We start from the raw sequence: 1,135,000 nt of genomic DNA on the forward strand, positions 1-1,135,000 counted from the left end.
CTTAACAGCTAAAAACTAAGGTACATAATGCATTTTCTGGACCATCTTTTCAGATTTGATACGCTTCAATCAGTTCTTGTTCGTATTGCGTGTTTCTCTTGCCAAACATTCACGTACATTCCATGGAGATGAGGTGAGCAGCCACACAGCTAACATTGAGCAGATAGTTTAGCCATTTTTCCTCACTTAGCAGATATTTCGTGTTCTCTTACGCGGATATAAATGTATCCTGCCATTTATTTCATATATACACAAAACCACAATCCGAGACAAATATATACCCTTTGTTATGCAAAAATTGAAACTAGTTTAAGGTCGGTACAGAAGCCACTACTACGTCCCCGCCTCTCAATTTTTCTACAAAGACTTGAGAATTTACATGTCACCGGGAGCACAATGCGAAAGCCAAGCCGTGTATTAACCAGCTAGTGCGATAACTTATGAAAGTGTGGCATGACTACTCGCTTGCGGTCATTGATACCAGTTATATGTGCACTGCTTATTTGTTCTTCTTCAGTTACTTTTTTACTTCATGAGGTTCGTCTCAGGTACCACCTTAAAGAGCAGTTTTGAGAAAGCAAACCACCACTTGATGTTTTATGTATTCGTGCTGGGTAGGAAACGCGTACATGGAACAGACGTGAACATTTTTGGAGAAAATTAGCCCTAACTCTAAAAACATGACTATATTATCTGAAGTTGGTTGCTTAGTAAACTTGAGAGCGTTGATGCACGTTTGGAATAAGTTAAATGTATCGCATGCTATTCATGATTACTGGAATAGACAAGGAAAGCAGAACAGTAGGCCTTAAAGTTAATCTCCTGAAAACGGAAGCAATGTACAACAATCTCGAAGAGAATAGCACTTCGAGATAGGTAGCAGTGCACTTGAAGTTGCAAAAGAGTACGTATACTTCGGTCAGGTGGAAACCACGGAACCTAGGCTTCTTCTCATATTCAAATGGTGGATTTGGAACGTTAAACCCCACATATCTATCTAAACCATGGAACCGAACCACCAGATTGAAGTGAGTAGACAAATAAAAATGGGGTGGATTACATTCGACAAGCATTCTGAAATTATCACTGATACCACAATTCCTCAAGTATATAACAGCTCCATGTTTCCGGTACTTACCTAGGCAGCAGAAAGCTGGAGGCTTACAAAGAGGGTTCAGTTTAAATTGATGACTCAGCGAGCAGTGGAAAGGAAAATGATAGGTGTAACCTTAACAGATAAGGAGAGAGCAGAGTGGGTCAGGGAACAAACCGGGGTTAAAGATGTCATAGTTGAAATCAAGAGGAAGCCCCGCCACGGTGGTCTAGTGGCTAAAGTACTCGGCTCCTGACCCGCAGGTCGCGGGATCAAATCCTGGCTGTGGCGGCTGCATTTCCGATAGAGGCGGAAATGGTGTAGGCCCGTGTACTCAGATTTGGGTGCACGTTAAAGAACCCCAGGTGGTCGAAATTGCCGGAGCCCTCCGCTACGGCGTCTCTCATAATCATATGGTGGTTTTGGGACGTTAAACCCCACAAATCAATCAAATCAATCGAAATCAAGAGGAAGAAGCGGACATGGGCTGGGCACATAGCACTTAGGCAGGATGACCGCTGGTGATTAGGGGAACTTAGTGGATTCGCAGAAAAAGCAAGCGGGTGAGGGAGGCACAGAGTGTTAGGTTGGCCGATGAGATTAATAAGATTGTGGGTATAAATTGCCAGCAGGCAAGCACAGGACCGAGTTGACTGGATAAACACGAGAGATGCCTTTGTCCTGCAGTGGACGCAGTCAGGCTGATGGTAATGATGATGATGATCACATGACCCCGATTCTTGGTTCAAAGGTTCCTCCAGGTTTAACAAGACCAAAAAGTTGTTAACATACATGAAGACTTTCATTACCCTAACGTTATTTAAAGAGCCGCTCAGAGCATTGCAAAATTCTGAAAAGTAATGTTGCCCGAAAAGGAGAGCCATGGTGAACTCTGAGCATATACCATTCTTCTTCTTTTTCTTCTTCTTCTTCTTCTTCTTCTTCTTCTTCTTCTTCTTCTTCTTCTTCTTCTTCTTCTTCTTCTTCTTCTTCTTCTTCTTCTTCTTCTTCTTCTTCTTCTTCTTCTTCTTCTTCTTTCTTTCTTTCTTTCTTTCTTTCTTTCTTTCTCAAGCTCAACCACCGTGCGCAATAAGTACATAGTGAGTTGTTCCAGAATCGTGTCAACAGGGACGCCACATGTATTCTGGAGGGAAACTGCCCCGTTTTCACCGATGGGCTCCCGTACGGCAACACACAGTTTAGCTTGTAACCCAGAATACAACACGTCCTCTACTTCTAAAGAGAACGGCGTTTTATCAAAGGGCTCTTTATAGCACAGAAGATACTAGACACCGCTTGTCACCACCTATTACTTACAATTATCGTAATTTGTGGGTTTGCATGCATTGCTTGGTTGACTTTCTGATAAATCTAACGTTACATTTGTAAACGAATTGGACGTGTAATGCAAGATAAACAATATAAATCAAGCAGAACGGAGAGCAAAGCAAAACGCTTGTTTTGTCCACTTTTTTGTGTTCATCTTTTTTTAGACTACTTTAGGCGTTTGTGAATAAAAGAAAAACCGGCTTTCTCTCAAACTGCTGTGGCGTACGTGTCGGCGTTCATTTCTGCTAATCTTAGTATATACGCATTTTAATGAAGTATGACAACAAGCGCCTTGGTGTCTTAGGCAATAAAAAAAAATATCAGTGTTCACTCTACGGCTATGCTCCTGCACTGCTGACAGCAAGGACGTGGCCGGGCTAGATTCTGGGCTGTGATTACTTCATTGATGGAGGCAAAATATAAAAAGGAAGAAAAAGAACACGTCTCATACTTTGGCTTAGCTTGCAGGCTGACAAAATCTAGGTTATCAAGAGCATTCCGGAAACTCTCCCACCACGGGCTGCCTCGTAACAGTACCTTTGTTTTGAATTTGACCCCGAAACTTTCTAAACACAACTAAATTTCACCCTTTACGTTGCCTCATCATCTTTTATTTCTTATCACGATAACCTACAGAAATAAGGCCACGCGGGTCATCCTTAATTATCTTTATTTATTATATTGAGCAAACCAACGTAAGTGGACTGGAACTCTACACAATGGAACTACCGTTAATGAAAGCAGAAAGTGAAAGAAAAGAAATTAAACACGGTGCACAAAGTCACGAGTAAGGGCAATCGCTTTCAGTATACGCCCCAAATGAAGTTGTTTATCTGCATAATAAATGTCTCGCCCTCTTCTGTTCTTCCCGGGAACGAAGCAGACTCCCGACTTGAGAAGATGCCTAAATATTTATGACTCGGCGAAAGTTTTCTCCTGCGACGTCATGCCAGCGCCTTTAACGTTCTCACGGCCTCCTGTTTTCTTGTCGCGGCCGTTAGATGGCTAGACAAACCGAATTGCCGCGTGCAGTATTGATGATGTTTTTCGACGCGCCAAAAGCGGCAGGCCCAGGCTGCTGTGAATGGATCGCGAAAAGAATTGCTGTATAGCGTACACGATAAGGCGTTTGGCGCAAACGGCGTCGTTCCGCTTTCAGCGACGAATTCTCAGTCGAAGACTCGATGTGTTCCGTTCTTCACCAAATTGTTTATTTACGTGCCTGCGATGGCCTTTAGTTGAAGCGCATGAATTTTTCAACACTATGAGAAGAGACGAACTCAACTCACTTATTTATTTTGTGTTTTTTTTCTGTTTTTTTTTTTCTTTTTTGCTCTCTTAGTGCAACCGAAACAAATCCGAATGACGGTGTTTTAGAATCGACGATTGACGCAGTGTAAAGTGACAAGATTATAAACCCACCAGAGGCGGAGGGGGGGGGGGTCTTTCTTTCAAGAATTATGGTTAGCGACTCCATTACGAGTTCACGGATGTTCTGAAGAACATAACTAACACCGAGGTAACAGGCTTCCTTAAACGGGTTCCTTAAAATTCAGGAGGTTTATATAAAACCTACTATTGCGAGTCGCTTATTTTGTACAAGTTGTAACTTACATCAAGGTGAATTCAACATGTTACTCCAAGATATGAACAGTGGACATGAAATGTTTGTTTTACTGTAGTGTAGAAAATAAGACGTATAATTTGGTGAAATAAATTGTACGAAAACCATCTATTCCGTCAGTTGATCGTGTCAAAACCCGCTATCATCGAATTACACGACACTTCAAATACACAAGGTTCTAATTTGTGACATACAGCGGGGTGATGCTCGCTCGCTGAAAATTGTGTTTTCTCAGATAACACTAGAATTGTTTTTCCGCGAGTACAATACGCTGGAACCATAAATAGAAAATCACGATGTGCAAAGGTGATTCGCGATGCAAAACAGCTCGCCAAGGTTGGAAATGTTGTGACACACAGGTTGTACATGTGAGGCGACAAGAAATCGTACACTGTACGTTCATATAGGTGTACTTATAGTGTCCGTAGGCATACAAAAGAATGGGAGAAAATGAAAACACTTTCATTTAGGGTATTACAGAGGAGCACTGATTAACTCCCGAAAATCAGGTTTCCCGGCCTGGTATGGCTTGTTTGCGCTTGCAGCATGTTTACCGAGCCTCTAAGTAAACAAAACCTGACATGGTGGCATCATACGACAAAACAAACTGCACAAAAATATCGCGTATCCGCGCTGTCTGAGCGCAGAATCCACGCATGCATTTCGCGAGAAGAGACAGCGTCGATTGCTGCGTATCCTGCATGGGAGCCATGAAGTTGGAGAACAAGGAAGTGAGACCTGAAACGGGAAACGATATGCATGGAAGAGGTGTCGTTTAGGGACACAGAAAAGATTGAGGGAGGCTGCGCTTCTCTTAACAGGGAAAAGGGGAGAAAAAACACGATCAGTATTTCACGTTGGGATGGGTGAGGTATAAGCGAAGAGGCGTCGAAGGGGAGGCGCAACTCAAGTGTGTAGGGAAGGGGAGAAGAGGGGAGGAAGAGAAACCGGAAGTACGAAGAGAGGGAAGGGATGTAGGGAGAGGAAAGTGGTGGCGGTGTGGAAAGTTCCACAATGTGGTAGATGCAACAGAACCGAAAGAAAGGAAGAAAAAATGGAGGGGGGAGGTGACGAAAGTCGCTGATCTAGACAAACATCGCCGCTGCGACGGTTGCATTAGTTTTCATTTGGCGGCGAGAGTGGAGCGACGCTGCCGTCGTTCCCGCTGTAGCCTCCGCTTCCCAAGCGTTCCCGGCCGTCTCACTGGGGTAGGGTCGCTTGGTCGCGGTTTTCGGCAGCAGCCGCGTTCTCGACTTCGTCCTCTTCCTCTTCCTCCTCGTCTTTCTGCACATGAACCGCGACGACGCTTTGCCGAACGAGAAAACACGCTGCGAGCGAGCTATAGCGCGCGCGCGCCCAACGAAATGCGATAGTTTGCGATGCTAATGCGCCGAAATTGCGTGTCGCACGTGCGGTGCGTCGAGCAATGGAATTACGCGTGGGCGCGCCGGAATTTAGCCGCCAGAGATTTATGGTAGCGGTTTGGCGTCAGGAACGTTGTAGGGAAAAAGAAAACGACGAAAAGGGAAGCATGTGGTTTCGATGCTGTGGCTCTCTACAAGGTATTTTCATCCACAAGGTTTTTTTTTTCATTTCTAGTTCTAACCCTGCATCATTTATACATTGCGATGCAGGTTCACGCACAGTTCAAGTGAATTCTATGTTTTCGCCTCCTTTCCGTCATAACTTCCATTATTCCAAAATTCAGATCTAATGAAATGAAAATAAACTGATGCATGTACTATGCACTTCATAGGATAGACGTCCTGTCCAAAACTTTTGGAAACGCTCACACTTCTTCTGTGTGGTTCAAGAGACTGTATTAGTGTGTCGATAAGGAAAACCAGTGAAATAAGAGTCAGACGTTTTGTGTGCTATTAACTTTTTTTTTTCAATGAAGGGGCCCGGTTATGATATGTCACGACCGTTGAATTTTTTAGCGAATAATTCGAACATAGGTAAGCACTAAGAATGACGATTTTATGTACATTTGATAAGATACACCATCTGTATCAACTCCTAAACATACGAGCCGCGCTGAATGACCCCTCACAAAGCTTTAGGACCACGACCTAACTGTAATAAACCTTTTCTAAGCGCCTATTTTCTCGCCTACGTCTCTGAGTGAAGTAACCAGTTGACAGCGCTTTACCGACACGTTCCATCTCGATGATCAAGGTTGTCACAATAGCATTTAGCTGGCGCACTCGCATCTCATAATAAATGAGAAGCATTTCTTGGCGAACTACGATGACTTTGAGCGTATCTATCTATCTATCTATCTATCTATCTATCTATCTATCTATCTATCTATCTATCTATCTATCTATCTTTCTAGCCGCCTACGACTTTTAACTCTCCTGGCCGTATCGATAATGGTATCGACAACAAAATTGGTATTGCACAACATTACTGTATGACGAGAATATGTGATGAGTCATAACATAAAAATTATGACATGTATGTCATGAATATTAAGATTTACATATCATGGTTTTCCTGCTGTTGCGTTGGTTTCATCCACCCCACATGCTGCAAAACTTGTATGGTGAACAAAACTTCATGGCGAACAAAAGCGACCGACCCTAACAAGAAAATTATAGCATGCTTGTCACGCAACAACATGACTACATGCCACACTCATGATGCGCTCGCGGCCGTTTCGCCACCTTCGCATATACTAAATTTGGTAAAACGGGACGTGAATGGTTGACGAACGTATGTGACTGGTGCAAACATGATAATCATAAGATGCGTGTCATGTACCAACATCACTACATGCCACGCTCATGATGTGTTGTTGGCCGTTTCGCTAGCTTCACTTACACCAAATTGGGTATTACGGGACGTGAATGGAGGACGAAGGTATGTGACTGGTTCAAACATGACTGTCTTGAGATGTGTGTTTTGTAACATGTATGTATGCCACGCTCATGATGTGCTCGCGGCGGTATCCCTAGATCCACATATACCAAATTCGGTATTGATGACGCGAACGGGCGACGAAGGTAAATGACACGTCTAAACATGATATTCATGATATGCGTGTCATACAAAACTTTACTACATGCGACGCTCATAGCACGCTCACGGCCATTTCGCTAGCTCCACATATACGAAATTTGGTATCAGGTGACGCGAATAGATGACGATGATAAATGACACGCCCAAATACGATAATCATGACATAAAAGTTATGTACGGTATAATTTATCTCCGCCTTGTAACGGTGTGCTGACTTTAAAGGGACATATCAACCTTCCTCATTCGTGCTTCGCATATCATTGATTCCCACGGTACGTGGGATCCGTTTTTGTGTGTGTGTGTGTGTGTGTGTGTGTGTGTGTGTGTGTGTGTGTGTGTGTGTGTGTGTGTGTGTGTGTGTGTGTGTGTGTGTGTGTGTGTGTGTGTGTGTGTGTGTGTGTGTGTGAATTTCATTCAAATCTTTCACTGGACTGACTGGCTTGGAGAAATGTCGGACACTGTGGCCTTGCTTATCGCTAAATACGGCCCTGCAGAAATATATCGTCCTCTCACTAACCGTAAACTATGTTATTGCTTTTCTAACCGGAAGTTGGCTCGTGTTAACATAGCCGTCCCAAACCAACCTTGTGAGATAGTAACAACGTTGGCTTCCAGTATAGGGCTTTGTTTTTATTCTCACGGCAAAACGCACGTGTAACCTTACTTACGATGCTCCCGACGTACCGTTGATACAGCTAGCTCCGCAAACTAAACACCGGAAACACAACATGCAATGGCATTAGCAGCAAAGCCTATTAATATTACGGCTCAGCCGGCAATAAAACTGCCGCGAGCCGTCCAGGGCAAACAAGTTCGCTGCTTCTTTTTGAAGGATTTACCTCTCAAATCCTCACTAGCGGAAGTGGAATCATGAAAGTGCTGAAGGAGGGGGGGGGGGGGGGGTAAGATGAGGTATCTTACGCAGAGCAAAGCATTTCTTTTCCCCTTAACTCTCTCCCTCAGCGCAACTCTCCTGGTGATACCTTGAAGCGGCCGTATACCAACGATGGTCTTAGTATTCCGCTGCAAATTTCTCGCCCCCCCCCCCTTTTCTACAGCGTTTCCCACGTACAACTCTTAAAAATTCTTCCAGGCTGTGTAGCTTGCTTTTCCCAAAGATCGTCTGCCGGGGCGAAGGAGGCCGCGATTTCTTTGTGGGGCTACACACAAAGCCCTTTTCCTTTCCCTAGGCAAAAACCGCGCCTACCGTAGTGGGAAAAACAGGAGGGAAAAGAAAACAAGCGGAATCAGAGGCAAGATATGTTTTATTCAGGTTTCAACCATTGTTCCGGCGTCTCACACGCTTCTTTTGTAAGCCCGGCTCTTCCCGTGGTTGCTTTCTTTCTCGTTTCCCGGTTTCCGTCGTTTTTTTATTATTATTTTCCTTAGCTCGCGGTAACGAATGGTAGTGTGCTTCTGTTGCGCTACTGTCCATAATTTATCCGGGCTTGAAAGCACGGAGCGTCTGTTTAGTCTTGTTGCTCCTATATACCACCGCCATTATTGCTAGATTTTTTTTTTTGTTCCAGACACGCCGCGAAAACCCTGCTTCCCCCCCCCCCGCCCCTCTTTTCTCTTCGTAATTCCCCGTCTATTGTTTTGAGCGCTCACTTTCACCGCTTACGTTTTGCTTCGGGCTTTCAGCGAAACGGGACAAAAACGAGTACAAACAGGAGGTGTTTTTTATCCTCCTTATTGCGCTTGTTGCTCGCAGACAATTTCGCTTTTGTACGTACGCAAGTGCGTGTGCCGGCGCTTCAAATTATATTGCCATCCGGTCATTTCCTTACGGTTGCTAGTGGTTCATGCTACTGCTTCTGCGACGGCCATCCGTAGTAGCTGCCTGCTTGTCGTTTTGTCGGGAAATTGCTTCCTCCCATATTTCTATTATGGAGCGCTTCCACACCGTCCGTAACGCCTCCGGCGACCAATATGAATTTGCAGTTTTTTTTTTCGTCTTTTGCTCTCACTGCTCTTGATACGAGATATTCCAGAACCTCGCCGCGGTTTTCGTCGACCAATTTCTCTGACCCACTGCGCCAGAGGGACGCGTCTGGGCGCGATATCTTTGAAGCTCGACTTTCATGTGCCCCGAACGACCGCGTCGTATACGATTGCAGTGTCATCTCGTTACCCCCGTCAAACAGTAGCGGCATTGAGAGATTGTTTATTGTAATATCTAGGTCTGCTGTATTGCAAATATTGAACGAAGTAGAAAAGTAGAGGGGGAACAACGTTCTTAAAAAAAGTAGCTGTAGACTGGGACTACTAAGAAAAGGGGGGATAAGGATGAGCGAGTCGGTTAAGTCTCGTACCTGAAACTGCGCGAAAGACGAACGCACGTGACAAGAACTACCAGAGGACAAGACGCTGAACTAACAGTCGGCAGGTTTTACCGCAAACCGGAAAATATAAATAGGCAACAATAACATCTGTCACGGTTATGTACCAAGTCATTCAAAAAAGGTGATTTCACAATCGTTAGGCTGTGATGGACGAAACCAAGTTGCCAGAATAGCGGCGCATAACTGAACAAAACGTTCCGTCAGCATTGAGCAATATGAAAGAGAATAACACTTGGGTCTTCGAGTTGTGATTACGGTTTTGCGGTTGTAAGCCGCAAAAAAAAATACTGTCTTCTTCGAAAACGTGGCTAGGAACGCAAGTGAGATCGTCGAGACATTCCTCACAAAGAACAACACTTCTTGACTCTGTTTCATCCATCAAGCTGACATACTGTAATATCTCATTTTTCTCATTGAGCTGCTTTTGTTTGTACATTGATTCTTGTTTGCGATGAAACATATCGCTTGTATGTATACTTCAGTGTATTCTTTCGTGGCATTTTTTGTGTTGTGCTCCCGTCATACGAGCTGTTTTAATTACAGAGGAGATAAAGCGCAATAAAATATTATCGGAAAAAGTGTAGTGAAACTTATAATGTTTCGAAGGGTCGCAGATGTTGCTTACAACTTCTTTCTTTATTAAGCATGCATCGTATATGTGTGATAGGAATCTGCTGGTTTACCTTTTATGCCTATCATGGTGCGTTGCGTATACTTGTTCTTAGTCATATTTTTTGAACATGCAAACTTCTATTCATAGTAAACATGACGTGAGGGAGCATCGAATAATGTACGAATCGTCACCGTTTCGTTTTGTTCATCCTGTTCTTTTTTAGTGGTGTGATGTAAGTAGATGTTGGCGCACCGACAGGGCACCGGCTACTCCTTAGCCCTTAAAAGCGTCAATTGACAAAGTTCACGCAAGGTCCAAGTCTCCAAGTGTAGAAAGCCTAAAGTAAATACAATATACAATTTAGTATAACACCTATGACATGAAATTTCGAAACAACGTGTTCAACAATCTCATTTACGCTTATATACGGTGATGTTAACAAAAAGAAAAAAAAACCACTGCGTACAGTCGAACAGTCGCATAATTGTTAAAATAACAGTCACATAATTCTTAACACAACCGTCAACAGCCCCATAAATACGCACTTTTAAAAATCTGAATTGCACTAATATTGGCCAAGGATGCCACTTTCTACCAAAAAAACCTCTCAATACTTTTACGGCGCACATCTGTAAACTTCTTGTTGGCCACGGGCCCAAACGTTTGCTTAAACTGAAGGGTCTGCAGTCTCAAGTCATTAAAGATGTTCTAAAATGACGTCTTGGTGTTTCATGTTGTGGAAATTCTATGAGGAGTGCTGATATATGTCTTCATCTACAAATCTACAATTACTTTCTGAAGTTTGAGCATGGCCAATTCAGTGTAAAAAATTCTTCGTGTTGGCAGTGCCTAATTTTAATTGATGAATAAGGGTTTCCGCATTTCTGTCTATAGGAATAATGGAGTTTCAAATTGAATTAGTGGATCTGTGTGGTTTAAAGCAGAGATTTTGGAGCTTTGTTCAAACCGCGTAATTTTTTACAAATTCAGAGACTTTGTCTCTAAAATTCAGGGTAACTCATGTTTCGATATGAAAATAAAAAACAAAGAATCTTTGTGATGTACTTGCCGTGCTGCTTCATCAGCCACTGTGTTGCCAGGTATGCTGCAATGTCGCGGTATCTACTGAAACATTATTTGATGGTGCTTATGCTTCGTCTTTGTGAGCTGCTTCGTAAATCAGGCTATCATTTATTGTTTTCGCTTTTGTGCATTGGAGTGTTGTTAGTCCCGCTTGTGAATTACTGAAAATTACCCATTTTTGAGCATCTTTTACAGAATTGATAAATTTTAAACTACTTAGAATATATTGAACAGTTCAGCTGTTGTAGACTTTGTCACGAGAGATAACTTAAATGAATATTGTACATTCAGGTGTGGTACAATAATTGCTGAAGTTGAAGATTTTGGTACACTAGATTCAGCTGTATATACATGCATGTAACCCGGATATCACATACATATCTTATAAAGCGCCAGTTGTTAGGCAGCTCGAATTAACATGCCAATTTTTTTCTCTCATAATTTCATCCACTGACACTGATATTCGGTAACGTTAGCAGCCATGGGGGTAATCGAAGTATGAGCTTGGCTATGTTCTGGCAGTTTCCTTAATTTCTCTATAAGGGAAGCATCCATTTCCCTGTACTTTCTCCAGAGTCAATGGGTGATTTTTATGTTGGGTCTGAAGGTGAAAAAATGTCAGCATGTTTCTATACTGCTCATGGCTGCTAACGAATATTGGCGAGCCTCTGTTTTTGCAAGAGAACTAGAAGTCGCTCGCAGAACTCCTAAACATATGTCTAATCCCCTAGCTAAAAGCTCTGATGTCTCTGATCTCAAGTGGGTGAAACGCTGTGCACAATTGCTGCAGAGTGTGCAATTGCTGCAGAGTGTGCACTTAGTAGAGTTAGGCAGCCGAGCTGCCGTACTCAAAGAAACAACAGTGTCAGTTGCAGAACAAGGAATCATCTGGTTTATTCTTGGGCCACGCTTTTATAGGCATGCGGTTGCTTATCCACTGCCGCGTCAGCGCAGCTGATGACGAAGTGGAACGTCACGCAGTAGGCGTTATCACATTCCTTCCCCCAAGATTGTTTATTTATCTTCAGTGACGGAAATCGTGAGGCACGTATTGGTCTGGCTCTTTCCGTGTACGCTGGCTTCTGCGCAGGGCTGGTGGAGAGTCAGAAGGCTCTTCCGCTGGCGTCTGAGGAATTTCGTCGTGAGCCACAGGCAGGGGCAATTTCTGCCCCCCTGTTGGCGGCGGGACCACCATTGTTGTGTCATCGGGAAGATGTTCTGCCGTGTTCGCCTCCGGATGCGCCTGCTGGGGCGTGGTGGGAGCCTCCCGATGACCTGCAGAGTCCTCGGTAGCGGGTGGTGTCAGGGCCTCTGTACCGATGTTTGCTCCTGCATACTTGGAATAACTGCGTGAGCGCAAATGGTCAACATGAACGTGCCGGACTGTGTTCTGAGTCTCTACCAGATAGGTCACCGGACTAACTGACCGCACCACTTGCCCTTCCTTCCACGATACCTTCTCTTGCCCGACAGTTTTCACGTATACCCAGTCTCCTTCACTAAATACACGAAAAGTCGATCTCCGTCCATCATGCCGCCGTTTCAAAGTTTCCTGCTTTCTCTGCATGTCGTCTCGAAACGATGGCCTCAGTAAGGACAACTTTGTGCGCAGCGTTCGCTTCAGAAACAGTTCGGCGGGACGCTTGCCAGTTGCCGTGTTAGGAGTGCGCCGGATACCGCAAGCATCGAGGAAGTCTTGGTACTCCTGCGAAGAAAACTAGGGACCATTATCAGAAACCAGTTGCTCTTGCTAATGGTGGTCCGTGAACAACGTGAACATCCGCCCATATAGATAGCGATGAAATTTCTTGAGGGCAAAAATGATCGCCAACGATTCTCGCTCGATCTGGGCATAGCCACGTTCAGCTTGCGACAGTGTTCTGGAGGCGAAAGAGACGGGTTTTTCTGTGCCATTTGCAAGTCTGTGGAAGAGAACTGCGCCGAGCCCATACTGCGATGCATCAGAGCTAACATCACAGCCAAGGGGTTTTTTGGATCGTAAAAACCGAGTACTGGGCTTGTCGTGAGCAAGTTCTTCGTTTCTTGAAACGCTAGAGCACATTTTTCCGTCCAGTTCCAACGCTTTCCTTTCCCCAGATGCTCATACAGCGGCGCAGCTCTGGTTGCCAAGTTGGACAGGAACTGTGAGTAGAATGTTACCATTCCAAGGAAAGACTTTAACTCCGTTGCATTTGTGGGCTCGGGTGCGTTCTTTATCGCCCTTACTTTTGACCCAAGTGGCCCGATTCCCTCCGCTGAAATTCCGTGGCCCAGTTAGCGAACTTCGCTGCAAAAGAGCTTGCATTTTTCCATGCGCAGCGTCACATTGTGATCGCGTAACCGGGTCAACACTTCTTCCAGCTTCAGCCGACAGTCATCAATACTTGACCCTCCTATGATGACATCATCGATGTAACATCCTACTTGAGTGACGCCCTTGAGGATCCTGTCCATGAGTGACTGGGATATGGCAGGAGCACTTGCGATGCCATAAGGGAGCCGCTGGTATTGGTATAGGTCTTGGTGTGTGTTTACCGTTAAAATACCTTTGGCATCTTCGTCAAGCTCCACTTGCTGATAAGCGGAAGCAAGTTCAAGAACGCAGAATACCTTAGAGCCTGCTAAAGTTGCGAATAAGTCTTCTGGCCGAGGCAGAGGGTAGAGCTCAGTCAGTAGCGCAGGGTTCACTGTGACCTTGTAGTCGCCACACAGCCGTACTTTTGCTCCTCCATCTTTTGGTACCACCACTAAAGGAGTTGCCCAATCGCTTCTGGTGACCTTTTTCAATTTCCCAGCACGCTCTAAGGAGTCCAGTTCTTCAGACACAGCTTGCTTCAGCGCAAATGGCACTGGTCGAGCCTTGCAAAATACTGGCTTGCTCTTTGGTTTCAAGAGAACCTGCGCTTTATAGCCACTTATGAACCCGATCTGCGGCGAAAATACTGCCTCGAAATTTTTCATTAATTCATCCACATTCTGATCTTGCTCTACGGCTCGAACTTCTAGCCAGTTTAATTTAAGCTTCCTCAACCAGTTGCGACCAAGCAGACATGGCAACTCTCGACCACCACCGTCTACTATCAACACAGGTAGGGTATCAGATTGATCACCGTGTTTAACTCGCACGTTCACTGATCCTACCACCGGCACTAGTTCCCCTGTGTATGTCCTTAAAGGAACAGTCGCTTTCTTGATAGTCAGATGAGGAAATTCACGCTGAAAAACGGATTTCGGCATGACGGTGACGGACGCCCCTGTATCTATTTGCATCTTGAAGGCTCGTCCTTCAATCCTGACAGTGACAAAGTAGGGAGACTTATTGATTTTTATACTGTATATTTCTTGCTCTTCATCCGAATCTTCTGCCGGACTATCGATTGCATTCAGTGCCTTTGTTCTGCCGAGGCGCTGCCTACACATTGCTCGCAAGTGACCTTGCTCCCCGCAATTATGGCACTTATACTTGCGATACTGGCAACTTTCCGAAGTATGGCGTTTGCCGCAACGGAAACACTCTGGGCACTCCGTTCTGCCACAACAGCTGTCCCTGCGACGACTGCTTTGCCTGAGAGCATCAACTTCTAGGCCGGAGCGCTTTTGTGAACTACCTTGGTGTTCTTCCAACGACAATGCCCGGGTTTGTGTGAAAGCTAGCTCACGGTTTAAAGCAATTTTACACGCCTCTTCGAATATCAGTCTTTCAGCTGCGAACAGCTCGCGTTGTGTATCGGTGCAGCGCAGCCCGGCGACAAGTCTGTCTCTAAGCGCTTCGTCGAGAAACTTTCCAAACTCGCCACTTCTGGCCAACCGCTTTAGCTGCACCACGAATTCAGCCACAGTCTCTTGTTGCAACTGCACCCTTCGGTTAAATCGGCATCTTTCGGCTATCACGGCCTTTCGGGGACTGTAGTGACCTTTCAACAGAGTCGTCACCTCGTCATACGTTTTGCTGGCTGGCAAGTGTGGTATTAACAGGTTCTTCAGGACCTCATACACTCGAAGGCCTACAACTGTCAAGAATACAGCTAGCTTCTTGCCTTCCGTCACATCATTTGCCGAGACGTAAAGCTCAAATCTTTCCAGGTAGGACTCGAAGCTATCCATCTTTTCATCAAAAATGTCAAGTTTTCTCACCTTCGCCATTGTAGTGACGCCCACGCAGCCGTCGTCTTGACTTCAGCAGCAACAGAAGCACGTGGAAAGCCGACCGGATCCCATCCTCGTCGCCAGTGTAGTAGAGTTAGGCAGCCGAGCTGCCGTACTCAAAGAAACAACAGTGTCAGTTGCAGAACAAGGAATCTTCTGTTTTATTCTTGGGCCACGCTTTTATAGGCATGCGGTTGCTTATCCGCTGCCGCGTCAGCGCAGCTGATGACGAAGTGGAACGTCACGCAGTAGGCGTTATCACAGTCTTATTAGAGTATTATTGATTGATTGATATGTGGGGTTTAACGTCCCAAAACCACTATATGATTATGAGAGACGCCGTAGTGGAGGGCTCCGGAAATTTAGACCACCTGGGGTTCTTTAACGTGCACCCAAATCTGAGCACACGGGCCTACAACATTTCCGCCTCCATCGGAAATGCAGCCGCCGCAGCCGGGATTCGAACCCGCGCCCTGCGGGTCAGCAGCCGAGTACCTTAGCCACTAGTAATAGAGTATTATGAGCAGTGAGTAGTGACGATAGTGATCCGCTCCATGAAGTGCGAGCAATCCGGCGAACTACATTCACTATTGCATTAACATCGCCTTCGGGTTTTGTTTATGTGTGATGTGCAGAATAGCTGTCTATCAAGTATTATTCCTAGAAATCGATGATGTGTCACAATCTGTAAAGCTTGCCCTTGGAGGCTAAGGTTGAATTTCTTTGCATTATACAGTTGAAGGGAACACAGCTGTCTTCGCACGTAATAGGGCCATCTCTTTTTCTATTAAAAAGTTGTGGATGGTATTTATTTCCTGTTGTAATGCCATCAGAATTACTTGAACATTATTTTTGGATGTCCAAATTCACACATAATTATAGTGAAAATCGTAGCTGTGACGTAGTTAAATAGAAAAAAGCTAAGCACACTTCCCTGTGGCACTCCCTGCCTACCATCTAGTTCTGCAATTTTTCCTTCACCCGCCTGGATAAGTATATTGCGACCTGATAAAAATTTAGAAATACAGCACAAAGAACTGCTGAACATACTGAGTACTAACATACTTACTAGAAACTGCACATGACTGACATCATCAAATTCCCTCTTTATGTCCAAAAATACGGCAACTGTCATGTTACCACAGGTGCGTTGGTGTTCCACATGTGTTACTATATATAATATAGAATCCATTGTGCATCTCTGTTTTCAAAAACCCGTTAAGTAGTTGAACAAATCTGTTTTGTTGCACCATCACTCACGTCGCACGGTAATCATCTTCTTCATTACCTTGCATAAGCAGCTTGTCAAGCCGACCAAACGAATCGAACCAAGGCATGAAGGCGTCTTTCCAAGCTTTAGAATTGAAATAACTCGAGTGGCTTTCCAAGGCGGTACAAGTTATTCTGCCCATAGGTTGTTATAGTTGCCTGAATGAGCTTTTGTGCCTCTTGGCACAAGGTTTCTGAGCTTATTGTAGGTAATGCCATCAGGCCCTGCAGCAGACATTTAACGACATGAAGCAATTGCACATTGCAGCTAAATCATTGTGAAGTGTTGTCTACTTCAGAATGTTGCGCCCAATAACAGGCTTCAATTTTCTGATTTGCTGTCACAACAGAATTACTAAGAGAGAGAGAGAAAACTTTATTGAAAAGTCAGTCAATTGTTCAGGCATGGCCCGTCGCCCCTAGCTGTCGGCCGGAATCCCTTGGGACGCGGCAGCAGCAAGGGCTTGACTGATCATGTCGCGCTGGACGTTGGGATCTGGGCTGCAGAGCAGGGCCTCCCAGGATTCTACAGTGTGAGAACCATCGTTTTGACTTCGACATGTCCACACAATGTGGATCAAATTCGCTACCTCATCACAAAATTTACACTGGGACTTGAAAACTGCGGGGTGCCACTTGCTGTAAAGTGCGGGGTTTGAAAAAACCCCGGTCTGTAACTTTCGCCACAAAACCTCGTTTTTCTTACTTAGTGAGTTGTCCGCTCTCGGGTATACTTGCCGATTCAGCCTGTAGTGTGCGACGATTTCATGGTATGTGCGCATATACTCGCTTCTTTGTTCGGTAACTTGGGAGGTTCCAGGGGTCGACCGGTAGGTGAAACCTCGGGCGACCGAATGAACCTCCTCGTTCCCTCTAAGTCCTTGGTGAGCTGGAGCCCAGACAAGCAGAGCCTGCTCTTTGGGTACTCCTACCATGTTTAATATACGGACGGCAGTCTCCGTCACCCTTCCCGATTCATAATTTCTCACAGCGTTTTTGGAGTCGCTGATGACCACCCTGACCCCCTTTTGGCTGATGGCCAAAGCTATGGCCACTTCCTCGGCCTCTACAGTCTCGACACCAAGGACTGTGCAGCACGAATTCAGGCAACCATCTTCCCTGACCGCCACTGCCGTGTGTGCCGCTTTGCTTTGATATTCCGCAGCGTCTGTATACGTGACGTCCTGTCGACCGGTGTACCTGGATTGTAATGCCTCTGCCCTGGCTTTACGCCTGCCTTCGTGAAAGGTAGGGTTCATATTTCTGGGTAGCGTAGGTATCTTTATCCTGTCCCTGATCTGTATCGGTATGTCTTTTGAACGCGCTTGCTCACGCGTGGGCTCATAGCCCAATCTCTTTAATAATGCTCTCCCCGTTTTAGATCCGAGTAGTCTTTGATGTTGTGCAGTCACAGTAGCCTCAATTAGCTCATCGAGTGTGTTAGATACCCTCAACTTCATAGGTCTGTCAGTTGACGTGTTTGGGAGAAGTCCGAGCGCGACTTTCACACTTTTCCTGATAATGGTGTCGAGTTTGCCCCGCTCCGCTTGGTTTAATTTTAAATAAGGTGCCACGTACACTATCCTACTTATTATGAAGGTCTGCACTAATCTAAGAAGGTTCGCCTCCTTCATCCCAGCATGCCTGTTTGCTATTCGTCTGATGAGACGACATGTCTGATTAGAACTGGCTTCCAACCTAGCAAGAGTTTCAGAATTCTTACGGTTCGCCAGAATCCTTAGTCCAAGGACACGGATACTGTCGACCGCAGGAATCTCTGCGCCGTTAACATACAAGTGGATGTCCACTTCAAGCCTGTTGTGGAGCCGCCGTTTTCCGGCGGGCATGAGGAAGAGTGCTTCCGACTTTTCGGCCGAGCATTTAAGTCCTTTGGGCTCCGGGTACTCCACGATTTTATCAATGGCGATTTGCAGAGAGCCTTCAATTTGGCCGTCACTGCCCTTGTTCATCCATAATGTAATGTCATCTGCGTAAATGGTGTGATTTAAATTCTCAATATTCTTTAACTGTTCAGGCAGTTTCAACATCACAATGTTGAAAAGGGTGGGTGATCACACCGAGCCCTGAGGTGTCCCCCTGTTGCCTAATTAATGTCCTCGATGGATTCTTCCCCGATTTTTAATGTGGCTGTCCTGTTCGAAAGGAAGTCCTTGACGTAGTCATAAACTCGCTTTCTGACGTTCAGGGAGCTCAGATTCTCCAAGATTGATACGTGCCTCACGTTGTCAAATGCTTTTGCCACATCTAACCCCACGATAACTTTTGTGTCGCGCGTTGGCTTGTCTATAATTTGGTCCTTAAGCTAAACGTTGCACAATCTAATGTAGAGCCGGGTCTGCAGATTAGTTCACAAAATTCATCTGCCACTATCATCTCCCACGTGTCCATAGCTAAAGCGGGTGCGCGAAATGGGAAAGTTTGTGTAACATAGTCAATAAGTGCTCCAATTATGAAGCATATTCTCACAACAGGTGTGTGAGGCGAAAGCGTGCCGCAGAATCTTCCACGGAGTCATTTTCCTAAACTCTCCATGCGTCTGCGCATTATGTTGTGAATTTTTTGGCGCTTTTTTATGCTTCTAAGGTACCAGTGTCGGCACGCTCTTTCAGAGCGCTGACAAATGGCTTTGAGACGTTTGTATTCCCCGTGAAACGCAGCATAGTCTTTTCGATTTGGAATCTGCCTTGTGAATACGTTCACATCATCCTGCGAAAATTCCATGAATTTTTCAACAGTTGTATGTGAACTAAGCGGACTGCTTAGGCGAAACCAAAAAAGTTTTCCGATTTGTCAGTCGGCTGTAGCGCCTATTGTTATCACTCCACATAGTAGAGTGATTTACAAAAAGTAGAAAACGATCACGTTCACGCGTTTTCAGAACCGTTGACCATCCCACATCATTCACTAGATCTTGGGAACGTATTGTTATATCTATACAGCTTGAATACCCGCGATTGAATGTTGGTGATGCGTCATTAGAAACGGTCACATTACACTTGTATATAGCGCTCTGCACAACGCTACCATGTGCGTCACAGCAATCACTCTCCCAGAAAACGTGATGTGCATTGAAGCCTCCACATATAATAACAATATAACTAGACATTTTGAAAGTATTCACTAGGTCTTACAAAGAAATGTGGCTTGAGGGTTGCAGATAATTATTATTCTCTGTTACATGCACATTACCAAACTATACCTTATATTGGACGATTTCCAGAAAGTGAGAATCGCTTAACTGAACTTTATAAGATAGTACGTTTTTTCTGACACACAGGTGGTCTGCTTACCCCACCTCAACGAGATAACTTGTATGTAGTTGAAAGAACGGAAGTCGTCATTCATTCCAGCATCTTGAATGCAATGTATTGGGAAGTTGAACTGTACAAACAGTTTACAAACGTGAGCATGGTTTCTTCGAAGACTGTTGGCTTTCTACTGGAATATGAAGACATTCTTGTAGTGGTTACTCATCTACCACTTGTCGCAGGTGTGACCCACCCATGTGGTTGGCACAACAGTGCTTCCAGAGGTAATTTTCTCGTTTTTCTGTAGTTTAAGAACGCTTTTCTACCAATCTATATAATTGAAGTAGAAGTTCAGAAAAAATAGAATCTCGAAGGAAACACAAATTGTCAATTGATTCAAGAATATATAAGGTTACATGCCTTCATCCCCGCAATACTTACATTTTTTAGTTGGCCCAGTGCGAATTTCAAAGCATGCTCTTTTTATATCGCTGTCAAAAAATTTCCGTACTTCATCTTACTTTTCTCCCGGCAGTCACTGTGTCCCGTTCTTCAAAATCATGCAATAGTGTTCACAGGCTGCAGTGGGGTGAAATAACTAAAGAGAATATCTCAATTTCCCGTGATATTTATGCCAATCTTTCAGTCTTGCGTCTTTTTATGTCATTAATACTACAAGCCTTCGATAACTATGCTTTCAAACCGTATTCACGCAGCAAACTCGGCAATCAATCATCACACTGGTGCTCTATACATAGAGATGAACACATCTAGACATTCAGCACGGGGCGTTGTTTTTTCTATTTTGGTCTCGCGCTTCAAAATTCACCCACGTTCTCTGAAAAAACTAAACGCTGTCAAAGAGGTATTTACGAATCGACTAAGTTTGAGTATTTCTAGATTTCGTTATTTTTTTGTCGTTACAGAACGTCGTAAACGCTTTTGTAGTGAATGTAATTTTGCATGCACGTTTGTTTAAATATATAGCTCAAGCAGGCTTCTCCACATGTGTTCGCAATAAATGCCAAGTTCCACAGTGACAATAAATGTCAGGAACAGCTAGAAAAAAGGAAATTCCAGAGTCTCCTAAAAAAAAGTGCCTTACAGCTGCGCCTAAAGCAGAACCGACAAACGTGTACTGTGTACTGCCAAACTCATGGTAGACGTATTCAAACTAAATACAACTTTACCCAATTCTTAACTCTGGTTGCGTATCACGTCCGGGTCAAATTTTTAAAAAGGTGCCTCCAGAAGTACGTGTAGAACTTCTCATCTCACATTTCAGTTCAGGGGACGGCTTTATGCTCACCCATAGTAGAGTACCTAGTACTCTAAATCGGTAACCACTTTTTCTAAGCGCACGAAACCATTTCTGAGAATCGGGCGGCTCACTGCCCTCCAATACTACAGTACGAAGTACTCGAAATTGTTGAACTTTTTAAATGCAACGCATTTCTTAGCGAACTTCGGCGACTTTGAGCTTATCTATCTATCTATCTATCTATCTATCTATCTATCTATCTATCTATCTATCTATCTATCTATCTATCTATCTATCTATCTATCTATCTATCTATCTATCTATCTATCTATCTATCTATCTATCTATCTATCTATCTATCTAGCTAGCTAGCTATCTATCTTCAACGACTTTTAGCTCTCCTGGCCGTTTCGATAATGATATCTATACCAAACTTCGTATGGCATAACATGACTGTATGAAGAACATATTTCACTAGTCATAACGCGAAAATCATGATATGTCATGAACGTCATAATTTACATTTCATGCTCATGTAGTGGTGGTTTCCTTCACATGGCATGTTGTAAAAGTGGTACGGTACGGCATGATTGCATGGCGAACACAAGCGACAGACCCTAACATGACAATAGAACATGACATGTAACATGACTACATACCACGTTCATGATGCACTCGCGGTCGTTTCGCTAGCCTCACATATACCAAATTTGGTATTACAGTACGTGAATGGATGAAAAAGGTGTGTGACTGGTGCAAACATGATAATCATGAGATGCGTGTCATGTAACAACGTGACTACATGCCGCGCTCATGATGCGCTGGCAGCCATTTCGCTAGCTTCACTTATACCAAATTTTGTGTTATGCGACGTGCATGTATGACGAAGGTATGTGACTGGTGCAAACATGATAATCATGAGATGCGTGTCATGTGAGAACATGACTACATGCCACTGTCAAGGCGCCAATACATTTCGACGTGACGCAGTGCGCGTGCTCACCGGCGTTCATTTCGTCGAGTAATGCCGACGTTGCCACGCCAGGCGCCGGTCCTGCCATATATTCACAGGCGCCTGCCACGCTGCGTTGCTTTGACGCATGCGCGTTTCAGCGCGTCCGGTGTCCCTCCTTCACGAAAAGAGGGAGACGCAGTGTTGTCTGGGTAACGCATCGGCGCGAAATGCAGCATGTCGCATTTTGCGCCGGTTGCCGTCGGGCCGCGCCAACAGAACCTGGTCACGCCTGGCGTCAGACTATAGAGTGCTCGCGTTTTGCTAACGTAGCGTCGCTGTGCCCAGCGTGCGAGCTCGCTTCAACGCTACATTGGAGTGTATTGGGCCCTTCATGATGGTGGTGGTAGAAACATTTATTGCCACTGTGTAGCGTGGGGGCCGAGCCCCCTCATGGCACGTGGGTGCACCCTCGCAGTGAGGAGGCACCCTTACAAAGCAAAGGAAAGCCCTTGAAGTGCGATCCTCTTCATGGCGCACGAGATGATCCGGCGCTGATCGAACGCAGAAGTGCTGGCCATGATGGTCTCCCAGTATGACACTGCCACAGCCGGAGGTGGGGGATGTGGGAAGGTGGGACATGTGAGGAGGATGTGGAGGAAGTCTCCTTGTTTGTCGCAAAGTTTGCATGAAGAGGGGAAATGGTCTGGGTAACGGGCGTTTAGTAATACGGGGTATGGAGCAGTTCGAGTTTGTAGGCGTCGCCAATGTGTGGCCTGCGCTATGTTTAGGGATGGGGCTGGGGGTGCGTATATTCTTCGTTGTTCCCGGTAATACGATAGAATATCACGAAAAGAGAGCAAGCGCTCCTCGACCTGTGGAGGGGGCTCCATTTCTCCTTCATGATGCGCTGGCGGCGGTTTCGCTAACTCCACATATACGAAATTCGGTATAACGGGGCGTCAATGGATGGCGAAATATATGACTGGTGCAAACATGATAATCCTGACACACGTGTCATGTAAAAACATGTCAGCATACCACGCTCATAGCGCGCTTGTGGCCGTTTCGCTAGCTCCACATATGCTAATTTTGGTATCACGTGACGTGAATAGATGACGAAGGTAAACAACGCATCCGAACATGATAATCACGACATGGAAGTCATGTACGGCATCATTTACCTCCACTTCATAACGTTGTGCTGATTTTAAAGTGACATCTCAACATTTCATTATTCGTGCTTCGCATATCATCCATTCTCACTGTACGTGGGATCTGCTATTTTTTTCTAAACACACAGTAACGACCTTCCACTCTCCGAATGTGTGTCAAAGCTACAAAAGAGAGTCGTTTCTCAGAGTATTCAGATTTTTTAAAGTATATTTTTTTAAAACTACCTTCCCCAATTGAAGGGTACATCTTCTACGTTTTATTACCAAGCTGTTTCAAACAATATAGCGTGCTATATGTGGCATATCACAAAGCTCAATCTGTGGGAAGTTTAAAAGATGCTGATTCGCCCAAGTGGCGTCTTTCCCACTATTAATTCTTCATTAAACATTGTCAGAATTGACAATTGATTCTCACTGTCGTACAGGGAAAATCAATTATATGCGAATCATGAATGAGGAGAAATCATATGTCACTTTAAAATGAGCACAACTTTACGAGGTGGACGTAAATTATACCGTACATGACTTCCATGTCATGATTATTATGTTTGGACGAGTCATTTATCTTCGCTATCTATTCATGTGACGTGATACCAAATTTGCTATATGTGAATGTAGCGAAATGGCCGCGAGCACATCATGAGCGTGGTATCTTGTCATGTTCTTACATGACACGCATATCCTGAAGATCATGTTTGCTAAGCCATATACCTTCGTCATCCATGGAAGTCATGTAACACCAAATTTGGCATAAGTGAAGCTACCGACACGACCCTGAACGCACCATTAGCATGGCGTGTAGTCATGACTGACTCTGTATGCATGTCATGATTTCCGCGTTAGGGTCTGTGACATACGTTTGCCATGCAGTCATGTCACACAATATCAATTTTGCAATGAGTCACGTGAAAGAAAGCAGCGCAAAAGCAGCAAGATTATGAAATGTAAATAATGACACTCATCACATACATGTCATGATTTTCATGTTATGATTAGTCACTTATGCTCGTCATACAGTCATCTTATGCATTAGCAATTTTGTTATCGATACCTTTATCGAAACAGCCAGGGGAGCTAAAAGTCTTAGGCGGATGGATGGATGGATGGATGGATGGATGGATGGATGGATGGATGGATGGATGGATGGATGGATGGATGGATGGACGGATGGACGGACGGACGGATGTATGGATGGACGGATGGACGGATGGCTGGCTGGCTGGCTGGCTGGCTGGATGGATGGATGGATGGATGGATGGATGGATGGATGGATGGATGGATGGATGGATGGATGGATGGATGGATGGATGGAATGACGGACGGACGGACGGACACGCTCAAAGTCGCCGAAGTTCGCTAAGAAATGTTTCGCGTTTAAACGAGCTGCTCATCCTAGCCCTTATCAGTTCGCTTTTTTTCCTGATTCAGTGCACCCACCTATTGTTTCGTCAAAATCTTCTCGTGTGCTTTTTCTTTTAACAATTTCACTTATCTCGTTTCGTATCGCATTTTCTGCGGCATATACTGCGACTATAGTTCACTACGACACAAAGAAAGTAAAAACAAAGTGAACGAAATGCCCCACAAATAACCGTCCAATTCTGCTTCTTTTGTTTCCGAGGCTCTTAAGTTACTAACGCACCCACTATTCTCTCGCTATTCTTTTTCCTCTTGTACCCCGTTCTTTCCATATTCAGTATTTTTTCACTACTTATTGCCAAGTGTTCGGGTGCAACGCAGTCTCCGAGCAGACTTCTTTCGGGCTTTGCATAATAGGCTCATTTCGGCCGATCGTTCCAGGCCTCGCTACGCCTCAGAGACGACCATGTCTCCTATCTTGAACCTCCTTGCTCTCCAAGCTGTTTCCTTTTTTTTTCTTTAAACTTCGCTTTTGCAGCAAGCCAGCTTTATCTTTGCGTCGTAGTGCTTGGAACGAGATGGGAAAATATGCCCGGGGAACACTGCATATCGCCATTATGCATGGGGGGTCTCGCCCTGGGGCCTTGTCTCGAGAAGTATCGACGGTATTTAAAAATGCTTCATCTCGGCGCATTACGTCGATCTCTCTCTCTCTCCTTGCCATCCTATCTCTAGCTTTGATCCGGCTTCACTATGGAGTGCTTCTAAGTTAACTGTAGAACGATGAAAACGAGAAAACAAAGCTCTACAGTCAGTGTTGATATGGCGCACATAAATATGGCTCTGGCCTGCATTACTACGCTACATTATCAGCGTATGGACTGCCCCAAGATTAAAGTGATGGGCCCCGTCTAAATTGTCGTGGTTCATGGTTACAAATAAGCAGCGCACGACGTTTTACAAAAGAGAGACGATAGGGACACCGCTGCACTCTCAACTAGTTTATTTCGTAAAAGACCTTGGTTATTATACAACAAGACGGTGTACCACGTGCTACAATGACAACGTATTTTCTAAAAAGCCAACTTCGCAATCGCTCAAAGTAATCGATGCTTGGCTTATACAGTAATCTTTTCTTTTTGCGATGTGGAAGGCCTCGATCACTTCCCTTGTCATCTTATCTCTGTGGCTGGCAAGAATTTACTGTATACAGAAAGATTATACAGAAAGATTACTGTATAAGCCAAGCATCGATTACTTTGAGCGATTGCGAAGTTGGCTTTTTAGAAAATACGTTGTCATTGTAGCACGTGGTACACCGTCTTGTTGTATAATAACCAAGGTCTTTTACGAAATAAACTAGTTGAGAGTGCAGCGGTGTCCCTATCGTCTCTCTTTTGTAAAACGTCGTGCGCTGCTTATTTGTAACCATGAACTATCACCAACTCGCCCAACTTTCGGTTTTACTGAAATTGTCGTGGCTTTGGCGGGAGCCACAAGACGACGGGAACTTGCGACACTGTGTTACTGTGAGAAGTGGCCGTATGAAGCGAAGCTTCTTCTAGCCAAGCTCTCACATTGTAACGAAGACGTAGCTTGGGGTTTTCTATGTGCTAAATGCTCAGATTTACCTTTTGCTTTTTATATTATGCTCAATGGTTTGTCAGTCAACAAGTGGGTGTACACAAACAATGCCTACATAGTACAATTGTTTATTATATCTTTTCATTATGGCCACTCAAGTCGCTTTCAAGCTTTATACTAAAGTATAGTTGATTGCATATCCATGTCACAAAGTTAATTTTAAATCTTTTTGATCATGTTTCGCATTGGAGACCCTATCTAATGTCTAAAAAGGGGAGGCGTGAGTACGTCTGTGCATAGCGTAAGAGTTAATGCCGCTGTATTTACCCGCACTTGGAGCAATTCAGTACGTAACGAAAGACCGGTATGCGCCACAGCAGCGTATTCCGCACCATTGAAGCAAAATGAAGTGCCACAAACTCGACATGGGAACGAAGAACTCCAAAAGATATAGCGACGCTGTTCCAGAGATGTTTATTTTCTCTTCAGCGGCACCCCAAAGACACGTCAGCAACACGTTTTTCCGCCTTGTTCAATATGGCCCCGATTGAACACGGTTCGTGGCGGCAGATCCTCGCCTTCTCAAAGCGAAAACACCGAGCCTGCCCCGCGTCGACACAGAGTCCGGCAGTTTCTTGCTCGGCCGGCGCAGAGAGACGTGACCCGGGCTAAGCACGTTTCACGAAGAGCTGTGCCACACCGAGCGCCGTGTCGACTCAAGAATAGTACGAAGAAGAAATATGACGAGGAAGACTGCGAGGAAGTAAGGACAGCTTCCAGACACTTGTAAAAAGCTCCCCCTTCCCCTCTTTTTTCTTTAAGCCTCCCGAGAGCCCAACTCTCTGGCTCGAAAAATTCTTCCTGAACATCTCCCTGCAGTGGTTTCGCTTTGCCGCCTGCCCCATGGATGAGGAGTGGGGACAGGAACTGGCCTGCCCACCACTACCGAGAGTTAATCTAGCGGGTGGTGGCCTACCGCGCACACCGAAAGAAGTGTGGTGGAGCGTGTTGAAAGGATTCACCCTGCACGCGAATCTACAAGCGCGTCGGCTATGTTCCACCCCACCACATTGTCGGTTTAAAACAAAAGCGAAACAAGGCAATTGTTCCAGCAAAAGTTGTCTCTACAAGTGACCACTGACAAGGATGCCACCGTTGGTGCAGCGGGGACGGCACCGAACACTTTCGTATATACTCTTCACACGTATACACTGTATCGCGGTGGAAGCTCGGGGGCCGACGCGGCGTGCATAGCAATGCCGCTGCACTCTTACCTCCGCGAAATCTCTGCAGTGTTGTTGGATGCGTGGATGGTGGGGGGACGGCTATTGCCTCGAGACGTCGTGAGTGGTGTGTGTGACAGTTATGCGCTAACGTTTCAAAGACGCGTTATGACCAATCAGAGACGCGTGACCAACGATGACGTTCGTGTTTGCGTCGGTGATTACGGAGCCGTCTGTTAGTTACGTGAAACACAGTTGTCGGAAACTAGAGCAGTGATTACCCGAGTGTAAAAACAGAGCTGCACTGATTTAGGGGAGCGAGGAACAACAACGTGCCTTTCGGTTCTTGCACTCTTGGCTTGATTTTCATTTACGTTCACTTACAACTCATCTTGTGCAAGCATCCGGGTTTATCTTCGGGAGAGTGAACTCCCTACGCCCACTTTACGATTCTTCTCGTTTGTGCGGGACTCTACGAACAGCTCTCTCTATCTCTTTTACTCTCACTCAGTCTGGACTGGTTGAAAACAGCGGGAAAAGTATTGCTGTACGCCTAGACTCTTGTAATTGATTTGCCGTGTTCCCGGCTGTTTGAGCCCCGCCCAGTGGCGTGCGCAGAGGCACTCGAAGGCATCGGTCGAGGCCGTGACCCGTGTAACGCCACATGCCGACCCAGAGGCTCTCTGAAAAGAGCAAAAATAAAAGAAAGAAGTGTAGTGCTCTATGCCTCATTCACCGCAATATCTGTTTCTTCTCCCTTTTTCCCTTTATACTCAACTTTCGGTTTGTTGCGAAGGCACTCGTTGAACGGATGCTCGAGCTGTTTCACTCGCCGGTGAAAGTACGGCATTATTGTGATGCGCACAATATGAGCGTGTTATGGCATATTTGAGATACAATAGCTTCGATTATTTTGGAGCTTTCTGACATGCATTACTTATTTATTGGTTAAAAAACTCACAGCATATACACGACGGAGTGAATGATGATGAGTGTGGCGAAGCCTTGCGGGCTCTCAGCTCGTCTGTCTGTCTGTCTGTCTGTCTGTCTGTCTGTCTGTCTGTCTGTCTGTCTGTCCACTATCTATTCAAACTATTATCTAACGAAACTACACGCAACAAGCGTCCACGCCACCTATAGCTATCACTTCACGTACTGCTAGAGTTACTGTATATGGTACCTTTAGCTACAGTGCATATACAGTATCACAGCATACTGCTAAAGTTCCTAGAGCTTCGTTCTAGGCCTTTACGTACTGCAACAGCGCAGGGCCACCTAGTGAACATTCTGAGAAGTAAGGAGTCGCTTCGGTGTAGGGACTGAGCCACGGCGTAAGGAGCTTCTCCCCTAAAACTTGATGCCTCGGTTGACCAAGTGCGAGCTCTCTTCCGATTACTCAACCCTGAAACTAAGAACGAATTTGAAAAACGTTATCTCCACCACAACAACGACTGTAAAGAAAACTTGTGCCCACACGTCCAAGTGTTTCTTCGGGGGGGGGGGGGGGTAGGGGGAGTGATTCTTGAATGAAAAGAAAAGTGAGCCCCGTAACTGTCTCTCGGGAGGAGGACACCTCATTAGTAGGTCTCGAGGGGGGGAGGGGTGAAGGAGGAATTAAAAGGATAGGATTAAAAGGTATCGAGATAGAGAAAGTAGAAGGAGAGAGCGAGGCGAAGGGACAGCGACACACGGAAGTAAGGAGAAGATAAGAAAAATGTACACGTTCGTAGAAGTCCCAGGACGGGGCACCACTCGGCGAGAGCTCTTGTCGGCATCAGGGGATGGTGTAGGGCGAGCCCAGTCGGCCAGAGCTGCGCTGTCGTCAGAGATCGCGGGAGCCCAACCGGTCATCACGAAATCCAGGGAGCGAAGCTCGCGTCTTAGCTATAAAGCTCAACATTTGCGATCGGTGATTTGTGTGCTCTCTGATGTGTCACGTACGTACCTTGAGAGTAGATGTCGAATACGTTTTTAAGTGTGGGACATTTTAGGAACCCAGCTTGTCGGCTATCCATACATCTCATGGGGCATGGTCACGATCATAATCAAGCGCTCATTACACGCTTAAGAGTAGGCTGGCAATTATCAAAACAAAGTTGCAATTAACGAAAAAGGTATAGAATAATTTAGTTGAGAACTTTAACAAAGTAAATGCAGCAATGAAGTAAGGTGTACAAAAGACGTTTCGAAATTCTGTCACTGGTTTCGGCGCCGTGCGAGAGAGGGCGTCACCACCTTACCCAGCGAGCGAATGCTCCTCCACCTAGGCTTCGCCCGCGCTGCATCCATACATCTGATGGCGGCAACGCCCTCACTGAACTTGCTGCAAACGACGCGTGCAAACTGCCTAACCAAGCAAGAAGTCAATAAGGCGCGGCGAAAAGTGGTGCACATGTCGCACACCGCGTTTGCGAATCTCCCTTACAAGGCTCTACTTGCGCCGGGCAAACTCTTAACGCTTACCTTGAGAGCTGAAGTCATCGGTGGTTTACTAAACGGAGTGATAGGCGCTCTACGAACGCGAATGACTGAGTGTCCGTGCTACGCACTTTCCCACCTTTCACTGTGGTGGAGTATTAATACATTAATTACGGACACCGTCCCCGTTCGCCTCACCAACCTACACTCCACAATGGTATGCGACATTTTGTTATCGATGAGAGCATAATTTGAGAGAGATTGCAAAGCGAACTAACGATACATTCCCCACATCCACCAAAAAAGAATAATAGGTTAAAGTATTGTCAAACACTGCGAATTCATGAACAAATGCAAAAAGAAAGTCTTCGTTCACCCATCATCTTCCTCGCTTTAAGACACTATGTTTCTGAGCAGATCTGTTTCAGTTCCTCCAGGAAACGATATTAACAAATAAGCATCAAAAATAATTAAAACAAAATATAACACACTACCTAGTTGACATACCAAGTAGATGATTACTTAAGAAAATTTATGCCAGAAACTATTTCTTTCTTATATGCACTGGCGAGAAGTATAGCAAACGAAACACGTCAGCAAAGATAATATCACATGTATGCCTTCTTCAATAATTACAAAAAAATAACTTTGAAAGATCTCTTATTTATCTGACAGTTTGAATTCGAGCAAGTACGTACTCTAAAAGGTTGAGTCGGAGTGCTTTGTCATCTCTTGCTGAAGATAAATCTTATTTGTGGAATGGGGGATAGAAAACCGGGCCTAAATATTCATAGCCTAACTGCCGGGGCGCAGAGTTCTTTTCACGAAAACCGTTTGAGCGCTGCGGGCTGCTTATGAATATCCTTATCATTCGCTTTACTTATAGTGGCTCTTTTTCTTCCTATGATGGCAATGTCTAACGCGGCAACACTCGTTCAATGTATTCCTTTGATCTTGGCTTCGGTTTTCTGGTCGTGATTAAAGCAGTCTCTTAATTGGAAAGCAAGCCTTAAAAAATCAAAATTCATCTGAGTTCGCCCTAATGAATATGGGATCCAAGATCACTGCTTATTAAGCCTGCCCACTCTCGTTCCTATCTTTATTAAGAACTACTTCGCTTCCAACGCCGTGCGTGGCGTTTACATTTGTTGAGCGCGTCGCGTAGATGTTCATCGTTTCACAGCCACTAGGCTTATTTGCGATCGTAAGTCTCTGCCGATAGATATCCTAGGGCGTTGTGTCGTATAGTTACTCGCTTTTGCATAAATCTCGCAGGGCTTCATTCACGGTGCATTTCCTTCACGAGAGCTCTTTCTCGTTTGGAGGCGCTTTTCGTTTTCTTTTTATAGCTGTATTGAATACCATGGTTCAGCGGCGTGTGCTTTCACGAAGTAACCCGTCACCTCGCTGCGTTTCCTGAGTATAGATAGATCTAAAATTTCCGAAGTGGTGCCTCTATAAAAGAGGAGAGATTATTCACGTAATTTTAGGCTGGCTCGAGTTTAGTGCGCAATGATTGTTCTGGAATATTTGTATAAGTATAGTCATCATAGCGATTGAATGTTTTTGTTGATATTAATGTTAGCACATGCCAACTGTAATAACTTATTCGCGGGAGCGGATGCTTGTGCTATAGCTTTCATTTATGAAACGAAGGAAGAAACAAATATAACACCCGTTTGGAGAAAAAGTTTGACCGAACGTTCAAGAAACCAATGGCAAACAACTTTTTGTTTACGTTTCTAAACGCTTATAGGATTATTGAACACAAGAGTGTCAGCATGAGCACACCATAGCTTGTTTTAACATTCAGCTTTTTAGGTAGCAAATAATGACAAGTTGCTAAAGAAATGCGCTGAAAGGAACAAAGAGGGAACGATAAAAGAAAGATCGTTAAACAAGCCTAATTATTGAACACGAGGCTATTCCTGAAGAAATAATTTTCTTTCAATATTAGGGCTTCTTTCCTTGCTGACAAGCGAGTCACCACTAAAATACCGCTGACATTCCTGGATACCGAAACTATGGGCCCTCTCTTGCACCCTTCTTCGTCTACGCCAAAAAATGACATTCTTGCCCGAAAGGGCTCATCGCCCGGTTCGGCAAGTTTCAGCATGAGTAGAAGTAGAATGAAAACTTAAGGGAACGTCATGAAAAGCGAATTTGTTACTTCTGAAGCTTCTGCAAAAAAGCTCCGTTTTCTTACGTGTGCTAGGAAACTTCAAAAACTGTAGTTAAACAACAATTAACGAACACAGCTTGCTCTTGTTTTATTTTGCACTGCTATTGGAACGACGTGAGAATGTGTAACGAAAGAAAAAGTAGAATACGTGGGTGTTTCCAATGCTTTTGTTAGGGAAGGCATTCGGAACGCTTCTGTCTGCTAGGCCGAGCGCACCGTAGCAACGCATTATGCCCACTGGAATGCCCGCCCTGCAGCCAGACTCGGAGTGTTATTGCTCAACCGAAGAGCAAATGCGCTAACAGCGGCCGTAAATCGCTGTTCTTGCCTCGCTGAACATTTTCCCCAAGAATTTCTTTTGTTTTTTTTCTTTTTAATTTGTATGTTTTGTTTTTCTTAATAATGCATGGAAGATTCTACGAATCTTCAAGCAGACTCCCAAAAATTTATCAGGGCTCTAACAAGAAACAGAATCTGTTTTATTTTCTATATGTTATATTCTTCTCTTAACTGGAATTGAAGAGAAGAAATGGTGCGATTGGGCATGGGGTGCTTTGGGGTGTGAACGACGAAAAAAGTACCCGTCAGAATATTTTCGTTGTTGACGTCGTTGGCGTACCCGGGCTTTTAATTATTATTATGAGTGGAGATAATTTGAAACAAAGTATTGCACAATGCTAACGGATGCTTGGTCCTTTATAAAAAAACCGCCAGTCCGGCACAGAAGGCGGAGCACAGTCACAGCGAAAGCTGGAAAAGCGGCCTTTGAAATCTTTTTTTTTCAACACTCTTTGGGTAACTGCTACAAGCACACATGCTGGGTGCCCATTACATCATAAATAATCACAGTTTTTGTGTAGTAGGCTGGCATTCCTTAGGCTATCCTTTGTCATTCTTCGGAGAAGCGTGGTATCCGCTAAACACTTGCAAGGAATTTTGCGACACAGTTTGTAGGTGATCGAGAACAAGTTTTTGTAATGTGCTGCAGCGTTGGACGACCCTCTAATCACGCAATTCGCGTTGTGTTGCGTTACGCGATTCGCTTTGTGCCTGGTTGTTCCTTTGATGTCCTAAAGTGTTTTATTGCTCATATTACCGCGATTCCTTTCCCGACATCAAGCCTGCCTGAGGCCAGTTTGAAAACGGGTTCCAATCATCGAAGAAGTTTCTCAGCGGTAGAATACTGGGCTGGCGAGCAGTGAACCTGGTTTCAAATCCCATTGTGTACTTGGTGTCTTTGTTTCTTGCGATACTGGTTACGGACACCAGCGGTGGAGGTGGCAGCTAGGGCACCCCATATGACCCGCGTTCTCATCTTATAACAGTTCGCTGTAAAATATTTCAGTAGCGTTTTCAGCCGCTGTTTGATGGAAATAATTCAGTCTTTCAGGCAAACCTCACATCTACACTAAATTTTGATTTTAGGTGTGAAACAGTAATAATTATCACATTTTGTAAAGGTTACGTGTACTATCAGCGTCAAATGAAATCCGAACAGCGGCAAGCTTTGGTGATGACATAGTGCGTGCCGTCCAGTTATCACAATGGATAGGCTCACGCGTCCTGATTAGCAGCCCTGCGCATATATGCTTGCCTGTCCATGGTGATAAGAGAACGGTGCTTATATGCCATCACAAAGGCTTGCAGCTGTTGGGGCTTCATTTGACGCAGATAGTACACTTCATTAGGCTAATATTCTTGCTCCTCTTCATTGTCGATTTTATCAACTTAACCTAGTTATGCGTGAAGCGGCTGTTGGGGAAAGAAATAAGGTAAATAATTAAGGCCCCGCATGCATACTCGCTTTAGTAATCACATAGAGTCACTTGTGGGGCTCAACTAATTAAGCGAGTCAATCCCCTTGACAGGAACTCGTACCACCGCTTTTGCCTGTGGTTTTAAATTCTGATTCAGTTTTTCGGGCTCAAGCGAGTCGGCATTATTCGCAGGGCGAATTGAAGCCGCCCTTCTAGCTTCGCGTCAGACGTTTTTTCCTCACTCGCTTGCCGAAGTAAGCCGAGCGCCGCTCGTGCTTTCAGCTCAAAAACTCAGTCCGCGCGCGCATCTCTAGCTCAATATTGAATCAGCACCAGTTCTGATTTCGCCGGGGCTAATGCTAGCGCGATTTAAGGGGGAGCAACAACAGCCTCAATCTAAGATGCGCGCTTAGAAGATTGGAAGCAGCATCGTTAGCGACGGAAAATCCTCTTTCCAACTGAGCAACGAGCGCAGTTCCTTGGTGTATGTATAGTTTTTTAATCTAGTCTCCTGACAATCCTGAGGCTTTATTGTGGAGGAAACCCGACTCCCCCTGATGAAGGTAAAGGAAAAAATAAAGCATTGTTAAAGACGGCTCGCAAACAAATCTGCTCGCGCGCAAATCTTAGCTAGAAAAGGGGAAGAAGAGCAAATGCGCTTGGTTAGGGTAGGCTGAGAGAGAAAGTAAAACCGTACGGAGACCGACCAACTGAAAGAAAAATGTTAGAAAGATTGCGACTCACTCCCGTGCCAAACTCGTTCTCCGACCTGCATTTAGAGAGAGGGGGAGATAGAGGCAAGAGAAAAACGCGAATCAGGGTTTTTTTTTATTTTTTTCATCTCTCCACACCCAGCTTTCTCCACGTACCACGAAGTAGATTAATGAGGTACACACACCTGAGTTGCTCATTAGACGAAGCCCACCCATCTCTCCTAACCGCCCTTCCAAACACGCTCTCCTCCCCACTTCCCTGTTCCCGACCAGGCTCGTATCTACGGTGGAATAACTCCTCGCGCGGCGTCACAATGTTGCTCGTTTCCGTAGCCGCAAAGTGCCCTCTTTCTATCTCCCTCTTTTATTTTTTTAAACCTGCCATCTGAGCACGAGCTGTATCTCTAAAGCCTAAATTATCGTTCTCAGCTTTGCTATATTCTCATCTGCTTTAATGTCTTATAACGGCTTCTTTTTTTCCCCTGCGTATCCAATAAGTGCACTTACTTCCCAAGTTCTTGTTTCAAGCTTCTCGAGTATACCCGTGGCTTTGCTGTTCGTATTTCGCTAAGCACCGCACAACGCGGCACTCCCTCGGACGGCCTTCTTCTTATATTTCTTACCACGAAGAAAAATGTTCATCGTTCTCTGAAAGAAAGAAAAGCCACTTTCTTTACTTTCTGTCGCACCATTAATGTACTGCTTCTGTCTGCATTTGGTGTTGTGCAGTTTTGTTTTTTTTTTTCGAAGCACGTCAGGTATTTGCGCAGTGAGAGAGAATGGAGGGATGAATAGGAAGGAGTGCGCACTCGCGAGATGTTAAGAGTGTGCACACGCGCAACACAATACAAAGTAGGGCACGCCTCATTGAAGTGGCAGGATCCCTAATGAGCTGCTCTCTTTCCGATACAGGAAACGAGAAGAGGCCGCGGTAGCACCGTCTTTATTAGGTACTTGGAAGTATACAGAATATAAGGAGTGAGCATCGAGACACACCTGCAGCGACTGTACAACTGCTGATGCTGTTCCTTTCTCTTCTTCAATTCTCGAAGGAAAAAGAAAAGAGGGGATGACTCTACGTGCTTCCGGAGATCTGTGTTTGACGAGAGCACAATGATATTTTATTCGGCTTTCGGTAACTCGTGTCTCCTCTCAGCAGCCACAAGAAGGAAACGTAAGTACGCTTTGGTATTCGGGCATTTCTCGAAGAGATTCGCGAAAGACGCACTGCGGGGACAATGCAAACTGGCTTTCTCAATCTCGTCGTCACTCAATAGAATGAGCGTGCTCTGTCACAAACGCTCGAGCGGAATCTGATTCATGTGTGGTATATGGAGCGGAAAGTGAGCGTTTCATCAATATTGCCCAGAGCTGTTATTCGGCATAAAAGAAGTATAAAACTTGCTCTCTATATCAATGTACGACCACCACTATTAACAAAGATATGTTGGGCCTACAGGGTTCGTGTATTGTAATATAGGATGATCTCGGAAGGCCAGTTCGTTCGCATGTGCTTTGTAGTTTTACGAGAAGGCAGAACGAATCGATATCTGACCGCGGCAATCTCTCGAAGACACCGTGAGGCATTCGCGTTGCCGAAAACTTAGCGGTGGCGTAACGTTTCTTTAAGCCTTTTTTAGACTGACGCTATTATCATACGCTCGTAAGCCTACTGAAGTTAATTTATGTAATTCAATCTCAATGAAAAAAAAATAGTCATCCTATCTTTTGTAAGTAACGAATAAAAATATCATTTACACAATCAAGACATCGCTTCTTGCAAGTATGTAAGTATGTGTTGTAATCACGGCCTTGACACCACGAATGTTATTGATGACGTAGAAAAACGAAAACAATGCAGAAAATTAGCGTCGTATACGTCCGATGGGCTTGAAGCTTGATGTAAACACTTTGAATTCGAGAACCTGTGCTGTAATGGCTTATTGCGGGAATGGCTGTGAGTGGGTGCATGTTTCGAGAGCCTAATGTTTATTCGCGTGATATTGTGGCGTAACTAGACTTAACACATTTATGCAACATTCCGGGGCTAAATATACAAGTGGAATATCTCATTTTTTAAGAAGCGTTGCACCAAAAAAATGACTAATAGAACCTTGTGGCTCGGGAGCAACTGCTTTCAAAATAGAGGGCGTGAAAATCTGGGCTTGATGGTTCAACATGATTATAAAACAGCGCGAAAACCCACAGTACAGACAGAAAGGGGACGCACACATCGCTGTCCGCGTTCCCCTACTGTTTTTCTTGTGGTTTATCGCACTGTTTATTAATCACTAGCACGGTCGTCTATTGTGATTAAAAATGAGAAATTGATAGCGTCGTTTTGAGTCTTAATTGAATTGTGATAACTTGCAATCTAACACGCAATCACAAGTCATGCGCATACGGTAGAGGAAGAGGCAACGTTCTTGCTTTTGTCACTGTGCGCGCGATCAACCGGGTGTTCCAGCGACGGTCTTCAATTGACTCCTTACAATAGACCGCCGTAACACAACATAAGTTTAAAACGTATGAAATGCATCTGGAAACACATTTCTAGAATGAGCATCAATGTTGTATGAAGAAAAAATGGAGGGGACCATAATCCTTGACATACCTGCCTGGTAGTGAAATTTGCACCTCAGCGTCACCCTGACCTGCTGTATTCTTCGGATTAAAATTGTACTCTGTGGCCACGGTGTAAGGTACAAACAATTGTTGTATCCAGCTGCCGAGAACAATACCATTGGCTATTTTAATAAATTCATTTATTAATGGTAATTCACTATCTCGACAGTTTATTTAGCCCTTACACGTTTGCCCCGGCGGTGTAGTTGTTGTGGTACTCGGCTACTCCCCCGAAGGTCACGGTTTCGATCCCGTTCATGACGGTCGTGTTTCAATAAAGGCGAAACGCAAGCCCACGCACTGTGTGATGTTCGTGCACGTCAATGATTTCCAAGTGGCGGAAATTTTCGGTGCTCTCATAACCATAGGTGGTTTTGGAATACTAAACCCGACGTACTAATATTAGCAATTGGTTCGTATACCAAATTAACGCATTCTCTAATATCCTCAGTATGTTACATAAATACGAACTTGAACTTTCATTGTTTACGAAAATTTTTTTCTGGATACTCTAGAACCAGAAGTGCTCAACGGGAAGTTATTGGAAGAATAACAAGAATGTCCCTCGCTGCTCGTTCCACCAAAAAATCATCATACGACAGCGCGCGTTCACGAAGTACCAAATCTCTCGGGAAGCGCAATCGATGTCTAGGCGTGAACGACCAAGGAAAAAGGAATTTTCGCGCAATTGTCAATATTGCCAGTTAGAGCACTGCGTAAAACGGCCCGATACGCAACGTGGAAAAAAAATCAAGGCCATTTCTGCATAGACGTCAAGATGATAAGCGCATTCGATATATTTCGGGGTGTGACCCCCGACAGCGACGCAGATGCGCCAGTGCGCGCCGTCGACCTCATTTTATGTGGCGAAGATCTCCATCTCGAGACACAATATACGCCCGCGCTGTCAAAAGCCAGGGCGTGCAGAGCTGAGCCGACACCTTGCACGTCCTCTATATGCTCCATTAGGTGAGACAGTGATTGGCCGAGCCCGAAGAGCACGTAATGGAGTCGCGTAATAAATAAATGTTAACAAACGATCTCCGCTGTTAACCGCAACGGCGGAGGAATTTTCTTCACTACTCTTGCGAGACGACTTTTTAGCGTGTAATTTATCAACGCCGCTTCACCGTGAAAGCATAGAGAGAAAAGAAGAAACTCGAAAAAAAAAATATATCCCTCTCCTGCCATGCGCTCGCATCTCGGGCACTCGTACGTCTTACTTTCTTGTGACTCTACTTCTTGGAAAACCATCACTTCCTGTTCCTGGTTCTTCTTCCCACCTCTCCTGGTGTTTTGAAGAGGAAAGTGGGAGGTTTCTTCTGTTTTCATTGTTGTTCCTTTTGTTCTCTCTATTCTTTCAACCGAATGCGCTGAGATTAGTCGCCCTGGTATTCTGTTTCGCAGACAGCATCCATAAATCTACTGCACTTTCTCCTCTCTCTTGCCCTCCACCCCGCCCTTACCTTTTTCTAGAATTTGTGTCATCCCACACGCCTTTCGAGCTATGCTGTATGTTCTTGCTAGAATTTTCATCTCACTCGCATGCTTTCTTCGATGTTTTTAAACCTTCCGCTCTTGAATTCAAGAGCTCTAGCATTTTCAGGGCGACGTCTTCTCCCTCCTGTTCCAATTACCATTATTTTTCCCTTTGATCCTTCCTTTTGCTTTTGTAATATTTCCTTTGTTCTAAATCGTGCGAGAAGTGCACTCCTACGTTTTTACTCTTTATTTCTATAGCACTCTGCTCTTATCAAACATTTACCTCTTCTCTGTTTGTTTGTTTAGAGAACTTCTTGAGGCGTGCCCGTCATTTGTTACCGGTCTCTTTTGTTAAAAACGATAATAATAACGTTCTCCACAATCCAGTACCTATACCAAACACACCTGTACATGTCGACTGCTATATATTGAGAATTTTCATTTTTATGCTTGACGTTCTTTCCACATGCTGTTAAAAGAAAAGGGATTTGAAATGTTTGTTTTACAAGAGTGCGTTGACAGCCTCAGTGACGTTAAAAACTTTCAGATGCAGTTTCCTTTTTACACCCCAATTTCATGATTGTGGAAGCGAAGCGGTTATCCTGCTCCACTGTTGTAAAAACATACTGGCACTGATATCAACACGATGAAATTACAAAGGGGTTTTTTCGTAAGTGCTCTTGGCGATTTGTGAGCAGGTATCATGTTTTGACATGCGGGGCTTCTGAATGGGCTGAGATTTTAAATGCGAAGCATCTTTTGGCGAAATTGGGTGACCTTAAGCGTATCTGTCTGTCTGTCTGTCTGTCTGTCTGTCTGTCTGTCTGTCTGTCTGTCTGTCTGTCTGTCTGTCTGTCTGTCTGTCTGTCTATCTATCTATCTATCTATCTATCTATCTATCTATCTATCTATCTATCTATCTATCTATCTATCTATCTATCTATCTATCTATCTATCTATCTATCTATCTATCTATCTATCTATCTATCTATCTATCTAGCCGCCGACGACATTTCGCTCTCCTGAGCGTTTTGATAATGGTCATCATCATCATCATCATCATCATCATTATCATCATCAGCCTGACTACGTCCACTGCAGGACACAGGCCTCTTCCATGTTCCGCCAGTAAACTCGTTCCTGTGCTTGCTGCTACCAATTTATACCCGCAAACTTCTTAATCAAATCTGCCCACCTAACCTTCTATCTCCCCCTAACACGCTTGCCTTCTCTGGGAATCCAGTTTGTTACCCTTAATGACCAGCGGTTATCCTGTCTACGCGCTACATGCCCGGTCCATGTCCATTTCCTCTTCTTGCTTTCAACTATGATATCCTTTACCCCCGTTTGTTCCCTAATCCACCCTGCTCTCTACTTGTCTCTTAAGGTTACACCTACCATTTTTCTTTTCATTGCTCGCTGCGCCATCCTCAATTTAAGCTGAACCCCCTTTGTAAGTCTCCAGGTTTCTGCTCCATAGCTTAGTACCGGCAAGATGCAGCTGTTATATACCTTCCTCTTGAGGGATAGTGGCAATCTATTTGTCATGATTTGAGAGTGCTTGCCAAATGTGCTCCACCCCATTCTTATTCTTCTAGTTATTTCAGTCTCGTGGTTCGGCTCCGCGGTTATTACCTGCTCTATAAATAGACAGTCTTTTTGCAACTTGTAGTGCACTATTACCTATCTCAAAGCGCTGCTCTCTTCTGAGGTTGTTGTACATTACTTTCGTTTTCTGCAGATTAATTTTAAGACCCACCTTTCTGCTCTGCTTGTCTAACTCCGTAATCATAAGTGGCAATTCGTCTCCTGAGCTAGCATTGCAATGTCATCGGCGAAGCGCAGGTTACTAAGGTACTCTCCATTAACTCTTACCCCTAACTGTTGCCATTCTAGGCCCCTGAAAGCCTCCTGTAAGCACGCGGTAGATAGAATTGGGGAGATTGTGTCCCACTGCCTTACACCTTTCTTGATTAGTATTCTGTTGCTTTCTTTATGAAGCAATATGGTAGCAGCTGATCCTCTGTAGATTTCTTCCAGAATGTTTATATATACTTCATCTTTCCCTGATTCCGCAGTGTCTGCATCACGGCTGATATTTCTACTGAATCAAACGCCTTCTCGTAATCTATGAAGGCTATGTATAGTGGTTGGTTATACTCTGAGCATTTCTCTATTACCTGATTGATAGTATGGATGTGGTCAATTGTTGAGTAGCCTGTTCGAAATTCTGCTTGTTCCTTTGGTTGATTGAATTCTAATGTTTTCTTAACTCTGTTAGCAATTACCTTTGTAAATAGCTTGTATACTACGAAGAGCAAGCTGATCGGCTTGTAATTCTTCAAGTTCTTGTCATCTCCTTTCTTAAGTATTAAGATAATGTATGGTATCGACACCAAAATCGATAATGGTATCAATAATGGTATCGATACGAAAATTGGTACGGTATAACATCTCTGTAAGACGAGCATAAATGACTAGTCATAACATGAAAATTATGATAGGTATGTCATAAATGTCATAATTTACATGTCATGGCCTTGCTGCTCTTGCGGTGGTTTCATTCACTTGGTATGTTGCAAAACTGGTATGGCATGACATGACTGCATTGCGAACGCAAGTGACCGACCCTAACATCAAAATCATGACATGCGTGTCGTCACAACATGCTACTTGCCACACTCATGATGTGCTCGCGGCCGTTTCACTAGCTTTGCATATACCGAATTCGGTACTCCGGGACGTGAATGACTGACGAAGCTATGTGACTAGTGCAAACACGATAATCATTAGATGCGTGTCATGTATAAACATGACTACATGCTACGGTCATGATGCGCTCGCGGCCGTTTCGCTAGCTTCACATGTAACAAATTCGTTATTACGTGACGCGAACGGACGATATAGGTAAATAACACGGGTAAACATGATGATCATGACATGCGTTTCATGATCCCGGCTGCGGCGGCTGCATTTCCGATGGAGGCGGAAATGTTGTAGGCCCGTGTGCTCAGATTTGGGTGCACGTTAAAGAACCCCAGGTGGTCGAAATTTCCGGAGCCCTCCACTACGGCGTCTCTCATAATCATATGGTGGTTTTGGGACGTTAAACCCTACATATCAATCAACATGCGTTTGATGTAACAACATGACTACTTTTCACACTCATGATGCGCTCGCGGCCGTTTCGCTACCTTCAAATATGCCAAAATTCGGTATTACGTCACGTGAATGGATGACAAAAGTATGTGACTGGTGAAAACATGATAATCATGAGATGCGTGTCATGTAAGAACATTAATACACGCCACAATCAAGGCGCTTCGACGTGAGCCGGCGTGCTTGCGCGCCGGTGTTCGTTTTATCGCGTCACGCCGGCGATGACAAGCCAGGCACCGATATCACCCTCTTAGAGATCAGTGGATCGGCCCACTAACGTTTATTGTGCATCTCTATGCCACATACTCGCAGGCGCGCGCCGCGCTGCGTTTCTTTGACGCATGCGCGTTTGAGCGCACACGGCGTTCCTCTGTCACTAGGAGAGGCAGACGCGGTGCTGTCCATGAATAACGTCGTCGGCGCAAAATTCAGCATGTCCCATTTCGTGCCGGTTGCCACTGGGCCGCGCCGATGGACGCTAGTCGCGCCTGGCGTCACACTATAGAGTGCTTGCGTTATGCTAGCGTGGCGTCGCTGTGCCCAGCCTGCGCGTGCGTCAACGTTGTGTCCGAGTATATTAGGCTCTTAATGACGTGCTCACCGCCGTTGCGCTAGCTCCACATGTACCAAATTTGGTATCACGAGAAGTGATTAGATGTCGAAGGTAAATGACACGTACAAACCTGATAATCATATGCGTTTCATGTAAAACATGACTACATGCTACGCTCATAGTGTTCTCGCGGCCGTTTCACTAGTTCCACATATACCGAATTTGGTATTACGTGGCGTGAATGTACAATGACGGTAAATTGCACGTCTAAATATGATAATTATGATAGAGATTTCATGTAAAACATGACTACACGCAACGCTCATAGCACGCTCGTAGCCGTTTTCTAGCTCCTTATAACCAAGGTTGGTATCAGGTGACGTTAATAGATGATGAAGGTATACATGAAATGTCCGAACATGATAATCATGACATGGAAGTCATGTACGGCATAATTTACCTCCACCTCATAACGTTGTGCTGATTTTAAAGTGACATCTCAACATTTCATTATTCGTGCTTCGCATATCATTGATTCCCATTGTACGTGGGAACTGCCATTTTTTTCTTTGTGGACAGTTATGGCTAAAGGAGGGGGGGGGGATAAACAACAAGAGGGAAGGCAGGGAGGTTAACCAGGCACATGCCCGTTTTGCTACCCTACGCTGGGGGAATAGGAAGGGGGCATAAAGATGAGAGAGAGAGAGAGGAAAGAGAAGAGAAAGAGAGAGAGAGAAAAAAAAACAAAAAAAAGGAGGATTGTCAGTTAATCGGCTGGCGCGTATGCAGCGGTGGCACTACACAAAAGTTAAAGGTGGTCACGTAGGCCTGTAATCCTCAAAAAGCACAAGACAGCTTTGACTGCTTTTTGAGCCGACGAAAGGTGATGACGGTGTTCCAGTAGCATCTGCACAGAGAGTGGCCGATCGTCCAATTGTCGCAATGCGTCTGAAAGCTTCTGTCTTTCAGAGGCAAATCGAGGGCAATGGCATATCAGATGGTCGATGTCTTCTTTGGTGCAGTAGACGTCGCATTCCGCATTGTCAGTCAATCCGATGAGGGTTCTATATGCTTTTGTGAAGGCAACCCCCAACGAAAGGCGACAAAGAAGTGAAGCTTCACGTCGACGAAGTCCGGATGGTGGTTGAAGTTCCAGTCGAGGGTTTATTTGGTATAGTCTCGTATGTCTTATGCTTGGGGTGTTCCACTCCTGCAGACTCAGACTACGTGCCAGGTGACGAAGTTGCTTTGCAGCGTCACTCCTTGACAAAGGAATCGGAAGGGTGTGTTCTTCTTGGTGCGATGTGCGAGCCGCGTTGTCTGCGGAATCATTGCCACTGATCCCACAATGGCCAGGAAGCCACTGAAACTTGACCTCGTGGCCTGTTTCTGTGACGTGGTGAACAAGCTTGACAACTTCGTAAGTTAATTGTTCATGGCAACCTCGTCGAAGGACTGACTGCATGCTCTGTAGGGCTGGTTTTGAGTCGGAAAACACAGCCCATTTACTCGGTCTTTGGGATTTGATGTACTCTAGGGCGCCACGCAAAGCCGCAAGTTCTGCCCCGCCGCGGTGGTCTAGTGGCTAAGGTACTCGGCTGCTGACCCGCAGGGCGCGGGTTCGAATCCCGGCTGCGGCGGCTGCATTTCCGATGGAGGCGGAAATGTTGTAGGCCCGTGTGCTCAGATTTGGGTGCACGTTAAAGAACCCCAGGTGGTCTAAATTTCCGGAACCCTCCACTACGGCGTCTCTCATAATCATGTAGTGGTTTTGAGACGTTAAACCCCACATATCAATCAATCAATCAAAGCCGCAAGTTCTGCCGCCGTAGACGTAGTGACATGTGACAGTTTGATTTGCAGAGTGATTCCTCTAGCTGGAATCACCACCGCACCACCAGAACCAGACGCTGTGGTTGAACCATCGGTGTATATGTGCACGTGGTTGTTGTACATTTCATGCAGATAGCTCAAGCTCAATTGTTTTAGGGCTGATGAAGGCAAATTTGATTTTTTCTGTATTCCTGGAATTAAAACACGTACTTGTGGAAGTGTCAGGCACCACGGAGGATACACCAGTTTCTCAGCAGGCGTAAAACCTGACGTAAACGACGCACGATGAGCACAGACAATTGCACTAAATTTTGTGCAGGGCCTCTCAGTAGCGAGGGTTGCCAAGTGGTGGGAAGGATTCCTAGCATGTTGCCTGAGGTACGTACGCATTGTTTCAATGGTGATGTGCGTCATGATCGAGTAGTCCTGTGCAATGGCAATTGTTTCACCTGTCGATGCGCAGCGGGGTAAACCAAGACATATCCTAAGCAGGATTAACAGAAATGAATGGCAGGGAGGTCAGCTAGGCGCGCGTCTGGTTTGCTTACCTACACTGGGGGGAAGGGGTGAAGGGATCAGAAGGAAGAAAGAGGAGTGATTAACGTACTGCCAGGGCAGATGCTCGCCTGTCTTTTGCATGCCTATAAGCAATTGCTTAACCTGGTTGCTTTTAGGAACAAAAACTATGCCTACATTTTTTTTGCAAGACTACGACGGGTAGCGCCAGGATCAAGGAATCTTATCGAAATGATCCATTGCCCCGCCGAGGTGGTCTAGTGGCTTATGTGTTCGGCTGCTGACGCGCAGGTCGCGGGATCAAATCCCGGCTGCGCCGGCGGTATTTTCGATGGAGGCGTAAATGTTGTAAGCCTAGTGCTTAGATTTGGGTGAACGTTAAAGAACCTCAAGTGGTCGAAATTTCTGGAGCCCTCCACTGCAGCGTCTCTCATAATCATATCGTGGTTTTGCGACGTTAAACACCACAAATCAATCAATCAATCAGTCAAATTGATCCGTTGCGGTATCGTTTTTTTTTCAGCACAGAGGGAAAAACTGGCAGATTTTACGTAAAGTAGGAATCGATAATATGCGAAGCACGAATGAGGAAAGTTGATATGTCACTTTAAAATCACCACAACGTTACGACGCGGAGGTAAGTTATGCCTTACACAAATTCCGTGTCATGATTATCATGTTTGGATGTGGCGTTTACCTTTGTCATATTTTCACGTCACGTGTTGCCAAATTTAGTTTATGTGAAACTAGCGAAACGGTCGCGAGCACGCTGTAAGCGTGGTATGCTGTCATGTTCTTGCATGACATGCGTGTCATGGTTACCATGTTTGCACCAGTCATATACCTTTGTCAAACGTTGACGTCACGTTTCAACGAATTTGGTATATGGACAGCTAGCGAATTGGCCACGAGTGCATCATGAAGGATCCAATATGTTCCAATGTGATGTTGACGCGTGCGCACGCTGGGCATAGCGATGCTATACGTTCGCAAAAAGCGAGAACTCTATAGTCTCACGCCAGGCGCGACCAGCGTCCATCTGCGTGGTCCGATGGCAACCAGCGCGAAATGTGACATGCTACATCTCGCGCTCATGCGTTACCCAGACAGCACTGCGTCTGCCTCTTTTCGTGATGGAGGGACGCCGGACGCCCTGAAGCAACCCAGTGCGGCGCGCGCTGCGGGTATATGGCAGGACCGGCGCCTGGCGTGGCAACGCCAGCGTGACGCGACAATATGAACGCCGGCGAGCACGCGCACCGCGTCACGTCGAAATGTATTGGCGCCTTGACTGTGGCACGTAGTTATGGTCTCACATGACATGCATCTCATAATTTTTATGTTTCCATCAGTCACATAGCTTCATCATCCATTGACGTCACATAATACCAAATTTGGCATATTTGAAGTTAGCGAAACGGCTGCGAGCGCATCATGAGCGTGGCATGTAATCATGTTGTTACATGACACGCATGTCGTGATTATCATGTTTGGATATGTCATTAGCCTATGTCGTCTGTTAGCGTCACGTAATACCAAGTTTGGTACATGTGAAGCTAGCGAAACGGCCGCGAGCGCATCATTAGCGAAGCATGTAGTCTTGTTGTTACATGACACGCATCTCATGCTTATCATGTTTCCACTAACCTCATACCTCCGTCAGCCATTCACGTCCCGTAATACCAACTGTCGTATGAGTGAAGCTAGCGAAACGGCCACCAGCACCTCATTAGCGTGGCATGTAGTCATGTTGTTGCATGACATGCATCTCGTGATCATCATGTTTGCACCAGTCAGATAAGTTCGTCATCCATTCACTACCATAATACCAAATTTTGTACGTGACGCTAGCGAAATGGCCGTGAGCGCATCATGAGCGTGGTATGCAGTCAAGTTGTTACATGACACGCACATCATAATTTTCATGTTAGGGTCTGTTGCTTGTGTTTGCCATGCTGTCTGGTCATACCATACCAGTTTTGCAAGATGGCATGGGAAGGAAACCACCGCAAGAGTAGCAAGACCATGAAATGTATATCATGACATGCATGGCATACATGTCCTGATTTTCATATTATGACTAATCAGATATGCTCGTCATAGAGTTTTGTTACGCCGTACGAAGTTTGGTATCAATGCCATTATCCAAACGGCCAGGAGAGCTAAAAGCCATAGGCGGATAGATAGATAGATAGATAGATAGATAGATAGATAGATAGATAGATAGATAGATAGATAAGCTCAAAGTCGCCAAAGTTCGCTAAGAAACGCTTCGCATTAAAATGTTGCGTTCACTCACAAAGCGATCACAAAAAATGGCAGCATATCCACGGAGTGAATGATCGGGAGTGCGGCGAAGCATTCGTCCGTCCATTCGTTCTTGCTTCCGTCCGTTCCTGCGTGCGTCTGTGTAACCGTCCATGCGTCCATCCACCCGTCCGTGCATGCGTCTGTTCGTGCGTCCGTCCCTGCGTTCGTCCATGCATCCGCGCCTGCGTCCGTTCATGCGTCCATCCATGCATCTGTCTGTGTGTCCGTTCGTCCATCTATTCAGCACTCCAAGTACCACCATCTCGCATCTTTTCATCATATATTCTCCATATAGAAGCACCGTCATCCAGCGGACATTTCAAGGACTAAACGGGAGGTGGCGCATGCACACTTTCTAACGGCTTGCGCTTCGGGTTTACTTCCCACCTTTACCCACCTCGAGTTCATGGTATATACTAGTTCACTGTATTCATGGCTATGCGGCCCAACGCTCGCTAAACCTTTCTAAAACCAAGGAGGTTACACGCAGCGAGTATAACGTATACCAACCCTTTCTTGTCAGATCGTGCTCAATGTACATGCCATTAGCTGCTAATGGGGATCGCAACGTGCGCGTTACCTAAAGGCCGAATGCTCCTGTCTCTCATTCCCCCTTAGCAGCCATTAACATGTGCATTGAGCACTATCTTTTATTGTTCAACAACGCACAGAAGAAATCTCTCACCGGAACCACCTTGGAGGTCAAAATCGTAAGGACCGCTATTTCGGGTATGTGCCACTGGTGGTTCCGTACTTTAATACGAGACATACTGAATTCTTCTCGTGCTTTTTATGCATACTTCATTCTACTCTATAGCTGAAAAGGTGGCAATGATCAGCCTGTAGCTATATACTGCAGCTACGGCGTCGTCTTTGTGTAGCCGAGGTGCTGCCATAATGTAGAATTTGCTGTTCCGAAACGAACTTGACCTCTAAATTAACCATACCAACGTGCACGGAACGTATAAGCCTTGGTGGCTGCGTTGTGTCGAGAAAGCCATGCAAGAAGAATTTGTACTTCAATGTTTGCAAAACCAATGTGCGCGTAGCTTTTTCAATGTAAATAAGATACATGTACAACAAAAACGTATGCAGACCCTGTTGAAGGTTGGACATAGTGTTCAATGACGTTCTTCCTTCCGGGATCCTTTTGGTGAGGGCTATATTTTTCTCCTTCAAGCTTTTGCTTTCATATTGCCTGTATGTGCGTTTCTTTGAAGCACCCGACGCATCCCAATGCTTGCTCTTCCTGACCCCGCAATGAAACAGGGCTCCCCAGCGGTTCGCAAACACGTCTGTCGCACTGGGCCCCTCCGCAGATTTATCTGTCAATGAGAACATGCGGGGCATATGTATGTTTGCCTTGTCCGCGCGCCTTGCGCATCGTTTTTCACCGCGTTTTGCTCTGACGACGGAAAATTTCACGTCTTGTACCGACATAGTACATACACTATGACGGAACACCGGGTTTTAACAATGCGAAAAAATAGGAACGTAACGTAAGCATCAACTAGAAACTGTACGGATCTACAGTATCCCATCTACCGATGCTCATTCGTACTTTGCTTTTTGAATGCGAAGTATTTTTCAACGAACTTCGTTGACTTCCTATCTATCTATCTATCTATCTATCTATCTATCTATCTATCTATCTATCTATCTATCTATCTATCTATCTATCTATCTATCTATCTATCTATCTATCTATCAATCTATCTATCTATCTATCTATCTAATCTTTCCGCCTACGACTTTTCACTCTCCTGAGTGTTTCGATAATAGTATCGATACCAAAATTGGTACGGTATAACATGACTGTATGACGAGCATAAAATCATGACATGTATGCCATGAAGCTAATGATCTACATTGCATGATTTTGCTGCTCATGCGGTGGTTTCGTTGACATCACATGTTGCAAAACTGGTATAGTATGTCATCACTGCATGGCGAACACAAGTCACAGACCTTAGCTTGGAAACCTTTTTATGCATGGTATGTAAGCAATGACTACAAGCCACACTCATTGTGTGTTCGTGGCCGTTTCGCGAGCTTCACATATACCAATTTTGGTATTACGTGACGTGAACAGACGACGAAGGTAAATTACACGTACACACATGATAATCATGAGGTGCGTGTCATGTAATAACATGACTACATGCAAAGCTGATGAAGTGCTTGTGGCCGTTTCGCTAGCTTCACATGTACTGAATTCGGTATTACGTGACGCGAAGGGATGGCGAACGTAAATGACATGTCCAGAAATCATAATCATGACATGCGTGTTATGTAGAAACATGGCAACATACCACGCTCATGATGCGCTCGCGGCCGTTTCGCTTGCTTCACATATACCAAATTTATTATTACGTCACGTTAATGGACGACGAAAGTAAATGGCGCCACCGCGGTGGTCTAGTGGCTAAGGTACTCGGCTGCTGACCCGCAGGTTGCTGGATCAAATCCCGGCTTTGGCGGCTGCATTTTCGATGGAGGCGGAAATGTTGTAGGCCTGTGTGCTCAGATTTCGGCGCACGTAAAGAACTCCAGGTGGTCAAAATTTCCGGAGCCCTCCACCACGGCGTCTTTCATAATCATATGTTGGTTCTGGGACGTTAAACTCCACGTATAAATCAAATAAACGCAGGTAAATGACTCGTTCAATCATGATAATCAGGATATGCGTGTCATGTAAAATATCACTGCACGCTTATAGCGTGCTCGCGACCATTTCGCTAGCTCAACATATACCAAATTTGGTGTCGCGTGACATGACTGACCAAGAAGGTAAATGACACATCCAAACAAGATAATCATGGCATGGAAGTCATGTGCGGCATAATTTCCGTCCGCCTCGTAACGTTGTGTTCATTTTAATGTGACCTATCAACCTTCCCAGTTCGTGCTTCGCATATCATCGATTGCCACTGTACGTGGGAGTAGGAGGAGGAATAAACTTTATATAAGAAACCGGCAGGTTCAGGTGTCCGGGCCTGAGCCTCCCATGAGGGGACGTCAAGGGCTTGTCTTGACGCTGCCTCACGGGCATGCTGGGTCGCCCAGGTTTGGTCGTAAAGAGCGGGGCTCTGCAGAGCCTCATGGATCTTCGACGAAACGGTCGTGGCGTTAGTGTGTTTGTACTGTGCCGGGCAATCCTACAACATGTGCGGAAGCATAGCCGGGTGAGCTCCGCAGCACCGGCAGTGGGAGGCGGTCTACACGTCCGGGAATATGAGGTGAAAGCGGGCAGGTGAGTGTCTCACAACCTACAATGATCTGGTTAGGAACTTTTAGCTCAGACGCCGAGCCTTTCCCCCATCACCCAAAGCTCAACCGGGCACAGGCCACCAGTTTGCGTCTACGTTGGATCTGTCATTTTTTGTTCATGTTTCTGAATATTCCCACCATCATCTTTTCAGCTTTTAGTTCTTATAGTCTGTTTGTTATAATTTCCTATTCTCACTTGATTGCTATGCCGTTTCAGTCTTTTTCGCATGCACCCCGAGCTGCACTGTACCCTCGAATCAAAACATGTCTTTGCCCCGATGATCTCATCGCCTCGTATGTTCGCCTATTCATACTGTGTCCAAATTACCGCACACCACAAAGAGAAGTTTGTCGTATCGAACTCTCATTAAGGTTTCCTTCCTGACAGCACCAACATAGAAGTGTCGCAATCCCTTGCATCGGGTCGCTGACGCTATGTGTGTTCACGCTAGCATTTTTCTCTGCTATATTTTTGTGTTATGCGTTTGTGTTACAGTTACTTGCCGTTCCAGCGTGCACTGAGAAGCATGCGGGAGGGACAAATAAAAGCGAGGGAGTTTGTTGAGGGAGGGGATAGTGGGGAGGCGTTTAGAGGGAGCTGATATGAAGGGAAGACAGCAAGCCATCCATGCCGAAAGAAAAGATCGGGAGAGGGTGGGAGGGTGTGCTTACGCTCCTGTCAGTCTGGAGATTGGAAAGAAACTGCCACTGACAGCTTCTGAACGAATTACGCCGCGCGGTAAAATAGAAGCCCAGTCGTCCGCGCCTTTGCCGCCTCAAAGCGATGCTTGCGCCACGATTTTGTGGTGTCATGATGCGAAAAAAAAAAGCGAACAATTATCGAACAGACGTGCGAAGAAGCTGTCCTGCATCACGGTTAAAATTTTTACGCAAGGTTTCAGGGTCCACCAGTGCAACACCTCGGTTTCTCCGTGTTTTTTTTTTCTTTTTAATGTTCCTTTTTGTGACAACTTCGCCCGGTAAAAAACTATCAGGAACAACATAAGCCACGGTACGCGTGCCTTCTATACGGCTTCCGTTTCTGTTCTAGGAGTTGGAAGCTGCTACCATCTATCTACCTCTCTGGCTCGCTCTTTCTTTTTTCGGAGCAGGTTATTTTCCACGAGCGTCAAGCTCGCAGACGGGTCATGACAGAGTTTTCGCGAGATTCCAAAGTGAAGGAAAAAGTGTTTCTTCCAGCCGAGAACAGTCGGATGAGCGGATAGAAAGATAAAATGCCAAACAAAAAAAAACAACGAAATACCGTGGCGTAAAAGTGAACAACGAGCACGAAGAGCATACAATGTTCACTGCCGCATGAAAAAGTCTGCGAAGGCGATATGCTCCTTGCTGCTCCAAGCCGACACACAAACACGTGTCAGGAATTTTCGCTCCGTGGTAAACGCTGCGTGTAAAAAGCACGCTGCTCACAACCACCGGCACTTCCGCGAGTAGCTGCTGTTTATTTTTTTTTCTACGGTTCCTGTATCTTTCATTTTTTTTTCTCTGCAGATTTTATCTTAACATCCGCAATCCCGTGTGTATCAATCTCTACAGCCTTGTCTCCCTCTATTTGTGCATCAGATCCCCTCTCCCTCCGCTCAAGGTTATTTAGGGGCTGCGCGCTTTTGTGTTGTGCCCCGGGTTGCAATAGCCCTCCCTGCACTTCTGGCCTGGGTCCCGCAAATGCGCGTTCGGGCGTGACTGCTTTCTTCGAACGGCCGATGTGGGAGATGCGGGTTTTGCTCGGATGCTTCCACGCTCTTGGCGGATAAGCGACCCCCAAAAAGAGGCACGAGGCGTGATAAGCTCATATTAGCGCCAGAAAAGAAAAAAAAAGAGCCACCGAGCGAACGATGAAATGAACTTCGAAATAGCAAACAGTAAACAGCAAACACACGTGAGTACATATGCGCAAATGAGAATTTTTTTGTGTGTGTGAAAGTAGAGGGTAGGGGCGATGAAGCTTGCGTGACGAGCACTAGAGAGAAAATGGATTAGGGACAAGCATGGTGCAAGTTGTTGTTTTTTTTTGCGTAGATTCGATGCACTCCTAGTATCTCCTCCTTATGGTATTTCTGGGAAGCGGGAGTGCAGCTACACTTCATTTCTTTTGAAGCGTCTGCCGCTATGGCTGCTATGACGGAGTTTCGCTCGCACCATCCCAATTTGCGTGGATGTTGACCAAACAGAGTAACTTTGGTGCTGCAGAAATACAAAGGAATTTCACTTCCAAACTTCAAACCAAATAAGGATTTATTTTTCCCACGTCGAATAATTCATTATGCATTGAAGGGAAGATATCGTTTGAGTCATCAAGCACAATTTTCACGAAAGAAACACGATAAATCTCAAGAAGCGTTGTTTATTAGATAGTCGTATATGGAGGTTAAATTTGCGTAAAGAAAGGGAAACGCAAGCAATAAGGTGAAGCAGTAAGAGTCATTGCACGCGTACAACTTGCCACACCTCAAAGTTTACGTACAATCACCATTTTCCTGTTCGTGGTCTCAGTTTTTCTCTCATTCATCCTTTCCACCTGCGTGTTGAACCGGTATTAGACAGATTTAGTTGCGATAGACAGAATTAGCTGCGCGTTCGCAGCAGCTGTCGGGGCGTAGCCTTCCATTGCGAGTGGCTGGCATACTGCGTCCGTATGGCTGATGAAGACCGGCAACTAAATCTGACTATTGAAAAGTTCATTTGGTCTCGTTCTAGAAGCTATAACCAGATAAAAGTTTGTTTTCCTTCTATCTATTCTTCATATCATGTGCACAAAAGTATTAAACGGCAACGCAATCGGTAGGTCTTAATAACAGTGTAGCAAGCTATGTAGTAGAGCATATAAAAAATCCCACTAACTACCGGCAATAAGCTCTCCGCCTATTATGGGAGTTGTATTATAAGGCACTGTTCACATGTGGCTTAGGTATTGCTTCGAATAAGAGCGCCCCATACCGTTACAACATCGTTTTTCGCAACGGTATAGGTTACACACTGCATGTTCACGCCTGCGTCCTTTGAGTTCATCGCCAACGTAGATTCTAATGAGACGCCGCCCCCAATCTTGCGCAGCTCGTTACATCGTTGCTACAGGGCTCGCTCGCGAACCATGAACACGCGAGCGTTAATCCGGCAGATAAGCTGTCAACAGAGAAACGAGGAATCGATATGCGTTAAATTAAAAAGAAGACAGAAAGTGAAAGTAAGGCAAAAATGCGGAAAGAAATCCTTCGAAAGCGTAGGCGTGGGATGCCACTATCGGCGCCATTGCATGTTGCGAAAACGCGGTTGCTATCGAGAGAGGCACCCCGTGTACGGCTTATAGCAACACACGCAAAACACGCGCACACCGAGAAACGACAGCCCTTCATTTTGCCTGCTTTGCCTCCGTAGAAGATCTTGAGGGCCCACACGTCGTATCCCTCCCGTCTTTTCCTTTCACCGAGGATCCGGAATTGATTGGTCCGAGCCTCCATTAATTGTTGCTGAGCCTCGCGCCTCAGTAACTTAGATTAGGGCCAGCCTGCTTGGGTCCCTAATCCGAACGGAATTAATCAAGCCGCGCCGGTTGCCGACAGGAACGGGGACGCGATAGAGGCTCCCGCCGACGCGCGTAGGTTGCCGGCATCTATTGGCTCGGAGGAGAAGGAGCAGCGTGCAGATAGTTGCGTCAGGGAAAAAGAGAGCAAAGGAAGGATGTAACGAAGCACCAGTGGAACGGAGCGTACGCTGGCCGCCACCAAAGCGTAAACCAGTCAAGGCAAACCGGATGGAGAGAACGCTGTGCACCGTGGCCAGACGGGTAGCATACGCAGGAAGAAGTACAGCGGGAAGAGTTTTGCGGCCCTCAGCGCCACATCATCTCCAGACCACCGCGCTCCATTCGCGTACGCGCAACAAGATTTTCCTTTCACGAAAGCGCCATCGCTGAGTTTGTTGTCCGTGTATCGAGGACGAGACATTGTTTCAGGACGCAGTGGCTTGCATGTTTCTCCTAGGAATGCTGATTACTGTCAACAGTTGTTTCAAATGTCGTTTTTGTTAATCGAGCCGGTGTTTAGTAAGATGAATGAGAATGAATCGACAATATGTTTTTGCGTACCAGACGTATATATGGTGACGTAAAGAAGATTACAAAAAAAGCCGTCGTAAACTTGTGTGCCTCTCAAGTATGACTTGTTGACACAATTTATATTCGTGGTAATGTCCCTGAATGCTTCTGTGTAGCTCGTGACACTAGCAGCATCAATTTCATCCAAGACAGAGCGGAGGCACACAAACTGTGCTGATCGAGACCGTACTTCTGTGTGACTGTGTCTGTGTGAAACATCAAATGTACATTTCTTTTCACGTCATCTCATTACCCTGTTCATGTATATTAAGGCTATTTTGTCATCATCGTCAATGTACGTCTAACAAGAAAATGTTATGTTGAAATGTTATTGACGTCTCTGAAAATACTTTCTTACACAACCAGTTTTACCTTTCTTCGAACAAATCAGGTACGCTAGAAACGTACAAAGGACAGGCAATACAGTTTTGTATCTCAATCTAGAAAACTGCATGGAAGAGTGTTAGTTGTTTATACGTCTCTAATGCAATCTCTAAAAGAAGCTTCGTCGTACTCTCATGGGAAGCCTTCGCGCAAATCGAACTGCATATTTTATCACTGAAGAAACAGTGTGACGACATTCTTACTCCTATATGCAGAAAAAATTAGGGAGAGGGTAGGTGCAATTTTTGAAGTTTTGACAAACGTTATCGGCTTGTTATCTCTAATTTCTGTACACTTTCTTACACTTTCTAGCATATTTATTAGCCAAAGAGTACATCCTTACCAGAATAAGAACACCACAGGAAACGTGCCGCACCTAAGCTGTTTACTCTTTATAGAAAGCAAACAGCAAGCCCAAGGTAACAATTTCTGCAGACACTCTCGTCGCGCAAAAAAAAAAAAACTGCTGCGTATACGTGCATAACAGACATACTCTTTGGGCCGTGCAGTGCCAGGGGTAATTGCCGCAGCAACTCCACATAGCTAAGGAGAAGCCAAGAACAAAACAGAAGCAGTGACAGGAAGTCGTGACATTTGGATATAAGGCAGAGCCAGAGAAACAAAACGACAAAAAGAAAAAAAAAACGTTAGAAGATAGGGAGAAACCAAAAGAATACTGAGTGCAATTGGCTGCCGCCCCGACTGGTGGACCTCCAGTCCCAGTGATGCTGTCTCTTTCCGCTGCAATAATAAAGACGTCGCAACAGAATCTTTGCCCTTGTCTGTTGTGTCTCCTCGCCAGGGATAGTCTTCTATATTCGCTCGTCCTTTCCTGCCCAAGCTCCGTGCGCCCCCATTTCTTTCGCCTTTTCTCATCCCGAATTGGGCCAGCCAGAGAGCTAGCCGATGTTCACGTTCACGCTGTGTCCGCGTGTATGGTACAGCTAGAGGCTCCGACTCCTTCTCTCGATACCCGATGTTTGGCTGAGAGGCGCTTAAGGTGGCCCGCCCCTTCCCGCACATGCCAAGAATCTGCCGCGCCGGCCGCTTCTGGGTCTCCCTTGATAAATCAGTCCGCCAGGACCCGGCCTCTCGAAGGGATGCGCTGGAGAAGCTGGTTATGACACGGCACGTAATCGAATACAAAAGAAGCAAAACAACCATGGAGCTTGGCTTTGCTTAGCCCCACATCCCCTTTCCCTATTCGTGCCGCGCCACGAGGAAGGCATCGAGCTCATTTCCCTCCCGCCACACTTCCGAACCCCTTTCTCCCTCATCTTCCCTTACTTCGCTAGATTTAGATTCGCTGCCGCCCGGCTTGTTCTTGCAGGGACACCATCCTCTTTGCTTGTCCGCATCATCTGCTTCTTTCGTGTTTTTGCTTCGAGCCTTGTTTTCGGGCGTCCGTGATCGAGCCCGTGTCCGCAGACAGGCGCCGCGACTGTTGCACCCCCGTATTCCGCCTTCTCCCTTCGTTCTCCACTCTCACTTCTCCAATCGCTCTCGCGTTTGCTTCGTGTCCCCCTCCACCAGTACATGCAACCATCACCAGTCCGCATTTGCTTCGAGAAGCGCAATCGCGGGAGCAGCCGGCTCGCACTGCGTGGCGTGTATGACTGGAATAAAAGAGCGGAACTAATTGCTCGGGAAGCGGCAGCTGGTCAGATAACAGCGACTGCACCGAGCACAGGACAACGGACGCACGCAGGGCGGGGAAGTTGCCGTCCCCAGAGCAAACACTAACTTGGGCGCGTAGGATTGGCGCATGGCGGGTTATATTTAGTTTTCCGCTGTGTTGCCAACCGCAGTACTTTTTGTGTGTGCGACTTCGAAATGTGAATTTGTACTCACGAATCTCGGTTAGTAGCCAATAAGGTCGAAACTGTTAGTGGGTGAGTTCACCGAGTGCAAATGACTTTGTACGACGAACGGGACTGACACGAATGTTTGAACAAGAAGTTCGGGGCGCTTGAGCCTAAAATGAGTTTTCAGCGTTGTCGCATTTGCAAAGTGAGAAACTTGTTGGCTAATTTATTTTGGTCTGACACGTAACAGTTCCTCTCATTTCTTTTTTTTTTCAATGCGGAGCATTTCATAGCCGCACCGAGTCGCAAATTGAAAGTCGGCGGTGTCGTTGACACCCCAACTGTGCATATTCGCGTCTCACGTCTCGTGCCAACTGTCGCTTCCTCACCCCCTCTCTCGCCTCGCAAGGCCGACGAAAGCAGCGTCTGCTAGTAAAAACCAACTTCTCGCACTACACAACCGATCACTGGCCACCCCGTATATGTAGGCAGTGTATCGCACATTCGTAATTACGTCCAGGACGTCCTTACTTCGCTTTCTTTGACGCTTTGCTTGACTCAAGTAGATGCGATGAAAGCAGCCTTGAACCAGTAGTCGAGCACCGCCGAGCACCAGCAACGCTTCTCCTTCATTCAATAAATTATAATGATAAGGAAGAAATAACGATAGGCGTTCTCAAAGCATGCCCATTCACGCAACATTCACGTGATACCCCAACCACTCTGAGACGCATTTACTGGAGTTCTCCCGTGGGAAGATGCGGGTGGCTTTTGTGTGTGTTTACACGCGTGTCTTCTTTGTCGGCAACCTGTCCACTAGCAGGCACGCTGAAAAGCCAAATGACTGCGGAAATTACTTCGGAAATAGAACTGAGTACCAGCGCATAAACCTTATGTAGCGAGGAAAACAACATGCAAACACTATTCAGGTTTTCGAACTTTGCCAGCGTGTAAGGTTGTGGACATACAGTTTAGCGCAGATAACATGGTAATAGCGACAGGTTTCAATTGCTAAAAGCACGATACCATTATTAGACTCACCGCATCGGAGGGCTACAAAATTGTGACCACCTAGTGCTTTAATAAAGCATTGATGCCGCACAGTAGTCGAGCCACTATCACTTCACCTCCGTTGAAATACGATCACCCATGCTAGTATCGAACCTGTGACCTTTGAGTTAGCAATCGAGCAGGAAAAGATAAAAAGCGTAAAACCAGGAATTGTTTATTTACTTGAACATCCAACGGCGGCATTCAAGACTAGCTTATTTAGTTTCGTAGGGGAACAGAATATCAAGAAACTGCCTTCGTGTTTGGCCTTTTCATTTTGAATGGAAGATAATGTGGCATCAGTTTCGCCCTTCTTTGACTATACAACAGAGAATCACATGGACACATTTGCCGTTTCAGGAAACAAAAGTGCGCGAATATCGCGAAGCGCTCTTCGAAACACGTACATCCAGGCGACGCAACAATTCACTTCCTCTTTTCAACCCAACTCTTTCTTCATGCTTCTCAATTCTCCCCGAATCCTGTCTTAAATTGAATCGTCAGCACGCTGCTCTCGCGCTTCCGAAGGTCACTCCGTATTCTCGAAAGCCTATCCCAAGTGCGGACGCACACTCACTCACGGCAACACGGAAACTTCAATGCGCTGCCCAATGCGAGGAGCTCGGTAGCGAGCCAGCAGCCGCTTTGAATGCACTGTGTCATCGCCGGCGTAACAGCGCCTAGCCAGACTCATCCGGTTGCTGTAGCACGCATAACACGAATACAGGCCAGGAGTTAAAGGAAAGAAGGGGGTGAATAGGGAGTACAAAAAAAGGAAAAGTAGGAGTGAAATATCCGTCTTAATGCTCACGCGTACAACGCTGAACGCACTCGCGGAGCCTTCATTTCAGTGGCAACCCTGTGAAACTATACCGTGAGACCCCCGTAAACCCTTTTCTCAATCCCCAAGTCCCCCGAACGCCGTCGCTGCATTCTCTTCACCTCCAAAGACTCGAAAGTCTATACTCCTGGCTATGCAATTGCATCCTGCTCACCTGAGTCACACTTCCGTATTGCTGTGAGCGTTGCCAGGAAGCATACAAATCTCATATTCTCAAGTTTTTCCTTCATTTTTTTCTTGTGTTTTTATTTAGGGATTTTGGTGTGGATACGCTGCAGCTTCTACCCGTGTTGTGTGCGTGCGACGAGTTGAAAGTAAAGTGCGAGACAATTCCTAAACAATAAAGATGACGAAGCTTCTTCGAATAAGTAGCGCAAAAAGTTCGCCGCCGTCGATAGTGGAGAACAAAATAATAGAAAAGGGGAGGGAAATAGGAAGCGTGTAGTGAGAGGAAATGAGAAAGACGCGTGGGAATAGCGCGGGAAAAAATAGAAGAAGAAGGAGGATGAGGAAGGAAGCGTCGGACGCGAGCGGAATGCGAAATCAACGGCATGCCACATAAAACCTTGCGAGCACTTGGCGATCGAGCCTGGTCTAGACTGCATCGCTGTGTGACGAGTGAGACGCGGACGGCAGTGCGAGCACGCAAGCCCCGACTGTATCGCTTTGATGCCTGAGCTGTCTCTATATCTGGTGCTTTTCTCAATGCACACGAACGTTAAATCAGATAGTAAAAGTGAAATTGACTTAAAGATAGCTTATAGACTGCACGCATTGCTTATATTCTATCAGTCGCATTTGTTTTGCTATATAACAAACACAGCACAATAAATGAAGTTTCGATCATCTTCCGTTTCACTGCTTTGCAGCTGAAAAACTTTTTACGTCATTTAGAGAAATGTAAACAGTGTGAACCAAATTATGCCAATTCGGACGTCACGTAAAATTCTGGAAACTAGAATTTTACTTCCTAATGGTCAGGGTAGGCGTGATACTCAATGATCGAGTCATTCCGGATCCGTCGGGACTACCTCGAACTATAGCTGATGTTGAAGAAATTGAAAACCGCAGACTATCAGATATATCTCGGGTACACTATGACGAAAAGAGTTCTAAGAGATTACGCGCAGTAAAGGGTGTGCTTTTTGTAATAGGTGGCTGGCTTTAAACCACGAAATCGGTGTGATAATCACTTGTTCTGACTCCCGGTGGCAATGTACGCTTGGGCGACGCAATATTACTGCAATGTTACATGTTGTGCGGCGCAGCCTGTATGCAGGACACAAAATCATGAACGCTGATTTAGCTGTAAAACCAATCAGAGGAAGTTCTTTTTTTTATATTTACAAGCAGACGCATGTCTGCGTGGCAGAACACCTGCTTGTCCTGCAAACGGCCTAGCTGGGTTCGGCACCCACTAAGACCTCAAAATTTGTGTTAATTATTTATTTGCATCATTCTCAACTTTTTGGTCACGCATGGGTTGATGTATTTTTGCTCACAACCGACGACGCCAACGCGGAGACTTCTGTGAAAGTTGTTCTTTAACGTTGTCGCGTTAATACCAGTAAGCACATAAAACAAGGGCAACCAACCAAACACACAAAGTGCTCTCTATGTTTTTGTCCGATAGAATCAGTGCTCTCTGTGTTCATCGAGGTTGTGCTTGCCTGTGTGTGCTTAGTTGCTTTAATATGTCACTTTATCAACTAGGGCTGACCCAGATTACATTTCTGCGTCAAGTCAATGGAATTATTCATGTTAGGCTAGAAGCTGTTGTGAACGCCATTTACTACTCAGCCTTAACCACCAAGCAGATTCGTAGCAGTAAGAGAGAACTATATACACTACCGTTCATATTATAGTGGCGGTGCAAGTGCTGACGGTAAAACTTATTTGAAAGCCTGCAGATTGTCTAACTGCCCCGGGCCACCCGAGTGATCCAAGCCATCTTTTAACAAACTGCGCCACAGGTGGGACAAACAGAAGGAACATAGAAAGACGAGTGCACACTTGCAAGTGATTTATTGAAGACGTAATCGACCTTACCTTGAACAAAAGGAACGTGTCACAGTCAAATCTTATCGGTGTACCACACCACACCAACGCACAAAAATTAGGTGCACGTAGAAGGCCACGTGAGTCAAAAGGAAAATTAGTACTGATAACACCCTTGTACTTTTTATTGGTATCATTGTCTGTTAGTTGTTATTTTTGTGTCTAACAAAGAAAAACGAGTGCTTATATTTTTTTCACTTGTTACCTTCATTCATAGCGTGAGTCTCGTTATGTCAAACTGCATGCCTTCGGGTCGGCGAGTGGTTATTGTTCAGCGGCCAGCTCGTAACAATATCATGAACTATCAGCGTCAAATGAAACACGAACAGTGGCAAGCCTTCGCGATAGTATAATGTGTGCCGTCCAGGTATCACCACCCACATTCACGCGTATATGCGCAGAGCGACCGAACATTCGCGCGCCTGTCAACGTTGATAAGTGAACGGCGCGCACTATACTGTCGACAAGTCTGGCCGCTGTTCGGGTTTCATTTGACGCTGATAGTACTATACGTTACTCCAACAGGTAGAAAAAGCAGTGTTTACCACTCGGCGTCATGGCTACTAGCAGCGCTGACCGACACTGCAAGGTTAAAAAAAAGAACACGTATAAACCCATAAAGCGGAAGGAAGATGACCGCCGGCGTAGCTCGATTGGTATATATAGAACATCCGACGCATTAATCGAAGGTCGCAGGCTCACTCTCTGCTAACGGCAAACTATTATTCTTCCTCCAACTTTCATTCTTATTCACAATACCTACTAATAAGATTCCTTATACTTCCCTTGATTGTCTGCTAGTCTGATTGTCTGCTAGTTATCATCAACTTAACAGTAGCACGTAGAACGCAGATGTGCATACTCCTTGTCCGACAGGTTCATTGACGCACTTTTCTCTCTTTCTATTAATATGAAAAGACTGTTATTTCCAGCATATGTATCTGATAGCCCTAGAACGTACTCTCGTATGTCAACATTCGTAATTTCCAGGGTTAGCAGACGCATAAGTCGAAGAATAATAGAGGCTTTTCGTATAAAGAGCGAGGCACAAAGGTGCGTCAGTGAACGTTCTGTAAGTCTGTCGGACAGCGAGTATGCAAATATGCGTTCTACGCGCTACTGTTGACTTTCGTGACATTCCACGTGCATCCGACTGCATTTGTTTCTAAATTTTGTTGCGTGTTTCGCGGTAGACTGATAAGCTTTGAATGTGATACGTTCTAACGGCTGGACACAATGAAACTTTGACACTGTTACATAAAATAAGTGGTGAGTCTGCACTCATCTGTCTCTTTTTGTTCCTTCTTTGTGTCCCGTCTGCGGCGCAGTTCGCTAGAAGATGAACCGGTACCAACTCACCCAACTTTGGGCACTCCGGGCCACTTGAATTGCAGGCCTTTCTAATAATTGTTTAAAAACATGTTTCGATAAAAACGCTACCTTGGCTTGGACACAACGTCATTTCACATTTTCAAAGAATCTTCACATAAGGCAAGCAACACACGCAGTGGTCGTGGAATATTTTCTCAACGTAATATGACCCAAGTAAGCCTCCGTCATTGGGTAGATGCAAGTGTGCGGCCTGACACTGCTAAGAATGAGGAGCCTGCTTAGTTTCCTCATCAACGCATGTAATGTGAAAATCGGAGAGCAATTATTCGCTATGAACATTAAGCTTCCGTTCAAGCCATCTTTTTCCACGCAATGGCGCTAGTGATAGCACGTTTGTTTTAATACTTGTATGTTTGCTTCCTCGCAGACATAATTATGCAGCATCACCTGCTGCCCAGCATTTCATGAGGTAGGGATAATAGCAGATAGATAAATACTCATATGTGGGGTTTAACATACCTAAACCTAATTTTAATTATGTGAGGCGCCGTAGCCGATGCCTCCGGAAATTTTGACTACCTGGGGTTTTTTAACGTGCACCCAAATCTGAGCAAACAGGCCTACAGCCTTTTCGCCTCCATCGAAAATGCAGCCGCCGACCCCGGGATTTGATCCCACAACCTGCGGGTCCGCAGCGCCGAGTACCTTAGCCACTAAACTACCGTGGTGGGTCCAGGTAGATAGATAGATAGATAGATAAATAGATAGATAGATAGATAGATAGATAGATAGATAGATAGATAGATAGATAGATAGATAGATAGATAGATAGATGTATAGATAGATAGATAGATAGATAGATAGATAGATAGATAGATAGATAGATAGATAGATAGATAGATAGATAGATAGATAGATAGATAGATAGATAGATAGATAGATAGATAGATAGATAGATAGATAGATAGATAGATAGATAGATAGATAGATAGATAGATAGATAGATGAGCGTAGTAGTTTCCAGTGATGAACGTGGCTGCTCCCTGTGTGCATCAAGACATGAATGAGCAGCGGCGTTTCCTTTTTTAAACAACTGTCACCATCCCACTCTTTGGTCAGACTTAGTCTCCGGAAAACGTGCGTGTTCGTAAAAATAACGGCGCTATAGGCCGACACTTCCGTTCAGTTTCAATCGTGCCTGCCACGCAACAAGCACTTTGCAAACCAAATAGCTCATACACATAAACCGACAGCAGCTACTTCATCGGTATAGGAATATGCCTAGCATGTTTGCTTCAGCGTTTATTTTTGTAGCACTGTAAACACGGAACCCGAGTTCTTTGCATACCAAACTCTTCCCAGAAACAGTTAAGCAACGAAAAGAAAATGCAGGGAGAAAACGCAATCGCTTCGTGCACGTTCTTGACAAGGTTCACAGGAGTTCTTTTTTGTTTAGAATTCAAAATAAAAGTGAAAATGCCTTGGGAAGACCAGCCTTCCTATTCTCCTTTTTAGATTTTCCAGACCTGTGCTTGTACCACGAGCAAGAAAGTCTCGACTTTCCAAACTAGAACATGGCGGCGAGTTCTTTGCAAACCAACTTCTGTTGCTTTCATTGAATGCGCATTTACGCTTTTCCTTGCTTTATTCCTGCTCTTGAACTTCTCTTTCGAAAATCCGTGCATTGTGGGTCGCTACTTGAACACTCCACATTGCTGCCGTGTTGACCGTCTAAAGCCTCCTCTATTCTCGCGAATGTGTGATTTCAGCATTGCAAAGCCACCTTCTTCCATCGCTGCTCCTAAATGATCTGCGTAGTACCGCATGTTTCTCCCTGGAAGCCCCTGTTCTGAGATTTTAAGTGAGCGCCTAATTTCGGATGGGCTGCAATGAAGGTGCACATGCAGCCCGCTTAAACGCGTTTCTCATTTTCTCGCACCCATGCAGAGTGTTGCAGCTGCATAGGCGTTTGGGTTGGACGCTGTGTCTTTTTGAAAACAAAGCAAGGATGGTAGAAGTGCGAAAGGATAGGCAAGAATGTTAACTAGTTTAGAAGCACCGGTATGCTACCCCACACTAGGAAAAGGGATGAGGAAGTTTGAATGATGCAGAAGGAGAGAGAAGAGAGAGCATTCACACACAATGTCACATATCTGACAGTTAACATAACGCTATATAAGTGTGTAACCGCTGGTGCAAGTTTGTTGCCTTTAAAAGTTGAAAACTGCCTTCATCTCCTTCACCCGCGATGACCTTTAAGACTGTTTCTGCCACCTGTGGTCACAAATCTATGCAAGCTGGAGTGGCTGCTAATGTTTTTATTTGTGCATTATAGCGAGTAAAGTCACAGACGATGTGCTGTAATGTCTAACCGTTACCATAATTGTCGCAGAAAGAGTTGTGAGTTGTTTTGATTCGAATAGGAGCGGCAATGTCTAGTGGCATCATTTTCGCGTAGTCCAGTAGTTCCCTGACGACGTGAAGTGTTCGGTCAGTGGTGGTTTTCTTGTAAAAGTGATTGCAACCGCCACACACATTCTTATTCACGGTTTGTGACATGTAAGTATACCAGATGAGCACTGTGATATCTGTGTCACGTCGTCAAATGGAATGCAGTGAACATTTGTTCAGGCATAAAGCCTAATGAGAGCTCTTCGTTGAGCCAGTAAGTACGACGTGTTAACTGTAACATGCAGAACTAATATTCACAAACACATAATGAGGCACGTTCTGCCATGCTCCTCTAGGGACCTTATCAAGATTATTTGTCGAAGTTTTCTTTTATCGTTCTTTTCTTCTTTGCATATTTTTCTTCAATTGACATGCCGTGAAAGTCGCGTGCGGGAAGATGAGTCGTAGCGAATGTCCCCGATATCTTGGTGATATTCAAGGCTGATCCCTGATAGGTTATTTTTTACATATATTAGTAGAGCGTTAAAGTATTTCTAATAACATCACGTTCTGCTGACCAAGAAAAGTTAGAGATTGCTTGATATTCGCATTCAAGAGGAGAACGTGATAGAGAATTTGCGTCCAGTGTCCGTTAAATGCAACCTTGCCGGAAAGGAAGGATTGTTTGTGCGCGTAATATTGGCAGTTTCGAACTGTTCTAGCAGGCCCACTGAATGCACAGTTGCTGATTGCCAGCTACGCCTCAGTTCTTCCTTTTGCAAATTGTATCCCGTCCACGCCATGGTTGTCTTGTGGCTAAGGCACTCGGCTTTTGGCGCGCAGGTCACACGATGAAATCCCGACTGCGGCGGCCGTGTTCTCGATGAAGGCAAAAATGCTTCATGCCCATGTGGTTAGATTTAGGTGCACGTTAATGAACTTCGCAAGGTTGAAATTTCCAGAGCCCTCCACTATGGCATCTCTTATCAACATTTAGTGCTTTTGGGAAGTTAAACCCCATTATTTTACTAAATTGTTTAAAACAAATAGTAGACAATTTACAGTACGGCGTACTGTACTATGTGAGTGTTGTAAGCAGCACTCCCTGTGACACGGCAAAGCAGAGATACTGTTAAACTTTTTATTTACACTATGTACAAAACAAAAATTTCATAACAATCTATTGATAAGGGGCACACAGACATCAGCACATCTGCGTGCCATGACAAATATGACTATAATATAGTGAACAAATCATTACTCCAAAGTACATGGCAGATGTGGCATGCATGTACAAAAGAACACAATGGGATGTCATAACGCAATGAATACAATCGTACAACGATAAAATAGATGCAATCAGAGACATTTCATTACAAACGAAGCATGAACAAATAATCGACGGGAGCTAATTACATCACGCTGGTCAAAAAATGAGTTTTTCTCTTTTTGTAGTCTATATTTACTAAAGGGGACAACCAATGCTGCAACAAAACAACCCGTGCTCCCCGAAAACAAAACAAAAAACTTCTCACAGGTGAACGTGAGAATCTCTCACCTCATTCACCTCAGAATCAGCCACAAGGCACGTTCGCAGCAATGCCCATTCACGGCCTCGCATTGCTTTCGCCAAAGGCTGCACAGCCCGGCAACTATTAAAAAAACCTAGAAGTGCCCACGTGGAGGCTGGCCTCTGGACACACGTTTTCGCCCTCCCTGTCTTCAAAAACCAGCACGGACCGCACCAGACATTCAATCGTTGCATCTGGACTTGTCTAAACCATGACGCAGTTGGGACAAGTGGAGGTACGTATACCACCTGCCGTTGTTACAACCGATCTCGAGTGGGGAGTAAGCCCCAGCCTAGCCGACAGAGAGAGTCACGGAGATCGCCTGAAACAAAGCTGCAGCTATTCGTTTCCATGGACGGTTTATAGTAGATTAACGATGCTGGGTCTGCAAGAGCCGCAGGAGCGTGGCCATTGTGTCCACCATTTTAGATTCGGGGGCCCGTAGTTCTGAGCACTCCAGTTGTGAGCCTCCAAATGTCGGTGAAGTGCCAGAAGGACTCTTCACAAAGATGGTAATACACTTGATTGGGGGATGAAGTTAGTTTGACTATCCGGTAAGAAGAAACATAATATGGCCCCAGATGGTAGCGAGCTAGTGTCTGAGTGTGGATGTCATCACTGCCTATTATTCGCAATAAAGTTTGGGGGCACAAAATAGGAGCCGTGAAAAAAACGTCGGGGAATGCAAAGTCACCTTTATCTTGTGGATGAGTGAACGCCAGATGCTATTACAATTCTGTGCCACCAGACCAAAAAAAAAGTGAACTGATGCAGTTTTGAACTTTCTTGGGGACGTGGAGTGGAGGTTTCATAGTGTGAGAAAGATACCAAAGTTTCTCGGGGTAAACCGATTGAGATAAGTACCGGCGTTCCAAATAGGGGAAGTCGAAGTGTCTGGCAGCTTCTACGTCAATTCAAAGAGTTTGTACAATGGGTGAGCAGGTGTTGTCATCAACACCAAATGTACATAACGACGGCTGATACGTATACACCTTCTCTTGCACTTCTACTGAAATTAAACCGGTGTTTACAATACCTCAACTATGCTCATCAGCGACTGCGTAACGAGCAGGAGTTGTTTCCCTCGAGTACGTGCGACGATTCCCAACTTTGAAGGTCGTCCTCGTCAAAGATTCCTGCACTGCCCGCATTACATTTACAAGAAATAAGGGCGCTGGACGTAATACACAGCATCTCAAAACTGCGCGTAAAAGCTATGTCTCGTCTTGTGTCTGTCAATGCCCAACAGACGCCTTCGTGTTCGGGCACTGCTCGAAATGAAGAAGCTGATCGCTGCGGTACAGTTGGTGACCTTGACGGGCACGACTGCCGAGAAATTTCATGTGTTGGGGACAACGCTCATCTACTGAGGCAACAGAACCTCCTAAAACAGCGCCCACACCATCGCCTTCGCAAGGAACGTCAAGTCTTCTAGTTCGTCATTGAAGATCGGCTCGAGTAAGCCCTGTGTTTATGTGCGAACGCTTATGTCATCAAGGACGCCAGGAACGTCCGCCGGCGAACACGTGCAGCGGGAAGGGATACAAAAGCGAACAGTACGGTGTGCTATTTTTATAGCGCTCTGACCTTGGTGGTAACCAAATTATTCGAGAATGGTTCTTGACTTTATCATGGATGACGAACGGCCTTGCATTACCATCCAGGCTACAACCGCTTGAAAAGGAACAGGAAATAGCATAAAATATAGTTGGTGCACTGTCGGCGTTTCTTTCTATTTCTCTGCCTTGCCGCGGTGGTCTAGTGGCTAAAGGTACTCGGCTGTGGGATCGAATCGCGGATGCGGAAGCTGCATTTTAGATGGAGGTGAAAACGCTGTGGGCCCGTGTGCTCAAATAAGGGTGCACGTTAAGAAACCCAGGTAGTCATTTGCGGATCCCTCCTCTACGGCGTCTCTCATAATCAGATGGTGGTTTTGGGACCCTAAACCTCTCATACCATCATCATCTTTCCATTTCTCTGTATGCCTTGTGACTCATTTGATACTCTTCATCATCTCATATGGTAGTGTCACGCATTAGTTAAATAGTAGTAAATTGCTGCATATGGGTATATAAACTACTTAAATTTTGAGCGTGCGAGCCCTGACATTTATTTCTTCCCAAGAGCGTGCTTCTCGACGCGACGATCGAGTTCAGCTTATTTTCGTGAAGAAACAATCTTGTCATGTTTTTTGTTGTTTTAGTTTTTTCTTAGTCTCGGTCGTTTTCTTTCTTTACTTTTCTATCTCTCTTCCTTTTACTGTCTTCCCACCTTCTGAAAGCGTAAGCAGACGCTGTGAGCCTCTAGGGAATTACAGCCTTCTCGACCCCTATTTTCTCGTTATTGTTGTGTGTTTATTTATACAAATCCAATCATTTCTTTCTTTCTTTCTTTCTCTCTCTCTTTCTTTCCTTTTTTTTTTCTTTTCTTTCTTTTTTCTCTATTTCTTTTTTTCTTTTCTTTCTCTTATTTTCTTTTTCTTTTCTTTTCTCCTTTCCTCTTTATTTCTTTCTAAGAAACGAACCGTCAGGATAGTACAAACACTGGCGTAAGCAGCTGTAGAAGTCTTGCACACTAGTATAACCACAAATGCCACTGTACGGACTAACAATGTTATTTATCTCGCCCCACTTGTTCGTAAGGCATGTGCATGCAGTTATCAAACGCTATAAGCTCCCCACGTCCAATCGGCGATGTCGCCAAATTTTGAAGGACAGGTTTTCCAAACATAGCGCGAAGGCCACTTCGTTGGCCGTCCCCTCGACGTCCACAGCCCAAAGAAACAGCGCTTGGTGTACGACAGAAAAGACGGTTTAGTCAGCTCGCATTGAGCCGGGTGCCCTTGCCTTGAAGAGGCAGCACTTTGCATAGCCACTGAAGTGCGCGCGTCCAGAGTGTTTACAGTGCGTCAGCGGTTTTTGTTTTCTAGGCCGTGGAATAAGCACCAGAATTTAAAATTTCTGAGACATGCCAGTTTTCATTCTTCATTTTTTTCTTCTAGTTTTGGTTTCTTTACTGTTTCCCTCTCGCGACATGCTTTCTTCGTGCGAGGCAAATCGATGGTATGGCGTCCTGTCCTTGAGCAGCAGTGCATGGCTGGACATTTATTTGTTGTGTTCTACACGCGATCGGTGGGCGCGCTGGCGGACAATCGATTCTAAGGCACGGACGTTGTCAGGACCTCGGCCTGAAATATCAATCCACGCGAAGAAGCAACGTGCGTTTTTTTTTTGTTATTCCTCTTCTCGCTCTCTTACTCAGTTCCTGTTCGCGCGCCACATCGGTGATTTATGCGACGCACAACACATCTGTGTTCACGCCTTCTGCGGCTCGAATGCCGCGGTGAATTTGCAGCCACGCCGAAACGTCTTATTTAGGCCACGTAAAGGCCTTTCGTGAGTTCTTGCGTCCTCTCCAAAACACTCGTGGCCCATCACGATCCTTTGAGCACCGGCACAAAACACACACGCGCGCGCACACACACACACACACACACACACACACGCACGCACACAAACACACACACACGCACGCACACGCACACGCACACGCACGCACATGCGCACACGCACATGCACATGCACACGCGCGCAAGCTAATATAAGCAAGAGCGACGAAGATCAGAGAACTTTCTGCTTTTTTTGTCTCGTTCGCACCTGCGGGACGATTGCTTCATCTGCCTCCCAAATAAAGAATCACGGTGCACAATAAATGCAGGTTATAGACGTCTTAACTGGAGGTTTAACTCTCCACTGGTTTGTTATTAGGCGTTCTCGATACCCAACTGTTGTGTCTCAATTTCGTATTCTGGCTCACACTTGACAATGCAGCCCTGCCCTTACGTAACGAATCGTCCTGATCAGTGGCGACTGCGGCCGTGGCCCCGCCGCAGTGGTCTAGTGGCTAAGGTACTCGGCTGCTGAACCGCAAGTCGCGGGATTGAATCCTGACTGCTGCGGCATTTTTAATTGAGGCGAAGGAGGAGGAGGAGGAGGAATAAATGAGGAAAGACAGGGAGGTTAGCCAGTTCTCTGACCGGCTGGCTACCCTGTACTGGGGAAGGGGGTAAGGGGGATAAAGGATGAGAGAAAAGAGACGTTGTAAAAAAAAGGAGAGAGAAGGTCATCAGACAATCCACGACGCTGTTTACAGTCTGTCTCTAAGACCACTTGCACGCAGAAAGCGCAACAACGCTCTCAATGCCTTGCGTGCAGAGGACGGTCTCGGCCAGTGTCCTAATACCCTTTCTTCCGACAATTGGCGATTGTCTATTCTATCTTAATCTTTCGACAGTTCTTTTCTTGGCACGCTGAAGCGAGGACACTCGCAGAGAAGATGGGAGAAAGTCTCTGCGCAGCCACAGTTGTCACATTTTGGGCTGCTGGCCATTCCGATTCGAAACGAATAAGCATTCGTAAAGGCCACCCCAATCCACAGACGGCACAAAAGTATCTCCTCTGCTCTGGTTATTCCTGATGGAAGACGGAGCTGTAGGTGTGGGTCCAAATTATGGAGGCGGACGTTGGTGAATGCCGGTGAATTCCACTGAGCGAGTGTCAGTTCTCGTGCAAGTGATCGAAGCCTTGCAGCGGCGTCCGTTCTTGATAATGGTATAGCTACACAAGGGGCATCATCATGAGCAGTTCAGGCTGCTTCATCTGCACGGTCGTTTCCATCAATGCTGCAGTGGCCTGGTATCCATTGATACGCTATGTCATGTTGTTTCTCTATAGCCCGGTGATGAAGCAGTCGTATTTCAGCAATTAGCTGTTCGTTTGGTCCATGACGATATGGCGAGGCAATGCCCTGGAGAGCTGCTTTGGAGTCGGAGAATATTGACCATGTCTGTTGCGGTTCTTCAACTAGGAACTCCAGGGCGGCGCGAATGGCGGCGAGTTCTGCCGCCGTGGATGATGTCAGATGCGAGGTCCTGAACTTTATCGTGATGGATTTCTCCGGAATTACCACTGCGCCTGTTGAACTTGTTGAAGTGACCGACCCATCCGTGTAAATGTGAATGCGTCCACTGTGTTTCTCATGCAGAAACAGTAATGTTGTTTGTTTTAGGGCCAAATTTGACAAATTTTTCTTCTTTTGCATTCCGGGGATGGTTATCAGGGCTTGCAGTGGATGTAGACACCACAATGGCAACGACGGTCTTGCTGCGTGCGTGAAGTTCGTGGGAATCACCGTGCGATGTGGGGCAATAATAGAGCAGAACGCAGAGCGTGGCCTGGAAGTTGGAAGGGAGGCGAGGTGATGCGATTGAATCCGGGTGGCATGTCTTATGTGCGCTCTTAAAGCATCGACACGAATGTAGGTTGTGATAGGGTGTTCATGAGCGATTGCGACAGTCGCTGCTGAGGATGCGCATTTCGGCAGGCCGAGGCATATTCTCAGAGCTTGAGCTTGTAATGACTGGAGGACGTGTACGTTTGTTATGCGGGCCTTGCAAGGCACAGGTAGGCTGTAGCGCATGAAGCCAAGAAAAAGTGCAGCATACATTTGAAGCATGGCTCGTACCGATGCACCCCATGATTTTCCCGCAAGAAAGCTTAGGACGTGGGTCATCATGGTCAGTTTCTTCTTCATGTAAGCGATATGAGAGCTCCAAGACAAATCACGATCTATTATTACTCCCAGGAAACGGTGAGTCTTTTGATAGCTGATTGTGTGTCCGTTAATTCTGATGCGGTATGGCATCATCGTCTTGCGCGTGAACGCAACCAGTGAGCATTTCTCAGATGACAGCTCCAGTACTCGTCCTTGAAGGTATTTGACGTCAGTGTAGCCGCTGTCTGAAGCCTGGCTCGTACGTGTAGACGCGTGACCCCTCATGCCCAGATGCAGATGTCGTCCGCGTATACCGACAGATGTACGGAGTGTGGCAGGACGTCAACGAGGTCGATGAGCGCAAGGTTGAAAAGTATGGGGCTTAGGACCCCACCTTGAGGTACGCCGCGATAAATATGATGTTGCCTTGTTGTGCCATCTTCTGTCTGAACGAAGAAGGTTCTGTCCTTCAAATAGCTGTAGATCCATTGTTAAACGCGGCCTCCCCATCCAATGCTGCCCAAGGCGTCCAGGATGGTTTCATGTAGTACATTGTCGTATGCAGCCTTAATATCCAAGAAAAGTGCCACTGATAATCTCTTTAGGCTTTTCTGCTGTTGTACAGACGTGACAAGATCAACAACATTGTCTATGGAAGACCGTCCACGTCGGAAGCCGGTCAAAGCATCGGGGTATATATTGTTATGTTCCAAGTACCACTCCAGGCGAGTCAGCACCATTCTCTCCATCACCTTTCCAAAACAGCAGGCAAGCGCGATGGGGCGATAGGAGGCCATGTCCAGAGGCGATTTGCCTGTTTTGAGTAGGGGCACAAGACGGCTGCACTTCCACGAAGGAGGAACCAAACCGTTGCTCCACGAGTCATTGTATACAGCTAGAAGGGCACGCCGAGCTGTTCGTCCTAGGTTAGCAAGGGCCATGTAAGTGACTCCATCGGGTCCAGGCGATGACGAGCGCGTGCATGCTGCCAATGCTGCCTGAAGCTCCTCTAGAGAAAACATATTGTCCATCCGAGGGTCTCTGGACACCGGCGCGTTTCGTAGGTTACTCATGTTGATTCCGGACCTCTTTTTTGCAACCCTGGCACAGAAGTCTTCCGCTACATCGATTTCCCGCCGGCCTTGGTGGAGAGCAAGGCATTTGAACGGACGATGCTGTTGTGGCAATGTTCGTAGGCCGCGGATTATTCTCCATAATTGCGAAAGAGGTTTGTGGGGATCGAGCGACTCGCATAGTGACTTCCATCGTAGCGACTGTAGTGCATTGATTCGACGTTGAATTTTCTTTTGTAGACGTCTCGCTTCCCTCAAGTCGTAGATGGATTTCGTGCGCCTATAACGTCGTTCGGCGCGACGACGGATTGCGCGAAGTCGCTCCAACTCCACCTCATATTTGCAAAAATCTGGCAAAGGTCCACAATTAAACGTTGCCTCTTAGATAGCGGCCTTCATTATACCCTCTAGGCTTTCAAGAAAACCTTCTTGGTTTCTCTCGCATTGCTTCTCTGTGTATGATCTGTACTTTGACCAGTCTATCCGTGAAGCGGGCGCGATTTGCGACTTGCTTAGCCCCTTGATCTTTATATAGGTGGGGATGTGGTCACTGCCATGCGTTTCATTGTCCGCAAACCACTGCACCTTGGTACTTAGGCTACTTGACACAAAAGTTAGGTCGAGACAGCTACTATATGTCAGACCCCGTAAAAACGTGGGAGTGCCGTCATTTAAACAATATAGTTGGTGGTCAGATGCAAAGGAGGACACATTTCTTCCCCGACGGTCTATCTTCTGGCTTCGCCACAGGGGGTGATGAGCGTTAAAATCACCGGTAATAATCCATGGCCCAGGTGTCGCTGATATAATGGCGCTTAATCTTGCTGGGTCGAAGCGGCCTGAAGGTGAAATATATACTGCCACTAGCGTGAAGTTCACGTTCTTACGCTTAACTGTCAGGCACACGTATTGGTTGCTGTCGTCCGGTGTTACTGGATCCTCAATATATGTGAGTTCGCACCTGATGTAAACAATGACCTTACTGGTTTCGTTACGGGTTGCAGATCTGAAAGCCTCGTATTTAGAAAGTCGTATAGCATTGTGAAGACGTGGTTCACAAATTACGATAATAGGAAACTGATTCTTGAAAACATATGGTCGAAAATCCGAAGTGCGGGGTTTAAGACCTCGGGCATTCCATTGGAAAATTGATGCCTCTTTCACTTGTTCACGGAAGGGCTGCAGAGAGAGAGCCATGGTGCTTCTCTAGATTTGATAGCACCGGATTCAAAGCGTCCAATATTTGAAGAGCGCTGTGGGCAGCCGGAGTCTGAATATTATTCAGGAGTACTCGAATTGTCTTCATGATGTTCTTAATCACGTCTATTATTTCGTTATCTTGACTTTCATGACTTACTCGCTCTGAAGCAGTTTTGAGCGGGCGATGCTGCGGCTCTACTGGCGGTGTCACTGACGGCAGCGCTGGCCACGCGTCAGGGTCAATGTTTCTTGCGTCTTTCTGAGAATGCTTGTTGTTGGCACTTGCTGATGGTTGTGGTGGTGAGTGCGTGATATGGGGTAGCGGTGTATCCCTGGCTTTGGCAGAGGATGTCCTAGGAGTTTTCCTATGGGGCGAACGCCGACGTCGCACTTTGGCAGCAGCCTCCCTGTGGGTGGAACCCTCTCTGGCCATCTGCCTCAGCACTTGCATCTCCTTGTTCACATTTGGGCACTGCTTTGATGACGCCTCGTGAGGACCTTGGCAATTGCCGCATTTGCGATGTTCTGCCTGGCAGGCTTCCGTGTTGTGCGACTCCGAGCATCGGGAGCACACAGCAGAACTTGTGCAAACAGCACTCACGTGTCCTATTTTACAGCACTTCCGACACTGAAGAGGTTTCGGCACGAACGGCCGTACTGTGTGTCAAAAATGACCAACTCTTACTTGAGTTGGGAGGCTGTCACCCTTGAAAACTAGTTTCACGCATCGTGAGTTCCCGAGACGGCGGGCTTGCAAGATTATAGTAGCTTCCGTCACTGGTTTGATTAGAGTGGGAAAATCAATATCGCTGATAGAAGTGTCGACGTCGTAGATAACGCCTGCCCTAGAGTCCTTGCCATCTGGTATGAAAGAACGTACGTTGATGTTCCCGAGCACATTCACCTTGGTCAATACGTCGAGAGCAGTACGTTGCGTAACGTCTATCGCCAGAACGTTCTTGCGGCCATTAATTCTCACGTCTGTTATTTGTCCCGGAACGAGCGCCTCAAGTGACATAGACGTGACCTGGCGATTAAGTCGGTTAATGCTGCCAGCGGCATTCAGCGGGACAAACAAAATAGTGTGAACCGGTGGCTCTTGAATATTCGTGGTGGCCTTACTTTGGGAAGGAGATGTCGTAAGCAGCCTTCTCTTCGCCTTGTGTCTTGCCACGGGCACAAAGTCACTTTCATCGGAGCTTTCATCACTGGCCGTAGAGTATATCAGCGTGTCCTCACTGTCGACGTCACTTGGGTGGCTGGAGCGCTTTCTTAGAGTGGCCACAGATGACGCGGAACGTATGGGTGGAGGCCCTGGTGATTCTACGTCCATTTCCGCAGGCAGAAGAGCGGCGTCTTCCACAAGTACCAAAGAAAACGAGAAAAAATAACAGAGACTGAAACCAGCGTTCCACTCAGGAAAAGCTTCGTCTTCTTTCGACCAATGGAGGCGAAAAATGGAGGCGAAAAATACTGTATGACCCATGTGCTCATATTTCGGTGCACGTTAAAAAAACCCAGGTGATCAAAATTTTCGAAGCCCTTCACTACGGCGTCTCTCAAAATCATATGGTAGTTCTGTGACGTTAATCTCCACATATCAAGCAAACTGCATGCGTGAGTGCATGAAACCGGGTGTGGTCGCGCTGCACAAATGAAAGCTTTGCCTGTGGTGTATATTTCTTTGCTTTACAAATGCCGTATCAGTTTGTTCTTGTAATCTCATGATTTTGCTCACGCACTATCAAAAGTGTGCAACAGAAATAACCTTAGAAGCACTGGAGATGTCAAGATGGGATAATAGCACATACTCGCCGAATCGTTTATATGTCTAACAACTCACTAAAGCATTCTCTCTCTTGTCCCAATGGTACCATTTCTGACAATAATAATAATAATAATAATAATAATAATAATAATAATAATAATAATAATAATAATAATAATAATAATAATAATAATAATAATTATTATTATTATTATTATTATAAAGAATAAATGTTAGAGATATCTTCTGTTATGCATCGGCTGTCATTCTTGTAAATGTTGGCAATTTTTAAACAGCCGTATGCTTTATTCCCAAGTTCACCCTGCAAAGATTTAGGCGCACGGGTTCGAATCCCTGCCGTAGGAGCAACATTTTCGTAGGGCTGAAATGCAATTCAAACACCCATTGGCGTATAGCTTATGCTCCTCGCTGAAATACTCCAGGTGGTTGAAATCAAGCTGAAGTGCACGAATTATGGCATGCCTCGTAATCACAAGGCTATCTTCTTAAGTGAAAACCCCGTAATTATTATTATACGTTGCTACCTCTTGCCGAAAGACATTAACAATCTCCTTCATTTGATGTAACCTCTTTGCCACACAATGACGCTCCACCAAGCAGAGAAATTTTCTCCAGCTTTTACAGGACCTCGCGATTTCCTCCTAATTGAATACACATGACCATTCGATTAAAAGGCACTCCGGAAGTTAAATATTCTAAGATTACCAAACGGGCTTCCACAGTTCTTTTCACACAGACAGAAGTATAGCAAGCCATTCATGCTGCTCTACAATTAGCATTGCAAAACACACCGATGCGGAAATCCACAGCCGCTCAGGGAGATTGAGTTAGCGAAATGAAAGGACCTGCCCGGCATTAAAACTTCTGGAAGCCCTCTATAGTTGTATCGCTAGAATATGGGGGGGTACAAAAAAAATACGCAGGATGTTTTGTTTACAAAAAAAAAAGCGTCACTCCAGTTCACTGCTGAGGAAACTAAACGCCTACTGATTCGTGGGATCCTCTCGAATTGATTTCAGGCACCGCGTGCCCGTTGTATCACGACACGTGCGCTTGGTGATCCCTTTTGAAATCATTGTTAGCCTCCTGTCACGTTGAGAAATCATTGTGCATTGGCTCGCTGGACGTAACAGTATCACGGCTTATGGTACCCTTTAACTGAAACGTTCAAGGCTGTGCAAAGCTAACATGCATAGTGGAACTAACAGACTTTACTGAACAAATGAAGCTTTTACACGTACGTTCATGCATATGCAGAGAGTCCTGTGCCCAGTGTATACAGACATGCTACGTTTCCATAAGTAGTGTTCCCAGTAGTGACAAGCACGATATATCGGAACACTCGGTTTCCCGGTGATCCCATGGACTGCTGAATAGCGCCTCGTTCATCAGAGGGACGTAATTAGGTTAGAAGCTGTGTGACATTCGTAAGTGAATTGTCGCGCTTTCCTTTGAGGAATAATCAATGAGACAAGCACATAAGGACAACCTCGGAACAGGTTTCGCATTCAAAATATATAAAACTGACCTTGATTAGCCGTGACATAATTTGTGCCTTGTTCTGATAACCATTGCTTAATAGACCGAATTCGGATTGCGCTTCTTTACTTCGTAAAAAAAGCACAACGGCCGGTTTAGCCCATGCGTGCTAATGCCAGAAATAAGACGCTTTTCTGTTTTGTAAGTGCGTATACTCTGTAAAAAATGCTCCATTCATAGTAGAATTCCTAATAATGAATATTATAATAAAAAACAAGTGAGGGTCGACGAAACATTCAGTAGAACAAGGACAAGTAATTACTTCCTTTTAGAAAATGAATAATTTCGCAATTTTCATGGAGTAATGTATTCTATAGGTAAGCCCTATCACGACGACACGTCGAGACACTGGGCGAGATTTTTCAGCACGCTTTCTAAAAGCTGTGCGATTTCCCTCGAGCAACAAGCTTGATAATGCGCATGCAAGCCAGTATGAGTGAGGTTCGGTCAGTATACCTTGTGTTCTCGGCCCACTATTGGTCTCATAGGACAAATGAATAGGCATTTGTCATATGGTACAACCACAATTCACATCTGTTTGTTGTTGTTTTTTTTTTTGCGAGTGACAGGACACTCGATTATGACGGTCTATAGAGCGTAAAAATATAAGTATTTTGAGCAATGTTCGTACTCTTCATTCTTACACACTCATCACCAGCCGCAGGAGCTATCGTAGTGAGGTTGCGGCTCGCATGAATAAAAAATACACAGCAAGCATACATTTTCCTATTATTACATCAGCGTGTAATCTGCCGCTGGTTTCCATGGGAGTGGCGACGCGTGACGCTTCAGTTTGCACGAAAATGGTGGTAGTACATGGATAAACTTCGTTCTTCCGGCTTCGTTTGGGTTCGTGTGGCTTAAAGCCACATTTTCGCAAAACGAACTTCAACTAACGTACAGCAGTTCAAATCGACCACCTTAGCATTTTCGCGCTCACCAATTCAAATCGGCTCACGATGTTTACTGCTATTCCTTATTTTATACAAAACAAATGCGAGAACCGCGTAAAGCTGTAAGTTCGCTCAAAGCAGCAGGCGCGAAATAGTGCAAACTCGTGTGTTGTAGCCATACTTCCGACGGTGGTTGAATGATAGCAGTGCGACAGCTTCCTCATCACAAGATTGTTGGAAACTCTGTAACAGGAAGGTAACAGAGTCTGCTGGAGAATCCCTATTATTTGATAGTTTAGACAAGTCTCATTGTGGTTATGAGCCAATCTCCGTTAGGCGACAAAACAAAGCAAAACAACAGGAGTAACCGACACTGTGGTTGACACCAAGAAGAAAAACTGAACTTGGGCAGACCACATAAAGTAGAGGACAAATTACCATATTTCTACGAGAGCTTCGGAACAGCTAGATGGCAACCATGCAACAAAAAACGCATCAGAGGACGAAAAAGGGCTCGAAATAAGTAAGGAAGTAAACAAAAAAAAAGCGTGCAGGAATGAATTGGAATCAGCTCGCGTAAAATAGGCTGAACTGGAGGTAATTGAAAGATGCCTTCGTCTTGTTGTGCACCATAAAAGGTGCTTAAAACAAGGATGAGGATGAGGTTATGCGCTGCTACTCAATGTGCAGAAATAACAGATACGTACAGAAAAGTCAACTTTGATTACATTCAAGGTTGTTTCAAGCTCACTTTAAGAACGATACGGTGCACCCCATTTTCTCAGTGCCTTCCTTGAGACCTGCACTGTTTTATAAATAAATATAAATCAGCAACTTTTCCCTCAATTTTGTGGCATAAGAGGGAGTAAAGCTTTGAAGGCCAAACATGAAATAACAAAAAATAAACTAACAACTAGAGAGAGAGAAAAAAAGAAGAATATAAACGTGCTTTACTGATTAAAAAAACAAGAGAAAGAGCACGCAAGAGAAAGTGCCACGTAGGACACGATTATGGTTGCTCGAGCCATCCTATAGCTGGCAAATCCTGTCATCAGTCACTAAGGATTAAAAAAAGAGAGGGTGGCCTCCATAGGAGAACCGAACAACGAAAATCTAATAATTATTGCCAGCGCTTTGTTTTCAGGTGCAAATGAACAAATGCCGCATTCGCGTCCGTATTCTTCTTATCCGCGCTTGCGATGAGAGGCGCGTATTTTCGCGCGCGCACGCAACGGACCGCGGCATCATTTCCCGATTCACGCGAACGTGGGACGGACAAACACAACGAAACCGTTGAAAATCACATTAACAGAGCGTCGAACACAGCTCGGGCCTCTGACACAACAAACCAAACACTGCCTGCAAACTTAATTTTGTGGCATTAAAAATAAGCTGGTACGTACGAAAAAAAAACTAAATATTACTGATGCCCCACTTTTTTACTCTTTCTCCCCGAGAGGTATCAGGGGAAAAAATATGACTCTCCAGTACGACAAATTCGCGTTTTGTAAGAAAGCGGCTTATAGCAAGGCACGGTTAAAAATTAGTCATAAATGCCACGTTAACACGGCAATGTGAACGAACATCATGAATACGTGGCTAACGCGAACGTAATGTAAAGTGAAGCGCGCAGGGGGGCACAGAAGCGTGGGTTAAGCGGATGCTTCCGTCGGGAAAACGGCAAGAACTCTGTGATCCTCCCTTCCCCCTTCTCCCTCTTCCAACCTCCGACGTCTCTGAAGGGAGACGTAATTTATAAACGCTTCCGACTCATTACTTATTTGGCACGCTCGGCAAGCACAAACAGATCGAAGCTGCGTTTGTGCTGACGCGGTTATCGCTGCTGCTTCTTCGCCGGCTGCCAGTGTTGCTTCTGCCTCGAAGCCCTTAGCCCACCTCGCCCCGAACGCCCGAAAAACCCTCCGGGTGTTCCCCCTCTGTTCTTTACATCCGTGACAGCGCCGACTCGTCGTGACACACGTCCCTCCGAGTCGCTTTGTCAGTGTTCGCGAAAATCTTTTTTTACACTCGTTTGTAGCCACAGTTTGAGAACTTCTCTGTACTTTCTTTCACTCGTTTGTTTATGCCACGAAATTCTTTTGGTGCACTTCAACGCCTCCTCCGCCTCATCCCGGAACCCGTCTGTATATTGGTTAAAAAAGAGAGGCTGAGAATGAGACAAAAACAAAAACAAGTGACCGGGACGAAAGATTGGGAGGGGCATCTTTTTGCTGTTCTCGGAACGCTTTTTCAAACTTCGCAAACTGCGTCGTCCCCGCTACGAGGGTGACGATGACGTGAATGCTGTTGCGCCGGCCTGTGCAGTGCTGTTTATTTATCATCACACGTGCCATAAAAATTTTACGCCCATCATAAAACACAGGCCGTGGCAACACGGAAACAGGCCTTTCTTGCCTCTTGGTTCGGAGGCATTTATACTCCTTGTTTGCGGGAATCTCTGTAGGCGTTTGAAAAAAGTACAAAAAAAGCAATGCTTTGTTTTGGCAACACTGTCGTCTACACTTCTGACATTTGCACTTATGGCAACTCGTCTTTTCATTTTGAAAAGGCTCGGAAATACAAAATAAATTGATAATGGAAGCAAGTAAAACAGTATTTCTTGCAAGGTTCTCTGGAAGATTTATACCATGAAAACTTGGGGGGGGGGGGGACTTTTTTTTACTTTGTACCTGAGTTCTATATTTACCATTTATTTTAACGCTACGTTGTGTCCGATGCGGCGCATAATTTACTGGACGTCTGACTACGACCGCTCATCACATATTTACAGCTAGCTTTTCTGCGCAATCTGAACTGTGAAAAGAGCCTATATTGTATTCAGTTTATGAAGAGATCGCGAAGTACTACTGGGCTCACGGGCGAATTCATCAAGTTTGCTTTGTGATGGAACAATAGTGGTGAACGGCACAAGCACACCTTTCGTCGTCGTGTTTACGGTGCCACAGATAAGCCTAAAACATGTTTACATATTGGACATTTGCTATCAACATAATCGATCACTACGCTCCCAGCATACGTCTTTCTTTATGGCCGCTGCACGAGCCTGCAGCATACGAGCCAATAAAAGCGACTCTATCGACTCATTCTCGTGAACCAGAATAAAAATTTAATGTATGCAACATAGAGGGTGCTTGTGGTTCGATGATGAATTTCTTGCAAAGTAAGGGCACCTCTAGGCCAATATAAACAAAAAGTCAAACAGTGGTTTCGGAAAGCCGCAGAGCTTATTTGCATGAAAAATGTGCGGCATGTCGAAGTTTCTAGCTGTGACACGTAACGTGCTTTATTAATTTCTATTTGTTATATGAATGTAGTTATTAAGAAGCCATCTTGCCTTGTGGTGCGGAGAACAGGAAAGCCGATCTGCGTTCCCGTCTACTCAGTCTCTCCTTGTATTTTAAATATTTACAACCACGAAACAAAACAAGAAAAAATAAAAAAACACGGCACTGACAGCAAACAACCTTTGGAAATACGAAAATTGCGAATTATCTAGCACTTTCGCAAAGTAGTATGCAGATGGGTCACGATGGTCGCAGACAAGCGCAGTTACTACGGCGACACTGTAGCCACATTTTTTTATCATTGTGTCACGCTTAAAAAATGGCTGCCGCTGTAACCCCATGCTGGAAGTGATGAGGCACCGTCACCGTAGTTGTTGCCGACAGACTTAGCGTACACGGCTAACCTTTTAACGTTTATTAGCAAAATGATGTTTTACGTAGCACGCTTCCGACACACGCTACTGCCGCGCCAGCGAGGCTGCCTTTGAGGCATGTTTATGGTGACCTGAGAGCACATCCTTAGCGCTGTTGTTACTAAACAATGATTGAGTTGAGCCGGATAACGACGCACTTGCGATGTGGATTACGGGCCCGAACGAGACATAACTTAGAATATTACGATTGCCGAAATGCTCCCGTGAACACATGGATACACATGCATGCTATTCGGCACCAGCGTTGCTAGGAATTCATTATGACTTTATTATGATAACGTTGCAGCTTTCTCGTTTCAGGATTACGCAAACAAAGCACGCATCAAAAACTACTGGGTGAATTTATGGCACGAGTCATTAACATATTTGCATATATTCATGGCGTCGTTTGTCCTCCAAGTCCCATTGTGTGCCAAATTTAGGGCCACAAAATTTCAGTTTCAGAGAGTGAGCTGCATTAACCTGCGCAACATTTTTTAATTAGGTGCAAATTGTGAAGTCGGAGAGGCACAGCAAGAGAACCTAATGTAGAACAGAGTACAGGCCCGTCAAGATAATATCAACTGTTTTCACAGGAGTGTTTGTATTAAGCGTTGCTTCATTGCATATGTGTTTTTGTTCATGCGTTTTGCGTCGTTTTTCTCCTGAATTTCTGAAACTACAGTTTAAAAGTATTCCCATGCTGCGTGTACGTACAAAGTAAAAGTACTTCTTTTAACGAATGGCAAATAAACTTCAAAGCAAGAGGTCTGTCATTGAGAGAGGTTTGCTCTCTCAACAACAGAACTCGGGCGCGAATGCGTTCACTCAGTTAAAGAAACGTGTTATCAACTATGCGAGAGGGTATTATGACATATCTTTTTCAGGTTGCGAACGCTTCGTCGCGCAGCGTTTTTATCCTGTGAACAAGAGGTTTAAAGAAAACCACGTTGACTTCAAGCAACGAGAATTGGCGCAGAGGGAGATACAAGGTACGTGATATGTCTATCATTTATAACTCAAGGAGGCTTCATTTATCGTTTATATCACAATCAATAAAACTTAGTCAACAGGACTTGTTACTGAACTAGTTAGTTTGTACTTAAGAGGAAAAAAAGTCAGACACAGTGCAAAGAGTCTCGGATGAAGTGGAGAAACAAACAGACATGCATGGGCGTCAATAAAACTTTAAAAAAAGTAGATGTCAGCTCAAGAGCGAATAGCGGTGCTTTGATGTGTCTATTTCAAAAAAAAAAAAAACGCCGTGAAGCTTGCAGATTGTTGCAATTGGTTGTATGCTCCGCTTTGTGGACAGATTAAGTTTTCAGTTAGTAGTGTTGAATGTATCGAACCTTTTTTTCAAGTAGACTCAGGAAAGTCAAGTTTGGATATCGCACGTAGTGTGTATTGATAATGCATTTTTAATTATTCAGTGCGTGTTGGTTCTCGCTGCTCATTCAGAGAATTTTATGTTATAAAATTTGTGGTTGAGAAATAGTGTTGTCTTGTACTCTCATCCTTATTCCTTGTGTTACGAAGAAGTTTGAGAATATTGTTCAGTTATCGATAAGAGAAAGGTAACCCGTGTAGAATATTGTCGAGATAAAAATAAAGAAAACTGAACTTTTTTATGACAAAAAAAGGCGAGATAATGGGCGAATTTTTTGTGTGTGAAAAAAGTGATGTAGCTATACAAAAGAGCAACGCTTCATTAAACTTAAAATCAGAACGTTCGGGTGTCCCTGTAGTGTTGTATATGTCTGATAATACGTTTAAATTTTCCTATTTTATTTATCTCCTCAATTGGCAGCAATGATTATTCCTTCGTTTCACAGATCCAGATAATTTATTCAATCTGCAGCTACGTGCATGACGTAAATAGTTGTTATTTTAAAATAAAAAAGTATTCAACATCAAAATGCATAAGTTTGCCGATGCCTTTGCTTCAAGGGTCTTTTTTTCTACCATAGCTAACTGGTGTGTCAATTATTAACGTATCAATAATTGAGGAGTGAGCGTTTCGCTGAAGCGATTGTGCTATGGTAGAACAGCATCCTATTATGGCTGAACTGTAGGATTGTGACGGCATTGAAGCAAGTAGTGACATTATTGTTGCATTAGTGAACAATTCGTTTGATTGATAATCATAGTGAATCGTTCTAGCTTGAAAAAACAACGGACGAGCTGTTAGAGTGACACTCGTATCCGCTGTTTTTAATTTTGTGATGGTAATTAAAGTAGTCAGAGGTTTGGTTTAGGGCAATACACATCAATAGCAATGAAATAAATGGATCATTTTTTGTTTAGCGCAGGTTATTTTGCAACATCCCCAAAATAATGGAAGGTCTATTTATATGCGCTGTACGATATGCTTCAATTCAACGTATAAGCATAAAGATAGGCAATGCTGTTTCATCTGCTCAAATTCGGTGCCAAAGATGCCTTATTAATCTTTGTTAAGCTTGGCAAAGCAACAACCCGAAATAAGTTTTGTTCTTAGTTTTCGTTTGCATCACTTTCATTAGAGCGAAGAAATAACGTGCTCTGCTAAAGAGGTATTCTTATTCAAAACGCTGTTTATTGCCAACATCCCTGAAAGGTAATTGTCATATGCCCCAACCACGCTTTCAAGGGCTATCAAAGTCTCAACGTCTTATTATAAGACATCGTCGCTTTGTTTTGCAATAGCTGGCCATCGAAGGTTATCACCTGTTGAATGACAATCATGCAATTGCGTACATGTCAGAAAGCTACCTTACCGTTCGCTGAACATGGTAGGACGACCGATGAGAGCAGAACGAGTGGCAGGGCGTAGAGCAGCATCAACTGAAACATTGTTATCCTGAATGTGTTAGCAAACATGCCTGTCCTGTTGAGAACTACCACAACATTTTGAGTGGCGATTCGACTGCGGATATTGTTCCTGTTCCCGTGCCTGGCCATCAGCGCAAATAGCACCCAAATGTACCACTGGTTACTGCACCAACAACACTGTGCCAGAAGCATGCGACTTCCTTTTTTCACAGCAACACTGCCGACCACACTTTATTTTCGTATTGTCCGTATGCACCAACTTGCGAAACAGGGCTCACGTCACGCCAGTTTATCCAGCACATAGCTGACAACGTGTCGCAGGTGAATACCACCACGTGCGGCAAGCAGCGCGCAGCGAACAAACAATCGTTCTGCCGCGTCACCGTCAATGCATTTTTGCAAGTGGCACCAAACGGGGCACTCACTCCGACGCAGTCATTTGCCTTTTAAAAAAAACCACTCACTTTCACATTTGCGTACGAAAGTGGTGCGCAAACGAGAACCAAAAAAAACGAAGCGGAGTGTTTTGGCTTTACCGCACGCCCGCGTGCCCTGAGGTGTTGCCGCCGCCTCGAACTCCGGCACTCGACGCATGCACGCTGGTCGCCGGCGAAACCACGCTTTCCCGCCGCGGCGCACGCAAGGAGAGCACTGGGGCACGGGCGAACACGAACTTCGGGGAAAGCTTGCGCGGCTGGCTTGCGTCAAGCTGCACATTTCTGGCGCGACTCAGTTTTGGGGAGTGCCTCCCCCGGAACGGGTCCGCGTGTTCCGATCGATCCCGGCGTCGAGGCTAAGGACGGGGGCAGGCGCATGCGCATCAGGTCTCAGCTGGCGGGCGCTTTGGGGAAGGAACGGAGAGAGAACAGAGGTAGAGATGGAGGAGGGGATAGGGAAGAGAGGAAAGAAGCAGAATAAGCAATAAAAGATTTCGGCGAGCATCGAGAGTATCGACACTAAGGAAAGCGAGGAATAAAATGTGTGCGGAGGTTGGGCATGCTACTTGATGCGGAAGGTAGCCGGCCCCCTTTTCTTTGAGGCTGAACGGTACTTTCTTTAGTTGCCTGCTGTACTTTTTACACAGTCAGCCCTCAAGCGCTCAGCTTTTTCAGGGGGATGAGAAGGCCGTTATTACGCGATAAAAATAGGTATCGCTTTGGTTCAGCGTAAGTGTATCGCAGTGAAGACCACTGAGAGTTTTCGGGGGGATAAAGCCACCGCTCTTGTAAGGGTTGAGTTACGAGTTCGAGAGAAGTATAGAGTCACTTTGGTTTAGGTTAGGTTCGGTTGTTTGAACCGGTGATGGTGATGGCACTTTGAACTGAAATGGAATGAGAAACATGTGATCTGTTTTCGCTTCTCTTCTGCGTCCTTTGTGTGTAGAAACAAGATCAGTGTTCCGGGAACTAGCTGTGCTTGCATGTGTGTGAGTGGCGAGGCATGGGATGTATGGTAAGACTGTCTAAATTGTCTTGTTAAAAAAACTCAAGCGCACAACAAAAGTGCTAACATCGTGCCTAATAGATCGAAAATAAGAATTTAACCAACTATGCAAAAATGTCTAGATACAGAGAGATGAACCTATGCGATGACAATTTAATATTACCTCTAGCTCATCGTAACCATTTCAGAGTATCAAAAAAGGCAATCTCACTTTAATGCAATATTGTTAAAGAGCGCCCTTTGGAAACCTTCTGGTTTCGGTGTCATCGTCATTAATTGTGAGCGAAAAATCAGTGTAATCCATCATGAAAAATAGAAACAGATGCAAATAAATATTAAAGTTATCACCATGGCGAGCGGGACTCAAGACCAAGACTTCTGTGTCTCAAGAAGTTGTTCTACTATGGTGTCATTCCCGCATTTAAATGTGCCCTGAAATAAAGCACTAAAGTAAGGCAGGGCGAGGGGTGTTATTAACACATGCAATACTGTGGGACAAAAGCGTAAAATTTCACCAGGCGTGAGAACATAACTGGCGCAACATGTGGGTGGTTTGAAGGTCTACATATAACTAAGGGCTGATGCACAAATTAGTATCATCATCAGCATGAACAAAGTGGACAGGTTTCGTGTTGCCTTGTGGAGATGTAGCGGGTACATTGCGAATTGATGAAAAGAATACTTTTGTGCAGGGGCCTTTGGCAACTGTACTTCCAGTAGGCATTCTGAGGTGGCTTAAAATTGCTGATAGGAGAAAGGTGGCTTTCCTTGAGGGACGGCTGAGGTGTCTACCAAGAAGTGAATCGTGGCCTGTTGAGAAGACTATGTGAAAGAATCCCGGTTACGCTATTGCTTTCTGCTCTTGCCGGCAAAACTCATCATTATCATCATCATCATCATCATCATCGCAATCATTATGATTAAGTCCAGTGCAGGGCAAAAGCTTGTGCCAAGTTCCAACGATCAACCCGTTCCTGTGCCTTCTGCTGCACGTTATACCTGCAAACTTCTTAGTCTCATCTGCCCACCTAATTTTCTGCCTTTCTCTCACACGTTTGCCTTATCTTGAAATACAGTCAGTTACCCTTAATAATCAGTGGTTATATTGTTCTAATAGCACTTCGACTCGCCCGAGTTCATACTCGCATAGACTTCAGCGCGAATTTGACGAAGACAAAGGAGACACATATATTTTCTGTGTGTCTCGATCCTTTGTCTTCGTCAAACTTGCGCTGAAGCCTATCCGAGTATCTGGTTATACTGCGTACGCACTACGTGCCCTGCCCATGTCCATTTCCTCTTGATTTCAGCTACGATACCCTTAACCCCCACTCTGCTAAAGGGTTCCCAACTTTTTTCTCACAATAGAGTCTCTATCAAACTATGAGACGCATTCCAGACCCCTATGATTTCGAAACTTATGTTAAAAATTTTTTTGTCAAATTCCGAACCATCTTTGATACAAGCACACAACATTCTCGAAGTTATTTTACTGATGTGCTTGACGAAAATCAAAGTGACACGAGTGTCCAAAAGCCTTTCGTACCACTGACGTACGGTTGTATCAAAATGAGATTCGTTAATTTTACAATTGTTTTAAATGGCGAGTGGGTGAGGTTCACGCCTTTGGGACAGCACCCACTACAGTGCCTCGCTTAGCAAACAAAATGTTAAATAATACAAAATAACGCATGTAGTACGACACCACATTCAAAGTGTAACACAGCGTGAGAGAGCATAAAACACAGTTTTGTACTCATGCCCACGTAAAATAAACTAGAGCACCCAGAACTAAATAAAGAAACATTCCTAAAACCTTATAACCAGGAAACAATTGACAGAATGCTGGTTAATTAAGCAATAGGGGGAGCACATGATCCTTAAACCAGACGTAGCTACTTAAAAACCTTTATATCCCTGAACTAAATTTTTCGCATATATTTAGGCTAACACTTCCAAAACGTATATGAACCTTCTAACTTTTTAAATGTCACTAGTGTTTATTTTACTATCTGTTGCCGGACATAGACCAAGTAATATTTTTAACCCATGAATGAATGGCTAGGGTTTATGTCCCAAAAGAGAATATGAAGACAGACGCGGTAGTCTGTCAGGCTGCGACAATTTCAACCTCCTGAGATTCCTTAACGTGCACTTAAATTTACGTGGGCCCCAAGCATTTTGGCCCCATCGAAAATGTGGCTGCCCCAGTCTAGATTTCTTTATTCACATTCTTGCATAACAGCAACAAGTTTACTCCCAATGTACTGCGGGCTGAATCAGATATTCAGCAGTCGTGGATGTTCCACACTTTTTTAACAGCCTAACTGCACAATATTAATTAAAATACGCGAAACCTAACCTGATGGTCACCCCCAAAGCCATTGTTCTGTTGGGCATTGTGAACACATCCGGCGTTCACTCTGTTCAAATGCACCAGAATTTTACCAGAAGAGAGCCTTACTCACGCAGCAATGCCAACTACCCCAAGAATTGTACACCTGCCAACAGTCCTTCAGTTTCACCGACAGTTTTATATGAATCTCGCAACCATTACATTTATATGAGTCAATAGGACGAGTTAGAATCACTGAGTAGGTTTAAAAACACTCCGTGAAAGCTTGGTTGGTACATATTTGACATTAGCATTGCATAAGAAAGCCCACTTGCCGAACTATTTCGTCTGACGTAATTGTTACGAGAGCATAGTGCAAGACCTTACACAACAGTAGGGAAAAAAGTATATTGTTGAAGGGTCGCATTTCTTTGTTAGGGCACAACCAATGAAACCAAAAGATAATTAAGCAAACCATAGGGGGCATCAGTTGTCTTCCTTGGTGTAACTGGGCATTTGTTTTACGGGTTGTGATATACAAAAAGAAACAAAACCTTGTTTGAAGTGTTTTACTTGTGAATGTACAACTTTTTCGCCTGAAATTTATAGCATTTAACACTTCCAGAGAAACAAGGAATATCACATACCTCTCAAGTGGTGTCTTTGTGATTATTACAAACAACAGCTTACCCGAATCTAAGCTTTAATAACAATATTCCCAGACAAAAAGGTCCAATTCACTTTAGATAAGTGTAAGGGCATCATTACTCTGGACCATATGCTTTGGCAATGTGCTGTGGCTTTCACATGCTGCGACGATGAAAAAGACTAGTGGCAAAGAGTCCTTCGAAGTGCAGATCTTTCAGATAAAGCACAGGCTGTTCAGCAGGCCCACGATACGGCAATGAGGTTAAACCTTACTCTTCTAACATGGGAGCTGCCTGCGTCGAATTAAGCGTTGATCTTGAGGATGTAAACAAAGTTCACCATACAACGTACAACCTGTACTATCTCTCAGTGAAACAGTTTGGTGCTCTCCATTTTTGTGCGTAGTACGTCACTAGAAACATTCTTATAATATAGTTGTTTTGTTTTTACTTTGTTGTCGCTGTTCTTAAAATTAGGTTTTGTTTGGTGCTATACCTCGAGAAAGAACATCTTGCTTTTACGCTAAGTTGCACAGCACCCTTTTATAGTCATTTGCCCTCGACAGCTCTCGACAGCTCTCGACAGCCCTCGACAGCCCTCGACATTCTTCGACAGCCCACAAGACAGTGAAAGCCCTCTTGTGTTTCTTGAGAAAGACGCGTTTTTGTCAGTGCCTTTGACATTCGGTGGAGTTCTACACGCTGCAGTGAAATTACTGTCAGTCTCTCCTTTTCTCTTTCTCCTCTTCCCTCGTTCTGATCTTTTTTGTCCCCTTCCCTAATCCCCCGGTGTAGGGTAGCCAACCGGATGTCTTTCTGGTTAACCTCCCGGCCTTCTCTATTTTGTTGCTTCCTTCCTTGCTGCCCCTACAGTGTTTATTTGTTGGTTAGCTTAGTTGGCTTAGTTTAGATGCTCAATTGAATAAAATAGTGAAAATAATCTTTAGAATTGGGTAACCCTTAAGCTTTGTATCTAAAAGTTGAACGCGATAGTGACATTCTGTTCCTAGTGCGCAATTGAAACACTTAGTTTATGAAATATCTTCGAACTTGCTATGCATCCACTATGCACCACTGCCCCCTTGAGAGGGCAGTAGAATGTTTGCCTTTTGTAGTGGGTGATTGGACTTAAACCATGAAGTCCATATGATAATCCCATGTTTTGACACCTGACGGCAATGTACGCTTGTACCGGTCATTATTGCTGCAATATCTCATATTGCATTGTGAAACATGTACACAGGACGCGTGTTTTTGTAAAGCGTGAAAGCTACTTTCCCTGCATTTCAAAGCATAGGAAGGTCTTCTCACTGTACTCACAGTGAAAAGCACTTCCTCTACTTGAAAATGCAGTGTAAGTAGCTTTTCACTGTATTCACAAGCAGTCGCGTGACCGCTTAAACCAGACTGGTATCAAGAGTTCAAGAAGTGTGCTGATCAAATACCCCTCCAGATACAGTGTTGTATGGTATTGTTTTGTTGTGATTACGGGGCATTTGTCGGAGAATCCCTTGAGTATTTTGTATGCCATGTATATACGTAACCTACATTTGTAATAAATGCCACGTAAAAAAAATTTCGCATGGCCGTGTGACAGAACATCCGCTTGGCAATCGTACGACCCCGGTTGGATCTCCACTCGCACCCAAACGAACCTGTTTCGGTCCCCACTTTGACCCGGGGTCTTTTATCATTTACTTCATTCTCATCATCCTCGATTTTTCGGTCACGCATACAATGATGATTTTACGCTCACATTCAACGATGCCAACGCCAGGATTTCGGTGGAACAAGCTCCCTAATGCTATCGTGTTACTAACGTATGAGCAATACACTTTTTTGTGTTTGTGCAAATTATTAGGTGAACCATAAAAAAGAGCACCTATTGCGCATGCGGTTGCGTGCGTCAGACGGCATTTGCTGCGTAAGCCCACATTTTCAAAGAGCACGCGAGCCATAAATATACATTCTCTATTACTTATGCAAGCGCAACGTAATAGTCAAGTGTCTTGTGAACGATGAAGTTGTGACAAATATTCGTGCAAAACAACGGTGCAATAAGTGCGGTCATCGCGCACAACCACTCAAGGAATGCGATGCAGAAAGTGACAAACAGGAAGAAACAGATAAAGGAAAAGGCAGCAGTGTCCCCAGTGTTCAACATACTATATATGTTTAGTGGGCAGCACGAAGTGCGAAGTACTGAGATGAGGGTTATCAATGACCTTTCACGCGTAAGCTTTGTATCGTTTTATGGTTGCCAAGAAATCAACAATCAAAACTTTTATGCAATTGAGAGGTGAGCCGAAAAGACACGTACACACCAACGCTTCCTTCAACACATCTGAAATAAAATGACATTTAAGAATGCAAGAAATGAATAAATAAAAAAAGATGTGCATAAGCACGTACAAACAATAAACACGCAAATATATGTTTAAGCATAGAAGGTACATTTGATAATTATTACAACAATTACCTTTAAGGGCAGAATGAGACTAAGAATGAAAAAAAAAGACATGCAAGACATACTGGTGCTAACTTTCTTGTATTTATTTATAGATACTGCAATCTTTCTTCAAGATCTTGGCAGCGGGGTACATGACAGGTGAAATCAACAGAAAAATAACATTGGGAAACGAACGTACGAATATATTTATACATGTGCTTTTGAGAAACAAAAGAAGGCAAACGACGTTATTCTACCAATTTTCAAATCGAGTTGAGAATCCGTTTAGCACAAGTAAAGAAATGGGGGAAAGAGCACATGAAACATATTGGCTGGACAAAGAAACTGGTTACTTTTGAAGGTGTGACTCAAATTGTGATAGTGAGTCTTGTGTAACAGTTTTATCAGGCAGTTTGTTACAATCTACTATCGTTATTGGAAAGACAGTAGGTTAGGGGTGATTAGGGGTGAAGAACCTAATTGTCTAGGCTTGTTCGTTGGTGATGACGCTCATGACAATGAAAGGTTTTCTATAAATACTCTAGAAGAAACTCTGACTCTAATGTCTATTGAAGCTGGAACAGAAGGCGCTTCAGCGAGCCTGGGAATGGTGAGTAGTGCACGTATTCGCCTTAACCTTACATTTTACGTTCCTTTTTGCTTCGCTTGGCTTGTAGCTGCATGTCACAAAAAAACACGAATAGCAATAGCTCTCCTATTACGATTCACCACCTTAGTTTGTTAGGCTCACCAATTAGAATCTGGTCACGAAGTTCAAAACGGTTTGCTTTTTTATTAAAAACCAAACCGAAACACTGCATTATACGAACACACAACTGCAATTGAAGCCCGCAAGCACCAAGACTAGATAAATTCACTACCCATCATTCCCATGGTCACTGGACAGTGACAGCGCCAGAGTAACATCCAAGTAATTTTAGGAAATTCTATGGGTTAGCCCATACACAGCTCATACAACGCACACACTATGCGCCATTACGATGACGATGACGTTGGGGATGGTATGAAGTATTTTAGCTTGGTACCTGATGCAAGGTACTCGACGACGACCGTGGAACATACATATAGACAACCTTCATCATAATTACCATGATTATTAGTAATATTATTAGCATCATCCTTTTTTTGCCATGGATGGAAAGAAACGAAAGAAGCGAGAAGTGATGAGAAAATGACAAGCGGACTCGGAGCTTAAGGGACTCGTACTTCTCGGAGACTTGAACGTTTACATCATGGGCAACGATTAGCTTGTACAGTATATACCGTCTTGATACGCTCTACGGAAACAACCAGTAACCACCAGGGGAGTGTGTTCAGACTTTGTCTTTTCCAACCTCAGGCACAAATATGTATGGGAACCTACATTTCGCGCAACGCAAAGCAGTAATAATGAAGCAAAACGAAATCCACATCTCAACACGACATATCATTAAAAAATTAATAAACAAAGTACATATATGTACACTACTTTGTGAGATTTACCTGCGTGAGTGCACATTGCTACAGGTGAATTATGATAGCATCAAGTCATCCCACAGTTCCACCCACTCATCGTTCACTGCGTGGAAATCCCATGAATTCTTTAACGTATTTTTTTTTTCTGCCGTGGTCTCGTTATGCGCCTAAAACTTATTGCTTATATCTTAACAACACGGAAAAACTGCCACAATTGAAAAAGCATGGTTAACCGTCCTTTGCACAGAAAATATTCTATACAGCTGCCCAGTAAACAAGCAGTAAAGGAAAAAGATAACATCGCCATCCGAAGAGAAAACACAGTATAACAGTCAAAAAGAACGGGGCCTGTACACTTTCGACCTAATCACGAGATCTGAATGGTGCTCCGTTTTGGGCTCTCTTCCTCGACCCTGACCCACAGACGAGAAAAAGAAAACCCCGGAGTCGAGGCACTCTTGCCGAGCGAGCTAGCTGTCCCCAGTGAGCGTGTCGTGCTCGCTCCTGTCGGTTTCGATGAGGCGCAGCGCGCGTTGAGCGGCCGTCACCGTCAATTGCTTTGTCGTTTGCAAGCAGCGCGATAGGATGTGGAGGGCGGCTTCATTTGCCTCTTTGCCGTGAGCTCGCTAGCAGCTCCGAAGCGAACATGGCGGGCCTTGATTAATTCTCCTGGAGAGGATCAACCGAGCGAGAAGAAAAAAGAGACGAGAGCAAAGGAAAAAAAAAAGACAAAAGCGAGCAAAATGAAGGCAAGCAGAGTCGCTGGAGTGAACGTGAAAGAATACCGGGAGCATCAAGAAGGAGAGACAACGTCGCTCGAGCGCAGGATATGAGAAAGATAGGCACAGGGTGGCAGCGTACTAGACAAAGGTGGCAAGAGACGGAGAAGGGGGTGAAAGAGCGGTAGGAGATGGGTGTGTCGAGTTGGCAAGGGAGAGCGACAGCCGTTGATACAGGGGCGCGTGACAGAGATGTTAAGTTGCAGTACGATGAAAGACAAAAGGAAGATGGGAAAGCGGGAACGGGATGAGCTGGAGAGGCGTCGGCGAAGGTGTGGCGGGAAAGAGTTAGGTGAGGAGAGGCGCGCTAGCCGGGCGGCTGGCGGACCAACACGCCTGATCGGCAAAACGTGTTGCTCCCCTTCACTTCTGTTCGGTTGTCTCGGAGAGTGCGCCCGTCCTTCCCTGCTTGCTACGCAAGCACGACGGCAAGCACGGAAAGTGGGAGGCGGGAGCATAAGGCAGACGCTGCTTGCGCGATTTTCCGCTCGGCGACGCAGATATCTTGGGCGCGAGCCAAGATCCTCTATCGACAGTGTGTGCGTGTCGTTAATTTGGGCATACGCGCGAACGTCACCTCCCCCACTCCCTTCTCCTCCTCTTACCCCTTAGCGCAGTTCACCCTCTCGCATCGCTCCATAGTAAAGCGGCAAAGCCTAGCACCCGCCGCGGGTTGTACTGCTAGGCAGCAGCCTACTGCCGAGATCTGAGGCGTCAGCAACTGTAGAGATATTGTGTGTGTGTGCGGCAGACAACGTGCCCTTTTTGCGCACGTCGGCCCCCGAAATTAGAGAGATCGAAAGGAGATCGGCGCGCTGATCACTCGGGCGTCACTGACCTTTTTTTTATTTTTTGTTTCTTTAGGTATAAGTTTTTATTCTCACCTATTCGCCTTTGATTATGAGTGGGATCTCGTCTTTTGGCGTTTGTTTTTACCCTTATCTGCACTTCATAACCTCTTCTCGTTTTATTTACCCTGATTATTTCTGTCTTTATAACAAGCTATTAGTGCTCCAATGAGACATGCCTTTTCACTACTGATCCCTGACAATGGCCTTTAAAGGGACCCTAAAGTGGGAAACAATGATTTTGTTTGGATTGATATAAGTTCTAGAAATTTGTTAGTTTCACTATATTATGTTCATTAATAGACGAGAAATTCAAGGTCAAAGCTTTCATTTTAAATTTAGCGCCAGTATATCCGCACGTAGCTTCACACATTTTGGTGTATTTTTTTATTGTAGTTTTGCGATGTAGGCTCAACGACATGCTATAAATCTTCGTATGTTAAATCTATAGCCCCTTCGGAAAACGGTCACTTATTTTTTATATGCGAAGTATTTCTTAGCGAACTTCGGCGACTTTGAGCGTATCTATCTATCTATCTATCTATCTATCTATCTATCTATCTATCTATCTATCTATCCGCTTAACTTTGGGTGCTCTCCTGGTCACCCCGTCAACTTGGCGTGAACCAAAATTAGCATGGGAGGGTAAGATGATTTGACGAATAGGATGCACTAGTCAAGACGTGAATAATGCCACAATCTGGTCACGTACGTCATCAAACGCTTCCTGCCAGAGAGTGGCACATACCTACGGGCTGGTATGTGCCGCTGGTATGAGGGTATGTGCCACAGGTGATTGACACTTAGTATCTACCCAGGAACGACGAGAACACACATGGGAAATCTTAACGCGCGAGCGTTAAGAAATACCCGACATTGGTAGCGTCGACCTGACAAATGCAAGAAACGTCAGGGTCCCAGCTGGAATCGAACCCAAGCATTCTGCGTGACAATGAAGCATTGTACCACATAGCTACGCCAGGTCTCGGAACTATACTTTTCAAATAGACGCTTATCTTCGTAAAACGTCATTATTGGTTGCAGTGCTGCATACCCAATTTTTTAAACATTACCTATGTGTTCCTTTGATACAGCCGTCACGTCGGGTTAACGTGAATGGTGGTTAGTTGTCATGCGCTTAAGTTTATTTATGTAGCAGTGTCCAGGTCCAGCATCTTCGCAAGCATCAGCGCTTCATATCAACTTCTGGCGTTGCTAATACGCATGTTACAGTTGGCATCGTTTCGCAAGTGCAAACAACTGGTTATATAAACATCTGCAACTATGATTGATAGATATGCGGGGTTTAACTTCCGCAAACCACCATATGATTATGAGAGACGCCGTAGTAGAGGGCTCCAAAAATTTCGACCACCTGTGGTTCTTTAACGTGCACCCAAGTCTGAGCACACGGGCCTACAACATTTCCACCTCCATCAGAAATGACCACCGCAGCCGGGATTCGATCCCACTACTTGCGGGTTAGCAGCCGAGTACCTTAGCCAATAGACCATCGCGGCGGCGCCACCAGCAACTCTTCACGTATGTCTGTGCGTGCAACATTTGTACATATATTTAGCGTCATTTCATGACATGTCGCTCATAAAAAATGCAACACGGTCACCTTCCCTCCGCATACTTCGCATAACGTCGATTCCTAGGCACGTGGGATCTGCCGAATTTGTTTTTTGGCAATTATGTCTCACGCACGACACTAGAAACCGTCAGAAATATAACGTCACGGCATTTCGTCAGGGGATTTCATTGCGACATGGCAACCACATTTCCTTTATGCGCGCCATGCGCCTTTTTATTGTAAGAGGGGTTTCTCCGGCATTTTGAGACCATATTTTTCAAATACACGAAAAATGTTTTTTTTTTGACTTCCTAAAACATGCGATAAATGCCATGACACCATAGATCTCACTCATATGCTTTGACATTGCTCCACGTTACGCAGCGATAAGGAAAATGCTGAAGAACAATGGGACGCAGCTTCGCGCATTCGTACATTAGAGGGAGAATTATGGGCGGGCCGACGAGCCCGAGAAGCGGCTGAAAGGCTACGTCTTTCGGTCAAAACGTGGGAGGAGCCCGCTTCAGGCTAAGACACCATAACGCGACCTATTGATCAATAATAAAGTTGTTTCATCAATCTCATTAAGCAGTCACTTGAACATCGTGGGAGGCAAGGAGGCAAATTATCATGAAAGTGTTGACTTCTTGAATTCTTACCCTTTAATTTCTTACCCATTAAACCTCTTTTGACCCGGCGCGATGGCCTCGTGGCTAAGGTACTCGGCTGCTGACCCGCAGGCCACGAGAGTGAATCCCGGCCGTGGCGGCGGCTGTTTCGATGGAAGCGAAAGTGCTTGATGCCCGTGTGCTTAGATTTAGGTGCATGTTAAAGACCCCAGGTGATGTGAATTTCCGGAGCCCTCCACTACAGCACCTCTCATAATCATATGGTGTTTTTGGGACATAAAAACACAACACTAAATATTAGTATTATTAAAATCTAAATATAATATTAATAGTGTCTATAATATTATTGCGTCAACCTCTTCTTGTGCCATTTTTTGTTTCATACATGATTCCATTAACTTATTATTCATCTCAAATTTCGGTTCAATAAAATTTTCTATAAAATCCAAAGCAGAGATAAAGAAAGTGCAACAGCCTTTTCTTCATCTCTTCAACTCGAAGCTAGCTGCATTTATTGTGGTATATACGTGTCCCAGTTATATTGCTCTTCTTGATCCTTCTAAGATATTTAGTTCGCTTAAACTATCAAAAAACGATTGCATTGTTTGGAGTGTCCAGTTGGGATGACGGCAGGCGTTCAGATTACGCTGCCTTCTATTGAGCAGGCGTCGCCCGCTTTGTGGCACGTTTCATCGGTTTCATATGGAGCCGTAATTACAATGGGCATTTATTTTGCTCGTTCCAATGAAGAACAAAAGATTTGTGGGAGGTTTCTGCAAAGTAGAACGCGATGTAGCTTGTGTCTGCGCGAAGTTGTGTTCCTGTTTATATTCTTCTTGTTATGCTTCGCAAAAGAATTTTGCATGGGCATGACAAATTTTCAATCGGAGGTATTCTCAGAAAAGTTCATGTTAGGTGTGTATTATGTGTTTGAGAAGGGGGTAGTCTTGGAGCTTTTTTCTTTCAGAATGACCTTTCACGCTGCGCAGCTTTTCAAACAGACCATAAATGCGTTAGAATTGTTGATTATGTAAGCCAGACGTTTACTTAAATTAGCTTTTCTATGGAAGCAGATAATTAAGAAATTAGTTTTTACTTGAATGTGCTGAAACGCATGCGTGCCTTTCAGTTCAGCTACAAATTGTTTCTAGTTCTTCGGGCTCTATTTTCCGTCAAAACATGTCTCATTATTGTAGATTCTATTGATATTCGTGCGAAAAATAACCATATTAGGGCTAATGCCATTTTTTTTATTTTTTAAGCCCTCTCAATCAGGTCACAGTATAATGCCTCAATCGGCAAGCGCTCATATGCTAATTAGCATTTGTTATTCAGGCAATGCAATGAAACTACTTTGTACTGACAATGAAGTCCTACCTCACAGTAAAAAAAAAGTAAATGCATATTGTAAAACGTCACATTGAACGCAAGGGTTGTTGAAGAAGGCGAAGAAAAGTGGACTTGTTGGTGCGACTTGTATAATCAGTTGACGGTGTAACACGAGCAATCACTGTCTGGTGGAGTGGGTTTTGTAAGTGCTATCTACTCTTTGACCAACACACGGATTACTCCACGTGATTTCAGATATAGAACGCTGCAGATGTGGAACATCAAAATAGACAAAAAGAGTATATAAGAATTTAGGGAAATGAACCTAGTACTGCTAGCTACTTTACTGCCCTGCGCATGGCTGGGGAAATAAAGTTGGGATGAGGACAGAAAAAAACAAAAAAACGAGTATTCCATGCGAGTCTTTTACGGCCGTGTTGCAGTTATAACGTGTTTTACTGGTAGCACATGACGCCATATACATATGACTGCATGTGGTAGGGGGCTACTACCAATATAGAGGTGACACGATGCCTAAAGTGATAATGGTAACCTTTATATAAAATTGTGGCGTATCTGCGTGTTCCGATGGCAAAGATCGATGAAAGACGATATTCGTCTGTCTTGAGAGAGAGAACAAAACGTTTCTTTGACGTTCTGTGCGAAAAAAAAAACGGGCGAATAAGCACTACGTGAGAAATAGACGCCAACTATCAGTAACATGAAGAAGTTTTTCTAGAAAGCACAGTCACTGGCAGGTTGTAGCGCCATGTTGTTTTAGTGGAGCGTAAGAAACAGCTGTTCGTTTCTGGCATAGCATCAAATTACGAGCACCACGTAATAAGCACTGCAATCTTTATAATTATGTATCTATTCGTTTTAGGCATAAACTTACACACTACCTAATGACCCTGTACTGATGTGCCAAAATATGCGTAATATTTGTTTGTTTTTTCTGAATGACAATGTCAGCATGTGTGAACGCAGAAACCAGAACAAGATGGCTGGTTCCCTAAGAAGGGGGTTAAACTTTAGCCATTTTACGGAATATGGTGAAAGCAGCACGAAGACAGACGCACAGACATACAGGCACACAAACATTCAGACCAAAATTTCTACTCTGAAATACCCCAAAACAGACTATAACTTTAAACACTGAGGCAGCTACGCGCTGCTGGCACGATGTCTGAGAAAACAGCGGAACTCGTGTATCTACGCTTCTCTTTTCCCTCTCTCTCTCACCCTCACCTTATTTTTGCACTTCTTACTATACTATCAAAAACCTGTGCAATGTTGTGCCCTCTCCTCACGTTCTTTTTCTCATTATTGCCGCCATATTGCTCCTTTCCCGCAGTTCCCTATCCCAACTTTTGGTATACTATTCTATAATATACTGCATGGGGCTATGCAATGCTTTACTTTCTAAATTCCTCCTCATTCTGTCTTTTCTTTGAAAGCTTCTTGTTTGTAGTTCTTCACATGGATATACCGTGTTTAGCCTCTCCCTCCTTCTTTACCTGCTCCTAAACCTAACTTTCCATTCCCACCCGCTTGCTTTACCGTATTATGCATGGCCGTGCTATGCCAGGAGCTGCATAGCCCATACCCGCTTCCGGTAGCACACACCCGCCAACGCCACGCGGAGTTTTGGGAAGCTCAAACAGCTCCGCTGTTAGAAGAAGTAATGGTATGGGAAAATCCGGCGCACTCTGATCACAAATTCTATAGTATGATAAGTGGAAGCTCTAGGAATGTAATCACAATTGATATATTTTGACCATCCCAACTTTTACAACGTGCGCCTAGCTCCATGTACAAGGAAATTTGGACCTTGCGGTTAAATGAAATTGCGTGCGCCACGACTGGCAACCAAACTCGAATACGAGTGAGTGAGAGATTCTTATTCACTTTTTTATTCATTAATTGTGACTTGAAAGCAAAGGCTATCTTTTTTTTTCATTATTAAAATGATGAAATAGGCGAGATTGGTGTCATTGTGGTAGCACCAGCTACTCCTCTTTCTTAGTAGGCAAGATATGCCGTAAGATCAACAATAAGGGCACAGAATGCGAGTGTGTACAACATACGATGTGAAAGTACACGCTAACAAAACTTCACAGGTCAGTTCACATACAGTTAATAGGTTCATATGTTCCACACACAAGGTCAGTTCTTCTCACATGACAATTTATATTCGCCTAATAGATACATATGTACACAATTTCCATATAAAGGTCAGTTCACACTAAATACTTATGTAAACTATTTCAACATACAAGGTCAGTCCACACTAGATACATATGTACGCAATTTCCACATACAAGGTCAGTTTATACTGAGACGCATATCAAACACACTATATAAACATTACATACTTCCTTTTGCATGAAGACGACATCACATACGTTAGGTAAATCTTTCCATAAAATATTTGATTCCTCAAGAAACGTCTTGAAGGCAACAAGTGCTCTTTTCTGTGAAGAACTGCAGTTGGTCATGGACCTAGTATTTTGATCACTGTGAAGGGCCTCCTATTTAAAAGTTGCAAACTTCTTCGTAATACTTGTCTTTGTGCTTCATATTTGTGGTACTCCAGAAGCAGGTGAGGTACATGTACATCACGGTGGCCACGCACGCTTTATCCTGTGCAGGATTGGATTGGATTGCATAAACTTTTATTTGGTCCTTCAAAACACAGATCACTGTGTTGCGGGCAGCTCCGACGTGGGAACTGAGATGCCAAGCTCCTCAGCCGCCTCGCGGGCTTGTCGCGTAAATGCTGTACCAAGCTGTAAGCGGTGGACCAATGTTGTTAGCTCAGGAGGGCACACGAAGAAGATGGAGGGGGAGGGCAGGTAGGGTGAAGTTAGCTTCATATATAGTTTGATATAGTAGAAAGGGGGGCACTGCCGTACATTGACATAATAGGGAGGGAGGCGCTACGAGAAGCCTTCACCCCGCCCCAGGTCCTTAAGGAAAATTCTGCGCACGGCTGAGCTTGTTAATCTCAGTTTACTGTATTAATCCACCAGGCGTGATTCCATATTGCCCCTGGAATCGCAGGCACTGCAAGCCTTCTGCGTTTCATGTGCCTTTTTGATTATCCCGCCTGGAACCGAGGGATGATGTCACGTTAAGGGACGTCCGCGTATCGTGATACCGACTTCAAAAATCACTGGTCTCCTTCACAATGCGATGACATCATGGCATGAAAGAAACGTCATGCCATGATGACTTTTTCTCACCACTCGTGTAGGCGCCGAAGCCGACGATCACTTTCAGTGTTTGATGAAGAATGTAACGAAGCATATGCAAAATAGTTAAGACTTGCGCCTTAACAAGTTTATCATAGTTACAATAACGTTTATTAACTCTTCCTTCACCCCGCCTCAAGGAAACTGTCTGACTAACTTTTAATGAAGTTTATTCATTAGCTTATGGAGGGTTGATAGTGAGGTGGTGCCTAGAAAAATCTGGAGTTTTGCATCGAGTCTAGCGTCTAGGAGCAAAGCCACAATAAAAGTAAATGAAAACACGTGCGCACACGCTGTCCTATAATGTTTCTGTGTCTTTGTTTGTATTAGCGCAGTCGAGCCTTCCATGAATGATGAGCATAGAACCTGCGCAATGTGTATGCGAGACACGAAGTGAAGATAGGAATCTTTGAAATACTCAGCAGTTAAAAAGATTAAGTTTTAACAAATAAGGCAACAAACAAACCGATCATGTAGGATAGTTCGTTTTAGTGACTTGTATTCATATTCATTGCGCAAACAAATTCTAACGCAGACACAAGTAAGTATATATCACATACACAGTACGGGTGCTACTTCATTCTAAGTATGTGTTTTTCTCTAGTGCCTGCGTCTGGTTTTTATTTTTTTACACTACGTGTATGAATACAAGGTCAGAAAAACACGAGAAAACATCCTTTGTGAAGTATTCATGCTTTGTGACTGTTTAGAGGATAGTTACGTTTTTGGTGTCGTGATGTAATGTTGAGTTTGAATGAATAGGTGGTGAAACGTGTACGTTTCGCAACCTGGTACAAATCGTTATTCAATCTTTCGTACAGACCGTGCTTCTGCGACTTCGCTCCCGTTTGTTCTTGCATCACCTGCTGTCATTCAGACAGAACTCGGAGTACAAAATACGCCAGAACACGTCTCCCTAGCGAAGCAGGGTTGTGTTGCTACTTATTTACATTGTGCGCGTATACACGTTTGAGCAGAGACTCGTGGCTCAGCCTATACACGAGCAAGCCTATACACGAATGCATCGTTCGAGTTCTATTCGTTGGGCGATCTGTCTCGACATATCGGTTCATTTGTCATTGAGAGCAAAACGACACTGCACCAATACATCGGTGAGCGCTCTTCTCATCGCATAGTCAAGAAAGATTGCTGCTTCAGTTGCATCAGTTCTATGCATAAACAATTTCTGCCATGCAGCGACCTAGTTTGCCATTATTAGCGGCCCATGCTGATGTATGACCATTCTACGCATCGAGAAAACGCGAAGTACATAAACAAGTAGAACGAGTACTACAGGGCTATCCGGTACTGCATACTGACTCGTTTCCTCGGCGAGGCTCTGTGATTCTCGCCGGACGTCCTCGGTTGAAGGTACTGTAATGTGGGCAAATACTCCATGGCCTACTTGATCGTATCAATATCTCTTTCTCAAGCGTAGCGCAATGAAAGCTTTTGCTTTGGTTACTCTGAGTGGGCTTGAAAATCTTGGTTACCTATACGAGATATATGCTACGAGTCAACTGCGAGCAACGGGCTTGTTCATCGCTGGTCGAGGCACATGAATGGGCCTCAATGGGACTTTCTCGTTGCCGAGACCTCGAACAACATTCATTTGTCGAGTCAGCCGATATAGCAAGATGTGCTTGGTGATTTGCAAATTAATGAACATTTTTTCAGTCTAAAATACTCCCTGACCAAGGTTTCATTGCTCCAGCTTGAAAATTCAAGTGATACGATCTAAGCATCGCAAAATAGTTAGCCTGCAAGAGATTACGAAAAAATAAAGATGAACATTATTTGCTCACATCGTTTGCGGTCATCAGTGTACGTTGACCGTTTATAATTATACGCGATTGAGCTAATCCTAATAGATTGATTATTTTTTTCATTTTTATTATATTGACTTTTTAATGCAGGTGATGTGAGATATTGGCGCACAAGTACGGTGCTGATTATATTCTTACCTCTCAGAGATGACTAACGAAGGGCACGTAGGGTCCAAGTTTCTGAGCGTAAAATGTCCACAGCATATGTTCGCTTAGTTTGCACTCGCAGGATGTCAATGTGACAGCAACTTTTATAGAGATTACAGCGCATATGTAAACGTAAATGGTTTTCTCTGACTGCATGTAGATGAGTAAAGTTTCATAGTACTCTCAGTCACAATCGGAAGGCGTGTAGCGAGGTGTGAATAGTGCGACTGGGATATAAGCGCACTGTGCTTGCGTACGCGTTCACATGTGAGGTCCAAAGGAGTTCCATTTGTGTTAGTGTTGCAATTATGGACGAAGACAACAACAATTATGGTGAATGCTCTTGCCGCTTCGAGTTGGAAAGAAAAAAGAGGATCAAGAGGATCTCTAACTATTTGGCTGCTTCTAAGCTCACCATCATGACCTCATAAATGGTCTCCTTCAAGCGTGGTAGTCTAGTGGCTAAGGCACTCGGCTGCTGATCTGCAGGTCGTGGGATTGAATCCTGGCTGCGGTTGCTGCTTTTTTTATGGAGGCGAAAATGCTATAGGCTAGTGTGCTCCGATCTGGGTGCATTTTAAATAACCCCAGGTGGTCAAAATTTATGCAGTCCTCCACTGCAGCGTCTCTCATAATCATATGGTGGCTTTGGGACGTTAAACCCCACATATCAATCTTCTATCAATTGAAGCGTAACATTAGTTATAGTTTTGATTGTAGATCCAACACCAATACCCACAACACTAGTCATGAGGGCTCTCTTAGTAAATGCAGCGATCGTGTAAAGCCAGCAGGGGGGTTCGAATGCCACTTGTTTAAAGTTGCAGTTTTTCCCCTTTATTTTTTTCCGTCAGTTCTTTTATGTAGTAAACCGATAACTAGAATAGACTGCCCATCGTATATCCATATTACTCCTTTTATATTACCCTGCGTTACGCAGAACCTACCCAATGATCTCTTCTGAGCACAGGTAAGCAAACCCAACCCTGAGTCAACACACTCGTACTCACATCAACTAGGACCGTGGTGTAAGTTCGAGTCTGAGTGAATCCAGGTGAGTAATATTGTCGCGAGTCTGAGTCAGGGTTAGTCTGGCTGCAAAAAGTTTTATTGAGCCTCAGTCTGAGTGAGGCCTAAACGCAAAATACATTTCTTGAGCAAATCTGAGGGACCTCCACATTTTTTCACAGATCTATGGTGATTACTACTTGATTACATCATTGCTATTAACCTTATGTTGCTCACGTATGTACGTAAGTCAACCAACACACGGCTTAGACGCGCTAACATTCATAAGCCAGCCCAATATTTGTTGATGAGAGGCACGAGTTACTGGAGGTGTCCTGAGCTTCCTCTACGTTCCATCAAAATCTGCAAGAAAGTTTATTGATAAAAATAACTCCTTTCACTTAGGTACGTCAATGAAAACATCCTTGCTGAGTTGCAACGTATATTAACTCGTGTTCGACGGAACGAGGTCAATATGTCCATTGTAGAACACTGACAGTGCGAGATATTGCTGTTAAAGCAAAGTGACACAACAATCGAAAAAGCTATATACACGCTAACGGAGGTGTTTACTTGCTCAGACTCATCTCGAGGCGTCAGCCTAAGTTTGAGTAAGTTCGAGTGAGTGAGATTATGGCGTGGGTGAGTCCGAGTGAGTCTGGTGGAATAAAGTTTTGGTTGATTTGAGCCTGAGTGAGCCCTATCAAACAAATATATATCTCTAGAGTGAGTCTGAGTAAGTGCTTCGTCCTTCGGAGACCTATGCCTCTGAGAAGCAACAGCGTCGCGAAGTTTCTGCGAAAATCGTCTGGCTTTCTTCCTATTTGTCGTATAGGCCGGACCTCGATAGTGCGTTCAATCTGACATAATGGGGAATGCTGGTGTGACCTGCAACGTGAGCACAAACACGTGAAGTCGTCCCCCTTAAATGCCATCCAACGGCTCAGTGGGTCAAAGCCTTTGGTTGCGCCAGCTACGAGTCGTTTTGTTTTCACCTGAATCTCCCCGTTCCTTACTGTTAACGACGCCTTCCCGCTATGCCCTCTCAGATAAAAGCCACCGTTTCAACCTGTCTGCTTCTGTGGTCGCGTTGCGTGTTGTAATGTGATTGTGCTTTTATCCCAATCCGTGCACCTGTCTGATTCACTAACGACGGATAACCAACGCTAGAATGGATTCGAAAGAACGAGACACCGAAGGTAGCTTTGATTTTGCAAATCCTTTTCTTCTCTTTCGTTCTTTTACCTCCCCTTTTCTCAAGTCTCCCACTTGCTTCCAGACACTGGGCTCGCTGAGCACACCGCACGGGGTTGAGCAAACGGTGCGAAAGCAAGCTCCCGTCGCCTAGGTGCGCGTGCCTTTTCGTGTGTGTGCTCCCGTTCCCCCACCACCACCGCCATCGTCACCAGGAAACAGCTGCGTCCGATGGCTCTAGCCTTTTGCTTCTGCTATAAGGCTGATCAGATTTCCCACACCACACACGCAGCTACGCCCGCCTGTGGACGTGATGTGCGGTTTTCTTTGCGGATCCGTTCGCTCTACAAATACACTCAGTCTGCTAGCTGGCGCGGCCAGACGACTCTGCCGCAAAGCACCGAGACACATACGCCTTACCACGGCCCCAACACCCAGCATTCTCTCCCTATCTGCCTCTCCTTCCTACGCAGCGCCCTCTCTTTTCGACTCCGCATGTAACCCCCCTACAGCAGGTACGAATGCCATACGTTTCCTACATGTCACTGCAGTTTCGTTTCCCGTCGCAACACCGCTGGGTGCGCTTGCTGCGCTGAAGCGCACAGCCTATTCGATAGACATGTTGTCAGCCTTCGCTCCCCCCTGGCACCTGCTGCTGCGGTTTCAGGGAATAATACGCCATGGAAACACGTGGGCGGGGGAGACCAATAAAAATGAATCAACAGGCGCAGCTGCCACTGGCGGGTCACCTGCTGGGGTTTGACGTTTTGGTGAAAGTGCACAATAGTGTTTCAAATCGAACTCGCCAGTCTTTTTTTTTTCTTTTGGCCATACATAATCCTAGGAGTTTCGCTCTGGAAGTGGTGCAGTGAAGTGTGTACTTTTCTATCAGTCGGATAGATGACAATGCTACGTAGGGACGTCGATATATCCGCTAACGCTGTCAGCACATACATGTTTGTGGAGGAACGGTGTAGCGAGATAGTTGGCTGGTGAACGCTCTCTGGGTAAATAGATGCATAAAATGGTGTCACTTGCGCATCGCATTTTTATATTGAGCAGCTGAAAGTACTTGAATTGGCAAATTGGAGACAGTGTCATGGGAGTAGTGGCACGTGCGGACGTAGTGAACCTCTCCATTGCTTCGGTGTATGTCACCAAGGATTTAGGGTCGTCGCCGGTACCGGGAACGTTGAAATGAACCACATGGGCACTTGCTATCGGTCCGCTTCCCTTCCATGGATCATATGAAACTTTGTGACTGTCTATTCGTATCCTATTTGTTGCCCAGAGGCCTCGATTCCTAACGCATCATGGCATTAACATATGCAGGTTGACGACACGCAGCGCAAGCGTCTAAGCATGATTAGTATTTAATGTATTCACCACGTACACAGTTCACATTAACATCGCAACTCTGCATCCGACATCGTATGCCAAGGCAAAAAAAAGCAATACAAGTAAACACGAGTGCAAACTGAAGGAGCGACCAAACGCAGATTTAGCCATCGTTCTACGCTGGATAACTACCGTTCTGCGTCTTCACCCCAGCTTTCTTTCGGGGCTGTTAGCCGCAGGCGCTCGTTCGAAGAACTGGAGAATGGAACAAGCGGTGCCACTCTATGAGAGGTTGTTTCGTGTCCTAACGGAAGCGGCGAAGCACGTGGCAAGAATCTTTGCTCTTGTTGGCGGCGTTGCGCCTGGATGAGCTGTTAACTACAGAGATCATATTGAGAACAGCCACGTTGTTACTACACGCGCAAACACGTCCAGCAGTGCAACCACCACCCTTCACCTACGCCTCTCAGCTGCGTTCCCCTTTTACTTCAATGTTGCCGCAGACTTTGGGCACCAGCCGAGCTGGTGCCCAAAGAACGTTAACTGAACCGACGTTGGAGACGCCATCTGGGACGAGATAACGTACTACCTCAGCTTACAACCAGGTTAGAGGTCTGTCGACACCGGGCATCACCGACGCGGCTTGGCATGGTGTAAAAACCATAAAGAACGTGGTAGATGGGGTTGGAAGGAGGGATTCCGGAGACAGTGAGGCGTAGCCGCTTGAGGTCACTGACGTCTGTTCCCGGAGAACATCCTGTGTCGGGTTCTTACACCTCTCGGTCTTCCTTCTGCTTCCGCTGCCCTTTTCATTTTACGGCTCTCCAGATTGGCTATCGGGTAACGCGCGTTCTCGCATAACCGGAGGACGGCAGAAGAAAGACCAGAACGGTACTATCCGGCCAAGTCACAGGCAGAGCGGGTGCGCGTACACGCGGTAGCTGCTACGAGCGGATGGCCAAGATCTGCCCTTGCCGCGCCGCCTCCATTCGCCGCCTTTCCAGATTCGCGCGTTTTATGGGGTATCAAAGTTGCCAGAGATAAGCGGCTTTCTGCGTCCGCCCGTCTAACTTTGCTTGTGTTAATGCTTATTTGTCTTCTTTTTTTTTGCTGCTTCTCTTGCGTCTTTCGCGCGTGTACAACATGTGCGTGTTTTTTTTCTACATCTCTGTCAGGGATTCTTTCTTCTTTGTTCATGCTCTCGTGCCGTTCTCAATCTTTGTTGTCTTGTGCACTTGCTGCTTTGTACTTCGTTAATGCCAGCCACGCAATCACTCATGCAGCTGTTCGTGCCCCCGTCTCTTTTATCACGTTTCTTGGGGGACTCGATAAGGCATTCATGTTGTTTCTCTGTCTAGGGCCTCAGGGAGCAAATGGTCTTTAGCGCCACCACGAATCCCCTTTTGATGTCGTATGTAACTTTTCCTCGAATTCTTTTCTTTCTTGCTCATTTGTTCGGCTTCACTAGGCACGTAGAGACTGAAAAATTTAGGTGATAAATAAAAATGCCTATCTAGAGTGACCATTTATTGTCGATCTTTGTTTTTCAAATGAACTATATTTGATTTATTAGCGCATAAATAATCCAAAAAAATAATAAATTGTCCAGCATAACTGATATTGTCGCTTGGTTCAAAATCACCCATGAAATAAAAAAAAATATTGCAAATATGAAAAACGATAAGAAAAAGATAAACGCTGATTTTAACCCTCACGAGAAAGAAAGACAGAGAGAGAAAACTTTATTTGCGTATAACGCGGAGCCTTCCAAATGGTCCAGCCCCTCTTCCAGGGCTCCGCTGGCCCTAGCCATCATCTCTACCCGTTAAACCAGCTAGCGCTGATCAACAATGGCCGAGCTAGACCGCAGCGCCTCCCATTGTTCCTCTGTGTTGTTCATGTTGTGGTGTTCGTCATTGTGATGCGTACACTCCCACGTGGTGTGAAACAGAGTTGGTGTGGCCCCACACCACGGACATATATCTCTGTATGCTGTGGGGTAGAATACATGCAGCCTGTGTAAGTTCGTGTATGTGTTTGGATTCGGCGTAATGCCACCGATTCCATTGTTGCGAGTTTCTTATGCGGTGCTGGATACAGTTTTCTGTTGTCCCTGTAATACTGAAGAATTGTACGAAAGTTGGGGTCTAGGGGCGTTGCATCCTCTATTGCAGTGTGCAAGGAGGCTCGGTGATTTGTGAAGCCTCGAGCCGCTTCATCCGCAAAATGGTTCCCGGTGACGCCCTCGTGCCCTGGCGCCCAGATAATGGTTTGGGTGTATTCAATTAGAAAGTCTTTATAACTTTGGTTAGAATTTTGAAGGCCTTCATACATATTCTGCCTTTATCGTAATTTCTACATGCAGCCTTCGAATGTGTGATTATTGTCATTGGGGCTTTTCGCTCCCTGCCCTCCTTATTGCCAGCGTGATCGCTATCTCCTCCGCTTCTGTGATAGAGGCACGGGCTATGGAGGCACAACTTGTGACGTTTTCTTTTCGGTCTGTGACCACGGCCACCATGTTCTTCGCATTTGCCTGATATGGTGAAGCGTCAGTAAATCTCGCCGTATTCAAATATTTTGTCTTTTTATCTATGTAAGCGGCTCTAGCTTTACGTCTTCCAGCATGTAAAACTGGGTCCATGTTCTTCGGTAGGGGGCATATTTTGTACCAGGCTTTGACTGAGCACGTCAATTCCTTAGTTCTTCCATGTGACTGTACTTGTTCACCGAGGCCAATCCTCTGAAGAAGTTTTCTGCCGGTTGGCGTCTGTAGCAGGCGGTTAATCTGGGTGGTTACTTGTGCCTCAGCCAACTCATCAAAGGTATTGTGAAGTCCGAGCGCTAATAGCTCTGCAGTTGAAGTACTTTGTGGTAGTCGCAGAGCCGCTTTAACGCCATCCTTATTATTTTGTCTGCCTTTTAGATGCGGAGCATCTTATACTCGCGCCTTGTAGTGCGCCGTCCGCGTCGTCCGCGCCGTCCACACCGCTTCTCGAACATTCGACAGCTGACGCGCGCGCATGCGCCGTCGCGCCGTCGCCCACTCTTCCACCATCTGTGCATCCCTTCCTCCTCTACACACCGCGCGCGCTTCACTCCTCCACCATCTGTGCACCCTTCCTCCTCTACACACCGCGTTCGACATCTACAATTCTCCTGATTCTCCAGTGGACGCGCATGTGGCGTCGCGCTTCGAGAACATTCAACAGCTGACAGTGCATGCACCGTCGTGCTGTATATATACTAAAGGTCGGCGCTCGCTCGCTCAGTTGCCGCGCGTCGGTTGGTTTGTACGGCGCGTCGACGTCCAAGGTCGCGGTGAAATGAATTCCAACGAATCCACAAACACAATGATCGACGTCCCTTCGACCAGCGCCGCCCTTTCGCATACGTGTGTACGTGTTCACTCATTTAACACCCCCTCCTACAACCACGTTAACCAATTTAGCCATCGACCCAAGTAAGTCGCAATTTAACACCCCATTTCACAACCACGTTAACCAATTTAGCCATCGACCCAAGTAAGTCGCACTTTAACACCCCGTTAACCAATTATATGGTCCGCATCCTCCTCAGTGTTCCCCCGAGGGAAGCTGCGGGCAATTTTCTTTCTCCTCTGTATTCGTGTTGTGGTAGGGTAGCGAGTATGTTAGTCTGCTGATGACTAAGCTCTTTACCGAACGAAGCACGTCTTGTTCTTTCGGTCCAGCACGATTGTTCGTTATTCGAACTATCATACGAACAATTTGTTGAGCGGTTCGTTTAAGCATATTCAGTGTGTGGAGACATCACTGATTGAACTGCAACCACATCCCTAAGATTCGAACGGTCGTTTTCTCTGGAATAATATTGCCGTCTAGCTTGACCTCAAGGAGGAGGCTCGGGTCTGCCCTTTGTTTTTAGGAGCGAAGCTCCTTAAGGCGTGGGCTGTGCGTCCCCTGTATGTAGCCACCTCTCGTTCAGTTCTTGCAGTGTTCACTAGATGGCGGTACTTGTAGCTGACGGCATTAACTATTACACTAGCCACCGCCCGATCTAAAGGGTACAGCCATATCCATCCGTCCATCCGTCCGTCCGTCCATCCGTCCATCCGTCCGTCCGTCCATCCGTCCGTCGTCCGTCCATCCGTCCGTCCGTCCAAAATATGCAAGATGTTATACCCATATCCATCTGTCCATCCGTCCGTCCGTCCGTCCATCCATCCATCCAAAAGATGCAAGATGTTATAAACTAGACGGCGGTATGTGTAGTTGATTATGAAAGATGCGAGGTGTTATAAAATAGGAATGATGCCACATATGGCGCGTGTCATCGTTCGATATAGTGTGGCGACGTACGCTAGGGGGAGCGTTGCAATAAAATCGAGTGGGCAAAATGTACGGAGGATTCATGGTTTACCAGGTTTACCTCCGGAGCTTCGCCCACTCATCATCATTCAGTTCGTGGATGTGGCGGCACTTTTTTACTCTTCACAGTAAAAAAATTTACACCCTGAAGGGTGTAAATGGGTTTGTTCCCTGGACGACACCCTAAGGGTGTTAATCCAGCACCTTTCAAAAAGGGTGCTTTTTCATGCACCCTTAGAATAGGGTGTACATGTAAAAAAACTGTAGGGTGTTACGAAAACACCCTTAAGGAAGGGTGCCTTCGATGTCCTTCACTTTTTTAGCACCCTCTGAGGAGGGTGCGAGTAGGGCGCACAAGGGTGTTGAGTGCCCATGGCAGGCGTGCCAGTATTCTTTTAGACTGCACTAATAAATATCAGCTTGCACTGATTACACACTACTTGAAGAAAGTGGTCCAGATTATCAATGGTGCGCCACCTGTCGAGCTCCATTCATTGCGTGTGGGCAAAAATATAAACACGTGCAATCTTGTATGAACCTCTGCCAAATCTATATACTTCACACATATGCACAATGCGCATTACAGAAAACTAAGCCTTGCTGCCCTTGCATATTGCATTTATTTAATAGGCTAATAAAACTTATAAACTTTTCTTCTGCCACACAACTTTTTCACCAGATGTGTAACATGTTGACGTATACGTACACTACACACGCAACACCTCAAATGTTTATTATATTTTTTTTAGTTTCACTTTATTGACAATACTTTGAAACATACAATTACACTGGTTTCAGTTTAGTATACTGCTTCAAGTACATAGAGACTAAAAATGAAATACACGCTAATATATCCCTATAATTCTTTCAAGTATCTACAATCCCAGTGGTTTCCAGTTTAATACTCCTTCATGTACACAATCGTTTAATAGGAATGAAATACAGGCAAATATATACTTATAATTATTTTAAATATATACAATCACCATGATTTCACTATATACGCCTTCATGTACACAATTGTTCCCAAGAAGTGATGCACACAAAAATATATACGGATAGTGTTTTCAAATGTATACAATCACAGTGGCTTAAGCTTTGTATTCCTAGATGTATAACAATTGGTTATGAGAAATGATGTACATGCAAACATATATGGGTTTTTGCACATATCACTTAAGCGAATACTTTAAAAACCAATACATTGATCAGAAACAGAATAAGGTAAAAACGAGCACAAAACTGTGTCAGGACACACAAAAACAAAAGAGGTAATGCATAATTATGGCTAATAACACAGCTGGGTCATTTTATGCCAAATGTGCCAGCCATTTTTGGCAACCATCTCAAATGTACTCGAAAAACTTGTGCTGCATTGAAAATAGTGAACTTCTGGAATATTTAGGAGAGGAAAAATATTTGGTCACGTGGCTGCCTTCTGAACTTCCTGGAATGCCGTCTAGGTGTTGTATGCAAAAAATTTTATTTTAAAAGCACCGCTCCTTCTTTCTATACAAAAATCGGTATACGTGTTACGTAACAAGAGTTTAATTTGGGCGAGTTGGTTCATCGTGGTTGTGTGCTAGTCACAGCGCGCCAACTTCAGGAAGAGACAGAAAAGACAACAAAGAGCACCGACTGTCAACTGAATTTATTGAGTGTGCTACGAGCGCTTTTATACGGAGTATAAGAACCGTGCTCATGCGTGACGACACGCATGACCACTACAAAATAATCTTAACTGAGAAAAGAATACTCCCTCTCGGAAAGGTTAAGTGAACGTGTAGTGATGCACTGATCATTAGTGTAGCTGATAAAGAATACTTCTACAAACGTTAAACTGGCATTAAGTAAACCTATTCGCGTGACGAATAGTGCGAGATTGACTATTTCTGTTGCTGTTTAGTACACACACTTTTGAAAGCTTGCAATGGGTTGAAAAGAACACGTTAATATCATATCTGCTGGCTATTTTTTTAATTGTGAGACACGTGATGTGGTATAACATGCAAAGGTATTGGTCATTGTTTTTTTGTTGGTCCTGTCTTCTTTAACTTTACTTTCTGCAGGAGGGTTTCGCAAACGGGTGTGATGATTCTGTTGGGATATCCAGCATCTTTTAGTCTTTCAATCTGGTTTTTAAGCCTGACCTCACCCTTGTGGTAACATGACTTCTGAAGGGTGGCCTGAATACATGAGGTATCAATTCCTCTTTTTACTAATTTTGAATGCCCTCTATAAAAAGGCAGAACATTCTTAGCACTCCTGGGCTGATAGCACCAGCCAATACCCCAACAGCATCATCACACTCGTTTGCAAAACCCTCCTGCAGAAAGCAAAGTTAAAGGAAACAGGACCAAAAGAAAAACAGAATGACCAATGAACTTTTCATGTTACACGGTACTACGTACATAAGGTGTCACAATTTTAGGAAAAAAGCCAGCAGATATGACGTTGTTTTCCACCCCTTGCAGGCTTTCAAAAGTGCATGTACTTACAGCAACAGGAATAGTCAATCTTGCACCATTCTTCACTAGATTAGGTTTACTGAATGCCAGTCTAATGTGTATGAGATACCGCTAACATGTGGAAAAGTAAACATAGGACAAAATGGGCAATGCTTCAATGATCGAGCAAGACAGCATGCTTTAAATTTTAAGAAGGGCTATAGTAGTTTCATGGCCGGACACAGTAAAGAATGTAAGTGCAGTCCTAGGTTTCATAAAACACGGTTTTTGAAAAAAAAGCAAGCAGAAAAAAATGAGAGATTTTAGAACTTTTTATCAGGAAGGCCAAGAATCAATGCATCAGTACACCTTCACTTATCTTTTCTGAAAAAGAGTATTCTTTTCTCTGTTAAAATAATTTTGTCATGGTCACACATGTCTTGTTTCAGAGGAGCCCTGTTCTTGTGCTCAGTATGAAAACGCTCGTAGCACCTTCAATAAAATTCAGTTGACAGCGCTCCTTCCTGTCCTTTTTGCGATAAGATTTTTATTATAGAAAGAATTTCATTTTCTTACAATTTAGGTGTAATGATGAGTTTTCATTGTATCACAACATGGAGCAAATTGCAACTCAATACGGACAAAAATCACGATTTTGGGAAATTCGTGATATTTTCTCGTATATTTCAGCAGCTTGAGAGGTCTAAAGATATTTTTTCCTCAAAATATACTTTCTGTGGAGTAAGTATTCACTGCTAAGATAAGTGCAATATTGCAATAAAAAATGCAAACATAACACATTTTGGCTTTATTCTTGGAAGCAAATGTAGCAAAAAATTGCAATAATATTATTGAGCTTCAAATACCTTACAGAAGCACATTTACTTAACAGGTAGACCGAATTTGATTTAGAAGAAATAATCGGTAGATTTAAAACAAAATTTTCCACAAAGAGCACACAGACGGCATTATGCCAGGATGTTATAAGCAAGCCACATGAACAAAACTTTTTTTCTCGCTGAAATATTCTAGCAGTTCACTGTTTTCAACGCAGTAAGTCAGCACATTTTTTTTCAAATACATTTCAGATGGTCGCCAAAGTGGCTGGGACGTTTGGCATGGAATGGTCCAGCTATGTTTAAGCAAAATAACTTACACAAATAACAATATTCGTTCATCTACCATGACCACACTAGAAAAAGTTGTTCAGGCATTCTGACACTGAAATTTTCAGCGTCATACTGCCTGAACAACTTCTTTGATAAACTCCAAACTCACCCCGAGAAAAAGCCGCTCTATCACGATGGTTGTTAAAGGCCTTGCGGCCGTACACAATGTTGAAGATAAAAAAATCAACTCATCAGTGCTGCCAATCCTTCTTCGTCATTACTGACACGGAAGATTTTTTGGTCATCCACGTGGAGGTTCAGGAACTAGGCTTGCTCTAGGCTGGGGCCGGGGTATACTACGCAGGACGTCAGCGGCACCCTCTCGTCCTGTAATAAGAGCAAATATGACTTCTCATAAAATGATGTTCGTGCTGTTCTGGCAGCACCATCTATGAAGAATGTGTAGTGTGTATCCTTTGAAATGGCGTGTAATTGACATTACACTGAACTCGAAGCATACAACCCATATATTCCAATAATTTCGTATGATAAAGATAAGATAGTTTTCCAGCATACAGCAAATTCCCGAATTGAGGTGAAGTGTAAGACTACAGCTCAAAAAATGGCACTTACGAAAGCTTGAACTCACTAAGAATCAAATTCCTTATAGGGTAGTGAGTCAGTGTGAAAAACAGTTCTTAAAGTACAACATTCAGAACATGTAGCATTAATCAAAACACACAAGAAACTTACCTCTCCATGTACAAACAGTGAAGGCATCTCTGCTTTCTCTTTTACATGAGAACAAATGATCTTGGGCCTGGCACTAGCGAAGAGGTCTGCGAAAAAGTAAAAGATTTACTGACTTTAATCACGCCTCTAACAATTTGAGGAATTGTGACAATTCAGCAATCAGTGCAATTATGACTGCCTCTATAAGGGCATCAAAAATGAACAATTTTCTCGTTCTTTCTACCCTCACAAGAAGCTCTGTCCATGGCATCTAATCCAAATTTGACGCTGTGCTTCCTATTTGCCTGCTTTCTAGACGTAGGGCTGCGAACATGTATTTTGTGCACCTAATCTAGCACAGAAATTCGTCATCTATAATTCAATCATCTTAACTCATTGTAATTTGATAAAAGATGTGATAGCGCGTCTGTTTTTAATGAGTTGCGGGCCTGCAATAGGCACTGCCTAGCACGTATGAAAGTATTTCTTTAAAAAAATTCTTCAAAGCTTGCTTTCAGTAAAAGCGTCTGGTATATTTCGACAACCAAGCCCATCCTCTGATGGCAATCAGGGGCACGCTATTAGCGATTGACCACGGGATTTACAAACGTAACCCGTGCCTAAATACTCAGTGAAACACAATCAAGCAAGTAGGAGCGCTCGAACGACACCAACGCGCGCAGACGCCGTCTACGTTGCAGCAGCCATGGCTTATGCTAGAGCTACCGCACATAGCTCCCACAGTCACGTATACTCTCTCGATTCTGTTATAACGCCGAACGTTATCGCAGATGAAGGCAAAGCACGAAAACAGCAAACAGAAACGAGGGAAAACAACGCACGGCGATGGCCACAACAACGCGCCTTTGGAAGTCTGCTAGATCTTTCCCTGTTGCTGGTGACACTTGTCCTAAATAGCTTAAAAGACCAAGGCGCACGTGCTCGGAGCATCGCGGCATATCAGCACCTCCAACTATACGTCTTTAAGCAAAAAAAAAAAAGCCATTTCGTACAGTGCGCCTCTGTACATAATTTTTTTTCTTTTTCTTTCTTTATTTACGCTTACACCTACAGAAGCACGTTGAACATTTGAGTATTAATAGAAATGTTATTACGATGTAGCCTAAAGCGCATCTTGAAACAATATCAATCACTTTGAGCAATGCAGAGACAATGTGCGATCAGCAACTAATCGCGCCCTTGTTAAGTGATCACATCGCTCACTGTATGAGTGATGCAGGCACTTACACAACAACGCGCATAGCAGTGTGAACTCGTTAAGTCACACGTTTAATCGGGCATCTGCAAGAGGCCCGCGAACGCATGCTGTTGTAAATGGCTGGCAGCCTACTTCGGCAGAGCTGCTGCAGGCCCCAGCTAGCACTGTATGATTACTACGTACGAAAACAGTACACTCACCGTTAACAGGCCCACGTTGTCCGCGTCCGATACTCCATGAATATTCCTCAATATGAGCGTCACTTCGAACACGGTGTCATGCGTGACCACCATTGAAGAGGCGCCTGTTCGCTAGAACTCACACAGCGACCAATCCCCCGGAGCAACGCAACGCATTTGAAAGACGTATGAGACAGAGAGAGCAACGTTGAGAGAGAGGAGGAGGAGGCACTGGCGGCGGCGCGGCAGCTGTCGACGCAGGTGTTCGGTGACGCAACTATTCGCTTATCTACACCACCGTTGTGAAGGGTGAGCGGGGGGGGGGGGAGCGGGGAACCCGCCAAGACGGCGCCGAAAGGCAAATGCTATGGCGCATACGGCAGGCGGCGGTTCGACGCGGAAGGCAAACGAATTGCGCTTCAAGAATGACTCCTTCTAAATGGCAACTCGCCTTTCAACCAGCCGCACAGCGGCGCAGGTTGTTTACCAGCCTCGGGTTCTTTGAGTATTTTGACGGAATGCGACTGCAGTGGGCGAAAAATAGTGAAGCAAAACTTGCCGAAAACAAAGTGCACCATGGAATGGCCAAAAATAATAATTATTTCGTCCTCGGTGGCATTAGCGGGAGAGCATCGCTACACCTTTTTTCAGACGAATTTCTTTTCGCATTGTCCGTGTCTGGCGATTCCGCGTATGGTGCCGCAAACACTGAATGCGTAGTCGAAGCTGGAACAAATTAATCCACAGTCGCGGATGTTTATAAGGCTTGTCACGCACTACGAAACGTGCCGAGGTTGTTATAACAAAATTTCTGCTGACCACACGATCAGCACATAATTCTATATGGTTGCCCGATGTGCTAGCTAAGCACCTGTAGCAAAGGCAGGGCCCGTTCTTGTTAAACGTTCGGTGGTCTAGTGGCTAAGGTACTCGGCTGCTGACCCGCAGGTCGCGGGTTCAAATCCCGGCTGCGGCGGCGGCATTTCCGATGGAGGCGGAAATGTCGAGGTCCGTGTGCTCAGATTTGGGTGCACGTTAAAGAACCCCAGGTGGTCAAAATTTCCGGAGCCCTACACTACGGCGTCTCTCATAATCATATGGTGGTTTTGGGACGTTAACCCCACAAATCAATCAATCTTGTTAAACGTTGTTAATATAAAAGATGGTTGTGCATAAGTGCAGGGACAGGTTTCCGTGTGAATTGGTCATAACCCACGCTTTTTAAGCGTAGAAGCGCCTCAGCGGACCTAATCAGCTACCACAGCAAGTTCGTAAGCAACGATGAAGTATGAGAATGTGCAGCTGTTTTCCATGTACTGAATAGTCCGTGTACAGTGCGTTGACCACCGCCATTCCTTAAGCCAACTCCCGTATAGACTCCCAGTCTGAACAGGTGTGGGACCTTAAACACTAAGAAGCAGTGCCCCCCCCCCCGCACACACACACACGAAATTTGAGGGCGCACGGGCTGATACACACACATACTTATTCACAGGCGCACACACATACACGTATACACACATACGGCCACACACACACGCGACCGTAAACGCACGCATGCATGGGCATACACATGTGCACAGGCACGCTTAACACAAGCACGGACTCGCACATACACGTGCACGTACACATGCACGGGTGCACAAACAATCGCGCTTACGCACGAACACATGCGCAGACTCACGCACACACCCCATACTCGGGCGAACATTATGTGTGTGTATATAATCCATAGCAAACATGTAGCTTATAACCAACGCTAAGGAAAGCTTTCGTAACATGGATTGCAGTTAATTGCCGTTATAGATGAAACGCGATTTGCTTCTGCTGGCATTTTACTATATTCGGAGAGCACCTTCAGACATTGTAAGTCAATTAGGCCGTCATTTAACGCAAGGTCCACATATTCGTGCAGTAGCTACGCTGCTCGGCTGCCAATCCGAAGGTCACGGGTTCGGTGCCGGCCGTGGCAGTCGAATTAAGACGGAGGCGAAAAGGTAGAAGCCTTTGCACTGTGCGATATCAGCGCTCAATAAAGAACACCAAATGGTCAAAATCTTGGAGCTTTCCACTACGACGACCCTCATAATCATATCGAGGTTTTTGAGACGTAAAATCCCAGATATTATAAATATATGTTCTTCTTATGCTGCATATTCCATCTGATGAATCGTCACCTACACCCTTCTCAGGCACAAAACACCCTTAGAGCGTATTTTAGGGTGCTATCGAGGCAAGCGCCCAAACAAAGGGGTGCTTTTTTTCAATCGACCATTCATAAGTGTTAAAGGGTGCTTCAAAGGGTGCTTTCTTGTGAAAGCACCCTTTTTACACACTTTTGGGTGTAAAATTTTTACTGTGTTGGAGAACCGAATAAGTTCCGATTTGTCTGCTGAGCACTGAAGTACCCTTTCTTTAGTGTAATCTTCGATGGTTTTAGCTGCCAGTTGAAGCCGCTCTTCTTTTTCTGCCAAGCTACCCTTGGTTGTCCATATAGTGATGTCATCCGCATAGAAGGAGTGTCGGGTGTCGGAAATATCTTCCAGTTTTTTGGCTAGACCAATCTTGGCTATGTTGAAAAGCGTAGGCGAGATCACAGCGTCTTGTGCTATGCCTTTGCTCGGTGGGTAACCCTCACGAGTATATTTCTGGCTAACCTCCTTGTCCTTCCTCTTTGAATCCTCCTCGTCCTCACGAGTATTGAAAAAAATGTTGTCCATGTCATGACACATAACATTGCCCGTGATGCTGTATCATGCAAACAAAAACAAGGAAACACGTAATTGTTTAAGTGAGCAATAATATCAACACCACACATGTTGCTTTTTCTGCGTCAAAGTTTAGTTAGTTATCCAGCCCCCAGTTACGATTCGCTTACTGGTAACGCAATGCTGGGGCGGATAAATATACAAAGTGTTGATTAGTATGAGCAGTATTGAGCGTGATTCAAAGCGTACGCAAAGACCGCTGATGCGCAGCGTTGGCACACCCCTGTCTGCCAACGCTGCGCATCAGCGGTCTTCGCACTCCCCCCACCGCATCAGCGGTGGGGGGAGTGCGAAGTTAGCCCCCTACATTGACACGTAGAGAGAGGGGGGGGCGCGGTGACGAACCTTCGCCCGTCCCCCCTCCCTCGTTAAAGGGGAACCCTATACGCTCGCTTATGTCTACTGGCATTGCGGCAGCGGTGATGAGCAGCTACGACACCCTTGTTCAAATATCATAGCAGCTTTCACTGTATATACACAGGAGAATCAAAATTGCTGAGATTCGCGACATTGTGATTAATCTTCCCTTCGATCATCAGCAAGGCATCGCTTCCTATATTGACGCTGGTCCAGAAATTGGCGCTAAGGCTCCCGTAGACGCACGCTTAAACCGTTCTGGCATGTAAGAGCATAGAACAGGAAGAAATGATGTGGACAGGACAGTGGCTCCTATCATGTCTACAAAAATAAGCAGCCTAGTTTTAACAATACTAATTTATTGAACTCAAATGGCCGACATTTCTGGGAATTTGTTTCGCGTCTGCCGATTCTTATATTCTCACTGCTCGGAATTTAACTTCCGCCCATTCTTGTATCACTCCGAGCTACTGCTCTGAGCTCACCTTCTTTTATGGTACGATGCTTTACGATGCTGATCCGAACCTTCCAGAATCACGCATCGTACCTCTTATAGTTGAAGCAAACCATGTTCAGCCGGGGTAACCTCCCTACCTTGCCTTTGCTATTCTCTCTCTCCTTATAAATCAAGAAATAAAGAAAGAATATCGGAAGAAAATGGAAACAAAGGCACCTGTAAAGTCCGAGGAACTGATTGATGGCTTGAAGTGCGCAACTGCCGACTCCGCAGATTCTAGCCGGTTGAATGACCCACCACCAGTGCTGAACGAGGCAGTATCATCTGGACAAAATGTCTTGTCGTAAGCCAGTAATAGGGCCACATATCAGAGAGTTGCGTCAGTTGTATGAGATTGACGCACCGCATGAAGCATTCCATAAACGGTAGAAAGGTGTTAGTTGTCGGAAGTTGTCGCGCTGAGAAGTTTAATAATGGATTACCAACTAGCCCGATCCCACACTTTACTTCAGAAAGGGGAAAATGGAAGCTTGCGATGAAAAATCGGTTAACGGGGTTTGTGTCGTGCCGACGTTTCGACAAGCGGACTTGTCTACCTCAAGGCTAGAACAGAACTTGAACGAAAGTGTCAGGAAGACAACTTCGCTTGTCGAAACGTCGCCTCGACAAAAACCCCTGTTTACTGATTTTTCATCGCGTGAAGAATTGTCATATAATTGTTTGCAGGGACATGCAAGATACTTTTTATTATTGAAAATTCCGGCCAACTCTTCGCTGCTTTTGTTGTTAATGATTCCGACTATTCAGCGCAGATCAGCACAGCCCTTTCAGAGAGCCCAAGTATTGAAAAGATGGTAGCCAAGTGTGAGATATACGGCCTGGAAAACCAATCAGGGTTTGCAGCGATGACACAACTGCAAGGCAGTTCACGAAATGTGCTGAGGCAGAAGTTGGCTTCAGAGACCACGCAGTAAGTCTTAAGTGTTTTGCGATATTTGCAGTTATATTGATTTTCTTCTGTTCTGACCGGGCATTGGACTCCTCCAATTCAGCATACTGTGTAACGACGCACTAAGAATCGACAACGCTGACAATGTATCCGGTATTGTAGAAACGCAGCCCGAAACCGTATCGCTCATTAAGGAAGTCGTGTAAAAAATACGAAGCATTTTTTCTGTTGCCAACTCTTTCAAAGCTACCACAGTAATTGAAGTTCCTTTGAACTGCATGAAAAAAACGTAGCAAGAAAGAAATCATATGCCTTGAGCCACGGAAAGAAAACTTAGAAAAGACAGGAGCTTGAAAGTATATGCTGGAAGCGGGCATGATCAGACCATCTACGTCATCGTTTGCTTCACTGATTACGATGGTGCCTAACGAAGATGGATCACTTCACTTATGTGTGCATTACAAACTCATAAACCGGCAGACAGACCTATTCTCTTTTCAACTTCAAGAACTGATGAGATAATCGATGAAAGCAGTGTTTGCGAACAATTCTATAGACAGATTTCGGTTAATTATACAAGCAAGTACTTCTGAAGAAACAACCGGAAAAGTTACCGACATTTTTACACTTTTTAGAGGTTGCGATTACTACAGACTTTCATTATCGTGAACTTCTATTCAGATGCATTTTTAAGAAAATGGCAAACAGTATACAAAAGGACTTTATTGAAAAGTCCTGTATTGTGCTTGTTGATAATATTGCAATGTATTCAGGGACCAGAGACGACCATGTAGGAAATCCTTTCAGCAGTGTTGCAAGGCTCAGTGATGCAAAACTTTAAATCAATGCGAAACTAATAAGTTCCTTTTCGGACTAGTACTTCTTGGCAGACGCTTCGACGGCAAGGCGAAGAATACCACGGAAGAAACAATGCAGTGAATGAAGTCTCTTGCAAAACCCCATGACATTCATTCACTTCGCGTGTTCTCAGGACCCGAAGGTCAATTAGTTCGAAAGTTTATAAAATACTACGCCAAGAAGGCCAAGTGACTCACAACTTGACTCCAAAAGGCATTTGCTTAATCTGGATAGAAGAATGCAAACGTTTTATTTAAAGGTGGTTACTATCAATTCGTCTGACCCAGTAGTGACGCTTCGGGACCCATTTACTAAAGTTCAAATTAGTTACTGCGTCACAGACGAAAGGGGATTTGTTATGACCTTAATATATTTCAGGGCATGCTTGGCTCACAGATGCTTTCAGCTGTTCACCTAAAACCACGCCTTCACTTATGTGCTCTGTTTCGGACAACTAGTATGGATAATTGTGCATTGAACGAGTGAATATGAACGGTACACGTTAGAGGTAGCTCATCGTCTGGTACAAAATCGTCAAGGTGCGTATGCATTGTCGAGACTGCATGTGCCCCCGTAAACCGTAGTGGAGCATGTAAGCTTGATAACGCTATAGGAAGGAAAATTAAATTGGTGTTTAAGAAAAAGAAGCACACTTGTCTGGTACCGGATTTCCGACCAAATTTTCGAAGGGGAGGGCATGTGGAGGGCAACAGAAGTTTTGGCTGCCGTTGATGAGTGGGCATGGCATGTTTCTTCTAAGGCCCCCCTTCAAACGTGAGGTGTTTAAGTATGTTAGAGTAATAGTTGCTGACAATAAGCCATCTTTATGAAGATATAAGCGGCGACCATGGACAGAAGGAAGGAGTATCGAATTATGTTTCCCGGCATCATATTACGTTGGAACTGATTTTCTTGAAAAAATGGGCATTCAGGACTTGACGATGTCCCTGTCTTGACACCCGGACTTTCAAGGTGGGTGGAAATGCAATCTGTAGATGGCTGTATCTCATAGCAAAAACTCTTACACTGCAGGACATGGATGCAAATCTTTGCGGTTTTCGGAAAATACTCTGTCGCTCAGCACATATGAACTCGATTTAGTTGACAGGATATATTCTCAAGGAAAAAATCTATGGAGGAAGAACAGAAAGAAAGATGTCAGTCAGCAATGAAAATGAACATTGATAAGGGTCATCGATCAGACGTTCCTGATTTGCAAACGGGAGGCATTGTTTTTATGCCCAAAGAACTCGGTTCGAAATCTCCTTTGCGGTCGCTATTTCGCCATGAAGGTTGCGAAGCAGCAAGGTCTACTGAAGATGGTATATTACCGGGGACCTCGCCGCGAAGCAGAAGAGGTGTTTCTTCAAACATGCTTCCATACCATATTTGGAGAGGTGGAAACTGGAGTGTGGGAGAACAGAGTGACCAAACAAAATTGGCCGCAGAAGGCGGCATGGAAAAGGCTAGTGAAAGAAGTAGAACAGGATCGAATGAGTGTAAACTAGTAGCTGACAGCAAACCGCTTTCAGTGTACCTTTATAAGTAATAGGATTTGGGAAGCATTTGTTTTGTACTTTCTTAGTGGTTGATACAAATGCAGAGGAAAAAATTGAACTCAGTTTTGAAGAAAATTCAACCAGCTAAAGGCACCTTTCCCAAAGCTACGGCTAACCATAACAAAAAAATAAGACAGAAAACCAAGCGTTAATGCCGATTCAGTACTTTCTGCTTTTAAAGCGAGGCGAGGAGCAACGAAAATGAGGAACAAGGGAAACCTAAATATTTCCACTAATACCGTATGTTGGAAAGGAAAAGAAATAAACGTGGGCAGCCGAGCACTGTGCGAAAAAAAAGTGGGAATCTATAAACGGCGTTCGGCCTGGTTTCATCGCCAATCGATAGTTTTTCTTAACATCGTGGTGCCGAAACCCTTCGTGCGGACACGTACGTCTCTTTCATCGCACGACTCGAGGGGACCTTCTACTCGACCGCGTTGTGCTGCAGATGGTGAGGACTGCAACGAACATTTCCTGATCGGCGTGGACCCGGAGATCATCGACCTCAACAACGCACCGATAGATCCAATCAAGACCAAGTGCTCCGCTCGACGAGCCCAGAACACGAGCTCCTGCAGGAAGCAAGGTCCCTGCTAACCGAACCTCCACCGACAAGCCCAAGTTCACCGCTATCTATGACCGTTCCTCAGCTAGTAACAAGAAGCTCTCGAAGCTTAATGATGTGCTCGAGGAGTACCTTAGGGGTCGAGCAAGACCCTCTATCAGCGCTTCTCAATCAACCTCACGTGACGTCGGGAAGCGACGACCATGGCCTGAAGCGAATTCACGATGATGTGCAGCTGAATATCCGTTGTCTAACCGCGCTAAATGTTCCCACGCTTAAGAATTCGGCAATGCTGATCGACATTTTACAAAAAGCCCTGCCATATGACGTCATTTTTTCCTATACACGTGAAAAGCGCAGCCAGGCACTAGGAGAAAACGGGTTTGCGGCCAATGTCTTAGAGCCAGTCACGACGGCTAATACATCTGATGCGGAGTTAAAGGAGTTGATAACCTTTACACGTATTGAGCTAGAAAGTCGGGAGCAGTGCAAACATTTGAAGACTGATGAATGAATGACCATGCAGGGAGGACTAGAAGCGGCAGCACCAGCAAGACTTTCGTGCTATACAACGTATCGAGCAGTTGGAGTGTGTGTGTGTGTTTTTTTTTGCAAGTCGAAGAAACATGGCACCCGTGCTTGTGACGCGAACCTTGTCATCGATGCAAAGAAAGGAATTTTCGCGAATAACAACCGCTGCTATCGATGTACGTTCCGGGGCCATAAGGCACGTTCATGCCGCGTCAAACCATCTGCTCGAGTTGCCATGGGAGGCACGCGTCAAGTATGTGCGACCGGACTACACATCGAACCAAACAACGACACCTTCGCGTCCAGTTGACTCCTCCGGCAGCACAGTAGAAATAGTGTCGTCGCAATCAGCTATGCTGTGTGACAAAGATTCACTGAGTGGGGCCTCGAAAACTCACAGCAAAGTATATCTACAGATGTTTCGCGCCTTTGTCATCGAAAACGGCAACACAAAGTATCTCCAGAGAATTGTCGACGGAGGAAGTCAGCAATCTTTCGTCATGGCAGATCTCGCCAAGAAATTACACCTACGGGTGCTGGCTTAAACACAAACTGCGCTAAATACGTTTGAATGATCATCACCAAGTACTGTGGAAAGACGGCCGGTGGTAGAAGTTTCTTCGTAGCCAACACAGTTCTAACACCTACACAGTGCACGCAATTGTTGTGTCAGTTATCTGCCACGTCATTGCTTCCCCGAAAGCTGACAGCCATTTACTTCAGAACCTGCGTCTTGAAGGCAATGTCATTGCGGACGAAAAGAAGTTTGATGCAGAAACAGAAAATAGCCTCAGCTTGTTCATCGGTGCTGACCATCTCTGGGAAATCGTGACAGGAGGTACCGTAACGAGTGCAGAAGTTCCACGACCGGTAGCAATCAATACAGCGTTTGGATGGACGCTACAAGAACCCAGTCACCAAAAACTTTTTCTTGACTGCAGCTCAAGCCTAATGGTCTGCATTCTGAAAGTACAAATAATGGGTGATGACGAATCAAGCTCGCACATCTTGAAATCTGTTTGGCAACAAGAAACAATTGGGCATCAATAGTTCTATGAAACCCTTCCCCTACGAGTCTGTTGCAAGATTCCATGGAAGTATTAGTAAGAGAAACGACAGATACACCGTGGCGTTGCCTTGGAAGAAAGATAAAATACCACTTCTAGGTAACAACCAGGAAATCTCACTATCACGTCCACAAAGATTAGCACGGAGGCTATCAGCGACAAAAGGAATGTTGCAGCGATATGACACCGTAATCCGGCAATATAGGGAGTTGGGTCACGCGGAAGTGGTGCCTAAAGATGCTCTTCTGGATCGAGATCGGGCCATATATTATATGCCACATCGGAAAGTCATAAGAGAGGAATGACGTTAACTACCAAACTGCGTATATTGTTCGAGGCATTGTTACACACCCAAAGTGTACCATCCCTTAATAATAAATAGTCTGGATAAAGAAGTGAACCTCAATTCAGAATCGCTACAAGTTCTTCTTCAATAGTGGTGGTTTCCTGGCGCCAAGAACTCCTACATCGAAAAGGCCTTCTTGAAAATTGAAATACAGGAGACTGACCGAGATGCATTCCGGTTTTAAATGCGAAGCATTTCTAAGCGAACTTCGGCCACATTGAATCTATCTATCTATCTATCTATCTATCTATCTATCTATCTATCTATCTATCTATCTATCTATCTATCTGTCTGTCTGTCTGTCTGTCTGTCTGTCTGTCTGTCTGTCTGTCTGGGTGTCTGTCTGTCTGTCTGTCTGTCTGTCTGTCTGTCTATCTATCTATCTATCTATCTATCTATCTATCTATCTATCTATCTATCTATCTATCTATCTATCTATCTATCTATCTATCTATCTAGCCACCTACGACATTTACCTCCCTTGGCCGTTTCATGAATGGTATTGATACCAAATTTGGTATGGCATAACATAACTGTATGACGAGCAAAATGGACTGTTCAAGACATGACTATCATGATAGGTGTCTCATGAATGTCATGATTTATATTTCATGGCTTTGCTGCTGTTGCGGTGGTTTTGTTCACATGATATGTGTAAAACTGTTATGTTATGACATGACTGCATGGCGAACACAAGTGACAGACCCTAACGTGAAAAGCATGACATTCATGTCATGATTTTCATGTTTTGACAAGTCATGACTACGCGCCACGCTCGTGGTGCGCTCGCGGTCGTTTCGCTAGCTTTATGTATACCAAACTTGGTGTGACGTGACGTCACTCGATGCTAAAGGTATATGACTGGTGCAAACATGATACTCATGATATGAGTGTCATGTAAAAACATGACAACATACCACGCTCAATTTGTGTTCGCGGCCCTTTGGCGAGCTTCACCAAATTTCTCGGTGAACCAAGATGAGCTAGTAGAAGGAGCATCGCGAGAAGCAGCTGTGGTCTTGGGACTACAATAGAATATAGAAAATAACTACTTCAAGTTTTCTTCCAAATCTGTGGTCCAGTACTTAGTCTCTGGCCGGCTTCACACGAAACGGGCCCTACTGAAGGTTGCTTCTCCATTTTATGACCCACCTACATTCTATCGTCTTTCAACGTTGCTTTGAAGCTGTTGTTTCAACGCCTTTGGGTTTTAGTCCATTTTTGGGATGATCAATCGCCCGAGAAGGTCAAGGCGCAGTGGTCAGCCCGATGTGCAGACGTGATACAGCTGGGCCACACAAAAATTCCGCACTACGTGAGAGACGGGCTGCATGAATGAGTTGAAGAGGCGGAAATGCATATATTCATCGATGCCAGCTTGAAGGCTTATGGAGCTTGTGCCTATTAGAGAGCATTCGATGAAAGCGGGAACTCAGCTATCTCAGTGATAGCAGTGAAGTGAAGAATGGCACCTATCAAGACACTAAGGCTGCCAAAGCTCGAATTTATGGCCGTGGTAGTGGGAGCCGGATTGCTAAAATACATTTGCTCCTGGTGAGATTTCAAGCATTTCCATAGCGTTTTGTGGACTGACTCCGTGATCACGCTGAACTGGACCCATGGAGACCATCGCCAGTGGAGTCAATTTGTAAAGGACAGAGTGACTGAAATAGCGCAAGTTACTGAACCAGCGCTGTGGCGCTACTGCCCGGGCGAAGACAACCCAGCGGATGTACTGACTAGAGGCATACCTATAAGGACTCTACGTGCATGTCGCTACTGATTGTATGTACCTGAATGGTTGTCCCAGCCGAAATCAAGCTGGCCTCCAGAACCTAACCAGTACATACCGATAAACGAAGGTGCAGAGATTGAGACACAGCATGTATTTTAGCAATCTGGTTGCAATCAAGCATCTTTGACTTAGACGGAATAATGGTAAGTTTCACCTTTCATTATCTTCTACGTAGTTGAGGCTTTTTTGTTACGTCTTTTATATTCTATTTCTAATGAAGTCATTACTTGAAATATATAATTTGAAGTTAGACATACATGTTCAAAATTCATTATTATGATTATTACGTTTGTTTGATTTTCACAAACGTTTTCTTGGTGAACAAGAAACTCTTTAGAGTGTCAAAACGGGTCTGCAGCTGCGAGAACTGCAGAAGAAATAACAAATGTTCTTCGGCAGAGCAATGCATCGACAACTAAAATGGGTATATAAGAAAAGCGCCCTTATTCAACACAAAAATTATTTATTGGATGTTACGACACCATAAACCGTTTTAAAATGAACAGTTGAAGTAGCTGTGCATTAGCTTGATGCAGCCTTGCTAAAGGTGTACTTACAGAAACTTTCTCGGCCTTGTCTGCGGGATTGATTTCTGTGACTATGCGTAGTTTATCTGTGAAAAATGATCAGCGAATACATATTGAAAGGTACTTTGAAGTAACTTTGAAGTTCGAGTGAGCGATTGGTTTCATCACGGCTTACACCCTCAAAGAGTACCCTTGTAGACCTCCTACTTCCCTGAAGTAACCACGCTACAGCAAGATATGACAACATCAAGGCCACAATTTTTCGTTACGTAGCGTTTGCTCCAGCAGACTATTACACGGTAGTTGCTCGCCAGTCCATGGCTATGGCGCACGAGTTGAAATTTTTGTGTTTGATGACTTTGCGATTTCGTATCGTGTACGAGAAAAACTTCTTGGTGGGAACCACGAGGAAGTGCGTCAATGTTCTGTGTGTTGACATGGCCGAGCGATGCATTCACAAGGTGGGGATAGTTGCAGCCGGTGGCTTGTCGTTTTTGAAACCGAAAGTGACACTGGTCGGTAATAACGAACCTATAATTAGTTATCCGTGGCGCACTGCAGAAAACAATGTGTCGTGCTATGACTAACAAGCCCACAGAAACAGAATGCAGCAAAAAAAAAAAACTGGAAGCCAAACCTCATGTGTCAGTACCCCTTTAACGCTGTTGGCACATTACCGTTGCAGTAGTGTCCGTGGCCGTTGTATATGCTGGCCTTCAATGGATATAGTGCGTGGGAGTGTAGTGCGTGGGCGTTGCGTAAATACCTAGATTTTTACGTGATTAAAGCAGTTATAAAACGCCCACGCACAACAACGCTCTACAGGAAGCGCACGCTAATGACGACGCGAGCAAGAGATCAGCAAAGACGTGGCTACCACATCATCTAAATTTGATTTTATGTGCGGAGCATTTTAGGAGCCGGTCAGTCGTATGCTTTCGTATGCTGTTGTCGTTTGGCGTGACGCTGGCAAAACAACATGTAAAAGTTGGTTAAGAGGAAGCACGCGAGAAATGAAAAAAGAGGAGGCGGAAAAGTATAAAAAATATAGAATAAAAAGAATAGCAAGAGAAAAATGGAGAAAAAACTAGTAAGTAGAGCGAGAATAAGGGGGGGGGGGGGCGAGGCAAAAAATGCACAACCGAAGAGAAACATAAAAGGCTGGCCAGCTCCGTCCTTCCTTCAGGCGTATTACCACTATAGCGCACCAGGCTCCATCTCTCATGCTTAAGGCTTTGTTTCTCGCTCTCTTCGAAGAAGGTGCCCAAAGCATTCGCTGAGAATTCATTCCTAACACGCTTCGGCATCGAATTCCAAGGCTGTTATATAGACTGGTGACTCCTTGGGCTCCAACACATTTCTGCTGCTTAAGACATGGTTTGTGGCATTTCGCTTGGGAAATCGCCTTGCCATTCCTGGTTATAGGATGTTTTGCGGAAGCAACCAATGACTGAGCTGTACAGCCACTGAAGATAGAGCGTACACAAGGAATATTATCGGATTCAACTAACTTTACGGCGTCCTACAATTCGATATGACTGTTGGTCCATTTTGCGATCGTGGAGAGTATACTGCTCACGTAAATGCGGAAACACCCAAGCAGGCACGTGGGTTGCGAAAAATCAAATTTCTTACTAGTAGTCTGGCTATTGCAAAATTTTATTCAAATTCGTTTAAATAAGTAAAGAAAACTGCGCAGAATGAACCTTTGGTACAAATCACTTGCAGGGTTTTCTACATAGATCTGAATTTCACATAATTTCTTTTTGTTTTATTAGGCGCATTAAACTGCTAACCTTGGGAAATAAGCATTGGGTGTGTCAAATTCAATGCGCTAGAAAAATACGAGAATACAATGAGACGCCTTTTCTGCATGCAGAAATCAATCATTGGCTAGGCCCATTGGCGAGGGATCAATTCGAGAAATTCCATTTGATTGCCGAATAATTTTCACCAAGAGAAACTATTTCTCATATAATATTGATTGAGTAGGCAGAAAAGTGGAATTTTGAAATATGTTATAAATTCTACATTCATAAGAGACACACATATGTACACAAAAATAGCATTCTAATTAAAACTCAGTCAGGAAGCTTCTTTTGCACTTGACAAAATATTGTTATTGGCCATTTAATCTGCCCATAAAAAGCAATACAATATTGATACTTCATTCATTGAAGAAAACTAACCCTAAATTGTAGCGTAAATTTGACGACTTAGTCATGTCAGATTACGTCAAGCTCGGTGTTAGCATGAACACTTTGCTCCATAGGTAGCTGAAAGGCACTACTTAACCGAAATGTGAAAGAAAGATATCATTTAAAGATATCTGGTTGCGTTTGGCAAGCGTTGTTCTTAAGGTTGTTCATATACGAAACACTCAATAATGTCATGGGCATAGATAACCCTTAAGAAAATAGAAAGAAAACAGTTCGATGCTGAAAACCATCCAGACCCCTTTTTGCCGATTACCTTTCTATTCTTGGCTATGATAGTTATACAAGTACAACAGCGTCTTCCTTGCCATTACAAGCTAAGTAGGCCAAAGGAGACATTGATTCTTAAACATTTTTTGTTCTTGTTGTTATTATTGCTGTTGCCATGACCAGCGACTAGTGCAGCCCTTCGGGTCAGCCATGGAGCACCTTATATCTATAGGGCACCTAGAAGTACAAAAAGTATTCGTCAAGAAAAGCACATGATAACATTTTGGGGTTTAACGCCCCGAAACCACCACATTATTACGAGAGACGCCGTACTGAAGCGCTCTGGAAATTTCAATTACCTCAGGTTCATTAATGTGCACCTAAACTTAAGACCACCGACCTCAAAAATATTCGCCACCATCGAACATGCAGCTGCCGATTCCGGGATTTGATACTGCGACCTTCAGGTCATCAGTTGAGTGTCATAACCACTAAACCACCGTGGCAGGGCTAAAAGAACACAATTATTGCGAAAGATTTTAACGAGAATACGGCTGATAGAACTGTTTTTCAGAAAAATGCGGCAGGTCCTACGCATTTGGGAAGTCGATGCCATGCAAGACAGGAAGCGAGTAACAACATGCGATCGTGCACGCACTCGTGTGCGTGCGTATGTGTGTGCGTGTATGTGCGCGTGCGTGTGTCTGTGTCCTCCATTTGTACACAGAGGAATACTTGATGCCAAGATGCGCGCATCACTGATTAACGCAGAGCATAGGAGCTGCTCTAGTATTTTGTTATCTTATTTTTTCTCCCTTTCTGTCAGTTTTTTTTTCATGTGCATAATCAACTATTGAGATACCTCTCCCGCAATTAGCAAAGATAACTGCGAAAATTTGGCAGATTACACGAACCTAGAAACCAAGGTTATGCGAAGCATGTGGAGGGAAGGTGACCATGTTGCATTTTTTTATTGAGCGACACGTCATGATATGACGCTACATATATATGTGCAAATGTTGCACGCAAAGACATAAGTTGAATGATTTCAGATTTTATATAACCATTTATTTGTACTTGCGCAACAATGCCAACTGGAACATGCGTATTATTAGCAACACCAGAAGCTGATATGAATCGCTGATGCTTGCGAGGATGCTGACCCTGGGCAGTGCTACATGAATCAACTTCAGCACATGGCAACTAACCAGAATTGACGTTAACCCGACGTGACGGCTGTATCAAAGGAGTACACATGTAATCTTTATAAAATTGGGTAGCCAGCACCGAAACCACTACTATTCGCTAAGTTCACTAAGTTCGCTAAGAAATTCGCTAAGTTCGCTAAGTTCGCTAAGTTCACTATTCGCTAAGTTCGCTAAGACATTTAAAAGCACGCGGGGAAACTAAACACAACACGAATCGGCGTCATTCTGTGTTCTTGTGTGTCTTTGCGGTTACCTTTGCTAATCACGAGTGACCGGTTGGCTTCAATCAACATTATTCTAGAAGCATCTACTACGTTTTTCTTCAAGAGTGATAGTTAATAGAGTACCTTACGAGCCATGGGCTCCAGAGGCGCTCTCCGGTATTACCGAATTATATCATTTCGTAAGGTGAATTCTTTCATTGCTCACAGCGTAGATATGTTGTGAAGTATTCTTATACTGCTAGCAAAAATGCTAGTTCCCGATTTGCCAATCGTAACTCTTGGAACTCCAGAGTCAGACAACAGTGCAAGATCATCATAGTGACAGGAGGAGTTGTGCCATTGCTTATTTCCGCACGATGCGAGGTGCATCAAAGTATGGTGCATTACTTGTTCTCTCGGCGAATAGCAACAGTCCCGTTATTTCTATTTTTCCGTTTCTTATAAGGCATCACTTCTTTGCAATCGTGCGATGTTACCAGCAGGCTATATTTCACTTCCATATATTTTTCATGGACACGCTAGAATATATCGTTCGGCCCATCGCAAAACGCCCATAGCTGCGCATAGCGCCTCGCCAAGATAAGTCAAAACTTTCACGAACCCTGTCAGATTTTGCTTCTTTCCAAATCCTACATCTAGGCACTCCCCGAAGCCGATTTTTCGGAAAGCCGTCATCGCGTATCGCTTTCTTCTTGTATCTGAACCAGCCTCGCTATACCTGCTCGTCTGAATTCAGTGAGTGATGGTTGTTCCTCTTGAACACCATGCTCGTGCAGAAGCCCCCCTCTCTCTCTGTTTTAGCGAGGAAATAGACTAGAGGCTGCGTTTCAAGGCGTGGGAAATTCACAATGTGCGCTCAGCACGGGCCGAACACGTCTCGCAGAAAGGGCGTGCGGCATCGTCTTACGTGCGTGTGGGTGAGCACGCGCGTCGCTTCGTTTCTCGGACCACGTGAAATATTCGAAATTCACACTCCCTCTCTCTCCAAAAGCCCTCCCTCACCTCTGGCACCCATCCGTATTCTTCGCCGCGATCGTCGCACCTTAGCTTCCCAGGAGTCGCGAAATATAAAGCAGCGAAAGTGTAGAAGGAAGTATTATTTGCTCTTCTTTCTCTCGTCCTTTCTGTCACGCCGCACTATCTAGTTCTTTCACTCTCTCCATCTACACAACTCTCTTTCATGTCTTTTCTCTACAACACTCGACGAGTGACAAATCCATGCGAGCACGCGTACTTGGGCTCGTAAGCAGCACCCCCCTTTCCCCCACTTCAAATACGAGCTCCCGCCTTATCATCAATCATGATGATTTTGGACGGCGTTGACGGGCTGCGCCTACTCGACGCGTGCGGGCGTGTGTGCGAAAAAAAAAACAACGAAAGAACGCAACCCAGTCTGCTCGCTCGCTTTCCGATCAGCGGCGCTGGGGCGATCCTGTAGGCAGAACTGACGGCTGATGTATATTCAGAGCGAAAGACGGACGGCTACGAGGCGACGATGACGGCGACAAAGAGTACATGCCATGTACGAAAAACGCGACGCGATTCCCGGCGCCTGCGTGGTTCCCGTCACCTCATTCTGCCCTGACAAAAAAAAAACAAAGAAACACACGCTTCATTCACTTGGTTTCATTATTTGTCTCGCAGCATCACTTTGTTTTCTTTCTAGCTGTATTTCTTTTTGGCACGGCTGGTGCGCGAGATTTCTTTGTTCTCCGAAGCAGGGCCCTCTTTACGAAGTATTGTACACTTTCTCGCCCCGTAAGAGAAGAAGCTGTGAGGAGAAGTGGAAAGGCGCGCAAGAGCTGAAAAAGGAGGAAGCGGGGACGTCTCAGCCACCCAAAAGCTCCAGTTGATCTTGTGTGCTGAGCTCTTCTTAAGGGAGAAGAAATAGCTGCCGCTATCATCCTTCGCTGGCTCCTGCTGCTGCGAGCTTCCCGAGGCTTGCACTGGCAACGGCGGCCATGCTGGAGCGTGGTGGCGGTAGCTCGGGAAGAAGATTTGCTCCGGGAGAAAATTGAGTTCGCACTCGGCTAAGTCAAGGACTACTTGCACTCCTACCTCGGAGGCAGGAGTCCCGTCTGCAAATGCACTGAAGCGAAGTAGGCCAGCGTTGCGTTATTTGCACTTTGTGCTTTTTCTCTTTTTGAGACATTTCTAAGTTGAATATTTTGTGCGCGCAGTAGGTAAAAAGAACTAGAAAACGAAGAAATGCAAATTAGATGGACCTGGCGAATTTGTAACGCAGCTGTACTGTAGGAATCTCAACGTGAAATATAGTTTCACCATCCCGATAGTTCTTTTCACGCTCGTTCCTTAGGCATTCGAGAGCAAGCGAGAAGCTTCAAGTCTTTCTTACGGGGAAAGTGACAGTAATCAGTAGAAGTGTGGTAGGTTCTCGGGAGGTTGTACATGGGTGCGAAATTCTCATTTCGTGAGTGATGAAAACAAAAATAGAAAAAAACTGTCGAGCTTTACACTACATCTGAGTCACTATTGCACGAAATTCTGACTAAAGACGTATTAAATGAAAGGTGACGTCGTTAGCACATAACACTCTATTGCGCGAAGACGCAGAGACATGATAGTACTCACTTTCACAATCACATACAAAAAACAAAGAAGTGCATTGAATCTACAGTTACTGACTTATAAGTGATTCTAAGTCATTACGCCTTGTGTCTTTTATGAATGTTCGCTTTGAAGAAAGTGGTTGTGGAAAGGTGTGTGCGTGGTTCTTATATTGTATGAGATGCGATAGTGTGTTTTTAGATTGCATATCAGCGGTTGAAACTTCGGTAAAGTCGAGAGAAGGCGGCTGCAATTTTTTGTTTTGGTGAAATATGCCTACATGTTGAGAAGTTGACAATCGTGAAACTCTCCTGGCATGTATCTATGTGTTGAAGGCTCAAGGGCAGCGCACTATGTCGATCTTGAGAACGCATATTAAGTGGCAAACTGATTTCGTGAGAAAGCAAGTCCTGTTTCTCCTAAATGAATGTTTAACTATCCAGCCCCCTTTTGTGACACCTTCACATACGCTTGTAACTACTAAAATGAAGTAAGGAAAACTGTTTGCTAGGTCCCGGGCGGCAAAAAAAATTTGCTTATGCTGGCTAAGCTTGGAGGCATTGAGTAAACATATAAACTTGCCTTGTACGTTTGCCAATGCTTCGAGCACGTGGCTTCATACTAGGACGAGATCCTGCAGAAATGAAGACGGGTGCCAATTGATTATACAATCTTGTGCTTTTTTACAGAGAAAACTGTCTTGAGATCACAATAACAAGGGTCCTTTTTTGGCGCCGTATTTCTCCGTCACTAGTGCAGCCAGTGTGTGTAACCGCGATTGCACGAAATAATAAGAAAAGACAATGTAAACATAAAACATTAAAAGCAAAACAAATTTCGAACCCTAACGAGTGGGCCGTCGAATGCTACAACTCCAATAACAAAAGATTAAGGCATAATGCATCATCGTTGTCAGCCACTGCATGAAAAAAAAAATGCACAAAATTCTTCGCAAGTGTCCAGCGGGCACCACGCTTTTCCAAAGAATGACGGAGGATGACATTGTGAATGCCTCCCTATACTTCACAAAAATTATGAGGATATATGACATTGAGGCTGAGCCTCAAATGTTCTTGTAGCTGCTAGCTGAAGACTGTTTAAAAAAGGCTCTGAAGGGCTACTCTTTCAGCTTTAGTTGTGATTGTGCGGCGCTTTCCACGTAGCTCTCGCGTTTTTTTTTTTTGCTTTATTACACACTTATTTTTTTTTTTTTGAAACAGAGTTGGACACATCAGAGAAGCTACCGAGTATAAGCTACTGAGAGAAGCTACTGAGCTACTGAGCGAGCTACTGAGCGAGCTACTGAACTACTGAGCTACTGAATATGCCCTGTCAGCTTGTAAAGGTTAGTTCGGTTAGTACATTGTTAGTACGGCCTCCTGTGGTGTGTCATTCTGCATTTGTGTAAAAGAACAACCATGTACGTGTCAGGGAAACCGGAAGTGTGAACACTTACTGCGACTGTAAAAGACGGAGAGCCATCGTGCTGTCGTAGCTATATAGATACACACTACGGTCATGCTAAAGGAATAGCCACATGAGGCCATGCCAAAAACAATTGTTATCACTTTTATCATAACCTGCAGTGCAATTGTGTAATACCTCTATAGAAGACAACTTGAAAACGCGTTAGATATGTAGCCAGTGCTCCAGAGTGTATTTCAAGAATTCCAGCTGAACAGTTCAATGTTGCACTAAAAAAAACACCAGTGATGTGTAGACAACCATAAAGCAAAAGCAACATTGTCAACAAAACTACAAATGTAGAACCTGCACAAGTTCAACGCAGAGTTGCACAGTAAACGTTTGGAGATAAATCGAACACCTTTATTTTCTGAGCTGTCGGGCAAACGCTCTCACCAAGCGGAAGAAAGTCATAAAAAAGGGGCACGCTAGCGGCACAAGTTTTTGCGATCATACTATTGCGATCTGGACACAAGACCTATTCTTTATTTATTTTTTTGCTATTTCTGCGAAGCAACTCAAACAACACACAACACACACGCTGTCTTTTTCTAAACACGTGTACAGCCGCGGGCCATACAACTTCTTCGCTCACGTCCAACGTAGGTGGACAAACGCACACCTCGAGCAAAACATAATGCCGGAAATACACCGTTTCTTTGGGAGAAGGTAATTTCTTGCTTATTTATTTATTTTCTCAACGTATTCTTTGTTGTACGTCACCAATGACGTTCATTTTTTTTGTTCAGATTATTTTTCTTCTCTCCTTTCAATTATTTTCCATTGTCATACGTCGCCCTGGGCAAGCGAGCGTCCCAGAAAGACATCAAATTTCGGCCTCCTCTGTGGCGCTGGCAGGGCCGCTTCATCTCACCGGTCAGCGAGTTGCGACGCCTGACATATTGAAAGAGCACACCGTCCTGATTTCTGGATCTACGCCGCGTCATCTTCTTTTCTATACACTCTGGGTTCATTTCGTTTATTGCTTCTTCGCTTCTTTCGTTTTATTTTAACTCTTTTCATCTAAAGCATCGTTATTCTATTGTTTTTCTGAAACAGACGAAAAAGGGCACCGGCGACAGACACACCCTAGGGACGACCAGCCTCGTCAAAGCCGCCCCCTCACCGGACGCCGCCTGTCGCACTGAATACGATGGCCCCGAGGCGCCGTCGTCGTGAAAGCCACGGCTGCCGGGAGAGAGGGAAATGCTGTAAGAGTTCGTTTCGTATCTCACACCTTTCTCTTACTTATAAAGGCAGGCAAAAGCGAACTATACGGCGTTGTGATTAAAACTCGTTGTTTTGAAACGAAGCCTTCGAGGGCCACGTACTCCCGACGTGGTAACGGCGACAAGCATTTGTTTGTATCTTTTCCTGAAATCACGAAGTAATGTTGTAGGAGAGATACTGTTATCTTCTCTGCGATGATCGCAATACTAGATGTCACAAGATAAGGCGCGTTTATACCATGCAGAGTGACACGACACAGAATTTGGTTCGCCGACTATCTTTGGGAGTGCCTTATGTCTTGTCGTCGTCCTATTTACACTTTATTGACACGAAGAATCCACCAATCATCTGTGGAAGACTCCGTCCGCACCTTGTCATGCTCGCAGCCTTCCGTCGCCTAATTCTCTAGTCACACTGAAGGCACACGTTGCGACACCGCTAAACTTGCACGAAAAAAATTGGAAGTTGGCCCCACTTGCTCCACGTACTCAACCATCCTCCCTGCGTTGCCATTGTCTTTGATGGACTAGGTGGCGCAGCCCCTGGTATCTTCAATGACATCAAGAGACGGGTGTGGAGACGGACAACGACGAAGCGAAAAAATGACTCTGGTGGGGTGCGCAAGATGACCATTAGGTATTGTGCAGGGCCTCCTTATCTCCCCCCGAATTGTGCCCCTTGATTGTTAGAGGCCACAACACGGGCCAATTTTCGCTCCACCACCGATCTCTCGACGACCTGCCAACGAGCAGTCTGCCGATGCGTTCAGCTAATGTTTTCGGTCTGCCATCATGTTACATACGACAACATACTGTCTTTCGATGCGTCGTTGTCGTTGTTGACATAATGTGACCAGGCGGCCGGGCAAAATTGTCGGCGGGTGATTCGTCGGCCGATCGTCTGCGTCTGCCTCGTGTCTACGTCGGGGTCTTTTGTCATGTTGCCCTGGTGAGAACGCGCCTTTACTGAAGCGTGGTAAAACTGTCATCAACGCGTTTTTCTGTTTGAGCCGCACGCCCCGCCAAACAATACTTTTTGTACGAATAAAAGGTATGGATGCGAGTGGGAAACAATAAGCACGCGCACCGCGTTGTCTTGACACCAGAGCAGACGGCTAAAGTCGGATGACGTAGCGACGCAGTTTTATCTCATTTCAGCCACCTTTTACGTGTTCCGACTTATTTCATTGTCTTACATCTGTGTCGTTGAAATTGTTTCCTTCGTCAAATCTAAACACACGTAGAGCTGCGCTCACAATTTTTATTAGGCAGTATCGCAATTGTAGAAAGGTTTTGAAGTCAAAAATCACTTGAAACAGGGTACACGATGCTCCGCTGTTGGATGGGTGCCTCCAAAAGGCACTTGACCAGCGAAATTTCTTGGACGATCTCATAAACCTGGCTATGGTAACGTTCCTGCACTCATTCTCTCACCTTTACGACGTTACTGAATGAATGATTGTTACATACTCGTTAAAGATCACTGAATGTTGGCCAGTTAAAGTAGGCAGGGACATATTTTCGAATCAAAACGTTAAATACACCCCTTTACGATGCGACGACGGAACCAATTAACACGTCCATGCCATGTTATTCGTTACGCAAGGCGCAGCGCTCTAACACAGCTAATTTTTGTACTCTGTATGGTGCAGTGAAAAGATCGTTCATGGAATGCTCGCCCCGAGAAAGCCATTGATAAGCTGCCAGACCCAAGCAGCCTTCCTACAGTGATTGACTGAGTAACACCGACCGTCAAAACGAGAAGCGCGGATTGAAAGGGAGCACGCTCGCCGCGAACAGTCCGTATCGTCCCACGCAGGCCTCCCGCCGGTCTGAGCCTCTGAGCCGCGTATTTAGCGCACTATCTGCGTACAACACTGACACGGCTCCGACACAACAGCCAGAGCACGGAGCAGCCCGCGTCCTCCAGTGCTCAGTCTCTCGCTCTTCTATGCTGGGATGCGTTTTCGCAACACAATTACCCCCTTCACGCTTTCGTTTCCTGCAGCACGCCGCTTGTCGCTCGAGCCACCACGCTCCGCCAACTCCCGAAAGAATGGCGTCCTTGTGCAGCGCTAATCCCCCGGACACCATCACTACAGCTTTTCGGCCAATTGTCGATCGCTGGGCCTCGCTCTCTTACTTTTTCTCCAACTATGGTTGTACGTACGTGCGTGTGTTCTGCGTCAATTCGACACTCGTTCGCCTCTCTTGTCGAAGGCGTGTGTGCGTTTGCTTCACATTTGCTCAGTGAGTGTGCGTGCGTGTATGTGCGGTGCTCTGTTATTTCTCTTGTGTAAGCCGTATGCACGCTTGAAAAAACTGTACATGCAAACTTCTTACATGTATACCGAGCAGTATCAGCTGCCTTTCTTTCTGTTTTACTCGCGCTGGCATTTACTTCTTAGCTAGCGGAACGATGTATAATACATCTATTAGTACTTCTAGTAGGTACGCTACTCTTTCAGGCTGTTGGATCGTATAGTATAATAGAGTAAAGTATAGATGAATTTTAACGTCCTCAAAACAACGATAATATATGAAAAATACCGCAGTGGAGGCCTCCGGAAATTTGAACACCTGAGTTCTTCAATGTTCACCTAACTTAAGGATATAGTCCTCAATCACTTTAACATCTATTGAAAATGCGGCCCCCGTGAGTAGGGTTTGTTTATTACAGTATAGTATAGTATATTGCAGTATAATATAGTACTTACAGTTTTACTTAAAATGAAAAGGTTACTTTAATCTTGTGTGTAGTTACCTACCGCAATATTTGAGAGCAATCTTAAATTGAAACGTTCTTTGCGAGCAAAGTTAAAACGCACAACCCGGTTCATATTCACGCATTTCTTTATAGAATAAACAATCCCTGAACGTGAGGTTGTCCCTAGAACCCATATTTTGACAAGTAGTTCGTTCTTCAAGGCAGCAACAATTGCTACCTTGAAGACTAGACACCCTGTGAAAACATTGGTTGCTGCTGTTCAAGCACTTTTCTTTACATGAAGCCTCCATGTACTTGGCTTCTGCCCTTTGGTTTATTTAAATAAACCAAAAGACTAAAAACGGCGTTCTGTTGATGTCTCTGCAGAAAAGGCCCTGAAATAAAATATTTTCATTTCAGTTGATTTCATTTCAGGAAATAAATCATAAAAGTGTATATGCCCTTACTTTCAGAAAATAATTGACAGAAGCGTATAGGCCTTTACTTGGAAATGTCTACTGTTTTTCACTTGTTTGTTCTGATAAAAGAAATTATTTGAAAAAAGATTTAACCCTAAGTACATTACATAAATATTTACATTCCTGAACTTGGTGAGTTTGAAACTTATCATTTGAAAGAACACATAATCAAGCGTTTTGCACACGTTTGATGTTGTTAGGTGAATGTTCGTCGTGATTGCCATGGTATTAAAAAGAGAAAAAAAGCGTCGAAGCACTTTTATTGCTTCGTGATTTATCCGTGACGCCCATAGACATATTATTCTTTTTAATGATAGCCTTCGCTCTTAGAGTAACAAGTAGAGTTCCCGTTCGAGTCTCTGTCATCGTTTGATGTGCTTGAGAGAGTAGAGCAATAGATGATAAACAATATTGTTGTCGTGGCCGCAGGAACAAGTTGATGATAGCGCACGCTGAGTTAGGGATTAAAAATGCTCCATGAAAACAGTTGAGAGGCGATGCATCGCTGTGTGAATAGGTCGTTGTAGCTGAGAGTGTAATTGACCCTGAAGTTAAAGGCATTGTCAGTTTGAACTGCACTGTCGCCCTGTTTGAATGACACTGTTCATTGTTTGGCTAATCGATGGTATAGAATCAGGAGCTTACAGGAACAGTCAGTCACTGAGTTGAGCCATTGATTAACATTCCTTTTCTAACGTCCCTACTATAGAATGGTAGTAAGTGGGGAGTGTTACCCCAGAAGATCCGCCGAGTAACTGCGAATTTCAAGGTATGTTAATGAACTATTCTCTTTCCAAATGCACCACATTGAAATACCTTTGGGTCTAGTCTATCTTTTCGTAAGGTAAAAATCGACCACAGCACCGTGTACAGAAAAATTCACTGCGAAAGGGTATTGCATTGTAATGAATATCATATTCCTATAATGAAAGATGTTGGGGCATTTTATGCTAAAATGTCACCTACTTTGGGTAACATTGGCCACGCATACGGAATTTTATTCAGCACGGCGTGTGTTAAAAGCCATCAGCTTTTCTGCGTGGTAGTTTTTAATTCAATTTTTTGATCCTAGGGTTCCGTGACAATGCTGAAACTTTTTTATTCGAGTCCTCCTGCAAAGCTGCAAAATTTATGCGATTTGATACACAATGCATAGTAAACGTTATAAAGAAAACGTTGCATAGTCGATTGCTGCTTTGTTATATAGCCCTCGAACTTACAAGTACGTTCATACCACGCCAAAGAGATAATCGCTGTTTGTACCACAGACGCATTTGCATGGATTTACTTTTTTAGGTTGATTTTACAATACTTCTAGGTACCAAAGCATATCCTAGCTGCGGGGGCTGCATTTCCGATGTAGGCGGAAATGTTGTAGGCCCGTGTGCTCAGATTTGGGTGCACGTTAAAGAACCCCAGGTGGTCGAGATTTCCGGAGCCCTCCACTACGGCGTCTCTCATAGTCGTATGTTGGTTTTGGGACGTTCAACCCCACATATCAGGTACCAAAGCATCGTGTAAAGGAAGACGCAGTATGAAATGAAGCAAAGAAACAAATTCTTCAGTTCTTATACCTGAAAGCTCGGAGAGGAGAAGGGTATTATGTTTTGCGCACGTCTAGTCAGTTCGAACTTAGAAACAATCTTCTGGGTTAGTTCTTCGGCAAGCATCTTTTCCAGACGGAAAGGAGCTCGTAATTGTACGTGACCCATTTTACCTTCCGTATTTATTTACTCATTCAGCGTTATTTTTTATTTTTGTCCCATAGACTAATAGGTTGCTTGATGAGCGGAAGAATTTCTTGCTGAACCTGTCGGGCTAATAATTTTTGCCCCGTCTTAGAAGCCTAATCGTCCAGCGAAAGGAACAACGTATAATTCGGAAAACAAAAACAAGCAAAAAGTACGAGAGAATGTGGGCGGTTGTTCATAATGAAGTTTATCTCATTAACTGCTCGCCTGATTCGCTAAGTATATTTGCCGCGTTAGTGCTCCAATCATACTCCGCGATCGTTAGTTTCACCCGTCGCTTTTTTTCTCTTATTTAGCTTTCCGTTGTTTGCGTTATCTCGTAATAATTATGATTTTGTTTTTATAGCCTGCCGCATGTTAATTTTTTTTTTACCTTAGGTTGGGTTCGGCGGCGTTGAGAACATGAGTTCCGCAGGTCGCGCCCTCGAACGTTAATTAGGACTGCATTAGGAAAACAAATCATTTCTTGATGCTCTTAATAGATGTTTGCTTGCAAGGCGCACTAATTAATTGCCTCTGTGAGAACGTGACAGCCGCGCGTGCAGACCGTTGCACGGCAAGCTTGTTCCGCAGCAATGATTTTATACGTGTGGTGACTTTTCACGGGGAATATATACAATCGCTGAACCGTTTCATCGCGAGAAACAGAAAAGAAGCAAGCACTAGCTCAATATCGGGAAACGATCGCGTTTGCTTATATTCACACGACAGGGGTAAAATACATGCGAGATTTTCTTGCCTCGCCAAAATGAAGTTACGAATTAAAGACTTGCGTAATCAACAAGGAGAACACATAAAGGTTTCTATACGTAAGGACATGCCGCAATGCTCGTAGCCTGGTTGGACAAAAGCAAAAGCAAACGAAAGAAAGCGATTGCTTGCGCGCGGATCTTTAAGCACACATTTTATAACAGCTGTAGAGCATTTTCTTTTGCACCATGCCTCGCACTCGATCTTTTACAGTAAACAGAACATTAAGTTGAAGTTTTTTGCAGCCAGTGTGCTTTCTACATTGGTAAACGATGTGATAGTTTGCTAACATTACTTGCCAATAGTTTAGCAAGTTGAATGAGCTCCCTAGAACCACCGGATTTGCACTTACTTCTCAATCAGTGTCTTTAGTAAGGGGCGCCGGCTGCTTCGCGTTGGTGATAAATAAAGACATAGTATCCTAAAATGTGTTTTAATATTCTGAATGTGTAAAGCTGAGACCAGCACAGCTGCAATGCGTTTTGACATTGCTATTTTATTTATTATACCTATCAAACCAACAGATTGAGTGAATTAAAACACCTGCAGTGTATCTGTCTGGTCGAAATTGACTCCTTTCTTAATCGCGTCAATCAATCCGCGGCTAATCAGCACTTTCTAAAGTTGCCCAGACGTTGTACACCAGTAAACAAATCGTGTTTGAAGGTTCTGAGTCGGTCATTAGACCACAACTTTTCTGCTGCATTATTTCAATGTGCTGATCATCTTACAAACATATAAAGAACATATCAATAGCAAATTATAGATATGTAGCGCGTAGGGTATTTATGTTCGCTTTCAAGGACGCCATTTCCCCGCGAGACGACAACGTCGAGATAAGGTCAACCGTCTCATAAGACTCTTATAGTTTCCAGTTTTTTTCCTCGGTGTCTGCCATGAGAGAAGGGCCGATAAAGACAACGAAACGGAAATCAGAAGAATGAATATGCGGGATCGTATATCCAACTCCGCTTTGTCACATATCAGCGTTCAGCATGGGCTCAACCCCCAGAATCCACGATGCCATAGGCGGGACGAATCCGGGTATGTGGCCAGCTTTGAAGAAAGGGTCACTTGTGCTTGTACACTGACTTCATCACTGGCGGTGAGGCGTGCCACAGCGGGTTGCATATAAATGAAGTGGACACGTCGACTGCAGCAACAGAAGAGATCGGTCGGCGGGTCCTGATACAAAGTGGGGCAACGCTGGCGCACCATCGATCGCCCCACGTCGTCGTCGTGTTCGTCGTCGTCATTGCCGCCACAACCACAGCCACCATCACCACCACCTTCTTTCCGTTCGGCCTCACAAGTCGCGCCGTTAGTTTTTCTTCTCTTTATATCTATATACCGTGCAGTCCGAATGAGCCTGACTTATGGGGAGGGAACAGCCTGGCGTTGGTTCCACAATTACACCTTCAGTGCCTACTTATCCGTTGGCACCCGTTACACCCGGCGTGACCGCCACACACCCGTATCTCAATTCTCATTCTTTTCTAATTTCTCTTCCTCTCTCTTGTTTCTTCTTCTCCGTCTTTGTCCTTTCCCAACTCGTGCTCGGACTTTGTCCGGCCAAAAACAGCGCAACACTGGGGCAACATTTGCCGCGGACCGTCAGCTGGCGTCTCTTCGCAACCTCCTCTCGAACCTTACTTGAAAACACGGTGGCCAGCGCAACGCAATGCCCAAGTCCCCCATGGCGGTGCGCAATTAAGAGCAAATACCGCTTCTTCCTACGTTTTGTCTGCGAGACCGGCAACATCCCGACGACGGAAAAAAAAAACGTACTCAAGCGCAAACCGCGGCCAAACTCCTGCGGCTACCAGCGGGTTACAATGGAAACGCTATGCGTGCTGTAGACGTCGACGTGCAAACAAAGGTTGTCAAGCCCACGTTTGGCCTGAGGGCCCGAAAACACATCAATAAAACATAAGAATACTTGTTTGCAATGCCACTTGTTCGGGTACATAATATTGACGCGTGGCACAAACGTCGGTGCCGGTTCAGCGATGTAGAATTATACATGATGTTCGGGGTGAACTTCATTTTTTGGTCGATGTGGTTATTCCGGCCTCTGCAACCTGGCTTCCGCTAATCGACAGTATACGAACAACGATTAATCGCCATGGGCCGATAATAACTGGTTCGGCTCGTCTACACTTGATTGACATTTCATATGGCGAGCACGTACACCGTGTTTCAGATAAGGCAAGAGAAAAGGCGTTTTTCGGATAGTTAATGACTGTTGTTTCCATGGCGCACTCTAATTCGAAAACACATCGTCGGAGTGTTGTAGCAGGTAACATGCTGTTCATATTTTATACACGTCGACACGTATATTGGGGGTGAGGTATTCACAGAGTTAACGAAGTTTATTCGAAACATTCGGGATTAGGTGTTGCAAATAGGGGGAGGGGGGGGTGGCAAGCAACGCACAGTCAAGAAGAGAAATTATGTTAGGCAAAGATCCAGTAAAAGGGCTCATCATTTTTACTACAAAATATTGATAAAGTGGTAATATATGAACTGTTACGTAGTTCTTTCTGTTAAATAGTATTGCACGAGAGTATGATGACAGACTACGCATATTTTCAAAGGAAGATGCTACTACGCAAATATGATGTAAAAGTTCTCATGGCATGAGATAGTTCCATGGCACATTAGCTGCTAATGGCAGTCCTGAAAAGATGAACTGGTAAAATCAGCCATAAAAAGACCATTTATACCTTCCATTTTACATGGCACCTTGATATATTCAGCTGGTATTCCGCTGACATTATTCTCTATTCAGGAATAAGTGGCTCAAACAGGCTGATGGACGATTGAATAGGTAGATCAACCTTTACAAATGGTGTCACTTAACCCAACACACCGAGCATGACGAGGCGCCTCTGACAAAAACGTAGCTGCAACTATTCAAGCATCAACCGTCCTTTCTGAAACACTTATTTCTTTTAGTGCCGCTTGTACTTCGCCTCGTGCTTCAATAATTTTGGCTCCACATATACTCTTTGTTTATTTCAATTAAAGGTGAGCCCAAAAAGAAAATTTCCCGCTGATCCCGTGCTTCATGCGAATCGATGTTATGTGAAGCACGGGGGCGGGGGAGAGGCTGGAAGGTGACTGTGGTGGGTGGGTGAAAATTCTTTATAGGTTTCCGGCGAGACGCAAGTAAGCTTGCAGTGGGATACTCTCACATTGGGTATAATTTTATTGCGATAGCAATTATATGTACAATCTCGACTGGATTTCGCCGCCTCCGTCGTCGATGTCATGCACCGTGTATGTATACGTATATATATATATATATATATATATATATATATATATATATATATATATATATATATATATATATATATATACATATATATATATATATATATATATATATATATATATATATATATATATATATATATATATATATATATATGAAAATGCAAGAAAGAAAAAAATCTCAGAAAAAAGACTCCAGCGCGCGGAATCCAACGTTGGACCTCCATGTCATGAGTGCGACGAGGCGTTAATCACTGAGGCGTTAACCACAATCCCGTCGCGCGTGTCGTCAAACACTCCACCCCCCCCCCCCCCAGAAAAAAAAAAACAGCTTGCCTGCGCGGAAGATGCAGCGCAGACGTAGAGAAAGCTAAAGGAGCGACTTTTCAAAGCCTTTTCCAAACCCTCATTTGGTAACGGCTGCAATTGCTGGGTAACCACTAAGACTAAACACGTGCAAGGAATTTAGTGCCAATTTTTTATGTAGTGGCTGACCATGATGAGGATTTATGTCTGCAAAGGGTATGCACCACAGTTAATAGGTGGTCTAGAAAACGTTTTTTTTTATAGATTGGAGCATTGGACGACCCACTCGTTACGTATTCGCATTGTGTAACCCTAGTTGTTCTTTGCTGTGTTAAAACACCTTGTTACTGATAATGCTGTGATTCCTTTCCTGACATCAATCCTGCCTAAGGCAAGTTTGCGAACAAGTCTCAAGCACCGGCTTGGCTCAGTGGTAGAAAACTGGGTTGGCACACCGCGGACTAAGGTTCAAGCTCCACTGTGTCCTTGGTACTAGGTTTTTCTTCTTTAAAACAGTGGCACAGACCCGGGAGTGGGTATGTGCCACTGGTATGCCGCAGGTAGTGATGACCGGATGAAAGCAAAAAATAAGTGTGAGCATCTCAGCTTGAATCAAACCCTAGCCTTCTGCGTTGCAATTAAGTATTCTACCACTGAGCCACGCTAGGTCTCAGAAATACTTTTAAAATACACTCTAATTTTCTTGGAATGCAAATTGGGATTGCAGTGGTGACTTCCAAGTTCCCAAACATTGCATATGTACCCCTGATTACAGCCGTCACGTAGCGTTAACATCAATGGTTGTCAGGTGTCAGCTTGACGCTGTGATCACAAAAAAGGAAATCACAAAAGGTCTACGGAAGCTTGATGGGCGCTCAGCGCCCATGCTAGGTGGCATCTTCCGTAGATGTATGCACCACCTTGATGAGAATTTAATCGAGAAGCTTGCGGAACAGTGTAACCATACGTGGGAAACTGGTCAGGCCTCAGACACCCGAAACACAGCCTCTATAGCGCCTATACTGACACCAGACAAAGCGCTAACAGCCGAGAACGTCAAACCAATCTCACTTACGGTTGGCGCAGGCATGGTGGCTCAGCACGTTCTTCACGACAGAGTGACGAGGTCGAGGAACGTGAACTGTTCCCGTACAACATGGTAAGTTTCAGGCCCTCTCTATCCATGGAGGACATTATGCTGCTCATTATATAGCATATCATCGAATTTAACGCCAGGGATGTCTGAGGAATTATGGCGTTAGATCTCGCCAAATCCTTTGACAACATAAAGCACTGTTTTATTCTCAAATCCATCACGAACCTAAAACCAAGATTAAAATTGGCCAACTGAGATCCGAAGAGTTCAAGCTAAGGGCTAAGGGCACTCTGCAGGTCGCAGTTATCACCCGCCCCCCATTATTAATATAGCGATAAAAGGTCTCTCGGAAAAGCTGGCTTGAGTCGAGGGCACGAACCATGCGCACTACGTGAAAGACATCCCCATCTAGTTTGGGGAAGGGGAGAGGGTCGAACGAAGCCTTAGCTAGCGTGCCCTTCAGGAAGCCGTGGATGTTACCGAAGAGTACCTAAAAGAAATTGGACTCTGTCAAAAAGAAACGGGAATCTGGTCAAAGTCGGAACTACTGCTTTATAGACTAAATCGCAAGGCACGAGATTATCTACACCTCTCGATCAGATTTTCATTAATCTAAAGGCAAAGTTTGGCCAGATAATACCTATATACAGTCAACTCTACCAGGATTCTAGGACTAATACTTAACGCAAAGAGAAATAACAATCAGGGTGTTGCCTGCGTGAAAGCATAGAGAGCATGCTCGTAGTAATCGCAAGAACCTCGAATCGCGCAAGCGGCCTCAGTGAGAGCCATATACTGAGGCTGTATCATGCGTTCATTATGAGCCACACAAGTTACTTCAAACCGGCACTAAAATTTTCATGCTCGTAAGAAGCTGAAGTTGATGAGCTGATAAGGAAAATTATTCAATAAATGCTGCTAATTCACGTTAGCACTACCTCAGAGAAGCCCCTCGAACTAGGGGTGCACAACGCCTTCACTGAGGTAATCGAAGCTCAAAGAACGGTGCAAACAGTACGTCTCTCGTCTTCACGTACAGACAAAGACATCTTAAATTCCACAGTAGTGGCCCCCTTTAACACCGGCGAGAATGCCACCATGTTCTCTCACGTCTCCACCTTCAAGGTTAGCCCTTTTCTAAGGAATGAGCACCCTGAATATATCGTGGCTAGGCGCAAGGCACGAGCTCGCTCCCTCATAGACTTTGCGCACAAAAGCCTTTTTAAAGACGATAGTCTTTCCGGGGACCTTCGACGGATAAATTGTGGTCTGTCTGTCTGTCTGTCTGTCTGTCTGTCTGTCTGTCTGTCTGTCTGTCTGTCCGCCTTAACGATACCTCAAAGAGCACCGAACGGCCAACCCCATCCGCAGCGCCCGCCAATATTGCTCAAAGTTTAGCGTCCATAGTTGTGCGATTTCCAATTAAAAAAATGGCCCGAATCTACATGTTACACTGTAATTGTCGTTGAAAGACGATAGCGTCTGGAGAGAGTGACAAAACGTTTATTTGATGTTCTGCGCAAGAAAATCGGTTAATGGTATTCTGGAGGCGCTGCGTTAGAGTGCCTCGAGCGTGTAGCGGAGGCGAACGAGCGCACAGAGGCACGTTAAGCACAAGCGCCATCTGGCAGTTATCTTCGAAAACGAAGGCGTGCAGCCCGCGGAGAAACATGCGCACCAGTCTCGGAGGTGGTAAGGTGTAGAACGCAAAGCGACGGGCAGGTGCCACCACCATGACGTCGTAGAAAAGCGTTGGAAACACCTTCTTGAGCATCGTGTTGCACTGTCAGCGCAGCGCGGTGAACGCTACAGTCTTTAGAGTTATTTGTGGGTCCCTCTTCTAGTGTAAAGACAGACATACAAAACATTGCCGTGTTGTTATGGCGCCTCAGATATGCGCAATATTTGCTTTCTTCATTGACAATCGCACAACTATGAACGCTAAACCTTGAGCAATATTGGTGGGCGCTGCAGATGGGGTTAGCCGTTTGGTGCCATTCGGAGTATCGTTAGGGCGGACAAACAGACAAATGTACAGGCAGACAGACAAACCAAAATTTTGCTGGCGAAGGCCCCCAAAAAGACTATCGTCTTTAAAAGCAATTATTGCGCATATCTGAGGCGCCACAACAACGCTTCGATGTTTTGTATGTCTGCCTTTATACGAGAAGAGGCACATACAAGTAACTCTAAGGAATGTAGCGGTTATCACGCTGCACTGACAGTGCAACGCAATGCTCAAAAAGGTGTTTCAAACGCTTTTCTACGACGTCATGGTGGTGGCACCTGCCCGTCGCTTTGCGTTCTACACCTTACCACCTCCGAGACTGGTGCGCATGTTTCTCCGCGGGCTGCACGCCTTCGTTTTCGAAGATAACTGCCAGATGGCGCTTGTGCTTAACGTGCCTCTGTGCGCTCGTTCGCCTCCGCTACACGCTCGAGGCACTCTAACGCAGCGCCTCCAGAATACCATTAACCGATTTTCTTGCGCAGAACATTAAATAAACGTTTTGTTCAGTCTGTCCAGACGCAATACTACCCTCTTTCGACGACATTTGCGGTGTAACATGCAGATTTGGAACCAATTTTTTATTACCTACGTAGACGCAGCACAGTATGGGCGCACAGATTAAATTGTAGCTGTTGTAGGTGATCCACATGGGATGATCCTCAATGCATCATTAATATGACATACCACAGTGGCGGCGGCCGAACCAGCTGCCATCGCGCTATAGCTATGAACAAGCCCTCGTGGCCTGACATTTACACTGACTCGAGATAAGCCATCAAGGATTTTCTATCTAGTCTAATCACAAAATAAGCGGCGGCGATAATCAAGCAAAGACCGCCTGATGTCTTTCACATCATTCCATGGTTCCTAGTGCACATGGGAATAAATGTACACCCTTTCAAACCTAACCCGAATTATGCATGGCCAAATACGAAGTCGGACCTTCCGCGATGGCCCAATACGCTAGGTGATCTGGGTTAGGAGCAAAACATTAACCCTTACTCCCTTGTTATGAAAGAGTGAAACACTACCAGAAAGGGTGCTCGAAATTACAACTCCCGCGCCCTAAGCTGACTAGACCTCAATCTTCCACCTTAAAAATATTACAAACGGCATCTTTCTCGTCGAGAGGAAGATTTAGTCGCTTTGTTCCGGACATCAATCTACACTGCTGTGAATGCCATGAAGAATATTGCTCCTTAGCTCACATGCTCTGGCAATGTCCGGCGTTACACAATGCCTCTTGTAATAAACAAGAGGACTGGGAGAAAGGCCTCAAAAGTGATTATCTCCATGAACAAGTAAGGACGGTCTAAAGGGCCTGTGAAAGGCGGATGACCACAGTCTTCCCGCTCCAACCTGTCGGTAGTCTTTGTAGTTCCCTAGGACCCTAATAAAGTATGTCGACTGACTCACTGACTGATGTAATGACGTCAACAGCAAAATGGGCATTATCAACACTGGTAAGCTAGTATGTAGCGCTTGTGCTTCCGAGTATGGCAGCCCTGGCTGGTGCTACGAAGACAAACATCAGTGGATTGCACTTTAGCATACAGTTGATGTTAACACACAGTGACGATTGTTTTATAGGAGTTTACATGTAATGTTTCTAAAATCAGATAGCGCTGGAAGAATTGGCATTGAACCAACCTTGCACCTGCATATAGGGTGTCTTTCCAATGCTGTTTCGAAGCTTGGTGCCGCTTTGAAGGGGGATGTTTGATTGCCACGCAGACTGCTTGGATTCGATTTCTGCTGGGATCCTGACACTGCTGCTTGGGCGAGATAATTCATGAGTAAGAGAGATTTACCAGCGCGAAAAATAAAAATTCGGCAGATCCCACGTACCAGGGAATCGACGTTATGCGAAGCATGCGGAGGGAATGTGACCGTATTGCAATTTTTGTTATTGAGCGACACGTCATGAAATGAATATATTGCCGCGATACTGAGGGGACGCGTAGAAGAAGAGGAGAGCGAGGTTAGCACGAGTGGTGATCGGCGAGATCCCTGGACTCTCGCATTCATCATCTCCTGTATATAAAGGCATCTCACCGTAACAAGATTGGTGGAAGGTGCGAGGTACAGCTGAGCGATCCCAAGCGAACGATCACGGAAGCGCTACCTCAAGAACTACGCCAAAGCCACCGACTGGCTGGTCTACCACCGCTCTCTATGGATCTGATTGCTGACGGCGACACCACGCACTCTTCGTCTGGCGCCACGTGGCCCCGACACATAGTACCACGAAGCTTCTCTGGGAGGGTCGGAGAAGACGTCGACGAATGACTGAACACTTCAACCGTGTGAGTAAATACAATTGTGGGGATTCAGCCTCCCGGTTGTCCAACGTCGGATTGTTTCTTCAAGGACGGCGTCGGTGTGGTTTGAAAACCACGAAGAAACAATAACGACCTGTGAACCGTTTGAGAAAGAAATAGCGAGCTGCTTCGGGGACCCATTGGTGAAGAAGAAGCGCCCTGAGGAAACTTTGATGTAGCGTGCTCAAGTCCCCGGTGAAACATGCACAACGTCCATTGAAGAGATTCTGAAATTGTGCAAGTCTGTAGACCCATGCATGAAAGAAGATGACAAGGTAGGGCATCTCCTTAAAGAGGTTGCTGAAGATGTCTGCAATTTTCTCATCGGCAAGGACACCTTGACGTCTGTAGCGGACGTAATACAACACTGCCGCACGTTTGAGACCCTGAAGGCTAGGCGCATCACTCCCAAATTTGGTAGACTTGCCAACGTCACCACCGTTGCAAGTATCGACGTCCCTCCTACATCCTCCTGTGATCTTGCCTCAATGATCAGGCAAATCGTACGCGAAGAACTTGGACGACGTGATGCTGTCAACCCGCCGAGCGCACCTGCTATCAACACCTCCCCGCCATACGACGCAGTGTGTGCTGCCGTTGATTCCCCGCTATATGATGTGCCCAAATCATGAACACCAGAGCCCCCAACCGATAACCTACATCATCACCGTGGTTTCCAGAACGCCTCCCGCCAGCCACCTACAATGGTGTCTTCGTGGAACGCTCAAGGGCACATGGCGCCTTGTGGAAGGTTTGGCGACGTGGGTGAGGCCCCTGTGTGCTATAACTGCGGCTTCCTTGGACATGTGGCTCGATTCTGTGGTCAAAGGCGTCGCCCCAAACAGCAATACTAGGAAAGATCATCAGCTTATTCTCGACAAAACCGCTGGCGCAGTGGTATGCGCTCAATGCGGGACGCGTACGTTGGGGACGACTTCCAGCGAACGACCCACAGTGATACACATGTAGGACGCAATTTTCACCGGAATTTAAGCAACGACTCGCCTTCCTCCGCGCGAAACTTGACGCCCCCCACAACACGCCGGCTTCGTTCCACATCTCCTGGTCGACGCGTCACCTCCCTGCCTCCGGGAAACTATTGGTGGCGCGGCCAATGGAGGTGAGGTCGCCGAACATTTTTCACTGCATCCGCCTATGCCTCCACCCGTTTTTATGACGCAAATAGGGTCCCCTTGCTTATTGATGAACTTCCTACGATGGCTTTGATAGATACTGGAGCAGCTGTTTCAGTGATGAGTCTCAACTTCAAAATGCGGCTAGGACATGAAGTGATGTTTCGCTGGGACAGATGTGCAACATTTCGTGCAGTGAGCGGGGAGACACTGTGCTCGATCGGTGTGTGTGTGTTGTTAGTGTCACTTTGGGTGACAAGGTCTTCGAGGTGGAATTCGCTTTACTGACCAGCTCCACCCATGACATCATCTTGGGGATCGATTTTCTACGTGAGTGTTGGGCTACTGTAGATTGCGGTGCTGCTGAGATTATGCTATCGGAATTTACTGACGATCCTAGGTGCTGTTAAGGATCTATCACCGTCATTGAGGATGTTGTCTTGCCGCCCAACTCGATGAAGACCATACGCGTTGACGCCTCTGCCTCGGACGCTGGAAAGTTTGATGTTCTTGTGGAGCCCATTCCTCTCAATTGCGCCAAGAAAAATATGCTCGTCCCACATTGTGTTCTGTCGATCAGTGATAGGCGATCGGCCTTATGAGGGTCGAACTATTCAAATGAACCTGTCATGCTACCCAGCGGAATGCGACTCGCCCTCTTCGAACAAAATGCGACCAGTTTTATTGCATCTTTATTCGACGAGAGCGTAGATCCTATTCGTGCCACGTACCATACAGAAGCCAACTTTCTGAGTGTGGTAAACAAGTCGCTATCATCAGAAAAACGTCAAGCTTCGGTCAAAGTCCTTGCAAAGCACGCTACTATATTTGAATTTGCACAGAATGAAGAGCAAATACGTGTACCCGAGTCGCGTACTCGCCATGGGATTGACACAGAATCCGCTCACCCTATCCGGCAGAAACCATACCGTGTCTCATCTGCGGAGCGCAAGGTCATTTCTCAACAGATAGAAAAGATGTTAAAGAAAAGGGTCATCCAAGAGTCGTGTAGCCCTTGGGCTGCCCCTGTGATTCGTGTCCGAAAGAAGGATGGTGGCGTGGATTACAGATGGCTGCTGCTGCTGAAAAACATTGATTTACAAAAGTTATTTACCGGAAAGGCGGGAACGGCGCTTAAGGGGCCGCCCCGTACAAACACTAGGCAAAGAACAGTGGCGGCATCATTGCAGTGCGTCGGGCAGAGGACTTTGCACCCGTATGTCGAAAGATGCGTCATTGTTAATCCAGAAGATACGCATTGCCAATCGAGATCCAAGTCCTTCCACTGTAATGCGGGCATGGCAAGAGGAGCTCGTTGAACGGTACCAGCGTATAATGCGCGCTTCTTCACTCTCGGCTGCAGCTTGGCGCTGTAGACGTGCACCCTGTGCGCACCCCGAGATGCTAAGGTATGCACGCAGAGCTCTGCTTTGTCCACCAGGCTCGCCTGCCCACTCGCTGAACTCTATCACCCCATCTGCTGCGGGTACGCGCGACTTTCAGGAATTCACTCAACACTTTGAGTCAATGGCTACATCTGGAGCTAATGTCTGTTACCCAGGATCCGTTTCTTCGCATCCTCTGCTAACAGATTTACCTCATGATTCCAACATGTCAAATGACGTCCTACTATCACCGCCATCCGATGACGAAATCAAAGGCGCATTAGACGCAATGTAAAAGGGATCGGCCCCAGGGCCTGACGGACTCCCTGCAGAGTTTTATGTACAGTTCTGGCCTATCATTGGTCCAACTATGTCACGCGTCATTCGCAAGTGTTTCCAAGATATTACACTTCCAACTTCTTTCCACAAAGGCCGTATAACACTAGTTCCCAAGAAAGACCCAATGTCCACGCGACCAGAAGATTGGCGCCCTATTACCCTGCTCAATGTAGATTACAAGCTCTTGGCTAACATTTTGGTGCGCCGAATCAGTCCATTTCTTGAAACATTAATCGCTCTCCACCAGGTCTGTTCTGTTCCGGGCCGAGAAATACACACCCATACGTGGTTAACGCGGGACATCATTCAATACACCATTAGCCGATGTGCGCAAAGACTGTTGGTTTCATTAGATCAAGAGAAAGCTTTTGATTTCATAGAACATGGCTACATACTAAATATTTTACATGCATACGGATTCCCGGATAAGTTTATTGACCTTATCAACGCGATGTACACTAATTTAGAAAGTACCCTTTACTTAGATTCCCGTGAGAGTCACGCATTTAGAGTCACGCGTGGGGTCCGTCAAGGGTGTCCCCTCTCCCCAGTGTTATTTATCCTTGGATTAGAGCCCTTCTTAAGGGCCGTTGAACATCACCCGCAGATTCGTGGCTTACCTCTACCCGGTAACACTCAAGTAAAGGTCGCTGCATATGCAGATGATATCACTCTATATGTACATAATGAACAGTCGCTGCAGCATGCTCTTGATACATTCCTTGATTTCAGTATTATCTTCGGTGCAAAATTAAACTTTTCTAAAAGCCAGTATTTTTTCATTGGCAACCCCAGCGTCGTATCAACATCACGTCGCCTTTACAGTGGTCTCCTGAGATTTCAATACTCGGAGTTACTTTCACTGTATTTGGTATACAGGATAGCATCTGGTCATCCGTTGTACAAACTCTTCTAAATGATATCAAAGCAGCCAGGCACTTCGAATTCCCCCTCTTGGAACGCCGATACTTAACTCGAACAGTGTACCTAGGAAAATTTTGGTACCTTTGCCATTCTGTTAAACCACCGCTCCACGTCTGCAGGAAAGTGCAAAGCTGCATCAGTTCATTTTTTTTAGTCTGGTGGCACAGAATTGTTATCGCGTCCAGCGTTAGCTCAACCGCGAGATCAAGGCGGTTTTGCATTCCCTGACATTTCCGTCGCAGCTTCTACATTGTGCCTCCGCACTCTATTGCGAATACTAAGCAATGATGACATGCCCGCTCAGACACTGGCTCGCTACCATCTGGGGCCATCACTACGTGTCTTCTTGCCGGATATCCAAATAAACAAAGGTCCCCAATCAACTGAATTACCATCTTTGTATCGAGCCCTTCTGGCATTTCACCGACGTTTGGAAGCTACGTGCCCAGAGATAGAGGTGGCCGATTCTAAAGTGGTGGACACAATGGCCGTACTTCTACGGCCCTTGGTGCCCCAGCATCGTCAATCTGTATTGAACCGCGCTTGGAAACCAATAAATGCCGCAGTGTTGCCAGGGCATCTCAGAGACTTTGTCTGGAGGTTGGGCTGGGGCTTGCTCCCCACGCGAGATCGGTTGCAGCGATGGCAGGTAGTTCGCACTTCCACTTGCCCCAACTGCGTCATGGTAGAGACCAATCGACATGCGACGTTTGAATGTGTGGTTTCCCGCCTTTTTTGGCGTGCGGTTGATGCTGGTTTTCGGGGACAGGGTGTGCGAACTTTCGTGTCCAACGGCCGATTTCCGCGTAGCCGCTTCTCCGCTCTCTTAATAGTTGCGGGGCTGTTCAGCCTTTGGAGAAACCGATGTGAGGCCGTAGCTGCCAATTGCCGCCGGCGTGCCTTGTGGCCGATACTGGGGAGAATGAGACGAGAGATCCTCGCGTTCCCCTCCGAAGAGCTTTTCTTCTTCGGGGAGCAAGAGTTTTTGCGGCATTGGTCGTGCCCTTTCGTCAAGGTGGAACACGAAAGGATACAACTCGTTTTTCGACCGACTTGGTGCTAAGCAGCGCCCGTTGGGTTGTTATATATGATTTCATTTGTTACAAATTATGTTTCATTTGGATCTATTGTATCGTTATACCCTTGTATCGTGATATCACATTGAATTTTTGTGTACATGTATGCCAACATAATCATGTTTATTAGAGCAAATGTCTTCACTGTAACGTAGTGATGTTAGTCGTGAAATATAGATGTGCCGAAGTGTATGTGCCCTGTTACTGGAATGGTATGAAGCCATTCTGTACATGCTGTAAATAAACTTTTTCTAAACCAGGTGGGATTACAGATGGCCTGGATTACAGATGGCTGCTGCTGCTGAAAAACATTTATTCACAAAAGTTATTTACCGGAAAGGCGGGAAGAGTGCTTAAGGGGCCGCCCCGTACAAACACTAGGTGGGCTCCCTCTTACGGGAGCCCATTGGCGTTGACCGCGGCCCGGGCCCACTCGACCAAGGCCCGTTGGGCCGTCAGGTCAGAGCAGCCGAGCAGGGCTGCCTCCCAGTCCTCCCGCGAAGTGTTGGGTAGTGGGGTAAGCTTTGGGGTAAGCAGGCCCACACCATGTTGAAAATTTCAGAGGTATTTTCCTCACAATGCGGGCACTTCCCCGTGCAAGCGGGGTCAAAGTGTTTTATGATTGCCGGGAACAATCGAGTTTTGGTATAAAGGCGAAGGAGGATTCACTCCTCCGCCTTCGTTAGGCCCTTACAGGGTTTCGAATAGACGTTATGACCGGATTGATAAAATTGTGTGACCTCTTTAGAGGTGTAGGCGGGATTGGGTTCGAGTTCCGGATCGGTAGGGGACGAGGATGGTGCCCGGAGAGTGAGCGCGCGGGCGGCGGCATCGGCCGTCTCATTACCATTGAGGCCCGTGTGAGCCGGAGCCCATATGATCGTTCGGTGCGCGGGGGCACCTAGGTAGCTGCTGTTCTGCAAAATTTTATAAGCAAGGTACGGAATGTATCCCTGTTCAATATTGCTACAGGCACCCCTTGAGTCGGTGATGATGACCCTCGAGTGCTGATCTGCGGCGGCTAGTGCGATGGCGATCTCCTCCGCGTGCGTAATGTTATGTGCACGGAATGTGAGTCCGTTTACAACGGTGTTTTGGTGGACGACCGCAGCCGTGTACCAACCACCGTGGTGCGGGCCGGAGGCGTCCACGTAGAATACTCTGAATTTGAGGCCGTAGTATCGAGCCAAGGCTTCCGCCCGCGCGAGGCGTCGGCCACTGTAGTCGTCTCGTGTCATGTTAGCCGGAAGAAGGCGCACGTACAAGGAGTATCGCCAAACTTCTGGGATCCGTACGCGCTCTTCCGTGTGTGCTGAATGATTGATGTGTAGCCGGGCAAGGAGGCGGCGACCCGACGGTGTTTTAGAGAGTCTAGTATATTGGTTTGTCAAGTGCGCCTCTCTCAGCTCCTTGAAGGTGTTCACCATTCCCAAGCCCAAAAGGCGCTGGTTAGAGGTGCTGACAGGAAGATCGAGGGTGCGCTTGTAGATTTTGCGGAGAAGGACTTGGAGTGCTTTCTCGTCGGATTTGCGTACGTGGAGGTATGGAGCCGAGTACAGGACTCGGCTGGTTACGAATGCATACGCCAGCCGCAAGGCATCTTTGCATCGTAACCCCCGCGCTTGTTGGAAACCCGGCGGACATTCCCGCCCACCTGGTGCCCCACCTTACGCAATTTGGCCAATGTTGTGTGTGCTCTGCGATTTTTTGTGTATAAAAAGCCCTAGTACTCTAATCTCATCGCGTTCGGGTATAGGTCCGCTGTGAACGGAGAGGTCGATTTTTGTGGAGCACTTTGGTGATGGGCGTATATGCACGAATTCCGATTTGAACGGGGAGCACTGAAGGCCGCAGCGACGGGCATAGCCATCCACGATGTCCGCCGCTTGCTGCAGGCTTGCCTCCATGTCTCCAGCGGAGCCGTGTGACGCCCAAAAGGTGATGTCGTCGGCACACAGCGCATGCTGTATGCCTTCGACTTTCGCCAGCTGAGCGGGGAGTCTCATCATTGCCACATTGAATAGGAGGGGCGAGAGGACCGCTCCCTATGGAGTCCCTCTCGTGCCTAGTCAGTAAGGGCCGTGTTCAATGTCCTGAATCCGAATGTATGATTGTCGATCAGTGAGGAATTGTTTAATATAGTTGAAAGTGTTTTGGCCGCAATCCACCTGTGAGAGATGTGTTAGAATAATTTCGTGGGTCACGTTATCAAAGGCCCCCTTCAGACTCAAAGCGAGCACAACTTTGTCATTCAGGAGATATTCGACTGGATCGAGGATCTCATGGTCGAGCTGAAGCAAGACATCCTGTGCGGACCGGTGTGGGCGGAACCCGAACATGGTGTCTGCAAATGCATTTGTGGTCTCCAGGAACGCGGACAACCTGTCGCGCACCATCGTCTCCATTAATTTTCTCACACAAGAAGTAAGGGAGATGGGGCGGAGGTTGTCCATGTTAATGGCTTTGCCCGCTTTGGGTATGAAGGTGACTAGGGTGGTCTTCCACTCAACTGGTAGGCTTGTTTTCCCGATCCAAATGGAATTGATGTAGGCAAGGATTACAGATGGCTCAACTCTGTTACTAAAAAGGATGTCTACCTGCTTCCCAGGATTGATGATGTCATCGATTGTTTACATTCAGCATCGTACTTCTCCTCCGTGGATTTATTTATTTATTTATTTACAGATACTGCTGTCTCGATACACGAGACATAGCAGCAGTGGGTACATTAGGAAAAGGAACGAACATACATTAAGCAATAAGAAACATACAAAGCATTTAAAACATATTACAAAATATGGTTAGGCAGTTCTTTCAAAAACAGTTCAATTGGTTTTTCGCGTAGGGAACCATCTAGGTTGTTCCAAATCTCAACAACGGCTGGAAAAAAGGAATGCTTAAAGCAATTTACAAATGGCTGGAAGGGAACAATGTTGAGTGGGTGAGATCGGCGCGTGGTTCGTCATGCTGAATCACAAAAAGTAATCGTTGCTTCAATGCAACTGCGGCTGCGTACAATCTTATGTAGCAGAGTGATACGGTCAAGTGTGCGTCGGAAAGCAAGGGGTTCTAACGACAATGAGCATACGTGAGATGAGGGAGATGAATTGCGGTCATACCGGCCAAATATAAATCGTATTGCTTTTTTCTGTATGCCCTCGAGCATATTTATGTCAAGTGCAGTATAGGGTGACTATACCGCTGAGGCGTACTCTAGCAATGGTCGGACGAGCGATTTATACGCCATTAATTTTCAGTCCTTGGTAGAGTGCTTGAGTGTTCGTTTTATGTATCCCAGTTTTCGAAGTGCTCTAGCGCAAATTGTTTCAATGTGATGGTGCCACTTTAGGTTTTGAGTGTAGGTAACACCAAGATATTTGAATATATTAACAGAGTTTAGGTAGGGCCCATTGTAACTATAACCAAACCTTAGCGGCTGTTTTCATTAGTAAATGTCATTTGAACAGTTTTTTGGTAATTATTGTTCATTTGCCACGTGGCGCTCCAACCGCAAAAGGACGAAAATACTTTGTTCAGAACATCTTGGTCATGAGCATTATTTACGCTAGTATATCTGGTTATTGGCGAATCCCCATGCACCCGAATGACAAAGAGAAAACAGCCTTCATAACCCCAGATGGTCTATTTGAATTCATTATAATGCCGTTTATGCAACGCTCCAGCCACGTTTGAGCGCGTCTTGGACTCTGTGTTACGTGGACTAAAGTGGGAAGTCTGGATGACATTATAATTTTTGGCCGTACATTGGATGAACACCATCATCGTCTAGACATTGTTCTCACCTGCCTTGAGAGAGCTAAGCTCACCCTGAACTCTAAAAAAGCGTCACTTTGGCAGCCGTGAAACTCTCGTTCTTGGTCACCTGGTGGACAATATGGCGTTTGACCCGACCCCCAGAAAGTCGCTGCAGTCAGCAGCTTCAAACAACCTCAGTCGGTACGAGAGTTGCGAAGCTTTATGGGCCTATGCTCGCACTTCCGTCGCTTCGTGCCCAGGTTCGCCTACCTCGCTTATCCTTTGACGTCCCTACTCAACAAGTACGCACCTTTTCGGTGGTCGGCGGAAGGCGAGTCGTCTTTTTCGCAACTCAAGTTTGTTCTTACGTCAGGGCCCATACTTCGCCACTATGACCCATCTGCTGCCACAGAAGTTCATACCAACGCCAGTGGTGTAGGTATGGGCGCCGTCTTGGTCCAACGCCATGGAGCTGCTGAACACGTCGTTGCCTATGCCAGTCGCTGTTTAAGTAAACCGGAGCGAAACTATACTGTCACAGAGCAGGAATGTCTCGCGGTCATATTCGCCGTGCACAAGTTTCAGCCTTATATCTATGGACGCCAATTCTCGATTGTCACGGTCTGCTATTCTTTATGTTGGCTCACTGTACTACGGGACCCGTCTGGTCGTCTTGCTCGTTAGGCGTTACGATTGGAAGAACACGACTTTGAAGTTTGTTACAAGAGCGGTCGTCGTCACGCCGACGCCGATTGCCTTTCACGACTTCCCCTTCCGACAGCCGAGTGTGACCTGACAACTTTGATGAATATTTGGCTGTAGTGGATACTCCGTTTCCTGACCTAACAACTTTTCGAGCAGAACAACGCACTTACAACAGTCTCGCTTCTTTCTTTATTTCCAGAACGAACGGTCAACGTGGTTTCGTCGTAAAGGATGGCCTTCTTTACAAAAAGAATTATTCCGGCATTGGCCTTCGCCTACTTCTAGTTGTGCCTACAAGTCTACGACAACACGTACTTTGAGCAATGCACGACGCCCCAACATCTGGCCATATGAGTTTTTCTACGACATTTTATCGTACGCAAGAACGCTTCTTCTGGCCGAATATGCGTAAAAGTGTGACTGTATACGTTGCGAGCTGTGAGCAATGTCAACGCCACAAGCGTCCCACAACTCCGCCAGCCGGACTACTTCATCCCATAGCACCCCCGAGTTCACCATTTGACGTCGTAGGTGTTGACCTGCTCGGCCCTTTTCCGCGATCAACGACCGGCAACCGATGGATTATTGTGGACGTTACGCCGAAACTGCGGCGATTCCTGCGGCAACGGCCACTCAAGTTTCACAGTTCATGCTGTCGCACGTTATATTACGCCATGGATCCCCCCGTGTCATCATCAGTGATCGCGGGCGGCAATTTGTTGTCGATGTAGTTGAAGACCTCCTTCGTCTTGCTTCGTGCCATTTTCGTCACACTACTCCGTATCACCCGCAGGCTAATGGTTTGACGGAACGAACTAATAGGACTCTCCTCAACATGATTTCCATGTATGTTGATTCTGGACACAAAACCTGGGACGCGATTTTGCGATTTATAACTTTCGCCTATAACACTGCACAGCACGAAACAATGAGATACAGTCCATTTTATCTGCACTACGCACGCTAACCCCGCACAGCTCTTGACACTATCCTTCCTTTTTCTGAGACTGATCAACCAACCTTCGCCGAAACCATTTGCCGTGCAGAAGAGGCCCGGCGCATCGCCTGTCTTCGAACTTTCGTCTCCCAGAAACGCTCCAAGAACCGTTACGACAGAAGTCACCGGCACGTAATGTTTGAGAATGGGGATTTGGTGTGGCTTTGGACGCCGCTTCGCAAGCGCGGCCTCTGCCAAAAGTTTCTGGCTTGGTTTTCTGGCTTGGGTTCTATGCTTGGTTTCTATTCCTGCTGGGACCCTAACATTTATTATAAGCATTAGCAGGGGGTAAAAGGTGCCTATGTCAGGTTTTTCTTAGCACTGACCTTTATTCCATGCCTTCGTTGGTTCGACGCTAGCGATGTCGGGTATTGCTTAACGCTTACGCATTAAAAATTGCCATGTGTATTCTCGTCGTTAGGTACTAAGCGTCAATCAACTACGGCACATACCCACCTACTAGTGGCCCATACCCTCCCGTGAGTATGTGTCACTGTCTGGCGGGAAGTATTTGACGACGTACGCAACAGGACTGTGACATTATTCATGTCTTGACCAGCGCGTCATAATTGCCGAACCATCATACCCTCCCATGCTAATTTTGGTTGGCGCCAAGTTAAGGGGGTGACAACGAGAGCATTTAAACGTAAGCGGCTAGATAGATAGACAGATAGATAGATACGCTCAAAGTCACTGAAGTTCGCTAAGAAATGCTTCGCATATAAAACGGGACATCCAGGAAGGACGCACACACAGCGCTGCGTGTGTGTATCCTTCCTATATGCTCCCTCTTTTTTTGTGCTGTTAAATTTTTCTGAATCCTGATATTCATTCTTTTCAATCGTCGGGTCTGCTGATGTTAGTTCTTTTTTTATATATCAATATATGCTCTCGCCCTGCCTCAGTGGATATAAACTGTCAAACACCTATGGCACATACCCACATAGCACGGCCCGTGGGTATCTGTCAGACCACTGCCAGAAGTCGCTGGCGAGACGTGTCTGGAGGAAAGGGTTTGATGACGTAGGTGACGATATTATTACGCAATTCATTTCATCCTCTGCCAGAAGTGTTTGTCCAACTCCAACCCTTTTTCCCTCTGTTAATTTTTGTGTACCGCAAGTTAAGCTGGTAATCCCGAGAGCACCCAGACGTAGGCCGCTAGAGAGACATACATACAGACGGACGGACGGATGGACGGACGAACGGACGGGCGGGCCGACAGACAGACAGACAGACAGACAGACAGACAGACAGGCAGGCAGGCAGGCAGGCGGACGGACGGACGGACGGACAGACGGATGGATGGACGGATGGTCATAGATAGTGTGATAGCGCAGGATGTCGTGCATTGCCCATATCTGGGTCACAATATTACGGAATTCATGTGGCGCCATGTATGGGTATATACATGTACGTGGGCCCTGAATAAATGCGATCTATTCCCGTCAACCTGACCGACAACGTTATCACAACTGGCGACGCGGTTCCTACGTGCGCGCGTAGGCAGCAGCTGGCGTGCTCCGTACGCGATCTCGTGATGCGGCAGCGCCCACTACCTACCGAACCCTTTGCGGAGGCACTCACACGACCAACGGTGACGGGATGTCGAGCTCACAACAAGGAACATCGAACCGATGAGTAGCAAACATCTACTTTTTCGAAATGCCACCACTTGGCAAGATAGAAGAGTTCGACGCAAATACTCAGAACTTCGAGTCGTACTTAGAGCGTTTTCAGCATTTTCTAACAACTAAAGAGATAGCTGAGGATAAGCGCCTTCCTGTCTTCATGACAGTAATAGGCCCAGAGGCTTATGAAGTACTAAGAAGTCTCATTGTGCCAGAGGTCCCGGGACAAAAGTCATACGAAGACGTAAAACGTCTCCTGAAGGAGCGCTACAGTGCCAGAAGTTCTGCTGTATAGCGGAAGAATGCAAGTTCAACCGGTGCGTACAAGAGGAAGGGGGAAGTGTCGAAGGGTTCATCGTGGGACTGAAACGCTTAGTGAGGAGGTGCAACTACTGCGCCTTTTTGAAAGTGCAAGACTTCCTCCGAGATAGACTGGTTGCGGAGATACGAAGCAAAGAAACCCAGCGCACGCTGTTTGCTGAACGATAGCTAACATTCGATGGCACTTGCAGAATTGCCCTCGACACAGACTTAGCGGCTTGAGGCACTGAGCAGATGTGGTATAGAGAACAGGAGGCACCAGTGCACGTCGCCGAGTGTCAATCCCGGCCTGACCAGACACCCGTTACGACCAAGGGAAGCAGAGCCCGCAAAAGCGACAACTGTGAAAGGTGCGGCAGAGGACACTCGTCTGAAGTGTGTTGGTGCAAAAACGCTACTTATCGGAAATGTTCGGAAGTAGGTCATCTGAAAAACATGTGCCCAAATTCTAGAGCGAGACCAAAGATCACGCATGCGCTCGAATCTTCTGTAGAGTAATCGGGGCATGAACTGTACCATTTGGTTAATGCAACCCAGTCATGTTACGAAATGAGCATAGAAGTAGAAGGGCGTGCCATGAATATGCAAATTGACACGGGGGCGGCAGTAACCACTATGACGGAACAAGTGTACGATTCTCGGTTTTCACACGTGAAGTGTGAACCGTGCAAAATGTCACTGCTCACTTATACTGGCGAGCAAATACAGCTAAAAGGTCAGAGTGACGTGGCTGTTAAGTACAAAGACCAGAGTATGACGCTACCCATGATTGTTGTGAAGGACAATGACAGAAAGTTACCGGTTCTGATCGAGAGAAATGGGCTCGAACGGCTAAAACTTGACTGGCTGCAGATTGGCCAAATTGCTGAAGAAGACAGAGTTGCGGCTATGAAACTAAAGTACCCTGCCGTGTTCTCAACAACATTGGGAACAATTAGGAAGTTCCAAGCAAAGATTGCCTTAAAGCAGGGTACGACACCAGTGTTCTGCCGCGCTAGGCCAGTCCCTTTTGCACTACAGTAGAAAGTTGAGCAGCAGCCCCGCTTCGGTGGTCTAGTAACTAAGGTACTCAGCTGCTGACCCGCAGGTCGCGGGATCAAATCCCGCCTGCGGCGGCTGCATCTCCGATGGAGGCGGAAACGTTGTAGGCCCATGTGCTATGTGGGTGCGCGTTAAAGAACCCCAGGTGGTCGGAGTTTCCGGGGCCCTCCACAATGGCGTCTCTCATAATCATATGGTGGTGTTGGGACGTTAAACCCCACATATCTAAAGTTCAGCAGAAACTGCGCCAACTGGTGGAAACAGGCATGCTGCACCCTGTCATGCGCAGTGACTGGGCTATGCCACTGGTCACGGTTGTAAAGGAGAACGGCAGTGTCTGGTATGTGGGGACTACAAAACAATCGTAAACCTCTCTTTGATGACAGATCATTACTTACTTCCGAGACCAAAGGACTTCTACCCGGCCTTAGCTGGCGGTAGGGTGTTGATTGCACTGGACCTGTCCTCGGCATATCAGCCCTCTCACTTAGCCCCGAGTCACCTCCATTGTTGACAGTAGACAACATTCTAGGGTTGTTTGAGTTCCATCGCCTTCCTTACGGGAGGGGGGGGGCAAGCACACCTGCTCTATTTTAGGCGATGATAGATGATATCCTTCAAGGCATCCCACCCATGCAATGCTATATCGATGGCGTGATCATGACAGCGTCTGACATTGGCGATTGCCAGCAAACACTAGAACGTCTCTCACAAAGATCGAGTGAATATAACTTAACGCTGAACATGTATAAATGCCGGTTCTTCCAAAACTCTGTTACATATTTGGGTCACAGTGTTACCGAAGAAGGCATTTACCCAACAGAAAAAAAAGAGGGCGATTTTACAAGCACCGGAGCCTGCAGTACAGTTACAGAACTTAAGGCGTATTTAGGAATGTCGAATTCTTCTAAACGCCTCGACAGTAGCGGAGCCACTCTATCGACTACTAAAAAATAGACAAAAAATGGGCATGGAAAAAGAAATGCAGCGATGCTTTTAAAGCTACAAAACACTTGCTGACGAGCAGCAAGGTGCTGACATTCTATGACGTCCATAAACTACTCGCAATGCTTTGCGATGCGTCGTCCTATGGCTTAGGTGCTGTGATTTTTCCTGACACCGCCGAAGGTGATGAAAAGCCAGTCGCCTTCGCGTCTTGTAAACTGGCAGAAGCAGAAAAAAAGTATGCTCAGTATGAACGATAAGCTTTGTCCATAATCTATGGCATAAACATGCTACATGAGGAGCAACCAGGTGCAAGCCACATGAAAATTCTAGCCAGAAGTTTCATCTGGTCGCCAGGAATCAATTTGGAAATTGAACAATACGTGCAGAGATACAAGATTTGCCAAGCAGTATAGCCAGCTGCACGGTCTGTTTCATTTCAACCGTCACACGACCGTACGCAGTGTCAATTCCGCGTCCACATAGATTTTGCTCAAAAAGGGAAGGAATGTGTTTCTTATACTGGTTGACTCATCATCAAAAAAGATAGAATTGTGGCCCTTGTCATTAACGTCAGCCCTAAATACCCTGGAGGAACTTCGGGGTGCCTTTGCCACTTACGGCTTGTCAGAAGCCCTGGTCAGTGACAACGGGCCCCAGTTCACCTCAGCTGAGTTTGCTGATTTTCTCAGGACCAATGGCGGGAAGCACGTCCATATTGCTCTCGATCACGCAGCATCCAATGGTGCTGCAGAGCGAATGGTCCAAACCGTAAAGAAGGCCTTACTGAAACAGGTGCTTGAGAATGAGGCCTCGGGCAAGCAGCCAGTGATGCAAGAATGCATTTATAGCTACCTCATGGCCCACCGGAACACGCCAAGCAGTGTGACAGGCAAATCTCCCACTGAACTGTTTTTGAAACGCCAACCACGCGTAAAATTGTCACTGCTCAAACTGAATTTCGTGAAAAGCACACAGGACAAACAAGACAAGTTAAATGTGCAACGCGATTTGTTTAGGGGGTGGGACGTATATTGGTTGTGGGGTACAATGTTCTGGTGAAACCTGTACGTGGTGAAAGTGTCTCCTGGGAAGAAGTGGTGGTGACCCAGGTTGTCAGTGCCATGAAATTCATGGTGAAAGTGCGCAATATGCATCGCTTCACAGACGCCGACCATCTGCGCTCTAGACATGTGGAGCCTGGTGAAACGCCACCGCTTTTAGAAGTGCCTGCAAAGAAAACTACAACAGAGATGACGCCGAACAACACTGCGACACGCCCCGCCACGGTGGCCTAGTAGCTAAAGTACTCGGCTGCTGACCCGCAGGTCACGAGATCAAATCCCGGCTGTGGCGGCTGCATTTCCAATGGAGGCGGAAATATTGTAGGGCCGTGTTTTCAGATTTGGGTGCACGTTAAAGAACCCCAAGTGGTCGAAATTTCTGGAGCCCTCCACTATGGCGTCTCTTATAATCATATGGTGCATTTGGGACGTCACACCCCACAAATCAATCAATCCACTGCGACACAACTGCAGCAGCCTACCGACCAGGACACTCTCTGTTCGCCTGCATCGCGGACCGAACTAAACCAAACACCAACGACGCACCAGAGCACAACGAATCGCCGTCATGAGCCCCCGCACCGCAGCCAGAGCGGAAGAATTTGGCAGAGTCTTCTGCGCCGGCTGTGGTACCCGAATCGCCGGTACCACCTCTACTACGACGAAGTGTTCGTGTGCGCAAGCAAACGAATTGGTTTCGACATGCGAACTTTAAGTAATTGCTTGCGTGCTTATTGTTATGTGTTAACTGTGACGGGAGGTTACCTAACCTTTTGTTGTTGGATAGAGCGGGAAGTAGTCTTAATAGCGCAGCATGTCGCGCATCGTCCATATCTGGCTCACAATCTTACGAAATTCATGTGACGTCATGTATCGGTTTGGGGCACTGAATCATGTATCACGTATCGTGTATCGGTACGTGGGTGCTGAATAAATGCGATCTATTCCCGTCAAGCTTACAGAAAACGTTAATATAGATAGATAGATAGATAGATAGATAGATAGATAGATAGATAGATAGATAGATAGATAGATAGATAGACAGATAGATAGAAATGCCCGAGTAGTTCACTTATAAATGATTTATTACTTCATCTATTCTCACCACATCTATAGCTAGATTTATGCGACAGTGTATATTGCCTTGTTCTAGTCTATTAGGGTCTTCAGCTGGTGCGTGTTGAGTATGCTTGAAAGGCTACATTGTTACAATGACGCGCGACAAGTATTACCATTTAGGAACTAAAAAAAAGTCACAGCTTTGCCACAAAGGTGACGCAATGAACACGACAGCAACAAATTGGAAGGTAACGCGCAGCAGTATGGCAAGCAGATCAAAATGTTCCCCGCGTTTCTCACGCAAAATTTCCACACAAAACGTACTCTTAGTTACATATGAACGAGAAGCGTCTCAGTTGTTACTTCGCTGTGTCTGAAAAGCGTACTCTTTTAACAAACGGAGATTGTGCAACACCTGCAGTGACATTTGTGTGCACTGTAACTATACATAATCTTTCTAAGGAAAGCTGAAGACTAGCCAAGACGCACGATCCTCGCTACCACGGGATAAGGGTGCGCAAGTGAGCGTCCAGGGGCGTTACCCCCCTTCTTTCCGCGAGGCAAAGTACGCGTGGGAGATGAGAGCACGCGCCGCCACGCACTCACTGCGCCATCTTCCTGGTAACGCTGAAAGCATGATAGTCCCCCCCCCCCCCCCCACACACACGCACACACCGAGACACTCGTCACCAGCGGTGAGTGGTACATATAAATAGCTTGCTGTTCGAATTTCGGAGGACGGGCTGCTCCGTGGCTCAGTGGTTAACGCCTCGCAGCCACGTTGCACAGGCCCCAAGTTCAATTCCGCGCGCCGGAGTCTTTTTCAGCAATTTTTTTTATTTCTTCCATTTATATATTGTCGCGTGAACGTTGATGTAGCTATTTTTTTGGAACTTTTTGCTTGTTCCAATGGCGCGGGGTCGCCCTAGAGTAGGGTTGTGGTGGTCGCACCAGCTTTGTTGTGCTCATAGAAAGCTTCCTACGAGGAAGCTTTCTCGTAGGGGGGCTTCCCTCCTACAAGGGGTTGTTTTTCAGGTAGATGGTCGTCAACGGCTTTCCGCGGCGCCGGACAGTCTGTGGGGAGTTTCACTCCGGAAGCCTAAACAGACGTCGTGGTAGTGTCCTGTGTGTCTTTGCTTCATCTTAGGTCATTATTCTTCAGGTTGACAGCAGTCCTCGTGGTGAAACTTGGTAAAGGCTCCCGCGCTTAGATGTAGCTGTTTGAATTCCTTCGACCCGACTTGAGTCACCAACTGAGACGTTTGTGGGGTCTTTTCCGGTTTGGTCTCCGGGCGGGCTCTCGGGATGTTGCCAGCGGAGTCGGGAGAGAGTCGCACAGTGGACGCCGCGAGAGCAGGTTGCAGCGTGTGCTGCGCAGAGTTGTCACAGTTATGTAGCGTACAAGCGTGTACAACGTCGTTCAAAAGCGTTTTAGCCAATTAAATCAGTTCAGGAGAAAGTCTATGAATCTGTTGTGTGTACGCGTCGACCCTCTCAGCGGCGGCAACCAAGTAGCGACCAGAACACCAACTACGCCACAATATATATATATATATATATATATATATATATATATATATATATATATATATCAACGTCCCCTGTCCACGTGGACGTTGACGCCGACGGCGGTGGCAAAATCCAGCTGATAGTATCCGTATAATTGCTATCGCAATAACAAATGAACTTATTTATTTATTTATTTGATTTGCATACGCAGTACACAAGGACACACAGAAAAGAGGGAGAGAGCAAGCTGGCAACTGCCACCTGGAGGGGCACAACGCCTGCTCACTCTTTCTGGAGGAGGGAACAAACAAAGATTAGAGAGGAGAAAGAGGAAAGAAGATTAGGAAGGGAAAAGAATGACAGACTTCGATCCGTATGAGTAAAAATAAATAAATATATAAACAATAATAAAAACCATCTCTAAACATGTGGCCAGGTCCGTTTGGTTCATAATAGTAAAGAGAGCTCGGTGGGCCTGGTCGCGTCGGGAAGCACAACTGCTCAGAAAGAGGTAGTCTTCTATTGTCGCGTACTAAGGTCCTAGGAATTTATATTCTTTAATCGCAAAGACAGCTGCGTAGCAAACTTGGGAAAGTGCACTACGAGGTGCTCAACTGTTTCGTAGGAGCCACAAGTTGTTCACAACAGACTGTCCACACGCCCTTGACGGTGTAATCGTTCACGCATCAGCACAGAGCCCACTTTTAGTTTGTACAACAGCGCTCGGGAACGATGAGGCAAGCGACGGCCACGAAGACGGAGAGGGAACGATGCATTGGCCACACGCTGGTCTGGGTGCTGCTTTAGGAGGTGTCGGCGTATAAGCAGACGAGCGTTGTCCATCGTTTATGGAATTCAAGGACACACCCACAGCCATCATGGTTGCATGACGAAGCAAGGCGATCTGCTTATTCATTGCCTGCAATGTCCACGTGAGAATGTACCCACTGTGCAGCTAGGCATACCCCACGTGACAGAGTATTGTTGATGGATTCCATGATGCTGCTTAGAATAGGGCTGCCGGTCTCCTTGCTGGTGAGTCTGCTAAGGGCGCCACGAGAATCGGTGAGGATGACAACCTTCGATGCTGGTAACCCTACTTGTACGTACTTAAGGTTGACGTCTATCGCTGCTAGCTCGGCCGTCACCGACGATGAGGGGTGCGGTATTTCAAATAACCACCTCGTACCGGTAAGGGCAGAAGAAACCTGCAAAAGCGCTCAGGCCTTCGCTGCACACAGAAGCGTCCGCAAATGCTTTTGCAGTCTTCGAAGTTTTTAAATAAGTTTGAATGGGCTAATTGGTATAGTTCCGAAACAGGTTGGTCACACGTTTCGCGTATTCCTGGAATCGATAGATGGGTAGGGAAGGCACATGGGCTGTGCTCTGTCGATGTTGGAAACTCAATAGTTTTGCTGGAATTGCCAGTAATGTCATTGAACAAAGCCGCCTTTTACCCATCCGAGACAGTGGGTGCTGTAACAACCTGTTAATAAGTGTCTTGCCATGTGGGGCTCGGTTCATACGCTCAATATGATGTAGCGCTTTCTAGTCAGCTTGCCGTCTTAGCGGCAACTAATGTGCTTCAGTCAGTAGTCGGATTGATTGGCTTCACGAGGTACCTTTCGCGAGGGACTTTCGAGGGGAACCTTCGAGAGGAACTTTCATTCAAGTAAGTGCTTTGTAGCCCACTCTGAAATTTTGCTGATATATGTGAGCGATCGTACTTCGCTCACTGGATGCGTTTTTGACGACAGAATCCACGATGTTACAAGGCCCAATAAAAAAATAAACGCAATAAATCTCCGTGCAGGGATTGACGTACGCCCTTTGTTTATAACTATCCATCTCGTCATTCATCGTCGCACGAGGGTTTGAGAGGATTGGCGTGTTCCTTCAGGTCCATCAGCCTTTGTAATGTAATTACGTGATGCTGTTTTCGCAAGCATGTATTACGATAAGCTTCTCGTTCTTCCCTTGATAACTGTACAGTTTCCTTCTCCACTTCGACCTGACAGCCTCGTAGTCCCTGCTTCCTTGATATGATTTCTCGCTCGACTGTTCTGTAAATTCAGCAACGTTTAGCACTTCTATTAATGTCTATTTGCACGCTGCACACAACGAAAGGAACAGCCACTGGTCCTGTTGCTCCTCTCTTCGCAAGAGCGTTGTTAAGGACATTGTAATGATGCTCGATACCCCGCACAAGATTCATATTGCTTTGCTTTCTTTTAGTGTAGTATGCTTGAAGAGATACTCATTACTGACGTTGTGATCGGATCTCGTAGTTTGAAGATATCCTGCTCTTCGACTATGTAGCTACACATTCAGGCTGGGTATTGCTGAAGAGCAGGGCTCAGTATAGTTGCTAAGCCAGAAAAAGTAAGACTCCTGCGCTGCGTGAGAAGTCTAACTTGGTTGTCGTAAACTGGTCCAGTGTACTATTGTGCTCATATGGGCTGGCGCTTTTTCCGTCTCTTTCACTGTCGTGTATTTTCGCGCTGTTTTTCGCTTCGTTGCGGCGTTGATTCACGCGGGCTTGTTGGTGCATATACCGAAACTCAAAACAGCGCTAATGTGAGACACAGAATATAGGCGACGGGGAATTATATGTCATCCTTTTCGTTACCAAGTCTATATACTACTCTGGAAGGCTATCGTAGACAACCTATGGCAATTTTGTATTTCTTTAATATTATCTTCTTTTCTGCATTTTTATTGATGTGATGAGATATATGCGCCCAAAGAAGGCTTCGGCTATACTCTTTAGCTCTTGAAGTAGTGTATTCGTTTGAGTAGAATCAAAGCGTTCTTGTTCATTCGTTACATATATAGCTTCCGGGGTTTTCTTTATGTGAAATATATCAGGCGCAGTTTTCAGATTTCTCATGTGTCCCCTATTTTAGGAAGCGACGGTTAGAATGAAAAAAAAATCTGCTTAAGAACGAGTGACCAATTACTCTAGTCTTAATTATATGCTACAGCTGCTCACTGATGCATAGAACAGATGTTTTTTACATGTATAGCAACAGTGTGAATTTTCAGGGCCGCAATTACATGTATTTTGCTGCCAGGTATTTTCATAATAAGTCAGTTTATATGATCATGAAGCCAAATGTGCAAGTTTGTCGGGAGTCATATAAACATTTGTCGATGCACCGGCACAGTAACTGTAGTGAGCTGGGGCAACAAGTTCCCTTCCTAAAGAGCGTCTGGCTATTTCGGTCAGCTATACACTACATACAGGCAGTTCTGCAACTATTTTGTCAATTTCTTGCCACTGAACTCACTGGAGCTTAGCAGCCAAACTACCGAAAGTTATGAAGCGTGCAAGACTTATGGCGGTAAGTTTCACGTTCTATTGGCTGCACCTACCACTTGCTGTGGCAGCAAATGCGAGAAATGTGACGCCCACAGCAAAACCATTGTTATGCGCTGATATCGGTTCTTTCATCAGCATCAACCTCCTGGCGTGTTTCACCGGCCGTAAGAGGCACAGCTCCAGGAAAAAAAAAAGAAATAAAAAGCTATGTAGAGCCTGCTTAGTGAAGCGTTTTCCGCTGGTCACGTAACTATGACTGGCGGTGTTCTTTGCGCGTACGTGACTCATGCTATACAGAGGAGTGGTACGGAAAACCCCGACAAGCGAATTGTTTCTCGCGGGCAATTATGTGACGCAGAATGCTGATTGTTCAACGTGTTGTCCGGTGCGAAAAACAGCCTTTCCAACCACACTCTCGATAATATGACGATTCTTTGCATTTTATTTGTTCTTCGCTGCCAGCAGCAGACTGACTGGCTGGCTCCCGCGATGGAGAAACCATGACTGTGAGGGTTCGCGCAGTTCTCGCATCGCTGCTTTTGCTATTTTGACTTTATTGGTGGCTGTTTCCCCACTGTTCACGCAGCAGCCACTTTAACAACGCAAGCTAGGTCATTTCTCAGAGGGCACCTGGACGTTTTGCTACCCCCGTGTTTATTCCATCTGTCATACTACGAGTGCGACTGCGAAGATATTTCATGCCTGCTTGACATCGGCAGTCCGTTGATCCGTCGACAGCTTCTAAAGCAGCCGACAGACGATCATGTTGCAACCAGATTCTTTTCTTGCCATATTCGCGGTCACGAACTTGCTCGTCGTGACGGCCATCTTATACAGGGTGTCCCGCATAACTTTATGCAGAGTTCAAAAATATGCTGGAACACGTAATTACGACGCGATGAAATGCATGTTGCTCACCGTTGCCGGCTGTTTGTGAGACTATTTTTTTGTTCTCAAATATTCTTTAATTGGATCTGTTTAATTACTTACCTTTTGAAGGAACAAAAATGGATAAGGAATTTCAAAGAGAAAGTTGTAGACAGCTTTGCAAAACGTCCAAATAGATAGTTTTCAACTTGATATCTGTTAGGTATTGGTGTTTTTCTGCTAATTACAAATGCCCGCGAAATACAAAAAATACCACGTGACAAATCCGCTCGTGCGCCAGTGCGCACGATGATTCTAGGGCTCTCTAACGTTCTGCGTTCAAACGGCCACAGCATTTGCCCCATTGTGCTGTCTCGGCAGAGCCACAACGATGGTGGTGACTTTACGATGAGCACGTTTTGCTATCAGCCACAAAAACGATAACCGCTGTGATTGCTTGTCGCTGTAATGAACCGGCGCGAGAGAAGCGTGTCGTTCGTACGTTGGATGTTGCTCGGGCCGACCTCTCTGCCTATCTGTAAATAAAACTCTTTTTCTCCCTGTCTATTTCTGTATTACCAAGTGAACAGTCGTATCGTGATAGATGTGTTGGCAGTTCGTTATGTATGTCGTTTGGCTTCTGTGAGACACTTGAAGACCCAGTCTTGAAGTTCCCTGCATAGGCAATACAGCGGGTACTGTTCATGAATTTATATGGGCTCCGTAAAAATGTGTTGTGCACAAAGTACACGGGCTAAGAAGGACGATGAAATGATGCGCTGTCTTGGTCTCTCTTTTAGTGCATGCTTTTTTCGTGTGCCATGCGTTTTCACAATACATCCCCCTGCCCCAAACAAGTGCATTTCACGTCACCCCTAGCGAGTCCGTTTCACATCTTGTCAAATGTGGGATTATAGGAATTAAGTGCACGCGTACCGATGTGCTTGCCTCTTCTCGGAAGATTGCGCTGTGTGGAGTGACCACGCCAAGAGAGCCCTGCTTATTTTCATGGCCAAAGTTGATTTGGCTTCGCAGGCGTACTTATTATTCAGTGTGACCACCTATTTGTGGCCCAGTCCGTGTTATTTGCTTTCTCTCTTTTCTTTTTGTTATATCTTCCTTTCCTTTGTGTTTCCCTTTCCCAAAAGATCAGGAAGGTGTTTTGCTCTTTTTGGTGGCAGTTGTCAATGTTATTATACCTGTGTGTATTTGCGTTGTTTTGTGTGTGTGTGCATGTGTGTGCGTGTTTGTGTGTCCAAACCAACCAAACTTAAAAATACATACCTCAGAAAAAAGGAGGCGATTACACTGGCTGGCCTCCACCTGTCATTTTCATCAAGGTTTCGTTAACAAGGGGACGGAGTGTTGAGTAGAACGTAAATCTAAATGTTTCGTGTTCTAAGTCCGGTAGTGTGAGAATTGTGGAAGCTTGCCAAATTTATTCTCAAAGCCACTCAACTGTCTGTCTTGTATTTATTTGATGAACCTGAAAAATAAAATTACGTCAGACCCTAATTTTCATGGCATCTTGACAGTTGGCGAATTGCTGCGGGAAGCTTTATCATCGCAATTACTGCAATATTTTCATATACTATGGTAGCCAACCTACACGTTTCAGCTTGAACTGATACCCCGACACCACAAGCATATTATGTCATTCTATGTATCAAATCGCGCCATTACTTTTCTTTATATTAATTCCTCTTCATGCTTGGCTAATATAATAAACACGATCTGACGCCGTTTGTTGTCGTAGCCTGGTTATACGAGCTCTGGTGTGCATCTCAGATATCCTGTTGGTTTCTTCTGAAAATAGCCAGGCCTATCAATCAAGAATCACATTCTCTTTAGCATGTTGCTTTTTAATCTAGCCTTTGAGACTCTTCTTCAGAGTCGCTGAAGTACGCACACGTGTTGTTTCACTTCTTAAAAACAGTCGATAAACTTGGTACAGAGACCTAAAAAATCATTTGGTGATGCTTCTGTTTTGAACAGGCAGTGCCGTCTCTGGAAGAAAAATAAAAATCGGTAATGTACGTCACGCGTTTTCCCTTATTTCCGCCGCGCTTCCACTCGCTTCGGTGCACGTGCAGGGCTTTCGTGCTGCACTTGGGGTGCAGCGTAGCCCTTGAAAGAAATCCCCAAGCTGGAGAGGCACCTTCGAAAGCGAACTTAACCAATTAAAAAAAGTTTGCGAATCAAGTTTACGCTGTGGAACAGAAGGCAATGAGGTCATTCTGAAGTCCGCGACATTACCGTGTACAATAGGTCAAGGTAACGTTCCTTCTGTCATACGTTAAATGCACCTAGTGGTCTATAGGTAGTGTAAAATGAAGCCACACGGGCAGTTGATGTTCTACGTTGTCGGCAATGAAAAACCTGATTGTTGTTTTTATGTGCATGCTGGAAGTAGCAGACGCGTACTGTCATGAGTAAACTTTCGCGGTGTGCGAAAAGGAAACAAAGATAACACGGCATAGCACTAAAAAGCCTAATAAGGTTACAGTCATGCCTTCCCTACCACTGGAGCATCACTCGCGGATTTAGCTGCGAGGCAGCTAGCTTTGTTTTAACCGCTGCGAAGCAAGTTGAACTACTAACCTCGTTTTTTATTTTTTTATTCTCGCGTCAAGCTTGCACTCTCATTTTATGAGAATATCGTCTGTACATGTCTATAAGGCCTGCTGCGTGAACGCGGCTCAGTGTGAGCGGTGCCGAATTTCCGGCACGATGTCATATCGGGTGCGCGACAAGCTCCCGCAATTAGTACGCACGCAAACGCACACTGGAAGCACTCTACGGAGCTTGACCCACATACACGTGGCGCACGTGAAAGAAAACTGCACACTTTTTAATATATTAGGTGCAAGTTCGATTCAGCGGCTCGAATAAATACCGCTCTAACGAAGCGACAAAATAGAACAAACCAGCTAGGCTACGCCAAAGTTTGCTAAAACGCACAGACGTTCGTTACGGTGAGATGACGCAGCCTTCCCGATGAATCAGTTTCAGGCTGTAAACTTTTGATAATGTTCACAGCTCTGTTGAAAGCAACCAACGACGAGGCGCTAAATGAGGTATGGCTTATGCGAATGTGAACATCCAACCAAGACAGCTACGTCTCACAAGCAGAAGAAATGAAAACACAAAGTTGTTTCAACATACAACCCTACCTGGACATTCACAACGCGAGGACAGAGAGAGAGATAGCTATCATTACTGCAGGCGTTGCATGGACGCTCTATGTTACATACTAATTCAGGTAGTCGAAACAAATGATTTCAAGTGAATTGAGACAATCAAAACAGAGGGTGAGACAGAGCTAGAACCTATTTTATACTTGATACTTTTAAGTGCGGTGATCCACGCTTATTTTCTTTCTCTCTCTTACGACTTGTCCTTCAACCAGTAGTTTTACGGGTGCATTGCGTGTCTTAGTACTGTCTGCACACTCGTGGCAGAGAAAAATACTTTGGACCTCACTGATGCTTCCCTTTGGTCGCTTCTGCCATCGCGGAAAAGCAACGTTGTACAGCCAGCGTCTTGTTCCAGCACGCCAAGCTGACCGCACGGGGCCGAATTTCTCCGCACCTACTTCACAACGCGTACCACACGTGCTCCTGCTGCGGTGAAGCACACCGAATTGCCTGCGCTCTCTGCCACGCATATCCCCAATGTCCTTAAGTTTACCGCCATAGTCACAGTGCGAACTTGTCGTCACTCCACAAACTTGAGCTTTGGGTCCCCATTAAAAGGTCACCAATGTTGTAGCGATATCGAAAATACTCACCGATTCCCATACGCACGAGCGTCGCTTGTTAGGAGAGTTTTTATGCCACCACCGACAAGGCTCGGTCAATGAACCGAAGAAGACACTAGCATGATACAGCGATCATACCACTATATTGTATTAGAGAAGTATGATATGAAGGAGCGTAAAACTTTGTCCGCATAAAAAGCTACAATAAGGAGCACATTTTTTTTTTATTTCCCTGACCGACGTTACAGTTGCCTAAATGCGTCATGTGAATTGTTTTTTAAGGGGCGGGTAATAGACGGGGGAAATAAGAGACCTACCAGAATGGTACTTCGAAACTTCCTTCGCAACTAAGTACAAAAAGGTACCTCGCTGATAAGAATGAGCCGGCAGAGGCGAACGAAAATTAGTGATACTAAGGTAAGTGGTGGTTGCACACGGCTTGCTGGTGTTATCAATAAGCGACCACTGTGAGCCTTTTTCACCCCGCGATTGCAACAGACGCGAGGGCGCAAATGGCCAGCGCAGCTGAGAGCAGGGATTCTCAAAGGGAAACAAATCAATACACTTCGTGTTCTCTGTTGTAGCCACCGCCCCATGGGACTGGGACGACGCAGTGTGGGCGAAATACAGGAGGGAGCAAGCAGCCGTCGCTAGCTTCTTCGGCGCCTGAGGTCCTTGTTTGGGGCGGGTGCTGTTAGAGCCGGAAGCACTTGGCTTGTGCGTCCTACACCTCAAAATCGAAAGCCACTTCCCCGCCGCTCTTTCTTCACAGCATACGCCTCAGGTGTACAGACGATAAGAAAGTTGGGCATCCTACATTTCTTCTCACTGTCTCCCTCTCTCCAACGTTGCCCTTTTCGTTCGAGTATCCCAATTCCCTATTACAGTGGCCCCGGGAAATGTTATTGCTGTTATTATTTTCTCATCTCTGCTCCGGGGTCCCTACGCGGCCGGACGGTGTTCGGCCTATTGGTTACCCATAAGGCCTCGAAATGGAAATATAAAAATGACTGGAATGCTTCTCGAGTTTTCTGTTCTTGAAGTTAGCTTTTTTTTTATATTTTTGCCCACTCTGTTTATGGTGTAGTGCCATGAGCACGGCCTCTACGAAGGGGTCATTTCTAGCCAGTGAGCTCTTTTTTTTTCTCTTTCCTGAACTCGCTTTTTAGCTGCGGGGGGTTTCTTTCAGCCATGATGAGTGGAAAGCCAATGGGGAAAGAGGCGAAGCGATATTCTTCTTTCCTTTTTTCTTATTTTTTTCTCTTCGTGTTTCGAGCATCACTTATTTCTTTCCCGTCTCTATCATCACGCCTCACAGTTTACTCTTCGATTTTTTTCCAACTTTGAAGAGGCCAGGAGGGATTCTTCCTGGGACAAACCCTCGATCAATGACTGCCTAGCTTTTCGCGCGCCTCTGATGCGTCCTCTGCCGTTGTTGATGTTGCCGCTGTACTGTCGCTACTGTTTTCTTCCCGTTACATTGTATGTTGAACAGTTTTTTTCCCTGTTGCATTGCCTCTTGGGTTCCACTCCAGACCATCTTTTGTCTTCCCGCATGCCACTGACTCAAGCCATATTTTCCTGTTAGCTTCGACGTTTGTGATGTTTTGTGTGCCTACACTCTGTGGGTTTCAAAATGTTCCTTCTAGAGAGTTACTTTAGGTTCTGACGAGCGCTGCTGAAGTTCCTGGCTCTCACACATAGGGTACGTCTTTTATTCGTCTTTTGCTTTTTGCGTTGTGAGTTGACTCGATACACGCCTCTTGGAAGCATTTTTTTTGTATTCTTTCGATTGCGTCCTCTCGCCAGCTAGGGAGGGTTAGCACTGATTGCTGTGCAGCCAGTTTCAATGTTTTCGACGAGCAGACGATGCCAGCCTAAACGTACGAAGTCGAAGTGGTATCTTTAATGGTGCTGAAAAAATTTGGGTTGAAATAAAGTTTAGTTCACTGATCACTCGCAGTTGCCTTATTATGTGCCATGCAGTAATAAGCATATTTGCCTTTAGATCAAACTTTACACAATTTCTAAGCTATATCTCATATGTACAGTGTGGATGAAAAAAGGCGAACTTTGTGAAGCGCTCTTTTTATGAAGCTCGTATATACATGATGGCAATAGAAGATGCTACAGTGATTTTTGGCTGGATCAGGGATGTATACAGCTTGTTTTTATCACCATTTAGGCCACAACTGCTTAACAAAAAACATTAAACAGTGGATAATGTAGGTGCCACCCTGTTCGTGTTTGTTTCTACCCGCCCTCCCCCGCCCCCGTATATTTGATTGTGGAGGTACTGCTGCAGCAGGCGGGATTAGCCTGGTATATGTAGACCACAAATATTAGATGTGAGGCAGCTCTTTGACTAGCCTGTGTAACACTGTCCCATACATCCATACGAACGCCCTCACCGCTGGCGTTGGAGCGGTGCCAAGTGCGTGAAGTTGCAGCTGCGCGTTGACGTCATTCACTTCCTTAGGGCCTTTCCTCGCTCTTCCCCCACAGCCACAATGCACGTGCCGGAACCCCTGCTACATTCTAAAAAAAGAGGACCAATAGCGGTAGTGAGGTTGGTCCTCTTGGGTATCAACTGATTTGCTACATCTATTCGTCCTTTTGGGAACTAACTGCAAGAATATAAACAGTTAGTCCTTGAAGGATTAATTGCAAGATGACTAAGGGTGGCTCCTGAGAGGACTAATGGTTACTCCCGTAAGGACTAACAGTGAGTTTCAGAAATGGTCCCTAACAGATCGACTGTTGCTCTTGTAAGGACTAACTGCTGATCCAGAGATATCAAACCTGGCAGAGTTATTGTTACTCCTTCGGGATAAATTATTCAATCATTTGAACAGTTTTATTGAGGTACTAATAATTAATCCAATATTAATTCACCTCGCCATCTTCTCCGGACTCGCGTGATAGCTCGCGTCAGTTGTGCCTTACTGAGAACTACATTCATGAATGTGTGTTGGAACGAAAAATTGCAGAGACCTATTCAAAGCCAGAAACATTTATTTTCCCCAAGCAGTGTGTCCTGCACACCTGCGGTGTTCGTCGTCGGCTGCTGTCCCCTCTTACCTGCGAGAAATAGAACAAAAAATGCTTATAAAGATAAACTAGCTAGAAGACGTCGACTTAATTACCTAAGCCACAATAATTACACAGTCGCAAACTCATAAAACATGCTAAAACATGCCGCGTGCAGTGCTTTTTCAGCTTTCACACTATTTATTATGTAATGTACAAAGGTGATGAAACTGATTTACTTACCTTGAATATTAACAGATGCGCGTGATTTCCAGAACCAGTTATTCAAGAAATGATGGTAACACTTCAATGTGACGGCGTACATTTCTTTGCAGGAAAGTTCCGTGTTGAGTACAATAAACAGCCGTTCCACAGAAACACAAATACGTGCGCGCCCACAATTGCTTCACATGCGACCGAGTACGAAGTATGATCTTCACAGCTACGTTGATATCCTGTGATGTGGCACTCGGCTTTCACAGAATCAAAGCAAAAAATAAAGATCACCATGTGCACGAGTGACGAACACAAGCCGCACTCTTGACTACAGTGACTGTGACTGATTCCGAAGAAGTCCGGTGTGGATGGATACAAAATATACGCGCTCAAACGTCCGTCAGACTTGCATGATTGCCACCGCTAGTAAATGCTGTGAAGTTTATTTAACTACGCTTCAAATAATTATAATGATCAGCGCAGTATTTTTTCTCAACAAATTTATTTCGCGCCATTTTCTTCATCGTAACTGTAAGTAGGCTAAGGAGCCTTGCCATCAGTTCACTGAACTCCTCAACACGCTTTTGCCACGTTCTTCACCTCTCAGTCCTCCGCCTCGCGCTGCGACCACCCCGAAAATGTAGAAAGTTGAGTTTCAGAAAAACGGGGCACACCTGATCGAGAGTCAGGCCTTTGAAAGACTTCCGACCTGTCCACAAAGCAAGGGCTGTAGAAAAAGGCAGCTTTTCATCCTTTCTGCCTTTATCCGAGGGAGTATGTGAGCCGTTCGTCCTGTTGTTAGTCCTTCGAATTTGCACACGACACGCTCTTTACCCCACTTGGTCTTTTGGTGGACTAATGACACAATGTGAGGACTGAAGTGGACGTTACTCCCCCATTGAGCTGGATTTTTTTCTTAGAGTGTACGTGCAAGACGGTGGTAGTGGTAGTGGTTAGAAGATGAGAAAAGGCACCTAATTTCTGCAACCCGGTCGGGAGCACGGCACAGTGGCTGTGCAAGGCGGGGGGGACAAATAAGCCAACTGGCGACGCTCTTTCTTCCTCCGCTTGGCGGTGGCAGGTGTGCCGGCACGTGCGTTGCGGCTGTGCGGCTAGCGCATGGAACGACCCTTACCCGCAGCAGCTGCCGGCCCTTGCGAGTTGAAAGACTGTTTCGGCTCATTTATGTGCGATGAGACCTGCACGAAACCTTGCCTGGCTTCCATGTCTTTGAGTTTCAAACAAACGTTTACTCAAAGAAACTCTACACCGAATTTCGCGTCAAACCATTCTTCCCCACCCGCGTCGACGCCCGTTTCAACCGCGTCAACGCGGTGCTCGCCACTGCTGCTTCGTATCCGATCAAGGTTCCCTTCGGGGAGGTGGTTCAAAATTTTACGTCTGAGCACTTCCTGGTTAGCAGACTAATGTCGCCAGGAGTCAGCAGCTCTGTGCCAAGCAGGAAAGCAGCAATAATCAATCATTGAACTCACTTCCTGATTACCAGTGGTTCGAGATAAGCATCGTCATGTGTTGAATACCTCAGACCACCTTCTAGTAAGCTACAGACAACCTCTTCTTTTCACCTGTGGAATTGTGGGCATCACAAAATAAGATGCTCATCATCGCTGCAAAACTCATATAAAGTGGAGAAGCGCATCGACTAGTCTTGAATGCCGATGAATGGGTGTTCAGCGGAGACAATTCTGATGCGGTACAATAGCGTCTGTTGTTCTCGAGCAAGTCCGTGGAAAACATAGGCTTGACTTGTGGTATTGTAGAGCACTTTAAGGTGATTTTGGGTGACACCTTTGTAGTTCTGCTAAATATTTGAAGCTCTAGCTTTTGCGACACATGTCCATGTTTGTAGTGAGCAAAAGCGTGCGCTTTCTTTATTTCATGCGGTTCGAACATTGAATGCTATAGTAACTGAATCTTTACAATAAAATGCGTCTTCATGAAATATTTAAGCAGTGTGCAGGATAAATGTTCACCACACACTAAACGCCGGTATGTTTGTTTTGTCTGAAGCATTAGCATTCAATTTATTTTATCTTTCTAACCACTCCTGTTTAAAGAGTAAATGAATTTAACCTGCAGCAATAGGGGTTCACGCTAAGGGCCCGTTAGATGGCTGAAAAAAAAAGTTAATTTCTTGAAACAAAATTTTGGACCTAACTCATTGTGTTTTCACTGTTACACTCCGTTAATGGACGCTTCGCTCTGCCACTTGACATGGTGCAATAGTCAAAGGTTTTCGGCAGCCTCAAGTTTCTTAAGTTACTCAATACAAATGCTGGTACCACGAACTTCCCAGTCTGTGGTGGGGAAAAGCCCAGAAGTGCTTATGATCGAGCTTCTTAGGGTACGTTCGCCTGTAGTACAGAAGATGAACGCTTTGTTTATTGTGTGCGTTTCAATGCATACTCTCAGTTTAATCTCCTAATCAACGACTTTTTATGATCTTCTTGCTCATTCATAAGTGGTGAACGGCTAACCATTTGGAAACTTCTTAATCTCTCTACATTTCTCTAATACTTCATCTTTCTTACTATCAATTCCCTCTTATATGCATATCTAAAAGAATATGAAGACTGATGGATTTACACGAATGGAGCCAAGCTCCAAGAAAGAGTGGTGCTGGGTGACCTTCCTTGCTCCTTTGTATTGTTGTTCTTTCTTCATTTTGTCTACGCTCTTTTTTGCATCTCTTTGCTCTGTTTCTTTTCATTTCTTCTCTTTTCTTTCACGGTATTTCTATCTTTCTATTTTTTTTCTTTGGTATCTTTCTTCGTCTTGTTCATTCTCTCTTAATTTATTCCTTCCTCTTTTTTTCTTTCTCTGATTCTTATTTTTTGTTTACTTGCTTTTCTTTCTTGTTCCGCTCTTTTAATTGGCTTTGACATACTGCCTTGCTCAGTTTCTTTTTCTACCTCTATCTCATGTCTGTTTTTTTTTTCATTTCTCCCTTCTTCAGTGTACTTCTCTCTTTTTATAGGATAACTTGCTGTGAGCAGGGTGAGCAGGAACCTTTCTTCACATTTACATTACAATTGGTCTGATAACTTCCGCTATACATTCCATGGCATTATTGTCTGTAAGATCTCTTATATATATATATATATATATATATATATATATATATATATATATATATATATATATATATATATATATATAAGCGCCGGAACAGCCAACAGGTATACAATCGCATTAATGTCGTCTACCCTCTTTCTCCAGCTTGGGGCAGCCAGCATGTTCACACATCTTCGTTTTCTTCCCAGGCATGCGCAACGTTCCTCCCCTCGCAGACGAAGACCGCCGGGCGAGGTAATTGATTCACCTTGGTGTGTACAACTCCAGTCAAGCGACATGGGCTGGATGGGTTTTAGCGGCTCTTCTACCACTTCTCGTGAGGCGAGCTATTGTGTACGTGACTTCAGTGATTTTCTTGAGAACAACAAACGGTCCGTCATATGTGGCCAAGAACTTTTGGCATAATCCGCGTCTTCGTACCGGAGTCCAGAGCCAAACTAAGTCGCCTGGATGGCAAGTTACAGGCCGATGGCGGACGTCGTAGCGTGCCTTCGATTTTTCCTGGGTTGCCGAAGTGCGTAGACGAGCAATACGACGCACCTCTTCTGCAAGGCAGAGGATTTCTGAGATTGAGAGGTTCTCGTGCGCCGAGAATGGCAAAACTGTGTCCAGTGTGTGCCGTGGCGGTCGTGCGTACATCAAGAAAAAGGGGCTATAGCCTGTTTTCTCGTGCTTAGCCGTGTTGAACGCGTACGTTATAAATGGTAGCACGTCATCCCGGTTCTTGTGGTTGGATGCCACATACATAGAGAGCATGTTTACAATTGTGTGGTTGGTGCGCTCCATGAGCCCATTTGTTTGCGGATGGTTTGGTGACGATTGACGAAGGCGGGACTCACTCAATCTAAGCAGCCGTTCTACTATATCTGCCGTAAATTGTCGTCCACGATCACTGATGATCACGTGAGGTGGGCCATGTCGGAGGATAACATGCTGCAGCAGGAACAGATTGGTGGAGGTGCTGAGTAAGACAAGCCCAACGACGGGGGCTTCACTACCAGGACTTCGCCGCAGCCGCCGCCTTGTTGGACTCCCACCCGCGCCAATCGTAATGGCCCAAGATCAGCCATCTAACGCTCCAAGGCCACCCTCAATGGGTTCCGTGCCCTACTTCCGAGCCCCGCCAACCTTCGGAGGAAAATCGGGAGATGTCGACGCGTGGCTCGCCTAGTACAAGCGAGTTGGCAAGTCCAACGACTGGGATGCCGCCGCTCAGCTCAGCAATGCGATCTTTTGCCTTACGGGTGCTGCGCTCGTGTGGTACGAAAACTACGAGGACACACTGACGACGTGGGACGTCTTGTTGCGGAGCTGAAAGCGTGTTTCGGCGACTCGAGCATCAAAAGGAAGTGGGCTGAGCAGACATTGTCTCAACGCACGCAGCTTCCAGGTGAGACATGTACCTCGTATATAGAGGTTGTGCTGAAGCTCTGCAAGGTGGTCAATGATCAGATGTCAGAAGAAGACAAAGTAGGACATTTGCTGAAAGGCATAGTCGAGGATGTCTATAGTTTTCTCATCGGAAAAGAGCACCTGAGCTCGGTGTCCGACGTCATTCGGCATTGCTGAACTTTCGAACAGCTGAAAATGCGCTGGATTGCTACAAAGTTCGGCCGGCTCACAAATGTTACAACAGTTGCCAGCATCGACACGAGCTCCTGCCCAGACCTGTCCTCGACGATTCGACAGATTGTTCGCGAAGAACTTTTTCGCTTTAGAGAACAGACACATTCAGCAGTTGATCACCATTCTGTAAACGACCAACATTCGGTATATGTGCCACGTGAGGCTGTGACTGCGCCGCCGCCTTCTACGACCCCTTGGCAATCGATGATTAGTGCAGCAGCTGTTCAGTACAGCGCACTCCCTCAGCCAAGGAGAGCACCACGCTTGCCAGCTACACGCCATGACCGGCACCCTCAGCATCCGCCTTTTTTGCAACGCCCGGCAAAGATATACGGGACGAACCGACCTACTACGCCAGGGAAGACGATGTTCGATTCATCGACGAACAAACAGAGTTTAGACCTCTCATAGTTCGCTACTCCTGTGGTGTCCCAGGACATATTTCGCGATTTTGCAACCATCGACGTGTAGCCCCACGGTATGGCCACCCACCACACTTTGCACGGCCTTCCAAATGACTTCGCGACGACCCGCGAGCAACGTATTATGGCCCACCACAACACTCCACACGATCGTCTGATCGACCGCACGACGGCCCTAGGGCAACACACCTGCTGTCTCGCGAAGACTACTGGACACACAGCTTCCAGAACCACTCCCCTACATCTGACAGGAGCTTGATGCCTCCACCGCCTCGTGTTCCCCGTTCTCCTTCACCACGGCGTCGCAATACGTCTCCTTTGCCACAGGAAAAACTAGCAAGCGCGCCCGATGGAAGTTAGGTCGCCGGAGATGTGCTAATATCAGAAATACCTCCTGCGTTGATGCTCAAGAACAAAGTACGTGTTTTTGTTGACGATGTGCCGTTGATGGCTTTGGTGGATGCGGGGGCAACAATTTCTGTCATGAGTGCGTGTTTTAAAGATACCTTGGGACGGAAGGTTTTATTTAAGTGGAATCAAGCTTAGAAGTTTTGCAGAGTGAGTGGTGAGCCACAGCATCCTGTTGGTGTGTGTCAAGCTGACGTGTTTCTCGGAGGCCACGTGTACCCAACGGAGCTCGTGATTATTCCGCAGGCGACACATGATGTTATTTTGGGTTTGTACTTTTTGAGGAAGTGTGGTGCGACTGTCGACTGCCACACAAGGACAATGTTCTTGAGTGATAATGTTCCGCCAGCACTCTTAGAAAACTCTGTGGATGGTGAGACGGCATTGTGTGTCTGTGGCGACACTATCATACCACCGTTATCAACCGTTTGTGTACCTGTTGGTTGCAGCGACAGCTCTTCCGCCAACTGTGATGCCAACGTTGAACCAGTGTACACCAACTGCATGAAAAAGAGCTAATATCAGAAATACCTCCTGCGTTGATGCTCAAGAACAAAGTACGTGTTTTTGTTGACGATGTGTCGTTGAAGGCTTTGGTGGATGCGGGGGCAACAATTTCTGTCATGAGTGCGTGTTTTAAAGATACCTTGGGACGGAAGGTTTTATTTAAGTGGAATCAAGCTTAGAAGTTTTGCAGAGTGAGTGGTGAGCCACAGCATCCTGTTGGTGTGTGTCAAGCTGACGTGTTTCTCGGAGGCCACGTGTACCCAACGGAGCTCGTGATTATTCCGCAAGCGACACATGATGTTATTTTGGGTTTGTACTTTTTGAGGAAGTGTGGTGCGACTGTCGACTGCCACACAAGGACAATGTTCTTGAGTGATAATGTTCCGCCAGCACTCTTAGAAAACTCTGTGGATGGTGAGACGGCATTGTGTGTCTGTGGCGACACTATCATACCACCGTTATCAACCGTTTGTGTACCTGTTGGTTGCAGCGACAGCTCTTCCGCCAACTTTGATGCCAACGTTGAACCAGTGTACACCAACTGCATGAAAAAGAATGTGTTGATACCACATTGTGTGGTGTCGAGCAGATGTAAACGCGCTGGTTTATGGACTGTCAATATCTCCACAGAACCCGTGGTGTTACCAGATGCTCTAAAGTTAGCCGTCGTCAGTGGACAACACGAGGCCTTACTGGTGACCGAGCTTAAAATTCGCTGGAAGAGCACCGTAGTCACAGTTTCGAAACGTCTCTTCTGTCAATGGTTAATAAGTCGCTGAGCACAAGTGAACGCCGAACATTGGTGAATGTACTTTCGAAGCATGTTTCTGCATTCGACTTTGCGCCCCGCCGCGGTGGTCTAGTGGCTAAGGTACTCGGCTGCTGACCCGCAGGTCGCGGGTTCGATTCCCGGCTGCGGCGGCTGCATTTCTGATGGAGGCGGAAATGTTGTAGGCCCGTGTACTGAGATTTGGGTGCACGTTAAAGAACCCCAGGTGGTCACAATTTCCAGAGCCCTCCACTACGGCGTCTCTCATAATCAAATGGTGGTTTTGGGACGTTAAACCCCACAAATCAATCAATCATTCGACTTTGCGCACAAAGACAATGCGCCCCTAATCCCTGCTTCTCGGATATGTCAGATCTTCAACATTGGTTTGGCTTATCTGATTAGACAAAAGCCATACCGTGTTTCGCCATCCGAGTGACGGATTATTAATCAGCAGGTGAACGAAATGATTCAAAACGGAGTCATTCAAGAGTCTGCAAGTCCATAGGCAGCCCCAGTAATTCTCGTTAAAAAGAAAGACGGATCCTGGAGATTTTGCGTCGATTATCGCCGATTGAATGCTATCACAAAAAAGACGTGTACACACTTCCACGTATTAATTATGCCATACACTGTCTACATTCGGCCTCTTACTATTCCTCTGTAGACTTAAAATCGGGCTACTGGCAAATTCCCATGCATCCTGAAGATAAAGGAAACACAGCCTTTGTAACCCCTGACGGCCTTTTCGAATTCGACGTGACGCCATTTGGACTGTGGAATGCATCGGCGACGTTCGAGCGATTTATGGACACTGTTCTTCGTGACCTGAAGTGGAGCATTTGTATGTGCTATCTCGATGACGTCGTCACTTTGGCCACACCTTCAGCGAACACAATTCACGTCTGAATACTGTACTGACTTGCATATGAAACGCTGGCCGTGTTCTTAGCTAAAAAAATGCCACTTCGGAGATCAACAACCCCTTGTTCTCAGACACCTAGTCAATCAGGATGGCATCCGTCCAGATTCCCAGAAGACAGCAGCCGGTGAAACGTTCAGTGCGCCGCGCTTTGTTAAGGAGCTCAGTTAAGGAGTTCTTGGGCCTTGCTCCTATTTGGCCGCTGTATACCTAAATTTGCCGATGTCGCGTATCCGCTGACATGTTTGCTACGGAAAAATTTTCCCTCCGAGTGGACTCACGAGTGCGACTCCTCTTTTCGTCAACTGAAGTTCCTCCTGACGTCGCGGGCTGTTCTTCAACACTTCTCACCCATCAGCTCCAACAGAACTGCACACGGATGCCAGCGGAATAGGAATTGGTGCCGTCCTAGTTCAACGTTATGGTAACCGCGCGCACGTGATCGCATACGCAAGTCGTTCCTTGAGTAGGCCCGAGCAGAATTACACTCTCACAGAACAAGAATGCCTCGCGGCAGCATTCGCGATTCAGCGGTTTCGGTCTTACCTATATGGACGCCCTTTTACAGTCGTCACCCACCCCCACTCATTGTGTTGGCTCGTCAACCTTCGGGACCCTTGCGGCCGTCTAGCACGCTGGGCACTTCGGCTCCAAAAGTATACCTTCATAGTCTCGTACAAATGTAGTCGACGATACGCCGGCGCAGATTGCCTTTCGCGCATGCCACTGAGCACTACAGAGTGTGACGCTGATGAACTCGACAACCTCGTAGCTTCTGTGTCACCAAGGTTTCCCGACCTCAGTACTTTCAAAGATGAACAGCGAAATGACACCAGGCTATCATCGCTTTGCACAGCTCCTACGGCATGCCATTTCTGTGTACGCAACAGACTCCAATATAAGAAGAACTTTTCCAGCACTGGCGCACGTTTCCTCGTTTCCTCCTGGTAGCGCCGGAGCAGCCAACAGATTGACGATCGCAGTGTCGTCGTCTTCCATCTTTCTCCAGCTTGGGGCAGCCAGTATGTTCACCCATCTTTGTTTTCTTCCCCGGCCTGCGCAACAATATATATATATAATATATATATATATATATATATATATATATATATATATATATATATATATATATACATATTGACACATATATCCCACCAAATACGAAACAATTCACAGCATATATCTACGGAGTGAATGATGATATGCTGTGAATTGTGAATTTTATACAAAAACCACTAATGCCAAATAGTGATATCATTTCCAAGGGCATATATACACAAAGCCATCCAGTGAGCAGTTCTTAAAACTAACTAGAAGTGGCAGCTACAACATACTACTACTACGAGGGAATGACGCACACCCCAAGGAGCATCGCCCCTAAATGAAACACACAAACACGGACACGCAAGCAAGATGTTCTAATCAAAGCCGCCTTGAGAGGCTGCTTGAACGCATTATTAACAGGGGTGATAGCACAGCCTTCTTTTGAAACGTTAGGTTAGCTTCATAGAACACGTTTTGTTTGAGGCTTGCACCAGCTCATCACTGTTGTGGCGCTTGCCCAATGCCTGAGTAGCATTCCCACCTGCGATGATGCAGCACAATTGAGTTACCGATAGCTTGAACAGCTTCGCCACTCAAAACCATGGAGGAATATAGTGACAAAGGGGGCATTACGTCAATTGAGTGAACCCCACCTTGTCGGCCCAACACGTGCTTAAAACGTCAGAGCTTGCGGTAGGTTTTAGAGCTCTTGGTGCTCTTCCAACTTTGAACCACTCTCGTGAGCCGGCCGGTCTGCGTTGAACCAGCGTATTTCAATTAAAAGCTACCGGGCGCCGTACTCTGAAGTATCGGCAAGTCTCGTTGCTGGCGTGATTTTGCGCAAAAAGTCACGCGTTGGGCCCACAATTCTGGCTTCAAAACCATAGATTTTCCCACAATACTTACTAGAGGAAACTCTGACGCTAGTATCTATGGGAGTTGCAACACACGGCGCTTCAGCGAGCATGGGAATGATGGGTAGTGAACACATTTGTCCAACTTTCGTACTTCTGGCATGCTTCTGGCTCCGTGTGTGTTCATGTGGCTTGGAGCTGTTTTTTCACGAAAACATAAATTAGCAAATGTGCACCATTTGCGCTTCACAACCTTATTCTTTTAAGCTTACTATTTCGAATCAAGTCCCTAAGTTCAAAAGGGTTTGTTTTTTCTTTCAAAACAAAACCGTAACCAGTAATAAACAAAGCCGCAAGTACGATTCGCTGCCCGCAAGTACGAAGGCTAGGCAAATGTGTGTACTACCCATCATTCCCATGGTCGCTGAACGATCGCAGCGCCAGAGTGCCCTCTAGTTTATTTTGGGAATCTCTATGCGCAAGACGGCATGGCTTGGGAGGTGGTCCACGTGACGTCACACCCCTTATTTCTTGTTTTTCTTTCAGGCAGAAAACCTAGAGACTCTACTTTTGTTAGACCTCTTCGTAGTTCACCCATGCCTTTTCTTCAGGCTGGGGCTGACTTATGGTGGTGTCTGTTTTGGTTGAAATGAAAACATAGTTATAGCTAATACATATAACACTTCCAAGTATTAGGTGCGAAGCACCTTAGCGTCTCGGCTTGTTGGTGTTCAATGTCTTCATGGTTCGTCATGTAATCATGGTCCATAGTAAAACGGGGAGGCGACACAAGATAGGGTAAGTATAACTATACTCAATACCTGTCCACTGAAAACGAAGAAGATAACAGCTTGCTGACGATAAAGCTAAAATACTCTCTTCAGGTTACGAGCATGCATGCCATAGGGAACTGAAAACGCGCACGTAGGCACGTAGGCCAGTAACAGGGCACATGTGTTTAGAAAAAAGTGGTTAACGATTTAGAGTACTAGGTACTCTACTATGGGAGAGCATAAAGCCGTCCCGTATGGCGTGGCTTGGGCATCCCTCGTAGTACGTAACCACCAGTGGCACATACCCGAAATAGGTATAACATTTGACCTCCAAGATGGTGCCGGTGAGAGATTTCTTCTGTGCGTTGTTTAACAATAAAAAATAGTGCTCAATGTACATGCCCATGGCTGCTAATGGGGCATGAGAGACAGGAGCATTCGGCTTTTAGTCAACGCGCACGCTGCGATCCCCATTAGCAGCCATTGGCATGCACATTGAGCACTATCGGACAAGAAAGGGTTGCTACATTATACTCGCTGGGTGTAACCTCCTTAGTTTTAGAAAGGTTTAGCGAGCGTTGAGCCGCAGGACCATGAATACAATGAACTAGTATATACCATGAATGAATTCGAGGTGGTTAAAGGGGGGAAGCAGATACGAAGCGCAAGCCGTAAGAAATTGAAAGCTGAATCCTCCTGTCTCTCATTTCACATTAGCAGCCACTGGCATGTACATTGAGCACTATCTGACAGGAAAAGATTGCTACGTTATACTCGCTGGGCGTAACCTCCTTGGTTTTAGAAAGGTTTAGCGAGCATTGGGCCGCAGTGCCATGAATACAGTGAACTACTATATACCATGAACTCAAGGTGGTTGAAGGTGGGAAGTAGACCCGAAGCGCAAGCCGTAAGAAAGTGTGCGTGCGCCACCTCTCGTTAAGTCCTTGGAATGTCCACTGAATGGCGGTGCTTCTATATGGAGAATATATATACATATATATATATATATATATATATATATATATATATATATATATATATATATATATATATATATATATATATATATATATATATATATATATATATATATATATATATATATATATATATACTGCCAATCCCAATTAGGGATTATTGCAGGAAGGGCACATACATTGTGAAAGGGCAAGATTTATACAGAGGGTACTCACTGAATTATTATAATGACGAGTGAGACAAAGCCGACAGAAATACATTTGATGACTACATCAGTACCACTAAAATGCATTCAGTAGCATAGGACATCAATTCCAACTAGTACTGAAAAAAAGAATAGTGAGCATTTCAAACAGTGGACAAGAAAAAAACAGTGTTCGTCAGTTCTGAAGACAATAAATAACATTCGAGCAGGGATGAAAAAGTTTCCAATGATTGACTGTTTGTTATACTGATTGGCAAGTTATTCTACTCGCGAATTGCTAGTGGAAAAAAAAGAAAATTTCAGACAGTCCGTCCGGCACTAATATTCATTCAGTGTCTGAGAATGCTTTTGTCGTGTTGGCCTTGTTTCTTTAAATGACATGTACTTTGAACTGTCTATGTTTAGCTGTTGGTGAACTAACTGATATAGGAATTTTTGACGTGCCAGTTTAGCGCGGTTTTTTATTGTTAAGAGACCTGCTTTTTTTAAAAGTTCTGTGGGTGAGTCAGTTATTCTGTACTTGTTATAGACAAATCTTATTGCTTTTCGTTGTATTCGTTCTAGGGCATTTATGAGATTGTTTGTAAAGGGAAACCACGCGACGTTTGCATATTCTAAGACAGGTCTAACGAATGCTTTGTAGGCTAGAAGTTTCGTTTCAGGTGGCGCGGAAGCGAGACTTCTACGAAGGAAAAACAGCCGTTTTAATGCAGCTGATGTGACATGACTAACGTGGATATCCCATCTAAAATCTTGCGTTAAAGTTAAACCTAGATATTTGTGTTCAGTCACTACCGGAAGTGGAGAGTTATATATAACGTAAACAAATTCAGATACTTGCCTTTTTCTTGTTATCCTCAAGAGGGCAGATTTTTTAACATTCAGGGTCATTTGCCAAAGAGCACACCACTTAGATATGAACTGCAAGGCATTGTTCAGTTTTACATGATCTTCGGGGGCGTTAATTTCCTGGTAACGTATACAATCATCGGCGAGAAGCCTCACATTAACACCAATGCCAGCAGGTAAATCATTAATGAAGATCAAAAATAAAATGGGGGCCAAAAACACTGCCCTGCGGTACACCTGACGTAACGTTGGCTATGGTAGAACTTTCGCGATTGAATTGCACATACTGTGTTCGGTTACTCAGATAATTGTCGATCCAGTCAGTAAGTGGGCCTGCGCCTATCGTTGCTTCTAATTTTTTTATAGGTTTTTTTTGTGGCACCCGATCAAACCCGATATATGATAAAAAGATGCGAGATGGTGGGGCTTGGAGTGTTGAACGGACACACAGACAGATGCATGGATGGACGCATGAACGGACGCAGGGGCGGATGCATGAACGAACGCAGGGACGGGTGCACGAACAGACGCATGGACAGTCACACAGACGGATGCATGGACGGACGAATGCTTCGCCCCACTCTCCATCATTCACTCCGTGGATACCCGTTTCAATCCCGAATTTTTATGACCAATCAAAAAAATTGGTGGGGATGTTTTCTGGCTTAGAAGCTGTCAGAATTCATGCAAAAAAATTATGAAGGCACCACGTACAACAGATTACCCATGAGAACCATGTCTAGTGTACTGGACACTGGGACTTATTTATTCCAAAGGAAGTTGAATGTAACGAACAATGCTGATTAAAAAATATTGCTTTGGGGAATCTTGGGATCTCAGTTCGCTTTAAAATCACAAAAATAGTTGTCGCCCGGCTTCATATAAAAAAGTTTGTACTTGAAGCACGCAATTTGCGGCAAGGTCTTGCATCATTGTCTTTCTGCTGGTGAAAACATGCAAACTTTTGGTCAATTCTGGCGTTCACTTGTGATGGAAATCACAAAAACAGTTCTTGCCTGCTTTCAGACAGAGAAACACCTTGCACTTAGAGCACTGAACTTGCGACTTGGCCTTGCAACCGGAAAGCAGGCACCTAGGAGAGTTGGTCATTACTTGCGGATCCGGCCAATGACCTTCTTGTTCAAAACGAACGTCCGGTCCGGGAATTTGGACGGCAGCCCTGTGGTGGTGTTCAGAATGACCACTAGCATCCGCAGATGGCCGTCCACGGCGTTTTCTTTCTTCGGAGACTCTGATAAGAGCTTCTGCTACCTGTATCCTGAAGTCTAGCAGATGCAGCACTTGGCTCTTTGTGTAGCCTGCCTCTTTGGTGTCTTCCTTGTAATTGAGCCAACTGTTCACCAAAGCGAGATCAGTGAAGTGAAAAATGACCTTAACAGACCATTTTTTAGTCTTCATTCTTATGCGGTAGAGGCTGATCATGAAGTCGTTCAGGTCTACTCCACCCTTGTGATTGTTGTAGAAACGGACGCACGCTGGCCTTTCCACTTCAACATATTTTTTTTGCTTCTTGTCGTATCGCTTTGTGGTGTCCACTGGTTCGGTTCCACAACACGAGGACAGCAGCGTAACTGACCTCGTGTCCATCCATTTAACCACAACCATTTTGCCGTCAGCGCTCACCTTCTCGTGGCTTGATCCGCGCCAATCAGCAGGCAGCTCTTTGTCAGACTTCAAGGTTGTCCTTATTCGGTTCGTTATAACAGTACCGTGACCGAACATTCCTTGCTTCAGAAGACGCTCAATTAGCGGCACCGACGTGAAAAACCTGTCAAAACACAACACGCAGTCCTCCCAAGGAGGCATCGTTTCAGCAAGCCGCATGACAATCCCTCCGCTGATTCCGAGGTCCTTGTGCTCTGAGAGAATGGGTGTCGTGGCACCCTGGTAAATTTCAAAGTCCAGTACCCTCCCTAGACGGTCGGCAAGCACAAAGTTCTTCAGTCCAGTCAGGTTTGGCTTGCCCCTAACGTACTGACGCAGTTGTGTCCTTCCTGTAAACGGAACCATTTCTTCATCCACACAGGCTGCATGCGACCTCGAAATTTTCAGGCAGGCTTTCCTCACACGATCTAAAAGCGGCTGAACCTTCCAGCATCGGTTGTTGTCATCTTGGTCGCTGTCATTGTTGCAGACGTGCAAGGCGTTTCTGAGTCGGAAGAATCGATCTCGCGGCATGGCATCAGCAATCAATGATACTCGGGTCGCTGCTGCCCAATACATACGCGCTTGAGGAAATTTCAGGCTGCCCATTACGATGTGGATGCCGAAGAGAGCTTTGGCCTCCTTAGCTGTCATACCTAGCGTGGTTTCATTTGTCTGGACCCAGTACAAGTTAGTTCTTGTCGCTACAAATTCCCAAAAGTCGTCCTCAAAGTACTCCTTAAGATAGGTCAAAGGCGTCTGAGGCTCCTGACAGGCTAGTAAAGCTGTAGCTTTTTCGATGTCAGTTGGAGCCGAAAATGCTTGCACTTTCCAGGACTGTGCAGCTTTTTGGCGTGTACGTTCCTCTAAAAGTGTTTTCTCAAACTTCTTGTTTTTGACATTTTCATCTCCACTGGAACTATCTTCGTTTTCGTCGCTTTCTTCGCTATGAAGCGCGGACTCCGGTTGAAATTTTTCCGCTTGGTCGCCCGAGTCTGAATCCACATCAAGATCTGACTCGTCTCCAAACAATAGTTCTTGGATTTCGTCATCAGTCAGCGCTTTTTCTGCAAACAACACAACCAAAGTGTGTTCAAACTTAGTTTGCAAGAAAAAACAATGAATTTCAGAAATGTTTCAATTTTAAGTTAGAAACTATTATTTTCTGGGTCACGTATTAAAAATCAAACGTAATACTCCGTTCACGGATATTTTTCAACGAAACGCAAGCATTGAATCCCAGTGTCCAGTGCACTGGACATAAAAATATTGTCGCGTTGTGCACAAACTACCTTTATTTGAGGCGATCTTTAAATAACATCATTTCGAGTTGAGTTTATTTAACAAGACGAAATTTTGCTACATCAATTAAACAAACATGACTCTTTCTAAAAAACCACTTACTTGAGCGCGTTGCACGTGGCGGCCTGCCGCTGTAAGACGCCATTACTCTGTGCTGCTCCCTCAAGCCTCTGCGGCCAAGGCAGGAACTAGTTTAATTGAGATATTTCTCATGGTCTGGGGAAAGCTTGAAAATTGGTTTCGGTTTCGCTTTGGCCGATTTTTAGTTGTAGTAATCGCTTTTTTTTGTATGTCCAGTTTACTGGACTCCGGGTCGGAAAGGGATATGCTGCCATTTTTTTTTCGGTATATTTGTTCCACAAAAGCAGAGCTTTCTTTTTCCAGGCAATAACGCAAGCAAACACGCTTGTTCACACTGCTTGCTGAGTGAACAAGCGTGTTTATAATAAAATAAAAAAATAGTCCATCATTACAAGTAAAAAACATTACTACTAAGCCAAATAAAAGATATGCCAATATACCTATTCTAAATGGAAATATTGCTATGCCAAACTACACAGAGGTGAGAAGTGGTAGTTGAAAAACTTTTCGCAAGCCGGACATTTTTACAATAAAGGCGCACTTCTGTTGCATGTCCAGATACTGACTTACATATTTTTAGTTCATATCGCATTCACAAGTATTCGTGGCACGAGCCATTAGCTTGTCAGCTAGCGCCTAAAATTTCACCTTGCCGACGTACCCGCCATTAAAACAATATCTCCAATGAATCCATTCACTGCATCATCTGTATAGTCTAAGCTGCACTCTGAGAGCGATAAATGAGGACAAACTAAACCAGATGCAAGAGTACCAGCATGCTGCCACCTGCATCCTGGCAGGGTATAGCTGGACTAAGACCGCTGCGGCGTCTTGTTGATGTCGGTTGGACCTTCCCCAGTCACAGACAAAAGAGCGAACGCACACGCGCGCTAGACGGTATCGACCGTAACAACGTGCGCGGAACTGTCGTGGCTCTGGCAATCATCCGGGGCTGGCGTCAAGTGGCTGATTGCGTACAGAAAGGAGCCCCGAGAACGCGGCAGCGTATTTCCCGCTGACGTGCCGCGAATGGAGCCGATCGGGCGAAATTAATAGTTCGAAACGGTCTGAGGGCCACGGCGCCCAACTATCGCTGGTCGTGCACCCTGGCCACGTCCCGGTAATTGTCAACGCGATACTCGCCGACAAAACCGCCCCGCAACAGTAAAGGCCGCCGCTGTTGCCGCTTCAGAATGCCACGATCCCCTCGCCATTTTTGCCCTGCACCGGGCAATCAGCTGCGTGCTGCGATTCTCGCCCTCTCTATACCGTTATTTTTGGTGTTGTTGCGTAATAGTTGCGCGTTTAGCCAGGCTACGTTATGTCTAGCTATCCATAGTAGGGCGCACAAGGAAGGGAATAGGAGGGCGGGGTAGCACTAATAAATTGAAGGGATTGCCAAATCATCGTCGTATCTTCATTCAATACCTCGTGTCCAGCAACTGTTTACGTAGTATTATGGCAATGCAAGTATTTGATGATGATTAATGTGTGGGACTTAATGTTGCGTTCCAAGAAGTGCTTACCTCCTGTCTTTGCCCTCAGAAAGCCGTGGACTGAAGGCACGACGTTGTGAGAAAGATCTCAACGCTTCAAGTGCAATATCGTGCTCATAGCTACTCCAATTTTATTTTGGGTTTATCTGCGATTTAAGCAAAAGATGCGAGGATGGTGGGGATGCCCTGAAGTGGACCCTACTCCCACCCCCTTTTTTTATGAAGGCCCCTGTGGGCGGTAATCTGAGTATCGCAAGAGTGTTGAAAACAGAAAGCATAACTGTCCATTTTTCTTTGAATACAGTCGTTCCTCAAAAATGATATGTCTTCATGAGGTGAATCACGAAAAGCAGAAAAATCTTGATCGTTATTATTTTTTGAATTTAGGAGAATTTCTTAGCAACCTAAATTCTAGCCAGTAATAGAATTATTTCGTCATGCGGCTTCGTTGTATAAATGATAGGGTGAAGATGGCAAGAAGGCTAGGGCTAGTCTTTTTTTTTCTCTTATGGTTGTCTACGCCGAAGTAAGGCAAACAGATAGTCAAAAATAACTGTCTTGCTCTTTTTGTGCCTTATACTTGGGGAGCAAACATCAACCATTTCCCCTTCGCTCAAGAAGACGTGATCTGAATGGGACCTTCAAACCACAAGCAAGCAATGGTGCGCCTTTGCTGAACTGGAACTTAAGCACTTGAATACTCGACAACAAGCATGAGGAATAAAAGAACCACAAAGCTGTGGAGATAGTGATTTTTTATTGGTGACTTCAGTTAGCATTTGTTCCGTGACTCGTGGGGCTTGACACCGTTGGACTTATCTTTTATACCAGTGAAGCCAAGATGCCCCAGAGAGGTCAACAAGACGCCGTCTACACTGCGGACACTGGCTGGTACTTCTCCAGCATTCCCTTTGGTCGCACTTTTGCTTATCATGCTTAGTGTCTATTTGTTAAGCTGAGAATTTCAACGCTTTCTTTTTTTTTCCTGATAAATAAATGTGGTTACTCTCAACTTTCTCTCAGTTTGGATCTTTCTTAATCTCACCCGCTTGAGAAACACAACGCAGCAAGCAGCACACAAAGTTTAGTGGCTCGAACGAAGTAAGCGTATGAATTCTTCATTTTTTACTGAACTTCGGGCTAATACTTCTCCACAGAATGCGCCATCCCGTTTCATGCACGCCACAGCCGATCAGCGCCTATAAATGTTAACCTGTCTAGCTTTCTCTTTATGATTTCGTGGAAGTACATACCCAACGGGAAAAAGAAAAAGTAGCAAACAAGGCAAGACCGCATCGTCTCTCTTCAGTCAATGGGTCAAGCGCGCCGAGAAATTGCCCCGGCTAGCGAAAATAAATCTCGCCGTCTCTTCCTATCGAAAAAGCCGACCATGACCACAGCACCGCTTGGAAGCCGACGAAAAGAAAATGCTTCCGTGTTGTTTCTGAATGCAACTTCTCTGCAAGCGTTTCACGTCGCCCACAGTGCGTCAAATAAATCACGAAGTCGAACCACGCCGCGGAAGAGTCAATGCAAACCCTATAAATAAAATACAATTTTATATATAAGTACCAACGTACAGGATAAAAAGCGGCACAAAGTAGAGAAAACTCATAAGAGGTGAAAAAGAGCGGCTTCCTTTTCTCCTTGGATTCTCCGTGGTCCATCGTTGTGCCGTAGAACAAAGTTGAGACAGAGGTAAATTGTATACAAGAAAGCGCTACCAGTGGCGTATATAAAATGCCCCGTAAGGTTTCGCTGAGCAGGAACGCCGACGTGAGATGATACAGGAAAAGAAAAAAAAACAATGCATCTCTTTAGCTTCACACTGTGCGCTTGAACTTCTCCGACTGAAGTAGTATTCTGTACACACATTGGGAAACTTGCCGGGCCGGGGACTCTCTGAGCGATTTTCCTCGAACACCCTTCAAACGTTGTTGGGTTAAGTAACTAACCGTACGAATCTGGGACCTCTAAGTGTTCAGATGGGGCTCCGGCTAGCGGTATTTTGGTTTTGCTGTGAAGCGATGACATTCTATTTATTACGTGCTGCTTCAGTCCAATAATCATAAATTTTTAAGTATAATGAACGCTTCCCCAAAGCACGAGCGAAGGTGGAAGCGTGTTGCGTTCGGAGAGAAGGCAGCGTTTCAGGCAGTGGCCACAAATCGCACAGTGTTGTTGAAACGACCCTAAGAAAATAAGATTAACCCATTACCTTGTCATTGTACACGCTCACTTTGTAACAAGGCAAACAAACAAGTGAGTGAGCGAGTTGGCCGGCAGGTGGACGGGTGGCCGATCGAGCGTCGGGCGAGCGGGCGAGACTGTTGAGCTGGTGACATTTGAGCTTCGCTTTCAAGCGTACAGTGTAATAGCCTCATTGGGCGCCGTTCGCATAGTCTTCTCAGTCGCTAGCCCGCTTCGCTTCAGGTTGATCTCGGTAACCTTTCTGCTTTCTCTGCAACGTCATGTCAGCGGGTGAGAGGTTCAGTTCAGCTGTTGTGCGAAGTTCTTGCAATAGAAGGGGTCGGCAGAACGTTGGTCTACTTGTGCCGACTTTCTGTTGCGTGGTTTCAGTGGCAAAGGCGGCAAAGCGTGTCGGACAATACTGCCGGTCTCACTCAGCATGATAATGAGATAAAGCGGAAACACATGTACCGGCACGAAACATGGCAAGCTGAAACGAGTGACGAATGGGAACTTCGGTGAGCTAGTCGGGAAAACAGTGCAGAAAGACGACAGCAACGAGCTTCAAAGCGAGAAAGAACGCCTCGCGTTAAGGTTCGGTGATGGCTTCACCACGTGTAACAAGATTTCCATTCTTTAACAGGACCTAGAAGATTCAAGCCACAGACAATTTGTTTTAAATACCAAGCATTCCTTAGCGAACTTCGGCGACTTGGAGCGTTTCTATCTATCTATCTATCTATCTATCTATCTATCTATCTATCTATCTATCTATCTATCTATCTATCTATCTATCTATCTATCTATCTATCTATCTATCTATCTATCTATCTATCTATCTATCTATCTAGCCGCTTACGTTTGGGTGCTGTCGTGGTCACCTCCTTAGCTTGGCGTGCACCAAAATTAGCATGGGAGCATAAGATAGTTTGACCAATATGATGCGCTGGTCAAGACATGAATGATGTCACGATCCCCATGCGTACGTTGTCAAACACTTCCCGTCAGACAGTGGCACATACCCGCTCGTAGTCAATCACCGGGTGTGTCAATCACCCCAGGTAATTGACACGCCCAGGAACGACGAGAACACATATGGTCAATTTTAACGCGTGAGCGTTAAGCAATACCCAAAATCAGTAGCGTCGACCCAACGAAGGCAAAGAATAAATGTCAGTGTTAAGAAAAAGCTGACACAAGTAGCCTTGGCCACCCGACGAATGCAAATAATAAATTTCATGGTTCCAGCAGGAATCGAACACAACAAGCATTGTGCAGTCAAGCATGGCAGTCAAGCATTCTACCACAGAGCTACGCCAGGTCTCGGAGCTACTTTTCAAATAGACGCTAATCTTCGTGAAACGTCAATGGTGGTCGCAGTGCTGCCTACTTAATTTTATAAACAATACATATGTACTCCTTTCATACAGCCGTCACGTCGGGTTAACGTCAATTGTGGCAAGGTGTCATGCGCTGAAATTGATTTAGGTTGCAGTGTCAAGGACCAGCATCTTCGCGAGCATCAGCGCTTCATATCAGCTTCTGGTGTTGCCAAAACACATTTCCAGTTGTGCAAGTGGAAAGTTGTTTATATAAACATCTGCAACTCTTCAACATATGTCTCTGCGTGCCACATTTGTAGATATATTTAGCGTCATTTTATGACGTGTTGCTCAAACGAAAAAATACAGCACGGTCACCTTCCCTCCGCGTGTTTCGCATAAAGATGATTCCCAGGTACGTGGGATCTGCCGAATTTTTTTTTTAGAATGTTGTTGTAGTCGTAGCACTGCGCTCAATGTCGTTGTCAGTGAAATCGTCTCGTTATGGTCACAGAGTGCATTTTTGCCCAATAAATAACACAACAGCATAATAGAGCCCCGTTAAAAAAAGTGGCTCCAGACTCAGGCTGATTTAGAGAGCATACCCCTACATTCCTGACGTTGGAAAACCCCAAGATGATGTTATTGTACAGCTTAGAAGAATTATTCAAAAACAATTGCTTTGCGAATTCCACCCAGTGAGACTGCGGTACTTTCCTCGCCGCCTTTCTATTGTTCTTTCACTGACTCTACCTTTCAGTTTTTTTCATTTCTAACTGTGAGAACAAAGCTCCCTTTCGAACCCATTGCATTAACAGCTAGTAAACGAAATCAAATAAACATTATCAATTTAATTAAAAATCATCTTTAACAATGCTCAAGTCTGATTAGGAAAATGACATATTAGAGCCTTTGCATGCAAATGCGACTGATGGCATTAGGCTTTGGCAAAGCAAAGCTCAGCTGATTATTACGTGGCGCATAATATTTCCGAAACCAACCAGCCAGTGAAGAAGAGCATTTAAGACTGAAAAACGTTTTGAAATGAGGCGCATTCGTGTAAGCTGTTATGAGACAAGAAAAAAATGGTGTCAAGGTACTTCCGCACTGTCTTTGTTCTCATATCAGGACATAACGTGACAGTGCAGGATGTAATGAAGAATGTCCTGACCCCTATGCGGAATGCTTACCCTTGCTCAAGAATGCATCCTAAGAGCACAGCAAACCAACAGCTTTCCCGACGCATATAGATATTACCGCTTTACTCCCTACATGTCCTCACCATAGTGCGACTTTTGTAGAGCACAGGGCATGCTTTACCATAAGGTACGCACGGCGTTGTACACACTCACCCCTTAGAGAATCTAACTCATACCACACACCTGAGCTTTGCGAGTGAGCCTTAGCCAGTCTCACCCTCGAAGATAGGCGTCAGCTTGTGGGGAGGGCTGTCGACTTGGCAAAAGCTTATAGTTTCCTGGAAGGAGGAGACCATTCCGAAGAATACACTTAAAGAATAACAATATAAAAATTGTTATTCTCTCTCTCTCTCTTGGGTAAGCTACAAAACCAAGTTTTATATGCCTACTTACTCTACGAAACTTTAATGTAGATGACGTAGTGAAATATATGAAGCGTGCTGAATCACGTGGCTGAACGTGGAGGTAAGAAAGAAGGTGGGAAAATGAAAATGGCCATACAGAGCTGCTCATAAGAGACAATGCACTCTGGACAACATAACCTTTAAAAATTAAGTTTTCTTCCGTTGTAGATTTTTCAATCGTCAGCGGGGAGCCGACACTTCTTTGCTTAAGGCACACTGATGGAAGAACACATAGGACTACAAGATTTTCACTTTTGTCGTCACACTTGCCAGAGACATGAAGCTGCCTAATGTCATTTTAGATACGAAACTCTTCTTTCCTCCCTATCATCTGAGTACGTGTTTCATACAACACTAGTCACATTTTCGCTCACTTATACGTCAATTTTGTCTTCGCATACGCGTTTGCTACCCAACGCACGTTTCTGCTTTCATATGCGGTTCGTTCCATCTTTACGTATTCACGCAAAACGGGAATCAAATTTCGTGCCTGCTTCTTCGAAGAGGCCGAGTGAAACGGATCTGACGTGCGCGCTTATTCCTAGCATGGCTGGCAGTTGTTTTATAAACTTTCTTTTCCAATTTCTCAGTGTCATTGCAAAATCAGGTTCCGATTCCCTTTAGGAGGGCATCGTGAAGAACAAAAAAAAAAGCGTAGGCTGCAAAATTGACACAATGCTTTCTTTTCATCATATCGCAATTGAGAGGGTAAGAAGACATTCAAGTCCTATCTCAAGACACTCCAGAAACAAATGAAAGAAAGTTGCTTCCCGCTCTTTGCTGTTTTCTTCGATTGCTTATCATTTGCTTGGACCCTTCCACCCCTTCGTCCTCATGGTCTTATATCTCATGCCACCTCCACTTCCACTCTATTTCGAATCACTGTTCTCTCATCTCTTGCTCTCCTTTGAAATATACGACACCTTTCACTGACTGCGTGTTCCTGTTGCATACGACCCTTGTGCCGCTAGTCGCCGCACTACGGCGACGGCTATGGCAGCGAAGTAAGTAAAATACGCAACGAAAGGCGCTTATAAATAGAGTTAGACCCATGAAGAATGTACAAGCAATAGGAAGATAACGAGAAAAAGGCAAGTTCAACAGCATATAGCGTGCGAAGGCGCTCGCAAAGCTTTCTCAGCAAGCCGGCTCCTCTGTTCAGCTTGGTAAACGATTCTCCCTCCTCAGCGAGAATTACTGCTATTTTCCGCCACACGACTCCCTACGGTGCTCGCCTTGCCCCGAGAATTCAAATCAAATTCCGGCACCGTCACGTTCCGGCGACACCCGAAGCACTTTCGAATTTTCTTCTTCTCTCTCAGTCTTTTTTTTTTCATATTTTGTATCCAAGCACATGGTTCTCACGCATCGATGAAGTATAAAATAGAGAGGGGCAAAAATAAAGGCTTAGACGTAGAGGAAATGGAAGGACACTAAGGGTAAAATAGCGACACATAAGAAAGCAGACTCGTACAAGGAAGTTACAGCTATACAGGGCAGTGTGACGTCTGTGCAAGAGAAGCCAGTTCACAGCTACCCTGTGCCGCAGAACCTCCCGCTTCAGGACGCTACAGTCGCTGGTGCCACGTGCCTAGCCTGTACACGTTTTTCATAGACACTGCTGGCATCGTCTTGCCCTCACACAAAAGAAGCAAAAAAAAGAAAAAAAAAACATAATGAACAGTGCAATAGCTCTGCCGGCCTGAACATAAGTTACGAGACACGCCGGCTCGTCATTCATCGCACGACTCCTGTTCTTTTTCTTCATTTTTTTTTCGTGTATGTATGTATGGAATGTTTTGTCAATCAGCCTTTTCAGTTTACCTCGCGAAAAGTGGTCTCTCTCTCATTTTTATCTCCTTCTCTCTCTCTTAAGTTCTCGAAATCGCTTCGCTGGAATACGCAAGGGCAATTCATTATTACCCGCCTGTGTATACTCGACAGCCGCCAAAATCGAAACAGGAATATTGGGGGCAAAAACAAAGAAAATATTGGAAGGAAGGTCGCGAGAAGAAGGGTTTCATATACCTGATTATGAACTAGAGTCTCTCGGCTGCAAGGCTCCGGGCGAGTGAAAATTTACTGGATAGCGCCGGAGCCTCCTGCCGGGAATGATTTACGGAAAAGGAGGCGCAGTGATGCTGAGTGACCTCGATATCGGTGCAGCGCCGAGTTTATTATTCCTGCTTCATGCGATACCATTTGCTGTTTTCTCCTTCGCGTAATACGACCAGCAGGACATGCGAGCGTATATTTAGCGATATCTGCGGGAGAAATGCCTCGGTGTTATGCCGGAAGGAGGTGTGGTGGGGTGCATCTTCCTAACTACACACATTATTTTGCGCTGTCCTCTTCAATTTTCCTTCAATCTTTCATCGCGCTTTCTTTCAAACCCCACACATACACGGATAGATGAACGGAAACGTGCGCGCGTTTTATGAGCATTTCTTTTGAATCGAGGCTCTGTGAGCCATGAACTGTAGTCTAATGCTACGTATATATTCCCTTGCCTTTCCGAGCATGCTCTCATGCTTGAGTAACTATATACTCCCATCTAAACTAACTAATCAGAGGAGCGTAAGAAGCTGCCGACCGTTGATTTTAGAAATACCCAACAGAGGAAATATAATATTTTATTAGGATAGTAATAAATTGAGAATAAGAGCCTACGGCACGAGTGTGACCCGTTCGCCACCGAACTTAAAAAAAAGTTAGCCGACAATTTCGTTTTCCAAAAATAACAGTGCTTTTGACAGCACAGTAATATGGGCTCACGTGAGTGACGCAGATGAAGTAAAGCCTTTTGTGAGCAGTATTGATTTTTTAACCTTCTGTGACTATATTAAATGCGAAGCGAACTTTGGTGACTTTGAGCGTATCTATCTATCTATCTATCTATCTATCTATCTATCTATCTATCTATCTATCTATCTATCTATCTATCTATCTATCTATCTATCTATGTAATCTGTGACGTAGTGTCAGGTTTGGGCCCAGGACCGCTAGCCAAGAACCAATCGAGCCACGAGTACACACACACACACACACACACACACACACACACACACACACACACAAAATATATTTACACAGAAAAAGCAACTATCAATGGAGCATCTCTAGACCATAGTCTGTCACATGCAGTTCTATACGAAATCTCTCACTAAATTAGAAGTCTCTCGCCATTCTTTGCTTAGGCTCGGACCTCGATCGCTTGGGGTGACGTGCCGTCTGTCCCGTTGACGTGTTCAACGTGAGTTGGCCCACGCCATCTCACGGCCTTCTGCCGCAGTAGCAGTAGGAGGATAGTGGTCGCTCGGAAGCTCCGCACTAGAGCAACAGCTCTCAGCCGCCGCGTTCGTCCCAGTAGCACACCTGGGTCGTGCCAGCCACCCGGAATGGCAGCAGGACCAGTGGGCCCAGGAAACGGGAACTCGTAACTACTCGGGACGGCAGCCGGAACAGCGGATCCTCGCCTGGTTCCTGGGTTAGTCACCCAGCCGTAGTCGACGCCTCGCTCACCAGTTGTCCAGCTGTCAGGAACGACAGCCGGAACAGCAGCGGATCACCTTGTCCCTGGGCCAGTCACCCAGCCGGAGCACAAGACAGTACAGCGCCTAGTGGACGTCTCCTAGTTCCCCGGACCGGTCGTCCAGCCAAGAACCGTCTGTCCTTGTCCGCTTTGCCGCTTCGAACGCTGTCACACGCTACCCGATCTCATGCGCTCTTATTTGTCGTCTTCACTCTTCTGCCCATATTATCACAATACCCCGGGTTTTAAGAAAGTTGTTTACAACTTTTCTGATGGGTAGGAGTGAAGAACAAATATCACAGGGGTGTTGTATGAAAGTCAGTGGACATGAGGAATTCACGAAAGGATAACGTCCAGTTGGATGTGCACACAATGTCACGTCGCAAGACGGTACGTGGAAAACGTCTGTGTACTACACAACGAGATGTCCGGCACCCTTATACACGGCTTAAATAATCGGCGCCAACGTTATCACACTCCTTGATGTAGTCAACGGTAAAAGTGTACTCTTACAAGAGTAAACTCCAGCGTAATACTCTATTAGTTAGATGTTTGGTGGAGTTTAGGTACTGCAAAGGTTGATGGTCCGATTGTATGATAAATGGCATGCCATACAGATAGAGGTGGAATTTCCGTACTGCCCATACAAGTGCCAAACACTCCCTTTCAATGGTGGAGTACCGTGTTTCTCTTGGCGAAAGATTGCGACACGCGTAAGTAACAAGGTGTAACAAGGTATCATTGCCTTGCTTAGCAGTACAGCACCTAGACTAACGTTTGAGGCATCCGTGCGTAGTACAAATTATTCTTTCATTTTAGGCGCTTGTAGGATGAGAGCTTTACCAATCTTACTTTTCAATATGGTGAAAGCTTGTTCTTGATCCGATCCCAGGCGATGTTTGTGTTAAGCCCTTTTCGCGTAAGATCCGTTAAAGGCTTCGTGATTTCGTCCTAGTTGGGTATAAACTTTCTGAAGTACCCAGATAACCCAAAAAATGACTGAAGCGCCTTCTTAGTTTCTGGTCGCTTGGCGGCTAGAATTTTATCGAGAGTCTTGAGTAAAGGTTCAACTTTGCCATCTCCAATTCGAAGACCCTGGAAACAGAGACTTCGTTCTCCTATTTCACACTTACTGGGCTTGATAGTCAGACATGCCTTTTGGATTCTCTCAAACACATGTCGCAGAGTTCTTAGATGTTCACTCCATGTGTTTGTGGCAATAACAACGTCATAGAAATAGTGATAGACATTTGGAAGGTCACCAAGGACGGCTCGCATGAGTAGTGCGAAAACAGCTGGGGCTGTTTTGATTCCAAATAGCATGTGCAGGAAGTGGTACAACCTGAATATACTGGAGAATGCTGTCTTTTCGCGGCTGTCCGCAGACATTGGCACCTGCCAGGATCCTTTGGTAAAGTCGAATTTTGAAAAAAAACTTGCTCTGTCCTGCAAGTGCAAGCACTACATCAATACCTGGTATGAGCTCACTATCGGCAATCAAAAGTTTGTTGAGCTCTCGAAAGTCGATGCACAAGCGTATCGAGTTGTCTGGCTTCTTAACAATCACAATAGGTGCATAGTAAGGCGTTTGCGATTTATAATTTATGCCCAATTTTAACATTTCTTGCACCTCCTTTTCTACGTTTTCTCGTAAAGCTAATGTAACAGGATACTGTGGAACAAGTATTGGGTTTTCTGAACTCAAGCGTAGTGCGCATTGAACGAGCTCTGTTTTTCTTGGCAGGTCAGCAAATATTCCTTCGTATTCTTGACAGAGGTCACGAAGTTGGGAGCATTGTTCGGCGTTCAGATCCGCCGATACCTTCACGTCAGTGGCTGTCTGTGTACGAACAAGGCTGGGAAATGGAATCTCGTGCGAAACATTGTCGCTGAACGACTCCTTCTCTAGATTCGCAGAATCTTGATTAATCTCAGTGACCACTGAGACCTTCTGTGGGGGAATGAGCTCGCGTTCGTCATATTTATTCGGGATGTTTTTGTGGAATATCTTGATCTTACCGCTCAAGTTCAATACATAGTCGACGTCGTTTTTCGCTCGATGACTTCGAATGGACCTTTCCATTGCATTAACAATTTGTTTGTGTCAGTAGGCAGCAAGAATAAGACTTTATTATCCACATTTAACTTGCGCGGACGGCTCTTTCGGACACAGTAAAATTTCTGTTTTGCTCGCCCCTTGTCCAGTTTCTCATGGGCGAGCTTGTGCGTATCTTCAAGACGATTCCTCAGATCGACGAGGTACGTATACGTGGTGCGAATTTCGTAATCGATGTTTTCATTGGTCCATAGTTCCCTTAGGGCGTTCAGCGGACCTCCGACGTGCCAACCATAAATCAACTGGAAAGGTGCAAAAGCTCAGACTCTTTTGCGGTACCTCTCTGTAGGCGAATAGTAGGGGTGCAAGGTGTCTGTCCCAAGAACGAGGTTTCTCCTGGCACATCCTTTTCAACATTGTCTTTAGGGTTCCATTGAACTTTTCAACTAGTCCACTCGCCATATCACGGCACGGTGTCGTCCGCAGAAACTTGATAGCTGAAAGGCGACCAACCTCTTTCATCAATTCTGATGTAAAGCTCATCCCTTGGTCTGTGACAATCTCTTTCGGTAGACCGACACGAGAAAAAATCTCGATTAGTGCTTCTGCCGCGTGCACTGCATCAATTGCAGGGAGTGCTATTGCATCTGCATAGCGAGTGGCAAAGTCTATAAGCGTGAGCACGTATCGGTTTGCCTGTTTCGATATCGGTGCTAACGGACCGATGAGATCGACTGCCACCCGCTCAAAAGGCGTACGTATGAGAAGCATATGGCCCAATTGAGCAACACCAACTTTACCTTTTGGTGTTGTCTTCTGGCACAGATCGCAGGATTTCACAAATCTTTGGACGCCTCATGCAGATCTGGCCAATGAAAATCTGTCAAGACGTGATCTGTTGTTCGCCGTATGCCTTGATGTGCGGCCATAAGACCTTCGTGCACAACTTCCAGTATTGACCTTCTGAAAGACGTTAGCACGACGAACTGGTAGAATATTCATCCTGTAGCAAGTTCATACTTGTGGTACAAAAGTCCACCTTTTTTCAAAAGACGAATACGAGTGTCCTTTTTGCGACTTGAAGTTTCTGTCGACTTTAGCGAACAGTGATTTCAGCGTCTTGTCGTTTTGCTGTTGTTCTGTGAGCTTCTCTTTACCTACATAACCATTCTTTATGGCTGGTACACATAATTGAGTTATCTTGCCTTCTTGCGGTTTGATTGTGGCGGAAACGTTGTGCGGCATCTCTTCTACACAGGAGTTTGCCAATATGTCGTCGCTTCCGTCAACCACAGTGCATCTCCAATTGGGATCTGGCTCGATTGGTTCTCTGACGCCAGGAAGGTTGCCTAAAACAACATCATAGAGAAGTTTATCCATACATAATGCTTCGATTTCTCCACTAAACTATGGTGTATGGATACTTATTCTCGCCTCCGGAACCTCTTTACCGGATCCATCCGTTGACACCACTCGGCTTAGTGCTCCAGTCTAGCAATCGTCTGGAACTAAGTCTCTTCGTATAATTGCTGTATTGTTGCCTATATCTCTGAGAACTCTTACTCTTCGACCCAAGACAGACTTGTCCTCCGACCACTGGAATTCCATCTAACAGGAAAACAGGTTTCCGTAACTTCACGTCTTGTCTACTCTCTTGGCGTCGGACAACTTTGTCACGTGGAGGATGACTACGCTGGTCGGCTGTGGCCTCATGAACGCATGCAGAGCTCTGCCCCTTCTGTGCCTTCGCGTGCCAGCAGTTCTCACTCTTATGACTACTTTTTCCACTTATGTTGCACTTCGTCCCTTCCTTTGCTGGACGGTGCCATTCATGAGCTTGGTGGCCGATACGGTTGAACATAATGCACCTCGAGGGTTGTCTTTTTTGGGCATCTAAGGTAGTCTTGTTGTATTCCTTCACATCTTCCGGTACTCTTCCCAGATTGGAGAGGTTCTGCGCTTCAAGATAGCGGTCAGTAGCGTCAGCAAGCTCCTGAAGGGACTTGCATTCACGTTCCTTAAGGAATACGGACAGCTTCAGATGGCAACAGTGAAGAAACTGTTCAGCCATCATGTGGTCTCGGAGGTTGCCGAACGTTCTGTGTACACTGGCCATATCAATCCAGTGATCAAAGTATCTTGAAAGTCTTGCAGCTAGCTGTCTTCCAGTTTCTCCATCCTCCGGTCGTGCCTTTTGAAATTTCTCATGATAGCCTTGCGCGGTAAGCCGGAATCTTTGCAGCAATGCCTTTTAAATGCGAAGCATTTCCTAGCGAACTTCGGCGGCTTTGAATCTATCTATCTATCTATCTATCTATCTATCTATCTATCTATCTATCTATCTATCTATCTATCTATCTATCTATCTATCTATCTATCTATCTATCTGTCTGTCTGTCTATCTATCTATCTATCTATCTATCTATCTATCTATCTATCTATCTATCTATCTATCTATCTATCTATCTATCTATCTATCTATCTATCTGTCTGTCTGTCTGTCTGTCTGTCTGTCTGTCTGTCTGTCTGTCTGTCTGTCTGTCTGTCTGTCTGTCTGTCTGTCTGTCTGTCTAGCCGCCTACAACGTTTAGCTCTCCTGGCAGTTTCGATAATGGTATCAATAACAAACTTGGTGTGGCATAACATGACTGTATGAAAAACATATTTGACTAGTCATAACATGAAAATCATGATATGTATATCATAGAATGTCATGATTTACATTTTATGGTCTTGCCGCTCTTGCAGTGGTTTTGTTCACATGGTATGATTGCATGGCGAACACAAGCGACAGAGTCTAACATGAAAATCATGACATGCGTGTCATGTAACAACATGACTGCATGCCACTCTCACGATGCGCTTACGGCCGTTTTGCTAGCGTCACATATACCAAATTTGGTATTACTGTACGTGAACGGAGGACGAATGTATGTGACTGGTGCAAATATGATAATCTTGAGATGCGTGTCATGTAACAACATGGCTACATGCAACTCTCGTGATGCTCTGGCGGCCATTTCACTAGCTTCACTTATACCAAATTTGTTATTACGGGACGTGAACGGATGACGAAGGTATGATACGGGTGCAAACATGATACACATGAGATGCGTGTCATGTAACTACATGTCTATAGTTGCTAGGCTCATGATGCGCTCGTGGCCGTTTCGCTAGCTTCACATGTACCAAACTCGGTATTACGTGACGCGAACGGATGACATAGGTAAATGACACATCCGAACATGATAATCACGAAATTCGTCTCATGTAATAACATGACTACATGCCACACTGATGATGCGCTCTCGGCCGTTTCGCTAGCTTCACATATGCCAATTTTTGTGTTACGTGACGCCAATGGATGACCTGGCAAAAATGCCTGAGTTGTGACAAAATGCTTGCTTTATAACGTACTTGAAAACCACAGCTACAGGAGCAGCTAAACAAATTCTAGACACAACCGTGGACACGCCTATACAGACGTACATGGCCAATCACAAATCTTTTCAAGGAGAAGGAGGAGCACCTTCTTTCACAGATCTTTTCAAGTAGAAAAAGAAGCACCTTTTTTTCTGGAGTATGGCACGGCTGTACAAAACTGATGTCCATACGTCTGCAGTGGGTTTTTTGGCGTTGACGTATGGTTACCACGGCACAAAACAGATTGCGGGGACGTGAAATGAAGCCATGGGAGAAAACGTCAATACCCAGGCGTTTCCAATAAACAATGCTCCAGATGCGGAGCAATCACTGACCTCGTACACATTCTTTGGGGCTCTAAGCGCGACCCTGGATCCGTTTATCTGCTAACCACTCCATCAGGCATGATAAAATTCGTAACGCGCAGTGTAGAGATGTAACAAGGTGGCCGTCACAGAACCACGTCTCCTCCCATCACGTCGCCAGTTTCACTCAATACATTTGTCCATTCCACTCCAGTCCTTATGGAACTAGAAGTTTTTCATGATGTCCCATTCAGTTATTTTCTAAGAGGAGGAATATATGCAAAGAAAAGATAGTTTTCGATTGCTCAGACAGGCTTGTTATCTTATCGTCAGGAAAAAAAACTCAAAGTTTACCCCACAATTTGCATCGTTTTCTACAGCCTGGGTTACCACAACGTAATTGGTTCCGATTGCACAATGTGGGGTGTATTTAGCACAACCTGCGTTTTTCTGACCAAAACGGCTAACAGTGCATGTAACACATTGATTTGCAATGAGACATCTCCACGATTTGGCGTTATCTCCCCTCGTCCTATTACTACCATTACCAGAGGGATGCGCACATTGCTAGGCGAACAGGGACGGCCGTTCAAAATTACGATAGATAGTTTCAAGTCAGTACTCTCCCAGCATTAGCGTGCAGAAGTTTATATCAGCGTGCCCCTGATTCCCAACCTGCATTATTAACAAAGAAAGCTGCGGTCTGCTACTGCTAACTAATTTATTTGGTTTATCTCGTTTCGGCTCCTACACCATTTTTCTCCTGATCTACCTTCCCATTCTCTATGCGATGGGTAGCTAACCAAAACTAACCTCCGAGGTGGCTTAGCGGAAGATTCAGTGCATTTCTGTGCTCTAGGATGAGGGCTAGTTTTTCAGGTTTAGATGCAGGAAGGGAAGGAAGAAACACAAGAGCACCGCAATGAATCAAGCAAGGCACACGTTAAAAACGGGAAGTTGTACATATTGATTCACAGCCACCATCTGCGGTGCATCTCACATTTATATTGTGGTTTTCATGCCCAAAAAAGTTAGAATACGATTTTATTTAAATATAACTATGTTAGAATAAGCATCGTGTTTATTTTCTGCATTTTTTTTTCAAACAATCGTTTTCGACCTCCATACCTATTTTTGATTCTGTTTTCCGCACCTTTTCTATATGTTCTTCTGTATTATTCAACTTAATCTTCAGGAGAACGCTTAGTTAACAGAGACACAAGAAGACAAAATAGAAGACAGAAGCCAACGTCGTCTTTTATCCCGTATTTTTTTCGTCATGTTAACTAAGTGCTGTCCTGACGATGAATTAACGCCAACTAACCCAACTTGCAGCTCTCCACGATCTACTACACAAGCCAATCACAACTGCACAGATCAGTTTAGCCAGGGGGCCATCCAATCACGGAACAGCCTTATAATGTTCTCGCTTCACAAAGCCAGTCAACAACGTGATCTACAACGTCGACAAATGCTGTCCAGAATTCCCGGTGAACAGAACTAAAAGCGTAAACTTCCAACAGCTTGGCTTCCCTGAACGCACGTGCATTTTAAGGAGAGTGAGGAGACGGTTTTCCGACCTCCCCCGGCAGTACTTTATCTGAATTTATTTTTTTATATTTCTTAGCATCTGAGATGATAGCGTAGCGAACAAGTGAGCGGACGGCTAGGCAATCGCCCTCACTCCGAAAAAAAAAAATGTTAGCTCACATTTGCCCGTGAATGGCCCTTTCCTCCCCTCACTTTGCTGGGTCCAGGAATGTATTGCATCTGCTGTGTGTTCTCCGCGCGCAGCCCACCGTGCAGGGGGATATTAAATTGTCACGAGTGGAGCCGAGAATCCAATTTCGTTTCAGGACTAAAGGCTTCTGTTTCGTTCTCGCTCATCGCTTCGTTTCAGAATAAATAAGGTGGCGAAAAAGAAAGTTTACTGGTCAGAGAATATTTCGATTTTGTTTGCTTATTTATTCGTGGCTTCCAGCATCGTAGCTGTCCTCGCTGCATGTGTCATCGTAGCATTCTTCGCTTTTGTTTAGGCATCAGCGCAGATTGCTCTATATTATTTTCTTCTTTTGCTTACCCGTCAAATTCATCGCCAACGTGTTTCGCCTCTATTGTGAGGACGGAATGGGTCTTCCTGCTCGATAACCGAAATAAAAAGGGAGAGACGCGGCTGAGCAGTTGGTTTTTCAACGTTCGATCTATTTCTCCAATTTCTTTCTTGTGTTTTGGTTAGCCTGCTTTTCTCTTTGACGCCCATTACAAAAAACTGTCTAGTTTTACTCCGCTACAAAACTGAAATTTTCCTAGTGATACGTTCAGTCTGTAAACGTTAATTTTCGCTATCACTAATCTGCAACGTCTCCACTTTTTTTTCATATCTGTAAGATGGAAGAAAAACAGATCAGGCAATAATTGTTAGTGAAATAGCGAAAAACGAGAAATAAAATGAACACAGTGTTGGAGTGAAATGCACTGAACTGAAGTACATACCACTGCTGTGTGGCCTGAATGAACCATTGGAGAACTCACTAGATTTCGCTTTATGTTTTATACCTTTTCGTTTTATAGAAAAATCGCATTGGGAAAACTTTGCCTCACTACCAAGAAAGCTTTTCATCGAAATAAGACTAATAAGCATGATAATAACTATTCTAATTTTATGAATAGTGTCAGTGAAACAAACTTCAGTAAGCACTCGAAGCACTATGTCAGTCAATCGTAACGGCACAATGGTAAAGAGCTTGTTTCGCAGAAATTTTGGTGTCGGCACCCACGTCGGTGTCGTTTCTTGAGAGCAAATTATCAACGTTATTCGTGAGACAAAAGTAGAAAAAGATACATATAAAATAAAAAAAATAAAATTGTTGAGCCCGAGTTAGAAACGAAGCCAGGTCTTCTTTATAAAATGCAGGTATTCAATCCCAGACCCATGTCGTTGCTCGAATCTGCTGCGGTGGAAAAATCGCAGCATATCTATGGAGTGAATGATCATGATTGGGTGAAACTCAGGAGGTACATCGGGGTAAACCGTGAATCCCACTCGCAGCTGTTCCAGAGTTTCATGGTGTCTGTCCCAGTTTACTTTCGAAGCAGAAAGCGTGAGGAACGCGTGCGGTTTGTCCAGCTGGCGAATCATTGCAAAGAGTTTCTTTCGGCGTTCGTTCCAGTATTGCACCGTGTTGGGTCAACACCACCTAGAATAATAAGGCTGTTGATTGGATACGCCTCGTATGAACGTCAGGTCCTGGTTTAGCTCTCTGTCCACCAACTTGCGCCCTCCGCTCTGTAGTTACTGCCGCGTCAACTAGCTAGTGGTGGATGGATGGATGGATATGGCTGCACCTTTTAGATTGAGCGGTGGCTAGCGCCACCAAGCCGTAATACTTAAGGAACCAAAAACTAGATTTACTTTTTTTCTCCTTTAAATAGTGAGGTTGAGGATTCATACTTTGCAGTGAAGGGTTTAATTTTCACTCGTGCCTTGACTTTAGTCACCAACCAGATAACCTACTTCTAGCTAATTCTACCCACTTAACGTCTATTTTGCCCTCCCTTTCCCTAAACCCCAGTGCTTTTAAAAACTCTGCGCCATCATCATGAACAATAGGGTGAAGCCCTTTACAGAACATTATCAAGTGTTCGGCAGTTTCTTCTTCCTCTCCACACGCACTGCATACCGTGTCTACCTCCTTCGTATTTGGCCCGATATGTCTCTGTTCGCAATACTCCTGTCCTGGCCTCAAACTGTAGGGAACTACCGCGAGTATTATCATAGATTCTTTCCTTGGCAATTTCCTGCTGAAAAAATCGATAGATCTCTAGTGCGGACTTCTTAATCATGCGAATTCTCCACATATCGGTCTCAGCTTCCTTCACCTTCTTCTTAACCGATAATTCTTTTTGGTCTGGCCCCCTGCTCTGAGGTGAGCGAGTGCCACAGCGCCATCTAGTGAGCACTCTGAGTTCTAGGGGTGGCTACGATAGACAAAGACAGATAAGCCGACACCCTAAGCAGCTTCGAGCCTAAATAAACAGTACATGAATGTCATCTAGCGGGAGAACTTGGAGCATTTGTATTATTGCGTGGCAGAAGCGTAGTTTTCAAAGCGCTTGAATTATGCAAAAAGCAGATGTTTGAAAGACTCATTTTTACAAGGTACGTAGACATGGTTAATCACCTTTACCAGCGAAAGCGTAAAAACATGAGCAGCTGCATAGGTTCACGTGTAGCCAGAAAGACGTGTAGTGGGCCCTTCGCGCAATCGTAGAAAGAATTAATTATGGCGTAGTGAGCACTTCGTGACTTTACTTGCAGTAGATATTCTGGGAACTTTAGAAACGGCTATAGTTACGTGCAGAGACACTCGTTTCCTTGCGGCATGGTTCATGAATTCACCGTGAATGGAAGCAAGGCTAGCATTTGAGAAGGTTATACGCGTGCGTCCATATTACTCCAGCACGTTCTCCTGTTTAGAGCGAATCTCAGGCGTCCACCAAACGATAGCTAAAAAAGGTGATAGTTCTAAGCAAACATTTACCTAAAACAAAAATGAACCCAAGTGATCTGCGATGTGAAAACAAGCCAACGAAAAACTGAAGGGGATCAACTGTGCGTTTCTCCACGCGATTAGAGCCGGTATAGCCTGACAAAAAATGGTACCATTACCCAAACGTCGGAGTACTTAGAAGTTCATACTCTGATCATAAGAAGGCTGTACAAGAATTTTTGTGCTTGTAACGGTAGTTTAAGAGTTTTTGTAGCATGACCAACACGTTGCGTAATGTCCCAGAGAAATCTCCATTTTTTACCCACTAAATAAACTTCATATGGTTGAAAGATGATTTAGGTATTGGTTTTTCTGGGATCCAATAGTGGTCTACGCAGTAACAATGTCTAATACGCTGTGGACAGCGGCTTCCTGTACTTATATATTATCGCAGTACTACGTTCACGCAGCTTACCAAATGAGCTTCTTCTATAGACGACGACGAAGTGTCTCTTCATAGAACGCTTCTGCTTTCGGCTCCGAGCATTGTTATCAAGTTTTTCGCTTTCTACGGGAGACGCTGCTCCCTGCCCCAAGGCGACGGACGCGGAGTCATCCACTGGTCCGCCCAGCCAGAGGTCTGCTATGGCGAGCTCCTCGGTAAATCAGCGCGCCTGGCCCAGAACCAGTGAGGCCAACGGTGATAGTCACTGCATCATGGCTGTGGACGTGGAGCCTTCTGCGGCTATGTCCGACCATAGACCACTTTTGGCAAGCTCGTCGCGGAAACGAAGCACCTGTTCGAGCACCAGCGAGGAGACAGAACTGTACTCGGCCACTGGCGACGACTCGTCGGATGACGACTTCGAGACCGTGAGAAGCAGGAAGGCCAAAAGAAGAAGTATCAAGTCGTCTTCACCAGCAGGGACATTAACGTCTCAGTCAAAAGGAGAATGCTGGCCGCACACCATCCTCTTCATGCCCGAGGACTCCACCATCAGCCTTCGAGCAGTAAACAGGCAAGCTCTCTCTATGTACTTTGAGGGGGTAGCACCAAACGACATTAAGGATATCCGGGTGAACACGCGGAAGAATATTCTAGCTGTGGACACAATGACTGCCAGCGCCATAGACAAGCTTCGCAGAGTATCAGATTTGGGAGGCATCAAAGTACGACCGGTTATTCCAATGGACGGTGCCTGCACGGCGGGAGTAATCTACGACATTGATTTGGCCATAGCAAACTCGGACCTCCCAACTCTCATAAAACCAGCGAACGAAGGAGTTCTCATCGCGAATGTACTTCGCCTCGGAAACACCCGATGTGTAAAGATAATGTTCAAAGGAGATTCCATTCCGTCGCATGTCAAAGTGGGACACTTCCGACATCCTGTTCGACCATTTGTCCCTAAACCACTCCAGTGCCATAACTGCATGAAAATTGGTCACATCAAGAGTGTATGTACAAACACCACAGTATGCCCCCGATGCGCTGAGCCGCACACTGCAGACGCATGTCGGGCAACAAGTCTGAAGTGCAGAAACTGTGATGGTCCGCATGATGCTGCATCCAAGGAATGCCCTCGGATTAAGAAGGAAATCGCCATTATCAAACAAATGGTTAGGGACAATTCAACCCACAGAGAGGCTGCTGAAAGGGTACGGCGGCGACGTAGTCGCCGACGGAGGCGTGGAGGACAGAGTGTTGCGCATAACCCATTTCCTCCGAGCACGAGTGAAGTAGTAAGCACGAAGCGAAAAGAAGTGGAGAAGCTCACAGCTGCGGATGAGTGGCCTACGCTTCCGCGTACACAGCCTGCAAAGGAGCCTCCTGCGAGGCCTCGCCGCCCTACACCTTCCACCGAGTCTACTTCCGTTGAGGATGTGTCAAGGGTCGATCGACAGATCATCCCGATGTTACGATCCCTCGTCGCTGTCATGGCAGACATACTAAGAAGCCTGGGAACTCCAACCGCTCGAAGCGGGTTACAGGTGTTGGACGCGCTGAGCCCAGTCCTCGCCTCCCTCGCGTAGAGTCATGGCAGGAGATCAACAATCGTTCCGCAAAGACGTCAGAGAAGCATCAGTCATCCAGTGGAACGCAAGAGGACTTAGATCACGGATTTCCGATTTTCGTCAGTACGTGTTTTCTAACCTTTTCCCAATCATCGTAATATGTGAACCGAAATTATCAAACCCGATCAGGCTATCTGGCTACGAATCAATCCCGTCCAAAACCCGAAACGAAAGCAGCAAGGTCATTGTGTATATTCGTCGGGAGCTTACCTACATCATTCAACCTGTGTCGCCTCATGATGAGAACCAATATGTTTGCCTGACTGTGAAGCAGAAAACCCTCACCTTCACATTAATAGGTGTCTACTTATCTCCCTCAGCCCGTTTTGATTGCCAAAGACTGGATGACATTCTTTCGAGCGTCCCGGATCCGTGGTTAATTATAGGAGACTTCAACGCCCACCACCCAATCTGGGGAAGTTCAAAAGTCAATACCACGGGCCGGAGGCTGGCTTCATTTGTATCGACTCATGAACTGTCTCTACTTAATGATGGGAGCCCTACATTTCTGCGAGGATCAACGTACAGCAGCTGTTTGGACTTGACGTTCGTGTCACGTCGCTTCGCCACAAGCGTTAAGTGGTTTTTAGACATCGAGACACATGGTAGCGATCACATCCCCAGTTATCTCACCATCGAAGGCTTTGCTAGCGACCACCCGCCGAAAACCGTACGGAAGATCGATCTTTCAGCATTCAAAACCAACATTGAACACGCTTGTGAAAAAGGCTTAACCTCTGACATTGAGCAAGCGATCAAACAAGCAGCGCAGAGTGCGATGCGCACGCTGGCATATTCTTCAAGGCCCTCAGAAACGGACATGGAGTTAGAGCAACTCCGTGCGACTCGTCGGCGTGCGGAGCGTAGATATCGACGCACAAAATCCATTCAAGATCTACGGATGGCCAGGCGCATGCAAAAGAAGATCCAGCGTCGTATAGACAAACTGGAGTTTCAACGGTGGGCGAAATTTTGCGCGAGTCTAGACCCTCGCAAACCGCTTTCTCAAATATGGCGAACCGTGCGAGGCCTACGCACATTTCCCCAACAACGTTTTCCGTTTAAAGCATTGGCCCTTTTCCAAAATAGAAGGGATATCGAGGTAGCGGAAGATTTTTGTAGGAAGATTGCGGGCCCACCAAATTGCACAGAAGCCCTTACTGCTCATTACACGCCACATTCCCTTGACCCGCACCTGGACCTGCCTTTTTCAATGGAAGAACTGAATGTGGCTCTTGCTTCATGCAATCGATTGTCATCGCCTGGGCCGGATGGCATATCATACCGCCTATTATGCAATCTCGGTGATCGAGCACGAAGTGCTTTGCTGGAAGTATTCAATGAGTCTTGGAGAGATGGAACGGTCCCCAGAGAGTGGAAAACAAGCCGGTTGGTTGCACTTCTCAAACCTGGAAAATCGCCTCTAGAGCTGACATCATACCGCCCAATAGCGCTGGCTAGTTGCGTAGGGAAGCTGATGGAGCGAATGATCCTTGCCAGACTCGAGTGGTTCCTAGAACGCCATAGAATATATCCAGACGCCATGGCCGGTTTTCGTCGTCTTCGGAGCTCCATTGACAATGTCATTGACCTGGTGACCTACGTACAACACCAGAAAATGAGCAGACGGTTATCTGTCGCACTATTTTTAGATGTCAAAGGAGCATATGACAATGTTTCTCACGAAGCCATACTTGACGCCCTCGAGTCAGTTGGTTTGGGTGGGCGAGTGTACCGCTGGATCCAATGCTACCTACATATGAGATCATTGTTTATGCAAACTGATGATGGGCCGACTTCTGAACATTATACACACCGTGGTGTTCCTCAAGGTGGTGTATTGAGCCCCACACTGTTCAACCTGGTTCTGATCGGTCTCGTTGAACGCATACCAGATTCCGTGCAGATATCTCTCTATGCAGATGATATTTGTGCCTGGACATCAGGTGTAACACGTCCTCAGGTACGTGCGAGACTCCAGAAAGCAGCGAATTCAATATCGGCGTACCTTAGAGAACAAGGCCTCGAGATTTCTCCTGAGAAATCGGCGCTGGTCGCGTTCACGCGGAAGGCAATGACGTCATATCCCATCGCCATCAATGGACACAGTGTCTGCTACGCCAGGACCCACAGGTTTTTGGGGGTCACGATCGATCGAAATCTCTGCTGGAGTCCCCATGTGGCCACTCTAAAGAAGCGCCTAACGGCCATCGCACAACTTTTCAAGTTCCTCGGAGGCAAAACGTGGGGCACATCAGTGCACGCGATGTTGCATTTGTACAAAATGCTGTTTCTGGGGTACCTGCGGTATAGCTTGCCGGTTCTGACGAACGCTTGCAAAAGCAGTATACGCACAATAGAAAACGCCCAGGGCCAGGCACTCAGAGTTTGTCTTGGATTACCACGCTGTACATCAACAGCGGAAACCATCGCAATCGCCAAAGATCATCCGGCCACAGTGCACATTACTTTGGAGGTGCTTAGAGCTCATATTAGACACCTTGCTCGCGCCCCTGCCCACCACCTAGCTTCGCTTCCAGAAGATCGACCGAGTGCCTCCTTCTGTAAGAGAGTATTGACTTTCCGTGAGTGCCTTCCAACAGTCTACACACCTCCGGAACGGATACTAACACCTCCTTGGTGCTTGGACCGACCAAAACTGCGCTTGACAGTGCCGGGGATTCGCAAGAAGGCGGAGCTCTCGGCGCCAGCTTTAAAGCAGATGATTCTACTCATGCTACACGAAGAATACAAAGATCATGTCAAATTTTACACGGATGGCTCGACAACTGTTGGAGGATCTGCAGGAGCTGTGATCTTCCCAGCAAGAGCCGAAACCATCCAGTTCAGAACGTCACACAAGACGACATCGACAGCCGTGGAGCTCGCGGCACTCCGCAGCGCACTCCGCAGGATTGACCAAGAGACACCACAAAAATGGAGCATTTTTACTGATTCGAAACCAGCTCTCCAATGTCTACACAATACTCTACGTCGTGGACCTCAAGATCAATTGGCGCTCGAAATACGACAACTGTACCATCACCTAATAGACGAAGGACATGACATATCTTTTCAGTGGTTACCAGGCCATTGCGGCATCATCGGTAACGAGCATGCCGACAATGCAGCTAAGAATGCTCACGAAAATGGAGTGATGGAACCCATTCCACTATCAAGAAGCGACGCAGCAGCAAAGATTAATACGCTTGCGCAGGATGTCGCAAGGTCTATGCGGAATACGCCCGGTTTTCTCCACACCCGTCTTCACCGCCTGGACCCATGCCTACGACTTACTATTCCATCTGGCCTACCCCGATCCGAGACGACCCTTCTCTGCCGTATGTGGCTTGGGGTGTCTTTCACGAACGCTTTTGCCTGCCGCATCGGAATGAGAGACAGCGCTACATGCGACCATTGCGACAATGACGAAACAATTGAACATATTTTATGTCAGTGCCCCCAGTACAGCTCTCAGCGACAGTCCCTCTCAGCAGTGTTTGCTCGCCTCGACGACCAGCCATTTTCTGAGCAGTCAATCTTGGAATGTCGGAAAGATCGAGCTTCACGCCAGAAAGCAACGAAGGCGCTGATGAAGTTTCTGCGAGCGACCCGCCTCGTAGAACGATTGTGACACTACTGTGTGCGAGTGTGTGTATGTGTGTTTGTGCTTCTCTTCCTCCCTTTCCCCTTACCCTTTCCCCAGTGCAGGGTAGCAAACCGGATATGTTTTCTGGTTAACCTCCCTGCCTTTCCGCATTAAAATTTTCTCTCTCTCTCTCTTACCAAATGAGGTCGTCAGGCCGGCCGCGAAACCCTAACACGCGCTAGTTCAGGTTGACCCCCTTGCTCATCGTCTGCGTGTGACGACACCTCTGTCAACTCTACAAGCTTTAGAAGAATTTGCCACCACGCGCAGAGAGAAAAATGTATGCGCCATTGCCGACTCACTGAGGCCACCTATTCGCCGCGTCTTTATTGACACACTCACATGATTTACTCGTTCCCCGTGCTAAAAAACGTGGGTCACTGGAAAAGCAAAAAAAGATACAAATCAAAGCCACGAAATATAGATCTCAGCCGAGAATCGTCGCTGCATTAGAAGGTAAGAGAAAGAATGGCTTAAGCTTTCTGCGTTAAGGATAAACGAAAAAACGAGCGTTAAACATGCACTGGGGTCCTTTTTGACGCGAATCCACCTTCTCTTTTTTCGACCCTGTACTATGTTTCGTACTCGTCCGATAAAAGGCGAGCCCGCTCGCTTAGATCGTAGCCGCCAGAGAGGAGGAGTTCATCAGCACCACTCAGACATTCTCGGCTAATGCAATATGTTCGCACGTCCATTAAACGCCGGCAGAATACGTCATTTGAGTCTTCCTGCTCCTCCCTGTCTTGTTTAGTTTTTACCACTTTTTTGTCTCTATTCCTTTTTGATTCCTCTAAGCGTGCCTTTTTCTGGCACTCCTTTATCCCCGAGCGTTCGCATTCCGAGTGATGTCTTTCAGGAGGCCACCGTGCTCTCACATTTCCTTTGCGGCTTTGGAACTTGATGCAACCCTCTCTCTCAATTTGCTTTTTTTTGGCACCTTCGTTGCTGCTGCTGGCAACGCTCCTTGTCGCAGGGGCCATACTGAAATTCTTAACCTTGATTCCTACTTGCTGTCTGGAGGGCACTCTTCTATTATTCAGCCGTAAGAGCCCGGCATAGCACTAGATCCTTTGCCTCCTAGAGTTTGTGTGTTTGCACACCTGAAGGAAGCCGGTGGTGCCGTACTGAGTTGCTCAGCTGTTTCGTATTTCTTTCCGCAAGTCACCTCTCAACGGTCTCTATGACGCTGCTCTTTCTCTCTCTGGCCTTCTTCGCCCTCCCGTATGCCATCCACACTTGGACCACCTTCTCTACACCTTGTAACAGGACGATGTCTTTTCCTGTCTTTGAAGAGGAAACATCTACCCAACGACGAAAGAAGAAAAAAACAGAAATGAGAGGACGGGAAAACGAAAAAAACAAGTGTGGCCCTATATAGAGGTGCTTGTAAATATTCCAGGCGCCGACATAAAAGATATGTTAGCCTATTCCCGCAGAAAGGTTGAGAAAAAACTACTGCCTCTAGCGGATCCGCCTCGCCTACGTCAGATCCATGGACATGATCTTGCCTGCATCTGCTATGCTAGGAGCAGCGGCTAGTCGGATATATAACGTGTCCTGAATTAAGCCAGTGGTTTTACGCACAAGATCCTATCTAGACGTCATCAATGTTACAGCAACGCGCAACGTGCGGCATCAGCTGAATTCTAAAGCCACAAACGGCGAGCTGCGGGCAAACTTTAGTTCTCGCTATATTCTTAAGACTGCATTTTACTGATGTTATATAACTTATTTAAAGGGCAATATAGGTGATCGAACTAAATTTTAGCCAATTTTTCATAGTACAGTACCTCTGATTCCTTGGATGGGCGTCCACGCGTGGGCTTCATGATGAACCTAAAAGGCTGAAGTACGCAAAACAATGCCCGGTCCGTTGCGTTTCATTTATTCTTGCTTTTTTTTCTCGATGCTTAGTCGTGAAACTGCCTGACGCCTTTATATATCCTTGAAGAGCTCCACAGCAGTTTGACGGTGCCGCTACACCAAAAGTAGCTGCAAGCATGTCGTTTGCATTTTACGATCAGTTGTCAGCGCCTGTTTTATATTTCTTCCTTTTCTGCCGCTGAACTTGCATTGTTCTTACGGCTCACCCCCTGATCATTTTATGTTCCTTTGCTTACTGGGAGACAAAACTAGCCATGAGTTGCGAAGGCAACATTACGCGAGACGCCGGCCATATGACCATCTCTATCAGACGCCGTCGTACGCTTCGCCTTTACGAGCCGCTTTGGAGGAATTTTATGCCCATTGACGCCTTCCTCGTCTCAGGGAAAAAAGGCAAACAAAGTAACAGTTGATCTTGCCAACTAGGTCACTGCGAAATGGGTGCAAATGCGGCCATATAGCCACGTACAGTGGAGGTCAGGAAATGGCGGGAGGGTGCCTCCACCCACTTCGACCTCGTTCAAGGGGAAGTAGCCGTGCCGTAATATGGTTTTGCAATTCCCGACTTCCGGTCAAGGCTAGGGGGATCTTATCGATCCATCGGGAGTGACCAATCGTGCGAGGATCTAGGCGCATTACTGGACTGGACTTGTGGTGTGTGAATAACGTTTTGTTTCTTTAGCGAAAAAAATAGTGAGAACAAAAGTTTTTGTTGATGAGTTACTCAGGCTGGCTTTTGGGACGAAGCTCTTTACGGCTAAAAGCAGTCACCCTCTCCGGCGTAGTCAGCACAGCATATCACAGACAGACAGACAGACAGACAGACAGACAGACGGACGGACGGACGGACGGACGGACGGACGGACGGACGGACAGACAGACGGACGGACGGACGGACAGACAGACGGACAGACGGACAGACGGACCGACGGATGGACAGACGGACGGACTGACGAACAGATGGACGGACGAACAGATGGACGAACGAACAGACAGACGGACGGATGGACGGACGAACAGATAAACGGACGAACAGACAAACGGACGGATGGACGGACGAACAGACAGATGGACGGATGGACGGACGAACAGACGGACGGAGGGACGGATGGATGGACGGATGTTTTGCCCCACTCATCAACATTCACTCCGTAGACGTGCTGTGATTTTTTGTGTTACGCTTTCCCCTTCACTAACAGTTTTTAGACGAGCATAGATGTTAACTGTTTTGTACATCATTGTGCTGCATTTATTAAGGCGAACCTGCGAATTGAAATATTTTATTAGAGGAGGCAGGCGGCTTAAAATTTTCTTTTCTCTCCCCCTAAAAGATTTCTGTACCCGAACCATTGGCGTTTTCTGCTTACACATGAAAAACCGAGTCGTCGGCTTACATATTGCCTTGTAACGTTGAGTCTGAAAAGCATTATAGACAAGAGGGGGAAAGCTGCACATCTTATGACTGTAGGAGATCACTGGTTCACTTTTAACGGTATGAACTAATGTTAGTTCTTGAACCAACTTACAATCAGTACCACCTTATGTTGACGTCTGCATCCCAACAAATAAGTAGCACATCTATTTGTTTTTATTCATTTCTTCTTCTTCTTGATGTTTTTTGCCATGATTGGTATATGAATTTATAAACTACGAATACAGGTGTCGCCTAAAAAATTGAGAAAAACAGAAGGACTTTAACAGGTCTCTATTTGAGTTTATGTTGCGCGGCTCTTAAGAGAGCAGGGCTGTGTGGCCTATGAAGTGAAAGCAAAGTAGAAAGAATAAAAAACAAAAACAAAAATTCAGTGGTGATTGGCGGACAGTGGCTGACCACTGCAAGTATCTATCGCATGCTACATGTATAGCGCCAGCATGAATTGGTAAGCCATAAATCCTTTAGCGTGCTTACTCAGGGTGCTTATTCCTCACCCTATGGTCACACAATCTGTTTTTACACTCGGTGAATCTCTGCATTCGTCAACGCCCTTTTTTTACGCGATCGCCTCAACACTGGCTTCAACAAACTTTTTTGCCCTCGTTTCACTCCGGCCAGTGGATTGCAATACAGCAGTATCAATGTGAAGCCTTCTCTTTGATGGCGTGATACAGCGTTAGATAGTGGACATTTGGCAATGAAACCTGAGTCCGACCTTATGACTACTATGTGCCATAATGTTTCGTTTTGGCCTTGCAGCGTGAGCCGGGAATAGCTGGTTTGCGTGAGCGACATCTATCTAGGGAACGATTTCTTTCGCTACCCTATCTTCCTCTGTATAATATTACTTTTTTGCTTTGAGGGTTTTGGTAGGGCAACTATTGGCTAACGTTTTCTCAACTTCCTTTCCTTGTCTTTCAGAACAGCCTATGACGCTTATTTGCACAGGTCTTAGGACGGCCGACATTTAGGAAAGCCGAAGACGCGTGAACTGGTTGGCGAATAAATATCAGCTACGTCTGTATTCAAGTCAGAGTGACCACGGGTTTTGTAAGCTTGTTGCCAAACAAGCCCTGTCCGCAGTGTTCAAGTCAGTCGTAGACCTAGATAAAATCTTCGACCGAACATATCTAACTTAGGCCTTATTTCGCTTGTAAAAATGAGCTTTAGTGATTAAAACTCATGGCGTACACTTGTATGCCTGTTTGAGAAATATGATAGTGCCACTCTCGCCGACTGCTCGTTTGGTAACTGTCACAAATTTCGTAGCACGGGGTTAGGTTCTTGCATTATTTACATTAAAAACAAAAGAGCTCGCTTTTTTCCCCATACTGTCACCATGCAAAAGTTATGCGCGCCGAGCCACGATATGTATCCGTACCGGTCCACCTCCGCACCCGTAAACTCTGCCATCTTAGGAGCCACTCAAAGATGTCATCGGCGAAGGAGGCCGCATACACTGCTGATCTAGGAAGTGGAGGACGTCTGTCATACCCGGTCGGTCTCGAAGACATATCTCCGATATAAGGAAAGGGAGCTGAGTGAGGGAAAACACCGCGGGGAATAAGGGGAGGGCGAAGAAGGGTATGGGGCCTTCTACTACGCGGCTAAAGGGACGACGGCCGAAATGGAGGGAGTAAGGGGTGGCTGCATTGTTTGTTTAGGCCGGACCGCCGTGTTCTGCCGCAAATGCGTTCGAGAGGTTCCCCCCGCCACTCGCTTGATGAATGCGGCGCCGAAAGGAGTGGACCAGACGCGGCGCCACCGACGCCACCCTCCCTTCCCTGCCCTGAGCCGAGCCTCGTTTCTGGGCCTTCGTCGGTGCAATCTCCGCGAAGATGCCTCGACTATCGTCTTCCTTGTAAACGCACCGTCGTCTCCGCTGCCTGGCTTTTGTTCGAAACGCCGGTTTGAACCACGTTCACTGGCCGAAGCAGCTCGTGTCGCACGAGAACTTATTGCACGAGCCTTTCGAGAGGCCATTGTGTCGGCCAGATGATGCGTTCGCCGCGTTCTCGTGCTCGTTCGCGGGGATTTGGTTGGCCCGAAATGTCTGGGAAACTTTTTTTTTCTAAAATTCATTCGTAGGGGGAAGCCGTAAGATTGACGAGCGAGTGAAAGTGAAGCTGACATTCCCAAAGGCACGTGCGCCGTCTCCGGAACGAATCGTAGATTATGGTAGCAACAGACGAGTAAACGAGTTTAGATGCGTAGATTTAGACACGATCATGCGCACATCGGTTCATAGCTGGAAATTTTAGACTAGCAAGAGAAGATGCCTAAACAAGAAAAGGAGCGCTTACGCTTACTTGCGACATCATACATTTTTCGTACCCTCGGTAGAAATTACAAAAATAAAGACTGAACGAATGAATGCCTTCGAGGTAGTAAATCGGGCCATCCGCGTTAAAATGTTCTAACGTGAGTGAAGGACAATGATTTTTCTTCATTATCTCAAGCGCTATAGTGTCAGCAAGTTACACAAAAGTATGACGTATTAATTCCGTTAGGATACTTGATGAAAAAAAATAGAATCAGGTTGCCATACGTAACGACTCACGACATGAATCACTTTTGATGAACCATAATATAATCTTCTCAAAGCGAACAATATCGACAAAATGCCTCTCACTCAAAGAAGCATGAGGCGACCTTTTGTTAAGTTTCTTCTAATATTGCGAACTAGTTCATTATCTACTTCGGTTCACACAGAGATTAGTCAGTTATTTATAATGATGGCATATCGTGCACTCATCGCTCGCTCACTTACCTAAAGAAGCCAGCTAACAGCATCTACTGGGATCGAACACACGGTGACACCAGCATTAGAAGCGGTGAAGAGAGGGAGAGAGGGGGAAAGCAGAGTAAAGCCATGGAGGATAACTAGGTTAACCCGGTTTACTACCCTATACGAGGAAGGGGAAAGGAGAGAACAAAAGCAGTGAACAATAGTACTATGTATGTGAGTGCCAGAATCAGCAAAGAAGGCTAACCAACAAGATTGACAAGCTCTGCGCTGGTTAGAAAACTACAAAAAATGCAAAACATAAAAAAACCACGAGACAATAAGTGATGATGTCACTTGGAAATACTCTCTTCCGTCCAGCAGGGAGTTAACACAGTAGTATCGGTTATATATAATAAATTGGAGCGTATCTGGTAATTACCAAATTGTTACGCTGTCGTGTACTGCCGTTAGAAGTGACTACCAATACTGGAAGGCGTAAACCAAACATGACTTAAATGTCCTTGTTGTAAATATGTATGAAAACTTCATACATCTAACTTTTCTTATTTTCTACTACTTCACCTTTATAATTTCGGTCATACCTTATTTGTAGGAAACGAACACCGCGTCTAGATGACATCACACATTTATTCAAAACAACCTTGTGCAAAGTAGTTCATAGCTTGCTAACGTCCACCGCTAAATACCACACAAAAAGTTGTTCAACCGAGTGCAGATCTTTACATGCTAAAACGACTGGCTGCATACAATACTCCAGGGCAAAGCTGTCCGCCATTCCCCAGCGTTGAGTTTGACAAATTTTTCATATTTGTATGTTAACCGATAATAATTTACTTCTTACGACAGCTACTTCGCAATGTTCATCGATTCTGAAAACTATGAGGGCAGACAGCAGTGTCGTGCTTGAAGATTTGAAAATAAGTCTCAAACTCAATGTAATAGTTCTCAGAATAAGTGAAATAAAATTGCAGTGGCATTGTGAATAGGATTTTTATGATTGAAAAATGAAATGTATCATTTCATTTAAGAGCAAGATAAAAAACAGCACTTTTTCTCTTTTTTTTTTGTCTTCGAAGCACAGAGGAATTGCAAAAAAAACAGAAAAAAAAACAAATGAGTTAAAGTAGTGTAGGGTGAGTGTGCATGCAGAAAGCTTGATGAAAAGCTTGCCACGGAAAGAATAATTTGAAAGGTGACTGCAATAAACATTGAATGACGCAGTTTTTATTTACACTTGTACAACTCTACTACAACTTCAAGTAGTGAAGCTTTTTTGAAGATTAACATTTCTGCTTTATTTTGTAGAGCATTGAAGTTGTTGTTGTCTTTTGTTACGTCACACGAGCTGACGTGCTGCGCATCAAGAGCCAACAAAAGAATCACAGCATATCCACGGAATGACTGATGATGAGTGGGGCAAAGCATCCGTCAATCCATTCGTGGTTCCGTCTGTGCGTGCATCCGTCCGTGCGTGCATCCGTTCGTGCGTCCGTTAGTGCATCTTTTGTGCGTCAGTCCATGTGTACATGCGCCCGATCATGCGTCCGTCTGTCCGTATGCTTGTCTGTCTGTCCGTCCATGCGTCGGTTCGTTCATCTAGTGAACACTTCAAGTACCGCCATCTCGCTTCTTTTTATCATATATTCATCTTATACAAGTACAGCCATCCAGCGGACAATCCAAGGACTAAACGAGAGTATGTACCACATTTCTCCTGTGAGCGCTTTGTTAACACCGGGAGCGTAGTAACGGAGACTTGCTACGTTTTTCGTAGCATGTGGACGTCCGGATAAGTGCCCGAGGGTGGGTATGGGCCACTGGTATGCGGGTATGTGCCACAGGTTACGCACTACGGGGACGCACAAGCCACGCCATGAGGAGCTATGCCCCTAAAAAGAGCAAGACTTTCTTTACTTGCCAGCTCAAGAGGTGGGCAGCATGAGCAACGCGCTAGCCATGCGCTAGCCAATACGCCCGAAACTTTGGCAACCTGCCTTTACAGGCACACCACGACATGCATTCGTGTGCCTTCGTGTGCACCGGCCTGATGTGTAGAACATGCGCTTACTCAGAGCATGAAAACCTATTTGGCACCACCCCAACACCTGCAGTGAGGAGAGCATGGTGTGGCGCGTTGGCACGCAAACACGGACGGACAGCGGTACACAAGCTAATCAAAGAGCTACTTCGCATCTAAAATGCACATAATAATTATGACAGTCCCACTAGGAATCTAACCCAAGCTTTCTATTTGTCAATGAAGTATTCTATCACAAAAGCACGTAAAGTTTCAAGAATCTTTTGGAAAAACACCTTATGCAGGCGTTATGTTGGTAGAACGTCAATTGTGGTCGACTGCAGGCTGTGCAATTTTATAAACGATAAATATGTGCTCCTATGCTAACAGGTGTCACGTTGCCTTAACGTCATCTGTAGTTGAGCGACAGCTACCAGATTTGGTTTATGTAGCTGTGTTCAGGGCTACCATCCTGGTAAGCTCAAGTGTTACATATCAGCTTACCGCTTCTGTGTTGATGATACTAATGCCGCTTTTTGCAGCGTTACTTAGCTGTAAATTACTGGTCCTATAAAAGTTTATTACTGTTAAACGTACGTCTGCGCACATGTTTGTCGGCAGAATTTTCTATTGAGGGATGCAAACCAGTGTTGCATCGTGGCTGGGGAGAAGGACAGCACTGGAGTAGCTTCAATTAGGTGAGGGCGAGTGCTGGTGGGGTTTGAGAGGACAGGTGCCCCTTTTGCACATCCCTGCCGACTCCCGTGGCTGTGCTTACAATATTTGTACCTATTTTTGCGCCATTTCGTAACGTTTCGCTCAAAAAGAGTTTGCATAACAGCCAATTTCGATCTACATACTTCGAATAACATTCATTTTAAGGTACGTGGGATCTGCCGAATTTTAGCTTCAAGCTAAAGGCAAAGATGTGCGTCGATGTCGTTGCATAAATTGAGTAGCTGTGCTGTGATCGTGGAATAGGTGACCAGTAAAAGAGCGAGGGATTTTGGGATGCACCGTCTGCTACCAGATTCCGCGGTTCGAAAAGAGTAGACAACGGCAAACCGCTTCGGCGCAAGCCTCAGATTGTTCGGAATTCGCGCGCGCGGTCGCCCATTTATCTTTGTCCTGATAAACCATGGTCGGTTGTTCAGCCGTTGGCTGCTCTAACTCGAGCGTGCAAGGCAAACACACGTATCAATTTCCATGTAATCAAGACAGAAAAACGAGATGGGCCGCGGCTGTGGAGAAAGCCACAGCGGTAGGTAGCTTTTGATTACGGAACTTTGAAACCAGAGTGTGCGAAAACCATTTTATAAGAGGTACGTGTGTATTCCACATTAAAAAAAAAGCTTACGCATGAATTTGCTGTGAATATATTATTGACAAATAAATTGCCACGCTGGCGCGTTTAGCAAAGATATTATTGTAACGAGCTGGTGAAATCTACCTGCCATACGAGATTAGCGCCGGCCATTGCACCCATATATATGACAAAAAAACGCGAAAGCTTCACTCAAGAGTAAGTGTACACGAAGCGCTGAACGCGTTCATTTTCGTTTATCTTGGTCAAACTGTGTGCCAGGACGGCACCCAAAGGAAGAAGTACGTTAAGCAAGCGCAGGGTTTCGATTATTCGGCGCCGTCTATGTCTAACTGTATTGTTTATTTGCCGCCTAGCCGTGCAGCTTGACCAAGATCAGAGTTCGAATAACCATCTGGATTCGACTAAGAAATGTATCCTATAGCGCACTGAAAGCTAGATAAAAAAATTGCCCGCAGCTTCCCTCGGGGGAACACTGAGGAGGATGCGGACCATATAATTGGTTAACGGGGTGTTAAAGTGCGACTTACTTGGGTCGATGGCTAAATTGGTTAACGTGGTTGTGAAATGGGGTGTTAAATTGCGACTTACTTGGGTCGATGGCTAAATTGGTTAACGTGGTTGTAGGAGGGGGTGTTAAATGAGTGAACACGTACACACGTATGCGAAAGGGCGGCGCTGGTCGAAGGGACGTCGATCATTGTGTTTGTGGATTCGTTGGAATTCATTTCACCGCGACCTTGGACGTCGACGCGCCGTACAAACCAACCGACGAGCGGCAACTGAGCGAGCGAGCGCCGACCTTGAGTATATATACAGCACGACGGCGCATGCACTGTCAGCTGTTGAATGTTCTCGAAGCGCGACGCCACATGCGCGTCCACTGGAGAATCAGGAGAATTGTAGATGTCGAACGCGGTGTGTAGAGGAGGAAGGGTGCACAGATGGTGGAGGAGTGAAGCGCGCGCGGTGTGTAGAGGAGGAAGGGATGCACAGATGGTGGAAGAGTGGGCGACGGTGCGACGGCGCATGCGCGCGCGTCAGCTGTCGAATGTTCGAGAAGCGGTGCGGACGGCGCACTACAAGGCGCGAGTATAAGATGCTCCACATCTAAAAAACTTTAACGCACTCAATAAGTGTTGCGCTTTATGCCGATCGACTGACGATGTCGGCCGAAGCAGCGATCCCGAAATGAACTCTTAGCACACTGCTACAGCCATCCCCATCCCCTGAGATCTTTAAAATGATGACTTTTTTATCTGCAGTAAGGTATCATACAATAAAAACTGTTTTGTGTATCGACTGATCTGCTAGCCAAACTGACAGTACCCCCGAGCAGCCTAAAAGCATTGCAGATCATTTTAGTGCGACAAAAAAAGTTTCCTGACCGTTCATGGCCTACGTAGCTTGTCATCGTCACAGTCACGGTTGAAAAAAAAAACTTCTAAAGCACTGACATTGCGCGGCGAGGTGCTTTGTTCAACGAAGCAGAACAAAAATGCGTGCGAGCCACTGCTCACCGGTGTGGTGCGTCGAACCGCAAGTCATCGTATGCCACAGTTCTCGGCGATTGCCCATTTTACCGGTGACTTATCACGAGGAGCATCAAGTCCAGTGACGACTAAAGTGTTTTTTATAGCTTGACTTAGCATCAACATGGTTTTAGATTAGAGAAGTAGGCAGGAAAGAAAACAAATAAGTGGAAGGACAGGAAGGTTAACTGGTTCTTGGGCCGGATGGCTACCTTGTGCTGAGGAGGGGGGTAAGGGGAGTAGAAAATTATAGAAAATAGATTGTCACAAATGGGCGCTGCAACCATCCTCCAAGTGCGTCAAAACAGACGGCAAATGCAAGGCGCCAACAACGGTCGTTTCTCCAGAGTGTAAACAGTTTCAGCTTGGCCATAAAGGAAGCGCACCGTAAAAAAACGAACATGGGGAAGCATCGAGAAAATTCGAGAGGCTAACGTGGCTGCCATCGGCGCGCATTTGTCTGCGCAGTGGAAATTTCTAGAAGGATATAGTACGTTCCCCGGCTTTCCCTGCGCTACGCACATGTTAGCTCTGTGCAATGTTCTCGAACTCGACCGCAGCCTGATACAGACGAGAGGCGATGGTGAGTCAGAGTCGGTGAAGAGCTGCAAGAAGAGCGACGAGCCGACAACGCAGGGAACAACCACCAGCACTGGTGTCGGCGTGTTTATTTGAAGAGGGGTGTTCGGGACTCTTTTCGAAAACTGATGGATTGGCATGTTTGGTGGATATTTCAAGACCTTACGTTTTCTGAAGATTTTGTTATTGATGACATTACATGTGTAGTGCTATGGATTTGATTGCTCCTATTTTACTGACTATGTTCTCAGTTATATAGTAAATTGACTAGCCGAGTCTGCATATTTACGAGTGATGGCAGCGCATACCAGGTTTAGACACAAACTAGAAACACGAAAACCACAAAACAATCACTGTGTCGTCCATTTCGTGTTTGCTGCTTGTGTCTTAACCTGGTATGCGCTGCCATTATTTTAAATATGAGCAACCAACTAGCCCACAGGTACAATTTAGGCGAGAGTGCATGTATCCAAATATATGTGTACGTAAACATTGTAAACATTGTACCAAAACCGGCGTTGGCTGGTGCACTAAACGACCTAATTTCGTTTGCCTAAGCTTTCGAATCTCAATTGCCTAAGCTTTCGTGGTGCTTTTTCGAGGGCCGATACGTCAGCCCTTCAAATATGGCCGTCGATTACTTTCCCAATGGCGGGATTAGCGACCGAAATGATACAAAGAGAGAGACAGAAGACAAAGAAATGTGAATGAGGAGAAACTATATTAAAAAGCATACGAGACCAAAGTCTGTCTCTAAGGCCAGTTGTCCACAAGAAACCTAATAAAGCCTTCAAAACTGTCTGAGCTCATGATAGACTTGGCCAATCACCCAGAATCCTTTTTTCTGACAAAGGGGATCATCTAGTCTATCTGAGGCTTTGTTTGTTCCTTTCCTTGCGCACTGAAACGAGTACACTCACACAGAATATTTGTGATTGTTTCATCGTAGCTGCAGTTATCGCACGTAAAGGTGCTGCCCATTCCGTAAACAAAGGAGTATGTGTTCGTGAAGGTAATGCCAAGCCACAGGCGGCCCAGAAGTGCCTCCTCAGCTTTAGATATACTTGAGGGAAGATGAAGCTTGAGGTCGGAATCCAAGTAATGTAAGAGTGCGTTTCTGCATTGCGTCAAGTTCGCCAGTGTCAGTGGGAGGTTACGTGCCAGCAGACGAAGCTGCATCGATTTTTCTGAGTGGCATGACTGTGTGTTGCGTACCGTCAAAAGCAAATCTAGCAGTCTCATCTGCACTGTTGTTGCCGTATATACCACAATGACCTGGTATCCACTGATAAGCAATGCTGTGTTGTTTCTTAACTGTGCATGTGATGAAGAAGCCATATTTCAGGTACTAACTGCTCGTTGGGCCCATTACATTGAAAAGCTACATTCGGTAAACTCAAGTGCTGCACTTAGGTCAGTGAGGTCTGCAGCGGGCGATGACGTTAAATGCACTGTCTTGAAATTGATTGTGACGAAATTTGTTAGAATATCCACCGCACTGCTAGCTCAGTGAAGCAACAGAACCATCCGTGTAAATGTGAAGGCGTCCATTGTGCTTCTCGTTGAGGAACAGTAGCATGGCCTGTTTCTAGGCTGGATGAGATGACTTTCTTTTTTGAGTGCCAGGAATTATAAAAAAAAGATTTGAGTGGGTGCAGACACCTCAAAATAGTAACGGCGGCCATGCTGCATGCGTCAAGTGCAACGAAAGCACTACCCAATGCTGAGCTAAAGTTGCATTGAAGGTGAGTGGAGCCTAGATGTTCTAAGTGAGGCAAGGTGATGATATGTGGGGCTTAACGTCCCAAAACCACCATATGATTATGAGAGACGCCGTAGTGGAGGGCTCCGGAAATTTCGACCACCTGGGGTTCTTTAACGTGCACCCAAATCTGAGTACACGGGCCTACAACATTTCCGCCTCCATCGGAAAGGCAGCTGCCGCAGCCAGGATTTGAACCCGCGACGTGCGGGTCAGCAGCCGAGTACCTTAGCCACTAGACCACCGCGGCGGGGCAAGCGAGGCGAGGTGATTCGATGTAATCCGAGCGAAGGGCCTAAAGTACATTCTGAAAGTGTCAGCGCGGATGTTTTGTTAATTGGTTAACCAAAAGCAATCACGACTGCCGCTGCTGTAGATTCCGCATCTAGAATGCGTATTTCCAAGCACTGTAAATATGCCTTGGCCCTCCACGTCTTCGAAAAACAAGACATTTTTCCAGTGCTTGGGCTTGAAGCGACTGAAATACGCGCACGCTAGTTCTGCAGGTCCCACAAATCACAGTTAAGCTGAAGCGCATAAAATTGAAGAACAAAACAGTGTAAAGTTGAAGCATTACTTGATTAGAGACGTAAGTTGTCGTGTTTCGTCGGGGTTGGAAACCACCGCCGAAAGAAGACTATGGGAGTAGTATACTGAACGTGTTTTATTCCATGCCAGCGCGCAGTGGACAACGGCTACACGGCCACATGTCTGGGTTTGTATAGTCAACGGTCGCGATAGTCAAGCCGCTGCTATCGTTCTATGGGCGATGATAACATAACACGTCGTCGAACGCTGTCTTGAATTTGATTGTGATGGAATTCGAGAGAATGACCACTGCCCTGCTTGCTTACTGAAGCAACAGAACCATCCGTGTACATGTGAAGGCGTCCATTGTGCTTCTCGTTCAGGAACAGTAGCAAGGCCTGTTTCTAGGCTGGATGCGATGGCTGCTTCTTTTTTGAGTGCCAGCAATTGTAAAAAGAGATTTGAGTGGGTGCAGGCACCTCAAAATAGTAACGGTGGCCATGCTACATGCGTCAAGTGCGCCGAAAGTACTGCCCGATGCTGAGCTAAAGTTGCAATGAACGTTGAGTGGGGCCTAGATGTTCTAAGTGAGGCGAGGTGATTCGATGGAATCCAAGCGAACTACCTGAAGTGCATTCTGAAAGTGTCAGCGCGGATGTTTTGTTAATTGGTTAACCAAAAGCAATGACGACTGTCGCTGCTGTAGATTTCGAATCTGGAAGGCGTATTTTCAAACACAGGAAACGTGCCTTGGCCTTCCGCATCTCGGAAAGACAAGGCATTTTTCAACTGCTTAGGCTTAAAGCGACTGGAATACGCGCACGCTAGTTCTGCGAGTCCCGCAAATAACAGGTAATCTGTAGCGCATAAAATCGAGGAAAAAAGGGGGCATGCCACCGCATCGAACGCGATCATGAAAATGCCCTTCCTAATGCAGGTTGTTCTACTCGGGTTCATCTCGACTACATCCTGCGTTTTCCGGCTGCCCGTAAGTCCTCCCGGATTACCTCCTGCTTACCTCACCAACAAGCCGCCACTTCTGTTCACCGACGAGAACGATGAATGTCAAGCCGAACCGGATCCACCACCTTCAGTCGCCGACCACTTCATCGCCTGGCAACCTCGGACATCTACTAGCGCCGCATCCCTACAAAAGCCGCCTTCGCCCGGAGGCCAGTCGGGGCATGCCACCGCATCGAACGCGATCATGAAAATGCCCTTCCTAATGCAGGTTGTTCTACTCGGGTTCATCTCGACTACATCCTGCGTTTTCCGGCTGCCCGTAAGTCCTCCCGGATTACCTCCTGCTTACCTCACCAACAAGCCGCCACTTCTGTTCACCGACGAGAACGATGAATGTCAAGCCGAACCGGATCCGCCACCTTCAGTCGCCGACCACTTCATCGCCTGGCAACCTCGGACATCTACTAGCGCCGCATCCCTACAAAAGCCACCTTCGCCCGAAGGCCAGTCGGGGCATGCCACCGCATCGAACGCGATCATGAAAATGCCCTTCCTAATGCAGGTCAGTTACTTGCAACACGCTAATTCCTTTCGATCAAGTGATTCCTTTCTACTTGCGGTGTCGTGCCCCCCTGACATCCTTGATTGCTGGCGTAGGTGGCGTACATTATTGTGTGAATCATTGTGTTCTTCCGCCGTGAATGCCCATTTAGTTTGCCTTCTGCTCATGCTCGCGGGAGACATTGAATCTAACCCTGGTCCTTCCCCCACACTTGAAAGTATTGCTGAAGCCATCGCTCGCGTTGAAAAATCGCAAGACACAGTGCTTTCTGAATTGGCCCTTATCCGAGCAACACAATCAAACATGGAAGGCTTGGTCGATCGCCTCTCCTCCCGTGTTGACGCTCTTGAGCAAATTAACGCAGCCCGTGCCACTGATCCCACTACCGAGAATGGTAATACCCTATATAACCTTTCTTCCAGCATTAAAACGCTAGCCGAAAAGTGCGATGACTCAGAGAATCGCCTCCGCCGGTGCAACCTGCTATTTTTTGAAATACCCGACGTCATTAACGAAACATGGGCCGAATCAGAATCGCGTATAATCTCGTTTTGCACCGAAAAACTTGAAGTTCCAATTACTTCCATAGATATTGAAAGAGCACACAGACTAGGCCGCTTTCAAGCTAATAAAAACCGCCCGATTATAGTCACCCTGTCCAGATTTAAGGATAAGGCTAGAATACTTTCCGCTGGCCCGAAACTGAAGGACTTGTTATTCTCTGTACGCGAGGATTATTCAGCGCGTGTAAGATTGGCAAGGTAGAAGCTTTTCTTGTATGCGCAGGAAAGCAAATTCGTGTCCTTCAAAATCCGTTTCGACAAGCTTATCGTTGACAAAAAGCCTTTCGTTTATGATGCTGAATCGGACAGAGTTATAGCACTGAAAGCATAGCGTTCACTGCGTGCTTCCAGGGTTCCGCCCTCCCCTCCTTTCGAGTCCATCCCAACTAGAATCGTTCCTCCAGTCTATCAAACTACATCTATCCTGCTTACGAATATCCGTAGCTATATGTCCAAAAAGGAAGCTGTGCAAACTCTCCTTGAGGACACCAGCACCGAAATCGCAATCCTAACTGAGTCATGGCTAACCCCTGATATTCACGACAATGAATTACGTCACAGCAACACCCATTTCACGTCTTACAGACTTGATAGGAACAGACGCAGAGGGGGTGGTATTTTGGTTTTCGTGAAAGACAGCCTACCCTCCCAAACTGTGACAATCAGTATGAATTTTGAAATTCTTTGCGTTGAAATAATCCTTCCCACGTGCAAAAACATTCTTATAGCCTGTTACCGCGCACCCGACTGCGACCACTCTTTCACAGATGACCTTCAAAATGTTCTTTTTGATCTGACATCCCGGTTTCCTCACGCAAACTTCTTGCTATGCGAAAACTTTAATTACCCTGATATTGACTGAGACAACTTGTGTGCTAGTTCACGACAATCCAGAGATTTCCTCGAACTGTGTCTCCTTTTTAACCTATCGCAATCAGTCACAATGCCAACTCGTGGCACAACCACTCTTGATCTTGTTCTTGTCTCCAACCCAGATTTAATTCAGTCAGTGTCATGCATTCCCGGTCTGAGTGACCATAATGTTGTATTGTTTTCATTGTCCATTGCCTTACCTTCGCGAAGACCTTCGCAAAAATTAATACGCGACTTTAACAACGCCAACTTCTCGACGATTAACTCTGAACTTAATAAATTTTTGGTCTCCTTCACCCTATCTGCTTCTACCCGAACAGTTGACCAAAACTGGTTATTGTTCAAGCGGAAATTATTAACCCTTATCGATAACCACGTCCCCCTTATTCGTGTTCCAGGCGATGCTCAGCGACCATGGTATTTTAATCTCCTAAAGAAACTATCTCAAAAGAAAAAACGTCTTTTTCGCGCTGCTAAAAACTTTGAGTCAATAACAAAATGGAACAGATATTTCGCATGCCTTCGTGAATACACTCACTTGTTGAAGCGCTCCAAAAAGAAATGTTTTCATAATGACTTGCCTAACATTGCCCGAACTAATCCAAAGAAGTTTTGGAAACTTCTCAACCCTAAAAATAACACGCGCAATATATCCTTAACCAACTTCGATGGTTCACACGTTCCTCTCCCACAGCGGGCGGACGTTATGAATACTTACTTCACTTCAGTCTTCACTTCTGAACCACTTCATAGTATTCCAGTCATGCCGAGATCTAATTTTTCACAAATGCCGCCCATTCACATTACCTCCGAAGGCATCAGCAGTCTGATAAAGAAATTAAAAATATCCAGCTCCCCCGGACCTGACAATACTCCTGCCAAAGTCTTAAAGGCTACTAATATCATTTCTAGTAAATTTTTGGAGATAATTTTTAAACAGTCCATTTCTGAAGGTTTCATCCCAGATGATTGGAAACTTGGGAAGGTTGTACCAGTTTTCAAGTCTGGCAAGCGATCTGACCCATCTAACTATCGCCCCATTTCACTAACGTGCATCGCTTGCAAACTTATTGAACATATAATATATTCACATGTTGCTCGTCACCTCGATGATCACTCTTTCTTTTTTCATAAGCAGCATGGTTTTCGTTCAGGGCTCTCATGCGAAACTCAACTTTTTGAATTTACGACTGATCTTCATCTCAACCTTGATTCGTCATTTCAGACTGATGTTATTTTTGTCGACTTTTCAAAGGCCTTCGATCTCGTCCCTCACCAACGACTAATCAACAAACTTTCTTCACTTTCCCTCGATCCCCTGACCTTATCATGGATTAAGTGCTTCCTAACCCACTGGTCGCAATTCACTGTTATCGGTGGTGCCCATTCTGATACTACTCCAGTAACCTCTGGCGTCCTTCAGGGCTCGGTTCTTGGCCCGCTCCTCTTTTTAATCTACGTAAATGACCTTCCTTCCGGCATTTCATCAACGGTTCGGCTTTTTGCTGACGATTGCGTCATCTACCGTCGCATATCAACTCCCGAAGATCAGCTAATACTACAGCAAGATTTACACATCATTGATAACTGGTGCGCTCAGTGGATGATGAGGCCGAATACTTCCAAATGTAAGTTCATGTCTGTCTCACGAAAACACACTAACGTCATACATCCGTATTCATTAAAGTCAACAGTGTTATCCCAAGTGGATTCTTACCGATACCTGGGCGTTGTAATTACAAGCAGACTAACCTGGACCGAGCATATTACCAAACTAGCTGCCGATGCCTCAAAAACTCTTGGCTATCTTAGGAGATCATTGTCTTTATCACCTGCAAGCCTTCGCAAATTGGCCTTTGAAACTTTTGTTCGTACTGGAATACGCATCTGCAATTTGGAGTCCTCATCAGATATACCTAATTAACATTCTTGAATCCGTCCAAAATCGTGCCGCCAGATTCATCTCCGCAAATTATGACAAACGAGCAAGCATCAGTCAAATCAAATCATCCCTCGGTCTCCCTGTTTTGTCAGCTCGACGCAAAATTTCACGTATCTGTCTTTTTCACAAACTTTACTACAGCTTTCCTCACCTACATGGTTCACTTTTACTTCCGTCTGTCCGAACATCTCGTCGCCTATTTAATTCCCTGAGTATCCAACGTCTGTTTGGTTCTACTAACGCTTTTAATAAATCATTTCTTCCTACGGCTATCGATGAGTGGAACGGTTTGACGGATGCTATTGTCAGCGAACAAGTTGCTGTTAAATTTAGAGATTTATTACTAGCTACCCTTGACTCTTAATCGCTGTTTGTCTTTTTTTGTTGTTTGTTCTCTGCCGCCTGTATATTTTTGACCGCGAATTGACTGCTGAATATTTCGTTTGACATGCTCTGTTTTCTTTTTGTTTTTTGTTGCTACCTGTATGTTTTAGTAATTCAAAAACTGTAACCATGACCTGCATTTTCATTGAAATTTGTACTTGGATTGTTCCCCTCCCTTATGTAATGCCCCGAGAGAGGCCCTTAAGGGTAAAATAAATGATGATGATGATGAAAACAGTGTAAAGGTGAAGCATTATTTAATTAGAGACGTAAACTTAATTGGGACGAGAACTGTGGTTTAATGAGGTGATGCACCCATCTTAACTAAATATTCTCGTAGTATTCCTCTCAGATTAACAAGCGCTTCCCTATAAGGCTTGCCAAGTCATACATTTACACATGTGAAGTTTAATGGATTATTGTAAAAGCAGGCAGTCGACCACTATTAACTTTTACTCTTCTTGACATCTACATAGGAGATGTTCCCGCAGCAATTTTAGAAACAGGCCTAGCCTGAAAAGGCATATCCTGGTAGAAAATTTTCTTGACATTCTGATTATTCAGTGTCTGGGTTCGACTCTAGCTCCTGCAGTGGTTTTTATTTTTATTGCGGTAGCAAATAAATGGACACTCTCGTGTGGATTTTGCCGCCGGCATCGGTGTCGACGTCGATGTCATGCACCGTATATGTGTATCTATATATATTGTCATCACGCAGACACAGCAGAAGTCAGATGTAGGAGAGCTCACTTTGATTACATGCAAGGTGCTCGTAAAGAGGACCAGGCAAGAACTCCGTCTTCCTTTCTTGCGGCTCGAGCTCTTCTCTGCAAGTTGAATGCGGCATGTGCCTCCCTCCAGGAAGAGCATCATCCCGACGCTCTGCGAGAAAATACGCGATGTATGTAGCTGACGTATTATGCAACTGGCTCACTGCAATATGGCTTCATTCGCACAACGTGTACGATTTCCGATGTTTGCTGGCGAGTTCGCGAGGAACTGTCAGGAATGACCTCATAGCTCACGTCACCCAGGTGCCGTACAACATGGTAGGGACTAAAGTACTTCTTGAGTCTCTTTTCAGAAAATCTGCGTCAGCGGATAGGGCTCCAGGCCCACACTTCTCGCCTGGTTGATAAGTCACGTATCGGTGTCGCAGGTTATAAGGTTGTGCGTCGTAACTCTGCTGCTGGGCGATTCGTACGCGTGCAAGATGCCGCGCCTATTCAGCTCGTGGGGTAAAGGCTTGAGCATTGGTGTCTGTATCGTTGCAGTCGTGGAGCAACATGTCATCAAGCATTGTCGTCACTTCACGGTCATAAAGAAGACTAAATGGCATGCTTCGGGTAGTTTGCTGCTGTGCCGTATTATAGACAAACGTCGCGTATGGTAGAACGTCGTCCCAATTTTTATGATCCACGTCGATGTACATACTCAGAAAATTGGCAATTGTCTTGTTGAGGCATTCTGTTAATCCGTTGGTTTGTGGGTGGTAGGAGGTAGTTTTTCGATGCGCTGTTCCACTGAGCTCAGCCACTGACTTAAGGAGCATGACCGTGAAAGCGGTACCTTTGTCTATTATTTTAATCCTAGGAGAACTATGCCTCAGAACAATATTTTCAATGAAAAATCGTGCCACTTCTACCGCGGTTCCGCTCGATAATGCCTTTGTTTCTGCGTAGCTAGTAAGATAGTCAGTAGTGACAATTGCCCACTTGTTTCCAGTATGCGAAGTTGGAAATGGTCCAAGGAGGTCTATTCCAATTTGTGCAAAAGGCATAGTGGGCACTTGAACTGGCTGCAACATGATTGATTTGTGGGGTTTAACGTCCCAAAACCAACATTTGATTATGAGAGACGCCGTAGTGAAGGGCTCCGGAAATTTTGACCACCTGAGGTTCTTTAACGTGCACACAAATCTGAGTACACGGGCCTACAACATTTTCGCCTCCATCGAAAATGCAGCTGCCACAGCCGGGATTTGATCACGCAACCTGCGGATCAGCAGCCGAGTACCTTAGCCACTGGACCACCGTGCAACTGGCTGCAACAATCCAGCTGGTTTTAAAGGTGGCGATTTTCGTCATTGACAATCGAGACACGTGCGAACGTAATGCTTTACAGTGCCCGAAAGCTTCGGCCAGTAGTACTTCTGTTGGATTCTGGCCAATGTGCGCGTGTATCCGAGGTGGACGGAGGTTGGCTCATCGTGTCAAGCGCTCAGGATCTCATCGCGAATGAATGTCGGGACGACAAGTAAGTGGGCACTTCCGCTGGAGGAAAAGTTCTTTTTATATAGGACACCACTGCGCAAGAAGAATGATGGCAGACTCCTTGCAAATATCTTGTGAACTCTTGTAGACCTGCCATCAAGAAAATTAATAAGAGGAAGCAACTCGCTGTCTTCTTTCTGTTTAGACGAAATGGTGACCGCATCGACCACTCCTAAAAACGCCATGTCATCCTCTTCTGGTACATCGTCTTGCTTTATAGGCGACCTGGATAAGCAATCAGCATCAGAGTGCTGCCGTCCCGACTTATAGACGACCGTCATGTCGAATTCTTGAAGGCGTAAACTCTAGTGCGCTAGCCGTCCTGATGGGTCCTTCAATGATGCGGCTGGTGCCTCTACCTGTTGCACTGCGAAGCACTTGTGTAACTCTGTAATTTCTTCGAAGTATGCAACTGTGGTACCCTCTGTAATGTGTCGACGCTCGGTGCTGAAGTTCGTCAACAGGACCTCTGCTTGCCCAGACACTACACTGACGACACTTCTGGCAATGGCGATTTCTCGAGAGAGTAAAAGCGTAGACACTTGTTCCGCGACACCTTCTCCAGTATGTTGCGTGTTACACGTGACAGCGACGAGGCGGCATGATAACGGTGGCATGGTCACGTCGTCAATGACGCGCATGGGCGTGCGCTGCAGCGCTGCGCTATGGTCCGCTGAGAAGGTCAGTACATCGTCCGGTATATTTGTGATGGCACCGTACTCCCGCAAGAAATTCATACCTAAGATGGCCTGTTTACAACACTCAGAAAAAATAACGAAGGTTGGGACGAATGATGAATCCCCGATCTTTATTCGTGCTGTGCACGAATCCCGGTAGACGTCCCGGTAGGCGTTCCGGTAGGCGTCAGCAGCTGGCCTCCAGCTCCTCTAATTTGGGGTCCCGTCCATTCCATTTTCACTTTCTTGAGTTTGTCGGCCAGATTCGCACTCATTATTGAAAAGTCTGCACCAGTGCCGTCACGTCATGACCGTCAACTGAAAGTGCAATGTTGGCGGTGACAATGTCGTCTTCCGTCGATTCATTCGACATGTGTGGCGCTTCGTGTGGCGGCAATGGGGGATTTTCAACTCTTCGGCGATTCGCAACTTCCCCCCCCCCCCTAAGGCTTTTAGTTTTCCCGGTGTGGACTGGGAGATATTCCTCTCGCCATGTCCGTGGAGCTGCCTCTATTTGATTGGGGTAAATGACCAGGAGAGGGCGAGCGTGACCGGAACCCAGGAGAAACGTCCCGCGGGATCGTCGTGCTCGTATCAACGTTACGTCTTCCGTCGAAATAGCGCCGAAGGGTAGTGGACGGATATCCTTGGTACCCGGCGACACGGTGAGGACAATATCGCCCGATGTGGGCTGCTTCCCCGCAGTGGAAGCCCACGGGCTTGTAGTCAGGGGTACGCCAGATGTCGGTTCTGCGGAGTAGAGGTCGCATTGGCTCGACGTTTCCCTATAGTACCAAGGCACTGTCGGTGGCTGTTGCTCCTGGTACTGCTGTGGTGGTGGCATGTTAGATGGCTGCCGACGAAGAATATCTGCATAGGTTGGCCTAACCGTGTCAGTGTTCGGCTCGGTAATTGAAAGCGCTTGCCTTAGCTTTTGGCGCACAACTTGTGTGACCGACACAATCGCGCAGTCATTCGGTGTGGCGGTGAGCTTCTTCACCTCTTCTTGCACAATTTTGCGTATCAGGTCACGCAAAAAACGCTCGTCTGGGGTCATTGGGGTCACGGCGGTTGCGCTGATTTGTCCGCTGTTGTTTGGGCGGTCGTACTGGCAGTAGCGTAGCTGTAGCGCGCGTTCAATGGCAGTCGCCTTCTTCGAAAATTTGTCGACGCTTGAAGGTGGGTTCCGCACGAGACCAGCAAAAAGCAGCTCTTTAAGACCGCGCATGAGGTGGCTGATCTTACTGCTTTCGGACATATCGGGATTGGCTCGATGGAAGAGACGAGCCATGTCCTCAACAGACATAGCAACAGATTCGTTTGGCTTTTGAATTCGTGATTCGAGAAATCGTGGGGGGGGGGAGAACTATCGTGTTTTCAGCATTCTCAGCAAGTTGCCACAATGAGCGCGGGGCAGCTCTCCACTCTCACGCGTTCTTTGGCCCGTGGAGAGTCATAATATGAAAACCATGACATGTATGTCGTGAGTGTCAAGATTTACATTTCATAGTCCAGCAGATCTTACGGTAGTTTCGTTCACATGGCATGTTGTAAAATTGGTATGGTATGACATAATTGCATGGCGAACACAAGCGGCAGACCCTAACATGAAAATCATGACATGCGTGTAATGTAACAACATGACTACATGCCACGCTCATGATGCGCTGGCGGCCGTTTCGCTAGCTTCACTTATGCCAAATTTGGTATTACGGGACGTGAATGGATGACAAAGGTATGATACTGGTGCACACATGGTAAACATGAGATGCGTGTCATGTAACAACATGACTACATGCTACGCTCATGATGCGCTCGCGGCCGTTTCGCTAGCTTCACATGTACCAAACGCGGTATTACGCGACGCGAACGAACGACGTAGGTAAATGACATATCGAAAGATGATAATCACGACATGCGTGTCATGTAACAACATGACTACAAGCTACACTGATGATGTGCTCACGGCCGTTTCGCAAGCTTCTCATATGGCAAATTTGGTATTACGTGACGCAAATGTATGACGAAGGTGTGTGACTGGTGCAAACATAATATTCAGGAGATGCGTGTCATATGAGAACAGGGCTACATGCCTAAGACAAGGCGTCAATACATCTCGACATCACGCGGTGCACGTGCTCGCTGGCGTTCATTTCGTCACGTGACGCCGGCGTTGCCTCGCTAGGCGCCAGTCCTGTCATATACTCGCAGGCGCACGTCACGCTGCGTTGCGTTGACGCATGCGCGTTTCAGTGCATCCGGTGTCCCTCAGTCACGAAAAGAGGGAGACGGAATGTTGTGTTGGTAACGCATCGGCATAGAGTAATGTTACTCTATGGCGTCGGGGCAAAATGCAGCACGTCGCATTTCGCGCCAGTTGCCGTCGGGCCGTGCCAACGGATGCTGGTTAGGCCTGGCGTCACAATATAGAGCGCTTACGTTTCACTAACATAGCGTTGCTGTGCCTAGCGTGCGCGCGTCCACGCTACGTTGGAGTATCTGGGCCCTTCATGACGTGCTCGCGGCCGTTTCGCTAGCTCCACATATACCAAATTTGTTGTTGCGTGACGTCATTGAATGGCAAAATATACGACTGTTGCGAACATGATTTTTTATATACTAAATATAGTATCTCGTGACGTGAATAGAAGACGAAAGTAAACGACACATCTAAACATAATATTTACCTCCACCTCGTAACGTTGGGCTGATTTAAAGTGACATATCAACATTTCTCATTTATGCTTCGCATAGCATCGACTCCCAGTGTACGTGGGATTTGTTAATTTTTTTCCCTCAGGAATAAGAGCAGCGAATTTTATTGAAACACGAGCTACTTAACGCTCTCGAATTAAAATTCAAGTCTGTGTTCACTGTTACTGAGTTCATGAAGACCAATTCATGTGTGGCGCGTACCCACATCACACGGCACGTGGTATGCGGGTATACGCCCCACGTTGATATACAGGGTGTCCCACGTAACTTTAGCCAGAGATTAATAATATGCCGAAACACGCAATTACGACGCGACCAAATGCGCGTTGCTCACCGTTACCTGTAGTTAGACTATTTTTTGTGTTCTCAAATATTGTCTAATTAGATATGTTTAATTACCTAACTTTTGAAGAAACAAAAATAGATAAAAATTTCAATGAGAAGGTTGTAGATTGGTATGCAAAACGTTAGATTAGACAGTTTTGAACTTTATATGTGCTAGATATTAGTGTGTTTGTGCTAACTGCAAATGCCCGCGAATTACAAAAAAGTATACTACGTGACCAACCCGCTCATGCGCCAGTGCGCGCAATCATTCTAGTGCTCCCTAACGTTTCTTGTACTCAATTAGGGCTAGAACAATCAGGGCTAAATCATTTAGGGCTAAAACTATTTCACTGCAGCGCAGAAAACAAAAAAAGTTACGGGTACTGCGAATTTTTTTATTTCTTAGGTTTTATCACGTGGCTGAAGATACAACATCAGATAATCGCGGCGCATTATGTGAGAATAGATGTGATAAAAAATCAATCGGTGCTTTGCGTTTATAACAGCTGTAAAAATAAAAGAATGAAAAATAAACTTGACACCGTTACTGAATGTCAAGCCAGTAACACGTTCACCACAATTTGAGGTGCAGTATTGTCATTGCCTATACGACAATGAAAGATCTAGCGCAAGCAATACAGGCTAACGAATTTCGAATTCTGTTTCTAAAGTTTTATATTGTATGTAGCGTGGGAATTGAAATGTTAGGAAACATTGATAATTTATATTCTCAAATGCGATCCAGCATTCTTGATGCTGGAGAACATTGTTGAATGTATTGTAACGATGCCTTTCTTACCATACATACCACTGCACCCTCATAGTCATTGCCATGGCGGGAAAGAAAAGGGAGAAATTCTTGCGACTCAATAATACCAAATGGTGATACTGTAGGTTCAAAATTTTTATACAGGAATCCTACTAAATCGTTCCGCAGCAATGGATGGTACGTCAGACTGCAACAACGGATGTCGTTGGCAATATAATTGCTGCAGCCGGTGTTTGTCACAGCTATCGCTCAAGAAACAAAACCAAGGAGTTTCTTCCACGATCTAACCCATGCATTTCATGTTGAGGTGTACTATTTTACCCAAGCGCTTGCGGGCACCTCTCGAAGTATGCTTTCGAGTTACGTTCTCTCCCCGTGGAATTGTGCATTTAAAGACATAGATGCAAACGCTGCGTGGAACTAACGTGGTGTCATAACAGGTGTCACGCAGAGTGTCCTAACGTTTGATTAGTACATTTTGATAATTGTAATAAATCCATGTAGTCGTTCCCAATAACTAAGCAAAGATACATCTTCATATTTTGATCAGACACATCGACTATCCGTCCATGAGGAGCCAGGTGTGCAGTTCGGAGGTATTCAAGCTCTGTTTCAGTTCAATTTCATGGCACGATGTGTCATATTATCTAAATTGATCAACAGGTAAGAGCTTTGTTGCTGTCCATGCGCTACAAATTAGAAGAAGCTCAATCAAGTTTAGCGATCGCCTTTAGCAACAACTGTCTTTGGTCGAATGAAGAGTCACGTGATCAACCATGCAAGAGCACTAGTCCCTGTTTCAGAGAGCAGACTGCCACGCCTTTTTTGCCATAATCCAACTATTTATGATTTGCAATGTCCTCTAAAGCAACAGATTGTCCGTAGGGTCACAAGGAATATACTGGGTAGCATACTTCAATCTTCATAAACTTGTTCCCCTCGCATCGGAATGCACGTATGACTCTCTGTACTAGTTTCCATGCTAGTGCTTGCAGCAAACGTCCTCGAACAAATCACCAAGGTTTCTCAGCAGGCTGTTCTTCACGTGCACTCTCTGATGGTCTAACATGTGTCACGCAGAGCTGTTATTTTTACAGCGAAGCTGCTTATGTTGATCCTGTGCCGTTGGGATTATAGACGTGGTCCTGCTAAAGAACGTTGTGTGATCTAGGTGAAGAGGGAGCCTAATGAGAAAAGAATATGGAGTCATTCAGAGAAACTTACGCGAGGTGTGGTATTCAAAGAGTGGACTTAAAAAGAAGGGACTATCTCATTTTATAGGTTCAAACTTAGGTAATAAAACTCCGAAGCATTTCCCCGAGGGTGAACATGGTTCAGTGCGAATACACGGGGTGATGCTATGAGGGGTATTTATTAATTCGCAATATTATATTTATTGATCACACTATGGTGCTTTTACGGTGCAATGGTTCCTGGGAATCGCAATTTGATCACACGGGGGAGTTTACGTTAACTTACTGCAATCCCCCCCTCACGACCCGCTCTCGACGGGAGACTGAGAGAGAAGGCGGGCGCGCGAGAGAGAGGGGTGCGCGCGCAGCTGCAGCGAGCGAGGAGAGCGGAGGAGCGAGCGAAGGGGGAGGGGGTATACGGCGCGTTACTGACACCGATATCAGCGTCGCGTCCGTGGCTTATTCGGTAGAGCGTCGCGCTGCGGCCCACCAAGTCCTCTTTCTTTTAAAGATAGGGTGAAGACTGCGGACGCCGCCGACGGCGGTAAATGGTTTGGGGTCGCTTATAAAGTGTATTCACACTTAAAACATACGTAAGGTGGGTGGCTCAAATATAGGATTCAGAAAGGTCACATAATGATGCGCTGTTTTCCGGTAGTTGCTGGTGGTATTCAAACTAGACCTAGCAACTCAACGTGAACACAGCTTTTTAATACAAATTCTGTTATATGTAGCACCGAAATCAGGTCTAGGCAGTGTACCGCAATGATGCCATCGAGAAGCAAAGGTCCAGATTCTGAAAAATCAAAAGTTAAACTGTGGGTTACAGGAAAATAAAGAGCAGGCAAAGGGAGGAGTCCAAAGTGGTTCACGCAGGCAAGACCATTCAACTGAAACTAGAAAAAAATCATATGTTGCTCAATTAAACAAACAAGAAAAAAATGATTTAGAAGTCACTGGGGTAAAATGAAAGAAACTTTAGGGGAGTGAAGGAAAGGACAATCGTATTCGTAGTCCGATGGATTCCCCTTGCGAAACTGGATAAACATTTATTACTGTTTCTGAACTGTTTGTTCTACTGAAGATATAGCGTTTCATTAGCTTCCTCATTCATTGAAAGATACCGTCTCTCGAAATTTTCATAGTAATTTCATAAATTAAAGGGGCAAGAATCAAGAATTTGAATGTGTATGAATCTCAATGGGCAACAGTTTCCCTCATAAGGCATGAGCTAGAGTCAATATTATAAAAAAACAACCGTAATTCGCTTTATTTTCACGCACCTTGTTATTTCAAACTGTATAATATAACATCTGTTTTTTATTTACAGGCACCCACTGTATTGACTAGGGGCGGAAATACTCGAAACAACAAACAGATTCAGTGTATGGATTTAGTATGAGGCCAAACATACATGCACCCCCGCGCGAAAACAAAGATAGAGATTCCTAAGTATTATGTTGGTATTCACGTTGGCAAATGAGCATAAAATCAGCAAAGAGAACATTTCACCGCAAACACAGAGAATGGGCCAAGCTTGGAATGCACAACAATTTACTTGAACAAGTTTTATCTATAAAGCACTTCACTTTTTAATTCTTTCTGTACTTTCGTTTGTGTTTTTATTGCGGTAGATATTTTAAGAACAATTCTATCGAAAATTCACCAACGCTGTTGGTCTGGTGATCCGGATAACTTTTTGTAATTATTTTATTTCGTGCCACGTTCTCACATTTCAATCTATCACAAAATTCAACAGTTCTAACCTATGAGGACTTGTGACCTCAAATGAAAATAGAAGAAACAGTATTATTTTATGAACAAGTGCAGCCAATGCTGAACGTCATTTTAGGCACAATCACACTCCAAACATGCACGAATTAGCACATAAACAAGAATTTTTATTTCAGCTTAACGTTTTGCAGGTATTATGTGTTTTTCGGAACGAGTTTGACACAAAAAACGCATTCGTGGCCAAACGCTTAGATCTCATGAGCAATTTTCGCTGTGTGGAACATTTCGAAATTGTGGCCAAGTGGTGGGCTTGGCATCCTCTGCTTGCTGGAAAGTTGGTTCACTGTTTGTTTGTTTTTTGTTGTTGTTCCGTACATGCGTAAACACACGCGCTACCACACACATACTTACGTACAGAGATTGACAGACATGTTTCAAAACTGCGGTTTGATGAGGGTAGTTCACTGGAGATGCCTTTGCGTGTCACCGCTTCTCCGAGAGTAGACACCACACTTATGAAATATAACAACGAAATGTCTCTTTTACGAAGTTCGCATCTTTTAGCACAAAATGTTCACTGCGTGGATGACAACGGAGTCAGAGGATTTTCTTTATCGCTCGAGGGACCCTTCCAAGAGGATTCTCGGACGGATGATCACAGATATGGTGTTTCTCTGCTGCCTACAGGAGGCATCAGGACGCGCAGGCCTCCGTCACCTGCACAGAAAACAAGTTGCGGATGACTTCTGCCTTGACAATCAACACAGACTTTGTAGTAGTGATGCTTCTATCAGCCTCCACAATTATTATAAAGTCTTTCTAGCTGCGTACTTGTAATTGTTACTATCATGTACTCTTAAGCTCATGTACTCTTGCTGTTGCATTTTATCAGTAGAGCTGTTTAACCTTGGCGAGAGAGTAGGAAGAAAAGAAGGAAAAGCAGGGAAGGGAACCAGGCGCATGGCTGGTATGCTACCTATGGTGGGAAGGGAGGAAGAGGGGCTGATGGTGGGTGTGGAGAGAGAAAGCAACACTAGGAGATGACAAGGTATACCATGGCATAACCACGCAGCATGGCTAATGGTGGGAGAACTAAGTAGGTGCAAAGTAGCTCCTAGTATAGCATATAATCGCTTGGATTCGTATGTTATTGTTATGGGGTGGGAAAAGAGTGCGACAGTAAGGAGATTAACGTTATAATGGGGAGAAAGGATAGAAGGAAGTGAAGAGGGTAAATTGTAGCTTAGCCACTCATAGTACGTCATACCAATGGGGAGGGAAAGGGGAACGAGGATGAATAGGAGTGATGTGAGGGTGAACAGAACAGACAGAGAGTGTGTAGCGGGTACATCAAAGCATAGCCCTGCATAGTGTGGTAAACCAAGGGAGTGGTGAAGGAAAGTGAGAGTGAGGAGGGGTTATGCGTGAGCGGGGTCAGAAAGGAGGAGAGAGCGTATCGAGCCTGTCCATGTGAGGCATATTATAACAAACGAGTGAGCAATGAAACAGAGCGAGCGAAGTACCGGTTTCAGGGTGAGGAGGAGGAAAAAAGAGAGTACAATGCCGCCATCTTTGTTTCTTTTGTGTTCGTGCCACAAGGGCATAGATGCCGTGATTTATGCCTATTCGTTTTCAGTGTTTTTACCTATGAATGAACAGCGTGACTTGGCACTTACCTACATAACGGTCTTTGTGATCGTGTCTTGTGTTTCGCGCTACTATTGACAGTAAAGTAAACTGGATGTGTTTCAGAAAAAGAAAACAAAAAGTAACGCGCGGCTTTCATTTTATGTGGCTCTGCCACAAGCATTACTTCATTGAAACAGAGCACGCTTTACAGGTCGCTCTTCGTAATTGCGTTGCACGGTCATGTATTAATTCTCTGAACATTGCGAGACTATTTAATGATTTCAAAGACCGATATTATAACAAAGTGAAACACTGCATACGTGTCAGATGACTGTTATTTTTTTAGTACTCGTGATTGTCTGGTCATCTCGGAAGGTGCAATGCTTTCATTGGCTTCATGACTTGCGCAGTCGGCCGACGCATGCACGGTTTACATGAAGCAATGCTAAATAACGAAACTGCGTTTTGGTTTTACGACGATTGCAGCTTTGAGACATTTTGTTTAGGTACAAGTGTTGTGCTAATTTATTTTTTTTGCTATGACTGGTTCTTCTCTTAAAATATACATAAACAGTTTCTTTACAGGAATGTGTTCTCGTAATTTTACTATGGGAATTACATTGCATAAAATTAATATATTTCAAGTAAATGAAGTCACTTGCATTTAATGTTATAAAAGCAGAGTTTTTTAAAAGAAAAGTCTTTAAAATACATACTAGATGATTTTTTATTCTATGCGTCAAAAATAATTACAGAAGTGACGCTTGAGGAAGCTAGATCAATCTAAGAAAACCAGATGTCCAAGTAGCAGTCGGAAAGCAACGCGTTCACATTCGTACAGTTTGTGTGTATTGTTAGGATTTTTTTCTTCTTACTAATTACTTCCGCTATAAAATATTTCAGTTCTTCTGTACAATTAATACAGTTTGTAAATAAAAATAAAAGGGCTGTCCAAGTCTTCTAGTGTATTTGACGTTCTCCAACACATCAGCCGTTATAGTGCACAATTTGCTCTTTGTAATAGAAAGTAGCAAATACGCTACTAAAAAAATGGCAGCATATCCACGGGGTGAATGATGGAGAGTGGGGCGAAGCATCCGTCCGTCCATTCATTTTTGCTTCCATCCGTCGATGCGTCCATCTGTGTGACCGTCCATGCGTTCATCCGCCCGTCCGTGCGTGCGTCTGTTCGTGCGTCCACTCGTTCACCAGTGCATCGGTTCCTGCGTTCGTCCATGCGTCCATCCGTCCGTGCAGCCATTCATGCGTCCGTCCATGTATCTGTCTGCTGTCCGTTCATCCATCTACTCAAAACTCCAAGTACCGCCATCTCGCATCATTTCATCATATATGCGCCCGTCTGTGTGACCATCCGTGCGTCCATCCACCCATCCGTGCGTGCGTCTGTTCGTGCATCCGCAAGTCCATCTGCGCGTCCGTCCCTGCGATTGCACATGCATCTACCCCTGCGTCCATTCATGCGTCCATCCGTCTGTGCAGCCATCCGTGCGTCCGTCCATGCATCTGTCTGTGTGTCCATTCGTGCATCTAATCAAAACTCCAAGTACCACCATCTCGCATCTTTTCATCATATATTCCGCATATAGAAGCACCGCCATCCAGCGGACATTCCAGGGACTAATCGAGAAGTGGCACACGCACACTTTCGTACGGCTTGCGCTTCGTGTCAACTCCCAACCTTTAACCACCTCGAGTTCATGGTATATACTAGTCCATGGCACTGCGGCCCAACTCATGGCACATCGGCCCAACTCATGGCACTGTGTTCCAACAGCTCGCTAAACCTTTCTAAAACCAAGGAGGTTACGCCCAGCGAGTATAACCTAGCAACCCTTTCTTGTCAGATAGGGCTCAATGTACATGTCAATGGCTGCTAATTGGTAATGAGAGACAGGAGAATTCGGCTTTTAGTTAACGCGCACGCTGCGAATTTTTCATTGCTCAACAACGCACAGGAGAATTCTCCCACCAGCACCACCTTGCAGGTCAAAGCGTGAGACTGGCTACGCACTACGACTACGACGAAGGACAAATGGGCGTCACTTTAAGGAGCTTCGCCCTTGACTGTCAGTCAAGCATAACTGCCCTTCCGTTTCATTCGAAGGGGTGGTATTTATCATGGTTAGGTCCAGATGCATGTTTTCAGGAATGTATTGTAGGCATTCATTAAGCACATCTACTTTATTCACTAATGTTCATCATCATGAGTGGTCGTCATCTTCATCGGCTGTGGGAACTTGGCTTGCCTGGGTTCTCTGCCTCCGATGTGGTCGCTTCATTGTGTCTTCTGGGCCTAGTAAAGGTTGCCTTCACCGTTGCATCACAGTATATTTACTTTACCACAAAATGATCTCTTCTACTGCTACAACTGTACTTCACACGTACCTTTAACGAAGGAGAGTTTACTAAGTTCGCGATCACACTCTGCTTCAGACACTTCGTGAAGGTCGTCGTCTTCTCCTTTTATACAGCGTTGAGGCGAGTGTTCGGTGTCGCTGCCAGGTTCGTTATAAGGCGGTATGAAAAAATAAAGATATGAATATTCAAATTAGTAACATTTTGTCCAGTACGCTGATGTTGCTCATTAAAGTAACATCAGCTGATGTTAGTACAAGTTAGATGTATGGCAATAAGCTGATCAGGTGTTAAATAGAAAACACCGAAACATTTATGCCCTCGACAAGGTCATGTCACATCTTATTACTTTAGGGTTTTCTGCTCGTACAGGAGATTCTTAGGGATTTGATCGCAACCGTTTGTGATATCAAGAAAACATTTAAACTGTGGGTTTGATCTCCCTGTGCACGGAAACGTAGCAGAGACCTATTGCCCATTTTCAAGATGACAGAGCTCAGCGATCGCTTTAGTAGCGCCGTGAGCGCTTCTATAAAAGAGCGTGCATCACACTATATACATACTTCTCCGGTTGTCTAAAATTTAGGAAACTTCATAATTGAAGCCAGCGTAAGAAAACAATGAGCCTAGTAGCAGGCGTGGCCGGATTTTCCTACATTGCTGCAGCAGTGCAATATTTATCTATTTTCTATCTGTTGGCAAGCGAGTAACGTTTCACGAAGCGCAAAATTCTTGTGTTCAGACAAGTGATAACGCTGCACATGCATATCGCTCACGGTTCATATCCATCATAGTAAAGCACTTTTCTCTTCACGTTTCGTTACAAGCCAGTCGATATGCTGACATTTATTAGTTAAAATTCAACAAACATATTAGTTCTCGATCTAGGTCACCTTGTCGTCACCAGATCTCAGCTGATATATCTGCTGAGCGAATCACCTGGCATAAATCTTTGGGCTACTGGGCAACTTTAATTCCTATGATACTAAGTCCATTATCCTTCCTAACAACTCCCAAGAAGCAATAGCCAACCACCAATCACCGCCATCACAAAATGCAATTTTGTTAATAAATAAACAAAAAATAAATAAATAAATATTGATAAATCTTTAGCTTTTTGTTTATTCAACATGCACAAAGAGAGGCCACTCAGTTTTCGTAAATCGAAGATGACAATGATCTAATAGAAAGGGTGCTCACCCACAAAGGAGCATGAACCATGAACTGGGTGACAGGATGCCTAAAGTAATGAACTGTAAAACCAAATCTATCTGAAAAATTAGTTTAGCTACAAAACTTCGAATAATAACAATGCTTACTGAGCAAACGGTCAGACCATCTGTGTTCTCTGACGGAAATAACGACGAATTACAAACTAAGAATCCTAATAAGTAGGGATAGACTAACACGGTATTCTTTTTGCTGCTTTTATGAAGTCAAACACAGTAGAGCATACATCCCTGTGGCAGTACCTTAGTGAAATGCCGCCAAGTAATAAAATTTTTGTAACATTTAGTACTATTCCCAAGCTCTGAAATGGGGCTTCCAGGAATATTTTTCTTTGAGAAGAATATCAATGACATATTAAAAGGAAATGTTCGATTGTTTATGTTTTGTTGCACAAGACTCGTTGCAAACAAAGCTGGACTCAAGGCGGGAGTCCAGCCTTGTTTAGGTAAAAATTCAGTTGAGGAACTTCACAGCGTAATTCGGTGCAACTTCTAATTGTCGAGATACACACCACTCTTTATTTCAGCAATGCCTTGGATGCTCGGAATATATGAATTTATCTAGTGATAATTTACCTCTTTCACATTGCAAGCAAGCATTTTTTAACTTTAATGCTTTCGCGTATGCCATATTTGGCAAAACTGGGATCAGGAGTCTACTCAGGGATACTGCGGCTAAAGATTCCACCATTTTGTTTAATTACAATCTCTGGTAATTTCACACCCATAGCGAATTCAGTATTTGTACGTTTTCAGAATCAAAGGACGAGACATATTCAATAATTGTAAATTTCTTGCCGCAGAAAGGGCAGCACATACTGATAGAAAATATCTAACGATCACTTCTGCTGATATCCTTGAGGGAATTTCGCGTAGACCTATACCAATAGTCATTGAAGCTATACCAATAGTCAAGAATACAGGGGTAAAATTTGGGAGTCAAATCAAAAAGGAACAACCAAGAGAAAAAGAGAAGATGCCAACCTCAACCTTTCCTTTAGTCACACATTCGTTATTCACCATTATATTGCTTATTCCAAGTGAGCTACGTAGTTGGCTAACTTAACCCTCTAACACCTATGCACCATTTTTTTAGCGAAGTGTATAATCAAATTGAATGCTAACCATTCAATCTAGATTATCTATAGGTGCAATATGTCTTATTTTTACACTCATCTGTTCTACCATCGCATGTGCAAATATAATGTGTGGCGTGTGTAATCACGCTCAGTTTGTTTCGAAGAGTAACTGCGGTTATTGAATGAAAACGCAAAATGAGTGTCCCTGGTGTGAACTGTTAGGAATAGCTGTACAGTCACAATATTAAAGCTATCCGGCAGGGAAGGTCGGTTCACCTTCATATACTACACATTGTTTGCAACAAACTTTGGGAGACCCAGGCACATATGCAACACTTGTCTTTTCAACAGTACTAGGGGTCTCATTTCATAGGCTGCACTGCCAGAAAACACACCCGGATTCCATGATAGGCCACACGTACATTTATACATAAATATTAGCGTATCTCTTCTCTACCCTATTAGAGTTTGTGAGCTTCTGTAACCATCCTATGGCACGTATTTCCTTGGAGTATGCAGCATCGATGTGATCTCTTCATTTTAACGTATTGATATATATTATGCCTAAATATTTGAAGGATCTACACGTAATGAGCCCAATACTGTACTTTAGTAAGACATGGATAGCCTTTTTTATCGAAGAACGCAAGAAGCAAGCTTATTCTTGAATCCGAAGTCATTTGAATGTTTTAAAGCCACGCTTCTATTCTAAGAATTTTTTTGGGATTCTGGTTTAGTGAATACATATCGTTATTACTCACAAAGAATGCAATATTGGCTGCATACACATATAGCTGATTATGTTTTTTATGGAGTAGAGCTTTAGAATATGTTGAATTAAAGTGGCGACAAGACAGCCCCCTGCGATACGCCACGTGTTTGCTTTTTCGCCTGTCCTTCCTGCCTTTTCTCACTCTTACTCCTTTTCTTTCACTCCATCCTATGGAACATCAATCTCAATAGAATATGTTACTCGACAGTTTATGTCTTAGAGTGACTGGAGACAAATGTGCGATGCCTATAACAACATAAAAAAATAAATGGTTAACCGAGTAGTTCTTCTAGGTTTGAAAAATTTCCTCACGTTTGCCTTGTTTGTCTCAATGGCGCACTAGTCGCCCTTTCTTCCGGCGCATGAAAAGTCTCCGAATACGCCCATCTCTGTGAACGTAAATGTTTTTGCTGCTCTTAACACTGTTTATTTTGCTATATGTAATATCCTTTCGATATGAAGAAACTAGAGTACGCCACACTGACTTCAAAGCTGGGAGGATGAGATTGTCCGCCACCCATTTTTCATCACCATGATCTATTTCAACCCCTAGTTATACCTCCTGATATGACAAATCTTTTTTTTTTCAAAATAAAAAAGGGTGTCTACGAAACTGAGTGAAACAGAGTTCATTTTGGGAGAACGCAGCTTTATTACCTTCCCTCTACTAATGCAGAACCTACGCATACCAGTCATATCAGCACAAATAATCACGCGTATGTTGCACGTTCTTGTATATATTTCTTGAGGAAGTTGATGGACCCAGCAGTGGAAAAAGTTTCCTCTGAATCCTGCCATTCTCAGTTAGCCAACAAATGGTAGTCACTCTTATCATCAGTAACCAGAATGTCTATACTGTTATGGATTTCTTTACGTGTGCAAGGGTGCTGCAAAATAGCCGAATACAATTTTCATTTTATGCCCCATTGATTCTAGTGATGTTCCAGTGCGTTGTATAATTTGCTTACGCAACCATCATTCCTATTGTTTCACTGTTTGCAAAATAAAGTATAGCATTCTTCGAGAATTGTCTACCTCAGGGAGAGCCTTGACTCCTTGGTCGTACCTTTCTCGCAAACCTATTCTTTGTTATCTCGAAACCCAGCCCAACATCTTGTAATTGGTATCTAGAACTATGAGCGAAACGCTCATCGCATTACGTGGCAATCTTCATTATTAGGAGAACAAGGTGAACTATCGGTGTGAGGCGTTAATATTCTCCGAGACAAGTGGGTGCACTTATCTAATTAAGGGGCAGATGGCGTCTGTACGAACGCTCCTGGTTCAAGCAACCACGGCTATCTGATGCTTCGTTTCCGGGAATGCACAAGAAAGGCGCCACCAAACATCCTTCTACTAATTAGGTTCCAGAAATTATTACACCCTTTAGTTCGGGGATTTAGTGTGTTCATATGTATTTTATCCTGGGTGTATCATCCAGCAGTGCGTCTAGCTCTGACGTTTACCGGAAGAAAAAGAAAAACTTCGGCTCGCCTTATTGTTCTATATATGTAACAAAATTTTTGATGTTGTATGCTCTAAGGAAGGCTGCATTATAATTCAGCGTACTTTGCTTTATCTTCCATGTGTTCGACTGCTGTCTGTGGCTTTTTTCGTTCCAACAGTAATACGTTTGTGTATCATCTTAAACGATGCGTGTGTATTTTTTAAGTCTCTGCAATGCAAGCATTTCTGGCTTATGTTTTGAGAGTTTGTGGCTGTTTTACAGTGTGTATTATCAACTGTTGCTTCAGCCCTCACTGGGCCCACAGTATCTTGTGTATAAATAAAAATTAAACGAATGATAAACACAAAAGGGCAACAAACCTTATATCTACTAATAAACCTAATTTTTATTCCTTGTACATCGCCAATTTAATACTGATCCTTTAAAGTGGGAGCCTTAGATGCATCGTCATGTGCGTTAATTGACCATCGGCATCGGCGGCAAAACGAGAGGTTCAAAAGTTCTAAGCACAGGATGACGTCAACAAAGAACGCCACCACGCCGTGGCAGATCACCAGAACTTGCGACGCTACTATGACGTCATCGCATAAACTCGTCACTTGTTAAGAGGTGTGTCTTGTACGAAGGCAATGCGAAACAAGGCCAGGTCCGGAAGGCTAGGGATGGCTCCGATCTTAAAGCCAATGCAAAACTACATTATGTGCTGCAAGCTTTTGGAGGGGAGCAGGGAAAGAACATTACATTGACCAAGTAGAAGGAGAAAAAAGAACGTTCTCGCCTTCATTTGAAAGCACGAGGCATCATATAAGCCCTTTAATTGTCTTAATTACACCACCCGACAAACAATGGGTGCACTGACCGACTGGACGTCCGGGGCTTCCGATAGTCGGAGGGCTGCGCAGTGCTGACCAGCTGCGATGAAGGCACCCAATGCTGGTGCGAGCCAAGTTCCCGCACCAGTTGCTGCTGCTGCAGCCGACCGTTGCGGACACGCTCCAGCGTTTGCCGCCCCGTGTCACAAACCTCTGCGTTCCCGACAAAAGAAACAGGCTGCTTTTACAAACTAGCACAAATTCAACACATTAAAAAAAGTGAAACATCCCGGGAAGGTCAACCGACAGGGTGACGTCACGCAATCGTCAGTGATTAGAGGTTTTTTCATCTAACTGAAACTTGAAACTGTAACGCGACATCACAAACAGCAAGAAACTGGAGCTCACTATAGAAAAAAAACACCCCCGAATAAGGTGTGTTTAAGAAATAGTACCTATCACAGAACCACTGCAACTTTTGTAACATGATTTCTCATTGCTGAGGGAATATAGCCGAACAGTGGCCCACGCGTATCCTTCTTTATTATTTTTTTGCGGGGGGGGGTGATTATCTGTTTTCATTTTAACTATATGACCCCAATGAAGAAGCCCGTAGAGTTTTTTCAGACGATTTATGTGCCTGCTTTTCCTGTTTTTGTCAAGTAAGGGGCCCAGAAAGAAACAGAAGGATTTTCCGTGTAGTAACAATTGTGTTTCGTGAATTGGCTCATATATGCGCCAAATGTTGTTGCAATATAAAGTTTTTTAATTAGTAGTTCGCTTTATAAGATGTATAGGTGCTTTTATAATATATTGGGTCGATCTAGGCTAAATGGGTATCTCGCGAATAAAGTAAACACAGACCTGAAAGAACCCATGCACTTGGGTTATGGAAGAAACTGGACCTCGGCGTAAGCTATGGTCACTTTGTATTAAAATATTCAAACCAACTTTTTTTAAAATTTTTGAGCAGTACAAGCGGACAGGATTACAATGTCCGGTGATTTGAAGCACAACCAGCTGGAAGCGTGAAGTACTGTCTTATTCGCTGACGAAGTCAAATCAATGGTGATGTGTAAAATAGACTGCGCATGACGGAAACAACCAACAGGTCACCCACGAAGCAAAAGCTTTCCTAACTCTCTGTGATCACCTGGTGCATGCTCAAAAAGTAACTTCGAATAACCCTGGAATTTATACATCCAATAACTGGCAGATTATAAGGCGTTTTTTATTTTTGGTTGCCTTTATCGCTAGTCGAGTAAAGTGGTTATTTATGGTCTAAACAATAGATCAACAGAAACTTTTTATGTGTATTCTATGCTACTTACTGATATATAAAAGAACCACTCACTAGTATTTGTAAAATAGCATACGCCCATTATATATACCTATGAAGTGTCTCAACTGCACAGCGAGACTAGAGAAAATAAGGGTATACCTTAATTTTCTTTAGCCTCGCTGTGTCATAAAGGTGTAACTGACTATTGCTGTATCTTTATAACTGAATAGTCATTTTATATCCTTAAAAAGTAGGCAGGAAAGAACCAGCTTTTTTTTTACAACAGCAAGCATGTGAATGTGCAGAAAAGCGTACAAGTGCTGTCTGTATTCAAGTTTTGAGGCCATTTACCGTGTCTTCGCATGATTCTTTTCCTGTACAGAATATGGTACGCAGGCCAGAGTTCACAGTCCAACAGATTAAAGCAACCTACAATGTGTTTGTTTTGCACAAAACAAAATAATATAAGTTAGTTATCCAAGTCACCTATAAAGTCCCCAAAACAACATTCGGACCAGCTCATTGCCAGTGATATTGGCATCCATCCTCATAACGAACGAAACCTTTATCAGTTATTTTTGAATAAACGCATAAATTTTAGCCATGGCACTAAAAATTGTTAGTTGGCATATCATTTCATTCCTTCATTGGATATGTGCTTTGTTTAAACAGTGGTTTTATGAACAAGCCACTGTCAGCAGTTGATAAGAATTCTGCTTTAGTTGATACGAATAAACTTTTTGGACCACAATACATAATAACTCTAATAATGGGTATCGTATAACTTATTCAAGGCCAAATCATAGCGTTCAACAGCACAATACAGAATCGCTATGTACACTTGTGAAATAAGTGAATTAAGGGGGTTTGCATCTGAAAAAAAACATTTGTGCATCTGAAGAACACTGCGTATCTTTAATGTGGTTTGATATTTCACAAAAAAAAATTAGGTAGGGACACATAAAGGTAGATCTAAAATTATGGACACAATAAAGCAAAAAGCACTGCAGAAAAACATTTTCTTTGCGTTATAGCATCTGAGTTTTACTTATGTTCGTGTTTCCACGTCGAGTTTTTTTTTTTTTTCTATGAACGTCTTCCAAGTTCCTCTACCGGCAGTTTTCTAAGCTGTCTAACTTTTTTGAAATAGAATTGCTAGGAATAGGGAAGGACAATAAAGAAGAAAATGTAAAAACGTTGGCCAAGTTTTTAAACATATCTCTCTGTTTCTCATTACGGTCACCAAAGTATTTCACATTAGGCGGCAGTTTTGAAAGTTTTCTCTAATCATTTGAATCGTAATAAATTCAAAGAAATAATTAAACAATAATCGCCTATTTTATGTACATTGTAAAAACAAAAAGTAGGGATATGTTAAGCCATGATATGTTAAGCTATGTTTCGCAGCTCAACCTCTGCATACCAAGTTTAACTGTAGGTGTAATTGCTTTTGCCGTACAAGTGCTGACAAGAATCAACTTACATCAATCAGATACTCGATCAGGTATGAGAACTTCACTGTTTTGCAGTATAGGACTAGCTATAAATGCTTTAAAGTTGCAGGCGATGTGCTTTCCTAAACTTTAGGTGCATCGCAGGCTTCAAACACACCTGATACTCGAAGTTGCTTGTGCTCAACGATGGTCACGAGAAGCGTCGGCCTGAAGATGTAGCTGCAGCGATGACCACAAGAAGGCGAAGAGAACAAAAAAGCATAGCAAGCTGGTAGACATAGACTGCAACACCGCAAACACTATAGTGAATTCCGATTGTGAGGTGTATGCTCATGTGTTCTGGGATAATTTCTGCGTAGCGGATAACATTGAGCAGATTATTTATTCTTCTTCGTTCCAGGTTTCTTTCGTTTTGCTTTTCAAGTGTGACTTTTGCGCACACAATATCACGAACTGCATTGTCAGGCCCTACACTTAAAAGTTTTCCGCAATTAACATTCAATCTTATCTGAAAATTTCGATGTCTATGTAAGAATCTAAGTTCGATTCATATTAGAAACTCACTCGAACAAGCAGTAATTTTCATCTGCTGCCTTTAGCAGCCTAAACTGCTAAGTTTGAATTAGGCTATCATATAATTCATTTTGTTTAGAGTGTTCTGTTGCGACATAAATGTTAATGCCAGTACTTCTATTTTGCGATATTATTCACATCAAATATGCGCTGTGATGAAGAATATGTGTGTCCTCCTAATTATTTTAAATTCCCACTAGTGATTTCGGGCTTGGACTGTTCATAAGAGAACACTGTAGGTAATTCTGACACTGGAGTAATATTAGTGAAGATAGCGGAAAGTTGTTAAAGAACACCTAGTAAAAACATTTCGTAAATTCACCCCACACCTATGATAGAAACAAGCACGTTTCGAAAGGAAGTCACAAAACGAATACGCACTTACGGGGCACCTGATAGAGGTTGGCAGCAGGCACAGGCGTGGGTATTACACGCTTCACTTTAGAGTAGGTCTCTTCATCTCCGGGAGGCTGCGTATGGACATGATGGACCGCATAAATGAAGTGAAAAGGAAGAAATTTTATCTTTTCGTGAACAGACAATAACAATGCACATACCATTCATACATGATGCAGAGACGATAAAGTATGTGTGCGTAGCCGAAAAAAAGTAGACAAGAGAGAGAGAGAGAGAGAGAAATAAATAAAAGTAAGAGTAAGGTTGACCTAGAACTGGTTTGCTACCCTGTACGTGTGTGGGGAAAAGGGTCGGCAAGAAGATAGAGTCAGAGAGATATAAAATAAATTAGAAAAAATTCACATGCGCAAACATTCAGGGAGTTCCAAACACAGTATCGTTTGGACAGGCCGGTTGAACGCAAGAAGCGCAGGAGCGCCTTCACCGCCTTGCTCTGCGAAATAAAGTCCTGTCGGTAGCACAGAAGTCTTTCTTCCGAAAGAGTCTGGTTGTCCAGTTCATCTAGTGCATTGCAGAGTGATTGTCTCTGCGAGCAGTATTGTGGGCATTAACACAGAATGTGCCAAGTTGTTTTGTCACTGCCACAATGGTTGCATGCAGCAGTGTGAGCCATTCCTATGCGGAACGCGTACGCATTGGTCAATGCAACGCCCAACCATAATGTGCACAGCATAGTAGCGTCTCGTCGGCGCAATTCCGGAGGAAAATGCTTAATTGAACATTGCTTCTCATACCAGGTCTTACCGTGCCCTAGACCACGAAATGATGGTACCAAAGGAAGCGTGAAAAAACGAACATCTACAAAGCTCAATATAATAAAAACAGACTTCATAACTTGCAATGCTGCCACCGCAAACTGAACGCTGCATTGCTCTGAAACAACAGGTGCTGCTGCGAATGTGTAGATAACATGAAGAAATTTGTTTGGGCATTGGTGCCTTTGATTAGTTTTCTTTTTTTTCTCTAATTCGTAGTTATTCGTGAGATGGAAACTGCCCTAGGTGGATTCATGAGGGCGCTTATGTCTCCAAAAAATCATGTGAAGAAAAAAAGTAATGGTAACGAATATTCCTTTGAGGAGGTGAATTGTTTACTTTTGCCACGTAATTACTTCAGACAAAGCCTATGATGACTATATAAAAAATTTGATCATTTTAGTTGGCCAATCATCAAGTATAACTAGTACAAAGGCTCAAAGTAAGTTTATTGGCGTTAAAAAATAAACTTTATTGTTTAATCTAGATTTCTGAAAAGCTATCATCTATTATTATTTAAGGGGATGCTTTGTACTGCCTACCGATTAGCTGCCCTAGACAAGTGCATATCTTGAAAACTGAGCCTATGCATTGTTAAACAGTGTCACCTATCTCAATCACAGTCAGCTTGCTAGAATGCGCTTTTCAAGACACTATACACGGAATAACAAAGACATATACACGTATTCGTTATTAAGTTAGTACTTGACAAGATAGGTTCACGCGACTAATATCATAACGTGAAGCTGCATTATCTTCGAACGTTTCCACGTGCAACACATCTAACCATTCCATATAAATAAAGTGAAAGGCGAATCTGGATATTTATTGCGCATATTACGTTAGTATGAGTGAGAATAGCGAGCGAGGCCAACTGTTTGTGTACGACAAATAAAAAGAACGTTTTCCTCTAAAGTGATTCCTTATATTCGAGCCTTGCACTTGCCACAGATATCAATCAAGCATTAGAAAAAACAAATCTATAGCCATTACTTTCATGTTTTTATCTCACATGCTTTATTAACAGTTATTTTAAGGTCAAACTCAAATAATGTGGAATCATTTTCCTTCCCAAAAAGAAACCAGAAAGAAAAAAAGCTTCTGGAGAGGTTTACTAGCTGAAAGCTGTTTATGGACAGACAGCTTGACGAGGGGGCGGAGAGGGAGGGGGCCAGTGAACCCTTTTGAAGGCATGTCTACAAAGTTGCGTAGTGTACGTGATAAAGCAATCGTAACATATATCCACCAACTTGCAACATGAAAATTACATTGGAAGATATACTGCGTACATAAACATTACTGCAAAACACACTGACGCCAAAAATAATTGGAAAATACTTCTATGATCATAAGTAAAATTTAAAAAAGAGAAGATACGACAACTATAGAACTATAACTAAGAAAATGAAACAGCAGGTGCACTCTATAATTTTTTTTATTTGTGTGAGACTTGTTTTATAACATTCTAAATCAGATGTAAGATCACTCAGTCTTATTAACATCAGTCTAGACTCGGGGACAACTTGTGCCTAAAAGCACTTTTAGAAGTGAGAAATGTTTTGAAATATGTATTATTTCTTCATATAAAACATTATTCACCTTGATAAATCTTTAAAGCATGTAGTAGAGTTATTGAAAAACTTCCGAATGCTGTATGTTCATTGATCCTTGTTTACAGGTATGCATGTCACCCTGGCATGCAGACATTAAGATTCGCGCTGACCATTGTTGCCGTTGATTACCCGAATGATGGCTAATATCTATTAGTGTTGGCTAAATAAAGGCAAAACATTTGTTGGCGTTGGCTAAATCCAGCTATGGCTGGCAATCCGCTTGTTTAACAGCAATCGTTGTCATGATTATGTCTAAATGTAATAAATGCGCGGTCGTTCTTGCGTATACATTACAAGAATCTATTCTTTCTGTTTTAAAGCCTATTTCTAGGCAGATCATTTATTGTGAATGATAAAAATTTTGGCAGTTTAACTACAAGTAGTTAGTGAAACTTGGTTGACACCTTGCCCTCTCTTTTGTTTTTCGCTGGAAAATGGTTGAGCTAACAAACTCAGGCATACAGAGACTTTTCAAGAAATGTGACAGAAAATCCTCAAAAATAGAGAACACTTTCTTGATGCCGTCATAATTACTTTATTCGTAGCAGCTGACCTCTTAAGCTTTCCGGAGACGTCAATCACGGCATATATAAAGAAAGTAAACATTTTTTTGTTATCGTAGAGAGGCGGTGAGGGTCATTTGAGAGAGTTGGAATCCTTCTTGCAAGAACCCCATCAATGTTTTGAGATGTCAAACAAGCTTATTGTTTGCAAGGTAAAGAATTTGACCGATTTCATCAGCAAAACTTAGATCGAAGAGTTAATGAGCGCAACTAACAGACGTCCAGAATAAGGTCACTGTTTTCGGCCATAATTTATTTACTGTTAGTTCTGCATTCGTCAATCTACATGTACCATACCAGCTATAATCACAAGCAGAGGCTGTACGCACGCGAAGCCAAGTCGATCGATGGTTGATATAATGTAAAAATTGATAAGACGAGTTGAACAAGGAGCAAGAAACAATTCAAGATACTGTAGACACCAATGAACAATTAATAAGGGGTCCGTCTCGGTGTAACGTGGGATATACGGTGCTCGGCTGCTGTTTTAAAGGTTGCGGGTTCGATCCCGATTGAGGTGGTCGTATTTTGATAGACGCGAAATTGTAGAGCGCCATGTACTGTGCGATGTCAGTGCACGTCATAGAACACCAGAAGGTCAAAACTTCCGCAGTCCTCCACTATTCCATCAGTGATAATCATGTAGTGGTTTTGGACTTAAAACCTTACTAATATTATTTAAATTGCAAAGGCGCACAACGGCGAAAAAGCAAAGAAGGTAAGAAAACTTACCTGCAGATACCAGTACAATAGGCTAATATATCAATCTATCACGTGGGCGGGTCTACGTGTCCGATAACTTTTGAGGCGTTTGATGTTTTTCTTCTTGCAAGTTATTAGATGGTTCACTCATAGATGTGCTACCACTAATATTGATATCCCATAAGGCTCACACGTTACACGTGGTTCCTCTGTGTTGTGATGGGACAAAATTATGCATTCATCGAACTTCGGCGTTAACTTATACTCCTGGAAATATACAGAAATATTACGAGGTGCACTTTCGGTTAGTGATATATTATGTTTCAATTCATCATCGTCATCATCATCAGCCTGACCACGTCTACTGCAGGACAAGGAGCTTTCCCATGACCAGCCAATCAACCCAGCCTTGTGCTTTCTTCTGCCACGTTATACCAGCGAACGTTTTAGTCCCATCGGCCCACCAAGCTTTTTGTCTCCCTTCTTGCGTTTGCCTTCTCTGAAAATACAGCCAATTACCCTTATTGACCAGTGCCTATCCTGCCTACGGGCCGGGCCCATGTCCATTTTCTCTTCTTGATTTCAGCTATGATATCCTTAGCCCCCGCTTGTTCCCTAATTCACTCTGCTCTTTTCTTGTCTCCTAAGGGTACACCTATCATTTTCCTTTCCATAGTTCCCTGCGTCCTCAATATAAGCTAAACCTTCTTTGTAAGCTTCCGGGTTTCAGCTTTGTGGGTAAGTGCCGGCAAAATGCAGCTGTTATATACCTTCCTCTTGAGTTTTAGTTGCAGATTACTATGATTGATTTAGAATGCTTGCCGTATGTGATCCACTTCATTACAAAATGCGGCTGTTATTTACCTTCCTCTAGAGTTTTAGTTGTAGATTACCATGATTGATTTAGAATGCTTGCCGTATGTGATCCACTTAATTATTATTCATCCAGTTATTTCAATCTCATAGTTCAGCTCCGCGGTTACTACCTGCTTTAAGTAGATATATTACCTTAGAACTTCCAGCGTTTCTCCACCTATCGCTATAAGTGCTTATTCTACCGAAACTGCTGCACATTACTTTATCTTTGTGCATATTCATTTTCAAACGTATACTGTTCTGCTTTCCGTGTTAAGCTCAGTAATCATGAGCCGTAATTCATCCCTCGATTAAGGCAATGTAATCAGTAAATCGCCGGTTACTAATATACCCTTAATTAACTCTTATCCCTAACTCTTCCAACCTAGGGCCCTGAAAACCTTCTGTAAACATGCGGTGAATAACATTGTTGAGATTGTGTCTCCTTGCCTTACACCCTTCTTTATTGGGAGTCTGTCGCTTTCTTTATGTAGAACTATGGTGGCTGTGGATGCACTGTGGATTTCTTCCAGTATATTTATGTATGGTTTGTCGATCTCCTGATTCCGTAGTGGCTGCATTACTGCTGTCTCAACTGAGTCAAACGCCTTCTCGTAATTTATGAAAGCTTATGTGTATAGGGGTTGGTTGTATTCTGCGCATTTCTCTATTACCTGATTGATAGTATGAATATGATCTACTGTGGTGTAGCCTGTATGAAATCCTACTTTGTTCTTTGGTTGATTAAACTCTTATGTCACCCTGATTCTATTAGCTAATATTTTCGTAAATAGTCCGTAGAGAACGGACAGTAAGCTGATCTATATATAATTTGTCAAGTCTTTCAGTCTCGTTTCTCAAGGATTAAAATGATGTTGGCGTTCGTCCAAGATTCTGGTACCCTTCAAGTCAAGAAACACTAAGTATACAAGCTGCCCAATTTTTCTAACACAATATCTCCACCATCTTTCAGTGGGCCCGCTGTTACCTTATCCTCAACAGCGGCTTTGTTTGTTTACATTCCTTCTAGGGCTTTCCTTCCCCGGTCAATACTGAAAATATGTCAAATTCCTCTGATCTGTTATTGCTTCTTACGATATCAACCTGGTTGCTTCGGCTTCTGTGCAGCTTTATCCAGAACTCAAGCGCCACCCCAACTATCTCATAGGTATTAGTTATGACATTACCTTCCTTGTTCTTCTATGCATACATCCGATTTTCGCCTTTGCACAAGTTTGGCATCACAGCTCTTAGGCGTCTGCCGCTTGTTACAGTCTGCTCGGTTCTCTACAGATTATACCTTCTGATGTCGGCTACCGTACGCATGGTTTACCCTCGCGACACTCTGAATCACACACAAAAAAAGGCACATGGAAGGCTCAGAATGACACATGGAAGGCACACGGAAAGCACATGATTGACACGGGCCTCGCGATTGTCAACCATGTACAACAAACTAGCGCCTATGCTGGCGCTTTTACCTTACGCCTAATGAATATGAAAGCTCCGCTATCTTATTTCGTTGATTGCATTTGATGCTTTTCTGATTTGTCATCTCTTAATAGGATTTTTGTCTCCTGAGATAGTTTGCCGGTGTCTTGTTATAAGAATGTACCTCCGACTTCTGTTGAACACGCTTTGAATATTCTAGTAAGAATATCGTTCATTGTGTCAACGCTACGTCGGTTAGCTTGTTTAGAGCCTCAAACCTATTCTGAAGCAAAACTCCTAATTTTTGTACTTGCCTCTCACCACTGTGGTAATAATGGTATTCTTCTGTATAAGTTTACGATGGTTTTTATTATTCTAAATGAATACGAGCTCTTACCGTTCTACGATCACTGCATCAGACTTTGCCTAATACTTCTATATCTTGTACAATGCCTGGGTGGGCACACAGAATAAAGTTTATTTTATTTTTAGTTTCGCCACGCTCACTTATGATTAGCTCGTTATCAGAAGAAGGTATTCAAGATCCGTATGTGATTGCGTTCTGTTAACTCTAGTAATAACTCCCCTCTGACATTTCTACAGCCGATGCCATATTCCTCCATTACATTGTCTCCGGCCTGATCTAACTATCTCTGGTTAACACTGTGGCACTTCTGACCTAGGCAAAAGTTTCCGGGGGTGAAAGTAACCTTATAGATCACACCTGTATGGGAGTCAGTAAATTTGTTGATGTGTTTTATGAAAGGAAGGTGGCCCGGTTTTTGTCTATTACTTACTCATTCTTTTAGGTGCTTGCTCAGCAAGCTTGTTATGCTCACGCCTTGCCCGGCTGCGGCGCCAGCGTGTACACCAGTGTTGTCAGTGCACACTTCTCCGGTCACTGTTAACGGCGTCCTCCCCGGGGATTCCAACAATGCTCATTAGAAGGCCCGCTGCCGTCCAAGGCGTCGGTTTTCGATGGCCCGCGTGGTTGCCTCCTCGCAACAACGTCCATCACGTTCTCGTCGCTTTCTAGGCACTGCAGCTCGTGACAAGTTCCTACGATGAGTTTTACGCACGGGCACCGATATCCTCTTAAGCGCCCTCACCTGCCTGCCCGAAACCCCGTTGAAAAAAGCCTGATAGCTCCACGTCTGCCATTTATGAGCATTAGGCATTTTACTCACGGCAGCGGCCGTTGTGGCATGAAAGGGAATGTAGTTAACGTGCCGATAGACGCAGTCAACACTGTGCAGCGCCGGCCTCAGAACGTGCCCGACAACGCTGCTTTTGACATGCATATCATGTGGCGGCTCGTTAACAAGCCTCCCTGCAGAAATAGTCTCGCCAAGAAACGCTCCATGCACCTTTGAGCTAGCTACTCTAACATCCATCAATTTGTGGATATGGCGATTACTATTTTTCATATGACGACCCTCACTCATTTTGGATGTCTTAGAAGAATATGGCGATTGTGGTCTTTGAAGTTTCGGTTTCGGTTTTTCGAACGTATTCTTCTACTAAGCTAACGAGCGGCTGCTTCTGTCAAATTCCAAAGTGGCCATGGACTCTCCGCGAGAATGGCTCTGACAGTCGTATTTCTCTAAAACACCTGGTGTCAATACATACTAGGCCATATATTTTATTTTATTTATTATGGCCTAATTGATGTGTCCAGCCATTTTAATATTTCAGCCGCAGCAGAAAAGTAACTATGAAGGTGGCGAGCAAATATTCCATCCCTCATACTTTCGAGCATTCACTCATGCTTTTCTTGAAACCTTCTTTATACAAAACCATGTACGAGTTTGTGGAGGAAAATGCTTGCAGCTATGAATTATGTGTCGTTAAGCGAACCGAATGGAGCATGTTGCCTTCGAGATTGTTTTCTTAGCTATTCCTAACAGCGCTGATTGTGTTAGGTGTTCGTTTGGCTTACACGACGTGGGGTAGAAAAGAAAGCCATACAAGTAGGATATATTCGAAACGCTTAACACGCTCATCAAAGCAAACAAAGGAATGAGGAGCCGCTAATAAAAAAATTACCACAAAGTAACGCCCACGCCGCCTGTCAAGTGCAGGTGCGACTTTTGCGTGGGTGGTGCTGCGGTTGTTCTAATATTGTAGCGCACTCTCAAGCGCCGCATTTTATTTTTCTTGCTCCCCACGCTTCATTTTGAGCTTGCAGGCGTTCACAAATGCACTGCAGCTCTTTCTTGTGTGAGCCCAAAAGAATATCAATTAGGTGACTCTTCAGTCTATGCTTTGCATGGCGGAAGTTGTAGACAGTGTGGTTAGCTAGGAGCACGCTCAAAGAAGTGGGAAGGGAGGCACTGTGATGCCGTGAGCAAATTGCGTAGCGACACGTGTTTCAGGGCCAGCTGTTGTGGCAGATAATGCGTACGCGATGAAAACGTCATCCTTTGCACCATGCGTAAAAGATCACACTGTGTAAGCTATCCGAGTTGTTTGTATTATTGCTACAACACCTCCCACAGCACATACAGCACTCACAGCACTCATAATCCTTAATTAAAAGTAAAACAAAAGAACAAAAGCACATAGATGATCTAATGACTGCTATATATTAAAGACATTGGACAAAACTGCACACATTCGCTCAGCTCTTTGCATAGCTATACGGGCAGGTACTCGAGCCACATTTGTTCACACGTGTTCATTGCTATGTTTGCGCTAAGAACGTTCGTTAGGCTAAAGAATATAAAATGCACTGTCCACCATCGGCTTTGACTCTGATTTCTTCCCGAACCAACGTTACAATAAAATAGCTTCGTTTTCCCCTCTAGCAACAGAAACGCAAGTTTGCCCCATCAAACGTTACTTGTGGTTTTAGTTTGGGTTCAATAGGGTAAAATAACGAGAACTCAAAAGGTACCTCGACATAGAGCATCGCAAAGTGTGCAGCGTAATTTAGTAGGTTTCACACCAGAGTAAAATGATTTGATATCACTTTTTCGCACGTTCGTTATTCCAAAATATCGTATTTTGTCGAGACGAACGCATTTCTCTGCGCTCTCGTAGAACGCAGACGAATGAATTTTGTTCTCATACGTCTGGACGGGCCGCACCAGAAGGAGGGCTATCTGTTTATGCATGCCTTTTCCTGTAAGCCAAATCAAGAAAAAAAGGGGGAGAAGTTGAGTATTCCACAACTTCGTAAACATTTAGGTGCACGAGGTTTACTTTAAATAATAATAAGAAATCTGAAGGCTAGCATGAGCCTGGGGCCTCCAATGCAGGCTCTGTACAGCTAAGGAGAAATCTGTACCCTTGAATATTATTCATAATAAATGACTACGAATAATTCAGAATTCTCTGTAAACCTCCCCCCCCCCCCCCCACCAATCCTCTACCAGAACTGCTCGTCTAAGTGCACAGAATAAAAACAAACGAACAAAGGTGGCAATTCAAACGGGGAATGTCGTGAAGACCGGCAAAACCTTACCAATACCAAAGATTGAGCGCCGTGGCGTTTGTGATATGCATAAGCTGCGAAAAGTAAATATACTTTTTCCCCACTTTTTGGCGCGTCCACGCAAGAAAAGCTGTCTTTTTCGCTTCGTGCGCATTTTCTTGGAATTCTGAATCGGCAGAGAAATTAGCATAACCCTGTTTTATAGGGCTTCATGTTGATGTATGAAGCTGCTTAAGTGGCATGTCTTGGGGTGAAAGAGAGAAATAAATAAAAGGAAGGTCTGATGTGAAAGGAACGGATAGTCACCAAAAGAAATGGGTGGATCGGGTGAAAAAGACGTCTAAAGTTTTTGAAGTTCTGGGTAGTATTAAAAGACAGAAAAAGAGAGAAGGTGTTTAGTGCCAAGGGTAGCATTTTGCGGCAGGCCGAAAGGAGGAAGCGAAGTGTTTTGACTGAGTACCCACAAAGCTACGACATACGCAAGTACATGCTAATCGTGGAGCTGCGTGGACATGCCAAGCGGGCTATCTGTCTTGAAAAATCGTTTTATGCATGATCATTCAGGCTACGTATACAAACACAAGTTCTCGCTGATGGATACGTCTCTATAGCGTATGTCCGAAAATATGTGATAAGTAAATGAATACCAACTCATAAGTGGGACAAGCGTGGAAATGCCCAGCTTCTTGCTGATGAATAGACGTTGGAAAATAACTTCGCGGGAAATGGTTACGTATAGGCGACGACATCCTAACAGACATCCTAACGGCGACGACATCCTAATGTGCTGAAGAAAGAGATTGAATACACAGCGATATCTCACAATACCAACGTAGAAATGTTATGGATTCGTGTTCGCCTGTACCAATACGGTGTTTTCATTGGTACAATTTACAGACCGCCGGATGCAGATCTTTCAATTCTAGAAAAACTGCATGATTTCATGTATGAGCACTGTAAAAGCAATGATAATGTCATCTTGTGCGGTGATCTCAACCTTCCAAAAATTAACTGGGACCTACTGTGTGTTCCTTCATCATGTCAGCATTCCGAGTTGATGCTTGATATTGCTTTCTCGTTTCGTCTGAAGCAGCTTGTGGATCAGCCTACGCGTGTATCAGCTACTTCTAGCACAGTTCTTGATCTTTTTTTCGTTGCGGAAAATATTAGTACTGTAGGCTACGACATGTCATATTTGCCTGGGCTATCCGATCACGACATCGTCCTTTTTGCTGGTCGTATGCGAGTCTCGAGGGTAAAGGGCGAAAACGTCACTAAAAAATTCTCTAATTTTAACTGTGCTCAAGATGAGAGTGTACTAGACCTTCTGGAAGAAGATTTTGATATTTTTCAGCATATTTATGCTACTGGAAATTCTACTGTCCAAGATTTGTGGATTCATTTCAAGGCTGTTTTTAATAAATGAATTAGCAATTATGGCCCTACTAGACAAAAAAGTGTAGTTGGCGGAATCCCTGGGTCACTCGCGAAATATTACAGTTGAAACGCCGTGTCAAGCGATTACATCACTCGGCTGGGAACAGAGGGGCGGTGTCCCTACAGTTACTCCGAGATGATTTGCGCACAAAGATAAAGCTATCCAAGTTTCATTTCTTCAACGTCAAAATGCATCATTTTTTGGCAAATGACCCAAGAAAGTTCTGGTTGCACCTAACGAATAAGAATGAGGCTATAAGCAAAATGAAACTTGATGACACTATCACCGATGACAGTAACTGTATAGCCAATACATTTATAGACTACTTTTCGTCTGTGTTTTCTCGCGCCACCGTTCAGCCTTCGTCATATCCGAAAACTAGTTTTGCTATCCCGGATATAGAAATCAACGAAAGCGGCATTTTTTTCGGCGCTACTCGAATTAGACACTAAAAAATCTATCGGCCCGGATGGCCTAACAAATATGTTCCTGCGCAGATACGCCGAATGGTGCGCAAAGTATCTGAACATAATCTTTAAAGAAAGTATACGGACAGCGGAAATACCTTTAGAATGGAAAACTGGAAAAGTGGTGCCTATTTATAAGACTGGTGACAAACTTAAAGTAATCAACTACAGACCAGTTTCGCTACTGTGCACTTGTATCAAGGTTTTGGAACATTTCATATTTAAGCATATCTGTTCTTTCTTAGAGGACAACAATTATTTTTTAAGTAGTCAGCATGGTTTTCGGCGCGGTTTGTCCACTAAGACGCAACTTATTCACACTGTAAATGATCTAACGGTAATGCTTGACAAGGGCGGACAGATTGACATGGTTTTTCTTGATTTTAAAAAAGCCTTCGACCGTGTGTCACACCGACATTTATTGTTAAAGATCCGATGCCTTTTTGACAATCCTCGGATAGTACAGTGGCTCGACTCGTATCTTACACGGCGTAGGCAGTTTGTTCACATAGGCAATTCGGACTCAGAGTTTGCATCTGTTCTTTAAGGCGTTCCTCAGGGTTCGGTGCTCGGCCCGTTACTCTTTTTAATCTATATTAATGATTTACAGATTACAACACGAGTATGTTGCCGTTTATTTGCAGACGATTGCGTTGCATACATACACATTCAGTCAGTGAAAGATCAACAAATACTAAACAACTTCTTAGCAGCTGTTAGCAACTGGTGCTCAAAATGGCAGATGCGCCTAAACGTTTCCAAGTGTGTTCAGATGAGTGTTACACGCAAGAAGGAGCCGCTGGTTTGCACCTATAGCATCAATAATGTTCCATTAGCTTCAGTAGACCAATTTAAATACTTGGGTTTGCATATCAGTTCTACGCTAAGCTGGAGTGGTCATGTGCAATTCATTGTTTCCAACGCTTTGAGAAAATTTTACATACATGCTAAGAAGTCGCATGATGCATAACACTCCTAAAACTAAGCTTGTGGCCTACACGACATTAGTTAGACCGCTATTAGAATATGCGGACGTAGTTTGGGACCCGCACACCAAATGTGACATCGATTGCATTGAACGCGTTCAAAAAATGCGCTAAGATTCATCTTCAACTCTTACGGCAGGCACGTGTCCATTACTAACCTCAGACATTTAAGCGAACTTCCAACGCTAGAATCACGCAGGAAACTGCATCGACTGCAAATGCTTTACAATATTGTAAACGGTAACATTAGAATGGGCTTCACTGATTACATGCAGTATAACAGCGCAAGGCCAACAAGATGAAAGCGCAGTAAGACGATTGTAAGGCCATGAGTTAAGACGAAGGTGTATCAATTTTCGTTTTTTCCTCGAACGATAGCAGAATGGAACGAGCTTCCATGTGACATAGTCGGCCTATAATGAGTTCATGCGTTCACAAATGCCGTGCCAGATTATCTGTGATGTTATGCGCAATTCTTGTCATTCTTTCTCTTTTACAGCTTGAATTGTATGCGGGTAACCATTTATTTCACGGTATTCTTCTGTTGACGTAAGCTCTCCTTCGGTTCACATGCTTATTTGGTTCGTTGGCCGTTTCATTCATGTTCTGAAATGTTGTATGCGTCTTTCGGGTGTTCAATCACTTGATCCTGTATGTGTTATTGCTCCTGTGTCATACCTCAGTGTATAATTGCAAATGCTGTTGGGCTTGTTTTTTATGTTCGCGTCTTGTCACATTCGGCCGAATGTGTTGTTATTATTAGACTTATGTGCATTTGTTCTGTTTTTCTTTCTTTTTTATTTCGGTTGTCGACTGAAACGGCGCAATGTGATGTACCCACTCCTGCCATGGCTCCCAAAAGGCAGCCAGCTGTATCTGATAACTAATAAATAAAATAATAAATAAATAACAGTCGCATTGTTGCGCGAGCGCGAAGTACCGTGGCGACATCTGCAAACTCGCACCTTTCCCTCTTCTCACCTTTCCAACCTCAGTTACCCATCACCCTACGTGGCCTCTTATTATGTGTATTGCTTCGAAACAAACCAAATCATAATCATATAATGTGGGTGTCCCACATTATATGAGTATTAGGATAGAAGTTACGGTAGATGCTACTACCTGTTTTGCGATCCACTGCATGGCGCGAAAATAATCATGAGGCCAAATCTTTCCACCTAGTTTTACGTTGTTTTAACATGACAGTGCTAAATAGCTCGTTTCGCAGTACGTCTAGTGTCATCATCGGCGTTTTGGGGTTGCGAGTGAAATATATATGCGTTGTCGGCGAGCGGAAATTTCAGATAGATGCAAATACGCCAATTATAAAAAATATCTGGTTCGAGCGGGAGTGGAACAAGGACTTCTGCGTGGAAAGCAAGTGTTGTACCCAAAATCCACGCTCGTGCTTAAAACGTTCTCGATAAAAAACCCACACACAAAAATGAATTGCATGTACTACAACGAGTGCTATTGAACTTGCAGCATTGCGTGGCAGAAGCGTAGAATCTCGGCAGGCATCCAAACTTGTGTGCCGCACAATGAGGGGATGGCATAAGGACCCCCTTGATCAGACGGGACACAGAGATAGTTAATGATCATTATTAACAAGAACACTAGTAAGGCATGCACCTGCGCAGGTGCGTGCATTGCCTAACGCACGCGTAGTGGTTATCTCGTCAACTCACTATAAGAAGAAATAAATTGTAACGGACTTTTCGCCACTGCACTCCCAACAGTCGTTTGCGGGTAAAGTTTGAAAGGGTCGATATATTTGCCCACTCTCCTTTGCGGCTTGGCTTAGGTGCCCACCATGTAGATAAACTAAGCTAGGGATTGACAACCTAGTGTGAACCGGGTCTGGTTAGGCTATCGCATTCTACTCTTAAAGGCTAAGTTGAAAATTCATCCAGGTTTTCTTTTCTTTTGTTTTGCAGGTGTGGGTCGCAGTTTATTTATACTTCTGAATAAGCTATTGCTGCATTCACAATCACAATTGCATTAAGATTACAGCATTCTTTCGATTCTCAGTTATCACAACAAATCAACGAGCTTATTTGGCATACCTTTGAAAAAGTAGAGAAAAAACCACTCGCGTGAAGACTGTTGCAGGGAGGCTACTTGGCAAGGCATTACTCAACTAAAACTGCAACAATAGCGATGAACTAAGGAATATACCACTATGAAATAGTAACAACTGCTTCATTAAAAAGCAACACCTTGTCTCTGGGCACGGTGCGAATGCTCAGCAAGTACCAGTGAACGCCAGAGCACAAAGGTTTTTTTTTTATACTCAAAAAAGAAAAGTAAATGACAGAATGTTTGTTGCGTGCCTTCGCACTGTACTTTCTGTAAGAATTTTCAACACTTACACACATGAACAGTGACAACACTGATACAATGACAACATGGCGGCATGATTTTGCTTTTGCTGTTTCCACATGAGTGCTGCCCACAGACGACTCTTCATCTTATAAAGAGCATGCTTCTGAAGACCTCGATTTACGTTCATTGACTGACTGACTTGACTGACTAAACTGTTATTTCTACTATGTGCCCGCATGTTGTTCTCGGCTCAGTTATGCCACGCTTATGTAAATTAGTCAGCTGAGCTAGACCAACGGTTTCTTGTAGTGCCGTTGTATCACGCAGTTCAACGTTCCAAAAAAAAAAAGAGATAGCTTCTATCGCAAAATATTCACTATAGAAAAAAAGTCAACTTGTACCTAAACCATGCCGCATTTACGGCAATTATTGGTAACTTTCCTAATATTCGTAAGGTTTTTTTTACAGCGAGAGGTGTTATGAGATAAAAACTCTGGTCACACGCGGTGCCGTAATTGTCCGCCACCGCTGCCGCCGGTGCCCGTAACCACATAGCACGAAATTCACGAAATTAGAAAAAAAAACTTATTACCAATGACACAGTCGGGCTCGAAGCCAGGTCGGCTGGGTGCAAGCTGAGTATTCTACCACTGAGCCACGCCGGTGTTTTTTTTTCTTTATTGAATAAAATTATCACCAGTAAAGTACACACAACATACTTCATCAGAAGTCAGGCAAACACACAGAAGCGCCAAGAACGGGAAGCCACTCCGGAACGAAGTCAAAAGTTTCGACAACACTTCGCACTTGAGCAGTTGCTTCTCGGAAGACTGATATCGTCAACCGTAGCCACTTGTTGGCAAACTTGCCTTAGGCAGGCTTGATGTCGGAAAAGCAATCGCGTTGATACGATTTGTAAATCGTTTTGAAACAGCACAAGAACAAGCACTCGTCACACAATGGAAATAGCGTAACGAGTGGGCCGTCTAATGCTTCAACCCATTACAAAATCTTGCTGCAATTCACATATCAACTGTGGCACATACCGACTTCAGACATAATCCCTCACCGTCGTCAGCCACTGCATGAACAATCGAAATGAAATTCCTTGCAAGTGTTTAGCGGATACCACGCTTCTCAGAAGAATGACAAAAAATAGCATAGCAAATGCTGGCCCATTACCCAAAGTTATTAAAAATAATAACGTAGTGGGTATCAAGCAAGTGTGCTTGCACGAGTTACCCAATCAGGCATGGTGATTTTTTAAATCACTACCTGCTCATACACCAATACTCTTGAAAGTACACTTAGCTATATCTAAATAGGTAAGAGAACAAACAAATAAAGATAGCTGTAAGAGAATCAGTCAATGTACTTTTCACTATGCGATTACCTGAGCGTCAAAACAACACCACGTTAAAACATGGCCTCAAGGAATCCCGAGGCAGTCAAACTGAAGCGCCAAGACCGTCTTCCAAAATAACGATTCTTTCTAGCAAAAGAGATCCGGAAGAACGTTCAAAAGTCGTCGCCGCGGGGCCCACCGCAACAAACAATTCTCTCTTGACAACAAGTGTCGCTGTATCACGACAAGTTGCATTGTCTCGCGTGAGGCTGTCGAATGAGAAAAGTCAACGAACCTTGCAACTTTAGAGGACGTTCAAAAAGCCACAAAATGAGAAGTAACAAGAATGAAAGTCAAGAAAGGAGCACAGGGAGTTAGCGTTCGCAGGTAAGTATGACAGAATGAAACGCTTTTTCTGTTTTCGGCGCTGACAGGCCGCATGGATGAGACGACAAAAAAATAAAAATAAAAGCGTCAGTCCGTGTTGCATCTTTTGAAATCAAAAACAAAGGACGAAAAAAAAAAACATTCGCACTCAACTTGCTTGGCAATACGTTACCCATGGGGAAAATGGAAAGCGACGACGAAGACATTCGCGCCGATAGAAATTGGAGATGGTTGCAAATAAGTGGTCGACAAATTCTTTCGTCTCCCCAGCCACTTGCCGCAGGGAAAGCGGGGAGGGCCCGTCTGCGGAATTTGGAAGAAACGCGGGCATCGAGAAAACGAAGAGCTTCACGCGCGTCACTGCACAGCACACAAGAACGGTGGAGACGTATGGAATTCAAAAGCCCGATGGCCGTTGAGAGAAAGAAGCAACAAAAAACAAAAGCAAAGCGCAACTCGGCAGGTTCTGTGTGTTAGTTGCATGCATCGGAGGTAGTATATCCTCCAGCCGGCCACTCTCGCAAATGTTTTAAGATAATGCAATTTTCCCGAGCTACACCAGGGAGCAAAACCTAAACTTTATTGTTCGTTCAGGAGAATTTTCAGGATATATGTGCTACTGCACAATGACATATCTTCGTCTGTAAGATACGCCGAAGCCAGGTTGATGAGGCATAGATACAAAAGCACTCCCACGGCTGATATTGTGATGCACCAAATGGGAATCAATTTATATTCCCCTTTTTCTGTTTACACCTTTCATAATAAGAAGCTACGTTTGAGCTGTTTTATACGGCTGAGTGAACACAAAGTGGCATTGTTTTTTTGTTTTTTTATGAAGATAGTTACCGTAAAGCTATAGAGAGGCCCTCATGGCTCGTGATATATCCGAAAGGAAACATTCTCATTTTCAGCGCCGTACAGATTTGCCGATGTGTAAAACCGATATTGCGAGAAAAGAGCTAAGTGTTCTGCTATTTGGAAAAGTTTTTGCCAATCCAATCAGTGAAGTGGCTTGGTCTTTTAAGTTTCTTGGCTACCTTCGAAGTGACGAAAAAATATTTATCGAAAAGGAAGCGTGAAGTTAAGATCAGTACAATGCGAAAACGCTTACAATGCAATAAAACTTAACGGACAGCTTACAAACAGTGGTAAGCGCCAGAATTTCCGACGTCTTCTGTCAGTATTCTAATAAAGTCACAGTACATGCTGTACTATATACTGCGTGCAATCATGATAATAAATACGCAAGGGGAAAATACGAAACAGGAGTAAGAACGAGCAAGTTCAATCAATGCATCAGTAAGGAATCTGGTCTCATGAGGAAATAAATATGACCACAATTACGCTTTCCTCCAAACGCGGCATCGTGCACACACGAGCGATTGCAGGTTTAGGTCCGCTACCTTCGAAACGCTCGTGCGAAGGCTTACGTCGTATATTGCAATGAAAAAGAAGAATAAAAAGAAAAGGCGCCCTCAGCCTCAACGACTGAGGGTTTAGGGATTCCTTTTCGTTCGAGTCAGTTCCGGGAGAGATCAACGCTTTAAGGAAAAGAAAAATTATTATTAGAAAGGAAATAAGAGAATGTTCACAAGAACAAAACAGTAGGAAGGCGGGGTGTGGGGGGAAGAGAGCACGTCAAACGCTACGAGGCCTCCAGACGTGTCAGCCATTCCTCGCGTCGCCGTTCATTTCCACTTGCTCGGCGGTCCCGAGACAATTTAAGTAAGAATAATAATAATAACACCCGAAACGTCGGAAAGTGCCTGGGTCGAATACGTTTTCTGGGCCGCACGAAGGAAGCCGTAGCTTCTAAAATATTGGCGGTTTAATGCAAAAGCGCTCCACGGGGAATCAATACAACAAAGCGCGGCCTCCTCCAGCCCTCCTCCCCCCCTTCAAAAAAAAAACCAACCGTATACCAAAAACAAAGAATAGTGATTGCCGGTGCACATGGGGAGAAACGTAAATTCCGCCAAGCGCGCTGCACCGCCATTGCCAAGCGAAAAGATATATATGAAGTAGAAAAAAACAAGTCAATGGGTAGAGGCATCGCCAATGCAAGCGGTAAATTATTCAGTCATCGTGCTCTCTTTTTATATGTTTCACAAAATCACTCACTTCTTTTGTAACTTGAGGTTTGAAGCGCCGAATTCGGTTTCGGGTTTCCTGTGTTGCTAGGCCTTGTACTCGTGATGGCGATAAATTTTCAACTCTCTGCGCAAGTCAGGGCGATGTGTGGTTAGGCGCTATTTTATTTTTAAATACAATCTACACACCACCGACGCTCTTGGCTTGGCTGTGGTGGAGAGAAAAACGTAACGTATTCGGGAAAAAGAAAGCAACTTTTGCTCTATTTTAACTACAGCGAGTCCTGTTTTTTATGCGTCGAAGTCTCTAAGACGTTTTACGATGGCGCCGAGAAAACGGGACGTGATGCTCGTATCGACAGAAAAGTGTTTTTCGAGCGACGTAAATGCAGATAAACATTGTTCTTTGAAAGTATATACACACTTTCGTATAGCAAATTTTATCGTGAATTACTGTGACCCGAATGAGAAATTCGTAAACAAGGAGGTGCTGTAACCGACGTTTCCACCCAAGGTGTCGACAAATGGACTTGTATTTTTAAGGCTGTATCAAAAGTCAAGTACATTTCTCAAAACATCTGCTCCAGCACCGTCACCCCGCATACGACTTTCCCATCGCAAGCTTAACACTTCTGATTCTTGCCTTTCTTCTGGCTCCAAATATTTGACTAACACAGAACAGCGATACTCTATTGTTGCGACTGTATTCTGAATTCCAGAGACGAGGTACGGAATATCACAGGCTGTCACTCATTAGTACCGGCGCCTACAGATGGAAGTAGTCCGTGCATCCGCCACGCCGAGTCTGCCCGCCGCGCGAGCCGAGGCGTGAGCAACAAAATCGCGGAGAGGCGAAGACGCTGAGAATATTTTTTGTTAAACTACGCACAAGAAATATCTCCCACCGGCACTATTTGGAGGTCAAGATCCAGTGCCTATATACGAAGTGGCCGGTAAACAGTTCTGCATTGCGTTGTCTCTCGCGGACGAGAGAGCATTCACGTTGTCAACGCGTGCCATTCATTTTCTTTTGGCGAGACCAGGTGGTCTCTCTATTGTGCTCGAGCAAATCGACCATCCCAACAGCCGCAGCTGCAGACGGCGGACGATGCACGCCGACATGCTTCCACTCTAACTTGCCTTGTAAGAGCGAATGTACTTATGGAGCGTGGATACTTGGGCAAGTTCGTAGGACGTAACTGAATATACAAACAGCGCAACTTAAATGTAGTTACAGTGTAACTACAGAAGCACAAAATTAAGGACAGAAAAGAGCGATGACTTTCAACAATGATTTAGTACCAGAGTGGTGTACATATATAGGCGAAACAGGAAGATAATATAATGAGCATGCGTAGAAGGGCGCAGTTTAGAACCACTGGGAAACAGTGTCAGCTCAACTCTTGTCTCTTGTTGATCTAACAAATACATGGCTTAAGAATGATTCAGATACGCAATATCTTTCTGTAATAGCGCAACTTATGGCCAACCTACACATGTACCTTCAAACTTGTTTATGTGATATCTTCAATTATCTCACGCGTGGCCTGCGAGTGGTGCCTGCCGATTACCTCGCAACGCTCAAAGAGGGGCACACAGCCGCATCTCGGTAGTGGATACCGAGGTGTCTTTAAACCGCATTGTGTACATTATTATTCTGCTTTCTTAAACAGTCATTCAAACAGCTTCTGGTTTGTCCTATGTATATCATACCTCAGAATAGCGGAATAAGATATACGACACCAATAACACAAGGCACGATGCGAATTTTGTGTTTCACAGAGCATTTTACTCGATTTGCAGCTGGATGATTCACTCACCTACAAAGCTTTGATAGCTTTTCCGGGGTGGAAAATGAAACAGTGATACCAGCTCGTTTCCCAATTTCCTTGAGCCTAGGCAAAACGTTGTGCGCAAAAGGTACAGCAACAGAGTTCTTAGCAACTGATGCATTTTTAGGCTGAGATCGCCCTCCTTGATTTTCGATTTGCTTCAAAAGCTTTTCCGCAACAGCATAAATCAGGGCATTCGAATAACCAGCGCTCAAGAGGATCTCGACCTGTGCGATGAAACTGCGTTGCATAGAGTGCGGGCATGACCTCCTAAGAGCGTTAACAAAGCAACCATTGATAATACCCCGTTCCACCAGTTTAAACTGGCCTGAGTGGAGGAGTTCACCGCTCAGGTCACCACTCAGGTTAGAGGGGTTCACCACTTCTCGGTGAGAACAGCCGGCACAAATGATTACTTTGGAAACAGAGTGTTAGGTCAAAGAACCTAATCGAATTGCCGGACGGTAGCTTATGAGTGAGTTCCAGAGGATGCAAGTGCTTTCTAAACAACCCTAGAAGACTAGGGACAACAACTTCACAAACGCCATCCAAACAATCAACAAATACAATGAAATCATCGACAAACCTTAAGATTTTCACAACAAAAGACAAGTCGAGATCTTTTTGGATGAGGCGATGCTTATGTGCGAGAAAGGTGTAGCTCAAGACAGAAGCCAAACAAGAACCTGTGCAAATGCCACTTTTTTTAATGAGACGTTGCACATTCGAAGGCGCAACCGTTGACTTTAGATAAAACGAAACCAATCCTAGAAAACCATGGATCGACATGCATGACACATTCTGGAAGTCTATCAACCCAAAGGAATCAATGCGTTCCTTTAGGCACTGGAGCAATGCGTTATGCGGAAGCGAATAACACAAATCTTTAACTTCTATCGCGAAAGCCTTCAATCCTTTGTCATTGGTCTTTAAAAACTTGATCACCACCTCAGAGTCCTTTAGCAGAAAAGGATCGTCAATCGTTTGTAGGCTAAGCTGTTCTTGTAAAAACAAGGCGACCTGTTTTTGCAGAGTTTCGTTGTCAGAAACTATTACCCATAGTAGGCAGTCAATTTCGTGCGTCTTAGCGGTAACAAAAAAAAAAGATGTCAAGACTTAACTTTTTTCACTTATCAATGAATTTTGCAACTCTACCTAAGCTGAGAGATTTGCAAAGCCTTTTTCTTCCGATTTAGCTTTTGCTCGGGAAGAGTCGCTAGGTTTCAAAACAGAGTTAATAGCCATGTTGGCTTTGTCCTTGATCAAAACGGAAGGTGAAACAGCAAAGCCACCTTCTTTGTCCGACGGTGAAACAGCTAGAGACTGGGCTTTCAAGAAAGAGACTACATTCCTCGTGGGCACAGAACTGCTACGCGGTTTACAGCGGGTTAAAACGTCCACCCCATCAGAAACACCTGCTCATCTCGCTGCCCGGGGTGCATCGAGCGACTCGTTGTACGAGGGTCAGCAGCTCTTGTGGCATTTTTCGGGGCTCAGCTACAAAGATTGTTCCAAGTCCCAGAACATCACGCACTTTCTCAAAAAGTTCAACTTCACCAATGATGGTTCTTCGACAGCGCTTGCAGGGACAACTCGTAGGCTACGGAGTGTGTGTTGACACATAAATTCCGTCATGCTGTCAGCCAAGGCAGAAAACTCACGCCTTTTCTTAGCACTAGAGGGCCTTTCTTAATGTTGTAGCTGTAGATAGAGGCTCTCGCGGCAAAGGCGGGCTGGTTGTAACCGTTCTGAACGCAAAATCTTGCAAATTCGAGCTTCGTATCCAACCGAGTGAGTGAAGCCAGCTCAAAAGAATGCCATTTCTACATTTTCATAGCACAGGTAGAACGCCCCTTAAGAGTTGGCTACTAAATTGCTCTGATTTATTCTGTCCGCGAAAAACTTTTGGATCAATTCAAGAATCAAGGAGGGTGATCTCAGCCTCAAAATGCGTCAGGTCCTAGTAACTGTGTTGCAGTCCGTTATCTGCACAATGTTTCGCATAGGCTGAAGAAAATCGGGAAACGAGCTAGCATCACTGTTTTATTTTCCTTCCCGGAAAAGCTGTCAAAGCTCTGTAGGTTAGTGAATCATCCAGCTACAAATCGAGTAAAATGCTCTGTGAAACACAGAATGCACTTCGGGCCTTGTGTTATTGGGGCCGTATATCATATTCCGGCGGAATGGTATATACATAGGAAAAACCAAAAGGTGTTTGAATGACCGTTTAAGAGAGCAGAATAATATTGTGCACAGTGCGGTGCATGGACACCTCGGTATCCACTGCCGAGACTGCGGCTGCGCGCCCCTCTTTGAGCGTTGCGGGGTAATAGCCAGGCACCATTTGCAGGCCACGCGCGAGATAATTGAAGCATATCACATAAGCAAGTTTGAAGGTACATGTGTAAGTTCCCCATCAGTTGCGCTATTGAAGAAAGAGATTGCGTGTCTGGATAATTTTTAGGCCATGTATTTGTTTAATCAACAAGAGACAAGAGTTTTGCTGACACTGTTTCACAGTGGTTGTAAAATGCACCTTTCTACGCATGCCCATTCTTTTCCCCTTTCGCCTATATATGTACACCACTCCGCTGTTAAATCATTGTTCTAAGTCAGCGCGCGTTTCTGTCCTTATTTTTTTGCTTCTGTAGTTACCTGTAACTACTTTTAAGTTGCGCTGTTCGTATATTCAGGAACGTACCTAAGCAGAAAGTTGGTGCTCTTGTGTGTTCACTCTAGTTCAAGCACATATCTGTAACGCAATGGCGCACCTAGGGCGATCCGCTTTCACTTATCATCACAGCCTGAAGTGATAACTATTGAGCTTACAAGATGAAAATTATCAGGTACATTCAAACCAAAAAATTGTACATAATTCCCCCCAACACAGTCCTATGGTACACTTACACATGCGGAACAATCACACTTATGACCGACAGCTTCAGGATGAGCTTACGTATTCTTCAGCTCAATTATCTTCTGGAAAAGCAAGAAAAATAGAAAATCGGCAAGTGACCAGTGAAAATGCTTTATTAAACAGTAATTCATGAATACTTGTGTTCTGTCGTAATCTCTTCGTGCTTATCTTATGAAATAACAATAGTGAACACAACTAAAAAAACAATCAAGAATATTAAATTGAGACAAAGGTTGTAGCAAGTAATTAGTCGTTGAAAAAAGCACACCACCATCCAATGAGTAGATAAAAAAAGTCTTTACAGACCAGGAAGCGGTTACATTACACCACATGAAGAAAAAAATAAAAAAGCCCAAAGCGATACGCAATCCACGAAGCTCATTGGAGCTTCGTCGTACAAAGACAAGTGTAAGTCCCTCATTTGCCTTAACATCTATCTGCCCAGCTTAGCACGTCCGTGCACTCTATGCTATTAATCTGGCTGGCACCGTAGCCTTCGAGAGTGAAACGAATCCCAGAACCTACTTAATGCATGCAGAACAAAGCACGCTTAATGATACACTCTAAGCTCGCTGCTTTTCTTTTACTGCTTTCTTTTCCTCTTATAATCTTTGCGTAAACAGTCCGGTTTTTGGGCAGGTTATTTCGGAGCGATACTTCAGTGCCCTGTAACATTTCTTTTTTTCTTTTTAGTTAAGAAAGTAATCTTAGAGGTAATGTGCAGCACTTTTTAAGGCTATGTAAGTGCGAATGAAAGAATTCGAAGCTGATGAAGGTCCGTACTTCGAGCTCGCAGAAACACTAAATACAAGTAAAAAAGCCACTGAGGGTTAATGAGTCGTCGATGGCTGGACAATCCGAGTGAATGAGCTTCCAGCAACTGAAGAAACCAGATATTGCTGGTTTTTTAGCACTTGTTTGCCCAGATCAGCAACGCTCTTCTAAAATAATGAACTTGTGTTTGCAATGTTATAGGAAATCGTCTTTTTGTGAGGTACATTAGAGAAGCCTACCAAGGTCAATAAGCGTGATTTCGCTATAGCTTATTACTAAAACGTTAATCAAACTGACGCAGGAAAATCTCGAGCACAATTGCATGTTGTTTCCAACAGTTCGTTGCTCGCCCCCGCTCACTATGGCAAAGAAATCACAGTGCTTTGCAACTTTGTTTTAATCACCAGAGCATTCGCATCAGGTTTATTCTTGTTGTAAGTTTTACATGTGTTTTTTTGTTGTTTTTACAGCGAAAGCTGTTACAATATCGCAACTGAGGTCTCGCGCAGTCGTTCACCGCCATCACCGCCAACGGTGTCCGTAATCACATCGCGCGAAATGAAAAAAAAAAACAGCACCAATGACACAGTGGGGCACGACCCCGAGTCTGCTGGGTGCCAACCCAGTATTCTATCACTGCTGACATGCGGTCTTTGTCTGGGATGTTCTCCAAAGGTCTTTGAAACATAATCTGCCTCTTGATGTTCTCTGCATCAGATTTCTACCAGTATCAAATGAAGAAGGAATACCTTTCGACCTATAGTTATGTTACTGTGCCTGCACAATATATGGCAATCTGGAATGGCGGTGCGCCATGCTGATGTTAATGCGCGTCCGGTTCGGTAACACTTAATTCAATCTGTCTGTTCATTCGTGGAATCACAAAAGGTTCAACAAGAGGTGCCTGAATGACTTCATCAAGTAGGAAGCCTTCTACAAATGAAGGAATTTAAAAAGCCTGTTATCTTTGACGTTTTTTACCTCTTTTTTTGTTCATGTTTGCCCGTTGATGTACTATTTTTTGTGAATGTCGCATGTACACAGGCAATAAATGAATAGATAAAGCAGGGCTAGCTCAGTTGGCTCTGAGCTACGCCGGTGTTTGTGTCCTGTTGGCAAACTTGCCTTAGGCAGGCTTGATGTCGGAAAACCAGTGGCGTTATTACGACCTGTACAGTGTTTTAAAACAACGAAAAAAGCAACCGGTGGTCACACAATCCGAGGAGCGTAACGAGTGGGCCGTATCATGCTCCAACTCATTATAAATGCGTGTTCTTGTTCCCCTGAATACTGTGGTGCATACCCACTTCAGCAGTAATTCCTCGTCATCGTCAGCCAATGCAGGAAAAATTTGCACAAAATTCCTTGCAAGCGTTTAGCGGATACCACGCTTCTGAGAAAAAAATACAAAAAGTAGCATAGTGAATGCCGGCCTACCACGCAAAAAAATTATAAATAATGCCCTAGTGGGTATTAAGCAAGTGTACTTACAGTAGTTACCCAATGAGTGTTTAGAAAAGGCTCTGAAAGGCCTTTCTTCTAGCTTTCGCTGTGACAGTGCTGCGTTTTTTCGCAATAATGTGCATGAAGAATGAAAATCGAGTAGTAGGATGCCTTTCTTTTTATTCGTGTAATTTGCCACATTTCTTTGTTAAATTGAGCACTTTTTAAAATACTGAGAGCATGAGGAAATATAAAACAAAATGTGGCATATTGCCATAGAGGAAGCTGAGTAACAAAGGAAAGGAAAATGTGAGTAGGTCACCTATGGTTACCACGTATTTCAGAATGAACAAATCAGACCATTTGTAGACATACCAGTGGTGTCTCCAAAGTTTTTCTACATATTTCCGTTATTCTAGCTGTTCGAAGCGACCGACATGCAAGAAAAAAATGTTTTAGACTTATCGAACACATGCATTTCCTCTTGTCTGATAAAAAAGTAACTTAGTTGTCAGTCTCTTTCCAACTATCCTGTCCAACTAACGTAATTGACTATTTTCAAAGGCAGAGTGGAGCAATGAAGTACAAAATTCATGAACGATGCCCACGAGCCCCAGTGTAAATTAATTCCGAAATGTAAAGCCACCAGCAGTGTATCTTCTGGATAAAAGTATTACTCGCATTTCTCTTTGCAAGCAACATAATGCAACGGCTGCTACAGCGCCGGAACGTTCAGCATAACCGAACACAAGTTAAAAGTCAGCGAATGAGTCAGAGAACCATTTGGTAAGCTTTGTCCGCTCTAACTTCATGCACACAGCAGTAATTTTTTTATATACCCAACGCGGCAACCGCTGATGGCTCTTCTTCTCAAAGAAAGTGTGTATTTAATTTCTGTAAGTGCGGTTTTGAGAGCGCACTTCTTATAAAGATTCATTCGACGTAGATTGCCTCGGTTACTGTCCCATCCAACTCCCTCACAGTGACTGTGTCATACAGAGTTTTCGGAAAATTAAACCGCACACGTGGTCATGCAGCGCAACCTAGCCGTATGAACTTCGAGGTGTGCGGCGTTATGTTTAAAACCAGAAAATAAATGTGTTCAGCGAACATATTCTTCCGTGAAAACGTGCTCTTGGATATGATTTCATAAAACTGAGAGCTGTTGCTGTAGGTAAGTGGTTATCACTTTGCATGGACCCGAGGTTCTGGGTTCAAACGTGGCCATAGCCACAGCATAAAAATGAGGGCTGAATACAAAAGCATTTGTGTATTCACAGTTGCACGTGTCTTTAACAGCCCACATGGTCAATTCAGCCCGAGTTTGTACATTGCTGCATGATCTACAAGTAATGTGCTGAAGTAACACATTGAACAACAGACTTTAGTTTGTAATAACATAAAACAAACAGGAACGAGCTGAGGAGCGCAACCTGTTCGGTCTTGTGGAACAGTTTGTTTTTATGTTTTCTTCACACTTCTCACGCATGCACGCTACATAACCACCGTTGATGCTCCATTAGAATTTTTTATGAGGCTATATTGTTCTCGAGTGCATCCACTGAATTCCGTTGAAGAAACATTACGTCACAATAAAAATTGTGGATAATTATGTTGCGTTGGTCATGCGAACGCATGCTTTTTTAAACAGCTCATAATAGAGACGTAAAGAAAAAGACTATTGTCACTACTCCACACTCTTCGTACTCTGAATGGGCACACAACAAAGCGCCTGTGCATGGTTCGTTAGTTTGGTTTTTTTTTTTAGAGTCGTGTTCGAACACTGCTTAAAACTGTCCTCACCCGATACCTAGCCTGACAATTCCATTAAATATTAAAGACTTCCATCCTACAATTGAACACTTCGTAATGTATATGCCACTTGTTTACCATTTAAGAAATGCTTTCGAGAGTTTCAGCATTTCACAATTTTTCGTTGATAGTAATACAAGAATGTTACGTACTTATGTTAAGTATGCATTAAGGAGGTCCCAAAGTCGAAGAAGACTGTACCGTGACGCCATTAGATGCTTCCTTTAGTTTACCCGTGCGAGTTGCTCTCTAAGCGATAGCAGCAGCAGTATTTAGCGCTGTTCACGGTCGTGTTCAAATGGAACGGCTTGTGAAAGCTTTAGGAAAGGAGCCTACTCCTAAAAAAAAGAAACAAAGTTATCATTTTGCCATTTGAAGGGTGCAGAAATAAGAAAGCTGGTGTATACACCTGGCGTTTAAAAAGTACGACTTGCCTCAAATTTTTGCGTGCCTCAAAGGCAATAATCTTTCATACTGCTTACTTGTTGGAAGTCCTTCCAGCACGTGAGTGCTTCACAACTTTAGGAATAGCTCTGATGATACGTGGGGTTTATTTAACGTCCCGAAACCACCACGTGATTATGAGATTCGCCGTTGTGAAGGGCTCCAAAAATTTTGACTACCTAGGATTTTTAAAGTGCCCTGAAATCTGAGCACACGGTTCTAGAGCATTTCCGCCTCCATCTAGGAATAGCTCCGCAAACAGAGCTTGCACGCTCATTCCACCTTCCTTCATTTCGCCTGCGTGATGCACTTCCTGAACAACACAGCAGCCTTGTTTTCCAAGGTGAAACCTAGATAAAAAAACTACATGGTCAAATTCCAGTCGCCCTGTAGGTGTAACGTAAACAAACTGCTCACTCATGCTGCAAGAAGCCAGCGCCACTTTCCAGACAGCCCGTATATACTTCCCAGCCGGTGCATCATGATACGAGCGGTGCGCCGGCCGAAAGCTTCGACCGGTCGCCAGTGTGAATTGTTCAATCCTCTGATGCACGATGGGCGTGTCTGTGCTGTCCGCTGCTATCCACGCCACGCGCCTTTGTCCGAATAGCGCGTTTCCAAAAAAATCGTATTGAATGAAGTCGTCCAGAGTGCTCGTTCATCCAATCAGCCAATAGGAACGGTTCTATGCGGGGAAACAACATATGCACGCGTTCGCTGTCTGCCCCACTAAAAGCATTGAGCGCTGCAGATGTTGAAGCAAGTGTCGCGCCAAAAGCCTTTCCGTGTGACGAAACTCTGCTGTGACTTTTCTAGATGGCCATCTCTCGAGCTCGCTGCTAGTCCACACCGCAACCATAATTTTAGGCTTTTTACGTTCCAGAATTGTATTGTGATTATGAGAGACGTCGTGATGAAAGAAATTGGAAATTTCTACCCACCAATGGGCTTTTAAGGGCCCCTCACTAGTGTCTGGAAATACAAAAACGGGGCAATATTATCTCTCGCAAGTTTGATCGCGGCTACAGTCGTAGCATTTCGACGGAGCTAAAATGATAGATGACCATGCACTGTGCGATGTCATTGCGCGTTGGACTGTATTGACACGATAGACGTAATCGCAGAAGAACCACTCACACTACATGTGACGGAATTCGGATTTCTCCACCGCCAGCGTTGACATAAGGTAAATGCCAGAGTTCTATCCCGTGACCATCGGATCGGTAGGGAAACATCAAAACACCGGGAAAGCAAGGCGAGTGCTTTATCACATTTTTGAAGTGGCAATGCTATTGGAGGTGCTCCGGTGGCACTGATCTAAAAAGTAAGTGTGCCGCAGGTCGACTGAAGACATTAATTCTTGTACAGTTTGTGCGGAAAGGCCTACATGCCGACTTGGTACAATTGATGACCATGCAGGTCGCAAGAACGCAGTAAGTGCTCTTAACCAAAAGATCTCGTGTTCTAAAGCTACCGCTAGGTGACGCTAATACAATCTTCAAGCCAGCAGTTTGACGACCTAATCAAGAACCTTATTAGAATTCGAGCAGTTTAGTTTGACAACATAAGTAAAAAAAATTAAATATACAAAGTTCACGGCCTTAAGCGCGAAACATGAAACCCTGGTAGTTGGGCAAGAAAACCAGAGACATTCTGGGCCACTACAACTTTACGTTGACCGCTTTTGAATTATTAGTACATACATTGCTTCCTTTCCGTGTGAACTCTACTTTATCAAGTCATTGCGTTGTTGCGCTTTTATTATCAATACTGCAGTGTAAGAAAAAATATTTTTTCTTAAAATTATGTTGGGCACGTAAAGTACTTGAAGTTTTCGTTACTGCTCTTTGAACATTGGCAATATATATCGAGCGTGTGACTACGTTTTAACTGTCAGTTCAAGCGCACCAATAAACAGAAAGGAAGAGAGGGCAAGCGCTTGTCCTCTATTCCTTTCTGTTTATTCGTGTGCTTGAACTGACAGTTATACAATGCATATTCAACTAGTCCAACTTTCGATTTTGTTGCGACTACGTTTTCGCCATGTGTGTATGTGGCACTGGGGCTCCTATCATATCCAGAGAGCGAAAGATGTTTCATTCATACAAGTTGAACAGTTTTATTACTTGGCCCCTTGTTAGCTGATGGCATCCAGTTGTGGCTTCTGCAATACTGACGACCATGTTATCAGGAATTTTCGAAGTATTTTCCTTCGCCAGGCTTGTCGGAGTGCGTGCATTTTTTTTGAAGTTTTGTTAGTTTTAGCAAAGGACTGACTTTTCTATTCAGAGATCCGAATATCGATTTAGGCAGAAAGGGAAGAGCATTGAAATAAGTTATTGTGAATTGCGACAACCTATACGTGGAAATATGCCTTTACCGGCCCACATAATTGTCGGATCATCTACTGTATAGGCGATTTCTGCACGCTGGCTATATCCTTTGTGAACATGAATACGTAGACATAGAACACATCCCATGAAAATGCCCACACACAACACAGTTGTTCAATCATAAAAACCCGGACCCGCTTGAGACATGTTAGCGCGAGGCTCTTGCTGGCTATGAACTTGAAAACCAATCATGTTTAACCCAGTAGGAGCGGATAGTGGGACAAAGGCTAAACCTTTCCACGACCACAACAGTGGCCTAGATCAGGCCACCAGTGTGCATATTTTAAGTAATATTTTGTAAAAAGCACTCCACTCGCCTTAGTGCGACAGCCTTCTGTGAAATCAGCAATCAATACACAGATTTTGAAATAAATCTGTGCTTGCGGTTTTTTTTCTTTGCGAAAAACAGCAAGATACAATAACGAATGATCACCACATGAGGTGCGAAAACTGATGAAGAGACTTTACCTACATTTTTGCGGAAATTCAAAAAGCTGGAAGCGCAATTATTCTAAACTAATGACGCATAAAAATAGTATAACAATACGTCTGGCTAGCACAATAAGCGGCCGTTAGAGGAGGCTGTGGCGGAAACACGCGCTCTTGTGGAGGGGGGTGGGTTAGGTGGCATGAACAGTTTGAAACGATTGGCACGTGTGTAAAATAAAGTTAAGACATACAACATAAGAAAAAGCCAATGAAAAAGAAGACGTCTACGTCAACCAGAGCTTTTGCATATTTAATTTACGGGTGTTATTTCCCTGGCTTTTATCCTAGCATTACTATTAAACAGATTTTCATGTTTTTAACCGACATCAAGAAGCCGAGCTTTCACACCTAGATAGGGCTTATAGTGGTGCGTAGTAATCACCAATACATAAAAACCTCCTTAATTGTCCAATGTGTGCCTTGTTTTACCCATGAATGCATCTATTAATACTGCACTTATCTAGTCAACCATAGTGCTTCGAAAAGCACTGTGCAGATTGCACGAGCCGCACTGATAATGTGTGCAGAGCGCTGGGCCACTAGTATTTCATATCAATGATCGCGCTATGATGATGATTCAAACTCGAGAGGTAGGTATACCTACATACAAAATGAAACAACTAACTCTTCAGTTGATTGATAAATTGATATTTGGGGTTTAACGTTCCAAAACCACCATATGATTATGAGAGATGCCGTAGTGGAGGGCTCCAGAAATTTTGACTTACTGCGTTTCATTAACGTGAACCCAAATCTGAACACATGGACCTACAGCCTTTTCGCATCCAACAAACTTAAAGCCGCCAGCCGCCGCAGCCGGGATTTGATCCTGCGACCTGCGGGTCAGCAGCTGAGTAGCTTAGCCACTAAACCACCGGGTAGGGCAACTAACTCGTTTGCGAAAAAAATAAAGAAAGAAAGAATGGCAAAGCCAGCACTAAGTCACGCAACAATTGAGACAGCGAGGCCAGACGATCTTGAAGTCTAATCTGGTTGCTTGTAGGTTGTTGCTAGGCTTCACTTAGGTGATGCTGAGTTGTCTCTAGGTTGTGTCAAGCTTGTTGCTAGGCTTTAGGAAGTTGGTGCTAGGTTGCTTCTTAGGTTGATTCTCAGCACAAGAAGAGTCTCAGCGCAAGGAGATTGAAGGTAAACCCTAGGCATGATTTAAGTGTTCAGGCTCCAGAGACAAGACTCTCGCTGAAACAGCATGTTCGCACTTCCCAATGAGATAGGGCACGTAATCGTTCACTTAGGGTTTATATCACTTGTGGGTCTTATCGCAGTCACAATTCTTTTTCCCGCTTTGCGATTCATTATTCTCTCGTTGTACGTGGCGCAGATGTCTCATAGAAGCTGAAACGCGCAGCCATAGTGCGGCCACGGGGAATTTAGAAAGTGGTACGCCAATAGGATTTGTCCCCCGGTAGCCGTCACAAGCCCCGCTGCTCACCATCTTTCACCGTTCTCAATCGATTCATTGTCACCAATTAACATGACAGGTTCTTTACCCTAAGCCAATGGATGCTCCAACATCATATGAATCTCATGTATAATCTTTTTCAAATTGTGTTCACCGAATGGAATGGTGGATTATAGTGCTGTACATGGTTGGTTAGAGTATCCGCCTCGCGTGCAAGAGGTCCGTGGTTCAAATCTCGGTGCCACGCAATGCTCCAATGGATGAAAAAGGAATTTCCACGTGATGATGGAGTTACAATTAAAAGAGGCCTGGGATGTGCTCTCACCAATGACCAGCGCCGGTAACGCATTCCCTTACCAGACATGTGGAATCTACCATGAGTAAATTTTAAACACACAGTACGTTATCCTGGCGGGTGAATTCAATGCCACGGTAGGGAAGAAGCAGCCTGGAGACCAGGTAGGAGTGGATTATAGCGTCGGCAATATAAATGCCAAGGGGCATTTATAAGTAAAACTCACAAAACCCAATGATCATAATATGGTAAGGTCTCGAATTTGCCTGAACTTCAAGAAGGAACAGCGGAATGGGATACGCAACAAGCCCATCAATGAGCCAGTACTGAGAGAGAAAATACAGGAATTAAGAGTCTCACTTTATAACGGATACTCAGTTTTTATCGAGGAAACCAGCCTTAGCATTGGCAAAATAATGATAATCTGACGAATATCATTATGGAGTCTGCAGTGGGAGTTGGAAGTATGGTAGTTAGATAAGACACTAGCAAGTTATCCCTGGCGGCGAAGAACTTCATTAGGAACGTTAAAGCATGAAAGCTTCAAAGACAACAAAAAATAGAACTGACAGAGCTGTAGAAGTTGATTAGTAAGCGTAAGGTATGTAACAAAAAAGGTATAGTAACATGAATACAATTGAATACGCGCCAAAGAATGGAAGAAACGTCAAAGCAGTGAAGAGCAAACTTGGAATAGGCAGAAACCAGATGCATGTACTTAGGGACGGGGAAGGCAAAGTTACTAGCGATATAAATAGGATAGTTAATGTAACGAAGAAGTTTTACAGAGATATTTACAGCAGTCAGGGCAACCACGACCTTAATATAGAAACTAACAGTACTCAGATGACACCCAAACAGTAATGACAGAAGTGAGAAAATCCTTGGAGGAAATGCAAAGACGCAAAGCAGCCGGTGAGGATCAGGTGACGTCTGATCTGCTGAAAGATAGATGGCTGATTGTAATATAAAAACTGGCCACCCCGTTTACGAAGTGCCTCCTGACGGATAGGGTGCCAGAATTTCGGAATAATGCTAACATTTTAATCCATAAAAAAGGGAACGACAAGGACTTGAATAATTATAGACCGATCACCTTGCTCGCCCTCATGTAAAAGATATTTACAAAGGTAATTGCTATCAGATTTAAGACAACATTAGAATTCAGTCAACGAAAGGATAAAGCAGGATTTCGTACAGGCTTCTCAGCAATCGACCACATATATACTATTAATCAGGTAAAAGAGAATTGCTCAGAATACACTCAACCAATATAGCCTTCATAGCTAACGAAAAGTCATTTGATTTAATAAACATATCAGCAGTAATGCAGCCCCGCCACGGTGGTCTAGTGGTTAAAGTACTCGGCTGCTGACCCGCAGGTCGCGGGATCGTATCCCGGCTGTGGTGGCTGCATTTCCGATCGAGGCGGAAATGTTGTAGACCCGTGTGCAGAGATTCCGATGCACGTTAAAGAACCCCAGGTGGTCAAAATTTCCGGACCCCTCCACTGAGGCGTCTTTCCTAATCATATGGTGGTTTTGGGACATTAAACGCTACATATCAATCAATCAAATCAGCAGTCTTGCAGACACGACAGAGTCAGGACGTCGACGAAGCATATATTAATATCTTGGGAGATGTTTATATATGCTTCCATAGAGCTCTATAAAAAAGCCACCATAGAGCTGCATATAGCAGCGACAGATTATCAATAAAGAAGGGTGTGACACAAGTAGGTAACATCTCCCTAATGATGTTTACTGCTTGCTTACCGCAGGTTTTCAGAGACCTAGATGGAGAAGAGGTTGGGATATGAATCAGTAGAGAGTACATTAGTAAACTGCGCGTCGCCGATGAAATTCTATTGTAGAGTAACTAAGGAGACGAATAGCAATTTACAATTACTGATTTAGACAAGGAGAGTAGGAAGGTGGGTCTTAAAATGAATCTGCAGAAAACGAAGATAATGTGCCACAACCTCGGAAGAAAACAGCACTTCGAGATAGGTAGCAGTGCACTTGAAATTGTAAACGAGTACGTCGATTTAAGGCAGGTAGTAACTGTGCAGCTGAACCACGTGATTGAATTTACTAGAAGAATAAGAACGGGGGGGGGGGGGAGCATATTGTGCAAGCATTTTCAAATCATGAATGGTAGATTGCAATTATCCTTCAAAAAGAGTGTATACTTCATTTCATTTTGTTCAAGATAAAATTGCTACACTTTGGCTTGGGGACACGACTAAAGGCTGAAAAACGACTGACTAGGTTGTGCCACTTTGGCAGCAAAAGCATAGACACACTAACAAGCATTCGTCATACAGAATACACTGGTACACGATCATCCAGAATGCTGCAGCTTAACTGCTTAATCTTAACGGTACTAACCTACGGAGCAGAATCCTAGATGATTACAAAGAGGGTTCAATTTGAGTTGAGGACAACACAGCGAGAAATGAAAAAAAAATGACAGGTGTAAACCCTAAGGGACAAGAGGAGGGCAGATTATATCACAAAACAAACGGGTCTTAAGGACATCATAATTATTATCAAGAAAGAAAATGGGGGACCCTTAAGCTTTGCCTTAAGTGATGTGCGCGATAGCGAAATCCGGCCTTTGGTGCGCCCTTCAATGCTAAGTGCATAATTATTAATGTGTTTTGTTACATACACACACGCACGCACACACACACACGCACACAGGAGATTAAACCAGCACATGCCCGCGAATGGTACATACATATTTTTGATCTAAAGCAAGAGTCGCATGGCCTCCAAGATACACGCCACGCACTTGCCTTCTCGGAGGCCATAAAGACTCTGACAATGCCTCACAGATGACAGCACATTATCTAGCGTTTGCTGTTTGCTTGGTCAACGCATCTGGAAAGGCATGATATGTTGTCCGCTAGATTGGCATAGTCGTCCATTTTGAGAGCTGTTTGAAAGTTCCTGTGTGTTTTTATGGGCCATGTGCTGCACTATCCCGGCTTTTTTCGACGTAGTGTGAGGCCTTCAGAATGCGCCTATGAACCGCCGAATAGGCTCGCTTTTTTCGTGAGACCTGTCGAACAAAATGCGTTAAAAAAGACCTGAAACAGTTTTTCAAGTAACCATGAAATCAATTTACTAGAAGAGCTTATTGCCTCACGAATTCAACGCCGCAAAAGTTTTGAGAATCCGTTCAGTGCGAGTGGAGTTACAAAGGTTTGTCACATGCTGCAATTGCATTCTCTCTTCTCTCGTCCCTACGAAAGCGCTGGAAGATAATCAGGGGGAGGGGGATGACAGGAGCGAAGAAACTACATCACTCGCGCTTTGTGACTTTGAACACTCTTTCCTTCTTTTTCCTACGAATGCGCAGTTTTTTCGGTGTGACGATACAATAACCAACGGGGCCGACACCGATGGCGGAATTTCTGCGACACGAGCTCTCTCACGCTATCGCGTTAATGAATGGTCATGGGCAGGGAACCTAGCGCGAAAAGAACATAACCACTGTTTATTGGGTTCACAAAATGGATTCCAAGAAAAAGCAAGCGGGTCAGAAAGTTAGGTGGACAGATAAGATTGGGAAGTTTGCGGGCAGAAAGTGGCAGCCGCAGGCACAAGGACCGAGTGGACTGGTGGAACGTAAAAGAGGCTTTTGTCCTGCAGTGGGCGTATTCAGGCTGATGATGATTATGATGATGATGATGATGGTGGTGATGGTGGTGGTGGCATGATTGACATATGATTTATACAGCATGATGCTGATGTATGATGAATGCGAGAGCATACCCCATGCCCAACACTCTTTTAACATGCCAGAACTGACGAGCGTGTACGGGCATTGCCTCTTAATTTCAGGCCTGATCACTGTATCGGCCACGGGCTCTGACGTCACTCCGCTTTCACCACCGTGTTTCGCTCCACAGACGTGCCTACGATTGCTCTCGTCGCTCGACAGACATGGATTGCCAAGCCCGACGAAAGTTTACGTGGCGTGCTAGTAGTGTTCTTGTTGGTGACTTGAGGAGACCATATTTTTTGTGTTGGTGAACTGCAGCGTGGATATATGATGCGTTTTGTGCAATGAATATTCGCAATCCGTACGGCTGGAAATCTGAACGACTGGGCGATGCTGCGCAGCGAATTGTCGCGGCTAATCGACTAATGCTGCGTGTGTACTCGTTTCCTAAGACAACCGAACAACGAAATGGGAGCGTGTCGTTCGTCGAGCTGCTGTCCACATCCGTTTTTTTTATCATCCGAAGATATGTGTGTCCGTACTAGATATTATTAGGTCGTTAAATGGCCCCAACATTACCATGTTCGGTTATTGCTCCGAAATAGAGGTGTCATGTGTGCTTCTGACTTGTTGGCGTGTAGGCCCTGACATTAAATTAATTACCGTGCGCAGAAGAACATTTTTCAAACAGGTGTTTTCATTCAGGGTCAGTAAACATTTTGCAACTGGCGATTAGCGCCGCGGACTTGTATTACCTCTGTTCACTTGGTTGATAAAAATGGAAAGAATGCTGTTGCATTACTTAGTGCGTCGGTTTTGTGCGTAGTATTTTCTTTTCGGTGTTTATGTCACGTTCTTGCAATATTGTTGCGGTCAGCACCTTAGTCTAATACGTTTCCTTTAAATTTAGCTGCGTGTAGAAACTTACGGTGAAGCATTTTTTTGATTGATTTTCAGGTGTGTAATCTGTACTTCAAGGTAAAATAACTTGGAACCACTACCAAAAATATACCGATCCAAGACCCATCAGTGCGATAGAAGCGCCAACGGGGGGGGGGGGGGGGGGCTACACGGTTTATTATAGACCCAGTTTCAACAGTTTTCTCAGGCCTTAAGCTATATGACCGACTACGCACCACTGCGAGAGGGGCCAGAGCAAAAGAAAACGCCGCTTGTGTTGGTCACAAGAAATTTTTGTGAAACAAAAGATTTTGTTTTCACGTGTAATAGTTGTCACCCTGATATTGGGCTGAATACCATGCTTGCGGAAGCAGCACGCACTCTCCTCAATAACTACGTGTTTATGAAGACATATTTTTTAAAGAGTACAAGTAAAACTTCAAATACTTTGCAAATTAGTTAGGCACAGTTTCTCTGCATGCTGTAAATAGTGTGTGTGTGCGTGCGTGAATATATAATTAATGAATAAACTTTACCGTATAAATTTTGTCGGTTTGTTGGGCCATCAAAACTTGCTCCTATAGATTGACCACATGTTCGATAGTGTCAATCTTAGCTTTTTCGTTAAAAAAATGGCTTACAGGTGAGTTTCCAAATGCTTTAAACACGATACATTACTTCAACCAGTGCTTTCATGACCCAAAAAGGCAGAATAAAGCTGTTATGCATGCATAACTTGCCCCGAACGCTTCATCGTTTAACAGGAAACGACTGTGGCATTGTATTCACAGACTTCCGTTTGTGCGCTCGCTTGGTCCAAAAGAGTGATTTCATGGCGGCAGTGAGAGAGCCTGATAATCTTCTAGGTGGCATTGGCATGGGCCGCACGTAAATATGTTTATAGAAGGTGATGTAAAAATTATAAATGAACAAAATTGAACACCACTTGGAAACGAAAAAAAAAAACAATGGGTCCTTAAGCTTCTCTTTGAAGGGTTGAATGTGATAGCGATATCTTGTCTCTAGTTGGTACTTTGATCATTTTGTGCATATATTTTATTGTTTGATGTTACTCGAGAATTATAAATTGTGGATTACTACAATGTCCTACAATGTAATTGATAAAGCTGAAAGCCACTTGTGCGAAATAAGCTTTCGCATATGGCTGCTTTCTGTGTAGTGGGTAGCCTGCTTTAAACCACGAGCAGCTATGCGCGTGTGGGGATAATATTATCAATCAGGACTCGAAACCATTAACGTAGCGACTATTACTTTACACTATCACACTTTATTATCAGTATTTGATGATCATTTCGTGTTGGATCGTTCTTGTTGCAGCATATCACGCGTGGTCTCCTCTTTCTGCGCCTAATTCTCTTATCTGTAAGTGACTCTCAGTCAGACAGAAAGAGGATAGGACAGACCCTGCCAACATGCACTCCTACTATATGCTGGTCTGCAATGAAGCAGATTAGCATATTATAAATGTTACCGTTTAGGTCAGATGTATACGGACGATTTTTAGATGGACAAATGCTTGAAGGCGTGTCACATTTAGTTATTCAGAAATGGAAATTCGCGCATCTTTTTCAAGCTTGAATTGGTCATGACAGAATACCCGACATGATTATGACAAACGAAAGGATTTCCAAACGTATGTGACAACTCCTGGCACAATTTGGGATCCTCATCGTACATTACCGTTTCATATTTCTCCTGGTCTGTGGACCTGTTTTCCATTCTAAAAAAACATTTAAACGTCACCGTTACTCTCTGTTTTATTTTTCACTAAAACAACACATAACAAGAAACTTGTAACGTAACAAAATAGCACAAGTGTAAACACGGCAGGAGCCCTGTTTCTAGTTTGCCAAACTTCCACACGGATCGCAGCCTCCCACTGTAGCAGAAAATTGAACGTATAGGCTCACTCAGTGGGCGGTTTGCTCCAGCGCATGCATATTGATGTTTTGTTCGCTATCGTAAAACGCTTTTAGCGGCTCCTTATTGGTTTCCAATTACGATGGCACGTCGACGAGCGAGGCATTGAAGGACGCAAGTTCTTCGCGGTACGCTATACACAGACTTCTCACGTCTCGACGCACAAGCAAGGACTTATAGCAGGCTGAAAAAAACAAAAACAAATGAAATTCGCGGGACCAAAGTTTGCTGCAACGAGTCACCAAACCAAAAAAATCTGAACGCCACCAATATGGACTGCGTGTTCGAGACGCACACATGCGCTTAACGGTTCACTGTTTGCTCATAAGCACCGCTCGGAACGATACACATCAACCAGTGAACTCTGTTTTCTTTCCTCCTCCAAAGTGGTTTCATTTTTTTCTGCTGCCCTGTTCGTCTTATACATGAGCTTGGGGTTAACGTTGTGCTCGCACTTAATTCGCAAGTTCTCTCGCTAAAAGCACTGAGAAGGCGCGGCGCCGGTATTGATTGTCTCAAAGCTGCATTATTTTTATCTCTCTCTTTTTTGTGAGCTGCACTTATGGCCTCGTCTTTGAAGCGCCGCGTTGACCACGCCGGGTGCACGTTCTTTACGCGGTTGAGTGCTGCGTCGCATTTCTTTCTTTCTTTCTTTCTTTCTTTCTTTCCCATTTTCTCCGCCCACCAAACGCAAGGCCATTGCTTGCCAAAGCAGGATGTTTACAACGTTCTAGCCAACATAACGCGCACGGAACGGGCTTGGACGAGACACTCATAGTCGTAGCGGCAGTACCAGCAGAACAGGCGGACAGCGAAGAGCCGGGACCCACGACAATGGCGCGGACAGTTATTCTGGTCGATACGCGCTGGTGTGTCCTTCCTCCCTTTCTCTCTTTCTCTCTCCACTTCCTCCTGTCACCCTTCGTCTTTGATCTCTCCCCCACCTCTACCTTCTGAAGCCTTTCTCTCCTCTTCACCACTTACCTCTTGCCGCGATGGTGCGTACATCGTGTGTTTTCGTTTTTGTCCAGTACTCCCAGGGGGTAGAGCCACCCCCGTATCCACAAACGGCATAATGATGCAGGAGACAGAAGTTCGTGGTGACCGCTGTGGTTACGAGGCCGCGTGGCTACAGCGAGAAAGACGTACGACCACACAGCTATGACGCCAGGACGAAGCAAAAAAAAAGTATACAGCGCCGGGACAATGGATGCGCTTTCGAACGGAACGATGGACGAAGACGAAATGGCCCCGCAAAGCAAAACAACGCAAGAACAGAAAACAAGGCGACGTTTCGTAAAGTAGGTGAACCGACACGATCGAGGTATAACGGGGAGTAAAAGTAAACAGCCCGACAGATGTAAGACAGAAACATTGAAAGGAAGAACGGAAACATGGGTCGTCCATCACATCTTCTATGTCCCGACCACCGACGGAACGATGGAGAGACGCCGATCATCTCGAACGATGGCGCCTCGTTTGGTGGCGGCTAGAAACTTTATGAAGGTTTCGCCGCAGAGGGTGGGTTGTTTGGCGGGATGTTTCTGAGTGGGTTGCGAGCCCTTGCAGAGCTGGGAGAATAGAAATAAGAAAGTAACGCGAGAAAATTAAACATACTTACAGAAGCAGCCAGTCTGATGAGTTCACTCATGCCTCAGTATATATATATATATATATATATATATATATATATATATACATATATATATATATATATATATATATATATATATATATATATATATATATATATATATATATATATATACATATATATATATATATATATATATATATATATATATATATATATATATATATATATATATATATATATATATATATATATATATATATATATATATATATATATGAAGTTCACGGCAAACCTTGATAATATAATATGAGAATGAGGGGTAATTTTAGTGTTTGTGATTATAAAATATATCAGGCCTTAAGCAAAATCAGGACTTCCAGCACCCTTACCTAGTACATTGTTTGATTTTATTAATTAAAAAGCCTCAAATGCTGAGACGGACTTATTGTAGAGTTTGCGGCAGTGCGCTTCGCTGCTTCGCTTCCGCGATAAACGAGGAGCCGGAGAAGCTGGGACATCATGGATATGCCTTTGACAGCATTTCCGTCATCCGAAAAATATGTTTTTTTTTTTAAGACGATAGTCTTTCTTGGGGACCTTCAACGCAAAAATTTTGGTCTGTCTGTCTGTACATTTGTCTATGTGTCCACTTTTAACGGCTTCGGGTGCTTGAAACGGCCAACCCCATCAGCAGCGCCCATCAATGTTGCTCAAGATTCATCGTTCATACTTGTGCAATTGTCAATAAAAAAGCAATTATTGCACATGTTTGGAACGTGATAACAACACGTATATATTCTGCATGTGGGTCTTTTACTAGAAAAGGCATACATAAGTAATTGTAAGGACCGAAGCGCTTATCACGCTACGCTGACCGTGCAACGCTTGCACGAAAAGGCGAGTGTTTCCAGTGCTTTGCTAAGAGGAGATGGTGGTGACACCTACCCGTCGCCTAGCGTTCTACACATTATCACCTCCGAGACGGGCGCACACACCCGTCTCAAAGCCACGCACTTTGCTTTTTTAAGAAAACGGCCAGATGGTGCTCATGTCTCACGTGCGACGTGCCTTGATGCGCTCGTTCGCCTCCTCTGCACTCTCGAGACACTCTAACGCAGCGCCTCCAGAATGCCTTTCACCGATTATCTTGCACATAACATCAAATAAATGTTTTGTTTACTCTCTCCAAACGCAAGACTATCGTCTTTCGACGACATTTGCAGTGTACCATGCAGATACGGGGCCAATGTATTGCTGGGCCGTGTGTTCCTACAAACCAATGCTGAGAGAGGAAAAAAAACGCCAGGCCTACGTGGAAGGCGCTGCACTGTCGCAGCAAAAGCTAGAAGAGCGGCCTTTCAGAGCTTCTTATAAACACTCATTGGGTAACTGCTGTGAACAACCTTGCTTTATACCAACTAGGGCGTTGATAATAAAAATTTTTGGGTAGTAGGCCGGCATTCGCTGTGCTAATTTTCGTCATTCTTCTGAGAAGCGTGGTATCCGCTAGGCTTTTGCAAGGAAGTTTCTGCCAATTGTTCATGCAGTGACTGACGCCGATGAGGAATAATGCCTGAAGTGGGTATGTGCCGCAGTAGAGGCGCATTTATACAGTAGAGGCTCATTTGAACAATCTGGCCAAATCAGTGTCACACTGCAAACAGCGTGGCTTCCCACAGTGTTCAACAATAGGATCACATGTGGTGGTGTTCAGTTGTTTTAGGAAGGCATACGCTTTGTAGTGCGTTGCTGCGATTTCACCAAAATGTAACAGGGGGTCTCTCTTATATAAAACCGGCAATATTTTTTATAGCTAGCTTACCTTTGCCAAGTGTGGTTTTTCTCACCCAATTCCCTTGAATTATGGCAGGCTGCTGTTTGTGCAGGTGAGAGGCGGTACCACGTTTAGATGACCTCGATTCCTCGGAATTTCATAGATAAGACTTCATAATCGTCAAGTTTCTTTGCTTACGTCGACCTGCGGTCTTCCCACAATATGTCGGAAACGAAGCGGCATGCGGTCGTTAGGAGGTATAAGTAACACTATACATGAACTACAAAATGACCCATTTCACTGAAGGACAAATCGACATGACAATGCGAATTCGCCGTAGAATAGGTGTGTGTATTTATAACGGCATAGATGATTTAGCAGTTAACATATTAGTCTCAGGGCAGGGGAGCCATATAATAAGAAGGTACAGGTTTTCCGACAGTCACGTTCATTATTCTGCGCTTTTTGCTGCTTCGTCGACCTTCATGGTAGCGCGCTTATCCTACAAGCACACGAGCATGAATTAATATGATTTCAACGCATTTTTAGGTAACTCTTGCACAAACTGCACAACAGTCTACATTTTCTTATTTAATTGTCTCTCTTGCTTTCATAGACAAGCCGCTGTCTTTAGATTGCACCCAGGTGAAAGCGGTCACATTAGACTTGTATATTTTTTATTATACAACGTTTTCCATTCCCGTGGCTAAAGATAAACATATCAGTGCGTTACTGGTACTGTGAAACGCACTTGTTTTATATAGAATCAACAAGTAACGCGCAAGTTGAACCAGACCTTTCGTCAAATCAAAGAAGTATTTGAGCGCGTTCGCATCAGTTGTGACTGCATTTTCAGGGTAGTGTGCAGGGGTTTCAGCTTTCAATTATTTCTTATTCAGACAAAGATATGAAACCCGGAGCAGCAAACCAAATATGTCCAATTTGCTTTTCAGAAACACTATTGCTGCGAAACGGAACATCGAATTCCTCAAGTCACATTCGCAGTAACGACCCTGTGTAACATTCCTGCTCCGTGGTTCACACAACCACCGTGTGAAAAATAAAAATATAAACACTAGGAGCCCTGTGTGCCAGTGAAGCTTCACTTGCGCAAACCTGACGCAATGTTTTTTTTGTTTTCTTTACGTCTATCTGCAATTTTAGATGCTTCCTCCTTCTTGCTTCCTTCATGCTAGCAATCAGACTTACACCCACGCACTCAGCTGCAGAACACTTCTGCTACTACCGGCAACAAAGGTGGCCCTTCATGATCTATTGAAATGCGAGAATGAAATGGAGCAACATGAGACGAGTCAGTAACGTTGAAAAAAAAAAAGATCAGGCTTTCGAATCAGAAACTGCTGATCACCGACAGGCCCATGATAGAAAGAGCATCAGTTACTCAAAAGCAGTGGGCACGAGCATTCATTTGACCGGCGCAACTTTGAAGGCTTAATTGTGCATCATCTCCCCCATTCCCCTGCCATGCGCAGGGTAGCAAACTGGCTGCCTATCGGCTGGTTTAACCCGCCTGCCGTTCTTTTCCTCCTATTTTCCTTCCTTCCTTCCGCATTTGAGTAAGCTCGCTGGCACTGGGTATTTCCCGAATTATGCTACAGACAATGAAATTTGTAGTCATAGCATAATCTAGAATGTCAGCAAGGGACGGCTTACTGCTCTCCCATAGTTAACTACCAAGTACTCAAAATCGTTTTTTCGAAACATACTGCATTTTTTTCGAAACATACTGCATAACCATGCATACAAAGTATAGTATAATTTAGTACAGTATAGTACCGAAAGAAGTGGAAAGAGTTGTGAGTGTTAGTGAGATAGAAAGGAGGAGAGAGAGGGCATGTAGCATAGTCTTTTAGTATAATACAGAAAAGGGTGGGGAAGAAGGTGGGTTTAGGTGTCGGAAAAACAAAAAGTGAGAGTGCAAAGCTGTGGCAGAGTGATGTACAGTACTCTACTATAGAGAAATGAGTGGGAAATGAAGTGAGGGTGAGGAGCAAATATGTGATGCTGAATAGGAGGAAAAAAGTAGGAAGAAGTAGCGGAGGCGAATGGAGAGGGTGTGCGAGTGCGAAGTTTTAGACGGGCTAGGAAAAGCGAGCAGCCGGACTGTTTACTCCTTCTTCGCACCGATGTTGCGTAGCTGCTCCGAGATTTAAGATAAAATTCAGTGATACCGAGCACCTAGATTAAGCGTTCAGTTATTGCCTTTGGACTTCATTAGACAACACATTTATTTTGGGGCAACCTGGCATCAGTCTTTTCCAATCACAAATGAGAGAGTTTGGTAGTGAGAGAACAGTGGTATACCACTCTTTTCTCACTACTTCAGTTCATTATTTCTGATTAGAAAAAGTGGAGAACCAGTGGAATTTCTGTTTTTTCGTTGTGCTTACCCTTCGCACATGAAAAGGCACGTCGTACGTGTGGTGATGCCTGTGCTGGCCCTCACCGCCGCCGTTCGAAGGCACGCTGTCGCAGTCGCTGTTGGCGTCGTCGAACTCCTGGCCCACCGATGCCAACTGGCCCGCGCTTTGTGCCGCTGACAGGCATTGCTGCTGCGACTGCTGCTGGCACTGCGTCAGCCGGGGCGGTGACGGGTAGAAGCTTTTGGCGTTTGTCTCGTCGAACGACGAGTGGAGCTTCTTACTCAGCAACACCATGTCCACCATGTCACGGCTGCCCGTTTTGCTGTTTCGGCTACGATCGTCCTCCCCTGGTAGTTCAGTAAGGGTAAAGAGTTGAGAAAGAGGAAGACCAACTTACTAGTAAATGTTTGGAAATTCCACCTCCATTCCTTCTTGCGAAGGTTAATATGCTAGGATGCTGTTAGAAGAGGATAATTATGATGAAGTTGCAGATGGATCTAGCCTTGTTAGTTACCCAGGTAGCTACCCCCCTCTCTGGTGTCCCCCGTTCACGTTATATTGAAAACATGATCTGTTTTATTGTGAGCGAAGCGTGGGAAGGCTACAAAAAATACGTGCCTAGAACGGCACAACATTTCAATGCACCAATGCACAGCTTATGAGTAATTACACTTACGGTGCTGTGCTAAGACACCGTATCACCATAGAATGAATGTACCAATTAGAGTATTCTTCTACAAGCGTCACTAACACACTGGACTTCAGAGAAGCGCTACCACCCCGAACGATGTTTGACAATCAGCCCCCCAAATGCCGATGCCGCACATTTATTGTTGATTTCAAATGGCTGTATTTACCTTCTTGAAGTTACTGTCGTATACGCCAATGAGTTCATTTATTCTGCACAAGTTTGGCTAATAAAAGATCTAGACCTGATTCGTAATGTGTGGTTGGCTGCTGTTGGTGTCAGAAGGCGGTATTTTGTTACGTAATAATGTGAATAATCATAATAATAGTACATCCACACATTTCACTGATGCATCAGTTGAACACAAATTCAGGTTTACAATATACGTATAAAATAAGAGAAATTCGCTACTAAATTTGTGTCTCTATAATGCTGCATACTTTAGCTTCTGAAATCAAATTTTATTGAAAAAATGAACACTAATGTATGAAACAGCTTGCTGATACCATAATTTTGCGCAATGGTTTCACCACCTTCTATCAAATAGCTATAACAGAAAGGGGAAAAAAAGAGACAGAACCAAGTGAGTCTCCTGAGAATTGTCACAGTTGCATCTTTCAAGTACGATTCAATGAATATATAGACAAGTGTAGATGCCTTTAGTGTATTTATAAGAACGTAACTTTAACAGTAGGCACACAACACTGTCCAGAATCTTGAAAGTGGAATATTTTGTCACTGTTCTTTCAATGGCTGTAAAAAAAGTGCTCTGAATGTTTTTAGCTTAGTTTTTCGAATCACGCCAACACTGAAGTGGTATAAGTTTATAAAACGAGATAACACAACATCCTTCCTGTGTTTGTGTCCCCATAAAACTCAGTCGTTTCATTGAAATATTTTATTCAAGTCACAGTATCGGCACCATTTTGTTGAGTAGCAAAAATTTTATAGTCTTTCTTTGAAACCAATCGATTCTTCACGAGCAGATATTGCCATGTCGCTTAGACGCACGTAAATATCCAACACTTATCCCATGGACTATAGGAGGCACTGTTCTAATAGGAAAGTCTAAGTTACAAATCAAAGTACGTCATTTGCATTGAAAACCAAATAACCAGCCGTGGGCAGTTGTTTTCCACTCATCACATATGGCAATACTTTCACTCTATGTCCCACTTTTCAGTATTACTTGGTGTTTTCGATAAAAAAAACAAGAATTCAAAGGTGGCACAGTTAAAGTTTTCTACTTTTTAGCTATTGCAGACGTCGAAATTTCTACGCAGTTGCGCAAGTAGGATTCCAAAGTATGATTAAAAGATTATGAATCGATCTATTCGCTGATCATTCTTATTTTTTAATTCGCGAACGCTATTTCTACACTAGAGTTTTTTGCCTCAAATTATTGAAAGCGCTACTCTTCCTTTTATGCCAAACAATAACTACCCAAATGAAGTAGGAAATTTTTCTCGTGTGAAGACAGTTGTGCCGCGTAAATTCTCGCAGTTGTATTTTTTGTGCCTTTTATTCTATTGTTTGATTGCAAATTACCACCACAATAATTTCATGTGACACACTTACAAAAATCCGTTTTCTAACAACGCAATCAATTACGCAGAATGTGTCGTAAAAATATCTTTGTTTTCACTCCAACCGTACAAAGCCGAGTAAAACTAAACTGATATATGAGGCTGCTCTTAGGCTCCACAATTCGTGGAAAGCAATTGTAAAGCATTTCATAGGGGGGTGCGATCTCCATCTCTCTACGAAGCCATCCGTCAGGCTAGTTTGACAAGCGTCGGAAAAAAATTCTCGATTACTTCTCAAAACAGCTCGCTCGGTGCGTTTTAATCCCTAGCAACCATCTTTTCTTGTATTGATTCTTACACGGGCAGCTCACTTTTATTTGTTTCTTCTATGGCTTCGTATATGGCAACGTACTCTTCCGTCATCATGTTTCCTATCTCGATCAATGTGACGGAAAATAACTGAACATTATCACGCACTTCCGGCAAAGTCTGGCGGCGAACCCAAAGAGCCACCGATTTCACGCTTTATTGTTATGGCCTAAATATAGCGCAAATAAAGACGTGGGCAAGAAAGCGAACACCACAAGTGCTTGCGGGGCTCGCTTTCCTGTCCTCGTCTTTTTTATTGCGCTAGATTTACGCCGTAATCAATCAGTACTGACTCGCTTGCCTCTCCATTTTGTGCGCTTTATTACATAGAAAACGCCAGGAGCGCAGCAAGCGGAAGCCAACCATTTTTGCAGGCTATATTCTAATTTTCTACAAAAAAACATATTTTTCTTTTGATTGTGACTTACTTAACTCAAGATTAAGGTCATTAAAATATATGTGATAAAAATGCGGCGAAGAATACTTTTGATCGAGAATTCAGCACCTTTTCTTATTAGGATATAGCTATCTCATATATAAGTTCACACACACACACACACACACACACACACACACACACACACACACACACACACACACACACACACACACGCACCTATATATATATATTATTTTTTGTTTCAGTTTACTTATTTACTTTGTTATTTATAAAAGTTTTAACACATTAAATATGCAGGATTTCGTTGCAGTCCACTCAATACTCATAACAAATATGCACAAATATTACAGTTAAAATAAAATAAAAAGTATATTAGAGAATTCCTGTCGTGGTTCTGTGTACCTCGGGTAATGCCCACATGCCCAGAATTTTCTCTCAGTGAACGCCTTTTTTTTTTTGTTTTAGGCGCGATTGAAAATATAAGCCGCCAACACACCTGCCGTTTCGTAGATGACCCTGGAGCGTGATCGGCAGCAGGTGCGGCTGTACAGTAGGCATACGACCAAAGACACCATGAGAACGATGACCGCGGAGCAGGCAACCGGCACCACTATGCCCAGGTGCCGGTAAAAACGGCGCTCCTCACTGTTCATGGACACCAAGGGTGGAACGGTACCTGAAGAACAAGAAAAAAATAGGGCACGATGCCAGTTCTCATTGTACCAGGGAGACCCTGAGAGCTATATATATCTATGTTCTTACAGAAGTCATCATGCCTGTGAATGGTGGACGGAGCAACAAACCATGAAAAGCCACATTTACAAGAGAGGGTATATGTGGTCAGCGAGGGATATCTATATTTGAAAAGATTTTTGGGCTGCCGAAAAAAAAGCTGCTGTACAAGGTACAGCACAAGACATGCTCGTTGACGACTTGGTAGACACATTGAGCTGGAGAGAATCAAAAATGTCATTTTGATTGTTCATTCCACTTATGCACGCTGATCTAGCCTAAACGAAGCCTTATTTTAGTTATTGACTCATTGCGCGATTTTAGAGCCATGGGCATATGCTTCGAGAGCCCAGAGGGCAACTAAAGTGCAGCTGAAGTACCTGAAATCAACAAATCTGAGAGACCACTGTAAACTGCATGGGCTCCCCCAAGTGCTCTTGCAATGCTCTATATTCCCATTCTCTTCTCTCAATCGGTCTCTCTTTTCACCCCTTTATACCCTCTTCCACTGCAGAGTAGCAAACCGGACGTGCGTATGTGGTAAAAACTCCCTGCCTTTCCCTTGCTTCTGTTACCCTGAGAGGGCTGCATTGATTAATACGTGGAGTTTAACGCCCCAAAACCACCATATGATTATGAGAGACGCCGTAGTGGAGGGCTCCGGAAATTTCGAGCACGTGGGATTCTTTGACGTGCACTCAAATCTGAGCACACGGGCCTACAACATTTCTGCCTCCATCGGAAATGCAGCCGCCGCAGCCGGGATCCTATCCCGCGACCTGCGAGTTAGCAGCCGAGTACTTTAGCCACTAGACCACCGCGGCGGGGCCTGAGAGTGCAGCAGTCAGTGTATAAGGTTTACTACATTCAAAAGGTAGCATATGTTGGTAGTTACTTGTGTGTTTTTCTTTAATATAACATTCTAACTTTCCTAAAAAACAGGTTTAGGAACACTGCAGCTCCTCAAATAACTGAAGTTTGAGAAGTTGCAACTGCTCTTACAAACACCAGAGAAGTTGTGAAGTTTCGCGCAGGAACTAACTACCTATATCAGCGTAGCGGTGAAAAAAATACGGATGATTGTCACACATCAAACAGTTCATTGAAGTGATAGAACTGCAATAATTTCGGGAAAACTTATGGCCCTTTTAAAAATTTAAAACATAAAAGGTACGAAGAGGTCGCAGTCGCCTCATATCAGCGACTGCGAAAAAGAGTCAAGACCTCTCATAAGGACCTTAGTGTTTTAAGAATACATTACGACGAGATATTTCTGCTAAAATATTGATCAAATCTTTAGAAACAGGAAGGGCATTGAAATGCTGAGTGGGCGAAAGTAACACTCGTATCGTCTGAAGCGAATTCATTCTATTCTTTTGCTCCTTCCTTTTAAAGTAGTTGTTTAGGCTAAATACATCACACGCAGAAACCTCTACCGGTCAAGAAAAAACACTATCTTTACGGACACGAGGTGCTTCTCAAAGTGAAAAACGAGAGCGTCATTATACTGCTGAGTTAGAACTTTTTTATTATATGCCTTCCATCATCTGTATTTTCTTTCTTTGTGAACTCTGCTTCAGTTATGGATGTGACAGGCCCTATGTTTTTCTGATCTTTTCCTTCGCTAAGTTTTCAGGGATGCTTCCAGATGTGCTTCTCGGGAATCCGGAGTAGGGGAGTCTCAAAATTTTCATCTTTTCGAGGCAGTCGTTGCTTATCTGGGATCCTTATTATAGACAGCTTATTGCAAATTCAGTCTAGCCTGTGGGGAACGTGCTTAAACTATCGAATATATTTACTTTATCTGCATACATTTTCAAAATATTCAGTGTAACTGGTGCGCACTGCTCCTCAGAAAAATACAGAATTACAAAAAAGGAAGTGTGCACCTAAATTTTTATTTTCTGTATGACTGAATAAGGTGTTATCAATTTTTCAAATTTCATAAATTGATTTTTATTGTCCCAAAGCCAACTGGGTCAGGCAAACTAAATGCTTTGTTTATTTGTAGACTCGCCTAGCACATTCAGTAGCTTTGAATGATGCAAGGGGACACTTTTTTTTCGTTGTCAAAAGGTAGTCGTCCATCTTTTAGATATATTTTTCATGTATTCTATGGCGATTGCGTTTACCGAAAATATATCATTCCGTAGGCACATTTCGGGTAACCACAAAAGGTGATTTTTCTATCCTAAAACTGTAAAAAAATTAGGGTTGGTAAGTAAGGCCAACAAGCAACCACCTGCTCGAGATTCATGGACATCTTGCAAACAATTCATGCTAAAGGTACATCTACGTCTACTACCACTGAACAAGGAGCTTCAGCTAAAGTGGCTATGTAAATTCTATGTGTACTTGCCCAGGCACCATCCTTAAAGCTTAAAGCAAGTTTGTGAGCTTGCTTGTGAAACGATCCTTTTCACTTTCACGTGGTGTTAGGAATGCAACATTTTACAATATTTACGCATATTGTCAAATCTGCTTGCCTCTAGCGTCTTAAACAAAAAGAATAGTCTAATATTTTTGTTTGAAAGCCGCATTTTAGACTGTTGACGCTACCATTTTGTATATTTTACAACTGAATGATTGATCATACGACAGACTCACACGCTTAAAAGCAGCTGGTCTGGTGCATTTGATGTTTCGTGAGCTGTTAAACTGGTTAACGGCATTCGAAATGAAAAAAAATTAGGATTCCTTTAACCGAGCAATGTGGTGTTCCTTCCTATTCCAAAAGGAAATTGTCTATGAACAAGATTATGTTTAGTTATCACTCACGTTTTCAGTGCGCCTACATGACTTTGACCCCAGGTATCTGGCGGCGAAACCAAAGAAATAGGTGCCGTTTTGTTACGTTAACTGATGTCGAGCTGACAATGGTGGCAGTCATGAAACAACAACACACCGGGAGCCTATCAGGGTTGTGCTATCCACCTGACCGGTATCCCCCTACATGTGATGGCCAACCCATGCAAGCGAGAGCAATTCTAGGCCCGTCCTTATTCACAAAAACGTCTTAAGCTAAATTTTTGATCAGAGAATACTTCAGCCATTCACAATGCGAGATATTTCATTAGGAAAGCCTGCTGACCCACGGACTAACACCCTTAAAAAGAGAAGCATTTTTATGTGGCATTTCGCCTATAGAAAAGGGAAACATAGTTGCGATATGTTTTCCTACCTCCACTCTCAGTGTAGGTGGCGAATACAAACTCGGCATCCGTGGATCCAGCATCGTTGTGCGCAGTCATTAGCAGATTGTACCACGTTCCCGGCTGGAGCTGAGGCACCATCAGAGTCTCCGTTTGTGGCTGCACGTGGTTAGATATGAGCGTCCACTCCGACTCTCCCTTTGGCTTGTACTGGGCAACGAAAAAACTGATGTGGCAGCCACCACTGTACCACGCGCCCAGGTGCAGAAGCACGAAAGTCGAGTTGATAACAAGGAAAGACGACTTGTCAGGAGCCACGGGAGCTGCGATTAAAAAAGTTGAATCATTTTTTCATCATCATGAGCCTGGCAGCACCCACTGCAAGGCAAAATCAATTAATGCGGTTCTGCCAATCAACCCAGTCCAGTGCCTGCTGTAGCCACACTATACCCGCGCACCTAATCTTATCTGCCCACTAAACATTATGTCTTCTCATCGTGCCTTTTCCTTTTCTTGAAATAGTCTGTTACTTTTATTGACCAGTGGTTAGGTTACCGACGTGCTACGCGCCCCGCCCATGTTCATTTCTTCCTCTTGTATTCGACTAATATCCGCGTAACACCCGTTTTGCTCCCTGACCCAGTCTTTTCATTTCTTGTCAATTAAGTTTACACCTATCATTTTTTGTTTCATTGCTTGCTGCGTCATCCGCAATCAAAGTTTAAGCCTCTTTCTAAGCCCCCATGTTTCTATTACGTAGGACAATACTAGTAAGTTGCTTAAAATTGAATTATTATTCACAAGATAAATTATATACTAAGCGCACTAGTAGGTAATGGGATAACGTGGGCACAGACATGGGCCACTGGCATGCGGAAAAAGCATGTCTTTTTAAAAATGGATCGACCAGTTGGACTGAACCTATAGGTATGAACTTGAATAAGATGCTATCCTGCGAACATCTAAATCACCTATGTAAATCTTAATTACTCCCACAACTATGTTTTCGATTTTGATAGTAAGGTAGGTGAGTTTTTACGTGTCACGTTATGTGCGAACATACTGTGCGTTCGTGTGTCTTAGTTTCATGTGAATATTAGTCTCATGTGACTAAACTGAGTTTTGTGTGTGTATAGAACATGGATCTCATGACCCATTACTACCTCATACATGGAAGATTTATGTCTAAGTGTGTGTCACTGTATGTTTAAATCAGACAAAGTTGCCTTGGTTGTCGTGTTCAGACGTGCTCTTAGTTATTTCATTTGCACCTCACGCTTTTAATACCAACATTTTAGAAGGCACTTGATCTTTGTAAAGTTAAAAAAAGAAAAAAAATTCTAGCATATCCCCGGAGTGAATGATGATGAGTGGGGCAAAGCGTCCGTTCATTCATCTGTCTGTCTCCCTGTCTGTTGTTCGTCTGTACGTCTCCGTCCATACGTCCGTCCGTCCATCTGTCTGTCTGTCTGTCTGTCTGTCTGTCTGTCTGTCTGTCTGTCTGTCTGTCTGTCTGTGCGTCCGTCCGTCCATACGTCAAGTATACAAAATCCACTATTGCCATCTAGTGACATCATTTGTCAGGACAAATACACACAAGGCCATCTATTGAGCAATTCATATACTAGAGGTGGCTACATAATACTACTACTACAGAGGAAGAAACGACCCACACCCTAAGGAGCTTCGGCCCTCAAAATCAATCTTTCCTCTACAGAATCGTAGTTAGCCCTTCGAAACCATGTATTATACACAGCTTGCATTGCCATGCTTTTCGAACGTGTGGGTGCTGCAGCGTCATGAGAGTTCTCAAATACGTGAAATTTTACTCGTTATGATATCATGCCAAGGTCTTCAAAACTCACTTTAGCATCGGGAAGACGCTGTCATTTCCAGTTAGTTGCGTTCCTTGTACGTTAGTTATGAGTTGTGACAAAGCTGATCCCTGAATAACGGCGCAGCAGAAATTCGCTTAGTTTTTATTATTACCGAAATAAGACGACGGTATTTTCTGTAAGCTTACCCCCTTTTTTATGATTGGTACCAAGCAAATCCCTTGCCTTAACGGTGTAATTAGAGCAAAGCTACCTAAAATGAATTCTTCGACAGAACACGACGTGGCGTATTCTATATTATGGCATTTTTTTTTAGTCGGGCACAATTCATGCAAAATATACCACCCCCCTCAAGCCTCAAATAATATGGCAGTGGAGGTTGTCACGTGTACCTGCATCTGGCTCTAAATGTTCAAATTTTAAAGTAATGTTCTCTTTAAGGCGGAACGTAAAAACTTCTTCGTTCTCATGCAGCAGTCTCTGATTGGCGTCATCGTTAGAACCTAACAGGACATTTCTTGAGGCAGTTGCTGTTACTGTAACAGCTCATCAAGGACAGGGGGTTTTGTGAATACTGCTGTGCAAATGCTTTAAGATCCCTAATATTCCCGACTTTGCACTTTCATACTAACAAGTGAGTGGAAAGATTATTTTCCCGGTACAGAGCTCGGAATTTTTTCAGTGTTTTTTAAGCTTGCCTTTCAAGAAATCTGCAAGAACTCTTATGAAACCGTTCCACATCATAGCACAAGACAAATGGAATAATCATGCGTATTAGGAAGCCATTGACTGTTGCCGGAAGTGAAAGTTCGTTAAAACTCTGTTTTCTGTTCGATCTCAATCTCCCACCAAATGACTAGGTACTTTGCTTGATCAGCTCGTGTTTAAACTGACTGAATCATGCATCATTACTCGCTGTTTCTACGTTGAGTGGCGTGTTTTTACTGAACATTCCTCGAAGTTATGTTTCTTTAGTGAAACAATATTCTCCGGAGGGGGCGATTACTGCGCCATCGATTTCGCAGTTGCTGTGCAGAACGCTGTCGCCGGCACTAAACGCACATTTAGCCAGAATGACAGATTATTTTGATGCTAGTTGTTTCTAACAACGGCTGGTGATGGCGCTTGGAATGAAAGCTTCCTAGAGGTCTGCCCTCTTTGAAACCGACACCATCTTTCGTGCTCAGATGAAGGCAGCCTGGTTAATGGTCTAGCAAAGCGCGTGTGATTGAAGGATTATTATGACTTCTGAGCTATCTTTTTTTTTTCTCCTCCTCTAAACTGACGCTCGTGCTAAAGTGGTATACAGCGTCGCTGCCATATCCGCTGTGGAAGCAGGTTTTGTTTGTCTTGTTTCGCGCTGTTCTGCACTTCGTCGAAAGCTTCATTGCTTCGTTAGCGCGTTCTCGAAGGCCACCGCTGGGACCTCATAACTGGCAGGTGCCCCGCGTCAGCCGTCGAGACCCGGACTGGTGGATCCCGTCTTGATCGGCAGAACAAACAAAGTTGTTGCCTACTTCGTTAATTCTTCAGCCGGGTCATTATTAATGAACCTGTGTTCTTGCACGGGTCCCTTCCTCTTTTTCCCTCGTTCCTTTTCTCTCAACCTCCTCTCACTCTTACCTAGATCCACCAGATACCTACACCTTTTTCTGTACATGCACCGTACCAGTCCTTACGCTAAAGCTACCGCTTTCTTCCCCCCCCCCCCTTCTTTTCGATTTCGCTACGTCCGAAGCTGCTTAGCGCATTGGAAAAAAAAAGCACGGTGCATTTGTTGGTATTTTGAGGGGGATCAAGCCGGAGAGCTCGTTAACACACTCAAGTAATTAACCTCGGGGAATTATTTGCCGCACCAGGGTCATCACTCACAGGGTGGTGCTGTACGGCGAATACGCCCGAGTGCGCGGAAAGAAGACACGCATGGCGATTAGGGTCGCATTGCGCACTCGCTGCAGCATTCGTTTATTGCTTGTTTTTCTTTTCCCTCAACCTCCACGCCCCTCGTCGTAACGCAGTGGAGAGGATTTTCGTTTTGCTATCAGCTCCAACGTTCTGCTTTTCGCTGGCATCGTGACTACAACGTGCCAGTAGGGTCAGCACGCCCCTACTCGTGGCCGTTCTGCGTAACGTGTCCCCTCCCCCTAATGTTTCGCTGGCGGCGCGTCAGTGACGGCTGGTTTTTTTGTAATGAACCATAAATCGCCTCGAAAGGCCGCCTTGCGGTGTGCTACAGCCGCGGAAGGGGTTCCCTAACCATTGTTCCGCCTACACATCAGCCTGTCCCACTTCCTCGCTGCGGCGTCTATAACGGTATTTCATTAGCAGTAAACCTGCGAACTGTGATCGCTGAAACGAGTTTTTAACCATAGCATTAAGGACAATCTAAAGGAGACAAACAACAAGCGTTGCGCTCGGGAAGGGTGTTCAGTTCATGGAGCAAAGGTTGTATGTTTGCAGACACGTTGGGTACTTATATATATATATGAACGTTGGGTGGGCCATGTGCAAAGTTCTCAGCCGACAATTTTACTTAGAATTTTCATAACACACAAATTTAGAACTTTGTTCCAAAATTATTCCAAACGATTGAGGCTTCGCGAGTATATAGTTTGTTCTCACCAGCTATAATACGGCTGGTTTTTACAAACTAGGGCCAGGCATTCTTGAAAAAAAATTCGTAAAGCGCTGAATTTGACACGGGCGTAATGTAAAACAATAAAGAGCACCTGCGGAAGTTTTAGAATATATTTAAACTTCTCTGACGACAAGAAGAGACATTATTGTCGACGATGTCGTAATTTCTTTCGTGGTTGTTGCAGCATGAACTTTGGAGTACGCGAAAGAAAATTTCGTCTTGTGGCCCCCCCGCGAGCGCACCGAAAGTGTGGGCGTAGTAGTCTACACGTCATCATCGGTTTCTTCGGCAGAGACTCTCCACTTTCCGTCAAAAGGTTCTCGCCCTCACTGATACGAATTGTAACAGCACAGTTTATGTGACGAAGGCTCAAGTATGTATAGCGAAGCTGAAAGCTCTGCAGCTGGATTAAAATATCTGGAATAACTATAAATAGGCGTGCGCTACGCGAACCAAACAAGCGTCTCTCGTATCTTCAGCCGCGGCTTCCGTGACCCACTCCTGGCTTGCCGTTGCCGGCGCTAATATGCAAGCCAAGCTTCATCAGCCTGGATGTTGCAGATAATGCGGCATACTAAGACTGATTCAATATCCTAGGAAGGCCTGCAGCCACAGCCTCTGTCAAATATATATATATATATATATATATATATATATATATATATATATATATATATATATATATATATATTTATAAAGAGCGAGAGAGAGAGAGAGAGAGAGAGAGACAGAGTCAGAGAGAATTTCAAATCCATTGTTTTCAGTCACAGCCACAGCTCATACTGATTTTAATGCACTAGATCTTCGTTAGCAGCGCAGAGTCCCATAACTTCTCGAAACACTAGATTTCAGCAATAAAAGTTTGAAGCATGGGCGTGCATTTTCACTAGGGAAACGTGCCGTAGCTATGCGGCATTGCAGAGTCACAACAATTTTAAAGAGCTAGTTCGCTCGATCGAGTTTTTTAAAGAGCTGGTTCGCCACATGAAGTTTTTATACGCTCATACCATGAATACGTCTAAATGTCTACTGTCGATACATGATCAACTTATATCGTTGGGGAGTTAAGCGTTCGGGGAACCTATCGCTGTTCTCTGCTACAAGAAGGCACCAGCATCCAGCAAAAAGAGATTTCGGCGAAGACAAAAAAAATAAACTGTGTTATTGTGAGAATGTTCTAATCTTTGAAAGCCGCCAAACCTGTTTGTGTTTCCTTATTACACAAGCATATAAATAATACTCTAGCGTTGTGTGAGAGGGTCGGGTTCGGGGTTAAGGGGGAAAGCTGTGTAAAAGGTTTGGGAAGCAGAAAAAAGAATTGAAAAAATTTTCCTTGGAAATGACCGTAAAAAAGTATCTTGAAAGATATGTTAGCACTGGGCACAGGTGCTTATCTCTACTAACTTTTTGTGAATTATAGTTATAGCCCTGAAACATTTTTTTTTCATTTTTGTTTTATTACACCTCTCAGGGCCAGATACAATACAGAGGAGGAGTGGCAACAACACTTCGACAAAAACAAAAACAAAAAGAATCAAAATAATACAATAAACAAAAAAAGGGGGGGACGGAAGCTCGTATAAAACTAGGTAGCAAGACATGAGCCTAAATAGAGTTTAGAAGATGCCTGAGTATACATTGTTAGCTACAAAGTTACGGAACTGCTCATGGTGAATAATGTTCACAATGTTCGCGAGAAGCCCTTTTCAACCACGAGAAGTTCGTGGTAAAAATTGATGATAAAACCTTGCAGTACTACATGGAGCGAGTTCGAATTTATGACGATGATCTGTGCGGTGGCTCAGGGATGAGGTGGTCACGTAGTGCAGGATACTAATACATTTTATGAAACAAGGCAGTTTGTGACACTTTTCTGCACGAAGATAATGATTGGAAGGAAAAGTCTTACTTCAGGAAAGCTAGACAGAGTATGATATTCTCTAAGATATTATACAACAGGTATGAATTTTATTTCTTCAAGGAATAAAAAAAAGCTGGGAAAAGCATTTCTTGTTAGCCATGCTGGTTCTACGCAATAATAATAAATTGAGACTTCAACTTAGTGTGCCTATCGTTCATTACCGGATGATGCTCCTGCGAACTGCTACAGCCCAGGTAACATAATGACGACTTTGGTCCGTGCTACCGATGAAACATAACTGATGAGCAGAGGTGCCTGGTAACAACAATGTACGTCCCAAGTAAATATTAAATAATAAACTTGCCTGGCCAATACATGTATTTGTGCAGCTAGTTCAATACTGATGGTTGCTTCATTATCGCATATCATAAACAGCATGAGAGCAATGTGCGAATATGGCGAGAATAGGTCAATTTTTACACGTTCATGTAACTGTGCTATCGGCCAACAAATTTCATGCTTATCCTACTCAAATAGCTTATGTGAATAAAAGCTGCCACCTGACAGTAAGCAGTAGTGTCAATAATCTTATAACTATGTGATTTCAGGGAGTTACGCAAGGTATTGTGAATTCCAGCTGTTGATCGCGTGGAAGACATTATTCAATCAGTAATCGTTTTCTTTGAAGTAGGTGAAAATGCCCATGACATTCAGCTGGTAAATGCCGTTCCACGGACAGCCTACCCAGAAAAGTACGAAGCTCCAGCATGAATGACGAAAACTATGGATGACGCTTGAGCTTGGACTTAGCGTGACAGCGTAATCGGGCCTGAAACGCAGCCCCTTTTGTACTGCTAGCCTGGCTTTGGTCTTGGGAGCGTGGCTCAACCACGCCACAAGGAAGTGAATTTTCGCGTATTTAACCTTGGCCGTTTCAAACTGCTTCAGAATGACCGCTGCAAGTACAGTTGTGCAGTGTCCACTACGGTGTACGTTTTCCATTCGTAGATTGGCAAAGGGTTCACTACGTGTACGTAACGCCACGCGTAAACTTACGCAGCTGCTCACTTTGTTCATGTTTTTCCTTTTGATGATGATTGAACATGTCTCAGCACTTTGTCATGGAGTGAGCCTTTAAAACATCCACTTGTTCAATTAGCATGTGTTCATGCCTGCCTCCTTTGTTCGCTTCTACCATGCAATGCGGCATACAATAAGGAGACTCTTCATAACATATGACATTCCCGTACTGTTTTATTCTTCAAAGATGTTTTAAAGAAAGGCGTAACTCCGTGATAAAGCGCCTGCTTGCCTTGCAGAAAGCCTGGGCTTGATTTTCGCTTGAACCAAGAATTTTTATTATCCAGTTTATTCACCTTTTTCTGTTTTTTGGTCACGAATAACGGGCATTTTTTTTTATCTCAACCAATGACACTGACGCTGACATCAAAATTTTCGCAAAACAAGCTCTTTAACACCATCGCGTTAAAACTTTGCAGTAGCTGCCACCTGAAGCGCGTGTTTAAAAATAGCTGCCTATCAATGAAACCTAGATGGACGTAGCGCTATAACTTCACCAAGCAAAGGTTCGAAACTTACATGCTGATGCTTCCCTGTGAGCTAAAGCATAAGGCTATCAACACACATTGCTGGTACAACATACACTACCTCTTTCTTCTCCTTCTTTCAATCATCCCTATCCCGTTTACACGTGTAGGGTAGCAAACTGATTATCCGAAAGTAGTTGGTCTCCCCACCTTTTTTCTAAATTAGAATTATTATTGTTAAAGTTATTATTATTATTATCAATATTATTATTGCTGATGACTGCAGCAACTACTTCTGTTTAAAATGATGGACGTCATACCTGTGCCCTCAGTCTTGACGCTTAGCACTTGGGTCGGGTCCCCTTTTCCGGCGTCATTGAATGCCTCTATATAGAGCTGATAGCGTGTTCCACACCGTAAGTTCTCAAGCACGATGCTTTGCTGCGTTCCCGGTACATGTTGCTTGACCCAGTCATTTTGTTCTTCTTTGTAATGCAGTATATAGCCTGCAAATGCAGCAACAAGCATCGTTTTAAGCATGTATATTCTTGCGCAAAAGAACAGGTTAACTTAGAGGAAAAATATAGAAAAATTCTGGCTCTTATAATAAATGTGATCTCGGTATTATATGCGCAAAGTATGCGTTGATGTGTGGCTTGGTAAAGCAGACAATTAGCGTCTGCTTCTAAACAGTACAATTAATCCTAGACATTGGAATCCACTAGGTGAGGCACTATAAAGGCATAATGTTTTACATACGCCGGAAGTTATGTGGTGCAATAAAGAGCAGCAGCTTATAGAAGACAGCGTAGCCGCTTTCTTCACTATCTGTAACACGTCTTCTCTTTGTGTTTCTACATTTAAAATGACTTTTTTGTTTTTTAAGTATTTTTTTTTCTATAAAACTTCCGTCTTTTATAATCGTTGCTTATGTTCATATTTCGTCTGACATTTACACAAACATTTGTATTATATAAGCACGTCTCAGAGAGATCTCTCAATGGGAAGGCATTTGGCTTGCTTATCAGCTTTAGTGACTCAAGCAGCTAATATAAAATAAGGACTGTGAAGCCCCTCGTGTAAAGTTTAAATACGTGCAGGGCTAATAAATGAGAATGGGCACTCTGCATGATTGTTAGCTGAATTCGATCACTCCCTAATGTTTACACCATGCTAATAAAACAAATATTTCACAGTTCATCGTACTTCACAGTTCTGAAGCAGCTCAGATGATACACAGATGCATAGGTAGCTTGTGCTTGTCTATTATACAAGAATATGTAGCAAGGTGTGCGTGTGAATTAAGAGATTAGTTGGATTCAACGAACATAAGTGTAGAAAAGTTTGGAAATAACTTATCTCCGAAATGCCAGTGACCATGTCAACGATTGCTCCGCAGACCCGAGGTGAAAAGTCCATGACAAATTGTCTCGATAACTCACAATTATTTTGTATTTTGTTTCATAAATATAACACAAAATGTACTTGGCTAACAAAACTAAAGACAAAGAAAACGCTTCTCCATAACTCTGCCAGAGGGCTAAATTATTATTTTTACGGAATCCCTTCAAGTTCTCTTCTGATACTTTGCTTTGTCAATTAACTGTGCTGTGTAAGTCACTGTGCTTCCCAAATGTACATTATTCCTTGAGTCATCAGATTATTGCATGGCTAATGAATATATATCTAAATTGAATGGTAAATATTCAGACTAGTCAAGAAAGGGTCAATATACATCTAAACTTCTAACATACCATTACCAGTTTTTCGATGAACATATAAAACAAAGACGCTAAGGAATAGCGAAATTCACAGTTTTTGTACCTGTGACGGGAATGTCGGGCGGCTCCCACAGCAGGTGCACTGACGTCGCCGTCGTTGATTGAACCCGTACCAAAGGAGGGCTGGGCGGATCTTGGGGTGGAACCATGCCAAAGAGACAAAAAAGAAAGGACAGCATCCCGAAACATCAGCCCCTAGAAGTATCCTTTTTTAATTCCATAAAGAAGTTGTCATTAAGCACCCAGATTCTCCTGTCTCGTCTTTCCAACTAGCATCCGCTTCAAGTGTGCAACCTGAGCGGCAGCGCGAAGCAAGCGTCGCTTAACAATGTAATGTTGAGATCCCCACACCGTGACCTTCCCGAAACATCAGCTGCGTTAAAGCACTCCTATCTTCCTTACCAAGCATTCAAGCATCTTGACTCAGCGACGCTCTTCGTTCATTTCCTGAAGGCTAAGAGGAGATGGCGGAAGCGTGAAGGAACGTTACCGTTTCCAAGCAACGTTCAGTGGAAAGGAACGCCTTGGATGTTGTGTTGCGTTATAAACGCGCGAATATAGAGAGTTGGATAGCAGAAGCGTCAGACAAGGGTACGCTTCCAACACGGAAGCGATAACAATTCTGGCGCCAGTGTACAGCGAAGGTCTTTTGCGGCTACTGTCATTACTGTACGGAATCTTTCTGGACGCGAGGTAACAGAAGATGCGTCCCAACACAGCCTTCTCGCTCTATTTATATCTCTTCCTGCAACACTGTTTCCCCTCATCTTGAGACGTGTTCTCCGTTATTTTAGTTAAAGCCGTAACTGAGAAAGCATAAGCAAAGCTGAAAGTATTTGCTAGGCTAGCATGATACCCTCACTGCAGAGAAGTAGAGTTTATTTTACACACAGAGAGTTCCAATGGTATAGTAGAAGAATACGTTGCTGTGTTACACTTTCATTTTGAACACTTCAAAGTTACCTTCCTTTTTATTGAAACAAGAGTTCTAAAAACTTTCAGAAAGATATCAAACACAAACGCTTGCATTTTGTTCCCGATGGTAGCTATCAAGACGAAGAATTGAAGTCGCCATTTCTTAGAGATTTCTGTGTTACAATATTTCGAAGTGTTAATTTTTTCTCGAGAAATAAGAAATGAAAACAAAGCGCACGCTTTCATTTTCTCCTTTTCTTTCCGCGTTTCATGCGCCCTATTACTGAAATGATCCGTTTCATTGATCGCACGCATTCTTGTTGAAAACACAGACATAATGCACTTTGCTTCATGTAAGCCCATTCATAAGCACACATTAATGCTATGTGAATAATAAAATGCATATGCATAACACATTCTTGCACAGCGGAGGACTTCGAGAAACTTGAGTACTTAATCTAAAGCAAGAAAGTACTAAAAAGAACTGTAAGTTAGATGTTTTTACTTTACTGACAACATAGACCCCTATTATTGAAGTCATAGGAGATCCACATACTCTACAAATGTAGTTGTAGGCATACATGTGCTGCTGCTTTTTATCAGCGCCGCCCACGCTTTAGAAACTGCCCATTATTACATGGCCAACGTTATCATTATAGAATATTTCAATGAAAACTACAAATATAGAAAGATTAGTTGCTAAATGATTCAGTACGCAAAATTGCCAATTTACAGAGAAGGTATTACTCTTGAACTTCGAACTGCAAACCTTCTGAAGTTATCTGCTATTATCAGCGCTAACCCGCCACGATGACGTAAAAAAATGATCATCGTGTTCACGTCTCTTTTAGACACGCCACCATATGTGTATACGCAAATTGTGGATGCTTGGTCCTCGCAGCACTACCTGGTTTTATGACATCACTAAAGCAAGGAGTACTCGGTAAAAATAAAATACATTGCACTTTTTTTGCAATAAACGTTGCCTGTAAGTCCAGCGCCGTATTTTCTTTCCTTTTCATTCGTGCTGTCTTTCGCGCTCTATACTCGTCGTGTATACCATACAGCACCAACCATCCCAATCAAGCACACTATTACATGCTCATATGCAACTTTTCTGTGTTTCTAGTCTTTTTTTAGGCTTGGAACCATTGTATTTATATAGTCTCATTATATTACCATAGAGCGAACCGCGCCTAAAGGTCGAACAAACCTCTCGGTGCCACCAAACTCTCGGCACGACCAACAACCCGTCACGGCATCTGCCGACAGATTCCAGAAACCAATCAATATTTTCCGAGAAGAACTTTCGCACTACGTACGGAAGACGGCGCATCGGCTATTTCTAGATTCAACATGCTTCTTGCCTTTACTAGAAAGTTAGCAAAGCATTTCTCTAATTACATGGAACGCGTATATTTTTTGTTACAGCATGGTATATTATTTATATGTAGGGTTTCACGTCCCTAAACCACCAAATGATCATGAGGAACGTCGTAGCTGAGTGCACCGGAAATTTCTACCACCTGGGTTTCTCAACATGCACCCAAATCTGAGCACACAGGCCTAGAGTATTTTCACCCCCATCGCAGCCGCCGCAGCCGAGATTCGATCCCGAGACATGCGGGTCAGCAGCCGAGTACCTTAGCCATTAGACCACCACAGTTGGGCTTACAGGGTGGTGAACACTGTGTTAATAAACCTTGGTGTCGTGCTTCGTAAAGCAGATTACAATGAAAAGTTTAAGAAATAATGTGCCTTTTTTATGTCTTTATTACTCTGACCGATCAAAAAAGTATATTCTATAAGTGTAAATTATTTATGCCTGATTGTTTTGTTTTTATATGAGGGCTCGCTACTTATACAGTATTTATTAAAAGATTTAGTTAGAGTTGTAAAACGGAATGAAGTTGTTTATAAGAGAACTATTCAATAAAGAAGTCTATTGCTGCCTTTACTGTGCCTACCTTGATCTCGCCACATCAAGTACAAAAAATACAAATAATAGAGCATTACAGACTGCATATTTATACCAAGAAGCAAATCTTTAATTTTGCAGCTATGTACACAACTGTTGAACCTATTTCTCTCATGAATTATTATTTTCTTCCTTAAGAAGCTGCTTGACAGCATATTAGGCAAAGCTTGTATAATCTGAGCATGGGCATATCTTTATAATTAACACAACACGATGAGTTTGAGGTAGCCAACGTACGGGCAGATGTACTGCATATGCCTAAACCTAGAGAAACGCTTCGCAATGTAGCTACTATATCAAAACGTCGTAATTTCCAAGAGAGTTCCTCCAATGACTACAGAGGGAAATAACACAAATTTTACTCAAAAAACATACCTAACATATCATATAAAGCATTTAAGCAAAATATTTCCCGTTCAACAAGCATAACAACTATATCCTTGCTGATGAGATGCCTTCAAGCATATTCTGCCGCTATATTAATGAAAGTAACTATACGTGATGTTTTACGCGCCACGACCAGGATATGATTATTCTACGCGTCAAAACTATGATATATATTTAGTAGAGATATCCTAGAATTTCGACCACCTGGTGCCATTCAACGTGCCGTGACATGATCGAGTACACGGACCGGTAGCATTCCTCCTCCATCAACATGCAACCTCCGTGGCCGGGCTGAAGCCCGCGATCTTCAGATCAGTAGCCGAGTAATCGAACAGCGCACCGTAACACCGCGGTGGTGTCGTTCTATTAGCTACCACCCCATTTGCTCTGATAGTCACGTGGTAACCACCCGCCTCTAAAATATTAGTAGGAACACATCCTGACCTACTAAGTAAAATAATATTAACTAGCACTCAAGACACATATTCGACTTTGGAAAGACGCATGAACTTGACCTGAGTTCACGGATAATATGCTAAGTTAACCATAAGACATTTGTTTATTGCAGCTGAAGTTACCGCCCCCCAGAGTGGAAGTAACTCTTAATGTGCAACGCGTGAAGAATAATCATTTATGTACACCAGCGCTCACCATGTTCAAGTGTCTTCGCCACTATCTCTTCACTGGCTGGTCCGGAGCCGGCTGAGTTGAAGGCTTGCAGGCGTATAGAATACTCAGTGTTACGACGGAGGTTGTTGAGTGTGAACTCTTCTGCATCGCTACTCTTTGAGCTCTCCAGGGTTTTGTACACGTATTGCTCCCCAGAACGATGTAACTTGTAGCCCAGATAGTATCCTTTCACGGGGCTCCGACGATCTTCAGACCGAGGAGCCTGTAGAAAGCCAGACGATTTAAGTGTGAGACTTTTGTCTGTGTGGTAAGATCATATCTGCTCTAGTACTACTTTCACGAAATGACACAAATTGAATATTTGGATATAAAACGCTACGATGCGTGGACAAGGCCCAACGTGTTTGTTAATGACACCGCGGTACTGAGAACCTCTGCCTATGTGAACACAATTTTTTTCTTGTGAATCACAGATGGTTTTCCCAATATGTGCCGTGCGCGCAAGACTCTACGGCTATTACGGCGCCTACGCCTCAGGAAACTCCAAGCATAGCAAGTAAGCAAGAAAGCGAGTCGTGTCACGACTCTTTATGCAAATTCATATTAAAGTGCGAGCGCATCGATGAAGCTCTTTCTCTTTTCGCCTAAGCTTCTTCTTGCTACTTACCAAAAGGAAAGTCAGTATGTATATGCGTTAAAGTTTCGCTGCATATACACTGCTTTCTCAATGATTACTTATAATCATTTGTGTAAATATGGGAAATCTTTGTACCCCAACTCCTACTAGAAAAAAAAAGAAATCTATTAGACCAATATTTTTAAATGAGGTAATAATACAAACCTTCCACTTGATCTTTATTGATTTGGAACTTGTGGGCTCAATCTTGATATCAGTTGGGGGGTTGTTTGGGGCTGTAAAGAAGCAAGAAAACAGAATTGATTCTATGAGAGTAAAGTTAATGTGTAACAGCTTTATTGTGTTGGACATTAAAAATTACATTGTATTGCGGCTTACATATATTACATTATATTACTATATATTATGGATGGTAGACATCTTGGTCATTTTACTGGTAATGGCAGTAAAAAGAGAAGAAAGAAAAAAATGTTGCGCTTTAGCTCATGAACGAAGGTGTAAAATGTCATCGAGTCTTCTACGGCATTTTACACTTCTGGACCTTACGAATGCCTTTTTAGTGCAAGTGTAGCTTAAGTTACGTTGCACCGTAAACGCAACGCTCTAAAGCGGTGAGTGTTCTTTCACGTTAGGAAGTTTTCTAAGCGTGTTCCACAAACCTTTCTGTTGTGGTCACTATCATTGCGCATGCGTCATAACACCAACCACCAGTAGCGTTTGTGGCCCACTCGCAAACAAATCTGAAATAGCGTGTAGCCGGCAAGGCCAGCGAAGCCCCTTTTGCGGTTAGCGAGCGTGCTGTAAGCATGCTTTAGCGTTTGCGGGACAAACGCTATTCAAAACACCGTGTGGCAGCCGTACGCAAATGCTACGCCCGCAACGCCCGCTAACTTAGCGTACACTATTTCAAAACTCCCTATTCATGCTGGCTAAGCTGGCTTGTTGGTACGTACACACAGTTATTCCGAACAACGCAGAAATGGGTCATAGAAAAGACCACACAACATAAGCGCTAACTTTCTCTCTCTCAGTGCAAAATAGATTGCCATAAAAAGGCTAGAGATACCTTTGGAAAGCTGTAGCCCCAAGTCATCTTTTTATGGCGTTAGTCACGTGCTTTAATTTTCTGCCTATCTTTTTCACGTTCATGAAATGAATCCCCATCAGAAGTGAGCGCCTGCGTTATGTGGTCTATTCTGGCTATGTCTCTACTCTGCATTGTTCAAAGTAACCATTTTCTTCCATATGCCACATCAGAATTGCTTTCTTCGGAAATTGATGTTTGGGCTTCAGCCATGGGAGGATTTTATGTGCATATACGTCTTTCAACAATTTCTCGCCAGTACTCTTGTCAGATGCGTATTTTAGCAGTTTACATTAATGGGCGGCTTCTTGATCATATTAGATAAGGCATGCAATTATGTACGCATCCTCTTTTTGCAATTGCTTTACTCGGACCCTGCTTACTTTCTTTTTGCTATTTTACTGCTTGCGTCTACACAGCACGTAGTTTGCTGTATACGCCGTGTGGTTTAAGCCTGTTTACTTGTAGTCATTCTTGTTTCAACAAATATATGTCATAAAACAAGTAGAAACAAGCGATTCTGTAATTTTTACTGCAAGCAAAGCTGAGCAGTCGCTGTAGAAACGTGCTTTACCCACGCTCAAGTGCTGCAAGCGTTTTTCCCTTGAATCTACCATTATTAGGCAAGTTATATAGTGCAAGTTACTTTCATTAATTGGCAAGCGCACTAACACGGTACTCTCTCACTCGCTGTAATAATATTGCGAAAAACCTATGTTTAAACACCTAGGCATCAACCTAGCACGAGATGTATTGTGGTCTAGCCATATTGAGAAAATAACCACAAGAGTATTGCGTACACTTGGATACGTAAAACAAATATATAGGGCACACCGTCCACTACACCAATTCTAGATAAGCTAAATTGTCCACAATATTACCAGTTACCAACTAGCCCAACAAGTTTGAATAGACGAACACGAGCCTACTTATTATTTGTTCATCAACAACTTGAATTTGCATCATCGATATTGCTACCTCACCAAAAGCATGCCTTATTTATTCCCTCGAACTCATACCAAAACGTTCAGCTCGTTTCATCATCGGCAACTACGGTCGAACATCAAGCATGTGTGATATGAAGTCGGAGCTATCACTTCCATCACTGGACTCACATAGGAAGATTGCATTTATTCACCTGCTTCATAAAATAATCTGCAGCCATCTCACATCAACTCTACAGCTTACTGATGCGCATTGTACTATCTCGGCGTGTTCACCATCATTCAAGCTTGCGATGTCTCTTCCGAGGAACACATAATTTTAAATAATGGGCTCTGCACCGTCACATATCATACCCGAACAATCTTCAAGACAAGGTGGTCTACATTCGCGACCCTGAGGTATTTAAACTGCAATCTTATGTTCTCTAAGCTTTTTTTTTCCTTCTTCATGATCGTCTTTTTTTTTTTTTTACTTCCACAGAGCTAGGAACACAAAGCACTGCATCACGATGTTTGAATTTTCGCTAACTCTTGCGAGTTAAATTTTTTACAGTATATTCGAGTGTGCTTTTTCCTCATTAGCAGCTATTTTATTGAACATTTTGTCTGTTGTTTTCTGCCTAATCAATGTTGATACAAAATGTTTGGCATGCTAAATTCGTACTACGCTTTTATTTCACCACATTTACCTCTCTGTGGATTCACCAATATGCGTTTCATGGTGTTTGAATTTTTATGTGAAACCCCGATCACCTATTGTTTGAATGAGAAGCGGCCATCTACTAAAATAAAAAAAGCTGCAATATGACTTTGTGCTTGTGTCGGGAAAACTTTAATTCCGAGCATGCTATAAAAAATTTTAGGTCTGTTTTCCTTTTAGCAAATTACGCGTTAAACTTTCTGTTCGCTGACAATTTTCTTTATGAGAAAAAGTGTCTAAAAAGAAAGTGACCAAGCTATCCTGTCCTTGTAAGGTGTCAGTAAAATACGTCTTTTTGCTTGCACTCTGACATGAAGGCGATCCAAGAAGTAGAGCTAACCAAAAATAAGACATGACTGTATAACAAAATGCACTGACATCATTGAAGTCGCCGTTCTCTGTTTCATGACGTCGTCAATCTATCTGCGTATAATATACTAGTTCTCAGACGTGTTGATTCGTGGAGGTCAATGCAAAATTAGGAATGGAGAGGGAATAAAATGAACCCCTGCTTATATAATTGACATGCAGTCACAAGATTTTAGGAATAGCCGGCACAGGACGAATAATAATAGGGTAGAGTAGGAAACTGCAGAAGTGAAGAAATCGCGAGCCCGAGAAAATGACCCCTTACTATGTAGAGGAGCCGTAAGCTTTCACCTGTGTGGCTTTCATCACATACATAATCAATAATAATTTTTTTTACCTAGCATCACAAATGCTGCGTTTTGATGTGTCTTATGTCCTAATTGTATATTAGATTAGTGGCGCTGTACTTCAAGGTGAGATTGCCTGAGCACGACAAAAAGAGAAATGACTGCAAAAAAGCGTCACAGAACAATGCCGCAGAGACAGCTGGTGGCAATAGTCATAGGAAGCCGGCGGAAATGCGCTGCATGTGCATCGAACGCCATTGAGTTTCTTAATAGTACACTAGAGGGAATTCCGGCACTAGTGTCTATGGGAGCTGAAACGCACGGCGCTTCAGTGAGCGTGGGCATTATGGGTAGTACATGTGTTCGCCTACTCTTCTTACTTCATGTTCTTTCTGACTTCATGTGGCTTGAAGGTCATTTGTCACGAAATATCAATGGGCAAATGTTCGACAGTTACGCTCAACCACCTTAACATTTTAGGCTCACCAATTCAAATCAGGTCACGAAGCTTAAAACGGTTTTTTTTTTCATTCGAAACAAAACGAAAACACCACGATAAACGAAGACACAAGTGTGTTTGCCGCGTGCAAGCGTGAAGACTAGGCGAAGCCATGTACTACCGATAATTTACACGGTCGCTAGACATTGTCAGCACCAGAGTCCCCTCTAGTTAGTTTCAGGAAGCTCTATGTCGAAGGCACAGGATGCTAGCGCTCCCTTGGAGATGCGCCAAAAACAGCTCCAACCAATCAATATTTCTCATTGAGCTTGATGCCGCTTGATGACGCCACCTTCCTTTGCCCCGTGAGTTGCTAGGATCTGTATTTGCGCTTTGTTTAAGCTCATACAATTTTGGTTACGACTGACTCTTCGAGCGGCTTTGTAAGTGTGCACGATGTACGTGACAACGATATAGTTAGAGTTTTCTGATCCAACTACGAATCTAAGGCACCTGAAATTTGACGTTAATGTTTTCACGTTACACCGTAACTGAAACTTGTAGATAATAGCGCACAAGGACGTCAGACTGATTCGATCAACGGCAATATGACTTTATCGTCTTCTCTGCAAGTGCCTCTTCGCCCTCTTTTGAACAGCGGCACATACTAGCCTGCCAGCATCTATGGAAATAAGGCTTGCAGAACTTGTACTAGTGGCAATATCGATCCCACTATCAAATACTACGCATCGGAGAATCGTCTATGCAAACGATCTCGCAGCTTTATTAACACACGATTTCTAGATTATATTCTTCGTGCATGATTACCATCTGATTACTCTGAGCAATGATAGAGTTGAACATTTAACAGCAGAAAGACTGTACAGACATCAACGTTGTCGTAAAGTGCACATTTTCTAGTCAATATTTTTGTATTAAAAATTTTTACTGAAGTATTATGATGAAATTTAGTTTCTAACTTCACTGTCTCTTATATATTGAATCACACATTAAAATACGATGATATGCAAGGGACAGTATTATTGAGCAGTTAGGGTGCACCTATTACATGCTTTCATTACAATTACCATTGACATTCATTTTGCGTAAAGAGACTGAACACCTGCTACAAATATTTACTTAACGTAGCATGTTGCAATAATTGGCAGCAAAAATATATCTTTTATATACGACAGATAAAAAAACTCGATTAAAAAAAGGCTTGGGAAGACCATAGCAGCCGAAACAGCAGCAACGAAACTCGCGAGACGCCTGAAGAGGCAGCCCACCTTCTTCCTTTGTGATGACGCTGACCACCTCGCTGGGGTTTCCGTGTCCGAGAGCATTCTCCGCGACCACCCGAAAGTTGTACGTGGTGACGGGATTCAGGTTGCGCACCACGACGGACAGATCGCTGGGGGAGTTGCGCACTGACATTACGTCCGGGGTCCACTGCTCTGCACAACACACAAAGCAGCACCACGTTACTTACGCGGTCACAGGAGCGCGCCGGTGTCTATGATTGGCCGATCGCACCGGACGTCATCAACGCACAACAAGGCTTCAACATGACGGCTTACATTAGTTTATGGCAGCAGACAACATGCCACCATTTTCTCGCTTACAGGCTCAACACAAAGACCACCCATTGGCACTGGAGATTTTATGAAGGGATAAAAGCAATGCTCATGAAGAAATACGGAGTAATCTACATAAATTACTAAGAAATAAGTTTTGGAGCCTTGAAGTTGACTATCCTCCATGGCTGCTTGCAATACCAAGCATTGAATTGTCAGTAGATGGCATCATCAGAAAGAGTGACATGTTCATCCAAGCTACTCAACAACTAGCTCTTTATCACCTACACATGCGGTATCCAGGGTACATACACGTATACACAGATGGCTCAAGTAATACAAAAAAGTCTTTAACATCAGCATTTATTATACCCCAACTCAATATTCAGGAATTATTAAAAATATGTCACAAGGCGTCATCTACTACAGCTGCGCTTTTCGCTATTCTGTATGCTATAAAGTTCACAAACTCGGCAGCACACGCGAGAAAAAGGGTATTTTTCAGCGACTCACAGGCCACGTTAAGATCACTCTCCAGTACGAGCACGAGAATAATTAGCGATAGTATGACATACGAAACGCTGGCAGCGCTCATCAAAGCAAGCAAGACGCAACATGAGATTAAATTCCAGTGATACCTGGCCATTGCAACATTCGTGAAAACACAGTTGCCGATGAAGCGGCACGACAAGCACATCGTAAAGATGTTTTTGTTTCTTTACCAGTTTAGAAAATAAAATTGATCAGTATTATAAAGTCTACAACTTTCAAAATGAGCAAAGCTGCTTGGTTTGAAGAAAACACAAAGGTCCGTGATTTATATCACATCGATATATTCATTGAATTCGAAATTACGCTAGCATTAGATTGAAGTATGGGAACTCTTATTCACCGGTTGAGGCTAGGCACCGCATACACAAAACTTTATTTTTTTGCACAGAATTGGCATAACTGAAACTCCTGAATGCGATTGTAGATTTATAGATAAAGATGTATGTCACCTTCTCAAAGGCTGTCCACATCATGACCCGCTGAGACACCGTCTTAAATGGGAACTGTTGGCATTAGACGCAGACCGGTCAGTATCAAGAAACTTCTGGGCCCGTGGCCAACTGGAGTTTTACATACGTACTCTTTAAAAGCGTTAAAACGTTTTTTACAAGACAGCGGAATTGCTAACAAGTACTAAGAAATAACTAACTTCATTTGTATAACACATGTCGTTCTTATTATGCGCAGTATCATATGACACCGATCATATGTGTGTGTTGAAGTGAATGATGTGTCGACTGTTAGGTACACACGAGTGAATAGATCTTCATAAGAACCAGATGTGTGCTCTGCTGTTCTGTGCTGGTTGGATTGAATATTTACGAGGGACATTATCAGAGACTTTATTTGTTGACTTTCCAACATTTCCTTGTCATTGGGTTGTGATATGTGCGTATTGATGTTTTTTTTTTTGCTAATTTGTGCTCGAGTGTTCTATTTTACGTGTACTGCTTTGTATGTTTTTCTTTAAAATATGTGTTCAACTTTCACTCAAGAACAAAGGAGTAGCCGGCGTCATATTTGTGCACCAACATCTTCTTATGTATTTTATCAATAAAAAAGTATGCTTCGTTTTGATAAAGACCTCGATAGAACGTTATTTGACCTGCAGCTTGAATATGAATAGCAAAAGAACCAGTATATGATGTACTGATAACACTAATGTTTCATGACAAACTTCGCGTTCCATCATGTCGGTGTTTCAACATGGCGGTTTCAGTGGCGTCCGTGCAAACCGTCTCTAGAATGACCGAAGAGTTACCCTAGCGCAACCGACGCCCTCTCCAGTTGGTCTATTCATGTGGAATTTTAACGTATACCAAAATTACGACGCAATTAGGAGGCACACCGTAGCGGAAGGCTCCGAAAAGTTTGACCATCTGGTCGTTTTTAAGTGCATGATGCCGCAGAGTACACGGGCCTCTCCAGTTTTGCTCCTACTGAAATGCGACCGCCGTGGCCTAGATTGAGCCTGAAAACGTAGGGTCAGCAGATGGGCACCGTGTCCACTGATAGACCATGGCGCACTATTTGTAGGGTTTGGTTAGCCTATACCTCCGTGGCCTATACAAACCCCTTTAGGAAGGACGACGCCAATGACATCCATTGCATGATCAGCAAGACAACAGATGGGGAACTAGTTGGTGCTGGATAGGACACAAATAGGAAGCAGTAGGACCGAATGGACATATATATGGCAAACAGAAAACAGTAGGACGTAATGGACAAATATATGGCTCATGTAGAAGGAGAAGCTACCCGGGTGAATATAGCGTTCGTGTAGTCGCCGCTGAAGAGCGCAGATGAGCCATTTACCTGAATCCCGCTTGTACTGAACGATGTAGCTGGTGAGGGGGAGGTTTCCGCTGTACGGTTGCATCCAAGACATCGTCACGCTCTGACTGGTCACCTCTTTAATGTTCAAGTTTCGGGGGCTGTCTGGCTTCTCTGGAAGTAAACACGATATAACCTGTCACACATTCGGATAAAAGAATAGTTAAAAAAGCACAAACATGGCAAGAAGTATAATATTACGAATCAGTCGAGCAGCCATGCGGAGATGTCAAAAACATAGCAGGTTTTTTTTCTTTAGCACTTCAAGAAAGCCTTATGTTTACGGTAACCAAGCCTTATATGCATTCACGTTAAAGATGTCAAAAAGTTGGTGCAAGAATGTTTAAAGATGTCATCCTTTTTATAAAGCTTTAAATATTTGCAGCATAGTGCAAGACACAATCACCATCACCTTATGATTTAGTGTGAGCTCTTAATTTGTACGAATGTCGGTTCAACAAATATTTCAAAATAACGAACTTTTTGAAATTCCCTAGTGGTCTTTTTGTGAATTTTATACAAATAACTTTGAGTTAAATGAATTTCAAAATAGAGAAACTTTCAGTTGAACGAACCTAATCTGAGTGCCCTGGATTGTTTGTAAATAAGGTGCAACGAAGGCTCATTTTTAAATTCTGTGCCTAAAGAAAGTGGTTAACAATTTAAAGTACTAGATACTCTACTATGGGAGAGCATAAAGCCATCCCGTAACTGCAATGAGCAAGATGAAAAACAGTAAATTAAATTAAATTTAACTCAGAGAAATTCAGCGCTTTGTAGCATTAGAGCAGTCTATGCGTGTCACCTCCTAATTTTTAAAATGGCTCGCCCATCCGTGGTGCTGCCGCTTCGCTAGTGCGTGCAGCGTCGCCGAGGCAGAGTAGTCGCGCTGAAGACGAAAATCACTAACGTGCGAGTCAGGTCCTTTTTCTAACACAAAAGTGTTTTATGCCCCTGTCGACCAAGACTTCATTGACGTATTTTGGTCAGGGATATAACGCTTTCAAACGTATACCGGCAGATCGCGAAGAAAAATTCAGAAGAAAAAAAGAGTTCCGTCATCGATACAACTCGGCCCCAAAGGCTACGTTCTTCATCATGCTAACGGCGGGCTAATTGTATACACCACCACTTACTGCTGGCAGCACACAGATTTCGAAAGCACTTGTTTTCATTATTACGAGTGATATGGCACAAAGTGTTAACACGGCGCTCTTGAATGGCCGTGTCTCTGCTCGCCGCGATGCGCGCGCGCCCCACCTGCTCTTTACCCTGAAGATGACGTAACCGTGCACGCGCGCTTATCTCGTCACGGTAGAGGATTGTACATTTTGTACTTTCACTGCAAGTTTACCTTGAAGTTACAGAGCGCACGAAAGTCACTTTGTTCACTGCAGCGGCTGCATTTGCTGAAGGAACGTGCCGTTAAAACACAAAGTCGCAACTGCGACAGTGGTTGGCCCTTCTCCTGTGGGTCCTTTTGCTTGGGCAGCTTACTGCACGTTCCAAAGTGCCTGCTGCTATTCAGGTGACATTCCAGTTTGTTGCTATTGCATTCAGTGCTTTGCCCTCGTGACAAAAAATGCATAATAAACGCTCAACTAGCTCTCTAAATACATGTTTAACTCTTGTGTCATACCGATTTCTATGACGGAGCGATCAGCCACTTTTTTTTTTCTTCCTAGCGGTACTGTTCAGTCATTCTAAGTTTGCGGAAAACCAACACACCAGCGCAAGCGGTGCCCAGTTTTGTATAGGTTCCACAAAACGGAAGCGCTGGTCTCTATCACACTACTTTAAACTCATTCAGGTACTAGACAGGGGCCAAATTCCAATGGACATTGTACGCGCCATCTCTGGACCACTTCGTCTCTTCTTGCGCTGTAAGCGTTCCAGTGCAAACAAATACAACACATGTCTTTTTTGAATAAACTGCATTTCACTCATCTGAACATATATCTGCTATGTCCAACGTTGTACCATATCTCAATGAATGTTACGTTTAGTGAACTTTCGGTCAAACAGTTTTCCTAGGTCCGTTCGACTTCAATCAATGGTGAGTTCACCGTATATTCGAATGACGTGGCGCAATCATCATAGGACTTGTCCTTTAGATAGAGTATGAAATGGCCTGCACATAAGCTAACTTCGGTGCGTTTCGCAATTCTTCGCAACTTGACCTCAGTGTCGGTTTTAAGTGGTGCGTGTGAATTAACAAAAACGCTGAAAATAACCCTTACATTACCAGTACAGCAGCTATGGCGGCTAGTTCATTCGGCTTCACACTGTGTGTGTGCTCTACTTTGGTGTATTCGTCTTCTTCCTGGCAGCTCAAATAAGCCGTGAAACCTTATATTAGGAATCTGCTAAGCAATACTTTAAATGACCGCATACTCACACTTGGTTAATGGCAAACGTTCATTGGTATACGGTTAGCTTCACAAAAACTATGACTAGGAAAACTACAATTTCACAAACCGGAACCTACCATGCCTTACAGGCGTTTTTTATCCTTCAATTAAATTACAACCAAGCAAGCAGCTTTCGAACGCCATGCACAGACGCGCAAGCAGGTTGCTTGCGCAGCCGAATAAAACCCAGTGCCCTATTTGACTTTCAGATTAAACCTCTTCGTTATGTCGTAACAGCTTTGTGTTCTTAACGTCATTATAGAAAAAAACTCCAGCAGCTGCACCAAACGAAAATATTCCAGCGTCCATGTTTCCTGCCACCATATTTTTTTCGTACCAGTTAAGTCCTTAAAACAATAAAAAAGTTCTCGCAAGCATTTTTAGAAAGTGTTCACGCAGCAACGCTTGCGGCGCAAACATTGTATGCGAAGGAATTATTAACGGTCATGCTCACGGGCGACACATCTGCATGTTAATTTCTGTGCACTCTCGGTGCGTACGTCGCTCCTGTTTAACGAGCTCTGCTTTATTAAAAGCGCCAGCGGCAGCAGCCGAAGCGACGATGTGACGCGAGCTTTTAATGCTGGAGTTTTAGCAATGAGTCGGTCGCACGCGAAATGCCATTGCCATGGCACCTTCGTGACAGCGTTTGCCGAAGGCCATTGCGCCATCTTTCGCAAAAGCCAGAATTTCGCGTGACTGCTCGCAAAGTTGCGTTACTATTCAATAGAACACTAGGAAGAAAAAAGGTAATAATAGAGTACAGAAGTGGCATATCATATGAGCGAATTCGCACATGTTGCTTCAGGCGTAAGTGTCTGTGCAAGACATGTTGATATTGGCGGGGCAAAAAAGCACAGTGAAGCTTCGTCTACCACATTGAAGTATTCACGTGTAATTTAATTATTGATGGAGAAGCGGGCGTGCTTCGAAAGACCACCATACTTAAATTAGCACGCAGCCGGGCGTGCATTGCACAACCGAATGTGCAAACAGACTGGCTGACGAAACAAACCTATCGATACGGGAGGTAGTGTCTCTGTAGCTGAGTGTTTACCGCTCATCTCCAGACACTTCTGTTGTTTTCGCATATAATTGGGGAATATACAGTTCTCTGCTTGTCGAAGATGGAACTGGACTCTCCTGCACGCCCATCCGGCCTGCGGGCGTCAGTGTCGGCAGCCTCAAGTAAGCGTAACAGTGTTTTCAGGCAACCATCGTTGACACCACCGAGAGCACCAACAGTTCCGATGACGAATACGAGACTGTAATGAGTCAGAAAGTGCAGCGGAGGATTCTCAAGCCCCCCATGGACGCAACTGCGAAGACCACGAAAAGCTCACCGAAATACAGCGTCCTCTTCATGCCCACGCAGCCTTCCATCAACATGAGACTGCTGAACAGGCAAGTGGTATCATCAGAGCTCGAGGCAATGGTACCAAACAGTATTGAAGACATCAGAGTGAATCCCCAGAAGAATGTTGTCGCGGTGGACGTCACTCAAGCGTCTGCGTTAGATTCACTGAGCAAGGTCACCATTCTCGGTGGCTTGAACGTTCGAACGATTGCTCTGCTATGGAGACGAGGAACTTCTGGCGTCATATATGACATTGATGTGACCATCCCGAATGAATATCTGCTAATTCTCATTAAGCCGGCAAATCATGGACTCGAAGTTCTTCAGGTATGCCGTCTAGGAAAGTACCGATGCTTGAAGATTGGCTTCAAGAGTGACCGCCTGCCGTCACATGTAAAGGTGGGTCGATTCCGACATGCTGTGCGGTCCTTTGTTCCTAAGCCACTTCAGTGCCGAAAATATCAGAAATTCGGTCATGTGAGCGCCGTCTGTGGAAATTCTACATGTTCCTGGTGCGGTGCACCACATTTGGTTGAACAGTGTAAGGCTGCATCTTACAACAGCCCAAATCGCCAGGGACCACATCAAGCCTCATCGAAGGAGTGCCAGAAAATAAAGAAGAAATTTTGGTTTGGAAGAAAATGGTCAGAGACCATTCCACTCACCGGAAAGCAGCTGCTGTCGTCAGGCGACATCGTTCTCGTCGCAGACGCTCGTCAGGAAAGTTTACCTACCGAGCATGCTTGTAGCAAAGCCCTTTTTAATGGGATCTACATCGTTAGCAACGCCGAAGACAAGCAACACGTGCACTGCGAATACTACACCAGAAAAGGAGACTGTGAAAGAAGCTAGGCCATCACTTCCAAGAATAACTACTGTGAAGAAGGTGCGAAGCGCACTGGCAGCACCCTGCTCCACATCTCGCCCAGATCAGCCCCGAGAGCGTGACCGTGAAATTTTGACAATGATGACGTGTCTCGTCGATGTAATAAGCACCCTTGTAGATCATATGAACACCCCAACAGCACGGTGCACAGTGCAAGTAATTGAGGCCCTGAGTCAAGTGTTTGCTTGTCAACCTTGCGTAGACACAATGGCTTGTCAGCCACCTTCGTTCAGTGGAGAACTGTGTAGTGCGACGATTTTTCAATGGAATGCCAGAGGACTGAAATCACGCATTTTCTGTTTTCGCCGGAATGTTTTCTGCAATAGGTTTTATATATTTGAGATATGTGAACCAAATCAATCAGAGCCAATGAAGCTCTCTGGCTACGAATCCTTCACTTCATCGACTTTTGGTGAACCCAGCAAAGTAATTGCTATATTCTCTCAGATCTAACCTACATTCTGCAGATAGTGCAACCCCACAACAAAAATCAGTTCGTGTGCCCCCGTGTTATATAAGAGAAGGTAGCCTTCACGCTTATCAGAGCTTACATCTCTCCTTCTGTTCAGTTCTACGGGGAAAGACTGCACGACATCTTGACGGCTACACCTGGTCTCTGGTTTATCACTGGGGATTTTAATTCTCATAACTTTCTTTGGGGTAGCACCAAAATTAATGTCAGGGGCTGGAAACTTCCTCACTTCGCCTCACGCCACGTACTTCACGTTATGAATGACGGCAGTCCAACGTATGTACGTGGTTTTAGTTACAGCAGTTGTTTGGATTTGGCGCTAGTGTCACGGCAACTCACACAAGAAGTGCGATGGTTCACCGATACTGAGACTCACGGCAGTGACCACATTCCAACGTATTTGAAGGTCACAGGTTTCGCCAATTCCTCTTCTTCAGTTGACAGAAAGGTCAATTGGCCAATGTATTGGACGAAGGTGGATGAGGCATGCGAAGTTGTCATGTCTAGCCTGGAGGAGTTCATCGGAAATGTAATAGAAGCTGTTAAGAGCACCATTAGGCACACATCAAAGCGCACAGAGTTTGATGTAGAACTTGAGCGATTACGTGCGATTCGGAGGCGGGCTGAAAGGAGGTACAGGCGGCAGAATTCATGACCTCAGAAATGCTCCACGTTTATAAAGAAAATTCAACGTCGAATGGACAAGCTGGAGGGACAACGGTGGAGGAAACGTTGTGAATCACTCGATTCTCACAAACGGAATTCCCTTATATGGCGAACGGTACATGGCTTTGGGTCGAATTCACAACAACGACATCCATTCAGCACACTGGTTCTCCAACAAGGCCGCCTGCAAGTTGACATTGCCGAAGATTTCTGCGTGATGATTGCGGGTGATGTGGTCAACATGAGTGATGAGGTTCTCGGCGATGCTCCTGTAGTGCGTGTCCCCGAACTAAGGGTGTTTTTCTCTCTCGAGAAACTGGACGCAGCCCTAGCTACCTGCAGGCGTTCATCGTCACCTGGGCTGGATGGCATCCCGTATGCTGCGTTATGCCATCTTGGAGGACTAGGCCGGGACCTGCAACTGGAATGCTAGAACCAGTCATGGACTGACGGCGTCGTCTCTGATAGGTAGAAATCCAGCCGCTGGGTACCTATCCGCAAGGCTGGAAAATCGCTGCTTGACCTCGCATCATACCGACCTTTTGCGCTGTCCAGCTGTTTGGGAAAAATATTGGAAAGAATTGTCCTCACACGCCTCGAATGGTACGTAGAGCGCTACAATATATATCCAGAGGCTATGGCTGGTTTTAGATGAGGCCGTTCTTCTATAGACAATGTCATCGACCTTGTGGCCTCTGTGCAACAAGAAATATACCTCAAGTGCATATCCGTTGCTATGTTCCTCGACGTGAAATGGGCCTACGATAACGCAATGCACAACGCCAATCTCGGTGCTTAGGAAAATATTGGAATCAGTGGAGAAATGTATAAATGGATTAGGAGCTACTTATTGAAGAGATCCTTTTTCATGCAAACTGCAGAAGGCCGCACCATATACCATTACACCTCTCGTGGCGCCCCATAAGTTGGGTTCTCTGCCCTACTTTGTTTAAGCTCACGATTATTGAACTTGCCCGAGTTCTGCCTCGATAAGTCAACCTTTCTGTGTACGCCGATGACTTATGTATCTGGGCTTCGGCAGTGACGCCACCCCTGGTACGGGCAAAGCTCCAAAAAGCAGTGACAACAACGTCGAAGTATCTCCGTGCTCGAGGGCTAATAATTCCTTTCGATAAATGCGGCTTAGTTTCTTTCACTGGCAAGGTGATGTTATGGTATCTCGTTTCCATCTAGAATATCAGAATTTCGTATACGAGACGTTATGAGTTTCTGGGCATCATTATTGACAGAGATATTTCATGGAGTGCCCGCATCGCGCACTTCTAGAAGAGGCTCAGATCTATCGCCCATGTAATGAAATTTCTCGCCTGTAAAACTTGGGGAACATCCGTGTCAGCCATGCTTGAACTGTACAGAGCGCTCTTCTTGGGGTATTTTCGGTATAGCATACCTGTGCTTCCAAATGCCGGAAAAACCAACGTCCAGGTCCTGCAAAACTTTCAAGGCCAAGTTCTTCGCACATGCTTGGGATCGCCTAGGTGTGTTAACACAGTCTCAACTATTGCCATCGTCAAATGCCACCCGATTACGACCTATATAACTGTCGACACACACCGGGTGCACATTCGCCATATATCAAGACTACCTAACCACCACCTTGCTAGCCCGCCACTGGAACGACCAAAAGCAGAGTTCTCCAGAGTGGTGGCGGCTAACCAGCATTCCATCTCCTGGAGATTCTCACCCGCAACCATAACGCTTTGCCTATAGTGGTGCCTGCAAAGACCCTCTGTACACTGGACCTTTTGCTTATATTATATGAAAAGTGAACTCATATCTATACAAACAATTCAATCTCGGGAAGTTTGACGGGCGCTCTTGTGATTTAATCTCGTTCAATCAACGTCAACTTTAAGACTTCATACGTCGCAACACATACAGGCTCTGAGCTCGCCGCCTTTCTAGCCGCAATTAGATTTGTTATGCGAGAATCCTCTGCTAAATGGGCTATCTTCTTCTATTCCAAGGTAGCCCTTCAATGTATACGAAGTCTAGGACACGGGAACTTCTATCAAATGATACCTCAAATCAATGAAATCTGTCATCGCGCCACTAACACAGGACAAGACATAATATTTTAATGGCTACCTGGTCACTGTGAAATTGGTGGTAACCACTTCGCCGACAACGCTGCCCGTTGTGCCCACGACGGAGCACTCAAACTGCTCTTAGCCTTATCAAGGGTTGAGGCCGCAAAAGAAAGTCGCCGCATCGCGCATAATACCACACCTATGCATTGGAATCTTCCACTAAACTCCACTCGACGGCCACAGAACCTCGCTTGATTACTCAATTTACAGTTGCCATCAAAGTCTTCGCAACGGGATGCTACAATGCTGTATCGGTTGTGGGTCGGCGTTGCCTTCACCAATTCATTAAGTCATCGCATTGGTATGGCTGACTCCCCCAACTGTGATAAAGGCCGTTGTGTAGAAACTCTTGATCATGTCCTGTGCCATTGTTTAGACTTCGAAGATCAACGGATTCCCCAGTCTGCCTTAAGGAGGCTGGTTGACCGACCCTTTACTCTGCAGAAGCTCTCGGGAGCGTGGCCTTCACTTATTCAGCCCAGGAAGTCACACGAGCCCTTCCACAATTCTTACGGGCAACGGCACTGTGCGACTGCCTGTGAAACCTGAACTGTGTGTGCGGTGTGTGTTATGTGCAATGTGTATCTCCTCCTCTCTTTCTCTTTTCCCACCTCATTCCTCTCATCTCCGTGAGGGTAGCAAACTGTACTTAGTCTACTTAACCTCCCTACCTTTCTAATATTTTTCTTCTTCTTCACTCTCTCTCTCTCTCAATGCGGGAGTATAAAGCATGGTACATAATGAAAAACTGATGGTTAAATTGACAGCAGAGCTATTTATTGTAGGGATAAAGTATTTATTGCTAGGACAACATGTGTCTAGGTGACGCCATAGAACTTACGAAAAACATCTAGTACACAATGACTTCGATGTCCACCGCGGCGCAGCAACGGTTGCGTTGCTTTGCTATTCATACGGAGGTCATTGGTCCGGTTCCGGCCGCAGCAGTCCTATTTCTACGGAGTCAATACGCTATAGGTCCCTGCATTCTATAAAGTCTGTGCACGTTGAGTGCACAAGATGGTAAAAATTTGCAGTGCCTGCCCTTCACTACAGCAGCTTTCATAATCATAGTGAGGTGTTACGTAAAACCCAGCATAATAATAATAATAATAAAGACTTCAAACAGTTAAGTGAAAAATATACCTAGACAGTGAGGCACCTAGAATTTGAATGCATGTCGTCAAAAAGGCAATGGTTATCGGCATCGTTCTTGTGTTCACGGATATAGCAGTACGCCCTGAGTGCTTGGCCTACACAGTAGCTAAGTTGTTTTCTTATCTTGCTCTCGGCAAAAAGATCGAAAAGTAGCAGTCGTTTGCTGAAAAACAAAACAATAAAGGTAGCGAGAATGTACTTCTCTTCAGTCTACCAAGCGATTTTCTCTTTTGCCCTGCTGGTCTAACAAAAGTAATGTCGCTGAAGAAAAAATTGACTTTGTCTTTTTTTCCCGGAAAGTTACCTGTTGCAAGAGGTACACAGCGAATTTAAGACAATATTGCTGTGAAAAAAGGCAGAGATGAGGACTGCAAGGATCGCTTATAACAGATCTTGAAAAACTGAATACACCTGTTTCACAACAATAATAATAATAATAATAATAATAATAATAATAATAACTCTGCACAATAAGTGGCTACAACATTTCAGTGCTCTTACTGAAACTAAGCTTTGTTTGAAATAAAACACCAGTTCATCTTCATTATCTCTGCTTATATTCTTGGTATATCTGCTCTCCCGAGTAATTCATTTCAGCCCAGTAAATCTACCTTGTGAAACTCCTAAGCGGCTACAGTTTTATGTAGCATTGTAAGCACTGTCTAATGAAAATGTTGCAAAACCACAATAAAGATTATTCAACCATCCATCGGTAAAAACTTTCAGAAGTTTAGAGTGCCTGAGTGGTGAAAACTTTCCTCATCACTACTGCAAAAGGTTTTTCAGCGCGAGCTTTTATTTTAAGATTCTTCTGCCACTGAACTTTCTCTTTATACCTGCGTAAATTATTCGGAAAGTGTTCATTCCTCTTACAAGAACTTTCAAAGGGCTATTTGGTCAATATTCGTAATAAGGTTTACAGCACACTCATGGATGCGGGCTAAAGAACGGACACACGACACTATGCACTTGCGCACGTGCAGCACTGTATATTTATACACGTGGGTGTTCCATCGAAATTAAATTTACTTGTTTGTCAGCACTCGTTTTCGTGAGTCCTTTTTTCGCCCGTGTCTCAGATTGCACTGTAAGCTATTATGGTTCATTACTGGTTCCGTTTGATGTGAGAAACACAGGCCGTGTGTTAGAATTTACACTTTGTATCATGTGTTTCGTAAAAAATCGTATTCTGATTATAATAAAAAGCATTCTGCGCTCTCCGTTCTAAGGTGTTTCTCACCGCAATGTGTATAACTACACGAAATCGTCTCGCTATTTTGAAATTATGTTGTGGCAATGCTGAACAAGTCTTCCCAAAAAGTAAAGCCCAACCGGCGCTGTCTTTAGCTCAACGTTCAATCGAACAGCGAGCAACAGAAAAAAAGAGGACGAACGGAGACGTCGAAGAAATTTGAAATGCCGAGCAGGTATTTGCATTCGCTCCGGAAAAAGCACTACCTGGTAGCACATCTCTACGTCGCTGGTTGGAAGTGCGCATTGAGATGCTAAAAGAGAGAAATAGGTGACGATATTCGGGCGCACAAAACGCAATAACCTCTATAGCGCATGGGGCACACGCGAGAGTAGAAAGAACCAGACACGCCCTAGCAAGAATGAAAGAGAGCAAAGAAACAAGCAAGTGACGGGGTGTTCGCCACACGCACTGTCACTCGCAAGCGGGAGCACAAGCAACACACGGCAGATCGCACGTGCTGTTCCCACAGTTAGGAAGAGGCGCTCTAACATTAGACTCTGGCAACAGCTGTTATTCAACACGTATTGAAGCGACAGGGAGGAGAGAGAGGTGGAGATTCACAAAGAAATGGAAGTGAAAGAGCGTTTCTATGTTTGCTCACACGGCCCAAAACTAGGACCGCTGGAAGCTTTCGGAAGCAACAGCAACACGTCGACGAGACAAAATAAGTTGGTGCGAAACATAATGCCCAGAAAAAAGCTGAGTAGAACGCACACACATACGCACACACGCACAGATTCGCACACAGACACGCACACACACTCGCACGCAAGCACGTGTACAAACAAACACACACGGACACAATCACACACACACACCCACACACACACACACACGTGTGCTGCGATAACCGACCGCCAAGAAAATAGATGGCGAAGACGCACACTAGTGGCAGAGCAATAGTAGCAGCGAGTAGTGTAACAGCAGCAGCAGCAGCAAGTGGCGACCGGGACAGCAGCAACAGAGCAACTATAGGGCGCGTAGCCAGCCAGTCCAGCTGACTCAGCTTTTTATTTTCTGAGTGGCGAACAACACACGCACACACTGGTGTCTCCGGCGGAAAAAAAGAGGAATAGCGCCCTTGCAGCAACGTTGCACTTCCCATTTCCCGGTGGAATTGTCCCGCTCGAGCTGCAGGCTGCAGCTATACGGCAAGCTGACTTTCAGCGCTGCCGTCGGGTGGAGCACGTTGCGTTTATTCTTCAGAACTGAGCGTTGCTCATTGCTCGCGCGTCCTTGTGCTTCGAACCCTCCCACTACCACTAACACCACGCGTTCTTTCTCCCATCTGCCCCTCTGAACCCGTGCGAGGCAACCCTTAGAACTCGCCTGAATCAACATTCTACACTTCTATCTTTTTCAGTTCGTTTTATTTCTCCTCTTATCTGTCAAATTGCTATGTTTGCCTCTTATTTGTCAATGGAGGATTGCGATTCACCGACCTGCTTCTGAAAGCTCGGCGCGTTTCACCGCTCCACGTGCTTACCAAACCTCGGTTCAGACCCGGATCAAATTCAGGCTGCTGCCCGCTTCTTCTACCGCATTTGACGTTGTTCTATACTCGCCAATATTTTCTTCTTGCGTTACACGGCTCGAATAGCACCGGAAAGTGCAAGCGGAACAATCGGACCCTTCTTCGTGAAAAGTGTTTTTGCTTTTTTTTTAATTTTTTGCTACCAGAAAGATAACCTGCCCAGGTATGAGACGGAATGAATCCTACACTAGTCGGTCGTGCCCTCCAGCTATCAGGTTTCCCATTTATTCGCTTTTCTTTCTTTTTTTGTGTGTTATTCCAACAGCCTACAGTCTTGAATCTTAAAACGTGTTCATTTCGGTTTCTTTTTTGTGCACTGTTTTTCTTCTCCTTATTCTGTTTTGTTCATATGAACTGGTTTTGAAAAAATTACAAGTCGCGTAAGCGCCCATTGAATTAAATAACGCATATTACGTATTTTCTGAAAATGTTCCTAGAAAGAACGAGATATATTTATTGTGATAGAAGAGCTTAGAGGTCAGCCTCAATTAGTCTTCTGTAGTACTGCTCAGTGTTGAGAAACGTGAATTCACTGCAAATAGAGAGGCGGTGTTAAATATAACAAGTATGATATCAGTGAAAAGCTTTAAAAGTAAAACGCTAATCAAGGTCTGTGGTAACACTCGTACTCGTGCGAAAATTCTGTGAGAGCCTTGAAAATATATTTCTGAAGGAAAAAAACTTGCAGTGCTTCCGCTGATATGGTTGGAGGTAATCAAAATGGCAAAGAAAAAAATTAATCGCAATCAAGAGATGGAAAGATAAGAGCAAAACTGAAAAAAATAGAAGAAAAAGAATGTAGAGAAACAATCAGAGAGAAGCTGGAAACAGAAAAGAAGATGGATAGATAGCTAAATAAATTGAGTAAGACATAGAAATAGAAAGGACTTTATAAAAACAGACACGAAAAGAGAAAGAAGAAAGACAGAAAGAGAAGTAAATAAATAGATAAACAAGAAAAACAAAAAATAAATAGAACAAAGCACATAAAGAAAAAAAAGGAACAAAAAAAGAGAAAGAAAGAGTTGCAACAGCGAAAAAAACACTGAAAAAATTGAAAGGCCACCCAGCCGCGCTATTTCCATGAGCGAGTCATTACTAGTGTGAAGCTACAACATTATTTCATTGCTAGTTATAGAGCGAATGAAGTGGCATGTATAAATAAGGCCTTCGCCTTAGTAATGGTTATGGACGAAAAAAGTGTTTAAAACAGATGAGGCGCGCGCAAACAGGACGGGCGCTCCTTGCAACGTTGTCCTCATCTTTCTCCGGTCGTGTTTGAGGCATCAGAGCTGCTGATGTTTACCCATATATGCCCAAATATGGGAAAATTAACGAAACTCATTTATTTTCACAAAATAATTGCTTCTACGATCCCAGAAGACAGAGTAAGGATTTTATCCTTTAAAAAGTTTTTCAAACAATGATTTTGGAGACGTCCTGTATGTAGGACACCTATGTTTCACACACCATGACCAAAAATATTAGCGCCTATCACTGTCGTACGAAAGTTGCTGCACACCCAAATATTGACAAACAATCGACAAAAATATCAGGAGCATCGACAACAATTTGACTCTATATTACTTTTTCTTCTCGTGGTATGGTCCTCAGCTATACATTCACGTGAAATCGCCATTTTGTGACTGCAAGCACATGGCTATTATTAGGCCAGTGATTACCTAGACTTGCATGTGACTAGGATAGGGCATCATACAAACACATTAGGTGACGCTACTTTTTTTACAGAAAAAAAAACACACATTCGAGTTACAGTGAAAAGTTTCACCGTCCTACACGTACGACACTGAGCATATATGGTTTATTTGGGAGTTTTAGAATCGCGCACCGCGAGCGCTTGCGGTGCGGTCGCTGCTACTGCGCACGCGTCGTAACGCGGTCGGCGTTCGCGTTCGTGGACCACACGCAAAAAATCCGAAATTGCCTGCGGTAATGGTGGCCCGCATGTGGCCCGCAAGCGCTGGTTTCGAGGCTACGGTGTCGCTGCAATCGTGCGTTGCGGATCGCAGCAGCGCAAACGCTAATCTAAAACTCATATGGCACCCGCTACGCTCGCAACGCCGGCAGATCTTGCAAATGGTATTCGAAAGCTCCCTATTGTGGAACGTGTAGCCAATAGTCCAACCGTAAAGAAGCACTCAAGCAAAAATGTCATTTCTTGGCATAACTTCCTACGATAGTTCACTTTCTTTTTCTATTCTGTCCTGATCGAACTTGCTGACTGTTGAAAGATTGAGGTCCACACGACCTCGACAACTCTATTTCTAAATTCTGCAAAAAAATGGCAGCATATCCACGGAGTGAATGATTGAGAGTGGGGCGAAGCATTCGTCCGTCCATGCGTCCGTCTGTGTGACCGTTCATGCGTCTGTTCGTGCGCCCGTCCCTGCGTTCGTTCATGCATCCGCCCCTGCGCCCGTTCATGCGTCCATCCATGCATCTGTCGGTGTGTCCGTGTCCGTTCATCCATGTATTCATATATATATATATATATATATATATATATATATATATATATATATATATATCGCATCATATATTCCTCATATAGAAGCACCGCCATTCAGTGGACATCCCAAGAACTACACGAGAGGTGACACACGAACACTTTCTTATGGCTTGCGCTTCGGGTCTACTTCCCACCTTCAACCACCTCGAGTTCATGGTATATACTAGTTCACTGTTTTCATGGCACTGCGGCCCACTGCTCGCTAAACCTTTCTAAAACCAAGGAGGTTACGCCCAGCGAGTATAACGTAGCAACCTTTTCCTGTCAGATAGTGCTCAATGTACATGCCAGTGGCTGCTAATGTGAAATAAGAGACAGGAGGATTCAGCTTTTAATTTCTTACGGCTTGCGCTTCGTATCTACTTCCCACCTTTAACCACCTCGAGTTCATGGTACATACTAATTCATTGTATTCATGGCCCTGCGGCTCAACGCTCGCTAAACCTTTCTAAAACTAAGGAGGTTACACCCAGCGAGTATAATGTAGCAACCCTTTCTTGTCCGATAGTGCTCAATGTACATGCCAATGGCTGCTAATGGGGATCGCAGCGTGCACGTTGACTAAAAGCCGAATGCTCCTGTGTCTCATTCCTCCTTAGCAGCCATTAACATGTGCATTGAGTACAATCTTTTATTGTTCAACAACGCACAGAAGAAATCTCTCACCGGCACCACCTTGGAGGTCAAATGTTATACTTATTTCGGGTATGTGCCACTGGTTGTTACGTACTACGAGGGACGCCCAAGCCACGCCATAGGGAGCTTCGCCCCTAAAAAGTGGTTATAGGGGAAGCACTGATGGATAAGTAAGTAAAAAAACGCCAGGCCTGCGCGGAAAGCGCAGCACAGTCACAGCGTAAGCTAGAAGAGCAACCTTTATGAGCCTTTTCAAAACACTCATTGGTGACTACTGCAAGCACAATTGCTTGATACGCACAGGGCAATTATTAATTAATTTTTGAGGTAGTAGGCCGGCATTCGCTTTTTATTTTTCGTCATTATTCAGAGAAGCGTGGTATCTGCGAAACACTTGCAAGGAATTTTGTGTAAATTGTTTATGCAGTGGCTGACGACGATGATGATATATGGCTTAAAAGGGTATGACAGCCGCGAGTGCAGCTCTGAGAAAGAGAGGTGCTGCTTATGTAATGGAGCGCACCCTGCAGACTCCGCAGACTGTGCAGCAAAAGAAAGGGAGCTTGCCATATTGGATATTGTAGAACGCACGAGGTGCTCTCGGAGAGAAGCCGTTGCAGAAATGCAGGAGAGATCCAAAGGATATGCCAGTGTTGCAGCACGTAATACCACCGCCATGGATGCATCTCTCGCAACATCTATCGCAGAGGCCGTAGAGAAGGCTATGGAAAAGGCAATGGAACGCCTCGCAAACAACCTTTTTGAAAGCTTGGCACAATTGGTTTCCAATCAACTATCTCAAATTCTAGGTGTAGCATCTACGAATGATTGGGCTCCTCAGACATCATTGGTATCGCAGCGTACGGAAATAGAAAGTGCGACAACACGTCAGCGAGCGGCTTCTACTGAGGCAGGGACTTCCAAAACAACGGAAGACGGTGATCTTACGGATGATTCGGAAGCATGTGCAGATATGGATATGGATTCTCATAAGGCTCTGAAGCGAACCCGATCTCCCCAATCAAAAAACTCTTCGCATAATTTGAAATCTAAAAAAATATCTATCCAAAAAAGAATTCTTTGAGAACATGTCTAAGAAAGACTTTTTGCGAAAGGAGATTTTGGACCAAGCAGTTTCTGTGACGGTTCTGTCGTCAAAATAGGTTCACTAACCATACTACAGTGGAATTGCAGATCTATATTTTCCGCAGCCACAGACCTATCATACCTTTCTTCACAACTTTCCCCGGATATTATATCACTGCAAGAAACCTGGCTTTAAACCAGTCAGAAGTTTCACCTAAAAAACTATCAGCTATTTCGATTGGACCGACCTAGCAGGGGTGGTGGGCTTGCTGTCTTGATAGCAACTAAGTTTAGTCACAAAGCTACGATCTCTTATCGTTGTGTGACTCCAGATTGTGAAATTTTGATAGTAGACATAATATTACCAGACGCTTCTCCCTTGTCGTTTGTAAATGCGTATTTCCCAGCCGGTGTGCAAGACACACGAAGTCTAGATGATATGTTCTCTGCCTGCAGAAAGGATATATTAATCACTGGAGACTACAACTCACATCATGTGGCCTGGGGTTTTAAAACAGATTTAAGCGGAAAACGCTTGTGGGAATGGGCTATTGACAAGAATTTATCTTGTTTAAATTCGCAATCTGCTACTTTTGTCCGAGGTCTCTCTAAATCTGTAATTGACTTGACATTTTCAAGCTCATCTTTAAATATATGTTCGTGGCAAACTTTAGACTGTGCTACTAACAGTGACCACTTGCCTATTAGTTTTGTACTGAACTTTCCAAGAATACATGTCGCTGAAAAGGCCCGCTCATTCCTCAACTATAGAAAATTAGAAAAAGACTTGAGGGCTACTTTTGATCACCGCAAGGACATACAAGGTGACATTAGGGCTATGAGTCTGTGTGCAGTGTTAAAAAGATCAGTAAAAGACGCAACGTTTAAATTAGATTCGGCCACAAGAGGTTCTTTTAGTCCATGGTGGACTGAAGAGTGCACGAGGAGCTATAGAAAACGAAAAGCTGCATGGAAACAACTGCTGGTCAACCAATGTCCAAAAAATTGGTGTGATTATAAATTCGCAGCAGCAGACTTCAAACGCACAGTAAGTACAGCAAAAGATGGTTATAATATGAAACGACATGAGTATCTTTCTAGGGCTAAAAACAAAAAAGCGCTCTTCAGATTTTTAAGATCTCAAAAGATGTTACCACCCGCTGAAAATATTGACTCTTCTGTTCTTTCCCCCCGTCAGCTCTCTGATTTAGTAGAAAATATTGCGAAAGGGCTCCAATATAGATTTATGTCAACTCTACCACTGCACATTGTGAACCCAATGGCAGGCGAGGATTTTGAGGAGGTTACTTTAGATGAGCTGGCAGAGATAATAAGGCACTTATCTCCTTTGGCACGTGGACCAGACTGGGTAACAAATTCAATGATAAAAGTAATATTCGAGATTTGTCCAACTGAAGTACTTAATCTGGTGAATTTTTCTTTGACAAAAGCTTGGATACCTGCGGAATGGAAGCTGTCTAAAGTGATTCCACTTCTTAAAAAGCAGGAAAAAGGATTCGCCTTGGACAATGTAAGGCCGATATCAATCACGTCAAATCTGGTTAAGCTAATTAAAAGAGTTTTGAATGCCCGGGTAATAAAATATATTAATAATAACGCAATATTAAACCCCAGTCAAATTGGTTTTATATCCGGTTGCTCAATATGGTGTGCGCATGTTGATTTAGAGAGCCGAATACAACTGGCTCGGCGTCGGCGCCAATACTGTGCTTTAGTTACTTTAGATTTGGCTAAAGCGTACGATAGGGTTGAGCATTCAATTTTATTAAAACAGACGGCATATCACCACTTTCCCAACTACATCACTGCGTGGGTGTCGGAGTTTTTAAGAGGGAGAGAATATTACTGCTTTAAAGATGGGTACTCATCAAATAGATATAAGCAAACACGTGGCGTACCACAGGGGGCTGTCCTGTCGCCAGTTTTATTTAACATTTTCTTAAGCTCCATTCCATCAACTAAGGATATTCAGTTATACGTGTACGCGGACGATATTGCTTTCTTCGCAAGTAATACCGACCTTCAATCATTATACGAGAGCCTACAAAATTATCTCAATATGATAGAAAGATGGCTTAAAAATAATCATATGACCCTGAACGTAAAGAAAAGTGTGCTTCTTGCATTCTCTTTTCTGCAGCCTATCAACATCTCGTTAATGTACAGTAATGAGCTCATTCCGCAGGCGAATTCCCTTAAATATTTGGGCATCATATATAATGACACATTAAATTGGAGAAGTCACATTGATGATGTGTACTCCAAGGCAACACGGGCCATGGGGTGGCTACGGAAGCTTGCAAACCGTAAAGCGGGTTTAAGAAGAGATGTGCTAATAATGATATATAAACTTTATGTGCGTCCCCTCATGGAATTCGGATGTGTACTGTTTTCTGGCAGCGCAGCCTATAAAATGAGACCCCTAATACTGCTGGAAAGAGAAGCGTTGCGTTTGTGTCTGGGTCTACCAAAGTTTGTTGCAAATAACGTGTTGTATATGGAAGCTCGCCTACCTTCTCTGCTAAATAGGTTTAAAATTCTTACTGTGCAAGCATTCTTAAAGATATACAGTTCACACCAAAGACTCTCATTTTACGCTTTCATTCAAGAACCGACTTTATTTTTCGAAACCCATTGGTCGCGACTACACACCCCGCAAATAGTATTTGCACAAGCGCTACTAAAGCAACTGAATGTAAAAATTAGACATATTGGTCCAATACACAACCTAAAGTCAATGCTTAGCATACAATTCGATGATATATTTCCTCATAACGCGAAACAATTGGCATATAAGTATTTAAATGACCAGTTAGCAGATTATCTAGCCCACCTAGAGATAAGCAATATTATAGCGACTGATGCATCTGTGTCAAAAGAAAAGGCTGGGGTTGGCATCTTCTCTCCTTCTTTGGACTGGTCTTTTTCGATTCGACTCCCAGATTATACCCCGGTATTCATGGCAGAATTATTGGCCATTGTTCTTGCCCTACGCAAATTACCCTCGAGCGAATCATTAGCAGTTATCATTACAGATACGTTATCAGTTTGTAATGCACTTTCTACGGCAGTAAATTCAGAGCTGATGAATACGTTTCGGCATTTAGTACCGAAAAACGTAAAAAACTGCATTTGCTATGGGTACCAGGCCACCGCGGATTATATTTGAACGAAATGGCGGACTCTTTAGCAGCAGTATCCCTGGGTGGGCCCACCATCCCTGTTTTGCCAGATACGGCTTACGTAACCGCGCTAAGGTTCCGAAATGCTTGCCTGCAATGGGGAAAATGTAATTTAAATAAATTTAAAAAATTTCGAGCATTTGAGCTATTGCTGGAATAAACAGTGGTGTGTATCTCGCCAGTTAAAGGTCACTTATACCAGATTGCGCTGTGCAGTTCCACAACTAAATTATTACCTTAATAAAGCTCAGCTCAAGGCGTCACCGCTATGCATTTGGTGCAACGAAATTGAAACAATTGAACATTTCTTTTTATTCTGTCATCGTTATTCTTATCAGAGAAAAAGATTTTTAGTAGCCCCATTACAAAAGCTAGGAATACAAGTAAAGTTACCAGTAATTTTATCACTTGGCGGAACTTCATTTGGTTACTGCCACAGGGATGTATGCTCCGCTGTGTTTGATTACATCAACGCAACTAAAAGATTACCATGCTAGTGAACCACTAACTTTTCAGATCGTTAGTTTATAATTCATAGTTATGTCTTTCAAAAACAAAAGATGGTTTGACCGCTTGCTCAGCACACATTTTTGTTTTTTGGTAGTATTATTTTAAGCTACTTTTTCAGATTGGCTTCATCTTCAGTTTAGTTTCATTTAAGTATCCTGCCGCCCGGTTCTTGGCCCATCCCCCATTGTGGGTAAGCGCCATCCATCAAAGGTCATCAGCATCAGCATCAGCATCAGTATGCGCCACAGTTAATATGTGAACAAGAACAAGCTCTTGTACTGGGTTTGAACATTAGACGACCCACTCGTTACGCTTATCGCATTGTGCGACGACTGGTACGTAGTTCTTTCGCTGTTTTAAAGCACTTTAGAAGTCGTACTAACGTGATTGCTTTGCCGACATCAAGCCTGCATAACGCAAGTAAGCCAACAAGTCCCAAGCACCGGCGTAGCTTAGTCATTCTTACGCCGGCACTCACACGCGTCCGACGCAAGAATCATGGGCTTCCGTGGAGCAGCGAAGGCGGTTATTGGTGGCCGCGGAAACAAGTTTACAGATGAAAGCGACAAGAATTTTAAGATAATCTTGCCAAATCTGCCAACAGGGTGTGTAGTTTTGAACACAGTGTTCTTGCAACGGAGATATTCGAGTTGAGCCTTTCAAGGTCGAAGATTTCCTGGACGCTCTGGACAAAGAATGACTGCTTCCCATTGGGTGCCTACCAGATCAACCATGTGTGGGCGGTCATATTATTAAATAGCCCAGAGGCAATGAAGACATTACTTCAACAAAAGAAACTCGAGGTCAAGAGAAGACGCTGCCTTGTCATCGACCACCAGGAGCAGCAGGAGAGGCTGCGACTTCACTGGCTGTTAAAAGGTGTGGCTGACGACGTAGTGCGTGCAGCGCTTACAGCGTTTGGTCGTATGACGGAAGTAACACGGCAATGTTGGCGTGTTGTAGGTGTTAGCGAGGAGTTCCACAACTATTTATTACATGTGAAGCATTTCTTAGCGAACTACAGTGACGTTGCGCGTATCTATCTATCTATCTATCTATCTATCTATCTATCTATCTATCTATCTATCTATCTATCTATCTATCTATCTATCTATCTATCTATCTATCTATCTATCTATCTATCTATCTATCTATCTATCTATCTATCTATCTATCTATCTATCTATCTATCTATCCACCTGCGACTTTTAGCTCTCCTGGCCGTTTCGATAGTGGTATCAATACCAAACTTGGTATGGCATACCATCACTGTATGAAGAACATATCTGACAAGTTTTAACATGAAAATCATGACACAGATGTCATAAATGCCATGATTTCCATCTCATGGTCCTGCAGCTCTTGCAGTGGTTTCGTTCACATGGCATGTCCCAAAACTGGTATGGTATGACATGATTGCATGGCGAACACAAGCGACAGACCCTAACATGAAAATCGTGACATGCGTGTCATGCATGTAACCACATGACTACATGCCATGCCATGATGCAACCGCCATCGTTTCACTAGCTTCACATATGCCTAATTTGGTATTACGGGACGTGAATGGATGTTAAACGTATGTGACTGGTGCAAACATGATAATCATAAGATGTGTTCCATGTAAGAACATTACTACATGCCTTACTCAAGGTACCAATACACTTCGACGGGACCAGGCACGCGTGCGAGCCGGCGTTCGTTTCGTCGCGTCACGACGGCGATGCCATGCCAGGCGCCGACACGCGCGTCGCGCTGCGTTGCTTAGATGCATGCACTTGTGAGCGCGGCGGGCGTCCTTCCGCTACGAAGACAGGCGGATGCAGTGCCGTCTGGGTAACGTCATTGGCGCGAAATTCCCTATGTCGCATTTTGCGCCGGTTGCCGCCTGGCCGCGCCGACAAACGCTGGTCGCCCCGGTCGCGCCTGGCGTCAGACTATAGACTGCCCTCGTTGCCAGCGCAGCGCTGCTGAGCCCAGCGTGTACGCGTGTCAACGTTACGTCGGAGTGTATTGGGCCATTCATGATGCGCTTGTGAACGTTTCGCTAGCTCCACATATACCAAATTTAGTATAGGGTGACGTGAATATATGAGGAAGGGAAATGACACGTTCAAACATAATAGTCATGACAAGAAAGTCCTCTACGGCCTAATTTACCTCCGCTTCGTAACGTTGTGTTCACATTAAAGGGACTATCAACCTTCTTCATTCGTGCTTAGCATGTCATAGATTTCCACTGTGCATGGAATCTGCCATTTCTTTACAATTTATTTATATGTGGGGTTTAACGTCCCAAAACAACGATATGATTTTGAGAGACGCCTGGAGAGCTCGGGAAATTTCGACCACCTGGGGTTCTTTAACGTGCCCCTAAATCTGAGCACACGGGCTTACAGCACTTTGCCTCCATCAGAAATGCAGCCGCCGTAGCAGGCATTCGATCTCGCGACCTGTGGGACAGCAGCCAAGTACCTTAGCCACAAGACCACCACGGCGGGGCAAGAGTTCGACAACACGCACTGTGCTAATGAAGCTGAACCCTGGTGTCAAGGTGGATGATCTGCCACACCAGATCCGAATTGCTGGTGGATTAGCCCTAGTGGTCGCCCCGGTTGGCCTATGCAGTGCCTGCACGGCTACGGAACGGAGCATGTGCGTCGTGAGTGCAAGGTGCCTCGGTGTTCGCGTTGCCGGCGTTTCGGACATGTCGACGCACAGTGCGTTCGTGTCTACGCCTCACTGACTGGATCAGTGGACACAACGAATGTAGCGCAGCTTATCATTGCCGTCACCGAGGCGGAAGACGCTGCCCAAGGCAGTGGTGATGGGAGTGTAGCCGCATTAGACTACCATTCATAAAAGTCTACAGAGAACGCTCCACCAGAACCTACGGACAGATCAATAGATAATGCAGCAGCACTGGTTAAGGACTCGGACGATGTGAGAATGGAGTTCAGCGGGCAGGTTACTAGAGCGTCTGAACTGGCGCCTAAACAGGGCCGGCCTGCCCAAGGTGCCTTGTCGCGTGTCTGAACGGACTTGGATTCGGAGGAAAGGTCGCGGAACGGCTTTAGCGCCTCTGGGAGCAATGTTATTGGTACATCATCTAAAAGATAGCCAGAGGAAGCTTCTAGCCAACGAGAATAAGGAGGGGAGAAGAGCGTTGAGGAACCGCAGGTGAAGACGCCGTCTGTGAGACGCCCCAGCCTCAGAGCAAGACCTGCTAGTACTATGGAGAGGAAAGCTATTAACAATACGTTCTAAGTGGGCAGTGAGACTGGTCCATCGGGCGGTCCCGGAGGCATCTAGCGTTACGTTAGATGTGCTATGTAAGCGCCATGCTCCGGGCCCACTTCACCCGCAACGATAAAATGGCTCCTGCCATATTCTTTAGATTGGCAACTCTGAATGTTAGAGGCCTTGCTTCTAGAAAGAAACAAGGCCAAGTGTATCGGTTGTTGTTTGATGAAAACTTGGATATATTTGCAGTGCAGGAGACGAAAGTGGAGGGTGAGGAGGGGACAGAGAGCATGGTGCGAACGTTCACGGCGCGGTATTTTGTCATTGTGAGCCATGCAGTGTTGGAACAGAATGCAGTGTTAGAACAGAATGTATCACAAACAGAAGTAGAAGATATAAGCTCAGGCCTGGTAAGTCACCGGTGTCTGACAGCCTGAGTGCTGTGTTTTATAAATTATTTAGGATCGAATTATCCGGACTGCTCACAGAAGTCTTTAACGAGTCATATAAACTAGATAGTCTGCCTCGGCCTTTAGTGAGGCTCGTACTCTATTGATTCCAAAGATAGTAGAGAGAGAGAGAAGTTAAAACTAGTTTCATCGTATCGGCCTATATCATTAACTAATTGTGACTACAAAATCTTGATGAAAGTACTAACGCGGCGACTCCAGGGTGTTATCAAAGAATAATTGGGGTGTCACCAAACGTGCGGCATTATGGGACGTTCTATTGTGACCAATATACAGAAAATGCGACACGTTTTTGAGAGTTGTGACACCATGGAAGGTCATGTGGTGATTCTGCAGCTCGATCTCAAAAAGACATTTCACTGTGTTTCTCACGTTCTGCTACTTGCCATACTTGACCATGTGAATGATGTCTTGGCAATGAGAGATGGTGTGGCTTTGGCACATCGCTATTGCCTGACACGTAGTAGTTATAATACATTAAGGACCTCTCATTAGCACTAGGCGTACCGACCAGCAGGGATGTCCGCTTAGTCCACTTTTGTGCAGCATCTGTATATAAACGTTATGCTTAGCAATAATATAAAACAGCAGCATTCACCGTTTCAAGTTGCAGGCATCAGGAGTTGAAATTCTTGCATATGCGAATGATCTCACAGTTTGTTGCACAGACAAAGAAAACGTGGCAGAGGTTATTACTCTAATGAATAGTTTATGCAATGCTACTGGTAGTCGGGTGAACTGGGGAAACTGCTTGGCTTTTGTCATGGAGAGTGGTCATCCACACCAGAACGTTTTTGCCTATATGAAGTGGGAGAACTCGCCTGTCAAACACCTAGGGGTACCACTAGAACACTACAAACACAAGAACAGGAGAGAGAAATTCAGTCGAAGGCAAGTAGGTTGCAGGGGAATCCTATCAATGTTCCTGAGAGCTACGGTTTGCACTTTGTTCTTTTTCTGGAAACTGTGGTATATGATGCAGGTGATGCATTGTTCACGAGCCAATACACAGAAATTTCACTGTGTCTTCGCGGTGTTCGTGTGGGCCTCAAGTGGGAACAATGCAGTCGAATTAATTTATTCAGGCGTGTAAAGAAAGCTAGTTTCGGACTACCACACGTGTTCATAAGGCAACAAATAAACAGGTTCTTCTTTTTTCGTAACGTGAGTGATCCCTTCCTGCGTACGGTTCACTGAGGCTCACGAGAGCTTCACCCGGATATGTAATGGAAACAGACCACATGAATGGCGCTATCCGCAGATATCTCAATGAGGTGATCTTAAGTATCCGCTTTTTGAGTGTCAGATTTTCTAATGAGTGCTTATTTTCAGTGTCACGCAAAAATCTGTACAGAGATGTCTGTGATACAGTTTTACCCGTTCTAATCTACAGGGCCATATAGAGTGGAGGTCAAGGACAGGACGTGCTAAAATGGGTTAAAACAATGCAAGTGGCTCCTGGCGACAAATACCTTCTTTTTTAGGCTTCAAACAGGAACTTTGCCCGTCAAGGTTTTTCTAGAAGAGCGGGGTGTCTTTCTACCTTGGGGGGTCAGACTGTCTCATTTGTAAGAAGCCAGAGACTATTTGTCACGTTTTTTTGCATTGCTGGGAGGGAGTGCATTTTTGGAATGTATTGTAGAGGACAACCAATAAGGAATTCCCGCTAGACCCATACGGTATCAGATTTCTGCCGATTCAAAATGAGGATTGTTTGCCGTTTGATTCAGTAATGTTAACAGGCCTTCGCAGTTTGTGGCGGGAACGTATGGCAGGATTTCACTTGTAATTCAGATGCACGAGCCACAAGAATGTGCTTTGGATAGCCCATGGCGAAATTTGTGGAACTTACAAAAACACGGGAGTCTGTTCCTGAGTGGTTGTTGAAGGAGGAACCCCTGATACCTCTCAAGAAATTTTAAAGCTAGTGCTTATTCAGTAGGACTGCCACCAGTTGTTTTCGCGACCTTTACGGCATTGTTCATGTATATAGTGTCTGGAAATAAGCAATAAAAAATAACCGGCGCTATCTCCGTGGTAGAATACTGGGCTGGCAGCCAGCACACCTGGGTTAGAGCCCATTTGTGTCACTGGTGCTAGGTTTTTTTTTTCTAATTTCGCGCGATGTGGTTAGGGACACCGGCGGCGGTGGCAGCGGCGGCAGCGGACAGCTGCGCGTGACCCGAGTTCTGATCTCATAACAGCTTTCGCTGTAAAACACATCTCGTTAACTGAAACAGAGGAGCAAGACTAAAAGAAACAGAGCTTTCATTTAGTTTTGTTCTAGTAAAGTAGAGTACTTTTCCTACTCCGCTGTTAAGCTTTCTTTTTACGTGATGAAGATTAGTTACTTGTGCCTTATCGAAAGAAGCATTCCTCTATCAGTGTGCAGGTTCCATTTTATGCATCACGAACGAATATCACAATGCACGCAGACAATGACTATCACGCCAGAGCATGAAGATGGGTCACTGTCTTGATCTTCAGTTTGCGTGACCCGCCGCTGTGCTCCAGTAGTTACGTGGCTTCGCTGCGTAGCAGGCTGCTCGTGAGTTCAACGCCCGATCCCCGTAGCTGTGTTGGAGCAGTCGTAGTAATAAAAAAAAGCGAAGAAGTAAACGCATTCATTGATGTTCACTTCGCATTAGGGTTCGGGTTGAAGGTATAGTCCAAGTTTGTTCGGAGCGTTCCGCTAGAACATTTATGCTTAGCATAACTGTTGCTGTGGGACAGCGAGCGTCCGCAATCAATATTTGATTTCACGCAAGACATGCTGAATAGTTGGCACGGTGCCTAAAGGTACACTTTTGAAAAATTTAGTATGGTGTTGCTCTTTTTGCTTTGGTAGGTAAAAATAGATTTTTCTAGGAGTCTTGCGTCAACATTGTTTCCTGCGAAGATATTTATTTGGCTGTGAACGGTAGAAAGAAAAGGAGGTGCCAAATATTGCGCAGCGTTGGTCGTATTGAAAACTAGTTACAGAGCATGTTTTTGGCCTACGTATTACAGTGCAATGCTTTACGCTCAGTAGTGTCTAAATCGAGCACTGTCACATTATTACTGTTTATTCATGTGAAAGCTCTAGATGCCTCATAAAAAGCGAAAAATAACTGTTGGCGTCATGGTGACGTCGCAGAGCGTAAATACATGACGTCGTCGCTTGGTTACAGTTGGGCCGATCACAGCGAAACTGCAATACCAGGTTAGGTGCACAAAGCTTGCGATGCTTCCAACCGGTAAGCTGTGCAAGACCACTTTCACTTTAAATGCTAAAAGCTTTCAGAAGTAAGGGAGGATCAATACTTGTGGACTGAGAAGAAGGATAAGATTCATTTCACCCTGCACAATCATTGGCGTAAGCATGAGGGACCTTAAGAGCATCTGAGTCGCCACACCGTTGCGCTTACTAGTGCTTCTGGTTGTATGCGAGTTGTGTGGTGCATAGTTTCCTGAAATTAACGTTCAGACACTATGAGAATGATGGGTAGTAGACAAATTTGTCTAGCCATCGTGCCTACAGGCTTCAAACACACTTTTGACTTTGTTTATTGCCACGTTTTTGTTTTGTTTCGAATGGAGCAAAGAACTGTCGTGACCTTCGTGACCCGATTTGAATTGGTAAGCTTAAAAGGTTTAATAGGTGAAGTGCAAATTACTGAACATTTGCTGATTGTCGCCTCGTGACAAAGCAACTCCAGGCGACGCAAACGCAAACGAAGCCGGAAGAACGAAGACAAAGCTGTGTATTACCCATCATTCTCATGCTGGCTGAAGTGCCGTGCGTTGCTGCTCTCGTCGACACTAGCGCCAGATTTACCTTTAGTGTATTCATAGGGAACTCTGCGGTGTCAAGAGTTAGTTACGAGGGCCAACGCCCTGACTATCTCACCCTGAACAACGACTTGAAAGTTTGTCTCGTCTCTCCCATAGGCATTTGAGGCCATGCACGTGAACAGCGATGAATCACGGCGGTCGGCAGACTTGATGTGAACTTCGGACACGACGTGCTCTGGTAAGGTCGTCGTTGTCTCTTTGTATCTGGAAAAAAAGTCGGTTTGAGGTGTGAAGTGAAAACGTACGCTAACACATGCGTGCGCGTTTTTTTATGCAAACTTGTTTTTTCTTAGTAACTTTAAGATACTGTAGAACCAAATACTCTCTCACATCCTCACATCGGATAAATGTTCTGTGAATAGAAAATTTAAGTATGCATTTTAAGTAGGAACTCCTGCAAACATTCCAGAATCGCCAACGGAAAACCAACGGAAAACAGAAAAAAACGACATTAAACAAACAGTTGTGCCATGTCATGGTGAACAGAAGCAGTAAGGAATAAGGTCTATACTTGTGGCGCATTACTAAGGGCAATTGTAGTAAAACAGTCATAGCCATTTGGTGTTTTGCCACAATAGGTATTAAAAAAATGAACTTGCTAACAAGTAATATCGCGCACAATACAAACGATAATAATAAATTTAACACATTGGCCAAATAAGACTTCCCATTACAAGGCAAGAAATATGAATAATACGTCTTAACAAAGAAACCTTCTGGTCTTATTCAATTTTAGAATAACCTTTAGTGAACTCAAATCAGACATCTAACTTTATAGTGATAGGTGCGTCATTGGTGATGAAAGGCTTTCAGTGTTGATAAGAGCACTGAGATACATTATGCATTTGTGTCTACAAGCCATTTCTTTGCGCTTTCTTTGACTAATGCCGCTTTATGGGCAGCATCGCCAGACACGTGAGACTGGTCTCACTTCCAGCCGCACAACTCAGCAGTACCGCGGCGCTTTTTTGAAAATACAACTTTCAGTGACGTTCACCGATGTATCAAATATTGTTGCTGCCAGTTCACTGCGACACTGCAGTGGTCAGCCAAAAAACCGCCGCACACAAAAAAGTGTATGTTGTGATAATAGAATGTAATAGTAATCTAATTAGGGATATGTCCTCATGTATCACTCTTGCATATTGATTCTGGAGTACTCAAACTGGCTCTGGAAGGAAAAAATAGCACAATAGGTTTGCCAGATGAGTTAGCTTGGGCTAGTACTTCGTCATTAATGTTTTGTAGAATATCAAACAGGTGCCGATGGAAAAAAAAGTCTGCAGATTCTGCTGAGAAGCAGTTCTTGCTATCTTTTTTTTTTGTATTTGTGGCGGTGAGCTCTAGGAGCATAATTTCAGGCTTTATATTTTGATATTCTCAATAAAATCAGGTGAGGCTATATTCTGTGTCGTGCCGATTCTCTACATTACTCAGTTTCTTCCGATTTCCTTTTTTATTAAATATATATAAGCAGAGATTGGTGCCGATGCGTGGCACCAGCTGTACCTTTCTTCCTGCACAACAGTCGACATCCTATATTAGATAACAAACACAAGGCTATGTATAGGTACACATCACAGCAGTTACACACTGAGTCCAAATTTCTCAGTACAGAAATCTGTCCACACCACACAGAATTCACAAAAACACACGTAATCTCGCAATGGAAAATGTCCAATCAAAACATGAAAGTTCACTTAAAGGTCAAAGATGAACATGTCTCTCGGGAGCAGTTCTCTTTATACTGAACTGTTTTCACAAACTTTTTCACACATATATTGTACAGAAACACAAAACCCAAACATATTGTACTGAAACATACCTACTAACAATAACGCAAATACATTTACCTTTTTTGGGTTTAATTCTTTTGAGATATGTCTGATTGCTCCAGAAAATGAAGTACTTGCAAGGCTTGCAGGTTTCTTTTTGGCCATGGACCCAAGATTATTTCTATTGATGGAGGTCGCTATTTGTTAAAATTTGTAAAAGCTTTTTTGGGGTCTATCGTATTATTACATTGTAGAAGAATGTGCTCAACGTCTTCTTCAGCTTCTCCACATGAGCAGGTAGAACTGCCAGCTTCTCTTATCCTATACAGAAAGACCTTCAGGTCAGCTGCGCCAAGTTGAAGCCTATAAATGACTATTTTTACAAATCGGCGCACCTTTACGGGATAATAATTTAACACTAAAATCAACGCTACATAATTGGGAGTTTTATGCACCATTTTTCAACCCCGTTTTCTTGGACAGTGCATAGCTCAGCTTATCTATTAGACATCGTGCATCGCTCATCGGCAGAGGTACCACTAGTATACTATTCCCCTGATGCGCTGCACGTGCCGTGCGATCAGCTATGTCGTTTCATATGATTTCACAGTTGCTTTGTACTCACTCTAATTCTTCAGTTCGATAAATTAACCAACACAAGCAAACCAGCCCAACTTTTAAGTTCTGCTGGGTGCATTGCCATGGCAGTGTTCCATAAACACAAAGAACACTAGCTTTTCTTACAAGACTCGTGTTTCAGCATTACCTAGTTTCAGCTTGGAAGTTCAGAACCTGGCGGTCCTTGGTCCAGGTGATATTTATCGGTTTTTCGCCAAAAGCCTCGCAACGAATTCTCACGTCTTCTCCTTTCTGTACGTTCTGGGAGCTGAACTGGGACTTGAAGAAGGCCGGTACTGTTCAACAAAGAGAGAACAAACGATTTAGAAAAAACATTGTTGGCATCTCAACGCGTAGCACATGATAGACAAGTGTCTAAAAGCTGACAATCACCACCGATAACAATGGCCCTTAACTAAGTCAGGTGTCTCGCATGGTTCCCATATAAACTAATTTTGTGTTAAACTTCTCGCCTGCTAGATGACAACGAGTGCGCTGAGCTCGTATGGAACAGTTAACAAATGCTCTCTATTTGAACTAAAATTCTAGATTTCTTTTTGGTTCATGTCTGGGTGAACGTAACACGTTCTTATTCCGAACGTGTTCAATCCATGAATCATCGCTTACTTTAATTTTTACAGAGTTAAATTTTGATGCATTGCTTTTTGTTAAGCACTGATGAGAAACCCTGAAACGCGTTATTTGAAGGTCGCAAGTTTGGTTCTTTCCAGCGGTGGCGTATTTTTTCGCCCACTTCTTTTTCTTCATATTTACATTACAACAACTGCTAAAAACATCCCAAATACCGTTCTTCGCATCACCGCCTGTTTTCCTTTATAATGCGGCCACTAGCTGCAGTAGAAACGCTCAAACACCGACAGGCTTGACCTAGCTGTCCCGACGTAGGAGTTGCCCACTGCGTGGTAGGGTGCATACGGTGAAACTCCATTAAAGTTATTTCAATTAATGAATAAATTATTCAATCAATCAATCAATCAATCAATGATTGAATCAATCAAAGCTTACATTTGAGAAATAGTGGTCTTAGTCAGTTTGAAAAGATTGTTGAAGAGAATGCACTTTGCCCTGGCGTGCGAATTCCGCATGCAAATAGAATCTTCTACCTAAGAGATTGAAATGTCTGCGAGCAAGGAAGCTGTGAATTTTTCAACAAAGACAGACTTCCGGCCAATTGTTTAATAGTAGAGTGCACATGCTTTAGTGCTTGTGTGAAAACGAAGACGACTCATTTATTTATTTATTCATTTATTTATTTATTTATTTAGTTAGTTAGTTGAAATGATAAAAAACTGCTGACTCAACAAAGGTGAGGCAGCATTCCTAGTAGCTCATAGTTATCGCATTATAAATAGTATAAAAAATCAGTGAACACCTTTAAAGTTGTTACATTGATAGTGCTTGTAGACAAAGTACATGTTTTTCTGTTCCCATCAAACTTGTTTTTAGCCATAAAATTTGAGCATCGATCCTCCCTCAGATTCTGAACATTTTATTACAAACATATCTGCTAACAGATATCTAAACATATCTAAACATAGCTAAACATATCTAATACGCGTTATTTAATCTCACGAATTCGAGATATAATGAGGATTAGGAACATACCCGTATAGGGCATGCGTAGCACTCCCGCATCAACATTCTACGCCACCTAGCGGGACTATAGCTAACGTCGCGTTCATTGAGGCCTTAATGCCAACCTTGTAAAATATGCGCGCCGACTTCCAAATATTCCGCAATGATTTTATCTTCCTCGCAGAGAGAAGGGACATTTAGTTTTACTCTTTTTATTTATTTAATGGGTTTGGTCGGAAAATGGGGGCTCACCGTGAACGCGCAGCTTGATCACTTCGCTAAGGCTCGGCTTCACGTTGTTAGTCGCCTGGCACATGTACTCGCCGGCGTCCTTGAGTCCAATCTCGCGCAGCACGAGGGAGCCGTTTTCGAGGATTTGTATGTATGGATTGCTGATGATGGTCTGTGACTCCACCAGTGGTCCCGCTGCAAATGAAACAAAACAGATGCATGCATGCAAACGTAAGTATACGCTCACACACATGATTAGCACTCCCTCCATCTCTCCACCCTCACCTTCGATACAGAGTGTATAGAAGAAAATCAGAGACCAACCCGCACGCGCGTTCACCACCCGTAAAACAGCCACTGCACGCTTCGACAGGTTCGGCGTTACAGGCGAAAATTGTGCTTTCCAACAGGCAATGAGGGTACGGCGAGGTACGTCTGCCGCTCGTGTTGATTCTAGGTCTAAATATAATGAAAGCTGCGCGGCACCCAACAACACGACAGAACCGGCGGCTCACTGTTGCGAAAACAGCGGTGTCCGCCCCTATACTGTAAGCTCATGAAAATGTTGAGCGTATACGTATATGGCGCTCCTGGGTTCCGTGAGCCACTCCTCGGTCTTCAATTCTAATCCCTTCGCGAGAGAGCTCGTCTGTACGTGTACACTAGAAGCGGACGCACTGCGTGCGGGTCGCAACAAAAATTCCATTTCTATGCAAATAGCGGTGCGGGCGCGAACTGCGTTACCATAGTTAATGGGCGAGAGAATCGAAGAGGCTGGGAGAATATGCGCATATAGATATATATGTATTTCCTCCCGACCAGTCCATGCCTGCAGGTTTTGCCTTGCGAGCGACGCTCTCTAACAGGAGATGGGTAGGAGCAGATCGGGTGGCTTCCGCGAGCAGCGCGAAAAAGTGTTGGCGTTTTGGTTTTGGACGCAAAAAAACGTAGCCGATGATCAAAGAAAAAATAAGGAAGATGCAGATGCCAAGATCGCACTTTTGCGTCGACACAGACAGAAAGCAGTCCCATTTCTTGTTCTCCCCTTCCTCACTCACTGTTTCTCTGCTGATGCCGGCTTTTAGCGCCTTGGTAGAGAGCATGACAGAGCCGAGGGGTAGAGGAAATCAAGAAAAGTGCAAAAACCCTGGAAGAAAGTTGCTGCCGAAGGCAGAACCACAGCTCTGATTCGATATCGACGTAAACAGTGTGAGCGGGCGTCTGTTTTTGTCGTTGGCACTGTTTGTCTGAAGCGCGTGCGTTTCATCGTCGCCTCTGTTTGTAGAAGCAGCGTGTGAGCCCCCCTCTTCGCGAGGATGCTATATGGGAAGGTGCCAGACGCGCGGCAAACAGAACCGAAGGGGGTTGAACGCGTGCGACGTGAAACAGCTGTAAGACGACCACGCCGACGTGCGAGTGATAAAGGCGCGCGTGAGAGAATCGAGCAGCCTTCGCGATGGTCGGACCGACGACGATGCTTGGCGGCGCTTCGGCTGCGCATTCCGAGATATCCTGTATCTTCCCCGTTCCTTCTCCAGCAGCCATGTCGTCATTGCCTTCGTCCCACCGCTGTCAACGATCAAAACTTGGGAGAGCGGAAGGAAAGAGAGAGGTAGTGCATTCTCTGCGTAAACTGTTGGAGCTGCCATGTATATAAACATGGGTGCTTTGATTTGCGCCTTTCTTGCGACGCAATGCCAGTCAAGTTATTGCCATACGCTTATCCCTTACATCTCTGACTTTCTGATATCGCATGCTTTGTCCTCGCCTCGTGTTTTGAGCGCCTCCGGCCTGACGCAGATTCCGGGAAGCACCGCTTGAGCCATTTGGGGATGCGTTTGATTTAACCGAATTTCATTTTGTCGTCTTCGTTTTTTTTTGTCTACGTTTACTCGGGCTTCCTTTCTGAAGGAAAGTGCGTACGCCTCGAGCTCCTATTTATTCAGGAAGGCAAGAAGCAAGCGCAAGAAAATTTGCAAATGAAACCCTAGTACGTGATTTACCTTCTAAAACGTGACCGGAATGACCTGAGATACCTAGCTTAAGGTCTCATAAACTGCCGCGAATGTCTCAAAGACATAGCTTGTTGCTATTACTGAAGTTCATGTTCGATACCTTTCACACCTACGCAGATCTCCGCCCATAGCCACTTTCTCTTTTGTTTGCTGATTGTACTAGGTATCTCCCGTAATTTTAGCTATCAGTAACCTACTTCCTCACTACCGCTTTTGCGCTTTCGTCTCGTATAGGTTGAAAAAGAAACATAAACCTCGTTTCACGTCTGTGTAAGTATGCTGCCAAGTTTTATTGTCATTGAAGTTGAAATGCGTGATGCGTCGCTTTAGAAGTTGTCGGAAAAGGCTGTTTTCAGATACTGCTTTTCTTCTCCCTCTTCTTTGTGTTGCTATATCTTTTTCACTCTTCGTCAGATTTTGTAACGAAGTGCGCATGCGCTGCTGAGGCAATATCGATTCTCTCTCTCTCTGTCTCTCATTTACGCTGCCGGAGAATCGAGCTCGACTGTCAATGCTGGCGGCGACAGCTGACAGTCGTGGCAATCGGCTCCCCAAATGAAGAGAAGCTAACACGGGAACGAATGCCTTGCCCGCAGCCGACGAGAGCACGCAATTCGAATTCCCTGAGTATCGATAGCAATCCAATATCGGCAGTTGCCTGTATTCATCCAAAAACAAAAGAAATAAAAAGTCGCCAGGCCTGCTTGGCCCGCACAGCACAGTCACAGCGACAGCTGAGAGAGTGGTCTTTCCGGAGCTTTTTTTTTTTTTTTTTGCAAGCGTCGTTGCATGGTTCTCACTAAACTATGAAACATCGTAAATTTTGTGTAGTGGGGAAGCGTCAACTATGCTGCTATTTGTCATTCTTCGCAAAAGCGTCGAACTTTCTACCCACTTGTATCTCATTATGAACACTTTGTTAGTGTCGTGCCAGAGGACGCTAAAGAATTATTCTTGAGGCTTTTGTAATGGGATGGATCAATCAACGACCCACTCGTTACGCAATTCGCATTGTGGGACGCCTGATTGCTACTTGGCTGTTCTAAAACGATGAATTATACATGTTTACGCGATTATTCAACCGGCATAAAACTTTCATAGGGTCAGTTTGCATTGCCATGCTGTTCAAAGAACAGCAACTCAGTGGTAGACTACTGGGTTTCCACGCAGAGGCCCCGCTTTTGATTCCCGTTCTATGATCGGCGTTTGGATTTATTAAATGCGAAACTACTTAAGGTCCAGCTTAATCCGGTGTGAGGCGTGACCACCCTTACGGCGCATGCGTGTCCCCGCTTCCTCTCTCTCTCCTTTCCTACGTTCGCCCCTCTCTCGCTTCGCGACACCAACGCAGCTATCGTCTGTTTGTGAGTTTCTAGATTGAAAAAAAATACCGACTCTTTGCGTTGCACTACCTTTCACTGACCAGCCCCTATATATAGGCACTAATCTTAATCTCCAGGATTATGCCAGTGGTTGATTGCTCCAGTGCGTTGTCGAAAAATGCAGCATGCGCGTGAGCTGAAAGCAGACTGCACGTCTCTGTATCCAATCGAAGTTTACTGTCTCTCTTTGCCCATTAGCAGTGATTGGCATGTTCCAGTAGGAAACAATGGTCCATCACTGCGTGATTTGCGTCTCCCCAGGACTCTTTCTTGCTCAACGCCGCAAGGAGTGCCAACGTCAATTCTGCTGCCAACGTCAATGCCACCGCCAGTGTAAGCGTCACCGCCCACTGCTTCACACCTACGCATGGTTCCTTTTAACGGGAGATGGTGTAATTTCTTAATTTGTTTTGTCATTTCGAAGGTAGTGGTAACAGATTCCGATGGTGGAATGGCGGTGGTCAGTGGTGGCACCAGAATTGGTCTTTGTGATTTCATGACAACTTTGTGTGTAAAAAAAAATCGCTATATGACAGCTGGAGGCCGTGCAGATTATGCGAGGTTATTGAATGTTGAGTCACGTCATTAACAACTAATCAAAACGAAGTGGTTCTTTGGTCAGTTAGTAGCTGAAATAATCAAGCTGGCTTTTTGTCAACATAGTTTTCTGAGAAAACAAATATTTCGCACGACATATTACTGTAGAACATATGAACCTGAGTGCACCGGAGGATTTTACCGCGTAGTGAAAATTATTTTACGCTTGCTGAATTTGTCGCCTATAACTGGTCTATGGTGTAATAAGAGGTGAAAACTTTGCTGATTCTCGCTTTTTTTTTCTCACGCCTGTTTTTATTTCTCCGTTCTTCTTTCGGGTCTCAATATCTCTTCTCATTGCCCCTGTTGTGCTTGTTTTGTTTTATCTTCTTCCTTCTCCCTCGTGTAGTTGTTCTATTTTAAAGATGAACTCAAACGAACTTGCCCGAATATACACTCTGCCCCTGTTCTTACGTGGTACACAAAGCTTTCAGCTTCGGTTCACTTGTGCACCCTTCCGACATTAGTTTGTAATTAGCAAAGCAAATCATTGGTTAAGTTGGTTTCCTTACCTATATAAATAAGTATTGTCTTTAGATACTGCTACAGACGTATTGTAACGGGGAGTATTCAATAAGTTAACGCCGGTTGGACAAACACTGCACACAGTGTGCAAGGATGCAGGACAACAGGGCAGTCCAGATCCGGCCCCACAACAACATCGTCGTCTTCATACCTTCTGCGTCACTTCTGCACCCGTGCCTGAGGTACCTTTCTGTACCCGTCACATTACCCCGGGCGGAAAAACACCGTCCCGGTGCCTGCTGTTATTAGACGGACGGGTCACTGTAATAGGGCTTCAGGCGAGAAACATGCACAATGTCACTTCTGTATGTAACAGTGGGGTTCGTAGTAGGAGAAATTTCATAGGTGACAGGTGTGATTTGGCGCAGAACTCGGTAAGGCCCAACGTATTGCGATAGAAGTTTCTCGCACAGGCCGACACGACGGGATGGCCGCCACAGTAGCCCGAGAGAGCCCAGAGAACAATCGACATTTCTATGTCGGTTGTCGTAGAGCGACTTTTGTGCTCTCTGGGACGATGAGAACCGCGAGAACGACGCGGCTGCAGCAACAAGTGGGGCGGGGTGGTAGTGAGCATTAGGATTTATAGGCTGCGGTGTGTCGGTGGAGTTTTTGGGAACAAAGACGCCCATGTTGACGCACTCCTGTCGCACAACAGCCTGAATAAGAGATATTAGGAACAAGTTGTCAGGCACAGGGGGTTAATAAGCAGAAGGAGCCATGGCTTCCAGCTCTTGGTGGACAGTTCTTGTGATGTTTGGAGGATTCACGAATGGACATGGTGCCACAGGATTTTCGCAGGAAGAAGTCGCAGTGGTGTTCAGTAGTCGGAAAAAACGTTGAGTTATTCTCCTGCTTTTGGCTTGTTTGAACCGCTGACATTCACTGACAATTGAGCCAATGGTGCGATATTCCTGCATATCAGAATGTTGAAGGCATCGTTGGCTATGCCTTTCAACACATTGCTGACCTTGTCTAGCTCGGTCATGTCTTTGTCAGCCTTCCGAAACAAGGCGAGCACGTCTTGGATATAGGTGACGTACCACTCGGTGGAAGATAGAACTGGTGACGCGAATTTGTGCCTGGCTGCCATTCGTTGAGCAACTGAGCAGCCGAACAAGTCACGGAGCTTCTGCTTGCACTCGTACCAACTCATCAGGTCTTCCTCGTGCGTCTCGTACCAGGCGCGTGCAGTACCTCGCAGGTAAAAGATTATGTTGGCCAGCATAAGCGTCTCATCCCACCTGTATTGCTTGCTGAAGCGCTCGTATAAGGTGAGCCACTCGTCAACGTCAGTTGTGTCAGTACCGCAAGTGTACTTGTATCGAGAAGATGGGAAGGGACCACAGGTGACGGGGCAGGCGTAGACTGAACGGACGGCACACTGCCTTCAGGCATCATGGCTGGATGAACTGACGTCCACTACGGAGATCCAGAGTGGGAATTTCACCCAGTACTTCAACCAAAAATATGTAACGGGGAGTATTTAATAAATTAACGCCGGTTGGGCTAACACTGCACACAGCGTGCAAGGATGCAGAACAACAGGGCAGTCCAGACACGGCCCCACAGCAACATCGTCGTCTTCATCTCTTCTGCGTCATTTCTGCACCCATGCCTGAGGTACCTTTCTATACCAGGGACAGTATTTTTGTCTCTAGTTTTGTTAGTTGTAGATTCTACAGTTGTGAGGACTTTAACGTCAAGTCGCCTATAAATCCTACATGCTAGAGATGACATGCAGATCGGTTCTTAACTTCATCATTCTCAGCTTTCTTTAGTCCACTGCAGGATGAAGGCCTCTCCTAATTATCTCCAATTTACCCTCTCGTGCATGAGCTGATTAATTTTTATCCGTGTAAACTTCTTCACTTCTTCATTGCATCTAACTCCCAGCCTTTGCCGATCGCTTCTCCCATTCGTTGGCCGTTATTCTGTCGCCATTTTAAGTTGTCTGGTCCGCGCATCACGTGTTCAGTCCAAGTCCATTTTCTTTGCTTGATGTCTACGAGTATATCAAAAACTGTTGTACCCTTACCCACTCGGCCATCCTCCGATATCCTAATGTTATTGCTGTCCCTTTACAATTCATAGCACGCTGAATGGTCGCCAGCCTTTGCTCTAGTTGTTTTGCTATTATCCACGTTTCAGCCCCCGATGTTAGAACTGGCAGTATGCAGAGACTATCATTTCTGCTTTTATCATAATGATACACTTTCTGACGTTATTTTAAAGTTCTTGCCGAATGCGCTTCCACCAATTTGCTTTCTTCGGGGAAATTAGTGTTTTTCCATGATTTTGTTTTCTCGAGAATAGTTATCCTAGGCATATATATTCTTGTATACACTCTAGTGCATTATTTTAGAGCTTAGACATTTACCATTTTACCACGCTATTTCACGATATATTTGTCTTTGACATGCTCATTTTGAGACCTACCCTAATATTTTCTCTGTGTAATTTTGGAGTATTAACCAGAATATTAATTGACTAAAATATTTTTCTAGCACTACCACATGGTATAACGAAATGCTTGAGGGATCCGCAGCAAAACTTTGAATTGAAAAGCAGACTAAGGTAGGTAATAGAGCGAAATATCACGGCACACCACATTATTTACACGCAATGAGCGAGGCTTCACGTTAACTCATTACTGTTATTATATTCAATAAAATGTTTACGGGGACCTCTGCTGCAAAATCAGCGTACTGAATTTTCTGGCCTCTCAATCAATAGGCATCCTTGAACGTCAAATATAGAACCCTTCTTCATTAAATATTGCTGGTTATGTATGCTACGCAACCTATTTATTTAAGTAGCAAATAGTTCTTACAAAGTTTCGGGCGAAAATGGAAAGATGATTTTAACTCGCTGCCATAAGATATCACAGAATATTGTTTTACTAGCGCCAAATCGAATGGATGTTTTCTCTCAACGTGCCAACGCTGAAAACACACTAGAAATCATTGCTGTGGTAGCTTATCTAGCACTGTGTGTTATAAGCGCAGTAGCTCAATCTACTGCGCTAAAGGCACGTGTAGAGGCACGAGAGGCAGGTTGAAGTTCAGAGCGAACCGTAGCCGAGAGATGCTTCATGGTGTGGACTTACGGATCATCTTCTTCCACCTGATTTGGGGATGGGGGACTCCGTCGGCTTGGCAGTCGATGATGATACTCTCTCCGAGAATACCGGCTTTGTCAGTGGGCTGCTTCCGCCAGTAAGGAGGAACTGGAGGCGCAAAAAAGGAAGAAAAAAAGGCAAAGTTCATAAACTACAATGCCAAGTATGTACACTGGTAAGACAGCATAAATTCCGCTATTCATTGCGAAAATGGAAGAGATAGCTTCGATGCGATGAATCAATGTGAATGTGCCCAAAATTTCGAGGCTTGCGTATGTTGCGCCGTCTATCGGTGGTGACCGGGCAGCCACTGCCGCCTGATGGCGCATGTCTAGTGTACATCCATGCGTTTTCCAATCTCCTTCTTTGTGCTGTAATGGCGGGTTGAACGTATCGACCATTTTTTTTCTTTTTTCTTAACATAATGTAATTTTTGCTATCGCATTCATTGCCTCTCTCTAGTAGCGAAACTGAGTGCGAACCGCATGCAATAAAATAATAAATACTTATTCCACGATTGAAATATATCATCTGAGTTTTCGATACATGGGAACCACAAGAATATTCTAGGCGTCATTCTAATGCCAATTCACAAAGCATCTGCTTTCCCAGGCCATTTCAAGCTTTTATCGCACAGCCTATGGAGAGCTGTCTCAATATAGACGTATTTTGGCCTTTTTCAACTTCGATTGCAAAGCTCACAGAAGAGCTTTTAAAAAATTCGCGCATCTCCACAAAGTGAATGATGACGAGGGGGGCATAGTATATTCCAACGCGGAAGTCGCTGGCTAGTAAAAAGGGTTTATGCCTATAGATGTTTTAAAGTTCATGCCATTAACTACTGTTTGAGTATGTACCCTTTTTCGTGAGGGCTAGAATATTCATCACCTCTGTTGAATATTCTAGCCCTCCCTCATGCAATACTCCCACTCAGGAGCCTGTGAGGTCTCTGAAAATAAAAAAATATAAAATTGTTTTTACAAAATGATAATTGTTGTTCATTCATTGTAAACCCTTTTTTTCTTTGATTTACGTACATGCATGTTTCAACTGTACCGATGGCTTTCTAACCACCATGACAGTTGACAGTGAGCTTCGACGACAAGGCCAGGTCCTGATGTCTATTATGTGTACGTTGAAGTCAGCGACAAATGTAAGAAGGTTTGTGCTTCGAGGTGTTTTATATTGTTTTGTCACAACTATCATTGATAACAGTTCATCTTAAAACATATTTTGCCTTTCACATCTGTTTCTCACACCCACGAATCTCCGCGCTACGAACGTAGATAACTGGGCCCTAAGGAGCCCTCCCTCAAAACTTCTAAATTTTGCGTGACGAAGAAGCATTTTTTTCAACTGAACTGCTACTATACTGCGTAGCAAAACCATGCTACTTCCTTGGTCGTTCTTGTATGCCCTAATCTTGTTTCCAGAGTCCACACCTGCTCTTACATTGTATCGGGTTGCATCGGAACAGCCGGCGATGCTGACAAAATTGTCGAATAGTATGCTCGGGAGCATGTGTGCGAGAGCACGAGGAGGAAGGTGCTTCAATTCCTGAATGAGTTCACCCAGTCACTGCGGCGGGCAGGTCGCACAATTTTAGGCACTGTAGTCGCATTCGTAGGTCGGCCAACTCCCCGTCAATCAGTTCACTCAATTGACTCGCTTAAAGTCCCACCAAGCCATGAGTCTGAGCCTGATAGAGTACGGGTGAATAATATTTTGATGAGTGTCAGTGTGAGTGAGTTCACTTGAAGAGACTTTTCGTGAGTTGTAGTGTGAGTGAGTCCGTTTCAGCAATATTTTGATAAGTCTGGGTCCGAATGAGCGCTAAGTGAAAAATATATTTCATGACTGAGTCTGAGTGAGCTCCACAATTTTCACCGGTCTATCATCTGGTGACAGTTTTGGCAACTATGTCTGTGTCCTGAATTACCGTGGGCATATCAATCATCAACAGAACCATGTTCTTTTCAGCAAACTACATATTAGAGAATAGTGAACTTATAGACTACCTAACATTAAAAAGATGAGTGTGATATGAATTAAGCATACCACTGCAAAGTGTTTTTCGCTGAGCTATGAAACTTTATTTTCCATCTTTTTTTTCTTCTTCCGCCTAGTGAAGTAGCAAGCGAAATATTTCTATTCTGGTAAGTCGCCTTGCATTTTCTTGTATCTCTTTCTCGCTCTCGCTCTATGATGCGAACTGCAGAAATTCGATGTGTCCTCTCGGCCCTTTTCTCTTACTCTTCCATTTCTGATCAGTCTTTTTCTCCCCTTCTACCTCTCAAATGTCGCACGCATCTTTTTACCGTCAACCTTTCTAGTTTTCCTTTCTTTCATGCCTCTCTCTGTCTTGGCTGCAAGAATTATTCAAGCATGGTATGACCATGGATACTTCCAAGTATTTAAATCGTTTTATATCTGTTTTAGCGTTGAGGCTGGGCTCTCAGGCTAGTGAGTACTGTTTTACAACATGCAACTCCACTGACTGCGTGCAATGGGTAGGCACCAAAATTTTCTTTGGAAGTGCCGCTCTAACGTGAGAGATTATAGAGCAAAAATTGTAGTGTTTGTCAATCAGTTAGCTCAAAAAGTGTTGAGTTTCAATTATATAGTAATTCCTGTGTATTCTAGCATTTTTTACTTATTTACCTCAGGACTACACCCTTGTTTTTGCACGCTTTAAGAGAACGTTTGTTTTAGTCTGCTGTGGTGGGGCTGTGGTTATAGTGCGTGACTGCTGATTCGAAGGTGGCGGTTGCATATTGGTGGAGGAGAATCGATAGAGGCTACTGCACTGGCGTGATATCCGTGCACGTTAAAGAACACCAGTTTGTTGAAATTGGGGGCCCTCTACTAAAGCGTCTCTCATAACATTATTGTAATATTGGGACTTACAGCGCCACATATCATCGTTAGAGCGTTTTTTTTCACTGTGATGTTCAGCCTACACCAGTGTTGAGCATTTAACACCACGACCTATTAGTGAGTGAGAATACGTTAAAAACGAAAACGGAATTCGCCTACGGCCATGCATTGTTCACTAAAGAGATGGTACTTTCTTTCCTCAATGCTAACAGCTAAATCTCTGCATTTTTTTTTCAAAAAAAAAAGTGTTCCTTGGTAATGACACCACTAAATCTTGTCGTAACTCGGGCAACGTTGCCACTGTAAGGACACTGTGCTTTCTTCTAAGCAGACAGCGAGAAAGTTTGACACAGCAACTACACCATGCTTCACTTTTCTCACCAGTTCAGCTATTTTCATTAATTTCCTTTTTTACGCTCTTATATTTGAACTTACATGAAGAAGAGCTCACAGTTCACGAGAACAGTTCTCGCTCGCCTGCTGTTTTTTTTTCTTTTTTTGGCAGTTTCTGTCATCACGGTAATTCTCGCTTTTTTTCAGGATTGAAAATTGGGGCAGGGTCTTTTTCGGCAGGCGCTATGCCGAAAATCTGCAGGAAGCTTTTTATAAATTGCCCCGATCCGACAATATGATTAGGATAAATTGCAGGCGGACCGATTCCACACGTCAAGGCCGGCAACAATTTCCTCCTGCCGAAACGAACGAGGCAACCGAACATCTACGAGGGAGAAAGAAATAAAATGTACGTTTTGCCGGCCACACAAAAAGACGAGCGACGACATGCCAGTGATCCAGAATAAACTCCTTCAAAGTTTCAGTGAGAAAATAGCAGAAAAAAACCCCAAGGCTGACAGAATTGTGGGCGTCAGAGATGCTACTTTTCACACCACAGTGTACGTAGTTTTACTGTTATTTTCGCAAAGCCTCTTCTATACTTATCAACCACGCCTACGTCAGGCTCCGGCACTACTGCGGGAAATTCTTATTTATGGCATCTTAGCGGCGCTTGGCGTTCGAAGAGTTCGCTTTGAAATCCAGCCACTCCGGCCTCTCACGGAATATGGTGAGCAATGGTCTCAACGTCAGAGCACGCAGCGTATGATGGCTTTAAAATTTCACTTGGAGAGGGAGTAGAATTTAGAAGAAAGACAGCATTGTCTAAATTCATGTCACGTATAGGCCTTTTTTTTTCTTTCCTAATCTCTGTCTCTCTGAATTTTATTTTTTATAAAAATGTCTAGTCCGTACAGCTGTTCATTCAAACGTATAACATACATGTTCATCATTTTAAAAGAACATCTACTGTTTTTAGCAGGTTTCTTGAGTACCAGATATACACGGGTTACCCACTTATTCGGCGCACGTTTCATAGATTTATACCCTGTCCCTCGTTAAGGAAAACACATTATTCAACTAACTGGTCAATGAAGAATATTGCAAAAACAAGCACGTTCCTTTACCATGGACTCTTTAACTGATAAGCTAACGGAAAACTTTTCATTTCATATTAGAAAACTTACTAAACAAGTATTGTTTGGTTTGTGTGGTTTCACGTCCTAAAATCACCATGTGATTATAAGAGACGTTGTAGTGGTTAATTTCAGAAATTTGGAAATTTTGACCACCTGGTATTCTTTAACATGCACCCAAAGCTGAGCACACTTGCCGCCAGCATTTTTGCCTTCATAGAACATGCAGCCGCCGCAGCCGGGATTCGATCCCGCGACCTGCGGGTCAGCAGCCGAGCACCTTAGCCACAAGACCACCGCGGCGGGCCTACTAAACAAGGACAGGAAAATGATAGAATAAAAGCATTGTTATCACATGTTACATTCTATGATAAGCAATATCAGCAATATTTGTTACCTGTTTAGCGCATAAAGAAAAGGGGGAATAAAACTTTATGTTAAGTACAGCAAATTTTGAAACTTAATATAATTTACCGCCTATAGCTTGCATCCCTCAGATATTGAAATCCTGCTACTATTCAGTGTTGCTTCCAGTATGCTTCAAACTAGAAGAGTTACATTCGTTCAAGTTTAATAAATATATTGAACAAATTAGCTAAATTATGAAAACTGCTTATTAATCAATCGACGATTTAAAACGTACATGCACGTCATTGCATGTGTGTTCAAAATTCGCACCTTTTTCAATACATTTTTTTTTTGATTGGCATGCGCAAATGTCATCGCAAGTTACGATTTATGATAAGCAATTATACCAGTTTTTATTATCTGTTTAGTGCAACAGGAAAGCGGTAAATAAAATTTCATACGGCTGAATGCATTTTTGTTTTCTCAAATACCTAAACGTTGGTAATCCAACTAACCTGTATGCTGCATGTCAGTATCACTCGCTCTCACCAGTGGCATGTTTTTCGTAACGTCAACGCCTCAACGTGAAATTCTCCTCCAGGATACAAGAATATGTGGATGCAACAACATGTAATTAGCTTGCATACGAGTGTTTCTAACTGCAATTGAAAAGTTCTCGTCACGAAAAAACCTTCATGTCATCACAGGTTAAAGCTTTCAAAGGCCGCATTTCTATCTAACCGTCTTCTTTCACAAGCAGTTTTGGAGTCAGACCTCGTTAGGTAGCTTCGATGCTGCTTCGACACGAAGAATAATTGTGTGAGCGCGTGCGCAACATTGTTCGAGAAGACGGCTTCGCAGAAACTCTTCTAGCGGCAGTGGAAATCAGTATTTGGTGCAGCGTCATCGTGGCAAAGGCAGAAAATGATAGCGTGCCATTGGGAGCGGAGGACGCAACTTGGCCGCGCGTTACGTGACCCGAATCGGACGCTGAATTTTCCTCCTGAATGCGTTTATTCTGCAGTATCACACATCACTCGCTGTTTTTTTGCTTGTTTTTTACTGGGTTATGTGCTTGCTGCACTGTCACAAGAACATTTTGGAGGACCTTATAGGGTGCAGCCTTCTTTGTGCACTGTACGTTAGTCACGTCACGTAAGAGAAAGTTCACACGCTTTTGTGTTTCGTTTTTTTTTACTGATTGCTCTTCGTCTCTAGGAAAAAAAACAAAGACGTATTTCACGTGTCCTGCTGCAACGAACAGAATGAACAATGATGATGGTGACAAGAAAAAAAAACGCACAACACGTTTCTCATGTACTTAGTTGTGTTATAACATTATTCTGCTAGTTTACAAAAGAACCTCATTGGCCACCTGCAAACATAACAGTGGCACTTTTCTTTTATGTTTTACCCTAGGCATCGGTTATTCGCAATCACAAGGCATAATAATGTTTCGGGCAACTTTGCCTTTATCAAACTTCAGCGTATGCCTGTTCATTGCAATGTGAAGTAATGCACGTCCGGAGCACAAAGGTACGCAAACCGCGTCACCCACCATACTCAATAAGTGTGCGATACCTTTTCCGCGATACCTTATATTGGAAAGGAAAGCTGATAGTGCCATTCAGGTAACTACCTTTAAAGAGAGAACTTCTTTCTAAAAGGCAAACGCTAAAAGGAGTCAGTTTCGCTCATCAAAAAACGGCCGTCGGGCTGTCACTGTTCGTTCAACGCCAAGTTCCGCGCATGCGTGGCTGAGACAATGTCTCTGAAGACAACGTCACAGTGCCAACTTTAGGAGCAGTGCTGATGAAGAAAGTAATATCCAATTGCGAGTACTGGCCTGGATACAGTGGGTGATTTGGTTATCGTGTTGCCAAACACAAACACAATTAAAAAAACGTTACATTGCTCTTGTAAACGCACTATTATCTAGAAAATAGGTTTTCCTGCGAATACGAAGAACGATAAAACCCGACTCAACCGGCGGAATCAAACTCGAAATCTGTAATAACATTCGTAGATTATCGCTCTTACTTGATGACATGGTATCACCTTTTAACTTGAACTTGCTAATGCTTTGCCTTACATGCCACACTTCAATATTCATCTGTTGCGCTAAAGGTATTCGCTCCTTCCACAAGTTTGGAAAAGGTTGCAATATTTTTTTTGAAAGAAATGTGCTTGAAAGGTAAAATTAACGAATAAAGAAAACTACATGTCGCGATGCATACATTACCCTGAAAGTTGCTTTTTCATACTTTGTATGATAACTTACTCAGAATAAGCAATAAAAGCAATAATAAATGATATATCAAGCTCTACCCTATCACAGGCCATTGGCTTCAAAATTTGGATGCGTAATGTAACCCAAAAGATTTCTCAATAGAAAAATTGCGAGTAACTGCACAAAAGATTGCAAAAATTATGAAGTAAACTTCATTAGAGATGAGCATAGCGAGGTCTTGGTGTTGTTTGCATGAAATATTCACTGATACTTCATGACCTGAGGCAAACAATTATGAACTTAGACGTACGTGCAGCTGCGCAAAATCATTTTAGAAGGTTAATATTTTCATGAATATTCGTAATACAATTTTTTGCTGAAAGCACGATGCATGGAGCAGCTCAGTTAAGCCAAAGAAGGGCTTTTATTCGGGAAATATTGCTAAGATTGCGTCACTAATTCACGAGAAAAGAAAAGCCATTGGCTGGGAATCACTCATTTATGTGTGCCCGGCTTCCAATTCGGTATGTGAAAGAAGAATGCATGTCTCCAGGGCTACGACCAGTAAAAAAACACAATCGCCGCGGAGTAGCTTCAAGTCGCTTTCGAAGTAGCTACTTTCATTATGTGTTTATAATAAATATTCCTGCCATAACACCTTGAAATGTAATCTTATTTATGGCAGTAAGTGATCTCACGAAAGACGTTGTCATAGCCACAGACATTGGCATAAAAAGTCGCTGACTACTTTATGTGCGCAACAAAGCTGACAGCCGCTACTTCGTTTCAGGCAACATGATTTAGTTCATACATTATTGTGGATACGTGAAAATCAACGCACATTTTATTCCCAAGAGGGGCTGTGTTAAGACAAAGTATTTGCTTTGAGTAAAGCAAGTAGCCCATAGAACAGCGACTCGGTATATAATTATGTTTTTTTTTGTGTGTTCAGCCTGTATTTGTGAAAAGGGACCTTGATATACGTACATATCATATGGAAACCAAACCCAAGACGTTCAAAATTTAAAATACCAGATTCAAGTAACGATGGGCAGCACCCACCTCTAAGGCATACGGTTGTACGCAATCATTGAGTTACACAGTGCTTAAACAATTCAATCTACTATTCAATGATGACTTCAATATTTTTGTCACATCTAATAATGATATTAGGCATTACATTATGGGCAAGATCTTCACAAAAAGACACGGCACGCAGGAATGAATTTACGCTCTCTTTTCGTCTGTTTCTGATGTGTTAAGCAATGCGCTTTTATTTTTGCAATGTGCACACGTATGTGTTCAGTTCCATGTTACATTCAGTTTCATTCACTTCTGTGTTTGCGTGAAGTGTGTATAATGAATTCTTGAATGTAAACATTGGACAGATGTCTGTCTGGTTGGGTATGAAAACTGCGAAATAATTTAAACTCCAACCAAAACGTTTGTGAAGAAACCCGGCGTTTCGGAACCGACTTGATGCCTTACTGAGAGGAAACTGGAACTACGTAGCAGCGGCGTCTTCAAAGCACTCGCGGGGCGGTTAATGACCCTTTCTATCTTTCGCTTTCGTTTCACCGTGGAGCGCAGACCATGTGCATACACTGAGGGAAGGGCTCCGAGAGAACGGTTGATATTTTGGGCCGTTCACTGTATATGCCATGACTCGAGTAAAAAACCTTCTCCTCCAGTTCATCTCGCTTTCAGGGATGGTCGTTCCTTCAAAATTTATCCGGTGGTTCAACGTCTCAGCATGCTCGGCGACTGCGTTGCGTTCTCTGTAGAGCCTCCGCACGTCGTTGGCGTGTTGCTTGAGTCGTTCCGGTAGGTTTTTCGTCTCGCCGATATACGAAGAAGGGCACACGGAATCTTGTATACGACACCAGGGGTTCTGCCTATTGTTGGCCGGTCTTTCGGGCGGGGGAGGAGGCGGCCCAGCGTACACGAAGGCACGTGCGTGATGAGAACCCCTTGTTTTCTGAAGATCCGCGCCAACATCTCGCTGGTTCCTTGGACGTATAGGACCGGAATGCGTTTCGGAGAGCGCTCAATTAAAGCCTAATGGGGTTTCCGTATCCTCTGTTGCTCTGCGCGGCAGGCGCCGGCTCGAATAAAGTTTTGGGGTAGTTTTGGGGAGAACTCAAGGAGTTGTTTTTTCACAAGAAGCCAACGCTCACCGGCCGCTAACTTCAGTGTGATTCATCCCATCCCACCTGCCACAAGGCCTCGGTTGTGACCAGGCTACTTGCGAGAGCTCGGAACATATGCCCCAATGACACGTAGTTAAAGAAAAAAGAGGCCTGCGTAATGGCGGACCTCAGAAGAAAAAAAAAGGCCGCAGAGCACACTGTCTGCACTCCACGGAGAAACTAGAGGGGGTCATTAACCACCCCGCGAGATCTTTGAAGACGCCGCGGCAACGTAGTCCCAGTTTTCCCTGAGGAAGGAACCCAGTCGGTTCCGAAACGTCGAGTTTCTTCACAAACACTTTGGTTGAAGTTTAAATCATTTCTCAATAATGAATTCTTGTTCAGTAGCTGAAGTGTAGCTAGTGCTTATTCTAACGACTGTATAATTGGCAATTTTGATCACAGTATTTTAGGTCTTGAATGACATTTACATATATGAATATTCACTGTGCTGCCATTAAATGAATTCTACAAGAGGGTCAGGGCCCTTGCCAAGCCGCATGTGCAGCTTTTCGTCCTACTCCTTTTTTTTGGCAAAAGAAATGGAAGAATTTGAACGTAAAATTAGCAACAATTTATTACAATGAAGCGGAAAAAGGCTGTTTTAAGACGATTATTTTTTTAAATTTCGAACTGTGTCTTTGAAATATTTTTTGATCTCTAAGTGCTTTAACTGCTGATCAACATTCAAAAAAATTACATGTTGTCACAGAAATATCAGTCTTTTATATCACCGTAATAATTTATCTGCAAAACGTAAAAGAAGACACGAAATAAGTGTGTGAGACATAAAAAAGTCTTACATACAGCTACCTTATGTAAGCTTTACCATGTCAAGGCCATTGAGCTGCGTATTTGGTACATTACTTAGTTATCTGACTTTATGACAAGCTCCCAACACTTATCTGTAATTGTTTTGCTTAAGGGTAATCACAGTGATAAGTAACTATCACGCATACTCGCTACATCTTCCTGTTTCCGTCATCTCCCTTCATATCTTTTTCCCTTTCTCTTATCCCCTGCGTAGAGTAGCACGCTAGAGCACCCAACTCAGTCTCATGTTGACCTCTCTGTTTACTAATAAATTATCTCTCCCTCTCTCTTTCTCGCTCTGCGTGTGACTCTTTTTATATCTGTTATTATCTATTCTGTATGTGCTGAATGACAGGATGACAACACTTATATCGTGAGGGTTCATTTAGGTCAACTAAGTACTCACTGTGAAAATTCCCTAGGCTACCGGAATAACCTTTCAACTTCCCACTAATATTCGTACCCGGTAAGCCCTTTCTAACCGCTGCACATTTAGGCCGTAAACATCTGATAAAATGAAAGATGAATGCTTGTATATTAAACTGCACACTACGTTACGAGCTGAAGCGTTGCGCGTAGTGTGCAACATGTTCAGCCATTTGCTCACCTTTGACAGTCATGGTGGCGGACCGGTTGACAGCGGCGGCCGGATTTCTCGCGACACAGGTATAGTTGCCGCTGTGTTGAGGGCCAACTGAGTGGAAAGTCAGGGAAGACGTGAATGCGTTGAGCATCTCCGTGTGTGCGCCCAGGTCTGATCCCAGAGGTCGGCCATCTTTGAGCCAGCCAATGAACACCGGTGGATCGCCGTCGATAACCACACACACGACCACAGTCCGCATGCCCTCCTCCAAGTCACTGGGGAACTTGAATGGATCCACCTTTGGTCCCACTGTTATAGAAGGGCTTAATAAGTGACACCGAGCCCACCACTTCATTATACATACATACATACATACATACATACATACATACATACATACATACATACATACATACATACATACATACATACATACATACATACATACATACATACATACATACATAATACATACATACATACATACATACACACACACATACATACATACAACTTGTGTTCAAAGTATAAAATACATTAAAATTGTTCTCAGTTAACGAAAATATAATTTTGAAGGAACATGCTTTCTTTGCTAGCATACACATGTGTCCAACAGGCAAAGCACGCTTTACAGTCTTAACAAGTTCGGTCAGGTGCCGCCGAATATATGGTCGAGGATTCTTCCATTTAACCTTCAACAGAATGCAGTTCTAGAGATCAAGATGAGTAATGGAATGACACAGTAAAAACTACAGTAGCTCAAGTGGCCTTCAAAAAAGTGATTAAATTTTATCAGTAGAATATTTTGCAAATGAGCATACATACATACATACATACATACATACATACATACATACATACATACATACATACATACATACATACATACATACATACATACATACATTTACGAACTTGTGTTTAATGTATATCATAAAATAAAAGAGTTCTGAGTTATTTACAGAATATTTATTTTGAAGACCAAGACTGCTTTGCCATTATACAATAGTGTCGAACAGGCAAAACACGCTTTAGAGGCATGACAAGCTCGCTCGTCTCTCATCGACTTTTTCTTCCATTTAATCTCCAGCGGAATGCAGTCCTAGAGATGAAGATCAGTATCGAAAATACACAATGAAAAATGCAAATTAATCAATCAATCAAATGTTATAATCTCGCATATTTCACGCCTTTACGTGCGGTGGTGCCCCTACGCCCCGTACTACTGAGAAGTTAATGTGTAGTCAGTACAAGGCTCACCTTGTACGATTGGGTATTCACGTAAGTTCTCACGAATACATACATACGCACATACATACATACATACATACATACATACATACATACATACATACATACATACATACATACATACATACATACATACATACATACATACATACATACATACATACATACATACATACATACATACATACATACATACATACATACATACATACATACATACATACATACATACATACATACATGCATACATACATACATACATACATACATACATACATACATACAGTCAACCATTAGAGTTTAGAGACCACAAAAGCACGTCCCAGACTGCCTCTCCGTGCCATCTAGCGATGTGTCATGTACTGTAGGCCACAGTGCTGGGCCGGAAGTAAGTTTTTTGTTATTTACTTGCATTACATTTTTGGTTGCTGCGCTGCAGCATGTTTTTAGAGGCGAAGGCTCTCACCTTGTCACGCGTCACGCGTAACCGAGAGAAGGAGAGACGAGAAAGAAAAGACGGCAGAACAAATAGATGAACATTTCTCGTTTTATTTTCTAGATGGCGTTACTCAGCCTCTACTCTCTGATGTGCCGCTACTCTCCGGTTGTCTCCTGCGCGTGTTTTACCTGAGTGCGCTGAGAACGAGGGCCCCTCTCAGTCTGCTTTATAGTCGCCGTATGTGGCGCACCGTTGGTGGGGCACGGACGAAGCTGAGCATCGGGCGCGGTGAAGACGCTTGCGCTCGGCTTCCTCGACTCACGTTTCTTCGGTGTTACCCACGCGCCGTCTGCATTCTAAAACGCTATCGGATAAATGGGCCTTCGCCGCACTCATCATAATTCGCTCCGTGAACATGCTGTGATTGTTTGTTTGTCGATGTTACGCAAAGCAATTATTTGTAGTACTTTCTTGACACTTCTGCTTTAATAGCAAATCAAAACGGACACAACGTTCTTCGAATGGTGTGCTGTTCTTGCAACAGATATTAAATATACGAAGGAATAGGCAGTTATAACACCAAGCAATTTAGCGTGAATGGTTTTCGTAGCTGATGCACGCGCCACAGTTTCTTTTCAAGAAAGTGTATTTAGGAATTCGTCTCAGTCTACTTTCAAAGGCAACTTAATTACCAAGGGTTTAGAGGGGCAGCAGTCATTTCATTCTGCTTTTGTGTTTTAAAAACTGCATTTTATCATGCCACACTTTATTAGTATATTTCGCTTTATTCGCATTCATAAATACAAGTGTTCACAATCTTAACTTTTTGTGAAATATTTATCACCTAAATCTACGTCACAGTAGCGATGCTCCGTTTTTAGGCATTGCTTGGATACTGTGAATAATGTCGCAAATTTACTGTGGGCCTCGTACTGAACCATCTCAGATAATCTACGTCTATATTTTCATATAAGTGAAACGTCGCAATTCTACAGAAATGTTTCAGGAAACCCTCTGGGAGCTGCACTCCCAACTCTGCTTCATAAAAACTAGCAGTTATTCCGTGTACGAATCCAACGGCTCAGTGAGGCTCCCTTAGAAATGGAACGTAAACGACTGTGCGCCTGATCTCGCTGCTGGCTTTCATATAAAGGCGGTAGAGTGGAAAGCGGGTGGGGAGAGCGTATGTTGCGCTCGGTGGCGGGAGCGACTGAGTGAGTGGGTGTGCAGTGACTGAGGCGCTGCGCTTGCCATCTGCCATCGCGCCTGTGCTCCCGCTGCACCGAGAGCGAGCACCTGATGTTTTGCTCGACGCGCTTGTCCGGCGCAGGGAGCTTTGACACCGACGGGGGCAAGAGTGACGGTGTAGTGCAGGCCTAAGAAGCTTGGATTTTAAAAATGTTTGGTTTCCTCAGTAACTTCAATGTCGCGAAGCAGCGCTTACAGGTTCTGCCTAGCTAACATGATATCAGATTTGTAAAGCGTACTTTTTGCATTGCTTTAAAGCAATAGAAGAAGCCACTGCATGAAACCATGAAGGAAAGCTAAGTTGTTTTGATAGGAGGTGCAGTAAAATTCTAGCTTGTGCATATGAAGACCACTTTATGGGAAAGCACTAGAAACGGTCTATGGGTTTTAAAAATGGTACATTTCTTTTCATTTACGCTAACGTACTATAAGCAAAGCACACATAAAATTATCAAAATTTACATCCATAGCGTTAAACAACCGTTTTAAATATCCAATCTCATCGGCATCTCACCAAAAATTGCTACTTTCTCAGCCCAATACTGAATAGAAAGTTAAAACAACTTCATGTTCTCAGAGAATGGGGTGCCTGGACGGAGGGCCTTTATAATTCCAACCTACCCATGACGTGCACGTGCAGTGGTCTCCTGGCAACGTCCCCGCGGCCATTCTCAGCAACGCAGTCGTAGGTACCTTCGTCTCCCTTTCGGTTTACTTCCGAGAGAACTAGTGTGCCGTTGGCATGAACCAGCTGGCGGTGGCCGCTAGGAAGTGTCCTCCCCTCTGTAAACAAAAAAAATTAACGGAATAATAACACGAGAGCCTTAACGGCAACTGTTTTCTCGCAGCTGTAGGCGCTGTACAATAGTCGCAGACGTCCACGAAGGCCCCTGGACTTTAAGAAACACAATAGCAGTTTAATTGCCATGTTGGCCGTCGAGCGATAGTGACGGTGCTCCAGCAGCATCGGCAAGAAGAGTGGCTGATTGTCCAATTGTGGCGCCACAACACTGCACAACTGTCAGAGTATTTGCTGATGATTTCCTTTATCTTTTTTCGTGTTTATGTTTTATGCCGAGCTCCTCTTACTCGGTATATCTCATCTTTTTACTCCCATTTCTCTTTTCCCCCCGCGTAGATGAGCCAAAAGAATTGCTCTCTGGTTTGTCTGATTGCGTTTCTCTTTTTGATGATTTGTGGGGTTTAACGTCCCAAAACCACCATATGATTATGAGAGACGCCGTAGTGGAGGGCTCCGGAAATTTTGACCACCTGGGGTTCTTAAACTGCACCCAAATCTGAGTGCACGAGCCTACAGCATTTTCGCCTACATCGAAACTGCAGCCGCCGCAGCCAGGACTAAATCCCGCGACCTGCTGATCAGCAACCGAGTACCTTAGCCACTAGACCACCGCGGCGGGCCCCAGCATCTTCGGTTGACGTGAAAGACGCCGGTCAATATCTTTCGGATTGAAAGGCATTTAGACAAGTTAATAAACTGGGTTATAGTTTAACAAATCAAAATATATAGTTCTCATGCAAAGGCAGTGGTCTCTCTTTCTAGAGCTGAGTAACCTACTTGGAGTTCGTAACTTGAGGTTGTTGAGGTTTGATGGGAGCATGCAAAATCATCCTAATAATGTTTAAATGGGTTGGATATACCACAATTTAGGTACGTATTATTTTTTAGGTCTCCTTCCCCGTGTACTGGCGAAACTGGAGACCGAGCTTTCTCTGGGTTACTTTTATTGCCGTTTTTTATTTTATCGTTTTATTACACATGAATTATCAGTATAAATTAACCTGGTTTTTCTAACTTTCTATGCTGGATTGCGCTGTGCAGTTGCGTTGCACGGTGAGCTCCTCGCGTAATCTGTCCATTATATTTAATGTTCTACCCTTCCCTAAATTACTCGATTTTAAGGCTAAGCTGTTCTACCCTGCCGTAAAACACCATGACCTAAAATTGCCGTCACCGGGAACTTGCACTCACTCTCGTCTTCCTCACTCCTATTTTCGGCGGCAACATTTCTTGGCACTGAAGGGAAAATTATGAAGGCGGAGCTTCTGCACATGTATCACTACGCAAAGTAGTCTGTTTTGGCACGTGTATCGCAACGCTATAGAAAGTGACGGGGGCGCAACATCAGCGTTTCAGTTTACGCAGACAGCACTTATCGTTTGAGGTGCACGCAAAAAGACGGGGCTTTCTCGCGCGTTCAGAAACGTGAAGTCACAACGAATAAGTTCAAGTAAGTACAACTATCCTAATGGTGGGAGCTGCGTCCAGTCTCGAATAAGTTTACGAAGGAAATAAAGGGGGAGCTTCAATATTTCAGGGTGAAAATACGAGCGCTGTTGTGGAACTATATTCAATGGTGGTAGGATTACCGCGATTTGGCTCCGTAGCCTTCGCTCCAATGCTTAGAAAAGTTGTCGCCGAGTGTAGGAGATGTCCGCCGGTTTGTCAGGTGTTATAGCGAGAGAAAGCACCGAGCGATGAAGAGATGGTGAAAATGAAAGAGGGAAAGATACAGAGAGACAGAAATTAAGAAAAATACAAGGAGAGAAAGCTCTCGTGAGACGGCGGGATACGAACACGCGTACCAGCGATTGAATTCACTCGTATAAACTGCTTAGATATTCAGCGCAATGACAAACCATAGCACAGCCTTTAGAGCATCGTAGACCTAGGAATATAGAAAAAGAAAGTGAGAAAAAGTAGAAGGAGGTACGTGAGGTTGAGGTGAAAGAAGAGGAAAAGAGAGAAAATAAAAAGATGCACATAAAGAATGAAAAAGAGAAGCGTAAACAAGAAGTGCAGAAAGAGAAAGAAAGAACCAGATGGAGGGAGAGGTATAAAAGTATAGCGAGCGAGAAAAAGCAAGCGAGGAATAGAGTGAGACAAAGATAGACAAAAGAAAAAAAGAGGAAGAAAGAGAGAAGTAAAAGGAGATAAAAAGAAACTGACAAAAGCAACAAAAACAAGCAGAAAAGATTGAAGTAAAGAAAGGAACCAAAATTGAGAAAACTTAAGAGAAAAAAAGAAGGTCATCAAGCTCTGTAGAGAAAGACAAGGAAATAAAAAAAATAGGTTTCCTAGAAAGAGCCGAAAGGCTTGTGCCTCTCTGTGTCATGCTTTGTGCGACTTAGTGCAAACTTACCGTTTTTTTTATTACAAGCATGAGGAATGCGTAATATTTTAGTATGTTAGTGTTGTTCCACGTTCAAATAATTGAGCAAACTCTCCCTCACCTCTCTCCCACCGAATAGCAGTGAGCGGATATCCTCCGACGGGGCAGTGCACAACCAGGCTTCCTCCCGAGAGGGCTGTCACGTTGCCCATGGGCCGGATGGCCGGCGGCCCATAGACGTTCACGCGGGCAACGTGCGCGACAGAGCCAACATCGTTGGCGGCGCGGCAGCGATACACGCCGCCGTCCTCGGGACGCACACTGCTTATGTTGACGTAGCTGACCACGCGGTTGTCGCGGGTGACGTAGTCGCCCACCCTGTAGCGGATGGTCTCCGGCAGGTGGCGCCCGTCCAAGTCCCACGTGACCTGTGGCAGCGGGTTGCCCGTGGCCGTGCAGCGCAATGACACGGAGCCGCCTGGTTTGTGGATGGACTCGGAAAATACGCTCTCCAGGACTGGGGGCTCATCTTGTTTTGCAGGACGAAAAGAAGCAGGAAGTGTATAATTATAGAATTGTATGGGCCAAAGCAACGATATGATTTAGAGGCTCCTCAATGTAGGAGACTCCGGAATATTTTTGAGAACCTGGATTTCTTTGCGTTTGCCTAAATCTAAATACGCGGGTGCCGTGCTTTTATTCCATATCAATGCATTCGCAACGAAGGAAGAAAGAAGCTGTGCCCTCTAGGTTAGCAACGCAGCCTTTTATTTGCTAGGCTACTACGCCCCAAAAGAAAGCTAGGGTAATGAGGTAGCATCAACTTCGTTTATCAGACAGCTGCATTTTAACTCTACCGGCAAACCATATTATGCTACTTAAAGATTTATAGATCGGTTATCTAGAGGAATTATATTGGAAATCTTCTATGTGTACTTTTTAGTTTTAGATCATCTATGCCATCTAATAATTACTGTGTCAAAACACTAGACAACGGGAAAATACTACGCTTTGACACGACTTCTCTGAGAAAATGAAATGTTACTTTTGTTGTTTAGACGTCTTGCGCAAGTTCTGTCAGCAATGACTGCACTACTCACAATATAGTCAGCGCCGGACAGCGCTTGCTGGTTCGGAATGAAAGGCTTACAAGACTCGTATGTCCTAATACTACATTGAATTTGTCATCGACATATCGCAACATGACCTAATACTGGTAGACCATAAATTCAGTTGTATTTACTATAACAAAGTCGAAGGGTAATAAACTGTAATGATTGATTGTACCTCTTAAAAGTAGCACCAATTTATAGCAGGCTTCATAAAATTGTGCTGCATAATTAATCGACATGAAAGGAGAATATCTTCTGGCTCCCTGGGGAAGTAAAAAGTGCCCTCACTTTCGTTTCCTTTTGTTTGGCAGTTAAGGTACGTTAAAAACAACTGTGGTAACCAGACTCTTGAGTGCACGTACTTTACGTAAATATTTGTATCTCGTGCAGAACTGCACATGCAACGCTTCAGTTTCAGCAGTATTACCTTAAAGTAATTCGGATGAAGACACGAGCATGGCTTCAAACGGTGCTCGCACAACTCACCGTTCAGTATGACTTCAGAGGCAGCCTGCGCCACCTCAAATTGGTTTCGCACGAAGCACTGGTACATGCCACGGTCTTGGCGCTTGACAGCATTCACCACGAGCAGCCGGTCGTCGAAGAGCAGCTTGACCCTGTCCGAAGCGTACAGTGGTTTCGCATCTTTGGTCCAAGAGAGATCGCGCACGGGATAGCCGGTCGCCGAGCAGTTCAGGCGCAGTGTGTGGCCGATGGACGCGGATACACGGGATGGAGTCACGCTGGCACGTAGAGGGGCTGCAATAAAAAGGAAGAGCATATACAGAAGATCTTACACGTGACACATTGGTGCTGCCAGGTTGGGCTGTTGAGAGAGTTTTTTTTATAAACTTTTCTCCCTGAATACGTGAAACTAACAAGTTCGTGCAACATCAAGTGTGCCAATCAAACCGTTTTGGTTTGTTAAAAATACAAGTTAGCAAGGCTAACAGCTGAACATAACATTCAATAAGTGGTTGAAGTATGCTCTATAAAGACAGGATATCGTACGCCATAAGTTAAATTTTTCAAGGGGAAGCCTAAGAATACTTTATATGCTTTAATTTTTTTATCAACCAAACATCCCAATATCCAAAGAAGAGTACTTAGTACCGCTTTCATTTACACTGAAATCAAACCTTTGACTGATACGTATCAACCACAGCCAAATATGACAGTAGTCACTCTCATATATTATGAAAACTATAATGTTTCACTAAACTGTATTTTTTATATAATTTTATTCATTGTTTGATGGCAAAAAACACGCTCTTCCACGACACGTGTCTCATTTCAAAGAACTAAATTTATTTGTTTACATTGGTATTTATAAAATACAGGTAATTTATTCTTAAAGTTTCATATTGCGTAAACAGGATTCTTATTCTAGAGTGCTGCAACACTATACCAGACTAGAACTCAGTGTCGCTCTCATAATACGCTTTTCAATAGGTTCTGATATTGATTTAGGAAAAATTGAAAATTTTTCTTATCGCAACCCTTTATTGTATTCTTATACACTAAAACAGAAAGAAATGATTTACGCCAATGCACCTAAAGAATGAACTAGCCTCCTTAAATAATCAATTTTTTTTCTATCGTTTGTCTCTTTATTTTGCGTGTCTCAATGTTCATTCGGCGTTGTTTTACTTACATGGAGCGACACTGCGTCTGTAGGAGTCACTTTTTTCAGGTGATCAATTTGAAAAACGTTGTTTACTGATTTATTTTGCCATCACGGGGAGCTATTTTCGTTTTCTTACCGACTTAAAAAACTCCGCCTTCGTAAAGCTTTCCTCACAGCAACTGTCTGTTTGCAATAGCTTCAATGTATGCTTAAGGCGACATGTTAAGGCGGAAGCCTTTATTGTCTCATACTCGCGTTCATCTGTACACACCCCGGAATGGTGCCAGCTTTGGCCTATCCCCAGGACCTCTCCCAACAATCACGTGATAGCACGGCGGCGCATAGGAACAGTTGCGCCAGCACAGCTTGAGCCTCTCCCCCCTGTTCTCTTTCAGGAATCACTTGATTGCCGAGCGAGTGTGAAAAATAATAAAATAAAAAAAAATCACACAACATAGCCAGGCGAATGGACACAAGTTTTCACTGAACACACTTTGGAATTTACAAAGTTTCAAAATTTTGTGCTTATCGACTTTTCAACTGAGATTATATATATCGGTATATTGCAGTGGTGAGGGGGTATTTTATGGTGCCATGAAAATTACCATGGAATGAATTTGGCTCAAGTATGACAACATAAAAGCTTCTTTCTTCTTACCTATAGTATTGACTGCTAAAAATGAAAGTACCGCGCTGCAATCATGCAAATCTCTCCAAACTGTCTGAAATGTCTCATTCTGATAACTTGAAGAGTGACTTGAAACTAAACTAGAACGTCAAATGATGCCGAATGAACGTAAAAAATAGATGTATTGGTTGTGTAGTACGCCACATTTATTATGACTTGGTGGGTATAGCATTTTTGTTATGTGGCTTGAAGTTTTGCAATGTACGAAAAAAATGCAACTACAATAAAATGAGTACTGCCAAGAAGACAAATATTTTAATGAAAAGCTAGAGATAATGATGCATAAAACAGCCGTTTGAGTCAGTTCGTAACGATTCATTCTAAACGCCGAAAGTGAGGCGCAGTAGACAACAGGTGCTGGAAGAGAGAAAGCGCCTGTGTTGTCATTCTCCCTTTTTAGTCCCTGTTGTGTTCTGCACCCCACTTTTCACATTTAGGATGAATATAGTATTGCAATAAAGCGGGCGCTTAGACGTACGTGTCTATCAATTTTTTTTTCATTATGCAACATAGAGCACGATAACTCACTTCGAGTAAGCTTATTCAACAATGGTCTCTTCTAAATCTCAATTCAACAGAATATAAAAGCCAGCTCTACAGCTATTAGATGCATACTGCTCAACTATGTATAGTTTCAGCCTAAAAGTACACAAGACGCTGCTCGTAAAGTGCTACGAGCCATGTGTAAATATGACGGCAATTTTAGAACAAGCAAAAGGACGCAGCTTCAATATGCCCGCAGATTTCATGCATTTTGAAAATAGATTTCATGCGAGGCAGTCAATCAGTCGCTATCTCTTCCACAAATCATGGCTGTAAGCCGAGTATCACGACCTTCACCGACTTGTTCATGTAAATAGAGCTGTTGTCCACCTAAAGTGGGTTTACCAGGCACGTCGACTACACCAGCGTGTGATGGGTAGCTATGAACGAATGTAAAACAGTCCCTTGAAATTAAAGCAAGTCTCGTAGTTTTGTTCACACAAGTATTTCGAAGCCTGAAGAAAAAAGTATTCCCTATAAAGAACTCATTCTTCGAACACATATCATTCAATTGGGCTCTCATTTTCACTGTGGTCACTTGACGTAACGTGGTTATGTGACTTTAACATCGGTCGAGTGTTTGCTCCAGCGTTGCCATTCGCGGTAATCTGACAACAATTTTGTGACTTGTTCGGCAGAAGTGCGAACTTTCATTTAAACTGTAATCGCCAATTGCTGCCGAAGTTCAGTCATTACCTTAAAGAGACCTCACTCGCACTGCGTACGGCCCTGCGTCAACCTTATTCACGCGAGAGGAATCCTCGTTCTTGACGTGCTCGTGCGGCCGGGAACGTGCTAATAGCGGGATCGCCAACGGGTAGCAAAATGTCGGCATCGCTTCGTGCTCATCAATTTTCATCCGCGTTGCGTGACCAAACATGTCCGACAACGGCGTTAGTGCCCTCTACTGGCAAGTTCACCCTTTGCACGAAACCCGCGAAAAAGGCCCTTTCTCTCTCACTCTCTTTCCCGCTATCTATTTCCCTAGTACCTTCGCTCCCTATATCTTTATGCTGGAATAAATGACTTCAGTGCTCCAGCACGGTTAACTCCGTTCACAACGTTTTGTTTGATTTTCTAACGACAAACGATTCTTGCTCCTCCTTTTCTTTCCACTCGTATCTCTTCTTCTCTACTCTCCGCACATTCTGTACTTTATCTCGCCACACTAGAGCGAGCACGCGCTTTCGCGTTTCACTCGCAAGCGCGCGTGCTCACGCCACTCTGTTTGGAGTGTCCCGAGCGGCTCCTTCCTGAAGGGACCCCCAAGAAAGAGATTCCTTGTTCCGCGCGCGCCTCGCTAGGGAGCAAACAGCGATGAATCGACCCACGCCGTCGTCTTCGTCGTCGCCGCGTCTCCGTGTGTTGTTCTCTGTCTCCGTCGTCTCCAGCGTCGCCCATCTCTCTCTCTCTTTCTCTCTCTCTCTTCTGTTTCACTCATTCTAGTTCTTAACCTTTTCCTTCATCTCTGCGTTCTCGACCTTCTTTTCCTTGTTTTTTTTCAACCGCTTGCGCCTGAAGCGCGTGTGTTGCATCTCATTCTCTCTCTTTGCCCCTCTTCTCAGAAACTTTCTCTCCTTCTTTTGTCTCTGTTATTTCGTCACGACATTGAATTCGGTTACACGCTCTGTCCTGCACCTTCCGAGTCTTCTCTGCTGTCCTCAGGGCCCCTTCTTTACCGTCGGTAATGGCAATGCCTGGGGCTTGGCCCCCGTCTAACAACTCGTGCACCCACTCGCGCCTCTCTCTGTCTAAAGGAAAATTGCGTTTCGATCTTCACCATGGCGCTGACAGTGGTGAGTCAACAGGATAATGCGTGTGTTGCGCCCCAACCGGATCGATTTGCTTTCTACTTTGTAGACACGTCCTAAAAGGGAGTTGTCGCCTGATCTAACAAAAAGTAAAGCCTCGCTTGGAGATAACAGTGGTGACAGAAAACGCACACTATAGAGAAAGAGAGAGCCCATTAGGGCGAACAATGCACATATTGTTACGATTTCTGAGCACGACGACAACGCGAGTTTCAAATAAATGCGGTGGGGCCTAGACGAGAAAACAGAGATGTGTTACGGCCTTTCTAGATATTTCGTGTTCTACTGTTTTCTGAATGGGACAGTATCATCCGCATAGAATTGTGCCGACTCAAATGAGCTCGACGAAATTGAGTGCCCCAGCACTCGTGTTTACGCTGGCGATATATCTCCGTGTCTTTTGAATTATTTAGAAGACGCTGGGTGTGTCCTCAGCAAGGGAACAAAAATAAGGTAAGCGTTTCTCACACGCATGTGTGGGTGTGGGCCTTCAAACCTGTACTCGCATAAATTAAAATTTGCGTGGTAGAACCCGTCATTTTATAATACAAATGAATTCAGCACCTGGTTGGATAAGCGTAAAGTTATCTGCGGTTGAACTAAATTCACGGATAACGCAACTTTTTGTCGTCGTGTGCTTAAAGAAAATTTTTTACTACTGCTAGCCTAAGGGTCGAAAATAAGAATATCTTCATCTAAATAAATGTTATTGTAGAGTGCCAGTAATTGAGGCTTCATTCGACCTTTATAAATTTTCACAAGTGTGATCCTGTCGTGTTTTTCCCCTATTTTCCTTCCTTCTTTCCTTCACAAGTGTGATGGCATATATATTTCTTTTCTTTTTACAATTCCAACTTTTCCGAAACTTTTGCTTGCAGAGTCACTCCTGGCATTGCTCGTCTCTCTAGAGGCATTAACTCTTTTGGGTGCTCTAGTCTTATCTGTCGGGCGTACACGAATATAGTGGTCATGTTTGATGCTTCGGGTGTGGAACTGTGAAAACCTCGCCACTCTAATGTAAATGCTTATGTCGCAGCGTACCACTTTTTCAATGTCAGGACACTTGAATGATGTTAATGTGGGCATGACAGGTCTACAACAAATGTTCTATACCTCGTCGCAATTCTTGCTGCCAATAATATTTAATGTAGTGACAACATAACCGAATCATTAAACGCTTTCGATGTTCAATACTTTACATTGCCACTTCACTAAGAAAAAGAAGATAGCTTACGCTTACGTTATTTATGTGATGTTTGAGAGCCCATATTCTCCCTCCACCTATCCAAGGTGGTTTTCTGATCCTTGATCTTGCTTGCTATAGTGGACTCTTATTTTCTAATAACTTTCGCTGTTTCCTGTGTACTATCAACGTCAAATGAAATCCGAATAGCGGCAAGCCATTGTGATAGTATAGTACACACCGTCCAGTTGTCACCACTGACAGGCACGCGCATTATGTTCGGCAGCTTTGCGCGTGCCTGCCTGCCTGCCCATTGTGACAAGTGGACGGCGCGTAATTTACCATCGCGAAGGCTTCCCGCTCTTCTGGTTCAATTTCAAGCTGATAGAGAGAGAATTATTTCAATAGGGAGCTGGAGAGGTTTGTCTGGTTTTTCACCTGACAGGCTACTCCAGATGCCTGGTGATGACAATGATATATACAATGATAAACACACAACACATACAGTTACACACTCTCATAACAGTCACATAACACATAGAGGCACTCACAGGCACTGCACACTTCACGACGTTTCATTCAAGCTTGTGGCCCGTAAGAATGTCAGTAGCATTTTTGTGGAGGCCAGCGCACTGGAGCTGTTCTACCATAGGCCTAGAGTATTCTTCAATTCCAAGTTTCGTTTCTGTGTTATTTTAGGCCTATCTTCAGAGGCTGTCTCTGATGCGTATATTCTGCACTCACAGAGGACACTATTGATGTTTTCCAACGACGTCACATTGTGCACAAAATGCTGAGTCAGACACTCCAATTTCGTTCCTGAAGTAATTCGTACATACAACGTTTAATCGGATGCGGTGTAAACAGGTTCCATCTTGCCTGCTGAGGTTTCGCAGCATCCTGAAGTGACACGATGGATCGATCTTGTACAGAGGCCCATACTGTTGGCTAGGCTCTGTCCAGAGGGATCGCTGGAGGCGCCAAGCGTGTGCCGACACTAGCATTGCAGTGTCTTGCCCCGAGAAAGGTATCTCGACGATTTCTGCTGAAGTGTCATGTCCAGCTTTGGCAGCGTCATCAGCCCGGGCGTTGCATTGTATTCCGCAGTGGGCAGGTATCCACTGCAGAATAATGGCTGTGATGGAGGTCACAGGCTTTCTTGCATAGGCGTTCGATGTCCGTGACAAGTTGGTCCTGTGTGAATGGAGACTTAGGCGACTGCAGCGCTGCTCTTGAGTCAGTAAAGATGACCCAGGACTCGGCTGTCTGGTCCGCGATGTATGTAATGGCAGCCCTCAGTGCAGCCTGTTCAGTGGCTGTATATGAGGTGCAGTAACCGAGAGTGCCAGAGATGGTGACATTGGCAGATAGAATCCAACGCCAATGGCGGATGATGTAGACGTAACAGAGCCGTCGGTGTAAATATGACGATGAGCTCTGTAGCTGTTTTCCAAATGCTCTATAAGGAAATATCTGAGTGCTGGTCCGGGTGTGCGTCTCTTGCTCTTGAACTTAAGCTCGAAGGTCCAGGAAGGAGTTTTCCACGATGGTTCTGCGTGCATTGATACTCCCTGATTGAGTAGCGGGAGAAGGCTCCGCGCAGGACTACTATCTGAAGCAAGCGGATGATCCGGCGCTCTGGTGGCATAACACAAGTGGACTCGAAAAAACTCCTGCTGCAGAAGAACAGGAGCTCAAAGGTGCCTACTTTCAGCAGGAGTTCCGATGCTTTATGTGTTCTTTGGTAGGCCAAGGCACACCCTCAGGGCCTTTGTTTGAGCTCCAGTTAGTCCTTGTATGTTGGTTTGAGAAATTTTATGTATCGAAGGAAGGCTGTAACGTAGAAGACCTTCGAAGAGAGTGGTATACATTCGTAACATGACATTAGCGAAATAGCCACCGGCATTGCTTGATAACAAGCGAAACATGCTCGCGTATGACGCAACTTTTTCTTTTAATATCCGAACGGAGGGAGTCCCCGTCATTAGCCAGTCGATTGTATTGCGCTCGCTCAACAGAAATTCAAACGCGCAGTTGCGAGCACTCAAAAGGGGGAAAAATCGTCTATATTGGGCATATCACGAACTCACCTCACATCATAGATTAGAACGTCGAACTTTTCCTCCTCCTCACAGAGATCTGAACAGAGCACAAGCAATCACTTACAGACAATTGCAGACACGTACATACATCACACCAACGACACTAAGCAGGATTAATCCGGACTTTTCCACTGCATGTCCACACTGTGGAAACGAGTATAACAATTTCGACCACATGCTCTGGTTGTGCCCTGCCAACGTGGGTACAGAATTTTCTGACCAGTCCTCCTGGGACTCCGCCCTTCGAAGCACAGAGCTCATCGCTCAGCTCAAGGCTGTCCAGAGGGCCCGGGCCGTCGCCGAAAGACTCTGTCTACCGGTCCCGACCTGGGTGGAGCCGCCGGATTGATGGCGGGGCTTTCGTCACCGCTTTCTTTCTTCTCAGGACCTCAATAAAGTTCATACTCACTCACTTTCGCTTCGAATATTTCTTGGGAAAAGAACACATCACGATTCTCTTCGAAAATTTCACCTTGAACTTTCAGCCAGCAACTATAAATATACAAAAGAATAATTCCGCTTCAAGGCATTATCTCTGGTGAAATGTTCGGCAAGCTCATTGAGGAAGCGATACAGCCATGTTCTTCTTATGGGCCTAAGGCCTCTAGGGATTCAAGGAGACCTTCACCCATGACTGGGTGTCATTATAAGTCCCAAGCGTAGGGAACGAATACACGCACATTACGGAAGAGGGGGAGAAGTATCCGCGCACTTCCACTAAATGTGCCGTATCGAGTCTCGTCTCACGAGCTTTTTGCCCTTCGTTAGAGTTCAAACTCTCCCCTTTTCTCTGGTTGTGCACAGTTATTCGAGGCCAAGCCGGACACGCTCTTTTACAACGCGCCCACACCGTCCCTACTTTCGTTGATGGAGACGAGCTCAAAAATGGTGATCTATAAAACTTCTGTCAGGTTATGACTTCGTCTGCCCCGTGCACTCATATGCCCCATCTTTTTTTGTTCATTTCTTTCTTTGGCCCTGGCGGTTTTCTCCTGCATTTCGTAGGCTTCGTACCAGGACCGCGTCGCGCAATCGTGCACACAACTGGGAAAGAGCAGGAAAACATGCTGGGGATACAGAAGACACCGACGACTACGATGACGAGTACGAGCTGTGCCGGCGGTCCTTATCTCTTTTACGTGACGAGTTCGTGCTCTCCTCTGTTCCCCATCACCGAGGGCTTGGAAAATTGGTTCGCCGGAGAGCCATAGCAGAACCACTTCCCTAATGGTCTCTTTGGGACCTTGCTCCAACTCTTCACACTACTTTCCCCCGCCTTCTTTACTGGACCTTTTTTTTCAGTTTCAAAGCTATCTGTACTTCATTTTATTTCATGCACAACATTTCTGCAGCTTTTTCCAAAAGCGACACTCCCATGCAATGTTCCTGTACGTCATTTATTGGTGCGTTTCACACTGAGGTTCCTCAAGGAAAGTGAAGGAGAGGACTGAGACTCTTCGTGATCGTCTTGCAAAGTCCCATTTCCGGTTTCCTGTCAATGAGTACGTGCATTCTTTTGACAGCTGGCCGTCTACCGATGAACGTGTTTTTTGGTCATTTTATCTCTTTCGCTCATTTATGTTCTTTTTCAGAGTATTACAAGAAGAGGAACAAAGGCTGCCGTAGAGTGACCAGCAAGACTAGGCCTCGAATAACTCGTCCTTTATTCTTGGTCACATAGCTCTTTGTGTGGATCGTTCTCAGGCCTGTGTTGTCCGGAAATATTCGACACATGCGCAGGTTTCGCTCATACTTTTTACTCATGATCTCTACGACCGCATTCAACCTTTATTCGCTGATGGAACGACAAAATGCAAAGGGTCGGATTCACCATCACTCATGTGTACAAAAGAAAAAACTTGTTCTCGGGCTGAAATGCGAAACTGAGCGGTATGAGTGGAATGGCAAATATCGTAGTATGCAGGCTCCACGAAAAATATTGCTGAGATACAGCTAAAAATGGCAACGTACAAGCTCAGCTCTTTTCATGCTTTGTTGAACATGGTGCAAAATAAGCGATAGAAGAAAAAATGAATAAAAGGTCACGCTACAGGACGAAACACTACACTAAATTTTGCCCACCTAAGCACGCTTACTGTTACAATACTTTTATCTAATCCATAGTCGCAGTGAAGAAGCATCTCACATATCAAGTCGGGATGCTGTCTTTGTTGTGAGCCCGTAATGTGAGCCACAATGTGCGCGTATATATGAAACTCGTGTTCTCAGCCTATTTGTTTAAGGCATTAACCGCACATAACTTTTCTTATCATTTTATAACATTTTATACAAACCCCTGGTAGTGAAGAAACGAGAGTTCCTCTGGCAGTATTGTATGTTTATTTATATTGTTCCTTTCTTTTTCAGATTTTTTCTGTTAATGAATGATTCACGCTATGTGGGAATTCGTGAAGATGTTTGTAATAAAACGTGTCAGTTTTGCTGTAAATATACTAACAGTCATCAGCATCAGCAGCAGCCTGACTACGTCCACTGCAGGACAAAGGCCTCTCCCGTGTTCCGTCAGTCAACTCGGTCCTGTGCTTGCTGCTGCCATTTTACACCCACAATATTCTTATTATCATTTGCCCACCTGGCTTTCTGTATCCACCTAACCCACCCGCCTTCTCTGGGAATCCCACGTACGGTGGCAATCAATGATATGCGAAGCACAAATGAGGAAGGTTGATATGTCACTTCAAAATCACCACAAAGTTACGAGACAGTGGTAAATTACGCGGTGCATGACATCCATGTCATGATTATCATGTTTGGACATGTCATTTACTTTCGTCATCTAGTCACGTCACGTAATACCAACTTTAAAATATGTTGAGCTAGCAAAACAGCCGCGAGCGTGCTATGAGCGAATCATGTAGTCATGTTTTACATGACACGCATATCATGATTATCATGTTTGGACATGTCACTTACATTACACATCCATTAACGTCACGTAATACCAAATTTGGTATATGTGGAACTAGTGAAACGGCCGTGAGCATGCTATGAGCGTAGCATGCCGTCATGCTTTACATGACACGCCCATCATTATTATCATGTTTGGGCATGTCATTTACCTTTGTTATCTATTCACACCATGTGATACAACATTTGGTATATGTGGAGCTAGCAAAATGGCCACGAGCGCATCATGAAGAGCCCAATATACTCCGCCGTAACGTTGACGCGCGTGCAGCTGGGCCCAGCGACGCTTTACGCTCGTAAAACCTGAGCACTCTATCGTCTAATGCCAGAAGCGACCGGCGCGACCAGCGTTCATCAGCGCGGCCCGGCGGCAACTGGCGCGAAATGCGACGTCCTGCATTTCACCCCGACGATGTTACCCACCCAGAACTGCATCTGCTGCTCTTCGTGACAGAGGGACGCCGGGCGCGCTCAAACGCACATGCGTCAAAGCAATGCAGCGCGGCGCGCGCCTGCGAGTATACGGCAGACAGATCGGCGCCTGGCGTGGCGTCGCCAGCGTGACTCGACGAAACGAACGCCAGCGCGCACGCGTGCCGGGTCACGTCGAAGAGTATTGGCACCTTGAGTGTGGTGGTATGTAGTTATGTTCTTACATGACACGCATCTCATCATTATCAAGTTTGCGTCATTCATATACCTTCGTCATCTATTCACGTGACGCAGTACCAAATTTGGCATATGTGCCACCAGTCCATCATGAGTGTTGCATACAGTCATGTTTTTTATGACACGCATCTCGTACTTATCATGTTTGCATCAGTCACATACATTCGTCATCCATTCTTGTCCCGTAATACCCAAACACTACATTCTATCCATCTACCTGCCTGTCTATCCGAGCTTCCATCCCTCCGTGCGTCTGTTAGTCCGTGCGTCTGTCCGTCCACCCGTGAGTCCATCCGTGCGTCCGTCCTTATGTTCCTCCGTTCATCTGGTCGTCCTTCCCTCCACGCGTCCGGGCTTCTGTCCGTCCGACCGTGATTCCACCCGCCTGTCTATACTACTTCCATCCATCAGTTCGTCTGCGCGTCCATGCATCCATCTGTGAGTCCATACCTCTATTCGGTGGTGGTGGTGAAAACATTTTATTTATTTACATGAAATTTTCTGCGGAGAAGCTCCGAGTAGTCGGACATACTTGGCTTGCGGTGGGGGGGCCCTTAGTCCAGGGCTCCGCTTGCAGCAGCCGCTCTGCGGGCCCGGTTGATCAGACTCAACTGATCTTCCAGGTTCTCGCTGGCCAGCAGCTCCTCCCATCGCTCCGCTGTTGGATTTTGTACTGGTTGTAAGGCTGTAATGGCCTGACACTCCCACGTGACGTGGTACAGAGTGGCTTTAGCTGAACACCATGGGCAGAGAGGAGTATGCCGAGGGGTGCATTTTACTCAGGATGTGCAAATTTGGAAACGTGCCGGTTTGAATTTGCCTCCAGCTGACCGATTCCTCTTTATTTAGTATTCGGTGTGGTAGCGAATAAGCTTTCCTAAGTCCTCTGTAATGGTTTAGAATGGCCGAATAGTCGCAAGGGACCGGAACGAGTTCCTCAGGGGCGGAGTTGGAAGGTGCTCGGCTCGCATACCCTCGAGCTACCCTATCCGCTGCCCGATTCCCCTCCAGTCCCATGTGGCCCGGAGTCCATATAATCCGATGCCAGTTTCTGAGTGGATGTGTAATGGAATGCTCGCCAGTGTCTGTAACGCTCATGATGACGCTGAGAGCGGGTTGGCTGATGCGCCCATGTAGGTAGTTGCGGCAAGCTGCTTGAGAGTCCGTGAGAACTGTCAGCGACCTTCGTTGTCTGTAGCCGAGGGCGAGAGCGAGCGCGATGGCAGTTTCTTCAGCATCGGTGATGTTGCGGCACCGCACGGAAGCGCTGGTACGTTCTGTGGGTGTGTGGTCCACGACTGTGGCTACAGCCTTATTGTTTGCATGGTCGTAGTTGGCGGCGTCAACATAGTACGTAGTGTTTTTGTGTGCATAAGTTCGCTCGAGGGCTTCCACTCTGGCTTCCCTCCGGCCCTGATGTAGTCGGGGATCCATATTGCGGGGGATGGGAGCGACCTTATAAGTGGCACGAAGTTGGTCCGGAATGGGCTTGCGACGAGCTGCGTCGTGAAACTGGCTGATGTAGCCGAGGCGTAGGAGCAGGTCACGGCCTGTAGGTGTTTGCTTGAGCCGTTGCAGTTGTGTGGCGAGTTGCGCTTCACAAAGTTCTTCAAAGGTGTTGTGTAGGCCCAATGCGAGGAGCTTGCTAGAAGGAGTAACTGGTGGTAGCTTGAGTGCCACTTTGTAGGCCTTGCGGAGCATTGCGTCAACTTGGCCCTGTTCGCTCTTGGTGAGGCGTTGGTAGGGCAAACTATATGTCACCCTACTGACCACGAGGCTACGTATGAGTTTCAGGGTGTCCTCCTCGCGCATGCCATGGCGACGAGTGGCTACCCGAGATATCATTCGGGCCACTTGCAGTGTAGTGGTGCGAAGAAGGGAAAGTGTGTGATTCACATGGCGGTTCGACTGTACCCACATGCCTAATATTCGAATGGTGGATTTCTCTGGGATTTGTTTGCCAGCAAGGACAACCTGGAGGCGGGAGCCTTGGTTGTTCTGCGTCGATGATGGGAGCTTGCGTCGATAAATTCGTAGAAGCTCAGATTTTTCTGTTGCACAGGCCAGGCCTCATGCCTGCGCGTATTGTTCGACGCATGTGGCTGCCTGCTGCAGGTTATATTCTTTTTCTCCAAGGGACCCCCGCGTGGCCCAGACGGTGATATCGTCCGCATACATTGCGTGATGGATGCCATCGATGCGGTGGAGTTCATGTGCCAGGCCAACCATAGCTACTATAAAGAGTAGCGGGGAAATCACTGAGCCCTGCGGGGTGCCCTTGTTCGGAACCTTGATAACATCTGATCGGATGGAGCCGAGACCGACTGTGGCAGTGCGGTCCGTCAAGAAGGCGTGAACATAACTGTGGACGCGCTGCCCACAATGAAGGGCCTCGAGGCCCTCAAGTATGGTCTGGTGGCTAACGTTATCAAATGCGCCCTTAATGTCTAAAGTCAAGATAATGTTTTCTCCTTGCTGGGGGGCGTTATCAATGACTTCTTTTAATTGTAGCAGTACATCTTGCGTTGAAAGATGTGCCCGGAACCCGTACATTGAGTGCGGGAAAAGGTCATTGTCTTCGAGGTAATCTTGCACGCGATTAGTGATGACGCGCTCGAAGAGTTTACCAAGGCAGGAAGTGAGGGATATTGGTCGGAGGTTTTCGATCTGAAGTTTTTTGCCCGGCTTCGGTATCATTATGACCTCCGCGTGCTTCCATTCAGAAGGAAGCGTGCCACGTTGCCAATGATCATTGAAAAACGCCGTGATTTCTTGTACGGCGCTGTCGTTGAGGTTCCTGATAAGGGAGTACGTGATTCCGTCTGCCCCAGCAGCTGTGTTGCGATTGCTGCTGCGAATGGCTGCGTAAACTTCGTCCACCGTTATTGGTCGGTCGAGAGTGTCATTGGCACGTCCACGATACGCAGCTTGAGATGCGGGTGGGTAGAAATCGCCAAAGCATTTTTGTCGGACTTGATCCAGCAGCTCATCGTCAGTACCCTCAAAGGCGTGTATGAGGCGCATTACTGACTTATTCGTCTCATTTTTTGTGCGAGTGGGGTCCATCAAAGCGCGCAAAATGTGCCACGTGCGGGCCGTGCTCAATGAGCCTCGAAGAGAGTCGCTAAACTGGGCCCAATTGAGACGCGCCAGTTCTGTAGCGTACTGCTCTGCCTGAGTGGTGAGTGTGGCGATCCTTAGCTTGAGGCGTCGGTTATGTTTTTGCGTCCTCCATCTGCGGATGAGGCTCCTTCGGGCTGCCCACAGATGTAGAAGATGGCCGTCCACTTCCGGCAGTGCAGGTGTTCTGTTAATGGTGGTGGTCCAACGCTCTCGAATTTCTTTAAGTTGGGTGCACCAGTCGGTGAGGCTTGTGAGGCTGTCGAGTGAATATTCGCTCTCACGACGAAAGGCGTCCCAGTTTGTGATGTGTGCTTCTCCAATAGACCGACGCGCTGCGCTCTCTGTAACTTTTGTGCGGAGAATGAAGTGGTCGCTGCCCAAGGATTCCTGCAGGTTGTCCCAGTTATAAATTGCACGGCCTCGGGCGAAGGTGAGATCGGGGCAAGTGTCCCTGCACACACTGTTGCCGATCCGGGTAGGGAACGCGGGATCCGTAAGCAGTTCAAACTGAAATTTTTCAGTGGCAGCCGCAAGCTGTTTGCCTTTGACATCCGAACGGTTGTAACCCCAGCGTTCGTCGAGAGCGTTGAAGTCGCCGAGCAGTAAGAGTTCTTTTCCCTGGGCCAATCGGCAGGCACCTTGGACGAGGGCATGGAAATCAGTGGTTTTTTGCTTTGGGGCGCTATATACGCTGAAAATGATGATACTTCGCTTTCCTCCTTTCTTTTTTTGCCTGAGAACTAGCTCCACAATCACATGTTCTATGTTGGTGTCTGGGATATTGTCTAAGCAACTGCGGTTAGCGCTTTGTTAATCAGGATGGCCGCTTTGCCCTTTGTTTGACTATTATAGGACTCATAACCTGAAAATATGGGTGGCGTTCCGGGCTCCTGAAGCGCTATGACAACTGGCCGAGCAAGGTGTGTGTTAATGTACTGTTGGAGGAGGCTCCGCTTTCTGCGGAAGCCGCGGCAGTTCCATTGCCAGACTTCTAAATGTTCGCCAATGAGTGGGGCTGTGCTGCCCATGGTTAATTCGTTGAGTGGAAAGGCGTGGGTATCGGAATCTCGGCTTGCGACGCCGATGTAGGAGTGAGGGTGAGGGCGCTGGGTGTCAATGCGGGGGTAGCGAGGATTTCGGATGCATGTGATTCCAATCCTAGTCTATGGTAACCTTGATCTGTCGTGGCGTGCGAGCTACGAGTGGCCCTCTTCCTGCGTATGTTTTCGCCTGTTTCAACAATTTGCGCCTCGAAGCGTGTCTCGAGAGAGTCGAGGCGTTCTCCGAACTGCGTGAATACGGCACTGAATTGTTGCGATAGCTGCTGCGCGAGCGTTGAGAACATTTCGCGTAACTCTTCGCGTGTGACTGTGGTGCCCGACGCAGCAGGAATTGATAGCGCCGTTTTAGGGGTCTTCTGTCTCTTGGGGGAAGTTGGGGGTTTTTTTTTCGGGGGAGTCGGGCGGCGATCCAAGACGCGCCATTAGGGCATGAAGTTGAGAGCTGTCCTTTGCTTGACGTGCCCTGACGGCCGCCAGCTCCTGTTTGAGTTTTATGTTTTCCGCGAGAAGGTGTTCGTGTGCGGTGGAAAGGGTATTGAGTGGAGCGATGGGAGGATCTACATTTGCTGACCAGCTCACCTTATTGTCGGCACCGGCTGATGGAGTGGGATTGGGCTTCTCATTATGCTTGCTGGAGGCGTGCTGGGACTGTTGACAGGTGGGTTGCTGCTGCTGCTGCCCCTTGGTCATCTGGTTCTTCGGATGCTGTCGCTGCTGTGGCTGCTGCTGTTGGCCAGGTTCCACAGAAGGGAGGGGCGGGAAGGACTGTGACCTCGAGCGTGAGCGGGAGTGGCTGCACGAGGTCTCGTTTTCCTTGCTGAACCACCTACGTTTGGGAGTGGGTGGGTTACGATGTGGGTTGCGGCCCCTGGCTGGTGCTGCTGGTTGAGGAGGTGGCCGTGGGCGCGGGGCCTTCAGTCTCTGAGAGCACTCTTTCGCGCCCGTTAAGTGGGCATCTCCACACAAGTGACATTTGGGAGCACAGGGGTGACCGTCAACGGGGTTGAGGATACCACACTGCCGACACACGGGAGTGTTTGGCGTGGGGCATACGTCTGAGCGGTGCCCCGGTTGTAAGCAGACTTGGCAGGCTTGTCGCGTCGGCTTGTACGGATGGCAGGCCACCTCCCCACCGTAATACAGTACATATCGGGGCAGAAGGGGGCCTTCAAAAGTGATCACGGCAGATTTGGTAGAACCAAGCATTCGTGCACTGTGCACTGTCACTCCCTGCGTGCGCACGCGGAGGTTGGCGGTGAGTTCTTCCGGAGTTGTGCCAGGGTCTATCCCATGAATAACTCCCCGCAAGGTGCCCTCAGGGGCCGCCACATAGGTATTGAATTCGTGGGTCTTCCTCTCAAGCGTGAGGGTGGTGATCCGACGAAGAATTTCGGCCGTCTCAACATGTGGCGTGCTGGCAATGATGATGTTCGACCCGGGGCGAGTACGTATAATGAAATGATCACCTGTACAATGTTGTCGTGAATTGCCCGCCAGTGCTACGGCTCGGGAGATTTGATGCGTAGTGAAGTTCCGAATGGCCAGGCCTTTTTTCGGGCGCATGATGATCTTTATATCCGTGCGTGGAAGCGGCGGCAGCTTCCGTCGTAGCTGGCGCGGCTTCGTTACGGGCGGTGGTGTTCGCGCCGGTGCGACGCCGGCCGCGTCTGCCTGCGCAGCAGGAGTGCTCGCAGCCGCAGCTGCCCCGGCGTTGACGTGGCTGGGCGGAGTGCTTGCAGGACCGGCCGGCTGCATCAATTCCGCTCGAGCTTTGTCGAACTTTTTTCTGGCGTTGACGCTGGCGACGGCAAATCGCCAGTTTCTAGTTGGCGTCTGTGTCGCTCGCCGGTCCCAGCGATGCAGACGATGTAGGATGGTGCACGGCAACTTCATCTTCGCTTGCCGAGGTGAGCTCGCCGAGGTCGAGAGATTCCATGTTAACATGGGTGTCATTGGGGCCTGATGCAGGTTGAACGCATCCGGTAGTAGTCACGTCAGCAGTTGGCGTAGTGCTAGCGTCCATATTGTTGTGGAAGGGGTCCCGCCGTTAGGCCTAGTCACCCGTACTCGCACAGGCGAGCTGGGTCGACGCTTAGGCCCAGCGGCCCAGCGCTCACATGGGTTCTTCTGAAGGCGATAGAAAAAAATGGAGAAGCTCTACAGCCTCGGGAAGGGTGTGCGGTTCCCCGGACAGTTAAAACTTGATGATCCGATACAGTGCCGGCGACGATATCGAAGTAATCCGGTCAACGAGAGCACACGTTCGGCGGAGCGCATGCGACGCGCGTCCGCTCGCTCCGGCGTCCAAGCGCGTCCCCTACCTCTATTCGTTCGTTCGTCTGGACGCACGCTTTGCCCCACTCATTATCATACACTTCGAGAATATGCAGTGATTTTTCAGCTAAAGGGCTTACAGGAACGAAATGCTCGAATTTGTAAAATGTAACCATTGACGCTGAAATGAACGTCAACTGACTTGAGAATATCATTGAAGGCGACGACAAAATATGAAGTGGGCTATCATTTGACAGAGACCACGTAAGGAATACAAAAAGTATGTCCGCAAAACCACGTGTATGCAAGGAGCATTAAAAATTTTTTTAATGTATGGCGGATACTGATAAAGAAGTCAGGCCCTAAAGTAATGACGAATTTTATGTACTGAAGATTTAGTACAAATTGTGTTGCAAAATACTCGAGAATCTGCGGCGCTTTGAATAATGCAGCCCCCACGAAAGCTCAGGAACAAATTTTGGGGTAAATATCAGGCCCTGAAGTGTTGCTGTCACTAAATTATTTGCTAATTGTTTGTTTTTAGCGCCCTTTGACCAGGTATGCAGAACCCTGTGATGAGAGTGGTAATAAACATAAAATTAGTGGACCACTGTCTCCATTCGCTTTGTACCCCATAAACTAATTCATTGTCTACATAAACAGTAATGAGGGAATGACAGAATTTCTGCTTGAAAATTCCCCTCCACCTTGCGAGATAGTTGTGGCAATGACAGCACTTTTTTACTCCTATTTAAGTGGTTTAGTGTGAGCTTGTTTAATATGCTCCAGCGATAATCCTTCCCATGGCAGATCCGACGTACAGTGGGAATCGATGACATGCGAAGCTTAAATGAGAAATGTTGATATGTCACTTTAAAATCAGCAGAACGTGATGAGGTGGAGGTAAATTATGTCGTACATGACTACCGTGCCATGATTATCATGTTTGGGTGTGTCGTTTGCCTTCGTCATGTATTCACGTCACGTGATACAAGCGAAACGCGGAGCAAGCGAAACGGCCGCGAGCACGCTGCGAGCGTGGTATGTCATGTTCTTAGACATGACACACGTGTCAAAATTATCATATTTGCACCAGTCATATAATTCGTCATCCATTGACGTCACGTAACACAATATTTGGTATATGTGGAGCAAGCAAAACGGCCGCGAGTGCATCATGAAGGGCCCTATATACTCCAATGTAGCGTTGACGAGCGCGCTCGCTGGGCACAGCGACGCTACGTCAGGAAAACGCGAGCACTCTATAGTCTGACACCAGGCGCGACCAGTGTCCGTCGGCGCGGTCCGACAGCAACCGGCGCGAAATGCGACGTGCTGCATTTCGTTCCGATGCATTCATAGAGTTTCTCAAAGTTAACTTGAGGGCACTCTGGCACTGCGATCGTTCAGCGACCGTGGGAATGATGGGTAGTACACACATTTGCCTAATCTTCGTACTTACGGGCGGCGAATCGTAGATGCGGCTTCGTTTGTTGCTCTGTTTCGATTTTGTTTTGAAAGAAAGATTCAACCCTTTGAACTTTGTGACCAAATTTGGAAAGGTAATTCGAAAAAAAAATAGGGCGGTGAAGCACAATTGCTCAAGATTTGCTGATTTTCGTTTTGTGAGAAAACAGCTTCAAGCCACACGAACACACACGGAGCCAAAAGCAGGCCAGAAGTACGAAGTTTAGACAAATGTGTGTACTACCCATCATTCCCGTGCTCACTGAAGCGCCGTGCGTTGCAGCTCCCATAGACACTAGCGCCAGAGTTCCCTCTAGTGTATATTGGGAAACTCTATGGATCCAATACCCAGACAACACTGCGTCTCCATTTTTTCGTGACGAAGGGACGCCGGACGCGCTGAAACGCGCATGCGTAAAAGCAACGCAGCGCGGCGCGCGCCTGCGAATATATGGCATGGCCGGTGCCAGGCATGGCAACGTCAGCGTGACGTGACAAAATTAACGCCGGCAAGCAGGGGCACCACGTGACATCGAAATGTATCAGCCCCTTGACTGTGGCATGTAGTCGTGTTCTCACATGACACGCATCTCATAATTATGATCTTTCCACTAGTCACATACCTTCGTCAACCATTGGCGTCACGTTATACCAAATTTGACATATGTGAAGCTAGCGAAACGGCAGCGAGTGCATCACCAAAATGGCATGCAGTCATGTTGTTATATGACTCGCATGTCGTGATTATCATGTTTGGTTATGTTATTTACCTATGTCTTCCGTTCGCGTCGTGTAATAACGACTGTGGTACATGTGAAGCTAGCAAAAATGCTGCGAGCGCATCATGAGCGTAGCATGTAGTCATGTTGTTACATGACACGCCTGTCATGTTTATCATGTTTGTACCAGTATCATACCTTTGACATCTCTTCACGTCCCGGAATATGAAATTTGGTAGAAGTGAAGCTCGCGAATTACAGGCCGATTAGCTTTCTCTCTGTAGTATACAAGCTATTTACAAAGGTAATTGCTAACAGAGTAAAGAAAACATTAGAATTCAGTCAACCAAAGGAAAAAGCAGGATTTCGAACAGGCTACTCCACAATCGACCACATTCATGCTATCAATCAGGTAATAGAGAAATGCTCAGAATATACCCAACCACTATACATAGCCTTCATAGATTACGAGAAGGCGTTTGATTCAGTAGAAACATCAGCCGTCATGCAGCCACTGCGGTATCAGGGTGTCGATGAAGTATATATAAACATCTGGCAAGAAATCTACAGGGGATCAACTGCTAGCATAGTGCTTCATAAAGAAAGCAACAGAATACCAATCAAGAAAGGTGTAAGGCAGGGGGACACAATCTCTCCAATGCTAGTTACCGCTTGCTTACAAGAGGTTCAACTGCTAGCATAGTGCTTCATAAAGAAAGCAACAGAATACCAATCAAGAAAGGTGTAAGGCAGGGGGACACAATCTCCCCAATGCTAGTTACCGCGTGCTTACAAGAGGTTTTCAGAAGCCTAGAATGGGAACTGTTAGGGATAAGAGTTAATGGAGAGTATAGTAACCTGCGCTTCGGCGATGACATTGCATTGCTGAGTAACTCAGGGGACGAATTGCAACTGATGATTACGGAGTTAGACAAGGATAGCAGAAACGTGGGTCTTAAAATGAATCTGCAGAAAACAAAAGTAATGTACAACAACCTCGGAAAAGATCAGCGCTTCGAGATAGGTAATAGTGCACTCCAAGTTGTAAAAGACTATGTCTACTTAGAGCAGGTATTAACCGCGGAGCCTAACTACGAGATTGAAGTAACTAGAAGAATAAGTATGGGGTGGAGCACATTTGGCAAGGACTCTCAAATTATGACAGGAAGATTGCCACTATTCCTCAAGAGAAAGGTATATAACAGCTGTATCTTGCCGGTACATAGCTACAGAGCAGAAATTCGGAGACTTACAAAGAGGGTTCAGCTTAAATTGAGGACGACGCAGCGTGCAATGAAACAAAAACTGGTAGGTGTTATCTTAAGAGACAAGAAGAGAGCAGAGTGGATTAGGGAACAAACGAGGCTTAAGGATATCATAGCTGAAATCAAGAAGAAGAAATGGACATGGGCCGGACATGTAGCGCGTAGACAGGATAACCGCTGGTCGTTAAGGGTAACTGACTGGATTCGCAGAGAAGGGAAGTGGGTTAGGGGGAGACAGAAGGTTAGGTGGGCAGATGAGATTAAGAAGTTTGCAGGTATAAATTGGCAGCAGCAAGCACAGGACCATGTTAACTGGCGGAACATGGGAGAGGCCTTTGTCCTGCAGTGGACGTATTCCGGCTGGTGATGATGATTATGATGAAGCTAGCGAAATAGCCGCCACCGAATCATGAGCATGACATGCAGTCATGTTGTTATATGACACACATCTCAAGATTGTCATGTTTGCATCAGTTATCCATTCACGTACTGTACTACCAAATTTGGTACATGTGACGCTAGCGAAACGGCCGCGAGCGCATCATGAGCGTGGCATGTAGTCATGTTGTTACATGACACGCATGTCATAATTTTTCTTGTTATTGTCTGTCACTTGTGTTTGCCATGAAATCATGCCATACCATACCAGTTTTGCAGCATGTCATTTGAACGAAACGACCGCAAGAGCTGCAGGACCATGAAATGTAAATCATGACATTCATGTCATACATATCAGAATTTACATGTTATGACTAGTCATATATGTTCTTCATACAGTCATGTTATGCCATACCAAGTTTGATATCGATACCATTATTGAAACGGATAGGAGAGCCAGACGTTGTAGGCGGCTCGATAGATGGATGGATGGATGGATGGATGGATGGATGGATGGATGGATGGATGGATGGATAGATAGATAGATAGATAGATAGATAGATAGATAGATAGATAGATAGATAGATAGATAGATAGATAGATAGATAGATAAACTCAATGTCGCTGAAGTTCACTAAAAAATGCATTTAAAATACATTTGCGCGTAGACTACCTGGGTTTCTAAGGAGAAAACCAAATAAATTGCACGCTGAAAATCTAATATCAGTTTTTTTATGCTGTGTCTTTGGTTTCCCGTCAAGTGGCCTTAGAAAAGCTGATGTTTTTTTACATGGCAAAACATAACCAAATATAACACAACAAAATCAACATAACATAGATGGATGGATGGATGGATGGATGGATGGATGGATGGATGGATAGATAGATAGATAGATAGATAGATAGATAGATAGATGGATAGATAGATAGATAGATAGATAGATAGATAGATAGATAGATAGATAGATAGATAGATAGATAGATAGATAGATAGATAGATAGATAGATAGATAGATAGATAGATAGATAGATAGATAGATAGATAGATAAACTCAATGTCGCTGAAGTTCACTAAAAAATGCATTTAAAATACATTTGCGCGTAGACTACCTGGGTTTCTAAGGAGAAAACCAAATAAATTGCACGCTGAAAATCTAATATCAGTTTTTTTATGCTGTGTCATTGGTTTCCCGTCAAGTGGCCTTAGAAAAGCTGATGTTTTTTTACATGGCAAAACATAACCAAATATAACACAACAAAATCAACATAACAGTATAAGCACTGTCACCGAAGTCTTTTTCTTTCATTTTAGGGTGCACCGCCGCGGTGGTCTAGTGGATAAAATACTCAGCTGCTCATCCGCAGGTCACGGGATGAAATCCCGGCTGTGGCGGCTGCATTTTCGATAGAGGCAGGAATGTTGTAGGCCCGTGTGCTCAGATTTGGTGCACGTTAAAGAACCCCAGGTGGGTGAAATTTCCGGAGCCCTTCACTACGAAGTCTCTCATAATCGTAGGGTTGTTTTGGGACGTTAAACCCTATATGTCAAATTTCATCATTTTACGGTGCTAAGTTATTGCCACTACTGTATTTTCTTGTTTATAGTGGGGCTTAAGTATCGGAACATGTCGTCTGGTATTAATGTATTCGATAATGTGTAAGTACGAGCGTTTTCATTGAAAACTCATTTTGTTAAGTAAAGAGAATCCACAGTTTTCTTCCCTCAGCTCCTTTTAATTGCTTCTCTTTTTCTTTTTTTAGATGCCTGAAGTAAAAAAAAATGAAGAGAGGAAGGAGTGAGCATAGACATGTCGTGAAGTTTTCTTACAAAAGAAGGCTCATCGGGAACCAAACTTTAGCTAAAAAGAATGATAATGCCACCAAATTTACTATGCTTTTACGTGAACCTGATGCTTGTAATTAAAAATCTTTTTGGCGCAAATAGCACAGCGTGCACAATCTCATAGCAGGAGACAATCTTACGACACTGGTTTTTTTTTCTGAAATTGAGCACTCTGAACGTTCAAAGTTTTTTTTATCCATTTCTTCTTCTGGCTTTGAAAAAAAATAAAAGAAACAAAAAATATTTGCTGTTCCAGCTAATAGTCCAGAATTGTGCACTTTAAGAATTCTTGGAACACTTTCTAAGTATAGACCCTGTTTCATGGTCAAGATGTCGAAATATACCTCGCAGCCCACCCCCGTTTTTGTCAAATACCCAGGATCTGCCCTTGCGGCTGCGTGATCATTGATTACTCTTTCCTCGGCACAGACATAGTGGGCTTGGACTCCTCAACAGCTTCGGGACCGTTTATACCTTCTTTCATCCTTAACTATCTCGATCTCTCCTGCTCTTCTCCACGCCGATATCTTCGACTTCGAGGCTCCTTCACTTCTCAGCAATGCCACTGGACCAAGCAATCACTGTACTTTATTTTGCCAAAAAGTTGGTACTCGCCTCCTCGTCTCCCAACATTTTGCCCACCACCACTGATTGCGCAAGGGTATAGTCGCCACCATCTTTCAGTTCCTATTGTGACGGACGGACACGAAGCGCATCGCAAAATCGATTGCAACGGAAACGGCGAGCGGCGGTGCGTGAAGAAAAGGAACCCCAGCAAGAACTGCGGCTGCGTTGAGACACTGGCCGTCCCACGCGGGCAGATCGGGGAAGGAGAAGCATTAAAAAGTGCTCAGTTCCCGGCATAAGTAAAAAATAGGGAGAAAGCCGCCGCGGAGTGCTGCTCTCTTCTTGAACCCGCTAATGCAGCGGCGGCCATGCAGCGGTTCTGGGAACAAATTATCGGCGAATCCGGCGGAAGCTTCCATTCTTTCTTCGCGTGCTCTCTCATGGCCAGTCGCCGCTCACACACCGTGTGGGCATTCAGGCTCGTAGGGAGCTCGAGCGATTCCCAGACTCCGCCTCCTTCGCCTCAGCCCCTTTATCTCTATCTTACGCTCTCGTCCTTTTCCCTATGATCATCTGCCTTGTCCTTTGTATCCTCTTTTGATTTCTTTCACCCCCCGCTTTCAGCGCCTCAGCTCTTGCTGAGCTTGCACAACGAGCAGACCCGCCTTGCCCTACTACTAAGAAGGCAACGATGCGACGTTGGCGCTTTCGGCAGGAGTGCCTTCCTCTTCTCAACGCCCTCGCACTTCCCCCCTTCTTTATGTTTCTTTCGGCTATTCACTAACCTTTTCCCGGCTGTTCATTTCTGAGCACTCGCGTCCGCGTGTTTCTCGCCGACCTCCCACACCACTTACGCCACTATCTGGCTTCTGTCCTTGACGAGTATTTAATTACCCAACATTTTCATGGAGCGTTTGGTCCCACCCCGTGTCGAACTTGGGTCGCGTAAGTGCAAGGCAAGATCGAGTTTTGTGGCGCTTGGGGGTCTTGACTGGAAATTGAGTGGATCTGATTAAATACACGCGTAGAGACTGTCGTCTCACATGTCGGCCCTCTGTGGTTTCTGAAAGAACGGTGCTGCTCTTGACGGTAGGAGGGAGGTATTATGTGCACCCCTATAGCGTGAGTGAAACGAGAACACCAACTTCGTCTTTCCATTTGTTATTTTATGTGTTCCTTTTCCGACAATGCATATGCACTTGTAATGTGATTAGGCGTTTTTGATTAACCCGCCGTTCACTTAATACGTCATGCAAGGTGACGTCGTTAGCGTTTTCTAAAGCGCTCAAAGCACGTGTCTTTACGTAGATTTGGGAAGCGCAGGTCGTTGTTATTTCGTAGCTGTCTATTATTTTATATTGTTATTAGAAATAATATGGCGTAGTGTAATATGATGTTGACAAAACTCTTTCAAAATTTCTTAATAACCTGAAAGGGGTTGAAACCAACACAAGCACAATTAGCCAGCTCGCCTATTGGTATAGCCGACACCAGTACTCTATAAAGTATTTATAGTTATTTCACAAGACGTGATATAACCTGAAATGGCTGCATTATAACCCGTCCAGAATGATTACTTAGGTCTCACGACAAAATATGCTTGCTAACTTTCACACAGTTTCGGGCGTATCAGGCGTTTAATGCATCTGCCTGGTTAAGTGACTTATTCGCAATTTCTAACTGTATACTTTCATAAAGCTTTGTTAGTGCGATGCTTTAGGTGTAGTCAATTGGCGCTCAACGTTATCGTAAGAAAACTACGTAACTTGAAGTTTTCTACCCAGACACGCAGCTCTATAACAGAATACAAAACAGGTTAGAATTTTGTTTTGCGCTTAGCCAAAGTAATTATTTGTGAAGAAACCGTAAGCATCAGACAATTAAGAAAAAGAGACATTTTTTTGCAGTGCACCTTGTAGAAGAAGTTCGAAGATGAGGGAAGTTTTCACTTTTCTGCCATAGAATGTCTGAATAACGCACCTGCCAAGTGTATTCGATATATAGCATTGAGGGTGTTAAGGTGCTAAATAATAATTGCCTCCGTACAAATATGATCACCGGTTAGAATTCACATGCCAAAAAATTAGTTGTAACGTCAGAGTCTAGAGAAATAGCAATCCCCGCCTGGATTATTCTTTTACCGAGAGCAGAAGCTCTTGCGTGCGAAAGGGGCGATCGCAAGCTGCAACGTGCTTATGCGACAGCTGTTGGTACCTGTCTAGTCCGTTGGGACATCCCAAGCGCACAGCTTCTTTCAAATTCTCGTACCGCGAACAAAACAAACGAACACAGCGATGAAAAGGCTTTAGTGAAAGTACCTTCAAGACAAAGGCATTTGCTCTCTGTCTGCGCACAGTACACCGGCATTTCTCAATGCTGCATTCAGAATCAAGCCCCAGAGACCATACCTGTCTGGCATGGTGCTTTCTCGCTCAGCAGCTGTGATTTCTCACCGTTCGCGAAACAAAGGCTCGCGGAGCTTAAATAATATGCGAGAGAGCACGCTCGTAACAGTAGAAGTTTGGTTCGAGCGCGGGAAACGGCGAACAGCATACACTATAATGTGCGCCGAAAAGTAGAATGAATGAAAGAATAAGAACAAACATGGAAAAAAGGAGAAAATGGAGAGCACTCTGCTTCCTATGGAGACAATAGACACGGAAACACAAAGGCCAGCTGCGAGCATATTCTATGCTTTTTAATTGAATGCAGCGATTCCGAAAGCTACGCTAGAGTCTTCGGCTTGTCGAGGACCCTTATTCGCCAAAGTTCTTCGAACGTGCAGGCGCTTACAAAGTGCTTTCGAGCCTCACTTTTTCAAAATGACTGAATACTGGCCTCCGCACACTTCCACGAAATCTTCAGGTTTTACTTTAGGCCAGAAGTTTTTTTTTTACTGATAACAGTACGTTTTGACTAAATAGTTTGAATTTCTACGCCATGTTTTGGTGACGTTACGAACACAAAACGTTTTGGTTAAACCTAGTCGATACCCCACAATAAATTACCGTTCAGTGAAATGTAAATTATCGATGCTAGACAATGCAAGAGGTCCTTCATTGAAAGTACGAAGATAGCGTCATGAGAGTAGATGAACTCGGCACTATACTCTAAACCCCCAAAACTGGTTTTGCTTTGAACGCTTTAGTTAAGTTTAACCAATCAGGGTTTGCTCAAGTCCATCTTTATTCCTTTTTTATCTTTCATTCTAAGTGAGTGGTTTACGTGTGCAATAGCACGTAGGCTGTACGTATTTGGGTCTTCTAAACAATTTGTAAAAAATGACTTGCAAATAGTGGCACCTGTTTTGTACCCAACCAGTGTTACAAGTTTCGGGATCAATTTACTGTTACCATATGACATGCCGTACAAGTAGATTCGCAGGATGAACACGTGGTTAATATTAAAAAAGCAGATCAATTTGTGGTTTTTGGATGTAAACCCCAGATGATATGTTCAAAAAAATAGCAAATACACGCTTTTGCATGAAGCAACCCGGCGTAATTATACTTAAAATCAGCTTGACCTGCACACAAATAGACAATCTAGCGTTATCGCCATACTGTGATTCTCTTTCTGGTCTTGCCAGGTTGACGCATTTCGGGAATCGTTAGACCTTATTGAGAACCATTATTAAGAAAGGATCTCCTAATGCAAATGCAGAGATGCGCATATCTACATGTGAAAAAAATCACAGCATATCCACATAGTGAATGATGATAAGTGGGGAAGCGTCCATCTGTGCATCCCTCCATGTGTCCATCCGTCCATGCATGCGTCCATGCATCCGATCGCGTTCGAGAATGCAGATGGCGCGTGGCTAACACCGACTTGACGCGAGCCAAGGAAGTCGAGTGCGAGCGTCTTCTACGTGCCCACCACTCTGCTTCGTCCATGCTCCACCAACGATGTGGCCCGTACGGCGACTATCCAGAAGACTGAGGGAGACACTCCTTCCTCGCGCACTCAGGCACGACCCGCGCAGCAGCCAATCGGAGTGTAGCGGTACAGTGCCATCTAGAATATCCTCACTCAACTGCAGTTTTAATGTACTTCTACGAGACAGCGCTGTCAATCATGCTGTTCAAGATATACTGCCTTCCTTTTTTTCTAGTCGGTTCTTGTCTGGGTTACACCACCCGCAGGACAAAGTTCAACTAAAAGTAGCTCCACCCCTAAAATTAGAACTGTCTCGCACTTGCAGAGCCAAGCCTGAAAGCACAGCAGACCTGGATAGCCTTATTTAGCCAAGCCTTGCCAAGGGATAGCCCGTTACCCACATGGCACGGCATTGCAAGACCGACGGATCTCCTATTTAGATCCGTATGTCCAAAGCCGAGTACGCTCATTCGCTGGACCTAGAACAAATGTCCCTAAGCGAACGTCCCCAGTGGGACACCATCAAGACCTAGGCGACGCTTCCGGCGTTGGACATAAGGACGCATACCCACATCCAAACATCCACTGGGTTTACAGAAATGCTTCAATGTCGGCGTTAGCAGTTTTTACGATGATAAACTTGATTTTGGAAACTAGAACTTATATTAGTGTTTCGCAAAGTAAAAACTGTATATACGGCGGCGGCTATCAGTGCGTAACATTACATTGAGATCCGTGCTGTGTATGGAATTAGAAACAAAATGTAACTGCGAGAAAAATCGACCGACTACGTTTGCCCTAGTTGATAACGCTGTATAGTTCTCAGCGAGGTGATGCCATGAAGGAAGGAATGCTTTTGGGTTGCCTCAGCAGGAAAACAATATACTAGCCGAGAGATGTGATCCTCAAGGAACTAATGAAGTTTTGTTTTAGGGGTGAAGCTCCTTAAGGCGTCGGCTGTGCGTGCCCTGATTGTAGCCACCTCTCGTTTAGTTCTTGCAGTGTTCACTAGATTGCGGTACCGTTTCCTGTGTGTAGCCAACTCTTGTGTAGTTATTGCAGTGTTCACTAGATGACGGTACTTGTAGCTGATGATGAAAAGATGCGAGATGCTATAAAATAGGAATGACGTCACATATAGGGCATATAATTAGTGGAAGGCCTATCGTTTGATTTAGTGCAGCGACGTCCGCTAGGGGGAGCTTTGTAATGAAATTGAGTGGGCAAAATCAACGCCTCCTAAAAAAATTATGGCTGGAACGTGAGCCGCGAATGCACTGCCCTACCCTCTGATTTTACCTGCCTTCATGGGTACGAAGGCGAGCGTCTCCAACGGCCGCCCCCTGCGAAAACAGCAATGCTCCCTCAGTGGTCTCCGAGCAGCTGTGATGTCACGTGACAGAGCGGTACGGTTATGTCACGTGACTGAGCGGCACGGAGGGGAGCAGTCTCACGCGGCGGTCGGTCGCAACACAAGGCAGGAGGCATGGCCTCCGAGATTGCGTGCTGGCAGAAGGCTCCCAATTGAAAAGAGAGCGACGTTCCAGGCATAGCTTTTCCAGGAGGCGTTGGCAAAATGTACGGAGGATTCATGGTTTACCAGGTTTACCTCCAGAGCTTCGCCAACTAATCATCATTTACTTCGTGGATGTGGTGGCACTTTTTTTCGTCCCACGACCGCAGAGGACGGCGTCTGTTCATGGATGTTCCATCTCACCGCATCTCACTTGATACCTTTTTATTCTTAATCTCTCGAAGGGAGGAATGCAGGCGCACGGGCGGGCTCCCACTCCTGCGGGCGCGTTGGCTAGCGGCACGCAGATGACGTGCGCTATCAGAGTTCCCCAAGTTGTATGTGGACGCTTTCGGCATTCTGTTCTTGGCAGTATATACTATTCTAAATCGTGTTGTTCAGTTGTTCTGCATCCTTTTAGGGGCGAAGCTCCTTGTTGCGGCACCCGTTCGTCCCTCGTAGCCGTTGTAGTGTGTAACAAGTATAACATTTTGACCTCCAAGGTGGTGCCGGTGAGAGATTTCTTCTGTGCGTTGTTGAACAATTAAAAATAGTGCTCAATGTACATGCAAATGGCTGCTAATGGGGAATGAGAGACAGGAGCACTTGGCTTTTAATTAACGCGCACGCTGCCATCCCCATTAGCAGCCATTGGCATGTACATTGAGCACTATCTGACAAGAAAGGGTTGCTACGTTATACTGCTGGGTGTAACCTCCTTAGTTTTAGGAAGGTTTAGCGAGCGTTGAGCCGCAGTGTCATAAATACAATGAACCAGTATATACCATGAACTCGGGGTGGTTAAAGGTGGGAAGTATATAGATACGAAGCGCAAGCCGTAAGAAAGTAAAAGCTGAAGTGTCCTGTCAGTCATTTCCCATTAGCAGCCATTGGCATGTACATTAAGCACTATCTGACAGGAAAAGGTTGCTACGTTATACTCACTGGGCGTAACATCCTTGGTTTTAGAAAGGTTTAGCGAGCGTTGGGCTGCACTGCCATGAATACAGTGAACTAGTATATACCCTGAACTCGTGGTGGTTAAAGGAGGGAAGTAGACCCGAAGCGCAAGCCGTAAGAAAGTGTGCGTGTTCCACTACTCGTTTAGTCCTTGCAATGTCCGTTGGATGGCGGTGCTTCCATATGGAGAATATATAATGAAAAGATGCGAGATGGTGGTACTTGGAGAGTTGAATAGATGGACGAACGGACACACAGACAGATGCATGGAGGGACGCATGAACGGACGCATGGGCGGATGCATGGACGAACACAGGGACGGACGCACGAACAGATGCACGCACGGACGGGCTGATGGACGCATAGACAGTCACACAGACGGACGCATGGACGGACGGAAGCAAGAACGAATGGACGGACGAATGCTTCCATCATTCACTCCGTGGATATGCTGCCAATTTTTTTTCATGTCAAACTGTCTGTATAGTGGTGTGTTTTCGCGTGTGTGGCCTACACCTACACACATACATGCCTAGAACATGCGTGCAGCAACGCTGTCATATGGTTCCCACAGAAGTTTGTCCTGCTATCATGCTGAAACAACAACAAAAAAAGCTGAGTGGTTACGATGCTTGCCTACTGACAGCGGGTTCACGGGTTCAAAGCCTGCCTCGCCAAGAAACTTTCTTTCTTTGTTATATATTCATTCTCTACCTCCTCTACTTCCCCCATCCTTTACTTCATGCAATGCTTTGCCATACGAAATCACTCAGCGAGGTTTCTAGGCACGCCGAACGGCCTAACCTCTGGCTTAGCCGGATTCATTGGTAAGAGAACAAGTGTATTCGATCTTTCCAGCGACTATAGGCGGTGCAGTGGAAGGTCGAAATGGCGGACGAAACGGTGTTGTCGCGATCGTTGCAGAGCGTGAAAACGCGTTAATTGGTTTATGACTACTGAGATACCGAACTGCGTCGCAGTTTTATCTCCGTGTGACAGCTTTGGAGCACGGCTACATGGCGCCGCCTGCGTCGCTGGAATGACCAAATAGTCTGCACGCTTGCGAACCTGAATATTTCTTCATAGATGATCACAACAACACTACTGGCGGAAAGAACACCTACACTACGGGATGCTGCTGCACAGTCTCGATAAAAGCGTACAATGGGCTCAATACGAGTGCGCAGGCCAAAGCTTCGGGACACAGAAAGATAGGCGTTCAGCCTCGCGCCGACACGCGCCGTCACGTTCTATGAAAAGAAGTTTCGTCGTGAAACAAGGCGCGTGTCCGGGCTTTGTTTTGCACGACGTGCCACATAGCGCGCGAAGCACTAGCCCCACAGGAAGCTTTCGCACACGGAAATATTAATTAGCGAACTCATCAGCACCCTGGTTTACGCAGGCAATGGCTGGCTACCGCTGTGTAGGTTTCGCGAGCATCGGCTACGCTGCTACGTAGCAATTAATGGACTAGGCCCATTTCAAACAACCTGAGAGAAAGAAACTGGCCAGTTCTGTGATTTTCACATGAAATTTTGAAAAAAGGTTTACCAGAACTTGCTGACACGTTAACAAACGAAATTATAGAGGAAACAAGGAGCTGAAAAGACAATGTCTACGAACGTTGCTACAAATAATGACAGCTATGATCAACGTAGCTATTTCAGCGCATTCACGCTTGGTTTTAAAAAAAATTGTCTTCTTATTCAGACGAGTTCATCTTTCTCTTTTTTTTGCACACACTCACAATTAGCAAGCGCCTTTCTTCATAACTACTAATCAAAGCGGCCCAGTTAAGTCTATTTTTTCACGGAACATTTGTGTTTTCATTCTTTATTACCTTTATCACCTTGTCGTCCGATCTCACTAACGGTGCACATTCTAATTTCATAGCACCCAACACACACACACACACACACACACACAAAGCGAAGCGTACAGCTTCTTAACGTTCACGACTCGCATGACTTCCCGAACACGTGACTAGAAGTGTTGCGCTTAAATATAGCCTTTCTTTCTCAGTTCTTCACCGGCATATTTACATCGCAGAACAGTCAGCCAATCATTTTGTATGTGCAGCCAACAGATGACCAAAAATTTCGCTATGTTAATCGGAGTTGAAGCAGCACAGAATTTGTCCCCATGAAACACAGTACCTAGAATGAATTAATGACTGAATGACTGAATGAATGAATGAATGAATGAATGAATGAATGAATGAACGAATGAATGAATGAATCTTTATATTGGACTGTTAAATGGAGGAAAGTCAGAAGAAAGTCTATATAGTCAGCTTGAGAAGATTTGTCCTGCTTGCGTCTTCTTCCTTTATTTTCTACTTTGCCTGATTCCGGCCATGGCGGTTGGATTTCGATAGACTAGAAGGCTAGAAGTCGATCTACTTACATTTAAGTGGACGGTTAAGAACCTAAGAGAGTTTAAAATATCTCGAGCCTTTCCCTACCCCTACGTCTTGCGACATAAACATATCGGTATTGAAGCACATAACACTTTCAGACCTTATTATTTGTATACTATTTCGGGAAAGTACCAGCAAATCTTGCAAACTATTACAAAAAAATTTGAGGCAATTATTTTTTTATGAACATTTGCACCTCCAGACCACTCTGCTGAGTAATTACAGCCCTCCCCCCTCCCCCCTTGTAATAAACTCGCACAAATAGAAGCATATCTGCAGCTCTGCGGCCACAGGTTCACTACCACTAGACCACAGTTATCATACACGAAAACGTCACGGCTTAGTTTTTGAAACAAAGGAGGCGGTTATCTAACGAACCTTCTGTGAATGTGAAAGATAACTGTGGATACTTTAGATCGAAGAATGAAGTCAACCTGCCTCTGTTTTGTTTGTCTTCTAGACATTTAGTGAATCCTTTGTAAAAGCCTGTTTGTCAAGGACTGTTTATGTCAACATGACATTAAACGCATAGGCTAAGCCAAGTTCACTCACATCGTTGCCGAGAAATCTTTTCTTGCACGCGGCGCCAGCTAGCAAATGCAAGACGGGAGCTCCCCGTAGATGCTACTTCGATGAATGCACTGGACACCAATGAACGCTCTTTGCCAATGCAGTGCTACTTTCGGAAACGGCCACTGGTTCTCAAAAACGTGGCGCAAACGATTTCTTCTCTGCTCCCCCCCCCCTCTTTCACACCTTTGGAGAAGCACATTATCAGGTAGACGCCGCGTGTGGCGTCACCTGGCAGCCTGCCACAACTTGAGCTCAGCCCATTTGCCGATTCAAAACCGCGCGCATAGAGTTCTGTTTGTCGGTTGCGAAACGGTGGTGCAGAGACTGCCAGCGTGGCGTCTGAAGCATTACGCGCTAACGATGTTTCGCCTCGACGCCGCCAATTGGGTTCCCGTTGAAACAGATTACCACCGGCGGCGTCGGCATTTGAACGACGCTCTCGCAGATAAGCGGGCCCGAAGCTCGAGCCCCAAAACAGTTCTTTCTCGAAGTGTGAGGCACGCTACGCGAGGTTTCTCTTTCTCTCTGTCCCTCAACCAACAGAATGTTTTTGTGAAATGCTGATCTCCCAGGTGTTTTGAATTGCCTCGAGAACGTGATGAAATGGCACCACTGGTCGGCAATGAAAAGGGCGAGAGAAAAGATCATTTTCTGCAGTATGTCCACACGTGCAATATCTGCAATATCTGCGCAACACTTGGATGCGCAATAGCGTCTTTCCTTCATTGGCGCATCCCATTGTACAGGTGCTGAGTGCGGCAGCAGGAATAAAGCTGAGGTAACGAGCTTCTGAATCGGCTCCCAAGTTGCGGACCCCTTCGTTTGCGAAACAGACAAATATGTAAGCTCACTATCGCGATGGCGATGGTGTTGTAATCATGAGGAGGACGATCATTGTTGCTCAATACCCAAGTGGCGCTTATTAGTGAAATAAGCTTTCGGAAGCTTTGTTAACGTGTACCTTGACAATTTTCTCTTATTTTCTGTTTGTGGAAAAAAGTTTGGGCAAAGAACAAATGTAATTGAAGTGTAGGCTTCCTGGGGAGGAGAGAGTCTACCCTCGAGTCGACAGATCAACGTGACTTGACGGAACAGAAACATTACCTACGACGTCATTCATGGAGCGGCATGTCATTGTGACCCATGGATCTGGCAGTAGTGATGCAGAAATAAAATGACAAAAAAAGGCTTTACATTAGCTGGTAGTGCTTCCAATTGAATGCTGCTTGTACAATGGTCATAATAAAAACCTAGGTACCTTGTTGTCTGACTTTATGAAGAACACTAATAAGGATTACTAAATGACAACTTCCTCGATTTTTTCATAACAATAGAACCGCTGCAATACCAGTGAACCAAAACATTTCGAGTTAATTTTAAACAAATTTCAGTTTGTCGGCGCCCAACTACGCACTGTTATGGCTCTCGGTCATTGATGACGACGTGCTGTTCATGAGAAACATACCCGGAGTTCGTTCCCCTGCTTTGACACCCCTGTCATAGATGCCCCTGTAGTTTTTTTCTGAAACAAGCGCCCAGCGGCGGGAAGCGCCACATAAAATAAAAGAATGTGGCAAGCTACGGACAGCGAGCCAACGCCCATGCTATCGCTTCCTTCACAGTGGCTCGCTTTGCACAGGCTGGGCGGGCAGGCTTTGACGCTATGTCCGCTTTTGGTTCTAGCCTTGCGCCCCTAAGGCACGCTGATCAATTTTTTCCTGTTTTTTAGATGCGGAAGCATCTTATACTCGCACCTTGTAGTGCGCCGTCCGCGCCGTCCGCACCGCTTCTCGAACATTGGACAGCTGACGCGCGCGCATGCGCCATCGCGCCGTCGCCCACCATCTGTGCCGCGCGCGCTTCTCCTTCGAGAACATTCGACAGCTGACAGCGCATGCGCCGTCGCGCTGTATATATACTCAAGGTCGGCGCTCGCTCGCTCAGTTGCCGCTCATCGGTTGGTTTGTACGGCGCGTCGACGTCCAAGGTCGCGGTGAAATGAATTCCAACGAATCCACAAACACAATGATCGACGTCCCTTCGACCAGCGCCGCCCTTTCGCATACGTGTGTACGTGTTCACTCATTTAACACCCCCTCCTACAACCACGTTAACCAATTTAGCCATCGACCCAAGTAAGTCGCAATTTAACACCCCATTTCACAACCACGTTAACCAATTTAGCCATCGACCCAAGTAAGTCGCACTTTAACACCCCGTTAACCAATTATATGCTCCGCATCCTCCTCAGTGTTTCCCGAGGGAAGCTGCGGGCAATTTTTTTTACTTTCTTTCTGTACATACATATGAGCAAAATATTCGTTAGTTTTCATATGCTGTTGTACGATTTCTGTTTGATTTGTTCCTTTATATCATCTTTTGTGCACCTAATACCGTTACGCACTCTACCTCGATTTGTTAGTATATTTTGCATATTTTACATATATTTCTTCGTGAGTTCAGTTGCATCTTCTGTACTGATTGCTGTTATCAATATTTATTTTCATGAAGTGATTTTTGGTATTGCCCCCCTTGAACACTGACCCATGGGAGCCATGTAATGTAATTAAAAACATATCATTTATTTATTACTGTTAATATAATGAAATACAACGCCGTATCCTTCAACAACAGCCTTAACAAATCAAAGAACTTTCTTTACGTTTAGTTGAGAGCATACCCGTTGTTTCCAGAGTTTGTAAATGTCCGTATACACTACAAAGGCTCTGTCAGCCGCATGTTGCTAAGCTTCTGTGCCTAGTTGTCCTAATTTAATTTTTCACGACTCAGTAATTCTATAAAAGTTTCACCTTACATTCATTTAACGGCTTGCTCCCATTATTATTTTAGGGTCAGGCTTGCCAGTGATCGTGTGTTTCTTATTTTTCTATTTACTTTACCTCATTCACGTCTAACGTTTGAACAGCCAGGCCGGGTTATTTATTTACGCCGTCACCAGTTCTCTACACATGCTGTTTTCTTCCTGAGGTGATTGTTTTTTTTTTTTTGTGTGTGTGTGTGTGTGTGTGTGTGTGTGTGTTTTCCGCTGGCGCCCCACTACTCAGTGACAGCCATAATCTGGCAGGGGTAAAACCGGTTCGCAAGCCACAGAGTAGCGCTCAGAAGCATCGTAGCAATAAAGCTGGCTGGAACGGTGGGACGAGGGGATGTTGAGAAGACATAGAAGCCTAACCCTGAGCGGCTCGGAGTTTTGGGCCTGTCTGAATAATTTCAGACCTGCTTCTTTTTAGCCGCTGCCGTTGCAGTGAAGGGAAGAAGAAAGCATTATATTAGGTCAAGTAAAGTTGGCAAGGAGGAAATGGAGAAGAAGGAGAATAGAGATTGTGAGCGGGGAGAAGGGGGAGGGCTAAGGGCAGCACGCGAAGTTGAGGCAACAGCGCAAGCTCGCAAACTCTACCGACCGCGTGGCCGGCTGGGATCTGGGACGACGTGTCGACACCGAAAATGTACGTCGCTTTAATTATGCGCCGCTGCGCTATCGGAGCTCGTGTAGCTCTCCGCGAAGGCTAGTGCTCCCTCTTATCTCCCCCCCCCCTTCCCGGCAAGTTCAGCCAGCGTCGATGTTTAATGTTTCGCCGCTCGGCGCCAATGGTCCCAGCACTAACGCCGTCGTCCTCTCTAGGTCATAGACGGCAGCCGAGGGCTGCTCCCCGGAGTCCACTTCGCTAGCGAGCGAGTCGGTTCAATTCTGACGAAAACCATAAAGCACGCTGCCGCGCGCGGTGGTCAGTATAGCGCGTACTCACCACCACTGCAGCAGTCTGTGCGCAGTACTACTTCCATCGCCCTCTTTTCCGTACCCTTCACAACCACTCATAACCACGCACACATCTCCGCTAGAAGAAACAAGAAGCAAATAATAACGTCCCGCTTGACTTTGGTCGAGTGCGGGTTGTAGCCACATTACAAGGGAGCAAGGGCAGTGGGAAAGATGGAGCATGGCGCGTAGTGTAATTGCCCACCTCCGGGCTTAATGAGGGATGTTAAATAAGTCGCCGAAATAGGAAGCCGAGACTCGTCGAGCCAATGTGTCACGACACTTTTAGGAACAGAGACGACGCAACGCTCGTTTAGCATCGTGTGTTTGTATGATATCCTTAATGGACAGGGATTCGGTGGTGCGTCTCCCTTTGAAGGCACGCATCTACATTGCCGCGTCAACATTGTTTTTGTCGTCTTCAGGCTGAGGATAGCGCCGAGCTTATGAATATCGTAGGAGCACCTAATAAACGCATTCGAGCTGCATTTCTGGCATATGTCATAGCGAAGTAAGTCGACGTAGGCACGGAACGCGTGGAAGGTAAAGCGAATGAGCTCGGATACACCCGGCTGTCTCCAAAGCCCTCTTCGTTTGGAGATTGATTTCTTCCAGAAGGAAGTAAGGGCAGTGTAAGTTAACCAGTTGAACGCTTCAGTGCTCTAATACCGCTTCCTAAGCTTCTGCGTGATCCTGCATAAATAATGTACACAACACCGGCGAAAGGCGTGCAGGGCTGTCAATAGCATTGCAAAGACCATGCATTTTTTTCTTACTTTTTTCCTTCATTATTTGTTTTCTCTCGTGCCTACAGTGCATGGTAACAAGCTAGTAATTCTTCTTGTTAAGCTTCCTACATTTTGTTACGTTTTACTCTCTATATGTTTCCGTCATTCGGAGAACGAATATTTTTCTACAATGCGATCTGCTCACGGTCTTTCGCTGTATTTCGCGTGCCTCACTAAATCTGAAATGAGCCTCAAACTTTGTTTTTCTTTTTTTTCTTAGCTTATCGCGTGCGCTGTACCTCTATCAATATTCGTTTGCCATTCAGTGGACCTGATAAATGTTCCCTACGGGCGGAGCCATATACAGCCGCTCGTGGAGAGAGTGCGTTCTGTCAGAGGAGGCAAGAGCCATTAATATACCCCTGATCGGTAAATAAATATTCCTATTACCTGCAGTATACCTCTCCCCGATTTCGATGTACGTGCACTAATGTTTTTTCATGTACGCTGCTGGATGTCGATTAACCCACCGAGTTCAATCAATTCATTTTAATCTTGTGGTGTACCAATAACTGCTCAACAATGATATCTCTTTAACCGAAAAAAAATTGTGTATCGACCAGCCCGAGTCATTGTTCAACATTTTGCCGCGCTCATTTCTTTGTGAAATATATAGGTGGCTATGCCAGTGTGAATAGCTAAAGAAGAAAATACCTAAATGGCACTGCATGGTGGCCTCCATTGTGCCATCACCTTTACCTCGTATTACTTCGTACGTTGAGCTAGTGACAATGGAAGCGCTTATATGGCCACCACAGCAGAAATTACTGCAGTCGACGTCCGATTGTCTGCTGTAGATATCGACACACTCTGTAGATTTCCGCGTAATAAATGTCCCTATTTCTATGCAGGTGACCCGATGCCTGAATAGATATTACGGCCGAGTGCTATATGGTGAATAAAAACCGCTATGTAATGACACTCGGAATATGATATTAAACGATTACATGGCTAGACAAAAGTAATATCAGGTGAAACAGGGCCATACTGTGACTTTTCATGGCGAAATTTAAGCAGAGATAGGCAAGAAATAGGTAAGAAGTATAAGGGCTGTCTGCGAAATTTTACGTTCTGGCATAAAGGCGTACTACAAAAGATACAAATGCTGTATGCATAATACTCATTCTCTTTCTCAATGCACCATACAATGATCTTCTGCTGATTGGAATGGAATGGAATGAAAAAACTTGATTTTTGCTGCTGATTCATTGAAGTATATTGAGGATTTCCTGTTAGATGAGGAGATGGGAGCACCAAATGTGAAATAGGCGATGCTGCTGCAAGAAATACACAATGCACCATTGTATCGCTTCCTAACGGCTGCGAAGGGAATGGATTTGAGCTCCCCAATTGTGCATATAGCCTATCTAAATAACTGTTTCAAAACATCCGTACTGGATTTATTGTCACCCTTTGCCAAAACTTAGAGTCAGAAATGTGGGAACGTATTCATTTTCAGTTGAGAAACGTGATGAGAACTCCGAAACACGTACCTACGGAACTGCGCTTAAAGTATGTCACGTTCCTCTTTATTGCAGAGGGAAGAGATAGATAGTCAGATAATAGGTTTTGTTTAATACATCGGCGTGGCTCTGCACCGTAGCTGAGTCGTGGCCCTCCGTCAAGGAATCCCTGCCCGGCATTCTGTACCATGCCTACAACAGTTATTTCCTGGCGACTGTATGCTTTGTGCTAATCTGTGTCTTCCCCAAGGAACACGGGACTACTTGTGTTTATAGATTAGTGGATTGATCTGGCTGCAAGTTCAATCGCATGGTTGTGAACTTGCTCGATTGGCCGCCAAGACACTGACTGCTATCTTGTGTATTTTTTTTTTTGCTGAGTGAGACAGTTCCTGTTCGGATTCATATGGACTACAAAACTGAAAAATATGAGTCTCGTGTGCAATATAAAATAGTCTACGTGCTATTCTTCTGTAAAAAAGCTATTCAAAAGACTTGTTACCTGACCTAGTTGGTTTAGATGCTTAAAGAAAGCCAGAAATAGCACAGCACAAAAGAAAGTGGCATACTCAAACGCCAATGTTTGCTTCTGCCTGTTTCTCATATCCTGGATTTTTTTTTTTGCTTTCTTTCCGCATCAGGAAACAAACTATGATGCCAGTTGCGGTTCCTTGCTTTTCGCAAGTTGCCCTCACAGGTGAAGGGCAATAATATTTTCGATGCAGAGCAAACTTTTCAAATTAGTGTTTGTTGAGACAGGTCAGTTTTCTTATACGACAATATTCAATAAGCTTATGCGCCAATGCGAAAATGCGACGTCGAAATTGCCAAAACCTTCGCGCAACAAAAAAAGATTTAAAAAGTACTGATTTTATGAGTTATCTGCTGTTTTTCTCGATCACTTGGACCTCTAGGATGATGTCGAAAACAACAAAGTGGCAATGTTCACGCTCCGTGCCACTGCGGCAGTGAATGCTCGTCGCACCGTCCTGTATACGTGGGGTAGCTTGGGCTAGTTGGTATGACATGACAATAGTTATAGCGCGTGAAGAGAACGACGAGAAAGAGGTGAGTCTCTTCGTCGTCGTTCTGTTTTCGCGCTACAACAATTGTCATGTCTTGTAGACATTGACTCCTCACCACGAAGGTCGAGGACACGCTGGGAAGATGCCGATATTCACAACACGAGCGCACGTTGTAACACCATAGGCTCTTACGAACTCGCAACAACAGCTGCCACACTATGCCCCCATTTTGACGATTTACTGCAAAATGCCCCAAACACTTGGTTCGGCTTCGACTCTTTGATGTCTCAGTTGAATCACAGAAACGGTCCACTATACGTAACAAGGTGGAGGTGGCGAAACTACCGAGTAATTTGATTGACTGGCATGGTCTAACAAAACGAAACAAAGTATGATCCTTTGGGAGCACTGTCAGAAAGAGAAGATATCGGGATTAATTTTTTCCTCGAGACGGTATAACTTTACCTGCCAGGGTGCCTTGCCTTTCCATGCTGGTCTAGCAGAAAGCAGCAGCCGTCAATGGGAGTTTACGCCTGCGACCTGCACTTAACCAGAAGGAGAAAGCTCAACCCACTGAGACGCTTCGGATAGTAACACGTCTCCGGGTGATCAATCTCATCGGGACCAGCAGTGACACCGCACAAAGTAATTTCCACTAGCAACTTTCTCAATGTGCTTCATTAAACATTGCATCACCCGTTTCTCATCACTTATTCGGTCGAGTCTTTCATTCCGACAGCCCTAGCCCTTTTCCACATGTTCTCGCGCCATGGCGGCCTTTCTTTCGTAGCATAGCACCACCACGAAGCCCCGATAAAACTTCGAATGAAGAAAAGTAATCTTTCACTGTTTAGCAATCTAACGTGCAAGGAGGGTTCCTCACCCAAGAGGTACATGTTGAAAGAAGGCAGTGGAGCACGTGTTGTTTCGCAATCTCTTTGATGTCTTCCCTCTGCCTCGTTGTCCTCTAACTCATTTGCGCACTCATCGCAGCGGTGGTTCCAAAATGAAGCTTCGGCGCGCGAGACATCCCCATCAGACGTCCATCCGCAGCTTCAATCATCGCCTTCCCCTCCTCTATTTCAATGCTTTGCTCCTCAGACCACAAGAAGAGAGAGATAAAAGAAAGAACGGGAAAGGAGGCGCCGAATCCCAGCTTCACGTCAGGAGTACGACGAGCAATCTCGCGATGCCCGCCTAATCACTCCAATAAATCTCGAGCTAATCCCTTCATTTTCGGCCGTTAGAATAAAGACGCCTTTTGGAAAGTGGACCGGGAGACGCGTAGGAGTGCTGCGTAAGATATCGGCCGTTGAGCGAGGAGGGCGCGCACCCACGCAGACGGCGAGAGACGCGCGGCCGAGTTACGCGCGGTGGACGTCATCGATTCGTTATTTGTCAGGCGTTAATGAGAAGCGATCACACCATTACGAAACTCGCGCGATTTAATCGCTAAAACTGCTGTCGCGTTGGCTAGAGCATCCGCCGTGAAAGGATAGACCGCAGGGAACGATGCCATGTCGGCACTGCCTCTTCAAGAACTACATCATCATTTTTTTTTCGCTTTTTTGTTCTTTACTATTACACTTGTTTTATTTAAAGGTTGATGTTAGATAGAGAACGCCTTATGCGCACAAGATACTGAAGGTGCCTGATTCCATAGTTAGCACCTATCATATCGCAGCCACAAATATCAAGCGACAGTATTTATTCACAACTCGACGTAGAAGTTCAGTTGCAGCAAGCAGCGCCCGCTGAAAGCGAAGTGCTGGGTAAAAAGCGAACGTCGCAAGCAGAAGTTCACACGTGACTTCATGATTTATAAATAAGAGACAAGAGTAGCGCAACCCGCTACTCCGGTGTATTTTTAAGCTATAAAAGTAGTCTCTTCGTCTAGCTGACAAGCACATATGGCTTATCACTAGTGCGCAATCCTCAGCAAAATGTCTAAATGGTTGAGGATGCTCTGCAGATCTCCATGGGTCTTCTTCGCATGCCTAAATTTTTCTTGATCTAACCTTGATATTTTATCTTTCACTGTATTACAAAGTGTTTCTTCCCGTTTTATAGTACAAGACTATGGCTTCTTGCTTATTGTAGCTATATGTTATCATCTCTTAAAATTTTCGAAAAAACACAATATCAACGTGCGCAGGCATTATGATAAGTGCTCAGATTTGGGTGCACGTTAAAGAACCCCAGGTGGTCAAAATTTCCGGAGCCCTCCACAACGGCGTCCCTCATAATCAAATGGTGGTTTTGGGACGTTAAACCCCACAAATCAAATCATTATGATAAGTGCACTTCATTTTCACAGCTTTCACAGCAAACTCATCAGTGTCTGAAGCGACACATGAAATTGAAGTAAACTTCGTAAAGATTGGCATGGTATCACAAGTACATCGAAGTGCCGGTTATGCAGACAGAGTGTGGTCCCATAATAGGATCAATTAACTCTTTATTTTTCTACCATTCTCGCTCCTGGAAATACTTGAACGATAGGAATGTAAACGCTCTTTAGCTCAAGCTATCAGTTTGTCCGCAGTATCATTACTTCTATTTTCGAAGATCCGGAATACCAGAAAGCATGCATTAGTCTCTGGAGCCTTCATCTCAACCGCAGACCACTAAATCAGAAGGGCAATCAGAGAACATAATTTTCCTTGACATGAAAAAAGCGTGGGTAGCAACACAGTCGTGATCGTACAACAGTTATCTCCTTCGTTTTTTTTTTTGTTTGCGAGAAAGCTTGCACAACATGGAGTCGCTTCCAACATGAAGCAGGCACAACTGTTAGCTGCAAGCCTTCAGCTTTTCTCTCAGAAAGTTGCTACTTTTTGGAGGATTATTGAAGGGGATAGTGGTTCATTACATCAGAAGTTTGGTCAGGTTTAAAAGAAGCCGAGAAAACAGCTAAAGACATTAGGGACACTAGAAAGAAGCGACTAGTGTTAACTAAGAGGAAGGATGCACTTTTATACTTTTTGTCTTCTCAGGAATACTTTCGCCGCATTGGCGTACGTGAACTAAGTTTAAAAAGGCCTAACTTGCTTTCGTACTTTTGTAGAAAGAATACGTACTATTATTTGGGTTTGTAGCCTTCCTACATTGCTGCCATCTACGCCTCTGATATTTGGAGCTTCTGTGAACTGTTAAAACAAAAGAACTGCATATACCTATATTGTTTCGAACCAGCTGGTTTCAACACAAACCGAGCGTTTCTCAAATAGATGAAAACGACAGGCTTCTCACCGTAGACCACAAGCTCGGTCTCGGCCCTGTCCTGGCGAGCCGTATTGTTGACAAGGCAGTAGTATTTCCCGGCATCATCGGCCACCACGGAGCGGATGACCAGGCTTCCTGAGGACATGCTCACTCGAGCGCCGTCCAGCGGCACCGTCCGAGGTCTGGCCGAAGCATCACCGTCACGACGTCTAAGCCACTGGTACGAAGGCAGTGGGTATCCCTGAGCCACGCACGGTAGCACGGCCTCGCTGTGCTCCAGAGCCGTCACTTGACCTAACCGGTGGGTGATGCGGGGCGGCACCATGTTGTGTGGCTCTGCAGTAGAAGTAGTAGTAGTATTTTATTGAACGTTTGCAGAATACAGACCTCATTAGGGGGCAAGTGTTAAAAAGAGACAAACCTGACAGACACCCCGTCTTTTCGCAGTTCATCACAGCTTACACTCTTTGAGGTGAGCACACTCAAAAAGGACTCGAATACATCTGTTCCATAAAAATGAACAGCAAGCATCTTCGAAAAATACGAAACAAAAAATCACACACAAAACAAAACGTTACAGCACATTTTTGACAAATGAAATATTTGAATTTAACTCGCCATTTCCAACAAATCATGAAGCAAATGAGTATTCCGGTGCAACATGGGGCCAAATTCTTGAAGCTTCTCTTCTTACCCTGCGAATTGGCCGTCGGCCACCAGGTATGGGCTATATAGAGATGCGATATATTAAATCCGAGAGTTGGACTTCTCGGTTTTGCTTCAGAACGTCTTCCCAAAAACTTTTTTGTTTCTGTTCTCTAGCTACCATGGCTCACTAATCGCACTCCTTTCTCCTTTCACCTTTGTCTCTGACTCCTAAATCTAGTCCTTTCACTGATTCCCTACGTGCAACTTCTCTCTCCCACTTCAACCACTCCACGTGGCGGCCACAAACAACGTCACCGAAGCTCGCTGAAATAGTGCAGGGGGCATCAGAGTACGAGACAAGAAGCGCTATGAAATATACTGGAGGGGCCGACCAGCGAAGTGCCGCACATACACTAGCTCGGCAGCCCATAACACCTGTCCGTGTTTCTCGTCCCGTGTAGTACCCGCCGAGGTTTGCTGCTAAAGCCGGCTGTGTCCCCCATTTTAGCTGTTTGCTTGCCACGTCGGCGCGCCAGCCGCGCGACGTAAGTTATGTATGAGCCACGCGAGAGAGATTCGCCCGCCGCTTGCCATTCTGGCGCCTGCACTTTGTCTGGGTGACAAATGCACTAATGCCTTTTGTGGCCGAGCGGTCGGGTCACTACGCACCCGTACTAACGCGCGCAGACACACCACAACGGGCACGCGCGGAGTGCATGGAAGACGACGAGAGCAGCCTGCGATGCTACAAAAAAGCAAAGACAAAGGCGTCCTTTACAACACGCTGGAGCGGAAGCTCCCTATCAAAAGTAAGCAACGAAGCCGAGAAATTGTATGCTTACTAAAAAAACGTTAAAAAAAGTCGGGGTGGATCACAGAACGGAAAGTAGATGGGCGTGGGTACATTGGCGGGTGATAGGATGTAAATGAGGAAAGTCTCTACGCGTAGTACCAAGAGGGAGACGCCGAGCTCTGAGGACACGAAGCAAGGAAAGAGTGAGGGATGAGGCCTGAGTCGGGCCACGGCAGCATGTGAAGCCTTAAAATCCTCCGAGCGGGAAGTTAATTAGGCTTCGGGGCGTTCTGTCCAGATTCTCGCGTGGCACGTCGTCTTGGTTCTCGCTCCTTAACACGCTCTATCTCGCCAGTGTGCGAAGAAATGCCGTCAGTCGGTGAAGACTCGGACAGTCGCTACTCTGGGACGTTCGCAGCAAGTCCTTTATGCAATCCTCCTAGCTTTCTATCTGGCGCTAAAATGGGGAATCTACAGCCTGTTGGTGAACGCATGAGCGACTCCCTTTTTCTCCGCTCTAGCTGCTCAACTGCCTCGTCGTGGTGGTCTTCGTCGCTGTCGCAGTTGAGCCGCTCCTCCCTTCTCTCTTTGCTCGAAGCGTCGCCTTTCGCTCGAGCGCACTCGAAGAGGAAGCTAGTGCACCGCTACGAAAGCCGCCAAGAAGTAATGGCCGAAGCGCTAAGGTGAAAACTGAGAACGGTAACAAACAAACATTGTCACATATATGGCTGGAGATTCTGGAAAGGATGCGGAAGATGCTCCGTCGTGCGTTCACTTTTTCTTTTTGTTCGTGGACTTTTTGTTCATTTGCTTTCAGTTGATTCTATGCATTTCTTTGGCCGGTTCAAAACTGAATGCCTCGACTCGCCTCACTATTACGCACGCCGCTGGCTCCGGAAGGAGATGGCCGTGTTCGTTTGTCTGTGTCATCGTTAGTTCTACGTCGCGGCTAAGGCGACGATCTGGAGAGACATATTTACACGCAGCAAAGAAAATAAAGTTCATAATGATAGTGCACAAAAGAAACCAAGAACTATCAGTAGCCGATTCATCGAACAAACACTGAAAGCAGATGGCAATCGCTGTATGTGTTCGTGAAAATGGGCTCTACATTAGAAAAAAAAGATGTTTTTGAACCCAGCAAGGCACTACAGTGTCGACTGGAGTTTGGGTGCGCAAAGGAGCATTTGAACTAATAGCATTTACGATGGCCAAAAATCAATGCGTAGACTTAAAAAAAAGAACGTCCTAAGGTGAATACTTTCAAGGCATAGAAAGATATGCGACATTGAGAAAGGGTACGTGCGATCGCAGTTAGATTCTAGTTGGAGTTGGAATAGTGTTCGTGAAATAAGCCGAAGTGATAGCACCGTGCTTGCAACATCGGTGCAGATAGAGGAGGCGGCAGATAGGGCGTTGTCGAGGGTTCATTCTCAACCTGAAATTGAACGATTCTTAAATGTCCTAATGAATAAATAGGCGCACGCGTATTATAACATGCTGGAACACACGTAAGCGCTGTTAGATACTTTCACGTCATTTTATTTCATGCTAGGCTTCCATGGCAGGTGGAACCAATGTGCTTGCGTTTTAATGAGGCATTCGTAGTATATTAAAGGGATAGCGTTAATAAGCTTATTCCGTGGGACTTCAGGCGTCGTTGTCATTGGTTGTCACCAAGAAAAAAAAATGTTCGGGAAACTCAATATAGATGCACGTATGCAAGCAATCAACATTTCTTGACTACAATGGCAATCGGACTCACGGCTTTTCAGTTGCAAGCACTTGGTTTACCATAAACCCATACCCATGCTTCAAAGTGCTGATGAAACGAAATAAAATAAATCGATACTAATTTCATGTTGCCCGAAGAGTATTTTTGACGCGTGTAAGTTTCCGAGGCCGCATCCAAGAATCGCACCGAGGGTCGAAAATTGCACGTTTCAACCTTTCTTTTTGCACAAAAAGATACACGGTTTCTAGAATCAGGAGACCTCCCACCTAGAGTAGAAGCGGAACTTGCACAGCTGTACCGTTTCGCAATATAAATGTTAATTCCTCCTCCTCCTTTGAGCACGGATTTTTAAGCGTTGCCTTGTGAAAGCGTAATTTGTCATTGACGAGACAACTTCATTATATAACCTAGATATTCATGTGAACGCTACTCCATTAGACAGCCTGTATGCACAGGCATTACGTAAGAGAACTTTAAAGATTATTTCCACCATTTTTTTTTCTTGGCAGAGAATATTCCACTTTCATGCGTGCGCTCAGGTAAAGTACTGCGTGCGCATGCATTTTTTATCTTTTTTTTCTTTCTCTTTCTATCTACATCGTCTTTCTTGCTCCTATCTTCCTACCCCCAGTGCTGGGTGGTACCCAACCGGATGCCAATATCTAGTCAACGTCCCGGCTGTCTTCTTCACTTCTTTCTCTCTGCTATATTCCTTGCCATAACTATTTGATGCGTATAGGTCCTCCTAGTAGTCGCAGGAATGGAAGTTAGCAGTGGCTCTATTTTTAAAAATGCGTTGATGGGGGTTCGTCCAGTGGCCGTAAAGTTGCAAGTAGTGAAGTAGATCCACCGTGAACGGCCTCAACGTGGTTTATTTCGACGTTTCAGCCAGACATCGGTAGCGTCAACCCAACGCAGGCATAGACCAAATGTTAGTGTTAAGAAGAACCTGACATAGGCAGCGTTGGCCACTCGATGAATGCGAATAATAAACTTCAGGGTCCCAACAAGAATCAAACCCAAGCATTCTGCGTGGCAGTCAAGCATTCTACTACAGAGCTAGGCCAAGTCTTGGAACTACTTTTCAATTAGACGCTAATCTTCGTGAAACGTCAATAGTGTTTGCAGTGCTGTCTAGCCAGATTTATAAGCAATACATATGTACTCCTTTAATACAGCTGTCACGTCGAGTTAACGTCAATTTTGCGGAGGTGCCATGCGCTAAAATTGATTTAGGTAGCAGAGTCAAGGGCCAGCATCTGCGTGAGCATCAGCGCTTCATATCAGCTTCTAGTGTTGCTGAAACACATTTCCAGCTGACATCGTTGTGCAAGTGGAAAACTGATTATATAAACATATGCAGCTCTTCAACATAGGTCTCTGCGTGAAACATTTGTACATTTGTTCAGCGTCACTTCATGACGTGTCACTCAATAATAAAATACAACACGGTTACCTTCCCTCCACGCACTTCACATAAAGTTGATTTCCAGGTACGTGGAATCTGCCGAATTTTTTTCCGTACAGAAACGCCAAAAATTCGTTTTCGATTTAGTCTCTGATCAACCTAATTAGCCTTGCTTATGGTAACTAGAAGCCATAGCGGCAGCTTGAAAAGTGGCTACAAATGAAGCGGTGCACTCGAGCTCAGTAGAAAGCACAGCTTTTAAGCTTGCCCCACAATTTGACCCAACGAGCCAGGGAGGAGGTGAAAGAGCACGGTGTTTAGCACTGCGGAGTTTTAGTTAAAAATAGGGCTAGTTGGTTTCCACTCAACCTTAATTATGCTTTACAGCTCAAAATACATCTCGAACAGCAAAGAAGCACACACGTCCAGTGCTGCTTATTTATTTTATTCATCTTTCTCTCAGCAAGTATGAGCTCAAAGAGATGTATGTGCGCACAAAGTATTAAACCTCGTTATGCTGCAAGTGGAAATATTTTATTAAACTAATAATCCAGCTATAACCTATTAGAATAAAATTTTGAAGGAGATGCTTTCCGCTTAACAAGCAGGCGATTTTGTGGCACGCAGAAAACTTTTAATGCTGAAGAACCAATGTCAAACAATATGCCATATCGAAAATAGTTAATTCTCGTGTTTTTTACGTGGTCATTCATAAGTGGCCATTGCGCGATGGATCACGTTCACGCCATCTGTTGCCTCGCGTAACAATCTGGTGCTGTGTGCATGACAAAGGCTGTTTACACCAATGATATGCTGCTAACGACCGTTTCGAAAGGAAGCGAAGAGGGATATTTTAACGTTAAAATAGACCACATTTTGTTTTTTCAAAGGAAACTTTTGTGTACACCGTTTGTATTGGCGTATTTATAAAGTGCATGGGCGCCCGTTAAGAAATTTTAATACAAATTCAATGAGTGTAAACAATGAACTACGCCACTAACACCCCAAATCATCCATTTTAAAGGAAAGGGTTGAGATTCTGTTAAGTTAATAACAGTTAAATGAAAATCGCAATATTAATAACGATTGCATGCTCTGGAAACAGTGTTCAGACTATTAGTAAATAAGGAAGGAAAATAGGAGGAAAAGAATGGCAGGGAGGTTAACCAGCCTATAGGCAGCCGGTTTGCTACCCTGCGCATGGGAGGGGAATGGGGGAGATGAAAGATAGAGAGCAGAGACGGAAGAGAGATAAACACAGCACATTCGGAAGCACACGCAAGCCTTCATTTTGCTCACTGCCCCTTCGTGTGCATGCGTATGAATTAGTAAATGAGGCCAATTATAATACACACACGCCTGAAATATGCAAGAAAGGGTATTGCCTATCATGAAAAAAATATAACAGCAATAATTCGTTGAAGAAACATGGTTAATCTTTCCTCATAGAAATCAGCGTATCAAACAATAATTAAACGCGCCTTTACAGGGGTAAATAAATGCTCACTGCACATCGATATAACGGAGAGTTTGCTGAATGTATGTTCCGGTGTTTGGAAGCCATAGCCCCGTTCAACGCGGACGTATTCTCGTTGACGCTTGGTTCATCTCAAACCTGACGACTAACATTGGTGATAAATTTTTGAACATTCTATTGTGGAATCTGTGGATGTTAACTGCCAAAGCATGCCGTGATAGCAAGATGAGCGTGGCATACTGGGCGCGAAAATTGAGCTAAGCGGGCCATTCCTCGGCCTGCTAAAGTGTGATTCAACTTCGTGGTATCTAAGAATGCACGTCGTGTCACCTCTGTGGATGCTTACATACCAAAGTACCAACGGCTCGATGAAGTTCTCTCTCCATATATATATACCGGCTGACGAGTGAGGGTAAGTTTGCCCCCCAACTCGCGAAAGAGTTGGTAGCCACTGAGTACGGCATTATACTAATAACTTCGGGGTAGTAGGACACACACACACACACACACACACACACACACACACACACACACACACACACACACGCACGCACGCACACACACACACACACACACACAATTATGCTATTCTTTGTCATTCTTCTGAGAAGCAAGGTATCCGCTAAACACTTGCAAGCATTTTTGTGCCAATTGTTCATGCAGTGTCTGACGACGATGAGGAATTATGCCTCAAGTGGGTATGCACCACAGTTAATAGGTGATCAAAAACAAGCTTTTTTAACGGGTTCGAGCATCACACGACCCAATCGTTGCGCTATTTGCAATGTGTGACGCCTGTTTGTTCCATTGCCGTTCTAAAATGCTTCATTACGCATATTAATGCGATGTCTTTCCCGTCATCAAGCCTGCCTAAGGCAAATTTGCGAACAAGTCCCAAGCATCAATGTGGCTTCAGATGAAGTATATTGTGCGTAGTTCACTGGTTCACTGGTGACGACTTCAAGCAAAAAAAAATTGATGTGGCTCAGGGGTAGAACACGCAGTGGAGCCAGGTTCGAGCCTAACTGCGTCCTTGGTGTTTTTTACTAACTAATTTTTTTTCGAATCCAGTCATTTTTCACTACATCTACCCAGAGGTATGCTCAGATTTCGGTAAGTTCAGCCATCAAAGGAGGGATCCTAATCATATAGTGTGGGCTTGTCCCTCAGTGACAGGGCAATATACAAAATACAGCAATGGAGAGCAGTGGGAGACCGCACTGCTAAGCGCAGACCCAGAAGTGCAAATCGACGTCCTTCGGCAAGCCGAGGATGCCGTCACAACTCAAGGACTCACGGCTGCCACCTAGGGGAAGGAGACGATTCTTCCACAGCTTGCCGTTTTTTTTCCTAATTAAAGTTATTTCCTGCTTCATTTCGGGCGACAGTTGTTACAGACACCGGTGGTGGTGGTGGCGGACAACTACAGCGCCGCAAGTGACCCGAGTTGTGATCTCATAACAGCTTTCACTGTAAAATACCAGCCTCGCAGACATTTGCAGTCCTCATACGTTGTTGGCTTTTCAGCAAGACAACAGTATTCTCTAAATGCCAGCTACGAGCTCGTCGAAGAAATCACTACATCACTCAATAACTTTCTTCGTTCGTATCAACATACCGAACGCTGATAACTTTCAAAACATGTACCGACGTAATAGATGTCTAGTCAATGTAAAAATAACAATAAAACCTCACGTCATGAATTGTCTTCTCATACCGTAACAATCGCACACTGTGCAGTTGCAAGTTTTGTCTTCTGGTAACTGTTCAACGAGACGATGCTGATTGCAAAGAATTGGATGTATATGAAGAAACATCGAGCGTCTTCCATAGTTTCTCAGTTTCGTTAATTGAGCCGGAGGCAGGCACAATTTTGAAAAGGTCGCGTTGTGCTCAAAATATTATATCAAGTGAAGCAAGATTTATACCTCGCACATTCGCGATGCCAACTTCGTCTACTTGATATAAACCGCGCGACAACTCCCACAGCAAGTCTAAGAGAGAGCTCACAGTGAAAGCTTTAGTATTCTAATGAGGAGCGTGTTCGAAAAAAAAAAGGCGTTCGCCTCCTATTTTTCAGGCAAAGTGGAACGGACATGCACAGGCGAGACGTTCCTCATTATAAGATCCCTGCCAGTTTCTTCCACCGACCAGGAAGAGACAGACGTGGATTCTGCAGTCGGAGACTTTCTATAACGGAGCTTGTACTAAAAGCTTGCGCCGTAACAACCACCGAGAACTTTGTTTTTTCCCATCTACCAGAAAAACAAAAGCGGAGCAAGAGTGTGCTTCGAGAAATCGGTGATTCGCGGAGCCTGCTGTGTGAGTCTCTTTCTGCAAACGAAACTGCCTACAGTAGCACGCGCGCACTTATTTTAGTGTTCCTCACGTTAAGGTTACAGCTACCGTAAACGTTTCTTCCCCTAAAGGCCGACAAAGATGGTTCTACGCGCATACAACCGCTTCGCTCTGGGCGCAGTGTGCAAGGTGATGTACTGTTCCGAGTAAATCACAAGCACTCCCAGCCGCCTGAGGCAAAGCTTTGTGTTGGCGTTGATTTGGCTCTGCTTCCAATTTAGCACGGAATCGTTCTACAGCATCGTATAACGCAAGGATTAAGAATAAAACGAAAATCGACAGTCGCGAGAGGTGAAAGAACGTACGTGAGTTCATAAAACAGGCGAGCAGAACACTAAGCGAGTTCCTCGTTGGGAACTACAATTCTGAATCACTTTCTATCCGGCGGAATTGTACGCGCACTTACCTAATTCCCTATAATTGGTTTATCTATACTTCGTTTTTTCTTCTGTTGGTTTTATATAGGCTGATAGAAACAAGATTGAATGTTGAATTGAAACGAACTGTAGTTGTTCAACTTTTGAACGTAAGTTTCCCAGCATATGCCTTTGTTTTTATTCCCTTGTTTGTTTTAGCTGCGCAATAATTTCCGAGAGTTAAGAAGGGCACGGGACACATCGAACGGATAGCAACCACAGGGTTCCGTCATCAGCCTACAATGAAATGGAACAATAAATAATGGAAAACTACAGAAGCGAAGTTTAATTTCGGCACCGCCTGCCGGCGGGTCCTCATTTCCCGGCTGTCCATTTTCATTCGCAAGCAATAGGACCTTTATAATACAGAGGAAGGTTGTGTAACGGCTACATCAATACCTCCAGTTCGGCCCCCGATAGCTGATGTATTTTTTGCAGGGCTTTTGCAGTTGCCCTCTTTTCTGTACCTACCCTTGCGTTCACAAATTTTCAGACTTCTACCCTGCTACAGTCCGTTGGCTGTTTCTTTCTGCCCTCCCAGTTTGACGTCCATGAAGTGGTTCGTGCAATTGACGGTAGTCATCTAACGATAGAGACGACCTTCAATCGCCAATTGTGAGAGCGTTGTTTCTGTAACTAGTCTAGGAAAGTTGTACGGGTAAAAAAGATAGACTAAAATTTTGACGTCTATGGCGTGGTTTGTGCAACTGATGGCAGTCATGAAACCACAGAGTCGACCATCAATCGCCAATTGTGAGAGCGTTGTTTCTGTAACTAGTCTAGGAAAGTTGTACGGGTAAAAAAGATAGACTAAAATTTTGACGTCTATGGCGTGGTTTGTGCAACTGATGGCAGTCATGAAACCACAGAGTCGACCATCAATCGCCAATTGTGAGAGCGTTCTTTCTGCGACTAGACTAGGAAAGTTGCGCAGATAGAAAGGATAGACAAAAACGTGCGAACATATTTCGTGTGAAGTCGTCAGCTATTACTTGCTTTTGCCGCTTTTTAAGCCGAGTCTTTCGAGGCCGATCTACATACTTGTAGTTGCAGTTGTGTGCATTAGTGCAATTAGTGCAATGAGAAGTGTTTGGCAAACAAGTGTGCGTACCTATGACTAACGCCGAAATTTTTTAAGGCACACTACTTTATGTCGTAGTATGATATTCAAAGAAAGTACGGTGATGTTTTGTTTACCAGTCTAAATTTAACCTCCCTGCCTTCCTTTTTTATCGTTTCTCTCTCTCTCTCTCCAAATTTTAAAAAATTATGTCAATGTAGCAGTTGGAGTTTTGATTTCGAAAGAAGGAAGGAAGCAGACAAAAGGAGAAGGCAAGAAGGTTAAGCAGAAAGACATCCGGTTTTAATTTGAACAGCTACTAATGTATGTACTTGAAGTGCTCAATGAAAATCGCAAGATGTAATGCAGTAAAGTTGCCAAGAAAAGTAAACGAGCACCCTGATAACTTCGACTTGAATTACTTAGTAAAAAACAGCTGGTTCACTTTTGATTCAACTGGAACATCAACTATCAGCTTTTTTGTTAATCCATGATTTTTATCAGGTACGATCAATAGGCTGATTCGCCTCTAATGGTTAACGGTCTTTTCGAATGCACATGTTTATTACACCGTACTTGCTAGTGGAAGCGAAACTCACGTGGTTAAATACTCCGGCTGCAGACAGCAAACACTTTTTCTTAATCTTGATGCGTAATTTATATATGAACTATTCATGTGAAATAACCCACCAGATAATTAGTCGTTATTCTACTATATCTATTTTAATCATATGAAAAAACCTCCATATAATCTCGTATGAAGACAACAATGGCCGAGCGAAACCCCCGAAGTGTCCCTCTATCATTTGATACAAAGGATGTCATTTGATAGTCACCAGTATCACTTCATGGTTGGCGCTTCTTCATCGTTTTCTCTTACTCGAAGATTAGTAATTTAATACAAAATGTGAGGTTTTACGGCCCAAAACCACAACATGATGATGAGGAAGACCGTAGGATAGGCCTTCGGAAATTTCGATCACCTGGTGTTCATCAGGACGTTGTCCCTAATCTGCTTAGTGTTCCTTTTTTGTGGTGTATTTTTCTATTTTAGCGCAATTTTTCCTTCATCTAGTGTTCTTTAACGTGCACTAACATCGCAATGGTATACAGGTCTCTACGATTTTGCCTCCATTGAAATGCGACTGCCGAGACCGGAATCGAACACATGATCTTTGGGTCAGCAACCAAACACCCAAGCCATTAATACACCAAGCCGGACTATCTCGAATATTAAGCGCATGTTTCTGTATGCAAACTCCGCGGTCACATTGAAGCAACGAGTATATGCTTCCGAACTGTCAACAGAAGTGACCATCTTGTCTCTCCACTTAAGTGATGGGGCCTTGCGACAAAATGTAAGCAGTGCCAAGTTGCTCCTTTTTTATGTTTCTATCTCCTGCTATAATTTTTATACTACCTTTTTCCATCTCTTACTTCCTTCACCCCCTTTCGCGCCACATGATAGTCAGCCAGTCTGAGAAATAGCTAACCTTTCACGACCACATTACATGCAGGAATTACCTGCTTTCTCTGTACGAAATTGGAGATTAGTATATCGCAGTAACTCTGGTGGGCCGATGGTCCCTATGAGATTTTGGGCTAATAGTGGGCTGGGCAAGCAACAAGCGTACACTCAAAAGCGCAAGCTCTTAATATAACCGCTCCCTATATAACATTGCTGGGCGTCACGTTTAGTCGTGCGTATAAGTTTCGTATATCCATGGCCGACACCACCACCAGCGAACACTTCGGTGACGAAGAAAGAATTCGACGTGTTATTTGCTTCTCTCCGGTGTGTGGTACACTGAAACAATCTCTTTGTCAAGCTTTCTACAAGTTAGACAACCAGCCTCCATCAAAAGGAGGACTGCTGCGCCATCGCCCATACCTAACGTCGCAAAAGAAGGCCTTACAAGCGCTGCTAGGCTTCTTGAGATCTATATGGCCTGTCAGAACAACTCTGAAGAGAACGTTCTCGTGTGTGTGATCGGGAGGGGGAGATTCTGTTTGTTTTTCTCCCAATAATTTCCTTTCTTTTTCCTCTTTCAATTCCTATTTTCGAACCTCAGTGCAGGGTAGCATGCCGAATAGTATACCTGCTGGTCCACCTCCCTGCTTTCCTCTTCTTCTTGTCACTCTTATTCTAGTGGTAAACCTAAGGTTATCTAGTTGAAAACTTTTGTTCCGACCATATTGGTGCTTTGTTAGTGGCTTGGCATCTCTCATTCACCATAACTGCAATAGCACATCAACAAAGATAAATTATCTGAAGCAATATCTTCAAGCCTTAAATGTGTTTTTTACTAAGCTAGTGATAACTCTTCTTTTACAAAATCGTACTTCTTTGAACATACCTTCGCAGTCATTTTTCTTGTCGCGTTTTTTCAACGTGCTCTAAGAATTTATAAAGCGTCGTTCACTGCATCATTCGCAGGCTGTCTTTATTTTTATAATTTGTACACACTCATTCCAAGCTAATGAGTGTCCTGAGGGAAAAATTCTCTCTGATTCTTCATCTTGTTCTAATTTTTTTGCACAGCTACAGTGTGAGCACCTCAGACAATAAAGAAGGGACTGCTTCTTAAAGACGAAGTAATTCAAAACGACACAGCGTGAACAACCGATATTGCACACCGAGCGCCACAACAAGAAAAAAAGGTGACAACAACTCCCTATTTGCTAATCGGCCAATGTTTTTTTTCTTGCGTAGGGATTTCAGCAAATGGCCTTTGGGCACTTAAGCGATGAAGAGCTATTATATCGAAGCTAGACAACCTTGTCCAACCCACCCACGTCTTTCCTTTTTTTTTGTTTCCTATGAAGAAAAAAACCACAGAAGCCCTTCTCTGAAGGATCTGAGCCCTTCTCAGGGAATGGCTGAAACTTGAGCGCGTCCTAATCACAACCTATTATATGTGCTAGGCCACCAACTTGACACTTTATCAAGCGGACGTGCAGGCACTCAAAAACAAGATAGCGCCATTAATAAAAGTGTGCTACCTCTAATGCACAACTTACGCGAAGCTTCTATTTATATTATGGAAAATGCTCTATGTTCTACTCAGAACCACACTCTACTTCAAAGTAAATAGAATGCCTTAAGACTTCTGTTTTTTTTATTTTAAAGAAGAAGAATTTGCGCCCCAACCAACTCTTTCTCGAGCAACACTAGGCAATATGACTTCGAAAGCGTTGCTCAGGTGTCCAAAGGAACGGTTTTATGCTGCAGCTTTTGCTGCAACTTTTGAAGAACACTCAGAACCTTCAGCAGCTAGTGGAACCAGTACCCTCGACATTCAGCTAAAAAGGAGGACTTGATGCAGTGCCACTTTAAAAAAAAAGACCAAAATAAAGTAAACTAGCATATTTGGGAACTTGCAGCTTTGTGTCATGGTTGATGAACTATGCTCTGGAACTCTCAAGTGACCTTTTTTGTTGCGGTGAATTGGGTCGCATCAAGATGTTGCTTTTTATATTGCAAGTGTGAATATAAGAACTAACCGACGCCAATACTAACGGGCACGGTCCTTATATATATAAGCTTTATTATGCTAAGTGTAAAATAAATAAAGAACAGTCTCTTATTGTTCCTTCATAAACGTGGTATTCGCGCTAGTGTAGGTTTACCATAATGTGATGATGACAAGCATGTTCTAAATCGCGGGCGCAGATAATGCAATACTACTTTCATAATACATGTACAAGCGATGTTGCTGTTTTTGCCACTGTGATGCTCAGATGTACGAGTACAGCATTCATCCATCCATCAATTCGTCCATCCACACATGCGTCTATTTACCTTTTCATCCCTTTACACATACATCCATTTATTGATTTATCCATGAATCTATTCATCTGTTCATGCATCTATTCAATCACCCGTGCTTATGAACGTCCATCTTTTCGGGTTTGATACCATTTTGATTTACGTTACTGCGCTCCACTGGGGACACATCTATGTATACGTAGATTTTTTTACCGTCATAGCTACACCTCGCGACGACGCAACAGTTTGCTCATTTTCTGCTATACTCCTCCTAAACAGCAATATAAAGACTTAATTCTTTCTTTATGCCGTTCCTACTGTATATGCACAAAGTAAACCTGAAAATTCCATTTGTAGTGTTGATCTCTGAAAGCAGCCTTTAGGCACGTACGGTCAGTGAAATTAGCGTGAGTTCATGCGTTCCACTGGTTCTTTTCGCACTCGTAATGTAGTTTTCCGAAGATTCACAACACAAAAGCGCCGACATGTTCGTTTACATAACTGCCGAGGGAGTATTTGCGAAAACACTTCCCCAGATTGCCTTCACTTGGATTAGCACAAAAAGAAAAGTGTTTTCAAGCTCGCTCTAGTTACGTGGCTGTTCTTCTATTAGCGCCCCACTACAAAGTTTTCTCGCCTTCTCTTCCTTTCTTTCTTTGATTGTATTCTTATTCGGTTCAACGCTGCTTTCGAGGGGATGCGTGAGCGCTTAACGTCTCTGCGACACCACGCAGCCACCAAAATCACGAAACGTGACTCGCCTGCGTGGTCCTGGATTAGCGCAGCCGAGCTCAACAATGGATTAACGCTAATAATCTTCGCATCGCATCACTTCCCGCTTTGCGCCTTTCACTTGCGGAAGTGAAAATGGTTATAAAATTGAGCGCACTCTTTTCGACGTGAGTGTTTACTGCGCTATCTCATGGGACAAACGTCGTCTGGTGGCTCGAGACAGAAAATGAAAATAGAGAAAAATTATTGGAGTTGACATTACGCTGTAAAATATAGAATGTTTTCGCTATAGCTCTAGAGAATGCAATTCCAGTGAGTAATTCAGCATGTCAAGTTTGGCGCCATGAAACTTGATTTGGGTCATCCGCATTGTTACTCCTTCATGCTTATCGAACATGCTGTCGAAGGAGGAAGTTTAAGAATAATGTGGTGTACGTGGTGGTTGCCCTATAGGGATCCCAAACTTAAGTGTGGGCATAACGCTCGCGCAGCCTAGGTATGTGGCACTAAGGAAATGTGCTCTGGCGAAGTCTGTTTACCATCGAATTTGGCAGCGCTGGTGACAAGGACACCAGCGCGCACGTGCACTTTCTTCGATCCGGAGCACCGCTAGTCAACTGTACCGCACCATATATGAAATCCGTGAGCACTGCACGTGCGCAACAGTGCAGGGGGTACTGTTGTGGCGAAACAAGGGCCGTGGATATTCCGAGTTACAATAAGAGCTGTGGCACCACTTAATGTTGCTTTGGAAGTCTATATAGATATATTGAGTGATTTCGTGAGCTTTATATTTTCTGCTTTCAGAATCGATACTGATAATACTTTGAAGCACTTAGGAACTGCTTAGCAATCTTATCTGAGGTTTAGTGAGATGAACCCACCAGATTATTATCCCATGAGGCACGCCGTTGTGGAGTCACCCGAAAATGTTTGCCAGCTGGTGTTCTGTGCCATGCATTAACATCTTGCGGTACTCTAGCCCCTGGTATTCCACATTCAACGAAATGTGATTACCACGATTGGGAACGAACTCCCGACATTCAGGTCGGCACTCAAGCACCATAACCCCAGCCCAACCAAGTCATTACTTGGTGTAACTTAGAAGCCGGGTAAGTAGCGTTCTTCTCCCCACAGGGGCCTCCGCCTTCATGTATAAAAGCAAATATACCTATCCATCGCTTGCGACCCGTCATTTGCATCATGTCATCACCTTCTGTTTTGCGCATTATTGCGAATGGTGCCGTCCTAACCTTCGAAGCATGATAAAATGTAGAATGTTTTCTTTTTGAAAAATCGACGGAAAACTCTGCCCCGTACTTCTTGTGAACAATTTGGTAAATATGCTTTTCTTCTTGTCGGGAAGTTATTCTTCCCATCAAAAGTTGCAGAGTATCCTTCCGATCTGGCGCAACGCTTCCCTTTAGGCCAATTATCAACACGGAAGAAGATAGGGTCGGCTGAAAGAATATACTCGGGCGGAAGAAAGTTCGGGACGCCGGGGTGATCGCTCGTATAGGTCTCGCATAATGACACGCTACTAGCACGGATATCACTGCCGGCGCATCCTGTGTTCTTCCTACACCATGTTCCCCGCCCACCACATCGTTCATCTCTGTCAGCGGCGCGTTCACATTCGCCCAGGCAAAACTATGGGGATGCAAGGTCGCGGCCTACCGCTGGCTTCACTGGCACCTGTGTTTTGGAGCTACGAATTCACCACGTCTACGCGGCCGCGTCGACGGAAGCAACGCGCTATGCTGTACGTCGACCCCGAGCTCACTGCGCGAGGGCATGGAAGGGGGATGTTGTTGAAACAGGCCTAGTTCACATCAATATCCGGTAGCCACTGAGGGAAAAAATCACGCACAATGATATTTCAATCATCCCTTTAATAGGCGCGCTCCTAGGTGACAGATAACTTAGAACTAGATTGATTAGACTTCACTGGCGAAGGCATGCATTTGCAACAAAAACCATGCGCAAACATATCTGACACACTATTTGCGCCGATGGTTTGAACAGTTTATGTCTTGTAAAACTAAGTCTGGTATCCTAAAGTAAGTTTGGTTTTACAGACAAAGTGGCGAGAAACTTCTCAGTACGCTTTCGTTGCCGGCTTTTTTGCTTAAGGAAAACGTTCAGAGTTGGCAAGCAGGAACGCACTCACATTTTCCGAACAAAAAGCACACGTTCCATTCCATATTCATGATAACTTTCCGCTGTTATTAGGCTTGTCGATAATTCAGTGTTAAGTTCAAGTATAGCCGTAAAGTTTTTGGAGAGCAACGTAATCAATACCTGTCGCACCCGGCAGCCACGAATTTAAAGGAATGCTAGAGGGAAATGTTCGGTAATTTTAGACAGACAAGTTATTCTTTCAGAGCACTTTTCTAAATAATTTATTATTCTTTGGTTTTTTATTAAAAAATAAACACAAGGTCAAAATTTCATTTTTGAATTTCTCGCCTAAGCTTCAGCGCGTGAACATTATGATGACCACCAAACTTCACGACCGCTTGTGAAAGAAATGGGCGAGGCCGTGCTGTGTAGTCTCGAACTGACTATTTATGCTTCTCTTTCTTACTCCTCTTCTTTTCTGTGTCTTTCCGTTCTATTATTCTCCTTTTCCCCCACCCCAAGTGTAGGGTAGCCAACCGAGCCAAGCTTAGTTAACCTCCCTGCCTTTCCTCTCTATTTATCTCTCTCTCTCTCTCTCTCTCTCTCTCTCTCTCTTATGATGACAGGTATTTCCGTCTTTAGGCGTATTTGGCATCATTTCTTCAATTCAATTTTCTTAAACGGGCCAGATTTCTATTTCTGGGCTCTTTAGAACCTAATGTAAACATTTTTTACCAATAAACAATCATGTACGTCTTAGCACATGCCATCAAAATCCATGACGTTATGGCAAGCTTGTCAAAAACTAAACACCTGCAATTGTTTTCAGCACGTTTTCAAGCTCACCAAGCGTCTTCTGCGCTTGAGTCCTTCACAGTTGTCTTTTATGAAAGGGAACGCGCAAGCGCATGGCCTGCCCTTTGCGGTGGCTGCTCAGTGATGTTTTGTACAGAAAATTTTTTCCTCATTCGCGTAATTTTCGCCAGTAATTTAAGTCAAAGAGAAAAAGGGAATCTTTATGATATTACAGAGAGTTTCGGGAATGGTTAAAGTTTCCTATGACAACCGATACTCAGTGGTTTAGTGGGCCTTTATCTGGTGTGATGGGTTCTGGCGCATGCACCACGCAAGCATAGCCTTTGAGATTTCTCTCTGATATTTACGAGGATTGATTCTTAGTTCACTAGTGGTGTTAGACTTGAAGCCCACAATATGAAGTGAACTAACAGTATATGAATTAATAAAGTCATGCTTTTGTAGTGCGGATGTCGAGGTGCTAGTCATTATTTCAAAAGTCAGCAAGTACGTGAGGCAGGTGTAAATATAGTATGTGTGTGAGTGGATGGGGATGAAATTAGTACTGTTGTACAGAGAAATACGCTGGGAATTTTCTCAACGTTTTCAGTAGAAAATCTCAAAATAGGGAATGAATTTTTATCTCTCCGAATGGGAATTCTTCGGCGCTGTACGGAACACCACTGTTGCTACCTAAAGCATGACACCCGAAGAAAGCCCGCCCGCTTTTGGTGACCTTACCCAACTGCCTGGAGACCTGGAGAAACCTGGAGACTTAAAAACCTGGAGACTTACAAAGAGGGTTCAGCCTAATTTGAGGACGACGCAGCGAGCAATGGAAAGAAAAATGGTAGGTGTAACCTTAAGAGACAAGAAGAGAGCAGAGTGGATTAGGGAACAAACGGGGGTTAAGGATATCATAGCTGAAATCAAGAAGAAATGGACATGGGCAGGACATGTAGCGCGTAGACAGGATAACCGCTGGTCATTAAGGGTAACTGACTGGATTCGCAGAGAAGGGAAGTGGGTTAGGGGGAGACAGAAGGTTAGGTGGGCAGATGAGATTAAGAAGTTTGCGGGTATAAATTGGCAGCAGCAAGCACAGGACCGGGTTAACTGGCGGAACATGGGAGAGGCATTTGTCCTGCAGTGGACGTAGTCAGGCTGATGATGATGATGATGACCCAACTGCAGGACACCAGCGGGCGCGTAATGTAGGAGCACTTGTCCAACATTCATGGCTCGTTATTTCGTTTGCCAATAGATGACGACAAGAGGGTGCGTGATTTCCTTATTTGTCTGTTGACGGTGCTGTATACAGGCACGGCTGAAAACAGGCCACGTTTTTGCATGTTTTCTTTCGTAAGGTACGAAAGTGTACATGACTACAATTACGAATGCAGGTGCGTGAACCTAGAAAATGGGCACGTTGTAGCCGAAATATTTTGATAGGGAAGTGGTTATTGGTCAATTGTTTTATGTACGGGATCTATGGTAACGCTTGCGGCCTTCACAGACGTGTACGTGTGAGAGACAATTGGTTAATCCTACTATTCACCCTTGGTCCGCTGAAAATAATGGCAACGAGTTGGCCGAACAAGCAGGTATGTGCTACAGAAATCTGTGCGACCTATCAGAAAAGTACCGTCATCATAAAATAACATGTGTCAAGGAAATTTCAGTGAATCTCAGCACAGACGGCTTCCAATGAAATGGAATAAGGAAACACTTGGCCCAACAAATGTCACGCGCGTTACCGAAGTGACAACAGTGTCACGTGATACTTTGTGGTTATAAAATGGGGTGGATATACTAACACATGAACGTTGAGCAGTGAGTGTTTAATAAAGACCACTGATAAAACATATCGGAGCATCTTAAGCGAATGCTTTTTTTGTAAGGCTGTGTAAAAGAGTGGTACAGTCAAGGTTCAGTCAGACCGTGGCACCACCCCAAAGCTGAACAACGAGGGTTGAAACAGTAATACAACATAACTGAGAGACCTGCAAAACACAGAAATGCGTTAGCCTGACGAAAGGAACGCAGTCAGCTTCACTGTTCATTGATGCCTGCGAAATGGAGCTGGTGAAATTTTTCTCTTTACTGTTCCTTTCAATATGACAGCTACTCAGCCTTTATTCCTAAATCTTTTTTGCGTGTCTGTGCTGGACTAAAATAAGCACAATAAGACTCTCAATGTTAACTTTTACGACACTTCAATAAAAAGCGCAGGTGTATTAATATAAAACAAGGAATCGTTGGAGGCCAAATATTTCTTTTTTATTTTCCTCCTAAAACATCTCTGTGAAGCATCAGTATCGCCCCGCCGTGATGGTCTAGTGATTAAGGTACTCGGCTGCTGACACACAGGTCACGAGATGGAATCCCGGCTGCGGCGGCTGCATTTCCGATGGAGGCGGAAATGTTGTAGGCCCGTGTGCTCAGATTCGAATGCACGTTAAAGAACCCCAGGTGGTCGAAATTTTTGGAGCCCTCCTCCAAGGCGTCTCTCATAATCACATAGTGGTTTTGGGACGGTAAACCCTGCCCCGCCGCGGTGGTCTAGTGGCTAAGGTACTCGGCTGCTGACCCGCAGGGCGCGGGTTCAAATCCCGGCTGCGGCGGCTGCATTTCCGATGGAGGCGGAAATGTTGTAGGCCCGTGTGCTCAGATTTGGGCGCACGTTAAAGAACCCCAGGTGGTCTAAATTTCCGGAGCCCTCCACTACGGCGTCTCTCATAAACATATAGTGGTTTTGGGACGTTAAACCCCACATATCAATCAATCATGGGACGGTAAACCCAGCATATCCATCAAGCATCGGTATCTTTGATACGACTATAGTTTACTAGGTTGTACGTGACAAAATATCTTTCATGTGTCTACCGGGAATAAAGCTCTCAGTTTTTAGCTAGCTTTGCCAATTGGCGCAAATAAAAAAAGTTATGCGCCTCATGTCAATAAAGTGCGCCCATGCCGCAGCTTAAGACAGAAGGAATGCACCCCTCGCAGTAAAGCTTCCCGAGTTACTATTAAGGCACGTTTGTCTGTAACCGGTTACGGCCGCGTAAAAGCTTCCTTTATATGAGAATGTTGCGAAATTAACCTAAATCAGAATATAGTGACAAAGAGCCAGTGAAAGCGCTGTTTTTGTCAGCCTATACTAAGTGTAATAGACTTAGCTCGACTGGCAGTTCCTATCTTAAAAGCACTGTTCAAAGAGGACCTTTTACTTAAATATCTCTTCTCAAATACCCAGAAGGACACATTATCTTTCAAAAAACGTAAGCACCACGATCGATGTTAAACCATATGAAAGTCAACTGTGAAAGGCGCTTCTATATGGTCCTGTGTGATCATCTGCCACCACCTTGCCTGACGTATATGCGGTGTCAGTATTACATAGACGTCATTTTGATGCGCGTTAAACCAGGTACAGAAAAAGACCATGCATTTTTCAAGACATATTGAACGAGTTCCTCTTTCATTCATCATATAACCTTGTACAGTATAACAATAAGCAAAATGTCCACCAATACAGTTACAGTCCTTTAACCCTTTTCACATTGCTATTTTCAATTCAGGAATGCATAGATTCCGAACACAGCGCTTGGATTATGCAGCCACTTAATCGGCCTATATAGCCTGGCTCGTAGAACCTCGACGCAAAGTTGAGCCTCCTCTTACTCCGCTACTCCGCGAACGCTCAAGAGGAGGATAGAAGTTACCATAATGAATATGATTGTAGTGATGCTTAGCAAGTCAGTAGGAGCATTTCAGCGTATTTTATTGTACTATCTGAGGCATTGAAACGAAAGCTGCGTGAAATATTATTCTGCATCTCATACGCAGATCGCCAACTGGTAAGGAGTTCGGCGCTATAAAATACAACGAATAGAAAGCTACGTTCCCCCAAAAAATCGAGCTTATTAGAAAAAGGTGACTAAAATAACAAAATAAAAGAGAGGCTAACAGTATGTGGAATAAAACAAAAGAATAGCATCACAACTGCACCATCGTAGCAAAGGCATGTCGTCACAGCAGTTCAGGAAACCAAGTGAATATTATAAAAGCTACGCTGGACAAAGAAACTTATAAAAAAATGTGGGACCGAAGCCAGTGGAGGCGCTATGGTAAGTTAGGATGAGGTCCCGCATTCTAAAAATGCATGGCGCGCCTGGATTTCGAAGGCAGTTTACGTGGTGGCGGAGCACGCCGTTACATACTCGTTGGCGTAGCCGTTGCGCCACCTCCGCCGCCACAACGACGAGAAAGAGTAAAACGGGAAAAAGAGGTAAAAGAACAAAAACACAGCTAATACCTGCAATTTAGATTTGCGTCGGGGAATTTCGAAACCGTACTTTGGCGTAGCAGGCTTAGTGGCGCGTTGTAGTGATCGTTACTTTGTATTTTGCATCCTTCCATTTTTTAAATTTTACGCCTTTCTTTAGTGCTCACGTTCCTTCCACCAAGAACATATTCAGCGGTACTCGCCCGTTTTGCTTTTACTAGTATACCTCCTAAATCACCGGGTGCATGGTACGTCATAGGCAATTCAGGCGGCAGACGCGCCCCCTCGTAGACCGTTCCTGTACTACGATTCACCGAGTACCAAGCAGGGCGGAACAAAAAAAATGAAAGCAAAAGAAAAAGAAACAACGAGGGAACGACAACTTTCCCGAAGAATTTCGTCTTTTCCGTCTTTTTTTGTTCTAAACTGACTTTTGACGTAGACTAGCTGTTTTGAGCATGTTTGCTTATACGCTTGACTTCAATGTCAGGTCTTTATTATGGCCTCGCTTTCTTGTCGGCTTATGTCGTGACCCGTTAGGGTTAGTTCCAGTGTTAATAACTTTGACGAAGCCATGCGGCGAAGATGTAATCCTCGCTGTTATCGCTTTTCGCACTGTTCTTCCCACTGAGGATGGCTAAAATGCTTTTCTAACTGCCGACCATCCCAGTCGGGAGTGCCTCCCAAAATAAACAGACAAGGATTGCGTTACGGGTCGCGCATCTTTCCTGGAAAGATAGCAAGCTGAAACACGTCGCAGTTTTAAAATGCCAAGTCGTAAACAGTGGGGTCGTTAACGACATAGTTTCTAGCTGAAACACGAGATGACGCTTTTCATGAAGTGTCTATGTAAGCAAGTGACACAATTACAAGCCTTTGCAGAATTTACTTGTTGCAATCAACTTAAAAGTTTTGATTCTCCTGTTCATCCGCAGGAACCTAATTTGTCGTCAGTTGTACAATGATCATTGTACAATTTGCCCTACTTGAGTCTCTGAAACAAAACGCGAGAGAATACATCAAAGCTCAAGGTTCATAACGCAGAGAGCATGCAGTATTCATCTCGTTCAACTTCTGCCCATTTGCGTATATGTTCAAGGCTCTACGTTTTATATGAACTGTTGAAACAAAATAGCATATAATCGCTGTCCGCCAACTGTCGATGGTGCTCTTTTCTACCATTGTTTTATGAAGCATGGATGAAGAAAAACACATAGATTGTGGTCGCTATCTCTTATGTCTCCTAAATGCCTAAGAATAATATTGCAAGTATTTTTACGTTCCGAAACAGAATGATTATAAGAGACTCCGTAGTGGAAGGCTCCAGAAGTGTTGACCACCTGATGTTCTTTAACGTGCACTGACACAGTATACGAGCCTTTAACGTTTCACTTTTAGCGAAACGTGACGACCATGACCTGATCGAACCCGTGACCTTCGGTTTTGCAGGCGAGCGCCATAACAACTGCACCACCGTGGCGGACCATACTATATGCCTCACAGATCCGTAATCAACCAACGCTTTCCTTGCAATGTGCATTGTAGAGCAATACGCCTATACCATTCTGTTTAGATTTTGTATGTTCTGGTCAATTGTGTAAAAACTCGGCAGATCCCACGTACCCTAACAATAGGCGTTATAAGAATTATGTGCATGGAAGGTACCCGTGTTGTAATTGCTTTATTGAGTGACATGTTACGAGATAAAGATAAATATATGCACAAATGCTGCATGCATAGGCATATATTGAACAGTTGTAGATGTTTTACAACCAGTTTGCACTTGCGCAACGATGCCAACAGGAACATGAGTATTAGCAACACCAGAAGTGATAATCTGGTACGAAGCGCTGCTGCTCGTGAGGATGGTAGCCCTGGACACTGCTACATAAATCAACTTCAGCGCGCGGAACTAACTACAATTTAAGTTAAGCCGGCGTGACAGCTGTATCTGAGGAGCGGCTATGTAATGTATTCAAAATTGAATAGTCAGCACTGCAACCACAGTTCATGGTTCACGAACATTATGGTCTATTTCAAAAGTATTTCCTGAAAACTGGCGTGGCTCTGTGGTAAAATGATTGGGTTCGGATCCTGCTGGGACCCCGACATTTATTATTTCGCATTCGTTGAGTCAACGATATATACAGATGTCAGGTTTTTCTAAACGCTCATACATTAAATTGCTCATGTGTGTGTTCTAGTCATTCCTGCGTATTTATTAAGGGTCAGTCACTTGTGGTGCATAACCACATACCAGTGGCACATACCTGCTTTCACGTATGTGCCACTGTCTGGCGGTAAGTGTTTGACGACAAGCACGAGTTTAACAACGTACTCGTCGTCAAACACTTACCTGACACCGACGTAAACACTGACGACGTATTCGTCGTATATATTCATCAAGCAATCTTACTCTCCCATACTAGTTTTGGTGCACGGCAAGTTAAGGAAGTGATCACGAAAGTGTTGAGACGTAAGCGGCGAGATAGATAGATAGATAGATAGATAGATAGATAGATAGATAGATAGATAGATAGATAGATAGATAGATAGATAGATAGATAGATAGATAGATAGATAGATAGATAGATAGATAGATAGATAGATAGATAGATAGATAGATAGATAGATAGATAGATAGATAGATAGATAGATAGATAGATAGATAGATAGATAGATTAAAAAGGGCTTACAGTACACAAAGAAATGCATCCCATTATATATATATAATCCTAATATTTTGGAAGGTTCACGACCATACGCAGACTTTAGAGCTAACGACCACCTAATGAATTATCACCAGATGGCGCTCGTAGAGCCGTACATGAACTTGGCGCTACATCTTGATCGGTAAACATCGATGATATTGTTATCAGAAGCTCTTTTATTACCCTTTTAACGATGCGCACCGCAAAGTGAAAAATATGGCGCCAGTTCAGCACCATCCAAAGGCAACGTCGTCTTCTTTTTCTTTCATGCAGCCGCGTTGTGGTGACAGTTAGGTACCCATATGACCTTCAACAGACAATTCATGAGTGAGAGAAAGAGCTTCAGTGGTGGTATAGGTTGGTTCTAGTTCACTGTAAGTGATGGTCAGTGCAAGGGACTAGGGACTTCTTTCATTGATAAAAGCAAGATTACCTGCTATCGTTGTTTCTCTTTTTTTTCTAACAATTGCGGGGAAAACAAATAATTAAAATGAATATCTATCTTACGAAACATCCAACGTTAATGTGTGAACACATAAGAAAGAAGCAACGAAATGTAGACTCCCGCTTAAAATACCATTTAGTTGTCTTGGCTCATAGTTGCATTGATTCCATTCCCTTTCTTCTTTAACCGCGCCTCATTTGCATATTAAGATTATTCGATATATACGGGGCTTTGATTTATAAGCTTATTCTTCATGTTTGCCTACAAAAGTTGCACACTGTGAAACGACAAAACTGTGTTTTAACAACACTCCCCTCCTTTTTATTGTATTGCGTTTATTATTTTCATCGACCCTGTTTCACCAACTCCAGCATCTGAATGCGCAAACGAGGCTTGCGTTTGTGTGTCCTTCGCCATCATTCAACTTGCGTCAAATGTTTTTTTTTTCGGTTGTAAAAAAAACAACTCGTATTCTCGCTTGCCCTGTACTACAATGGCCAGTTACATTACTTTCTCAGCCAGTCAAATCCAAGCCAATTATGGGTTTCGAAGTGATACGTAGTTTTGCCGTCTCCTCCAGTCTTTGTGGACGAATTTCGATATCTTCTTTTTTCTATCGCTTCCACAGGCAATTACACGAAAGCTCACTTTTTTCCTTTAGACTAACCACTTCCTTCAATCTATCCTCTTTGCGAAACTCTTTCAACAAACTGAAGAGGTCGTTTCCTTCTCTTTTAACAGTCTGCTTTCAAGCCAATCCGCAGACAAAGACGACGAGGCCGGCCACTGGAGCGTTACAGCCGAGGCTATCGCGGTGGCGGACGGCGGCGCATTGCAATCGAGTTGCGATGCACGCGTGACCAGAGTGCTGCGAGGCAGCGACCCGCGGTGAGAAAGGGAGTCGGAGCCCGGGGTGCTACGACGGGGAAGGCCTCCGTCGCTGGGCTCCACTTCGCGCGGTTCGAAAATGGCGTTAGACAATCGTAAACAGTTTACAGCTTTGAGAGCCTGCGCCCAATCCATTTAGGCCATGGCTCACCCTTTCCCCCTTCTTCTGCTTCGCCAGAAAAGAGGCGGTTCTCCTGCTCCATTACGCACACACACCGAGGAGCCAACTGGCGATGGACGCGCTGGCCTTAAAAGGATTGCAGAAAAGGCTGCGTCCTGAAGCAGCCCGAGAACACGAAGGAAGGGCTAGAAACAGGACTGAAAAAACGAAACATTAGTTCGAGAAGGAGCCCGAATCTAATTAAAAAACCAGGCCAGGACGAAAAAGCCTCGCTGCTTTCCTCCTCCCCCCTTTCCTTATGCAGGCGTGAAAAACTTGTAATAAATTGGGCCAGAAAAGTTTAGCGATGCAAAAAAGAATTACACGAAGCGTTAAAGTTGGTCGCTCGTGGTATATTCCGAATCCGGATTCGACGAATCCCCGGTCTGGGAAGCATTAATTATAATACTGCCCGAGTGCCTGCGCCGCCATCTCGTTCTGTGCACGCGGAAATTGGACGTTACCGAAAGGGGACCTTGAAGAATTTGGATTATAATTTCAATACGGCTCTTCGCGCTGGGCGATTGTACTCTTCCCATACAGATAATTGATGCGGAAGTCGTTGTTCCAATCTTTCCAGACATAAAACGGAAAAAAGAAGTAATTGAACTAATACCTGCAAATGATCATTGCGAATGGGTGCGTGTGATGTAAATGAGTAGTTGCGTTATTTTTACGGGCTCGTTTAACTATGATGCGTCATTATTGCAACACCAGAGAGATAACAACCAGTAAAAGTTACGGGGCAGAGTTACATCATGGTTGCTGTAAATTTTAGGTACTTCAGACATCTCTTTTTCATGCGACGAATTTTCTTTTATATTATCAGTCTCCCCTTATGATGCTGTAGAACTATTTTCTTCGCTTAAAATTGGAAGCACATTCTCATTTGCTAGCAAAAGCTGTTTGCTGTTGCTTGTGAGTCGTAACTCAGGGCAACCGTCATTTAGAACTGCAGAAAACAGCTGACCATGGCAAAGCAAAACTTGTCGTGATAGGAGCCGCTCACACCTGTTTCTGCCAATATGGTGACTTCGGTGAAACACCGTCATATTCTTACCTGATTTTGAACAACCGATTCACACTACTGCGTTACAATAACAGTCACACGATTGGAAAATCTAGCATCGCACAGCTGACGCCGAACAGACGTTTGCAAATTGAAGCTACGTTTGTGAACAATCGGTTTTAGTTATCAATTAAATGTGTGTAATTGACCGTAGTTTATATTTACTGTTGTGTTCGACTCAACTGAATAAGCATCAGTGTTGAAAAACTGGGTAGGCATTCTTTATGAAGTGCGTATGGAAAATAGAGAGAAAGAGAACAGAACAGCTTGTTCACTTACTGTGACGAGAGTAAATTGCGCTATTAGGCATAGTTCTAGCGAGAGCTGCCAGTCAGTGCCAGATAATACCACGACCACTAAACTAAATAGCTTTGGTAATATTGATGACCAAGAAAAAGGTGATAAACTTTATTTGAATCATCGAGAACAAGAAAAAGAACTATATTTTCCACCGAGTCGTCCTCTACAAATGCAGTAGAGGCCGTGTGACGTTTAGCAAAGCAACTACTTGCCTCTTAGTACCTTCCCAGTAACATGCATGAGATAAAACTTCATCGAGCAAATAAAAAGAACCCATCAATGATTTTGCTCTGACTTTCTGAATTTTAGTGGTGGCACTGCCGCCATCAGCTTTGTGCGCGCATACACTTCTCATATATAATCCTTGTTTTCAGAAAAAAGAGCTTGGCCATCATTAGCCTCGATAACTTTCTTGCCTCTTCCATATGAAGTCTGTGATTCGCAGATATAAAAACAAGAAAGAAACTGGTGAGATTTCAACAAAATTTTATGTATGTTTGATCTATCTATCTATCTATCTATCTATCTATCTATCTATCTATCTATCTATCTATCTATCTATCTATCTATCTATCTATCTATCTATCTATCTATCTATGAAAAACTGGATTATGTACTGTTTAGTGGCACTACAATTGTGGGTTTCACACCGCCGTGGTGGTCTAGTGGATAAGGTACTGGGCTGCTGACCCGCAGGCCACGGGATCGAATTCCGGCTGTGGCGGCCGCATTTCCGATGGAAGCTCAAATGCTGTAGGCACGTGTGCTCAGTTTTGGGTGCACGTTAAAGAACCCCAGGTGGTCGAAATTTCCGGAACCCTCCACTACGGCGTCTCTCATGTTCATATCGTGGTTTTGGGATGCTAAACCCCACAGATCAATCAATCAGTTGGGTTTTTTTTGTGAAGCAGTTTTGCAGAAAGAAAATGAGCCAGCGATTGCTGCGGGACACAGAAGCTTAGTCAGGCATGATCTACAAGCCTTTCGACTCAAGCTGGACGTACTGCCCTATGCTGTCGCAATAAAGTTACAACGAGATAGTTGAAATTCATCGATAACCCGACAGAGGTAACTGCCTCTCGCTAACCTTGCAAATCTCACTTATGCGCACTAATGCAAGTGAAAGGGCGAGAATGGACGCAGACACTCAGGCTCGAACTGGGAAAGATAGACGCCAACGTTCACGCGCAACCACCCACATCAGTAGTTGGACAGAAGCTGGTGTTGATGGGGAGTGCTTAGTGCCACCGTGGTTGTGGTTTACGGTGAGGAGGCTGGGGTGTTTGGCGTGCAAAGAGAGCGACGCAGAGGAGACGCAAAAGAGGGTACGTCGTTGCGGCCTCGTCAAGAGGAGGACGAGTTAACACACAATGACGGCGTCCCGTCGTATACGTAAGTCGTCATCGTCAACCTCGGGGTCGCTCCGCCGCTTGCCAATTAGGTGCTCCTAACGTGTTTGCCTCCCTGTAATTGTCCCCCGGGGCTTTTCGGGTCTCCTCTCGTTTGTATTCCAAGGAGCACGCGCACGGCGTGGCAAAGCGGATCCAATAGGCGCGGCGGTCACCCTCGCACCTAGTGGCCCCGACGAATTATTTATACATGCCGCCCGTTCTGCTGAGTACGAAGGCGCTCAGCCAGATGGTGCCCCAGCGACGAGGACGAACGAGACGACGAGACGAGTAGCGGCGGCCTGTCACATCCCGATTCCGCTGCACACGCGAGAAGAGAAAGTCATTCACTGTAGGCTCTTTCCTACTCTCTAATACAGCGTGGTGGTGCGAAACGAAGCTCTGGTCAATTGTGACCGCTGCTCTCGAAAGCGTTAATCGAACATAGCCGGAGTAAAGAGAACTTTCTAGGAACACGGTTTGTTAATCTAACAGTTAGCCTATAATAACTTGCGCAAACGGAGTGCTTTTTGTTATTGCATCGGCAATGCACACGTTGCTGTCGGGATCAATTCCTTCTTCACTTTCTACATCTAGAAGGTGGCACTTTGCTCTTATTTGAATCGCAATTGGAGTCGCACTAGTCTAGCTCAATGCTTTCCTGACACAAAAGCGTCAAAGATTACGTTGCATCAAACAAGGGTTTGGCTTGCACCCAAATCGAGAAGTTGTGATGAACGCTGAGATTGTTTGCGCATTTCGGAAGTCTTGGTGTTCGAAGAACTTTTGGAAATGTAATGAGATTATACCAATCTACTTAAAGGGACCCATCAAAATCTTCTTGAAGATGTGCCATTGTTTAGGCTAGGGCATTATCAAACCATTTGCACCACAAATTTAGTGATGCCCCGCGTAACAAGGCCCCTAGAGATAATAACACCATACCCTCCTTCTGACCGCTGCCTGGCCTTCTTGACTCAGTCATCAGGCACGCTGGCATCGCTAGAGATCACAGAGCGCTCATGAGCACGCTCAACGATTTGAGCTTTTACCAGTCTAGACCTCCAAGATTGCACGCCGACAGGTTTCAGGTGGTCTTGGAGTCCATCACACAGTGCGTCCGAAAGCACGCATGCCGTCTGCCAACAGAGAAAATGGCGGAGTGGTTTGTATCAGCTTCGACAGTTGCCGCTACCCTACCAGACGATCTTACTTCCACGCAATCTGCAGCCCATGACAGCCAATCGGATCAGTAGCCATGCTGACGTCACGTTGCCAGAACATGTCGCTTTGTAAATGGGCGTTTGAAAACGCGTTTGGCCGAGTCGCAGCAATCTGCATTGATCTGCACCATTTTGAGGATTTAGGCGTTGTAATAAATTGCACAGTTTGAGCAGATGGCTCAAATCAATCTCTAAATGTCCCTTAGGACTTGGTCTACTGGCCCAATGTGTTTGTACACATCGCCAAAACCGTTTCAGGCTCCCCTTAAGGGCACTTTGTGTGTGATAAATAATCGTCAAGGCAAAATGGCATACAATTCAAGTGTAAATGATGAAATAGCTGTTTTTATTTCCACCCTTGTTTCAAACAAAATATGGGAAAATTAGGTACCATTGGAATTTCTCCACGGCCCTCACAAGTCGCTTGCTGTTTTTTACCTAGGCGAAAACTGTGCATCAGGCGTGTGTTCCAAATCCGTAGTCAGCACAGAACCAATACTGTGAAACGTACTACGAGGTTTTTACTCACCCCTCATTAGTTTTACATTTTCATCCAATACCCATCGCAACACAGATAACGTCAGGTTTCACTAATCTACATGAATTCTTGCTATCCTCTCACACCACACAATGCTGTATTCGGCATCGTTCATGAACACAATACCGAGTTCTCGCGGAACGCTGCTCTGGGCAACTAAGGCGTTGTGACCGTCACAACGCTGGCAGCGTACGCTGGCAGCGTAAAAGTGATGGAACTCCCCAACTAAGTCTCGAAAATGTCCTTCGTTGCATATGTTCGATTAAGTTATCCTGATGCTAGCTACGTCATATGCACAGCTGGCCATCTAATCTTAGAAAGAATTTATAAAAATTTATACCTCGAGAATTCCTCCCTTCCTCATCTGAATATAAAATGTAAATCTTTGTTGCCTTGAAATCAAATCTGCAGCGAAACTTACTTTTTCTTCAACAACATTTCATTATAATGTAACATTCGTTACAATAATAGCGAAAGTTGGGCTAGTTGGTGATTCATACTTGCGAAGTAAAAACAGCGCACAAATGTAGACAAGGATATGTCCTTGTGATATGTCCTTGTCTATATTTGTGCGCTGTTTTTACTTCCCAAGTAACATTCGTTGTTACGAACTTCGTCAGAATTAATTACTAATGGTGTCTCAGTAGTGGCAGTGCAAGCATACTTCTAAAAATTACTTTAGGCAACTCAGCATGTCATTTCATTGAAACGTTATTCTCGGTTCCCTTTTGTATTTGTTTTTTGCGCATTTCACCTTGCTGGTTAGTTTTGAAATCAGAGATTGCTAATCACATTGGCACTCGTTCGTGTTTAGATGTTACCTTCCATATCGCTGCGTATATGTTCCTTGCTGGTTCTCTTCGCATCAATAACTAACACGTGACCAGACGTGCATTTTTAATGTTTAAATCTTCCTATATCACACAGTGCTTCTTCCACCGCTAAGACCATCCGTCCTATTGGTTAATGAAGGTCCTGTAGAGGCACTCTTTATAGCAGGCGTGAAAAGTTTTGCCTTGTCAAAGAGAAGCAAGAGGTACGACCGTCAATGTGAAGTTTGTGTTTTTTCTTTTGCTTAAAGGCGTGTAAATAAAAGTGCCAATTTTAAAATAATAAATCATGTTATTGTACTGTAAATGTAGTCACATTCGAGGTACTGAGCTTGGTAGACGTTTCAATAGGAGTGCACGAATAGGATTTGTGTAGTCAAAGATCTTTCCTTAGTTTTCGTACACCCATTCGGACAAAAACTGTTTTAAGAATGACACCTTCAACTTTATTTTAGTCCGCACACACACCCAGGGACACAAGCACACACGCAGGCAAACGCATGCGCACACACACACAAAATGCAAAAGAAGAAGGCAGCCCAACGCCACCAATATACCTCGCACACAATTTCAGCAGTCAATCGAGAGCCTGATATACGGTTATTATTGTGGAACTTCCGTTCTCTGGTCAATGACGAGGCCAGCAGCTTCAACGCCGCTGTACAGTTCAAAAGATATGAAGTTCCCCAACCCTAGTTCAGGCCTCTTTTAGGGCCTAACCGCCTCTTCCCTCTTACAACAACCTATCATACACTGCTAGCCGCATAAATTGTGAGCCATGGCGGTTATACGAGTGTTTGCGCGCGGAACGTCTAGTGGGCGCCGCAGTTTGGCCTGTATGGTTTCCGGTGCTGCGTGTTTCGTGGAAACGCCATGCCTCATCGAGCCAAGAAAAGGAAAGTGCCAACGCTGAGCGAGTGGAGATGGAGGCTAAAGAGAATACTCGTTTGGGCGAGGACCATGCCTGTACGTGTCGGCCTCTTCGTGGTAGGGCCTGTTAATTCCGTGCCTCGCCACGGAGACTTGCCGCCTTCTTTTGTTGGCCAGTTGATGTGACGCAAGCATGCCTGAGCACCCTGAGTCATGAACCCGGTTTACTGCGGTGTCTAACGCCATCCCGGTGGGAATGAAAGCGTTTAGCTCTAAAGCCGTAATCGTAAACATGCTAGATTAAGTAGCGTATAATGCGGGCCCTCGGGAGCAGCCTTCGTTGTGCTTAACGCATTCGCGCATGAACTGCACGGAATTGAAAAGGCGTGGCTCCCTTTTTCCCAGGCTACAGGTGCCCTAGTTTCTGAGAAAAAAAAACAGAAAGAAAGAAGCAGTAGGCCGCCTGATGACTGCAGAGTAGACCGAAAATTTGCTGACTTTAACTCGGCCGCTGTAAAGATTCTGTGCTGACTGGATAATGAAAAATTGGCACTCCGTTTCATTTTCTTCTCTCGAACATTACCGCAAGATGTACATGCTCAGTGCAACAAGAGGAAGTAGAAGAATAGTTTGAAAACCTAGACTGGGCAATATGTACAGCGACACATCTGCCAACTTCATGGCTATATAACCGAACAGGTGTGTTTGAGATGGCTCTGCATTTCTCAATAAAGTACTGCATGCGGGAGCCCGATACTTGCTAAAGAACAAATAAAGCTCGAGCATGATGCAAATCCAACAATTTTATGTATTGCATCTTTTTTCGCACGCTGAACATTTGTTAATCATGTCAATTAAGCTTCAAAAAGTTTTTTTTTCTTTGAAGGAGGCTTTCAATTGTCGCCGCACAAAAGGTCATGTTGACGCCCAGCCTACTCTTGAGTTGTGATACTTTGCACTCTTAACCTCACACAGTTAAGCTGGCAGCCCAAGCAATCACTACTAATCACGTTCACGTGAATAAACGTTTTAAGTTTGTTATTGTAAAAGCGAATAGCCTTCATTTCCATGTTTGTTATCTTTTGAATGTATACGGTGAGTGCTAATTTGTAAAAGCAACACCATGAATTCACTTTCTCAGCACACAATAGCAACAATAGGTGGCCAATGTAATCAACTATGCAAACACAGCCATCAATTTTTGTTTCTTTCTTTATCTACATTTAGTCCGTGTTTCTGAGAAGACGCAAGGTCTTCCAAATTAGCCCGTCTAGTGCTGGTGCTCCGAGTACTGTAAAGAAAGAATCCCGAGTTCAAACGGACAAACACCAACTCTAAAATTAAGTTATTACGAGGTACGTGTGCTTGACCAGGCTCGCGCTAATTCCTTTCTGTTTTTCCTTATGCGTCTTTTAACCCCAACGTTGTCGGGCTCTGTCGCATGCCCCCGAACGAGCTATTTGCCTGCTATATCCGCATTCTTGCGTCGTCTCTTCCCCGCATGGATCCGTGTTTGCCGTTTCGTTGTCACAACTTAAAACCAGCGTCTTGCGACCGGAAGCTAAGTAAAATATTTTGCGGACTTCTCAAGATTCCTTCGTGAAAAAGATTGCAACGATTCCAGGAACGACTCGAAGTGCAATGTGGGCCACAGTGTTCATAACGGTCTCTGTTTTTAAACATAGCCGTCTGCGTGCCTCTAGTCGACGCGCAGAGTCAGACCGAAGGAGAGATAGAACTGACAACGCCGGTCAAGCAAACAGCGCAAACAGAGTCACGCCGAGTCAAGCCAAGTGAAGCCAAAGCCAGGCAAGGCAGTGCAAACAACGAAGCGAACCACTAGGTTGAGACAAGAACATGTTCTCCACTTGAGCGCTGGAAAAAAGCAAACAGTGCGCCAAGTTCGGAGTTTCTCAACGTTGTGACTTCTTGCTATTGTCATCGAGGTAAAGCCGCCCAAGCATGCCACTCAGTTTTCGTATTTGTGCTTATTATTTTTTACGGCACAAAACAGAGCTAAATGCTACTGGCACAACATTCTGGCGCAAGCAGAACAGAATCCCCGCTCGGCGACTTCCCGGAGGTGCCTTTCTGTTTTGCTCCCTCGTCTTTGCACTGACATTTTCAATTTGGCGCAGTTCCCTCCGAAAGCTGCTTAAATATGCAGCCTCCGCATCACCCTCTATCGCACGCTATTTCTCGCTTCAAGGGAAGAGCGCTCGCTTGTTACACAACTTTCCTTTTTAAACAAAGAGCGAATCCCGGAAAAGCTAAATAAAGAGGTCCCCTATTTAACGACAACGTTTCCTTTTTTTTCTTCCCTGTAATATTCAGAAACGATTCCGCGTTTGTAGCTTCACTTTGTTCTGCTTACTTCTTTTTTCTCACCTTCGAGTAAAACGGCCTGATTGCTGACGTCCTCGCGTGGTAATTGTGCGTCATTATGAATTCGCATTTTAATTGTCACTTCCTTGTCGCTCGACGCAGACCATCGGTGCGCGCTCGGTGCCGTCACGCCTGCATTGAGCGCCCGGCGGCCGTGCATGCCAGGGAGTGGCTTTTATTTTAACGAGGCTCGCGCACCTCCACGTAACGACCTGGTGCACGCTCAGGGACCTGCCTCTGCGCGCGCAAAGCCCGCTAAGGCGCCTCATCCCAGCGTCGTGCGCGATTGTGACTAAGCGCACGTTCCTATGCGAAAAACGGTGCATTTCTTGCCATTCTACCTTTTATTTTTCAACGAGGTCCTTCTTCTTTTCTCCAGGCAAAACAGTTCGACAGAAAATTAATGGTAAATATTTTTTTAGTTTGTTTTGCTTTCTATTCGCGTTCTTTGCTTCCTTCCTGGTTAGGAGAAGTGGCCACTGAGGTTCGTTAAGTTTGCTCACTTCCGTTTATTACTGCCTCGCGCTCATTTGTGAACACGTAGTTTTAGTTTGTCGCATAGCGACAGTTATGGTTCACAAAAAAATATATACCTACCCTGATTATGAATACGAACATAGTGAAATAAACGTTCGATAAGTACAGCTCATTGAGAAAGTTTCTCCAGTGGGCATTTATTTTTTTAAACCATCTATTACATACCGACCGACCTCAAGCTGTTCATTAAAACGTCGCGCTTTAATTGTAACGTGGAAATATTCAGGCACAAATGCAACAGAACGAACAATAATGAGCACAGCACGAACGTAATGGAAGTGAAAATGATGTACCTGTCAAAATTTAGGAATTGTGCACGCTGTGCGTGATGAAAAGGGCCTTTCTAATTTTTTGCTCGTGCTGACGCTCTGCTTTTCATTTAAGGCGTTCTGGGCGCCGCCATAGTCCTCTCTGGGCTCTTGTTAGTGCACGTGATTCCCCAAGAAATGCACTTCCGAGGCTGTGACGTTGGCTTTCGTACCCTCGTGCAACAGCAAAGAAAGATGAAAATCCTCCTCCCGTAAAAAAAAAAAAAAAGTCCATAGGAGCTTTTACTGCGAAAGCTGCTATGAGATCACAACACGGGTCACGTGCGGCTTCATAGTTGTCTGCCGCTGCCACCGGTGTCCGTAACCACTACTTCACCAAACAAAAACAAAAAATAAGTAAATATATACACACTGCGAATGGAACCCGGGTCATCTGCATGCGTGCCAGCCTAGTATTCTACCACTCGTAGCCGGTACTTCGAACTTGTTTGCAAACTTGCCTTAAGCAGGCTTGATCTCAGGAAAGGGATCGCCTTGATATGAGTAATAAAGCGCTTTAAAACAGCAAAGAAAAAAAAGCAAGCATCACACAATGCAAGTTGCGCAACGAGTGGGTCGTCCAATGTTCCGACTCATTACATAAGCTTGTTTTTGATCACCTATTAACTGTGGTGCGTACCCACTTCAGGCATACTTCTTCATCGTCGCCAGCCCCTGCATAAAAAAGTATACAAAATTTCTTGCAAGTCTTTAGCGGATACCAAGCTTCTCCGAAGCATGACGAAGGATAACCGAGTGAATTCCAGCCTACAGCACGAACGTTATGATTATTATTGGTGCAGTGGGTACCCAGCAAGTATTCTTGTAGCAGTTACCCAAAAATTGTTTAGAAATGGTTTCGAAAGGCCGCTATTCCAGCTTTCGCTGTGACTGTGCTGTGCGTTCTGCCCAGGCCTGTGGGTTTTTATTTAATAACCACCTATTAATTTGGAACGAAAGGGTGTAGCTCTCGCATTACTATACCGGGAAGTTTAGCGAGAAAAAAAAAGAATTCACACATGCGAAAGGCACAACCAATTTCCGTCAAATTTTTGATACTGGGCTGACAGCAGAATTCACCGGTTTTTTTTCGGCATAGAGACTAAATTATCGCGTTCGCCAAAAGTGACGCGTGCCCCGGCTGTTTACCCGTTCTATGCCGCGCCTGTCGGTACCGTCGGCGAAAAATTCTAATTTGGATTCGACCCTACGTTTCCCCTCCGCGCGAGTGCCACTTCGGCGGGGCCCGTAGAGTCACCCTGCGTTTGACATTATGCAGGGAGCTTCGCTTCCGCGCCGTCAAGCGTCTTCAAAGCGTCGGTTCCACTACGGATAACTTGTCGCTCGCACTCGTTGAATAGACAGCCGCCGCTCTCGTGCGCTTGCCGCACGCGCGTCAAACTAAACCTCGCTGTTGCTTCCCGACGTTCGCGTATACAGGCGAGCGAACTAACCAACCGCAAACGGGAACGAGCGCTGCCCGCCTCGTTAACATGACAGCGAGCTTTGGGTTCTGTCTTCCTCTATCACGTTCCCTATAGCGCGTGCGTCTCTGTTTGGTCTTTTTTTTTTTTCGAATTGCCGTAGTTTTACACGTGCGGTGTTCGCTCTGCGGTGCGCTCTAAGTGGTAGATGGCTTCAACTCTGCTGTCTCATTTCCCTCTTTCGTTAAAATGTCAGTTTGGGGCTTCTCCCAGGTGCGCGCTTTCGATATTTTATTTCTGATTTGTAATAATGGATGTCCATGTTTCAGTGACAGTTGTAGTCAAGCGGCCCAACATTGTCTGGGGCTTCGCAATGCGGCAAAGTGTAAGAGAACACATGGATTTTAGAGAGCAACGTGTGCCAATGAATGTTAAATCTTTGAAAAAGGAGGTGAATGAAATATGTGTGTACAGGTGGCAGAAAGATCCGGCTTGCATGCTCCATGACTTCATTACGCGTGCACAGAAAGCATACAGTGTGTGTGTGTGTGTGTGTGTGTGTGTGTGTGTGTGTGTGTGTGTGTGTGTGTGTGTGTGTGTGTGCGTGTGTGTGTGTGAGAGAGAGTGAGTGTGTGTGTGTGAGAGAGCGAGTTAGTGAGTGAGTGAGTGAGTGAGTGAATGTGTGTGTGTGTGCGCGCGCGCGCGTGCTCCGGCCTGCATGCCTGCCTGCCCGCGCCTTTGAAAGCTGAGTAGGTTAGGTAACAATAATAGGCTGTGTTTTTTATTGATTTGTTTTATTGCAATTTAACGGTAAAAGAGATATTCATCATTTCCATGTCAATACGCAGGTTTTAATTTAGTGAACGAATTCAATGAACAAAAATTACACACCGTTACGACACTCCCAGATGCGAAATATGAGCGCCGCTAATATACTGTTTCTATTGGCTATTAAGGCAAAGAAATTGGTTGAGGCGTGTTCAGTCCACGTAAAATGAAATGCTCAGGGCTGAGCGCATGTCTCAGGCATTAGCAATGGTACAGTGGGCATCATAGAGTCGCAAACACTAACGACTGTGCACATCCGGTTAGGTAACATTGCTCGATCTCCTAACAGTGCAATATTTTCGCTCCTGATATTGCGCCATTATTTGAAATAAAAAAACCTAAAATTATACAGAAGCTAAATTTGTTTAGTTTATAGTGAGTATTTCAGCCCACTTTGCCGAAAACATGAAGGTTGTAGTACCCATGGTCCTGTGCAGCATTTGGTGCCTGTATACAGGTGCCGAAAGAAATGCAAGCAGTCGTACACGGGGGGGTGGGGGGGGGGGATTGCGGTTTTATTGTCAATGGATATGCTCAGATGAATGCGTTCATAGATGCGTTAAAGTGGTTTGAAACTCGCGTGCCACATTCATACATTAAACGGCGTCCTGCTGTCAAACCGGACCTGCCAGCCTGTCAATGGTCATGACTGGAACGAGCGCACTGTATCGTTGCTTGTGTTTGGGCCACGCGCTCTGCTGTCCGCATTTTGTTTGACACTGTTACAGTACGCACGTCCACTTATGAAGTGCTATTTTTAGTTAGTCTTCATTAGTTACTGAATATTGGGTTTAGTTCTTCTCTTTTGTTTTTTTTTTGTTGTTTTCATCATTATAAGTGCGGAGCAACTTTAAGGACCTGGCCTGTCACCTCCCCCCATCACTCGGCGTCAGGCTCAAAGCACTAAAATAGGTCTAAAGTAGGCGCCAGAAGGTAATTGCTACTAAATAAGGTCAAAAAGGAGGTGATATGGTGAACTCAATGACAAAAAGAAATAGGTCCGCAAATGAAGGTTTCTCTTACCGCCATGGACACAAAGTGAGCTTTGCTAAGACGGTACGATTGGAACGCCAACGTGTGCTTGTGCGTGAGCTGAAGTATTTGAACGGTTAATTTATCTCTCCAAGCCAGCGAAGAGATATCGAATCAAATAATAGTGAAGCGCCCAGCGCCAGTAGTTAGACGCAGATCTACGATAGCGAAAATCTGCGACGAAGCGCTAGCAAATGCGTGGTAACACCTCACTTCCGGAAGACTCGGACTCCACAACCAAAGAATTTCTTACAAAAATACCCGGAGGGAAACCTGGTGCCACCGTCTATGCGAGTTTCTTATGGGGCCTGGTTGGAGCGCTGGTAATAATGGTATATCTGTCTTTGAGGCTTGTGTTGGCTGGTATTGAGCGAAGCTTCGGCTCAAAAGTGCAAACGACTGTCCGAATAAATCTTCTGTAAAAAAAAAAACGTTTATAAGTGTATCTGATCTATGCGTATTATATTCTAAAATAAAAGTCCACTCAATTTCATGGCAAGAAGAGTGTCACGTGGCTGGAAGCGTGTGATTCAGAATGCCTAGGGCGAGGGCCAAGAAGAAACCGTGCTAAAATGAATGGGTTTCTAAGAGGTGTGGTCTACAAGATGTCGTAAGAAAGTCCGGAATCTTATCTAGTATCACACCTACTTTAATCAGTTTTGACTAATCTCCTCGTATTTGTGACTTAAGTAGCCTCCACGACGATAGCTCATTACCAACCTAACCAGTTATTTTTAGGTGGCAAGTTACAGTCAGTGCGAAATGAACCGGCTGATGGCTCAATAATCCATAAGCCACCGTACACACAGGTCTTAAAAAACATCGTCGGATTGATGTAACACCGCACGAACTGAAGGCTCGCATAAAACAGGGCTCGTATTATTTATTACGGTGAAATACATAGTTCGCTAACACGTTGAGCGTCTTTTTATGCTGAATATGGCTGCAAAAGAACACCTTCACTACGTTCCTTTCCTAAATCATTTTAAGTGGATTGACACGTCTCCACAAAAACGTCTTACACTAAATATGTCCAAAACGTTTCGGTCAATTACGAATTGAAACATATGGTTAGCGATGCTAGCTGATGAACGGGAAAATGATCTTACGAACATAAAAGTTCTGTTGATTCGGTTCCAGATTCCCAGATGTTAACAGAGGGCTACTTGTAATACATTGAGATCCTAATTTCATTTAACAGTTTCTCTCAATGACTCTCTCAATGACTCATTCCGTCTGAGGAAGACTGCGAATACTGCAAGCGAATGAAAGCCCTTTTCACCTGCTTTCTCTCGGCTTAACAAACTACCCGGCGAAATGTTCGAACGAGTGACGAGCAAGCACTGTCCGGATGCCTCACCTGTCAGTATGAGCTGCCCCACTGTCACGCTCTGCGACACGGCGCCGGTCAGGCGATGGCGTGTCTGGCAGCGGTAGGTGCGGAAGCCGTCCTGCTGGTCCGTCTCTCGGATGAGCAGTTCACCCGTCGGCAGCAAGGCGTACTTGGAGCCTGCAATGCATGGTGCCTGTGTTAGACACTGCATCTGTCAAACGCGCCGTGAAGCACGTCGTCATTGCACTGTGTATTTACGAGAGACTTCACCGTATTTATACATTCTCATTCAGGTCTCGCATAAGGTGCTAGATATAGCGAGAAAACCTGTTTTTTATCTTCTTTTCTGCATAAAGCCCCTATTTAATCCCACCTAGTTTAGAGTGTGTGTAAGATAATGAAAATGCAACATGCGATTAATTGATAAAGGGGGGGTGCGGGTGGATAAAAGTAATTACTCTCTGAGATTGAGAAAACTATGGCTGACGCCAGTAACATCGCGCCAAAGAATATACGATGTCCACCACTTGATAGGCTGTGCGAACACAGTGCCCAAAAAGCGTGAAACCACATTGAGAATTTTAAAATAAAAAATAAGATAGCTTCATCTAATCGTTCTAGCAATCAAAAGAACTTTAAAGCAGAAAAACACTTCCATCTAAAGGCGTCATGCTTGTTGTAAGAATACATGTTCACGTACCTTTTGGAAGCTTAACAAAGAAATGACAACAGAGTATCAATGTACTACACTTAGGGTTCTTTGTGCTCTTTTTTCATTGTCTATTTTTTCAAAGATCAAAATAATTGATGGCGTATGCAAAAATAAAGTGTATCAATGCTCATGTTACGCAGCATGCCACGTAGAATATGGTGTCGAAAATTAGTGAAACGTTTAGAAAGTAACTTTGTAAATAGCTTCAACTTTGCAAAATAGACGAGAGAGAGTGAGATATCTACCTTTTGCAAAAAAAGGCTATGATGTAATATTTATTTCCACGCAATCCAATGTCTAACACATAAGTCCTTGTTATGTTTGGTTTAAACAGTATACGTTAGTATTATTTGGATAAACGAGACTGGCCCACAATGCGTAACATATAACTTATTCATTATAGCAACGTACCTACAAAGCGAGAACTTTTCATTCCTTGCACAGCACAAGCAAACGTACTATAACATATGGAGAAGACACAACGCACAAGATCAGTTTTGTGAGCACTTCTTTTTTTCTTTTAGTGGGAAAGCAAATTTTCTCGTTCTCGTTCAGAATTTCGTTCAAATTTTTTGTTCAGAATCAGGAAGCAGAAGAGAGAAGTAATTGTATTTAACTGGTAGATTTCTTTACTTACGGTGCGTTAAACAGTCATTAGATGTGTTTTTTTTGTATACATTAAGCTGGTGGGCACTGCGTGTTTGTTTCGGTTAATGGAGCACGTGCACGTTTCACGGGACTCCTTCTGTTTCTTTATCATGAATTGAACATAATTCAATAAAAATGCGGTAATTATGTCATAACACTGAATCAGAATAGAGTGAAATAATCATTCTCGTGCAATACATGGCTGCCCTAACGTAATTTCAGTCATCTTGATCTGATATTTCTTTCTCAATACCTTTCTTCTCGTGCTTGCGCAACTTTTTCTTTAGTGATTCAAATGCCGGCACCTATTTTCAGAAAGCCTTTCGATTGACTAAACGATGCTTGAATGAAAGAAAAATTGAGGAAGTAAGTAATCAAGTATACGCATAATTACTCCTTCCCTTTGAAAGGTGATAAAGAATGGAGGCAAACATAGAAAACATGAACAATGACGCCGTCTATTATACTTCATTTCAATGTATACAGCAGTTAATTAGGATTAGCAGTATTTGGATGTAGTAAATAACAACGAAGCTAAATTCAGTTTCTTATGATGAATAAGTGCAAGAGGCAAAGGCGTATCACAAAAATTCACATTGTTTAACGTTTTAAGCGGGCTTTATTACATAACTGTAGTGTCCTACAGTAAGAGCACGCTCTACAGGACTTAACAGTACATAGGTGTGTTCACATATGCCAGCTATAAATAATGACGTCATCTACGAGAACAACTTTAATGACAATAGCTATGACGACAGCAACAGAAAACAAAAATTTCTAGGATATGTCCCCTTGAAGAGATCCACTGGTCAGTAACGTACTCAAAGACGGCATGTGAACCGCATAAACGGCAAAGCCGTTTGGTATCGAGAACGATATATATTTTCCCTATTTGTTTCATTTTAATGACGCACCGCTCCAAAAATACTGCTTCATTTTAAAAATTTTAAAAAGTGGTTTAATATAAAAGATGGTGGGGTTGCTGTTTGAATCAATCAAAAGGTTCAGCAGGTCTTAGGCTTTTATTACAATAAAAACCCTACTGAAACGTTCCGTATGCGATGTCCAATAATTCCGTATGTTTCCGTAAGAATCTTACGGAAATATATGAAAAATATATAGAAAACATATGTATTCTTTATGGAAACATGGAATTATTGGACTCGCATACGGAACGTTTCAGTAGGAAAGTCTCAATTTCGCTAATAGGGCGAAGCAATGATTGAGAGAGTGACGTATTCAAATGTTTTACGAAGCAAGGCTTGTATATTTAGGAGCAACATTGTTTTTAGTAAACATGTGCTTGCTACGCAACCAAGTATCCTTCGGCGCAGCCACAGTAGATGACCACAACAAGACTCGTGCGTAGTGACGGCGTTGATATACGAAGTGAGGCTGGCAGTCATCTCATTTAAATTATACCTCACGTAACTTTACAAAACGTTGGTGTAAGAGAACACGGGCCCTCCAGGTGCACTTTTGGCACCGTTTTTTTTTTTTTTTGTTGAGAGCAACGCGTAGAAGCTCCCGCCTGCTGTTAAGGCACGAGCCCCGCGCTGATCGTTGCCGTGAACCGTAAGTGCCCCCCCTCCCCCCCCCCACCTTGTTCGCTCACGGGATAAGCGCCCGTGCAGACAACCCCAGCCGGAAAGGCGTAGTTCGCTCCACAGAAATAGACGGCTAGCGCATCCTTCGCCGCATACATACATACATACATACATACATACATACATACATACATACATACATACATACATACATACATACATACATACATACATACATACATACATACATACATACATGCATACATACATACATACATACATACATACATACATACATACATACATACATACATACATACATACATACATACATACATACATACATACATACATACATACATACATACATACATACATACATACATACATACATACATACATACATACATATTCATATACGCGAATGACGGTGGTGGTGGCGGTGGCGGCAAAACCAGTCGACCACCCATATATTTGATATCGCAATAAAAAACCCGATGCTTTGTTGCATTTCTGTACGGCAAGGGAAGCCGTGTGCTTGTACCACAGTAACATACTTGTGCGGCCAGCCGACGACCTGCACGGGCGCGTACGCTCCACTGTGTGCCTCCTCGCTGATGAGCAGTGCCCCTGGCGACAGCCAACCACAGAGTTGCTGTGTCTACTTTAACGTAAAGCCCCAACCACACGTACGTGCTAGAACGCGTCAGCGCATCGCCTGCCCTCTTCCTATCCCCAATCTTTTCTTTCAAAAGACAGCTACGCAATGCCGTGTCTACAAGCCACGCGTTGGCGCATTCTAACGCGTACGTGCGTGCGGTTAGCACATGACTGCACAGTGTGTGTGCACCAGCATTCGTGCACAACAGCTGCTGTTGTTGTTACGAGTAAAGTCAAGAGCAGAAATTGGCTGCGCATGCTTGTCTTTTTTACAGACGATAGTCTTTCTTTGGGACCTTCGACGCAAAACCTTTGGTCTGTCTGTCTGTTCATTTGTCTGTTTGTCCGCCCTTAACGTGATTCGCGTACTTTAAACAGCATTAGCCGATATTCCGAACGGCCGACTCCATCCGCAGCACCCACCAATGTTGCTCAAGATTCAGCGTTCATACTTGTGCGATTGTCAAATAAAAAGCAATTATTGCGCTTATCTGAGGCACCTTAACAATACGTATATATTCTGCATGTCCGTCTTTTACTAGAAAGGGCATACACAAGTGATTCTAAGGACCGTAGCGTTTATCACGCTGCGCTGACCCTGCAACGCTTAAACGAAGAAGTGAGTGTTACCAACGCTTTGCTAAGACGACACAGTGCTGGCACCTACCCGTCGCCTTGCGTTCTACACCTTATCACCTCTGAGACGGGCGCGCACGCCTGTCTCAGGACCACGTGCTTTGTTTTCCGAAAAAAAAACTTCCAGATGGCGCTCATGTCTCACGTGTGACGTGACTTGATGCGCTCGTTCACCTCCGCTGCATGATCGAGGCATTATAACGCAGCGCCTCCTGAATATCATTCACCGGTTTTCTTGCACAGAACATCAAATAAATGTTTTGTTCACTCTCTCCACACGCAGGACTATCATCTTTCGATGACATTTCCAGATTACATGCAGATACGGGGCCAATTGTTTTCTTCACTTGCTCGAAGATGTTCCCACGCGTACATAAGAAGACATCGTTTCGTAATGGTGCGTTTCGCAGCAAGGTTATCAGGCTCCTTCATTGGACTTCGTCCATGAACACCTAACCCTTTCAGACTTAATGTCGTTTTAGCAAACACATTTTCTTTATTCCGTTATGGAGGCGTCCATTCTGTTTTGAAAGTGGGTGCCGGAAAATTCGAATTTTAAGAAAAGAAACTTACGATCATGGACTACCACAGACAGGGAACTGCCATCAGGAGCCATAAATCGCCGCCTCGGTACGCACGTCTAAAAGCCTTTCATACATGCGAAATGCGCTAGGCCACATTAAGAGATTTAGATAAGTATCTCGCGGATGGCGGCCGTTTGTTATGTGGCCGCGTCCAGAATGAGAAAGGGGGAGGGGGAGGGGCTTCAGTGCGAAGTTTAGCGAAACATCGATGCATTTTTGCGTCTTTTAGGATTCCACCTCACCAGGCTGTCGTTCGCCGTAGGTCATCCCGGCTGCCAAATGTACTCTGGAGAAGTCGCCTTTACTTTCGGGCCTGGCTCTTCAATTCATTAATAATGTCGGGCCGAAAGAAAGGAATCCACAACGAGCTCTCGACTTGCGATAAAATAGAAAACGAGAGACCAACCCTGAAAAATGTGGTCTTTTGCTTTTTTTTAATTTTTTCCAGAGTAGGCCAAAAGAAACTATTCCAAAGGAAAATAAAAAGCTTCACAGCCTGTTTCTGACGTCAGTTCGTCATTAATCTTTTCTTTTGTGTACTTTCTGCTTATTCAATGACTGCGAAACTTTCAAACAACACTGCTTTTTCGATTTAACCTCCTCATGCAAGAGAACGAAATTATGTATGAAATATTTATGAATCCCAACTACGAGGGAAGGTATGTGCTTCTTTTTTTTTCTTCGGCTCTTTTCTTCGCTACTTTTTTTTCCTGCGCAAAACGAGGTCCCGGATAAGATCTTACTTAGAGTTCAGGTAAGCAGAAGCACTGAATATTCGGACGAATTTTACTGCTGTCATAAATCGAGCGTGATAACGAATCGAGGACCATTCCTCTAAGCGCAAAGAAATCACTGGAACGCTCCAGTGATTTGCAAACAAAAAAGAAAAAAAGATAGAAATTAGCTCTCGCGAAGGTGGTTGTTCTCTGTGTCATTAATACTTGAAAATTTAAGCACCGCCTCCAGGAAAGGTCCGTATTACATTTTTATTCACTGAACTATGATCGGAGTCGGATTAATGGCGCTACTACCATCTAAAGTTTAGTAATTACTTTCTGACAGCACTGCCTTTCGAACTCCGTTTCTGTACTTTCTTTCGTCATTTCATGCACTGCCGCACTCTTTGGTAGCTTAACTGCGTGAGTAGGTATTTATTAACGCATAAAAAATGTCATGGCAGCTTTCGTATTGCGGTTGTTGTAATCTCAGTTGCGGCGTCACGCGCTCTTCTACTCAGTTAGGCAGAGAAAAAGAGCACGTTGATCAAATGCGAACAGACACTGACAAAATGAGACGTACAAATTATATTGGGGAAGGCAATACTAAACAACAAAAAAGACCCGCCCGTAGAAATGTAAAGGCAACATGACCTTTGCATATAGCTGTCCGGTAAGATTAGCTGATTTCCGCATATAGCAGAGAAACGAGGATGAGTCTTGTTTGGTGCAGTTGCATCTCGCACATTTGAGCGTACGAAAAAAAAATAGAAAAATGGCGCACTTTCCACAATGTCACGCAAGGCAGGGTTACGGTGGAGCTGGTGGTATAGAAGCAGAACAGGAAAAAGAGGACAAAGAGAGCACGTGCTGGTTCATGAAGACCTCCACAGTGGGTATGCACCGTGAGCAATACGTGATCAATAACAAGTTTTTTTTGACGCCACGTGGCAAGATATATTTGTTTTATTGTGCTATATGTGGCTGTCTCCTTTTTTTTTGGTAGTATACGTGGTATTTTAGCAAGTTATTTTATATCTCTTTTTCTCTCTGTATTTCTTTATCTCTTTTTGCATTTTTCTCTAATTATTCTTTTTCTTCACATTATTTTTCTCTTTCATACTACTCCTATGCTATACTCTACAACGCTATGATCCGCTCTGCCAATATGCCTGGACAGCCGAGTAGCTAGGACGCTCGAATTCATAGCAGTTCGAACCTCGCCTAAGCCAAAATTATTTTCGTTGAGAAATTTTCTCTTTCTTTTTCTGCCTCACTTTCTTCGTCTATGTGCTCGTGCTCTTACCTATCTAGTTATCGCATTACTTGCCGGTCAAATGAGCCCACGTCTTTGGTAGTGGCACTGAAGAAGAGGACGAAAACTGTAAGTGCAGGTTTATGATGATGATACTTTTCTATCTACGACACACGGGCAACGTCGACCTTACTATTTCCACTGCTAAACTTTTTTTCCATACCTTATGCCTGCGAAAACCATTCAGGAGTGTCACGGTGTGGCGTTTGTACAACCTTTGCGAAAGTTTCGTTTTCATGTCTATTCCACTTCTTTTTGTTCAAGACTATAGTCCGCTCACGAGGCCTTAGTTACGCTAAGTGCATTCAGCAAATCTATCTACCACACGGACCAATATGATCCATGTCGATCATTTTCTGCATTATGCCGTTACACCAATACAACACGGAAAGAGCAGGCACAAGTGTGCCCAAATGCGGGCGTTCATTTGTTCTATTTTTTGTAATTCATTTAGGTTGCACTATCTTATTCATTTCTTTTCACGCGTTAGTGAATACAGAGGTATTCAATACTGCATGCACTCCACCAAAAGCAGAAAGTTATGCTACAATTAAATTGCACATATCCAATGTTACTGATGTAGGAAAAACAATTAAAGTATCCATTGAAACAAAAAGAAATGATCATTCTCTCCCAAGTGACAAGAGAACACGTTGTTCAGTGTTTTTCAAGTACACCATTCAGACTGTACTATATACAGGGATTGATAAAAAAATGGAAGAAAAGCTTTACTTCAGCTTTTTCTACAAAGTGACACTAACATATACGGACCGACTTTGAACCCTGAAACCAGTCGTTCACGCCCGTAAATAAGGTTAAAGCAATAAGCCAAGACGGAAGCTAGACAGAGCTCATGGGACAGCGACCGATGATTTCCCCCCAACTCCACACTGCAAACCCGTTCACTCCAGCACTGGAGACTCGGCAGTTCGCAACTGGCGTATCGACTTGGTGCTTTCTATCTTTAGGGCAGTATTTCTGTCTGGCGATGCAGCGCACCTATAGGTAGCCTTGTCTGAGTGCGCCCATTCCCGGAGTTTTCCATAACCGTGAACCGGAAAAGAAGCACCAGGAAGCAATAAAGGCTGGAGAGGGACGGCCACATTGGAGAGCACTCATAAACAAGTGTCTGGGAGCGGCCAGCAGACACTAGGTGTCACATCGTCACCCGAATTTCCTCGTAAATTGGGGTCCCAAACGCTCCGAACGGCCATCTTTAATGGACGCCTGAGACGGTTCCTTTATGGCGCCTTCAGGGAAACTTGTCCTCCACAGGACGTCTTTGGGAGGTCGCCCTTTCTTCCGCTATGCTTCAAGCGCCCACTGAGGGAAGCACGGAACAGGAGGAGGCGAGTAAGACGACGGAATGTCAGGCCCTTAGGGGTTGCTTCCATGAACGTCAAATTTTATGGACCAGCATCTCTTGCTCGCCATATATATAACTCGCACCGTCACCTTCTTTGTAGCTCCTTTTCTTTCCCACTTTATTTATTCGGTTCTTGCTTTCAAAGGGCAACTGTTTTAAACGTTTTCTTTGTTTTCTAGGAATATGGGACGCCCATTGAAGGCCACCGGATATGGTAGGTTGCTTCGCTATTAGTGTGAAAACAAAATTGCGAATACATGTAGGTAGTACTCGCTTTTGCTTGTCCGGTCCGTCAGTGCTCCCGAGATATGTGTCGCTGAACAATAGCTAACACTCGTTGTGTGCACGTTCAACACTCTTTCTCTGTAAACACTTAACAATCCTAACCTCTTTTTTTTTGAGCGCGCCGATCAGCCTGAGTTACAGCTTTAGTTTATTTTTGCCTTACCAAACGCTGTTGCGTCGAATAAATTTCCATTTACGTGCCGCGCAAAATGATGAGCTAAGAAATAGTGTATCGCGGAAAATAGCGCACGGAACTACTACCATTCTAAGTATGTGCCTTTGCACAGGTAAACAGTTGCGTCATTTATTATTTATGCCCTTTCACTGAGATCTCTAAAATTCTCTGAAGAAAGGCGCCACATTATAACTGAACGAGCGTTTGCAAATATTCACGGAACATCCGCCTGTGCTTGACCATTGTCACGACGATAGTCCTGGTATTATACCAATATCTGTTGGGAGTGGCGAGACGCGGAGGAGTTAGCATGTTCGCGGAAGTTTGCGTAAACGAACCACCAAGTTCTTCGTTAACACTGATTCTCAGAGGTTTGAAACTTTGAACGAAGACACAAAAGAAAAAAATCACAGAACCTACGCACGTGGGAATCGACGTTATGCGAAGCATTCGGAGGGAAGGTGCCCTAGTTGCAGTTTTTTTTATTGAGCGACACGTCATGAAATGACGCTAAGTATATGTAAAAATGTTGCACGCACAGACATATGTTGAAGAGTTGCAGATGTTTATATAACCAGTTCTTTGCACTTGCACAACAATGCCAACAGGGACATGCGTATTAGCAACAGCAGAAGCTGATATGAAGCGCTGATGCTCGCAAAGATGCAGGCCCTTGAAACTGCTGCATAAATCAAATTCAGCGCATGCCACCTAATCACAATTGACGTTAACCTGACGCAACGGCTGTATCAAATGAGTGCATATGTATACTTATAAAAAATAGGTAAGCAACACTGCAACCACTATCAACATTTCACGAAGATTAGCGTCTATTTGAATAGTAGAGACCTGGCGTAGCTCTGCGGTAGAATGTTTGACTGCTGCGAAGATTGCTTGGGTTCTATTTTTGCTGGGACCCTGAAATTCATTATTTGCATTCATCGGGGGGTTAATGCTGCCTATGTCAGGTTTTTTTCTTAACACTGACCTTTATTCTATACCACCGCCAGGTCGACGCTACCGATGTCGGGTATTTCTTGAAGCTTGCGCTTTAAAATTGCCCATGAGTGTCCTCGTCATTCCTGGGTACATACTAAGTGTCAATCACCTGTGGCACATACCGACATACCAGCGGCACATACCCACCCGTGGGTATGTGCCGCTGTCTGACGGGAAGTGTTTGACGACGTACGCGACTAGATTGTGAGATTATTCATGCCTGGACCAGCGCATCGTGTTCGTCAAACCATCTTACCCTCCCATGCTACTTCTGGTTCACGCCAAGTTAAGGGGGTGACCACAAACGTAAGCGGCTATATATATATATATATATATATATACGCTCAAAGTCATTGAAGTTCGCTAAGAAATGCTTCGCATTTAAAAATATTACTTGAGAAACTATCCAGTGACAGAAAACATGATTGGTTCCATAGATTCTGCTAAATAATATTGGTCACATGGACTCACAGGTATCCAATTTTCCCTACCACACAAGAGGTAGGCGTCATATGAAACGCTTTCTCCATTTTTGAGCAACATTAGGGGGCATAAAGCACACCACGCACTTTATTTCGGTGAAATAAACAAATATTACTTGACTGACACAAAGGAAAGCTCATACTGTGGATGACAGCCGTGGAAGGCAATGAATTATACCACCGCTTTCTGAGGGAAGAAAAGCAACCGTCTCCACCTTCTCTTTCTTCTTTCATCTGCAACTCAGTGCTCCCATAGAAAGATCTTAATTCACGTCTTCACAAATCTCAGGCTGTCAAATGACTTCTGCTCAGTGTCATTTTTTTTTTCAGTACAAACTCTGTGATTGCGTCGAAAGTTCCGGAGTTCTTTAGCATGGCTTTCAAAGGTTAGGCGTCGTTTAAAATCAATTCTCGCTACCAGGTCTCCTTTGTCTTCTCGCGTCTGCTGAAAAACTGTTGAACTTAAACATTCTAGTAAAAGTAGCAGCCAATAGAGATCATGAACGATAGGGCGAGAAGCAGGCGTTGCCGCCTTCTCCAGCTGTCGCTCTGACGTGCCAAGTCGTCAAATGACCTTCGCAGCAGAGAGTCGCGCAAGAAAGCAGCACGATCGCGGTCTCCTTCTCCCCCTTTCCCGATACCCCGTTCCGTGACCGCAGAGAGCGACCGGCGACGTATGTCGATCGCTTTTCATAGTTCATCTAAACAACGCTGACAGCTCGCGACGTCCCCCCGTTCCGTCTCACTTTCCGTCATCTGCCACTGATGCAAGCACTCCCCCCCTCCTGTCCTTTCAGACTTCTTCCGGCTTTTCAGCCCAACTCTGTTCTCTCTCCCTCCACCCTTCTTTCCTTCATTCCGGATCTCCCGAGATCTCAGAAGACAAGAGAGAAACAATGGGGAATGACACTCAGAGACAAAAGGAACTGAAAAAACGTAAGTGAGGCGACTGTCAGCCGAGAAAGATTTTCCTTCTTCCCCTCCTCCGTTCATACGTCCTACAACTGCCTGATACAAGAAACCCGAGTGACAGCGGAGACAAATCGGAACGGAAAGCGAAACCGAGATCCGGAGGAAATGAAAGCTAGCAAGAAAAAAATTGGCTGGCGAGAGGAAAGCCAATGAGTCTCAATCGGAACGTATCGGTGACACATTGCCGATGCTTCACCTAGGCACTTACACTTTTGTTTGATTCCGTATACCTAAACTAGTCCATAGTATTCTTATTCCTTTTTTCTTCTTGTTCTAGGTTTCGTGGCACTCAAAGCTGTTTTTCCCCCAAAACTCTGGAATCGGTATTTGGCTGCGGCACCGCCACGTATACTAGTTCTGTCTCACCTCCAGCTTCTTTTGTTGCTATAATAGAAATTCCATTGAGTAAACTAAAATTCAATCAATGCCAGCTGGTATATGTAATAATGCGTCTCGACGATCTTCAGTGTATCCGTTTCTCTGTCTGTATGGGTTGTCTTCTTGGCCTCACTAAGAATGACGTTGGCACGATAAGTCCCTACGTTTTCCCGAAAGGTTTTAATTGTGACGTACATCAACTAATCATGTTTGATTTATAAAACTCACTTATAGACCTTCAAACTTGAAGGGCTGATTTAGAAAAAAATTACAAATGATTTCTTGATGCCTCCCAGCCGAAACAATGATGTCCGATGATTATATTTAAGAAAAAAACACATGTTATGGGAGATGACACAACCGTCTTGTCATGTATTTCAAGAGGTTTTGAGAGATCACATAAATTCGTAGAGCGATAAACAAAACAGTGTCGCGCCTTGAATGCTCTAATTTACTGTATGAGTTTATTTCGGCAAAATCATGAACGACCAGCGGGCTCTAAAACATTTGCAGAAAACACGCAATGGAAATTACTTCCCTGGTGTAGCGTAATAGAATCGTGCACTAATAACACTTCAGTTTTCAATACGCACTGTATACATGATGAATTGTTCGATACTTTTATTGAATTTTTTCTCTCGTCTATACGAAATCACTGTTTTCTGACGGGGAAAGAGGGGGTGGTGGTGTACTTATTAAGCTGCCATCTACATTTTTCTTGCTCTCAATGCTAGCTACAGAATAGTACAGCCATAGCAGAAAACTTTTATTACAAGAGACAATATCGGGGCCAGAGGCCATCAGTGTCAATTTCACTGATCTTCACAGATGTGGCTGTTTGGAGTCAGAAGAGACCTGTTTGGCACAATGTGCGCGACTGCCAGCATTGTGCGTGAGTGTGTCCATGTAAAATCTTTTTTTTCCCTCCTTTTGTATCTGCCATTCAGTTACGCGTCCAGCCTAGAAAGCTCAGATTTGTTAACCTGCCCTCCCAGAGCTTATCAGTTATACCTTTGCAACTATTCCTCAATGACATACTCTAATTTGATATCTTTTTATAATGTTTTATTTTGGTGAATGAACTATATCTGTATTTTATTGTATCTGAAAAAAAATCACGATAAACTTCATCTGCTCATTTCGCATTACTCTGTGTCAACGTGTTAAAAGATACTTTTTCCACCTCTTTTTCTTCTTATGTATGTTTTATTAGTTCTTATTTACCAGTTTGTTATTTCTTTTCGCTCATTCTTTCACATTTGTTTTTTTTAATTTGCTGGGCGTTTTACAAAACGTATAGTTTCATGTTTTTTCTATTCTGTTTTAATTGTACATGCGTTGATCTGCTGTTATGCTTCTTTTTATAATTCACTATTAGCCACTATTTTACTGTGTTGCAAAACTATGTGCGTACTTTTTTTCATTTCATCCTGTACAATGTTAAGTATTTACTATGTGTCATAATTTCTTCTTCGAATGCCCCCCTTACTCAATGCCTTTAACAAGGCCTGTATACACACCTCAAAAATAATTAATAAATGAAAGTCATCCAACCTAAAGATCCACATCGTTTATAATATCCTCCCCTCATTAAAGAACAACAAATCGCATATATCATCTCTTAAATTTACTTTCCTTTTTTCACATTACTCGTGAAGCCGGTGTCGTTATTCCTGTCAAAAATTTCAAGAATATCACTTCACCCAGCATGGCTGAAGTAACAACCATTACATATAGCGGTGCGTTGTTGAGCCGTGGTCAATATAGCTTATTTACAACTTGAGCCCTCCACTTTCTCGCGTCACGAAAGGTAAAATAACGACGCCAGTTTGTAAAACATGACCGCAGGGGGTTGGAGGGCGAAATTTATGAAGAAAATGGATGCAACCTAACAAAATGCCTAATGCACGGGAACACTGCGATTAAGAACACCTTTTCGGATGCAGAGAAAGACTAGCTCCGCATTTTTATTTGGTTTTTTTTTCATAGAAAAGAAATATCGGTTTCTTTCTGGATGAATATATTGGTTGCGATAACATTGTTCGAATTAAAAATGTCAAGGATGTCAGAAAACCTAACAGATGAATCAGCTCTCCTTAATTATGGAGCTCAAAAGGGACTCAACGTTGCACCAGTTTCCGTTCCGTGTAATACCTCGAGTAGCGGTACTCCTACTTTGTGAATGCATCGACAGAGCACATAAAAACGAAGCAAAGGAACACGCCCACGTGGAGCCCTACAAGCTCATAGTAATTAAATTTTGGAGGCACGCTTCAGCCTTCGAGTGCCTTATCCGTACCAGCTCGCAGAAAATTAAAGCGCACCACAAGAAAGAACGAACGAATGCAGCACGCAAGACTGAAAGGCGTGATGCAACCACATCTTTCTTTTCTTTTTTTCTTGGTCATTGAAAACAATTTTCTATCGCGTTCAATACACGTGTAATGCGAAATATTCTTTTGAAAAAGCAAAAGAAATTTCAGTGCGAAAGTCCCATTGCAGCAAAGTTTAAACATTTTGAAATAATTTTTTCTAACCTCGAACAACAAGCCGCAACCGAAAAAGTTACGTTTCTGTCGCCACACCAACCTTACATCTGGTGTTTTTTTGCCAATTTTTTTCCCTTTGTTACATCGCAAACTACGTTACCTAAGCCATGCATTAAGTGAGTGAGTCATTTGGGCATTTATTTATAAACACCACGCAATTTCGCTTCCCACTCACAAAGCCTTTGTTACACATTTACCTCTATAGGCGAAGAATTTTTTTCCGTTCGAATTCTCGCAGTTTGTCTTACTTTTTGTCCAGTCCAATTCTGAAAACGTGCATTAGCCTGATTAAGTTCGTCACTCTTCCGGTCTCACTCCCCCACTTTTACTCTGAACATATACTTTTTGTTATCTATTTCGGAGCCATCCAGCGGGCTCCGTCTCTCCCTTTACTCGAAATGTTTGCCCTCCCATCGCGTCCCATACGAGAGCGGCGGTCCTTACACTGGCCGCTGTGCTTTGTTCACCCTGCCTGCAGTTGGAGCCCCTTTTGAGCACTTGTTCTGCACCGTAACGTGGCGCCCTGAAGCGTTTTATACGATGATATCTGCCGCAAACAGAAGTATTGCGTCTTCTTTCTTTTTCTACTTCTCGAAAACTGTTTGACATCAACGCGCACGATCACAAACGCAAATACGCGCAGGTTTTATACCCAAACGCAAGCGTGCGCCACGCACGTACACTTTTTTCGGCAAGTGCCACTACACGAGTCTTTGCAGATTACATCCATGTCATGCACTAAACTGCCGCTGACGCTGCCTTAAAGAAAGAGTGAATAAAGGTATTCTATACCAACGTGACGCGTGTATTCATGGCACCGTGCCATTTATGAAATCTCCTAGGCAGGTAAACTAAATTTGAACCCATGCTTGTCTTAAAGAGACCACAAACCAAAGTTTAGGTTAGTTTTATCGAGATCGTGTCTCTTAACGCAAAACAAAGATTTTCTGCCAAAGTGTTCAACCTTCCACGCAGTGTTTGTATCGGAAGAAAGTCAGAGTATTGTTAAAATTTCTCTTGTTCTTTACGCCTGAGTGTCCTGGAACAGAGAGCTTACATTCACTGAAGGCAACTCTGTCACTGCAATCGTTCAGCCACCATGAGAAGAATGCGTAGTACATGTACCAGCCTGATCTTTCATGCTTTCAGCTTTAAACGCACTTGTGTACTTGTTTATTTTTGTGTTTTGTCGTTTGCTTCAGTTAAAAAAATGTATGTTGTATACTTACTGATTTTAATTGAATTGCTTACCATAAACAGGTTAAGGCAATGAAGGGCAGCCGCGAAACATTTGCGAAAATTTATCTTGTGACAATGTAGCTTCACGGCACACGGAGTCTAGCAGAGCCGTAAGAACGAAGCTTGGAGTCATCCGTGTAGTATCCATCAATACCATGCTGGATGAAGCGCCATGCGTTTCAACTTCCATATACATTAGCGCCACTGTTTTTTCTAGTGTAGTATTAGGAAAATTTATGGCTTACAACAAAAAAAATGATTGTTTCGGGCGCATTCTCTTCCCTCAATATATTTTGAACGCTCTTGTTTTATGCTTTGGCCACATTCCTGCATAATTTCTTTGCAACTTTTCCTACTATTAGCGTAAGATAGCACGCAAAAAGCTTCTCTTTCCCCTAGACTAAAGCAATTAATGCACATGTTTAGGGAATCACTGATGTTCAACGCCATGCCTTGAGAGACTGCAAGGGTTTCCATTTCTTTACGGTAAAATTTGTTGACGTCACACTTTTGCTATTAGATAGTACAGCCGCTATATTAAATCGTATTGAGCCTAATACGACAGAAAAAAATCATAACATGATTGGAATGACTTCATTCGCATAAAGGTTACTAAGGTAAATCAAAAGCAAGCGTATGTGGGCGTGTGTGTTTGTTCCGAGCTTGCATGTGTTCGTGTGTGTGTGTGTGTGCGTGCGTGTAACTAACATAGGAGCCCATTAAAACATATAAAATTGCCTAAAATGTATTGCAAACAGATGCTAAACGACTGCTGGCACCATAAATTCCTTCAGTACTTTCACAAATTACTCACGTACAGTAATAAGAAGTTCGTGTGGCCACCATACAGGTGCCTGTTTACCACTGGGGGAAAATTTTTCATTGTGGTGAAATTGAGATAATTGGTCACATCGTCGACAACCAGCATGATTTCGTTTCATAGATAAAGAATTATATTTTTATTTCGATGTTGAAAGTCAACAAAAAATTAACATCTTCCCAATGAGAACCCTGATGGTATGCGAAGCAGCAGCGTTGCGCACGGACGCGATTGATGTTTCTGAGTCGCGCCTCGGCGGAATCGTTGGTCTCCCGCTGCCGTCACTTGCGTTCCGCTTCTGTGGCTCCCGTCTCGTCGGTGTTGCCGGCCCAACGTCACCATTCGCGAACGTGACCGGCTCTGCTAACCCTCGTAATGGCAGCGACAGCCAGGTGAGGCCAAATCTCTTTGGCGCATATCTCAGCGGGCGAAGGAGTTTTGCTTTCCGACGTCCTCTTTATCGCAGATAAACGAGCCGAAAGAGTGTTCACTCGATGTTCGCTTGAACGATACGAGTGGTGGAGAAGGTGAAGCGAGAGAGAGAGGTGACACGCGGCGAGTGCATGGCAGGCAAGAGAGAAAGTGATGTCACTGCGCACTATGAGGGTAGGGATGACCTACTTCACCGCCCCAACACCTGCGGCGAGGGGAGTGTGGTGCGACTCGTTAGCACCCAGATACGTACTACAGACAGTGTTACACAAGTTACTCGAAGAGCTGCTTGGCATATAAATGACCCCTAGCATGAATCAGCACTGATGTGGTTATGTCTACTCGCAGGACAAGACATCCCCGCACGTGGACTAATTTTGCTGAAAAATGACCATGTATCATTTTAGATTGCATTCCACGCTCTTAGGCAGCTTTACGTGGCGCTAAAAGAATATTTTGCTTTTTCTTTGACCCGTTCGAAGAAGCACCTGGTGGCGCTGTCGGTGGTGTGATTGCTTGCCTGCATGCTTTCCTGCAAACGGCTGAGAAACGCAAGCACTGCGTCTGCCGCTACTCATAAGAACAACAAAAAATGTCAACGTGTTTTAAACACCCACTAAGGTGTTGTTTTAATATTAAGTAATACTTGATCAAGCCTGCAAACAAGCATATGCAGTTTCAGCTTCGGACATTTACCGGCATACAATCGTCATCGCTTCCACCGACCAGTCTTGTGGGCATTTTTCCCATTGATGGAAGGAGACCGAACGCAGATAAAAAAATGCTGCTTAAAGAATTTCTACACGCTTTCTAGAAAAACCGTTGCAAGGCTGGACACTTTAGATAGTGTATTTTTTATTCCGACAAAACGCATATAGGCGAGGGATTATGGTATAAAGTCCCTTTAACACCGCTTTTTACGTGAACTGGAACGTGCAAACCCTAGCTGTCTACGTAAAGAAAACACCAGGCTCAATTCAATTGCTTTCAGTTTAGCATCTTTATATTCATGAGAACTTTACGACATGTCATGAATGACTTCCCGTTCGCTTTATTGATTGATTCGTGGGGTTTACCGTCCCAAAACCACCTTATGATTATGAGAGACGCCGTAGTGGAGGGCTCCGGAAATTTTGATCACCTGGGGTTCTTTAACGTGCACCCAAATCTGAGTACACGGGCCTACAACATTTCCGCCTCCATCGGAAATGCAGCCGCCACAGCCGGGATTCGAACCCGCGACCTGCGGGTCAGCAGCCGAGTACCTTAGCCACTAGACCACCATGGCGGGGCCCCCCCCGTTCGCTTTAAATCAGTTGGTACTGCGCTGTCTTCATTACCTTCAATTAGCGTGTGACATAAACTAAAATGTGTATACTTGCAGTCTTGTGCCCCTCCAATTAGTCGCTAGGGAAGTTCGCACAGTGTATCGATGGTAGACAGTACTGTGACGCCGCACTGCAATACATACCTGTTATAATGTACTACGTAATTTCCATAACTGCCGTCATGCATTTTGAGGCAGACATACCCAGTCACACGTCATCTGTGTCTTTTCCGTAGTTATAGATTTTTTTTTTCAGATGACTAAACTCGTCCTATTTCTCGGTGTTGCTTCGCAACCCTTATAACGCACAAACTCCAAGAATTCGTCAGTTGATGTCTTTCTCAAAGAACGCGTTGTTTATCCCAAATGCAAAAAAAAAGGTAAAGGGGAAAGAGCAAGAGAAAATGGTATGCGAGTCACTGACAGCATAAGTGTTTTCTCGTTTTTGATTGTATCTTCAACATATATGCATTCCACTTTCCGGCCGCAGCAAACAACACTCTCGTTTATGAGGCCTATCCCAGAGACGGGCTTCTTCTCAGTCCGTTGTTTCTTACTTGCGCGTGTATTCACCGTTATTAGCACTCTATACCGCTGCGTTGAGCATTCCCCATGTCCCTCTCTCATTCCCGCTCATTCTCCTCCATTCTCTTTCCCTCTTCAAGCCATCGCAGGCCGGTGTCGGAGCCGACGCCGGGCGCTGTCAACGTTCTCTGCGTATCTTCCGCGAGCGGGGCCCCTTTTGTCCCGCCGTTCTCGATATTCATTCTCCCCCTCCTCCACTCCTGTCCTCTTCTTTCGCGGCAACCTTCGGGTTCCACGCATTGTTGCGAGAACCACCACATTCCCGCGCCGACGACGCCGGCAGCGGGGCATGAGGGCCGTCCGTATCTCGGCAGCCCGTCCAGCGAGTACCACTCGCATTAGCCGCGTTCCATTGTTTCTCTCGCTCGGAGACAGCAAAGCTGGTTCGCACATGCAGAGGCCTGAATGGGGACTCCCTCCTCGCATCCTCTTCAACCCCACGCCCTTTCTCGCACTCCCTCTTTTCTCTTACACGACACCACGGGGCAACGACACCACGTGCTGACCGACCGAACGCCCTCTCGTCTGCCCTGCAATGAAGCAACGACTGTTGAAGCCGAAGTTCATACCGGAAGGAGGGGAACTGTACCTGAGTGGCTCTGTGCCACTGCTACAGGCACCGCCTGCATTCCTCACGGACAGCGTTGCTCTTTGCAACTTGAACATTTACTCGGGCATCTTTAGGCGCTGTTGATAGCTATATAACCGATAAAACTTGTTGCTGGGCGAACTAATGAACACCTGCTGGCATCTTCGTTTCAGATCCAAAATGATAAACAGGCGAGAGACGAGAAAACAAGGTGCTGTCATCCTTTTGTATGTCACGTGTTTGTCTTTACATCGCAAAAAACGACGATGTCGTGCAAATTACTTATGTTTGCACCACCGAAAATATGAAGAGTACAAGATACCTGTGTTTCTCTCTCTGGGCATGTTCGTAGTACATGATGAATATAAGATCCACGCTACAGGTATCGATTGGCGAAGCTAACACACACAGCGATGGCTTTCGACAACATTTATTAACGAAGCAATGCATGCATACATGCGTATGTGCGGAATACAGGCATGCGTAGAAAATGGTGCAGTTATCAATCGCTTCGAGGGCTGTACATCAACCAAAAATTCCGTCACGTATTGACTGAGCAAAGCAGCCAGTAATAACTCAAAATTGATTACTATACACTACGTTATGTTTTCCGCTAATAGTGTAACTAAAGGGAAACTTACACTCAAGCTTTCAAACTTCTGATTAGCTTCAGTGATTACTCGCGTTTAGTGTGAACGGCACATCCTTAATACCTCCCAGTCTTAGAGCACACACATTAATTACTGCTCTTTTTAATAACTCAAAGTTATATTTTTACTCCGTTATTGCTCAATCAACACGTGACAACAATTTTTAATAATGTATAGGCGTCGATGCGGTTGATTACTGTACTTTCTTCTGCGCATGCCTATATAACAAAAAGTATATAGTATGTAAATCGCTTCGCTATTGAACGTTGTTTAATGTCAGCCCTGTGTGTTTTACCTTCGTAAGGCCTAATTGATATGCGGAGTTCGACGTTTCGAAACCACCATGTGATTATGAGAGACACCGCAGTGGAGGACGCCAGAAATTTCGACCACTCGGGATTCTTTAGAGTGCACCCAAATTTGAGTAGATGGGTCTACAGCGATTTCGCCTCCATCGAAAATGCAGCCACCGTAGTTCGTCAGTCCTAGTCTGCATCGCTGATCTAACATTCATTACCACAAGTTATTTCAATTCCTCATTATCGTTGCCACTGACAAACGGCACTTGTCAGGAAATTTGCATTGATTACTTGCGAATGTTCATATTTGTAACTACCATCTGTACTGCCAGTTTTCCATTGTTGAGTTGTTCTAGTAAAATCTCAACTCAACCTGTGCCTTAGTTTGCAACTACAGCAGCCACGCAAAACGATCATAAGGCATGTGTCCTAAATTATATGTACGTCCCGCCTGGTGCAAGCAAGTGTTTATTTAGGACCACTATTGCTGCAGCGCATGTGAAACCAGACACACAGACTGATGAACACGAGTTCTAGAATTTAGAAAGTCGGTCAAAAAGTAGCTCTACGGTTGCTTCGCTTGCTATACAGCCCAGTCACTACGTAACTAAAATGTAGATTCCCATGGGCAGCTCAATTGAATGCATTCCAATTATTTTATTAATATACCCGCATAGCTCACTAAATAATAATAATAATAATAATAATAATAATAATAATAATAATAATAATAATAATAATAATAATAATAATAATAATAATAATAATAATAATAATAATAATAATAATAATATAGAGAGTTGATAATAAAATTGTTAAAAATATTAAATATATACTCGCATAAGTACAGCGTCTTGATGATAAGCTCCAAGCATTGATTCGATTTCCAGCATCACGGTAGAATTTCTATCAGGGTGGAAGCCAAGAGCGCACGTGCACTACTAAGGCCCAAGCTCTGTGCATGTCTGCAGTCTTGTGACACTTCGTCATGTAAATACGCTATTTTTTTTCTTATTCTTTAACGATACACACTCGTATTTTCTCAACTGTTGGTATTACTCTTTTCATGTTTATATTGTGCCCACTCCCTCTTTAACCACGTCTTGGTCTCGAGGGTACACTAGTAAATGAAAAGATAATATCTAGGTATTGGTAAAGAACCAAACGTAGAATCACACCAGAGTCCCCCGCAGCATTATTACTGATAACCATGTAGCTGTCCAAACCCGTAAAACCCTGGAAGTTGATTAATACTTGAACATTGTAAAGCGCCGTAATTGTAATCAGTCATCTTGAATGGTCATCATTGCAGGGCCATTTCGCTCAGCACTTACCTTCAGCGAGGGTCGAGTGAATGAGCAGACCGTCGTCCCTGAGCCAGGCGGTGATGGCCAACACATCTTTTGCGAACGACGGCAGGTGGCATCGGAACAGTGCTGCGTTTCCCCGTGTCACGAACTCGTCGTAAGCACGGACTTCGAATGGTTGCGACAAAACTGCAATGAAGAAGGGTAAGCACCAGTTAGCTCTCTTCAATAATACATATGTTAGAACACGTTTCTCACAAGTACTCGTGCCATGCTTCATATCCAGCTGCGCTTACAAAGCGTAAATATTGTGGTCCCACCATCATCCTCGATAACATCCCTGGGTATACGCACGTCGACTAAATATTAGTGTTAACCACATATACTTAATTGCCAAGTATTCTTGTGCTTTGCTCCTACCTCAATGGAAATAAATTTACAGAAGGCTGGTTCACTCAAAATTGGACCATCTTTGACGCAGAATGCGTTGTAAAATGAACACTATTTTTTGGCATTTACGATACTCTCTACCCGACTCAAATAAATTGGTTCAAGCCGTCGAGCGTATAAAATTTCTACTCACTAGAGGAAACTGTGAATATTTCATAAGGAAGTGTTCTGGCTTTTAACGGCTCGAACTGATGCGATTCTAGTCTGTGATTGGTAAGAAACAGCCTACTCGTATCAGCGGCTACTCTATGGTGGGTGGGTAGCCCGGTGACGCTTCACACGCAGTTTAGCGCATTGGCTTAAGACATACGCGCAGCTCCACCACGTCGCTTACAGATTCTGATGTGTGTTACCTCCCCTTATCTAATAATTTTCGTTCCTTCTTTCCTTCTCTTTTTCCTTATCTTCTTTTTTTCATTCATGCTTGCTTCTTTTTTATTTTGTTCTTCATTTTATCTTTTTTTTTTGCCTGTGCTAGTATTACACCCACTACCCGTCCATCGCCTATACGATTTTAAGTTAGAATTGGCGATCAGGCGCGAATTGAAAGTCGTCATTTTTTGTACGACCTCTCAAAGCTGCAGCCAAATACTACATTGTTTGATACACGAAATCGAGAAACATGGAAAAGAAAACGTCGAAAATAAACTACTCCGGAGATAAGTTTACCTACATAGTTACTACGTTACTTAATAAATATGTAAAAGCTGCCATAGATTTCTTACTCTGGGCTGCATTTCCGATGAAGGCGGAAATGTTGTAGGCCCGTGTACTCAGATTTGGGTGCACGTTAAAGAACCCCAGGTGGTCAAAATTTCCGGAGCCCTCCACTACGGCGTCTCTCATAATCAAATGGTGGTTTTGGGACGTTAAACCCCACAAATCAATCATCAAGATTTCTTACTCTGTACACAGACCCAATTGTGTGATATACTTCTTTGCAGTTGCTATATTGTTATTACGTTGCTATTTAGTGGGGAGGGGGGGGGGGGCGATTTGAACTTGATTTGTCGTGTTTGTTTTTTTAGTTTATATTACTGTTTGCCATTGCTGTCGTGCTAAAAGGCGGCTGTGGACCTTTGTCTAGCTTCCTCTTTTGAGAGCATCTTTTACCTGCAGCTGGCCTTATTAAACTATTGATGTGAGGTAAACATTATTATTATTGTTTTATTATTATTATTATTATTAATATTATTATTAATATTATTATTATTATTATTATTATTATTATTATTATTATATTATTATTATTATTATTATTATTATTATTATTATTATTATTATTATTATTATTATTATTATTATTATTATTATTATTATTATTATTATTATTATTATTATTATTATTATTATTATTATTATTATAAAACAAACCCCTAGCCTACCTGATGTTTTTTTTTTCAGCACGAATGTGTCTCTGCTTTTTGGCAAAGCTTTTCAGTGAGCTCTGCTAAAGATATATCAGCTTCGCCTATATCTTATGATGTTGCTGCAGTGACTACAGCATGCGAGATCAGGCAGCAGCGTGCTGTGCACTGTTTTATGCTACCTTCATCATTTCTGGGACTACAACTCGCTGACCATAGCGTTAAGCGCCAGTCATGCGCATTCATTACCGACAGAAGCTACTTCAAGATGGCCATACGAAAATTCTTCAAGAACACTCTCACTGCGTCTTGTTTTTTTCTTCTTTTTACTTTCGCGTTACAACAGCTGTTATCTGAAAGCAGATCCAGTTATTTATTTGGTTGCTAAAATAAATTAGCGTTTCTTATGTAGCAATGTCAGATGTGTAGATGTTAGATCTTGGTGAAAATTTAGAAATTTCACGTATAAGGTTTCACTTCACATGCAACGAGTAACCCACTTGATATGCTGAAATAGATAGAGTTGAATATTTGTCTCGGACGTTTGATCATGATGCACAGATGCAGATTTGTGAAATTTTTGTGTAATTCTTTTTTTTGTGTGTGCAAATGTGAAAAAAATGGTGCCCTTATACAAAATCATGGCTCGTATAGTTACACATGATTTCTCTCTAAAAAAGCTAGTTTAGTCACCTTTATAAAACCAGTATGCGTTTTACAACTCTTTCAATACAACTCTTTCAATACATAAATAGTTCTTCGACCCTAAATAACGTGTTTACCGGCCGAGAGCGTTTGTAGAGCCAGAAGAAGTGTTTGTGCTGGTGTGTGCGATCTATATTTCAGTGTGACATTGCCAACGTAGACGCAAACACTCAATATAATATCAGCACCACGCACATATACGCAGGATAAACATAAATACTAACAAAACTTTAACAACGTACCAATGGCAGGATTTTAACTATGGACATGTAGTCCCACAGCCTGAAACTCTACGTGCTACCGCATGGACACCCACTATATTAGATCAGTCATAATATAACGCCTTTAGAACTCTCCCATGTCCACCCCGGCACGTAAAATACACTTTTCGTGTTTTACCAAAGCCCTTGGCATCTCGTCGAGCTCACGTTATTTGATTACTCACCGACAATGATAACTGACACCGGTAAATTGTCGCTGTAATTCTCTTTATTGACGATATAGTCTTGCTTGGGGACCTTCGACGCAAACATTTTGGTCTGTCTGTCTGTCTGCCCATTTGTATGTTTGTCTATCCTTAACGGTACCAGGTTTTTCAATTGGCATCAGCGGATATCCCAAACGGCCAACCCCATCTGCAGCGCCCACCAATATTTCTCAAGACCTAGCGTTCATACCAGTGCGATTGTCAATTAAAAAGCAATTATTGCGCGTATCTGAGGCACCATGACAACACGTATATATTCTGTATGTGCGTCTTTTACTAGAGAAGGCATACATAAGTTATTCTAAGGACCGTCGCGTTTATCACGCGCCGCTAATCACTCAACGCTTGCACGAAAAAGGAAAGTGTTTCCAACGCTTTGCTAAGACGACACGGTGGTGGCACCGACTCGTCGCCTTGCTTTCTACACCTTATCACCTCTGAGATGGGCACGCACCCGTCTCAGAGCAGCGCGTTTCGTTTTCCAAGAGAACTGCCAGATAGCGCTCATGTCTCACGTGTGACGTGATTTGGTGTGCTTGTTCGCCTCCGCGGCACGCTCGAGGCACTGTAACGCAGCGCCTCCAGAATACCATTCACCGATTTTCCTTCGCAGAACATCAAATAGACGTTTTGTTCAATCTCTCCAGACGCAAGACTATCGTCTTTCGACAACATTTGCAGATTACCATGCAGTTATGGGGCCGTTTTTTTTCTCTTTTTTTCTATTCTACGATATATAAGAAAATCTCACATTGATAAGTGGTCTAGTAAAAGCAAGTTTGAAAGAGTCACTGTTTCCACACGCGAAAGGATGTTTCTAAGTCAAACGCTTCTACACTTTGCAAAGGAACATATACATAGCCGGACATGTGTTGTTGTAAACCTCAGAAGTCAATCAGAAAGCCACAACTGCCGAATGCACACAAGCACGAGATACGCAGTATTGGCAATCACTACGAGAAGATTACACCCTAACGTGCACTGCACATTCTTATTTACCCAAGGGAGAGAGAGAATCATTTCACCGAAGAAAAGTTTTCATGCGTAAAGTGCGTTCAAGCTTCGTATATGCATGACACCACCCAACCACCGTTCCCCGCGCGGGACCACTAGAACGGAGATACGAAGTTGTCACGCACAATTTTATGGCATATTAGCATCGGATCAAACAGATATCAAAGAAAAACAAAACACATAGATGCCGGGACCGAGCTTGTATAAAAATCATTGGTGATATAGGGCCACGAGGAACTATCCTAAAAGATGTCTCTGCGACAATTCCTTTTTCCAACGAGGAGTCCCTCGATCGCAGCTGTATAATCAAGCCATTTATTTCTATAGCTATGCCGCATGGCAGCGTCTGCTCTCCTTTTTTTTTTGTACCCTTCACTGCCTCCACAGTCTGAACCAGAGCCGTTCAGGGCCTGAGCCTGCCAGCCAGGCTATACGCGCCACTCGAATATCGGCTTCGCCGGCGGGAGGAGAAGGCCGCCATCGCGGACGTTCTTGAGACGTGTCAACCCGGAGAAACTGTGCGGAGCCTTTTGACGCCGTTCGATAAGAATGGTGCCGAGCGCCGCAGCGGCTTTCGTAGCGCTTGATAGATGACACAATCGCGCCGGTACTTAGGGGAAAAAATGAAGGAGGGGGTGAAATGCAGTCATGGGAAATGCAGGAATGAGAGGAGGCAGAGAGTGGGGAGAGAGTCTAGGCTATACGTGCGCCCAAGACGCCACGACGATGACGAGAGGGTTCAGGGGGGAGGAGGGGTGCTTGATGGACTCCGCGAGCCTACGGCGCTTTATTTCCATGAGAATTACTCGTTTGTACACGCATTCTTCGTCGTTTATTCGCCCGGCGGGAGTTTTATGTATCTAATCATCGAAGAAGAGCACCGTAATGCGAGCTGGCTGACGATGCAACGCTCGTCATCCCCACAATCGTGCCGCACTGTGTTGTAATGTATGCACGCGATTTTAGTTCCGACGAGAAGACAATCGAAGTATGTCCGCTTGAATTTGTATCTTTGCGGTTCCCTCAATAATTGAGTTGAGGATGATACGCGGTGAGATTCGATGCATGCGGCAGGCTGAACTTTTTCCGTTGTCGGTGATTGGGTTGTCATTAATATTCGTGGTGAGAAACAGAGCAGTTCTGTTTGCTTAGCTTCGCTTTTCCGGCACGACAAATAGGATCTGGCCGGTATGTACTTACACAATTTCGAGACCGGTGTGGAAGCAAACACAGCTCCTTATTGAAACACGTGGAATCATGGTAATTACTTACACCACACATGGTTGATGACGGTTCGTTAACGAATATTATTCTGTGGCTGTAATATCAAGCTTGTTGGTTACGCTGTCTCGGGTTGTATATCGTCAGAGATAATGACGTGTACGATTGCTTGCGTTTCCACGTTTAGGTGCTATAACCCTCTCGATGTTTCTGGTATCGTATACGTGAGTCCTTACGTGAAGACGATGCAGGACGTAGGTTTCCAGTTATTAAGCTGCTTTTCAGCTCAAGCTATTGTTTGAATGAAAGTACTCAAGAAGTTTAGCTTGCTGAGCACTATCGAGGAATCGCTTGAATTTTAACATTAATTGTAATAAATATTATTGTTGTTCTTTTTCAACATGTTACATATTAAAATGTTGCATGTCAAGGGATGATAGGGCGAAAGGGAGATTAACAACCTGAAAATGGCCTAGCAGCCAAGCACTGTTGAACAGGGTTTCGAATATATATAAAAATATAAAAATAAACAGAAAGCGGAAGCACCAAGAAAAACAAAAAGAACATGACACATTGCTGTCAGCAACAGTTCATGATACGCATGAAACAATTTAAACAAATGTACGTTTTTATTAATAAACAGATAACAAAAACAATCATTATTCCAAAAAGTAATATATATAAACGACGCAAGAGTACTAGTACCTATGTCAAACAGGCAATTTAGATCGCGATAAGCGCCCATCTACACGGGCACTTTTAATCGCGATCAGCCCGATCGAGATCAATGCGATCGTGATCGGCGCATGAAGATTTAACTGTCAGATTGCGATTTCACAGACGTGACGCTTTGCTTCTTTGTCGCCTTTGGTCGGGGGGTTGCCTTGACAAAAGCATATACAACCCTCATTGGATTGATCGACAATGCGGAATGTGACGTCTGCGGCACCGAAGAAGTCATCGACCATCTGCTATGCCATTACCCTCGATTTGCTTCTGAAAGACAAAAGCTTTCTGGCGCATTGCGACAATCGGACGATCGGCCACTCTCTATGCAGATGCTACTGGAGCACCGTTCTCGTCTTTCGTCGGCTTAAAAGGCAGTCAAAGCCGTCTTGTGCTTTTTGAGGACCACAGGCCTATGTGAACACCTTTAACTTTTGTGTAGTGCCGCCGCTGCTTACGCGTCAGCCCATTGACTGAAAATTCCTTTTTTTGTCTCTTTCTCATCTCTTTCCTCTCTTTCTCTCATCTCTATACTGCCCCTTTCCATTCCCACAGCGTAGGTTAGCAAGCCGAGCATGTGCCTGGTTAACCTCCCTGCCTTTTTCTTGTTGTTCTTGTCCTCTTTGCTCCAGAATTGATCTAGAATAGGTTCGACCATGCAGCAACGACCATCCTTGATCACGATGAAGGAATCCAATTCGAATCAGCTCTAACCATGGTGAAAATTGTCCGGGTTACATTTGTACAGGGTATTTCTTCTTAGTCAATCCGGCAATGATGTCATACCAACATGCCCGTTTTCAGGCCTCTTTCTGAAAATATGAGCTTAGCTACAAAGCACTTTAGGAACTGATGATACCTCCCGTGGTGGTCTAGTGGTAATATTGCTCGACTGCTCAGCAGTCGGTCACGGGATCGATTACCGGCCTTGGCGGCCACATTTTCGATTGAGGCGAATTCGCTTGATTTCCGTGTGCTTAAATATAGGTGCACATTAAAGGACCCCAGGTAGTCGATGTATTTCCTGACCCCTTCGCTGTGGTGTATCCCATAATCATAAGGTGGTTTTGCGACGTTAAACCCAAGCATATATTATTACGAATCGACGTTCTGCAAGTGAGTAACTATGCATAGCTGTGAACTAAAAATTACGTAGGTGACAGCCAACAGAAAACGACAAGGGCAAACACTCACGATGATGTAATACAATCTGATTATGGAGGTTTCTGTATTTTTAGTTTAAATTATTTGCTGTCCTTATAAATAACATCGTTGACTTAACGCGTTATTTGGTTAGTAGTTTTTAAGTGCTTGTCTGATTTCCCAGGGAAGCAAATGTAGCAGCCCATCAGCTTTTTAAAAGCTGATTACTAGGCTCCACTGAATTTCGCTGACTGAATCCGAACATCATCGTTATATTCTGTGAAGCAGTGTAGAATGGCCATAAAAAACAAAGGAGGGAAACTTTGTTTATAGGTATTCCTGGGATTTCTTTCGTCCTTCTCTTCAACTCTTTCTCCTCTCCTCCCTTTCTGACACTTGCAACGCTCACTTCTGTTTCACGTGCCTACTTTCACACTGCTGCTGTTTTGATACCAGCCCTACCCTGCCTATACATATTGCATGTCAATAACTTCGAATAACTTGATATGTTTCCGTGTGATTCGAGTGGAAATGTATTAAAAAGCATAACAAATTATCTAATGTGCAAGAGTTCCGCAAGAAAAAAACAAATCAATTATTGCGATAGCATACAGAACAATTCTGTAGGTACATAACAAGTTAGTGAACGGAATTTTTCAGCATCAACGAAAATCTAAGGTTCGAGGTATTTATATATTCAATGCATTGCCCTGTACATTACCGAGAGGATATGCCGTGCATGACAAAAGCATGCGCGTAGACACAGCGGCAGTCCAGTCGGAAGCAAGAAAAAAGGATTGTTATCTCTCCTTTATCTTTTCAAAACAAATAATTTATCTGTTCTCTTTTTCTATTGTTTTCTTTGGGGACGGAAGAACTCCAAACAACTTCGGACTCACCTAGCTCTCGTCCACACTGAAATGTTTTAGGCGTTTTCATAATATATTGACCGCACGGGTGGGCGAGTTCTTTTCATTATAGAAGGGGCGCTATATCCACTGAAACCATCGCACACTAAGTAAAAAATGCTTTCTTATTAGTGTGCGCGCTTTACCAAAGCGTATTCTTTCTCATTGAGCGAACGCTTATTCCCCCCCCCTACCCTCCCACACCTCATGTGCTGGCCCACCCGCGGCTTGAAGCCAGCGCTTAATTGCTTTCATTGTTGGCAGGTTTTATCTTCTCCCGTCCAAGAGAGACGAGGGACAACAAGGTTTCTAATAAGTGGTTTAATTACGCACGCCGTGGCTGGGTAGTGATGAGTGTCGTCTCCACTCTCCTATTTTTTATTTGCTTTCTTATGCTTCTTTTCAATTTTACGAAGAAGTGTCCTCTCTTTCTCTCCTTCTATTTTTTTATCGAAGTTTGCTGGTTTCGTATCCTTAGGGTGAAATGTAATTTGTAACTCTAGCCAAAATGAAGTTTCTGACCCTGTGGTAGCGTGCGCGCTGCTACAGAGTTGGAGAGAGCCCACCTCTGAGCAGTGCAGGTACGTATACTGAAAAACAGGGGCTCTAACCTAGCACAGCGATATTCACAGAATGCAGTTCTTCGGCAAACACATTAGCCGAGAGCAGATAAACGCAAGCCCAGCCCGATGTCTCAGATGTTATTAGAGAAGCCGGTCAAGCCAATAACGCACAGATCTCTCTAATAAATAGCCTTTCATAGTTCTTGCATTTCATATAACCCGCTAGTATTTTTTGCGAATTTCCACTTTCTCGTGGCTTCAACACGTGCGCACTATTTTTTTCGCAAAATAAATAGACTATTTCAAACACGGATCTATAAAAATAAGTTTTTTTTTTGAGCAGCAGAAGCCTTTGGTGGCAATTTTTAGACCATGTTCACAAACATTTCATGCAATGACACTGAAAGGCAGTCAACTTTTCCAAGCCAAACTCTATAAACACTTTACTCACTTTTTAAAAAAAAAGTTTTATGAGACGCTAACATACACTGTAGTTATTTTATTCTTTCCCGAGCTTATCATGTCAATCTCATTGTAGAGTCGATAAAATCTCAGTAGTGTTTGTAACGAACTCCTGCTTCATTCGCTTTGACTTAATTGTATACGCTGTACTTGCTCTTTGAGAAATTAGCAATAAGTGCACCGTATAATACTCGGTGAAGTTCAACGTCCCAAAACTATGCTATGAATACGAGAGACGGTGCAGTGTATGCTTTCAGAAATTTCAGCCTCCTCTGTTTCTTTGACGTGCACCTAAAGTGCACTGAATACTATAGTTGTAATGTGTGAAGGCTAGCACATTCTCTGGTAAACAAATCACAAATCACTTAAGCGAATCGTAGAGCCAGAGCGATGTGGACTGGGGGCGGCAGTGGTGAGTCTAAAGTCCGAGTGAGCACTCCGCTAGTAGTGAGTAGAGTTCGTGTGTGTGTGTGTGTGTGTGTGTGTGTGTGTGTGTGTGTGTGTGTGTGTGTGTGTGTGTGTGTGTGTGTGTGTGTGTGTGTGTGTGTGTGTGTGTGTGTGTGTGTGTGTGTGTGTGTGTGTGTGTGTGTGTGTGTGTGTGTGTGTGTTTACGTGCATGCTTGTATGCGTATTTAAAGAAGACACCTAATAAACTCTGTAAGAAAATGCGTGCGGTCTTCGTTTAGTTATGTAAGGCATCAATTGCAACATTTTGACAATGAACAAACAGCCCAAACAAGTGATTGATCAAGCACAACATAAACTTTTCTTCTCGAAGCGCCGTTGGCTTTTTCTCTCTGTGTGCAACTCCAGCTAGCAGCAGTAGGCGATTCGTTCTTTTTAGCCGAGATAGCGCTTAACGCATGAAATCGTCAAAGTAAAACTACTAATAACAAAAATAACAACTGTGACATCCACTAATGGCTTTTATAACGATAACCGCAGAACACGCCATCAAAGGATCACGCTTATTCTCTGCATTGCGCAAAAGTGCTTGGAATGCACTCACACGAAATGAGGAATCGCATTACACTCAGACCTTTCTTTTGCGAGCCTCGAACACGAACCTCAATAACGGCCTCCGTAGCATTAGGCGAGGTTTGGCCTTCTCCACACAGCAACAGCCTCGAATGCAAGCGCGCACGGCAAGCCTGTTGTTCCTGACTGGCAAGATACTAAACGCGCCCTTGCGTCAGATGCTTCGTATCGGCACACCCTCTGCACCACGTTTGCTCAACGGAGCACGAGCGCGTACGCCAAGGCACGCGCATGGATACACAAACCTTGTTGCCACTTACCCTTGCCCTTCCCTGCTTTATATCGCTGCGCGCAGCATCAGCCGCTGCAATTGGACGCCGCCGGGATCGAGAATTCCTCTTCGGCTCACGTCGGGCGCGCAACACTAATGGGGCTGATTAAGAAACATGTCCCGACTCGGCTGATTAACGACCTTCGGATGCCGCCACGCCCAACGGAGCCCCGGGTTTCAATTTCATCGTCGCCTTCCTCCTCGCCTTCCCGACTGCTGGCACGTCGCGACGAACGCATCTCTCACGACGAAGTACGACGCGCGTACCCCGATGTGACTGGCAAGCTTCCAGTGTCACCGAAGGCGTCTGAATAGAATAAGAGGTATAAAAAGAATGAACAAACGAAGAAAAAAGGTTGATATGCACGTAAAGGAGCCATGATAAGCAGGGCAAATTAGGGAGAAGCGTTGATAGAGGGGACTGTAGAGGAAAAGAGAAAAGCAGTCTCATCGCACAGCAATGACATCTTGCTCCGCAAGAACTGAGGAATCGTTATCTCAACTGCACAAGTCGCGTCCCTCACGCGGCGAGCTGCAAGTGGCTTTCGCGTTGTGTAACACCAAGGGAACAGCAGAGAACGGAAGGAAAGAACCACCGGAGAAAGAGACGTACGCGGCTACCACTTCGAAAGCTCGGACGCGTACACACGCACAAACTGACACAAAGGTCTGCACAAAGATTAATATAGGAAGCAAAGACGTCCCAGCATTGGTCGAGCGGCACTGAGCGCCGCTTCGGTTTTGCCGACTCTTGGCAAGCCGTATACGCGGCGCATCGTTTCGCGTACAACCCTCAATCGTGTCCACGCCGACGCGCACTCGTGAAAGCAATGAGGGGTGGAAGGGAGAGACGTCCGGCGTATTCGGGCGGGAGGGCATTGTTTTGGCCGATAATTAGGGTGGCTGACAAATGTATTCCGCTGCGGCGGCATGGCACTCGAAGGCATCTCTCTCGACGCCGCTGCCGTACGCAGCATCGCGTCACGAATGGAAAATGGCAAACGCAAGAACTTCGCTGCCGTGTTTTTCGTTATTTCTTTTGTGCCTTGCGTTATCTTAGAGATTCAGAGGCATTTCGCGCGGTCCGTGTGCTTCTGAGGGCAAAATGCATTTCGACGAAGGCGCACTGAGCATAGCTTAAAATGTTCTGACACGACGACTGAAGCGATGGCGAAATGAAATACAAATGAGAAGCTCCCTAATTGAACTGAAAAGTTGTTTTCAGGGCTGGTTTCAATGACATGGAATTAAGAGGAGTAATGAGTGTAGAAATGTACTGGGAGCGCTTGTATGCTCAGGGCTAAGAGTTTCTTGCACTGTTGCGTTCGTAGATAACTTTCACGTGGCTGCCAAAATCTAGTCAGGCTCCCTTTCACGCTAACGTCATGTTAAAGATTTCAACACTACGGCGATACATTTACGAGGCATAGCCTGCTTTAATTTCATAGAAAATGCTGTACCAGCGTTGCGTAAGCGGACGCATTGCTCAACGCCACAACTGGAGTGCACTCTGTGCACGCTCTTCGCCAGCCGTGTAATTACTTTACCATCTAGACAATCCTAATTGACGCGCATTCTAAACGTAGTGTTTCTTTTCCTGGAACGCGTCGTAGCGTGTGCTAGCAAGAAACTGATTGCGTCACGGATACGCTTCGTTGTTAAGATTTGCTTGTCAGAGCACGCGATATGGTTCAGTTGGTTCGTAACAGCTTTATTGTTGGTAATACCTTTAATGATATGGTTCAATAGTGAATATAAATTACTTGCTTGGCGTCTCAAAATGTTCTATAAGAATCGCTGCTGGGAAATTCGGTTGATGCTTGGAAGTTAAAACACACAAAGAAAACACACTCAGAAATTTGCTTACGTCGTGGTCCAGCAAGCAGAAAAAGATCTCCGTACACGGTTGCGCACAAAGAAAACAGGGACAGCACAGACACGGACGAGCGCAACCGTGTCTCTCCATGTTCCTCCTTGCACACGTACGTGTTTCTCCTGCTCCTGATTTCTGAAAACCACGACGTAAGCAAATTTCTGAGTAAAGGTTAAGTGCTCGTACGTTAGCAAGATAACCCTTCGTTGTAAAGTAATGCTTGAAAGAAGAAAAAAAAGTTATATACCTATTTGTACTTTAACGTGAAATCGTTATCGCACTAGACGAAGGTGAATGAATCCTGATCATATTGCGGGTAATTTTCCATAAGAACCACAGGGAGAGAGCAGAAAAACAAGTGTAGAGCATAAGCAGTGTGAGGACAAGTTATACGTGTGTGATCGACTCGTCGGTTATGCGCGGATCAATATAGTTCATTTATTTTTCTGTAATTGTCATAAGCAAATTATACGCAGCGGATGATTATAAAAGTTTGCCCCTGATGTTTCAACCGCCAGAACTTGCTGCTCACTCCGAGCTGATAAGGTAACGTACCAGAGCATGTAGCGAATTAAACTGCGGTAAATGAATAAAAAGTGTATCCTCAAGTATTTCCCCTCGATGTGTAGATTTCTTAACTACCGGAACATTGAAACGCGTGCATGCTAGTTGTCTTTTCACAAGATTGTATCCAACTATCAAAATTCAATTGTCGTAAAATTTTTTTCATGGGGTACAGCGATGCTAAAGCTTATACTTGTTTCCACGTATCGAAGAAAGGCGAGAGGAGAAGCGAGATACCTTCGCATTAAGTTCTATCCAATTTCCGTCCGTAGATGGAAATACATAATCTAGAGGCAAGAGACAGAAATCCTTTTTATAGAGATAGAAAAAAAGTATGAACCAGTGAGGAAGACAAGCGAGAGTGGCGACGGCACGCAAGCTCTGTTCTGTTAGCGCTCACACGTTTCAATTTCAGCAGTCACCCTCCTCCTCCTATCTCTCTTTCCAACGCCTTAAAAAGTTGCCCGATATAGCGAGAGAGCTGGGCCAAGCCAAAAGCCGGCTCCTCGAGTGGGACCCGCCGCTAAGCCACAGACCTTTCGCGAGCCCTTTGAATGGCATGGCAATTTCCGGTGCGGGCTGCGTTTGTGCTTCTTTCTATAGGGACTTTTTCTTGAGTTGTCCTTTTGTATTTACTTTTTTTGTCAATGAACCACAGATCTACGCTTTGCGGACTTTCCCATTCATTTCTTCAGGTGTCATCGTCCTTTCTTGCATTTTCTTTCGTTGTTCGCGTTTGGATTCCTCCTTAACTTTCTTTATTTTTGCTCCGACTCGCCTCGCACTGTGTATAGCTCTTTGAATATATTCGTTTCCTCCACCGCAACCCTTTCCTTCGCACCATTCCAGTTCTCGATTCCGCGCTGTCCTCTATCCCATCCTCCTTCTCCAACTCTCTCAATGTGGCCCATGCCTACACGCTCTGGTGTCGAAAGCATACGCGAAATCAGCGGCATACCCGTTTTCATGCGCCTTCGCCAATCTTCCTCAAACCGGGAGATGAAGGGGGAAGGGGGGCAACAGCAGTGGCCACTCTCAGCTTTAGGGACAAAAGTGGGTCGCTCCATTGAATGCCGTTGTTCCTTTTAATAGAGAGCACCGCCGGCCTAGCCAGCAATCCCGGCGCCGGAAATGTACAAACGCTGGCCTAGCGACTGGTTCTGGGAAAGGCACCTTACGGTAGCCTGCCCGAGACCGCAGACATATCTTACCAGCCCGAGAGTAGGCTAGTAAAGAATCTGCGCCAGCGAATTCTCGCAGCGTTTCCCTGCGAGTTGTCCACCACGTATACGGCATGTTCGGGCATCGACCTTGTTCATCTCCGATCATGCGTCTTATTCTCGATCTTCCTTGCCAGTTCAATCTGGTGAGCAATACCTTTTTTTCTTAACTGTGGTCAACCCTTCACATGAAATCTTTCTTTCTTTCTTTCTTTATTTCTTTCTTTCTTTCTTTCTTTTTTTCTTTCTTTCTTTTTTCGCAAGTGGTCATTCTGGAATCGTCCTATGAGATTGGAGACATGGAGTGTTTCCAACAGTGATACCCGAACGTATGTGACGTTTTTTTTTTTTTTTGAGATACACTATGCGCTGAACGCCACTATCAAATTTCCAGCCAGAATGTGTACACGGTTTTAGGTTGCAGCAGTGGTAGGTATTACAGATACAGAGACCTTTCATTTGACAGAGGCCCTAAATTGATCGTTTGTGCGTAGGTATGAACTTGTGACTGTCTAGCTAATATATTCATGCGTACAAGTTTTAAAAACGTTTGCAATTAGTATATGTGTCCAAATTAGTACTCCACGTTTTACAGTAGCTTTGTGACAAAACGTTGTTTGTCGAATGCAACGTATTTCATTTATATTGATCTAGAAATGGGCTTACAAAAGCTTGTGTGAGTGTTCACATCTTTTTTACTTTACATAGAAGATGTACAAGGTGGCTCCGAATGAAACATCTTTAAGTGCTCCTGAAACGGTTTTCATGTTGTGCAGGTGTTGTATCTACGGTGACTAATTCGCACCACACCTTTAGCGAAATAGCTCGTGATACGGAAAAGCACAAGTTAACGCCCTGACACCCAATCTCATCGCACTCGCTCTCCAACATCCCGTGATCAAGCCTGACCTCCAAGTTCGCGAACTCGTAAGCAGGTGCGCCGTAGGTCTTGGAAGCCATGCTCTAAGAAAGAGAGGAGAGAGGGAAAGAGCTAGAAAAGAAAAAAAATTTTGGGCCAGAACAAAAACTCTTGATGAGGTGGCGCGAGATCTCGTGTCCCAGTATTCCCAGAGTGAGAAACCACAGCTATGTATACTAAAGTATAGTATACTATAGTATAGTACATTACAGTGTAGTACAGTTTAGTACAGTAATGGGTAGGACATGGTGAGAGACTAGAAGTTTATCCGAATTAGGACCAGCTATGTGCTCAGCAGCTCTGCTGTGACCCATCCTTGCGCAAATTAGGGACGTCTATTTCTTTTCAGACACAATTGAAGTACTTTTTTGTAATCCTTAGGAGCGCCTGTCTATTTATCATCTGGTCCTTTATCCGCTACATGACAGCAGCCTCTACCCGTGGGCTCCTATGAACCCTGTCTGTGTGATGTGATTTCACTTCATTCCTATGAACTTGTCACTACGAATTGGCTCCGAGGAAGACTTTCTTGAAGGCTTCTGAAACAGTTTTTATATAGCGCAGGTGGTTAGTTACATCTACAGTGACTAATTAGCGCGATAATTTTTGCGAAACAGCTCGCAATCATATAATTACAGGAGCAGTCAACTTGGGAGAGTCGAGCATCCAGCCGGAAAGCGACAAAGGGCTGATCGAGCTTCTGCGGTCAACCGGACTCGCAAAACAACTATGACATTCCCGTGCTTCAGTGTGTGCGTGTTTTGTTTTTGTTTTACTTTTCTTCTTTGACCACTCACCGTTTCTTTTTTCATCCTTACCTTTCTATGTCTTTTCTCTTTCTTTATTGCAGGGCAGCAAACCGGAAATTTCCTTCTGGTTAACCTCCCTGCACTTCGCTTAACCGTTCTCTATATCTGTAAATAACCATTTCAAATTTCTACCAGATTTCTCTGCTCTTCTCGGCAAAGTGTGCCCCTTCTTGAAGTTCATTCTATTTCTCCGTTTATTGATAAGTTGTCCTTTTACTTTACTTTCGCAGCCAATGAAGACTTTCTCGCGGTATCAAGAGAGATATCGGCCACCCATATTTTTGCATTGAACTACTCCACTCTCTTCGTATTGTGGCACTACACGTATCATTGAAAATTCCAGATATCCTTACTTCGAAGTGAGAGTTGCTCGCACCTAGAAACATCAACAGTACACCTTCGTAGTAGAGAATGATGCTTAAGTTCAATTTATGCAGCACTTTGTCAAATGTTCTTTATCATGGTATCTTTCTGATTTCTCACTCGCTGCTCTTCAAATGAATAGGACTAGTTTCCTTGTCAGGAGACATGCAAGACGGCCTACCCCTTATTGTTTGTGGTGTGTTTATGTACTTAAATATTATTCGTCACAGTAAATGCGACACTTTACAGAAGAAAGAAACGCCTCTTTGAAACATGGGCGAACGTGGTAATACCTCCCACTTTTTTGTAGAATATTTTTTTCTTTTAATTATATGGACAGCTTTTCACTGACCTACGCCGTTGCGACACCTAACAACATTTTGCTGCCACTTTATGACAGAACCCTTTGTCATTGAGTTACAACATGCTGCTTCTTTCTGCGTCACCGCGTCAAGCAAAGAGAGAGAGAGAGAATAAGCTTAAAAGAAGCCGCTTACAAGGGGTGGCTAGGCTCGAGTATTGCAAAGGCCGATCGAGCGTCGCAACTGCCTGCAGTGAGGCACACTGCGGAAACCCCTTGCTTGTTTTCTAAATTGCTATCGTGGCCTAGTCGCTTACAAGGGCTCACTTTGGCGCTTCGAAAGTAGCTAACTTTCTTTGCAAGTAGAGCAACATTTTACGTTATCATGCAGAGCCACGAAAAGAAAAAAAGTTGGACCAGTAACTGGAATAAAATTCAAAAGCGGGAACATATTTTTTGTTTATTTTCCTGCAACAGACGTTTATGCTAGTAGAAATAGTGAGGAAGAATGCAAAAAAAAAACGCAAAGAGAGGGGAAAATTGTGTTTTCTTGCAGAAATATAAAACCAAGAAACCACGCTTAACAAGACGGGCCTAGTAATGACGGCCATTTGTGTTTGTTCTTGTTTCTTTTTCTTTTGCACCATCGCGAAACCGCAGGCGTTGCCACATAACGCGACTGAAAGAAGGTTCTCAAGCGATGGCGTTTAGACCAAAAGATAAAAGATGGAAGCCTCGACAAAAGCAGGGACAAATAAACATCTAAAAATGAAAAAAAAACGGGAAAAATTGGCTGGGCCGTAAACGGCAGCCGCTACCGGGCCACTGCGGTGTGCCATTTGGCGCGGCATTTTGAAACAGAATTGTCCGCCAGCCGAACGTGATGGTCGTTCCAATCGCGCGGCTTGCACAGCGACGACGAAATGCCACACGGCTCTCTTTCAAGTGTAGGCCTTTTCCTCTTTCCCCTTCTTTCTCCCTGGCTCGGTACATTTCTCTATATATACGGGGCATCGAGCGCGGTGAGAGGAACGTTATAGGTCTAGCGGTGAGGGATACACCGAGGGGCCTAAACCAATTTGTCGCCCCGCGGTTTTGTCACCGCAAAACCCGTAAGCAGGATCCTTTCTTCATTTTGTCTTTTGTGTTATTTCTTTTTCTTGGCTGCTCTTTCGTGAGTGAACTTTCACCAATGGACCACCCATTTCAGTTTTATTTCGTGCCTGCCTCCCTTTTTTCGGCACCTTTCGTTTCACTTGTATGACGTGAACATTTCGTGGGGTGCAACTTTCTCTACACACACGTAATGCTGCGACGGCATCGTGTTTTTTTTTGTCTTTTCTTTGCATGCTTTAGAATGCGCCTTTGAAAGCCGCTTACAACGCTGCCTTACAATTCGCCTCCCGTAACGTCATTTTCTCAGTCGCTCGCCTCAGATCCTACGCTCACGAAAGCGACCAGAAGCCGCCATTGAATCCGATTCTTGCATGCTATCGGTATATTTTACTCAGCTTCGCACGCATGAATAACTGGCGTCATAATATATATATAGAATGTCCGATGAAAATTACCATAGTAGCTATGTGAACTTTACAATAAAATGCTTCGTAGAAACGTTCTTGTGCAATTGAGGACCATGACACGGTGAGATCGGCCCAAATTTAAAGCTTTTGTAAGGGCACAAGGGAAACTTACTGAATCCCTAATGTTTCGGCATGACTCGCATTGGAAGTCATCTTTTTTCATTATTATTATTCTCAGGCAATGTCTTAGCACTCTGAAACGCGGTTCCGAAAACACAGCGCGGTTTAATAATGCATCTCCGCCATTGTTCCAACTACTTCTTCTCTCTCCTCAGCAGAATACCCACTACTAGTTTATGTCCCAAGTGTGTCGTGCCAGAAGAAGAAGAAAAGTATGCCACAGATAGGCCCCCTCTGCAGACAAGTGGCCATGGGCCATTGAAGAAAAAATATGATCAGACGGAGCTTGTCCGAATGGGTGCCGGCTTGATCCTTTCAATGCTAACTGTGTCTCCATGCCCATTACGCAGGATTGTAAAATGATGTTCAGAACGCTTGATGACTGTGATTGGACCGTCATATGAGGCTGAAGATCACGGCGAGACGCATCGACACGAACAGAAACATGTGAAGATGTCTGTAGGTTTGCCGGCAGAAAAACGTCGTTCTTAGTGTGAGCTGAAGTTCGTGATGGGCGCAAGTTTTGCATGAAGATCCGCAGACGCTGGACGAAAGATGATGGATCCGAAACACTCTGCGTAGTAACGGGGCTGACGAGGTCACCAGGCAAACGGAGTGTGCCACCATAAACCATCTCGGCTACAGAGCAGGCAAGTTCTGGCCGAAGTGTTGAACGGAGGCCGAGAAGCACAATGGGGAGGTGTGATAACCAATCTTCGGCATGTGGTTGTGAGGCGAGTGCTGCTTTTATATGATGGTGGAGTCTCTCCACTAAGTTATTTGATGCTGGATGATACGCAGCTGTGCTAATACGCGCACAACCCAGTAGAGATGTGACAGAGGTGAAAAGCGCTGACTCAAACTGTCTGCCTCGATCAGTAGTCACTGTTGATGGTACACTGAAACGGCTAATCCAGGTAGCAAGAAAGGTATGAGCAACTGTTTCTGCCGTGATGTCAGGCATTGGAGCTGCTTCAGGCCACCTAGTGTACCTGTCAATACACGTAAGCAAATACGTATTTCCCCGATACGGAGGTAATGGCCCGACAATGTCCAAATGAATGGTGTCGAAACGCGCATCAGGGAGAAGAAATTTTCCCCGTGGAGGCTTGGTGTGCCGTTGCACCTTGATTCGCTGACATGCTCTGCAAGTGCGAACCCAGTCACGAATGTTAGCGCGTATGCACGGCCAGACATAGCGTTCAGTGACCAGATGTTGCGTAGCACTAACGCCTGGATGGCAGATGGAGTGGAGGGTGTCAAAACCAGCACGACGATGCTGTGAAGGAACATAGATACGAGTGCGGTTGTGTGAAACATCGCACCAGAGCGTAATGTCGTCGTCGGGAAAGTTGACTTGTTCCAGTCGGAGGGAAGTAGAGGATTGGAGTCGTGGAAGCTCATCGTCTAATGGCTGTGCCTCCGCGAGCGAGGACAATGAAAGGTTGGTGGGGCCTGTCGTGGCGTAGATGGTAATACGACTGAGAGCGTCCGCTGCACTGTTAAAGCTGTCTTTTACATAACATATGTCTGTGTTGAATTCGGCAATGTAAGCAAGGTGTCGAAGTTCTCTAGGAGTGTGCGTGGCACTGCAGGAACGTAAAGCAGGAACAAGGGGCTTGTGGTCGGTAAGAATGGCAAATTGTCGCCCATCAAGGAAGTACCTGAAATGCTTCACCACAAGGTAGGCTGCGAGGAGCTCCCATCGGAAAGTACTATATCGGCGCTCAGTGTCGCGTAACTTGCGGGAAAAGAAGAAAATTGGAGCCCATGCACCATTGATTCATTGATTAAGAGCGGCCCCAACTGCTTCTGAATAAGCGTCCACCATGAGGCTAGTGGGAGCAGTTGGTGAAGGGTGGTGCAGGAGGGTGGCCTGGGCGAGCTTGGTCTTAACGGCGGCAAAAGCTTGATCCGCGACCGTGTCCCAGGGAAGTGCGGCTGACTCGGCTTGCGAAGTCGAGAGTAGTGCTTCCAGAGGCTGCAGCAGTGTAGAGCATGTAGGGATGAAGCAGCGATAAAAGTTGACGAGTCCGAGAAAACGTTGTAGACTGCGTTTGGACGTGGGAGGCGGGTACTCGAGGATAGCTTGAACCTTGTCAGGTAGAGGAGTGATGCCCTCTTTAGTGATCTGATGTCCGAGGAATGCTATCTCCGAGACTCCAAACTCACACTTTTCTACATTGATGACAAGGTCGTAATCACGCAGTCGAGTGAAAAGCTGGCGTAGATGTGCGTTGTGCGTTTCAGCGTCCTTTCTGGCAACGAGAAGATCGTCGATATAGGCGAAACAAAACGGCAAGCCTCTTGTGACTTCGTCTATAAAACGCTGAAATGTCTGAGCTGCGTTTCTCAAATCAAAAGGCATTCGTAAATACTCATAGAGCCCAAATGAGGTAATTATTGCAGTTTTGAGAACGTCAGAAGGCTCAACGGGGATCTGGTGATAAGCTTTCACAAGATCAATCTTCGAGTATACAGTTGTGCCAGTTAAAAGGCAGTACAGTCCTGAATATTGGGCAACGGGTATCGATCTAGAATGGTGACTGCATTGAGAGCCGGATAATCACCACAGGGCCGCCAGTCATTGTTCTTCTTGAGAACCATGTGTAGCGCCAACGACCACGAGCTTGATGACGGACGAATGATTTGCAACTGTAACAAATGCTCAAACTCGTTGCGAGCGATTCCAACTTTATCAGGGCCAAGTCGGCGAGGGCGGCAGTGAAAGTTACCACAGGTGGGCCTGTGGTAACGATGAAGTGGGTCACAGTGTGCTTGGGGGTCTTATCCATGGGAGACTGCGTTGTAATCTCCGGAAACTCGTTGAGCAGAGCTGTATATGGTGACGTGGGTGGTTTCACGAAGTGAGGTTTAGGGCCGTAGCGCGTGACGGAAAACCATTGACCGATAAGCCGGTATAGCAATCCACCAGGCGACAACAGTTCATATCCACGAGCAGATGAAAATGCCTTAAGAAATCGGCGCCTAAGATTGCGTAGCGTACGTCTCCTATCCAAAATAACCACTGCAGTTTCCTCTTAAGACCGAGATCAAGGGTCAGAGACTTCTGTCCATAAGTTGCGATGACCGAAGAATTGATCACTTGTAAAGGAGTTGACTTCTCGCGAAGACGGCGGTCAGTTTCGGACGCTGGAATTATGCTGACTTCTGCTCCAGTGTCCACCAGCAAGCGCAGACCTTGTGTTCTGTCGGTGATGTGGAATAGCCGGCTTGATGCTTGGCCTTGGTCGCCCGCCGCTGTCTTTGGCGATCGGCCGGAGCGTTTCCCATGCGCCATGAGCAAGGTGACACACATCTGCGAGCCGCGGCACGAAAACGCCTGTGATGATAGCGTGTGTTCTCCAGTGAAAAGCAGTGCTCGGGCTGGTGGAGGGGCCGTTGCGGAGCAGCCGACGTGAGAGATGGTCGATGTGGGCGGGGCTGGTCATTTAAGTTGCAAATGCTCAGAAATTGCAGACGAAAATTGGCAACTTCAGCTGCGAGACCTTTTACCGTTTCTCGAAGGGAATTTGCTTCAGAAATCGGAGGGGTGTGGGCAGCGTTTATGACTGCCGGAACAACGTCCATCATGTCATCGGCCATTTCTGCCAGCTCCGACAGCGGCTTATCCTGAGCTGGGACAAGAGCCATTCGCATGGTAGGTGGAAGACACTGTAGAAACAACTCACGTAGTACGGATGTTTCCGAGCCGTCCAGCTGGTCCCCAAGCAGGTGCTGCAGGTGACGTAGAAACTGTGTGGGCGGCTGTGGCGGCTGCATTTCCGATGGAGGCGGAAATGTTGTAGGCCCGTGTGCTCAGATTTTGGTGCACGTTAAAGAACCCCAGGTGGTCAAAATTTCTGGAGCCCTCCACTACGGCGTCTCTCATAATCATATCGTGGTTTTGGGACGTTAAACCCCAAAATCAATCAAATCAATCAATCGAAACTGTGTGGGACAGCGGTCCCTGAGCTCTTCGTTGCACAGAAGTTGCTGAATGCGCCGATGCTTAGGCGGAACGAGTCGGCGAAGAAGAGCCTGTTTGACTGTCGTATATGGAGTGTCATCAGGCGGGCCCACGAGGATGTCGCGTATTTCGGACATTGCCTGTGGCGGCAATGCTTCAACGAGGAGCTCATGCTTGCGAACTTCTGACATGATGCGATGAATGCGGAACTTGTTCTCGACTTGAATGAACCATAAGGAGGGATCGGCAAGCCACAGCTGTGGTAGCGTCATGGTAGTAGTACCTCCAACAACATCTGAAAAGGGTACATGGCCGGGTGCCGTGGCAGCGGTACCAGGGCTGAGGCTGTCTAGATGCTCACGCTGCTCCATGGAAGATCGTGTTCGTAGTCCGGGTCACCAAGAAATATAGCACTCTTAAACGCGGTTCCGAAAACACAGCGCGGTTTATCAATGCATCTCCGCCATTGTTTTAACTACTTCTTCCCTCTCCTCAGCAGACTACCTACTACTAGCTTATGTCCCAAGTGTGTCGTGCCAGAAGAAGATGAAAAGCATGCCACACTGTCTAAACCTCATCTGGTTGTGCACTGTCTGTGTCACGGGCCCACATTTCACAAAGCGTTGATATCATGTGATAACGTCATCACGGGACGCCACACTTTTGGGAGATGTGTGGCATTATGCCATTATAATGACAAGATACGGGGGCGTCGTTGTGTAACGACAGAGGCGTTGTCACAAACAAACACACACAAACACACACACCAAACGCAGAAGAACTGCGTCAAATGTTGGAGTCCTTCTAAACGAAAACTGAAACATCTTGGGCGATGGGGACGCATATGAGAGATAATACAGCCGTATAAAAAGCAACGAGGATGCTTGTTCAGAACACGTATAAATCAACTCATTTTCCTCTTATTCCTGAGTTTTCTTTTCAGTCTTTACTTCTCTATTCAGAAGGACCATCAGAGATGCGCGACAAACGTCGTCGGTGACGTCGTTCGATGGAACATGTAAAGTCCAGGTGTGACGGGATCTTACCCTTTCCGTCGGCACGGGGTGAAATGCGGCAGGGGGTTCGGCCACCGCAAATTATCTCACATTTAAGGCCTAACGGCTCTACTGTACGCCTGTGATGCATTACTTTCCTATTAAATTCACCGCGTAAAAATGAGCACCACAATATTCACGCACATTTATGCTCACATATATGAGCACAAACACGTGTACCCTCAAGAGCACACCTCGGCAATAGAACTTTTTCTAAGCAACATTCACAACTACACTTGCCACTAAAGGACCTTAATACTATGTTTGTTAACCACCGAACATTTTAAGGGTAGTATAAAAGGGGGGAGGAAAAATTGTTTGGAAAGTGCAAAACAAAGACAAGCCGTAAAGAACTGAACCAGTAAATAAAGGCGCACGAGAGTCAGCAAACGGAGAAAGAAAAAAATAAACTTGCAGTCGCTGCAAGGAAACTTTTGCTCTCAATCTGAATCAAACTAACACTTACATAAGAATGAAATCTCTGTTTTCCTTGGACTTTTTATATCACTGCAACCGAAGCTGCAATAATAGACCCTTTGTTGTAGCGCCAACTCTCATTACGGAACTGAAATGTGACGGAGAAAGACAAGAGACAGAAAATAGTATGTGAGTTATTTTGCTTAATTTTTTAAATTGATGTCGTTGTGCTAAGTAAAATAATTAACGTTCCTTTGGTAGCGGGCGAACACCGATTCTATTGTACTGCGAGCGAACAATACGGCGTTTGCCAGCGGTGCCGCCGTGCGCGATTATTAGAGTTTTTGCGGCCCTAAGGTGTGTCGTCCCTCCACCCTCCTAGCTGACGTCTTAATTTTCGTCTTTCTTTTTTTTTTAGTTTGAGTTTCTTCTCCGAGATATGTTTGTACTCAGGCGAGAGTCTAAGAAGTACGAACAGCCCACTTATAACAATTACTTTTGTCTGCATTCCAAAGCACAACACGCCATAGGCAAGCCTATACCCTGGACCCCGCAAATTACGTCCGATATGTACACAAACAAATATGTACACACACAAGAACTTGCGCGAAGATTATTCATAAGAGAGCGTGGTTGATCAATGGCTAAAAGTATTCATGCAAAAAAAGCTTTATAAATTGAGACCCCAATTTTCACACTGCTAAACGTTGATTCCACTACCATTTCTCAAACTGAAAATACGAAGTGAAGAACGGGAAAAAGGCGTCTGTTCACATGGTTCTGCGACCTGTTTGCACTAACGAAAGCATACACCAGCAAATATACAAGAAATTGTGAATTACTATTTGTCCATTGCTTCTGTACCGAATGTTTTTAGGACGAAAGTTGTTTATGCCGTAGTCATAGAACAACACATTTTCGTCACGGAAATGACGTCAGATATGTACACAATCCAATTGCAAAGAAAAATTTTTTCATCGACTGAAATTTAACCCAAGACCTTTCGCTCCACGACAACAGATGTCGGGAACGATATCCACTGTCTCACGTGATTGATATCATCTTTGTAGAAGAGTCATCTTACGTTATGTTGGGGTGTATGTTAACTATTTACCTATTGCAAAGGTTAAATCATCATTGACGACAGTCCTCAGGATGAAGATAAGCCACTAGAGCCAATGCAGAGACATCTTCGTCATATGATTTTAGGGACTAATGTGTACTCAGTCTAAGATACCCACACACTCCATTTTGGAACAAGTGGGCTGATAACAAGTCTGTCCAGCTAGCTAAAGAGTGGTTTGACCACTGACGAGCAACAAGTCCACGGCTGGTAGAAGGTGAACCAGGGGCAAGAGCCTAGAGACGACGAACATAAGGAACAATTGTACGCGCACGCTTTGATATAATAAGAACAAAAACACCTCAGACTAATCAAGGTATACATGTGACGCGCGACATTCCTCTATGTGACACGTCCAGCACACACTACGTGGTGACAATTTCTCTTCTCAAAATACCCCGAATTAATCATATTGCTCAAAAAATGTACTATTTGTTATAGTAAAAAAGTCCGGTGTTAACATGTACACAATAAAACGCAACTCGCGAACAATGAATGAACACTGGATGGAATACGATTATGAGAGTCCTGGCGAGACAGGAGAGCCGTTGAATGCGGCGCTGCTTTTCTTTTTTTTTTGCAACGACAACAATGGGCTTCAAGTTAGGGCATTGTTAGTGCCTACAGTATTGTCGTGTCGCATGTTTTCTGACTTACCAAACGACTCCTCGCGGTAAGATTGGCGTGTTCACTATCGTAAAATCATAATCTACCTATACGAGAACTATCGTTTTTTGGTTTGTATTGTGCCTTTAGAAAAGTGGATTCTTCAAAGCGAGAGCGTTGGTGTTTCGAATGATATTAATCACTCGCACCAAAACTCCGGCTCCTAGTGTGGCATAGGTAATATTTTTAGCGGCAGTGGGTGCCACTCTGATCGCGCAGTCCCTTCGTTCGCCGGCATTTTTTACAAACTTGACCAGTTTAACTGCCGTCACCGAGCAGTGGCGAGTTAGAGAGTGCCTAAGCTGGCAGTGAGGGCTACTGAAGGCTCACAGTTTAGCATTTGGCTGTTCATAGAATGCTTCTTCAAAACGGGGACAGTTTCTGCGAAAATGATGTTTAGTATGAAAGCAGACTTCCAGTTTTGCAGATTAGAGAACATTTGAATGGGATGCAGTCTACTAACCGAGAATGACGTCCTATTCATCAGAGGTCGAGTGACAATGTCACCTCATTACAAAGCTCCTTCGTTAATGTGCGCAATAGATAACTGATTATTTCGCAGTCCAAAATAACCACTCTGTCTTAAGGCTTACAATACACGCTTGACTACAAACGCCCCCAAAATAAATAGTTGATTCCATAGTTTGTGTATCTCTGGCATCACACTGTGCCTTCTGACGTACAGGTTGCCAGAAATACATGCGCTTGATCACTGCTAACCTATCGGTGTGAGAACGTGCTTTCTGAAGCTTTCTGTAAAACACTGGGATCAGAAATCTTCGCTTTATTGAAATATATCTTTACGGGATGGGGCTTTTGGTTGTCTTCATTACCTGAAATGAGAATTTCTCCTCAAACCAGTGCTGAATAAAATCTAGATGTGGTAATTGTGATCAATTATATTTAGTTATCCCTGGACCTGAGTTTTGGTCTGCCAATAGCCTCTGACATGTAGTTGTATCATGCTAGGAAAGCTCACCGAAAGTTCCTTCGTCAGATTCACGCCATTTAGGTGGGGTGCATACTAATGAGCTTTTCCTAACCTGATGTAATTATTACGAATTGAATGAATTGTGTACCCTCGCGCATCCCCCCTCTTTGCTGTCTTTCCTTAGCTCGTCTTAGTATGCTGGCCAATTTAAAATATGATTTCACGACAGCCCAAGCACCTCTGACGTCTTTTTGCGTAATCTTTTCTTGATGACGAAGCTTCTCTGCCACCTTCGGTCAGGCTTGGTAATACTCAAAACCAAAGCATGACGATTGTTTGTAAAGAAATAGCAGTGAGCTTGTACATATATATCCTATCTCGTGATCCTTCGTTCTTTTGTAGTAACATTCCCAAGTCTTATTTCACAACAAAGTTAGGTCTATAGAACGAACAAGTAAAGGTGAACGCCTTTATCAGCCTTTTGCGTTCTTATGCGCGCTACACATTTCAAATTAGGACAAAATTTGTTGCGCGCGAATTCAGAAGACAGACGTTGGTGGCTGTAAGTAGCAGAACTTTTTTTCTTCAGCAGAATTCAAGTGCATACACCGATGAGAACACTCAAAATAAAAACTTCTGAAAACTGTAACGTGTATAGGAGGTTCAAAGTGATATAAGAAACACGATGAAGTTTAGATTTCTGAGTCTGGCTGAATACCTTTCAATCGGGATGGTGGAAGAGGAAGAATATTTTGAGAGCAGAAAAGAAAGACCATTGTCAACGCAGCCTCCGTCCTAACATTTCCTTGCTAGGTGTAACAGATGGTAAGTCTGCCCGAAAATATGGCTTAGCTATTCTTCTTCTACCAATAACTTTTCAGGTGAAATGGCACAAGCATACCTTGAACAAAAAAAGACGTGCACACAGACAGGCTTTTCCAAGAACAAATGACAATAACGTAGCACTGTACAAAGTTTTCAAGTCACAATTCAGAATTTTTTTTTCGGACTCAAGTTTTGTGCCCAGTTCAACTTATTACAGCACATTAACAACTGCTTTGAAAATCGTACTGCTTACGCTTTGTCTATAAAAGCGATGTGCTATATTTCTCAGGCAAATATGCGCAGTGCAAAATTTTTATGTACAGTGCAGAACAGCAGCTGTGTTACGTGTACTTGAATACCCCATACATTCACATTATCACTGTTAACGGGAGGTAATCGCTGCTAACATTGCTTATCAGCTGTGCTATATCTTCACACCACCAACGTGATTCATAGCCCGCCTCCTGGTGGCCTACGCGAGCAGCGCTATGCTTGATCTGACACTACGAGTTGATAGGTAGAATTGATAAGGTTTAAGGTCCCAAAACCACCATATGATTATTAGAGACGCCATAGTGAAGGGCTCCGGAAATGTAGACAACCTGGAGTTCTTTGACGTGCACCGAAGTCTGAGCACACGGGCCTTCAGTTTCACGTCCATCAAAAATGCAGCCGCTGCAGCCGGGATTCGATCCCGCGACCTGTGGTTCAGCAGCCACTAGACCACCACGGCGGGGCGACACTACTAATAACCCTTTAAGATTAACGAAAACGCGTCACAGGGTTCGCTCAGCCAGGTTGAATGGAAGCAAGGAATAGCGATAGTTATAGCGCGAGAACAGAACGACGACAAAGAGACAAGAAGGCCTCTTTGTCGTCGTTCTGTTCTCACGCTATAACTATCGTCATGTCATACCAACTAGCCCAAACTGCCACACTTAGAAACAAGGAAGTTTCTCGTCCAATCATTGTGTCATGCAAGTAGTTATGGTACATGCACTTCCACACCACATCATGCCAAAGGCTAATTTGTGTATTCCATTTGAATGGCATAATGACGTACCGTCGAACCATCAAGCCTCAGATTTTATACCGACACCTGCAAAGTTTGTCTTTGTTTTTACAATAATAGCAGCTACTGATGTTAAGCGATGAAACTACACAATATGCGCCCTTAATCTGAAGTAACTGTCTCAGGTCTCACGAACACTTGGGAATTAATTGTGGTCGTTAAAAGTAAAACGCGCTGCCATAGAAATATACCACTAAGGTCTGACCAACATACTCGCTGCAGTGATCCAGTGAGTGGCTTTTTGACACGCCGTCGCGCCCTTTCCAAGTTGAGGGTGTGGGAGCGGGCATGCAGCTTCGCGTAGCAACATGCCCTCTTTTTATATAGAGAAGGAGCGTGGCACCCCATCAAAAAGCCACGCACTGACTTCCTACAACGGATACGTCTGGCCAGGCCTTTACTTACTACTTAACTATAAAGATTGGGGTGATGTTGAAAACGTGAAATATGGTAACTGCCACCGGTGTTCCCATTGAGATCTATAATTCATACGTATTCTGTAGCACAGACAATTACAGAGCGCAGTACTATTCTAAAGGGTGTCCATATGAAGATATCGAAGCCTGCCACGATGTAAACCTGAATTCTATCGACTCTCTGCCTCTTTTAGCAAAGTGCCACTAATACTAGCCAGCGGAACAAAAATTATCACAATAAATTGATCATTCAACGTGTCACCTATCGCAATTACTATGCTATTACGAGCACGATATTTTTTTTAACTTCGATGAAACAGAACAAAAAGCGATTGATCATATTTGTGTTCTTTATACACAGCTTGTGCTATAACTCTCGTCATCACCTACCACCTGGCTCAAGCTACCGTACTTAGTTCACTCCGAGAAGCCTTCGTTAGGTTGCTGTATTAAAACAACAATACCAACAAGTGGTAATCTATCTATCTATCTATCTATCTATCTATCTATCTATCTATCTATCTATCTATCTATCTATCTATCTATCTATCTATCTATCTATCTAATCATCAAGCTTTCGAAGCAACCAGGTAATTTACCTTCCATAGGGGACGTCAAGAATATCTAGTTGCTCTGATAACAAACTGTAGAAAATATAGTCAATTTCGAGGCAACAATGAAACATATATCACGAAATGAGCACGCAACTTTTTTTCTGCAACTATTCAGTCTTAGGTGTTCTCGCAAAAGTGAAACATACGCAAGCCACCAGAGTGTGTAGGAAAGTTCACGCTAACGCTCTAACGAGGTCTTTGTTGAAGGGAAATCAGATATTTAAATGAAGGATTTCTCGAACTTTAAAACACATGAATATGCATGGCCAGTACAAACAGGTACCTCCCGACAGGGTTACACCATGAATATGCAAAGGACGCCGGGTGGCAACATGGAGACGAGAAGGGGCGCAACGGTGGTCGCTGTAATTATTATAATTTACGTCACATCCGTGGAGGCCTTAGCTTGATGCGTGTACTTCCTTTCTTTTTTTCGGTGTCGTTGACCCTGCGTGATTAACAACCATTTTTGCACTAATTCGGGGGCAGCTAGCCCCCAGGGGACACCATTAAAAACCTGATGACTGGCCCGAAATCACTCTTCGTGCCCCAGGATTCTGAATGGAGGAGATAACAGATCTCCCAGCCGCTAGACATTGTACAACGCTTTGACTATTATTTATCGTCTGCGTGAGAGAAATCAGAAAGGAGAATACCACGAAAACGTGCCCAACAGTAGTAACGAAAAGAAAACTGGCCATGAGAACGGGACAGAAAACGAGCGCGTGAAGACAGCTGCGAAGGGGGCGAAGAGCCGGAATTAGTTGCGCAGCTAGACCCGTTGACAAAAGCTTTGTGTGAAGTTCAGGGCAAGTGAAGCGTGTGTGTGTCGTTGTCTGTCTTCGAATGAATGTACGAGCTTGACTTTATGTTACTATATTTGCGGTCAGGGTGAGCACGCACACCGGCAATGAGAGGGGTAAAAAGGTTGAAAACCCGAGAAGCTGTTACACAATGAAGTAAGGAGGGGAAGCCCACATAAAACAAAAGAAATAACGGTGGGCCGCAGCTCATAAAGAACGGCTTGATGTACGACCAGCGCGGGAAAATCGAAAGGCGCGTGAGGAGCTCCTTGGGTGCCACGTGGCCACATACTTCCGTTGCGCAGTCGCCGAGGGCCTTCAGTTCTTTCCTTTCACTCGGCACGCTATGTAGGAGACGAGTGGCGAGCGTTAATAAACGAGTCTCGGCTGAACCATTAGCTTGATCGCTTTCCCCGAGATAGACACAACAGGACGGCCACACTGAACGCCGCAGCACGAGGAAGAAGAGGAGAATGAGGAGAAGAAGATGAGTTGGACTGCCGGCTTCAGAAGAGGCAGCAGCCAGCTTCTAGGCATCGGTCAAGATGGTCTCTTGCGTAGCGAAAGAATGCACGGCTTGGTGGTCGTGGGGTAGAAAGAAGAGGTGATTAGAGTAAGGGGGTACGCAGGGATGAAGAAAAAAGGATGCGATGGAAGGGAGAAGAGAGAGCTAGGAGAAGTACCTCTCTTCTCTGAAGGGACGCCCTCCCAAGAGTACCTCCTATCGGCAGCAGTGTAGCTGACGTGGCTGGCTCTCACTATGATGAATCACTTCGAAACGTTAGTCTTCTTCGCCTTGGCCTCGGCGACAGATGTCACTTGGGAGAATAGAAAAGGCAGCTAAAGGAGGTTAAATACCGGCAGCCGATGGTGCTAGCAGAGGGAAAAAAGGAGCAATTTGTGGCGTTCACTTGTTTTTTTAGTAGCTTTTTGTTTTGAGGAATGGGAAAGGCAAGTGGTGATGGTTCATTTAATTTCTTATACAGTGACCGAGCGTAAGAGCAAACGAAGAAAAGAAATAGAATAATATTTTAATGTGTTTTAGTGTAGAACAATCTCTCGAAAGCATGGAATAGAAAAAATACAAATAGCGTTTATTTGGTTAGCACATCAAATTTGAGATACTTGGACAGTTGATCTTCTGGTGTGTCATTGTCTACAAACATACGAATCACGTCTGTAGAGTATATATGTGCACAGCAAGAACATGTGCAGTAGGTCAACAAACCTCCGATGGTGGGAATCGCACAATGACCCTTTCAGTTAACGATCCATTTTCACCACTACGAAGCAGGACAATGCCTCATCAGGATGAATAATATTCCTTTAAGAATGTTTCCATATGCACCCAAGATTGTTGGAACTCTCAACAAGTTTCCACATTGACTGATTGATTTGTGGGATTTAACGTCCCAAAACCACCATATGATTATGAGAGACGTCGTAGTGGAGGGCTCCGCCATTTTCGACCCACTGGGGTTCTTTAACGTGCACCCAAATCTGAGCACTCGGGCCTACAACATTTCCGCCTCCATCAGAAATGCAGCCGCCACAGCCGGGATTCGATCCCGCAACTTGCGGGTCAGCAGCCGAGTACCTTAGCCACTAGACTGCCGCGGCGGGGCATAACAAACGCGTTTCCACAGTTTCTACGAATATTTATATTGTTCTGCAATATATATTACGCTAATATTTCATATTGACAAGTATTAGCACTCGATTTCTCCTGCATTTTTGCTTGTGCATATAGTTGACAACAGGCTCTCTGCAGTCTTGTAAATAATATCTGAAAAGTGTACCTGACCGAAATTCTAAAACATTAGTTTCACTTCTTTTCTCATTTTTGCGAGGACACATTCGCATCCCGAACCACGCCGTAACTTCATTCCTGCTACTGAAATTTTGCCCTGACCGTTTTTTTAATTGGTAACAGAATAGAATGTTAGTGTGTCCTCTGCTCAAACAAATCAGTAAGAAAAGAATAATTTTGAAGCTTCACAAGGCAATTTTTGTCTTAATACATGCGACTTTTTGAAAGGAAAGCACCTGATACTTAACGGCACACGGCTGAAAGCACATCAACCTAAGTGTGCCGTATTTTCAAAATTTCTTGAGAAGCGTTCAACGTGCAAGGATCTTCTGTAAAACGGTGTCAGTAGTGAACTTAGCATCCCTGAAAACAAATTAGCAAGAAAATATGCGCTTCAAGATGCTCACCGTAAAAAAAAGCTAGAAAAAGAAACCTTTTCACAACGCTCGAAAAAGAAACACGAGGATGATTTGAAATGCTAATGGCTGTCCCTAGAAAATGAATATTATGCAAAGTAGGACGTAATGCGTGTTTGCTGCCAAGAAGTGCGAAGTTATCGGGATTCACTTTAATCTTGTTAGATTATTAGAGCGCGAGACCAGTGCTTGAGTAAAGAGTTCAGCGTAATACTTCATGTAAATCAGCTCTCGTGCGTAAGAACTCGAATACTACCATTGCATTTGCTTCAACAGCCTCCTTGTTTTGTTTTGTAAAGAAAAAAAGAAAAACAAGTAAATAATGCATGATTTTTTAAACAACAAACTTCGTCATAGATAAGGGCTCGAATATGCCTGATCCTGCTTTGCAATAGCAATGCTTGTGTCTCCCATGCAAGCACTGTGGTTGTTTTCTTAGGTGTATGTGCACAACAAAGCTGCTCGTTTGGGGATGCAGTAAGAATTCCCATTGGGCCTAACACTGAAAAAGTGCCCACAGGGACGATTATGATCATTTAGCGTGTTAAACTTTCTTGACTTCTGAAAAGTTTTTACCTTGGGGTACCGTTCGTTTAGCATGCATCATAAGTGACTCGTTCGCTCATGGGAGGGGGGCAGCAATGTTCCTTCGTGAGTGAGTGACTGGCACAATATGATGAGTCATGGTAGCTCATGTCTTATTTACAGGGGCATGGCCAACTAGTATAAACACTTTCCTGAAGTCTATCAGGAGTTCGTTATTTAGCCATGTCGCCATTATGGAGGTGAGAATTTTCTACACTCACTTAAAGAAGAAACCCCGCAGTTTACTAAGACGAATAGGTGGATAGATGAAGAAAGTTTATTACTACTCAATACGCCATGCCAGTGTTCTAGTCTGAAGTGGGCCGCTCTCACGTTAGAACCGAAAGCCCTAGTTTTTTAACAGCTCCGTGGACCCATTAGACTACCCATAATTGTCCATTTAATGTAGGACTGCGTAGAGCTGCGTCTTAGCATTCTTCAGTATTTTCCTTGTCACTGCAAAACGCGGAGTAATGCCAGAGCATATCAGCAAGATGTATGGTCTCATGACATTTATCGCATGTGTTAGAAATAGCAAAATCCGCATAAGTCTTGTTAACTAACAGTGGGTTTGGGTTAGTTTTTGTTTGTAATAGCCTTAGCGTAATGGCTTGAACACTGCTTTGATTAGTGTGGAGGGGGGACCAATCGGCGTGTTAGGTAGAAGTGTTCTAATAGCTCGTTGTACGAGAGGGGGTAGTCCCTGCCACCGAAAACCTCAGCATTTTCTTGCCTTGAGGCTGCACGATTGAGAAGTATTCATGCAGCTTTGTGGACAGATTCACTGATGTTCGCAGGAGCATCATTTATTTCTCCTATACGAGCAGGAAACCAAATAATCATGTGTCCTTTGATTACTTTTTTCTTGAGCATTACCAAAGCCTGTGTAGAGAATACCTTTTTGGCAAGCGATCATATGGATGCTCTAGAATCACTGTGGATTCTTGATTAATTTGTCTCTATAAATCAGACAATGCAAAAAATACTTGCTAAGCAATTTTTTATTGTGTGGTGTAGGGGGAATCCGAGTTTACTTGTTCACCTTTGCCATTCCCAAGTGCTGTTGCGAAAGCTCGTTTACTGGACATGAAAGCCACGTCGACAAACAAGTGTTCATCAGCCTCACCTTAAGCTCTTTCTAGCGGTGCTTTGGTTCTGGCTTGCCTTCTGCTCACTTTATTGTAAGGTGAACCTGCCTTAAAACAGTGATAACTGTCGGAGTTTCTTTGTGGCTGTCATTCATCAAGGCAATTGGTGTACCAATCCGTTTGAGGATATGCCTTCCTGATCGCGTTGTTGAGAAAATAATCAACTGGGCTATTTGTTGTGCCTCTGCTGTTTCCTCTTATGTATTGAGCATTCCTAGCTGCATGGGTCCTTCAGTTTTGGTATACATAGGTAGCACAGGAGCTACCTTGATTACATTCCTCAGCAATCTATTGAGTTAGTCTCTTTCAGATCTCCACCACTCATGCGTGGCTGCTTCGTAGGCGAAGCGACATTGTACAAAGGAGTGAACTAGTCCTATGACGTTGACATCCCCAAGGGCTTGTCAGTGGTTAGGAACTCTTTCGATGAGCCTGATTGTGCTGGGAGCGCTGCCTTCCTCCCACCCTCAGCCCCCATGAACTTTCTACACCAAGCGTGGTTCTCCATCACATCTGGGAGAGGAGGATGTAGCTTTAAGCAACGCGCGTAATAGTGTGATGCCTTCAAACGTTCTTTTCATGTAAGAACGTCTGAATGTGACGTTAGTTTGTGACCTCATGATGGCACAGTGATCATGCCACATACTTGAGTAATTTGTGACATCACTGTTACGCCCTATAGTGACATCATGCACGTGATTATCTTTTTTTGTGTTACTCTTGTGATGGTCGCATTTCGTATTTGATGCAGTATCTAAGGCCTTCGCTTTAGAAAAAAAAAGCCACGTACACCGTGATGTGATAGCACGCAGCGTGTATTATTGCCCCTGCTGGGGTTGTATACTAGTGAGGAGCTGTACTTCTTATAACACAATGTCTGCAGTCGGTCACTTCATGCTGCATGCAGTTGTTACATTAGAACTGTTATGCCCGTCATTAGTCTATTTCGCGATGCAGACAAGAAGCAATCAGCATCATGCCGGAGCGCTCTCTTCTTCTTTTTCTGCAATACCCGAACACGTATGCCTGGAGCTCTCTCACCCGCCGCACTGATTGGTCCAGCGTGCAATGTAGTAACTTGGTTTGGCGAGGGAAGTATATAGAAAAAAAAACAAATAAATAGGTTGGCAAAAGTGGGTCCGGTGGCGGCATGGCGAACTGCCGTTTCAAGCACGTCTGTTTCATCTTGCAGATTGCCGTTATCGCCGGCTGTCCGGATGTTCTGATGCATGGCCCTTCAAGCGACACACTGCGCAGGCTCCTACCACGATTCAGCGGCGACCGTACTGACGGCCATGTGCAATCTTCGACGGGGCGGGAATCTGCTGCTGCTGATCGTGTGCAGGATTTTCCGCCTGTTGACGTGATTTCGATCAACCATCTGTACTGTTCACGGCATGGTACAGTGGCGGCGCTGGCAGCGAGGATGCCCAAGGATATAAGAGCGGCAATGTGGAACCATCACTTCAGTGGGTCCGGTGGCGGCATGGCGAACTGCCGTTTCAAGCACGTCTGTTTCATCTTGCAGATTGCCGTTATCGCCGGCTGTCCGGATGTTCTGATGCATGGCCCTTCAAGCGACACACTGCGCAGGCTCCTACCACGATTCAGCGGCGATCGTACTGACGGCCATGTGCAATCTTCGACGGGGCGGGAATCTGCTGCTGCTGATCGTGTGCAGGATTTTCCGCCTGTTGACGTGATTTCGATCAACCATCTGTACTGTTCACGGCATGGTACAGTGGCGGCGCTGGCAGCGAGGATGCCCAAGGATATAAGAGCGGCAATGTGGAACCATCACTTCAGTGGGTCCGGTGGCGGCATGGGGAACTGCCGTTTCAAGCACGTCTGTTTCATCTTGCAGGTAACATACAATTACAAATGCTGCAGAAGTGATAACCGCTGTTTGCTGCTGCTACCGGACCCTCTGAACTTTACTGCCGTTGTGACACATCTGGTGCATTGCTTAAGAGTATCATTACTGTTACTTTGTGGCGACATAGAGACCAATCCCGGTCCCAAAGTTGATGAAATGTTGTCGCAACTACTGTCTGGACAAGCCCGTATCAGCCAGGAATTAACTAGCCTATCTGAAACAGTTGCATCGTTTGAAAATCGTCTAATGAATGTTGAGGCAATGGCGGCGTCTGTGTCAAACATCATACCACGTGTGAGTGAACTGGAGCAGACCGTTGGTACGCTTCAAAAACTAGTTGGTAAGCTTGACCGTCAGAACGATGAGCTAGAAAACAGACTCCGTAAAAACAACCTGATAATTCATGGTTTGCATGAGACACCATCCGAGACGACTAACCATTTGCTTGAGTCTGTATTGGATCTGCTATCAGTTAAACTCGGTGTAAATTGTGACGACATAGAGCGTTGCCACCGGCTTGGAGCAGTAAGAAGAGATAAACCTCGGCCGGTAATCATTAAACTGATGGACTTCAGGTCAAAGATTGCCATCATGAGCAACGCCCGAAAACTTAAAGGAACTAAAGTTTATATAAATGAGGACTACTCTGCTCGGGTTCGACTGGCACGTAAAATGCTGTGGCAGAATTCGCAAAATATGCGCAAGAATGCTAGGAAAGTGAAGCTTAAACACGACACCCTCACAATTGACGGTGTTCGTTACACGTGGGACACTGATAAAAAAGCCATTATCAAGGTTTCTACGCACTCGCTTTCAGCGGGGTCCGACTCTGCGAAATCGGCTTCTGCGCAAGCGCTTGGTATAAACTCAGCTTCATCCGCTTCTGTTTTCGCGAAGGCTGATTGACGTTGTGATCGGAATATAATTGTCCTCAACTTAAATGCGAGGAGTATACTAAACAAAATTGAAGCTCTGAACTGTTTAGTGGAATGCCACAGCCCATCAATTGTCTGCCTTACTGAGACCTGGCTAAATGATACTGTTATTGACAGCGAAATTTCGCCTGCTGGTTATGCGCTTCTTCGGAAAGACAGGCGTGCCGGACGTGGAGGCGGTGTGGCAGTTTTAATTAAATCTAATCTTGAATTTTCTTTATTACCTGACCTTCCGGGTACAGAAACCATTTGGTGCAAAATATACATTAAAGGTATCGTAATAGTTATTGGTGTCCTCTACCGTCCTCCTAACTCCGATGATATTGTCCCTGCTATTAATGATTACCTTGTCAGTAACAAGTTGTACGATTGTAGGTTACTTTTGGCTGGAGATTTCAATCTCCCGCACGTTAACTGGAACTTACTTATCCCAACAGGGCGTGACAGGACACTTTGCGCTTCCCTGATCGATCTGGCGGTTTCTTTTGGGTTAACTCAAGTTGTAGATACCGAAACACGCAAGGACGCAATATTGGACCTTGTATTTGTAAACCAGCAACTCTTATCGCACGGTGTAAAATGCGAAGTCATCGATGGGTTATCTGACCATAAAGCTGTCGAAGTTGCCTTGAACTTAGTGTGTCCACCTCAAAGACCTGAGATAAAAACTGTTTTGAACTTTTCTAACGCTGATGATACTTCCGTATTGGACACTTTAGCTTCATCTTATGATGAATTTGTATATTGCAGTGAATTTTGCAATGTAGATACGCTGCTCCTTAAGTTTTGTGACATTGTGCGTGAATGCCAATCAAAGTACGTGCCTCAAAAGTATATTAAACGGAACCCAAGACACCCATGGTATAATAGAGAAATCATTCAACTCACTCGTCGCGTAAAGCGTTTACGTAAGAATCGTCATTCCAGGTGTAACGACAATGTTTCTTCATTTAATACATTGAAAAGTAAATTAGGCACTAAAATGAAAGAGGCTAAAAACTACTACTTCAGCAATACTTTGGCTAGATTTATGAAAAAAAATCCATCCAGGTTCTGGAGATCGATTAGTCCTGTATCGTCTATACCTTCATCATTTATTGTTAATGACCAATCCTGCTCAAATCCCGAAGCTATAGCAAATGCCTTTAATAATTATTTCAAATCTGTTTTTTCCACTGATAACGGCATCAAGCCTTCGTTTTCTGCATGCAGCAATCTGTCTGCTCTTCCTGATCTTGAAGTAAGCTCCTCTGGAGTACATAACCTTATATTAAATCTTGATGTAACGAAAAGCTCTGGCCCAGACGGTATTCACAATGTCTTTCTAAAAAGATATTCAGAGTGGTGTGCTAATTATCTTACTGTAATATTTAAAAAATCATTAATCTCTGCAACAGTTCCCCAGCTGTGGAAATTAGCAAACGTCGTGCCTGTATTTAAGTCTGGAAACAAGCAATTAATACCAAATTACAGGCCAATATCTTTACTTTCTACCAGCTCTAAACTTTTGGAGCATATCATTCATAAATATATTGTAGAATACCTAAATGCACACAATATACTTTCCCGATCACAGCACGGTTTTCGTGCTTGCCATTCTACTGTTACACAGTTGCTTGAATTTACGCACGACGTCGCTTCTTCTCTTAACGACCGAGGACAGATTGACGCCATATTTATTGATTATTCAAAGGCCTTTGACTTGGTTTGCCATGCTAAACTTCTAGTTAAACTTCGCACATTTTTTGGTGACAATAAGCTAGTTGACTGGATAGCAGATTACTTGCGGTCACGCACACAATTTGTTACGTTTAACCATGTGAAATCGTCTGAAGTACAAATCACTTCAGGGGTGCCCCAAGGTTCGGTGCTTGGACCGCTCTTGTTTATTATCTACATAAATGACGTAGCAGAAATTATCGGTGACACACAAATTAAACTAAGAATGTATGCAGATGACTGCGTTATCTATAACACCATCTCTAGTGTTGAAGATCAGGAAGCCCTGAACAGTGTTTTTTCATTGTTTTGTAATTGGAGTGAAAACTGGCAAATGTCAATTAATTTCAAAAAAATTGTAGCCATGACCTTTTCAAATAAGAAACAGCCTCTTAGTTTTGCATACACTAAAAATGGTGTCAGTCTAGCTCGTGTCACGGAGTTTAAATACCTAGGTGTAACTCTGACAACAAACTTAAAATGGCGCACGCACGTCGAAACAATCTGCAACAAGGCTCTTCGAAAACTTTGGTATCTCCGACGCACTTTAAACAACTCGACAAAAGAATGCAAATTGACAGCGTACAAGACCTTGGTCAGGCCCATACTTGAATATGCGTCGGTTGTTTGGTCGCCTCACCATAAACATGACATAGCTATGTTAGAATCTGTTCAGAAGAAAGCAATAAGGTTTATTTTTCGTCGCTATGACCAGCGGTTCTCGCCTACTTCGCATGCGCATGTTTTATCACTGCAGTCTCTAGAACATCGGCGCACTTGCGATCGTATCATCCTCCTGCATAAGACTGTTCACACAGGCTTGGGTGTTCTAGCGCCCATTTCTTTTGTTGCAGCTTCTGCGCGCCGTACCCGACGATTTGATCCCTTAAACATTACGCCCTTTAGAGCTAGTCTCGACTGCTTTAAGTTTTCCTTTTTTCCGTGGACCGTGGATCTATGGAATGAGCTTGATGGGTCTCTGCGCAGACTCGATGCTCTGCAATTCGAAAAAGAGTTGCGTAGTCATGTATTCTGATAATTTGTTTTACTGTTTGAACATTTGTATTCCACTCCTGCAATGTCTCAAAAACTGAGACAGCAGTATTTGTAAATAAAGTATTTGTAAATAAAACAGAAGTTATCGTTTTGTTTCTTTCTTTGCTTCAATAAAACGTCTTCTCGGGCTAGTTGATACATATCCCCCCCCCTTAAAATTAACAGCGCAAACACAGAACATGACCCACAGAGAAAAGAAACGCCCCAACGCGTGCTATGTGTGTCGCTTCTTTTCTGTGAGGGGAGTGTTCATTGTTAGCGCTACTAAGTTTAATTTAAGATACTAACATCCTACTTCGACGAGTAATGCGCAACTCCATCTTAGAGCAGTGGCAGAAACCAGAACACCAGCACAAGCGGCTGCACAAATGGGACCCGGAAATGAAGTTCCGTATGCCTCACAAGTTAAAGCAAAGCATCTCATGGATTATCCATTGCATTCGCCTAGGTGTGGCTTACACGAGAGGTTACACCCACTTGATTGGCTGTAATGACACAGGTTCCAATTTTGGTCACTGATGGTTGCCAGAAACGCCCGAACATATATTTTGCGACTGACCAGCATATGCAAGCGAACGTCAGCAACTGATATCTTCGATTGGCCGATATATTAGTCGACCATTAACCGATGAGATTGTGTTAGGTCCTTGGCCTGATGCCATCAGCACACATTTGGTTATACGAGCCGTCATCGCTTTCTTAGAAGCCACTGGACTGGATGTACGTCTGTAGAGTTACCCAGCCTAATAAGAACATATAATCTCTCTACCTTACCATCGTCATTCATCACTCTTTCACACCCCAGTCACCCTTCCCCAGTGTAGACAAGCAGGCCAGAGCAAACGATAGCTCAGGCCGACCTCTCTACCTTTCTGTAAATAAATTCTCTCTTTCTCTCTCTTGTTTGCTTCCGTGCTTGTTTGTTTGTTTGATTGTTTGTTTATAATTCGTCTTGAACTCCCGCACTGAGAAGGTGCGTATGTAGTCGGTAGGAAGTCATAAATAGAAGCGATTGGAAAGGAAAGCAGGGGTGTGAGTGGCTACGCCACGGAGCGATGACGGTTCTGGATACGTTTCTTAAGAAAACCAGTGGGCCTCACAGGGCATGAACATTGAGCCCAATTTTTCTCCCACATTACAGCGGCATGCTATGATCCTTAACCATTGTTTCGATGCTTATGATACATCTGCGTTCCTCAGCGTTCGCCTCTCTCCCATGCCCACCGAACAACCCAGTTTCCTCAGTGACACGATTCTACTTCAAAACACTTGGCTCAATGTCAAACAATGTGGCCTATCTACCTACTTACCGACTGCTTCGCATCACATTCAATGTATGAGTAGCATGGATTTCTACAAAACAGACAATCTGTGGGTATTTTTTGTATTTTATTGTTCTATTACAAGAACATTAGGCGATATTTTTCTGCCCCTCACTACTCTTTTACCCCTAGTCAGATCTCGGTTTGGCTTCAGCTCCAGACAAAAGCATTTATTTGCCTTTATCTGACATATCTAGTTTACCCCACACTCCATCAACTACATTGCACAACCTGCGGGTACTCTGGGTAAATCTTTTCTTCTTCTTGTCGAGTTGCCTTATGCTCTTGGCAGGGGGCGCTATTCCCAATGTCTTTCCTTTTCTTCATGGGAGGCCGCCCTTTGGACCACCAACTCTGACGACCAGCTGCGGCTGGTGGACTGGGCCTGCCTAAAGATTTCGGTGAGGGGGCTTCGGGATGTCTAGGGGGCTAACTACACTCCCCTTGATTATTTCAAATAAATCTGTATCCATACACTCAAAATGCTCAAAGTAACCATAGTTTTATCATCAAGGTTTCATTTTGTCATTTAAAACCCCTCATTTGTTGTGCTTTTTTAAGGTTCAAAAAATCTAAACTGAAATGTTTATTTTTTCGTCTACTATGTCTTAATTTACCAACATGTTGCCTTCCTTTGCTTTGTTAGTTATTACCGTCAGTGTTTATCTAAGGAATCCAGAATCAAATTATTGTCACCTTACTTTGGGAGCTTCCCTTTTACACTTGTGGCCCTGTAACTGCTTTTCTGTACGCAATAAATTTGAATCTGGGTCTGAACAGAAAGAAAAAATAACGCGCCAAGTCAATTGAGGAGTTTCGAAACCGACAGCCTGGGAGCGCAATGACACAATGCCGGGATTGTCAGCGGCGGCTGCCTGCGCACTTTCATTCATAACTGCGTGACATGGTCATTTAGCCTCATGACCTACGTGATCATATATCACTGCTTTATGCCCTTCCCTGATTCCAGCGTGAAAATGTCAAGTAAAAATCACTCTTCAGCACGTCATTAGGCGCACGTGCGTATCAAAGACCATCAGCTAGCGTTATCGAATTTCTCAGCTGCCGACGGTACAACGCCGCCCTTCAGCATCCCGCTCTGTTCGCATTAAGCGCGTGGCGGAAATTAGCGCGACTTCATGCACAGTGTACCGAAGGGTATTCACTGCTTCACCGTTCAATCACCCTAGGTGAGCGAAAACAACACCGCATTCGTGGTGCTATCGGCGATTACAACTTTGCAATGCACTACAGCCGGAAGAGTAGAACTGTTGGTAACTTTCAGTGCAAATAGCACCCTTAGGACTATACGGCTCCATTCGAAAGTAGGAAGCACGGGAGGGTGCGTGTGAGAAGAGGGGCTGGTTGGTATTTCGCCACTGTGTTGTGTAGACACGAGTAGAAGGCCAGAATGAGGAAGTCGGAAGCTCGGAAGTCAATTGGTGGCTGCGTTACCATGGTCGCTCGGGGCTTTCCGTTCAGCATCCATCAAGTTCGGAGCGCTCTTCCACCACCTTCTCCAGCCTGCGTTCACCCGCTCGAACGATGCGCACCATGCAGCATCCTCCACATGCCAGCCAGGAAACATCGTGTGCCGTTGACAAATGGGCCGCATCCTATCCGGATGACTGGAGCTTACGGTGCTGGCGGAGGCAGCAACGATGGCACTGCGCCTTGACTCCTGCGAGTGCCGCGTCAGGCCTCATAGATTTTTCGAACACTCCTCCCGTGTCACTCCTCGCCATCAACCACCACCCCTTTCTTTTTTTCTCATTCTTCGACACTTCTTTCCTCGAAACCAAACACTTTCTCCTCAATACTCCCATTTCCCCACTTTAGAAACTCTGCTTTTTCATTTTTTATGCCTCTTCCGGTGTTCTACGGTGCGCAATGGTGCGCGATGAAGCGTCAGAGTTTGTCGGAGGCCTTGGACGCGATCCAGTCTTCAAAATGCTTTGAAGGTCGCAAGCGTCTGTCACTGATTGGGCGCATGATGCATGAAAAAAGAGGGGAGTAGACACTGTAAACGTGGGGGAGTTGGTGCCACAAGAAGATAGCTATGGCTGTAATAGCTCGATCCTTGCCTTCCTCTTGACTTCACCAAAGTTTTCTCGCGCTTTTTCTCAGTGCTCTGATAGTAAGTGCTTTCCTTTTCTGCATCACGCCTGCGCGAATATATCTGATTTATTGTCATTTGGGCCCCGGGGCCACGTACTGTATTGCCTTCCTTTGTGTGGCTGAATACGTGCCTCTGTGTCGGTGCCGAGAGCATGATGCGCTTCTCGGTCCTTTTTTTTCGCGCCTTTTTTGTTCTTCGCTTTCCTCCTCCTCTTTCGTTCCCCTTTCCCTTATTGCAGGGTAGCAATCAAGATGCTACAATTCTGGTTAACGTCCCTGACTTTCTCTCAATTTGTTCTCTCTTTCTTTGTCAGTCCTTGGTTCTCTGCTGCTTCTCACTCACTAGGGTACGCCTTCATATTTTCTTTGTTTGACCGACGGTTCTCTTGATGTTCCGGTGGTGCTGCTTGCCAAGAGATTCCGCATTCTATTCTAAGATGCTATCTTGTGACTAGCGTGGAACCATCACGCCATGAACACAGAAGCTTGATCCTCTACACTAAAGTGATAGTACACGGAGAACAAAAAGAAAAAGAGGAAAGAAAACAGTGTGATGTTTTTGTGTACGACAAGATTTCATTGGGGAATGATCATTTCCCATCCCTTGTTCCCGGTGCGGAAACGTTTATCGCCATTTTTTCTCGTCTGGTTAAGCAGGCCAATTTATTCTGTGTATAAGTGTGTGTAAGCTGACGTTCGCATCTGGACAAAGTAACGTCATAACTTTGTTTTCATATTTTTAACCCGAAAACGCTATACTACGTATAAACACCTAATTCTTACTGCGTAAAATGCGCCCGCAACGACGCTGCTTTCCAGCAGCCCTGCGAGAAATGAGATTGATTACGAATGTTGTCAAAGGACAAATTGCACGTGCGTATTAACTAGATATTCAAGTAGACGTCAGATGCACCTTAACTCGCGACTTTGTAAAGCAGTGCCTTCAAAACATGGGCGCTGACCTCCTACCTTCCTGTCAATCACAACACCTCAGGTGAATATCGTTTTGTACATTCATTCAAGCTTCCGATCGTGCACGTGTTGCAGATAATAAAGATTAACTGTCTACCATCCCCGGGCAGAGCCATATCCTATTTTTATTTCTTGTGGGCACGTTGCTTCAAGCATAGTATTAATTTTGCCCATGGCTGTTGCAGTGAAAGTATTAAGATTGGTAGTTACAGCCAAGGCAGTAATGTATTCGTAGAGGTACCGCAATGCATTACCTTGTATAATAGTCCATCCGCCGCAGTGTAGCAGTGCTTATGATGCTCAGTTGCTAGCCCAAAGGTCGCGGGCTTGATTCCGGTCGTCGCGGAGGCATTTCGATGAAGATGACATGCTAAAGGCCAGTGTACTGTGTGATTGATGTCAGTGCACCTTAAACAACACTACATGTTCAAAACTTTTGATGCCCTTCACAACGACGTATATTTTAGTAATATCGCGGTTTTTGAATGTAGAATCCCAGATATTTTTATAGGTGCTTCATATTCCTTTCATTTAGCGGTCCGAGTTCACTCAAAGCTGGTAAAAAACAATAGTTTGCAGGATGAAATTAAAGTCAATGCTAATGCAAGTCATGCTATCAATGAGAAAACACTACTACGAGCACTCATTAACAGAGAGAAATGCAGCCCTTATCCTCAAGTGCCAACAAGAAAGCGAAACAAACTAACCCGCTGTTTCTTAACAATTCATTGAAGTTTTTGTACTCACTCTGTACTGAGTCAAAGCACCTTGTAAATGTGTAGCTACTTTCTGGTTCAAAAAGTCATCATGAAAAACTGATGGAATCCTCGTGATATTCTTAAGCTCCAATCATCACAAGCGATTTTGACTCCCGCAGTTTTGATGCGTAATTAGAGTAAACGTGCGCTGCTGTGGCATGGTTCTTTATCGATGTAATTATGTATGTGTATGCGTTTTGTTTTGAAGCCCTCAGCGCCTCATCAGACACCGTTTCGAGAAACGCTAGACACAGTACGAAAATTCGCGTGACCTTTCAAGCTTGAGCTTACAACACATGATTGAAACCCGATTGATTGATTTGTGGTGTTTAACGTCCCACATGATTGAAACCCGACAGGAACCGTGTAATTCTGCATGACACTGAAGCCTTGCACCACAAAGTAACGCCACTGCTTCAAACTGCTTCGATTAAAGAAAACTCTATACAATCGTCCTTTCTGGCTAGGTGTGACGTTAACACACGTAGTATATTAACGTTGACATACACGTTAACGCACAGTATGGTTGTTTACTAACGTCTTACTAAGATACTATGTGGAATCTCACATAATTTTTCTGCGGGGCTCGTGATGCACCATCTAGAGTGTTGTTCGCTTTTAACATTCTAATAATTATCCCCTCATAATTAAGCGTGAGCAGCTTAGTGAACCGAACCTTCCAACTGCTGTACCATGCACTCTTCTGCAAATGAAACTTGTTTCTTCTAATGCTTTGAAGCAAGGCGCAAAGCACCCTTTACAGGCAAAACTTACCAACTCTTAGACTCTTCAGCCCTGGAATTTTCATTTTTATCAGACACACTTTTATTACGTATTTTACTAATATTTAAGATCTAGAAAGACCATTAACTGAAAATTTCATCATTAGTGTAAGTATTTCAGAATTTACAGCCATGACGTAAATTATCATGGGCATATAGTCAAAAAATGACAAAAATAGCATTTTTTTTTGCTGCTGTGTCCTAGAATGCAGAAAATCTGAACAAACCGACTATTCCAAAGTGTTGAAGCTCCTAAAACAACTTCAGTACTTCAGCCCGAAAGCGCCACCTTCCCGCCTCTGCTTGCCCACGTCATCGTCACCAACGAATCTGTCCAGATTCTACTTCTTTACTGCTTCATGCTCCAGAAAAACGAAACAACGGTGTTGTCCATCACATTGCGGCTAGTTTAACAAGTACCTCTGCAAGAATTAGTGGATTTCACTATGTTTTTAAGGTTCTAGGAAAAAACTTGTGTGGTGTCGTCAATTGACGACACCAAAACCGAAAGGGCTAGAACAAGTTTGTAAAGCGTGCTTCACGCAAGACTTTCGTGGTATAGGAGAAGCCAGACCGTTGAAGATCTACAACGAAATCGTGTAAGCACGTATGACGAATGGTACAAATACAACAAAACGTTATTTAAGCTGCAACGGAGCTCAGATATTCTGCGTAGCAGTCTCATACTCAAACACCCAGCTACGCAAATGTTTGACAGAACCTTCAGATGCGAAGCACCTCTTTGACCTACGTGCGCAACGCCGCACGAACGTGCGCCCGTACAAACGCACCGCAACGCGTCCCTCTCGTCGCAGGTGTTGGAGCGATGTCAAGTTGGTCGCGCCGCAGCTTCGAGATGACGTCACGTCTTCTCGCACGCTTCTCTCGCTGGCACATGCCGATGTCACTCTCTCCCTCTCACCACAGCACCGTCGCCGCAGCGCTCGCTGCTGCCACTTCGACGTCGCATGTCTGCAGGAACCTCTTAGCGTGCACTTTAGTGATAACAAGGCTGTGCTAGTCAAGGCAAAACACGCCCTTGCTGCGGTCTTGCACCCATGTCGCGACTCTGAAGAAATGACGACTACGAAGTCTTGCCAAGCGCTTAAATGGATCTTACATGAAACCCAACCTTCCTCCCATGTGTTTGCGTTTCAAAGAAACGCTTACTCGAGTAAACGCTACGCTGAGTTTCACTTCAAACCGTTGGTCCAGCACCTGTGCCGACGCCCGTTTTAACCAGATCAACGCCGTGCGCACCGCTGCTGCTTCGCTTTTTTTCGAGCAGATGGTCCATAACTTTTTTGATGGGAGAGTAGACAGATGTTTTGTCGCGTGGCAACAGCGTCAAAGGCCACCAGGCATCACATTATGTCAAATGCGCAACAGGTTAGTATTGTAAAGCTTCTCACCCATGACACAAGGCTATGTTATATTTGGTAATAACCATCATTATGATCAAAATCTTCGTTATACTTAGGAAAACAAGTGCCAAAACGGTAGATAGGCACATAACGAAGACGCAGGACGTGTTCTGTTTGTTCACTGCCGACATCCTCACCTTTCTACTGACGTATGCACCCCTTTAAAAACGAGCCGCTGTGGGTGATACACAATTTGGGTGTGAAGAAAAAGAAAACAGTTTTTGTTGCACCAGTTCCGGTCAACATTTGGCTGTCGATCTTGTTTTGTCCACGACGGTGCGTGTATCTTGGCTGTGTCAGCTATCATTCCTAGCGCTCTGAAGACAGCTACATTTCGAAGAGCAAGAAGCATCCACCGCCTGCATAGATTACCCCCTATATTTTGTCTCTCGGCATCGACATCCAGAAAGATAACAACTCCGATGATAAGCGAGGTGGCTCAAACGAGCGCAACCGATGGTTTCCCTCTCGCACATGTTTTTCACGCGCCACAGACGCCAAAACCATTCTTTTCTTCTTCACCCGCAAAACGTGTATGAGCCACATCGACCAGTTCTTCAATAGCAGGAGCGTCACTACGATACTGCAGTTATTATCCTCGTAAATCCCATCATTAAAAAATGGACAGCTACGCATGTTCACAAATGACCCTGTAGTACGTGCATATGCTTGGCGGGTCTCTTCGCTATAGCCTGCTCATTTTAGAAGTACACGAAGAAACTATAGGAAAATGTTATTAGTTGCATAGCACAGCTGTGCAAGGATATGCGTTGCATAACCTACTGACGGATAGACAAACTGAGAGACCGATGGACTAGCGAGCAAGCTCACGCGAGTCAAGCGCCCGCCCATCAGTGACACGTCACTCCAGGAGCTTCTAGGCCTACTCCGGAGCGCCGGCTGTGCACGTTTTCTGGCGTAATTGTTCCTTGGGCCTGCGCCACACTGCTTTTTATAAGACACGCCAAACTGTTCAACCTCACCTGGTGTAGCTTACGCTACAAAAAAGCAAAACATACAAGATATGTCTACTTGCTTGTTCCTGCTCATTTTTCTTGCAAAATCTGAGCCTTGCTTTTGCCTTGTGTTACAACAATGTAACACGCGAGATATTTTTATTTTACCATTCAGTGTGCCTGTCTGTAGTCAAATCATTATAATTATTTATTCTTCTACTCCTTCATCAGCGCTCACTACAAACTACTTATGTACTTTGAACTTATGCTATACCTTGTACTCTCTCTTTCATAGTTTTCTCTTTTTCCTGTCTCAGTTTCTGCATCCGCGGGGCCTATTGGTAATTGAAAAAGCGGAATCACAACGATAAAATATTGTTGATAAGAACACCGCAGCATTTACTGTTACAACGTCATATGTATAGCTACATCGCAGTAGGAGTCTCTTCTTTTGTAGTGCATCTGTTGCTGCACCCTGAGGTTGTTCATTTATTGTTTCTATAACCTCAATAAGGTAGCTTCGCAACATTTCCTTCCTTATCAGGGCATGTAAAAACAGGCTCTCTTTAAGTTGGTTCACTGTTCTTTAATGCCCCAAAAGAAAATCAAGAAACAAAGACCTCAAGAAAACATTTGATACAGCACAGCAATCGGTTCGCACAAATGCTCAATATTATTCTGAAACTCTACCTTTCATTTTTCTGCAAAAAAAACAGGAAAAAAATGGGTTTCATAAAATTGTTTTTGCTTCGTTTACTTCGTTAGTTATCATTTAAAAAACAACGTCCGGTTGTATAAATACAACCCACCGTAGGACGGGTGCTACAAAATTTTACAACGTGGCCAGAACCATACGACTCGTAGGTGGGACAGTTGTTCTTGTGTGTCCGTATTTATGAAGATTGTTTTCGCTAGAATCACACGTAAGACCATATGTCAGCCAGTAGCTGTTTCGGACACACTACTTTTAAAAACGCAGCTATTTTATACGTAACAACACATACAAACAAACAAGTTTGAGAATCCTATCCGCACAGCGGAGAAATGAATAACTAGTGTCTGTGTAATGAATAAGTAATAACTACTCTGTCTAGGCAGATATTCAGCTCACGTAATAAAAATATTGGCAGGGAACACAGAACCTGGAGCATTTTACCTAACAGATACAAAGAAAGAATTCCACATGCTTCATTTTTATGTATGACAGATTTTTCATTACACATAGTGTCAACAATATTCTCAGTTCCACAAAAGCCCAGTACAATTCTGTACAGAATCTGATACCATGGACAGCGTTTTGGGGTATCAGCAAGAGTCTGTGGAGTGTCCCAAATAATTGAGAAATCAAATCTCCCATAAGTGTCGCTTTGTTGACAATCAAAAGGGGGATGGCCTCAAACAAAACGATGACCAAGTTAACTCACAACCAGAACACAAGCTGAGTCATACCTCTGAGAACAAGTTATCAACTTTATCACAAGTATAATAATAGGAGTACAGATTTTGTACCTACAAACAAGCGACTCACGGAACGGAAGCACGTCACCCTCCAATTTTCACATGGTAGTCCCAGAGCACTGCCCTATCTGAAAATCAAAAGTTCCACGCCATCGGGCAACAGATTGATGCTTTAGTTTTTTTCAGTCGAAGGCAACACCGTGTAAAGCAAGAAACAAAGTTTGCGAAAAAACACTCTCCCAAACGCGAGAAACGAAGTTGCACCGAAGCGACAGTGTGTCTACTAAAGTCAATCCCTGACAAAGCGAATTTTCAGTAAACGAGCATTCTCGTTCTGGCATAGTTGTTTCTCGCGAGGCGAACCAATTTGCAGAGCGTCTGCTAAGCTGGGCTTCTTCCACGTCTATCGAAGCAGCCGATTTCCACTCGAAATCCCTCCCTCGCTGGGGGCCTTTGTTGCGCACTCTGTAAAATAGAGTGTTTTATTATTCGTCCCTCTCGGTACCGAAACCTACGTTTTCTTGCTCGCTTTCAAACCGTCGCTCTTTATTTGTACTGCGTCGTTTTTATCCCATGACTGTTTCGCCTTCATTCGGTCCTCCCCGTCGACGTTACCGCTTCTGATTGTTATGAATTATTCAGTAGCAAACTTGAAAAACAACGCACCGCAGCCGCTCGACATTTTTCTTCCACTCGCATGGCTTTCTCGCACGCGGGGCCTCTCTCCCATCTATCGGAGTTTGATTTCGTTTCTGCCGCGTTCGATACCTTTCATTACTTTGAAATCGCTGTGCGCTTTGAACATGTAACTTATTCGATCCACTCGCGCCATGACTATCGATGAGCCTAAAGCGAGCTGGAAGAAGCTTGCAAAGCGCCACGTCAGTCACGCCATTGTAGCACTGTACAAATATCGAAGTAAAGATATCATGTATAATTTTATCACTTCTTCAAGGCCTTCTGTTCATTGTCATTACTATTCTTCATTTTTAGCGTCAATATTGTCGGTCTTATGAATATTACGCACCAGTTCACACGGTACGAAAGGCACGATGGGATCCTACAAATCGAAAGAACCAGTTTTCGTTTCCATTTCGTACCTGTTCCTTTATGGCCCACTGCATCAGCTTTCTTAGCCCCACCTGCTTCTACTCCATTACAACGATGCTAGACACATCATTATGGCGTTATTATAGGCTGGGGGATATGACCCATTCTTTGAGCAGCAATACTTGCCACTAATATTGCAACACCCACTCGCTTTGTTTCCGTCCGTATTTTTTTGATGACTCCAAAATACTCAATGTAATGGGTATACGCGAGAAGTGATGCATGTGGTATTATTTATTAGACCATTTTTTTCCTCCCTGTTACTACTCACCGAGCGTAGGCTGGATAATACGCGTAATGAGTGCAGTCGTCGCAACTGTTACGCCATAGACCCTTACGGATTGTTCTTTGTGATGGGACAACACTGGTTTCGTGAACAAGAGCAAAAAAGAACAAGGAATTGGCCTCGCGTGATTTAAAAAGGCTAACTTTTTTATACTCCTAGACTTTGTTGTCGGGAAACGCCCTTACAAACATAGGATAAAATTGTCTTCTTATGTTGATTACGAAATCAGAAACACCGCTAGTCTTGATGGTGTGTTAGTGGTCTACCGTTTTTTACGCTCCACTGTGTCTGAAATTATTAGAATGAGGGAAGGAAAGATAAGGTCATAATTTTCACTGGATCCCACCATGAAAAGTCAGAACTTGAGACTATACAATGTACTTCGAAAAATTCTGGCTAATTGTGTGCAAAATTAACTGCTTTGAGAGCACTGAAATTGTGCTGTTCAACTTGTCACACACTACGGTACGGTCATGACCTGAGTCGTGCTGAGATATTCCCTTTAACACTTTGACGTTTATTAAACTGGCACGTACGTCAAAGAAGGCATAAATAAAAGTGCAGAAATGTGTCAGCCGTGTGGGGAAACCAAATGCACGTTCTCAGGTCAGCATCCCCCCGCATTAGCTCCTACGCGACCACGGCGCTACATGACACCGTTTGGTACCATGTGGCATGATGTCGTGACTTCACCATCACATTGCGATTGCGTCTCATACTTTTGGCAATCGGAGACGTCATTGATGACGTCACTTACAATTCACATATAATGTAACATACGGTACATTTTCTTGAAAAGTTGTGACTTAGAAGAAACATTTATTTGTTCCTTCTTTTTGCATGAGCCTTCTTGCGTAGCCACCAACAAGGTCTCGCGATGTGTCGCGAGGCCTCACCAAATCACGCAAGCTTTTTGATACATGTGGAGCTTTCGCCTTAATAACAAATGCAGTGGTGAACTAGCGCTATCAAAAAGAAAGAACATGCCCACTGGGCAGGCGCTATTCATTCCTCCTCTTTACACACGGGGTCAGTCACATAATCTAGGCTGCCGGCCAAATCTTCTATCCGGACAAAAACTAAAGGCCTGCACTCGTAGTTACATAGCGCTAGAGGCACATGCCGCTCCCCTGGAGCCGAGACTAACGAGCAGTGACGAGTCCCAAGGATCACGTATGTACAGTGCGGTATAAGGGCCTCGCATGTTTGGCCACGCAGTGACGTCATCCACTGATTGGCTTGGGACTTGCAATGAAGATAAACGCTTGCGACGTGACATGCAAGCGCGGTACGTTGGCCGCTTGACATGAGCGGCAATGCAAGAAGGAGCAAGAGAAAAACGCCGCGAGCAACGCAGGGCACCGTTGAGGCGCATCGAAAGTGGCTCGCGCCTGTTCGCGTTCCCCGGCGTGTCATCACCACTACTTTCGTAAGGCGCGAAACACGCTGATCCATAGCCGACTATGCCTTCCGTTTTCAACCTCACGTGTGTTCTTGTCAGCTTCGTTAACTTGCACAAGGAGTGTCGAACACGTTTCGAGCGGCATTCAGAACGACGGCTTGCGCAGCTAATTTGCGCCTGTTATTACAAAAACTAACATACGCGCTGCGCGTGTTGAATCAATCCAGAATTTTTTTTTCTGCACGCAGCACTTCAAGATATAATTTCCAATTCCCCGAGGCGTTTAATTAACAAATACTTGCTGATTTGTTCCTTCATTAGTAACAGTAGCGAAAAATATTCGATGCAGATGTTGTAGAACTTGTTCTCAAACGCCAGAACATTTGATCCATGATAAGATAATTGTGAATACAAAAAGCTTGGTAGTTAAAAAAGATTGGTCATGTAGCCTTTAAAATAGTAATTCAACAAAAGAATATTGAATAGAAGAGTTAGAAAGTTTGCTCAGTCATCTCAGATTATTCATGTATATCATCTGCCCTCTCGCTTAAGTTTTATTTCCACTTTCTTTAAACTAGCTAACCTCCCTGTCCTTCCTCCTTCCTTCCTCCTCCGCTTTCTTTAGGGTCCACAACACTGAAAGGTGTATTTAAAGTAGGTCAGCTGAAACACCCTGTTTATGTCTCGTAGCATAAGTGGTGGTTTACACTAATTTACAGATGAATTTCAGTGCACCCATATTGGGTCTTAACCTTTGTGGTAAGCATCTTTAACAGCTAAACGAGCAGCGTTGTGGCAGATGCATACGATGTTCATGCTCCGATATACATTGCCTGTTGCGATACACAAAGACAAGAAAACGTCGGCTTGGCAACTCAACTTAATGAGACCCACATGCCCTAGGTGAAATGGTCTGAACCTAAAGAAGGACTATTCTAACGGCATGGCTCAATGGCTGTTGCTAGGAAACGTAGAATGAGAGCTCGCTGTCACGCATGAATACATTTGTGCTGCTGTCGCACACATGGCAGTGTTGAACAATACGTCGGCTCCTATAGCGCTGTCAGTGTCAATCACCTTGCTCTGCTTGGCCAAATCAATAAACACGCTCGTCGATAGCGGCACCTGAAAGCCTGCACTGGGATATAGCGCAGTACTGCAAAAGGTCTTTCATAACTGGAGCAAGCAAATAAGTAGATTTGACAATTATTTTTTATGGCTGCTAGTGATGTACTAACCCAACATGCAATATGTTCAATTGTTGCAAACGCTGTTGTAGAAAGACGTGAATGCGTTCTGTAGAGTCTGCGCAATATGTGCGAGCCTTCTTTAGTCCCATGATGGGAGGAAGCAAGGATGTTTAATCAAAGTTTAGGGAAAATGAAAGGCAACCGAGATGCACTTGCAGCTATAGCCTCATTATCATCATTTGAGTACAGATTCAACATTACTATCTATTCTCTTATAAGTCGCTTGCTGTGGAGGGGTTGATGGTTAGGTCAACTCGGCTACTTCATTTCTACAAGTTTTGTTACGCAAAAACAAGAATGGTTGCCCAAAAAAAACATGTAGAAAAAAACATGTAGTAACCTAAACAAATAATGCAAATACCAAAGCAATGGTCAGTTCGCCTGGAGGAGTTCACTTGGCAATAGAATGTTCTCACGCGCAGTTTCCTGTCCAGATTCTGCCCACGGCACCCGAACTAAGCATCACCTCATATATAGCTGCAGATTGCAGCTCAACACAAGCGCCTCATTTGTCGAGTGCCCACTAAGTGCATTAAGAAAATGTTCACGTCGTCCTGAAGCCACTCCTAAAACCACGATCAAGTAATTTTTTACCTTGAGAAGGGGTATTTTTTTATTTTTAGCGATTTCTAACGTTAGAGCAACGATCAAGAAATCCGATACCGTTCACTTGTACACCCCCGTTACATATAAGCGTGACTTTATTCCTATTGTACCAATAAACAAGTAGTACAATCTAAAGAAAACTAACGCATCGTTTCGGGTGGGAGCCTCTCAAGAGAAACCCCACTGTGACTCGTTTCAAACGACACGCAGAGCGTTCCTATTCTGATGGAGGAAACGTGTCTTCGGGCTCTTAAGTAGATTCGATCGTTTGCGCTGTTTTCCGCAAGGGCTTCACGAGTCGAGCACTTCTCTTTTGCGCCTTTTTCAAAGTGCCGTTTCACTGAGATCACAAACGACGATTCGGTTAACCACTTGGAACAAACGCCCCTTGCACTCCTGTTGATTTTTTAACTTGTAACCTGCGTGTGACTGTCAGTTACGACGGGCGGCAGCAGTCATCAGACTGTGGATTCTTCTTCCCGTCTCTTTTGATATCAATCTGCCTCCTGTTTACCACATTTTAAATGCTTATTATTATGTTTCCTAAATATTTTACCTCGGGCATACATAAAAAATTATTCTGAATCGCCTCATAGTGGAGGACTGTGTATTTGGGAATCTAAAGAGAGATATAATAAAATGAGATAAGGGCAGGAAGGTCGATGACGTCACGAGGCTCCGCCTGACGGTACCGATGTGGACGCCGGCCACCTCAATTTGAAAAGACCAGGCTTCAAAACGCTAATAAAGTTTTATGAATGAATCAAAATGGCAGGAAGGTCAACACAATATTATACCTTCCGCTTTGCTATCCTACACTAAAGGGAGAGAAGAGGGAAAGAAACCCGGAACGGAAAGTAGATAGTAAAGCAGATGTGCGAGGAAGAAGAATAGGCGTTTATCGTTCGAATTGGTAAAGCGCTGAAAGTTCCACTTTCGCACAATGTGGGGTGTCTCCTCATTCCTCATTCTGGCCCTCGCTGCCTCTTGGTCTCTGGCGACGAGACGTCCTTGTTGGTGCAGGTCTCCTAAGGCGAGTTTGGCTTCCCGCGTTTCAAGAAGGTGTTCGTTTGATTGATCGGTGTCACATGTACTCGGCGATAGTATTCACAGGTATTCGGCTACGAGAAAAGTTCCGTATGGCCTCAATCATTTTCAATAAAACGTGAGTTCAGATCGGTATTCTAGCACAGTCTGTTCTGGAAGGAGTCTGTGGTCAAGGCCGGACAACGCAGCAGCTAGTGGCATCCTGTGCGCCTGCAGCGAGGACAGCGACAAAGAACACGTTCTATCGTTGCTTCACTGACGTGGCGGTAGCAAGAAACACTGTTTTTGATGCGAATCTTTTGCGAAAGCACACAATATTTTTTGAGAAACCATTTGACTTTTGTTCCGGCAGTAACTGGGCAGTAACTCAACCAAATGGGCAGTAAGTCAATCCTTTGAGGAACATGGGAGTTGCATTAGCAACCGGCATCTATATAGCGCATATGCCATTTAAAATATATTCTTTGATGAACACTGCCTTCTCCTTCGTATTTCAACTTCGTTCTTTTCCTTTAGTAGTGATTCACAGGTAGCCATAAGTAGCCATAGATAGTAGCCAGCAAAGCCATGAGAGGGAGAGAAAAAAAGGCAGTAAGGACAGGAAGGTTACCCAAAAGAAATCTTCGATTGGCTACACCGTGTCTGGGAACGGGAAAGGACATGTAAAAGAATTAAAAGCAAAGAAGAGTTTGCGCGACGCTGTCAAGCCGTGGCAAAATCACCGTTCAAGTACCCCACACCAAAATTTTCTGTGAACAGCAACACTGTGACATTAAGCCCATTTCCTCGCAGAAAGCATCACAATGCCCCGATAGCTGCTTGCGATGAAGACAGCTAAGATCAGTACCTAAGGTTTTTGTTTTCTTTGACAGGGTGGCTATCTAGCAGGTCAAGTGTGTCTGAGATAGTTCACTAATTTATATAACCTCATGTTTGTAGCGGAAAGCGCGAAAAAAACTGGGTAATCTTCCTATATAATAATCGGTATTAGCCGAAACTGAAACGTGTATTTACAGAGGTAGTTGATCATTCATTGTACATTGTTTTAGCAACAGCAACAAATTGCACAGTCAGGTTAGGAACGCGAACTAGCTTGAAACACACACATCACACCTCAAGCAGAGAGCACGCATGAAATTAGCATACATGGAACGAGCATAGAGTGAGAACTTTTACAGCTTCACACCTAAAGCGTGCTGTTCGAGTTTGACGACTTTGAGCGCGAGTGGGGGCTGATGCGTGTGAATGTTTTAATTAAAGACCATGTATACGTGTGAGCGTTAACGCGTATATGTAACTGAACACCAGTACAAGAGTATTTACATATAAGTTTGAGGAACGTTAACACTGTTGAATTAAGCGCGATCTACACATGTTTGTATTCGTACATTGTATACTAAAAGCTTCAACAAGACCCACCACACTGGTCTAGTGTGTATACGGTGCTCGAATGCCAAAATGGAGGCTGCGGGATTGAATCCCCGCCGTGTATGTGTAAAATGCTTGAAGTCTGCCTACTCAGATTCGGGTGCACGTTAAAGCACTCCACCACGGCGTTCCTCATAATCATATCGTCCTTGGGGCACGTTAAACTGCAACAACTAAGGTATCATGAACAGGACATCAAAAGGTTGCCCCAGTAAAGCTTGCTCGTGTTCCCGCTCTTTAATTTCTCCCCATATTCTACCGAACACATTCGGTAAACTGTTTTTCCTTTTTATACCACTGAAATCACGATAAGGAGATATACACCCGGCATACGTGTCTACGCGAACGTATCAGTTCGTGCACTTCCACAACTGTCGGAACTTCGAAGTATCAGACAATTTTGATACGTATATAAGTCTCAACGGAATGGCGAAAGACTTAAATGTCAACGCTAAATTTGTTTCTTAACAAGGATGTGAAATACCTTGTATGATCGAGGATACAATTATGTCCCGTGGTTTAACCTCCCGAATTACGTATAATCAGCCCGTCGCACCACTACAACAAAGCTCGCTCTTTCCAATGAGATGCCGATCGCAAACGATTACAAACTTTTTAAAAACCCTCTTCTTCTCTTTCTCTCTCTTTCGAACACCCAATGTAAACTACGGACTCGGATATCCTTCTCGTGAAGTTACACGAATAGTTTCGCTTAAAGCTATAGAGCGACGCTGAAGAAAGCGGCTCTGTCGTATGGAACCGTATATGAAAGACAGATCCCAAGCAACTGCTTCTTATGGGACTACGCTACGCAGCGTCGCTGCACAAAAGCACAGGCGAGTCGACATTCCGTGGCGGGCCGAGGGGCTGCTGGTTATTAGCCCAATATTTATACGCAGCTGCCTTGCTTACCTATCATGTTCAGGCGGAGGGCAATAACGTTCCCCGTCGCGGCAGGCCTGCGCCAGGGTCCCCGTAATTACGCCTCGCTTGGACAAACGGATCACTCCCTCCATCTCTCTTTCTCTCACTCTCTCTAGCACGCGTGCGCCTGTAAGCATACCGAGGTCGATGCAGCGGTAGGCCTGATGCACCACGTTCGAACCCACAGCGACCTACTACAGACGTGCTCGTGTGGTATGTATGCGCAACGTGTGATCGCTAGCGAGTGCTTTGTTGCAGGTGTCGGCAGCCTTCGGCTGAATGGAACGCCATCCTCTCAGCCTGGTGCGAGTGGCTGTAGTTTTTCTGTTTTCTCTCCGCAGTCGTAAATCGGCGACTCTACCGCGCTTGGAGAAGTAGAGATGAAGATCGAGAAGCAAGAACGCCGCGAAAATCCTAAATGATGTTCATTTCTGTCTGCTCGGTGCCTACCTTTTGTGACTATTTGCCAATATGTCAGGAATTTGCGGGTGAACATTAGGCACCGATACGCGACCTGTCACAGCGAAATCAAGGTACAGGGAGGGAAGAGGTATTGTGGAGGGTGCAGCAAAATGGAGAACGCTGAACACCGATTGGTATTCAAGAAAAAAAGACTGCGGATCGGCGAACCGTATATGGAAAGGTGTTTCACCTCCACTTACGTGAAACCTGGAGAGCAGCGAAGTATGCAGTGTTCTGAGAGCGATTTCTCTGATGGGGCACTAGGGGTGACAAGCCCGAAACCGGGAGCGTAAGGAAGGGTGTTCCCGCTCCACTAACCTCTTCTGAAAACTGAGCCTGGATGCGCCTTGCTTAATAGTCCTTCCTTTTTTTTCTCATTTTTCACATGCGTGGTATCAGTTTCCTACCACATGTTGGAAAGGGCGTCTCAGTTATCTGTTGGGCTGACTGTTCCATTCTTTATTCTCAGTGGACCGGCGGCGAGTTGTGCAATTCGCCTATTGTGGCCCATACTCGTCTTTATGACCAACCGTTACGACGGGGGACGCTGACGAACAAGCCCCCAAGAAGCTTGTCACTTAATACATTCAAACGCAACGCTAAACCGGCTGCCGCCGCTGTTTTTGAAGCACAGAATCTGTGCAAAGAAAACCTGTTCTGTGCTAACGACCAGAGCTCTACTTCTTTATTTCTAAGGCAGCGTTTTCGTGAAAATACTTTCGCCCTCTGTTTGCCATTTATTTTCACTGCGTACCTGTATCCTATATTCAACTAGAACTATACCCTATCCTGATGTCACATACTGACTTCTGTCAGTTTTTTTTTTCTGTGTTCAACTTCCATGAACAATCGCGTAGCATTTTCGCAGTTCTATCATGAGTGAAGGCTTCATAGGCCATGGCCTGTTCAAATGTTTCACTAAAGGTTGTCCGCTAGTTGCGTTGATCGTCTAGCAAAAACTATCTACGATTCAGCCATCACTAGTCAACACAAGCTGACGTCAGCCGTGGTTTAGTCAGTGTTCAAAGAGTGATAAACACTGCTATTTGCATGGCAGCAATCAAGGTACGACAGAAGCTTTATGAAATAACTTTAAAAACCAAGAAAACAAGAGAACAATTACACTTCCGGGAGTCTCACACATGACATCATAAGGTTGATTCTTGTGGCAACTACTGCACGTCTTTCTTCTTGCATCAACTGAATGATGCAGCCAAACGCGGGGGTGATTTCATAATTTTCATAAATTAAGCCTTTGAAATAGCCTCTGTTGGCTCTGTCGCCATCTCCTCACCAGTCCGGTACGGCATCCTGTAAGGCATTGGTCTCTTTACTACCATGTTAGACGTTGTGGAAGAATTCGCCACGATAAGTAGCGTGTATAATCACTATCCTATAAATACACCGTAGAATGGTAAGATTGTTCCGAGGAAGGTTGAGCGACTTTTCTTAAATGTGCGCCACAAGCGATTAGGTGGGAATTCGCTCTTTCCGAAATTATTAATGATTTCACACATTGGGTCTAATGAGGTGCGTCAGGTAACCGCAGCACACTGGGTTAGCATATACACAAGAACCCGCTTTATTGAACTCGGAGATATACACGAGTACCAGAGCCCTAAAGAGTGTTCACCTTCCCATTCTTTCATGTTGCTATCTTTGAGTGGATTCATTGTCTTCATTATTGTGGCCTGCGCGTAGGATCAGACAAATATTGACAAGACAATGTAAAGATACCGTACACAACATATTAGCGATCATGTCTACTATACTTGCTAGAGAACTACATTCAACGGGCTACTTGAGAAGGTATTGCTCCAAGTAAAGTCAGTGCTTTCAATAGAGATAATAAAGAATTCAGACAATCATTGGTTGATCTAATGGCTCATCTTCATAAATGATGTCTATTTTAAATGACCCCACACAATATTTGGACATTGCAAGCAAGCGCTTCAACAACCCGCTCAAGGATTTCACTGTCAGTCTTCATTTCATTTACGTGTCAATGATTCCTAGGAGATGCTAATTGTATACTTGTTATACTGTTTTACGTTGCATGCCTTGGTGGACTCTACTTAACTTCACTTCCACAGTCACTTTCTATATGTGACATATTTGCAACTAAAACTATGAAGGATAGCTCGGCAGGATGACTGCTGATCAAGCCGAAAGAGACCTAGCTCACTGCACAATAAAGCTGTAATCCAATTCTTTTTTCCAGCCTTGTACATACACTATACACTTATTGCCAAAAACATTATTCAGGATCTAGCGAAGGACGGCATTGGTAACGGACAGCTACAGTACAACTTGGATAATGTACCATAAACCAGCAGCTCAACCGCTGTGCAAACATTAGTGCAATGCAAGTATTCCAGCTGCGTGTCAACTAGCGTCTTCTGTGGAATTGTACAAAACTTGTCACCAAGCAACCACCTCGTCGCCCTCTCGGACAATCACAAGCTTCGTCGAAGCCAGACCAATTATTCAGCATAACGCATGGTTGCACACGAAGCCTATCACGCTGAAGCCTAGAACGAATTCCCGGCAAACGTATGCACCAGGGCACCGTGCAGCTCTACAGGCGTCGGAGACATTTGTATCCGCGTAATTGAATCTCGAAGCAACGCATGCCTAGCATTTTTCCAAGCACAGCCCTGCAATTGCAGCGAGTACACATGGCTGCAGTGCAGCATGGCGGCAGTTTGTATCCACACCCGTTCATTTCGTACGCAGTGCAACGGAATTATCACTGCCAAGGCCACCCCAGCTTAGAACGCGTGTTACTATGCGACTTCAAGTAGCCTTGCTATCTGAGTTCCTTCAGCGTCTTTCTTCGGAGCAATCATATGTTTGAGACGTTGGCTCTTTAGATTCTTTATAGTGTCGCAGCTGATTGCAGAATGTTATAATGCTTATGAATAATGAATACGGCTGTGTGTGCATATCGATTACCCAAGCTCTTACTACAAGATAACTAATATCACGTTAATGACGCGCCAGCTATAATTAATACTCTTGACATCAAAAATATGACAGCAGTTTCTTCACGAAATGACCTTTGGGAGGCACTGAACCGGGAAAGAAGCCTCAAATTTACCGCGTAGAAAGTATAAGAGACTTCATATCCTTAATGAAATAGAAATCATCGAGCCTGAACACTGCAGCTTGCAGGAGTAATTGTGCACTACTGGGCTCAAAGGTTGCTCGTAGGCTATTGGACGTTCAATAAACCGAGGCGTCCTAGATGCCCCGAAACAAATTGCTACGGCTAAAGGATGGCCAATGGTTCGTGATGCCGTTTAGTAGAGGGCACATGCTGACCTATAGCACCGCAAGCGCGCAGCGATCGCAATATATTCGGCCCGTCTTGACTTGCACAATCCTTTCGCGAACTATACAGGCCTGCTTGCTCAGCCGTGCGAGTGAATTTACGAGAACGTTTCAGGAATGCAATAATTGCGAAGCTCCCGGGAAGGGAGCGAGTGATGAGAGAAGAATAACGTGAAAAGCTGATGCATGCTTGATCTGCTTGAAACATTACAAGTATGCGGCGCTTATTCGGCAAGAAGAGTTTATTATATTGAGCGATACCAACCCCTAACTTTGCTTAACCTTATATTTGTTGCTCTTCCATTTGTGGTGTCTTGGCGAGAACTACCGAAGATTCGGCTCGTTGATATTTAAAAATGATCTTCCAAATATTATGAAGTCAAAAGTCTACCTTTATGCCGACGACTGCGTCCTATATCATATAATTTCATCTTTTGGCAATCATACCATACTTCAAGATTCCTTCACCAGCTTTTGCACATGGTGGGGGCATTTGCAGATGCGCATTAACTTTCAGAAAACAGTAGTGGTATCATTTACTAACAGCCACTCCCTGTTGCCGCATGTGTACACTTCCGAGAACACAATTATTTCCCGGGCACAAGAGTACAAATACCTTGCGGTTCTCTTATTACACAATTTACAATGGACGCAGCATATCGATTACATTATATCCAAAGCACTGAAAAACTTCGGTTACCTACGTCGGTACATCACCCAAATCTCTGAAATACACCAAGATACTGCCGTATAAAGCCCTTATACACCCTATACCGGAGTACTCTTTGTGTGTCTGGAACCCGTATAAAACATGTGAAGTCAACAAAGTTGAATCTGTACAAAGAAATGTGATTCGCTTCATGTGCCATCGCTGCGATCGTAACTTTTCACCTTCTTCAGCAATCAATTATTGGAAACTCCCTCTTCTATCTACCAGACGGGATACTGATTCCTTAAAGCTATTGCATTCATTTCTTCACTCATCTTGTCGACTATCTTCAGATGATTACATCTCATATGCTAATGCTCTTTCAACTAGACGTTACCACAGCCTCAACTTAAAGCCTTTCTTTACGCACACGAACATTTTTAAGAACAGTTATTTTTCTACACGTATTGAAAGGTGTAACGAATTACCCGGTAGTTTTCATCAGTGGTCGTTGTCAGATTTTGTAGATTCACTGTCATTAATTATTCATCGTTTATTTTTTCTTTTCTAAGATTATTATACTATGAAATCAGTCTACTTTGCTCATGTAAATGTACCCCACTCCGGCAATAGCCCTGTATAGGGCTGCAATATTTGAAAATAAATGAATAAATAATACTCAACACGAAATCCTGGAGAAACCAATGATGATCACCGGAGACACAAATAAATAGCAAAATTTATCTATGATGTACCCCAGTTCCAAGTAATGATGCCTTTGATGACGTATCGTTGCGTTGCAAAGATATGGAGGTAACAGTCGGTATATACTTTTCATCACGTAATACGGGTCTCCATCTTCTCTCTTGACTGAAGCAGGTATGAGATATTGTAGACAACACACCAGTAAACGTCCATATACGAAGCGGTATACAATGACGTAGGATACAATGACGTAAGAATAAACGCTCGACACCGCAAAACAATGCAGCAAAAAGAGCTAGTCGCCATAAACCTGTTTGTTACACGCCCCATGAACGAATCGCAGCAATTTCAGTAGTCCACTGTATTAAAAAATGAAAAAAAAAGATGCAACAGCAGTTTTTATTTTTATCCTCCGTGTCTGTGATAAAGCCCGTCACTGTGTTCGCTCTCGTTTCCACGTAAATACAATGCCCTTCGGGTGCGAATTCTGAACGTTATATTGTTGACATATATGTACGGTCCTCTTTCCTCAATAGTTCGAGCAAAGGAATATGACATTTTCAATGGCCAAGCTTTCTCATGCAGCGGGCAATATATGCATCACATCCGACGGCTGCCAATCGACGCAGACGCGCGTCGTCAGGCTCCTAACCCTCAGGACAAGTGGCTGTCGCGTCAGTGTGGCAGCGCATTCTTCGTGATGTCTCGCGAAAAACAAATCCCTCCTTTTCCCGCAGCCGACCAATTCGGGGAGCTGTCGCTCGGAGAAGAAGACGTCAGTTCGTTGACCACGTCGGCGGCACAGACGCGGTGAAAGCGAGAAGAAGGACGAAAGGACGGATTGAAGGTTCTCCAAGGCAGTGGCGCAAGAAACTGAGGAGGAAGCAGAAGTAGAAAGCGGAAGACGGGGAGAGAAAGGTAATCCAGGTGGTGGCGTCTGGTGGCAGCTGCCCGGTTCTCCGGCTGGAGAACCACGCGCGCACCGCAGGACCTTCGGACGAGCCGAAAGCGCGTCGTCTACCGTTGTTCCTCAGCTCTCGCTGAAGGGCACAGCGCGATGGGTGGTCCGAGCTCGCACAAACACACACACGCACGCGCAGGAGCGCAGTCAGCAGCGTTGGCTGTAATTAAGGGGATCAATAAATCAATCCGCTCAATCGTGCCAAGCATCCGGCGCCGCCACCGCTGACTCGCAACGCCGCGACACCTAACGACCCATGTTGGGGCGAGGGTGAAACGACGTTCACGGGCACAACTGAGCTGGCCGAAATGGGCCTTGCTTGAGCTGGGGCTTGACGTGTGAGGGAGCGTATGAAGAGCGAAGCGAGCAACGAGGTCGCAGTAGATGCCTCCCCCGCTCCGGTTTTTCCTCGACGGGGGTTCTGATCCGGGGCTGCCTGCTGCACCAGAACGCCGCAGTTGGCTGCGCGCTGCTGTGTGCGTGCGTTCATGCCTAGCGAAAGCCTGCAGCGTTAAGCGTGCAGTGGAGCGATGGTGACGGAAGGGGTGGGGAGAATAGCCGAACACAATCGAGATGGAAACGGCACGTCACGTATGCAGGCCGTGACGACGTCGACGACAGGACCGCCGCTGCCGCTGCTCATAGCCTTGCAGTCCTCCCCCCCTTCTCCCTCGCTCCGCTTCCTGCAACTTTCCCTTCCTCACTTTCTGCTGTTCCCTCGCACACCAAGTTCCGATCCGCTCAAACTGCAGCACTTGAATCGCTGAACTAGGGGTTGTCTCTGACTTCTCTGTCTTGCCTGTTGTCTAACGTCTCTCTATACCCCTTGTTATGCCGTCTTTTTTCTGTCTTCTTTTTAGTGACATCCATCTCATTCCGCTCTGCTTGCCTATCCATGTTTACACACGTGTGTTCGCACCGAGTGCTTTTTAACGTAATTTGTGTTACCTGGAATATGCCTCTGATGAAGAAAATTACACGCATTGTGAGAGAAGTGACCCGTCCGTGCGGTGAAATGGAAAGCTAGGCACTTCAGTGTAGTGACCGGTACGACCAAACAAAAGAAATAAAATCTTCAAAAAGTCAAGTGCAAAAGTGACATGTGGTATAAAATGAAGTTAACATTGTGAGCTTGATAATATGACCTTTTCATTCGTAACATCGTCGCATTCTTGTTAATACACCCAGGAAGATTGGTATATCATGAGCTTGCAAGCGTTGGAGGAAAACAACTGCCAGCAGTATGTCTTGTTTTTGCCCGTTGCCTTGCGTAAGAATTATTAAGCCACGATTGAACTAAAACGAAAATTGATGAATGAAGCATCGTTTAATTTGAACAATCAAGAGGTATGCCATTATAATCGAATAATGAATTGATGTTCGAGTTTCATAGCTAACAGGACACGTTACTAAATATTGTTTGTGCTTTTGAGACCGCGTTTTGAAAATGAATGAGAAAGATTGTCACGAGCAATGTGTCGCATGCGCATCAGTGCGTTTAACTAAAATAGGGCAGTTCGGGCTTGTGAGTTCGCGTCAATTGGCACATAGGCCGCGTAGAGTTCGCTGAAGGCAAGCCTCGACACGCGCACGAACATCTAGTTCTGATGAATCAAAATCGTGCGTCACGGTCACGAAAAACTGAACGCACGTCACCGTGAAACGATGCGCTTCATTGAGTCAAGTGAGCAACGTGTATGTTCACTACATCTGATTTGTTTTATGTTTTTTGTAAGCTTCTACGCGGCCCGCAGTGTGCTCCTGTCGTTTTTCTTTTCGTGCCTTTATTGATTGCGAAATCTAATTTGGAGTCCTGAATGTTGTAGACCATGGCAAACGCCGGTAAAAACTATGCGGCGGGACCCGACATGAAGAAAGATAGAAATGATCAACGGGCGCAGACTCACAACTATGACTTCGTACTAGTTTGCGCAACGTTCAAAGTTAGTTACGAGCAAACTTGTTCGGAAATTATCATACATCACCCCATGCGCTTAACTGATGTAAACCATTACTACCAAGATTCCTGTCAACACACGAGTGAAAAAATCTGTCTTTTGACAACAATGGCCGTCTCATAATGTAGAATAAAGTGAATAAAAGAGCTGCTTAATGCTATCACTCGGCGGTAAATTCATCCAGGGGCGTAACCATAATTCGATCTTGTTCTAAAGAGAATGGCGGGATGGCCTACACACACACACACACACACGTGTGTGTGTGTGTGTGTGTAATGCATATACGCACATTGTGTGCACGCACAGGATGTCGCCCTCACTTTGCCCACCTGGCTATATCAGTGAGGTCATCGTATTCCTGGTTCAAGGTCTGGCTCCAAATGCAACCACGGAAATCTTCCCTATAACTGTTACACTTGCACCCATGCACCGTTACCTAGAAATTATTTCATACCGCACACCAGAGTTAAGGTATGTGTGTAAATATTGATAATTGCACATCTTTTACGGAAACATGCTCTAAACAGAACCCATCTTGGCCCACACGAAATAATTACGAACGAATATTCAGAGCTACCAGTGAAGCTGCGTTTCTGCCACCTTCAGCTCTTTGGTTACGATGTCTTATTTTACATCAATGCGGAGCTCCCTCAATGTTAATCGATCAGAAGAGGTGCAATATCACGTATACGACACGGTGGGGCCACGGTATCAATAGCGACTGAAAAACAACGCGCTCACTGAACTACATGGTCTACACGCACGTATAGTTATACACACTTGTGCGTACACTGAGAGATGACGAACACACTAGCGTAGGAACTAAGCACACATGCTTCAAGCTCACACGAAAGGACGTACAAAGTCACACACAGGCCCCTACGACGTGAAACTGGACAGTATACGCGTGTCTAAATTCACTCTGCCGTTGCGATAACAATTTATGTTTCCGGTTCTGGCTTTTTTTTTTTGAAATGTAGAAGAGGTCAGGATCAAAACTTGACGCCACTGATTGTACGTTTATTCATTTGTTTGCCTGGTCATGTTCATCTAAAAGACAAAAAACCATTTGACGTCACCGGCAATTCCTTCTCTAGCGCATGGCCGACTTTCTTTTTGCACGTTCGCCACTCGAAAAGATGTCTTAGCGGAAACAATCAGCTAACACAAAGGAAGCGGTAGGTCCAGAAAAGAGAAAGAATACTAAAACAATTGAGAAAAATAATGCTTGAAGCTGATGGCAATGAACGAACCCGAGTAACATTGTCTCCACCGCCTGTTTTCGAACTAATCGCAACAGGCCGTCGCCATGTCCGAGCCGCCTCTAGAGCCCTCAAGCTGGATTTTTTGAAGGTGATTAAAGAAGAAAATGGGATAACAAGGCTGAGAGGCAATGACACAAAATATAAGCACTGAAACGCAGCAACTTTTGCAAGGGTCCTTTCGTGCACAACGTAAGCGTGCATGGCAGCAACGACACGGATGACATTTCCACGTCGCCTGAAAGAAGGCGAAGCGCTCAAACTGTCTTCCGCCAGGTCGTTAGCGGCGAGCCGACTGCGTCGCCACTGGCCGCTCGTTTTGAGCGGAGAGACGAGGCTTAGCGACGTGACGGCATATGCATGCTTTAGTGTCACGTCGTGCTAGAGCGCGAAAGAAAGAATTCAGGACGTAGAAGTAGTCACAAAGAAAGGGCCGGACAAAACACTGTCTTGGCAGGAAAAGCTGTAAAGATGCGAAAACGAGGCGTGTGGTCGTGCAGAGGGACGGAAACTACCTTCTAGCATTTAACCACACTTTTCTTTTCTTCTCTTTTTTTTCTTTCTTTCTTTCTTTCTTTTTTGTTAGATCAGCACGTGTTATTCAAGTTTCTTGCTCGGATGTGCAGGTCTCGCCATGAATTAAGTCTGCGAAGACATTACCTACTTGTTCATGCGCTTCTTTTTCTCAGAAAAGAATAAACGGCGCAAAATAATAAACACATACTCTAGACACAAGGACAAGCGCAGATCTTGTGTATTTTTCTTAAACGTTTTGATAATTCAAGATAATTTGATGCCTCAAACTGAGGAACAGCTCCGCACATTTTTCAAGCAAGAAAACAAGAGCAAAGCTTTCGTACGACAATGGTTGTGGGCCTCCGATGATGTACTTATCCTATCAGCGTCGAGAAGAGGATCTGTGCATAAAGTATCCATGTCCTCCCTCTATGTATCCCTATATGTATCTGTGTCCTCCATATATTACCAGTTCCTTTATTTCAACGCAATTTTTGAAGTGACTAGAGTGATGAGCCTCCCAACTTATTACGATCAGGTCAGTGCTTGAGGCTCTGCCCAAAGGCCACTGGCTGTCTTTACTTTAACGTCACTTCTATGAGTTTTCATACAGATAATGTCCAATGTGTTGCGTTGATTTGATGAATGGTGAATATTTTATGGATATTGCATCATAAAACCTACCGTGGTAGTTAAGCAGTTTATTTGTTTGCGTTTAACGCCCCACGATATGAATATCAAGGACGCCGTAGTGGAGTGCTCCGGATATTTCGTCTACCTGGGGTTCTTTAACATGTCCATAAATTGTAGCACATAGGTCTCGAGCATTTCCGCTTTCGTTTATGTGGAGCCTCTACGGCCGGTATTCGATCCTGCGAACTTCGGCACAGCGATCCAACACCATAACGACTTGACCACCATGGCGGGATTGTTTTCATAAGGGTGAAACATGAGCCAACCCGTGTGTTTATGTTTACGCGTTCGTTAAAAAACACGGGCGGCTCAATACAAGTAGGGTGTTTTCTCCTCGGGCGTTACTCAAAATCACGTTGTAGTTTTGTCACGTAAAATCCAAGAATTTTTAGATCTAGCAGATTAGAAACACATTTTTCTAGCATGAGCAACAGCTTCTTTGGAGTTCTGTGCAATAAAGTATTGACAGGCTGACAAAAACATCAGCCAGTGGTTATCACTGTCGCAATTGTTTACACATGAGAAAATTTGATAGATGTCTGGTGAGTGAGCGAGTAAAAACTTTATTGACAATGTCCGGCGGTACTCAGTGGGGTGGGGCTGAGCACCCCAGCCTATATGTGATGGCTAGATGACTAGCTTTCGAAAAATATCGGAGTGCTGAGTCTTGCCACATTCATTTTCGTGAAAGTGTATGCGTAAGCTTTCCTTAAGTTGTCAAGCGTAACGCAGCAGTCCCACGCTTAAGCGTCTGCCTCTCGCATGGATGGGACCCTGTGCCAGTATGACGAGTGGCTTTCTCATTCCCGAACATGCGCAGTTAAGTTTTGCGTCTTAGCCTAATTTTCCTCACAGTATGACCTCTCAGTTGGCAGGCGGTGTTTGTTTTGTATGTTTATCTTCTGTCACGTACATTTATACATGCCTTACAAACTTCTGGGAATAATTGATACTTTAATGTTGTACTATAACAAGGGTCATTTGAGTGGTTTCAAGAGAGTACTCTGAAGGAAAATACGCTTATATTGCCTATTAGCGTGATGTCTGGCTGATAGCACTAGGGACAATCTGTAAAACCGAAGGCGCGTCATCACTATACCTTTTACTTATATTTGTATTGTTTATTTTGCCTTTTTTGTATAGTTTGCTCAAAAATCTAAAATCATGCATCCTTTTCCCATTACAGAATTCGCATGCACGAATAAGGAGTGTTCGATATAACGCGAGACCCGAACGTTCTTAGGTCCCTTTCGTTTGTCTTTCAGCATTTCTCTGTCATTTTTTCAGTCGTTGTGGTCACGCGTTTTGAAGCGCACGCCACCATCACTCATGTCTTTTAGAATGAGCACAAGATCAGCCTGTCCTTTTATTTCCCTACATATCGATCGTCCCGGCGAGTAGGCACTCGTCTTCTGCGGCACTGACGAAGGATGTAGGAGTTCGTCGTGCTGCCCCGTGTTCCGGATCTGCACGCGAATTGCGCGTTACAGATCGATGGCCGAATAAGGTGCCAACAGACCTGTATCGAAGCCTACACCGTCTCTATGATTGCCAGTGCATGAAACGGGTCACCGAAAGGAGGTCACGTGATTTGGATGAATGCTGTAACCACTTCACTTTCACAATTTTTTTATCATTATAGAAACACGTATCTTTACTGGCGTGTCCCATCCACTTTCCGCATAACCGTTTGGTTGTGAGCGATGAAGATAACATGTGACTTGGTTAAACTATCTGATTGATACGCATGTTTTGAACCCTAGTCAATGTTCACAAGCACTGTGTGATGTCGTTTAAGTAGGTGTACTTTAAGAATGTTAACTTTTTGTGGCGTCGCATATACTTTGCTTGTTTCTGTGGTGTTGCTCTTTCCCAACGTGGTAATATGATTGTGTCAAAAGCCTTAATTCATGGCTATTTATATAACAATGGGTTATTGACTATTTTTTATATTATTTTTTAACCCATTTGCATTATTGACACAGCTGTAATGACTGTATTGTCACTTTAATGAAAATTACTCAAAGGAGGCACAGTGGATGATATTGACATATTGGCACTTGGTTGCGTAATAATGACGAATTGGTCCGTAAATAATTATTGTTGGTTAACTTTAGCTATATGGAGGGTAGCATTGTCTAACGCTGTTGTACTGGCCACAATATATTCATAATGAGCCTCAATCCTATGATAGTCAATAAATTTTTCCTTACAGCAAAGCTGTCAAGGGAAATGCAGTGGTTCGTTCCTCTTTTTTTGTGCTATATATAACGGTCTAACTAACCATTTGTTAGGCAGTGAGACTCATACATCTCCCTTTTTTCACCTTGTTCTAATTTGTTTTCTATAAAACAACTGAATCAGTTGTTTTTGAGCTTTTAGTGCAATGGCGTGTATGCTCTAGAAAGTCGTTTTGGTAGGCGTTTTTATGGTGTTCGCAAGTTTACAGCAAAAAACCTGTTCCAAATGAGCAACATCACTTGCACGAGCTGTGTTTCTTTTAGATGCGAAGCATCTTATGAGTGAGCTTAACTTGATGGCGTCCGTGCTCTACTGCACATGGGGGTCCACTGCCCCTCATTCTCCTGTCTTAAGCTCCCCCCATTCTCGTCTCGCAATGCCGACGCTGGCAGCGTCTGCTACCATTTTTTTTTATTATTAAAAGAAACCCCAGCATATCCACAGAGTGAATGATATGATGCTGAGTGGGGCGAAGAATTCATCTGTACAATTGTCTTTGTGTCCGCCCGTCCCTGCGTCCGATTCCATTCGAGAATGGTGCGCTCGGGTAACACCGACGAGACGCGAGCCAACAAAGACGAGCGCAAGTGCCTTTAACGAGCCGGCCACTCTGCTTCGTCCATGGCCATCCAACGATCCGTCACGTACGGCAACTATCCAGGAGACTGAGAGAGGCACTCGTTTTCCGCGTACTCAGGCACAGCCCGTGCAGGAGCCAATCGGAGAGTATCGGAACAGTGCCATCTAGAATATCCTAATTCAACTCCTGTTTTATGTTCTTCTATGAGATAGCGCCGTCTATTACACTGTTCAGGAGATGCTGCCTTCTTTTCTTTCTTGCCTCTTCTTCTTTCGGTTACGCGTGACTCATGACAAGGTTAGACTAAGAGGAGCTTCGCACCTAAAAGTAACTGCTTGTGCTGCACAGTCGTTCACTGCCCCCCCCCCCCCCGTAAATAACCACTTGATTTTTACCTCTAAGGTAGCGCAGATTGGAGATTTTTCGTGTCAGTTGCTGAACAATAAAAATTCGCAGCATGTGCGTCAACTACACTCAACAGTGGGTCTCTGTGTCTAGTTGAACTGTCTCTCACAACTCATTAGCAGTGATGGGCATGTTCCAGTAGGAAGCACTGGTTGATCACTGCGTGCTTTTCGCCTCCACAGGTTTCTCTCCTGAGCAACGCCGCGCTGAGTGCCAGCTGCCAGCGTGAACGCTGCCGCCAGTGTAAGCGTTAGCACCAGCTGCTTCGCATCTACACATGGTTCCCTTTAGCGGGAGTGACGCCTCCTGATGTTGAAACTTTTCATCAGATTTTGGCACGCTTCCCACCCAATTTAGCATAAGAGGCAAGCTTGAAAAGTATATTTTAATCTGACGAGCTTCTAAATGTGCTCTTGAAGTGATTTTCTTCGCTTCTCCTCATACAGTTTTCAAAACATTTTATGTAAAGTGAAAGTGATAATCATTCGAAAATATACTTACGAGAACATAACCAGTCTAATATCGCCTACAGCTGCTTGCAGAATCCAGGCAAGTCTCTTCCCTTGGAGGAAGCAGTTGAGTTTTCAACACGGACAAAATTTTGATTGCTGAGCAGGCATGACTAGTATCCACGTAGTCTGCTCAAGGGCCGTTAACGTATGAATGTGCAACATAGGTCACCAAACACACTCGTGAGGCGACTCACTCGGACTCACTCAGACTCAGATCGAGCCATGAGTCTGAGTTTGAGTGAGTGAGTCTTAGCCCGAGCGAGTCTCGTCGAAGAAAATTTTTGTGAGTTTCGGTTCGAGTCAGAACAAAGTGCAAAATGCAGTTCTTGGGTGAGTCTCGGTGAGGTCCACTTTTTTTTGTCGACCTGAGATGTACAGAGGTATTTTAATTGATTTTTTGCGGTAGAAAGTTCGGTTTTGTAGGCTCACTTTCTTCTTGAATATAAAGCATCAGCAAGTTCGCATAAAAAAGTATTTTTTTTCTTCCGGCGCGACTGTCTTTTGGCGGGAGTGGCACACACATCTTGTACTTTTTTTTTCGAACACCTTCAACAATGTATAACTGGCCTTCTGCAAAAATTATAGGAAGCGGAATCAAACAATAGTGACACCTTCAAAAGTTGGCGTGCGCTGTTCATAACATTGGGCCCCATGAAGTGTTAATAAACAAAAATATATCTTGCAAATCAACTTGCGCTGTGTGTGGCACTTCTCTCCCTTTTGCGCCATTTTGTTGAGTGGTTTTTGCTTCAGATCAATATGCATCATCGCAGTCCAAACTTTTCCTTGAAATTGTAAATATGAATTCTTATAAAATAAACGTTCCTCGTGTGCAGCTCATTTGAACTTACAACGCTGTGCGCTTTATTTAGCAACTTATCCGCAGTTTGTGCTTTGCATTGCCCGTTTTAGGAGCGTCATGTTTGAGATCAACCGCAGAAGTTCTTTCTCCTGTGGCGCTTAAAAATAATGGTGTATTCAACAACGACAATCAGCTAGGAACCTTTGGGGTGGCCGTATGAGGGAAGAACGTCGTTGGGAATATTCACTAAGAGCGCCCAGCAAAGCTACTTCGCGCGCAAGACAAGGGCAGCAACTAACCAACATAATAACTTACCAAAATGCTAAAAACACGCATCGGTGGGAGCAATTTGTCTGTAACGGTGCTTTCATCTGCAGCACCATGCCCGAATAACTGTAAGTAGAGCTTGGTTCAGCTCGATAAAGGAGGAAAATTTCGTCGAACAAAGCTAGACCACTTTTCGATGTAGCCTTCATAATGCACCACTTGCGGGAAACAAGCGGGTTTTATTGTTATATATTACAGTGGTAATTTCTTCTTTTTCTTTTACGTTCAAAAGGGCCCGTGTGCTGAGCACTTATAAGGGTATTTCAGTAATGGGCCTCGTAGTAGCCATTAATAGATTGGTGCTAAACAATCGCATGTGGTTTGTGTAAGTTACAGCTGCGGCAACAATACCAGTCAATGAATAAAAATAATTACGCAATCTCCCACTAAAGGGAACCATCCATGGCATGCGAACCAGCGTATGGGTCGACTTAAATTTCCGTCCACCGCCGGCAAAGTGCCGATGCATGAATTCACTGTGTAGTTTCTGTTGTTGTTACACATCCCGAACTCTTTTTGGAGCTCGCCACGCGAGTTCATCGCAACACCATGCTTGAGTAGGTACGTTCATCGTGAATCTGCATAATCTCATTCACCGACGCCATGACGTGATTGCTGAGGCAATGTAAAGGGGAAAGGCCACAGCCCCTTACACAGGCCGAAACGCGCTAGCGCGTAAGTGCGTTCTGGCAGTGATTTGGTCAGCTGTTGCACATGCGCAGTAAGGGCTGTTATGCACAGCGGATTGAGCTTCGCCATAATCTGGTTAGCATCTAAAACAAAGCCTTACTATTTCCGCAGAAAGCAACGATTCGCTTAAATTACTTTTTTGTTACACTTCAGAGTGGCTCAAGTAATGCCTGTGAATTGCAAGCGAACATCAACAGTTGCTTCTGCAGCTCTGTTTCATGTTTAGTGTTGCGAAAATGCGCTTCTACTATTCGTGTATCCAGAGTTTTTTTTTTTTGTGTGTGTGTGTGTGTGTGTGTGTGTGCGTGTGTGTGTGTGTGTGTGTGTGTGTGTGTGTGTGTGTGTGTGTGTGTGTGTGTGTGTGTGTGTGTGTGTGTGTGTGTGTGTGTGTGTGTGTGTGTGTGTTGGAGTGCAGTGCAGGGGCACACAAGCGCGTTGTGATGGCATCTGTATCAGCCATGCACGTTTTCTCAAACTTGGTTCCCACCGGGACAGCAGCATCGATCTAAACTTCTATTGAGTAGGATGCATGTATGACTATGAACGGGAAACGCACATAGAGAAACGAGATACTCATTCATTGTGTAACTCTGTGAACACGCCAAACCGTTTTTGTGATATGAATAAAGAATCGAATCAAGTTTGAATATACAGTTCTTTTACCCTCATCGTAGATGGTTCATGATATTTAATCAGATAATAAATATATATAAACAGCATTCTTATCTGCTAAGACCACCGCGAGGTGTCAGCTACACCACTCTTGTTGGGGAGACAGACACAGGCAGCAGTTTCAAAGAATCACCGTGAATAGGCGCACGCTACTTCCGCGTCGCAATTGCTAGAACGAAATTTATTCCACGTTACTGTATTCTTATCCTATTCTGCATTTATCAGGCAAGCACAGGCATTGTGCCTGTTAGCACGCAACCCTTATACACGGAAAATGTACGCAACCAGAAACCTAGTTGCATTTACATTCTGCACTTAAAGCCGTTCCATTTGTGTCGCAAAGGACAACGTTAAGAACTTTTTTTACTTGCAATCTGTACTCCAACATATACTAATATTCAGGCATTGGTAAGAAAAATGTTACCGTACATCCGTACAGACAACTTTCTCTCACGTCGACCTCTCGGGAGAATGCTTTTTGTTTACAATCAATCATAACCTTTCAGGCGTCACTGAGGGGTGTACACTCCCTTAGCATGGGAATTACGACACTGCGTTTGGACCAGTGACACGTAGTGTGCTAAGCCATACAGAGCCAGAGTTTGCGCAACGGTAAATGATGAGGTGAAGGGAGGAGCTGTACGCGCTATCTAATCTGCTTTGTCATTTCATCACGTACGATGTGGCACCCACTAATCTCATAGTGGCGCATTATTGACGCTTCGTTTGCGAACGTCACAACCACGTCGTTATCTGGCGTTTGTACAACATTACGTCATAGTTGCCTGTCTGATGACTTACAAGATGTCGACAAAATAACTAATACCAAAAACACGAGTTGCAGTCGTCGCCATGCGTTTCGTAACGTAGCTTAAAGTGTGCCGAGATTGCAATACGTTTGTTGCGGTGAACGCTGCCTGTAACTGCTTGTACGTTAAGCACTATTTTTTTGTCTATTTATCGGTCCCTTTTCCTCTTCACAGTTTCATCATGTTAGCAAAGAGAGCCAGCCATAAATCAGAAATATTCATCTTACGAGCTCACTTAGCCTTACCAACTTTCTTTTTTTTTTGAAAATGTGCATGGCATTCGACATTCTTTCGGCGTTGCCGTATTACCATTACAACAGTGCAAGCCTTAACGTTTTTTTTTTGTCGACCACTGCGCACAAACTAGCGCAGTCTTCTTCACCGTCTGTATTACCACCGATCAAGGGAGACAGCTTGAGTCTCACCTATTCAGGCTCCTTGGACTGACCATCGTGTCTAAACACTTGAGGACCACCAGCTACCACCCCTGCACCAACGGAATTATCGAACATTACCACCCGTGGTTCAAAGCCATTAATATGTGCTATCCGGAATCAGCCTGGCTCGAGGCTATTCTAGCTGTAATCTTCGGTCTTCGCGCCACCTTCAAATCGGACATCCACGTTATACACCAGCAGAGCTTATCGACTGGAAATCACTCCGTCTACCAGGTGAACTTTTGGCGGCTCTGCTATCAATTACTACGACGTCAGACCCCACCGACTCTGTCGCCCGGATCCGGCACACCATCACAGCTTAAGCCCGTCACTTGCAGCCCACCACATCAAACCTACACCTTTTGTACTCAAGAAACTAGCATCGTGCACGCACGCTTTCCTCCACGACGACATCGTTTGCCGGCCTTTCCAGCCACCCTACAGCAGACCCTACCTGGTCATCTATCGCCAAGACAAGAGCTTCCCCTTGCACCTGAACGGGAATGACGTCCACGTTTCGATTGACCGACTCAAGGCCGCATACATTGCTGTGATTGAACCGGGCAGGGCCACTCCTTCCACTGGCTTTCTTTCACTGCCGCCCCTTCTCAACACGCTCTAGAAGTCTGGTACGCCTCCCAGATTTTTACAGACCCTTAGGTCTCTGCACACCGTGAGAAGGTGATGCGGCTACTACTGCGCACAGACCTGCGCAGCTTTCATCTTGTTACTAGGTAGCCCAGTGTGACACTGCCACTTGCTACCACACGCTTTCGATAAGGGACAGCGCCCGCACCGCAGTTTCACAGGAGGCCTACATCACCAAAGGCGGCTATAAATACCAAGCTGCTAAGGTCAGTTTCATGATTGTTTCTCTAAACATTCGAGCGCAGTGGTGGCACGCTTGCCCAGCTGCTGATATCACGTTAATAAACGATCGCTACGTTTAATGTTGTGGTGCGTCCTCCTATCAAAACCGCATCCCACAGTTTCTTCCTTTCAGATTTATCCTAACTACGGTTTAACTTATTTCACACAACGTTCGTATGTTCTGCAGTGCATCTAGTTTTCTGTCTTTTCGGGGAATAAATAAGAGTGTACAGTGAAATAAAAATTAATTACAAGAAACGCAAACAACACTTTTCTCTGCGTCCCACCAAACACGGAGGATTGTTTAGCTCACGTATACAGTGAAACACAGTGTACTACACCACATTAGGAGTAGCAATGCAAAGATATGTTTGGCGTAGGCAGACTAAAAGTCTTCTTTCATCATTTATGTCAGAAATGCTGTATAAGTGTAAACAGCGAGTGAGTTCTTGACCCTGACCACCACAGGTGGGGATGCGCATGGTTCCTGATCAAGGAGGCAGGGGCGTTGCAGTGCCCCTTCTCCCTTCTCGTGTGCATGTCGATGACTCTAAGATCTAAGACACATGGTACTTCGCGCAACACCATATCGCTTCCACATTATCTATCCTGACGCCAAAGAGGAATGAAACTGCACAATAGGTAGACTGTAGCGAAGTTACATTTACGCCTGCCTGAAGTGTAGTGAGTCTATATATACATTAGGTAAAAGATGGTCTGATGTATTTTTTTAGTTTTTGTAATCTCTTACAGCAAGTGTACGAGCAGAATAATCTGTAGATTCCTCTCCACAGCAAGCAGTCATGACACAAGAAAACGGAAAGAAGCAGAACAGAACAATCATCTACTTGATTTCACTTTGAACTGCAAAACTACGAATGTTAGCAAATATTTCCTGCTGATTAGGTATCGAATGAAACGAGAGCAAGAGGTTTGATGAGACGCCGGCGGAGGAACGGCTGTGGCCACAACCTCTGGTGTCGCCACTATTGTCACCACCATCGCCTTTGTTGTTGCCGCTACCAAAGTTGGGACAGAGGAAGCAAGAAAATTGAGGTGCACCGACTGCTATGCCGAAAAGGTCCCTTCCACGTACCACGAGGTGCCTGGGCACTATAGAAAGACCGGGAAAAATATATGGTGTCCCACGTGCGTGTGAACAGGTCACAGGCAGTGGACCTGAGTTGGCTGAAGACAAGACTTTTACCAACCCTTTCCATCTGCACCGCCTGCGTCACCTGGCTGTCCGTGGTGCGAGCACTAATGGATGATATGGTGCATGTACTTTGCGAATGCGCAAGAAATGAAGATATACCACGAAAAAGGACAACACTAGAGGATGCTCTAAAGCGAAATTAAACGGTGTGCCTTGCTGAGCTATGGAGAGCCGCCCTACTTAACGAGGCCCCCAATGACCAGGTATGCCATTCAGTTGGCCATGGCCATCACCGAGGACTTTGGAAGAGTTTCATCGAACGGTAGATACCTGGAAGTCTAAGCCAGACCACAAATAAGGATTAATCAACTTAACTCAGTTTCGTCCTTGATATGCAGTGAAATTCGTTGAAAACGTTCGTGAACAAAACAAATAGGGTTGTACTAGACTAAGCTATATGAAGTAGAGTACGTTAATCGCATGCATGGCTAAAAGAAGAATTTCTACGGCTAAAATACAGCCAACAAGATTTGACTGCAGAAGACATCCGGAAACTGAAGTTATAAAGCTGTTCACCTAAACATTCTACTGAGCCCAATGCGGATAATGCTCGATCATCGAATGCACCGACGGTGCGTAATTCGCCTACCACTAACGCGTTCACCAGCTCGAATAGTTTGTTCGAGATTGCGACGAGGTTTACACAGGCTTCATCAGATTTCTGGCTCATTCATCAATCTAACTTTAAGCACTTTTGTTTTTGTTTTTTACTGAATCAAATTAAATACATCACTTTTTCATACATCTACTTTAAAGCCGTTAAGCCATTCCCCCCGCCCACCACCCCGAGTGGGTCGCCGTTGCATGGCATCTTTTCTAACGAAACAACGTACAAAGTAACATCATGATGAACACATGCGGGCCCCTGAGCTGCCCCCGCATTTTTTCCGGAGTGTCTCACATGCAGCTGAGTAACTAGAGCCATGGGTAACTGATGCAATCCTTCATTCGTGTTGCACTGTTACTCAGCGCAATAGCAACAGCGTATCTATCGATCGGGGTTCTTCTTAGCCGTAGGATATAACGGACGTTCAGAGAAAATGCGTAGGCCTTCTCTGAGCGAGCAGGGGCTCCATCGGCACGGGCACCGCTCTCAGGATTTGACCGAATTTAAATGAAGTCTTTCGCTCGGGAGGCGAGCGCTGCTCGCGGGCCTACACGCACGAGCAGGAATTGTTAATCTCGCGAGAATCGAGTTTGTATCGATTATTTTTTGCCGTACACTGGCAAAGGTAGGCGGACAAGCAGGGGCTCTGGGTCTGCACAGGGAGCATCTCGGCGCAAACAAAATTAGGTAATTACGCAAATAGTGGGCGTCGTGCGTATACGAGCGTGAGCTCTCGAGATGGAGGTTGCGGTTGGCATTTAGCTTGCTCCCCGTTGTTGGCTGAGGGGCGAACGAAGTCTTGTGGATATTGCGTATAGAGAATTTAACGAGCGTCCCACGTATTTGCAACGATAGTTCCGTTCGACGGTGCAGCCTTCGGCGAGACCCAAGTTCATATCGTTCAGTTTTACAACGATGGCCGTCTGGGTGAGGTTCGTTTTATATAATAAGTGTTGGGCGGAGTTAAGTATCGGATTTAAACGTGAGGCACGCAGTTCGGGCTGAAAGTTCAGCATCTCCTAATTGAGGAAAATGCTATACAAATAATGACAATTATTCCTGATCCGAACAGGCTTGAAAAAGTTGTGGTTAGAATATCAGGTCATTGTAAAACTCGTAGATGTTGCATTATGTAAGCATGCTTTAATACGAGTTATTTTTACATCTGTACAAAAAGACGTTTGTGACATGCACGTAGAAGGAATGATACTGAGATGCGAGCACCGGATATGTTATTCGGCAGCTTAAGTTGGAATCAGGCATGCAGTGAAAAAGGCAGTGAAAATTGTAATGGGTGCGAAAGCCCTCACGAAGGTTGTCGCCATGACAGACACGTCTGACCGGCTGTCAGACTCAACAGGTGATCAAGACTTGCTAGTAGTTTATTAAAGAGCACGCAGTAAAACGACTAAGATTCTGTCACGCACTAGCACGAAAGGTTCTAAAACTCCGGTGACATACCTGTGTATAAGATTTTTTCATTAGTAGACGTTTGGCTCAAGCCAGAGCGCATTCTAAACAAACCTTATTCTAGCGTACAAGTCGACAAGTGATCTCGAATGCGGAGTGTTCCTTATCGATTTCGAACAGCAGAGGTTTCTATATCTCTATTCAAGCACATGGCCCTCTCAGTGCACTTTTAATTTCGTCTTCGTGAAAATAGGGTCACTGTGACAGAAGATCTAGCCAACGATGATGATATATACCAGTACGAATCATTGTCGTTACATATAGATACCTAAATACTGTACACATGACCCCAGATATGAGTACGCTTCGTATAACTATTATATTTGCGAAAAACATAAACCTACTAGTAAGTGGGGCTCGTGCTTCCTCTGCGTCAATATTAGGCTGCTTTTAGGCAAATACAGGGTGAAAAGTGAGGAATTATTCATTTTTCTTCTGCTGCAGGGCATAGCATGCTAAAATAGTTGAGCTTATCATACACATTTTTTCTTCATATCGAAGAACTTCAACTATAGAGAAGCATGTTCGTGTCGTCTTGCCTTCTCTTTTGCATGCCCTCATTCTAAATGTCATTCACATCGGGTTCGAAATAAATGCAAATCACGCTATCCTAATGGTTTTCAAAGATACACGGTTAAAGCTGCGTGAAAACTAAAAGTCTGCAAGTGCGTACCTGCTTTATGAATAAATAATATTGCCGGTTTATATTCATTTTTAAATTTTCTCGCTAATGACTCCGTGCACAATGTACGGGAAGTCGACATCGTTTGAGTCGAACTAAGGTGTTCTGGGCTTCCATGATTGGCTGACTTCTATTTATTTTCAGCCACTGATTCGAGTGATTGCGACAGAGCAGAAACTTAAGTGGCTGCGAAGTCTGTTCACCACTCAACCGCTTCGGCAGTGGAAGTATGGAATCATTACCATATCCATTAAGTGTGAAATAAATGACCCGAGCCGCATAAAACGGCAGGGGTCGCATTTGAGCGTACCAATTTTATATGTGATTTTTTTTTTCTTGGGGCCTCTGCGCTTGTTTGCGCATGGAAATAAAGAAAGTGAGTGCTCTTCCTAACGAGAATATCTTGCGGGCAGCGATGTTCAATTGATGCCAGTAGCACACCGTTTACCTTTACGGTCATGTTATTGGTAGTGAATGCCACTGATCTGCATGAGTTTTTTTTTTTATTCTAATGTGCTGTCCATTGTTGAAGAGGAACTCTGAATGAGAATTCATCTTAAGCTATAGTCGATTCTCAAAGACGATCTATACAGGGAGTGAAGCGGAGTTTTTTCCATACTTTGGCAATCTCTCAGCGTGTCTGACACACGCACATAACGCTCTGTTACAAGAGGCACTGTTCGCCTAGCGTGCGTTGACGTGTTTTGTAATCGTGGTATACATCTATGAATTATATGATGTATAATAATAGGTTCTATTGACGAGAGCCGTGTTATCACAACAAATAAATATCCCCAACAGCCCACAGCCGAATTAAGTTCATATAAACCAGATATTTTGTGAACTGAAATGCAGGATTTATCTCTAGGGCAGAAAGTTATGCAACAACGAACTGCCATTATACCTAGAGGAAAGTAACAATAATCCAAAATAGATTCTAATGAAAAGAACACTCATTATAGCTGCAGGGCTGTTACAGCCATGCAATGTACAATGCAATACTGAGATATGTAAAGTTTATATAGCATTGAACCTTAAAAACGTGGCACATAAAAAACATTCGCCGAAGCTTATCATGTAGTTCAGCCTTTCAATGTCGCAGTGTGTATGCCTATTGCTCATCTGCTGAGTTTTAAATGTCGGGAAATCAAATCGCTGCATTGGCAGTCATTCTAGAAAGGACTCAATTGTGAAGTTGTGTATCTGTATTGTAGTTTCCACCAAATGACTTTCATCTTGGAAATTTATTGTAATACCCACCGCTGCTTTGCGATAACGGCAAATGAAACATAGCGAGGCAGGTTAACTTAAGCCAAAGGTAAAATCTGTGTGGAAGTTGGAAGACCGTTCGTGAGATATGAATTGAACTGCGATTAAACTGAGTATTGTTGCGTAAAGAAAAAAAAACGACGAGATGTGGAAAAGGTAATGACGAGAGGTTAACATTCAAGGCGACATAAAGAATAAAACATATTCTAGCATGAAAAAAAATGGTTTCAATAAACTGAAATGATAAAAATTAAAAACGCATGTAGGTGAAGCGAATCTAAACTCAGAACCAGCAAAGGGAAGTATAACTATGGAGTCCACGCAGATTTAATCTAGAAAGTAATTTTTTAACTGTTCTGTAACTAGCAGAAAAATAAAAGAAGGAAAATCAACACAACCCAACGGGACGGTCAAAAATGGATCCCAACCAACCCACACCGAATTCTCAATCGAGTTATGCAAACTCAAATATAACTTCTCCACTCGATTATCAAAGCACTGGACTAGAGTACGTAACATCATTCGCCTGATATTTTATCAGGGAGAAGTGTCAGTAGCAGAGGACCACATTTTTCTTTCCAAGCAAATCTCGTGGAGACGATTAGCCGTCAACAGGGTCAGTGGTTTTTGTGACTGTGCTTTAAGCAATTACTGAGTCATATAACAATAAGTTCAATGTGTTAAAATCAATGTTGGAAATTATCAGCACCAAATATACAATAAAAACCACGTCTTCAATATCACCAAACCTCATCAGATATATTAGGAAGACGTATAAAGTTGCACTTCCCATGACTTCACAGTCCCACATTAACCTACTTAATGAATACGTTGTCAACAAATATTTGTATACATGAAGAAAAGGCAAATAAAACAGCCGAATCTCGCACAGCATGCGACACACATTTGGCACTCACTGATAGGTAGAATAGAAAATTACCATTGCATGCAGAGGACGAAAAAAAGACACGGTCACATGAAAAACATTTCATGCTCAGTAAAGTAGCACGTGCACATTTAATTTTTTTCGCTGTATTTACATAATAAAAGATCTTCTTTTTCACCCTCAGAGAGAATAAAAAATAGAACTTCGGGGAAAGCGCAGCACAGTCATAAACAAAAGTTCGAAGAGGAGCATTTCTAAAACCCTTTATAAACTAGTTTTGGGGAAACTAATACAAGTGCGCTTGCAAGGTACCGGCCATAGATTATAATTTTTGTCAACTTATAAATCACCCGCTACGTCATCATTCATCATTCTATAAAGAACTGAGGTACCAGCTGCATATGTGGAATACACTGTTTGTATATAGTTGATGCGTCGATGCATGACGGCGAAAAATTACAGATGAGCCCTTTGTGAAGGGTTGGAAGAATTTGATGAACCACTCGTTACAGAAATGGTATTTTAGCACCTGGTTACAAAACTTCTAGTGTGTCACGCCTGGTTGTTATATAACTCTTCTATCCCGCTTGATTACATGTTAACGTGGTTCCTTCCCAACATAACGTCTGCATACGATATAGTAGTGAAGGAACTTCGAGCAACGGCGTGGCTCTGTAGTAGCATGCTGGGCTGCTACGGAGGGGGCCCACGTTCAAACCCCCCTTCATATTGGATAACTCTCTTTAATTCGTTTTTTTTCTCTATTATTTTGCATGATAGTGGTTATATACACTGGTGGAAGCGACAACGAACCACTACGGCGCTAGAAATGGTCCTTGTGACCTCATAAGAAGTTTCGCTGTGCAAAACATTGAAGTTGAGCGGGTACACATAATACTATCTATAGGCTGCTTAGTGGGCAGCTTGCTACATTAGCAGAAACACAATGACACCCTAACTATTGCAAATAAGTGCCTTTTGACAAGACTTTCAAAACTGCATCATCGATCTCGTAGACTAGTTTACTGAATATACAACGGGATCAGAGTTCTATACTATCACTTCCTTTAAGTCTACAGCTATGTACATTTGCAATATATGTATTGAACAGTCTTTCCCACTACCACTGCCAGAAAATAAACAAAAAGAATCAGCCAGCGCAGGTTATTGTGCATTGCCCGCTCTGAAAGTGAAAGGTTTTCTTTTGCGAAGGACGTCTTGCCATGTTCCTCCCCAACGTGAGAGGAAGGAACAAAGTGAAGAGGCGAGCAGGAATTGAGAATCTTTGAAAACGTTCCGCGTAGCGTGCTGTAGTGGCGAGTTCGCTGATTTCGCAAATAAAAGAGCGTAGCGGAGTGGAAGCAATCTTTTTTCGTCAAGCTCTTTTCAGAGCTTGAATGGCCGCGGCACATGCATGAAGTCTTCTCAGTAGTTCACGTCTGGCACAGGCGACCGTGCTATTCTGCGAGTGCACGAAGCCGATCCAAGGCAATCTAAGCGATTGCAGGAGACGTATGAAGTTGTCTTGCTTCACTCGCATCTATGTGCGAGGTTACTCTTTCGTGATACATTTGCTTTTAGATAAAAAGTATCTTCTCTTTTGGAGCGCATCATTAGGTTCTGAGTAATATCCAGACAATAGTATTGGGCCTTTGCCCATATAAGCCTACAAGTGAGGGGCATTCGAATGGGGGAAGGGGGACGGTGGTGTGCTGGCAACCTATCTAACTCATGACTGAGCCGAGCTTGTCTGCCGTGATCTTGTTTAGCGGAATAGGATCAAAAATTGTTGTTATCAGAGATATTCCCGGTCAACTTTTGTCACTATCCTCGGTATAGATCATATCTGCAGCTGTTAGCAAACGCACAGATATCAAACCAAGAAGTAACTGCGAAGTTTCAGGATACTTTACAACCATCAAAAGCAAGAGCGCTGTAGAGCGTTTAACATGAGCATGTGTTTATTTTTGCCATTTTTGCTTGTTTCAGGGGGAAAAAAAAACTTAGTTCTAGTAGCATTTGCTTCTGCGGGCGGGAAATCTAAATGGATGACAAGAAGCTTTTGACTAATATAATTCTGCATTCTGCAGCCTCCGAGAAAAAACCTGTTAATTACGGGAAAGTACGAAACACTAAGCTCACGGGAACTTATAGGAACATGGTTTTTCGTTATTGTGCTGAAAGCTTCTACGCTCGTGGAATCGATGGTGCGTGAGTTCTTGTCGATCTTACTCCAATAAAGAGTATACCACTACATGAAGGCACGTCCTGGGCCCAGTGATATCTTTGCAATAGTAGTTAGTCTGTGGTGCACAGCTAGTACAAAATATTGAGGAACGTCACGTTTTGATGTTTAGTGCCCTATAGTGGGAACGCTCATTCTAGCAGCGTCCAAATAGGTCTAATACCACACTTCACAAGACGTAGGCAATGCCGTGCTAACTTGCTCTGTGTTCAGTGATCGTGATACTTGAACTGAAGGAATAATGAACGCCGTAGTAGCGACACACACACACACACACACACACACACACACCCATATATATATATATATATATATATATATATATATATATATATATGTGTGTGTGTGTGTGTGTGTGTGTGTGTGTGTGTGTGTGTGTGTGTGTGTGTGTGTGTGTGTGTGTGTGTGTGTGTGTGTGTGTGACGTTTCACTTTATAAAAGCACACAGTGATTGTGTTTCCATAGTGTTTGCGAGTCGCTGAGACGCACATTCCCACGGCCGCATGGAAACACCGCCGCAAACTTGTTTCACGTTACGATTCCTCTATAGTACGTTTCGAAACAAGTTGTGCTTTATTTTCCTGCTTGCTACAGGCGCCCAATGGCCGATGACGACCACACAACACCATTTCTTCTTCCGCGAAGCAATACAGCCGACAAAGAATGCATAAAGAAAACAAGACACAGTGGTCTCTACAACGTGTCTTGGAAGTAAAAGAATCTTTGGGCAATATCAGTTGGGGGCCATTCTTTCATGGTTCGTATATGTTTTCTTGCTCGTAGTACAGGAACGCTGCGCGCGCGGTATGTCCCCTGTGATGTAATCCGATTGCCGACCACCATCGCTGGAGTTGACAGCGTGGTCAGGGTCTTGTAGAAGCTTGGGCTGTTCTGGCTCCGCTGAGCCTGTTCGAGGTTTTTGCTTGTTCGACTGTATATCCTTGGCGCCTTTCTTGTCCGCGCAGCTTCCCATAGCACCATCATTTCTTCTTACATATATAAATTCGTTCCTGTTCCGAGATAGCTTTCTCTGACAGGTACTTTCTTGGTCGATCAGGTTTTGATGCATGCTGGTTTAGCTTTAGTCGCATTATTGCTTCTTTTATATACAAAGTGCGCACGCAATATTTGCTCGCTTACTCTCCAACTTTATATTTCCTTTTGCTTAGGAAGCTTATTGGGGAAGCCTACTGCTACTTGTGAAGCCTGCACCTTGCATGTTAGTATACTTTAAAGCTCAATCGAATGTAGCAACTAGTCAGTGTTTGAATCACCTTAGAGAAAATAGGAAAAATTTATAAAGCCAAAAACTTAAGTCTCCTGAAATATATTAACCGTGGCAAGATCTCCGCGCAAGTACAATTTTATAAAAGTATACAAGAAGCAATGCATCATTTTGTGCCAAGACAAATTGTGCAGAGACAAATTCTTAGCATCACATCACCATATATATACATATTATTTGTCTTATATGACATCTGGCCGGCCCGAAGCCAGCGCTAGTGGACAGGGCTCGGGTCCGGCTGCTCTTCCCTGACTATGGTGTGTCTTGCTGAAAATGAGTAATAAAGATAGGTGTTTTTTTCGAATAATGAAAGCTTTGAGCAAATGAATCCTCCTCCCCTACTTTCTTTAGGCTACGTGTGCGGTATCCCTCTCCCCCGCCTCCCCGGCTACGTGCCTGGCTTTTGGTACGTACGTATCGCTTTGTGCATGGCTGTGCGTGTGTCGCTGACAACTTACTCCGTTCATCATTTGGGGCCCTGTCCTTCTTCCATTTGCGTGACTAGACTTCTATATTCAGTTGATTTTGTGACCCACTTTTCTCGCTTTCACCAACTCAGATATGTAGGTTGATTTTCTGTTTACTTATCGAAAAGCATGCGTACGGAGGAGTACGGCGTATGAAATTTCCAGAATCAGTTCTTGTCTACGTCTCGTTATTCATCGAAGCCAGTGCCCTTTTTTTGGTGAATGAACCACTAAAATTTGTTCATACTTTATTATCACAATATTCCAGCTCCATTTAGGTTTAGTTTTTGTATTAGCCATTATGAGTTCGCCCAAAGCTGTTATGAGTTCACCGGAAGATCCGTTACCGCTATTGCCAGGAATGATCAGAAAATACCCCGTATACTGCCGAGATCAATACCGGGCGCTTTGCGTGAGAATGAGCTATTGTACCGCAGAGACAGCTTCTTCCGGTGTTCTAAAAAAATGCTATATATACAGCAAGGAATAAAGCCTTACAAGCTTGAGTGCATTTAGGGAAAGCACATTGTCGTGAGGCCTTGCACAGCAGTGCGCTACTTTTGGTTGCCGACAGGACCATAGCTGGCACGCAAACGTAGTGTGTGAGCGCCGCTGTCTAGCCATCTCGGCCTAGCACTGTATTCGGGCCCCCTGGGTCGATTGTGCCCAAGTGCTTGATACTTGTTTTTCATGGTCTCTCTCTTTTTGTTTAAACTTTGTGTTTATAAGAAACAACATCTTCATTCAGTCCGAGTGCACGTTCTTCGGATACGCATGTACAAAGCGAGACCAGAACTATTAAAATAAACGTGTTCCTCTTGAAAAATTACATTCGGTGTTGCTTATTTTACAGTAAGTGACCTCGAAGAGTGTACGATGAGCTAATCATAGTTCGTGACTCTAGCTTACGCTGTAGCCGTGCTGCGTATCCCACGCATGACTGGCAATCTTTTTGTAAAGCTTTCAGTACTGTCACTGTATGTGACCACGTCACCACGGTGGTCTAGCGGTCACGTTGCTTGACTGCTGACCAGAAGGTCTCTAAATGAAATCCCGGTCACTGCGACCGCATTTAGATGAAAGAGGAGTGTCCCATGTAATTAGATTGAAATCCACGTTATCGAGCCCCAGATGGTCTACAATTCCGAGGCCTTCTACTGTGAAGTGGGTGATAATCATATCGCGCTTCCAGTTCATGAAACACCACCGAGTATATGTACGTAACCGAATTTTATAAAAAGGCAGCCGTGATTTTAGATGGACCGGCGGTATCTACGGATGCATCAAATTTTACGAAAAGACCAAAAATATTAGCGAAGTTGCGCACAAGCATCGCGACTGTTTGTGCGCATCTGTTTGAGCACAACCAACAAGAGCGGACATCGACACATAATACACAACACATCAACACATAACGGCCTCACGAAAAACAATCCGAGCTAAGTCCTTATCGTCAAGTGGTGCGTACTCACCGGCCCGGACTTTGACGTCCCGGCTGGCGACGGAGCCGACGCTGTTGGTGGCCACGCACCGGTACAGCGTCGCGTGAACGTCCTGCCGAAAGTCCTTGGGCGCAAACTTGGGAAACACGAGCGATCCGTCGGGACGCACGTATCGCAAGCCGGGAACCTCGGCGGCAGCCACACCGTCCGGCAGTTTGATCCAACGCACGATGGGGCTCGGCCGGCCTACCGCCTGACAGGGCACCACTGCCTCTTTGGCATTTGTGAACTCGACCAGCAAGGGGGGTTCCTCGTGGAAGCGAGGTCCTTCCTGCTCCGATGTGCGCACGGAATCGGCTACAGCTGAAAAGGAAAATGGAAACAGGAAGAGGTGGTTAGGCACATCAAATTAAACCACGAGACAAATAATTGAAGACGCTTCACTTATTTAACGTCATGAAGACTGGTTAAACAGTGAAGCTACTGGCTGAGAACAAAAAAGCGGAAAAATGACGACGACATAGGAAGCAGACAAGAAGAGAAGGCCGGGAGGTTAACCAGAAAAATTTCTGGTTGGCTACCCTACATTGGAGAATTAGGGAAGGATACAAGAAAGGTAAGAGGCAGGAGGTGAGAGAAGGACGAGGAAATAGAATCAAAGTACACATTCTAGCTGTTTTTGTCAGCTAAGATTCTACCAACTCGTTCAAATCAAAGTCCTGCTCAAGCTTTTGGCAATATATTGCTATTTGATGGCTTGATTTTGCTCCATAAGAGTTTTGCCACAATTACCACTGTTCAGCGCACAATGGGCTTGTTAATAACAGTTTTTTATTATTATTGAAGTGGACGTGGGTATAGTGGGGCTTGCCCAACTTCTGTAGCACATACATTATAGGAGCTGCGTTATGCTCTGTAGCAGTTAATCTCTGCATTAAACAGTACTGCTGGTAAATAAACCACTGAAAACATAGCGAACATTATCTGTTTATAATTGTAGTGTAGCATTGCGACAAATTGAAGTGAATTAATGTGGAGGAAAAAAATTTCGCAGGGTGAGGCCCGTACACCGACAGCCTTCGAATTACGCCTGTGATACTCTACCTATTCGAGATGCAACAGCGTGCACCCAATTGTTCACTTGGAAATTTTTGCATGTTTAATCCTTGGGAGTGTTAGTGCCAGTCGTAGCCAAGGTGGCGAGTGTGCAACACTCATTTAGCCAGCGTGTTTCACGTGTCACAGGATTTATGCGTGATATGGCAGCTGATCAATAAACTCTCACATGCCAACCTGAGGCATCAAGTCGGCTGGAAGAAGGCCATAGCTATAAATAAACGAATAAAAAACATTCCAAGTTTCTTTTTTTTTCTCTGATTTTTGGTTACTACGGGTTTCAAGCATCAAGTACCAGATTCACTATTTTCTTTCATCCTAAGTGGCTACTGCCACTCGTAGCTACGATACATGTAGGATTCCAACATGCTGAAAAATTAAGCTGCGGACTCTACTAGCGCAAGCATGTTTTGTCGAATATGAGCGTAAAATCATAAAGTTTGCAACTTGAATGTTACGTAATATAGTTCTTGCGTACCTATATACAAAGGCTATAACTGACGTCCATACTGGTGAATGTTTCTTGAGGGGTGAACGTATTCCAGGTACAACTATAACAATTTTACGTATCAGGCGCCGGCAAAATAGCTGCTGTCGAACACTTCACACTGTTGCACGACAATTTCTATATACCCACAATGCAAAAGCTACGGAGAGCTAAGTAGGTTTTTGACATTGTTATTTCTATCTCACTCCTTATTGCCTACCCCCCCTCCACACACACACGCACAATTACTTCCTTTTTTCACTCAGCGTATCAACGCCAGGAACGAACCAAGCGGGACTACAGTCTTCCGGTGCACACTTCAACACGCACCGCATCATTCTCCCAGACTGTCCCACCGTTAAACCAAACATGGAATAGAAGCCCGAGTCAAAAACTACGTGCACCCAAGCAAAATAAAAATAATAAAAGCCAGCTCGGCGGGAGGACAAAGTGCGGGTCAACCGGGAACGTCTTCTTTCGTTCGCGAGACGACAAGAAGAGGATAGGTTTCAGTGAGCAGCCGTCGTCATGGATAAAGAAACAAAAAATGAAAATGAATGAACAGAAAGAAAATACACCATGATACACTTGCGTGCTGATGGAAAGAATCTATACTAGTTTCGTTGTTGGTTTGGCAAACACTATCGCTTGGAGCAACAACTGTGCTCATCGGGGCTTCCGGTGTCAGGGATATAGAGGGGAGTCTACTTCACTTGGAAGCTCGCGTCTTGTGCGTCTTTATCGAGTCAGGGTGGCACTGGTTGGCGCTGCCGCTACTCGAGTCTTCGGGAGTGTCAGCATGCGACATATAGACTACACACAAATCTCTTCATTTGCTTTTATTTTAGTCTTATGCTGTTCGGGACGCACACTGTCTGGTCATTCCATTAAAGACCCCGAAGTCGCCGCGATGGTGTAGAAGGATACTCCGATAGGACACGCGTTCATCGCACTACCGTTGGATACGCCACAGTCCGAGATTCAGCGTGCTCCAGCTCACTTCCGCGAGGAGTTCCTTTGCAAGAGCGTCACCGTAAAAAAGAGTTTCGACCTATGGTCCCCGGTTCCCTTACATATATCTGCCTTCCATACATACTTTTCCGACAGTCTAGAGTCTGCCATTCTACATCACGCGCACTGAGACCGGCGCGGCAAAGAAGGGGCAGAAAAGAAGGGAGGTGCGATGCTTAGCCACCCGTGTCAAGCTGTCGGGAGGAGCGACGAGTGCTTCGACAACTCGAGGAGATACAAGCGTGAAGATTACGGCCCTCGGAAGAAGAGTGCCGGAGAGCATGATCGGGACCCCGGCTCGGCCGTCCGGACACGACGGACAGGCGCGGGACGAAGCACTGCTGCTCTTGGCTTGCAGTGCGTTTCCGCTGCTAATCGATGTGATGACCTCCGCCGTTTCCGCGACCCGCGCCGTTTTAGCTCCGCTTTGACTCGCAAGCTACGCGCTCGTTTACCCGTCTTCTTTAGACTTCGTCTTTTTCAGTCCTTCTTGATGCCTATTGTGGCGGTAAAAAAGTGCACTATGCTCTTAGCAGCACCTAAAGCATGCCCGTTCATGTCGTTTCAGATCGTTTTTTTTCTGATTTGTTTCCCTTTCTATTTCTTCATTCATTTGTTGTTGTTGATGATCTGTTGTTGCTGTTAAGCGCTGTACACTCCCTCCACTCCACAAAACGGTGACAGCCAGGCTTTCACATCGTTGTGCTGCCGAAGTCCGTGCCGTTGATACCAACTGTCGCTTGTCTGTTTGTAAGCACGGCTTGGGCACTTGTCGCCATTTGGGACAAAATAAAAAGGACGCCTGTTAGACAATAGAAATGTCCTTCGCGTTAGGCTACTGAGACAGCTCCGTTGTTCTTGCTTTGAAAGAACCCTCTCCTTTTTCTGTTTTCCTTTTCCCATCACTCGTCGAATCGCAACTTAAAAGCGGAGAGCGAAGACTAGAACAACAAATGAAAAGACAGAGTAAAGAAGCTGGAGACAGAGTGCGCATGGCTTCCTGCACGTCGTGGCAGTCCATATACACTCTTTTATTCCGCTTCGTCCGAGAACAACTGTGCTGTTAAGCTTCCCAATATTTTTGCTTTCTATTTGCTTTCAAGGTGACACCGAGATGGCTTGAAATATCGACTCCACTTTACCGCCTCCCGTTTCAAGCTAAGTCACGCTGTTATTTATTGATCGCTGTTTTTTATCTTTTATTGATCTTCTCGAAGCTCCTGTCTCCAGTAAATAAAAAGTGCTTGAGCATCGCACTACAATTTTTTGTCCTATATCTATCGATTCATTCATTCTTCTTACTGTTTTTCATGATACAGTGATTTAGAACTCCAAGTCCTCCTCCGCATCACATTACGTAAGTTCTGTAGCTCGCTCGAACGCATCATTCTTTTTGATTTAGTTACTTATACTCCTCAAGCGCACATTGCCGCCCACTCGGATAGTATATGCAAAAATTATGCTGTCATGCGTTGAATGCTTTTAACTGGGATCATAGTTATCCACAAGGATAACATTTCACGTAGAACGCTTCATTTGTTCACATCCGAAGCGGCATTGATGCAACTTGCATTTTCGCTGTACTTTTTTCTTCTCCGTCAGTTCCACTGACTTTTGAAGAAAGAAAGAAAGAAAGAAAGAAAGAAAGAAAGAAAGAAAGAAAGAAGGAAAGAAAGAAAGAGCTCTCTAGTTGACTACAACTTTATGTTACGCCAAAAATGATATTTCCGGTTGCATCATCGGCGATATACATTGCGTTTCTCAGAGAGTAATAGCTAATCAGCTTAGCAGGCCAACGGGCCCAGCGAATGAGCGGAGATGGCAACTGCGCATGCGCTGCACTTTGATGCAGCAAGTATTTTAACGGAGCGAGCCTCTGACCCGCTCATTAAGTCTCCTCAACGAAGCGTGAGCAACGGACGAGTGCGAGCGTTTTTCAAGCAAACCTCTACTATGCTCTATTGACAGTAACTTCAACTTCGCTCAACAGTTGGCACAGCGATTTGCTCCGCTGAAACAAGTGGGGCATCACTCAGCAATTCTTCTTCTTTTTGTTTTACGCTCCACTGCCCCGTCCGCGCCTCCACTGGGTCCACAGGCCCACTGATCCACTTAGCCATTACTTACTATTGATATAAATATCAAGTTAGTACATCCTTTCAACTATGTTATTTTTTAAGCCCCATTTTGTTTTGAGTGGCCTGCATATTTGTGGTAGGGCAGGTCGCAGGATCGAATCCCGGCTACAGCAGCTGCATTGTCGATGGAGGTGAAAATACTGTAGCCCCGTGTGCTAAGATTTCGGTGCAGGTTAAAGAACCTTAGGTTGTTGAAATTTCCGGAGCTCTCTACTACGACGTCTCTCATATTCTTACAGTGGTTTTGGGACCTCAAAACCCACATATAAATTGAGATTCGTGGTAGAGAACTCGCTGTTTTATACTGTTCAGTCACGATTACGATTGACAATATAGTGTATTGTTAAACCTTTTCGTTTGTCTCACATATGTTACCCTAGCATTGTCTCAAATAATACAAATTGAGTGACTAAGTAACTTCTCAAACTTACGACAAAGCTTCTTCATAATGTCTGCGTTTAGGTCACCGACTAGTATGAAGGTTTCGTGCTTTTAATTGTTTCATAGTGCATTATTAATATTTTAATTGATATTATTCTTTTGTTAAACCATTTTGGTGTCTCATTTACGTTTCAACTATACCATATGTTACCCGAATGTTGCCTCATATCATGTAGCCGTGACATCTGACACCATACATGGCTCGTCACTAAGGTGTTTCGCCTTTAATATGGCTTGAGCGAAACAGGTAAGGCTGTCATGGTCACTGCATAGTGGGAGAAAAACAAATTTAGGCGCATATTTTAATCTAACGAAAAGGGGAAAAAAAGAGCTAGACTGTGTAGCTGTACTGGTAATATATATTTCATTCTGTACTTGTGATATGTTCTGTGGCGTCACATTATTTTTCGCTTTAAGAAATGATGTCCATTTTTGTAAAAGTTATTATTACATTATTATTATTATTATTATTATTATTATTATTATTATTATTATTATTATTATTATTATTATTATTATTATTATTATTATTATTATTATTATTATTATTATTATTATTATTATTATTATTATTATTATTATTATTATTATATAGGCTGATCGTCTTTTCTCCGGCTTGTCAATATATACCTTCCATCTCAACGATTGGGAAAAATAGCCGATCTTAAGGTAGCATTCGTCAGATTGTTTATTCGCCATTTCACTCTCACTCCTTTTTGTATTTGTGTATCGAAATTCAATATCAATATTAATGAGAGCATGTGCTTTACTTGCGTATTTGCACAATCTGCAAAAATCTCTTGGTCGATGGACAAGGGCATCTACAGTACGAATGCATTATATGATGTCACGCTAAGGCATCTATCGTGAGCAAGATGGAAGAAAATAAGTCAGTTCAAGTCTACAAAGCTGAAGATTCGAATTTCAGTAAAACGTTGGTACCATGAATCGTGGTTTTTGGTTCATATGTACAGTCTGCTTATACTTACTGAGTACTTGAGGAGCGCTAAAATAAATGACGTAATCGCCATAAATACTTAGCAGTTGCTCGATAATCTAACACGATTAACTTATCGGAAATAAGCAACGAAACGTTGCGGTACAACATACGGCTTTACACTGAGAACGAAAGAAAAAAAGAAGAGAATGATGGCTCCCTGATAAGGTTCGATTCACTTGTAGACGTCAATAGTTTCCCCTTCCCGAAGAAAGGACCAGTTCTCAGGTATCCAATAAAAAAATAGGAAACATTCTCGCATTCAGCTGCAAGTTTCCAGCGGCATCAGTTTATCGCATTTCCTTCAGAGGCTTTCAAAGAAGGAAGCGTTCCGAGAAAATGTTGGAGTCGACTCAGCAAGCCGACATCAGATGCGACAAATACAACGCATCGATAAAATGTGGCTTGAGGGCATTTCTTCTTTTCTCTCTTTTATTTTCTTTTTGGTGCAAAGTACTTCTTGCTGATTGTGTTTTCGCACTATTTCTTTATCTCTACCCAGTAAATGGCTGAGACAGTCAGGGACAAAAGAGGCACTGAGAGTGTAAAAGTCTCGGAACTTTCCCTTGTTGCGCGTCACGTTCCGTCAACTTGTCTCTTTTTTTTTATTTCCGTATCTCCCGAATATTTCACTCCCTTAGGGTTCGACCTGCTTGCGAGACTTTGTTGTCAACGATTTCCGAGGCTGTGTACGTGCACAGGCTAACCTGAAACGCTATATAGCTGATTTCTCTCACTCGTCCCTTTTCAGTACTTTAACACTATGCTATGCATCTGACCGTTTAGTTCATTCAAATGCTGCCCTTGGACATAACAAGCATGCATAAAAATGACACAGGTTCGTCACATATAAATATACAAGTTACACGCAGGTATAAAGTTTAACAAGGATGACAGTTGACGTGAAACTACTGCGAGGCGCTGAGGTGTAAGCGCCAGTGGGTGTCAATGATGTAGGCTAGACTTGCAATCATCACCTACCGAGCTATAAATTTTGTACCCGAGTGAAAGGTGTCCTTGAAAAAGGATCGCTAGTGCATTCTAGTTCAAACGACACTAAATGTAAAATTATTTTTCGCGTATCACTGAAATGCAATTTCACATTCCTGAAATTACTACTTTTACCACTACATGACGTTTGGGAAGTGAGAAAACGCGTAAAATGAGAACAAAACACCAGGCCTGCGTAGAACATGCAGCGCTGTCACAGTGAAAGTTCAAAAGCCACCTTTCAGAGCTTGTTCTTAACACTCCTTGAGCAGCTGCTACAAGCACACTTGCTGGGTACCCTCTACGCCATAAATAATCACAATTTTCGTGTAGTAGGCTTGCATTCCCTATGCTGTCCTTCATAATTGTTCAGAAAAGCCTGGTATCCGCTACACACCTCCGAAAAATATTGTGAGATATGTTTATGCAGTGGCTGACGACGATGAAGAATAATGCCTGAAGTGGGTATGCGCCATACTTAATATGTGAACAAGAACAAACTTTTGTAATGGGTTAGATCATTGGACGGCCCACTATTTACGCAATTTGCATTGTGTGACGCCAAGTTGTACATTTGGTGTTCTAAAACGTTTTATTACTCGTATTAGCGTGATTCTTTTCCCGACATCAAGCCTGCCTCAGGACAGTTTTGAAATACGTTTCAAGCGTCGCCGTAGTAGTAGAATACTGTACTGGCACGCAGTAAACCCCGTTTCAAAACCCATAGTGTGCTTGGTGTTTTTCTTTATTTTTCTTATTTTTTTCTTATTTCTTGTGATATTGATTACGGACACCAGCGGTGGTGACGGCGGCGGACAACTATGGCGCCACACGCAACCTGTGTTCTGATTTCATAACAGCTTTCGCTGCAATACAGGTGTAGACGTTACTGTGATATCCTCTCACCAAACACCGTGATGTAGCAAATATTGGAGTTGTATACTGGGTCCAACATACCTTCTACACAATAAAAATAATATTCATTGTGTTTTGTGGGTTCCCTAGACCTAGCATACAAAGTTCCGGAAACTTCATTGGGCTATTGTCCCAAAAGTACGCGAAATAAATTTTAAATTTCCTTCGTCCCACTCGGAAATTTAGGTGCGAGATTAAGAAAATGAAACTTGAACCTAGATTACCTCAGCTAGTAATTCTCTACTGACAGAGAAACTTATAGCATTAGAGTTGTCGGTGTGTGGTTCATTAATATAAAACATGTCATTGTTGCTTTTCAATGTTCGTTTCACCCGACGTGGGTTTTTTTTTTTGCTTACTCATTACATGGGGATATTGTCTTTAGGTTGATTTAAAAATGAAGAAAGAGCATAAAAAAGAACTCTGCAGTTCGGGATGTTGCTGAAACTTACAAAAAAAAAAAGCTAGTGTAGACTATCTCCTAAAGACAAGTTCCAGAGGAAAGCATTGTGGTCTATATTTCACGCTGATGTGCATGACACACTTCATACGATTAATGTAATAAAGCGCATAATATATGTCGAAGAAAACCATGATTACCACCCTGTTTCTTCAGTTGGAATATATAGGAACAATGGTGCTCGACTGCTGCCTCGCATGTCGCGAGATCGAATACGAACCATGGTGTTCGCATTTTCAATTGAGGTTAAAATGCTCGAGGACCATATACTTAGATTTAGGCGCATGTTAAGTAACTGTGCGTGGTCGAAATTTCTGGAGCCCTTCGCTACAGTGTCTCCCATAATCAAGGGATGGTTTTGAGACGTTCGAATTAGTAATTACCATTCCTTGTGGTCTCTTTGCTTTAGAGAGATACCACAGTGTTCTATCAAAATAACGAAAGCAATAGTGAATTGCAGATAGGAACACATTGTAGAGGGTAATTGAGGTCGGCTATCAAATGCAGCTGTTTCTGTACGCCAGAAAAGCAGGACGTTCATATCATATACTTTTATTTATTAACAATCTTGGCCCCACTAAATCGATCCTAGAGTATTTTTATGCTTTTTCCCAAATGACAGGCGTGGATCCTCCCGTAGAGAAATGAAATGACCACATTGGAGGCTGAACTGCCAGGACACGTACACGGCATCACAAGCACAACAACCTTCCTATGGCATTTTAGCCACGCACACTAGAATAATATTACTTCATGTATCAGCTTATTCCTTTCTGCGCCTTTTGCTTTTGGTAAAGCCTGTTGAACTTAATAGAGCTCATCCTCCCGGTCTCAATTTAGGGTAAAAGGAAGCGCTCTCTGAAGACGTTTCTTTTTTTTTTTTTGGGGGGGGGGAGGCTGGAGTATATGTAAGCCCGTTGACACACTTGTTTCGCGCACATCAACGCATCGCAGCAGCTTTATTACAGCTATAAACATGAGCCATGCTGCGCGCTGCCTTAGCAACGTCTTAAAGTTATTAGCCCAAGAACGTGGTACTCTCCAAATTATTTTTGCCTGTCACTCAATAAGTTTTCAGTGCCCAAAGTGGCAAACTGAACAAGCTAGTCGGATTAAAAGGAGTTGCCTTCTTGGCTCCGGCATATTTACTCAGAGTGCTGAGTAAACTCAGCAGTAAAGTTTAGCGTTGGAGTATGAGTACGTCAGCATTCTTTGTTTGGACAAGTTTCCACGTTAATTGAAAGAAAACAGACTTACCAGGCGATGTAAAGGATAAATGTGTTTTTTGTTAACTTCAGCCCAGATTTTTAAGACACTCCATCTTTTTCGGGTTCATTGACTTGAATAGCTTCTTCCTTGAAGCTCTTGTGCTTCTTGGAGAAGCAAAACGAGTGGAAAAAAAGGAGAGGCTACCACATGAAGGTGGGGCAAGGTGGTGTCACCTGAAAGGTTTCCTCCCTGCTTTCTCTCTTGTCATTTCTTCCTTCCTTTACGAACGAAACTCTGTGAAGTTACTGCTGAGTCAGAGGAGACGTAACGCCTGTGTTATCTCTCGATTTTAATACCGAATGTGATATCATACACTTCCCATTCCGCTGGCCTCGTATGTGATAACATCAAGCGCCAGTAGAAGCTTTGCACTTAGCGTGGTAATAAATAGTGATTGTATACCATGAAGTGCCACTTGGCTAAGTCTTTCAACCACGAGATTGCAGTACTCAACGTAGCGGCATCTAAAAATCAACATTTTTGAGTGTGTGAAATGGGACTGTGAACTGGGCAAGCTCGTCTTGATTTGTAACTAATAAAAGCAAACTACAACATGAAATGAAGGACAAAGGAACACATGAACACGACACAATTGCTGGTACGCAGAGCGCGGTGTTTTATATTCCGTAATTGCGTGTTTTGTATTACACAATTTGCTCTTTTTTTTCGCCCAGTTTTCTATTCGATTTTCTTTTGCATGCTGCAACTGGAGAGACGTACCGAAGAACTGTAGTTAGCGTAACTACCGAATATTAGTCTAAGCGAATTCCACATGGACTTTTCATTTCTTGCGCACAGAACACCATTGGCGTTGAGGTGAAGGTACGTGCAATGGCTCGAGGCCCGACTACATGGTCCAATCTGCCACGTACTCAAGCTTCATACTCGGCGTGCGAATCGCCTGTGGCCACGCGGCCGTACAGCGAGCGCGGTGGTCTGGCAATCCACCCACGTCCTGGTCGTTCTCTCATACAAAGCGCATATACTCGTGTAAACACCTAGGCTCCGCGCGCGATCCTCCGCGGTCGTCAGAATATGTAAGTACCGGCAGCGGCATCGAATTCAGCTCGCCGGTCACATTGAGATGAGAGCCTTTCGACTAAGAGCTAAAGACCCGGCAAAAGTAGGTGCAAATGAACAAACGGTATTGAATTCGGTGGAACGAAGGGAAGAAGCGTGGCGCAAGAAAACTAAGAGTTCAGGGAAGGGTTGAGGGGATGTGGGGAAGGGTCTTGCAGGGAGATTCTTAAGCTACTTTGGCGGAAGTCTTCAAGCCTCCAGGAGGGCAACAAGAAAAAAACATAAAGAATGCAAAAAAAGGCTACTGGCTGCTGCATCCATTATGCATGAATCGTGCCACGTCGAGGAAGATACTCGAGTATGGACCGGCTTAGATCAGTCATTGTATTCTATACACGCGCCTTTAGCTTGCCCATGCCTGAGTGAGGTGCGAGTATTTGTTCTTCCTCCCTCATGCGCGGCGTGGAGGTTATGCGCCATGTCGGAAAGAGCGAAGCAAGAAAAAAAACAAGAAAAACGTGAACACGTGCTTGTGGTCCATTTAGTATTCTTCTATTCTGAGGTATATACTGTCACTCTTTTCTTACGTTTTCTTGCTTCCGTTTTTCTGGCGTTCAAGTGCTGCGCAAATATGGCGCAAAGCCCTCAAGAGCGCACTGCAGATAAAGGTTCTATATGAAGTGCCAGCCCCTGTGGTTTTTTTTTCCTGTTCTTTTTTTATGAAAGCGCGTAAGCTTTCTAGCTTATACATTCATCGCGGCCATTTGGATGCGAATAGTAAAAAGTCATATTGGACCCTGATGAGAACACCTATATGAAAACGAAGGTGTCAATATAGAAAGTATGCATAATATTTAGAGATAAGTTTTATATTTCTTACAATTTGATTTCCAAAGAAGGTTGTGCGTTGCGAACCAGTAGAGTCTGCCGTATTATCCATTAAAGTTTCACAAACCACATGGCGGGTGCAGTAGAATGCATGCGCTATGCAAAGCCCTCATGGCTGTTCTCTATTGCATATGTTAAAAGCGTGACGCCATGAGTCAGTGTAAAAGCACGAAAAAAGGCTCGTTTACGTCATTCAAAGAAGCAAGAATAATCAACAATCAGGAATGACAAATGAGCAGATTGTGGAATACCTTTTTGTTGAAGTCATATCAGTGTTTCTCTGTCTTTATTTATTTTAACTGGCGGCTGTTTTGGACAGTAATGGCGCAGAACGAAAAGATGCCTGTTTTCTTTCTTCGTGATTATGTTTCCACGCTTTACGTCATTGCATAATTCTGCATAATGTATTATTGGCTGTTACTTATCTAAAGGCATTACGAGAATTTCTTGCTGCTATCAAGTACGATCGGCGGCCATTGAAACTCTTAACCAAAGCGATTACTAAGTAATCACTAAACTGGTTCACAACCTTTGATGTACTACAACAACTACGACTTTCGTAGGCCCGTGTACTGAGATTTGGGTGCATGTTAAAGAACTCCAGGTGGTCGAAATTTCTGTAGCCCTCCACTATGGCTTCTCTCACAATGATATATTGCTTTTGGGACGTTAAATCACACATGTCTGTCTACTACAACTACTACTACTATTGCTACTCCTAATAATATTGTTACGGAGAGAATAGCACACGTAAACACAACAGAAAAGAACGCCATATTTCCAACACGAACATGGGGCCAGTGCCTGAGTTTCGCTTCATTTTCCTTCTGTTTGTCTAATCCACCAGTCCGTACCATGTGTATCTCTTCATCCTGAACCAGCTGGCTTTAACCTCACGTACCAATAATATTAATAATAATAATAATAATAATAATAATAATAATAATAATAATAATAATAATATTAATAATAATAATAATAATAATAACTTACGGCTTTTTACATGCTAAAACACCAATATCATTAAGGAGGACGCCGTAATGGAGAGCTCTTCACGCCGTAGTGAAGATCTTCACTCTTCAATACAGAAAGTTTGAGATCGTTTTATCAGCATCGCTTCCGTGACCACTTATCCTTATGAGTATAGCTTTCTGGTTTATAGAATTTAATTAAGTGGTCTCGCTAGAGGTCATGATATCTTAGTTTTTTACAAGCATTCTGGAGGGTTGTGAAGCAAACCTCTCGAAAGATTGAAAGTCAGAGACAAGTGTGCGCTTGCCCGCATCCCGAGTTTCCCTGTCTGAGCCTTTGCGCCATCAATTCTACTTTAACAATGTGTCAACTAACCCGATAGCAAACCCTGCTAAGACCGCTTTAAGGTCAGTATTCCTTCGCACAGCAAGTTTCTTTTGGCTCAAGAGCGAGGTAATGGTAGGTTTTGTTAGGATGATATATTTGGTAACTGTCAACTATAGTCAACTTTCATCGCTAATTTTTAAGAAGAGGTTCAACTTGTAAAATATGCCCATTTTCTGACTGCGCGAGCTGGACTTCTCGCTACAGACGCCTACAAATGCCTTCCAGCATTCCGTATTCCGAAGATGTGATGTTGTCACTGTTATATTTCTACGCAGTATCCCAACTATATCTCATGTGCTGCCATCTATGCGTCATCGTCGAACGAAAGACGTACAACTTGCGCCAGCTACGTGGCGCTTTCGAATCTGTATCTGGAGAATGAACAGTTCCATTTCTGCTCTCGACTGGGCTGGTCCCGTATTTATCATGGCCCATCAACAACACAACATAGCAGTCCCCTTTCTGTCTTGTAGTGACGCTTTTTTATGCTCAATTCTGACTTATTGGCAAGGGCCGATTGTCACATGCGAAAATGATTCAGAAGTGGTAAAACTACTCAGCGCCGTTTCGCATCCATTCTTGCCATGATTCCTACACCTGTCTGTATGCCTTCACAGTGCAGAACTGACCCAATTTGAGAACACCTCCTTCGTCAAAATTATTTGTGGTGCAGCCACACCTGTTTATGGCGGCAAAAGTTATTGGTGGCGATGTTTATGAAGTGCGCCTGCCTGATTAGTCGCCTATTATACCCTCGTGTCTAGCACTTTCCTTGGCAACTCTGCCGACCACGTTACGAAGTGGCCCTTCCAGCATCGTAAGTGATCATAACAACAACCCCAACACAAAACAAAAATGTTCGGAAAGGGCAAGCGAATCGAGTGCACGCGAAACATGAGCCTGATCATGTGTTGTATTCTCGTTATGTTTACAGTATCCATCATTCTAGTTAGCAGCAGCCAGATCAAAATAAAACCTTATATTGTGATGTCATCTGTACCAAATATTACAGCAAACGGAAATGTTGTGATTCTAGAAAGCATCTTGATTTGTGGTACAATCTAAGGCTCCTCTCATACAGACATACATGTTATACCTAAAACACAACGTACTGGAAAAGAACCTTGCAAACACCGTTCATGTGAACCTCATGATTCGCTACCGATGCATCAGGACGCAAATTTTAAGCGCATACTGCTGCCAGCTCGGAACGAACGTCCAAAATGGTTCAGGATTGCAATTTCATGGATCAGAAGCACATGCCAGCCGGTGTGACCAGAGTACCAATCTTACCCTATGCAATACATTCAAGTTGAAACTTTTGCCACGCTAACAACTAGTACTTAGATTGGCCGCACCATCACTATTACGCTGGACATTATTAGTTTCATCATAAATCTTTTGTTGTCATGCGTGTTTTTAAATGCAAAGCATTTATTAGCAAACTTCGGCGAATTTGGCATCTATCTATCTATCTATCTATCTATCTATCTATCTATCTATCTATCTATCTATCTATCTATCTATCTATCCGCCTATGAATTTTAACTCTCCTGGGCCTATACATAATGTGTTTATACCAAAATTGCTATGCTATAACATGAGTGTATAACGAGCATAAGTGACAAATCATAACATGAAAATCATGATATAAGGCCAATGAATGTTAGGATTTACATTTCTGGGCCTTGCTGCACTTTCGGTGGTGTAGGTCACATGACATATTGCGAAACTGGTATGGTATAATATGACTGAATGGCGAACACAAGTGGCAGACAAAGTGGAAATCATGACATGCATGTTATGTCAGTCATGACAAGGAACTCCGAGTGCTCATAAACAGAAGAGATCATCTCTATCGCAAATATTTTAAAACGTCAGACCTTGAAATATACAAACAGATGAAACTACTTGGTAAGAAGATAACCAAAGATCTTCGGAAAGTAGAGAGAGCATACTTGAGTGATCTGAGTATTAAGGTGAAAACTAAACCAAAACTCGTCTGGAAATACGTTAAAATAAAGACAAAGGTGGTATTCCTGATATAAACGATGGTACTAAATACTTGTCGGACAGTACAAGTAAAGCTGAACGCTTTAACCGGTACTTTAAGTCTGTGTTTTCGGTTTCATCAGCGGTTCAAACTACAATGTGCAACACTGTAGCGTTATCGGAAATGACGGAGTTTGAAATTTCAGAACAAGGTGTTGCATCTCTTTTAAAAAACCTTAGTGCAAACTCGGCATCAGGGCCAGATCAAATCTCAAACTTCATTTTAAAGAACTGTGCCCTTTCAATTAGCCCATTTTTTACAGCTGTATTCAGAAATTCTGTATTGCAGGGTGCATTACCTGATGACTGGAAATGAGCAAATGTATTTCCTATTTTCAAGAATGGTGACAAGTCAAGTACTTGCCACTATCGGCCCATTTCGTTAACCTGTGTGTCCTGTAAGACACTTGAGCATATTATATACTCGAACTTGGCAAAGCATCTTCAGACTAACAATTTTTTTTTGTCCAACACAGCACGGTTTCTGGAAAGGGTTTTCCTGCGATACGCAACTCGTAGAATTTACACATGTCATCGCCGCAACGTTAAATTCCGGTAGCCAAATTGATTGCATATCTTTAGACTTTAGCAGGGCTTTTGACACTGTTACACACTCGCTCCTTTTACTGAAATTATCGTGTCTCAATATATCTGCTAACACACTGGCATGGCTACAAGCTTATCTCTCATGCAGGAAACAATGCACCATCATCGATAGCGCGTCGTCATCACATGTAGACGTCATTTCAGGAGTGCCACAAGGCTCCGCCCTGGGGCCACTTCTCTTTTTGATTTATATCAATCATCTTGCTGAATGCGTGGACAATCAAGTGAGGTTGTACGCAGATGACTGCTGCATATATTGTGAAATTAAGTGCACTCAAGATTCTGAACAACTGCAGAAAGACCTTGACTCAGTAATAGCATGGTGCAGTACGTGGAAAATGCAGCTTAACGTGTCAAAGTACTGTGTCGTTAGGTTTACCAAGAAAAAGCAGCCTTTTATCACAAGTTACTTCATGGAAAGGATACCATTATCTATGGTAAATGAATACAAGTACCTTGGCGTTGTCATCAACAGCACACTATCGTGGAATGATCATGTTCGCATGGTATCAGTTAAATCCAGTCGCGTGATGAACTTCCTACGCCGCAATTTCAGAACCGCCCCCTCTGTTCTTAAACAAGTTCTTTACGTGTCAAATTCACGCCCGATTTTAGAATATGCTTGGACTCCCTGAGACCCGGCCACAAAGTTAAATATCGATGCATTGGAGCGCATTCAGAAACGTGCCGCCCGGTTTGTGGCGGGCGATTACGACTTCACCAGAAGGTCTAGCGAAATTGTTAGTTCACTTGGTTGGCCGTTACTCTCCTCAAGGCGTAAATATATCAGGTTATGTCTTTTGTACAACCTAATAAATGACAAAACTGGGATCGATAAAAACAAATCCATCAGACCACCAACATACATCTCATCACGACGGGACCATCCTTTGACAGTGTGTGAATATATGTGCCGAACATCAACGTATGCAAATACTTTTTTTTCCTAAAACTATTCACGAATGGAAAAGTCTTCCAAAAAACATTGTGACCACCCCTTCCACAGCGTTTCCTTCCCTTTTAAAGGAGTATGTGGTCACACAATGATATTGTATGCTGTGATTTAGGTATTTTTGATTTGTTTTTATTTTTTGAGTGCCGTGCAATTCAACTTCCCCACTGATTTAAATGTACTTTGAATTTGTAAACCCGCCAACAACAATGCCCCCAGAGGGCGCTGTTGGTATAAGTATAAAATAAATAAGTATAAATAAATAAACACGCCACGCTCATGGTGCGCTCGTGGTCGGTTCACTAGCTTTAAATATACAAAACTTGGTATTATGAAACGTGAATGGATAACGAAAGTATATGGCTAGTGTAAACATAATAACCTTGCAAAAGGATCAAAATGTGGGCCAGTTGGTAATTCATTTTCTTCGTTCAGCGAACTGGGAGCGCAGAGAAAAACACAAAGGACGAAGCGAAGGAACCACACAGCTCGTGTTGTGTGGTTCCTTCGCTTCGTCCTTTGTGTTTTTCTCTGCGCTCCCAGTTCGCTGAACGAAGAAAAAGTAAACATAATAACCATGAGATCCTTGTCATGTAAGAACTTGACCACATACCATGCTTATGATGCTTATGATGCGTTCTATGGCGTCACGTATACCAAATTTGGCAATACGTCACGTGAATGGGCGACGAAACTAAATTACACGTCTAAACATAATAATCATGACATGAGTGTCATGTAAAAAATGACTACATGGTATACACTCATGATGCGCTGGCGTCCGTTTTGCTAGCATCTCGTATACCAAATTTTGTACTACGTCGTAAATAGACAACAAATGTAAATGACGCGTCCAAACATTATATTTATGATATGCATGTCATGTAAAGCATGAATACACGCTACGCTCATGGCATGCTCGCGGCCGTTTTGTTAGCTCAGATATACTAAATTTTGTATCACGTGACGTTAATACACTACAAAAGTAAATTAGACGTTTAAACATGAGAATCATGATATGCGTGTCATGTAAAACATGACTACATTATACGCTCATTGCGGGCTCACGGCCGTTTCGCTATATTCCTATATACCAAATTTGGTATTAAGTGACGTAAATGAATGGCGAACACAAATTCCAGGTGCCAACATGATAATCACGGCATGGAAGTGACTTACGGCATAATTTAAGTCAGTTTTGTAACGTTGTTTGTTTGAAATAAGAGCACACTGTTAGACGTGGACGAGACAACAACCACGAAAAAGATGAAGAAAAATAGCTGTTGTCCCTTACATGCATCAGGTTACCCACCGCCTGAAAAGGTGGAGCAACGCATGGAAGTGAGTGTAGTTTCTTCTGCAAGCTTTCCCAGCTGTCTAGGCTGATATGTGCCGCTAGACACAAAAAACAGCTGTACAAAATGAAGCACAGGAACCATTTTGTCAATTGCATTAGCAACGTTGTTTACATGATCGTACTTTTGTGTGGTTCCCGTTATATTTGGCCAACTAGAATATGCCTCAACGACAGAATGCGTGAGCATGCATTGAATGTTCACAGCGGCAACGATGCTTTTCTGGCCCAGCGTGTCACAAGATATGGCTGTGAAGTTCAGTTTGACAACACAGTCGTACTTAACTAACACAAAGATGAGCGCACAAGGCTTATCATTGAAGCAGCATGCATAGCACGTTAACACTTGCATTGTGTCAGCAAACCATCAATAGCTCTATGTGATAAGGAGCTAGCGTTTTCGCACAGTCGAAGATGCCATAGGAGTTAAGTAATCTCCCTAAAGCACAGTAAACGTTGGTAAGGTAGGGCTGACATGCATAAATATTTTAGTTGTATTGTTATTTTGGTCTATGATTTGGTCTTATCATATGTGCGGCGACACTGTTTCATCTGTAAGTATATATTTGATAGCTTTCCAAATAAACTTTCAGTTTGTAGTAAGCGCTTCCCCCTGTCTTTCTGTCCGCGTCTAAGTAGTGCGCTCTTATTTCAAGCAATCATGTATCACCAACTCGCCCAATCAACCATATTGACGTAACGTAGTGCAGATTCCTAAGTGCCGTATCAACCTTCCTTATTCGTGGGTCGCATATCATTGAGACCCACTGTACGTGGGATTTATGATAGATATGTGGGGTTTAACGTCCCAAAACTACCATATGATTATGAGAGACGCCGTAGTGGAGGGCTCCAGAAATTTCGACCACCTGGCGTTCTTTATTGTGCACTTAAGTCTGAGCACACGGGCCTACAACATTTCCGCTTCCATCGGAAATGCAGCCGCTGCAGCCGGGATTCGAGCCCGCGACCTGCGGGTCAGCAGCCGAGTACCTTAGCCTCTAGACCACCGCGGCGGGGGTTTACGTGGGATCTGCCAATTTTTTAGTACTTCTGCCTTTAAATGTGCGACATTCGTCTGAAGACTTCCTTTTTGTAAAAATTGTGCGATTTACAAGAATAAAGCTCTGAGCACAAAAAAAAACGCTTCTTATCTTGGGTGAGATGTTCTCTCCACCAACTATACCATCACAGTCATAGACTAAATTCATTTTGCTTTCTTCTTTAATTTCCGCAAAGATCAATTGCCAAATTCAAACTTTTTAAAAGGTTTCATTTCAAAATCGAGAAAAACGCTTTACTTCAGCTGCGTTATTGACAGGCTTAGTTATTGCGTCATCAATTCCACATCAACAAAGACAAATGTCGAGGACATTTGGAACACCTCAACAATCGTTATTACTCAGAAATCGCTACAGAGCACACTCGATGGCCAGAACAGGTAGTTATTAATCGACGTCGGCACAAAAGCAGATCACGTACAACTTAAAAGAGCGTGTCGAGAGTGGATCACGACTCATTTAGTGCTCTCGGTTTCAAAAGACGTAGTTGGCGATGGGAACGTTTTTCTTCTTCTTTTTTTACAACTGCACTTTGAGAGCGAGGTCCAGGATATCTCGCACAAGGTGCACATTTATTACAAGAAAGCGTTTTCTAACCGCTTGTTTTTCGACCACAGTAGGGATATCGCAACTAGCCCACGGACCCAAAAGTGGATTTTGGTAGCAGCCAACAACGTTCACAATGACAATCTCGCTCATATTTTCAAGTACACTTTTCTTTTGTTTGGCTAGTCTTTGGTTCCGTACACGATATCTCATTTCCTCTCACTTTCGCAACAAGCGCCGTGGAACAACATTCGCGGACAAATCTCGGAATTTCGGGACTCGCTACATTACCTCCGTTCTCCCACCCCCCATGCTCTTCACCTTGCTGAGACAAACGCGGGAAGAAATATCGGTTCCCGCCAGGGAAACGACCCGTTCCTGCCAAGCTAACCGAACACCACCCTTCCTCCGACCCTTTTTTCAACCCACACTTTCGGCATCTCTCCCTCACTACTTCAGCACTTCCAACACTGCCAATAATCTGAAACCAACCAGCGACGGGCCGGCCACAAGATTTGGCCTTTATCGGAAGCATTCTTTTTTCCTCATCGTTTACCCTCATCCTCGATTCAAGGAACACTGGTGATTTGAGGCACGTGTCTATGACTTTTCTATTGTCAGCTCTCGGCTTTTTTTCCTATGTTTTCTCTACTTTCTCAACGCCACTTTCAATTCAATTCGACGAAATTCTCCTTCACTCGCCCCACTTTTTTTTCTTAGGTTTGGTTCCAGTTGCAGAGTAAAGGCCAAACTGTCGTTCGTAGCTGGACACGGGGTGCAGCTCCGTTTCCCGAGCAGAGCAGATTCAAGCCTCGCGTATACCACCGCCGAATCCTACTCGAAGTCATTTTTCTGGTTTAAAGAAATCGAGCCCGTATCGAGCGAGTTGTGTCGTGTGGCACAGACTTGGTGGCTCTCGCACGCGTTTCGTATCCCCGTGCCTTGATGGAAGTAAGAGGCCCCGCTGGGGCTGGCCAGCCTATAAGCGTAGGCCGGTGGTGTTTGCGTCTCGGACAATGCAGCGAGACGCGCAACAAAGAGAGTATAAAAAAGAGAAGAAAAAAAGACAGATTACGAAACGAGGTGCAAGCAGAAATAGAATGAAGCAGGGGGAAAAAAGGGAGTTCGAAGAGGGAAGGGACATGAGATGTAAGGGCGAGCGCTAGTGGAATCGAGTCACTCGAGCGCAAACTGAGCGCCGGCCGCGCCCGGCGAACTTGGCCCAATAATTCAAAAAGTTTATCGTACGCGCCGCGCTCGGACAGGAATATGACGTGGGCTATTTTTCTACGCTTACGTATCGTCATCGGCGTCGAAACCAGCGTGTATTTGTGTTTGTGGGTGAATCTTTTTCTCTGGCCCTACACAGTGTTTTTATTCATCCCCCTTCCCCCACTTTCCTATGCTTCTTTTCTCAACTACGCCGTTATGTTAATGCGTGCCTTTCTCTCTGTAGTTTCTGGTGCAGTTGCCATGTGTTTGCTTCTTTGGCGTGAGTGCCAAAAGCTTTCTCCTTCCCCTCGTTTCCGAAAGCGTGACGTTCTCATCACTCCTGCGAGTTGGTCAAGTCGGTCTCTGATTTTGCGCCATGCAAAAGGGCCTGTGCTGACGCTTGCCGTGACGCACTGTTTCAGCCAAGAGAAGTACAGCAAGAGAGAGATAAAGAGGGCGATAAAGAGTGACATAGAGATAAAAAGAGACACCGAGATTACAAAGAGCTTAGCCTCGCGAGAACTCCGACAGGCGGTCGCTCTGTGAGCTCCATTACAGCGGTTCGTGGAGCCGCCTCGGAAGAGGGGGAATTTTTTTCGCCCGTATCTCACTTTCCGCTGAATACACCGACCACATCCGCGAGGCGGGGAAGTCGGTGCAAGCCGGGAAGAAATGTAAACCCTCCGCGTTTTCTCTCGTCTCTCCTCCCGACGATTCCGCGAGGCCAGATGAGATGAGAGGTGCGTGTGCAGTACGCGATGGTCTTGAATTCTTTCACGCGCCGGAGCACGTTGACCTGCGTAAGACAAACTTTGTAACACGCAATATGTCTGCACCACTGGAAAGGATGCAGAAATCCTGCCCGCTTTCCAAGCCCCTCAATTCGCCTTCTCTCTCTCTCTCTCTCTCTACATCTCGTCCATTAAACTTCCTCTCACCCTAGGAATCTACGCTCTCTGCTTCCCCTTGGCGAGTTTTTAAGCTAGCAACTCGAGCGCGCTTGGGCATTCACGCCGTTGGTCAGTGGCTGGCCACGGCATGAGTTGTGCAACGTGTCGAGAATAGAGCGCCATGGGAGCTGTAGCAGCCGCAGTGGTGCTACGAGGGCTAAATTAGAGCTTAGATTAGAGACTACTGTGGCTGCTACAGCTCTTACGTCGTGGTTGGCCCCAAGTCAGGCGGTGTTAGATTGTGGCTGTCCCACCGCGACACTTCCATCATGCGCATCGGTACGTTGCCCTGTTCGAGCTCTCATATGTACCGAGGGCGGCGTTTTATCTACGCGGTGGTGCAGGGGGCTCACGGCGCTTTGAGCATACGCGAAACGGGGGCGAGTTATTTATTGGTGATAATAATGACTATGCCAAGTCCTTGAGTACTTGTTAGAATGTAAAACTTGGCTGCACTAGGTGAGGCCCGAGCGAGCTTCACCATCTTAATGAACCTCGGATTGCTCCTAATGATTTCTTCTGTTTTGTCTAACAGCATACCATTTACTTGAAATTGGTTAAGATGTCAGCATTTCTACCCTTTACTGCACTTTCTTTCCCATGCTTACGTGTTCTCTTGTTGATTTTATAGACCTGCGAGTTCATAAGGTCGATATGCGTTTAGGTCAGTGGCGACACACCTCAATCAGATAATTAAAATCTCTGCATGTAGAGAGCAATGTGCTTTTAAGGTTGGCCTATTTAACAATAAAAGCGCTGTCTTATTGAAGTTACGGTTGATGTTAATGAGTCTTAGCCCCTTGTCATGAGGAGATCGTAGCTGCGCTGGCCAGTGGGGGTACTATCAATACACTATACACAGGCCTGTACATAGCCGCCAAGACTACCGGCTTGAATTCTTCCTTTTCACGTTCAGCACACCTGTCTTGCAATCAAATGCGCCATCTTGCAAATACATAACAGGTTTTGGGTACATAAGTGTCAGCGTTCCTCTAGAGTGTGTGATGTAAAGCGTCAACGTGCAACTTGGCCTGTTTTGAGGACAGTAATTCTAAGCTATTATGGCACGTTTGAGGCTTTCTTCTTTTTTTATAACACACAGCAATTTCCCAACCCTAACCGAGAACTTTGGAGTCTAGGAAGATGCGCATATGGGGAGAAATAGAGGGTGATATACACTTGAAGAAGCCGACAAAATAAGGGAATATCGCCGAATGGAGGGTGCCAAAAACCACGAGCACAAGGACTTAATCAACGACGAATGACGATTGGCGCATTAGCATTCTTTAGCTCTGGCTTATGAATGGTGCTTTTCTTTTAATTGTTTTTTTCCTTTCCTACTTAGCTTAGGAGCTCTGTGAATTGAACACACTTACAAAATAAAATTTTTATGTGGTGTGGTGGCAGAATTTTATTTATTTATGTTACTTGAGCCATTTTTTAGCCACCGGTTGACGCTTACGTCGCGTTTAATAAATGACTCTACAATATATTTTCCAACGTGAGGATGCTCAGTCACCGGCACAGCAGGTCGCACAACAGCAACGACTAAAAGCTGAACGTAAGCACTTTGCGTTACCCACTTCAAAAACAAAAAACAACAAAATAATGCACCGTCAATGTAGTAGAAAAGACAAATCGAAGATAGCGGCAAGTGAGCAGTCGAAGGTAGGCTAACGCAAACGTCGGTGAGTCAATCCTGGGGCGCACGAAGGATCTCAAAGCCTAGGTCCCCACGGTACTCTTCACTGGACTAAGCTACTGGACCAAGAGCCGCTCTTAGTGTGGTATTCAATCTCCTGCTCGTTGGCTTTGCTAGCGCTTTTTTTTCTTTTTTTTTCTGCCACCCAGCGCCATGCACTCCCAGAGGGGCTCCGACCAGTCTGACGATAAGCAACGAAGCACACTTCCTTGATCACTCAAGGCTGGCTAGCAATGGCGGCACTGTTTACACACGTTCATGTTCCTTCGCTGTATCACGGTGACATTTCGACGCTGCTGCTAATTTGATGAGGATGAGCTCCCTGCCCAGCCGCTTCTCTCTTGTGCCTGTGAGAGATTACCCAACTGCCTGTGTCTCAGCGTTCAATGTAGGTGTATTTCATGCCTTTTCGATAATGCAGACATGAAGATGGAAGAACCAACAATGAAGAAGCCTAGGAGGTATGCTAGAAAAATTTCGGGTTGACTACCTTACACTGGAGGGATTATGGATGGGTTATAGAAAGTTGAAAAAGAGGGAGAAGGCAATAGATTAGAACAAGAGAGGCACTGCATTCCCTGCGGCACGCTGTCCTGAAGAACATGTCAGAGACGTTCGCACAAGCCCGCCGTCCTCTCTAAGCACAATAGTGCGCTGTCGAAAGATGTGGACGGTGTGGTGTAACTAACTGCCCGAAAAGTGGCCGTTCATCCAGTCACCGCAGTGTCGTGTGAAGTACTTGTCTATTCAAGGCGAAACGAGTACAGTGGCACAGCAAATGCTCAATGTTTTCTTTGGTGCGGCAACCATCACATGACGCACTGTAATTGTTGTACCTAAAAGACGTCGTGAAAGCAACTTCCAACCAAAGACGATAAAAAAACGAATCTTCACGTCGATTAAGGCTGTATGAAGGTCGGAAATACAGTGAAGGGTTGAGGATACAGAAAAAAATCACAATATATTAAGAAAGTGAATGATGATAAGTAGGGCGAAGCTTCGGAGTGTTTCAACGGTAAACCGTGAGTCGTCCGTCCGCTGGCTGCGTCTATCTATCTATCTATCCATCTATCTATCTATCTATCTATCTATCTATCTATCTATCTATCTATCCGGATCAGCGGACGATCGGCCCGTAGAGGACTTCTTCAACCTTTTCGAACGCCATGCTACCGCTGCATCATGGTCGAAACGGGAGATGATCACGAACTTCAGTGACTGCGTCACCAGTGAGGAATTCCAAGTTTTACCTCACCTACATATTCGAAAACTATGACTCGTGAAGAAAGAGGTAATGATAAACCTGGTTTCACGATTACGATGACGACTCGATTACAACTAGCTATCAGAAGGCAAACGAGCTCAGTTGCCACAAACCCTGGAAATCTTCACGCATTAGAACAGCCAGAACGAGTCGGTCATTCCCATTTCAACAAAACGAATCAAAACTTCCGCTCACTCAAAGACATCTAGATCTGCTTGCACGAAGAGTCATTCTTCTGCAACGTTTTGCTACTACATGAAAATCAACCTTTATGTCATCACCGCACCATAGCACTCATTTTAGGGAGCCACCTTGTGCACTGTACTCTCCATCTCGCACACTTGGACTACCTCCTGGTTTTCCGTCACTTGGTTCATCAGTTGCTCACAATGCTCACTCACATGCTCACATGCTCGCTACTGTTAGTATAGAGCTGAGGAACTCAGAAGATACTAAGCCAAGCCCAGGGCCTTCTGCCCATATTCATGCATCAGGTCTGCTGAACACCAAAATTAAGCAGACAGAGAGACATTCTCAAGTGAAATCTGACCAAACCAAGCCTTTCGCGGTGTCGCCTTCGAAATCCCAGCCACCTGAAAGTTAAACCAGCACAGGCGGCTCAGATGAATCAACGCCCAAGCACTGCCCTGTGACAGAAGCGTCCATTATTAATGCCGTTGCAAGAGCCTCAGCAGATATTTTTGTCAACTCTATCGCACTATCTTCATTGTCTGACACAAATCGTGAGACTCTAATGAGTATCAACTACATCAGCCTGCAAAGAAAAGCGGGCTCATGTTTCTGAAACAAAGTCCACCTCGTCAGGTACTGCAACATCAGCGATGCCAACAAAAGCAACACGAAAAACCCTAACAGTAAAATTAACACACCAACAAGCACAACGAAGAACTAAAACTACATTGTAAGCATACTTGAGGCTTAAAGAATGTCGTGAACAACGACCACTAAAGATAAGACTAATTCCGTATCTGAGCCGTCTTCACAGATAGAAAAGTCAAAAACTTTTCTGCACCGGCGTTCAAGATTGCGCCATCGGTCTGAACATCTGCGCCATCGCCATAGAAAACTCTTCAGAAGCCACAAAACAACCGTTTGTGCTCTGCAGGAACACAAGCAGCGCCCAATCAGTCACGATCAACAGGCACGCAAACTGCATGCACAGCATTTGTATCCCCAATTACGAAAATTTCGACGACTACGAACCTGTATGTAATGTTTTTAAAATTGGGTAGGCAGCACTGCAACCACTATTCACGTTTTGCGAATATTACGTCTATATGAGAAGTAGTTACGAGACCTGGCGTATCTTTGTGGTAAAATGCTTCATTACCACGAAGAATGCTCGAGTTCGATTCCAGCTGGGACTTTGACATTTCAGAATCAGAATCAGAAATGACTTTATCAGGTCATCAGGAGCGTTACAAGTTGTTAGTACACAGAAGGAGGTCCCATAGCCAAAGACTGAATCTAGACCTCTTATTTATTCTCAGCATTGGTCGCGTCGACGCTACCGGTGTCCGGTATTTCTAAACGCTCGTGCGTTAAAATTGCCCATGTGTTTTCTCGTCGTTCCTGGGTAAATACTAAGTGTCAATCACCTGTGGCACATACCTGCATACCAGTGGCACATACCCGCCCGTGCGTATGTTGCACTGTCTAGCGGGAAGTGTTTGACGACGTACGCGACGGAATATTGACATTATTTATGTCTTGACTAGCGCGTCATATTCGTTAAATCATGTTTAGATGGATGGATGGATGGATGGATGGATGGATGGATGGATGGATGGATGGACGGTTGGATGAACGGACGGACGAACGGACGGACGGACGGACGGATGGATGGACGGACGGACGGACGGGCGGGAGGCCGGCGGGCGGGCGGGCGGGTGGGCGGGCGGATGGCTGGACGGAAGGATGGACGGATGGACGGGCGGACGGACGGGTGGATATGCTCAGTCACGGAAGTTCGCTAAGAAATGGTTCGCATTTCAAATAGACTCGGGAGGCCGAGTTCCGGCAGCAATTGCTTATCGATGATCCATCAGCCTTCCTAATCACGCTGAATCGCGAACGGCACCGCAAGCACCGGTGCAAGGTGGATCCCGCAAAGAGCACCGCCAAGTTAGCTCACGATGTCAAACGCTTACAACAGCGCGGCGTTGCGGCGTGAACGTGATGATGACGTGAGCGCGTTGGCTGGGGCGAACGCCCACTTCGGTGGTAGTTTTAAATGCGAAGCAATTCTTAGCGAACTTCGGCGTCTTTGAGCGTATCTATCTATCTATCTATCTATCTATCTATCTATCTATCTATCTATCTATCTATCTAGCCACCAACGACTTTTAGCTCTCCTAGCCGTTTCGATTACGGTATCGATACCAAACATGGTATGGAATAACATCACTGTATGAAGAACACATTTGACTAGTCATAAGATGAAAATCATGATATTTAGGTCATAAATACTAGGATTTACATCTCATGGTCCTGCCGCTCTTGCGGTGGTTTCGTTCACCCGGCATGTTGCAAAACTGGTATAGTATGATATAATTGCATGGCGAACAGAGGCGACAGACCCTAACATGAAAATCACGACACGCGTGTCATGTAACAACATGACTACGTTCCACGCTCATGATGCACTCGAGGCCATTTCGCTAGCGTCACATATACCAAATTAAGTATTACGGTACGTGAATGCATGACGAAGGAATGTGACTGGTGCAAACATGACAGTTCTAAGATGTGTCATGTAAGAACATGATTATATGTCACGCTCATGATGCACTGGTGGCCGTTTCGCTAGCTTCACTTGTACCAAATTCGGTAATACGGGACGCGAACGGATGACGAAGGCATGATACTCCTGCAAACATGATAAACATTAGATGCGTGCCATGTAACAACATGAACACATGCAACGCTCGGGATGCGCTCGCAGCCGTTTCGCTAGATTCACATGTTCCAAACTCGGTATTACGTGACGCCAATGGATGACGAAGGTATGTGACTGGTGCAAACATGATAATCATGAGATGTGTGTCGTGTAAGAACACGACTACATGCTACATTCAAGACACCATTACATTTTGACGTGACGTGGTGCGTGTGCTCGCTGGTGTTCATTTTGTCGCGTAACGCTGGCGTTACCACGCCAGGCGCCGGTCCTGCCATATACTCGCAGCGCGCGCTGCGTTGCTTTGAGGCATGCGCATTTCAGCGCGTCCGGCGTCCCTCCGTCAGAAAAAGAGGGAGACGCAGTGTTTGGGTAACGCATCGGCGCGAAATGCAGCGTGTCGCATTTCCGCTGGTGGCCGTCGGCCCACGCCGAGGGTCGCTGGTCGCGCCTGGCTTCAGGCTAAAAGTGCTCACGCTTTGCTAACGAGGCGTCGCTGTGCCCAGCGTGCCCGCGCGTCAAAGCTACATTGCAGTAGATTGGGCCCTTCATGATGCGCTCGCGGCCATTTCGCTAGCTTTACATATATAAAGTTTGGTGTTACGTGACGTCAATGAATGACGAAATATATGACTTGTGCAAACGTGATAATCCTGGCACGCGAGTCATGTAAGAACATGACAACACACCATGCTCATAGCGTGCACGCGGTCGTTTCGCTAGCTCTACATATACTAAATTTGCTATCACGTGACGTGAATAGACGACGAAGGTAAATGACACATCCAAAAATGGTAATCATGACACGGAAGTCATGTATGGCATCATTTACTTCCACCTCGTAACGGTGGGCTGATTTTAAAGGGACATCTCAACATTTCTCATTCGTGCTTCGCATATCATCGAATCCACTGTACGTGGGATCTGCCAATTTTTTTCCAGCGGCACATTGGCTTGGACGGCAATATCTATGACGGCGTGTGGTTGCAGAACAACCACTGTGATTAACGCATTGTGAAACGCATTTAACCACTTATTACACTCCTCCATGACCATTATCATTCGAGGCACAATGTGCGGCATGTGGAATAAAGACTGGTAAACCCAAGGCAAACGTGTGTCTAAACTTATTAAGAAGCACGAACGTGTAACTAATAATTGCGAAAGACTTCAGTGCCACATCGGGTTTAACCCACTGCTAAACACTGGGGCTGCATGTTTAGGTTTTTTCTGGTTAACCGTTTGTACGGAGTGCTTGAGTGATCAATTCCCTATATATATATATATATATATATATATATATATATATATATATATATGATGCTATGATGAATTGGCAACGTGGCCTGGCTCATACCCCATGTTTATTCCATCTCTGACTTCTTCTTCCTCGGCTTCTACCAACCATCACTTCATACGTCACACGATTCCCCCTCCCCCCGAAAGATGGCACCGGTTACAATCTACAACAAATTGAAAACAAAATAATGGCGAAATTTGCATTTTCACGTCCCGACGGAGTTCTACAATCTTACTAACTCTTCAAGGCCGAGGGAGCAGTCCGGTGATTTTTATTACGACTCTGGTGGACGAGCTTGACTGTTGCGTTCCGGACAGGGCGGGCTACGCATGGATACTGACAATATTGCTTGAACCCCTCTGGGGACTGAGCAAGGATGGAACGCATTGTTGCATCGGCAGCTCGGATGTCGTCGGTTGAAGGCCTCACCGGAGACGTAGTCGGTAAAGTTGGCGACCATCTCCCGTTGAGACCATGATGCAGCGGTTGCGTGGTGCTCGAACAGGTCGAACCAGTCCTGTACAGGTCCATCGTCCGCTGCTCCGGTGTACTTGTGGATGGGAAGGTCGTCTGATGGTGCTGTCATAATGCTTGGTGGCCTTGGTGGTCCGCGTTCTTCTGTGGTCCGCGTTCGGTCACTGCATCTCGCTGAGGTCTTGGATGATGGTAGCCGGGCGACGAAGTGGTTGCGAGGTCTTTATCCTGTCGACTAGTGTGACGCTATGAATAATTGGCAACGTGGCCTGGCTCATACCCCATGTTTATTCCATCTCTGACTTCTTCTTCATCGGCTTCTACCAACCATCACTTCATACGTCACATATATACCACTGAAATATTTACAGTTTTACGAATGAATTCTCTGTAATTAAAGAGCAGTGATTCAGCCTAATATTATCTCTGTTTACCATGCTGCGAAAGCGACTGTACTAGTGGCGATCAAAATAAATCTGAACAGCGTGGCGCATTAGAGCTCCGCGGTTCACTGCATTTTCATCGAACTCTTACCTTGGTGTCAATAAAGGGTTGTTAAAGCGGTACTCAGTTGCATAATCGACGACTGGGGTATCTTTTTATTATGAACAAGTTTACAACCACTTGTATAAAATGTGAAAGGGTGATTGCACAAGTGCCGCACTGTACACACTAAATTTCATAGAGTAGTAGCATGCGACCTATTATCTCCAAATGACAAGTGCAATCTCCAATTGATAAGTGCAAGACTTCGAAGCAAGCAACTTCAAGTGTGTTTGGCAGATGTCAGCTAAGATATATGAAGTCCTAGACCAGTGACGCCGCCAATATTTAACGATCTTTTTGTCCGCCCACTTCATTTAACAGTTTACTCCTCACCCTTTGCTTTCGTTATTTTGTCCCGAAAGTGATATTTTGAAGACATGAAATACTTTCTTATCTTGGAACAGCAAACTTTCAATTGGCGAATACATGTCAAAAGGCGCCTGGCGAATAACAAGTGAGTTTTACGAAGAAAAAAATCTTCAAAGTTTTTCATCGGAGCCCTCATGCATCAATGGAGCATCGGTGGACCGCTGATGTACCACTTCATTGTGTAGTAATATTCGCGAACGCATCAAAAGGCCAAATTTAGCCCTAGTGGGTACCATTACCAGCAAGTATATTACTTTGTATAGGTTGCCGTAACATGAAACATGATGGGGAATTGATGACGGGACGTTTAGCTGCCTTAATGAGTTCTTTGTCGCGGCAGCGTTTCACTACCACCTTAACGAAGACAGTGAGTCAGAAACGCTCGTGCGTTTATGCACCCACCAATATCGTGGTCGAACGGGATGACAACTATCTAGGGTTTACAGAAACCAAAGCAGCGTTGTTTTTTTCTTTTCCTTCTCAAGTAGTTGGCGAGCAAGAAGACAGAAGCTAAGACAGGTACAAAAAAAAACAGCGTCAAAGCGTGAGTGAGATGGTCGCTCAGAATGGCAAGGAAGCAGAAGCGGGAGAGGAGATGACCAGTTGTAAGTGCGAAATGATGGATCACCTGTTTCGCCCCAATGTCACGTCGGACCTCGTCCTGATGGATAGACGTAGTGTTCGGCGCACAGGGTTTTTTTTTTCTTTTTTTCGTACTATATCGTATTGTTCCTCTGTACGTGCCTCAAATGCGTTCGTTTCCTTCTTTCCGTTTCCTTGCTCGTCCCTGACGACGTTTCGTTGTGTTTTCGTGATACTTGTCCCTCGTCCGTCTTGGGTCGACAATGCGGGGCTACTATGCCGCTATCTCTTCGGTGGCTGCACGGCAGGTCTCGACGCGCCAGTTGCAGTTGGTTGCCGTATATAGGAGTGTGCTGTCAGCGAATGGCAGTGCAATGACCAAGGACTTGCCTTTCTGGCGGAAGTTGGCCCATGCCCTGCTGCTATTTGCGTTGGCCCCAAGAGTAAGGCATTCAGTCCGTATTTTGAGCAGTAAGAAATCACTATCTATTGCTTTCTTTGCCTTTAAAGTAATTTTCCGTGATTTGGCATGCCCAATTTACCATATAAATATGAAAAATTGGTACTCGAAGATCGCCTATTAACCGTAACTGCCCGAGTTTTCTTAACGTGCCCGTAGAGCTAGCTGCACAGGTTCTCTCGCATTTCGACCTCCATTTAAATGCAGTCCCCATGGGTGTATGTTGAACCCGATCTTGGCAGCACACATATCCAAGCTACTACAGCGAGTGGGTCACTCGCTTCGTAGTGTCTCAATGCTGCATATAACTTGATTTAGAGGGCGATCGTATAAGGTACCACGAATGAACATGTAACCTGGGCATGTAGCGTAATGAGCATGTATACTGTACATTTAACGAACATGTACAGTATTCACTTTCAATCTCTCGTCGATTAAACATTACCGCTATAAACCAAGAGTCCTTCCTATATTAGAATGCGCACTATAACATAAAGCGAGTTTGACGTGTATGCGTGCATGAAATCGTTGTACAAGAGCAACAGAAGTGATAATCGCAAAACATTCTCTCCGTTTGTTTATATCATTCTGTGTTCAATCATTGCTTTTCACACAAGAGCTTTCTGCCCAGCACTGAACGCGCTTGCGCAGCGAGCTAACTACATTTTTTCTCCAGTTCATATTACAAAGGTTATGGCTGAATACTTAATCCATTATATATAATGCCGCATACTTTCCCGTACGAAAAAAACTGCTTATTTTACCGCAAAACCTGTTACGAGATCAAAACTCGGGTTACGCACTGTCACAGTTGTCCGCCGTCGCCGCCGGTGTCCGTAACAACATCACGTGAAATGAAGATATATATATATATATATATATATATATATATATATATATATATATATATATATATATATATATATATATATATATATATATATATCCAGTTTGGCTCGAAACTGGGTCCACTGGGTTCCAGCCCAGTATTCTACTAGTGAGCCACGCCGGGGTTTGGGACTTGACGGCAAACTTACCTCAGGCAGGCTTGATGTCAGAAAAGCAGTCACATTAATACGACTTATAAAGCGTTTCAAAACAGCAAAAAAACAACCAGTCGTCGCACAATGGGAATTTCGTAACGAGTGGGTCGTCCAATTTTCCAACTCATTGCTAAAGCTTGTTCTTATTCACCTAATAACTGTGGCGCATACTCACTTCAGGCACAATTCCTCGTTGTCATCAGCCGCTGCATGAACGATTGGCACAAAATTTCTTGCAAGTGTATAGCAGATACCAGGCTTCTCAGAAGAGTGATTTAAAATAGCATAGAAAATGCCAGCCTACTACACGAAAGTATTTATTATTAATTCTATAGTGGGTATCAACCAACTGTGTTTGCAGCAGTTACCTAGAGAATGTTCAGAAAAGGCTCTGAAAGGCCGTTCTTCTACCTCTCGCTGTCATTGTGCGGCACCATCTGCACAGGTCTGGCGTTTTCTTTTCCAAGCACGATGAACGCGTGCTCCGCAATACTTTGCATAATGTGAATCGAATCAGAGTTGCACCAATAAATAGATTCACCGTACGCGAATGGAGAATAGTCGCGTACAGGTGTTTACGACCATTATACGATAAGAGAGAATGAAGGACAAATACGAATGCAACCTCATCGGGCGATGCAGTTGGCGTTGGTTTGTGAATAAAAGTAATTTTGTAGCATCATGAGCTGCCATAGAACGTATTACCTAACCCAAACAGCACGTGAACATTTTTGAAGTAGTGTCACCGTAAGAATCACTCCTCTACAAACCTACCTCAGACATCCGCAAAAGCAAGGCATATTTATATAACAGCCCATCTGTACGATTTATTTAATTCATGGTAGCCTCCTTAGCATTTTACCTCGCCTCACTAAACTTCACTTTAGCGAAAGTAAGTTGCGAGACAAAATCAAATCTTCCACTAACTGAAGAAACCGTTAGAGGAGAGACGTATTCTTAGAAATGCACCAAGATAAAAAGGATTATCGCGCATCCGCACTAAGACCGAGAATGGAAAGCCCTAAAGGTCATTATGCCGTGCCGCGGTAGCACTGCCAGGTTTCTTAGACTTCAGAAGCCCCAGACTACGCGCAATCTGCAAACATTTGTCTCCTTTAATTGTTCCGCTGGTCACCGTGTGGCGGACTTCGTGAGGTATCGTTATCTTGTTTTAATTACGTAAGAATTCATACATTGCTTAATGTGAAATGACCCACCGCCATCTCCTGTAGTGCGCCCATCAGCTTTTTCTTCTCCCTCCCGCGGGGTAACGCGAGATCCTAATGAGGCTTCTCTCCCACTTCTGGGCTCTTCACGTTCTTTTTAAACTGCCTACTTCTAAAAGCACCACAAATAACAAAATTACGGGCAAGCATGAAAAATGATGAAGGACCGCCTATATATGTAGCCGGAAAAAAAGGAAAAAAGGAAGCTGGTCTCAAACAACGTGAAACAGGGTAAGACGCTGGTCTCGAACACCACAGACACATGCAGCTGGTGGGCAAATAAATACAGATATCATGACGAAAATTTGTGAGAAGCTGTGTATAAACTAAAATGCATACTGTGAGGAATGGCATGGCAAATCAGTTTTGCCCACACTTACGTACACGCAGAGAACATGCCTAAAAAGAAGGAAAGAAAGAACACACCGTTTCTTTTTATTAGGCACGAACTTCTGACGAGCTGAGCCAGCAGGATAGTAGCCCGCTAACTAATTGCCTTACGTCAGAGGCGACACCCATGGTCGACATTCGCACTATGGCGGCGGTGTTGCCGGCTTCGTCGACGCATGAGAGAGGGCGAGGAAATAGGGAGTGCGAGGTGACGAAGGTGGGAAAGGGAGCGGACGAGAAAACAACCCAGGGTGACGTTCATTAATCCTGCTCCTAACGAGCCGCTTGTCCTGACGTCCATGTACGCAAAACTGTACAATGGTGCTTTACAAGCCAGAGGGCACCACAAGAAGCATGCAGCAAGAGCAAGAAATCCAGCATCAGTGCGAAAAGCGGTCGAGGCGGTGCATGTAGTATGGAACATAGGGAGTAAAAGAAGTGATGAAGTAATAACAAACACTAGACAGGAGCGTTTGAAGCGAGCCCCTTCCAACATATCCACCAACCGGCCCACTGTGCATGGCATCAGGTTGCAAAATAGCGAACTGAGCACACTCTACGCTGATATGAACTTTGGGAGCTGTCATTGAGCTGTCTTTTTTTGTTTTCTTTTTGTGCTGTTTATTACAGTCTTGTTTTGATTTACTTCGAGACCAAGTCAGAAGCTAGGTCAGTGCAAAGTTACACCCTATCGTGATTAGCCGAGGAAGTTAGGCAAAACGATAAAAGTGCTCTGTGCTCTCTTGGGAGTGGCTGATGCAAACTTATGGCAAAGATTTTTTTTGTTTTTTTTTTTGCACACACCAGCGTTAGTGCTACTCTTTTTGCTTGTTCTCGCGAAGACTAGCTGGAAATGTGACTTCGTGCCAAACTGGCGTCGAGAATCAGATTTAAACACATTCACAGAGTAATGCTGGTTTATATTATTCGTTTAGATTTGGCGTGCTGGTATTCTTTTGTGGTTTCAGAAAACCTTACAAGTTCTCCTAATAATATTTCGTTATTCGACCGACTGCCTATGCTCGGGGAAGGCATGTGACGCATTTTAAAGATATTATGACATGAGCGGTTGCTAATTATTCACCTGAACGCACACTGAGCAAATGAAGTGAAAAAAAAGGTCATAAGGAGAGCACTACAGTCATTTTGCGCCAACCAGCTGCGCGTACACGTACGTAATAATAAGCATTGCCTGGTTGTCTTAGTGAAACGCATTTGCTTTTTGGTTGGCTGCTGCGTCCATTGAGGTTTGCAGATCGATCCACACGCTCTTTTCTTTATTTTCTCCCGTCTGAGCGCATTTTCGCCATAGTGTTCCTTCACACGCACCTGTCAGTCTTCATAATCATCTTTGTCTCTGGCGTATTTTCGGTCTGCCCACAACTATTCAAATAATCTGCAGTGCTGCGCGTCGTCGCAGTATAGAAAAACCTACCATTTGACATTTTTGACCTGATGAAAACCCGTTCAGTTTCGTGAATTCCAACTTCATTTGCTGTCTTGACTTTGTATAACAATGTTTGTTTTATGCTTGTCTGTTACTGAGTTTACATGGATTGTTTTTCTCCAATCCTTTTGCGGTGCACACGTTTGCTTACTCTCTGTTTTGCAGGCTTACCTTTGGTGATTTTATTGTAACTTTAATGTAAGACTCTTGCTCAGTTCCTCTCTGTAGCATGTACGGCAATACAAATACACACACAAATGAAATAAATAAATGAAGGACGGTTGGATGGACACGAACTTTGCTTGTATATCTTGAGGTGCACGAATCATCGTGCAACGGACCACTCCTACGCTGGGACAGTTAGGCCACGTCTGACCGCCGTATCGTGGACCCTCTGGACAGCCCACAGTTGATCCCCGACATCGGGGCTTTTAAGGGTGGATAGCTACTCATCTTCATTAGATTGGTCCGTGCCCCGTAACGAGGGACAACGTCAGAGCATGTCGTCTAGGCTAGCAAATTCGATGCTGTGCCTGCAGGAGCTATTAAAAAATAAATAGATAAATAAATAAGCATTTTACTCACCTCTTACTTTTTAGCTGTTTGCTGTTGTAGTAACCCATCCTCTGAAAAGAACCCTTTTGCAGCACACTAAGAGGACCCCTAAACCCTGACTGGAGCAGGTAGTTTACGAGTGAACTCATTTAGTGTCATGTCGTGCTAGAAAGCCATTCATGTCTGGTTCGGAAGCTAGAGACGGAAACCTGATGTGATAAACAGATCGAATGAAGGTTTCCATGAGCATCGCTTCTTTTGCACTCGGCTTGCGTATACCTGTGCGCCATGTTTACGAATGTTGGCAGTGAAGCCCAATATGAGTTCGCATCCAGCTCGCTGGATTCAAAGCGCGCGCAATTAGGCGAGTACATCAAGAAAATGGTCGTGACATGTTACTCGAAAGCGGCTAGCATGAATAGTAACCAGTAGGGAACAGGCCACAAATGAATGTCGCTTTACAAGAGAGTCGGACGATTTCTCTGCAATGTCGTTTCTCTTCGAAAACGTTTAAAAAAGTCATCTTTATGTAAAATCACAGCACAGATAGATAAACACTAATACTTTGACCTTTCATTTTTCTGTACTACAGAAAATTCCTAGCCTAAACAGTGATGGGGAATACTTTGCTGTTAAGACTCTACAGGGTGCTCGGATGTTGCCCTTAGTTGATTCATTAGATGGAGAGAGCTGAATTTGTTTAATGTGGTTCTTTTTTTGCAGTGATTCGTCTTTCGCGACAGGCAGACGTACTGACTGACACTCAATTTTCTCGTTCAATCAGCATACGAAGTTGAAGAGGAAAAAATAACATCAGTTTATACCAAACAATTGAGGAACGCTAAAAAAGGCCTACATTGCGGTCGTTCGGTGCAAGGAGTGACCTGTTACCTTAATTATGTTCGTTTTTGTTATATATGTTGTCGGGCCCCGTATCGTGGAGAATACTGATGTGTTACTTCACTTGCAACCTGCTTCCCGTGAACCCCTGCAAGCGCATTCCACTTTGTTCGTTGAACGCCACTTTTCAGACGTTTTCTTCGCATCAAGGATCTTGCTGCGGAGAAGCATGCTTCTCGTAGTTCTAACTATTCGCGCAGCATTGTCGAAAATTATAGGGGCGACTGAATAGGCTATTTCGTCACACATATCCGTCAATTTTCAGCGCCAAAGTTGAACATTGCTCACGGTAAAGCACAAACACGAGCTCTAACTACGAGCGCTGACTACCAGAGGAAGATATATTATTAACTCTAATGCTTTGAGAAAGATATAAAATTGATTAGTCACTTTTGAGCAATAGCTCTGCTCATCATTTTGCCAACTCGTAAGACACCTTGTTGTGGCGATTCGACAGTCAGGATTACCCGACGTCAATCCTTGCTAAACAGCTTCAGTTAAACACCAGTGTGTTGCCCTCGCGAAATGGAAGACCTACTCGTGGTCAGTCTTTCGCACCATCACTCCAAGAGGCGCTAGCTGCATGCAAATTCACAGTGTGTTGGCGCCGAGAGCGCCGAGCGCCCCAAGCAGCGTCTGCTGGTGGTTCTGTGGTGCAACACGTTGGCTCCCTTGTCGCGCAGTGTAGTGAAAGCTTGCGGACTTCTCGTCACCCTTGCCTAAACCAAGACCCGCAATAAATATAGATTCCTGGAAACAAATCGTCTCCTTCTTTCACAAGGCAAGCAAAATTGTCATATCACTCCACAAACCTCGTTCAACTACGGTAATTTGTTTCGCTGTTTTCGTCGATAATTCTGTCAATAATATGCTTTATCGCACTACAAACTGCAATCGTGTGGTGGTACAGCAATTCAATGAAATAGTGTGCCTTTATTATTCCATTTGGCTAGGTTGATGTTTTACAATTTTGTTCTTAATCTTCCACTTTGAGCTACTTCCAGAAAGGTTTTGTGCTTCGCAAGATACTTCAATGAAGCGAAAAGCGATTTTCATCATAACTCGCAGTAAGACGCCCGATTCATAACGGAAAAGGTTGGACAATTTTTTTCCATTTTTATATACGCGAGTTGCAAAACGTGGCAGATGCTCTTTTCTCCAATGTTTGGGGATCTCAAGCAGTGCTTTAAGAAAAAAAAGACACTCATACATTAACGCTTTAAGTCCGTGCTACTTTAAACGCTGCTATGCAAGCAGTTGACCCGGCTTTAGGCGTTGGACATGTTATACTACGTTAGTATGGCCTCAAAATTTATCTTTTCTCAACGTCTGAAAGTGTTCTTTTTCAAGGGCTGTCTTTCTCCTTCAGAACTAATTACTTCGCTATGATTTGCCAGAGCATACGTTGGCGAATTCTCGCCAGTCGACCTTTGCAGCCCTCTGTCTAGAGAAAAAAAACATGGAAAAAATAAAATTGGTCTGTCACCACCACGAGCTCCAGCAAGGTAATAGCAGTGAACCATAAGCCGTAGACGAGCCATAACAAACTCCATCCGTTGAATACTTGCCGGTGTGTAACAACAACAAAAACAGTGCGACGCCAGTAATCACGAAGCCTTATAGACTGAGGCAACACCACCGACCGTCAGAGGCATGACACCAGAAACCTCTCCTTTAACGAAGCCCAGAGTGTCTTCGTCAACAAGCTAACTTTTCAGGACTTTTGCCTCGTCTCTTTTCTCCACCGTTTTTTCGCGAAAAGCTTCGCGACTAGGCTTCTTAACGCCTACTTTCAGATATGTCGAAGCCTTTCACGCTTTTTTTCAGTCTCATCCATGTATTTTGTTCTCTCTGCCACGCCATCAATGTTCTCTCCAGCGTAGTCTTCCATGTAGCTAACATACTTCAATGTCACCCAACGCAAAGCCTTCCAAACACCCCTACCAACCTCACGAGCGTGTGCGTTGGCGAAGATTCCACCACGAAGCGCTAAGTTAAAGCTACTACACTCGCGAGCGCATCGCTTCTCCCGGTATCCGCTACTATGTACGCGTTATTTTATTTTAAATTCATTCATAATTTTCTTTTCTCTCTAGTCTACACTCTCTCGAGGTCACCGCCGAATTCTCCCAGCCTCTCCCGTGATTGATGGGGCTAACCTCGAGCAAAAAAGAGGGCTGCCGCACGGATCACATCGGTATTTCGGGAGCTTCCGCAGCGGACCTCTCAACCCTATTAAGGAACACCGCTTCCCGACGACGGGAGCAGATCTTGAATAAATATGCGATTTGTGCTTTTTTACATTCCCGCAAAAAACCCATTCTGTTTTTTTCTTAACCTTCCATTAAACCCTTTCCTATGCATTTCACCGTGCTATTCATGCTCTTTCCTACCTTTTCCAAAGCTCCCGTTTCTTCCCTAAGCATGTCGCGTTTATGCGCGCCGATCCCGTTATACGATCGGTCGGTTTTGTTTTTAAGGCTTCAGCGGGAGATTCACTTGAGACCGGGATAACGAAAAACTATGGTTTTCCAGCAAGATGCTGCTGTTGTTGGCCTCATCTTTGTTTTCAACTCTTGTCAAATTTATCCCAATTTTTTTTTCCTATTCTTTTTGTACACCACGCGCATACATGATGTTGCTCTACGGATCGTATCCCTGAAGACTTAAAGACAAAAATTTAAAAGCAGGTACAAGAAAACGAGCTCACATATCGGTGGTGGAGGAATGTTTGTACTACTGGGCTGTGTAATCGTGCGAGAGAAACTAAAGGCAACGCTAGAAAGGCACGCTGACTACATAGAAAATAGCATACAAATATTATTACTGCAGAAAAAATAAACCAGACAGATGAGTGCGCGGGCCGGTGAAGAAAGAGCCTCGCCGTACTTTCCACGGGCATCCCGAAAAGAATGAGTCTTGGCTATAAATTTATTCGCTCGGATTCCGTCAAAGGTCGGTCAGCTAACGGTGGGAGGTAAAGGCGTTTTTTTTAACATTTGCCGTTTCTCCGCAGTACCGCCTCGAGCGAGCTCTATCCCATTTGTTTTCGGGCATCTTTTTGTGTGCTTATTTTGTTTATGTATTGCTCTTCTCGAAGTATTTCTCTGCTCGGCGCGTTCGAAACAGGGAACGTGTCTTCATCGTACCCCTGCTGCTTGACCAGCCAGGAGGCATCGTGCGGAAAGAAGCTCGGGGGAGTTTTCTGCAGAAATCACTGATCCATTCGGCATTCTTATACTGCCGCTTGCTTTCGCCTCGGAAGTAGCACCGGTGGCATAAACGGTGAGTAAGCTAGGCAGAGTCTTCTTTTCAATCTCGCAACGTTTAGAAAGAAGTAGTCATAAAACAGTCGGAAAAAAAGATGGACGGCTGTAAGTCGGGAAGTAAAATGCAGCGCGCGTCAAGAGGAAAGGAAGACTCCAGTGTAGGATTTAAAGAGGCGGCTTACTTCCTGGCGGATCTTCACAAACTGTTCAGGCTTTTGCATTTCTGGCTATTTTGATTCCGTGGTCTTGTTTTAAACAAAGCGACATTTTTTTCACAGGGAGTGCCTTAGTGGTTGAAAAGAGCTCCATGAATGACTGGCGCCACACCTCCGCATCTGTTTATTAGGTGATTTGTCAATAAGACGACTGAACCTTAGTGAATTGTTTTTATTCTGCATGTGTAACGAAATTGAAACTTATAAACTAATGTGTAAAATCGTGAGCATTTTGTGGATAGTTTAAAAAAAACGCGCTCTCTACAAAAATTGTAATATGAACCAGCCTGTTGATGTGCCGGACGTCATGGGCGTGAGTGAGAAGTTATCTTGAGATCTTCTAAGTTATTCAAAAGAGTAAGTGTTGAATATATTAGAACAGTGGAAATGTCATACCGCATATTAACATGTCAATGTAGCTGTTTGTCCACTAGACGTTCGCTATTACTAGACGGAATATGATTTAGTTTGGGCACAATAGCCAAGTGTGTACACATTTTTTCTTTGGACGTTATTAGATTACCGAATTTCGCGGATTCAGAAGGTAGTTCGGTAATCAGACTACAATATTAAAGGCACACGTCCATCTTTTTGAGCTCCTATTGTCTACGCCTGTTCTGTACCATTGAATATTCTGCATGACAGGTGATCCCACATTCCAACGTAACTTCGACTATTGCTCGGCTCTTGTGCCACAGTTCTCAAGTTGAACATTTCCGTGCTCTCCACAGTTTTTGAAGAGATTTCATGATTGACCGCTTTACTGAAGGAAACATCTTGGGAGCTTGGCCTCACGACAGATCAACCAAGACATGAGCCTTGCTGGAGTACTTAACGGCCGCAAGATCAAGTGAACACCTGCAATAGGCCGCACTGTGTTCATGTGTGTGTACTGTGAATTGTCTTTCTTTCTTGCTCTTTCAATTACTCCTTTATTTCCACCACCCCCCCCCCATGAGGAGGAAAGCAAAATTCACAGTCCAATTTACCTCTTTAGCCCATAGTTATTTTCTCCATATCTCTCTCAAATCGCAATAATGCTTTTATGGAACAGTTCTAGTGGGACTAGTGAGTCAATAAGGACAAGTTACGAAAATACGACGACGTGTTAGTGATAGCCAGCCGAAGCATGACGCACACAAAAATACACAATATTGCGACGTGGCCCTCGTCGTCTTGTTGTTTTTCCGTGTCTTCATTCCATATGTTGTTACTTGTTATTCTCTTTCATAGAGATAATAAGTAGCCCAGCCTTTGAAATTGCTCTATAATAGGTTGAGCCACTGGATGTGACATTCGGTATGAATATTATTTCGGAAACTTGATTCCATGTCTATCACAGTGTCTCATTACGTCGTTCCAGCGTGGCTTACCAAACTACAAACTGCAAGGAGCAAAACACCGATCAGAGAGTACAACCACATAAGAAACAAACCTGAAGGCCCTGCATAACATTGCGCAATCAACACTGGAGAGTGGCTGTTCGAAACATTGTGATGCGGGGCAGCAAACTTTCACCAGATTCGCGTCGTCTGCCCTGCAGAAACAAGCTTTTCTTTTTTGAAAAAATTGTTTCCAACGCGCAGCGATGTTAATACCACTGCAAATCATGAAGTAGGACGGTACAAAAAAATGAAAATTAGAACAAACGAGACGGCTCAAATGGTTCTCGTGCAAAGAGCATGGAGCTAGAGAGCGGTGTTCGGACCACCAGACGGGGCCAGAAGTCTCCGCGGAGCTGCGAACACCGTGCTTCTCTCGGTAGAAAGGGTCCGTCCTTCTTCCCATTGTGTTTCTGTGGACTCACTCTTCCGCCGCAGTAATCTTTTCTTTCAGCCCGGAGATTCGCTCCCCTTCTTTTCGATTCTAATGCAGATTTATCTCCTTTCATTTCTGCCGCGCTCCTCCAGTCTGCTTTCCCACCGCCCCTCGCCGGTCCGCTCACTCCCTTTTCAGTCTTTCACCCTCCACCCCGAACTTCGTAAAATTGTTACGATCTCCTCTTTTACGACTACGAGTATACGCGGAGTGCTCACGCCACCACTGCTTCTGTGCCGACCGTTTTCTTCACTCTGCGCAGAGCGCCTCTCTTACGGACTCCGAGAGTATTTCTTTTGTTTAACCCAAAAGGAAGCTGCCACACCCGACAGCCCCGCATCACCACTCCCATCGGTCTTTGCGACCAGCCCCCCCCCCCTTTTTTTTTCGACGCAAATAATTTCACCCTTCAGCACCACGCGTTATACCATCGGCGTTAAGAACTAGAATTCGAAAGCACACGGCCGTGGAGCGACGCGGCGGCGTCAGAAACGTGGTGTTTCCGATGCGTTCCACACCGTACGCATTTTACTATAGCCGCGTTTTTGATGCTACCTTCAAGCGAGTAACAATCCCTGTAGCTTTAATTCCTACTTTAGTGTATTGAAGATATTCCCCATCCCCAGTGTAGGGTAGCATACCGGATACTAGCATCTGGTTAACCTCCCTGCCTTCTTTTCTTTTTCTCGTTTCTCTCTAAAGCTTTCTCATAAGTGCAATTTGTGAAGCGTATTGTTCAACGGATGTTCTCTTCATTGCAGACTATTTATTCCAGAGTTGCTATGGAAACAGATGTTCGCAGGAGTTTCTCGTTCACTTAAAGTTCCTTTAAATACACATTATATCACGCTTTACTAGAAACACTTCTATCTACCTTAAAAAACCTTGATAACAGACTGCTCACAGATCGGATCATAATTAGCTTGGTCGCATACGCTTGCGAACTGCAAAGTCACAAATTCGCTCTTGCACTTAGATGTATAAGCCCTATAAAAACTCGGCAACGAATGCTTTATTCAGTATATATATATATATATATATATATATATATATATATATATATATATATATATATATATATATATATATATATATATATATATATATATATATATATAGTAGTGGAAAAAAATAACGCGGACCCTGATAGAATAAGAAAAAGGGAATAGAGACTTTCGTTGGTTTGGCACTGTATACTTTGACAAAGTCAGGGCCACCAAACGAAATTTTGTGAAAATACACAGTGCCAAACCAACGAAACATTTATTCCCTATTGCTTATACATACATACATACATACATACATACATACATACATACATACATACATACATACATACATACATACATACATACATACATACGTGTGTGTGTGTGTGTGTGTGTGTGTGTGTGTGTGTGTGTGTGTGTGTGTGTGTGTGTGTGTGTGTGTGTGTGTGTGTGTGTGTGTGTGTGTGTGTGTGTGTGTGTGTGTGTGTGTGTGTGTGTGTGTGTGTGTGTGTGTGTGTGTGCAAGTTTGGAGGCTGGGCGGTATTCTGAAGCATCTGGGCGGTAAGTATATCGTGTCGAGCGTAGAAGAGGGCTCACATCCGTACAGTAGAAAAAAAAGGTGAAAATCCAGTAGTTGCTTATGTGGCCGTATTATACGAATACGTCACAAAAGGGAGCACCAAGTCCCAATTAGAATGGTCGGAGTATATGTACATAGAGAGCGTATCACCGAGCGTGCGGTTAAAGTGCTCTGTCAAACCATTTGTCTGTGGGTGAGAGGTTGTAGTAGTGCGATGAATAATATTGCACTCACTGAGAAGCTCTTGGACGGCTTGCGATAGAAACACACGCCCACGATCGCTAAGCAGCTCACGTGGCGCGCCACGGTGAAGGACAAAGCTACGCAAGATGGACAAGGTAACATCACGAGAGGTAGCGGCTGGCAAAGCGGCAGTTTCAGCGTAACGGGTTAGATGGTCAACGGCCGCAATAATCCAGCGATTTTCAGCAGGAGTACAAGGTAATGGGCCATTGAGGTCAATTCCGATTCTATAAAACGGCCGAGCTGGACACGGCAATGGTTGTAATTCACCAGAGACATGACAAGTTGTTTTTCGTCGCTGACACTTAGTGCAGGAACGTATGTACTGGCGAACGTACGAGAACGTTCTATGCCAGAAACATCGCTGGCGAAGCTGGTCTTAAGTTTTCAAAACACCAGCTTTGGCGTTTTGAGGGTCTGGTGGAAGTACGCGCACATGTTGGAGCGCAAACGGCGAGGTATAACAAGAAGCCATTTCCTACCATCCGGCTGATAGTTGCGACGGAACAACAGGGCATCTCGTATCGCATAATGGGGAACTCGCCGAATTAATGCACGAGGTAGACGCTGGCGTGGTGTCATCGAAGACGAGGACAGAACGTCGATGAGCGAGGCTATTCAAGGGTGCTTGCGTTGTTCCGAAGGCATGTCAGCGGTATCGATGCTGTCGATGGTAGCTTCGGAATGAAAACAGGTGCAACGGCTGAAGGAATGTGCGAACTAAAAAGAACGTCTGCATCGGTATGCTTGCGGCCTGAGCGGTAAATGACGTAAATATCTAATTCTTGTAAAAGTAGCGCCCAACGTCCAAGCCGGCCCGAAGTATCCTTCAATGAAGCGAGCCAACAGAGTGAATGATGATTTGTAACGACATCAAAATAAGCGTCCGCATAAGTAAGGACAAAATTTTTTGAATGCCCAAACAATTACCAAACATTCCTTTTCGGAAACCGAGTATTTTGTGCTCTGGCTTGGTCAGGGTGCGACTGGCATACGCAACTACATACTCCAAGAAGCCAGTCTTGCGTTGAACAAGGACAGCGCCAAGTCCGATGCCACTGGCATCCTTGTGCACCTTGGTTAGAGCAGTAGGGTTGAAGTGGCGCAAAATAGGTGATGAAGTAAGGAGACGGCATAATGTTGCAAAAGCATCATTGCATGCTGGCGACCAATCAAAGAGGTTTCCATCACCAGTGATCAGTTGTGGCAGTGGTGCGATCATCGAAGCAAAGTTCCTCACAAAGCGGCAAGAGTATGAGCACAGTCCGACAAAGCTGCGAAGCGCTTTCACGGAAATAGGCTTTGGTAACTGAGCGACAGCACGAAGTTTCTCTGGGTCTGGGAGGACGCCGTGTTTTGAGACAATGTGGCAAAGTATTGTGAGTTTCCGAGCTCCAAAGTGGCACTTCTTGGTGTTTAGTTGAAGGCCTGCGCTCGTGAGGCAGCTCAAGACTTCGCCGAGACAATGGAGGTGGCTTTCTAAATCAGGGGAGAAAACAACATCATCCAAGTAACATAGCATGTCATTCATTTTAGCACACGCAAGACGCTATCCATCATCCTTTCGAATGTTGCTGGCGCACTACAAAGGCCGAAGGCAAGCAGTCCAGGGCATCATCGATGCGCGGCAAAGGGTATACGTCTTTAAGCGTAACTTTGTTTAAACGGTGGTAATCAACGCAGAAGGCAATCGAGTCGTCTTTTTTTCTTCACAAGTACCACAGGTTAAGACCAGGGACTGCTGGACAGCCAAATGATGCCACGTTGAAGCATGTCAGTCACTTACTCGGTGATCACACGACGGTCAACAGGAGATACACGGTAGGCTCGCTGTCGTAGAGGCGCTTGGGAGCTGGTGTTAATGTGATGGACAACAGTGTGCGTTCGGCCTAAGGACGTCTGCTGGCAATCGGACGAGCAGCGAAACTGGTGAAGAAGTTCTGGAAGATTCTCGCGGTGTGGTTCTTCAAGTTCGTCATCCATTGAGGGGCAAATAAATTAATGTTTTTGTGAACAGGTGAACGGGCAGATGACGTCAGTGCATTAAGCTGCAAATCACTTTTACCGTCAAGGCCGAAGATGGAGCAAACATCTGAGTGTTGGAATGTTTCAATACATTCTCCACGACGCAAGGTTGGGGGAGACGGCAAGGAATTCGTGACAAACAACTTGTTAGCGCCTGCCGAAATATCTAGGACAGCAAACGGCAACGCGAGGCTTTTACGACTTTGGAATGTTTGGGAAGGCGTAAACAACGCTGCAGGCTTAGACACATCAGCACAAGACACAGGAACAATGGCTACGCTAATCGATGGTATGTCGATGTCATCGGCGACAAACAGCTTGCACAACGCCAGTTCTGGAGATGAGGCACAGAACGCAGAGAAGGCTACTTCAGCACGAGCACAGTCAATAACCACATGATTAAGAGACAAACAATACCAGCCGAGGATCACATCATTAGAACACGCCTGTAGCATAAGAAATTCAATGGTACACAAACCGTCTTGGATAAGAGCGCGGGCGGTGCAAACAGCTGATGGTCGAATATGGTGAGCACTGGTAGTACGAAGGGACAATCCTTTTGGCGTCATGGTAACTTTCCGAAGCAGGGGACAAAGTTTTAAATCAATTACTGAAACGGCAGAATCATTGTCCATAAGCGAAAGGGTACGGTAACCATCGGCATAAACGTCGGTGAGGTTTGTCGCAGAAATGCGAGGACTTGATTCTTTCTACGACAACGCAGTTCGTGTCTCGAGAACTGCGGCATCTAGTTTTCCGCCTCTGAAAGGCGGGATAGATGGCGCATAGGTGGCAGGGAGCGATGTCGGGCAGGTGTAGATCGGTGACTGACAGAGGGGGGCGGTCGGGTAAAGAGGATCCTTGTTGACGTGCTGTTTCATTAAAGTGCTGAGGGTCGTGCGACGATCTTTGCATGGTGTCGCTGTGAACGAAAGGGCGGCAGTGGCACAAGCGAGCCACATGTTCTGCGTAACCGGAAGAATAGCCAATCGGGAGGTTGTCTGGGGTGCGCCACAGATTCAGAAACGCCGCGATTGGCCGGCTGAACGGAGCCGGTGATGACCGAAAAGGGACCGGTGAGGTAGCATAAGTGGGCTGTCGAGGTGCTCTGGCTGCAACGACTTGCGCATACGCCAGGGGTGCGGCCTCCAGAGGTGGTGAACGAATGAAAGTCAAAGCGTCATCTACCTCATCTGGTATAGAGTGCCTTATGGCTGGGGACAGATGATCTGGGGCCAGAGGATGCGTTTGTGCTGGTTCGGGCGTGCTCGATAAAATGGAGAGCTGTCAAGCGACCTCCTCACGCACGAGCTGCTTTATGCAAGCCAACATGTCATCCTGGTCTCCGATAGTAAAGGCCGCCATCGAGTCACGTTGTTCCATCCAGAGAGCGCCGTGTTTTGGCGCGTTGTTTGCGCAATTCGTCAAAACTCTGGCACAAGCTGTCGAGATCGGCTATGGTTTGTGGGTCCTTGGCTAAGAACATTTAAAATGCGTCATCACATATACCCTTGAGGATTTGTTTGATTTTGTCGGCTTCGAGCATCACTGAGTTTACCCGCTTGCGCAAGTAAACAACATCTTCAATGTACCTGGTAAAGGTCTCTTCTGGCTTGTTCAGCGCCCTCACGAAATCGTTGTTCTGCGCGGAGTTTTCGCACAGCAAGGCAGTCGAAGACCTGCGAAAAGGAGGTCTTGAACGAATCCCAGCTGGCAATGTCGGCTTCATGATTGAAAACCAGAGACTAGCGACGCTGGACAAGTAAAAGCTTACATAGGTCAGCTTAGCCGCATCGTCCCACTTGTCCACTGCGCTTGCCTTGTGGTAAGTAGCCAGCCACTCCTTAACGTCTTGGCCGTCAGTGCCGCTAATTATCGGTGGGTGACACAGTGGACACACGCCGGCACATGTAGAGGCGGGAACTTGGGAGGTACCTTGAGTGGAGGCTTCTTCCGGTATTTCTGGCACTGGACGTAAGGTGCGACTTCGTAGTTCAAGCTTCGAAGACTACCCCAGCACTTCCATCAAATTATAACGGTGTTTATTGACTGAAACCAACTGCCTGGTTTAATGGGTGTCGGTCACTGTCACGAGCTCCACTCTTCTTTGTAGTCGTCTTCTAGCTGCTCCGACTATGCCCCGCCTTGGTGGTCTAGTGGCTAAGGTGCTCGGCTGCTGACCCGCAGGTCGCGGGATCAAATCGCGGCTGCGGCGGCTGCATTTCCGATGGAGGCGGAAATGTTGTAGGCCCGTGTGCTCAGATTTGTGTGCACGTTAAAGAACCCCAGGTGGTCAAAATTTCCGCAGCCCTCCACTACGGCGTCTCTCATAGTTATATGGTGGTTTTGGGACGTTAAACCCCAAATATCAATCAAATATCAATCAGCTGCTCCGACTATATACTGTATCTCTCCTTCTTCCCCACTACATTATGTATGCATGTATGTATGTATGTATGTATGTATATATGTATGTATGTATGTATGTATGTATGTATGTATGTATGTATGTATGTATGTATGTATGTATGTATGTATGTATGTATGTACGTATGTATGTATATTCATTTACAAATGTTTTTCATCAAATTCTCCTATTTTCTGAAAGGACATCATCTCTAGGACGGCGTTCCATTTGATGTTAAATGTAAGAACGCACCCGAACATACATTCAATGAAAATCATTCAGACTTGTGAAGTCTGTAAAGCGTGTTTTGCCTGTTAGACAATCTTGTATAATGACAAAGCAAACTTGTTCCTGCAAAATAAAGTTAGGATTATACTGCCGGCTCACTGTGGGGAATGAGTATTTTCTCTCTCTCTTAATTCATGCAGAACAATTTCAAGGTATGAAATACATTCAATGCAAGATGTATGAATGTATGTATGTATGTATGTATGTATGTATGTATGTATGTATGTATGTATGTATGTATGTATGTATGTATGTATGTATGTATGTATGAATGTATGTATGTATGTATGTATGTATGTATCTTTATTTACGTAAGTTTTATTTCATGAAATACTTTTATTTTCTGGAAGGACATTATTTCTAGCACTGTATCCAGTTCGCGGTTAAATGGAAGAAAGCCCTGACATTTATTCCATAAAAAAAAAGACTTGACAATCCTGTAAAGCGTGTTTTGCCTGTTAGACATTTGTGTATGCTGACAAAAAAACTTGTTCCTGCATAATATATTTAAGATCAAACTGCTGGCTCACTGTATGGAATAAAGCATTCTCTCTCTCTCTTTCTCTAAATTTATCTAAAACAATGTCAAAGTATGGAATACATTGATTGTGACATGTATGTATGTATGTATGTATTTATGTATGTATGTATGTATGTATGTATGTATGTATGTATGTATGTATGTATGTATGTATGTATGTATGTATGTATGTATAAGCACCGAGATGCAACAGCCACGCCAAGTTCATCAGGGAACGTGCCGATAGCTCCGCATTAGGAAATTACTCGCCTTTCTACAAGACAGGCCTAAGCCTGAACGTCGTAGTCGTCATTTGATCTCGCTGGCATTGAGGGCTTCGTTATTACACAAGGCGGCTGCAGAATGGATATTCGAGTAGTTCAAACATGAATACGCGCATATGCAGGGCTGTTCTTCGATGACACTCGCATAGCTCCACTTCTAAGAATAGCGCGTCGGGGAAGACCTCACTTCGGTCGCTCATTTAGTGCTCAGCAAACAGCCACTCTCCATTGTGACGCGTCGTCTGCAGTGTGGAAATAAATGAACAACCATACTTTCAAAAACAGAGAGAATATGATTAACTCACCGAATGTGGACAAAGGATTTCAGAGCACATACTCTTCAGCACCTCTGGCAGACACCCGGAAGTTTCGCTAAGCATAAGCTCGCACTGTCTACTGACGAAGTTTGTGCAAACAAAGACTTATAATAATGGACGCGTAGGATGAGTGCAATCGGGTGCTCTTTCATTGCACAACTGCAAATGCGAAGAAGTAGCAAGAAATGCCAAACTGCACTCCAGGAAACAGGTACAAAAATGAACAGTGAAGTGCGCATGTCTCCTTGCTCGAGGGGCTTCAAAAAGAAAATATTGAAGGAAACCACTCTAGTTAATAAAATCTGGAAGTAGGTTGTGGAGAAATATTACCTCAATCAAAGCATAAAATACGTGATTGAGACTAGCACTTTTGTGTGAGTGTGTATGTGGGGGGCGGGGGGGGGGGGGGGGGGGCGTGCATGCGTGTAAGTGTTGTGAAATTTAGTGCAATACAAATGTTCTTACTTTGTTGCAACGCCAATGAATATTTCTGAACAATATAAACGTTTGGTTATCACGTGTACGTAGAGTAAGACGCCAAACTTGCATTACCGTGAAAGCTCATTCATGGAAAATTCTTGGTACAAATTTAGACGTATGCGTTATACATATAATAAACGTGTCAGCACGCACCAAGCGCGTGAGGAAGAGGGCACAAAAACAGAAAAAGAGAGAAATTACAAACGCTAACTTGTTGCGGGTATTCAATTACCCTGGATGCCACCCGGCACGGGGGTAAATAAATACAGGTTGCAAATCGGACGAAGACTAAGAGAAAAGAAAATGAGGACAACGTAAAGGCATTTCGATTGAAGTAATCCTCTTGTAATGAACGCACTGCAGTGTGCTTGTTACTCAAACCTCTATAGAATATTACCATTTGCAAGCTTTATGGGCACCACCGCCACATTGGACTGTTAAAGAAATGTTTTCTTAGTTTTGTATCTTGTGACTTGAACTGAAAAGACGAGAAGACACAATGTCTCAACTCATTTGTTTTCGTGTGTATACGCACACCTTAGCGCTTTATGTTCAGTTGTTCCACACAAAAGCAGGCAACCTTAACAACTCAGAAAGGCGGCACCAAACCCGATCCGTTGAATACCCTATAACTTCTCTGAATGTCCAGACAATAACTATCGAACGTGTTACTATTGCACACAAGCCTAGCGTCAATTTCTTGTTCGGCTACCCCTCCCCCTCTCCCCTTTGCTCACTTGAGGCCAGCTCGTGTGGCTTATACCTGCAAAGATGGCAAACAAGCGAAAGACATTGCCCTAAGATAAGCCACAAATTCGACACCTACACTTGTCGTCGGCAGGCTTTATTGAGTTCCACGCAACATCAAGCAGTGTCCTTAGTGAAGGAACTACTTTACTCCATCCGAATAAGATGACGAGAGAATCTGGGACTAGATCCTATGTGCAAGCCCCCGCTCGCGCTCACTCTGCAGTCACGACAAACTGCGTTACATTCGTCCCTCTTTGCCGGCGCACTTAATTGCCTCTCTGAGAGACCCCAGCTGATTACCCCGTGAACCACTCGCTTCTTTTCTCTTTTGCCCGCTTCGCAGAACCTCTTCCTCTTCACTAGGCGTCCCGCAATTGCCGGCCAAGCTAATACAGGTACTGCGCCGGGCCAAAAGAGGGCCCCTGCTGACGATGCGAGGCAGGCGTTTGCATTGCCTAAGCGAGCCATCGCTGCCGCTACTTCACCTGGCGTTGCTCCCGCTTGCATATTTGCCTTTGGCCGCTTCGGCTCTTTCCCCTAGCCCTTTTCTCTCTCGCTCACCTTCTGCAGTCTCCTCTAGCGTCCCTCAATCCGTATTAGTAAGTTAATTAGGCGTATCTGATTTGCCACCGGCCACTTCCATGGCTTTCGGTGTATTTTTTTTTCGCCTAATGCAGCCAGGAGAACAGGGGCATCGCGCCGGCACTAACCTCACCCCGGTGCTCTCTCGTCCGGTTTGTTTTCTGAGGCCGTATAAAAAGGAGGCGGCTGCACTGAGAGCCTCCTTTCACACGACTTCCTCGCGCCATCACGTGGGAGTTGTTGATGGCTTTATTAATGCCTTTATGACGAAACTCATCAAGCACACTGTCAATCCGAGAACACAATCTGCCTTTTATAAGCCTGCATTGCGGATTACGTGTCACGTTGTCATGCGTTTCATTCGCTTCAACAGAGTGCCACTCGAAGCCTCCTTGCTCGTTCCATGTCCTATACTAACCATGTTTACTTCAACCCTCGAACCATACGAAGATAGACTACAAAAATAGCATTCATTTCTACGAGCCCCACATGAAAAAGTGCATCTAGCCGCGATTTCTGTGATAGCAGCGAGAACCGAGAGCCACGCGTCTCATTTGAGGTACGCGAAGTACACACCCGTATGCAATGGTCGTCTTTAGGAAGAACGATACCGGCGTTTGACGTAACATTGAACTCACCTTCTATAGGAAGCACCGAAAGTACTGTGCACTTGCGTAATAATCTGTGTCATCATTAAGAATAGTATCACGGTGCGTCATCTAGTTTCAGATTCGCATACGAAATGTAGTAAGGATAACCAGAGAACAGGCATTCTTTGTATTAGGGGGCACTGGTACAGAAATACGAAGAGATGAAAAGAAGAAATGCACAACTGGAAGCTGCACGCAGCAGCAACACTAGTAACCCCTAAAAGTAAAAAGAAACTGGCAAGGGTGACCAGAGAAGAAGCATCTAATTTGTGATATCAAGGGCTTTTTGTCCCGACAATTGCTGAAATGAAACAGCGTTTATGCTTTTAAAGTGATGGTAGCAATCTAAGTTGAGCCACTTTAGGAACCTAATTGTGACTGTTAGTCACTGATTGCAGATTACACTGTACTCAGTTCTCATTCGCATTGCAGCTACCTCAGACAATTTCACATTTTATTGCAAATACAGTGTGCTTGGGACTTGCAGTTTTGGTATTGCCCCGGCTCGTATTTATATTGACGCATATTGTACGTACATTTCACACCTTTGCCCCCTCCCCCAAAATATTAGTGCACCTAATGTGGTTTCCTGCTGTCTCCAGAAGCAGCCCGTCTTTGACGAAGCGATGACGCCATGTGACTACGTCTAGTGTCATCATACGTTTTTGGTGTCAGCGACATTGCAGTAACACCGAATGATGATGATGTTTTTGTACGTTCTTGTTGAGGCCAATGCTAACGACGCGTGTTTGATGAAGCTGTGGTTTAAATAAAATTAGGGGACCCTTAAGCTTCGCCTTTAATAGTTGAACGGAATAGCGACAACCGGCTCCTAGTGCACCCTTCAACCGCTAAGTGCATACTAATCAATATGTTTTGTTACATACACACACATGCACACAAACACGCACCCAGTAGATTGGACCAGCGCGTGCCATTATCGCCGAAGGGGCTCGTTTTCGTCGGGACACCTGTCGAACTAAATGCATTGAAGAAACCCTGAAACGCTATTTTCAAGTAACCATGGAACGAATTCACTAAACTTCACTCCCTCAACTATCTCGGTAACTTCATTTTTCAGTCACATACGCAGAGAGGATTTTTCACTCACAACCAACGGGGCCGATGCCGTCGGCGGGTTTCCTGCGACATGAGATCTTTAACGCTATCGCATTAAAAGGACAGCGCTGTGTCGCGATAGTCATCTTGGGTCGACGCGACATCGCATCGTGCATTCTCCGGCATCTGAGTGCTTGCTGGCCACGCCCCACTGGAGACGCTCATTAATACTCCCATTAAGAGGTCCGGACACGTCGCGTTGCGAGAGCGATTTCTTCGCCTCGCTTCATCGCGACACTAATTGTCCTTTGATTAACTCTTGGATCGCTGTCTTCAAGTAAGTCCTTTATGTCTGCCAGGCACCTTTTTCATTTCTCGGCGATTTTTATAAGGTCCGCTGGCTTGCTTATTTTTCATTATGTTCGTCGTCGTGTAATTGTGCGACGCGGCTTTGTTTGGCACGTACCCTGCTGAAGCAATTGTTATTGTACACATGCATGCTGTGTTTCATAGAGAGCTGATGCGTAATATCCTGTGCTTAACGCTTAACGTGGCCAAGAAACGTGTTCTTGTTTTATTAGTGTCTTCTCGGTATTTGTTTCTTTTTATTACACTCGTCCTTGTTTCCAACACTGAGAACTAACATACTTTGCAGGGTTTAGAGGAGAGAGCAATGTGTTAGAAATGTATCACCATTTGATTCGCTTGGCAGAGCGATTAGTAAACTGGTCTCGCATCACTCCATCAATTCTGTTCTCTTGATCACTACATACTTCTCACTTCAGCGATCTTCTTTAGGTGGCGGCTTCCCCTTATTCTCTTGGTGCAACTACAAAGCTAGCTATTACAATGACATTCAGAAGGTGAAAAGTTCAGAGGTCGTGCATAAAACGTACTTTTTTTAGCTATATATATATATATATATATATATATATATATATATATATATATATATATATATATATATATATATATATATATATATATATATATATATATATATATATATATATATATATATATATATATATATATATATATATATATATATTCTTGACTCAGTCAACCAGCCGAAATTTATTTGCTTGCTGAAGGCGCGGCCACTTTGAACTGATGGCTGCGTTTCTACTTGAAAACGTTGTTGATGAAAAAACAAACAATACGCATATCTGGGGTGCAACATCAATACTTAAGCATTAGGTGGTCTGTTCTTACACTAGGAAATACGCAGATACGCATTTCTAAAGACCCTAATGTTACTTAGGCGGCGGTGAAAATGCCACGCGCTATGCACTAAAAGGCTCTCTGCCGTTGACGTCGAGCTGCCTACTTCAACAGGCGTCTGCTTCGGCCCACCAGTGGCAAATGCGCATAGCCATTGAACCTTCCGCGCAGTAAAATACATTCAAGCCTCACAAATGGTTCTTGTTTGTTAACTATCATGCAATAGAGTACCATATGCGACCAAAACATTCCACACATCGTCGTGGAAATATGAACACATGCCATACCAGCAGCCATAATGCAGTAACATGAAATCTGCTCAAACAAACCTCCACCTAATTTATGATGCCAGGATGAAAATAGTATGAAAACAGCATCACGGTTGGCCGCGTATAAAACCAGAACTCATGTAGTACGGCCGGTCCAAAATTATCGTATTTCGACGATATTTGCAGTGAAGCATGTGCCTACGTGGCCAATATTTTCCTGTATTTTTTTTCTTGCGATCTACGTGAATATCTAACCCGAAACCCGGTCAAATTGTGTTCTAATGAAGCAGATTCGATCCGTCCGTCTATTAGGATATTGCGTCCAGCGGAAGTGTTTCATTTCATCTGTTGATAGCAATGTGATCACGCTACGTCTGTTTGTCTGTAACATACCGACAAGCGAAACGCCCAACTAAGCGGAAAGGGCAAAATGGGGAAAAAAATAAACGAAACAGCACTCACAAATAAACTTGGGGTCGGGTTCTTGCAGAGTTTCCCGTTTTCTCGCTTTCGTGTACGCGCTTTCTTCGTTTCACTTTTGTGTACTCTTTTCTCCTTCAGCTGCTTCCAATTGGTTTCTACTTTGCTTAACAACCTATACTGTGTTTTTTTTCTAGGAGAGAGGTTTCTACTCAGTCTCGTCCTCAGCTCTTACGGTAAGTGTAGAGCCATCGGTGTAACCGCGAAGAAAAGTTTTACGACGCTATCTTCTCTCAGCTGCTGTTGCTTTGCTTGGCAGAAAGGAAGGAAAAAATAGAAAGGAGAGAGCGCGAAACGCCGCTTCGAGAAGATGAGCGCGGCGATACTGAGAAAGCAATATAACCGTGATGGGCGCGCTGAGCAAAAAGAAGAAAAAAAGAATAAAGGGCACTGCGAGTGAATGAGACGAGGGGAAGGGTGTGAGATGAAGGCGAGGGGATGGTTGTGAAGGCAGAGAGTGTCGGGGACCTTCGGTGGCTGCCTGCTAAGGCGCTGCTCTGAAAGCGTGCCCGGAGACTGCGTGGATGCGCGCTGCGAAAACGTGGGCTATATGGCACTGCTGATGATGATAGTGGCCTCATCGCAATCTAGACGAAAGCCTTCTGGCCGAGACCCATCTCACTTTTCGTGCTTGCCTAGCTTTGTACCCGTCACCGCTTTTTATAAAGTTTTATTCATCTATCTCTTTCTTCTCCTTCTCCTTCTTTGTCCGTTTCTTTCTCCCTCTCTCATTCAGCTATGACCTCGATCCAGCAAAGGCCTTGTCGTCAGCTCAACACACTCTTAGCTTCCTCCTGCTCGTTTTCAACTTCGCTCTAGGAAGACCCACAAGCGACAACAGCGCTCAAAAGCAGCCTTTCCCGTGTCCAGAGTGGTAGCCTGGGCGCTTACGAAAAGATGTCGGCTGAAAGAAAAGAATGAGAAAGATTGAAGATGGAATATGAAGCGCAAACGAAAGAAGTGCGGAAGTTTCAATCTGTACGAAGCTCTTTGAAAGCCACAACCTCCTCTCATTTTACATCTTTTTTTTTTCATCCGTTCTCTGCTCGTCACTAGGCTTTGAAAATAGCAAAATGAGAAGTGGCTAGAAATTCGGGAGATGGAAAGAATGGAGGTAAAGAAGCGAGGACAAAGCTTTACGGGCCATGAAGAAAATTACGCTCCCTCACTTCAAGGAGTGAGGCAGGATAAAGTCATTTTTCGCGCTCTTTAGTCAGGACAGCGCCGATCACTGTCTCCACCTTTGTGCGGCGAACGCTGAGCCAAAGACAGTTTTGTTGGATCTAAAACACTATGCTGTACTCGAGAAAAAGTTTTTTACAGCATGGTAACCCTTTGAGACACAAGTAAACCATGTTAACTTCAACTCTTGTTATTTGTACATTACTCCGAGTGCAGTAAAATAAATGAACTTGTGCAGCATTTGATAACCATTTTTTTCTGTGTGAATTCTTCACTGCCAGTATTATTGATTAGAAATATTTATTTATATTTGGTGATTCATTTCTTTTTGGACATATTACAAAAAATTTTGAGGCATCGGGTCCTGAGTGAGGCACGCTGAGTCTGGCAAAGGCTCAGTTTCTTCTAAAAGCTCTCGTAAGTACATGATAACCATTATTTATTAATTCAGTGAGTTTGAGGGGAACAGAGCCGTAAAGCATCTCAATTTGAGCCGACGGAAAAAAATATATTTATCTAGCATATTTTAACTGGCAACTGGTGAATGCTTACGCGGTAAGGAACAAAATTCACTTCAAAACTTTCCGCAGAAAGCAATACAAAATAAAATATTTGAATAAGATAATGGTGCTAGTTTGTTGTGCACTAAAATTCGGGCCTGAATCAAGGTGTTTGCAGATAAAAAAACACCAACATTTTAATTTCCTCTCATTCACTGCTGACTTGACTTCATGTCGACTCCAGTTTGTGGCTGTTTGAGGCTATCTTAAGTTTTTATTTTCTTTCGTTTCAAGTCGCAGAAGCTTGCGAGTGCGACTGTATGACTGCACAATACTTTATAGAGGAGGAAGGACAGTTTAGTAAAGATCAGCATAGCTCATTTTGAAGGACGCAAGACACAAAATACAAAAAAAGACAAATACTCATGGGTTTATAAATGAAGCACCACTTAGACCAGTCTGTTTCTGCGTCAGGTCTGATTTCAAATTATTTTCCAACATTGAGTGATCGCGGTAACAGTGCTGTATATATCGTGTGCGTATTTTATTGCTCAGCTGAATCTATACACACTAATTCTGCTTCCCTTTTAAATAAAATATCTCTCTATTTTTAATAAACTTCTGTCGTTCATTTAGTGATTGCCTTACCAATATGTTTGGCCCAAAGTGTTGCCCAAAACGGTGAAGACAATTGGCTCTAGACCTGTACACGTAATGAAGCCTTTCCTAGACTCGCGAACTGATCAGGCTCAAAGCCATGAACCTTACATGATCCAAATGTGGCTCAAGAGGAGTGGTACCAATAACAATTTCAGGCCAGGAAAAGCTTCACAGTGTAGGTTCGCAAGGCCGACTAAGAAGTTGCGAAGAACAGACACTGTGGGCTAGCAGGCAAATAAGAAATGAAAAAAACAGGCAGTCACCGAGGAGGGTTCTGTCGGTTTCATCGGCAATTAACACGGGCACGCACACCGTTTCACGCACGATCGGCCATCGGCTGACCAGGCGCCACACGCTACGCGTTCGGCGCAGGATAGAAGGTACGCCGAATAGCGTGCCCAACCACTCCCCTCGTTCTCCCCCAAAGGTGTGCGTTTTGTCCGTGCTGCACCGGCCGAGCCGCCAACTCCACGGGCCGTAATGATAATGGTACGTGCCCGCGCACACACACGCACACATACGAGGACTGAAACGTAGGCACGCCGGTCTTGGGAGAGACGAAGGATCATGTCATCTCTTACACGCCACCAGCGCAGGCGTGCGCGTGCGCCGGCCGAGGGATATAAAGGCATGCAGGCCGGCAGGCAAACGTGCAGGGTTACATTCTAGCACGGCATGCCCGTAGTGCGATAAAATGAGAGGTATGAAAAAAGAAAGGGAAAATGTTGGGCCCCCTCCTTTTTAGGATGTCTCACTCCGAGCGTCGTCATCAATGCGTGCTCGTTGGAAGGCAACGGACCCCTCCTGAAACACACCCGAGTGATATGAGGACGCGGGGAAGAGCGCGGCCACTGCAGTCAGCCGATGGGGAGTAAGGGAGCCCGGCAGGTCAGCTAGGAAAGCGTGCGCCTGGTAGGACCGTAAGAGCGTTACTTGCACGCGCTTTTAGGTGGCCACAGGCTCACTTACAGACCGACATGAAAACATACAGAAAGGGGAGCTGCGTACGAGACCTCTCCCAGCTAGTTACTTCCTATCTTTTTTTGTCTTATATAGTTCGCTTTCTTTTGTTTCTTTTTTTCTATCCGGACTCCGAAGAGGTTCCTTCGGACATTCCCGCGAATAAGCGCGCTGCTTCGCCAGTAAGCTGCTATTCCGCGGCGAAAAAAGTTTCAGGCCGAACGGCCGAGAAACCCCGATGCTCTTATTCGCACTACTGGTTTTCGTTTTACGACTCTTCATGCCGCGCTACTGGCTGCGTTACGCCCTTTCTGGCGTGCATCTCTGCTTACTTTTAAACTTCTGTACCACCGTAACAGCACGTGTGATTTATGTCCTCTTTTACCGCGAGAGAGAAACTTACTTCAAAGAAGAAAACGAGGAGCTTCAGTGCATCCTTTCAACTTCTCTCAATCCTTGCATTTCAGTTGCTTCTTCCGGGCTATAGAACTCTTCACGTTCTTCATTTGTATTGGCAAGTACAGAAGATGCTATCGCTAACCTTTCAGATCCGATGAAAATGAATGACCAGAATTTTGTACTTTTTGTAGTATGTCTAGAAGGTTGTATACAAGGTGAATACGCGTATGAGGAGCTGGCAGACGGAACTTCGTGAGAATACAACATGTAATTCAGTGACTATTGACCTGTGTATTGTTTCTAAATCCTGGCATATAAATTGCGAATGAATTTCTATCCAAAAAAGCAGTTGTTACGTAACTGCAGATATCTCGCTATAATGTCTTTCTGCAGAACCTCTGATGTATGAAGGAAAGCGTCAAAGCTTTTCTCTATGTTGTGAAAAATTTCAGAGTTTAATAATTAGGGCGAAATACTCTAGTGCATTCTGACACTCATCATCATCTTCAGCTTGACTACGTCCACTGCAGGGCAAAGGCCTCTCCCATGTTTTGCCAGTCAACTCGGTCCTGTGCTTGCTGCTGCCAATTTACACCCACAAACATCTTAATGTCACCTGCCCACCCAACTTTCTGTCTCCCCCTAACCCGCTTGCCTTCTCTGGGATTCTCGTTATTTATCCTTAATGACTAGCCGTTATCCTGTCTAGGCGTTGAATACCTGGTCCATGTCTATGTCTTCTTCTTAAATTCAGCTGTGATATTCTTAACCCCGGTTTGTTTTCTAATCCACTCTGCTTTCTTCTTGTCTTTTAAGGTTACACCTATACCGTTTTCTTTTCCATTGCTTGCAGCGCAATCCTCAATCTAAGCTGAAACCTCCTTGTAAGTCCCCAGGTTTCTGCTCCGTAGCTGAGTACCAGCAAGATCCAGCTGTTATATACCTTCCTCTTGAGGGATGGTGGCAATCTACATGTCATGATTTGAAAGTACTTGCCAAATGTGCTTCACCCCATTTTTATTCTTCTAGTTACTTCCGTCTCGTGGTTAGCCTCCGCGGTTATTACCTGTTTTAAGTAGACATAGTCTTTTACAACTTGAAGTGCACATTACCTATCTCGATGCGCTGCTCTTTTCAGAGGTTGTTGTACATTACTTTCGTTTTCTGCAGATTGATTTTAAGACCCACCTTTCTGCTGTCTTTGTCTAACTCCGTAATCATCAGTTACAATTCGTCCCCTGAGTTACTCAGCAATGCCATGTCATCGACGAAGCGCAGGTTACGACAGTACTCAAATTATAAGCTGCGTAGTAAAAATATCAGCTTCTTTCGCGATCGTCCATTGGTTCTCATATCACAATAAAGATGATTCGTTTTACTGAGGCACGTCTGACCATGAATTCGGAAAGATGCGTTACCTCCATAAAAATGTTAATCAAAAGCAACCACGGTGTCTATACAAGATCGTATTTAGCAGGTTCCTATGAGGTTCTCCCATACAGCACAAAATTTTATAATGTGTTGGCATTCTTCGTACAACAAGAGCCTACGTGCACGCGAGAGTCAATCAGTACTTCGAGTGCCACTTTTTGAGCCTCTTCTTGGGAAACACGTGGCTTAGTCACGTTCTCGTGAACGCATTTACACGTTTTTCTTTCCGATTTGGTACTATGTAACTCCAGTCCAAAAGCGCACCCTGAAAAGAACGTCGCTACAGCCACTAATTTGCTTCATTAGCCTTCAATGAAACAAGTATTTATGTCTGTGTATTTAAACTATGATATCAGTGAAATCTTGATATTACCTGCAACATACTAACCTTAATCTGGCCAGAAAAAAATTGAGAGTGTAGGTAGTTTTATTTCGAACAGTTTTTTACGCCCACGCAAAACATCAAATCGTGACTTGGGACGACGATCGAGTGGTCCCTAAAACTGCTACGCAGTTTTTTTTTTTTTTTCAAAAAAGGTGGCAAGAAAGGAATGGTCCTTGCTCAGCAAAAAAATGAGGTTACTTTGGAATGCCTTTCTGGTAAGTATTAACTTAAAAGAACAAGTCACAGAACAAGACAATTAGGGTGTACATATTCATCATTCCAGTTTTTTAAGTAGATGTTTGTTTCAAGTAGAAGCAGGGCTTTTGAATCTAAGAAAAATTAAGTTGCCAGTTTCGCGTCAAACATGTAGTAATTAATGCGATAGCAACAAATCTTACTATCATGCGAAGACAGGCAAAAGCCCACTCATTTATGAAACACGACCGTTGCATATAGAAAAGGCGCCTTATAGTTGTCATTGTATTGAACGCAAACTTTGCGATCAGATCACCCCACGTACAAATGCATGAGTCACCTGCTCATTCCCTACAAAGTTACGCGCGCCACCACGGGCACCAAGCCGGTGAGTCATAGTGCGCATTATCTGGCGTAGACACTCCGCCCCTCCTGCGGCTGCTATTTCGATTCACCTTTAGCGTCATCAAAGACGGCCGGTGCTTTTCCCTCCGCTTGATAAAAGCGTTCGCCGGCTGTTCTCTGTCTCTTTCACACGCACATGGAAATCACAGCACGAGGAGCGACATTGTCACCCTCAAACTTCACGCGGAACATGATAGCAACGCGAACGCTGACGCCGGCTCTAGTAGAAAAATGCGCGAAAGTGTACATATAGTTTTTATCACCTAAGTATTAACATTTGTGCCCCAACAGCAAGGCCTCGTCCCTCGAAACATGCAGAAACCTCATGAAATACTTTTGTTTCTGGATATAGGCTCGAATTCCCTTAACTTTGTAACTTAAACTGCGACCCGTAACATTAACCTGCATTCTTTCAGAATCAATGTACCATGCTAACAAGTATACGCTAAAGTATATGGCATACACGCCCTGTCTGTTTTCAAGTTTGTATTGATTAAGTGTACATATCATGAATAAAATTGTTCTGTGATAATAGCTATAGAGTGAAAGTTTCTAGTTTTTTATTCCTAGTTTTCGCTATGCAGCGATGCAATTATTGGGGTGTTTACTATTAGGTGGCTCATGACTTATAAAGAAGAGTACGTGAACTAAAGCATGCCGTATTAGAGCTGTGAATATGTTAATAGCAGTTAGTTCTAGTTAGTTAGTTGGTTCTCAAGTTTGTCTGTTTGTTTATTTCTTTGTTTGTTTGTTTGTTTCATTGTTTGTCAACCTTGCCGCAGTTGAACCCCGCACTATATTCAGGACATTTTCTTGAAGCTAGAACCTATACCTCGCTTATGGCAAATCCTCATCAACAAGTTACATGCTAAGCCCTTCTCGCATTCTCAATATGCCGAAACCTCAGCGAAACATTGTAAATATATATTAGATGTGAAGCATCTATTGCTCCAGCCTGTGTCCCCTAGCGGCGGCAGTGTCGGCACTCACACTACGCACACGCAACTCCATTCTTTCCCTTTCTCCAACAGCTGCGCATTACTCTCTCCATGTGTCTCCTACCCCCTTCTCGCACTCACTCCCGTATCTCTCTCCTCTAAGCATCCCTCTCCGCGGTGTTTACACTACCATGGCGCATGCGCGTCTCCTCCCTCTCTCTTGCTTCGCAACACTGAGACAGGTAGCATCTGCTAGCGACCTTCTTGACAGAAAAAAAAAAGACCCCCGTATCTCCATGTTTCACTGCAAATGTCATCGGTAGATGATACTCTTGCGTCTGGAGAGAGTGAACAAAACGTTTATTTGATGTTCTGCGCAAGAAAATCGGTGAATTGTATTTTTGAGGCACCGCGTTAGAATGCCCTGATCCGCGCAGTGAACGCGAACGAGCACATCGAGGCACGTGAGACACGAGCGCTATCTGGCAGTTATCTTCTGAAACGAAGGAAGGCCTACACGCCTGTCTCGGAGGTGTTAAGGTGTGGAACACAAAGCGACGGGCAGGTACCATCACCATATCGTCTTAGATAAGCGTCAGAAACACTTGCCGTTATGTGCATGGCGTTGCATTGTCAGCGCAGCATGATAAACGCTACGGTTCTTAGAAATACTTATGTGTTTCGTCTCTAGTATAGGACACACATACAGAATATTGACGCTGTAATTTTGTGTGTCAGATATGCGTAGTAATTGATATTAATTCATAATCGCACAAGTATGCATGCACGCTGAAACTTGAGCAATATTGATGGGTTAGATTTTGACCGGTTGGGGTACCGTTTTGGTGGACAAACTGACTAATATACAGACTGACAGACAGACAGAAACTTTTGCGTTGAAGTACCCCAAGTACCCCGCTATCCCTCAAGGGGAGGGTATATAACAGCTGTATCTTGCCGGTACTTAGCTATGGAGCAGAAACCTGGAGACTTACAAAGAGGGTTCAGCTTAAATTGAGGATGACGCAGCGAGCAATGGAAAAAAATGGTAGGTGTAACCTTAAGAGACAAGAAGAGAGCAGAGTGGATTAGGGAACATACGGGGGTAAAGGATATCATAGTTGAAATCAAGAAGAGAAAATCGACATGGACCGGGCATGTAGTGCGTAGATAGGATAACCGCTGGTCATTAAGGGTAACTAACTGGATTCCCGGAGAAGGCAAGCGGGTTAGGGGGAGACAGACAGAAGCGGGTTAGGGAGAGCGGGTTAGGGGCAGATGAGATTAGGAAGTTTGTGGGTATAAATTGGCAGCAGCAAGCACAGAACCGGGTTAACTGGCGCAACATGGGAGAGGCCTTTGTCCTGCAGTGGACGTAGTCAAGCTGATGATGATTATGATGATGGTGATGATGATGATGCCAAGAAAGACCATCGTCTTTAAAAACCGACTTCTCGTGCTACACAACCATGTACTGGCCACCCCGTACACATAGGTACTGTATCTTGACGTCCATGGTAGTGCCGGTAGAAGATTTCTTCTGTCAGTACAAAAATAAGAATTCACAGCGTGCACGCTAACTAAAAGCAGACTGCGTGTCTCTGTGTCCACTCAGAGTCTTCTGATTTTCACTGCTGATTAGCAGCGATGTTCTCGTAGCAAACATCGGTCCATCTCTGCGTGCTTTGTGCCTCCCCAGGTTTCTCTCCAGCGTAACGCCGGGATGAACACCAGCGTTAACGTTGCGGCTAGTGTATGTTTTAGTGCCCGCTGCTTCACATGTACACGTGGTTTCCTCTAGCGGGAAATGGCGTAATGTACATGTATACTTATGGTTTTCTGTTTTGCTCGCGCATTTATCATAGCTGTATGTGCAATAACTAGCACTAATCACTGATAGAAACAGTTATTCTAGGCTAGCACGTCCAGCTAATCATTAATATTTCAATTTACTATGTTTGAGAACCTAAGCAACTGGAATGAAACTGCTGAGAGCGCACACTAACATGCAAATATTCTTTAACAAGCAAAGCAATAACGTTAACTTGTTGAAACTTAGAATGAATCTCACTGTCTCTCATTTAATGCAAAGCGCTTCTTCACACTTTCAAAGTAGGCATGTAGCCATCATAAAATTTTGTTCAAATATTGTTTGTCATTTTATGGTGACACTATTCCTGTAGCGGCAAAAAAGCAGAAACTAAAGAAGTCTTCTAGAAACAAACTTATGTTACATGCGAAAAAATGGGCAGCTGGGAAAAGGTGCCAACAGTATTCACGAAAACTTTCTGGTGTTAACCAAAAAAGACAAAAATTCTGCAGATCCAACGCATACTTTGGGTATCAATGTTATGCAAAGTTTGCATATGGAAGGTGATTTTTGTAAATTCTTTATTGAGAGAAACGTTATAAAGTGGCAAAAAAGATATGTAGAAGTGCACGCACAGGCATAATTTAAAAAGCCGCTTACGTTTTATATAATACGTTGTTCATAGTTGCATAACAATGCCAACAGCAACATCAATATTGGCAACCTCAGAAGGGGTAAGCTGGTGCGAAGCGTTGGTGTTCTTGAGGATGCTAGCCCTGGACACTGCTTATACATTAACTTCAGCATATGGCACCTAACTACGAATGACGTTCACGCGACGCACCAGCTATAATTTAGGAGCGCGAATGTAACGTTTTAGAATTGGATAGGCAGCACTGCCATTAAAATTGACGTTTCACGAACAATAACATCTAATTTAAAAGTAGCTTTGAGACGTGGCGTGTCTCTGCCATTGTTCTTGATTGCCATGCAGCATGCGGGTGTTCGGCATCTGCTGGGACCGTATCATTTATTCTTTGCAGTTGTCGGGTCAATCTTGCAGATATCAATTATTTCTTCACGCGCACGCCTTAAAATTACCCATGTGTGTTCTTACTGTTCCTTCCTAAATATAAATCATCACCTGTGGCACATACTCGCTCGTGGGTATATGCCACACGTCTAGCGGGAAGGGTTTCATGATGTACGTGTTGTGGCATTATTTATGTCGTACCAAACGAGTGATATTTGTCAAATCATCTTACTCTTCCATACTAATTTTGGTTTACTTCTATTTACATGCTGATTGGTTGATATGTGGTGTTTAACGTCCCAAAACCACCATATGATTATGAGAGATGCCATAGTGGAGGGCTCCGGAAATTTTGACCACCTGGGGTTCTTTAACGTGCACCCAAACCTAAGCACACGGGCCTGCAACATTTCCGCCTCCATCGGAAATGGAGCCGCCGCAGCCGGGATTCGAACCCGTGACTTGCGGGTCAGCAGCCGAGTACCTTAGCCACTACACCACCGCGGCGGGGTACGTGCTGATCACGAGAGCACACTGTAAAGGATGGGGGTTCATGATGGCATCACACCGTTGCCACCAGTTGTCAAGGGTTCGGAGGTCGATGGCAGGTATGGCGGACTTCTTTGCAGTAGCTGGCTCTCCGCCGTCGTCCGCACAGCCGATCTTTGCCAGTGAGAAGACGCGTTCTTGGAGATAGAACGAGGGTTTATTTACATGATTGAAGAAAGATGATGCAGCTGTACAGAGAGTCAGCTTTTATGTACAAAAAAGTCTTTGGCATTTTTATCCCGTCGTCTCCCTACACGATGGTCTGAAGAAGGCGGTGACCACTGAAGAAGGCAGGTGACGCAAAGGCAGGTCTGACGAAGGCAGGTGGCTTCAAGTCTCAGTAGTCCATGCACCAGAAAGGGTGCGGAAACTGTGCCACTCGTGAGAAGAAGAACGTGAGTTAAAACGTCCAATCGTTTGCACGAGCGCACCGCACAATGACGCATCCGGCCCACGCCTTGAAGACATCGCCGGGCTAGGAGGTAGAGTCCCGAGGAGGGGGGAAGTTGAGCTCATCTCGGGAGAAGATGGCTGCGGACACGAACGCCAGCAGCGGTCCATGGCAGCGTTCTGCTACAGGGTTCCAGAACCGTCTAGAACACGTTAGTCCAGGTGCTCGATTCCCGAAAACGGCTACTGCAACGCCTTTCCACGCTTTCAATCTGTCAATGCTCTGTGACGACTTCGCATAGGCGACAATGGCTGTGCCGAGAGCTTGACTCCAGGAGAACTGCAACAGTGACGCTGTCTCACGCTGTTCGACCCTGCTCAACAAAAGGGTTGTTCACAAAGCTTTCGTCGAGTTCATTGTAACGCGACCATAGCGAACTGCCTCCTGGCCCATCTGCATGGCAGCGTCATGCGTGGTGCTTTCAACCGTGTGCTTATATGGCGTGAAAGCATTCTTGCGGACCGGCTCATGCCCAGTGGCGTCTGCTAAGACGAGCTGCCGGGCCAAACGTGACAACCCAGACATAGATAGATAGATAGATAGATAGATAGATAGATAGATAGATAGATAGATAGATAGATAGATAGATAGATAGATAGATAGATAGATAGATAGATAGATAGATAGATAGATAGATAGATAGATAGATAGATAGATAGATAGATAGATAGATAGATAGATAGATAGATAGATAGATAGATAGATAGATAGATAGATAGATAGATAGATAGATAGATAGATAGATAGATAGATAGATAGATAGATAGATAGATAGATAGATAGATAGATAGATAGATAGATAGATAGATAGATAGATAGATAGATAGATACTCATCAATGTTTTGCATTTAAAAATGACACACATGTCTCCAAGCGAATCATTAACTGAACCAATGTTACACTCTGCTAAATATAACAACATTTCTGGGACATACACCAATATTCGCTTTGAAGGTCTCGATATTACAATCGAAATTTCACAGTACCCTTTAATTAGGAAAAGCTGTCTGGCTCACTTTAGATAATGGCTACTCAAAATAACAGACAGCTGCTGATGAGGATCGTTAATTACCTGTAGCGTACCAGTAGTTAAAACTACATAACGAGCAGCGCCGTCGTTTGCCCTCGTACGAACCTCTTTTGGCTCATGGCACCCCAGCTTAATTGTGTAGCCACTCATGTTAGCGACCATTTCAATGAACGAACTTAGCTTACTTAGCTATTTCTCTTGTTGCTTTCGTTCCACCAGTCGAGGCAAAAAGGTGTTCGGTCCATTAAGCACTTCGTCCCCAAGTTGCGCCCGATGGGCTTCGTGCTAGAAACGTACGCGCGCACACAAGTTCTCGTCGCCGTGGGAACCGGCGTGCGGCTCCCACGAGCGTCGAGCGCGCGCGACCGACGATAAATCATTGCGTCTTCGACATCCACTTCATTTGTCAGAGCCGCTGTCTCTCATATCGCAATAGAAAACCCGGTCATTTCAAATTCAGGCGAAGCATCATCATTCCTTCTCACCTCTGGTCAGGAGTATTTTCGCCTCCGCGAGCCCAGTAGAGAGAAATTTATTTGCGTCTTTTGGCGTGGAGATTTAGGAGAGAAAATAAAAGGTTCGCACAGTTTGCGAGTATTTGTGGCAAAGGCGAAAAAAAAAAGAGTTGGGTTTTTGGTCCTGGCTTGAGATGATTTTTTGTTGAAAAGGCAAATAAATGGCTAGTGGAACGAAATGCGGACCCGAAACGGCAATATATTTCTGTTTAGAATTTCTACAAGGCACAAAGGGCAAAAAAGTTGTAGCTGTAAAACAGAAAGGTGGGCGAGTCGGTATTGAACCATGTTATAACTTTTTAGCACGCACAAAAAAAACAGGCTAGAAAGAAACAGACGGCATTTGCAGACAGCCAGAACTGTCCGCAAATGCGAAGCGCGGGGCCTAAAACGGGACGAAAGCACGTTCGTGAAATAGCTGAATCGCAATACAGCTGATTGTAATGCACTGCGGTGACGCCGTAGTGACATGAATTAAGAACACTGGCTTAAAATACAATAAACTTTTGGGAAGACATATAAAAATTATGACACAACCAAACGTGGGAGGTGGGCATGCGAGGTTCATTTAAAATGACAACATGGAATTCCGCTTCATAAGAAACATTAAAAGATAGAAACATGAAGCCACTACAACAAACCAAATTTTTAGCACGGTGTGAGGAATAAATTGAAAATCAACGCCTCCTGGTAGACATAAGTCTTATTACAGCTTTGCGATCCTCGTAAGCTAAAGAAGAAAAAAAATTTTACCTAAGTAAATGCAAATTCTAGTTTTTTGTCTCAAAAAGAATGTGTAGTTATCGACGGTAAAAGACTTACTTGCCGGTCCCATAATGTGTTAGAGTACTAGTAAGCGATACACCAGTCGCAGTTGCCTTCAGTTCAAATGTCTAAGTCTGATTTATATCATTATCGTTGCGTTCAAACAGCGCGAGTGACTTCTCTTTCATCTAGGAATGGGATAGTACCCGCAAGAATTGCTTACAGTCATAGCTCGCTAGATCTCTACTCCGACAAAATTAAACGCTGCAATCAGCGGCTGGACTTCAAACACAATATTTGGGCTTGGCCTGACCTTGTAAAGGAGCCAGAAAAAAGTATTTCAATGCACAGCAGTGGAAGACCGCGCTGCTTAGCTCAAACCTGCAGGACCACCTACAAGTGATCAGGCAAGCTGAAGATTCAACTAGGGCCCCAGGACTCTTAGCTGCCGTCTAGGCGAGATGATATAATTTCTCTGAAACTTGCTGTTTCGAATAAAGCTGTCTTTTCTCTCTTTCTCTAGCAAGCTTTTCATTTCTGCCCTTTACATTAGCATACTGACAATCTCAGAATCTCGAGCTGACGTAAGCGACCCCAAATCGTATCCAAAGCAAACAGTTCTTTTCACCAGGTAAAAAAAAATAAAAAAACGTTCCGACCCTGAATGTATTTCCTGTTCACGATAGGCAACGCTCAGACCTAAAATTGAAATGTAGCTCTCTCAACACAAGACTCAATGGCAATGCCCCGCACAAATTTTAGAGTTTCAAAGTTGGAAGTGACGTTAGACATGGCAGACATGGTTCATTACGGAACAACAAGAACACTGAGCAAGACAGTAGACACGTATTATATTATCTTTACGAAGAACAAGTGGACATAAAATGAAGAATTTTCGCCACATTCAGTCTTTTTTTTTTTCACTTGCCTGGGACGTTTTTCTTGATGTGGATTGTGTTAGATACACCAGAACCTCACTTATACCCGCGCACTCCTTTGCTTTCGACACTTCTCTCGAACTCCTTCCCATTCATAGAAAGTAAGTGTCGAGCAACGATCGCAGCAGCCCGTCAGACCACGCACTCACACACTGCCGGCTCAGCGCTCGCAAAAAGGCCGCTTCCTTTCACTGGAGGAGCCCCGTGGGACCGCCTAATCACCACGGGTGAGTCCCCAGTCGCGTAGCCTGATTGCGGCACGGCTACTGTATTCAACGAATCTCTCAATCGAAGTGATCCTCTGCGGAACAGGGTCGGCTAACTGGCAGATCCGCCCTGTCAGCGGTGGACGACGGCTCTTAGGGTCCCTGGGCTGTGCAGAAGGGACGAAAAGAAACCGCCTCGTCGCCTTTTCAATCTACGCACCACGGCAACGAAGCACACTTCTTTAGTGTGTCTTTCGACCATTCATTCGTCTTTGTATCCTCTTTCGTTTTCTTTCTTTCATCTTCTGTCCATCCACCTTAGTCCAGCCAGCTCACACGTTTTGCACTCCCGTGAGACGCAGAGAGGAACCACTTCTCGCCTCCACGTACGAAGAAGAGAGACGATCTTTTGTGGGGGCATCTGCCCATAGACACTCGCATGCAGGAGGAACGCCTGCAGCAAAAAAAAAAAAGAAACGCAAAACAAAACCAAAAAGAAACGCGGACATCGCGCAACTGGCATGAGCAGAAGAGGTTCTCGGATCTGGTGGCCCAGCGCTAATGCGCTCCTATTGATAATTGGGCAGATTGGCGCACGGGTCCACAATCAACGCATTCTCTTCTTGTCCCCACGGCATACGCGCGCCCATACCGAAGCGTTTGCTGTCCGTTCGTCGGACTGCGTGGAACGTGTGGGCGGAGGAAACCTAGCAAGTGTCTTATGCACAGACGCGCGGTGCCAGTCTCTCTTCCTCGGGAGCGGATCAATAGAACGAGCTCCCTGCATGCCTCTCCAATGCCCCAATCATTTGCCACTAAGCGTCGGAGTATTCGGGATTTGCTTCTTTGCGCACGGTCCTGGAAAGTGAGTGTACGTCTGGGTGCGCACGCTATACGCACTTGAATCCCAGCCGCCATGCAGATGTCTGTGAACTGCAATTTGTCTTTTCAAATCTTCCTCGTTGCTGACGGCTAATTAGGGTGCACGCTTCTAAATAGATTTGTGACAGCCTCCCGACATCTACAGTTTCTACACGCTGCTTGGATTCTAACTGTTCGGAATGTTTTAAGACAGGGAAGTTTATTCCAAACCGGTAACAACATTTCAGGTGAGTACAACATTCTGGTGTAACAAAATCACTTTAATGGCGTTTCTTTCAACTGCGGACTACGTACGTGCACGTGCTCAGAAAACGATACTCGAGCATCTTCGAGTGGAACATAGTGACGCTGCTATCAAGTTCCTGCAACGCGAGCTTGTTCAGCTAATATTTTCTCGTTAATACATGTTTCCTCGTGGAATGCTCCGCCTCAGAGACTATAGTACTTATAAAACTGAGACGAAACGAATACTACAATATTTTTCGCGTGCTTCTAGCAAGCTAATTCTGGTACAGGACCCGAGGCTATGAACACTACATCAATATTGCGAATTTTTGGTCAACGCTTTCTCATATTGCGTACTGTTACGTTTAGCCCAGCAAGAGGAGCTGTTACCTTTGGCCCGGCAGTTTGTCTTAGCAGATGCGATCATGCGCGAGCCGATCCGCAAGAATGCTTTCACTCCATATAGGCGCCCGGTTGGAAGCACCACGCACGTCGTTGCCCTACAGATGGGCCAGCAGGCAGTTCGCTGTGGTCGGGTTGCAATAAACTTGACGAAAACTTCACGAACAACCCTTTTGTTGAACAGAGTCAAACAGCGTGAGACGGCGTCACCGTTGAAGTTCTGATTAAGTCAACCTCTCCACACTTACATTGTCACCTACTCGAGCCCATGACAAAAAAAAATGGCAGTGACTTAGCTCAGCTATGCCAGGATATACGTAGCGTTAGCAACGGTTCAGCTGATTATTCTTAGCTTTCCAGATATCATGCTTTTACAGCTGTTCCACTGACACACACACGGTATACGTAATATGTGGCACATGTACATTTATTTTGCCGGGCAACTACTTCGGGATCCGATGAGTTAAGCTTCTCCGCTCTACTGCACCGTTGAGCAGCATTTGCACTCTTCTTCTCCATGCCCCGCCACGGTGGTCTAGTGGCTAAGGTACTCGGCTGCTGACCCGCAGGGCGCGGGTTCGAATCCCGGCTGCGGCGGCTGCATTTCCGATGGAGACGGAAATGTTGTAGGGCCGTGTGCTCAGATTTGGGTGCACGTTAAAGAACCCCAGGTGGTCTAAATTTCCGGAGCCCTCCACTACGGCGTCTCTCATAATCATAGAGTGGTTTGGGACGTTAAACCCCACATATCAATCAATGTTTCTCCATGGCTATACCACAGCGGCTAACGCCAGTCAGAGGCGCTATCAAGCGGCTCCAGCGCAGTGTCAGATGGCGACTGCACAGGGAAGGCGCGCGCGTCGGCGTTCATATGTCTACCAAGGCTATGACGTCACTCCTCTGGAAAGCGCACACCGGCGGCGGCGAGTCGCGTGCGGCCGCGGCCGAGTGCGAGGGAGGTGCCGGCTTCGGTGCGCGCTGTAGCCGGGCTGAAGAGAACTTAACCTTATCAATAATATCTTGTGGGCACGTTCTATTGCGTTAGCAAGGCAACCGAGCAACGCTTCTAGCCATGATGAGCCATGCAGTCTGGGGTCACTTATGAGGGAGCTTCGATCACCTGTGCTACGCAGCACTGTGTATGTCTGCTGTGAAATTTACCTGTCTTTCTATCGCTTTTTTTCCTGCTTTCTTATTCTCGTCTATATGTGTAGGGTACAAAGCGGGCGTAGACTATAGACTACGTGCTTTTCATAAATTCCTTCTGTCTCTCTTGAGCTAACGTCTTGAGCAGATTCGGTTCTGTTGCTAAATTAATATAGCATTCGTAACCTCCTCAATAGTGCATACTCATGTCATGCCTTCTAGCAGTGATAGCTTGAAATCAACTCTTGTTGAAAATAAAGAAACTATCAATGAGCATAGCTATATGATTAAGTGTTTTATATTACGTTTGTAGGCTACCAAAAACTTTCCAAGAAAGTTGCGGTGAAAACGGCATACAGACGGCATAAGAATGAAGGTTTTAGATAAATTACGGAAACAATTGGCGACGTGATATATGCTATATGCAACGACAGTGAGCGAAGATCAGCCTGCCAAATTGAGATAGAAGCTGCCGACCTAATGACAGGTCGACCTTGCCGAAATGCTACGGTAAGGTCGAATGCACCCGACAACACATCGCCTTGGCACACGAAGCGAGGGCATAAAATGCCGAATAATAAGCTGAGTGGTTCAGATGACAGTCCCTCTCTCTGTCTGCGAGCGCAATCAGCGATAGTTCATTCGCGTGCGAGCTGCAGCAGCTGGTATCAGCTAGCAATCGTGACGCCCGGTGCAACAGCCATGGTTGCGTCACTCGGCTAGAGTTGCCAATTGGCTGCATTGCGTAACACCGTCTTCTACAGAGTAACGGTGACGACATGTCCACCCACTCTACGTACTTTATTGGCTCTGTCGTACCACGAGACGCTCCTTCATCAACGTCTGTCTGATCTCGACGCCCGTAGATTCTTATTGCGGACAATCTACACGGGACCTTCCTTTTTTTACGCCGACATCTGGATGCCCAACAGTACACGATACAAATACCCACGAAGAGTTCACAGCCCCTCCAATACTGCCAAGGCCGAAGCCAACGAAGCCAGAGGCTACGGCTGCAAGTTCTGCGGCGGCGGTTTCTCGTCGGCTTCGCGCTTATTCGGGTTTCCTTCAATTATCAATAACGTTCATCCGAACGAAACGACACGCGTTCATTCCATAGCAATTTCAAAGGAGAGCAAACACCAACAGCAGCGCAAGCCGAATCTATCCATCACGATAAAGAAGGGCGCTATCATTGGGGGGAGGTGCCACCACTGACTGTCGCGACACTTGTGAAAAAAAAAGGAAAAAACAAACACTGGGGCTGGCCAGAGTGCGAGCGGCACCTGAGGTAATGTAATTAGTGAGGTTGATTTTATCGAAAAAAAATTGGCGAATATCTCAATATTTTTTCTATTGTGTGATTCCACTAACATGTTCTGTGCCACCAGGTATACCGTGAATAATATGTTAGAACCTTTATACACGGCAAATATCAAGCCAACCTGGCAAAGTGATGCTCCGCTTTCACATCAGAAGCCCCAACAAGGGGATCAGCTTTGGGCCGTCGAGAGAGCCCATGATGCGGCAGTCAGAGCCGCATACCAATGCTACATATATGCACCTCATTCAACATGCACTCCTCAATGTTTGTTGCCATGTTTGTTGACATTTTAAGTTCGGTGCAGGTGTCAGGTGATTTGATGACATGAATGCTATCGCCATACCAGTTTTAGAGGCTTCACCATCTTGTGAATTACAAAAACAAAACTGTCAATTGCATTTATTTCAGTGGCTCGCTCGACAAATTGAATGCAAACATTGCGTTTAGAAAATCCGGGCAACCATTTTCTTTTTCTCGACATCTTTCGTTCTCCATTTACTTTAATTCGTTCACGCTTTCGTTACCTCGTTGTGTCTGTTCACTCATTAAAGCATTCAATCAAGCAATCGCTTCCTTCTACGTAATCTCCATATTTGTCGCCCTCGTTAGATGGTTGGTTTCCTTTTGTCTTTCTATTCCACTTCACCCCCGTGGCCATCGCTCATTCCCTATTTAATGTTCCATACTTTTTTTCTTCTTCTTTTCTTTCTTCATTCGCTCACTGGTTTCCCCCTTGATATTTCACCGCCATATTATCTTGCCTAGTTTCCTTTTTACGACCACTTTTTGGATCTCCGCTTATACGCACGCAACATCAGCAAAACCGCGCTTCGTATGCAACCGTCATTAGAAATGTCGGCCGCACAAAGGCGTGGCAAGCGTACGTAAAGTAGATAGATAGATAGATAGATAGATAGATAGATAGATAGATAGATAGATAGATAGATAGATAGATAGATAGATAGATAGATAGATAGATAGATAGATAGATAGATAGAGAGAGAGAGAGAGAGAGAGAGAGAGAGAGAGAGAGAGAGAGAGAGAGAGAGAGAGAGAGAGAGAGAGAGAGAGCACCGACACACCATTACCACGTGGAGTTTCTCTGCCCAGTTCTTCATTCGCGCACTCGGCATGCTACTCCGCTCTCCCGCTGACGAAGTACGAAATAGAAAATCCGGGGCAAATGGAGCCGCGAAATGTACGCGGAAAGTAAGGGTCGCCGGGACAGCAAAGTGCTGAGAGCGGCATCTTCTGGCCGGGCGTAGCGCGCTCCCCTTCGCTCGCGGGACCCATTAGTGCGTCGTAAATAAGGGCCTGCCCTCTTTTTACGGTTAGCGTAGGCAAGAATATCTCAGGGCATCTGAGGGAGAAACCAAAAGCGTGAAAGGACAAAGTGCAGCGCATCCCTTCCGAAACCACTATTGGTTGATTGCTTGGGCATAATCTTTTTTTCATCGCAGTTTCCACGTTCTCATACTGGTTGCAGGCTCGCAGTACTTAGGATTTTTCTTGTACAATCATTACCTTATTTTTCAAAACACTTTGAATGTCTTGCCGCTTTTTTCTGCTTTTTAGTAGTGGCTTTCGTCTCATTAAGTAAATCTACATTTCATCTAATGAAAACTTAGCGCACATATTTTACTGAATCAGGTGTACTGGCAATGAAATAGAACTACGCGCACATGGGAAGGAATCGATTACGTAATCTATCATCTCGAAGTCTCTTCAGATGTTCGATAGGCCTTGAACTTGAGATCAGGGCTCCCGCACCACTTTCCTTGCTCCCTTGAGACGGTAGATAGTATTCACATCAATGCTTCATTCACAGTGTTCAGGTGAAGTCTACCATTGGTTAAGCTGAACCTGTACTGTACCGCTTTAGTTTCACAGCTAACACGTACTCTGAACATGGGGGTGGCAACTTGAGCTTTTTTTCTGCATATCCTGATATATAATGATGGCGCAGGCTAAGGAAAATGGCAAAATAAAATCACATTTGATACAATAGAGCGCGACCTGTGCTGTGTCAAATTCGTTTTTTTTTTCTTTTCTGAAGTCTATGATAGCATCAATTACCACATTGTGATAACTGCTGTGCATGCTGTAAACAGCGCCACTTATTGTCAGAATACTGGGGACATGAAAAAACTGCCGGTGTTCTTGGTCCTTCCCAAGAGATATCAAGGCGAATACAATTTCGCCTTCCTCACTCCTTTAATCAAACTGTCCTTTATATTTGTTTGAGCTTCATTAAACTATTGCCTTAATGTTCTTTTATTTTCATGAGGCGTGTGGACGGAAATGGCCCTTTAGGCTGAGTGGCATTAAACGCCTATGTCGATACCGCAGCAGATGACGCCGAATAATTGTGGTTCAGCCATTTGTATTGGGTTACCAACCCACTCGTTACGAAATTCACGTGATGTGACGCCAGGAGCGAATGTGCAAGTTTCAAGCTTCAAGTTTCAAGTTTTATTATTTCCAAAAACAAGGTACAAAATCTAAGATATGCATTTTTATTGTGACGGAAACTTGCTCTTAAGGCATACTATTTTGTGCATATATGTTCTGCTGCGCAATATTACACCTGTTGACTCTACACTGATTTAAAAATTGCATAATAACAATTCCCACGTGGTTTCAAGTACTGGTGCAGCTGTGGCGTTATGTTCTTGAACGCCACGCTAAATATCTAGATCATATCAATCAGCCATATATTGCTCTTTTTCTTTTCGATTCCTGCCTTCGTGCTCCCAGGTCATTTTCATCCACAATTCCTTTCCCTATACAAGATAGAAGGTAAGCACCCATTCATACGGCGACAGAATTGTGTGTTTCAATACAGGTATTTTTCTCTTTTTCTCCGCTTTCTTCCTCTTTCTGTCTGGCTTTCTCACGTAGGCACATACCAGGGATCCGTGAAGGATGACACTCAAATAATTTATGGAATCTCTATGGTTTAATTACATAAACTGAAAGAACACAGACGTCTAGCTATGGCCACCCATCCAACCCAAATACTCATGTGCCTGATATGATGTGCGATAATCTTCCAGTGTGGCGGAAATTGGAAATGTTGGGGCTCTTATATATGGGACACAGTGGTCAAATTGTATCCGGAGTCCTCCGTTGCGGTGTGCCTCATCATCATATCGTAGTTTTGGCACGTAAGGCCTCGTTATGCAGTTTTGAGAAGCTTAATGAGCTACACTTTCGGGGAGGAAGAAGTTCGAGTGCTCAATTATGAGGCACATTACGGTCCCCCGAGAAGCTATTAGTGTCCGTTTTCGATGGGTTCCCCGTGTGCTCACATGCATTGGTTACTGAGTTTCGAAATGGTAGGTAAATGTACTTTTGAATGGAATAAATGCCCGTTTAGTTATTGTTGCTTGAGAATGCATTCTCTCGGATAGAAAAGTGAGACCTGGCAATGTGAATTGTACAAGACCGCGTTCTAGGATACCTATAGAGGCTTGCCAATTGAGAACTGAATCCTCTGCCTCGGTGATCTCCATCCCGAGGAACAGCGCTGGCTTCTCGTCGCTCCTCGTCCGCTGAAGAAACAAATATTTGAAGCATTTCATGACGACCCCAAGGCTGGTCTTCTCGGTTTTCATAAAACATATGAGCACTTCCGCAGTCACTTTGCCTGGCCTGGCTTTTCATCTGCGTGACCCGATACGTTTGCTTCATGCTCGCTCTGCCAGCGCTGCAAACGACTCACATTATCTCCACCTTCACCGCTACAACCTCTTTTATGTCCTGAGGCTCTATTTGAAGTTATTGGCACATAGACCTCTACGGGAAATTGTCGATACCAGCAAGCGGAAAGCGGTTGATTATCATTACAGTGATTGATCACTTTACGAGGTATGCCGAAACAGGCACACTACTTTTAGGATCAGCAGAGGATATTACCGCTTTCTTCTTGGAAGCCATCTTTCTGCGACACGGCGCGCCGAACGTTTTTTAGAGTGACCATGGCAAGGCGTTTCTGTGTTAACTACTGGAAGATGTTCTCCACGCATGTAACACCATTTATAGGGCAACCTCCAGCTACCATACCCCAAACTAATGGCCTCACTGAGCGCTTTCATCAAACTCTCTCTGACATGATGTCTATGTACATCAACACCCATCACATCCATCATAATTTTGGTCTGGCTGTTTGTCCACCCTTAACGGTACCCCGAACCGCACCTAAATGACCAAACAATACTCCGAACGGCCAACCCCATCCACAGCGCCCACCAATATTACTCAAGGTTCAGCGTTCATACTTGTGCGATTGTCAATTAAAAAGCAATTATTGCGCATATCTGAGGCACCATAACCACACGTCAATAGTATGTATCTGTATTTTTTACTATAAAAGGCATACATAAGTAATTTTGAAGATGGTAGCCTTTAAAACGCTGCGCTGGCCATGCAACGCTTGCACGAAAAAGCAAGTGTTTTCAACGTTTTGCTAAGATGACACGGTGGTGGCACCTACCCGTCACCTTGCGTTCTACACCTTATCACCTCAGAGACGGGCGCGAACAGCACGCGCCCAGTTTTCCAGGATAACTGCCAGATAGCGCTCATGTCTCACGCGTGACGTGGCTTGATGCGCTCGTTCGCCTCCGCTGCACGCTCGAGGCACTCTAACACAGTGTCTCTAGAACACCAATAACAGATTTTCTTGAGCAGAACATCAAATAAACGTTTTTTTCACTCTCTCCAGACGCAAGACTATCGTCTTCCGACGACATTTGCAGTGTAACATGCAGATACGGAGCCATTTTTTCTTTTTTCTTTTTTGCAACGTTAATGTCCGTACATATGTAACTGTTGTACCGTCTGTAAATACAAGTTTTTCTTAGCCTACTGGAACTTCTCCGCAGTTTCTGCTTCGTGTTCAAGCAACCAGAAAGTCAATCGCCGCTATTGGAATAGTGGCAGCGCGTTTCGTCTCCCACTTTGCTATGCCACCTCGGGTGGTGCTTCTCGGGCACCGAAAGGTGAGAGTTGGTTTCTGCAACATCATAAAGAACCTGAATTTTACTTCCCTTTTTAATGACTATAGTAAACACTTGCTTATTGCAGACCATCTGGAGATAATCGCACTCAGTCGTCACAGTCAAAAGCAGTCTTCACGCATTGGAACACCAAGAATGAAAAGGCCTTTGCAACAAGACCATTTAAAGCATCCACTTACTAAAAGGCGACCTGATCTGTTTCCCAGAAAAATTTATCTTCAACTGAGCTTTGATACTGCACTTAAATCATCATTTAAGCCGTCACTGCACCGTATGACTCATGTCACCGAACCACCGTGTGAACGCTACTGACAGTCTCTCTCACTTGTATCAGCTCCTGATTTTCCGTCGATTGGCTCTTCAGTTGCTCACAACGCTCACCTCTCATATCAAATGCTCACTACGGTCAAGATAAATCTGTGGAATTTGGAAGATACTCAGTCGAGCCCTGGGCCTTCCGTCCGTATTCACGCTTCAGAACAGCTCCGCTCCTTACTTGAAACGACAGGCACATATTTCCAAGTAAAATCTGACCAAACCACGGCTTTCCTGATATCGCTGTCCAGTGTCTCGCCACTTGAGAGTCCGAACAACACAGGACGCTCGGACGCATCAAATCACACTCTTGGCGGAGAATCAAAAGCATTTATTAGAAACGGCGCCGCAAGAGCCTCCGACGATCTTGCAGTCAATTCTAGCGCATAACCTTTATTACCCGAAATGCAGCACAACAGTCCACACACTACCATCTTCCTAAAGGACACCACATCAAGCTGCCCTGAAAATTTACACCATGGTCAAAAAGGGCTGCCACCTCAGCTCTTTCCGCAGCAGCAGCAGCATCAGTGCCATCAAAAGCAAATCCAAGAACAACAGAGCCCCGCCGCGGTGGTCTAGTGGCTAAGGTACTCGGCTGCTGACCCGCAGGTCGTGGGATCGAATCCTGGCTGCGGCGGCTGCATTTCCGATGGAGGCGGAAACGCTGTATGCCCTTTTGCTCAGATTTAGGTGCACGTTAAAGAACCCCAGGCGGTCAAAATTTCAGGAGCCCTCCACTACGGCGTCTCTCATAATCATATGGTGGTGTTGGGACGTTAAACCTCACATATCAATCAATCAAGAACAACAGACACTTCAAGGGCTACACCAACAAGGATAATGGCATAAGAAAGCATCTTTAAAAGACTCAAGGATTGCAAAAAGGCGTCTACAAGCGGGTCAAATGAAGCGACGTTAAATTCAAGATGTCTCGCTCAAGACAAAAAACTCATCAAACTCAAGACATTTTCGGAACATCACACAAGTTTCTCCAGAAGAGATCAAGACTCAGCCTACGATCAAAGCTATTGAGACAACAGGACCAAAGCAACGAAGAAGGTGCAAACCACGCCCTGTATTTCGCAAAGAAACAGAAGTCACCGCATCAGTCTTGGTCAAAAAACACGCAGACGGGTGGCACCGCAAGTGTACCAACAAAAACGAAGAGCACGATGCCTACTCAAAAAAAAATGCTGCCGGTGCTCCACAGCCTTCAGACCACGTTCATTACTCGCAAGAATTCAAGTAGTGTCATCAGTGGTTTCCACATTCAGGGTGTACTTCTTTTTTCCAGAGCGCAACGGTCAGCCTCGCCCGCCAGAAATTCAGCATTCACCGGAGTGCTGCACTCTCGCTTGAGGTCTTTCAGAGTTCATGGAACTCCAATGAGCCAAGGAACCAATTGTGCATTTTGACATTTGTGACTTTTCAAACTTTACTTGTTTAATTTTTCTTGTTCGTAACTCATGCCTTCCTTCGGGGGTAGGGGAGTCAATCGTGTGACGTAAGAAGCCATGGTAGGAGAGGCCGAGGATGAGGAAGTGAGAATGGAATAAACATGGTGTATGAACCAGGCTACGTGCAAAGTTTCTCACATGTAACACACACACACACACACACACACACACACACATATATATATATATATATATATATATATATATATATATATATCTCATCCCGTGATGAAGGGAGGACCCCTCCCAAACTGTTGGGAAATAAATATATTTATCCTTGTTGACAACGCTCCCGTCGTGCCATATCTCATACCTTCACGAAGACTAACTGGCCCATTGAATTATTACTCCCACTATATATATATATATATATATATATATATATATATATATATATATATATATATATATATATATATATATATATATATATATATATATATATCTTTTCTTCTTATTTACATTCTATTGGTTCTAATAACTTCTCATGTACATTCGTTGGCATTACTGTCTGTTAGATCTCACTAATAGTGTGTCAAAACACGGAAAAACGAGCCCTTAGGTGTACACTTCTTTCCTTTATTCATTAACGAGGGTCTCGTGCTGACAGACTTGGTGTCATTAGGTTGTATACGAGGGACTATTAATCAGCTGCCCGATCGAAATAAGTTCACGTTCTACGTGACGCCAGACATGCGCATAAAAGAGTGTGTCACACTCCTCGCTTGGCTTATAGATGGCGCTGACTGACACTCCTACTTCTAAAGTCACATATAAACCCCAAAAAGTGGAAGGAGGGAAGGCCGCTGTGATAGCTCAGTGGTTAGAGCATCGAATGCGTTATTCGAAGGTCGTAGGTTCGATTCCTGCTCACGGCCGGTTATTTTTTCACCCACTTTTCTTTCTTTTTATTTACATTCCATTGGCTCTAATAACTTGCCCTGCCGCGGTGGTCTAGTGGCTAAGGTACTTGGCTGCTGACCCGCCGGTCGCGAATTCAAATCCCGGCTGCGGCGGCTGCGTTTCCGATGGAGGCGGAAATGTTGTAGGCCCGTGTACTCAGATTTGGGTGCACGTTAAAGAACCCCAGGTGGTCAAAATTTCCGGAGCCCTCCACTACGGCGTCTCTCATAATCATGTGATGGTTTTTGGACGTTAAACCCCACAAATCTATCTAATAACTTCTCCTGTACATTCCTTGCATTACTGTCTATTAGATCTCATTAATATTGTGTCAAAACACGGGAAAACGAGCCCTTAGGTATACACTTCTTTCCCTTATTCATTAACGAGGGTCTCGTACTAGCAGACTTGGTGTCATTAGGTTGTATACGCGGGACTATTCTATATATATATATATATATATATATATATATATATATATATATATATATATATATATATATATATATATATATTTATATATATATATATATATGGGGGGGGGAGGGAAGAAGTGTATACTTAAGGGCTCGATCCTCCATTTTTAGCACAATAATATTGAGATCTAACAGACAATAATGCCAAGGCAAGTATAGTGGAAGTTATTAGACCAAATGGTAATGTAGATGAAAAGAAAAAAGTGGGGAAAAAATAACTTGCCGCCGGAAAAAACCGAACCTGCTACCTTCGAATAACTGGTTCGATGATCTGCCACTGAGCTACCACAGCGGCTATCCCCTCAGCCACTTTATTGGGTATATGTGTGATTTTAAACATGGGGGTGTCAGTCAGCACCTCCAGTAGCCATGACGGCGAGTGTGGCCCACTCTATTTGAGCGTTTATGGCGTCACGTAACACATGAACATATTACGAGCTGGCAGCTGACCAATAGTCCCTTGTATAGAACCTAAAAGCACCAAGTCTGCCAGTACGAGACCCTCGTGAATGAATAGGGAAAGAAGTGTATACTTAAGCGCTCGTTTTTTCGTGTTTGACACAATAGTAATGAGATTTAACAGACAATAATGCCAAGGAAAGTATAGAAGTTATTAGACTAAATTGTAATGTAGATGAGAAGAAAGAAAAATGCCAAGGGCAAGTTATCTTTTCACCCACTTTTCTTTCTTCTCATCTACTTGAGTATAGCCGATTATAAGAGGTCAGCGCGTTCTGGCAGTGCTCGGATCAGCTGTTGCGGATGCGCAGTAGGCGTGGTCACGTCGCACCATGGACTGAACTCCGCCATGACCGGCTTTGCGTCTAAAAGCGACACCTGGCACGTTTTACTGTGGCTGACGCAAATGATGCGCAACAAAGTCCACAATTCGAGGTCCATAAATAGGCATGCCGGAGTATGTAGCCAGGTTAGATACTATCCCAACCTTTGTTGCTTCATTAGTTTCAAGAGTTTTCTACTGCATAGGGGACGTTAAGGCCTCTTTTTTGGACTATGAATGCCGTTGTCTTCTTACAGTCTTATAAAGCTTTGTAATGAACGGAATAAGAGGGTACACCATTACATTATCGCCTAATTTATTTATGCGAAAGCATTGGAGAGCTCGTGTAGCGAAACTTGCCGGTGCTGGCGTTGGAGCCGTTATTGCTGTTGGCGTCAGTGTCGGTGGCGTTGGTTGGGAATGAGTAATCGGTGTGTCTCTTGCGCATGAAATTGTGATAAACAAAAAACAAAAACAGCTGTTCAAGTCCAAATTCAAACCTATGCTTTCTGCGTGTTGACCAATTGGTACAAGAAATAAGACATTGCCATCATGAAGCTCTAGCACGAGGGCATGATATTATATATCAATGGCTGCCTGGACATATTGGTATTACCGGAAATCAATTAGCCGATGATGCAGCCCGCTCAGCCCATGAAGGAACCCGTGTGGTCCCGATTCCTCTATCAAGGAATGATGCAGCAAGACAACTTTACCTGCTTGCTCGAGATCTCACACGCACGTTCTGGTCGTCTACCAGCTTCCAAAGGTGTCAATTTTATGAACTGGATCCTTCGCTCAAGCTAAAGCTACCATCACAACTTTCCCGCTCCGATGCGACACTGTTATGCCGCCTTTGGTTGGGTGTTGCATTTACAAAGGTGTACTCCTTTCGCATTGGTATGGCAGACACTCCTACATGCGACTACTGCGGAGCTGAAGAGACCATCTAACACGTCCTGTGCAGCTGCGCTTGCTACGACACACAGCGATGCCAGCTCCGGATGGTTTTGAATCGACTTGACCCCGAACCATTTTGTGTGCAGAAGATACTAGGACCTTGGGCATCTGCCTCAGTTGCGCGGAAAGCAACTAAAGCACTGCTAATTTACCTAAAGTCAACAAACCTGAGCGACCGCCTTTAGACTGTGTGTGCTCCCCGAGTGTGCTCGTGATTGTGTGTACCTTCTCATCTCTCTGCAACCTCTTTTCTCCCCTTTATCCCTTCCCCAGTGCAGGGTAGCAAACCGGATGTGCGTCTGGTTAACCTCCCTGCCTTTCCTTGCATCTTTATCTCTCTCTCTCTCTCTCTTGGTGCAGTACCACAGTGCCACTCCAGTACTTCTCCTAAACAGAAAAAAAGGAGACTGTATACAGACGTTACACAGTGCAATAAGCCGCATCAAATACTTAACATTTATGTGTCAGAAGTACAGAGTTGCACAAAGTGTCGCCCCTTATGGAGTGCATGAAGGGGGGGTTGGCTGAAAGCTGCACGCCCATGTCAAAGCGCTAACCTTTATTTTATCATCATCACTGAAGCTTTCAGCGAAGTGTGCAGTGTGGCGTATCGCCTTACAGACGCGTGATGGGTATTTCGGTAGTTTGACACTGAGTAATTATGGCATAGTGGACAGTTCGTTGCTGTAATTACCCTGGTCAAACTAGAAGACCCTAAAACATTCCCTTCCTCGAAGAACGGCTGGGGAGTTCCTCGAAGCGCAGTTGAGGAATGAAGCGTAGAAAAAAAGGATGAGGAGGAATAGGGAGGGGGCCAGACTATGATAGCGCATTCTACCCTTGAAATCCAAACTTAAGCAGCACCTTCCGAGATAATAAATCTTGCATTGTCTCACGGAAAACTTCAATCTGAACTAACCATGCCGGTACAGTTTGTATAGTCGCCAATTTTCACGTTCTAGGATCTTCGACACTTGACGAAATTCATTTACGTAACATGTAATAAAAAAAGTACGTATAAGGTAAGCAGGGCTTAGTTCGATAAGTCGTCCAAGGAAAGTAAAGTGGTGCAAAGGATATTTCACAACCTTTTTCTAGCCGTATCGAGTTCAAGCACTATACAAGTGGCCCCGGGTAAAAGAAACCCCCTCTCGAGAGAACCATAAAGATTATGCTTTTCGCAGAAAGATAACTCAACTGTACCTCAACTAAGACGTCAGGGAAGAATAAAGAAAAAAAGAAATGCACAGTGAAGAATATAGTCTGCCACTTTTCACAGCGTCTTTGACTCGAGAACCGAGGAAAACCATACCAGAAAGCAATATCAGCCAGAAAGATTGTTCGTAAACAAGGAAGCAACTCTGTCGAGGAATGCCGACTGCAAAGCGAATGTTTCTAGAATCCGTAGAGAAAAACACAAGTAGGACGTATCAACAGAAACGCAGGAGATCAACAACAGAAACAGACTTGAAGAGGAAATTACAGTATCGATCAGTTGCGGCGATTTCTCTTCCGATCGCTACAGAGGACGCACGGTCGCGTGTTGTTGGCTGCAGGCGCACGGAGAAGAAACGTTGTTTTTCACCTCAGCAAAACGAACGTGCGAGCGACAAACGCTGTATGTGTGTCTACCGGGAGAAAAAGAAAATCAAGCGTGGAAAGGGGCCTAGGAGACAGTATAGTATACCTAAAGCCGCGGTGAGAGAAACAGAGGGAAAGAGGACGATAGGGAGGGTGAGGGCGAAAGAGATGGAGCCGGCAAATATCGGCGAAGATCCGCGAGTGTTTGCGGAGCCGGCCCCGAAGCAAAGACGAAGTGAAGACAGCGCGTCGGCCGGGGCGAAGCGGTGACGGCGTTGCTGGAAGCTCCCGCCTTGTAAGAAGCTCCCTACGAGGAGAGATTAAGTGCGCTAGGAAGAAGATGGGGACGAGGTAGGAGAAAAAAAAAGAAGAGCATCAGGAAGTGAGGTGAACGGAGGGAAAAGCCGGAAGCGAGGCGGCCTCTTCGCTCGGAGAAAGCCCGGCCGGAGCTTTCGGACGTTGGCTGTCGAGCAGAGTGGTGGCGTCGACAACACTCCTAATTGCGAAAGAGACCAAGAAGGGCTGACCATTCCTTTGTTGCCGCGTGCTCAGTTTTGTTTACCGGTAGGTTCCTCCTTCCTGTCACCGTAAGCGCTCGCGTTTCCGATCTCCTGAGCTCTTTCATTTTTTTCTTCGTGGAGCACGGCTTTCTCCGTGTAACAAGAGACCTCTCGGCAATTCCAAGTCCCCGTGCGTGCTCCTGTTTCCCGTTATTCCTTTTTTTTCACAGAGGAAACGTTTTGCCGCGTGACAAGCTGTAAGCAAGCTTGTTCTCGTGCCCTCCACAGTTTACCTATATTCGGCCTATATTCGTCACGACGAAGTAAAAACGACTGTCACCCCTGCAATCAACGTTTTCTCTGCAAATAGTTGCTCTAACGTACCAATTACACTGCTGGAACATAAAACCATTGAAAGAGCCAGATTTCAAACCTTGAAGGTGCAGCATGAAGTCGTCAGGCTTGCAGATGGCAAAGGGATCATCCTTCACTAAATCTTGAAGGTGCCTTTGTAGGTAACGGCTGACGTGGCGTTGCCAGATAGCATCTTCAGAAACAATGGCACGAAACAGAACATCGTGTTTGTGACTTTTCACGGTAAAAAAGACTTCAAGGAAACCTTTTTCTTCTTTTTTTGTCCTTGCCTTGAGGTTCTGTAGGTTCAAATCCTCTATCAGTTGAAGTGCACGCCGTTTCTGCTTTGAAGCATCAAAGGGTACGTCCTTGAAGTTTTTTACCAGTGCCAATTGTAACTTTTCTCGAAACGGAGTGTTCGGTAGGACAGAGAGCTTCCTTCTTTGTCTGTTTCCAAGGACTTGCATCGCATAACTTGCATCGATGCATCGCATAACTTGCATCGCATAACTTGCATCGATGCATAATTGCATCGAAGCATGATGTGCAAGTTGTATTGTCCGCGCCATTCAAACTCTCGAGGTTATGTGGCATGGCCTACAGAGGAAAACCCCCTGGGTGCACAACCAAGCACAGGAACAGGTTCACAGATTGTATTTGTAATGTAGTTGATAGGTTTCTTTTAAGTTGTGGACTCGAGTACTTTGGGCAAACTGGCAGGTGTTTTAATGAAAGGGTGAAGGAGCATGACTACGATGTACGCAATAGCCCCGCTGCGGTGGTCTAGTGGCTGAGGTACTCGGCTGCTGACCCGCAGGTCACGGGTTCGAATCCCGACTGTGGCGGCTGCGTTTCCGATGGAGGCGGAAATGTTGTAGGCCCGTGTGCTCAGATTTGGGTGCACGTTAAAGAAGCCCAAGTGATCGAAATTTCCGGAGCCCTCAACTACGGGGTCTCTCATAATCATATGGTGACGTTAAACCCCACGTACCAATCAATAATGTACGCGATACGAGCAGTAGTTTTCCTGCTGACCATTGCAGGCGTTGTGGCTGCTCTCCTGGCTTTCGTAGTACTCGGTTTTTTTTTTAAATGCGGAGGGATAAGATAGTGCGCGAGATTGTTGAGGCTTTCTTCATTCATGAAGCAGGTGGCAAGTGTGTAAGCAGGCCTTCCATATCCTTGTCTGACGCTGAAATTTGTTATCTTAGAGGCTTTCTTTGATTTTCCGTGTCGTTTGCTTTATCATGACCTGATGCAGTTCACTCATCACGCTTGCGCGAGTTCTTTTGAAGATTTTATCGTTTGCAGTTTTTATTGCTGGTAAATATCAGCCTTCTTTTCTTGCTTCTAAACTTCCTCTCAATCACATTTTAGGCACATATATATGTACAGGTGATGGCAATAAAATTTCAGTTGTTAGTCAACGCTCTGTCTCTTCTGTCCTTCTTTTTTCCCGAGATTTGGCGCTGCCCTTTCTATGTGAGCTCTAAGAACCAACTAGCCCAAACCAAAGTACTTCTTAGGTTATGATTGCGCCTATTCTTGCCACATATTGATTACAAAAAAAATCTGCAGATCTCACGTACCTGGGAATCGACGTTATGCGAAGCATGCGGAGGGAAGGTGACCGCGTTGCACTTTGTTATTGAGTGACACGTGATGAAGTGACGCTAAAGATATGTACAAATGTTGCACGCACAAACATATGTTGAAGAGTTGCAGATGTTTATATCACCAGTTGTTTGCACTTGCGCAAAGATGTCAACTAGAACATGCATATTAGCAACACCAAAAACTGATATGAAGCGCTTATGCTCGCAAAGATGCTCGTCTGGACACTACTACATAAATCAACTTCAGTGCATAGAACCTAACCCCAATTGATGTTAATACAACGAGACGGTTATACCAAAGGAGTACATATGTAATGTTTATCAAAATTGGGTAGGCAGAACTGCAACCTCTATTGACGTTTCATGAAGATTGTCGTCTATTAGAAAAGTAGTTCCGAGACCTGGCGTAGTTACGAGGTACAATGCTTCATTGCCATGCAGAATGCTTGGGTTCAATTCCAGCTGGGACTCTGACACTTATTCTTTGCATTCGTTGGGTCGACGCTACTGATTACGGGTATTCGTAAAGCTTGCGCGTTAAAATTGCCCATGTGTGTTCTCGTCGCTCCAGGGTAGATCCTAAGTGTCAATCACCTCTGGCACATACTCGCATACCTGCGGCACATACCAGCCCTTGGGTACTTGCTACTCTTTGGCGAGAAGTGTATGATGACGTACGCGACGGTCATATTCGTCAAACCATTTTACCCTCCCATGCTAATTTTGGTTCACGCCAAGTTAACGGGGTGACCACGAGAGCACCCAAACGTAAGCAGATAGATAGATAGATAGATAGATAGATAGATAGATAGATAGATAGATAGATAGATAGATAGATAGATAGATAGATAGATAGATACGCTCAAAGTCACTGAAGTTCACAAAGAAATGTCTCGCATTTCAAACAGTTCGTCTGTATTTAGATACACATGTATGTTAAAGCACCGCATACTTTTGAAGGCAGTTCTCAGTAAGGTGTGCCTCATAATAAAAATAGGGTTACCTGCACTTCAAACAAAGAAAAAAATCGGCTTGGTTTCAACCACATAACCATACCTTTAGAAGATACAATTATTAGCAGCCTGGTCAGTTAAATAGTTCTACCTAGCATGTACGCATTGAGTCTGCTTTGTGGGAAAGTTCAAATCCTTTTTTTAATAATGAGAGAATTGCAGTAAAAAAGACATTGTGGCTTTGCTTCCCGCATACTTCCCCCACTGCTTCTAATACAACAAAACATTGCTTAGCGAATGACAATACCCATAGTTAAGAATTTGTTTATATTTAAATAGACCTCATCGAGTTCTTGTGCAGTCATTCCATAAAATATATAAATCAGAGCACATATAATCAGAGCATATAAATCAGAGCATATAAATAAGCGATACCAGTTGTCTGCGATGAAGCCCGTTTTTTTTCTGGCGTCTAGTTCTCTTTCCCAGTTGCTCGTTATAGTTGTTTTTAAAGGCACGAAGTGATTCTTCTTCTGACACCAATTGTGTAGCACCTTATATGTCTTATCTTTCTATTCCGTCAAAGCAATGTTGCCGGCGCGGCAACCAACTTGTTCTTGTGTTTCAATAAAAAAATACTAAAGATACACTTTTATTTCGTTGCTTGTGGTCATGCGGTTCAATATTTTGCATTCTCCTTTTCCAAGACAATCGATTTTCGATCGATTACGGCGGCTTGCCTCTAACGACCGGGAGTGAGTCTTAACAACCTCACCGATCTCAGGTTGCGTAATTGTGATTCTTTACGTTTTGCATCCCGTGATACACGTCGAAACGGGCCATTGTGTTCGCGGGGCACCTCGTTCCTTCAAAGCGATTTCACAATGGGACGCGTCTTTACATACAGTACGGCGCACGCCAGGGCAATGGTACGCCCTGCAACTTTGTCCTCTTGCCCAGCTTCTCGTTTGAGGCGTGGAAGTGACGTGTCAGCATTAAAGCTTCATTCCCCATGAATTCTGCAACAAGCATTTGTGCGCTCATCGACTCACTCGAATGGCGACTTTCTGTCAACTCCAGTCGATATTCACGTCGATGGAATTAGAGAGAGTAATAGCTACTACTGTTGTGAAAACGGTGCTTTTACACTGCTCGTTCTGTTTGATCATCTTTGTTCATCTTGCTTCGTCGCTTTGCGCACTGAGTCTTTCTTCTTGTGGATCAGAATTTAGATATGAAGTTGTCTATTGCTAAACGCAAACATCACTTCTTATGTGATATAGATTATTTATCTATCTATCTATCTATCTATCTATCTATCTATCTATCTATCTATCTGTCTGTTTGTCTGTCTGTCTGTCTATCCGTCCGTCCATCCGTCCGTCCGTCCGTCCGTCCGTCTGTCCGTCCGTCCGTCCGTCCGTCCGTCTGTCTGTCTGTTTTTCTGTCTGTCTGTCTGTCTGTCTGTCTGTCTGTCTGTCTGTCTGTCTGTCTGTCTGTCTGTCTGTCTGTCTGTCTGTCTGTTGTCTTTCTGTTCAGATTATATTGTTTTCCATTCTTTGATGATTTTTAGAAAACGAAGCCACTGCGATGAAGTGTACACTATATGCCTATCCGCTGATCATTGCAAAGCAAGGGTACTTTTTGCAGCGGAGAGCGGGCGGATTTTGTGCGCAGCATGACAACCGCTTTTGTGTACATGCGGTTAATTTATAGCGAAAGCAAAGTAGAAAGATTAGTATACGTCCAGTTCAGAGAAAACAAACTGAATCGGCAGACTACACGGCCAAAGTAGATTAAAAGCTACGGCGAAGTGCTCGTTGCTGCTAGAATTCAGTGCGCTTGCGTGGAATTTTTTTTGTGCCTTTAAGTCGATCTGGTTGCCGTTTCCAGTGCCACTCGCCCCCTGCGCCGAGCGAAGCGGTCACCGAAATCCTTCATAGCGAGGCAGTTTGCCGCGGTAAACTTGAAGAAGCTGCGCTATTTCCACTCGTCCGGTGAATGGAAAAAGGGCCCGCTCCGGCCCTTTCCGTGTTCATTCTCGTGACACTGGAAACAAAAGTGACCACGTAAGTATAAGCACTTGGTAACAAATAAACGTAAACGAGAGTTTTGTGAACGAAAGGCAGTGCGGAGAAACAAAAAAAAAGTGACCGGAAAGTACATTTCGGAGTTCGTCATAAGCCACGAAGCCGCCTCCTTAGAAGGATGCCTTCGTGTAAGTCTTCTTCTTCGCTCGATAAACGCGACTCACAAAAAGAACGAGGTACATAAGCGCTGCCTTAAGGCATCAGCGACGCGTAGGGTTTGGCTTGCTTTGGTAGGTCGACGTCGAAGACGACGTCTTCAGCGAAGTAGTCGGTATACGTTCGGGGCGTGCTGCGTCGTTTTTATTGCCTCCTCGTTCGGGCGTTATTCCTTACTGCCCCGAGCCTTTCGAACTGTCACTTTTTTTGTCTTCTTGCGTTGCTTGTGAGAGGATCCGCCGAAGCAGACGTGACCAAGCAGCGGCCAGTGGCGGCAATCATCCGGCCTTCAAAAACGCCCCTGTTCGCCACTGCCGAGAAAAGAGCAGCCGTGGCACGGCTTTTCGCTCGTAAATACCGGCGTCGCCCTTTAAGTATCCTCCTCTTCATGACATTTTTATTCCAATTTTTTTCAGTTATTTGTTTCATCTATATTCGTATCGTGCGTCTGGCAAGACGATGATGGCACCACTGTTTGTAGGGTGCGATGCTGATTCGACTAATTTTAGTTTTTCCGCCGGATTTTTATCATGAAAGCACATCGGTTTCGATACTTGTTTTCTTTCTTTCCTTTAGCTTTTGAAAGTTTTTTGTGCTCGGACACTTTTCTCGGATAATTTGAGAAAAATGTTAGAGATGGACAAGTATGGTAGAGCCAGGATCTATAGAAGACAAATGCCATCAATTTGAATTTCCGACCACTTAACCATAACTGATGGCCCACAGAACGTGGAATAGGAGTTGAGAAATAAAATAATATAAAATAAAATAAACAGGAAAAAACACGTACCTAAACCGCAGCAGTAACGAGGGGAAGGAATATGGGGAAAGATACTGACCGAAAATTGTTTTTTTTTTTACATTTGGTGTGTCTAAATACAGACGCACACCTACCAACGTTTCAGTATATATAGCCGCAAAAAAACTTTACGTTTACTCAAACTGCCATGAGTCAAATAATCACTAAATAAATAAATAAATAACAAAAAATTATCTGACCTTAACTTTCTTTTTTCTCTAAACTTGCTTTCAAAATTTTCTTCAAGTGTCTGTATGTAATACGTCTTTTTAAACATGCAACAACTATTACTAATAGCCACGAACACCTGCCAATTACAATCGCTTGCTATGATGGATGACTGTAATTTACAGTGAACTTTCTTTTTTGAGTGCACGCTTCCGAAAATCAAAATGACCGAATGACTGAACGTTTAATATTAGGATCCGGATCCGTCCGTGGCGTTAAAGCCTACTTAGCAATAAACATGCGAGGCCTATCGTTTACCTTTTCTTAGCTGACGATTTGTATGTATCAGTATAATTATCACGACACCTCACTCTTCCCTGCCCTTGAAAAGAAAAAAACAATCAACAGGTTTGCAGGTTTGATACTACAAAGATGTATTAAGACTTTGCCTGCAGAAAACTTCAAGGCCGACGTCTCAAATCAAGTACAACACTCTTAGCGAGAGTTGCAATGGGGGCTTGTTGACGGTGCATCTTAAAGTTGTTGGCCCCGCCGCGGTGGTCTAGTGGCTAAGGTACTCGGCTGCTGACCCGCAGGGCGCGGGTTCGAATCCCGGCTGCGGCGGCTGCATTTCCGATGGAGGCGGAAATGTTGTAGGCCCGTGTGCTCAGATTTGGGTGCACGTTAAAGAACCCCTGGTGGTCTAAATTTCCGGAGCCCTCCACTACGGCGCCTCTCATAATCATATAGTGGTTTTGGGACGTTAAACCCCACATATCAACCAATCTTAAAGTTGTTGTTGTTGTTGTTGTTGTTTTTGTAGCGCGGGGAGAAACACGCAAACAGGAAGAGATTGACTGACCGAAAAGAGCGCTTTCTCCTAACCTGTTTCCGCATTTCACCTCATGCTTAAAAAAACATTTCAAGAACGTCCCCAGCTTTGTTTCAATTCCGAGGAAATGCATGCATTTACATATATATATCAGCGAACCTAGTCATGGTGATGGCCCGAAGAAATCGACAGACTATGCCTCACGCACCTTGTAACGTGTCAACCATATTCGATGACCTTTGTCGGAGCATTTCTTAGCTTGCTTCTTCCATTCAGGTACTTTAATCGGTGCGCAGTACGTGCAATCACAAGGGAGCGAGACAGAGTCGAACTCTAATTACGTCACCCTACTTTTGGCCGTCTTCTATTTCTCACCGTTGGCTCGGTCGCTTTGCCATCGCTATCCGAGGAATGAAGAGCACTTCGCTTTATTCTGAATCCTAGCGTTAGCTACAATGTTAAATATAAATCGTACACCGAGTCACCAACCCGGAGCAGCGGCGAGGAACATCACGTATTGGGATAGCTGCGAACGTGAGTGCTTTTCTGCATCCTCCGCGTCCCATCCGCAGAAAGACATTCCCCCTATCCTGTTTCTCTTACTTTTGTCTCTATCTCTCCTTTGTTTCGTCCTCTTCTTCTACCCTTTCTTGTCACGCCTTTTCTGGTACTGTTTAACTGCGCCGCCCTTTTACTACGGCGTGGTTGCGTGCGGGCCGATTGGCAATCTCCCGAGAATGCAGCGGCTTGCGAGCGTCATTTGGGGCCCCTTCAATGCCTGCGGTGAGTGATTGATCGCGTAACGAAGTGCTGCTGCTGCTGCTACCGCTTGCCTCTAAGCATCGACCTTATCGATTCGCAAATCCCTGTCCCAGGAGACACGGAGGCGGAGGAGCGAACAGCGTGGTGGCGGAGCCGAACGTGAGAGGCAGGGGAGATTCCTATCGATGCGCCTCGGTTCGGTTACATGCAAAACGAGAGCGATCGGTTTATCAGCGCTCGTTTCACCACATCGCGTAAACGCCACTCCAGGTATTGTGGGGATGGAGGTGACGTACAAAGAAGTTCGGTACTGCCTGCTGTAGGATGAGAGGTAGCAATGAGGGAAGCAGAATGACTTTTAATTAGTGAAACCGCAAATCGAGATAGAAAATGTGAAAAAAAGAACTAGAAATCTTTACGAAATTCGAGGCCAAAATTTCTCGATGAAATATGCCCAGATATCTTAAGGTCAAAAAGTAAAAGGTGAAAGCAGCTCAAAAATGAGTGAGCATTGTGGGACCAACTAGCCCCACGAAACGCATTTCTGGGTCACAAAGTGCGTCATCACGAATGGCAGCCTATCGCTGGGCCGTAACGGAAAATAGTTTTCGGGAGTGGGGAATCAATTGCTTATTCTGCAGGTCCGAGTTTGCATACAGAACTTCGAATTTCGGGGGGGGGGGGGGGGGTGAGCGTTCAATTATCCCTCCAGCTACGCTACTGCCTTCTCTTACTATGAATTTCCGAAAAAATCTCTGCTGAGCCAGCTTAAGCTAGTGAATGTGGTAGTCAATGCTTTTTATAGAAATCTCACGACGTATCGTTTTGATATACTTTCGGCTCTCCGTTCCTTTATTTTAGCTGACTTCATAATTTATTACCAGTACACCTTCCCGCCTTTCTCAATAAAAACTTTTTTGCCACTCGCCTTCGATGTATACCTGGTGTCAGAGGGTGTCCTTTACGAAAGCAACCACTGTTTCAATTCTCTTCATTTGCAAACCCCTGTTACGGCTCGTGATGATTCTGAAACTGCACTATACTATATTTGCAAAATAACCTTCGAAGATTGCTCTTTACAAGTATTTTGTTCACTTCTTGCGCTTTCTATTTCATTCAAATTTTAAATTGGGGAAAAGTTCAAAGTAGAGTGTACTAGAATGGGGGAGTGGGTCCACTGTGGCCGGCGGCAAGCGGTGCGGGTGAAGCAAAAACGGCGGAAAATTTGGTGGCGCTGCAGTAGCCTTCTCCTGAAGTGACGTCAGTTTCGGCGGGAGCGTGCGAGTCGTGCGGCGGTTCGGGCCGCACGACGCGCTGGCGGGGACGCTGAGCGCTCGATGTTGTCGTCTGCTCGACGCGCCGTCGTCTGTTCGATGCACCGTCGTTCGTGCGCTGTTTTCACAATTTGTCTCCTGGTTCTTTTTTTACACATTATTAGAGACAAAAACAAGTGACATGAAATAAAATGTATGCTTTTTTTCGTGAACGCGTAGGTTTGTATTTCCCTTTGAGCAAAGCCGTCTGGACAAAGAATACGCGGCAGACGGCACGTTTGCGTGCGCAGATATGTGTCTGCTGGTTGCATAACGGAGCGTTCCAAGCTGCTTCAAAAGATTAGAGGATGAGCACGTCTAGGCGTAGAAATTACTGTTGTGTCGTAGGCTGCCAAACCGGATACAGCAGAGTTAAAAACCAGCCCAAGCTCTCACTCTTTGGAGTACCTCAAGACGAAGAAAGACGCCGGCTATGGGACCAGAATCTCAACCGCGCTGATCGGCCCTTGCAAGTCACCGATGCCATTTGCGAGCTGCACTTCGAGCAAAAATACATACTAAGGCAATATGTACATATTATCGAAGGCCGAGAAGTATATATAGAGCGGGGAAAGCCGGACCTTCGCAGTGATGCTGTACCCATAATTATACCTCATCTCCTGAAGTGTCCTGACGAGCAGCCCACACCGGAGCAGTCAACGAAGAAGAGAGCGGCTTCACCACCAACCTGTGAAGACCAGCCGTCAAAAAGAACTGCGCTGCAATCAGTTGAGCCGCAACTGAGATTTGAAGATTGCGAAAGTGCGAGGCAAAGCGACAACGCATTTGAACTTGAAGACGTTGTCCGGCCAAACGACCACTGGGCAATGCACAAGTTTCGTCATTATGACGGAATTGCTTATGTTTCGGCCTCCCTAAGTCGTGAACTCGTAAGCATCGAAAAGACTGTGCTCATGAATTACGGTACCGACCGGAGTGAAGTGATTTGTCGGACATATGTTCGGAAGACGCTGATCTCCGAAAAGGTCGCCTATAACCTTGAAGATGCCAAACAAGTCCTGGACTGCGCAGAATCTCTTCACCCTTGCAGAGGAGCAGGTAGGGCGAAGGACTTCACCTATGACGTTCTTACGAAGAAACTGGAGCCGCAAATCTCTCATTCCGACGGCCTTGTCTTCAGTGTCACGTGCAAAGGAGCGGTTAAACAACAAGGTGAGTGCGGCAAACGTTTATTGAGACGTCACTTGTAATTGTACAATTAATCAATCAGTAACCTGTTTAATGCTAGAACATTTGTGTGGCCCCTAATTTTTGTAGTACTCATTAACATTTACGAAAGAATAGTTTGCCTACAGAAAGTGAAAGTGCATAAATTGCGTTTCAAACATGCATGGTAAAAAACTGGAAGCTCTTCATAATTTTTTTCTCGTATACTTCCAGGTTCTTCATGCATTTCATGCAAGTACGTGAGGAAAGTAATACTCACCAGAAAAAGCTACCTAAAACGAAAAGAGCGAAGAAACTCAGTCTCCACCAAACTGCGGGTCCTGAGTCAGAGAAACAAGCGGATGGCGACAAGGCTGTTGGACATTGCTGGTCGTCTCGAAGAGATGAGGGCAAACAATGCGAATGTCGCGGATAAAATACTAGAGGATAAAATATCGTCACTACCGCGAAAGCAGCAGGCAAGTGTTCGCGCTTGCTTTCAAGCTGCCAAACAAACCAGCAAGCAGGGCATGCGCTACAATCAGGAGTGGATCCTCGAGTGTTTACTCATGAAACTAAAGAGTCCCCGGCTTTATCAGCACATCAGAAAGAACGAAATTCTCATGATGCCCAGCAACACTACTTTGAAAAGATACTTGAGGTCATACGAGTCGGCCTTCGGTTTTAATCAAGCAGTAATGAACACTCTAAAGAAAAAAACCGCGAGCATGTCAGACCTCGAAAGACACGGCGGACTATTGGTGGACGAAATGAAATTGTCAGAACATTTCAATGTGACGGCGTCTGGCCAGATTCAAGGCTTCGTGGACCTTGGAGAATTTACGAAGCCCGAAGACAAGTACCAGCAATGTGATCACGGCATGGTCATCATGTTTGTGCCTTTCGCTGGAAAATGGAGCCAAATTGTGGGCGTTTTTGCGACAAAAGGAAATGTGAGAGGAGACATTTTATTGAAAATTCTCATGGAAGCTACCATCCTCGTGGAACAGGCGGGCTTGTTCGTCGACCACATCACTTGTGACGGAGCCCCCTGGAATCGAAAAATGTGGAAGCTAGCGGGGGTGTCGGCGTCATCGAAGAAAATAAATGGCGCCATACAGCATCCTGTCGACGAGATGAGGAAATTGCACTTTATCTCCGATTTCCCGCATCTGCTAAAATGCCTCAGGAATGGTCTTCTCCAGAAAGGCTTTGCAACACCAGACGGATTGGTACGTATAGATTCATGGTTGACATTTTACAAAGATTGTGTTTTTTGCATACATTGCATTACCTCAACCTATATTTCTAGGTGTCTGTGCATCCGGTTCGGGAGGCGTACCTTCTAGACAGAAGTGTTAGGACACTGAAAGTTATGCCCAATTTGACCGAGACGCATCTGGAACCAAACTCATTTGAGAAGATGAGAACCCCTTTCGCCTTCCAACTATTCGGTCCATATGTCCTACGGGGCCTGGCCTTCTACAAGGAGGACATCGAGAGAAGGTGTGGCAGCATCGAGGCAACTCAGCTGTTCTTCTCGTGAGTTGCGCCTACGTTCCAAATGAATTAAGTGTAATCGTAAACATCTCAAACGCATGATGAGCGCTCTTCTGACATACATTCTTTTTGTTTATTTTGCAGGAAGATCCAACGACTGATCACCGTGATGACTTCCAGGTTTCGGGCCGAAGCGCTGAGACCAGCTTCTACAGACGTGGCATTCCTGTCCAATTTTCTGGACTTCCTGAATGACTGGGAATCATTCAGTGACAACAAGCGGCACTTTCTCAGCGAGTCCACTGCCATAGGTTTTAGGGTCACTATAGCAAATACCCTTTCATTGCTGAAGTACCTGACAGAGAGCGTTGGATTCAAATATCTCATGACATCTCGACTTAGCACCGATCCCGTGGAACATTTCTTCGGCATCGTTCGCCAGTCAAGTGGCTGCAACGCGCACCCCTCTCCGGATGAGTTTCTAATAACCGTCAACTGCTTGTCCTTTTATAACTTGGCGCACAGTGTGGACAGCGCAAACGCAAACCCTGACATGATAAACGCTCTTGTCACTGTGCATGACAGACAGGGTCTAAAGGTCACGCACAAAAAAATTGATGATCTTATATCACAGGGAAAACTTGGCGAGGTCGAAAGCACGATTGCCACGATGCCAGAAAAGTTTGCTGACCACATCGATGTGACTTTGGAGAAGAGTGACTCGAGACTCATTTACTACACAGCAGGGTACGTGGCCAGAAAGTGTGTATTGAAGTTGGCATGCGTACAATGCAAAGAAGTGCTTCTGTTTGAGAAAGCTGTCGCGGTTGCTGAACAGCTCCCTTCGCAATTCACGGAGCAATGCGACTGGGGTGGACTTCTGTACCCCTCACGACAGCTGTATGATTTCATTGCCTCACTTGAAAACTTGTTTACTGAATGTTTCAGTGTTTCCATGTTGCACACAGATAGCATCTCTGACATCCTTTCATTGGTGAAAACTAATTTTCTGAACTCGAAAGCGGTCGGCTGTCCAGACCACAAAGATGCAGTGAGCACAAAGCTCGTTTCGTTCTACGTGCTCACTCGCCTTCACTTCTTAGTGAAGGGAATGAACAGGGAAAACGCTTCGAAACGAGCGAGAGCAAAACACTTAAAGCTTAGCAGGACAACATAGAGCCTGACGTTCCTTGAGCGACGGTGTCGAAGTCTTTTCGACATCTGTAGTCACTACCGCCTTGGTCGTTTATCCTTACCGCCGCTAACGTCGAAATCCATACGAAGGCGCGAAGTACTGTGGCGACAGCTGCAGACTCACACCTTTCCTTCTCCTTACATTCTTCACCTCATGTACCCTTCTCTTTACCCGTCCTCCTCCTGTAAATATTGCTCCGCACAGAAAGCAAATCTTAATCATATCATGTGGGGGTGCCCTAAGCACCCCCCTCCACCGTCCCTTCGAAAACTAATTAGTAATGAGGAGCAGTGGGAGGCTGCCATGCGCAGCTTGAAACCCGACGTCCAGGAGGCCATCCTGGGTTGGGCAGAGAGGGTTGCGGAGGACTATCGAGCGTAGCAATCTCTCCTCATCTCTCTTCCATTGCACCTTTCCTTTACAAAGGAAAAATAAAGTTTATACCTACCTACCTTTCGATGATATTTATTTTGTTTTTTATATTTATGCGAAAAGCTTGCGCAGTCAATTTAAAATAAAATATTTTGCGCATATCACTTCTTTATTGGTGTCTTTCAGACTTCCTATCTATAGGTGAAAACACGTTCATGTTTCGAACAAATGTTTGCATGGACACGTACCGCAGGCACGAAGAGAAAAGGTAAAATATAACATATTTCATTAATACCTACAACGTATACCAGCACTAGATGCCGAACAAAAACTCATCATAAAACCACCGCGACGGACGTGCGTCCGCCCTATAAGTCATTTCCTACGAATAGCACAGTTGCCGTCCGATGTGACTAAACTTCCTTTGCCAACACCCTCACGTAATCGCAACAGGACTGGTTCAGTTTTTCAATAATATCACGCGTCCCTAACGAATAGCTGCAAATTTGCAGAAGGGTTCGCATACTTTAGCTTTAATTCTCGTGATAACAGCTGGTAACTTTAGTCTTGCATCATATTCAATTTGCTGCCGTGAGTCTAAATTTGCACCAAACGCAAACTTACTTATATATCCCAGTTATATTGACATTTTTAAAAGCATCGCAGTTAATGCTCATATTACACTTTCGATGCGTACGTTTTCGCAAAAGCCAAATTCAACTTACGCTCTTGATTGTAAACAATTACCGTGGAAATCACGGTACTTGCGTGCGTGACTACCTATACGAGCAGGGCGTTTCGCAATATAAACATTTAGATTTTGTTGAACTGGCGCGGAAGCACGGTGCGACGCCGTTCACGGCCACGCACGCACGAACGAAGCAACAACGCTGCGAGACTGCGCCAGACGCGCGAGCAGCACGCGAACCGCGCGAACTATCAGACTACCCACCCGTCGCGAACCGCGTGGCAAAGGGGACTTGTAACCATGGCAACCACGGCTAAGTCTTCAGGTGAAGGCGATGGTAGCGCCACCTGGATTTTCCGAAAAAAACGCCTCAGCGTGGAGCCTTCAGTGGACCCACTCCCCCATTCTAGTACACTCTAGTTCAAAGGCACTGATGCGCTCGTTTACCGCTGTTGTCTGGAGTGTCTAAAAAAGAGCTTTCATACGAGCATGCAGTGCGTCTTCCCAGAAAAAGTGCGAACAGCGCTCGAGCAATCGTCTTGCGTTCTTTTGACATTTACGTGATTGTTTTATGGTAAATTATGCTACGGGCTCAGAGAGCCTCTGGTGGAGGCGTTGTTGGTTAGATCTGCATACCATGAAGTGGAAGCCTGGTAACATCGGGAGACAAACGGTACACTTCATTCACTTTCATTGGATATAACCTTCCTCCACGGTGTTCTAGGGACAGGTGCTCTCTTTTGATAACCGTTGAAGGAGTTCCGAAATAAACCCAATCCTGGTCGTTATAAAATCACGGCCTATTCACGGACTTATGATGACGAGTGGGCGAAGTCCTGGGGACCATCATGTAACCATGCATCCCCACACATTGCCCGCTATACTCCATAGAATGAGTGAGAATCTTTGTGATCTTGGATCGCACTCTTCGCAACTGTCTCCAAAACTGCGTTCCAGGATTTCGCTCTTGTAGCGGGCGTCAGCGCCATTCACGTCACGTTTGTCCTCAGCTTCTCGAGCTCTACACTCCGGGTTTGTATGCCTTCGTGGTCGTTTAGCCGCAGCTTGTTGTGCTCTCTACGCCTATATCCCGCTGGCCTTCGTTGTCGTTGCGCCACGTCTTCGCGCGCTGTCAATGCCGGGTAGACTTGCCTACATCTTCACGCCGCTTCGGCTTTGCGATCCCTCGATGTGTTTCGTTCATGGTGGTGGTAGTGGTTAGAAGATGCGAAAAGGCACCTAATTTCTGCAACCCGGTCGGGAGCACGGCACAGTGCCTCATTTCGTTTATGGCGAGTGACACGTATCCATGGTCACAGTGCGAGAGAGAGAGAGCGTACGCCGTAAGCAAGCGCCGAAATCACTTTTAGCGGTCGCCATTGAAAGCTGACCCCAGCAGCGCCCCTAACGGGCGCAACTCTAATTAGATAGCTACGCGGAATGTACGCTGCAAGGTCGGCTATAAGATGCTACGCCCCTTGAAAAATGTTCAGTAGTCCCTAGTGTATTGTGAAAAAACATATCAATCTATCGGGGAACATTGTAAAATGGCCAAACATTTTGACTTTGCCAAAGTCTACTGCCCAACACGCATCATATATCGTGTGCTTCATTGACTGCGGGAAGCAAGTTGCGTTCAGCTATTCCGGATGCTCAGAATTCCAGGAACCAGGATGAAAAATGCTGTATCGATGTGGGCCGAGGCCAATGTTCTAGGGAATTTCAGAAAGCGCAGCTAGCAGTGGAAATGCTTGACGCCATCAGAAACAAAGCGGAAACTGCTCGCCTTTACACAGCATCACACTACGGCGAAACAGGAACTAACTGGTATGGAGTTCTCACGAGCGATAGACAAGCAACCTCAAGAGAAGATAACCTGCCACGGTAGTCCAGTGCCTAAGGGATTTTGCAAATGACCTGCAGGTCGAGCGATTGAATCCCCGCCACGGCTGCCGCATTTTCGATGGAAGCAAAAATGCTTGAGGACTGTGCGCTTAGATTGGGTGCACGTTAGAGAACCACATGGGGTCGAAATTTCGGAAGCCCTCCATTATGGCTTCTCTCATAATCATTTGGTGGTTTTGGGACGCTGAACCACAAAATAATTATTATCAAGAAATAATGACCCATAGTTTTTTTGTAGAGCATTTCATTTTCGTGTGTCTGTGTGATCTAAAGGTTATAAATTATTTTGCGTACTTTTATTGTCCTTTCGTTTGATTTTGCGATGTTACCTTCATTGCCAATTCTCGTTTTGTGTTGTAACGTTGATGGTTGCACCATAGCTCGTCCAATTTAAGCTAATACATTAAAGATTCACCTGTCTGATTTGCTATAAAATTCCCTAATTTCATCGGACGAAGCCTAATGTTTGATGTTCAATGACTGCCATGTCAGCATCAATACTATTTTAGATCAGATTAATAAAGCAATTGTAATAGACAAAATAGCTAAACAAGTTTTCTTTGGAAAACTTTAAAGGTGCCCTTAGCGAGGTGAAAGTTTCACTTTCCTGTGGTAGTTCAAATTACCATAATGGTAGTAACCACGCAATTAGCGTTTATAAATAAGCCCGAGTACTGGGCATGACGAAGTAAAGAAGTATCACGAACACGTTTCCCGTTATTTTCCCTTTTCCGGAATCCTGCATCGGTAATTCACCAGAATGATGAGTGAGCTCGTATTTAGTTTTTATAATGCATAAGAGTTTAAAAAAAAAGGTAAGAGTGCGAGTGGCTTAGAAGAGAAAATGAAGAAGAGAGACGAGAACCTCCTGCATCAGGCGCTCGTCGTGTTTAGTCGGCGCTTAGCAACTGCCACACTTTCCAGACAAGTTCGGCAGTTCAGGTCGACTGGTCTAAACGAAGGGCTACCCGCGATGCTGGAAATATAGAAACACGTGTACGTTACAGAGCATGAAACAAAAGAAAATAGAACAGAGCGCTGTAGTCTCCAGAACTAGCGTAGTCCGCTACGAAGTAGGTAACCCAATTACGCGATCAATTATGTTTCAAGCGCCAGCGCGCTAGGCACTAGCATTTCGCAGCGAAGCGGGTTTTTTTTTTTTTTTGGCTAATGGAAACTCGCGCAGTGGGCTGCCTGCTTTACATCAGCGCCAAGGGTTAGAAAGGCATGACGCGCAACGTCCACTGGCTGCCATCGATGCCTCGACGTCCAAAATGCTGCTAGAAGCATAAATAATTGAATATGCGACGCGGTCCCAAGGCACCAGCCTAGGCCACTTTTTGTTTTCTTGTTTTTTTGCAAACCCCCTTTCACCCGCCCACCTAGCTATCTTCAGCGTTCCCGTTCAGGCTCGGCTACGGACGTCTAGTTTCACTTGCAAATTTCATTTCTCGGCTGACCGCCACAGCTTGCTCTTGTCATCTTTCTCACATTTTCACTTTGCTTGTCCAGGGTGTGCTGAACTTTCTCTCTGTTCTTTTGCCGCCGTTCTTTTACACACGGGCTCGTTTCCTTTTACCTTTATTTGTCCTTGTTTGGCACGCATCGGCAGGATAGTGATTGAAGTATGCACCTTGCTATCGTTCTTCGGATACCTTCGGTTGGGTATCAGAAACTAAGTTTAACTCTTTTTGATGTGTTTTGAATACCAACTGCCCACGTGTAAATTGCTTCTCACGAATTCGCTTACTTTAATTTCCGAAACGTACACATCTCTGTTGCAACACATCTCGGTCTACCTGTGACGTCCTTATTTTGAGACCCATGTATCGGAAGCAATGCGGGAAATGAAGTTTTGATGAGGTGTGAGTGGCGAGGAATCAAAATGTAATGCGATCCATTCACATGCCCAATTCTCACTAGTATGTCAAAAATAAGCTTGCGCAGTGCAATCAAACAGGTTTAAAAATAACCTCCTTGATTGCAATCAGTGTCTCTGAAAACTCATTTTGGAGTTGTTCGAGCTTTAGTAATAATTGCGTGAACGACGCGCCTCTGTAGCGGATTTGGCGCAAGAACGCCGATGGACGAGCTTTCCAATAATTGCTCTGGCATATTGTAACGAGCGAGTAACATGCAGAGAGCAGGAATATTTCCTTGCTATTTTTAAGTCAATGGAAAGATGGCAGAAAGCACACACATTCAAACTTCTCTCACAGTTGTCCTCCTTGTCAATTAGTAAATATCCCCATCATTTCGATCTCTACAGTAACAACACATAGTTTTACTTATAACGTACACAGTAAACCGATTCTGACCCTTAAGGGTGTCAAAAGGGTGCCGACACCCTAAGCACACCCTTTGAGCACCCTATTCGCGTCTCAGCACCCTACAAGCGGAACCTAAAGGGTGAACACATCAAAAGGGTGGAAAATAGGGTGCAAAAAGGGTGCAACAACTAATGGGTGCTGATGAGCACCCATTAGGGTGCACAGTCGCCGACAAAGCTTTGTGAGTAACGTGGTCATAGAGCATAACCAACAGCTTTTAGATGTCTACTGGTTAGACACCATGGTCTCATTAATAGCCCCACCGCAGTAACGGATATCTGAATAGCGATAGTGCCCGGCTGAACGTAAGTTCTGCACTGGTTCTTGCATTCTTGCTGCCTTTTTCTCGTCGCCTCACGGCCGGCGCTGACCAAGCCATGCGCTAAAAGCTCACTAGCCAATGGCGGAGTACGCAGCTTGTAGAGCTACAACAGGATTGTGACTTACACATATAGAGCTCTCGGCCTCGTTTGCGCCTAACATTGAAAACAAAGCTTCGTCCATGACAGTATATATAGATCATACATTTGTTAATGCAAAGAAATACAAACCAACAAGACCGAGGTAGATAAAATAGTTTTTGTGTTGTACAAATATTTGTTAACCATACAATGTATCAGTTTACACGTGTTACCAATTTTTATGGCGGGCTATGGACTTTGACGTTCTAATATTATAACACTAAAGAAACGTTTTCTTGATTTTGTTCATAGAAATATTCATCAAAGCAAGTTAAAATTAGCCTTGACTCAAACATTTTCCTAAAAAAATTCACTAAAGACAGCTAAAATATTGTTTGCCAACTAATACGCTTATTTTGTTGTGACAAATTTTGCTTGCTGCCTGTACTTTGTACTAATATACAACCGCTTTAACACTGTTTTTAACAGCCAGCTTAACCACTCAACCAATGTACAGATGTTAACACGGTATCGGTATAAGAAATACACAAGCAAACAAACGTTTCAAATTTCGCGCGCTCTTTGACATTTCAAATTTCGCGCAAAAACGCGTTATGTGATTTCGTCATTTTCAAAGGTAAAAAAATATTCTATGCAATACACACTAGCGTATCTTCTATTTGTACTATTTTTTACTTAAAATTTAAGCAGAAGTAATCTATTTACTTATTATATAAAAAATTATGTGCGCAAATGCGGATCGGTGGCGTCAGCAGGACAGAAATGGCGGTATCTTCCCGAAGGCCGCAACGGCCGTGTGCCGAGTGTTTAAAGTCGATTTTTAATGTTGTTCAAAGTGTGCTTGCGCTGTCTTTCGTGTTCTGTCGGTGCTGCTTGTTACGAAGATGCACTATACTCAAGAGAGGACCGGCTGCTTTGTACCGTCGAGCGCTCGCCAAACTAAAAAGGTAGGTGGATGTTTCTGCTGTCGACGCTTTGTTTTTTGCTTCTCCGGCCAGGCCGCGGCATGGCCGATCCAGGCTGTTGTGCTTCCGCTCGCGTTCTCGACTCCTCCCGCGGTTAACACCGAAAGCGCTATAGTATAATAACGTCGTGAACTAAGGTTTTTCTAGCTGGTAGACGATAAGTGAGTTTTTATTAACGTAGCGAGCCTGCTGGCGTGTCTGGTTTCATTAGGCTCAAGTCTAAGCTCAGGGACGTTACGCGCGGATGAATTTTTTTTTTTTGTGGGGAAGGAGGTTAAAGCAATGTGCGCTGTGTGGCTGTTAGTCGGCGGGCGATGCTCTTCACGCTATGAATCACTATATTTTTGCAATGCCGTCGGACGCCGTTCGGGGACTGCGCATGGAAGCCGTAAGCGTCGTCTGTGTGTCGCGTGCGTTGGAGTATTCCGGTGATTCGCGTTGAATTAGATCTTTGCGTATTTATTTTAGAAGAATGGAGAAGAATAACGTGGTGTCCGCGTTGGTATTTACGCGGCCTTGTTCGTTTTCTGTGAGAAAGTTTTATATGTTACGCGTCCTCTTTTTTTCAACAGCTACATGATCATTAAATGTGTGCGACTACTATAAGGTAGATGTGTTTTCCTGTGTGACCAAATGTGTTTGCATCCACCGGGCACGTATAATATTAAATTACCATGATATTCAGCTTAATTAAGTGTGCGTAAACTTGACACAGCGTGCTGTAGGTGTGGTTCTCAAAGCGTGCAATTACGCCTGGGTCAATACATTTTCTCTATGAGTGGCCGAATAGCCGTACCTTAGCTGTGCAAGCGCTAGGTTGAGCAGTAACCAGTAGTTCACTCGTTCGAGTGCAATTTTGGTGGTACTGCTTGTTCCCCCCTGTTCACATATCATTGCATTCTTCTGGTTTGTAAAAGAATTGTGGGCGCTGCAGCCCGATTTGGAGTTAAAACTTTGCCGTATACCTATACGTTACAAACATTCTAAAACTAAGTTCTACCAAAACTTCCAATGACACTTTCGAATACAAGTGTAACGCTTTATCTGATATCATAAATTCTTTATGACCTCGCTGCAGATTTACAAGTGACCTGTGGTATGTGCAGTGTATGAATGCCTAATTTATTGCTCAAAACACAATAAGGTTATACATCACAGTATGCGTGCCAAAGGCGTGCATATGTTGCTGCTGACATGCAAACTTAGACATTGCATTTATCTAAGAATGAACAAATCTAAACTGCCGTTTTTTGAAGATGTACGCGTCAGACCAATTGAATAATATCAAAAATAATGTTCACCAAGTGATTGTTGTTTATTGCCTTGCACCGACGTCACTAAAACCACCTTGTTGGTACTTAGACCACATGGTAGGATGCAAGATTCATGACGTCATATTGAATGTTAATTTCACATGATATGCAAGGTAAATTGTTATTAGCATACAGAGGCCAATAACGTTATGGCCTCATCGTTATCATAATGAAGCAGGTTAGGCAATATGTGATTCTGCTGCCTTTACGTCATGTTGGGAAACCATTATGTTATGTAGCTATCTGCAGTGTCTGAGATCCTGGTTGCCAGTCAATATTGCAGAAGCTTGCCTGCTTCATTGTGATGGCATGGGGTTCAAGATTGATGTTTTGTCTTAGCGTTTCCACTTTTCCTCCACTATCGTCCGACAGCGTGTGCTGTTTGATTAGAAGTGAGGAGTTGTGCCTTTTTAGCCAACCAGAACAATTTAGATCAATGATCACTATGAAGCAGCACACAATATTCATTTAGTGAACTCAATTTCAGGCAAATTATAAACGTCCGAATGTTAGCCGTTTGAAGGAAGCTTCATTCGTTGAACTCATGAGAATAAATAGTAGAGAAGGAAAGGCAGGGAGGTTAGCCAGACCAGCAAAGACGGTCTATCACCCTACACGGGGGAACAGGGAGATTGAAGTCCTGTCGCAGTGGTTAGTCGCTAAGGTACTAGGTTTCTAACCCGACGGTCGCAGGATGATATTCCGGCCTTGCTGGCTGCTTTTTCGATAAAGGTGAAAATGCTGTAGGCCTGTGTTCTCAGATTTGTGTGCACGTTAAAGAACCCCAGGTGGTCGAAATTTCTGGAGCCCTCCACTACCTTGGTAAAAAATTCATGTGTCAGTATTGCTTTAATTTTATGGTTTATCTGCAGTGGATGCATATGCGCATACTGACATGTATATGCAGTGGTATTGCAATTTTACGGAATAAAATATTCATATGGTGCATATTGCATGGTATTTACTTAAGAAACACATCACATGGGTATTATAACTACAGAAATGCAAATGTGCCTCTATGGATTCACTCGTGCATATATTTGGTCAGCTTCAAGAACAGAATTTATTGATTGCAGGCAACAGCATTACTCATGCATGCTTATCTCTTAATTATGCGCAGTCGATACAGCTAAAAGGGGGTGTCTTCATCTAAGAGTTCTAACTTCATCGTGCATGAGTGAGCTATAAAGGTGAATGAAACTTCACATGTATGACATCGACATGAAAAGCTCTGCAGCAGCATGCTTTTCGATGTATTTATACTGAAGCATGCCCTTTTTGTATTTCTCAGTGGCGTGCCACTAAATATATGTTGGCCATGTGTTTCTAGCCATTCACTGCAATTTGGCAAGCAGCGCATGCAGTCTAGACAAACCTCACTAAAATAATTTTTTTGCACTGGTGCAGAAATTCTTTGGCATGGTCTGTCATTTCATTTGAGTGAGGCTGCTCAAGGAAATTTCCTGACAAGGTCAAGGAGCCCAAGCACCAGCGAACTCTGAACCATTGTTTCAAGCATCAGCTCTGTTCATCCTGCTTATGCGCTGTGCTTCACCAAGCTACTGGACGCTGCCTACTTATATGAAGTGCTCTTCATATTCTCCTCAGTTTGGCAGCAGTGTGTGTGGTCTTCACAGTGCTTGCCAAAATCATTTTTGCACAGGTGAGACACTTATTTCTTGCTTTAATTGTGTTAGTATTACTGCATGCACTCCTGCCAAACAAGAGTACTAATGTTTCCTGTGAATTGTTTGTCATGGTAAACAGAGGATTTCAAGCACAAAATTCATACTGAACTTTGGTCCTTCAAGAAGTGTGGAATGAAGGTGGTGACAGTGTCAACCCGCTCTCTTTAGAAATAAAGGCTTTGCATGAAGAGCCTGTCGCACCTTGAAACAGGCACAAAAAACTTCCAGGTGAAAATAAGCAACTTCAGATGAAAATTGAAGAATTTACACTGTATTCAAGGTTGAACTATCTGACATCAAAGGCGTCTCAGATGAGGGTTTTCTTTTGACGCTGTCCGAAATTTTTGGGCGATGATGGAAAAACTATTACTCGTGATGATATTGACACTGCAGACAGAGTAGGAACAAACAAGCCTAGTTTGAAAAAAAATAGTAGTGCATTATGAACGATGTTACAAATGAAATGTTCTGGATAAGACAAAAAACTTACGTCTGTCTACAGTGGCCTTTCCTTTTAGATCAAGTAGTCCTATTTATGTCAACGAACACTTGACAAGACAAGGTAAGCAGTTAGTGAGAGCACGAATGCAAAAAAAACAAGTAGGATGGAGGTTCATTTGGATGCAAGGCACGAAATTTATAGCAAAAAAAAATTGGAAACATTACCAATTTTAAAGACTGCCTTAGAAGATCTGGCGAAACGCTGTGTTGATGCCTTCAGAGCCACACTTTTCTTGAGCTTGCAATGTCAGTAAACTATGACCGACATGGCAGAATTTTGAAAAATTCTGAAAAATTGATACCTAGATAGTGAAAAAGGCCACCAGCTATCTTCAATGCCTTTACCTTGAATGCTCTTAGCATTATAAATAAGACTAGTAGCCTGTGTCTCTATTTCGACGACATGTCGGTAAAATTTGATGCCATTCTTTTGACATAATCCTTGTATTTTTTGTGCGATATAGCCCACCAAAAATACCAGGGTACAATTATCATGGCATTGTGTAGTTCATGAAATGGGGAAAAGGAATAGCACTGTACATCTAACGTTAATTTTTGGCCGATGTCAATAGACTTCCGTGTGTTAAGCCCTGTGTTGAGTGTCTAGAAGTACGACTTGGAGGTTTTGTTTTGCAGCAATTAGCATGCCTCCATTAGGTCATAAGTAGGAATTTTGAGTTTCTGGAAACTAGGTAACTTGAATTTTCGGTCACAGATGCACAGACGATTTTTTGCTCACAACCAACGGGGCAGACGCCGGCGGCGGGTTTTCTGCGACACAAGCTCTTCAACGCTATCATGTTAAAAAGCTGACATTGGCAGTATTGACCAAATGAATGCAAAGAATAAAGTCAAGTGTCCTAGCAGGAATCGAAACCTAGTATTCTGCTTGGTAATTAAGTATTCTACCGCAGAGCCATGCCCGGCCTAGGTTATACTTTCTAAATAGTCTCAAATGTTTGTGTAACATCAACTGTCGTTGCAGTACTGGCTATCAAATTTTATGACTATTACATGTGCACTCCTATGATGCAGCCGTGAGGTCGAATCAAAGTCAATTGTAGTCAGGCACCATCCTGTGAAGTATTTGTGTAGCAGTGTTGAAGGCTACCATCCTCGCGAGTGCCAGTGCAAACACCAGTGCTTCATACGAGCCTACCACTTCTAGTGTGGCTAATATCCATGTTTCTGTTGGCATCATTACGAAACAGCAAATAACTGCTAATGTTGTCAAAGGTGTGACATCTCCCCATAACAAATGAAACATATGCCGCTGTTTAACGTATGTGTGTGCGAAAATTTGTACTTATATTGAGCTCTACTTCATAAGATCGCTCAATAAAAAAATTAAAATACATGTTATGCGTGTTTCACATAACATCGATTCCCAAAGTATGTGGGGTCTGCCAAATTTTTAGCATCAATTTTGTAACCTAAATGCTACCATAAACAATTACTTATTGAACATGAACAGCTGGACTGCAACATACTAAGCTTTAGGTATTAGGAAAACTGAATATGTTCATGACTACAGCATACCTAACAGGCAAATACTAGTACTACATACATGACACACTATTGTAGAGCTAGACTAGAATATTGCTTATTGGGACTTTACAATTCTTTAAAAACGCTAATTAACTTCAGTGCCTTATTCGGTTTGTTCAAATCGGATGTGCGCAATTACTTGATGAATAGCTTTTTTACTCAAACCTAACTCATGTTTCACGTGTGCATCATGCTGAATCATTGCTCAGATGTTTCTTGTGTATATATTTACTTCCTACTATGCTGTTTGTTTTTGTATGTGAAATCTGTTGTACGTGCTACCCTCTGTTGGCCCCCAGGTACTGTCAAGTTGTTTACACAGTTTTTTGCCTGGGGGACCTCCAACAAGCATGTTTTCCGTTGAAAACAAAGCGAATTTCGATGCTGACTTCTACTCACATAGTACTAAGAACACTCCAGCATGACAAAGCATATTGTATCTTGGACAGTCTGTCTTGTGAAACTCTTAGTGATTACTTCTGTCTTTATTTTAGGCTTCCGAGTGTGGATGTGCTGTAGAGAAGGAGCGCCCTGACCACACTTTTGTAAAAGGAACCAAAGTCGCTTGGGCAGCTGAAGATGGATTGTGCAAGTGTTTGAATGCTCACATTATATTAATCCAACACCACTTGCATTACTTTGCCAATATTTGTGATTTTGTAACGCACAAGTTTAGAAACACACACACATATATAAAGGGAGAGCTGTAAATTAGCCTTGAGCAAGTTTGTAGTCAAGGCTTTTCGCATGATGACCAAAGCATGTTATATAAGCCCACATGTTTTACCACACACCTACTTTCCTATCTATTTTTCAATTTTGTGGGCACTGGCAACACTCTCAATAAGCGCCTTTGGACTGCTGGTGCCTCTAACCTATATTTTGTTGTTCTAAATAATTTATTTGTTACCTACTATGCAAGGAGGGACGTCAGAATGTTAAAAGTTAAAAAAGAAGTCTCGTCACAAAAAAGATGTCTACTCGTAAGAAAAGAGATTTGAAAAACAGAAGATTGATCCTCACTCACAAAGATCTCACCATTACAATCTATGCAGAAGGTCATAGCTCATGTTTACTATTGTCAATCTTTTTCGGTTGTATGCTATGTACAATAAAATAGTGACTATTTGCATCATGTTAATTTATTTGTCATAAATGTTTGTTGGGGCCTAATATCTTGCATTCTCACATGCATAAAAGCTCACGTCTGCTACACATAATTTAAAAGAGCGCAATGTGGTAAGGTTCTGTATTTAGTGCATATTATCTGTGTGTCTTTCAAAGTGAGTATATGGCATTTGAAATAATCACCAGTATTCGAAACTTGTGAATTTTAATTTGCAGGCATGCATGTCTGTATGGTGACCAAGTATCCATAAATTGTGTATGCATGTGTGCAGCAAGGAGCCTTGAATAGATTACATTCATTCTGGACCAAAAATGGGTAGCACAGGCCATATACGCACTCTGGGATCAATTTCATGATTATTGAAACACACATATTTTTTCAATATAGCTTGCTTTAAGGTATATATTTACATATTGTCTACTTCCACCTTGAACATTTCACCATGCATCCGGCACTCTGCTGAGCGCTTCTCGGGAGCACTTTGGTAACTAGTACACAAACGTACAGACAGCTGTAAGTGGGCCTCCACTTTGTTGACTGCTGGAGAACGGCGGCTTTGCCAAATCACACTTCCTTTGTGGTGAAGCTAACTTTGCTCTTGCAACAGTACAAGCTTATCTAAAATTCAACACTGTTCTTCAAAAGTGCAGCTTGTTCTATCCAGAGCAGCCAAAAACGAAAACCCGAGGAACAGCACCTGGACAGGGTAAGGCACAATTGCAGCACTTCTCGATAACAGTGCCGGATTCTCTATTTGCCTACACATAGAGAAAGCAAAACACTGGAGCCAACTTACCAGTAGCTTCACTGCAGAGACACTATTTAAAAGACGATGATGCAAAAGCCCCAACTAGAGATGTCGCTGTGTTTCAGTGCTAGTTTCATAAGCGCCTGCGGAAGGCACTCTGTGGAGGGCCGGCCGCGTGCATGGTGCACATGTTCAGGGTGAAGTGGACGACTTTGTACATGTGTTCAAGTACTAACAAACCGTATGTGGGCTGTCACTCAGCATGGTCTACAGAGTATACAGCAATCTGCATTTTTAGCCATCTACAGCATCAATCCTAGATTTGGCCCACTGGTACGTCGATGTGGAGCACCCTTCCAGCACCCATTTGAAAGGGTGTTATGACATCACAGCACCTTTTTTTAAAGGGTGCACTCATTACACCCTTCAAAATTTTTGCACTGCACCCTTTTCTTAAGGGTGCTGAGCTCTGCACCCTTTCTCAGCACCCTTTTTTGAACACCCAATAGGGAGCAAAGGGTGTTCGTCTGGCGACAAGCTCATTTACACCCTTAAGGGTCAGATTTGGTTTAGTGTGTAGCCCTAAAAACACAGCAAGCTCTATTCAGCAAATGTTTTTTTCTCAATAGCGCTAATGCGTTTTTGTTCGTGCAATTGGAACATTTACTTTCTGACTAGCAATGTATCCTTTCTTCTCATTCTACATAATATTGGAGGGTGCGACGACGAAACTACCGACATTCATGAAGAAAGCAAATTTTTTCAGTGTGCGGTAGCATTAAAAATCTAGGAAGAAATAAGTATTCCTGCTCTACAACCACACTGAAGTGCTCCATAAAATAGGTCATTCTGTTTGAATGAGCGAGTGCCATACGTCATGCTTGCCGCATACAAACATAAAACTATTGTTATCACGTTCAGTACTTACACGCGCAGCGTGTGCAAGTGTAGCATTATACGCCTTATTAACTCTCGCGTCAGCTAGCAACGCTGCACACACTGAAACCTGGCTCATTTGCTTGTATCCGGCCATCCATTAATCTTTAGATTATGCGTTTTATTTTCTAGTTTACGGCATTTCATGAAGGCCGCACATTGCTATTAAAATGTTCACTGCTCCACTTTATAATCGCTCATAAAACACGACAGCGGTATAGCACAGGCCACATGTAAATAAATAAATACGGTGCTTTGAATGCAGATGAGTACTCAGGTCGCAAAAAGTTCGTTACTTCACCGCGAAAGGCAATCGTTAACTCTAAATAGCAATTGAACGAAGCTTTAAAAAGCACCCACGCACTTAACACGGTCATCGGTCGCTGCATCGGCCCCCATCCTGGACTTGCTTCGTCGTTGTATCGAACTCTGTAAGCGGTGTGGTCGACCTCGATATCGTCCCTGTACAGCCTCTCCTTTGCTCTCCTCGTTTTCTTTGGCCCAGGCCGAAATTGCGTTCCCGCTCACCCGAGCAGAGGCGGGTGGCCGCCGGGTTCACGTTCGCTCCCTCTTTCTGCGCTGCTGGAGCACGGACAGCGTCCTGGGTGCAGGGCCACCGTCCAACGCAAGCGCCATTAGCATAAAATATAACCCACGCTCGGGCGCGATTGTGCCTGGAAACGAGTGCTACGGGAGAAACGCTGGGAGAGATTGGGGGAAAAAGGGGGAAGCGCGCACCACCTTTTCCGCCTCCGTGAACAGCTGCAAGTACACGCGAGGCAAGAATCAAGGAGGAGACGGGTTGAGATATGGTAAGGGTTGGTTGAAAAGAGAGGAAGCGGCGAAGGAAAAAAAGAGAAAGAGTGTGTTTTTGAGGCACGAAGCGCCTGCACAGCACTCGTGGTGCAGCGGTGTTGTTCCGACGCGTGCTCCTGCTGGCCTCAACCCCCTTTCTCCCTCGCGCAACCGCGGACAACACGAGCCTCTTCTGGACTCGGACTATGCGCGCCGCTGGTGTCCGCGCGCGTCTCCCCGCCGTGCCCTCCGCTTCCTTCCGTACTTCTCTTCTTCGCCGTGCACCCGGGCTCGCATCCTGTTCGGCTCGTTTACCCGCTGCGTCAGCAGCATCGCTTCGCCGCCTGCCTCCGAAAGTTCACGGGAACGCCATTTAAACGCCGCGCCTGCTTGCCCATCTATCTAGGCAGACGGGTATGGAAGGGGTGGTGCGAGGAAGCGCAGAGGTTGAGAGTGAGTGGCCCCAGTGGGTGTGATGGCGCGCTGACGCGTGCTAACTCGTTGGGCACTGCCAAAGAAGCGAGGCTCGGTTCCTGGATGGACGGCCGCTGTGTTTGCACGAGCGGTGGACTGTGTGTGCACCGCCGCATGCAGTGAGTCATTGCCTACTGTCTAGATTACAGAGAACACCCGTCTGTGCTTCTGAGCCTTGATTTACGGAGGCCATTCGACCATGAGCGGAAGCGCTGTGTATTAAGGCGCTATCGCTCCGTTGCGTTATAGTAATCTAATCACGTGTCATATTGGCGCTGCTTCAAAGCAAAAGGCCCTTGCACGCGGAAAAACTCATAGTCACTAAAAGCTTGCTGTGTTCATAACTACTTTTGAGCACAGCGGGTGAACTATTTAGAAAAAAAACTAACGTACTTACTATGCGAGGTTAACTTGACCTTGATAGAATACGCTAACTGAAAACACTTACACCAAAGTGCACGTGAGATTAAAACCATGTGAACGTGCTCTAATAGATTACGCTGGTGTCTTAGAAAGTTCTTAACGCCATAACCTTCGTATACCCAGAGCTCACTACGTGCGAAGCTGGATACGTTTCCGCAAGTTTCTACCAAATTTATTCCGTGATTATCACTAAAGCTGCATATTTGTGCTGACCCAGTATTTTCGCAAATTTGGCTGCAATCACTGTTGTTTCGCCTTATGTTGACCGCCTGTACACGTTCCCATACATCGAAAAATTTTCACGTATGGAACAATTGTTTTCCCCTTTTAGCCACATTTTGTTTCTGAAGCGATGTGCATGGATTCTGCTTACTCATCAATGTAATCTCATTGACCCTGTTCACAGCGGTCGAAATACTGCTCTTTGAAGATGTAAATGCAACTGCAGTTCACAGCGTCGCACACTTTTTTATAGAAATCAGCCAGATAACAATCCACCATCGACCACTAAAGCATATTGTTATAACAGCGACGTGTTTGAAACAGTGCGTATTATTTTGCAAGAACTTCCAGAATTCAGAGAAGGTACAACTTGAGTACACAGTTGAATGTGCTCAGCTTCCCGAAATACCCTAGTTGTCGGTAAAAGACCTTCCTGCATGTGTCCCCCTTCAAAGCAGCGTTGAAACTTAAAAATATGTTTCACGTTTACCGAAGACATAAGCTCATTTAAAATCTATCAATCTTACTATATCACAACCATTATATTTCTTATCTCACCTATACATACAGGCCCCAATATTTTCTCCTTTCTTTTCCCTTCCTGCTCCTAAAGTCTTTAGGTCCCCAATTCCCTTTCCTATACAGAGGAGCACATATGCGCTCATAATTGCGCCTTCAGAGTCCTCTGTATTTCAATAAAAAGCTTTTTCTTTCACTTTATATATTGTTGAAAAGTTCATTGTAGTATATCAACCTTGAATGGAGTTATGAACTCGTGATAAAGATAGCCGGTGCTCGATGAACAATTCACACTTTGTAACCATTTCCAGTGGGAATTATTTGATCCTATACCGAGTTTCTGCAAACGCCATCTTTAATGTCGTAAGCAACCGAGAACAAGCTTAAAGAAAGCCCTTTCCACCCCGCTTTTTTTTTTGTATCTCACTTACTTCTTCCCTTTATCACTGCCCGAAGAAACACGAGAGGCCTCACATTCTCTATAAATGATTTTGTTATGTTGACTACCGGCGAACTGCTAGCTACAGCCCTAGACTTCGGTGAAGTCTAGGATGAAAAAGAAAAATCTTCAGTCTTGCCTTAAATGAGCCTTTCTAAACGACCTATTCTAACAACCAATCGAACGCCGTCTTAACGGAAACGCGACTGAACCGCATTGAGTTTATGCACTACTATGTTAAACAAAAAATACGGTAAGCAGAATCGCCGTTTCGTATCTACAAGGCACGTGACCACATCGGTGAGACGTTACGGAACTCAGCCCATTTGAAGTGAAAACCGGGAACCATTACGGCACGGTTCAAGAAGTAGGGGAAGGAAGCAGACATAAAGAAATATAGTGAGACAGGAAACAACTTCCGCTGTTAAAGACGCAAGGTTCAAAGTTCGGTGCTTCAACCACACTGGAGGGCACACCCCAGGGCCGTTTCAATTACGGAAGACCATCTTTAATTAGATTCACCCACGCGAGCTTTGAAAGTAACACTGAGGGATACTAAAAATTGCGAGAAAGAAGTCTAGGAAATATAAAAATCAAAAAATGTGCTAAGCAGTATAAACTGGATGAGTGAGGCGTGGCGAAAAAGAAAAATGCTTTTTTCGCCGGAGAAAAAGAGTGACGGCCTCTTGGTCGGCCTGCGGACCCATCTTCGAAATGAGGCCCTCTTTTTCAAGGAGCGTAGCCCTGGCTCGGATGCGGCCCTTCGCAACTCGTGTTCCCTTTCCTCTAAGAGTTGCACTCCGGTCTTGTGGCGGTGGTGGTGGTGGGTGCACTATGCACGCCTGGCTCCCTCTCTTGTCGCGAGCTGGGTCTGAAAAATTGGGGCTCTTTAGCCACACGAGCGAGAAAATCTCGTTCCGAGCGAGAATCCCGCAAACGTACGGGACTTGAGAAGATGGTCCCTTTCGACGCACCTCATTTAGTTGAGGGCGAGAACAGAAATTGAAAGCAGCAGGACTCTTGAATGGGCGGAAAGAGAAATAAACAGAAAACAGAGGCCGTGGATGAAAGGGGGTTTCCTGGCCTCTTTACTCCGGGTGTTTGGAAACACGTTTAAAGCAGCGAATATGTCGGACAAATCTGATCGCATGGACCGGACCTAATTGCAGGGTACTGTTAGAAATGCATAAAAAATTTTCAAGAGCCAGTATAGGGACCAGTTGGTTGTACATAATGTAGAATTCGGGCGCGTCATGTTTCGTTATAAATGCAAAACATGTCTTAGCGAACTTCGGTGACATTGAGCGCATCTAATCTATCTATCTAGCCGCCTACGACTTTTATATCTCATGGCCGTTTCGATAATGGTATCGACACCAAACTTGGTATGACATAACATTACTGTGTAAAGAACATATTAGACTTGTCATAAGATGAAAATCATGATATGTATGTCATGAATGTCATGATTTACATTTTATAGTCCTGCAGCTCTTACGGTGATTTCGTTCACGTGGCATGTTGCAAAACTGGTATGGTATGGCATGATTGCATGTCAAACACAAGCGACACATCCTAACATGAAAATCATGATATCCGTGCCATGTAACAACATGACTACATGCCACGCTCACGATGCACTGGCGGCCGTTTCGTTAGCTTCATTTATACCAAATTTGATATTACGGGACGTGAATGACTGACGAAGGTCCGCAATTCACGTCCCGATACTGGTGTAAGCATGATAAACATGAGATGTGTGTCATGTAACAACATGACTACATACTTCGCTCATGATGCGCTCTCGACCATTTCGCTAGCTTCACATGTACCAAACTCGGTATTACGCGACGCGAACGGACAACAACATTATAATCACGACTTGCGTGTTATGTAAAACCATGACTACATGCCAAACTCATGATGCGTTCGCGGCCGTTTCGCTAGCTCCACATATACCAAATTCGGTGTTGCGTGACGTCAATGGATGACGAAATATATGACTGAAGCAAACATGATAACTCCGGTACACGTGTCATGTAAGAACATGACAACATATCATGCTCATAGCGTGCTCGCGGGCGTTTCGCTAGCTCCTTATAAACTAAATTTGGTATCACTTGAAGTGAATAGATGACGAAGGTAAACGACACATCCAAACACAATATTCATCACACGGAAGTCATGTGCAGCATTGTTTACCTCCACCTCGTAACGTTGGGCTAATTTTAAAGTGACATATCAACCTTTCTCATTCGTGCTTTGTATATCATCGATTTACACTGTACGTTGGATCTGCCTTTTTTTTCCTTCATCTTAATTTTTCAAAGAGCGTTTTTTTAGTCACATGTTGTCGCTCTCTGGCGTCGGAGCCGTCCACACCCCCACTGCACATCATCGGCTCGTCTCCCTCGAACTCGGGAAGTGTCAATATAAGTGGAGGAGCGCGCGTTCGGAATTCAGTCAAGGACGTAAAGTTTTTACCACCGCCAAGGCACCAAGGAAAAAAGAAACACTTTCACTTTACACTCGTTGCCTTCGCTTCCCCTTAACGTAATAAATAGGAATAAAGACAGTTTAGCATAACCTAATCATTCTTAATTACGCAACGTTGACGCAATATTCCCACCCCCTTTCTGCCACGCATTTACTCGAGTTCCCCTGTGGTAAGATGCAGCCACCAATATTTTTTTTTCATTTTAGAGCACAGAAGGATTACACAAGAACTTTCATTTTTTGTACTTGTCAAAATATACTTTATCTTTTCTTAGTAAAAGTTGTTGGGCTAGCTGGCACAATTTGACTAAATTACAAACAAAACGCTTATCATCAAGAAAGGATTCAAGACAGAACACGCCCTTTTCTGTTCTATCTTCATTGTGTCTTTTTTATTTGTTTGCTTGTTTCTTTGTTTGTTTGTTTGTTTGTTTGTTGTTTTTACTCCCCTGCTGTGAATAGGTGGTAGAGAAGAATGGTGCACGTTGAGAGAGGGAGAAAGAAGAAACTTTTATTGGGTCCAGCAAAACGCTATAAAACGTGCACTCGGCTCGATGGCACCGTCAAGTCTAGCCAGCCAGCGTGCACAGGGGCATACTGAACAGCCAGGATTTGGTCTTCATGGGCGGTTTTTGCTTCACTCACATTGATTATTACATATTTCACTTCTGGCGGAATTGAACATTATGTAGTCATGAAGGCAAATGCTGTACTGTAGAAGAAGGGTCTAAAAGAAGATTTTCGACAAACCGGATATCTGAGTCTACTTGCACTTAGCTTCAGCAACTGCAGAGTTATGACCACTACAATGAATCACCACATGGTTCCCCCATCTACCTTGTACCGGTCGTAACGCGACTACGCGTGATCTTATACCTGGCCTTGCTATCAGAAAGGGTCAGTAGAACTCAACTTTTACCCATCGTATCGCACACAGCGACATCTATAGCGCCAGCATCGTAAGCTGGGCCACTTGGTAATAGGCGGAACTGCGGCAAAAATACAAAACACCAAATATAGAAGATGGTCAGTTTTCATTTTTGCTCTGTTCCACAAAGAACTTTTCGCTGTTTTCAATCCACTTCTCAAATGAGCGACACTTTCTTCGATGGAGGTGTCGTCCTTTCTGACAGGACTTCTAAATTTGGGGCAGACTTAGGCACGCATCGTTAGACAGGTGCTTCTTAATTTTTTTTTTCAACTTTAGACAAAAGAACCGCGCCCTGCCAGGCACTTAAGCCGTCGTCGCGCTATCAAGATATGACCCCCCCCCCCCTAAAAAAAAATACGGCGAGGAACTCAACCTTACGCAGCCGGAGTTGGTGTCGCAGGGCGTAAAAGAGAGGGCGTAATTCTGTTGCCATTTCTTCTTGCTGCTTTGTTTTTCCAACACGCACATCGCTGACAAGGACACGTGCGCACAGGCCGGTGAGACCCTTCGAGGGTAATTAACCCCTAATTGACGGTAACGCGAGAAACCGTGCATCTTGCCCCCTAAAAGCATGAACCGGTGGATCCACACCGGTCTGAACACTGCGCACACTCCTCTTCCGCTTCCACAGCCTTATTTACTTATTGTTCCATTATTTTTCTTGTCATAGCAGTGCACTGTTCCTGTTGTACTCCGGGTGCGCGTCTTCTCGCACGTAGTAGGGCTGGTACTTGGTCGTCTCACCTCTACGACCTCGCTGCACAGCCTCTCTGCAATCGCTATACTAAATTAGTGACGCCAATCTATTTACCGGCTTTCTCCTCACACCCGTGCATCGTTAAAGCGCTTTCTGTCTCATTCGTGGGCTCTTCCACTTGCGACTCACTTTGAGTGCTGGAAACTACTGTATTTTCTATCTCTGATTATTTCAACTCATACCAACACTGTTCAATGGCGACGGGCAGATGTCTCCTTTTCTGTGATTCCCGCGACATTGAGTACGACATATGAAAGTGGCACTCAAAATCAGTTCCATCCACCGCCGTGGTCGTCTAGTTGCTAAGGTACTCGGCTGCTTACCCGAAGGTCGCGGGATCAAATCGCGACATTGGCGGCTGCATTTTCGATGGAGGTGGAAATGCTGTAGGCCCGTGTGCTCATATCTGAGTGCACGTTAATGAATCCGAGCAGGTCGAAATTTTTGGAATCCTCCACTACGGCGTCTCCTCTAATCATACGGTGGTTTTGGAGCGTTAAACTCCACATATCAATCATCAATATCAGTTGCAGCACAGTGGGCATGGCTGCGGGAACAATAAGGCTACAGGGTAACAACGGCAAACGTGAAGTTCGTTTTGCAAATACCCGTAGCGGAAACACTGCAGTACGGAGCTGGCTGTTTTCTATGTAGGCGCCTGCTTCATCGCAGGCCACGTGTTGCACTTTATATTGGGCGTGACTGTAGATTTTCGTGCATAATCTGTCTCTTTTTTGTATGCCTTGTTATAATTTTTTTTGAAGAGCAGCCTTAAAATATGGGTGCGATGTGCCAAAACAACGCAAAGCAGTAGCTCTTTTAGGCACCTGTAGCTTAACTTGTGCACTGACGTGCGACCAATGAAGAGCAAATTACAACAACTTGATGGGCAGAAGGTGGTGCAGGAATTGATGCGATACATTAAACAACGAGGGAGAAGGAGCAGGAAAGGCAGGACGGAAGGTCAACCAGGCGCGCATCTGCTTTGCTACGCTACATGGGCGGGCGGAGGGGGGGGGGGTGGAGATTAAGGAATGGAAAGATGGTGCAAAGATACAAAGAAGGGAACACAAAAAAGTTACACGTGAGTTTAACTTTACAACTGGGTTCGATAATGGACGTAGAAACACTGTATAAATTATGTAGAAGTATCAGCGCGATTGCGGGTACTTTGATTTTACCTTTGACTTTACCAAAACTCACGGCACTGCGAGGTTTATAGGTACTGCTTTTAGACTTGTCGAATATTCTGTAAAGATTCATCGGTAAACGGCGGTGGCGTCGCCTGCGTCTTTTCTAGAATACACATGCGACACGTTTTCCGCAACATTACTGATGATAAAAGCTGGAAGGAAAGGTGGGGACCGGGGAAGGTGGCTTAAAGGCCTCCGTTTGCGTTAGTGACCCAACAAATTTCATTTTTTTTAATTATCCGGTGCGTTTGCTTAAAAGCATACACCTCTCAATCACACGAGGTGGTTGTCCCCAGAGGGCATCACTTGCAATAGAATCAAGAAAATCCGCGGATCATGAATTTTGACAACACGTGTAGTATAGAGAGCCAGCCACAGAAGTTCATCTACATTGACTGCATTTTACGTCCCTGTTTGCTTTAGGGTTGGTAAAACACCGCTAATTTAAAATCTGGGGGAAAATTTGTGCCTTTCTTCTCTGGCGCTAGAGATGGCCTCTGTATACCCTGAAGTCTTTTGTTTCCCCTGCGTATAAATTCGGCGTTAACGTAGTTTTGATTCGCTCTTTTTTGCTCTCCAAATTTCTTTCTTTATCTTCCTTTTCTGTCCCTTTCTTTTTATATAAAACGTCACACCTTCCCCACGGCGTAGTCCTTGAGGGCGCACATTAAGTTGAGAGCGACGGAGACGTGCGAATAATCCATTTTAATCTCGAGGTGAGAGAATGCTTGATATATGATTTTTTTGTTTTTTTTTTTTTGCGAAACGAACACACGATCGCAGCTAGAACGTGAAAAATATCACCAGAATATTGCACAGTCTAGCGGGTCTCTGTGCGGCATCACCCGCTGTTTGCGTATTGTTACTTCAAAAGAAAAGGCTTTTTTTTTGTGCGATAATTCCTCAACCGTGGCCATATTAGAGGGGCGTGGAACCAGCCAGAAAGGTTGTGAGAGCAGGCATCTTTGAGCAAACCTAAAAAAAAGCAGCATAGTATTTTTTTTTACGTTTCCAACAGACAGATGTGTAGCCAAGCAAGATAGAATTAGAAAATTTTACGTACTTTTTAATGGCAATGCACGACAGCAGTACGAAGATGTGCACATCTATATATAGGTCTCTGCAGTCGCATTTGTCGTTTATGTTCATGGTTTTAAGACGGTTTTACTGTACATCACTGCGACGCAAGAAGAAAACATTTTTTTTTACATTCTGTGTGCACGTTCATTTAACCATCCCGGTGTGGATGTACTTCGATAACTATGTGCAGAGGGCCGACAGTAGGAAGGACACATTTGTTGAAGCAAACCGGAAACAGACAATGTTCAATTAAATAACTTGTGGGGGTCAAATTAAAATAGTGACACTACTGGACATCAAATTTTGATAAACTGTTATTCTCTTCTGCTTGTGTAATAATGAATGCCCCTTGTATAAAATGACAGATCACAAAGGGCTGAAATGATCAGCAGTAGCCCCATAAAGTTTCACGTCCACTATGACAGCTCTTGCATATAACAAACCCGCACAAGTAACTGTAACAATGACAATTATTAAATTTTAAACTCTGCTGAGAACTGCAATGTTTCTGGCAATGAGCTCAGTTCCTCTCTCTCTCTCTCTCTCTTTACTTGCTATATTGCAGGCTTTCATTCGTAACATCTTTGTTGAAAATTCATATTTATCGCCATGTGGAATACTTCGAGGTTTGGTGTGTTCAAGACTGGTGTTGTGTGTGACCTGTGCTACTAAGTGTGCTCGCTCTTCCGTGTTTTCGGAGCTTCTTAAAGATCACAAACAGTTGCCTTACACGAAGTAGAGATGCTCGTATCGATCCCAGTATCTCTGGCGCCCGTTTTCTCCATCCTGACCCCCTTTCTATTCCAGCGCAGTGCAGGCTGCTCAGCAAACATGGTTCCACATGCATGCTTTTTTTAAGCCTTCCCCTCTCTCTTTTTTTCCTTTCTGCATAGCGGTGATACGGAGGTGGCAAGGCTACGTCTATTTGTAATGCTATGCCAATGTGATATTCACAACGCTCAATCTCTGCTCCACTTATCTCGATTTTTGTGGCCTTTTATGGAGCACACCTATCTGCCACTAAACCTATTCCATGTTTGTAAACAGTTGTAGGCGCCGTTGACATATTGAGAAGCTCGTAACGACGTAGCGCCAGGCAGAATGCACTCTGCCTGAAGCTCGCCACCATAGGGTTTGCTAAATACACCCTGGAAGAAAGTCTGGCGCTAGTGTCTATGGGATCTGCAATGCACGGCACTTCAGCGAGGATTTTAATGATGGGTAGTACATGGATTTGTCTCATTTTTGTACATCGGGCTCCATGTGTGTTCGGGTGGCTTTGAGGTGTTTTCTCAAGAAACAAAAATCAGCAAACTTTCAGAAGTCCCGCTTCACCCCCTTAAACTTTTGAATTTGCTATATCAAATCGGGTCACGAAGTTCAAAAGGATTCGTTCTTTTTTTGAAACAAAACCAAAATACAGCAATAAACAAAGCTACAAGTGCGATTCGCCGCCCGCAAGTACGAAGTCTGGGCAAATCCGTGTGCTATCGATCATTCTCATGCTGAGCGATCACAGCGCCAGAGTCCCCTTTAGTTAATTTTAGGAGACCCTGTGCTCGCCACCATCCTCTATGATCGCGTCACAACTCGCAGAGCAGCGCCTAATCTGCCTCCGAGCAAAGCATGACGGGGAGCTTCCCGAACGCGGCTGTTGTGCCAGTTATCACGTGTTTATAGAGGGTGGTGGCGACCTTATGGCTGACTGGAGCCTTTGCCCCACGACGTCGCTACAAGTGCCTTACTAGGTCGATGGCGCCACAGTTCTTTACAAACATGGAATAGTTCTATAAGAATGGCATGGACTCACACTTCAGATATCAGGTTCCCCATAATGAGGAAACGGAATGCGACTGTTGTTGCGGTGTTCCTCTACACTCCGAAGCGGCGCACGGGAGGAACCTTTGATTTGGCTGTTTGTGATCACTTCACTTTTCCACACGCAAAATATGTTTGTTGTCTTTTTCATGTAAGTGTCCTCGTGCTTATGGAGAAGCGACGGCACGTACATTTTGAAGCCATGTCATGGCATAGTCTTGCCGATTGCTGCCCTTCGTCGATACGTATTAAATATCATTCAACGTGCGAAGACTTACTAAAAAATGCTAGAACGAGACGACGGTACCAAGAAAAAAAACAGAGACATGAAAATCAGACGCTGGCGCTTCTCGGCTGTCGTACGATGTAGAGGCTCCTACAGACACGAGTAAAACAAGCAAGCTGGGTAACTGATTGCTTGAACGTAAATATTAACCCAACTATATACCCCGAGTAAGTGAGCATTGATCACCGATAGACAACCAAGGCGAGCTTTCCCTTGTGCACATATACGTCCCTGCCCAGGAGTAGCTGTAAGACATGATCTATCGCGGAACCTCGGCTCACGAAAATAATCTTCTCTGCTTTAACCAAAAGTTACCCCTGTGCACTATCTCCCCTGAGATAACGTGTTAATAAGGAATATTACGAACATATACGCAGCGGCAACAATCGCTTAACCAAGTTACAGCCTCCGTTATCGCTGCCGGTAGAAGCTCCATCCCCTCGGCAAGACAGCCAGGTACCACCAAGACCATATCTCTAGCCACCGCATTCTGGGATTAAGCAAGACCGGATACAAGAAAAGACGAATGCGGCAGCACGAAAGGTAAAAAAAAAAGGAGAGCAAAAATGGAGACAGTGCGCTGCTAGCCACGGACATCGTGACAGCCCATAAAATCTTCCAGCGATTTATTTTTTACGACCTCGTCAAACCTGCACGAAGAAGTAAAGAGAGAAAAAAGAAGCTAAAAAAAACACCCGTGCACTCTACCATTAATTGTTGTCTCTACCTGCGCCGCCTGACGTTTATTGCGTCCCTGATTTTACCTTCAGCGGCCGGTCAGAGCGCGTGCTTGCCAGCTGCTTCCTGCCAACGGGATCCTATACCGCAATGACCGTGTTTTCCCCCTCTTCACTGCAACCGCTTCATGTCTACGAAACGATAGTTGCGTGGTTTGGGTGGATCCTCAATAATGGTTTTTTTTTCCGAAACCTCTTCTCTAGCGTATGCTTCTCTGCACTACGATTCGCTGGAACACGAAACGAAAAGGCATGACTATTCGGGGAAACGCTGAAAGAAACAAACTCACGGATGTGAAGACGTGAGTAATTGATATTGGATGACCCCGGATCCAAAACGATGTTCTGATAATGTTCCGGGAGCCCACATATTCTCAAAGCTGGGAGAGAGAGAGATGAACACGGAGTACATCAGGGACCTCTCGACGTTTATGTAATGCGAGGCGTGCGTGCGTTCTTATGTGTACGTATGTATGTGCCCGCTCGCGCGGGTAAGCGTAGCGGCAGCGCTGAATCCGCGCAGTTGCCGAATGAAGAAAAGACACGAAAAAGAAGCGCTTTCGCAATGGTAATTGTGCCTCGGAGCTAATTTGTCATTTGGCGACATCGAACGGAAGCCCGGAGTACGACTCGAATCGAGTGTCGTCAAATGGTGCACGACACCGGGGAAACGGGGCCACGGAAAAATCCGCAAATAGCAGACTAGGGAGTCAGAGCACGAGAGCACTCGCTGAAATATGCAGTCTCGAGAGAGAAGGAGGGACCAGGATTGAGCGTGGTGAATTTGGAAGGTTGGTGGTAAGGGCGCACAGGCGATGTCCTCCATGGCTCCAGAACGTAAAAAGAACGCACGCTCTCAACTGTAACTGTTATCTATCTATCTATCTATCTATCTATCTATCTATCTATCTATCTATCTGTCTATCTATCTATCTATCTATCTATCTATCTATCATTTATTCTTTCGTTCATTCATTTTTCACTGTCTATACACTATGTATATCCGTGTGTGGATAAATCAAGCCAACCGGTCATCCATTTCTATCTCTCCAAATCTATCTATATTTATATCGGTCTCTGTATCGATTTATCCATTCACCCAACCTTAGACTTATTCATGTGCATATTGATTGGTGCATTCAGCTATGAAATTGAAGTTGAGGATCCAAGTTCACGGCGGTGGCTATGGTGGCAGCGTTTTAGATGAAAACCTAACCACATGCTAGACGCGTGCGTGGTTAAGTTTAGTTGCACGTGAAGGACTCCCAGGTGATCAAATTTCTGGAGGCTTCCACTATTGGCTTCCCTCATACTCACACCATCGTTTTTATGTACTAAAACCAAACGATTATTATTATTATTATTATTATTATTATTATTATTATTATTATTATTATTATTATTATTATTATTATTATTATTATTTGTTGATGTGAGAGGTATGACAGCATTGTAAAACGTCGCGTCCGATAGCTGAATTTACCATTGCGCTGTTATTTTGGCAATGATATAACATGCACGTTTTTCAGTGAGTATGGGTTCACACGAATGTTAACACCATAGAAAAAAATCTTCAAGACACTGTATAAACAGTGACCGACAGATTGAGTTCTGCTTAATTAGCATGGACAAGGCTGATAGCAATTGGCGCAAGGCCTACGCGATACTTGCGCAAACGCCCCGCCGCGGTGGACAAGCGGCCAAAGTACTCGGCTACTGACCCGCTGGTGGCGGGATTGAATCCAGCCTGCTGCCGCTGCACTTTCGATGGAGGCGAAAATGCTGTAGGCCCGTGCGCTAAGATTTGGGTGCATGTTAAAGAACCCCAGGTTGTCGACATTTCCGGAGACCTCCAATACGGCGTCTCTCATATTCGTATGGTGATTTTGGGACGTTCAACCCGACATATCAATCAATACTTACGCAGACATACAAGCCGTATGCGTTCTCAAAATCACTCGACTCCTCGAATATCGCAAACTGACGTGAGTACACATATTCACCAGCGTCTCTCTTTTTTCGCTACATAGATTTAGTTATGCCGGGCCAATTGTCACTGGCAGAACGAAAAACTCGCTATATGAAGATAACGGCGCACACCAGAATCAAGGGTGTCATGGTAAAAATATTTCAACATGGGATAACATTATTCCTCTGATCTGTAGTACAAATCATCGCGTTCTCGAACAATATGCTTTCTCGCTGTCACTCAAACGTATATTCTCAAGCGCTCTGCCCAAGAATCGGGCGGAAACAGCCTGTATGAAAATTTTCTGATGAGATTATCATGAATTTAATTTGTTTTCTTATTGTGAGAGCAATTACATAAATACTCTAGGTGGATTTTCAGCGTAGTAGCTGACATGTACAGAATATATATATATATATATATATATTGTGGTAAAGCATTCCAACAGAGAGTCGTCCTCTCCAGCACCTTCTAGTGGGTCGCCCTTTTCATAAGAAGAAGAGCAGCTCGTGCAGAGAGTCGGTCCCCCCATTGACTGTCGCTGTCGTAAATCATCGCAGAGTGTCCGCCAATAAACCTCTTAACAATTTGGTGGAGGTGCTGAGAGTGCTGTGCCCTTCAAACTCCTTCGGTCCGAATTCGATGCCCTTGAAGCTTCGATCCCGTACCATGCCTTCGGTCATGCACCAAGACGCCACCCAGCAAATGCCTCCCCCTAAGCCGACGCCATGTCCCGGTGTCCCCCGCATCCGCGACCCTCCTGTCTTCACCGGCGCGGATGGTACCGACGTCGAGGACTGGCTGGCCATGTACGAACACGTGAGCGTCCCCAACCATTGGGACGAGGCAGGTAAACTCGGCAACCTGTTTTTCTACCTCGCGGGTGTGGCCGGCATGTGGTACAACAACCACGCATCTGATTTCCCGACTTGGTCCGCTTTTAAAACCGCTGTCGTTGACGTGTTCGGCCTTCCGGCCGTTCGTAAGCTGCAAGCTGAACAGCGTATACGTGAACGAGCCCAGCAGACCGGCGAGTCCTTCACAAGTTATATTGAGGACATCCTTGACTTGTGCAAGAAAGTCGACCTGCACATGTCAGAGGCTGACAAAATCACGCATGTTCTAAAAGGCATCGCCGACGATGCCTTCACCATGCTACAGGCGAAGAACCCCCGCACTGGGGCAGAAGTCATTACGTTATGCCAAAGTTACGCTGAGCTGCGGCGGCAGCGCTTGATGACCCGTCGACCGCCACCACGTAATGCTGATCTCTCGGCCTTGTCAGCAGTTCCTGACCACGTAACCTTGCTCGCCGAAATCAAGTCGTTCGTGCGTGAGGAAGTTGCCCGCCAGATCTCTTTACTGGCTTTTGCTTCCCCACAACATGCTCAACAGCCATCTCGTACACTTCCACCTTCGCTCCGCTGAGCCATTCAGCAGGAAATTGAGCAGGTCGTCCCTGAATACCACCAGCCGCCTCCTGTATCTGCACCCCTCAGCTACGCCCAAGTTGTCGCCAGGCCGCCCCCGCCAATTTCTGCTGCTGTTCCCCTAAGTTACACCGAAACAGTTGCGAGGCCCCAGGCCTTCGGAGAAACTGTTTCGCCTACATACGCCGGCGTCACCCACGTGCCCCGAGTGCCACCTACCATGCACTAATATCAGCAGCCGGCTCGCCCATGACGTTCTGCGACATGGATGGGACCCGCGAACCGATGGCGCACTGCTGACAATCGCCCCATATGCTTTGCTTGTGGTTGCGTAGGTCATGTAGCACGCTATTACAATCGTGTGCAGCAACCACAGGTCGCCTCCAACTTTCCCAGCCAATCAAGCCGCTCTTATGACCAACCCTCGCCTATGTCACCGTCGTCACGCCCCGTTCCGTCTACACGACGTTCACCATCTCCACGACGTCACTCACTGTCGCCGATGCGGCCACGTCCACTCGAGGGCGACCAGGAAAACTAGTCGTCGCAGTCCACGAGGCAAGGGCTGCGACGCTGTCGAACTGCGGAAGCCCTCAGGAAAGCCCGTCGAACGTGATAGACGTGCTTGTGGATGGCGTTCGTGCGTCTGCCCTTGTAGATACTGGAGCCGCCGTATCCGTCATGGACGCAAAACTTAGCCGATTACTGCGGAAAGTGACAACGCCGCTTTCCGGACTCTGCCTCCGTACAGCCAGCGCCCAAAGCATTCACCCTACAGTGATGTGCACAGCCAGCCTTATGATTCAGAACGTGATGTATGCGGTCGAATTCATCATAATTCCTTCATGCTCTTACGACGTCATCCTAGGATGGGATTTTCTCTCCCGCCACGACGCCGTCATTCATTGCGCACCAGCAGAAATAGAACTCACACAATTCTCTTCTTTGACGCCGGCCGACAGTCCATCTGCTGCAAGCAAGTTACTCGTCAGAGACGACACTCAAGTGCCTGCAAACTCGTCCGTTGCGGTGTCGCTCTACTGCGCAAGCCTTTCTCACACCGCTGCACTCCTCTCGCCATCTCATCGTGTTTTCATAAGAAAAGGCTTGCTGGTTTCTTTCGCGATCGTGCAACTCACTCACGGCAGCACCACTATTTTTGTTGTGAACTCGTCCCCGTACAGCGTTACGTTGGTGCGAGGGGAATGTCTCGGCAGCGTGGAACCCATCGAAGACGCGCAAGTTATGGATCAGCCCGATGACACGCACTGCTCAAGTTCCTGTACGCTTAGTGCTGTTTCGACATCTGCTTCATCATCCGATGATGTATTCGGTCCCTCCATTCCCGACAACCTTACGCCGGGCCAGCGTTCCCAGCTTTTAGGCCTGTTGGAAGAATTCCGCTCTTCTTTCGATGTCGCTCAACCTTCTCTCGGCCGCACATCCACCGTTACGCATCGCATCGACACAGGCGCACAGCCACCGCTGCGGCAACGTCCATATCGCGTATCTCCCACAGAACGCCGTGTAACCAACGAGCAAGTCGACGACATGCTTCGCCGCGATGTTATTCGCCCCTATAGCAGCCCCTGGGCATCTCCTGTCGTTCTCGTCACTACGAAGGACGGTTATGTGCGGTTCTGTGTGGACTTCCGACGCCTCAACAAGATCACTCGTAAGGACGTGTACCCACTACCGCGGGTAGATGACACGATTGACAGCCTGCAAGGAGCAGAAGTCTTTTCATCCCTCGATTTGCGCTCAGGGTACTGGCAAGTACCTATGGCTGAGGAAGCTCGACCGAAGACCCTTCGGCATGTTTTAACGCGTCTGAGCGATGCCAGTCTGCAACTGAACCTTAAGAAGTGCCGATTTGCAGCTCGGCAGCTGACAATACTCGGTTACGTCGTGTCCAAGGACGGAATTCTCCCTGATCCAGCCAAGCTTCGGGCCGTGACCGAGTTCCCCAAGCCGACCTCCGTCAAAGAACTGCGCAGTTTCGTAGGACTGTGTTCCTACTTTCGGCGCTTCATCCGAAACTTCACGACTATCATATCGCCGCTGACGAAGCTTCTCGGAAATAACGGGCCTCTCCATTCGTGGTCATCACAGTGCGACGAAGCTTTCACAACACTTTGTCGTTTGTTAACGTCGCCTCCCATACTCCGCCACTACGACCCTACGGCCCCTACAGAGGTACACACGGATGCCAGTGGTGTCGGCCTCGGCGCTATCCTTGCGTGGCGCAAACCAGGGTTCCAGGAATATGTCGTGGCGTATGCAAGCCGTACGCTTACTAAAGCCCAGACTAATTACACAGTCACCGAGAAAGAATGCTTGGCAATCGTCTGGGCCCTTGCAAAGTTCCGACCTTATTTGTATGGTCGCCCATTTGATGTCGTCACCGACCATCACGCACTACGCTGATTTTCGTCATTGAAAGAACCCTCAGGCCGTCTCGCCCGGTGGGCACTTCGCCTGCAAGACTATGACATCCGCGTGCTGTACCGCAATGGAAGGCAACATGCTGACGCCGACGCCCTATCGGTCTCTCCCTTGCCAGACGACAATGCCCACGACTCAGCGTCTCACCTTGTTATTTCTTCGATTAGCATTGATACCATTGCTACTGAACAGCGCAAGGATCAATGGATTGCCTCACTGATAGACTTGCTGACTGATCCATCCACTCTATCCACTCGTGCGTTGCGTCGTCAAGCCCACCATTTCGCCCTTCGCGACGACCTCCTACACAGGCGCAATTACAATGGTGACGGTCGCCAGTGGCTACTAGTCATACCTCGCAGTCTGCACTCTGACATATGCGAATTCTTTCATTCTGATCCGCAATGTGCGCACTCCGGGGTATCGAAGACTTACCACCGCATTCGCCAACGGTACTTTTGGCGCGGCATGTACCGCTACGTGCAGAAATTCGTTCGCTCTTGCATAGATTGTCAGCGCCGCAAAGCTTCAACGCACCTGTCGCCGGTAGGTCTGCAACCTCTACTTTGCCCTGCCAGGCCCTTTGAGCGCGTTGGCATTGATTTGTATGGGCCACTTCCACTAACGTCGGCTGGTAACCGCTGGACCATTGTCGCTGTGGACCACCTCACGCGATATGCCGAAACGGCCGCCCTTCCCGCGGCTACAGCGAGTGATGTGGCCTCCTTTCTGCTCCAACGATTCATTCTGCGACACAGTCCACCTTAGGAACTGCTCAGTGACCGAGGCCGTGTCTTCCTGTATGAAGTCGTCGAAGCCAATCTCAAAGAGTGCAACGTTGTTCACCGCAAAACTGCTGCTTACCACCCGCAGACGAATGGCCTCACTAAACGTTTCAACCGTATGCTCGGCGACATGCTCTCCAAGTACGTCACCGCCGAGCACACAAATTGGGATTCCATTCTACCCTTCGTCACCTACGCATATAATATCGCCCCTCAGAGCACTACTGGCTTTTCACCTTTTTTTTATTATATGAAATGCACCCGTCACACACCATCGACACGATACTTCCGTACAGGCCAGATCCGTCTGAGTGGGCACCTATTTCTGCTACAGCAAAGCTTGTTGAAGAGTGTCGAGAGCTTGCAAAGACCTTTACTGCACATGATCAAGAGCGGCAAAAAAGCATTCGCGCTGACGCCAGCACTACTGCGCCCACGTTCATCCCTGGAGCGCTCGTCTGGCTCTCGATCCCTATCACTGCAACGGGCCTATCTCCAAACTATTGCCAAAATACGAAGGCCTCTACCGTGTCGTCAAATGCACTTCCCCAGTCAACTACTTGATTGAACCCATCGAACCATCTTCGGACATGCGCCGTCGAGGACGCGACATTGTACATTGGTACGCCTCAAGGCCTACCATGACCCGCTCATTGTAACCAGCTGTTAGGTCGCCAGGCGGCTCCCTTTTCGTACCCGGGGTAGTTGTGGTAAAGCATTCGAACAGAGAGTCGTCCTCTCCAGCGCCTTCTAGTGGGTCGCCCTTTTCATTAGAAGAAGAGCAGCTCGTGCAGAGAGTCGGTCCCCGCATTGACTGTCGCTGTCGTAAATCATCGCAGAGTGTCCGCCAATAAACCTCTTAATATATATATATATATATGAGATATAACAGACAGTAATGCCAAGGAATGCACAGGGGAAGTTATCAACATTAATGGAATGTAAAAATAAGAAGAAAGAAAAGTGGATGAAAAAATTACCAACTGTAAGCAGGAATCGAACCTACGACCTTCGAATTCATTAATGGAATGTAAAAATAAGAAGAAAGAAAAGTGGATGAAAAAATTACCAACTGTAAGCAGGAATCGAACCTACGACCTTCGAACGCGTAATTCGAAGGTCGTAGGTTCGATTCCTGCTTACAGTTGGTAATTTTTTCATCCACTTTTCTTTCTTCTTATTTTTACATTCCATTAATGTTAATAACTTCCCCTGTACATTCCTTGGCATTACTGTCTGTTATATCTCATTATTATTGTGTTAAAAACACGGAAAAACGAGCCCTTAGGTATACACTTCTTTCCCTTATATATATATATATATATATATATATATATATATATATATATATATATAAAGGAGTAATTCACACACAACGAACGTTTCAGCACAGTTTAGTCCGACGTTTCGACCGTGGGACCGGTCTTCGTCTGGGAAGGTTCCCAGACGAAGACCGGTCCCACGGTCGAAACGTCGGACTAAACTGTGCTGAAACGTTCGTTGTGTGTGAATTACTCCTTTTTCTACATCAGAGCCTGCGTGATACTTCCTATAATCCCTTATATATATATATATATATATATATATATATATATATATATATATATATATATATATATATATATATGTGTGTGTGTGTGTGTGTGTGTGTGTGTGTGTGTGTGTGTGTGTGTGTGTGTGTGTGTGTGTGTGTGTGTGTGTGTGTGTGTGTGTGAACTATGCACAAAACGAAAACATTAATCAGAAGAAAAAATTCCGAAGCACTCGACCTAGGTACTCAAACCAGCGATCCTTGACTCCACAGCGTGCTGCTTTTCACAACTCATCACCTCATTGCCTCACAACTAATTGTCTGGTTCATAAAACACAGAAAGATCAGGATACACAAACGACACAGTGACTCAACGCTGTCAAGTCTAGAACTTTTTTTATATTGTTAAGCACGTCAAGTATATTGACCCAGTCTGGTAGATCAGGCTGGACTTACAAAATCTCTCATCTTTGCGCAACACTGTCGTTGTCTGTCCATTCGCGCGTCTGTCCTCGTCTGTTTCTTCCCGTGTGTTGTGTTTAGTTGCGCCCTCACGATGAGTTTTATGTCAAAGCCCCAACTTGCCCAACAGTAAAAACATGGCTTTAAAACATGACTTTCTTGGAGAACAGATTGTCCACTATGCCGAAAACCACAGAATATCGAACATGCCTTTCTAGACGGTCATGGAATGCGTTATTTTGTAGGGGCGTACTTCAGCCCACTCTGAACAAACAAATACCTCATAAACGTGCCATGAATGCACCAATGATAAAACGGCAATCTATATTTATGTGCACAATTTACCGTCAGTGGTACGTAGTTCTCGAATGAGCTTGGCTGTGTTTCCTGTTGCGCGACGATCCTGCATTTTGTTTTTTTCATTGTGAAAACTTCTCTTGAGAAGTGTGTGAGAAAGTGGTGCTTTTGTGAGCCCACTCACAAGGTGAAGCAAAACACAACAAAAAGAACAAGAACATTAGGCACAGCTTGTATCAGACGTATCCGCGTGGCAGGATATGATAGATTGTTACTCCACGCACCGCAATTTAAAAGAAAAAGGAAAATAAGATTGTCGGGCTCTGCAGGATCGACACTTGCACCGCCTAGCTCAACCACCAAGGCGTGAAACTGCGACAGGTTCACGCTTGTCCTGTCTACACCTGTGCGTTCTTTTCGAGCATCCGTCTTGGTGCTTCAGCAGAAAGCTGCAAGTTTAGAGCTGCTTGTCGTTATTCGTCTGACATTCCAATTTTTCGCTATCTTATTCATTGTTTGGCCCCCGCAGTGAAGCTGGAACTTTTTTCAATCACCCTTTCTTTCCTGTTGTTGATCCCGAACGCCTACTATTTGTGAAAAAAACATTTAGGAAGCGCAAGTTCGTCTTTTATTAATTCTTCGTCTCTACCGGTATCCCAAAATGTGCATAGGCTGGGCACCAAACACTTGAAAAAATAATGAAAACTCAATTTCGTACTTTCCGTCGCAGGTAAACGCACTACGTCGAAAACGAAAGTTTTCGTGTGCGCGTGTGCGTGTGTGTGCGTTTGGGTTGGTGTTTTTTTTTTTGCGTGGTAGCGGCAGGGGGCCAGTCTGGCTTGCAGTACACGGTGCATTAGATTGGCAAAGATACCCTAAATTCACCAAGATTTCTCTCGGCTACTGTTGCAGCTACTTTTTCATAAATGCGAAAAAAAAGAAAAAATAAAGCATCGTCTAGAAAGAATACCCGAAGCAAGCATTAAGAACCACATGCTCCTCGATGCAACCCAAGAGCACGTATAGGCTGTTGAAATCACATCAAAACATCTGCCATGTACACGAGCGCTTGAAGCTATTGCCCAATTTCTGCATGAGGCACCCATACAGCATTCCACTATCTCCTTGTATTCCATCCTATGAGCACTTCAACGCTATCATGGCTCCGGGTATACAATATTTTTTGTACTACTTCCTCCAATATCCTTGACGTTTTTTTTTTTCAGATTGAAAAGAGGCATCTTCAAATGTGCGAGATCTATATCCATGTGTCCGTTGGGGGTCAGCATTTTTGCTTGTGTGCATATGGCTTTCTATTGCTCATACTCCATTCGTGCTGCATTTGTAGTCGATGATTATTCTTTAGATACCTTTATTTTCCTAGTGCACAGAGTTAACCTAACTATAGTAGGCTATCAATTGATGTTGAAAATCCTTTGGAAATGGAGATCAGACAGACAGACAGACAGACAGACAGACAGACAGACAGACAGACAGACAGACAGACAGACAGACAGACAGACAGACAGACAGACAGACAGGCAGACGGACAGACAGACAGATAGGCAGACAGACAGACAGATAGAAAGAAAGAAAGATAGATAGATAGATAGATAGATAAATAGATAGATAGATAGATAGATAGATAGATAGATAGATAGATAGATAGATAGATAGATAGATAGATAGATAGATAGATAGATAGATAGATAGATAGATAGATAGATAGATAGATAGATAGATAGATAGATAGATAGATAGATAGATAGATAGATTTGTAGTTTGTCGTATGACATGATTCAATATTTCTGACTAATTACTCGTGGTTTCGCTTCTGTTGAGAGTGCCATGTAGGAATACCACGTTATTTTTGACCACTTGAAGTTATTTGAGGCGAAATTAAAGAAAGAGTAATATTTCTTTGCAAAGTTTTTGGGGATTGAATCCACGTTTTTGAGTGGTACACCTAACACCTCACCTAATTTTATATAATGATGGGCACATTAGCTCTGGCGCATTAAAGTGCCATGTTCATATTATTTTGCACGACCTGGCCGTGTGCAGCGTGATACAAGTTCCTTTAATTGCCGGAAGCCTTTCTGAACTACTCGTTAGTCCAATGTCCGTTTCGGCTCTTCTTCAGCAACCCAGATACCCCCCTTCCTTTGTCGCGCGAAGTACTGCGAGTTGGCTTTGTTCCGATGTGTGCAACTCGCCAGCTGCGCTCATTTTCTTGTGTGAATACAGCAAGCAATACCCTGTCAAGCTTAAATTCCAAGTACTGCGATTATTCGTTGTTTTCTAGCGTTCAATTACCTCTAGTAAATTCAAAAGGAACAAACTACATTACCGATGCTAACTTCTATTACGGAATTACGATACATCAGTAGGCTGTCGACAAAAAGAAACGCACAAAGGAATCGTCACAGAATGAAGCCGAACTGTGGCTAAATATGCATGAGCCACGCAGCCCCCAACTATAAGGCTTCGAGAATACGACAGTTTACGTATCATAGAAACAGGACGAAATAAGCGCAGTCACTCCGGCAGCCGCTTGGGACTCGTGAAAACAGATTGCCGCCGAGGCCCTTAAGTAATAGCTCTCGTACTCGGTGCATCGTGGCGCAATGACACACAGACGCAAGAACGTACTACTTTGATCGTATCTTTCTCATTCTATAAATGTGCCCTTATGTTATATTTTTTTCTCCTCGGCGTGCTTTTTGAATACGTCAGTGAATATTTTATAAGCACCAAATTACGTCTTCTGAGACTATTTGCGGGACGGCGTTGCAGTTGGGTTTCCGAGCTATGATACTGCTTTGAAAGAAATGGAGTGTTACTTTCGCATACGCCAGCATGTATTATTGCTTTATTTGAGTCTAAGGACACATGAATCTCATTCAAAGTTTTATTTGTTTTATTAGACATTTTTCTAGGTAATAACCGATGCGTCGCGACAGAACTTGGGTTTCCCAAGACCACCTTGTTCTCCCAGCGAATGTAAATCAAAACAGTGCCAAATGAACGAGGACTGTAAGTGGAAACAGTGGAAAAGTTGACTTTTACCTGAAAATTGTACTGAAAACATTTCAAAAGTTGGATAACTGCGCATGCTGTTACGACAAAAATGAACGAATGATGGTGGTTGATCTTGGTTAGATAGAAAAAGTAATTATTCTTCACGCGGGGCAGTCAGTGAGTAAATCAGGCAAAAGATAACATTACTTTATTCAGTATAGGGTGATTGAGGACTGACTAACGCAGTTATGACCTGATTTCTGAATCCTGTATGTCCCAAAAAATTAACGCGTCAATCAGTCTAGGTTTAATTGATTGATATGTGGGATTTAACGTCCCAAGACCACCATATGATTATGAGAGACGCCGTAGTGGAGGGCTCCGGAAATTTCGACCACCTGAGGTTCTTTAACGTGCACTCAAATCTGAGCACACGAGCCTACAACATTTCCGCCTCCATCGAAAATGCAGCCACCGTAGCCCGCATTCGATCCCGCGACCTGCGGGTCAGCAGCCGAGTACCTTAGCCACTAGACCACCGCGGCGGGGCGGTCTGGGTTTAGTAAAATAATCTTTGTCAGAGAAAATGCCATGGTGCACATGTACTGCGATATTCCTAATGTTCCGGTCAATAGCACCACCCGGCGCATCTTATGTTCAGTTCGCGAACAAGTGCGTGTGAGGGCTGGAAAATAACGTGTCTTAAGCATAAATGAAAAGATTTGGCCGTCTGCATTGCTCATAGGGAACGTACGATAAGGTCCCCTCGTACGCAGGTAGGTAGGTATAAACTTTATTTTTCCTTTGTAAAGGAAAGGTGCAATGGAAGAGAGATGAGGAGAGATTGCTACGCTCGATAGTCCTCCGCAACCCTCTCTGCCCAACCCAGGATGGCCTCCTGGACGTCGGGTTTCAAGCTGCGCATGGCAGCCTCCCACTGCTCCTCATTACTAATTAGTTTTCGAAGGGACGGTGGAGGGGGGTGCTTAGGGCACCCCCACATGATATGATTAAGATTTGCTTTCTGTGCGGGGCAATATTTACAGGAGGAGGACGGGTAAAGAGAAGGGTACATGAGGTGAAGAATGTAAGGAGAAGGAAAGGTGTGAGTCTGCAGCTGTCGCCACAGTACTTCGCGCCTTCGTATGGATTTCGACGTTAGCGGCGGTAAGGATAAACGACCAAGGCGGTAGTGACTACAGATGTCGTGAAATGTTAAAAGGCGATCCCGCGCAGCAAACGGTGCCGTTGTCGAAACGGGGCCTGGCTCTTCCAGCGCCTGCGCCCGGAACGTAAATCCTCGGGCGCTGGCGTGAGCCGCCTCGTTACCGGCAAGGCCCGCGTGCGCGGGAGTCCATATTAAAGCCGTGTCTTGTTGCGGGGGATGGGCCAAAAGGAGGGAGAGGGCTGTTTTGGACACCCTACCCGCTCCAAAATTGTAGATGGCAGTTTTTGAATCACTAATAATAAGTGAATAATTTGGAACTGTAAGGGCCAGAGCTATGGCTGCTTCTTCCGCCTCCTCAGAAGAGGAAGCAGAAATAGAAGCAGCAGCAGATATCTGACCTAGCGAATTCACAACTGAGAGGGCGAAAAAAGGACGAGTACTGTATTCGGCAGCGTCAACGTAGAGCACTTCTTTAGAAGTAGAAAATCGTTTTTCGAGAGTTTTTGCACGCTGTCGTCGACGTTGCTCGTGGTGCACAGGGTGCATGTTTTTAGGGAGCGGCGGAATGAGTAGATTCTTGTGTATTTCACGCGGAATAGTGTGTTTGGCGTTAGTGGTTGGAGTTGGCCTGATACTGAGGGTATCGAGTATGTATCTTCCGGTCTGTGTGTTGGAAAGACGAGCATATTGTGAAGTTAAGTGTGCTTCAATAAGTTCAGTTAAGGTGTTCAATGTGCCTGTCTCCATGAGCCGTGCGGTGGACGTTCGAATGGGGACTCCGAGAGCGAATTTGTAGATTTTACGTAACAAAGTGTCTACGTTATTTTGTTCTCTTCTCAGAAGGAACAGATAAGGGAGAGAATAAGTCACTTTATTGAGGACGAAGGCTTGGATGAGGCGGAGGAGCTCTGCCTCTCGTAGCCCGCCATGCTTATTAGATATCCTGCCTATAAGGCGTAGAGTGTGGTCCACAGTTGTTTGAAGTGCTTTAATGGTGTGTGTGTTTAGTCGATTTCGTTGTATGTGTAGTCCAAGCACCCTGAGTCTGTCAACTTTAGGCACGGGTGTATTGTTCAGTGTTATTTGTATATCAGAGATGTGCTTTTCAGAGCCCCGATGGGCAGGAAGGAGGAGCAGTTCAGATTTAGTGGGTGAACAGGTCAGATTCATGTTACCCGCACAAACCACCACCCTGTCAGCAGCAGTCTGCAGAGTTTCCTGAATGTGACCATCGGAGCCGCCTGTCATCCAGAGGGTAATATCATCTGCATAAAGTGAAAATTTGAGATCTGATATGGATCTCAGCGTTCGAGCCAGCGGCATCATCGCGATGTTAAAAAGGAAAGGTGATAACACTGATCCTTGAGGTGTGCCGAAACTCCCCAAGGAGTAAGAACAAGAGTGTTCAGACCCAATGTAAATAGTTGCCGTACGGTTCGAAAGGAACGCAGATATGTAATCATGAATCTTTTTACCAACGCCTATAGCGCTCAGTTCACTCAATATGGCAGTGTGGCTGACGTTGTTAAAAGCCCCATGGAGATCGAGACTGAGAATTGCTTGAGTATCGAGGCTAGAGTTAGGGATAATGATGTCATGCTTCAGTCGAAGCATGACATCTTGACTGGAAAGGGATTTACGGAAGCCTATCATTTCGTGAGGGTATAAGTTGTGTTCTTCTATAAATTTGCTAAGGCGGTTGAGGATTACATGTTCAAGTGTTTTTCCGATGCATGAAGTGAGGGAAATCGGACGTAGGTTGGCTGTGTTTATGGGCTTACCAGGTTTTGGTATGAAAATAACTCTGGCGTCCTTCCACGCAGCCGGCAAGGTAGAAGTGTCGAAGCAGTGGTTAAAAAATTTAGTGAGGGCTATAATTGAGTTTTCATCTAAGTTGCGGAGAAGTTTATTATTGACGAGGTCAGGGCCTGGTGCAGATGAGGTGCGAAGGTTCGCAAGCGCGTGTCTAACCTCAGCCTCCGTTATGGGGCTACTGAGATCATCATTTGGTTGTCCGATATAGTCAGGTGCATCGTATCGATACGCGCTGGGTAGGTGTTTGTCGCGAAGATCATTAAAAAGAGTGTTTAAGTTACCTTTGTGCGAGTGAAGTAGTTTGTTAATGTGATGATTATTTGCGGTACGTGATATGGTAGGGTCTAATAAATGCCGCAGGAGCTGCCATGTCATCTTGCTGTCTAGGTGGCCATGCATGCTTTCGCATTTCTGGGTCCATTGTTGACAAGCAAGCTGTATGGCATAGTCCTGAATTTGCAAATCGAGTCTCGCAATTCTCAGTCTCAGTCGGCGATTATGTCGCCTCTTCTTCCAGCGTTTGAGGAGAGATTGCTTAGCTTCCCACATGTGAAGAAGTCGGGTGTCAACTATTGTAAAAGGCGTATCAGGTGGTAACATGGTGGTATGCGTTTTTGTGTCAGTGTGCAATTGCTGTACCCATTCCGAGATATCATCTATCTCAGTAGGCGCCGAGCAGTGACGGGCCTCGCGAAACTTGTTCCAGTTAATAAGGCTCAGGCGCTTGGGAGCTAAAGGTTTGTGTCGGAAGTGTATGGTAGTTTGAATAATGTAGTGGTCACTACCGAAGTTAATGTTCAGGTTGGTCCATGTGACAAAGTGAACGCGATGGCTGAGTGTAAGATCGGGAGATGTATCTTTAGCTACACTATTACCTAATCTAGTGGGCATGTCTATATTGTTGTGGAGGGTGAGGCGGTGATCCTGTATGTGAACCCACAAAGCCCTACCCTTGGGTGTAGAAACAGAGTGGCCCCATACTTGATTTGGTGCATTAAAATCACCAAGTATTAGGAGAGGGTGATGTTTCGCGGCCGCAATGGCTCGGGCAAAGAGAGTATTGAAGCGATGGTGTTTCGCCTGTGGCCTACTATAGACGTTTAATACGTATAAAGGCGATTCTTGAGTTTTACAAGGAAGGACCTCCAAAAAGTTGTGCTCCACATCGACGCCGTCGAAATTAGAGTGAGTTACCGTCAAATGTTTTTGCGTTAATATTGCAGTATCGGGAGAATTTAGAGATTTAGTTTGGTGTACACTGTAACCGGGAAAAGTTATGTTTCCGTGGGTCTCTTGTAGGGCAATGACTGCAGGGGGTTTGGGGCAGGAGGCCAAATATTGTTGAAGAGTCGCTTTCTTTTTGCGGAACCCCCTGCAGTTCCATTGCCATACTACAAAGTTCGAGCGATTAGGGTTTGCAGCCATTGTCGGGAGGGGGTGTAGGAGAGAAGGCGGGTACGGCTATATTTGGATTATTGGCCGTGACGGCCGCAATCCATGCAGTGGTCTGCTGCATTTGAGTTTGTACAAAATCTAGAAACTTGTCAAGTTTGTCATTTATGGCAGCTTGGCCCGTCTCCTGAGCTGTGAATCTGCTCTCTATGTGAGAAATCTTACTTTCAATGACGGCGAATTTCTTCTGTGTTTTATTTTCGAGGGCGTTTATCCTATCGTTAAGAGTTAGAACTGTGTCGCTGAGAGATTCTTCTTCGCGTGGTGTGGCAGGGGTTTTGCGCTTATTTGAGGGTGGCAGCTGGGAGGTGTCTCGAGGCATTGTAGTGTCCATGTCAGTAGGAGGAAGAGGTATCGTGGGTTCAACAGCAGGGGGCGATTGAGCAGGAATGAAAGATCGTGGTTCGGAATGCTGCGAAAGATTGCTAAGGGGCATTCGGGATTGTAGCTCGAGCTTTAACTTTTGAATTTCTGCCTTGAGGCTAGCGTTTTCAGCTAGAACTTTTTCTAGGCTAATGTTTTGAGATAAGGAGCAGTTAGAGGAAGCTGCCTGTGCCCAGCTTACCTTTAATGGGTTTGGCAGATGACTGGTGGAATGGGGGTTCGTTGACTGGGTCGGGAAGTCAAGTTCTTTGGGAGTCGAGTTTGGGCCCCGCCTCTTGCTCTTGCTGCGACCCCGCTGTGGGCCACGCTCTTGCGAGCGATTAAGGCTCGGTGTCCGGGATGATGGAACTTCTGAGGGCTTAGGTGTCTGGTATTTAGGTGTCTTAGTCTTGTAACGCTGTTTGCACAATGGGGAACCGGTGATGTGAGCTCCACCACACACGACACAGACGGGTTCACATTCATGGTCCATTGAGGAATCCTTCAGTCCGCACTTGTGACAGATTGCATCGGGAGTAGAGGGGCAGACATCCTGGCGATGTCCAATTTTTCGGCAACGGGTGCAGGCTTCCACCTTCAGTCGGAATGGGCGGCAGCGAAGCGTGCAGCCTTCGTAGTTGATGTAAAAAGGGACGTGCGTGCCACGGAAAACAACCAAGATGGTTTCGGTGGTGCTCAGTCGGCGAGCGGCCCCAATGGTCATGGCTGGATTACATCTTTGGAGGGTTGGAAGGATTTCCTCGTCAGCGTAATCCAGAGGGAGATGAAACCTTCCACGACAAGAATCTACAGGGTCGGCAACGTGGGTGACGACTTCGTAGGGGACTCCGTTGAACTTTAAGGTCCGGATGTTGTGGTATAAATCTGCTCGGTCCATGCTTGACGTACTCACGAGCACTGTGTGACTGGTGGGATTGACCCTGATTTGATCAGGGCTGCTGATGGGAAGTCCAACTGCTTTGAGAACGAGTTGTCGTAAGACACAGGGGTGCAACTTGGTACAGTCGAGACCCCCGCGTATCCGAAGAATCACCTTGTAGTCCGCATCGGGCAGTGGTGGAGGTTTAGGCTCCCATGAAGATGGTTTCTTCAGATCCGCTGCGCAGGTGTCAGCCGATGAACCAGTGGGACGAAGGTCAGCATGTAGAGCACGCCATGAGCGAGCGGCGTCGCCTCCAGCAGCGACGCCCGCTGCGACGCTGGCCGCGTCGCGCTGGGCGCCTCCACTCATACTAGGCCGGCGGTTAGGCCTAGCGCGGAAGCGGTCGAGCTGAACAATAAACAGTCAGCACTGTTCTCAAGGAGCATTATCACATCCCAACAAGGTGTCGAATGGGTGCCAGGTCCACTTACAGTTGGTGTGATGTGTGATCCAGGGTCCAAGGACCTGAAGAGGTGGTCATAACACGGTAAGTAGCCGGAGCCAAACGTACACACGTCAGCGTTTGATCGGGATCAAGACGCGTCTCTCCCCTCGTACGCAAGTCCTCTCGTGTATAGCTCTCCAAGCAAAAATCTGTTCCCACCCGCCTTTCATAAGGAGCATGAAGGGACGCCAGGGGAGAATAGGGGGTGGCTGCGTTTCTCGAGACGATGTAAAGCGTCCTTTTTTTGCCCAAATGTTACTGGGAAAATGGGTAGGCCGTCAGTCCAGGGCTCTATTCGCCTTTGCAGCTCACTGGGCTTGGTCGAGCAGATCCAGCTGGCTCTCCCGATTTTCACCAGCAAGCAAGGTCTCCGACATCACTGTCCTGACCCATAAGAAGCCCCCAACAACTCCACGCGACATCCTCGAAAACGAAAGACAGGAACGACAGATGTGAAGTCATCCTCATCCGGCTCCTACTGGACAACAGTCAGGAGATATCCGTCGAATACAAACCAACACGTACACTCACTTACAAAAAAAGCACCCCGTAAATTCCACAATATACGCACGCAGCTTCCCGTGAAGTGGAAAATAGCACTATCACCCACATTACGTGAAAATACGAATCGCGGCCCCAAAACAGCACTTTTTGGGGACATCGTCTCTCTCGAGGAGCAACTGCGAACTTTGTAGGCGCGTGGTCGCGAACTTCGGCGCGCGCCCTACATCGGCAGTCATCAACTAACGGCTTGAACACCTGTTCTACCTGCTGATCTCTTAGCCTTGAGACGCCATGGCGTAATTAAAAATCACTTCTCTCCCTAAAGCGACCATATTCCTTTACAACAGGGTTTGGCTGAGATGCTCGACACCGAATGCACAGGAGTTTGTTGTTGGCCTTATTTTGTATAACATTAAAATTCTTTGCTATCGTGTTCATTGCTTTGCCTTTGCGTTCAAATTGTCATTTTTCTATCTGAACCTCGGGCGAGCTCATTCTAGGGAGTTGGTTCAAAATGCTGAGATAATCAGGGACCCATACCCAGTGGCCCATATCCATTAACCATGCTCTCTGTGCGGCAATATGCTGAGTGCCTTGTGTTCCTTGACCGGAAAAAGAATAGCAGCCAGTGTCCGTAAGGCGCAGCCGAGAATCAATCTATTGAACTTCATCTTCAATAGGAAAAACATTGAGATTAACTCGGACCTTTTCTTTATAGGAGCAGCATATATATACACGTACAACCGAAGATGTGATTCAGCTGAGCGTGCCCTGGTGCCTTGTTGAATTTTTTTTGTTCTCGGCTGCAGGATTTGTGTGCAGGTGAACTTTCCCAAGGCCCTAAATTGTTATAGACTGCTGTTGGGTAACTTCTTAAAACAGTAAAAGATTGAAAATACCAATCAACCAGAAAGTAAGCAGCACAAAAATAAGATGTGGGTGGCGCCTGACCCAAAAGATCAGCAGAAAAGCCCTTTTTAAGGCATGTCTGGTATTTGCTTGTAGAAATCCGGGCTACGATATTTCAGCAATGGCAAGTCAGCTTCAACGAGCTAGCAGCATAAGTCGGAAGCCCGCATACTGTGCCATCAGCTAGACCACGCTGAGGTTCATTCTCGAAGAGATAATTTAGTTTTTTTTTTTGTTGCATAACAGGAGCTAACGTCTCCTAGTAGAATTTATGACGGTGATAGCAAACTTTGAAAGTCTACGAAAAACAATAGTGGTATCATCCTGGTACGCATATTCTCACAACAGTATCAAGATGGTGTGCTACCTGAAAACTGGTATCAAGGACTGCAATCAGGATTGCAGTACATAAACACGGTTATAAATATAATCCAACTATTGAACCATGTCTCTCATGTCTATATCATGCAGAATAATGGACAATATATTTAAACAACCTGTTTATTCATTTGAGGATAGTATCTTTTTTCAACGCAGAATGGTTTTCCGAAGTTCTTTTTTTTCTAATTGTGATTTTTTTTTCCAGTAATGCGTATTTCTATCTGGACTCCACTTTTCTGACGGCATGTTTTTTGATTGATTAGAACGTGTCTTATGATTATTGATTGACCACTGTTTGTAGCAGCGATGGCACAGTGGTTAGAGTATCAGCCTCGTGCGCAAGAGGTCCAAGTTCAAATACTGGTGCCACTCAATTCCTCACCAGATTTTTTAAAAAAGTTATGCGCGTATTAATGGAATTGTAATAAAGAGGCCTGAGCTTCAGCCTCACCGTTGACCACCGCCAGTAACACACTCTCTCACCAGAAAAAGTTGGCCACCATCGTGTAGTATCTAGTCACTACGTCCCACATGTGTACGCCAATTAACCATCGGCCCTCAGTTTCCAGTGGCTCAGGGGCAACTGAACACTGTAGCCGTCAGATCTGCGACGCAACAGAGTGATCGAAGAATCTCTGGGTCTGGAGAGGCCGCCATCGGAACCCGACCTTGCAAACGCTTAACGCTAAAACCTTATCTGGAGAGGCAAGTCAGATGTGCTATTCGAGGTTCTAGAGGGTGTTGAATAGGATTTAATAGGGCTAAATGAAGTTATGAAGGCAGATTAGACCTATACGTGCTACCGAGTGGGCATGTCCTTTGCTATTGTGGCTTGGCTGCCAGAAGAGAAGTGGCAGGGGGGTTCCTTATCCCCAGAAATTAAGCTTGTAACTTAGATCAATACTATAGCACTAAGGAAATGGTGGTAAGCATCGTAATTAAACTTAATAAGAGATACAAGCTGAAAGTGGGGCAGGTCTACGCCCCTGCATCTAGCCATGGTTACCTATTTGTTGAAAGCCTTTCTGAAGTGGTGGAATCGGCAATGAGTAAGGTAGAAACACAGCATACTATACTGATGGGCGAGTTCAATGCCAGAGTAGGAAAGAAGCAGGCTGGAGATTAGGCCGTAGGGGGTTATGGCATCGGTACAAGAAAAGCCAGAGGGGAGTTATTAGAAGAATTTGCAAAACGCAATAATTTACGGATCTTGAATGCCTTCTACCAAAAACGAGTGAATCGTAAGTGAACATGAAGGAGCCACAATGGCATAAGTAAGAACAACCAAGACTTAATACTGAGTGTGCACCCAGGCATCGGGCAGGTAGTGGAAGGGCTTGTAAAGGTATGATGCAGTGACCATATAAATATAGAGTCTTGAATTTGCCTAGACTTGAAGAAGAAATGACAGAAACTGATGCGCAAGAAGTCAATAAATTAGCTAGCATTGAGAGGAAAAAATAGGGATTCAGAGTCTCACTTCAGAACAGATACAAGGCTCTTGTTGAGGGAACCGGCCTTAGCGTTGACGCAACGAATTACAATCTAATGAGTATCGTTATCACGAGTGCAATGGAAGTTGGAAGCAACGTAATTAAACAGGACACCAGCAATCTCACCAGGGAGACGAAAAACCTCATTATAAACATCAAAGCGTGAAGCCTCCCACACAACAAAGAAAATGAATGTGACAGAGCTTTCAAAAGTGATGATTAAGCTTAAGGTATCTGACGTAAGAAGGTATAACATGGGAATAATTTAACATGCTCTAAAGAGCAGAGGAAGTGTCAAAGCGGTGAAGGCAAAACTTTGGATAGAAAAAAAACCAGATTTACAAACTAAATTTACGAATTAATAGGATACTTTAAGTACCGGAGCAGTTTTAAAGAGATTTGTACAGGAGACGGTACAAAAACGGCCATTATCTAAGAACTAGCAGTACCCCAGATGGCGTCCTGCCAGAAATAACAGAACAAGTCGAGAAAACCTTGGAGGGAATGCAAAGGGGCAAAGCTTCTGGTGAGAATCAGATAACATCAGTGGACAGATTGTGTTAGATAAACTGACCGCTCATTCAGCGAAGTGTATCCTGTCGGGGAGGGTACGAGAATCTTGGAAGAATGTTAACATAATCTTAATTCATAAGAAAGGGGACAACAACTTGAACAATTACAAACCGGCCAGCTTATTCTCCGTAGTATAAACACTATTTAAAAAAATAATACATAACATAATTAAGACAAATTTAGAATTCAATCAAGCAGGATCAAGCAGGATTTCGTACAGGCTTCTCAACAATGAACCACATTTATATTATCAATCAGGTTATGAATAAACGCTCAGAATACAACCAACCGTTACACATAGCCTTGATAGATTACAAAAAGGCATTTAATTTAGAAGAAATATCAGCAGTCATGCAGACGCTGTGGAATCAGGGTGTCGACAAAGCATATATGTGACGCTTCACGGGTGAATGGAGAAGGAAGACAAGGAAGACGAAGAGTCAGAATAAACTGGTGTTCTGACTGACGTCATGTGTCATCTGTTACATATATAAACATCCTGCAAGAAATCTACAGTGGATCAACTGCCACCATAGTACTTCTGGAAGAAAGTGACAGACTACCAATAACAAAAGGCTTAACACAAGCGGATACAATTTCCCCAACGCTATTTACAGCATGCTTACAGAAGGTTTTCAGGAGCCTGCAATGGGAAGAGTTGCGGATACAAATTAATGGATAATAGCTTTGTAACCCGCGCTTCTACGACGAGAATGAATTGCTGAAGAACTCAGAAAATTAATTGCAATTCATGATTACTGAATTTGATAAGGAGAGCAGAAACGTAGTTCTTACAATTATTCTGCAGAAAACGAAAGTAATGTACAGGAGCCTCGGAAGAGAAGTGTGCTTCGAGATAGGTAGCAGGACACTTGAAGTAAAAGAGTACGTCTGCTTGAGACACGTTGCAAGCGTTGAGCCGAACCACGAGATTGAAGTAACTAGATGAATAAGAACAGGGTGGAGCACATTTGGCAAGCACTCTCAAATCATAATTGGTAAATTGCAACTAACCATCAAGTGGAAGGAATAGAACAGCTGCATCTTACCGGTAGTTACCTACGGAGCACAAGCCTGGAGGATTATAAAGAGGGCTCAACTCAAGTTTAGGACGACTCAGCGAGAAATGGAAAGGAAAATGATAGGTGTAACCCTAAGGGACAAAAACAGAGCAGAATGTATCAGGGAACAAGCGGGTGTTAAGGACATCATAGTCGAAATCAAGAAGAAGAAATCGTAATGGGCAGGGCGCGTAGCACGAAGGCAGGATAACAACTGGTCATTAAAGACCACAGACTGGATTCCAAAAGAAGGCATGCGGGTGATGGTGAGACAGAAAGTTACGTGGACAGATGAGATTAGAAGGTTTGCGTGTATAAAGTGACAGCAGCAAGCACAGGACCGAGTTGACTGGCGCAACAGGAGAGAAGCTTTTGTCCTGCAGTGAACTGAGTAAGGTTGATGATGATGAAGCATTGTAATAAATTACTCTGCAGTTCTAAACTGCCTACCAGAATTTAGGCTTTTTTTTTCTTTTAATGTTCATTTCGTTTTCACTAGTGATGTTAGTTCCTCCCCAGCACCCTTCGCTTAGTGTTCCTATAGGGAATCAGTACTTGGTCCCTTGCCATTTCTATTTTATTAAATTATGCCTTGTTCTCCCACCTCGAGTTTCTTCCACCTTTTTTTTCCTTTTTGCTTGGGACAGTGTGACTTATTATATTATAACTAACAATTCTAACAGTCACCCTATTCAGGTTGCTCGGAATACCTTGCTTGATCGTCGTCATCTCTGGAAAATCAAAATAAACTTTTAAAAAATGGCGCCACTAAGCCGCGCAAGCCTCGAAAGAGCGAAATTGGACAATTCTAGGACGACCAGCCTGGTTAAATCAAGGTTGTTTCCAGGCCTTAGCTAGGAACATGTTTGCGGTTTGCAGTGTGCGTCTAGCCCATTGCTAGCCTTAGCGAAATGATGCTAGCTTGTTTTTACATGATTCTCAGCGTAGATGTGTTCGAGTTAAACCACAGAGAGGACACAGGCCCGTCGTTGCTGGCGTAGGCCTTCTTCTCGCAGCCGTCGTTCCCTTTCCTGTTTTCTAGTATTCTCTCGTTGTACATTTTTGGGGTGTTAAAGACGATAGTCTTTCTTGGGAACCTTCGACGCAAAAATGTTGGTCTGCCTCTCTGTCTGTCTGTCTGTCTGTCTGTCTGTCTGTCTGTCTGTCTGTCTGCCTGTCTGCCTGTCTGTCTGTCTGTCTGTCTGTCTGTCTGTCTGTCTGTACATGTGTCTGTTTGTTCACTCTTAACGGTACCCTAAACAGCATCAAAGTGACCAAACGATACTCTAAACGGCTGACCCCATTTGCAGCGCCCACCAATATTGCTCAAGGTTCAGCGTTCATAAATGTGCAATTGTCAATCAAAAAGTAACTGTTGCGCATATCTGAGGCACCATAACGACACGTCAATATTATGTATGTCTTTTCTTTATTAGAAAAGGCATAGATAAATAATATTAAGGATCGTAGTCTTTATAACGGTGCGCTGGCCATGCAACGCTCGCACGAAACGGCAATTGTTTCCAACGCTTTGCTAAGACGACATGGTGGAGGCACCTATCCGTCGCCTTGCCTTCTACACCTTGTCAACTCAGAGACGGGAGTGCATGGCACGTGCCCCGTTTTCCAGGATTACTGCCAGATAGCTCTCATGTCTCAAGTGTGACGTGACTTGACGCGCTCGTTCGCCTGCGCTGCATGCTCGAGGCACTCTAATGCAGCGCCTCCAGAATGCCATTCACCGATTTTCTAGCGCAGAACATGAAGTAAATGCTTTGTTCACTCTCTCCAGACGCAAGACTATCGTCTTGCGACGACATTTGCGGTGTAACATGCAGATACGGGGCCAATTTTTCGGCTCGACATCGTCGCTCCGCAGCCCTTCATTGGGCTAACTGTTGCTTTGTTTTTTAGTGGAACGGGGCCAATTTTTCGGCGCGACATCGTCACTGCGCAGCCCTTCGTTGGGCTAACTGTTGCTTTGTTTTTTAGTGGAAGTTGTGTTTAGCGGAATCCACCCCGTTTCTGTGCCACATGCCCATTTTTTATAGTGACAGATTTGTGACAGGAGGAGGACGAAGCAACAAAAGGGAGAAGGCAGGGAAATTAACCTGAAAGACGTCCGGTTGGCTACCCTACACTGGCGACGCAAATTGCTTTGTGAGATACCCGGTAGTTTGGCTGTGTGTTGCCTTCCTCATATTCAGTGGACCTGTGGTGAATTGCGGGACCTGCCCACTTACTGCAGTGCATACCCGTTCATTATGATGGTAGATTTTTTGTACGGGGTAAATAAGGAGCTGCACCATTAAAAATGTTGGTCTACGAAGACTACTTGTTCGAATACAACGTATCCAACTGACTTTCATTATAGTCATACCCTTGAAAGCGTAATATTTTATCCGTCCCTTGGTGTTCGCCTAACGACAGCCCTGACTGAGGATCGCCAGCAGAACGCATTACATCCTATGGAAAACAACACTTAGTTACTTTCTAAGTAGCTTCTTTTTTACTCCATAATCGAAAACATTATAATATACTATGGACGTGCAGCCACAAATGAAATTATTTTCATGTGTATGAGAGTCAAGGCTCTTCATATCAGCAACCATGTTGGATTCCACGAAAAATCATGCACCTCGGTTCATTTCGTCGAACTATAACCGTTCAGTTAGCATCACCGAAATGGGAGAAACTTTAAACCTCGTTCCACGAACTAGATCATCACTCTAAGCACGGTTTTCTGCGAATTAAACCGCTACCGTTCATTTCTCCGCACTGAAATTTTCAACAAAAAGCCTCACTCTCGCATTGCATCACAAAATTTATGCTCAATCGTATTTTTCACTGGAACAGGATGTTGAAGGTTGCAGATGGTTCTAGCTTTGCAAATTGGACAGAAACAAAACGCCCGTACAATGATTGGTTTGTTGTTTGTTTCTTAGAGTCCTGGAGAATTCCACAGAGGGGTGATTAGCCATGAAATGAATGGCACCTTATTTTAGAGATAAATTTGATATACGAGGCGGATACATTGAGATATGAATCATTTAAAAATAAACACAATAGCAAAACTAGAATTTTAAAACAAATAAAAAAAGGTAAAAAAATATGAGCACTTAACAAGCTAGCAGGATTGAAACAAAAATTAATTGAAGCATACGCTTAACATTCTATTCGCTGGGCCCGCTGCTCTTATTCTAACTTCGTTCTTAAGTTTTTCTAACCAAGAGTGCGCCCGTTCCCGAACACCGCTTTGTCTTCATTACATGATTTATGCAGGCGATTGCTCCACCCTGTTTCCTCTGAAAACATAATCATAGCTGAGAGAACGTGTAATGAACAAAATTTTCTGTCTGAATCATCACAAAGCATCACGAAAGGTATAAAATTTCAGAAATCCCACTAAAGAAACGCCAGGCTTGCGTGGTAGGCGCAGCACAGTCACAGCAAAAGCTAGAAAAGCGGACTTTCAGAGCCTTTTCAAAACACTCATTGGGTAACTACTGCAAGCATACTTGCTTGGTACCTACAAGACATTAATAATAAACTTTTGCGAAGTAGGCCGGCATTCTCTATGCTAGTTTTCGTCATTCTTCTGAGACGCGGGGTATTGGATCGCTAAGCACTTGCAATGAATTTTGTGCAAATTGTCCGTGCAGAGGCTGACGACGATGAGAAATTATGGCTGAAGTGGGTATGCTCCACAGTTACTAGGAAAACAAAACCAACCTTTTGTAATGAGTTGGAGCATTAGACGGCCCACTCGTTACGCTAATCGCATTGTTCTTTCGCACTTGTAAAACGCTTTATAAGTCGCATTAACTTGATTGCTTTCCTGACATGAAGCCTGCCAAAGGCAAGTTTGACAACATCTCACAAGCACCGAAGGAGCTCAGTGGTATAATTCTGGGATGGCACCTAGTGGACTCGGGTTCAAGCCCCACTATGTCATTGGTGCAAGGTTTTTTTTTCTAATTTCGCACAATGTGGTTACGGACACCAGCGGCGGTGGCGGCGGTGGCGGTGGTGGACAACATACAACTGCGCGTGACCCGAGTTGTGATCTATTAACAGCTTTCCCTGTAGAACTGATTACTTAATTGCTCCTTTCATGCTGTGATCAAGAACTGTGTTATTTCGCTTGTTTTTTCACGGCTTGATAACATTCTTCTTCCGGTTTGCTTTGGTGTGTTGTTAGCAAGTTGTTAGCAATAGTGACCGTTGCGACTCAAATAATGTTTTCTAGGCAATATATTTTGCGTACGTTTTTTTGCCGTTGTTAATTTCCCAGTCGTTCTGAAATTCGCTTTCTGTCCTGCTGGTAAAACAAAGAACAAAACATAAATATGTATCATTATTACATTTTTGAAGCATTGCGAAAAGGGTTATAGGCGTTATTTATCGGTAGCCTACTTTTGTTAATCGGCTAACACTCGAATTCTTTTGAGGTTGCAAATACCTACGTCTTCTATTTGCATTCGTATAAGTTCTCCGCTTGAACGGAATGATGGAAAACATGCTTAAAATCCCGTGACCTGGCTCAATCGAAGGTTCCGAAAGACCTAATGCCTTTGTAACGAACATTTCTTCCAACAATAATGAAAGCAGGCCGCCGGAAATAAATTCCTCGCTGAAAAAGCTCCTGCCCTCACTTGCACATCAAATTTTCCTCACTGTTTCATCATCGATCATCAATCTTTACCTTCGCCTTGAGCGAACTTGATGAAGAATGAACGAATGAGCGTGTGCAAGGATGGTTTCGTTGCGGTTTACGGAGTACTGGCCGAACATGGCGTATATGGGTTAACGAAGCTTTAGCACAGCATTTTCTCTCATATTATCTTAAAAAAGGCACGAGATTTATTTGTCCAAATTGCTGTTTTCTTATGCTGTAATCGCATTTACCTGTAATCGAATTTAAGCGCATATTTAGTAGCAGTACTGCCACCATAAATAAGTCACGACAAAATGGTGACCAGAATAAGTACGTATTTTCACTAACCTCTACAGCTAAGCGCATTCGAACCGAAAGATGCTAGAGGAAGCTCGAAACTAGCGAAGTAGAGATTGAGGGGGTGAATTGTGAGCACTAATAATTGCTTATTGGTTAGGTAATTGTGCGTAATGTATAAGAGCAGAGGGTTTTCATGCATCGTTTTATGAACACAATTTTGGCACACGAAAAAAAGGCACCATAAGATGTCACATATACAGTCCTCGATGGCAAACAGTTTCCATCTAGAACGGCTCTTGCAAAAAAAAAAATAAACAAAAACGTAAGACATGTCTTCTACAAGGAAATTCCCCTGTCTTCAATCAGTGGCCCAGTCACTTTGTTACGCATGGCAACGTTTATTCCTTGAGGAATTGAGAATTTCGTTCGGTATAGGTAGATAACGATGAAGCTCTGCTACACAACATCGTTTTCGTATGAAAGTGTTACTGCGTGGCGGGTGTATTTGAAAGTCAATGATTCTGATTATTTCACTCATGGTGGTTTTCCTAGTTCACCGACGGTATAATGAGGCTTGTAAGGCTGCCCGATTTTAAAGTCCAAAATTACGCTCAAAATGTCCTATTTGAACGGCTTGACCATATTTACCACAGTGGCGTTCTTTGTTCAAACCATTCATAATTACGTGCCATGTGCGTAATACGTTTATTTTTTGGTCTACTAAACAGTTGAATATGATTATCATACATATTTAACAGCTTATTATTTTATTCTGCAGTTACAACCTTTTATTTGCTGTTTTTTTTTTGTTTATCTTAAATAGCACTGCCCCCAGAAGCGTTTGCTTCATTAGGTATCGCCTTTTTTTTTCAAGTGATTTTCTTTTTATGTATCAGCTTTTTTTTCAGTAGTGATAGCTATCAAAAAATTGTGTATTGCCTAAGTTATTCATTTTGCTAGTTCTAGCGAAACCGTCTTCTCTCATAGCTATCTTTTTTTGTAAGAACAAAAGTACCTCTACAAACTAGGCCTTACCCGAACGCTGACTGAGAATGAAAACGAGATTTCTGATACGTCTTGCGATTTGAAACAGACTCCGTTGGTTTCCGTTAAGGTTTAGCAGTGCTACTTTAACACTATTAAGCTTACCTAAGACTACGATTGAGTTTTGTGCCTACGGTTCAGGGGTAGTAACTTGCAGGAAAGGAAACGTTCAACTCTTTTTTTTTTCCTCCAAGTAGCCTGTATGCGGCCTAATGTTCCGACCACATCTAAGAAGCATCTCATATAGCACAGGCCACAATATTAGTAAGCGAAGTTTTTATGATCTGCGGTGATTGTTTCAACGCTTTACCGTCTCCCAAGAGAACGAGCATCCATAAAACTGCATTCTGTGTTGTGATCAGCAACATCTGTGCCCGTGTACCTTGGTCAACCACTTGTCGCATGTAAATGGCCCTCGAAGTGAGCATAAGAGCAGCTCTTGTATTATATTAGTTTTCTTTCATAATAGGTCACACATGATTCTAAGCGCAAACATAGAGTTTTTCCGGCTACTAACAGCACCTGTATACAGATATATTTATAATCAAAGCACTCACCTGTGACGATAAAGCTTAATGCCAGCAGTAGACTAGCAGCAGGCGTCACTCTCCGCTGCCCCGCCATGTCTTTGTCGACCAACTCAGAAGGACCGACAGTGGCACAATTTTTTTTCCCGCGAGATCCTACAATCTTGTCCAACAAAATCCACTTGTGACACGATCCACCGCACCCGTCTACTTCACGGCCAATCTCATCTGGCTGTCCTGCGACGCGCGTGTTTTCAAAAGCCGTCTAATCTTCCATCTTCTCAGCCCGGCTACCACGGGGCCCCATCTGAGCAGTTTTGCGTTCACTTCGTCTGACACAGAGTCTCAAGTGTTTCAATGGGCAGGCACTCCATATATCCCACTTGATCCACAGGCTTTTTTTGAAAGGCTTGATACCCTACTCCATTTTTTTTTCTTTCCTTGATACTTCAGTAGTTCGAACGTTCACTGGTCACGAACACACACATACACAAGAAATCACAAGGGCGATCTGCGGCACATAACAACGTTTGTGTTTAATCAGCTTCGCGGTGAGAAAATCTATTTTCATATAAGAATTTGTGCGTTTAACACATCTTGTTTTAAAGCAAGTTCAGTTCTGTCTCTCTTAAGTGGCAGCTTCAGGCTGCCTCAGAAGATGCAGCTTGTGGCAGAGCACGCAAAGTGTCTTGTTCTCTTCTAAAATCACCGGTCTCTAACGGGACGTCTCTACACGGCTCAAATCTTCAAAGGACACGTACGTCCCAAGACACACTCGATCCTAGCGAGTCATCACCATTTCGCCGCACACGAGAATATCAGAAACGACTTTACGTTACAAAACATGGTGTATACCACGCAAACAAAAGAACTAAAGATCTAGGCCGAGTGTCTGTTATGTTATGCAGAATCCGAAGGAGCTAACACGAGCGCGAGCACTTCGAAGACTACGCGTCCACTCGACGATGCACGTTTGACGGCACTCATGGGCCGGTCACCAAACTCTTTGTCCCTGTCAGCAACGCGAGCAGCGCAAGCAGATCTTCCTCGGCTCTCTGCGGCGTCTATAGTGGGCGTACGGCAGCGCTGGCACCAATGAATGTGCGTATCTTCTTCGACAACCAACGTAGCCACAAGCCCCGCGCCGCACGACGGGACAAAGCCGCGCGCGCGCGACTCCCCACGGGGTCGAAAGTGCCGAGAGGAGAGCGCTCGAGCCGTGGGCCGTTCTAGCTGCTTGCTCTCGGGGTTCGGCCCGGGCCCTCGACTCGATGAAGACTCCGGGGCCCGAACGACGACGACCACGTGTCCTGACGCGACAGCAACGCCACCAGCGGCAACGCCAGAAACTGCACTGTTGCCGCCGCTGAACTGAACCTGGGGCATCCCCCCCAACCCTCTCCGTCGCCCCCGCCTTCGCGCCTCTGGCCCACATCGCTACTCAGCGCTGGAGCCAAAAGGCGCGAGCGCGCTCGCGATGTTTTAGCGCGAAACGAGCGATAGAGAGAGAAAGAGTCGCGCAGTCCTAAAAACGGAGAATTCGCTCTCCCGCACGCATCGAGAGATCTGTTTGGTCGATACCATCGCCGCCGAATATTACATCCGTTTTTTTATACTCAATATTTACTCCTTTTGCCTTGTCCTCCAGTACATTCTAAGCCTACGGATGTTTGCAAATTTTCCATTCTTCGCTTAGGTTCGAGCCGCTTTCAATGTATTCTAGGATGTTTTGAGAAATCATGGTAGGTGTGTTCAGCTTAGAAATAACGCTTTCTCTGCAGTCAATACCGCTTCTTTACCTACCCCCCCCCCCCCTCCGCACTACCCTTTTCTATGTGTCGCGTCAATACACGTTTTCTTAAACACTGGTCGGTCAGACGACATTCAGACTCTGCGTGATTCAGTTTCGCTGCTCTGTCTTTAGTTTGCTCGGGTTTTTGTAGACGAGATGAGTTATCTGCTTCAAAAATATGAATTCTGGGAATTGAAATAGGCTAGCATGGGTGGTTATAGTTCATGCAGGTTAATTTTTCTTTATTTTCACTGAACCTTTGCGCACGCTATTACAAGGGAGCATGCTACCAGTGTACTTTCACTGATGTGTGACTATTAACGTGGCGTTTTATGACTAGGCTTTTGTGAGTCATCTGTGCATATGTATATGCATGTTTTAACAGCGGGGCTGTTTCAGCTTGGCTGAACTCCGGGATCCCCCGTGCAAAAAAAAATTAGGCGATGCTTAAGCTTCGCCCTTAGTGGTTGAACGCGATAGCAACATCCTGTACCAAATGCGTACTTGAAACACCTGCTGCATAAAATCTTTTCGAACTGGCCATGCACCCACTACGTGGCCTTAATCGAATACGGCAGTTACGTGTGTGCCTTTTGTTGTGGGCAACCGGCTTTAAATCATGAAATTATCATCAGAATCATATGTTCTGACGCTTGATGATAATGTACGCTTGCACCACACAATATTCCTGCAATATTTTATGTTACATTGTAAAGCAGGTATAGACGACGCGTGGATTTGTAAAGCATGTAAATTATTTTTCCGCTGCATTTCCAAGCATAGGAAGTCATTTTAATTGCATTGTCAAGCAGGCGCATTGCTATGTGGTAGAACGCGCGCTTTCTGTGCAAGCTACTCGTGTTCGATTCCAACTGGGACCCACAATTCCTTAAGATTTATATTATTTGCATCGTTAGATTTTTAGGTCACGGACATCTTTTCGCTCACAACCAATGGCGTCGACGCCGTCACCAACGCTGTACTTTCTGCGAAACGAGCTATTTAACGCTATTGCTGTAAAACTGGACAAGTATGTGTCGCAGGAAGCATGTATGTTCCAAGCAGCTACTAGCGTAGCATAGCAAAGGAGTTGGAAAAGAAAGGACTGGCGAAAAGGGGAAAAAACGAGCAGAAGAGAGGGTGTAACCTTGTAGGGTGCATTTTTACGAAAGGTGTGGTAAAAGAAAAGGTGAGGAGGAGTTATCATGAGGTGCAAATGAGGAAAATGATGAAAAACCAGAGCTGAAAGGAGAAGCCAAAGGATCACCATGTACAGTATATCATAGCAATTGATAAGAAAGAGGAGTGGAGCCAAGGAGCTCCTCGCATAGCATAGCCTCGCATTGTATAGTATACGAAAGAAGGTAGGAAATGAAACTGAGGGTGAGGAGGTATAACATGACGATGAGGAGGAAGGAAGGGTACATCATGACATAGCCTTGCATAGTGCAGCAAAGCAATGAGGCGAGAAAACGAAGTGATGGTGAGGAGAAGTGGCCTGCGCATGAGAAGAGACGGAGAGACGGTAAAGCACCAGAAAGTGTATAATGTAGTACAGCATAGAAAGAGGTGCAAAAGACAAGAGAGGCTGAGGAGGAGGAGGACCGAAAGGAGACGGCGAAAGGGTAAAGCAAGTAAAGTATAGCATGCATAGTCACATATAGGGTAGCAAAGGAGAGGGAGAGAAAAGCGATGGTCATAAGTACAGAAAGTATTTTGCCAATCCTCGAAACCAGCAAATGTTCTGCGAGGACAAACATGTCCAAGAAATCTATGGTTCACGTCAGAATCGAACCCAGGCTGTCTCCGTGACAAACGGGTGTTGTAACATACAGCACGGGCATGAGCTCTATGGTAGCCTTGGTAGCTGATGTCTTATGACAGGCTGGATAGCCATTGCCATCTAGTGGTGAAAAACTGAACCTGGCAAGCACGGTGTGGTTGCTTGCCAGAACAATGTGCGGTAAATCTCTGTAGCTGCACTCACAGTTAACCTATCCTAAATTGTTTGCTCTGAATGATTCATGAATAAACTTCTTCAATGAACCCATCCTATGTTTACTTGGAAAGCTGTTGCAAGAACCTCAAGTTTAGCTCTCGCTTGAATTCGACGAATATCAAGCTTTGGTTCGGTTGCTCTCTCTTACAGTGCGAAGCTTCCTATAGTACTGACATTTTTTGGGGGAGGGGATGGGAAAAGGGTGGGCTGATTACCAAAACATTAATTACGTTTTTACTGCGAAAGAGGTTAGATATGTTGCTTTTTGATACCTTGTTTCACTTCGGCTTCAATTTCACTCTCCAATATAAGCTAATCACTGAGATAAGCTTTTTAAACAAGTCGATAAAAACGATCGCCTACAGCTTGGACATCAAACTGCAGTTTCGAAAAAATTGAAATAGAAAAGGAGAAGGTCTGGGGAGAATGCAAAAAATGCACATTGCGACTATAAATGAAATGCTACGATGCAAAGGGCATTTGTCATTCGTGGATTGCGAAAGGGTAGTTGGGATCTGCGGCCGCTTCTTGCAATAGACGCGTTGCAAACTTATGCACAATTTTTTTTCGTACGTCTAACAAAACTTTATATTATTCTATTGAGACACGTTTCACTTTCTGTCATGACACATTCCTTTGAAAAATTTCCCTTAGCGCTCCGGAGCTGATTTTTTGTTTCTGTGTGACCTGACATGTGAGTCCCAGATATATATAGTTCCCAGTAAGTCAACCTTCCACGGTGGGTAGTGTAACCACTGCTGCAAACTCAAGCGGAATTCACGTTAGTCCCAATCGCATTCAAAATGTCGTGGAGACAGCCACAAAATCAGGGTGAATAATCAGAGAGGAAGTATTTTCTGTGCCTGTCGTTGACGCGCTAAACGTGAAGACGAGCAGACTCGAAAAGCGGCGACTAACCCCGTTGAAAGATGTAAGCGTCTTTGCCAGACACGTCAACCACAATGCACTACACTGCGTCACTTTCGCTAGTTTTTCTTTAAAGCTTTTTGATCTATCTATCTATCTATCTATCTATCTATCTATCTATCTATCTATCTATCTATCTATCTATCTATCTATATATATATATATATATATATATATATATATATATATATATATATATATATATATATATATATATATATATATATATATATATATATATATCTTGCTTGCATGCCTGCTTGCTTGCTTTCTTGCTTGAAAAACTTTTATTGCTGGTGCAATAAGAGTAAGTATCAGGAGACACAGAAAGGGCCACCCCTCACAGTTACTAGGTGGACTTCTCATTACAGGGGCCTATTGGCGACCGCCGCAACTCGGGTTTATGTCGACCAGGGCCTTGTGGCTCACCAGGTTGGAGCAGCCGGGCAGGGCTGCAACCTAGTCCCCTCCGGTATGGTTTGATTTGGGGGAAAGCTTCGGGGTTGATTAGCGTGCGAATAGCATGTGGAAGATGTCCGAAGACGTCACCACACAGCCTGGGAATTTTTCTATACAGGTGGGACCAAAGCGTTTCAGTACTGCAGGGCATAGCAGTGTATTGATTTATAGGCAAAGAAGTGTGCGCTCTACTGCATTTAAAAAGTCCTTACGAAGCTTAGGATAAATTGCATGGCCGAATTGGTATAACTGAGTAATCTCTTGAAAAGTATCTATCTGTGTACCTACGTTTGGCTCTCGTGGCTGTTTCATTCACTTCATATATACCGAAATGGCCCTGGCATGACGCCAGTGCTTGACAGGTTTTAACATTAAAAAATCATGTAATACATGTGATGTACGGTATAATACATATGGCTCGGCCTCGGTACTCTCATAGCCGTTTTTTTTTACCTGGATGTACACCGAAATTGGCATCGCATGGCATTAGCGTGGGATAAACTTTACAGGACCAGTCAATGCATAAATATTATGAAATGAAGGTCATGTACTATCACGCTGGGTAGGAGCTAGATCACACGGACCACTGCAAGGTTGCAGAGTAGCGCCGAACGTGACGTGTTTTTGTGTTATCAGGGCAGAGTTTGGCTGCTCCTGTGAGTGCGCATCGCCCGGGCTTTCTCTCATCCTCGTCCTAGTTTTTCGTTTCGCAGATATCAGCTTCGAAATTGATAACGTTGAGGCTGAAGGCAAGCAGGGGGGGGGGGGTGAATTCACATTCGCAGAAAAGGTCTTACCCGAGAGCTCCACAATATGCCGGGATCGAGACCACTTCACAACTTTGCAGTACGCTAGTGCTCACATGGTGAAGTTAATACTGGGCGCGATAGTACGTCGTCGCATACACTGCAAAGTATTGGGGCTCGCGTATTATTTTATGAGCTTTGTAACAACTGAAAATGTGGAATTGCTGTTTGTCGAACATAAACTATAGGTAATAACAAGAATAGTATGATATGATCTCTTGTTCTTTTTACCTTTTGTCTATAATGGTTTGCAATGTATTTACCGATGCCCCCTTACTCAATGCCCTTTAATGGGCCTGTAAGGCATTTGAATAAATAAATTAATATCTGGGATATGCATGTAACTTACGTCGAACATGATCGGATGTTTATATTGCCACAAACGGTACATTAGTCCAACGGGACAGCCAGTTAATGTCAGATTAAACAGTTATCGCGCAAACACAGCAAAATAATAACCGAAAGCAGTGACACAGCATTCTAGCATAGCAGGACACAACTTCGACGATCTTGAAGTTTACATGTTTTAATGAAACTCCCGGTATGCAAGAGTCGTGCTTTATTCAAGGGTTTAATACACCCCAGCCAGCAGGTACAGACGTTTATAGGGTGCTCTTGAATTCGAAAACAAACCAATAAAAGATAGGTCCTCCCTGAAGAAAACTTTGAAAGTGATCATTGTTAAGTTGTGCTCCTTACAACCGTGAATCAGTGAACCGTTCATTCTTCTCCCCCCGCTTTTTTTTTCTTTTCGTTTTATTGACGGAACATCTCTTCCCTTTAACTCACACAATTCACCATGACGCCCAGTAACCCGTGCCCCCACACCCACAGTTGCTCTCTTCCCCTTGTTTGTTCAGATAGAGGTGAGGGTTAGAAGCATATACACACTAGTTCACTTGTCGGAACATCGGCTCTTGCACACAAACCTTGCTTACAAACTTTTTTTTTTCATCGCAAGCTTCTATCTTTCTCTTCCTGCCGTTTTTCGCACGTACGCCATGACATACATGACAAAGCCCCCTTCCTTCGTGTGATTACGTTGCTGACTTTTGTGTATGACGTTCATGAAAGACAGACGACGACACCAGTATTCATTAGATGCGTGACATCGGCATCGTAATAACACAACCGACATGATGAAAGTGTTGCGAAACCATCGTGGTTGGTAATTAACGTCGTAAATGCTAATATGTACATGAAAGCACGACAAACATGCGAAAGGAGATTTCATGTCCTCACACAAATTACTTGAATGACCTGTAAGCAAAACAATTTGGTGTATGCAGTTCCGCGATGACTGCTTCCCTTATCATTAATATCTCTGTGCATGTTATCTCCAGGATTTTTTTACGGCACCGAATAGAAGAGACAACAGAAAAACAACCGCACAATCACAAAGCACCAATGCAGACAGGAGCCGCACTTGACTGAAAACAAACTCAGTGCACGTGCCGTTAAGTCTAGACTTTTAAATTCAAAGCATTTCTTAGCGAACTTCGGTGGCTTTGAACGTATCTATCTATCTATCTATCTATCTATCTATCTATCTATCTATCTATCTATCTATCTATCTATCTATCTATCTATCTATCTATCTATCTATCTATCTATCTATCTATCTATCTATCTATCTATCGATCTATCTATCTATCTATCTATTTATCTATCTATCTATCTATCTATTTATCTATCTATGCGCCTACGACCTTTAGCTCTCCTGGTCGTTACGATAATTGTATCGATAGCAAACTTGGTATATAGCATAACATGACTAAATGAAGAACATACTTGCTAGTCATAACATGAAAATCATGATATTTATGTTATGAATGTCATGGTTTACATTTCGTGTGACTTCAGCTCTTGCGGTGGTTTCGTTCGCATGGCATGTTGCAAACCTCATATGGTATGGCATGATTGCATGGCAAACACAAGCGACCTACCCTAACGTGAAAATCATGAGATGCGTGTCATGTAACAACATGACTACATGCCACACACATGGTGCGCTGGCGGCCGTTTCACTAGCTTCAATTGTAATTAATTTGGTATTACGGGACGTGAATGGATGACGAAGGTATGATACTGGTACAAACATGATGAACATGAGATGCGTGTCATGTACAACATGAATACGTGATACGCACATGATGCGCTGGCGGCCGTTTCGATAGCTTCGCATGTACCAAACACGGTATTACGCGACGCAAATGGACGACATAGGTAAATGACACATCCAAACATTACAATCACGACTTGCGTGTCATGTTTGGGCCCCTATAAAGTGGTGAAGTTATCTTCAAAGTGCTCAAAATACAAAAAAAAAACATGGCTGATCACTTCGTCATAGAAATCGGTAAAACACAAAAACAAAAATGCATCCACACAGCACTAGTTTAACACTTACTGTCTTTGATATTAAAGACCTTGCGCAATCTCTTCTGGTATTTAACAGCGAGAGCACTGCTTAACTTGCATGTATCCACGTTGCCGCTTAGTCGTACATCTCCATTTTGATGAAGAACATCCATCATAAGTGGTTAAAAAACCTATGTGGTCATAAATGCCGGTGGTAGCTATAGTATTAGAATGACAACGGAACCAGAGAAAACGATGTGACTGGCAGAAGAGGTGACCGATTGGCCGCCAGACTTGGTCTGTGGTTGCCTACTCGCGGCGTGTTGGAGATAACACTGGCCGACGAGAGGGAAATTCGACGCAGTTCGCGTCTTCCCGTTGGCCGGCCGCGATTGTTCGCGGGGCGAGCGTACGTGCAGAGAGCTTCATCTCTAAACGTAGCGCAGGCCGGACATTGGCGACGCCTACAATCTCATACTGCTCTATACACCGTATTACTAAACGTCCATTACCCAGACCAATTCCCTTCTTCGTGCAAACTTTGCGGTGAACCAGGAGACTTCCTGCACATACCCCTCACATGTCCCACCTTCCCACATCCCCCACCTCCGGCTGTGGCAGTGTCCTACTGGGAGACCATCATAACCTGCACTTCTGCGTTTGATCAGCTCCCGATCATCTCGTGCGCCGTGAAGAGGATCGCACTTCAAGGGTTTTCCTTTTATTTGTAAGGCTGCCTTCTCGCCGTGAGGGAGCACCCACGTGCGACGAGGGGGCTCGGCCCCCGCGCTCTAAAGTGGCAGTAAATGTTTCTACCGCCACGTGTGGAGTGCAGTTTTAGGAAGCTCTGTGGGGAGCTCAGAGTCAATGCCAGACCAAGCCGGCAGGTGTCGCAGATCTGTTTGGTCTGGATATATGCTATGAGCGGCGCCAACGCGTGGGGTAAGGTTGTCATCTTGGGACGTCTTTAGACAATGACAAAACTGCACGTCTGCGATTGGAAACGCGCCGAAAGAGATGCACGCTAAGAAACTACGCGTTGAGGGAACTAATTACGGATACCACTGTCATGATGCGCTACCCAACTTTACCAAGAACGCTGTGAGAGGAGAGTGGTAGATAAAAAAAGGTGTAGTTTTTAAAGCATGCAACGTATGACGTCTTCACGCAGTGTGATCACTGCTTTTTTTGTGTGTGTCGAAAGCCCGGAACAATTGAGCATGTTTTTTAAATGCGAAGCGTTTCTTAGCGAACGTCGGCTAGTTTGACAGTACCTGTTTTTCTATCTATCTAGCCGCCTTCGACTTTTAAATGTCCTGGCCGTTTCGATAATAAAATCTATACGAAAATCGGTAGAACATAACATTACTGCATTACGAGCATAAGTGACTACTCATAACATGAAGATCATGGTATGTGAGTTATGAATGTCATGATTTACGTGTCATAATCTTGCAGCCTTTATGATGGTTTTGTTCTTATGACATTTTTCAAAACTGGAGTGGTATGACATGACTGCACGGCAAATATAAGTGACAGGACTTAACGTGGAAATCTTGATTTGTATGTCATGTAAGTCATGACTACACGCGACACTCGTGGTGCGCTCGCGGTCCTTCACATATACCAAATTTTGTATTACTTGACGTGAATGAATGACGGAGGTATAGGATTGGTGCAAACATAATCATGACAGGCGATACGAGTCATGCAATAACATGGCCTCATGCTACGCTTATGATGCGCTCGCAGCCGTTACGCTAGCTTTCAATATTGTAAATTTAATCCATCGTGAACTTACAGCGCAACACCGGAAAAAATACAGGACAGGGAAGGAGCAAAAAAGAAAGAAAAGACGGCGCTGACTCACAACTCTTGTTTGTTGAAAAAAAAACGTGATGAAAATTATATATATATATAGGTACTGGCAGCCTACATCACGACATGCGCAGAATACGGGGTGCACCGACGTAGCGTTGTCACACTCATGGCAATAAACAAGATTGGCCTAAATAACTTAATCCTTTTTCATGCAGTGTGACGGATGGTTGACTAACGCACTTGCTACCCCTAATCTTTATATGATATGCCTCAGCGATTTCTCTTGTTAGCTGGTTAGGATGCTTGAAGATGATGGTGGTTCTCTCAAAAATGGGACGACAACCGCATGACCTGCAATGTTCCGGCAGATGAAGTCGCGCGATCCCTTGAAGAGATAACTCATGCTCCCTTAAACTAACATTCAGACATCGTTTCGCTTGTCCCACGTACTCCCTACCGCATGATAATGGAGTTAAATACACAGCTTTTTTTACGCATGCGATGTACTTGTTCTTATAATTCACAGCGCATCTTCCTTTGGCTTGTTTGTTCCTCAGCGCATTATCAACCATCGGGCAAATGGGACCTACCTTATTGCATTGGATAAACTTTTATTTTTTGATAAACTTTTATTCGACCTACCTTATGTTTGGCCGAAAAAAGAATGTCGACACCATACCTTGAGCCTACGTTTGTCAGCACATGCGCCAATTTGAGTACATAAGGAAAAACTGCTCTGTTTCTTTTTCCATCAGAAGTTTTTTTTCCTGAGCTCCTCTGCGTTTCACGAGCTTAATGCTAGAACCATCGACTCACACACAGACGAAATCACCTTGTTAGGATACCCAGCATCTACTAAGCGTTTTAACTGGTTATGAAAAGCAGTATTCGACACGTGCACAAAGGATTTCCTGAGCGACGCATTTAAGATTGTCTTTGGAATTGCTCTCTTCACAATCTTAGAATGGCCAGACTTGTAGTTTAAGATAGGCTTCACTGATCTTGGGTCATATTTCCAACACAAATGATTTTTACCAAAGGTTAGCTTTAGATCAAGGAACTGTAGCTCGTAATCCTTACAGACTTCGTGAGTGAAGGTAAGGCCTATGCCATGCTGACTGATGGTTCGGAGCGTTAAGCTCGTGAAACACAGAGGAGCTCAAGAAAAAAAAATTCTGATGGAAAAAGAAAAGAGAGAGAGAGAGAATAAAATGAGGGAAAGGTAGGGAGGTTAACCAGAAAATGGAGCATCCGGTTTGCTACCCTGCACTAGGGGAAGGGGGAATGGGGAAGAAAGATTGGAAAAAAAGCGAAGAGGGAAAATACACGCGCGCAAAAAAAAGGGGGGGGGGGAGCTGGGGTGCTACAGTCAATACAATAGGTCGCTGCCACGGAAAAAGTTCAGTAAGGCCTTCACTGATTTTCTGTGAGCACACAAATCATGTCGTCTTTCCAGCACTGATTGTTCAGACAAAGGTCTATCGTCAAGGCGAGCTAACACAGCAGCTAGTTGCCGTCTTTGCACGCTGTAACGAGGGCAGTGACAGAGAACGTGCTCTATAGTTTCATCACTGCTGCAATGACCGCAAGCAGCACTGTCTTCCATGCCGATTCGGAAGGCGAAAGCCTTGGTGAAGGCGACACCAAGCCATAGTCGGCAAAGCACCGTTGTCTCGAGTCGAGAGAGTCCAGACGGAGGCCGGAGTCGACGAGACGCGTCCAGTCTATGCAGTCGCGTGTGCCGTAAGCACTCGGCGTTCCACAGGGATTTTAATTCTGCATTAGCGATTTTTCAGATGGTCATTGCAGCATCAGTCCTTGAAAATGGTATAGAATCTTCTTCACCATCTTCGTGTGCTGCTCGGGCAGCTGCATCGGCATGTTCGTTGCCCAATATGCCACAGTGACTTGGAAGCCACTGAAACGTGATTCTGTGTCCTTCGTCGAAGAGGTGGTGAAGCAGCTCTCTAATTTCCAGCATTTCTTGGCTTCTTGGTGTTTAATGACTTGAATCGCGCTACGTAGAGCAGCAAGTTCCGCCGCTGTCGATTATGTCTGGTGGGATAAACGAAACTTCACCGTTGTCGCTGTTGCAGGAAAGATCACCGACCCTGCAGACCCATCCACTTTAGTTGAAGCGTCAGTATATAGATGAGTATGCTCACTGTATTTCTCATATAACAAGAGAAGAGAAAGTTGCTTTAGCGCTGGAGACGAGAGCCGGGCATTTGACCCTATGCCTGGAACCGTGAGTTCAACATGTGCATAGGTCATACTCCATGGGGGAGTTGAAATCCTCGATGGAGTTGTATATCCCGTAGTAATGCGTGTGCGATATGACAAGACTGTCTGGCAAAATGAAAAAGAAAAGAAATGGAAAAAGAAAAAGAGCAGCTTTTCCTTATGTAAACAAATTGGCGCATGGGCTGAAAAACGTAGGCTCAAGGTATGGTGTCAACGTTCTTTTTTCCGCCAAACATAAGGTAGGTCGCATTTGCCCGATGGTTGATAATGCGCTGAGGAACAAACAAGCCAAAGTGACATGCGCTGTGAATGATAAGAACAAGTACATCGCATGCGTTAAAAAAAGCTGTGTATTTAACTCCGTTATCGTGTGGTAGGTAGTACGTGGGACAAACGAAATGATGTCTGAATGTTCGTTTAAGGGAGCATGAGTTAGCTCTTCAAGGGATCGCGCGACTTCCTCTGCCGGAACATTGCAGGTCATGCGGTTGTCGTCCCATTTTTGAGAGAACCACCATCATCTTCAAGCATCCTAGCCAGCTAACAAGAGAAATCGCTGAGGCATATCACATAAAGATTAGGGGTAGCAAGTGCGTTAGTCAACCATCCGTCACACTGCATGAAAAAGGATTAAGTTATTTAGGCCAATCTTGTTTATTGCCATGAGTGTGACAACGCTACCTCGATGCACTTCGTATTCTGCGCATGTTGTGATGTAGGCTGCCAGTACCTATATATATATATATACTTTTCACCACGTTTTTTTTTTCAATAAACAACAGTTGTGAGTCAGCGCCGTCTTTTCCTTCTTTTTCGCTCCTTCCCTGTTCTGTATTTTTTCTGGTGTTGCGCTGTATGTTCGCGATGAATCCTAACCAACTGGCCAAACTTACCGTCTTACTACTTGTAAATTTAAGATTACGGGACGTGAATGGATGATGAACATAAATTATATGCGCGAACATGATAATTACGACACGGAATTCACGTGCAGCATAATCCATGCTCACTTCGTAACGCTGTGCTACAGTAAATTTACCTATCAACATTCATCATTCGTGTTTCACATATCAATCCCCACTGTATATAGAATCTGCCTATATATATTTTTTATTTTGGGACTCAGTGTTCTTCCGAAGTGTCCTAGAGAGGAATTTAAAGAAACATTTCATAGTGGACGCACAGGAAATAAGGTATCTCACCATTAATAATGAGGATAGATTTCCATACGGCATAGTCATGCTTTTGGCTCTGCATAGTGTTTCGTGGTCACGTATGGCTATTCGTCAAGCTGAAGTCTATGCTTGATGAGGTATAGAATACTTTCGAGAATCATTAACTTCGTTTCTTGAATTTCGAAAAATGCAAAACAATATGCGCAATCGGGTGCCACGCCTAGAATCACCATTGTATATGCAACAACTGTAGAAAATGTGTACAGTGGAAAACTGCTGAAACATTGCATTGAAGAGAAGAAGGCCTTGGTGCAGTGGTTAGTGTACCCGGCTTCTGTTGTCGCAGACTCATGGGTCATGGGTTTCAATCCCAATGACGGAGCCCTTTTGTCGTGGTGTTCTGATCGTGCCCATTCCTTCGACGTCACTGAAGCCTTGGTAACCGCAGAATAAAACGCCGGCGCGGTGGTCTAGTGGCTAAGGTACTCGGCTGCTGACCCGCAGGTTGCGGGCTTGAATCCCGGCTGCGGCGGCTGCATTTCCGATGGAGGCGGAAATGGTGTAGGCCCGTGTGCTCAGATTTGGGTGCATGTTAAAGAACCCCAGGTGGTCCAAATTTCCAGAGCCCTCCACTACGGCGTCTCTCATATACATATGGTGGTTTTGGGACGTTAAACCCCACATATCTGTCTATCTAACCGTGCAATAAAACACTTTCACAATAAAAAAAGACTTCCCCTTGGCACGAGCGCAGGCTCAATGTCATCCAGATTGCTATGCCATTCGTGATTTCACCTGCATTACGTCAAGTTACGACAGCATGCAATGACACCTAATGACAGCCCTAGCCTCTATATTACTCCGCACGCGAAAGAGGAAACAAGAGAAAAATCATATGAAAAGTAAAGAATGTTAACCAAACTGAGCGCCATTGGCTACAAACGCAAGCTTCAGTATACTTTTTTTTTATCTTTGACAGCGTATAGAACGTGGATGAACAAAAAGGAGAAAAACAGAGCTTCCCCTTTGTTTGTCTTCGTCACATGCGCTATGAAACGTTGAGACTGTGCTGCGGCAAGCAGTCCAACACTCAACATTAGTGAACTCAGTATACCACGACATCCATGAAAGCTATAGTCTTTCATGGGGACCTTCGGCGCAAAAATTTTGGTCTGTCTGTCTGTCTGTCTGTCCACTCTAAGTGACATCGGGTACTTGAAATGGCTGACCCCATCAGCACCGCCCACCAACGTTGTTCAAGATTTAGCGTTCATACTTGTGCAATTGTCAATTAAAAAGCAATTATTGCACATGTTTGGGGCACCATAACAACACGTATATATTCTGGATGTGCGTATTTTGACTAAAAAAGGCATACATAAGAAATTTTAAGAATCGTAGCGCTTATTACGCTGCGCTCACCATGCAATGCTTGCACGAAAAGGCGAGCGTTTGCAACACTTTGCTAAGACGAGACGGTGGTGGCACCTACCCGTCGCCTTGCGTTCTACACCTTATCACCTCTGAGACGGGCGCACACACCCTTTTCAAAGCCACGAACTTCATTTTCTGAGAAACATGCCAGATGGCGCTCATTTCTCACGGGTGACGTGACTTGATGCGTTCGTTCGGCTCCACTGCACGCTCGAGGCACTCTAACGCAGCGCCTCCAGAATACCATTCACCGATTTTCTTTCGCAGAACATCAAATAAATATTTTGTTCAATCTCTGCATATGCAAGACTTCGAAGACATTTGCAGATTAACCTGCAGATATGGGGCCAATATTTTTTTTATTTATCTACTTCTACTCTACTAGCAACTATGCCTGATACAACTTTAGCTACTTGACGTTATTTCTGTGGATATTTTGACGGGTATTTTTACATCCGTACTTTCGCGAAGGTTGCACATGTGTCATGTAATCAACGTGACACCGCCGAGATAACCAATCATTATTCCCGCGTAAGAGGTAAGTACTATCAACTGATCCCGAACAGTACGAGAAACGTGCGACAAAGTCCATCGCGCGCTGTTCATGTCGTCAGTTGAGCTCTATACGCAGCATATTGTGTTACATTTTCGCTGAATTCTAAGACACGAAATCGGATGTTTCGAGCTGAAGAAATGTGATGAATTCGGTACCACGTTTTCAAGCGCACCAGCAGCGCCAGTGTGAAAGCAGTGTTTAATCACTCTCGCATTACTCTCGGGTCACCGCCTACCAGCTGCTGGACGTGCGCAGCCCATGTATGGATGAGTCGTGTAACACGCGTTCTTTTTGGAGTGCGTCGTCTGAAATGGTGACACTCTAAGAAAGCTTCTCGGCAAAACGCGGCAGCAGCTTGAGATCGAAGGCATTTTCGCTGCTGTTTCTCGCACACCCACACCCGACGTAGCGGGACGCAAGACGTCACAGTTATATACTTTGTTCGCGCTACACGGCGCTCTCTTTTGCCTCTGAGCTCGTTCGGACGAATTCATGTGTTTCAGCACGTGTTCATAAAAATGAGAAGCGCTTTAATTAAACGAAGTTTCTTATCGATCGAAGCAGCCACTTCTTGAGTGGGAAGATGTGCCCACGCAACGGACTGTTGAATGCATTATCAAGAGGTTCAAGTTCCGTCTTGTCAAGGGCTAATACCTTATGATTATGTAACAGCAGTAGTCATGGAGTAAGGATGTGATTTTTATCATGACTTCTTGGATGATTTGCCTATAGCAAGGAACACTGCCTATTTCGCTTGGTGTTTTTTGTATGAATTTACGCTCTATTCGAGGATCATCGCTCTCCTGCGGGCAGCGATGGATCCAGGCTCCACCTTACGCAATCCGGACTTGGCGTCAACTTCGACGTCAACCTCAAGGAAGCGCAACAGCCGGGAGGACGACAGCACCAGTGACAGCACTGAACTGTACACGGCGAGTAGTGAAGACAGCGACGAAGATTTCATTCCTGCAGTGAAGCGTAAAGCTAAAAGAAGAATGGTCGGCGCGTCTTCACCAGAGCGTCTCTACCGTGAAGGCGGCGTGCAGTTCTGAACGCCATACCATACTTTTTGTTCCTGTCGACTCTTCGATCAACCTGAAGAACATGAACAGGCAAGTGATATCAGCGCGTCTCGAAGCTATCGTGCCTAATGAGATAAAGGATATTAGACGCAACCCACGGAAGAATATGTTGGCCATAGACGTTGAGCCCCCGGCTGCGCTACATACCCTGCGAACTGTTACGGAGCTTGGAGGCATCTATCTCAGAACTTACATTCCGCAGGATAGTGACACGACGACAGGTGTCATTTATGACGTTGATGTTTCCATACCGAACGCAGACCTTCCTGTTATGATAAAGCCAGCTACTGGGGCAACGGACATATTGCAAGTATGCCGGCTTGGCAAATCCCGTTGCATCAAGGTGACCTTCAGAGGTGATTGCATCCCATCACATGTAAAGGTTGGTCATTTTCGTCACGTTGTCCGACTATACATCCCAAGACCACTACAGTGCCACAACTGCCTAAAACTGGGTCATGTTAGTGCTGTGTGCAACAACAAGCAAGCATGCCCACGTTGTGCCGGACCCCACAAAGCAGAGGCTTGCCAAGCAACTCTCCTAAAATGCAGCAACTGCAACGGGAACCATGAGACCTCTTCCAAAGACTGCCCAGTACTGAAGAAAGAGAGGAGCATTTAGAGACAAATGGTTAAAGACGGATTCTCACGAAAGGAAGCGGTAACGGTTGTTCAACGACGGCGTTCCCGTCGACGGTGGGGCTCGAAGAAAAGAAAAAGCAGTCCTGTGCCGAAGGTGCCTTCACTAACGCCGCCACCACCACTACCACCGCCGCCACGACCACAGAGTCTTCCGGCATCTCTGGACGTACTCCAACAGGTGGGGTACGTCCAGAGGTGCCGGGAGACACTGTGGCGCTACACAGAACATCCGGCTCTGACTGGCCCACTTTACCGCGGGTACACGTGTCTACGGAACCACAATATCGACAGTCAACAACGAATATGCCCCCAGCAGGCAGTCTGTCCGCCCAAGAGGTACAAGTCTTTTCTGCATTGAGGTCGTTCATGAGTGTTATTCGCACTCTATTGGATAGTCTACAGATCTCTGCCGCTAAATGCGCGCTGCAAATCTTGGACACACTAGAACCAGTTCTTGCCAGACTTCAGTAACAAGATGGCGCACCATAGACCGCATCAGCCTTTCCGAGAAAAAGTCAAGCGTGCTTCCATAATTCAGTGGAACGCAACAAGTCTACAGTCAAGAATGCCTGAGTTCAGACAATTCATTTTCGAAAATAGGTTTCCCATCATCATCATTTGTGAACCGCATTTTTCACAAATACCTCGTCTGTCGGGCTATGAATCGTTCGTTTCTTCATCGTGCATTGAGCGAAGTCAAGTTGCTGTGTACATCCGTAAAGAACTCACTTACGTTCTCCAAAGAGTAGAGTCTCACAATAGAAATCACTACGTGTGTCTTTATGTTAAAAATAAGAAGCTGTCGTTTACGCTGATAGGCGCATATATAGTGCCGTCAGGTCGACTAGATCAACAGATATTGAATGTTATATTTGCAACGACTCCAGCACCTTGGATATTGATGGGTGACTTCAACGCCCATCATCCATTGTGGGGAAGCATCAGGACAAATCGAAAAGGCACGGACCTAGTTGATCTCGCATCAGAGCACGGACTTCAGGTGCTGAACGACGGCAGCCCTACTTATCTCCGAGGAGTAACTTACAGCAGTTGCGTGGATTTAACATTAGTGTCGCATAGCATTGTCACGAAAGTCCAATGGTTCACAGATATTGAAACACATGGCAGCGACCATATCCCCACGTACGTGACAGTAAGAGGTTTGGACGATTCTCCTTCCCCAGAGCATTCAAGACTTATTGACTGGGAAGAGTTTCAGATATCAGTGAAGAGCAAGTGCATGCACGAACCACCGGAATCCATTGAAGAAGTGATTAGTGTTGCAATGGAGACTTCCATGAAGATATGTTCGAAAGAATCGAGACGCACGGCACTCGACCAAGAGTTGGAACAACTTCGAGCGGTCCGCCGACGTGCCGAAAGACGATACAGACGCACGAAATCTATCTCGGACCTCAGAGAATCCAGCTCATTCAGAAAAAAATCCAGCGTCAATGCACAAACTTCATGAACAACGGCGGAAGAATTTTTGTGACTCGCTAGACCCTCGAAAGCCCTTGTCTCCCGTATGGAGGACTCTTCGAGGTATTCACTCGCATCCGCAACAGCGTCACCCCTTCGCCGCTCTGGCGCTACATCAACGTCACTCACAGCTTGATGTTTCTTGGGAATTTTGTGCAAAGATCGCCGGTGACATCTCTATACCGATCGATCTATTGCCACAGGATATTCCAGTCGCACGAGATCAGCAAATAGAGGTTGCATTCACCATGGAAGAACTTCATGCGGCATTGAACACATGCAGACGCTCATCGTCCCCAGATCCGGATGGAGTGTCCTATACTGCCCTACGTCACCTAGGCCCGAAGGCACAGCGCTGTCTCCTGGACATTTTCAATAAGTCTTAGCATGATGGAATGGTGCCTGATGAGAGGAATTGTAGTCGCCTGGTGCCTTTGCTGAAGCCCTGAAAGTCTCCATTCGATTTGGCATCATACCGGCCTATAGCACTAGCAAGCTGCGTTGGCAAGGTCATGGAGAGGATGCTGCTTACACGCATGGAATGGTACCTGGAACATCGTAACATCTATCCTGATGCTATGGCTGGTTTTCGACGAGGTCGGTCCTCAGTTGATAGCGTTATTGACTTAGTGACTTCTGTTCAGCATCAGAAAGCTCAGAAGCGGCTGTTGGTAGCTCTGTTCTCAGACGTGAAGGGTGCCTATGACAACGTGACCCACGAGGCTGTTCTCAATGCTCTTGAAGCAGCTGAACTTGGAAGTCATGTCTTTTGATGAGTAAGAAGCTACCTCACAAAGAGATTTATGTTCGTTTTAACTGAAGATGGGTCTACGAATAAGTATTTCACAAGTCGTGGGGTGCCACAAGGCGGTGAGTCCAACACTTTTCAACCTGGTTCTCTTGGGGCTCACCGAAGTGCTACCACAGACGGCTTATATATCTCTCTACGCTGACGATATCTGCATTTGGGCATCCGGTGTGACACGGCCTCAAGTGCGCGCAAGAATACAGAAAGTGGCAACAATGACATCGACATACCTTCGCCAGCAAGGTTTGACTATCGCCACAGAAAAATGCGCAGCGGTGGCGTTTACACGCAAACCGATGTTTTTCTACTCATTGTGCATCGATGGCAGATCAATCCCATATAAGAGCACTCATAGATTCTTAGGCGTCTTCGTAGATCGTGACCTAACCTGGAGCCCGCATGTCACATACCTGAAGAAAAAGCTCATTGGCATTGAGAATATATTCAAGTTCGTTGCCGGAAAATCATGGGGCCCATTCGTGCACTCCATGTTGCAGCTGTACACAACCGTCTTTCTCGGAACTCTCCGGTACAGCCTTCCTGTCCTGTCCAACATGTGCAAGACTGACATCCGTGCACTGCAAAGCGTTCAAGCCCAAGCACTTCGGACATGCCTTGGCCTTCCAAGATGCTCATCGACAGTGTCAACTATTGTTATTGCACAAGAACAACCGGTCACAACGCACATCATTGTCGAGACGCTGAGAGCGCACATTCGACATTTGTCACGGCTACCGTCACATCATTTAGCGTGTTTGACAGCTCGGAGGCCCCATTCTTCGTACTGCTGTATCGTGACAAAACAACAGGACATACTACCGCCTGGCTTCAAACTTGCGGTGCATCCAGCAACTGCGCCATGGAGTCTTCGTCAACCGGACGTGCGCTTATCAGTTCCTGGAATCTTTAAGAAGGCACGCATGTCAACGCTAGCCCTGAAGCAATTGACTTTGCGTCTATTGGACGAAAAGTACTTCGACCGCATACATGTTTACACCGATGGCTCTACTAATTCCAACAGCTCCACAGGAGCAGTGGTTGTTCCATCTGAAAATGTGTTGCTTCAGTACAAGTTTTCACACACCACGACGTCGACAGCAGCAGAGCTCGCAGCACTTCAAGGTGCAGTAAAGTACATTCTTCGCCAGCAACCTAACCAGTGGGCTATCTTTTGCGACTCCAGGTCAGCCTTACAGTCACTACGGTTTGTTATGCAGCACGGGTTACATGAACAATCAGTATATCAGATAAGGCACGACTACCACGAAGCGCTCGCGGAAGGTCATGATATTGTATTTCAGTGGTTTCCGAGTCATTGCGGAATCGTCGGCAATGACCGCGTGGATGAAGCTGCTCGATCGGCTCATGACCAAGACCAGCGCACGCCCATACCACTCTTGAGAACGGACGCTGCAAGGCTACTACAAACACTTGCTCGCCGTATATCTCTCCTACAATGGAATACGCAGGGTTTCTTCAACACGCACCTGTTTTCGATCGACCCAAACTTGCAACTTCGTTTGCCATCCGGGCTCCCACGATGCGCTGAAACTTTACTGTGTCGCATGAGGTTGGGCGTGGCATTTACGAATTCGTACTCTCGTCTCCTTGGAATGGCGAGCACTTCGGCATGCATCATCTGCGCCTGCGACGAAACGCTTGAGCACATTCTATGTCATTGCCCAGCATACCAAACCGAACGACGTATTATGAAAGCCAAGCTCTGTCAGCTGGATTCACGGCCGATTACAGAAGAGAAGATCCTGGGACCTTGGCCGACGGCTTCCCATACTCGCAAAGCCGCGAAAGCCCTCTTGTACTTTTTAAGGACCACCAAAGTTCACGACCGCTTGTGAAAGAACTGTGCGAAGCCATGCTGTGTAGTCTCGAGCTGACTATTTATGCTTCTCTTTCTTACTCCTCTTCTTTTCTGTCTATTTCCGTTCTATTATTCTCCTTTTCCCCCACCCCAAGTGTAGGGCAGCCAACCGAGCCAAGCTTGGTTAACCTCCCTGCCTTTCCTCTCTATTTATCTCTCTGTCTCTCTCTCTGCCTATAGCAAGAGCAAATCTAAACAATGTGCTCAAGTAATTAGTCTAGTTCCACAGGTCCCATTTATTTAGCATGACTAACTGTGACCTATGGAATGCTCACATGATAATCAGCCTCAGTTAAGCAACTAACTGTGAACTGGTCAAGTCCTCAAACGCCGCCGCGCCTCGCATTACTTCATCTCGCCGAACATCATTAGTCATGTGATTCTCTGCAAGACCATTCTACGCAATGCTTACAATTCACGCCATATTCATGCTGTCTCAGGTCGAATAATCTCTTTCAGTGGTTTCCCTTGGATGACTACAGTTATGACCACGTTTAGCGTGAGCACACGCGCCGAGCTGCTAATAGCTACGCCTACCTACACCAACGCGAGGCTCTGTACAGTCACGCGCGATGCGAAGGTTACACGGGCCTACAACATTTCCGCCTCCATTGAAACTGCAGCCGCCGCAGCCGGGATTCGATCCCGCGACCTGCTGGTCACCAGCCGAGTACCTTAGCCACTAGACCACCGCGGCGGGGTACTCTCTCCTAGAAGGGAGTAAGGAAACAAGGGATGGAGGAAGAGCCTGCAATCAGTGGCACACAACCACACTGGGTTATTGGCCAATAACCGGGTAATTTAACGCAATACTGTTTGTGAGCTCACGTCATTTAAAGTAATGAGAGGGATCAAGGGGAAAAAACATAATAAATTGACAACCAGAGATAACGGTGATCGAGAATGAGGCAAGTTTTTTCAGCCACGACAATAAGGAAAGCAATGTAGAAACAAGTACTTTAGGAGTAATAAATTGTTCTACAGTCTCAATCTTGTTGAAGATTCAATAAACCCCTGCAAGGCATCGACAACTTTCCCATCACTGAAATATGTAAGGACAAATCACCGATAAAAAGTACATTTTTAGAACGCAGCACGCGTTTGTTGTTCTTCGATGCTCCTGTGATATCCTTCGAATCGCGTTCGACTGTACTTGCGCTATGCGCGAGCGGCGAGACGAAAGCTTACCACCACACGCACGCACCGCCGTGGTGGTCTAGTGGCTAAGGTTTTCGGCTGCTGACCCGCAGGTCGCGGGATCGAATCCCGGCTGCGGCGGCTGCATTTCCGATGGAGGCGAAATGTTGTAGGCCTGTGCGCTGAGATTTGGGTGCACGTTAAAAAAACCCCAGGTGGTCAAAATTTCCGGAGCCCTCCACTACGGCGTCTCTCATAATCATAGGGGGGTTTGGGGACTTTAAACCCCACATATCAATCAAATCAACCACCACACGCACCGTCTCGTCTGAGCGCACCTTTGTCAAAAATGCTAACCGATTATGCAATGCGAGGGAATAACACCACCACCCCACAAATACACTGCGCATGTGCGCAGTTCCATGTTGGTTGGAACAAGTAGGTGTCACTGATAGCGCAATAGGGCTTGCGCCCCTGTGCGGACGACTGTACGTATATACATTGGTGAGCACTGTTAGGGTGAACAAGCGAGCGCGTGGCCGACGGCACTATCAGCGCCACGTAACAGCCATAGTTGAAAACATTGCATATGCGCAGCATGTGCTTTGCGAAACACTCTTTCCACAGCGCGCATCACGTCATCAATACACTTGTTCGTCATCTGCTAGCCGGATTTTTTGTTCGCTGAGCTGATACCTTCTGCGTTTCAATGCCCATCTGGATTGAAGATAGGCGCGTGAAGGAAAAAAGGGGAGTGTAAGAGGGATAATTATTAAACTTTTTATTCAAGAAAATTGCACTTTTGCAATTCAAGTTAAACAAGACCATGAGAACAAATATAAAAACATGAGCAAATCTAATAGCGAGTCTTGTGACCACTTACAGCAACGACTACAGATATTCTGGACGGTAACGAGTAGTAAAGTGATCGAACATATTCCCGATCGGCTTTCAGCGTTTCCCACTCATAGCTGACTTGCGCCCACAACTGGTCCGAAGTCGCGGAATACAGGGGCTTCCTTGCCAACGAAGCTTTCAGACGGCCCCACACGTTTTCTATCACATTCAGGTCCACTTCTTTCGGAGGTCATTCCAGTAGATGCATGTGCTGCTCCACCTGGAACTTCTTGACAGCCCGCGCCGTGTGTAACGGTGACCGGTCCTGTTGGAACAAGTAATCACCGTCTGGGAATAAACTGCTCGCATATGGCAACAGCACATTGTTCAAAAATGTTGCAGTATTGTCCCGACAATAAGTGTCCACGTATACGTTGCAGGGGCCCTAATTATATCTTGAAACAGCACCCTACACGCTCACACTCGATCTCCCACTGGCAGAAACACCTTGCACGTTGTCAGGGTCATTCCTGCGTGGCATTTTGACGTTAACTAAAATAACTGCTTTTCAAAACAGGAAGTTTGCCTCACCGTGTGCCTGGTAGTCTCCAAACACGCAATCTTTGGTCTTGTCGTGTCGAAAACGTCGACTCATCCGAAAAGATGACGCAACCCCACTCTTTTGATGACCATGCTTTGTGCAACTCAGCGAACTGCCGTCGTGCGTCCTTGTGTGCTGCCGTTAGTAGTGGCTTCTGCGCTGCGACGCAACTGCGAAGGCCCGCAGTACGCAGGCGACGTCGAAAAGTTGTGTCCGAAACGTCCAAACCCAAGTCCTCGCGTATTGCTGGGGCTAGCAAGAAAGGGTTCCGAACAGCAGCTGCAACTATGAGGGCGTCTTCATCGTCTGTGGTAGCTTTAGGGCGGGGCGCGCGGGGTGCATCCTGAATGTGACCTTCATATATACTTGTAGGCTTGAATTATCCTGTTCACAGTCTCCAGGGGCCTATTAACTGAAGCGCCAATGTACCGCTGGGAATAACCTTTCAGAGAAAGATCGACAACTGAGCGCCGTTCATAATCAGGAACCCTAGCCATAATACGATCTGGCGACAGAATGAACAGCTGCAAAAGATGTTTGGTATTTTTATATACAGCGTTGCATGCACAACAACTTTGAAGGGAACGAATAGACACGCCCTCATAGATATACAAGTTTTTTTTTTTTGTTCCGTTCAAGCGCAGATGTTTAAAGAAATCTTAGAATGCAGGATGCATGGGCTTAGAAAACAAAAATGCGGCTAGCAGACGACGAACAAGTGCATCCATGACGTCATGCGCGCGGTGGAACAATTATTTCGCGGAAGGCGTGATGTGCATGCGCAATGTTTTGGTGATGACCGCAACGGGGCGCTGACAGTGCTGTCGGCCACGCGCTCGCGTGTTCACCCTAACAGTGCTCACCGCTGTACGTACAAAGAGGCCGCCGTCGATGACAGGTGTACTTCAGCGTCTCCAGTGTCGGTGAGTACATTTGATGGGTCTCATTGCCTAATTTGATTGGTAACAGGACCGGTCGCATGCAGCATGACTGGTGAGGGTAGTGCGAGAATTGGAGAACCGTTTCCTGCATTCCATATCAAGTTTGCTGTGCTTGTGACACAACTACGTGCGGTGTGTGTCCATAGTATGTATTTATCGATTGATGCTGGCATGAAGCATTTAATGGTCACCTTTCATTGATAGATAGCGAGTATTTTGTAGAAACCCTCGCGTCTCGGTGTGACGGAATTTCATGTTGTTGTGAAGCTTTTTTAAAGCCTCACAGTAGGCGTTTGTGCGTGTACCCTACCTTTGTTCGATCGATATGCCATGCTATCAGCATGGCATATCAGATTGAAGTGACAGCGCAGCATTCGCAGAATTTTTTGGTGAATTGTAATACAGACGCAGTGATGTATAGTTAAAATATGCTTTCAAGCCATAAAAACGTGACCTTTAGCTTGGTTGACCCTTTCCGTGCCGACCACGTTTTGTCTGCCGATTTTGCTTCCATCCAGTGGACATGTCGCTGATGGAGCAGGGGACATCGTACGCCACTGTTACTAACCAGAACTAAAAGATAAGTATTTGTCACACTAAAGACCCTATTATAACAAGAAGGATTTCAGAGTTGCCACCGCGCAACATTATTCTCCTCTTTATTAACATGCAAGCGTGGCGAGGGTGCCTTAACCAGTTGTCAGAGAGAGCTAAGTAGCTTCAAAAAATGAAGTATTATGCTGCAGATGCTAGAAATAATTCACTTCGGTCGAGAAGACTTGTACACAACGTATATCTAACATCAGCTGGAGCGCACAAGTGGTGGGCAAACGCTGCTAATTCTTACCTAACTGTTAGTTGTAAAAGGGTCATTGACGTAGACGCCTCAAATTTTCAACCACCCATCAACATGCTGAAATTCAGTGCGACGATCAGTTGCAAAATCAGCCACTTTTTATAAAGACTCTTTTTAGAGACGTGCCGCAAAGAAAGTAATGTCTGCGCGTAAAATAGGGCCTACTGCAACTACGAAACATAAACCAAATATAAATAGCACCGATCAAACTGAAGATGTCTGGAACATTAAAAACTACGTTTCGGCTTCCCTACGGTAGCCACACAAGGCTACCGTATAGGATAGCTGAAACGTCATTTTTGATGTTTTTATGACTTTTCATCTCGGCCAGTGGTATTTTATTTATTTTTCTGTTTCGTACTTTTTTTCGGCCAGGTTATGCTTCGTCAAATCATCGATTTCATAGCACTGCAAGCACCGTTGCAAAGAGAACACTACATCATCAGTCTTCACTTTGCCGATAGGCGAAGTTTGCACTGCGTGTTTGCGAAACGACACGCGCACTTGCGCATCTGCCCAGTTTGTCGATGCTGTTGCTGATAACAATATTGATGATTACTTCACAGCACCAGAGGCCACGCTTGGCCTCTAAACCACCCACTTATGGCGAAATTTACGAGTGTTGACGTCCGCTGAAATTGTACGCTTCTGCCACGTAACATACGTTCACGAGACCATTCGCACTACACCCAACTCGTACGTCGATTTTTTACGAAACTGTCTCAAAAACTTCCTCGCTAAGGTTATCCTCCTTTAAAGAAAATTCCTACCAATAATTCAATATATTTCTGATATAAAACATCCTATGTTAGCTTTTAGTTATACCGGTTATAGTATTAGGACTTTATTCGTGTTGTGGAAACGTCACCTGATTATTAAACACGCCATGCCACCCCGATCAAAGATGTCTGTGTACCGTGAAGCTCCTCCGGTGCGCAGCTGCTTTTAGACGTTTTCTCCCGTTAACTTCTGGATTTTTGTCTGTACTCAAAACTTTCGTAATACGTCCTCCTCTCTTAACAATGTACAGTGGTCCGCAATATGAGTTTTCGGGTGGTTGTCAACCAAAAACTACAATAGCGACCCGTCCCAGAATAATTTATTGAGGAGAGGGTGGTATCACGCAAGCTTCACTTTTTTTTTTTTTTTGCTGTTCCGTAAGCTGCGATTACTCCCGTCTTGGGAAACTGATTAAACGAAGCAGTGCCATGCACCAGCTTTAACACATCTTTCCCAGTGACTTTGTAATCCCATGCGGAGATAAAAGCCCACGAAAAACTTGATTCCTACGAATATAAGGCTCAAAATTTAGATAGTATAGAGTTCATTTTAGGGGTGATTGTTGTAGCATGAGACAGCAAACGAGGAAGAAAAGAATGAAAAATCTTGATTTCTTAGTTTCGAAACATGCCGCTAGGCTCCTCGGACGTTAGGCAGGTCGACGCTTGTGCGTAAACCTTCGTATCGCACGCAATTATACAATATCAATGAAAAAACGTGGTCGCAAATGACCGGTTGCCGGAGCGGCAAGATTGTATGACGTGGCGCTAGTTTTTCCCGAATGCGCCGATAACGAAAGTGCGAAAGTACATTTCATTTACAAAAGTGGTGCTTGCCGGCGAGATCATTTCAACAGTTTTCCTTGGTAACTGCTATATAAAGATACGGCTGCCCGCAACTACGCGGAAGAATTAAAAAAAACTATCAAGAATAAAATCACGGCATATGCACGAAGTGAATGATGATGAGAGGGCGAAGTAAAGGGATCGCTTGGTGTTACCGCAAATCAGCCGTCACATTGACCATTCACGCATGTAAATGAGGGCCAAGTGTTGTGTGCAGGTATATACAATTTTTGCTGGTCATAACTGGTATGTTGTGTAGAGTTGTGAATTTCACTTTGCCTTCATTATTGCTGCTTTGTGGTTTCATATCTAGCCTGAACTTGGCAAGAACGAGGTCTGGGCATGTTCCCCTGGGGGTTGTTGGTTTTTTCCCAGTCGTATGAAAAGCATCGTAAAGAATATCGAGATGTCATCCACTGCACAAGTCAGTCATCGTCATGGCGTACAGTGGCTACCTTGCATGTGCTGCGCCGTGATGGCAGAATGTGTGGTCTCGAACACGCTTTTTTTTTTTCATTGTCATTAGCATCATCGTCAACGGCGGCTGTGGAGCACAACGCCTACGCCAATGGACAAGCCTCGACCAGATGTAGCTCCGCCCCTAAAACGATATCATGTGCATAGCCACACTTACCGATAAGCAATGGACAATCGTTTCTTTAAGATGTGGAATTTCGGATCAACCGCACTGCTTTGCAAAGTCGGACGTGCTTGGCAGTCTCGCTATACACGTGCTTGTAGACGTGTTCCGGCCACCGTTCACTTGTGCTAATCTTTTTTTTTTCATTGAAACCTAAGGGGCTATGCATGGTAAGATTATTCTAATGTGACCAATAATGTTAATGTTGTGTCCCGCTGATCGTAATTACACATATCATTTCCATGCATAAAACGAAAACTGGCATGACCATCTGGCATAGCGATTTTTCTCAACTCAAAAAGTGTAGGTTTCATTCCCGCACGCACTGAAACTTTTTTTTTTCAATTTCTTCATTTCAACTCTTCGCTCACAAAAAATGCTCATTTTTCGATCAAAACCTTGGCACCGACACCGGAAACTCTGCAGAGCAAGCTCTGTAGTGCTGTTGTGCTGATAAATTTAACCTTTTCCATCTAGGCGCTGTGAATGTGTACGATAAATAAAGTGGAAGAATGCGCCACGGTGCACATTTTCTCTTGTCACTGCGGCACTTCAACCAGTGCTACATCGATATTCTCATGCAAGCCAATCAATTCGGCTGCGCGTTCCTTTCTATATATAATGCGAATCTTGTGCAAGTACAGTTATGTTGAAAATAGCCACACTGGCACTTAAGAAGTCGTCATGGCGTAGCTTAATCGAAATATGAGATTGTCCCGACAGCTTCAGCTGTATTTTGATCGGAGGAAGTGCTAGAGACCCGTGTTCTTAAATTTAGGGGCACGAAATAACACCAGATGGTCGGAATTTCTGGGGCCCTTCACAATGGGGTCCCTGATCATGTCGTGTTTTTGTGATGTGATACCTCAGCAATTAAAATTCTTGAAATTTTTGAAGGTCAAAGTGTCGCCCAGAGGACCAGTAGCACTAGACTGAGTGAAGGCATCGCGGCCTTTGGTAGCACCCACCAAAGACAAAGTTTGCTTTGGATGTCTTCTTTTCCACTCAGGTCACTCTCGACTTACGATTGGGCACAGGATATTATTACAGCACTGCGTGAAGCAAGCCACTTACGTCCAGTAACCTAAGCCCTGGTAACAACTGACCTATGTCATCGAGCCGTGTGTAGCGAGCAGGACGTAGTCGCTCGACCCTGGCGTAACGGGAGTGACAGCTATCGCGAGCGGCAGATAAATAGTCTCACTGCGGGCATAACAAACGTTCTTAATGATAGGTCTTTTCTCCGAAATACGCATGGCCGTGCGCTTACAGGAGCATGAGACGAAAGCTATTAGCTCCTTTTCTCCTTCAGTAACTCCTTTATTTTCTTCTCTCTTGCTTTTCTGCCACCATACCACGTGTCCAACCTTCTCTCCATTTTATAATAGGATATCGGTCATGGGCCATCATTGACCTTACACAAGTCGATCCAATGTAGCCTCTGTCGTGCACCTCATCATCGACTTCGCCCCCTACCGGTTGTATGAAAGCAAGGGTAGAAAGGGGTACGGGAGATAAGCGAAACAATACAATCCATATACGGCCATATACGTCAGACATCTAGCCACCGGTGGGCCCGCATGAAAAGCAAGGATCGGTACAGAGCCGAAATAAGGAATATTGAATGGCGTACAAGCACGGACGAGCGCGTGTCCAGTAGATGGACACGCCACTACTGCCGGCGTGACCCGGCAGCCGTGATAAGCTAGCGCGAACAAGGAAAAGTCTGTGCCGAGTTAGAATGTGGGAAACGAAGCCGCCAAAAAAATGAGCCGAAGTAATCGAGAGAAGACGTAGATAAGATAGCTTTTACACAGAATATGGTACAGGTTTGAGCGTTATTGCTAGACGCATGCAACATTCGACCAAGGTACCGAGAATCACTGTCGAGTGGCCGGCCAGAGATCGCACGCCTTCAGCTACCGACAGCAGTAGTACGAAACCTCTTAACATGCCAGCTACTTCTGGTTACTGCTTATTTTCTGCCACTTTCTTTAACGGCGAATGCCTTGGGCAATTCGTGAAACACGAAAGGCGGCTGTCATCGACGTCAGTGTGTGCAATGCAAGAAATCATCAGCAAGGCATCGCGTGACAGGTTGCCTAAATGTGGAACGTCACATGATGACGTCATCGCCCATCGCTGTCGCTTCGTCAAAAGTTGGCTGATGCAGGAGGCAATGCAAAACCGTATGTCATGCAGAAAGCTTTCAGTGCTCCGATCACGAAGGCAGTGCACAGCATTTTGGGAGAACAAAGAGGAGGAGGAATAAACGTTTATTGTACGGAAACCGTTGAGTGGTGCCAGTTCCGCTAATACCGTAGGGGCGAGGTCTCCTCATTCCAGAAACCCTCTGGCCTTTCCTGCCTCCTTGATCCTGGCGACGAGACGTCGTTGTTGTTCCACGTCCATCAAGGCGATCTTGGCCTGCGACGTTTCGAGGTGTTCGTTTTCTTGATCGGTATCACAGATGTTCGGCGAAGGATATGCGTCTACACGTGTACTGCATGGGCACATCATGACCATGCGGGCCAAGGTGGCAGGTATGCCGCAAATGGGGCAAATATATCCGTGTAATGTTGGGTACAACTTGTGAATGAGTATACCGTGCGTGTAAGTGTTGGTCTGAAGTCTTCTCAGTATTGGGTTGTCCTCTTTGTTGAGCTTCGATTGTGGTGATGGGTATTCTCGGCGTGCCAGCCTATCTTCTTGCAGTAGTTCAGAGTGGGTTATGGGTGCTGTTAAGGTCGAAGGAAGGAAGTTCGCTGATGATGGCATCCCACCGCTGCCACCAGTTGTGGCGAATGGGGGTCTACCCGGTCTCCTGTGGTAGCGTGGTGTAACCAGGTGGAGGAACTGAACGCTGACAAGAAGAGGATATGAAAACAAACAGGATTATGGCATTATTTACACGTATTTACAGCAAAGAAGGGTTAGTGGTTTCACAAACCACGGGCGTGGTGGTTGAACCATTACATGGTTCAGAGCGACGTCCAGCACTCTGCGGCGTCGTTTTAAGCCCTGACGGGCTCCTCCTCTCCGAGTGGAACACCAATCACACACACACACAACAGGTGAGGGGAACGAGCTTGCACGGCCCACGTGCACGTACAATATTGAGTCATGATCACTGCACTGCAAGGTGGCGCTAGAAGCGCTCTTCCTCGTCGTGTGTGTGCCGCTAGTCGAGAGGTCCCAAGATCCTGACAGCGTACATCAAAGGGTCTGCCGCACAGCTCGCCTAATTAGCGGGGTGATTTGAGGTGGCCGCCGCGGTCTCTCACAGGAAGATGCTGTCTTTGTTGGCTTCTCTCGAACGGTTAACGGCGTCGTGGCGACACGACGTCTCACCCTCGGGCTAGCAGGGACAATGCCTGACAACCATAGGCAGCTCGCCGGTCGGCTACGTGATTGAGGATTAAAAGAGCGCCGCTTCCCCGTCAGCTCTGGTGCCGGTCACAACAGCTTCCCCATCGTCAGATGAGTCGCCGAGGGCATCAGTCACCGCTTCTGCTTGAAGAGACGACGAAAGGATCCGTAGTTGAAAGTTAGGAACTCGCCTTCGCTTGCCACATGGTCTGGGTAATTGCTCAAATCTTCGACAGTGTCTGGCAGACTTTGCGCCGAAGGAATTGAGAGCCTCCCCAGTAGACCGGCTTACGTGCAATGGCGTCTGCCCAGACGAATCTCCAGGCCAACCTAACAGTACGCACTCAGCCTCTGCGGATGCAGTGCTGGCGCCTGGACGGCGAGAAGGGGTAGCCCGTTAGGCGTACTCCTTTGCGCTCTCCAGACGCCAGGACTAAAATTTTGTTTTGTCTTTTGAAGTGGTGGATTTGCGGGTCCAGCACTGGAGCTCAGTACTGAGAAGAAAAAGAAAGCTTACTCGTTCAGTTTTCTAAAAAAATATAACTGAAACTATGAGACCTTTTTTGCTTGTATTTTTAGTGGTTTAAATGCCTCTTGCTCACCCTCAGCTGCCTAAAACTAAGTTAGAATGAAATAAATACAGCAGCGAATTGTAGCGAAGCACTAAAGAACTGATTCACAGTGAATAGAGCGAGGGTACAATTTGCCTACGCTGTTGGTCACATGCCACCAAACCACGTTTTTCCTGACACAACTGCACCCCTATCTCCTCCCTACCGCAACACACACACAAGCGCCCCCCCCCCCCCCATGTGACTATTTCACGTCATTTCGAAGGAGGACATAGTGAAGAAAAGCTCTTGAATGTTAAGTGGCTTGCTCTGATTGCGAGCTCATTTCTTTTAAAGTGCTAAAGTTCTTTTTCTGTCTCCTTTTTTTATGTTTGTAAGTGTGGCTTTGCCAGCTTTCATTGTTTTCTCTTGATTTTTACGCCACTTAAAACTCCTTTTCCCACAATTCCAAGAAAATTGGCATGCTGACGGTCTTATTTTTATTCATCACGCTTCCATCATCACGAGCTCTCGCACAAAGATGAACTTCCAGCATCCCACTTCTAACAGCACACATCGTTGAAGTTGCAAGCCTAAGCCCAAAATACCTCTGCTTCTTGAAACTCGACCATTCCCGTTGCTGGTTATTAAAATGAAAATTCGGTAGAAGAAACCAAATGTGGGGATGTCGGTTGGCAGGAAAGTGCGAGTGTAAAGGAATGAATCGAATCATAAAAGCAGAAGTTACTTGAAGAATAAAAGGAGTAGAACGCCATCTGAGGATGCCGAGCAGGTGCAGCTTTTTTTTTTACCTTGTGGTCTGTCACCAATTCAGTGCTTTTTTGTGTGTGTTTCTTTCTGGTGGGAAGGTTACTAGGAAGCATGTCGCGAGAAAAATGACCCGTGAGCGACAAACACTCGGTACTGTATATTTTTCAGCGCAGCCACCCCAAACTCAAACAACTGAGCAGTGGCTTCAACTCCGAAGCCACACAAAATGGTGAAATAGCCGCAAAATATTGAAAGTCGCGGGAGAAACAAACAAGTCCAACAAACGCTCCTGTAGTGGAAAGTTAGCACTAGATGGCGTAGGTGTGATGGAAGGGGCAGGGGGTCCAGCGTAGCCGGACTCTGCCGCCTCTATCGCCCCATTTCTTCCGGTGGAAGCGAGTTTTCGCGCGACGGAAATTGCTTTTTGCGAAGCGCGAAACCGTGTCCGGACGGCGCCCCGCGAAGCGCATGTGTTTATTCTTCATATCCTCCGAGGGTTTCCTCCCGAACAGGGACTCCCCGTAGAGAGTGCAGAGTGGGGCTGAGCTATACTTGCGCATAGCGCTAGAGTTATGCAGCAAAGTTAAAGTTACGGATCGTGTCACCTCATTCGTAGATATTTGGACGCCCACATGCGCTCCAAACGCCCTTCGCTCGCTCTGACCTGAAGATAAGATTCGGGAAACTTTTCCATAGTAAGATTTTGTTCATTTGAATACTTTCTTTGTGTAAACCATATATTGTTAACAAATCTTACGGAATGCGATCTCGCTAGAAAAAAAATGAAGCTGCAAACTCATCACCGGAGATGGTTCCAGGAGTCTCGTAGAATATGCAGGTTACTAACTTTCGCGCAAACGGATGCCCACTTTCATTATGAGATGCAAATATGAAGCACTAAGTCAATAAAATGGGCCAATTGTTCCCCACACAGTGCCGGTCAAACAAGCAAGGAGGGACTTTAACATGTGATGAGACTGAGGAGTGATGCACTAAAACGTCCATTTTACAACTGTGAACTCACTTTTGGACAACCTATGTGCGGTACAGCGGTTAGTGAAATAACGTATGTAATTGGCCTCTGGTATCGCATATTATGGGCATTACAGCCCATTCCATAGCTTTAGCTCTACTGCATGCGCGAGGCACCCAGACTGCGTAGCACAACCAGCGTCATCCGTCTCCCGCGCATCCTCCATGAACGCCACTTCCCTTTCATTCCTCCCCTTTCCAACCCTCCTCTCTCCCTTGAGTCCTCCATTCACTGCCACTCCGTTTTCAGCTGCTCGCTCACTCGAAGCCAATGGCTGTTTGCGTTACTGTGAAGGACTGACGACCCGCGGCGACTCCCGAAGTGCCGACACCACGTACTCCCGCCGAGCCGGCCAACCGGATGAATACAAGAAAAAAATAAAAATGGCGCGTGGAAGGAGAGCTGCCGGCTCCTAGGGTGGAGCGGACGAGGGTGCATATAGCCTATAGATGCCTATCTTTCTGGCGATGGCGATTCGGTGCCGAAGCACGTGGCGACGCTATTGTGTGGAGTCTCGCCCGGAAACGAAGCGGACGGGAAATGCAGCCTCACGGTGGAGGAAAAAAAAAGAGTGCAAACGAAGAACGGCAGGACGTGGCCCGCTTATTCGGCGAGATATTCACTCCGCCGTCTTCTTGCAATGGCCACCGCAGGGCTCTTGAGACTCGCCGCGCCTTCGCGCGGATGGGAGATTGAGTTTTCCACTAGACTAGACGCGCTCGCAATGGTCACCTTCGTTACTCCTTTCTCGTCCCGTGTAATGTAATGTCTGGCGGAATAAACGACCTTTAGAGCACTTCCTGTGTGATTTGCATTGGAGATGAGGACACTTGCTCGTTTTTTTTTTCTCCGTCTTGATTTGTTGCTTGTGTGCGTCTGTGTGTGCGTGCAAAGGGGGCGGGAAGTTGTTCTTGCTACCAAATGAAGAATTGTGATAAACGTAACCGTGTACGGAGCAAACTTCCATTGTTCGATTGAAGATTTCACGCTTCCGTGTGTCATAATAATCGAAGTAGAATGACGTATATTCCGGATGAGGGGCGATTTACTTAACGCACTGTAATCTCAACGCCAGTTTATTTTACTGTTTACCAGGTTGCAATAAACACGGTTACAAAATGCCCCACCGTGATGGTCTAGTGACTAAGGGTACTCAGCTACTCACCCGCAGGTTGCGTGATCGAATCCCAGCGGCGGCGGCTGCATTTACGATGGAGGTGGAAATTTTATTGGCCCATGTGCTCAGATTTGGGTGCACGTTAAAGAACACCAAGAAGTCGAAATTTCCGGAGCCCTCCACTACGGCATCTCTCATAATCATTTGGTGGTTTTGGGACGTTGAACCCTAAAATCATTATTTTACTGTTTACCAGGTGGCAATGCCCACAGTTAGAAAATGATAGTACCAAATTAAAAGACATATTCAGGACATTGTTTATTAAACTGTGCAAACATTTTTGTACATTTGGCTAAATAGAAGCGTTTTCATTTTAAACATCTCGCTTGAAAAAAAATTGCAGGCTTTCAACGGTAACTATAGTAACAAAACAATTGAGGGCATTTCAACTACGCCTTCAAGAGTAGATAGCGACCCCGTAATCGGGCCCCCTGTGCATCGCCTTCTCAGTTGCTAGCCTGGTTTCGTTTCTCAGTTCATGCCTCAACCGTTCCGCAAGCAAACGATCCACTGTGCGCGTGACATTGGCCGTTCTAATCCGTCCGAGAATGCCTACGGCAAGTACAGTTATGATAATGATGCTCCCCAGAAGTTTGGCACCTACCCACTCAGGGGAATTGGTCATCGGGTCATACAGGCAGTATAAGTGCCCACTACGTTATATATCTTCCTTTGGCGAATCTATTCTCCACTACTCGTCAGTACGGTAACAAATGAACCTCCGTAGCTGACCACTTCGTTAACGAATTTGCACCTGATTAGAACCAAATATATTAAATGCGAAGCATTTTTTAGCGAACTTCTTCAACTTTGAGCATATCTATCTGTCTATCTATCTATCTATCTATCTATCTATCTATCTATCTATCTATTTATCTATTTATCTATTTATCTATCTATTTATCTATCTATTTATCTATCTATTTATCTATCTATTTATCTATCTATTTATCTATCTATCTATCTATCTAGCCGCCTACGACTTTTAGCTCTCCTGGCCGTTTCGATAATGGTATCAATACCAAACTTGGTATGGCATAACATGACTGCATGAAGACCTCATTTGACTAGTCATAACATGAAAATCATCACATGCATGTCATGAATGTCATGATTTACATTTCATGGTCCTGCAGCTCTTGCGGTGGTTTCGTTCACATGGCATGTTGCAAAATGAGTATGGTATGGCATGATTGCATGGCGACCACAAGTGGCAGACCCTAACATGAAAATCATTACATGCGTGTCATGTAACAACATGACTACATGCCACGCTCATGACGCACTGGCGGCTGTTTCACTAGCTTCACTTATACCAAATTCGGTATTACGGGACGTGAATGGATGACGAATGTATGATACTCGTGCAAACATGATAAACACGAGATGCGTGTCATGTAACAACATGACTACATGCTGCACTCATGACACGCTCATCGCCGTTTCGCTAGCTTCACATGTGCCAAACTCGGTATAACGCGATGCGAACGGACGACATAGGTAAATGACACATCCAAACATCATAATCACGACATGCTTGTCATGTAACAACATGACCACATGCCACACTCGTGATGTGCTCTCGGCCGTTTCGCTAGCTTGACATATGCCAAACTTGGTAATACGTGACGTCAATGGATGACAAAGGTATGTGAGTGGCACATACATGATAATCATGAGATGTGTGTCACGTGAGAACATGAGTATACATGCCACAGTCAAGGAGCCAATACATTTTGACGTGACGCGGTGCGCGTGCTCACCGGCGTTCATTCCGTTGCGTCACGCCGGCGGTGGCGGTGGTAAAAAACATTTATTTCAGAAAAAGTCTACTAGAGAGTGCCGACGTGGCCCATCGGCGTGCTAGAGTGGAAAGACCCTATTCCGGGACGCCAGTGGAGCTGGAAGCTGCCCGTGCGCGCTCCACCAAGGAGCGTTGTGCAGCCAAGGTAGAGCAGCCGAGCAGGTGCTCCTCCCAAGCCTCTCTAGTTGGGATAGGAAAAGGGAATGAGGAAGGGACGGGATTAACTGGGCACGATGCTACGACGTGATATGTGTCGGCGAGCACATGACAGGTCGAGCAGGTGCCATTGATTTCCGGCAAAAAGTGCCTGTCGACCGCCGGACTGATAAAGGTGTTCGTCTGCAGGCGGCGTAGCAGTCGTTCGTCCGCTTTCTCCAAACCGCGTGCGGGGTCCGGGTAGAGGCGGCGCGAAGCCCGGTAATAAGCCAAAATTTCGCGAAAGCGCGTCAGGTTGGTATTGCCAGATTCCGTCTCGGGACATGGAGGGGCAACGGCCCGGACAGGAGAAGCGCGGGCAGCGGCATTTGCCGCCTCGTTGCCGGGCAGGCCCGAGTGGCCTGGGGTCCACACTACACGAATGGGATGAGGGTTAAAGCGCCAAGAGGCTGCCTGTAGTAGGCTAGCCGCCAGCGGAGCAATGGAACCTTGAAGGTACTGAGAACAGGCCGAGCGCGAGTCCGTCAGGATGATGCGTGAGGCAGGGTGAGAGGCGGCCAAAGCTATGGCAACCTCTTCAGCGTGCGTTACTGTGTCTGCTCGAAAGGAGAAGCCATCTACTTGTTTGCCCTCTGTAATCACGGCAGCCGTGAAGTGACCCGAGGGGGAGGGACCCGAGACGTCCACGTAGAAAACACCAGGACGATCGGAGTGTCGCGTATGAAGGGCCGCGGCGCGTGCTAGTCTACGGCCAGGATGGAGGTCAGGGTTCATATTACGGGGTAGAGGTTCCACCCATAGCTTTTGACGCCAGAGCTCTGGTACCGGCTGCAGAGGGTCTTGGTCAGATATCGGGTTAAGGCCAAGTCTGTGTAGAAGACGGCGCCCTGAAGGCGTCTGTGACAGTCGATTGATTTGGTTAACGCGATGAGCTTCGTGCATCACTGCAAAGGTGTTGTGTACCCCCAGAGCCGTGAATCGGCTGTTGGAAGTTGCAATAGGTAGGTCCAGAGCGCGTTTGTATACTGAACGAAGAAGGACGTCCAGCTGGTGCTCGTGTCGACGATGCAGGCGAAGGTAAGGCAAGGCGTAGAGGACGCGACTGGTCACAAACGCGTGGGCCAATCGGAGGGACTGAGACCCGCGGAGGCCGCCGCGCTTGGTAGAAACTCGCCGTATCATGCGGCTCACCTGTTCGCTGGTGCGTCTGAGGCCTGCTATTGTGCCCTTTGGATCCAAGGACGATGTGAGGTGAAGGCCAAGAACCCGAATATTTTGCACTGACGGGACGGGCCCGGACGGAAGAAAAATTTGAGGCGGCGGTAGCGGAGAGACTGAAAGAAGAGCCGATTTAGCTGGAGAGCACTCCAGGCCACATGAACCTGCGTAGGTGTCCACCAGAAGGGCAGCCTTTTGCAGGCGTTCTTCGATTTGCGCTAAGGAGCCGGTGTTGGTCCAGATTGTGATATCGTCCGCATATAGTGCGTGTTGTATTCCCTCGACCTCGCTTAGAAGAGAGGGGAGGTTCATCATCGCCAGGTTAAAAAGCAGAGGAGACAGGACTGCCCCTTGAGGTGTACCCCGCGTGCCTAATAAGTACGGGCCGTGCTCGGTAGAATTAAGGCGAATGAAGGCAGTGCGATGTGATAGAAAGGCGCGAATGTAGTTGAAAGTCTTCTGCCCGCAGTTTGTGGTAGACAGGTTAGTGAGTATAGTGCTGTGTTTGACGTTGTCGAACGCCCCGCGGATATCGAGAGCGAGCACGGCTTTATCGTTATGGCGCATAGTAGTCGGCTCTATGATATCGTGTTGAAGCTGGAGCAGGACGTCCTGCGCCGACAGATGCGGGCGAAAGCCAAACATCGTGTCGGCAAAGGTGCTCCTGGCCTCCAAGTAGGCGGAAAGGCATTCGCGAACCATGGTTTCCATGAGTTTGCCTGCGCAAGACGTAAGTGAGATAGGTCTCAGTGCCTCAATACTAACGGACTTGGCCAATTTGGGAATGAATGTCACGACCGATGTGGTCCATTCCGTTGGAAGCGGAGAACCGTCCCATATCGAATTTATAAGCTGGAGTAGCGAGAGGTGTGCTTGGTCGGGAAGATTTGCCAGGAGCGATACTGTGATTCCGTCGCGTCCAGGGGCCGTGCCCCGTCGCATTTTCGTGAGTGCAAATCGTAAATCAGAAAGCGTGTATGGGGCGTCGAGGTCGGTGTTAGGGGCGCCGGAATACGTATATGCTGGGCCTGCGGGATCAATTGTGCGGCAGATGTACCGGTCACAAAGTTCTCGCGCGAGTTCATCCGTAGTGCCCTGAAATGCATGGAGAACACGGTGGAGCTGGCGTTGCGTCCCTCCCCTGGTGGTGGAGGGATCGAGAAGGCTTCTAAAGAGTCGCCACGCACTCTTAGAGCTCATCTGGTTTGCAGCCTTCGAACAGGTGTCTGCCCAGTTAGCATCGGAAAGTTGTGCGGAGTATGCGGCCGCCTTTGCAGTGAGGGCCTCAATGCGAGCGCGAAGTTTCCGATTAAGTTTGTTGCGTTTCCAGCGCCTTATGAGCCCGCGGCGAGCGTGCCAAAGATGTAGGAGGTGTGGATCGATTGCAGGAGTCAAATTAGAGGTTGCAAGGGTGCGAGTGTTCGCTTGTTTTATATGAAGAGCGTATGATGCCCACGCTGCATATTCGGTCGAGGAGAGGCCAGCGGGGAATGGTTGCATTCTGAACTGAGTCCAATCGGTGAGACGGGCTTGGCCCCAGTGTTGGCGCATTTTCTGCCGCGGTGTGAACGAAATGCGGAGTAAAAAGTGATCGCTGCCTAGGTTTTCGCCTAAATTTTCCCATGTAGCATCGCGGATGTGACGGGTGAGGGAGAGGTCGGGGCATGTGTCTCGCGTGACCGAGTTGCCGGAACGTGTGGGTTGTGCCGGATCGGTAAGAAGCGTCAGGCTCAGCGAGGAAATGAGCTCCTTGAGCTCTCTGCCCCGGGCCTTCTCGTAGTGGTAACCCCAGTGAGGGCTGGGGGCATTAAAGTCCCCGACAATCACCAGTGGTTGTCGGGCCGCTATACGCAGTGCCCGATGGAAGAGATGCGCAAACGAAGCCCTCGAAAGGCGAGGGGGACAGTACACGTTTAAGATATGTATTGATGGTTGGCCCCTCCGCTGAGACAGCACTGATATCATGCAGTAGTCATAAGGAAGATCCAGATCGAGGTCGATCTGTATCGCCGTGTAAGCTTTATGCACGAGGAGGCATGTGGTGGTGCCGCCTACATAGGAGCAGTATCCAGAAAGGGATGGAGCAGGGCCAGATTCTTGGAGCGCCAAAACGGCCGGCTGAGAGCCAAGTGAGCTGAGGAAAAGGGAAAGATGTGAACGCTTTCGCCTGTTCCCGAAGCCTCCAGGGTTCCACTGTATGATCTCGAATTTAGACGCAATGTTTGAACGGGACGTACGATTGGTAGCCATCGTGACTGTCCTAAGTTTTATATTTGGTCCTCCATGTCCCGCTCGGAATCCTCAGAGGCAGGGAGGGGCACGGAGGCCAGATTGTCCGACGGCGGGGTGGTGGTAGCCACCTTACGACGACGCCGTGGAGCTGTACCCTCACTGCTCACCGAGCAGGAGCGGGAACGCGATGCCTTGGGTTGAAACTGGGTGATTGCCCAGGCTTGAATAGCCTGGGTAACCTCTACTACTATGCGTTGGACCGAGAAGCTGGTGAGGAGGTGATTAATCGAAGCTTCGACGCGCGTGAGGCGTTCCTCTACGCGCGGGGTGTGCTCTTCGCTAGGGAGAGTTTGGTTAGCGGGCAAGAGAACCTGAGGTGTCCCAGGAGCCTCAAGAGCTTCTGGAGTAAATGTGGCACCGGTTCCGAGCGCTGGAGTACACATGGCTGCTTGAACCGGCGGTTTAATGGGAGTGGACTTAGCGCGAGGACTAAGCTTGGACGTAACTGGCGTAGCCGCCTGGACAGAGGAGGCAATACCGGATGGCCTTGCAGTACACTGTTGTTGGGGTTGAAGTCGCTTATTTAAGAGTTCGAGTTGTTTAGTTAAAAAGAATTTTGCTTTTGAAGTGCCGCAACTTGCTGGCGAAGGGTCGCAAGTTCGGGAAAAGGAGGATCGACAGAAGGGGGTGAGAGAGGCTTAGAAGCAGCTTTCCCTGCCCAACTGCTCACCTGAGGTACCGCCGCTGGTGCTTCGAGCGGTGGGAATGCTTGAGAGTCGTCCTGGAGTGGTGGAGCCGAATGATGCAGGTTTGTGCTGCTGTCTGGCTGTGACGAACATGAGGTGGTCCCTCGAGGAGATGTTGAGGGCTGCTTGCGTTTCCGATATTTTCGGTATTTTGCCGTGCCGCCACTGGTCCCAGTCTCATGGGTGCCGTGGCAGAGGAGGCACTTGGGGTGGCAGTCGTGGGCATTGAGACCTGCAGGTGCGGGGGTTCCACATTTGGCACACTGGGTTGGAGCGGCGTGAGGGCACACTGGGTTGGAGCGGCGTGAGGGCACCAAGTGCGGTACCATCGGTCGATGACCGATGGTACCGCACTTGGTGCATACAGGGACCGTTTTCTTGTAGGCGCGGATATACGTCGCCACGCAGTGGTAGAAGAGGAAGCGGGGTAACTTCGTGCCCTCGAAAGTCACCACCGCCGCCGCGGAATCTCCGAGTTTGCGGACCGCAAGGATAGTACCTTGAGGCCAATACAGTTCAGACTTTATCTTTTCCGGGCTTTCAGCAGGGTTTACATTGATGACGCCCTTGCATGTATCCCCTGGTGCCTTGGCGTGGCCTCGAACGGGCAGCTGCTGATCCCCCACTTGCAGCTGGAAGTCCCCGAAGAGTCGCTGTGCCATAGGCAAAATGGTGGTGCTACAGACCAAGATGTTCTGTTCCCAGATTGGCCACACTTGAATTTGCGTGGTAGTCCGGTCGCCGAGGTAGCTGCGGACGGCGTCGCCCGCGCGATCGGCCGGGACCAATGTGCGTAACTCGCAGGGAACGCGAGGTTTGAGTACTACGATGTAGTCGTCGCGAGAGAGGCGAGGAGTTTGACGCGGACGCCACTTGCGTTGCTTCGCTGGCTGCGAGGACGGAGCAGAGGTAAGCACACCACCAGAGGGATGGCGCGCCGGCGTTCCTTGCAAGGCTGGGGAATGGTGGCCCGCCGTGGCGTCTCGTTGTTGTTGAGACGCAGACTTCGATTTCGCTTGCTTGCGTTGCCACAGTCTCACCATGTCGTCGAGGTATTCATCTTCTGATGGCATAGTGTTTTCGGAGCATGAAATCTCCATGGACAGCATTTGGCTTGAGGTAGGATCATAGCCCGTAACCACGTTAGCGGCCGCCATCGCCGGGCTGAGAGCCCTTAGCGAGGCGGCGTTGTAGCCGGGAGTGAAGGACGTCCCTCAAGTTGTCAAAACTGGACCCACCTGGACGAAGGTGTTGTCTAGGCGAAGCGGAGAACTTGGCGGTGACGATAAATCTAAGTTTCAGGGGTACCAAGGTGGATGTCCGCAGAAATAGCAGAAAATCTACGGAGGCGATGTGGAGTGCGTCCGTCACCATCGAGCGCTCGCAGCGCCCCCCCACACCGGCGTTGCCACGCCAGGCGCCGGTCTTGCCATATACTGGCCGGCACCCGCCGCGCTGCGTTGCTTTGACGCATGCGCTCTTTAGTGCGTGCGGCGTCACTCCGTCACGAAAAGAGGGAGAACAGTGTTGATTGTTTGATTGATATGTGGGGTTTAACGTCCCAAAACCACCATTTGATTATGAGAGACGCCGTAGTGGAGGGCTCCGAAAATTTCGACCACCTGGGGTTCTTTAACGTGCACCCAAATCGGGAGAACAGTGTTGTCTGGGTAACGCATCGGCGCGAAATGCAGCATGTCGTATTTCGCGCCGGTTGCTCTCGGGCCATGCCGACTGATGCTGGTCGCGCCTGGCGTCAGACTGTATAGAGTGCTCGCGTTTTGCTAATGTTGCGTCGCTGTGCCCAGCGTGCGCTCGCGTCACCGCTACATTGGAGTATATTGGGCCCTACATTATTTGCTCGCGGCCATTTTGCTAGCTCCACATATACCCAATTCGGTGTTACGTGACGTCAATGAATGACAAAATATATGACTCGAGCAAATATGACACTTTCGATACGTGTGTCATGTAAGAACATTACAACATATTACGCTCATAGCGTGCTCGCGGCCGTTTCGCTAGCTCCACATATGCTAAATTTGGTATAACGTGACGTGAATAAATGACGAAGGTAAATGACACATCCAAACATCATCATGAGGACACGAAAGTCATGCATGGCATCATTTACCTCCACCTCGTAATTTTGTGCTGATTTTAAAGTGACATCTCAACATTTCATTATTCGTGCTTCGCATATCATTGATTCCCACTGTACGTGGGATCTGCCAATTTTTTTGAGTGCGTTATATTTAGGGGACTTTTCATTTTTTACGCAATTTATTTGTGTTCACGCCTCGTGCTATTCTATGCTTCTGCCATGCAATGTGGCATGAGTTAACGACACTGTTTCCTCTTCGGGACATTCATATGGTGTTTTTAAGGCCTTTTAAGCAATAAGATGGCTCTGTGGTAGAACGTGTGCTTGCCAACTAGACAACCTGGTCTCGATTCTCCTTCGAACCAACGATTTTTTATATTAATTTGATATATGCCTTTCTTAATTCTTCAGTCATGTACAAGGGATGATTTTTCAGTCACACTCAATGACGCTGATACCCGAATTTCTGCGAAGCGAACTCTTACACGCTATCTCGTTAATAAACAACTCTTGATGAATAAATGTTTTTTTTTCTGTTTGTAAAAAAACATGTTCCCAGCAAAGCACATATTCTAAGGGCATAAGCCAGCCGTTTCCAAAATATCATTAGCGAAGACGTACGCCCAATGATGAGTAGCGCTTACGAGCTCAAGCTTGGTGAATGGGACCCTAGTTTACAAACCTTTCAATGAGTCACCATTTTCGGGTTTCCACTGTTGTGTTGTCATACTGATGGCCCTCGTAAGTGGTTGCTGCTTGGCCAAACACTTAACCATTAAGGGATGTTCTCGCGAGAGACAAATATTGTGGAAGCATTCAGTGACCTTCAGACTAACGCGAAGCAGCGGACGTCATGTCAGCTTCAACAAGCACCTCATCGATGTTTGCGTGCAGACCACGAAAACAGCTTTTATCGAATTTTAAATAAGCGAAACACGCAGCCTTCTGATATCCAGTAATGATTTCCGAATACTGCTTCTGTAAACTGAAGTTGATCTCCTCAATACCCAACCAGACTCAGTGTTCGATAACTTGAATGTTTGTCTTTCGTCGATCTTTTACCCTTCTCCTTTATACATGATCACTCCCTAACCAGAAGCGATTTAGGAGGGCCTTCGAAAACAAACAAGTAATGATCTAGCGGAAAGGAAGCTCAAGTAAAACTTGTCATTCAGTTCTAATCTAGTTTAGCTAATGCGCTCTGGTCAGCTTCGTTAGCATTATGTTGACGGCTTAGAAAAGCCATTTTATGCTGCATAAATGACTTTCGATGACGCACTAAGTCAAGACGCATTGGCATTATATATACAAGCGACGCCGTGGTTGTTTATATTGAAGGGACACTAAAGTCAAAAAACAATTTACGTCAGAGTGAAAGCTCAATGAATGACAACATCTGAAACGACAATATTATCAATAACAGTGCCCTACTTAATAAATTAAAGTAAATGCACAAGAGCACGAGCGCCGCAGTAGGACATTTTTAAAATGACCTCGATGACATCAGAAGGACCACCTACAATCAATCACTACTAATGGATCTAAGTGCACTAAATAACTTTCCGTACATCAAGAGGCGCATTCAAATGCTGCATGTTCGTTTCTGATTGATTCATGGAAAAAAGAACTGCCGTACTTTAGTGTACTGAATGGCGTGAGTGGCTCGAAAATTGAATTTTAGCGTGGTTACACGGGACAGGTGATACCATCTAGCGGGGTGCAGTTGAAACGAAAAAAAAGTATGCAATCTCGAAGCCAATGGCGGTAAATTGATCAATGACCGCTGTTGCTGCTGTGGCTCCCGCTGATTTAGGTCTGTTGCTACTAGCGCTGTAAGGCCGGGCAACGTTACGCACGGCAACAGTGACGTGAATCGGTCAGGTCAGTCCGCTTCGTGAGGCGGGTAATTTGAAGTGCGCTAACCCGATGCGGACCACTGAAACGCGATTTTATTTCAGAATAGGCCCTCCCTTGGCACAAAAATAACACTACGAGGTTTTGGACTGCTATTTGAAATATCAAAGTCAACTTAATAGTTCCCTTTGGTGTCCCTTTAAGTGTAATTGATGCTCGGTCGTGTCTCTTTGTCGAATAAATATTTCGCTCTGCATCAAAGATGTGTATTTACATATTCTCATGTTAACAGATAGTTGGTAAACGCTGGTCTGGAGAAAAAAACGCCAGGTCTGCGTGGTAGGCGCAGCACAGTCACAGCGAAAGATAGAAGAGCGACCTTTCAGAGCCTTTTCAAAACACTCATTGGGTAACTACTGCAAGCACACTTGCTTGGTACCCACTAGGGCATTATTATAAACTATTGAGTAGTATGCCGGCATTCCCCATGCTATTTTTCGTCATTCTTTTAAGAAGTGTAGTATCCGCTAAACACTTGCAAAGAATTTAGTGCCAATTGTCACATCCAGTGGCTGACGATGATGAGGAATCATGGCTGAAGTGGGTATGCGCCACAGTTAATAGGGAAACAAGAACAAGCTTTTGTGATGGTTTGGAGCATTGGACGACCTACTCGTTACGCTATTCGCATTGTGCGACGACTAGTTGTTATTTCCGTGTTGTAAAATGCTCTATAAGTCGTATTAACGCGATTGATTTCCCGACATCAAGCATGCCTAAGGAAAGTTTGACAACAAGTCACAAGCACGTGTGTAGCTCTGTGGTGGATTCCTCTTTCGGCTTCAGTGGGAGACGGACGTGTGATGGCTCGCTTCGTGTGAGGTGCTTTGGCGGCCACTGCTGGCCGTGGTGTTAGGTTTCCTTTTGCACCATCGAAATACCACTTTTTGTTGCCTACAATGCCTTCGGGTGACAGTATAGAATAGTGTGTGTTTTTGCATGGGGATTTCAAAAAAACGACCATACTGGTTGGAAGACTTTCGAGCCCCGTAAGAAAACGTGGGACTCATCAAGATGATCACTGGCATTGGAGCCTTCCAGATGAATCACACCTGGCTGGTGAAGATACGAAACTAGGCTAACAAAGATATCTCACTGAAAACGGGTGGACTCCAAGTCAAGGGTGGCTTCTGTGCTATCATCGATCCTATTCAACAGGACGTCACCGTGAAAATTCACTGGGTTGACTTTGCCGTCTCCAATAAGAGCATTCGACAATCGTTGAGCGACTTTGGTAAGGTCATGGAGGAGTCGAGCAACAACTGTACCGTCACGGGCTTTGAACACGCGATATCGACAACGAGGGTAGTGTGACTGAAACCGAAGGAAGGCATGGTGCTAGAAGATTTGCCGCACCTTTTTTTTTTCATTTGTAGGGGGCACTGTCTTTCTTGTGGCGCTGGGTCTGGCACCGCTTCGCCTAAGGTGTCATATGCAAGCATGTATAAGCACCGTTCAGTCGAGTTTTCCAGTCTGACTGCAGCGCCAGAATACATAGGCTAGCGGACAAAAAAAAATGGCAGCATATCCACGGAGTGAATGATGGAGAGTGGGACGAAGAATTCGTCCGTCCATTCGTTTTTGCTTCCGTCCGTCCATGCGTCCATCAGTGTGACCGTCCATGCGTCCATCAGCCCGTCCGTGCGTGCGTCTGTTCGTGCGCCCGTCCCTGCGTTCGTCCATGCAGCCGCCCCTGCGCCCGTTCATGCGTCCAACCATGCATCTGTCTATGTGTCCGTTCGTCCATCTATTCAACACCCCAAGTACCACCATCTCGCATCTTTTCATCATATATTCCCCATATAGAAGCACCGCCGCCCCGCCACGGTGGTCTAGTGGCTATGGTACTCGGCTGCTGACCCGTAGGTCGCGTGGTCAAATCCCGGCTGTTGCGGCTGCATTTCCGATGGAGGCGGAAATGTTGTAGGCTGGTGTACTCAGATTTTGGTGCACGTTAAAGAACCCCAGGTGGTCAAAACTTCCGGAGCCCTCCACGACGGCGTCTCTCATAATCAAATAGTGGTTTTGGGACGTTAAACCCCACCAATCATCATCATATAGATGCACCGCCATCCAGCGGACATTTTAAGGACTAAACGAGAGGTGGCACACGCACACTTTCTTGCGGCTTGCGCTTCGGGTCCACTTCCCACCTTTAACCATCTCGAGTTCATGGTACATACTAGTTCACTGTATTCATGGCACTGCGGCCGAACGCTCGCTAAACTTTTCGAAAACCAAGGAGGTTACGCCCAGCGAGTATGACGTAGCAAACTTTTTCAGTCAGATAGCGCTCAATGTACATGCCAATGGCTGCTAATGGGAAATGAGAGGCGGAGAATTCGGCTTTTACTTTCTTGCGCCTTGCGCTTCGTATCTACTTCCCATTTTTAACCACCTCGAGTTCATTCATGGTATATACAAGTTCATAGTATTCATGGCACTGCGGCTCAACGCTCGCTAAACCTTTCTAAAGCTAAGGAGGTTACACCCAGCGAGTATAACGTAACAACCCTTTCTTGTCAGATAGTGCTTAATGCACATGCCAATGGCTGCTAATGGTGATCGCAGCCTGCGCGTTAACTAAAAGCCAAATGTTCCTGTCTCTCATTCCCCTTTAGCAGCCATTAACATGTACATTGAGCACTATTTTTAATTGTTCAACAACGCACAGAAGTAGTCTCTCACCGGCACCACCTTGGAGGTCAAAATGTTATACTTGTTACAGACTACGAGGGACGAACGGGGGCCGCTATAAGGAGCTTCGCCTCTAAAAATTCCCAAGCATTTTCCCGAGGGTGAACATGGTTAGCACGGGGTGATGCTATGAGGGGTATTTATTAATTCGCACTATTATATTTATTATTCACACTATGGTGCCTTTATCGTGTAATGGTTCCTGGGAATCGCAGTTTGATCACACGGGGGAGTTTACGTTAACTCACTGGCGAATGCCGACAGATTTTAACTTTACTCCCCCTCATAGCATCACCCCGTGCATTCGCACTTAACCATGTTCACCCTCGGGGAAATGCTTGGGAGTTTTATTACTGATGATGATGATTAAAGTGTGATTAATGAATTTAAGTGTTGTTTGTCATGAAGCATTTGTACACAGCTACATTATATACGAAGTATTATTTATTTACACTTCACGACGCATCCGGACGAGCAAAGTCCAGGAGTCGCACCCTCTCCCGCGCGGCACGTTCACTGGCTGGAACGGCTTCGGGAACGTCCACTCGCCGTTGACGATTGCGAGCGGCGTCTTCACGCCGGCCTTCATCGCCCTTCTCCGCCTGACGCTTGCGTTGTCGTTCCGCTTCTTGGGCCGCGTTTGCGGCTCGATGCTGACGCCTCATCTCGGCCTCGCGAGCGCGCAGTTCACCATCCGCTTCACGCTTCGCCCGCTTGTCCTCGGCCTCGCGAGCGCACAGTTCGGCATCCGCTGCACGCTTCGCCCGCTTGCACTCGGCCTCGCGAGCACGCAGTTCGGCATCCGCTGCACGCTTCGCCCGCTTACGTTCGGTCTCACGAGCCCTTCGCAGCGCCGCCTTGTCTTCCAACGTCGGCGAAACCACCGCGGTACCGTCACCTCCAACGACGGGTGCAGTGCTGGCATTCGGTTGTACTGCATTCGTTGTTGATGGTAGCGTTGCCTCCGGGACATCCATCGCACGACCCGCTCTCGACGGGAGACTCAGAGAGAAGGCAGGCGCGCGAGAGAGAGGGGTGCGCGCGCAGCTGCAGCGAGCGAGGAGAGCGGAGGAGCGAGCGAAGGGGGAAGGGATATAAGGCGCGTTACTGACACCGATATCAGCGTCGCGTCCGTGGCTTATTCGGTAGAGCGTCGCGCTGCGGCCCGCCAAGTCATCTTTCTTTTAAAGATAGAGAGAAGACTGCGGACGCCGCCGACGGCAGTGGATGGTTTGGGGTCGCTTATGAAGTGTATTCACTCTTAAAAAGAAACCTTGAGGTGGCATCGGTAAAAATGGACCGCGACGCAGGCATCCCGCGCCATGCATGTGTGAGCGGATTGTGCCCGGGATACATTGGGGACGCGAGCACGCGTCTCCATAGAGTGACATAGTTACTAGAGAGTTTTAGTACTGCGTACGCTGCGTACGTGGCGGCGTTGCGTACGTAAGGACGCCACGTTCTGCGTAGTGCGCATGCGCAGACCGCAACGCGCACGTATCACGTTACGTACGCAGCCGCTACGTACGCACGCATGAGGTGCGTGCGTGCGTACGTATGAGGTGATCGCGCCGCTCTCGAACAAGTTTGCGACAGCGCGAGACTTCGTTTTGCAAAATAGCGGCATCGAATGCAAGCACCAACCGGCTCTGTGGCTTAAAATATGGCCATAATATGGCTATAACACTTGGATTGGCTCACATTGGCTGTCAACAACACGTGCTTCTATTTTGTTCTACCAGATGACGCAACACGCTTCACGTTCGTTACGTACGCGGGTACTACGGCGTACTAAAAGCCGATTAGTGGCATACGACGCCACGTAACGCAAGGCGCTTGCGTGATGCGTACGTAGCACCATTCCGCAGTACTAAAACTCTCTACTATGGGCTGTGTTCCGATTCTTAGACAGCACGTAGACAGTCTACGCAGACTGCTCAGGAGACCGCACCGAGCCCATGCTGTCTGAGAATTGGAACACGTTTAGACAGCTATTACGCGACGATGCGCCACCTCACGTTGAAAAGAAAAGCTAAAAGAAACAAACGTAACAGTTGTAATTTCTGGCTTATTTCGTGTTTAAATCAAAAATAAATAAACGTTACTCACATTGAGCGTCTGGGAAAGCGTCTGCTTGTGTGCAGACGGCCATTCTGGCGAGATTTGATCTATGTAGTGGTTCGATGAGCCACCATCTTGTTTAGACAGCAAAGTTGTCTGCATCGTATTTGTCTACGATGTGGTCCTCTCGGAGCTGTCTATTTTGCCAACCACGTGAAAATTGGAATGTGACTTAACATGGCCGCCGCCCATTTAGCTGTGTATTCAGCCGTATACGGTGAGTATTAGAACACAGCTATGGTGTCTCTTTTCTGCATGCCCCTAACGGCCACTGTCAGAAAGTTTGAGATGGGGCAGTGTGATCAACGCAGCTCACTCTAGTCAGTGTGCGCCGACTGCCAGACTCCCAGCTGTGGTGTATGCCGAGCGTTCGGACATGAAAGTCAAGATTGCGTAAGAGTTATGCCATAGTAACGAAGACCGCGCTGCCAACAAACTACGCCAGAGAGAATCTAATGGACGCCGAGGAGGCTGAGACGTTGGCCTCTGGCAGCAACGCCATGGGACGCGACGCAACGGTTCAGGCAACTGGAGAAGAGACAGCCAACGCGCCAACGCAAGACAGCCCGGACTCAATGAGGGGAGCAGTGGAGTTGGCCACAACAGGCGGCCAGCGGGACATTCAAGAAATGATCGAAAAAGACTTGGATACCAGTGGCGAAATTGGTACACCGGAAGCCAGTGCAAAGTATCCGGAAGCGACCACGGGACGCGGCAAGCGTACCCGAGTGGAAGGCACGGAACGCAGCCTGAAACGCCCGGAGCGTCTTTGGCATTGCGTCATGGGCGCCAACAGTAGAAAATGTGCCCTCGAAACGTGGTCGGCGTCATCGTCACTGGTTCGGGGACAGGATCGAGACGCGTAAGACCCCGTTTTTCCCACTGCACGGTATACGATACATGGTAAGCGCAGTATTGTAGTTTCATCTTTGTCATCAACATGGCTAGCATGACTGCGCCTTTATGCATTGGTACGCTGAAGGTACGTGGTTTAGGAGCGCGTCGCCCCCGCAGGGGCGCCTGCGCAAGTAGGCGTTTGGTGTGTAGCGACACCACGGACCCGAGCTAACGGGGGAGTTTTGACTCCCTCCCACGCCTAGCCGTGCGTGGCTTTGCAGTTTTCGGGGAAAAGTGGATCCTGGGGGTTGAGCCGACGCTGGGCGATTGGACCTTTAAGGCCCCCCGGCAGAGGCAACACACCCCTTTGGCCCCGGCTTCACGTAGACGGCACCTCTGGGCTGACCCACCCAGGGGAAATCGGCAGTCGCCTTTTCCTATCTCTCTCTCCCTATATCTTCGTCTTTTGTTCTCACTTTACATCTTTCCTGTCTTCTCCTCACTTCATTTTACTTCCAATTTTTCCTGTCGGCAAGGGTTAACCTTGTGTGGCTATCCAAACTAGGGTAAACCATATTGGGTTATAGTAACTGCGTACTGCTGGCGTTGCGCAGACATGCCCACATGCTCTGCCACGTCCCCTCCTTGGACTCCGTGGTGGGTGGTAGGCGCCGTTACCGAAAAATACACATTTTCTCATGGGATCCCCGACCCCCTCTTTAACTGATCGTGCTTCGAAAAGGGTACGCACCGACGCAACTTTCCTACTTTGGCCCAAAAACAGAGAAACTTTCCCAAAATACCATGTCCTCCACTGCGAACAATCATCTACAAAAGCTAGAGCAATCTCACCCTTCCTTGTGGCCAAGTGCTTGAGAGAGACCATTGGAACCGGTTATAAGGCCACGAAGATGGCAAGTGGAGATCTGCTTCTCGAATTAAAAGACAAGGAACAGTACAATAAACTCTCGCACCTCGTGGCCTTTGGTAACATCCCTGTCTCTGTGAGCGCACACCGTACCATGAATACAGTGAAGGGCGTGGTATCGGACGAAGATTTGATGACACTGAGTGAAGAAGAGCTCTTTGATGGATGGAAGGATCAAGGTGTAATACAAGTCCAGCGCATCAAAATCAGACGTAACAACAATGAAATAGCAACGAAGCACTTGATACTCACCTTCAACTCAACCACTTTGCCCGAGACTCTCGAAACTGGCTGTGTAAAACTCCATGTCCGACCCTTCATTCCAAACCCGAGGCGTTGTTTCAAATGCCAGCGATTTGGTCATGAATCCCAGAGCTGCCGAAGACAGCTGATGTGTGCTAAGTGTGGCACAACCGGCCACAGTGCTGATGAATGTAGTCTTGACGAGATCCTCTGTGCAAACTGCGAAGGTAGCCACCCCGCATACTCCAGAGCGTGCCCAGCCTGGAAAAGAGAAAAAGAAATAACTATAAAAGTTAAGGAAAATATCACATTCAGGGAAGCAAGACAACGAGTCTCGTTATCATTAGCACTAAAAACACCTTTTGCCGAAGTGGTGCAACGAGGGGCGGCACCACAAAGGCCCTTGGCAGTTGCCCGGACCGCGCCTAGCGTGCCGAGGCCACTGCCACAAGCCCCTGCGGCGGGAGCAGCCAGCGCTGCCCTGCCCACATTCAGCCTGTCCACACCAGTGACCTCTACAAGCTCTGGCAGCAGCCAGGGCAATCACGAGGCCAAGGGGGCTCCATCAACCCCTAGCTCGGTGGGGACAAAGACTTCGTCGATCGAGGCGAAGTCTAAGCGACGCACAGATCGCTCTTTAGAGCGGGTGTCCAGTGCCTCGCAAGAGGCTATGGACACCAGTTCAAGCCAAACGGCGCAGGAAGCGCCGAAGGAGCGGCGAGCTTCGCTCGACCGCCCCTAAAAGGACAGAACGCCGATTACAGGGCCTGACAAAGGCCCTGTAAAATGAGTTAATCCCCGTCTTCTTTGCACACCGCACTTTTTTCCTTTTTTTTCCACTATGGACAAAATCATATAGTGGAACGTAAGGGGAATACTTAGAAATTTAGATGACGTCCAAGAACTTCTGTGTAAGTTTAACGCGAAAGTGCTATGTGTGCAAGAAACGCACTTAACTCCTAAGCACAAGGACTTCCTACGACAATATATTATTTTTCGAAAAGACCGGGAGGATCCTGTCGTACCATCTGGCGGTGTAGCCATTATAGTCCATCGTAGTATAGCATGCCAGCACTTGAAGCTCCAAACGGCCCTGGAGGCAGTGGCCATTCGAGCTGTACTTTTTAACAAACTCATTACCATAAGTTCTGTGTACATACCACCGCATCAACAGCTACACAGACGTGATCTGGAATCATTAATAGATGAACTCCCAGAGCCATTTCTTGTTCTAGGTGATTTTAATGCACACAATGTCCTGTGGGGCGATGCTCACTGTGATGCGCGAGGACGTCTCATTGAGCAGCTCCTTTTCTCTATAGTTTATGTCTTTTAAATATGAAGGAGCCTACGTATTTTAGCCTTGCAAACAACACATACTCTTCCATAGATTTTAGCATTTCATCACCGTCCCTTTTACCTGTTTTTAAGTGGAACGTTTTTAAAAACCCTTATGGGAGTGATCACTTCCCAATCATCCTGAGTGCGCCGAACAAAGATCAACTACCCCCGCAGGTTCCTCGATGGAAGATTGACTCAGCTGATTGGGAAGGGTATAGAACTCTTACACACATGACATGGACTGAGCTGTCTGCCCTGACCATAGATGACGCTGTGACGTATTTTACAGCTTTTATACTTGATGCCGCATCTAAATGCATTGCCAAAACGAGTGGCATGTGTTCTAAACGGCGAGTCCCATGGTGGAACGACGCATGCAGGAAAGCACGGACCAACCACTCAGAACAAAGCATGGGCGTTGCTTCGCGATTCCCCTACAGCAGAAAACCTGGAAAATTTCAAGCGGGTCAAATCGCAGGCAAGGAGAACGCACCGACAAGCTAGACGAGAGAGCTGGACAAAGTTTATATTGAGTATCAACTCGTACACAGACGAGGGAAAAGTGTGGAATAAGATAAAGAAAATTAAGGGCCAACAAACGTATTATCTTCCACTAGTTAATAGCCTCGGGGAAAGCTTGGAGGATCAAGCCAACTTTCTTGGCACACATTTCGAACACATATCGAGCTCCTCACACTACTCTGAATCCTTCCAGAGTTACAAGGCACGAATAAAAAAACAAAAGTTAGAAAGGAAATCCCCAAGAAATGAGGCATATAATGCACCATTCTGCTTAGCGGAACTGCGAACAGCGTTCAGCTGCTGTGCTGTAATACATCTACCCCAGGTTCTGACAACGTAATGTACGCGATGCTGAAGGAACTACCCTCCGAAACTAAAGAAACCCTCCTCTCTCTTTATAATCGCATATGGTTTTCGGGTGTGATCCCCTCCTCCTGGAAGGAGGCTGTTATAATTCCAATTTTGAAGCAGGGAAAAGATCCCTCTATTGTATCAAGTTACAGACCTATAGCGTTAACAAGCTGCCTCTGCAAGCTATTTGAAAAATGATTAATTGCCGCTTACTCCACTACTTAGAAACAAACAAATTGCTCGACCCATACCAATGTGGGTTTCGAGAGGGTAGATCCACCACCGACCATCTGGGGCGTATCGAGGCACAGATCCGAGACGCTTTCGCCCACAAACAATACTTCCTCTCTGTGTTTCTCGATGTCGCGAAGGCTTACGACACATGGCGTTTCGGCATATTAAGAGACTTGTCTCACCTGGGTGTGCGCGGTAGAAAACTTTCCATAATCGAGAGTTACTTGTCCGATCGGAAATTCCGTGTCCGTGTGGGCAGTATTCTCTCCCAAACATTTGTGCAAGAAACGGGAGTACCGCAAGGTGGTGTACTTAGTTGTACACTTTTTATTATCAAAATGAATTCCTTGCACCTGTCCATCCCCCGCAACATGTTTTATTCCACATATGTAGATGACGTCCAGATTGGCTTTAAGTCATGCAACCTAGCAATGTGTGAGCGGCAAGTTCAGTTAGGTTTAAACAAGGTGTCCAAATGGGCAGAGGAAAACGGATTCCGGCTAAACCCAGAAAAAAGCACCTGTGTCCTGTTCTCCCGAAAGAGAGGCGTGCACTCAGAACCTGACATTTAACTGAACGGTCAACGTCTGTCTGTCAATGCGGAGCATAAATTCTTAGGCTTAATCTTGGACAACAAGTTGACCTTCGTACCGCACATCAAGTATTTAAAAACAAAATGTTTAAAAGCCATGAATGTTATAAAAGTGTTGTCACGTACTACGTGGGGTAGTGACAGGCAATGTCTCATGAACCTGTATAGAAGCCTCATTCGCACCCGCTTAGATTATGGGGCCATTGTTTATCACTCCGCGACTCAAAGTGCGTTGAAGATGCTGGACCCCGTGCACCATTTGGGCATCCGCCTTTCTACGGGTACTTTTCGTACCAGCCCCGTAGAAAGCCTTTACGTTGAGTCAAATGAGTGGTCGCTTCATCTGCAGAGAACTTACATGTCCTTTGTTTATTTTCTTAAGGTGAAAGCAGACAAGAAGCACCCCTCATACTCTATCATTATTGATTTGTGGAGCTCCATTCTGTTTCAAAACAGGCCTTCGATGAGGCAGCCCTTCTCAGTTCGCCTGAAGGGTCTAGCTGAGGACACTGGAGTGTCACTTGAACACAGTTTAATGGCTCCTGTAGCATAACCGCCACCGTGGCAGTGGCAGACTATAGACTGCGATGTGTCTTTCCTAGAAGTTACAAAACATGCGCCTATTGCCCATATTCGAACATACTTCCTGGAACTTCAACACAAATACACACGTCCTGAGTTCTTTACAGATGCCTCTAAGTCCAACTCCTCTGTGTCCCACGCTGTTGTTGGCCCTTCCTTTTCGGATGCTGGCCCTCTACATCCAGGCACAGGTATTTTCACAGCGGAAGCCTATGCGATACTTGTGGCAGCTAAGCACATCAAACAATTACAAATACAAAAAGCAGTAATTTATACAGACTCCCTCAGTGTTGTAACGGCTCTGCACAGTATTAAAAAAAACCCTGTCCTCGTCTCACTTTACTCTATTTTATGCACACTCTACACACTCAACCAACGTGTTGTAGTGTGCTGGGTGCCAGGGCACCGATAGATTCAAGGCAACGTGATGGCGGATCAGCTTGCTGCATCCATCCACGAAATCAGTGCCACTACACCCATATCGATCCCGCCCCTTGATCTTAAGCTGTCTCTCAAACGAAAGCTCAGGGACTACTGGCAGAGCAAGTGGGATAGACACACACAAAACAAGCTACACGTTGTCAAGCCACACCTTGGCCATTGGCCACCAGTATCAAAATCGCGTCTAACAGAGGTAACACTAACAAGACTCAGGATAGGACACACATACACGACACACACACATCTTTTGTCCGGTGGCGATCCACCATTGTGTGATAAATGTGGTGAGGCATTAACAGTTCTTCACGTTTTAATCCAATGTAAACAATTAGACACTCTAAGAAGACAACACTTTCCATTACCCTACCGACAACATGTACCGTTACACCCCGCAATGTTTGTCGGTACGGAACCACTTTTCACCCATAAATCATTGCTAGCTTTTTTAAGAGATGTCGGTTTTTATCATGTAATATACCCAGGCATTGTGTAGCATGACCTCTCAAGAGAGGTTGCTGCTGCAGTGACTATATTTAAAAGCACTTGCCTCGCAGCCCTTGGACACAAGGGCGCTGATGAGGCACTTGTGCTAGCGCCAAATATTTTTACATGCTTTTATTATCAAAACCTTTGTCACCCTTTTTACTATGCATATCACGCCACTGCCATGATCTTAATACTTATGTTTTTACCCGCATTATCGCGAGGAATGTTAAGGCCCCTATACAGCCACGCAACATATCAGTGTCCGCATCTCTACTCATCGAAATGGCGCTCTTTGGCCATCAATTGGCCCTTGCGCCACAAAGCACCACACATCATCATTAGGAGTGCGTCGCAAACAGCACTAGTTGACACGCTTGATGCAAGAACAAAACCTTGACTTGGTCGTGGTCCAGAAGGCTAAAGTTAGTACTGAGGACGCGACTGATAGCTTGGTATAAGAATTTTCATTGCAGGGCATCGCATGTGTGAGCCATGCGGTGAGAGCATCAGCTGGGTGTATTATTTTTCTCAAAAACTTTTTTGGTATTGTAGCAGAACAGGTCACAAGTCGCTTACATGGGCGTTCTGTTTTGTGTGACTTTTGTTACGGGAACACTATATTTAGAGTTATCTGTGTATACGCACCTACAAAATTGAGAGACAGATGTTTGTTTTTCCGTGAAATGCAAGCGTACTTTCAATGTCAGAAATATGTGATTCTGTTGGGCGACTTCAATTATGTTCTAGCCCAAGAAGATTGTACGCATACTGCTAAATTAAGTGATGAAAGCGTTGATTTGCTTTGAGATAGCCTTAATAAGTTTCTTTTTTTTTCATGACGTGGCTCTGTTTGCAAAGGGTGGTTGGTAGTCGCCAACCTTCACACATTCTGAAGGCTCTAGTCACACACGACTAGATCGAGCATTTGTTTGTTTTGAGATAATACCTTTATGTCAGAGCTATGACGTTTATGCTGTCTCCTTCAGTGATTATTGCTTAGTATCATTTGAGATACGTCGAAAGTGCAAGAAAAAAGGTTGTATGGGAAACATGGAAATGGAATACTAAGATAATTACGCATGAAGGGTTTGTTGATAAGACAAAGAAGGACATCGAGAATTTTTTTTCAAAAGCGAAGAAAGGAGTGCGGCGGAAAGATGGGAATTGTTTAAGCAAAGGATAAAAATGATGGCAATAGAGTGCGGTTGCCACATGCAGTATCAAGCTCGAAAACAGGAACGTGAGCTCCGGACGGAGCTGAATGATTTGGTGAAAATTGAAGCGGAAACCCGGGCTTATTTGCACATCAACTGCAGGCGCCCAAAGAGAAAATTGGATGTCTTGAATATGATGCATATAAAGGCGCAATTGCACGCGCAAAAGCTGAGAGATACCTCGTGGGTGAAGCCCGGACAAAGCGAGGCTTGTCAGATGAAAAGGCATACGCTGGAGCTCACGACATACTAGATATAGAATCGAATGGTAAAACATTGAGAGAACATAGAGATATCATGAAAGCTTTTAAAAGCTACTATCAACAATTGTTTGCTTATCGTGAGCCAAAGGAGCCGGGTTTCGTAGATGAGTTTTTGATAGAAATACCGACACTTAATGCTGAGGACACAAAGTTATTGGAAATGTCTATTAGTAAAGGGAAATTGAGAAGGCTATCGATGATCTTGGCATGGGTAAATCACCTGGTCCAGATGGCATTAATGCCGCCTTCTACAAGGCGTTCAAGGAGGATATAGCCGCCGCATTGCGTGAGCTTTTTTCAGAGTCTTTAAATCGAGGAACTCTGCCTCTATCGTTTAATCGTGCGCACACTGTACTGATTCCTAAAGAAAAAGAGCAACATGTTTTACGCAAAGTGGTAGGATACAGGCCAATCACGCTAACAAACGTAGATTATAAGGTGTTTATGGAAGTTCTGGCTATGAGGTTTCAAGCAGTAATATACAAGTTGGCCGGGCTACATCTGACTTGCGGTATCAAGCGTAGGAGCATGCTCACGAATTTTTATGTCGCAAGGAGCACGTAGGAGTATTCTGACGCTGCACTTCTGAAAGTAGTCATGTTACAAATTGATCTAGCCAAGGCTTTCTACATGGTTCCACACAGTATGCGCTTCACGCTAGCTGAGTACGTTGGTCTTGGTGCGATCATATGCAAAGATATTAGATTGACATACCAAAGTTCAACCACAAATTTAATTGCAAATGGAGAACTCTCACAGTGCAAACAAATACTTTCCTCCGTGCGGCAGGGCTGTCCTTTACCTCCCTTGCATTTTGCTCTATTTTCGAAACCACTCTGTCCGAAAGTGATTCACCACGCAGGGATTAATGTTTTCAGGTTGCAGTCATGTGAAGTGCCCGTTTTGGCATACGCCGACAATATTGCTTTTTTTTTAGGAGCGAAGCTCCTTATAGCGGCACCCGTTTGTACCGCGTCCCGTCGTAGTATGTAACCAGTCTTACGCTTTGACCTGCAAGGTGGTGCCAAGTATAACATTTCGACCTCCAAGGTGGTGCCGGTGAGAGATTTCTTCTGTGCGTTGTGTAACAATAAAAAATAGTGCTCAATGTACATGTCAATGGATGCTAATGGGGAATGAGAGACAGGAGCATTCCGCTTTTAGTCAACGCGCACGCTGCGATCCCCATTAGCAGCTATTGGCATGTACATTGAGCACTATCGGACAAAAAAGGGTTGCTACATTATACTCGCTGGGTGTAACCTCCTTAGTTTTAGAAAGGTTTAGCGAGCGTTGAGCCGCAGGGCCATGAATACAATTAACTAGTATATACCATGAATGAATTCGAGGTGGTTAAAGGGGGGAAGCAGATACGACGCGCAAGCCGTAAGAAATTAAAAGCTGAATCCTCCTGTCTCTCATTTCACATTAGCAGCCACTGGCATGTACATTGACCACTATCTGACAGGAAATGGTTGCTACGTTATACTCGCTGGGCGTAACCTCCTTAATTTTAGAAAGGTTTAGCGAGCATTGGGCCGCAGTTCCATGAATACAGTGAACTAGTATATACCTTGAACTCAAGGTGGTTGAAGGTGGGAAGTAGACCCGAAGCGCAAGCCGTAAGAAAGTGTGCGTGTGCTACCTCTCGTTTAGTCCTTGGAATGTCCACTGAATGGCGGTGCTTCTATATGGGGAATATATGATAAAAAGATGCGAGATGGTGGGACTTGGAGTGTTGAATAGATGGATGAACGGACACACAGACAGATGCATGGATGGATGCATGAACGGACGCAGGGGCGGATGCGTGAACGAACGCAGGGACGGGCGCACGAACAGACGCATGGACGGTCACACAGACGGACGCATGGACGGACGAATGCTTCTTCCCACTCTCCATTATTCACCTTGTCGATATGCTGCGAACTTTTTTTCTGTTGATAGAGAGAGTGTCACTTCGTTATTAGGAATCACTGAAAGGTTTTGTGACATAAGTGGAAGCTTAATAAACAAAGAAAAAATTCGGCAGATCCCACCTACCTAAGGATCCACGTTATGTGAAGCATGCGGAAGAAAAGTGACCGTGTTTCAATATTTTACTGAGTGACACGTCATGAAATGACGATAAATTAATGTACAAATGTCGCACACAAAGACATATGCTGAAAAGTTTCAGATGTTTATAAAACCGGTTGTTTGAACTTGCGCAACGATGCGAACTGGAACATGCGTATTAGCAACACCAGATGCTGATATGAAGCGCTGATGCTCGCGAAGATGCTCGCGAAGAGGCTTGCCCTGGATACTGCTACATAAATCTACTTCAGTGCACGGCAGCTAACTAGATCTGACGTTAACCCGACGTGACGGCTGTATCAAAATAGTACATATATAATGTTTATAAACTTGGGTAGGCAGCACTGAAACCAGTATTAACGTTTCACGAAGACCAGCGTCTATTTGAAAAAGAGTTCCGAGACCTGGTGTAGCTCTGTGATAAAATGCTTCATTGGCACCCAGAATGCTCGGGTTCGATTCCAGGTGAAACTCGTCAGGTCGACGCTACCAACTTCCGGTATTTCTTAAAACTTGCGCGTTAAATTTGCTCATGTCTGTTCCCGTCGATCATGAGCAGATACCAGGTGTTATCACCTGTGGCACATACCCACATACCAGTGGCACATACCCACCCGTGGGTATGTGCCACTATTTTGCGGGAAGTGTTTGACGACGTACGTGACGGGATTGTGACATTATTCATGTCTTGACAAGCGCATCGTATTCGTCAAACCATCTTACCCTCTCATGCTAATTTTGGTTCATGCAAAGTAAAGGGTGACCACGAAAGCACCCAAACGTAAGCGGCTAGATAGATAGATAGATAGATAGATAGATAGATAGATAGATAGATAGATAGATAGATAGATAGATAGATAGATAGATAGATAGATGAAGATAAATATAGATAGATATAGATAAATATAGATGAAGATAAATATAGATAGATATAGATAAATATAGATGAAGATAAATATAGATAGATATAGATAGATATAGATAGATACAGATTTAGATATAGATAGATAGATAGATAGATAGATAGATAGATAGATAGATAGATAGATAGATAGATAGATAGATAGATAGATAGATAGATAGATAGATAGATAGGTAGATAGATAGATAGATAGATAGATAGATAGATAGATAGATAGATAGATAGATAGATAGATAGATAGATAGATAGATAGATAGATAGATAGATAGATAGATAGATAGATAGATAGATAGATAGATAGATAGATAGATAGATAGATAGATAGATAGATAGATAGATAGATAGATAGATAGATAGATAGATAGATAGATAGATAGATAGATAGATAGATAGATAGATACGCTCAAAGTCGCCGAAGTTCGCGACGAAATGCTTCGCATATAAAAAGCATTGGTTTATGGCATGGTAATTGGGACCTCACGCCCAGTTCCTTTGGAAATATTCAGTGGCTCATGGCACCTACACGTTAACTAGGGGTACCATTGGACGGGTATCAAGACAGTGAATCGTTTTGGCATGAAAGGGTGGAAGAACTGCGCGCGACAGCCGAAGTATGGGGTGGTCGTGACTTATCAATTTTTTCTCGGTCAGCTTTATGTTACGTGTTTCTGGCTGCTAAAATTATGTACCTTTTAGATGTACTTAGTTGTACGCGTAAAAACATTCATAAAATCCACAGGATATTTGCCACGTTCATCTGGAACTGTACATGGAAGCGAACATTCAGAACGAACATGTTTCGGCGTGTTAAGCAAAGAGGGCTGTCTTTGAGCCATCTGTTTCTTAACCAAGTAATATCACGTTTCATGCTAATGAGAGACCATAGAGACGCTTGTTTATGTTCTTTTTTCAAATAACCCTATTACACCACATGACTGACTTCTTTGTATCTTCAGACAGGGGAGAATGACACACCTTGTCGCCGTTCTTGCACGAAGTTGTGTTGTCATATCGTTTCATAAGGGCAAGTTTTAGATTACCTAACTGAAGTGAAAAGAAAGTGCCTTATGAAAGACTTAATACAGTGTGTTTTTTCTGTGCCCCTTTACTGTTCAAAGTATGAAAAATTATATGGACAAGACGTACTAAAGCGAGTGAAAAACATGTGGACGCCACCCAATGTTAAAACTTTCTTTTTGAAGTTTCAAACGGGAACAATTGCCAGTGAAAACGTGGCTTGAAGAGAGAGTGATGTATGTACCATGGGGAAATATCGGTCTCCTGTGTAACAAACATGAGACTATCGAACATGTATTTAGTGATTGTAAGAATGACATTTTCTTTTGGGACATTTACAGAGGACTTTAAAAAAATATTTACCTCTTACTCCACATGGAATCCGTTTTTTGCCTTGAAGTAGTTCTGTGCAACATTTGGACTTTATTTTATTACTTGGTTTTCTTTCGGTTTGGCGTGGTATGCTATCGTACAGACACTGTGATGTAAGAGTTTTATCTGTTCATGAGTGTTTCGTGGAAGCTGTTATCAAAGTGAGAGAAGTGTATGATACTGTAGCGGCGAGAGAAGAGAGACGTGAGACGGCGTCGAAGGCGGCAGACGGGGCCGTGCCGATCTCGCCACTTTATTCCACGCCTGAAGCGGAGCCGCGGTTGCTGTCCACGTCCGACGCGCCAGGTGCGTGAGCTCGTTCTAATCCTCGCGCAGCTCGAGCTCACATCAGCTGCGCGAGAGGCGCGGCGCAGTGATGAAGAAATGATGGTGATGATGATGGCACTACAATACTACCAACTGTGTTGAAGGTGTAATATCTTTGTTTGTTTCGTTAACACACCTGAAACCCATGTGATGTGTGATTGTCAGATTAACTTGACCTGTAGTCAAAAAAGCAATAAAGCAAAACACGGCGTAACTCAGTAATAGAATTTTGGGCTGGCACCAAGCGGACCGGGCTCAAGCCCCACTGTGTCATTGGTGCAATGTTTTTTTTTTTTTTTTCAATTTTCGCTTGCTGTGGTTGCGGACACCGGCGGCGGCAGAGGAGGAGGACAACGACGACTGCGCGTGACCCGAAAAGTGATCTTCTAACAACTTTCGCTTTAAAACAAGCTACCATTACTGAAATTTAGCGCGTAACCTGGCTCGAATTATCCGGCTTGCGTGTGTAATTGATAGCGTCATACAAAAAAAGTGTACTCGTGCATGAACTCATTAATAATTCTTATGTGAAAAACAGATATCCTTTAGACCTATAACCAGCTTTCCAGGTGGTGTCATCGTTCCATCAACATCAGGTCACAATAAACTTGAGATCAGTTATGTAAAAGAGTCTACAGAATCATTACTCACCATAGCTCTATCCTCTACCAAATCTTTACTCTGTTTTTTAACGAATCAAAAGCAGCTATTTCTGTCTTCACTCTATATCATCCAATATATATATTTGGTCTCGAGAATTCCACTAAGTTCTCAGCAGCCAATATTGCAGGTGCAACACAGTGCGTCAAGCACAAATTATAGAGGTTCTCTTGGGTATGCGTGTTCGCTGACATGCTCGAAAATCACCGCCAATGCGAGCACACCGCCAATGCGAGCAGTTGTCACTCACCTAGAAACTGAAGCCGTGGTATTAGCCTGTACTCACTGCCTGTTGCCACCTACATGGGTACCATGTTGACACTGCTTGAAGTGCTTCATCACAAACGATCACAAACGTGTTTGATGAACAACGCGTTTCACTGGGGTAGTTGTTACGCATGGTGCAATGTTACGAACAAGAAAAAAAAAATGGACAGCAAGAACACCATTAATTTTTAGCGTTATTTCAGTCCCCCATTTTTTTCTAGCTCGTAACTTTACGCCACGTTTTTCGAGTATAAAGTGCAAGGTTTAAAGTGTATGTCTCGTCCAATGCAACTTCGCTGAGAAGTTATCTTTTGAGTTTTATGCTCTTCTCTTAGCAAGTATAATGAAGTGGTTGAGTTGTTTCCTTCTCCCCTTTCCCAAAGCCTACCAATTCCTTTTTTTAATTCATTAGAAACCTCACTCCAATTTATTGCATCAAAAATATTCCACACAGAGGGTTGCAGCTATAACCCGTAGTATGCAGACTATCAACGTGTATAAAGCTTGCCACTACGTTATTGGTGTAGCACAGGTTCAGATCTCGAAGAGGCAGTGCGCAAGCTCAATTCACTATCGCCATCATATGATATTTGACGTGCACGATAGTGTTTAAATATAAAGAATGTAGGTCGCTTAGGTATTTTCCAAAAGAAAAAAAAACAGCCATGAAAATCGATCCTCGAAACAGTGCCACAAGAAAAATATCCGAAAATGCGCTGTAAGCCTCCAGCATTTTTAACTATATCGTGCGAGCATCGACTGCATGCAGTATCAGTGCCCTACAATGGTGCTCCATCGCCTTAAGGTGCCTTACATCAGCGCCACACATTCTTGTTTTGTGCGCGTACGCGTACTACGGCCCGTCTTGCAGGTTATCACCGTTGTAAGACACTCATACTGCGTGTGGTCTTCGCTCACATGGTATAGCTAAAAGTGCTGCAAACTGTACGCACGAGGCCAGGCTTAAAGAATCGCTATGCGTACAAACTAACCTGAGTGTTCATAGGACACATTTGCATATATCCCAATATGAGAACGCATTGTGCAGCACTGTCGCTATCGTGACTACGCTATCAACACAGCGGGATTGTCATTAAAACCTCACCTGTTGGTATATCGTTATATGTACTGTCTCGGACCCTGAAATGTGCATCACTAATTATGAACTACCTAAATGCGACAGAATATTATTCTGAACTAATTACAATGGTCCGTTAGTTCTCATTATTATTGTTTCTAACAAAGAAAACGATCGCACACATCTACACTTCTTGTCCTAATTGCGACAGTGTGCAGAGGACAAATCGTCTACCATCTGTCTCTGAGCCAAACCTTTGTCTCGTGTATCATCCCCGGGTTAATACATGTGACCTTTCCGCTGTTCATACCTTTCCTCAAAATATACGTATACGATGTTTAGGCTACGGCACCAAGCAACAGCGAGCTACATACCCATTTTCATTCCAATAAATCGCAGGTATTGCTGTGCCTCCCTATATTAGACTCCTTTTTCGTTTCTTTTTCGCGTTTAATACGACTTTGCATTCCACGGAGATGCCCAGTGTGAAAAGCGATGAGGTCAACCGTCGCATACCGTCTGTAGCTTGCACCGCTCTTCCATTTCCAGCACTTCGCGCTACACTCTTTCATCCCTACCTCGTCTCAGAGAAGCCACCCCTTCTCCTACAACAGCCTACTCGCGAGACGGTATTGTTTCTTTACGTTACGCCGTAAATTCGGCGTTGCGGGAAAGACAGAAGTGGAAGAAGTCGACCGCGAATTGGCTCCTTCCTTTTTTCGCTGCCTCGACTTGGCGCTTATCTAATTCGGGGAAACACAGGCCACCATCGAAGCGAGTAGCAAGAGCGACAGAAGAGAGGGCAGTCTCACCGCGAGAAATAGATGGCCTAGTGGTGCTCGATAAAATACGAAGCAAGCAAGCAGGCAAAATGCTCAGCGAAGAGTGATACCCAAAAGCCCAACTGCGGAACACGCGCAAGAAGTGGAGTGGGACGGACGTCGGAGGGATCGTAAGGAAGGAGCCGGTGGCTGTTCACGCGCGTTTAAAGGGTGCCTGAGAAAGGAAGCCGTTGCTGTACATACACGGCTGCAAAGGCGGTGGGGTCCTTGACGTCGTTGCCGTCGTAGTTCTCATCGTCAGAAACGCCAATGAAAGGAACGAGAAGGGTGGATCATACGATGGCGGCGATGCAAACCATCCAAGCCGAACAACATCTTCGACGCCCTTAGAAGGGAAGGAGACCATTCGAAGGTCGTCGCGAGGGGCCCCGTCTTCTATCACACTCTCCTTCCCTCTTTCCTCCGCCGAATTTCTCGCGCGCGACGTCAGCACCCTCCCACCGAATTTCTTTCCCGCGAACGCCAGCTCTCCCGAGCACGCTAGCGCGTTCATTCTTCACGGCCCAACGCCCGCGCGGTATCTTTCTTTCAACGACCGACACTTTCTGCGGTTCTTTTTCTCCTCTATTTCGTCGCTCGCTTCTCTGTTCGGCTTCTTCTCTATTCATCTTTCTTTCCTTCCCTTCTCCCGCTCAACTCGCCGCTTCAAATCGCTAGGGCGATGCCGTTAGTTGTATTCCACCCCGTACATGACCCTCTTTATGCCCCTTTTTTGGTTCGTAACTCGCGTTGAAGCGGCGAGTGAGGCCTCTTCCAGCGCAATATCGCGCTATATAACATATCCCTGCGGACCGCTCGCTCACTCCCCTTTTCTCCTCTCTACCTACTTTATGTTCTTACATTACTAGCGAGCCCCCCCCCCCCCCCCCTTTCTATTGCTTTCCCTACGGCCCCTCTCACCATCGTCGCGCGAAACAGGCTGAGGCGTACGCGTCCTCATCCTCAGAAGCATGCGACGTGGCGGTATTCAGTTTTTCGGGGAAGGCGCCTGTGCCCCAAGTTTTATTCATTTTTCTTCCGTCCGTTTGCAGCAGATTGGAAACAGGCCCCGGGAAACTGCCTAACAGCACGAGCAACGCGATAGAAAGAAATAAAGAATAAAACGTGGACCACGAGAGACACAATGCTCGGCTCACTCACAAGCTCTCTCGTTTCTCGTCCTTTGTTTCTTAGTTTTTTTTTGTTTTTTTGCAAGTTTCTGTTTCTGTGGAACGGTAGCGGTCGTTTTCTTTAGGAAGCTTTAAACCACAATCCGGTGGCTGAAAGAATGTACGGAAACCGCGCGAGGCTATGCTCAAAGAAGGCAAGTAGGTGTGTGAGAGAGAGGGTGAGAACTCTAGCCGCCCGCACACTTTCGGTGAGAACATCGCGCGATACGTGCAAGGAGACTCCGCGGACCAAAGAGAAGACAAGTGACTGCGAATGAAAGAGGAGCACGAAGAATTGAAGAACATGACTAGCCAATACGGGAGAAAAATAAAAAATGGAAAGCCGTGGGACCCGAGCCACGTTTCAGGAAGATGAAGTGAAGGAGGAAATTTGCGAATCGGAAGAGGAGACCATTTCCATCTTTGAGATCCGTACGCCCAAAATCTAGCCGCGTTTGTCATGATCGAGAAATGGAGATTGAAATGAACGGAGTGAAAAGAAAAAGAAATGCAGACGGAGAGGATTTTGCGAAGATTGTTTGGCAGTGAGCAATGTAAGAAACGAAAGAAAAAAAAGCGTTGAATAGAGAGGGACGAAGGCGAAGGTTAAGGCAGAATAACGTACCAACTTACGGCGACAGTCAAGCTCGAAAGGCGAGAATGAAGTAGAAAAAAATGATTGGAGCGTTTGTCTCAATCGCGAATTGCAACCTGAAACACAAAAGTGGAGTAAACGTGAAAGAATACCGAAGCAATGCAAGGTTAGACAGCAGAGTTGCATTTCAGATTAACGAAGGAAAAATAGACAAATCTTTCTTCTTCTCCTTCTGTTTTTTTACCTTACGGAACTCAAGCATATAAGATAAGGTAACAATGAGCTTACGGCAGAAAATGAAGACAAATTAAAACTGAGCTTCCGCAGAAAATAGACAAATAACGAAAGTCAAAACAGACCGTGAAAGGGAAGGCTTCGAGATGTATTTCTTTGTTTTCTTTCTATTGCAGCTTTGCAGGAACTTGTCATTCAATTGTGGCCCTTGCAAGAAAGCGTTACACGCGCCCCCACGAAACAAAAAATAATAAATTAGGGTACAAAATGAACTTTTTCTTTTTCTTATTTCCTCCCTCTAGCCTCGACATCTTGAATAAGCTGCAGGCCTTGTCGGTTCTCCCTCCTTCGCGCCGAAAATTATATCGCCGATACACGCGCGCTCGCTTCTCTGCTGAGAGTTCACTGGTGCGTGATGCTCTTGTTTCCTTTTGATTTTGGGACCCCGAAGAGTGCGTCTCTTTCTTTCCTTCTCCCTGGGTGCCAACCACAGCCGTCTACAGCGGGAGGCCACAGTGAAAGGTTGTCGAAACCGACGTTCGAGTCTTTCTCTGGGCTTAAAAGAATGTGACTGGCGGCCAGAACTGGCACAGCGGGACGACCAAGAGGGGAAACGTTTTGCAAGAACGTCGCGAGCCGTTAGACACAAAGAAGCAACCGCGACTTGCCTCCTCCTCCGACAGGAAGCGGCGAAAAGTCGTAAAATGCTTCTCGAGAAGACCACCGAACGCGTTTGCCACTTCCGAGTTGGCGATGTGTTTCACTTCGAGAAATTTTCTTTATGCGTGTCGTACGCCTTGTTACGTATCTGTTTGTCATATTATTTGGCTAATATCTTTCTGTCCTGACATTTCATGCCCCACCAATCGTGACGCTCAACGTCCGGTTATGATTCGAAGCAGACATAGACTCTAGTGTGTTGAAAGAGGCAGACCAGTCTGAAGGCTCATGTTTTGGGAACAAGTCGGAACATTGCCACAAAACCTGCAATGTGTTAAGAAATGCGTGCGTCGGCAGTGCAGACGCTGTTCACTGTCTTCTCAAGGAGACAATAAAATGGTAATAGTTATCTGCGCGTATATGCGCACAGTAGAATGGAAGGCCCTTTATGCCGGCAGTTTTGTGCAGACTGTCTCTTTTTGTTCTCAGAACGCTATTCATATGTTACAATTAATGCGACAATATTTTCGAAGCTTCATCAAAGTGTGTCACTGCGTTAGACAAACGCAAGTCTTCAATCACAATTCGATGTGTGCAATAGTAATAGCAACAACTCTGAATGAACTTTGATTCTCTCTCTCTTCTCGACTTTTCCTTGCGTCTTCTTTGCACATAGTTCAGAAAACAAGACCAAAAGAAAAAAGTATGGACTCAAATAGTGCTGTCATTCAAACAATTCACACACATTGTTCATATTGGAATTTCACGTTAGCAAAAGAAAAAAGAGAGACTTGTTATTTGAGTCTTACACTTAATTTTGTTCTTGGGAATACTCTGCAGTAAGGTACGTTGAGCAGCTTTTTTACAAAATTTGCATGAGAACTACTCCCATTCATGGTATTTCAGCAGCGTCTCATGGTTAGCAACATAAAATAATAACACTAATATCGAAAATTTTACGTCCTAATCTAGGATACGATTAGGAGGGACGCTGTTGTGAAGGGCTCCGGAAATTTCGACCATGTGAAGTAGCCGAACTTGCACTGACATCGCACAGTATACGGGCCTCTGCCATTTCACCTCCGTCGAAATGCGACCACCACCGCTGGGATCGAACCCGTGACCTTCGGCTCATAAACTGAATATCGTAGTGATTGGTCTATCGTGGCAGACAAATTGAATAGCCCTTCTTGTTCAGTATGTCACCGATGTAAAAAGAGACATCACCACTGTTCTGTAACCAACATATATATTTCTCAGCGAAGGGCGAGAACGGCTACATCGCAGGTTCATCTGTCTCGTCTGGGTAGAAAGGTAACAGATGCCAGATTACTGTAGAGGGTCCCAAAGCAATTTATTATGGTAAAGATAAGCCTTTTGTCAGAAATAATATTTTTATACCACTTGTTTTTTTGTGTTTTTTTAAGTAAGGCTTGTCAGACTCTTTATTGTAATAACTTACAATTATACGTTCTGTTCTTCGTGCATGCTGTCCAACGCCAAACATGCGTTAGCTCTAACGCAAACTCGGGTGGGAACCCGAACACTGTCTGAACAGCCCGCTCAAAAGCCCGTTCAGTGCGCCGGATATTAAATTTTCTTCCTTGAAAAACCAATAACATTGCTACTGCTTACGCAATTCGTTGTCCATCCTGTGACATGACTCAATAAGTGCGCTGTAGTGGCGAAGGTTCAGTTTTCGTTGAGCTCTCAAAACTAAAGCGTCCAATGAAGGTTGCGTCTAGGTCTCCAATTGGCTATGCTTCTGGTTGGTTGCTGTGTTCGCCTTCACGGCAGTTTCTAGCAAGGAGTAAAAAATAACTATTTTTCATGGTGTAATAGTTCACGGAACGACGCCGTTACGCACAAACGTGGCTCGACGGCGTTATCACACCACTCAAAATATCTGTGCAAACATATATTGTCATTAACAGCTAAAGCCAGTGAGTTATACAGAATACAGAGTAGTCAAACGGCCTTCCGTTTTTGGCATCCCCTTTGATGCCAATAAGACAAGCAATGTTGCATGACTGGTTGTCTATGATTACCATATACGGTTGTTTTAGCTATACAACGTAACTTTAACGTCCCCTTCCTATTCAAAACGTATTACGACACGTTTCACAAAGTAGTTATTTAGATAAGAAAAAGATGGGGGAAAAGCAAGCAAAGATAGGAAGGGCATAACAACAACCAGACATATGTACGACTTGGTACCCATCATCGACTTGTTACCCAAGAAGAAGAAAAATTAGCTACGAAGAGGAAATGACGGAGTACTCTTTACGCACAACCTCACTGCAACGCGCAAGCTACAAAAGAAGCTTGCGCCAGCAAGTTTCAACAGCTGAATAAGGTAGGTGCTTTTTAAAACCCTACAATACCACGGGCTTATTTTTCACCGCAAGTGAGAGGCATGGCCACGTTGCAATCATTTTGTAATGAAAGATGCTACTGTGTGTAGCTGGTTTAATGCCACCTCAGAGAAGGTACACTAGGCGTTTTATTGAGGGTCATTTTGCGACAGAAATTTCATGGTTTCTTCCGTCCCAAAAGAATCGCTCTTCAGTGAAATACGATAACGATGGACATTCGTATATGCCACCTTCTCCCAAGGTTGTAGAGCAATGTTCCACTGCAGCGGAAGAGAGAAAATGGGTCTGCCGCCAACAATTCAGACCTAAGTACTTCCTGCATATCCGATTCCTGGTTATGCAGGTGGTACTTGGCAGTTTTGGTTAGTCGGCAGGTTGGTCAGCATCCGGTAATGTAGATATCACTTATACCCACTTGGCGACCTCCATACTTGTGTTATTATACTAACGATCATGTCGGTAGTAAACTTTATTGAGGTCCCGAAGAATGTTCACTCCGTTTTTATAGAGGCTATAGTGCCAGCTTCATCCACGTTTATGGGCAGGCTAAGCCATGGGCTTTCCGGACAGCCTGGAGTTGATTACTTCAGCCATTGCTCTTGACCGCCATTCAAGTTAGTTATCTATATAGCGTCCAACTTAGTCATTGCAAGTCGAAGTGCCTATGCCCCTATCTGTGGAAGAATCACCCTTATGAATGGTGTTCTGAACGAAGAAGCCACAACCAGACTCCAGCCACTAAATTTAGTACCTTGCCTTTTATTCGGGAAATGAATGCTCATTCATAATTCGGACTTAACGATCATCTATGTCCTGCGACTCAAAAACAGGTATGAAGCTCTAACTTTGAGGCCACAAAGCACAATCAGTCTCTGCGTTTGTTGACAAGAGGCAGAGTTCACGGAGGTAACGGTGGACTGGAAGCTCCTCAGCTACGGATTTCACTGTAAGCAGCACAGTGCCATTATATACAAATTTCGTGTATTTTATACAATGGGTCAGGGCCTAATCTGTTTATTACCGAAATACAAAGTTTAATCAAAAACCTACTTAAGCGCATGTACAAGGACACAAGTAAAAGAAAAAGTCATCACAAATGCAATTCAGGTTGTTGGCATGCCTTACCCTTGTCTACAACAAAGTCATATTAAACAACTCTTCTTCATTCGAGATTATTGTAACAAAGATTGCATCTGGTAGTGTGTGTGTGAGAGAGAGAGGAAAATAAATAAAAGGAAGAGACAGGGAGGCTATTCTAGTAGAAGAACCGCTTTCCTATCTAGTACAGTGGTGTGTAAACAAGGGTTGAAAAGGGCAAACAGTTGTTCTGTGTTCACGTGTACCTGGTAACAATTAAGAAAGTCAAACTATCTGCACATGAACCCGCCGCGCATAGTTTTTCATCTGCAAGAGGTGTCTCTATCCCGCCTGTTGTCATTATATCATGCAACTTATTCAATCGACCTAGTTTGTGTTTGTTTCTTTGTTTGTATTTAACCACCTGGAAAACCAAACTGTATGTTCCCGATGCTCCGTGATAAAAATGAAAAATTTCATGCCTTCATTTTTTCAGAGCACCCAACCAAATACCTGCCATAGTGTTCTAGTGGCTACGTCACTCAACTGCTGACTCGCAGGTCATGGGATCGAATCCCGGGAGCGGCGGCTGCATTTAGGATGGGGGCAAAATAGCTTGAGGCCCGTGTGCTTAGATTTAGGTGCACACAGGTGGTCGAAATTTCCGGAGCTCTTGACTGACGATGTTTCTCATAATAATAAGGTAGTTTCGGGACGTTAACACTAAGACCTAAAAATAATCTGCCAAATGACTACAGCCAGCGTCTTTATTTTTCGCATACGGGTTACCGACATTCCCATCATTGGTAACCAATTAGACTCACACCGAGCACCTGGTTCAACTCCTTCTCTTTTTTCCCTTCCCTCTCCGCATATATCTGAGTGCACTAATATATTATTCAGTAAAGAATCCCACAGACCCGCCTGTCAGGTACGCTGAGAAACCTTCATCTCATGCATGTGAATCCTCTTCAGAAAAGCCGCCCCTTCAGTTCGCTATGCGCTTCTCCTCATAGTGATTATATGCACGGTAAAGCCACCTTTACAACATTTTTTTTTTTTTTTTGTGTGTGTGACGTGTTTACATACTTATACTTTCACTAGGAAAACAGCCGCCAACTCGTTGGCTTAGAGCAACAACGTAAAATGCACAAATCTTTGTCTCGCAGATTGGTACAACGTTCTTTGCATATCATTATAGAATCTGAAATGATGAGGAGTACACACAGTCATCCAATTGCATATGTGCGATCGCTGTCATACCGCAAGGGTGTGTGCCCTCGTAAAGTAAGTAGTAAGTAATGTCACCAGCTTCCACAACAACAGTGCACGTGAAAATAAAATCGATAATTTCAAAAACGGTAGTATTGCATATGTGATATTATTTAATCTCGACGAGGCACGGCAGAATGTATCCGGCTGCAATCGCATTGTTTACATTTTCCCTTTAGGAACGGCAACGACGGTGTCTTTTAAGATTAAGGGTATTTAAAATATTGAAGCGCGAATTCTGCTTAGATCATTAATGAATTGAATCCTTAAGCTAATGGTTACCAAAGAAATCAAAAGTAAGTGTTGTTGTTCTTGATCACCACCCCTTCACGTGGTGGTGATCAAGAAAATGCAATGACGAAGGTACACTGACGATGCCGTAAAGACAAAGCCATGTGATGCAGAGCCTGCTAACATAAAAAAAACTTCCTTTACCTATTGCTCTGAACTCCAACAGCAGGAACAACTTGACCAACAGCCTCACCTTCCATAAAACGTTCTAGGGGTGCCATAAAATAAAAAATATCTTTATAAAAGTAGGGCAACCATACATTACCTCAATTTCAAACGAAGCCACGAAGAACTCTAGTGTTGCTAGTACTATTTGACGAAAAAATATTTCGCGCCCATGTCAATGCAAAGTAGTAAAATGTTAATGTGGTGTCACTGTCTTAAGATAGTCACATTGTCAAATCTAAAAAAATGCATTGATGTCTTCCCAAATAATAACATTGAAGCTGCTAGGTAGTAAAATAACAATATGTTGAAGATTGTTTCTCATGGGACAAAATGCTGCCATTTGGCTTATAAAATGTGTTTCGAATTTTAATCTGCTTACTTATTAGCAGCACATATGTGAAAATATAAAGTTCTCTCATAATTTGTTGAATCTTTAGAAGGAATGAAACGTAGTATTTCATAATAAACTAAGAAAACATAGCCAGCCTACTTACTTGAATTTTTAGGGAATGCTGTAAGGTTTATGTTCCACATCTAATTATTTAACGCGTAAAGGAGCAAGACAATAAATTTTGCGATGACCTCGCCAGATTAATTCAGTACAGCGTTTATTTATTTTACATCTACATAATTTCTGTACACTGTGTACGTCTGTCCTCGCAGACTTTCCTTCAATAATAGCAGCGGCAAGCCCACGGTCCCAAGTTAGAAAGCTCGAACACGTCTATTTTATGATTACATTCCCCACCTGCAACCATAACAAAAAACGCCAGACCCACTGCACTATTTACATCAATCTCGTAACTGCCACGCTAGCACTCGGCTATCTCCATCAGCGGCGCTCAGCCATTCTGACATGAAATAGCCAGGAAAAAAACCAGGGTACCTTTTGAGTTCTTTGCGCCGATTAATGACGACCATCTCGCAGCGAGGCACGCTTCTAAACTTACTCTTGAAGAGCCAGTTCCACGAGCGGCACAAACACAACGGCCGCGGCAGCTCAGAATTCCAGCAACGGCGTTCATTTCCGAGAAAGCCCCAAATTATCCGCTCCAGTTTGCTTCTCTTTCCTTCTCTCTCTCTCTTTACTTTGTAGAGGTTTCTCTCCCAACGCAGCCTGTGCGAGCAGGTTTCGTCGACAGTCTAATTGGACTCAGGTCGAAGACCATTCGTCGTTGTGTGCGTCGCCCGAAGAAGGCAATTCGGAACCGTTGCGAACGAATCGACAACGTCCGCACCACAGCCTACTAGGCTGCTCCGGCTGCCTTCGAAGCTCGAACGTGGTGGGCTTCTGGTGTCAGTGTCGAAGACAAAGGGCGCCACGACAGAAACAGCAGCGAATATGGCGGCCGCCGCTGCGGCCATTCCCACAAATAAGGTGGGAGGGGAAGGCCACCTATTTTACCGAGGAGAGACTGCTTCCACAGACGTTGCTGCTCTTGTGGTTGCTTGCGACGCTGCTACCGGCATGACCTCTTGGCGGTCTTTGGCGCAGTATACAGACGCCTTCCCTGGCTTGCGAGAGCACTCACCGTAGAAAGACAACGGCAAGCCTTAAATTATTCCTTGGACCTTTCACTTCAAACAGTGACACTTATAGGGCTTTCATACTATGTATGCTCTAAACGCCGTGGTACTGGTACTTGTATTTATGTGACTCGGCACTTTAATATTAATCAGGAGTTACTGCTGCTACTCACAGTCTTGGGCTCTAAATATTACGAAAGGCTTTTGGCTGCACATGTAGAAGTTTGTGATTGTCATTCGCGGTAAGAAAACTTAGTGGTTTTCAGCGTGATATAAGGACTGGTTTACAAGAACCTAAAAATGACCCATTATGCATCTACACCTGTCGATCGAGCAATGAATTATTAGTGAATACCCGATAAACGTTTTCACAAAACACTGCTTCAAGTTATGAAAAACAGAGGCCCACATTACTCGTGTAGTACACACATATAGACAACTAAAGTTGAGCCAATGGTGAGTCTTCAGCTGTAATTTTGTAGCACCTGCATTTCCTTGCCCACTTATCTTTAAAAAATGACACTTTCATGCTGCTGAAATATGTCTCGACATGTTGTCATGCTTGTTGTAGGAGGGAAAAACGACTACCAACGCGCCCCAAACAGTATAGCATGGTAAATGCAGGTTAAATAAAAATGCAGTTGAATTATAAGGCTGCGAAAAAGTGTGGTTCACAATACTGCATCTTCAAGATGAATAATTTCAAATGCAGAAGAAGAGAAGAGCTGCAGCACACATTCTGCGCAGAAAGAAATATTCGAGAAGTACGTTAGCACAACACTCTTTAAACCTCGCAACTTGCTTTCATGAGCAACGGGAACAAGGCAACGCCGTCTAAAACAAGACAAAAAACGATTAAACGGGCTGTCCATTTGCTTTGAGAGCACTGCTGTGGCATACGCATTGAGGTATGACGTACGCACCTTAGTATAGTCGTAACAGCATGACCTACGTGGCCTTAAAAAACACCTGAAAGAAGAGGCAGTATTTTTACATAAAAATAATTTAACTTTTCACAATACGGAAAGCACCAACTACTCTTGCTCCACGTAGACAATTTCCAAATCAGAACACGAGCAAAAAAAAGTGGTCTAGGTTACTACGTCTATTCACCTTGACTTCAATGATTTAGATAGCGTCTTTCTAAGCTGCTTAAATCTTCATGCATAAGAAGTATTTTGCATTGCGCTCTAAGAGAGTCAAAGACTTAATAATGATAGTAGATGCAACTTCTACTGAAGCAGTGCCGCCTACATGCAAAAAAGTTATTTTTCAAAATTGTGAAGTCACACCTAAGTGCGTGTACGCTAAATCTGAAACTGAGTCAAAAGTTAAACAGTGACTTTCATGGTTTGTTAATATAAACTTGTTCTAAAGTATCGTGGTGAACTTGTAAGAAAGATATCTAAATACCAAAATAATGTAGTCATGCTGTTAAAGAGTAGAGGAGGAAGAATAATTGACAGGGAGAGTTCGAAGATAAAGATTGATTTCTCGTGTTCCATGCTCATGAGCCCCAAGCCGGCGGGCACTTCCACACCCAATGACAAAATCAACGACAAACGAGTTCTCAAGCAATCAGTTGCTGTGAGCTGCTTTATTTCTTAACTTTAACGTCCCCTCAAACCCCTGCCCCGTAATGCACTGATCGAGTATGTAATGACACGCGCACAGGTTGCGCGAACAGGATGTACGGCACCAGAGAAAGCGGCAAAGCTCCTACAAGCGGCCCGAGTGCAGCGTCAGAGTCTGGGGCGACGACCACGGCACGGCAAGGGTGGTGTACGAAGGTGAGACGGGAAAGGGAGAGCAAAACAGCGGCAGTTTCCGATGGAGAACCTGTCCCCTATAAAATATCCCCCCTGCACCGCAACGACACGACACGCGATACATCATCGCTCGCCCTCGGGCACGATTCTCGCCTTTCTTACACGCTATTTTTTTTCATCTCTCTACTCGTTTTTATTTGGTTCGTTTCAAGCGACCATCCCTTTCGTCCCTATGGTGAGAGGAATGGTCACATTCCCCTTGTTGTTCGACCCTTCGCCGCTGCTCCCGTCCCAAACAGCGCACTCATTCTCTTGTTCTGTAATCTTTTATTGCGGATCTGGGCCACCAGAGGGAGCGACAAGAGAGCATCAAGATTACGATAATAGCTGGCTTCCTACACGCGGCGAGGCCTTTCCGCGAAGCCATTTGTCGACGCTCGCGCCCGCCGCTTCTATCGACATCGCCACTATGAAGTATTACTCTAGTTTTTTCTTCGTTCATCCTTTTATCCTTATTGCTCTGCCTTTTTGGCACGGCGTTCACAGTTTTGTGTGTTCGTCCCGCTTCATCCTTCTGTTGACCCCATAAATAAAAAAAAAGTGCGCTGTTCTACTTTTTAGTTTTCGCGGCCATATCGCTTTGTGCCGAGTGCTCCATTCCCACAAAAAGCCCCGGTTGTTTACCCTTCCCCTTTTCTTCGTGCCCGGTCTATTAAATTTGCAAGCGCTGCAACGAAACTAGCTCTTTTGTACGAGATACTTTCTTTTTTTTTCCTTCACGTTGTCGGAGATGTGTGGCAACTTGATGTATGCTCGAGGTTTCTTTCAAGCAGGTAACGCAATTAATATTCCGAGAGCGCTCCTGTGTCATACAAGTTGCACACTGTGCGTGTGTGTGACAGCGTTCACGACACCCCCGAACCGACACTCCAAACAAGGGTTTGCGACAGCAAGTGCGACGTCGGCGACGAAGCTTCCACGTTCGTTTTTTTATCTGTTCACCAATCTTTTGGTGGCCTCATCCATTCTGTTGCGTATAGCGCTACAGGCACGTAGAGATCGGTAGGAAACAACGTTAAACATGTGAGCTTTTTTCTTTCAGTGATAGGAGTGCTACGTTACACAGGAACGCAATATATTCACGTGGGTAATTAATGCACGCTGGCCCTGCGCTGGTTTTAGAAGTCCTGCTTGAACTCCAAAATGGACTGCTACATCTGGTTTTGTGCAGCTGAGTACGCGATGCTCGATTGACGCCTGGTTTGCGAGGGGTATGATTTAGTCCTCTTGACGCGCGATTGGGGTAACCTATGACGCAAGAGCACCAAGCATGACGAATTATACTTCACGACGCTTTGGTGTCAATGGGGTGTCTTATATTTTAAGAGCGCTGCCCTTAAGCCCTCGTTCCTGCGCCGAGTGGCGTTGTTGTTGGTGTCAACCGTGTAACCTATAAAACAAATGTGGATGCAAGAGAGCGAAAGCAGTCTCCCGCGAGCCACTGGTCTCCAATTTCGTTTTCTTCCTCCGTCATGCACTCTGGCCCCTTGGTCGGAGCTCGTGTGCATGCAAAGCCTACACGCGAACTGCGGCTGGCTTCGCTTGTCATAACGCAGATGTCGGCGTTTCCGTTGTTCGTTGTTCGCAGCTCGTGGCTCCTGCGAAATGTTTGAGCATAATATAGTTCACTGTATCGCGTTCGCCACGCAGCCAGATTTGCTTATTAAGGAGTATCAATTTTTGAGATTAAAGGGCTCAAAAAAGCAAGCTAAAAAGAAATATATGTCCCCTGGCTAACATTACAGCCTACAGAGTAATCATCCCTATCTCTCCTTCTCCCACTCTCCCTCTGGAGGGCTTTGTTCTGTTTTTTCTCCCTTCGAGACTATTTATTGACATTGTACAGTTATTAACTCCTTAATTCACACCAGTTTAATCACTCTCCCTGAAAATGATAAAACTACCTTGCTTATTTCAACCACTGACTGACTGATAGGCGAGTTCAAGCATTTCTGAAAAGTGGACTGCTTCCACGAGTTCGCCGTGAGAATATGGTCACATTCTGTTTCATGCATCAGTTACCATTTGCGCTTGTGTGTGCGTGTGTGTGTGCGTGCGTGTGTGCGTGTGTGCGTGTGTGCGCGTGTGCGTGTGTGCGCGTGTGCGCGTGTGCGCGTGTGCGTGTGAGTGTGTGTGTGTGTGTGTGTGTGTGTGTGTGTGTGTGTGTGTGTGTGTGTGTGTGTGTGTGTGTGTGTGTGTGTGTGTGTGTGTGTGTGTGTGTGTGTGTGTGTGTGTGTGTGTCAGACGTATGCATTGAGCATACTATGGTGAATATGTTTTCGCGTCCTCGTCGATGCCCCATTGTCTGCGACCTCGTTTCAAAGGAATCCGCAATCGGACGCTGACAGATGCGTGGGGGAAAATTAATGCAGCCTCCTGTATAAGCGTCTACGCAGCGGCCAGTGCCACTGACGGTACTGTGCACTCTAATGAAGTTATATATTATCGTTCGGTGCGGCAAGCATCCATCGGCGCCACAGTGGGCGACTCCTGCACGTTTGGCCCACCAGCTGTTGCGGGTTGATGAAAAATCGAGACGCCTCGTCGCGACGACGATGCCTAATATCGTCACCAAAGGACCCTTCTCGGGTCGCGCTTTCAAAGGAGCGTCGCCCAATTTCCGCCACCCAACCCGTTCACACTCCAGCACCTCCCTTCCTCGCAGTCGGCGTCCGAAAGTTGGGCTCGGAGTCACTCATACGCGTAAAAAGGGGTGGTTTTAGTGGAGACAGTTTTTTAATTACGTCGCGTGAGCAGCATGCGCCACGTGTTGTTTCGTGAAGCCGGTGTTTAACAAGCGCGGTTTTGGACAGTCTAGAGAAGATGCGACGCTCAAGCAGCACACCCGACACTTGTTACGCTCTCAACATAAGACATTTGCCGAAGGAGATCGCTATACCGTGCATACCCCGAATTAATAAAAGCTGATACAAGCCTAACGCCGAAGCTGTTCACGCCAGTATTCCAGCCACACCAAGTTTGACCCATTGCATACCTAATCCTAAACTTCGGCCGAGAGCCATCCCCCTTTTTGAAATAAAGGTTTGATTCGTTCGTTCATTTCCGCACTGCGAGCACCTAAAGATTGAGAGCGGGAAACTATGCGTCATGTGTAACATAATATTTGCCACTTGCATATTTGCCTGTTCATCATTTTCTTTATTTTGTAACACCTATTTTATTTGCGCCAACTCAAGCAGATAGTTACGACACATACTCAACATTGTCACTTGGCATTAACACTAACCCCGTTATTTTATGTAAGCGAGAATCACGAGTTTCCCATGAGCTAAACCCAAGTGGAGCTTAGTGGCATAACGTCAGGACATTTTATCTACGAAATAAATAAATAATCATACAGAGGTGATATAAATTAACCACGTAATGCCTGTCAGTCTTTTTTTTTTCTGCACTGACTGTTAGTATTGCTGTCCTAACGAATTCAGGTTGAGATATAAATAACAAAATGTGATGCAATATCTGAAGGCAAACGCCTAATTACCTCCTGACAACGTTTCAATGACGAAAGACAGTTCGCTAGACAACTTAAAAAAAAAAGCTTTCACAGAACGTGTACAAAACAGGCCGAATTGCCGAATGGTCAAATACTAAGCGCGGAGGTTTCAGATCTACTCAGATACGTACATGACACCAATTATGGAGACGTTGAAAAGGGAATTCTAGTGCAGTGAAAGCGATCAATTGCAAATATTGCCGTCCCAGACTACCAGGCTATTTGCCTCCCCCCCCCCCCTTCCTTCTGGCGTATATGCACAAATGCGATTGGGGAACGCTGAATAGTTCGCTTATAGAGCGTGTATATTTCTCGTTGTGGGCTTTCTTTGTTCTACGTGCCGTTTTTTTTTTTTTACTGATGCTTAAACCCCGACTTTGTCAACACACTTTTGTCTTGTTTTTCTAGTGGCAGACGCGAAATGTATAGGCATCGACTATATGGTCAATGTGAGTACAGCGTGCTTGCGACAATGCTGCTCTCACATTTCCCACCTTGCGAAAGTTGTGCAGGCCCCGTTAGACTTGCAGGGCCCATCGTCAAACACATTTGCCATTAGGGTAATGGAAACATTGGTCGATTGTCGTGGCATCCAAATTTTGGTTTTGCTTAGGCTTCTTGCTTTTTTACAATCCAAAAGATGGACACGTTATATTAAGTGATCTATGCCTTTATTGTCGGGACCCTTTACAACCAAGCCTGCGGGTACCAACCGATGTCTTTTTTTTTGAGGGGGGGGAGGGGGGAATATGAGTAATAGCATATTTACTATCTATTTCTCTCTCTCTCTCTCTTCTTGTTGAGGCTCGTGAACCGAAGGGGTAGTGCTAAGAATTTCGCCGAAGTCAGCCGCAGCACTGCTGCAGCCGGAGTCAGCAAAACGAGTCTCACCTGGTGCCTACTCCGATGCGATGGGCTATTCTATCTCTCAATCGAAATGCGTTTGCGACAGATGCTTGCATTGCTTGTGGTAAAGCCGGTTGATTCCATAGCACGTTCAGTGCGTGCGCCAAGTATCAGTTGTTGTGGCATACTTCACCTGTAACATCTAGTGTATTACACTGGACCACTTTTGAGAAAGGCGGACATCCAGAACTGTTTCCCCAGTGTCAGCTACAGCTGAACGTAGAATCGTTGCTACAGCGGCCTTCTTGTATTATCAGTCCTTCACGGTTACAGGTCGACCCAGGCAGTGGAGGCATGCATTCAGTGGGCATCCAGGCAGTGCATTCAACGTGTGAGGTAGCCAATTAGGTCTGTGTATGCAGCGCTCGAGACAGTTCGAGATTATAAGGGGGTTATAGTCGGAGAGGCCCATTTTATTGTCTTCGCATTTGGCTTAAATCAGGCAAAATTTAAAGAGAAGATGAAGGCTTGGAGAGACGAGTGTCCCTGGAAGTCGCTAAAACCTTTGTACCAACAGGCGATTTTTTTTCCTTCCAGGCCTTGTAGAAGACAAGGGCAATTGTTAAAGCACTGTCCACTGCGACACCCACTGTTCAAAAATTCTCAACTTGTTTTGTCCGCCGCGGTAAGTCAGTGAATACGGTGCACGGCGGCTAACCTGAAGGTCGCGAGTTCAATCACGGCCGTGGCGGTCGCAGTTCTAGGAAGGCGAAATGGTAGGGGTTCGTTTACTGTGCTATGCCAGTGAACTTCAAAGATCCCTTGCTGGTCGAAATATTTGGAGCCTTTCATTGCCGCATCTCTCATAATCATACCGTTGTTTCAGGACGCAAAACTCAAACGTTATTATCGCCACACAAATTTGAACAAGAGAGCATTGGAGCGCGATTCGCAGTTGTTCATTTAAGACCGAATGCCTTAATCAAAAAAGAGACACTGGCACACATGCGACTCTGTCTTTGACGACGCCACGATCTACGCTTCCCTTGTTTACAACTGTCGAGTGTGTATATTCACATAAAAAAAGACCAGATTTGTAACACCGGAAGCCCCTTGCAACTCCGGGAGATCTGAAAATCATAGCTTTACCATCACGCATTCAGAATTGTCATTCTTCTTCTTTTTTTGTCACGTAGAATTGCCTTAAAGCATAATATTTTGTGTGTTTATGTGTAATAAATGTGTGCCGTTTATGCAGTGTTGCGTATAAAGAGAAGCAGTGTCTTTGTGGAATCTGTTGTCATGTATCCAGAGTTCGTAACTTGTGTCGCCGCAGCCACGACCGGCTTGCAGGAGGTGACGGGAGCGTTCCGACTATCACCTTTGTCATGTCCATAAAAAATGGCTTGCATATACTTGCATCACTGGAATAGATCAATGCAGTCACGTAGCATCCACTTGTAAATGACACCAGCTCCACGTTCGCCGTTGTCATTCATCGAAATTGGTTGTACACGTGTTCCTATCCATATCCCACTACTCAATTGACAGGAAAGTGCTGACCCAGCTGCGGTAAAACTCTACAGAGTTCCACGAATGGGCTGGCTGTCGAAGCCGCCTGCGAACTTCTTCGTGCAATAGTTATTCCTCGATTTTAGCTAGTGCATAAATCATTGGAGCGGTCTTCCTGCAATGATAGTTTGAACACTATGCGTCCGCAGACACGATTGTCTTAGCCCATGCGGAGCATGTCCCGATACCCTGTGACCATCCACGAATGATGAGAGTGACAGGTAAATGCACAAACGTCCATATTTTCTGAAATTTGCTCTATTCTCGGACAAGTAATGAAGTGGAATCAGTATCTCGGTGGATTCACCCTTCACGAGTCTCGTATTTGCTTGAAACATTGAACCACCATATTCAGTGGCTATAACAAAATATAATATATCTAATTGCTCAAAAAATATATAAAATATATTTTAAATGTTCCTAACATTATTTACCGCCTTCTGTAAGCAAAATGTTTCTCCTTTCATTCATGTTATACTTTTCATAATGTTTTTCTCTGCTGTCATAGCAGTAAACTATATACATACAATTTTCTGTCTATTGAGTTTCAAAAACAAATGTTTCTTTACCTGAATTTGTATGCAACGCACCGTCTCGTTTTACACGTACCAATATTATTTATGTCGTTACATATTTATAGCAATGGGACAAGAGAAAATGCAATTAGCGAAACGAAGAAAATGTAAACTAACACTCTACTTGTACTGATGTGACAATCACTTAGGGTTAAAATTTTTCGCTTACGAGAAAGGCTTGGCTCCATATGGACTCTTATTTTCATATTCAAATATATGTAAAGTGTGGCATTACTCTCAGAGGATAACGGAAAGGCCAGTTGAAAACAAAAATAGGTTGCGTAGCGCTGTTCTAAAAGCTGAGTTCTTGTTATCGAGTTAGTTCTGAATTTTATATACCATCTTTTTTCCTTTTTACAAATATTTAAGAAATCTAACAAGCTTTAATAAGCATTGATGCACGAAGCTTACAGATCAGTAAGACTGCATCTAAACTACATATTGCATTTTCAATGCACCTGTTTAAATATCTCAAATGAAGAAGTGCAGGATAACTTTACACTAGATGGGCAAATTGTGCGTTACTCGTCAAGATTTTTAAAATTACCTACTCTCAAATTCGTTACGTATTCTTAGAGATATGTATAGCACGTTATCAAAATTTTTTTTTTGATTATATGCGCTTATACATACTCATTACAAAATTTCAAATTAGTTATGCGTTGCGTTCTTGAAAAGTCTAAAATATTGCAGTTTCTAGTTTTTTTCGTTTTTTGAAGAACACTCAAGAAATGATCACTGTCAAATCTTCTTCATGGAATAATCATCATTACCAGAGAGAATTAAGTCTAAATATTCATCTCGAGACTTGCAAGCGGATCACAGTAACCCAAAGGAAACGAAAATTGAAATGTATCACATATGCTGAGCTTTGTTTACACACGTGTGCATTTCAAGCGCTAAATTTGCCTTGAACCAATACTTTTCAGCAAGTGTCTCGCATCAGCGTTTCATGTGTTCCCATATTGTCTCCGTCGAGAGAAATGGTGTATATAGGTTCAAGTTGTCTTCGCATCAAATTTTGTTTTTAATGCGGAGAATTTCATTACGTTCTGTAAGCACTTTTGGCGTCTTTCAGCGAGAGCAACCAACCGCTTACGTCTGGGTGCTCTCGTGATCACCCCCGTAACTTGACGTGAACCTAAATCAGTATAGGAGAATAAGATAGTTTGGCCAATATGATGCGCTGGTCAAGACATGAATAACCTCACGAAACCGTTGTGTACGTCGCCAAACGCTTTCCACCAAACAATGGCACATACACGTGGGCGGCTATGTGTCACAGGTGATTGACACTTAGAATCTACCGATGAACGACGAGAACGCACATGGGCAATTTTAATGCGTGAGCGTCAAGAAAAACCTGACAGCAGCAGCGCTGAGCTACGGATGCAAATAAGACATATGGTGCCAGTTCCAACAGAAATCGAACCCGAGCATTCCATAGCTATCACAAAGCCACGCGAGGTCTCCCGGGTACTATACGTTTCAAATTGACCATATTCTTCGTTAAACGTCAATTGTGGTAGCCGTACTGGCTATCCAATTTTATAAGCATTACATATGTATTTCGACGGTACAGTGGTGGCGTCGCGTTAACGTCATTTATAGTTAGGTGTGATGTGCTGAAGTTGATTTATGTATCGCAGCGTCCAGGACTACCATTCTCGTGAGCAACAGTACTTCATATCAGCTTATCGCTTCTAGTCTTGCTAATACTCATGTTCCTGTTGGCATCACTGCGCAAGGGCAAACAACTGGTTATATGAACATCAGCAACTATTCTGTGCGTGCAACGTTTTTAGATATATTTAGCGTCATTTCTATGGCTTGTCGCTATATAAATATTTCTATACGGCCGACATTCCCTCCGCATGCTTCGCATAACGTCGATTCTCAAGGTACGTGAGATCTGTGGAATTTTCCTTCTTCTTCATTTCTTTTTCACCCTCTCCTAGATAAATTAACTCTTAGCAACCACTTATCTCAAAATCATTTTTAACGCCTCCGGCAGCACATGCCTACGGACGATTCACGTTCACTAGACTCTATTTGTCTAAGCCGCTTGCTCGGACGTTCGCCCTTCAAGGGCAGCTGCTAATAGAAATTAAATGTGACGGCAATGTAAATACATAAAAATAATACAGTGACGACACAGTGCTGCGTAGCGGTGCATGTCCTAAAAGTCATTTTGTAACAGGCTAAGCTTCTCCTTCTTGAGCCGTAGCCCCGCAGACCGATAGTCGGAACAATGCAGCAGCGTGCCCGCGTCCGATTCGCCTCACAATTAGATCTGACTCTCTCTATTTACGATCGGGCCGCTCCTTACTCCTCCACCTCCTAAAATCGGGCCTCTGTTAGACTTGGCCTGGTCACGGCTTCGTAACGACGGGCTGCCCTAAAGGCTCTACAGACTTCATTATTCACTTCGCGTGCACAAAGCGGCACTCCTGCGAGGAATTTCCAATGTCGCCTCCCAATACCGACAGTGTCAAAGAAGAGGCACTGCCCCCCTCTAACGCTCTTTTTTCTCGTCGAGGTCTTCATCAGTAGACTTTTTTTTTTTTTGCCGATACTTCTTTTCCGACCATCCGCGTCACCTCCAACTTCTTCAAAATGCAAATTCTTTTATTTCTCACAGTTCAAACTCGTGCTTCGTCGAGTTATTAGCTTAATTCTGGGTCTTTGAGGAAAGAGGGGGGGGGGCGCTGGTCTTTCTTCTCCGCCACAAAAGAAAGGCGCGCAATTAGGCCTTTTGCGCCTCAGCTCTACCTTGGTTTCTTTTGATGTTCGGAGGACCCCTCCCTCCCCCCTCTTTCTACTTTTTGCTTGCTTTAAATATTCAGCTCCATGCGTTGTTGCAATTTGAACAGAAAGGAACTGTCCGCGTGAATAATGAATAAGCAAAGAACGGGTGACTGGATGGACGACCAAGACGACTTAAGTGCGACGTGGAATGCTCGCCAAAACATAAAGTAATACAGAAAGTCAAAACAAAAGCCACACTTGAGACTCTCGGCGCAGTTGACTCTGGTCGTGGGGCCTTTCATTGTTGTTGAATTCATGAGATTAGGGCAGTCGTGTCGTCTCAGAACGCCCGGGGTATTGCTTCACTTCACTCAGAAAAAAATATTAAATCAAGTTAAGAATCAATTTGAAGCGCCGGTTGGAAACCTTGTTGTCTTCACGTCTGTCCCTGCCCGAGGCTAAGCGAGGGCTTTGAAACCTTTACCGAGTATCTCCCAGTGGGGTCAAGACAATGGTCGCTGAAAGCTCTCAAACAAGGCAACGTCCCACTCGAAAGGCGCAGGTATCTGCATTACGAGTTATCGAACTTTCATGGTCTGCATTTAATGACACTTACTTGAAGACGAAGTTTTCACTCACAGACGAACCTTTTTTTTTAGGGGCGAACCTTTTTATAACGGCACCTGTTCGTTCCTTGTAGCCGCTGTACTATGCAACAAGTATAACATTTTGACCTTCAAGGTGGTGCTGGTGAGAGATTTCTTCTGTGAGTTGTTGAACAAAAAAAACACTTGTGCCCAATGTACATGACAATGGCTGCTAATGGGCAATGATAGACAGGAGCATTCGACTTTTAGTTAACGCGCATGCTGCGATCGCTGTTAGCAGCCATTGGCATGTACATTGAGCACTATCTGACAAGAAAGGGTTGCTACGTTATACTCGCTGGGTGTAACCTTAGATTTAGAAAGGTTTAGCGAGCGTTGAGACGCAGTGCCATGAATACAATGAACTAGTATATACCATAAATGAACTCGAGGTGGTTAAATGTGGGAAATAGGTAGGAAGCGCGAGCCGTAAGAAAGTAAAAGCCGGATTCTCCTGTCTCCCATTTCCCATAAGCAGCCATTGGCATGTAAATTGAGCACTATCTGACAGGAAAAGGTTGCTACGTTATACTTGCTGAACGTAACCTCCTTGGTTTTAGAAATGTTTAGTGAGCGTTGGCCGCAGTGCCATGAATACAGTGAACTAGTATATACCATGAACTCGAGGTGGTTAAATGTGGGAAGTAGACCCGAAGCGCAAGCCGTAAGAAAGTGTGCGTGTGCCACCTCTTGTTTAGTCCTTGGAATGTCCGTTGGATGGCGGTGCTTCTATATGGGGAATATATGATGAAAAGATGCGAGATGGTGGTACTTGGAATGTTGAATAGATGGACGAACGGACACACAGACAGATGCATGGATGAATGCATGAACAGACGCAGGGGCGGAGCATGGACGAACGCAGGGATGGACGCACGAACAGACGCATGCACGGACGGGCGGATAAACACATGGACGGTCACACAGACAGACGCATGGACGGACGAAAGCAGGAACGAATGGACGGACGAATGCTTCGCCCCACTCTCTATCATTCACTCTTTAGATATGGTGCCATTTTTCTTTTTTTACAAGAAAACATAGTGACACTAAACAGAGGCTTGAGAAGCAAAATTACACCATCTCTCCGAAAGGGACTACAGGGTTATGCGGAGCATCGCGGGAAGTGTAAACAATGTTTTTAACGGTGTTGTTTACCGGTTTCCGCTTTTACCTATGCGGTGAACCTTGTGTGTTATTAAGTTGTTAACTTGGTTCGTTACCACCCATCGCGTGAACGTTCTGTTAGAAACTCCCGCGATGCTCCGCATCACCCCATATTATCTTTCAGGAATAGGATGTACTTTCTTAGTTAATGAGCACACAGCGAAATTTTATTGTTCAACCAGGCACAGGAGAAATCTCGCACTTGCACTACCTTGTAGGTCAAGATCCAGCCAGTGCCTATATGTACGGGGTGGCTATTGAACGGTTGTAGAGCGCGAGCAGTTGGTTTTTTTTTTTTTTTTATCAAGAAACTTGCTAGCAGACACTGCCCGCGTCGTCTTTGCGATACTCGTTTGAGTGGAATGCCTAGAGTAGAAGTCTCCGCATCTGAAAAAATTGGCAGCGAGTCGATGTTAGGCGAATAAAAAGTGACTGTGGTTTAATTTCTTTTATTGTGCGAAACGGTACTAAACGATGAAGATAAGTACAAAAGTTTTACGCACAGACATCTGCTTAACAGTTACAAACTTTCTATATAACCACTTGTTTATAGTTTCGTAACAGCGTCAACTTCAGCATGGCTATAAACAAGACCAAAAGCACTCAGCTCTTATGTAGCGCTTTTGCTTGAGAGGATGGTAGCCCCGAATAGTTCCTCTTCGACCAACATCAGGGGATGGAGCTTAAGTATACAACTGACGTAGACCAGGCGAGACGCCTGTATCATAGCTGTATATATGCAACGTTATTAAAGTAAGTAGCCAGCATTGCAACGACCTTTGGTGTTTCGCCAACACTTCGCCTGCATAAGCTCGTTTTCTGGCATGGTATTGCGTTAGAATACTTTGTTGCACGCAGAATGCTTGGGTTAGATTCTGTGCTCGTAGTATGATATCAATTCTTTACGTTAATTGGATCAACAATGCCGATGTCACATTTGCATAATGCTGGCGCATTTGAATTACGAAAGTCTGTTGCTTCGCATCTAATACACAAAAACATGTCACCTGTTCGCAGGAATGCTTCACATTTAGTACATCAAGATGTGTCACTTGTTCGCGTTTTGCCCGACAGTGTGCTTGTATGCTGCTCTACTCAAGTAATGAAAAAAAAAGCAATAGAAGCGAGAAGAAAAAAAAGTGTTAAGAAAGGGCAGGGGTTGTAAGCGGTCGTACATTTTGTGTTCTATGCATTAGATTCTGTCGGCGGTCATACCATTCTCTAGTGCACCATGCTGTGCGAGTTTGGTCGGTAGGTATGGCAATGCAAAAACTCGCTAACATACTACACCAACACTACAAAGATGTACTAAAGCTACGAAACATGCGAAGGTCGTGTAGTTCTAAGGAAATCACTGCATAACCAAGTAGAGCCATAGCCAATGTAGCATAAAAGGCCACACAATCAGCAAGCTTGGTAATGAACCACTTTACACGCTAAAGTAGTTATTTAGCATTCTAATTGGCTAGTTGGCTAGCATTCACGTTAAAGGTTTATTGCACGCATTTGTAAACGTGGACAAAGTAACATGAAAGGCGCCATGCGCGCAGACTTGTGAGTGAACGATTACTGGTTTAAAAGATGACATAATCGAACGTCAGATAAAACAAGTTCATTGGACAATAATACGCCTCCGTCACAAAGTAACAACTAAAAACTTTAGCTCACAATCAGCAAGAGAAACGAAAGGTCGCGGCCTATTTACCCGCGTGTTAATCTTGAATGCTTCTAAAGCTCTCGGCAGTACTGATCTGCGTGACGAGATGGATTCTTGGTTTTGTTTAGAAGGGCCCGTGTTAGTGTTACCTACTTTCCACTGTTCACAATGCAGAAGTACAGGGTGTCCCACGTAACTTTAGCCAGAGTTTAAAAATATGCCGGAACACGTAATCACGACGCGACCAAATGCCTGTTGAGTTAGACTATTTTTGTGTTCTCAAATATTGTTTAATTAGGTATGTTTATTACCTAACGTTTCAAGAAACCAAGATACATAAAGAAATTCTATGAGAAAGTTGTATATTGGCTTGCAAAGCGTCCAATTAGACAGTTTCGAACTTTCTATCTGTTAGGTATTAGAATTTTTCTGCTAATTACGAATGCCCGCGAAATACAAAAAAACACCACGTGACAAACCCGCTCGTGCGCCAGTGCGCGCAATGATTCTAGTGCTCCCTAACGTTGCGGCACGAACGACCATAGCATTTGCCCATTGTGCTGTCTCGGCAGAGCCACAACGATGGTGGTGGCTTTACGATGAACGCGTTTTGCTGTCAGCCACAAAAACGATAACCGCTGTGACTGCTTATCGATGTCATGAACCGGTGCGAGGGAATCGTGTCGTTCGTACATGGAACGTTAGGGAGCACTATAATCATCGTGCGCACTCACGCGCAAGCGTGTTTGTCACGTCGTATTTGTATTTCGCGGGCATTTGCAATTAGCCGAAAAACACTAATACCTAACAGATATAAAGTTCAAAACTGTCTAACCGAACGTTTTGCAAACCGATGTACAACTGTCTCATTGAAATTTTTATCTATCCTCGTTTCGTGAAAAGTTAGGTAATTAAACATGTTTAATTAAACAATATTTGATAACACAAAAATAGTATAACTCCAGGAAAAGGTGAGTAACATTCATTTGGTCGCGTCGTAATTACGTGTTCCAGCATATTTTTTTTAAATCTGGCTGAAGTTACGTAGGACACCCTGTATATAAGCGAATAGCCATCTATCGAGCAGTTCTTGAGCCCCATGTACGTACATCCACTCACACACAAACAAATAATTCATAAACAGCTGCGCTGGCACGGGGACACACCTTTACCTATGTTCAACACATCAAACTAAACAACAGGAATAGGTGTTTTGTCGAAAACCTTCTTACTTCAGCACATAAACACGACATTTTCTGAAGGACTGAAAAGCACCGAATTTACATGGTAGCGCCGCTGTACTTTCTGCAAATTGTGCGACACCGTGTACTGGTACGAGACCAACGCATAGCCTCCTTTCTCTTATACGAGATTCCGGGGTGTCCGTGTGCCGTTCACTTAAACTTTTTAGTAGTTTTCGACAGTTTGCTGCAACTACGGGTAACAGATAACCGAAGTTCAAAAGCCTACTCAACTGCATCCGTACACTATTCGTCCCTCCATGGGCGCATGACTTTCAAAATTCAGCATCATTGCATCACGAAAGGTAATCATTCTTAACTAGAATAAAATGTTTAGATGAAAAAGCTAGGGGGATTTTCAGAGATTTTGTTTCATAGAGCGGGCATGTGTGGGACTATTCAAAACAGAATCAAATGTCCAGAAAGTGCCACTCATCGTTAAAATAAAGCTACGTAGGTAATAGATAGGTAATTTAAATACGGTGGTGTTAAGAAAAAGTGACGACTGTAGTGATGACCCGAGGAATGCAAAGAATGAAAGTCAGAATCCCAGTAGGAATCAAACCTAGGCATTCTGCATGACAGTCAGATATTTTATACTACAGAACCATGCCTTGTCTAAAAACTCCTTTGGAAAAATATTGTGCACAGGTATAACTTGGGTGCAACTTAAATGGTGGTGGCAGTGCGGGTTACCTTATTTTAGAACAAAGGCGTAAACAATACAAACGTACTCCCATGATACCTGGCTCATGTCGGGTCAACAAAAATTATGGTTACTTTGTTGGCTCCACATTCATATCAGTCTAATAACGTTACATTTGTATCTCTGTAATTCGTCAAGCTATGCATTGTCAAGCATTGCCCGAGACCAGAGGAACACGCTAACAAAATTGCGCGTGATATTCATATCATCGCCCCGTAAAGTGCATTCCGTCTCAATACTACTCATGTCTCTACTTATGTCTCTCGTCTAACGTGTCTGCTGACGGCAGTTAGATCATAGGTTGCCCTTCGAACACCAGTTTAGCCTGGTAAGTCCACGATGTCCACAGAACTATTACAAATCTAAAAACACGTTGATCAAGCTCGTAACGCTTGGCTCAAATCCAAAAAAAAAAAATGCAGCGTAGAGAACTAAACGCTAACTGCTTTGCATGAAACAAATTCACGCAAGGTGGGGAATCTGCTCATTTTTTTCCAGTTTCTTATTCTTTTATTTCCGAAGTTTTTCTTACTTTTGTGTCATATTGAAGGGTAGGCTCTAACGTAACCTTACCATTGTTGTGTTTATTGCATAATGAAAAAAATGAGTCAAGTCTGCACTGAATTCCGCAAAGTTTGGCACTGCGAACCTGGTTGGTGCTCAAGTCTTTGGGCTAACGCCGGTTGCTACCATAGTTCAACTGGTTGATGGCCTGCAGAAAAAAGAATTGAAGCCCATTTTGAAAATAAGGAAATGTGTTCTGAGAATGCCTGTGGCCATTCGACTGACTGCGCCATGTCTCTTTTTTTTTTACACTCTCTCAGCAATCAAGTCATTGCTGAGCGAGTGTGAGCAGAAAAGGCCACAGCAGACACCGGGCGGTGTCCACTGTGGCCGGACGGTGCATGTGCCACGTGCATGAGCTCGCCGTTCCCATTACCAATGAACAACGTTCGCCTCAAAATTAGCGTAGCTTGCAGTGCAGGCGTAATGATGGATCAAGAGTGGAGCTAACGGGCAGTTTCCCACAGGTAGTGCCAAGCCTGATGCAAGTGTGGAGCTGGGCGGCCATATTTCTTGCTGTTTAGTTTTCTCTTTTATCGTCGCTTCGTTATTTCTCTTTTTATTTCGCTGTTTCCCTCGTTTCCCTGCATTAAGTTGTCTCTATTTGCATTTCATTCTCGTACTTTCTCTTTACCTATCTCTTTAGTTAGTTCACTGTATTTTCCTTTCAATATTTTTTTGTTTCTTTTCTTCCTTTTTCTTGCTCTCTTTCAATACTTTGCTTCCTTCCTCTTTCTTTAAACGGTTTCTCTCTCTTTCTTCATCGTTCTTCGATTTTCGCTCTCTTTCTTTTTCTTTCTGTAGTTACTTCTTTCTGTGTCTCTCATTTTCATTTTTTATATGCTAGGCTTTACTCTACTTTCTCATCCTTTTCCTCCTATTCCCCTCACTTCCTGTTTCTACCCTCCTGTTATAGGATACTATGCTGCGTCTTGTGAGCGTCCTTGGACAGCCAACTAACCAAGACACTAGCCTTTGGAACCTCTGTACGTGGGTTCTAATCTAGCCACCTCGTGGGAAAGTTTTTTCGCCAAGATTTTCTCTCTTTCTTTCCACCTTTTTCTCACCCCCTTACTACAGCCGAACAAGTGACGAGTGTGTTCTTGGAGCAAAGCAGAGGAGGAAGAGGACGAACAAACCGCGTGCCTTGTCGTGACGACGACAGTTTGGGGCCGCGACAGACCTTTCCTGCTGACCTAGAACAGTAATGTTGTCAAAAAGAGCAACCATAGCCATGCGTAGTATAGTAATTCAAGGGTTGGGAAAAGATGGAACCCGAGGTTGAAAGACAAGCCAAGCCACGACAAGCAAGGTGTCATCAGCCCTGCTGTGACTCAGCATCGCCCGACTTCATTCAAGTGGTGACGTTTTTTTTTTTTTGCTTTCCTCTTGCGAAAAACAATGGCAGGTGCGAATAAAGGCAGCTATCTCCTCTTTGTTTTCCGAGCGCAAAAAAATAAAATATATATATCAGTATATATTTTCTGGTTCGCCACTTTGCTTTATTTTCTTTTCACAGGTCCACGTAACGTTGGTTATTCTTGCTTCTTACGAAGTCTTCGAAAAAGAAAAGGCTGCACTCAGACTTCCCGTAAGTTCTCATATCTTCATATCGTCAGGTCTCGGTAATCTGGCTTATTACTCGAAGAACTCGGTCACCGCTGCAGCCCTTCAGAAACTGCATCGTCCATCCCCAATCTCTTTACCACTGAACTGCGTGCGTTTTCTCTCTGTGTTCGTTCTTTTCTATCTTGCTAATTCTCGCATCGTTCAAGGCCTATGCAATTACATTCGCACCAGTGCTTCTGTGCTTGGTTCAGTTCGCCATGAAAAGGATTCAAGAAGAAAGCAAAACGGAAAGCTCCCGTCGTTATGGATAGCATCTCATCAAGGAAGGAACTCAGAACAGCGGCACAAACTTGAATGCGTCCTTCAGAAAACCTGGAACGCTGACGTCCGTACGATGCGAAGAAGCCAGCATAGTAAACGAGAACACACACGAAAAAAAAAAACGAGAGACGGCTGTACTAAACACTAAATCTAGCATAAAAACAAGATGAGAGAAAGCGAGTTCTCCTTCCTGCGTTCTCTCGAGGCAAAGAGCGTGGGTTTGCAAGCCATGTGCAGCGTGCGAGCGCGCCCGAAAAGTGAAATATAATACGGCCCCTTTCCTCGAAACACGAGAAGTAAAAGCACTCTCACCCAGCCCGCCTTGTGATGTTCCCTTTCCCTATCATCTTCTTACCCTCTTTTTTTCCTTTCCCATCTCTCAAACCTAAACAGCCTGTCTACATCCTTCCCTGAACTTTCTCCTCGGAGACGGACAGACAAACAAAGAAAATGTGAAAAAAGAGAAACACGTGAAGCAAGTAACAAAAAGTCCTATCAGCAATAAAAAAAAAGTGTGTTCAAATGGCGCGCTGCTTCTGCCTCCACCGCCTCGGCGGCCTTCATGAAAACAAAGCGCCGCCGATCAAACATGGCGCAGAATCCCATTTCCGGCTATTTATATTCCATTGTCACGAGGCAACGCGCTGGCGCGCTCGTGGGACGTACAGCAAAGCGACGGCTTCTCGGGCGTCTGCCTGCTTGCTAGGCCATTTCAATATTTTTTGGTGAGCGGAAAATTGTTTCCTTCTCCGAGCGTCGAACGAACGCCTTGCGTTGGTGTCGCGGGAGTCTACGTCGTCATTTCTACACATGACGGTGCATATATACGTCGACGACAAGGCGTTTTCCCTCCGTCATCTCTTCAAAACGGCCGGCACGGCGCCCTACGCCCATCTATCTGTTTTGCCTGCCCTTCCTTTCTGAACCCAGTGAAGAAAACAGCGGGATGCAAGTTCGGTTACGGGATTGTCTCCCTTTCCCGTATTTGACACCATATTCAGCACCCTTTTCGAGCACGAAGGGTGTTTCTCGTGGTACTCGCCCTGTTTTCGCCTCCCGTCGCAACCAAGCACCCCACCTACCTTCATCCCTCTATCCCTCTCGTTCTTTGTCACACTTGGTAAGCCGTTCTCTTACCACCTGTCACACGTTCCACCATTGCTCTTCGTTCACTTCCTTCGCCAATCATCGTTTTCTCTCTGACTCCTGTCAAAAAAGGCACGTCAAAAAATGGTGGGACCAAGCAAACATATATACGCCACTTGAAGAACCGACTTCAAAACGTGCTTCTGCCACCTTTTTGAATCCTGAAATATTGCCTCTTGAAGAGCTTGCTCACCGCTGCGTTGAGCTTGGCTAAGAGCTTCTTGTGTGCTGCACTTCCCCTCTCCCATTACCCCCCATAAAAGGTGTGTTACTTCTTGTTTTCTCTCACCTTCTTTCTCTCCATTCCTTTTCAAAAAAGCGCGCGCTTTCCGACTTCGTGAGTGAAGAACCGTGTCGCACCAGCCCTAACACTCTACGTGGCCACTTGATTTACGAGCAGAGGAATGCCAATATTGGCTCGCGCCGGCGAGGAATTTTGTCTCGTCTGTCGATGTGACATCGTATACGATTCTCGTTCTCTCCGATTTCATGCACCCTGTTCTGTTTCTTCGAGAAGAGTGCTCGGCGCACCTCCTCGACGTAAACAACGACCGTTTCGTTTCGCCGCTATTTATATCCGTTCCGAAACGGTACGCGTCCGCAATATTTCAAAGAAAGCTTCTGTCTAACCTTCAGATAATCTAGTTACGAGATAGTGCCGAACCCCATTGTTTTCGCTGCTAGACTGTTAGCACACCTCTGACACACCGCTGATGGATAGATATTGTACGGCGAAACACTGCAACGGTAGACTTCCTGTGTAGCGAAACCTGCTCCGGTAGTGCCCGATGTGTGCCGCCTCTGGCGACGCTCTCATTGATCGGCACGATTGGCCCTGCACGCTCGCAGAACTTGTGTCCCTCTCCTTCACCAAAGTTCCCGAGTGCCGTTGACATAGCGAGCGAGCTTATTTAGGCGTGAATCGATATTCCGGTGAAGCAGAACCACGCTTAGAAATGAAGAGAGGGAAGGGGGGATAAGTGTAATAGTCTTTTTTTTTTTTTTTCGCGTGATCTTTAGGGAGCAAGAAAAGCTGTCACGCCAGTTTCTTTAAAACGTATGTGCGTTATCTATTTCATATATTTGACCCGGCTCACACTTTGTTGTTTAGCATGATGCGGACATCGCCTTCTAAACCCGGTTGATAAATGGACGTTGTTGTTGTCGAGGTGAATTCATGCGCGGTGGTCGAGAAATCATTAGTTTGGATGCCGGACATGTTTTCTTTGAAAAAGTGCATTCTTTATAGAGCTCCTCAGCTCAAAGAAAGCCAAAAATAACAAAACTGCAAAAGTAAGAACTTGAATGCTTCGGGTAGTCCTGTGCGCAATATAGTAGATGAAAAGAAAAGCTCTATCCGGTAGAAAACATAAACTAGATCCTGGACAGTTCATATCAGCGAAGACAACTTTTCTTTGATTTACCTTGTGCAATATGGCGTAATGAGCCGTTCTAACTTCGCAACGTAGTTGATGCTTCCGGCTTCAACACCGGCTGAGGCGTATTTGCTTAGTGAAGACTGCAAACTTTCTTCTAGCTGCGATAATGGGTTTGTCTGAATAGAGAAAAATATCAGAAATTGAAGATGAGAGAAAAAGAAAGATTTGTGTGACAGATGTGTGGGTCACTGTCCTGAAGGAATGCTAACAACGAGTCTAGTCATACAAGTCACTACTAGAAAAGCAAAAGTGCTTGTATATATATATATATATATATATATATATATATATATATATATATATATATATATATATATATATATATATATATATATATATATATTAAACAGTTCAGGTCTCACGTGCTCTGAGAATCGATGCCACAAGGCTGATTCATCGGGTGCTTTTTGGATGTTGAGTCGAGTTTGGAGTTCAGAAAAGCGGTAAGAGATACGAGCTATAACAACCTGTTTCGCGTGTATAAAACAGGCAGTTGCTCGTAAATCGACAGGGGCATGATAATAGGTATAAGACTATGGTGATTGACAGCAATCATATGACAGCTGTCGTGTGCTCTCCTCACTTCGCGTAACGCATGAAAAACCAGTGAAAAAGAAAAAAAAGAATTAAGTGAAAAATAGAAAAAAGGTACGGAAACGTAAAAATATGAAGAATAACCTAAGGGGTAAGGAAGAGAACGAAAGGAATAAAGAGAGAGGAAAAAACTAATCAACATATATACAGAGGAAGAAAGGCACAAACAATAAAAAGGCAAAGAAGAGAGAATGGAAGAAAAAGAAAGTTTAGGAGATATGAAATAGCTCTTTCCAGGCTCAAATTTTATTCAAGATTCGAAACGCTACAGTGCAAAGCTGCTTAATTTTTGCGTTTTTAAAAATGAGGCCACGAGTTCATGGACGGTAGCGATATCCGCCTACTGTTTGAGATAGACTGCAAAGCACCTCGCGTACCAAGTAACAGGTGCTCAGTTATATACCACAGGTAGTCAGAATAATTGCAATCACACCTTGGCATGTAAAACCCGAGGCATATTTCAACTCTTTTCAACACATTTAAACATGGCCACGATATCCCGCATGAGCAGGCGGGCATGTATGCCAATAAAGTAGACACACAGACATAATATAGGCGTTCACGTGCTACAACCTTCTAATCCAGGCTTCTGTTTGCAAGGCATGCAAGAAAGATATTAAGTGCGAACGCTTCATTTTGTCGAATATACTCAAAATTTCTGCTGGGTCTACTTGAATTGAAGCTGCAGCCAATAACTGAGGTTGTTTACGCTTTATCTTTTTGAGAAACTATCCCCCTGCCTAGCATTCCTAAAATGAATAAGCAGTGGAAAGATGCAATCACCATATCAGCTACAAACACAGCAGCCAAATAAAGCTTGAACCATTCCGGAAACAATTCAATTCCATTGCGTTGATTTCGTTTCGGGCTACGTAAAGAACTGGCGTATGAAAAACGAAAATCCGGCCAATTCTGTTTACCGCTTCAAGTGCCGCGCTGCGCCAAAGTACATTCTGATCGCTTTGACGTCGAGTCTTAAACTTAATATCGCTTTCTCGCCCCTTTTTCCGGCTTCCACGGCCCTCACCTCGGCCAACAACTTCCAACTAGAGAAGTCATTGCTGTTTCTCTGTCCTAGAGTGGTGCCAGACGAAAAAAAGAAAATATTTGTGGGTGTGATGAGCTCCAAATTCGCGGGTCGGGCAGCAAGAAGCGTACATCTTCATCAACAACAACCTCTCATCACCCTTTTGTTTTATTATTACTTTTTATTTCCAATTGCCCACTCGCCAATCTCTCATACGCGCCGAATCCTGGGCAAGACCAAGATCCCTTCGGTCCCGCACTCACGTCGAATCACAAAAGCTTCGGCCGACAAGAGAGGCGTCCGAAGGCTCAAAATTCTATTTACGCGGTTGCCACCACCAGAAACGTGAGGCTGACGCTGTTGCTGCGGTGGCGGCTGCGGTGTGGCCTCCCTTGATCAACTTTTGCCGAAAAGCGCGGCTTTTCCCCTTCTCTGCACCGTCTAGGAACAACGTGCGTTCTAGTGAACGTATACAGTGATGCACAGCGCGAACACAAAAAAAAACAGGGGTCGAAGCTGGGATACATAAGTAAAGAATAACAAAGAAACTCACGAAGCAAGCGCTTGCAGAAACGACGTTCATGTCGCTTTTCTTCAATTTTATTTTACTTCCTTTCTGCCTTTCTTTTTCGCTTTATGCCACTTCAGTCCGCTGTAACGGTGGCGATGGGAAGGCTAACTTCTTCCAGCTCAGCAAGCCGGTGGAGCCCGTCTTCGGCTGAACGCCGAGGTTTTTCCCGCTCCCTCTGTATTCCTTCTCTCTCTATCGTGCGGCGGGAAGCAATCTGGACTAGAGTTGAAGCTCCGGCCTGAAGACGACGACTCTGCCCTTTCACGCCGGGCGCGGCAGTCCCTTTATTTCCCCCACGTTTGGCACGGCTCCTCTCCCTGGTCGCTTAGTTATTCATGAGCAAAAAAAAAAAAAACGTGGCACCCTTGCAAGGGCTGCCATCTCAGCCCCCCCCCCCCCCCCCCATTTCTTTAGCATGTGCTGCAGGCAGTACGAAGGAAACCCGGGTAGTCTTTACATGTGCTCGAGGGAGTTTTGACTCTAATAAAATCTCGGTTTATCGCCTAGGTTGGTTATCCACTGAAAGTGTTATTCGCACTGTACAAGGTTCTTGCTTATACGTGAAAAACAATTCCTGCATTGTTGTTTATTTTTTTGCTCTCGCACTTCCATATACGCAGTCCTTGATGTCAATACCGGAATAGCCACGTCAGGCTTAGTTTCAGCAAGCCAAGCAGAAATATAAGTAGCCCACCCTATTTACTGCTTTCTTTCTTTCTTTACTAGTTAACCGCAACATCATTAAAATTAGATCACCGTAGTCTCTGTCTGTCTGTCTGTCTGTCTGTCTGTCTGTCTGTCTGTCTGTCTGTCCGTCCGTCCGTCTGTCCGTCTGTCCGTCTGTCCGTCCGTCTGTCTGTCTGCCTGTCTGTCTGTCTGTCTGCCTGTCTGTCTGTCTGTCTGTCCGTCCACCTGCCTGTCTGTCTGCCTGTCTGTCTGTGTCTGTCTGTCCACCTGCCTGTCTGTCTGTCTGTCTGTCTGTGTCTGTCTGTCTGTCTGTCCGTCCGTCCACCTGTCTGTCTGTCTGTCTGTCTGTCTGTCTGTCTGTCTGTCTGTCTGTCTGTCTGTCTGTCTGTCTGTCTGTCTGTCTGTCTGTCTGTCTGTGTAAGTATTTCTCTCTCTATGTATTTTTCTCTCTATCCCTCACTCTGTGTGCGTACATGTGCATGTGCGTGCGTGTGTCGCTTCAAACTACTTGGGTGACGTTCGCCAACGCATTAGTGAGGGAAGCAACTAGTAGCCTCCTGTTTGAGTTACCAATGCTGGATGAAGAACATTTTCTCAAAATGGAGTTTCACGCAAAGCTAGGTGCCCCTGTTTTGGGAGGCGAAACAAAGGCCTCATCGATGTGGTGGTAACTAAACAGTTCAGGTGCTCGCTCCAAATTCAAGCTCGCGTGAGCTTTCTGTGCATCATAAAGAAACTTGTTTGCTTCGCAAACGCGAAGCCAAGGTTCGCCCTTAGACTGCGAGTTTGGGCACGAATCTGAGCATTGTTCGGCTAGTCGAAGCTTCGTAACCAGCCCTTAACCTTCGAGCTCTCGAACTGGCCTCTCTATGAAGCTGCTTCGTGGACAGAAGCTAAGAACAATGGCCGTTTTGTCCAAGATTCTCTTACGCAAACATTTTCCACTTCCAAGTCAAACTAGAACAGCTCGTATTATCAAACTAACGTACGGCAAACCGGAAGCGCAAGAATGTGGTTATTTTTGTTTTTGTTGAAGTAGCCGTAGCTTGAGATTACGACCAGTTCGGCCTCCTTCATATTCGCAAGGAAGTCTTGCACGTTGTGTTATCTGAACACGAAACTTAACCACCGGATGTCTATTGACAGTTTTCACATGACGCCATGGACGTACAACATGGCGGCTAGATAACGTCAAGGTAGAATAGTCATTCATCAGTTAACCTGCTTCGATGTAATAACGACGTTGCTTAAATGTTTTTAGGACTCTGTGTCCGAGTAACAAAGTAGCCGGCGCGCAATGTACAATGCACATCACAAATTCCGCTTGCCACCATGTTCATGCTCCCACTAGGCTGTTTCAGTGACATCAGACGAAATCGTCTATAGGATTGTAAGTGATTGTGTGAGTGAGTGAGTGAGTGAGTGAGTGAGTGAGTGAGTGAGTGGCATGCATAATGTTGAGCAAGACAGTGCCCAGGGAAAAGCGTGTTTCAGCATAAAATTGAACGCACTTAACATCTCTTCCTGAATATTAAACTGAATGACCTCTCTGGCCTTCCCAAGTGACGATCTCGCTTAAAACACACAGTTCTATTTCCGTTCGGGCACACACACTCGAAGTTTCGGTGCTCGTTATGCGTATATGTAGATCTACTTATAAACCATTTGACAGTCAGCGCAGTGTTGCGCGTGTGTTCCTTGCTTTTGTTCGAGTCTCCCGCGAGCGAATATGTCTTCGCCTGCTCCTATTTTCTCAATAGAAGAGCTTGTCATGTTTTTTTCTGGAGCATCGACCGTCCCCTTAACTCGTTATGGCATGGGGCGCGATTTGATATGGGCAATTTCTAAGCGTGAAATTAGCTGCAAAAAAGCAACAAAAGTAAACAAACTAAAAATAAAGAAAAATATAAAGTAAGAACAAGAATATGTGTGCATCAGGCATCAGTAAATACGAAACACATGTGACCCGGGAGTAAATATGTTTAAAAGACTGAAGATGTTTCATTTTCTTCAATGAACATCAATGTAATGATTGAATTGTATGTATGTTTTTCCTTCTTTCTATACCTTTCTCGATAGTCGTGAGACGGCCGCCTGGTCTGCTGTCCATCTATCAGGCTGGGAATTATTCGTTTCGACTACCTGTGCTTTGTTCCTCAAATCCTCACTTGCTTGTGTCACTACGGTGGCATACCCACCTGTTGCTGCACCGTAACTATCTGGCAAATTAAGTTTCCATTTCCCGAAGTAACACATATACAGTTACCGCAGAGAATAAAAGAAGGACTCCTACGTTACTGTTTGTAAAGCAGTGGACGATGGTGTGAAAGTTTCATTCCAACGCGCAGTTTTGTGTGCAGCGCCTTCTTATCGAGAAAGAAGGAGCGTGAGTTACGTGTGAGATATAGATGTAGGGTAGAAAGAAAGAAAGACCAGCGGAAAGAGGTGTCTATATGAAGTTCTCGTGTAGAGCAATGTGCCTTTTTTTTAGTGGCCCACAGAACTCTAGTTAGGCATTCGGGACACGCACCGCAGCTGAGAAAAAGATGAACGCGCTGCCCCGCAGCGTTGCTCTCGTTGTGGGCATTGTCTTGCTTCAATTAGGAGAAGTGCAGGGCTTGCCTCTTACTATTTAATCACTGCAGCGCACTCGCTTGGTTGCCCCCTCCCTCGAAGTCGATCGTTGCGTCTGACCGAACTCAGCTAAATCAAAGCTTGCTCTACGTATACGGCGTGTTGTACTTATTTATTTCATCTGCCGTTTTCTAAGAAACGCTGTGATAGAAGTAGCAATAATGCGGATCCTTCAGCCTTCGCTTCTGTCCTTTTAATTTTTTAGTAGCATTTGTTGTAGTAGTATTGGTAGTGGTACTCATAGTAGTAGTAATAGTTTTTGTTGTTGTTGTGGTAGTAGCAGTAGTAGTTGCATGGTAGTAGTAGTTGTTGTTGTAGTAATGGTAGTAGTCGCAGTAGTAGTGGTAACGCCAGCAATACGCATAGGAAAATTATTTCATTTTTGACTGTCACCACTACAGGACAGCACCTTGGTAATTGATCCACCATGATATAACAGTGACTATGAGTTTCCGTTGCTGACCCGAAGGTCACGTGTGCGATTTCGGCTGCTGTGGTCGCAATTCGGTGGAATCGAAACGCCAGAGGTCTATGTATTGTGCAATGTAAGTGCGACTTAAACAACACTATATGGTCAAACATTCTGGAGCCTTCCGCTTCCACGCGTCACATAATCATAGTGCACGTTTTCTTGTTAATGTAGCACCCCAGATATCATTATTGTAACCCCACTAGCTAACTCCAGTTGGATGCACAGCCAAGCTTGTTCTTGGAGTTACTGTTCGCTATAGTGTTTGTTGCTCATGCCCTCTATATAGCATAAAACTCTGTATAAAATGCTGATTTAGATACAAATTTGTATAATAGTCACCTAATATTGTAGCAGTGTCTTTGTCACTTTTTCTTTGTTTACTTTTAAAGATATTTAGCCTAATGCAGTGATAGCCGTTCATCGTTTATATAATTTGCACCCAAAAAGAATATACAGTGACTAAAATTTCAATTTTCAGCGACCACTGAGCTAACACAGGTGCGGCTTTTTTAAAAAGTCAGCTGCACTCTCTTCAAAGCGTGGCTCTACCTTTTTGTACACTAATGCCGACTCGGTTATATTTAGGGGACTTTCACAGCAACTGGACTGGCACCGCTGAAAGCAGTGTCTTCATATCGTCCACGCATATACCTATACTTGAGAAACCAAGCACATCACGACCCACTCCGCAAGAGCAGAAAGACGGAGAGAGAAAATACAATAAACATGTAGCGAAAGCAATGGCAAATCAAAAATCGAGCTGCTTCTTCAGAATGAATTGCCAGTGGAGTCGCAATCTCGTGAAAGCTTCGCGTGCACCTCCCCGGCCGTTTGGAAGCCAATCTCAATCGCACTGACAAGTCACGCATTTGTTTGCCAACGCCCCGGGCAAATATGGGAGAGGGCGTAGTGCCCTGCTTATTATTATATCTTTTGCTTCTTTTTCTGTAGTGAAAGGGTCTCAGGCATGGGCAAAAAAAACCGCACCCGAATGCGAGAGGTTTGTCAGTGGATAAAGACACTGCTATCAGAATAGAGAGAGGAAAACATAATGAAAGCAGCACAAATAGGGGTGAATTAGAGAGACAAAGAGAAGATGAAATAATGTAAGGGCTATACTACACGGAGCCTACGAAAACAACTTTCGCAAAAGACTATCCTCGCGGCGGAGGCGCGAGCAGCCAAGAATGCCATTAAATTGGAAGCTTCCCATTCGGAGAAGAAATGTTTCTTTGCCGAACCGGAACGCCACTCACAGTTACGATTCTTTTTCTTCCGTTCTTCCCTTTCTTTTTTTTCTCTTTCTCTCTTGAGCTTCATCACAGCGCTAGAAAGGGTATAAGGCAAAGTTCGCTCATGCGTTCACATTCAGCGCGCTTCGATATCGTGGCGTGCTTCGTATGACAGCACCAATACGCTCCATTTCGAAATTCTGAAATTTTTAAATTTCGTAGCGTTCTTTGTTGCTTGATCTACAGTTCGTTAAGTAACTCTTTGGTGTTTTCGATTGTCTCTTCGCGTCGCCAGGCGAAGAGGCGCATTGCCATTGTAGCGCGTGCGTCCATAGCTCCGAACCGTCTAGCTCGTCCTAAGGCGGCAAATAGTACGGGCTGCCTCTCGAATGCGCGAGACGAGAGGCTCGCCTACGCGCTGCTGAGGAAAAACACAGCTGTCGCCTCTTCGCCTGCTTTCGATGCGGAGCCCTGTCGACCGTTCGTATACGCGTTTTTTTTTTTTTTCTCATTCGAAGCTCACAGTTCGACCCACTGTCTTTCTTTTCTCTTTCCCTTTCATTGTTATTCAGTTTTTTTTATTCAACTCAGCTTCTTCTTACAGTGTATCTTGTGTCCGTTCACATAAAGCTCCTTCTAAAACATTCTATATTTGGGTTATTGTTGTTGTTTCACTTTTGTTTCTTTTTAGAAGGGTACAACACTGAAGTAATAACTCGTGCTGCACTTTACTTTTTTTTTCGAACAACTCTTTCCGTCACATCCTGCAATATGCGCGATGCGGTGATAGAAAAATTTAATGGATGGTGAGTTGAGGTGCAATCATACTAGAACAAAAATTAAGAGCAAAAAGAAGAGTGAGAAGACTAATTCTGGGCTTGCGAAGGCTACTCAGAATCGCGTCCTAGCTGAAAGAAGTTCTTTGGGAGCAGAAAACGACAAGGAAAAAGAGAGTGAAGGAAACTGTTATAAAAATTACAACAACACAACGGAGCTTGCTTCTATATGCAGCACATTGCTGTTGTTTCGCGAATTGATGCCAGAATATATCTCACATTATGCGTCCTCTTTCTTTCTTTACCCCACCACCACTGTTTTTCGTTTCTCTTTATTCATACTCGTCGTATGTGAACCTCAACGCACCATGGGCTTATTCCTTCTTCTCTAATGGCAGATGTTTTCTTCAACTAGTATTACCTAGAGTTGAACGTCCCAAAAGTACTAGTTGATTATAAAAGTGGATAATTTTTGATTATAAAAGTGGAATATTGTGATTATAAAAGTGGGTTCTTTAGTGGATAATCCAAAAGTTTCGACCACCTGGGGTTCTTTTACGTGCACCTAAACTTAAGTAGACTGGCCTCGAGAATTTTTCTCAAGGCCACCGCAGCCTAGATTCGATACCACGACCTTCGGGTTATCAGTCGAGTTTCATAACGACAAAACCACCCGGGCGGATCTTGTGACGTTTTTTTTTCGATTTCTTTCTAATATTTCGCATCCTCGGCACCGGTTTTCAATTTGCCCATGCACGTAGGCACAAGCGACACAATGCAGCTTCGCTTACGCTGTTTTTTTCTTTTTTTTTCACTCTTGCTCTTCGAGTGGCCGTCGAATGGCAACAAGCTCTCAACGGTTGCCCAAGAATGGCAACGAAGGCAGCAGCAACCGATGCAAAGAGGCTCTCGTAAATATTGGGCTGTCGCGAGTGCAAAACTGCGCTCTCAAAGCCCATAAACCGTCCTTTAATATTTGTGAAACTTTTAGTCGTAACGGGGCTGTGTTTGCGGCTCTCAATCCTTCGAGAGCGAACGCTTAAACACCTCGGATGTTGTATATCACCATAAGCGCAGCGTGTGCCAACGTTTTACGCTTGACCCTTTTACAGCTTGCCCCCAGCAATGTTACGTTTTGCGAAGCGGGCTTACTATTGGGATGGTGTAACTGCGCTGCGTCACAGATTGTTTGCCATTTCGTGTTTCACATGGTTGCGAAGGTTTTGCAGATGCAGGCGGCACCATATTGACCAGCCTCGAATGCCTCTTATGCTCCTTGTTGAGAAACTGTCTCGTCGTACATGGGGCCAATAGGCTTACTCTGTCTCTAAGCTTGCTGGACAAACTAACTTTCAGCAGGATGAAACGACACAAAAATGACGCACGGTGCCGTGTCTTATCAGTTTTCCTCTGTCGTTTTTTTGGGTGTAAAGTTACTGTGTATAGGGAGCAACAAGCCCGTCAACGCATTGCGTTAGGCTTGGTAGGGGTGGCGCCGTTTCCGTCGGCATGAGCAGTTCAGGTAATTGTTTTCAAGCCATGGCCGGTGTCTCATTAAACATTCTTAATCGTCAGTTTCGACTAACTCGCAAACTGCTCCTATTCTTTCAGGTACTTTAGGTGAGTACCTGATGAGTTTTTCTGGAAGGTTTTGACACAACGAGATATCATGCCTCTACAAAAAGTGTTGAATAGTTAACAAAACTTTGAAACGAATTGTGCGTTCGACCAGAAGCTGGCGACGTTTGCGTGCAAGCACGTGCAAGTCTAAATTCATTATAAACGGTTGGTTGCTATGTGTAGTTTAACGTCCCAAAACCACCATATGATTATGAGAGACGCCGTAGTGGAGAGCTCCGGAAATTTCGACCACCTGGGATTCTTTAACATGCACCCAAATCTGAGCGCACTGGCCTACAATATTTCCGCCTTCATCGGAATTGCAGCCACCGCAGCCGGGATTCGAGCCCGCGACCTGCGGGTCAGCAGCCGAGTACCTTAGCCTCTAGACCCCCGCGGCGGAGCTCATTATAAACGGTAAAAAAAGAAGGCATAGCGCATACGCACACAGCACACCACATATGCTATAAATCACATTTCATAATGGTTTTGACAGAGTTGCCATCATCTCACCAATCTTTCCAGGTCCAACCGATCGGTTAAAGGTCTAGTCGTCAATGCTGTTTTTCAGTGCGCAAATCGTAATCCTCCAACAAAATGACATCGTTATGAATAATCTATTTCTACGATGACGTTGCTTCCTTTTTTTTTTCTTTGTTTGAGCGCGGAGCACTTTGGAGGCCTGGGCTGTTGTTTGCGAACGTACGCTGTTGTCCCTTGCCGTAGCTCAGGCAAAATCGCACATAAATATAGAAAAAAGAGGAAGTGGAGGAGAAATACAGAAATAAATCAAGGGAAAGAAGAGGAAGAATGTATAAACAAAGAAAAACGCAGGAAAAACTTCAAAACTATAAAAACAAAGAGAGGAGGAAAGAAAGAAAAGATCAAAGAGGAACAAAAAAGGGTGCACAACTTCACATTTTCTTCAGGTTTAGCACACATGGAGCGAAGCTGTCTGTTTTTTTTTTTTTAGATGCGAAGCAGCTTAGGGTCGAGCTCAATCCGATGTGTGGCGTGACCACCGTTACTGTGCATGCACGTCCACTCCCCTTCCTTCTCCTTTCCTACGCTCCCCCTCTCCCGCCTCGCAACGCCAACGCAGGCAGCGTGTTCTAGTGAGTTTCTTGGTTAAAGAAACTAACTGCTCACGCTGCACAGCCTGTTCACTGGCCACCCCACTGGAGTTTGACCTCCAAGGTACTGCCAGTGGGAGATGACCTTTGTGCGTTGTTTAATAATAATAAAAAATGGCAGATCCCACGTCATTCCGGAATCGAGGTTATGTGAAGCATGCGAAAAAAAGGTGACCATGCCGTAATTATTTTTACTGAGTGACAGGTCATGAAATCACGCTGAATACACGTATATATATATTTTTTTTTTAATCCGGTTGGGAACTGCGCGGTACCGGGATTTGAACCACGGACCTCTTGCATGCGAGGCGGATGCTCTAACCACTACGCCATCGCCGCAAAAAAAAAAAAAAAAAATCCGCGTGTTGATGGAACTGCATTAAGAGGCCTGGGGTGCGGCCTCACCGGCAAACACCGCCGAGAACGCACTCCCTCACCAGAGAAGGATTGGCCACCCTGGTGCAGTATCTGGCCACTACCTCCCACATGCTTACGTCAAATAACTCACGGCCCTCAGTCCCCAGCAGCTGCGAAGCAACTGACCATGGCGGCGGTCAGATCTGCAACGCAGCAGAGGGTGCTAAGAATCTCTGGATCCGGACAGGCCGCCATTGGAACCTGAACTTGGCAACGTTTAATGCTAGAACCTTATCTAGTGAGGGAAGTCTAGCTGTACTATTCGAGGAGCTAGAGGGTGTTAAATGGGATATAATAGGGCTCAGTGAGGTTAGGAGGACAGATGAGGCCTATACGGTGCTACAGAATGGGCACGTCCTTTGCTACAGGGGCTTGGCAGACAGAAGAGAACTGGGAGTGGGGTTCCTAATTCACAGAAACATAGCTGGCAACATAGAGGAATACTATAGCATTAATGAAAGGGTGGTAGGTATCGTAATTAAACTGAATAAAAGATACAAGATGAAGGTAGTACAGGCTTACGCGCCTACATCCAGCCATGATGACGCTTCAGTTGAAAGCTTCTATGAAGACGTGGAATCGGCAATGAGTAAGGTAAAAACACAGTATACTATAGTGATGGGCGACTTTAATGCAAAGGTAGGGAAGAAGCAGGCTGGAGACCAGGCAGTAGGAGATTATGGCATCGGTACTAGAAACGCCAGAGGAGAGCTACTAGTAGAATTCGCAGAACGCAATAATTTACGGATTTTGAATACCTTCTACCGAAAACGAGAAAACCGCAAGTGGACATGGAGGAGCCCTAATGGCAAAAATAAGAACGAAATAGACTTTATAATGAGTGCACAACCTGGAATCGTGCAGGATGTGGAAGTGATTGGCAAGGTACGATGCAGTGACCATAGAATAGTACGGTCTCGAATTCGCCTAGACTTGAAGAAGGAACGACAGAAACTGATACGCAAGAAGCCAATCAATCAGCTAGCACTGAGAGGGAAAGTACAGGAATTCAGAGTGTCGCTGCAGAACAGATACTCGGCTCTTAGTGAGGAAACGAACCTTAGTGTAGATACAATGAATGATAATCTAACGAGTATCATTACGGAGTGTGCAGTGGAAGTTGGAGGCAGGGTAGTTAGACAAGACACTGGCAAGCTTTCCCAGGAAACGAAGAACCTAATTAAGAAGCGTCAAATCATGAAAGTGTCAAGTACAACAGACAAAATAGAACTGGCAGAGCTTTCGAAGTTGATTAATAGACGTAAGGTATGCGATGTAAGAAGGTATAACATGGAGAGAATTGAACACGCTCTGAAAAACGGAGGAAGTGTCAAAGCATTGAAGAGGAAACTTGGGATAGGCAAAAGTCGGATGTATGCACTAAGGGACAAAGAAGGCAAAATAACTACCAATATGGATAGGATAGTTAAAATAGCAGAGGAGTTTTACAGAGATCTGTACAGTAGCCGTGACAACCACGGCCTTAATACTATAAGAACTAGCAGTAACCCAGATTACACCCCACCAGTAATGATAGAAGAAGTCAGGAAAGCTTTGGAGAGCATGCAAACAGGCAAAGCTGCTGGTGAGGATCAGGTAACATCAGATCTGCTGAAAGATGGAGGACAGATTGTGTTAGAAAAACTAGCCACCCTGTTTACGAGGTGTCTCCTGACGGGAAGAGTACCAGAGTCTTGGAAGAACGCTAACATCATCTTAATACATAAGAAAGGAGATGACAAGGACTTGAAGAATTACAGGCCGATCAGCTTGCTCTCCGTAGTATACAAGCTATTTACAAAGATAATTGCTAAAAGAGTAAAGAAAACATTAGAATTCAATCAACCAAAGGAACAAGCAGGATTTCGAACAGGCTACTCAACAATTGACCACATTCATACTATCAATCAGGTAATAGAGAAATGCTCAGAGTATAACCAACCCCTATACATAGCCTTCATAGATTACGAGAAAGCGTTTGATTCAGTAGAAATATCAGCCGTCATGCAAACACTGCAGAATCAGGGCGTAGATGAAGTATATATAAACATTCTGGAAGAAATCTACAGGGGATCAACTGCTACCATAGTGCTTCATAAAGAAAGCAACAGAATACCAATCAAGAAGGGTGTAAGGCAGGGGGACACAATTTCCCCAATGCTATTTACCGCGTGCTTACAAGAGGTTTTCAGAAGCCTAGAATGGGAACAGTTAGGGATAAGAGTCAATGGAGAATACCTTAGTAACCTGCGCTTCGCCGATGACATTGCATTGCTGAGTAACTCGGCGGACGAATTGCAACTCATGATTACGGAGCTAGACAAGGAGAGCAGAAAGGTGGGTCTTAAAATTAATCTGCAGAAAACGAAAGTAATGTACAACAACCTCGGCAAGGAGCAGCGCTTCGAGATAGGTAATAGTGCACTTGAAGTTGTAAAAGACTATGCCTACTTAGGGCAGGTAATAACCGCAGAGCCGAACCACGAGACTGAAGTAACTAGAAGAATAAGAATGGGGTGGAGCACATTTGGCAAGCACTCTCAAATTATGACAGGCAGTTTGCCACTATCCCTCAAGAGGAAGGTATATAACAGCTGTATCTTGCCGGTTCTTAGCTACGGAGCAGAAACCTGGAGACTTACAAAGAGGGTTCAGCTTAAATTGAGGACGACGCAGCGAGCAATGGAAAGAAAAATGGTAGGTGTAACCTTAAGAGACAAGAAGAGAGCAGAGTGGATTAGGGAACAAACGGGGGTTAAGGATATCATAGCTGAAATCAAGAAGAAGAAATGGACATGGGCAGGGCATGTAGCGCGTAGACAGGATAACCGCTGGTCATTAAGGGTAACTGACTGGATTCCCAGAGAAGGGAAGCGGGTTAGGGGGAGACAGAAGGTTAGGTGGGCAGATGAGATTAAGAAGTTTGCGGGTATAAATTGGCAGCAGCAAGCACAGGACCGGGTTAACTGGCGGAACATGGGAGAGGCCTTTGTCCTGCAGTGGACGTAGTCAGGCTGATGATGATGATGATGATGATGATGACACGTATATATGTTGCATGTACAGACATATGTTGAAGAATATCAGATTTTCATAGAACCAGTTTGCGCTTGCTCAATGGTGCCAACAGGAACGTTAGTACTAGTAACACCAGAAGCGATAAGCTGATATGAAGCGCTGGTTCTCGCGAGGATGGTAGCCCTGGACACTGCTACGTAAATCAACTTCAGCGCATGACACCTAACTAAAACACACACTAACCTGCTTTCACGGCGGTATCACAGGAGTAAATATGTAGTGCTTGTAAAATCAGATATCCAGCACTGCAAAAGTTATGTTTCACGATCATTAGGCTCTATTTGAAAAGCAGTTCCGAGGCCTGGCATGGCTCTGGTAGAATGCTTGATTACCATGCAGAATGGTTTGGTTCGATTTCTGATGCGATCCCGACATTACTTCTTTGCATGCGTGTTCTCGTCGTTCCTGAGTATAAGCAAAGTTTCGATCCCCTGTGGCACGTACGAGCCCGCGGCTACGTGCTATTTTCTGGCAGGAAGTGTTTCATGACCTACTTGAAGGCATTGTGACATTATTCATAGGTTCACCACCACGTCGAATTTCTCATAACATCTCACCCTCCCATACTATTTTGATTCATGCCAAATAAGGGGGTGGTCACGATATAGATAGATAGATAGATAGATAGATAGATAGATAGATAGATAGATAGATAGATAGATAGATAGATAGATAGATAGATAGATAGATAGATAGATAGATAGATAGATATATGGATAGATAGATGGATAGATAGATGGATAGATGGATAGATAGATGGATAGATAGATGGATAGATAGATGGATAGATAGATGGATAGATGGATAGATAGATGGATAGATAGATGGATAGATAGATGGATAGATAGATGGATAGATAGATGGATAGATAGATGGATAGATAGATGGATAGATAGATAGATAGATAGATAGATAGATAGATAGATAGATAGATAGATAGATAGATAGATAGATAGATAGATAGATAGATAGATAGATAGATAGATAGATAGATAGATAGATAGATAGATAGATAGATGGATGGATGGATGGATGGATGGATGGATGGATGGATGGATGGATGGATGGATGGATGGATGGATGGATGGATGGATGGATGGATGGATGGATGGATGGATGGATGGAATGGATCAAATGGGATGGAATGGATGGAATGGATCAAATGGGATGGAATGGATGGAATGGATCAAATGGGATGGAATGGATGGAATGGATCAAATGGGATGGAATGGGATGGATTGGAACGGACGCCAAAGTGCTAACACTGCGCAGTGAATTGTTTCACATTTAAAATTCGAAGCTGGCGCGTTAACTAAAAGCAAATGGTGGGTTTCTGGGTCAGATCAAGGTCTTTTGTCCCTTATTGACCAATAGCCGTGATTTGCATATTCTAGTAAGAAACACCAGTCTATCCTAGCGTGCTTCGCGTCTCCCAAGGTTTCTCTCCTGCGCAACGCCATGAAGAGCGCCAACGTCAACGTCGCCGCCGGTGTAAGAGTTAGCGCCCGATGTTTGGCATTTACACATGGTTCGATTCAGTGGGAGATGATGTAATATTTTTACGGTACACCTGCAAATGTGTTAACTATGTAAATTTCTAATGACATTGATGCACTTATTCGCATGGAAGTAGTAACTTCGAAACTATGATGGCAGCGGAGACACTGTAAATTTCTTCCAGTATGCTTATGTAGGGTTCGTCGATACCCTGATTTCGTAGTGCCTACATTACTGCTGAGGTCTCGACTGAATAAAATGTCTTCTCTTAATCTATGAAGGCTATGTATAGGGATTGTTTTTCCACGCCTTTCTTGATTTTCTGATTGATAGCATAAATATGCTTTATTATGGAGTAGCCAGCACAAAATCCTCCTTGGCGATGTGAGGCAGCGAAACGCAATCTCTCAAATGCTATTCGCCGTGTATTCACAGTAAGTTTTCAGGACCCTAGATTGGGAAGAGTTACGAATAAGAGTTAATGCAGAGTATTTGAGTAACCTGGGATTCACTGATGACATTGCCTTGATGAATGAATGAATGCAAAACTTTATTAGAAATATTTTTCCGGTGAAGGCGGAGCCCTCAGTCCAGGGCCCCTGTGACCTTTAGCATCTTGCAAGCTCTGTCGATCAGCTTGAGCTGTTCTTCAGGCTTAGAGCAGGACAGCGCAGCCTCCCACTGCTTCGTTGTTGGTGTACAGTTTCTTGGCACTACCTGTGTGTGTTGGCAGGCCCAAGTCGCGTGGTAAAGTGTGCGGTGTTCTCTGCATAGCAGGCATTTGTTAACGTATATTCCGGGATAGATTTTACTAGGAAGACTGAGATTGGGATACGTATTAGTCTGCAGCTGTCTCCAGGCAACCGACTGCTCTCTGCTGAGGTCTTTGTGGGGAGGGTCTTTGTGGGGAGGGTCTTTGTGGGGAGGCGACCGAGGGAATTAATTACAGTTCACGATTACTGGACTGGAAAATTAAACCAGAATAGTACGTCTGAAAACTAAACTGCAGAAAATCAAAGTAATCTGCAACATTCTCGGCAGAAAACAGCCCTTTGCTATAGGCGGAGAGATGCTGGAAGCTGTCTACTTAGGCCAGGTACTAACCGCGGAGTCGAACCATGAGAGTTAAGTAACTAGAAAATAAGAATGGGGTAGATCACATTTGGCAAGCATTCTCAAATTATGAGAAGAAATCTGCCACTAACCCTCATTAAGAATGTATATCACAGCTGCACACTGCCGGTAATTACGTATACAGTTCAGAAACCTGGAGGGCTGCAAGAACGGTTCAGCTCAAATTGAGGACGACCCGGCAAGTGATGGGAAGGAAAATGATAGGTGTAACCTTAATAGACAAGAAGAGAGCAGAGTGGGTCAGGGAGCAAACCGGGGTTAAGGATACCATATTGGCAATTAATGTAATTTTTTCTCGTTCCTTTTTTTATGCAATGACTTATAGTTACTTTAATTGAAGTAAAAGAGGTCGAAAAACCGAAGAAGCGGACAGGTTTGCCAGAGTGTTTGTCAGCCATCTTAACTTTTTCTTTCTGTTATTTTTTTGTAAATATATCTTAAATATAAGCAACCAAGCGTATAACAATATTTTAGGTTATTGTTGCAGGCTGTCAGAACATATAATGCTTCATATGCGGAACCACGAAACTACGACACCTTGTTACAAACATCACCATCTGTTATAAAAATATTCTTGTTATAGAACCTTTAACTGCGCTTCCAGATTCATTTACAAGTCGCTGTAACTTAAGTTTGTGCTTGGCTGCTCTATAGTCACCTGTGCGTGAACAGTGATGTAATTAACACGACACTTCTTCACTCACTGCATCACATGGATTCAAACCCTTAAAAATAAAAACAGGCGTACCTCCACAAAAAATAAACAAAAACTAAACTTTGCCAGCTGCAAATTCTTTCGACTGATGGCGAAGTGAGGGCTTAAAATCACGCTTAATCCCGTCGAGCTGGACTGAAAGTACTCTTCAATTAATTGAAACGGGAAAAATCTGTCTTTGTTCGACACAAAATCAGCGCTTCTTTCTTGCAGTCTCGACAGGTCTGCATGTGAAATTAGAGAGGAGCCAAAGAAATGAGTTATTAAGGAGCCGGTTCTCGAGAACGCTGGCACTGTCAGTAAGGCTCGAACGAGAGATAAGCTACTTACAGGCGTTGCTTCCTTTATTTTTCCGAAGCCTGCGTATTAGAACCATGCTCCTCAGACCTTACAGCTAAGAAAGAAGCTGTCCAATTGGCTCAATATAAGAGCAAGAGAGAGGAAAAAAAGTAAAAATAGATATCTCGGACTTAGAACACAAGAGCCAAAATCATAAATTACTTAGATTTCAGATTTATTATATATATTTTTTTAATTCTGTCACATCAATTCTTCGCCGTCGTATTCCAGTGTTGCGTTTCGGAACTGCAGACTGCGCTGACTAAAATGGTCTTATCCTTCAATTATCGATAACGAGCTCGAAGTAAGTTCCTGCGCTTGCTTTAGCTGTTCTTCTTTTTCGAATTCAAACAAGTAGTCCTGGCTTAGAATGTACGACGAAGAAGTGGCCTCCCTTCAAGGAGCTAATTAGAGGACATTAAACAAGATGACACAAAGAAACGGCCGAGTCGAGTTGTTCCCTTATTTCGCGGTCTCTCTAACGATGACTCCGCAGTAAGTGTGCGAGGCCAACTTGCTGTCACGCATGACAGCCTTCTGGTTTTCATTTGTGCAATATATATATACATATATATATATATATATATATATATATATATATATATATATATATATATATATATATTATGTGTGCGTATGTGTGTTACTTGCTCTCTGCTTCGTTCCTAGACTTTAAATATAAAAGTCACTGCTTTTTCTAACGCTGATCATTAGTTTCACCTAATTAGCTCCTTAGGGAAGGCACCGTTAAATATTTTGACCATTCCGCTTTAGTCGTAATGAATGCTGACTGAAGGCATGGATATTGAATTTTATCAAGACATGTATAAAAGGATATTAAAAAATTAATAAAAGCTGTGCTCTTTTTCGTTTTTTTAAATAATCGACAGTAATAAAAGTATGGTGCCAACAAAAAAGGAAGCAGTCAGTATTGGGAAAGTTTACACGGTAAGAACAGGTTCAATTAGTTTCAGTGGGCAACGAGCTGTAAGTTTTGCAGCTGTCGAAGCATTTATTGTCCGACGTCCTTGTTTGCTGACTTCAATTTTTTTTCACAAGAGACGAAATGAATGCCAGTGCCGTCTACCAACTATATGTCAATTATAGTTATTACTGCAGTTAACGCGCACAAAAGCAATTAAAGGTTTTGCGTCCGCTGTTCCTATGCACGAAGTGTGCAGTGTGTGAAAGATAACGGCCTCTTCAAGGCGTTCGAATCGCTATAAAAACTGGGAGGACGCTAGAGCTTCGGCTTCAAGAGAAGAATGTGATAGAGGAATCAAGCCATGTGCGCATCCCTTTCTTAATAGCTAGCGTAGCTTCAGTTCTCGGTGCATGTCTAAACCGTGCCGTGAGGGAATGAATGTTTGTACGCACAACACTGGCAGTTTCAAGCTATTCTGGAATGCCTACTTTGAGTACAGTTACGCAGTGTCTACTGCAGCACAATTCATCTTTCTGCGGATCAGCGAAAGGCCACCACCTGTCCGTATCGTAACTCACTGGTCATTATTTTTATTTTGGAACCTACGAAGCTGGTCATTATTTTTATGCTTACGCTTATGATGATTATTAAGCATATATGATTACTATTTATGGGTACACCTTTGAAACACTCTCTCGTTGCACGGTTCACAAGTTTTGATCCTTAGCGCGACTCTGTGCTTATGCCACACAATAATGCATGTGTTAATGAGACTCTGCCTGCCTGCGTAACAATCGTATGGTGTTTTTTTTTTGTGTGTGTGTGTGTGTGCCAGTGTCTAGAAAAAGCTTTGGTCTGTGGTAGAACAACTACTTAACGCTCAGAACGCTTGTATTTGATTCTCGTTTGAACTTGGGATTTTTGTTATATATTTTTTTAAATATTTCTCAATTTTTCATTTACGGACAACGCTGAATTATGGCTCAAACTGACTCGGCGTAAAATTGAACAAAGCATGGCTGGTGACCCCCTTAAATTTCTTTGAAAGTTTTATATATTGTTGTCTGATGACTGGAAAGAAAAGATCCGCAATTGGTTTTGCTGTGGGAATTTTTTTGCAGCCAAGCAAATTAATAATTTCGAAGAGATGGAGTGCCACGCTTACCTGCTCTGCTCTTTTTTTTTCAAATGTGGCGATGAATTACATAAAGAATAATAAAGCCACGTACTTCAAGTTTTCTTAGCAAAATATAGATCTACTTGCACTTACGCTCAATTGTAATTCAAACATCTACGTATTCTAGATTTTTCTATAAAAACTCTTAAATAGACGTCCTTTTTGCCTAGTTTGCAGGCCCTTACTTCAAAAAGGGCTCATGACAGAGCCGTAAAAATTCCTATTTACTTTTTTAGCATCCTCATGTAAAAAACTACTGAAGCCCATATTTATGTAACTTTTCAATCAAAATATGCAATCACGCTAACGTTAAGAAAATAGCATGCAGCGGAAACTTCTCACAATGTTTAAAAAGCATTTTTTTGTAGTTACCAACTTATTCTCTCGTAAATCAGCTTTCTCAATCAATAAAAACATGTTTCATTATAATATTTCACTCGCAGAAACGGCCCATCAAGAATTGCCCTTGCGCAAGGTTACGCAACGCTAAAACGGACTTCGTGCCCGATAAGGGTGGAAGGCAGCCCTATACTTCAGTTTATTAAAAGGCAAGCACCAGTGAAATAGCTTTCGACAGCACTGTGAACGCCAATTTCTAAATGGTTTGGTAACGGGAGTTGCCATGAGTGCGGGATTGCCGAGCAAGCACGCGCGCACAGTTCCTGTGTGTGCCCCGAAGTGAACACCCAGCGCTGCTAGGAGAGTGGAACGCGGGGAGCACACAGGTGTGGCAGAGATGAACAGGTGATGACAAATGAAGCGGAGGCAGCGCTCTGCCTCCTTCTTCCCCACACCTCCTCGAGGAGAGGGAAGAGTTGCGAGAAGAGGGGGAGAGTTGGCACATGTGCGGTGGGTGAGCGGACGGTCACCGAGGGACACACGCAGCTCCGAGCAAAAGCTGCTTCGCATCTAGAAATGAAAGCTTTCTGCATCTCACATCGTTTGACCGTACCCCTATGCTAGGCTAGTGGTTAAGGTGCTTGAGGGCTGATTCGCATGTCGCGGGATTGAATCGCGGCTTCGGTGGCCCCATTTTTAATGTAGCCAAAAATATTCGAGGCCCGTGTACTTAGATTAAGATGCATTTTAAAGAACCCCACATATTCGAAATTTATGAAGCCCTCTACTGCAGCGTCTCTCGTAATGATGTGATGGTTTTAGGACGTTATCCCCATGAATAATCTATCATCGCCGTTTGAACATGCCGCACTGATCGGTTTTTTCACTGACCTAGTGTTATAGGCATGAGAAGACTATCGTATGATGACATGTCGTGTGACCTCGTAGTATACCACGATGTCCAGTAATTCAGTGACCTCTGATGTCAAGATGACATAATAGGGTGGTGTCATCAGCTCTTTACATTTAGCATTCCTCGTGTGGACGCTACCGACGCCAACGTTCGAATTTCGCGTTTAATCGGGTACCTTAGGCTTTCGCCTTCAAAAATGTATATGTAACTTAACCCAGGGGTTAAATCCTAGACCGGCGTTCCTACGCGCCCAGTCGCTCAAAAAGCCCCAAAGCCAGTGCGTGCGTGATACTGTCTATAAGATCACTAGATTGCTTCAAGTTGTGTATGAATGTGGGGATCATACGTGCATTGTTATCTGACTTTTTAAGACATATATGGTGACAAAGTTTACGCGGCATCTTTCAAGCGTTGGAATACGATGAATCTTGTCCGTGCAGGCGCAACGCTGGAGCGCCGCCACTTACTCCTTTAATGAGCCTTCCCGTTAAGAGGCACCAAACACTTGATGAGGGCAACACGTATGTATAGCTGAAGCCGATTTCTTTCATTCATTATTATTTTGCCTGGCGATGCACTTTCTTTTTTTCCGACGGATGAGTGTCCTGGTCCGATTTTTGCTGTCGTCCCACGAAGTTCTCTCTCGCTGCCAGCGACGCGTGGTCTCCGAGTTGCGTCCGGGATCCGTTCACGCAAAGCTGCGCTCGAACCAATTATGCTTCGCGAGATGCAGGTCTCGAACGAAAGATATAGAGCAAAAATACAATGAAAATATATGCAAAAAGAATTAATAATAGAAATATAGGATGCGCCTAGAGAGATGAACGTCCTCTTTCCCCTTTTTCCCCTTTTTGTGCTATGTACCAACTAGACCCAACGCAAGTTTTACTGAACGTCCTCTTTGGGGAGCTCGAGAAAGGAACGGGGGGGGGGGGGGGGCACGGAGATGCCAGAAAGAGTTCAATCAAAATGCACAGCAAAAAATTGAGGAGCAAAGTACAAACGCAAAGACAGTGGAGGCGTTCATTCAAGCGTGCCTAAACTTCCAGAGTTTGGATTTCGTTCCCAGCACGTCAAGCGTGTGAGACTGAAATTCTCCGGCAGGCGGTCTGTGGGAGAACTCCATATAAGCCAGCACTTAGTGAAGTGAGGAAGAAAGGGGGGCACCACATAATTTCATAGTTCCTCCTCTTATCTTTTGTCCGCTCTTTTGTCGCTATCGTGGATGTTAATTCGATTTCCTTTTCATTTGGCGATGCTAGTCTCCTCTTTCTTTATTGTTTTTCAGCCTAGACCCTAAACATAGCACTGGTTAGATTTTCATGTCTGTTGCTTTATCTCCTTTGTTTTGCTAAGTTGGGCGAATATGTGGTACACGTCGTTGTTGAAGAGTCGATCCTTCATCACTCAATTAGTACGGTGCAAAAACTGTGGCTTATCTGCGATAAGCGAAAGAATGGAGGGTATGAAGGCAGGTAAGCTTGGCGGACGTATCAGGTTCGAACTTACATCTGCGTGCTCGAGATGGGACAATTGCGAAAAACAAATTAAAGGTCAAGAAAGAAAAAAAACGCGAAACCATAGTGTTTTGCGTGTTGATGGCATAGTGATAGTGTTTAATGCCAAAGTATGGTATAAAACATAATTAAACACTATATTGCTATCTCGGCAGCCATCAGGCGCCAGCTCGTATACCCTTCAACGTGCTGCGCTCTCAACTCAAAAAGGCTGCGCGAAAAGTGTCCCTGGAGCGGCTGCATTCTTTTACACAGTGTTTTTACAGTGTTTTGTAGAGCTTCGTGCGATATTATCGGAAAGACTTAGCTGCCAGCCTCACTTCATATACAATTACGATTTGTTGCTATCTCATTCATAGCTTAGCCATTGTGGTGAAAGTAAGCCTTTTAATATTATTACCGCAGCACGTGGGGTGCAGAAATCTTCAGTGGATGTGGGATTACCATTGCAGGTCATGTAGAGCCTGAATGTTATTAAATGCGATGCATTTCTTATTGAACTTCAGCTACCTTAAGCGTATCTATCTTTCTATCTATCTATCTATCTATCTATCTATCTATCTATCTATCTATCTATCTATCTCTCTATCTAGCCACCTACGACTTTCAGCTCTCCTGGCCGTTTGGAATATGGTATCAATCAATGCCAAACTTGTTACGACATAACATGACTTTATGATGAGCATATTTGACTTGTCATACCATGGAAATCATGATATTAAATGCGAAGCATTTCTTAGCGAACTTCGGCGACTTTAGGCGTATCTATCTATCTATCTATCTATCTATCTATCTATCTATCTATCTATCTATCTATCTATCTATCTATCTACATAGCCACTTACGGCTTTTAGCTCTCGAAGCCGTTTCGATAATGGTATCGATGACAAACTTGGTATGGCATAACATGACTGTTCTAAGAACGTATTACCCTAGTCATAACATCAAAATCATGACATGTATGCTATGAATGTCATGATTTACATTTCATGGTCCTGCAGCTCTTGCGGTGGTTTCGTTCACATGGCATGTTGCAAAACTGGTATGGTATGACATGACTGCATGGTGAATACAAGCGACAGACCTTAACGTGGAAATCATGACATGCGTGTCATGATTTTCATATTATGACTAGCATGACTACACGCCACGCTCATGGTGCATTCACGGTCGTTTCGCTAGCTTCACGTATACCGAATTCGGTATTATGGGACGTGAATGAATGACAAAGTTATGTGACTGGAGCAAACATAATAATCATGAGATGCGTGTCACGTAACATGACTGCATGCCATGCTCATGATGCGCTGGCGGCCGTTTCGCTAGCTTCACTTATACCGAATTTGGTATTACGGGACGTGAATGGATGACGAAGGTATGATACTTGTGCAAACATAACAATCACGACATGCGTGTCATGTAACAACACGACCACATGCCACACTGATGATGCGCTTGTGGCCGTTTCGCCAGCTTCACTTATGCCAAATTTGTTATTACGTCACACCAATGGGTGACGAAGGTATGTGACCGGTGCAAACATGATGATCATGAGATGCGTGTCATGTCAGAAAATGAGTATATGCCACAGTCAAGTGCCAATACATTTTCACGGGACGCGGTGCGCGTGCTCGCCGGCGTTATTTCCGTCGCGTCGCGCCGGCGTTGCCCCGCCAGGTGCCAGTCCTGCCATATACTCGCAGGCGCGCGCCGCGCTGCTTTGACGAATGCGCGTTTCAGCATGTCCAGCGTACCTCCGTCACGAAAAGAGAAAACGCAGTGTTGTCGGGGCAACTTATCGATGCGAAATTCAGTATGTTGCATTTCGCGCCGGGTGCCGTCGAACCGCGCTGAGGGGCGCTGGTCGCATCGGGCGTCGGACCATAGAGTGCTCACGTTTTGCTAACGTAGCATCGCTGTGCCCAACGTGTACGCTTCACATGTTCCAAACTCGGTATTAGGCGATGCGAACGGACGACATAGGTAAATGACACATCGAAACATGATAATCACGACTTGCGTGTCATATAAAACATGGCTACATTCCTCCCTCATGATGCGCTCGCGGCCGTTTCGCAAGCTTCATATATGCCAAATTTGGTATTACGAGACGCCAATGGATGACGAAGGTATATGACTGGTGCAAACATGATAATCATGAGATGCGTGTCATGTGACAACATGACTACATGCCACAGTGAAGGCGCCAATACACTTCGACGTGATCCTGCGCGCGTGCGCGCGGGCGTTCGTTTCGATGCATGACGCTGGCGTTGCCACGCCAGGCGCCGGTCCTGCCATATACGCGCAGGCGCCCGCTACGTCGCTTTGATTCATGCGCATTTCAGCGCGTCCGGCTTCGCTTAGTCTCGAAAAGAGTTTGACGCATTGCTGTCTGGGTAACGCATTGGTGCCAAATGCAGCATGTCGCATTTCGCGCCGGTTGCCGTCGGGCCACGACGACGGATGCTGGTCGTGCCGGTTGCACTTGGCGTCAGTGTATAAAGTGCTCGCGTTTTGCTAACGTAGCGCCGCTGTGCCCAGCGTGCGCGAGAGTCAGCGTTATGTTGGAGTATATTCGGCCCTTCATGATGCACTCGAGGCCCTTTCGCTAGCTCCACATATACCAAATTTGGTGTTACGTGACGTCAATAGATGACGAAGGTATATGACTGGTGCAAACATGATAATCATGAGACGCGTGTCATGCAAGCACATGACAACATACAATGCTCATCTCATACTTGCGGCTGCTTCACCATCTCTACATATACTAAATTTGGCATCGCGTGACGTGAATAGATGACGAAAGAAAATGACGCCTCTAAACATGATTATCATGACGTGGAAGTCGTGTAAGGCATAATTTACCTCCACCTCGTAACATTGTGGTGATTTAAAAGTGGAATATTAACCTTGCTCATTCGTGCTTCGCAAATCATCGATTTCCACTATACGTGGGATCTGCCGATTTTTTTTTTATTTCGTGTCCTAAACCCTGCGGCCTATAAAGTCTTGAAAAAAGTGTGGTTCACGAATGTAAATTGATTGATTGATTGATTGATTGATTGATTGATTGATTGATTGATTTATATGTGGGGTTTAACATACTAAAACCACCATATGATTATGAGAGACGCCGTACTGGAAGGCTCCGTGAGCAAATTCAAATTTTAAGGCATTATCAAGCGCGTAGCAGGCTTTCACCTTTCAATATTACATGGAATATAAGATGACATCATTCCCATGTGCTCAGATTAGGGTGCATGTTAAAGAACCCCAAGTGGTCGAAATTTCCGAAGCCCTCTTCTACGGCGTCTCTCATAATGCTATATGGTGGTTTTGGCGTGTAAACTCCACAAATCAACGAAGATGATACCATTGTTTTCCATGATTAATAAAGTACGATTTCTTGAAAATTATCAATTGAGTTGGAGCATTTTCAAATTTTCCTCAAGAAGCCCACATTTCAAAAGTTAAAGTTGCAGAACATTTTACAAAAGAATGCTACAACCACTCGATAAGTCATGTTACCAGATAAATAATATAGCCAAGAAGTTTTTACACCGGGATACGTTTCGCCGAAAAAATTGGCTTCAACGAGATAGTGTTTTTTTTTTCCTTGCGCAAACGTACACATAATGCCTCGGCTACACTGTTTCACGATAGCAGTATATCATGTTAACAATGAGGCGGAATGCATTACCTTCGAGGCGCTGCAGTATACCAACAGTTCTTCTCTGTATAAACAGAACCTGGCGTCAACGAGTACTAAGCTTTACTGATGCAACCAAAGGAAAATCGACACCACGCCTGTCGCATGTGTCTTTGTCCAAAAATATTTTCTTACAGCTCTTAGAACAAGTGCCGTTGCAAGTGAAACACTAGGAAACAAGCAGACTCGGAAACGCGTGCGTGGGATTCACTAGCCTCCAATAGAAATTCTTCGTGGAGCATGAGCACAGGAGGCGTTGCTGGGGTGATTGTTTTACGCGTGAGTCTGTTTTCTAACGTGGTAAAAACTAGCACGATAACAGTGTTAAAGTGCGAGTGGTTAAAGATTGAAGAATGAGGGGATCGGAATCCGGCTATAAAGTTGTGCTCGTCTTCCACGTGAAATATGCGCACTTGCTTTGTTCTATTTCTACATACTAACGTACAAAAAAATCTTAGTCTAATCAAACAGGGGCGTTGACGTACTGGTACGAAGAGGGGTGAAACGATTCGTCAATGTATTTTCACACAAATGGATGAGAGAGAGAGAATAAAATGAGGGAAAGGCAGGGAGGTTAACCAGAAAATGTAGCATCCGGTTTGCTACCCTGAACTAGGGAAAGGGGGAATGGGGAAGAAAGATTGGGAATAAAGCGAAGAGGGAAATAGACGCGCGCGAAAAAAAAAGGAGGGGGGGGGTGCTACAGTCTATACAATAGGCCGCTGCCACGCAAAAAGTTCAGTAAGGCCTTCACTGATTTTCTGTGATGACACAAATCATGTCGTCTTTCCAGCACTGATTGTTCAGACAAAGGTCTGTCGTCAAGGCGAGCTAACGCAGCAGCTAGTTGCCGTCTTTGCACGCTGTAACGAGGGCAGCGACAGAGAACGTGCTCTACAGTTTCATCGCTGCCGCAATGACCGCAAGCAGCACTGTCTTCCATGCCGATTCGGAAGGCGAAAACCTTGATGAAGGCGACACCAAGCCATAGTCGGCAAAGCACCGTTGTCTCGAGTCGAGAGAGTCCAGACGGAGGCCGGAGTCGACGAGACGCGCCCAGTCTATGCAGTCGCGTGTGCCGTAAGCACTCGGCGTTCTACAGGGATTTTAATTCTGCATTAGCGATTTTTCGGATGTTCATTGCAGCATCAGTCCTTGAAAATGGTATAGATTCTTCTTCACCATCTTCGTGTGCTGCTCGGGCAGCTGCATCGGCATGTTCGTTGCCCAATATGCCGCAGTGACTTGGAAGCCACTGAAACGTGATTCTGTGTCCTTCGTCGAAGAGGTGGTGAAGCAGCTCTCTAATTTCCAGCACTAGTTGTTCATAAGGTCTCCGGCGCAAGGCGAATATCAAACACTGTAGTGCTGCCTTAGAGTCCGTGAACACGCTCCATTTCTTGGCTTCTTGGTGTTTAATGACTTGAACTGCGCTACGTAGAGCAGCAAGTTCCGCAGCTGTCGATGATGTCTGGTGGGATAAATGAAACTGCACCGTTGTCGCTGTTGCAGGAAAAATCACTGACCCTGCAGAGCCATCCACTTTAGTTGAAGCGTCAGTATATAGATTAGTATGCTCACTGTAGTTCTCATATAACAAGAGAAGTGAAAGCTGCTTTAGCGCTGGAGACGAGAACCGGGCTTTTGACCCTATGCCTGGAACCGTGAGTTCAACATGTGCATAGGCCATACTCCATGGCGGAGTTGAAATCCTCGATGGAGTTGTATATCCCGTAGGAATGCGTGTCCGATATGACAAGACTGTCTGGCAAAATGAGGCACGAGGTCGGGCTTATAGCAGTGAAGCTAGATGATGGGCAGGGGCACGAGTAAGATGCCTCACGTGTGCTCTGAGCACTTCCATCATGATATGCGTCTTTCGCGGGTAGTCATTAGCGATTTCCATTGTCTCAGCTGTTGATGAACATCGCGGTAGCCCCAGACAAACTCGCAGAGCCATAGCCAGGATGCTTTCGAGAGTCCAAATGTTGGTTCTACAGGTGTTGGTCAACACAGGCAAACTGTAGCGCAAATAGCCAAGAAAAAGCATCTTGTACAATTGCATCATTGCATGTACTGAAGTTCCCAAGGTTTTTCCTCCGAGATACTTGAATAAGTTAGCAATTTCTGTCAGCCTCTTCTTCAAGTGGGCCACATGTGGGCCCCAGCACAGGTCTCTATCAATGAATACGCCTAGAAATCTGTGCGTCTTGACATATGGTATGACTTGGCCATCGATTGATATAGCGTATGGTCTCATTGGTTTTCGACTAAAAGCAATCAACGCACATTTCGCTGGCGAGATTTTTAGACCCTGGTCCTTGAGGTACATTGATACCAAGGTCACAGCTTTCTGAAGTCTTGCGTGTTCCTGAGGTCTTGTCACGCCAGATGCCCAGACGCAGATGTCATCAGCGTACATGGATAACTTGACCACACTTGGTAGTCGTTCTACAAGACCACTGAGAACGAGGTTGAAGAGGGTTGGACTCAAGACGCCACCTTGCGGGACTCCACAATGCATTGGGTGTTGGGAGGTTGGACCATCTGCAGTGTTCACAAATAAGGTCCGCCCTCGTAAATAACTGCGTGTCCAACAATACAGTTGCCCGCCTAGGCCCACTGACTCTCTTGGCTTCGAGGATGGCGTCATGTAGAACGTTGTCGTATGCTCCTTTTACGTCAAGGAACATGGCAGCAGATAGTCGTTTACATGCCTTTTGTTGCTGGACATATGTAACGAGATCTATAACATTGTCGATCAAACATCGGTGACGGCGAAAACCAGCCACGGCGTTCGGATATATCGAATGAATGAAAATATTGTGTAGTCAAACAGAAATCTTTCTGCGAGAGCAAACGCTTGATCTTGTTTTCTGAAATTTTCGAATTATGTGGGAGGTTGGATTGGATTGGATAAACTTTTATTTGGTCCTCCAAAACACAGATCACTGTGTTGCGGGCAGCTCCCACGTGGGGACTGAGATGCCAAGCTCCTCAGCCGCCTCGCGGGCTTGGTGGACAGCCCAGAGCTTATCTGCCAAGGACGAGCTGCGGATTGCCGCCTCCCATCTGGCAGAGGTGATGTTCGATAAATGAGCGAATTTGGTGCACTGCCAGAGCATGTGTTCTAATGAAGCTATTTCCCCACAATGTGGACAAAGATTACTTGGGTATAGGTCAGGGTACATGATGTGTAACATTTTCAAAGTAGGGTACATCCGCGTTTGCAAAAGCCTTAATGTAAGTGCTTGGGGCCGGGTTAGATTTTTGTGAGGTGGAGAGAAAATCCTTCTAGACAGGTAGAAATGTTTAGTGAGCTCGTTATATGTTGTAAAAATTTCCCGGTTATCCCCTTCACCGGTAGAACGCATCCCCGGGGAGGCGCAGTTGAAGAGTTCTCGCACCGCCTCGTGTGCTGCTTCGTTGAGATTGGGAGGGGAATCGTTGATTTGTCCAAGGTGAGCTGGGAACCAACTCAGAAGATGATGTGTTATGTTCTTGCCTTGCAGTATTTTCAGCGTTTGTTCACAGACCGTCCATGTGGAAGGTGAAATCTGCATTTTATTTCCTCATTTCATCACGCAAAAAAAAAGTTTCAGCACGTCGTGTGGGGAGTGAACAATACTTCTGTTCGTATTTTTTTTAATTTTCATAGAGAATGTTTCATGAAATGAGTGTTTCATCGAATGGAATGTTTCATGAAAAGCTCACAAAGAGTGTTTGTGGTTGAGTATTATTACTTCACTTTTACTAGAGAAGCGATGAGAAAACTAATGTAGCATTGGCAAGGAAGGGCATAAATAAGACGTTACGTTCCTGTATTAGAATAATAGCACCTACGACTTCGAATGACACTTCTTCAAGGAAGTCTCATTTCTCGAAAGTCTATAACTGGGACTCTTTAAATTGAGTCTTTCGCAAAGGAAGTGAGAGGAGAACTTCTCATATGCTAAAGTGTTCCACAAATGCGTGAAGAAAAAAACTACAGTATTCCTGAAGGAGACATGCAATAAATACCAGCACCGGTAACATTTGACGCGGATCGTATCTAATCATCAGTTTATCAATCACACTGTACCTCAGATATCATAATCTTTGTGAACAAACAGGTAGCGCGTCGGCATTACACCGTTCGAGATGATCGAGCCATCGAATGTGTGTTGTATTTCGATGCAACATATCTCGTGTATGCGGCTTCTTGTTCGAGAGACAGTGCTCATGCGTCAAACGCTCTATGTTGTATATGTGCATATTGCTACTGATTATTTCTTTCCATCTTTCATTCTTTTCTTTTCTGTCTTTGTGCGTATTTGATATATCAGTACTATGTCGTTTGAATAGCCAGATCTAGCGCATCCTACCTTCCCATATTTATTCATATATAAATAAAGAAGCTCAGCATTTATTGTGGCTGACTGGAGCCTTTTACGTGCTTTTTACAAACCTGACATAACTATGTTCTCAGCGAAGCTACTTAGCAAATAGTTACTTGTAGGCTGATCGCTGTAAGCTATAACCGTCTGAACGACTATGTGCCACTCCAATTGGGTCACTCCCACCACTCATTATTAACGCGCTAACAATTAAGAGGGGGAACTGTTGGCCTGTCAACGAATGGCAGTGAAGCTATGGCCACGAGCTGAAGACGCCGATTACGTACAGTGGGAGAACACTAGAGCATGAAAATCACTATGGCTGCTGCGACAACACTCCGACGTGATGGAATGCCCGTACGCCAACGAAGACGTAGCCCTATGTCTATCACAGGTGCGAACGCTTGGCTACAGCGCTAATTTCTGTCTCGTGAGTTCGGAAAACCATGTCGTGTATGCCTGCATGTGGATTAACACAAGTATATACGACGACAATCAACGTCAAATCAACCTAGCCTCATTTAGCTAAAGTCTAGCGATAACCTTGAAGTAACATAGAACCTGCATCACCCAGCTAAAGCCTAAAAATAACCAGATTAGTCTTTAAAATTGTCTAATTTCGCTGTTTGAAGCGTTTTAAGGCATAGTACTCGGTTGGCTGGTTGTTTATTATTTCTTTTTTTAAACCGCACCTCCCCGGAATCGAGAAGCCATACCCTTGAATACGGCTTGTAACTTCACGGTGAGCAGTTTCAGCTTTAATCCACCGTAATGATTAACACGTTTCATTCGATCTGCTCAAGAAAGCGTATGTGGTATTTTCGTACTAGTGGCCAAAATTAATATAGTCATACTCAACCTGCTGACTCCTCAAAATTTTCTAGATCTTTCCTAATCTTTGTTTGTTTGTTTGTTTGTGTGGGCAATATAGGGTTTCTTTAATATACATCCGACTCGTCCCCGTTAAGACAACAACAGCGCAGATTGTGCCAACTAGCTGATTTTTCTTTCTTTCGTTCATTGCTTTTTCTTCATTCATAACAGCGAAAAGAACACTGCTTGCCACGTTACGAAACTCGGCCTTTCGTTGTGTCACAAAATCTTCCAAAAACACAAACAACCAATCCTCTCACTATGTAAAACGGGACAACCTGCATCAGCACTCAAGCTCATACAACGGCCACTGCGACCTTAACGAACATCAGCGCTGTCGACCTCAAAAGTCTCCGTCTCTTTTGATGACGTTAGCAGGACGACATAGACGTCGCTACAACTGTCGTCGGGCGTTACTGCCTTTTCAGAATATTATAATTTTCGTTTTCCCTTTTATGAGACATTAGGTCATTCGACTATCATGTCGCCGCACCGAGGTTCAGAACCATAATCGTCTGAAGTCTAGGTTCATTTGATTAACTTGCCTAACGTAAAGATATTTCGTTTTTCACTTTCTACTGGGAGATCACAGCAGGTCAAACTGAATCTATCAAGAGACACAGGAGGCGTGTTTAACTATTTACGAGCGTCAGAAAATTCATTTATCGAGGGTGCTTGTTATCATCAAATAGCTCTCTGGGCAGCGGTCTTGCGCTCTGGACATTCTGTAAACGACTCAACTAGACTGGCAAGCATGTCTTTGAATCATGGGGCAGACAAGTTTATAACGAGGGGGATTATTTCAGCATGCACCTAGAACGGTACCTTGGAACTCCTGGTCAGCGAAAAGGTCACCTTTATTTTGTCCTTGCATAATGATGCCGCTTCATTTAAGAAAAGCTCGAGCATAAAAGCGTTCTATAAGAAACGCGACTATTTGCTTAGACAACTACTTTTAGAGAAATGTCCTGTCCAGCTGCGACAAGTCCACAACGTATTTGCCCCTTCTTTTTGTGACTATGTCCCATTTATTTAAATCAAAAAACGAATGCTAACCTGGGAGATCAGTCGTATTCAAAGCCGGCAAATCCTCTGCTTTCAGAGACCACACTTGTCTTCTTCGATAAAGCGTGGAAACTAGTGGTGCCATTAATTGATTACTTGATATCACTGAGGATTTTATTTGCTGTAGTACAAAGAGCGGAATGTGCATTTCAATGGACACTGCATTACTCGGAAAACAGGAAGACGCTTGAGCTTCGTCGCCTTCAAGAGCAGAACTCGATAGGGTTATGAAACTCCTTACACATCGTCTTCACAACGCTAGTCTATAGCTTCATTTGTAGGACGACACCTCAACCGTAGCGCAATGAAGGGAGCATCTGTACGAGTAACGTAGGGTCTTCCAAGTTTTTCTTGAATAACTAGTGCATGTACAGTTGAGAACATCTGGATCTCGTAATGTTTTCTTCTTTTCCTTTCCGAGTTATTTTGTGTTCTACGTTTGCACTAAAGGATATGTTCCACTTCATAAACCACCAGCTTGCCCAGCAATAAGTTATACTGAAGTACAGTTTGCAAAGTTATTTCCTCACCACAAGTCTTCCCATTGCCAAAAGCCAAAGTACCCACCACACGTCCATTTTTTTCTTTACAGCCATTGACAACGACGCCGACATCCGAAGTTCTGCAAAAAGAGGTTTTTTATGCTGTCCCCTGTCCCTTGAGCATAAGCATATTTCGCAAATGACCGCGTGACATGCTTTAATCAACATGCTCTTCTTTTCTGCTCTACGACCATCCCACATGCTACCTCCTCTGTCGTTTCTTTCATTCCATTACTATAGTAACTCCTGCATGCACGCTATCTGTGCTACCACACTGGCATGCTATACGGGGGAACAATTTGTCTTACAGCGTTTCTCCCAGATGATGTCACACACTGCAAAGCTAAGATGACTAGGTTATATTACTTGGCTGCACATTCACTCAGATCAGTGGCAGTGGATCAGTGGCAGTGGGGGGTGTGTGTGTGTGTGTGTGTGTGTGTGTGTGTGTGTGTGTGTGTGTGTGTGTGTGTGTGTGTGTGTGTGTGTGTGTGTGTGTGTGTGTGTGTGTGTGTGTGTGTGTGTGTGTGTGTGTGTGTGTGTGTGTGTGTGTGTGTGTGTGTGTGTGTGTGTGTGTGTGTGTGTGTTCGCGTGCACGCGCGCGTAATTTCAACCACGTGTTCATCGTGTTGCTTGTGGCTCCGAGGCATTCATTCAATCCATTCCGACGAAACGCTCTCATTGTCACGCGTCAAGTTATTCAAGGGAAATTTCCTGAATCTCATTGAAACGCAGCAAGTGAAGAATAGTGCACTCACAAATAACAAGAAACAAGTACATAAATACCTGACACTCGGGACAAAAAGAGCAACTGGTGAATTCCCGAATAAGTAATCAATGGAAAAAAGGACTGGTGGCTGTGAAGTGCTGGAAAAGAGAGTGAGAGGGTGAAAGATGCGCTCGTGTTCATGTCATCGTTTTAAGTGTCGGCAAAGCCTTCCGGCAGGGGACGCGGAAGCAATTAATCACATGCGCCTCAGGCGTACCTTTGTTCGCGAGTAGCGCGACGTTACGTGCCGCCGACAAAAGGCGAAGCCGGACACCGCTCCGGTTCAAGCGTTATCTTCGGGCTCGTGCGAGGATAACCGAGACATCAACGAGGATTCGCCAGACAGAAGCTACGTCATTTTATGTATGCCTATGTAGATATTTGAAAGAAAAAAACCTTTTGAAATTCATTAGGATGCAAACACGAAGCACGCATGGATGGCGTGAATAACTCCAGACCAAACAAATGTGCCATTGTTGCGATCTGATGACAATAATAGAAAGAAAAAGAAACATGAAACACTTGTTGTCGTTGTTTCTGCTGTTGTTGTTTTTGTTTTTATAATTGTGGCCATCGTCTTCATTCTTGTTTTCATCATTTTGCTGTTCTTGTTGTTGTTGTGGTTGTTCTTGTTCGTCGTCATCGTCCTCGTTCTTCCATGTTAAAAACAAGCACTAATTTTCATAGTTATGGAGAATTTATTTACAGAAGTGGGCGCACTTATGGTGATAATCACAACAAAGAATTCCTGTGATTGTACCTAATGAGCTGTTTTGCACAGAATCGCCTTGGTCGATGCTCGGCAATCGATACTTCGTGGCTATCCGAAGAATCACATGAATTTCCATGCCTGGAAACGTTTCAGTTTTCTATACACTTTTCTTAGCGTCGGAGTTGCTTATTTGTTCTTGGAACTTGGTTCATCGTCCCTTCGTTCCGATCAAGTTGCTTATAATAAGGAGGATTGATGCCTGGCCCCAAGCACGCTGACGCTCTTCGAAGTCGCTGAAACGACACGACGGAGCGCCCTCTAACGTAGGTATCATACGTTTGAGACACCTTTACTTCTCGGCATGTGGTTTGATATCACGCTAAGAAGTATCAATGCAAATCCCGAAACCGAAGCAGGCCGAAGGCCAATAATGAAGTGGAGCGCTTTTGATCCCCAGCGTCAGATCATGAATAGTAGTTTTCCAGTAGTTCTCCAGAGAAACGTATTTAACAGTTGTGTCTTGCCCGTACTTTTCTACGTGACGTAAACCTTAAAAGACTCAAATAAAATTAAATAAGACGTAACGAATCATGTGGAAGAAAATGAAAGTTGCAACCTTAAGGAATCGGAAGACTGCCGAGTGGATTTTTATCGTAACCAAGAGACGGCAAGTGCGTGAAACGGAGGCAGAATATTAAGGGACCAAATGAGATCTAGAATATTGTGTGAATAACGTGAGTGAATTAAGTGCAGAAAGGTATTAATTGGAAAGCAGTGGGAGAGGCATCTGTCCTAGATTAAGCGTAGTCAGGCTAATAATGACGATAAGCTACAATACACTTGAGTGAGACTCGAAAGATGACCGAAATTTGACCTCAACGATGGGAAACAAACGTCATCTCCTATTATTCGCTTTATTTAGAACTTGTAGTCAGGACTGCCCTATCTCTTTTCGGCGCATTTACATTCGTACAGCAAATCATAGTTCACGACATTAGACAACTCGCTTGACTAGATAAAAGTATCCAGGAGCACTGCAGCTGAGCTCCAGCGAATTGCGTTGCTGACAGCTCGTCTGCGGTTTCCTCTCGCAGGGTCTACACAAGCGGCACTGAGTTAGCTGATGTGCAAAAGGAACCAGAGATCCTGGCGTGGCGAGAATGTATTCACGGTGAGAAACCAAAGGTGGCGAATTGCTATACTTCAAAGGCAATGTAGCAATGAATTCATAATTTAGAGCAGCACCGGCACATCGAAGAGCACTGTCGACGCGGTCTTAAAACACGCATCGGTGGCTTCGCAACACGTTCAGTGGCGGTGATGGTTCATCGTTAAACGCAATCAAATATACTCCATTCAGATGTGCTTTCTTTCAAAGTCGAATTCAAAGAAACAGGTTCGATGTCCAGCTCTGCGATCGCGTTTCCATACAGGTGAGAGGTTTCAAGTCCGTGCACATTGATTTTGGTGTACGTTAAAGAACCTCAGGTAGTAGAAATTTCATTGCCTGTCTCACAATTATTCCATAATTCTCGCCCGTAAAACTAAAGAAATTACGTGCTTTCAATTTTCAGATCTCTATTCGAAAACTCTTTTAGCTAAGTTTATTTGAAACTGGCTTCTCTGCTGTAAGCCCAATCCTGCGGAGAAATCACGTTTTGAAATCCCGCTTGGGTGCTTTTAAATGTGTTTATATGTAAGTCGTTCTTGAGAAATGCGTGCAGTAAACCAAAATGACAATTCTTAATTTATTGGATAAAGTAACAAAAGACACTCACTCAGGCTGTTGTTGGGTCTAGTTGATAATATTAACGGAGCCGTGGTGACAACGTCGCCTAGTCTAGGACCGAGTTTCTCTCCAAGGAATTGGTGATGCGTGTGATGTGGTTAATAATGAACTTGCGTACAGCATTTTGTGTGACACAGCTGTCATGATAGCGCAGCGGCTAAGGTGAAGTGCAGGTAAGCTTGAGTAAGTGGATTCGACTCTCTGCGATGGCCGGAGAGTTTCCCTAAAAGCGAAATGCAAAAGCACGCATGTGCTTATGTTTAGGTCCACAATGTTAGACAACCCCAAGAGGTCAGAATTAATCAATAGTCTTCCATACAGCCATGTCTACTAATTAAATTGTAGTTTTGGATCGTGGATCTCCAGAGTGTTCCATCCTTCGCTTAATGTCGTTCCATCCTATGAAGTTTTCTAACTTAAGGAGAACAACAATACCGGTGTATGACGCCAACTGATATTTCCAAAATCAAATTTACGCAGCGTCTCGGGAACAATCGTGTCATACTAGAGAGAGACAGAGAGATAAATGTCAAGTGAAAGCTAGGGATTATAAGCTGAAGAAAATATTTCATTTGCTACCCAGCACATGAGAAGGGGTAAGCGGGAATGATCATGAAAATGAGGAAAAAAGCGAGGCAATCGAATAGGAAGCTATTGCAAAAGTCTTAATTTTGCCCTGAGGGCAAAGCAATGAATGTGTTAGCAAGACATTGGAGTGGCACATGATAAACGATATGAAGTTCGATGCTTGCAGCGCACTACCGGAACACAAAAGAAGGACGCTAAAAGAAAAAAAAAACCCTGGTATATACAGGGCAAACCTGAACTAAGTGTCACAGTTACGCCTTTGTGTTTCGGCAACGCGCTGCAATTGTCGACAATGAAGAACTCGGCTTTATTCGATATTTTTTTCTCTTTTAAACTGTGGCACGTGCAGTGACCCTTTCGCCATACGGTGGCAAAATGGTGCTAGGTGTTCTTGTGTTTTTATTATGATTATTTTTCCACTTCATGAGTGGGTACGGAAAGGGGCCAGAATTTAGGGCGCGTCTTAAGGAAAGTCTTAAAGTTCGAAGAAGATGCAAGAGCGTTGCATGCTAAAAAACACGCTCAAGCATCTGCGATATCTGCTTACCGCCAGCAGTAAATGGTGTCCATAAAACATTTGGAAGATCCCACGCGAATGGGGAATCGACGTAATGTGATGTATGAGGAGGGATAGTGACCATGTCTCGGGAACAATTTGTTTATTTAGCGATAAGTTACGAAATGACGCTAATTATATGTACAAATGTTTCACGCAGAGATATATGTTGAAAAATTGCAGATGTTTGTATAACCAGTTGATTGCACCTACGCAACGACACCAACAGGAACATGACTACTAGCAAGAATAGAAGCGATAAGTTGATATGAAGCGCTGGTGTTGTCGCGAATGATAGCTCTGGACACAGCAACGTAAATCAACGTCAGTGCATGGCACCTAACTGCATTTGACATAAACCCTACGTGACGGCTGCGTCTCAGCAGTACATATGTCATGTTTATAAAATTGGACAGCCAGTACAACCACAACTGACGTTTCACGAAGGTTAGGGTTTATTTGAAAAGTTGTTCCGATACCTGGCGTGCCTGTGTGGTAGAATCTTTTTGCCACGCAGAATGCTTGGATTCAATTTTTCCTGAGACCCCGACATTTCTTCTTGGCATTCGTTGGGTCAACGCTGCCATTGTCAGGTTTTTCTTAACGCTCATGTGTTAAGAAAAACCTGACAATGTGTGTACTATTTGTGTGTGTACAACTATTTATGTGTGTACTCAACGTTCCTTAGTAGGTACTGTGTATCAATCTGCTGTGGTCTTTCTTCTGTCGCAATTTTTTTCTTGTAATTTCTCTCTCTCTCTTTGCAACATTTCTTTTTAACATCTTCTATTCCCCTCACCCCTTTCCCCAGCACAGGGTAGCCAGCCGGTCTAAGAACTGACTAACCTCCCTATTTTTCCGCTTAAAGTTTCTTTCTTCTCCTCTGCTGTGGCACATACCCGCGTACCAGTGGCACATATCCGCCCACATGTATATGCCGCTGTCTGCCGAGAACGGTTTCAAGACGTACGTGACAAAATGGTGACATTATTCGTGTCTTGACCAGCGCGTTATATACACCAAACCATCTTACCCTCCCATATGGTAATTTTGGTTCACGCCAAGTTAAGGGTGGGATCACGAGAGTGCACCCCACGTAAGCGGCTAGACAGACAGACAAACAGACAGACACAGAGACAGACACAGAGACAGACAGACAGACAGACAGACAGACAGACAGACGGATTGATTGATTGATTGATTGATTGATTGAGAGATAGATAAATAGATAGATAGATAGATAGATAGATAGATAGATAGATAGATAGATAGATAGATAGATAGATAGATAGATAGATAGATAGATAGATAGATAGATAGATAGATAGATAGATAGATAGATAGATAGATAGATAGATAGATAGATAGATAGATAGATAGATAGATAGATAGATAGATAGATAGATAGATAGATAGATAGATAGATAGATAGATAGATAGATAGATAGATAGATAGATAGATAGATAGATAGATAGATAGATAGATAGATAGATAGATAGATAGATAGATAGATAGATAGATAGATAGATAGATAGATAGATAGATAGATAGCAAAAGTGCTCGCAGCACGCAAAAAATGCTTCGCATTTAGTAACTCACCATTACGCCGGCACATGCATGCCACATGGTTCAGTTGCCTAACAAAGTACGCTGCATAGCGACTAAGTGGATCGAATCACCAGGTGAGTGCATCGGAAATTCTATCTTTCGACTTATTATTCTGTGTGCCATTTTTATATGTGTACACCAAGCACATAACAGGCATGGTGACAGCACCGGCCAACACAAGCTTGGAGTGCCCATCTAATCGGCATCGCAATAAATGAGAAGCAAAAAACAAACAAGCACACTCAAGCACAGGAGTGTCATAGTCGTTCAGTGAATCCCGCTGACCGCAAAAACTTCAGCAGTGCCTTCGTCGCTTTCTCGCTGAAAGCTCGAGCATTCCGGCACCCCGAAATTGGTTGTTCGGTAAGCGGCTTGTCATCGAGGCGTGCTGCGGCAACTGAGAGGTACTGTATGTGGCAACTGTAGTGCGGGAAATGACAATACGTGCGCAATATTTTCCTCGCTGACACTGGGACCATAGATTTTGGGACGTTAAACCCCACATATCAATCAATCTGGGACCATAGACAGCAGTGTCAGCTACTCTGTTCCGGTGCGCACAGCTGATCGTGAATGCCACTGCAAGCCACGGGCGGCACCGGACTGTTAATTGGAATCCAATGATCTAGCCACATTGCAAAGATTGCAAATAATCTATCAAACAAGCTAGGTTTCGTTAGTAGAGCTTTCTTTCCCGGTCATTAAATGAAAAAAAAACGTCAGATGTAGCGTTACGTCAAAATAAATTTATGTGCCTGCGATATCTGGCCCTCCCCCCCCCCCCAAAACCTGAATAATTAACCTACAAGAGTATGTTCGAAATTATGCTGCCTTCTTCAGACATCTTATTAGATAATTTATCAAGATTGCGTTACCTTGAGGAGTTTCTTTATCTGCACGCACTATCTGGCAGATGCAAACTATCCCGACTTTACATGCTTCTGTTATACGGTGGCTTTGCTAACTTTCATGGCTCACTGTTACTTTGTGCCATGACCTTTCCATGTCGCACGTATGATTCTATGAGCGTCCAGTGTCTTTCGCAAAAAACCTCGGCATTCCAGAAACTAATTATTCATGTCGCCATCACGGACAGAAACAGCCTACCCGAATCCGTAATCACAGAGCGCATGCAATAGCAAGTATCCAAATAGCCAAAAGATCAAATCACAATCACTTAGTAAACATTGGAATAATTATTCAAAAAGATACATATTACCTACAAGATTTTATATACCAGCAGGTATGGCTGGCGTTAGCGTGTGTCTGTGTAATTTAGGACATAAATTTGATACTTGTGTACATATACCCATTCAGCTAATCCTCTAATTTTAATGCCTTATTGAGACCTACGTCATTGCTTTTTTCGTTTTCTTGTGTGATATTCGAGAGGTTTTGTTTTGAACATCTTTAAGAACCAATATATCCAGAGATAATTTGGTTCTCAAAGTCTTTTATAGTTTTGTTTGTTTTTTATATATAAGCAGCTGATCTATAACGTTCTCCCCTCCTTCTTTTCATTTTTATGTATTTTTATTTAAATTTGCGGAACGACTTATCGGCCACACATGCATCGCCCCGCCGCGGTGGTCTAGTGGCTAAGGTACTCGGCTGCTAACTTGCAGGTCGCGTGATCAAACCCTGGCTGCGGCGGCTGCATTTCCGATGGAGGCAGAAATGTTGTAGGCCCGTGTGCTGAGATTTGAGCGCACGTTAAATAACCCCAGGCGGTAGAAATTTCCGGAGTCCTCCACTACGGCGTCTCTCACAATCATACGGTGGTTTTGGGACGTTAAACCCCACATATCCATCAAGTCCTCACATGCATTAACTCGAGGAAAGGCGGGTGCAGTTTGAGAACGTTCTTTTTTTTTTTCTCCAACTTTTCCCAGACATAAGCAAAAAGATGTATAGAACAATGTTGATACCAATGTCAAGCAAGGAAGCAGTTAACACTATTAAATAATAAAAATATTTGAACTAAATGAATAAAGTGATACAGTCTGACACACACAGTTAAAAATAAAAATCATGATTATCAGGCAATAAAACGCATTGTTTCGACAACGATACACTTGGGATTATGTATTCTTAAGCAGTATCTGTGGGACCGAATATCTAGTGATTAATAAAACTATTTACCGCATGAGTTTGGCTGCACTTTCTGCTTAAATAAAGACCATAAAAAATACCTTTCTCTACATTTTCACATCGTAACGCTGAGAATTCAGTTTTAATCTACTTAGTAACAGTATGTACTCCTACATGTTTTTTTTTTTTCAAATTGGTACTTCGGACCTATAAGCGTTTTGTAGCTATCAGTACCGCAGATGATTGGCGCTGTGGCTAAGACCACGCAATTATTACTTTTTGTACTATTATTACGGCGTGGCCTAAATGGACAACGCTGTACTCAAAGCTGCGGCGTCAAACGTAGGTTTCAATCTAACCGACGTCGTAAACAAGTCTGTGTAACCTGCTTCGCAAATGAATATCAATAGTGTGGCTGATGCCCACTCACCGTCGGTGTCAGACATATCTCGCATTTGAAACTCCGGTTAGGGGCTTATATATGGAACAGAGACATCACATGAGCAGAGCTGCACTATCCAACTCTTTTATTGCAATAAAGATCACCCCTCTACGAACACCGAATTCCATGCATTGTAACTTCCTAACTGATATTCAAACTCGTATACGTTCAAACAGCTCTTAAAAAGTCAATATCTAACATATACCGAATGTTCTTGAATTTACCCACGCGAGTAAGAAGTGATAAGTATTTTTTTTATTGAACGACGATTGTTTATGTGTCGCATTGCCTACTATAAATGTATTCGCTTCTGTTGCCTGATCGTTAAAGCAGTACTCAACTGAGTAAGTTGGTAAGTTTCATATGTTGGAAGGTCACCCCTTATGGTTAGCGATACACAACCCGTTCGCATATCATAGCGTATATCATAGGTCGCATATCGTTTACCCGACAACGCTTGGAAATGACATCCCGTGCTGTTCACATGCGTTTCTATTTGTTGGCCGCCCGGGCAATTCTTGGACAATTGATCAAAGTAACTCATCGATAGACCGCAATGCAGATCTGAACGCCGTCGGTCGTTGTATAAATAACGAGAACACTGAACCGACAACGAAGAGATGTAGGGCAAATGTATGCGAAGGAAAGGAAAATTCTATCTGAAAGTATTCGTAACAAATGCGTAGAGCAGCGAGGTGCTTCCATTTATGGAAGCTTACGTGCATGCTCGCAAGACAGACCGCGGTAATGTGGCGTTGATGCCGCGTTAAATACGGGAAAAACGTTTTTCTGTAACAAAACTCTGAAACAGTTTCCTCGGTGTCTTCCGCATATATTACTGCTATAGTCGGGAAATATGAACGCCCGCCGTTGTCAAGCGTCCACTCTATAGCGCATTCACATCAACCGGGGGTCTATTCTTCTACACTCGTTCGAGTAAACGTCCGTATCTGCAGACAATCTCAAAAGTCTTGAACAAACCCGCCGATATGACGTACACGTGGCGCCGATAGTTTATTAAACGGCGGCTCACATATTAATTTGAATTCTTGCTCTGTCCTGTTCTATCTGTTTTTCTGTGGAGAAATTGAGGTCCATATTACCTCGGCTACTTCATATCAAGAAGTTCTGCAGCGAAAAAACAATGATAATAATTAATGGTGCCCAAAATGAACATTCAGGCAGAAAATAACCGTATTAGCACACCAAGACAACTTGAAATATCGTTTCAATATACAGTTTGCTTTCAGCAATTCACACTGCCATAAAACGTTCACTCACACACCTTTCTGTTTCTGCTCACATTACATGTACCAACAAATGATTCCATATCTCTCAACCCCTGACTATATATCAAAAACGCTTATCCAGTCGGGAATCCACTAATACATCTGTCGGGAAGATATTCCCCTTTTTCTGAACATGCATCTCAGTCCATAGTTCAAGTTTTTTTTAATGTGAGGGGCCATCTGCCCTAACTTGCTAGTTTCTTCATAATTTATTTCTTTCATTTGTGCCCTTTAAGCACTCCGAAATAATATGGCGAACGTTTTCGTCTGCATGACCTCAATGGCATTCCCGTGAGTTGAATCGGTGTATCTTGTGCAGGAAGGTGTTTGTGTATGCTACTGTTACTGCGTGACACTTTTTCATCTAGTGTATAATTGTGTAGGTCTCAAAAACTACTAAAGGTTGTAATATTTATTTTGCAACCTCACTATCGTCACCGTCAAAGAAAGGACATAGTTCCAACGAAAAGTTTGCGTTCCGTAAACTTTTGCTGCAACGTGTACTTACCATGCTCGCTATGCCTCTCGAAAGCAGCCACCACACCAAGCCACATGCCTCCACTTACGATATACTCGTTGACGACGCCCACCCGGTTAGAAATACATATATTACACGGCTTTCAGCGTCAGAGTATGCCTAATTGTGAAACAGTTCAATCAGGATAACAGTTACAGCGTAGGGGATAAGCCATGTAGTGCACATCGGCCACAACATAAACAATACGAGAGTTCTATGAACGTTTCCTTTACGCAGAAGTTTCCGTCTTGCTCATCACTTAATTTCTTTGAAGTAATGTAACAAAATAGGCAAGCCGGAACATACTTATGGCGGTCAGCGCGAAACTCCAATAAACTTTCAGTTGAGAGGCAGCGCTTGTGTCGTGCGCTTTCTGATGTTCTGTGTCCTCTTTGCGCTGACCTTATTGCTTTTTGTACAATAACATTGCGTTGTTCCTATCTCTGAGAGATACCGCACATTTTCATAAAGCTGCATGTACAAGCTCTCTCGTTTAAACTGAATGAAAGTTACATCACTAGTTTGTTTGAGAAGGTCTGTACACTTCTCTGGGTAATCGAATGCCACTTCAGACACGTGGCCTTCATGAACGCTAAAGGAACTCCGAGTACTCACACTTGAAAAGCTTTAAATAAACTCCACAATTCAGCTAATACAACAAATAGGATACATTCGATGACCAGGACGCTATGATAACATCCAAGTCTTCGGTGGAGGGGCCGCCTTACTGGCCAGCTGATTGCGCATGTGCAACTGACTCAAAAAGGACTAAAAGAAGTACAGAAGCGCCGAATACGTGTTTGCGAACATGACGAAGCCCCGAAAAGGGAGACATGGTCAACGCTCCTCTCAGTTGTATTTGTTACGGTGTGAGGCCAGCGTTGCCAGTGTGACGAGAAGCGCGTGGTATTTTTTCTATGCCAAGCATACCTAGTCGAGCGCTTACTTATCGCTCGTTGGGCAAAAATACCAGTTCTAATATTTGCTGTCTATAGAAGCTTTGGACAGAGCTATGTAAGTTTCAGTCACGCAAGCCGGGAAGCGCTTCAAATTGAAACCTACATGATAAGCAACACTGTGGCGCTCTTCTTCGTCCACACACTGAACAACCCACTCGTTACAGGCAAAAATTAGCAGAGTATTGGGAAGTTAAACAGGTAATCGTGCACGCAGAGTAATAACAAAATATATTGACTATAGCGGCGAAGCCAGTCCTAAGGCACTCTATCCCTTTAATTTACAAGTGATTAGAAATACAAAAAATATGTGGCTAATTTCCCTTTTAGTAATCAGTATAGCACGAAAATAAAACACGTCTTCACCGAGGTAGCTAAGCGTTTATTTTGCATTATTTCGCCACAAAAGAGAAGGAATGAATGCCACAGCAATAAATTACAATGTCACGCCAAGAACGGCATCAGCTGGAAACTTACAGCGTACACCTCAAGCAGAAAGCACGCACGAACTGAGCCTGAACTGGACTAGCGCAGGCTAACAGCTGTCAAAGCTCGACTTTTAAAGCGCGCTGTTCAAACGGAAAGAAAGACGCACGAAACAAATGCACAAGCACACACGGGACAAGCACGAACAACTGTCACAATTTTTCTTCGTGTGTGAGCAGTGTGCTGCTTTCGTTAAACGTGGCCGCGGCAGCGAGTGAAGTGACCTTCGTGCTCTCCTGAATCAAGCGTCTGATAATCCCGCGCGCAGGAGCGATCATTCTCCGTGGAGGTGGCGCTCCTCGGAACGCGAGAAGCGAAGACCTTTAGACTTCGCCCAGGGCTACTCAACGTGGCTGTACACAACGTGAGCTCTTTGCGCCATCTCGCTGAGGATGACAAGAACGCGCTCAAGTTGGGGAGCTCTGAGGAATTCCCGGGACCGCCAAACGGCATAAGATGTATATAAATAGCTTGCCTTTAGCACACTTGACAACGTGTGTAATGTAATCTTGTGGCTAGCGCCACGCGCTGGTGGTAGAGAGGACGCTGGTTCAACGCCCCGTGACCCTTCTTCCATCTCGTTTTTTTTTAATGTATTAGCCTATGTTATACGACGTCATATTCGTCATGGAAACACGTCAGTGGAGCCATGGTGGACCCTGGCATAAAAGACTTTATAAAAAGAGAGTGAGTAAAACATTTAAGAGAAAGAAGCTCGGAGTGCAAGGATAGCGTCACGACCTAACAGTTCTCTTGTGCGAGCACGTGAAGGACTTTTCATATCTCTCTTTTTTCTTTGCCAGAGAACGAGGGCACGTGGCGTTTTCGTTAGCCGACTGAACACTGGACAGCCAACCTCACTAATGCACGACAAGAAGTGGGTCGCGCGAATATCGCTGTTAAGGTTCGCTTTCGCAATCGGCCTTTCAGCGTCAGCCCCGGCCAACGCTTCCACCACGCAACGTTCCTTTTAGTCCCCCGTGGATATAGCCGACCCACTGCGAGAGCTCTTTCTCTCACCCCCTCCCCATGCGGCCTCCCCAATGCACCACTACTACACTTCGTTGCGAAAAGAAAATCCTCTGCATCCTCTGAACCCACAGTAAACGCGAAATGCACTCCTTGTCAGAAGCCTGTAGGCTGGGGTGTAAACAGTGAGCGAGAGGGAGTACGAGCAAGCAGTGGACGATGTGAGATAGGCTATGCGTGAGGGAAACTCGCCTTTAGTTCTTCAGCAGCGCTTGTTGCCACGAGAAACGGGAAAAAGAAGAGCAAGAAGCAACAGCTCGGGTTCTCTAAAGGCTTCTTCTGCCCGGGCTTTCCTTTTGTCTGAGCGAGCTCGGAATAATTGATGCTCCCTCGCCCGGATCCCTTCCAACTACGTCTCGCTCTCTTCCTCTGCTATCTCAACACACTGGCAGCATACGCCGTGCGCTCAGTCCCCAGTGCAGTGCCGTTTTTTGTCCCGACTAAAAGCGGCTCCCCCCTACAAAAGGGTCTTCCGATGGCAGCATGTGTTCTGGCCCTTCTTTCCGAGATTCTGTGAGATGTCTTGCTTGCATCACGCGTGCCATAGCACTCGTTTTGATGTTTTCCTATAATCTTGGTTCCTCCTGGCATTCATATCACGAACTGCCTTGTTTTGCAAGCACTAGGCCTTCGTTGTTTAGGGACATGCAGCGACGTTTTGCAAGCAATGTTGTTGGCTTCCCTGCTTCGATGTTATGTTTGCTGGTGTTGGGACATCGTCACATTTAGCGCACTAAGACCTCCTGCTGTTCCGAATGAGGGTTAAGCCTAGCTGAGAAGCTGGGAAACTGGAAGAACGCGTCTCAGCGATCTAAGTGTAAGAAACGGTCGAAGTGAGCCACTGATGCGTACTCCGAAAAGTTTGCAGACTATTCCCGCCCTTCAAAGCAACCGAGCAATGGAACACAACAGTGGTGTAAAGAGTGGAAAATTTCTGATTAAAAGAACGATTATGAGTTTTTCTTAGCCATGCAGATATATTTGAATATTTTTTAACTTCATGTGCTGTTTGTTTTATGAAGAATCTCAATAAATAAGGGTGTAAGACAAGGGGATACGATCTCCCAAACGCTATTTACCCCGTGCTTATTGGAGGTGTCCTGAGGCCTAGAATGGGAAGTTGTGGATACGAGTTAACGGAGAGTACTTCAGTAACCTGCGCTTCACTGATGTCATTTCATTGCTGAGTACCTCAGGGGACAAATTGCAATTCATTATTACTGCATTTGACAAGGAGAGAAAAAAACGTAGTTCTTATAATTATTTTGCAGAAAACGAAAGTAATGTACAAGAGCCTCGGAAGATAAGTGCGCTTCGAGAAAGGTAGCAACACACTTGAAGCAAAAGAGAGCGTCTACTTGGGACAGGTAGCAAGCGAAGAGCCGAGCCACGAGATTGAAGTAACTGGATGAATAAGAACATAGAGCACATTTGGCAAGCATTCTCAAATCATGAATGGTAGACTGCCACTAACCTTCAACAGGAAGGAATATAACAGCTGCATCTTACCTGTAGTTACCTACAGGGAAGAAGGAAGGAATGAAAACAGGGAGAAAAGAACGGCAGGAAGGTTAACCAGCCTATAGTCTGCCGGTTCGCTACCCTGCGCATGGGAGAGGGATGGGGGAGATGAAAGATAGAGAGCAGAGAGGGAAAAGAGAAACACAGCACATTCGGCAGTACACGCGCGCACATTCAGTCATAGTCCAGTCTTGTTTTTCGCGGTGTGTGACGTTGCTGTTACAGTCGCTTGTTCAAGTACGTGTCGCGTAGGAATTTCAACAGAGCTTTCGTCGCCTTCTGTTGCAGTGTCTTCTCTCGGGAACTTGACAGAATAATGTCCACAGATATTTGGCTGTTGTCGATGCGCGCAAAAGCGGACGCCAGTGACTGTCTCTGGATTTTATACAACGGACAGTCACACAGGATGTGGTGTAGCGTCTCTTCGCAATGACAGGCATCGCAGAGAGCGTTGTCGGCCATTCCTATGACGAAGGAATAAGATTTTGTAAATGCCACTCCTAGCCATAAGCAATGAAGAAGGGTGGCTTCTCTTCGGTCGAGTCCAGTAGGCATGCGGAGAGTAATCAAAGAGGACGGGTGGTGTTGACGATTCGTATTGATGCTTGGTGGGCACCATAGTAAAAACGTGATTTCACGCGCAAGTCGCCGAAGATTACTGGCAGCATCGGTCCGCGAAAGTGGTATGGCTTCTTCTCGTGTTCCTTCAAGGGCTTCCCGCGTGGCAGTATCGGCATGTTTGTTCCCTATGATGCCGCAGTGACTTGGCAGCTATTGAAGCGTCACAAGATGCCCTTTCTCGTGTGAAGTGTGGAGAAGGCATCGAATTTCGAAAACGAGCCGTTCGTATGGTTCGAGACGCAGTGCTGAGAGCACAGATTGTAGGGCAGCCCTTGAGTCGCTGAAAATCGACCATTGTATAGCGGTGGTTCCCGATTGACCACATGAAGTGCAGCGCGCAAAGCAGCTAGTTCCGCTGCTGTAGATGCCGTGGAGTGGTCAGTCCTAAAGCTGATGGTCACACCTCTTGCTGGGACAACTACTGCCCCTGACGAAGACTGGCGGTTCGTGGAAACATCGGTATATACATGTATGCTGTCTGAATATTTCTCGTGCAAAAGAAGAAGAGACAGTTGTTTCAGCACAGGCGACGATAGCTCAGATTTCCTCCGGATCCCTGGTACAGTAAGATGCACTGTGGGTCGAATAAGACACCAAGGTGGTATGGATGGTTTAGACGCAGGAGTGAAGCCCAAGGGAAGTTTATCGTTGTATTTCACAATCATTTTGGCGAACGATGCTTGGCGCCTCAGAGAAGAAACTTGTTGGATTACAAAGGGGGTTCAACTTACGTTCAGGACGATGCAGCAAGAAATGGAAAGGAAATTGATAAGTGTAACCCTAACGGTTAACAAAGGAGCAGAGCGTACCAGAAAAAAAAAGCGGGTGACATCGTAGATGAAATCAAGAAGCAGAAATGGTCATGGGCAGGGCAGGTAGCACGAAGGCAGGATAACCACTGGTCAATAAAGATCACAGACTTGATTCCACGAGAAGGCAAGCGGGTGAAGGTGAGGCAGAAAGTTACTTGGACAGATGATATTAGGAGGTTTGCGTGTATAAAGTGGCAGCAGCAAGCACAAAACCGAGTTCTGTGCAGCAAGCCGTAGGTGCTATTCAAGTCTCCACTTCGGGGACAAGCACCAGGTGCGCAGTTTTAAGGCGCGGTGTAGTGTTCCAAGGCTAGTGTACTGTGCTTGTGGCATAAGGCAATAAAGTTTCGATCTAGGACAGACAACTAAACGAAGTGTGGAGAGACTGGCTTCAGCCCGCCATTGCACCAGCTATTGTCTACACCTCTGAATATCCGTAAGTATACGTTTTTGTTGTAACAATATCATCAGAGTGTTGATAATGATCTATATAGACATTTACACTATAGATGAAACGTCAAGAACGCATGCCTTCTTTCATCAGGCTCGGTACAAGCTTCAGTTGGTATAAGTGGTGCTACGTGACTTGCTAATGGTGTAGATATTTATTTTTACTTCACAATCATAACTTCCTACTGTTTACGTTTATAATAAGAAACGAGCCTTTTCTTTCTAGTTTATTCAGGATGTTCTAGAAAAACTAGCAAAAAGAATGGTAAAAATAAGAATGAAATGCAACTTTTACCCGCATTAATACCGCAGATGGTTAGTCATTCATCTGGTCTGGCAACTCTTTTTTTTTTTTTTGTGCCACCTTAGAAAATTGTACTCGGCAAGCAATCCTGGTTTCCCTCATGCAGGAAATTGGCGTGTAGGTGGCCAGACATGCATGATAAAGCACCACTTACAGTTTCTTTGGCCCTTATAGTACAATTTAAACTTCATGCATCACTTCACAGGGCGCGTGACTTCGCATGCATGTTACTGTGCTGTGGGCTCAAATGTGTATGTATTCCCAAGCATGCAACTCTTTCGGCGCCTATATTAGCATAAAAATTCACACAACAATAAGCATGGCATGAAAACACTTTCTAAGCTTTAAAAGCAACAAATATTACGCTATGGTATCTGGTTAGTCGGCGTTAAAGCAACGATATTATCAGCCACCAGCAAAGCGCTAATCTCACAATGGAGCCCCTTTGTTGAGGGCAATCACCGCCTTTGGAGGCGTTAGACCGACGTGCGCAGGAATTCATTCGTGACTAATTATGCGTACTAAAATATCCTCTTCGTGTTCAGTTTCTCCCTCCTTTCTTTCTTTGTCAGGATGAAGAAATGCAACGGCGCACGGATTAACACGCGCGCTTCGGGCGTGGTTAATTCTATGCGCCGGCGCACGAACAATTCATGCAAATTATCCGAGCTCTACTGGGCCGGACCTCTTTTTCCTGTACGCTCCTTTTATTAGCCTTTGTAATGAAACACGTGTTTTTACGTGCGCCCGCCTTACTCACACTCCGGCGCTGAATTTCCCTATAATATCAACCAAGTGAAGCGCCCCTAATGTTCATATTCGTGCGAGTCTTTCTTATATATTTCCTTTGCGTGTAATTATTAGACTCTGTGAATGGTGGTGATTATAGTGGCTTAGTGCGGCTTTACCATGATGCTCTTTATCGCTTCCTGAACACAAGCGCATGCCGCAAGCAACCGCGATGCTCCGATCAATTTTCGAGGTGTTCATCCACGGGCAGTGTTTACCTAGCAAATGTTTTATCGGCAGTGACAGACAACATTTTCCCTCTGTAAAAGCTGGCCTAGCTATACTGCATGCGTCTCGTCTACTAGTGGTACATAAGACCGGTCACTTTTAGGTGCTCCAGATTACGCTGGTGGTTCACGCTTCGTTGAGCTGGTCGAAATCGAGCACTCTGAACACATTCGGATTGTTCCTTCAGAACCCCGTGCTTCGGCACAGAATTCTCGGAGGTGCTGTGACCACTGGCCATTTTCACAGCGAAAACTGTTGCACTTGTTAGTGTTGCTTGCTTCATGTACTCACTCTTCTTTTACGTGTTGTTCATTTAGCTACGAGCCATAAAACGATCGTGTTGTTTGCCGCCGTGGCGTAGTGGTTACGAAGCTGGGCTGCTCACCCGCAGGTTGCGGGTTCGATCCCAGCAGAGGTCATCGAATTTCGGCGGAGCCAAAATGGTAGAAGCCCGTGTATACTGCACGATGTCGGCGCACGTTAAAAAAACACCAGATGGTCAAAATATCTGGAGCCCTCCACTACATATGGTTTCTCTTATGATCATATCGTGGTTTTGGGACGTAGTATCTCATATAATATTATTATTGTTGGTGCATTAACCATGCTAGAAAACTGCATCGCGGTACTACATTTGGAGTGCAAAAGTATCGCTTAGTTTGTGAAAAACTGGAATCATTAATTTTCTCTAAAACCGGATTTCAGGTAAGCGCGGCTCAGAACGGTGTCATCGTGCGTAAATATGACACTTTTTACAGAACACAGCGAGAAAGAGAGAACGACGAAAATCTCGTTACATCAGTCGCCAGGAAAGGCCCACCAGCTCTTTCAGAAAACGTCTGCGGGATGCCCCTTGCGATGCGGGACACGTCGACACTGTTGATACCTTTACCTCATCAGGTTCGACGCAGTTTGGTCGCATCGGGCGAAGCAGGCATCATTAAATTGTGCGTTCTCTCTCTCCTCTCTCTTTCACCTAACGGCGGCCAAACTCATTGCTGAAAAGGCAAAGCGGAAGAGATGTTGGCTGTGGAGTTGTGTACCCGAAAGGGGTAGAGGAATTAAGGGGTGGTGAGGTAGAGGGGGTGGTGAGTTTGTTTCAAGCAGAGTGTACGAGGAGGGGTTGGGAGGGATCGATCTGCGGTTTGTGGTCTCTCGTTTGGGGTGCTGCCTCCTAATGGCCGGACAACATGTGCCGTGACCGCCATCTCAATAGGGGCGCGGGACAGTTCCGGCAACGAGCACAGGCCGCAAGTTGAGGTCCTTCGTTTTTGTCTTCCCCTTTGAAACTTCTGTGCGTGAGCGTCCTTGGAAACGTACGACGTTCTTTCCCGAATCGTTTGGCTTCCTTCTTGAAAGCGGTGAGGTATGTTGAAGCTCACGATCAGTACAGATGGGTTGAAGTTATGGGGAGCATTAAAAAGGGGAAGTGAGTAAGGGGACAATTTGGCAATTTGCTGGCTCCACTGTTCGATATATGGTATAAATGATGGCGTCTCTAAGGACGACTAATAGCAGAAAGCACGTTTCGGGGATGTCACCCCACTCTGTAGCGAAAACGTGGTGGGCTGCCTATTTCCCTCAGTGTTGTAAGAGCGTATAAAACATAGCAAGCCAATCTACACCACTGTCATCAAGCGCATCTTCCTGCCTCAACACTGAGCGTGCTTTGTTAGTGGGATAGGTGTGCTGTCAGCAATAGATACATCGTTAGCGATAGAACGGTAAAAAAAGAAATGGGAAGAGAGAAGAAGACTAGACATGAAAAAAAAGAATAATAAAAATGCAGGATGTTAACTGGTCACTGTAGCTTGCTGGCCCTACGCATAGGGATGGATATGCTACAGCTGGAGGGAAGGATGTGGAGGTAGGAAATTGAAGAGATTTCATTTGATCGCATGTGTCATGTAAGATGTTTGTATGATACCGCAGTATAGCGGTGCCAGCGTGAAAAAAGACGTTGACGTTCGCGTGGCTCGCGCTTGCCGGGTTTCTACCTGGACCAGCTTGTTTGCCTAGCACTTCGTCAAGAGCAATAAAAAGTGTTCGTAAATTAACACGCTTTTTGTATTTAGTAGAGGTGCTGGGTAATCCCCTACCACGCCCTGGAGCACTGCAGCCATAAGCTACCATCTGATTTTGGAATGGCCAAGTGCGCCGAACATTCCAAAACCTTTTCCACACCCCCCTGTGTCATGTGGCCTTGTCTTGACTTCGTCTACGAGACCGATCAGTCTACAACAGCACTGAAGATCGGGATATCAAGGATTGGCTGGTGGACTAAGAGCGTGCCAGCGCGATAAACAAGTGGGATGACACTGCGCAGCTGACTCACGTCATCTTCTACTTCGCGGATTTCAGCATCCTATGGTTCACCAACAACCAAGCTGAAGCCCCACTAGGTCAGTTTTTAAGAGACCATGACTTCTCTTTCTGGTCGCCCAGCTATGCACGGATTTCACGCTTAGCACGGCCTGCATGAACGACGTCAACCAATTGGTTGGAGCTTCATGAGCTACGCTGAAGTTGTCATCAGTCTCTGTGAGCGAGTGGATGCGAGTATGGTGGAAGCAGATATAATAAAGGATATAATGAAAGACATTGACGAGGACGCTTTTCATATACTTGCAGCCAAAAACTCACAGACCATCACCGCAGGGATTCAGCATTGTCAAAGTTTTGATGAGCTGCTCAAGCAGCGAATTTCCGCGCGTCACACTAGTCGTACACGTCGCACTATTGCGCCAACAGAGGACCTTTCGCCTCTGGTCCAGAAGCAGCGATTTTGACTATTCTACATTGATACGTCAAATTCAGCTATACATCCGAGAAAAAGTTTCTCGACACTCTCTATTGTGGCCGCCACCAACGAGACCCCTATTTCATCGAACTATTTGCTTCCCCGTTCTAACCAGACGCAATATGCTGAGGCTCTCCCTTCACACGTGTTCGCAGTACAATTTACTGCACCGCTTACTTATGCAGATGCCGTCCCCCTACCTCGTTCCATACCTGCGCCCCTTTCATTAAGCCCAACCACCAACTCCCACAGGTCACCACATCCGGTTTATCCGGCAAATCCGTCCTTCTCGTCTCCTAGAGCAACTGTGAGCCCTTGGCGAACACCGGATAGCCAACCCGGCTGCTACGCCTGCGGTATTCCGGGGCATCTCGCTCGCTGTTGTCGCCGCCGTGGATTACATTTTCAGGGGTAAGCTTGTCCTCGCGAAGATCGCAGCCTTGGGCACTCCTACACAAATCAACTTCAGTGGATGACACTCAACTATAGCTGGCGTGAGCCCGATGTAGCAGCTGTATGTATTATAGGAGCACAAATGTAATGTTAATAAAACTAGATAGCCAGCACAGCAACCAAAATGGACGTTTCTAGAAAATTGGGGTTTGTTCGAAAAGTACTTTCAAGACCTGGCGTGGCTTTGTGCTCGAAAACCTTATTTTTGAGTGCTACGCAGAATGCTTGGGTGCAATTCCTGCTGGGGCCCTGACATTTATTTTTTTTTTTTTTTTGCATTTGTAGTGCCCACGATGGTGATGCCAGTTTTTTTCTTAAAATTGCCAATGTTCTGCTTGTTCCTGAGAATATATAAATGTCGATCACCTGCGGCACACGGCTGCAGGTAATCGGGCATGTGTGACACGTGTCTGCCAGAAAGGGTTCGAAGGCCTACGCGACAAGATTGTCGCATTCTTCATGTCATGAGAAGCGAGTTATATTCGTCAAACAATTTTAGCCTCTTATAGCAACTTTGTGTACCCCATGTTAAGGGGTGATCACAAGAGCACTCAGACGTTGGCGGCTGGCTAGCTAGCTAACTAGATAGCCAGATGATAAGAAGTTTATGCAGTACGCAAACAAATGTTTCGCATTTAAAAAATAAAAAGGTAAATTATAGTTATTTATGAAGGACTGCAAACTGCGCGAATCGGTTGAAATAATGACACTTGCACACAACTCAAGAAAGACCGAACGAAAAAATATAAATGGCGTTTTTTTAGGGGCGAAGCTCCTTAGGGCGTGGCTGTGCGTCCCCTGTAGCCTGTATGTAGCCACCTCTAGTTTAGTTCTTGCAGTGTTCACTAGATGGCGGTACCGTCCCCTGTATGTAGCCACCTCTAGTTTAGTTCTTGCAGTGTTCACTAGATGGCGGTACCGTCTCCTGTATGTAGCCACCTCTCGTTTAGTTCTTGTAGTGTTTACTAGATGGTGGTACTTGTAGCTGATGATGAAAAGATGCAAGATGTTATAAACTAGAAAGCGGTACTTGTAGTTGATGAAAGACGCGAGATCTTATAAAATAGGAATGATGTCACATATGGCGCGTGTCATTGGTTGAAGGCAATCGTTCGATTTAGTGCGGCGACGTACGCTAGGGGGAGCGTTGTAATAAAATCCGTTCGCTGTTGGCGCGCGCTCGGAGTCGCCGGATGGATAAGGCTGCACAGCGGAGAGAGCGCAAGGCGGCAGCAGCGCGCGCTCGCAGGCAGAATCTCGATGTGTGACCGCGTGAGGCAAGGGACATCGCAAGCCATCCATCGTCTAAGAACAAATAAAAGTTGATTTGTGTATATACACACACAGCGTTTCTCACGTCTTTACATGATGATCGACTGGGCGAATTACACGGAAGATTCACAGTTTACCGATGAATCCCTCCGGAGCTTCGCCCATTCATCATCATTCACCCCGTGAATATGCCGTAGTTTTTTTCTGCAGCCGGGTACATGAGAAGGTACATTTGCTTGGTCATTCTAAAAAAGAGCGCTCGCAAAAAAGTGAAAAGCACAAAAACTCTGCCTTGTAGACGAAAGTAAGAATAATACGGACAATATTCATTATTTTCTAAATAAAAGAAGTCGATTAAGTTCGTCAGCTTACCATTACCTTTTCTTGTGAAGAGATGTGCTTGCCAAATAAAAGCTATCGTCAACATTTTCTGCTGGTCAATGTACGAGACTAGATTTTTATGTCCTTTTGACATTTTTACGGAAACAATTCGCTGAAACGGCTCGCGAATATGTCGATTATTTGTCTTAAAAATCATGTTTTAATGAACTTTTTAGCAAAAGTGGTGTCATTTGTGTTCTCTGTGTCATTGTACTGTCATTTATTTTTTTCGCCGTCTTCGCGTACCATGAATGATCAACGACTTTTTCATTGTTTCAGAGTGAGAATTTCGTTATTGGTGGAGACAAAAGAAAATTCTGTTAATGCTGAAGATACGTGTATTGTGCGATATCAGGACACCTAAAAGAACACCAGATGATCGAAATTTCTGTTACCCTCCACTATGGCGTCCTTCGTGATAATATCAGTGTTTTGATTCGGAAAACTCCGATGATTATTATATAAAATACTGGCAGCCTTGGAGATAACTTAGGAGAGGCCCCTGCCAAAAGATTTTATTGGAGCGAGTGTGACGGAAAGCACGGGTTGTTCAGTGAAAAGGCATACTGGTCTCAGTAGTCCCAGCATACTTGTAGTCATAGCCGGGAGGGGTTACGTAGGTGAAAGAAGGAGAGAGAAGTGACCTTAATTTTAGGTCTGGAGGTCCCATGCCACCAGTTTTGCTCGGGGCGGGTACCCTCCCAAGCGGCTATGAACTTCGTTCCACCGAGCATCAGGCCAGAAATGCGCTTGTACCTATTTAACTAGTAGGTTACCGGCGGCATCGATTCTCTGCCACCCACAGCAGCGGCGGTTGTTGTTGACACATCTCAGCAGCGGCGGATGTGATGCTTAAATACCCTTACAGGGCTGTGCTAAGTTTTAGTGCGCCCAGGTGCCTTCACAGACTTCTATGGACCTTTAGAGAACATAGAAACAACCTAGCGCGAGGTTTATGTAGACCTCTACACATTAGGAAAAACCGGTGGTTTCGCGGTCAGCACTGGGAATCGAGCCCGGTACCTCCCAAACTGGAAGCGGATGCTCGAACCATGTGTACCGCGGTTGTGGGCTGTGGTTACATAAGTGGGGCTATATTGAACACACAGTTCGTAAAGCACTGTCTCTAATCACTGTCTCTAAGCACTGTCTCTAAGCACTGTCTTTGCGTGAGCAAAGGCCAGGCTTGTCGAAACTCAGGCCGAAGATCAATCAATCATTTTTACTTTCCACTTCAGCAAGTAATGGCATAAAAACATAAAGCTCCTGCGAGCTTGACTAGGCTTCCCAGCCGGATACAGTTCAGCAAGCAGTGATAGCATACAGAAACTGTCGTACGCAAGTAAAAGCACAAAAAAGCATACGTTATTCTTACAGATATTCACCGGCACTACACTTACATGCAATTCAGATGTGAGCAAGACAACAAAACTTATTTTTTAGGTGTGCTAAATGCAACGAGTGCGTCAGTTCTCATAGAAGTGTTAAAGCCCATAAAACTTAGGCGAACAGCGTCGCCTGTCAGTGTGCTTTAAGTGTTCATATAGCTATTAGTAAATGAATTTATTGTTCACTCGTAGTGCGAGGCTGAAAGTATCACCAGAATTGTACTGTGACAGCACTTGCGCGCAAAGGTATGTTACTGCAATTGTCGAAAATGTTGCCTTCCCTTAAGTCTAAATTGCTATTCTGCAAGATCTGGTAAAAATCTGGTCTATTGTAAGTGTTCCCGTCTAAGTATATTCTACAGAAGAAGAGGCCCAGCACGTGAAGTAATCTGAATCATCAGGTAAAAATATTACGCTAGTCTACGAAGCACCTTCAATGCATTAGTTGTTTAATCTATTCCTTTAAGTTGTAGTATCCTTAGTATAAACTGTAACTTTGGGTTTTCCCACTCCACATTCGCTTTTCCTTCACGAAATGACAATAAGTCAAAAGTATGCGCGCACTCCTTTGTGGTGAAAGGACGTGCGGCAGCGAAAATTTATGAATGGATAACACGTTTGATTTTATGTCCGCTATGCTGTGTTCGATTGCATAAGTTGAAAACGTTGGTATCTGAGTTCATTTTGATCTTTTTTTTAATTCTTGAATAAACGCCTTTGTCATATCGATTGTTTCTGTAACTCGATATTCCAATGCTTACCAGCGCATCCGCTGTTATCTCTATCGTAAGTTCCATCTGATAGTCAAAACTCTCGCTCGTTTAACTTTTCATTTTATATGATCCTTGCGTGCTGCCGATTATAAATGGGATGACTCAAAAAAAGTAATAAGCGAACAGAATAGACATGCGAAAGAGCAGCGCTAGTGCAAAGTTTTCAAAATTTCGTTTCTTTCTAATAAAGCAGCACCTGGGCCATAACTTTCAGCATAAGCAATTATCGAACATTATGTGCCAATAAGATTTATTTCTGTTATTGCCACACAATGTTTGGTTTTAGTGTATAATCACTTTTTACCCAAGGTTTCTTTACCTCTAGTTTGCTAGGCGTTATCGTCGTAAACTTTATTTCCCTTCTTACACTTCTGTAATGATCCTATCTGTTACAGATATGATCCGCACAAAAAAAAACAAACCTAGCCAACCGCTTAACCAAGCTATACCTTAGGTAATGGGAGAGTCGGTCTTGTTTATTCTTAGAGGTCATCTAGTATGTCTAAAACGGACGTAGGAAAGAGAAAGATACGTATGGCTTTTTTTTTCTTTTTTGAACGTAAGTTCTTCATATTTCTCCTGATGGGTAATAATAAAATGAGAAGTATGAAATGCGAATAACCTAGAAATACTCATCCACTTGCCCTTTCGCTTTCGTATGTATTAGCGACATCCTTTGCAACTGCACCGCGCACTTCTCCCTAAATGAATATTGATCCAGCTACTAAGAACACATTTTATATATGCAGGTGCATAACTCAAAGACGCGGCCGTAATCGGAATAAGACAAACCAAAAAAAGGGAACACGGGACGCTAACCAGATAAGGAGAGGCTACTATACAAAGAGGCAAAGTGGAACCAGTTTTTGCAACCGAACCAGTTTTTGCAACGCTCCTGACCACGTATTTCGAATTCGATAACCAGCAGTCAGAAAAAGAATGGGTATAAAACATAAGAGAAAAAAAATTAAATGAACGATCATCGTCACCATCAGCCTGACTGATGAACGATACCGTACAATAAGTGCATGTTGCTGGCACGCAATGTAATATAAAAAGAAGTTCTATGTAAAATAGAAAGCGCGTGAGTCGTGTTTCCTGTTCTTCGATCTAATTTCGATCGCTTGATCGAGAAGTCAATTTCAAAGCACGTGTGCGCCATTTCGTAGATGATGTTTTCGCAAACGTGTCTAGACGAGAGAGAAAAACAGCAAGACAATGCAGTTCTTTACAGGCGCGCACGTATTGTATGTGCGTGTGATGGTAGGTCCGCACTCGTGTGCGCTCTCCTTTCTGGGTAGCTGTCACTGTAGAACACATATTTCATGTGTTCAGCACCATAACGATGATTTCTTTCTTTTACGTCCTCGTTTTCTTTTCTAAGCTGAGAGCAGCAAACCGGACACCGTCTAGTTCGCATCACTGTCTGTCCTGTAACCTCCCTCTCCCATCTCTAGATATTTACATGGGCAACTGCGAATCTTAGCGAACCAAAGCACAGTCCCAAATCCTTCCCCCTCAGGTCTACAGATGTAAAGCAACGTCACTCGTGGCAGGTAAGGCATGATTAGACTACATGATGAAGACTAATCCCCGTATTCTGGAACGTCCCTTCACTCAACGCTCCACCTTCACTTGAGAAAGCCGATGGGAGCGCCGCCTCTAGGCACGGCAAGTCGCTGCATATCAGTGATAATATGCTGCAACTTGCGTAGCACAGCGTCATTTTTGAGCCGAGCTGTGGCGCAGTGCTGAACTGTGTCAAGTGAAGGGTGAAAGTCGAGGAGCGTTTGTCAATACGGGGGTTAGACGAATGAAGCACTGGGCGAGTTGGCAACCTATTGCGACGATCACCAGAAACGGAACACGACAGACGAAGTTGAAACCCGAGACAGCCGTAGACTAGCAAGCGAAAATTGGTTTCTGGCACACGATATACAGCAACAAGACATGCGCTACCCCGCCGCGGTGGTCTAGTGGCTAAGGTACTCGGCTGCTGACCCGCAGGTCGCGGGATCAAATCCCGGCTGCGGCGGCTGCATTTTCCATGGAGGCGGAAATGTTGTAGGCCCGTGTGCTCAGATTTGAGTGCACGTTGAAGAACCCCAGGTGGTCGAAATTTCCGGAGCCCTCCACTACGGCGTCTCTCATAATCACATGATGGTTTTGGGACGTTAAACCCCAGGAATCAATCAACAAGACACGTGCTTAAGACCATGAAATTCACACGTGTCTTTGTATGCTATATGTGTGTGTCTGAAAGCAACTTTCCACTTGCTAGTAATCCTAAACACGCCTCTTAGTACTGTATATGTGTATCTGACAACAAATTATCAGTTGCTAGTTTGTGCCTTAATACAGTTGCTTCCACTTTGTCTCCGGTGTTTTTACGCACTTGATCGTCACACCACGTATGTTTAGCGCCTGTATTTGCGTATGGCGCTTGCGCGTTGTGCGCCTTTCTCTGTACGTGTTTCTTTCTTGTTTATTGTGCCATGAGCTTCAGTATGAGCGTCAGCGTCACAAGAGTGATTGATTTAAGATGATGATGATGATGACGACGACGACGACGATGATGATGATTATGATGATGATGATGCAGATGATGATTGGTTAGTTTGCAACCGAATAGCAACCAGTAGACACCTGACTTGTCCAGTGTCCAAATAATGCTCCATTTGTTGCAGTCCCGCATCCCGGCCATGTCTTCGTTGCTCTTAAATATAAGCTCCTTGTTTCTCCTGTACCGCTAGCTAGGCCCCGCAACGACTACTATTTTATCAGTTTCACTTCTGTTTCACTCTTCGACAGTATATTAAAACATATTTAGGTTTTCTAAGTTACTGGTTACGATAACTACCAACATTTAAATTCGAAGCACGTAATAAAGGCGCTTGCCTTTATCTAGTCTCGTTAGGTGAATGTCCTGACATTCTATGCAGTGATTTGTGTAGTTTCCGGGCCTTCCTTTTGGCACAAATATGTTCGGTCCTATATATTATGAATACTTATTCCTGTATTTTGTTGTCGTTTTTGTTGTTGTTTTTGTCATTTTCATGCGACAAGCCATGACTTAAACTCGCGAAGAACTGCCCCTTGTTTTATGACAAAGATATTCTCCTTCGCTTCTTGTTCTTGCCATCATTTTCAAACTCCGCCTTCTCCCTTTATCGTTTGTGCACTTTGTATAAAAATCACTGTCTCTTTATTCCTAATTTTTGCCTTACAACATCTCTTTGGCTTTTTACAGATTAAATTATCTGTAGTTGGCTTCCAATTTCCTCGATCTTTTCCTCCATTATGTTTTCGCGTTTTTTAGAAAGAGTACTCAAGCACTTTCTTGTGGCATATTTTTTTGTGTAACAACTGGTATCCGCTATCACTCGAGGTAACTTCGTTAATGTTGAAGATTCTTAAAGATATAATTGGCTCTGCTCGAAGCGTTCGTGTTGAGAGTATGGGCGTTACTTATCCCAGGACTAAAGCTAGGAGAAGGAGGGGGGTGCCTGCGGGGTCTGAACACACACGATTCTTCCCTGAAAAATATTTGTGCTACAGGCATGCTTATCTACAAACTGACCTGTTTTCAATCTGTGAGTACTCTGCACGTATTTGTTTTTTTTTTTTTTTTTTTGCTGTCTATGCGCACATTTCTCTTCATATACATTGCTCAGTTGTTCTCCAAAGAACTTTCTATTGCGCTGCACTTATCCCACTTTGACAAGAGATCTTTGCACCGTCCCATTTATGAGTTTTCTGTGGGCCTCCAGCCCGAGTCGACCGGGCGAGCTTTCAGCCCCGACGGAGCATCGGAAGACAAGCAGGCGCGCAGTGGCAGTCCCGAACTTTAGCGGTGGTACCTGTTCGTATTTTCAAATTTTCACACACAAACTTCGTACCTATTGCAACCCCAACGTGTGCCGAGTTTGATGTTTTCAAGTACGAAGCACTTTACGGGGCCCGGGCTGTTGTACGCTGTCGTAACGTGGCGTAACAGAACCACGTGTAAAAAATGAGGGGAAAGAGTAGGCAAGTAAGAAGGAGGGAGAAAGAAAGAAAAAAATATAAATATACATATAAATAAAAAATATCAAGAAAGAAAGAATGAAAGAACTAAAAAAGAGACAAACAAAGAGAACAGTAATTAAAGAAAAACCAAAAAAGAAACAAAGAAAGCTGTCTGGCTCCGCCCTTCTTTCAGGCTTGGCACCATCAGGACGAAGCTGCCTTGAGTTTTAGCATCCCGTGTTGCTTTCATTCTCGCAGTACTAGAACAAATTTTGCCGTACAATCTTCCATTATCAATGTTTTCACCTAAGTAGCAACAAGCCTTCAAGTTTGGGATGCTTTCATTATGTTAGTATTGTGCCTCGGTATATACCCATTCGTGAAAAATTGTTATTTTGCAAGCGTACAGAAGGATACGGAAAGACATGTTGTGATAGATGCGCAGACGAAGCTGGAATGTTCAGACAAAGCCCACTTTTCCTGTGCTGTCGAGAACAACGCTGAGAGCTCGAGAGTACCGAGAGCCAAGACAATATATCAGGACTGGGAAGTGCCCGGAAGGCGACCAAATGGACAGAACGCGGCGTGCATTCCGTGATCGCTGGATTCGGTGCTGACGACAGAGTCACGTAGCACCTTTTCTCAAGCATTCTGGCTCTCTCTCCATAAAATAGAGATTCGCGCCCGCAGTGCTCCGTAATAAAACATATGCTGGCATGATGTAAAAACTATCGCGATGCTTTATTAGTATGATACAGTGGTGTAGAAAAAATCAGAGCGATAGAAGTGAAGGAGAAAAACAATATCTCGCATCGCAGCTGCTTCTCGGGGTGTGCCTACTAATCCATCCAACATCGCGGTCCCTTTGTAATATTTGTTTGTTTATCGTCCTGGCTCACGAAGTATGCGTGGGGCGGGACCTTTTCGAACAAGAACGCGTGGCCGCTGCTTTCTCTCCCTCCCCTATCACTTTATTTGTGTGTTCTCCTTTCTTACGAACACACGCTTGATTGGACTGTTCGTTTTTTTTTTTTTTGGCATTGGGTTATATCGTCCGAGATACACGTACGGACAATGCATTGGTACCAAATGTGCCCCGACAGTCTACTGCCCGAGAAGAAGCCAAGCGCAGATTGATGGTGAGAATTGTGGTCATTCTGCACTAAAGTGCTTACTCAAAAATGCAGTTCGCTATAGTATAGCAGAACACCCGCGTAGGTACGCCCCATTTCATCATTGCAGCACCACCGGCCTATCCTTTTAAGTACTTGGTTAAAGTTACGTGCATGGATTTTCTAAAGCTTTCAGTACAGCCCTTCTAGACTACGTAGGCAAAAGGAGTTGAACCTTAGCCGAGTAAAACTATGCCTTCCTATGCGGCGCAATGTGCAACATACGGCACATTACGACTCAAACTCTTCAGCAACATTTCCCATGATTCGTGAATGTAATTCAAAACACTGCCACATTCCTTCCTCAAGTTTTGTTATCGCCCCATTTACATGCCAGTAAATCTCAGTGCCTAGCGCAGCTGCAGTGTTCGAGAAGCTACGGGATTGTAGTACAATATTTTGTTAAAAATCACGCGCTATGCAAACAATACATATTATTCTGGAACTTACTTGGCATCTAGCAATCACGCTAGAATATTCGACGGCACATGTATAAATGCCGATTCTGGAATCACTTGGCAGCAAGCGATCACGCTAGAATATTTGATGGCACGTGTATAAATGCCAACGTGCTTCACCGCTTGTCAGTTGATCGAAAGCCGATGCTCTGATCGCCACTATCAGTGCCTTAGCGTAGTGCTGTAATCGAACTTTTCGTTTACCAGCCACAAGTTTGGCCTAATAAACCTTGAACCACGGTGCAAGAATTTTTTGGGTGAGCCAACGCCGCGAAGCGGGCGCTCGGCCGTAGGGACCGATTATGTTCTCGTTTGTGGCATGCCAGTAGATGGCTCACCGGACTGAGGACCGTAATAGGCTGCTGGCAAATTCTGCAAAGCACATTCGGTATGCGGGCAGTGGTTTCCAAATGTGAGAAAATCGGTTTATCGTGCGATATCAACCACGCGACACGTGGCTTGAATGGCACTTTCGTCACTCATCACATCGCTCATCGCAGCACCGTGAATTTTGGCGCATTTGGGTTACGACCTTCGCAGTCCACGCGCTACGTTAGCCGTGCGGTGCACAAATTCTCTTTTGCCATTTTTGAGGATGTATTTGAAAGTGTTTTAGCGCCCAAGTGTTTTTTTTTTTCGTGGCGGAAGGTTGAACAAGTGCTTTGTGGCCTTTTGCAAGAGTGGCCACAAATCTTGCAAAGTACACGCTTTTCATGCCTCAAGCCAACCAAGAAAGACTTCAGGAGTGGAGGCGTGCGATTAATTGATATGTGGGATTTAACGTCCCAAAACCACCATATGATTATGAGAGACGCCGTAGTGGAGGGCTCCGGAAATTTTGACCACCTGGGGTTCCTTAACGTGCACCCAAATCTGATCACACGGGTCTACAACATTTCCGCCTCCATCGGAAATGCAGCCGCCGCAGCCGGAATTTGAACCCGCGACCGGCGGGTCAGCAGCCGAGTACCTTAGCCACTAGACCACCGCGGCGGGGCATGGAGGCGTGCGATACGACGAAAAATAAAAGCATTTCCTGCAAAGGACATATTGTGTGTGTGAAAGACGTTTCACTCCTCATTTCGTCCTCAAGACAAGGTCTGCTGATATCAATGGTCATGTTTTAATGTGAGATAAAAGGAGAGCTGGGCTTGCTAAGGATGCTGTGCTGTCCATTTTCGAAAGTGACCCAGAATAATTATTACAAAAAAAAACATCGAGAGCCCTTACCAGGAGGTAATACCGCAGACTTGTAGTGAACTGCCCTGCTCATGTACACTCCACAAAAGCTGTGAAACAACGCAGTCTTGTTCATTTGCAGGGAGCACAACGATAAATAAAAGTGCTGCCAATCAAAACGGTGACGTCGGTGATACCACAGAAGTTGCAAATGAGTGTCCAGGAAGGTCAGCATTTGATAAACTGTTCACGGCACTTTCCTACGTGACGAGGCTTTCCTAGATTGAAAGAGGGAATGGGAGGGGAAGGGACCGTGGCAAAGTCTGTAGTGTCATCTCCGCCTCCTTGCGAAGCAAAACATTATCGGGCAGCGAATAGTCCCAGAGTTCGCTCACCTGAAGTATTCTTGCACCCTGTCTTGAACAGTCGGGTGCATTCTTCGTTAACTTCAAGATCCACGTGACAATACCAATACCATATGATACGCTCTTCAGCCAAGTTATAATTCAAAGATAAAAGTGAATGACTCCTAACTGATCCGACATTTCGAGACCGATTTGGTTACTTTTTCAGCGGATACTGCTCGATTAGCTCTGAAGCTCGCGTTTTTTTTTTTTTTTGGCTGTGTCGCCCATTCCATCTTCCTTTTTCACACCATTGTTGTTGCTGCGGTGTTTTCTCAACTGGGTCTGCAGACCATGCAAGTATACACTGGGTAAGGATCCAGTTCAGTGGTTAACATTTCCAGGCCTTGTTTGGATGTGCCAGGACTCTAATAATTGTCTTTTTGTGTGGCTACCCTCTGTGTCGATGACCCGGGCGTCATCGAAATTTTGCGGTGGTCCATCTTTTCGCTGTGTACAGCGAGAGTGTTTCGTGCGGCGTTGAGGTTATACGTACATCATTTCATTGTTGTATCCTTTCAAGGAAGTTTTCTTTTTTTTTTGTCTCATCGATGTAGGTGGTGGGACAGTCTGTGCATGGAATTTCGTAGACCAGCTTAGAGAACCTTTCTTTCATCAGTAGGTCTTTTGGTCGCGGCAATAATGGCCCGATCGTCGAGACGGGTTTGTGCGCCACATGAATGCACTGTTTTCCCAGCACTCTGGACTTGCATCAACTGTCCAGGGTCTTTCTTCAGAGCATAGAAGTATTTCAAAATAAACAATAAGAGTTAAAAAAAGCAACCAACAGTTGAATGGCGTTCATAACTGCCTCTCCCACTAAAACTGAAAAAAAAAGAAGTGTAAGAAGAGCACTCGCCCCCCTGGCGCCAAGCTAAAGCAAACAAAAGAAAAGGACAAATTAGGGAATGGGAGCAGAACAACCCTTAATTATGAAGCCTTGCCTCGCGTATATCATGCAACATATTTCCTTCCAACTTCTTGTCTATGAGTTTTTCGGCGAAAAGCGATATATTACGTCGAAAGGAAACGAGTGTGGCATATATAATTACAGCAACAGGGTCATATATATTCCACGGTTTTTGAGCACGTAAGTGCGGAGGTGAAATTTAACACAAAAAAAACATCCGGAAAGACGTGGAGATACGGAAAGGGCCCGAAGATAGGCGCATCTAGAAAAAGCCATTTATTAAGTCTGTCTGAAAACTTTTGCTTGCCGCCACCGTAACTTCATCCGGTTAATGTTGAATTATATCTCCCTGCTTCTCCGTTACTTCTCTTCGAGCTCGCGCTTAGTTTTCCTGTCTTTGCTTTCAAATCACACCACCATAGCGCTCGTTCGTTCTTCAAAGTATGAAGATTTCCATGATGGTAACTGGAGTTACGGCTAAGACATAAATTTCTAGCTGACTTACCCACCGCATTCACACTGCACAAACAGAAAAATCGAGATTCGTTCCTAATGATAAAAAATTTGAATCTTGTAAAGAAACTGTGTGTGTGTGTGTGTGTGTGTGTGTGTGTGTGTGTGTGTGTGTGTGTGTGTGTGTGTGTGTGTGTGTGTGTGTGTGTGTGTGTGTGTGTGTGTGCGCGTGTGCGTGTGCGTGTGCGTGTGTGTGTGTGCGCGTGCGTGCGTGCGTGCAAGAAGATAGTTAACCAAGAGTGCTTTGCGCGATCAGCAGGTATAATCCACATAATACTCGTGAAAGAAACGACTCAGGTGACTCATCAATTCTTGGAAACGTGAGGAGCTTCTGTTGCAGTGCAGCCAACTAACTATTGTTGGATTACCAACTCGAAGTGTTTTAGTTGCTACATCACTTAATCTTTATATATGATCAGTTGAAAGACTTTAGAAGAATTTAGTTTACCTGCTAAAACACCGAGAGAAAAATATTTGGGCACATTGAATTGTATTTGAGCAGCTTTTATTCCTGGAGGCTACTGCCGCAGTTTTAATAGAAAATCACAGAAGCGAGTAAAGATCACAATGTGATTGTGCCCGTGTGCGTGACGTGTTTTAAAGCACTTGGTGATGACACCAGCAAAATGTATGGACAGGCCGATGGTAACCACAATAATTCAAATGTAGGTGTTCCTCACTTGGTATTCTTCTTTTGCTAGGATGCAGTCTCAGATGAAGCAGCAGAGCAAATGAAAACCATAATTTACAGCGAGATAGCCCTCCCACTCTCCGCAACACATAAAATTCTGAAAGTTTACGCGAAGGGCCAGTTGGTATTGACCGCGGATGGCGCCACCACTAAAATGACGGTCATGTCCATAGACTCTATGTATTCTTCTTATTTCAGTGCCGTGTGATTACAGAAAAATCACGACTGGAAAATGCGTTTATTGTCAAGTTAAAAGCATTCACATGTCGAAGCGTATTCTTTCAAAGAATATAAACTCAAGAAATAACTATATTTAGAAGTACTCAGTACTCTGTACAAAGGTGTAATTCAGGTTTTTGTCTTATAAAAACATCTGTATGTGTTGTTTTCAACATAAGGATGACACAGAGGGGAAAGAAATATTTCAGCTCGCTCAAGGAAGGAAAGAAAATGCAGGAATGTTAACCAATCTAGGAGGACTGGTATGCTACCCTAAACAGGGTAAGGGGGTGTTGAGGTATAAAGACGAAGAAAGAGAAGGAGGTCACGCACAAAAAGTCACACTTCACAATCGTCAAGACACAGTACGCTTATAATCGTCGGTACAAGTCTCTTGCCTTTAGGAAGTTGAGCACCACCTTCGTTGCCTTCACCCGCGATGACCTTTCACCTCAACATTCCAGAATGGTGTCTGCCATCATCGGTCTCTGGTTTATCCGAGCTAGAGCGGCTGATATTCTCTGCGTATTGTAGCGAGGACAGTCACAGAAGTGGTGCGCTGATGTTTCCTCGCTACAACAGTTGTCGCAAACACGGGTTGCCAATCATTTATATTCGAAAGGAGAATGACTTCATGAAAGATAACGCTGAATAATACCGAGTTGGTATGACCTGCTCAGTGCTGTTGTGACCTCTTTCAAGATAAATTCATTTTACGCTCAGCTTCAGTCGAAGGGCGATTGTTACTGAAATCTACCACAGTGAATCAGCGATAGACACGCCAGCGGGAAAACCAATAAATTCGCTCGTACTGTGGTTATACTTTGCATTGTTCCTCTTACCTTCGCGAAGCTGTGTACATTGCAAGTAATTAAGCTGTTATCCACACTTCATAACTCATCCAAAAGGCCCGTTTTGGTATTTAGGGGAGTGGCTTGGTCAAAACGCCATTCGCGAAGCCGACCTCCCTTTGGACGCCACGCGAAACTGTGAGTCAGTCATCGGTACGCAAATGCTGCCATTCGCGGCAGCAGACCATGAGTTTGTGAAGCGATTTAGCCATTTTATGAACTACACCTCTGCTATCATACGTGACTCTTAAGAACACCTACCCATGTGGCATTATCGATTGTCTGTGTCCACCTGCCACACCAATTATTTGAGCTATCACAAAGCGTTGCCGATGGTCGTCAGCGTTGATTGTCGGAAAGGGGGATGTGGCGCACTGTGCTTCCACTAAGTCGAAACCATGTCAAAGGCAGTCGTGGTGATCGAATGGCAGTGCACTGCATGAAAATTGCCTCTCTGTGACGTAGTGTCAGTTTTGGGCCCAGGACCACTCAGCAAGAAACTGAATCAAACAACGAGCGCAAGGACACACACACGAGAATATATTTACAGAGGACGTAACTTTGAACGAGTAACACTTCAAGTAGTAGAAACACGCAGTCTATAGCTGTACTCAATGTCTCTCTAAATTAGAAAAGTCTCGCCGTGTTTTGATATGGCTTGCGGGTCGCCGGCGCCGATCGCTCGTGGGTTGTGCGCCCTCTGGCTCGTTGCCGTCCTCAACGTGCGTCGGACCACGCCGTGACACGGCCTTCTGCCGCAGCAGCAGCAGTCGGTAGCTGATTGGTAGCTCCGCAGCAGCTCTCCGCCACCACACTCGTCTCAGCAGCGTACCGGGGTCGCACCAGCGATCCGGAACGGCAGCAGGAACATCCGTCTCGCAGCAACCAAAACCCACAGCCACTCTGGATGGCAGCCAGCACCGCGGAACCTCGCCTGGTCCCTGGACCAGTCACCCAGCCAGAGTAGCGGGCTTGTTCACAGGATGCCCAGCTGTCCGGAACGGCAGCCAGAACAGCAGTGGATCGCCTGGTCCTTGGGCCAGTCGCCCAGCCGGAGTCCGGGAACGGTAGAGCGCCTAGATGCCGTTGTCTAGTTCCCCGCACTGGACGTCCAGTCAAGAACTGACTCCTTGCACGCGCTGCCTCGAACCACCGCACGCACCACACGCACTCTTCGTTTTCCTCTTCGCCCCCGCACGGCGAAGACTGAATTCTTTTTTTTTCACCCCTCTGTATCATGACACTCTCTTGTCACCGAAAAAATTTGAAATTACTGTTCTGGTAAGACACAATTCAGTTTCGTGTTACTACCAATTCCCGTGAAGCCGGAATCAACTGTCTTATTTTTTCTACATTTTACAGGCTTATCGAAAGCTGGAACATCTTGCTGCAGAAATGTAGTTTTTGCAAGCCAGCCCTGTGACTACCGGCAATTTATGGTGAGATTTTGTTTCAAATCAAGTCAAATCAAGTTTATTTTCATTCTACCATAGCTTATTTTCATTCTATCGTTTTCATTCTACCATACGAGGGGCATTGACAAAAGTTTCAAGCGATTTGACTGGTTGTTTGTCCAATTTATAGGAGATAGATAGATGGTACAACTTTATTGAAGACTAACAAAGCGTTCTCTCGCACCAAAAAGAAAAAAAAAGATTTCAACACACGTGATGCAGCTCTATTAAATTGAATAGTAACGTTTTACCACAATCAGTTACAGAGATGAATATGACAGAGTGTCACAGCACTCACAACATTAGGCACGGCTCTCATTACTTGTAGATAATCAAAACGTTACCATGAGCGTTTGCCAAAAAAAGCTTTTCATTTCCGATCCTACTGTTCTCACTCTCATTCTTCAAGCTTATGATTATGGTGGAATGAGCGAAACGCAAAAGGTACATGTTGAACTATGACACGTCCTGGTTTCTTAGTTTTTATGATTTGAGTGATTAGGTATACTCCATATCCCACAATTCAGACAACCACGCACTTAGACAACATAAACAGACCTCCCACAACTACTACCATGCCCTCAATGTTCTTAAATCTACGTAACCTTAACTGTAGCAGCAGGGGAAAAAAAGCGCATTTTATTTAAACTGACAGACCATACAGAATACAGTGCCTGTAAACTACTCCACTCTTTCCTAAAGCATCGGGACAGATAGCCTATTTTACACCAGGCTTGAACTACCACGCAAATACAACTCGCGACTCCGTGATTTTGTGTCCAGGCAACTATCCATTTGCCGCAGCTGCTTCCACAACAAGCACACTAACCTCCGGTCAAAAAGTGAAGCGTTTAAAACTCTCCAGAGTGACAGCCCTCTTAACTCATGCTCTCTCTCTCTCTCTTCGTGTCATGTTCCACCAACGATATCTGGAAGCACTGGACCTTGATATATATATATATATATATATATATATATATATATATATATATATATATATATATATATATATATATATATATATATATATATGGATGGTCACGGGCCATCCTCAGGATTCGTTCATGCTTGCGAAGCTGCTGCTGCAAACAAGAAGAGAGCTTATGCGTGACAGCATCACGGGACCACGACGGGTGAGGGGTAATCAACCCTCTCTCCCTCTTCACGTCACCATGTTTGCTCGGGCCCCCCAGGAGCGCGTCAGCGGTTGACTTCCGATCCGTTTCACATGTCTCGAGGAAAATATCGTTTTCACGAGTGGAACCAGTGGAGCGCGAACGCGACGTGGAGAAGTAGGAGGGGATGCGAGAGGGTGGGGGAGAGAAGGAGCATCAGCGTTCTTTGCGTAAGCTTGTTACGCGGCTGTAGCTATAGCAGCGTCCAGGCCTCTCCACGAAGCACCCCTGCCTTTCTTCCTTCCTCTCGTGTGTTTCGGGAGACGACGTCCCGCTGAGCGCATTCCGGGAAGCGGTTATTATTTTCGAGTTTCGACCACCCCTCTTCCATCTGCGTCTGATCTTTCTTCTTTCTCCCCTCCTTCTTTCCAGAAGGCCCTGCTTGTCTGAAGTGCCGCGCCCACATGACCTCTTTCCATGCCCGTTTCTTTCATAATTCAATGTTTTTCCTTCGATAATCCTTTTTTGTTTACATTCCCGCCCCTTCGCTCCTTCGGCCTCGTCAGAGGGCCAGGAAATGTCAAGAAACCAACAATCATGGCGCGAAAGGTCGCTCTACGCTTGTATTTCTTTCCTTTTTTTTCTTATAAAAAGCGACGAACTTTTGCCTTTCTTATTCGGTTTGTTTTCTTTGGTTATCCGCTAGTCTGTAATGTCATTATGTTTTTCTGTGCTTTCTTTTTCTTCACTGTGCTCAGACTCTGCCACTTCATTCGTATGCAAGCTTGTCATGTCAGTTTTCTTTTAGTGCGCCATCTCTTACGCTTTCACGTGTATAGCTACCGGACCACCTCGCAGCGCCGCAACAGCACTGCCGATACTTCTTTTGGACTTGCTTCCACAAAGTTGAAGAGAAAACAAGCCAGCGTGGCCGCAATTTCTCCGGCCTACGCCAATCTACCGTAGTGGGGTTCATGCCGCCTACACAGGAAAAGAAAAAAGAGGGCTTTTTAATGGGAAGGAACGATCATGGAGGTGGAAAGAAAACAATATTATGTTCTTTCTATCATGAAGGAACGCGGGTCCGCTTCCACTTGGAGGTTTCTTAGTTATTTTTATTTCCTCCTTCTCTGATAGGCAACTGGTGGTTCGTGTGACTCTCTCATGCCACTGAACCAAACAAAACAGAAAAAAAAACATGTGATGTTAATCTGCTTTCAACTTTTGGTAGGGTTGTTTTCTCAAGCAAGTATTGGGTTTGGAATAGTTTGTAGGTACATGCTTAGCTGCATAAAAAAGCGCAAAAAAGACGAGGACGCTCGAACACAGTAAACTGGTCGATCACTGACCAGTGCATGTCCAGTGTACTGTTCCAGCGTCCACATCTTTCTGTGTGGCATTATTGTTCCACTAGATAGGGATGTCAGGGAGACATTAAGTTTGCTTTGGTGTGCCTACTGCATTGTTAAATTTAAAGCATTTTTTCGCATACTGCAGGCACCTTGACCGTCAATCTACGTATCTATCGATCTCTCTAGCTATCTAGCCAGCTACGTCTGGGTACTCTCGAGATCACCTACTTAACTTGGGGTAAACCAAAACTAGTATGGGAAGGTAAGATCATTAGTCGGATGTGACTCGATGGTCATGACATGATTAATGTCATTGTACTGTCACGTACATCGTCAAGAGAGAGAGAGAGGGAGTGAGAAAGGGAAGGCCGGGAGGTTAAGCAGATATTGGCATCTGGTTTGCTACCCAGCGCTGGGGGTGGGGAAGTAGGGGCGAGAAAGAGTGGTTAGATAGAGAAAAAAAAACGTGCGCGCACTCATAAAAAAAACGAAAACACACACAGAAAGGGCGTCCTAGCTACAACCGTTCAGTAAAGCCGGTCAATCGCAAAAAGCGTAGTAGCGCTTTCAGGGCCCTCTTCTGTGAAGTCACATCCTGACGATACTGCAGAATTTCCTGCTCCGACAGAGGTTGATCATCTAATTTGTTGAGTTCCTTGAGAAGGCATAGTCGTTGTTTACTATACGCTAGGCACTCACAAAGAATATGTTGAATGGTTTCCTCTTTGCCACAATGGCCACAGGCTACGGTGTCGGCCATGCCAATGCGGAAAGCGTAGGCGTTGGTAAATGCAACGCCCAACCACAGCCTACATAACAGGGTCTGTTCTGCTCGGCGAAGCCTCGACGGGACTTCAAGACTTAGCGTAGGGTCAAGCGAGTACAGTCGGGCATGCTTGAAGTGTGGCTGTTTCCATTGCGATGTGGTTTGCTGGCGAGCAAGTCTGCGGAGCTTTCGTGCAGCATCTGTCCTAGAAAGTGGTAGTCGCAGTTTATGATCTTCTGTGTGGGCTGAGCGGGCAGCTTGATCAGCCCGTTCATTGCCGATGATTCCGCAGTGACTGGGCAACCACTGAAATGTAATTTGGTGCCCTTTCTCAGTCAGGTGGTGTATAACCTCTGCTATCTCTAGTACCAGCTGCTTGTGTGGTCCACGGCGTAAGGCTGATAGTAGAGACTGCAGTGCCGCCTTCGAGTCGCAGAAAATAGTCCACTTGCGTGTAGGTTGATCAACTACAAATCGCAACGCGGCACGAAGCGCTGCCAATTCTGCTGCCGTTGATGTTGTTGCGTGAGATGTCTTGAATTTAATTGTCGTGGCCAACCTTGGTATCACTACTGCTCCTGTAGAGCTGTCCGGCTGAACTGATCCGTCAGTATAGATATGTGTGGAGTCTTGATATTTCTCATACAAGAGAAGTAGTGTGAGCTGTTTAAGAGCCGGTGATGACAAATTGGCCTTTTTCTCAACGCCAGTTATGTTAATATTAAGCATTGGTTGAGCGAGGCACCATTGCGGAATCACAGGTCTAGCGGCAGGAGAGAACGAAGTTGGGATCGGCTCACCATGTGCGGTCACTGTTTTCAGTAAGATGTGCATGGTGGGGCCACTGGTAGAGAGGCTAGGTGATGTCGAGGGGTTCGAGCAAGGTGTCGTATATGTGTCCTCAGCACTTCCACATTAATGATTCTTCGTCAAATTCTTTCAACCCACCAGGCATGTGGCACATACCCACGGATGGGTATGTGCCATGGGCACGCGGGGACGTGCCACAGGTCATTGACAGTTTATATTTGCCAAGAAACGGTGAGAATAGCCATGATTAACTTTGACGCGTGGGCATTAGGACAAAGTTCACATCGGCTGCGTTGTCCCGAAGATTGCAAATAATAAATATCCCATCGCCAGCAGGAATCTAAACCCAAGCATTCTGCGTGGTAATAAAGTGTTCTACGACTGAACCACGCCAGGTTTTATAACGCGATAGCAATAAAGAGCTCGTTTCACAGAAGTTCGGGCATCGGCGTTGGTTGTGAGCGAAACATCAACATATGCATGTCCTCAACATCGAGAACGATGCAAGTGGAAAAAAATGGTAAACAAATCTCCGACCGAAGCTGGTACAGGTCATTTGTATCCGAGTGAGGATCGAACGCGGGTCGTTTGCGTGGCAAGTGGATGTTCTACCACATAGCCACGCTTCTGCTTGTGAACACAGTGAAAAGAACTTCCACTGCTTGTAAATGCAATGAAAGTAGCTTTCGAGCTTTACCAACACACGAGTCCTTCTGACAAAATAAAATTAATAGGGCCATCGATGAGTGATTTGCTGCGGATAACTGGCGTAGAGTGAGAGCGTTGGATGCACATGAAAACTTGTTACACGTACTATCGGCCCACAATGAAACACTAGCAGTGTTGCGCATAACACAGTTCGTACCTTCGTTATTAAGAGATAGTAATACTCTTACGCAGCTCGTGTGAGTCACAATTACACTTTCGATCACGCAGTGCAGCCTAATCGGGTATGCTTGCGTGTAATGACAGCATGGCGTGCACTGTACAGTTCCAACTGAGTAAGCCGAATCCCTTCTATTACGTAACCGGAGCACGTTCGCAGCACCACTATCGGTGGCAAATCAGACAAATACTCGCTAACAACATTTCTTGGCAATGGAGCAAAGGCTATAAAATCAAATCTTGTGTATCCTACTTATAAACGTAGCCCTACATTTGTGTCCGTATTTTCTATGTGTGATGTACAAAGCACTCCCTCATCGCCCGCAAGCCCAACTCTTTCAGACAGGACTCTAGTTGTAGCTCACTATAGACAAGGCGCTGCTCACCAGTGGCATATTAGTATTTGTACTTGTATTTGTTTCACTCTATACATTGCGACCTAGCATTCTGCACGCGTGAAAAAGTCGCACCTTCTGCCCGTACCTCGAACCTTACGCGGCGCCTGCGTCGATATAGTAAACTCGATATAGTAAAGTGAGAAAACACGTGAAAATAAAATGTGGATGGCGATGCCATTTTCCGATTCTCTGATGTGCGCATCACCAAGCCAAACACGTTTTCCCCACTGCGGATAGTGCCGGAACACAGATTTAATCTATGTTTTCCTCTTTCGCAAGTTTTTTGTCTTTAAGCACCCGAAGCACCAAGAGGAACACCCAGCCAGACTGGAAGCCTCGGTAGGTTTGTTGTAAGTCTGTTGCCTCTTTAGTGCGGCCCTATAGTCGCCAGTTCCTTTTCTTCTTCGATGTCGTTTGTTATCACCGGGGCACAAATTAACAGTCTTTCCTTGGTCGTCACTGTTGCTGTCACCCAGCTTTTTTCTCTTGTCTTTGAAGGCGTCCATAAATATGTGCCTCTTCTCCCCAGCTAGCAGCCTGTCATAAGTCTTTGCCCTGGCTTCACGCCGGTCACTGTAGTGTGCTGGGTTCTTGTTCTTGGGGAAATAGTAAGTACACTATACTTTAAAATAAAGAGGGCGCATCCTCAAGAACAAGCTTTCCGGGTGGAAATTTTCTCGATCCTTGACAGGCTGTTCTAATCTGGCGGGAAGGCCAATTGCCGTCCAAGGCTGGGCCTCTGGCCGTTCACTTCTTCGTTTACGGGGAAATGAATCGAGCTCTCAATGATCATAAGTAGCGATATAAAGCTAACCGAACACTCTTTCTTGAGGGCCCAACAGTAGTCATGCCCGTAGCACGAGTCTTTTGAAAATGGTGTAAATGAGGCGAGCGCACGTCCGTCTTAGAATTCAATCGTTAAATTGGCCAAAGTGACCATGAACGAGTCACTTATGCCAGTGCCGTGCATTTCCTTGTATAAGTATGGCTGGAAGATAAAATAGTTGTTTGACAAACAAAGTTCAAGGAATTTGTTTAGACTGGACTAATTTAACAGGTGCCTTTCAGGCAGCAATGCATTCAATTCCTATGCCTTGGGGAACAAAACTGTAGTTTGCACTTTTTTTAACGTTTTTCGCAGTGTTCACTAAGATGTGGCTCTATTTTGTTGCTGAAATACTTTCTTCTTACAAATAGCAAAGCGCATGCCCTTATGAGTGATACGGCTCGCAAACCACAGCCAAATTGCCATAATAAATTGGTGTAATAATATTAACGAATGTAAATAGATTTTCAATATATGAAAGCGGCTATACAATGGGTAAGTTGCGGCTGACATCGAGGTGCGAAAAGATCTATTGCGTACTTTATGAGAACGTTAGAAATCCTGGCACTATTTTTACTTTTTACCGTGGCTATCGTCACACAATGGTACTACCTATTTCTGGTACTATTCATTTTCACCTGTAAATAAATAGACCACCTATATGTCATGCTGTTTGGAAGCTTCAATTGACGCATTTGTCATTCATAAAATTCGCAGTATAGAGTATCTCGTTTTTGCGCGCATATTGTAACGGTAGGATGAGAACGACGAAGAAGACAAAGAGGAGGACGATGTTGTCAGATCTGTGAGCCAACTGGGCGCCATCTTGTCCACCACCGAGTTTATTCCTCGTTTTATAAAGTAAAGTTATTCTCCCGTAACATCATTGGTGGGAGGTGCGGGGTACTCACTTCACGCAAAACGGAGCTTCGTAGCGGGCGCCTAGTGGTCTCCCCCATGGCGACTGCAGTCAACAATGCCGACCCTTCCCCGTCTACCGTGCCTTCTCCAACTACGTCCGTGCTTTCTCCAACTGGACCGTCAACCCTCATCTTGGAGCCCCCGAGAGATCCAGGTACCTTTTCTGGCACTGATGGCATTGACGTAGAAGTCTGGCTGAAGTCATACGAACGAGTGGGTGTACGTATGCGATGGGATCCAACGCTCATGCTGGCCAACGTGATTTTTTATCTCAGAGGTACCGCAAAGGTCTGGTACGAGACGCACGAGGAAGAACTGACTAGCTGGGAGTTATGCAAGCAAAAGCTCCGGGAGCTATTTGGCAGGCCTGTGGGAAGTCAACGCGCCGCCCAAAACGAGCTCGCACGTCGAGTTCAGACGTGCACCGAATCATACCTCACGTACATTCAGGACGTGCTCGCTTTGTGCCGCAAGGTAGACTCGCAGATGTCCGAAGCCGATAAGGTTGGCCATATTATTAAGGGCATAGCAGATGACGCCTTTCACCTTCTTGTGTTCAAGAATTCATCTACGGTCCACGACATTATTTCTGAATGCCGGCGCTTTGAAGAAGCGAAGAGCCGCCGTGTTCTCCACCAGTTTGCCCGGCTTCCAAACACGGCTGCAACGTCCACATGCGAAGACCCTCGCCTGCCTTCTACGGAAAGTCCCGGTGACGTTGTCCGTATTGTCCGTCGGGAAATAGAAGCCGCAGCTCCACTCGTGTCAGCTTCCCCCAACTCCGAAAGCTATCACGCCACCGTCTCTCTCATACAGACCGTCGTGAGGCAAGAACTGGCCAACGCCGGCTTAAACGTCTGCTCCATTCATCGTCCAGACTACGCCACACCAAATCCACCCGTGACTGTCCCGCCCAACCGACGTTTTTCTGCCAGCCCACATTATCGCGACCCGGCGGTATGGCGCACCCCAGACGACCGGCCGATATGCTTCAATTGCGGTCGTATAGGCCACATTTCGCGTCACTGCCGTGCTTGGTCCAGCTCTGCTCCGTGGCCTCACCCTCCGCCCCATCGCCCACCTGTCTGGAATTCACGCTCATCACCGAAAACAGAGCCGCTAACGCCTGAGAATTCCTCGCGCCCCCGATCCAGCCGCTCCCCTTCGCCACAACGCCGTTTCTCCCGCTCGCCCCCATCTCGCCGATCGCCGTCCCCAAGCTCGTTCCGGCGTTCACCTCCGGAAAACTGACGGGAGCAGCTCTTGGAGGTGATGCTGCAATACCGACCCGATCCCAAAATCCTCTACTGACCTTGCCCGCACATCAGAACCTTATCAATGTTGACGTCGACGGTGTACCTACTACAGCCCTCATTGACACTGGCGCACACGTGTCTATCATGAACGCTGACCTTAGAGCACGGCTGAAGAAAGTCCTTACTCCTGGCCCAACTCCTGTGGTCCGAACGGCCGATGGTGGAAAAGTCGCCGTAATTGGTGTGTGCTCAGCTCGCGTCAGCGTCGCCGGACACCACACATCAGTTCTGTTTTATGTTTTAGAACACTGCCCTAATGACATAATTTTGGGCCAAGACTTTTTGTCTGAACATTCGGCCTTGATAGACTGCTCTGCCGGTATAGTGCAACTCGCTCTACCTAATGTTGTTGATCCTCCAAGTTGCCCTCCAAGTCGGCTTTGTTCTACAGAACACCTGCGTCTCCCTCAACGAACAGTAGCTTACATAGGCGTCTCCCCTGTTCCACCTGTCCCAGACGGTGTTTATATTGTGTCCCCTAATGTTGACGTCCTGCTTTCGCACAACGTTGCGTTTCCTCACACCGTCATCACTATTACGGCCAATGCATCCTGCCTACCCTTAGTGAATTTTTCACTATGTACACAAGTCCTCCCTCGTGGTATATCTCTAGCCGAGATCGTGCCGGCGGCAGAGTGCCATATTTGCACTCTAAGTTATGACAGCATCCCGAGTGCCGAAAAAACTTCGTCTACTCCTCCATCAGACCAAAGTGTGTTAACCAAGATGATTGCCCCCGACTTGCCGAAAGAACAAGCTAACGACCTGCGTTCCCTGCTTGCATCTTTTTGGGACATCTTCGACCTTGGCGACCGCCCACTCGGCCAGACGTCCGTTGTTAAGCACCGGATTGATACAGGCGATACGAGTCCAATCCATCGGAGACCCTACCGTGTTTCCCATGCAGAGCGGCGCATCATCCAACAGGAGGTCGACAAAATGCTTTCTCGGAATATCATCGAGCCTTCATGCAGTCCCTGGGCGTCCCCTGTTGTACTTGTAAAGAAGAAGGACAACAGCTGGAGATTTTGCGTCGATTATCGCCATTTAAACAAAATAACGAAGAAGGACGTCTACCCTTTACCACGCATAGACGATGCCCTGGATTGCCTTCACGGCGCAAAATATTTTTCCTCCATTGACCTCCGCTCTGGGTACTGGCAGATTGCCGTTGATGACATGGACCGTGAGAAAACGGCGTTTATCACTCCCGACGGCCTTTACGAGTTTAAAGTGATGCCATTCGGTTTATGTAATGCGCCCGCCACATTCGAACGTATGATGGACGCTCTGTTGCACGGCTTCAAGTGGTCCATCTGCCTGTGCTACCTGGACGACGTTATCGTTTTTTCGCCTTCTTTTGCGACGCACCTTGAAAGGCTATCGAAAATCTTATCTGTCTTTCGTAAGGCGGGCCTGCAACTCAATTCGGCAAAGTGCCACTTCGGCCGTCGTGAAATTTCTGTCCTCGGACACCTCGTTGATTCCGTGGGGGTTCGCCCTGATCAAGATAAAATACGCGCAGTAAGAGATTTCCCTGTACCAACCTGTACCAAAGACGTTCGCAGTTTCGTTGGCCTCTGTTCTTACTTCCGCCGCTTTGTTAAAAACTTCGCCGACGTAGCACGCCCTCTCACTCAACTTCTCAAAAAAGACGCTGGCTTCATTTGGGGCCCTGAGCAAGCAGATGCGTTTCAAAATCTAGTGTGTCTGCTTACGTCTCCGCCTATCCTCGCCCACTTTGATATTTCATCTCCAACAGAAGTTCGTACAGACGCAAGTGGCTATGGCATCGGTGCAGTCCTCGCCCAGAAACAACAAGGACGAGACCGTGTTGTTGCTTATGCCAGCCGCCTTCTTTCGCCTGCTGAAAGAAAATATTCAATAACCGAACGGGAATGTTTGGCACTTGTTTGGGCAGTCGGTAAATTTCGTCCCTATTTGTACGGCCGGCCATTCACAGTAATCACAGATCACCACGCCTTGTGCTGGCTTTCGTCCCTTAAAGACCCTTCAGGCCGTCTTGGCCGTTGGGCGCTGCGCCTTCAAGAATTTGATTACTCAGTCCTGTATAAAACCGGCCGCCTGCATCAAGATGCGGACTGCTTGTCCCGGTATCCTGTCGACCCTCCAGACGGCGACTCCTCTAAAACCACCCTTCCTATCGACGTTTTCTCTCTATCCGCGTTTCATGACATTGGAATCGAGCAGCGACGAGATACTTTCTTGGACGGTATTATCCGAAGGCTCACATCGGTGAGGCCCGACCCTTCCCTTCGAATGTTTGAAATACATGATGGTGTATTGTACCGTTGCAATATGCGTCCTGACGGCCCCGAAAGACTACTCGTCGTTCCCATTCAATTGCGTCACACTGTTCTCGCCCAGCTTCATGATGCACCTACAGCGGGTCACCTCGGCGTGTCACGGACCTACGACAGAGTTCGCCGGCGCTTCTTCTGGCCTGGCATGTACCGCGACGTCTGCCGTTATATTGCAGCCTGCGACCCTTGTCAACGACGGAAAAAACCAAATGCCCCTCCGGCCGGACGTCTTCAGCCACTGCACATCCCACAAGAACCATTCTACCGTGTTGGCGTGGACCTGCTTGGCCCTTTTCCTACGTCAGCTGCGGGTAATCGGTGGATTGCAGTAGCAACCGATTATGCTACCCGATACGCGATCACACGGGCCCTTCCAACCAGCTGTGCAACTGACGTGGCCGATTTCCTTTTGGAGGACGTCATCTTACATCATGGCGCCCCTCGACAACTCCTTACCGACCGAGGCAGCTACTTCCTTTCCAAAGTGGTTGATGACCTCCTCCGCTCCTGCGCCACTAAACACAAGCTCTCGACTGCTTACCATCCACAAACAAATGGTCTAACGGAGCGCCTCAATCGCACTCTCACCGACATGCTCTCCATGTATGTCTCCGCCGATCACCGCGACTGGGACACTACGTTACCGTTTGTAACATTCGCGTACAATTCTTCCAGACACGACACCGCTGGGTTCTCTCCTTTTTTTCTGTTGTTCGGCCGTGACCCTGCGCTACCTTTCGACACCCTCCTGCCGGCCGGACTAAATGACAAGTCTCAGTACGCTCGTGATGCAATAATGAAGGCCCAAGCGGCACGCCAAGTTGCTCGACGACGCTTACTGGACTCCCAGGACAATCAGAAGAGCGTATACGACGCCCGCCATCGTGACGTCCACTTCACACCCGGAGATCTCGTTCTGTTATGGTTCCCCTCGCGCCGCGTTGGACTTTCGGAGAAGTTACTCCCACGCTATTCAGGTCCCTACCGTATCTTACGCCAAGTAACTGACGTCACATACGAAATCACCCCTACGGACCCCGCCATCCTTCACCCTCACACTGACGTAGTGCATGTTACGCGACTCAAACCGTATTACTCCAGTGCCTCCTGATTAGCACCGGGTCGGTGCTCCAGCCGCCGGGGAAATCATGTAACGGTAGGATGAGAACGACGAAGAAGACAAAGAGGAGGACGATGTTGTCAGATCTGTGAGCCAACTGGGCGCCATCTTGTCCACCACCGAGTTTATTCCTCGTTTTATAAAGTAAAGTTATTCTCCCGTAACAATATTTATGTGTGCGAGCGCGCGGTGTGTCGCTTAAGCACAAAAATTTCGTAGCAGCCAATTTGTTTATGTCACGTCCTGACCATTCTAAGTATACGTTAGCTTATACCAACGTTGTTATCACTGTATTTATGAAAGAACCCCAGCTGGTCAAAATTTCCGGAGCCCTCCAATGCGGCGTCTCTCATAATCATATCGTGGTTTTGGGACTTTAAATCCCACAAATCAATCAATCAATCAGATTCATTGTAGTTCCTATTTTTGGGCGTCTTGCTGATGTTCATTAGTATTCACTCGAGTCACCTAAATGCAAGAATCGTATAGAATGCACACAATAGCTTGAAAACGCGTATGCTCAAGGGATTGGTTTGCGTGCCATCCTTATTATCTTCATTAAGGCAGGGAAAAAATAAATGGCACAAATTAGATTTCCGTGAATGACGTATGATGAATTATTGATAAATTGCGGAAGCCTAAGAAGCGTACCCCACCGAAAGTTATAACCTGTCTTTTGAGATTTGCTTAACAGGAGAGAATTATTCTGAGAACACGCATAATGAAGGCTTCATCTCCCTGACATTAAAAGCACCTTCTATTGACCACTCGAGTCACTGTGCGTATATCCCTAATATCATTGCACGTCAGATATTGGATTAGAAAGACGTCCTGGGTTCTAACGTCGATCTCACGAATGGCGTTACTATAAAGCTTGTCTCGCTTCCCAAAAGACGCGTGCTTGTTTAGACCATTTTAAAACTTGCGGTCAACGCAGTCATGTGTTCGTGCACTGCCTGTAATAACTTGCATCTTTCCCCTCACTTTCTTAATGATAAACATGAGATATGAAGTGCTACAATCTCTGGTCTTTATTTCGTGACACAACTACCGAGTAACACTCTTGCCTTTCTGCTAACACTTGTGGTGGAGCCCTCATTTCCGGATTTTTTTATGCGTTCCTGAAGTTTTAGAAAAATATAAATCAGTTGCCCTGGTCCATGTTAATTGAGTTACATTGGGCACATACAATGTGTGAGCATAACGTCACCTGCGACAAGCGCCAAATAACTGTCAAAATAAATAATCACATTAATTGACTGAGTTCACTGAAAGATTGTGAGCAGCTGGTGTTGTTGCGCCACCTGAAAAAGCATATGCCAACTATGCGCTTCTTGTTACGTGGCCTCTGTTAACTGCTTGGGGAGGGCACGAAACACAATGATAACCAATTGAGTGATAAGCTGGGCTAGTCGGTATGAATGCATACCAATGATTAAGAGCGTGAAAGGAACGAAACACAAAAACAAGGGAATACAGCAGAGAACACGAACGAACTCTGGCGTGCCATTGCCACTACCAAACACCTAAGTGAAAGACTTCTAAGGCTTCCAGTTTTTTTAACATGAGAGTATTTAATGGCGGAGTGGAGTGTACCAGCTAAAAACCAGTTACTTTCTAGCCGGGATTCATCAAGGCTTCAAAGGTATCATTTCTGTCATATTAGTGACGTTAGTAATGTTTACGCGATAAGAAACAATAACTAGAACTATCATGATTACAATGACCTAGTGATCAAACCTTTGTTCTGTTGTATGTTCTGCTGTGTCCGGGTGTATGTTAAACACTTCAGCTACCACAATGGTTAGTCAAGGCCGAAGACAGTAGTCGTTTAGATGGAGATGTGTCACTAAGTGTTGATGTGGGTGCATACTTGTTCACTGGTGCTATACCTGCTAAGCAGCAATGCAGAATGGAATGAAAAAACTTTATTTCGGTCCTGCAAGACGCGCTTAGCGCGTAGCGGGCGTCTCCCACGTAGGGACCGACAGGGAGTACCTGGCGGCCGCTTCGTGGGCCTGCTGGACAGCCCATTGCTGGTCGGCGAGAAGTGAGCTCCTGAGGGACCTCTCCCACTTGCTTGAGGTAGAGTCGGGAGGAGTTGTTCTACACTCCCAGAGCATGTGTTCGAGTGTCGCTGTGTGTCCACATGATGGGCATGTGTCGCTGGGGTATGCATCGGGATAATAAATGTGAAGCATGGCAAGGTTTGGGTACGTGTGTGGCTGTAACAGGCGTAGGGTCAATGCCTGCGGTCGGTTAAGTTTCGGATGTGGGGGTGGAAAAATGCGGCGTTCCAAGTAAAAGTGCTTTGTAATTTCATTGTACGTGATTGGTGCATCCCGATTGGTATCCAACCCAGCAAGATGGGGTTGCCCTGTGGCAGCGCGGTCGGTAAGTGCGCGCGCTGCATCATGGGCGATCTCGTTGAGGTTGGATAGGGCACCCAGCACCTGGCCGAGATCGGCGGGGAACCAGATGACAGTGTGGTGCTTCAGGGCACTTGGGTCCGCATTGCGCAGGATGCGTAACGCCTGGTCGGAGATGACTCCGCGTTCGAAGGCTTTGATGGCCGGCCTGGAGTCGCTGTAGATGAATTCCCGTTCGCTGTCGAGCATAGCTATAGCTATAGCTACTTGCTCCGCTACTTCGGAGTTTCGGGTGAGGATTGTGGCTGAGTTAACAGTCTGCTGCGCGGATGATACCGCGACCGCGGCGAAGGCTTGGTTGTTGCGATAGGCAGCGGCGTCCACGAACGAGACGTTGTCCGCTTCCATGTCTATGCGCTTGAGAATGGCGGTCGCCCGTGCAAGGCGCCTGCCTCTGTTGTATTCGGGGTGTACATTTCGTGGTATGGGAGCGATCGTGATAAGGTCGCGGATTTCACGGGGAATTAGAGTCAACTCTGGGGGGTCCCTGGCCCTCGAGGAGATTCTGAAAGCTTTCATGCATCAATATACAATGGGCAGTAAGCTAGTCGTCTGAAAATACAGTTCACTTTTTTGTCGTATCAATTCAATGTGCAGGATCGACCGTGCATTTTTTTCTTCGCTTGTTCCCCCTTACAATATCTGTTCTTTTGATTCTGCAAACGGAAGGTAGGAACTCGAGTGGACGTTCCACTCCTATTTAGCCTGTCGACATCTCTTGATCGCACGAAACCAAAATATTCAGAGCCTGACCACGGTAACCGCTTTGCGTCTCGAAATTATGTAAATGGTTTTTATGAAATAACAGCTATTCATTTTAAAATAACGTTAATCTTTCTAGCTTTTCTTAAAGGAAGGAAAACAAAAAAGAGAAAAATGGTGGGTGCTGTTGACCAGTTTAGCATAACTGGTATACTACTCCGCGCAAACGCAAGGAATTGTGGGATTAAATATACCCAGAAGGTTGAGATGCCACCCATTGTCGTCGCTCAGCAACTAAGGTACTTCGTTGATAAGCTGGGGGGATATGGGTTAAACTGTAGACAACGATTGCCGCACTCCAACGAGGCGGAATTCAACGACATCCAGTTTCTGCCTTTTGTGGCTATATTCTCTTGCAATAGGGTGGAAAGGTGGGCTAGTCGGTAATTCATGATGGTTTAGCGAACTGGGAGCGCGGTGGTAAACACAGACACAAAACAAAGAGGAGGCACACAGCACGAGCACTCCACTAACAACTGGTTTATTCTCACGTTTGAAGGACATATCAGTACACAAGGGTGCGCATGTCAACAGAAATAAGATGTTAGTGTGAGCAGCAAGCGCAGCGTTCATTCGAAGCCCTTGTCTACAAGTTATCAATATAGTTAAACTCACAGTCAAGTAGTGATAATGACGGATGACTAATACAGTCATTCTTATTTCTAGAAATGTGATATGCTTCGAAAATTTCACGCGTGGTTTGAAGCTAACGTGCGGTCGTATGTACATCAGCCAGACCGGGCGATGTTTGAATATGCGCCTCAGGGAGAATTTGAGTTCCTTTAAAAGAGTCCTTTTTTTCGTTTTAGCTTCGCATTGCAATTCCTGCAAGTGTCAACCATTGTTTGAAAAAAAAACAAGTATACTTTTCCGGCATCCGCTTCAAACCACGCGTGAAATTTCCGAAGCAAATCACATTTCTAGAATTAGGAATCATTGTATTAGCCATCTGTCATAATCACTACTTGACTTTGAGTTTACCTATATTGATAATTCGTATACAAGTGCTTCGAATGAACGCCAAGCTTGCTGCTCACACCATCATCTTATTTCTGTTGACATGCGTACCCTTGTGTACTGATATGTCCTTCAAACGTGAGAATAAACAAGTTGTTAGTTGAGCGTTCGTGCTGTGTGCCTCCTCTTTGCTTTGTGTCTGTGTTTACCCCCGCGCTCCTAGTTCGCTGAACCATTATAATCTCTTGCACTTTGCAATACTCCATGAATTTAGCCGCCAAGGTCGGGAACGAACCGGCAACCTATTCAAAGCCCCATCGTTCGGGCGCAAGGGCAAGGGCCGTGTACCTCTCGTCCCTGCGTACAGAATCCCCGCAAGAAGGAGCGTCCCCATTTTTTTCTGAACATAATAAGCGATAGTAAGCAGTCCTCGATTCGAGTATTCAGCACGCCTGACGCTACACCGAGTGTCGTAGCTCAGCAGAAAGTACTCAGCTCAGCAGAGCATCTCGACTCCGGCATTCACCGTAAGATGGAGAAAAAGCAAGAAAGCAGAAAACAGGAGGAGAAGAGGGAGGGCTTCTTCATCTGCTGCGAGGCCCTCTCCTCAACGGTGACTCCGTTCATATCCATCAGTTCCTCACCGACGCTTCGAAAGTTCCTCGCTTGCTCCTTTGTGTCTCGCGGCCCTTTACATGTGTGATCGGGCTCGCGTAGCCACTCATGCATGCGCGCGCGCTTCGACGAGACGAAGTCAGGGGGGACTCACACGCGATTTTATTCCTTTCCTCCAAGATTACACTTTCTTTACTCCCTCGTCTTTTTTGTCCTTCTTCCTAACGTACCGAACGAGGGCCCTAGCAAGTATCAACGTGCGAAAGAGCAACTTTAAAAGGCAAGGTCAGAACAAATAGCGCCTTGTTGCCAGTCTTCACTTAAACCTCGGTTCTTCTAGGACTCTCTTCTTCTACCTTGTTCTTTTTGTCAACCCTGCTTTTCTTTCTTCCTTTGTCTTTTTTTTTTTAATCTCTCCTCAAGCAATACTTTGTGATTTGCTTCCGCTCAGCCAAGTGGAAAACTGATCGTTAAAATTCTTATGACTTTCCTGGAAAAGCAGCTACGTAGACAAGTGTATACATAGAAAGACGCTCGTAGTGCCTATATTAAAAAAAAAGAAGCAATCTAAATTACCTGTAGTGTGAGCAAGGTTCTGTGACTACGCGGCAGGTTTAAGGGGAGCACACCATGGACACTGTGAGAAAAACAGGCAAAAAGAAAATGCGATCAAGAGATCATAAGTCGAGCACGACTGTAAAGCGGTGAAAATGAGAAGGAAGTAGAAGAAAGAACTTTGGGTCTTCCTGTTGTTGGCTGAAGAGCGCGCATAAGTTGTTCAGAATGCCGGCCGTATCCTTTTAGCGTTGCTTGACTACCCGTACCCGAAATAAATAAAGATATGTGCGGGGCCTTGAGCTACAGGCACTCTGCCCACACGCTGGCACACGCGTATAAATCTTTTCACCGGCGCCGAGAACTATGGTGTTTTAGCTGTTTTACGATCAAACGGGAAGTTTCCCCTTTGCTTCCTTTGTTTTTTTTGTTTTTTTTTACTTTCGCGTTATAACGCATTCTGGCGGTGCAGCGTAGAACCGCAGAGAGTGTTCGAGGTGACTGGCCGCCGCTGTGAGCACGACGCTAACGATTCACAAAGAAGACGGCTGATGAGATAAAGTGTGGACAACATCGCTTAGGCGCGCGCCTGTACGGGTGGGTCTTGTGACGCTTCATGGAGGAAGGAATATGCGACGCATGAAATAGGTGTGCACGGTGGTCATGGCGATTCAGTTCCACGGGGTTTAACAAGCAGCCGTGTTCTGAATTCAGAGAGAACTTCTTTAGTAGGCATTTATAAGTCATGGCTTGCCTCGTCGTTCCCGAGTGCTGTTGTACAAACTAAGAGTGGGCTCTGTGCTGGTGCGTGAACGATTACGCCGTCAAGGGTGTGTGGACAGCCCGTTGTGCGCAGCTTGTGGATCCTGCGAAACACTTGAGCATCTCGTAGTTCACTGCCCCACATTTTCTGCGCAGCGGTCTTTGCTGATTAAGGAATATAAATTCCTAGGAAATGAGTGCACAACCCTAGACGACTACCTCTTTCCTAGAGGTCGCACTTCCCGAATTCACCAGGCCCACCGAGCTCTCCTTAAATTTATAAACGAAATGGACCTGGCCACTCGTTTATAGACAGTTTTTTTATTATTTTTAATTTATTTTGTACCTATATTTATCTAAGTCTCCGTCATTTTTTTTTTGCTTCCTTCTCTTCTTTCCTTCTTTCTGTCTTATCTTCCTTTCCTCTGTTTCTTCCCTCCTCCCGAAAGAGTGAGCAGGCGTTGTGGCCCTCTAGGTAGCAGTTGCAAGCCTGCTCTCTCCATCTTTCCTTTGTGTCCTTGTGTATCTGTGTATGCAAATCAAATATATAAATAATAAAGTCACAGCACAGAACCAACAAATTATTTTAAAGAAGCTGTGACACGGCGCCTTTTTTTTTGGGGGGGGGGGGGGGCATTGCTTACATTAAATTTCAAAATGTAGGTGTGCTCTCTACTTGAATTCTCGATATACAAACGTCTTTTAGGCCACATTCGAATGGCGCTCGTCGTTTGGAAGGTATTTTATTTCGACGGCAGCAGCATATGACAGCTCGATGGAAAGTCGGCTGCCCTGCGATATCAACACTCGTGCTACGTGTTCGGCGTGGAAAATTCCACACATACCACCTTGGTGACGATACGCTTGTATAAATGACGTCAACTCTCGGAGTGCTCTTATCCTGGCCCCGGCTGGCACCGATGCCTACAGATGGTCTACAGATGGTTCATGGCTGACCTCAAGTTCTTCTGTTGCGTCTACCGCCGCTTTCCGCCAGCTGGTGGAAAACGCGTGGAGGGACTTTAGTGTAATTTTCGTCGAACTACTTTGAATGATTTCATGAAATTAAAAGAAGCAAACCACCAACAAAAGAAAGGCGTTAAAAAGAACACCACTCGACGTGTGCTCGTCACTCAGCATGTCGGGGAACCATTGTGGATGGCTGTATTCTATAGTTGAAAGCGAGGGAATAGCGCAATGAGTGTGTTGTTTCATTACACGTATGGCACAAGCCAACACGACCATAAACTATCAAAACAAAGTAGTGTAGAGATATTTGTCATCGCTAACGTATGACAAGCAGGTATCTAAGTAACGTAGCGTTTTGGTCGTGTACGTTACATTTTTGTTTTTTAATGCAAGAAAAAACACAGAGAGAGAACTCGGACAGCGGCTGATCCGTCTTGCTCTGTCTGTTTTTTTCTCGTGCGCTAAAAAACACAGCAGGTATCGTTGTTAGTGATCTTTAGTTCATTCGTAGAGGTCTTTTCCTTCAGGTAATGCTGGTTTACTGCCTCCACAGTAACCCTGAGAGGTCAGATACGTGGGGCCCTCTGGAGGCGCAAATGAGGTTGAACCTGGCAAGCACGCAACTGTTACAGCAGAAACCTAAATTATTCTTGGTAACATTTAGGCGCGCAGACAATAGACGAAACAGCGAAAGGCGTGAAGACAAAGAGGCGCGAATCACCACTCAATTTATAAAGGAAGTACATGAAATATATGTTCCAGTGCAAGTCAAGAGCGCATGTACGTATGAAAGAAGCAAGCAATAAAAGAAAAAAGAAAAGAAACACAAACAATAACATACCATGACGGTAATAGTTTGCATAGGTCTGCGACGTCCAGCGCAATGTGAAAGTCAAGTATGGCTCAAAAGACCTTTCGTTTTTTCGTCTATTGTGCGCGCCCCGAAATGCTACCAAGAATGTCCTCAAACTGACTCCCCCAATTTTGTATATATACTATATTACTAACTGCTATTTGTCTACTGATGTGTATTCTGTTTACCAATCCTCCATAGACACCTTAGTGTATACCGCTATGTGAGCACGCAAATACTCGCCAACGAGCGAGCATGGCCGCCGCATGCGAGCATGGCCGAGGCACTGCATAAATTTTGAAATAGCTGTTGTTGTGACCAGCCTTTACATGGGAGATCCGGCATTAATGAAGATATCAAGGCAGGACGAAGTCGAACTGAAAGGTGGATTTATTTACATCATGTACATGACAATAGCTTTCTGGCCCAAAGCTCTACATCAAAAAAAAAGCTTTCCAAGCAGCCCATGAGGGCTGATTACAGTCAGTCTCATTTCCCCAGATCCCTAGATCGGAGAATTGGTCCACACTGCACTGTCCAATAACAGATCGTGCTGCACTCACGAGGGTCATTATGCCAGCACCACCCACCACATACACACATACGCAGATACACACATGCACATACACACACACACACAGACACACACCTATCTATCTAGTTGTGCGTGTATTCTGTGAATAAAGACGCAGAAATAACGAACACTCTAGTCTTCGGTGACTCTATCACAGATTCAATGCAGTTGCTCTTATAGAAGCGTTATATTTGCGATAAAAAAACAATTCAAAATTTTCATAAACATTGACACTCGGTCTAAACTTTTGTGATCACCCATAACATCTTCAATCTCCGTGATCAGCGTGCCACAGCTGAACAGGTGCACCTAAAAGATGCGTTTGTCTCACCATCAGAGGCGCAGCCAAGAGGAGGGGTTTCGAACCCCCCTTCCCGAAAGATTTTGAGTTTCGCTTGCATATACACACACGTAGGCCGATGAGATTAAAAAGTTTACAGGTATAACGTGGCAGCAGAAAGCAAAAGACAGGGTTGAATGGCGAATCATGGGAGACGCCTTTGCCCTGCAGCGGGCGTAGTTAGTATGATGATGATGATGAAGATGATAACGACGATGACGATGGCGACGACGGTGATTATGATAGATGCATGCCATACAAGCACACGTACGAACACTCAAAGAATAGCGGAGCCCCCCCCCCCCCCCCCCACACACACACGACCGAAATAAATCTTGGCTACACCCTCCTGCTCACCACTCATGTTTTTTGTTGTTTTTTATCTTTCACTATTGTGTAATCTGGCCCTATCTTACATTGACCCTTTCATTCAACTGCGAATCATTCTGGGCACCTAGAGACAACATATGGCTGCAACTTTTAGTCCAAATAATAAAATGAACACGGTTCAGAAAATTCAGTCGTACCAGATAATATTTCAGATGAAAAAAGAAACGAGGAATCCAGAAACAACAGATTAGGCCTTATTATTGCGCTTACATAAAGTTAGACTCGGAGACTGTCGTCAATTGCTGTGGTGCCCACATCGCCGATTGTTTCTGTACCATACAGTTCAGCTTAATTGGCAATGCAGAAAACGGGTAAAAATGGGATCACATTTGTAGGCTTTTATCGATACGAACTATCGAGCGATGTATGAGCAACGCATCTATAAATATATTCATTATGTATTCCCATCACGCACTGCTGCATCAAAACAGCTTGCGGTCAATACGGTCCAAGCGACCTATTTTACTCTTGGTCGCGCATAGCCTGCGATAACATTGTGCGGTGTCTTTGTGAGGCACGCACATGCACGTTATTATGTGCAGTGTACGAATCTGCTAACGACTATGTCAATTAAATAGTGTCTAAGTGGCTTACTTGTCCATGTTACGGTGGTATGAGTACTACCGTGTCGTTGGTGCACAAAAGTGGCTCCCATATGTATCACTCGCGAGGAAATATTCGTGAACACACGTCCACCTTAGACTCTATGACCTGTTCAAATTAGGAACTTTTAGTTTGACCTGCGGTATTTCGAGAAAAGCCTAATTGGGCCACCTAACAACCTGGCAAAATTAGGTGGGAAAATGTGTTAGAATGTACAATAAATGATACCAGGCAGAGCACACCCGAAATCATGTGTCAACCGGGAGTCTATATTTCTAGGCTTCTTGATGCTCACATTCACAATATTACCAACTAGATCAATACGGTGACTATGTTTGAAAGCTACTGGCCCAAATAAAAGTTGTAAGGTAATTGCGATTGAACTCCGTCTCGTTGGCATGGAAACATGATACAGTATGTCGACGCTAAGGCCACTCCTGAGCTGCACCTCCCCCTTCAAGAACAAAAAGCAATATATTAGTATTGTGGTGCACATTAGTGCCACGTAAACATGCTACACGTACAATCCTCGACTTAAGTTGATATAGGACGAAAAAGGTTGATTTTAATATCTCTTGTTAAGCTCATGCGACATTACGACTACTTAAACGCCGCTTATCCCCTTTATATTATCGCACCACCATGACTTCCTGGGTCGCCTCTCTTCGTGCTATGACTGACTCGATATACCAGATATAAAGGATGAAAAAAAGGCAAATAAGTTACGTGCATAAATAGGCATCAGAAGATCATTAGTTTATCTACACCCTGACGCGGATGATGACTGCGTTAAGGACCTCATAGAGGGAGGGCATTTGACAAACCGATTAAAATGTTAGGCTTGAAACTGGTGGATATCACCTCGGTTATGACAATGCTACTCCATAGGGGGAGATAACAAGGTTGGTGTGTGACTAACTGTCGAGTTGCTTGGGATGCCTGAAGGCGTGTATGCGGCCCAGCGTTAGCTTGCGCAGTGTTAGCTACTGCCTCAGAATTACATCATCATCATTATCAACAGCCTGACTACGTCCACTGTAGGACAAAGGCCTCTCCCGTGTTGCGCCAGTTAACTCGGTCCTGTGCTTGCTGCTGCCAGTTTATACCCACAAACTTCTTAATCTCATCTGCCCATCTAACCTTCTGTCTCCCCCTAACCCACTTGCCCTCTCTGGGAATCCAGTTAGTTACCCTTAATGACTAGCGGTTATCCTGTCTACGCGCTACATGCCCGGCTCATGTCCATTTCCTCTTCTTGATTTTAACGCAGATATCCTTAATCCCGGGTTGTTCCCTAATCCACTCTGCTCTCTTCTTGTCTTATAAGGTAGCGCCTGCGATTTTCCTTTCCATTGCTCGCTGCGCTGTTCTCAATTTAAGCTGAACCCTCTTAGTAAGTCTCTAGGTTTCTGCTCCGAAGTTAAGTACCGGCAAGATGCAGCTCTTATATACCTTTCTCTTGATTCTCTTGACGATGGTGGCAATATACCTGTCATGATTTGAGAGTGATCACCAAATGTTCTCCACCCCCTTCTTATTCTTTTATTTACTCCAATCTCGTTGTTCGGCTCCGCGGTTATTTCCTGTCCTAAATAGACATGGTCATTTACAACTTCAAGTGCACTATTACTTATCTCGAAGCACTGCTCTCTTCCGAGGTTCTTGTACATTACTTTCATTTTCTGCAGATTAATTTTAAAACCTACCTTTCTGCTCTCCTTGTCTAACTCCGTAATCATGAGTTGCAATTCGTCCCCAGAGTTACTCAGCAATGCAATGTCATCGGCGAAACGGAGGTTACTAAGGTATTCTCCATTGACTCTTATCCCTAACTGTTCCCATTCTAGGCTTCTGAAAACCTCCTGTAAGCACGCAGTAAACAGCATTGGGGAAATTGTGTCCCCCTGCCTTACACCCTTCTTGATTGGTATTCTGTTGCTTTCTCTATGAAGCACTATGGTAGCAGTTGATCCCCTGTAGATTTCTTCCAGGATGTTTATATATGCTTCGTCGACGGCCTGATTCTACAATGTAGCATGACTGCTGATATTTCTACTGAATAAAACGCCTTCTCGTAATCTATGAAGGCTATGTATAGTGGTTAGCTATATTCTGAGCATTTCCCTATTACCTGATTGATAGTATGAATGCGGTCGATCGTTTAGTAGCCTGTGGTTGAGCGTTGAGAGCTCAGAATTGCACTCTGTGCCAGATCACGAAACACGCCTTTTTGAGTACTCGGAAGAAATAATAAAAAATTCAGCAGAGCCCACGTACTATACGAAGCATGTGGATAGAAGATGACTGCAATGTAATTTATAAAGTGAAGTGTTACCATTTGTTGTAAAAAAGAGAGAGAAAATATACATTTATTTGGTCCAGAAGGAAGTGAATAATATGTGTATACAGCCAACTCCAGACTAGACCCATGTCGGGACGGGAAGGCCGAGCCTCTCTGCCCTCTCACGGGCGTTCCGGACAGCCAGGAGCCGGGCGTTGTAGCTGGGGTCATTGATGGCAGCGGTTTACCGGGCTTTTTGGCAGCAGTCCTGCAACGCAGGTCATCGCCAGAGCATGTGTTTTAATGAACTAACTTTTCCGCAGTCTGGGCACGTTGGGTCCATCTCCGCATGTACCATACTCAAGAAGCTCTTTGAGAGGTAAGAGTCCGTTTGGGGCATTCTCAGCGTGATAGGTTGAGCTCTATCAGGTTTATGGAGGGGGATGGGAACACTTGTCTAATGCCCCTATAGTGCGAAGTAATTTTGTGAAAATTGACGAGCGGATCGCGGAACTCGAGCTGTTCCGAACCACTAGAGTGCTCCTGATCGCCGCAGCCTGTGAGTCGTCGCGCACGGTCATGAGCGATCTCATTGGGGTCCGGGCGGCCCCGTATTACGTCCGAATCCAGGGCAGCCGGAAACGAGATGATGTGGCGAGGTTCGTCTCGTAGGGACCTACTTTTAAGGACCCTAGCTGCCTCTTTCGAGACTAGACCTGACTGAAAGGCCCGTACAGCATTTCGGGAGTCAGTGTAAATGGTGGTGCGTTTAGGATCTAGTAGCGCCACAGCCACCACTACCTGTTCAGCTACTTCTGTTCAGCAAAGTGAGGCGGCTGAGAGGAAGTTTCCTTTGGGGTCTACTATAGAGACTGAAAATCTGTCAGCATTTTTGTGGCGGGCTGCATCTACAAATGCTTCTGTGTCTATCAGACTCTGTAGGAATGCTCTTGCCCTTGCTGCAAGCCTTCGACTCTTGTTAAATTGTGGATTCATGTTTCTGGGGCATGGGTAAACAATGATCAATTGCCTGACATGATGTTCGAGCTGAATTGCCTCACTTGTTAATACCAGGTTGCAAGCCTGCGGCGCTTAAAAGGTCCCTGCCTGCTTTGGTACCGGATAATCTGGTAATTTGTGACATCCTTTGTACTTCTGCTAGCTCATTCATGGTATTATGAACTCTCAACTTAACAAGCATGCCCCGCCGCGGTGGTCTAGTGGCTAAGGTACTCTGCTGCTGACCCGTAGGTCGCGGGTTCAAATCCCGGCTGCGGCGGCTGCATTTCCGATAGAGGCGGAAATGATGTAGGCCCGTGTGCTCAGATTTGGGTGCGCGTTAAAGAACCCCAGGTGGTCGAAATTTCCGGAGCCCTCCACTACGGCGTCTCATAATATATGGTGGTTTTGGGACGTTAAACCCCACATATCAATCAATCATTAACTTAACAAGCATCTCTTTATTGCTTGTTAATGGGATACTGAGCACGTTTTAGATACTTTTGCGCATAGGTGTATCTATCTTATTCTTTTCTGATTGTATCCATTTGAGATCCCATACTATGTAGTTCACGTGGCTCATAAGTAAAGCATCATGAACCCTTAGCAGCATGTCCTCCCCTATTCCGGCATTCCTGCCGGAAACTCTCATGATTAGCCTAATTATGTTTTCTGTCTTTGTGGTTAGATTATCTCGGACCCTGGCATTGCATCCTTTGGCATCTATCACAAGACCTAAGATCTTAGTCGAATCTACTTGTGGAATGTCACGTTTGTCTCTGGTGTAAATACTGATGGGTACTTCATTAAGGGGTGTTAATCCCCTAGCCCTCCGTCGTGCTGTCTACACAGCAGGACCTCTGATTTTCCCGGAGAGAGCGTAAGTCCTGTGTCCGCCAGAAAAGACTCAGTTGCATGGAGAGCTTCTTGGAGAGCCTGTTCCACAGTAGCCTCTGAACCTCCTGGAAACCAAATTGTTATATCATCCTCGTATAATGCATGGTCGATGTGCGGTATTGCTGCAAGCTTCCTTGACAGTTTGCTCATGACAATAATAAATAATAAGGGTGAAATAACCACCCCTTGCGAAGTACCACTGTTTCCAAGCATATAGACTTCTGATGTCAAATGCCCCACGCGTATGACTGCCGTTCTGCTTTCCAGGAATGAGCGTACAAAAGGAAAAATTGTTTCCTAAGTACCAAGCAGATATTTCATCAAGAATGCATTTATGCGAGATCCTGTAGAAGGCTTTGGTCGAATCTAGGGAGAAGATTTCCTTGACATATTTGCTCTGCGAGTCTAAGATCTGTGTTTTAAGCAGAAGCATAACATCCTGGGTAGAAAGAGCCGGTCGGAATACTATCACAATGTTCGGGAAGAGCTCCTTGCGCTCAATGTATCTAGATATTCTATTATGCACTGCATGTTACATAACCTTACCGATGCATGAGGTTAGAGGTATGGGCCGGAGGTTGTCCAAACTGGGAGACCTGCCTGGTTTCGAGATTAGGATTACTGTGGCCATCTTCAAATCTGTGGGAACCAGTTCGTTCTTTCAAGCTTTATTAACCTCCTTAACTATGGTCTTGATAGCTTTATCATCCAGGTTTCTGAGGAGTTTGTTACCAACTCCATCAGCTCCCGGAGCAGAGCTACTGTTCAGGTTGTGCAGTACCTCTCTATTTTCTGCATCAAAAAAAAAGGGAATCCAGTTCCGGGGCTGGAATGCCCCCATAAAAGAGCGAGGAGCGATAACTGAATTTAGGCCTAGCTGATGATATTTGTTGGCTATAGGTACATTTCACTCCGTTGTGATCACTTTAGAGGCTTTCGTGATATCTTTCTGAACCTGAGCGAAGAGGTCACTAAGATTGTCGAATACCGTTTGATCTTTACCTGTAATTTTTTTAAGAGATCCCAATCCGCATATTTGTAACGTTTAGGAGGTGGATGTTGTATATCTAGCGCAATTTCTATTATATAATGGTCACTTCCCAGGTTTTGTGCAGATTATACTACCTTGCTGAAGTGTTTTTTGTGAAGCAGAGATTCAGCATACTGCCCTTGGATACCGAGTTTCCTAATCTAGTGGGGAAACGTGGGTCTGAGATAAGTGTAAGATCTAAATTTGAGCTTCCAGCAAACAAACTGTCTCCTTTCTTGGACCGTATCGTATATGCCCGAGTTGAGTGCGGTGAATTGAGATTACCAGCTATCACCCAGGGATTATCCTACACTATGGATGCAGTTTTACTAAGGATGGCCCGGATGTTGTGCTTTTGAGCTGAAAAGGGGCTGTACAAGTTTAGGATGAAAATACTCTGGCGAATATAACTTGTGCCTCAAGGTCAGTCATTAGGTCCACCTCACTGATTTTAACTTCGTGCACCATGAAGGAGGTGTCCCTTCGTAGCAAGGTAGCTATGCCCCTGCTCTTATCCAGTTTTTGACACACTGATCTATACACCGAAAGGTGTATATTCTCACTGAGAGTTTCCTTAAAGAGCAGAATGTGCGGCTTATTCTCTTATGCCTTAGTCAGCTGCAGCAGTGCATCCTTATGATTTAGGAAGCTTGCGCCATTCCACTGCCACAAAACAATGTTACCTATCTGACCCGCCATTTTGATAATTACTGAGTTAACATGGCCTCCAGCAAGCCCTCGTACTCATAACAGTCCTTACTATCAGTCTCCTGCTGTATCTTTTTTGCCTTAACAGTTTTGCCTAAGTCTACCATTTCCTTTTAGATTTCAGTATTCCTACTCTGCACGGTAAATCAGTGAGATTTCCGTTCATGTGCTCAGTCGCGCTCCACTGTGTGGCTATGCCCTCTCTAATTTTGTTGACGGGTTCGTTAATCAAAGATAGTGATGTTTGTGGGTTTAGTTCTGAATTAGAGGGCTGACTAGGAATAATCTTCAACCTCGCGTTTTCTCCTTCTGATGGCGCTAGGGGTGAAGCGACCTTACGCTTACTTGGTCCACCTGCCAGAATCGGAATAGGAGGATGTGCCTCACGACGCTCACGCAAGTTCCGAGAGCACTCGAGTTCTGATCCCAGTGTCTGTAAAGCCTATTTAAGCTCTGCTTTATTCCTCCTTAAAGCCCGAATTTCAGGCTGCTCTTTTCCGTGTTCTTACGAATCACACTGCGTTACCTGTGCACCAGGTTTAGCAATCATCTTGACTTTTCCCACGCACGTTCTTGATTCGTGAAATCAGACCGTCAAGTCCGAGCGCACTCTTGAGCGAGGGCGTATACCATTTCCGCGTCTCCTGGAACCAGACTGGTGCCTGCTGCCTGGGTGCCCTCTGGACTGGGAACGAGAACGGGACTGGGAACGGAATCAGGAGCGTCCTCCAGACGTCTTTCATGTAGATCTGGCTTTGCGTTGGAAGGAGGGAGGCTTCCCGCCTTCCGAGTTTCCAGCTGCCTCCAAGTTGGTTGAGCCCGCTGCCAGGTGCACTTGGTCAGCACGCCTGCGCCGCCGGCGTCGTTGACACATAATGTAGGGCACCTGGAACCCTTTTTTTGCACACGTGGTGCGCTGTGGGGTGTAATCCTCCACAAATAGCCCACATGGGATCACAGTGATGATCAGCAGGTGGCGTTAAGATGCCGCAACCTCGATGCGTTCTCTGATCTTTGCTTTTTGGGCAAACATCCGCCCTGTTGCCCGAGTCCCCACACACGTAGCAGATGTCCTCTTGCTCGTGGTACAGAGAGCAGTGGTAGGGGACGCCATCGCATAGTAAATATTGGGGGACGTTTAGTCCATCGAACAGCACAATACTGTTGGCGTTTTCTTAATTCTTTATACTCCTAAGGCTCCAGGGTTCCTCCAGTTGACGATCATGTCTGTCAATTTTACTTCACTGATGTCTGGGTTAATGCCACGGATCACCCCCTTGCAGGTGTCGTGAGACGCAGCCACATAAGCTGCTACTTGGATAGTGATGGTTCTAATACAGAAATTCTGCACCTTAGCGTAGGCCCGCGCATTATTTTCCAGTGGTGTGTCTACGATCAAGATGTTTTGGAAAGGGATGGCACACAATGTATCCTCACAGGTCTCCTCGGTCATCAAGGAAGCTGCCTTGGCGAATGCTCTCTTGAATACAATAAGGTCCGCCTTCCTGACATCTATTCCACTTCATGGCCAGACGATGGTCTTGGAATGATCCCTTGGTAGATTTGTGATCCTAGAGGCTTTCACGACGAGCCTCATCACGCCTCGTGATTGGGCGGCAGAGCGGACGCAACCATAGCTGTCTCCTTTCTCCCGCGCAGGGTGAGACAGTTGTGTCTTTCCGGCTAGCTTTTAGGGGCGAAGCTCTTTAAGGCGTGGGTCTGTCCATTCATTGTACGTATGTAGTATGTTGTGACCCTCGTCTGCAGGCGCCATGCTGACGCTGAAAAACGTAGCCGGGCTGCGCTCCCATGCCCAGAACCCCAGTTCTGCCATAACCAGCGTCCAGCAGCGGTGAGCGACAGAAGGATTAGAAGAAGGTCCATGAGCCAATGTCCCTACAAGCAATTCCTCCGGGCCGGCTTGTTTAGCAAGACGGCTAGCGGACCGACCTCACAGGTCGTGTCTACGCGACTGAAGTATCCACTCCTTGGCTGCCCTTCCTGCGAAAGCCGGAAGAAGCAACCCAACCACCAAATTGTTCCGGGAAGGAACCCCACTTCCCCTCTCCTCAGAGCATTGCGTCAAGATGTGCAATAACTATTCAGTGGACTTTGTGTTACTGACTGATGCCCTGTGGGCGGTGTCGTGTGTGTTTGATTGGTGTTCCAATCCAGGAGAAGGAGGAGCCCGACAAGGTTTATAACGGCGCTGCAAAGTGCTGAACGTTTCCCTGAACCATGTAACTGTTCAACCACCACGCTGGTGGTTTGTGAAACTCCTAACGTCATGCTGTAAATAATTGTAAATAGTGTCATACACCTGTTCGTTTTTTGTATCCTCATCTTGTCAGCGTTCGTTTCCTCAACTCGAATTTACGCCACGCTACCACAAAAGACCGGGTCCGACGTAACCCTGACGTTCCGGCAACCCACGTCAGCGGGGAAGCGTCGGGTAGACACCAGTCTGCAACAACTGGTGATCAGCGCTGGGATTCGGAGTGATTACTGGTGAACAGCGCAGAGATCCGCAACAACGGGTGATCAGCGGTAGGATCCACAACAAGTAGTACGTAACCACCAGTGGCACATACCCGCTATAGAGCGGACAGTTAGAGTGGACAGCCAGATTAGCATATGGACGGACGGATGGATAGACTCGCGGACGTATGGGTGGATGGACGCGCGAACACACAACAAGACAGATGGATGGATGGACTCACGGATGGACGCATGGACAGACGGACGGACGCCTCGACGGACGCGCGGATGGTCGTGCGGACGGATGGAAGCAAGAATGAACGGATGGACGGAAGCACGGGCGGACTGACGGACGCTACGCCCCCTCATCATCACTCCCTCCGTGGATATGCTGTGATTTTTTTCTTCCTGCTCACAACCTCTATCCATCCTGAGCATTTTGCTTGGAATGGAATGAAAAAACTTTATTTCAGTCCTGCAGGACGCGCTTAGCGCGTAGCGGGCGCTCCCACGTAGGGACCGACAGGGAGTACCTGGCGGCCGCTTCGTGGGCCTGCTGGACGGCCCATTGCTGGTCGGCGAGAAGTGAGCTCCTGAGGGACCTCTCCCACTTGCCTGAGGTAGAGTCGGGAGGAGTTGTTCTACACTCCCAGAGCATGTGTTCGAGTGTCGCTGTGTGTCCACATGATGGACATGTGTCGCTGGAAGCATTCTGCTTCCTCTGAATTAATATCCATGCCTTCTGCCGCCGAGACGCTTTCGTTGGACGTCATCGTCAATCTGCGCGACGCGTAACGCCTCGGCGCGCCAACGAGCAAGTCACGTTGGGTCTAGCTACACGGCAAAGAGACGCGGTAGAAAAAGTCTCATGAAAGTTCAAAAAATTCGCCCACCGGTAAACGCTTGCTATCCGCTTATTCTTGGGAACAAACTGCGTCGGTAAGGGCACACACACATACAAAAAGGCTGATGCGATAAAACCGGTCGAAAAAGTTTCAAGAACAGGGAGCCGATGTGTACGCACATCCGCATTGAGCGAGTGCCCTCCGCTTTCACCAATTAGCATTAAAGATATGTACAAATGCACGCACAGGCATACGTTAAATATTCGCATATGTTTTATATAACCAGCTGTCTACACTTGCGTAAAGAAGCCTAAAGCATCATGGGTACATGGGTACAAAACCACAAGCAGTAAGCTGATATGAAGCGCTGCTACTCGCAAGGATGGTAACCGTGGGCACTGCTACATAAATCAACTTCAATGAATGGTCCCTAACTGCTGTTCACGTTAACCATATGGCTGTATACCATACGAGTACATTTGTAACGTTTATAAAGTTGGATAGCTAGTACTTCAACTACAATGGATGTATAACGAACATTAGGCTTTGTTTGAAAAGTAATTCCGAGACCTGGCGTGACTGTCGTAGAACACTTTCTTGCCACGCAGAATGCTACGGTTGGATGTGTGACATGAGCCTGACAATCATTCTTTGCATTCTTCTAGTTAACTCTGCCGAGGTCAAATTTTAATGCTGTTGCGTTAAAATTACCCCCATCTGTTCTCGTCGTTCCTGGACAGGTACAACCTGTCACTAACCTGTGGCTCATACCCGCTTTCCTGTAGCTCATACTCGCCCGCGGGTATGTGCCCCACGTCTGACGGAAAAGGTTTGACGATGCCCGCAATGCGATTGTGACAATATTTATGTGATGACCAGCGAGTCATATGCATCATACCAGCTTACCCTCCCATACTAATTTTGGTTAACCCCAAGTTAAGGGGGTGATCATGAGACCACCCAGACGTTGGCGAATAGATAGATAGATAGATAGATAGATAGATAGATAGATAGATAGATAGATAGATAGATAGATAGATAGATAGATAGATAGATAGATAGATAGATAGATAGATAGATAGATAGATAGATAGATAGATAGATAGATAGATAGATAGATAGATAGATAGATAGATAGATAGATAGATAGATAGATAGATAGATAGATAGATAGATAGATAGATAGATAGATAGATAGATAGATAGATAGATAGATAGATAGATAGATAGATAGATATTCAAAAAGCCTGCAGTGCATGTAGTAACACACCCTTTTTTAGTGTGCCCCTAAATCTAACCTCACGGCTGATCTCCCATTTCACGCGTGACGAAATGCGCTGATCACGGCCGAAAATCAAACCAATGACCTCCAGCTCTGCAGTGCTGCACCTTAGTTACCTTGACGGAGTGACGGGTAAAAACGCACACCTAATTCTTTATTTTGTAAGTGCTACAACATTTTTCTGGTGTCGCAACCATCAATATAAATCCTGATTGACCACTGTTTTGTCGCTAAACGGCAGTGCGGGTTGATACAGTGACGATGCATTCACTTTGATAAGGAAATCAAGAGGCCCTGTAGATCCAGAGACAAGGGGCAGCGCGATAAACTATCATAAAGCGTTTAAATACACACACAAAAACACACGTGCGCGTGCGCACACATGCATACACACACACACACACACACACACACATGCACACACACGCACACACGCTCGCTCGTACACAGACACAAACACACACATTTGCACACACACGTACTCCACGATAATGGCGCGAACGCATCCGCGAACCAAGTGCACAAGTCAACGCGAGGCCCGACAGCTGAACATTAGAGCCATCAATCAAGCTTCCTGCCCCCCGCACCACTTTCCTGTATCTTCGTGCCCAATGTATTCTACATTATAATAGTAGTACAGCAAATTACGCCCAACTAAACAAAAGCGAGTAGCAAAGGTGACGTATTCCTGGCTCCTCTACTCACGGTGCCCTGCATGCGGCACGCGACCACCAGTGTGTTTCTGTGTGCTTCCGAAAGCTGCTGGTTGGCTGTGCCTCGCGTCGGTTCCAAGAAGAAAACATCTGGGCCATTGGCTTCACATCTGATTATTCTGAGTGCCCCGATCGATCATGTTTCCGTCGGCACGGAGCGCGCCGCAACTTTGATCGGTGCGCTCTCGCATTCGAGACGTGCAGTCAAAAAGCGTGTGTTTGTATGTAGGTGGAAATGCGGCGGTAAGAGTCATTTCCTTAGCCGTGCGTTTTGTTGTTCTGAATTTGCAAAAAGCCATTTTAACATGGATCGTTTCAACAGCGCCGAAGCTGTGAACCAGGAAGCTATTTCGATTGCAAGAGACTAATGGTATCAAATATAAAACGGCGGGACACTTTAACAAGCGGTGGCGACATCTGGCGGCAATGCCTGCTACTGTTCTCGTAGCTTTTGCAATTTTGATACACGCTCCAAGCGCGTGGTGCTAACTTAGCTATGCACGTTACACTAAAGATTATTGGGACAACTCAGTACAAAAACAAATAAATACTGGGATCTTACGTGCCAAAAGCGCAGTGGAAGTTAGGTACCATGGTTTCATTTCTGACTATGTTGGGTCTTTTAGCGTGTGCCATGTCTACGTTCACTTGCATTATAGCACTTTGCAAACCACGAATAGAGCTCCCTCATAGTGGCAATTCAAAACATAAAGTGACATTTACATAAGAAATAAATCATAGTAAATGCAAATAATCAATTATTTTATTCATTTACTTATTCAAACAGCTGAGGGCACATGAAAAGAAGGCATCAAGTGAGTTTCACTAGGCTTCCCAGCTGATTACAGTTCAGCAGTATGTAACGAATGCCTATGAAAATGTACGCATTGGCCGCAATGTAAGGTGAACAGTCCTCGCGCTCAGTCACAACTTTATTTAAAACGGGGCAGGGGTCTTATGCACTATGAATAATGGCTTATTTTTAATGCAGGGTTTACTTAACGTGTAATGCTGGTTAAGCGTACGCAAGTTATCAAAGTAAAGCACCAGTGCCATGCGGTGAAGCATGTCCAGGCTTGGAGTTAATTCTAACACCGGTTTCTTAATCATACGTATACGCCATCTGGCGTCATAGCATAAACACCGGCGCGTGTTCAGTTTTACGGCGAAAGCTGTTACGAGATCACAACAAGGGTCGCATGCGACGTAGCTGTCCACAACAGCTATCACGTGAAATAAGAAAAAGAACTTGTTACATAAACGCACCAAGAACTCGATGACATTCTAACCCGGGTTCCCTGCGTGTCAGCTTAGTGTTTTACCACTGAGGCAAGCCCTAAAACTCCGCTCCAAGTTGGCCCTAGGCAGGCTCGATGTCTGCAAAGGAATTGCGATAATATAAGTAATAAACCATTTTAGAAAACCCAAGAAACAACCAGTGTTACGATGCGAATTGCGTAACGAGTGGGTCATCGAGTGTTTCAACCCGATATTATAGCTTATTTTGTTACAATCGAAAAGTGCAACGAAATTTCTTGCAACTCTGTAGCGATTACCATGGTTCTCCGAAGAATGACGAAAAATGGAGTAGTCAATGCCTTGCTACTACACAAAAAATTATGATGATTTATGGCGTATTGGGTTTACAAGTGTGGTTGAAGCACTTAACCAAAAAGTGTTTGAAAACGCTCGGAAATGTAGCTCTTCCAGCTTTCGCTGTGACTGTGCTTCGCGTTCCGCGAGGGCCTGGCTGTTTTCTTTTTATGCACTACTGCCATGTCTTAATGAGACCGTGACACGGTCATCCAAACATTTGTGGCTTTCCGCGAAAACTAGAAGTAGAGGTCCTGTTATGCCTATACAGGTATGATAAGTGTAAAAGAATATTCCAGTGCGAAACGAGGCCTAGAAGTCGCTGGCTGTAAATCCCGTTCACCGCTGGTGACCGCAATTTTTCCATGGCGCGTGTGACGTCATGTACAGAAAGGAGTGGCCATCGTCTTTTATCGAAGTTTTATCCGCTGCAAATTAGTAAATTTCAGCACCAAGCGAAAGAAAGCACAGACATCTCAATTTGACGCCCAGCTGACCACTGAACATTATGGTTCACCGTAATGGAGACACTCGCACGACCCACGAATTCTGAGGTCATGGCTCACGAGCACGCTAGTGTTTCCCGACTCTCAGGCCGCTCATGCGATTGCAAAAATATCCAGTTATAATTTAAATGCCAATGCAATACAGTTTTGCAGCTTATATTTGAGCTCATAAGAATCAAACCACATAACGCCGGTTACGAACAAAAGCTGGGTGGTGGGACCCCTTTCATGCAGAACCTCTCGCCCTTCATTGCTATGGGACACGTTTTGTGGGAGCGAAACACACGAGGAAGAGGAGGACAAAGTTGAAAAAAGGACGCAAGGAAGAAAGCATGTGCTGGTTCATGAAGATGGTAGTTTTTCTAAGCCATATGGTAAACTGTACTTGCTGTAGTGTACAACGCATATCTGTTCATTCCGCCTTTTTATTTTTCATCTTTTTTGTGTACGTTGCTTTTTCATCTCTTTGTCTCAGTCTATTTCTTTCTCTACCTTTTAGGGGTGAAGCTTCTTAGAGTGTGGGTCTGTCCTTCCTCCGTTGGTGTATGTAGCCACCTTGCTAATATTCCTCTACACCCCATCACCGAACCACCACTTTTGTGACCATAAAACTAATACTGATGAGAAGTAGCCAATATGAAATGCAAGATGGTCGTGCACTTGCATGTAGGTGCGCGTTAAATAACCATAGATTTTCCCACTGTGTCCATTCCTTATTTCTAGGTGACCGCCTATAGTTCCACCTTTGCCAACTGCCCCCTACTTCGTCTTTGCAAGCATCCTCCTACACCCCATCACTGTTCCACCACTTCAGCGACCACAAAGCCAATACTGTTGAGAAGTAGTCAATATGAAATGCAAGATGGGCGTGTATTTGTATCCAGGTGCGCGTTAAAGAACCACAAATTTTCTCTCTGTGTTCGTCCCCTGTGTCTACGTGACCGCCTTTAGTTCCACCTTGGCGAACTGCCCACTACTTCGCCCTTGCAAATAACCCATTACACCCCATCACCAATCCACCACTTCAGCGACCATAAAACTAGTACTGTTGAGAAGTAGCCAATATGAAATGGAAGATGGTCGCGCACTTGTATCCAGGTGCGCATTAAAGAACCATATATTTTCCCACTGTGTCCAAGCCTTGTTTCTACGTGACCGCCTATAAACCTTTTCACAGAAAGGACAAAAACACCGCCATGATGGGCTGTGCGCGGGAGTACCAAGGCTAAGGGCGCAGCGTTGCCAGTGCATTTTCGAGGGGACGCTCCAATGTGCACAGCCCAAGGAGGGCTTCGGCGGCACCCAGGGAGGCGTTTATGAAAAGGTGAATAGTTCCACCTTTGCAAACTGACCACTACTTTGTCCTCGCAAACATCCTGCTTGCCCCATCACCGGTCCATCACTTCACGGGCCATAAAGCTGTTAGAAAGGGGAAAGGAAGTGACGTATAGCTATCATTTAGCAATAATAAAATTTCTTGTATAAGTATATACATTGTTTGTCACGTCTTTGATGATGTAACGGGCAATATTCGTGGAAGGTTCATAGTTTAGCGTTGAAACCCTCCAGCACTTCGCCCCACTAGTGATCATTCACTCCATGAATAAGCGGCAATTTTTTGTCTTTTTCTGACTTTCTGCCCTTTTTTCTGTGTCATTGTTTTAAATGCGAAGCATTTCTTAGCCAACTTTGGCGACTTTGAACGTATCAATCTGTCTATCTATCTATCTATCTTTATCTATCTATGTATCTATCTATCTATATTGATCTATCAATCTATCTATCTATATCTATCTATGTATCTATCTATCCATCAATTTATCTATCTATCTATCTATCTATCTATCTATCTATCTATCTATCTATCTATTCATCTATCTATCTATCTAGCCGCCCACGACTTTTAGCTCTCCTGGCCGTTTCGTTAATGGTATCGATACCAAACTTGGTATGGCATATTATGACTGTATGAAGAACACATTTGACTAGTCATGACATGAAAATCATGACATGTATGTCATAAACGTCATGATATACATTTCATGGCTCTGCAGCTCTTGCGGTGATTTCCTTTACTTGTCATGTAACAAAAAGGTATGGTATGACATGATTGCATGGCGAACACAAGTGACAGACCCTAACATGAAAATTATGACATGCGTGCCATTTAAAAAGATTACTACGTTCCACGCTCAAGATGCGCTCGCGGCCGTTTCGCTGTCGTCACATATACCAAATTTGGTATAACGGTATGTGAACGGATGACAAAGGTATGTGATTGCTGCAAACATGATAATCATGATATGCATGTCATGTAACAGCATGACTACATGCCACGTTCATTATGTGCTGGCAGCCGTTTCGCTAGCTTCACTTGTACCATATTTGGTATTACGGGACGTGAATGGATGACCAATGTATGATACTGGGGCAGACATGATAAACATTAGATGCGTGTCATGTAACAATGACTACATGCTACGCTCATGATGTGCTCACGGCCGTTTTGCTAGCTTGACATGTACAAAACTCGGTATTCCACGATGCGCACGGACGATATAGGTAAATTACATATCCAAACATGATAATCATGAGATGCGTGAGATGTAACAACATGACTATACGCCATGCTCATGATGCGCAGGCAGCCATTTTGCTAGCTTCACTTATACCATATTTGGTATTACGGGACGTGAATGGATGACCAAGGTATGATATGGGGGAAACATGATAAACATTAGATGCGTGTCATATGACTTCATGCCACACTCATGATGCGCTCGCGGCTGTTTCGCTGTCTTCACATATGCCAAATTTAGTATCACGTGATGCCACGGGATGATGAAGGCATGGGACTAGTGCAAACATGATAATTTTGAGATGCGTGTCATGTGAGAACATGACCACATGCCATAGTCAAGGCACCAATATATTTCGACGTGACGCGGTTCGCGTGCTCGCCGGCGTTCATTTCGTCGCCTCACGCCTGCGTTGCCACGCCAGGCGCCAGTCCTGCCATATACTACATCAGACTACGTGAGATATAAAACTTGTAGCTTACAAAACCTTCGTTAGACCACTACACAATATGCCTCAGTCGTGTGGACTCCTCATCAAGATAGCCTGAAAACAAAATTTGAAAAAGTTCAACGCCATGCCATCCACTTCTTATGCACTAATTACCGCCGGTTAGATTCTGTCACGCAGATGTTGGAGTCCTGTGAACTGGAATCACTTGAAGCACAACGACAAAAGCATCGGTTGAAATCTCTTTTCAGGACACTGCAAGGACAACTAAATATTTACAAAGACTTGTACTTAGAAGTGCCGGTGAAACGAAGCAGTCGGGTTAATCACGACTGTGTTTTAGTACCGTACTCTTCCCGGAGTGATGTGTTTCGTTATTTTTTTTCAAGCTGTGATTGAGCTTTGGAATCCGTTGCCAGGCATTGTAGTAAATGCAAGCGATCTTTGCAATTCGAAAAACTGTTGGACATGTATTTGAGTGATGGAGCTGCCAGATGTTCAACCTGCATGTTTCTTTGGTTTCAGTTTCTTTGTTTTCTTCCTCCCAGCTGTGTTTATAATGCGTATCAAGCCATTGCTGTAAATACAGGCAGTGTTTGCCTATATGAAATGTGTTACACACATATTACTTGATTGCGCTACTACCTGACATAGATGTATATTGGTTGGTTAGTATTTTTTTTTTACCCTGCCTGTAAGAGCCTTCAGAGAGGGCTGACCGTATTATGAAATAAAATAAACTGATTACTTATAGGCGCGCGCCCAGCTGCGTTGCTTTGACGAATGCGTGTTTCAGCGCGTCTTGGGTCCTTTCGTCACAAAAAGAGGGAGACGCAGTGCTGTCTGGGTAAAGCATCGGCGCGATATGCAGCATGTCTTATTTCGCACCCATTACCGTCGGGCCGCGCCGACGGACGCTGGGGGCGCCTGGCGTCGACTTGGTTGCATCGACATGATTGCTGGAAGAACGGTTCGAAGCGAAACTCGGTGTAGCGTTTACTGGAGTAAGCGTTTGTTTAAAACGCAAAGACACAGGAGGAGGGACGCGTTGAAGACGTTTGCGCTTGGCTTCCTCGGCTTGCATGTTCGTCTGCGTTACGCACGCGCCGTTTTTATTCACGAACGCGATCGACGTTCTTGACTCGCACCTCGTCGGTGTCATTGGGCTTCCACTGCCGACGCTCGCGCTCGGCTTTCCTTGCTCTTGTCTCGTCGGTGTTCCAGGCATGACGTTTCGCCATTCGCGAGCGCGATCGGCTTGGCTAACCCGTAACGCCACTGACGGCCGGGGAGGAGGGGAAGGAGGAGGGGGAGAAAAACTTTATCCCAAGAAGGAAAGTTGCGGTGGTGGAGTGTCAGAGGAGCCTACCCAGCGTAGGTCTCCGCTACCCTCTTGGCCCAATCCAAGATCTGGTCCTGGACCTCGGGCGCCGAGCTGCACATAGCAGCCTCCCACTGCTCCTTACTATTAATGTGTAGAGAATCGGGTGGTGGGTTTTGAGTACACCCCCACATGATATGGTCTAGGTTAGCTCTTTGTTGACAGAAAATGCACAAAGGGGAGGGGTATAATGCAGGGTGTATAAGATGGCGAAAAGATAAGGCAGGAACGGCCGGGGAAGGTACGCGCAAACTATACTCGGCGACAACTTTTCTTGGCACTGACGTGGAAATTTATAGAGGCGGAGCTTCTGCACATGTAGCACTACGCGAAGTAGTCCATTTCGGTGCGAATCTTGTAACGTTGGGGAAAGTGACGGGGGCGCACCATCAGCGTTTCACGTAGACGCAGACTCCGCTCGGCGTTTGAGGAGCAGGTGAAAAGACGACACACTCTCACGCGTGCCAAAACGCGAAGTCAACAACAGATAAATAAAAAACACGAATATCTTACTGGTGTGAGCTGCGCCATGTCTCAAAAAGCTCCACGTGGAAAATAAAATAGGAACATTTATATTTCACGTTGAAAATACACATGCCACTTAGGAACTACATTCACTGGTGATAGGATTCACGCGATTTGGATCCATAGCTTTCCCTCCAGTGTCAAGAAAAGTTGTCGCCGAGTATAGCAGGAAGCACGCCCCAGCGGCGTCTCGCCCGTCGGCTGGATCGCGCGGCAAGCAACGGCGCGCTGTCCACATTGCCGGTGCCTTGAGACCACCACCGGTCTAGACGACGGCGCGCGACCACGCCTATCCGCGGCTGCTTTTCGTCGACAGATGGAGAGAGGTGGCACGGGAGAAGATATGATGCTGACGTGAGCGGACTCGCCATTGCGAGCAATGGGGAGGGTGACGCGAGAGAGAGATCACATGCGGCGAGCGGCGACAGGCTAGGGAGAGAGTGACGTCACGTGCGAGCACTGCAAGAGAAGGCGTGGCCTACTTGGCACTGCTCCGGTGTGGAGGGACAGGGTTACGCACGATAGTCAAACAGCTGATTCGCATCTAAAAGAAGGCCACCCAGCTTCACACTTCGTTCAAGCTTGGTGCTACTAGTACAAAGCCACTGCATTTTTATTGCTATAGCAATTGCATGGACACTCCCGGCTGGATTCGCCAGCGTCGATGACATGCTCTGTATATATATATATATATATATATATATATATATATATATATATATATATATATATATATATATATATATATATATATATATATATATATATATATATATATATATATGAAAACGCAAGAAAGAAATCAATCTCGAGAAATAAGACTCTAGCGAGTTGAATCGAACGCGGGACCTCCGCGTCGTAAATGCGAGGCGTTATCCACTAAGCTAATGAGGGACTTTTTTTTCTTTATTACCAGTTTTGCACTAGGTACACACTTCAATATAGGTAGCTGTAAACAATAACATACACAACAGAAGCGATGACAAAACAGTCGCGGAACTATTAGTGGTTACAGTTCTAAAATTTCTTCAGGCTCACCAGGGGTTCAAGCCTGGAGAGCCCTTCAGGAAGAAAATCTTGTTGTTTGAGTATATCAATGTACTGAGCAATGCTTTCGCGGAAAAGCGCGTGCGCCGGACGCCTGTCAGGGTCACGGTAATAACCAGCCATTCTTGACCGCCATATACAATGGAGGCCAAGCAGCATTATAAGATCAAAAGGCAGTCCCTCCTCTTTTTCTACTGTTATTAACCTGATACCCAGTGAATGTAAGGGAAGTTCCTTTTTTAGAGTTCTCTGTAACACACCCAGAAGTAAACCCCTTCGCAACAATGCAAAAAAAAAAACTCCGGCTTTCGGCAGATCAAGCAGTTTGAATCCCATGGCATATAAAGTCATTTATATTCTAAAAAAATCTTAACCGGTAGCGTTCCGGAGTGTAATTTAAAGAAAAAAGCTTATTGCACTAGGCTGAATTAGCATTTTCTTAACACGCTTAAGAACATCATTGCCTTCTCCCCTGCAATTGGTTAACCTATATAGGAACTGGAAAAAATATGTCGCATATGTCTTTATGCAATTTCTTTCGCCCGACCGAAAAAAGGTATTCATTAGAAAACCGAACTGGCAAGAACCGGAAAGTGTCTGCAACTTCCTTAAAGAAACCTCGCGTAGCTCCGGCCATGCTTGCGGTGCTAACCACAAAGTTTGGCAGAACACGACAAAGGTGCAACTAGCATATTGTTCTTAAGAAGGGGTGTTGAACATATCGAAAGGAAATAAAACGATTAACTAGTTGTCGCACGAACAGATGCGACAGGCTTAGTCCCCCCTGTTTTACTCTTCGTAACAGATTCGACCTACTACATTTTTTCCAAGTATACCCCCTTATAAACACAGCAAATATCCAATGCAGCTTTTGCACATGCACCCGTGAGCAACACAAAGCCTGCGTCACATACGATAATTTGCTCATTAAAAATATGTTGCATACAGTGGCTCTGGCAAACATTGAGAGACAGTTGCCGTTCCACTGCGCTGTCTTTTCGCGCGTTTCTTTTATTTGTTCAGTCCAGTAGTCATTAGTGTCTTTGTAGTGTTGGAAAGGCACGCCTAGATATTTTACTGGAGTATTGAACCAGTGAACGTTAGCATAGGTATCTGGGGTTGATGTCCAGTCTCCATGCCACAACCCCAGACACTTTCCACAATTAACCCGACTTCTTGTAATTTCTCCAAAACGTTTAACAACGGCAACTGTCTCTTGTACACTTTCTTTGGTGGTGCAACACACTGCTACATCATCAGCGTATGCCAAAACCTTCACTTCGGCGTCAATCAGTCTGAAACCACGGATGGTCTCGTTTTCTATTATGGCCAAGCACAAGCTCTCTATGTACAATGCAAACAAGAGTAGACTTGCCGGACAGCCCTGGCGTACAGACGTTCCAGCCTAATGGGAGACCCCGGGATCTTGTTAATAATTAGTCGTGTAGTAGAGTTCTCATACGCGAAAACTTTGCCCTCTGTAATGACCGATCCGACATTGACATGTTCAAGTAGGGAGAATAGCACATCTTGCGGGGCGCAGTCAAAAGCCTTTTCTAAATCAAGCTGAAGGATCGCAACATGACAATTAAAAGCATCGCAACTCTCAAGGACACATCGCATTGTGTGTGTGTTCATCAATATTGAGCGCCCCTTAATGCCACACGTTTGGTGCCCCCCAACTATTCCGGTGATTACGGACTGTAAATGTTGCTTAATTAACGAAAAGAAAGTTTCTCGGTCTGCCTCCACGTTCGGCACATAGACACAAATGACGCGCCATTCAATTTTGCTAGTACTAAAATCACAAGTCACTGTTCTACCAGAGTCACAAGAAAAGGGATTTTCAACAATCAATCCCGGAATCTTTTTAACAAAAAGCACACAATCGGCCGAAGTTTCATTTGGGTGACTAACAATGGCAAGATATTTAGACGTAAACCACAGCATCATGCTCCGGGTCTCCTCCTCACCTTCCACTTTTGTCTCCTGCACGGCTAACACGTCAATATCTTGGTCAGTTAACAAGCGATACACTTGAGCCTGCTTTTTCCTGGAGGCCAAACCTCGGACATTTAAGGTTGCAAAGCTCAGTGCCCACTGACTAGCCATCGTTACTCACTAAAAAAAGGGAGGGGGTAGGCCCGGAGCATGGTACTTACCGTGTACGTCTAGCTCCCTGCTAGACGTCTCCAGAGCTATCCGGTGGTCCGGCATCAGGTAGCTGCTGGTCCCTTGGAGTGCCAACCGATCGGTCCACAGGTAGATTGGGCCTCGCTCTGAGGCCCGAGCGCCGCACCGGTATCGCATTCGCTGGTGGTCCCTCAACTTTACTCTCGTGAGTAGTGCCCGCAGATTGCTCCAGCGAACGCTTCACCGCCGAGCTCGTGTTGATCCCGCGGGTCATTCCGTGTGCTGGCATGTCGCGTCTTGTCGCCGCTAGCGCCGACATGTCCACCGGTTGGCTTTGTGCGTCTTCAGTGGAATTCTCTTGGCTGGTGTCCGCCTTAGCCAATGAGGGTGGCGATTTGGGCTTGTTGGTATGGTTGCATGATGATGGATGGTAGCGCAGACAACGAACACGGACAAGAGAAGGCACAGCGCTGTGTTGTGTCTATGTGCCTTCTCTTGTCCGTGTTCGTTGTCTGCGCTACCATCCACCATCACCGCCTTAGCCGTTTTTTTCTCCTCGGGTTCTGACACTGTATCGTAATCTTCAGGCGAAACCGGCCCGCGTTCAACCAGAGATCTAGCCGCGTCTTCCGCCTCAGCGGCGTTCATTGTCTGCTCTTCTATCTCATCGCACGTTGCAGCGCTCGTAACTGCTGCGTATGACCGGATGCACTGAGCATCGCGATGTCCAAATCACTGAAAAATTGAACACCGTGGCACCCTGCAGTCTCACCGTACATGACCAGTCCCTTTGCATCGCATGCACTGCATAGGCCTGCCCGGTGCCACAACTAGGGCCGATTCTCCTGCAACGCGCACTTGGCGTGGAAGGTCCTCCACCGTAACTCCACTCTTTAACTTGAGTAGCACGGTTCTCGTCGTCGACGATTTGTCGCTGACGCCATCGACTCTCCAGCGCTCTCGGAGGGCGCGCTGGCGTCGATCGACGGGAGCGGTCACATACCACGTCGGCTCTGTGAAATATCGCAATTATTTGCGTCACATGAAGTCGTTTTCCTGCAAGCCTCCTACCACCGTCTCCAAGAACGTCAGCCGCAACCGAAGACATCACGTCTTGTCAAGGTGGGCCGCCTTCTGACCCTTTTTTGGTCACTTGAAGCTTTCGCCAAACCACCGCGGAGTTAAGCCTAACCGCAGTAAGGGCCGCGCTGGCCCTGCCCGGGGTTTCCCCGGTAATGGCGTCTCCAAATCAAGTCACCGGCTACGATCCGGAGTCCCTACAGATAATACAGATGGATGCCGCTCAAACCGAGACACCTCTACCAACCGAGGAAGAGTACCTCAAGGATATGGTCCGCGTCTGGCGCGGAGGGAAGAACACAGCAGTGGCGTCGAGAGACGCCAGGGCTCCTGCAGCCAAACAACAAGCAGCGTCTCGCCCTCAGCAAGCACAGGGCAAGAACGCGCCGAGCGTCGCCTCGCAGCGCGCCAAGCAACTCCAGTGGCGGCCGAAGAACACGCCGCGCATCGAAGAAGACGACATCACAGTGGTGCTGAAACCACGTGAGACGCTCGACCTCAAGGCCACGTTTGGTCCTGGACAAGCCGGCGCTGCAGTCCGCAGCATCCTCGGAGCCGACGCAAGTGTGGGACTTGCGGTGTGGCCCCTCTGGGATGAAAATGTACTTGTGTGCACGCTGAAAACAGTGGACGCCGCCGAGAGACTCCTCCGGGACATTAAGCTGCCAGTCGGGGGCCGCCAGCTAACATTCCGGGGACATCCCAAACTCTCCGGTGAGTTCTGTCGGGGCGTTGTGCATGTCTCTCAAGACGAAACGTCCGAAACTGTGAAAAGCAAGCTCAATGCTGAGCCAAATATAGTGTCTGTGCGCAAGCTTGGGGACACCCCGGTTGCGGTGATCACCTTCGCGGGGACCAAGGTGCCACGGACGGTGTTATACAACTGCGAGCGGCTCCCTGTTCGCTTGTATAAGAAGACAGTGCCTGCATGCCCACTTTGTGGCGCAGTGGGCCATCGAGCAGATACTTGCCCGCGCCCGCAGCCCGGCCGCTGCACAAGCTGCGGCGTTCAGGTACCTGCTGCTACTCCTGACGGCCCCACAGAACACCAGTGCATTCCGAGCTGCCTCCTCTGCGGCGGTGGCCACAAGACTGGAGCTCCCGGTTGTGCTGGACGGTTCCGGCAGCCGGTCAAGTCGGGATCCCCACGCGGATCCAAGCCGAGGACAACGGGGGGGAAGGGGGGAACAAACAGGCTCCGACTCCCAAGACTGGCCCCAAGAAAGCACCAGCCGCCAAGTCGAATAAGCCAGAACCTAAGAAGACCAACACTGGGCACTCCACCAGTGTAAAGTCTGGGACCCCGTCGGAGCCTCCTGTCGTGGTCAAGGACTTCCCACCCTTGACACCCGTCCAAGCACAGGTGAGCTGTTGGGGTGGGGCAGTCTCTGGACCTTCCTCTTCTCCCTCCCCTACCGAAACCGCCCTACAGCAGCAGATAGGGGAGCTCAGGCGCCATAACCAAATTCTTGCGCCCAAAATTCAGGAATTAGAAGCGGAGCAGGTTGGGTCATCCGAGCCAGTGCAGGAAGCCGAGGCAGAGGACGGGGATGACGGCTCTTCCGTCACATCCCGCCTCACTAGCGTCTCGCGGCAGGGCGCGGACACGGTAGTTGGACTAGCTTCCATTACCGGATCCATCGGTCGCATAGAGTCCCTAGAGCATAAAACCGAGCAATTAGAGGCGAGCGTGACAGCCCTCGCCACTCAAATCATGTCGGCAGTCCGCGAGTCCTTTCAGGACATGTTCACGGCAGCCTTAACGCAAGCACTTCCCGAAATTGTGGCGCAGGTCTCTAACTCAGTCTTTAAAGCCGTGCAGCCCTGGGTTATCGCCCAAATTAAAAACACCACTCAGAGCGACTCCCCGCAGGTTAAACGCAAGCCGGCCTCCCGTCAGGCAGCAGAAGAAGGCTTTTCGGGGCCGGCTTCAGGTCCGGACCGGTCCTCTGCACCGTAAATAAATAATAAAAGATGGCTAGCCGATCTAATAAACAAGCTAAATATCTACAAAAAATTGAGATTATACAATGGAACTGCAGGGGTTTTAGAGCCTGGGAAAAACGGTCGCACCTCCAGCTCTACTTGCAGTCCCTCGGAAACATGCCCGCCTTCTTGCTTTGCAGGAGCCCGGTTTGGACGTTAAATTCTCTGGCTATAGCACTTTCCAGGGGGGGTCCTCGTCATGCATCCTGGTGAACAAGGCATATACCGCGATTTAGGTTGATTTAAACTTAAGTACTGAACAAGAATACACAATGGTCAGAGTACTGCCTCTCAGACGTCGCGACCAGTCAATACACATCCTAAATATATACAACCCCCCGCATAAGCCCCGCGTAACTTTTAGCGAAATCTTCCTCCGGGCGATCAAGTTGGCAGACAAGGACCCCTTAGTGATCGTGGGAGACTTCAATGCTCCCAGCCTTCACTGGGGCTATCACTACGAGAAGGCCAGAGGACGTAAGCTGGCGGAGCTTATCTCCACCCTTCGCCTCACGCTGCTCACGGATCCGGCGTACCCCACTCGAGTGGGGAACTCGGTAACCCGTGACACGTGTCCGGACCTCTCTCTCGTAAAAAATGCTAAGGATGCTACCTGGGAGAACTTGGGCGATTCTCTAGGCAGTGATCACTGCCTTCTCCGGGTCAACCTCCTGGAAAAGTCAGCTCATAAAAAATGCGGTCAAGCCAAGTTGACCGATTGGACCCAATTTCGCAATCAGACTATCCCTCCCGTACTATTTTCTGGAGGCTATGCAGAATGGGCTCAACACGTAAACAACATTCAGAAAAAACTTACTACTACCCTCCAAACCAACGAAGAAATCCCCGCAGTTGACACTCACCTCCTACACTTGTGGGAGGCGCGCCGAAGCTTAACAAAACGTTGGAAAAAGCAGAAGACTAATCGCAAATTACGTATCCGCATAGCCCAACTCACGGAACAGGCTGCAGCGTATGCTGCCCAACTCTCAGATTCAAATTGGATAGCCCGCTGCGACGCCGCAGCTCGTCAGATGAGCTCGAAGGGGACATGGCGTCTCTTTCGCAGTCTCATAGACCCCTCTCAAACGAGAGGGGAGGCGCAGAAGCAGCTCCGGCGAGCTCTGCAAGGGTACCAAGGCACTCCGGCACAGCTTGCGGATGCTCTATGCGATAGGTATCTCTGTCGTACAGACGACCCACATGGGCCGGAGCACACGTACTCTGGTAAGCCTAACCACCAACTCGATGCCCGTTTTGAGTTGCATGACCTTAAAGCGCCTTTAGCTAAAAAGCGCAGGGGTACGGCTCCGGGGCTGGACCGCATAACAGTAAAGCTGTTGGCAAACCTCCCTGACACAGCCTACCTCCATTTATTGGAATACATGAACGAGATCTGGGACGGCCGTGCGCTTCCTTCCGAATGGAAAACGTCACTTGTGACTTTTATCCCCAAAGCAGGCAAGGCCGTGAATACGGAAAATCTGAGGCCCATATCACTGACTTCGTGCGCGGGCAAGCTTATGGAGACGATGGTACGGGATCGCCTCTCCCCATACCTTGAAGGCAAGGGCTTCTTTGCAGACACCATGTTTGGGTTTCGCCCACACATGTCTGCACAGGACGTCCTTCTCCAGCTCCATAGGGCCGTCATACAGCCCATAAGTATGCAACACAATGATAAAGCCATCCTCGCCCTTGATCTGAAGGGGGCTTTCGACAATGTTAAACACAGCAGCATCCTGGCTAACTTGAGCTCCACCGATTGCGGGGCTAAGGCCTTTGCATATGTCAGAGATTTTCTCTCTAAACGCCAGGCACTTCTTCCGATCGAGGACGAGGAATATGGCCCGTACATTATGGGAACACGGGGTACCCCACAGGGAGCAGTGTTATCACCGCTCCTTTTCAACATTGCTATGATGCGCCTTCCAAGCGAATTGGCCAGGGTGGAAGGCACACAACACGCAGTATATGCCGACGATATTACAATCTGGACCACTGAAGGGAGCCTTGGTGAAATGCAGGAACGCCTTCAGCAGGCCGCATCCATAGTCGAGGCGTATGCCAACGATTGTGGACTCCAATGTGCTCCAAACAAATCAGAGCTTCTGCACGTTAGAGTGAAGCCAAGAGATAAGTCAGCCATACACATCTCCCTGTCTGGGGTTCCCATCAGAGAGGTGGAGGAGCTCCGGATTCTGGGCCTGTTCATTCACCACAGACTCAGACCGGACTCCACTATAGCGAAACTCAAGAGAACAGGCGAACAGGTAGGGCGCATCATCCACCGCGTTTCCAACAAGCGGGGTGGTCTGCGGGGCAGGGACGCGCTTCGGCTCGCCCATGCCTTCGTGACTAGCCGGATCCTCTACGCCGTCCCATACCTTCGCACTAACAAGCAAGAAGACGAAACAATAGATGCCATCATTCGTAAGGCTACTAAACGAGCTCTGTATCTCCCGGTGGCCACTTCCAACGCCAAACTGAGGGTGTTAGGTGTGCTCAACTCCTACCAGGAGTTGCGGGAGGCCCACCTTATGAATCAATATACGCGGCTCGTGCAGACGGCTCCCGGGCGCCGCCTGCTAAACCGCTTACATATACAGCACACTTGCACTGCAGAGGAGGCGGAGCGTATTCCGGAACTGTGTCGGCATATGCTCTCGGTCGCTCCACTCCCCAGTAACATGGATAAGCACACGCACGAAAGCAGAAGACAGGCGCGGGCTCGGACGCTTGAGAGGCAACACGGCTCCCGACCTGGTGTATTCTACGTAGATATAGCAGGGCCTTCGTCCACGGGACTTTACACGGCCTCTGTAGTTCACCGGGAAAAGCATGTCAATGGGCTCTCGTTCTGAGCACAAAATCCAGAGCGCACTGAGGAAGTCGCGATAGTGCTTGCTGCTGCGGACCCCAACTCGAAAGTTATCATCACGGACTCCCGGAAAGCATGTGCTCATTACTTGGTAGGAGAGATATCCCCCCTAGCCAGCCAAATTCTAAAACGGGCTCTCGCTGATCCAGCCCCGAAACGCATCGTATGGGCTCCTGGCCATCAGGGCTTACGAGGTAATGAGGCCGCTGACGCGGCCACCCGAGCGCTTACCCACCGGGCTCCTCACGTTGGCTCTTATGACTCGGAGGCCAATACACCGCTGCTGCGGTTCAAAGAAATTTTGACCTATTATCGCGACACTCACCGCCTTTACCCGGCTCCTGCAAAGGGGCTGAGTAAGGCGGAAGAGCGAACTCTAAGGCGCCTGCAGACAGGTACTCTACTCTGTCCTGCAATCCTAAAACATTTCGATGCGAACACAGATGGGCGGTGCCCACACTGTGGGGAGACGTGTGATATCTTCCACATGGTATGGGCATGTCCGAAAAATCCCCACCTACCCCCTTCCCCTACCCCTTCTCGAGAGGCATGGGAGACTGCCCTCCTCAACTGCTCATCACTAGAGTCTCAACGGGCTCTGGTGAGACGGGCGCGAGTAGGGGCCTCGTCATGCGGTGTCCCGGACTAAGGACGCCGACCATGTAGCGGGGTCATGCTTTGGCCCCGTACCTCTCTCTTTTATAATAAATGTTTTTCATCATCATCATCCAGCGCTCTCGATTCACTTCGACAACATTGCCGAAGGCCGCGAACGCCGTCCACACATCCTCATTGGTGACTCCGTAAAGCAGCCAATGAAGCCGCAGTTTTGTCTGCCAGTCCCGGGGTCAACAATGAGACACCGGTGTCCCTTCACCTGAAGTTCCTTGAAGGCAAGCAGTTTCTTCGTCGCGTCTTCTCCGTTCAGTGTAACAGCCCGACGTGATTAACCTGGTACGCTCCGAGTGCTATGACGTCCGTTAGCACTCCAGTGGATCCCAACGTGTCTCTGAAGTCTTCAACCTTGTAGGGTCTCGCTCGAACGTCTCCATGCAAAAACACATGTAAGGCAACGCGTCCTGTTCGCAGATGAGGCAGAATCACTTGGGTACTCTTCAGCTGACCTGTTACCGCGGCCCTCAAGGGCCGCTCAAACCGTTCTGACGGAGCCCTGCATCCTGCGTCCGTTCACTACCGTGCCCGAAAGCAGAATCACTAAGCTAATGAGGGGCACCTCTTTGTACGTTCAAGCGGCAAGCTATTTATATCTACCACTTACCGCTGTTGGCGTGCGTCTCGGGGGAAAGCTATTGTGTTTTTAGCATTATCAACAATATGGCGCAATGATCGCCGGCGGCTTTCATCTTTCACGCTTACTTTGGCCCGCGGAGAGAAGGATCTCTCGCGCGCCCTCATATTCCGGTGGTGAAGATCCTGCGTCTTGGCTGGTGTTGGGCTTGCACTGAAACGATTCTGTTGTTACGGGGCGCACAAAGGTTATTGCGGTTAGAGTTACTGTATATGCTACCTTTAGGTAGCAGAGTTGCGCCACTGTTTTACGGGCGCCACTCGTTCCGCCTACAGGATTTCAGCGCCCCTATTCGCCGAGCGCCATCACGTGATCATAAGTGGTTCAAATGAACTGCGGAGAAGCCAACGCTACGATGATTCCGGGCCGATCAAGAGTGGTTAACGTCGGCTGTTGCTTCACATCAGCTGTCGTGTGCCGCAATTGTAATACGAGCGTAATAGAGAGCCGTGCGTAATATGGGCGTCGCACGGGCACTCTCGATCGCTGTTCAGCTCGATTCAGGCTCCCTCACACTGTGTTGATGAATGAGTCCAACATGATGAAAAAATTTCATTCCTAATTGGCTCGATTGCGTTCAAAAGTGCAAAAATAGTTTCATATTTGTAAATGGGAAAAACAGCGGAAAAAGCGAAGCTAGTGTAACCAACCAGAAATATGTATCTCACTGGCTCAACGAGCTTACGACTTTGTTTTATTATTACATACCAAGAACGTAAGCATCAAATCAAGGCTTCTAGGTGTGACCGGAGCAACCGAGTTTCACTCATACTTTAAAAAAACTTAAAGAAAGGGAGAAAATAAACAAAGCAACACTAGTACTTTAATCCCTCAATATTGAGAGACTATGTAGCACTCTGAAGCGCGAGCATTGCTCCTACGCAGGTGGTGAGTGGCTTTCCCGCAAGACATTTGAACCCAAGATGGCGTACCTTGGCGCACCTCTGCTACGTTAAGGTAGCATATATAGTAACTCGAACTGCCGTCATTGCACAACCTCCGTTTAAGAAAAGGGGGTGATTTTCAGGCATCGCGAAGTAACAACTGAGACGCTTATTCGCGTTCATCTTTACCTCTACGTTTCTTGCGTCATTTGTGCGTGGAAAAAAAATGGCAGCATATCCACGAAGTGAATGATGGAGAGTGGGGCGAAGCATTCCTCCGTTCATTCGTTCTTGCTTCCGTCCGTTCATGCGTCCGTCTGTGTGACTATCCATGCGTCCATCCGCCCGTCCGTGCGTGCGTTTGTTCGTGCATCCGTCCCAGCGTTCGTCCATGCATCCGCCCCTGCGCCCGTTCATACGTCCATCCATGCATCTGTCTATGTGTCCGTTCGTCCATCTATTCAACACTCCAAGTACCACCATCTCGCATCTTTTCATCGTATATTCCCCATATAGAAGCACCGCCATCCAGCGGACATTCCAAGGGCTAAACGACAGGTGGCACACGCACACTTTCTTACGGCTTGCGCTTCGGGTCTACTTCCCACCTTTAACCACCTCGAGTTTATGGTATTGTAATGATGATTGTAGTGGGTCATGCAAATCTCGGCACACACATTGTCAGTGCTAAGCACGAGACGCTCGGCCCGGACTGTCGCTGATTTTGATAGCTAGGCCTACGCTCCTACCTGGTCTCGGATAACAGTTTTGACTGTCTCCGTTCTATATTATAATTGGTGGAGTTTGCTGGGTCTCCTTGCAATCCTGGAGTTGCGAAGCCGGACTCTACCTGCTGTCATGACCACTGCATCTGCCACAAGCCCTCCTCCTATGGCTTCCCAGGCCATCGTGTGCCCCGGCGCGGTCCGTCAGCGGGATCCTCCCATATTCAGCGGCACTGACGACCACGACGTCGACGACTGGCTCGCTACTTATGAACTCGTGAGTGTCTTGAACAAATGGGACGAAGCCACGAGACGGGCCACTGTCGGCATTTACCTCAGTGGCATTGCCCACTTATGGCTTCGGAACCATGAGACCGACGTTCCCACCTGGACAGCATTCAAAGCAAAGTTCAGCGAAGTCTTTGGTCGTCCTTCTGTCCGCAAACTTCGTGCGGAGCAGCGCCTTCAGTCGAGATCTCAACTGCCTGGTGAGAACTTTACAAGTTATATAGAAGACGTCATTGACTTGTGCAAGCGCGTCGATGTGAACATGACAGAGGTGGACCGCATCAAGCATATTTTTAAGGGTATTGACGAGGACGCTTTCCAGATGCTCATTTCGAAAAGCCCTGCTACTGTCGCCCAAGTTACCGAGCTCTGCCAAAGCTATGATGAGCTCCGCCGGCAACGTCTCGTCACCCGCCGTGCTGTCCCACATCAGGAATCGATGTCCGGCTTAACTCCCTCGCAAGACCCCGTCCTCCTCTCGCAGATCAAAGATTTCGTGCGCGAAGAAGTTGCCCGCCCACTCTCGCTCATCTCTGGCCTACCGGAGCGCAGTGCACCGCTTAGCCCTACTCTACGGACTATTATACGAGATCAAGTGTCTGAGGTCCTTCCTCCACAGCTGGTGCCACCAGTCAATGCACCATTGACGTACGCCGAAGCAGCAGCACGACCACGACCACAGACGTTCCAAGCGCCGCCTCCACAGCCTGCTCCTGTTTATGCCGCCCTGCCGCCACGACCTCCACTTCGCCGAGTCCCTAATCCATGGCGCACTGCCGACAACCGACCGATCTGCTTTTCGTGTGGTCTACCTGGGCACGTCGCACGTCTGTGCCGCCGCCGTCCACTCCACTCACGTGAAAATCTACGTCCATACGAAAACGATTACACGTACACTCAATACACCCCAGACCCCAAATTGTACGCTCCTCGTCCAAGCCACCGACCAGCTCCTGATCGCCGATCTCCTTCTCCACGTCGACGCTCGCCCTCCCCGATGCGCCGACGCCCCCCTACAATCGACGCGGAAAACTAAATGACGCAGTTCCCGAGGCAAGAACTGCGTCCTCGTCGCAAAGCACAAGCCCTCTTCGTTCGCCGCCGAATGTAATTAATGCCGTTCTTGAAGGTGTACCCGTACTTGCCCTTATTGATACTGGTGCCGCAATTTCTGTCATCGCCGAAAAAGTTTGCCGTTCAATTCGAAAAGTGACAACGCCTTACTTGGGTTCATGTCTTCATACTGCCACTGCACAGCCTGTGCGGCCTGTGGCCGCGTGTACTGCCAGACTTGTAATTCAAGGAGTGCCCTACACAGTACAGTTCGTAGTACTCCCGCACTGTTCTCATGACATCATTTTAGGTTGGGATTTTCTCTCCCATCACCAAGCCGTCATTGATTGCGCCCGTGCCGAAGTCGCCTTTTGTCCACTTGGTGATGCGCTACCAGTGCACGATCGTCCTTCCTACGCGAAGTTGGTCATTAGTGAGGACACCCAGATCCATCCACGCGCTACTGTCTTCGCACCTGTGTCGTGTTCCACCGTCGTCGACGCTACCGCATTCTTCACGCCTTCCGCTGCTTTCGTTCATCGCCACCTATCACCGCTCCCAACCGCTCTCGTACTCTTCAAGGTGGTGCGACCAACGTGCCTGTGGAGAATCCGTTCCCATTCACGATTACGCTACTTCGAGGCGAATGTATTGGTTCGATAGAATCATTCGAAACCATCGCTACACTTGACGTTCCTGATGGATCATCGGAAGTCAGCGCCCTCTCCTGTAGTTCCGTGAATGACCCTTCCACTACCGACATTTTCAACGGTGTCATCGACGAAGGCCTAAACCCACAACAGAGGTGTGAGCTTTTGAGCCTCCTTGACAAGATTCGACAATCTTTTGACAGTCACAGCGCTACTTTAGGTCGCACACCTACCGTATGCCACCAGATCGACACAGGTAATCACCCACCACTACGGCAGCGACCATACCGTGTTTCGCCAACTGAACGCCGTATCATCGATGAACAAGTAGGTGACATGCTAAAGCGAGGCGTCGTTCAACTGTCAAACAGTCCTTGGGCGTCGCCGGTTGTTTTAGTTAAAAAGAAGGATGGCAAGATACGCTTTTGCGTCGATTATCGTCGCCTAAACAAAATAACACGAAAGGATGTTTATCCTTTGCCTCGAATTGATGACGCCCTCGACTCTTTACAAGGCGCAGAGTTCTTTTCCTCCCTTGATCTACGCTCTGGGTACTGGCAAGTGCCCATGAATCCGGATGATAGGCCAAAAACTGCATTTGTTACACCAGACGGCTTATACGAATTTAACGTGATGCCATTCGGGCTATGCAATGCGCCGGCAACATTTGAGCGCATGATGGACACTATCCTACGAGGCCTCAAATGGAACACGTGTTTGTGCTACTTAGACGATGTAGTGGTATTCTCACCCGATTTTCCCACGCACCTTCGTCGCTTGGAACAGGTTCTACGCTGCCTCTCTGCAGCCGGCCTCCAACTCAACTTGAAGAAGTGTCACTTTGGAGCGCGCAAGCTGACCATTCTCGGACACGTCGTGTCGAAGGATGGCGTTCTTCCTGACCCCGCTAAGCTACGTGCTGTTCGCGAGTTCCCGAGGCCCACGTCTCTCAAGCAGCTGCGTAGTTTCATTGGCCTTTGCTCATACTTCCGCCGCTTCGTCCGAGATTTCGCCTCGATCATGGCGCCTCTGACAGACCTACTTCAGGGAGACCGAAATTTATCTGCGTGGTCTCCAGCTTGCGACAGTGCCTTTGCGAAGCTCCGTGAACTGCTTACAACACCACCCATACTGCGTCATTTCGATTCAAGCGCTCCCACAGAAATCCACACAGATGCTAGCGGTGTCGGTCTTGGCGCTGTACTCGCCCAACGAAAGCCTGGTTACCAAGAATATGTTGTTGCGTACGCGAGCCGCACTCTTACAAGAACAGAAGCAAATTATTCGGTAACTGAGAAAGAATGCCTAGCGATTATCTGGGCCATTACAAAATTTCGGCCTTATCTGTACGGCCGCCCTTTCGATGTTGTTACCGACCACCACGCGCTCTGCTGGTTATCCTCCCTCAAAGATCCCTCAGGACGCTTGGCACGATGGGCTTTACGGCTCCAAGAGTACGACATCCGTGTCATTTATCGCTCATGCCAGAAGCACGCCGATGCCGACGCTCTTTCGCGTTCGCCTGTTTCTACTGATATTGCGAGTGTCTCCATCCAAGACAACTTCCTTCCACTATCAGGACCCATCAACACGGCTGCGGAGCAGCGCAAAGATTCGTGGATTGCGTCTCTGATGGATTACCTATCTGAAACACTCGCCCACCCGCCATCTCGAGCGCTACACCGACAAGCCTCTCACTTCGCCATCCGTGATGGAATACTTTATCGCCACAACTACCACCCTGACGGTCGCAAATGGCTACTCGTCATACCCAGGCATCTCCGCGCCAGCGTATGTGCTGCTTTCCATGCCGATCCGCAGTGTGCGCCCGCCGGTTTGTTTAAAACCTACGCCAGGCTACGTTTTCGGTTTTATTGGCGCGGCATGTACACATTCGTTCAAAAGTACATTCGATCTTGCACAGAGTGCCAACGCCGCAAGCACGATCCTAGCCGTCATACTGCACCAATGCAGCCGTTACCGTGCCCAGTGCGACCATTCGACCGGGTTGGAATAGACCTTTATGGTGCTCTACCATATACATCAGCTGGGAATCGCTGGATTATTGTAGCGATCGACCATCTCACGAGATATGCAGAAACGGCCGCTCTACCAGCCGCGACGGCACGTGACGTTGCGTCTTTCCTGCTGCAACGTTTTGTTCTGCGTCATGGCGCTCCACGTGAACTTTTGAGCGACCGAGGCCGCGTCTTTCTCGCGGATGTTATTCGAGAACTTCTTGCAGAATGCCATGTAATTCACCGCTGTACTACCGCATATCGCCCACAAACAAATGGCTTGACCGAGCGTTTCAACCGTACTCTTGGCGACATGCTTTCTATGTATGTCGCCTCCGACCACACCAACTGGGATCTCATCCTTCCTTACGTAACGTACGCTTACAACACGGCACCTCAAGCGACGACAGGCTTTTCTCCATTCTTTTTACTTTATGGTCGAGAACCATCGTCTCCAATCGACACCATTCTCCCCTACCGACCCGACTCATTCGAAGGCACACCACTTTCCGAAGCCGCGCGGTATGCGGAAGAATGTCGGCAATTAGCTCGCACCCTTACAACCCAAGAACAAGGGCTACAGAAATTTCGTCACGACGATGGACGGTCCAACTACCAATTTTCGCCCAACTCTCTTGTTTGGCTGTGGGTGCCCCCCAGTACTGCTCCTGGTACCTCTACAAAGTTTGTCAGCAGGTACCATGGACCTTATCGCGTCATAGAACAAACTTCCGCTGTTAACTACCTCATCGAACCCCTCACGGCCACTGTGGACATGCGTCGCCGAGGCCGCGAAATCGTACATGTGAATCACCTCAAACCATATCACGAACCACTTGTCCTCACGACACCTTAGAACACTTACATGGCATTATCTTCAGCGAGGGGGGAAATATGTAATGATGATTGTAGTGGGTCATGCAAATCTCGGCACACACATTGTCAGTGCTAAGCACGAGACGCTCGGCCCGGACTGTCGCTGATTTTGATAGCTAGGCCTACGCTCCTACCTGGTCTCGGATAACAGTTTTGACTGTCTCCGTTCTATATTATAGTATATACAAGTTCATTGTATTCATGGCACTGCGGCTCAACGCTCGCTAAACCTCTCTAAAACTAAGGAGGTTACATCCAGAGAGTATAACGTAGCAACCCTTTCTTGTCAGATAGTGCTCAATGTACATGCCAATAGCTGCTAATGGTAATCGCAGCGTGCGCTTTAACTATAAGCCGAATTCTCCTGTCTCTCATTCTCCATTAGCAGCCATTGGCATGTACATTGAGTATAATGTAAATGCAAGGGCAAAAGCGGTATCAGCGTCGGTACAGAAGCAGCAAGAGCTAGCCGGGTGTACGGGCAGCGTCGCAGCAGCAACCAGGCAGTCTTAGCTCGTGCCTCGCGCCAACGTGTCGATGTCGCTGCAGTAGTGGGCATTCCTCTTCACTACACTTCGTCCCCCGTCGGAAAAGAAGCCATCCTGACGACTCACTGTGAACAGAGTACGAGCGGATCGTAATAAGGTTTCAGCCGCTGTACGTGAACAATTTCACGTCCCCGAAAGCGCTGGTCTGTGGATGGCGTAACGGGTTCGACGATGTAGTTAACTGGTGAAGTCTGCGAGAATATGCGGTAGGGTCCCTGCTATTTTGAAAAAAACTTCGAGGAAAGGCCTGTAGGCACAGTGGGAACCCAAATCCACACAAGAGTGTCCGGAACAAAGTTAGGGTACGGGTGGTTATCGTCACGCCGAGATTTTTGTCTCCATTGGTCAATGGTTGTGAACGACTGGGCGAGCTTACGGTATTCCTCGGCGCGGCGGGCAGCTTCAGAGATGGGCGTAGACTCTGAGGAATCAGGGTGGTAGGACAGAATGGTATCTAGTGTGGTGGAAGGGTCTCGGCCATATAACAGTAAAAATGGTGAAAATCCTGTAGTCGCCTGTGGAGCAGTATTGTAGGCGTATGTCACAAAAGGCAGAATGAGGTCCCAGTCGGAGTGGTCTGAGGCAACATACTTTGATATCATATCTCCTAGGGTACGGTTGAATCTTTCCGTCAATCCATTCGTCTGCGGATGGTAGGCGGTGGTAGTCCGGTGAATAATACGGCATTCGGCAAGGAGTGCATTGACGACTTCAGAGAGGAACACACGTCCTCTGTCGCTGAGAAGTTCGCGCGGTGCGCCGTGACGGAGAATGAAGTGCTGCAAGAGAAAAGAAGATACGTCGCGTGCTGTGGCAGCAGGCAAAGCGGGTGTTTCTGCGTATCGCGTCAGATAGTCGACAGCGACAACGATCCAACGGTTTCCGGAAGCCGTGAATGGAAGAGGCCCGTACAGATCGATCCCAATGCGGTCAAAAGGCCTGGCTGGGCAAGGAATTGGCTGGATCGGACTACAGGTATGATGAGGCAAAGCTTTCCGTCGTTGGCACTGCGGACATGACTGAATGTACTTGCGCAAAAAGGTGTACATGCCTCGCCAATAAAACCGGGAGGAAATCCGAGCATATGTTTTGAAGATGCCCGCATGTGCGCACTGAGATGAGCATGGAAAGCTGAACATATTGCAGCACGAAGATGGCGAGGTATGACCAGTAGCCACTTTTGGCCCTCAGGCTTGTAATTCCTGCGATAAAGGAGGCCATCGCGGACCTCAAAGTGAGCCGCTTGACGGCGCAACGTTCGAGAAGATGGAGAAGTCGACGGATCTGAAAGGAATCGCAGAACAGAGCTGATCCAGTCATCCTTGCGTTGCTCAGACGCCATGTCACAGTTATCTGGGAACGCAACCATTTCGTCCACGGCAGATAAACATGCAGAGCTTTCAGCGGACATAGGTGAGCGTGATAAAGCGTCGGCATCAGTGTGACGTCGGCCAGACCTGTAGACAACACGCATGTCGAATTCTTGCAACCGCAAAGCCCAGCGAGCTAAACGGCCGGAGGGGTCCTTCAACGTGTATAACCTACAAAGCGCACGGTGATCGGTGACTACGTCGAAAGGGTGACCATATACGGTCTAAATTTACCTAGAGCCCATATAATTGCCAGACACTCCTTCTCTGTCACAGAATAGTTCTTCTCCGCTTTGGTGAGGGTACGGCTTGCGTATGCGACTACGTACTCCTGGAATCCCGATTTACGCTGCGCGAGCACGGCGCCGAGTCCAACACCGCTGGCATCGGTGTGTACCTCTGTCAGAGCAGTCAGGTCGAAATTACGCAAGATTGGCGGCGAGGTTAACAGACGGCGCAACTTTTCGAAAGCATCGTCACAGGCGGGTGACCAAGCGTAACTTTTCCAGTCACTGCGTAGAACTTCAGTCAAGGGGGCAGTGATCACATAGCAAAATTCCGAATAAAGCGGCGGAAATACGAGCAGAGGCCAAGAAAGCTGCGCAGATCATTCAGAGACGCAGGTTTAGGGAACTCTGCAACTGCCCGAAGCTTGGCGGTGTCAGGAAGAATACCCTCTCTAGATACCACATGACCGAGGATGGTGAGCTGACTTGTGCCGAAGCGGCATTTCCAATTGAGCTGAGAGCCGGCATCAGTTAGGCACTGCAGCACTTCATCTAGCCTGCGGAGATGCGTTGGAAAATCCGGTGAAAATATAATCACGTCATCCAAGTAGCACAGGCATGTTTTCCACTTCAGGCCACGCAAAAGATTGTCCATCATCCGCTCGAATGTTGCGGGTGCGTTGCAAAGACCAAAAGGCATCACACAGAATTCGTAAAGGCCATCAGGTGTGACAAAGGCCGTCTTAGGCTGATCTTCAGGTGCCAGAGGGACTTGCCAGTAGCCACTCCGTAAGTCAATAGAAGAGAAGAACTCCGCACCTTGGAGGCAGTCAAGGGCATCGTCGATTCTCGGTAACGGGTAAACGTCCTTTTGAGTTATTTTGTTAAGACGACGGTAGTCAACACAGAAGCGAATTGACCCGTCCTTCTTCTTAACGAGAACGACTGGAGATGCCCAGGGGCTGTTCGAAGGCTGGATGACGCCACGCTTGAGCATATCAGCTACTTGGTCATCGATAACCTGGCACTCGGCTGCGGGCACGCGATAGGGTCTTTGACGCAATGGCGCATTGGCACCCGTGTTGATGCGGTGACACACGGCTGACGTGCGGCCGAGGGAAGTATGCTGGCAGTCGAAGGAATAACGGAACTTGTTCAGTAGTCGTAGAAGCTGAGCACGTTGCGAAACGGTTAACGTGTCGGCGATGGAGCTGCTCAGTACGTCCGGCCTATTAGTCTGCGGCGAAGAGGCACAGATCACTCCGGCGACTTCGTGTTCGGCGGAAGGACCAGCCGGCATGTTGATAATTGCAGAAGGGTCGAGACTGTAAACACGCCCGACGCACTCACCCCGGAGTAGTGTTACAGGACATGACAAGAGGTTCGAGATTAGCAGTCTGCTGACGCCGTCATGAAGTTCTAGAAGGGCATAAGGTAGCGGCGAACACTTGCGACGAACGAAAAGAGCAGATGGCGTGAAAAGGGCACTAGACTTGGCGAGAGAGTTGCAAGACACCATGGTAAGGGCAAAAGAGTGCGGCGGTATGATGACGTCTTCAGCAACAAATAGTTTGTCCCCGGTTTCATGAGCATCATATAATGGAGCGTCGTCAAACACTTCAAATGCCACCTCAGCGCGAGAGCAGTCGATGACGACCTTATAGCGGAGAGAAAATCCCAGCCCAAAATGAGGTCATGGGAGCAGGAATCGAACACTAGCAATTCAACGACATAAATGAGGCCATCAATCGCGATGCGAGCGGTACAAGCAGCGGCTGGTGTGACATGATCTGCGCTGGCTGTACGAAGTGATATACTAGCTAGTGGCGTCATAACTTTTTTCAGCAAGCGGCATAGTCTAGCACTTATCACTGAAACTGCGGCACCAGTGTCGACAAGAGCGAGTGCAGTGACGCCGTCCACATGTACGTCCAGAACATTCGTTGGTGAAGTGAGAGCCCTTGGTCTTTTCGCTGGCGACGCAGGTCCTGCCTCTGGAACTGCGGCAATTAGTTTTCCCGCTCCGGCGATGAAGGACGACGACGCATCGGCGATGGTGAGCGGCGTCGGGGTGATGGCGAGCGGCGGTTAACAGGAGGGCGGTGGTCGGCGTACGATGACATCTGGTTAGGTGGCTGAGAGCCTGTGCGCGAACGGCGCGGTGGCACATAAAGGGCAGGTTCGAAAGTCTGGTCGTAGCTCTGTCGGTAGACAGGGACGCGCCGACGGCAGTATCGCGCTATGTGGCCAGGTAGCCCACAGGCAAAGCATATTGGGCGATTGTCGAGTGTACGCCATTGTCCACTACTCTGGACGGACCTTGGCTGAGCGAACCAAGGAGTGGGTCGGAGCGGCACGGCTGAGGGAAGTGACGTAAAAGTCTGAAGAGGTGGTCGAGCCGCTACTTCAGCATAGCTTAGAGGTGCATTTACCTCGGCACAGGCAACAGGGCTCGGCAAGGGTGAAGTGTCACGGACAGATGGCAGAGCCGCGCAAACTTGCTCCTGGATGACCTGGTGAATGTTTGCTGGCAGGGGTGACGCTGGTTGGCCGGCTGTTGATAGCAGCGATAGCTGACGAGCGACCTCAGCACGAACAAACTCCTTAATCTGCGATAGCAGCGACTGAAGGTCAGATGTGGTGGTCAGGCTGGAGAGGGTGTCATCCGGAACGTCAGGGCGTCGCGTGAGAAGACGCTGTCGTCGCATCTCGTCGAAACTCTGACACAACTCGATGACCTCAGAGACAGTGACAGGGTTCTTGGAGAGCAGCATCTGAAAGGCGTCGTCGGAAATGCTTTTCATGATATGTCGCACCTTGTCAGTTTCTGCCATCGACGGGTCGACACGCCGGCAGAGGTCGAGGATGTCCTCTATGTAGCTGGTGAATGTCTCACCAGTTTGTTGGGACCGGCCTCGTAGGCGTTGTTCTGCGCGAAGTTTGCGCACACCAGGGCGTCCAAAAACATCTGCGATGCAGGCTTTGAAGGTCGTCCAGGTGGTGATATTCGCCTCATGGTTTCTGTACCACAGCTTGGCAACATCCGTTAAATAAAACATAACGGTACCAAGCTTTGTGGGATCGTCCCATTTGTTAGTAGCGCTGGCTCGTTCATAAGATTCCAGCCAATCCTCAACGCCTTTCTTGTCGGTGCCGCTGAAGATGTCGGGTTCTCGCAAGAGCTGGGCACCGGGACAGCTCCTGCGTGGCGAAGCCGGTGGGAGTGTGAAGACAGCGTCGTCAGGCATGACGGACGGCAGCTTTCGGCTACGCAGTTCTAGGACTGGGGAAGACCGCAGCACTCTCCACCAAAATATAATGTAAATGCAAGGTGAAAAGCGGTATCAGCGTCGGTACAAAAGCAGCAAGAGCTAGCCGGATGTACGGGCAGCGTCGCAGCAGCAACCAGGCAGTCTTAGCTCGTGCCTCGCGCCCACGAGTCGATGTCGCTGCAGTAGTGGGCATTCCTCTTCACAACATGAGCACACTTTTTATTGTTCAACAACGCACAGAAGAAATCTCTCACCGGCACCACATTGTAAGTCAAAATGTTATACCTGTTACACACTACAATGGCTACGAGGGACGAAGGGTTAACGCTATAAGAAGCTTCGCTTGCCACTGTGCGCGTGACTTACCAACTTGTTGCTATCACGTTCATTGCTTCGCCTTTGCGGCAAAGCTGTGACTTTTTTGTTGCTTCTTTACGTTTTCTGTATGTTTATTTCTTGAGACAGTTGCATGCATACCTCGGTCACAAATTCGACTTCCAGTCACGTATATCCCGCTTCAATGAAGATGGAAATGTAAGATTGCATCGCTGTAGGCGCGAAAGATGATTATTATTAGGCCAGATCGATGTCTCATCAATCAGTCAACCAATTAACCCATCTATGTTTAGCATATTTATCAGGGAAATGCAGAAATCGAGACTATCATTCGGTAAAGCTTCGAGCGCGTAGATAACGCGGAACTTCAGCTTTTAAGTAAAGTGTCTTTTAAATGACCACTTACATGCACTGAAGGGAAACAGCAATTTCTGAAATATTGTATTTCTGAAGTTGTAGAAAAGAGTCAGTTGCACCCTTTATTCATTGACACCACAATCGAGACGGTGAGTGGCTGTTTGTAAGTTGCTGAAAAAAATTACCTCCAGAGCACTAACCTGTGGAAGATTATCTTGCTATAGTGGACGAGTCTCTGAATTTTCAGACCTTTTGTGATAATTTGCTCAACAGATAAGGCATGTGGTGATGTAATTGCATTTTTAGGGGTGTGGCCGTTGCTTTAAAACTTCAAATACTGTACAGCACGTATAAGACCATTGCTATTCCCTGCAGGCCCCAACTGCGTGAGTTAGCCCATTGATTCAAGAAGTGCAAGTTATTCTTTTCAGGAACACGCTCCAGATGCATGCAGTCCCTCCCCACCTATGTGCTATTTTCTTTATTATAGCCTGCGTATCGAATCATACCAGAAACTGCTCATGGAACAAAAGCCGTGGAGGCCCGAAGCAACGTCTCGCAACGCCGCTGTCTACGTGATTATCCTCCATACGGTAAAGTTCCCTCTCGGCACGTACTACGTACGTATGTTACGTGTTGCACATTGCAGCAGGCCAATCACGCCGAGCTGTCCGCAATCTCTCTAGCGCCGGGAGGTGGCAGTAAGGACTCTCCCACCCTTGCCGGCTCTGTAAGAACTTGTAGCGCGGCAAAAAGCGGCCAAGGAACAAGCTGAATAGCACAACCGGGTAATCACGCGCAAATAATTAATCCTCGGAACAAAAGCGGGCCGCGCGCTTGGGAGGTTCGACGAGCAAGGCGTGTTTCGCTGGAGATAACAGTAGATTATCCGAACCAGAAGGCCGCATTACGGCGCTTTTCTTTGTCGTCCGGCGGCTTTCCTTAGAAAGCGTGCTGCCACCAGTGTTGACGCGGCGCTTTTTAATACCTTCTAGTTGGGCGATTATATACACTTCCCACTTAGATAGCCGCGAAAGGTGCTTTTATTTTTTAATTGGTTTGTTCTTTTTTCCCCGCCCGAATCCTCTAGTTCCTGCGGCTTTCCGTTGAATTTGACACGAGTCCCAGCCATCCGTAAAACGATGCCGCCGCCAGCTCCACTTTTATCACCTCTTTGATAAGTCCTGCCTCGAAAGATTTTGTTTTCCTTTTGTGCGCTGATGTTTGTCGTCATCGCGTTTCCTCGGGTTTTATTTTTTAGCCACTCACTTCAATTAAAGGACTGGCTGGGAAGTGAGGAGCTGCAAAAAACTTGAAGCCCGCACTTTAACACCATGGCTTGCGCATTTTGCTTATTGTTGTGACTCGGCTTCACACACCTTCTGCGCAGCCAATAATCTTCCGAGGACGCCCGTCATAGTGAACTTATCGGAGCTACCACTACGCCCCCTTGCCTTCCACCTTCCTTCCATGCTTCTTTGAAACATCACGCAACATCCACATTGTTTGATTATTTAAAATATATATAATCTTAAGGAAGTTGTTTGTGTGCTCCATCTTCGCTTCTTATTACAATCTCTCAATGCTTTTTCCATCTTTATCTTACAAACTCGCGGACGTCTTCAGCGCCATTTCATCGGGGGAAACAGCCAAGATTAGATTAGAAAATGGAGACCGGAAACTCGAAATGGGATAATTTCGTCCAGTTTATTTTTACTCTCGCTCGTTATATTTTTCGTTGATTTTTTTTTTTCTTGGAGCTACCACACTTGTACGTTTTGCTGTCACACTTGTTCATCTTTTGTCGTGTTCTACTGCGTTTTTGTCGTTTCGAGCTAGGTAGTGCCCTGCAGTATCCTTCCTTTTCTTTTTTTTTCTTTAATGGTCACACAGAATGTCTGCTTAGAAGAAGTGTTGAACGATTTCGAGTACTTCGTACTTCGCTATGGGAGAGCAGTGAACCGTCCCAATCACTTTAACATAAAATTATTCTACCTTCAATTAGTGTATTATTTTTACACAGTACCGAACACTATTGTCGCCGTGATAAGACACTCTGTATATAAACCATGTAGTCATTTCAAACAAACCATCATTAGCCACATTGACTTAAATTTTTCCGCTCCAATTAACCATGATGTCATAGATTTCCACGGTGTTGTTTGGGTTCTACACTTTACATCATATCGCTATGATCAGTCGCAAACTAAGGATAAATTCAAGCTTGGCCCGCAAAAAAGAGGCGCTTGTCGGTCACTTATGTTAAAGTCACGCTGGTTTTCTTACGAATCGTGGGTACTTTTTCTGTCCCGCTGTAAATACAACACATATACTTAAGCTAAAGGCTCGTCTGTTCTGCCAACTGCATAGAATGGCTTCTTGCGTTTGTGTAATATTGATTGATATGTGGGGTTTACCGTCCCAAAACCACCATATAATTATGAGAGACGCCGTAGTGGAGGACTCCGGAAATTTCGACCACCTGTGGTTCTTTAACGTGCACCCAAATCTGAGAACACGGGCCTACAACATTTCTGCTACCAACGGAAATGCAGCCGCCGCAGCCGGGATTTGAGCCCGCAACCTGCGGGTCAGCAGCCGAGTACCTTAGCCACTGGACCACCGCGGCAGGGTCGTTTGTGTAGTATTGACACAAGTTATAGGAGTTCAGTTTATAAGCACCTATAGCGATTTCCATGTACTGATTCAGATACCACCAGGCCTGCACGGGACGCGCAGTACAGTCAGGATGAAAGTTGGAAGAGAGGTTTTTCTGGAGCCTTTTTTAAAGACTTTTCTGGCAACTACGACAGGCACACTTGCATGGTACCCACGACTCCATAAATTGTCATAATTTTTGTTCAGTGGGAAAGTGTTCACTGTGCCATTATTTGCCATTCGTTGGAAAAGCGTGGTACCTGCTACATAGTCGTAACCAATCATGGGCACTTTTGCTGATAGCTGAGGCCAACGATTATGAAGAATTATGCCTGAGACTTTTGTAATGAGTTGGAGAATTAAAGATCCATTCGTTACGCAATCCATATTGTTTGACGCTTGGTCGTAATTTTACTGTCTGAAAACGCTTTGTTACACATGTTAATGCGACTGCATATCCGACACAAAGCCAGCGTATAGTCAGTTCGCAAGGGGGCTTCCAACACCAGCGCAGCCGAATGGTAGAGTACTGGACTGCCACGCACAGGACTTAGGTTCAAACCTATTTCCGTACTTGGTATTTTTTCTTTAGCCTGTTTCTTTTTCTATTTTGCGTGATAGCGGTCGTGGACACCGGCGGTGGCGGACAGCTACGGTGCTAAAAATGGACTTCGTATAAATCACCTAACATCTATCGCTGTGATCAACTTTTCTTTTTGGATCGAACGTCCACGAAAATGGTCTGCGTCACGAAGTGAGGCTGTGGTGAAGCTTCTATTTCTTCGTCGGTTGCAGCCCACTATGAGTATGAGTACATAGCGTTTTCAATGAGCCATAGACTTATAATGGCCAGTTTTAGGAAATATGTTTGCGCCATACAGTTCGAAATGCGGTAAAAGTGAACAAAATAGTTGACATCCTTGATGTAATGTGTATGGTAGTCTGTCTCTCTCTCTTTCTCTTTCTCTCTCTCCTCTTTCTCTCTCTCTCTCTCTGTGCGTTGTGTTTGTGCGTTTTCTGTGTGTGTTTTCAAGAGCAAAGGTGACAAGAGATCGAGATAACATGTCCAGCGTCCGCAAGAAACCTTCCACGCCGTTGCTTATCACTAACCAAGCCACAGCTGCGCACCACCTGGGCTCAACCTCACCCAGCCTTGCATGCGCCGGTGAGCAGCCACTGCCACGCCACGCACATTGACGGAGACCATCCACGCAGCCAGCCGTCTTTGCCCGCCGTGGCATGAACCGAGTACGACTGACGAAAGGTCTGCGCTTCTACCGCGTACGCAAGCGGCCAAGTTTGCACGTTAGTTTCTGGCACTTCGTCTGAACATTCATGTATGGTGTGTGACAGGCTGCGGTTTGACAACATATACTCTGTAATCCAAGAAAATGTCTAGCCTCAATGAAAAAGGCCTCAATAAGGCCCTAAGATTCACCAGCTTTGCTGTTTCTCAAGCTATGGACGACGAGTGTAAGCAGATTTTTTTTTTCTTAACAGTTTGCTCCACCCCATAAAAAGATGTCATGCGCACTCTGTGTGTACTTGGGCGCTGCATCAATCGTGCAAGTATTCCAACCAGCCCAAGCTACACGTTACAAATGGTTACGCAGTTTGGTTTGCTGTACGAGGCCTAACAGAAGTTTTGAACCACGCCTGCAGGTTTGGCGATGTGACACAGATAAGGCTAGCGTGAAGTAAGTGACGCTGTATCTCAACGCCTGTCCGATGCAAGTCCGCGTTCCAGAATGGCGCAAGACTGAACGGGACAGCTCAAAATGGCGTTAATACGGACAAATCTCATGCTATAATTTAGCGGCAATGGAGATACCGCAAGAAATTAAATGCGAAGCATTTCTTATCGAACTTCGGCGACATTGAGCGTATCTATCTATCTATCTATCTATCTATCTATCTATCTATCTATCTATCTATCTATCTATCTATCTATCTATCTATCTATCTATCTGTCTGTCTATTTAGCCACCTACGACTTTTAGCTCTCCTGGCCGTTTCGATTATGCTATCGATACCAAACTTGGTATGACATAACATGACTGTATGAAGAACATATTTAACTAGTCATAACAAGAAAATTATGACAATATTGTCATGAATGTAGTGATTTACATTTCATGGTCCTGCAGCTCTTGCGATGGTTTGGTTCACATGGCGTGTTGCAAAACTGGTATGATATGGCATGATTACATGGCGAACACAAGCGACAAACCCCAGCAAGAAAATCATGATATGCGTGTCATGTAACATCATGACTACAAGCTAAGCTCATGATGCACTCGTGGCTGTTTCGCTAGCGTCACTAATGCCAAATTGAAGTAACTAGAAGAATAAGAATGGTGTGGAGCACATTTGGCAAGCACTCTCAAAGTATGACAGGTAGATTGCCACTATTCTTCAAGAGGAAGATATGTAACAGCTGTATCTTGCCGGTACTTAGCTACGGAGCAGAAACCTGGAGACTTACAAAGAGGGTTCAGCTTAAATTGAGGACGACGCAGCGAGCAATGGAAAGAAAAATGGTAGGTGTAACCTTTAGGGACAAGAAGAAAGGAGAGTGGATTAGGGAACAAACGGGGGTTAAGGACGTCATAGTTGAAATCAAGAAGAGGAAATGGACATGAGCCGGGCGTGTAGTGCACAGACGGGATAACCGCTGGTCATTAAGGGTAACTAACTGGTAACTAACTCCCCCTAACCCACTTGCCTTCTCACGCGGGCTAGGGGGAGACAGAAGGTTAGGGGGGCAGATGAGATTAAGAAGTTTGCTGGTATAAATTGGCAGCAGCAAGCACAGGACCGAGTTAACTGGCGGAACATGGGAGAGGCCTTTGTCCTGCAGTGTACGTAGGCAAGATGATGAAGATGATGATGATGATGATAATGATGATGATACCAAATTTGGTATTACGGGACGTCAATAGACCACGAAGGTAGGATACTGGTGTAAACATGATAAACATGAGATGCGTGTCATGTAACAACATGACTACATGCTACGCTCATGATGCACTCGCGGCCGTTTCGCTAGCATCAAGTGTACCAAACTCAGTATTTCGCGACGCGAACGGACGGCCTATAGTTAAATGACACATCCAAACATATTAATCATGACATGCGTGTCATGTAACAACATGGCTACATGACACACTTATGATGTGATTGCGGCCGTCTCGCTAGCTTCACACATGCCAAATTGGGTATTACGAGACGTCATTGCATTACGAAGGTATGTGATTGGTGCTAACATGCTAATCATGAGATGCGTGTCATGTGAGAACAAGACTACATGCCACAATCAAGGCGGCAATACATTTCGACGTGACGCGTTGCGCGTGCTCGCCGGCGTTCATTTCTTCGCGTCACACTGGCGTTGCCACGCCGGACACCGGTCCTGCCATATACTCGCAGGCGCGCACCACACTGCGTGTCTTTGACGCAAGCGCGTTTCAGCAAGTCCGGTGTCCCTCCGTCGTGAAAAGAGGGACGCGGAGTATTTGTCTGGGTAATGCATCGGCACGAAATGCAGCATGTCGCATTTCGTGCCGGTTGCCGTCGGGGCGCACCGACGGACGCAAGTTGCGCCTGGCGTCGCACTATAGAGTGCCCGCGTTTTGCCAACATAGCGTCGCTGTGCCCAGCGTGCACGCGCGTCAACGCTACATTGGAGTATATTGGGAACTTGATGCTGCGCTCGCGGCCGTTTGGCTAGCTCCACATATACCAAATTTGGTATCACGTGACGTGAATAGATGACGAAGGTAAACGACACATCCAAACATGATAATCATGACACAAAAGTCATGTACGGTATTATTTACCTCCACCTCGTAACGTTGTGCTGATTTTAAAGTGACATATCAACCTTTCTCATTCGTGCTTCGCATATCATCGATTCCCACTGTACGTGAGATCTGCCAATTTCTCGATCAATTAAAACATATTTACTGCCTCACATTAAGGCATTTTTAAGTTCTCATGCATCTATAAAATTCGTCTGTACAGAAATAACTGCATGGCTGAAGTATGCCACCGATTGCACTGGCAACGTATAGGAGCATTTATGATGGGAGGCTGCGCACACGTGAATTTTCCAGATATTCAAACAAATATTTTGAATTTGCTACTAGATGCATTCGTGGTATTGAAATTTTGATCTGTTCGAAACAAAGAAACAGGCTTATCTTTTACCGCATGTAACTCCTTGAAAAGACATGGTCACTGCAGCGTGGAGCTCCTGCGCCATGAAACCACTCAATAAAGAGAAAAAGAAAAAAAATTAGCAGTATTGCCATGCCATGCTTCAAAGCTAATTCCCGTTTTGCCCTTTTAGTGATTCTCTTTAGAAACTTAACGGGCTTATATGAGCTCAGTATAGCTAATTGTAAAATGTAATGTATTTTACCGCCTATAACGTCCATCCTACCAACCACTATTCAAGTCCTGAGTACTGCTACTAGTCAAGGCCACGTCCACTTTGTTTCGAAAGAAAGTCCTGCAGTGAGTTGCGGCATGCCAAAAACACTCATTTTAAAGACGATATTCTTTCTTGGGGACCTTCGATGCAAAAATTTCGGTCTGTCTGTCTAGCTGGCTCTCTGTCTGTCTGTAAATTGGTCTGTTTGTCCACTCTTAACGGCATCGTGTACTTGAAATGGCCGACACTATCCGCAGCGACCACCAATGTTGCTCAAGGTTGAGCGTTCATGCTTGGGCAATTGTCAATTAAAAAGCAATTATAGCGCACGTTTGGGGCACCATAAGAACACGAATATATTCTGCTTATGCATCTCTTCCTAGAAAACGTATACATAAGTAATTTTAAGGACTCTAACGCTTATCACGCTGCGTTTACCACGCAACGCTTGCACGGAACGGGAAGTGTTTCCAACGCTTTGCTGAGACGAGATGGTGGTGGCACCTACCCGTCGCCTCACGTTCTACACCTTATCACCTCTGAGACGGCCGCGCACGGCCACGCGCTTTGTTTTCCAAAAGAAACTGCCACATGGCGCTCATGGCTCACGTGTGACATGACCTGATGCGCTCGTGAGCCTCCGCTGCACGCTCGAGGCACTCTAACGCAGCGCCTCCGGAATACCATTGACCGTTTTTCTTGCGCAGAACATCAAATAAATTTTTTTTCACTCTCTCCACACGCAAGACTATCGTCTTTCGACGACATTACATGCAGATACGGGGCCAATTTTTCTTTAAAATATGTTATATGTACAATTCGAACTATTTGATTTCAAATTCTCTTTGTCCTATTCCGTTCAAATCCGCTTCGTGCCTCACTTTTACTATTAGCTTATTCCTTATCTAGGTGCTCACACTGCGGTCTTCCATTCCTATGGGTGCTGTGTTATATGCCAAGCTTTCATGACTAAAATGCTAAATGCACCGAAAACAGTCCACTTGATTGGTGCACGCACGGTGACTACCAATAAGCATAAGTAACGTACAACAAAGCAAACACAACACGCTTGTGTGTGCGCCACTGCGCACAATAAGCCCTGAACGATTCCCCAAGCCCGGACTCCCCCTGTGTGGTGGTCATAGGTCGGTGAACTCACTCATGAGTCGACTCTCGGTCTCACTCCGACTCACATCGAGCCGTGAGTCTGAGTCTGAGTGAGTCCGGGGGAGTAATATTTTGGTGAGTCTAAGTCCGAGTGAGCCCGGTTAAAGAACTTCTTTGTGAGCTTGAGACCGAGTGAGTCCAGCTCAGAAAAATTATAGCAAATCTGACTGTGAGTGAGTCCAAAGCTCAAGATCTATTTTTTTAGTAGGTCCAGACCGCGGAAGGCAGCGTGTGATTGCGTTCCGCTGCAGACATTGCTTTATTTCTATATATGGTATCGGTGGACGCCCCCGCCGCATACTAATAGTGATGACATCATCAGCGACCGCATGGCAATGCGCACTATTGCGGGGTGCCGCAGAAACTGTAGTCTCGTCACTGTCGTTCTCACCCGCTGTCTTTGCTATCCTGTCTTCTTTCATCCTGTGCTACACCCCACGGTCGCTCTTTCGTCCGCTCTGCCAACGGCAGAGCGAACGAGGACGAAAGAGAGTGAACGTTGCTGTGTTATGCAGCGTCGGCGTCGTCCGACGCCGCATACCGCGGAAACGGGAGCCTTAAAACTGTGCTAAAAAAAAGCAGAAATTGCAGCTAGCTACCGTATTACCGTTACATAGCTCCTAAAATTACCGTTATACTTACTTTATTTTCTTCAATCGGCTGAGTGGTGAGTATTGTGTTTTCAAGAAGGCAACGGTGAGGGGAAATATGGGAGGCTGTGTAATAAGCTCGCATAGAGGGAAACAGAAGCGCAAAAAAGTATGAAGGACCCGAAAAAAAACGGAATAACAGCATCGGGTGAAGAGGCACTCAAACTGAACTGTAATAAGAGCACCGGCGGCCGTTTCCCGAAAGGTGTAGACAAAAGGCAGATGCTGTTATGAAAGGAAAACGGAAGGGGGGGGGGGCTCTTTTTTTAATCTCGATACAGTGTTGTTTCGCTTTTTCTCATCGTCTTCCAAATCCGGATTAAGAGAACGGCTCAGAGAAAGGTTTAGGAAATGGCGCACGACGAGGAACGTGAAAAGGGCCGTATATAAGAAAACCGCCGCTGCACTTTCGCCACCTTTCTTTGTTTTGTCTCGCTTTCGTTGTGTTATTTCAACAGTGCCACTGCGGCATCTCCGTATTTGAAGGCTGTTTTGTCAATCGTCGAGCTAAATCCCGTAAAATTTCTTCGGTGCGCCTAGAACAAAGGCTACGGCTTATATAGCTACCTCATGCCGTCCTGTCTTCATGTCCATTATTTTTCCTCTTTCGACTTTGTAGCCTTATATTGAGCTCCACGAAAATTCTTAAGCCGCTCTCGCTATCTGCTCAATCCGCACGCGCCTCTTTATGGGTTCAGTGGCAAGCGTCCCGCGAAGGCCAGCGGAGGGACTACTTTAAGTTCCTACAAGGACGGCACACCATGCGCCTGTTGTATAGAGGAGGCGTACCTTTCCACGGAGTATCGAAGGGGAGCAGAAAGAATTCGACCATCGCTTCACTCAGTTAGTTTATTCTCCCTTTGACTTAGCCATCGTTAAACTTGCTTCCTGATTGTATGGCTATGTATCGAAAGGGCTGTCGAAAATTTGCGGTGGGCTTCGATTAGCTCGGAGAACATGGACGTTACCACCATACAGGTGTATCTGTCAATATTTTACGCATTGGTTCTGTGCGGAAGAAACGTATTTGAAAGCGCTCAAAGACCCTGCTCGGAAATTGAATGAAGCCAAATGTTTCTTCGCTTTCACCGGCCAATGTAAAATCAGCATCTCCCAGTGATTTTCTATACGCGCGTCTACACTTTTTTCTACAATTTTTTTCTTGTTGTAAGTACAGTTAGCATAACGTACATTGTGCCTTATTACGACGTCTGAATTTTAAATCTGGTTTGTTTCTGACATGAAAGCATATACAAGATAAATGAAACTTGCAGATCGTCCTCCAGCAATTGCTTGCTTGCTTGCTTGCTTGCTTGCTTGCTTGCTTGCTTGCTTGCTTGCTTGCTTGCTTGCTTGCTTGCTTGCCTTGCCTTGCCTTGCCTTGCCTTGCCTTGCCTTGGCTTGCCTTGGCTTGGCTTGGCTTGGCTTTGTAGTTGGGTCTATAGTAAATTTGAAGGGCAAGAAGTAATTTTCTTTGTTTTTGCACAACTTCGTACATTCCCTGGTGCGTGTAGTGGAATAAAGTTTGGCTCACAAAAGGCTGTACAGCATGCCCGTGAAGCAGCTGCAGCAGCGATTAGGTAGAAACAGAACGTCCCCATGGGGAGGCCTGAATTCGTGTCATTGAGCTTCGGGACAATTAATAAAGATTTTACCAAAAAACAGGGGCCTTACCAACCTTGATAATATAATCGCAACGTATACTGCAAGGAAACTTTAGGAACCCCTTAATATTTCTCCAATCAGTCAAGTTACACTGTTCTTCCAAGAGAAGAGTGTGGGAATGAGTACGTGCAGTGAGAGCTCTCAATCAAGATTTCGTCTTTTTTTCTAATTCGAATCTCCCTAGGTCATTTTTGTATACCTACCACAAACGTGTTCACGTCTTAGTTACACGTTTGGCTACAAGCTTCACGGTTACCATGCTTTACTGGGAATAAATAAATAAAATCAAGTGAAACAGCACAGAAAAGAAATGTCACCCACTGCTGCTTGTCCTTCTGGAAATATACGTCTTCTGAAGTGTCCTGAAGCAGGCCAGTGTTTTCTCGGCGTTCCAGGCATCATGCTTGAATGTTTGAAGAGGCATGATATATAAAATGTAACAAAAATCAGCTGCAAGGTGTCATGTGGCACCTGTGCCACGATCGGGCTTACCAAGGACCATTCGGTCAGGACGTGTATTGTTGTTGATTGCTTCAGAGCGCACATTCGACATGCCTGCTGTGTCCCCGTCCACCACTTGGTCTTTCTACCCTCCGAAGCACCGAGTGTTATGTTTTCAAACGTCCCAGCCAAGCACCTAAACAGCATTCTGTCGGGATATACGCCAGCTACGGAGAATCACATGTCCCTCGTGATGTCTCGATCAGCCACAGGTACGACTGTAACTTCCAGGTGTCAGAAATAAAAGCAATCACTCCACAGTAGCATTACTGCTAGTAACACTGATATTAGTACATTAGTCATTTGGACCGAACGCTGATATACACTGATGGGTGGGTCTCGTCCAGCAGCTCGTCACATGCCCCTGTAATTTTGGCTGCAGCAATGACAATCAAATTTAAGTTGTCGCATATGACTACATCTACGGCATCAGAACTTGCTGCTATAAGGGCTGCTTTACAATATCTCGTTCTAGAGCGTCCAGAAAAATGGGTCATATTCTGTAATTCGAAGGCAGCACTTCAGAATTTGCAGTCTGCCATGCGTAGGAGGAATCATGAACAATTGGTACATGAAATAAGACATTGCCATCATGAAGCTCTAGCACGAGGGCATGATATTATATATCAATGGCTGCCTCGACATATCGTTATTACTGGAAATCAATTAGCCGATGATGCAGCCCGCTCAGCCCATGAAGAAATGGGTGTGGTCCCGATTCCTCTATTAAGAACTCATGCGGCAAGATAACTTTACTTGATGGTTCGAGATCATGAGATGTTTTGGTTATCTACCAGATTCTAAGCGTATCACTTATACGAATTGGATCCTTCGCTCAAGTTACAGCTACCATCGCAGATTTCCTGCCCAGATGCGACACTGCTATGCCACCTTTGGTTGAGTATTGCACTCACAAAGGCGTACTCCCTTCGCATCGGTATGGCAGATACCTCTTTGAGAAACGAAGAAAAGGACACGGACCCGATCGTCTGGCTGCGTTGAAGGTCAAGGGAGCCACCGCCCCGTGGATCACGCTCGTGCCCGCCGCCCCTCCTTCCTCCTTTATTTGCAACACATTCCCGCGGCCGGCAAACTCGCGGCAATTTTTGGGTGCACAGCGGGGAAAGTTGAAGCGCACATTAGTGAGCAAGACGCGAATAACAGAAAGGGTGGGGTTGTTAAACGGCGACGATGGGGGGCTTTGAGGAGGTGGTGACGCTTAGGGAGGCGGTGCCTTGTCCTGCAGGGGAAGTCGTTCAATTTCGCTACGATGTACAGAATACTTCATGCTCATGTTGCTAGCCTTCTTGAGGTCATAATAGGGGCTTTTGCTTTTCAGCGTCTCTTGTAGTAAGAAGAATAGGCTTTCGGCATGGTTTCGTGGACTCGCAAGGCTTCTTGATATTTTGCGTACTTCTTCAGCGTCATGTACACTAGCCGTTATTGATATCGCTTCGGAAGACGTTGTAGTCGCTGTGCAATCATGCGCTGCTTGACCACTTTGGTTGTCAGGTAGCCCTCAGTGGATGTCTCGCTCACAGGTGCACCCAAGCTTAATGAAGACTCCGATGTGAATGACGATTTTTCGTCTTCCTTATTCGACAAGGATGACGCCGAAGCATCCCGGTTCCGTCGGGCAGTGATGTCTTCAAGAGCAAGAATCTCGGCCGTGTTCGGAGGCAGTTGAGATTCGTCTACGTGCTCTGTGGCCGGTAGCCGATTGCCGGCGTCCGTCCCGGCATCGCGAGCGATGGCGCACTCTGGGCTTCCCTTGGCCATCGAACTCTCCACGGCGTGCCTTGCGGTCGATTTCTCGCACTGAAGCGCCGTAGATCGCGTGGAAAGTGGCGGGTTTATCAGCGTGTTCCAAAAACTCACTGGAGTACTAGTTGGCGTTGAAGTCATGACGCCAGTCGAAAGCGAAGTTGCCGCCTGGGGTGACGAGGAGGCGAGAGGAATCGTGAAGGTGGTCGACGGTGAAGTCACGGCTTGGTAAGCGAGAGAAGTCAAGAAGCTGGTCGAAGGCGAAGTTGCGGCCCGTTGCGACATCGAGGCGGAAGGGGTTGAGAATCTCGTCGAAGGCGAAGTCACCGCCTGCTGCCACGACGAGGTAAGAGGAGTCAAGCGTGTTACAGATCCGGTTGCAACGTCCCTGTAGAAGTCCGATCTTATTAGTACACTTATGTCATCCTCGCGAAATGTCATTGCGTCTGAACGTGCATCGGCAGGGAGCATCCCTTTCCGTATGATCATGGTTACGATTTCACCGTCAGATGGCGGACTTGTCGCCGGGCTGATTTCTGGTATTGTCAGAGCATCTATTGTTATCTCGTTGCTGCTGCGTTGGCTCCGCAACGTCAACGCAACGCGGTGACAGGTGAAAGTCACGTGCCGTTTCGTTTGCCCGAAGGTAAACAATGTGAGGCGCTCAGTGCCTCGAAGAGGACATTTCAAATCTCGAGCAATGTCCTGCCGAATGAACGAACGCTGACTTCCTGTGTCGAGCAGGAACCAAACCATAACTGTTTTCGCCGGTGAAATAGCCCCCGCTTTGCCAGGGTTTCGGCACCAGAACGAAGTGTGAGAAACGAAGAAGGGGACCCGGACCCGATCGTGTCTGCGTTGGAGGTCAAGGGATCAATTGAGCGAGCCAGCGCCCCTGGCTCGTGCTCGTGCCCTCCACCCCTTCTTCCTCCTTTATTCGCAGCAACCTCCACATGGAACTCCTGCGGAGCTGAAGAGACTATCGAGCACGTCCTGTGCAGCTGCGCTTGCTACGACGCCCAGCGATGCCGGTTCCGGATGTTTTGGAACCAACTGGACTCTACACCATTCTCTGTGCAGAAGATTCGGGGAACGTGGGCATGTGCCTCAATAACGCAAAAAGCGAATAAAGCACTAACAGCACTTGAACACGATAAACCTGAGCGACCCCATGTATACACTACGTGTGCTCCCCTGAATGTGCTCGTGATTGTGTGTATCTTTCTTGCCTCTCTTCTATCTTTTTCCTCTCCTTTATCCCTTTCCTCGGTGCACGGTAGCAAACCAGACGTGCGTCTGGCCAACATCCTCGCCTTTTCTTGCATGTTTATCTCTCAATTACCTATACTTTATCTTGTGCATACTTCCAAAAAAACAAATATTAAAAATTGGTGCATCATATAAGAACGCGGTTTTCATAGCACACTGCCACATCTCACACACCGGAAGCTGAATTCGACTAATGAAGCGAAAAACAACACTGAAATTGGTGGCTCCTATATAGCTTGCAACCCTCTCTCAGCGAGACTCGCAGTCTTGTTTTCATTCTCAATTTAATTAACGTATGCAAATTTCTTCAGCCTTAGTCGATTCCTGAACGTGTTTATCGTTTCGCGCCTTCCCCCGAATCCAGCTTTACGCGCGCGCTATGAAAGAACGATTTTGGTACACTCCGCAAAACTCTGGAGCTCTTTCCAAACTGAAAGTCAAGCCTATAGCTTCACTTAAAGCTACCCCCTGGGCTTTTTGAGAAAAGGTAGGGAGAAAGAAAAAAAACGCGAAATGACGAGGTATCTAGTGTTTTAAAAGAAGAAAAAATAAAGTTGCTCTGTTTTCTCTTATATTCTACTTTCGGGAAAATCACCGTATTCTCTCTTTTTACAGTCAAGGCGCAAAAACAACAAACACAAAAATACAAATACGAGCGGGTTGAAACCACAGTGAAACGAGTGAACTGTAAGTCGAGTCCTGGACGGATCCGTTGCCGTATATTCCCTCGGCGATGGGCCACACGGACGACTCCAGAAGCGAGAGCGCGCGCGCAATTCACTCCCCCCACTTGCATTATTTCAAATCGGTTCCGTCTCTCCTGCTGGCGCACTTCACTGCTACCGCCACCGGCTTGCTTAAATAACTCGTCTGAAACTTCTCCCAGATTCCATTACTCAAAAATTCTCGAAAAGAAAAATCAGCCGGTGCAGCGAAGCGTGCTCTTTCCGACACAGGCTTTGGTTAGTGGCTTCTTAGTTCAGTTTCCCCCGGTTTTTTTTTTTAATTTTTTCCTATGTTTTTTTTATTTATACATATTTGGATTAATGCTTCTGTCCCTGTTTGTAAATGCAACATATGCGCTCGTTGGTGCGTGATTCTGTCTTTCGTTTTATGTCTGGTTAGAGCTCTGTTCATTCAGTTTGTTTCCGGTGAGCGTTTGTTCTATATGGAAGAAAAGAAAGAAAGCGAACGTGTAGGGTTGAAAATAAAGTTTCGTAGAAAGTGCAAAGAGAGATGAGGTTGGCCTGGCCGTAGGGGTTTGGAAATGGCAAAAATAGAAGAAAAATCAGGGGTAGTCTCATATCGTCCAATGGGCCCTATCTCAACCGAGTCAGACTTGCGGCGAAAGATGACGCTCTATTTCCCTAAGCTCCCAATCAAGGCACTCTGCGAGTCGAACTCAGTCGAGTCAGCTTTGAAAAATACGAAAAGAGGAGTAAATTATAACTTTGTGAAATTCCCTCATTTTTTCACATCTCTTCTTCTGTAGTAATGCGATCATCTTTTTTAATCGTGAAACTAGAGTGGAGGCTAAAAGAATCCGAGCCCCTGTCGGCGTATGTTTGGGTTTGGAAGAAGATATTGAAAAAAAGAGTGGATGAAAATTTGCCCCTTGGTAGGGAGCAAAGTAGGGAAGTTTTCTGATCGCTTATTCGGGGTAAAATTAGCTAGCAGCTTAGTTTCAAGACACTTCAAAGGCTTTTGCGTGGAGAAAGTCTTTAATAGAACGTTTCCTGCTTCTAAGGCAGTAGTTTTGAAACGGGCGGTTAGAGCTGATACCTGACGCTCATGAATATACTCCCTGCAGTTCGGCGTCTTTCTGTCCGGAAGTGGCACTGACTTAAACTTCGGCATTCCGCTCGATGACTCGACAGCATTTATTAGTCACGTGAAGGCTAACGGTGATCGCTAATCAGTTTTTTTATGTGGCATGCTATATTGGAGAGTAAACACAACACGTTAGATCAAAAACAGCTGCCGGAAAATTCAAACGGACTCACTCACTGGATTCCGTGCCGACCGGTTGTGCCCTCGTGATCGCCGACAACAGCGCAGCTCTGGCCGACTGGGTTGGTTCTACGCCACCTCCTGCCGCTAGTCCCCTACAACGACGACAGCGTAGCTCTGGCTGACTGGATTAGCCCAACGCCATCTCCTGTTGCCGACAAGAGCTCTCGCCAGTGGTGCCCCGTCCTCGGACTGCTGTGACCGTGTTTCATCTTTCCTATCTTCTCTTTACTTCCGTCGTCGCTCGCTCTCCCTGCGCATCTCTCTCTCTCTGTATATATATATATATATATATACATTTAATCCCATCTTTTTAATCCCTCCTTACCCCCATCCCCTGTGAGCTACTGTTAAGGTGTCGCACCAGATGCAGACAGCTACGGGGCTCACTTTTCTCTTCTTTTCCTCTTTAAGGACCACATAAGTAAATTCAAACGTCCTTTGTCAAGTGACTAAGTACGGGTTTGCGGATCTTCAAAGAAATTGCTCAGTTTTGCATAATTGTTTAATGATTACTGCTAACTGTTCATGTATGTTCCACTTGCTCCTAAACTCGACAACATCATGAGCGTTTAGTGATAGCAGTACTCGCTACGTCTTTCAGACTTGGTATAGGAGTGATTTTGACCTTTCGCGTCACATACACTCCTCGAAGTACCCACGCTTTTACAGCGAAAGCTGTTATGAGATGAAAAGATGGATCACGCGTGACGCCATTGTTGTCCGCCGCCGCCACCGCCGGTGTCTGTAACCAGTATCAAACGAAAAAAAAAGAAACTCGGCAAATAAAATACACCACTCACACAATGGGACTTGAAGCCGGATCCGCTGCGTGCCAGCCCATATCCTACCACTGAGCCACGCCAGTGCTTGAAACTCGTTTCTAAACTGGACTTAGGCAGGCTTGATGTCCGGAAAGCATTCGCGTTAACATCGATAATAAAGCATTTGAGAACATCAAAGGAACAGCCCAGCTTCACACAATGCGAATTGCGTAGCTACTGGGTAGCCCAATGCTCCAACTCAATATATAACTGGTTCTTGATCCCTTTATTAACTTTAGCGCATACCCACTTCAAGCATATTTCTTCATTGTCGTCAGCCATTGCATAAAAGATTGCAGAAAATTTCATACAAACCTGTAGCGGGTACCGCGCTCCTACAAAGAATGAGGAAGGATGTCATAGTGAATGCTAGCCTACTACACAAAATTTATGATTGCTTATAGCGTAGTGGGCAACCAGCAGTGTGCTTGTAGCATACCAAAGAGTGCTTAGAAAGTGCGCTGAAAGGCCGCTCTTCTATCTTTCACTGTGACTGTCCAGCGTTTTCCGCACAGACCTGGCATTTTTTCCACATGTCGCTGTTCCATAGGTCGAGAAAGGCAGTAATCAGAGAGTAGGCGCCTGCAGAGAAACGCCCCTCGTGACAGAATCCACAACCAGCGACGGGAAAGACAGCGCACACCTCGAGCCTATGGCGCACACTACGAAATAACACATACTAAATAAAAAAAACGAAAAGTAACGGTGGCCAGAGTGTGGTGGTGGTGGTGGGCGTGTGCTTGCGCTTCTCCGCTGGACCTTTTTCTCGCGATGAGGACAGCCGAACTCGTCTATCAGCATCGGAGACTCATAGCTGCAGAGCACGGCGAGGTGGAACAGAGGAGCAAGGGGGCCGATGCGCAGAAAAAACGCCATCATACGACGTGGAATGCCGCTCATCTTCACGGCACACTGCCGCCACTCGTGTCTCCACTCGAGAGACTGCGGTCTTCGTCACGCCGGCTAAATCCTGCTCTTCTGGCCGCCAAAGACCGTGGCCGTGCACGTTTGCTTTCTTTATCGCTTGTTGCGTTGCAGTGGGAGGAAGAAAAACAAACACGATGAACCACGTTGCTTCTCCCGTGTAGCGGAGCACAGAAGATGCACCCCCTTTATCTGTGACCGCCAATCAATCCGATGACTCGCTACTGCTCCTGGTCTTGTTCTTTACTGTTTCGTCGATCTGTCTGGACTGACTTGGCTCTGGACAATGCATTGTGTCATTACATTCTGCTGTTTCATATAGCGGAGTTTCAATGTGAAAGATGGGAATGACAGGAGTGCGGAAATAGTTTTCCTGGCGTGGAATGCCGTCTCTTGCGTAAACGAAAGATAGCTATGCCCTTAGAAGAGAAAGCAGGAACCCAGACGCCCAGTTTCATTGTCTGTGTTGCTTTCTTTCTCCCTCCTCAGCTGAGAGAGCAACTTATAAACAATTACGGCTATTTACAAAGGCTCTAAGTCGAGGTTAGCAGACCAGCGTTCCGATAATAAAATCAGTTTGACTACTTTATGTACATCTGTCGTGCAGTCATCCAAATTGCTTCACGGAGAAGGCATCTAGCATACCACGTTAGGGATATTGGATAGCTGCCAGCTGTCACAACAAGATATTAAAAGTAATTGGTTGGACTTTTACGTGTGAGTACCATCATTTAATTACTAGAGACACCCTGTAGTGAAGGAATTGGGATATTTGACCTACCTGTAATTTTTAACGTGCACCTATTTGGACAAACGGCCTTCTAGCATTCCACTTCCATCAAAATACGGCCACCGTGATTGGGATACGTGATTTTCGAGCCGGCAGTGAATCATCATAACCACTACACCACCACGGCAGATTGCCGCAATAAGAGGTACTTGTACTGCAGCCACAAAGATAAGGACGGAAGCGCGTTTTAATACAGCCGGAGTCCTGGAGTTCACTTTCGTTGAAATAGGCCATGATTGGGACCTAAACCGCTTCAATCTGCACTGTCTATTTTGGTTTAGGAACTCATTTTTCTTGCTCTTCATGGTTCACTTTCTCTTGCCGGATAGCAAATTAAACTTATCTTGACAGCTCCTCCTGTCTTAACTTTGTTTATCTTTCTTCCTGCCTCAAGAGGTCAGATGTTTCGTCAGTCTAACGAAGGGTGGAAAGAATCAAAGAAAGTTGTCTTTCTTCCAGAACAAAACACTTTTTGAAGTCAAACGCCGACACCGCTCAGAACCACAGCGCAGGAAATTTCTTCTTTCTCTCTTGCGCAGCTTCAACCCTGGCATCGGACATAAGCACCGTCCTCAATAGGTCCGAAGAAAAACTTGAAAATATATATAACGCCCTCCCTACAGGCATATATGAAATCAAAACGCTTTCGGTTATGACATTTTGTGGTTCTGTTTTCTTCTAACTGTTTTGCTGTGGAGAGATTGAGGACCATATAAGCTCGGCTATTCCAGATCGTTAAGTTCCACAGTAAAAAAATAATAATAAATGGTATCCAAACTGTCGGAGTTTTGCCGATTTCGAGTTGTCGCACTCCTTTTTTTTTTGACGTTTCCTGTCAGCTGATGAGTTGCACGCTCTTGTTTTCAGAACTGATGGGCTTGTTCTGTGTGATTGCTACGTTGAGCGTGTACGTCGCGGGTGGTTGGAGTGCATGAAAATTAAATGTGAAAACTTTCAAGCTGCTAAATAATATGCTGGCGCTTCCGTTAAGGCTGTATCCTTTTTATTTGTGTTTCGGAATTGTACTTAAAACTCTGGTAAATATATAAAGAAGTGGTACTCAGTCGTAAATCATATATACGTACTCGTACTTACATCCATAGCTAGCTTAATAACGCAGAATAGTGGATGAACAGGTAAGGAGCGAAATACTTCTAAATCTAGAGAGCGGCAAAAGGCAAGAAATTTCGTACGAAAGTAACCACGTGTTTGCATCACTTGCCGCGTAGCGTATGCTTGAATTGATATACTCTCGGCACCACACACAACGATAAGTTCACGCGACACTTTCTCTAAATAAAAAAAACTCTATGGTAGGGCTATTTGATTTCTGCGCAATAATCGACAAACCGCGACAGCAGTGGCCACTGCTGTAATGATGAAGATATTTGCTAAGAGAAATACAAGCAGTACCGAGTGTTACGACTTACACCGCCACCGACACTGTTGCGTAGTGCACCGAGGTCATGGGCCGCCAAGGTTGTTCAGTAGCGCGTTCCTCAGCTCGCGGCTGCTCCTGCGCATAGCTGATAGACGAGCAGACAAGACGACAGTAAGGTAAGGCAATGTTTATGTACAGCATAGAAATAAAGACGTTACATACTCGGCACTGGGGTCGACAGCTTAGGTACTAGAAGGACCAAGATGTCTTCTGACGCTCTAACGAGGTCGTCTTCTTTCTGACGTATAGGTCGGCTGCTTGGCGACGCACCACTTGGCTTTTTTATATGTCCCGGGTGGATCCTTACGTCAGCAACGTCCAATAAGAAGCGCTGCCGGCTCTGGTGTCAGAATCCTCCAGTAAGGAACCGCCGCTTGGTTGCACCCATAGACAAGTGATGTTGCCACGCGTTGCGTAAGACTAGCCAGACTGGATGGCGTCGATTGCGTGGTCGGGCTGCTATCGGGCTCCTGGGTTGAGGGATCTCGCCGTGCGTTGAGTAAGACACACTGGTGCCTCCGAGCTAGATGACGTCATTGAGGTGAAACGTCAGGCGGGCTCACTTGCTGGCCTTGACACAGATTGCCGTCACAGAGGCAATGACGTTCGGTCGGGATTCCCAGGCATATGAAAAGTCGGCAATAGATCAGTAGTCAACGGTCAAGTGTGGGTAAAAAATGTAACGAAATGGTAGGCTTGCATTTATTTCTTTGAGAGAGGTAAGGATAAAAGGAAGGCATGGAAGTTTTCCAAGGTGGAGTTCGTTTGACGACACCTTGCACTGGAAAAGGAGAAAAGGAAAGAAAAGTTTGTGAAGAGAAGAGAAAGGCCACTGTTGTTCTGTCTACATAGTACTAGTCTTATGATCCACGTCGCAGACGTCAGTCAACGTCGTAGCCTTCAGAAATTTCAGCAATGCTTTCATTGCTTTTTGCAATGGTGATGCACACAGTTCCTAAATCCTTATCGATGATGAAGAATCATGTACTCAGCATCACTTACCTAAGAGTGAACCAACTTCGGCTGCACCTTCTCTGGTAAGAAGCCAGGAAAATAACACGTTTGGATCGTATACAATGTGAAGCCGTGGTTTACTCTAATCAACCCGCAAAAAAATTATTTTCAGTTGATGAGGAGCTATCTTTAATCTGCTGCGCTCAGGTCACCTCGTGTTAACGTGACAAGCCCTATTGTAAACACATCATCGGATACATAAGTGGTAAGTCATCTCCACCTATTGCAAGACTTCATTGTAAGCTAAGGAAGTTTGAGCTGAAAAATAATGCACCTAATCACAATTCTTACAATACCAATAGACATCTGCGGGTGCCAGCACTTCCAAATTTGCTGCCCACACAAGTTCACGAAGCACTGCGCTGCAACCCATCTGCTGGCCGCTGTGGGCTCAACAAAATGGAAAACCGCGGGCGCACGCACGCACACACACACACACACGCGCGCGCGGCCGTGGTGGTCTAGTGGCTAAAGAACTCGGCTGCTGACCCGCAGGTCACGGTATCGAATCCTGGCTGCGGAAGCAGCATTTTCGAATGAAGTGAAAATGCTGTAGGCCTGTGTGCTCAGATTTGGGTGCACGTTAAAAAACCCCAGGTGGTCAAAATTTTCAGAGTCCTCCACTACGGCGTGTCTTATAATCATTTGGTAGTTTTGAGACGTTAAATCCCACATATCTATCAATCACACACAACACCCATGGCTTTGCTGTAGCAGAACGCCTTTATATTGAAAAGCCTTTCCTGGCGCCTTCACCACTTATGAGGACAAGCTTTATTCGAGACGAGCTTGAGCTGGCACACGCTGATGATGATGATATCTACAGATGAGGAAATTATACAAATGATGATGACACGTCCAATTGATAAAGAAGAGTCGGTGACTGCACTCAGAATATTTATATTACCCCGAGTAGTGTACTTTACAAATTGCAGGATTGTGCGATCTACGACAGTGCTGAAACCACGTCAAGAAAACAATGCAGAAGGGCGTCTCTGCAAATTAGGACAAAGCGGCACTCGAGGCAACGAGCCGCGTGATTAAACTCGCTGGTAGAATTTCGATAAGTTAGAAACGTTTATCCCCAGCTCTGTCAGACTCGTGTGCAGCGAGAGCGTGAATCCCGTCATTATAAAGGTTTGGATCACGCTTGAATGAGGAGGTCCCCCTTTGTTTCTACCTCCCAAAACACGGTTGTTTGCAGTTCACTACCGATAGTTCTGGCGCTAATGAGGTCGTCAGTTCATGCGTGGCGAAACGGACGCATACTCGGACACGTTTCTGCGCGCTCTAAAACTTTCCCTCCCACTGAAAACGTTGGATGGGCTTGTTTACAGCGCTCACCGTTTTCTGATTGCCTCTTAAGCTTAAATCCTGCTAAGATTATATGCCCGAAGATATCAATAAGAAACTCCACATATCTCTGGCACGTAGTTAAGCACGAACCCTCTTTGTAATATATATGTTCAACACTGTCCCGTTACTGTCAGCATCAGTTTGTTCATGAGAATAAAAGGCTGCAGTCGTAGTTCCCTCAAGTGTTGCGTCAGCCTGTTCCTTGGGCGCAATGAGCATATCTCCACCTATATAATCTTCGCACTGTGTGGTTTGCTCTATAATATTAAATTGACCATGCAATCAAAATAGAGTACCCGCCATTTGCGTTTTCACAGCAGTGCTGTTCAAGCTCGATGGAACTCCGTTAGCATCAAGAAAAATCATCTTCATGAACTGGCCGTCCTCTTCATTCTTGCATCGTGCTTCTGTTTCTCTTCCTCCTCTTTGTCAGACTTCGCTTCCGGAACACGTGCGCTGAATTGTCTGGTGTGGAACGCAATAACTCTGATGACCGAGACACCGAGTACAAAGAGAGATAGAAAGGAAGAGAAGCGAGAAAAATAGGAAGATAAATAATGAAATAGACCAAGAAAGAGAATAGAGAAAAAGACAAAAAAGAAACAGAATAAATTGAGAGGAAGAAAGAGAAAAAAATACAGTGCGAGAGAAACTGAGCTGTGTTTCAGATTCGAAGCTGGCACTAAAATACAGGCAGTCAGTTTTCCGACGCTCCTGTTATGAACGCTTTCACGCGCGAAATTGTTGGCGATACAACGAATGCAGAAGCATGCAGGTGACAGGACAAAAGGGGCCTTTTTGATATGTTTTTTTGTGTTTGTAGCAGTACCATCTATTATATTTGGCTTAGTTCGTACAAATTATGGCAGCGCGCAGTTCCTACGGCGCACTGCGAGAATTAATCTCGAAGGCAACGTTCTTCTACAATCGAAAACAGAAAGCCTCACATTAACTGCCCATGATCCTAAAACTATCTGTAAGAGCAAAGAAGTGCCTCACCGTGTTGGTCTAGCGGTTATGGCGCTGGTCTGCTAACCCGAAGGTCACGGAGACTAATCGCGGCTGTGGCGGCTGCATATTTGATGGAGGCGAAGAACCCTAGGTGGTCGAAGTTTCCGGGGCCCTCCACTATGGCATCTTTCATAAACATATCGTAGTTTAGGGGCTTTAAACTAGATATATCATCAAAATCAATAACGCCGGCTATAGTACACACCTTTTAGTGATGCAATTATTAAGTAGGTAATGGGTAACGTGACAGCACCACTTGCCTTTCTTCGAATATGAGTGTTATGGCCCTTCAGTCCTCTTCTATAAGCCATAATTTAAACGACCAACGTCATTATCTTCCTTTCAGCACCCTGACACACCCCTTGCACAACCCCACGTAACGCTGCAAGTGCAAGAGTTGCTCACAACATGTGCCTAGTCAGTCGTGCATCTCCGCGCCACTTAGATTATGTCCTCAACAGCGAAGCCACCCGATTCACCAGCTTCTGTGGTTTTTCAACAGACCATTGTGTAATCTGTACTGCTATTGCTTCCTAATTGTGTGTTACGCAAAAAGCTTTCATAATCGCTCAAGCTCACGAAAGAAGTCATGCATGTTTTGACCGCAAGCGCAGAGCACTCGGAAATCCGCCTTCGTTCTAAATATGTGCCGCTCAACTACGGCATGAACTCTAAAAGTGAACAAAGACAAAAAAATGTCAAACCAACACGTGACAATTTTTTTTGTTTCTTAGAGTTTACAACTTTTATATCTTAGTTCTTCTTCGTAATAAGGAAGCCGATTCTAGAGCGGCCGCTCAGCAGCTTACATACGTAGGCTCGTAGGTTTACTGCTTGCCTCGATACTGCCTCTCCAATATCGCTCTTCATTCTTTTCTCTTATTTTTACCCCACCCGGATAACAACGGTGACGCCGGATTACCAGCCTGCTCGCCACTAAGAAGATTGCAGTCTTGTTTGCCTCTAATGAACTGCCCCGTGCAGGGTTCCAGCTCCAGATTACGAGACACCCGCAAGCGAGGAGGTTGTGCCGCTTTGCTTATGGCGCAGCGCTATATAGACCGTTGCTGCTCTTATTTCGGGACTGACCCGAGACCTACGAAGAACAAAAACGAACGAGAAAAAAAAGATGCTGCGTAGAATGTCTGCCGCCATTGGGCTCTCCCTCGGAGCCGTTCACGGTCGCGAAAACGGGAGATCACGGTCTAAGCTGCATCTAATGAGACACGCGAGAGCTGCCGTAGGCACTTTCGCGTATACGCTATATAGGCTTCTCCGCGCATATCCGCAAACTATAGTAACGGCTGGTTGGGTTACGTTGTTACTATATGCCGCTAGCATGCGGCATGACCTTCTGAATACGCTACTTCGGTGAACTCTAACCTGGCCAACCCAGACGTACGCGTGGAGCTTGTTTGCGCAATGGAGAAAACGATGTAAGCTTCGCGTGTGCAAGAATAGAAACTGCCCAACGCGCCCCCTAGTCGGAGTGCTAGAAGAGGAAAGAGTAGAACTGAAGTTGGTTGCTTGCCGTATTAAGCAACATTCAACAACAAGTGTATGCGTCATCATTTTATTTTTGTTCTGTTTTGTTTTGCTGCTTTGAGAGGCATCTTACAACGAAGTGCAGGGTTCGCGAAAGCAATGCGTCTCTGCAATGTTTAACCTTTTGGTCTTTGCTGATAAATGCTACTCTGGTCTCACTTTGAAAGATCCTCAAATATATGATGTGCGCAACGATAGTTATATAACATGTATCCTATAAAATTGAAGGCTGCACACTTTCACAATGATATTATTGGTTAGATTGTTTGAATGCTATACATGCGCTGCTGCAGCACGATGCGTAAGATAGCATCTACGTGCTCCTTTCGAGCACTAAAGTGGAATAGCTGATAATAAAGAGAACTACCTTCAGCACACACACACACACACACACACACACACACTATATATATATAAATATATATATATATATATATATGTGTGTGTGTGTGTGTGTGTGTGTGTGTGCGTGTGTTTGTGTGTGTGTGTGTGTGTGTGTGTGTGTGTGTGTGTGTGTGTGTGTGTGTGTGTGTGTGTGTGTGTGTGTGTGTGTGTGTGTGTGTGTGTGTGTGTGTGTGTGTGTGTGTGTGTGTGTGTGTGTGTGTGTGTGTGTGTGTGTGTGTGTGTGTGTGTGTGTGTGTGAATCAAAAAGATGCCCCGGGGGTCCAGTGCAAATATAGTCAAGAAATAAAGGGCACACTTACAAAGATTGGATACATTTTTAAAGACGATAGTCTTTCTTGGGGACCTTCAATGAAAACATTTTAGTCTGTCTGTCTGTCTGTCTGTCTGTCTGTCTGTCTGTCTGTCTGTCTGTCTGTACATTTGTCTGTTTGTCCGCCCTAAAGATACTTCAAACGGCACTAAACGGCCAACCCCATCCGCAGCGCCCACCAATATTCAAGGTTCAAGGCTCAAGGTTTAGCGTTCATAGTTGTGCGATTGTCATTTAAAAAGGCCCCGCCGCGGTGGTCTAGTGGCTAAGGTACTCGGCTGCTGACCCGCAGGTTGCGGGTTCGATTCCCGGCTGCGGCGGCTGCATTTCCGATGGAGGCGGAAATGTTGTAGGCCCGTGTACTCAGATTTGGGTGCACGTTAAAGAACCCCAGGTGGTCAAAATTTCCGGAGCCCTCCACTACGGCGTCTCTCATAATCAAATGGTGGTTTTGTGACGTTAAACCCCACAAATCAATCAATCATTTAAAAAGCAATTATTGCGCGTATATGAGGCGCCATAACAACGCTTAGATGTTTTCTATGTCTGCTTTTACACTAGAAGAGGCACGCACAAGTAACTCTGAGGAATGTAGCGTTTAATTGCGCTGCGCTGACAGGGCAACGCAATGCTCAAAAAGATGCTTCCAACGCTTTGCTACGACGTTACGGTGGTGGCACCTGCCCGTCGCTTTGCGTTCTACACCTTATCACCTCTGAGACTGGCGCGCATCCTTCTCCGCGGGCTGCTCGCCTTCGTTTTCGAAGATAACTTCCAGATGGCACTTGTGTCTAACATGCCTAGATTCACTCGTTCGCCTCCGCCACACGCTTGAGGCACTCTAACGCATCGCCTGCACAATACCTTTCACCAATTTTTTTGCGCAGAACATCAAATAAACGTTTTGTCCACTCTCCAGACGCAAGAATATCGTATTTCGACGACATTTACAGTGTAACATGTAAATTCGGGTCATTTTTTTACTTATTAATGTCTAGACTATGGCACGGTCTTTGTCAGAATGGACCAGAAGTGGACCGGTGATTCATTCTGACAAAGTCCGTGCGACGGCCGAAACGTAAATAAGTATGAAAAAGTATCTGATTTTCGTAAGTGTGCTCCTTTATTTTTTGACTATATATATATATATCTATATATATATATATATATATATATATATATATATATATATATATATATATATATATATATATATATATATATATATATATATATATATATATATATATTGACACAATGTGACTTCAAGTTATACACGCGCTAGTCGATACTAGTGCCCTCCAGATGGTTTGCGACGCACGAGCCGGCGGGGCCTAGCTGCGCGCGACCCGTATTGGAAAAAAAACAAGAACGTGGAGGAAGAGGCAGAAGTGAATCCTCGAGACAACTAGGAGATTTCGTTCTAGCTGTGTTAATATTCTCGGGCACAAGTTCGCTCTCCCTACGTTAGCTTATTAAGTGTTCATTGAACCGTGCGTTACAAATCTGGTGGAAGTGCTGGGTATGATTCCAAGCCCTCTCTTCTGACGGAGCACAGTTTAGAACCACAGCGATTTGGACCTAACGAGCTGACGCCGGTTCATCAGCGCTGCAGTCGAAGCCTACGTGGTTAGGGTTCTGAATTTTCACTTTTATCGGCTTCCCTTAGAACCCCAACGGCTGTGAACGGGTACGCCACCGACATGACAGCTCAGGTCACTCCAGCCAACATTGTAGTGAACCAGCGAATGCTACCAAAGCCTTTCACGGCGAAAGCTACGAGGACGCAGAGGACTGGCTTGAACACTTCGAATGCGTCGCAAAGGCTAACGGATATAGAGAAGAGCCAAACATGGACGTGTTTACTTCGGGCTGGAAGATAGCGCACGAACGTGGTATGAAAACCACGAAGCTACCTTCCCGTCGTGAGATGACTTTCGAGGGGAGCTGCTCGCTGCTTTCCCGACCACAAACCGCAAAGAGAGAGCTGAAGCTGCGCTCCAGACACGAAATCAGCCAAATAACGTAACTGTCGCCACGTATGTAGAAGACATGTCTCGCCTATTCCGCCGAGCGGATTCAAATATGAAAGAAGACGGGAAGCTGCGCCATCTGATGTGAGGCGTGAAGCAAGAACTCTTTGCCGGACTAATTCGAAGCCCACCGCGCACTGTTTCCGGGTTTCGTTCCGAGGCGACTACAATGGAAAGGACGCTACAACAGCGAGCAAGGTTATACAACCGGGATTAGATAACTTCCTTGGACATGTTGCCACCAGTCTCTGGTAATGGCATGGAACCACTACGCGAGCTGGTGCGGACTGTTGGGCTAGAAGAGCTCCAGAAGCAGCGCCTTGACCAGAACGCTCCAATATTTTCGTCTCTGGCCGATGTGATCCGTAAGGAGGTCAGGCAGGTGGTACGCGAACATTCGAGCAACGCACAGGCAGAGCCGCCACTACAACAGAAGACGAGAATGACATATGCCGATGTGCTACCACGAGGACCTCCAGGACGTGCGGACGTCACGGTGGCTACACCTATGCAGTACCCGATGCCGCCGAGCACCCTGCAGCCAACGCCAGAGAAGATACTAAGGAAGAGTGATGTCTGGCGTACTCCCGATAGGATACCGCTTTGTTACCACTGTGGGGAGGCTGGTCACCTCTACCGAACGTGCCACTACCACCAGGCAGGACTACGTGGTTTTCCTGTCAATGCACCTCGGCCACGAAATGGTGAACGTCCCTTCGAAATTGAAGAATGCCTGTCAGGTCGTCAAAGCTCAAGTGGCTTCCAACGACACCATCCTCGTGCAACGACAACGGGGAGGTATAGGTCACCTAGCCCCCGACCTTCAGCAAGCTCTCCAAGGTCTCGTAGCCAAGCCCACGTCGGGAAAACTAGAGTCAGCGACCTGTGGAGGCAAGGCCACTGTCAACGCTAACGCAGACAAACCTCCATTGCTGACTTTGAACAACGAACGACTCAGAAACCGGTGCTTCGATAGTGACATTGCTTCCTATTTACGTGTGTTCGTTGACGGCTACGAAGTCATCGGACTGGTAGATACAGGCGCAGATTATTCAGTGATGAGTAGCGGACTTTCTAAACTACTGAAGAAAGTGCTGACTCCTTGGAAAGGACCACAAGTTCACACAGCAGGAGGGCACCTCATCGACCCTGCTGGAATGTGCACAGCAAGAATTGGAATATGGGGTTTCACGTACGTCTCCAGTTTTATTGGGCTGCCGGAATGCTCAAGATACTTGATTATCGGCATGAATTTTTTACTAGCTAATGGCGCTGTAATTTCTAGAATCTTCCGTCTCATTATCGACTAGGCACGCGATTGCTAGCTTTGAAACGGAAGAAAACGTATATGACCTTTGTATTGCAGATGATGGCGTCATGGGGCTGCCAAGATCGAGCATATCTGTCACAGTAACCAACAAAGCATTCAGTAAATTCGATGGATTTGCTGACAACAACACTGCCTTAATACTTCAAAAAGGGATCTGCATGGCACGGGGCCTTGTTAAGTTACGTGACGGATGTACAAATGTTCTACTTACAAACTTTGGAAATGAGGTGCGGCACGTTGCAAGGGGAACCGTCATCGCCAGTCTGAATGATTTCGTCCGGGTTATGGAGCTGCGCACTTTCTAAACCAATGAGTCCGATTTCCAAGACGTGGAGTCTGTCCTTGCAGCCAGCGACATCGAGCCATGGCTACTACCAAGTGAAAAAGAGCAAATAGGGGGTCTTGAAAGGGAATTCGCCGAATGTTTCTCGTTGTCATCTAAAGTTCGACGCACTCCTATCGCCAAACATCGCATCATTGTCGACGAGTCAGTGAGGCCAATATACCTGCATCCTTACTGGGTGTCACTAAGAGAAAGAGAAGCTATTGGTAATCAGGTTAAAGAAATGCTCAAAGACGATGTAATCCAGCCTTCATCGAGTTCATCGGCATCACCTGTTGTTCTTGTGAAGAAAAAAGACTAAACCTTATGTTTCTGCATTAATTACCGGAAGCTGAACGCTATCCCCAAACGGGATGTTTACCCTCTTCCAAGAATTGATGACACTCTGGATAGGCTGCGAAATGCCAGGTATTTTTCCTCATTGGATCTTAAAAGTGGATATTGGCAGATATAAGTTGACAAAAGAGATCGCAAAAAGACAGCGTTTTGACACCGGACAGTTTATACGAGTTCAAGGTACTTCCTTTTGGCCTTTGTTCAGCCCCCGCCACATTCTAACGAATGATGGGCACAATGCTTTGTGGTCTGAAATGGCAGTCGTGCCTGGCTTATTTCGACGATGTTGTACTCTTCTCTGCTACCTTCGAGCAACATTTGGAAAGGCTCTGGGCCGTGCTCACTGCGATCAAGTCAGCGGACTTCACGATAAAACCACAGAAATGTCATTTCGGCTTCCGTGAGCTCTTTTTTCTCTGCCATGTCATCAGTGCAGAAGGCGTCCACCCAGACCTTGCAAAAACTGAGGCCGTAACGAAATTTCTGAAGCCAGCAGACAGAAAGGATGTTTGGCGATTTTAGGTCTCTGTGCCTTTCATCGACGGTTCGTTAAAAATGTTTCACGAATCGCTGCACCACTGACGGGGCTAACAAGAGGAAATGCCTTTCATATGGCTTGCCGAACAAGAGGATGCCTTCAATGAACTACCAAAGTGTCTTCAAATCCATCCTGTTCTGGCGCATTTTGACGAGGAAGCGGAAACCGATATCCACACGGATGCAAGCAATTTAGGTCTTAGGGCCATGCTCATCCAATGGCAAAACAGACAAGAACGAGTCATTGCGTATGCCAGTCGCATTCTTTCGAAAGCTGAGGTGAACTACTCAGCGACCGAGAAAGAATGCCTTGCTGTGGTATGGGCTATCAGCAAGTTTCGACCAGATTTATATGGTAGGCCTTGTCGAGCTATAAGCGACTATCATTCACTATGCTGGCTAGCTAATCTCAAGGACCCATGCGGACGGCTTGCACGATGGAGCCTGCGATTACAGGAGTATGATATCAAGCTTGTGAGGCGGACTGCTTGTCACGTGCTCCAATGCAACCTGCTGCTTCTGCATCCACTGAGGATGGTGAAGATTTTGTTTTCTTGGGAGCTGTGACACCGCCAAAGATGACACATCATCAGCGATCCGACCCTGAGATACTCCTCTTGATAAAGTACCTACAAAGACAGTCTGTCTATGTTCCACTACATTTTGTCCGTGGCTTGTCAGCGTTCGTCTAACGAAACAACATCCTGTATAAAAGGAACATGGACAACAATAAAGAGACATTCCTGCTTGTCGTTCCTTCACTTCTGCGACCAGATATTTTGGAGGCTTGCCACGACGATCCATCAGCTGGACATTTAGGAGTATTTATTTATTTATTTACCCTCCGGGTCAAGAGATATTGCAGAGGGGAGTAGTAAAAACAACAAAACAAGTTTGTAAGTACAAGAGGCTGCAATGTTTTTGGTTACACAACAGGAGATTGAAACAAAACAAAAGAAAGAAAGAAATGAGAAATACCAAAAAAGCATATAAGAAAATAGAAAGTTACATTCTTATAAAAAAGATGAAAATAACGTTTCTAAGTATACAATGAGCATTGTTACATTTCAATGCAACAGATACAACAAATACAACAGGTAACAGTGAAATCGTATTTTTAGAAATGTATAAGGAGAAATACTACGACCAGGTATTCAAAGAATTGGTTAATAGTAAGCAGAAGGTTAGCACGCATCCGCACTAAATACTACTGGCCGAAGTTGCTTAGCTCTGTACGACACTATGTCAGAACTTGTCGGGACATCCAAAGACGTAAAACCCCACCGCTAAAACCAGCAGGTCTCCTTGAACCGATAGAACCACCACAGGCCTCATTCACACAAGTGAAAATGGACTTACTGGGCCCATTTCCTACGTCGTCATCGGGAAAACGGTGGATAATAGTTGGGACCGACTATTTAACCTGATATGCTGAGACAGCGACTCTTGTTAAAGGATCAGTCATTGAAGTAGCCGAATTTTTCGTCTCCAACATCGCACTGCGGCATGAAGCTCCAAGAGCGTTGATCATGGACCGAAGAACTGCATTTACGGCCGACCTTATGAAATGTATTATGAAATTTACGCACACCAGTCATAGGAAAACGACGGCATACCATCCTCAAGCAAATGATCTTACCGAACGACTGAACAGAACGCTGGCCGATATGTTGTCAATGTACGTTGATATAGAACACCGTACTTGGGATAAAATATTACCCTATGCAACATTCGCCTATAACACTGCGACGCAAGGGACAACACGGATGACGCCATTCCAACTTGTTTTTTGGCCGTACGGTAACGACGCCTTTAGATGCAATGTTACCTATTGACGAGACGCACGAGAATGACTATGACGTTCACCACTGCATACAAAGTGCAGAAGAAGCCAGACAGCTGGCATAATATCGTATTCTCCAACAGCAGAAAACCGACACACACCGATACAATCTGCGAAGAACGGACGTCCAGTACGAATCAGGAGACAGAGTATGGGCGTGGATTCCTGTACGAATACGTGGCCTGTCAGAAAAACTGCTTCGCCGCTATTTTGGTCCGTACAAAGTGCTCCACCGCGTCGGCTCGCTCAACTACGAAGTTATGCCAGAGGGACAGGATATTCAATACCGACGGCGGCATCGCACGGAAACTGTGCATGTCGTCAGGATGAAACCATATCACGACAGGCAATGAAACGCTGAAGATACAACGTTCTTTGACGTTAACGACATCCTCGACGAGGGTTTGTGAATGGCCGCCATGCGACCAGTCCGACACAAGCATCGGGACGGTGCACTCTGTAAAGGGGGAGGGGGGAGGGGCAATGACACAATGTGACCTCAAGTTACGCGCGCTAGCCGATACTAGTGCCCTCCAGATGGTTTGCGACGCACGAGCCTGCGGGGCCTAGCTGCGCGCGACCAGTATTGGAAAAAAACAAGAACGTGGAGGAAGAGGCAGAAGTGAATCCTCGAGACAACTAGGAGATTTTGTTCTAACTGTGTTAATATTCTCGGGCACAAGTTCGCTCTCCCTACGTTAGCTTATTAAAAGTGTTCATTGAACCGTGCGTTACAATATAGTAAAGAAATAAAGGAGCACACTTACGAAAATCGAATACTTTTCATACTTATTTACCTTTCGGCCGTCGTTATTAGGTTTGAACAGACAGATACGTACCGGAGTTGAACCTGCTACCACATGCTCATCAGTAGCACACCACTATACCGAAATAGTCAGCGTAGTGCACTCTACAGAACATGCTAGGCTACGTACTTCGCGAATCGAAACTGAGTGTGGTACATGGCTATGTGCTGAAGCCTACTGAATAACCTCGACAGAATGCATCAAAGATCAAGTTGCCAAATCATCAAAGGCGCGTCCTGAGTTCACGGAAATGTTATGAAACATTACACTTTGAGTCGTATACGTAGGCTTCTTTTTTTGTCGCACATATATTCGAAAGTTGTTTTTTACATCCTCTTCACCGGAGGCATCTTTACACACCCGATCGACTTGCATGTTAACGCCACCGCTCTCTCGTTTACATTACTGCTATACGTTTCCTATGCAAAACACATACAAAAGCCGGGCCGTTACATACCAGCAGCTGCACACACACGTGATAGAGGCCGACGTTGGCGCCGCTCGACAAATGCCCTTCCCGTGTTCCGAATCTGTGTTCACCGCGGAGCGCCGGAACATCCAAAGATTTCCGGGTGCTGTCCTACGAGTGCCATCCATCTTCCCATTCGCGAATGGCAAGTTGTCCAAAACTCAAGCACCCAAAAAGAAACCAAGGAATAAAATGAGAACCACTAGAGCCAAGGACAAAAAGACGTAAGCCGATGATAATAAAAAAAATTCAATGGTGAAGATCGAGCTCCTTGCTCTTGGTGGATACGTGGTGTTGCGTGGGAGCACGTTTGAAGTAAAATAATCGAACAGAGAAGTTTTGTTCTCACCCAGTGTTATGTGCGCGGAATACGGCGTAGGAGGAGCAACCAGACTATTTGATGCTATTTTCGTTCCCGTCCTGCGCTGGCTCACGTTCCCATAACGTCGCATGCCTACCTGCTCGGGCGTCGCACAGCTCGCCTAAGTTGTGTATGGGCGTCTAGCGCTTGCTTCATCCTGTTCCTTGGTGCCGTCAAACAAGACTTCTCACTTTTTGAAGACGAAGGACGAGTTCTTGGTGCATAGTTTTTTGTTTTGCAGAAGTTTTTCTATAATCTAACTCATGCCTGCCCTTATGACTAAATTTTCTACTGCTTTAAGTACGTTTCCGAGAAACACAAGTATGAGCTCTTTCATAAAAGAGGTTATCAGATTTCATAATTTGTAGTTTCGGTAAATATTCTAGATTTTCTTTTTACATTTTTATAAAGGTTGGATTTGCTAGAATGACAGCCTCGTAAACTTTTTTTGTGAAATAAAATGCTTCACGTGATAATTATTGAACAGTTCTTCTATTTAAATTGTGTGCCATCTAAAAAGCAGATAAGGAACAATACGTATGACTTAGCTTACTTTCTAACTTGTTTTCATAACTGTTTTATTCCTTAATATTACCTTGACGAGGATATTGCCATAACGTCCACATGCAGCCAACCTAAAGTTCAACATGCAGCCAACATAAATCGGGATGATTGAAGAAGGGAGCTACTAGATTTCGCGGATCATAGCACATTTTGCCTTACGCACGTGCACAATAAATACCCACGTACCCTATAATTACGAGCACTCATGTGATGGCTGCCGTCATTACTCCTCCTTTGTGAAACAATAAATTAAAACAAGTGTGTGTGCGTGTGCTTTTTCCGCCCCCTATATGTAAAGATAACTAAAAGTAAAAAAGGGGTAGCCCGTACCACCAGGAGGTATAACGGGCTCAAGTCAATCTAACATAAATGAAGAGGGGAAACTTCCCAAATTTTTATTTTTATTTGAAAAAGCCAATTAGTTAAAAAAATAACATGGGTAAAACCTAGTGAGTGCAGCATGAAACTGTAATAAATAAACTAGTTAGCTTCTCAGGAATGAGCAGGTCGATATTGTCGCGGCTTATAAATGACAGGGGGTTTATTTCGTACAGTGGGACTTGTAGAGACGCTCTCAGAGAAGGCCGCTAAGATTGTCGTCTTTTTCACTCTGCTGCGCTGCGCCTCTCGAGCAATCCGCGTTCTTCGTTGTCGTCGCTATTTCGCCGCTAAATGCAGCTATGCACGCGGCATTACACTCCCGCCAGAGTGAGGGTCGTCCCGACGCTCAACAGGTAGAGATGCGGCCATCGAGTGTTTACATCACTGAGAGTGGTAAAGTTTCATGCGGACCGCGTGCGCTGTCTCAGGCAGATGCTGGCGACGTTTTGAACAGGAGGAGGCGTCGGGCACGACTTCGTACGTCACGTCGCTAAGACGACGCAGAACCTTGTAGGGTCCGAAGTATCGGCGTAGAAGTTTTCTGAGAGGCCTCGTCGTCGTACAGGAAACCAAACCCAGACTCTATCTCCTGGATGATAAATGACAAATCGATGGCGAAGGTTGTACCGTTGGGCGTCAAGTTGCTGCTGGTTCATTATTCTGACGCGGGCAAGCTGCCTTGCTTCTTCGGTGCGCTCAGTGAAGTCTGCGGCGTCTGTCTCTTAATCATTGCAATCGTAAGGCAGCATGGCGTCAAGCATTGTCGTAACTTCTCTGCCATGAATTAGTGTGAACGGCGTCATTTTTGTTGTTTCCTGGCGCGCCGTATTATACGCGAATGTGATGTACGGATATTCGGTCCCAATTCTTGTGTTCTATGTCGACGTACATGCAAAGCATGTCAGCGATTGTCTTGTTGAGTCTTTCTGTAAGCCCATTAGTTTGTGGGTGGTAAGCTGTCGTCTTCCTATGCGCTATGCCACTGAGCGTAAGCACAGTGCGCAAAAGCTCGGCTGTAAACGCGGTACCTTTGTCTGTTATGACGACAGCTGGAGCACCATGTCTCAGAACAATGTTCTCAATGAAGAACTGGGCCGCTTCAGTTGCAGTGCCACTCGCGGTTGCCTTGGTCTCCGCGTATCGGGTGAGGTAGTCCGTCGCCACTATAACCCATTTGTTGCCGCTGTCCGATGTTGGGAATGGGCCCAGAAGATCCATTCCGATTTGAGAAAACGGGGTTTCTGGCACGGGCACAGGATGTAATAGCCCAGTGGGTTTGACAGGTGGTACCTTGCGCCGCTGACAGTCAATGCATGTTCGTACGTAATGTTTAACCTCTGCTGCGATTCTTGGCCAGTAATATTTTTCTTTGATGCGTGTCAGTGTTCTTGTGAAACCTAGGTGGCCCGCAGTGGCTTCGTCATGGCAGGCTTGTAAAATTTCGCTGCGGAGAGCTCCAGGAACTACCAGCAGATAGCTTCTACCTGTTGATGAAAAGTTCTTTTTGTACAGAAATCCGTCCCGTAAACAGAATGACGATAAGTTCTTCGAAAACACTCTTGGTGCATTGGCGGCTCGTCCGTTCAAGAATTCTATAAGCGAGTTGAGCTCCCGATCATCTTGTTGTTGCCGAGAAATGATAGCTGCATCAAAAACTCCTAAAAAACATGGGAAATCATCATCCTCTATAGCCGATGACTCAATCGGTGACCTTGACAAACAGTCAGCGTCTAAGTGTTGCCTTCCGGACCTGTAAACTACGGCCATGTCGTACTCTTGGAGCCGTAAGCTCCATCGTGCTAAACGTCCAGATGGGTCTTTCATGTTGGTCAACCAACAAAGAGAGTGATGGTCGCTTACGACTTGGAAAGCGCGGCCATATAAGTATGGGCGGAACTTCGCAACTGCGCAAACAACGGCCAGACACTCCTTCTCCGTTGTTGAGTAGTTGGACTCGGCGCGTGTCAACGTTCTGCTAGCGTAGGCAACCACTCTCTCCACACCATCTTGGCATTGGACAAGAACAGCACCTAGGCCCACATTGCTGGCGTCTGTATGGATGGCTGTTGGTGCATTCTCGTCGAAGTGAGCGAGGACAGGTGGAGTTTGTAGACGCTGTCGCAGCTCGTTGAATGAAGCTTCTTGCTCTTCACCCCATACAAATGCGATGTCTTCCCTTGTAATGCGGGTGAGTGGAGAGACGATGTGTGCAAAGCCTCCTATAAATCGCCGGTAGTAGGCGCAGAGACCCAAAAAACGCCTGACCGCTTTCTTATCAACAGGCCTTGCGAACTTTGCGACGGCTGCTGTTTTATCTGGGTCAGGCTTCACACCTTCGCGACTGATCACGTGTCCCAGGAACTGGAGTTCTTCGAAGCCGAAGTGGCATTTTTCCGGTTTGAGTGTGAGTCCAGCGGACCGTATGGTTTGAAGGACTGACAGTAGCCGCTTTAGATGCTCTTCAAACGTGGCCGAAAAAACGATCACGTCGTCGAGGTACACAAGGCATGTTTTCCATTTCAGGTCGGACAGAATGGTATCCATTAGTCTCTGAAACGTGGCTGGGGCTGAGCATAGACCGAAAGGGAGGACTTTGAATTCATAAAGCCCGTCTGGCGTCACGAAGGTGGTCTTTTCTCGGTCGCACTTATCTACCTCTATTTGCCAGTATCCACTTTTAAGGTCCATTGACGAGAATTAGCGCGCATGCCGTAGCCTGTCCAAAGAGTCATCGATCCGTGGTAACGGATAAACGTCTTTTTTGTAACATGGTTCAGCTTACGATAATCGATGCAGAAACGCAAGCTGCCGTCTTTCTTTTTCACGAGTACCACTGGTGATGCCCAAGGACTTTTTGATGGTTGGATAACGTCATCCTCTAGCATCTTCTTGACTTGCTGCTGGATTACCTCACGTTCTTTCTGAGCGACGCGATATGGGTTCTGTCGGATCGGTCTTGCTGTGTCTTCCGTAATTATACGATGCTTAGTCAGAGGCGTTCGACCCACTCGTGATGTCGATGAGAAGCAGTCCTTGAACTGGTCGAGCAGCTCCATAAGACGGCATCTTTCAGTCGGTGTTAGACTCGGACCGATATCAACTGGTGGTGTATGTGGAGGTGATTGAGCTGTGGCTTCCCCTTGCATTAGAAGACAGTCGTGAGAGTAGTCGAGCTCTTCGAGGTACGCCACAGCCGTGCCTTTACCGATGTGCCGGTGCTCATTCGTGAAGTTGGTCAGAAGCACGTCTGCGCGCCCATCCACTAAGCTGACGATGCCGCGAGCGATGGCGATGCCTTGGTGAAAAAGAAGGTCAGTGATGCGTTCGACTATGGCGTCTTCATTACAGTGCACGGCACAACACACGGAAACAAGACTACATGACAGTGGTGGCACGCAGACGTCGTCGTCGACCACACGTAACACCCTGGGTTCTTGGTCTGGATCAGTGGTCACAGACTTGTCAGCGGCGAATGTGATCACACCGTCGCGTATGTTGACCACAGCACCGTACTCTCTTAAGAAGTCCATTCCCAGAATCATAGGTTTGCAGCACTCCGGTAGGATCAGAAATGTGGCTACAAAGGCCACATTCTCAATAGTGAGTCTTGCTGTACATTTTCTCGTGGGAGTCATTATCTGGCCTCCAGCACTTCGGATATAAGGGCCCGTCCATTCCATCCTGAATTTCTTGAGTTCGTCTGCCAATCGTTCACTCATTATGGAGAAGTCTGCACCCGTATCGACTAAGGCCGTCACTTCAACGCCGTCAATCGTCACAACGAGGTCGGCAGTCACAGTTTTTTTCGGCGAAGTCTTCATCGTCGTCTCTCACGTGTTTCGGCAGCAGTGGGGGTTTTTCGGCAATTCGACGGCTTGCAACCTCCCCCCCAGAGGTCGCTGCTTTCAGTTTCCCCGCCGTGGGCTGGGAGACCGACCTCTGACGGCGTCAGCAAAACTACGGCGGCTTGGTGAACCAAAGCGAGCCGGTGATGGTGACCACGTCCGGAAGGTAGAAGAGCCTTCCCGCCTGCCAGCCTGGTCGTCGTCGATGGGGGCACGGCTTTCGTCGAACTGTCGGCGCGTAGCTGTAGGTGCACTACCGCGGTATTCAGCTCGGTGATGTGGGCAAAAACGGCAAATGTGCCCTGGCTCTCCACAGTTAATGCCGCGTGCATAGCTGTATCCGTTCGGCTGGTACGACACTTCTGGAGCCAATGGACGACGCACAGCGTCTGCATAGGTACACGAGCTTGGACGGTGCGGTGGAGCGGAATGTTGCTGAGGAGAGCCAAACCCTTGTCGAAGTTCATGGCGAACGATTTCAGCGACGGAGGCTACCGTGGACTACTGCTGCGGGGGCGCCTGTGACTGCAGTGTGTATTTTGCGTTCTCCTTCGCGATCTCCTCACGCACGATCTGTCTAATCAGGTGGTGTAGAGCAAACTCGTCGTTTGCGGTAAGTGCGGCGGCGCCTACAGCTGCGCTGGTGGCCGGGCGATCAGACTGTCGGTACCGTTGCTGTAGCGCACGCTCTATTGCGGTGGCCTTCCTGGTGAACTCGTCCACTGTTGTCGGCGGATTGCGCACAAGACCAACAAATAGCTGCTCTTTGACGCCCCTCATGAGATGGGTTAGCTTTCGAGCCTCGGGCATGTTGGGGTCCGCGCGGTGGCACAAGCGCACCATATCCTCAGCAAACATGGCGACGCTTTCATGCAACTGTTGGGTGCGTCCTTCAAGAAGGCGTTGTGCGTTTTCGCGTCGGTCCGTGTTACCGAAGGTGTCAAGAAACCGACGACAAAACTCCTCCCATGTCGTCAATGTTGCCTCTCGGTTTATAAACCACGTCTTCGCGCCGTCTTCAAGGGCGAAGTATACGTGGAAGAGCTTTCCATCGAGACTCCAGTAGTTCGATTTAGCTACCCGTTCAAACTGCTCAAGCCAATCTTGCGCATCTTCGTTCGGTCGGCTATGAAAGGGTTCAGGAATGCGCATATTCTGGACCGTCACCTGTGCAGGACTCCTTGCCATTTCTTGAGTGAGGGTGGTTGTCGGAAGTGTTGCTCCCTTTAAAAGGCCAAATTCTGGTTCAAGACCTTGAAGGCGACGGCTTGAGCGGTGCACGGGCGTCTCCACGCGTGGCTGTCTTGTAGGGCTGGACTCAGGGCTTCTCACAGGGGTGCTGATCATGAGGTGGTAGTACCCAGCTCCTCCACCAGTGTCGCGGGATATAAATGACAGGGGGTTTATTTAAAAACACGGACAGTGGGACTTGTAGAGACGCTCTCAGAGAAGGCCGCTAAGATTGTCGTCTTCTTCACTCTGCTGCGCTGCGCCTCTCGAGCAAATCCGCGTTCTTCGTTGTCGTCGCTATTTCGCCGCTAAATGCAGCTATGCACGCGGCAATATGCAGCAGCAGTGTATTTCCCCCACTTGAGTTTTTGGAGTTCGTGTGTGTGTGTGTGTGTGTGTGTGTGTGTGTGTGTGTGTGTGTGTGTGTGTGTGTGTGTGTGTGTGTGTGTGTGTGTGTGTGTGTGTGTGTGTGTGTGTGTGTGTGTGTGTGTGTGTGTGTGTGTGTGTGTGTGTGTGTGTGTGTGTGTGTGTGTGTGTGTGTGTGTGTGTGTGTGTGTGTTTATTTTAAATGCATTGTCGTTGAATGCAGAAAGTCCAAAAACAAACAACGAAGTGGGATGCGAGCCAGTGGTCTTGAGGATGAGTAAACGTTGACGAGGATGGTAGCAGTGACCTCTGTGATGTCGAAGCCCATTTCTTCACCAGGAGTCATGTAGCCAGGCACGTCGGGCTGTCGTTCCAACCAGCGATGCAGCAGGGAACCTTGGGCGGCCTGTTTGCCGCTGCGAACTTAGACAAGGCGCCATTCGCAATAGTAACAAGCTTTTAAAAAAAAGGGGGGGGGGCAGGATTAGGTACTTGCGCAAGCGTTGCGAATGCTATGGTTCGAGTACTAGGGAAAATGGAGCAGTGATGCTATCGTTATCAGTCGCCGAGGCTTTCCCCCACCTTTGTTGGCATAACTGCGACTGTAATCGAGAGCATTCACGCAAAAGTTGTGATAGGGAGGTGATTCGGAGTATGAAGCGACGTCCTGATAAAGTGTTGGTAGCTAATACGTGTCATGTCGATGTCATAGAAACAGAGTTGCGCATGACAGTCACTAACTGAAGTAGATACGCGCGAGATTTTTTATTGGTCAATAGCCCATAATAATGCGCAGGTAGTGTTGTATCACTTTTGGGCACACGTAAATGGGTCACAATGTGTTGCGTATTTGGGCATTCATTAAAGTAGTGTTGTTCGCTCAAGCAAGGTGCACCACACATACACCTGTCCGATGCAGTTATATTGAATCGATGAAGATAATACTGAAAGTGTCCGTGACCAGATAATAAGTGTGTTAGGTTTTTAGGAGGCGGGAACCATTGAGGAATTTTGTACGGACTTGTGATCCAATGAAATAGCGTTGTCTCAGGTCCCTCAGTCTGCCAATGGGTGTGCCAATATGAATTCAAGATTTTATGAAACTGAGTTCGTATTGACCGAATAGATATTTTGGCGTAACGCACGAAGCCTGATTTCCCTCCTAATGCAGCTGCAGCGTCAGCTAGCTCATTTCCCAAAATTCTCATATGGCCAGGTACATGAAACAATTTTATAATTTTGCCTGACGAGATTATATGGTTAAGAAGCAGCTTAATGTTTCGAATTCTTTCATCGTTATCAATGAGACTTGAAAGCTTCATTAGAAGCGATAGACAGTCTGTGTAAATGTGGGCTGGCGTGTTAAAGTTGTTTGTAAAAACGAAATGAAGGGCTTCTTGGAATGCTATTAATTCCGCGTCGTATGCGCTTGAAGCGTTGCGGATCTGAAATTTTCTAACAGTTATGATTTTTCCATCCTTTGTCAAAGCAATATATGCCGCACCCGCCGCGTAGGACGTGTATGAGCCGTCAGTTTATACGTGAATGGCTTTTGTTTTGAAAATAACCGCTTCTTGTGATGGTGAAAGTTTAGTGGAAGTAAATTTATAATTTTTACTGGGGTGATGAGCCCACGGACTGCATGGATATAGTATGTCAGCCGGTTTGAATGTTTTTACACCATAATAAGTTACGTTCCGGAGTATGAATAAGGAAAATTCTTCAGATTGTCTGTCCAACTCTAGTGGTGACGGAGGCGCGTTAGCGAGAATCAGTAGGGATGACGTACGTGTGGTGTAAAATGCACCTGTTAAGGAAATTAAGACGGTTCGCTGAACTGATGAAACTCGCGCCCTAATGAATTTTGATGGGAACATAGGCCACCATACCGGAGATGCATACGTGAGAGAGGATAATATCACTTGACGGTAGAGTCGCATAATGAGTGTACTTTTTAATGAACGGTGCGATTTAACAAATGCGAGAAGCCGGGACGTGGACACTTCAGCCTTTCCTTTAATATAGTCAATGTGGGCATAAAAATTTAAAGAGGGGTCAAATAATACGCCTAGAATCTTGATTTCTTTCTTGTGTTTGAGCAAAATGCCATCCATGCGGATAGATGGGCAGCGTTTTGATGTACCCATGTGTCCGTTATTAAAGAACACGAAGAACGACTTCTCGGCGCTTAGGGTAACTTTTTGTTCTCGTGCCCAACCAGACACCAAAGCCAGGACATGCTCAGCATTTGCTTGTAGTCGGAGTCTTGACTTATCTGTGATAACAATGATGGTATCGTCCGCGTACGCCTGTATGTGTACGTCGGGTGGCACGGGAAGATTGAGTAAGCTGTATATTACTATGTTCCACAGTAGGGGACTGATAGGGGAACCTTGCGGGCTGCCAATTGTTGTACGAACTGTCTCTTCTGCAACGTTGGTTGAAAAAGTTACAGTGCGGTTCGATAAAAAGGATTTAAGTAGAAAGTACAAGTTTTGTGGACACCTGTGCTTGCGTAAAAAGTTCAAGACTGCAGGATGCCAAACACTATCGAATGCTCCTACAAAATCAAGAGATATGAGTATGGTAGGAAGTTTGGCTGCCTTGTATGCAGCCAATTTGCTTCGCAGTGTGTATAGTGCTAAAGTAGCACTTTTATTGTGTGTAAAACCGTATTGATTATTGTGAAGAAGATTATTATTGTGCAGGAAATAATACAGACGAGCATTTAAGAGTCTTTCTAATACTTTACTGAATACAGAAATCATAACTTTTGGTCTATATGCATTAGGCGAATTGAGCGGACGTCCTGGCTTTGGTATGAACATTACTTTCCCTCTTTTCCAAGCCTGTGGGAAGTGTCCGATTCTTAAGGCGGTATTGAAGATAAAATAGAAAAAATGAGGATGGTATTCAAATAATCCTTTAATGAACGAGTAGGTTAATCCGTCGTGTCCAGGGGCAGAGTGTGAGTTACCCTGTTTCATCGCGCACTCTATCTCAGATATTGTAAAAGGAGGGTCAGAAGTATGCCACGGGTAAGGACTAGCCGCAATGTTACGCATGATAGTGTGGTGCATGCTGTTTTCAGAACAGCTGTCCACTACTACCAATGTATCGAGAAGTAGCCGGGCGGACTCAATTACAGAAGCTGTGCAAGTGCCGTTAGGTAAATCTAGAGGAGGAAGAAAAGTTACTTGGTGGTGTTTTTGAAATGCGGTCTTGAAAACATCACCATATAAACATTTCTTAGTGAGAAAGTCACAAATGTCTTTATCAAACGATGATCTTGCTTTCCTGATTTTGTCCTTGTAGGTTGAGAATGCATCAACGTACAATTTGCGATACATGTCTCGAAGAACGGGGTCAGCTGTTCGCTGGTATCGTCGTCGCATAGCCCGAACACGCTTACGTTCAATAGTCAATTCTGGTGTCCACCAACCATTACCTAAATTACTACGCGATGTTATAGTAACGTTGGCCTAAAGCGGAGTATATCGCACAAAACTTGTCCATAACCATGTTTAGGGCTTCAGGTGACCCAATGTTGCAGCCGAGTATCTTTGTGAACCAAGTATCGTCCTTTAATTTGTTAAGAATTTTCGCTCTTCCTAGATTAGTTAATCGTTTAGCACTGCTGGTATGTGCTTGCGAGAACGAGAATTCAATGTAGTTGTGGTCCGAGAGGGTAGGAATTTGGAGAACCTTCCAATGGTAAGCATCGCGAGTGAGGTCATGCGAAACCATGGTTAAATCAATCCATGAATCTGCATACGGAGTTGTAAAAGTTGGAGGGGAGTTGGGGTTGTTCAATATGACTAAGTCATTCGCCGTCACGAATTGGACTACTTGAGAGCCTCGAACATCCCCTATAGCTGGCCCCCACATTTTACGCTTAGAATTGAAATCTCCGGCTATGATGACAGTACAATCTGTAATCAATGAAACTACACATTGCAACTCATCCAGAACTGGGTAAATAGGTCTTTGTGGCGGTGCATACACACCAATTAGTATTAATGTTTGGTCAAGGCTTTCACACTTTACTGCAACAACCAAATCTGTTACGTGTAAAGGGAAGAAGTCAAAATTAGTGTTGTGCACTAGAAGCATGACGCGAGGATTGTTTGGTGCGTGGAACTTTGTTATGGTGTGTGGTATGCCTTGAACAGTGCCTGCGCGGATGTGCGGGTCACACACGAAGGCGAAATTGAAGTGTTGTTGCGTCATGTGTTCTATCAATAATTTTGTGGCATCACGTGTATGGTCTAGATTAGCCTGTAAAAATTTTAAGTTATTGCTGTGAGTCATGATAGTTCTGATCAATTTTAAATAACAAGCACAACGCCTTTCCTAAAACAAAAATGCGAAAAGCTGTAAGGAGCCTTTTTTCATGTATTGCAGTGTGACCCGCGCAACCAGCAAATATCTTGAGGAAATAAATATCGTGTAATTTTGTGGAATGTGTAGTTACTTGTAAGTGTTTGTCATATGGTTTAATTTCGTGTATGAATATGCCGTAATTAGAAGAATAGCGGCAAAAGCAGCGACCTCCATGTGGTCCATATAAATGAGTCGAAAAGGATGCGGGCACTAATGCAGGAAACCGTAAATAACACTGCACGTTATAGAGGCCGCTGCGTCCTTCTTTGATGTACATGCCTCCTGGATTATCCATAGTCTGTTCTGGCCCTCATGCGGGCGACACGTTCTCGTAATATAGGACACATTTCGTGTCCAGTTGGATGAGAACTAGGTCTTGCGACCTTTTGGCATTCGTTGCAAACAATTCCTGGATCGTTCATTCTAAGAGTGCATGCTTCGCCAAGATGTGTACCCGTGCACTTCGTACACACCACTTTGTCAGGTTTGTTGGCGACAGGACAGGACTTTCTTGTATGGCCGTACGTTGCACAATATGTGCACAATGGCACATGAAAGTCCCTACTCACGCTACATGCTGTCCAACCGAGAAGAACTCGTTCCTGAGCAAGCAGTGAGCGACAGGTGGAAGGATCCACTTCGAGCACATGTGTGAAGTTGCCCGATCGCTCTTTGTATGATACTGCCACTCGGCATGTGGTCGGGTCTAAATGTAGGTTCGGATTGCGCATGTTTAGCTGTGAGATGATGTTGGCGGCTGGAACATCGGAGTCTACACCAGTGAGTTTGACGCGAGGTTTTCGCTTTTGGGGCAATCGGACTGACAATGACATGCTTGTGATTGTGTTCTTTTCAAGGGCATTTTTTTAACCTAGTAATAGCATTATGGTCGTTTGTTAATATTGTTAATCCATGCCGTGTCTTTCTGATAGTCAGTTCACCAATGTTTTCCCTAATAGGGTCAATTTTTGACTTAATAATCTTCGTGACCTCATTGGCAGGATTGGTAGACGGAATGAGTGGGGTTAGAAACATAATATGTTCATGCTCTCGCCTGGTGGTGTGCGTTGTGTGTTGGTCAGCGATTTCAGACCAGTGCGATGGCAGTACAGGGTGAGAACAAGTCTCAGGCCAAACGGGCGGGACCGCGGTAGGACGCACCGTGCTCCGCGTGGCTGCCGCCGCATAAGTCACGGCCGTTTGGACAGGCCGAGGAGCCGAGAGTGCCGCACCGAGAGAAGCCGAATGTCTCGACAGGTTCAACTGGTGACGAAGTTCGTCCATTTGCCCAGCCTGGTTTTCTGCAATTGCTCGGATATCAGCACACTCCTGTACAATTTGTCGGAGCAAACCAATGATCTGGGACCTATGGGTATTGGGTACCTTACATGAGGCATCGAATAAAATATCGTGGATCTGTTTCTGGTGTGCGATCACGCGATGAAAAGAAGCTTGCGTCATTTGACCACTTTCGGCAGGCAGCCTTGCATTTTGTGCCTCACCCACTGCAGCGGGCAACTGGATGTCGGGAACGTCGGGGATTGCGGGAACGAAAGTAACTGGCGCATTCTGCAAATCTACAACGAGCAGTGCCCTGTCCCCGTCCGGCGAAAATGTCGAACCATTCGATCGAGGCGAATCCCCCGGACCAGGGTGACTGCCTGCCATTAGAGGCTGTACAGAAACGGCCTCTGGCTCAGACATAGCCGAGCGGGTATGAGCCAGCCTAGTTGGAACTGGCAGCCGGTGGCCTATAGTACGACTGGTAATTGCGGCCGAATGGCCACTGAGAGAGCCTCGAGTCGGTGTCGAACGGAATCCCAAGGTGTTCGAAAGCAACCCCTGAATAAATTCAGAGAGCCGGAAGACAGAATAGCTCACCTTTTGCAGCAAAAGAGTGGAGCCTGTGTGCGTCAAGCCTCTTCTCTTTCTTCGTCTTCGTGTGTGTGTGTGCGCATGTGTGTGTGTGTGTGTGTGCGTGTGTGTGTGTGTGTGTGTGTGTGTGTGTGTGCGCGCATGTGTGTGTGTGTGCGCGCGCATGTGTGTGTGTGCGTGTGCATGTGTGTGTGCGTGTGCATGTGTGTGTATGTGTGTGTGTGTGTGCGTGTGCATGTGTGTGTGTGTGTGCGCGCGCATGTGTGTGTGTGTGTGCGTGTGCATGTGTGTGTGTGTGTGCATGTGGGTGTGTGTGTGTGTGTGTGTGTGTGCATGTGTGTGTGTGTGCGCGCGCATGTGTGTGTGTGTGCGCATGTGTGTGTGTGTGCGCATGTGTGTGTGTGTGTGCATGTGTGTGTGTGTGCGCGCACGCATGTGCGTGTGTGTGTGTGCGCGCATGTGTGTGTGTGTGCGCACGCATGTGCATGTGTGTGTGTGTGTGCGCGCATGTGTGTGTGTGTGTGTGTGTGTGTGTGTGTGTGTGTGCGTCTGCATGTGTGTTATTCCCCTCTTCAGCTCCCCGTCATATAAGAACCGACATATGTATAGTTATACCCGTTGATACGGTACCATGTCTCCATTATGTAAAAAACATAATGTTCAAAAACGAATAATCATCTGTGAACTCACGTCTAAACGACCTTCGAACAACGAATGACATGAACAAATGTTCTTTGTGAAAAGGTAAGCACCGTGTGATTTGTATAAACTATGGGATACCATGTGATCTTGTCAACCTGCTGCAGTGCCCCCTTTAGTACTTTCTTTCACTTTCACTTTATTTCCTTAAAGGTCCCATGAAGGGGGCATTACATAATGGGTGAGAGTACAATGCATGACACTTGACCGTTCAGGATCAAAAATGAGCTCTTGCTGCTTCAATTAAAGCTTCTGAGTTGGTGATGGTAACGATGACGTATGGAAGGCCTTTCCAGTCTACAATGGTGCGTGGGAAACGAAGAAGACAAGAAAGTGACAGTGTGGGTTTGATGACGAGGTACACTTGAGGAATGGCTCGTACGAAGAGATGCACGAGCTGGTGGTGAATGGTAAGGAGTCTCATTGAGTGAGCTGTGGTATATTTTGTGTAGCAGAGATATGCTGGCAATGCGATTGATGTTAAATATAACTACCGTTATCTTTAAAGTCCAATGCGCGAAAAAATAAAAACTGCAAGTTAAATGTGTGTGCCCATTATGTGCGATTTTCGACGGAGCGCAGTAGCGTCTACAAATGGGTTTTCCTTATGTTTCTTCATTTTATGGCCCCAACTACGTTCTGCTATTTATTAGCCAAACAACATGTGAACTAAAGCTTGCATCAATTATATTTCGAAAGCCTATGACGACCACAGTTAATGTAATAATCATAAGCGAGGTAAAGTGTAAACTCACGTGAGTGCTAATATCCGTGCAGCCACTGCTAAACACACCTGAAAATCTCGAAACGAAATAATTATCTAACGCACTATGTCGAGAGTGCCATTAGAGGTACGTTAACGGGTGAACTAAATGACATAGACAGACCAAAGCCATGTAAAATATGGAGGGACAGTTTTCGAAGAATACTCGGCTGATGCGCAGTCGAGTGGTTTATGCACGACGGAGAGAAAGCAGCAATTATTTGATTAGTATTTTACTTATATATGGTTTCACGAACATGTAACATTAATAAAATTCAAGACCAAAACATATGCTCCTGCAATTTTTAACGCTAGAAAATAGCAATAAGAGAACCACTGCGATTATAAATGAACTAATGGTGGTGCACCGCTGATTTAAATAATAATGATTTAATGATGCGCACGAACTGTTACACAGGTACTGACGTGTTTTTTCTATACCTTCTGAGTCGTTGCTTTTGCTGCTGGTTCCCAGCGACCGTTGCTTGTGCCAGTGCTAACCATGAGACCAAACGAAGCATTCTTCTGTCTTATTTTTGACCCCATATTGAATATAACTCAACCAAGTTTGCACCGACCAATTAAGTAAAATATTGTTGTGCAGTCAACTTCCATATTTTCTCATCTCGCTGTTTCAGGTCTATAGGTAGAACAACAGTCTCAAATAATATATTAGGTAAATACCGCTACGTGGGTGTAGCTAATGCTCTGCTCTTGCTTAGTAGCTCTCATCGTAGAGTAGTCGACAAACTAAAAAAGGCATATGTATGAATACTCACTCGCTCGCTCACTCGCTCGCTTGGTACCAGCATTTAATGCAAACAAATGTTCACATAACAAAAAAATTAACGGCAGATTCATGAGGTTAATGATGATGAGATTGGGCGAAGCTCCTGGAAGTAATACCGTGAAATTTTCTTCCGTTGACTCGCCTGGCGATATGCGCGCTTCCTCGCCGCTTCCCAATGTCGAACATTTTCAAGATCTGCCTCGCGACGTTGACGTGCTGCCTCGGCCTCTCGTTCCCGTACGGAAGGATCTTGCCGACGCTGACGTGCCGCTGCAGCTTCTTGTTCACGTACGGCGGGATCTTGCCGACGCTGCCTTGCTGGTGTGGCTTCTTGTTCCCGTACAGCAGGATCTTGGCGGCCATGTCGCACAGCTTCCCGGCGCGCTTCTGTCTCGCGTGCTCTCACATCAGGGTCCTGTCTGCGAGCGCGCGCCGCCACGGTTCTGCGCGCCCGCCTTTCGGCGTCCTTGTCCATACGAGCACGCACCGACGGCAACGAGCATCGGCAACTACAAACCTGTATCGATATGATTTTGATTATAAAACCATTGCTTTAGAAAACACCTGGCGTCTTTCGTTAAGCAGCTGGCGTCTTCTTTTTGTTTTGCTTTAGAAACATATTGCGTATTTTCGCTTTACTTTCAGAAAACATCTGGCGTCTTTCGTTAGTTTATTTCGTCAATCGACGGCGTTTTGAACAAAAAAAATTATTTTTTAATCACGCACAGGAGAAATCTCACCAGGCGCTACCTTGGAAGTAAACAATGGCTGCTACTGGGAATGAGAGACAGCAGAAGTCAGCTTTTAACACTTCTACTTCTACTAACGTTTCCTACTGGAGCATGCCAATGGCTGCTAATGGGGAATAAGAGACAGGAGCATTTGGCTTTTAAGTAACGCGCACGCCGCGAACTTTTTATTGTTCAACAAAGCACAGGAGGAATTTCCCACCGGCACCACCTTGCAGGTCAAAATGTAATGCTTCTTACACACTATGACTACGACTACGAGGGACGAACGGGTGCCTCTTTAAGGAGCTTCGCCCCTAAAGCCTCCCTGCGAGACCTGGGGTCACGTCACGTTGGCGTCGGCCCCCCGTTCCTGTGAAGTCCGTCCCAGCGGTCGTTCCTGTGGCTTCGCCGCTTCGCGCGCACGCCTGCTGCCTCGGGCTCCCGGCTCCTGCCTGGTGCCCGCTCGCCCAATGCCTGGTGGTGCAAGGTCCCCGGCCCACGCCTGCCGTCCCGGAGCCCCCCTGCGGTCCACCGGCCACCACCTAGTCCTGCGCGGCCCTCGCCTCGGCTGAGCCGCGTTCTACCAGTGTGCAGCTCGCCTGCACGTAACGAGTCGTCCTCAAGCCTCGCCCGACCCGGCGACTTGCGGATTCCACTTACAAGTATGGCCACGCCATTTGAACTCCCGTTGAGGGAGAATTGTTTTATGTTCTCAGCGCCCGAAGGCGACGTTTCTGTGGACGATCTAATAGACGCAGTAGAGGAAACAGCTGGAGATGATAGTGTATATATGCTCCAACATATGGGGGGTTCAAAATTTCTTGTTTGCACCCGCAATGCTAGTCAGGCGACGAAGCTTATGGTTGCAGAGGGCTTTAGGGTTAACGGAGTGAACGTGCCGGTAGAGGCCGTCGGGCCGCCGGTAACGTATGTAAACGTCTACCGTTACCCCGGTTTTCTGCCGGACGAAACCCTCGGTAATGCCTTGGCCCAGTTCGGTAAGGTGAAGGGCATTTCGTTCGCCACCTTAGCCACTCGCCAGACCAAGTTGAACGGGGTGCGCCTCGTTAAAATTGAGATGTGTCGCCCTGTCCCGAACTTCTTGACGATTGCGGGGCACAAAGTAATGTGCGAATACAGAGGCATGCGTCGGGTGTGCGCCCGCTGCGGCGAGGTCGGGCACATGGCGACCGCGTGCACCGCGGCGTACTGTAAACGATGCAGCACATTCGGTCATGACACTGAGGGCTGTTCAGCCGATTGCAAACGCTGCGGGGGACACCACGGAACGCGTGAGTGCTTCCGTAAGCGTTCGTACGCTTCTGCCGCCCGCGGCTTCCCCTCGCTTTCCGAAACCGCTGCGCCTCACCACCAGCCAAGCAGACCCGCCTCCGCCAAGGCTGCCATTTCACCGCGTCTGCAGGTTCTTACACCCAGGCCCGCACCCCGCAAATTAGAGGGGGCGTCCGTTTCGGGAGACCGTGAGTCTGACACAGGCGCGCTCACAAGTAGCGACACTGAAGCCTCGCCTGCCAACGGGGGGGCAGTGAGGGTGGACGACACCACCACCACGTCAACCGAAACCGAGTCGAGTGACAACGAGGCGGGCTCAGCGCAATCGCCACCTCCTCTGCCCACCGCACTCGGGTCAGGTCAGGACGACGGCCCGATTCCATCACCCGCAGGCGAAGTGGCCGTTGCCATCAACGAGTCACGAGTCAGTCACACCTCTCCCACCGATGCACCCGCCAACGTCTTGGCCCCCGTGACCACCCAGGACCTGGAGGCCTGTGTCCAAGACGCCGCCAGAGTCGATCCCCCCATATGGAGGGAAGGACACTACGTCCCACCCGAATGTGGTGAGGAAGACAGACGGACCCCGTCATCTTCCCCTGCACCCCACCCGGCACGACTAAGCCGGAAGTCGGACGTGAGACCGGGACAGAGAGCCACAGGCCTTGAGCAGAGATCACGCTCGCGCTCACGGAGACGCGTCGACAGGCGGGAGCCGGCCGGGGAAGCGGGCGCCAACAGGGACGCACGGCAGCGCCGACCCGGGCCCCTTGCTCAAAGCAGCGACAGCGACGCTCCACCGCACGCGAAGGCCCTGAAGCTCGAGGAAGATGAAGGGGGCAAGGGTGAACCACCCCCCCCGCCCTGAGACGCTGACAAACGCAACACGCGTCTCCCGGGGCAAATGGGTCCGCCCACGCCCAGAGACGCCAACAAACGCCGCAACGCGTCTCCTCGCTCCGTCGGCTTCGCAGACCACCTGTCTACTCTGTTCACACCCGCTCCTCTCAGTCGTTCCCTTCCGGGCTTCGCCACCTCCCCCCCTTACAGGCGCGGCCTGCTCTTTCGCATCATTTCATTCACACTTGGCTGATGAGCCATCCCGACGCGGGACGGGCACTACGGCGCGTATGCTCGCTCCGGCGGCTTCGCCCCCCCCCCGGTCTGCTCTGCCCGCTCTCGCTTCATTCGGTCGTTCCCTCCCGCGCTACACTCTGCGACTCCCAGTTGAGGTTGTACAAGGCGTCTTGCCCCTCCATTAAGGCATGCGCTTCTCAGCTCTTGCGCCCTGTTGCCATCTCACCACGAACCACTTTCTCAATCTCAGCACCATCATTATTAGGTTATGCCTCATCTTAAGATTGCCTCTTGGAACGTCAGGGGCTTTCGGGACAGAGCAAAACAGGAGGCCGTCCTAGCGTTTGCTCAAGCTCAAGGGATCGACGTCCTATTCATACAGGAGTCAAACTTCCGGTCGCCGCTCGACGTTGCCGTCTTCAAGAGGGAGTTTCAGGTTGACGCCTTTTTCTCGCTGACGAACGCGAGGGCCTGCGGCGTTGGGGCCATCTTTGTTTCAGGCCGCTTCCGCCACAAGGCGTTTTGCACCTTCGGCGTGAATGGTAGAATACTTCTATTAGACCTTTTCGTGAACGGGAAGCGGTGCCACTTCGTGAATATTTACGCACCGGCTAAGAGGTCCGACACCAACTCCTTTTTTCAAGCGCTACGCCCATACCTCACGGAGCCGCGCCCGCACGTTCTACTGGGCGATTTCAACTGCGTCATCGACTCCCAGCGGGACGTGAGGGGGCCGGGCCAAGGCGGGTCCGCTTATCACGCCAGAGAACTCAGGAAGCTCTTGATGAACCTCAGCCTGACAGACGCCTGGCTATACACGCGTGGCGATCTCTTCGTCCCGACACGCATCTCGCAGCTATCGGCGAGCAGATTGGACCGCACCTACCTGCCCGACTTCCTCCTTTCCTCAGTGGTTGCGTGCGAGGTCCTCTCCCCCCCCCCCCCCCCCCGTCGATCTGGCAAGAAAATCCGATCACCTACCGCTCGCCACCACCTTGAGCGGTTCCCCCGGAGACCGCAGAACCGACCAAGGATGGCGCCTCGACGCAGCTTTGTTACAAGATCAGGAAAGCGTCGAACGCATTAGAAACCGACTGCGCGCATCTGTGGCGACTGCACCGAGTATGACCCCATGCGCCTGGGACGCATTAAAAATCGAGTGGAAGGCAATATTACAAGACGAAGGCAGAGAGAGAAAGCGGCGTATCACAGCCAGGATCAACGAGATGTTACGTAGAATCCGAATCGTCAAAGGGGCCGAGACACTTACGCTATGCATGCAGAATTACCTGACCACGCTGGAAGCCGAATATACCCGACTTTTGCAACAGCGAGCCGCTAGACCACCCGCCGGGTGGGCCGAGACACCCAGCCTAGGGGATGAGAATCATAAGAACACGGGAACGGCAGTGTGTGCATCTCTCGTTTGAAACGCCCAGACAGCTCAGTCAAAACCGATCCTGACGAGATCGCCGAGATCCTTAGAGACTACTACGAGGCCGCATTCCGGAGCACAGAACCCAGCCGTGGACCGGGTGACGTGCGTCTCACGGAAGAGCTCTGCCAGAATCTCATCCGCGTAAGCGAGGAGGATGCCGCGCTACTTGACAGCGCGGTACTCGTCGAGGAAGTACTCACCGCCATCAGGAGCATGCGCCCCAACTCTGACCCTGGCACAGACGGCCTAACCGCCTACTTTTATGCCACCTTTTTTGATGTTATCGAGCGCCCTCTCACAGAAATTGTCAACATGGTGGTCACGCGCAAAGCTAAGCCTAAGTCATTTGGAGAAGAAAAGATTGCACTCCTCCTGAAAGAAGGAGCTCCACAGGAGGAGCCGTCGGCGTGGCGGCCCATCTCTTTGCTAAACGTCGACTACAAGATTGTAGCTTCTTTGCTGAACACACGATTGAAGATCCTCCTGCCAACCTTCATCTCCCCACAGCAGGCTTGCGCGGTTCCAGGCCGCTCTATCTTCGCGAACCTGACTGTAACAAGGGATGTCTTCGAGTACATGACAGCGAAGTCCCTGTCGGGCGCCTTCGTTTCCCTGGATCAGGCGAAGGCCTTCGACCGGGTCAGCCACCAATACATGCTCCAAGTTTTAGGCCACTTTGGGTTTCCGGCAAGCTTTGTTGACACAATCTCTGCTTTATACAGCGACTTGACGTGTCACGTCATTGTGAACGGCACTCCAACTGACAAATTTGCCTACGAGAGAGGGATCCGGCAGGGGTGCCCGCTAGGGCCCACCCTCTTCATTCTCTCACTCGAACCATTCATAAGAAACTTGGCGCTAAACGAGCAGATTAGAGGCTTTCCCCTGACTGGTGAGGAGGAGATCAAAGTATTGGCGTATGCGGATGACGTTTCTTTGTTCGTTAGAGACCCAGCAAGTCTCCAGAAGTTCCGGATGGTATTCGCATCATATGCGGAGCTCTCGGGCGCGGAACTGAACCGGCAAAAGGGCAAGGCACTCCTGTTTGGCAAGTTTCCTCGCGGAGCCCTCGGCGATCTCCAAGTCGTCGAAGCTGTTAAGGTGCTGGGCATCTACTTCTGCTGTGCCGGCGTCGCAGAGACAACGTGGCAGCGGGCGCTGGAACGAGCACGGGCGGCGATTACCAATCTCAGCTCCAAAGACCTCACACTTCGTGAGAAGGCTGTGTCCGCGAAAACCACCATCTGCGCCTTTGCCTACTATGCGAGCAGGGTGGCAGTCATGCCCACCAAAACGGCCACACAGTTGTAAAAAATGCTCGGGTCTTTTTTATGGAAGAACAAGCCAGCGCCCGTGCGACGCACACTCCTGCAGCTCCCAGTGAGTGAGGGGGGCCTCGGCCTCACTCACGCACTGACAGTAAGCAAAATTCTTGCTCTAAAAACGGCTAGAGCCCTCTTTCGCTCCAGTGATTATGTGGGGAGAGGTCTTATGCGCTATTGGAGCAGCACAAGCGCGGCCTTCCTTGAGGCCGACCGACCACTTGGCCCCCTCGCGGAGGCGCCCTCGCCGTTTTACAAGGCAGCCGCCAGCACGATGCGGATGCTCCAGAGGGAGGCTCCTGACTGTGACGTCGACGACGCCCCACCGGCCCGAATCGCGGAGGACGTCGCGCTACACCAGATAAGCGACGACGAGCTACTGATGTCCCGTAAGTGGAAAAAGAAGGCCTCCAAGAATGCGCGGGAAACACCCCGATCAGCGCAGGACTTTGCATGGCGAAAAAACTGGGGGGTCTTACCAACCCGTCAGCGGCTTCACAGGTTCGGTATAGTTCCCTCGCCGCGCTGCCCTAACTGTCGAGCCGACGAAACGCAGGCGCACGCCCTCACGGAGTGCCCCGCGGTCAAGCCCGTATGGCGACTTGTAGCAAGGGACTTCAAAATCCGTCCCCCTCCGGCGCTGAACAGGAACAAGGGCGCGTTCGCCAAGTTAGTAGTGATGTGTACCTTGCTCACCATCTGGAAACGCCGCTGCCTAGCAGAGGCGAGGCGGACACCCACGAGTGCGGCTTACCCAACGGTGTCCCGCGTCCGAGAGATGGTTTGGCGACATCTCTCGGAACAACTTGAGAGCAGCGGCGAGGAGAAGTTTCTGCGCCGCTGGCACACACGGTTCTTTTTGATGCGGCAGGGCAGGCTACGAACCCCGGTCTCCCCCTTCTAACACACAGACTTCTGCTCCCTGAATTATTATTGTTATTTTTTTGCTGTATTCTGTAATGATATATTATAACTTTGTATAATGATGTCGCGAGCGCCTTTTTCGGCGCAGTTTGTGGTCACTGGATCTCCACTCGTCTATCTTTTCATTTTCAAAAGTTCAATCATGCACATTGATAACAGTGTATAATCATGTCGCGAGAGCCTTCTGGCACAGTCTCTTTCACCGTTTAATTGCCCCTCAAATGGGCACTCTGCTAGTATAGATATGAGTTTCGAGATGTCCAGGTGACCTCGATTGATGTAACCAAACAAAGAGGTACTCGCCAATAAACATTCCCTTCGCCCCTAAAAGGTCACGAAACACTAGTAATCAAACAAAGAAAATTTATGCACATGACAAAACTTCACCAAGGTGTTCCTACAGTAGATCATCATGTCTAGAGAAACAACTCTCTTCTCACTATCACTTTACTTGAACGACGTTTTTGCAACGTGTTCTACCACTTTACATTTAGCTTGTGTAGTGGAGCTGACTCTTTGAAAATCACAGAAAAAAATGTAATGCAAAATTGTTTATTACAGGAGAACAAAAAGAAGAATGATTAGAAGCTGGTGGGTGGGGGGATCACTAATTCCTCAATCCCCAACATTAGTATAGAGTATGTTGAAATCATCCCCCAAAATCTGAGTTGCAATCTCTTAAGTCTTTAACAATACTATAAAACATTACCTGGTACAAACAGAAACAAATAATGTAATAGCCTCAGATGCTTCTGTGAACAATGAAAAGGCAGGCGTAGGAATTCCCTCTGATTATCTCGCGGTAAGGTGGATAAAATGACCTTTCCCCCGATTCTCGCTAAACTTTCTGTACGAGTGTAACTGGTTTGTTTATATGTGTTGAGCCTCTGTTGTTATTTTGTATGTATGATGCAAGGTTCTTTTTAAATACGAAGCATTTCTTAGCGAACTTTGGCGACCCTGAGCGTATCTAGCTATCTATCTATCTATCTATCTATCTATTTATCTATCTATCTATCTATCTATCTATCTATCTATCTATCTATCTATCTATCTATCTATCTAGCCGCCTACGACTTTTAGCTCTCCGGGCCATTTCGAAAATGGTATCGATACCGAACTTGGTATGGCATAACATGAGTGTATGAAGAACATATTTGACTAGTCATAACATGAAAATCAAGACATGTATGTCATGAATGTCATGATTTACACTTCATAGTCCTGCAGCTCTTGCGGTGGTTTCATTCACATGGCATGTTGCAAAGCTCGTATGGTATGGCATGATTGCATGGCGAACACAAGCGACCTACCCTAACATGAAAATCACGACACGTGTGTCATGTAACAACTTGACTACATGCCACGCTCATGATGCGCTCGTGGCCGTTTCGCTAGCGTAACATATATCAAATTCGGTATTACAGTACATGAATGTATGACGAAGGTATGTGACGGGTGGAAACATGATAATCATGAGATGCGTGTAATGTAGCAACATCACTACATGCCACGCTCATGATGCGCTGGTGGCCGTTTTGTTAGCTTCATTTATACCAAACTTGGTATTACGGGACGTGAATGGATGACGAAGGTATGATACTAGTGCAAACATGATAAACATGAATTGCGTGTCATTAACAACATGACTACATGCAACGCTCATGATGTGCTGGGAACCATTTTGCTAGCTTCACTTATACCAAATATGGTATTACGGGACATAAAACGATGACGAAAGTATGATACTGGTGCAAACAGGATAAACATGAGATGCGTGTCATGTAACTACATGACTACATGCTACACTCATTATGCGCTCGCGGCCGTTTCAATAGTTTCAGATGTACCAAACTCGGTATTACGTGACGCGAACGGACGACCTAGGTAAATGACAACTCCAAACACGATAATCATGACTAGCATATCATGTAACACCATGACTACATGCAACACTGATAATGCGCTCGCGGCCGTTTCGCTAGCTTCACATACGCCAAATTTTATATTACATGCCGCCAATGGATGACGAAGGTATGTGACTGGTGCAAACATAATAATCATGAGATGCGCTCCATGTGGGAACATGACTACATTCCACAGTCAAGGCGCCAATACATTTCAAAGCGACGCGATGCGCGTGCTCGCCGGGGTTCATTTCGTTACGTCGCGCCAGCGTTGCCACGCCAGGAGCCGGTCCTGCCATATACTCGCTGGCGCGCGCCGCGCTGCGTTGCCTTGACGCATGCGCGTTTCAGCGCGTTCGGCGTCCCTCAGTCATTAAAAGTGGGAGACGCAGTGTTGTCTGGGTAACGCATCGGCCCAAAATGCAGCATGTCGCATTTCGCGCTGTTGCCGTCGGGCCGCGCCGACGGACGCTGGTCGTGCCTGGCGTCATACTAGAGTGCTCGCGTTTTGCTAACGTATCGTCGCTGTGCCCAGCGTGCGCGCGCGTTAACGCTACATAGGAGTAAATTGGGCCCTTCATAATGCAGTCGCGGCCGTTTTGCTAGCTCCACATACACCAAATTTAGCGTTACATGACGTCTATAGATGACGAATTATATGACTGCCGCAAGCATGATAATCCTGACACGCGTGTCATGTAAGAACAAGACAACATACCACACTCACAGCGTGCTCGCGGCTGTTTCGTTAGCTCCACATATACTAAATTTGGTATCACGTGATATGAATCGATGACGAATGGAAACGACACATCCAAATATGATAATCACGACACGTCATGTACGGCATCATTTACCTCCACTTCATAACGTAGTGCTGATTTTGAAGTGACATATCAAAATTACTGATTCATGCTTCGTATATCATCGATTCCCACTGTACGTGGGATCTGGCAATTTTTTTATGTTAAGAGCTCTCAAGGTTTGAACCTCCGAGAGTCTTAACGAAAGACGAAGCCCTTTGTAACAACAAAACTTACACAAAAGTTTAATAAAAAAGTAAAACAGGAAAATCCCCCACAAAACCAAAACAGTGAATAAAAAGTTCACTACACGCTCCAAAGCACTCGGAGTGACAAGCAATGCACAAGTCACCTAACTAAACCCAGCTATTCAGTTCGAACACGAGCGAGTGGTGCAGTAGCACAATATATCAGTTCGATCTCACCAACTCGTTGACGGCTAAACAATGTCTAAAAAACCCGAACGTGGTGGCTCCAGCTTTAGGAGAGGACACGGGCTGGCTGCTGGTGACGCGTTGAAGAACCAGGGTCGACCTGACGAGGCAGCTGGGCACAGAACTCGGGCCCGTAACCCGACGGCTGTAGCTCAACTGTCGGCACTGAAGTCCGCAGGTCCTGAGCAGGAGTTCAGGACCAGATGACTACGGTCCCCTCGAGCTGAAACGCGACAGCAGGAGGCCCCGGCTCATGGATTCCACCTCATTGAAGAATCGCTAAGATAATTCCTTTATTAAAAAACAAGGTGCTGGGTTTACGATAATAACATCAGGCCTATATAGCACTTACATCTAATCTGGTAAAACTAATTCAAGGGATCTTACGCATTAGGATAGATAATTGGTTGAATGAAAACATGGTCTTGAGCCCATGCCGAATTGGCTTCTGGCGTGGTTGCTCAATTTGGTGTGCCCATGTCGATTTAGAAAGTATAATACAACTTGCCCGTTATAAGAAACAATATGCCGCTTTAGTAACCCTAGACATGACAAAACCTTATGACAGCGTGGAACATTCAAAACTAATAAATTCACTTGAAAACACAGGGTTACCACAATACTTTGTAGCATGGGTAGACTCCTTCCTAAACGACAGGAAATTTTACTGTTCTCAATCTGGTTTGTCGTCTCTAAAGCACAAACAAACTAAAGGTCTCCCACAAGGATCATTGTTATCGCCACTGTTATTTAATATCTACTATTACCTATTCTTGTACAGATGAACGTGCAAGTGTATGTATATGCTGACGATATCGCGTTTTTTGCTACAGCTGCAGGTATACATTCACTTTATCGAAGTCTGCCGACCTATATGAACGCTCTAGAAACGTGGTTATAAAAAAATCAATTCATCACTGAATGTCAAAAACAGCGAGACGGTAGTTTTTCCTCTGAGTGTTCCGGTCCATATCATTTTGCAGTACCGGCAAGACGTTATCCCGCAGGTAGAATCTGTTAAGTATTTAGGGATCACTAATGCTGAAAAACTTAATAGGAGTCTACATATAGAAAACATGCCTCCCAAAGGAATTCGTGCGCTGGAGATGCTTTGTAGACTCAGCAGCAAACGTGCAGGTTTACGCCGTGATGTTCTCATCATGATTGACTGAATGTATATTCGCCCGATATTAGAGTTCGGCTGTGTCTTGTGTTCTGGTGCACCTGCATACAAACTACGACCACTGGTTCTTTAAGAACGAAAATAATTACGATTATGTCTTGGACTTCCAAAATTTGTATCAAATACTATTTTGTAAAAAGAAGCACGCCTGCCTTCTCTTCGTACTCGGTTTAACATCCTAACCGAGCGTACATTTCTAAAAGTCTATGCATTGCCATTGAGGAGATCGAAATAAATTTTTCTTGAACATCCGACGAAATTTTTCGGCCTTCAGTGGCCAAGATTACGGTTTCCCCGAGTCATTTTCGCACAGACACAATTGGAAACATTACAAGTGCAGCTCCGTGAGATATTAATCATAAGCACATCTGTACAAACAGGTCGAATAGAATTTGATGACATATTTCCAAAGAATTGCGAACATTTACCCAGTAGATACTTATATTGCATTTTGGAGGACCATTTATCTAGATTAGAAACGGCTGCAGTGATAGCAACTGATTGATTGATTGATTGATTGATTGATTGATTTGTGGGGTTTAACGTCCCAAAACCATTTGATTATGAGAGACGCCGTAGTGGAGGGCTCCGAAAATTTTGACCACCTGGGGTTCTTTAACGTGCACCCAAATCAGTGATAGCAACTGACGCATCAGTTAGTGAAGAAAAGGCAGAAGTGGGAATTGCATCATTATATTTAGATTGGTCTTTTTTAATTCGATTACCGGGCTTTACTCCTACTTATCATGCGGAATTACTTGCCATTATATTAGCTCTACGGAAATTACCCCTATCATTATCAGAAGCCGTCATTCTGACAGACAGCCTATCCGTCCGTTCCTCTTTAACTGCATCAAACTTTTCAAACTCTTTATAAATATTTCATTCCCCCATTCCAAGACATATACGTATTATTCGCTTGGTATGGGTACCTGGACACAAAGGCATTCCTCTAAATTAACAAGTGGATGCACTGGCACTTTTTTCATGTAATGGTCCGATAATGTCTATTTTGCCGACGTTGGCGTTTGTAACTATCGCACCTTTTGAAAAATTCGCCGTATCTGATAACTTCGCAAAGTCTGCGATGTCACTTTCTGAGTTCCCTTAGCTCAATTATCGTTGGAACAATCGATGGAGTTCCTCCTGAAGGACCGAGATCGCAGTTACCAAAATACGATGCCGAGTCCCCCCACTGAATTTTTACCTACACAGGTCTGGTCTAGTACAGTCACCTTTATGCCTCCATTGCAATGAGTGTGAATCTCTTGATCATTTCTTTCTAACGGGTCGATTATTGACCAATCAGAGGAAAAGACTTCTAGACGAACCGCTTCGAAGGTTGAGATTAAATTTATTTCTTCCGGTTCTTCTTTTCTTTGGGGCTACCATGCTGGGTTTTAACCACAAGAGCATTTGCGAAGCCGTTTGTGATTTCCTTCGGGAGACGAGAAGAATAGAATGCTAAGCCCATCGTTAAAAAATATCAAAATCAAGCATATTCATTAAAAACTCAACATTTCGAAATTATAAACACTTCCTTTTAAATAGCAAGATACCGTTCGTTTCAGGGCCGATCTCCTATAGTGGGTTGCGCCAGGATAAAAAAGGGACAAACAAACTTACGCTTATTATGCCGAACAGCAGTCTTTCCGCAAAAAAAAAATTAAGGAAACAGTAGCTTGAGCCAGCGTGCAAGATTCGAGGATGACGAAGCAGAAGAAGAAACGGCCACTGGGTGAATTAGCGAAATTTAATGTCTTCTAAATATTTTATAATTCACTAGATTCACAAGTAATATGGGATCCCCTTATCTAATCACTTGTTTCTTGGCATATACCGCAGAGTGAGTGAACCATGCATTTAGGCCATCATGATCATCATCGAGTGGATCGTCAGATGGTCTGGTGGTGGTGGTGGCAAAAACATTTATTTCAGAAAAAGTTTACTAGAGAGTGACGACGTGGCGCATCGCCGTGCTAGAGTGGCCAGACCCTATTCCGGGACGCCAGGGGAGCTGGAAGCTGCCCGTGCGCGCTCCGCCAAGGAGCGTTGCGCAGCCAAGGTAGAGTAGCTGAGCAGGTGCTCCTCCCAAGCCTCTCTAGTTGGGATAGGGAAAGGGGATGAGAAAGGGACAGGATTAACTGGACACGATGCCACGACGTGATATGTGTCGGCGAGGACATGACAGGTCGAGCAGGTGCCATTGATTTCCGGCAAAAAGTGCCTGGCGACTGCCGGGCTGATAAAGGTGTTCGTCTGCAGGCGGCGTAGCAGTCGTTAGTCCGCTTTCTCCAGAAAGCGTGCGGGGTCCGGGTAGAGGCGGCGCGAAGCCCGGTAATAAGCCAAAATTTCGCGAAAGCGCGTCAGGTTGGTGTTGCCAGATTCCGTCTCGGTACATGGAGGGGCAACGGCCCGGACAGGAGAAGCGCGGGCAGCGGCATTTGCCGCCTCGTCGCCAGGCAGGCCCGAGTGGCCTGGGGTCCAGACTATACGAATGGGATGAAGGTTAAAGCGCCAAGAGGCTGCCTGTAGTAGGCTAGCCGCCAGAGGGGCAATGGAACCCTGAAGGTACTGAGAACAGGCCGAGCGCGAGTCCGTCAGGATGGTGTGTGAGGCAGGGTGAGAGGCAGCCAAAACTATGGCAACCTCTTCAGCGTGCGTTACTGTGTCTGCTCAAAAGGAGAGGCCATCGACGTGTTTGCCCTCTGGAATCACGGCCGCCGTGAAGTGACCCGAAGGGGAGGGACCCGAGACGTCCACGTAGAAAACAACAAGACGATCGGAGTGTCGCGTATGAAGGACCGCGGCGCGTGCTAGTCTACGGCCAGGATTGATGTCGGGGTTCATATTACGTGGTAGAGGTTCCACCCATAGCTTTTGACGCCTGATCTCTGGTACCGGCTGCCGAGGGTCTTGGTCAGATATCGGGTTAAGGCCAAGTCTGCGACAGTCGAATGATTTGGTTAACGCGATGAGCTTCGCGCATCTCTGCAATGGTGTTGTGTACCACCAGAGCCGCGAATCGGCTGTTGGAGGTTGCAATAGGTAGGTCCAGAGTGCATTTGTATACTGAACGAAGAAGGACGTCCAGCTGGTGCTCGTGTCGACGACGCAGGCGAAGGTAAGGTGAGGCGTGGAGGACGCGACTGGTCACAAACGCGTGGGCCAATCGGAGGGACTTAGACCGGCGGAGGCCACCGCACTTGGTAGATATCCGCCGTATCATGCAGCTCACCTGTTCGCTAGTGCGTCTGAGGCCTGCTATTGTGCCCTTGGGATCCAAGGACTATGTGAGGTGAAGACCAGGAATCCGAATATTTTGAACTGATGGGGCGGGCCCGGAAGGAAGAAAAATGTGAGGCGGCGGTAGCAGAGAGACTGAAAGAAGAGCCGATTTACCTGGAGAGCACTCCAGGTCGCATGAGCCAGCGTAGGTGTCCACCAGAAGGGCAGCCTTTTGCAGGCTTTCTTCGATTTGCACTAAGGAGCCGGTGTTGCTCCAGATTATGATATCGCCTGCATATAGTGCGTGTTGTATTCCCTCGACCTCGCTTAGAAGAAAGGGGAGGTTCATTATCGCAAGCTTAAAAAGCAGAGGAGACAGGACTTCCCCTTGAGGTGTACCCCGCGTGCCTAAAAAGTACGGGCCGTGTTCGGTAGAATTGAGGCGAATGATGGCGGTGCGATATGATAAAAAGGCGCGAATGTAGATGAAAGTCTTCTGCAACAGTTTGTGGTAGATAGGTTAGTGAGTATAGTCCTGTGTTTGACGTTGTCGAACGCCCCGCGGAGATCGACAGTGAGCACGGCTTTATCGTTATGGTGCATAGTAGTCGGCTCTATGATATTGCCACGTTTCATTTAACAAGTTTTTGTTGTCGTCCCAAAACACCACACGATTCTCAGCGCAAATCGCGCCTGCAGTTTTCGAGAAACTTCCGGACTGTAGTAGATCATTTCGATAAGATCACGCCCACTGTGCGAACGGTACAGATTGTTCTGGAACCTACGCCAGCGCCAGCGATAACGCTAGAAAATTCGACGGCAAGAGTATAAATGCCGACGCGCTTCGCCGCTTGTCAGTTGTTGATCGAAGGCCGACGCTCCGTTCGCCGCTATCAGTCCGAGACTGCTATCTGTGCAAGACTACTGCTGTAATTGGACTTTTCGTTTACGGGGCACAGGTTCGCCCAAATAAACAGTTAAATTCCAACACGAAGTCTCCTGTCTTCGGCCACGTCACGACCCCGTGACAATATCGTGTTGGGGCTTGAGGAGGACGTCCTGCGCCGACAGATGCGGGTGAAAGCCAAACATCGTGTTGGCAAAGGTCCTCCTAGCCTCCAGGTATGCGGAAAGGCGTTCGCGAACCATGGTTTCCATGAGTTTGCCTGCGCAAGACGTAAGTGAGATGGGTCTCAGTGCCTCGATACTAACGGACTTTGCCGATTTGGGTATGAATGCCACGACCAATCTGGTCCATTCCGTTGGAAGCGGAGAGCCGTCCCATATCAAATTTATAAGGCGGAGTAACGAGAGGTGTGCTTGGTCGGGAAGATTTGCCAGGAGCGATACTGTGATTCCGTCGCGTCCAGGGGCCGTGCCCCGTCGCATTTTCGTGAATACAAATCGTAAATCGGAAAGCGTGTATGGGGCGTCGAGGTCGGTGTTAGAGGAGCTTGAATGCGTATATTCTGGGCCTGCGGGATCAATTGTGCGGCAGATGTAGCGGTCACAAAGCTCTCGCGCGAGATGATTCGTAGTGCCCTAAAAGGCATGCAGAGCATGGCGGAGCTGGTGTTGTGTTTCTCCCCTGGTGGTGGAGGGATTGAGAAGGCTTCGAAAGTCGCCACGCGCTCTTAGAGCTCATCTGGTTTGCAACCTTCGAACAGGTGTCTGCCCCGCTAGCATCAGAAAGTTGTGCAGAGTATGCGGCCGCCTGTGCAGTGAGCGCCTCAATGCGAGCGCAAAGTTCCCGATTGAGTTTGTTGCGTTTCCAGCGCCTTATAGCCCGCAGCGAGCGTGCCAATGATGTAGGTGGTGTGGATTGATTGCAGGAGTCAAACTAGAGGCTACAAGGGTGCGAGTGTTCGCTTGTTTCATATGGAGGGAGTATGATGACCACGCTACATATTCGGTCGAGGAGAGGACGGCGGGGAATGGTTGCATTCTGAACCGAGTCCAATCGGTGAGACGGGCTTGGCCCCAGTGTTGGCGCATTTTCTGCCACGGTGTGAACGAAATGCGGAGTAAAAAGTTATCACTGCCTAGGTTTTCACCAGAATTTTTCCGTGTAGCATCGCGGATGTGACGGGTGAGGGAGAGGTCGGGGCATGTGTCTCGCGTGACCGAGTTGCCGGAACGTGTGGGTTGTGCCGGATCGGTAAGAAGCGTGAGGCTCAGCGAGGAAATGAGCTCCTTGAGCTCTCTGTCCCGGGCCTTCTTGCAGTGGTAACCCCAGTGAGGGCTGGGGGCATTAAAGTACCCGACAATCACCAATGGTTGTCTGGCCTCTATATGCAGCGCCCGATGGAAGGGTTGCGCAAACGAAGCCCTAGCAAGGTGAGGGGGGCAGTACACGTTTAAGATATGTATCGATGGTTGGCCCCTCCGCTGAGACAGCACTGATATCATGCAGTAGTCATAAGGAAGATCCAGATCGAGGTCAACCTGTATCGCCGTGTAGGCTTTATGCACGAGAAGGCATGTGGTGGTGCTGCCTACATAGGAGCACTATCCAGAATTGGGTGGAGCAGGGCCAGGTTCTTGGACCACCAAGACGGCCGGCTGAGAGCCAAGTGAGCTGAGGAAAAGGGAAAGATGTGAACACTTTCGCCTGGTCCCGAAGCCTGCAGGGTTCCACTGTATGATCTCGAATTTAGACGCAATATTTGAACGGGGCGTACGGTTGGTAGCCATCGTGACTGTCTTAGGTTTTAGATTTGGTCCTCCATGTTCCGCTCGGAATCCTCAGAGGCAGGGAGGGGCATGGAGGCCGGATTGTCCAACGGCGGGATGGTGGTAGCCACCTTACGACGACGCCGTGGAGCTGCACCCTCACTGCTCACCGAGCAGGAGCGGGAACGCGATGCCTTGGGTTGAAACTGAGTGATCGCCCAGGCTTGAATAGCCTGAGTAACCTCTACTACTATGCGTTGGACAGAGAAGCTGGTGAGGAGGTGATTAATCGAAGCTTCGACGCGCGTAAGGCGTTCCTCTATGCGTGGGACGTGCTCCTCGCTGGGGATAGTTTGGTTAGCGGGCAAGAGAACCTGAGGTGCCCCAGAATCCTCAAGAGCTTCTGGAGTAGATGCAGCACCGGTTCTGAGTGCTGGAGTACACATGGCTGCTTGAACCGGCGGTTTAATGGGAGTGGACTTAGCGCGAGGACTAAGCTCGGACGTAGCTGGCGTAGCCGCCTGGACAGAGGAGGCAATACCGGACGGCCTTGCAGTACACTGTTGTTGGGGTTGAAGTTGCTTATTTAAGAGTTCGAGTTGTTTAGTTAAAAGAAAATTTTGCCTTTGAAGTGCCGCAACGTGCTGGTGAAGGGCCACGATTTTGGGAGAAGGAGGATCGACAGAAGGGGGGGAGAGAGGCTTAGAAGCAGCATTCCCTGCCCAACTGCTTACCTTAGGTACCGCCGCTGGTGCGTCGAGCGGTGGGAATGCCTGAGTGTCGGCGTGGAATGATGGAGCCGACGGAAGCAGGTTGGTGCCGCTGTCTGGTTGTGACGAGGTTGAGGTGGTCCCTCGAGGAGATGTTGAGGGCTGCTTGCGTTTCCGATATTTTGCCGTGCAGCCACTGGTCCCAGTCTCGTGGGCGCCGTGGCAGAGGAGGCACTTGGGGTGGCAGCCGTGGGCGTTGAGACCTGCAGGTTCGGGGGTCGCAGATTTGGCACATGGTGGTGGAGCGGGGTGAGGACACTGTGGTGGTCGATGACCGATGGTACTGCACTTGTTGCAAACAGGAACCGTTTTCTTGTAGGCGCGGATATACGTCGCCACGCAGTGGTAGAAGAGGAAGCGGGGTAACTTCGTGCCCGCGAAAGTCACCACCACCGCCGCCGCAGAATTTTCGAGTTTGCGGACCGCGAGGATAGCACCTCGAGGCCAATGCAGTTCTGACTTTATCGTCTCCAGGCTTTCAGCAGGGTTTATGTTGATGACGCCCTTGCATGTATCCCCTGGTGCCTTGGTGTGGCCTCGAACGGGCAGCTGCTGATCCCCCACTTTCAGCTTGAAGTCCCCGAGGAGTCACTGTGCCATAGGCAAAATGGTGGTGCTACAGACCAAGATGTTTTGCTACCAGATATCGGTTACACTTGAATTTGCATGGTGGTCTGGTCACCGAGGTAGCTGCGGAAGGCATCGCCCACGCGATCGGCCGAGACGAATGTGCGTAGCTCGCAGGGAACGCGAGGTTTCACTACTACGGTGTAGTCATCGTGAGAGAGGCGACGAGTCTGACGCAGACGCCACTTGCGTTGCTTCGCTGGCTGCGAGGAGGGAGCAAAGGTAGGCGCACCACCGGAGGGATGGCGCGCCAGCGTTCCTTGCACAGCTGCGGAATGGCGGCCAGCTGTGGCGTCTCGTTGTTGTTGAGACGCAGACTTCGATCTCGTTCGCTTGCGTTGCCCCAGTCTCACCATGTCGTCGAGGTATTCGTCTTCTGATGGCATAGTGTTTGCGGAGAATGAAATCTCCTTGGCTTGAGGTAGAATCATAGCCCATAACCACGTTAGCGGCCACCATCGCCGTGCTGAGAGCCCCTAGCGAGGCGGCGTTGTAGCCGGGAGTGAAGGACGTCCCTCAAGTTGTCAAAACTGGGCCCACCTGCACGAAAGTGATGTCTAGGCGAAGCGGAAAACTTGGCGGTGACGATAAACCCAAGTTTCAGGGGTACCAGGGTAGATGTCCGCAGAAATAGCAGAAAATCTACGGAGGCGATGTGGAGTGCGACCATCGAGCGCTCGCAGCGCCCTCCCCCCCCACCATTCTCTGTGCCAGATTCTGCGTTGTCCGCTGTCCACCGACATGTCAGCATCTTCAAAGCTTTGAAGAAGCAGGAGCTTATCACCTGGAGTGCACATGCAGCGCGCTTCGAGGCAGCGACTCGGAGCGTCTTAGCTGGAGCCGACCGAAATCTTTGACTGCGCTGGCGCGTTCGTGTCTGGTAACTTCTGAAGAGGTGTCTTGTCCTTCGCCACCATCAGAGTGTGGGTTATGCACTCCCGCACGCGCGCCTTCCCGCTCATCTATAGCGAAGTAGACCAAGGTGTAGTAAGCAACCTGACGTCAACATGCCAGACACAGAATGGAAGAAGACTGGCGTCCCCGTAGAGCGTGACGGTAAGCGAAGTCACTGCACCGCCTTCGAGAAGCCAGTGGTACTACAACCCACAGACGACTCGCATCACCATCATCAGCATCTGTAACCTGGTTTGCGACTGACGGTGGCTCGTGCACATGGCAAACGCCGTTTTTATGACAGGTTTCCCGAAATTTCTATAGGAATTCCGGTTATGTCACAGACATTATCGGCTGGAAGCGGATCCTCACAGTGACCGCGTTCGTTCTCACTATAGCAATGTTCGGCAGCTGCTTTGCAAACACGCACCTCATTACTTCGTTATGCACAGTTGCCGTGATGGTTCATCTCCCGGCAAAACCTCAAGAGTGGAGAGGTCGTCATGCAGGTGGCCGCCAAAATTACCTATTTCCCTGCGGACGCCGCTGAGGCAGTGGTGGAGCGAATCGTAATCCAGGACGTGGACTATGTGTGTGGCTTAGCAAGCACCGACAAGAGGACCTCTTCAGCCATTGTTCGCCGTGATCTATTTATGTCTCGTCCTTGACCATCTTCTGCGCCTACTGCACGCAGCTGCTGTCATCCACGGCTCGTGACAGCACTCGTATTCGCTGGGCTTTCCTCGCTTTTGGAGCTGTGTTCTTCGTGTTCTACCTATTTCTCCTGGACAGATTCAGCCAAGTGACGTCACTACCGTCTACTTCTTGGTGGGCACCTATTGCTGCTTCCTGACCACGGCGTTGGGTAATGACACTTACGAACTGTTCATTACCGATCTCCTGATCCATCACGTGAGTGAGCGTTGTGGCGATATCACTCTGCGCAAGCGAGCCATATCCATCGCCAGCCCGTGGCCTGTGCGTGTGTCTTGCGTACGCGTGCACCTGCCTTCGTAGAGTCTTCGCTGCGGCAGCGTCCAGTCCGCAGACAGTGGGAAAGCAGGACTTGCTGGTGGCCATTGTGGAAGCTACGCTTTACACCTCGGCTCAGATGTTCCGGAAACTTCCACTAAATGTCACCCCCTACAGACCTGACAGCACGCGGACGACTACCGTTGTGAGCCAATCGGATGTGCTAGAAAGCATGAAGTCGCTGGATGTGCAACACAAAACTAAAATTCGCAGAAAGAAGCGATGATCTCTAGCTGTTCATGACAGCAAGGTATAGATGTCCTAAAAGCATGATGTGCGCCGTGGATAACAAGGAGTCTGGTGTTGCTTCGCCACTTCCAGTGGCCTCGTCGTCCAACGTGTTTACGGACCGAGACGTCAGGAGCACTTGCGAGAAGGTTGATAATGATGGCAGAAAGAAGCTAGCTAGATAACCGCTATTGTCCAATTGAATTATTTTGTGCTAATTTCTTTTTAAATAGCTTAAGTTATTCTGTGACTTACTTGTCTATTAAAAGAAATAAATTACCACAGCGCCAAGGCTGATTTCTTACTAAATATTTATGCATGCTAGTTGTTCTCTTATATTTATATTGTAAACAACCATCGTAGGGCTTAATTTACTGAGACAAATAGGGAATGCTTAGAAAAATCTTGGACGTTTTTGTCCTATGACCTTTAGTTTGTTTAAAGTTCGCTTAATTTTCAAGAACGCTTGCTTACATTTTCTGAATGCACTTCATCAGCCTTCAAGTAGAGCTGTTCCGAACGAAAGGAGATGGCTACTAACTACACGTTAAACCGACGTTACGGCGGAATAGATAGATAGATAGATAGATAGATAGATAGATAGATAGATAGATAGATAGATAGATAGATAGATAGATAGATAGATAGATGGATAGATAGATAGATAGATAGATAGATAGATAGATAGATAGATAGATAGATAGATAGATAGATAGATAGATAGATAGATAGATAGATAGATAGATAGATAGATAGATAGATAGATAGATAGATAGATAGATAGATAGATAGATAGATAGATAGATAGATAGATAGATAGATAGATAGATAGATAGATAGATAGATAGATAGATAGATAGATAGATAGATAGATAGATAGATAGATAGATAGATAGATTGATTGATTGATAACGGTGCGATAAAACAGTAACGGCGTGATGACGTCGCAAATTTTCCCGATATATTATGCCATGGCGGGATAATGATTTTAACGCCGATGGTGAATTTTCGCGGTTTCGGGACGTATCTAGGGGTTCCGCCCCGATACCATACGACAGAGGAAAAGCACGCCATCGCATGGGATTGCCGGTGAAGTTTTCGGTTGCATAAACCGGAACCATAAGATGCTCCGGGCCAATATGGCACATGGCACTCATTTTCTCACGCCCCAATCCGCAGTGTAGACGTGGTAGATTCGCTATGGGTTTGTACAAGACTGTATATAGGCTGGCTTCGCCACCTCCTTGCAAGAGGCCTCAGGCGTGGCTAACCAACCAACCTTGACTGGTTGATTCACAAACCTTTCCAATGCTCACTGTTAAGAATTTATACGCGAAGCAAACTTCTACGTGCATTTACGAGCCAGCGTACTACGCCAAAAAGAAAAATAAATAAAAAGCTTGCGGTTGTTGGGAAGCGGAAGCTGTAGTGTGCCAAACTGAGTGACGTCACGAAATATTCATATGTATAAGAAGCATGTGACGTATTGTTCAATCATTCAAGGCTAGGACACATTGGTCTATCAAATATGGTGATACCACCCTTCGCCGCACAGCCACGTCCACAGCGCGCCATGGAAGCCGATTTCTTTGTTTCTCACATTTTTTTTTTCAATAAGTGTTATCTACCCAATGTTTTCTTTTTCGCATAGCTTGTTTGCAGCGTCAGAGCTCACTCTTCGCTTCTGAGTCACTCGCGTGCACCAATTCCCGCCGTGCTTGTACGCGTCGTGAGAACGCGCTTCAGCGGACTTGGCTGTATCGCAATATCGCAGCATATATACGTGTCTCGTTTGACACGCCGTGTTGAAGCGGACACGCTGTTTCGACACTGCAACAAATCGCGTTTCGAGGTGGCAGGCGGGACGGCTGGCATCAGCGTCAGCCAATTTTATTGCTGCGCCAAGAGCGTCTTGTATTCAAATCTACAACCGACGTAACGCATGGTCGCTTGGAGAAAGAAAAAAAGAAAACGCATCAGACCATGCATTATATATTAAAACTCGTGCTGCGTTGCCCGCCAGTGAATACTTTCTTTTGTTAGGTCCCCAGTGCAGTTGGTTGATTGATGGATTTGTGGGGTTGAACGTCCCAAAACTACCATTTGATTATGAGAGACGCCGTAGTGGAGGGCTCCGGAAACTTCGACCACCTGGGGTTCTTTAACGTGCACCCAAATCTGAGTACACGGGCCTACAACATTTCCACCTGCCTCCGTTGGAACAGTGCAGTTGCTTGGTGCATATACTTGTTATTTCAAACACCGCTTTCTTTTTTTTTTTTGTTCTGGAGGCGCGAAGGCGGCGGCTTACGTGCCAGGGTTATAGTAATTATTGGGGTGGTATACACACCACTTCGGCCATATTGGTTCAAATTTACGTGCTTTTTTTGTGCACCTTCGTGTCTACTGATGGGTGATCAGATCTTCGAATTCCACCACTCACCAGAAGAGAGCAACCTGTAACGCTTAGGTGCATATTAAGGAATACTTCACGATTAGTTCATTGAACGCTTCTACGAAGACGTTTACAATCAGCATTGAGTGAGGTAAAGATACAGTGTACAGTACTGATGGTCGACTTTAATGCCAAGATAGGCAAGAAACGTGCTGGAGGCTATGCTGTTGGGAAATGTGGCACCAGCTCTAGAAACGCTAGAAGGCAGTTTCTTGTGCAGTTTGCAGAACGTAATAATTTACGGATTTTGAATACCTTCTATACAAAGCGGCTCAACCTTAAAGGGTCCTGCCAAACATTTTGAGCATGGTCAGAAAACGATGCCGATTGGTAGTCTAGGCTCCCGAGTATACGCGAGCCGAATATTAGAGCGCAGCAAGGGGCCTGAAGTTCACAATAAATTGTTAAAGTTTGCTAAAAATTGCTTTCTCTTCTCTCGACAGATGACAAGAGACGCTCAAAGATTATTCGTAGAAGGCCATCTTTCACCCATTGGCTGATTTGAGCGTGGTGGCGTGCTCGGTTGTTACAATAATCACTGCGGGAGGCCGCTAGTTCTCCCCGCGTACGCGCGCGATCAGACTGAAAAGACCGTAGTCGGAGAAAGAAAAGGAAAAAAAGTGCTCAAGATCGCGAGGCGCGCGTGACGTATTTTCTTTCTCCCTGCCATCCCTCCCTGCTTAGCTTCCGGTGATTTCGTTGGTACGAGACAAGAGAGAATGCGATTGCAGCGTGCGACAAATCTTTTTTATCTCCACTTGCACTGAACAGATTTTTTAAATTTTTGCGGCGTTGAATTCGAGAATCAATAAGCTCTTTCAGTGAATTCATTCAATGGTTATTTGAAAAAGTGTTTCATGGCCCCTTTGAATAAACCTGGAGCAGTCCTAATTAAGAATCTAAAATTGAGTAGACTTCATTCTGTGTGCACGTGCACCAAGGCAATTAGAAAAGATTCGATGCAGCGACCATAAGATGCTAAGAGCTCGAATTCACATGGATTTAAAAAAAGCAAAGGCATTAACTGATACGCAAGAAGCCCATTAATGAGCTAGCGATGAGGGGGAAAATACGAGAATTCAGAGTTTATTTTCAGAACAGATTCGCGGCTCTAACCAAAGACATCGACGTTAGCGTTGACGCAGTGAACAATAATCTGACTAGTATCATTAAGGGGTGTGCAATGAAAGTCCGAGTACAGTCATAAGACAGGACACTGACAAGCTATCCCAAAAGACGAAAAACCTCATCAAGAGGCGTCCAACCATGAAAGCCTCAAATACCACAAAGTATTGCTGGCAGAGCTGTTAAAGTTACTTAATAGGCAAAAAGTAGCCGACATAGAAGGTAGAACATAGAAGGTAGAACATAGAAGGTAGAACATGGAAAGAATTCAGCATGCTGTGAAGAGTAGAAGAAACCTGAAAGCTCTGACAGCAAAACTGGGCATAGGCAAAAATCATATGTATGCATTAATGGACATTGAAAGCAAGGTCACAACTAATACGGATAGGATAGTTGAAGTAGCGGAGGATTTCTACAGAGATATGTACTGAAAAGCGAGGCAACCTGGATGAGACCGTAAGAAGCAGTAATAGCCCAGGCAAGTCTGACATCCCACCAGTAATGACCGGGGAAACGATGAAAGCCCTACAAGTAATGCAAAAAGGTAAAGTCGCTGGTGAGGATCAGGTAAGATCAGACCTCTTGGAAAATGGGGGAGAAATTATGTCAGAAAAACAGGCTACCCTGTATACGAAGTCTCTCTTGGCGGTGAAGGTACCAGAATATTGGCAAAATGTCAACATCATATTATTCATAAAAAGGGCGATGTCAAGGACTTCGAAAATTACAGGCGGACCAACTTACTGTCGCAAGCCATATACAAAACTAATAGCTAATAGAATTAAGACTACATTACAATTCAATCAATCAAAGGAGCAAGTACGATTTTGTACGGACTAGTGCACAAAAGACCGTATTCATACTATCAATCAGGTAATAGAGAAATGTGCGCAATACAAGCAACACCTATACATAGCTTTCATAGACTATGAGAAGGCGTTTGACTCAGTCAGGACATCAGCTGTAATACAGGCACTACGGAATTAAGGCATCGACGAACCCTACGCAAACATACTGGATGAAATCTACTTTGCATCCACAGCCACCGTAGTTTTCCCGAAAGAAAGCGATATAATCCCGATGAGGAAGGTGTAAGGCAGGGAGACACGATCTGTCCAATGCTATTTACCACGTGTTTTCAGAAGGTTTTCATTGTCCTAGATTGGAAAAAGTTAGGAATAATAGTTGATGGAGAGTACCTTAGTAACCTGCGATTCACTGATGACATTGACTTGATGAATAACCCAAGGAACGAATCAGAGCTGATTATTACTGAACAGCGCACCGAAAGCAGAAGAGTAGATAGGTCTGAAAATTATTGAACACAAAACTAATGTGCATTAATGAAGGTATAATATTGATTGATATGTGGGGTTGAACGTTACAAGAGAGAGAGGGGGAAACGTCACTTTTCTCCCGAGCCTGCCCTCATCCTTGGGATGAAATAAAATTGAATTGAATTGAATTGAATTGAATTGAAAAGAAAAATATCAGAAAGGTAGGGAGGCTAACTAGACTAAGTCCCGTTTGTTACCCAACACGGGGGGAGGGTAATGAGGGAGAAAAAGCCAAACCACCATATGAACAATGTAGGCAAAGAACAGTGGTTTGCGAAAGGTGGCGAGACACTGGAAAGTGTAGAGGAATATGTCTACTTAGGACAGATAGTAAGAGCGAAGCCGGAATATTAGAATTAAAAACTAAAAGAATAAGGATGTGATGGAGCACATTCGTCAAATAATCTCAAATCATGAATGGTAGTCTACTACTATCCTGTAGGCCCATGTGCTCAGATTTGGGTGCACGTTAAAGAACTTCAGGTGGTCAAAATTTTCGAGGTCCTCCAGTACGGCGTCTCTCATAATCATATGGGGGTTTTGCGATGTTAAACGCCACTTATCAATCAATTATCAGTCTACCACTATCCTACAAGAAGAAGGTATGCAACAGCTATGTCTTACAGGTACCCACCAGCGGAGCGGAAACCTGAATGTTTAGAAAGATGGTTCAAATCGAGAATGACGCAGCGAGTGATGGAAAGAAGAAAGATAGGAGTAACCTTAAGAGACAGGAAGAGAGCAGAGTGGGTCAGGGAACAAACCGGGGTTAAGCATATCATAGTCGAACGAAGAAGAAAAAATGTACACGGGCTGGGCACGTAGCACGTTGGTGGTATAACCGCTAGTTATTAAGGGTAACTGACTGGATTCCCAGAGAAAACAAATGCGTAAAATGGAGGCAGAAAGTTAGGTGGAAAGATGAAATTAAACAGTTTGCAGGTACAACGAGGCAGCACAGAGCAGAGGACTGGTTTACTTGGTGTAATATGTGAGTGCTTTTGCACCGCAGTGGGCGAGTCGGGCTGTTGTTGATGATGATGATGATGATGATGACGATTATGATGATGATGATGATTAATAGGATGAATAGATTGAGTTCAAGCGAGTCCGGTTGAGAAAAAACTTAGTGTGTGTCCAGTTCAGGAAAATTTTGGAAGTTTGCGTCCGAGGGAGCCCCAAGAGCAAAATATAACTGCATGAGCGCATCAGAGTGAACTCCAGCATTTTCACCAACCTACACACATAGGCGAGTGTAGGGCTTTCCATAAAAGGGGGGTGTTGAGTGAAGTTCTACAACAGTGTCTCCCCTTCCCGACCCTTGCCGTCCTTATCATGAGACTTCAGAGGGACGCGCCCCCTCCCCCTCTGCTAACCCGTGTGTGCTTTTACCTCCGCGATCCCCTAAACTTCATTTTCGGCATCGAGTCTTCAGAAAGTTAATTTCTTTCATTTAAATCCCAGCAACTTAATTGCATTTAGTGGCGTGTTCGTGATTAGTTTTGTCACAGTGGTCTCACATCCGAATCGCGTTATCTTCACTCTCAAGTGGTGATTACGTGTACGTTTATCATGCTTCTCGCCTAGCCGAACATTTGGAACAATTTCAATTCTCAGTGGCACAAGGTCACAGAGAATGCGTTCACAGTCTATCCCAAGTCGCCAACACGTTTGTTTGTCTTATTATGTAGGCTGGGCGCGGATTCGAGAGAGAAAGAAATTAGGAAACAGCGACGACATCGCTGAGGGGACACTAATAGCGAGCATCTCGTAACGTTGCTGCTGTTGTTTTCCACACTTCAGGAGATTGCATGAACAGCCGCTTGCCAGATTCTCAGAGTCTTGCGTTGAATTTATGACCCCCATTCTAATCTTGGATTTTCGTGTACGATAAAAAGGCTTGTGGTGGTAAGGGGGGGGGGGGGGACGACAACACATCGAATAATCCACTCCTTGCATCGCTTTCTTTACTTCTTTTCGCCAGCCTTTCTGTCACTTTGCAGAAGCTTCTTTTACAAGCCTTCGTCGCTGCTTTTGATGGTGACTGCGGCAGTAGCAATTTACAATGCGGCGTTAGCGGCGCAGCGGTTCCCGCCGAATCTCCTTTAAGCAAAAACCGGTCCCCGCACTCGCTGTGAGAAATGACCATGGCTCATTCCGGCGCACCGCATTCATTCACTTTGGCGGCGAGCGCGGTTCCAAGCCAACGCCGGCTGGCTTCGTTTGCGTCTGCGAGTTTCGCGCGCGGTGCTGATTCTTTTCATCCGTGGCTCGCCGTTTCTCTTCCGCGTCGATGACTGTGCCCTGCTTTCTGCGAGCGCATCCAGTGCTTTATTTGCCTCGTACGGCGTTTGCCAAACTGCCCGAGTGCCAGCGGACTATCACTCTTCGGCAATATTTGAACATTGTGTTCAGAATGTGCAGGCACCATAATGTACCATGCTTTTAGCTTGAAACGGAAGTATGCCTGTTTCCGTGCGCGTGAGCTTAGAGCGTGTGACCCAGCGCATGCTTTAATTGCAGCCCTGCTTGCTTGTCATGGGCATAGGCGTTGGCTTTTGCCGTGTTTCGTGGGGAAAACCTCTCGTTTTAATGTTTTCGATACTGCAGGACACGGTGACGTATTTTACTCCATAAACTTGAAATATTGTATATGTTATTGTTTGATTATGTAAAGCAAATACACGTATTGATTGAATGAATGAATGAATGAATGAATGAATGAATGAATGAATGAATGAATGAATGAAGAGGAACCATACGCTGTAGGGAGAAGGTATACTAAACCTCTTCGTACGTGTACGTTTCAAATTTCTCATGCAACAACGACTACCTTTTGCCTTCAGTATACTCGGTAGACTTCATTTAGGATGAAAGAGAAAATCTGCTTTGAAGCATATGGAAGGCAAAAATGGTATCTTGTTTCACTCCTTCTCCTTGCGTATGTGTGTGTGTGTGTAGCAAAACACAGAACTCAAGGCTGCCATCTGCATAAAACATGAACGCGACAGTGTCCGCAGCTGGCTCTTGCATATGCGCGCAGGAATAGTAATTTGATGCAGTCCATCGCAGTTCACGTTACCAACCAAAGGGTCAATTGCGAGGTTTGCAATAAAAAAAGTAAAAGAAGAGAGGAGTATCAAAGAAACGTGGCTTACAGCGCCAGCGCTGTCGGTCGCCTAATCAGCGAGCCTTCCGCACGCGTAATAATGTTATTGTCTTTCAGTACAGCTATTAATGAGACTCACCCTACTTCACCGTTACGACACCTCGACCACATCGTCCTTGAGCAAACCTGCAAGCTACTTCTGGCAAGCGAGAAAGGCCTCTACACCAATACGTACTTTTCTTTTTCATACGCTCAAGGTAGTACGTGTCCAAGGTCCTGAAGCTACAACGCTCGTCCGTGTAAAATCTCAACGGAACAGTGTAGAGAGGCTTGATCTTATCGGCAGTGAACTGTTACCTTTCTTGTTCACTCTGTCTTGTAAGATACGTGTCATTTGGTCTTCTGCACGCACCTCCTGCGGAACGTGGCGGCGGCGTTTAATAGACAAGTTCCAACGAAAAAGAGCACCATTTCTCCCAGGTCAGTGCCAGCTGCCTTTCGCTTCGTGGAAGAGATTACAGGGTTCGCGGAGACGGCGGCTCAATAGAGGCAGGGCATTTCTGTCGGCGGGCTCCGTTACGCGTCAGTCGTCCCGCGTAAGTACTGCAGTGGCCCAGTTTTTTTTTTACCCCTTCGAGTCCCGTTAATTTATCGGACGCCCCATTTAACGCACTTTGGCTCACTCGTCGTCTTCGTCGATCCCGATTTCCAGCTTCCTCTACGGTACTCTGTCAATACGACGAAGCCGGGGCAAACGCTTCTCAACAGCGAAGCCGCTCGATAATGGCGGCGTGACGGCAGCGATCAAAAATTTGAGAAGCAGCAAGCGGAGGAGTAGGCCGAGCTGAAAAAAAAAACCCTTGTCTAAAATTGCACCCCTTTCGGGGGGGAAGACGACGACGTTGACATACGACGAACGGTGGCACTGCGCCCGCTCATGGGTGAAACTGATCGGCGTGTCCTCGTAGCAACGCACAGAAAGCCGACACCCGGTCCTACTATCAACGGCCCAACGTGAACACACAGAAAAAGAACACAGGCTCCGGGCCACTGTTCTTTCTTATCGCCGACCCTTTCGTTCAATGACTGACCCTTTCCTCTGTTGTCACGCTCAACTGGAGTGCGAGTTGTTGAAACGAGTGAACCTGTCATCGTAGTCTCTCACCGATCACTACGCAGATTGATTACAATAAAAAGTCAGCTACTGCCAATGGAAACCGTTATCATCAGTTCTAAATCGCAAGTGAAAATTGGACTTGTCTTTCAGCTGCGGAGATGGCTGTAATACTCGTGTGGTTTCACTCAGCGCAGTCAATGGGGCAAGCTTTTCTGGAGAGTTATTAGAAGCGCACGTAATTACTATGTTTGCTGTTTCACTATCGGGTCTCAATGACATAGTCCAGCAAATCGCGACGACCACTTCTACAAGAATCCCCTCTCGTTAACGAACGAAACGCCAATCCTACAGAGCGAGAGTTTACTGGCATCTCGGTCCTGCATAAACGTGTTCCACGTCTGTTTCTACGAAAGTATTGGACCATAACTTCCACCCACCAAGTATAACCCACCAAACATTGTCACTCCTTTCAAACAGTCTCTTGTAGTTCTACAACGGTGAAAATCATTGTACCATAGGCGAGCTAATATACGAACGTACGGTTTTGTGGCACCTAGAAAAATAGGAAATACAAAGAACTATTACCGCTTCATACTAGTGATGCTAAGCTTGAAGAAAGTGCAAGGATGGGTGGCCTTGTTCATTTGATTGCTTGCTAGCTAGCTTGATTGCTTGCTTGCTCCTTAGCATGTGCGTAGCTAGAATGGGATATGGGGAGGGAGGTCGTATTCAACTAACTACAAAATTATTCAATTTTCCTGGACTTGGTCCTATAACTATTGGCTGTCCAAAGGACTCGAGTCATCGCGGATGGTCTGCACTTTTCCAGTGCAGACCTGGGTGGAGCCACCGACGACTGGTTGAGGGGGCCTTATGACTTCGTTCAACTAGTCCCTCTGATTCTTTAATAGAGTTCTTTGTATGTATGTATGCTTGTCAATATATACACGCAAGCTTAGAAACGCACAAACGAGCATGGTTGAACGCTTTGAACGCCATACACAACTATAATTCAACACCCCCTCTAGGCTGCTTTCATTTACCTTCCAACCACTATGTGAGTTTTTCTCTTTCTTTTTATGTTTCTTTCTCTTTAAGTTTTTCCGCGTGTGACTCTGTTTGATTCTCTTTCTGTAAATCTATCTTTTACAGCGAGAGCTGTTATGAGATCAAAACTCGGGTCACGCACGGTGCCGTATAGTTGTCCGCCACCGCTGTCACAGCCGGTGTCCGTAGCCACTATCGCGAAATAAGAAAACAGCCTAGTACCAAAAACACAGCGGGGCTCGAACCCTGGTCCGCTGCGTGCCAGCCCAGTATTCTACCACTGAGCCACTCCGTGCTTGGGACTTCTTTGCAAAGTTGCCTTAGGCAGGCTTAATGTCAGGAAAAAAATCATGTTAATGTGAGTAATGAAGCGTTTTAGAACAGCAAAAGCACAACGAGGCGTCACCCAATACGAATAGCGTAACGAATGGGTCGTCAAATGCCCCAACCAACAACAGAAACGTGTTTTTGATCATTTATTAACTGTGACGCGTAACCACTTCAGGCAATAATTCCTCATCTTCAGCGGCTGTATGAACAATTGGCACTAAATTATTTGCAAGTGTCTAGCGTATCCTACGCTTCTCAGAAGAATGACGAAAAATTGCATAGTAAATGCTGGTCTCCTAACCAGATAATAATATTAACGTCGTAGTGGGTACCCTGCAAGTGCACTTGCAGCAGTTACCCAATGAGTGTTTAGAAAAGGCTCTGAAAGGCTGCTCTTTTAGCATTCGCTGTGACTGTGCTGCGCCTTCTGCGCAGGCCTGGCGTTATTAATTTCTCTTTCTTGCTGTTAGTGTTCCTGCTAGTTCTTCCCTTCAATTGCCTATTTCTTTCTCTTTTTGTAGCTTTTTTTAGGAGCAAAACTCCTTAAGGTAGAGGCTTGTCCATAGGCGTGTGCAGTAGCTGGGACGACGATAAACATGATGACGACGATGATCATGGACAACGAATGGCTTGTGCAGTACTTGACGTCTCGATATGTTCAACAATGCCTTTTGTACGACTGGAAACAACCAACAAATAGAAGAACAACGTGCACACTGCTCGTCTTTGCCACCTTCAGGCTAGATTCAATGCCATAAAGCAGCAATGTTGAAGACAAAATGAAGTTCACTGCTCAACGGAACATACCAGTTATTAGTAAGGAACATTGCAAATAAATTTAGGCCGCTTTGTGAGCCATCTAAATGTGGGAGTATCAATGTCACGGGTGAATTACGGTAACACCAAACGATCCCGCTGCTTAACCCACTCATCATTCACTTCGTGGATCTGTCTTCTTTTTTTTTTCGCTTTATTTAAAATTCGAAGCATTTCTTAGCGTACAGTAAGCCCTTTTGGCGTCTATCTGCGTATCTACCTAGCCACTTACGTCTGGGTACTCTCGTGATCACCTCCTTAGCTTGGCATGAACCAAAATGAAAATGGAAGTGTAAGACGGTTCGACGAATATGAAGTGTTGGACAAGAGATGAACAATGTCACAAAGCTGTCGCATACATTGTCGCGCACTTTCCGCCAGACAGTGGTACATACCCGCGGACGGGTATGAACCACTGGTATGCGGGTATGTGCCACAGGTTATTGACACTTAGTATCCACCCAGGAACGACGAGAACACACATGAGCGATTTTAACGCGTCAGCGTTCGAAAAGATATGGCATCTGCAGCGTTCGCTCGACAAATGCAAAGAATAAATATCAGGGACCCAGCAGGAATTGAACCACAGCATCGGGCGTGGCAGTTAAGTATTCTACCACAGAGCCATGCCAGGTCTCGGAACTGCTCTTCAAATAGATTCTAATGTTCGTAAATCTAATGTTCGTAAAAAGTCAATTGTGGTGGCAGTACTGACTATCCAGTTTTATAAATATTACATATATACTCTTAGGAAGCAGCCATCCCGTCTGGTTAACGTCAGTTGTAGTTAGGTGTTATGCGCTGAAGTTTATTGACGAAGCAGTGTCCAGGACCCCAGAGCTTCTATCAGCTTATATTTTCTGGTGTTGTCAATACTTATGTTTCTGTTGGCATCGTTGCACATCTGGAAACAACTTGATATGTGAATATCCGCAATGCTTCAACATATGTCTCTGTGTGCAACATTTACACATAGAATTAGCGTCATTTATGACGTGTTTGTCAATAAAAGAATCAGTCACCTTCCCTTCACATGCTTCGCATAACGTCGATTTCCAAGGTACGTGGAACATCTCTCCCCATCTAACTGTGCTCGTCCTCTTGCTAATCAGAGTTGCCGCATACCACGCCGGACTAAACGATGCACGTGTGGGTGGTTTTTTGTATGCTCTGCATTGAAGAACGCTTGGTTTAGGCAGTTCTTCAGTCAATACGAGGCAGATGTGAAGTTTACTATAACCCTGCGAGAGTATTTATTCTGACAAAGTCGGTTTTATATGTTAAGGCCTGCTTGGTTGTGAAGTCAACGCTTTAGTATTTTTTTATTATCCATGTATTATAGCAAATTTACTTCTACAATCCATGCGTGCCATTGATTAGAACGACAATGGAAGTGACATATTTTTGTGCCTGGTGGTCTATAAATAAAACAATTGAAGAATAGCAAACATCTTTTGTCAACTTTCCAGCGTGCCCATATTGGCCGAGCACTTGGCACATCCCTACACCCCTTAACTGGATGCAACATTTCTGGCTGTCTACCGGTACCTCTCATTTTTACCCAGCCGTAAGACTTTCGTTTATGGTGCAGTTAAAGTGGGTTAAAACCAAGCGGCTTGCATTTCACCGATGGTAAATGCATATCGGCAATTAGCAACATATTTACTATATTAAACTTTACTGAGCAATTAACTGTGAAATCTTAATTCTCCTATAGTATGTGTGGTTACTTATTTTACATCAATGCAGTACAAGTTATTATGTTCTCGCTAATAAAAATTTCAGCCATAAAAAGCGCTGGAATTGTTCAACTAACGAGCGACCAACACCACGTATTTAAATGTGCGCGCCTATGCTGTACATCCTGTGGAAAGCGCTAAGACAAAAACATCTGCAGTGTCCTATATTAAAAAATGTCAAAATGATTGCGCCATGTTAAGCCCAAAGATCTCGCAGGAATGAGTCACAGTGCACCAGCACTGCACAAATGATAAAATTCAAGAGAGGGCATCATCTGGGTGCATTCCAGACGTGACAGCCACCTTACTGCTCATCGTCATACAAAACAATAAACTCTAGCGAAAAAGAAAACATGGACAAAAACGCAATACTATTTGTGATAGTTCCAAACTAGAAGCAATAGCCTTATAACAAAGCAAGTAAACCGATGAAGAACATAGCATGTAAGGTAATCGTGCGTCAAAAAAGTGATAATAGAAATAATTGTTGCTACATTAACGACAATCGCTCGCACAAATTATGTGGGAGCCGCCACAGCTGGCGACCTTAACGATGCCCGTAGGCCACTGCAAGTCGCCGCCGAGCGTTTGCGCTGCACTCGTAGCGTGGCCAACTGCCTCTTAAGCTGGGCGCGAAGATTCACGATGCAAATGCAGCCGACCAGCAGCATACCCGACAACGCCAAGTTGGACACCCTGTCGCCGTACGTGCGCAGCACATTCGTCGAGGACAGGATGAGAACGAAGCCGAAAGACTCAGATGCCATGTTCAGTACGCAGGCCGATGTTCCTTCGGCCAGCGGGTACGTGATCTCGGCGCCTAATTGCAAGCCGACTGGTATGTAGCCGGCGAGGAATAAGCCCAGGAAAAAGCAGGCGCTTCCAGTGAGCCACCGCGAGCGTAGCGACAGCACAAACGTGTACACCAGCAGTCCCAGCGTCGAGAAGGCGTACGTGACCACGGAGACTTCCTTGTACTTGCCGGTCTTGTCCAGGACCCAACCGGCAACCCAAGAGCCCAGCAGGCCTGATACGACGATGATGACACCCAGCAAGCCGGCGAAGTTCTCTTCTCCGGGAAAATAGCGCATTACGACCGGATTGAGAAGCGTCGAGATGGAGTAGAATGCACCCGTGTTGATGCCGTACGAGAGGAGAAGCAAGCAGAAGTCTCGGTCCCTCATGAGACGATACAGGGCCTGGACGAACGAGGGTCTCTTCTCGGCGTAGCGGTTCAGCATCTCGGGGAAACTCGGCGGGTTTTCGGGTTTGTCCTCAAACACCACAATTGTGACAAGCAGGCACGCGACGCTGGCGACCGCGACGATCACGCACAGCATTGTCAGGGTCGCCTGGACGTTATTCGGGTTCACGATGTACGGTGGGACAAAAAATCCCAGCGCGATGCCCACCTGGCCGCCTAGCACTCCGACAGAACAGGCTGTGGACACCTCTTCGTACTTGAACCAGGCGGACGCGAGGCGCGACGGAACCCCGACAATGAAGGCCAGCGAGAAAGCCGGAAATGTCTGACCGACCAACACGTAATGAAACCTGTCGGGATGCACACTAAAGATCTTGATGCAGGACCCTATAGAAGTCCCCAACGCGCCAAGAATCACTGAGACGCGAAGTCCCATGTTTTCCAGGATCCAGGAGGAGGGTAGGGCAAGCGTGACGCATCCGATGTGGTAAACAAGTGACGTCCAGGCCACGGCGACCTCCGAGACGCCGTAATACTCCTGCACAACGCTGGCGATGATGGCGTATTCGATCCACTGAAACCCGTTGACTAGGGACGTGGCACAATAGATGGCCAGCATGTAAAACCGGCGTGACGAGGCGATGACGATGGCGCTGCGCAAAACAGCCGACAGGGACTGTGTGAAGTGGCTGCTGAACACCTCCCGTCCAGGCTCCTCCGATCCAATAGACAGCACACCTCGGGTCACGCCCCCTTCTTCGGTACCGGTGGAGCCTATCACGGGTGAGCTGAACAACTCGTACGCAAAGTCTATTTGCTGCGCCGGCATTGGCAACCCGGGCTGAACTTCGGGAATGGACGGCACCGTTTGGTCAGTTCTTTCTTTCTGCAGTGCATTCTCGGAATAGTGAACACCTTGACCCTGACTGGGCAGCTCTTCTGCAGGAGCTAGAAGGGAGTGCGGAAGAAAGACGTTGATGCGACGTTATCCCGATTCGCGTTTCACGTAACTAAAAGCGCTTTAAGCACAAGATAACATTCACACTGCACGAGAACATCAGAAAGCTGTTGGTAGCGGTGCCATAGGTAGCGCTCTCTCGTCCAATCGTGCCTTTAGAAGCACAGAGAATAGCCCCTCATATATTTAGGCAATGTAGCGCTCTATTTCTCTCTCTCTCTCTCTCTCCTGTGTGTGTGTGTGTGTGTGTGTGTGTGTGTGTGTGTGTGTGTGTGTGTGTGCGTCTGTGCGTGTGTGCGTGTGTGCGTGCGTGCGTGCGTGCGTGCGTGCGTGTGTGTGTGTGTGTGTGTGCGTCTGTGCGTGTGTGCGTGTGTGCGTGCGTGTGTGTGTGTGTGTGTGTGTGTGTGTGTGTGTGTGTGTGTGTGTGTGTGTGTGTGTGTGTGTGTGTGTGTGTGTGTGTGTGTGTGTGTGTGTGTGTGTGTGTGTGTGTGTGCGCAGGCATGGTGGTGGAGTGGCCATAGCGTTGCAAGCAGTCAAGCAGATTCTCCTAAACTTTATCGACACTTACAACGTTGTACATTTGCACATACACTTAACACAGCTACTCGCAAGCAACCGAAAATTTTCTTTGTTACCATAACGATAAACGAAGACAAGCTTTCTACAACCCTATATCGCAAAACCAACGGATCGGCAACAATACATCTATTACCAAAGCGATCCCCCGCGCCACTGTAAAAACAGCATTCCATACAGCCAGGCTCACTGGTTTAAGCGAATCTGCTCAAAAGACGCTGATTTTGACACGAGCTCACAGAGGCAAAAACTTACGCTCAATAAACAAAAATAACCCCCCCCCCCCACAGGTAATTGATGACGCTGTTTAAAAGCGAGAAAACTGAAGTGTGATGACTTACTTATGAAGTGGCCACCGCAAGAAGGCCCGCAACAAACAAACCTCTGCTTAACTTACTATACAAACTTCCTCAATGTAAACAAAATCAATAAACGACAATAAAACATTCCAGAACAAAGTGAACGTCCGAAACGCGCATTCCCGTCCACTTCTGGTGTCCTTTACCGACGACCACGCAACCTCAAAGACACTCTTGTCCACTCTCAAATCAATACTTCACCACCTAGTAATGTACTGTTTAAAGTTACGATATCTTGTATGTGAAGCGATGCGAGAAACCGACAAAGCAACCAGCTCACAATCCAAGGTTTTTATTAGCATACGAGGAAACCTAACATGCGATTCCTTTATTGTAGTGTACCTACTCGAATGCAACGTGTGCAGTATGCAATACATCGGACAAACAAACACCCGTTTGGATTCCTTTGAATAATCAAAGGGCATATGCGAAATCAGCCCAAGTCTACCTCTATCAAAATATCTCAACCTTCCCGATCATGCATCGATAAAGTATATCAATATATCACTCTTAGAAACGCCATTTAAATCAAACCGAGAACGTGGACAACAAGAGTCATACTTTATCCACCGATTTAACACCCTCGATATAGGATTAAATGAAAATCTGGGGACACTTGCAGCAATTAAAGCATTAGGAAACAATAACGGTGATAATGACAATAAAAACTGAGTTCTCGGATCTGCAGCTGCGACAAGCACTGGACAACTTAAAATACTTCCAAGTGTAACTACTCTTCCCAAGTACACCTGTTGTCTGTTTCTGTTTCTACCTTGCTACACAATCAATTGCGCCAAGCATGACATGCCCAACAGCAACCTTGTGCGGAATCGGGAGGCCCCTACAGCATGCGCACTCCAGAAGCGGGCCAGAATTGACATTGCAACCTCTTGCCAGCCTCTGCAGCAATACGTGGCGCCCCTCTTTCAACGATGAGACGTTCACGTTGCAGTGAGTAGTTGAAGGCTTACTTCTTGAAAAAGCCCTTCTTCCCCACACTGAACCGCCAGAGCCATGTGGCGCCGTCTGGTAGGGAGCAATACGTTAGTGGAAGGAAGGATACGCAGACCGCGGGCATCATGAAGGTGAACGTCAGAAAAAAAAAAAGAAGACAAAGAAAATAAGAAGAAAGAGTGAAAAGAAGAACGGGGGAGAAAAGGAAGAGAGTGTGAGGGTGAAGAGGAAAGAGTGGAAGGCGGCGGCCGGGAGATTCCACCTCATATTCTCATTGCTCTGTTTTCTTTCTTGGTTTCTTTCTTCTCTCTCTTTCTTTCTCATTTACGATTGTATAAAACTGAGGACCAACAAACTGTACCGTCAAACCGTCAAATCCTAATGAAGGCCAGACTCTGGCTATATATATATATATATATATATATATATATATATATATATATATATATATATATATATATATATATATATATATATATATATATATATATATATATATATTGACATCTAACACACAATAATGCCAAGAAATGTATAGCGGTAGTTATTAGAACCAATGTAATGTAAATAAGAAGACATAAAAGTTGGTGAAAAGATAACTTGCCGTGATAACTAACGGCAAGTTCTCTTTTAACCAACTTTTCTGTCTTCTTATTTACATTACATTGGTTCTAATAACTTCCGCTATACATTCGTCGGCATTATTCTCTATTGTCTGTTAGATCTCGTTAATTTTGTCCCATATATATATATATATATATATATATATATATATATATATATATATATATATATATATATATATATATATATATATAAATATATATATATATATGGGACAAAATTAACGAGATCTAACAGACAATAAAGAATAATGCCAACGAATGTATAGCGGAAGTTATTAGAACCAATGTAATGTAAATAAGAAGACAGAAAAGTTGGTTAAAAGAACTTGCCGTTAGTTATCACGGCAAGTTATATATATATAGTTAGTTAGTTATATATATAGATAGTTATATATATAGATAGTTATATATATATATATATATATATATATATATATATATATATATATATATATATATATATATATGTATATATATATATATATATATATATATATATATATATATATATATATATATATATATATATATATATATATATATATAGGGCATTAGTGCATGACCAACACGATGAATAGGTCATCACTTGAATAGCCTGTCCAAATTTGTTGTGCTGCGAAAATATGCGCTTTTTGAACGAAATCAGAAGATAAACAATAACATTGTCTCCATGGTGGCCTCTGTTAGGTTTAATGCACGTTTGACAGAGAATAATAAAGGTCCCTTGTTGATTCCTTCTACGATGCTTGACTTCAACATACTGAGGCGTTATTGGTGAACAACAAACGCGCTATTGGGAAACGTGGCGGCTATCAGGTTCACTATATTTGTTGTAAAAAAAGCAAAGAAGCCCATGAAACGTAACAAGCTGCTTGAAATTTGTACTAGCGAATCGGTGAAATAGAAGCGCAAGTCCGTTTATTGAAAGTGGAATTATAGCAACATTGCTTGTCGCTGACGTCATGAAACGCTTTCCTTCAGTTATACGCGGTACATACCTGCTTACTTGTGGAATGTGGGCAAAAGAGCCACAGGTGCTCTACTGTTCCTATGAACCCAGGAAAGACGATTATAGGGCTTTCACGTTCTGGAGCTTGTATAGCAAGAAATACAGGACATGCGTCAGCCGCGTTGTCAGAGAAGGATAATTTCAGCACGGAAAGATTTAAATCATGGTTAGAGCTGCATGCAATCAAATCCAGGTATCTTGCGAGGCAGACAAGTATTCATTCACAGAGCTGAAGTGGTTAATAAAGAGATGCGATGATGGCGTCCTATCACGTCATGGTCAACTGTGGTTGTTGTGTTGAATATCGGTGTGTGTAGCAATGCGATAAACAGTACATGACTCGCCAAGCTGTCAGCCACTGCTCGATTCGTAGCAATATGGCAAAAAACACTTCTTTAACCTGTACTCTATTTTGATTAAACTGAATTCAGCTCCGAGGCGGGTGCCTATGCCGGGTCAGACCATGAGGTGTCAATAGGCGCGCCTGGAAACTACACAAGCAATTGCGTGGTCAAGAGGTGAGGGGGGGGGGGGGGCAAGTAGGAGGTCCCTAGTCTAGTCAAATAGGTCTGTTATCTCGCAACGCTCAAATCGAATCAATGAAAAAAGTTGTATAAGCCATTCAATGCCTCCTGCTTCGCTCGAAACCAACTTCTAAAATAAACGTCGTCTGCCCGAATTTGGAGCGCAGCCTCCATGTACTTGTTCCGGCTGTTGAGTGGCGTCCACGTCACGTATTTTTTGTGATGATTATTAGGATTGATATTTGGGGTTTAACGTCCTAAAACCATCATATGATTATGAGAGACGCCGTAGTGGAGGGCTCCGGAAATTTCGACCACCTGGGGTTCTTTAACGTGCACCCAAATCTGAGCACATGGGCCTTCAGCATTTCCACCTCCATCGGAAATGCAGCCGCCACTGCCGGAATTCGATCCCGCGACCTGCGGGTCAGCCGTCGAGTACCTTAGCCACTAGACCACCGCGGTGGGGCATGTATTGTTTGTTAACGACTATTGTAGATGCAATAATCTTGAACTGTCATTGTTACACATGCATCGCGTGCATAACATACGTGCCTCATCTGCAGGTTTTATGAAATAATTATGTGTGACATAGTATTACCAAGACGCGCGTACGAAAACATCAAGCTGGACCCTCGTGTACCAAAGAAGCTACACTATTTCGAACACGAATGTTAATCAAATTACGTTAGAAATTCAAACTTAACAATGCTATTGTCGTATGTCCTAATGACATTATTAGCATTGAGTTGCATTTATAGCATACTTCACTTACGGCTGTCAGTCCGAGTTACGCTCACAATCACCGAAACTGACTGTCGTCGCATGGCAAGTCCGTTTCATGAATAGCCGTTATCGTCTACCGAGTTCACTCTATAATGGCGTTCACCGTCACATATATCGCACAAGAATGCACATTGTTGTGCGATATGAATTTTAAGCTTTATGCATTCACTTCATAATGACCCGAAAACATTTCACACCCATTGTTTAACTGAAATGGTCCATTTCTATCTCCACTTCACCACAAAACGTTTGAGAGAAATCTGCAGCTAGTGTCTTTGAAGCTTCTTTTGTGCAGGCTCCGAAACCCTATCTGGACCTCAAGATGACCTATCGTCTTCAAATGACACAAGAACAGCAGCGAGCATAAAAGATCTTTTAGTTCGCGCCATCCAGTCATCACCATTCACACGCGCGCAGCATTCTGGTTTGACCGCACTGCGCATGTCCATGCTGGTGACTGGACAGCGTGCACTGAACCATTCTTAAGTCTTGTAGCTATTCTGGTTTCATTTTACGTCGATAGTACTCCAATAGTGATTTTGTCAGACTGGCCGAAAGGTTTCCTCCTTTGAATTTCATTTTATCATAAAGGGGGCGTTTCCGAGAACTTCGTACAAAAAGGTTTATTGTCGAAATTTTAGAAATCCGATGAATTTACTGACCTAAGCTACGCTGGTGCGAAAAGAAACCACTGAGGCTAACTCCGACCTTGAGAAAAAAAGCGTCACATCCAATTGCGCTATAGTGACTTCATGTAGTTAGCGTCGGTAACGAGCTGCGCGTAAACGGCCGTTAACCATTCTTTACCTCACCATCTTGCTATGGTGTTTACAAGGACTCGAAGCCGGGCTTGCGGGTGCACAAGACAACCTCTCACGGGAACTGGCGCCTTTAGCGCCCAAAGATGCCACTTGCAAGGAGCTATTACCTCTCTTTGGCGAGGCAAAGATAGTCCCTTTATCCTCGTCTGCCGACGAACCCACGATGTTGCGTCTGGCACCGGCGGAGTTCAGGTTCGTCCCCGCAACCTTTTGGCTCGCAGCGGCAGCGAGCTGGTCCTCTGCAGGGGGCGAAGGCGTCGCGGAGAGCAGTCCCAGCGGCGGCTTCACCCGGCCAGCGAATACGGGGGCGTCCAGTTCGTCACTGATGGCGGACGCGCCCGAAGCCCCCGAGGAACGGTGACGCCGGGCGCGCTCCTCGGGATCCAGCATGTCATCATCGTCGTCCAGTATAACGTTGACTTCTTCAGTCACGGAGGCATCGAATTCGTCGGTCATCGGTCGGTCCTTGGGTGGCGTCCTGACTCCCGAATACATTGCGCCCGCAGCACCGGCAACGGGACTCGTCTCCCGGCTTATCGGTAACTTTTGCTCGGATACGGATGTTATGCCGAAGCTGACGCGGTGGTCCTGCGACGTCTTCGATGGCGAAGGGTTCAGGGTACCAGTCTCTCTGTCAGGACTGCCGCGGCCAGTGGACGCCAATGCGATGGTGTTCAGCTCGTCCAGCACTCCCTCGAGGCACTCTCGTGATGCGGCGACCAGGTCTTCCGGACTTGGTGCTTGGAAGGCAACACGACTGCCGCTGGAAGGACTGCGGTGCACAGCTCGAGCGCTCACCATCGACGACCTCAGGGTAGAGCCCTCCAAGTGCGCCGCTGGACCTCCTCGTCCCCGACCACCATGGGGGCTACCGCCACTCCGAATCGGAGACCTGCCAGTGCTCGAGAGATTGTCCGACGTGTTGCTTGAAGTATCCCTCCCGCGATCCCGACTCGAGCCGTCCAGGGACGATGAGACATTTTTGGCCTCGCGCGAAGGCTCACTTCTTTTGGCGGCAGATGAATCCATGTCTAGAACGCCCCGATGTGTATTGAGTCTGGCAGACTGGGATGAGCGCTAACCGCAAATCAATAGAACACAGAGGACAAGTCGAAGAACGCCTTGCCGGAAGAAAGCGCGTTCTCGCTGCCTGAAACGGTGGCTCGTGAAGGCGTGCACTCGCGCTGCTTTGTCTTTCTGCTTCTTCTCTCAATGCTTGTTCGTGTAACTAGTACAGAACGCAAATTATTGTCTATTCTTAAATAATTACATTATGTCTTCCTAAAGGAAATTATCAGGCACCCAGAAAGTACGCAGAATATATTGTGAAACAATCATATATAATGCGTTTTCTTTTGTCGGCACACCATTTTTTTCAGTTTGAACGTTCTATTTATACAACGATTACTAAACAAGAAGAAAAACAACGAGTCAGAGGAAGTTTATTCATCAACTATTCATTCTATTTCTCAGCATATAAATGATTTACGACAAATTCTCTTCTGAAATAAGGTTACCACTCGTTTTATGGCTGATCACCCACGGTGCATTGCGCCACGTTATCAAGAGACTGCCATTAGGTGGGACCAGCAGCCTAACAAAATAGGTTTAGGTCTTCATAGTGAAACAAACATATATATAAATCGCAATAATAGTGGAATGAGTTCAATTTACCTCATAGTTTAGCGTAAAACTGTAGAATTCGCTATATTTTGTATGCGGATTTTTTTGCGCAAGCTTGATTTTTGGCGCTGCTTTACAATACTGCCAAAAAGGCAACATCACGGCAGTATGCTGTTCTCCTTTTTTATCATTTTTCTTTAATGCGAAACAATTCTTACTAAACTTCGGCGACATTGAGATCTATCTATCTATCTACCTATCTATCTATCTATTTATCTATCTATCTATCTATCTATCTATCTATCTATCTATCTATCTATCTAGCCGCCTACGACTTCTAGCTCTCCTGGCCGTTTCAATAATGGTATCGATACCAAACTTGTTATGGCATAATGTGACTGTATGAAGAACATATTTGACTAATTATAACATGAAAATCGTGATATGAGTGTCATGAATGTCACGATTTACATTTCATGGTCCTGTAGCTCTTACAGTGGTTTCGTTCACATTGCATGTTGCAAAACAGGTACGGTATGGCATGATTGCATGGCGAACGCAAGCGTCAGGCCCTAACAAGAAAATCATGAGATGCATGTCAAGTGACACATGACTACATGCCACGCTCAGGATGCGCTCGTCGCCGATTCACTAGCGTCACATTAACTAAATATGGTAATATGGTACGTGAATGGTTGACAAAGATATGTGACTAGTACGAACATGATAATCTGTAGATGCGTGTCATGTAACATGACCATATGTCACCCTCATGATGCGCTGGTGGCCATCTCGCTAGCTTCACTTTTATTAAATTTGGTATTACGGGACGTGAATGAATGACGAAGGTATGCTACTGGTACAAACATAATGAACATGAGATGCGTGTCATGTAACAACATGACTACAAGCTACGCTCATGCAGCGTTCGCGGCCGTTTCGCTAGCTTCACATGTGCCAAACTTGGTATCACGTGCCGCGAGTGGATGACATAGGTAAATGACACATCCAAACATGATAATCACGACATGTGTGTCGTGTAACAACATGACTACATGCCACACTGATAGTGCGCGCGCGGCTGTTTCACTAGCTTCACATGTGCTAAATGTGGTATTACGTTATGTCAATGAATGACGAAGGTATGCGACTGGCGCAAACGTGATAGTCATGAGATTCGTTTCATGTAAGAACATGACTACATGCCACAGTCAAGGCGCTAATACATTTCCCCGTGACGTGGTGCGCGTGCTCGCCGGCGTTCATTTTGTCGCGTGACGCCGGCGTTGCCACGCCAGGCACCGGTCCTGTCATTTACTCGCAGACACGCGCTGTGTTGCTTTGAAGCATGCGCGTTTCAAAGCTATCTACTGGAAAAGCGTCATATTGCATTGGTTAACCAATATTATCCATACCAAACCACATTAGTGATTATAAAACATGACTAGTCGATACTAACCACTGCCAGTAGCATGGGCGTTAATAGTATCCTGCCAGGACAGCAGCCTAAGAGCATCTGTAGTCACTTCATTCATTTCTGTGGCAACTGCCTTCTCTTGCGCTTTTGTACTTTTCCACACCCGCAAAAGATTTTCCCTGGAAGCCTAGGCAATGATGCTAACAGATTAAGAGTAAGTAAAAAAATAAGCCAGCTTCGCATCAGCCATTACGTAACTCGCATTATTAAAGAGAGCGAGCAGGAAACTATTGAAAACCGGTCCCCGGCTTTTGGTCTTGAGGGGCGAAGCGAGAACAATATATATATATATATATATATATATATATATATATATATATATATATATATATATATATATATATATATATATATATATATATATTGCATTGCCATAAAACGAGTGGTAACCTTCTTTCAGAAGTGAATTTGTCCTAAATTTTTGTATGCTGAGAAAACGAATGAATAGTTGAAGGATAAACTTCCTCTGACTTCTTGTTTTTCTTCTTGTTTCGTAATCATTGTATAAATAGAACGTTTAACCAGAAAAAAAAAGAATGATGCGCCGACAAATGAAGGCAAGCTATATATGATTGTTTCACAATATATTCTGCGTACTTTCTGGGTGCCTCATAATTTACTTTAGGAGGACATAATGTAATTATTTAGGAATACACACTAATTTGCGTTCTCGACTAGCTCCAAGAACATGCATTGAGAGAAAAAGCAGAAAGACAAAGCAGCGCGAGTGCACGCCTGCACGAGCCACCGTTTCAGGCAGCGAGAACGCGCTTTTTTCCGGCAAGGCGTCCTTCGACTTGTCCTCTGTGTTCTATTGATTTGCGGATAGCGCTCATCCCAGTCTGCCAGACTCAATACACATCGGGGCGTTCGAGACATGGATTCATCTGCCACCAAAGGAAGTGAGCCTTCGCGTGAGGCCAAAAAGGTCTCATCGTCCCTGTACGGCTCGAGTCGGGATGGCGGGAGGGATACTTCAAGCAACACGTCGGATAATCTCTCGAGCACTGGCAGGTCTCCGATTCGGAGTGGCGGTAGCCCCCATGGTGGTCGGGGAAGAGGAGGTCCAGCGGCCCACTTGGAGGGATCTACCCTGAGGTCGTCGATGGTGAGCGCTCGAGCTGTGCACCGCAGTCCTTCCAGTGGCAGTCGTGTTGCCTTCCAAGCACCAAGTCCGGAAGACCTGGTCGCCGCATCACGAGAGTGCCTCGAGGGTGTGCTGGACGAGCTGAACACCATCGCATTGGCGTCCACTGGCCGCGGCAGTCCTGACAGAGAGACTGGGACCCTGAACCCTTCGCCATCGAAGACGTCGCAGGACCACCGCGTCAGCTTCGGCATAACATCCGTATCCGAGCAAAAGTTACCGATATGCCGGGAGAGGAGTCCCGTTACCGGTGCTGCGGGCGCAATGTATTCGGGAGTCAGGACGCCACCCAAGGACCGACCGATGACCGACGAATCCGATGTCTCCGTGACTGAAGACGTCGACGTCATACTGGACGACGATGATGACATGTTGGATCCCGAGGAGCGCACCCGGCGTCGCCGTTCCTCGGCGGCTTCGGGCGCGTCCGCCATCAGCGATGAACTGGACGCCCCCGTATTCGCTGGCCGGGTGAAGCCGCCCTTGGGACTGCTCTCCGCGACGCCTTCGGCACCTGCAGAGGACCAGCTCGCTGCCGCTGCGAGCCAGAAGGTCGCGGAATTGAACCTGAACTCCGCCGGTACCAGATGCAACATCGTGGGTTCGTCGGCAGACGAGGATAAAGGGCCTATCCTTGCCTCGCCGAAGAGAGGTAATAGCTCCTCGCAAGAGGCATCTTTGGGCGTTGAAGGCGCCAGTTCCCGCGAGAGGTCTTGTGCACCCGCAAGCCCGGCTTCGAGTCCTTGTAAACACCATAGCAAGATGGTAAGGTGAAGAATGGCTAGTGACCGTTTACGGGAAGCTCGTTACCGACGCTAACTACATGAAGTCACTATAGTGCAACCTGATGTGACGCTTTCTTTCTCAAGGCGGCAGTTAGCCTCAGCGGCTTCTTTTCGCACCAGCGTAGCCTAGCTCAGTAAATTCATCGGACTTCTAAAATTTAGACAATAAACATTGTTGCACAAAGTTCTCGGAAATGCCCCCTCCCTTTAATTAACACTAGAATAAAATTCAAAGCAGAAACCATTTCTGCCGCTCTGAGGAAATCACTATTGGAGTACTATCGACGAATTCCAAATAGCGGTAACCTTAACAGTTGTTATATATATATATATATATATATATATATATATATATATATATATATATATATATATATATATATATATATATATATATATTTATATATATATGTGTGTGTGTGTGTGATGCTATGATGAGTGGGAGACGTGGCCTGGCTCATACCCCATGTTTTTTCTAATCTCTCACTTCTTCCTTCTCTGCCTCTACCGACCATCGCTTCATACGTCATATATATATATATATATATATATATATATTGGAGCGTTATAAAAACGCTCTTTTGGGATTGTGGGGGTGCTAACAGTCCCTGTAAAGTAGGTTTTGTCTCAAGGCGCTTGTTTCTCACGCATAGGCGACATTCAGGGGTCACAACCATCGAGTGGGAGGTGGCGTTGTGCTCGAGAGTATTTATCATCATCATCATCATCATCATCATCATTGTAGAAGTGAATGGATTGATGGATTGATATAGCTGTGCCCTTTAGATCGGGTGGTGGCTAACGCCACCAAGCCGTAATACTTAGTGAACCATAAACTAGATTTATTTATTTTTTCTTTGAATAGTGAGGTTGAGGACTCGTACTTTGCTGTGAAGTGTTTATTTTCACTCGTGCCTTGACTTTAGCCACCAATCACATAACCTCCTTCAAGTTAATTCTACCCGCTTAAAGTCTATTTTGCCCGCCCTGTCCCTAAACCCCAGTGCTTTGAAGAACTCTGCGCCATCATCCTGAACTATAGGATGAAGCCGTTTACAGAGCATTATCAAGTGTTCGGCAGTTTTCTCTTCCTCTTCACACGCACTGCATACCGTGTCTACCCCTTCGTATTTGGCTCGATATGTCTTGGATCGCAATACTCCCGTCCTGGCCTCAAACAGTAGAGAACTCTCCGAGTATTATCATAGATCCTTTCCGTGGTAATTTCCTGCTTAAAAGTTCTCCACACATCGGTCTCAGCTTCCGTCACCGTCTTCTTAAGCGATAATTCTTTTATGTTTGGCCCCTGCTGTTTTCTAAGTATTTAGCAGTCAATTTTCTGGTTCGCTTCCTCCATTTTGTATCGACATTCTTCGTGTACAAGTAGCTGAATACTTTCCTAGCCCAACGCTCCTCTTCCATTTCTCTCGATCGCTTCGAAAATTTTATCTTGCTGCTAGCTTCCCTGCCCTCAAATGATGTCCATCCCATATCACATTGTACTCTCTGATTTGGTGTATTCCCGTGAGCTCCTAAGGCAAGCCTACCTATTCCACGTTGCTTGATTTTTAATCTTGCTCGAACTTCTGATCTCATGCACAAAACCGCATTGCCGAACGTCAGACCAGGAACCATGACCCCTTTCCATATTCCTCTCACAACATCATACCTATTCTAATTCCACCGTGCCCTGTTTTTCATCACCGTTGCATTCCTGTTACCTTTAGTCGTCACGTATGTTTCGTGTTCCCTTAGGTACTCGGCCCCATTGCTTATCCATACGCCCAGATATTTGTATTTATCTGTTATCTCTAGCGTGACCTCCTGTATTCTAACCTCACTACCTTCATTATCATAAAAATCATGACTGCAAATTTTTCATTACTGAATCCAAAACCTAAGCTATCTCCCTTATTAACACAGATGTCCATCAATCTCTGCAAATCTTCCTTGTTAGCCATTAGCACTATATCATCTATACGTACATCAAGGCTGGTAGTGTCTGTTCAATGAGTTTTCCTTGTTTGACGAAAGAGAGATTGAAGCCCAGTCCACTTCATTCTAATTTTGCATCTAATCCTTGTAGCTACATCATGAGTAACAAGGGTGACAAAGGACACCCCTGCCTGAGCCCCCGTTTTAACTCTGCGGGCTTGGATACCTGTTTTTCCCACTTTATAACTGCCTTGTTACTTGCCTTGTATAACTGCCTTGTGGTGAGCACTAGCAGTGACGCGTGGCAGCAAGCCTGGGTGGCGGCGCATGAGAGATAAGCGGTTTTCATGGCGCGTGGCGGTTGGTGGAGAGAAGAAGGACGACTAGCGAACACGCTGCACGCGGCAGGATCGCTCTTGAGTTTAACGTTTGCTTGTTTGTGGTTTTGAGTGCTTTTTAAATGCGAAGCATTTCTTAGCAAACTACGGCGACTTTGAGCGTGTCATCTATCTATCTATCTATCTATCTATCTATCTATCTATCTATCTATCTATCTATCTATCTATCTAGCCCCCTACGACTTTACCTCTCCTGGCCGTTTGGATAACGGTATTGATACCAAACTTAATATGATATAACATGACTGTATTACGACCAGAGCATACTAGACAGAACTTGAAAATCATGGCATGAATCTTATAAATGTCATAATGTACATGTCTTGGTCTTGCTGCTCTTGCGGTGGTTTTGTTCACATGGCATGTTGCAAAACTGGTATGGTAGGACATGATTGCATGGCGAACACAAGCGACTGACCCTAACATGAAAGTCATGACATGCGTGTCATGTAACAACATTACTACATGCCACACTCATGATTCGCTTGCGGTCGTTTTGCTAGCTTCACATATACCAAATTTGGTATTCCGTAAATTGATGACAAAGGTATGTGACTGATGCAAATACGATAATCATGAAATGCGTGTCGTGTAAAAACATCACTACATGCCACGCTTATGACGCACTATATATATATACCAAATTTGGTATAACGGAAAGTAAATGGATGACGAAGATATAGTACTGATTGAAACATGTAAACGTTACATGCGTGCCATATAACAACATGGCTACATGCTACGGGCATGATGCGCTAGCGGCCGTTTCGCTAGCCAAACTCGGTATGATGTACCAAACTCGGTATTACGCGACGTCAATGGATGATGAAGGTATGAAGGTAAACAAGATAATCTTGAGATGTCATGTCCGAGCATGACTACGTGCCATAGTCAAGACGCCAATACATTTCGACCTGACGCGGTGCGTGTGCTCGCCGGCGTTCATTTCGTCGCGTCACGCCGGCGTTACCACGCCAGGCGCCGGTCTTTCCATATATTCGCAGGCGCGCGCCGCGCTACGTTGCTTTGACGCATGCACGTTTTACCGCGTCCGGCGTCCCTCCGTCACGAAAAGAGGGAGACGCAGTGTTGTATGGGTAACGCATCGGCGCGAAATGCAGCTTGTTGCATTTCGGGCCGGTTGCCGTCGGGTGGCGCCGACGGACGCTGGTTACGCCTGGCGTCAGACTATTAAGTGCTCGCGTTTCGCTAACGTAGCATCGCTTTGCCTAGCGTGCGCGCGTCAACGCTATATTGGAGTATATTGGGCCTTTAATAGAGAGTTTTAGTACTGCGTACGCTGCGTACGTGGCGGCGTTGCGTACGTAAGGAGGCCACGTTCTGCGTAGTGCGCATGCGCAGATCGCAACACACACGTATCGCATTACGTACGCAGCCGCTACGTACCACGCATGAGATGCGAGCGTGCGTACGGATGTTGGATCGCGCCGCTCTCGAACAAGTTCGCGACAGCGCGAGAATTCGTTTTGCGAAATGGCGGCATCGAAGGCAAGCACCGACCGGCTCTGTGGCTTAAAATATCGCCATAATCTGGCTATAACACTTGGATTGGCTCACATTGGCTGTCAACAACACGTGCTTCTATTTTAATCTGCCAGATGGCGCAACACGCTTCACGCTCGTTACTTACGCGGGTAGTACGGCGTACTAAAAGCCGATTAGTGACAAACGACGCCACGTAACGTAAGGCGCTTGCGTGATGCGTACGTAGCACCATTCCGCAGTACTAAAACTCTCTAATGACGCGCTCGTGGCCGTTTTGCTAGCTCCACATAAACTGTTTGTTGGTACGTGACGTGAATGAATGACAAAGTATAGGACTTCTGCAAACATGATAATCCTGACAAGCGTGTCATGTAGGAACATGACAACATACCACGCTCATAACGTGCTCGCGGCAGTTTTGCTAGCTCCACATATACTTAAAATTTGGTATCCCGTGATGTGAATAGATAACGGAGGTAAACCACACATCCAAACATAATAAGCATGACACGGAAGTCATGTACGGCGTCATTTACCTCCACCTTGTAACGTTGTGCTGATTTTAAAGTGACATACCAACATTTCTCATTGGTGCTTCTCATATTATCGATTCGCACGGTACATGGGATCTGCCAGTATTTGGCAATTGTTTGTGGTTTTTGCTATTTGACTTTCAGAGTTCAAGCGACTGAGGCTATCTCGATGTCGGTTTCCTCACCTGGCCGAGCGTCTTGCCCTTCTTCCCATTCTTTTCTGTGCAGTGATGTTACCAACGTCCCCGTAGCTCTGGTACCGACCAAAGGAAGTACAATACCGATGAAGAATCCGAAGGTGATTCAAATGAGCGTTGGAAAGCGAGATCACACTTTCACAAGGTCACCAGGGTCCGGCATTTCGGTCGTGGTTGTATTTTGTGCTGCTCTGCCGATCAGGAGTGTGTCCGAGAGCTTCTGAATTGTGACGAGTTTCCAGTGCATCCAATAAGCCCGTTTATTCCAGCGCATCTTGCATGTTCAAAATCCACAGTCCGCGGTGTAGATACGAGCCTAACCCCTGCAGAAATTCCGGAATTATTTTCGGCAGCAGGTGCAGTGTCAGTACACAGGTGCAGGTGTCTGGTGGACAAGAAGAAACCACCTACCGAGTCGGGGACAGTAACCTTTGCGGGAACGATAAGACCACCTGAAATCCAGGCTTGGTCTCTTATCTACAAGGTAGAGCCTCTATCCCCTAAGCCCCTACAGTGCTTGAACTGTTGGACATATGGCCAGAGTGCAAAGGGTGCACTTCAATTGCTAGATGTAGAATATGCTAATAAAATCATGAAAGCAGTAAGTGCAACTCTGCGGAAGCTAAGGGCTGTTTATGTCATGAAGCACATCCTGCAGACTCTATAGATTCTGAGGCGAAATAACGAGAAGTTAGGCTATTGGATATCGTGTAACGCAAGCGTTGCTTTCGGAGGGAAGCTGCGACGGAATTACAAGAACGCTCGAAAGGCTATGCAAGCGTAACAGCGTGACATATTGGTGCCATGGATGCATCATTAGCAAAAGCTATAGCAGTGGCCATATAGAAGGCAATGAAACAGACAATGGAGGGTCTTGCCAACAATCTTGTTGAAGCATTGGCAAAATTGTTAACATATCAGTTTATTCAAACCATTGTTTTATTATCTATTAAAAATCAGACTTCCCAGAATTTAGTGGTTTCAATGAGTACAACGACAGAAAGCCCGATCGCTCCTACACGATGTGCATCTCCTCAAGCAGGACCCTCCAAACAGATAATGCGGGCATGTCCAGACCCTATATCAGATTATTCTGACGAGTTCACAGATATGGACGCGGAATCTCAAAACTCCTTGAAGCATGCCGGATGTCCTTTCTCGAAAAAGCCTTCACAGAAATCAAAATCTAAAAAGTATTTGTCAAAGGAAGACTTCTTTGAGAACCTCTCCAAAAAAGACTTTTTAAAAATAGATCTCTTTGATAAAGCAGTCTCTGCGACCGGTTTATAGTGTCGAAATAGGCTCTCTAAAGGTATTACGGTGGAATCGGCGACCATTAGGATCGGCTACCACAGATTTATTATATATTTCTTCGCAAATTTCCTCAGATATCATTACCTAACAAGAAACCAGGCTTACAAAATAACAAACATTTTACATAAAAAAGATTGCTTATTTCGTTTAGATAGACCTAGCAGAGGTGATGGACTTGCCGTTTTTATATCAACTAAAATCAGTCGTAGGTGCGAAGATTAACTACCTGTGTTTAGTACTAACTATGAAATTGTAGTATTAAACATCACTCTGCCAGGCTGCTCCCCTTTCTTCTTTTGTTAATGCATCATTTCCGGCAGGAGTACAGGACACTATAAGCTTAGATGTAATGCCGGCTTCCCACAGGAAGGATGTAAAACTAACTGGTGACTTCAATTCACACCACGTGTCTTGGAATTTCAAGACTGATGGAAATGGAAGGTGATTAGGGAATGGAGTGTTGATAATCAATTATCCTGTGTGAATTTACCCACAGTTACGTTTGTTAGAGGACTGTCCAAGTCGGCTATAGATCTGACTTTCTCCAGCTCCTCACTAATATCTTTGTGGAAAACTTAAGACTGCGCAACAAATGGTGACCACCTTCCTATTAGTTTTGATGTTCTTTCCTAGGATATTTTTAACTGACAAAGTTAGCTCAATTGTAAAGTATGACCGACTAGAAAAAGACTTAAAGTCTGCTTTGATTCTTCGCAAGGACATACAGGTAGACATTCGGGCTAAGAATCTGTGTGTGGTATTAAAAAAGCAATAAAAAGTCACCTTTTTGAATAACATGAGACAGAGGAGGATCTATAGCCCATGGTGGAACTCTGTATGTATGAGGGGGTATAGAAAACAAAAAGCGGCGCAGAAGAAACTTATTCACAACCAATTCCCAAAAAACTGGTGTGACTAAAATACATGGGAGTTGATTTAAACGTACAGTACGCAAAGCAAAAGATGACTATGACACTAACAAATTCAGCTAACTTTCAAAATGAAACAATAGAAAGGCACTTTTTACATTTTTGCGCTCCATAAAAATGATACCACCATCTGACAATACTGATTCTTCAATTCTATCACCTCGCGAACTCACTGAATTATTAGAAAATATTACTAAATGACTAGAAGATAGATTCAGATCAATAACAGCAAAACACGTAGTAAAGCCAATTGAAGGGGATTATGTCAACGTAGTGACATCAGCGGAACTAGCGGACTTACCTCCAGCTGCACCAGGACCAGATGGGGTAACCTCAGAAATGATAAAAGTGCTATACGACATTTCCCCACATGAACTCTGCAATATGGTTAACTACTCTTTGAAAACTTCTTGGATACCTGTGGATTGGAAAATTTCTAAAATAATTGCTATATTTAAAAACAGAGACTTGGATTTACAATGTAAGGCCTTGACAATGTCAAGATAATTTGTATTACATGTAATTTGGTTAAACGAATATAAAGAGTTTTGAATGCACGTATAATGAAATACATTGAAGATAAGTCAATACTGAACCCTAGTCAAATTGGCTTTTGATCGGGATGTTCCATCTGGTGTGCGCATGTGGATTAAGAGAGTCGTATTCAGTTGGCTCAGCGTAGAAGAGAGTATTGTGCATTAGTTACTCCGGCTCTGGCAAAGGCGTACGACAAAGTGGAGCATAAAATATTAATACAGCAGATGGAAATGTATCGCTTACCAAACTACATGTCAGCATGGGTAGCAGAGTTTGTAAGGGAGAGCGAGTTTTCTGCTCTCAAAGGGGTTGTTTTTCCAACAGATATCAGCAATACCAAGGCGCACCACAGGGGGCAGTGCTCTCACCGGTGTTGTTTAACATCTTCTTCAGCTCGATTGCAACACATAGCGATATTCATTTATATGTGTATGCAGATGATATTGCCTTCATTGCGACAAATAGTGATCTGCAATTACTTTATGAAACATTATAGAAAAACCTAAACATGATATAGGAATGGCTTGAAAAGATTCAAATGTCTTTAAACGTAAACAAAAGCGCGCTTCTAGCGTTCTCGTTCGAAGATCCCGTCAACATCTCCCTGGTGTAAGGCACACAGTTGATCCCCAGGTGGATTCACTCAAATACTTAGGAATCACTTATAACAGCTCGTTAAATTGGAAAAGTCACATCGACCAAATCGGATTCAAGGCAACACAAGCCATGGGGTGGTTACGCAAGATCAGCAATAGAAAACAGGATTTCGAATAAATACATTAGTAATGATCTATAAAATGTACATTCGTCCTATCATGGGATTTGGCTGTGTGTTATTTTCAGGGAGTGCGACTTATAAAATGAGACTCTTAATACTGTTAGGAAGGGAAGCTTTACGATTGTGCCTTGGACTGCCCAAGTTTGTTGCTAACAGTGTGCTCTTCATGGAAGCGCGTCTCATTTCATTGTTAAATAGATTTAAAATACTTACTACCCAAACATTTTTAAAACTCTACACTTCGCCCCAGAGGGAATCGTTTTATGCTTTTAATAAAGAGCCAAGCTTATTTTTTGAAACTTGGTGGTCGCGATTAGACTCTCCACAAATCACATTCGTTCAAGCGCTGCTGGAACCACTGGACGTCCGAATCAAACATATTTCCTCAACAAGTTACTTTATTTAAACCTTCAAATAGAATTTGAGAATATTTACCCCTCTAAATCGTAGCAAATGCCATTCCAATATTTAAATGATCGGCTACAGGATTACTTGGCACACGTGAACATGAACAACATAATTTCGACTGATGCAGCCGTATCAAATAAAAGGCTGGGGTAGGCATCTTAATTCTCGTGTTCCCTTGATTGGTCCTTTTTGGTTAGACTTCTGGATTACTCATCAACATTCGTAGCAGAATAATTTGCAGTTATACAGGCATTGAAAAAACTTTCTTCGGGTGATTCAGAAGTAGTCATAATTACAGCTTCTTTTTCAGTATGTGCTGCTTTGTCATCGGGAACCAACTTAACACTTATGCATATGGTTCGACAACTCATACCAACAATCTTCAAAAAAGCTCAGTTGTTGTGGGTACCAGGCCATCGTGGCATATACCTGAATGAGATGGCAGATGCACTAGCCACAATCTCTTAGCGGTCCCCTTATCCAATTTTCTCTAATACAGTTTACACGACAGCAAAAGATTTAGAAACTTTTGTTTACATAATGAAATCAACTTCTTCTCATTACACAAATCTCGAGATTTCACACATCTAAGATACAGCTGGAATCGACAGTGGTGCGCAACACGGCAATTGGAATTAGTACGCATCCAGTTTTACGTCTCTCAGGTTGCCAAGACGTGGTTCCTAAATCATGAGAGCGACTTCTGCGATTGGTCTTTCTTCAAAGACCAGCTCCGACGCATTTTCGGCACACCGACCGTCCGTTTAGAAGTTGCTCGGAAGAAACTGGCAGAACGCGTTCAACATTGCGGTGAGTCCTCCACTTCCTATATTGAGGATGTGCTTGCACTTTGCCGCCGTATCGACGACACCATGCCAGAAGGTGATCGTGTCCGGCACCTTCTGAAGGGTATTGGACCTACCGCTTTCAACGCCCTAGCCGCGCACAACCCTTCGATGGTTTCCGATGTCGTCTCTGTATGCCAGCGGCTTGATACCTTGCAGTCAATCCGCCTGCGTCCCGACTTCTCTCAGAACCTTTTGGCAAATAGTATGGAGCTCCAATCCATCATTCGAGCCATAATTCGTGAGGAATTGCAAGCCTACAGTGTACTTCCTAACAACGTTCCCGCTCAACCCGCCTCTAGCGATCTGCGTGGCATTAATAGGGAAGAAATGTCAGCGTTTCAAAGCACCCACCGTGCTCCACCTTGTCCCCAACCCGCTTCGTATGCACAGATAACTTCAATGCAACCCTCGCCGTCTCAAGTACCACCACCTGTGCATGATCACAAACATCTCGCACCTCTAGTCACCCACCCACGAAACCCTACCTATCGTTCTTCCTGGCGGGCCCCACGGCCTATTTGCTACTCCTGTGAATTCGAGGACACATATCCCGGGTCTGTCGACGTCGGCAGCAGATAAACGTCGTGGTTATGCCGCTTTTGAACAATACCACACATGTGCTCGAGGTTACAACCGTTATGCCGACAGTCGTTCCAACCACCCATCACCATCTCCTGTGCGCATTTCCAACGCGACCAACATTACACGTGCCTCCCGACCACGGTCCCCTTCGCCACTCCGACGCTCTGTTTCACCACTTCGGCCTGTCTCTCAACTGGCTGCCCAGCGATCAAAAACTAAACTAAACAGTGCAGGTTTTGGAAGGAAAACTGCATCGCGGCGAAATGAGCTAAGTCCTACTGAACGACCGTCAAACATGTTATTGGTGACTGTGCAAGGTGCGCGGGTGCTGGCTTTGTTGGACACGGAAGCAACTATTTGAGTTATGCGTGCCGACTTGTGTTCTCGATTGCGCAAAGTGAAGACATCCTATCATGGATCATCTCTGATTGGGGCCAATGGACCAATAATTAGACCATCGGCCCAATGTAGAGAGCGTGTCTTCATTGATGGTATTAGTCATCACATCATCTTCTCTGTCTTAATTTCATGTGCTCATGAACTAATTTTAGGTTGGGACTTTCTCTCATCAGCATCTTCATTAATTTTTTGCTGTCAACGTGTAGTCGAGATAACCAAGAATGATCACTGCAGCGAAAGCGTCGACGAAAAACCATTGCGTTTTTTTCACAGCTTCCGATTCCATACTGCTGCCGGGTCAGGAGCAACTCATCCCCATCACTTCTCCGAATATTGCCAGTGGTGACGTCCTTATAACCCCTTCCAGCCTCTGTCTAGCTCACGCCGTTGTAGTCCCCTCCAGCCTGGTGCGGTTCAAAGAAAGTGCTGCGATAATCCTTGGCCTGAACCCTACCCCGGAGCCTGTCCTCCTACCCCAACGATTTGCAGTGTCGTGTTATGTGGATATCCAACCGGCATATTTTGTCTCTCTTGACGCCTTGACAGCTCAGCCACAACAGGCCCAGCCTGTTACTCCCTCCTCCTTTGCTCCCGGGATAAATCCTGACTTTTTTGCTTCTCAACGTGAGATGTTGCTAAATTTGAAACGAAACATCAAGCCTACTTCAACGCCAATGCTTCGGCACTAGGACAGACAACAGTTGCACATCATCGCATCGACAATGAACGTCAGACTGTTGTACGCCGTCGTCCCTACCAAGTCCCCTTGGCCGAGCGCAAAATCATCGAGGAGGACATGACCGATATGCTAAAAAGAAACATCATACGACCCTCTACCAGTTCTTGGTCATCACCCGTTGTGTTGGTACAAAAGAAGAATGGATCGGTACGATTTTGTGTAGATTACCGCGCGCTCAACAAGATTACCTGTATATGCGATGCCCCGTATAGATGATGCATTTGACTCATTGCAAGGCGCCCAATACTTCTCCACCCTTGACCTTCGGTCCGGGTATGGGCTAATACCAATGGACGAAACAGACAAATAAAAGACCCCCTTTTCTACGCCGGATGGTCTTTACGAGTTTAACGTAATGCCATTCGGCCTATGTAATGCTCCCGCCACATTTGAAAGGATGATCGACACTGTTCTTCGTGGCCTCAAGTGGAAAACTTGTCTATGCTACCTCAATGATATCATCGTGTTTTCGTCCACTTTTGCTGATCATCTGCAACGCCTAGATCAAGTGCTCACATGTCTCTCCAATGCTGGACTTCAAGTAAACACAAAGAAGTGCCATTTCGGTAAAACAGCTGTAAAAGTTCTAGGACATCTCGTTAGTAAAGATGGCATCCAGCCAGATCCGGACAAAATTTCCGCAGTCCTCAACTTTCGTGACCCTTTCGTTCCAAAGAACTACGCAGTTTCATTGGACTCGCATCGTACTTTCGCCGCTTCTTTCGCAATTTTGCCCCTATGGCCACTCCTCTCCACAAGCTTTTTGCTAGTACCGGTTCCTTCGATTGGAATGATCAATGCGAAGCATCATTTCAAGAACTCAAGCACGCACTGACATCCCCTCCGGTGCTTTGTTATTAGGCACCTACGATATTACACACTAACGCTAGTGGACAAGGAATCGACGCCGTACTCCTCCAGCGCGACCATGCCTTTCGCGAGAAAGTTGTCGCGTATGCAAGCCGCACTCTGACCTCTGAAGAGAAGAGGTACTCGATAACCGAACAAGAGTGCTTGGCTGTTGTCTGGTCCATCCAAGAATTTCACCCGTATCTACATGGTCGACATATTACTGTTGAGACAGACCACCATGTTCTTTGCTGGTTGTCCACAATCAAAAACATGTCGGGACAACTTGGCCGCTGGATTCTCCGATTATAATCATATGACTTTGACGTCATCTACAAGACTGGAAGACAACACCAAGATGCCGACGCTCTGTCACGATGCCCTTCGCCGCAGTTTTCGGCGCACGTCACATCCCCTTGTCAAATTGGCTATACGGAGGACGCCTCGTCGATACCATCCATTTCTTTCCTACCTTCATCCACCCGTCCGTCAGTACTTACCACTCACCAGCGAGCCAATTTTTATTGCACTGACATCATCGGTCGGCTTACCGGCGCTTCATCTTCCCCAAATGCCAGGCCCCGGAAACAACTCCGACTATTCAAGCTGGAGGACGATGATATATCGATACATTTTCCACCAGGAAGGCCACCGATGGGTTCCCGTCGTACCACGCGCACTGCGCACTGAAGTTCTGCGCGCGTCCCACGACGACCCGACGTCAGGACACTTAGGCTACTACAAAACCTACGAGCGCAACCGCAGTCGATTATTCCGGCCAGGTCTTTCCACGACGGTAATTAAATATGTTGCCTCGTGCGCACTTTGCCAACACCGCAAGCGGCCCACTACTGCTCCAGTCGGGACCCTACAACCACTTCCTTGTCCATCAGAGCCGTTCTCTGTCGTCGGAATTAACCTCTTCAGGCCCCTCCCAACTACATCAGACGGCAAGAGATGGATCGTCCCCGCGGTTGATCACTTGACCCGGTACGCTGAGACGGCCTTGGTCACTTCAGGAACTGCTTCGGAAGTAGCAACTTTCTCCTTGAATGTTATTTACCTACGTCATGGAGCCCCTCGTGTTCTTTTGAGCGACCGGGGCAAGGCATTTCTTTCAAGCACGCTCAGTGAAGTTCTTCAAGCATCAAAAACAGTTCATAAAACAACATCTAGCTATCACCCACAAACCAATGGCTTAACGGAAAGATTTCATCGCACGCTGTGTGACATGCTGTCCATGTATATCCGACCGGACCATCGCAATTGGGATGTCATTCTTTCTCACGTATGCATATAATACGTCAGTTCAACGAACCACAGGCTATTCTCCACTTTTCCTAGCATACGGACGCCAACTGACATCACCACTCGACGTTTCATTCTTTTCTGGCCCCGTCAACTTTTCACCATTCGTTTGCGACCAGTTTCTGTCCCGTGTTGCTCAATGACGTCATCTTGCCCGGGTAAACACCGAAGCTAGCCAAGAAGATCGCAAACATCGTTACGATGCCACTCACCGCTTTGTTCTCTACTGCCCTGGCGACGATGTACTTCTGTGCACTCCTGCGCGAACGCCTGGCTTATGCGAGAAGCTTTAGTCACGCTATCTTGGCCCCTACAAAGTTGTCGAACAGACCTCACTGGTGAACTACCATGTCACACCTCTTCATGCCCCCACTGACCACCGCTTCCGCGGGACAAAGATTGTGCACGTTTCGCGTATCAAGCCCTATCGTATGCGTTCCACACCGTCATTCGCGGCCAGGCTGGCCGCTTCCGTCGACGGGGGAAATAAGTGTAAAAATTCATTGGACGTCATCTTCCTCATCTGTCAACAACCATCATCAGGCTTCGGTCCGTTCCTCTTCATCATCGGCGCCATCTTGCTGTTGCTTGAATAAAGCGTCAGCGAACCGTGGTATTTCAATATATATATATATATATATATATATATATATATATATATATATATATATATATATATATATATATATATATATATATATATATATATATATATATATATATATATATATATATATATATATATATATATATATATATATATATATATATATATATATATATATATATATATATGGGGGGGGGGGGGCTTGGCGACATTGCAGGCAGACGGATGCTTACGCCGTTTTTCTTTGTCCAGATCGCCTGGCGGACGCATCTCGCCGTTGGATCAACTGGCCATGCCTTCGTGCGGGCTTCATCTGACTGTCACGCGCCGGAGAACAGGGAGCATGCGTAGAAGGACTTCGCCACCGCAGCACTACCATGGATTCATCAAGAACCTACGCCCTACTTAATCCAGGCATATCATCGAATCAACTCCGTGACATCATCCAGTGCCGATAATTTCAAGCATAAATACCGAAGCCCGTTGGAGGATCCTTTCAGTGGGCTTGGCGACACTGCAGGCAGACGGATGCTTACGCCGTTTTTCTTTGTCCAGGTTGGTGACAAATATTCAGTTTCCTCAATCAAAGACGACTCGCTCACGCTGGCAGTGTTTCCAAGCCCGCAGTGTCTGCTCGGTTTATTGTGTGACTGGACTGTTATGATGAAATACGTGTGCTGCTACTAACTTCCAGAGATATAAAACTAAACCCCGGTCCCTCTTCTGACTCAGAATCAGAGGCACGTTTAAACAGTGAATTACTCAAAAAATTTTGAAAGAGCAAGCAATAACAAATAAAACTTTTGTCGCGTTAACTATTAACCTGAAACAGGTAGAGTCATCGGTCGCGGACATTCAAACCCGGATTACCAATCTTGAGCAAGAGCTCGGTCGAACTGAGAAATGTGAGCAAAAATTGGAGAAGGTGGAAAAAACATGTCATAGTACTAACAAGATGATTCTTGAGTTAAGGACAAAAGTAGATAATCTCGAAAACAGGAGTCGTCGTAATAACCTTGTAGTTCACGGTGTAGAAGAAAGCCATGAGGAGGACTCAAAAGAACTTAAAGAGAAATTAAATGGCGATATCTTCAGAAAAATTCTTGGTGTTTAAATCAATTCCATAGAGTGAATGCATCGGATCGGTCAAAGAAACGCACAGTTCCCTCGTCCGGTAATTTTGAAACTGTATAACTACGTTGATAAAACTAAGGTTTTGTCGTCCTGTTTCAGATTAAAAGGAACCACCATATCTATATCGGAAGATTTTTCTAAAAATATTCATGATACTCGTACAAAGTTATGACGTTCCAGTGCTGAAGAAAGAGAGACCGGTTCTATGGTTTCGCTTCATTTCGATAAACTAAAAGTCGATGGCAAACTGTATGTGTGGGACTCACTTCGAAATTGCAGGACGGAGCTGTCTCAATCCACTGCGTCTGCGCAACCCGAAAAGTCGACTTCCCGCTTTATTCGGGCAACCGCTCGTAAACGTGATAAGAAGTGACAAGCTAACAAAACGCTTCGGATTATTTCACTCAATGCACGAAGTGTCTTAAATAATCAACCTAATCAAACATAATCAAACATAATCAACATAATCAAAATAATCAAACATAATCAACCTGTCCATGCGCTTTGATCGTATTCATCATAATAAAACAGTTAGACAACCATTCAGTCATCTGAACGTTCATCAATACTCATTATTCCCTCATGCTCTTTCATTATGGAACAAGTTACCTCAGGAGGTCGTTAATGCGGACACGACACAATCGTTTGCCCATCTCGTCAATGACCTAACACTTTATTTTTAATATGCAATATATTATGTTCCTCATTAGTGCTGAGACTTTTTGTATTTCGGTATGAATGCCATTATTGCTATGTAATATTTATATTCTCCCTGATGTTGAGAATTTCCTTATTTTTGTACCAAGTATTGTATTTTCTTATATTTTTATATTCTGTTTTGTCACTGACATTTGTTACCCACTCCTGCTTGGGCCCAAACAGGGCCTGCAGTATTTGTAAATAAATAAATAAATAAATAAATAATATATATATATATAAAGAAAGAAGTGTATACTTAAGAGCTCGTTTTTCCGTGTTTTACACACTATTATTGATATATAACAAACAATATTGCCAAGGAAAGTATAGGGTAAGATATTGGACCGAATCGTAATGGGAATATGAAGAAAGAAAAGTGGGTGAAAAGATAACTTGCCATGGGCAGGATATATATATATATATATATATATATATATATATATATATATATATATATATATATATATATATATATATATATATATATATATATATAGATATATATATATATATATATATATATATATATATATATATATATATATATATATATATATATATATACACCGCGGACCGTGGACCGAATGAGTATCACATAGATCGACGATGAATTAAGATTGGTATTTGAGTTAATGGGGCAGTCTCAGAATTTTACACCACGAATGCCTCACAGTAATCCACTGCAACTAACGACACCCTGTAACACATGCATGTTCGTGATGGATCACAGCTGAACGTTTTATATATTAGAACAGGCAAGGTCACAACATCATTTTGCCGAAAACGAAATTGTGTGAATTGACGAAGTCATGGGTTCGTGCTGCGAAAGTATAAACACTCAACTTTTACAATTTTACGCATACACTTCTTTGAAACAATGACGGGAAAATTTCCGCACTCAGCGCACAACAAAGAAAGTATCCATGAAAGTATATAGCAAAATATTCAGTAGCCATGGTGGTCAGTGTTCCACACTCGCCGCCATGACTATGGTGGCGCTAACTGACATTCCTACGTTCCTCGCTGCAGGTGATGAAGCGGTGCTAAGTAGGTCCTACCGCAGCTGTGCGTTCACGTCACGCTCCCCTTGCACCTTCTCTCACAGGTGCACACTGACGTCACTCTCTTCCTTACCCACAGCACGCTCTTCACAGCACCCGCAGCTGCTGGCTTTTCCACCTGCTATCAACACACTTCTCTATCGCTTCACCCTCTGCACCACCCACAACGCTCGACCGCACATCGAGCGGAAACACTCTTTCGGTTTGTCTATCTACCATGGAACCTACACGAAACCCAACCCGCCTTCCTTGTCTTTGCTTCTTAAACAAACGCTTACTCGAGGTAATGCTACACAGAGTTTCACTTCAAACCATTCGTCGAGTACCGGCGTCGACGCCCGTTTCAACCGGGTCAACGCCGTACGCACCGCTGCTTCTTCGCATCCTACCAGGGTTCTTATTTGGGACTTGGTCTATATTTTTTTCCTTCTATTTCATACCAAATTAAGTTAGCTCCACTATATATAAAGAAATAAAACTGTGCTTCACTAATTGTTCGGCTTGTTCATTTTTTTTAATAGACAACTTTTAAAGCCTGTGCTGATCCACTATTCTGTGAATCAAACCTGTCCGTAGTCACCACTGCTTTTTTTTTGCCTTTTACTTGTGGTCACTATGCTTCAGCGCAATTTGATCTTGCAATGTTTATGAACTTCGTGTTTATAGAAATTAGGTAGAAGTATCAGGGTGTACGGTTGACCTGGCGTACTTTTGTAGAAAAATTTCCAGCATGAGAACAGTGCTGTCCCCGATTCGAGAATTTAAAAATATTTCCGGCGCATGAATGAACTTTGCTAAAAGTTTTGAACACTAGTTTAGCTTAAGAACTTATAAACCACCGCATATTGAGAGTCCTGTACCACGCATGGCATTCCCTTGGACGCCTATAAGGGAAGGGCACATTACTGGAAAGAACGTGTACCCAGGTTAATCCCAGATGTGCACGCCCCATCACATCATCACATCACTTTAATACCTTAAAGACCCCCATGTAGGGGGTATTACATTAGGGGTGGGTTACAGGTAAATGTACACAGGTTTTCAAATGGAAGTGTGTGTGGTGACCTTCTCTTTAAATGTTGATGGACACGTGATGGCTGGAACGTCACAGGGAAGGCCATTCCAGTCCACTGCTACACGGGGGAAAAAAGAGACAGAAAAAGTAGTAGTGCGAGCATGTGGACGGGCAATTTGAAACGCGTGGGCAGTGCGGTGAGATATGCGCGTCGGTGGGACGATGTAGGGTGCTTGATTAAGAGGGCTGTGAAAGAACTTGTGTAGCAAAAACAAAGGCTGGTAATGCGGCGGCGCACTGAAAGATTCGAAAGACCAGTTTCACGTTTAAGGGATGATATGCTTATGTTATATCAATATGAAGAATTTATGAACCTAGTGGCGCGGTTTTGCACAGACTCTAATTCATTTATCAAGTATACCTGGTGCGGGCTCCATATGGGAGCTGCATATTCTAGTTTAGTTCGGATTAAAGATTTATAGGCGAGAAGTTTGATGTCAGGTGGGGCATGACGCAAATGACGCTTCAAAAAACCCAGAGTTCGGTTCGCTGATGATATGACTGTCGTGATATACGTGCGCCATGAAAGATCACTGGATAAAGTGACGCCTAGGTATTTATAGAATTTAATTTGTTCAAGAATAGAGTTAGCTATTGCTTAACAAATATGCAAGGGATTATGCTAGCATTGAAAAGAAACGAGTTTGCATTTAAAGGGGTTAAGCTCCATCAACCACAGGTCGCACCATTGCTGTACACGATGAAGGTCATTTTGAAGTGCAGTTTGATCAGAGGGGTTAATAATTTTGCGGTATAGAACACAATCGTCGGCAAACATGCGGATATGAGAAGATACATGCATGGGTAAATCGTTAATATATATTAGAAACAGAAGGGGTCCAAGGACGGAACCTTGGGGGACTCCCGATGTTACCGAGAGAGGGAGCTAGAATGTTTATTTCTAATATCGACAAACTGGGAACGGTTAGCAAGAAATTCTGAAATCCATGCAAGAATTTTGGGGTGCAGATTCAACTGGGCAAGTTTTAGTAACAGGCGTTTGTGTGGTACCTTATCAAAAGCTTTAGCGAAGTCTAGAAAGATTGCATCAGTCTGGAAGTTACGGTCAAGATGAGCGTGCAAATCATGAGTAAATATAGCTAGTTGTGTTTCACAAGATAAAAATTTACTAAAGCCATGCTGGGAAGAATGAAAGAAATTGTTAGTGTCCAGAAAGTTTATTATGTGAGTGTATATGACGTGTTCCATGATTTTGCATGAGACGCTGGTTAGTGAAATGGGGCGGTAATTTAGGGGTGACTGTTTGTTACCTGATTTGTGGACCGGAATGACCTTTCCCACTTTCCAGTCTTCTGGCAGCATTCCTGTTTTAAGCGACAATGAAAACAGCATCGACAAATACACTGCAATAATTTGTTTAGTGTTTTTTAACAGTTTAGAGTTATTGTTGTCAACGCCAGCCGATGATGAAAGTTTAAGTCTGTCGATAAGGGACGAAATTCCAGCAACAGCAAATTGCACTGGAGTCATTATCGGTAACGTCGCAGTAGGTGGCGAGGGAAGTGGCGAATCGGCTTCTTTTGTGAACACAGAGCAGAACGCGATGTTATAAACGTCGGCACAATCACCGTCGCTAACTTCCTCACCATATTGGTCAGTAAGCGTTATTTCGCGCGGCAATTGCGGGTTTATAACTTTCCAGAACTTTCTAAGGTTATTTGTTAGAATTTTAGGTAAGTCAATGCGATAAAACGTCTGTTTTGCACTTCGAATTGCAGCATAATATGCGTCTTCTGCAGCATAGTACTTCTCCCATGCGCACGCAGCCCCCCCCCCCCCTCACCTTTCCAGTTTTGGCAGAATTAAGGCATCTATACTATTGTTTAACAAAAATATTCTACGAACTGCAAATACTCTGCAGTGTGGTTCTAGAGTCTATCGTAAAAAGTTTCACTGAATATTTGCTACCTTTATTTGACCACCAATGAGACGAGACAATGTTTTTAGACCAGTTAGTAAACCGGTTTTTGGTTTGACGCACCTCTTTGTTAGGCAATGGGTGTCTTGTTTCTTCGACTTTCGGGACAGTGCTCATCGGCTACTTCGACCCTTCTTGCAAGTCAGCCTAGCCGATGTGTTGTCAAGTTTAGTGGTGTCTGCTAACAGTGTCTCGCCCACCTATAATTTGCAAGGTGCGTGAAGTGCACGAATCAGTGTATTTTCTGACAGTCAGAATCCCTAATGATTATTTTTTTCTATCTCAACAAAAGATATACATGGCAATATATTAGATATGTTATTCTTGCACCAATAAAACGATCGCTATACGTAGAGTAAATTACCTGGGCATGGCGTGCTTGTCCATGAGAAGAAAATGCCTGTTTTGCCAACATCCAAGACATTTTTTATACGAAGTCCGCACAAAGACGCTACCTGTGAAGACCTGGTTAAGTAGTATCGGCATTTTTCTATCTTCAAAAAAGTTCGCCTCTTTGAGGTTTCTCGAATTATAGAACATTGTTTCATCAGATGTGGGGATGCCATCTTTAGGGGGGGGGGGGGGGGGGGGAACGTGCTGCAAAGGTCTTTTAAAAAACAAATACAATAAATTCTTATACGTTATCTCGTGCCACCCAAAGGAAACTATATGCCTGTTGACACGCTCTTACTTATGTGTGTGCATAGTTTATAGAAAATTTGCGTGCTGAACAGGCATGTGGAACCACTTGTATCATCACAGATGGATTTATACTAATGACCGTATACTGTTAAAAAGCTATTAATAACAGCTACAGCTACAGACTGGTACTTCTGCTCATGAAACGCAGTACTCTGATTCTCTTTTGTATACGCAATGTAGTTTGAAACTTTTTTTTCTGCGAAACGCCTAAGGTACACTTGTAGAGGCGTACCTGAGTATTTTGTTCGCTGTATACGTTTTTTGTAATATTTGTAATAAATAACACGAAAGAAAAAAGCACAAGCATGGCTCTGTGGTAGGATACTCGACTGCCTCACGGACTCGAGTTCAAGTCCAATGTGATCTTCTGCAAGTTTTTCTATTTTATTATTTTTCGTTGCTCTCGGTTACCCTTACACACTTATTGATTACGCCACCGAAGGCGACGGCAACGGCGATGCCTCTAAACTCAGAAACGGGCATCTAAGGCCAGCGCTCTAAAAAAGAATAGAATATTTCAAGGAGCTAACATTCCTAATCGCATCATACTAACGCCCCACCATAAACAAAAGTACACAAACACTCAACGAATTTTGGTACGTAGCAGACTCTCCCTCTCGATTCCGTGCCGACCGGTTATGCCCTCGCGATCTCCGATGTCAGCGTAGCTCTGGCCGACTGGGCTCGCCCTACGTCATCTCCTGACGCCGACCTCCGACGACAGTGTAGCCATTACCGACTGGACTTGCTCTACGCCACCTTCTGACGCCAACAAGAGCTCTCGCAAGTGGTGCCCTTCCTCGGACTCCTGTGACCGTGTTTCCATCTTTCCTATCTCTCCTATCCCCTCGATATGTCGTCGCTCTCTGGCTTACCACTTCACGCCTCTTTCTTTCTCTCTACGTTTTTATTCCTATTCCTTTAATCCCTCCTCCCCCCCCATTCCTTGTGATCTACTGTTGAGGTGTCGCTCGCTGAAGCAGACAGTTACGGGGCTCACTTTTTTCTTCCTTTCTCTCTTAGAACCACTTAGTAGGGTGAAATATCAAATCACGTAATTGCCAAGCTCACGTCACCATAAATACTAAATTTGTGCTTCAACAGTAGTATGCAACCATGTGCGCAAGACAAGTCTGAGGAAACAACACAAAATTTCGCCTGGGCTGTCGAGCAAACTGGTTCAGCCCACTTTTGTTTTCACTGTGAACTCCGTCTCAGTGCATTTCTGTATTTTCTCGTCGATGTAGTATTACTATTTCATTACACATTGTCATAGACTATACAAAAATGTGTGAATTGTATTTCATTGTTCTTCAGATTAAAAGGTTTACGTTTGTTTTGGTATTTAGAAATGTGGCAGGACTTTATTTTTTTACTGTAGTAATTTTTACAGTGAAAGCTGTTATGAGATCACAACTAGGGTCACGCGCAGTTGTCCGCCGCCACCGCCACCGCCGCCACCGGTGTCCTTAACCACATCGCGCGAAATTAGAAAAAAAAAAATCTTGCACCAATGACACTATGGAGCTCAAACCCGGGTCCGCTGGGTGCCAGCCTAGTATTCTACGGTTGCGCCACACCGGTGCTTTGGTCTCCTTCGCAAACTTGCCTTAGACAAGATTCATGTAGGGAAAGCAATCACGTTAATACGACTTATAAAACCTCATGAAACAGCGAAGAAACAACCAGTCGTCGCACAATGTGAATAGCGTAACGAGTGGGTCGTCCAGTCCTCCAACCCATTACAAAAGCTTTTTCTTGTTCCCCTATTAACTGTGGCGCATAGCCACTCCATCCATAGTTCCTCATCGTCGTCAGTCACTGCATGAATAATTCGCACGAAATTCCTTGCAAGTGTATAGCGGATACCACACTTCTCAGAAGAATGACGAAAAGTAGCATATCGAATGCCAGCGTACTACCCAAAAGTTTATTATTAATGCCCTAGTGGGTATCAAGCAAGTGTGCTTGCAGTAGTTATCCAATGATTGTTTTGAAAAGGCTCATAACTGTCGCTCTTCTAGCTTTCGCTATGACTGTGCAGCGCCTTCCGCGCAGGCCTGGTGTTTTTTTTTTTTTTGTATGTTATGTCGGGGATATGAATTTCTCGTTCCCGTTTACCCTGCAAGTCTAAAGAAATATATAAAATTTGTTGTTCCATTTGAGACGATGCAAACAGAGTTTACAATGGCTTTTCCTTTTACCTCCCACATCGACAGCAATGATTCAATTGAACATATCTCTTTAAAAATAGCACATCAGCAGTCTGTAAGTCTTGGCTACGGTGCAGTTGTTACTAAACTTTGAAAACGTTGTATTATTTCTGTTGTTTTTGTTCCGCCGTTTGATGCGATATGAGTCGCAATAAAAAAAATCATGGACACACGCGAAGAGATATCCGGTCTGATGAAAACGAGCTCATCTGTTGTCTAGTGGGTCCCTCTGGTGGCGATGTGGAAAGACGTGGCTTTTCGGCTGTTGTTCACTCCAACGTTGTTCTCTCTGGTTTCGCATACCGCATTTCGCTTCTTACTTCTGGCTTTATTTGAGCGCTTTCGTTCCGGTGCTGGTTGTTTACGTTAGTACGTTGTCTCGCAGCCATCGTGGCAGCTCAGTCGCTGACGTGTTGCTCATCCTAAACTGAAGGGCACTAGCTCAGTTCCTCTCTTCTAGTGTAGCGTATTTATTAGGGGGAGGAATGATAAAAACTCCTTCGTACTTCAAATGAAGCGCACCTTTTATAACCTCTAGTGATGAAGACTAATCCGTATTTGGCCTCTACGACATGATTGTTAATGGCGTCGTAGTTCTGGCTCGTAAAATAAGTGAATTATTTAAAAAATAATAATGCTATTATTATTGAAAAGGAGGCGGAGGATGAAGATAATGTTTGTCAAATGCAGGTAATTTAATAGTAGCAGCCAGCGGCGTGGCTATGCGCCAGGCGCATTGTTCTAGCGTGATAGCATCAAAGAGCTCGTATCGCGAAAACTCGGGTGTCGGCGTCGGTGCCGATGGTTCAGAGCGAAATATTATCATATTGTCCGTGAGAAATAAACCGAGAAAAATGCAAACAAAATCAATAATAAAAATTTTCGGGTCTCAGTGGGGATCGAACATTGGGCGTCTGCGTGGCAGGTAGGTGTTTTATCATAGAGCCTCAAGATTCGTTCAAACTACTTTGGAAAAATGACACTCTGTGAATGTCATGTAGGGAAAGGAGGCTGCCTAACTCATCATATATTGTGGGGCAGAAGCGTATAGAATCGTGCCAGGCGTCAAAAGACGTGAGTTGAGCAAGGGGTTGGTGTTTTAAAGGCCCACGGACAACAAAACACTCATATTTATTCACGATCAACAGCATAACCATCAACAAAGGAAACTGCTGCCTATATAGGTTCGCGTGTTGCCTTACAGACGCGTAGAGGGCCCTTCGCTGATTCGCAGAAAAAATAATTATGAAGTATAGTAAGCACTTAACAACCGTGCTTGCCATAAGCATTCAGTGATACCTTGAAACGGTCACTGTTACGCGCACATTCGCCGCTTTCTTACGGCACAGTTGAAGCAAGAGCCGATACTCGAAAGTTCGGAAGGTTGCGTGCACGAGGCCCGATTACAATATTGCGGCCTACTTTCGAAGTCGAAGTTCGAGCGTCTCCTTTTTTTTTTTCATACTACGGCGTCAGCGCGTGATAGGTAGTAAAAAAAAAAAGCATTGTTTTCTTTATAGAACTGGTGACGACATACGACTAATCAATAAGATAGAGGGATCGCGATTCGGGTGAGCTCATCGAATTCCAAGACGTCAGCACCGTTCATAACACTCTTACACTGCCCTACGTTAGATGCGTTAAAAAGCAGCCGTTTTTCGTTCCGCGAATAAAGAGCTTTACGTTGCATGACATATAACCAAGAAATGGAGCCAGTCAGGTTGAAGCTCTTTTTCGCGCTCGATACTCTTTAGGTGAACAACCCTCCTAACACTCTCAGGGGTGTGTTGTCTTTCACACTAAACCTACTACACAAAAGTACAGTCAATTTATAAGTGGTGCTGTGGCGACAGACAGAAGGGGAAGGAGATAGACGTGGCCCTCCCCGGCTACTACTCACTTCGTGTGGAGAGGGGGACATGCGCGGGCCTTCTCCTAGGTCTAGGTGGTGTTGCTACTACTCAGCAACATCCCTACCCTCTGAAGAAGAATGGCAATTTGGGCTAGTTGGTTTCAATTCATGGTGATAAGGGCTGCAGCGCGAGCACGAATGTGCTAGAAGAAACAGACGAAAGTCGAGGCATGGAAAGTAGCGCTCGTGTTGTCCTCTTTGCTTTCCGTGCCTCAACTTTCGTCTGTTTCTTCTAGCACATTCGTGCTGGCGCTGCAGCCCTTATTACCATGAATCCCTATCCTCCCCTTCCACAATTCATCGCGCTGGCGTACGAGCACATAACAGCGATTATTGATCACTGTCGTGATAGGCTGTGGTGTGCTCAGTTTCCAAGGTCTCTTTTCTGGGCTTAGAGACACGAGAAATACGTGAACTCGGGTTGTCGCTGTAGCCGATGTTTCAACAAGTGCGCCTGTCTTCTTCAGGGCTGCAACTTTAAGAACAGACAAATCCGCTTGAAAAAGGTGGGTATGTTTTCCGAAACGCCACCACCAGTGACGACCCGTGTTCTGAATATTTTTTTTTTGTTTCTTCAAGTTTTCGTGTTCCCCAGAAACAACATTTTAGTACAAAGCTGCAACTAAACCAGAGAAAAGCTTTTGTCGGCTTTCCGAAAAATGTTTAGTCATATTACAAGGCGTATGTTTCTAAGCAAAAGCCCAAACCTATAGCAACCTCCGTGCAGAAAGAGTGCACCAGTCTGATACCTGATCACACAGCAATGTCGCAGGCTGACGACATTGCTCATGTAATGTACGACTGGTTCGCGTCGTCGGTTATATTAAAGGGTTAGAGAACGCGGATGAAGGAGGGGAATGAACAGTGCCGTTCGCTCTAGCGAACACTACACCGACGTCACCCACCCTCTCTCCTCTTCTTCCTTTCATCCTCACCCACATCCCTGGCATGCTTGAAAGAGCTCCAATATGCTCGCTTTATACCTGCCGCCGCACACCTGTGCAGGCTTGAAGAAGAAGAAGAAAAATAAGCCTACACAGAAGAATGGGTGGTTATGCGCGGAGGCTGACCGGTTTTCATCACGAATGACCGTATTCAGAATCCGCATGAGAGGACATACAGAGGCAGTCGGGCGGTGCTCAAAGTCGTCGCAACTGCAGGATCCACTTTCTCCGCTGTAGCTGTTTCTGTTGCTGCTATTCACTGCCGCTTCTGTTTCTGCTGATCCGGCCGCTGATACTGTTCTTGGGTGATTCCACGTAACATCAAACAAAGCATGGCTGGTCGACATCTTACTTTTTTTTTTAGCAATATAGGCGTACTTGCGCTCACAAATATAGGCGTACTTGCGCTTACGCTCAATTATATATAGATTATCTGCGTAGGGTAGGTTTCTTTATAAAAATTCTGAAGTTAGACCTAAATATGATTTCTTGCTTAGTTTTCAGGCCTTTGTTTCAAAAAGGGTTTATGACAAAGCAGTAAAAATTCCGCATTACTTTACAGCATCCTTATATAAAAAAGTGCGAAAGCTTATATTTAATCATACTTTTCAATAAATGTGTATAATCACGCTAACTTCAAGAAAAGAGAATGCAAGTAAAACTTCTGACCATGATTAAAAAGACATTTCTGTTATTTTTTTAACTTCCCCACTTTTTCTCCTGCGCATCAGTTTTCACAATCAATTAGAACATGTTTTATAATGTGGTTTTACTTGCAGTTACGGCCCGTCAAAAAATGCCATTGCGCAAGGATAGGCAATTGTAGATCCGACTGCCTGCCCACTAAGTATGGAATACAGGCCTGTATACTTTAGTTTCTTAAAAGGCAAGCTGCACTGAAATAGCTGTCGACTGCACTGAGGACGCCAATGTCGAAATTATTTGGTCATGGGAGCGTCCATGAGTGCTGGATTACTGATCAAGCAAGCGCGCACAGTGTGAAGAAGGCCCGTCGAACAAGGCCTTTGCGCAAGACTGAGGACAACATGTAGGTCTGAAGATTGTGTAAAATTTGTAATCGTGTATGGCTTTTTAATTTGGCATGATATTGTATTGAGTAATAATGTCTTGCCACTGCAAATCAACAGTGATAAACACGGTAGTGAATGATGAAAGATTTGTGTTGTGCGCATGGGGTTCATTGAGGCACTTCGGCATCAAGCTGGGTGGTAACGGCGCGAATTTCGTGTCTTTGAAATGAGTTTCTTGTGCTTCGAATGGTAGTCTGCACAATAATTTTGCTAAGTGCTGTATTTTCCCCGCATGAAATGCACAGCAGCAGAGCAAAGTGCGCGCTCTAATGGAGTCGAAATAAGAAATAAAGCCTGAGCAGCGGACTGTGCTTCGCGTCCGGTACAAGTCGTCTGCTGCCATCGTCTGAGGTCGGCAGGCACACCCGGTTATCTATAGTTTAGCGTTTGTTTCCTTTTGATGTAGCTCCCAGAGCGCCATCTTTACGGTCTTCCCCGAGACGAATGAATTCATGCGGCGCAATGTCTCTGCCCAAAGCGGCTGTCGCCCGCTTGCAGCAAGCGAGTTCTCGCAGCTTCCATCGAGAGTTTTCACGGGGCTTGCACCCACCGAGAGAACGCAGCCCAACTTGAAACTTCCACGTCGACGCCTCGAAGTTCCTCTTGTGTTGGTGCTGAATGCGGTCTTGAGCTGCAGACAGCGAATCTGTGACGTTGGCCGATTGCCTCAGTTCACACGCCACGCAGGTGCGTTGGAATCCTTGATGATTGATTGATTGATATGTGGGGTTTAACGTCCCAAAACCACCATTTGATTATGAGAGACGCCGTAGTGGAGGGCTCCGGAAATTTCGACCAGCTGGGGTTCTTTAACGTGCACCCAAATCTGAGCACACAGGCCTACAACTGCGTTGAAATCCTGCCGTGCCCAAGTTGGATCAGGTACCTCGGGACACTTTCGTTTAAATATACAAGCACGTGTTGCAGATGTGCTCTCGTTCGCGTTTACTTTGAACACACAAAAAGCGCAACCAATGTCTGCTACGACTATATTGTTCACAGCGTGTGGCTGCTATGCGAGCAAAGGGCGGATATAATAGCAAATGCTCCCATGGCCAAGCGTGGAAGTTATCCCTGGCTGTATTGCAACGTATCCGTCTGAACACACGAAAACGAGCCCTCTTTGCTCCGGAACACGCTGGACTGTACGCGCTTGCGTGCTCGTTAATCCCGCACTCATGGCTGCTCCCGTGACTGAACCATTTATAAATTGGCATTCTCAGTGCAGTGTACAGCTATTTCAGTGCTGCCTTGCCTTTTAAGAAACCAAAGTATAGGCCTGCATTCCATACTTAGCGGGCAGGAAGTCCAATCTAGAATTGCCTATCCTTGCCCAATGGCATTTTTTGACGGGCCGTAACTGCTAGTGAAACCATATTATGCAACATGTTTTATTGATTGTGAAAGCTTATGTGCAAGAGCATAAGTGGGAAAAGTTTAAGGAGTATCAAAAATCTTTTTTATCATCGTCAGGAGTATCTCTTGTATGATTTCTTCTTGAAGTCAGCGCGCTTATACCTTTTTATTGAATGGTGTTGATAATATAAGCTTTGACAGTTTCATAAGTAAGCATGCTGTTTCATAAGTAAGCATGTTTTATAAGTAAGTAGGGCGGAATTTTCACTGCTCCGTCGTAAGCCCTTTTTTTAAAAAAAAATAAAGGCCAGAAAACTAGGCTTAAAATCTTTCTTGGGTCGACTTTGAGATTTTTTCAAATATATCTGAACTACCCAGAGAAACAAAAAAAAACTTACCGTTACCCAAAATATGCATATATTTAGCTAAACCGTTTTGAATACGTAGCTTCAAGTTATTTTCTATAATTCATCGCCAAAATCAGAAAAAACAGCAAGGCAGGCAAGCGTGGTACTCCACCTCTTCTTGATTATTGATTTACTGTGCTTGGAAAAATATCTTTTGGCAAAACCTCTTCTTTCTACTCATCAGGCAACAATATATAAAACTGCGAAAGAATTTTAAGAGGTCGACCGGCCATGCTTGGTTCGAACTTACGTGGAATCACCCTGCTAGCTGCGATTAACGTTGTTGCCGCTTCACTGCTGATGCCTGCTATACAGTTGCGGCGAGTGTGGTCGTTGCCTATTCAGTTCGTTATACTGCCTTTAAAAAGTTTCGTAACTGTTTTTTTTATTATTATTCCTTAATTCATTACTCTTTCTATCCTCGAACGCGAAGTCTGAAAAAAACAATCTCGCACTTTCATTTAGCTTTTATGAGCTAAATTTCACGACAATAAGCAACATCATTGTGGCTTACTGCTCTTGCACAACATTAGGGTGAATTATAAATAAATAATTAGCGAGAGAGAGCGCGCGCGTATGATCGGCCGCCTCAGAGCAGTGATTTGGTACTTGCATTATTCGCGCAAAAGAGAAAGGGCAGCTTGCGGTGGCCAACGAATCGAGTTAAGCTTTCTTTGTGCACTCTATCTCGTAGCTCGTGTTCTTCGTTTGTGGACCTGCTTTGTTAGGCGCCATTTGAACTGATTTGCCATCGTTTTGCGGCTATACTTAAAAAAACAAGCACCGACATGACCGTCTCCCAGCAAAAGTAATGCCTTGCTCGCTCGAAACTACTATAATTTCTAAAACGAAGGATAACCGCGGCTTTCTGCGATAATTAAAAGGACTTTTGGACATACTGATAAACTATATTTATACGATGAAGAAAGAAAACGCTAGCCAAATGTTGGTCCGCGATTCGTTGTGTCGCTTCACGTTCGCGTGTCATCCATTCATCTTCTCTGACGAGCATCCTGCACGGACTCCTATGGGAAGATCCAATGGAAAGCGCCCACTTGTCGAGAAAAACAAGGAACTATATGCAAAGCATCGAGCCGAGGCTATATTCAACCCGCACATTTTTTTTTTCTGTAGTACATGCATCCGGGACGCTTCTGCAACCGAAGACGAAAGTCTGTCGTCACGGAAGTCTGCAAATTAAAGCAACTAAACAAATAGAGAGGCTTGGAGAAGAGGGCGAGTGGCGTGGAAAGAAGCGGACACTGGAGGGGCACAGCGTTCAACATGTCCACGACGCGCAGGCTAGCGACGTGAACGACGAAGTAGATGCTTGTCTCTGCGCCGAAAAGGACGGCGCATGGCGTGCAAGGCGCGTGGGTGCGTGCGGGCGCGTTTCGGTCGGCACGACCACTTTCGGTGCGGCCCGTTGAAAGCGACACAGGGAACGGAGAAAGGGAGAGACGGGCTGTGTCGTCCTTCGCCGAAGAGCGGTTGGCGACGACGACCGCGTTTTCAAAACGAGTGCTCGGACGGCGCGGGCAGCGCTTTGTTTGCGCAGAGCGATGCGAGACGTCAGCGAGGCGCGTCGCCGACGACTGCCGTGGTCTTGGTCGCGCTGGTTTCGAAGCTGGAAAGAAAATGAAAAATAACGGGGCGCTCACAGTATGCACACGGCTGACCGTAAATCAACTACACTCTCGTTCGTTTTACGGGTTAAGCGTCTTGGTATAGCACGTATCCCGCGGTGTCCACACAGCGACACAATACAATACACTCGAAATTACATCAGATGCTTACGTCATTCGAAGTTCGTGCGCTAGTGAAAACAAGCTCGGCCAGCGAGCATGCTTCAAGTGTCATTGTGTTGCATCTGGCGATTCAACATTGAAGTGACAACATTAAAGTGAAAATCGATTTCCGCCCAACGACGCTACACAAAATTTTAATGATGATTATTGCGCGTTTACGTACGATACCCTCGGTAAGATTATGAGGAATGCCGCAGTGGAAGGCTCCTGAAGTTTTGACCACCTGGTGTCGTTTAACGTGGGCCTAAATCTAAGCACATGGGCTTCCATTATTTAATCTTTATCGATATTGCGGCTGCTGCGGTCGAGAGTCGATCCCGTGACCTTCGGGTCAGCATTCGAACTCTCTATTGATTGATATGTGGGGTTTAATGTCCCCAAACCATCATATGATTATAAGAGACGCGGTAGTGGGGGGCTCCAGAAATCTTGACCACCTGGGGTTTTTTAACATGCACCCAAATCTGGGCACACGGGCCTACAACATTTCCGCCTCCATCGGAAATGCAGCCGCCGCAGCCGGGATTCGATCCCGCGACCTGCGGGTTAGCAGCCGAGTACCTTAGCCACTAGACCACCGCGGCGGGGCATTCGCACACTCTTACTACAATACCATGGGAGCAGATATGCAAGATAGTGCACTAAATGTAGGTCTGCGTGCACGTATTTAGCCAGATCAAGATAACGCTATTTCAAAATGGGAAAATATTGAGAGGGGGAGATGACAGCCTTGCCCTCACTTTCAGTTTTCAGTAACGTCATTAAAGCTATTATTATTTGCTAGCTTCTAATCGCGGAAGTGCCGGCCCCCATCGCATATATGTCCGTGTTCCGGGAGCTTAGACTAGGGCGGCCTCTTTTTCAAGCGGAACAATAAAGTTGTGATCGCCGTCATCAACAACCTTGCACCCGAGCATAGAATTCAGACCAAGGTGGAAGATGACTCTATAAAAAAGTGCCTATGAAAAGAGAATAAAACAACAATCATAAGACATGCCCGTAGCTCTGTGCTCAGAAAACATCACTGGTGCAAGACGGTACTCATTAGACTAATCACAATGCCTCTTTGATTATTTTTCACCTTCTTAACTTGCACATTCTGCTCGGGAACAGGCTTTACGACACAAGCGAAAGAGACAATCAACGTAGGAGATCACATGTTCCGAGAAACGTGTCAACAGATGCGTAAAATAGGGTTCAAAGTATGAAAAGATGAAACTGTACTTCAGATACACCGACAAATGTATATATCTGCCGGCCAGCACCTAAGGACCACGGAATTCAGGTCAATCCAGGGCAGTGTTTTGTTTTAGAAGGCATGTCTGCAGATTCAAGTTCCCACCGGAAACGTAGCACACAACGGGACCCATAGAACTAGACTTTTTCAAAAACCATATACGCAGTGGAATTGTCCACGCCACTTAAGCATCAACCTATGGGCCCCGTGTAGAGTAAACAGAGCGCGATTATTTCACTTTGTCGCGGGAACCTTCTTCTACACTCTCACGCTTGTATACCCGCCAGTGCGTGCATGCGCGCGTGCGCGCCACAAGCGGCGTACAAACGCGACGGTTTTTCACGGCCGCTGCGCCCGAGGTCCGGGTGTCGGGATGACCGACCTAGCCGGCCAGCCGCCATTGTCACGGGGCGAGGACCCTGGTTTTTATAAAGGCCGCCCACTCGACGATGTGGCGCCCAGAAACGACACGAACACGTGGCCAGCTGCATGGCCGCCGCATCAAGGACGACGACTCACACTGGCTACGGTAAGTGAGTGCGCGTGCCTAGAACAGTTATTTAATTATTCCGCTTGCGAAAACCTCCATTAATTCTATACCCACTCTTTTGAACCGTGTACTCCTATACTAAGAACAACTGATAAGATGTGCCAATTGTCTCATGTTATACCATACTTGTAAGCCAACAAGTGAACGCGCCCGGTTACGGAGTTTCCAAAGGCGCGTCTCCTTTATCTCATAGAAATTATTGACTACATATACAAGAATAGAAAATAGAATGAAACAGACTATGGAAAGTAACACGCTGTGCCTCATTTTATTTGTTTCTTGTGTGTTGTTCCCTGTTCTCGTATGCGGAGTCCCTATTTTCCAAGATATTTACACCAACTTGCCCAGACTTCCACTCTTAGAAGCATTTTGTCTCGTCCCGAAATTGTCATTACCTCTGTATCAATTGTGCACCTCGGCTTCATTGTCAAACTCGGACCATAATTCTTGGTCATGTTCCTATTCAGCCCTTCGTAACTTCGCGTATACGGCATTGAACCAGCTTGTATTTTGAATCTATGATCTTACATTTTTCTTGCAGTAACATGTGGCCTCGTTCACTTTAATTATCTTCCTTCGTGAAGACCAGATTGGCAAATACTTTCTTCGAGTAAATATTCTCTGGCAGATAACGCGCTGCATAGAAACTATTGTTATACGAAGGAGACAACCATGCAACTGACTGTAATTGATTGCTTCAGTTTGAGCCAAGCGGTGCGAAGTCTATCAAAAATGTGGAATTTTAGTGGTTGCAAGCCAGGCGCTATACTTCACCAAGTGCGTCGTCTACGGAATTCGACGCCTAAAATCAGTATGCTGTTCAACGTAACGTCGGCGCTCGCGTATAGGAGTGCTGACGTCAGTAACAGCGTAGAGACCTGAACACTGGGGCGCGCTAATGTAAAAGCGGCGTTCGTTGACGACTTCTATCTGAAATCAGTCCTGCTGCGTTCCCAAATCACGAAACAGCTGCCACAATAGCGGCGCCTAAATTCATGGGCCGTTACAGCGTTGTTAGAACTGATGAACGAAGACCACCAAACACTTTCTTATGAATGCTTTACGCACGCCCCTTTCTCATTTCTTGGCTAGAAGCTCAACGATTGGAGTAATTGAGAAACACCGTGGCTCTCTCCTATACATCGTCGTTCAGCTTGAGTCGTTAGCGGTGATGAGTCGACATTGCGTAACGCTGTGACACGCGCCTTTTTTTTTTTTTTTTTTTTGCATAAGCGTGCACGAAGCCGCTAGCTTGGCCGCCTGCCGCGGAATTTCCTCGCGCGGCTCACCGTCGGTGGGCGTCAATTTGATCGCGCCACTTCGAGGCACACTTCAAGGACGCGTTGCCTAAAAGGATGTCTTCGTCCTATGTGAGAACCGGAATGTGTGGAGTAGGTGCGCAAATAATGCATACGGACCCTCCATGTGACGTTTGTGAATTAGCCAGACAGGCTGTTGCGTGAAATCCCCAAGCAGTGTGAGGCAAAGTGACACTGCCTACTAGATTCATGGGAAATAGGCTCCCAGCGCATCATGTAATCAAAAGCTCAGTGCCGCCGTGTCACTGACGAGACGCAACGCATAGACTATGTTGTATTCGGTTGTATACGCTGCGGTATATCATATACGCTTCGTAACGAAACGTGTTTTCTCACTGCGCGGCTGCACGAGAATGCACAATAGTGGTTAGTCGTGCATAAGCGAACAATGGGCATATTTTGCGTATAATATAATACTCCGGGTCTGCGCGCGACGCGTCGGTGAAAAGGAAACTGGGGTTTGCTTTGTTGGCAACGTTGAGTTGACAGGTTGACAGGGCAGTTTCTCGAATTTAGTGGTCGCATGGCCACAGATACGAGAAATGGAAAACTTGAACATTAGTTCTACGCAGGGAAGACGTTTCGAAGTTCTAGAAGCAGCGATGCAAGAGCTGCCTCCGACAAGCCTGCGTGGTGCTTTTATAGGAAATCTGAAAAATGTTTTATAGCTTAATTATTCTTGAACCATCTTCAACCTTCGCGGTATTAACTCGACAACGTTAAAGTAGCTTGGGTCACGGAAATTCTTGTGGTGGTTACTGATATATGGAATGCATGTCTGGAACTGAGAAAGCCAATGGCACTTTCACGGTGAAGTCAATGAATCTAATTTTGAGATAACGCCACCTTAGTGCATTGAGATATGCGCCACGAAGTATCGATAATGTGTGGCAATAAAACACTGAGCAGCAGTCTACATTCACACATATAAATTCATTGTAGCATGCCATATTTTTCACTGATAGCACAAGCGAGGCAACAAAGTTAAAGAACGGCTGGAAACTTTTTCGCATTATTAGCGTCAAGTCAAGGCAGCTTCAGCAACACATCTTTCGCGAGACTCGCTCTAAGTCGGTGAAACAGTGAGCGATTCGGTTTCTCGCTTCTCTCGCGTCAACATAATAGGTAACACGACCTTCTCGAAGCCCGCACCAAGGCAAAATTTCGTGCGACAGTGCACACAGCCATATGAAATGAAGGAGCCGTACATACTCGGTTATAACCAGCCCGCCTTGCAACGTTCATATCAGTCCTCAGACTTTCCAATAGCTCGATTTAGTTTTTAAGTACGACAACGTCTTAATGCATAGAACTCTAGATTAAAGCAACAGTTTGCAGACCAGACGAGGCTACGCAGAGTGGAGTAAAAATGCGTTTATGATTTGAAATGGATTGCTCATTGGATCTGAAAATTCCAACAAAAAATAGGTCGCGTTTACGTAGTCTTAGCTGCAAATCTCATCGAAAAATGGTTGTATTCTGTCAAAAGGCATTGCGTAATATGTGGATGCCACGTGGCAGTAATGTCAAGATACAGGAGCTTGTACAGTACCCAGAGTCACTGGAAAGTGGCAGCACCATGTCATCGGCAGTGCGCTGTTTTGTGCATAGCATCAATTTTTCAGCGCAACGTTAGAAACATTGAGTTCGTGTAATGTGTAGAATTACGCAGGGTCTTGAGAATTACGTATCTATGCATTTTATGGTAAAAAAAACACATCACATAATGCTTATTTATTGATGTTGCCCTCATATGGGCGTACTATTTGTTTTTAAATGGGAAGCATTTCTTAGCGACTTTCAGCGACTTTTGGGCGTATCTATCTATCTATCTATCTATCTATCTATCTATCTATCTATCTATCTATCTATCTATCTAGCCGCCTACGACTTTTAGCTCTCCTGGCCGTTTCGATAATGCTATCGACAGCAAACTGGTATAACATAACATGACTGTAGGAAGAACATATTTGACTAGTCATAACATGAAAATCATGACTACATGTCATGAATGCCATGATTTACATTTCATGGTTCTGGAGCTCCTGTGGTGGTTTCGTTCACATGGCATGTTGCAAAACTGGTATGGTATGACATGATTGCATGGCGAACACAAGTGACCAACCCTAACATGAAAATCATGAGATTCGTGTCAGGTAACAACATGACTACATGCCACGCTTATGGTGCGCTCGCGGCCGTTTCGCTAGCGTCACATATACCGAATTTGGTATTACGGAACCTGAATGGATGACGAAAGTATGATACTGGTGAAAACATGATAGACATGAGATGCCTGTCATGTAACAACATGACTACATGCTACACTCATGATGCGGTCGCGGCCGTTTCACTAGCTTCACATGTACCAAACTCGGTATTACGCGACGCGAACGGACGACATAGGTAATTGACACATCCAAACATGATAATCACGACATGCGTGTCATGTAACAGGACTACATGCCACACTCATGATGCGCTCGCGGCCGTTTCGCTAGTTTCACACATGCCAAATTTGGTATTACGTGACGCCAATGGATGACGAAGGTATGTGACTGGTGCAAACATAATAATCATGAGATGCGTGCCATGTGAGAACATGACTACATGCCACAGTCAAGGCGCCAATACATTTCGACTTGACGTGGTGCGCGTGCTCGCCGGCGTTCATTTCGTCGCGTCACGCCGGCGTTGCCACGCCAGGAGCCGATCCTGCCATATACTGGCAGGCGCAAGCCGCGCTGCGTTGCTTTGATGCACGCGCGTTTCAGCGCATCTGGCGTCCCTCCTTCACGAAAAGAGGGAGACGCAGTGTTTTCTGGGTAACGCATCGGCACGAAATGCAGCATGTGGAATTTCGCGCCGGTTTCTGTCGGGCTGCGCTGACGGACGCTGGTCGCACCGGTCGCACCTGGCGTCACACTATTCAGTGCTCGCATTTTGCTAACGTAACGTCGCTGTGCTCAGCGTCCGCGCGCGTCGACGCTACATCGGAGTATAGTGGGCCCTTCATGATGCGCTCGCGGCCGTTTTGCTAGCTCCGCATATACCAAGTTTGGTGTTACGTGACATCAATGGATGACGAAACATATGACTGGTGCAAACATGAGAATCCCGACACGCGTGTCATGTAAGGACATGACAACATACCACGCTCATAGCGTGCTCGCGGCCATTTCGTTTGCTCCACATATACTAAAATTGGTATCACGTGACGTGAATAGATGAAGGTAAACGACACATCCAAACATAATAATCATGACACGGAAGTCATGTACGGCATCAATTACCTCCACCTCGTAACGTTGTGCTAATTTCATTTTTCATTCATGCTTCGCATATCATCGATTCCCACCATACGTTGGATCTGCCAATTTTTTGATCGACATTGTTCCAAACTATGAACGCAGCCACTAGAAAAAGATGGCTGGGGAAAATAGGAGGAAAAGATCGGCAGGGTGGTTGACCATGCAGTCTACAGGCAGCCGGTTTGCTACCCTGTGCACGGGAGGGAATGGGGGAGCTGAAAGATAGAGAGAAGAGCGGGAAGAGAGATAAACACAGCACATTAAGCAGCACACGCTGAGGAAGTTCTTGGCGGCTGAATTGTTCCGGGTGACAAGTAGACAGTAGCACAAACAGACCGAAATTTCTGCGTTGAAGTATCCCAAGAAAGGCTACCTTTAATTGTTGCTTATGCATTGACGAAGACGATACCACTTGTTGAAACGCTAACACAAATGACATTTTCAGTTCAGTGATTTCTGATTACTTCAGAATGGGTATGGTATCATTCGGAGACCTTATCTGAGCAGGCCCGGTTGCGTGCTTGGCTCCAATGTGCAGACTTCAGTAAACCTGTCCAGAACTAAAGGTGATCGTTAATACCGAGTAAATACGGTAGTTTCGTTAGAGAGTACGCTTCTCGGGCGCGGCGCCCGTGTCATAATTTCTTTTCTTTATAAACTAATGCGGTGATTTCAGCGCTGTCCGCTCACGTTAAAGCCTTAATGTATGGTTTGGAGCGCTGTCGTCAGGACTGCAAGTGGAGTAGCAACATTTCAACGTCCTTTGTCTTCAGCTTTGTTGTCTCTCATGATGGCGATGTTCTTGTTGTTTGCGCTTTATTCGCAGTTGCAACACTAGGGTCAACGTGCGCGGACACTGCTGCTCCGGCGTATCCAATGATCGTGCATTGCAGACGCTATAGACGGCACGTAGGGCTGTACTGAAATTGCACACCACTGAAACGATATACGACCGCCTTGGGGAATTCAGAGGTGAGACATTCTTCCACGTCTTCGAAAGAATCTATCTATCTATCTATCCATCTATCTATCTATTTATCTATCTATCTATCTATCTATCTATCTATCTATCTTTTCGGGTGTCGCATGGAGGAAGGAAATATATAGGAGGGAGCGTTGCACAACGCGATTGAAGCCCACCAAGTCGCCCCAGCACGTGACCAAAACGTCAGCGCACGCGGTAGGTTTTATCTTCTCTCGGTTTCGTTTTGTTTTGATAAGTGTTTTGTAGTGCTTCTGCACTCGTAGCGCAGAAGCACTACTGTGAACGCTGTGCTCACGTTTCTGGATTTTGGCGTCGAATCGCTGTGTTTCTTCGAAGCTAAAAGAGTTTTCGCTGTCAATGACCTTATATAGACACGTCTGAAGGAATGCGGCGTAAAATTATTGCGAGAAGTTGAAGAGCGAGTGTTACTACGTGGCTGTGCCCTGTTGCAGGTAAGGTAAGCGAACTGCCGGTCAAACCACTGCTGGTTCGAAGTAGTCACATGATGTTTCTAAAGCAGGCTATGGCGTGATTAACCCAAACTATGCCGGCAAATAACTTTCCCCGCGGAAACTTCGGCCAGCCGCTCGCGGAAGCAAACAGCTGGTACGATCGCCTTGTGTCGTCACGGCGTTGCGCTTTTGGTGGCGGTTATGCTACAGTGTACTAGTTATGCCGTAATAAATCAAACTACCGGCAAATAGTTGCACCGCTGTAAATTGCTGGCACTCTTCACTTGACGGCCACTCGCGAAAAGAAACTGCAATAGGTGCCCATGCCGGCGAAGCGCGTTTTGCTACACGAAGCAGGCATTACACATGTGACTGCAGCCGGCTAATGACGAAACACTGCCGGCCAAGTTCCGAACGCACAATTCTGCTGGCTGCCGGGTGATTATTCACTCCTGGGAAGGATACACAATGATAAAAATTGGCCCCGTACCTGCATGTTAATCTGCAGATGTCGTCGAAAGACGATAGTCTTGCGTGTAGAGAGAGTGAACAAAACATTTATTTGTTGTTCTGCATAAGAAAATCGGCGGGCAGGCAGGCAGGCAGACCAAAATTTTTGTGTCGAAGGTCCCCAAGAAAGACTATCGTCTTTAATATTCGTCACAAATGTGTGAGGAATGCAGGCGTCCTATGCTCACAATGCTCTCGCTAATTCGACTGAAGTGCACGTCTAACGTTCCTCGGGATCCTTTCACGACTCGCCCGTATTTCTCGCTTGCACGGAACGAATGGAGCTGAACAAGCTCTGAGGAAAACTTAACGAGACCACGATCATAAGTGCAGGTGAGGACGCGGAGCAGAGTACGGATCAGCTGGACGCTCCGTGAGGCGGCCAAACTGCCGCTCTCCCACTAAAAACTACCGAGAACCAAACAATACCATCTCAGCAAGTCTCGTTTATTGCGTGATCTCACGGCGAAAGGTCACGTGTTGGGCCTACTTTGATGTCTTCAAAACGGGTTGGCTTGCCAAGGCTGGGTCCGTGACGTCATGCTCCCTCCTATATTTTTCCTTCCTCCATGGCTGTCCGTCTTCTGTAGCGTCTTTTTACGATTGGTTCGAGATAATATTTATACATCAGTGGTGTATAGTTCAATATTTCTCAATAAAATATTGAAGTGTTGTACGTAACCGACTGCTATGTTACTAATAAATTATACATGTAACACAAATACACTTGATAAGATATACACTTATTCCTTATCAATATCAGCCCACTTTGTCGTTAATCAGTGCACAGTGAAATTCGCATCATAAATCAGCCCCTCTCTTTAGTCACACCTTCGCAGCGCCTGAAAGCGTCCGCGTCTCTCTATCCAGTAAAACGTCACCATATTATAAGCGTTATCTCTCTCGTCCTTGATCTATTATCTCTCCTGAATGTGCTCGGTTATCAGTACAGCTTACTACGTGACCTTCTCACCCCCCTTCATCTTCTCGCTATCGTCTATCTGTGTTTATCCTGGAATCCACACTCTTTATCTCTTCCAATGTAGCGCGATACCTGTGGCTGCAATGCTTTTCGCTCCCACTCTTATAATTATTTAATGAAGCCCTGATCAATTAGTGCGAGCGAATAAATGCACTGTTAAATGCGAAGGAGATGCGGCACGTGCACTGCGAAGCGCATCTTTCCGCAAATGTGCTTTGTGCAATATTGTGCCGTATTCATTAAATTATGAAGGCGAAATACCTATATGCCTCATCAAACGCGAGAACCTGCCATGGGCATCGGCGTCAACATGAACGATCCAAGAAAACATCTTCATGCGATGACGTAACCTCATGACGTCATCACTGCGGCACAAGTCGCCAATATTTGTGACTGGATCATGGTGTTATCGCACGACATTTCCGCTTGGTCAAATGGTGGGCCAATCGCGCAGGTTGTACAAAACCATGTTCCGTGCAGAAAGCCAAGAGGACTGAGACGAAGAGGAAGAAGGTCACCTTTGCCTTCGGTGTTCCTTCGGGTCGATAAGGCGCCATGCCACGCCTGATGTGCTTAGTTAACTTCAGTTTGCATATTAAGTGTCTTAAAATGCAACCCTCATCACAAAGTATGTCAGGACAGGCATGATAAGTTCTGCAGCAAGGTGTGTCACCGGAATAGTTTGTATTCCATGGCGACGTGAACAGCGCGAGATACAAGCAGGAACAAGGAACCGACGAGGAACAGCGCTGGTCCTCGTCGATTCCTTATCTTTGTATGTTACATGCGCTGTTCACTTCGGCAAGGATAAGTTCATCAGGGACGCTTTCTCGTTTTCTTTCCGAGTATCACCATCGTCACCATCATCCCGAATATTCAGCCTCGCTGACCGGGATACACAGAGGGCCTTTGTGCCTCGTGCCTCGACAAATAATGCTCCATATCAATGCGCAACACACATTGATATGAAGCATCGGGCTATTATGTAACAGTAAGAACGTGAGCATCACGCTTCGTATGCCTACAAGCACCGAAGCGCCAGTGGTATGCGCATACAACATCCCTGCTCTCAACTTTGAGCCGTCCTTGCTTCGACAGTGACGCATATTATTCACTGCGCTTTTTTTTTTCGCCGTCATCAATTGTTCGCGGCAACCCGATATTACATTGAGGCCAGGACAAAACTATGTCCCTATGGCCACGTGGGTCACATTACCGCGTCACTATATTCGGCGCTTACAAAACCGCGTTTCCGTGCGCGCAGGACTTCGATTTTTTTTTCTTTCTTTTTGTCAAGCTCAACTGTCGAAAAATTAACCCGCTCAGGTCAGACGCACGTACGTTTTACCCAGCATAAACGGAATCTTTAAAGAACAAGTTCAGAAAAGGTTCGCGACAAGAACTTCAATTCAAAGTAAAAAAAACACGAAATTATGTGTAGCGTATACCAACCCAGAATAATTGTAAATTGGAATCTTGACGGACTTGGTTGATTTTTTGTATGTCAGACAAGCTTTTTAGGTTTTAACTTTGGGGCTCCTTGAGTATTACCAATCTTATACACACTTTTCTGTAAACTAATATTGTCGATGTTGAAAGGCCTGGTTGGCTGATCTGGAGTCGTTCATAGCTAGCGTCATGGCAGCTCTTCGGCCGCTGCAACCGTGACATGTCCAACTGAAGCTGCGTTGAGGATCGTCCCATGGGGATGAGCTACAACAGCTACAAATGAATCTATCTCGTCTCATCTCGAAAGAAGCGGTGGCTATAATCAAGCGAAGACCGCCTCATGCCTTTCACACTACCATGTGGTTCCCAGCGCACATGGAAATCAATATACATCCCACCAAACCCAACCCGAATGAACTAGTTCATGACAGTCCGCAGTGGTCCAACACGCTAGATAATTCTGGTTGGGGCCATAACTACGTTCCATTACCTTCTTTTCATAAAATAGTGAAACACAATCAGCTTGGGCGCAGGAAATTCCCGATTCCGCACCCTATATAAGCTATCTAGACATCAATATTCCACCTTGAGAATGTTACAAACTATATCTTTCCTGTCGAGAGGAAGATTTAGTCGCTTTCCTCCGGACATCAATCCACACTGCCATGAGTGCCATGAAGAATATTACTCGTTAACTCGCATGCTCTGGCAATGTTCGGCATTACGAAATTTCTCCTTTAATAAACAAGAGGGCTGGGAGGAAGCCTCAGAAGTGGTGATCTCCATAAACAACTAAGAGTTGTCCAAAAGGTCCGCGAACGGGTGGAGGACCATGGTCTTCCGATCCAAACAAGGGTGCGGCCTGCAGTTATGACTCTGTAGTTCCTTATGACCTAGATAAAGTTTGTTGACTGACCAACCGACCGACCGACCGACCGACCGACTGTCGATGTTGAATAAGCTTGAACTTGAACTTTTATGGTGGAAATCGAACGATCCTGCATTGGACATACAGGATACTTCTCCAAAGAAAAATGGAACTGGACACAAGGAGTCATATATTGCATGTCTAAGGGACATATCACTATGCCACAAATAGCTTGCTGATTATGAATCATCGAATTGTCACGCACGCTGCAAAAACAGAGCTGCAAACTGACGTTTATGTACCTGACCCGAGGAACTCATCAGACCGAGGCCAAGTCGATGGGAATACAGCTGAGACTGCTCACACTGGACAAGTCTGAAAACCAGATGATAAGGCACACCGTATACCGCTGGGGGCTGGTCAATAATTTTGATTACCTTGGGTCCTTTGCCGTGTGCCAGGAGCGTAGCCAGAAGTTTTTTTTTTTTTAGCTGGGGGTGGGGACAACCTTGATTTCAGGGGGAGGGCAACTCATTAAGATGATCATTTTTCGGTCTCTATGCCATAGTGAAAAAATACTGGGGGGAAGGGGGCACTGGTCAGGTGTGCCACCGCCTGGCTACGCCCCGGCCATGCGCCTAAATCTAAGCACGTGGATGCTCCTGTATTTCACTTCCACCGAAATGCACCCTCAGTGAGACTGCGCATCGAGCCTTCGTCCTAACAAACACTAAACAAAGCTGTGTTGCTTTGAAAATATACAACCTTGCCGTAAGCACGAGGCGCGACCTTGCGTTTTCCCGCAATTGTCCATTGTAGAGACAAGATGGGATCGTCTTTTAAGCAAGGCTGTGTCTAATAACGTATATATCTGCGATTTCGCGTAAATTTCTAACGCTTCGCGATGCGTTAGAAAGATTGAAACATATCTTGATGAAAGCCCCCGGTTAAAGAGATGAGGGAATTTGTCATTACCGTCGAGTGAGCTGAGATTCTTAAGCACAATATATCTCGCAAAAACGTCATGTCCTATAACATCTTATCTAAACAGCGCAAAAGACAGGACAGGAAGTGGACACTAACACGAACGCTCTGGTCGTCCTGCCTTTTCGCTGCTTTAAATAATACGGAACCATACTAACACGCCATACATACCATCTCCCTCACAGAAACTTCAACAATATATATATATATATATATATATGTATATATATATATATATATATATATATATATATATATATATATATATATATATATATATATATATATATATATATATATATATATATATATATATATATATATATATATATATATATACTCAAGACTCTCCTATATTGACTCGAGTATGTGCCCCACAACCTAAACTGGAGTGGTGATGATGAGTATGTACGGATGAAAAGATGCAAAGAGTAATGATGCTCACACTTATTTCCCCCGTGCACTTGAGCGGCCGGCCCGGCCGAGACTTAGGCGGAAAAGGTACGGCGCACAAAGGGTTTAAGACGTGAAACGTGGACTATCTGGGAGGCACGGTAACGACGGTCCGAGGAACCCTCGACGGGAGTGACAAGGTAACTGACAGGAGATGTTCGTTCACAAACAACGTAAGGTCCTAGAAAGCGTGAATGAAACTTTTCACACAATATATATATAATGCCACGTTCCATTTCCCAAGTTTTTGTTATCGTCCCAAAACACCACACCATTCTCAGCGCAAACCGCGCCTGCAGTTTTCGAGAAGGTTCCAGACTGTAGTAGATCATTTCGATAAGATCACGCCCACTGTGCGAACGGTACAGATTGTTCTGGAACCTACGCCACGGCCAGCGATAACGCTAGAACATTCGACGGCAAGAGTATAAAATGCTGACGCGCTTCGCCGCTTGTCAGTTGTTGATCGAAGGCCGACGCTCCGTACGCCGCTAGCAGTCCGAGACTGCTATCTGTGCGAGACTGCTGCTGTAATTGGACTTTCCGTTTACCGGGCACAGGTTCGCCCGAATAAACAGTTAAATCCCAACCCGAAGTCTCCTGTCTTCGGCCACGTCACGACCCCGTGACATTTGGTTGATGTGCTGCTTCGTTCATGTACCGGACGCCCCCGTCAAGCCGTGAACCCAGCCCACGTCGCGGAGAAGACACCGACGCCAACCAAGAGCAGTGAACAAGCCGCCGACAGCAAGGGCTACCACCGGAGTACGGGCTTCTACAAGACAAGGCGCGGAAGACCAAGGCCATGACCGCGACTGCAGCGACAATGACAACTGCAGCGTCCCAGCCCACGATGGTCATACATCAACCCAGGGAACCACCAATTTCCCATGGGTCATCGTTCGAAGACCCGGAGTCCTGGCTAGAATTATACGACCGTGTGGCCACCCTCAACCACTGGGACCATGACGAAAAGCTGCGTCGTGTGTTCTTCTATTTGGAAGACACCGCAAGGACCTGGCTCGAAAATCGAGAGTCCACGCTCCGAACGTGCGATGTTTTCTGCGGCGCATTCCTGCAAACGTTCGCGAGCGTCGCTCGCAAAGAGAGGGCCGCTGCTCTACTAGAGACCCGGGTTCAGCTACCAAATGAGAAGGTTGGAATTTTCACAGAGCAGATGACCCGCCTATTTCGTCACGCTGACCCGGACATGCCTGAGGAGAAGAAAGTTCGTTTCCCCATGCGAGAAGTCAAACAGGAGCTCTTCGCGGGACTAATGAGGAATCCACCGAACACCGTCCAAGAATTTGTATCCGAGGCGACCACCATCGAAAAAACCCTTGACATGCGCACCAGACAGTATAATCGTCGCCTGACTCCAGAATGCGCTGCTGCTCAAACCAGTGACCCCGAAAACCTGCGTGAAACGATCCGAGCGATCGTGCGGGAAGAACTGCGCAAACTGTTGCCTTCGGCGCACCCTCAAGTGGATTCGATCGCCGACATTGTGCGAGAAGAAGTTCGGCAATCACTTCGAATTCCCCAAACACCGCTGCCCGAGCCAGAAACTATGAGCTACGCCGCTGCAGTGCGCCACAACGCTCCTCCCCGTCCACGCCAAAACGCCACCCCGTCGCACTTCCGTCGCCAAACACCACCACCGCCACCACCCCCACCGACGACCTACCGTTCACCAGCGGGCCAGCGCAGTGCGCCGAAGAAAACCGACGTTTGGCGCACCCCTGACCACCGCCCACTGTGCTACCACTGCGGCGAGGCCGGGCACACTTACCGCCGTTGCCAGTACCGACAGATGAGACTGCGTGGCTTCGCCGTCGATGCACCACGTCCGCAGCCAGGAGAACGGCCACGTGACATCGCCGACTACCTGACAGGAACTCAATGGACACCCCGAAGTCCTTCCCGTTCGCCGTCGCCCAGCCGCCGCATGTCACCGCACCCCCGGCAGTACTCCGGCCCAACGCGGGGCCGGTCTCCTAGCCCGTATCCGGGAAACTAAGGGCAGCAACCGGTGGAGGTGCGGTTGCTGTGTGACGAACTACCGAAGATCCTCCGACGACGACGACGCCGCGACGGAGCTTTCCGAACACAATGCCAACCAGGCAAAGCCCTGACGGCGAAAGCTCACTTACCGATGGTGGCCTGACGATGCAACATGGAAGCAGCGGAACAAGCCGACGCAGCCGTGACCCGACGCCACCCCTAACTGTAATGCGAGACGGCGAACTAGCGACCTCGACGTTCTTATCGACGGCCACAGTGTGACCGCTCTCGTCGATACTGGAGCTGACTATTCTGTCATCAGTGGGTCGTTCGCCGCGAAGATAAAGAAAGTTAGGACAGCTTGGAAAGGCCCTGAAATCCGCACAGCCGGAGGTCATCTCATAACGCCTGCAGGAATCTGCACAGCGAGAGTCACCATTAACGGCCGTATTTATCCTACAGACTTCGTAGTCCTACAGCGTTGCTCGAGAGATGTCATCCTTGGCATGGACTTCTTATGCCTCCATGGTGCTGTCATCAACCTAGAAACAAAGTCGATAACGTTATCCACAGAAGAAGCACTACCGCCGCGCACGCCATCAGGAAAATGCCTTGAATGTGCTGGAAGAACACGTCACCATTCCGCCTCGCTCAAGCGTCATTATTTCAGTCGGCGCTCCAAAATCACCTGACTTGGAAGGCGTCGTTGAAGGCAGTGAGCATCTGTTGGTCACACGAAATATTTGCGTCCCATGAGGAATTGCAGAGCTGCAAGGAGGCAAAGCAACGGTTATGCTCATGAATTTCAGCAATGAGTACAAACATGTGAACAAAGGAACAACGGTCGCATACATCGAAGAAATTGTCGAAGCCACCAGTGCTTTCGCCCTCGCCGATTCTGCGGAACCTGCTCAGAGGAACCAAGCCCCTCCCATAGCTTTCGACGTCAATCCCAGACTTCCGAACTATAAGCAAGAACAGCTCAAGGCCCTGCTCCTGCAATACGAAGATTGCTTTTCGTCGTCATCGAAAATTCGGCAGACCCCAATCACGAAACATCGCATCATAACCGAAGAAAATGTCAGACCACTCCGTCAGAGTCCGTACAGGGTTTCGACGCGAGAACGTGAGGCCATGAAAAGACAAGTTGATGAAATGCTGCGGGATGACATTATCCAGCCGTCCAAGAGTCCATGGGCATCCCCCGTGGTGTTAGTGAAGAAAAAGGATGGGACCCTACGTTTCTGCGTCGATTATCGCCGCCTGAACATAATCACAAGAAAGGATGTGTATCCTCTCCCACGAATAGACGACGCACTTGATCGGCTCCATAACGCCAAGTACTTTTCGTCAATGGACCTCAAGACTGGCTATTGGCAAATCGAAGTCGACTAAAGAGACCGAGAGAAGACGGCGTTTATAACACCGGACGGCCTCTTCGAGTTTAAGGTGATGCCCTTCGGCCTTTGCTCAGCACCTGCAACTTTTCAACGCGTTATGGATACAGCACTGGCAGGATTGAAGTGGCAGACTTGCCTTGTGTACTTGGACGACGTAGTCGTGTTTTCCTCGAGTTTCGACGACCATCTTCGGCGCCTTGAAGCTGTACTTCAAGCCATCAAGACTTCCGGACTCACACTGAAGCCAGAAAAGTGCAGATTTGCGTATGAGGAGCTCTTGTTTCTGGGGCACGTTATCAGCAAGTCTGGAGTTCGTCCCGATCCACGGAAAACAGCCGCCATCGCCGACTTCCCACCGCCCACTGACAAGAAAGCCGTGCGCTGATTTCTGGGCCTGTGTGCCTATTATAGGCGGTTCGTGAAAAACTTCGCCCGCATCGCCGATCCTCTCACTAACCTTACCAAGGCCGACGTGGAGTTTAAGTGGGAAACGCCGCAGGAACACGCTTTCCAGGAGCTTAAACATCGCCTCCAGACGCCTCCGTTACTTGCCCATTTCGACGAATTCGCCGAGACAGAAATACATACTGACGCAAGCAGCGTAGGTCTTGGCGCCGTTCTTGTGCAGAGAGCTGACGGACTTGAAAGGGTTATTAGTTACGCCAGCCGATCGCTATCCAAAGCAGAAGCAAATTATTCCACAACAGAAAAGGAGTGCCTCGCCATCATCTGGGCTACGTCGAAATTTCGCCCCTACCTCTACGGCAGGCCCTTCAAAGTTGTGAGCAACCACCACGCCTTGTGTTGGCTAGCCACCTTGAAGGACCCTTCAGGTCGCCTCGCACGATGGAGCTTGAGACTTCAAGAATATGACATTACTGTCATTTACAAGTCCGGCAAAAAACACTCCGACGCCGACTGTCTCTCTCGTGCGCCTGTCGACCAACCACTACCCGACGACCTGGATGACGACTACTTCTTGGGAACGATAACTACCGACGACTTCGCTGAACTACAGCGGGCCGACCCGGAACTTAAGGCCCTAATATAATACCTTGAAGGCAGGACCGCCGAAGTCCCGAAGGTATTCAAGCGCGCACTTGCATCGTTCTTTCTACGAAACGGTCTTCTACAAAAGAAAAACTTTTCACCGCTTCGAGCTAAGTACCTCCTTGTGGTGCCTTCAGCTCTGCGACCAGAACTCCTGCAGGCCCTGCACGACGATCCGACGGCAGGGCACCTCGGTGTGTCTCGCACGCTCGCGAGGATACAAGAAAGGTACTACTGGCCACGTCTTACCACCGACGTCACTCGTTATGTGAGAACATGCCGGGACTGTCAGCGACGCAAGACACCGCCGACAAGGCCAGCGGGACTTCTGCAGCCAATTGATCCACCTTGCCGACCTTTCCAGCAGATTGGTATGGAGCTACTGGGGCCGTTTTCGGCGTCGGCTTTCGGAAACAAGTGGATCGTGGTAGCTACCGACTACCTCACCCGCTACGCCGAGACAAAAGCCCTGCCAAAAGGCAGTGCATCCGAGGTAGCTAAGTTCTTCGTCGAAAATATCGTCCTACGTCACGGCGCCCCGGAGGTCCTTATCACCGACAGAGGAACGGCATTCACGGCCGACTTAACTCAAGCGATCTTGGCATACAGCCAAACAAACCACCGCCGGACGACAGCGTACCACCCACAGACCAACGGCCTCACCGAGCGGCTTAACAAGACGATCGCCGACATGCTGTCAATGTACGTCGATGTCGAACACAAGACATGGGACGCCATTCTTCCGTATGTGACCTTCGCATACAACACGGCGGTGCAGGAGACGACGCAGATATCTCCATACAAATTGGTCTACGGAAGGAGCCCGGCAACGACGCTCGATGCCATGTTACCCAACGTAACCGACGAAGAAAACCTCGATGTGAGCGAGTACCTTCAACGCGCCGAAGAAGCCCGACAACTTGCGCGTCTCCGTATCAAGAATCAACAGACGACCGACAGCCACCGTTACAACCTTCGACGACGCTTCGTGGAATACCAGCCCGGTGAACGTGTTTGGGTGTGGACGCTGATACGCCGACGTGGACTAAGTGAAAAGCTTCTGCGACGGTACTTCGGACCGTACAGGGTGGTTCGACGTCTCGGCCCACTTGATTACGAGGTTGCCCCCGACGGCATCACGAACTCTCAACGACGTCGATCACGACCTGAAGTCGTCTATGTCGCGCGCCTCAAGCCGTTTCATGCGCGTTAACAAACTGAACCCGTGTTTTTTTGTATTATTGTTGTATCGCAATTTATTCATTGTACTTTTTTGCATTATTATTGTACTTTCATCTTTAGTTAAAGCATCGGGACGATGCCTTTTTTCAGAGGGGGGCAATGCCACGTTCCATTTCCCAAGTTTTTGTTATCGTCCCAAAACACCACACGATTCTCAGCGCAAACCACGCCTGCAGTTTTCGAGAAGGTTCCAGACTGTAGTAGATCATTTCGATAAGATCACGCCCACTGTGCGAACGGTACAGATTGTTCTGGAACCTACGCCACCGCCAGCGATAACGCTAGAACATTCGACGGCAAGAGTATAAAATGCCGACGCGCTTCGCCGCTTGTCAGTTGTTGATCGAAGGCCGACGCTCCGTTCGCCGCTATCAGTCCGAGACTGCTATCTGTGCGAGACTGCTGCTGTAATTGGACTTTCCGTTTACCGGGCACAGGTTCGCCCGAATAAACAGTTAAATCCCAACCCGAAGTCTCCTGTCTTCGGCCACGTCACGACCTCGTGACAATATATATATATATATATATATATATATATATATATATATATATATATATATATATATATATATATATATATATATATATATATATATATATAAAGAGAGAGAGAGAGAGGTGTGTGTGTGTGTGTGTGTGTGTGCGTGCGTGCGTGCGTGTGTCACAGACAACACATTTATATATCCCACAAATACTTTCTGTTGCTTTAGTTTTCGTCTCGCTTCCTTTCCTACCCCCCTCCATCTGGAAGCTTTCTGCCCATAGTTTTCCTAAGCAGCTTGTAAGTGCTTGTGCATGCGCTTGAAAAACTCTTTCGTTCTCACTCACTGTCGTTGCGTCCAGGCAGCAGTATCTGCTGTCACAGCTCGTTTAATGCCTAGACCACGTCACTGGTGGCCTGGACGTGCCCGAAACAACCGCGATACTGGTTATCACGCTTACATGCTGAACATTGCTTTCTGAAAGTTTTGGTATTGGTACGCATGAGGCCGTAGCACAAACACTGCGCTTCCTCCTTTCTTGTGAACGTTTTTGACTATCATAGTGCCACCATCACATACGCGTAAGCCCGTTTATTTTTTCATTTCCTTTCTTTCTTTCCTCTCTCTCTATCTCTAATACTCCTTCTCCCCATTCCCGTTCCTCCAGCGTAGGCAGACGTATGTCTGGTATTTTCTCCTTTTTTTTCGGCTTCTTATCTTCTGATGACGAAAGGCACATCTTTCTAAGCTCTTGAAGCCTACGTGGTGAGTGCATAAAAACACACTGGGGCCGTGAACATGTTATTCCCCTAGAGAGTCATTAGAGCCCTGCAGGACTTCTTTGATACGACTGCACGTCTGTTTCTTCAATGCAGGGCGAGCGTACTTATGGGCACGCGCATCTTGGTTTTTATTTCTTTGTCTTGCATATTTTCTTTCTTCCTCCTCATTCCCCCAGTATGGTAGCTAACCGAATGCATTTTGGTCAACTTGTCTACTTTCTCTAACACGCGCACGCGCCGTCTTGCACCTATTGGTAAACATGTGGCCTAATCATGCGATAATCAGCAAAAGGTTCAAAGTAACTCTAGCAAAATTTTGTTACCATATGTAGCAGCTGAACTGGAACAAAGGTTAGTCGTACGTTTCTGCCTGCGTAGCTGTGATTCCACCAACGGCTCTTTTTCTCCAGTTATATGCCAATAATCTGCGCTCGTTAGCTTAGTTTCAATAAAAGACGCTCGTTAAACGACTGCTATCATTCAGTGAACATTCCTGACTTAGTTCCCCGACAGAGTTCGTAATTTCGAAACGGCACCACGAAGCAATAAAAACATCACCAAGAAACACATAAGCACAAGCAAGAGCGTTTAAAGGTTTTGTGCTCAGTTGTTTGCATAGTCCTCAAGCTTTGATTACAAGAAACACCATAAAGATTCAATGAGCTATTTTATAATACCCCCATGGGAGCTTACGAAAAATGATTTTCCGGTTCGACTTTTCAAGACACTCTCGCGGGAGGTATTTGGTTGCGGCGCGCAAAAGCAGTATCAGCCGCACAATACGTGCTTAACTCTCCAAAACGTGAGAGGATTGTCAACGTTCTGTGCATTGTGTGTAACGCAATATACGCTTCTATGAAAAGAAAAAGAAACGTTATGGCGGATGGAGATAATGAATGGAATGCTGAAGACGCTCCAGCAGTGTACACTGCTCATTTGTCGCAAATATATGAGTATTCAAACAAGCCGAAGGGGACCGTGCTGAAGCGCATATTGCTGTAATGTCTAGCTATGCTGTGTCTTTTTGCGACAGACATGCATTTTGTCTTCTGTAATGATTACATCGTTGAGAAATGATCCCCTAAAATATTACGAAGCATATGTGTCGTTACCCAACATCATCGATATATATATATATATATATATATATATATATATATATATATATATATATATATATATATATATATATATATATATATATATATATATATATATATATATATATATATATATATATATATTCTCTCTTCTATTTGTAACAGTTCTTTCACTTCTTTGCACTGGTTACAGGTCACAAAAGGTTGAAGAACGATGGCTCGGCTGGCAGACTGCAGGCTCTTTTTCCAGGCTGCCATTTTTTCAGCAACCATGGTCGGTTTATTGCTGGTGACAACTGTTTCCTGTGCCGCTGGTGGTGTTCGGCCATCAACATCAGCTTCCACTGCATCGGGTACCAAGAAGACGGAGATCTGGCAGATAGACTTGCTGCCCGACCATGGAGTTGGCCATGGCGGCGGCAATGGTGGAGGATTCGGTCCCGTGGCACCGCCGCAACCATCGCCGCCGGTCGTTCACCACCTCCACCACCAGACCAATGACAGGGGTTCTGTAGGTGGAGGCGTTCATCACGTGGGGAACGTAGGGCTGGACGCATTCTCGACAGCGGGAGGCGGCGTACCTTACGAGCAGCAAATGCCACTCCACGCCATCGTGCACACCCCGGTGCAGGTCAGTCGAGGCTCTAGCTCTCGTGTAATTGGCAACGGAAACAGAAACCCTTGAACGAGGGCCACCTAAAGGGGCTCTGTGGCACTTTTCAACGTGGTCGAAAAACGCTGCTGATCGTTAGTGAGCGGCTCTTTAAAACACGTGAGCCAAACATTCCAGCTCAGCGCATGGCCCGAAATTTACATAAGTAGCCTAAGTCAGCTAAAAAGCACTCACTCTCCTTTCTAAAAATTATGCCATAACTCCAAATTGCCTCGTCATGAACCCAAAGTCTCGGGCCATTGGCTTAATTGAGCATCCTGCACTGCATAGTTAACGTGACTTGGGAGAATGAACACGCGCGACAGATCACTGCTCCGCTCGTACGTGACTGATTAAAAGAAAAAGATTTACGCCAGTCGATTCGTGAGGATATAAACTATTTCAAATGAAGCTATTCGATCATTACCTGTAAAACTGTTGCAGAGCTCCGTAAAAGTTATATAATTCGTACATTGTAGAGTTTATTATAAACTGAGGCCGCAAGAAAAGCAAAGGTAGAAGTCCTTCATTTTTCGTTGTGAAGATGTAGGAGCCTTGGAGGAACATTTGAGGAGCTGCTTGATTAGCTCCAGCTAACCCCGAGAATAAAATATAGAAAAAAGGTAGAAGGTAGAAGATAGAAATTAGAAAGGTCGCAAAGGGAAAGTTGACTGACCAGTGCGCTTCAGCTCGATCATACACCGTACACATGTTGTTAGTACGATACTCTGCGTTCAAATAGCTGTGCAGCTCTGCGTTTAAAGACACTTTTTTTAGTGTCCGAACTCTGCGCTTCGCCTACCGGGAGCAGGCGGTCGGCTGCAGTTCCCGCCACAGTGGCCCTGCAGTCGAGCTTTGCGCCAAGCAAAACGAGGTTCGTGTCCTACAGCTGGGTGCGGCGTCTCCGGTGTGCAGCATTTACACAACGATGTCAGGCTGAGGAGCCCGCACCGCAACTAGTTGTTTTAGTATCTAGCAGTCCAATATCAGGCATTTATGCGTGGTACATGTTTTGTTCGTGCTCACTGCACGTATGTGAACCATCAAGTTTGCTTTTCTTTTTTCGCTTTGTGGCTTTTCGAAGAATACATTTGATAATGTTAAGCAATATCGTATCGGCTCTGGCCCTTACACTGAAAAAACATGCCTTACAAATGATCAGCACCACAGCGCGAAAGCGCCCCATCAGGGGACTGATCCTGCAAAACATGCTAGAAAAAAAAATTAAGACTTGCCGCTCGAGAAAAGGCAGTAAGGTCCTCGATGGATCTGGCAACAAATATTGAGAACTTCAGCTCTCCCGATCATTTTGTGCAATTGCTACACCTGTTTCATATTCTTGTTGATTTTCTCGGAACTTGTACTTCTGGTGTTTCTCCGCACGCGAGCAGTAGTAACCCGTTTGCTAATGAACATTTTTCATTTAAAATTGACACTTTTCCTTATCATTCTAGCAGGCGTGCAATGAAATTCGATAAGAAAAATCGTGCCGCAAGATTAATTACGGCTGCCTGCTATGCAAAGGTGGCCTTAATGTAAGTGCAAGCTTTTTTGGTTATTTAATTACTAAAAAATTATTATTCATCAAACCTCATTCGTTTTAGTGCATTTCATAGGACAATACATTGTTTATATTCCTGCAAAAAAATCAATTTTTTTCAGAAAGTGGAACCTAAATTATAGGAGTTTTCGCACAAGGCATACTTTTATTGAATTGTTTAAGTATATATGAAAACTAACGAAACGTACGATTTGTTTTATAATAAAGATCGGCTTTACATTTACCACTAATACGCCCTAATGATTAATGGTTTTTTTAACATTCCATCACTTAGCCTCGTACCTTAACGCGATTATTTCCGCGAAATCAAGCAAGCCGTTCCCGAAATTTCCCAAAATCAAGCCATCCTCTGCAACCAGCCAGGTTGCAGAGGAGTTCCAAGCAGCGGCGGGGCTGAGTGGTAGAATACTGGGCTGGAACGCAATGTACCCGGGTTAGAATCCCATTGTGCCCTTGGAGTTATTTATTTACTTAGATTTTTTTTCATGCGACAGCGGCTACGGACACCGGTGGCAGTGGTGGCGGAAAACTACGGCATGCACGGGACCCGTGCTGTGATCTCGCAACTGCTTTCGCTGTAAAAAAACTCACAGGTTTTCTTATGCATTCCAACAAGACGGTTCGAACATGATAGTCATATTTTTTTTTCTTTTTCTTCTGTATTGATACTGATCTTGTCAAGTAATTTTACCCCGTGATCATCCCCCGCCCCTGTGCTTTTACACCGCTTACAGGATTGAATGCAGTGCAAGATTTCTATCTCATCATTTTGCCGAATTTCCGCCTATCACCTGGTTTTGCACTACCTGTATCGATATGTGGGCATTAACGTCCCTAAACCACCATATGATTAAAAAAGACGCCGTAGTGGAGGACCGCGGAAATTATGACCACCTGAGGTTCTTTACGTGCACCCAAATCTGAGCACACGGGCCTACAGCATTTTCGCCTCCATCGAAAATGCAGCCGCTGCAGCCGGGATTTCATCCCGCGACTTGCGGGTCAGCAGCCGAGTATCTTAGCCGCTAGACCACCGAGGCGGGTTTCGCACTATCATATAATCAGTCAACATTTGACCAAGCGACGATGTAGTGTGATGACGTCCTCGTGTGACGTCATAGTGGCGTCAAGGTGACATCATAAAGATGTCACAGGTATTGGCAACCAGTGGCGTCACTATAACGACACATTTTGACGTCATCACGTGATGACGTGTGTATGTGTCGTTTTTTTCGTAGCTTGTGTTGACCTGGACGGGGCGGGACGACTGTCGACGGTCAATCTTCGCCTTCGATGAGACATATCAGGCTTCCAGCTTAACGCGAAGCGAATTCTGCCACTGCTAGTCTTCTGGCACGTGCGTGCAGGTGGACACGACGTCCAGGTGGCCGTCGAGCTCGGACTGCGCCATGACCAACAGGGACATGTCGGTGGCCGCGCCGCTCGTGGCGCTCTTCGTGGGGCTGGCGCTGGCGCTGCCCATGTTGGGCCTGCTGTTCATCGCCAAAATGCACCTCTTCTCGCTTCTCACGGGCAGCTCCTCGGTGCCCCAGACGGTCACCACCAGCGTCGGCGGCCGCAAGGAGGAAGTGCTGGAGCGACGGCTGGCCGACGCCTGGCCCGCCTTTCGGGATGCCGTCAGCAAATATGTGCTCGACGTCAGGTCTGCAGGGACGACCAAGAACGTGACTGCGCATTCCATGTAGAAGGCGTTGTTGGTGCTTGTGATCGTCGTTTAAACTGATCTAATGAGTGAAAAGCTCCTGTCGAAAGAAAAGAAGGCGAATAAGAACAATGCACAAATGTGCACGAAAAGGCACACAACTTCGGGTTCACTACCGTACAGGAAAGAAAAAAAAAAGGGGGGGGGGATAAAGACGGATGCAATAGCAATCGAAAAGAACAGGCGTGCTAGCACTGCAATACAGGAGGTGAGGAAGGGGAAAGTTTTAGTCTGTCGAATAGGCCACTGCCACTTAAAACCTTCAATATTGTGTCTTGAGCGGCATCCGGTCTAACGAAGGTTTAGGTAGTCTAGCTTCCGGGATTGCGTGATCCAAATGCGGCCTGTCATCTGTACGAGCAAACACGGGAAGGGTGAACTAGGGTGAAAAGATAATAATAGGGACAAACGCAGAAGACCGACTAAAGCCAGATTAACAAAAGTACTGCCGTAAAACAGGTAAAAGGACAAACAACTGCTTTATCGGCAAAAACGAACAACTCATTAGGCAGTCTAGGCGTAACTTTGTGATTAGTTGGTTCAACTCTCACGACTCATATTCAAAGAGGCAAACTGTCGTCAGTGCATAAAAGTGCGGCAGCGAGATGAACAAGTTATAAACAAGTAAAAAGAAACAAGAAAACGTGAGCTTGAACTGTACACACGCGTGAACTTGCCGAATCTATAAAGGTCTACGAAATATACCCTACAACGCCGCGTCTGAAATAAAGTCAGATATCCTAATATATATGTTGCAAATCCATTCGGTAAGAATTACTATATACAATCGTTAAATACTGGAACATCTGCAAAGACAGCGCGAAAATACGAGGAACGAAGACGGACATGATGGCAGCAAGGGGGCAATATATCAAACGATTTCATTACACAAAAAAGCAAACTATCCTTCGTAATAGGAAACTTTTCACGACAAAGTGACAGTCAAAAAAGAATGTATCCGCAAGCTCTGTACGAGACACGATCAAAGTAGTGATAGCTGAACAAAAAAAAAGAAACGGAAGAAACGTCTTTCTGGTGTAGCAAAAGCGACAGAGTGTTGGCACGTGAGGTGAACTATTGCTATTTCCATGAGACTCTCAAAATGGCATTGTGATTAGTGTTTAGTATATGTGTGCTGGTATTCTTTTCTTTAGTTTATCATCGTAGATTTTTGTGCGTATATTTTTTTTGTTTGAAATTGTACCTGATGCATGTGATCACAGGACTCCGTCTAGCCATGGCTAAAACCATCATCATTATCACCAGAATCTATTTATCTATCTATCTATCTATCTATCTATCTATCTATCTATCTATCTAACCCTGTTTACACTGTCCTTCTTCACTCTTTTTTTTTTTGTCTTAAAGTATTCATCTATCCATGGTACCCACATGTGCATTTTCATATCGGGCCTACAGCAAAAATCAAAAAACTGTAAGGCAAAATATTTAAATCAGTGTTCTCTGTCTATTTAGTTCTCCACTAATGCTCAAGGTGAACAAATATCTGCACACCGGAAAGCTGTAATTAAAGGGTGAGACGGATGGTCCGATTTCCCGTCTGATCCAAGTGTCCTATGCGGCGGCGCTGCAGTCACAATGGTGACGTTTCGTCTCATCGGCTAAACTTTCTATATGGGTGCACTTGCGCCTGGCAAATGAAGATATAACAACTGTTTGGGCTTAACTTCCTAAAACCATGATAGGATTACGAGAGGCACCGCAGTGGAGGACTCCAGAAATATTGACCACGGGTTCTTTAACTTGCCCCTTAATCTTAGTACACGGGCGTCAATCATTTTCGCCTCCATCAAAAAAGCGAAAATACAACTTGCAAGCGATTCACACAGTAAATATATAGAGGTGTGAACAGCTGTTGGCCGTCGAGTAGTCTGATCGTCGGTGGACTGCGTCGTGGTTTATAACGCATGTCAGCGAACCTACCAGCTTCATCGCTGTTCCTCGCATGCTGCAACAGCTGGATTAAATACCGGAGAGAATACGAAAGGATTCTGCTCGCAAAACTTAGGCAGATTTGATATTCCACATAGTTAACGCGATCCTCGAAGCTGGCACTAAAAGGCACATGATCAGGCCTCTGTTCAAAGACCGATGAGCAACCATCACCGAGTGGTGGTGGTGGGATTAAGAGTAAAGTAATCCCACTTCCACTTGATGGGGTGCAGTACGACAAGGATCCGCACCCCGCCCACGCTTCCAGCAGCATGAGAGGCTCGGGTTTCAAATGAAATGTCGCTACCTAGGATGCGGGGGCAAATTAAGAATTACACGCTTCAAGTGCATTGTTTTTCCACGTTCGCATAAGCGCAACTGCTTCCTCACGTTTCGTACTCGTTCAAACCCACATTACCCAAATGGGTACCGTCAAGCTTTGATACACCCGTTCAATTTTTGGGAATTGTAATTTCTCTCTGCTAGTTTTTATGGACAAGAAGCGAAACAAAATAGCGTCACAAACGTTTTTGTGCATTCTCAGGCTATATGGTATTTTGTATCCATTGAAATAAGACCCCCGCAGCCGGGATCGAACCCGCGACCTTCGGTTCAGCTGCGGAGCACCGTAACCGCTACACCACAGCGGCGGACAAACGTTACCCATATATAGTCTTCTAGTTTGATACTCTGGAAAGAAGATTCTAGGGCACATGGCCACCAATATTGCTTTTATTGGGATAGCAATTATATGGACACTATCGGCTCGATTTCCTCGCCGGCGTGGACGTCGGCGTCATGCACCGTATATGTGTATACGTATCTACATATATGAAAACGCAAGAAAGAAAAAAAATCCAGAAAAAAAGACCACGGCACGCGGAATCGAACGTGGGACCTCGGCTTCGTGATTGCAAAGCGTTAACCACTCCTTCAACGTTCAAATGGTAAGCTATGAATATCTACCACTTACTGCTGTTGGCAGGCATCTCGGGGGGGGGGGGGGGGAGGCTATCGTGTTTTCAGCATTATCAGCAAGATGGCGCAGTGAGTGCGCGGCGGCTCTCATCTGTCACGCGTACTTTGGCCCACGTAGAGAATAAGGGGGTGTATGTACGCTCTATCGCTTGCTCTTATCTTGCAGTAGGAAAAATCGAACGTCTTGGTTATCCTCTCAGTTTCTTCCGAACGATTCTGTTGTAGTTACCACGCGCGTAAAGTTCACTGCAATCGTTTCACAGCCTTCGTTTGCGAAAAGGGCGCGCTTTTCAGACACAGCGAAGTAACAACTGAGATGCTCATTCGCGTTAATATGTACCTGTGAGTACGTTTCGTACATCCTTTTTGCGTGAAAAACGCGGGGCACATTTAGATCTGCTTGCCATTCTGCGCGTGACCGTCCAATTTGTTGCTATCGCATTCATTACTTCGCCTTTGCGGCAAAGCTGTGGCTTTTTTTAAGATAAGTTTTTATGATTTCTTTGCCTAATAAAGATGCAGCAACGTTGTTTTACTAATGTTCCTGAAAGCCACAAATTAACATCTTGAGCGTCGAAACAGCGCGAAAAGAATGAAGATCAACCATTGGTTGTGACACAGTACAAACTCTTCTGATGTCTAGGCACCTCTCTTAAGCGGTTTCCTTAAGTAATGGGGCCCAGCCGTCGAAGTACGTGTATTTTATTCATATCCATTTGTGTATTAATAACAAACAGGCTTAGTTTATATGCTAAAGAAGCAGAATTAGAACGAATCAAGCAATCACAGTTAGTACTTCCGTTGTGTTTCATGCACAAAGCCCTGATTATTAGCTGTTGCACCGGACAGGCTGCAGAAGCTGCTATTTACGCTAATACGGCTGCGCACTGAATTCGCGAAAAGGATTTTGTTTTTCAGCATTCCTCTTCAACAATCCGGTGGATGCCCTCATGCGCAGAATGCGAAGCGTCCTTCACATCGTTCTTATCGGTTGCTGTTTATTTCTTTTTTTTCTCGCTACGCGGTAGTCAGGTTAGGCCTCCTCGTCCATACGTGGGAGCGGCCTGCGATCCTGCCTTTATAAAACGGGGGTGGAATCCTTCAGGACCTCAATAAAGTTTTTCATTCATCCATCTATCGATCTCACTTCGTGACAGTAAATACACAACGCAGTTTATATTGCAGTCACTGTTCTCAAATTTAAACTTTCCAGCAACACAGACTGTACGAAATTCAGTCGGAAAATGGATACGTAGATTAGATAGACAACAAAGAGACGAACAAGGTTGCATCTGGTTTGCCACACTAATCTTTTATGGGGCTGGTACACAGAATTGCACAAGGGACCAAAGTCGTCTATGCAGAGCCAACCCTCCTACAGGGCTAAAGCGTGGATACGGGTTCGATTCCCAGTATGGGTGGCCGAAAATTAAAAAAATTTCTAATATATAACAAATTGAATAGCGTTCTATTATATTTGGTACTCCAATTGAATAGCACATATTAAAAATACCCAATATTTTTCTGACAAATGTTTGTATAATCTGCAACGATCAAAAATGCGTTGTGTTCGATTCGGTCGAATCGAATAGCGTATATAGTCAAAATAACTAATATTTTTCTAATTATTGTTTGAATAATCAGAAAGATCAAATATATTCGAAGGAATCAGACGTGGCAACAGCGTAGCGTAACTCCGCTTTTTTTTTTGTCTCTTAATTACCCGTACACATGCAGCCCATGCATTTACTGCACTATGAACGCCGTATTAATCACAGAATGAAGCCGCCTCACTTAAAAATTCAGTGTCACCAAAACAAAAATGTCAACAATCATTTACCCTTACTGGAAACTTATGTTTATAGTAAGACATCAATATTTAAGTTTTAGTTTTATTGAAAAGCCGTTGAAGAATACATTGAATAGCATAATCACTAATCATATTTCATTCTTTAGTTACAAAACGTTTCCAAGGCTTCAGCTGCGGTCAAGTTCAGATAAATGTAGCATCTTTTTGTCACTTAAAAATAATCATAATGTTTCTTTGTTAAAGCTTTTGAACATTTACTTGAAACAAAGTATTGTGGAATTCTGAGGCTGATTTCGAAATTGTAGCCTCACCAGTCTAGGCCTGCTTTGAAAATTATTTGCCTTACTATTCAAAAAATATTCGAATATTATTCGATTAATATTCGTATTCAACACGGTGTCATCTCCACACGATTCCTATTGAAGTTGGTTCTGAAATTCACTGTTCGCACTTCCCTGATTCCCAGCCACGTTGACCGCCGCATTTCAGTGGGCGCGAAAATGCGAAAACACATGCGTGCTTACATTTTAGCACGTAAAACTTCAAATCTTAATAATATGTATGTGTATTGTTTACTAAAAAAAGGCATACATAAGTAATTTTACGGATCATAGCGCTTATCACGCTGCACTGACCATGCAACACTTGCACGAATAGGCATGTTTACTGCATATTCTAAGACAGACTCAAACAACAGACCTACCTCATCAACACTACAGATCAGGTGGGAGTGATTGCTATTTTCCAAAGATTTCAAATGTTCATTAAGGCCGGCGCATTTTCAGACTGGCCGGTGCATTAACACCCGCCTTAATGACCTACAGACCAGACCTTGGGCACCTGCGGCCCGCAGCATTATGCTGCCTCCAGCACGACATCAACCACCGACCCCATTCCCTTGTCCCTCCTCATGTGAAGGCCGACGTGGCAGTTTTTGATCTAAAATGCACTGTCGGCTCGTAATATATGTTTGATGATCGCAACTGTGTGACATGCGTGCTGAAAATAAACATGATTTCTTATCTCGTTTTGCACAATGCTGTCAATTCATCGGACTTTTTTGCGCTTTGCCTGCAAAGACCCCCCTCTTTCTCGTCCGATTTTCTGTCCGGCTTCCTGCAGTGCCGGCATCATGCAAGTTAGCCCTCCGTCTCAAAAGGTTGTTGACCCCTGCTATAAACGGTTGAAACTATGGTCTCAATGTTCTTTTTCTTTTCCTATTACCTAATTAGCGACTATGTCGTCGTCTTACCGCAGCATGCAAGACATGGTTTTCGTAATCAAAATTGGAGCATGAAACTTCTACAGTTTAAACCTTTACTATACATTGGCTCTCTCCTCAGTCACATGCGTCACGTAAAACACTGTATCCGCGGGTTGAGCACTTTATCAGCGTGAAATAATGGCTTGGCATTATCCCAAACGTGTTGCTAGAACTTTCACACCTCCCTGAAGCCTGTGTACGTGCCAACATCCGCGGGTGAATGCAGTCACAGATAAATCCTTCCAGAGGTCGAGTGAACACTAGCATTGCTTAACCGCAACGGCGGCTTCTGAAGTTCAGCGCTGCGTATACGCGCAACGGCGTACGGCAACTGCGACATTAACTTTCGAAATTCGTGCTTCGTATAGTAAGACATATAGTTACTCTCCGTTATGGTAAAAACAGCGGTGTATTGCGTGTCTGCACCGTTTTATAATGACAGGGAGCAGGAAAGGACATAATCAGATAAATAAACGTGAACTAGCCTGGCTGGTCACGTTATGCGCAGCTTCAGAGATATCACCGATGCAGACAATACGCAGAGCGTCACGCGCAATGGTCACGTGTATGTGTATACCAACCAAACATAATCAACTCACAGGTCGAGTCCAATTGCACAAGGGCAAGGCATACTGCACTTCGCTTCCCCTGAAATAATAATTCGTATATGAAAGGTTTGGTTTAGTAAACGCACTCTCGATCATGTTGGTGCATCAAGGATGAGATGGTGCGACATGCAACCTGGTAATTTACATTGTTGGGCATATATCTTCGGGTACCCAGTCTTTATATATAGTGTACTGTTTCTCACGAAAATCACTTCTTCACTCGCCGACGAGCTGCAACCTCCTGAACCAAGCAAGCGTTCCGGTGACACATTGATATAAATTATTTTAAGGATGTGTTTGAGTGCCACCAAGTTGGGCTGTTACCTTTTGCCTTTTCCATCTTTAATAACTAAACCAACAGTGTTACGGTAGACGCATACACATGAAAACAGTTTCATTGGTGCATACGAATTTTCATGACGTTATTAATTGGCATCGCAATGTTCAGAAACAATAAAGCATCAGCTTTACAGCCCAAGATGACCGCGCCCACAGGTATTAGGTGAAATATATCTATAACCAGCATTAAATAACTCTGTCACCGTGGCATATTCTATTCCCACTCCTCCCACCTTCATTTTGCCCCTGAAGCTTGACATTATAGTTCATTAAACGTCAGCTATTGTACGCCGTGTGGTTCATCAGACACTTAGTTTTTGTTCACTAACACGAGAGGTCAGCTGCATCGCTCGACAGACATGCATTCTTTCTCAAAGTAGTAGCGAATAAGAAAAACGCCGCGTACTTAATGAACATCGCTGTGCTCCTCTTTCTTATCCTCAATCAGTTGTCCTACATGGCGTATGCAAGGCTACTCTAAAACGCTTAGCAGGAAAGAGCAAAAAGACACGGACAAAGAATAGTAGTGCACAATACGGGATTGTCCTGCCAAGTGTTCAAGACCGAACAAAATTTATCAAGCAAAGCTTTACTGCAAAGCTTTAGCGGATGCAACAAAGATGTGTCTTGCAAGTGGAAGCGGACAAAGCCGCTTTTTTTTTCGGCGTTTTTTTTTTTCATGTCGTCTTATGGACGTCCTTTTAACGAACAAAAAAATCTGCGTGAATCATTTTAATGCGCAGTGATTTTAAGTGGTAGCCACGACGCTGGATTTCGTGACTGCCTCAGTGATTCCGATATTTTTAGTCTAGGTATGTATTCATGGGAGGCCTGCTAACATCTCGGTGGAATCGCAGTTCTCGGATTATCATTCAGATGTCTCATACTACAGTGTGGCGTCGCTTTTTTTATCACTATCTGTGTCACCTATCGATAACGCTGTATCAGCCACCGCGCCACATTTGAAACAGCGTTATGCGGAAAGCATGCTGTATTTCTGCATGCAGCCTGCTACGTTTTTCCTGTCGGGTGTTTCTTCGCTGCTGTTTTCGGGCGAAGGCAGTTTTCTTTTCGTGCTTTATGCACACGAACTTGGGTTTGAGGCTTCCAAATGAAAATTCGCAAGCCAAAATATCCTGTTTAGTTGCGAGAACGTTAAAATACTTCGCGTTTCATTCGCTCTTCCCTCACCACTACAACTACGCACATCATGCGGCCAACGCCAAAAAGCACAGGTAAATACTTGCTTTCTTCACTTTCGTTGTTACACGCATCACAATTGCAATGTGGACGAACCACGTTCGCCAAACATGCGGGGCCTCCAGAATCGCATGCGTCGCAGTTAATCGCTTAACCGCCAGGTAGTTATTCGCATACCTCGTTTAACACACGCAACGTGTGCAAGTCCCGGCGGTATCGTTTTCCACGCCCAGCGACGACGGAACGCCGTTGGATCGCGGGCGTCATACGCACTGAACCAGATCGAGCACGTTGTTCGTTAAGCCATGCCAGCGATTCAGCACGAGCGCATTCAGGGCGGATCGAGGTTATATAAAACTTCGTTACTCTCGCTTTTCTAGTATGCATTCGCGATTAATCTTGCCTCAGCGTGGGTGTATATAAGCTCTTGTTTGTGGCTTTTGGTGCCTTTCGCACGATTAAGCGTATAGAATATTTTTTAAAACGACGCAGACAGTAAGAACGCTGTTTAGTTTGTTTGTTTTTGTCATTTTTAGCGTTCCTACTGTCCTTTTAACTTTCCCTGTCTGCATGTCTTTTTTTTTCTTCATTACACTTAACTGCTCGAATTGTATTAAAGCTGAGTGGACCAAGTAGCCTAGCGAACACCTTTAAACTTTATTGGCGAATTTCCAGAAGTATTCTAGAGTTGAAAATGTCATAAAATATAGAGCTATAGCCAAAACTCATTGCTAATGTCATTCTAAATATTCAGCTTGCTTCAGATTCAGCGTCAATCTCGAGAAAAACAAAAAATAATAATAACAAAAAGAAAAAATTTCCCAGGACACTTGGTATCCAACCTTCTGTGAGTCTGGGAGAGAGTAAGCAAAGTCATTAATTACAGGTGTGAATACTATTGATCGTGTTCCATCACGAACGGTAGTGACGACAAAAATAAGGGCAACACCTTGTTTTGGACATCGCTCCCTGGCGCAATGGTCACGAGCCGACCAGCCCAAATTCCCACAGTATTGTAATACTATCTCTTCAAACCGTTAATATAAAACTTAGTAAAGAACAGTCATCCTTAAAAGGACTAGCTTGGTGTCACTCCATTATTTTGACAATATTTAAACTTTACTTCACCTTTTACTTCACTACGATTGGGGAGGTTAAGGCAGATGTTCAATATTGACTAATAACGTGACTTCTGTGTTTTCGTGTAACGTATAAATAAAAGCATCACGTCGATCACCCGTGAAACGTTTCAGGCAAACTGAGGTTTGTTAGGTCCATAAAATATACTGCCTGCACAATTACGGTGCATGTGAAAATCTTTAAGGCAGTGTTTTTTTTTTTTTTTAGGAAATCTGCTTCCCCAAAGACGTCAGCTGGCGTTTCTAGCACGTGTTGTTGTGACGTCTGTGCGGGGAAATCTGTTTTAAATAAACGACGACGCGAAGCTAGAAAAACAAAGATAAAGAAGGCAAGAACACAAGTCAACATTTTTTTTTTCGAGTGCTATAAGGGATATAATACCCACATAACAATATGAAGATCGTTCAAAGCTACACGAGTTCTGCCGGTATACAAATTCTCGTAATTCTGTGATCTACGGAAGCTAATCTCAATTGCAGTCAGTGGCCCCTTCCCACAACTTCAACATCCTCGTTCGCTCATCCTAGCCGATGTTAAATATCAGTCAGGCTTTGTGCATTTGTTTAGTGATACCAATTTATCCTTTACTACACGCCGAGCCAATGTTCCCTCACGGCTAGTACTGCATATTTTCGAATCGGAGAACCAACGAAATTTAGGTAGTCCGTATAACTTCCGGTCAATTACAATTCCCAAGAACCTGTGACTTCGGCTGCATGACACCAACTGCCCGTTCATTGATATGCCGTAGCGGACGTTGGTTTTCTGCTGAAAGCCACGACTGCACACTTTCCACTTGAGATTTCAAGCCCTTGTTTTGGTGGGGGTGAGATGACACTGATGCTGCCTTCTGAAGTCGAGCGCGAAGTTGAAGTCGAGTCACACCTGATGTCCACACACAGATGTCATCAGCGTAAATGGAAAGTCGTGCACTGCTTGGTTGCTTGCTAACTAGTCCAAAACCTGTCTTGGACACCCCACGTAAACTACGTGAAGAAGCGGCTGACCGCCATTTGTCATTCAGGTTTCTTGCCAAGTTGGGGAATGTCTGTAGAGTCTATGTTACAGCTATACAAGGTATTATTTATTGGATTCCTGCGGTATAGCCTACCTGTTATATCTAACGCGGGCAAAACGAACCTGCGCACAATCCAAAATATTCAAGCCCAGGCGCTTAGGATATGCCTTGGTTTACCTCGCTGCATATCGACAGCTGAAACAATTGCCATTGCAGAGGACTACTCGATCATGACGCACATCACCATTGAAACGATGCGTACGTACCTCAGGCAACATGCTAAGAATCCTTCCCACCACTTGGCAACCCTCGCTACTGAGTGGCTCCGCACGAAATTTAGTGCAATTGTCTGTGCACATCGTGCGTCATTTACGTCAGGTTTTACGCCTGCTGAGAAACTGGTGTATCCTCCGTGGTGCCTGAGACTTCCACAAGTACGTGTTTCGATTCCAGGAATACAGAAAAAATCAAATTTGCCTTCATCAGCCCTAAAACAATTGAGCTTGAACCTTCTGCATGAAATGTACAATAACCACGTGCACATATACACCGGTGATTCAACCTCAGCGTCTGGTTCTGGCGGTGCGGTGGTGATTCCAGCTAGAGGAATCACTCTGCGAATCAAGCTGTTACACGTCAGTATACGTCTACGGCGGCAGAACTTACGGCTTTGCGTGGCGCCCTAGAGTACATGAAATCCCAGAGACAGAGTAAATGGGCTGTGTTTTCCGACTGGAAACCGGGCCTACAGAGCATGCAGTCAGTCCTTCGACGAGGTTGCCATGAACAGTTAACTTACGAAGTTGCCAAGCTTCTTCACCGCGTCACAGAAACCGGCCACGAGGTCAAGTTTCAGTGGCTTCCTGGCCATTGTGGAATCAGTGGCAATGATCCCGCAGGCAACGCGGCTCGCACATCGCACCAAGAAGAGCACACCTTTCCAATTCTTTTGTCAAGGACTGACGCTGCAAAAGAACTTCATTACCTGGCACGTAGTCTGTGTCTGCAGCAGTGGAACACCTCAAGCATAAGACATACGAGACTCTACCAAATAAACCCTTGACTGGAACTTCGACCTCCATCCGGACTTCGTCGACGTGAAGCTTCGCTTCTTTGTCGTCTTTGGTTGGGGGTCGCCTTCACAAAAGCATATAGAACCCTCATCAGATTGACCAACAATGCGGAATGTGACGTCTGCTGCACCAAAGAAGACATCGATTGTCTGATATGCTATTGCCCTCGATTTGCCTCTGAAAGACAGAAGCTTTCGGACGCATTGCGACAATTGGACGATCGGCCACCCTCTATGTAGATGCTGCTGCAACACCGTCCTCGCCTTTCGTAGACTCAAAAAGAAGTAAAAGCTGTCTTGTGCTTTTTGAGGACTACAGGCCTACGTGACCACCTTTAACTTTTGTGTAGTGCCACCGCTGCATTCGTGCCAACCGATTGACTGACAATTCTCTTTTTTTTTTCTGTCTTTCTCTTCTCTTTCCTCTCTCTCTCATCTTTATGCCCCCTTCCCATTCCCCCAGCGTAGGGTAGCAAACCGGGCATGTGCCTGGTTAACCTCCCTGCCTTCTGTCTTGTTGTTCATCTCCCCCCCCCCCCGTATAACTTCCCCCGCCGCGGTGATCTAGTGGCAAAGGTACTCAGCTGCTGACCCGCAGGTCGCGGGATCAAATCCCCGCTGCGGCGGCTGCATTTTCAATGGAGGCGAAAATGCCGTAGGCCTGTGTGCTCAGATTCGGGTGCACGTTAAAGAACCCCAGGTGGTCAAAATTTCCGGATCCCTCCACTACGGCGTCTCTCATAATCATATGGTGGTTTTGGGACGTTAAACCCCACATATTAATCAATGAAAGCTCTGATTAACTTCGGGACGATGAAAGTGGTTTCAAAATGCGAAAAAAAGCCATTCATTTTTCAATGCTGAAATTTATGCCTGCGTACATCGTCGTATTCATTTTTTT

The 1,135,000-nt window shown here is 45.2% G+C and overlaps 5 protein-coding genes, 1 long non-coding RNA gene and 1 pseudogene across 10 annotated transcripts in view; 4 read left to right on the top strand and 3 right to left on the bottom strand.

Moving 5' to 3' along the window:
- Nucleotides 1-237,649: 237,649 nt before the first annotated feature.
- LOC142793821 (uncharacterized) lies at nucleotides 237,650-239,176 on the top strand (annotated as a pseudogene).
- A 12,829-nt stretch (nucleotides 239,177-252,005) lies between these two features.
- Nucleotides 252,006-743,226, bottom strand: LOC119169563 (cell adhesion molecule Dscam1-like). 5 transcript variants are annotated; one of them, XM_075876180.1, is made up of 26 exons: nucleotides 742,981-743,226; nucleotides 588,007-588,339; nucleotides 500,164-500,325; nucleotides 478,892-479,041; nucleotides 439,020-439,328; nucleotides 395,608-395,880; nucleotides 394,131-394,538; nucleotides 391,497-391,658; nucleotides 387,962-388,246; nucleotides 377,417-377,536; nucleotides 369,810-369,983; nucleotides 368,110-368,257; nucleotides 365,624-365,772; nucleotides 338,189-338,320; nucleotides 335,534-335,701; nucleotides 330,626-330,696; nucleotides 329,806-330,046; nucleotides 325,918-326,007; nucleotides 324,414-324,599; nucleotides 316,242-316,535; nucleotides 312,825-313,004; nucleotides 309,373-309,692; nucleotides 264,767-264,855; nucleotides 263,970-264,031; nucleotides 261,124-261,289; nucleotides 252,050-252,428 (listed from the first exon to the last, which is right to left on the bottom strand). In XM_075876180.1, the coding sequence occupies exons 1-26, from the start codon at nucleotides 743,045-743,047 to the stop codon at nucleotides 252,425-252,427; spliced, it is 4,743 nt and encodes a 1,580-aa protein (XP_075732295.1). In that variant the 5' UTR covers nucleotides 743,048-743,226; the 3' UTR covers nucleotides 252,050-252,424. The 5 variants fall into 5 exon arrangements, 4 of the variants coding, with proteins under 4 accessions (XP_075732311.1, XP_075732295.1, XP_075732305.1 ...); XM_075876190.1 differs by lacking the exon at nucleotides 312,825-313,004; XM_075876188.1 differs by lacking the exon at nucleotides 263,970-264,031 and having other exon boundaries at nucleotides 264,771-264,855.
- Nucleotides 693,150-700,092, top strand: LOC142774987 (uncharacterized). The gene is made up of 3 exons (XR_012886612.1): nucleotides 693,150-693,324; nucleotides 696,063-696,318; nucleotides 698,887-700,092. It is a non-coding gene; the product is annotated as an uncharacterized LOC142774987 (long non-coding RNA).
- LOC142774990 (uncharacterized) lies at nucleotides 726,093-731,582 on the bottom strand. The gene is made up of 2 exons (XM_075876177.1): nucleotides 731,488-731,582; nucleotides 726,093-731,404 (listed from the first exon to the last, which is right to left on the bottom strand). The coding sequence occupies exon 2, from the start codon at nucleotides 731,363-731,365 to the stop codon at nucleotides 729,707-729,709; it is 1,659 nt and encodes a 552-aa protein (XP_075732292.1). The 5' UTR covers nucleotides 731,366-731,404; nucleotides 731,488-731,582; the 3' UTR covers nucleotides 726,093-729,706.
- A 310,873-nt stretch (nucleotides 743,227-1,054,099) lies between the features above and the next one.
- On the bottom strand, nucleotides 1,054,100-1,063,410 carry LOC142793837 (uncharacterized). The gene is made up of 2 exons (XM_075885813.1): nucleotides 1,062,489-1,063,410; nucleotides 1,054,100-1,056,716 (listed from the first exon to the last, which is right to left on the bottom strand). Exons 1-2 carry the CDS (start codon nucleotides 1,063,408-1,063,410, stop codon nucleotides 1,055,083-1,055,085), a joined length of 2,556 nt encoding a protein of 851 aa, XP_075741928.1. The 3' UTR covers nucleotides 1,054,100-1,055,082.
- A 35,812-nt stretch (nucleotides 1,063,411-1,099,222) lies between these two features.
- On the top strand, nucleotides 1,099,223-1,122,854 carry LOC119170403 (uncharacterized). The gene is made up of 4 exons (XM_075876203.1): nucleotides 1,099,223-1,099,387; nucleotides 1,104,865-1,105,010; nucleotides 1,118,975-1,119,412; nucleotides 1,122,362-1,122,854. The coding sequence occupies exons 3-4, from the start codon at nucleotides 1,118,996-1,118,998 to the stop codon at nucleotides 1,122,698-1,122,700; spliced, it is 756 nt and encodes a 251-aa protein (XP_075732318.1). The 5' UTR covers nucleotides 1,099,223-1,099,387; nucleotides 1,104,865-1,105,010; nucleotides 1,118,975-1,118,995; the 3' UTR covers nucleotides 1,122,701-1,122,854.
- Nucleotides 1,122,855-1,130,652: 7,798 nt separating this feature from the next.
- Nucleotides 1,130,653-1,135,000, top strand: part of LOC119169562 (uncharacterized) — an 11,420-nt gene continuing 7,072 nt past the window's right edge. The window contains exon 1 of the mRNA XM_075884736.1: nucleotides 1,130,653-1,130,904. Within this exon, the coding sequence (XP_075740851.1) occupies nucleotides 1,130,880-1,130,904 (25 nt within the window). The 5' untranslated portion in view covers nucleotides 1,130,653-1,130,879. The remainder of the gene's footprint in view (nucleotides 1,130,905-1,135,000) is intronic.

This window comes from Rhipicephalus microplus, chromosome 2 (assembly GCF_043290135.1).
Source record: "Rhipicephalus microplus isolate Deutch F79 chromosome 2, USDA_Rmic, whole genome shotgun sequence".
NCBI lineage: Eukaryota > Metazoa > Arthropoda > Arachnida > Ixodida > Ixodidae > Rhipicephalus > Rhipicephalus microplus.

Bases quoted from the DNA above. Each gene is read 5' to 3' on its own strand.
- LOC142774990 (XM_075876177.1), bottom strand. From the start codon at position 731,365: ATGAGTGGAGGCGCCCAGCGCGACGCGGCCAGCGTCGCAGCGGGCGTC.
- LOC142793837 (XM_075885813.1), bottom strand. From the start codon at position 1,063,410: ATGGATTCATCTGCCGCCAAAAGAAGTGAGCCTTCGCGCGAGGCCAAA. The intron at 1,056,717-1,062,488 runs GTAATAGCTCCT...ACTCCCTTCTAG, and splicing joins CTTTGCCTCGCCAAAGAGAG to CTCCTGCAGAAGAGCTGCCC.
- LOC119170403 (XM_075876203.1), top strand. From the start codon at position 1,118,996: ATGGCTCGGCTGGCAGACTGCAGGCTCTTTTTCCAGGCTGCCATTTTT. The intron at 1,119,413-1,122,361 runs GTCAGTCGAGGC...ACGTGCGTGCAG, and splicing joins TCGTGCACACCCCGGTGCAG to GTGGACACGACGTCCAGGTG.
- LOC119169563 (XM_075876180.1), bottom strand. From the start codon at position 743,047: ATGGCGGGGCAGCGGAGAGTGACGCCTGCTGCTAGTCTACTGCTGGCA. The intron at 391,659-394,130 runs GTGAGGGAGAGT...TTTTGTTTACAG, and splicing joins TGCTATTCGGTGGGAGAGAG to AGGGGAGGACACTTCCTAGC. The intron at 309,693-312,824 runs GTGTGTTGGCGG...CTGAACTACCAG, and splicing joins GGTCATCTACGAAACGGCAG to GGGAGGACGATCGTAGCCGA.